Here is a 1,107,264-nt window from a genome sequence, read left to right on the forward strand (position 1 = left end):
TTTTGACTAATGTGCACATCTTTGCAAGCATTTAGAAAACAGTGGCTGGCTGGAGAACTGCATTGCAAGTGAATTTCAAAGGATATCTGTGTTTTGGCTCATATATTGTTTTGGGAAGTATAAATTTGACAGATTTGCCTTTAAATGCAAACTGAATCTGATCCCCCCTCTGTCTCTTATTGCAAAGTGAAACATGCTGTTAAAGTATTTTTAAAACTTCTCTCTTTTCTCTCCCCTCTCCCAACAACCCCATCAACATGTCCCTTTCCCAGATGGAAAATTTTGAGTACAGCATCCTGTTGAACGACCGGGATTGGGCTGAGTTCTATTTGACGTCTGAAGAATGCAGTTTGAGCCAGCCAGCCTTGGCCACAGCTGACGAGCAGCTCCTCAGCGACCTTGAGGAAGGGGAGGCCGCAGAGAGTGGGTCGGTCCAAGCGAAAGTGGGCCCTGTTCTCCCAGCCAGCCATTTAGCCAGCTGCCTCCCACGTGGAACCCCGGATGGGCACCTGCTTGTAGACGAGGTTTTGTCTGGCAGCGACGGCGAAACAGATCTGGGCTCTGTCATCAGGTTTCTGTGCAACAGCAAACAACTTGGCACAGCTTGCCCCCGGTCTTCCAGGAGGACCCAGGAAGGTCAGCTGCCCCGTGTCACTTTGAAGCCATCAGGAAGTTGCAGTGGGCTGCAAGTTACTGTCACAGAAGCTGCCTTTACCGCCAAGGAAACAGAGAGAGGAGACCAGCCCATAAATCCAGACTGCTCCCTACCTACTGCCACCCAAGCGAGGGCCTTGACAGAGAAAAGCCCAGGGCAGGAGAGAATGGAAAGACCTCCCTGTGCTGAGCCTACAAACCTGAAGACCACAGAGGGGGCAGACAACAAAGGGAGCAGTACTGTCTGCTTGGAATCACAACACTCCAAGGACAATCCCTCCCTGGCTGCCTGTGTGGGCATGCAGCTCCCAGCATCGATGAAGAGCACAGCAGCTTGTGGGGAACCAGAACCCCCACTTGCTCCATATCCAAGCTCTGCACCCTTTTCTTCTCCAGTTCCTGCAGAGCTCGGAGGAGCAGAGCGCCCAGAGAAGGGTGGCAAGCCCCTTCAGGTCACCTTGAAGGCACAGGCAGCAGCGCCGCTCCAGGAAAATCCATCTCCATCTCAAGGGTGTTTGGTTCCAATCGTAAGGGTCTCCGCACCATCCGACATGCTATCGGCGAGCCGTGGGGGAAGCATTCCGGGAAGGGCGAGCAAGGAAGAAGACATTTCTGCAAATGTCAACGTTGAGAGTGGAGCAAGCCATAGGGAGGCCTTAAAGGAGGGAGGCCCAGCGAACCAAGTCAGGGGCTCTCCATGTGACAGCGGGGTACAACAATTTCCAAGGGCACCGGAAGAAAAGAGAGGTCCAAGCCCAACCCAAGCAACCAATTCCATATGTGATGGGCTATTGCACAAAGACACAGAAACAGCTGCTTCGACAGGAAGGGTTGAGAAGAACGACAGTGGAGAAATGTGCCACTATCTTGGCGTGGCTTTACCATTTGAAGAGGCTTTACCATTTGAAGAGGAACTTCAAGGAGAACAGACATCAGACCGCTTAGGGGAGTCCACTCCCTATGGTCTGACATTAGAAGGCTCTCCAGAAAGTGGCTTATCTGCCATGACGTGGCCAGAAATGTATGACTGTTTTTTCTGTGATGACACCCAGCAGAAGGGATTGGGGATTGGGCAACCGATCTCAGGGATTGACCAAGAGCTGCCTGAAATGGATGGGCCTGAAATGTACGAACATTTCTTCAGCGAAATGGGGGAGGCCAAGGTGAGAAACAAAGATGGAGCTGTGGAGACAGTCTTCAGCTCTGGACATCAGTCAGCGCCATCTGGTGGCTCGGGGGACCTGGATTTGGACATGGCTGATGGTGCTATGCAAATGTCTACCCCAGAGGTGTACGAACACTTCTTTGCCAACAGAGCAAAGAAGAAGAGGAACTGGAGGGTTTTTTTCTTCAGCATCCCAGCCTCAGAGATGAGGAAGGCTGCAAGAGCTTTAAAATCCTTTCTGTGCAGACCTGCACATCTTCTCAGATCATGGCCCACAAGCCAAGGCACTCTGCTTCGGAAAGGATCTCAAGGAAGGCTGGTGCTCGTGTCTCCAAGGCTCCTGGGTGAAAACCTACCAAGACCAGAAGACCTAGGGATGGCTGTGATGCAACCAGGTACCATTTCTTTTTCCTGATATGTGAGTGGATTTTTGGTTTTGACAACTTGATACGCTGACCATTTAACTGTTTTGCCAGTGCTTAATTTCTAAACAAATGTGCCAGGGCTCAACACTTTGTACATCTAAGGCAGATGCGGGGAACCTCAGGCCCAGGGGCCATATGTGGCCCTCCTGGACTCTTGTCTGGCCCTTAGATAGGGTTGCCATATTTAATATTATTAGGAAGACCTCAAAATTGTTGAGATTTTATTAGGAAACCCCCAAATTTGTTGTTGAGCTTTATTTAGACAAACCCCAAAGTTGTTGAGCTGTGTTGTTGCTTTTTTACAAAAACGCCAAAAAAAGAAGTGATTTTTTGATTGACTTGCCTAAGATCCTTTTGGAAATCCCCCCCCCCCCAGATGTCAATTCCGCCTTTGAAATCCTGGTAATGTCTGGGAAAATCCAGACATATGGCATCCCTACCTTTGAACTCTCCCCAGAGCACCCTCCTCCCCAGCCCCACTCCATCTCCCTAGGCCACACCCTTATCGACTCTCCTTTGCACCCTTCTTTGTGTGTTCATGCTCGGCTGGAATGCACCCTTGTATTCTGATCATGCTTGTTTCCTTTCTGGATGGATAGAGGGATGGTGGTGTGTAAGTGCGCATAGAAACTTCAACCACCCACCACTGGTGGGTGACCCCCCCGTCCCCTCCGAAGGTAGCCCAGAGAGAAGCATGACCCTCAGTCTGAAAAAACATTCCCCACCCCTGACCTAACCTAAGGACTGGTTGCAGAGTTCCATTTTAAATATAATTTTTATTAACAGGCCAATCAAATTACATTATTTCCAAATCACATTAGTTCCAAATTATACAGCCAGATTTTTTAATTTTTGTTGGGGGTACCCATACTTCAAGCTCTGAAAAGGGGTCCAAACATCACTTATATTGCTGCTTTAATTAGACAGTTCTATCCAGTTCTGTCCAGATAGTCTCTTTGTTACTTTCCTCATCTTCTTGTTGTTATCATATATTCCTTTCTTTGCGATCTCTGATAATCTTCACAAGCGGGTTGAAAACAAACATCCTCTGTGTGGGTTTTATACTCTCCAAAAATCATATCACATAAGGACAGACGCCATTTCCACACCTCCGTAAAGAAACTTTCCCTCAGTCTGTCCGTTGATTTTCCCAGGCTTGCCAAACATATCTCAGAGGGCTCTGCCAGGTCTAGATCACATTCCGATAACCATTCACATTCCGATGACCCTGGTCCTCCTCCCCCCGTCCTTCTAGGCAAGCCTGTCTTGGCGAGACACCATTTGAAACTGCGTCATAAAACTTTCGTCCGTTCTCCGATGTTTACCAATCCTCTCTTTGATCAATAATTCACTCCACACAGTTCTTGAATTCCTGCTTGTGATTAATAAATTGCAACGATTCTTCTCTCTGGGGTGGAGGGTTATTAATACTCACATAAGGCAAAAAAATAAAAGTTTTTTCCTCCACCCCCTTTCCATTTCACTCCAAACATACCAGTCTTTTAATGGTGATTCATCACTTGATTTATTTGTCTTGCCCGTCACTCCGCTCACAGAGATCCATTAATCAGCAGTCTTTACTCCCGATCTTCGCTTGATGTATCTGCTTTAGCTTATTTCCAATTATATATTTCCAATTATATATTTCAAGCTAAAGCGAACCAGTGCGCTGATTGGAGACAGCGTCAGGGAGAGCCAACTTCACACGAGGGCTTGTGCCAAGTGTCCGCACCCCCTTCTTTCAAATCCGGGGGTGAATTATGGACACCGCTGGCAAGGCAGTCCCCCCATCCCCTTGGGGGGGGGCAGGAAGACTGCATACTTCCCATAGCAGCCTCTTAATTACCTCGTGTGGGTCGGAGAGATGTTATTGTCGGCCATCTTCCAATGCGCCCCCTGGTGGCCCCCCCTGCAGAGTTCCATGGTAATGTCATTTGGGCATTTGGCATCTTCATTTTTAATAAACAAATGTGTTCTCAGCAGCAGCATGACCCTAAGCATTTTGTTATGGAGCACATGCTGCAAGGGAAGGTGCACTCTGCATGTCCTCAGAGGCCCTCTGTCCTTAGGTCCATTCTATTCAAAACATAAGTTGGTTTCATTCTTTTTAAAGTGAAAAGGCATCAGCACACATACCCAGAGGCACCATGCCATGCCCAACGTATGAGAACATTTGGAAACAAGTATGGCAAACCCTTTTGTGCTGTGGGTTCAAGAGCAGCTAAATTGTGGCTGTTATAGTGGATGCACATGAAATAACTTTCCTGCGGAGATGTAAATTCCTTACAAACAGGAAGATAGATAGATAGATAGATAGATAGATGATAGATAGATATAGATAGATGATAGACAGATGCACACACGCATATATACATCAACCTATCAATATTTCATATACTCAACCAAATGGTGACCTCATTATTTGAATAAAGCCCTCTTGCCTTGGTGGTGACTAATCAGCCAGCTGTCCTTAATTGATGACCTAGAATAGATCAACCCACAGAGAGTTTTACCACTTGCAGAGAAAAGAGTAAAAGAATATTGCAGCACCTTAAAGACCAACAAATTTACAATGGCACAAACATTTGAGGACTAGAGAGTCGGCTGCGTCTGATGGAGTGAACTCTAGCCTACGGAAGCTTATGCCATCATAAATTCATTAGAGTGCTGTAAGACACTGTTGTTAACATTTTTTACAACACACCCTGGAGGTTAAAACCTTTGCAGCCCTGTCTCAGGCATATTTACTCAGAAATAAGCCCTGCTGAGTCACTCCCAACCTAAGAGTGCATTGAAACTGGACTTGCAACCTTGGGCCGTCGAGAGGTCCTGTATCCCCAAAGGAAAACAGTGCTCCAAAAGCGCTCAAAGGTCATCAGCAAGCACCCATAACTGATTGAAAGTAGCTCCTCTCAGAAGTAAAACAAAGACTGACCTTGGAATGTTCGAAAGTCGTTCTTTGTCCTGAGCCTCAAAGCAGATTGAGCATTATTGCGACATTTGGTCTTCTGCAGGAGACAGACAGAAAGAGTGCAAGGAGTGGATGGGTAAGATTAGAACTCAGATCCCTGATCTATTTGCTTGAAAGCTAGCCAGGCATTACTCTGACCATAAATGTAAAGTATGTTTAAAGCACAGGGCTTACCCCAAAGAATCCCGAGAACTGTCATTTGTTAAGGATGATGGGAATTGTAGCTCTGTGAGGGGTAAACTGCAGTTCTTTGGGAGGAAGCCATGACCTTTAAAATGCCATATAAACGTGCTTTGTCTGTATGGGGTGGATATTGATTATATACACACAATGCACTCTCTTACAAGATTCTTTTCAGTGGAAGCTGAGTAAACCAATGTCCAAGGTTAAGCGGGGGGGGGGGGAGCGAGCACATTAGGGTTGGCTTACTAGTACTGCTGACTCTCTTATGAATCACATGACACATTCACCAGCCTGTAGTTATTCCACTACTTCCCTCTTTTTCTCAGATTTTTCAGACTTGCTTTATGACTTTGCTTTTTTCATTTATTGTAGGGATGAGTAAACCAGATGTTATTGTGCTTCAGGTCAATTCTGCCCCAGCCAGCATAGCTAATGGTCAGGGGTGATGGGGGTTGTAGCCTAGCAACATCTGGAGGGCCACAGGTCCCTTATCCCTGGACTAAAGATGCCTGGGAGCTGGGAGCACCCTCCAGAAAGGAGATTCCCTGTTGCGTCTCTGCGTGGGGTTATAGACAAGGGAGATACAGCACTGCATTCCATACAGTGTGATCCCTGTGTGGCAGTTGAATTTGTTCACAAGCAAAAGGAACAGGCTGCAAGATTAAGGCAGGTGGAAGTAAAGGAGGAAGAAGGTAAAAGAGGAAGAAAGCGTCATGGAAAGCAATGGACTCCTGAGAATTTAAAGACATTATAGCAAGAACAACCAACGCAATGCTCTCCAGAAGTTGCTGGACTACAGTGCCTATCATCCCTGGCTTTTGGCCATGCTTGCTGGGAATAATGGGAGTGTAGTACATCAACATCTGGAGTCCTTGTATTCCAGTTGCACAGTTCTCACTGATAGGCATTCCCAAAGGCACCATTTGAAAATCACTGAGGTGGAATGGAAACCCCAGCTTGAAGGACAGCTGTGAAGCTGGTCCAAATATAATCACCACTGCTATCACCATCATGCCAATGTCTGGGGATTTGTTTTTTTCTAAAGAAGAAAAATCCTTTGTGAGGATCAAAGGCAAAGCATGCAGGGATTTGAAAGGTCAAAAGCCTTTATGCTTTAAAGTTGAATTGTTCATGGTACCAGTGTGATAGGGGGAGGCAATGCTCTAGGATTCCTGGATAAACATTTCCAGGAGAAACATCCGTATTGGTTCTTCTTCTTCTCCCCCGCCACAGAAAGACCCCTCCAGCCGGTTTTTACACAAAGAGACATGTGCTTGGGCTTTATGGCGTTTGCTTCGTGGGCTGTGAAGAGCTCTGATCTGCAGGCCCCGGATGCTTGGAAGATCGGTAAAGTATCCAAGGGCTTTGTGTGGGAGAAGCACAACTCCTAGCGGATTTGGAGAGGGGGTGGATTTAAGCCTCAGAGATAGGCCAGGAATGTTAACATACTGGTTCCGCTCTGGAACAGAGCAGAACTAATGCCGAGAGATTTTCCCTCTCTCTCTCTTTTTCTTTAACCATTTTTTACTCTCCCCTTCTCCTTCCTTAATGGCCCAATGTTTTATTCTAAACCAGTTGTTCCCCTCATCAGAAAGAGAGGCATTCTTAACACCTGAAGGAAACTTCATTTTTAGAGTGCATAAAGATAAGAATTACCTGCCCGCAGAATTACCTGTGACTTTCTCCGGTAGCCACAGGCCTGAATGAGCCTCCTGATTCAAAACAGGACAGCCCAGAGAAGTAACTCATACAGAAATGCAGGGGGCAGCCTCCTCAGAGATGGGATAGTTCTGCTGAATTCAATCATTTGGGTGTGATTGAACAACCCAACAGCACTTCCTGTAAAGAAGGGGGTAGATCACAGTGATTAGAAGGCAGAGGGCACAGAACAGTGGCTCTTACAGAGGCACAATGGCAATGCTCCTCTAGGTCTGTTGTCTCATTGCATTGGGATGGATTGCTTTTTCGGGGCCTATCCAGTGAAAGTAAATGGCAGAGTCGCCTGTCCTCCCTAGAGGCTGATTGGAAGGAGACAAAGGCAGAGTGTTACATCATACAGAGGCACAATGGGCAACCTCCTTGGAAGGTGCATCCTTCAAACTCACAAGTTTATTTGAATTAATTCCTCCTTATGCTTAAAGATGACTACTTCTCGTTTTCCCTTCTCCACTGGCTCTGGAATCCTGACCAAGGAATGGGGTGGGTGGGAAGGAGGGTTGCTTGTCTATGGCTGGAAACAAGAGTCTCCCCACACACATTCTGTGCTCTGTCAAAATTAAGCCCCAGGACTTTAAGGCATTATTAGGCAATATGGGATGGCTGAGGAAGGGAGAAGATAATGACTCCACCTAGTGCAGGGCGTGCAGAGCTGGGTAACTGCAGATGGGGAGATAGGTGGCTGAACTTGTGCCTGAGCTTGGGCTGGGTGATGATCAGGTAATTGGGGAGAAAGTCACATCCTTTGAGGCTGGTGGGAAAGGGCTATAGCTTGGTGGTTAGAGCACCTGCTTTGCAGAAGGTCACAGGTTCAGTCCTTGGCATATCCAGGTAGGGCTGGAAGAGACTCCATGTCTGAAGCCCTGGAGAGATGCTGCCACTCAGTGTAGACAATACTGAGCTAGATGGACCAATGGTATAATTTGATATAACACAGCTTCCTATGCTCCTGTAAAAGGTGAGGGCAACCATTTAGGCACAGCCCAGATGTTGGCATTTTATTAAAAGAGAGGTTTTCAAGGTGAGAAGCAGCAAGCGGGACTGTTGGTTTACCCAGAGGCTCAGTAGAGCCAGCAGGCCAGGCCATAGCTCAGTGGTAGAGCATCTGCCTGGCAGCTCAGTGGTAGAACATCTGCTTTGTATGCAGAAGGCCCCAGCTTTAGTGCCTGGCATCTCCAGGTAAGGCTGGGAGTGAACTCTGTCAGAAAACCTGGAGAGCAGCTGCCAGTCAGTGTAGATAACACTAGGGTATATAGACAAGTTGCAGCTTCTTTTATTCCTCTGTCCTTACAGCAAAACAAACAAACAAACAAACAAACAAACAAACAAACAATGGTCTCAAGAAAGGATATTGAAATTAATGGACCTAAGTTAGGCATGGTCATTAACTTCAATGGGTCTATTCAGAGTAGGACAAGCATTGGATTCAAACCTTAGGGTTAACTTTTGCTGTGATTCTTCCCCGCGATCTCTGGTATGTATAGCTGTGTGAGGGGAACTCTCAGCACCTTTAACAAACTACATTTCCCAGGCTCCTTTGGGAAATCCATGACTGTTAAAGTGGTATAATAGTGCTTTCAGTGCATGCATTCTAAGAAGACAAGGAAACAATTTGCATAACAACCTGTCTTTCTTTGATACATCCATCTGCACTATGGATGCATCTTCTTTTTCCTCCTCTTTCAGTGTTGCTAGCAAACTTTGGTACCCTCTCAGCCATCCGCTTCTTCAGGCGGCAGGTCATCATGGAAGCTCAGCACGGAACATAACAGGACACAGGTCAATTCCATCCAATTCCTGGCGGTCCTTTGGAGATGAGTTGGAAAGGATATCACGGTACTTCTTTGGAGACAGGGAACCAACCTTTGGGGCATCTTGGTCTATCCTGGACTGTTGGACTCACTAGTATAACCCCCCTCAACTGGTAAGACAGCAAAGAGTTTTGAAAGATAAGATGGAGGCTTCCACAGAAACTGGAGTTTGGTTCCACTGTTAGTGCTAGAAGGAGGTGCCAGACTGAAACCTTTCTGTCCCTGGCCAGTAACTCACCTTGAACTCATGGGAGAAGGAGGGCTATAAATAAATAACCCAGCCTACATCTGGTAGCTAGCTAGCTAGCTGGGCAGCTGCTCATGAGGTAGACCTGATGGCCAAAAGACAACTGGAAGGTGCAATCCTTTTTTGGAGAAGAATATTGAAAGGAGGCAAGTTTCAGGGATGGTTTACCAAAACAAATCCAGGAGGCAGAGGCGTAGGAGACAATGATGCAGTTGCGGAATTTTAGACTCTTAAGCTTGAATGGTCCATCAGAGCCTCCATCATTTTAGCTGTGATGAATGTATATTGCTTCAGAGGGGTGCATTTGGAGCACGTTCTACTGAAAATCAGGTCTCCCAATTTCTGCCCTGACAGCACCGCTTCTAGAAAGTCTTTCTGAATGAACTGATGCCTTTAATCAAGAGAATATGAAGGTTAGGATGAAGGGTAGAGGCTCACACTGGTGGCGTCCACATATTCTTAAATGAATATGGGAAAAGAAGAGTGAAGGAAAAGATGGCTCACCGTATCTGCTGACAGAAGCAACAGGTTGAAAAGGAAGGGAAAAGGTTAGGTTGAAGTAATGAGAAGAATGTCCTAAACACAACACCCTTTTATCTAGGAGGCATCCAGACATTTTCCATACGAAGTAGGGGAGAGAAAGTTGACATTTTTATGTTTTAAAATACCAGCACATTCACACTGTCCAACCTTTCAGTGTTAAGCCTCCTGTCCTTTTCGCAGTAGGTGATGGGCAGGGGGATTTTTTGGCAGAATCTATAGCCTTGGTTATTACAAAAGACAATAGATTGAGCAGAACTGCTGCATCCTTGGAACATTACAGCAGCGTGTGATTTTCTTAAACTGTTTTGAAGAGTTCAGTGATTGATGTGGAATGCCACAAATCTCTTCCTGTTGGAGTTATTAAAAATGTTTGCCTTAGTAAATGGCCTTGCTTGCTGGGTAGGTGAAAAGTTACCAGTGGAACAATACTGCCTGGTGAAATGTTCTGTGTAACTTTAACATTTGCAAATTCCTATGCCAACAGAAGTTGAGCCAATAAAAGATACCACTACTTGCCTGTGTTGAGGTGGTTATTATTATTATTATTATTATTATTATTATTATTATTATTATTAACCCCAGCCTTCTAAGGCCTGGAAGAAAGATTGAATAAGCTCTAGTCGTCTTCAAGATTCCAACACATGCCCCAAACTGTTTAGTAAATCATCACCATTATGCTTTAAAAAAACGCATTATTGATTTCATCGTGATGCTTAACATTTATGCATATTGTACTTTTGAATGTTGAAAGCACTTCTCATACATTACCTTGCTGCAATGCTTACAGCAATCTTAAAAGGTAGGTCTCTGTTATTATCCCCATATTGGAGATGAGGTGGGCCTGAGGTTGGGAGGGTGGTTTGAGTTGCCTAAAGCCATCCTATTGTTACAAGGATTTTGATTAGGGATTGGCTCCTTCTCAGATGCTTAGCAAGCTACTCTGAAATGGCACCTCTGTCTTCAGCTGATGTTCCTTCACAGCTTCCTTTCTGCTCCTCTGCCTACAGTTGCCAATGTAGCTTTGGGTTCTGCTTCTATGCCTTCAATGCAAGGAGGGCAAGGAGCCCTATTCAGCCCTAGGGCCACATTTCCTTTTGACCAACTTTCCATGGGCCACATGCCAGAGGTTGGTGGGGCCAGAAACAACACATGTAAAATTTACCTTTGTGTAGTAAACTGGACTCCACACACGCCCCCACAAGCCCCTCTCTGTCTTCCATCCAGGCAAGCAAGAGGAATGATCAGAGTTCAGGGACACATTCCAGGCAGGCAAAAAACATTCAGGGAGTGTGTGGAACAAAGACTAATCAGTGATGTGGCTGGAGACAGTGTGAGGCTTTGGGAAAATACTGAGGGTCAAGTAGAGAGATCAGGGGTGGGGGTGGTGCACATTCAACTGCCAGGCCTGAGGTTTGTCACTGCCCCTTTAACTTCTATGCATCAACCAAAAATTCAGCAAGTGAAACGTTAACAAAAATCCAAGTAGAAAAATAGAAATATATGTACATAAAAGAAAGTTTACAGCATACAAAAAAGTGCCAAATGAACGTGCATGTAAATGTTTCCTGGTAAAGGAAACTTTTTTCAAATCATGCCATGCTTTGGCTGCTATCTCTCATCTCTCACTTGGGTAACTTTGTAATTTTAGATGTATATTTCAACAATTTGAGAGCTGGTCGGTGACCAGCTCTCTGCAGCTTACTAGCGACTGCTGTGGATGTTACCACTGTTGGAGGAAGATAGGGGCGGGGGGAACACACCGCCCCTGGCAGCACGATCCCAGTGGGGTGCCATCGTGGCTGCACACACACACACACACACCGTGCTGGGCGCCCCGCCCCCACAGGATGTGCGCCAGCCATGGCCCCGCTTGCTCTCCATCCCTGGTGCCGGAGCATGAAGCTCCGCCACCGGATGTTACATATGCATTTAGGCCATATGTACACATGTACAAGTGGTCATCAGAAAATCAGTTCATGCACATTCCTGCCTAAAATCCATACATGGGTAGGCGTGAGTAAATCTGGAGAGGCAACTTTGCATTCACTGGATAAACACGTGGTTGAGTGAACTATTGACTGACTTGGTTCACCTGCCGTGGTAAGCTAAGTATAACTTGTCGTGACCACATGAATGTGCTGGCTTTCAAAGAGCAGCTTCACATCTTCTGTGCTCCTCCCTGGGCTTTTTAGGTCAGTGGAGAATGAAAACTAAGGCAAGGTTTTACTTAGTGTGTTGCAGTGGATGCTGCTATATTTGGGCAATTGGGGCACTGCCCCACCAACCTTAGTTTGCCCTCAGCCAGCGTCCACCTCTCTGCCTTCCTACTTGCATCCAATCCAGTGGGTGGAACTGGATGCCCAATCTTCCTCTTCCTTAGTCTCAATGTTGCCCCTTGCAGAACTCAGCAGGGAGGAGGAGGATGGGAGCAAAACTAGAATTAGTTGGCTCAGCCTCTGATTGGCTCTGGCTCCTCCTATCATTGGCTCTGGTACCCCCTACAGTTGGGGTCCCTGCCTTCTGTCCTACCAATCCCAACAGGCACCAGTAGCACTGGCATCATGGCAGAAAGAAGAAGCTTGTAACTCTGCCTCAGCCTCTGCCTAAAGTGAGATTGCTACAGACACCTGGAATTACTCCAGTTTCTTTTTGCAACTGGGCCCTCCAGGGTGGGGAGGCAGCAGAAGGCATCCAACGCAGCCCGCTGCATCAGGAAGACAGAGCCAAGGCTGTCTTCATAGAGATCTTATCCGAATGGCATCGTTTAGTTAGCATGATTGCTGCTTTGTTCTCAATGGGGAAGTGAAGGCGAGCAAAGTATTGCTATCATCAGAGGCGAGGCAGCAGCCGCCCTCCTCGTGATCAGATTCAGATGAAATGTGGGCCCCTGGGAAAAACGAGTGAGCGGAGTATCAGAAACCACAGCCAAAAATGAGAGATTAAAAACCCGGGAGTTTCTGCTCAGCTTGTTGGAGCAGCAGCTATAGCTTTTCTTCTTTATCTCCCTCGACTTTCCAAAGAAGGGTTGGCAATTCTCTGGCATTTCAGAGTTTTTAATCTCTGTCTCTGGAAGGGGAGAAGTAAAAAATATTGGGCCCAAAATAGATGAGAAGTTAATTTACGGATGCAATCAGTGTGGCTGTTTTATGTTATGAAAATTGCAGCCAGGGGGGAGCCTGAGCAGTCCCAGAACCACGAGGAGTGCTTAACACCTTCATCCTCTACCACAGTAAGAGGGCCCATGGCTCAGTGGCAGTGGTCCCTGCTTCAGTCCATCTCCAGGTATGACTGTCTCCCATCTGAAACCCTGGAGAACCTCTGCCAGCCAGTGCCGACTATAGAGCTAGATGGGCCAATGATCTAATTAAATATAAGGCAGCATTTATTGTTCCTGTGCCTTAAGGGAAGGGACGTAGTTCAGTGGTAGAGCATATGGTTTGCATGCAGAAGGTCCCATGTTCAATCCGCAGCAGCCCCAGGCCAGATTGGGAATGCTCTCTGTCTGAAACACTGGAAAGCCACTGCCAGTCAATACCAAGCTAAATGGGTCTATTTAAGGCAGCTATGTTCCTAAATCTTCTCCCTGGAGCTGCTATTTGCATTTTAAGGGAAATGCCCATTGCCTTGAAAAGGGTTGTGGCTTGGCATTTGCGTCTTTTTCATCCCAACAGGCTCCACCCCTGACCCACCAAGTGCCATTGTCACCAGATGTCACTAGCCTCCACTGTTACCTCTCTAGGCTCCACCCCTTGATCTGCTGAGAACCACCCCCCATGTGCATATGGTCTGAAAGAGCTTCTAGTGTGGAGGGCTGTTCTTCCAGGCACATAACAATCCCAGCACAATCACTAGCCGCATCTCCCCCCCCCCCAAAAAAAAATGGACTGAAGAGGTAGGGCAGGGATGAGGAACCTTAGATGTGGGTGGGCCAAATGTTCCCATCCAGAACTATCTACCTGGCCCTTGGGATCTTCCCCAAGCCACAGCCCTCAATAGCTCTGCTTTGAACCCTTCCATAGTCTTTCTTCCCTGGCTTGAAATATGTCCTTGAACTCTCATCATGCCTCGTGTTTGTCTGGATGTAGGATGGAGAAGGGTACATGTTCAGTGTGTGTAGAGATTCACTTTCGTTGCTCCACCAACTTTTGCCTCGGTGTCCACTCACCATGGCCATATGCCCCCTCCCCCCTAAAAGTTGTAACAAAAAGGAATGTGACCCTTGAGCTAAAAAAATAAAATAAATTCTCCATCTCCCAAGGTACAGCTTTGCTGCTAGCTTCAGTTTGTTTCCTTTTCAGTACTTATGCACTGACAACAAGAGCTTGTTCCTGCTGCACCAGCAATGACCTTGATGAGTTTATCGAAAGCCTTTTCCCCCCGTGCTAAGCCTGCCAAGATGAGTGCAATTGGCCGGCATTTAGAGACCGTTGTCAAGGGGGTATTGGACTGCCCTACACAGCCTCTGCCCTCACCCAGCATCTGACGTGCATTACTGCCAAGCAAATGAAAAAGTCAGACAGGTGCTTTTCCAGTCAACATTGTCTCCAAGTTTCAGCTCGCAGACCATGCCAGCAACCTCTTTCTGCAAAGAGCCCCTGAAATGTAATGCTGAAGGTTGGTGATACGCAAAGAGCCATCAGGACACTTCCTGTCTGTGGATTAACTATATATATGCATTCAAGCTGAAATTAACATGATGCGTGTAAAAAAGGAAGCCTTTTAAGTGGATGTTAAAAAAAAATAAAAATCCTAGGGTGATTCCAGACAACCTGTTTACTGAGAATTCATCCTTATTTGTTTGTAGGGAAGTTAGACAATGTTGGCTATTTAGTGAGTGTTCGTTCTGATTTGTTTGCAGGGATGTAAGATGAAGTTGTGCCAAAGCAAGTCTTGTCCCTGATTTTGCTGTGCCTTCCCCCATTACTTTCCTTATGGCAAAAAGTCTGTTCTATTGCACAAAGAAGGTTGATGCATAAGAGCAGCTCCAAAGCATCTCTAACTGCACAACCTAAATTTGCCAGCATGGGATTGAATCCCACTAAAAAAACACACACTAATAGTTCAGAAGTCCTCCCCCACAATTTGTTTCTGTATTGGCCTTGGGGACATTTGGGGGGGGTATGCTTTCATTTTTGATGTTTTTATGGATGCTTTATGGGAAACAATTCATAAACAAAATGAAGAATGAAGCAAACCCTGGGTCTCTCCCTTTCTGAATTTTGGAGGTTAAATCCTCATCTGTTTAGGGGTGGGGGTGGAGGTGTCAGTTCATTTGTGACTTGCAAAGGCAAAGCTGCAAATACCACTTCAGTAAATGTGGGAGGTGTTTCAATGTGTTTGCGGTGCTAACACAGCGTACTGGCAAAGCTGAGATGTGTTTCTTAAGAACCATTGCTTCAGTGGCAGAGCCTACTTTGCATGCAGAAGGATCCAGGTTCAATCTGCAGTGGCATCTCCCAGGTAGAGCTGGGAAAGACCCCTGCCTGATACCCTGGAGAGCTGCTGCCAGTCAGTGTAGACCAGGCTTCCTCAACCTTGGCCCTCCAGATGTTTTGAGACTACAATTCCCATCATCTCTGACCACTGGTCCTGCTAGCTAGGGTTGTAGGCCAAAAACATCTGGAGGGCTGAGGTTAATGAAGCCTGGTGTAGACAATACTGAGGCAATATCATTAGCCCAATTCAGCTTAAGGCAGCTTCTGTTTTCCTGTGTCTTAAGGGAAGGGCCATGGCTCTCTGCTGGAGCAACCCATCTAACATACAAAAGGTCTCAAGCTAAGGGCACCTCCGACAGCATGTCTGGGGAGAGGCTGATCACTCAGTGGCAGAGCACATGACTTGCCCAAATCTAGCCTTCTTCAGGATATGCTATATTTTGCTGACCACCTATCCACAACACACATTTAAAGTGCATGGTTATTCCCCAAAGAATCCTAGAAACTGCAGTTTAACTCTCACATAGCTGCAATTCCTAGTGCCCATAACAAACTATAGTTCCCAGGATTCCGGGGGGGGGGGGAGGCATGTGTGTTAAATGTGGCTGCGACCTATACATGGGCATAGCCCGGAGGGGGAGGCAGAGGGCAGCTGCCGCCCCTAAATCAAGTAAATAAAAAATAATAATGCTTAACTGACTGAGGTTCTGTCCCCCCACAACATGAAGCCTGCCCCCCACAACATGAAATCTGGCTATGCCCATGGACCTATATGAAGCAATTCCCTCATCCCACCCTGGAAGCACCAACTTCTGTGATCCCCCAGCTATTGTCTGAAGGAGGCCAGGCCAAACACTGGCTCGCTACCTCAGAAGTACAGTGTTACCTCAGGTTAAGAACTTAATTCTTTCCGGAGGTCCATTCTTAACCTGAAACCGTTCTTAAGCTGAAGCACTACTTTAGCTAATGGGACCTCCTGCTGCTGCTGCGCCGCCAGCATGATTTCTGTTCTCATCCTGAGGTAAAGTTCTTAACCTGAGGTACTATTTCTGGGTTAGTGGAGTCTGTAACCTGAAGCGTCTGTAACCCAAGTTACTACTGTATGGACCACCAATGGAAAAACAATGGCTTCCAGAGCTAGAACACAGCAGTCCTGACCCCCATAGAGTCAGGTTCATTCACTTCATTTCATTTGACTCCCTGTAATATCCTCTCTCTGTCTCTCCCCAGAATTCAAAAGCCACAGGTATAACTAGCTGTTTGAGGCTGGCTCCTGGAACTGTGAAATTTCCAGGTGTCCAACTGTTCTCTTCAGTAGCTGGGTCTTAAACTGATGCTCTGCTTATATTTGGGGATAAAGCCAGAAAAAGCTCTTCCTTCAGTGGCTGCCTGGCTCTGCTTCCCATTTAGTTGCCCTGCCCATCACCCCACCAGCTCCTGTATTCACTCGCCACCACAGAGAGCTACACACCCCTGTGTTTGTCACACAACCACATTTGCCTGAAGGGAAGTGTGTGGGTTTTAAAAAATGTGCTTGGGAAGCAGAAACCCTAGTTGAGAGTAGAAGTAGGGGAAAGGGTGACCCTGGTGCATGCATAGATCTTAGGATTGGGTTGCCAATCCAAAACTGGGTACCTAATTGGTGCTTCCATAAGCCACTTTTTTGGGGGGGGGGCAGAACTAGCAAAATGCCTGTAGTTACGGTGGAAGGGCTCATAAATTGCAAGAACCTCAAGTTGCAGTCTGCTTAGGTAAAGGTAAAGGGACCCCTGACCGTTAAGTCCAGTCATGGATGACTCTGGGGTTGCGGTGCTCATCTCGCTTTACTGGCCGAGGGAGCCAGTATACAGCTTCCGGGTCATGTGGCCAGCATGACTAAGCTGCTTCTGGCGAACCAGAGCAGCGCACAGAAACAGTTTGCTTTCCCGCCGGAGTGGTACCTATTTATCTACTTGCACTTTGACGTGCTTTCAAACTGCTTGGTTGGCAGGAGCAGGGACTGAACAACGGAAGCTTACCCCGTTGAGGGGATTTGAACCACCGGCCTTCTGATCAGCAAGCCCTAAGGCTCTGTGGTTTAGACCACAGCACCACCCGCATCCCTTGCAGTCTGTTTACTGTGCTCCATAGAACTCCAGGGCAACAGCTGGGAATTGAGCAGATCCTCATCTGCATAGCCACACCCATTCCTTTGGATAGCAATTTCCTTTGTTTCCAGGATGGGAGCAACAAGTGCTGTGTTTCTTACATAGCCAGAGCAGCACCACCCATGCAGAAGAGAAAGGTAGCACTGAGCATGGGAGATTCCCAGGTTTGCAGGTGTACAAAATAAAAAATGTATTTTTGGGGGAGGGGAGGTCCTTTTTAAAAAAAGACACCCCTCTCAAATAATAGCCCAATGGAGAAATGAACTAGGGAACATGAGATGTTGACCTGTGTGTGTGTGTGTGTGTGTGTGTGTGCGCGCGCGCGCGTGCACTTCACACTTCAGAATTTGGTTGCAGATCCCACTGTACTACTGTATTAACATCAAGGGCGCTGAGGTTTGACTACACGCTCCTGCAAGATGTACCATATTTACTCGAATCTAATGCTCACCCTTTTTTGGCTGAATTACATTGTGAAAATTAAGGTGCGTGTTAGATTTGATGGCGCATTAGACTTGAGTAAATACAGTATTTTACAGCCTGTGCCTGAGATCTGTCTCCACCCTTCAAAAAGCCAGATTGCAGGAGTGATAGTAATCTAAAACTAGGTGACCTGGAAACACAATCCCAGCATATTAGGTTTCCCCAGCAAGTCAGTGCACCTTTGATTTCTGGGGAAATCTATTGCCTCACCTGCACTTATTTGTATAGGAGATGTGAGAGATGGAACTCAAACCAGTTCTAATGATGTCATGCCATAAATTTAGGTCTACTGCAGGTGTGAGTTGAATTGGGAAGTACTGTACTTTGAGATTCAACATGGATTTGAAATGTTTTAGCATATACCATAAGGTCCTTTAATGGGGCCAGTCCAGGGGCGAAGACTTATCATCTTCATCATAAAATTGGTACCACTGCTCATAGTCACCAATAGTCTCCTTCTCCATGAAATCAAGTTAAATTAAGGAGCAAAAAGCTATGAACTGTTACATATATTAACTTTATTAGCAGTATGGTCTTCCAAGAAAGTGTCAAGAGAACTGTACAGCATGTAAAATCCATCACATTTGCAACTTTGCTACAATACCTCGCCCCTCCTTATACACACACGCACACATATACAAACACACAAACGCAACCTCTCCGCAAAATCTTTGAAAATGGGTCTAATGCAGCTGTGGTCTGAGCCCTGAATGTTTTGACACCCACCATCTTTTTATGAGCTCCTACTTCTGCTTTGTAAAAATAATATTTTTTTTAAAAAAAACCTCCTACTCTCACTGGGTCTAAAGCTACCCCTTCTTTGAAAATACAAAAAAAAAGGAGACCTGCGGTTTCAAATACTGTACAGAAACAAGCATCCCCAAGTTGGTGTAACTCTGGACCAGTTGGAAAGATGCAAGGCAGTTCCAGGAGCACTCCACAGAGTTTTGTCAACAATCACACAATTGAATAACATTTCTTCCTCCCGCCTCTCCCACTGCCCCAAGGCACCCGTGTTTACATATTAAATAAAACATCAAACAAACAAAAACTACATGTAAACTTCGCTGGTTGCCGTCTGTTTAAAGTAATATTTATTTTTATTTATTTCTATAAAAAGTTCAAGTAAAGAAGACACACCAGGCCCTTTCCTGATGTGGTACCACCACAACATAATAAATCATCCAGTGAGGTTTTAATTGTTAAGAGTGCTGGATCAAAGTCTGGGAGCTCCAGGATCAAATCCTCACTCAGTCACAAAGGCCACTGAAACTCAGGATTGCTAGGACAATGAAAGGAGGGGCTAGGCATGGCATGCCTTGAACTCCCTGAAGGAACAGTGGGGTATAAATGCAATTTATAATAAATAATAATATAAGCAGACTTGACCTAATTGGTTGCAGGTCCCTGCTGTGGGTTTCAGAATTTGGAACCCGAAGATTTGTGGCCTTGCAGAGCTTGCCTGTCCCACCAAGTTGGTACTGGAGCCTGGGATGAATGATAAATGCAAGCCCACACCATCTCCTTTGGATGCAAAAGCACTCTTTTCTAAAGCAAGGATGGGGAACTGCTTGGACTGTCCAAATGCTGTTGGGCAAACAGAACTCCCAGTGATCTCAACATCACCAGGAAGGCCAGAGTAGTCCCCCTTCGCTGCTCAACAAACGGCTCCTCCCCGAGGCTCCAGGGGGCCACGCAGGGCCCAGCAAACCTCTCGGCGGGTGCTCTTCTCAATTCCTCTCCCTGCATGACCACTGTGATTATCTGCCTCAGTGCTGGCACAGGTGCTCCAGACGTGACCACCACCTTTTATTCTGAAATTTGCTCACTTGCAGTGCTGCAAAAACCAAGAGGTCCTAGCACAACGCTGTAAGCTGCAGGCACACAGGAGGTGCAGCACCTAGCAGTGAACTGTGTAACATTTGAACAGCGCATATTCACCTGGGTATTGGATGGGCGTCTGCCACCCACACGGGTCTTAGGCAGGCAAGAACTAGCTCTGCCTCTTCTTCCCCAGGTGGCTGTTGTGAATGAAGCACATTTTGCACACGATCAAGGGAGGCACAGCCTCCTTGCTTATTGTGGAACATGCTATTCCAAAAAGGCAGAGGTCTGGGTTTCCTTGGTAAGCACTAAAGCATCAGGATAGGAAGTGGCTGTCAGTACCATTCCCTGATGCACACATCTGCCGGTGTTGCAGTTTAACATTTTCAATTATATATACTCACCAGCACACCTTCATTTTAGACTAAGCAGTTCCCTTGTTTTCATACTTCTCTTGCCACATCCCCCTCCCCCCAAAAAAGAAAATTGCTGCAGCTAGCAAGTGACTTTTCTTCTTCCTCTTCTTGCATAAAATGGCAAGATCCGTTGGTCAGATACAAAAATGTGGGCTTCGGTGTCCACCAGCTGCAACAATGAGGAGTGCAGGGCCGATGTTTTTTTTTATTATTATTATTTTCTTCATACCCATTACCAAGAGTCCAGTGTCCCAACTGCAAGTCCACAAATGCAGGCACAGTGGATTGGATGGGGGGTGGAATGCTCTCATTGAAAGCCCAGGCTCCTTTTCCAGACCTGTTTCTCATAGCACCACAACAGGAAGTGAAGGAACAAATCAAAGCATGAAAGTGTGCCTACAAGTAACAGGAAGGGCCACTGCCTTCTCTAGGATACAAAAACTTCTTACTTCCAGAGGAGCATTTTGTTTCTTTTTTTTTTTAAAAAAAGAGGAACCTGGGTAGCCTTGAGCTCAATTTTCCAATCCTTACATTGCCCCAGCAACAAAAGCAAGAGGACCAGAGGAGAGGCAGCCAGCCATGTTTCTTTCTGAAGCTCTCTGTTTCTGCCCTCAGTGCTTCAAATCACCCCACCCCCTTTTAAGCAGTGGTAGGTCTCAAGTCCTCTCCTCCCCTCTTTCAGCAATGGTAGATCTCGTTGTCAGAGACTGGCACCGTCCGTCGGGAACCTGAGCCCTTCGCCTCGGTCTCCCATATGTTGTCGTAACTGAAGTCGCTCTGGAAACTCTGGAGCTCGGCATAATCGTGGTAGGCAGAGTCGAGGCGCTCTCGTCCGCTGTCAGGCAGGTCGTATGTTCTGAGGCTTTCGTCTATAGAGGCAGTGGATAAATTGAAGCACAGGAATTAGACATAATATCTAGACATAAACACAGGGAGCTGCCTATTAAGGAGTAAGGTAAAGGTATAGGGACCCCTGACCATTAGATCCAGTCGCGGACGACTCTGGGGTTGCGGCGCTCATCTCGCTTTACTGGCCAAGGGAGCCTGTGTGCAGCTTCCAGGTCATGTGGCCAGCATGACTACCAGAGCAGTGCACGGAAACGCCGTTTACCTTCCCACCGGAGCGGTACCTATTTATCTACTTGCACTTTGATGTGCTTTCGAACTGCTAGGTTGGCAGGAGCTGGGACCGAACAACGGGAGCTCACTCCGTTGCAGGGATTTGAACCACCAACCTTCTGAACGGCAAGCCCTAGGCTCTGTGGTTTAACCCACAGTTAAACCTGCATGCAAATGCACCTATTTAAGGCCCAAGCTGGGCATCGGAAACCTTGTCCTCTGGCCTGACATTAGCAAATGTTTGACTGACAGATACAGATCCCACAATTGTGGAATTCCTTCCCAAGAGATGCACCAAGCTGCCTCCTCCTTTTTAGACATGCTCTGGAAACCTTTCTACTCTGTGGAATCTTTTTAGGACTGACTGGTGCGTGGTCCTTTTTCTAAAACCCAACCAAACTATGTTATTTTGTTTATTTGCAAGGATTTCTACGCCACCATCACCACGAGAAAATTGTCACGGCAAGATCCACAGTAAGATTACATTCATAAAACAAAATATAGTAAATAAATAAATAAATCAGTAGATCAGCTTAATACATTAAACATAGCAGAGATCACCCTTTAGGTAAAACCTGCGTGTAAATAGGTGAGTTTTAAGCAGGGGCCTAAATAGCCACTCTGGATTCAGCCACACTTCTGCTTGTCCCTTGACTAAAAAGCACAGGTTGTTTGAGTGATTTTCCACTTATCCCGTGTTTTCTTGGCACAGGTCCAAGCAGTTTTGCCTTTGCCCCACTGCTTTCTCCCATAAAACCCACTTTTTAGCATTAAAGTGGAACAACTGGCAAACTTGGAAAAGCTGATTGTGGTTTGTTCTGATTTAGCGCTAAACCGCAGGTTTTCCTGGGGGAAACCAGCAGGAAAATGGAAGTGTGGATGAGCCTTGTGTCTGGCCATCGGAACTCTCCCCGTGACACTCAACCTCTTGAGCCACACCCCCTTGCCACAAGCCGCACCTCTTCCTGGCCTTGCTTCACACCCTGTGCGCTTTTGCCTGGCCTGAATGTTACCTTGAGCTCCAAAAATTGCCTCTTATGCGTAGAAACCATTCTATGGCTCGTTTGTTGCTCTGCTCCCTTGCTCCCTCTGCCCCACCCATCACTGGCATGTGGCTCTCACATGGTTGCCCAGGTGGGAATGCGCTCCTTGGGAGGAAAAAAAGTTCCCCACCCCAATGTATTCTTTTTTTTTAGAGTACTTGGAGCTGGGATTGTATTGTGAGACAGCCCAAGAAACCTGGGACTCACCTGAATGCAGCAAGGAAGTTGTCAGAAATTCATCCCGTGATAAGGTGCTCTGAATGGTGGAGGGAGAAGAGAGGAGAAACAAAGTTGGTGTTAACAATGTCACTTAAATAACGCAGATGGAGTCCAGAGAGAAAAGAAATCTTAATAACCTGTAACCCAGGAGTTAGCAAAACCCAAACACACTAAAGCAGGTGTGGGGGAATCTCTGGCCCTCCAGATGTTGCCGAACTACAACTTCCATCAGCCTCAGCAATCATAGCCAAAAACCAAGGATGATGGGAGTTGTGGTTCAGCAACATCTGGAAGGCCACAGGTTCCCCACACCTGCACTAAGGAGTACTCCCCTTTAGACTGTACTCACTGAGGTCAAACAATCGGTGTCTGGAGAAGGCATCACTGAGAAATTAAAAATGGACCCAGGCATGTTGCATCTCTTTTGAGGCGTTTGCTCTTGCCAATGGTTGTCAGGCAGAGGTTGGGAGTTCTTCTTCTGCACCAGAGGATTATGGGAGACAGGGACAGACACAGGTATGGCTGGGTAGCCATTCTGCTGCTCCAAGGAGCTCTTTCCATGGTGTTTCATGAACTTCAAAGGAAAAGGAAACACGGCTATATTTAGCTGGTTATTCCAAGGAGATTCTGTCTGACTCTACCTCTCATGAAGCTTTGTTTAAGGAACTGGTGGGAAACCTGTGGCCCTCTAGATGCAGTTGGAATTCATCTCCCAACAGAACTTCGAGAAAAGTTACTAACGCAGAAAAGTGAGGGGATGGCTCTTCTACAGATAAATACTTATTTAAGCTCAAAGGAGCTTGTACTTACCGTATTTTTCGTCCCATAGGACGCTCCGTCCCATAGGACGCACCTAGTTTTTTGGGGGGGAAATAAAGGAATTTTTCCCCCTTTATTTCCCCCCCCCAAAAGCAGGTCGGGGAAACCTAACCAGGTCGAGGAACAGCGGGATGGCGGCGCTGCACCTCCCTGCTGTCCCCCGAGCTTGTGGGGCTGGCCCATGTCTGCCCGGTGTGAGACTCCTACAGGGCTCCCCACGCTGCGGATGTCTGCCCGGCGCAGGGGGTGCTCTGCTTCAGGGCGCCCCTCGCGCTGGGCGGCAGGCTGCTATCCGCAGCCTAGACATCCCTGCCGGACCTCCCGCAGGGCTGCCTAGGCTGCGGGTGTGTTCCTGAAGCCTGGAGAGCGAGAGGGGTCGGTGCGCACTGACCCCTCTCGCTCTCCAAGCTTCAGCAAAAGCCTGCATTTGCCCCATAGGACGCACCCAGATTTCCCCTTCATTTTTGGAGGGGGAAAAGTGCATCCTATAGGGCGAAAAATACGGTATTTCAATTTATGTCACACTGGTGGCTTTTCCCTTACAGCACACAATTTGGGGATTCCTTTGTTAAACTTTGGGGCACCTTTTCAAGGGATCTACGGTCAACTTAAAAGTGCAAAATACCTCTTCAAGGAAGTTGGGGTCTCCTGCTTTGTGCGAAGAAGGGGAATTTGGTGTATAAGGGTCAGCGTACATAGGGGAGGAAGGCAGAGGCATGTTCTCCAGTTTAGTGGGAGCTGTGCAAGTTCCTCTTCGCAAGTTCCACGGTGGCAGCTACAGGAAGAGAAAAGAAGATTAATGAATGTGATGCCTCACTGCTTGAGGAGAAATTGGTTCCAGGGAAAGGTTAGTGCAGGGGTCAGCAAACTTTTTCAGCAGGGGGCCGGTCCACTGTCCCTCAGACCTTGTGAGGGGCTGGACTATATTTTGGAAAAAATTATGAACGAATTCCTATGCCCCACAAATAACCCAGAGATGCATTTTAAATAAAAGGACACATTCTACTCATGTAAAAACACGCTGATTCCCGGACCGTCCGCAGGCTGGATTTAGAAGGCAATTGGGCCGCATCTGGCCCCCGGGCGTTAGTTTGCCTACCCATGGGTTAGTGTACCTGCAACATCATATGCAATGCAGTGCATGCAGGGAATTACAATATAAGCACTGGAACACGGGAAGAAGCTGTATAAAATGACTACCGGTACTAGAAGGGGAGAACCTCAGGCCTGAGAGTTGAATTAGACTTATGAGTCACTTGTCACCTGAAAGTCTCCAAGTGACTTACAATGCATTTAAAACATAAATATACCGTATTTTTCGCACTATAGGACGCACTTTTTCCCCTCCAAAAATGAAGGGGAAATGTGTGTGCGTCCTATGGTGCGAATGCAGGCTTTCGCTGAAGCCTGGAGAGCGAGAGGGGTCGGTGCGCACCGACCCCTCTCGCTCTCCAGGCTTCAGGAGAGCCCCACCGCCAGCCCCACAAGCTCGGGGGACAGCGGGAGAGGCGCAGTGCGCCCTTCCCGCTGTCCCCCGACTTGGTTAGAAGGCTGGTGGGGGGGGAGCCTGCTCCTCCCCCTCGCCAGCCCCGCAAACTCGGGAGACAGCGGGAGAGGTGCAGCGCACCTTTGCCGCTGTCCCCCGACTTGTCTAGAAGGCTGGCGGGGGGAGAAGCCTGCTCCTCCCCGTCGCCAGCCCCGCAAACTCGGGGGACAGCGGCAGGGGCGCAGCGCGCCTTTGCCGCTGTCCCCCGACTTGGCTAGAAGGCTGGCGGGGGGAGAAGCCTGCTCCTCCCCGTCGCCAGCCCCGCAAACTCGGGGGACAGCGGCAGGGGCGCAGCGCGCCTTTGCCGCTGTCCCCCGACTTGGCTAGAAGGCTGGCGGGGGGAGAAGCCTGCTCCTCCCCGTCGCCAGCCCCGCAAACTCGGGGGACAGCGGCAGGGGCGCAGCGCGCCTTTGCCGCTGTCCCCCGACTTGGCTAGAAGGCTGGCGGGGGGAGAAGCCTGCTCCTCCCCGTCGCCAGCCCCGCAAACTCGGGAGACAGCGGGAGAGGCGCAGCGCGCCTTTGCCGCTGTCCCCCGACTTGTCTAGAAGGCTGGCGGGGGGAGAAGCCTGCTCCTCCCCGTCGCCAGCCCCGCAAACTCGGGGGACAGCGGCAGGGGCGCAGCGCGCCTTTGCCGCTGTCCCCCGACTTGGTTAGAAGGCTGGGGGGGGGAGCCTGGTTTTGCGGGAGGCGGGGGAATCCCCCCGCCTCCCAGGAAAGCCAGGAGAAGCCGTGCAGCCCTTTTAAAAGGCGCGTGGCTTCTGCCGGTTTTGCGGGAGGCGGGGGAATCCCCCCGCCTCCCAGGAAAGCCAGGAGAAGCCGTGCAGCCCTTTTAAAAGGCGCGCGGCTTCTGCCGGTTTTGCGGGAGGTGGGGGAATCCCCCCGCCTCCCAGGAAAGCCAGGAGAAGCCGTGATCTCTTTAAAGGGTTTGCACGGCTTCTGCGGGCTTTGGGGAGAGGTGAGGGAATCCCCCCACCTCCCAGTAAAGCCAGGAAAGCCCTGTGCAGCCCCTCCGCCAAGGAGAGGCTGCACGGGGCTAAAGGGGAAGCCAAAACAGCGAGCGGGATCCATCCCGCTCGCTGCCTTGGCTTGATCCATAGCTGCACGCAACCCCTCCGGCAGGGAGAGGTTGTGTGCAGCCTGTACGCTGCTCTTTGGGGCTGCGGGGGGGAAAAAGATTTTTTTTCTTGAATTCCCCCCCTAAAAACTGGGTGCGCCCTATGGTCCGGTGCGCCCTATGGTGCGAAAAATACGGTAAATGTATCATGCCATAACAACAAAACAAAGCAACCCTCGTAACAGACAAAGGAAGTGTTGGAAGCCAGTGGCGTAGTGTGGGGGTGCAGGGGGGGCCGGCTGCACCGGGCGCAACATCTGGGGGTTAGGGTTAGGGGGCACAAATCCACGGGTTAGGGGGCGCAAATCCACGCGTTAGGGGGCGCAAATTACTTGCCTTGCCCCGGGTGCTGACAACCCACGCTACGCCACTGTTGGAAGCACACCACTAACAAAACATCATCATCATAGTTTATCAAAGGCCTGGGGCAAAAAGTTATGTCTTTCCCTGGCGCTGAGAAGATGTCAAAGAAGGCATCAGGTGAACCTCACTGGGGACAGCATTCCACAGACAGCCACAACTGTAAAGCCCTCTCCCTTATCACCCCTCTGAGCCTCCAAGACTTAGTTCCTTTTTAAAAATGAACTTCCCAACCTCTGCTTTATACTAGCAGCAGTTCCCCAGGTTTTCAGGCAGACATCTTTCCCAGCCCTGCCTGGACCTCGGCACATGTCCTGCCTCTGAGTTGCAATTCCTTGCTACCAACGTGAGAGCCTGCTGGATCAGGCCAATGGCCCATCATGTCCACCCAGATGCCGGTGGGGAAGCCTCAAGCAGAACCCAAGCACAAGGGGACTCTCCCCTGTTGTGGTTTCCAGCAACTGGCATTCAGAAGCATTGCTGCCTCTGACTGTGGAGGCAGAGCACAGCCATCGTGGAGGAAGTCTGAACATCGGTCCCACCCCCTGGTCACTTACATTGTTCACATCCAGATGCAACGGGGGAAGAGCAGGATGGTGGTGTTGCTGCACCACGGCGGAGTATGGCTCATTGTACACTGGAGAAAGGACTTCTCCACTGGGATGCTCTGGGATGAGCTGGAAATGGTTCCTTTCCCCATCCTGGCTGTGGGGTTGTGGCTGCTGGGCCAGTGGCCCACATTTCCCTTTGGACTTTCGAGAGCTTCCTTTCCTTTTCAGCTCAGCTTTTGGCATCCCTGTGCTTGTCGAGACTGGCTTTCCTGGACACTGAAATGAAAAGGAGAAATCATGTGATTTGGTTATATGAGAACCAAGCTCCAGTTATGTGCATTTTCCTCTAACATGATGATGGATTACGTTCTTGTCCTGTTTCCTAGTTATATCTCCTTGTTGTAACATCCTCTTCGGTCCCAGCTCTCACTTTGTCAGTTTAGTTTAGTTTTATTAAACATTTATTCATTAAATTTATGCTTGCCTGTTTTTTTATTTTAAAAGATTTATACACCGCTTAATTGTAAAAAAAACCCAAGTGGTTTACAAAAATAATGAAACAATGAAATGATCAGTAAAATAGTTAAAAGCAACCAACATTAAAAAAGTTATTAAAATCAGCAACAAGCTAAAAGCCTGATTAAAATCCAAGTCAACATTCTGCATTTCTGGAGAGGCTTGCCTAAACAAAAATCTTGTTAGCAGACTCCAAAAAGGATACAGCAAACTCTCCCAAGCAAAAACCAGAACAAAAGAGAAAGCCATGCAAGTTTGTTTAATTTAATGTTTCTTGATGCAGAATTAGGATTACTATGTTAGAGATCCTGCCCCTGTCACAGAATATATACAAGCCCTGGTGGTCAGGATTCAAACAGGATCCTGAACATCAAGGATCCTGTTACAGATAGGTAGCCGTGTTGGTCTGCCATAGGCAAAATAAAAAAAATCCTTCCAGTAGCACCTTAAAGCCAACTAAGTTAGTTCTTGGTATGAGCTTTCGTGTCTGAAGAAGTGTGCATGCACACGAAAGCTCATACCAAGAACTAACTTAGTTGGTCTTTAAGGTGCTACTGGAAGGAATTTTTTTATTTTGATCAAGGATCCTGTTCATAAAGGAGGTTGCATGTAAACCACTTCATGTCGCAGCTTATCTGGGCACCTATTTTCCAAAAATTTTACCTACCCGGACTGGTTGAGCCTGGGAGTCATCAGCTAGTCGGCATTCTGGCATCACACCAAATGACTGCCTCTCGGAAAGGGAGCCCGCGCTGTTCTGGGAGTGGTGTGTGGATGTTGCCCCCTTCCCTCCTGATGCCCAGGAGTTTGTTCGGCCATCAGACGTGAGTGAGCCTCTCCCGCTTCCTGAGAACTGAAGCAACAAACAAGGAAGAGGAGGACAGGGTTCTCGGTTATTAAATATTGCAAAGTTACAGCTGGCTTTCTTTGGGCCAATGTGATACAGAAGGTCAGAGTGCTGGCTGCTGGCAACAAAGACCCAGGTTCAAATCCTACCCAGTTATGGATTTATCTGGCACAATCTACCTCTCAGGGCTGTTGTTAAGAGAAAGTGCAATGAACGAACTGAAAAGTGCAACAGGAATGGTACACAGTAAACATGAAATACAGTTCTCACAATTAATAATGTAAGAAGAACCCTGTTAAATCAGATCAGTGTGGCCCATCTAGCATCCTGTTCTCGCAGCGCCCACCCAGATGCCCATTCTGTCACACACTGGCATGATGAAGAAATAAAACCCACACAGATCTGGGACCACTTTTGCCCCCAAAGACTCCCACGGAATGGTATGACACTTGTAGGATGCAAAAGCGACACAACCACTGGAACAACTACATCATCTCCGCCCCCACTTTGACGGGTCTGTAGCTAGTGCACAATAAATGGATGGGGAAACAGCCAGCTCCTAAGTATTCTGCATAGGTTGTTTTGTTTTAAGCAAGCGGGGAGTCTGTGGAACCTTACCTGAGCCAGGTGATGTGGCTTTGGTCCTGAGAAGCTCTCCGATCCAGAAAGGGAGGAATCAGCATTACGGAACTGAGCTGTCTTAAGGCAGTACAGCCATTCTTGGTAATCATCATAGCTGGGGCAAATCACTCGAATGGAGTTGATTAAACGGCCTGCAAGAAATATAACATTACATTGCCTTGAACGTGATTCGCTCAGGATGTCACACCGGACCATGGTTTGCAAGCTCCTTTCAAAAAGCACGTCTGGGAAGTTCTGCTTTATTTACCCACTTAACCCAGTCCTGTCTGACTGGAAGTGGCTCTCCAGTACCTCTCAACCTTCAGGACCTTTCCCATCACCAGCTCTTTGATCCTTTTAACAGGAGATGGCGCTGGGGATTAAACCTGGAGCCTTCTGCATGCAAACTACCGTGTGCTTGATGTATGTATGTGCTTTACTGCTGAGCGAGATCAGCGGCTCCTTGATGATTTCTGACTCTGGATTGCTACTTCATTAGAACAAACCATAGTTAAAGCTTCCTTAACCACAGTCTGAATGGAGCCTATGATTTCTCCAGTCTCTTTCGAATGCTGCTTTCCCCCCAATCCTTCCTTGTAGAGAAGTGTCCCTTCAACGACTTGGTCTAATTACCTAAGGCACCACAATTTCTGCCACTTCCTCCGCCTGAATTAAACAATCCCCTTCTCACTTCTATGCTTGTGATTTGTGGCATACCTTCTATTAGGAAAGAAGTTTTCTCGTTTTCTTCAAATTGCACCTGGATTGCATTCAGAGGCAGTTCTCCCTGTTGGCAGAGGGGGTGGGATGGGGTGGGGATTAGTAAATTTGAAAGAAAAAAATTAACACACACCTTCCAAGCCTGAGTTTCCTCCTGTTGAAAATATTTTAAAATAAATAAGCAAATGCTGTTGAACTAAACTGGAAAACAGGTTACTCGCCTATGGCAAATTAAAAATCGATTAAAGAGATTCACTATGGGTGCCTCCAGACTGTCAGTATATTGCAGGAGAGATCTGCACACACACCAGAACTTTAGGATCGAGCAGTTAAAGTGTATTAAAGCACCCTGTGTGCATGGTTTTTTGTTTAACTGGATTTAACTGCACTAGGACAACAGGCTGTGGACTGGAAAGTGACAGGGAAATACATGGGACACTGTGAGATGAGTGAATGATTTCTCCACGCCGTGTATAGCTGAACTGTGGAACTCTCTCCCTCAGGAAGCACTATTGACTGCCAACCTAGATGGCTTTAAAAGAGGATTGGACAAATGTGGGGGAGGACAAAACTATCCCTAGCTACTAGCCATAATGACTATGCTCTGCCCTCCACTGAATGCCAGTCACTAGGAATCACAAGTAGGCAGAAAATTGTTGACATCATGTCCGGCTTGCAGGCTTCCCACAGGCTTCTGGTTGGCCACTGTGAGGACAGGATGTTGGATTAGATGGGCCCCAGGCCTGATCCAGTAGGCTGATCTTATATTCTTAACAGTAAGGTGTGTAAGCACCCTGCAAAGGAATCAAGGGGCTTTGCCAAGGTCCCTTTTATTGAGCACAAATCATGATGAATGCACATGCTGGTTATTCTGGTGATTATACGTGATCCTTGCTTCTAAGTTTTGGGGTAGACCCACTGCATGCCCCATAGCTTCCTGCTGGCATCCTGCAATTTTTTATACCACAGATGTTCTGGTTTGTTTTTCGTCCTACTTTTGTTGTGCTATAGTGCAAGAGCAGTAATGCACTAACATTGGGGAAGCATCACAGATAATCTAATAAAATGGAATGATGCATTGGCAGTCCTGTATAAATCTACAACTAATGCGCTATTATTGCATCAATGATATGTTATGGAATACACCTGCAAAAAAAAACCCCACCAGTCTGAAGGGGCCCAGGACGAATTTTTGTTTTCATACAACTGTCCCATAAACAGATCAGAACAAATGCTCGATAGAAATCAAATATAGTTTAACCCCCATGAGCAAACAAATCAAGATGAACGTTCAATAAACAGGCCATCCAGAACCACCATGGTAGTGCCTCCAGTCACTATTTTATGGGAGGAATTCTAGTGCATACTGGTTTGGGCATTTTATGAGTTGAAGCACTCTGTCTCCCTAGCACAACAAATCTACCTTAAAAAAACAACACCCCAGACTTTTTGCAGTTAAGGAAGTTATCTGCCCATGCTACCTAATAATAAACACTGGCAATAAAAACAAATCTAAATGCTTCTACTCCAAAGCATAGCCTTAAAAAGCTGGGTCTCTGTCTTGATTCTATGTTGTCAAAGAGGAAACACGCGCATACAAGAGGAGCCTATCAGGACGTTCAAGGGAGCTCCAATGTTTGCAGATCTATTTGTATTTTTAAAGGAAGAGAATCTCCAAAACAGCTGAAAGAGAACTGAGCATGCTCAGTAGCCAAAGAATGTTTGTGGGCAAGGGGGAAGGGGATGGGGTATTTGCTCAGCTCTTGTTTGTGGGTTTCCCACAGGCATCTGGTTGGCCACCATGAGAACAGGATACTGGCTGGGCCACTGGGCTGATCCAACGGCCTGGCTCTTCTTACTTGAAAATATGTGGACACTTAGACAATGTGTAATGCAGCCTCAGAGGGATTAGGGAAGGAGGGGGCTTTAATGTTTAGCTGTTTCCTTTGACAAACACAAACAGAATTAGGCAAATCAAGGTCACTAGTTTGCATAATTTATGCAGGTTACAGAATCCATCTGTTGGTGCATGGACTAGACAGTGGGGTGGGGAGGTTTTCCGATTTACTTTCTTAGTATCCAAGAAAAGGTCATGTCTGACTGGCACACTTAATAGAAGCACCCCACACTGCAACAATTGGTTGCACGGCTCACTAGTGTGTTTACCTAAAAAACAGTTGCAACAGATAGACTCTCTGCACTTTGTTCTCCGAAACTCCTGAGTCATCATCCCAGCTTTAGATGCTCCCCAAACATTGTTTATTCTCCGATACAGTTTGCTCAGGATAACGGCTGCAGGGGACTCGAGTTTGACTTTCCAAGTGACCTCAGTTAAGATGAGGATCTTGGAAAGACCAAAGTTCTGCATGAAGACCGAACAAAACAAACGTGTGTGTCTGCGCAAGAGGCGGAAGACAGGGGGAAGACAGAGGTGAAAGGCAAATTCAGAGAAAGATACGCGAGATGGATTTCTGGAGGTGGCCCAGTTACTAAAACTGCCATTCTAGAACTGAGCAGGGATACACGAATAGAGGCTGGGGTCTTTCCTAACCCTACCTGGAGGTGCTGGGGATTGAACCTGAGACATTTTGCATGCACAGGTGCTCTACCACTGTATTACAGCCCTTCCTGAAATTACATTGTGTGGATTGTTGAGGAAAAACCTGCAAGCGTGAACAGCACTGAGTCCACAATAAGCTGTCATATGGAAGCGCCTAGTGTCTTGGGGAGAGGCAGAGGGTACCCATCTGTCCACAGGGCACCTCCTGCCCCCCAAAAACTGCACCCAGCTCTCTGGTGCCACCCCTGACCTCAAAGGAATCCTTGCCTCCCCTGCGAAAACAAACCATTCCCTTCTGAGGTGTGTCACTTCAGTTAAGCCAGTCCGTGGAGCTTGCTCTGACAGGAACATCCAGGAAGCCCCGGCGATTCCTCACTGCCCCGCAAGAGGCTTTGGCTGGCACAGGTTTTGCTGAGCAAGAGGCGTTCTCTGCCATGGCATGCAAAGGCAAGAGCCTCCCTCCAACCTCAGTGACAGCCCTAGCTCCCAGGGCAGATGTGGCGCAAGCCTGGCAAACCTCATTCATAGGATGCCTGACGTGGCTGCTCAAGAGGGCAAGGCCGAGCGCAGTGTCAGATCTGGAAGCAGAGGCCTGCAAAGACATGGACACATCTGCAAAGTGCTAAGGCTCTCCTTAGATTCTTGTGAGGGCACTGCTTGCACTTGGCTTCTGCTTATGGGAAGCGTTAAGTACCTGGTGTCTAGTCACACTGGGTGGACTGCATTCATTGCCGCACACACCATCGCTTGCACCAAACCCAAAGTGACCTAATTTAGTTTTTTTGTTTTCTTCTATTCAATTGGCAATGCACAAAGCCGGTCCGGATTCCAGCATCGTTGGGCAGGAATGAGGAATTCATGTGCAGAAGGGTGATGCCAAGCCCAGGCATGCCCCTGGAAAGCCAAGTTCCTGCAGTGGCATCGCAGGTGGATGATACACTGGGCGACACAGGACTGAAAGTTTGCACAGCTGCACCTCTGCATCAAGCTCCACTACAAAGCCAGATCCTACAGTACAGAGGGCTGGCGTGACTGCCTGTGGAAGTTGGCCAATTAGAACAAATAAGGTCTTCCTTCTGCCTTCTGCCAATCCCCACCTCCCAGCTAGCTTACTTACAATCAATTGGGGTGGCTCGGCCTGTCATTGGCTCTGGCTCCACCTACTGTTTGTCTCTCTGCCTTCCGCCCCATAGGCACCAGCTACCACTGGATGACTACTGCTATTACAGTGAGCTCCCTGGTTTTTTTGGGGTGTCGCATCATGAGCTCTGGAAGCACCCAGGTCTCCCCCACATCCAAATCCATATAGTTTAAAGGTGAAGCAAAGCTGCTCAGCCACAGATAAAAATTCCCACGGTGAAATTTTAGCATGCTGTGGGTTTTTCCTAATGCCAAGTACTGGACCTGGAACCTTTGGCACGCAGAACAGAAGCTCCAGTCCTTTCCCTTCACACTGTCCTGCCTCATGCCCAATCTACGCACACAGAGGCTCTTACGTGCAAGTAAGAAAGATAATCAAGCAAGCAATGGTACAGGACAGACACAGAGTTCAGCAGACACAATTCAGGAATCAGGCAAGATGTTCAGAACCAGACAGAAGCAACAAAGGTGTCCCAACAGTTTCCACCCACCAACCTGCCAACATTTCATAGAGGAGGTGCAACATGCTTTCTTTGCAAGAAGGGTGCAATTTCAGACATGTGCTCCTGTGGGGTGGGCGAGCCTGCTCCCATCTGTAGAGGTAGCGCCTGGTCCTAGGTGACAATACTGCTGCACCCTCCCTGTTTGGGCGCCTGATTAGACACGGCTGCCTCCTCCCATGGCTGCCCACATCCCTTCCCAGGATCCACGGAGATGCTCTGCGGGAGGGCAGGGGGAGGATTCAGTATCCCTGCTCCCCCATTCAAAGTGTCTGAAGTCTTGCCACAGCAGGAACAGCCCCCTCCTCAGGCCCTGGTTCTGACCAATCAAGTCCTGCTCTGTTTCTTCCTCCGCCTTGGGCCTGCCAACCCAAACCCAAACCTGACAGCAGTGCAAGGCTCATGGCCACTACTGTGGGGATTTGGTCCTCCATGATCAGCAGGGAAACAAAGACCCCTGTTTGAAACCCTGGACAGCTGCTGCCAGTTTAGACAATACAAATTGAGGCAGATGAACCAAGGCAGCTTCCTATATTCTTACGCTCTTTAGAGGGGAAATGCAGACTGCTAGCTTCAAAGGAGGTTTCTATTACTGGGAATCACAAATGGGGAGATTCGTGTTCTGTTGCTCTCCTGCTCTAGTTGGCCACTGTGAGAATGGGATGGGGAGAACTTTGGCACACTTGGTTTGGAGAAACATGTTACGCTTTCACTTCTGTTTTGGTGTCACGGCTGCTTTTCCTGTTCCTCTTATCGTGATGCCAAGGTCTCCATCTAAAGAAGCAAGTATGTGCACAAAGGTCTGAGCAGCTTCTTCAGAGCAGACACAGACATGGCATTGTGCCATCCAGCCTGACGCATCATGGCTGCTCTACGGTGTGCATGAAACATACCACAACTGCTGGGTTGTGATGAATAGGTAAGCCTAGCAGGACCCAGATTAACAGGCAATAATGGGCCTCTGGCCTGATCCAGCAGCCAGGCTCTTCTCATGTTCTTAAAACTTAAATAATGTCTTTGTTGCTGCAGTCTTCGACTTTGCCTTGAAGGCGGTCAAAGGTGGCTCTAGGGAATGGGAAGCCACCCAATTCAGCCGGCTGTCCATGACAGTTGGACCATAGCACATTGCACCCCAGGAAACCACAGGCATTTTTCCCCCTGTAACAACTGCCCAGCAATGTGATCAGAGAATCCCAACCGCTGTAAGGATTTGCTATTTTAAAAGGAATCTCAAGATTGGTTCTGCCTCCTATAACCAGACGCAATGTGAAGACTTCATTGAATCCAAGGGCTCATCCTCTCAAGTGTACATTCTGAGCTCAGTTCTGCATGCCGAAGTATAAAATGTACAAGCCTTGGATCAAGCGTGAGGAGTGGGCACATAGGGTGGCATCTAGTGCTAGTTTAGCTCAGAGTAGACCCACTGCCGTTAATGGGCTCATCCACCCTCCTGCTTGTCCTGCACCAAGTGGCTTCTCCCGTGCCTTATATGCACAGATCGAAGCGGATTTCTGTTTTCCTAGGAAAACCTGCTCTTCAGCACTGAGGAAAACCTGATTGCTCCAATTCAGCAGTAAAGAACAGGTTTTCCTGAGGGAAAGAGGCGGGACAAGCTGAAGTCTGGATGAGTCCTAATTTAGGCCCATTAATTTCAATGGTTCTACCCAGAGCAGGGCTTAGCTGCATTCAATCCATATAAAGGTCCTTTGCTGAAACAAAGGGAAAAGGACCCCTGGCAGGAATTTACTTTTTTAAAGGTACATGTTCCGGATTTATTTAGTTTCTGAACTGTAGTCGCTTTTCCATTAAAATCAAAGCAATTTATAATAGAAACTTCTTTTTTTAATTTTTTTAAAGTTACAGAATATAAAGGAATATGCTCATGGGTAAAACTGTAAAAATCAAAACAGAGGTGGAACAACCCAGTCACCCGGTAAGCTTTCTGGTCCTAGTACAGCCTCTCTAAATAAGCCTTGGGTTACTCAGAGCCCATTCACTGCCAGGGCCCTACTGCTGATGCTTCCACTGGTGCCCCCCCCCCTTTTAGTGTGTCCTCCCCACCACCACAAATGGCCTGGCGCTCTGAGAAGCACCAGGCAGTGAGATCTAGCCACTCTTAATTTCCCAGAATGCCCCTTGCCTAGCATTGCTCTGAGGAATTGTGGGAAATTCCTGCTTCGAGCATTGCTGCCACAGCCTGGTCCATCCACCAGGGCCCACTGACAGAGGAGAGGGCCCCTGAGAGGACTTTACCCAGACCTTCCTCAGCCCTGTAGCTGGTTCTTTATGGGTGAGTAAGGATTTGAACCCCGGCCTCTCAGGTTGTAGCCTGACACCCTAACCACTATACCACACTCGTTCGACATAGATGTGGAGCAGCATTCAGCCATGCAAGCCTCCAACTGCGAGTATGAAATGATACAGCCAGGCCAACACTGCCTCCATGAGAAGGAGGCCACAGATGGGCTTGGCCTTTGAGCCTTGAGTGAGGTCACTTCTCCAGCTTCAAAGGAACACAAATGGAGCCACCCCCCTTCTGGTTCCAAGACAGCTTAACCACAAATATTCAGAAGCCATAGCCAGCTTTCCAAGCAAGTGGACAAAAATATATTCCACGTTGGCCAACTTTACCCTCAGTCTCCCCCCCCCTTTTTTTTTAAAGGAGGTGGCGGCAAAGTGTTTCCTGTGCCAAGAGCACTTACAGCCAAGGACACAAACGCTGGCTGACTTGTCAAGCAGAGGCTGATGAAGCCAGCTCACCAGATAGGAAGCACAGGCCAGGGCAGAAGAAGCAGAAGAGGTGGAGCACAGCAGCCCTCAGTTCACATTTCACCTCTGCCACAGACTCAAGTCACTGATCTGTCTTATGGGGCCGTTGGCAATGGCTCTGCCTGGATAGCGCTATAGGACAGCTGCATTGCATATTCCTCAGGGCCCCCTCCAACTCTACTATACGTCAGATAAAGAGAGTGGTATTCAACTATGTTTTACTCAGAGCAGTTTTAGAGATATGAAAGCTAGGAGCTAATGGCACCTTAAACCTAGGTTATGGGTGCAACAACTGAATGTCTAGGTGTGCTTTTAATAATAATAATAATAATAATAATAATAATAATAATAATAATAATAATATTTATTTATATCCCGCCCTCCCCAGCTTCAGAAATACTGTTTCGAACCATATGCAAATTTAAAAGCAACAGACCGATGGACTAAAATTCACAGTACGGATTGATTAAAAGGTCTTTAAACTCGGGTTGCAGCCCTAATTGCATAACACAGATGTTATATAGGCAAGATTAAATAAAGGGGGTACAGGAGTGTGTAGGGCGTGGGGGGAAGCTCCTACCTTAAAGTAGAGGCCGTTGCGTTCTTCAGATACTATGACCAGGGTGGAAGGATAGAGGATCAGTACTCGGTCATGCTGCTCCTGTTAAGAGACCAAGAAGACCAAGGTTGATATGGAGCTGAAATTGAAGATTCAACCTGCTTAACTACTTGATGAAGTGCAGAAGGTACCAAAAAGATACAGAATTAGGAACACTGGAAGCTGCCTTATACTGAGTCAGACCGTTGATCCGTTTAGCTCTATATTGTCAGCACTGGCTGGCAGTGGCTCTCCAGGGAGTTTTTCCCAGCCGTATCTGGAGAAGCAGGGGATTGAAACTGGGACTGTCTTTATGAAAGTTGATGCTCTGCTGTGGAGCCCCAGCCCTTCCCTTACGACAAAGGAACACAGGAAGTTGCTTTACACAGAGTCAGACCCTAGCTATGGTGACTGGCAGCGGCTGTCTTGGGAACTGTAGTTTGTTAAGGAAGTTGGGAATTGTACCTCTGTGATGGGTAAATGACAGCTACCACGATTCTTTGGGGGAAGCCATGACTGTTAAAGTGGTATAAAACTTGCTCTAAATGTATGATGCGAATGTAACTCCTAAGTCTGGAGCTGACCTTAATCCTTTTTGGAGCTTCTGAAAGACCTGAGCTCCTCTGGGAAGAAAACAAACAACAGATTGGTGATACCTGAACCTGCTAGGCCAAAAGAACCCCAGCTTCTTTGCTCTTCAGTTATAATAAAATTCCTGATGTTTGTCAAGGGAAGCAGTTTGCAGGATCACAGCTCCTATACCAATCAGCTGTGTCAATCACTGGAATTTACGAGTAGCAAAAAAAATGATGAAACTTAAATATACTCTGTGCGGTGTGGATCATCGAGGGTCCTACCTGAAAGGGCAAGTGTTGCAGCTTCACTTTAGAGACGCAAAGGATGTCGCCTAGAGACTCCCGCTGGGTGCCTCTCCACTCTTGCACAGCGGCATTCTGCACAGACCACCTCAGATGCTCTCTTCTGATGGAGCTCTGCTTACATTCGTTCTAAAGGGGAAGGAAGCACGACAATGAAGGACACAGAACCGTCCGCCTTGGCTCAGTGCGGAGCACAATGGGTGGCTTGCTGGCAAGACCACCATATCCATAGTATGCCATTCAGAGACTTGGCATGATTAAGTGGTATACTAATAGCTCAAATAAATAATATTTTTAGTTTCAAAACTTGTTTATTTAAGCAATTAATATATTGCTTTATTCATGCCACGTCTCTAAGCAGTGAACACAATTAAATAATAATGCAACAGATAAAATCAGCCCTAAAAACAGTAACTTTCCTTAAAATGCCTGCTGAGCTAGAAAAGTCTTTGTCCAGCACCTGAAGTTCAGCAAGGTGAGGGCTCTCTAACCTCAGCTGTGAGGGAGCGCCACAGATTTGGGCCCACAACACTTCTGGTGAAGTAAAAGCTGTGTGTCTGAGACATGGAGAATAGCTAACAGAGGGTCCTCAGAAGATCTCAGTGATTGGGCAGAGATATAAGGGATCAGGTGGTCCCTAAGGTATCCTGCACCCAAGCCATTAAGGGTGTTGCAAATTAATACAAGAATTTATTATAGTCAGCCAGGGCAAGCTTGTGAGAACTGGTGCTATGGGCTGGCAGTAGTTTGTCCCCAGCAACAATATGGCTGCAGCATTTTCCCCCCAGACCAGCTGTAGCTTCTGGGCCTTACGACACTGCAGAAGTGGGGCCTTTTTGGTGGTGGCACCTGCCCTCAGGAACATGCTCGGCAGCCACAAATAATGGTTGCTTTTAAACACCACTGGGGGGGGGACTCACATTTTTGCAGCATTTCTCCAGACTGTAAAGTTTTAATGTGCCGTTCTGTAATTTATTTACTGTTTTATTGATTTTTTGTGGTAAGCATATTTTGGTGTTAAGATAAACCGCTTAAGGATCATATATGTCAAATAATATGAAATTATTAACGGATTTGTTTTTACATTTTTTATTTACTTTAAAAAATATGTGCTGCTTAACTGCAATCGTCTCTAAGCTGCATACAAGAAATATACTACAGAAAAGGTAAAAATAAGGTAAAACGATGAAATCGGACTTCAGTTGAAATGCCTACTGGAACAGCAACAACAACAAAAGATCTTCAGTGGGCGTCGGAAGTTCAACAGGGAGGGAGGCTGTCGGATCTCAACTAGGAGGGCCTTCTGTAAAACTGGGCCCACAATTCTGAACGCAGAGACGCTTCTGGTATATGTGAGCTGTGCATCTGAGCTGTTTCACTATTTAAGAGATACCCAGACAGGCATTCGAGACCAAGTGTATCTGCCATTATTACTGCAGTACGCTCTTTCTTTTAAAAAAAGCATATACTCCATTTTCTGTTTCACTGTAGTTAGAACATTTTGGGGGGAAACATGCTTTGAGATAATGTATGGCTAGCATGCTACAGACAGTCGCTACCTGCCCACTGTCGACTGACTTCCCTAAAAAGACACTCGAGGGAAATAAATGGGATCTAAAACCAGTTATCCTGGTTTCCGCTTCAAATTCTTTTGACAAACTGTTTGTCAATGCTTTTCAACCTAGAACATTTCCCTCTTTATACAGCTATGGAAGCAGCAACTGCAACAAAGACTGAGCTGTCCAGAGCCAGACTGGAAATAGTGAGGAATGGGGGGAATTCCCCTCCCCCCCCCCAATTAACCTGCTCCCTCTCTCTTTCTCTCTCTCCCCAGATACCGTCCAGGAAAGGATTGCTCACCCTGGGAAACAGACCGAAAGCAGCCAGTTTCACAGCACAGAAGAGTTTTTCTGCTAAGGTATTTACAAGGGCAAAAACAAAACCATCAGCCCTCACCTGTGTTTAAGTCTTTCCTCCCTCACCACCCGCACCTCACAGCTGCTGGTTCCGGGCTGGTTTCCAGTTTGCCTTGCTAACTCATCATTTCCCACGCTGACTAAGCCTTTGTTTCAGGAAAAGATAAAAACCCCTCGGATCCCCACCCAGAAAAGTGCTGTGCCTGTGGCACGGGAGGCAGCGGGGCAGCAGGGGGGTAAGGGAGTTGCAAGGGGTTTCAAATCGGTTGCAGAATGAGCTGCCTTGGGTGTTCCAGACAGACATTTTCAGCACTTTGTTAGCTTTACTAGGAAGTATTTGTTTATTTATTTGATTCTGTTTTATGAATCACTTCCCATAAAATATCCCAAAGCAATGTCACAGTAAAGACACCCACAACAAACAATTAAAAGCAATTCCGTATGTGGAAACAGTTTAAAAACAGTTCTCTGTGGTTGAACAATTCAATGTACACAGAAACATAAAAGCAATTCCATATATAACCACAGTAAAAAAACCCAACCATTTCATTAAAAAAAATCAATTACAAATCCAATACAGCAACTTTTTTGGGGGGCCTAGTGGGCCAGATCTTTATCAGCCCCCACACAACCTGCGGCCAACTTTGATGTCCACTCTTGGGCATGGTTCGGGGAAATGCCCTTGCGAGCCAAACCTCACCCACTAGCAGACCAAGACTGGCCCACAAGCCAGAGACTCCCCACCCCTACAATACAGACTGGGAGCAGAATTGATAAGCCTGCTTCTTATTCCACTGTTCCTACAGAACATGGGCATTCTGGGGGCTAGCCCCAACTCATTCGTGTCAGAACCCAGATCTCCTGTGGATGTTATTGACTGATGACAGGGGGGGTTGTAGGTGCACATAATAGATGGATGGGGTAGAAAGGCAGAAGGGAGAGAGAGAGAGAGAGAGAGAGAGAGAGAGAGAGAGAGAGAGAAAGAAAGAAAGAAAGAAAGAAAGAAAGAAAGAAAGAAAGAGAAAGATCACTGGTCCCTCTGGTTCAGTAATGTATACACTGACTGGCAGCAGCTCTCCAGAGTTTTCAAGCAGGGGACATTCCTATCCCTACTTGGAGATGCTGGAGACTGAACCTGGGACCTTCTGCATGCAAAGCAGATGCTCTGCCACAGAACTACAGCCCTTCGTGGCTTAGGCCATGTTAGATGTTGGACAAGACTTGCTTTGATTTTAATGTGTACATAAATACTGAGCCCTGAAAATTCTGCTGGCACCCCATAGGTTGGAGTGAGCCCTGACAGAAAGAACCAGAGATCTCCCCCCCAACACACACACACACACACTCTTGCATTTACATGTATAAATTAACATATGCAGACTGTATATAAATTTGTGCCAAAAGTCCTCTACGTACCTAGCAACAAACTTACACCTAAGCAGAGATCTTGTTATCTGGGTGTGTAATTCAGCAACCCATCAAACTCATCTTGCTGTTTTGTGAGATTCTACAGTCAGATCAATGTCAGGGCAAGGGAGGAGAGGTTGGATTAGAACAGGAATTATAATCTCCGGCCGTCACTCTGATTTTTACATGTTCACCCTGCTGGCATGCAGGCCATCCCCAAAGCACTCACCTGAGCAAGGAAAGGCATGTCGAAGCTCCCTCCATTTAGATGGATCTGCTTCTCCAAGTGGTAGAGCCAGCACTTCAACTCAGACCTGCTGGGGCAGTAGACTGTCAGGGGGTTCAGCAAGGGACCTAGAAAGTCGAAGGACACAAAGGGGGGCATGTTAACAGGTTGAACATACAATGCAAGACGCGGGCTGGATGGTCTTAAAAAACCCTTCTGAGGGAGCTTGGGGAGAAGCTAAGCTTGATGAGAAGATAATAAGATGATAAGTAACCACTTCCAAGTTCTTACTATTTCCAAGCAGGGTTCAATCACGTACAGTGGTACCTCGGGTTACATATGCTTCAGGTTACATACGCTTCAGGTTACAGACTCCGCTAACCCAGAAATAGTGCTTCAAGTTAAGAACTTTGCTTCAGGATAAGAACAGAAATCATGCTCCGGCGGCGCGGCGGCAGCAGGGCGCCCCATTAGCTAAGGTGGTGCTTCAGGTTAAGAACAGTTTTAGGTTAAGAACGGACCTCCGGAACGAATTAAGTACTTAACCCGAGGTACCACCATACCAGAAAATTCTCTATTTTTCTTTCTTTTTTTGTTTTTTATGTACTAATAACTTAAATAAAATAATAATGATGATGATGATGAAAATTCAGGCTGCGAATTACAGCTGGTTGGGAGCCCACCCCGCAGAAAGATGAGACTTTTTACGATAAGAGAAGTGACAGAAAGTTGCAACTTGGATGGCTTTAAAAGAGGATTAGACAAATTTCATGGAGGAAAAGGCTAGCAATGGCTGCCAGCCCTGGTGGCTATGTTCTATCTCTCTGGTGGCGGCAGCAATGCTTCTGAATATCAGTAGCTGGAAACCGCAGGAGGGGGAAGTGGTTGTTGCACTCAGGTCCTGCATTTGGGTTTCACGTTGGGGCACCTGGCTGTGAGAACAGGATGCTGGACTTGATAACCTAAGAAGAGTCTGCCAGATTAGGCCAGTGGATCACCTAGCCCAGCATCCTTTTTCCACAGTGATCTGGCAGGCTCTTCTTATGTTCTTACAGACTGGAAAGTGTAAGGGTAACTAAGGGTAACTCTTGCTTTGCTGCAATGCTGTCTAACCTCCCCACCAGCAAATCAGAATGAGATTGCTCATTAGGTAGCCCAAGTTGTCAAGCCTCCCTGCAAACAAATCAGGATTAAGGTTCAATAATCAAGTTGTCCAGAGGCGCCCACTGAGATAATAAACTCAGGAAATTACATGGTAGAGCACTTCCTGGCTTGCACTATTACCATTACATCTGCACAAGTTACATAACTACAGGATCACATTCCAATCTCCCTGCATACTGAGAATCAGGACCGGGCCACATTCAAAACCATACATGCAAAACACTGTGATACCACTTTATAAACAAGTCACGGCATATCTGCAGCTTCCTGCTGAAAGCCTGTAACATTTTCATACCACAACTTTCATACCACATTTGTTTTTAGCTGGGCACACATAACTGGTTCAAAACACAGCAAGGTTTCTTTTTAATGCTGCCTTTCAAATAGCATTTGCATGCCCTTTGAACACCTTGGTACAGTCTGCTGCATTTCCATGTTGCCCGCTGTTGGTCCACACCAGCAGGTGAAAAGGGGGCCAGGATGTCTCCATATGGCTTATTTTTCCAAACTGGATGAAAACTGATTTTGGGGAGGGAGAAACGCACCAAAACACAGTATTTCTCAAGAAACTATAGGGTAGATGTGGACTGTGGCCAACACGTTTGTACACAGTAAACAGGAGTATGCAGCAGCCTTTGTTGAATTATAGCCTAAGTATGCTCTTCCATGTAGCAGCAATGTGGTAGCATTGGGTAAGAATCAAATGATGTGTGGGTGATCCAGTATAAATCCACCACTAAATGCCTGGCTGGAGTTGGATCCTGTCCTCCCAGCTGCCTCTGCCTGCTGCAGCCGCTCACACACCCTTGTCCGGTCATTACGATAAGCGCCAGAACAATATTAACCTCCCACTTCCAGTCTGACCGATGCTCAGCTACCCATCATTCATTGCCCCGCCTCTTGTTAAAACAAATACCAGGCACGCTTTGAAACGACCTGAATGGCAGTGCTTGGAGCCTTGCGATAAGCTGACACTCAGCAAGCCGTCATAACAAATCATTATCAGCAGAATGAGTACTTTGGCCTTCTGGGGAGGTTTCTGTGGCAGCGTGCTCAGCGCAAACACTGATTAATTTGGCTTTGCAATATCTTTGGGAGTCAGGGGAAAATACAATTCACTTTATGTGGTGCCAACTGGGGAATTGAAGCAGAGAGAAGTGGGGGTATGTGTCTGCTGTACTGCTGCAATGCTTTGCCTTACAAGAGTATATAAATTCTCTCGATGTATCGGCACCGGTTAGAAATGTGAGAACTTCAGCAAAATGTTGCGGCATAGAGAGTTCCCTTTCAGTGTTCCAGCCCACCAACTAGTTGTGCTCTTTCCAATATACTCCATTCCATTCTCCCCCTAACAGATGCTCAGTATTCTGTGGCAACTGAACATGCTGAGCCATCACTGAGCTACTTATGGTTTTGTTCTGGTTAATTTTTTAGTGGGGAGTTGTCCCGTTAGCCTTATTTTCCTTAAGCATTTTTATTATGATTTTTGTTACACTACAGCACAACACAACATTATGGAATTATACCATAACAAGGGCATGGTAAAAATAACTCCCAGTCATGGATCTGCTCTCCTTCTGGCAAGACCTGGGTTCAAATCCTCACTCAACCATTAAGTTCACTGTGTGCTCTCGGGTCAGCTGCTTTCTCACCGCCTAGCCTATTTCACAGGTTTGTTGTGAGATTTTTCCTGCTTCACCTGGAGATCATAGTTATGGAATGGTACAGATGGAAAGGGACCGTGAGGGGTCATCTAGTCCAGCCCACTGCAATGCAGGAATCTTTTTGCTCAATGTGGGGCTTGAACCCATAATCCTGAGATTAAGAAAGAGTCCCATGCTCTACTGACTGAGCTACTGCAGTCCCCTGCTCATCTTCCCAACCCACCTCAAGGCTAGAAGAATAGAACTATTCTCCTTTCATCCCTGGAACTTCTCATGTGAACTTTTCTTTTTCTGCTAGGGAAATGAGAACACCGCCCCGCACCCCATTCATTTTCATTTTCTAACTTTCTTTTTCAAGGGAATTGCCCTTAAGGGGAGGAGGAGGAGGTATGCCTTGTGATTTTTTAGATTGCAGAGGGGAAAAGTTCACACCCTCTCGCTGAGCCCAGGGAACTGCTTCTTAAGACAGTGCCTGCAAAACCTCAGACTGTACCCAATTTCTCAAGCCCATTTTGCATATCGGGATGATTCCTGAATTTGGGCAAGCTGCTGCAGCCTAGTGACTCAAAACCTATGTAGGTAGTGTGCCGTCATCTCTCTACCCCTGCTCCTCCCTCCCAAAGCTCAAAAATGGATTCTTCTCCCTGCCTTAACATGTAGCAAAGTCTCTTCATGACCTGTTTGAATTTGGAAATAAGACAGACTGCATACAGACCATACAGTTTAAAAGCACATGACTTCCCCAAAATAATCTTGGGAAATGTAGTTTGCTAAGAGCATTGGGGAACTGTAGATCTGTGAGGGGTAAACTACAATTTGTTTATTTAAAAATATTTATATTCCACTACAGTGGTACCTCGGGTTACATACGCTTCAGGTTACAGACTCCGCTAACCCAGAAATAGTGCTTCAGGTTAAGAACTTTGCTTCAGGATGAGAACAGAAATCGTGCTCCAGCGGCGCGGCGGCAGCAGGAAGCCCCATTAGCTAAAGTGGTGCTTCAGGTTTAGAACAGTTTCAGGTTAAGTACGGACCTCCGGAACGAATTAAGTACTTAACCCGAGGTACCACTGTATTCATTTAAAAAATAATAATTATATATGAAGCCATAAAATAAAAGCTACACAAAAAAGTTAAAACTCAGAAATCAGCTAACCATTATGGAAATATGTGCACTTAACTGACTGCGTAAGCCTGATGGAATAGAAAAAAAAATCAGCAGGCATTTAAATGTTGAAACAGAGGACGCCTGCTGAATATTTATTGGCAGAGTGTTTCATAATGCTGGGCTGATGACACTAAAGGCTCAATTATTTGTTGTTGTCAAATGAGCCTCACCAACTCAAGGAACAACCAATGACCTCAGTGATCAAGTTGAGATATAAGGGCTCAGGTGGTCTTTAAGGTACCCTAGACCTGAGCTACTCAGGGCTTTCTTTATTGATGCGAGGGCTTTGAACCTAGCTAGGTAGATGGATAGTCAGTGCAGTTGTTTAACAATGGTGTCTCATGTTGTCAGCCAGGTACCCCCATCAGCAGTCTGGCTGCCACATTATGCACCAGCTTGCCTTAGTATTCTCAGTGTAGATTGACAGCAACTCTCCAAGTTTTCAGGCAAGGGGCATTCCCTGCCTACTTGGAGTTGCTGGGGACTGAACCTCGGACCTTTTGCATGCAAGGCAGATGCTCTACCACTGAGCTACGTTCCCTACCCAAGAAGTGTGACTTCCCTTTCCCAGGGGCTCACCTGGGATTTGAACCCAGGAGCTCTCATACCCAAAGCGAGAATCATACCCCTAGACTAACAAGACTACAAGCAGATGCTATCAGGACAGCCAAGTTATGTGGCCGTGTCAGTCAGCCAACCCTTCCTGGGACAGCAACCTGTCTGTTCAGTGGCTCCAAGGGCTTAGTCATTCCTGAATTGCAGCAACTGCTGCTCAGCTACCAAGAATGATTGTTTAAAAGCAGGAGGTAGTCAGAGAGAGAAAGAGAACCCGATAAAGATTGTGGACTCAGACAAAGGCCGATGAGTGGGTGTCTTGGCACTGCCTGCCTACGTGCTTCCAGGCCAGATGTGTTTTGGCAACAGCAGCTGGAAACCAATGCCTATTTCTTTAGAGAGGGCCAACATGTCCAAACTAAAGGCCCATCCAGACTTCCTTTTCTGCTGCATTTCTAGGCACAGGCCTGCTCTGTTTCAGCACTTTTATTTTTGCCCCAATGCTTTCCTGTGAAAACCCATTCTTTGCCACTGAATCGAAGCAAACAATAGCCAGCAGAAAACCTGAATTGCCATTTGTTCTGATTCAGCATTAAAGAGTGGCTTTTCTGGAGAAAGGGGCAGGGCAAAAAAATAAATAAAGCATTTGGGTGGACCTGTGCCTAGAAAGGACGGGGTAAAAAGGAAGTGTGAATGAGCCCTAAAATAGTAGCTCTCAATTTGTGGAGTTTAGAGGAGATATAGCATAGCTTAAAAGTGGCCAGTGGAGGTCAAAGTTAAAAGGTTGGCTAGGAACATAAGGCAGTTAGAAAGAACCTGCCGGGACCAATTCAAGGTGCTCATGTAAGTGTTTAAAGCCCAAAATGACTTAGGCCCCAGATATCAGAAATACATCTCCTTCCCTACAGACCTTGGGCGGTAAGCTATTTTTGGTTTTGCTCATTTCAGAATTGCAAAAGTTTTGCAGCACAACCCCAAATTGCCCCGACACACACCCTTTTCAGCCCTACTGACACCAGCTATTCTGTAGGTTCCCACTTTGCACTGCAAAAGCATCTCACCACCACCATCTACTCTCTCCCACTTAAGAAAAAGCACCTCCTCAGGAAAGCATTCATTCCATAGTCACCACAGAAAATGACGTCATACCAAAAATAGGTACGTCAAAGAGTGGCTTGCTCTCACCTGTAATTTGAAAAGCATGCATCTCCTGTTGGGCACCCTTTGGGTTTTCAAGCTCGTTCAGCTGAATTTCTCTGAGAGGCACCAAGCCCTGTGAAAAGAGAATGCAACAATCTTATATCTGTCAACCCAACTGTGTTTACCAAAACTCCCCTTTTAAATCCAGAAGTGTATCAGAATGGATTCAGGCTTTGGTTGGATGGCGCTTTGTACGCCTCCTTCCAGCAACTCCTGCAGCACAAGCTGGTGCTAAACATATTGCTCTGCTTTCCTTTGGACCACCAACAGTGAGACCGAGAGGGGGGTCTTGTTGTCTGGGCAGCCCAAGGCCTCCATACACACTGCCCAGGCTTGCCCCCCCCCCCGGAGAGGGCACTTCAGTGCTGCTGATGCAGCAGTTTGACTTCACCCCCAGAGGTGAACTCCATTGTCTCTCGAAACAGATGGGTGCCAACAACAACAACTTCCAACAAAGCATCCTGGCAATTGCAGCATGTTACGGGTGCTGAGGTTGGCGCTGTGGGTTAAACCACAGAACCTAGGACTTGCCGATCAGAAGGTCGGCAGTTCGAATCCCCGCGGTGGGGTGAGCTCCCATTGCTTGGTCCCTGCTCCTGCCAACCTAGCAGTTCGAAAGCACATCAAAGTGCAAGTAGATAAACAGGTACCGCTCCAGCGGGAAGGTAAACAGCATTCCGTGTGCTGCTCTGGTTCGCCAGAAGCAGCTTAGTCATGCTGGCCACATGACCCGGAAGCTGTCTGCGGACAAACGCAGGCTCCCTTGGCCAATAAAGCGAGATGAGCACCGCAACCCCAGAGTCGGCCACGACTGGATCTAATGGTCAGGGGTCCCTTTACCTTTACTAAGGGTGCTGAGGGTTGTTAGGAGATCCTGAATGAACTACGGTTCCCAGCATTCTTTGGGGGAAGCCAGGACTGCTGAAGTGGCATAGGATGCTTTAAATATATGGTACAGATGTAACGTGTATGTAATGTGGGACGCGGGTGGCGCTGTGGGTAAAACCTCAGTGCCTAGGACTTGCTGATCGCATGGTCGGCGGTTCAAATCCCCGCGGCGGGGTGAGCTCCCGTCGTTCGGTCCCAGCTCCTGCCCACCTAGCAGTTCAAAAGCACCCTTAAGTGCAAATAGATAAATAGGTACCGCTTTATAGCGGGAAGGTAACGGCATTTCCGTGTGCGGCGCTGGTGCTGGCTCGCCAGCTGCAGCTTTGTCACGCTGGCCACATGACCCGGAAGTGTCTTCAGACGGCGCCGGCTCACGGCCTCTTGAGCGAGATGAGCACGCAACTCTAGAGTCGGAAACGACTGGCCCGTACGGGCAGGGGTACCTTTACCTTTACAGATGTAACGACTGGCCCAGTTCCTGTGTAACTCTAGCCCAAATCACAGCTAAGTGTGAGCAAGTGGGGGGCAGCGTGTAGTCAGAGCAAAAACTGACTGCCTTGCTCCTTCCCCAGTCCTGCTGCTGCCCTGCTACCTGGAGCTAAACAATGATTTGGCTTAGTATTACATCCAAAACTGGGCTCGTAGTTTTTTATCTTCTCCAGACAAACCATAAGCCGCAAACCAAGAACAAACTCTGGTTACAGCTCATAGCTTGCCTGGAGCAAAACTTCAGGCAAGCTAAGCAGCACAGTGGGCAGTAGTGTAGTGGCAAATTCAGAAGTGCACAATCCCTTTCATGATAGCCGCAGCCACACCCCTTCTTGGATTATACAATAAATCTTAGAATTATACAATTAGGGATGCTATGCAACAATCAATGCAGATCTCCGTGTGTTGCCATTCTGCTAGATCTATTATTTTCTGTCCAAGTGTATGACCAAATGATTTGGAGTGCTCCAATAGATTCCATTGCATGTTAACAGAATTAGGATACAGTGGTATCTCGGGTTACATACGCTTCAGGTTACAGACGCCGCTAACCCAGAAATAGTACCTCGGGTTAAGTACTTTGCTTCGGGATGAGAACAGAAATTGTGCTCTGGCGGCGCGGCGGCAGCAGGAGGTCCCATTAGCTAAAGTGGTCTTCAGGTTAAGAACAGTTTCAGGTTAAGAACGGACCTCTGGAACGAATTAAGTACTTAACCCGAGGTACCACTGTACAATTATCTTGAAACTGAGCACCTGGATGCTTTCAGTTTTCCCAAAAGCTTAGCTTTGGAGCACACAGGGGCTGAAAAGCTCCCCTTCCGTGCTGATCGGGCATCTCTAGGGTTCTGTATACAATTTTTTAAACACAGCTCTAAGATACTGGAGACAGGGACCTGCCTTTGTGAAGCCAGATAGCTACACCAATCAAGTCAGAGGCAGGAGCGAAGCGGCTGTGATTTTTAGCTTTGAGTACCCACACGCTTGCTCACTCATGCTTAGCCATGGTCTGGCTTAGTGTTCTGTGAAACCCAGGCCATTCTGTGCAAACCAGACACATGAGTTATTCCCACGATGGTATCTATTTGAATAATGACCTGATGCTACCCAAGAAGGAGGCGTAATTGACACAAACAGTAGGGGAGCAAATAAAACTGTTATGGACTCTTTGCAACAGGTGACTCATTGTGATTCAGCCTGGAGGACATTGGAAGCTGCCTTATACAGAGTCAGACCACTGGTCTGTCTAGCTCAGTGTTGGCTACACCGGGTGGGAGGGGGTGGAGAGCCTATGTTCAGCCAGAGGGCCACATTCCGTTTGGGGCAACCTTCCAAGGGACTGGGGCCAGTGGTGGGTGGGGCCAGAAGCAAAAATAGTAGCCTGTAAAAGCTACTTTTGCAAAGTGGGCTCTCTATCCTCCACCTTATCAGAGTTCAAGCACACATTTTAGCCAGGCAAAGACACTTGGGCTGCTAAGCAGGGCCACTGAGCGATATGGCCTGGAAGAATTTCGATGGTCAGATAGTGAAGCCCTTTTGAACCTTGGGCATGAGGTTCACCACCTAAGCTGTCATTTGATGTTTATGGTCTGTGGGTCAATATAAACAGAAATAACCCTAATGGCAATTTCAAATGAAAGCACAGGATACGTAGGTTTTGTCATGCCACAAAAAAATTGGTTCTCAAGTAAATTCCCCACAATGCACTGGGATTGCTCTCCCATGGGTCCACAGAAGAAATAATTCTCAAAACAGCTACTCTCTGTGAAAAGACAGGTCAATTCACTTTACAGTGGTTATTTGGAAGACCAGGACCAGGCAGAATGGAAAAGGCATGACTCAGCAATGTCAAGAGAGGTCTGGGGAGGTTTTGCGCCCTGAATGCACCCGCAAAGGCAAGAGGCTTTGAGATCCAAAAGTGCTTTTTCCCTTGTCTTGGTTTGCTGCATGATTCACAAGCCTGCAGTGACAAACTCATTTGCCTTGGATAACCAAGGGAAACAGTAAGTCATTGCAGGGATTGTTTATCTGCATCTCTGGCAGAGGGAACTCAGAAACGATTTATTTATTCAGATTTATGCCTCTGAATACCAGTTTCTGTGAATTGCTGGTGGACAGAGTGTTGCTGCGCTCATGTCCAGCTTGCAAAGCCACTGTGAGAACAGGATGCTGGGCTAGAAGGGCCACTGGCCTGATCCAGCAGGCTCCTCTTGCATTCTTACGATGTGTTAAGAGTCTGCCATCCTTTACCTGATAGGTGAGTCCATTTGGACCGAGGGATTGAAAATAGAGGTAGGCTTGAAAGAGCTCCAGGTAGCAGTCGTTCATCTCCTACAACAGAATGAACACATTAAAAAAATGTATTTCCAGGGGCCAGAGATCTTTAACATTATGTCCTTCAAAAATGCCTTCTGGGACTGAAGGAGACTTAAAATTAGTAAAATTTAACGCTCTAATAGCATAAAGAGAAGGAAGAAACTATACACAATTCAACAGAAAGGAGGAGAAAAGGGCAGTGTTTAAAATGTATGGTGTGGCCGAGGGCCTTCTGGCGGTTCCCTCATTTCGAGAAGTGAGGTTACAGGGAACCAGACAGAGGGCCTTCTCGGTAGTGGCGCCCACCCTGTAGAACACCCTCCCTTCAGAGGTGAAGGAAATAAGCAGCTATCCTATGTTGAAAAGACATCTGAAGGCAGCCCTGTTTAGGGAAGTTTTTAATATTTAATGCTGTATTGCTTTTAACACTCGATTGGGAGCCGCCCAGTGTGGCTGGGGAAACTCAGCCAGATGGGTGGGGTATAAATAATAAATTATTATTATTATTGTTGTTGTTGTTGTTGTTGTTACATTAGTCTCTATGGCCCAATGGTGTGTATTAAACATACAGGGCAAGAGGGCCAGCTCAGGACATCCTACTTGATTAAGTGATCCTGATTCTGAACCACTGCTTAAGCAATGCCTTGCTGGATCAGATTCAAAGCCCACACAGTCCTGCATCCTTTGCAAGAATATCATAAACTAACAGGCACCAGACTGACCATTCAGAAATTTAGGCTCCATCTGCATTATATGCTGAAAGCGGTACCATGCCGTCTTGAACAATCATAGCTTCCTCCAAAGTATTCTGGGAACTGTCATTTGATAAGGGTGCTGAGAGTTGTTAGGAGACTCCATTCCTCTCCCAGAGTGGTTTAGCAATCAATCCTTCCCAGGCAACTCAGAATTGTAGCTCTGTGATAAGAATAAGGGCACCCTAACAACTCTCAGCGCAAGCTATAGTTCCCATCATTCTTTGGAAGAAGCCATGGCTGTTTAAAATGGCACGATAGTGCTGTAAATGTATAGTTTAGAATCTTGTATCTACGCAGCCTTGGCGTTCCTCCTCTCAAAGCAACTTTTGGCATCTGCCTTTTCTCCTCTGCAGAACTCACCTGACACTGCTGAAATTTAAACTTGACCTTGGAGTAATAGATAATCTTCCCCAGGTTCCGCACCACAGTCTTCCTCCTTCCCTTCTTGAACAGGTTTGGGAAACGCTGGTCAAAATTTTCCTTCTCATTTTCCTGGTTGGTGAGGTTCTGCAAAAAAAAAAAAAAAAAAAAAGGTTAGAAATATAGCATTTCTATTAAGATAATAATAACTAAAAAGTCAAAAATGGCTCATCACAACAGGAGATCAAACCCTTCAGAACCAGCCAGGTTTTTTTTTTTTAAAAAAAAGATGGCATTCAACAAACCTTTACTCAGAATAGGTTCATTGAAATTAATGAACATGACAAAGTGAGATCCATTAATTTTAATGGGCCTGCTGAGAGTAAAGGTTAGTGGAATAGGACCCAATGTGTTTTGACACAATTTTTTTCTTTGGTGACTATTTCCTATGAATGTAATTTGTTTTAACTAATTTTAATACTGTATTTTAAATCGTTGTATCCTGCCCTGGAATATGCTGTACTGAATGGAATCGGTATGTTTATAAGCGCCACATAATACTTGCACCTCATCTGTAAGAATTTATTTTTTAGTGTGACAGCACCAACCCTTTGGAACTCCCTGCATATTGATATCAGGCAGGTGCCTTCACTGTATTCTTTTCGGCACATGGCACAGACATTCTTATTTAGACAAGCCTACCCATATATTTAGAAAGTTCATATGAGCTTTAATTTGTTTTATTCTAATCTACTGTGGTTTTAACTTTCTTCATGTTTTAAATTATGGTTGTAAACTTTTAGTGACACTTTTACTGCTTTATCCTTTCTGTAAACTGCATTGAGGCTTTTTTCTACAGTCAAGCGATATGTAAATCATATGAAATAATAAGACTAACGGCAGGTAATAAAGGTATGTTTGGTTGTTATCTTTATAATAACTTTATTTTGGTTAATTGCTGTCTAATTTCATGTCATTTCTCAGTTGGGTTGCGTAAGTTCTTTTGGTGATTTATTTTAACGAAAAGCTTTTGAAAATGGAAGAAGGGGGCCAAAAGAACCAGCAATCTTTTTCTTTTTTGTACTGGCTTCCCAACTGGTAAAACTGAGTTTAGAACTAGCTGTACATTTAAAATGATCCCATTTTAAACAGTCATGGCTTCCCCCAAAGTATCCTGGGAAATACAGCTTGCCAAGGGTGCTGAGAGTTGTTCAGAGACTCCCTATTCCGCTCGCAGAGCTACACTCCCCTGTGTCCTCTATGAAGAGGGACTGATCGTTAAACCACTCTGGGAATTGTAGCTTTGGGACAGGAACGGCAACCCCTCCAGCAACTCTCAGTACCCTTGACAAGGATTCTTTGAGGGAAGCCATGACTGCTTAAAGTGGTGTGAATGTGGCCTTCAGTTAGGAGTCTAAAAGCCAAACACCACTGGACTCCATTCTTTAATGTGTTGCCTGCTGAACTGCAATTACAGTGGTACCTCGGGTTACAAATGCTTCAGGTTACGTGTTTTCAGGTTGCAGACCACAGGGAACCCGGAAGTACCTGAAAGGGTTATGTCCGGGTTTCGCCGCTCATGCATGTGCAGAAGTGCTAAATCGCGCTTCACGCATGCGCAGAAACACCAGATCACGAGGTTCCACTGTACTGAATTTCACACATGGTGCTAGTTTCATGTGATGTCAGTCAGTGCAGATCATAGTGAGCTAGATCAGCGTTCCCTAACCTTTTCCCGACCGTGGCCCCCTTCTGACCTCGTTTCCTTCCTGTGGTCGCCCATGGGCATAGCCTTGGGGGCTGGGGAGAAGCTGCCCCCCAATATGTAAAAATCAATACAAATCTGAGGTTCTGCCCCCTAACAAAAATCCTGGCTATACCCATGCAACCCCGTCCTACCAGTAGAAAGGTAGCTATTTAAATGTTCTGTTTGTAAATAGAAGATGTTTTATTTATATTTTTTATAATTTATACAAAATACAATTACATAAAATGATAGGAACATAATGAAATATTGCTGAAGCAGAAAAACAGAATCATGGAGCTGGAAGGGACGCCAAGGGTCATCTTTCTAGTGCAACCCCCTGCAATGTAGGAAACTCAGCTAAAGCATCCATGACAGATGGCCACCCAACCTCTGCTTAGAAACCTCCAAGGAAGGAGAGTCCAGAACCTCCCGAAGGGTATCCATCTTCCATGTATTATAAAAATTAAACAACACTTATTTGACCCCAATTATTTGACACAGAGGGGGGAACCTCCAGATACAGTCCAAAAGGTACATAGGGAGTTCTGTATATCTGGGAGATCTGGGAAAAGATCTTGTCATGTGGAGGAGCCCTGGCTTCCTAGATAAAACACTATAGCCCCACACACCCTTACCTGGGAGTAAGGCCCACTGAACTCAGTGCAGCTTTCTTCTGAGTAGACAGCTATTTACTAGATGCAAGTCAGCAGTACCAGACGACCCCACTTGGCTGAGTACTGGGGTGGATTTCACCCCGTGCCTTGCAGAGCCAGGCAGACGCTGCCAACGGGCCCAGCACTGGCAGCAGCAACAAGCAGCTCTGGCTCACCCAGCCCTACCCATTGCCACCCTACCACTACACTTACCCGACCTGGAGGTTCTGGATCACAGACTCTACCAGTCAAAACGGGAGCCTCAGCGATCACTGTCTCCCGCTGAAAACAAACCAGGACTGCTCCAAGAAAATGCACATGGCAGAAAGGAGCGCTAGGCCCTGGTGGGCCATCCCCCATAGCCAGCCAATCAGGATTTTTTTTAAAAAAAAATGCTTTCCCTTTCCCCTTTTCACCTCCCTCTGTCACCACTTAGCCTTGTGCTGTGGCCCCCTATTTATGTGATTTTCACCTGTGGCCCCCTTGGCATATCCTGGGGGGGGGGGAGCAGGTGCCATATATAGCCCCCAACTGAGAAACATTGAGCTAGATGGACCAATAAGGCAACTTCCTATGTTCCAATTTTCTAAAGCCCCCTAAAACCAAGAGCCAGCCCAGATCAAGGAAGAGGTAACATTCTCAAAACAAAAAAGCTGGCAACCCTAAATTCATCACAGATGCCTTTCCTAAAGGACAAGTGGTCTGGGGTGTGTGTTTGTTGTACAGTCTCCATGCCAGCCAAGGATTTAAGGTTTGATTACTGCAACCCAGACTCTCTGCTTACAACCCTGGAGAGGAGTCAATGAGGGGGCTTAAAAACAAACTACGGCTAATCTCCTCCACATCCAGCATTGTGATTAACCCAGCTAAGTGGCTTAAGAAGGTGCTAACTTAATTTGAGCCCCAAAAGTAGAGGTTACCAGACTTGGGTGAAAGTCAAGTCCTGCAGCTGAGCTGCAAGTACACATACCCCCTTCCTAATTCTTTGAACTCAGCTGCTTGTACAGCTCTTGCTTTTCCCTCTCAACCTGGACACAAATCTTTACATGCCCATTAGCCTTTACAGTGGTACCTCGGGTTAAGTACTTAATTCGTTCCGGAGGTCCGTTCTTAACCTGAAACTGTTCTTAACCTGAAGCACCACTTTAGCTAATGGGGCCTCCTGCTGCCGCCGCGCCGCCGGAGCAAGATTTCTGTTCTCATCCTGAAGCAAAGTTCTTAACCTAAAGCACTATTTCTGGGTTAGCGGAGTCTGTAACCTGAAGCATATGTAACCTGAAGCGTATGTAACCCGAGGTACCACTGTATATGCTAAATCTTTACATGCCCCCACAACCATATTTGATCCGATTTGAAAACAGAAGCCATATGAAGACATCCACACCATCTCTCCACCCACTGGTATGGGCAAAAAAGTGGGTGACTTTGAAAAACATTCAACTGCACTGATGCATTTGACAACATGCAAATGCAATGTGAAACACACTGAGGGGGCAATGATTTTGCTGCCCTTTAAGCCAGTAATGTGTACACATGTACATATGGTGCTTACTGGTGATTTGTCTATAGGGATGTTATACGGCAAGCAGCATTCACCCCATGTTCATCCTGATTTATTTGCTGGGTGTTTATATGCCTTGCCATTAGTTATTCATCCACTCTTTTCAAAGCATTTCTCCATCACTTTTCAAACAGCAAAAAGAGTTGCAATTTTTAAAAGTTTATTTGTTGTGCTGGAGCACCAGAGCTCTTTAATCCACGTTGAATGTGCAAACCTGAAGTTCTGGTATGTGACTCAATCACTCCCGCAAACTACAGACAGCCTGGAAGCAGCCCTCTATAAAAACAATGCAACTTTTAAAATTCCTGGAGGAATATTGCCCTAATATATTGGGATTCGTATTGGGATTTGTATCATGTGGATGACCATTAAGGAGTTGGGTTATCAGGCCGCTGGTCCATCTAGCTCACACATTCTACACTGACTGGCAGCAGCTCTCCAGCGTTTCTAGCGGGGGACATTCCCAGTCCTACCTGAAGATGTCAAGGACTGAACCTGGGACCTTTTGCATAAAAAGCAGGTACTCTTACCTCTGACTATGTGTGGCATTTGATCATGGGGGGCCCCACCAGTCTAACATGGTACAGTCCAGATAGAGCTTTACCATCTCGTCTTGTGTTTGCTTGCAAGCACTAAGGTTACGAACAACTCAGAATTTAAATCCCTCCTTGAATAATGTTTGCACAGACACTCAGTGCTGATGGCCACTGTTTGGGCAAATGCAGACTCAATTAGCAGCTTTTTGTTTGGTTTCCAAGAACAGAAGCGGAACACAAGAAAAGCCCTGCTGGGTCAAGCCAATGGCTCGTTTAGTCTATCATTCTCTTCTCCCAGTAACCAAAAGAGGCCTGTGGGGAAATGGATGGTTTTTAATAAATCATTCTTTTCTTCAGCATACATACACATTCATTTTTGACCCACAGGTGACTGATCAAACAGGTTGGGGAGGTTTTTGAAGAGCCGGCAAAACCTGTTTATCCAGGACCAAGGACAAAGATGCCTCTTGTTGTACAGCTTTCAGCTGTCGTCCTTCTTCCTTTGTCAGAAAACATCAGCACTGTACTCCCTTCCCCTCCGTCAAAGGCATGCAGTGAAGCTAAGTAAAAGAACCAACTAAAGTCCTAGCTTCAAAAAGGAAAAATCCTTTTGCAGCCTGAAGGAGAGCGTGGGATCAAGTGGCAGGCAGCTAGCACAATCCAGGCAGGGCAGGGTTCCGCTGAAGTTAGCCAGTCCTAATCCATATATGCCTGCTTTCTAATAACTGGTGCCAACAGAGACAGCTGCATGAGCCCCCTTGATAGATGAAGGCTCAGCAGTTATTAGCCAGACCAACATTGCCCTGGGTGGTGCTTTGGTTAGCTCACTTCTCAGGAATGGGCCTTCACCTCTCTGCAACAGCCACTTCAGAGACCTGTCAACAGCTAGAGAGGAACCAGTTAACTGGTGACAAGGTGCTAATTACCCACAAGCCCTTTTTATCTTGGGTTTCTCTGACATTAGCTGGACCTAATTGGATCAAGACATCAGCAAAGCCTACAGACAGAAAACACCCTTTGGGCTGCAGGATTTGGTGGTATGGTAGAAAACATATATCTATGCCTTAGGACCTCCTAAGGTATGGAAGGTAGCTCAAAAAAGAATGCAAGATGCATACGTTATCTTTTGCTACTAGGTCAACTTCCATCAATGCTGAAGGTTGCTGGCCTTTGAGCATCACCGTGTGCTTCCAGACAGTTATTGCTTTTAGGCTGGATACAATCCCTCCCAATGAGGAAAGTGATGAGGAGGTGTGGGATAACATTTGCTTTATGTAGTGTTGTCTAACCTCTGCACAAACAAATTGGAATGAATGTGTCTAACCTCCCTGAAGACTTTGTGCAAGCAAACCAGGATAAATCCACAATGAACACGTCTAGATGTGGAGCCAGAGCTTCTCCTCATACAATTGGAAGCTTTCTAAGGGTCAGCTTGCATGTTACTAGAAGAGAGGCGGCTGCAAGCATCTCTTAATTTCAAGGGCCTTGCTCCTCACTCAAGCTGCCAGGGAGGTGCTTCTTGTACTAAGTGGTAAGAGAATCTGGACATGTTCAGAGGTGCACTTTATTATCACCTCTCATGCTCCAAGCATAAATCCCAACACCGAATTCTGAGGCTTAATTAAGGCCCATATGCTACTTCTTCACTGAAGAAACCTGGTGTCACTTTGGAATTGTAAGAAACCGAAAGATCAGTGCCTTTCTGAATCAGTGGTTAAAACCAGTGCACTTTTGAAAGGATCACTCCACCATCTTGATTCAAATGTCATCCAACTGTGTCCAAACACAGATGAAAATCTGCTCCTTGACCTCAGGAGCCATAATGCAAAATCTGGTTACAATATCTTCTTAAGAGGTGTCCAAATGCACAACAAACAAAGATATACAGTATTTCCAAAATATGCAGTAGATGAAAACCAGAAGCTTATGCATCTCTGCTACACCAAGTTTCCACTGATTCATAATTTACATTTACCACTGCTGTGGGTGGTAGAACTCAAAGCAAAAACAAATAGTGCAACCCTGTGCATATTTACTTGGAAGTAAGACCCAGGGTCAGGACTGCTGCATACTTGAGGGTCTACTGGGCTTCCTTAGTAGTGGTTACTGGAACTGTGGCTCCTCTGATCAGCACCAGGCAACTACCTTTTATACGTCCTGAAATGCCCTAAAGCTCATGAAAGGGATTGTGGGAAATTTAAAATGGTGACCAGTCAACAGTGAGAGTGGCGGGTGGCGGGATTTGAAGAAAGGCTCGGACAGCATCAGCGGTAGGCTTTGTCAGACACTGAGGCCTGGCAGCTGCCCCAAAGCCATTCAAAATATAAAAGTTAGAAGTAATGTATAACAGCCCTCTGTTGCTGAAAGGATTGCAAGCTTTGGAATCACACTGAATGCTTCTCCAGGAATATCTGCCCTTATAACCAGAGCGAGATAAAGTTAGTTAGCTACCTTTCGTTCAAGCTGTCCTGTGGGGGACAGATTAGAATCTACAGGGCATCAGTGAGCATGTATCTGGAGGTGGGAACTGCTAAGCGACAATTAACGATTTCACCGAGGGGCAATTAAAGTGAGGAGAAAGAGATTAAATATTTTGCTGCTGGGTTATTGATCACCTGCCAACTCTGAGACAGATAAAAGGGGGGGGGGGGGAATGCAAGCCAGTCAGGACAAAGCTGTTGTGAACACAAAGGCTCAACTGGCAGGGAGGTTTTCCCAGATAAAAGAGATATTGGGGCAACCGCTGCCAACTGCAATTTTGGGGAACTTTTTGGTTGTAGGAAATCGAGCTTCAAATCTTTGCTGAGTCTCAAAGTTCACTCAAGGCTCATCCACACTCACCTTTGCTTTGCACTTTCTAGGCATTTTTTGTTTTGTTTTGGTCCTGGCGTTTTCCCCAGGGAAAACCACATTTTACTGCTAAATCAGAGCAAACGGCAATTGGTTTTCCGTGGATTGCTGTTTGCTCCAATTGAGAGGTCAAACATGGCCTTTCCTGGGGGAAGTGCCAGGACAAAAATAAAAGCTCAAACACAGAGCTGGAAAGCCCAGACCTGTGTCTAGAAATGTGGCACAAAATGAAGTGTGGATGAGCTCTCATTCGGCTTAGGTGAGTCACCCTCTCTCACCCTAAGTTACCTCAGAGGATGGTGCTATCCAGATATCCCAGGAAAGGCAGGAGAAAAACATGAAGGAGCAAATCCAGAATCACAGAATTGTAGAGTTGGAAGGCACCCCGAGGGTCATCTAGTCCAACCCCCTGAATTGCAAGGAATCTCAACAGAAGAGATTCTAATACACTGAACAGCAGCTAAACTGACATATTTATAACAGGGATGGGGAACCCTTTTCACACTAAGAGCCACATTCCCCTCTGGGGCAACCTTTTTGGGGCCACTTGAAAGTGGTGGGAGGGGTCAGAGGCAAAAGTAGGTGGAGCAATGAATGCAAATTTCACCTCTGTGCAGTTCCCATGCATACTCACACAACCCTCTCTATCCTCCATCCAGGCATGCAAGATGCCTGATCAGAGTTCAAGGGTGCATTGCAGCCAGGCAAAAACACTCAGGGAGAGTGCAAAGCAAGGCCAGTGAGGGATGCAACCCAAGGAAAGCCTGGGTAAAGTTCCAAGGGACGGATAGAGAAGGTAGGAAGGCTACATTTGAACTCTGGGAATGAGGTTCTCCATCACTTATCTAGATGAATGGCCTAATTCTTACTGAGGTAACAGACTGGAGGTCAGGCTTCCCATGACTGAACGATGTTCGATACAGAAAAGTTCAGCAAACCCTGGAATGTCAGATAAAATCTTGCACTGGGACCCTTCTTTCAATTTTCTATGTGCAGGGAAATTATTATTGTGAAGGAAATCCCCCACTAGCAACCTGAAACGGTACAGCTGAGACAGAGGTTAACCACCTGAGGGAGAAGAAGGTGGACATCTAATGTAGCTTCTAACATTCCATCCTGATCTGCACTGTGAGAGCGAAACTCACCCTCTATTGACCTCTCAGGGGCTCAGCCCTCACAGACTTGAAATTCCACAGAGGAGAATGCAATGCGCTCCCCACTCTCTGCAGAGACGAACTGCGCTCTCCCCCAGGGGTCTTTGCACTCTGAATGCTCTCCTGCCACACGCACAGTGCACTCATCCTAAAGATGAACAGTTATGGTAATGCCCATCTCCTCGTCACCGAGGATGTGCTTTTCATTCGAGTATTTTCCATGGTTCAACACTGAAACAGAGGCATAGCACCCTGCAATCTGCACCACTTGCGCAACCACCACTGGCATCCTATTGTCCTGTGCTGCATTGTCCCCAGCCTTAAGGTTATAATTAGTACATCTGATTATCCAAATTAAGAACGTAAGAGGAGCCCTGAAGAAACAGCCTGCTGAATCAGGCCAGTGGCCCATCTAGTCCCACAACCTGTTCTCAACAAGGCCAATCAGATGCAGGACCAGAGTGTAACAACACACTCTTCACTTGCGAGACCTAGCATACTGTGAGTCCTAGCATATTGCCTCTGAAAGCAGAGGTAGAATACAGCCATCGTGTCTAGTGGCAACAGATAGCCTTGTTCTCTGTGTATTTGTCCAAGGCTGCATGCATGCCATACATTTAAAGCAGTCCCCCTCCCACTCAAATAATCCCAGGAAATGTAGTTTGTCAAGGGTGCTGGGAACTATAGCTTTTGAGGGGTAAACTACAGTTCCAAAGATTCTTTACAGGGGTGTGCATGCTTTAAATGTATGGTGCGTGCACAGATTATCCTCTTTTAAAGCCACCCAAATTGGTGCCCATCACTATTCTTGTGGCAGTGAATTCCATAGTTAAACTACACACTGTGTAAAGAAGTACTTTCTTTTGCCTGCCCTGAATCTTCCAACATTGGGCTTCATTGGATGTCTGCTAAGTTCTAGCGTTATATCAGTTGTTGCTTTTCACACTGTGTCAAAGCTGCAGATGTTCGCTCGTCATGTGTAGGAGGGCTGATTACAGATCTACAGCTGTGATTTTCAGGACTCTCCCAAGTGATACCATTTGTACTTTTTTCCTGTTTAAAAATGCCAAAACAATGCTGGGATACACATAAGTTCCTGCTACCATATCAGAGCTGTGGCCTGAGGAGGCACAAACGTAACTTCAAAAGCATCAGCAACTGAGAACATCTTATCATTTTAGGCTCCCGGTGGGCCCAGAGATCAGGGAAGAGCAAAGGCAGGACCAAGAATGGAATTTATTGCACATTCAAGCCTCAGACAGAAGCATTTAACCTAAAGTTTCTCAGTGCTTAATTATCAAGGGTAACCTTTCATTAGCACAGTCACAGGCTGATGTGTTCCACTTTCTCCGTTGTAGAAGAACAAAGCTGTCCAAAAGGGTCAGAACCCATAATTAGAACATCATGTATACTCTGAGGTTCAGATACATGTGGCCACAAAAGTATACCGCAGTGTTTCTTCATTAAATTCACAATTCTGGGTTATATGTGGAGGCAACATGTTTCCACTCGTATACCTGAAGAGATTTGTGTAACAGTATGAACGACAGGGCTTCTGTATGGTTCTGGCAGGTTCTCCTCTAAAGGCAAACAATTCTGCTGTGTCAGGAGTGACCAAATGACTACAATCACACCCAAAACAGATCAGTTATCACATACCCACAGTGAAGGCTGATTAGGAGGAGAAAAGGCCACTGCAGTAAATCACACAGAGACACAGCAAGTAACCTCCTCTTTTGGTGAATCCTTTTATAAACACACATAATCCTATGCAAGTCTACTCAAAAGAAAATCCCATTGAGTTCAATGGGGCTTTGTAGCACTTAAGTGGGCATATAGGATTACAGTATAAACTGACGGTATAGATGTTTTGAAGTCCAAAACATCTGCAGGGCAGCACTTTGCTGAAGGCACCATATACAGTGCTGGCAACAGAAGTGAGAAAACATCTCGCTCTCTTTCAAAAGAATAACTTGGATTCATATTTTAAAACGGCCCCTTCCACCTGCTCCCACGCACCCCAGCATGCTACTTATTTTGTGTGTTACTACAATCAGCCACACACCCAAATTTAATTAGACGCTCTTCTGGGCATTAAGTGGCAACCCAGATTTTCATCTTCCCCCACATTCCCAGGCTTTCCAAGCCAATAGGAACTCATTCACTTTACGCAAACCACCAGCAACATCCTACTAACTCACTAAACCTGATTGCAGCTTCAGATTATGTCTCAATTGGAATAGCAGAAATCCGAGTAAGGGTGGTTGGTGCGAATGGGTCTGTAAAGTTAAGTTCCTGGATTGGTGCATCCTAGAAGCTCCATTGCCACATTTAAGCAGGCAATGGCAAGAATAGTGTGCCAATGAAAATGTAGGGGTGTCAGGCATTATTCCCGCAATGGGCTGGCCTTTGCCCTTTAATGTCTCCTGTGTTCAAGAACTCCTGAGGTGTAGAATAATTACACTGGGCAAATTGCACAGATACTATACAATCTTGTTCACATGGGATGATGAAATAATTGTGATTCATTCCAGAAATATCTTTTGCTTTGTCAGCCGGTTCTGCACGTTGTTTCTGCTTCTAGTTTCACAGTACAAATCCTTCATCCCCTGAATGGCTCATTTTTGTTTTTCAATGATTCTACAGGCAAAAAGAACTGTGAACACTATAGGCAAGTAAGTGGCTTAGTATCACTGACATACTCAAGAATCGAGGGTGGCAGGGCCCTCCCCTCACAATCAGTCCAAGATAAATTAACTATTAGGGGAGATAAAAATGACATTTGTTTAAAATATTTGAATGTCTCAGGCTCAATCCCCAGTGCACCCAGTTACGGCTGAGAAGGCACCCAGTCGAGCATCCCAAACAACTGTTGCCAGTCAGAGTGAGATGGACCCATCATCAGGTCAGATCAGATCCACACAATACATTAAAAGCACATGGCACCCCCCCCCCGAAAATACTGGAAACTAATTTACCCCCCTGCCCAGAACTACTGTTTCCAGTACCCTTAACAAACTACAATTCCCAGGATTCTTTAGGGAAGTCAAGTGCTTGAAATGCTGCCTATCTATCTTTACCAACTGGAAAGTTCTCAAGGCAGCTTACAATATATACAAAAATTACAAAAGTGAGAGATGTGAAGTGTCCTTAAAAATAAAATAAAAAATGGTTCTGGAATTCTCACAAAATTCCAGTCAAGCTGAAACCTCACATCAGTAAAAACACCAAGAAGTCTTATGGCACCTTAAAGAGACTTCATAAATATATTAAAACACCTACTTCTGTGCATTCAAACAGTTTTGTCAGATGCTCAGACCACAAAAGCTTATGCCACAATACCTTTGTTAAAAGGTGCCACAATACTCTTGATTGTTTTCACTGCAGGACACTTACGCAGTTAACCCTCTGGAAATCTTCTCATATTAGCACTACTTCTAGCAGTTTGCATCACAAATGGGTAAATAAACGGAGGAAGGGGGGGGAATTCCAGTATCAGCTGAGATAATTTATCTCAATTTGCCTAATGCAAATTGATCGCAGCAATATAGTATTCACACACACAGAGAGGCACCTTCACACTAGGTAGTGTCTTAACTGGTGAATCACAACACCATCAGTGGAAATCTGAGGTCATTTCCTGCTCCATCACTTATCAGAATAACCCAAGCAGGGGGTAAAGAAAGACAAAGCAAAGATATGGCCAAAGGTATGTGGGAAACAGATGAATAACCTCAAGGTCTTAACGTTAATGTGTGAAGGCAGGGATGGGGAACCTGTGTGGCCCTCCAGGTGTTGTTGAGCTGCAAAACTCCCATCAGCCTCAGCCAGCAGGGCCAATGGTTAGTGACAATGGGAGGCATACTCCAGCAAAAATAAAATAAAAATTTTTATTATTATATTATTATTATTATTATATGCTGCCCATCTGGAGGGTCACAGACTGACCACTCCTGCCTTTAACTACATGCTGTGTGAAGAAGCACTTTCTTTTGCCTGTCCTGAATCTTCCAGAATTCATCTACTAATAGGTTGTACACGACTAAGGCCCCATAACTCTTTAAACAGGCATCGCCCTTCCGTCCAAGAAGCCTGGGAACTGTGTTTTGTTAAGGGCACTGAGAGTTGTGAGGAAACCCCCCATCGCCCTCACAGAACTACAGTTCCCAGAGTGGCTTAACAATTGATCCCTCTTCCCATGGAACTCTGGGAATTGTAGCTCTGTGAGGGAAACAGGCAGTCTCCTCACAACTCTCAGCACGCTATGGTTCTTGGAAAAGACACAATTACTTAAAGCTGTATAAGAGCACTTAAAATCTATTTTATTTATTTATTCCATGTATGCACCGCTTGAGTGTAAAAAAACAAACAAACCCTCAAAGCTGTTTTCAAAGAGATAAAACAATAAATCATTGGGGGGGAACGACAACAGGCATACTTTTAAAAGCGCTAAAACAGATTAAAATTACATCAACCTTCTAAGCATTTGGGCGGGCTCATCAAAACAGGAATGTTTGCAGCAGGTGCCAAAAAGAGTACAGTGGAGACGCCCGTTTGATCTCATTAGGCAGGGAGTTCCAAAGTGTAGGGCATAGCCAAGATTTTTGTCGGGGGGGGGGCAGAACCTCAGTTAGCTATGTATTTTTATTGATTTTTACTGATTTGCGGGGAGCAGCAACTTCCTCCCCCCCCCCCGGCTATGCCCATGTGCTGCCGCACTAAACAATCAAGTTCTTACAAATGCAAAATGGGTATTACTGTATGTGGCACCTATAGACAAGTTGAAGTGGTTGAGTGGGCACATGTGTATGGCACAGATGGGGCCTAAAGTCCTACTCAGAGTAGACCTATTGAAATTCATTTCAGTGGTTTCACTTCTAAATAGGACTAGCATTGGTTACAATGAATGAAGAACCTGTTCACCGTACCAAAAATGTACAAAGTGCTAACCTCCTACACACACACACACACACACACACACACACACACACACATTAATGAAATATTATCAAGGGCCTTCAGGCAGAAGACATTTGGCTGGTGGCCTAAATAGGAAGAAACCAGAGTTTGGGGTTTTTTTCACTCCCTTTATCATCACTCAGCAATATTTCCACCCCTCTGGGCTGTTTGTATTTCTCACAGACACTCATTCATGCCCCCCCCCCCCACTGCTCCAAGCGGAGGTTTTGATCATTTTGGGTTTCTCTCAGCACCTCACAAGAGAAAGAGAGAGGATTTTGAAGCCCAGTTCCTAGCTGGAGGTTGATCGAGCAAGACACGCACTGACATGTCTCGCTTTGCTCCGCCTCAGCTATAGGTGAGGCTAGTTAAAAATTAAACTTCCTCAGACCTTAGCTAGAACGGAGAATCCAGTGACTTATACTTTAATCACCACGAATGGCCACCATGTCAACTTTGGACAGGCTATTGCGTCACAAGGGGAGGGGGGCTCTGAATTAAGTGTCTCCTTGAAGACATATTAAAAAAAAGTGTGGTGGAGATAATATTTGTTATCTAAACTTCTCTTCCTTCCTCACAGAGTCAATGTTGTTTTTGCCCCAAGGGCATGCGCCACTGTGCTTGGGAAATGCAGCAAGACAGGAAGTGGTTGACATCGGTCAAGGCGCACAACTGCTATGGGCCCGAATTTCCGCCTTTGCCAAAGGTAATTCACTCTATCTTTTCTCTGCCTCAGGCACACACAATATCACCTGGTATTAAGGACCCTGTCATCCTTTCACAATCTCACTGATAGTATATATAACCCTTGTATACTCAATTGTTTGTTACTGGTGGAGTTGCAGGTTTACTACAACTGCTGTAGCTAATGTGTGGCATGAGAGAGTTGACATGAGCACCAACATTAACTCCTCCATTACAGCACAATCGTATTGATTTTTCTCCAGAAGCAAGTCCCACTATTTTCGAGGGCCTTGGGGCAACTCCAGACTGATATTTTATTGCGGGTGCATTCTGCAATGTGTCAGTGGTGTATTTATCCCAATTTATCAGTTGTTCTGCAACGCTACAACATTATTGCTGTCTAGAGGGGCTATAGTGCAACAGAAGTGTGATGAAAACTCATACAGAACATTTGTGGAGTTAAAGTTTACAGGATTTCAGCAGAAAGTTACAGGAGTGGAAATGAAGCACTATGCCTGCCCCCAAACCTTTTGCAGGCAGAAGCAGTATTTAATGTGGGATAGTGTAGGACTGCCCCAAGAGCCTCGTGAGCACATATCATCATAAACACAGAATAAAAAGGATGCCTGAATGAGCCTTTACAGGGTAAATGCACAGAAGATTGCAGTTATAGGCAATGTAAACCAGGCATAGGCAAACTCGGCTCTCCAGATGTTTTGCGACTACAACTCCCATCATCCCTGACCACTGGTCCTGTTAGCTAGGGATAATGGGAGTTGTAGTCCCAAAACATCTGGAGGACCGAGTTTGCCTATGCCTGATGTAAACACATCATTTGACCCATCATGGTACTCTATGCAAGTTATTCAAAATAAATTACCACCCTACTCTGGGCAATAGGCATCTGGCTGGCCACCGTGAGAATAGGATGCTGGACTAGATGGGCCATTGGCATAATCCAGGAGGGTCTTATGTTCTTAATGGTGTGCACATGTGTGTTTATGCGTGCATGCGTGCGCATGTAAGTGGCCTACAACAACCAGCCGCAACACTCTACAGATTAAGGTCAAAGGATGCAAGGCAGAATCCTTAATGATCTCATAACAGTATTTAAAAGACCGAAGTTCCTATTCAATTCACACATATTTTTATTTAATAAGATGTATATATTGCTTAATAATAATAATAAACCCTCTAAGCAGTTTGCATAAAATATAAAATAACCATAAGAAAATATAGATAAAATCAAAATGTCAAAACAAGTAGACATATTAACATGGTCTAAATATAAATAAAGCCAATCAATTTCAAAACAGCAAATGTACATATCTGGGCAGGTTTGCCTAAACGTTTTTAGCAGGCATCAAACACAGTACGGTATGTTAATGGGCAAGGAGCACCAAAGACTAGGTGCCCCCCCCCCCACGCTGTATAATGTTATATACCCTGTAACATTATACAGCATTTGTGGCTGTGCAAGCAGGCACCCATGGAATAAGGCAAGCCTTCAAGTAAAACTGTTCCTGAAGTGTTGAGGGGAGGTGGGTTATTGGTTTGTGGGTTTTCCTTTCTCCCCCCCCCCCCTTTTTATTATGTATTTTGTGCTTTTATCTTGTATTTTTAATGTCACAAACCACTCAGAGATCTATGGATGAACGGCAGCGGACAAATTTAATAAATAAATAAAACAAACAAATATTTCCAGAGCAGCACCTCAAATTTGGCCCAGTAACAAATTGGCAACCAGTGGAGATCTTGGAACACGGGTGTAATATGTCAGCAGGGTCTCTCACTCGCTTTGAGAGCCAGCGTGGTACAGTAGTTGGGAGTGTTTGATCAGGACCTGGGAGACCACAGTTCAAATCCCTACTCAGTCATGAAACTCACTGGGCCTGTAGTTGTTTCTAAGCCTAACTTACCTCACAGAGTCACTGTGAGGATAAAATGAAAGGCAGAACCATCTATACCACCTTGAGCTCCTTGGAGGAAAGATGGGATATAAATGCAATAAATAAATGTCCACCTTGAGCCCCACTTCCATCTGCATTATAGGCAGAGTAGATCCACCTCATTTAGAATGTTGTTGTGGAATTCCTGAGCAATCTATAGTATGTAAAGCTCTTTAAACTCTCTAAAGCACTATAGATGCTAATTACTGCATATAAATGCTACTCCTTTCCAAACATGTAAGCGTATCCCCACACAGCAAATTGATGGGGCTTTCAGCTCAAGCCATCTCTTAGCTTGGGGTGGGTCTCACCCCTTTGAAGACGGTATGGCCTACAAAACATGGAAATTAAAGACTCCAGGCAAAAGGCTACTTCATTGTGATGGCAGCATCACTGTGTCACAGAAAAAAGCACTTCAGTGGGGCAGGAGAGGAGGCTGGACACATCTGCCTCGTGCGTGTACGAAAAGTAGTTCACCTAGTAGATTAACATCCACGTCGCATGTTTCAAGGGCATGATTTCTCCCATAGAATGCTGGGAACAGAAGTTCATCTCTCACAGAACTACAGTTCCCATCACCCTTAATAAAATACATCACCCACGATTCTGTGGGGAGGAAGCCATGTTCTTTGAATGTGCTCTAACTGCTCTAACTGCATGGCGTGGTTGTCTCTTGTGTGCATCCCACAAGGCCTAGCTCAATGTTTCCCCTAACAAAACAGACATTGGTAATATTTTTGCAAGTGCAGTGTTTACAGTCAAGGTGGAAAAAGAATATTAAGGGAGGACAAACAAAACTGCTCCCAGCACAAATCCGAGGGTGAGGGAAAAGGTGGCAGTAAAATCTACTTGTGGGTTTGATCCAACATTTCCAGAAGCCTTATCTGAGCCTGCATTGGCTTCTTGGCCATTGCAGTAAAGTGATTTTTTGGGGGGTGGGGGTGCAGCACTGCCGCTGATACAGCTCATTGGCCAAGGGCACAAGGGACCCTAGGTACGTCTCATGTGGAGCCATCTGTGTGCGTTACAGAATTACCAACTTTTGCACCCTGGGAAGGATGAATCAGACTAATCCATCAACTAGCTTCCTGCTTTCTCAAAAGAACAGGGAGAGCAGCACAATCCCTTCCTCCCCACCTTTTTGTAGTCATAACTCCAGATATACAGGTTGGTGACAGGGCTCTGTCACCATCTCCACCCAGGGAAATACAGCATGAGAACAAGCAAACATTCCTCAATGGAGAAGGGATCTGGGCTGCACACACACCTTTACACATTTAAAGCACACCATCAAATACTAGGAACTGCAGTTTGCTGGGAATTGTAACTTTGTGAAGGTAAACTATGGTTCCCAGGATTCTTTTGTCTGGGTGAGGGGGAGTTTGCTTTAAATGTGTCAAGGTATATATACAGCCCTGATCCCCATTCTGAATTCTTGTTTAAAAAGGCTCACTGTGGGCTGGCTAATTTGTTTTATTTTTTAATCATGGGCAATTAAAAGCTCTTGTGCGTCATGATGACAATAGCAGGCCCACTGGTTGGCCAGAAGTCATGCTGCAACTTTCACAGTGAAACAATTCTAAAGACTGTCATCCATAGAAGAAGAACCCTGATAATTAAAATAAAGGTGATGATGATGATGATGTTTTTAGATGTCCTAAAAGTCAGCTGTAGCTTTCCTCCTTAAGACCTCTGGGAACTGTAGTTTGACAAAGCTGTTAACTATCCCTATAACAGGCATGCCAATCCTTCCATTTCCAAAAACTCATTGGGGCACAGCATGAAAATCTGTTTAAACCAGGCTGGCTTAACTAGTTTAAACCAGACTGCATTACAGCGTGCAAAAGCAATTTTATTTGCGGGTTGAGGATTTGTGCTTACAAATTGCATCTCCTCAGCCACAAACTCAGTGAGTGGCCTTGCTCAAGTCCCTATCACAACCTCGGTTTCTCGTCTGTAAACGGAATACAATAGTCACTTATCTCACCTCAGGATGTCCAAGATTAAAAGAGGGCCTGAAGACACACAAAACATTGGATAGCAGAAATGTCACCACCATTATTCAAATTAAGATCACTATAGATCTCAGAGCACTTACCTGGCCAGGAATATATTGGAGTATCTTGTCTGAGGTAACATCCCTCTCTTGTCCTGGTTCAAAACCAAAAAGGCTGGCTAGCTTTTTTTTGCTCTCTTGTCTGAAAAGCAATTTAAAAAAAAAAGTCAGGCGAGATCAAAGCAAGCAAACAAATCAAATCAGCAACGCATCAGGGTGGAATTAGCAACTTTTATCACAAGGCTTTTAAGTGTCCGGACCTAATGAACAGCTGGCCATCAATAACATTTAGGCTTAGTGAATTTCTCCTTGGATTTTTTTTTTGGGGGGGGGGCTTTGTTTCATTTGTCCTTCCACAAAGGAATGCTTCGTTGGGTCTCATTCCTCATCATGGATGGTCAAAGGATTCTGTCTTTCCCAAGGAGAGTGTTAAGGTAATCCTTTTTCTTCTTCACAGTTCTCTAAAAGAAAGATGAGGCATGCACGCTCTCTCAGAACACATGAGTTTGAAGATGATGCAACTTTAACGTAAGTAGTATGGAAGCTCAATATCGTCTACACTAAGTGGCAGCAGCTCTCCAGGGCTTTCAGACATCCCCCCCCCCAGCCTTACCTGGAGATGATGGGGATTGAAACAGGCCCCATGTTCTGCCTCAGAATCTCTTTCTCAAGGCCACTGTTGCAACTATTGCTGCAGGGTGAAAACACCCACACCCACACATGGATACCCAAAAACAAATAAGAATCTGCTGCATCAGGCAAGAGGCCTATCTAGTCCAGCATCCTGCTCTCACAGAGACCAACCAGATGCCTATGGGAAGTCCAAAAGCAGGAACCAGCCCTGGTTCGTAAAAGTTACCTACGATAACTAAATCAGTAAAAGTGCTTTCTCTCCCACACACTACACCAACAAGCAAATCAGTGCAGCCCTAAAGGTTGTTACCAACCATGTCTTACACAGAGCAGACCCATTGAAATTAATTGACCTCCACACTCCAATTACTTCCAGTGTGCTGCTACCACTGATTTGGGAAGTACATATTGTGTTAGCCACCATAAAGGTCAGTGCACATAGTTTTCTCAAAGGAATCCTGGGAACCGTAGTTTGTTATGGGTGTGGGGAATTGTAGTTCTGTTAGGAGGAAATTACAGTTACTGTATCAGGGTTTGAGGGGCGACAGTTGTGTACTTGAAATGGATGTGCTTCAAAAGTATTGTGGTTCTGCCCAATGTGTTCACAGCCTTAGTCATATTCACTAACTTCAGCAGGACTACTCTGAGTAAAGGCATAGCTTTAGAAACAACCCTATGTCATTTTTGCTCCCTGATTAGGGCTCCACATAGCATCCCCCCTGGCTAAAACCAACAGTCTTATTGCACCATTTAAATAACGATTCCTGCTATCCCTGATTCTCCCTTCAAGGTGACACCAGCAGTGACTCAGACCCCATTAAAAGGCATTGTTGGTGCCCAGGTGCCAGCTGATGTCATGGAGGTATTCCCCTTTCCCCACCCACCATCACTCTCAGTCAACATAGTTTCGGCTCTTGAAAGCAAATTACAACATTTTTGCTGCATGATAATTGGTGTTTTTTGTTTTGTTTTGTTGTTCTTGTTTTATTCACATGCATCCTTCATGCTACTCCACACAATAGAAGCAAATGCTTCTCTGTAAGGGGCTGTTGCATTCCTCATTTGCAAACAGGAGATTGTATTCTTAAACACACACACACGTATGCAGCCAGACGCATCAGACTCCAGATCACTTAACACTGATTACAGTGGTGCCTCGCAAGACGAAAAGAATCCGTTCCGCGATTCTCTTCGTCTAGCGGTTTTTTCGTCTTGCGAAGCAAGCCCATTGACAGCCTAGTGGATTAGCGCTACAGCGGTCTAGCGGCTTTCCGTGATCAGCTGTTAAGCGGGTTTTTCAGCGGAACAGCTGATAGGCGGCTTAGGAAAAGGGGGGGAGCGAAAAAAACCCGCGGGGACGCGCAAGATTTTTTCGTCTTGCGAAGCAACCCCATAGGGAAATTCGTTTTGCGAAGCGCCTCCAAAACGGAAAACCCTTTCGTCTAGCGGGTTTTCCGTCTTGCGAGGCGTTCGTCTTGCGGGGCACCACTGTACTTGCCACTCAGCATATTTAAACCAGGGGTGAGGAAACTGCTGAACTCCAGATGTTGTTGGACTACAACTCCCATCTTCCCTAACCATTGGCCATGCTGGCTGGGGCTGATGGGAGTTGGAGACCGGCAACTTCTGGAGGCCCCCCCAATTCAATGTACCGTACTGGTTTTGACTTATAAGGCCTTGAGCGGCTCAGGACCACAAAACCAACCCAGACCCTGAGATCATCACCTGAGGCCCTTCTCAGTGTGCCGCCTCCTTGAGAGGTCCAGAGAGCGGCACCACAGGAATGGGCCTTTTCTGTGGTGGGTTCCCGCTTGTGGAGTGCTCTCCCCAGGAAGGCTCGCCTGGCGCCTTCATTACATATCTTTAGATGCCAGGCAAAAACATTTCTCTATAACCAGGCCATTGGCTGATTAAACAATCTATGGCCTTTTAAACGTGTTTGTAGGAGGTGGGGTTATTGGTTTTTTGCTTATTATTTATTATTATGTTATGTATTTAGTGTTTCAATTTAGTGTTTTTATGCTGTAATCCGCCCTGTGACCTTCCACCCTTCTTCCCCAGCAATATGCCATCTCTAGTACTAGAGGCAACATGGCCATTGCTGCTAGTAGCCCTGAGAGCGTTATCCTCCATGAAGTTATCTAATCCTCATCCAAGTTGGTGGCTATCACTACTCACGTAGCAACAAATTCCAGTGAAATATGTGATGTGGAAAGACAGTTGCCACTCCCCCAACATATATATTTTTAATTGAAAAAAACCCCAAAGATTACTGCAAACCCTATGTGTGAGCCTTTGTGTACACAGATATTATTTCACTAATGTGAGCAATAGCTGTCAATTGACCTCTCCTGCTCCATTCATTTGTCAATATCTTTTTAAAGCTTTTCAACCTAGTGTCAACTGCAGCATCTTGAGGCAGTGAGTTCCGTAGGTTGTTAATGCATCATTCAATGCATCTCTTGCAGTCACACCACAGTGTGTGTGCATGTAAATTTTGTGCCGTTCCCCATACTTGAAGTGTATTCTGTGGGAGAATTCTGTCCTGTAAAGAACATTCAAACCATCCATTTCCTCTCTATATTACTACAGTACTTTCACTTGAGTGCCACAGGTTGCAAACCTCCACAAACACCCAAAAAATATTCAACTGGGGACCCCTTGTTTTCACATACCACCTGGTAGCACTGATCAGCTAACTCAAGTAGCGTTACTTGCAACCCTAAGCAAAACAGACAGGCCCAGCATCTGTTGCTAACCTTGAATTTTAGCAAAGCCCCCATCCCCAAACATCTCTTGGTAAAGCAAAGAAGCAGGCAGAAATTTTAGAAAGAAAAAGAAACTCAATAGGAAAAGAGGCCTATTGATCTTAAGGGCAGACACTGATACCCCAAAATATGGTTACAAATACAAAACCACCTTAGCATATGTTCCATTTGTTGCATTTGCAATATGTGTTAGTTTTCTTTGATGTGTCAGAACTTGTGGTTTGCAATGTCGCACCTCTTGCCAGGGATGCCCATGAAGTGCTAACTAGGGCAGGGCAAAGCTCTTACTTCCTGTGATATCCCATCATGCACTTCCCTCTTCCCTCTCCAGAAGGGAATTAAAGCCACATCAACAAAAGAGTTCTATGAATTCTACGGAAGTCCATGAACTCTTTTGTTGATGATGCTTTAATTCCCTTCTGGAGAGGGAAGAGGGAAGTGTGTTGCTCCACTAATTCACAACCACTCATCTCGGCGCCACCAAAACCTAACAACGTCAAGTGCCTCGCAGGTGGATACAATGTGCAATCATATTGACATTTTCCACCCAAATGGCTTGATGGGCATTGGGGACACTGTCTGGACACACAGCATTTTCAACATGCAACGTGATTTTGCATTTGCCCACAAATCCCCTGATTTTTCGTGCAATCAGTAACATGTTTAAGTCTGGATTTTGTGTATAGGAAGTTGCCTTATACTAAGACCCTTGATCCATCTAGCTCAGTATCGTCTGCACTGACCGTCAGTGGCTCACCAGGGTTTCAGGAGGGATATTCCCTGCCCTACCTAGAGATGTTGGGGATTGAAACTAGCACAAAATAGATGCTCCACCATGGAGCCACAGCCCTTTACACAATTACCAGCATCAGTTTCAGGGTTCCTGCCTGTAAGTTTACACCCACATAGACACCTAAAGAAAGAAAGCCCAGGTGCCTGGTCATTTGGGCACTTAAAAATCCGAAAAAGGCACATTATCCCTGGATTGTAATTCCAACCATGTTGGCACCAAGGAATTTGGCCTAGTTTTCCATTCCTCCTCCACATATACAAACAGTCACTTAGTTTTACTGTGCTGGTTCTGTGTAAGGCTAGATTTTGTCTGGTGGGAACCGTGAGGTGGGAAAACCATGAGAATGGCAGGGGGCTCAACCACATCCCTTTTTTGTTGTCCTTTCCATTGCAAAGCTGAGCTAGTTTTGTGAACGCATTATGAAATCTCCCTTTTTAAAGTGCTGTTGTGAAGCCCTTCTGCTGCCATGAAGTTTTCAAACTCGATCGGTATCGAAGGTAGAACAGGAGCAGAAAGCCTACAACAGGAGGTTCTGGTGTTCAGATAGACTAATCCACGTAAAGCCAACACTTCAAATAGCATGACATTCCTACACAGAGGGTGGTTCTGTGTAGGAAATAGCACACAGGGTTTATCAGCAATGATCGCATAATGTGCATGTGGTCCATTTTGCTGGGACAACTTCTAGAGGGGTAGCCACAGCAGACACAAAGACTTGGGCACCTTCAAGACTCACAGATTTATTGGGGCATATGTTCTCAGAATTCATGCCCACTTCACTTGATGATGTGGGTTGTAGTCCACAACATCTCACACTACTATAAATTTGCGAGCCATTAAATGTGCCACAAGGCTCTAATTTCACTGGGTACACTGTACACAGTGAAATCAGTTGTGTGCCACAATCTACATGCAGTGCTATCCATTAGGGAAACTATGGTGAAGCAAGTTACTATTTCACTGGAATTCTGAAACCGATTTCAATTATGTAGTGAAGTAAAAGATATATAAAAAATTAAACACCCTCGTCTTGTTCAAAACTTTTATTAGTTCCCTTGATTACATGCCATTTGCCAGTTTGGGGGCTCACCCTGTTTCGAACATAGAAATACGCCCCCAAAATAGCAGTAAATATTTAGGATTATAATTCTTAAGTGAGTCCTGAGGAAAGGGATAACTTTCTAACACTGCCTATAAGCGAGGGAAAGTTTTATCGAGTGAGACTTTGAATTAAAAGTTCATTTGAAATGCTCGTCTTCCTAGAAATTGTATCTTAAACTTCTGTTAAATGGCTATTGTTATTTTAACTAGACAAAAACACACTTACTGGAGAGCAAAGATTGCGTACACACCATGTATTTAAAGCTGATTGTCCTCCCTGAAGAATCCTGGGAACTGTAGTTTAACAGTGCTGGAAAATGTAGTTCTGTGAAAGGTAAATTACTGGGGGGGGGGGGTTGCTTTAAATTTATGCTCTGTGTTATTATGAATTATTCTGCATAGGTCTGCCCAGCACATTAACCTTTTGCAATCTAACTCGAATCTTTTAATTCTCAAGTGGGATATAATTTTTAAAACAATTCAATTAAACTGAACCTGTCAGGGGTGCTACTCCAAAGGAAACAAAAAAACAACAACAAAAACACACACACACACCCATTTAAAATAAAGGCACTGTTGTCTCTCCACACACAGAGACACACACCAGACACCGTCCTTTATTCCAAGAACTCCACCAAATTCTTTGCGTGCGATATGAGAAGTGTGGAGGTACTGTAACACTTGTCATGATAAATCTCAAGGAAACGGACATGCACACAGTGCCTGACTTTTCTTGGAGAAAGCGAGACCCAGCAAGGGAATTTTATTCCCAATGAGGCTTTCTTTTTAAGAGAACAAAACACGCAGACAGCAGCAGCAGCACAGAAAACTTAAAAGGAAAGATTGCGGCGTACTCACTCTTTCCGAAGCGACGGTTTCCTGGAGAAGGAATATCGGAACCTGCCAGGTGCCTGGGGGACGCAAGCCATGTTCCCCATGTTTGAGAGCGACTTGTATAATCCAAGAAAGAGTTGCGAGGAGGGGGGAAGAGAGGAGCAAAAAGGCAGGCAGGCTCGGGGAGCCCAGGCGTCGGAGCGTGTGAAGCCAGCGAGGAGGTGTGTGCTCTCTGAGTGTGTCATGCAGACACTTCCGTCTGCAGCGGTGACTCTTATGGGTGTGAGCTGGGAACTCTCAGCCATTTGGCCAAGGGCTGCTTTGTTGCTGGGTTCACTTCCCCTCCTAGTGGATCTGATCACACACACAGCATGAAGTGGGGAGTCCAGAAAGGAATTCTTTGTTGATTGTTGCTGCTGCTGCTGCTGCGTCTTTGCAGGTGAAAATAATGAAGGAACTTTTAAAGAGGCAATTGAGAGAAACTCTTGCCATGTGTTGTGAGAGAGGGGATTATTGTAGGGTTGCCAAGCTTTTTTTTAAAGGAAACCACCAAACCACCAAAATTGTTGAGCTTTTTTTGGGAAAACCTAACCCAAAAATAGTAATTTTAAGCTTTTAGATATTTCCACTGCTTTTTCCATTGCATTACTATACATCAAGATTTTCCCTGACATTTTGCCGAATATTCCCCCCTGACACGCAGAAACCATTTTCCTGACGTTTCCTGACATTTAGCAAGCCTAGGATTATTGGTTTGTGTTTGTTCTTATTTCTTACAATGTCTTTTGTGTTTTTAAAATTGTAATTTTATCTTGTGAACCGCCCTAACATCTGCAGATGAAAAGTGGTATACAAATTTTAATCATCACCCGCCCATGAAAAACTAGAGGTGTGTGTGGGGGGGGGGCACCATTACTAGTTTTCTCCTGTAGACAGGCCTGCTGAAATGTTTCGCCAAAAAAAATTAAATTTCTGGTTCATTTATTTTTTGTCTGACTTTAATAAAACTGGAAGCACAAGTCTGCTTTTCTTTATTTAGGATTGCGGTCAACTTTTATTCAGAGTAGAAAGACCTAATGAAATGAATGGATTTCAGTTAGTCCTGTCCATTAATTTCAATAGGTCTACTCTGAGTAAAAGTTAATTGAGTTGCAGAGTTTCTCCTGCAAGTTTATTTATTACATTTATCTCTCATCTTTCCTTCAAGGAGCTCGAGATGGCATAGACACTTTTCCCCATTTCTTCCTCACAACAACACCCCTGTGAGGTAGGTCAAGCCATGTGAAACTGCGACCGGCCCAAGATCATCCAACAAGCTTCGTGGCTGGGTAGGTAAATTAGGTATACTGTAGAGCAGGCTTCCTCAACCTTGGCCCTCCCGATGTTTTTGGCCTACAGCTCCCATGAGCTAGCAGGACCAGTGGTCGGGGATGATGGGAATTGTAGCCTCAAAACATCTGGAGGGCCGAGGTTGAGGATGCCTGCTGTAGAGAATGCAACAGACAGATTGCTGATGTTCTGGTTGAGAACATGTGACACCATTGGTAAAATGGCTGCACTGGCTGCTCCTCTGCTACCAAGCCAGGTTCATGGTCCTTGTATTAACTGACAAAGTCCTGAACGACTTAGGTCCAGGGTACCTCAGGAGTCGCCTGAACCCTTATATTCCAGCTCAATCACTAAGGTCACCTGCATGTGTGTTGCTGGTCATTCCCAAGTTGGTCAGTCTAATTTGACAACAATGAGAAACTGTCTTTGCAATATTCTGCCAGTAGAGATTCAGCAGGTGCCTTCTATGCCAGCTTTTAAACACCTGCTGAAAGCCTTTCTATTCCACCAGGCCTATGCAGGCAATTAAGAGTACTGATGTTTGTTTTTCCCTTTTTTATTTTAAAATTGTTTTAAAGTTCTTAATGCATTTTCTGCATGGTTTTATTGCTGCAAACCACTTGGTGTTTTTTTTAAAAGATCTAGCAGTATACCTAATATTTTTTATAATAAATAAATAACGTGGATTTGAGATAAGGTCCCCACTCTTCCCTCATCCATAATACAATAAATTGGGTAGTTTTGAAACAAACTGTTGGGGGATTTGTCTGTTTTATTTACTTTTACATTTACTTAAATGTAGCATAAGCACTGGTAACTGGGAAACACTGGCCTGTGCGCGCTCCGACAGACTTTGAAGAAGCACAAACTCAGGACGAAAGGGAGAAAAGAGCTAAGAGGAAGGCACGTTTGGCAAACTATCACTGCCTGGAAACCTATGCCTCCACTTGTGGAAGGATGTGTGGATCCAGAATTGGCCTCCACATTCACTTACGGACTCACTGTTAAGATCGTGTTCACGGAAGGCAATCTTACTCGGCTACGAGGAGTAAGAAGAAAGAAGATGGGAAGCTGGACAGCAGGACCCGAGTGCAACAGCCAATCTCCCTACCTGTGACTTCTAGCAGCTGGTATTCAGAGGCATACTGCCATCGCCAACGGAGGGTGTACATGGTCATCAATGACTTCTAGGCTTCTTCAGGAATTTTCATCTCCTTCCCATCAAATATTAGGTCCCCCCCATATAGAGACACGAATCAAAGCATATGCAGTCTACCCCTCTCTGGCTGACTCACGCCAGTTTCTCAATCCGCTGCGCGGATTGAGAAAAGCAAACAGATGTGAATCAAACACTTGGCCAAAAGGTTGTGTGATTCAATTTTCAAAGGAATTTCTGTAGAATGGAAACATCAACAGGGATAGCTGAGGACAGCTGATCCAGTGTGTGGCTAGAGTTTTGGACCCGGACTTGGGAGACCAGGGTTCAAATCCCCACTCAACCATGATGCTTGCTGGGTAACTTTGGACCAGCCACAGTCTCTCAGGCTAACCTACCTCGTAGGGTTGTTGTGAGGATACTATGAAGAGGGGGAGAACCATGCATGCCACCTTGAGCTCCTCGGAGGAAACGGTGGAATAGAGAAGTAATAAAGCATAAAACAAGTTTAAAGCTGATAAGGGGAAGGCTATCATAAGTGGAATGCTTCAGCGTGTCAATAGAAATCCATGCTGTCAAAGGAAGAAGAAAGAGAGTAGTGTTTAATAGGATTGTTGTGAGGATAATATGGAACACTATATATGCCACCTTGAGATCCATGGAGGAAAGGGGGGGCTATGTATGTGATGATGATTATGATAAATAAATTACAGTGACCCAGTGCAGAAATTGAATATGGAAGAGGGAGCCTATGGTTGGAAAAAGCAAATGTTGTGCAGGAGTTGAGTGGGGGAATTGAGGAGGTTCCTAATCTTTGGCTCGTGCTGTTTTTTCTGATTTGAATTCCCTCCCTCCCAAGCTGCTTTCCCCCTGCAAAATGTAAAAGCTTACAAGTAAAATATAGTACCTGTAATATATATATTTTTAACTCATTTGTTGCGGGGTGGCAATTTTTAATTAGGAAAATGGCATATGAAGAGAAGGATTTCAGCTGTGGGGCAATTACCCCATTAGCTGCTCTGGGCATATGAACACAGGAAGTTGTCTTATATACCAAGTCTGACCATTGGTCCATCTAGCTCTGTATTGTCAACACTGACTGGCAGTGGCTCTTCAGGGTCTCAGGCAAGATTCTCCTCCAGCCTTACCTGGAGATACCATGAGCCTGGCACCTTCTGCATGCAAAGCAGTTGCTCAACCACTGAGCCATGCCCCTTCTGTGCAGCCACCAGTTTAGCCCTGATAGATTTACAATTCCCAGCAACTCTTATCTACAGTGCCCAGAATTATTTGGGGGGAAAGAGTGTGCTTTGAAGGTATAGTGTACACACAGCCTAGATAGGCCCATTGAAGCAGAAAACTTTTCAGCAGGCATAAAAAAGTATAGTGATGGCTGTCTGATGTTAATAGGCATGGAGTTCCAAAGCATAGGTGCTGCCACCAGAAGTACAGTGGTCCAGGGTCATGGACGGGGTGTTGTTTTCATTTATGCAGCAGTGTCTCTCTCCAGAGTCCCAGAGCTACCCAGTCAACATGAAAGGGGAGCTTTTTAGCCCCTGAGAAGAAAGTCTTCTCACCCTTTGTGCTGACTGGAACCAATCCAAGTGAAAGGAGGTGAGTCAGCCAGTGGGGATTGGCTCCTAAGGTCACTCTGGAGAAGGCATGTGGGAGGAAAACCAAAGGGGATTTATCTCTGTATGCTCCAAAGGAACACTGAAACCACAAGGTGCTTCCATTTGCAAGAGAATGGGGAATCTTAAGCGAGCTAGCTCAAAACCTCATGGTACTGCCCAGGGCTCAAGGTCGAAGGTCATCTTGCAGATGATCATACATAACTGGCCTGTTCCAAATTCCAGTGGACTGGTGAGATACGAGGCTCAACTGTTAGCAGACATTCAGGACATCTTAGGACCATCTACAGAACTAGACAATGACCCCCGCTGCAACTGAGTGGACATGTATGATCAGGGGCAGCATTGAGTCATGGTTTCCATGACTTAGTCGATATATAACATCTGGTCTCTGATGTCAGGGAAGAGTTAGAAGTTTCCAGTTTCTCAGAGGGAGAAAGCATTCCCCAAGGGGGGCAGGGGAGCAGTGAATCTAATAGAAGAGAGCAAGAGGAACAACAGGGAGGGACCAGCTGTTCCCAGGAAAGGCAAGGGTTAAGTTCTAGCTCAGATTCGGAGGGGAGATACAAGCCAGCTCTAGCCAGGAGGTTAGAAAAAAGAGCGGGAAAGCGAAGGGAAGGGCACCTTCGCCATTTTGAGAGTGGCTGGTCACAGAGAAGCAGAGCTCAGAAGGTATCTGAAAGAAGTGACTCTGAGGAATAATAGTTAAGAACCGTTTATAAGATTGTTTTGTTAATACGCAATAAAAAGTTTTATAAAAGAACAAGAAGCGTTTGGGGGTGATCTGAAGAGGACAACGACCAGTCCTGACATCTGATATACACATTTGAGTTAAAAGGGGTCCATAGTAATGCTGGGTGTAGACAGGAGAACACAAGTTCCCCAGCGAATAATGGAAGTTGGGCTGCGAGGCCTGGAAATGTGAGACAGAACAGTAAAGGATTGACTGGCATTTATCACCTTCCCCAATAGCACCCAGATCCACTCTAAGAAGTTCACTGACTGCAGAAGGTGCTTACCTAGGGAAGGGGAGCTGAGATTTGGTCACTCCCTTAATAATTGTGCAGTTAAGGTATTCTCTCGGTCAAAACCTGGGTAACACAGGTATAATGGCACTACTTTGAGACCCCCAGAGAGGCTTTGTCATTGACTCGGAAGCTCCCAGAAAGATCTCAATATTCTTACTTGGAACTTGGCAAGGTGGGATAATAAGTGGAATAAATATTTGAATATATAAATATGGGGTGCCATTTCTGCAAGATTAAGTCACTCACAGAAGATATTGGAACACTCCAAATCATTTGCCTATGTTTGTGCACAGAAAATAATAGATTTAGCTGAAATGCATCTCAGGGAGATCTGCGTTGACAGTAGCAATGAGTTCCCTAATGATAATTATTGCATAATTATAAATTCATTGTATAATCTTAGAAGGGGGCGTGGCTTTAAGCGGGCATGGCTGTGACTATCACAAAGGGACCCTGAACTTGCCAAAGACCACTGGCTTCCATACTGAAGAAACGACTCCTTACAAATGTGGAAGGAGCACTGAGTGGCACTTGTAGAAGCACAAGTTCTGCAGATCAAAGTGCTCCTACATAATCTGCGCTTTAGAGGAGGTATGGAATTATTGACACAAAGTGGAGGAGAGCACCTGTGGCGAGAGGTCACAGAGGGGGAGGTTTGAGCACTCGTGCTGCTAATTCTCCCTTGCAAAAACTCCTCTCCTCCCACCCCAGTTTGACATCAGTGTCAAAAACAGGATTTTGCACCTGTTGCCAAATATCTAGCTTTCGACTTATTTTCTACACATTTGAACCCAAACTAAACTCAGCTTCAACTTCTTAAAACAGTACCTTTTTAAAAAGCGAAAAGCAAAAAAAAAACAACCCCTGCTATATCATGGGATCCTGCTCCTGGTCTCCTTTACTCCTTCAATTTAATTTTATTTTTAAACAGGATTGGTGAGCAGACAGGCTCCGTGCTTGGAAAAACTGTGTGCAACTGGTGTTTTATTTATAGAAATCTGAGTCTGGATTAAGGGGCTGGAGAGCAATGTGGAGCAGGTGGGAGGGAGTGCAGAAAAAGAATCTCACTGGCTGATCTCACATACCTACACCGGTGTTAGTTACACAAAAATCAACCCTGGCATTTCCAGGAGGGATCGGGATGCAAGCTTTCAGGTCACACAGAACTGTTCCTCAGGTTAGATGTTCAGTGAAAGTTAGTGGGGGAGGTGTTGGGGGGGGGAGCAAAGTGCCTCTCTATACTTCAGTGTGAATTGTGAACCTCTTGTACCTCCTTTAATTCCCCCTTGCCCATGTGCCACTCCCGTTCAACAACTGCTGTCCCACACTTTCTCCTCCCTAAATCTGGAGACGCCCTACGTTTTGAAAATCCAAATAGAAGAGCTACACCGATTGCATAGGGAATATCCACATTTAGGAAGGAGAAGGCAGTAGATACTGCCACATGGGGTTCACAGCCCACCTTAAGTCAAGGTATGGACATACCCAAATATATCTCTGGGCAAGAGACATACTTCTTTTTAATTATGCTTTCTTCTCTCCATCTTCAGAAAGGGGAAAGGCTGTACATCAGTGGCAGAACACCTGCCTTGCATGCAGAAGGCCCCAGCTTCAATCCCCAGCATCTCCAGGTAGGCTTGGCAAGGCCCCTGTCTGGGGTTTTTGCACATATTATTTTCTTTTAATTGCTTCTCAAAGTGGGCTGCAGCCTAAGCACCAAATATTGAAAATGACAAAATGTTGAAATAAAACATTCCGGATTAAGATCAAATATAGAATACACATCTAAAACAGCATAATTAACAGGAAAATAATACCTGCTGCTTTAAGTGTGTATTTAACATTATGGATGGGGGGGAACCAAATGCAAAAATAGAACAAATTTGCCTTATGGGCCAGCCTCTATTGCCTGCCCTACTTAGACAACTGTCTGCAGACCTGGCCCAAGGGTGCAAATCAGACGGGTGCTGTCTGATGGGCTGGTGGCTTGGCAGAAATTGCAGCCCATCAGGATTAATTGCTTTGCTCACCATCTTCGTGTAACAACAGTAGACGATGCCAGAAATATTTACTTGTCATGACCTTAGAGGACTAGCATTGCAGAAGCAACGCCCAACCTTGTGAATTTACCGCAGGGCTGTAGAACTTGTAGCCTCCGGAGGTTGTTTGACTCCAGCTCCCCTCAACTCTAGCCATCATGTCCAATGGTTAGGGATGGGGAGGGATTGCAATCCAACACCATGTTGAGGACCACACTTTCCCTGTGCCAGCTTTGCTGTCTTTTGTTTGTCTGTGTGGGGAGCAAAGCAACAACACTTTCAATAAGTTATCTGAACTAGTTGGCAAGCAATAGACAGAAAGGCAACCTGTTCTTCCTCCTTACTGATTCCTCCTCTTTATTAGCTACTTTTTGGTGATGTAGTTCACTGCCTCCCAAGCTTTACATTCTGCTGCTTCTCCAAGTTAGTCCCCAAGTGTTGAGCTATCCTGCACTAGTGTTAACTTTTTGCCTCCAGCTTGGCCACATGTCAAACCCTTCCTTAGGCTTGTTTGCCAGAGAGTAATAAACAGTGAGTTTTCTATATCCTTTAAACCAGCAACCTTACCAGGCAATTTCTTTGTGCACACCACTGGAGCTTATTTTACAGTCCGGACTTGGGATGTACTGAGCACTGGCTCCTGTTTTCAAAACGCACTCACTCCAGCATCTGCAGCTCCCTCTAGCATTGCAACGATGGCATGTGGGGTTCTGCTTTGCGCTGACAGCTTTTTGCCTCAGGTGGGAATGAAAATGCATTTGAAAAATTTCCTCCTTTTCACCTTGGGGCCTTGCAGCCCACATACCCGCCCTAAGGCAGGAGCCGTCCTGGTTGCCTCTGTTTGACAGCAGGGAAAGAGAGTCCCCAGATCAGCTCATCTGGACCTTCAGCAGCTGCTGTCAGTCAAGGCTGCTTCCTTCCATGGAAGGCTGGAACTTATTAATGCCAAAGGGGAGCAGTTGGTTTGAGACAAGGGGAGTGAGCCGCTTGCTCAGATCAGTTTGCTAAGGGGAAATCTTCAGTCCTGGCTGAAAACCTCTCTCTGTTTCTTAAAAAGAAACTATGACCTTTCTAGGAAACTCTGATTGGCACAATGCCTTTGTTTAGAGAAAAGGGCATTTTGAAAAGGCAGCACACAAGTTTTCGAGAGGGATATTTTCTTGCTGCTAGGCTATGACATTACTTTTTGGCAATGTAGCAAAATATTTTATGGGTGCTCCTTTACCAGGGCACCAGTGCTCCTAACCTCCTCCTTATGAAGAGGCACCAAGTAATTCCCACCCGCCCTGTTCCATATGAGCACAGCCTGTAGATATGGTCTGCATTAGTAAGAAATCGATCCTTTTGTATGGCAGCAGCCACAATTTGGAACTCCCTGCCTGTTGACATCAGGAAGGCACCTTCACCGTACTCTTTTCAACACCTGCTCAAAACATTTTTGTATAGGCCAGCCTATCCAGACACACAGACTGTTGAAATGTGTTTTAATCTGGTTTTTAGCTCATCGTTGATTTTAATTATTTTCTGAATGTTTTAAATAGTTGTTTTTAACTGGATTTTTTTTTATTGGTGATTTCATTGTTTGGTCCTTTGAAGGTTTTATTTAGAAATAATCTAGCAGTATATATGTTTCATGAAATAGGTAGATGAAGTAATAGGTATGCTCACAAAGCTGCCGCTTCAGGTAACTCGTTTTCAGGGCTTTCCTAAACCAGAGGTATCACAGTGACAAAACAGCCGGGACATTCTCTCATGAAAGTATTGCTGATTATTTAGAGGAGGGAGGAAGTACCGGTATGTCTACAACCTGATGGTCTCCCCCCCCCCCAGTCTACTCCCTCTTCCTGCCAGACCAGGATCGTGAGTGGCATATAGCACAACTTCAGAGTCCTTCTCCTGTCTGCTAGGAATGTAGGAAACAGGCTTATGTACTGAGCCAGACAATTGGCCTATTATTATTATTATTATTTATTGAATTTACATGCCACCCTATACCCAGAGGTCTCAGAGCGGTTCACATATTGTCTACACCAGTGTTTCCCAACCACTGTTCCGTGGCACACTAGTGTGCCGCGAGATGTTGCCTGGTGTGCCGCGAGATGTTGCTTGGAGGGAGGCAGGCGAGTCAGGCGGCGAGAGGCGGGGCGGCGATGGCGAGGAGAGGCCGCCCAGCGCGGGGCTCTCGCCATCTGCCTGCCTGGCTGCCTGCGAGCTCGGCGGGCAGCGCCTCCGTCTGCAGCGCCCGCCTCGCGGCTCTCATTCCCTGCCCCTGCCAAAGCTCACCCAGCCAAGCCGCGCTCTCCTTCCTGCCTCGCTTTGCTGCCTCCTCCCCCCCCCCCAAAGCTTGGAGGTTCCCCAGCAAGGGGGAGGGGAAAAAATTGAAACTTACACTTTCGTGCGTCCCTCCCGGCGTGACGCTGCACGCTGACATCACGGGGCTGTAATGGTGGTGTGCCTCGAGATTTTTTTCATCAAACAAGTGTGCCTTTGCCCAAAAAAGGTTGGGAAACACTGGTCTACACCAGGGATGGGAAAAGCCTAGAGGCCAAATGTGGCCTTTCAAGTGTTAGTACCTGGCCCTCATCTGGTACCTCCTCCTCTCCCAGACCGCACCCCTCACTGGCCTTGCTTCACCATCTTGAATGTTTTTGCCAGGCCAGAACATATCCTTGAAGTCTGATTATGCCTCTTCTGCTCCTCCTTATTCTAATTGTTGTTGAATGTATATTCCACCCTTTGTCCCCAAGAAGCTCAGAGCAGCAAACAGATAATCACAAAAATATCCCAAGACAGTTTGCATTTAAAAACTTCTAAAAGCAGCTACAGTTTAAAACATTCTTCCCTCCAGTGACCACGGGGTTGTCAGGAACAGGATTCTTTAGCCACCCAATGCCCAAGTGAACAGGAATGCTTTCAATTGTATTCACTTTTGTCTTGGGCCCCACCCACCACCGGCATGTGGCCCTCGAAAGATTGTCCAGAAGGGAATGCGGCCCTCAAGCCCACCCTTGGTCCACACAAACTGGCTGCAGCTCTCCAGAGTTTCAGACAGGGTCTCCTCCCCAGCCCTACCTTACCTGGCAATGTCAGGGATTGAATCTGGGACCTTCTGCATCCAAAACAGATGCAAAGCAGGTCACAGCAGGTGTGAACTTGCCAGGTAAGATACAAATACTCAACTGTGCACACTTCCAGTCTTGCCCAGGGAAGGGTGGTGAGTGCAAGAAGTGGTGTGCATTCCTTACTTTGCAGGCACACCTTTCCTGCTGCACTCAAGTGTTGCCTGTGGGCTTCCCATAATAAGCATCTAGCTGACCACTGTGATAGCAGGTTGCTGGACAAGATGAGATTGTTGGCAGTCTCTTTCTATGTTCTTAACACCCAGTTCTTTCACACACTGCTTTGCAACCAAGGCACTACCGAATCCTGAGCTTTTACTCAAAGACCAGTGCTAAGTGCTGAACACTTTAGCACTGGTCTCCAGAGAACACTTTCCATGGGATGAGCTCACATTTGCTCTCACCTGCAATGCACATATATAGGGATTACATTCATTCTTTGACCACCCCCAACCCCCCAGTAAGTGGCCACACAAACACACCATTCAATCAAGATAAGGTTGTTTGAACATATCCAAAGGCACACAGATTGCACATCTTGTTTCTGCTGAAGCCTAGGAGCTTAAATTGGGAGTCTGAGGGCGCCCTCTCCTGGCCCATTCTATCCCAATTATTAGCCTTTGTATTATGTTAGTGCATTTGACTGTCTTTCCCCACAGGCCAAGGAATCTTGGAAATCGCAGTTTACCCCTTGTGGAACTATAATTTCCAGCACCCTTAACCAACAGCAGCTCCCATGATTCTTTGGGGGAAAGCCCCATGTTTTACATGTGTAGTATGGCGGTGACCCCAGATGTCAAATAACTTGGCTGGGCTTGAGTACTACGTGCCTTGACATAGGAGGGGGCATGATGTTCTGCCTCAGGTGGCAAAATATCTTGCACTGTTCCCTGGCAACTCTCTCTCACACACCCCTCACATATTCGCCAAAGATCAGTTTAGTGAGGAACATGTTTGGTGAATGTATAAGGAGGGTTGTGTGTACAGCCCTATAGCCACTGGTCCAACGCCGCCCAGGAAGGACAGATTTGAACCCAGGTCTTCCTGATCCTCGCTGGAGCTTACGTACACACCATAAATTCTGTTTAAAGCACATGACTGCCCACGAAGAATCCTTGCCATTACAATTTACCCCTCACAGAGCTACAGTTCCCAGCACCCTTACCAAACTACAGTTCTCAGGATTCTTTGGAGGAAGCCATGTGCTTTAAATGTATGGTGTTTACGTAGCCAAAGTGGTATAGTCCAGGAATGGTTTTCCCCCTCATCTGCTGCGGCTGTGTGTATGTGAATTAAAGCTCATTTCAGACAAAGCCACGTACGGTATATCCACAATGTTGCAACATCCAGGAGGTTAAAATAATTTTTAAAATGCAGTACTCAAGAAAAAACTTTTTTTTATTTTACACACTGGCTTGTATTGCTCATATTCCTGCCCCGCCCCTGTTATAGTGCAAAAATTCAAAAACACAAAAGAAAAAGAAAAGTTTAAATGCACATAAATAAATTGACACACATTTACAGATACATTTAAAACAAAAATAGAAGGCTCCTCTGACATTGGCTGATTGAGCTAGGGGTTTGCACCATGGGTAAGCCAGAGAGCTTTTGGGTTGTGGCCAGCGAAGTTTTGCTCACAACAGACCCACTGGAATTAACACACTGAAGTTTGCCATGCCCTTTAATTTCGGCGGATCTAACTCTGAGCAGGACGAGCGCTGGACACAACCCAGTATTTCCAGATTGTTGTTAGGGAGCAGAGGAGTGCCAGGTTTAATCTCCCCCTCTCCTCAAGTCAGTTGCTACGGTCTTTGGACAATACATGCTCAACTCTGGATAAAGAAATGTCCTCAAAAGGCAGCAGGCCTGTGCTGGACAATAACATACTCTGGACGAAAGCACTTCAAAAGTCATGTTAAGATTAGTCATTTTGGGTTAGTCAGTTGTGGGGTTGGATTAAGAAATGGCTAAAGAAAAGCACACAGACATACGAGAGGCGATGGATGACTCCCCCCCCATTGGCCATAAAAGGTACTTCTGCTTCACAGTTTTGCTTATCAAGCCCACAGTCAGTCTCTCTCTCCATTGTTCTGAGTTCACAATTGCCTAAGCTTTCTTCCATCTCCCCGTGTCACTTTGGGCCAGATGGATTCAGATGCTCTCTTCCAGTGATCAGTGGCTCCTTTTAAACTCAAGGGCGTAAAGAAGTGGATGTCAGTCTCTCTCCCTGTCACCCATGCAAATCAAGATGTCCAGTCTAGTTCCAATACAACGGGGTGTGTGTTAGCAGGGTAACTTGAGGAACAATTCCCCTGCAAAAACCTTTTCGTCGAAATGTTGCTCATAGGCAACCCCAAAAGAGCATCTTCCACAAGTGAGGTGTACAGATGACACATTTCAACAGAACATTGTTCCAAGGGGATGCACCCCCAGGCTACAGGAGAAGTTTCTTCAAAACAGATGCTTTGTGGATCTAGATGATGGCTTGCCACTCTTCTTGCATTAGGCTGTGGCTTACAACCAGGAATACAGGAAATGGCCAGAGTAAAAGACAGGTACACCTTCCCTAAAAAAAGACAAACTGTGGACTAGACTGGTCCCTGCCAGTAGTACAGACTGATGAAGAACTCTGGATCTTTGGACTGCAAGGAGAAACCTTGAATATCACATCAGAACCGCCTCTTTGCAACCTGTCACCAAGAGCAGCAAGTGTTACCTACCTCTTCCAGCAAAGGCATGTCATGTGTCCCATGCCACCAGAGGCAAGTAAAGTATATACACATAAAAAACAAGCAGATGATGACAGAAGGTGACCAAACAGGCATTGGTTGTTGCAAACAACTTGCCCCAACCACCAACAACCAAAAAGGAACTGAAGGCACTGATAGAAAAATAATAACAATTGTGTATCTTCTCCTAAAACAGGCGTGGAAAACCTTTGACCCTGCAGATGTTGCTGAGCTACAACTCCCACCATCCTCAGCTGATGGCCATGTTTGCTGGGGCTGATGGGAGTTGTAGTTCACAGCAACATCTGGAGCACCAAAGCTTCCCCATTCCTGCCCTAAAATGTATTGCAACTGGCAAAGCCCTGACAAAGCTTACTGGTGGAGAGATGGTTTATTATGTGTGCTCAACTTAATTTTATTTTGAAAAGGTACTTTTGGAAGTAACTCCCCACCCCCACCCCATTCAAAACATGCTCCCCACTTGCTGTTCCATGCAACCAGTGTGTCTGTATGAAGGGCTAAATGTATCAGAAGCTGTGCTTTCCAGGAAAAACAATAGCACATGCAACTTTATGGACATAAATGTTCCCATTAAGTTACCTATGCAGTGCTGTTGGTAAGCAATAGGACCATGAGCTGGTCCCATCCCTGGACAAAAAGGTTTGGCATGAGCTCACTAAGCCAGGCTGGGTGCTCTTTAGTTAAAGCATGTTTAAATGCACATTTAAAGCACATGGCGTTTCCCTAAAGAATCCTTGGAACTGCTGTTTACAGAGCTAGAAGTCCCAGCACCCCTAAACTACCATTACTAGGATTCTTTCGGAAGGGAGAAACCATGAGTTTTAAATGTGCATTATATCCGCTTTAAATGTATGGCACAAATATGACCCAGGTTCCACTCTCTGCAAAAGTTCCTGTACCAACACTAGGCCAAGGGAAATACCCACTCTTACCTAAGTTACAACTCTCTGTTACCCTAAAAAGGTTCGGAAGCCCACTCCAGCGGCCAAAGAAACCAAGCCTGAATGTCTACCATAGGTTAATTAACCCTTCAATGCAGCCACACACTGTGCAAGGAGCAGGGCAGGCCTATCATAACGTGAGCCAGCCAAGAGCCCACCAGTTGTCTTTGTAAAGGCCTAGCCTGTTATTGCCACGGCATATTGATCTGGTGGAAGGATATGGAGAGAGAGAAAAGGAAGAAATTGGGGGGGGGGACCCAAACGAACAAGAGATCAGATAGGAGGGTATATAAATTAAAACTAAAACCAGAACTCTTTAGTGAGATCAATTAGGCCACAGTTGCAGAATAGAGTCCAGAGGTTACTGAGGTACAAGAACTTCATCCATTGCAATGGATGTCTTGGGATGGGTCGTCTCGAAGCTCCAGTCTCACCCCGTTCCCAAGCTCTTGAGTTGCACACAAATCGCATTAAGAGGCTAGTGTATAATGCAGTGAAACGTTATCTTAAAAGCAAACTTCTTTCCTCCATAAGAGATGTTTTCATGGTGTAGGTGGGTCTCCAAACAAGGGCACTGTTCAAGTTTACAGTACAGATGCTACTCAAAATGTTCGTTATGCTCCAGTGGTACGTCAGTGTAGGGACCTTGGCCTTTTCAGTGCAAGTTCTTCATATATGAATGTGGCATTTAAAAAATAAAGAAAAGAATTGCACACTTTCTCTGTCACACACATGTAGTCGATGCACGCTTTTCCAAAGGCAATCCTTCCAAGTCACATCACACAAATCACAGTCTATAAGGAATTCTTCCTACGTTTAGCACTGCTCGAGCAAAAATAGAAATGAAGTTGGGTGATGACTGTAGGGACTTCAACTGAAATTAACTGAACAGTGTACAATAGCGCTCTGAAATGAGCAGGATATGAACATGAACTGTACTACCATACTGTGAAATGAGTGGCCACGGCACAACAGGACCCCGAAATAAGCAGAATTTGAAGAGCTATTGCCACATGCCAGTCTGAAATGAATGACCGTTGCACCATAGTACCCAGAAATGAACAGCATTTGAAGAGCTATTGCACACTGAGCGTGTGGAATGAATGGCGGTTGTCCAACACCACCCTGAAATGAGCAGAATTTGAAGAGGTACCATCCTGAAGCGGGAGGGACTTGGGCAATGCCACTCTTGAATGCATGGCAGGTGTTCGAAGAGAGGGCAATTGAACATTTCTCTGCCCTTTCAATGGGAAAGGCTGGGCAGCCCCCATTCATTTCAATGATATCTTTATACCAACCCATCCTTCAGCTGCCTCCTCCATCCCACGGATTGCACTTACTCTCTATTTGACAAAAAAAATACGTTATCATCACCTGGCTCCTCCTCCCTTTTGGCAACTGTCCAACTTTTTTTAAAAAAAGTAAGAAAGAATAGGGCAAATAAATAAATAAATAAATAAATAAATAACATGGAGTCCAGAAAACCAGATGTGCGGGAAATGAAACAATAAAAAAAATCTACAAGAACTTTAGAAACGCAAGCGTCAAAAATTGAAAGTTAACAAATATAGAATAATATGAACACAGTCTCGTAACCTTGCTCCACCCTGTTAAAAGTTCCTTTGTTCTCCCTAAGTACAATCCCAGAGCACCGTCGTTGGGCTAGCTTCTTCCTAATTATTTTTGGGAAGTGGGGTTGGGGAATCAAAACAGCAGAGCCAGCACATTGGCGGATGCCCCAAAACCCATGCCGCTGAAGAGGGCAGGAGAACGTCAGAAGTGGTGGCACATAACCGGGCTGACAGAGTGAGGGGCCACTGAACATGTTAAGAGGGCTTGTGTTGCAGCCATCTTCCCTCCAGCCCTGTTTTGTTTTTTTAATTTTAAGGCATCCCTTTCAATAGACACCAGTGTGTGAGAGAGAAGTGCATCACCTCACGAATCTGTAAGAGTACGCTATAGGCTTGGTAAGAAGTTTTGGCTAATTGTGACATTCACAGCTTACATTCAGCTGTTGGTGCAACCGAAACAAGTGATCCTCCTGCCTGCCTTAGGTGGGCTTTGTTTGTTTCTCAATTTCTTTCTTTCTTTCTTTCTTTCTTTCTTTCTTTCTTTCTTTCTTTCTTTCTTTCTTTCTTCTCGTTGTTTAAGCTCCATTGCAGGAGGTGGAACCAGAAGTCATGTCCAAACATGGAAGTAGGAGATTATTGAGTCTGGTCTTGAGAGGACCAGGCAGAAACAGTCAGGTGGTGATGAAAGAGATGGTGAAAACCAGGAGGTGCTCTTGGTGTTTCTTTCTTTCACTTTTCTTTCTTAAAGAAGTGTGGTCTAAATCCCCATTTGGAGCTCCACCACAAGAACCAGAAATGGCCCCCTCAGAAAGTTATTACTAAAAATGTATGGACGCAGCATCAACGCCTTCATCACTCTCTTTCTTCACAAAGAATGGCTGCCGCAGGGGTCAGGCCAGGCTGGCTTTGCACTCCGACAGATGCTGCAGTCCCCTCGAGGCAAGGTGCGACCGGACTCTTTGTCAAAGACTCGTCGAGGACACCGATAGGGTAGGGGAGGAAGGGGGTGGGAAGTTGAGGAGTTCCAGCACAGCCACGCCCACGCTGCTGCGGCGGGTGAACATGCACGAAGCCGCCACCCACTTGTTGGTGCGCGGGTTGTACTTCTCAATGGAGTTGAGGCTGGAGCTGCCATCGTTGCCTCCCACTGCATATAGCCACCCATCCATAGCCACCAAGTCATGGGTACTCCTGAGGAGAGAAAGTCAAACCAATAGGTTACCAGCTGCGTGGATAGTGCCATTCTGCAATTTGGCCACTAGGTGGCACTGGATTTAATTTGTACACAGGAAACAAAGCAGCAGATGACCAAACATGGCTTGCCACTCTTCTTGTTTTACGCTAGGGTTCACAACTAGGAATCTGGTCATCACGTCCAGTGGCGTAGCGTGGGGGGTGCAAGGGGGGCCGGCCGCACCGGGCGCAACATCTGGGGGGCGCGCGCTTGCACTCGCAGCTCTCTGCCCCTACTTGGCTCACTCAGTCTCTCTCACTGCAGTGCTGGCTGTGCGAATCTGATCCGAGCTGCCGGGTCGCTGCCCACTGTGGAGGGGGGGTGCCAGGCATGTGCTGCGGTTAGGGGGTGCCAGGCGTGCGGTTAGGGGGCGCAAATTACTTGCCTTGCCCCGGGTGCTGACAACCCATGCTACGCCACTGATCACGTCCCCTGACTTTTTTCTCCATGGACCACTTGTAGAGTTGCAAAATATTCAGAAAAGGTTGACTGAAATGATCAAAGGGGTGGAGCGACTCCCGTATGAAGAAGGTTGCAGCTGCTGGGACTTTTTAGTTGTTATAAAATGGTGAACAAGAGGAGACGTGATAGAAGCTTGTGAAATGACATGTGGTGTGGAGAAGGGGCACAGGGAAATGTTTTCCGCCCTCTCTCACCACACTAGAACTTGTGGACATCCAATGAAGCTGAATGTTGGAAGTTCCAGGACAGATACAAAAAAGCATTTTGTCGCACAGCTCATGGTTAAACTATGGCACAGGAGTCAATGATGGCCACCAACCTAGATGGCTATTAAAGAGGATTAGACAAATGCACGGAGGATAGGGTGATGAATGGCTGCAATTGCTGATGACTGTGCTCTGCCTCAACGGTCAGATGCAGTGATGCTTCTGAATACAGTGGTACCTCGGGTTAAGTTCTTAATTCGTTCCGGAGGTCCGTTCTTAACCTGAAACTGTTCTTAACCTGAAGCACCACTTTAGCTAATGGGGCCTCCTGCTGCCGCCGCACCACCAGAGCACGATTTCTGTTCTCATCCTGAAGCAAAGTTCTTAACCTGAAGCACTATTTCTGGGTTAGCGGACTCTGTAACCTGAAGCGTATGTAACCTGAGGTACCACTGTACCAGATGCCAGAAACCGCAGGAGGGGAGAGGACTCTTGTACTCTGGTCCTGCTTGTGGGTTTCACATAAACAGGCACCTGGTTGGCAACTTTGAGGACTGGATAATGGACTAGATTGGCCTGAGCCAGTGAGCTGTTAGTACATTCACTTGAACATTGTTGAGGGTCTCGACAGACCACTTTCTGACTTTTTCCGCCTGCCGTAGCAACTGCAGTACACTGCCCAAGGTGATTTTTAATTGCATTTTTTACAGGCATGTCGCATACCACCTGAATGAAGTGCATGAACCTTCATTCAGTTTGGGAATCCCTGCCCTGAGGGGCGGCTTGTGACACTGCAGCTCCTCCGCAGCCTCTCTTGGGGATATGCTGCTCCTTACCTCCGGATGTTCATGGGTGCCACACTTTCCCAAGTGTTCGTTTTTGGATTGTAGCGCTCCACCGAGTTAAGGCAACTTGTCCCGTCATTGCCTCCTGCCACGTACAGCATCCCTTCCAAAACAGCCACGCCGGCACTGCTGCGGCGGCTCAGCATGTTGGCAATTGGAGTCCATGTATTGATCTGGCAGGAAACAGCAAAGGAAACATATACATACATACATACATACATACATATCCATAGATTAAAAAGAGCAATCATATAAAACTTAAAAGTATAACTGAGCCACACTACATAGATACCTGGAGCAACAATGGCTATGTTCTATCTTCACCGTCAGAGGCAGGCTGCATCTGAATACCAACTGCTAGGAGCCACTATTGGGGAAATGCTGCCGGGCTCAGGTCCTGCTTTTGGATATCCCAGAGGCATTTGGCTGGCCACTGTGATAACAGGATGCAGGACTACATGGGCCTAAGACAGGGTTCTTCTTATGAGCCACACAAGGGGCTGACTCCCCTGCTTGATTTGCTCACCAAACCCCCTACCCCCACTCCACGTGCTGCCCCTCTCGCTTGCTGCTGCAAGCCCATGTCGCTTGGCTATTATGCCCATGGCTCACTTGCCCTCTTCAGCTCACTGCTGCAAGCCCTGCTTGCTCGGCCGCTGCCCCTCTTGCTCTCACGCCACCTGCCCCCCCCCCGCTTGGGGGCCTCCTCCCACCACAAGCCCAGCTCACTTACCTGCAGCCCCACTCACTCACCCCACCACCCGTTGTCTCCAATCTTTCCCACAACCTAGAGCATGCTCAGTCCATCGCCAGCATGGTGATGGACTCACACAAATACAGTACAGTATATGGATAGGTTATTTTCTCCTTTTGGGTGTAGTGTGCCGCACGGAGGACCTTAAGGTCCATAAATAGCAACACCCTAGAGGTTCCGGGCCCTAAGGAAGTTAGATTAGCCTCAACCAGAACCAGGGCTTTTTCAACATTGGCTCCGGCCTGGTGGAATGCTCTGTCTCATGAGACCAGGGCCCTGCAGGATCTGATTTCTTTCTGCAGGGCCTGTAAGACAGAGTTGTTCGACGTGGCCTTTGGCTTGGAGTCAATTTAATTCCCTCCCCCTCTTTCTTTTTCCTTTCTCCTGTGATGAGGCTGCATTTTAACGTTTTAATGTTGTATTTTAATCTTGTTTTTAAATTTGTATTCATTCAACTTGTTTTTATTATTGCTTGTTAGCCACCCTGAGCCTGGCCTTGGCTGGCAAGGGCGGGGTATAAATAAAATTTATTATTATTATTGGTAGTAGTAAAGGCAAACACTGGAAGGCAGAAGTCCTGCAGGGCTTTGTGTCACCTGCTGCTCGTAAGTTCCCATTGCAATTCATCTTTGCAGGCTGCCCCCCCCCCCCAATTTTCCTTCTGGCCCACTCTCAGTGGCTTCATCACCACCCCAGCTGTGGTATATCCAAAACTTCCTATTCTTCTCCCAATAACCCTCAGTGCTTTGCCTCTTCCTGTTTACCTGTGGCTCATATTTTTCCACAGTTGCCAAGTGTGATGAACTATCATATCCCCCAACAGCATAGAGGTTGCCATCTGCAGAAGAAGATGAAAAACACACACACATAAAACCCATGCATAAATATGCAGCAAAGCAAGAATCCCACCCCAAAACACACATTCAGTCCATACATTTGAAGCACGTGCCTTTCCCAAAAGAAACCTGGGAACTGTAGTTTGACAAGGGTGCTGGGAGTGGTAGCTCTGTGAGGGGTAAACGACGGTTCCAAGCCTTGGAACGAGTGCTAGGCCCAATAAAAAGATGAGTGTACAGAAAAACACCAGGCCACAAGGACTGAGCAATCAAGGCAGGCTCCTCTGGGGAGAGATTACCTCATGGAGCGTGAAAACACACACACACACACACACACACACACACACACACGAGACGTTCCTTCCGGCCACTTTGCAGAGGCTTCATCTGGTGCAAGGGGACATTAAACATTCACAAGGCAGCTTCTGAACTCTTCCGTGCGAGTGAGGCAGCAGCCTAAACAAGGCCGCCTGCTGTTAGGATTAAGTTTGCTTTTTGGACAGGTGCAGAGCAAGTGGCAGGCCAGGCATGCGGTGCCATGACAACAGCAGGCGGCACGCATGAGTGGAAGGGGAATGACTAAGAAGTCCCTGGGGCTTGGAGGTCAGCAAACTGGAGTGGAAGGAAGAACGCATGGCACACGCAAAAAAAAAATCTGTACAGAAAGCCCAAAAGGAGCCATTCCACAGCTGAGGTTCTCCGTCAAGCAGCTATGGAACTTAATGTGGTGCTTAGTGCTTCAAAGCAGGGGTTGGTTTCAACCCAAGGGCCACAATCTCTTCTGGGCAGCCTTTCAGGGGCCACATCCCATTGGAAGGTGGAGCCAAGGACAAAAGTGGGCCAGCATACTGGATAAAACTATTTCACACAATTGCTTTGGGAAAGTGCCAAGCCTGTTATTCTGGTATGTTCTTAGAACAGCAAGTGTTCTCTCTCTCTCTCTCTCTCTCTCTCTCTCTCTCTCTCTCTCTAATTTTTAAGCCACACTTGCCAAGAGTTGCCACGCGAACGTATCTCCTTCTGGTGCTCATGGCTGCGATGGATGTCCAGGTGCCTGTTAGGGGGTCATATCTTTCAGCACTGAGGCAGGTCAAGAGAGAGGAATAAGTAGAATATGGTCAATAGAGTTATGGTGACCAAACAGATGCATTGTAAAACAAAAAAAGCAGAAAGAGGGACGGTATAGCAGTAGACAAGTTTTTGGAGAACTTTAATTATTGGAATGTGAACTTTTAAGATAATATGTATACAAGTCATAATCGAAGTAGATCTGTGGAAATTAATGGACTTATTGGTCAAGTCCATTAACTTCAACGGCTTGGCTCTGAGTAGGACTAGTATTGGATGCAACCCAACCATCCACCCATAGGCAACTCTCAACTTACACAGAGGTTACATTCTGGGGATAGCTCGTAAAGTCAAAATACATTGGGTGCAATGGTGGGTGGGATTGCCAGAGGGTTCCCCCACTTTTAAATCTTTTGTTATCTTCTTGTCAAGCGCATAAAGCTGAATGCGCAGAAGTTAAAGGTGCGTAAGTTGGAGTTGCCTGCATATATTCTCTTATTTAAGAAATATGGTCAGATGGCATTTTCCCTAGCTGTAAGGAACTTGTAATTTCAATTGTATTCGGTGGTATCCAACTAGGTTTTACTCAAAAGTGGAACCCCTGAAATTAGCAGACCTAAATTAGCCCTGTTCGTGAATTTCAACGGGTTTGCATCACACCGGGGCCACATTCACACCATACATTTAAAGTGCTGCAATACCACCTTAAACAGCCATGGCTTCCCCCCAAAAGAATTATGGGTGCTGAGAGTTGTCAGGAGACCCCCTATTCCCCCCAACTAAGCTACAACTCCCAGAGTTCCCTAAGAAGAGTGATTGATTGTTAAACCACTCTGGGAATGAGGGGGGCAAGGTGAATGGCAAATAAGCCAATAAGCCCTCTTACCTGTTGAGGCACGAGGCTCCATCATACCCTCCAGCAGCATAGAGGAGTCCATGCAGTGCTGCCACCCCTAAACAGCTCCGCCTGGTCCCCATGGAAACCTCCGTCTGCCATGAGTTGGTGACGGGATCGTAAGACTCCACTGTGGCCAAGTCAGAGGTCCCATCGTAGCTGCAGTGAAACAGAGCCAGCGTTACTATTGAATATATTAACATATTTTTAGTTTTAGAATTTTAAAATAATTCTCTGTAAAATATCATTTGATAAAATTATAAAATTATAAAAAATACTACAAACATTTTCCAGCATAAAAAATATACTATTGAGATGTATATATTTAGGACCTACCCTGTTCTTCTGGTTTTAAACTGTTTTTAATGTTGTTGTTTTACATTGTTGTGACATGCCGTAGGACATTAGGGTAAAGGGCGGAAAATAAATAACAGCAGCTGGCTAGTTCTATGCTCTGGCAGCAGTGGAAGAGGTATCTGAAGAAGTGTGCATGCACACGAAAGCTCATACCAATAACTAACTTAGATGGTCTCTAAGGTGCTACTGGAAGGAATTTTTTTATTTTGTTTCGACTACGGCAGACCAACACAGCTACCTACCTGTAACTGGCAGCAGCTGTCCAGGTTTTAAAATGGAGACGTTAGGAAAATGCAGTCTGAATAATGACACCCCTCCCAATCATCTCTGTCTTTTGCCGTTAGCTCCTAAATCAGGATACATGGGTTGCATCCAACTAAGTGCTACTCAGAGTAGACCCACTGAAATGAATAAATCTAAGTTATTCATGTCCCTTAACTTCAATGGGTGTACTCTGATTAGATCTAACATTGCAGACAACCAAAAGCTAATAAGAATAAGAATAATACATATTTATCACTTCATACCAAAATAGGCTTCTAAGGAGTTTAAAGGTAAAGGTAAAGGGACTCCTGACCATTAGGTCCAGTTGTGACTGACTCTGGGGTTGCTGCGCTCATCTCGCTTTATTGGCCGAGGGAGCCGGCGTACAGTCATGTGGCCAGCATGACTAAGCCGCTTCTGGCAAACCAGAGCAGCGCACGGAAACACCGTTTACCTTCCCGCCGCAACAGTACCTATTTATCTACTTGCACTCTGACGTGCTTTCGAACTGCTAGGTTGGCAGGAGCTGGGACCGAGCAACGGGAGCTCACCCCGTTAACCCACAGGGCCACCCGCGTTCCGCGTCTAAGGAGTTTACAAGTTATAAAAAAGACAGCTACACAAACATATCAACATCCACAACTAAAATGCACAGTAAAAGAATCCCATTAAAACATTAAAAACCTAAACATTCACAATCAAAACAAGGCTTACCTCTCTGCCTGTGGATAAATGACAGGATATTTATGATATAAATACGGTCATTGGCCTTATAAGTACAGTGGTACCTTGGTTTACAAACTTAATCTGTTCCGGAAGTCCGTTCTTAAACCAAAGCATTCTTAAACCAAGGTGTGCTTTCCCATAGTAGTGGGGGACTCAATTTACAAATGGAACACACTCAATAGGAAGCGAAACATGTTCTGCTTCCAAGGCAAAGTTCACAAACCAAAACACCTACTTCTGGGTTTGCAGCGTTCTTAATCCAAGTTGTTCATAAACTAAGCTGTTCTTAAACCAAGTTACCACTGTATTTCTTTTTCCTTTCTGGTTTCTAAAATATTACAGTGGTACCTCGGGTTAATAACTTAATTACTTCTGGAGGTCCGTTGAAACTGTTCTTAACCTGAAGTACCACTTTAGCTAATGGGGCCTCCTGCTGCCGCTGCGCGACTTCTGTTCTCATCCTGAAGCAAAGTTCTTAACCTGAGGTACTATTTCTGGGTTAGTGGAGTCTGTAACCTGAAGCGTCTGTAACCTGAAGCGTCTGTAACCCGAGGTACCACTGTATTGTTCTGTATGTTAGTTTGATTCTTATTGTATTTAATGTTGAAAATTTTCAATAAAAAATATATTTTAAAAAACAAACACCAGCAATCAAAAGAAACAATTAAACCAACACAGCAATTAAAACAGGACACTCTGGTCAAGAGATAGGAGGAATCCCTGTGTAAACAGGTGTGTCTTCAAAAGCTGGCAGATGCAACAGGGAATGTGTTCCATAACACTGGAGCTACCAATGAAAAGGTCTGCTTCCGTGTTACCACTAACCAGGCCGGGTTCCATAAATACAAAATTCTCCCTCCCTGACATGTATTGCTCCCTTGAAATTATGTGATGACAGCCATGGGGGTGGGGGTGGGGGGTGAGAGTGGCCGAGAATTCCTCCTTACCCGCCCACAGCATACAGCTTGTTCCCAATGGCAGCAACGCCCACCCTGGCCCGGCGAGTGGACATCGAAGCCACCATGTGCCAGCGGTCTGTCCTGGTGTCGTAGGCCTCACAGTCACCATGGATGGCAAAGAGGCTGCCGCCACCTGCATGAAAACAGAAAGCGGGGAGAAAGTGACAAGCTGGAAGGCCAGGGGATAAGGCCAAGGGGCTCTCTGCAAGCTCATCTCGGGGCTCAGTTCACACAGCTGTTTCTGAGGCAACCTCCTGTCAGGACTGGGCTATAGGCAGTCCATAGGAGGTGAGCCTGAAGGCTGCCCCCTGCAAGTCAGTGGTTTGCAAATGTCTGGCTCTTAGCCTTTGACTCCTGGCACCTGATAAGCTGCTGATTAGGTGGGCTGCAAAATGCTTGGGGTGCAACGCAGGCCAAATTAGGGGTACAGCCTGGGGAGAGAGCCACACAGAGAATCTGGAGGACTGGATTTGGCTCCCCAGAGACTGTACAATGTACTATCATCCAGACATGATGTAAAGTCCCATTAAAGTTGTGAGGAAACATGGAGGGATGGTAGGAGGTGGCCAGGGGGTGCTGAGCAAGCCCCAGCGGGGTAGGGGGGAGCATCTCAATGGAAGCAAGTAATAGCATCCAACAGGTAGGCTCTGGTTCTACAGAGAGAATGAGGAATCTGTCACCCTTCATATGTTGTTGGGACTCTTAACTCCCAATATCTAGATCAGGGATGTCCAACCGGTCAACCGTGATCGACAGGCTGATCTTGGTTGATCACAGGATCCCTCTCGATCGGCAGTAGTGAAAAGCAATGCAGTGAAAGTCCCCGCCTCCCTCCTCCATCGCTCTGTTCCTCCATTGCGTCAAATGGGTGGTATTTAATTGTATGTAGCTGACATGTAGCTGATGAGTTAGGAAACTAAAGTATAGTTAGATCTTCTCCTCTCCAAAAAAAGCTCCACCACTTTGGCTTCCCCCCTCGCAGCCTCTTGTGAGTTGGACGTGCCTGATCTAGATGATATATTGTATAGCCCGCTGAGCAGTTATCGTGGCAAGTGCAACAGCAGAGATCATTCAGTGTACAACTTAAGGGTAAATTCTGTTAAGTGTTAGTCAACTAGCCAAGGAAGGGGGAATAGGTGGAGGTTTTGCTTAGCAACCTAGCAGAGCAGCATGATCTTTAGCGTGTGCTTGCATGAGGTAGCATGTGCTGTGACTGGTTGTGCAGTTGCGAGGCAGTTTTCCCTGTGTTTGGTTGAGTATCTAACCCTGCTCTGTACAAGGCCTGAACTAAGAAAAGACAAAAACCTCTCTGTTTCTTTCTTCTCAAATTATACACTAATTTTGTCTAGTTGGCTCGGAAAAAGTGTTATCAGGATTTTTCTCTCTGTGTTCCAGTTTGCTTTATTTATGTGATTTTGCTTGACAGTTATGACTAGACAGAGACAATCTGAACAGCACCCACAGTGCTAAAGTGGCAATGCCTCCCCAACAGGCCAGGAAGTTGTGCCACCTGCTCCATCATTCCCCTCATCTAGTCCTTCCTTTGTCCAACCTCCAGAAGTTCCCCCCTCTCCCCACAACACCCAGTCCCTTGGTCTTGGCCAAGCCTCCTTACCCACGGCAAAGAGCACAGTGCTGGCCCCCTCGCAACGCCGGGGGCGCGTTCGGCTGTTACTAAGGACGCCTCTCTGCTCAGGCATGAGATGGTACTTGAGGGCTTCGATGAGAAGGTCCTTGCATTCTGACTGGTGCCGCACAAGCAGCTCTGTGTCCACGTTGCTCATCAAGAAGTCACGGCTTAGGAGGGGAAGCCGGACACACTTCATGAGCTGGGAAGAAGAAAGGAGAAGGTTTGGGCGGGGTGTGAGCGGGGACATGAACTAAATAAAAGGAAGAGTCTAGAACTAGAATCATGCAAGAACAAAGTCACTTTTGGACAACCTGTTCCTTGGGCATCTACCCAAACTTGTTTGCACTAAGGGTTGCATCCAACTAAGGCTTCATTTGCACTATACATTTAAAGCAGTATCAAGTTATTCATTGTATTTATATCCCACCTTTTCCCTCCATTTTAACTCTACTGCTCCAGGTCCAAGGCCAACTCTCTAACCGCTACCCCAGTTGAAATGGCCATGGCTCCCTGCAAAGCATCCTGGGAACTGTAGTTTGTTAAGAACGCTGAGAGTTGTTAGGCAGCCCTTATTAGCTACAATTTCCAGAGTTCCCCAGAAAGTAGGATTGACTGTTAAGAAATGTTGCTCTGTGAGGGGAACTGCACTGAGAAATTCAGAGATTTGCACATTTCGGAGGACGATTCTGCTTTGCTTTCTGCATCGTTTCAGAAAGTGCAAATTAGATAGATTTGCTTTTAAATGTCAACTGAAACGAATTCCTTCCCGTTCTTAACTACAGCGGAATAAAATCAGATGACCCATTCATTCTTTCTCTCTGTCTCTGTCTCTAGAATGGCATCCATCGGTAGGCGAAAAAGAAGGCTGTCCTGTTTTTGAAATCAGTTGTGCGATTATGTCGTACAGAGGGGTCAAGAATTCTATTTGTCGCAACGGGTGTTTCCTTTGGTGAGTAAAATAAGAAGAGCTTTCTTCTCCAACCTGGAGCTGGACAGCTAGGAGGAATAATCACTTTTGTCATTGTAAGGTAAAGGTAGAGGGACCCCTGTCTATTAGGTCCAGTCGTGACCGACTCTGGGGTTGCGGCGCTCATTGCGCTTTTTTGGCCGAGGGAGCTAACTGGGTCTTGTAACTGGGTACAGCTTCTGGGTCTTGTGGCCAGCATGACTAAGCTGCTTCTGGCGAACCAGAGCAGCGCGCAGAAACGCCGTTTACCTTCCTGCCGGAGTGGTACCTATTTATCTACTTGCACTTTGACGTGCTTTTGAACTGCTAGGTTGGCAGGAGCTGGGACTGAGCAACAAGAGCTCACCCCGTTGCGGGGATTCGAACTGCCAACCTTCTGATTAGCAAGCCCTAGGCTCTGTGGTTTAACCCACAGCGCCACCCGCGTCATTGTACGGTGCTCTAAACCAACAGCGCAACTGTGGGAGAATCCTTGGCACCTGCTCCAGCTAGGAGTTAGCAAAGAAAGCCTGGAAATGGTGGCTTTGCTGCTGGGCTACTGAGGCACTCTAGTGTAGCTGCAGGGATGAGCCACCCCACCCCTCTACAAACTTTGGGGAGGGAAGCAGTGACTTGTCCTTGACCTTGCACAGAAGCACAGCCTGAGGTCAAGGAAGGTATGGAGGAGAGCCTGGAGACCCAGCAACCACCATTTGGGGGTGGGGGGTCAGCTGAAAATAGCAGACTCTTGGCTATGTAGCATGCAGCCTCCCTCCCACATTCATCCCAAACAGCACCGAAACCCGCGCAGCCACGTACTCTAGGGATATGCTGCCTTCGGCTGTCCACATCATGCTTCACCCAGCTCAAGACAGCTCGATAGACTTCCTCCTCTGAGGGCACATTGAGGCTGTCACTGGAGATGAGATCTAGCACCTGTAGAGGAGGACCGGGGCAGATGGAGGGGGGCAAAAAGAATAGAAAAATTGGATTATTTCAGACACTGCACAGGAAAAATGGAATCGAACAAAGATGATTCCAAGAACCGCCAGCATTTCTATGCAGGATCCATATCAAGAGATCGAGATAAGAACAACATGAGAACATTAGAAGAGGCTCACTGGGACCTCAGCAGCCTGGTTTAGCTATGTTGCTGTTATAATGGGATTGCTTGTTGGTTATTCTAATCGTGAACGTTCAAATTTTTGTGTTTGGATGGGGTTCTTCTATTGTATGTGCTAATGATGGGTCTTTATAGGTAAGTGCTTGGTTTTATATTTGAAAACCACCTAGCAGGTTACTGATCCCTCATCTAAACTCACTAATGGTCCCTTTTGCTGGTAGCAGCTGCCCAAGGATTCAGCTAGAGGTCTTTACTGCTACTTGAGAGCCTTTTTAACTGGAGGTGCCAAGGATCGAGGTTCTGCATACAAAGCAGATGCTCTACCACTAAGCTACATAAACCATAGGAACGTAGGAAGTTGCCTTATGCTCAGACCATTGGTCCATCTAACTCAGTAGTGTCTACACTGACCGGCAGTGGCTTTCCAGAACTTCAGATTGGGGGGTATTAAACCTGGGACCTTCTGCATGCAAAACACACCTCCCCCCCCCACTAAAAACAAAAAACACAGCCCTTCCCAATGCTTCCCATCTACAAAGGGCATCACAGTGGTGCCTGCCAAGCATAGGCAACAGTGTCCAAGGAGAAGCTGGCATGATGCCACCAGCAAAGGCAGGAATGGCCTTATGGAAACGCAGGAGGAGTTTTAATGAGAAGGCACACTGGTGTTTTCTTACTGCATAAGAAGCACATTAGGTCAGCACGTATTTACATGCACTCTTCCTATACCAGCTGCAAAGCTTGGCCTGTGGTTTGGAAAAGCGATTGGAGGCACTGAAGTTGCTAGGAGGGAGGTACCTCCCTCAATTTTTTAACTCTTTAGGAATACACAGGGGGCTGTGCTATCCTGAGCCAGACTCACTCTAGCCATATTAATTTACCAGGACATTTGGACAGCATTCACGGAGTTGGTTTCCCACTGAATCCAGACATTTGCATAAACAGATGGGACTGAGTGTCTGTGTGCAAAACCAAACATGGGGGATGGGGGAATCGATCACTCATTATGCCAGGCTTCCTCAACCTCTGCCCTTCAGATGTTTTGAGACAACAATTCCCATCATCCCTGACCACTGGCCCTGCTAGCTAGGGATCATGGGAGTTGTAGGCCAAAAACATCTGGAGGGCCAAGGTTGAGGAAGCCTGCAATATACCTTTAGTTTGTGCTACTAAAACGTTTTGTGGATTTCATTTGCAAAGGTAGATTGCAGCCTCAATCTCAAGCAGGTGAGCGAACCCTGGTGCTCCTTCGTACCATTTGCGAAACCTGACACACAAGGCGAAAAAAGGGCCGCGCCATCTCTTACCTGCTTGAGAGGCAGAAGCATGAACTCTTCTGTCTTGGAGACATCCACAAAGTGCTGCAGGACATATTTGTGGGCCGACTTCAACAGGTCGCTGCAGGAGTGCGTGTCTGCGAAGCCCCGGATGCCCAGGCAGTTGGAGGGGTCCAGCTGGCTCAACAGGAACTTGCAGCAAGCATCCCGCACCCCGTTCAGCTGGAGGAGGCTGGCGGCAGGAAGCAGCGTCTGCAAGGCAAAAAAGCCTGTCACAGGCAGGTATCTCACATGCGCTTCAGGTTACACACTCCGCTAACCCAGAAATAGTGCTTCAGGTTAAGAACTTTGCTTCAGGTTGAGAACAGAAATCGTGCTCCGCCGGCGCGGCAGCAGCAGGAGGCTCCATTAGCTAAAGTGGTGCTTCAGGTTAAGAACAGTTTCAGGTTAAGTACGGACCTCCAGAACGAATTAAGTACCGTATTTTTCGCACGATTGGACGCACCGGACCATAGGACGCGCCTAGTTTTTTTGGGGGGAAATAAAGGAAAAAAATTTTCCCTTTATTTCCCCCCCAAAAGCAGGTCAGGGAAACCGAACCAGGTCGAGGAACAGCGGGATAGTGGCGCTGCGCCTCCCTGCTGTCCCCCGAGCTTGTGGGGCTGGCTGATGTCTGCCTAGCGCGCGGGGCGCTCTGCTTCAGGGCGCCCTACCCGCCGGGCGGCAGGCTGCTATCCGCAGCTTGGGGAGCCTTGTGGGGAACTGCTGCAGGGCTCCCCACGCTGCGGATGTATGCCTGGCGCGAGGGGCGCTCTGCTTCAGGGTGCCCCACCCGCCGGGCGGCAGGCTGCTATCCGCAGCGTGGGGAAGCTTGCGGGGAGCTCCTGCAAGGGTCCCCATGCTGCGGATGTGTTCCCAAAGCGCCGGGAGCTCTGCTTTCAGGGCGCCCGACGCTCCGGGAAGCAGGCTGCTATCCGCAGCCTAGACACGGCTAGCGGAGCGCTAATCCCGAAGCTTGGGGCGTGCGGAGCTCAGCGTGCCCCAAGCTTCTAGGCGCCGGCAAGGTCTCCGCTAGCCCTGGGAGAGCCCCGCGACGTCGCGGGGCTCTCCCAGGGCTAGCGGAGACCTTGCCAGCACCCAGAAGCTTAGGGCGCGCTGAGCTCCGCACGCCCCAAGCTTCGGGATTAGCGCAGTGGTCCGCTAGCCCTGGGAGAGCCGTGCGACGTCGCGGGGAAGCCAGAGGAAGCAATGCTCCTGAATATCAGGTCATGGAAACTGCAGGAGAGAAGAGTGCCCCAGCCCCATAGCACTAAGAACACACTTCTGCTTCTTGCATTTTAACAAGCTGTGTGTCGTCATTTTTCTTTCCATTTTTTAAAATGGAAAGCTGTGCAGTCAGCGTAAACATAGCAGGAAAGCTTCTACTTTGGACCAAGGCTTCCCTCAATTATCCTGGTTTTGCGCTGAGCAGTCTTTCAGCCATCACCTTCTGGTAGGAACCTACAAAAACCCAAGAGAGATCCACAGATGGGAAGAGAGAAGAGGTTGCTCCAGGCCAGCTGAGCCAGCCTTGTTGGAAGCACTGCAAGACCAGCAGCAAACAAAGCCCCGGCCAGCCATCATGTGACATCATTGGGAATTGCAGGGAGGGCAATGCGATAAGATTACAGGCAGGCAGCATCTGTGGTTCAGGGGCCTGGAGGTGCCGCTGCAATTTGGTTTTGATACATAAATAGACATTAAACAAGACGGACCCAGGAACCTCATATGGCCATGTGGAGTGCTCCTTGCCCATATCCAAGATGCTCCATTCCATTCCTTCTCTCACTCATCTCTCCAACTGTCCCCTGGCTCAGTCCTCATTGGGGTGGGGCTTTTGGGGGTGAGGTGGGGTCGAGGGGATCTTCTGTTAGGATTCTTGCCCCCGCTCAAGTTTATTTTTGTACAACTGCAAGAATTGAGTGTTCTCTGCAGGGGGATTTCTCCAAGCCTACTGATACCGACCTCTGTGCGTATGTGCGATTTTGACTACAAAAATGTCGACATCCACCCCTGAATGCTGGAAACAGAAGGAAACATAAAGGAATGGTTCGCCTGGTGGGGCAGCGCAGCAGCAGCTTTCATGGCCCTTGCACCCAGCGCTGATCTGGACGAAGAGTCGGAGGCTGCAGAGGCACCAAGTGGGGAGCTAGTTTGGGTCAGGGCTCAGACCTGACTGCATGAAGGTATGCAGACCATTACACCTCAGGTGGCTGGGCAACAACTTCCAGACCACCAAGGCTGTACCCTCATTGATGCCTTTGCTTGAAGAACCACATGTCTCTAGTCTGGCTAGGCTGAGAGCCCACCAGTAGGGAAGCTATGGAATGGAGGATCCGTGCTTGTTTTCAGGCCAAAGGTTCTGAAGTTTCCTCAAGGTGGGCAGAGCCAGGAGGAGGAAGTCTGGAGACCCCAAAGGCCTCAGCCTGCTCCAAGCCTTTGTTGAGCAAGTTGCTCCCTTGGAGCTGTCCGTGGTTCTGCCACTTTTGTCTGTGGGCATCAGACAGGAATGCCAAGCAGTGTTGTTGCCGCTTAACAGCAGAGGGTGCAGGTGAGGCAGCAGTGAGGACAGTTCCCAAAGAAACCATAGAAAAGATGCTGGTCCTTCTGGTCCATCTTACCTGTACGTTCCCTTCTCCCACCACAATCTCAGCCGTGTAGGCATATTGAACCAGCTGCTCCAGCGCCTGCGGGTCGATATCATGGAGTGTTATGTGGGTCTGTCGGCTTTCACTCATCTCATCTGCGGTGGCAAGGGAACACAAGGGAACTCCGTGAGGACGCCATGGGTATCTTAAGCAGAAACCCCTAGGTGCTTTATTGTGGTCACTGTGCCCAGCAAAAGCCAAGGCCCATCCAGCCCTTTGGAGGAGGAAGAGCTGCAGATCAGTGGCAGAACAGATGCTTTCTTTGCAGAAAGTCCCAAATTCATCTCTGGGTAGCAACAATCACAAGTCCTAGAGGTCTGAGGGAAGCCCTTGCTTCAGACTTGGCCCCATCTGCACTATACGTTTAAAGCAGTATCATATACAGTCGTACCTCCGCTTACGTATCCCTCTACTTACGTAAACTTCGGGATTTGTAAGCGGCAAACCCGGAAGTATATTTCCGGGTTTTTGCCACATGCGCATGCACAGAAGCGCTCTACCGCCGTGTGTGCATGCGCAGAAGCGGTCCTTCTGGTTGCAGAAACCGTGGGATCCAACCGGAGCTCCGGACAGATCCTGTACGCAACCGGAGGTACCACTGTAATGTTAAACTGTTGTGGCTTCATCTAAGACTTCTGGGAGCTGTAGTCTTTTAAGAGTGCTGAGAGTTGTTAGGAGACTCACTCCTGTTCCCCTCACAGCTACATTTCCCAGAGTTCTCTGGGAAGAGGGGTTGATTCTTTAAAAAAGCCAGAGACAACACTACCAATAGCTCCCCCCCCCACTTAGAGACCCATGCTGGTTTATACTGGGTGGACTTGACTAACTTAGACCTGTTAATTTCACTAGATCTGCTCTGACTAGGATTTATTTATACATGACATATGTATAGCAGACATTAGAACCCAAAATGTCTGCTGTACATATGTCATGATTAAGGGATATCTTCTTCTTCTTCTTCTTCTTCTTCTTCTTCTTCTTCTTCTTCTTCTTCTTCTTCTTCTTCTGTGTTTGCCACCCTTGGCTCCTTTACAAAGAAGGGCAGGATATAAATATATAAAAAAATTAAATATGGGGCATCAGTGCCCAACATAGCCCCTTTCCCCTTCCCCATGAGTAGTAACACCAGATTAAATTATGCACCTATTAAAGTTCATTTGCAAGTTATCTAATGCAGCCTTCGAGAAACTGCTCTGCAGCTCACCTGAAAGGGAAAGTGTCAAAGCAGAAAGAATTTCAGGGTTAATGAATTATGTGCAACAAGAGGAATGGCACCAATTAAAAGTCTACTCGACTTGCAGAATTTCTACAGGTTGCAGAATTTTTGCCACAGCTGGAGCAGAACATGAACCACCTGGGTGCAGACTTTCAAGGCAACTGAGGCAAGGAGGAAGAAGAGGAAGATTTGGGTAGAGATACTTGCTTGTGAACATGGCGTGGAAGTAAGGGCTGCAGGAAGCCAGCACCACTTTGTGGGCCTTGATCTCCTTGGCGGCCACATGCAGCACAATGTCGCAGAGCAAGGATCGCTGCCGCATGCGGTTCATGCAGACGAAGGCGTCGTGGTAGTGCCGTTTCGAGTTGTGGGAGATGCTGTGCCCATCCCGGTTTAGGAGCTGCATTCCGCTTTCCATGGCTGCAGGCGGGTCGTTCCTGGCTCGTGGCAGCGCCCTCTCAGCCTCTCTGGAGAAACATTTTAGGGAAGGACAAGAATCAGATTAATCACAGTTTTGGGTCCCAAACTCTGCTCCTTGGTTTAAACAACAACACCCTGCTTGCAACATTTCAGCTACCCAACCGGAAGCACCCGATATGAATGCAAAAGTGGAAAATAAGAAGGTAAGAAGAGCCTGGCAGCTGGATCAAGGCACCAGCATCCTGTTTGGACAGTGACCAATCAGATGCCTCTGGGAAGCCCCAAAGAAGGCCCTGAGCCCAACAGCAACTCTCACTGCTTGCAATTCCCAGCAACTGGCGTTCAGAGACATGCTACCTCCAACAGTGGAGGGAACAGCCATTGCCAGCCTTGCCCTCTATCAATGTGTCGAATCCCCTTCTAAAGCAATCCAAGGGGAGCATGATGAACAAGAGCATAAGAAGACCTCTGCTTGATTGGGCCAAAGGCCCAGCTAGTCCAGCATCCTGTTCTCCCTGTGGCCAACCAGAAACCCCAAAGGAAAGCAGGACCTGAGTACATACTGCCTCTGGCAATGAAGGCAGAACACATCTCTCATGGCTACCAGCCACTGATACCTTCCATGAGTTCATCCAATCCTCTTTTACCTCCATTCACATTGAAAACCTGATGCGGGACTATGATGCTCCCCTGGCCTGATCCAGCAGGGAACTCCTTATGTTATTCGTCATTGCATTATGCTGAGATGATTTAGATCAGGCAAATTCATGGAAGAGAAGGCTATCAGTGCCTACTAGCCAGTATGGCTATGTTCTACCTCCATTGTCAGAGGCCGTAGGCTTCTGAATGCTGGTTTGCTGGGAACCACAAGTGGGAATAGTTGCTGTTATGCTCAGGTCCTGCTTGCTCACTTTCCAGAAAGGGCAGCTGGCCGCCCACTGTGAGAACAGCATACTGGACTAGATAGGCCACTGGCCTGATCCAGCAGAGCTGCTCTTATGTTCTACCTTGGATGCTGGGTGGAACTGGACTTTATCCATTCAAATCCTGCATGGTGCGGGGGGGAGGCAAACAGTTTTGCCCAAGGCTCCTTCCAAAGCACAAGCCTCCCTGCCGCTGCCTCTGAGCACCATGCATTGTGATAACCACAGGCGCCTCGCCGGTAATAATCATGAAAAGGAATAATTAAAAACCACTCAGCAGCCTCACATCAGATCCGCCCACCGGCAGTAAGTCACACGCATGTTTATCCGGGCCTTGATATTCATCACAAACACCTCCACACTGCCGGCTGCGAGGGCTTATGAGTATGTGTGAGCGTGCCTAAAAATAACTGGTCCTCAGCTAGGAAGAGGAAGCAGTTTTAATTCATTCTTGCCAAAAGCGGGAGACGCATATGCCAAGGAGAGGGAGGCGGCGGCAGCAGCGATGACGAAGACGGCGATGGGGACAAAGAGAATCAGACCACAAAGCAGCGCACACATGCACACCCTACAAGCCAGATGGACAGATGGGTGCAGACGCAGTGAGATGCCAAGCTTCCTGCAGCCTCGGAAGAGAAGGGGGGGGAGCACCAAAGCATACAGAGCGCTTCCTGTGATGGAGGAGAGGGAACCCCCGTCCTCGTCTGGAACGAGGGGAGACGTCGAGCGGTGACTGAACGGATGTGACTCCTGAGAGCCGCCCACATACAACTGATCGTGCAAGCTAAAGGCAAATGGGAAGAGAGAGGAGATCTCGTGAAGTTAAGGAGCTGCCAAATGCACGATGCGCAGCGGGCGGGTGAATTAACATTTGCAAAGTATGCAGTGGCGGAAGCGCAAGGTATAATTATGACGGGTGGAAGGTGGGCCATGTGCTCCCCTCCAGCAGCCTGATTTCAGCAGGTGAGACTTTTTCAGGGTGGGGGATAAAATGTATTTTTCTGCTCCCGAAATGTTTCAGCCTAGCCCCTGGGTGGGGAACCTTAGGCCTGGGGGCCAAATGCAGTCCTCCAGACCTCTCTAACTGGCCCTCAAAATTGTCCCCAGGCCACATCCCTCACCAGCCTGACTTTGCACCCTCTTTGTTTTTGCCCAGCTAGAATGTGTTATTGAACTCTGTTCCTGCCTTTTGTCTGGATGGAGGAATGTGGGTGAAGAAAGTAGCCTCCTATATGAAGGTAAAACAAAAAACATTTGTTGCTGCACCCACTTTTGCCTCTGGCTCCACCCACCACCGGCTCCTGGAAAGTCCCTCAGAAGGGAATATGGCCCCTCAACTGGAGAAGGTTCCCCATCCCCATCCTAGCCTTTCCAAAAGATTCCACTATGGCAACATCACTGACTCGCGGTCATCTGGCTAGGAGATTTCACAGCCCCCATGTGCTGGCCTTCCTGCAGACCCCTCAGAGTAGTTCCCACCTTTCAGCCGTGCAGGGGGTAGTGTAAGACTTGGGGGCAAGGAGCAACCATCCTAAGCAGAGCACTCTCCCAAAAGTCCTACTGTACAAGCTAGATGGGACAATTACAATAGTTTCAACCATTCAATAGCATTGTATCAAAGCTTTGGTTGAGGGCCCAGGAACTGGTCAAATCATAAGGGTGTGCATAACGGTGGAAGGACTCTCAACTGGGCTTAGACTTTCATAGGGACAACCTCTTTCATGTGCAGGAGCTATCCTGGGTCCTGAAACATCCTAGCATTTGCATGGTCTATAGTGGTACCTCGGGTTACATACGCTTCAGGTTACATACTCCGCTAACCCAGAAATAGTGCTTCAGGTTAAGAACTTTGCTTCAGGATGAGAACAGAAATCGTGCTCTGGTGGCGCGGCGGCAGCGGAAGGCCCCATTAGCTAAAGTGGTGCTTCAGCTTAAGAACAGTTTCAGGTTAAGAACGGACCTCCAGAATGAATTAAGTACTTAACCCAAGGTACCAATCTATTTGTATATTTAATTATACTAACACCCACCACTGCCACCCAACTCCCAACTCAGATAGCCTCTCCAGGAGGATACAGTGGTTGATGGCATCAAAAGCCACCAACAGATCAAGGAGAAAATCCGTCTCCTCCAAGAACATCTGGATCTGGTTAGCAGCCACCTGCTCAAGAACCTTGTCCAAGAAAGGGAGGTTGGCAACTGGCTGGTAATTCCCAAAGTTCTCAGAATCTAGGGATGGTTTCTTAAGAAGCGATCACTGCCTACTTGAAACAGGCAGGAACTATCCTCTCTTGTAAAGAGGTATTGACCACCTCCCTAGCCCTGACAGCTGTCTCCTTCCTGCTGGATTTTATCAGCCAAGAAGGGTAAGGGTCCAGAGCACAGGTAATCGACTGTGCCGATCCAAGCGCCTTGCCAACATCCTCGAGCCGGATCAATGAAATTCAACCAACAAAACAGGATTAGACAGTGCTCTGTGTATCTCTTGAGAGTCAATTGCTGTAACAGTAGAGCTAAGGTCCTGATGGATGCAAGGAATTTTATCCTCAAAATGCCTAGCGTTCTGCCACCACTTTTGGGCCAGTGTGCTGAAGACCCGGAAAAGCTCTGCCAGATGGTATAGTGAGGATGCAATGGTTGTCATGACAGCCATGAAGTCCTGAGCCACCCCAGAGCCAACTGCCTCAGCATGGATGTTGAAGTCCCCCAGAACCATCAGTCTAGGAGTCTTCAAGCACTGCCGCCAAGATCAGCTCCGTCAGGGAGACTGAAGGACACCAAGGTGGTCAGTAAACCAGAAGAATCTCTAATCTGTCCCAATTACCTACCCAACACCAGGAACACACACTCAAGATCCCCATTCAGTGGGACAGAAAGCCTGGATAGAGACACACAGAGACAATCTCTATAGGCCACAGCAACCCCCTCCCTGGTCCTCAAGTCTGCCCTGATGCTGTACTGAGTACCCAGGTGGGCACAACTGGGTAAAACCAACTCCTCCCTGTTCACCCACCCAGGTCTCAGTGATGCAGGCCAGATCGGCCTTCCCATCTACAATCAAGTCATGGGTTCACAGCCAATCTGGCATTCAACAGCAGCAGTCGCAGACCCAAGGGCTGGCTGATAGGACCACAGTTCTTCAAGTTGAAGGGAAGGCTGCCACACTGCACAGTCACATATACACAGGATCTTTTAAGACAATGTGTTCAGCAATCCTGAGAATGCAGAACATAACCAACTTGTCTCTGGGCACAAATCAAGAGACAAGGTCATAGCTCGGAAGCAGAGCACCTGCTTTGCATGCAGAAGGTCTCAGGTTCAATCCCCAATCGTATCTCTGGGAGCATTGGCTAGAAAAGATGCCCTGCCTGAAACCCTGGAGAGCAGCTGCCAGTCAGTGTAGACAATACTAAGGCTGATGGGCCAATGGCATGATTCAGTATAAGGAGGCTTCCTATGTTCCTGTGTCTTAAGGGAAGGGCCATGGCTCAACGGTACAGCAGCAATTTTGCATGCAGAAGGTCCTGGGTTCAAACCTTGGCATCTCCTGGTAGGGATAGGAAAGAAGACTCCCTGCCTGAAACCCTGAAGAGCAGCTACCAGTCAGTGTTGACAATATTGAGCTAGATGGGTCCAATGGTCTGACTCAGTTCCTGTTCCTTACCCTCAATGTGAAGCCTATAGCCTCACTAGGAACAGACTTTGCTTTGAGATCCCAGTTCTGTTCATGAAAGTCCAAGCTCTGTTGGAGGTAACATCTTTTCAGACATTCCTTCCTCGTCTTCTTAAAGGCTTTCCAAGAGGAAATGCAGCCCTAAGAGTGAAAATGATTGCTCACCCTTACCCATCATCCTGAGCACAGTTGTTTGCTACAAGAGAAGTGCCTGGCTTTCCGTGAGAAATAAATCAAAGCAACAATTAAAGGATTCTGAGAGCCCTAATGAACCTATACCCCAAGAAAGTAATCGTTGTAGCTCTGAGAGAGTCACTGTTCTGAGCACACTTTTTTTGAATCTGTCTCCTCTGGGCACCATTGGGTTCTGCCTTGGCTCATTCATTCACTGCCAAAGCAGAGATGCTATGGAGTGGCATGCTTTCAAGCGAGCCTGCCCATGGCAACGCTGAACAAGGAACTCTTCTATTCAAGAATGTAAGATGCAAAACAGTTATTGTCCTAAGCAAACATTTTTTCAACTAATAATAGTTAAGGAAGTGGGACATAGTGGGTTGCCTAGGAGCAACTTGGGAATGACTTTTAAACCATATTAATCTGCTGTCATTAACAGCTAGTTGTTTCATGTCCGTTTACATGCAATTTTGTATTGATTTTTTTTATGGTGAAGTGCCCTGGGAACTTATTTGGCTTAAGGGTAACATATGAATGCTTTAAAGTCCTCAATCCCTTCCCCCATCCCTTCTTAAATTAAAGCCTTTTGGCTTTTTAAAAGGTTGAACTTCAGAGCCACCAATGCAAAAACTTATGTTCCAGGAGAATTCACTTTGGATTAATGTTCTAGCATATATGAATCTTTTATTGCTAGGAGGGGGGTCTAAGCTTTGTTGATATAACAATAAAGAGCAGATCTGTACATACACAGCACTAAATCTTTTATCTAATCCCCTTTTAAAGCCATCTAAACTTGGCTACAAGGGACGCGGGTGGCACTGTGGGTTAAACCACAGAGCCTAGGACTTGCCGATCAGAAGGTCGGCGGTTCGAATCCCCACAATGGGGTGAGCTCCTGGTGTTTGGTCCCTGCTCCTGCCAACCTAGCAGTTTGAAAGCACGCCAAAGTGCAAGTAGATAAATAGGTACCTCTCTGGCGGGAAGGTAAACGGCGTTTCCGTGCGCTGCTCTGGTTTGCCAGAAGCGGCTTTGTCATGCTGGCCACATGACCCGGAAGCTGTACACCGGCTCCCTCGGCCAATAAAGCGAGATGAGCACTGCAACCCCAGAGTTGGTCATGACTGGACCTAATGGTCAGGGGTCCCTTTACCTTTACCTTTAAATTTGGCTAGCAAGCTTCTAAAGTGGCATATATTGGACAGGGTTAGGCTAGAAGCTGTTCACCCTCTATTAACAGGTGCTCCTAAGGGACTATTTCTATAACCAACAGGTGCACCTGAAAATCCTGCCCACTATACCCAGCATGACTAAAGATTGTCATTACTCAATGGCTGTGTTAGCATGTTAACATTAAATTAGTCTTGCATATGAAGCCTGTGTTTCCAACGCTGGATGCCTCTGGAGAGTCACTGTTCCGAAACTCTTTCCAACCCTCCTCCTGAGGGCATCCTTTGGTTCTATCTAGGCACTATTCAATCACTGTCAAAGGAGAGGTGATATGGAATGACCTGCCAGTGTGCCAGTGTGGTGTGGTCTAGTGGTTAAGAGCAGTAGTCTTGTAATCTGGTGAACCAGGTTCGCTTCCCTGCTCCTCCACATGCAGCTGCTGGGTGACCTTGGGCTAGTCACACTTCTCTGAAGTCTCTCAGCCTCACACACCTCACAGAGTGTTTGTTGTGGGGGAGGAAGGGAAAGGAGAATGTTAGCCGCTTTGAGACTCCTTAGGGTAGTGATAAAGTGGGATATCAAATCCAAACTCCTCTTCTTCTCCTCTCAGACGAGGCTGCCCACAGCATCTTTGTATGAGTAACATTTTCAAGCAGGAATGTAGTATCCAGAAAGGCAACTCATGCAGAGATACAGAACTCTCTCTTAAAAAAAAACACAACACCTCACACTTAGTACACCTTTTCTTGTTTTTTGGTTTTTAACCCTCAACTACTTTATAGCCTGGGAAGTGGGGAAGAACCTGGAAATTACTTCTGAACTCTTTGGTCAGTAAACATAGCTACTCTTAGGCTACTTAATAACAAATAACCATTTTGCAAGAGAGCGGAAAAGAGAGAAAGCAACCCATGCTTCTTCCACTAGTCCACTGTATTTCCATGTGTGTTGTGTATTAAGATGCTTTCTGTCCACTGTGTCTAGCAGGAAAGTCAAGCAGACTGGTGGATGGCTTGATCTGTCTGTCCTCCGCCAGCCTCTCCACTCACCTGCATGAAATTCCTGGTTGTCTGAGGTACTAGGTGAGCTGTTAAATGTAAGATTGTGCTAAACTATAATTTAGCATTAGAAGCTGCAGCAAGACTTGGGCTTCCCCTTCTTCAGTTTGACTGCAAGGAAGAGATTGGAAGCTTCCATTTCTATTTTAAATGGGCCACAGTTTAGTGCGTCCTCTGAGCTCTAAACTGTGGCTATTGTTGAAACAAGCCATCTTTGTAATCTACAAATAAGATTAACCACTGTTTGTCTGGGTTCAGATGTCACAACAAACTGTGGTTTATCTAAAACCATAGTTTAGCTTTACCGTGCACAGTCATTAACAATGGAAATATATTCTGCATACGCTCAGAGGCAGTTTATTATTCTGTTATTCAGCATGTTCTAGCCCCACAGTCCCAATATTACCCATCAGATCTGCTTATTTGGTTTAGGTAGTGTTGAACAGCTAAGCCTTCCATCTTGGTTGAAAGCTCAAGTCTATAGTGTACTATGGAAGCAAATCCGCTATCTCTTTTTTGCAGCCCTCAAACCAAGCCGTCCTAAAAATAGTCCTGGTTGTTTCAAAGGACATGACGCAAGCCACAAAATTAATCACCCTCTCTGTTGCTAACACAGGTATCTTCCAATGCCAGCCATTGGGTTCAGCATGGCATTTCATAGAACCAAAGGCCTTCAAATCCAAACTGGTGCTTAAAATCAGTCCCCATAATCGGGCAAAGATAACAGGTGCCCTAAGCCATGGAACAGGGAGGATCAAGGCGTTGGCAGGCCTACAGAGCAGGCTGCTTTGGGCTCCAGCAAGTCAACAAAACCCCGCATTGTGATTACTTTATTTATTGTGTGTGCCACTTTACAAAATATAAGAAGTCAGCTCCTGCATTGAAAGCTTTGGAGCCTAAATTTTGACACAGGAGGGAAAGGAGGCAGGGATAAACAGGGGAGACAAAATAAAGATAATTGAACTTTCCCCAGTATTTTGAGTCACCAGAAATGTGGGACATCTGCCCTAGAGAGGCCCAGTTGTTCACACTCGCTGCTCACATTTTGAATTCCCAGAATGCAGCTTTCTAAGAATACTTGTGGGTTGCAAGCGGATGCATACAGACCAATAAAAAGTTCAGAAAAGAGCATGGAGAGCCACCAAAATTTTCCAGGGGGGTGGAGCAACACCTCTATGGGGCAAGGTCACAATATTTGGGGCTTCTTAGCTTAGAGACGAGGTGAGCAAGAGAGGACACGATAGGGGTGGTGGAGAAGGTGGACAGAGGAGAAGTTTTCTCTCTCTCTTGTGATACTAGAACTCAGGGATGTCCAGCAAAGCTGAATGTTGTAAGATTCAAGCCAGATGAAAGAAAGTACAGTGGTACCTCGGATTAAGTACTTAATTCATTCCGGAGGTCCATTCTTAACCTGAAACTGTTCTTAACCTGAAGCACCACTTTAGCTAGTGGGGCCTCCTGCTGCCGCCGCGCCGCTGGAGCACGATTTCTGTTCTCATACTGAAACGAAGTTCCTAACCCAGGGTATTATTTCTGGGTTAGCAGAGTCTGTAACCTGAAGCGTATGTAACCTGAAGCGTATGTAACCCGAGGTACCACTGTACTTCATAGTTACTATGGATCAGGAGTCAGTGACGGCCACTAACTTGGATAACTTTAAAATTAGACAAATTCATGAGGGATAGGCTATTAATGGCTACTAGCTAGGATGGCTATGTATTACTCCCACTCTCAGTGGCAGCCTCGGAGTCTCAGGTGCAGAGAGTGCTGCTCTTGTGCTCAGGACCTGCTTACAAGCTTCTGACAGGTATCTGGAAAGCCACAGCGAGAACAAGATACAGGACCAAGTGGGCCTTTGGCCTGATCTAGCCTCAGGGTTCTTCTTATGCACTGAGCTCAACAGGACTTGCTTCCAGACAAGTGTGCATAAGATTGCAACCCCATTGTTCTTTCCGCTGAGTTATTGTTTGCTTTAATCCCATCTGTTGTTGGCTGTCTTCTTAATTGCTTTAATTTGTGTGGGTTTTTTGTTTTTTGTTTTACTTAGCTTGCTTTTAGATTTTTAATTTGGTGCCTGTAAGGGGTACTGATGGGGAGGTGAGATGCAAACATTTTATTAACAAAAGCAAGCCGCACTTTTCAGGTGCTGCAAACCCCTTTCTCTGCTTTTGCTGTAAGACACGGATCCAGTTCCTCAATCCTACAGGCTGCCTCCCACTGGCTTGTGGGCAACGTAGCTGGAGCTTAAGGAAGGGTCTGCAGCTTTGTGGTAAAGAGCAGGAATGGTGGGGCTGGGGCCCAAATGTGGCCCCCTAGCTCTTTCAGTCTGGCCCTCGGGACTCCCCAGGTGACACGCTTTCCCAGCCCTGATTCACACCTTCCTTAAGGGCTTTTGCGTGGGTGGAATAGAGTCCCTGAACTCTGGTGCCTCTTGCATTGCCTGGATGGAGAAAGAGAGAGATTTGTATGTAGTATTATAAAATCCTGCATGGCATGGAAAGTGAATAGAGGAAAATTCTTCTCCCACTTTTGTAATGCTAGAAAGCTGAATGTTTGAAGAGTTGGGACAGAGAAAGGGAAGTATTTCTTCAGAGTTAAAGCTATAGAACTTGCCCCCATAGAAGGCAGCAATGGCTACCAACTTGGATGGCTCTAGAAGAGGATTAGATATACAGTGGTACCTCTGGTTACGTACTTAATTCGTTCCGGAAGTCCGTTCTTAACCTGAAACTGTTCTTAACCTGAAGCACCACTTTAGCTAATGGGGCCTTCCGCTGCCGCTGTGATGCCAGAGCACAATTTCTGTTCTCATCCTGAAGCAAAGTTCTTAACCCAAGGTAATATTTCTGGGTTAGCGGAGTCTGTAACCTGAAGCGTATGTAACCTGAAGTGTATTTAACCCGAGGTACCACTGTATGCACGGAGAAGGCTCTCCATGGCTACGAACCACAGTGGTTGGCCCCTGTGAGAGCAGGATGCTGGACTAGATGGGCCACTGGCCTGATCCTGCAGGTTCGTTTTATGTTCTAAACCTCTGCCTTTTGAGTGGTTGGAATGGAGTCTTCTCTGCAAAGGTAAGACACCTCACTGTTGGCCCAACTGCTTTTGTCCCTGGTCCCACCTGCCAGTGTCCTACACACATCCCTTGAAGGTTGTCGATCAGGCAATGTGGCCTCAGGCTGGAGTTGGTTTCCCACCCCTGTGGTAGGGCACATACTTTGCCCACAGAAACCTCTGCTCAGAAACCTCTGGATAACTCCTGCTAGCAGACGTAGACCATGTTGTTAGACTCCAAATCCCATCAGCCTAAGCCAGCATGGCTAACAGTCCAGGGATGATGGGAGGTTCCTCATCCGTGGATTAAAATTGCCTGGGAACTGGGAGAACCATCCAGAAAAAGGAGGCTCACTGCTGTGTCTCTGCATGAGCGGCTGTTCTGGCTTTTACTAAAATGGATTAAAAACAGGGACGTGGAACCTGTGGCCCTTCAGATGGTGTTGGATTCCCATTAGCCCCAGCCAACATGGCCAATGGTTGGCATTGATGGGATTAGCAATCCAACAACACCTGGAGGGCCACAAGCGCACACACCCTCCGTGTCAACAATACTGAGCTAGGATAGACTGCTCTGGTATAAGGCAACTTCCTGTGCTCCTGTGTTAGACTCTGTTTACTAAGTTGAGTTGGTTTGGAATGAACTCTTTGTGTTCTAAGCTCCTAGGAGGCTAGGCAATGCCTTCCTTTCTCTTCCTGCTGTGTGGCAACTACATCAGTAGCACAACAAAACAAAACAAAAAATCAGGAATTCACAGATGCTGCAGGAAATTCGACAAAAAGAGGTGCCTGCATTGGTGCCTAAACATCCCTCCTCTCTTAGAGGAATCATAGAGTTGGAAGGGACCACAAGGGCCATCTAGTTCAGGCATAGGCAAACTCAGCCCTCCAGATGTTTTGAGACTACAGTTCCCACCATCCCTGACCACTGGTCCTGTTAGCTAGGGATGATGGGAGTTGTAGCCCCAAAACATCTGGAGGGCCGAGTTTACCTATGCCTGATCTAGTTCAACCTCTTGCAATGCAGGAATGCATGGGAACTCGAACATGGGACTCGAACCCACAACCCTAAGATTACAAGTCTTGTGCTGAGCAAAACGGGCCCACTCCTGGAGCATGCTCCAACCTGCATCCTCCACCATCTATCATCCTAACAGTGGAAGAAAGCCTGCTGCTCCACCCAGCAGGGTTGGCGTTGGGCAGGCAGTCTGATGAGGTTCCTTCCAGCTCTAAAATTCTGTGGTTCTCAACCAGACTTCGCCAACCTGGCTGAGCTGGTGACAGCTGTCGTCTAAAATCTCTGGGGGGCACCATATTGGTGAAGTCTGGTCTGGAGCCAAGAACCTCTGTACCACATCCAAGTATTGCTAGATGAAGGTCAGAAAGAGCGACTCATTCTTGTGTGGTGCTCTGACAATGGGGCTTCTACCATGATGTAATAGAATCAGAGAATTGTAGAGTTGAAAGGGGTCCCGAGGATCGTCTAGTGAGTCCAACCCCCTGCAATGCAGGAATCTCAATGGCAGGTGGCCATCCAACCTCCACTCAAAAACCTCCAAGATAGGAGAGTCCAGCATCTCCCTATGGAGTCTGTTCCACTGTTGAACAGTGTGGTAAAGTTATGCTGCAAAAGGTATGCATGGGTTCTGAAACGCTGTCAGTAGGCATCTTGCCTAGGATACCAAGAAATAAAATGTTATCCCCACCTGGGGAAAGATACCCTTCATTTCATTTTTCATCCCACAAAGTCTGAATTAAAATGGCCAGCAGTTTAGTTTTGGATTGTGCAAGAATGACTACTCCGTATGTTTCAGACTGAGCCCTCTAATTAGAAGGAAGCAGAGCGAGAGCAGTGACTCATACAGAGACTCAGCAGGCAGCCTCCTAAAAGCAGAGGCAATTCATCTTAGCCTTCCTGCCATGAGAGTAACTGAATAATACCTGTTAAGGCAAGCATTCCACTGAACTGAACTTCTGATTCATTTTAAATTTCTTTAAAAAATTGTTACGCTTTTTAATTTTTTGTTTTATTGTTTATTTTAATTAGGGATATTTTAATGCCCCAGTGAATTTGCCAGCTGCACTTGATTCAGAGAGGCCACAAAGTTACCTGTCTGTCAGGAGAGATGGATTGGAAGGAGGCAAGGTCAGAACAGGCAGTCATGCTTTCTCAGGGCAGCTTTCTCAGGGCAGGTAATTTTCCTGAATCACTACTTGAAAGAGAGTAAATGAACCAGTCTCATTTGATCATGAGATGTGGCAGAAGGATCTGTAACAGGGAAGATTGACTGGAAGAAGGCAACTTCAGACCAGAGACTCACACAGGGACACAAATGGGATCCTCCTCTGAAGGCAGGTAATTTTGTTATATTTGTAGTGTGGGTGACTGAATGCTCAAATTACACCTTGTGATGCAAACAAAAATTAGCTGCATTCAGTGTAGGCCGACTGGAATAAAAGGAAGCCCAGAACAGCTATTCATGCAGAGATGCAATGGGCCATCACCTGTGTGTGGGGGTGCACTGGGCTGAAATTTCATTCTCATTAGTAGACTAACAGCTCTCTTATGACTCTTTTATTACAGTGGTTTTTAAAAAAGAAATTGCTGGAGAGTTATGCTTTCTTAAATGTAGCAAGGGGAAGATGCATATAATTTATTACTATTATTATTATTATTATTATTATTATTATTATTATTATTATTTAAAAACAGAAGTAAATAAGGTGGGTGGAATGTGTTAAACAATTAGGAACACCCCCCTCCATGCACAAAAAGGTCAGTTTTGCATTGCAATTTACACCCTCCCTCTAGAGGGGGTAATCTCTCTCCCCCACTTAGGGTATGCTTAATATCTGACTCAAATGCTAACATGTGAATGTGATCAACACATGTTGCCATGCAGGTACATTCACAAAGGGGGTGGGATTGGCTGGGGGCCCCCTTCCCTTCTCAGTGCTCTTATATACTAGGAGTCTTTTCTGCAAATAGCCAGGCCAAAACAAAGACTTACAAAACGTCAATTTTTAATGGGGGGGGGAGGGGAGTATGCAGTTTAGTGCTCCCCCAGCTAATACTTTCTCATGATTTGCATCATTACATCTCTCCCTTGCATTCCCTGCCCAGAGAGGAGGGTGCAGTCAGGAAGAAAGTGCAAACATATTCCGGATGGCCTAAGAAACAGATTCCTTTGTGTCCATATTCCACCGCCCGCCCCCCACTTTCCATAGGGCTAAAATTGACGCAAATGTAAACGGACCAGGTGGAAGGCGATTTAACAAAAAAAAAAGTTAAGGAGGAGCTAGATTTTTTTCGTCCCCACCCCCGATCTTTTGATAGTCCCGGTTTTATAAATGGTCATATTCGTCTTTGAAAACGCAAAGCAAATAGGCAGTAGGTTAGTTTTCAGATAGGGCTGGTGGAAGAATTAGTTTTGCTTTGATAACATACACACACTGTATATATTTGCAGCACTGGGATCCTGCCAGGATATGCAAACTCGGATAGCCTCCTTAAATTAAAAAAAAAATACACACATACAAAACTGATCTGGGTAGCAGCAATGCAGGCTTCTGATACTGCAACTGGAGCATTTGGGAACGGGGCGGGGGTGGGGGGAAGGCGCGCACACGCAAAACCTGCATCCCATCCCCCCCCCCCCGCAGCCACTCACTTCCTTTACAGGGTTGTGCGCCCACTGCACCCCACAATGACAAATCCGGCTCTTTTAAAAAACATTAAATTAAAGGAGCGAGAGCTAGACTGCAGTTGTCTGAAATACGGCAGTCACCTCAGATAACCCCCCTCGCCGGTACACCAGCGCGTGTCTTCAAAAGCTTCCAACCGCAACACGATCACCCTTACGAGCAGCGGGATTGGGGCCCGTGCTTTGCCCCATCCGATCGACGCCTTGCAGCAGATTATTTGAGCCGCAGTTTCTTGGAAACGTGCAGCCCATAACGAGATCCTCCTCCCCTGCCACAACAGATGAAGGATTTTGTGGTGGCTGCATTGTTGTTCGTTGTCGTCTGAAATCGTACAGCGCCTAGCGCAAAGCGAGGCAAGCGCTTGCAATCGCACGCAGCCATCCTATTTCCATCAAACAAGCCAGGCAGGGTTTGTGTGTGCGCAAGGAAAACTCGAAAAGAGTAACAAAGGAGAAATGAAAGCCAGCCCATTTCACTGGGAAGAGAGAGAGAAGAGGCGGGAGAAACGGGGGCGAGGCAGCAAGCTTTAGGCACACTTTCCTGGGAGTAAAACCCGGCTGAGGATCCTGGGGTTTACTCTCGAGGAAGCGCACGGGCAGGCTGCGTGCAAAAGTGTGCGTTTGAGATGCACCGCCAACCTTCCCGGTCCTGCAAAATGCGGTACCCAGGCTGCGTGAGAATTCCAAGTGGAGCCATTGCAGGTAGCACATAAAATTATACAATAAAATGAGACACACACATCTGCAATGGACGCAAGTTTAGGCTGCAATCCTGTAAATAATCTGCCTCTCTTGTTCAGAACCGGTGCTTTCTTCTATTATGAATTTTCCCCATTAGAAATAATAATAATAATAATAATAATAATAATAATAATAATAATAATAATAATAATAATAATAATAATGCAGAGAATTGTGAATAAAAGACCGTACTCACCCAGTTGACACCTCCAGGGCTAGAAAGCAAAGGTGCTTTCCGTGGTCAGGCACTTTGCTCTCCAGATTGATGGATTTTTTAAAAAGTTAGCCGGTGCAAAAATCGCTTTTCCCAGCTGATGGGGCGATTGCTAACAGCGGCAAAAGCCTCCCACTGGATTATACTCCTCTCTCCTTCCTTACTCTCTCTCCTCTTTGCACATATCAGGTCCGTCTTTCTTTGCTTCCCTTCACAGTGGAAAAAACACCAGCACTTTCCCCCACCCTGGGCTCTACAGCAATAATCAAAAGGAAGGCTTGTTAGTTTTGTGTGTCTGTGCTGGTGTGTGTGTAAAGTCGCCGCCCGCTCTGCAGTTTTGCAACGGTGGGTCGTGCTGTGTAGACTGTTCCTTGGGGATACAGCAGTGTGTCTTTACATCAGCTGTTCTCAACCTTTTTTTGAGGTCACAGACCCCTTGGAGGATCTGAGGAAAGCTATGGACCCCCTTCCCCAGAAAAAAATCACTTAAAGCAAATATGCACATTTTGCATACATTTTATGGGAAATATTTTTTATTGAATAAAATAAAGTGAAACAATAAAAAGGAAACAAAATGCATTAAAAATGCAAAAAGAGGAAAAGCATACACTTAATTTTATTGCGTCGGGGACAAAACAAACCCATTTTTGTGCCCCCTGAAGCCCATCTTTGGACCACCCCCATGTTTGTTTGTTTATTATTACATTTTAATACCTGCCCTTCACTCTAAGGTCCTCTACAATAATTAAAATACAATATTAATACTAAAACACAATATTAAACATTATTTAAAACGGTTCAAGACAACTTATTTATTATTACATTTGTATCCCACCTTTTCTCCAAAGGACCTGAACACACTTCTCCACCTCCCCGTTTTATCTTCACAACAACCCTGTGAGGTAGGTTAGGCTGAGAGAGAGAGGTTGCCCCAAGGTCACTTAGAGAGTGGCTACTCCACACTGGTAAAACGCTTCCTTTGCATTGAGCACTTGTCATGCAATGATTGCTATTGAACATAAGCAGGTAAAAGCTCTGTTGGTAGAGTACAATATTCTTAATCTCAGGGTTGTGGGTTCAAGACCCATGTTGGGGAAAATATTTCTGCATTTAGGTCTACAGTTCTATAATTCTATGAAATTCTACAATTCTATGATGCTATGAAAAGACACATAATGGGGTTGTACTCAACACCACTCTTATTCAGTGTCATAAAAGACCTGTACCCATTCATTTCAATGGGTACAGTAGAATTTAACTGGATACAACCCAAAATGTTTAACTCTAGATATCAAATTCATTGCCAACTTTATTGCTTCTAGCCAAAAACTAATATGGTCCAAAGTTACATATCCATCCAAAATATATAAACAATTATTATTATTATTATACATATTTATACCCCACTTTTATCCTAAACTGAGATTCAAAGTGGCCAAAAACATTTAAAAACATGATAAAATACAAAGTAAGAAACACAAACATGTTAAAAATAAATAATTACAATATATCAGAACACATTCAGAACTAGAAATGTGATCAGCATCGTCTGCACCTTAGTTTTTAAAGGCCTGTCTGAATAGGAAGATCTTCACTTGCTGGTGGAAGGATAACAAAGAGGGATCTAAGGTAATATCTATTGGGAGAGAATTCCATGCATAAATATTATACTACCTTCTCTCCAGAGTAAAAAACAGGTACAATAAATCCTCTTCTCCACAGATTTGCAAAACAAGCATGCATAAGATTGGACTGTAGGCTACTGTTTCTCATGCTGTGTACACACTATAACTTTAAAGCACATTTGGAGCATATTCTTTCCCTCAATGAATTCTGGGCACTGTAGTTCACTCCTCGCTAAATTACAATACCCAGCAACCCATAACAAACTACAGTCCCCATAATTTTTTGAGTGAAATAATGTCCTTCGGATGTGATTTAAAGGTACAGTGTATACACACCTTCACTATCCCATATCTGCAATATAAATAGTTTGCAGGGTTGTTGTAAGTATCGGGGGGGGGGGGGAATAAAGCAGGAAGATAATAGAGTCTTGGGGCACTTTTTAAAAGACTTATTGTGGCATAAGCATTTGTGGACAAAATGTAAATGCTAAGTACTGTATCACCATTCCCTCTATTTCTGATGTCCAGATGGTGAGTGCCAAGCCTTATGTAGCAAAAACAGCACCAACCCAAACACAAGTGGAACATATCAGCAGGCCACAAGGGAGACCACAAGGTTTTGCAGAAGGACAAAAATATCCCCAAGTACCGCCCTATCAGTCATTTAAGATCCACTAAGGGATGCCCTGGTTGTTATTCTCCATTTAGCTTCTGCTGGGTAAGGGATGATGAAAGGCAGGGCATTCTCTGCAGTGGCTCCTCTGATTACGAAACTCTCTCCTAAATCACATCCTTTTGCTGCCCCCTGCCCCATGTTGGCGTTACTCAGGCACAAGCAAGGTGAACATATTATCTTTTCACCTATACTGTATACCTTTGAAATGTAACCAGCCTTCTTGCCAGCACTGTTGCTTTGTATATGTAGTTTCAGTGTTGTTAACCCCTTTTTCTGTATTGTGTGACCTATGAGATACAGTATTGCCAACTGCTCTGTGCTCCCACTGGGTAGGGCCATAGCTCAGTGGCAGAGCCTCTGTTTTGCATGCAGAAGGTGCCAGGTTCATCTGCTGGGAGAGACTTCCTGTCTGTTTTAAACCCTGGAGAGCCACAGCCAGTCAGTACAGTATTTACAATACAGAACATAGATAGATGGCCCTAATGGTCTGAGCTGGTATAAGGTGCCTTCCTATGTTCCTATGTCTGTCCTTCCTCTAGAAAGGGGCTTCTTTTTCCAGTGCAGCAAGATCTCCCATATATTTTAGTCTCAACTTCCTTTTCCACTCTCAAAGGGAGAAATCGATCACTTATATATTCGGAGGTGCGGGGCTACAGTTTCCTTAGAACAGGGGTCAGCAGGGGGCTGGTCCACTGTCCCTCAGACCTTGGTGGGGCTGGACTATATTTTGTGGGGGGAAATGAACGAATTCCTGTGCCCCACAAATAATCCAGAGATGCATTTTAAATAAAAGCATGCATTCTACTCATGTAAAAACACGCTGACCGTCCGTGGGTCGGATTTAGAAGGCAAACTGAGCCTTAGTTTGCCTACCCATGCCTTTTAGAAGATCCACGTCTTACCCCCACACCAGCCCTGGGAACTGTAGTTTCTTAAGGGTGCTGGGAACTGTAGCTCTTCAAGGGGTAAACAGTTCCCGGGATTCTATGGGCTCTCCCCAATAGAGAGCCAGTGTGGTGTAGTGGTTAAGAGCGGTGGACTCGTAATCTGGTGAACTGGGTTCAATTCCCCGCTCCTCCACATGCAGCTGCTGGGTGACCTTGGGCTAGTCACACTTCTCTGAAGTCTCTCAGCTTCACCTCACAGAGTGTTTGTTGTGGGGGAGGAAGGGAAAAGGAGATTGCTAGCCGCTTTCAGACTCCTTAAAGGGTAGTGAAAGGCGGGATATCAAGTCCAAACTATTCTTCTTTGGGTGCAGAAGGGATGTGCTTTGAATGCGTGCTGTGCACAGCAGTCATTACATCTCTCAAGCTCTACTTTGGGCGAGTCCCCACCGTTTCCTATCATTCGTGCAACAGTCGCTTGGCACCTCTAAATATCTCAGAGAAGAGCCTGCGGTGGGTGCGAGAAAAGACACATCCGCGCGCGCACACAACTCCAAGCTGTGAAATTAAACGGTGCAACATTTCCCCAGAAATGTTTTTTTTTTTTTTTTTTTTTTTTGGTATGTGTGTGCGCAAACGCGCCCGCCCGCTTCGTGCCCTGTTCAAAGCCTGATTCCGTTTCTTTCCCTCCGCTCGCCGGGCCCGTGAACCTAAAGATCAACCGGGGCCGGCTTCCCTCCCAGTCTCCTCCTCCTCTTTCTTCCTCCTCCTCTTTGCTACTGTTGCATTTTGGGAGAGGAAGTGCCCGGACCACGTTGCTGCCGCTGGGAGCGGACGGAGGCGCGAGCGCAAAGCATGGCCGCTTCCAGCAAGAGGTGAGTGTGGCTTGGCAGCCAGGTAGCCTCGCAGGCGTTTAACAGAGCTAGCTCTTTTTCTAGAAGATGCACAGTATCATAAAATGGTAGAGTTGGAAGGGATCCCCGAGGGTCGTCGAGCCCAAATCCTTAAGCAATGCAGGAATCTCATCACGCGGTCCCGCCTCCATTTTGAAACCGGACCGGTCCCACCTTAGCTTTGCAAATGTGTTCGCTCCCAAGATATCTCCCAACTGTCCCCTTGGAGGGTTTGCATGGTTTGCGGTAATTCGGGCTATGGAGAAAGAGAGTAATGGAAGTTCTCATTCGTTTCCCCTGCACGTGTTTGCGGATTTCCCTAAAATCGTGGGGGCTGCAAGGAACACCTGGGAAGTTAATGGAACAATTTCTCATCTTCTAATCCCTGGATCTCTTTTTATTGGAATTGGTTACTTGTGTGTCTTCACGATCAGTGTTTATGGAGTTGTTTATATCGTGTGTTTTAATTAGAGGTGCTCATATTTTAATCTTTATGTAATTGGGGTTTTATACTTAGCTTAGGAATCTGCTTTGACCATAAGGAGATATACAAATAAATCAATAACAACAACACTAATAATACAAGTAATATACTTTTTTTAAAAAGCTGGGGATTTTTTTCATTGAACACAGTAGGAATTATTTTCTTTTCCCCCCTGAGAAACAGTGCTGAACTATATGGGCCATTGGCCTGACCCGCAGGCTTCTTACTAGGTTTCAGGGTGGGTTACAGCCATTGACATGCAATGTTAAAAACGGTTTAAAACAACAACTTGAAGTATTCAGGGTCCTGGGCCACATAAGGTTTTATAGGTCAAAACCAGCCCTTTGAATTGAACCCAGAAACTAATCTGATACAATTGCTAAACGATAATCAATAAAAATAACTGCAAGTCATAATGCATAAAACACCACAAAACATGCAAAACCATGTAAAAGGATCAAATTGACAAACAAGGATTCATAACTTGTAAAATTAATTGTTTTAAAATACCCTTGAATTTATCTCTTCCCAGCTGCTTCTGCTGTTCTCAAAAGTCATGGTTTGGGAAAGGCTCCTAGCTAGCTCCTAGCTAGGACTGAAAGGTGGGGCAAGGCAGGTGGAAAAAGCCATTGCCTGATGAACAGCAGAAAGTCCTCTCACAGTTCTTTAAATTTGTTAGTTGCTTTCTCTTGCCCAAAGCAACCCAAAGTGACTTAAAACCAAACAGACAGACAGAATAAAACCCTATAGATGCATTACAACCAATTGTTGTTATATACATAATTTAAATAAATGCATTTAATTACTAAATAATGATTAGTAGGCAGTGCAGTCAGACCATTGCAACTGAAAGAATGAGGTAGGAAAGTCCTCAGTTTGCCCAGGCCTGTGGCCATTCAGTCCTGAGCTATGGTCCTTGGATGATGCTCTTGACATCTGAAATGCAGATTTTTCCAGTGAGGCTCACACCTCTATTCTTTTTTGAAACTCTGTTCTTCGTCTTTTGTTTACCCATTTTGTCCCTTGCCTCTCTGGGAACAGAAAACTCGCTGAGCTGAGTGTGGATGAGTTCCTGACTTCCGGATTTGATTCTGACGCGGATGACGAGTTGCAGGAGGAAGCCTTGAATTCCAGAGAGGATGGGGTTCATAAAAAGCTCAGCCAGAATGGGAAGGCCCCCGTCAAGAAGAAAGGAGGGCTAAAATCAAAAGCTGTGGAAAAGTAAGAAAGGAAAATGTTCCTTGTTTTTAGAATTTTCTAAAATGCTTTTCATTACATTTTGAAATGTACAAAACAAACCACAATTTTTTGTTTGTTTGTTTTAAAAACATTTGAAATACAGTGAAGTACAGTGCATTAGAGTAATAGTTTTAGCTAATTTTTATTTTATATATTGCATCTTTGTAAAGCGCTTGGAGACTCTTGTAGTTTGAGGGTATATCAGTTGTTCAAATAAAAAATAAAATAAATGATATCCAACTACGGTTTACTCAGAGCTTCCCCCCCCATAATGTTTTGTTTTTCCATTTTATAATGTATATACAGGGGTACCTCGGGTTAAGTACTTAATTCGTTCCGGAGGTCCGTTCTTAACTTGAAACTGTTCTTAACCTGAAGCACCACTTTAGCTAATGGGGCCTCCTGCTGCCGTGCTGCCGGAGCACGATTTCTGTTCTCATCCTGAAGCAAAGTTCTTAACCCGAGGTACTGTTTCTGGGTTAGCGGAGTCTGTAACCTGAAGCGTATGTAACCCGAGGTACCACTGTAAAACAGAGAGCAAATACAGTAACAGATGAAAATTAGAAGATGAAAAACAAATCTATAAAATAGGCATGTAGAATGAGTGCAGTTGCACATGGGTAAAAAAAAAAGCCCAAGTAAAGACTTATCAGCGTTATAAATTTATCAAATATAGTTCCAGATTTGCCAGCCTTGTGACAAGAGTCGTCTTGAAAATGATGGTTCCGCTGTATATGTAATGAAAGCACACCAAGTCATAAAAAGTGTCTGCTTCCATTCCGGAAGTCCATTCGACTTCCAAAACATTTGGAAACCAAAGCGCGGCTTCTGATTGGCTGCAGGAAGCTCCTGCAGCCAATCAGAAGCCGCGGACGCCCCGCTGAACGTTCGGCTTCCAAAAATAGTTCGCAAACCGGAACACTCACTTCTGGGTTTTGCGGCGTTTGGGAGCCAAAACATTCGGGAACTAAGCTGTTTGAAAACCAAGGTACGACTGTATTCAGATGTACTTAGAGGGGACCCACTGAAATTAAAAAAAGATAGAGGAAAGGCGAATAAGAGGTGACATGACACAAGATTATAAAATTATGCATGACATGGGTAGAGGAAATACTTTCTGCCTCTCCCATAACACTAGAACTCGTGGACATGCAGTGAAGCTGAATCTTGGAAGGTTCAGGGCAGATTTTTAAAAAGTACTCCGTGCAGCACATAGACTATGGAATTTGATCTCCCAGGAGGCAGGGATGGTCCCCAACTTTAAAAGAGGATTAGAGAAAGTCATGGAGATTGAGGCTATCGTTGCCTTCTAGCCACAATGACTGTGCTATTTCTGCGCAGTTAGAGGCAGGAGAGTACTGCTGTGTTTGGGTCTTGCTTGCAAGTTCCCTATAAGCATCTGGTTGGCTGCTGTGAGAACAGGATGCTGGACTAGATGGGCCTTTGGCCTGATCCAGCAGCCAGGCTCTTCCTAAATTAGTTACAATTCCAAACGGTTGTGTGCCAAACCCCTGAAATTGTACAGTGGTAGCTCAGGTTACAGACTCCGCTAACCCAGAAATAGTACCTTGAGTTAAGAACTTTGCTTGAGGATGAGAACAGAAATCGTGCTCTGGCGGTGCAGCAGCAGCGGGGGCCCCATTAGCTAAAGTGGTGCCTCAGGTTAATAATAATAATAATTTTAATTTATACCCCACCCTCCCCAGCGAATGCCGGGCTCAGGGCGGCTAACAAGCAATAATAAAAACAAGTTGAATAAATACAACTTAAAAACAAGATTAAAATGCAACATTAAAATATTGATACATTAAAATGCAGCCTCATCACAGGAGGAGAAAGGAAAAAGAAAAAGGGGGAGGGAATCAAATTAGCTCCAAGCCAAAGGCCAGGCGGAACAACTTGTGTCTTACAGGCCCTGCGGAAAGAAATCAGATTCTGCAGGGCCCTGGTCTCATGAGGCAGAGCATTCCACCAGGCCGGAGCCAGTGCTGAAAAGGCCCTGGCTCTGGTTGAAGCTAATCTAAGTTTAAGAACAGTTTCAGGTTAAGAATGGACCTCCAGAACAAATTAAGTTCTTAACCCGAGTTATAAGCAATTGTTTGTAAATCTCTGTACTTTCAAAGTCAGCTCTTGATCTTTATTTTATTTTAAAGAAACCACAATTCCTCTCCCCTGATCAGGAAAGTGAAGACAGGGAAGGCTTCCCAACACAAAGATCAGCTCTCCCGGTTGAAGGAACGGGATCCGGAATTTTACAAATTCTTGGAAGAAAACGACCGCACACTGCTGAATTTTGATGCCTCCGATAGCTCTGATGAAGAGGATGGGCTTCACGTGTTGCCTGAAAAACTAGAGGTGATTTGTTTCTGTTTTTAAAAACCATATATAAGCTGATTTTCAGTGATGCACTTGGACAGTTGCATCAGGTCCATCTAGTGCCGCCCTTAACATCATTTTAGTGCCCATCTGTTCCCCATGGTATTTGACAGATTATGGTGAATATTTCAGTTTATTCCTGCTTTCTGCTGCTAAGGTTTTGCTGCTTAAATGGGTCTGTTTATGGGTCTTTGTAATGGCTTAGTTTTAAGCCATTCTATGTTATGTTTTTTGCTTCATCTTGACTCTTTTTCATGAGTTTGGATACAGGTTTGTTTGTTTTTTGTAACAAGTGACTAATCATTTTATTTATTTGACTTATATACCGCCCTTCATCATAAGATTGCAGGGTGATTCACAATATAAAAATACAACGTAAAAACAGAAATAAATAGTTAAAAAATAACAAAACAATAACTCTGCCTTTCCACAAGTAAAAAAAAATACTGATGCACTGTTAGTCCTTACTTAGGTTAGACCCATTGCGTGGTGCTCAGCTAAATGTTACTTGGAATAGACCCATTGAAATTAATGAAAATGTGTAAGCTATGTCCATTAATTTCAGCATGTCTATGCTGAATAAAACTTAGCTGAATACCACCCACTGAAATGAATGGGGCTGTCTGTCTTAGGCCCATGTATTTCAGCGGGTGTTCTCTGAGTAGGATTTGGTTGGCTACAACTACATTTTAAAATGGCAATTTAGAAAGCATTGATTCCTTAAAAACAGATCACAGTAAAACAATACACCACACAACGATAAAACAAAATGGCGGCATGAAGCCTCAGTCTCCAGTGGGGAGGGAGGGGAACTCTTGATGCTATGAAGAAAACACAGTGTCACCATTTGCACCTCTTGAGGCAGAGAATTATGGGAGACAGGCCATGACAGAAAAGGCCTTGTCTCTTGTCACCTGTCTGGCCTCGGAAGGCAGTGGGACCCAAGAGGAAGACCTTGGAGGCGAGCAAGAAAGTCCATGGCTGGAGATGTTTTATTGATGTTATGATATGCTGTGTCTGCAAAGAGTTTTCCCAGGCCGAGGATGCAAGTTTTGAGAAAGACCGTGCAACATTTAATAATGAAACGGTGAGTTTATAGTTCTATTCTGCATATTCAATTTTCTACATTTGCTAAATGTGACAGTTTTGTGATGAAAGGAAGTGAGTGACATCTGACTTAAGAGGACTAAGTGATTTAAACTCTCAGGGATGGGGAGCCCAGAAGCTGCTTTAAGATCCAGATGCTGTGAAAAGCAGGATATATTCTATGCTCATGATAGTATTTTATTCTCTTGTTAATTATGCTGTTTTAAATGTACAGTTTATATTATATATTATATCCTTTAGCAATGTCTCCTTTTGAGATGTTTAAGATTCTTTTTGTTAGCGGTTCTGCGTTATTAAATGCACATTCTATAGTTACCTCCTTTGTAACTATATTTTGAAATCTTTAAGTTAGTACTTTAGTTTCCTGTTAATTGTGGTGCTTTGAATGTGCTACACAAATTTTAAGGTGCAAACACCTAGCAGCCTATCTCCCCCCCCCCCCCCAAATTCCAATCCTTCAACCTTCAACAATTTAGGAAATATCCCCTTGAAAAAGAGACAATTTATTTTAGTGGGTATAACTTAGACAGGTCAAAAGCAGGGGTATTTTTAGCCTCCAGTGGAAGTGTGAGACACCCTCCGAAATAGGTAACAGGAAGGTCTTGATAAAAACTTTCCCAATATAGACTGGCTGAGTTCTTTTCACTTGCAAATACCTCAAACTTGTAAATGGTTTAACTTCTGCCAGCCCTCTGCAAAATATATATTATTAAAAAATGGACCTGACAAAGGGGTATCTGCTATGTAAATGGAGACAGTTCTTTGTCCATAGACTCTATGGATAAATGAGAACAGCATTTAAATAGAATTCTCCAGGAAAGCAATTAACGTGTATCCTAATCTATGATTGACAGACTTTTAAGGATGTTTGGGATGAGAAATTTGATCTCTGATTTACATGCACAACCCATTTGTTTGACTTTTGCATGATGCTTTTGGGTGGTCCCTGGCTAAAGGGCTGGGCAATTTCCATGTGTCTTTGAGCTGGTTAGAGACTTCTGCTCTGGGCTTCCTTCCCCACCTCTCTGCATTTGCAAACAGAACAGTAAAGATCAGCCTTGCATTTGCCTCCTGGTCCCTGCCCTCCACTCATTCTCTGACCAAAAAATGAACTTAGGGGATGCTAGGTCCCTTGATGGGAAGTTGGACTTTAAAGTCAACCCCATGTTTTTGTATAACAAATGTACAGTGGTACCTCAGGTTAAGTACTTAATTCGTTCCAGAGGTCCGTACTTAACCTGAAACTGTTCTTAACCTGAAGCACCACTTTAGCTAATGGGGCCTCCTGCTGCTGCCACGCCGCCAGAGCACAATTTCTGTTCTCAACCTGAAGCAAAGTTCTTAACCTGAAGCACTATTTCTGGGTTAGTGGAGTCTGTAACCTGAAGCGTATGTAACCCAAGGTACCACTGTATATTTAAATTTGACTTAAGGTGCACAAGGTTTTTTATTTAATTTTCCTGAGAAGGGATCCTTGTTTGGCATAACTATGGGACTCATTCAGTTGTCATTTGCATTCTCCTATGTTTCCACCTTCCAACGTACCACCAGCACAGTGATGCACTTGTGGAATCGCTATGGATGCATTGTGGCATGAATAAGGATTAGGCTTAAAACGTTTGCTTTTGGGCACATTACTCTCTCTTGTTCAAGTAAAAAATCCAAAACTCTTAATACACCATCCAGTAAAGCCCTAGAGCTAAACTTGCAATTGTGGCCATAATAGTGTGGATGCACCCTACTAAGAGCAGCTTCACACCAGTCTTGGACACTTAACACCCGTTTGCAATGTTAAGGAAGGTTCTACAAATAAAAGCGCTTTTTACATTCATGAGTATTCACTTTGCGCATGCTAATTGCATATGTACAATCACCCAGAAGGCTGCAGCTTTGTTACTAACCAGTCACTGGTTTCAAGTTGTGCTTGCAACCAGCTGGTGGTTGCAAGTTGTACTTAATGGCCAAACTTCCAGCTGCAGGAAAGCTAGGAGGAAATCAGCCATTAACAGTGGCAGATTTTAATATGACCATTTTTTCATTGTTATTATTAGGCTGCAAGTTACTTTTGCAGCTAAAACCAGACATAGGCACAAACACCTCCTAGCTTGCATATGTTTTAACTTGCTGCTCTACTACTGCATCAAAAATGATGGAAACCTATGAAGAATTATAGCCTGAGGTGGGTGCTATATCTGCACAGCTCCTCTATTTTTTGTCTTTCTGTTTTTCGTGCAACATTATCCTTGCGAGACTCCATGGATTCAGGCAAATAGCCTACTGCTTTACTATCTCTTTGATGAAACAAAAGTGGTGAATGCTTTGGGGGGGGGTTGTTCATTTGTTTCTTGCCCATATGGTCTCATCTGTTCCTGTTTTAAAAATTGCAGCATGCTCTTATCTGTAATTAATAATGCCACAAACTTTTACAAAGTCTATGTGGGGCAGGCAGGACTCTTCATTTTCTCTCTCTCATGAATGACCTGGAGAGTCTTCCTTGCGCTCAGAGAGTTGGCAGAGGAGGAGCTGACTGAGACTGGGTCTGTGATACCACCAGCAGGGTAATTGGACCAGGCTCCCATGGCTGATGTTTCAGAGCCCATGGAGCCCCAAGGCTGGTTGTCCAAAGGCTGCACATCAAGCCTCACTTGCTGTTGGAATTGAATTGCCATTCCTCCTACAGTGGTGCCTCGCAAGACGAAAAGAATCCGTTCTGTGATTCTCTTCGTCTAGCGGTTTCTTCGTCTTGCGAAGCAAGCCCATTGACGGATTAGCGGCTTTTAGCGGCTTAACGGCTTATCGGATCAGCTGATAAGCGGCTTAGCGGCTTAGAAAAAGGGGGGCGAAAAGGGGAAAAAACCAGCAGGAACTCGCAAGCGAAGCAAGCCCATAGGAGATTCGTTTTGCGAAGCACCTCCAAAACGGAAAACTCTTTCGTCTAGCGAGTTTTCCATCTTGCGAGGCATTCGTCTTGCGGGGCACCACTGTACTACCATGAGCAGAGATAGACTGCAGAAAGGCAAACAAGTGCTGTTCAGTAATGTTTTATCCTGGATTGTTTTGTTTGATGTTTTAAAGCAGGGGTCAGCAAACTTTTTTAGCAGGGGGCTGGTCCACTGTCCCTCAGACCTTGTGGGGGGCCGGACTATATTTTTTGGGGGGGGAAATGAATTAATTCCTATACCCCACAGATAACCCAGAGATGCATTTTAAATAAAATGACACATTCTACTCATGTAAAAACTTGCTAATTCCCGGACTGTCTGCGGGTCGGATTTAGAAGGCGATTGGGCCGGATCCAGCCCTCGGGCCTTAGTTTGCCTACCCATATTTTTAAGTGTAGTAAACGACTTTGAGATTTTTTAAATTTAAAATTCAAAGTGGTTTAGGAATGATGATGATGATAATAATAATAATAATAATAATAATAATAATAATAATAATAATAATAATTTCATTTTTCTTAACTTTTTCAGATAAGAAAACATGGTACATCTGCTGCTCACCAAGCAGATGAATATGCCAAGTCAAGCCCAATGGCACAGACATTAAAAACAATGGACAGTGATTTGCGCATGAAGGTGGAGAAGCTGTTCAACATTGCATACTTCGTTGCAAAGGAGAACCTTTCATTTGAGCTCTTCCCAATGATAATGTGCACTCCTGAGGAAGATTGGTATAAGACTAGGTGAGGCGCACATGGATGACAAGGCGGCAAAACAGATCGTGCATTACATTGCCGAAAGCCTGCGTCTGGACCTCAGGGACAAATTGAGTAAAGCAGAGTTCTTTGGGATTTTGGCTGACGGCTCAACGGATAGGTTGGCTGTCGCAGCTGACATAATTTACTTTTATTATATATTTGAAGGTGGACTGAAGTGCAGTTATGGAGCCATTAGGGAATGTGCTAGTGAGAATGCAACAGGTGGGACACGTACAATCGAGTCAGTTCTCCGTGACTACGTACCCGACTGGAAAAGCAAGCTAACGGTGATAAGTTTCGATGGGGCCGGTGCTAATATGGGGACTGTGTCTGGCGCAGCAAAACAGTTCCAGGACAACTGTCCAGGTTTAGTGGCAGTGCACTGTGTAGCTCACCGACTGGAGCTTGCGATAGGCAATGCCTTCAAGTGTGTAAAATTTGCTAGGGCCGCCGAAGATGTGTGTGGTATATACACATTTTACTACAGTCGTCCTGAAAGAGCGAAGGTGCTGAAAGATATCGATGAAGTACTGAGCGAAAAAGCGCTTCGCCACATAGGTATTCGCAGAACTAGCTGGTTGCAGTCAAAGAACCGTGTTGTGAAGGCATTAGCAAACAATCTCCCACTAGTGGTGGCAGATTTGGAGCAGATTGTGAGTGGTTCTGGTGCAGAGTCAGAACTGAAGCAGTACTTGGAGTGTTTGAAGTCAGAACGGTTTGTAAGGTTTTTGTTTCTTATGCACGATGTTTCAAACACACTCGCGAGACTATCTGAGGCATTTCAGAGAAAGTGTGTGTCGGTTAATGATGTTGAAATCAGTTTGGCTTCAGCAAGAGAAAGGCTGCGGAGGATGGTGAAAGGAAGTGGCCCTCAGCTGCGAAAATTTGAAAGTACTGTGCAATTGGAAGACGGTGTGTTAGTGTACAGAGGTGTGAAAATTGTTCGTAGTGCAAGTGAAATTGAGTGCTTTGAGGAAGATTGACGTGTCTTGCTGAGTTCAATTGTGGAAGGAATAGACAAATGATTGGACAGTATCAGAAATGACAAAAGTTCTACGAAATGTGGAAATATTTGACCCATGCAATGTACCCGAGCCAGTCGGTGAAAGGGACTCGTCTACAAGTAACCATGGAGAAAAAGAATTGAGTGAACTGATGCAAGCATTGCCTATCAATGTAAAAGTTGACAAGGAAGCCATCATGGAGGAATATCAGGATTTTAAAGTGTGGGCTCGGAATAAGAGAGTCATCACGTGAAGAAGCTTGGCAGCGTCTTCAAGCAGAGTCAACAGCTTCTGATTCATATATTAATATATGTAAAGTTTTGAACTTTTTGCAGGTTCTCCCACTTAGTACTGCAGAATGTGAGAGGGGCTTTAACCAGTTAAATCTGATTAAAACAGACATTTGGAATAGTCCGCTTGTGACTATCGTTGACGACTTACTAATGATCCAGATGAATGGCCCCAACCTGGAGGTTTTCAATCCTGAAAATGCAATTAATTTGTGGTGGAAGAATGTTGCTATAGAGCATATTGGAAGACCAGACTTTTAAAAAGAAAGACTATTTTCAAAACTGAAGTATGGTACCAATATTTTTTATTGTATAAGCAAAATTAAACATGTAAATTCAATTTATTCATTCACCTTTTGTAACAAACTTTGCAGTTTTTTGTCCTTGTCACAGTACTCGTAATAAATTGTGCTGTAATCTTAGCAAATGAATTAGTGTTAAGCTACTGTAATGATCATGATGCCACTTACAGTTGGTTTATGGATTTAGCACTAGCACTACATAAAATATTACTAACATACAAAGCTGTGTTACATATAAGTGTAGCACAATATTTTATATAATGCGCGCGTGCACACACACATACTGGTATTTATAAATATTAGTTATTCAAATGACATGGTTGGCAGCTATTGCTAACCCATATAGGTTTATAGTGTCCCAGTAGCAATTGCTATTAAAAATGTGATATTGAAAATGTGTCACTGGTGTGAATTGTGTATTAGTTTGCATGTTTTGAAAAAAGATAACTGGAATTGGTAAAAGGTGCAACTGAATCATTAAATATATTAACATTGACAATATATAAAATTCAATTTTTGCTTTGTAATTGTAATAAAAAGAGAGGAGGGATAGACTGTAACCTAAGTTAGAGGTGCTTTTGGCAACTGGCTTATATAGCTGAGTTTCTAACATTGATAGGGTGTTGGTCAACTAAATGTTACTTGGAATAGGCCCCTGAAATTAATAAAAATGAATAAGCTGTGTCAATTAATTTCAGTAGGTCTACACTGAATAAAATATAGCTGAATACTGGAATGAGTGAGGCTGGCTGTCTTACGCCCATTTATTTCACTGGGTGTTCTCTGAGTAGGATGTAGTTGTCATTTTAATATTTAGTGGTAGCCAATTTTTTAAAAAACAACCAAATCCTTAAAATAAAACTACACCAATAAAACAATGCACCACAGAGCAACAAGATAAGATAAAAGAGCAGCAGCAGGAGCTTTTCCACCCCCATCGTTCAGCCTGCAAGTGGAGAGAAGTGAGGTTACCGGGAACCAGGCAGAGGGCCTTCTTGGTAGCGGCGCCTGTCCTGTGGGGTGCCCTCCCATCAGATGTTGAGGAGATGCGTTATAATTATTTATACCCCGGCCAAAACTGGGCTCAGAGTAGCTAACATCAAATATATAACACATTAACATAAAATCAGGCAGTCAGTTAAAATACATCCTAACATCAGATCAGGATCAGAATAAAATCCAATCAGATGGCAACCCGCAGATTAGGGTTGGGGACCTTAAATGCTCACCAGGCCCAACTGTTTGTGCTGAACTTATACGGGCCTGTGAGAAAAATTGGGAGGCCACTTTCATGCAAGTTCTTATGAAAGGAGAGAGGGAGTCAGACTGAACCTCGACCAAAGGCCTTTAGAAGACATCTGAAGGCTAGGGAATTTTTTGAAGTTTGATGTCTTGCTGTGTTTCAATTTGTTGGAAGCTGCCCAGAGTGGCTTCCAACTTTATTATTATTCCAAATAATATTATTAGTATTATTCCTATTATTATTATTATTATTATTATTATTATTATTATTATTATTATTATTAAGTTGGTGTTTGGTCAAAAATGCCCTTGATGCTATGAAGGAAACAGATGGCACCATTTGCACCTCTTGAGGCAGGCAGTTTGGGGAAATGGGTTTTTAACAGAAAAGGCCTTGTCTCTCATTGCCTGTCATGTCTCAGTAGACCCAAGAGGAAGGCCTCCTAGAGCTCCTGGGAAGACTATTGTTGGAATGAGCTGGATCAGGCCTGTTGCCCTGCTAGTTCAGCATCCTGTTTTCATAGTGGGCAACCTGATACTTCTTTGAAAGCAGGATCTGAGCACAAGCAGCATTCTCCCCCCTTGTGATTCCCAGCAGCTGGTCTTCATTCAGAGGCATAACGTTCCCCATCGGCGGAGGCCAAACGTAGCCATTGTGGCCTAGCAGCCCTTGATAGCTCTCTCCGTGAATTACTCTATAGTCTTTTTCTGAAGCCATCCTCATTGGTGGCCACCACTGGTGGCTAGCTTGTGCTTCGTAATCTCTTGAAAGCAAAATTATCTTACCTCATCTACAATAGAGTGCTGTTGGTTGATAGATTCAGCCCATAAATGTGCTTCAGTGGTTGAATTGGTTGGCACATGAGTACCGTTAGATTATACAAGGGTTTACGATGGCTATATATATCCTGGATAAAATTCCTTACAGAGGTCACCCTCTGGAGTTCTAAGTATCCTAGCGAAAATTTTAGCTGCTGTCATGAGCTCTAGGAAAAAGCTTAAGAGTAATGATGTGGGTTTTCCAGAATGTTTTTTCTCCAGGTACCCTAAATTGGTATCATGGTTATTTTTTGTTTGTATTACTCCAGAGTATTATTGGACCAGAGATTAAGACTGGAGGGTTCTAGCCAACTAAGTTTTACTCAGAGTAAACACACTGAAATGAATAGACTTGTTAGGCCCACATTTAAAGCACTATTATGCCAGTTTAAACAGTCATGGCTTACCCCAAAGAATTTTGGGAAGTGACGTTTATGAAGGGTGGTGAAAGTTGTTAAGAGACCCCTGTTCCTCTCACAGGGCTACAGTTCCCAGAATTTCAGGAAAGAAGAATTGTTTGCTAAATTACTCTGCGGATAGTAGTACCTTCAGAGGAATAGGGGTCTCCTAACAACTTTCAGCACCCTTAACAAATGACACTTTCCAATCAATGGATTGACAACATGATAACACTTGCAGTGTATGAATGGATTGCCTATAGACATAGACTTTGTTTGGACAAATATAATGATATCTGTAACAGATTTATACAGAATGCTGTAGATTATTAGCAGCCGTATGTAAGGATAATAATATCACTTATATCTATACCATAAGCTGTAGAAATGAAATTGAATTTCCTTAATGTATTACACCAGGCTTCCTCAACCTCTGCCCTCCAGATGATTTTGGCCTACAACTCCCATGATCCCTAGCTAGCAGGACTAGTGGTCAGGGATGATGGGAATTGTAGTCTCAAAACATCTGGAGGGCCGAGGTTGAAGAAGCCTGTATTACACTGTACTTTTGGCACATTTTTTTTCTTTTCCACATTTTTTTAAAATTCCCTTTATCACATTTCTGTATAAGTGAAAGCCTTTCAATTAAATACCAATTAAAACAAAAACAAGTGGCACTTCCCAGGATTCATTGGAGGCAGCCACGACAGAAGCCCTGATTCTGTTCTGACAGTACTCATTACTGTGGAGTACTGTTGCCTTTTTAAAATAACACTTTGGCTGCTCATGGCAGCCATTCTGTGCTGTGACACCTTGGCACTTTTATTGAACTCCAGAGGCTTTAAGACCACTATTTTCTCCGTCCCTGACTGCCCACTATGATTTTGGGGTGTGTGTGGGAGTTGTAGCCCAAAACCTCTTGAAGAGCACCAGGTGGGGAAAAGGACCGTGGAGATTACCATCAGGTCTCCAAGGTTTTGGATGGGGCTGGGCTTTTCCAGCCCTACATAAGCATGCCAGTGATTGAAACTCTGGGACCTTTTACACACAAAGCATGTGCTCTTTTTATTTTTAGCGAAGCATGTGCTGTAACCATTGAGCTTCCCCTGGCATTTGAGGGGTGAGTACACAGGCAGAGAGTCCTCTTCCAAATCTGCCTTCCAGGTATCTGAAAAACCTGCTGGTGACTGCTTATTATGTCTTTATGATAACCTCTCGGCACCATTGTAAAATCTTTTGCAGGAAGCCAGTGATGATGAAGATGATGAAGAAGAGCAAACCAGCAAACGGAAAAAAGTGGACTTCATCAATGTAAATTTGAAGATGGTGGAGCATTGGAAAGCAGCTGCAGAGGCAAGAGATGAGGCGGTTTGATTTCCTTCCCACTCTGTTTTTTAAGGGTAGCGCTGATTAAATTGGGGTGATGATCACCTGTCCTTGTGCCCATCCTATAGCAAGTATCCTAAGAAAACCTGTGGCACACTCCCTTTGGTGTTAATATCTAGCGTGTCAAAGGTGGCTGAACTGTTACACCCTGGGACTCTTGGTTTCCACATTCCTCATCTTAATTTTTAATAATGTGAAGAAAGCTGTATCTGTCTGTCTCTCCTTAATCATCTTCCCATTGCTCTGTCCTCTTTTCTACAGAAGCAGCTCACAGCAAAGCTCTTCCACGAGATCACCCAGGCTTTCAAAGCCTGCGTGGTAACAGCCAAGGGGGATGCCTCGGGGCTGGAACCTGGCAAGTACAAAGTCACTGATGGCACAGGTGAGCTTCCAGCACTTCTCATGCTTGCCTCTTGCCCCTAGTGGTGATAGAGAACCTACTCATGCAGCGGAATTGTGTGACACACTGGTTTACTGGACTATACCATTCACAATGCGGGTGGTGCTGTGAGTTAAACCACAGAGCCTAGGACTTGCTGATCAGAAGGTCAGCGGTTTGAATCCCCGCGACGGGGTGAGCTCCCATTGCTCGGTCCCTGCTCCTGCCAACCTAGCAGTTCGAAAGCACGTCAAAGTGCAAGTAGATAAATAGGTACCACTCCGGCAGGAAGGTAAACAGCGTTTCCATGTGCTGCTCTGGTTTGCCAGAAGCGGCTTAGTTATGCTGGCCACATGATCCAGAAGCTGTACGCCAGCTCCCTCAGCCAATAAAGCGAGATGAGTGCCGCAACCCCAGAGTCGGTCATGACTGGATCTAATGGTCAGGGGTCCCTTTACCTTTACCTACCATTCACAATATAGGAGGATGAATGGGGAGCGGTCATAGCTCAGTGGCAGAGCATCTGATTTGCTTGCAAAAGGTCCCAGGTTTCATCCCTGCATCTCCAGATGGGCCTGGGAGAGACTCCCTTCCTGAAACCCTGGAGAGCTGCTGCCAGTGAGGGTAGACAGTACTGAGCTGAATGGTCCAGTGGTCTGACTCTGCGTAAGGCAGCTACCTGTGTTCATGTATTTGAAATCCATCAGGAAACAAACCTGTTACATCTAGAAAGTGGCATATCAAAGAGACGGCTGATCCAGAACCCTAAACTGCTAGTGTTCTCCATGCAAGGACTATAATGTCTGGTGTCGGGGCGTGTGGGTGTCATTATTTTTATTCCTTTATTTGAAGATTCCTAAAATGCTTTGGAGCTACAGTAAGATAAAACAGGAAAAGGGGTGACTTAAATAAGCTCTAGAAGTGCAATGACAAACATTTCTGCAGTTGCACAGCTGGTACTATATAAAAGGGCTGGGTCACCCTTTGGAGAAAGCCTTCCCAAACCAAAATGCATGCAAGTCGTTAAAACCCGAAGTTGTCCCTTCTGCGGTTTGGACGGCGTAGTCCAAAAAGATCCTGTGTCATGTGATTCTGCTGCTGCAAGTGCAGCTCAAAGTAGCATCACCAGGAACATTCTTCCTTTATTTATTATGTACTGTTCACTCTACCAGTATCAGAGGAGGCTTAACTGCTGCCTCTCAAACTTTGCCTCTAAGGTGAGATTAAGTAGGAGGACCCCCATATTCCCTTGTGCCGGCAGGGTGTCCATTGAGAGCGCACTTCCTTTCTGTAAAGGTGGCTGTAGTCAGTTCCCTCTGCCCCAGGGGAAGTGCTGTAGCGAAGGGGCAAAGCACCTGCTTTGGGAGAAGGTCTCAGGTTCAGTTCCCAGTGGCATCTCCCAAGCAGACCTGGGAAAAGATCCCTCTTTGAAACTCAGGAGTGCTGCTTCTAATCAGTGCAAATTGTTCTGAGCTGGGTGGACAAATTACCTGGCACCATATAAGGCAACTTCCTATGTTAAAAGCTGGAAAATATAAAACAGCGTATAATACAAAATGCTTATCTAGTAATATATTAAAAATAGAAATAATAAGGGCATGTCCAACCCACGGAAAGATGAGCACTGCCAGAGAGGCCTGTATAGTTACCATATTATCCTGTACAGTGGTACCTCTAGTTACGGACTCGATCTGTTCCGGGGTGCTGTTAGCACCCAAAAAAGTCCGTAACTAGAGCAATGCTTCTGTGCGCATGCGCAGAGCGATAGAGTGCTTCTGCGCTCACATGCATCTGCACTTCCCACATTTGCAAGCTGAAAAGCTGCAACACGAACCTAACGCAACATGAGGTATGACTGTATAAAGCAGGGTATTTAAGAGCTACCCCCCTGGCTATACAGGAGCCATTCCAGCAGGGGGAGCCAAAGGAGCATCAGTTATTGGTATCTGAAGAAGTGTGCATGCACACGAAAGCTCATACCAAGAACTAACTTAGTCGGTCTTTAAGGTGCTACTGGAAGGAATTTTTTTATTTTGACTATGGCAGACCAACACGGCTACCTATCTGTTGCTAAAACTTTGTAGTGCTACTTCACCTACCCAAATGGTTCTGCAGGGGGTGCCCCACACATTCTAATATACTCCTTGTGTATCTCTGCGTGTATGCACACACACACACACCTCTGAGTTGTACTCAAGGGTGGTGAATTGATGACAGTTAATAATTGGCCCAGTAGGTGCATGCATTCATTTAGGCAGCTGGGCATTTTGCAAAATGATTTATTTGTTTGTTTATAACAGGGCAGTCAGGTAGGTCTTGAGATAAAAGATGCAAATGTTTTCAGACTCACATGCAAATTAGGATTTTACTTCTTTTGTGTGATTCTTAAGTGTCAGATGCTGCTGACCTTCCCGTTCACTCTATTTAATAGTGCTGCCCCACTTTTTTTAACCCCCCTTTAAAGCTCCTTGATCAATTTAAGTCCTATTCTCATCTTCCCACACCCATTCCCCCCTTTTTACCAAAATTTGTATTGTCAACATTATCCTTATCGCCTTGAGAACTGGGATGTTGCTTTTTAAGCAATATAAGTTGTCACTGAGATTCCTAGAAGGGTTGATGTCAAATTAATCCTAATTGCAGAAGTTTAGAGATAAAACACACATGCGTGTGCTCACAAACACACATACACAGCCCTGTGTGTGATCTAGAACTGTTTTGTTCCTTACTGCAAAGGAAGTGCTATGTCTGGTTACATAGGTTTGTTTTCTGTCCTGTTTAGTGTTCAATACCCTGGTGTCCTTCTGCATTCGCGATCTTTTTAAACTGCTGCAGAAATTGCTTCAGGTGAAAGCTGCAAAAAACAAATCCAAGTAAGTTTTTGTTTTTTTTTAATTGGAGGATAAATCTCGTCAGTGACTACTAACAACCATGGCTATGTCTCATCTCCACTGCTGGAGGCAGAATGCCTCTGAACGCCAGTTGCTAGGAATTACATCTGAGGAGAGTTGCTGTTGCTCTCAGATCATGGATGTAGCCTTCCCAATAAAATCATAGAATTGTAGAGTTGGAAGGGACCCCAAGGCTCATCTATTCCAACCCCCTGCAATGTAGAAATCTCAGCTAAAGCATCCGTGACACATGGCCATCCAGCCTCTGCTTAAAAGCCTCCAAGGAAGGGAAAGTCCACAACCTCCCAGGGGAGACCATTCCACTGTCGAACAGCTCTTGCTGTCAGAAAATTCTTCCTGGTGTTTACTCGGAATCTCATTTCTTGTCACTTGAAGCCCATGGAGCATCTGGTGAGAACAGGATTTTGGACTAGATATGCCACTGGACTGATCCAGCAAGTCTTTCCTTATGTTCTTAACCCCCCACCCCACCCCCAGGTTGTTTTTTTTTAGAGTGCTACAGCTCTTTCGGTGTCTGACTTCCCAGATTGTTGTCATGGCACAGAACACAACAGCTTTATAATATGATCATGGGACATCCAGAAAGGGACTTGGAGAGCTGGGGGGGGGGGAGCATTTGATCCCCTGCTGAATTTGCCCATTTTCCCTCTGACGAAGAAATGACCAGTCCATAATTTTAATGGTAGGTTTATTGAAGCTGTGAGAGGCAGAATAACCCTCCTGAAAAGGAAATGTTTTTGATCCTGAATGTTGGGATTACAAATCCATAACATGAGTGAACACAAATATATATATATATATAAACAGCCAGTAAGTAACAGATCCAGTGGGTAGGGCTTGATTGATTTGTACAGTGCCTAATTATTGTTTTAATGCAGTGGTTCTCAAAGGACGCAGCTCAGTGGGAAGATTCAAGGGCAATCAAAGAATTACACACAGTTTTTTGTTTGCTTTTTAAAATCAAGACTGTAGCAACCATAAAACAGTAATCAAAACTGTACTTGGAGAAGAGGAGAGAAATTATGGAGAGAATTTCATAGAAATGAAAGTTTGTTTATGGCAGCCTGGCCCAACCTGGTGCCCTCCGATTGCCTTGGACTACAACTCTCCTTGGCTCCAGCCAGTATGCTTTGGCTGACGCTGATAGGAGTTGTAGCCCCAAAATGGCCTGGCTCTGTCTAAGCCACCTTCCTGTGTTCCTGTCAGAGTGCTGGGGGCACATGAGGTGCTGTACCATCTGCCAGTGGCTGGGTGCCCTGTTCCAGGCACCTTTCCGTCCCCTTGCAATCTGTTACTTCTCTTCTCAAATGTTCTGGCTATCCCCAAGAAACTCATGTCATCAGAGCTCAAGGATCATGGTGCTCTCAGAGAGAGAAAGGTGGCTGAAGGTTTGTCTGGGAGTCAGGATTGGATTTTCTAGCTCAAACAGGGAATGAATGCAAACAGCTGGGTCAGTGGAGGGTACAATTAATCCTTTATTGCTTGCCGCGGGCATTGATTCTCCTGCATTCTTTGGCTCTGCCATCCGATTTGCCTGGGTTTTTAGGGTTGGGTGTGTGGGATTAGTGTAGCATGCATGCTTTTCTGCAAATGAACTTGGCTTCTGGGTATACTTGGCAGCTGTCCTGAACTAAACAAGGTCAGACCAGGTTAGATGAAAAGAGGCCTCCCACTCAAGAGCATTTTAAAATTTTATTTCATCAAATTCATCTACTGCTTAATTGTAAGAAGCAATTGAACCTCAAAAGTTGTTTACAGAAAGAATAAAACAATGGAATAATTGGTGAAAAGAACTATTTAAAACATAATTAAAATGCCTGCCAACATTCTACATGTCTGGATGGTCGTGCCTAAATAAAAATGTTTTTAGCAGGTGCCAGAAAGAGTACAGTGAAGGTGCCTTCCTAAGGTCAATAGGCAGGGAGTTCCAAAGTTGGTTTTACTCAGAGTAGACCAATTGAGATTGTTGAGCATGATTTAATTATTACAGTGGGTCTGCTTTGAGGAGGCATCAGTTGGATGCAACCTGGGCTAACCAGTTAAATTCTGCTAGTACTTAAAAGGACCTGAGTTCAAATGTCAGGTCAGCCATGGATTCGCTGGATGGTGCTGAGCAAGTTATTCACGCCCTCTCTGCCTCTGCTCCCTTTCTGTAAAATAGGTGTGGCATCTCCCTGTCTCCAAGGCCTGTAGTGTAATCAAGGTAACAACTGATGTTCACCACGACAGCATGCTATAGATGGCATATCTTATCTACATGGTTGTGTGCATAGTCTGTGCTGCTATTTTTTTAAAAAAAAAAAATTTAGGATTCCTGCCAGGAAAAGCCAAATTCTCAAGACTTCAGCTAAACTTTGCAGATTTAGCACATTTTAATGCTAAATTTCAGTGGCCATTGTCCAGACACTTTGAAGCCAACCTTCCTAGTGACAAGGGCTAGAAGCTTGTTTTAAAACGAAACTCTGGGAGGGGCGGATGGAAGGTTGTGGTTCTCAGGATACTGATTTCTGCGCCTAATTCTGCAAGGTGGTCAATTAAGTTTTACTCGAGTAGAATGAACACTGCTAAGTGAGGTCCATGAATTTCAATAGGCCTGTTCTGAGTTGAATAATACCCGCTGTGTCCCAAGTCCATGATGGACTCGCCTCCGCATATAAACACACAGGAAGGCTGCCACCAATTTTCATCTTGCGCTGCTATGCCTAAAGTACGTTTCCTAGTACAATTCAAAGTGTTGGTGCTGACCTTTAACGCCCTAAACGTCCTTGGTCCAGTATACCTGAAGGAGTGTCTCCACCCCCATCATTCTGCCTGGACACTGAGGTCCAGTGCTGAGGGCCTTCTCAGTAGTGGCACCTGCCTGTGGAATGCCCTCCCACCAGATGTCAAAGGGAAAAACAACTACCAGACTTTTAGAAGACATCTGAAGGCAGCCCTGTTTAGGGAAGCTTTTAATGTTTAACTGACTACTGTATTTTAATATTCTGTTGGAAGCCGCCCAGAGTGGCTGGGGAAACCCAGCCGGATGGGTGGGGAATAAATAACAAGTTATTATTATTAATTATTATAACACACAACGTATTTCTTTTGTTCTTTAGGATGGTCCTTCCCTCTTCCAGTCCGCTTTGGGGAAAGCTTCGCTTAGACATCAAAACTCACCTTGGCTGTACCATCCAGGTAAAAGGTGGGGGGAGTTGATGGACTTCTGTTTAAAAAACTGCATTTCTCACTCCTCATCCCTGTGACAGTGCCTTCTATGGAGTCAGGCCACTGATGCCATCTAGCTTAGTATTGTCTGCACTGATTGATAGCAGCTCTCTCCAGAGTGGCAGACAGGGGACATTCCCAGCCCTAGCTGGAGACGTTGGGGACTGAACCTAGGACCTTCTGCATTCAAGGCAGATGATGTACCGCTGCGATATGGCCCTGCCCTTAAGAGATAGTGATGTAGGAAGCTGCTTTACACTGAGCCCATTGCACAATCATGCTTTGTTGGCTCTTGGCTGGCAGCGGCTCTGCAGGGTTGCAGAGAGGGAGTCTCTCCCAGCGGCACCTGCAGATGTTGGGGATTGAACCTGGGGTCTCTTGTGTGCAAAGCAGATACTCCACCACTGAGTGATGCCCTTCCACTAGTTACATCTGGTAGCAGGCTCTGAACTCTGTCCCAGGGCAGTTGTGTCTGTTGTGACCAATGGTCAGAGGATGGAGTGAGCTATGGAACAGATATAATGATGATGATGATTTATTTGTATCCCACCCATCTGGCTGGGTTTCCCCAGCCACTTGGGCGGCTTCCAACAAAGATTAAAAATACATTAAAATGTCACACATTAAAAACTTCCCTGAACAGGGCTGCCTTCAGATGTCTTCTAAATGTCAGGTAGTTGTTTATCTCTTTGACATCTGATGGAAGGGCATTCCACAGGGCGGGCGCCACTATCAAGAAGGCCCTCTGCCTGGTTCCCTGTAGCTTTGCTTCTCGCAGTGAGGGAACCGCCAGAAGGCCCTCGGAGCTGGACCTCAGCGTCCGGGCAGAACGATGGGGGTGGAGACGCTCCTTCGGGTATACTGGGCCAAGGCTGTTTAGGGCTTTAAAGGTCAGCACCAACATTTTGAATTGTGCTTGGAAACGTACTGGGAGCCAATGTAGGTCTTTCAAGACCAGCGTTATGTGGTCTCAGCGGCTGTCACCAGTCTAGCTGCCGCATTCTGGATTAGTTGTAGTTTCCGGGTCACCTTCAAAGGTAGCCCCACGTAGAGTGCATTGCAGTAGTCCAAGCCGGAGATAACTAGAGCATGCACCACTCTGGCGAGACAGTCTGCGGGCAGGTAGGGTCACAGCCTGTGTACCAGGTGGAGCTGGCAGACAGCTCCCAGGGATACAGAATTGACCTGCGCCTCCATGGACAGCTGTGAGTCCAAAATGGCTCCCAGGCTGCGCACCTGGTCCTTCAGGGGCACAGTTACCCCATTCAGGACCAGGGAGTCCTCCACACCAGCCCGCCCCCTGTCTCCCAAGAACAGTACTTCTGTCTTGTCAGGATTCAACCTCAATCCATTAGCTGCCATCCATCCCCCAGCCGCCTCCAGGCACCAGCCGCCTCCAGGCACTCACACAGGACCTTCACTGTTTCTGATTTGAAAGAGGTAGAGCTATAAACTATAGTTGTTGCCTCCAGAGGAAAGCAAATCAGTCCTGCAATTGTGGTTTGGCTGCTTTACTCTTGGAAGCTCAAACCATGGTTTGGGGTGGGTGGGTGGGGGGTCCTCAATTGCAGTTTGTGAAATCCAGTGTTTGGCATGGTCCCTCGGTTGAACATTGTGGAAGGAGGGGTACTTGTGTGCCTCTGACCAGCTTAAGAGAGAGATGTACAATTGGGTGAGAGCCTCACCCAGGTTTTAATGCTTCCCGCACGTTCTGCCCATTTCTGCAGCTCCTCTCATGTTTGACAGAAGCCTCTGTGGGAGCAGCTGTCCTCCAGCACGTCAGCTCCATCGTGCCTTATTTCTTGACTTTTCCAAAACAAACTCGGATGCTGCTCAAGGTGAGTTCGGCAGCTGGTGCTTTATTTATTTATTTATTTATCTAGTTTTAATGCCGCTCTTCAGCACAAAAAGCAGGAAAAAAATACTCCCATAGAGGCTTACAAATGTCAGTGATAAGTGATAAGACAGTGCCTTCTAATCTAAAAATACGCGGCACAAAAGGAAAGGTGATTGGGAGGGAGGAGGAATAAAGTAAACCCAGGCAGAATTTCTTAACTCTGAAGCAGCCTTTGGATATTGTTGAACTAACAACCCCTAGCCATTCTGGCCAGTGGTCAGGGATGAAACTCCTGGAGGGCACCACATTAGCTACTTTGATCTTAAGTTCTTTAGAAGAGGAAGAAATACCCTCTGAAAGTAGCATTAGAAGAGGCGCTCACTCCTGTGTGAGCGAGGAGATGGTAGTGTTCCTCAGAAGCTTCTTGCCAACTATTGTTTTGTAAGAAAATAAACATAATGAGTCAATAATTCGATTAAAAATGTGCCCCCAGTTATCAGAATATTATCAGTTGATATACACCTACAACTGATTGACTAAATGGGGCAGCCCTATTTATATTAATATTCATTGTTCTTTGCTCTCCTTTCACCCTAAGCTTCCAGGACAGGTTGTATGGATAACAGAGATGGTCTGTGTTTTGAGATTGGATGGAAGCTAGTGGACTGGGAACCTGTCTGCTGGTCTGTGAGTGCATTTCTCAATTCTTCTTTTCTTTATTTCCAGCAAGCTACCCGTCTCTGGAGCACAGGCGAGGAAACCGTCAGGGTGCTGGCTTTCCTGGTGCTCAACAAAATCTGCCGGCATAAAAAAGATGTCTACTTGAACCCAGTTCTCAAGGTAAGGTGGTGGAGAAAAGCCACCTCAACGTATGCATGCCATACTATTGATGGGAAGGCATTGGTCCCCTATTGTCTACTGTGAGTCAAAAGGCTCAGGATCATGACGGGGGAACCTGCAGCCCTGATGATGATCATGGATCACCACCAGCCCTAAACAGCATGGTTAGTGCTCAGGAATGATGGGAGTTGTAGTCCAGTGATACTTGGAGGGCTACAGGTGCCATGGTCCCAGAAGCTGGCCCCTCTTACTCCCCTAAAGAAGACATGGATAAGGAGGAAATACACACTGCTGCACGCCATGGGCGTAGCCAGGGAGATGCAACTACCCCCCATCAAGTAAATAAATAAAAATACTTAACTAATTGACCGATTGCGTCACAGTAACTTGGTTCTGCTCTCCCTACATAAAGTCTCTCCCCCCACCACCCTAATCCTGGCTATGCCTTTGCTCCACACCCCTTCATGCCCCTGCCGTGGCCTGAGGATAGAGTACTCCTGCCTTCCTCAGACTCCTATGAGTGCCCCCCCATAACATCCCTGTCCGTTCTGTAGCGTAGAAGTCAGTGCCTGCAGAATCAGATCTTTAAGCCAGCTTCAGCATTCACAAGGAGGTTGCTCCAGCAGTAGTACAATAATACCTCCACAAACGTCCGCCTTGTCTAGTGTCCGTTCCAGCAACCGTCTGCGGCAAACCCGGAAGTACCGGAATGGGTTACTTCCAGGTTTGCCACTTGCGCATGCGCAGAAGCGCTGAATCGTGCTTCATGCTTGTGCAGAAGCGCAAATTGCTCCGTGCGCATGCACAGACGTCACACTTTGCCCTGCGTCCTTTTCCGCTAGCGTCCGGGGTTCCGGAACAGATCCTGGCCGCAAAACAAGATACGGCTATAGAGGCCTTGCCACCATACACTCAGGGCTGAAACAATGTCTTTCCATAGCTCAGTCACCAGGGCCCACTGGGAGCTGTCCTTGGTCCTGAAATGCCTTGATTCCTCTTCCCTACACTGCCCTGGACTTCCACTTTGCCTTCTTAATCTGTTTACTGCCTTCACTTACCTGGCTAGCACCAAGCCCTGCTAGAACAGGATCTATATGAATGAATGAATGAATGAATGTTTTTTGATGCTCAGAGGCTTATAAAGTAGAGCAGGATAAAAGCTCCCACCTGCCCCTCCTTTAGATCTGATGGCAGCCTCAGAGGACACAGTCAGTTATGGGCCTCCATATACTTTGCTGCTGCTTTTTAAAACCATGGCAAGTCTGCCTTCCGGGGTACCTCTTGAAGCCCAGCAGTGTAAAAAAGAAAGAAAAGAAAACTATTCTTTTCCAAGAAGCCTTCTAAGTAGAGGATCTTTTTTTTTTATCTCATTTGGCAACCGTATTGGATTTGAAATTCTTTTTCTACATTTAAGTTTAAGGTGCATGCATTTTTAGGGACTACTGTTGATTTGAATTATCTTTTGAATGGTTTTTAATGCTTGCTTTTAACAGCCTTTTATTGAATGGCTTTAATGTATTCTTGCCAGATGCTCAGAGGTTTTATATTACAGTCAAGTAGCCTATATACTTTTTGTTAAAATTAAATAAACTTTGTTCTGGTTTCCTCCGACCCCCGACCCCCGCAAACTCCACCTTTTTCTTTATAGCAAATGTATATTTCCTACGTGAAGAACTCCAGGTTCACCTCCCCCAATGTCCTCCCCATGATCAACTTCATGCAACGGACCCTGGCGGAGATGTACTCCCTCGACACCTCCGTCTCCTACCAGCACGCCTTCATCTACATCCGCCAGCTGGCCATCCATTTGCGCAGTGCCATGGCCATGAAGAAGAAGGCAAGTTACAATGCTGCTTTCCAAATCTGTGGTGTGACCGCATTTGGAATACTGTGCACTGTTCTGGTCGCCTCAGCTCAAAAAGGGTATCATAGAGTTTTGAAAAGGTTCAGGAATGGGCAACCAGAATGATCCAGGGGAGAGGTTTTCAACCTTTTTGAGTCCACGGCTTCCTTGACCACTTCTGCGGCACCCCTGTGGGGCTCAGGAGCCCAGTTATGTCGCCCCTTGCCTGCGGAGCTGGCAGCCTTTCCTCCCTTGTGAAGTGTTCCCTTAGCCTCCTCTTCCCTCTCCTTGGGAGTCCTCCGGGCAGCTGCTGATGCCGTCCCTGGTCTCTGACCTGCCCCCTTGCCCCAAAGAGAGGTGCCGCCTCACGCTACCCCTCAGGGGCCTGGAACTTGCCTGTCCATTCCCAATAGCAAGGGCTGGCTGGGCTCCCTCGCCTGCTAGCTAGCTTGCTTACTCCGAGGCCACCTCAGCTCCTGGCAACCAGCACCCCCTGGCCAGCCCCAGAGGCAACATTTGCCCAGGGAACTTGTAGCCAAGGCTGCTGCAAGAAACATCGGTGCAAGCCTTTGGGAGGCAGAGACGTGAGAGGGCATCAGAGGAGGGAGGGAAAGAGAGACAGAGGCCAGTGTTGCCCGTGGCACCCCTGACCATAATTCAAGACACGCCAGGGTGCCACAGGGGTGGAGCCACTTTCTGTGAGGAAAGATTGCAGCATTTGGGGCTTTTGAGAAAACACAAGTAAGAGGTGACACGGTAAATGAATAGGGAGATGTTTTTCTTCCTGTGTCATAGCACTAGGTGAGATATCTTTGTTCGGTTCTGTGTGGACTCCCACACCAGTCCACTCTGGTCAAGCTGCAGAGAGAGAATGGGAGGGTCGCTTTCCACAACTTCCTGTCCCAGCACTTCCTGTTTCCTGTCTAGGTCCTGAATCTCCCCATTTAGTTCCATTACTCAAGATACACCTGGAGTATAACTTATCGACTGTCTACACACCATACCTTTAAAGCACTCTCTTATCGTCAAGGAATTCTGGGCACTGTAGTTTCACCTAGCAGGAAATGCGGAGTTGCAGTTCTCCTTAACAAACTACGGTGCCCATATTTCTTTCAGAAAAAAGGATGTGCCTCAAATGTGCTTTAAAAGTTACAGTGTGTTCGCAGCCTTAGAGAGGTGCTGATATTTTTTTGTTTATCTGTCTCTTGGTCTTTATTGAGGGGGTGGTGGAATAAAAAGAGATATCTCTCACAACAACAGCCTGGCTTTATTAGCTGTCTACTCTGGCGTGTCTTCTGTTGATATATGAAATCTGCATTTCATCGCATTAACCGAAAGCCCCGCCAAGTAGCAAAGAAGATTATAGAGTCTCCCCACTTTGTCCTCCCCCCCCAAAAAACCCCCATCTTCTTTTTGGCAACCTGTCATTTGCCCCCATTTTTGTATCTGTTGCAGCCTGGGTCCTCCTAGGCCCCTTTAGAGCTGTGTGTCTCCTGCTTCCCCCCCGCCACTCAGCCACCAGAGGAAAAGTAAGATAGGGTGGGAGAGAGCAGGTAATTCCCCCCCTATCCCTTTCCATCCCCAGATTGGGGTCTCATCCAGTCTGACGTGGACTTAATGCAAGGCAAATTGCTAATCCCCTCTTTATTGGTGTTTTAAAGTAAACAATACCGACACAGATTAGTGGGTTGATTCACACCCCTGGTGCTTGCAGGGGTTGGTTACCATGTTAAGCCTTCTCTCTCTCCCCCCCCCGCCCCCCCTTCCCAAAAGATGCTCAGACATGGCAGATAAGCTGAGGAGAGATAACCAAAGTCTAGGACCTTAATTGGATCTGTTTGGCTTCTCAGACCCTCAGCCGTGAGCCAGACAGGACCCAAATCCAGTTAGTTCCACGGTGGGAGAGGCAGTTCAGAGCGAGGGAGGCGCAGATTAAATTTCTGTCGGTCCCAAGTTATTGTTACTGCCCATCTTGATAATGCATCCATTTTACAATGCAAGTGGCAAATAGGTAAATGATGGGGAAAGACAGAAGCATAGGAAGATGCCTTTATCCTGAGTCAGGCCACTGGTCCTTCCAGCTCAGTATTGAGATTCCTGCATGCAGGGGGTTGGACTAGATGACCCTTGGGATCCCTTCCAACCCTATGGTTCTATAATTGGCAACAGAGTTTCAGGATTTCAGGCAGTTGTCTCTCCCAGCTGTACCTGGAGATGCTAAGGATTGAACCTGGGACCTTCTGCATAAGAACAGGTGCTCTGCCACTAAGCTTCATCCCCAAACATGGCCCTCCAGGTGTTTTCAGACTAGAATTCCCATCATCCCTGACCACTGGTCCTGTTAGCTAGGGATGATGGGAGTTGTAGTCCCAAAACATCTGGAGGGCCGAGTTTGGGGATGCCTGCCTTAAGACATAGGGAGCTGTCTTAGGCTGAGTTAGATCACTTGTTCCTCTAGTTCTCAGTATGGGCTACGCCAGTGTTTCTTAAAGTTGGCCCTCCAGCTGTTTTGGGACTACAACTTCCATCATCCCTAACCACTGGTCCTGCTAGCTAGGGATGATGGGAGTTGTAGTCCAACAATAGCTGGAGACCCAACTTTGAGTAACACTGGTCTACTCTGACTGACTGAGGCTCTCTAGGGTCTCAGGCAGAAGTCTCTCCCAGCCGTACTTAGAGATGAGATTCAGGAAGGAACCTGGGGTTTTTGCATGCCAAATGGATGCTCTGAACATGAGCTATGGCCTTTTCCCCCATGCAAAAGTAACGGGGTTTTTTTGCACTTGTGCAGCCCATTTTGAGTGTTCATAGCCTTTCCTGCAATATTATGATCTTACGGTGACAACCACATTATGTTTTTATGCTTAGGTTTATTCAATATATCCCTCTTAAAAAACCAAAAACCACAAAGCAATTTTACAGCTAAAGTAAGAAAACAAGACAATGAAAATCACGAAAACATTGTTAAAATGGATTTTAACAGTGTAATGCAGTATTTATTTACCTATATGTTTACTACATTTGTATCCCACCTTTCCTCAGAGGAGCTCAAGGTGGCATTTTGCTTGACAATAAAAGAAGTAAATACAGCACAGCTGAACGATAAAGAAGCAGAAATGGAATATAATAATACAGATCTTAAAACAGTATTAAAGCATGAAAACCCAACAGGAATTAAAAACTGCCGAGAGATAATAAATAGACCAATTTGGGAAGGTGTGGGAGGAAAGAAAATGTTTTCTATGAATGCCATAAACATAACAAAAGGTTTTGGTGTGTTTCGAGTCTAAAGGAATGTGAACGTGAGATATTAACTTTCTGACAGAGGAGCTGTTTGGCAGTCGGATGGCCTGCCTTGGAAGGCGGTGGACTCTCTTTCAATGAAAGTTCTAAGCAGAAGTTCGGTGGTTGTCTGTCAGGGATTCTTTTTCTGTGATCCCCACATTACAATTCCAGTTCTAGAAGTCTTAACAATTGAATAACCAAGCAAAGGATGTATTGCAAAAAGAAATGGGAATGCAAAACCTACCCCCCCAAGCTCTTGCACACACCTGCAGTCACATCTTGCCTCCATCAACCCCATATCTTTAAAGCAGTATTATACCACTTTAAAGAGCCATGGCTTCGCCCAGGGAATTTTGGGGCCCGTAGTTTAAGGGTGCTGAGAGTTCTAAAGAGACTTCTATTCCCCCTCACAGAACTATAATTTCCTGAGTTCCCTGGGAAGAGGGATTGACTGTTAAATCACTCTGGGAAGTGTGGCAATGTGAGAGGCATAGGCTACTTTAAAATATGTTTAGGGGATTCCTCTCCAATCTGGTCAATTTTAAAAAAGAAAAAAGTTATCAGTGGAAGAACCAGCACCCCCAAGTGGCAGAAAAAGTGAGATGGTTCAGGCAGAGTTTAAAAATGCCTAGGATTTTTAATTTTTTTCTTCTAATGGTGCTGCTTTAATCAGTCACAAAAATGGCAATGGGTGCCAGCCTCCATAATCAGGCCTAAGGCAGATATGGGGATGTCCAGTAGTCAGGGATTATGTTATAATTCATTGACATCTGGAGGGCCACAGGTTCCCTATCTAAAGGTTCATGGGAGCTAGGAGCACCATGCAGGAAGGAGGTTCCATGCTGTGTCTCTGCATGAGTGCCTGCTCTGGCTCTCATTAAGACTGGTTACAATGGGGAAGTGGAAACTGCTCCTCCAGATGTCGTTGGACTCCCAGCTCCCATCAAATCATTGACTTAAGGCAGTGTTTCTCAAACTTCAGCTGATGCTGGACTACAACTCCCATCATCCCTAGCTAGCAGGACCAGTGATCAGGGATACCGCAAGTTGTAGTCTAAGAACAGCTGGAGACCCAAGTTTGGGAAACACTGAATAACGTATTGGGAGCAAGACGAGGAGATGATAAGAAGTGACAATTGTGCTTTTTTAACTTTGTAAACAGCTTTGAGAGCCTGATGGTCAGTAAGCAGGATATGCAATTCATATTTGCATTGATTCTGCATTGCATTTGAAATTGTTACATTGGGGCCTGCAAAAGGCATTCTGCCCCTCCCGTGTTCTGCTGTTTTAGTGACGTTATAGTTGCTTCCAGGTTCGGTGCTGTACTGTTGGGTGCTTGTCAATTGGGAGTTGCCTCTATATCTATTGTATATGTATTTCTATCATCCCACGAATTCAGTATGTTTTTATAGGAATGTGATTTGTAAATGCAGTTAAATGGTAAATAAATAAATAATATATGAATAAGATCCTCTCCCCCCCCTTCAAATTGTATGAATTATGTTTCTTCAGTGACCTCTGTTAGAAGATCTCTCTATTTACCTCTTTCCCCACCCTTCAGGAAAACTACCAGTCTGTTTACAATTGGCAGTATGTCCATTGCCTGTACTTCTGGTGTCGCGTCCTGAGCACCATCCACCCAAACAACATCATGGAGCCTTTGATCTACCCGTTGACCCAAGTCATCATAGGCTGCATTAAGTAAGTCTTTTGTTTTTGTTTTTTTTAATAAAATTTTTATTGGTTTAAGTCTTTTGTTTCCTCTGTGTCAGGTTTGCCTTTCGCTTGTTTGCCTTTTGAAACCTATGTGTTCATATCCCACCTTTCCTCCGAGGAGCTCAAGCTGGCGAAGAAAGTTCTCTCTTATGTCTTCTGTTTTATCCTGTCCCCTGTTTCCACTTTATTCTCACAGCAACCTTGTGAGGTAGGTCAGGCTGTGAGTCGCACCCAGTGTGCTTTCTGGTCTAATGGGGAAATTAAATCCTGGTCTCTCAGATCCTAGTCCGACGTTCTAAGTGCTATTCTGTACTGGCTCTTAAAACATACAAGTCCACTCTCAAAATATATTAATTTAGGAAAAGCGGGTGGAGGAAGCGGTCCCTTGGATTCAGGAACAGCACCTGTGGTGGTCATGGCCCTGCTTCAGTGGGCCCTCGGATCTAGTTCAGCAGGCTCCTCCATCTGGGTCAATTAGCTGAGAACCAGGAACTGGTCAACTCATCTGCCGCTGGCACTCTAGTCTCTGTCTCAGCTGGGCTCCCTCCTTTCCCAACTCCCAAGGCAATGACATCTCCTGGTTGACCTGCTCATGGACATTGGTCTGCCTTCTGGGCTTCATTTGGAGTTTTGAGAAAGTGACGTAGGTGCCTGTCACGAAATGTCTGCTGGGAGGTGGGTGGCATGTTGCAAAATGGCCACCACGTTGAAAGAAGGGGGGGGGGGAGGAGACAGGACCAACAAAAATAGGGTGGGCAATCCCAATCCCGCACAGCTGCCCTATGGGAGGGGGAGAAATCTCCATCAGCCACTCACTGAGGCCACATCTGCACTATGAATTTAAAGCAGTATCATGCCACTTTCAAGAGTCACGGTTTCCTTGAAAAAATCCTGAGAAGTGTAGTTTGTTAAGGGTGCCCAGAGTCGTTAGGAGACCCCCTATTCCCCTCCCAGGCATACAATTTCCAGAGTGGTTTAATAATCCCTTTCCCCTGGAATTCTTGCTCTGTGAGAGGGAAAAGGAGTCTCCTAACTACTCTTGGCTTCTTTAACAGATCATGGTTCCCTGAATGATTTGGGAGAAGCAATGAGTGTTTAAAGTGGTATCATATGGCTTTCAGCCCGTTTTGCAGACAGGGTAAAAAGGAAGCTCTTTGCACCTGCAACGAAAAAGAGGGCAGGTGTCTAATCCTGGCACCGGTGAGATGTGGGCATGTTTAAGGGGGCATGTTCAGGGTTGGAGAGGCTGAGCCCTTGCTGAAATTTTGAGGGTTAATTTACTGAGGCTTTTTGTGGGCATTGTAGGACATACCAGCGGGCACACTGGTGCCCATGGGCACCATGTTGGCAGCTCTCCCTGGGTTAGAACATCATAAACCAGCATAAGCACAAAGTATCCAGAATGAGTGGTGGCCCCTGAAAAGGAGCCGCTTGAGATTTGTTGATGCTCTTGACATATTTCTGCAAACCTATACCTGTATGAAGAACCCTGAATGTTTTTGTTATTTGAAACACACACGTAACACACTCAGGCCCACACCAGCTGATTCCGTGCTTTGGGACCACACTTGGAGGCTAATGGGTGTGCAGTAAATTTTCTAAAACTCCAGCAATCTCCAGAAATCCTGTTAATGCCGTGTCCAGATTGCACGGTTGGTTTAAAAAAAAACAACCAACCTACGTTGCTTGCATTTCCAAGCTCCTCTGAGTGTTGATGAAGATAAACAGGTTTAAACGATTTCCAGAGCTCGCCTCTCTCCCCCCTTCAATCTCTCTCTTTCCCTCACCCCCCAAGATGTCTTTCCGTCACTTAAGCGGGGCTTTTAATTGTCCTGCGGACGAGCTGAGGCAGTTTTCCACCTGTCTAAGCAGATAAATCAGCTGCCTCTGAGGCCTCCCGGAAAGGTGAGCTCAGCAGGTCCCTGGGAGGAGAGGAGCGGAATTTTGCTGGTGACTGTCACATAAGAGGACGGCTCTTGGGATGGTGTGCAAAAGTTGTTTTTTAAAAAACAGGCCCTAAAAGCTTTGAAAATGGAGGGTGTTTGTATCTAGAGAGACCAGCTTGAATTTTTAAAAGTTTGCACAAACGTTAGAAATCAGGTATGCTGTTTATTCTAGATGCAGAATATGGATGGAGCATGAAGAGGTCCTTGTTCCATCCATATTCTGCATCTAGAGTAACCTGTGAAGATCGATTGTTTGCATTTGTACAAACTTTTTAAAAATTCAAACTGGTCTCTTACGAATGTTTAAAAGGGCTGTACCTCAGTCAGTTAGAGCATTTGTCTTGCATGCAGAAGACCCCAGCTTCAGTCTCTGGCATCTCCAGGTAGACTTGAGAGAGAACCCTGTCTGAATCCCTGGGGAGAGCCACTGCCAGTCAGTGCAGACAGTACTGAGTTGGGTGGACCAGTGCTTTGACTCATTAAGCTTTTCTCTTAAGACATATGAACGGAGGAAGCTGCCTTATATTGAGCCCATCTCAATATACATTGGTCCATCTATCTTGGTATTGTTTACAATGAAGGCAGCAGCTCTCCAGAGATTCAAGCTGGGTTCTCTCCCAGCCCTACCTGGAAAATACAAAGGGCTGAACTTGCAGCCATCTGCCGTGCCTCAAAATGGCACTAAGAAATTGAATAGTTTTCAGATATAGCTCCTGCAAATTGCTAAAAAGCACCATGAGTTTTCAGCTGAAAACAGCCTTCCAGTGGAGCTCTGGAAAATTGGTTCATCACCTGTCACACGTGAGGGTAAGGTTTGACCCTACAAATGTTTTTGAACTGCACCTCCCATCAGTCCTGGCCATCGACCATGAAAAAACAATAGTGTCGTACCTTGGTTGACAAATGCCTTGTGACTCGAACGTTTTAGCTCCCAAATGCTGCAAACACGGAAGTGAGTGTTCTGGTTTGCGAATGTTCTTTGGAACCCGAATGTCTGACACAGCTTCTGATTGGCTGCAGGACCTTCGTGCAGCCAATCAGAAGCCGTGCCTTAGTTTCCGAACGTTTTGGAAGACAAATGGACTTCCGGAACGGATTCCATTCGACTTCTGAGGTACCACTGTACAGTGGTACCTCGGGTTAAGTACTTAATTCGTTCCAGAAGTCCGTTCTTAACTTGAAACTGTTCTTAACCTGTAGCACCACTTTAGCTAATGGGGCCTCCTGCTGCTGCCGCGCCGCCAGAGCACGGTTTCTGTTCCTGAAGCAAAGTTCTTAACCTGAAGCACTATTTATGGGTTAGCGGAGTCTGTAACCTGAAGCGTATGTAACCCGTGGTACCAATGTATTTGATAAAGATCGATTTCTTAATGCCTTTCAATCCTTACCTCCCTCTACACCACAGTGGCTTTTCACAAGTTGTTGACTTTAAATGTGAGGAGAGGGGTGGAAAAGAAAAGAAAATGGCAACAGATTTTAGAAGGAACGCTTTTGGCTTGTTTTAATTCTAAACATCGGGTGGTTGAGAAGCGCACTGTGCTGGTTACTTTTTTGCCCAGAAGGTGGCGCTTTGCCCTCGAGAAACGGAGCCGCGGAAGAAACGAGAGTGGAAGCTAATGCCGTCCGCGGGAGCTCTCTTGCTTCAGGCAGGAACCAGGGCAGAATTTTAAATGTGCTTAAACAAGATAACTAGGCAGCACAGGGGTTGCCGACAGAAGCTGGAATTGACTCCTTTCGCCCGCTGCCTTCGAAGGCCCCCCACCCTCTGGCGCATGGTGGGGGGGGCCGTCGGGCTTCGTTTCCTGCGGTTTGACAGAGATTTGAGGGAAGAGTTGTGGGGCAGAAATGTGGGCCTGGGGGTTCAAGAGTGCTGTGTGCGGCTGCCAGAATGGATTTTGGCTGTCACTGTGTTAAAAAAACAATGCTTTGCCAAGAACGTGTGTGTGTGTGTGTGTGTGTGTAGTTAGGACTGAGAAGAATATAAGGGCGGCCTGGGTGGGGTGGGGGGGTTGTCTCTCCAAGTTAATCACATATACCCAGAACCACCCTTCTTTTCTCTTCAAATGTTCCATCTTTTTTTCTTTTAAAATGTAATTATTTCTGAGGTGCCTCTTGCTGAAAATACTTTGCCCAAAGATACCCACCGGGCAGGCAGTTTGAACGTGGTTCATTTGTCGTTGGCACCAACCGCACCGCAACCCCATTCAGACATGATGCTAGGCTTGTTCACACATTACCCTGAACACAGGTACAAGCTGTCGCTACATATACAGGCCTTTGTGTGGAAGTGGGCACACTTGCCTAGCTCTGGTGCTGCCACGGTTAATATTTTCTGCAAAGAGCTCAAGGTGGCATACACCTCCCCCCCCCCACAACAACAACATCATTGTGAGGTAGATTTAGGCTGAGAGGCAGCGACTGGCCCAAAGCCACCCACTGATCTTCATGGCTGAGTGGGGATTGGAACCCAGATTTCCCTAGTCCTACTCCAGCACCCTAACCACTATGCAGCACTTGTTCTCAAATGTAAACAGGCAAGACACTGGTTGAACACTGCGTGTAACTTACTGCACGAGTGTGCAGTTCAACTGTTTTGTGTTCCCAGGTACACAACTGCACACCCCTACTGTCTTCACAGAATTCCAGAATGTTTTAAAAAGGTTTTGCCCCACAAATATAACTGCGGCTACTGCTCCTCTTGGTAATTTTCTTGGTTGAGAGTAATGTAGGGAGCTTAGTGTTGCCTACACTGGCTGGCAGCAGATAAACATTTATGCTTTGCGGGTTCTGTGTATAGAGAAGGTGTCTCATTTGCCAACCAGGAACACAGGAAGCTCCCTTTATACTGTGCCAGACCACTGGTCTAGCTAGCTCAGTGCTGTCGACATGGACAGGCTCTCCAGGGTTTTAGACAGCACCCATTGCCATCCCTACCTAGACATTTATTTGCATTTTTAGCCCACCTTTTTCTCAAAGAGCTCGAAAGTGGTGTACAAGGTTCTCTTCCTCACAACTACCCTGTGAGGTAGGTTCAGCTGAGAGATTGTGACTGGCCCAAGGCCAGCCAGTGAGCTTCAGGACTGAGTGGGGATTTGAACCCAGGTCCTAGCCCAGGGGTCAGCAAACGTTTTCAGCAGGGGGGCGGCGGTCTACTGTCCCTCAGGCCTTGTGGGGGGCCAGACTATATTTTGAAGGGGGGAGGAAATGAACGAATTCCTATGCCCCACAAACAACCCAGAGATGCATTTTAAATAAAAGCACGCATTCTACCCATGTAAAAACACCAGGCAGGCCCCACAAATAACCCAGAGATGCATTTTAAATAAAAGGACATATTCTACTCATGTAAAAACACGCTGATTCCCAGACCGTCCGCAGGCCGGATTTAGAAGGCGATTGGGCCAGATCCGGCCCCTGGGCCTTAGTTTGCCTACCCATGTCCTAGTCCAACACTTAACCACTATGCCACACTGTCTCTGTGAGTCACAGTAGGCTAGCCCAGTGTTTCCCAAACTTGGGTCTTCAGCTGCTTTTGGATTACAATTCCCATCATCCCTGACCACTGGTCTTCTAGCTAGGGCTGATGTGAGTTGTAGTCCGGCAACAGCTGGAGACCCAAGTTTGGAAAGCACTGGGCTAGATGGATCAATGGTTTGAGTAGATGACAGCTTCCCATGTATTAAAAGAAGGACTGTAGCTCAGTGGAAGAGCATCTGCCTTGTAAGGCGAAGGTTCCAGGTTCAATCCCCTTCATCTCTAGATTGGGCTACAAAAGATTCCAGGCCGGAAACCCTGGAGAGCAGCTGCCAGTCAGTGTGGGCAATACTAGCTAGTTGTCCAAGTCGATAGAAAGCAGCTTCTGTGTTCCTCAGGCAACCACCTATCTCATACTCCAGCCTTTTCCTGTCTCACAGCTCACCGGTCAGCTGGTCTGGCGACAAACTCTCCTGGCACATACTTCATTCCAGGCCTGTCCCTCGCCACTGGGAAGTTTTTAAGCCGGCTGTCGCCTTGCCTCGCTCTCTGAAATTAATGGCCTTGGTTTACAGTAAATCTATACCTTTTAACAGGTTTATCCCCCAATCAATTAATTCCTGTAGAAGGTTTTCGTCATCGCTTTCGCCGGTTGCCAGGTCTCGGGGGGCGGGAAAGTAGATTTATTTCCATAATGGATCCAGTGATAATTATTTCACTATTTGGCGGGTGGGTGGGTGGGGGTGAGGGTGAAGGGGTGGTGTGTGATTTATATGGTGCAGCTGATGCAGTTTCTCGCCCTCGTTGGTTTTTACAATCTCAGCAGTCGCCGTTGCCGTTTTGTGGGGGTGGGAGTGGGGAGCAGTGTGATGTGATTTGCTTCTCAGAACAAGAGCTGTGATCGGGGAATGACTTTGAAAAGTGGGAAGGACTTGCAGAGGGTGTAGAAGCAGGAAGAAAGCTGTGAGTTCCTGTAGATCTCTACGTTTCTTTAAGCGGAGCAGTTGTTCTGGGATGGCGACCCTTGAACTCTGTCCCTGATTGTGCCAGGAATGGGGGAACTCTTGACCAGGCATAGGCAAACTCAGCCCTCCAGATATTTTGGGACTACAACTCCCATCATCCCTAGCTAACAGGACCAGTGGTCAGGGATGATGGGAGTTGTAGTCCCAAAATATCTGGAGGGATGAGTTTGCCTATGCCTACTCTTGACATTCCAGATGTTAGGCTCCCAGTTCCCATCATCCCTGGCCATTGGCCATGCTAGTTGGGGTTGATGGGAGTTGAAGTCCAGTAATGCTTGGAGAGCCACAGGTTTCCCCATCCCTGCTTTTACAAGTCTTCAGATCAGCCACTCATGCAGAGAGACGACAGGGAGGCACCTTCTCTGTTGCCTTTTCTGATGCCTGCTATGGACATTTGTATTTCAACCCATCTTCTAAAAACTTTTTTGAAATCTGCTTTGGACTTGCATGGATTTTACTTTATAGGCTGGTGTAGTTTTTAATCAGTTTTAATATTTATAATTGGTTTTTAAGCACTACTTTTATATATGCAGTAATTTCAGCTGTTTTTATATACGTAACTGCTATATATAGATGTCATAATAATAAAAAGGAAATGCTGCATTTCCAGTTTAATAAAATCCAGGGCAGAAACTCGTGCAGAGACGTAACAAGGAGCCACCTTTCTGAGCAGTACTTCCCACTCCCAGAAGCCTCTAGTCCAGGTGTGGGGAACTTCTGGTCCTCCTAATGCGTAAAGAAATAAAAATCAGTGGCTGAGGCCTTACTAGCTTAGTTTCTGCCTCATGGACTTTCAAACCGTGCTTTTAACTCCTTAGTGTTCATCCCTGGCTCAAATCAAAACGAAGTAGATGCAAAATTGCATTTTGCTTATGTTCATCCATTGTTGCTGTTCCTTTGCCTTGTCCTTATGCTGGTGGTGGACAAAGTGTGCATTAGAAGGCCTGTAGAAATACATGTGCAGCTGTTCTGCCAACAAATCAGTTCTCAGGTTTGGCTCTCATGGAAGAAATCTCTATAGCAGGATTGAGAGTTTTGATTCCGTGGCTGATGACCGTTCTCCTCTTTCTCTCCCTGCTAGGCTGGTGCCCACAGCTCGCTTCTACCCCCTGCGCATGCACTGCGCCCGGGCCCTGACCCTGTTGTCGGAGAGCACTCGGACATTCATTCCTGTCTTGCCCTTTATCTTGGAGGTGAGTGCTCTTTTCACCAGCGTGCATGGCGCAGTAATAAAATATAAAGCAGCTTCCTGTGTGTTTAGGACCTCTTCCAGGTGGGCACAGGGTGGACCACCAGCGGCTCTGCTATCAAGACAGCGTCATCCGTGGATTTCAGTGTGCAGGCTGGTCTTTCGGACAAACTGCTCCCAAGTTGGGCTCCGCCTGCAATATCCACTTAAATCGGCATCGCACTGCTTTAAACCATTATGGCTTCCCCCAAAGGATCATGGGAACTGTAATCTTTAAACCATTATGTCTTCCCCCAGAGGATCATGGGAACTGTAATATTGTAAAGGAGGTGCTGAGAGTTGTTGGGAGTCCCCGTTCTTCTCACAGAGCTGCAATTCCCTGGGAAGAGAGGGACTGACTGAGAAAACCACTCTGGGAATTGAAGCTCTGCCAGGGGAATAGGAGTCTCCTAGCAACTCTCAGCACTCTTAACAAATCGCAGTCCCCAGAATCCTTTGGGAGGAAGCTGTGACTGTTCAAAGTGGTATGATACAGCTTTAAATGTATAGAACAGTCTTGTTTAGGGTTTTCTATGTTAACAGCAAAAGCTTAAATTTGGCTTGGTACCAAAGCAGCAGCCATCTGGCCTGGCGATGAAGAGTTCTGGAGGACTCCAAAGCTTGCACACTGTTTTGAAATGTTGTTGGCCTGATAAAGGTTTAGCTGCAATGTCGATTCTTACAGGTCCAGAATGGCTCCCTCTCTTAAGTTTTGCTTTGCAGTTATTTTAGTTAGTTGGGCTTGGTAAACCGGGCCCAAGGGTTGTGCTGAAGGCGGCTGCTATGCTGCCCCCTACATTTGGGACAAATTTTGTGCATCCCCTAGGAATCTGCCCCTTCCCCAAATTTGAGCTGCAAGCTGCCTCTTGAGAACTGCGTCGTGTGGGGCCACATTTACACAATATATAAACAGTGCTGTGATACCATTTTAAGCAGCCAATGCTTCCCCCAAAGAACTATGGGAGCTGTAGAACATTAAAAGGTGCTGCGAGTAGTTAGGAGACCTCCCCCCAATTCCCCCCCCCACAGAACTATAGTTCCCAGAATTCCCTGTGAATTGGTTGCTAAAACTGCACAGTATGTGTGCGTGTGAGGGGAGTAGAGATTCTTCCAATAACTCTCTGCACCCTTAACAAGCTACAGTTCCCAGAATTACTTGGGGGTGGGAAGAAGCCACAACTGTCACAAGTGGTATTGCAGTGATTTAAACATGGGTTGCGAATGCGGACTTGGGAGCAAATCCTACAGTGCAACTCAGCTGTGTAGCAACCTCTGTGCAGGATCTGTTGCTTGCATTCATTATGGAGCCCCCTCCACACACTGTCCCGCTTTGCTATTCCCCCGACGTCTGGCTATTTGTGCTCTTTGAAAGGGGAGGGTGGGAAGGAAAAGGAGAAATGGCAGACGGTGCAAAGTTTGGGGTGGGGAGGGGTGGTGGTTTGGGGAGAGGCCGTTGCCTGGGAATTAGCCAAGCCACCGTGGTTTGCTGGGAAGCAAGAACCCTCCTGTGGTTATTTTTTTATGTCGTTGCAAACGTCCGTTTGTTAACCACATCCTTTCTTCCTGCAGCGGCCAGCGGCCTCCCCCCCCCCCGGCACTCTTTCTCTCCGTCTTTCTTTCTTTCTCTCTCTCTCTCTCTCTCTCTCTCTCTCTCTCTCTCTCTCTCTCCTGGACCCCTTGTGGCTTCTTGGCTGTTCCCCTCCGTGCATCTGTTTCCTTCCTCCTCTCGCTCCCCGCTTGCGCTGCCGAGCTCCCAGCCCTCAACCTCCGGTAGATAACAGGGTCCCAGCGGCGACACCTCCTCCCTCGTGGCAAGCCACATATATCAGCCTAGCCGCCCCCGTGGTCTCAGCGTGCTTTTCCTCCTGGCTTCCGCCAGCGACCACATCCGATGGCGCTGGGCTCATGCAACAGGCAGCTCGCCCACGGCGGGTGGGGACGGCGCACACGGACTGAGCGCCTGCGTTGGGGAGATCTTGGTTCATGACTCTTCGCCGAAGACAAGCAGCCCCTTTATAAGAAGGAAGCGTTTGTGTGGGAATAAGCTTCTCAAAATGCAGAACTTCCTTTCAATCTTCTGGTTCCAGTATTTTTGTGAGAGAGATAGAGAGATATAGATAAACACACACACACCATAGCTGTCAACTTTTGCCTTTTCTTGCGAGGAATCCTATTCGGAATAAGGGAACTTCCCTTAAAAAAAGGGGAACGTTGGCAACTGTGACACACACACACACACACACAAATCCAGCTTAGTTTTGCTCAGGAGCAGACCTATTGAAATCAATGGACCAGGATTAGTCACGTCCACTGATTTCAGTGGGTCTACTCTGAGTAGGATCATGCTGTCCTGACAACAGCAATGTGAGGTAGTTTAGGCCTCTGAGCTGTTGTCCCCACAGCAGCCTGTGAGCTGTTCTTGTCTAAGATTCGCAGGTTGGGAGCGATTAGGCCACTGAAGATGAGCCAGCACCCCCCACTTCCCCAGAAGTTAAGCGCCTGAGTCGCAGGCGAGGTCCTGAGTTCAGAGCATATGCTCTACATGCAAATGATGATCCCAGGCTGAATCCCAAGTAGGGCTGAGAGAGGCCTCGGCCTAAAACACTGGAGAGTGGCTGCCAGTCAGCGCAGACGATACTGAGCTAGATGGACCCATTGACTCGGTATAAGGCAGCTTCCTATGTAACTGTGTTCATGTACTTGATTCCCCCCTCCCTTTCAAAAACAAAACTTGCTACGTGTCAAAAATGGCACACCAAGGAGATCACCACTGCAGAACCCTGAAGTGCTAGTTTTCTCCATGCAAGGACTTAGGTTGTCCAGGGGCAGGGTGTGTGTGTGTGACCATTCTTTTTTATTTAGACAGGTCTGCTATGTTCCTAAGAGCCAGCCCCATCTTCTGAGGTCACCTTATTTCCACCGTTCAAATGAATTTCTCCGGAATCCTGGCGTGTGCTTTGCGTGACAAAGGATGCAATTACTCTTCCCTCCCTGCTGCTCTCATCCTAAAGTAACAGCAGGGAAAGGGGCCTTATGCGGCTCCTCTTTTCTCTAACCGTGCTGCCCCCCCTTTCTGCTTTCCCCTGTGCCCTTGTCACCACCCGCCACTGACAGCCTGCACGTCTCCTGCCGCCCCTCCAGGTGCTGGAATTCCCCTGGCTCCTGCCACCGGAGATAAGAGTCGTGTCAGTGATGGGCCTTGACAGCCGCCTTGGCTGCTCTGGCGCGAAGAGCACCTGCCCTGCTCTCCCCCCCCCCCCCCGACTGGCGGCTTCTCCCTTCGCTCTCCCTCTCTTGAGGGGTGAGACATGTTTCAGGAGAGGTTGAGTGGGCCTCTGGAAGGGTCTCAGTGTATAGGGTAGGGGGCAAGGCCCAGAGAAGGGGGTCCTACTGTTTATTCTTATTCTTTTTCAGAGGATATCGTAGAATTTGGCTCTACTTAAAAGTTTATTATTATTGCTGTTATTAGGATAGGGCTCTGCTCAAAGCTACTGCTGTCAATTATTTACCCCCTGACTTTCGCTCTAAGGTCCCAGCAGGGATTGACGACTTTAAATTACAGTATTAAAAACTGTTTAGAACAACTTACAATCAGAAGAAACAAAACAAGGTGGGTCCTTGCTGGGATTCAGTCCTACTTGAAAGGAGATTGAGATTCGGCTCTACTTTACAGCTAATGATTGCTATTATTTTATTATCCGGCTCTGCTTATGTTTAAGAGGATGCTGGAGGGCATTCCTTATTCTTTGGCGGCACTTGGGAAGCTGATTTATTTATTTATTTCCGTTTAGGGATTGCTTCCTGGAGTGATTTGCTGTATAATAAAAGCATACGTGAAACAGAAATATTTTAAAATTGAAAAAAAATGATTGCAATTTTTTAAACGATAAAAACTCTGTGTGTACATAAATACAGTGTAAAACAATAACAGTGCATACTTAAAGAATCAATTCACACAGACTGCCAAGAGGTTCGTTCCACCGGCAGTAGCCCTTGTTCAGACACTTAATACAGGAAGGCAAGTTTGGGTAAATTAAGGTGGGAAAACTTTCCCCCATGTCTCTCTCCCTTCTAACTTGCCTGCTCCTCCCACCTCCCCATAGGGGGCAGGGCTGCTCTGACAATCTAAAATCCATCTCTTTCCCCCACCGTACTCCTTGGGTGTGTGTGTTTGCAGGGTTGGGGATGTAGGAATAAGGAAGGTTAACTGATAAGCTCAGAGAGTCACAAGAGGAGAGACACAAATGTACTCAGCTGACTCTTTAAATGGTGGGTCGCTGACGGATGTGTGGGGGCCCCATTGCTTGGACTCCAAGGGTGGGGGGTGGGAGAGAAAGAGAGGCCCAGGACATGGAAAAGGGAATGAATAGTGATTCTGGAAGATGGAGGGGAGGTGGAATATTGTTCCACCAGGTGTTGCACAGCAAAGGAAGACCCAACATATGCATACCCTCCGCAGTTTAGCTTATTGAGCTCTGGTGGGGGGTGGGGGCAGCTTTGGGCTGCTGTTTGTTCACACAGAAACACACACACACACACACACACACACACACACACACACACACACACAGAAACACACACATACCCGGTGCTAGTTATCAAACTGCTTCTGAAATTTAAGGGAGGCTTGAAAAGGAGTTTATGATACAGCACTGTCTGTGTTGTTTGGGGTTTGATTCATTTGTTTGAAATGGCGGGGTTAAGGGGAAAGGAATAATACAGGAAAGCTGCCTTATACAGAGTCAGACCACTGGCCCATCTAGCACAGAGTTCATTGCACTGACTGCCAACAATTCTGCAGGGGGTTTCAGGCAGGGGACATTCCCCAGCCCTACCTAGAGATGGTGCTCTAACCACAGCAAGCCTTTCATCGCATCTAAAGTATTTCTTCAGATCCTTTCTCTACCATAGACCTGTTTTCTCTGTCACTTCCCAGCCTCACAGGGTCATTGAGAAGGTCAGTGAGAGTTACAGAGCATTGACCCCGCATCATCTCGTAGCTGAGAGCTTTGGCTTAGATGGCCATTCTGCTTGTGCAGCGTGATTCTTTGCTTTTTCTCTTTTAACGACCCCGGAAGTATAACCCAGAAGCAAAACCTTGCCTTAAGTCTGGCTGGCGAGCCAGGTTCAGGCATTGCACTAAACTGCAATGTTTACTCACTCGCCCCAAAGCCAGAGTTCTCGGCTTCCTGTGATGTGTGAATGCAGCTTCTGGGTCACCCCTAGGTGGTGGCAGGGGAGCTTTCAGGAAGTTGGGTGAGGGGCGAAAATTGTACCCTCAGGAACTTTGACACTCTCTAAAATGGCATGTATACCAACAGCTTTGAATGGTGGGTTCAGTTAACCTGGTTTGCTAGGGGAAGATTCTTGCTAATTCAATGGGGCTTTCTCACCCACCTGGCACACCCTCCGCATATCTCCCAAATTCCCTCTGGAGGTTCAGGAGAGTCCCAGGACAGCAAAGGGGGTCATGGTGGGAGAGGAGAGTTGTTCTATCTGACAAGTAGAAATCATTGTGCCATCAGAACGATTATAACAGCATGACACCAAACTCCTTCCTGAGCAAATAGTAAATACTAGATTGTGTCTTTTTATCTCATAGGTTTTCCAGCAGGTAGACTTCAACAAGAAACCGGGACGCATGAGTTCAAAACCCATCAACTTCTCCGTTATCTTGAAGCTCTCCAATGCCAATCTTCAGGAGAAGGCTTTCCGGGTAAGGGGCGGGCTTTGGGGGCAGAGATGGCGTGGTCCAGCCTCTGGCTTTTTGGAATAGCTGCTTTTGAAATGCCAAATTTATGAAATCCTAATCTTCAATATTTGCTTGCGTGGTTATTTATACTCTGCCCTTCAAAGAAACATTCAAATAACTAGAAACAGAAGGATTTGGGGGCGGAAGGGGGGGGGAGATAATGATTCTTCCCCAGCCCTGCCTGGAGGTGCCAAGGATTGAACCTGAGACCTTCTGCATGCGAAGCAGATGCTGTGCCACTGAGCTGCAGTTCTCTAGTAAAATTTTTAGTTTGAGTACTATAGAATTAGAATTGGGGGGACACCCTGCGGGCAGTGAATACGACTTAACCATAAGCCCGTTTGCACCACCTAATTAATTACGAAACCAAGTCTAATTAAGCATCACCAGAAGTAATTAATATGAGTCATTATATATGTAACGTCTGGACTCTGTGATTTGGCCAGCTGTATGAAAGGTGCAGGTGTCTTTTGATATAAAAGAGCTGAACTGGGCAGAGGGTCTTGGGAGGGCTCACCCGTCTGATGCCCCATCCCACTGTTGTTGGACTCCCAGCACCCATCAGCCCCAACCAGCACAGCCATTGAACAGGCATGATGGGAAGTGTAGTTTAAGCACCACAGCCACCACAGTCTCCTCTCATCGGATGCCGCTCTCCATTACCTGATTGATCATTGGTAACTGGTGATGCTTGAGGTTGAAGCTCAGAGTGGTGCTTTGCGACTGAACTATGATTCTCCTTTTAAAAAGAGCATTAAGTTCCCAGTCCTCATGGTTCTGAATTCAGCGCTCCTTGAAATGGGGGCATAGAAAACTCCTTTGGCCTATCTACACTGAGTGGCAACAGTTCTCCAGGATTTCAGACAGGGGACATGCCTGGCCACACCGGGAGATGCTAGGGCTTGAAGCTGGAGCTTGAACTGGGTTTTTCTGCATGCAAAGAAGATTCCCTACCACTCAGTGCCTGGCTGGGAGATCACCTGGGTGGAGAAGCCATATACTTTGTCTCGAGTTCAGTGGTGGAAGGAAAGCAGAATACAAGCACTTGCTTTTACTCTCTCTTTCTAACAAGTGCCCCCTCTCCTGCTTTTCCCCACACAGGATGGCCTCATTGACCAGCTATACGACCTGATTCTGGAGTATCTTCACGGCCAGGCCTATACAATCGGTTTTCCAGAGCTCGCCCTCCCAACTATTCTCCAGGTGCGTCCAGGTGTCAAAAAACTAGCCTTGGGTGAAAAGGCACCTCTCTCTGTGGGTTAGCCCTGCCCCTCTATAATGGGGATCCTGACTGAGCTTGTTCCCTGTCTATAATAGTGCAGAGACTTGACAACCTACAGAAGTTTTGCTCATCCAGGAAGTTGTCTGGTTATTAGCGGCGAGCAAACATGCCCTATTTCTGGTCTGCATCACTTTTGTATGTGCTCACCCGTCAGTCCCAAATTCTGCACTAGGAACATAGGAAGCAACCTTATATTGAGTCAAACCATTGCTCTATCTAGTTCAGTGTGGTCTGCACTGATGGGCAGCAGCTCTCCCAAGGATTCAGACGGGGGATAGTCCCTGCCATGCCTGGATCTGAGACGTTCTGCATGCAAAGCATGTGCTCAGCCACTGTCCTACAGCCCTTCCCACAGAATAATAATAGTAGAAGTGGTTTTATTGGGGTGTGACCCAATTAAGTCTTACTCAGAGTAGACCCATTAACTTTAATTGAGCTACACTGAGTAGGGCTAGCATTGGATGCAACCCATCGCCTTTAATTTGCTGAGTTTGTCGATCTTTTATATCTTAGCTTATTTCATTTTATTGTGCTCTGAAGAAAGTTTGGTTGTTTACCGTTTATAAAACCACAACTAAATAACTAAGGATTGTGCCCCAATCCTACTCAGAGTAGACCCATTGAAATCTATAGCCATGACTGAATCTGGTTCATTAGTGGGACTGCTCTGAGGAGGATTTAGGCTTGTTACCAACAAAGTAAATAATTTAGTTTGCAGTTTTTCAAAACATTCAAATTCCATGTGGAAATTTTCATTTAAATACATTTTTTTAAAAAGTTGCATTTTCTCCCCAAGTGTCCACTTCTAAATAGCAGCCATCCAGTTCAGAATTGCCTACTTTGACTGATAAGGTTTCAAGCAGGGGACATTCCCAGCCCTACTTGGAGATGCTGGGGATTGAACTTGGGACCTTCTGCATGCAAAGCAGATGCTCTACCACTGAGCTACGGCCGTTTCTGAAAGTGACGTGTTTTCAAAAATGTCCTCACTGCTTCCCATTCTGCTTGGGTGGGAGCCCTGTCTGCAGCAGTGCTGTTGGGGGAACGCCTTTCCTTTCCACTCTCTTAAAGACGCCTCTGCAGGGCTTTGCCTTTCCTGGAATTCCACCCCCCGCACCCCCTCCCTCTGGGCGTGGGGTTGGACTCCCATCCTGGCCTGCTTCATTCATGAAACGTGGCTGTAGCCTGGAAGGGTCTCCAGAGGAGACTTTTACAACCTTCTAGGGAATCAGGCTGTAGTGGGCAGAGGAGAGGGAACGTTTGGTTTTTAACCCCTGGACCCTTTGCCCAGGGACCCTGGGGTGGTCCTGCTTGCCCCAGAAGGTTGTTTGTAGGGAAGGAACAGCTGCCTGTCCTCCTTCAATCTCTGAGGATAATCTGAGCTGGCTGGCTGTTTGGAGCAACCAGGGGGGATGCTTGCAATTAGCACGAACACGCAGGCTTCGAGCTTCATCCCCATCCGTATGCCCTGGGGGAAAAGACTGTGAGAGAGAGAGAGAGAGAGGAAGTGGGAAGGAAGCAAGGAGAAAGAATGTCTTAAGGAAAGAATTTGGGACCCTTCATTTGGATGCTGAGCTGGCTTTGTGTGTAGCAAAGTTCTGTGTCTGTGTCCAGTGCTTGGCAGCTGCTGTCAGATCCAGACGCCCCTGCCCTGGTCACTTAAAGGTAAAGGGACTGCTGACTGTTAGGTCCAGTCGTGGACAACTCTGAGGTTGTGGCGCTCATCTCGCTTTATTGGCCGAGGGAGCCGGCATACAGCTTCCGGGTCATGTGGCCAGCATGACTAAGCCGCTTCTGGCAAACCAGAGCAGCGCACGGAAACGCCGTTTACCTTCCCGCCAGAGGAAGGTATTTACTTAACTTGGGTGGCTTTAACTAGCAAACTGGAGGTTAAACTAACCCCTTCCCAGCCCCAGGAGGTGAACAGGGAGTGTTCACACGACGCACCTACGCACTGCAGCTGACGCACTAATGTCACACAGTTTGAAAGCTCTGGGTTAGAGTGTTGGACTAGGGCCTGAGAGATGAGGGTTCGATTCCCCACTCGGCCATGAAGCTCATGGTGGGGTGACCTTGTGCCAGCCGCTACTTCTCAGCCGTACCTACCTCTCAGGGTTGTTGTGGGGATTAAATGAGTGGGAGAGCTGTTGTAAGCCGCCTTGAGCTCCGTTGGGGGGGGGGCGTGAAGGTGGGGTATGAATGCAACAAATAAAATAAAGAAATAAAATAAATGGCAGTTGCTGGGAATTGCAGGGGGGCAGAGTCTATGGCTGCAAGGCATATAAGGTACCAAGGAAACTTCTCTTGCACAGGTCCTGATCCTTTCAATAGAGCATGTGCAGAAGAACTGCCCTGGTGGGTTGTGGTCCAAAAAGTTGGATCTCTCTAACCCCGTACCCTTAGCTCCAAATAACATGTTTATAAGGAACATAGCACCATATCGGGTTCTCCTTCCCTTCTGTAGCATGATGTGCTGATGTTGTGATGCCATCCCCACTCACAAGTGAATTCCACGATTTTGGGGTGACTCTGGGCATGCCATGCTTTGCCTAAATGTGCAGCTCAGGGGGCAGGGGCGAGTGTTTCTGAGCCCAAAATACCAGTGAATAGTGGGGAGAGAAAGATGCAAATGGCTAGCTTTGAACAAAGTTCAAACCTCAAGCTGCAATCTGTTAGAAATGAGAGGCGGGGGTCTGCTCCCCCCTCCCCTTCTTAGGGCCATGTAAGGCAGGGGTAGGAAGCTGCCTTTATACTGAGTCAGACCATTGGTCCATCTAGTTCAGTATTTTCTGCACTGACTTACAGTAGCTCTCCAGGTTCAGTTCCTGGCATTTCCAGGTAGGGGCCAGCCTGAAACCCTAGAGAGCTGCTGCCAGTCAGTGTAGACAATACTGAAATAGATGGACCCAACAGTCTGACTTAGTATAAGGCGACTTCCTATTCCTTACGGGAAGGGCTGTGACTCAGTGGTAAAGCCTGCAGAAGGTCCCTGGTTCAATTCTTGGCAGACTCCCTGTTTGAAACCCTAGAGAGCATCTGCCAGTCAGTGTAGACGGTATTGAGCCAGGCGGAGCAGTGGCTTGACTCTGTACAAGGCAGCTTCCTGTGGGATCCTGCGTTCCATGGTTTCCTGCTCTTTTGGCAGCTGTGCCGTACTGCGAAATATAAAGTTGTAAGGAGCAGAGTTGGGGAATTTAACGGGATCAGTTCGTGGAATGTCTCCTTCCTTTCCTGCAGCTAAAGTCGTTCCTGAAGGAGTGCAAAGTTGCCAACTACTGCAAGACGATCCGTCAGCTCTTGGAGAAGCTGCAGGAAAACTCTGCCTACATCACCGGCAAGCGGCAGAAAGCCACCTTTGGCGTCGCTAACCGGGAGGCTGTGGTGAGTCTCTGTTTTCTCTCTCTCTCTGGCTCAGCATCTCGGGAGAGGGGCTCTGACTGCCGCTTGGCGGAGCCTCGCGCAAAGGCAGGAAGGAAGAGGAGGGCTGGGCGTGGATGCCGACTCTCGCTTGAGTCGACTTGTGAAAAAGAGATCAGCCCACAAAAACAACAACAACCCAGAGCTCTCGTTTCATGACGCCCACTAATATTTTTTAAGGCCGCGGTGGAAATCCCTTACGATCTCTGGTCTTTATGATAAAATTATTTAGAGACCTCTGTGGCTGTTCGTAACCACAGCCCTGTAGAGTGGCGGGGGTGTGTGGAGCTTGTGTGGCCTTCCAGATCTTGTTGGACTTGGGTCAGCCCACAGCCAGCATGGCTCAGTGGTCAGGTGATGGGAGTTGGAATCCAGCAAGATCTGGGGGGGGGGGGTTACAGGCTCCCCACCCCTGCATTAGAAGGTGGCAGCACTGTGATGGAGTTAAGGAGGGGCAGTAAAGGCAAGTGATGGCCTAGTTCGGGGATTGGGGGGGGGGGCGCTGTGTGATCCTCCAGAAGTATTTTGTATGTATAAAATGCATGAAACCATTTAACAACAGAACAGTGTAAATTTAGCAAAAAGAGGTGGTTCCCGCAAAACAAAATACCTTGCCTTTCAAAGGCTGGGGTAAAAAGGTATGTCTTTGGCATGTAGCAGAAGTTGTTCTGCGAAGTTGCTAGGTGCATCTCTGTGGGGAGAAGAGTTCCACCCTTGAGGTTCCTCCATTCCAGCGCTTCTGGGCTTTCTTGTTCAGAGGACGTTTATCTCTGATGATCAGTTTCTGAGCGAGGATGTGGGGGAATCTGTTTGACTTGGTCTGACACACAGAAAGCTTTTTACACAGCATCCATCTGCTGACAAGGTTTTGAGATGGTTGGCCTGTAGGCTTACAGCTGTGCTAGACTTGGGGGGGGGGGGGAGAAGAAAACTTCTCTTGGCTGCACTAATCCAGTGGATCAAAGTGGCTTTTGGCATAGCAAGGAATAATGGGGATGCCCAAACGACTGTTCGAACGATTTATTTGCTGGAGTCCTAATGAGCAAAGACCTGCCCTCTCCCCTTCAGTCCTCAGCTGCACCATCTGTAAAATGGGCATAGGAATGCAGACACTATGACTTGCCGCCAGGGGGAGGGGAAAGCTGTGAAGATATGCTCACATGCTGGCTCTTAAGCTGGTGATCACTTGCGGCTGACAACGGTATTTTCTTGCTTACCTTGACAGGAGCAGTGGGAGAAAAAGGTCAGAGAGGAAGGGACTCCATTGATGACATATTATGTGCATTGGAAGAAGCTGAGGGAGAAGGAGATTCAGCTGGAGATCAGTGGCAAAGAGCGGGTAAGACACAGATGGGGAAGCTGAGGCTCAGGGGCCAAATACAGACCCCCAGCCCTCTCTCTCTGATCCTCAGAATGTTCCTCAGACCACACACCTCTTCCTAGGCCGCACTCCTTCCTGGCCCTCCTTCACACCCTCCTTGAGTAATTTTGCCTGGCTGGACTATGCCCTTTGAACAGAATGGAGATGGAATCATTCTTGTCAGTGTCCTTCTGAGCCAGAGATGGGACACCTGAGACCTTCCCAGATGTTTCCGGACCACATCTCCCATCATCCCCAACAATTAGCTGTGCTGGCATGGGCCTGATGGAAGCTGGAGTCCAGCAACATCTGGAGAGCCACAGGTTCTCCTTCCCTGTTTTAATAAATAATCATAATAATGTGCTTCCAGCTTCCTGGATGTGCTTCCTGGAGCCTTTAATCCAGGGTCCAAAAAAACCCAACAACTAGAGGGCCATCCCTATTGTAATCTTAATAAGAGCCCAAGCAGCCACTCATGCAGAGACATAACAGCGAGCCTCCTTTCTGGGTGGGGTTTTCAGCTCCCAGGAACCTTTACTGTAGGGATGCTGGTGGGGGGAGCACCATGGCCTCTCCTGATATTGCGGGGCTGCCAGCTGCGTCATCGCTGACCATTGGCCATGCTGCCCGGGGCTGATGGGAAATGGAATTCAACAGTGTCCAGAGAGTCATAGGTTCCCCAGCCTCTGTCCTAATCGTGTGTGTAGTTCTTTTCAGTTAAAGGGCAAGGGATATATTTATATGGGCTGTCATGCTGCTGCTTTATGCTTTTGACTGAAACGGGGAGGACTAAAGTTTTCTGTTCTCCTGGCACAGATGGAAGATCTGAACCTACCTGAAATCAAGCGGAAGAAGCCGGGCGAAGAGAAGGATGACGATAAGAGGGAGTTCAAGGACCTTTTTGAGCTGGACAGTGACTCTGAAGAGGGGGAAGATGCTGTAGGCGGTCTGTCTGTCAAAGGTACAGCAGGGACTTTGAAGTTGGGGAGGGTGGGGGAGCCGCAGTCTCCCCTTTGGCCACTAGGGGTTTGCAGTTGTCTTGTTCTCTTGAAAGCGGGAGTTATAGCAGCCAGAGCACACCGGGAAAGCCCCCCACTCGCAGTTGCAAGGGAATTAGGAAAAGAGCCGCCCTTTGGGCACTCGCTGCCGGTGTGTTTTAGCATTTGGAAATTGCTGGCTAGTTGTGAGGATAGGTTTTGGAAGGGGCTTTTTATATATTTTTTCCTAAATACGGAAATATACAAAGGGAAAGCAAAAGGCTCCGAGCGTTGGGAGGTCCTGTTAGCAGCCGTTTGGTGAGGCTGTTTGCACATCTTTATTTCTGCTGCTTATTAAGATCACTGGATGAACAGTTCAGCAGATCCTTCAGGTGGCACAATGGGTCAGTGCACCTGGCTGTTAACCAGAAGGTTGGTGGCTTGAGCCCAACCAGGGACAGCTGTGGGCAGGAGTCCTGCATTGCAGAGGGTTAGACTAGATGACCCTCAGTGGTCTCTTCCAACTCTATGATTTAGCACAAGCCTGCATGCAGATTCCAGAAGGGTGTCTCTGCTACTGCTGCTGTTCAAAAGAGCAGCCGGTTCTGCACTTCTTCCCTGGTTTGCACTTTGGTTGCTTTGGAACAGCCTTCCCCAGCCAGGTGCGGTGCGACTACAACTCATTCACACTAAACTGTGGTTTAACGTGACATGTGAACCCAGTCATTGTGTCCAGACTAGAGACTGAGGTTTGTTTTGCTCCTGACTTACCTTGAATAATTATAATTTATTATTTGTACCCCACCCATCTGGCTGGGTTTCCTCAGCCACTCTGGGTGGCTTCCAACAAAGATTAAAAATACATTAAAATGTCACACATTAAAAACTTCGCTGAACAGGGCTGCCTTCAGATGTCTTCTAAATGTCTGGTAGTTGTTTATCTCTTTGACATCTGATGGGAGGGCATTCCACAGGGTGGGTGCCACTACCTAGAAGACCCTCTACCTGGTTCCCTGTAGCTTTGCTTCTCACAATGAGGAACCTCGGCTCTGGACCTCAGCGTCCAGGCAGAATGATGGGGGTGGGGACGCTCCTTCGGGTATACTGGGCCGAGGCCGTTGAGGGCTTAAAACAATTTGAATTGTGCTCGGAAACGTACTGGGAGCCAATGTAGGAAAGCTAAAGCCAGGAAAAAGCTTTAGCTACAGATCTGTGGTTTCCTGGGAGGGCAAGCAAATCCCCATCCTTGGTTCAAACAATGCTAAATTAGAGATTGTGGTTTGCACCCTCCCTGCAGTAGAGGGAAGGAGCACAGTGGCCAAGACCAGCATGTTCCCAGTAAACCATGGTTTTTCTGTGACTTGCAAAGGGTGGTGGGTCAGTGAAATAATATAGACTTCACAACACATAACAAATACAAGGCAAAGTAAAAATGGAACTGGTTGAAAACAAGGAAGAAAATGACCAGCCTTCACTATTACCTCTGGTGGTGCTGAAAGCTTAAATAAAGTTCAGAGATCTTTTTTTTGGGGGGGGGGGTGTCTTCTCACTAGGCTCTATGGTTTCCCCTAACTAGTTCATTAATCTACTGGGTTGTCTCTAATGCTAATCCTACTCCGAGTGCACCCATTGAAGTTAATGAATGTGAGACTAATGGAGGTCCATCAATTTCAATGAATCTACTTTTGAGTAGAACTCAGCAACCCAGAAATCAGGCAATGGCCTGAGTTGCATCACCGTCTGTGAAGAACATGAGAAGAGCCCAGCAGAATCAGGCCGGTGGTCCATCTAATCCAGCATCCTGTTATCACAGTGGCCAACCAAATGCCTGGGGAAACCGGCCAGCAGGATTTGAGCACAAGAATCATAGAATCATAGAGTTGGAATAGACCACAAGGGCCATCGAGTCCAACCCCCTGCCAAGCAGGAAACACCATCAGAGCACTCCTGACATATGGTTGTCAAGCCTCTGCTTAAAGACCTCCAAAGTTGTGGTTTCCAGCAGCTGGTATTCAGAAGCACTGCTGCCTTTGAATGTAGAGGCAGGGCATAGCCAAGTAGCCAAGAAGCATTCTTGGGCTAGAAGTGGAGGCTCTCGTGCTGAGCAAATCACCCCACAGGCTTGCTTTTGAGCTTCACTGGGACATGTGGCCAACAGCTGGTGGGAATAAGATGCCAGACTCCGCAGACTCTGTCAGTCCGTCCCACTGTGGCAGTTCTTAATGTTGTGTTTGGGAGTTCCTTGCGGTGCAGATCTGGATTTTAGTTCATGTTTTTGGCGTGGCCATGTACGGGCGAGCCCCTCTCACGGCACTCGGAGGAATAAACGAGGACATTGGGCCTGTATTGATTTTGAGCTGGTTGCTTGGCAGTCTTTGCCGTCAGCATTTTTTTCCAAGCCGAGTTGAGCGTGACTCTAGAAGAGGCAGGAATGCTTCTTCTTCTTCTTCTTCTGCTGCTGCTCTGTGTGTGTGTGTGTGTGTGTGTGTGTGTGTGTGTGTGTTGTGCTGGTGGCAGGGGCACTGGGTCGTAGCAGGGAACGGTGTTCGGGCACCCCTGGAGAGGCGGTTAGGCCACGCATGGCTGGGCTGCTGATGTGCCCGCCTTTAAAGCTAGCTGCCAACCCGGCGACACCATTCTCCCCGCGAGGAGAGAGGCAAGGGAAATCCTGTCAGCATGCGGCGGGCTGGCAATGCGAAATGAAGTGACACGTTTTGGAGGCTGGCGAGCCTCCCTCGGTGGAACGACAGCAGGAGCTGTCACAGCTGGAAATCTCCCCCCTCTTTCTCTCTCTGGTTCCCAAAAAGCATTGAGGCCATGTTTGTTTTCTCGGCGAAGGGCCATTGCCCAGTGGCAGGGCATCTACTGAGCTTGCAGGAGGCTCCAGGGTCAATGGCATCTCCAGGCGGGGTTTGGAAGGAATCACGTCCTGAAACCTTGGGAGAGCTGCTGCCGCCAGCCATGATACCTAACTAGATGGCCCAGTGGTCTGACTCTGTATAAGGCAGCTTCCTAACGTTCCCAAAGTTGCAACCCCCCTTGATTGTGGCCAATTTCTGCTTTATTTACATGACCTTTTCAGCACAAGGTCCCTTATGAGGAAACCCAGGCCAGGGGACGGGGCAGGTGGGCGGGGCCAGAGACAAAAGTAGGCAGAGGTTTGGGTGCAGCCCTTTGTATTGTAGAATACAGTGGATGCTCAGGTTGCAAACGTGATCCGTGCGGGAGGCACGCACGGGTTGCAATTCGGCACTTCTGCCCATGCGCAAAACCCGGAAGTAACCCATTCTGGTACTTCTGGGTTTCGGCGTGTCCGTAACCCGAAAATGCGCAACCTGAAGCGTCTGTAACCCGAGGTATGACTGTAGGTGGCTTCATGTATTTCAGACCCCATGATCCACTTTTAGCTCAAGCATGCATTTGGGAACCCACTGCTTAATCTTTCCCCATATATTTGCATGGTGGTGGCGCTTCTGTTATGACCCACCTTGGATCATGCCACAGACTCCCTAGTGGGTCCAGGCCAACCCATTGAAGACCAGTGCCGCAGACCATGTTCCAAGAGTCAGAGGAACACCCAAGCACAGTTTCTTAATTCCCCATCTTGTTAAAGAGGAGGAGATATGATAACCACCTTCAAATATCTTAAGGGTTGTTGTCACATGGAAGATGGAGCAAGCTTGTTGTCTGTCGCTCCAGAGCAAAGGATCCGAACCAGTGGGTTTTAATTGCCAGAAAGGAGATTCTGACAAAACATTAGGTCGGATTTTCTGACAGGAAGAGCTGTTCAACAGTGGAATGGACTACCTCAGAAGGTGGCGGGCTCTCCTTCATTGGAGGTTTTAAAAAAGAGGTTGGATGGGTGTCTGCCTGACCTTCTTTAACTGTGATTCCTGTGTTGCAGGGGGTTGGGCTAGATGGCCTTTGGGGGACCCTCAAACCCTGCAGTTCTATGATTCTGTGGCAAAGAATCTACAAAGTGTGTTTTTGGGAATGCGGGGAATCGTGCAGTTGTAAAGCGGATAATGTGCTGTTTGAAAATTAGGGGTGGAGTAGACCCATTAGGGCATATGTGCGAACTTCCCAAACCATATTAAAACATCTTTTTTTAAGGGTGGGGCACAGAACCTCCTCTTCTTCATCTCCATCTCCAAGCATCTAACACTTTGCGGCATGCTTGTAAATACCCTTGAAAGCACCTGTTAGATACTTAACGAAGACATACTCATATATGAATTGTTGCTATGTAGCAGATAGGGACTAAGAGCTGCCATGGAGAAATTGCCACTGATACAGGATGTAAGGAAGGAGCACAACATACTTTGTGTTTGCTTGGCTTCTTGTGTGTGTTTAGTTAGTGTGGGGAATTTGTGCAGCTGGGAAATCTGCTTGGTTAAAAAGAAGAAAAAAGTTCTTGGGTACTGAAAGATGTGGCCTAGGCAGAATCCGAAGGGTGGAATACAGAGGTCTTTCTTTTAAAATCATTTTTCTGGTCCTCTTGATCATATAAACCAGGGGTGAGGAGCCATGGGGCCTGAGGACTAGATGATTTACTCTTTTTTAAAAAAAGAAAACAGTGGGGTGAGTCTGCAGAGATGGATCAGGATTCCAATCAAAACCTGGGAGTGTTCCATTGCTCAGCTATCAGGTAATGAGAAGCTATCGGAAGCTTGGGAAATGGGTGGGCCTGCTTTGGAAATGGTATGGTATTTACATGGGATAGGGTGGTGGTGGTTAGACCTAGGCACAAATTCTGCCCTCCCGGCTTCTCTATTTCACCTCGGGACCCTCCCACAACCTCCTTGAGTGCTTTTGCCTGGCTGGAATATGTCCTGGAGCCCTGCTAATGTCTGCTAATGACAGTGGAATGTTTATAGCAGGCATAGGCAAACTCGGCCCTCCAGATGTTTTGGGACTACAATTCCCATCATCCCTGGCCACTGGTCCTGTTAGCTAGGGGTCATGGGAGTTGTGGTCCCAAAACATCTGGAGGGCCGAGTTTGCCTATGCCTGGTTTATAGTGCTGTTGAAAACCCTCTGCTTTTTGCATACCTGGAAATATAGCCTCCTGTACAAAGGTAACGGGACGCAGGTGGTCCTGTGGGTTAAACCACAGAGCCTAGGACTTGCCGATCAGAAGGTCGGCGGTTCGAATCCCTGAGACCGGGTGAGCTCCCATTGCTCGGTCCCTGCTCCTGCCAACCTAGCAGTTTGAAAGCACGTCAAAGTGCAAGTAGATAAATAGGTACTGCTCCAGCGGGAAGGTAAATGGTGTTTCCATGCGCTGCTCTGGTTCGCCAGAAGCGGCTTAGTCATGCTGGCCACATGACCCGGAAGCTGTATGCCGGCTCCCTCGGCCAATAAAGCGAGATGAGCGCCGCAACCCCAGTCAGCCATGACTGGACCTAATGGTCATTGGTCCCTTTACCTTTACAAAGGTAACAACCTCCTCTTTTTGCTCCGCCCACTCTGGCCTCTGGCACCACCCACAACTGGCCCTTGGAAAGTTGCCTGTATGGGAATGGGGCCCTCGGTCAGAAAAAGGTTTCACACCCCTGTATCCAAAAATGGGTTTTGTACAGGGAGAATGAAGATGATAATGATCATAATAATTCTTATACCTCCCCCATCTGACTAGGTTACGCCAGCCACTTTTGGCGGCTTCCAACTAAATATAAAGGAATAAAACAAAACATCGAACATTTAAAAGCTTCCCGAAACAGGGCAGATGGCATCGTAAGGTGTTCATTGGAACTCATGACAGAAAAGCAGCCGTGAAGGATTGATTGATTGAGGCAGCAGGTTCCTAGTCCCCATGAATTCACCAGAGAGCAAGCCCCACCTCACAGCAAGCTCTTCCCTTGTTGACAGAATGCGCTTCCTATTTATGCTATAGCTGTAGTTTCTTGGCTGTGTTCAGATGAGTGGAAAATAAGCCGTTAATAGCTTGGAAATTACCAATTTTCTGTTAATTAGCAGCAGCTCACAGCCCCTCTTCCTTTTTTTTTAATTAAATATTGCAGTAGTTAAGCACTCATTAGCGTTTTATAGCAACTATAATCTCTGCGGAGTAAGTTAGTCTGGAGAGCAGCCTGGCTCCTGATAGTTAACCATTGCAAACTTAGATCTCTAATCAAGACTAAAGGGTTGTACCTAATGTTTAGACCCATCTGAATTTAATGGCCTTGACTCAACTTAGGTTCATTAATTCCAATGGGTGTACACTGAGGAGAACTTAGTTGGAGACAACCTTTCACCAGAGTGGGCCTTATCCCATTTTGACTTCCTCTTTCTCCGTTTCAATCATGAGGGGAATAAGGCCCTTTGGAGCTGTGTTTTATTCTATGGATTCCCCCCCCGAAATATAAAGAAGTTGGACCTCCTAAATTCTCTGGCAGAAGTTATGAGTTTGTGTGGTTGTTGTATTTTTTTTAATGCACTCTATAGATAGATGCTGGCTGTCTTAAGAGCCAAATACCCTCTGGTTGCGTTCTAAACTACAAAATTGAATAACATAACTAGAATGTATTTTCAGAATCCATATATATTTGTTGTTGCATGTTCCAAGTTTGCAAACATGAGGACTAGCGCTTTGTTTGTTTGTTTGAAACGAAAACCACCATTCCGATAAGAACTATTGGAGGGTGTTCAGATATGTCTCAATAGCCACATTACTGCTGCTTTGAAACTGGGAATACAGTGGTACCTTGGGTTAAGAACTTAATTTGTTCCGGAGATCTGTTCTTAACCTGAAATGGTTCTTAACCTGAGGTACCACTTTAGTTAATGGGGCCTCCTGCCGCTGCTACATGATTTCTGTTCTCATCCTGAAGCAAAGTTCTTAACCTGAGGTACTATTTCTGGGTTAGCAGAGTCTGTAACCTGAAGCGTCTTTAACCCAAGGTACCACTGTATTCTTCTCTTCTCTTCTGTGTGGCTTCCCTCAGAAGAAATGGTCTATATTTTACTTTATTTTTAAGTATACTAATGACCATATACAGGAGCCACACTGCAATTATTGCTTAGATGTACTTTCCTGTTTGGGCAAGAGGGCCTCAAATCAAAGTTTGTGCAAAGCGGGGCCTTCTCTGCTGTGGCCCCTTAACTTCATGACTCTGCAAGCTGCCTGACTCCTGTAAACTGTTGTTCACTAGTACAAAAGTGGGGGAATTTTGCAATTTGTAGATGGAAGAAAGAGCCAAGCAATCTACACAGACCCAACTTTCTCAGGGTTTTGCAAGGGTTTCTCAGGGTTTCTTTTTTTCCGAAGAGGCCATGGCCATAAAATCACATTAGGTTTGTAGTAGATTCATCCTACTGAGTGATACATCTTTTTTATTTCTTTAATAGCATGTAGCTTTTTAAAAAAAAACCTCTTAAGTTGCTGTGGGTTAAATCACAGAGCCTAGGGCTTGCCGATCAGAAGGTCGGCGGTTCGAATCCCCACGACGGGTTGAGCTCCTGTTGCTCAGTCCCAGCTCCTGCCAACCTAGCAGTTCGAAAGCACGTCGAAAGTGCAAGTAGATAAATAGGTACCGCTCCAGCAGGAAGGTAACCAGCGTTTCCGTGCAATGCTCTGGTTTCGCCAGAAGCGGCTTAGTCATGCTGGCCACATGACCTGGAAGCTGTACGCCGGCTCCCTCAGCCAATAAAGCGAGATGAGCGCTGCAACCCCAGAGTCGGCCACGACTGGACCTAATGGTCAGGGGTCGCTTTACCTTTTAAGTTGCTTCTAAAACAGTGTTTCCCAAACGTTTTTGGGCAACGGCACACCTGTTTACCCGAAAAAAATCTCGCGGCACACCACCATTAAAGCCCCGCCCCGTGACGTCAGCGCGCAGCGTCACGCCGGGAGGGACGCACAAGAGTGGAAGTTTTTTCCCTCCCCCTTGCCGGGGTGGGAGGAGGCAGCAGAGCGAGGGACTGAGGGACGGCGGCAGCTGAGGCGGCGGCGGCGTCTGCTGTGGTGGTGGCGGCGATAGCGGTCGGAGGAGGGGGCGGCGGCGGGGCTTGAGGAGCCGTCGCCGGGAGTTGCTGCTGCTGCTGCTGCCCGGACATGCCGGCCTCCTCCTCCTCCGCTGTCTCGCGCTCCTCCCTTTTGCGCGCGCTGCCCCGCCGCTCGGCACCACCACCGCGGAGCCGCCCCCGGCTCGACGCGGATCCTCGCCGCCGCCGCCTCTCGCCGCCCGACTCGCCCGCCTCCCTCCCACGGCACACCAGCCGATGTCTCACGGCACAGAAGTGTGCCGCGGAACACCGGTTGGGAAACACTGTTCTAAAAGGCTTTGTGGAGAATCACTGGGAAAGCTGGAGTAATAGTAATGTAAGCTTCCCCTGAAAAACAGGACTTCACTGCAGGAGCCACAGTCTTGTCCAGACCATAGGTCAGGGGTGGGCGGGGCCAGAGGCAAAATGGGGCGGGGGCAATGAATGCTAATTTTACCTTTGTACACCATAGGCCGTTTCCCACAAACACACTTGAACCACCCCTCTCTACTCTCCATCCAGGGAAGCATTGTCGCAGTTGAAGGGCACATTTCTAGCCAGGCAAAAAAGGCAGAGTGGGACATGTGAGAGGCATGGCCCTGGGGAGAGAAGGTGTGGCTTAGAGGGAGTCCCGAGGGCCAGATACAGAGGAGCGCAGGGCCGCATTTGGCTGCTATCTACCTTCTATCTATCACCATGATGAATTGGACTAGTGATGCTAAGAGGAATGGATAGTGTGGGGAGCCTTGCTTCTGTCTGTGTGAGAGAGAGGGAGGCGGGGGAAAGAGAAAGGTCAGGGGGTTTGGACGCCTCGGGCCAGAGCCGCGTTGAATTTCCGAGAACGAGGCCCCGTGTAAGATGGCCTCCCCTCGCCTGCCAGATTTGATCAATGGCCTGTCTGCGGTCGCAGTGGGGAGAGGCGGCGGCGGACTCATTCCTCTCATTTACCGGCTGACGGAGCTCCAGGAGGGGAGGCTGGCTGCTGCGGGTAGTTATTAATGGCTTGGGGAGAGCTGGTGGATTGCCTTGTCACGAGGCAATTAAAGCCGGCGAGGAGCCGCTTCGCTGGCTGCTGCCTCTCCCCGCGCCGGGGCCCGTAATGAGCGATCTGTCCGCATTAAGCGACGGTGCGCCTCTAATGAACTTTAGCGCGTTCATTCATTTATCCAGCACGTAATCATATTACACCAATTTAATATTGGGGGGGTGGGGGGGGTTGTGTGGGGCGGCCAGAGGGAACGGTCTTCCTCCCCCCCCCCCGCTCCCCGGTTCGTTACGGGAACGAATTTCCTGGTGCGTGACTGTGCATACATTACTAGCCAGCCTGATCTGTAATGAGCAACGATTGTATATGTATGTTTGTGTGTGTGGTTGTGTGTGTGCGGTTGTGTGCCGGGTGAGGTTGGACGTGTTCCTTTTATCAGATAATTAGCTTGTCGACCCAAATGTCAGTGGGTAAGGAAGGGGGAGGAAGAGGAGGAGGGAGGAGGAAGAATAGATTATGTAATAACCATAGATGATTATCTTAGATTTTACCTCAGGGGAGTTTTGTGCTTCTTTCTCTCTTCTCTTCTCTTCCTCTCTCTCTCGCTTATAACTTGCATTTCCCTGCCTCTTGTACGTTTTTGACTAAATGAAAGATATAATTCACTAGAAGTGTGTGTGTGTCTATACATTTACTCTGCCTGTTTGTAAAATGCAGCCAAAGTTGTTGTTTGTGGTGTGTTGTGGTTGTTTGTTCTGTTGTTGTTATTCCCACCCCACCTTTCAACTGAGGAATTCAGCTGACAGCATGGCTGAAACAGCATCACGTTGCAGCAATAATAATAATAATAATACATAAATTAAAACACAACCTAAAACAATGAACAGAGCTCGAAAGACAAGATTAGCTTCCCTCTCTATCTGGAGGATTGTGAGGAGATTTGGAGTACCTAGGAAGCTGCCTTATTCTGGGCCCAACCCCTTGGTCCATCTGCCAAAGTATTGTCAACACTGACTGGCAGCAGCTTTCCAGGGTTTCAGGCAAGGGAACCTTTCTGAGCCCTGCCTGGAGATGCCAGGGATTGAATTTGGGGCCTTCTGTGTGCTGTGGCCCTTCCCAGATTTCTCTTTTCCTCTCTCAGTCTCATTTTCTGTCCACATCAGCTCTCTTGAGGTTGACTGGTATGATTTGTGTGAACTTCATGGCTGAGTAGGGATTTGAACCCAGGTCTCTGGTCGTTGAGCTGCTGCACTGGTCCCTCCCTATAACCTTTCCAGCTGGAGAGTTAATATAGACTGGTTGTCCTTCTTAGACCTACTCCACTGTGGGATAATTTGTGTGTTTCTGTGTGTTTGTAAGGATCAGCATTTGGTTATTTTTGGGTAGGGAGCATCACCAGTTGCCCTAAAACACATATCTTCTCAAAGGTGAGTGGTGTTTACAGCTGGGATATCTCATTCGGAAGAGCATGAGACTCTTAATCTCAGGGTTGTGGATTTGAGCCCCATGTTGGGAAAAGATTCTCCCTTCTAGCTTCTGTCACCATTGCTCGCTTCTAGCTTCTGTCACCATTGACCTTTGGCCATGCAAGTTTGGACTGATGGGAGCTGGGTGTGACCTCTGGAAGGTCACAAATTCCCCACCCCTGTTTTAATCAACCTTAATCAAAGCCAGAGCAGCCACTCATGCAGAGACACAGCAGGCAGTCTCCTTTTCCAGATGGTGCTCCCAGGAGCCTTTAACGCGGGAATGGGGAACCTGTGCCCACCCCGATTTTGCTGGACTACAATTCCCACCATTGCTGACAGTTGGCCATGCTTGGCTGGGACTGATGGGCACTGGGATTCCAGCAGCCTTTGGAGGGCCACATGTATCTCATCTCTGCCTTGCCGGATTTGAGCAAATGTCAGCCTCGCATTTTCCTACAGTGCCTGTGGTGAGGTGCCTCTGGGAAGCCCCCAAATAGGACATGAGCTGTTTTGACAATGGAACGGACTCCATCCAGAGGTTGTTAGACTCGCCTTCCTTGGAGGTTTTAAAGCAGAAGTTGTTTGGCCATCAGTTATGGATGCTTTAGTTGAGATTCCTGCTTTGCAGGGGGTTGGACTAGATGACCCTCGGGGTCCCTTCCGACTCTACAATTCTGTGATTCTATGACTGCAACAGCTCTCCCTGTTCGGGAAGGGCCATAGCTCAGTGCAGCGCTGACACTTGAGTGCAGACTGTACTGACCCTAGATGGACCTGGCTGTCTAAAGCAGCTGCTTATATTCTTGTGTCCTAAGGGCTCAGTGGTAGAGTATCTAACTTGCAGACTGAATGTGGACAATACTGAGCTCTATGAACCAGTGGCCTCATCAGGCAGCTTCCTATGGTCCTGTGGTGTGCAGAGTGCCCACAGTGTGGAAGCTCAAGACCCAGTATTCTGGCCAAAATGTTTTGATGGTGCAGGATTGGGACTACTGAGCTCATGACTTGAGGCTGGGTTGGTCACTCATATGTTCAGTGGGAATGAAATGCCACAAGACCTCTGTGCCTGGAAGGGCTGGCAGCACCCCCAACCCACCCCACCCGTATCCACGGCCTGCCCCCCCCCCCAACCCACCATGGCATGAAACAGACCCTTTCCTTGCAACGGCTGCAAGCACTCCTGAGGGTGGGGAGGGTTAAGGGCGGGGAAGCGTGGAAAAATTTCCCATCTTCTCCCCTCCCCTCCCGCCGCACCTCCAGTAATAGCTTCATCGTTAAAGTGATTAATGCTGCCTTTAGAGCGCTCGCTTCCCAACCAAATTGTATTAAAAGTCAGGCTAATATCTCCGGTTCTTGCTAGCAGGGATTCCGGTGGGGGAAAAGCGAGGTGGGGGGCTAGATGATGTGAACAGGATGCTCTTAACTCCGTAGTGTCTGGGGGCATTGCTGTTCTTTCCTCTGCTGGGGGGTTGGTGTGTCTTGGGGAGCAGTCAGTCAGTGGGAAAAAGGAGTGGGAGGCACAGGATTCCACAGTGGGTGGTAATTCTTCCAACCCCTCCCCCCCCCCCCGCTCATCCAGAAAGGCAAGCCAAATGCTCTCAATCTGTCGTCATCATCTCCTGCAAGGAGAGAGGAGTGATGTAGGTATTCAGTCCTGCAGGCCAAGGTTCAAATTCCTTCTCTGTTGTGAGGCTCCCTGGGTGGCCTTAGGAGATAGACCCTCTTGCGGCCTTTTGGGCAAAAAGGGAGATGAGAAAAATTAATAAAGCACTTTGTATGTTTGAAAAGCTGGTGGCTGGTTGGTTTGTAGAGAGGCACCTGTGTCCATAATGGTGCTTTAGACACAAGAGTCTCTGCCCCAAAGGAGCTTACAGTCTGAATTTTGGTGAGGGAGAAAGAGTGGCATCAGATTAGACCCAGTAAAATTATGTTGGGTTATGTTGTTTATTTCACAAGATTTAGATGTGGTTTACAGAAAGAATAAAACAATAAAATTGTACGTAAAAATAATAATTTAAAAAATCAGTAAGTTAAATCCTGAGCAAAATGCGTGTCAACATTTTAAGTTTCTGGGTAGGCTTGCCTAAACAAAAATGTCTTTCGCAGGCATTGAAAGGGGCAGGGTGAAGGAACCTGCCTGGTGTCAGTAGGCAGGGAGTTCCAAAGTGTGTTTGCTGCCATGTTCGTTAACTTCAGTGGGTCTACTACCCTAAGTAAGAACTAGCACTGGATAGAACCCAAGATCAAGAAGGCACAATAGCAAGCAAATTCATTTGCTTAAAGCTGGATTTCACAGCATGCCATTGCTTTATTGAATTTGTCACCCCTAAGATGTAGCAATGGGGCCAAGTAAAAAAGGATTAGACATATTTGCTGAGAGGGCTGGGTCTATTGTTTGGCCATTAGCTGTGATGGCTTACAGCAGTGTTTCCCAACCTTTTTTGGGCAAAGGCACACTTGTTTGATGAAAAAAATCTCGAGGCACACCACCATTACAGCCCCGTGACGTCAGCGTGCAGCGTCACGCCGGGAGGGACGCACAAAAGTGTAAGTTTCAATTTTTTTCCCTCCTCCTTGCCGGGGAACCTCCAAGCTTTGGGGGTGGGGGGGGGAGGAGGCAGCAAAGCGAGGCAGGAAGGAGAGCGTGGCTTGGCTGGGTGAGCTTTGGCAGGGGCAGGGAATGAGAGCCGCGAGGCGGGCGCTGCGGACGGAGGCGCTGCCCGCCGAGCTCGCAGGCAGCCAGGCAGGCAGACGGCGAGAGCCCCGCGCTGGGCGGCCTCTCCTCGCCGCCGCCGCCCCGCCTCTCGCCGCCCGACTCGCCCGCCTCCCTCCAGGCAACATCTCGCGGCACACTAGTGTGCCGCGGAACAGTGGTTGGGAAACACTGGCTTACAGGAACCATCTTTATCAGAAGAGCTGATAAAGTTACAGGCTTGCTAGATCAAGGGAATGCTGTGGATCTTGATTTCAGTAAGGCTTTTGACAGAGTCTTTCATGATATTCTTGCAGAGAAGCTGGTAAAATGTTGGCTGGATGAAGTAATTGTTAGGTGGATTTGTAGGTGGTTGAATGATGGAATCCAAAGAGTGCTTACAAATGGTTCTTCATCAACCTGGAAAAAAGTGAAAAGTAGGGTGCTGCAGGGTTCTGCTCTGGGCTTGTTGTTTTTCAACATCTTCATAAATTATTTGGATGAAGGTACTGAGGGGATGTTAATAAAATTTGCAGATGACACCAAACTGGGAGGGGTAGCCAGTGCTGCAGAAGACAGAATTGGGATCCAGAATGACCTAAACAGATTGGAGAACAGGGCCAAAATTAACAAAATGAATTTCAGTAGGGACACATTTAAGGTTCTGCACTTAGGTAGGAAGAACCAGCTGCACAACTATAAGATGGAGGACACCTGGCTTGCCAGCAGTATATGTGAAAAATATCTAGGGGTCTTAGTAGACCACAAGCTTAACATGAGTCAACAGTGTGATGCAGCAGCAAAAGAGGCTAATCCTATTCTAGGCTGCATCAACAGACATCTAGTGTTCCAATCAAGGGAAGTAATTGTCTTGTTCTATTCTGCTTTGGTCAGACCACACCTGAAGTACTGTGTCCACTTCTGGGCACTACAGTTTAAGAAGGATATTGACGAGCTGGAACGTTTTGCAGAAAAGGGTGGCTAAGATGACAAGAAGTCTGGAAACCAAGCCTTATGAGGACTGGTTGAAGGAGTTGGGTATGTTTAGCCTGGAAAAGAGGGCAGGACTCGAACCAGTGGCTTCAAGTTACAAGAAAGGGGATTCCCGACCAAACATCAGGAAGCACTTTCTGACAGTAAGAGCTGCTCAGCAGTGGAATGGTCTCCCTTGGGAGGTTGTGGACTCTTCTTCCCGCCCTGTGGAACGCCCTCCCACCAGATGTCAAAGAGAAAAATAACTACCAAACTTTTAGAAGACATCTGAAGGCAGCCCTGTTTAGGGAAGCTTTTAATATGTTTAATAGGTTATTGTATTTTAGTGTTTTGTTGGAAGCCGCCCAGAGTGGTATAAGTAATAAATTATTATTATTATTATTATTATTATTATTATTATTATTATTATTATTATTATTATTATCCCTTGGAGATTTTTAAGCAGATGTTGGATGGCCATCGGTCATGTATGCTTTAGCTGAGATACTTGCATTGCCGGGGGGTTGCACCTGATAACCCTTGGGTTCCCTTCCAATTCTATGATTATACCTCTGAATACTAGTTGCTGGGGCTGCGGAGGAGAGGGCTGCTGCCTTCCTGTTCTGCTTGTGAGCTTCCCTGAGACATTTGGTTGACTACTGTGGAAAGTCAGCTGTTCGCCTGGTCCAAGAGGGCTGTTATGTTCAGCTTGGGAGAAGGGGTGTCTGTGAAAATGAAGATTTCATGGACAGGGAAGAGTTTTGAGGAGAGATTTGAATGAAGAGAGAGATGTGGAAAGACCCGCACAGATGTTCTGGTTGGGGAAGAGTTGCAAAGAAAAGAATGAGTGTGGCAGGTCCACCCAGCTGCTCTCCTGTGATTAAGTTTCTCCCCCTTTCTTTCTAGAAAATGGTTTTAAAAGTAAGTTACATAAGCCCGCCTATGTGCCCCCCCCCCCGGCACCACGCACAGCTCCCTGGCTGCAAAGGTAATGGGAAATAATCAAGGTGCTGGCTCTTGCAATTGCCGGTCGCAGCTGAGCTCTGTTCGGGAGCCCGGTTTGGGCAGGTTTCCATCGCCAGGCAGCCGCTGCAGCTGATAACCCCTTTCCCCCCGCCAGCGGCGTGTGATGGATTGGGCTGGGGAGGGGGATGGCAGAAGAGCCACTTTTTTTCTGTTTCTCCTGCGCTTGCAGAGATAGGCTGCTCAGGTGCTTGTCAGGATTATCTCCCGCAGAAGGCAACCCTGCCATCCATCTTCTGCTTGGTCCCCAGGGGGGTGGAGAGAGCTGAGTAGTCAGGGAAAAGGCAGCAAGGAAATCTTTTGAGCCAAAGTGAATTTGGGGAGAGGAGAGGGTGGGGAGTTTTTTCAAGTCAGTGTAAACCCAGGGGCTGATGGAGCGCCCCAAACGTCTCGCTCTGGTCCTGGGAGCTTTTCGTAGGCTACCCCGGGTGATGGTGCACCGTTTGGTGCTCTGCTCACGTGGGACCTAGCAGAACTCAGCTGCGACTGCCAGCACCTTCATAAGGGCTTCAGGGGTCCATGTGTGTGGCTTGCTGGATAAGGGGCATGGCATGGCTGGAGGGCTGTTCCAATAGGGGGCATTTTCCCGCATAAGGAAAGGGTGCAACATTTGGGGCTTTTTCAGAGTAGACATGATAGAATCATGCATGGTGTGCAGAAAGGAAACTGAGAAATGCTTTGTCAACGATGGCCACCTTTAAAAGAGGGTTAGACAAATTCGTGGAGGGTAAGGCTGTCAGTGGCTACTAGCCAAGATGGTGGTGTGCTTCCCTCCAGTGTCAGAGGCAATAGGCCTCCGAGTGCCAGTTGAATGGGAGTCGTAAGTGGAGAGAGTTGCTCAGGACCTTCTAGCAAGCTTCCCGCCAAGGCAATCTGGTTGGCCCCTGTGAGAACCAGATCCTGGACCAGATGGGCCCCTGGCCTGATCCCCCGAGGCTCTCCTTGCGTTTGTATATTGAAGGCTGCTTTGCTATGATGCAACACAAAATTTGGTTGCAAGCCATTGTGTCAAAGAATATAGATTCTCCCCCCACCCCACCTTGTTAAAGCGAGCAACACATGTTGGGTTCTGATTTGTTCTGCTACCTTTCTGTCCGACACCTGAGACAATGCAGTTTCCTGTGTTGCAAAAGTATCTTAAATGTTTTGATACCCTTTCTGTAATAATTTTTTGTTTTGTGTTTTGGTCTCCTTGCTGCAGGGAAATCAAAGGCCAAGAAGGGCAGTTTAGATGACACTTCATTTGGCAGCAGTGAGGAAGAGGATGACAGTGATGAAGGAGAGTACAAAGTGGAGGACGAAGAAGAGGATGACAACGACGAGAGCTCAAGTGATTCAGATGGTAAGAGAGCGCTGCCACGGCTTCCTTTGGAGGAATGACATTGGGCATCTTGGCGAGGCGAGATGTAGGCTTTTGCTCCTGTGCTCCTGACCTCTAGTATGGGATCTGAAGGAATATGCCTTTCACCTGTTATGTTTTTTGGAAATGGGTTTGCTTGCTACGCAGCTTGCATTTTGCCAGGGGTGTGTGTGTGCATTTGTGTGTGACACACACACACACACACACACACACACACACTCATGGCTGTCACATCTCCGCACACCTCGTACTGTCTTGCTGGTAATCCCTTTAAGAGGAACAGCTGGTGCCCACGGAGGAAGGTGCTGGGTAGGATCCAGCCACTTGCGTGCTACACTGGTATGTTTGTATGTGCGCACGTGCATACCAATTCCATCGGTTTGGCCTGAAAAGATAAGCAGTGGAGGTCCTTGAAGCCGGGCCCAGGGTGGTAACAAGAGAAGTCTCTGCCAGGAGAAGGACGTTGCTTGTCCAGAGTGCCACCGGCTCTGGCTGTCCTTTCCCATTATCTCCAAGTGCGCTACTGCCTTCCCCTTCTCTCTGAGGGGTGAGTTTTAAAGGACGTAAAGCCCTCTTGGGGTGGCGATGATGGTACAGGGATGTCCACTCCTCCTCCCCCCTCTCCTTAACAAGATTTCTCTCCTGGCTTTGAGGTGAAAATGAGAGGAGAGAGCTGTGCCCAGCCCCACTGATTCACTGTGACAGATGGCAGAGGGTTGGCACACGGACCTTGGTGCCGTTGCCCAGAATAGATGAACAGCAGAGATGGGAGCGAACATTGGCTGGGAACACTTGGCAGTCTCCTTGCCGGCTCTTGGAGCTATTTCTATCTGGGGCTGCCAGAGCCTGGCAAGGCAAACGGCTCCCACAGCTGCCTCTCTCTCTCAGTGCTTGTTTCGGGGCGGATGTTACCAGTTGGCCCCTCCCTCGAGATGCGCAGTGACATTTGTTGGGGGGGGCATGTTTCTGCGTGGGCCAGCACATGAGAGCATGTGCTTTGCATGCAGAAGGTCCCCAGGTTCAATCCACAGCATCTTCAGGAAGGGAAGAGAAATGTCCCTTACTCTCCGCACTATGGTGGTGGGTCTCCCAAGGATTTCAGACCTTTGGCATATAATTTTAAAGCATTATTCACCTGTTCTTCACCCTGAAGTCCCAGGGACAGTTGCAGCCATTATACCATTTTTAAGCTTGATTTTTCAATGCCAGTGATCATCTCAAACTTTGAAACGCAACTTGCGTGACCTGCTTGGGCAGAGGGGCTTTGGGGTACTGGCCTTGTACTGTCAATAGGGATAAGCATCTTGCTGCCCTCTAGAAGATATTGGAACACCAATTCCCATCAGCCAGCATGGCCAGTTGTCAGGGATGATGGGAGCTGTAGTCCCACGACATGTGGAGGGCCTTGCATTTATGTATGATGTTGCCTAGGAGTTGCAGCCAACTGAATTCTACTCAGAGTAAACCTACAGACCCAGATTCAACTAAGCAGTTGCACTAGTGGGAGCTGGTGCAACATGGGTCCCGTCCCCGTGCTATGGGAGGGGTCATTCGAAAACCTGGAACAGCCCATGTGGGGAGGAAAAGAAAGACTGTTTGGTCTGGCATACAGAAATGCTTGTGTCGAGGGATTCCTTTCATTGAAATAAATGGACCGATGCTAGCCATGGCCATGAATTTCAGTGGGTCTGCTCTGAGTAGGATGAGCATTGCATACAACCCCAGGACTGTTCTCTCTCCCCTGAGGATGGCTGGGGCTGAGATTTCAGGAAAACAGCCTGCCCCATGTTTTAAACTCAAGAGTCCTACTTAGAAAGAGCAGTGCAGGGCGGTGGGGGGACGACAACTTTTTGCACCGCCCTTTCCAAAACGCCTTGTTTTTTTATTCCAGATTGCAATAAGAGGAGCACAGCAGCGCTTGTTCACCCTCCCTTCCATCCCTGCTATCTGGAAGATGCAGTGGTGGCAATAAATTAATTAATGCTTGTGATTAATTAGCAATGAGCCGCTTCTGCCTGCCTCTTTCTCCCTCTCCCCTCCCCTCCCTTCCTGATAAGGCAGGATTTACACCTCTCTCTCTCTCCCTTCCACAGGGGGAGGAGAAGGGGCCGGCCGCAAGGGCGTCGGGAAACAGCTGTCACGGGCGGAGCTGAAGCAGCTGGCGCAGGGACCCGAAGACATGGTGGAAGACTTGGACTTCTCTGATGCTGACTGACAGCTGCGCCAACAGACAACTGGGATGGGTATTGTGAGGGGCAAGGGGAATGGATCTGGAGGTGTTGCGTTTGTGGTAGGGTAACCCACGTGCCCCTTTAAAGCAGGGGCAGGAAGTTGCTCCGCTGAGGCCACCTCCCCCGTCCCCCAAGGCACCACTTGAAACGTGAAAATCTTGTGCAGCAGAGTTTTATACGTTTTGGAGAAACACAGTAAAATTTGTGGCTTTGCCAGCAGCAGTAAAGTGGCTCAGGCAAGGAGATAAAAAGGCCCTTGTTAAAACCTGCCACTTTATAAATAACGTGGGGCGGGCGGATCCGCCACCTCCAAATCCCCGTTTTGTTGGAAGGAAGCCAGCCCCAAGCCCACCAGCACGGCCAGAGCTTGTGCTGTCCATTATTAGCCAGCCACCGCTTCCAGTGGGGAAGCTCCAGCAATTAACTGGTGGCAGGTATCTCCTAATGTTACCTTGCCTATTCCACAGAGCTTCTAGGGGCGCAGAGAAGTCTTTCTTTGCCAGCCAGTGCCCTCTGCCATTTAAACCCCACCCTGGGACAGCTATGCTAAGCAGATTCTAGGAAAGAGAAGGGCTAATAGTTGGGTGCCTGTGGTCTCTCTTCATAGTGGGCAGAAGAGACTCTGCACTGGGAACTGTATTCGCTAGATTCACCTCTGCTTACTCCCGACTCAACTCTGTGTATTATTTTTTGTACTTTTGCAAGACTCTTAAGGACACAACCGGCCCATGGAGCAACCATTTTATAAATTAAGTGATTTCTTTTTATTATTATTATTTAAATCGATTTGCTGGAAAGCGTTGGCCTGGATGTGATGGATAACGACCATTTACAATATATAAAGAAGCGAAGGTACCATCGAGCGATCTGTTTGATCCCCCACCCCTACACAAAAGTAAAAAAAAAGAATAAGGGAAAAAAGGTTGAGCGTGCAGGTGTTTTTAAAACAGAAGGGTAAGGAGAGAGAAAAGCAGACAAGCATCGATCACATGATTGTTTTCCATCACTGTACAAATTGCGAGGTGGGGAGGGGGCAAGGTAGAGCGCCCTGCCCCGATGGGCTGACTCGGGTACCTGTTACCTGGTCATGGGGTGGGGGAACCAGGTAAAAATGTGCAACTCCATTATCCTCTGCAACAAGCCTCTTCCCCCCTCCCCCACAAATACACACACACTCCCCCCACACAAACAAAGTAAAAATGGGACACACATCTTCTGTACACACACAGTTTAAGGTGTGGGGGGTAAACTCTGCCTCCCAGCCTCTTCCACGCTCATCTCCCCTTCTGCCCCCCCCCCCAAACAAGGCTATCATTATTATTATTCTGCAAAACAAGTCTGTGCAGTGCCCAGCAAGGAGGGGATCTTTCACAGTCAATCTGCAATGTTTAAGCAGCATGAAAATGCAGTTTAAAAAAAGAGAAAAGCACACAAAAAACTAAAAAACCTGTACCCCACAGAGCTAGCTGTGCCGTACCATCCAAACTGAAGTAAACATGGACCGGAACGTGGGCGTTGGGTCAGTTGTCTGTCTTTGGTATTGTTTCAAAGTTGTTTTTTGAGCGATGCATAGACACCCTGAAAGAGGAACGGAACAGGTTCCAGCGAGGGACGGGAAGGAAGAGTGTTTCCTCCTGGCGGGAGGCTGGGGTTAGGGGAAGGGAAGAAGGGGGGTGCTGAGGGTCTCTTCCCCAAAGTTGCATTTCCGTAAAGGCAACAAAGAAAAAAGCCCAAACAACGTTCCTTTTCTCCAAAAGAAAAGAAAGAAAAAGTCACGGTGTCCCTTTTCAAATTGCTTCCAATAAATCTTTGGATTACGCCGACCCCTGCCCCTTAAAACCCCAACGCTGAATGCATTATTATTCTCTTGGTTCCTTGGCTGGCTGGTTCCAGTGCTGGAAGGCCCAGCAGCCCAAGCCAGGGACCCTCGCGAGGCTGGCTGACTGCCTGGGGCTGTGCAGTTTACGAGGGCGGCTTCGACGTGTCGCTGAGGCCAGCCAGCAAAGGGTTCCCGTTTTCCTGCTTTGGCGAGATGCGGCTGGCGGGGAGGAGAGCGTTGCCGTACGGGGAGGAGGTCACGCTTCCTGTCGACGAGGGGCGGAGGTCAGCGGGAGGCAAGTCACGGTCTGCGGGTCGCAAGCCCGGGGGCTGGAGCGGGAAAGCCATGGGGAAGCTAGCCATGTACAGCACCCGGCCGACTCTCTTGGCTACCTGTGGAGGGAAATTGCAAAAGGAAGAGGGGAGATTAAGTGGTGGGTTGAGAGGAGAGCATGCAGGCTCAAGAGGTCTCCTCCTCTTAGCATGCCTGCTATGAGCCCCAGTCCTTTTCTGTACAGCCACTCCTGCACAACTGGCAGAGTGAGGGCAGTCTCTGCTGGAGTTGGTCTTCTGGGGTCAAGCAATGAGTGCCTGGTGCTGCTGATTCCTCAGCAGAATCTGTACAGGTCAGGGAGGCAGCTATGGAGCCTGGGGGACCCTAGCAGGGGGCTGTTTTGACAAAATAGAAATTCTGGAAAAGGCAACGTGCACAAAGTAGGCAAATTAAAACCATGTGCATACAAGCTGAGTAATTCCACACGCACACATTGTGGATAGTCTTGGTGAAGGTCATAAATAAAGGGAAGTGGTTGGTGAGAGGGGATCTCCACAGGAAAATCATATAAACAGAGACTGGACACATGCTTTAAAGTCTTTTCTTCCCCCTTTTGAGGACTAGCACCTTGATTTAATGGGGCAGGAGAGGAAAGATACTCATGCTAAATTTCACATAATCCCAAATTGCACATGTGTACATGATTGCAGAACACATGCTGGGGGAGGAGGGGTGGCAGAGGGGTCATTATGCTCCTGATAAGCTTATCATCAGAGCCGTTTGCAGATACAGCAAGTGAGCCCTCTTGTCTCCCTAGAAACCAGTTCTCAGAATTCTATCCCAGGCACCCAACATGTTCCTTGTCACCCTCTGGTGAAACAGCATCCAGGACAGAGATACCTGCTGACATTTGGGGCAGAGTCACCTGAAATGTGACCAGGCTATTTCTTATTTCAGACACACGGGGATAATAATGGCAGGATGTGGAGGGATGTTCCAGGGGGAGGCTGCAGTCTGCGTTGGGGGACCACTGCTGTATCTGGGCTTCACATTCTTCCTCCACGCACACTTCAAAAACATCGTAAGTCTGGATCAGGCCAGTGGCCCATCCAGTCCAGCATCCTGTTCTCACATCACAGTGGCCAACCAGATGCCACAATAGGAAACCTGCAAGCAGGACCAGCGCACAAGAACACGCTCCCCTCCTATTCAGAAGCATTACTGCCTCCAACTGTGGATGAACCTTTTGGGGATCACACACCCCCGAAGCCCTGAGCAGTCTTGCAATCTCTCTGCCGGCCCCCCAGCGACACCACCCTTGGGAAGCGGACCATGGTGCAATAAATACATTTTGCCGAGGCAGGCTTCCCCCCGCCTCAACCACCACTGGCCATATACATTTGTTATATTATGTTAAAACAATAAGGGCAACTTTATTACTTTCCCTGCAGCCCTTACTGTTTACGAGGGGTCTAATAAAAAGGTTCTCTGGGCAATTGTTCCCTGTGGATCAATTCTGCAGGAAATAAAACTGATTCAAGGAGGAAAAAGAAGCAGCGGCGGTGGCAGCAAGAAATTCAGGAGCACCAATCCGACTTCGATTACACACGCAGGTTGTGGAGTGCTTGCAGGAGAGATACGGAAGTGAAATAACTGGCAGTAGCCTTAAAATTGGGCTTGGAGTGATACAGCCATCCCTTGCCCAAGTTCTGCTAACTGAATAATACTCTGGTTGTTTGGGGTTAAATATGAACCTCTGTTTTTTATTGAAGCTTTAACAAAAACCAGCTGTGTAGGTGCGAGAGCAGGCGGGGGGCTTTTGGCTCAGGATCGAAGGTGATTAATATAAGCCCACATCCCTGGGGCAGACAGGAGGATAGGGGGAGAGACTCGGCAGCTGGGGAGAGGGCAGGGGGCTACCATTAAATTGTTGACTGTGCAAATGAAGGCTGTGATGGGGAAAAGTGAGCAGCCTTTAAGGAGGAAGAAGAAACCAAGAACCAGTGTGTGCGTGCAAAGGATGTTATTCCTGCAGCTTTTGGTGGTGGGTGGTGGAAAAATTTGGGGGATGGGAAGAAAGAGATAGTGCTCAAAAGCTAGCAAAACACCTAGACCTCTGACTCCTATTTGAACCCTTTCCTATGCGCTGTTTCCAGAACGCACTGAGAAAAGGTGTGTGGTGGGGGGGGGAGGTGTACTTAGAAAAGCACCTTCTACTGCACTTAGTGGGGAACCAGTGGCCCCCTCCAAGTGCTGTTGGACTCCCGTCAGGCCCCAAGCTATGTGACCAGTGATGAGGGATGATGGGAGTTAGGAATCTGGAGGGCAAAAGGTTCCCCAGCCTTGTTCTACCAAAACAACTTATCAACCGGTATGTGAGTGTGCAAGCTTTTGGGTTACAGTAGAAGGCAAAGGAAATGTATAAAGCTGCTATTGCAGGTGAATCCAGAGCCCCATCAGCACAGGCCTGACCTACAGATGCTGTAGAATAAAGTGGCAGAGTGGGACCCCGTTGGGCTGCAGAAAAGGGATGTCATCCTTCCATAATACCTTATCATGGGATGTGCTTATTAGCTAGTTTCAACCTTCCAGGGAGATGCTGCCAACTCCCCTATGAGGAAGGCTTACAGCATTTGGAACTCCTTAAAGGGACCCTTGACAAGTCCAGTCGTAGACAACTCTGGGGTTGTGGCGCTGGCGTACAGCTTCCGGGTCATGTGGCCAGCAAGACTAAGCCGCTTCTGGCGAACCAGAGCAGCGCACGGAAACACCATTTACCTTCCCGCCAGAGCGGTACCTATTTATCTAGTTGCACTTTGACGTGCTTTTAAACTCGGTTAGCAGGAGCAAGAGCAACAGGAGCTCACCCCATCGTGGGGATTCGAACCGCCGACCTTCTGATCGGCAAGCCCTAGGCTCTGTGGTTTAACCCAAAGCGCCACCCGCATCCCTTGGAACTTCTTAGGTTTGGAGAAATAGTGATGGCCACCAACTTGGATGGCTTTAAAAAAGGATTAAAGGCTCCCAATGGCTACTAGCCACAGGGGCTGTGCTCTGCCAGTCAAAAGTAGTGTGCTTCTGAATACCAGTTGCTGGAAACCACAGGAGATGGGGAGCTGCTCTTGTACTCAGGTCCTGCTTGCCGATTCCCCATTAGGGGATCTGGTGGGCCACACTGAGAACAGGATGCTGGACTAGATGGGCCACACTTCTTATGCCTCTGTGTGTAAAGAGGAGAGCATTCAAAAGTGTGATCCCCCCACCCTCACTTCCACCTGCCCTGGGTTCTGTTCATCCACACACACGCGTCTGGTTGGAATAGGCCACTTGAGCCTTTAGACCCCAGCTGCCCGCCAGACTTGCAGGCCTTAATCTTATTGAAGACAAATGTCAACAGGAATTCTGGATTCTGAGGGTTCTGGCCTGCTGCACCTTGAGCACTCTTACCTGTGACCTTATCTTCAATGCGGGTCCCAGTTTTAACCCCATGTTATTCAGTAAGTGCTCTTCTGTCAAGAGGGGCAGAGTCTCGCCGTCTATGGCCTGTTCCCGGAAGACCTGTCAGGGGAGAAGCAGAAAGCAGTGTGGGTAAGAGGAGCCCAGAGGAGAGCTACATGGGATCTGAGTGCTGTGTTTTAAGAGAAACACAGAAAGCTGCCTTATACAAAGTCGAGTCTATTGGTGAACACAAAGCAAGACTTAACACACACACACACACACACACAGAGAGAGAGAGAGAGAGAGAGAGAGAGAGAGAGAGAGAGAGAGAGAGAGAGAGAGAGAAGATGTGAGCCTACATCATTAATGTTGGCCAACCTAATGAAGGTGGGTCTACATGTGGGCAAGGTGGTGGGCTAAGCTGCAGTGTTGCACTTCAGAATGCAGGTGGGCTCTGTCTGTCTCTGGATGCGAACCCCATCCTATGCTTCAAAAAGAGAGCATCCTGGGATCACTTTGATGCAGACTGCTTCCTGCCCATTAGTTCTGTTAAATAAGGTTATAGACCCATACAGCGCCCCACCCCCCAGCAACTGGCTCGTCATAATGGCATGGGTATTTCCATCCAGTGACATAATCAGAGACTTGTGAACAATACTATTGCTCCTCTCTCTCAAGGGGACCAGTTTTTTTGTATTTGTTGTTCGTGATTTTTGCCTTCCATTTTATCTAATACTGAGAAACTCAGTAAAACTTGAAAGAAAAAATAGGAAGAAAAAGAACCCTGCAAAGAAAGCATTTGGATGGGGGGGGGGAATGTCTACCCCAGGCCTCTTCCTTTTGTGCCTGTCTTCTAATTATAATACTGCCACGGACATTTTAGTTGGGATTCCTGTATTGCAGGGGGTTGGACTAGATGACCCTTAGGGTCCCTTCCAACTCTACCATTCTCTGATTCTAAGTAGGGAAGTACCTGAAGTATTGCAATCAGGCTGAAGAGAGAAACAATTCTCTTACTTGTACCTCCTGCTTTGAATATTGTTTTAATGGCTTGTTTATTACATAGTTTAATTATTGATCTTTTTAGCGTAGTTGATTTACTATGTATTTCAATTATGCAGTGTTGTGTGTTTTTTTTAAGAAAGGCTTTATCCTTGTTATCCTGCTGTTGACTTTTGTCCATTTGTGAACTGGTAGACTCCTGGAAATTAATGGGTCTAAGTTAGAGATGTCCATCAAATCCAATGGGTCTATTCTGAGTAGGGCCACTATTGGAGACAACTGACTATTACCTCATTTTGCCCCATACTCTTAAAGCTGGTGATTCAGAGGCAGGCACAGATGGGAGCCTGCTGTTCAAGCTTTTTCCCTTAAATCATAATAACAAAAAGGAAGCCGACAGCAGCTTCTTCCCCTTCTGGATCTTCATTTTATAGGTGGGCCCTTCCAGCCAAAGCTGCTCACGAGCACAGCCTCCTATCCCTACCCCGTGACCCAGCAGGCCAGCTTGGCTGACAGCCAAAAAACCATCCCTGCGCTCCGCCACGCTTGCTTCCAGGCCTCCCTGGAGCCCATGCCAAGCTGTGTGTGATGCAACGTGCCATCAAGACACAGATGGACGGTCCCAGGGGCCGAGAGCACCAAGGGTGTGTGTGTGTGTGTCTGTTTCCAATACAGGGTTGTGCTGAGCAAAGACAGCCTTCCTCCCACTGCCCCCTGCTTTATTCCTAATGCAAACGCTGTGGCCGGCTTTTTTCTTTCGGTTGCTTGTTTTTTGCTGGCAAGAGCGGAGGTCAGCTCTGTGCCAGACCTCCCCGGCAGCTGCGGTTTTTGGAGGAGAGAAAGCAGGCAGACAGCTCTGCAGCGCTGGGTCTCCCCGGCGGCCTGGCTTTCTTGCACAGTAAAAACCTGTTAAATGCAGAGCCCCGCTGTGGACCAAAAGGAAAAAGAAAAAGGCCTTATCCCTTTAACCCGTTCTGTGCCAAACCCCTTTTTCCTCCTCCTCCTCCTCCTCCTTCACTACCTCCCCTCCTCCAAACCTCTTGGCCTTTGTGGCTCACTCAAGAGACCTTGTTAATAGGGTGGGGGGATTGTATTTTTCTGGATCAGGCTGCCTGGAAAGCACCACTGTGAAAGTGCAACTCTCTTCACAGGGAGCTCTGGGGTGGCTGGTGAAGGTTGGAAGAACTCTCAGCAACCCTGCTTGCTGTCTTGTTCAGCCTGGAGGAAGCACAAGGCCGGGAGCTGAGAGGGCATGCTTGTCCTGCCCACGCCAGTCGGGTGCTGCTGGCACAAAAGCACACGGGTGGCTTCCAAGTGATTCTTGCAAGAGAGGAGAAAAACAGCGGGAGGGCCTTTTAGAGTGTTGCCACAACTCTATTCTGCACTAGGGTTGGTATGGAGGAGTCTGGGTTTTGGACTGGAGAAAGTTAAGGGGTTTTTTTGGGGGGGGGGGCGCTGCTTGAAGTTCCTTAGTGATGAAAGTACACGTCTTTGAAAGTACAAGTAAATGGCCCAGAAAAGCTAGGAAATAGCTGGATGCTCCCACTTGGAAGATGGGAGCCATTTTGGCAAAGGTGAGTCAACCCACTGCCATCTGACTGAAGGGACAAAGCAAACTAGGGAGGGATGTGTGTGTCAGAGAGAGACAGAAAGAGAAGGAACAAAGAAAAGCTGCAGTTTTTAGAATAGGACAGAGAGGAAGGTGCTAGGCCAGCTCAAGACCATTTTGATGGGAAGGGAAGGACCGTGTCTCAGTGGTAGAGCATTTGCCTTGTGCCTGCTTAGCTTTCTACATACTGCATCCACTATCGACAATAATACTTATGCCTAGCTAATGACATGTTCATTTATATTAAGGCAACCCTAGTTTTAGGTTGCATCTGAGAGCCAGCATGGGCAACATGCCAGGGTTCTATCAGATGCCTGTATTGGAGGCGGTCCATTCTAGGACAGCCCTGGTCCAGTATGCAGTATGCACTTGACGCTCTAGATCAGAACAGCCCACCAGTCTCTATAACTCAGCATCACCCACAATGACTGGCAAGCAGATCTCCAGGGTTTCATTCGGGGCGACATTTCACTGTAAGATGCTATAGAAATGTCATAATAGTAATATATAGCAGTCCCACCTACACAGAGCCTTCTGCATCTCCCGCCAATTCTCACCCTCTCCATCCCATTCGTGCCTCTGACCCCCCCCCCAAGCCAGCTGCCACAGCTGCCGCCCTGCAGAAGCCCCAGCCTTAGCGGGGGCTTTAATGAAGCGTGTCATGAGGGGATTAGCACTTGCACAGTGTGCGAGAGGGTGGCGGCGGTGGAGGGGGGGAAGCAGGGGGCAGGCCCTGCCTTGAAAATGCACCACCCGCCTGCCACCCAGAAAGAGACAGGAAAAAACGACAACCCTGTGAGCAGAAAGGGCGTCACGGCCTCCCCTGATGCATTCCCAATTGGCTGGGGGAAGGGGGTGGGCAAATTATTTGGAAAGCAGGGGGCCTGAGACCCACAGCGAGGCCTCCTCCTTTCACTGGCAGGTGAGAGAGCCGGCTGTGCTTAAAGAGGCACGTTTTGGAGTGCCTCGTGGGAGGTGGTTTGAAAAACGAAATAAACACTGGGCTGTAGCCCAGTGCTCGTCGTACTCAAGAGTAGACCCATCAATGCTGTGGCTAACTTAGGTCCAAACACTTTAATTGGTCTAAGAGTAATAGACTTAGTTCTTATTGTTACATTTTGCTTAGGACACTTAGAAACGTATGATAATAGTATTAATAAAGGTGACGTATTTGATTCAGGTTAGAAGCATTAACAGGTTTGACCGGTTCCTCCTTCTTAGCCCTGCTTTGTGGGACTCTTTCTTGGAAGGGGAACATGGCACACTGGAACAAAGGAAGCCGCCTTGGTTTCTAAAGTGGGTTTCAAGAAGGGATACCCTGAGCCCTACCTGCAGATGCCAGGATCGGAGCCTCCTGCCTGCAAAGCACTCCTTTCCACGAAGGGCCTTGTTGTTCTGAATATTTGGCTTCCATAGGATCCTAGGAAGCTGCCTTGTACCAAGTCAGATCACAGGCTGATGCTCACGCTGACTGGCAGCTGCTCTCCAGGGTTTCAGGCAAGGCTCTTCTCCAGAGCTCCCTGGAGATGCTGGGGATCCTTGCCTTCTGCCTGCAGGGCATGTGCCTCATAGGGGCCCTGGAAGCTGCCTTGTCATGGGACCAAAGTGGTCCATCTAGCTCAGTAGCATCGATACCAACTGGGACTCCAGGATTTCAGACAGCCCTAGCTGGAGACGCCAAGGATTGAACCTGGGGCCTTCTGCTTGCAAATCAGATGCTCTGCCACTCAGCTCTGGCCCTCCCCTCCCTGTTGAGCAGGTTTTCTCTCTATTCCAAGTATACAGCCACCTTCTCGTTGCACTTTTCTGAGACATCTCAGGATCCCTCCCCCTGAAGCTGATATTCTCTCTCTCAATGGAGTGTTTATAAGAAAGAGGCCTTGGCTGACTCTGGTGCCGAACGAACAGACGGGGTTTTTGTATCCTGACCGGAGGCCTCACACTGAGCCACTTCATGATCCCCGCCTGGCAGTGATGGATGTTCCAGAAGGGCCTCTTGCCTTGGGGGTTCTTCCCCCACCCACCTTCCTCCCCGCTCAATGCACAGGGTTAACCAGCAATTTTAAGTTCTACAGCTCAGACCTCCAAGCTGCTTGCACACAATTATCAGGGGGAAATCGTCAAAAACCCCAGGATGTAAATAACAACCGTAGATTTAAAAACCTTCTGCACGCAAATAATTATTGCTATTTTATCATTTATTTAAATATTTATCATTTGTTGTTGTTTTTATTTATTTATTTTACTTTTTATTAACAACCTTTTATTTAACATTTATTTATTTAAATATTATTTGGATACAGCGGTCTTAACAATGAAACCTCCCCCCCCCCAAATCTCTGAAGGTGTGGCTATCCTGTAGAGGATAGTTTGAACAATATTCTTCCCTGTGACGGATGAAACAACTTTTGCGCTGTCTCTGGGGTGACTGTATGCTGGACATTTGGATAATTTGTATGGATTAATGAGGATAAATTATGTTAAATTACAACCCCAATACCCGTTAGGGGGGTTGGGAATATCCTCCATTTGAAATCCCAGAGAGCTACTGCCAGTCAGTGTAGACAATACTAAGCTACATAGACCAAAAGTCTGACTCAGTATAGGGCAGCTTCCTTTGTTCTTATAATGGTAATACCGGAGTATACAACAGGTCTTTAGTGTGCAATCCTTTGCATACGTACTTGAGAGAAAGCGCTCTTGAACACGGTGTGGCTTACTTCCATGTAAACACATATAGGATTGTGTAGTCAGCAGTGGCAGGCAGTATTTACTTACTGGTATTTAGGGAACATGGATGGGCATGACCAAGTCTCTGCAGACAAGCCACAGTAGACTTACAAAGACACGAAGAAGTGCAGACAGTTGTGGTACTGAGTGCTGTATTCAGCTTCTTGAGATATATACTTTTTTATTAGAAAAAAGAAATGTTTTTTCAAAGATCCCATAAGTTTCTAGACCTTATGAGGCGGAGGCAAGGCCTGGCAAAACCTCAGAAAGCCAGAGGCGCTGAGACAAGATTTCCAGTAGCTGGGGGTGGGATGGACGCTTTAGTGCCCCATGACTGGGATCAGCAGAATAAATTTTGAATAATTTATTCAGCTTGCAGAATTCAGTTTGTTAGGATGCAGAATTAAAGCAAGCAAGCAAGCAAGCAAGCAAGCAAGCAAGCAAACAAACAAACAAACAAACAAACAGGGAACAGCACAGCCCTCCAGGAATCTGAAAGCAACTCTTGGCCTTGTTGATTTGCAGAGAAAGTAAGAACCCAAAGCCCCAGGTTTTCCCCTCCCCTCCTGAATATTTGGGAGTTTACCTGAGTGTACTCAGCACAGCCGGACAAACCGCCCACGAAACTGCAGACGTCCTCCACTGTCCACTTGCTGACGTCCTCCAGCGCTGGGCTGTCTTCACCATCCAAGAAGAGACCTCCCATGCTGCCTGGAATGGGGGAGAAGGTTTTTAGAGAGTTGGGAAATTGGGGTGGGGGGGGGGCAGAGGAAACATAAATCACGCAAGTCCCACACGAACAGCCACACTGCTGCCAGGCCTCCCTTGCTGCCCATTGCATTATTTTCCTCCAGCCACACATCCATCTTTAATGAACTGTCAATTAAAACACCAGGCAGGGTCAATTTGCCCGCCGAGGCCTCCCGGAGATTCCTAGCCCCGAGGGTGGGGAAGCCAAGAGAATGACAGCGGGGGCTGGGGGGGGGATGACACATTTCCAACTAATGTCTTCAATGTGCTTAATTTTCTTCAGCTGCAGTCAAGGGAGGGGAGGTGGGGGGGGGGGAGTAGAATCCAGCAAGGGCTGCAAACTGAAAAGCAACATCAACAGCTCCCAATAAGGCCAGCCAGCAAAGGTCTCTGACCACCTCTAAGTATGTGCTCAGGACAACAAAGGAGTTCAAGGAAGTGGCAGCTTTTCAGGAACATGGGAAACTGAATTATACTGAGTCAGGCCACTGGGTCCATCCAGCTGAATATTGTCTACAACTGATTAGAAGTGGCTTTCCGAGATTTCTGGGAATCTCTCTCTCAGTCCTACCTGGAGATGCTAGGGACAGGACCTGAGCGATTGGAAGAAGGCACACTCAAAACAGAAACTCATGCAGAGACACAACAGGCAGCCCCCTTCCTTTTAGGGAACAGGTTGAAGAGCTCGCTGGTAGAGGGATGGAAATGCTACCTGCTGTCAGGCAGCTTGTTATCACAGAAAACTGCAATGCCAGTCGCATGGCTTAGTGATAAGCGCACGGTCCTGGGTTCAATCACTTGTTATCTCCAGGTAGGACTGGGAAAGACCCCGTCTGAAACCTTCAGAGAGCCACTGCTAGTCAGTGTCAACAACACTTGAGGAGGACCCAACAGCTAACACTGAATCAACTTATTTATAAAACTCTGAAGTCTTCTCCCTAATGCCTCAACAAATGAAACTGATTTGTAAAAATGTTACATGGGGGGGAAAAATACGAGGCATTACACTTCTGTAAAACAAGAAAATCCTTAATAAAATATTTTTTAAAAAAACAAAAAACTGAAATCTTCCAGATTTGACAGAACTCTTGCTAGTGAAACGCGAAGGCCTGTGAAATTCAAAAGTCTGTATACTGCCCTAAGATGAATTAAGAGAAGGGATGGGGAACCAGTGGCCCTCCAGATGCTGGACTCCCACTCCCATCAGCCCCAACCAGCCAGGCCAATGGTCAGAGGTGATAGGAACTAGAGTCCAACAACCAGAGGGCCCACAGGTTATGAGCCACCCTTGATTTTCAGCTGCGTACAAACCATACAGTTAAGGAACATCTCACCCACTGCATTAATACTGGCACCTGTAGTTCATTAAGGGTGCTGGGAATTGTAGATTGGTGATGGGGTAAACTACAGCTCCCAGGATTCTTTTGGGGATGGGATACACTTTAAATGTATGGTGTGTATGCAGCCTAAGTGAAGGCAGACATTCACCTCTTTAGCAATCTCCTAATCCGAGAGACTTGCGTTTTTTTCAGACCTGAAGCTGTTTTTGCCAAACATTGGAGATCTTTCTCTCTTTCTTCCTCTCTCCCTCCCTCCCCCTCCCCACCACCCACCCATCTGAAAGAGCGCGGCGCTGACTTGGTAAATAGAGGAAGTGGAATTGAACTCAATTATTCCAGGCACAGCTAAGGCTCCGGCGAGACGCCTCCATCTGCAGCCGGAGAAGCAAGCGTCTCCGAAGGGATCTGGCAGTAACAGCCAACTGGTTCCAAATTATGCACTTCCTCCTTCCAGAGGCCGGCCAAGGATAGCAGCTCGGCCGAGTAGATGGGGACGGAGGAGAGCCTCCTCCTCTGTACTCGGCTGGGCAGCTTGAACCTCAGCGCTTTGGCTCTGCAACGGGGGCATCGCTCTGGACCCAAAGGAAAAATAGGGCAGTGCTCTGATCCAGCTCTTTCATGGGACCAGAAGCTGTTTTCCAGAGGGGCTTTTCCAGCCTCCAATTTCAGGGCTGGCTTCTGTTGCCAACTTTTTAACCAAGCCTGATAGAAAAAAACAACAACTGGTTTTGCTCAAGACACAGAGAAAGCGTTCAATGGCAAAGCACAAGCTCTGGCTCCGCCTATCATTGGCTCTGGCTCCGCCTACTGTTGGCCTCCCTTTCTTCTCCCACCACTACTTCTTCCAGCACCCATTGACTGCCAATGGGCAGGTTAAACAAACTTTCTCTATACTAGGACAGCTCCTGCACTGAGCACAAGCAAGCAAGACTTTGCCGAAATAACTCTTCTCCCCAGTTCTAGGTTGCCTCTGGTCTAGACAGCATTTTGTGGGAGGGATCAGGCATAAACCAGGTTTGCCTAACTATTCAGAGAAAGTACTGTTGCCCCAGGGCAACAAATACACTTAGAAACACATCCACAAGGCAGAGGTTTGTGGTTACAGAAGCGATGAGGAAGTATCTGGATGTAGTCTAACCTCCGTATAACCTATGTCGAATAAGCTCTGTACATAAAGGTTCAGAGGGAAGAGGACTTCTAGCCTGGACAGTTATAGAGTTCTGGCGGCACCTCAGTGTAGCTCCCAGAATTGGATGAAGGGCAGACTAGGAGGAATCATGCTCAGAACAGCAACTCATGCAGATTCCCATCAGGCATCCTCCTCTTCCCCTCAGCTGGGAAAGACTCACAGTTTGAAATTCTGGATAGCTGCTGCCAGTCAGTGTAGACGGAGATCCGACAGACCAATGGATAAAGCAGCTTCCTGACATCAGGTGCCCATGGCAAGTGATTCGAATTCGTTCATTTGCCATGAAGGAAAATGTTTTTTCTTCTTCTTCTTGAGGAAGAGGCACTCCCCAACACATGTTTTTGGTGTGCCAACTCTACCCTGAGCTCGCCTGTAAGAATCCACAAGTATTTTCCACACAGCCACACAAACACAGACCCTGCCAAAATATTTATCTCAAGACAGTTCATCCTCCCTTTCGCAGTCACCAGGAAAACACACGGAGAGAATGTCTGCTGGCGTAAAAAATTCTGAGCTGAAGGATGGGGGGGGCAGGAGACAGAGTGATTTATTGGCAGTTACTGGAGGTGGGGGGGGCAAGAAAGAGGAGATGCCTGATTTTGCCAAAATAAACAAGAACTGGTCAAAGCTCTGTGAGGACAAACAGCCACAGCGTGCAGAGACCCAAAAAATACGCCTGGTTCAGCTGACCAACCCTCCTTTCAGGAGGAGCGCATTTCTCTCTCAAACTCCCCCTTTCACCACTCTCCTCTCACAGACTCCAGTTAAATAGGAACAACTGACCCATGCCCGTGGGGCAGGGGTATAGCCAGGGATACTGAGAAGGCTTGCTGGTTTGGTGCCTTAAAGCCCAAATTCTCACTCAACCTCGTGCCTTCCAGCTGCTTTGGACGAAAACTACTAGGAACACAGGAAGCTGCAAATCAAATCATTTTGTCTATGTAGTTTGGTACGGTCTACACTGGCTGGTAGGGGCTTGCCAGGGTTTTAGGCAAGGGGTGTCTCACCTGGAGCTGCTAGGGAGTAAAGCTGGGACCTTCTACACACAACGCAGACTGTCTGCCATTGCGCTGTGGCCTGTCCCTTAAGACACAGAAGCATAGGAAGCTGCCTTTTACTGAGACAGGCCATTGGTCTATCTTAACTCTTTGCAGCGTACACTGAATGGCAGCGAACCTGGGGTCTTCTGCATGCAAACAGATGCTGTATCACTGAGCTGTGGATGAGAGTTGTGGTCCAAAACAGTGGAAAGGCACCTGGAAGCCTGCCCTTTGCATTCTGCAAATAAAGAGGCGATTATTCTATTCCCATCAGGTCAGGCTCCTGATTTTAATTGGGGAGGGGTTGGCATTGGCACCTTGAACGGGCCCACCTCCTTGCCACTGCCCCTTTTCCTGCTCTCGGCCTCTGGGCCAAATCAGCACCACTGCCCACAAGGAGAAAGGCAAGGTAACTCCCCACTGACGTCTTCTCCCCCTTTCGTCTCACATGCTTCACGCTCAGCTTCCCAGGATTTGGGCTCAGAGGACTCCTTTGAACAGCTTCGTTAATTAATTCCACACAGCTCTCGCGCCCGGTTCTCTCAAGGGATGCCAGTATGTGCGGGCAGAAGCAAGAAGTTTCAAAGCTTCTCTCTCTGGCCCCACAAGATGCGGAGAACACAGGAAGGGCCCTGCTAGACCACAGACACTGGCCCCAGACTGGCAACTGGTTTCCCACAGTGGACCTGAGCAAAATCCATTGCCCTCTCCCACTCGCCATCCCCAGCAATTAGCACATAGGAAGAGAGGGAGCTGCCTTATAAGAGTCAGGCCACTGGTCCAGCATTTTCTACACTGACTGGCAGCTGCTACCCAGGGTTCCAGGCAGAGAATCTCTCCCAGTCCTACCTGAAGATGCTGGAGATTGAACCTGGAACCTTTTGCCACAGTTCTTCCCTGAAGATGTAGCAAGATAGGATGCTGCCTATTCTGGCAGCTGTTCCATCGAGCTCAGTATTGCCTACCCTGACTGGCAGCGGCTCTCTGGGGTTTCAAGCAAGGGACATGCCCAGACCTACCCAGGGATGGAACCTGGGACCTTCTGCATGCGAAGCAGATGTTCTTAGCATTGAGCTACAGCTCATGCCGTTGCTAATACTGGCTAGAATTCAAACTATGTTAATAGTTGTGTGGGTCAAGGGGCTTATAATGGATCATGGGTACTGCTTGCAATGCAGGGCCCAGTTATAAGGGAGCAAGAGTGATTACCCTGCAAAGGATGGCTCATTAAGGCAAGTGGGATGCTGCCCCACCAAATTCAGTCTACCCTCAGTCAGCAGCCCCACTTGCCTGCCTTCTTGCGGGTGGTGGTGGACTCAGCAGGGAAGAGGAGAACAAAACTAGAATGAGCCTGATCTGCCTGTCCACGTACTTCAGGGTGCCTGGCCTTCCACCCCACATACCACCAGCCACCATTGCTTTGGAGGTGGGGCCCACACTGGCCCCTAGCAAAGGACTGCTCATTTCCGCAAGGTCGCGAGATTCCTATCCTCTCCCACCAATGTGGGTCCAAGAGGCCAAACAAGCCTTAAAGACCAGGCACCTTCCCCCCCCCCCCCGCATGGGGCCCATGCCACTGACCCACACAGAGAGCCGGGACGGGGGCTTAATCCATCTTGTTATTTCTTTCCCTGCCCTGCCGAGAGCCGGGAGAGGTCACCGAACGGCCCCGGAAGGCTGGCGTTAATTGCTCTCCAGACTGCAGATCGATAGGAAGATTTTAGCTGCTTGCTGGCTCCATCCTTCACCTTTTCCAGAGGACGGGGCCGGCCGGCGGGCAAGTGGGTGAGGGGGGGCAGTGTATGAGAGGAGAGGTGCGCGGCTGAAACGAGATGAGGTCATTTTGGCAGCGGCTGGGGTTTTCATAAGGCAGCTTGGGGAATTGACCCGGCAATCGACTGGTGTGTCGATAATTTTCTGTCACTGGGGATAGAAAATGGCTCTGCGCCTCCAAAGTGCCGGAGGAGCCAGCCTCCTCCCCCTGGCTTGCCCCCCCCCCCAGCCTGCTCCAACACCACCACTGTTCCCCCTCCCTGGAAAGCAGCCAGCCTCATTCAGAGCCTCCTGGATCATTTGCGGATATTAAATCTCTACCCTTTCCCCTTTCTGCCCTCCATCTTCCCGTCAGCCGCTATCTGGATCTTCCTGCTTGCATTATCTAGCTTTCATCCCCAGCACGAAGGCAAGGCTGTGTGTACACACACACACACACACACACACACACACACACACACGACTCACACGCGTACGTTGTCTCTTGGGGAATGCATCATTATGAACACAGAAAGCAGCTTTCTACCGAGTCAGACCATCAGTCTGCCTAGAACAGTTCTGTCTACACTGACTGGCAGCGGCTCTCCAGGGTTTCAGACACAGATCTCTCCCAGCCCAACCTGAAGATACTGCATCTCTGCTCTGCCTCCCCAAGAAGAGTTGGCTTGCATGCGTGAACAAGCCACTGGTGATAAAACTGCCTTACCACCCTGTGCACAAACCTTTTTCAATGGACACAGTGGCAGATTCAGGGAAATGTGGAGAATCAAGAGTGAAGGCAGAGGCCCAAGGAGCAAGGCTGGATGAAAGCGCTTTGGGGCCCCAAAATAAGGAACCTCTTCCTTATTGCATTGCAGGGGGTGGGACTAGATGTCCCCCAAGATCCCTTCCAACTCTAAAATTCTATGATTCTGTTACCCCCCCCTCCTCAAAGCAACACATCAAATAAGGTACCACAAAATTAGTCTTGCGGCATCTTTTTAAAAACTGTATCTAGATGAGCCCTTAAGACTTTCTGAAATTAATGGACCAAAGCTAGTCATGTCCGTTAACTTCAGTGGGTGCAACCCTTATCAATTTATTACAATATTAGGTTTTGTTAATGATGAGAAAAACCTAAAACTTCTGAGCATGCAAAGTTTCATTGTAACTCTCACCATAACAAACACAAAAACCATTTTGCTGAAAAGAAAATACTCTGATCACGACAGCCACCTTCAAACATCTTAAGGCAGGCTTCCTCAACCTCGGCCCTCCAGATGTTTTGAGACTACAATTCCCATCATCCCTGACCACTGGTCCTGCTAGCTAGGGATCATGGGAGTTGTAGGCCAAAAACATCTGGAGGGCCAAGGTTGAGGAAGCCTGTCTAAAGGGGTGTCACATGGAAGATGGAGCAAGCTTGTTTTCTCCTACTCCAGAGGCCAGGACTCGAACCAATGGATTTAAGTTACAAGACAGGAGATTCTGACTAAACATCAGGCCCATCTTTCTGACGGCAAGAGCTGCTGGACAGTAGAATAGATTCCCATAAGAGGTGGTGGATTCTCCTTTCTTAAGTTTTTTAAAGCAGAGGTTGGATGGCCATGTGTCATGGATGCTTTAGTGGAGATTCCTGCAATGCAGGGGATTGGACTATGATTCTATGTGCCATTTCAGTTTTTTTGCACTTCCCAGCTTGGCCCAGCATAACCTACCTCACATGGGTGCTGTGAAAATATATAGGAATGTTGAGGAAACAAGTGTCCATGAATGAGCCCAAGCTCTGCCCTAGTAACAATTACCATGCTGTTTTTTTCTCTCCACACCATACATTTAAAGTGCATGGCTTCCACCAAAGAATTCTAGGAATTGTAGCTTAGTACTCACAGAAATACAATTTCCAGCACCCTTGACAGGTGTTTTTTTTTTGGGGGGGGGGGAGTAATGTGCTTTAAATGCGTGGTGTGGACATCAGACTGAGCTACAGTTCTAGCAGTCGTTGTTTTCCTGCCCTATGTCCCAGCTCCACAAACCTCGTGGTACACCAAAAAAGGAGAAACCAGGAACGCCTAAATCACAAATAGGCATTCAAAGCCCCCCAGCTGAAACACGCTTTGAAAACACAGTGGAGGGGTTACAGGAACTGATATGGCCAAGAAAAAGCTACATCAGGGCTTGGAGAAGCATCTCCTCTCACTTGCCCCTGCCCATCTGGGACCCATGCCCTGCTCTGCATGCTCTTAAAAACCCACATTTCCCTTTTAATCAGCCAGTAAGGAAACGCTCTTGCCAAGCCGCCTCATCTGTTGAGGTGGCTGGGGATATTCCATCACACCCAACCATCTGTCAGGAAGAAATCACTCCTTTCTGCCCCGCCTTTGGTGGCGAGTGCCGGCGGGCTTGCCTTGACCCGATGAGCTCTTCTTGAAAGGAGGACGGCTCCATCACCCAAGTGGCTTGTATAGCCTCCATCTCTTCTCCCCAAAGCAGCTCCCTCCTCCCCCTCCCCCACCAACCCACTTCAGTTCATGTTCCCTCTTTCTTTCCCTGGCTGAACATGCTAGGTAACAAACAGGAGGAAGGAAAAGCAGAGGCTTCGAAAACAAGCCTGAAAGTTTCAGCTCGCGTTATGGCGGCACTCATTCACACGAAATGGCATTCCCCAATCTGGTGCCCTCCAGCTGTTTTGGACTACAACTCTCATCAACCTAAGCCAGAACAGCTGTCATTAAGAAGACAATATGTGCACTCTGAAACATGGGAACGCCCATGCCTGGGAGGTGTACAAGTGGAAAGTTCCAAAGGCAATTGTGCACACAAAATACCATGGGTACAAACACTGAGATGGTTAAGAAGCATTGTGATAGGACTAAAAAGGTGCCCCCCCCCAAATCCAGCTCAACTATACTTATGTCATGCCTTGTCAACAGCCCTGAGATCTTTCGTTGAAGGGCAGTATATATATCTTAACAACAACACCTTTACCTATTCCTTTCCAAATCCTGAAAAGTCCATAATCATTTTTGCAGGTCCTCCTCTGTCACCTGCCCAGCAATTTATCAACACCTGTCCTGGAGGAGGGTTTTCCAAGCAAGGCCAGGCTGACCTTGCAAGACCAAAAGGGCAATGAAATCGCATTGCAACCCACTCAACCACACCTCACCTGCCAAGCATCAACTGGAGCTGGATGCACACACAAACAACAGCGGACATTAGGGGGGATTCTGTAACAAAAGGGCTGTAAGCCCAGCAGCCAGAGCATCTGCCTTGCACGCACCTGGTTCAGTCCCTGGCATCTCCAGGTAGGGTTAAGAAGGTCCCCTGCCTGAAATCATGAGAGCTGCTGCCAGTCAGTGTAGGCAACACTGAGATAGATGGACCAAGGGTTTGGCTCAATATAAGGCAGCTTTATACATTACTGAACGGTATTCATTGCATTGATGAATTTGCTGTTGTTTGCTTTATATGCTGTTGTGTTTGATATTACAGTGTTTGCAATGTTTTTTTTGTTTTAAATGCTATTGTGAGCAGCTTTCAACATTTGTTGTTGGAAAAGCGGAATACAAATATCAACTCAACTCAGCTAGGCCCTGAAATATAGCCAAAGAGATGTTTAGGGTCACAAAGCTGGCCCAAGGTATCTCTCCCCCACCAGCAAAAGATACAAATGGTCTCCTCCCTGCCCAGTACAAAAATCAACACATATTAAAAAAAATATAACATTTGACAACACTTTTTAGCACCTCAACAGATAGGAGGGTGTAGAATTGGGTTGAAGTCAGCCTGTTCAAAAGGCCTGGAAAACTTATTGCTGTTATTATTTTTTAGTCCCTTTTCTTACAGAATGACCCAAAGGGACTTACATTAAAAGCCATTAAGAACAACCAAATAAAAAAACCCTAAAACGTAAGAAGAGCCCTCCTGGGTCAGGCCAAGGGCCCATCTACTCCAGCTTCCTGTTCTCACAGTGGGCAACTGGAGGTGCATTGTGGGAAGGCTGCAAACAGAACCCAAGTGCAAGAGCACAATTGCCTCACCTGTGGTTTCCAGCAACTGGTATTTAGAGCCATTACTGCTGGTAGCCATTGATAGATGTATCCTCCATGAATTAAAAACACAGCCATACAGGTAAAAGGCAGGATTTACAGAGCCCAAATATGTCACAGTGCCACCGTCAGAAACAATTAAACAATAACAAGAAAATAAAAGAAACACAACAGTAATACTGTATGAGAAAAAAGGTTCTTATAACCAAACAAATCAGAAGGAAAGAGAGGCCTGCTCCTCTTTAAACGTGTATCAGATCACCTTTCTTGGCCAGAGCAGAACCACAGCTTATGTGTAGTCAAAGACTCTTTAAGAAAGTGGAAATACTGGGCTGGTGGGTGTTGTCATGTTAAAAGAAGGGAGAGAGAAGGGGTTCTCCACAGCGCCCCCTCCAAATCCAGAATCCAAGGCCATATCCACACAATATATTTAAAGCATTGTTGTGCCACTTTTAGCAACTACGGACAATTCTGGGAACTGTAGTTTATTAGTGGTGTTGGGAATTGGAAAGTCAGTGAAGCTCAGCACCCTTATCAGACTACAGTTCCCAGGATTCTGTAAGGGGAGTCATGAATTTTCAAGGAGTGCAAATGCATTCAGCACATGGTACGGCTGTGAACCAAACTCTGCAAACAAAGGCACACTCCACCTGAAAATTCTGCACGCTCCCAACGTCTGCTTGCATTCTTAAAGTACCAATTCCACAGACAACCGTCGCCGCCACCTACCTGTGTGGAAATAGGGGCTCATGGTGTACGGAAAGCCAAATGGCAGCGGCTGCGGAGGTGGTAGTGAGGCCGGTGGGAGGTATTTTGCCTCGGTTTTGTTGATGACTGGGCCAAGGAGGTGGCTGGGCGACTCAGCGCTGGAGGAACTGCAGGGGGCGCTCTGGCTGGCAGATAAATCGCCCAGTTCCTTGGCGCCATCGCAGGCTTTTGCTGCCTCTTTGCATTCCTTCAGCTCGCCAGCCAGGCTGCTGCTCTCGGCCTTTGTGCTGTCCAGCTTCTCCTCGCTCACGTCGGCGTCACTCTCAGAGTCCTTCATCTCCTCATCGTTGCCGTCAGGGAGGCGGCTCTCGGACAGCTCTTTGGATTCGCTCTGGCCAGGCGCCTCGGCCCGGTGGTGTGTGGACTTCCGGCTCCCCCTCCGACTCCCTTGTTCCTTGGGCGGGGTGGTGGAGGCGCTGGGGACCCCGTGGTTGAGCGACAGGAGTGGGGTGTTATTATGGCGGAGTACCAACATGGCGTTCCTCCGCGAGAGCTCGTCGCGGAGCGGGTGCCCCTCAGGAATGTCGTGGACGTTGCGCAGGGCTGGGTGGTCCGGTGGCAGGCCCGGGTGCAAGCTCATCGGGTCGCTGGCCAGGAGCCGCTGGCGGTGGAGGTTCTCCAACTCCTTCTGGCGGATGATCTCTGCTGACATCTCAAGCCTAAATGGGTGAGATGGGTTTGGGAGGAATTGAGAGGCTCAGGGCCGGAGTCCTACCTCTCTGCCACAGACCTGCCTTGCAGCTGTGGGTAAACTACCCCCTCGTCTCCAAATTGCAGTGTCCCACAATTAAAACGGGGGTGTGAAAGTGATCTACCTCGCAGGGTTGTTGAGGGGAGGGGGGGAAACCCATCTGAATTCAAATGGAATGTGATACTTGCACAAACTCAAAGCACTACATCATCTGAGGCCCTTCTTCATGTGCCTCCTCCATGACCGGTCCGGCAGTTGGCAACACAAGAACCGGGGCCTTTTCTGCAGTGGCTCCCCATCTGTGGAATGTTCCCTCCAGGGAGGCTTGCCTGGTGCCTTCGAAACATCTTTTCAGGCGCCAGGCAAAAACCAAGTCTTGGGCTGATTAACATTCTATGGCTTTTTAAATGTGTTTGGGGGGGGGTGTTATTGGTTTGTTTTTGTTTTATTATGTATTTTGTGTTCTCACTTGTATTTTTATGTTGCGGTCTACCCTGCATTCTTCGGATGAAAGGCGGTATACAACAAACAGCAGAACACAAAACCAATAGCAGTGGTTCAGCAATGCGTATTGGGTGTATCAACTCAGAGCAGACCCACTGAAATGAATGGGCGCAACTGAGTCACATCCATTCTTTTCAATGGGTCTATCAACCCTTGGAAGCAAGTTTTATCCATCTCCCTTTCCGGCAATATTTTTCCACCCCGACATCCTTGCATCACCCAGGCAGTTCTGCTTCCCCCTCTCCCTGCTTCCAATTGGAAAGGGGAAGCTGGAGTCTAACCTGGGAAAAACGGGGGGGGGGGGCACTGCCGGGCAAATTGCAACACTTTCCAAAACTCCCACATCCCAGGGAGATTCCCCAGCCTCCCATCTCTCCCCCTTAAAGGGAAGGGAGGTTGTCTGGGAGAGAGCCCTTGGAAGGGAACGATGATAAACGTGTCTGGCACGGCCTCCAACTCTTTGGCTCAATGAAGCGTACCAGCTAATCTCTCCTTCTCAAAGGATGTGCATGGGAGATCAGGGATGAATTCATGGCCAAGGCCCCCACCTCCCACAGCTCTAGCTAGAATAGGGGTCAGCAACCTTTTTCAGCCATGGGCCGGTCCACCAGCCCTCAGACCATGTGGTGGGCCAGACTATATATTTTTTTGGGGGGGGGAATGAACAAATTTCTATGCCCCACAAATAACCCAGAGATGCATTTTAAATAAAAGGACACATTCTACTGTAAAAACACACTGATTCACGGGCTGGATTGAGAAGGCAATTGGGCCGCGTCCGGCCCCCAGGCCTTATGTTGCCTACCCCTGAGCTAGAAGAAAGGGAGTGGGCCTCCTTCTTCTCCCCCGCAAAAGCTGTCTTACACAGAGTCAGATCCTTGGTCCACTTACTGTCTACACTGACTGGCAGTGGCTCTCCTGGGTACCAGGAAGGGGGTGCTTTTCAGCCATGCATGGAACTGCCAGGGCTTGAGCCTGGGACCCTTCTGCATACAAAACAACTGATCTACCACTGAACTACAACCCTTCCCTTCCAACACCTAAGTCAGGCCATTGGCCCATTTAACTCAGTACTGTCTACACCGACTGGTAGCAGCTCTCCAGGCAGGTGTCTCTCCTGACCCAACCTGGAGATACCAGGGATTAAACTTGGGACCATCTACACGTAGAGATGCTCTCCCACTGAGCTGGGGCCCATCTCCATCAACTGTGTGCTTCTAACCTGGCAAGGTTCTGCTTCCTCAGCATCTCTTGTTGTCGTGCAAACATCTCCGCTTGGGCTGGCTGTAGAAACCCATAACCTGTGGGGAGGGGAAAGATCCGGAGGTTAACACAAATGCATGGTTGTTCAGAAATACTACGGTAGTGTTAATTTCAGAAGTGTACCATCCCTTCACAATAGTCAATCAATAATAATAATAATTAGGGGTGCATTGCAACAACAAATGCTGATCTCCTTCTACTGCATTTGGGCTAGATCTATTATTTTCTGTGCATATACATGGACAAATGATTTGGAGTGTTCCAATAACTTCTTTCGGAGTGACTTGAATTGCGTTTTCCCCAAAGTTCCATTTCACATAATAAAATTTGCTCACCCTTCCCTTGAAACAGAAGCCCCTTGTTTGCAGTGTCCCTAACTGCTTAGCTTCGGAGAAGTTTCCCAAACTTGTGTCTCCACTTGTTTTTGGACTACAACTCCCATCATCCTTAGCTAGCAGGACCAGAGGTCAGGCATGATGTTAATTGTAGTCCAAAAACAGCTAAAGACCCAAATCTGGGAAACCCTACTTTGGAGCATACTGAACAACAATTCCCTGGTGTTCTTCCGATGTGGCTTCTCCAGAATGACCCTAGGAGTCAATCTTCACTGGCTTACTCAACTCCTTTCACTCTGACTGGCTCCAAATCAGCACAAAGGATTAGAAGACGACTTCTCAGTGGCTAAAAAGCTCTCCTTTTCATGCTGACTGAATGTGCTAGGAGACTAGGGACAGAGACCCTGCAGCAGAAATAGTAACAGGTCTTTGATCTCCCCCCACTCCAGAACCCTGGACCACTGCACTCAAATCCAGCCTTTTGACGCTTCAAAGCCCTGCTCTTAGGCCTCTCTCAGCCCTGCTCCCTAATATCCTGTTGGGGATGCAAGGAGCTAGCACCTTGGATTGTTTGCATTCAAAAGCATGCACTCCACCTCTACACTGTGCCTTCTGACTATGAAGGATGACAGAGGGGAAAATTGGAAACTACTTAATATACAATTCCAAAAACAACACACAGGCAACTGTGCTTCGAAATCCATACTTCTCTGAATTTTTGCAATGCAGTTCTCCAGACAAGTAATATACACAAAGGCACATATATTAGGGAACATTTGAATGAAAATGAATATATTATATAGATACAAAAACGTGTGTGCTAGGCAAAAGCACATACAAAGAGTGCATATATAATTAGCACAGTTGCACACAAAAATGTTGACAAATTTTCATGAGGACTTTTTTTTTAAAAAAAAGAGAAAAATGTTGCAATCTGACGTGGAAGACTGAAATTAGAACTGAAAAAAGTGGGAGATGGAAGGTTGTAGCCAATGCCAGTCTGACTCAACAGGAGACCAACTGAAATTAGTGGCCACGACTTAGGTCCAATGATTTTACCAGGTCCATCTTGAGTTAAAGCTTAGTTGGGATACAAAACCAGAGAAAACTGAAATGGACAGATTTGTCCATTGCTAAAGGAAGAACACCAAAAGCGCATACCTCCCTCGCTCCTTGAACATTTTGCTGCATGGCATAATCCTCAGCACAGACAGGAACACTCACCTGGCGTCTGACACAAGGCCGAAGGTACCCCTAAAAAGGGGGGTCTCAAGTGCGGGCCTAATGCAATGTGAGGAGCGTTCTGAGGCGACAGAAGAGGGGGTGGATGGGACATCTCCCTAAAGGGAAAAACAACACAAAGCAGAGGGAAGTTAAGCACTTTACTTGGGGGGGGGGAGTGTTGGGCCGCATCACACCATCACTTTAAACAGCTATGGCTTCTCTCAAAGGATCCTGGGAGGACCTGTAGTTTGTTAAGGGTGCTGAGGCCCCTCTTCCCTTCACAGTCTTAAGAGTTCCCTGGGAAGAGGGACTGTCTGTTCAACTACTGTTGACAACAAACTTTTTCAGCAGGTGGCTGGTTCACTGTCCCTCAGACCTTGTGGGGGACCAGACTATATTTTTTGGGGGGAAATGAACGAATTCCTATACCCCACAAATAACTCAGAGATGCGTTTTAAATAAAAGAACACATTCTACTCATGGAAAAACACCAGGAAGGCCCCACAAATAACCCAGAGATGCATTTTAAATAAAAGGACACATTCTACTCATGTAAAAACATTCCTGGACAGTCCATGGGCCGGATTTAGAAGGCAATTGGGCTGGATCCAGCCCCCAGGCCTTAGTTTGCCTACCCATGGTTTAATCATTAGGAGAACTGCAGCACTGGGAGAAGAACAGGAGTCTCATCACAACTCTCAGCACCCCTAACAAACTACAACTCCCAGAATTCTTTGGGTGCTGTAGCCATGGCTGTTTAATGTGGCATGGTTGTGCTTTGAATATAGGGTGTGGATGTGGCCTTGACCAAGTCTGTAGAAGCTATACAGTTTTGACATGCTCCTTGCTCAGCACAGAAACACAGGGGCATGCTAAACAACCCACAGTGAACTGGTGAGCTTAACCAGGAGAGGCGGGGACAAAGATATGAAAACACAAAGTGGAGTTTAAATTTCTCACCCTTCTTGTAAAGCAGGAGTGGGGAACCTCTTTTGGCCCAGTGGCCTACATCTTATCATTCTGCTCCTCTAACTTAGACAGGTGGGTGGGGACACCCACCTGCCAATCACCTAATGCCAGTATGATGTCATTTGACTGATAGGTTGGGAGGTGGGGAGAAGGTCTGCTTTGCCTGCATGTTCCCTGCGATGAACACAGTGGTGGAGCAGCACCCAGCAGGAATGAACCCTGCCCTCCAGCTGATGTCAGCTGATTGATTGGCAGGTATGGTAAGGGGGAGGGAATTACCTCATAGGCCAAACTGGACCCCCTGGTGGGCCGAGAGCTGAACATGGGCCAGGGATCCTACTGTACCTGTTGTAAAACAGGTGAATTAAGCTCCCTTGGTATATTGTTTGGACCAGTCTTGACTAGGAGACATTCTCTTACTGGTCCAAATACTCAGGGAGCTCAACACTCTTCTCCCAATGGCCCAAACAATCCCCTCAACTGCCATGCATTTGTTCCATGCATTGTATTCTCAGGTGTTTGCTGGAACAGTTCACAGTGGAATTGAGCAGTCTCCCATCCAGACAGCATAAAGCAATCCCATCATCCCTGCCCTGTTGGCTGGAGCTGATGGGAATTGGCGTTCCAACAGCATCTGGAGGATTCCCACCCCGGCAACAAAGCTAAGGCAGCTCCCCTTGGCTTCCTTCCATGCATGGGCTTTCAGAGCACCCTCAAGGGAGCCATTTGCCTAGCTGCAATGTCTATGTCCCGCCTCCACAGCTGGAGGTAATCTACCCCAAACGCCAGTGTAACCAGCTAAACTCCCCACTGGACAATGGCTAACAAGCCTGGGAAGCCACAGCCATTTCGGAATGTTGGGTTTTTCTCAACTGGGAACAGCCATTTATTTTTAAAAGGGCAAAATTTGCTTGAAAGATGACAAGGAGCCAGCAAGCATGAAATGTGTTTCCTTCCCCCGGGAGACGAGCATGGGTCCAGAGCCGTACCCTGCTCGTCCCCCCCTCCAAAACAGCACCGGCTCATTACACAAAAGTAGCACAGGCTCTCTTTTCAATCATTAGTAGCTTATGGATGTTTCTCAACACCAAATAATGTACTTTTTTTGGGGGGGGAGGATTCTAGTGATTAAAGCTGCAGTACAGTACACTCTCTTGTAGGAAACCCAGGGGCCACATGTCAGAGGTGGGTGGGGCCAGAGGGAAAAGTGGGCAGAGCAACAAGTGTATTTCTTGTGTTTGCACGGCCAGACAAAAGTCAGAAGTTTACAGAAATACAGACACACACAGACACATCTCTCCATGTTCCAACCAGGAAATCAAGAGACATTACTGTACTGCAGTTCAGTGAAAAACCCAGCCATGCAAAAGTCCCTGAGGACGGCATGCAGCAGGACCGGTGTGGGGAGTTGCCTGGGGAAGATTCTTGAGTGCCAAATTTGGCCCCTGAGCCTGAGGTTTCTCATGCCAAGCAGTTCCTAAACTGAAACCTGCCTATTCTTCAAAATATGCACGTCTCCAAATTTTACTGTTCCGTTTCCCAACAGCAACAACAGATTCAGAAACAGAATCAACAAGTTCTTTTTTCAAATAAACAAATTTTTTTCTTGTTTTTTCTTTTCTTTTTTACTCTGCTGTTTGTTTTATTTCTTTGTGACGATTTTGCTTTGTGTGTATTTGTGTTTGATTGTTTAACGGAAATCAATAGAGAATTTAAAAAAATCAAATAAACAAATTGCAAAGTAAAGAAGAAATGGGTTAAAATGTATGTAAGTTGTGGGTTGGGGGGGGATGGGGAAACCGAAAAGACGTAAGATGGACAGACTCACCCACTGTCAGTCAGGAGGAAAACTAACCCCCTACCCTACTAAACAAGGGGGGACTACTAGATGGAGTAAAATCTCATCTCACAAGACCATTTATAAACACACACACCAGTCAACACACATTCAGAAACCAAGTGAGATAAAAACAGAAGGGGAGAATTTTTCCTTCTAATGAGACTGCACAAATACTACGTGCGTGTAGACACACACAAAGAGAGATATAACTGAGTGGATTAAAATTCTCCCCTTCCAAGACCCAGGTCTCCATCCCCTTGTTGTCTCCCCATCTGTCCCTCTCCCCCGGCTTCCAGTCTGTCTCGTCCCGCTCGCTCCCCCCTGCTCCCCTTCTGTCCATCCCTCCCCCTCCCCCCTTCTTGCTTGCCACCCCCCCAACGCCTAGCTTTCAGCTTTTCTCTCCTTCCCTCCCTCCTGAGCTCTCCTCTAAACTAATTGCACAGCTCCCGGTGTCTGGAAGAGAGCCACGGATCGATCCGTCGCTGTTGAAATGTTAATGCTAATCGTATAACGGCTCCGCCAGCGCCTCGCACTTCAGTGGCAGCGCCAATTAATCTCAGGTAACGCGGCGCATGACCTTCGGGGCTCAGCGCCGGGGCAGCAGCCAAGCGATGCTTATGTAATTACACCATGAAGTGTGTAATCACCTGCCCTAATCCCCGAGGCCTCACAATTAGCCGGGGCCCTCGGTCGCCGGGCTGCCAAGTGCGCTGCCACTCCGGACAGCCGAGCGGATGAATAACGGACAATTAAAGCGGCCTGGCGGGGGCCGGGAGGCGCGTCCGCTCAATCGTAATTAGCTGTAATCATGGGGAGACGAGAGCCTGGCAGACGTGCCGCTTGTTTTATAAGAAGCAATTTGGGAAATCAAGTGGCGCTTAACCGTTTTGTGGCCAAGCAGGCACATCCTCGCCCACCCCACCCATCGCTGCCCTCCTGTAAACACTGGCAGCAAGTGTGTGCGCACGTGTGTCTCGCAGAGATAAGCACATCCGGCGAGGGACTGCTGCTCACCCCAACTCCATCTCCCCCTTTCCCATCCCCATCTGTGTGCCTCTTTGCCAAGTGCACCTTCTGCCAGGAACAAGCCTCCACTTCTGTTAGGCCAGTCTTCTGGTTCCATCGGACTCTCCCACCCTACCGTTTGACAATGAAACACCTCGCCTCCCGTATCAGAGGAATGCAGGGAGCTGCCTTAGACAGAGTCAGGCTCCACTGGTTCCGCCTAGCTCAGTATTGACTACACTGACAGGAAGTGGGTCTCCAGGGTTCCAGCTATCGGAGATGCCAGGGATTGAACCTGGGACCTTCTGCATGCAAAGCAGGTGCCCTACCCCTGAGCTCTCCCCTTAAGACATGAGAATCTGCCCTATACAGAGTCAGTTCAGTTGGTCCACCTACCCCAGGACTGTTTGCACTGACTTGCAGCAGCTATCCAGGGTTTAAGGCAAGGGACGTTCTGAGTCATGCATGCACTATCAACACTGGCTGGCAGTGGCTCTCCTGTTTCAGTCAGAAATATTTCCAAGCCCTATTTGGGGTGGTGCCTCCACTTCCATCTAAGTTTTCACTATGAGCAGCTTCATTGCTGAAACAACAACTCCCTTAGAAACTGGGGAAATGGAAAAATTGAAGGTCACTGGAATTGGCTGTAGCGATGATAGTCACCAGCTATGCCCCCTTCTAGATAGAGATAACTTGGCCATGGTAACCTCTAGACTACTGCAATGTGCTCTACGTGGGGCTGCCCTTGAAGACAACTCAGAAACTTCCAACTGGTCCAAAATGCAAGAACCAGGTTACTGGCTGGGGCTCCATTTAGAACTCATGCATCTAATGCCCTAATACCTGACAGGCCGCCCCCTTTCTTAGTGACCCCCTTGGGTGCCATAAACAATGGGAGAGGGGGGCTTATTTGTGGTTCCGCCACCCGCAGAAGTGCAGGGAATGCCAGCTCCAAAATTGTACACATGTGCTGAATACACACCTCTTTATCCTTCCCTTCGGCAGTTATGGTGTTTTTGTTTTGCCAGACCCGCTTCTTTTGCTCAATTTATACTGTTCTGTTCCATGTGGAACTGTTGTACATCTCTTCTGAACTTCAATGATTTAATCTGTTCTCATAGTTGCAGATTCTATTGTTGTAAGCTGCCCTGGGATTTTGCGGTGAGGGGGCAGGTAAGAAACCTTATAAATAAATACTAAATAAATAATGGACACATCCCCACGCCCTGATATAAAACCAAAGGTCAGCTTGACTACACTTAATGTAATTCCAAAGGAAATGGGTCAGAGTGATACTGGTGCTCTGGCTAGGATTATTCTTCACTCCCCTCTTCTGTGCAAGGCAGAATCTTGACTCTTCTCCTATGTGAACTTTTTGGCTCCAGACTCTATTTACAGCAGAGTCTGTTTTTCTGTCTCTTTGAGGGCACATTGATTGGCTGTGACTCTGGGGCTTGGTGTGATTGCCAGCAAGATAAGAGGGAGGGGAGCTGTTGCCATGGGGCTGGAGAAAGTTATGCTGTGGTTTGTTGCTGTTGTGGGTTCCCCCCTCCCTTCCCTCCCTGGCTGCACAGGTTTTGGAAGAATTAAAAGGACACAGACTGAACAAATTCAGGAAGAGAACATAGGGCTGTGAATGGGATGTTGCGAGTCTAGGAAAGTAGCTGGCACAAAGTAGCTTTCTTGAGAATATCACCTGTCATTAAACGGGGGTCGGGGTGGGGGGACCCATAAGTTTCTAGTCCTTATGGCTGAAAAAATGAGTCTTGAAAAGTGTATGGCCTAAAATTCCAGAAGTCAAGGGGCAGGGGGTGGCTGCATCAGACTTTCCCAGGTTCCCAGGCAGGCCTTTTCTCCTTAATCCTATAATTGCCCTAAAATGAATGACTTATGGAAAAGTACCAAGACCTGCAAAATAAAACATGTAGAGAGCAATTATGCAAATCTCTTCCGTTTGCATTATATATACAGGGACACAGAACGCAGCTTCTTAGACAGAATTTCTGATTCCCTCCCTCATTTTAGCCGACACAATTATCTGTGTGTGTGCGTGTGTCAAAGTCAGACCATAGCAATACAGCACTACCTTTAGGATGTGGTGGAGAGTTTTAGTGTGACAGGTCCACCACTGGTGTAGTAATTTGTATGATCACAAAACCAAGGGGGCATTCATCCATCAATACAGGGCAAATGGGTAGGGTTTTGGTACACACCCAATGACATGTGACAAACTTGCATTGAGAAAACAAATCAACATTTGTAATGATTCTGTGTGTACACACACACACACACCCTAGCCAGCGGCTGGCGTGCAAAGGTATTAGGCGATTTTAACTGCATGTTGCTAAATTTGATATGTCCTTTAAGAGGAGACAAATGGTTCACGAGGCTTTAAAAGTATTGACTTTTCTTTAACAATAAGCGCTAATGGCCTTCAAATAATCAATACTTTAAGTCATTACGGGGTTACACATTATACCGTTAAAAACCCGGTGTATTGCATTTTTTAACCCCCTCTCCTCTTCCCCAATCACAAGCTCCCGGCAGGCTTAAGAGTTACCTTTTAACAAAGAGGAAAAGAGGGCAGTTGGAGAGGGCTAAATTCTAGGATGTGCTTGCAGGCAGGCAAGCAGGCAGGCAGGCAGGAAGGGTAAAGAGCCACTGCAAGGCTGCACCCTGCTTCTCAAAAATTGGCTGCCAGTTTGTTTCTGGGACCATGTTAGTGTTTGAAGTCTTTTACAACTGAGGCCCCAAATATTTGAAAGATCACACAGGCCTTTTGGGGGCCAAGAGAGGAGGCTCTCTTGGTGGTTACACTGACCTCAGAAGTTCAGGGGTTGTAGTGGCTTGGGAGAGGTTGTTCTCTGTGGTAGCCCTAAGCTGTGGAATCCCCTCTGCAGAGAGGTGTGTTTGGCACCTTCTTGCACCTTCATTAAATTGTTTCCAATGTTTGTACATGCACCTTTTTACCCTGGCCTCTCACACCTGTGGTGCCTGTTTTCAGGACCCACCCTACTCCTGCGACTGTTATTTGTTTTAACTGCATTTAATTCTGAATTGTTGTAACAAGGATGGGTGCAATGGGGCTGAGACTGTGCTCCCCACTTTACTGGGATAGGATGGGGCACTTCTAACAGGCCTGAACCAGAAGCAGCCTTATGCAGAGTCAGACCACTGGACCATCCAGCTCAGTACTGTCTGGCAGAAGCTTTCTGGGGTGTCAGGCAGGGGACGTTCCTAGCCCTACCTGAACATGCTGGGGACCAAACCTGGGAGCTATTTGCATATACCTTGGGTTAAGTACTTTATTCGTTCCGGAGGTCCGTTCTTAACCTGAAACTGTTCTTAACCTAAAGCACCACTTTAGCTAATGGGGCCTCCAGCTGCCGCTGCGCCGCCGGAGCACGATTTCTGTTCTCATCCTGAAGCAAAGTTCTTAACCCGAGGTACCATTTCTGGGTTAGCAGAGTCTGTAACCTGAAGCATATGTAACCTGAAGCATATGTAACCCGAGGTACCACTGTACTGCAGATGGCTCCATAGCTCTTCCGCATTTATTTTGCATTTGTTTAGAAAGCCAGCACCCAGTTCAGTCTCTGTCGCTATATTCAGATTCCAGGTTGACAAGAGCTGTGAAAGGATGGTCTTTGATAAGAACAGAGAGTTGCAGACTAAAGGGGCCTGGTAGCTGCAGGTGCCGTAAGCTGGGCTGGCTGAATGGTGCAATTCAAGAGGAGTGAAGGGCAGCTTCCTGTGGTTATTAGGAATATTCAATACCCAGCTGCAGTTGCGTCCAACTAAGTCCTACTCTGAGCAGACCCACTAAAATAAATGTGACTAACTTGAGTTCCTCAGAGTGAAGGCAGCTCTTTGTACCTGTGCTTGACTGCTTTACTCCCCGCCCCCCTTCTCCAGCCCTAGCATTGCGGGGGGGGGGAGTATCCTGGTTACCCCCTCTTTTCCGCAGTGCCACCTTCGTAAAAGGAGCCCGAGTCACTGCCAGGCCTCTTCTTCCCTCCCTCCTCCCTCTCTGCCTCCAGCTAATGGCTGAATTCTTCAGTGGCTAATTATTCTTGCCGCTGCTGCATCCGTGAACTGACCTAATCCCTGCGGGTTCTCGACAGGAAGCTGAAATGGAATTTTAGCACCATGCCAAGACGCTTCCATTCCACCCCCCACTTTCTGTGCCCCCCCCATCACGACATGCATTATTGCCTGACTCCCGGGAAAGGCAGAGACCATAAATCTACCTGCAGTTTTGTTCCCAGCCAGAGTCTTGGGGGACGGGCCTTGCCCCTCCCGATCTCCCTACTCTGTCTGCCCCCCCTCCCAGTCATCCAAACTGCTACCCCCCCAATTCTCTGCCTACCTGCAGTTTCAAACACCCACGCCCTTTGGGGGAGTCCAGGCACACACAAAAGGAGCTTTGATTGACCTTGTTGACTAAAAAAAAATAAAGGACCCTGCCAAAAGGCGGGGCGGGAGGAGGAGGAAAAATTAACCCTTTAAACATCTCAATTCAGTGGCTGCGTACACACCATAAAGTTAAAGCACATCCCCCACCCCCCAAAAAAGAACAATGGGAACTGTAGTTTGCTTCTCACAGAGCTACCGTTCTCAGCCGTGTTAGCAAACTACAGTTCCCATGATAGGGGGGGGCAGGGGCAAAGTGTTCTATAGCTAGGGCATATATATTATGTCTCCAATGGGCCTCCCCACTGCCCCCAAATCAAAGCCTTGAAACAAGTTATTTGGCCACACAGAACACTTCTGAAAGGAGTGAATAATGGTATCTGATGTTAGCCGCCCTGAGCCCAACTTCGGCTGGGGAGGGCGGGATATAAGTTCATTATTTATTATTACAGTGGTGCCCCGCAAGACGAATGCCTCGCAAGACGGAAAACTCGCTAGACGAAAGAGTTTTCCATTTTGGAGGTGCTTTGCAAAACGAATTTCCAATGGGCTTGCTTCGTAAGACGACAATGTCTTGCGAGTTCCTGCTGGTTTTTCCCCCTCCCCCCCTTTCTAAGCCGCTAAGCCGCTTATCAGCTGATCCGATCAGCAGATAAGCCGCTAAAAGCCGCTAATCCTTCAATGGGCTTGCTTCGCAAGACGAAAAAACCGCTAGACGAAGAGAATCACAGAACGGATTCTTTTCGTCTTGCGAGGCACCACTATATCATTAAAACAACACCAGTGTCTGGTTTGAAGGCTGTAGCAGCAGCAGTAATTATTATTATTATTACTATTATTATTTCAACCATGCCCATCTGGCTAGGTTTCCCCAGCCACTCTGGGCGGCTTTCAACAGAACATTAAATACAGAATAAAACTTCAAACATTAAAAACTTCCCTAAACAGCTAAAGGTAGCAGGCTTGCTGAAGAACAGGGGTCCGCAAGGTTTACCTTGCCTGGGCCGGTTCACCCCGGCAGAGATCCCTCCGTGGGCCGGATCACTGTACGCCCCCGCGATTTCCGGCATTGGTGTCTGCGTAGATGTGATTTCTGGCACCGCAAAAGCGAATCCCCGTGCCACGCTGTTTAGTGCAGCATGCAGAGACTTGCCGTGCAGGCAGCTCGGTTCGGGGGCAGCTTGTGGGCCGGTTAAACGACCCCCGTGGGCCACTTGTGGCCCATGGGCCTTAGGTTGCCTACCCCTGCTGAAGAAGGTAAGCAGGCCTGGGGCTGGTCAACACCTGGATGAAAAGCTGTTTAGGAAACACATCTGCCCCCTCCAGTATCAAGAATACTGGGGTCGATGGACCCATGCTCTGATTGTGTCCATCTCCTACGCTCCTTTGTCATAAGGGAGGACAAAGAGGCAGAGCATCTGCTTTGCATGCAGGAAGTCTCAGGTTGAAACCGCAGCACCTCCAGGTAGGACTCGGAGAGACCCTTGCCTGAAACCTGAGAGATCTGCTGCCAGTCAGTGTTGGCATTACTTAGCTGACTCAACATAAGGTAGCTCTCTATTTTCCTATGTCTTAAGGGCCGTAGATCAGTGGCAGAGCATCAGCTTTGCACAAAGAAGGTCCCAGGTATAAATCCTGGTCTCTCCAGGCAGGTCTGGGAACGTTACTTTGCTGCAACCCTGGAGAACCACTGCCAGTCAGTGTTGATGCTACTGAGACGCAGTTCCCTATCTTCCTAAATGCAGTTCAGCTCTTGGGTTTGGAGGGAGGGGGGAATATGCACACATGAAAACAAAATACCGTCCGGATTCTGGAAGCAAAGCAAACAACCGGAACTGAAATGGCCCACCTGTGATGGACAAGAGGGCCCATTTCAGATGCATCTTGCATTCTGCCTCCCCCGTCCTCCGGCTCCACCAAAGTGATCTTTCAGCCAGTCATCTGGCTGATTTCCAGCCCACACAGAGCTGGTGAGGTTTCGTTGCTGAGATGCAGAGCTGAAACCAGCCCCTACATCCACATTCCTGACAGATCTGTCTCCAGCATGTTTTGCCTGCTTTGGGGGTGGTTGTGGGGCAGGTCAAGCAAAGTACATCTCCCCCCCCCCCACCCTGTGCTCTCTCCCTTTCCCCCTCCCTCCCCCTCTCTCAGAGGCCTGCTCATTTTCAGTCAAGCTACACCAAGCACACCCGGGGCACACAGGAAGAAGCAGCCATCCAAAAACCTTTGCCTGCCCAGATCCACCCAGAGCACCTGCTGCGTGTATGCAGAAGGCCCCAGGGTTCAACCTGCAGTGGCATCTCCAAGTAAGGCTGCGAATGTCCCTGGAAAGCCACTGCCAGTCAGTGCTGGTAATACTGAGACAGGGGGCCTTTCCCAGCACTATCTGGAGATGCCAGTGACTGAACCTGCGGCGTCCTGCATGCAAAACAGGTGTGAAGCTATGGTCTTCTTATCCTTTGGCTTCAGGATTCAAACCATGCTTAGGCCAAGTTAGAAAACCCCGAGAAATTCCACGGCAAGGAAGCATCCAGTGACCCTCAAAGGGCCTCTGCCCTCATGGCTGTATCTCTAACTTCCAGCACTTTCCAAGAGCAGCAAGCATTTGCTAGAGGGGAGATCAGCTTGGTTGCTCCCCCCCCCCCAACTTTGTGTTGTGCCAAATTACTCCTGTTCGCTGTGGGCCACTGCCTAGGAACCTTTTTCTTTTTTTGTCAACCAGAGTGGGGTAAACATGCTTAAAACAAACAAATGAGCAAACTGGGTCCTAGTCCGCTGTCAAGATTCACACCAGCCCTCGATTTCGATTCTGATCTACCACCAGTGATCCATACCCTGCATGTGCTACTTACACCCTCAAGTAGTTCAAGGAACCCCCACCTGCCAGCATGCCAAAACAAATTTCAGCTGGGTGGGCATGTGCCAGAAAAGGAAGTGGGTAGATGGGTGGGGAAGAGACACAGGCCCCATAAAGGTTGCAATCTACCTCTCGGTGAAGTGTGAATCCCGGTGCTGAGGGAGCCCCTGCTTCCTCCGCTGGCTGGATGAGTTGCTGGCAGAAGGGAGATGCGCTTCCATGGTGCTGGGGTTGCGCACTGCGGCGGCTGCCACTTCTTGTCGTGCCCGGAGGAGATCTGTGGAGGGAAAAGGAGAAAACCCTAAGTAAGCTGGTGTGCTAGATGGGGGCCCCAATCCTGGCCAGATGTGAACTAGCTTCACTGCTTCCTGGCATGTGAAGAGTCTCTGAACATACGCAAAGTATTTTCTGTCTGCATGGGAGGCTGCCTTTCACCTAGCCAAGACCATTGGTACATCTAGCTTAGTTTTGTCTGCACGGATTGGCAGCAGTTCTCCGTGGGTTTTGGATCAGTCTAGTCTGGATATCTATTACATGGCAGCTATAGATTTGCTTGATCATTTGCACGTCTAAGTAGTGCAAATAAAGATAAACCATAAGGGGAAATAGCTCCTTCGACCAAACATAGATCTTAAAACGCCTGCTGGAGTAAGGAAATCTTTCTAACGCGCCTGTGGTTGAGCCAGGAGGGTGCCTGCCTAATCTCAGTCAGGAAGAAGTTCCACGGGCTTCGGCCTGTCGCACTGAGATGCAGAGGACTGAACCTGGTGCCCTTCTGCATGCAAAGCAGATGCTCCAACGCTGAGTTTTATGGCTCTTTGCCACACAATTAGGCTGCCTTCAAATCCAGAAGCAGGGACAAGCGCCTGCAGAGCAGATAGGGAGCAGCTGCCAGGCCAGCTTTGAGCCCCAGCACCTATTGCAACTGGCTCTCCTCCCCACCACCCATTTGACAACTGTTGTTGGGTCCCCCGTCCCCCCACAGCATTCACTTTGCCACCAAACAAGCTGTTTCTGCATTCATGGAAAACAACCTCCCACCCCACCCAAAAGCGCCTTGTGTGCTTGGACTGCCTCTCAAATTTTGTTCTTTTCCTCCCCTCTTCCTTCCTGGCACGACAGGGGAGGGCGGGGGGAAGCCCTGCAAATCTCTAACATCTGCAGCTGCTGAGAGATTAAACAGAAGGTGATGGAGGCTGAAGAAAAAAGGAAGAAAATAGAAAAGAACACAGCCATCGCCCCCAGCCCCGGGGAAGGGAGCCAGTACCCCTAAAGCCTCCACCTTCCATCCCAGATCATGAAAAGCATCGGTCATGGAGTGCTGCAAGGCAGCTGGAAGATGCCCCAAGGCACAGCCCAGCCACCCACACCACCGGCCATGCTACTCCCAATCTATCCTGCTTTATGCAAAAAAAAATTAAATCCTCTGACCCTCTCACTTCCATTTCCAACCTTGCAAATATAGGGGACCCTTGCAGAAATTCTTGCACCATCCTCCCCCCAGCTCCCTATGGCTCCTTCTTGGCCAGTTCTCCATTCTACACCCTTCTGTCTCCCTGGTTGCTGCGACCCCCTCCCCTCCCCCACAAGAAACTCTGCGTCTCCAGTGCTCTCTTTCAAGAGCCCTAATGGGAATCAGGCTCCTTCAGAGCGTTAAAGGGGATTAGCTCTTAAGAGAGAATTAGTGGGCAACAGTGAAGAGAATCCTTCCCGTCAACACTCAGGTGCAGGGAGAGAAGCAGGGGTGGGGGAATCTCCAGCCAGAGCAATCCAGCTGTTGTCTACTGGCTGAAATAGGAGCACTCAAAAGTTCCCTGCCTAAACGGGGGCCTTTAAAACCCGAGAGCAAACTGTACAACTAAACCAAACCCAGGATGAGGGTGTCTGTGCTTGGCAGAGAAAAGAACAAGTCACTTTGTTGCTCTGGAGAGGGTCCTGTCTGCACTCCCCCCCCAAAAAAAAAAGCCATCCAACCATTGCTAAGCTTCTCAGAGCAAGACGTTTGGACACTGCAGGGCTCCTGGCCCCCAGTTAGTGGTGCATGGAAGCTGGATAGGTGGAAAGAAGGCATCAACTAACTAATCCATTAGTGTTTTCTTATACAACCACAGACTCGTTAATCAATCAGTTGTTCAATAATAATTTTTTGTTATTGGGCATTCATGATGCTTTGCTCTCGCTATGTCATTGGGGCATTTACATGTGGCCCCTGCTTTTTATGCTTTGCATCTACAGATGTTTTGGGGAAGACACACTACTTTATTCCAATCAGGGCATGACCCGTAACGTCTTGCAGAGATCCTTTTCAGGGCTCAAATGCTCCTGTTTGATTTCATGTCCTGCTTTTGTTGCGCCATGGAGTGAGAACACCCACCCAGATGGGAATAATTCATCCACATTGTGGGAAAGCCTAATTAATCAGAGCAACATGCAGTATAAATCCATCACTAATTTACTATTATCGCATTAATGATATGTTGCAAAACACAACTGTGACAACCCTGCTCCAGGTTGCAGGCAACTCCCTTTTATGGAGAGTAGCCCTATTGAAATTAGTGGGCCCAAATTACTTGTGTACATTACTTCCAACAGGTCTAAGAATGTAAGAAGAGCCCTGCAGGATCAGGCCAATGGCCCATCTAGTCCAGCCTCCTGTACTCACAGTGGCCAACCAGATGCCTGTGGGAAACTCTCAAGCAAGACCTGAATGCAAGAGCCCTCTCCCATCCTGTGGTTTCCAGCAAGTGGTATTCAGAAATTATGACCTCTACTTTGAGGGTCTACTAACATGGGATGCAACCCCTGTCTGGAGGAGGCCCCCAAAGAAAAAGCTTCTGCTGGGCTTTGCAGGAACTGTAATCCTCGTTCTACACTGGGAAGATGAGCTGGAGCTAGAACAGCTGTTTTGACACAGGTCCCACAACCCAAACATGTATTCCATCGGGGTTTTCCTGCCAGACCATAAAGTTGAGAGCCATCGTTGAGGGACTGATTCTCATGCTGTGAAGTCCACCTGGTTGGCTTCCTGCATCAAGTGAGCATGGTAGGAAATGTCCAACCTGAAGGGACAGGACACCTGCTTTTCCCCCTGGGGTTTTTCCCTTTACACCTGGATGGGCACTCAAGCACCCAGACCCAAGTGGAGTCGCCTTCTGGGACACATCAACTTATTTTTTAAAACTGTAATCTTTTAAAAAGCAGTAAGCCTTAAGTTTGGCATCGCGGCTAAGGGAGACCAAGCGCTAATTCAGGAAGTCAACAGAGTCACAGTTAACTTATGGCACACTCTGCCACAAGGTGCAGCAATGGATGGCTTTAAAAGGGGGAACTAGCCCAGATCACAGCCATTGGCAATGAAGGATAAATCAAACGTTCACATTCAAGAGACAGGAGGTCACTGAATACCAATGGAGAAGGGCTATGGCTTAAACTCCAGAGCAGCCACTCATGCAGAGACACGGCAGGCAGCCTCCTTTCTGTTTCCCCAGCTCCTAGGAGCCTTTAGGGATGGAGAACCTGTAGCTCTCCATATATTGACCACTGCTCATGCCGGCTGGGGCTGATCCAACAACATCTCTAGGGCAACAAGTTTCCCCACTCCAATTTTCTTTCGGCCTCTGCAACTGGGGGACAGGGGTGGGTTGATACCACCACCGTCCTCCCTGTGCTACAAAGATTCCCAAGACAGTGGTATGTGAAACAAGCCTGAACACACTTGAGGCCGTGCATAAATGCCGAGCACGGTCATTTCTTACCCATGCTGCCTCAATGCCAGGATCCCCCAGGTCTCAAGTGATGGAGGTTTGGCTCAGTGGAGGCTGGTCCATTAGAGGAAATGGGGCACCAGGCACCATTAGGTTCAAGTGTTTGTGGAGCTAAAAGGCAACCATCTCCAAGGAAACTCCACCTATGCAGGAAGAAGCCTATTGGTTCTCCCTCCCTTGCTCCAGCCTGGCAGGGTTATAAAAGCTTCCAGGGTCAGACTTGGGCCTTTGCCCAGGCCACAGGCAACCAAGCTCTGAACCTTTCTGTCTGCTTGCCTCGACTGGCCGGCACCTACCTCCTTGCTTGTCTTGCAGACTTGCGCTGCTGGCTCAACCACTTTCCTACAACCGGACACCACCTCAGCCACCAAGACTTCCTTTCAAGTCCTTCTCGGCTGCTCTCTCCCCTCCTGCGCGCCCTCTGAGCAGAGGATGCAGCCGGAGCGGCTGGTAATAACTCACCCATCTGCTGGGGTTTCTCTCTCTTCACTCCTCGCCCCCCCCCCCATGCAACAGCTTGCCTTTGCTTGCTCTAGTAGCTCAGCCTGGCTGGGATTTATTTATATCTCAGCGGCCCTGGCCATCTATATATCGCTCTTGCCACGCTAAGTCTGCCTTGACCAACGTCCGTCTGCACCATCCCTGGAGCTCGGCTTCCGAGCTGCAAGGCTCTTTGGGCGGGGAAAGGGAGAAAGAGGAGAGGAGAGAGAGACAGGAAAGGGAGGTGGTGGTTTGGCATCTGCTAGCGGGACTGGAAGAAGCATCTGCCTTGGGTGGCTCTTGCGGCTCAGTCTCTCTGAATATGCAGGGAATTCCAGGCATGAAGACTGTGTGTGTGTGTGTGTGTGTGTGAGAGAGAGAGAGAGAGAGAGAGAGAGAGAGAGGAGAGGAGAGGAGAGGAGAGGAGAGGATTGGGGTGAATCACAGACATAGGCTTGATAAAATATGCATGTGTGTGGTAAGCCCAAGCTTTGCAGGTAGATTTTTAACAGGGACAAATGAACCCTGGGAACTATCATTTGCACCTCACGGACCTACCACACTCAGTGCCCTTAACAAACTACAGTTCCCAGGATTCTCTGGGGAGGAATCCACATGCTTTAAATGTATGGCATGCGCACAGACTAGCTCAGCGCTAGAAGCATGAGCTCTGCATTCAAGGGGTCCTGGTTTGAGCCTCTGTATCTCGAGGGCAATAAGATACCCCCCCCCCCGGCCCAAAACATCAAAGAATGTATAAGCAGGACTATGGACTTTTTCTTTTAAAAATTAAAAAAAAATGCACCCAACAAATTAGTAGCTTTGGACAAGCCATGTGTTTGCACCTAGTCTTGATTTCCCTGTCAGTAAATGTGGAAAGAAAATGGTCACACCTGGAGATGATGAGAGAGGGGGGGGGGGTTGTCACGTCCCGCCTCCACTGTTTTTCAGCACCCTCCTCCAGCCATCAGGAATTGTAGTCTAGCCACACCCAATCACCCAGGATGCTGGCAGGTGCTGATGGGAGTTGGAGTCCAACCACGTCTGGACTGATTAAGGCTATCCTACACAATTCCAATTGCTGTTTTTCATTGAAAAATCTTCAGCCAAAGAACCGAAGATTAAAACCTAAGACTTAAAAGAGCAGTCTGTCTTGATCAGAGCACAGATCCATATAGTGCAGCGTCCCCAGAGACGAGGCCACCACGAAGCTCCCAAAGTTGGACAGGAAAGCAATACCATCCAAAGGTCGTGTGCCTCTAGACATGCAGGTTTCCACAAAAGAGGGTCTCTCCAAGAGCAGGTTCACTAATCTTGGTATGAAATCTTGCCTGAACCACTGAAATCTTTGTTCCTCCCCCTGAAATAGTACTCCTACTCATGCTTTGCACATACTCTGCACCCACCATAGCGTGCGCACGCACGTGCACACACAGCTTCTTTTACCCAGTGATAATTTGTACTAGCTGCCAATTAGCTACCAGGTTAAGTTCAAGGTGTGCAAGCATGGGACACAGGTGGCACTGAGGTCTAAACCACTGAGCCTCTTGGGCTTGCTGATCAGAAGATCAGCGGTTCGAATCCCTGGAACGGAGTGAGCTCCCATTGCTCTGTCTCAGCTCCTGCCATTCAAAAGCATACCAGTGCAAGTAGATAAACAGGTACCGCTGTGGCGGGAAGGTAAATGGCATTTCTGTGCGCTCTGGTTTCCATCATGGTGTTCTGTTGTGCCAGAAGTGGTTTAGTCATGCTGGCCATATGATCCAGAAAGCTGTCTGTGGACAAACGTCAGCTCCCTTAGCCTGAAAGTGAGATGAGCGCCACAACCCCATAGTTACCTTTGAGTGGATTTAACCATCCAGGGGTCCTTTACCTTTTACCTTACTGGTATGCAAAGCCCTATAAAGCTTGGGATTAGGATACCTGAAAGAGCTTCTCACTCCTTATATACCCAACCCATTACGAGGTATCATCTTATCAGGAGGTTCGTTCCATATGATGTAGGAATTGGGTGTTCAGAGGGGCAGAACCGGCACTTTAGAAATCCCTCCCAGAATACAGAAAGACAGACAGACTTGGGTGCACATTGAAGGATCATCCTTCTCAACAAGCCTCTGAAAGAGGAGATCTTTATCCCAATCTGTAAACGTACTGGATTTGTAACTGTTTTTATATACAAAATTGTTCTTTAATTGTTTGTATAGATGGAATTGTTTTTACATATGGAAGCGTTTTTACATATGGAAATGATTTTTGCTATTTTTGGTTTTGTTCTTTTTACTGCAATACTGCTTTGAGGTATTTTATGGGAAGTGATTCGCAAATGGAATTGAATAAAAACAAACAAACAAACAGTTCCTACATTTGTATCCATGTTCAGCCGAGGCCACGAAGCTGAGGCAGCTAAGCCTCTCTCCCCTTCCCTCCTTTTCTAAAGCAGGAGCAGTAATCCTTCCACAGCCAGGTAATTAGCAATCACTAATTGGCGGCAGTTTGTACCAAGAACTTTGGAGGAAGCAGACAATGCTTTATTTATCACCACCATTTGATGCCTTTATCCCCAGGATGCCAGAATGGGTTTGCAAGGCAAGGAGACAAGGAGAGTTTGTGGGATCCTCCCTCCGAGTAACACTGGAGAAGTCCTGTTCTCATCAGCTCTCCTGGCTGAGCCCAGAGCTGAGCGATCATGTAAGAGTCACCTTTTCTGAGCATCTCATGAAGGACTCGACGTGCAAGTGGGGGGACAAGCAGTTGCCTGCCCCCTCACAGCTTTGGCTTGTGGTTTAGTGGTTAGGATGTTGGGTTAGTGCCTGGGAGACCAGTGTTCAAATTCCCACTCAGGCATGAACCTCAGACTGGTTGACTTTGCTCCAGCCACCCCACTTACCTACCTAGCTAGCAAAAAGGGTTGTTGAGAGGATAAAAATGGGGAGGAGAGGGAAAAGCCCATCTAGATTTGCATCCAGTTCTCACAGTGGCCAGCCAGGTGCCCCAATGGGAAGCCCTGGACTTGAGTGAAACAGCAGTGCTGGCAGCCACTGGTAGCCTTATTCTCCCCCTATCAGTGGACCCGAGAGCAGAAACCTCACTTAGGAGATTCAGGGCACACACACAGCTCTGGACTCCAGTAACACCTCGGTGCTGGTCTTTAATTCCTAGAACTGGCTGCATGAGGTAGACGCCTAATGGAAGAGCTGGCCCAGTTTGGAAAAGGCGTTCTGTCCTGGTGTATAAAAGAAGGATGGATGCCTGTTTGATGGTAGAGACTGCAACCTGTCTTTAAAAGCACTTGCATTAAAAACGGTCTTTAAAAAAACCCACCCCTGCTGCCTGGTTCATAGGTAGCACCTTTTTAAGCAGATCATGGTTGCAATCCTATACCCTCTTACCTGGGATTCAACGGGGCTTATGTCTGAGTAAATCTGCATGCACGGTATCTCATTATACATTCAAAAACACCACCACAGAGCTGTCTCCAGCTAAGTCCTACACAGTGCAGCTTACTGAAATTATAATGCACTTAAGCCAGTCATGCCCATCAACCTCTGTGGGTCTACTCTAAATAGGGCTAGCATCGAACACCACCCACAATTACTTAATTATTAATCATACTAATAATGAAAAGCATTTCACAATGTTCCATGCTAAATCACATTCCTGCCTCCCCTCCATACCACATTTAAGTTAGATATTTTATATTTGTGTGTGTGTGCGTGCGCACACACACACACACACACAAAAATGGGTCTACTCTGAGTAGGACTAGCTTTGGATACAACCCCCAATTACACTATTAAATATTGCAAACCTAATATATACAACACACAAACACAGATTCTCTGAATGATTTTTAAAATGAGGGTTCCTCCCATCCCGCCCTGAAAGAAAAAGAGAACATCAAGCCCCACCAGATCTCACACGCTGAAAAGCCCAGAGAATTTTCTCCAGCCAGTGACTGCACACCTCCAATGTTTATAAATTAATTATCTGAAAAAGGCCGGCCATGCTTTATTGCAGTGGGGGCTGCAATTTAGAAGCCTGATGCGCTGCCAATTCCAAGAGCGGCATTGATCCCGAATGACCGCAACTATCCACCCAAGCCCTCCTCCGCTCCCGCCTCCTCCCTCCCCTCCTTCTCTCTTCCAGCAACAGCCCTGCCTCCCCCTAACCCACCGCCTGCCCGCGCAGAAATGCAGAGGATGTGTTATTTACAACGCTATACTCTCTTGACGGTTTGGAAATCAAGAGTGATTGACACACGGATGCTACAGGGGACGGCAGTTCCAGGCGCGGGAGAAATGGAGAATGTGAGGATTGATGCAGATGGAGAACGGCATGTGCAAGTGGAGGGGGGGGGAGGAAGGAAGAGAGGAGAGGAAAGGAAAGGAGAGACAAGCAATTAAAGAAAAAGAAAAAAATGGCTCCTAAATTATTAAAGGTTAGTTGGTGCCACTGGGTGTGCCCGCAGATAATCAGTGCTTTGTGCTGGCAGGAATAAAATTTATACTTGCTCTCACTGAGCTTATTTCTCCCAGGGAGCTTCTGCTATTCCAGGGTGAGAGATGGAAGGGAGTCCATCCCCTTAGCCATCCAGTTCTGCCCCAGAGTCAGCCTTCTGAATAGTTGCTTGCCTGGGTGCCAATGCAAGTCGAGAACGCAGGTACAAGAGCAAGCCTTTTGCAGGCTACTGGTTTTGGTGGACTCAATAATTATGCAATTTATGCAATTAGTTTCGTAAAAATTTTAAACAGTGATATAAATAATGTCCTTTTGGGCAGAAGGCAAACTGCAGTTGAACGGAAGCAGCACTGCAAGCGGCATAGCGGAATGCAAGGCAATGCCTTCTCTGGCCCCTACCTACAAGGCAGGTGTGGGAAACCCTTTATTAGTCCAACTCTCATCTGCCCAAGTCTCCCATCTGCCCATCCCATCATGGTTGATGTAAACTGCAATCCAGCAACATCTGGAGGCACAGAAGTCCCCCATCCCTGCATTAAAGGCAGAATTCCAGGGAGAATGATCTGTCAAACGGAGGATCCACCATAAGGAGACCATTTCCTTCCTTGCAACGCCTCTATCCCACCCCTGATCTCCCTATCTCATGACCTGGGTTGAGTTAAAGGGGCTGGATGCCTCTCCCAGCTGTTTCTGATCCAGCAAAACACCAGGTGAGAAACTGCTGTTTCAAAAGAACCCAGCTAACATCATCCAGATGCAGAGGCAAATAACTTTTAAGTCCCAATGCTGAGTTAAAATCACCACCTGTTGTTGCCCCAGAACTTGGGTATATGATCACAGAAAGCTACCCTCTACTGAGTCAGAGCACAGGGCCCATCTAGCTCAGAATTGTCTGCACCTGGGGTGAAGAACCTCAGGCCCAAATGTGCCTCCCCCAAGCCTCTCTTGCCAGCCATCACCAGCATGCTTTGCACTGTTTTCGCCTGGCTGGAATGAGCCCTTTAACACTGACATGCCTCTCGCACTTGCCTGAATTGAGGATGAACTAGTGGATGAACTGTGTGCAGAAAATGAGTCTGCTGCACAAAGGTAAAAATCTGCATGCATTACTCCGCCCACTTTTCCCTCTGCTCCCCACCCCACCAACACTGGCATGTGGCACCTGGGGAGGCTGCTAAAAAAAAAAAAAGGAAGTGAGGCCTTGGGCTGAAAATTGTTTCCCACCTCTGGAGAAGGTGGGGATTGAATTTGGTTAGCGAAGCAATTGCTCTACCAGTGACCCACGGCCCTTCCCTTAAGACACAGAAATGAAGCTGCCTTATACTCAGTCACACCGCTGATCCGTCCAGCTCAGTGTGTTGTTTATACTGAGAATCTGTTTTACATGCAGAAGGTCCCAGGTTCAACCCCTGGCTGGGAATGTTGCTTGCCTGAAACCCTAGCAGGTGTCAGCAGACTTTTTTAGCAGGGGGCCAGTCCACTGTCCCTCAGACCTTGTGGGGGACCGGACTATATTTTGGAGAAAAAATATATGAACGAATTCCTATGCCCCACAAATAACCCAGAGATGCATTTTAAATAAAAGGACACATTCTACTCATGTAAAAACACACTGATTCATGGGCCAGATTTAGAAGGCGGTTGGGCTGGATCCGGGCCCCGGGCCTTAGTTTGCCTACCCATGCCCTAGAGAGCTGCTGCTGGCTAGTAGAGACAGCACTGAACTAGATGGTCCAATGGTCTGGTTCAACGTAAGGCTGCTTCCTATGTCCCGCTGTGACTGATGTGCACTGCCTGGGGAAACTCAAGTGGTTGTGGGAAAACTGCCCTTAGGGGGCCATTCCCAGTGTTCTCTTTCGGGGTGCTCCATGATAAGCTTCCCAAGGGGTGGTGGAAGTGGCTCAAAGCTCCAGGCAGGCACTCTCACAATAAGACAACGAAAGGGGGTCCTCACCACTATGGCTAGGGACTGCCATGCTGTTGGCCAACTGGTAGAGGCGCTGCTGCTGCTGTTGCTGCTCCTCGAAGGTGCCGTGTTCATTGAGGGCGGACATCATCCTCCTGTAGTGCTCCTCGGGGGTCATCTGAGTCACGGCGCCCTCCAACAAGGGAGTGTGTGAATTTTCTGAGGGGAGAAAAGATGGAACATGAAGAGGGTGTGTATTTATTTATTCATTTATTTATTGCGTTTCTATCTCACCTTTTCCTCCAAGGAGCTCAGGGCGGTGGACTTGGTTCTCCCCACTCCTCATTTAATCTGACTAAACATTAGGAAGAACTTTCTGATGGTAACAGCTGTTCAACTGCAGAACGGACTACCTTCAAACAGAGGTTGGATGGCCGTCTGCAGAGGGTTTGATTAGATGACCCTTGTGGGTCCCTTCCAACTCTAAAATTCTGTGGTTTTATGAAAATGGCACTGAAAACAGGGATCACGTATAATTGCCTCAATAACCATCATGAATCACCATGAATGGCCAAGGAAAAGGACTTCTGGAGGGACCCATAGATAAAAATCAGCCCATCTGTGGCTCCCAACCATTTCTGCCACCCGTTCCCCCACCTCACCCCTGAAACAGCAAAGGTGCCTCCGGGTTCTTGCTGCAGCACACGGTGGAAGATTAAAAAACCAGACCTGGAGACGTTTGTTTACTGTAAGCAAAGCTCAACAGTAATTACCATTTTCTTGTTTTGGCAGCTTCCCTCCAACACTGTTTTATCTCTGATCATCCCTACGGGCTGAAGCTTTTCATTACTCCAGAGGAACTCCCAACATCAGTGGTAACATTGTGGTGCAGGGGGGGGGGGTGGGGGAGAGCAAAGGCAGAATGTGAATTGGGGAGGGTGACCCCCCCCCCAAAAAAATGCATGGGTGTGCATGTTGCAGAGCTCCCATCAGAACAGTTGGCGCGGTTAATTGAATCAGATAACGATCTATTAAGGGGAACTGCTTTGATTGTGCCTTGGGCCCTGTATCCATGTGCTTGTGACGGGCACCAAGGCAGCTGGCTTCTGAAAGCAGAGCCTTCCTGGTCCAGGAGGTGATGACCAGGCAGATGCAGAGAAAACCCTCTTGCTTGTTTTTTAGAAAATGCATCAAGTCTCCAAAAAAACCCCAACCCCCCAAACCAGAGTGAGTGTGAACATCCTGGTGAACAGCTTTTGACGAACTCTTCCAAAGGGCACCACATCCTTTGCTGCGGAGGGTGGGTGGGTGGTGCCATTGTGGGGGCATTTATTCATTTCCTAACATTTTATACTCTGCCTTTCTAGGAAGTATTTAACAGAACTGGCATACGGTTGGAGTAAAAGACACCACTGTCACAACCCTGCCTTCTTCTGATGCAAGGCCAGGTGAGCTGTGGCTCTCTCGACACTGCTGGAATTCACATCCCATCACCCCTGATCACTAGGTCATGTTGGCTGGGGCTGATGAAGTCCAAAAACATCTGGAGGAAGCAAGGTTGGGAGAAGAGACAAAGCCAATACACTGGGTTCTCTGTCTTCATTGGCCAGTGCCCCTTGCCTCACTGCCAGACTCCAGTGCCTCTCTCTCAGAAGGGTTTGGCTGCATACATGCGATACGTTTAAAGCACATGGCTTCCAATCCCTGCTCCAAAGAATCCTGCAAACTGTAGTTAACCCCCTTACAGAGCTACAACCCCCAGCATGCTGAACAAACTATAGTTCCCAGCATTCTTTGAAGAAAGATGTGTGCTTTAAATGTATGGTGCAGACCCAGTCTAATTCCTACCCTCCCATCAGGTCAGGACACTTTGAAAAGTTGTAAAAGGAATTCTGTATCTTTACGAAGTGCATCTCCACCAAGGGGCCCACTCCATAAACCAGAGGTGCCTGGCTTCTCATGCACCAGGATGAGAAATCTCCGCCTTGACTTGACGCACATAGCATTAGGAGCTCAGGGAATGATGTCAATGAAAAATGCTATTGCCGCGTCATCGCCATCATTTAAATGTGTGTCCCACCTTTCTCCCCAAAAGGAGCCCAGAGTGGCAAATGCACAAATGATAAAATAAATAAAACATCTTAAAGACAATTCCAACAGAGATGTAGTCAGGAGGGGGTGTGAAATGTACAAAAGGCTTGTTGGAAGAAAGGAAGGTCTGCAGGAGTTGAAAAGACCACAGAAAAATGGTGCCTGTCTAATAATTAACAGGAGGGAATTCCAAGGGGCAGGTGTCACCACACTAAAAGCCCGATTCCAGCGCTGTGTGGAATGGAACTCCTAAGAACTGCAGGAGGCCCTCATCTGCAGACCGTGGTGATCAACTGGGTATAGAAGGGGTGAGACAACCCTTCAGATATCCTGGTCCCAAGCTCTAGAAGGGCTTTATGCACCAGCACTGTGAACTTAAGACTTCAATCTGCACCTGGCACTAAAAGCCGTGAAGACCTGTTGACTCTGGAGAGGAACGAGGAGGGGTGGCCAAGAAGGGAAGCGCACAAAGGGAGCTTTGCCCATGGTGGAGCAGGTGGTCTACACCCCAGGGAAGGAAGGGGGAGCAGCCGCAGCTTTGGAATTCCCCTTCTTTCTATTCCTGCCGTCGCCATCCGCCGCCGCTCCCTGCTGCTGAATGACAAGGCCTCCCACGCTTGCCCGCCCACTTGGCTCCCTGGAGAGAAAGCTCAGAAATGCACCAACTGTCTCAACTCTGCTGTTCCCCCACCACCGCTCAGAGCCAAAGCTTGGCGGGGAGGGGAGGAAGCCAGGATTTTGGGAGGGGGAAATCACGGGAGGTTTGGATTGTGTTGTTGCTTTCGGCTGGAAAAAAAGACGTGGTGGGTGCAGAGGAGGAATCTGTCCCAGAGAAGATTTCAGGTGCAAGGCGGAGAGAGAGGCAAAGTGCAGAGAAAGGCAGGGGTAGGTGGGTGGGGGAGTTAGGATGCGATGTGTGGAAAGAACCCAAGGGAGATTTCTTCCCGCTCTGCCACCCATCTCAGCCCTGCGGCTCTGCTGTCTTGCTCTGGTCTTTAGCGGTGGCGGGATAAAGCCAGGCGCTTGATCCCATCAAATCTCCAGACATCTCCAGGTGTGACATCAGGACTCCGGCTGAGCCACTCAGAGGGCGCAACTGAGACGGCAGCAGCTGCCCTGGCCTTCTGCTCCGCCTGGCGCACAGATGCCGCTCGGAGGCGCCCGTCCCCTGGCATTCCAGCTCACGTGACAACTGTGTGTGAATTCTGCCAGCACCTTTAACTGGCGCTTCACCCCCCACAATGCGAGAACACTGTGAGAGCGGGATGCTGGATTAGGTGGGTCTTCAGCCTGATCCAGCTGCTGGACTGTTATTTTCACTCCTATAAGTGCCACCACTATCTAAGAGTCTACTGAAGATTTATACAGAAGTAGCTTATTCCCTAGGGATGCTGGTGGCGCTGTGGGTTAAACCACAGAGCCTAGGACTTGCCGATCAGAAGGTTGGCGGTTCGAATCCCCGTGACAGGGTGAGCTCCCGTTGCTCGGTCCCTGCTCCTGCCAACCTAGCAGTTCGAAAGCACATCCAAGTGCAAGTAGATAAATAGGTACCGCTCTGGTGGGAAGGTAAACGGCGTTTCCATGTGCTGCTCTGGTTTGCCAGAAGCGGCTTAGTCATGCTGGCCACATGGTCCGGAAGCTGTACGCCGGCTCCCTCGGCCAATAAAGCGAGATGAGCGCCGCAACTCCAGAGTTGGTCACGACTGGACCTAATGGTCAGGGGTCCCTTTACCTTTTAGCTTATTCCTTAAAATGGACCACATAGTGCTTAAACAATGGAACCAACTACCAGCTAGATATGGTGAATGCCACCAACTTGGATCAATGGCTATAATGCACAATGGCTGTGTTCACTCTCAGAAGAAGTATGCTCCTCAGCCCCCTGTCCATTCGTCAGCCCCGAACCTAAAAAGTTTTCACATATGGGAGAAGAGGGAATGGGAGACCTTACTGGCTACCTGAAGTGAACCAAAACAGAAAGGCAACCTGGATTCAGGAACAGAACTTTGGATTGTTGTGAACAACTGCTTAAGGAGAAAGCAGGTTGCTAGTCCTATCGTCAGAAGGCTTCAGCTGCTCTTGCTTGGCAATCCTGCAGCGACCTGCCTACCTGTGCCCCCTGCCCCCACCACAGCATCCAATCTGATGCCCTACTACCAAGACCCACAAACCCCAGTTTGCACCTGGCACAGAAATTGAGAATTAGAGCAGTGTGAACATTCCTGTCTACTGGATCACGCAGGAAGTGAGAGAACTCTCCTTGACATTGCAATTCCCCTCCCCCACTAATGCTTACATTAGCCTAGCTCAAAATTCCTCCAATGTGTTGAAGCTTCTCCTGCATTTATTTTTGCTTAAAGAAAGAGTAGTGGGTGGAAAGAGACAGACCCCACCTCAACAATTCTCTCTCTCTCTCTTCAGTCACCAGCCTCTTAAAAATGCAACTCCATTTCCCATCTCCTGTGGAATCTGGGGAGTTGATCTCCACACCTCTGTGTCAGAAGTGAGGATTTTATTGGCGGGAGACAAAGAGGAGAGAGTCAGGAGTCTTCTCCTGGGGCGGACACTTCCTCCACGACCTGCCAGTGTGGCTCCTGTTCCGGGCCTCTGATATGCTCCAATTTCCATAATAGAGGCAAGAACGTTCTGCTCAGTTTGACAGCAGGCACACCTGGATGGCCCCTGATTCTGCTGAGATAGGGCTGGTGTTTGATCTCCAGAGGAGGAAAGGAAGAGAAGGTTACCTGCTTCACAGCTGGAAGCTTTGGAAGCCCCTACAGGTGTCTCCCCATCCTTCTTCCCTGGGTGGAAGGAGAGAGGAGAGCAAAGCAACTCATCCTGTTGCTTTCCCATCCTTTTCCAGAGAGCATGCAGCCACAGCAAGTGTCAGTGGGCTACACTAGGGATGGGCATATCTGTCAATATTGGCTTCATTTTCCCAATCTTAAATTAAGTTCCCCACATTCCCACCTCAGTTTGAAAACTGTAAGGAATTTCCAAAGCAATTTTATCACCTCTTTAGCTTGGAATTTTCTTTTTACTCGAGATTCCTGCATTGTAGGGAGTTGGACTAGAAGATTTTGGGGTCCCTTCCAAGTCTACAATTCTATGATTCTTCTAATATTCACATTTTCCGGTGTAGTTTTACCTAATGTACCCATTTCTGCAAAGCAATTTTGCCTAATATGATACATTTTTTTGTCTATAATTTTCACTGAAATATGCATTTACAGGCACCCATTATACCCCATCATATGCATTTTTGTACGCATGACCCGGCTAGAGGACTACGCTGCAAAATTCAGAGAAATTTGAATTTCAAAAGATGGCTACGTTTCAAGTATCATTTTGAAAAGTGTAAATTTGGATGGTTCGCCTTTAAATGCAAACCATATCGAGTTTATCCCATATCCCTAACTATAAAATACTAATAATGCTGTATTGCTGTAATAGGATTGCTGTCCCCTCTGATGTTCACGCTTCAGGGCCAGAACAGCCAGGTGGGGAATTGACGATTATGGTAGAAAGGGGGTTGCAGAAGCAGTTGTCAAGGTCAGTGCAGCATTGTCTGGTTCATAGGGGAGGAGGTTTTAGGGCAGGAACACCAAATAAAGGAAGGGGAACTCAAGAAGGTAACTATCTCAAAATGCAGGATATTCAGGTATAGCAGCAGATGCATACAAACTCACACCCTGTAAACAGGGCAAAGAAACCCTTGACACGAGAAGCACTGTCAAGTTGCTGTACAACGAAAAAATGATAGGCTTTCTCACACAGCACCAGGCAATCGGTTTATGGAACCCACTCTCCAAAAATGTTGTTGTTTAGTCATGTCCGACTCTTCGTGACCCATGGACCAGAGCAAGCCAGGCACTCCTGTCTTCCACTGCCTCCCGCAGTTTGGTCAGACTCATGTTTGTAGCTTCGAGAACACTGTCCAACCATCTCATCCTCTGTCGTCTCCTTCTCCTTGTGCTCCTTGTGATCTTTCCCAACATCAGGGTCTTTTCCAGGGAGTCTTCTCTTCTCATGAGGTGGCCAAAGTATTGGAGCCTCAGCTTCAGGATCTGTCCTTCCAATGAGCACTCAGGGCTGATTTCCTGAAGAATGGATACGTTTGATCTTCTTGCAGTCCATGGGACTCTCAAGAGTCTCCTCCAGCACCATAACCCAAAAGCATCAATTCTTCGGTGATCAGCCTTCTTTATGGTCCAGCTCTCACTTCCATACATCACTACTGGGAAAACCATAGCTTTTACTATACGGACCTTTGTTGGCAAGGTGATGTCTCTGCTTTTTAAGATGGTGTCTAGGTTTGTCATTGCTTTTCTCCCAAGAAGGTAAAATCTGTCACTGCCTCCATTTCTTCCCCTTTTATTTGCCATGTCCAATAGGGTAGATGACTTTGAAGGGGGTTGGACAAATTTCATGGAGGATAAGGCTCTTCGTGGCTACAGGTTATAATATTTGCACGGAGCTCCCATGGTCAAAGGCACTATATACTGGATGTTGGTTGCTTGGGATGAACAGTGGGAGATGGCTAACTGTGCTCATGTCCTATTTGAGGGCTTCTCAGAGGTACGTGGTTGTCCACTCTTGGAAACAGGATGCTGGGCAAGATGGGCCTTTGGTCTGATCAGGCCAAATGCTCAACTCGTCCAGCCTCCTGTTCTCACAGTGGCTAATAAGAGGGTCTCAGGTAGCCCAGAGGCAGGGCATGAAGGCAATAGCCTTCTTTCTCTGTTACTCATAAGTAAATCCCTGCTAGATCAGGCCAGGCCAATGGCTCATCAAGTTCAGCATTTGTTCTAACAGTGGCCAAATGTTGCTAGACTACAGCTAGGGATGCCAGAGAATTCTGTCGGAAATGGAAATAGGAGTGGATGTCGACACGGTTTGCTTATTCACCCGGGGTGAATGGCATGGAAATCACTTAAGTTAATATGAGCAGTGTATAGTATCATCATCATCATCATCATCTGTTGTTTTTGTTAAGTTTGCAACTTTAACTAAATAATTCTACTTCCTGCATTGTTTTTTATACTTCCTACCCACTGAAGTTAATTATGTATTTGATTCTATAATTAACTGCATTTGTTTCAGCCATGGTGGATAGCAAATTATGAAGGTTTTAGAGGAAGCTGAACTGCAGCAGAAAGGAAGCAGTCCAGATTGCCATGAACATTGCAGAGTATGGAAACTGCTTCCTCCTTACCCCTCTTGGTATATCTGGCTGGAAAAGGACACAGACGGACGGACACACGGGGACACACACACACACACAGTCACTAGTCAGCCATCACTAGTCAGCCTCACATAGGAGAAAGAAAACCCTAGAATCTATTTCATTTAAACTTCTGCAGGTAACTGGAAGCACAAAGATCATTCTGACCGATCTCACACCAGATCTGATAATCTGCTGCTTCAGACTGAAACTGTCCATGTCAAAGAGAGTGTGGTGGGACTGGGGGGGGGGGAGAAGGAGATGCCAATCTGGGCAGAAATGGAGGTGTGGGGGAAAGGGAGGTCTTATTTGGGGTCTGGGATAAGCAGCATTGATTCCGAATCCAAAAGCGATAGTCAGGTCTCGGGAAAGCCTGATTAAAGCTTAGCTGCCTTACTTCTCCAAGAGATGGATTAAACTGCTATCACCTTGATTAATTTTTCAGAGGATGCAGCTGTTAAGGGGGGGAGAGAAGGGGGAGAAGGAAGAGGAGGAGGAGGAGGCAGGAGTTCAGAAACAGCCTGCAGATGGTAGCACAAACGTATTATGAGCAGCATTTTACAGGTTAATACCACTGTTAGGTCCCCTCCGATAAGCTGGCTGGCATCACTGTCTTCCTTGGTAGCAAAATGCATTTCAGCATCCTACCTGGATCCTATTGGAATATTGATGTCTGCCTAATTGCAACTCCAAGGAGAAGAAAGGGAAGCAGAGGAGTAAAAAGGAGAGGCAGGCTGGGGTGAGGAGTGGGGGAAATGGTTTCACAGGCTCGTGGACAAGAGGAATTTGCACTGGAAAACCAGATTCTTCTGGGATATTGTGCTGTCTTTGTGGTTTTGGAGCTTCTTCCTAGGCTTCTGCAACTGCCCTGCAGAACAGAGAACCCTGAGGTCTCAGTTCGTCACTTAATTGCATTCCTTTTCCTTTTCAATAAAGTTCCCAACTCTTAGCATTGTGAAGATAAGATACAAAATGAAAGCAAGGTAAGAGGGGGGAAATACAGTATAAATAGTCCTTATGATGGTGAAGCTAAGATAAAATTAAAAACAAGATATGGTTAAAAACAGTTTCTAGTCCTTATGATTGCAAAGAGATTAAAATAGAAATAAGATACAAGTAAAGTTTCTAGTCCTTATGATTGTGAAGACTCTGCCTGGCAAAGTAACAAAGCTGCAGTGACTCCAGCTCTAGGAACAACAGGGAGTAGGGAGGTGGATGCTGCTGGCTCCTTCTCCAGATTTCCCTGTGCCTCTTCAAAATGCCCAGAAGCAAATCTCCTGGCTGCCCACAGAAGCAACAGAACTAACACAAAAGCACAGTCATCCTTTTGTTATCTTATGCCTACTTTTCATAGAATCATAGGAGTTAGAAGGAACCTCAAAAGGCCATCTAGCTGAACCCCTTGCCAATGCAGGCACTCCCCTGCTACAACTTCCCCAACAGGCAGTCGTCCAGCCTCTTCTCAAAAGCCTCTGTCAAAGGAGTGTCAGGCACCTCCTGCCATCAGAAAGTCCTCTCTAATGCTCAGTTGAAATTCCCATGCATGTCATTTGAACCCGGTTCAGGCCCTGCTCTTTGGAGCAACAGAAAACAAGTTCGCTCCATCATCTAAGTGGAAGACCTGAAAACAGGTGTGGGGAGGAAGCCTTTGGCCCTTCAGAGGCTGCTGAGCTACAACTCCCATTGGCTGTGCTTGTTGGGGCTGATGGGAGTTGTAGTTCAGCAACCTCTGAAAGGCCAAAGGTTCCCCACACTCAGGTGCATTAGTGACAGAGTTTCAAACAAAGATGTGCTCTCTCAAGCCCACATTCGCAGTATGTTTGCACTCAGCAACGTCTACACTGGCTTGGTCATGTCCACAGAATGGAAGATGGCAGGATCCCCAAGGATGTGCCCTACAGAGAGCTGGCTTCTGGCACCAGGTCAATTGGCAGACCAACTTTGCACTGCAAAAATGTTTGCAAATGTGACGTGAAGGCTAGTAACATCAATTCTGCTGTGGGGGAGACCCTTGCAGATGATTGCAGCACCTGGAGACAGACAGTCAGGTGACCAGAGGAGAAATGACTGCTGGGAGGAGTGCAGAGAGAAGGAATGCCATGTTGCATCTGCAGCAGCACAACCAGATGCCTTCATCTGCCCTAGCTGCAACAAAACATGTCTCTCCCGCATTGGTCTCTACAGACACAACAGGCCCTGCAACCTTCCAACAGTTTGACTTCTCCCCTAAAGGAACACTCTTCCATTGTCTCCCAATACAGACAGATGCCAACAACTCTCAGTAGAAATAACATTGGCTGCATCCCTGTGAAAAAACCAGGCAGGACCAATTTAGGTCCAAAAATTTTAACGGGTCTGCTCTTGAGTTGGATGCACCCCAGATCTCCTGTGTCCGTCCCCCCCGCCCCTCCCTGCCTAAAACTTTGATATCAACAAACTGGAAGGTGAAGAAGGCATCTTTCTTAAGCCTTAGTGCCCTTTTGAACTTTTGAATGCATGGCAAGGTCATATCCTGGCACTTTTTCTAGCCCACAGTAGAGTCCTGCTGCAGGAAAGCCAAAGAGAAAGAAAGTTGCTGCATAAAAAACTTATTTTCACAGTAACTGTTAAGGCAAAACCTTTCTGACAGCTTGGGCCCCTCAATCAGAGTGCAATCTCCATCAAGGTGTGTGCTATTGACTGCTAATTAGTTTTGAACTTAAAACAAGGAAACCTCTAGGGAACAGGGACAGGGCTGTAGCTCAGTGGAAGAGCATCTGTTGTTTTTAATGTATACTTGACTTTCTTCAGTAATGTTTTCTTCTGGATTACTTTACTTGATTTTTTTAATGTAGGTTGCAAACTGCTTTGAGATTTTTTTATTAAAAATACAAAGCAGTATAGAAATTAAATGAATGATAATCCCCAGATTCTCTAAGTAGGGCTGGGAGAGACTCCGGCCTGAAACCATGGAGAGCTACTGCCAATCAGTGTGGACAACACTGAGCTGGATGGACCAATTGTATCTTAGTCCTAGAAGAACTACAATTCCCAGCAAGCTTAAGAAACTACAGTTCCCTGGATTATTTTGTGGGCCGGAGGAGTCATTGCCTTAAATGTACAATGTGTACACAGTCTCTGCCTCTCTCACACAGGAACCTGGCCTCGCACTCCCCCATCTCTGTGTTGCATGGCAAAACTGCTTTTGAAACTTAGGAGCTTTCAAAAGCAGATTGCAAATATGACATTGGGCATGTATGCAGTTCTGCTCTTCAAAGAAATAACTGTAATTTTAAAAATCTTGTTGATCACGCCCAACTCCCCCAAGTGCGACTGAAGTAGCTGTTTGTATTCCATACGGAAGTCTTGAAAAGAAAATGTTTTACTATAAAAACCCAAACTCACAGGCAGGAGGGAGCGGAGGGGGGAAGAGAGAAAGAAAGGAAAACACCAAGGAAGGAAATGGGACATAGTAATTTTTGTAATCTTAACTCTTGCTAAGCAGACAGGGGGCGGGGGAAATCTTACAGAATGATGTTCTCATCCGGTACTAAATCGTTCATAAAGGAAGGAACTTACCCAGATCTTATCAAGTCCGGGGGTGGGAGCAGGGTGCAGGGGTCAGCATAAATTAAGAGCAATTCAAGTTAAGGGACACCTTCCGTAGCCAGAAAGCTGAGAATGGAAGAACCCTTTGAGCTTTTATGAAAGGAAACTGCAGCAGCGGCATGACTCGGGGAGATCCTGCTACTTCCCACCCCCCACCATCATAAACGCCAACTGTCCCAAGCTTCAGAAAGTATTATATATATATATATATATATATATATATATATTTTAAAGGAACCTACCTTTTGGGGACTCACTTCGAGATTTCTTGCTCTCCAGGGGACACTCGCTGCTGCTGTTGGGTGAACACGCTCTTCTCTTGCCTAAAACTTCGTCTGGAAGAAAGGGGGGGAGAGGAGAGGGAGAAAGAGAGAATTAGATAGAAAGGAACACTCTTCTTTCCATCACCGCCACCCTTTCATCCAGAGACTTTGGGGGGCATGTTGAACACACACACACAAATCTGGCTGAGCGAGGGAGGAGGGAGGGAGGGAGGGTGGGTGGCGGAGTGGAAGTCATATTGAGCTCACGGATATGCTTTCCTAATCATGCAGCCCAAAGGGACCCGGCAACCCTTCAGCACGCTGATCAATGGCCACCGTTTCCAGCCATAAATTTGGAAATCTAGTTTATTTCCTTACTGAACTGCATCATTTGATCGGCCGCCTTTCGTCCCCCGGGTGTGTCCTCGCTTTTCATACCCTGATGCAAAACAGCTGGGGTCTTGGCGGGTGGTTGGGGGGGGGGAGAAAGAGAGAGAGAGAGAGAGAGAGAGAGAGAGAGAGAGAGAGAATTCACTTCCCCCTTCTCTCTCACACACACAAACACCCTGCTCCTCAATCTTTCTTCACAGTCTCTCTCTCTCTCTTTCTATCTCCACCCCTTCGCTCTTGGCGATCGCAAGATCTTCAGCAATCTTCTCCCCGCCAGACTGCGCGAGAAGCACTCAGCCTCTGCATCCGTGCAGTCCTAGCAAGCCAACGCAAAATATCTAATATACAATTACAACATCTCTCTCTCTCTCCCCCCACCCCCTCCTCTCAATCCCCCCTCCTGCTTTTCCCTTCTCCTCCTGTACAGATTTAAAAATCAATATCCTCCCATAATAATGCTGGGGAGACTGTTTGTCATCGTCGCAAGCATCAAATTCTCATCTATCAAAAAGGCTCTGCCTTAAAGGGACTGCAACCCCTCCCCCCCCACAAAAAACACCCTGTGCAAAACAAGTATCATAGTGTGTGTGTGTGTGTGTTGCAATTCTGAAAAGGCTCAGAACATCACTTAATAGGAGCAGAACTCTGCTTCCTGACAATTTCAGCTGCTTCTTCTTCTTTTTTTAAATGTAAACAACCCCCGACCAAGCTTCTGGTTCTTATGACTAATGAAATCCCAGGATGCATAGCGGTGGGTTGAGAAATGGGCTTCAGCGTCTCATGTACCTCTGTGTCCCCCCCAACCCCAACATGACCAAAGCGAGAATTAATTATGCACAGTTATGTTTAAAAAAGATGTACACAAAATAAAATTCATGCCATTTTGCTCAAGTCGTCTAATTTGTCTTTAGATGCAGAACCGAGCTTTTCCTGGCATGGAATTCAACTCGCTCGGGTGGCATATATTTATTTATTTAAGCACAAAGTCCATACAGCTCTTGTGCATAATTCTTTGCAACTGGTCACGAACCACATGAAAAACTACCCTGCTTGGATTGCGGGGACCTTGATTGTATTGCTGGTTGCAGTCTTAATTGCCTGCTGTTTAACAACCACTGTGTTGCTCAGATTGGGCAGCCATTGCAAATTAGGTGAAACAGTATCTCTTGATGGAACAGTTTCTGTGAGTGTGGGAGTATGTAAACTTTCCTGTGGATCAGAACACTTAATCAGGGGGGAGGTTTTCCCTCTGCCACAGAGTTTTGGGCAGCGAACCCTTTTGCCCTGTTTTTTTCCTAATGGCTGGCAGTTTTATCTCTTTGGAGTGATTTTTGAACAAAACCTTCATCTATATAGTCCTAGTCCAGCATCCTGTTCTCACAGTGACCAACCAGATGCCTGTGGGAAAACCTGTCAAGCAGGATCTGAACCCAAGATCTCCCCTCTTGCAGTTTCCAGCAACTGGTATTCTGAAGCATTACTGCCTCTGCAGTTTACTTTTTTTAAAAGGAAAAGGCTACTGAAACCTCTCCCCCACCAACTAGGGATAGCTAGTTCTGTTTGATTCTCTCTCTTTTTTTCTATCATGAAGTACCGTATTTTTCGCCCCATAAGACGCACTTTTTCCCCTCCAAAAATGAAGGGGAAATGTGCCTGCGTCTTATGGGGCGAATGCAGGCTTTCGCTGAAGCCTGGAGAGCGAGGGGGGTCGGTGCGCACCGACCCCTCTCGCTCTCCAGGCTTCAGGAAGCTCTGCGCAACCCTCGGGAGACCGGCTCCGAGGGTTGCGCAGAGCTGCCTGCAGTCCCGGGACCAGCGCAGCTTTACGCGGCCACCGGGAGCCGGAGGAGAAGCTCCGCCCCGCTCCCGGTGGCCGCGCAGAGCTGCCTGCGGTCCTGGGACCAGCGCAGCTCTGCCCGGCCACCGGGAGCCGGGGGCGAAGCTCCGCCCCGCTCCCGGTGGCCGCGCAGAGCTGCCTGTGGTCCTGGGACCAGCGCAGCTCTGCGCTGCCATCCGGAGCGGGGCGCTAAGCTCCGCCCCGCTCCCGGTGGCCGTGCAGAGCTGCCTGCGGTCCTGGGACCAGCGCAGCTCTGCCCGGCCACCGGGAGCCGGGGGAGAAGCTCCGCCCCGCTCCCGGTGGCCGTGCAGAGCTGCCTGCGGTCCTGGGACCAACGCAGCTCTGCCCGGCCACCGGGAGCCGGGGGAGAAGCTCCGCCCCGCTCCCGGTGGCCGTGCAGAGCTGCCTGCGGTCCTGGGACCAGCGCAGCTCTGCGCCGCCATCCCGAGCGGGGCGCTAAGTCCCGCCCCGCTCTGGATGGCGGCACAGAGCTGCCTGCCGTCCCGGGACTGCAGGCAGGTCTACGCCGCCATCCCGAGTGGGGCGCTAAGTCCTGTCCCGCTCGGGATGGCGGCGCAGAGCTGCCTGCCCTCCCGGGACTGGTGCACTTCTCCCCATCGCCAGCCCCACAAGCTCGGGAGACTTCCGGTCGGTGCCAGCGCTTAATGGCGGTCCTAGCTCCGAGCTCCGGAGAAGGACTGCTTCGCAAGTTCGGGTCTTACCCGCTACGGCAAGCGGGGGACCCCTAAAATCCCAGGCGCTGAAGCCTGAGAACAAGGAGACTCGGTGGGCACCTTCGCGCCCCCCGGTACCGTGAAAGAGCTTTTAAAGGCTACGGATCGACATCGGGAGTGAGCGCGGTGCTGAGAGTCGCTACCCAGCCTGCGAAGTGAAGCCGCGTCGCCATAAGCGGAGAGCGCCGATTCCTTCCTGAAAAGAAATTCGGACTGATTCCCCGTGAGTAAGAACTGAAAAATAACCGGGACTCTTTCAATTTTAAAAATTGGGCTAAAAACGGGGGAGATTTAAACAAAGGAAGTCTGCCTCCCCCCGACTGCATGAAAGCGAAAGCAACGGAGCTCTAAACCTGCATCCGTTTAAATCCGTCCTTTGATCAGCTAAACCGGACATTTAAACCTTTGATCTCCCCTCTAGCAAGCAGGGCAGAGGGGAGGCGAATCTGACCATTAACTGCATGACTTATTCGGAGGAAAAAAACCTCTACTGTCTCATCTGTTTGAAAGTACGAAACGGTCTGCCTTCTTAGTACACTGAACTGACTCTTCCCTGTGAAGTGATACTTTGATACAAAGTTTCCACACTGCCTGACTATTGCATATTATAAGAAGAAACAGTATAAATTGGGCAACTGTGGCAATTTGAAGTTATAAGTATTTAGTAATATTGACTTTGACTGTGTTAATCTCCCTTTTTCTTACTTTTTGGACTGTCTCCTTTGTTTTGGTACTTGGAAATTTTGCTCTATGGCCATTTTGATTTGCTCCCTCTAGAGGATAAAGTAAAGTCCGGCACGGCTTAAGACAGTGGAATTTTCCAAGGGAGAACAAATCCCGTGGGAATTGACCTTGACATGAGTGGCCCACAAGAAGAGATAGTCGTCACAAGAGCTAAGATCAAGCAACAACAGCAACAACAACAGTTGCAGCTGCAACAGGCAAAGAAAAGAGGCTCAATCTCAGGCGCAACAGCCGGATCAGCAGGAACAACAGGTCAAGACAAAGGAGCAGCCGTTTCTATGGAAGCTGTGACAGAGGCCCTGCTCAAGATAAACCAAACCCTGGAGTCTTTGACAAAACAGACTTCAGAGAATACACAAAAATTAACAGAAATATCAGCAAGATTAAACCAGAATACAGAATCTATAAATAGATTGGTAGAGGAGAACGCCACCACGCGCCAAATTGCCGAGGAGGCCAAAGCCACTGCCGGAGAGACACAGGAGAAGCTAGAGCCGCTTGCCAAGAAGGTCTATGAGCATGATGCAACTTTGGCCTTGTGGGAGTTACAGAGGAAAGAGAGAAATTTAAAATTAAGACTGATTCCAGAGAACGAAAGAGACAACCTTGTGGAATACTTGACACGGGAGTTTGTGGATTGCTGGGACCTTGAGGAAGACGAATTTAAAATTACGACTGCCTTCAGATTGGGTAAAAAGCAAGATAGAAAGACACCGAGAGACTGTTTGATTACACTCAGATCCAAGGAGGAAAGAGATAAAATATTAGGATTACACTTTGAAAAGGCCCTGCAAATTGGAAATTCAGCTGTACAGATCTTCAAAGACATCCCAAAATACATTTTGGATTTAAGAAACTTTTACAAGGACTTGGTTCTCTTGCTAAAGAAGAACACTATTCGCTTTAGGTGGGAGTTTCCACAAGGACTGTCATTTGACTACAAGGCAAAGAAAGTGAAAATAAAGACAATTCAAGATAAAGACAAATTTTTGGCAAGACACCAGGAGGATTTACAGAAGGGGACTGTGGACGTACTTGCAGAACAGAGGAGAGCACTGGACATCCTGAATCTCTCGTTTGGACAAAAACCACCACCATCAGAAGAAGAGCAACAACTTGGAGCTGTTGGAGGAGCCTTAAGAAAATAACAAGATGGCTCTGCAATTCCTTAGTTGGAATTGTAATGGGCTCAATGGGCCTTTGAAGAGAAGACAAGTATTTCATATATTGAATAAAGAACAATCGGACTTGATATGCTTACAAGAAACTCACATAACCAGAGCCCACAGGAGATTACTTTCAAATAAAAGGCTAGGACAAGAATTTATCTCATCAGACAAAGTTAAGAAGAGAGGAGTTGTAATATATGTGAAGGAGAAATGGGCTCCAAAAATGATATTCAAAGATGAACAAGGGAGATATCTGGCTGTGGAGATACAAGTACAAGGAGAAAAATTCTTAGTTGTTGGAGTTTATGCACCAAATGAAGGCAAATCTGACTTCTTTAAGAGACTTCATGAAACTTTGACGGACTATTTGGATTACAATATGATAATCATGGGAGACATGAATGGCGTGGTCTCCACTAATATGGATAAGGCACAAAGACTAACAGTCACTAAAGAAGGGAGACTCCCTAAGACTTTTTTTGAAATGACAGAAAATATGGACTTGATAGACATTTGGAGAACAAGGAACCCTCTGGAGAGAGAGGGAACCTTTTTCTCCCAAGCAATGATGACCTGGACCAGAATTGACCAAATCTGGGTTACTAGTGGACTGGCTCCAAAGATTAAGAAAGTGGAAATCTGCCCAAAAACTTGCTCCGACCATAACGCCGTGAAGATGGAGATGAAACTCACAATAACTGGTCAATTTAGATGGAGAATGAATGACACCCTCTTTCGAGATAAGGAGATTCTCACGAAGGCCCAAAAGACCCTAAAAGACTATTTTGAAATAAATTTGAGGACCGACGTGGAGAAAAGAGTGATCTGGGATGCAAGTAAAGCGGTTATGAGAGGATTTCTGATTCAACAAAATTCAATAAAGAGGAAAAAACAAAATGAGAAAAAAGAGAAGATCTTGGAAAAGATAAAGGAAGGAGAGAGGAAATTAAGAACAAAACCAAAGTCTCAGGACATTTTAAGAGAGATCAAGTTATATCAAACTCAATATATGGAATTGATGAACCAAGAGATTGAATGGAAGATAAAGCAAATGAAGCAAAAAACTTTTGAATCAGCAAATAAATGTGGTAAACTTTTGGCATGGCAATTGAAGAAAAGGCAGAAACTAAATACAGTTACAAGTCTAGAGGTGGATGGAAAGAATATATCTAAACCCAATGAAATCAGAAATTGCTTTTTAAGTTATTTCAAAAAACTCTACACTCAAGGCCCGCAAAATGAAGAAGATATAGACAAATTCCTTGGAAGATATGGATTACAAAACATCTCTCAGCAAAGTAAGATGGACCTGAACCAGAGAATCTCAGAACAAGAGATAGAGGCTGCCATTCAGAATATGCAACTGGGCAAATCTCCGGGACCAGATGGATTGACTTCTAGATACTACAAATCGCTGAAGGAATGGTTGATTCAACCATTAAGAGAAGTTTGTAATGAGATCCTTGAAGGAAAAAGGGCACCTGAATCGTGGAAAGAGGCATATATTTCACTCATACCAAAGTCAGAGACTGAAAAGACCCAACTCAAGAACTACCGCCCAATATCATTGCTCAATGTGGATTACAAAATTTTTGCAGACATTTTGGCAAAAAGACTCAAAAGAGTTTTGATGGAGATGATTCATAAGGACCAAGCAGGCTTTCTCCCTAAAAGACACCTGGCAGACAATGTAAGGAATGTTATAGACATTCTGGAAAAGCTAGAGGTGAATATAAACACTAAAGCAGTATTGATCTTTGTGGACGCGGAGAAAGCCTTTGACAATATCTCTTGGAGTTTTATGAAAAAGAATCTTCATAGGATGGGGGTAGGCCGGGGTTTTGAGAATGGTATGGCTGCAATATACTCTGAACAAAAAGCCAAACTGATTGTAAATAATGTTGTGACTGAGGAGCTTAAGATAGAAAAAGGAACACGACAGGGGTGCCCGATTTCCCCATTACTCTTTATTTCAGTTCTGGAGGTGTTGCTGAATATGATAAGAAATGACCAGCAGGTTAAGGGTGTGCAGGTCGGAGCTAAACATTACAAGTTAAGAGCGTTCGCAGATGACTTAGTATTGACTTTGCAAGAGCCAAACACTAGTACGAAAAAGGTATTAGAAATAATACAACAGTTTGGCCAGGTAGCTGGATTTAAGTTGAACAAGCTAAAAACCAAAGTTTTAGGGAAAAACCTAACAGATATGGAAAAGGAGAAATTTCAAGAGGAAACAGGTTTGACTGTGGTCAAGAAGGTTAAATATCTAGGAGTTTATCTAACATCCAAGAATCAGAACTTGTATAAGGACAATTATGAAAAATGTTGGTCAGAAATTAAAAAAGATTTAGAAATATGGTCAAATTTGAAACTGTCAATGTTAGGCCGAATTGCTGTAATCAAAATGAATGTATTGCCTAGAATGCTATTTTTGTTTCAGACTTTGCAGATTATTGATAAGATGGAATGTTTTAAGAGGTGGCACAAAGATATCTCAAAATTTGTCTGGCAGGGCAAAAAGCCCCGAATTAAATTTAAAATACTGACAGATGCTAAAGAAAGAGGGGGTTTTGCCCTGCCGGACCTAAAATTGTATTATGAGGCAGCAGCTTTTTGCTGGCTCAAAGAATGGATGCTCCTCGAGAATACAGACATCTTAGATTTGGAAGGTTTCAATAATGCTTTTGGTTGGCATGCATATCTTTGGTATGATAAAGTTAACAGTGCCTTCAAAAATCACATTGTTAGAAAAGCATTGTTTAATGTTTGGATAAGATATAAAGATCTATTGGAAAACAAAACCCCTAGATGGGTGTCACCAGTGGAGGCCAATGCAGTGAAAAAACTCAATATGGAGGTCGGATGGCCGAAGTATTGGGAAATTTTAGAACAGGATGGAGATAAGTTCAAATTACAAAGTCAGGAGAAATTGAAGCATAAAGTGGAAAATTGGTTCCAATATCGACAAATAATGGAATTTTTTAAACAGGACAGGAAAGTCGGCTTCCAGGTGGAAAAATCAAAATTAGAAACCGAATTGTTAGAATCCAATACTAAGAATTTATCTAGAATGTACAACTTGTTGTTGAAATGGAACACACAGGATGAAACAGTTAAATCGGCTATGATTAAGTGGGCTCAGGATGTTGGACATAACATTATGTCAGCTGACTGGGAATGGTTATGGAACACCGGTATAAAATTTACGGCATGTAATGCCTTAAAGGAAAACATTATGAAAATGGTATACAGGTGGTACATGACCCCAGTCAAGCTGGCAAAAATCTATCATTTGCCCGATAACAAATGTTGGAAGTGTAAAGAGACTGAAGGTACCTTCTATCACCTTTGGTGGACATGCCCGAAGATTAAGGCCTTCTGGGAAATGATCTATAATGAAATGAAAAAGGTACTTAAATGTACCTTTTCTAAAAAACCAGAGGCCTTCCTCTTGGGCATTGTCGGCCAATTGGTGACAAAGAAAGATAGAGCTTTTTTCATGTATGCCACAACAGCAGCAAGAATACTTATCGCAAAGTATTGGAAGACACAAGACCTACCCACTTTGGAAGAATGGCAGATGAAAGTGATGGACTACATGACATTCGCCGAGATGACAGGCAGAATCCGTGACCAACAAAAAGAGACGGTAGAAGAAGAATGGAAAAAATTTAAAAGCTATCTTAAGGACTACTATAAACTTAATGAATGTTAAAATGTCGTAGTTTCCAGAAACAAAGGGGTACAGGGACATAAGGTCAGAGTGTAAGAGAGGACTAAGAGGATAGAGATTGGAAAGTAATAACTGGGAGTTGCTAGTTGAACTATGGACATTGGGATGCAGAGAGGGGGGGTATGGGGAAGTCCCAGAAAGGAGGTTTATGAAAATATGTTTGAAACTATACGTGTATGTTTGTCATTCTTAATGTTTGTCTGTTTTTCTTAAAAATCTTGTAAAACCAATAAAAATTTTATAAAAAAAAAATAATAAGTCCTGTCCCGCTCGGGATGGCGGCGCAGAGCTGCCTGCCCTCCCGGGACTGGTGCACTTCTCCCCATCGCCAGCCCCACAAGCTCGGGGGACAGCGGGGAGGCAGAGCGTGCCTTCCCACTGTTCCCCGACCTGGTTCTTCCAGCCCCGCACCTGGGGGGGGGAAATAATTTTTTTTTCTTTATTTCCCCCCCAAAAAACTAGGTGAGTCTTATGGGCCGGAGCGTCTTATGGGGCGCAAAATACGGTAACTTCTCCCCTTTTCCATATCAGTTTGCGGAAACCCTCATGGAAAATCCACCACCGTTTTAGTGCACGTTTTTCCTATTGTGCACATTTACATGTGCACACATTTTTGCAAGGGGATTTCCCGTGATGTGATGCAATTTTTGCACATTCTTTTGACTAATACATGCATTTTATGCACCCTTCGCATCATGACTTGGCTGGAGGACTGCACAGAGAAATTGGGAAAAGTGCAAACTTCTAAGGGTGGCTGTGTTTTGGCTTCTGTCTGGTTTTCGGAAAGCACATGATTTGGGAGATACTTCTTTTAATGTGAACTTAATCAAATTCCTCCCTCATCCCTGCTAACAACTGAGATGCTGACAACGAACTTTTTGTTCTTGTTTTTATTATGCATTTTGTGTTTTTATGTTGTGTTTCACCCTGAAATCTACAAATGAAGAGTGGTATACTCAAGTACTATTTTTTTTTTTTTTAAGGCCAGTCTGAAGCTTAGCCTCTATGGGAAACAGGTGAGTATGAGAGCCAGTGTGGTCTAGTGGTTAAGAGCAGTGGACTCGTAATCTGGTGAATCGGGTTCGATTCCCCGCTCCTCCACATGCAGCTGCTGGGTGACCTTGGGCCAGTCACACTTCTCTGAAGTCTCTCAGCCCCACTCACCTCACAGAGTGTTTGTTGTGGGGGAGGAAGGGAAAGGAGAATGTTAGCCGCTTTGAGTCTCCTTCGGGTAGTGATAAAGCGGGATATCAAATCCAAACTCTTCTTTGGGGTATTTCTCCCTGCCTTGCAAGCTTGGATTCTCCCGAACCTGGACATCCCGCTGGCCGGTACGTGCAACACACTTGCCCCTAGAAACGGCATCCATGACAACAGTACGGTTTTTGCCCTATGCCCCACCAGCATGGGGCTGGCTTCCACCCTCCCTAAACCGTAAAAGAACAATGGACCGGCAGGTGAAAGGCGCCCAGTTGGAGTTTCATGCCACAGCATGCAGTTGGCTCTGCCCTTTGCCGGCAGGAATCAGCGGAACAAAGGGAGAGAGGGGGGGAAAGGTCATGGGAATTACAGGGTGTAATTTAAACAGAGGGCAAGCCATCAGCACTTGGGGAGGGGGTGAGAAGGAAAAGTGCTTGGAGCCTAGAGACTCAGGAGCCAACATCTGACTGGTTAGTTTAAAATCACTGTGCAATGTCCTGCAACCGGCAGACCCTCGTTGGGTCTTGCTGCCCCTGCTGGGCTCCTCTACCCACAGTAAGAAGGGACGCCTTAGGTGTGTTTTCCCCTCCTAATATAGGAACTCCTCCCCCGCCCCACAGTCTGCAAAACGCCACATGCATTTTCACTCCTAAAATAGGCTCAATGACGCTAGTCCCTATGGGAGTGCCATAGCCTGCAAAATGCCCAAGGTAAATTTTCAGTACTAAAATAACCCCAATGACGTTAGTCCCTGTGGCAAGTTCCCTTCCTCCACCCCCCCAAAGTCCCACAGCCTGCAAAATGCATTGTGAGTTTTCACTCCTAAAACAGCCACAATGACGCTAGTCCCTATGGGAGGTTTCCCCACAGTCCCTTAGTCCGCAATATGCCCTTGGTGTGGTTTCATTCCTAAAATAGCTTCAGTGGTGCTAGCCCCTATGGGAGGTTTTCCCCAGTCCTATTGCCCTCAAAAAGCTTTGGGTGTTTTCACCCAAATATGTTAGTCCTTAATGGGATGTTTTCTCCACCTTCCCAGCCCATCGTTCTCCACAACTCCCATCAGCCTCAGCAAGGATGGCCAAGGATGGCTGGAGCTGTAGTTCAGAAACATCTGAACATTAAAGTTTTTTCAATATTGTTATAAACTTCTGTGATATCTCTTTATGGTACAGCAATATATAAATATTTTTAATAAATAAATTAACACCTGTAGTTCGGCAACATCTGCTCTAGATGAAATGAAGTAGACTATAAAACATTAAAAACATACACAACACAAAATACTAAAGAAACAATGCAACCAGTTAAAAAAAGAATCAACACTGGTAGAACTGTATAACAACAAGAACCTCAAATGCAAGTTTAAGCAGAATCAGAGAAAAGGTATCAAGCAAGCCTTTACACTATAGCATTCCACAAATTGTGGAGGGAGCCACCACCAAGGAGGCTCTCGCTGCTAACTTGTGCTTCAGAATGTTTACAAGCACAAACAGCATCAAAAGCAGAATGGCAGATAACCACCCCAATATCACCATGAGCTCAAATCTTAATGAAAGCACCACAAATAGAACATCTGGAGAGAGCTGAAATGGTGAAGGAAAGCCTTCTCAGAGAGAAGTGTTTCACTTTGTACATCAACATTCTGGAGAAGACAAATTGTTAGGAAATGAGCAATTTGAAGACATTAAGGGCTCTGCCAGACTGATGTTTCATTACTGGTATATTCTGAAACATGTTCTTGACAGAGTAATGGTGCATTAGTGATGGATTTATCGTGCTTTTGTTCTGTGATGCTTCCACATTATTGCCATCCGACGGAGCTAAAGTGCAACAAATATAGGACAAAAATAAACCAGACTATTTGTGGATAAAAAGTAATGAAATTTCAGCAGTGAGTTACAGGATACGCACTGATTGGAAATGAAGCGCAATGTGACAGGCGCAAACAGTATTGAAAAAAGGATTGTGTGTGACTGCCCTGATAGCATCAAGAGCACAAATCATCATGAATGTGCAATAAAAAGGATAACCCGAGGGGCCCTGATTCCCAAGGTGTGGTTTTATTACACAAGCAGCTTTGAGACGCCTCCTCCAAAGTCCCTTCGGAGAAACACAGCAGAGGCGGGGATGGGGGTGGCTTGCTTTCACAGCCTCCTCCACTGCACACCTATAACGAGGCCGTTTACAAGGAGAGGTGTGCAGACATGCCCTGCAAAATTCATTTTTACAGCCTGTGTCGGGTCATAAAAAGGTGGTAAAAATTCATAGTATGGAAAACAAGCCCAGCTGTTCATCTTTGTGGTGGAAGAAAGAGATCCGGGTTCATTTTGCAGATGATGCATGCATAGAGGACAGTGCTTGGGCGAGTGGCTGGGGGTCTCTTACTCTCACTTGTGTGTATGCCAGTCTCAAATGCTTAAGATACACGCCTAGTGTCAGTGCCAAGCTAACCAGGCCTACCTTGCAGGCTACGCATGAATGAAGACTGTGCTTGGGAAGTGGGTAGGGTTTTCTCTTTCTCGTTACAAAATAATGTATCTGTACAGTTCAAAAGCATGCCCAAAAGTGCTAGTAGATAAATAGGTACCACTCCTGTGGGAAGGTAAATGATGTTTCTGTGCGCTGCTCTGGTTTCGCTGCTCCGTTGCGCCAGAAGCGGATTAGTCATGCTGGCCACGTGACCCGGAAAAACTGTCTGCGGATAAATGCCAGCTCCCTCAGCCTATAGAGCGAGGTGAGCACCGCAACCCCGGAATCGTTCGCGACTGGACTTAACTGTCAGGGGTCCAATTTTTTACATGTAAGTATTGTATGGTTAAGACACAGGCCTGGTGTCAATGCCACACTTAACCATGGCTGAATTTGCACAAGCTATGCATATGTAGAGGATGGTACTTGGGTGTGTGATAGAGTCTCTTTTACTCTTATCATTTCAAAATGATTTTTGTGTATATGTAGGCACCAATGTCATGCTCGGTGTTAATGTCATGCTAACCAGGGTTTACTGCTCCCCCACAACTCAACCTCAGCTTGCAGGCCTGTTTCATGCCCTGGTTAAGAAAGGAACTTCGGCTAGCATTAATCCCTGGCATCTCCAAGTAAAGCTAGTGATGTCCTCCTCTCTGAAACCCTAGAGAGCTGCGGTTGGTCAATGTAGATGGGTCAATGGTCTGATTTGATATAAGGCAGCTTCCTATGTTCCTAATCTAGAGAAAGGGTTGTAGCTCACTGGCAGAGCATCTGCTTTGCATGCAGAAGGTCTCAAATTCAACCCCTCACATCTCCAGGTAGGCCTGGGAAGGTCCCTGGTCTGAAACCCTTGACAGCCACTGTCAGGCAGTGTATAGAATGGTACGCTGGATGGATCCATGGTCTGACTCTGTACAAGGGCAGTTTCTTATGTTTCTCTGTAACAAAGCAGATCTCGAAAGCCTGAAGTTTTCTCTTCCCGCCATACAGTACATGAGAATCTCTTTTTCCCTGAGAAACTTACAGCCAGTCCATGTGCTCACTATCATGTTCTGAGGACACAACAAAGCCAAGAAGGAACTAAGGTGAAAACTGTTTAGAAAGAAGACCTCGTCCTTTAGTCCACAGGCATTTCAAGGTTGATTCATTTCCTCAGGGTCAAGAGTTCATAAATAAATCAAGGCGGTTGGAAGGGGCTCACTGAGCATTCACAGACTGAAAACATCCTGAGTTTCAAATGTTCATAAATTTGTTTAATCCAAGGCAGTTGGAATATGCTCATCTCTATATTATGCTCATGGTTTCTGATTGCCTTTCTGACAATTTTGGTTTCTTCTTCTCAGTTTCGCATTTTTCCAATATGCAGTTCAGTTCTCCACTTTTCCACATCAATTTGTGGTTTATTTATTTTAAAAGTCCTCCTGAAAATTCACCAGCAGTTTAGTATGATTTCTCCTAATATACACCTTTTTGCAAGGAGCGTTTGATTTATGGTATTTCTATGCTGCTTTCCATTCAAATCAATCTCAAAGCGGCTTAAGAACAATAAACAAAAATAACATGATAGAACATCACAAATACAGCATAAATCAAATAATATAATTAATGAACTATCAATAAAACACTAACAATCTATAAAACAATAACGAAGTAGCAACTAAAAATAAACATCACAATTAGCAAAAGTAATATTATATGATGAACAAATCAATACAGTCCAATATACATGCATTTGCAAAGCAACTTCCCCTAATATAATGCATATTTGTCCGCTATTTTCATTAATGTACTCATTTTTATGCACACTTTTATTCATTTTCGTACACATTACTTGGCTGGAAAACTCCACTGCAAAATTCAGAGAGGTATGACTTTTGCACAGTTGGCTGTGTTTCAGTTTGCATATTTTTTCCGGAAAGTCTGAGTGAAGAGAAGTTTGCCTTTGAATGCACACTGAATAGAATTTCTCCCCCATCCTTACTTTCAGGGAAGGGCCCAGATTCCCTGACACTAAATGAACTGTGCTGCGTGAAAGAGTACTTTCTTTTGTCTGTACTGAATCTTCCATAATTCAGATTCATTGGATGGCCACAAAGTTCAATACTATCAATGGGAGAAAAACTTACCCACTTTCTTCTCACAATGCTTGATTTTACACACCTTTTACTTGTCCCCAGGGACCAAAATGTGTGGTTATACAAACCAGAAACAGTGCATTCTTAGCACACGATTAGAGAAGAAAAAGTGGGGTCCCCAAGCTTTGAAGTACAGTGGGAATGGGGAACCTCAAGCGTGGGGGCCAAATCCCTGTCCATTTGGCCCTTGTGACTCTCCTCGGGCAATAAACCCTCCCAAGTTATTCTCCTCAGCAGCCTTGTTTTTTACACACACACGCACACAGTGTTTTTTGCCTTGAAATCTGATAAAGACTCTTGCTCGCCTGGATAGAGAAGGCTGTGTGTGTGCAAACTAGCCTACTGTACAAAGATGAAATTCCCATTTGTTGCTCTGCCCATTTTTGCCTGGCACTAGCCTGTGGCCCCCAGAAGGAAATGTGTCCCTTGGAGTGAAAAAGGTTCCCTTCTCCCTACCCCTGCCTTACTTGGAGCTCTGCCAGTACTACCACCTTAGACCCATTACTCGTCTCCATGGAGAAGAACGAGGCCAGAGCCACTGAACTGACGCATCCTCAGATACCCGGCCTGACAGTTTGGCGATGACCATGACCATTTCGTTTTGTCAGGGCCTCGGCCTTTTCTGCACCACTTTGAAGGCGGCAGCAAAGAGATAGCAGCTTCCAGGGGAGCAGGCAGCAGGAGCCGTGCCCTGAGCGTCGCTTAAACGTCCGACCGCACTCATTCAGCCCCCACCGGCCCGTGACAGGCTTTGACAGCCAGACTCCTTAATTCCTTTTTCTTATTCCCTTAATCTGTCATCTTTATCAGGCCGGGGAAGTGCCAAGCAGCGTGCAGGAGCCCCAGCCCCGATCAATCTCCACATTACAGCTGACAGAATGGTGCTAATAACTTATTGATCTCGTGTTTGCCGAGCCCCGCCGGGGCCAAAAAGACTGCCATTGATTGGCTTGAGGGAAAAGGAACCTCTCGGGCTGAGCGCCGAGCGGAAAGCCTTCAAATTGTCTTCTTCCCAAGGAGCTCAAAGACAGAGTGAGGGGAGGCGAAAGGGAAGGTAGGTGGGAGAGGAGGGAGAGATGGGAGAAAACTCTCTCTCACACACACAGTAGTTTCGGGGTTGAGAAAATAATGGGGAGAAAAGATGGGAAAGGAGAAAATTAGAGGCAATATTTTGTAATAAGGGAGCCACTAGATTCGTGGAGGGGAAGCCTGGCAATGGCTACTAGTGGGAACGGCTATTTTCTCCCCCACTCTTATCAGAGGCAGTATGCCTATGAATGACTGTTGCTGGGAATTGCAAATGCTATTGTGCTCAGGTCTGGTTTGGGAGCTTCCCCTGGGGATCTGGTTGGCAACTGTTGAGAACAGGGTGCTAGACCGTGATGGACTTTTGTCCTGATCCAACAGCCCAGCTCTTCTTATGGTCTTATTCAGTATACCCTCCTAGGCTTACTTTAAAAGGCAGTTACACAACTTTATAGAGGGGAAGGCTAGCACCTGGCTATAGGCCACTGTGGTCCTGTTCCACCTCCGCTGTTGGGTGGCAGTATACCCATGAAGTTTGTGGGAATTTCAGGTGGGGAGACTGTTCATTGGGGCACTGTGAGGACAGGATATGCTGAGCAAGATGGGCCCTTGACTTGATCCAGCACAGAACTTCTTATGCTTCTAGGACTTTGGTATGTTTGACACACAAATGTGTGTGACATGGAGGAATCACTACAAGATGAGTTTCTCCCTCAGTACTCAAGGTAAAACTTGACTTATCAAAGTCCACCCCACCTCTCACAGGCAAGTGGCAGGTTTGAGGAGGCTCTTGAGATGTGATGGGACCACCTCTTGAGGTTCCCTGGGGATGGGCAGTCTTGTTTTGTGGTATGTTAAGAGTGGCTCCCTTCCATTTTTTAGCTGCTATACAGAGTGCCATCTCTTCTCCAGGCATCCACCATTTTGTTTTCCATCCATGATGACTTGGGGACATTTCTAGTCCCACCTGGAGATGGTACCCAAGACACCTTCTGCATTCAAAGCAGACAATCTACCACCAAGCTACGGCCCTTCCCTTAAGACACAGGAAGCTGCCTAATACTGAGTCAGACCACTGGGACCATCCAGCTTAGTGCCGCCTACACTGGCTGGCAGCAAGTCATTGGGATTTCAGGCAGGCAACATTACCAGCTGTAGCTGGAGATGCTGGGGATTGAAGCCAGGACCTTCTGGACGCAAAGCAGGTGCTCTACCACTGAGCCACAGCCCTTCCCCATAGCGGAGAAAGTGGGGAGAGAGAGAAATGCAAAACACAAGAAAATGGAAGAACAGAATTCTAGAAGTGAAGTGTGAGGAGGAAGGGAGGGAAGGGAAGCCAGGAATGAGTGACTGGGAAATTGAAAATGGGTGGTGGTGATTTGCACTGCAAAGTCTCCCCTGAGTTCTTAATTGGTTGGGCTCTTCCCCACCCCCACGATGCAGCTGCTCCCTGGCCAATTAGTTTCCCACTGCTAGAGAGAGAGAGCACAGCATCCACAGTGGAACAACAAGTCCTCCTGGCAGCCTGTTCAATACCTCTCTTTTGCAACTGCGGAGGGGAGCAGGTCCCTGGTTAATTTATGAGCTGTGCGGTCACATTACCGGCTTAACCCTTACATCTCAGCGGCCTTCAGGCGCGCCAGCGGACTGGGCCCCCCTTGCTCAACTTCAGCATGTCACGATGTCAAGTCCATCCAGAGGAGCAAAGGAAGCTTTCTCATGCAGAGGCATAACCACAAAAAAGTGCTGGAGGCACAGAATGCAAGAAAAATGAGAAAGGATAAGGTTCTTAAAGTGCCCCTTCCCAAGTTTATTGTAGCTGTTAATGCCCGACACTCAGCTGCATGTGACTAGGGAACAAAATTCAACGTATTCCCGCAACCCGTACTGTTTTAACATAAGGAGCTGCTCCAGAAGAAGGAAAACTTTTAATTACAATAAACTTTAAAGGTAATGGGACTCCTGATCGTTAGGTCCAGTCGTGGACAACTCTGGGGTTGCGGCACTCATCTTGCTTTACTGGCCGAGGGAGCCGGCGTACAGCTTCCGGGTCATGTGGCCAGCATGGTGAACCAGAGCAGTGCACGGAAACACCGTTTACCTTCCTGCCGGAAGGTAGACCTATTTATCTACTTGCACTTGGACGTGCTTTCAAAATGCTAGGTTGGCAGGAGCAGGAACCGAGCAACGGGAGCTCACCCCGTCGCAGGGATTCGAACCACCGACCTTCTGATTGGCAAGCCCTAGGCTCTGTGGTACTTTTGACAAAAACCCTGTTGTCTTTCTGGTTTTCTTATACTTGGATGGCTTTATAATAAGATTATGGCCCATCTAGTTTAGTACTACACATACTGGCAGCAGCTGTCCAGGGTATCAGACAGGGTGCCTTTGCCCAGCATACAACATTCCAAGAACCTCTAAAGAAAACTGGTAGCTGAAGAATCAGCAGGCATGAACATTCCTCTCCACTTGTATTCCATGACTGGGCGTCTGCCCAATTTGATCAAAGGCAGCGCTCCGTGAGCAGAGAGATAATAACTCAGGTTATCAGATGATAACCGCTATTATGTGAATAACTCCATATGCCAATTCACCCGTGCTCTAGGAGAGGAAAGCAAGGAAGCGATCTGCTTATATGAAGGAAGCAATTTGCTTGAAAATGTTTCCCAGCCTCTTAGGATCCCAGATTCAAGAAAACCAAAACAGCGTGGAAATTGATCGTCCTGCCAGTTTGAAGAAGAGGGGGTGGGAAACCACAGACTAAGTAACTGGGGAGGGGGCAATTTAAACCACCCCCATCCTCAGTTTAAACAAACACCAGCCACAAGAGGGTGGAAAGGCTGTCAATGGTTCTCCTCTTCAAACAGCTCTTCCTTTTGCAGCAAAAAAGGCAGCAATGACTGCCTGAGATGCTTGACCGGGAAGGAGTTGGCTTTCTGCTCAATTTCATGTGATGAGCAATCAGTTATAGGTTTTCTTTTAAATTAAAAAATAATAATAATTAAATCGGGAAGGTGCAGTCAGGTAGTAAAGCAAAAATCATCCTTTCACCTCCCAATTTGCTCCTTTATCCTCTGGGATCACAGAAGAGGAAAGGGCAGTAGCCCAGTGGTAAAACACCTGCTTTGTATCCGGAGGGATGCTGCCAGTCAGTGTAGGCAACACTAGCTAGATGGGCCAAGGATCTGTCTCAGTATAAGGCAGTTTCCTATTTCTTATGTGAAGGGCTGTAGCTCAGGGGTAAAAGGGAGTTACAGTAGAGCGAGACTTGTTTGAGAAAACAAGGACGGTTAAAATCTGAGTTATGAATTGAACAATAGCGAAGAACGCAGAGACTGTAATGAGGGCAAAAATCTCAAGTTATCTGGAACATGGGGAGTCCCCTTTTGAAATGTTTTATAATTGGAATATATAATTCTGGTATTATTATTGTTGTATTTTGAAATGATTTGATTGGATTTGTCATTAATTGGAGGATTTTATTGAAAATGAATTTAAAAAAATTACCAAAAAAAAAAAAAAAAGAGAGAGAGAGCACATGCTTTGCATGCAAAAGGTCCCTTAAGACATTGGAATATAGAAAGCTGCCTTACCAAGTCAAACCATTGAGTAAATCTAGCTTAGCACTGTACTGGCACAGTCCTTCCGGGTCTTCAGATAGGAACTTCTCCCAGCCCTACCTCAAGATGCTGGGGATTGAATCTGGGACCTTCTGCATGCAAAGCAAATGCTCCAGCCGCTATGCTATGCTATGCTATCCAGCCAGGCATCAACCACAGCCCATAACAGACTCTGCGCTCCTAATACACTCTTCTATGGGGTCTCCTCTGACATCTTCACACAGCTCTAGGTCCCATCCTGCCAGAACTGTACTTCATGCTCCCCGCATGCTCTGATGCCCGTGTGCCCAGCACTGACAACGTTCAGAAGTTCAAATAAATAATTTGGAAAGCTGTTTCCATTTGGAAAGCCAGTGAACCAGATCCTGGTAACAGAAAGCAAAAATAAACTTAAAAATGGCACCACGTCATCCCCTTTAGCCATTGAAGTCAAAGTCACTGGTTTTGGAGAAGTGAAAAGTTATCTAAACAAAAATCTTGCAGTAATGTTACTGTGCCATATCCCACCCCTTCCATGTTGCTTCATTTCTTTCCTTCCTATGATAATCACATGAGCGATCTCAACCAATCAGCAACCATAGGCTCAGGGTTAATGATGTAGGATCCCATGGGGGATGGCTAATAATAAGAGTCAAGACTAGGAATAGGGAGATTCCAATACAGTGGTACCTCGACTTACATACGCTTCAGATTACATACACTTCAGGTTACAGACTCCGCTAACCCAGAAATAGTACCTTGGGTTAAGAACTTTGCTTCAGGATGAGAACAGAAATCGTGCTTCGGCAGCGCGGCGGCAGCAGGAGGCCCCATTAGCTAAAGTGGTGCTTCAGGTTAGGAACAGTTTCAGGTTAAGAACGGACCTCCGGAACGAATTAAGTACTTAACCCGAGGTACCACTGTATTCCCATAATTTTGCTCACAGGATGGTTTTGAGGAGAAAATGTGGGAGGCAAGAATCATGTAGGACGTGCTGATCTCCTTAGTGGAAAGCTGAGAAACATAGGTCACATCTGTGCCATACATTTGAAGCACTATTATACCTCTGGGAACTGTAGCTCCGTGAAGCCAGCACCCTAATCAAGCAACTTTTCCCAGGATTCTCAACTACTGTTAAAATGGTATCATAGCACTTCAAACATGTGGTGTGGATGCAGTCGTAGTGAATCGGGACGATGTCATGATTCTATACAGCCAACCAGATCAGGCTGCAGAATAACATCACTGAGAGCGATCAAGGGTGAGGGCAACTTAAAACAAGGCAAACAAAGAAACAGTTCAACATGGAATTCTGAAAAAGACAATGGAAACCAAAGGCAGTTTTTTGGGAGGTACCCAAAGCATTTGGGGTGAGAGCAGGGCGGTGAGAAGAGAAAAGAGCAAATAGTTTTGAGTCAGCCACAGGAAGAAACTAAAAGACCCCAGGGCTAGAGCATTCCCTACGGACACACGCAAGCCGATCAGCTCCTTCTTTTGACAGGCGCTGTCTTCATAAGCTTCCCACCCCCTCCTCCTCTTCCGCCAGCCGCCCATCTTCGCTTTTGCATGCCCTGGCAGAGTGAATTAGCCAAACTGGATAGAAAGGATTGGATTTGTTTACAGACACGCAGCAAGCTTCTCAGGGAGGCTCTAAGTCTGTGTTTGATGTGCAAACCTCCAGCTTTGCCGCCATGCCTTTGTCAGGCGGACCCCGGCTCCTGCGCTCATCCCTTTGTGTGTCGCTCTCAATTAAGATTAAAAAGGGCCTTATGCCATCATCCTCCCTTCTCGCACACAGAGAAAATCCCTTTGTGGCAAGAGAGCAGCACCTTGTAGGCAGCTTCGCATTTATCTGATCTGTGGGGGGGGGGGCGCAGCGGCACAAAGAGTGGCGGGAAGCCGGGGAGCGGCGGCGGGGGGAGTCGGTACAACTCAACCATTAGAACAATTGCAAATCCTACCACTGCAAGGGGGGGGGGGGATAGAGCACAGATCCTGCAATGAATTAATTAAGAGCAAATTACATTTTTTTAAAAAAAGATCAGTGGTCTTTTTTTGCATTCGTCTGCTGCAGAACTGTGGGAAGGGGACAACATCAGTAGCCGTGGACTGCAGACATAAAAATAACAGGAGTGTAGATACACAAGATAGACTAAGGCTGGGCTTTTTGCAGTCCGAGGGCCACATTCTCTTCTGGATAACCTTCCAGGGGGCCACATGACAGCGGTGGGCAGAGCCAGAGGCAAATGTTGGGTGGAGCAATGAATGTCAACATTACCTTTACATAGCAGGCTAATTTCCTGGGAGGGGAGGGAGGGAGGGAGGGAGGAGGCCAGAGGGGGTGGCACCCAGAGAACTCACTCGAAAATCCGAATGTGCCTAATAAAAGTTGGAGACTCCTGCCTTATGTGGTATAAAAATTCACCTGCTACAACAGGCATAGGCCAACTCGGCCCTCCAGATTTTTGGGACTACAACTCCCATCATCCCTAGCTAATAGGAACAGTGGTCAGGGATGATGGGAGTTGTAGTCCCAAAAACATCTGGAGGGCTGAGTTTGCCTATGCCTGTTCTACAACATGGACAGAAGTATTTTGCAGAATGCAGGTAGGGCTATACCAGGTGACTTCATCCTATTATTAGTTTTGTGGGCAGCAAACCCTACTAAGCAGCATTTGCAAGAGGTGAAGCAACAGCAGAGGATCGGCTACAATTATCGTTTTTACCATATATCCCATCCAGGGATCTTCAGGCAAGTGACCCCCCTCTCCTGAAGCCACAGCTCCTCTTTGCAAGACCTATGAACTGCTGCACGACTCATGAGTAGCAGCCGCCGCCAGTGAGTCCTCTGTGGCAACCATGCAGTGCTTTACAGTTAAAGAGCACTCGAGTACACTTGAGTACATAATATGACAATGCACTCAGTTCTCAAAAGCGAGTGCTATTTGCTTTACGTAACACTTATTCTCTAAGCCATGCTCTGCTTGAGAGGGAGGAGGAGAGGTGGTACAGTGGCGACTTAAAATACTGAGGGGTTGTGTCCAATGAGGGCTTACTCAAGAGTAGACCCACTGAAATGAATGGACCCAGGTTAGGACTAGAATTGGACACAACCCTGGAAAATTGGGCTGGGAATCTGGGGAAGAGGGGGGGGGATTTGATTCAGATAGCACTTTAAAGGTGAATCTACTCCATTTGAACTTTCCAAAACAATACACAAACCAAAACACAACCACTCCTTGAAATTCACACCACTCCCAATTTTGCACTGCCAGTTCTCCAGCCAAGTAATAAGTTAAAAAAGAGAGAGCATGCGCTAAGGTGAAGTGCCTAGATATGTGTCAAGAAAATTGTAAAGTTCATAGCCCCCCGAGATCTCACTGTAATATGTGGAAATATTTTTTGGAGTGATCTGTAATAATTTGATTTGATATTTTTAAGCGAAGTGGTTGATGTGTTGCGAGTTATGTTGTTTTATGTGTGATGGGGAAAATGGAAATTAATAATAATAGTAATTTAAAAAGGTAATGCCTAGATAAAGTCACTCCCCACCACTACCAATCATACTTTGAACAGAGGATATGACTCTGCTGGCAAGGTAAATACAAGAAAGTGATCTGATATAAGGACTCCTTCCTTACATAGTTGCATTTGCATGAATGTCTGCACAGCAGTTGGGGTCTGAACCACCAGCCATTTCCCCCACCTAAAATGTTGCCTTGATTAATTATGATTTAGTCTGTATTGTTTGACTATATTTGTTTCTTTTTGGAAAATACAATAAAAATCCATTAATTAAAAAAACGTGAAACCAACACACAAAAATACACTATATTGGCGAACATAGCTTTGGAAAAAATGTGTCCATATTAGGAAAAAGTGCATACAAAAATTGGGCAAAAGTCGCTCTCTCAAAGGCTGATGAATTTTCATGTGCCCCCCCCTTTTAAAATGGAAACAGACACAGAAATGTAGAGAACTAAAGATTGTAAAAATGAGAGACTGAGACAAATAGATTCCAACATCCTTAGCTGAGAGACAGGCTGGGATGTTTTACTCAGTTACGCTCAGTGGTTTAATTTAGTCTTGACCTGAGCCGATTTCATCAGCGAGGCAATGTTTGAAGGAGTTTAACAGTGCAGCCCCCCAGCCCCCTTCTTAACACAGCACAATCTCACCTCTGCATTCTTGCAGAGAGAGCAAAGCCAAGCCCCAGCGATAATTATAATAAATCTTTTGGTGCTGGGCAGCGAGCGCACGCCTAGCCCTGCTCCATGATTAAGAGATCCCTGTAATACCTTACGGTCCCCAGTGGGCTGGGCAGAGCGGGGTCTAGCTAAGCATTGCATCAAACAAGTTAAGAATATCTCAATCATTAAGCGGCAACCCACGGCAGCTCCGAGCGCAATCAATGGAGCAATTAGATTTTATCAGCACCTGCTTCCCTCCCCCCTCCCCCCAGGCCTCTCCTCTCACATGTGCTGGCTAGGCAGAAGTCCAAGTTATACCTACCTGCCCTCTGTGAAAAGACAAGGTACAGCACCAGATTTATGCTTCCATTTAAGAACATAAGAAGAGCCTTGCTGGATCAGACTGGGGGCTCATCTACTCCAGCCTCCTGTTCCCACAGAGGCCAAAGGAAAGCCCACAAGCAAGACCTTAATATAGTACCAACTCTCCTGCAGTTTGCAACAACTGATATTCAGAAGCACACTGCCTCTAACACCGGAGGTAAAACACAGCCCACAGGGTTAGCAGCCATTGATACCTGTCTCCTCCATGAATTTGTCTAATCCTCTTTTAAAGCCATCCTAGTTGGCCATTGTTGCTTCTTGTAGGAAACAGCTCCGTGCTGCTTGAACAAGTACTTCCTTTGCTCTGTTTTGAATCTTCCAGCAGCTTGGGGAACCTATATAGTCGTACTTAGGGTTACAAACCTTACTTCTGAGTACGCACAGATTCCATTCTAAGGGCCTAAACGCTCTTTCTCAGCTCAACCAACCTCACAGTGCTTGCTATGAGGATACAACAAGGGGCAGACTATGTACACCACCATTCACAGCTCCTTGAGGATACAAGGAATACAAACGTCCTAAATAAAGTTATTTAGGAGATTGCTGCAGCCTTGGACCCCAGCACACATCCCTGTTTCCCTGCCTCTCTGGATCCTTACCAGTTACCTCAATGGTTCCCTCCCCCTATCTTCAAGGCCTACTTATGTTCTGAGCAACCAGTTCCTAAGAACACAGCAAGCTGCCTTAACCTGAGTCAGACCTTTGGGTCCATCCAGCTCAGTATTGTCTACACCGAACAGCAGCAGCTTTGTGGGGTTTTAGATAGGGGGGCGTTCCCAGCCCTACCTGCAGATGCTGGGGATTGAACCAGGGACCTTTTGGCTGGCAAGGCAGACGCACTGCTGTGAGCTACAGCCCCTTCCTTCACCGGCTGCTTACAAAAATAAATAAAGGCTCACAACAGAGCCGCCATCTATCCAATAGCCTCACTTGTTGATTGATGCACCATCGCCCTTTCAAAAGCCAGCCCATCTCTTTCCCACCAACGCTGTCAATGAGAGGAAGGATCAGCAGAAGATACAACCGACCTGTCTTTCATTCTCTCCCTCAGCAGAAGACAAGCCGGAGCCTGCTAAACCCCACAAAAGGTCAGACCGCAGCATAAAGTCGAGGCAGCCACTCAAGCAAGGGGGCCGGCGGAGATGGAGGCACCGCGCGACAAGCTTCTGATTAATGCAATTACAAACCCAACCAAGGTCTCTTTCTGCTTCACTGCGTGCTTACCCACCCCCTTCCCCACCCGCAGGCCTCTTCGCTTCTCTGGCGGAGCATGCTCTGAACACGCAGGCCTCCACATCACAGGATAAACACCAAGGAGAGGCTCAGAATGGCCCAGGTGAGGGTCAAAAGAAAAAATCACCTTCCCAGGTCTGGGGCAGCAGCCAAACATTTGGGGGTGGGGACAAGGCATGGGGCAAGGAGGGAGAAGAAGAGGTGAGCCAGAAAGCTTACCTGCTGCCCCCAAGCCAACATCCAAGCTGCTTCTCTTGAATTCGCACCGGCTCTGGGTCTCTGGCATAACGAGCTGGCGACTCTGGTGGAGGTTGGAGATGAAGGAAGTGAGTTCGTTGTCCCGGCTGTGGAAGGGAGAAGAAGCGTTTCACTTACACAGCCAATTGCTAGCAAGCTTCTCCTGAGGCTCTTTTACCTTAACTGCCCTCCCCCCACAAGCCAGCCCTATGATACCCAAAGACCTCCTCCGAATGTCCATTTGGGGTCATTTGTGCTCATGGTGCTATCGAGGGAGTCACATGCAATCTTGCTTTTGCTACTGTTTATGCCTACAGTTTTTTGGGGGGTGGTCATACCGCTATCCTTCCAGGCAGTGCAGATTTTGTAACATTCTGTTGAAATACTGCAACTGATCTGCTTTGTTTTGGTCGCTCTTTTGTTGCACCACAGCCCCTCCAGACAACAATAATATGGTAGAGTTGATGGAAGCGTCACAGAACTAATAAAGGAGAATAAATTTGCCACTAATGCATTATCCTTGTATCAAGAACATGTTGCAGAATACCGTATTTTTCGTCCTATAGGACGCACTTTTTCCCCTCCAAAAATGAAGGGGAAATGTGTGTGCGTCCTATGGGGCGAATGCAGGCTTTCGCTGAAGCCTGGAAAGAGAGAGGGGTCGGTGCGCAGCGACCCCTCTCGCTCTCCAGGCTTCAGGAGAGCCGCAGCGCCAGCCCCACAAGGTCGGGGGACAGCGGCAAGGCAGAACGCCGCCATCCCGCTGTCTCCCGATGTGGTTTGGAGGCTGACGGCGGGGAGAACTTGGTGCGTCCTATGGGCCGGTGCGTCCTATGGGGCGAAAAATACGGTAAATCAGAAAATAAAACGCAAGGCGCTAAGAACTGCATTCAGCTAGTTTCCTTTCCCCCTTAAATAGTGATCTTCTTGTGTTGTCCTTTCTGTTACCTGTAAATGCAGTTCAAAACAAGAGCACCTGATCCATTATCAGGTTGGTGGGCACAGAGGACAGGGCTCTTTCGTTGGTGGCCCCACACTTGTGGGATTTGCTGATCCATTTGAGATCAGGATGCAGAGACTCCATCACAACTAACAACCTTCAGTAGACCTAATGCCCATGGATTTATCTTCTGCACTCCATGTTCCGACAGAGATATGAAAACATTCCACAACATTAAATAATTCAGGCAAAGCCCTCCACAAATTTCCCTTCTCCCTGACATGCTACAAGGATTACAGAGAAGCAAAAACACCCCACAACATTAAAGAATTAAGGCAAAGGCAATTCCCAAGAAGGTTCATACTCACACAGCCAGCGGCCTTACTCTGTGCATCGGCAAGACGCCGCACATGACCGCCCACACATTGGCTCCACGGAGACCACCCTAACCAGTGAGTGCTGGGGTGATGGGACCAAGAGTTATCTGCCAAATTACCTAGCAATTGCCCCTCTTTAAATAGCCGTCCTTGAGGCTGAATCCCTCCCCAGCTTGGACCAGCAATGCTGCGGAGCTGCTCCCATGAGCCCATCCAGAGTGTGGGAGGAAAAGGGGGGGGGGGAAGGGGCGCTAATCTCCAGTCCAGCGCTCTGCTTAATCAGATAAAGTTTATGACAGAAAAGTCATTAGAGGCAGGTGCTGTCGATGGGCGTCTGGCTCCAGATTTTCAGACAGTGGCGGGGGTTTGTGCTATCTGTCCTCTTTTGCCCCAACCCCTTGCAGAACTGCTCTCTCTACCAAACCTGACCTTAACAGAAGTCTTCAAGCGATGTTAGCTGCAATCCTAAAAGGCTACCCTGTCTCTTCAAGGTAGAATCGCCTCGATGCAGCCACCCTAGTTACAATTTACGTGTGAAGAAGCAGCTTGTTTTCACCACTGGCCATTTAAATCATACCGCCCAATCCATATCTCCTCTCCCCTGCCAGCCTGGCTCCTGCCAACACCACGGCAAGCAATTTCAAGGCTTATCCCTTGCCTAGATACCACCTTCAAGAAGCATTATGCAAAATATTTCCAAAGGAGTTTAGAGGATTAATTTGAGGCGATTATCGGTTCCTCTTAATCGTGCAAATCAATATCTCCGGACGTCAGGGACAAAGGACAGATAAAAGCTGCCGTCAGCACAACAGGAAAAGGAGGCTGGGCCGACCAGGGGTGGGGTGGGGAAAGAGGCCTGACAAGGTGGACATGCCAGTGGGTTTAATTGGCTTACAACCCCATCATCACAGCAGTGTAGGGTGCAAGTCTGTGCCCCTTTACCCCCCCCTTCTTATGTGCAATGACCACGGAATGGCACGTTAGGTCAGTGCAATGTTCCATAGCCTGGTTTATACAGGCAGCAAAATGAAGTTTCTAAAGATTTATGTAAATTTATATTCTGCTTGGTCATAAAAAAACACCTCAAAGCAGTTTACAAAAAGAATGAAACAATGAAATTATCAATAAAAAACAGTTAATCACTTTGAGGTTTTCCCCTCCAATAAAGCGGCATATAAATTTTATGAAATAAAATAAAAAGGGGAGCCCTATTTCCCCTCACAGAGCTCCAATTCCCAGAAATCCCTTGGAAGAGGGATTGATTGTTAAACCATTCTGAAAATGGTTGAACCAAATGCAAATCTGGGAAGTGGGTAATAAGCTCCAAATAACTCTCAGCATTTTAACAAGCGACAGCTCCAATAATTCCTGGAAGCCGTCTTGAAAGTGGAATCATAACGCTTTAAATGCATGGTGTGAATGTGACCTCAGTCTCTGCTCAAAGAATACTAGATTGTCAGCTTGAAGACTCCCAACTAAGTTTTCTCGAGAGGCTAACTCAGGGATTGCTATCCCCTAACACAGAGAGACATCTGATCATGTCACTCTCCCCACACCCCTGTGTGGAAACAGGCCAGGAACAATTTCATCACATGTTGAACAGTTCCTATAGACCAGGGATGGGTGACGATCAGCCTCTGAGACAAATGCAGTCCTGCAAGCCTCTCCATCTAGCCCTTGAGACTCTCCCCACGATATATCCTCTCCCCCAGGGCATGTACCTTCATAGGACCTACTTCACAACCTTCTTGAACATTTTTGCTTGGCTGAAATGCGCTAGTGAACTCTGAGCGGGCATAAAGCAGCTTAATATGTAAGCAAGAAAGTCTGAAAACCGCCTACCAGCATAATGCAAGAACCTCTGAGCTGGGGACAGCCGGGGGGGGGAGGGGAGGCACAGATGCCTCTCTCCTAAAAAGAAGAGAGACTTCCTTCCGATATGCACTGATTTTCTTTCTTTTTTCTAAGACACAGCCAGCTCTCCCATGCCCGCCCGCCCTCCCCCAAATACGCACATACAAAATCAGATTAGTCGTCTGATCCCTTCCAGCAGCGTATTTTTTATATATATATATTTTAAAAACAGATTAGAAAAGGAGGCCTAAGAGAGAGATAGGGATCTCCTGAGAGGTTGAAGAGGAGACAGATAATCTCCTGAAGGACTGAAGGTTGCCGTAACCATTTTCAATTTGACCAAGTTTTTCCTCCCTCCACCCCGCCTTTTCGCTAATTAATGCTTTAGAAGGTTTTCAGCGCTGACAGCGCGGAGAAAAGGGAGGGCAAAATACAGAAGGAACATCCAATCTCCCCCTTTCTCACAGACAAGCAAATCAAAGTATGCCTCCTATCTTAACAGTTTTTACTGATAAGTAATGGCCGCTTCACGTATTACGTCAGGAATGGGTGAGAAAAGTGGAAGCGGCAACAAAATGCTGCAGTGGGGAGTGTTGCAACTGAGTTGCAGCCAGCTAGCCAGCAATGCCCTTTCCCAGGAGATGCCATTCCATTTCACCTCCCTGAAACAGACCCTTTTTCTCAGGTTGCACTGGGCCAAGTTATGGTCGTATCCAATCTAGTCCTACTCAAGAGTAGAGGCATTGGAAGTTAAAGGTTAAAGCATGCAGGCTCCCAGAGAGAAGACTGCGGCCTCTCTGCTTCTCTCCTGGTCCTGTGTTGCTGTGAGTGAAGCCTTGGTTTGGCTTAGTGTGTTGTGCACACCCAAGCTTATGGTTTGCCTGGAGTAAGACAAACCACAATCCTCTGACTGGGCAACACATTAAGCCAAACCATGGCTTGGCTGACAAAAGGTTTAAAAGAGGACTGGGCAAATGCATGGAGGATAAGGCTACCAATGGCTACCAGCCTTAATGGCCATGCTCTGTCTCCCCACAAGGCAGGGCCAGAGAAGCAAAATGTGTCAGGGACCAAGACTCGGGAGAAGCAGAGGATCCCAGAACACCTGCTCCATATTCCTCAGTTCACAGTAAACCTCCACCCATCTCTGTATAAGAGCCAGGGCCCTGCAATTGTCAACTGATGCCCTTCTCTATGTTCCTCCTTCAAGGTCCGGAAGGTGGCAACACAAGAACAGGCCTTTTCAGTGGTGGCCCCCCAGCTTGTGGAATGCTCTCCCCAGTATGACTCGCCTGGTGCCTTCTTTCTCTAGCTCTAGGTGCCAGGCAAAAGCTTTCCTTTTTACCTGGGCTTTTGGCCCTTAGTTTGAAGGATCAACGTATTTGCAGCTTCTTTTGGTGGGGCAGAATCTGCTAGACTTGTCTTTTAGTTGTATAGATGTGTGCACTTTTTAGGGCTTTTAAAAATAATTGTATTTGTTCTCATTGGTTTTAGTATTTCTATTGTGCTTGTAAGGCACTTTCAGCTACCTTTATGAGCAAGGAAGTAAAACAACAACAACAACTTCCATCAGCCCTAGCCAGCATGGCCAATGGCCAGGGATGCTGGGAGTGCAGCAACATCTTGAGGACCACCAGTTCCCTCTCTCTCTTTTAAAAGCTGCTGCTTAAACTAATAGCCTCCATCCCAGCCTGATTGGGGTTCTTGCTTCACGGACTATTTCAGGTTAACCTTGGGTGACATTCAAACATGCCAAGATGCTTTGCAAGCGACTGTGGCTACCAAAAAGACAGAAAAATGCTGCAATTCAGCCCATAACAAACAAATGCAATTGTTAATGTCTCCGCCCAACCATCCCCAGATTAATCTATTGTCTGCACGTAATGGGACTAATAGTCCGCTTGCCTTCTCTCAAAAGGCCAACTATCCTAATCCATCCTCTGTAATGGCAATATAATGATTCACCAACGGCAACAGGATAGCTCTGAAGCTTACAGGAAATGGAGCTCGAGAGGAGATATACATGTGAGATGAACTCTGGGCAGAAAGATAACCTCAGCCAACCACACTGGAAGGATGAACATAGCCAGGTGTTTGTGCTGTTTTGCTGACTCTCCAGCGAGTTAGTGCTCCCTCTACCCCACTCACTCTATTTCTCATACCAATAAAATGAAGAAAATTTAAGAACCTCAAACACCCATATTATGCATGACTGGCTCTCGACTGATGGAAGCTGGATTCTAACAGAAAGTTTGCCTGCATTGAAATTTCTGGAAATCTTAACGCATATATAGGTGCATTGGTGTCGGCATGTTCGTGTACACCAGACTTATGCAAGAAGCTATTCAGTGCCTGAAATCCTGGGCAGCTGCTGTCAGTCAATGTAGACAATATTGAGTTAGATGGACCAATGGCCTGAACCAGCATAAGCTTCCTATATTCCTAATAAATTAAGAATTGGAGGTTCCAGGTTCAATCCCAAATGGTATATCCTGGTAGGGCTGGGAGAGACTCCCTGCCTGAAACCCTGGAAAATTGCTGCCAGTCAGTGTAGACTACATTGAGCTAGAGGGACCAAATGATCTGACTCGCTTCTTATCCATGTTAGTGAGATGTGCAGGTGTACACGTACACACATCCTGATATTTCTTTTTTAAAAACCACGCACCCTGTTATTAATATTGCATTTTATAGTGTTAATCTGCCCTGAGATCTTATACTGAAGGGCAGGAAAGAAATCCAATAATAAACACACACACACTCTTACAGGCATTAGGAGTCAGACATGTCTTTAATGGGGAGAAGGATGAAGAGGCTAATGGATCGAGGCAATTAACCAAAAAATAAATCAGCGTCAGGATCCCTGCGTCTCTCGCGCCAAGGCTGCCAGGCGCCTGTGGGGTCTGGCAAGATGTCGAAGTGTTAGCAGTCATAGTGATGGGCTGTCAAAAGGGAAGGGAAGGAGACAGCAGTAGTGAGTGGGGGGGTGCTGGGAGGGGGAAAGCTAAGAATACAAATGAGGGACAGGGAACCCGAAACCTGTGTCAGGAACAGAATCCCAATTCAAGCCTGCAACAGACCTTTGAAACTGGAATTGGGGAGCTTGGTTCCAAGCTGGGGAGTGAATCTAGAGCTGGGGGGTATAGAGGGTGGGGTGGGGTGAGAGAGAAAAAAAACTATTTGGTTTACATTTATAGGCGATTCAACTGGATTTGTACTTTTCAAAATAGTATGAGAACTGAACACACAACCATCCTTTGAAATTTGCACTTCCGCCGAATTTTGCATTGCACTTCTCCAGCTACATAGCATGTACATAAAGGCATATAAGGTGGGATAAAGTGTGCATACAAATACAGGTATTGATGAAAACAATGTGCAAAACGTGTTATTTTAGGTGAACCAGCTTTGCAAAAAATGCATGTTCTTAGGAAAAATGGCATAAATACTGATGAATTTTTGCGAGGACTTAATTAATTACAACAGAAAACTGGGGTTGAAAGGGGAATTCAAGATTGCAAAAATGGGAAACAGAGAGAAACTGAAACTGACAGATTTGCCCATCCCTAGTGACAATGCACCATCGCATCGAACAGCTTGATCCTAGCTACGTGCCCCCAAAACAGTCACTAACACTCACTGGATATTTATTTGGGGAGGGGAGGGGGGGTGGAACGAAAGGAGACCCAGAAAGATAACGAGATATGAAATACAATGGAAAGCCATTCCTTTTTTAAAAAAGAAAAAAGTTTTACTCATCTTGCCATCTCTTAACGATCCTTCCTCCGCTGCAGAGATCGTATTAAATTTCCCTGATCAATACAGTCGCCATAAACCTGTCCCGACCCTCTGCCCTTCCTTAACATATAAAATAAAATCCAATATGCAAAGCAAGGAGCCGTGTTGGGGCCACGACGGCAGCAGCACAGACAGAGCTGAAGAACCACAAAGACATTAAGGAAATGGACGGAGGTATCTGCCTGTGCATCCACCGGGCAAAAGCTGCAGGGAAAGGCGCTTCCACCTGGCCACTTTCAATATTACCTGTTTGGTGTGGATGGGGAAACTTGCATCTCCTGACATTGCTGGACTCCAACTCCCTTCAGCCCCAGTCACCATGGTAAGTAGTCAGGGACAGACCCAGTTTGTCCCCACTGGCACGCATACACACACACAGGCAGGGAGAACTCAACGGCAGCCCCTGGAGGCTTCACCTGGCGCAAAACATGCAGCTAGCTCCCCATAGCTACGGTTCTGGAGCTGGAGTCCAGCAACTCGTGACCCTTCAGATGATGCCAGCCTGCAGCTCCCGGCATCCCTGACCAGTGGCCATGCTGGCTGGGGTAGATGGGGATTGGAGTCTGGACATCTGGAGGACCAGAGGTTCCCCACCCCTGGCCGACATAATGAAAGGCTCTCCCCTGAACAGAAAAGGTAAAGGGACCCCTGACTGTTAGGTCCAGTCGCAGACGACTCTGGGGTTAGGGCGCTCATCTCGTTTTACTGGCCGAGGGAGCCGGCGTACAGCTTCCGGGTCATGTAGCCAGCATGACTAAGCCGCTTCTGGCAAACTAGAGCAGTGAACGGAAATGCCGTTTACCTTCCTGCCGGAGCAGTACCTATTTATCTACTTGCACTTTGACATGCTTTCGAACTGCTAGGTTGGCAGGAGCTGGGACCTAGCAATGGGAGCTCACCCCGTCAAGGGTAACAGACTCACAAATGCCCAAGAAATGTCAGCCCCAGCACAGTCCTTCGCTGCCCTGTGCAGTTGTATTATTTTGAAGTGCAGGATATAACCACAGCAGCTCCCATTGTGTTTCTGACTGTATAGGTTCAACGTATACAGCTCATAGGAACGTAGGAGTCTACCTTTATATTGAATCAGACCATTGGGTCCATCGAGCTCAGTTCTGCCTACCTTAACTAGCAGTGACACGTCAGGGTTTCAGGTGGGGAAGTCCTATCAGGAGATGCCGGGGATTGAACCTGGGGCTTTCTGCATGCAAAGCCGATGTCCTAATCCCCGGAGCAACAACCCTTCACTCCCTTTCGGCGACTGAAATGGAAAGTTCCATGCTTTTAATGAGAAATGCAGTTTATTCTGCAATGCAAGAAATGTTCCCATTTTGAATGCCAGCATGAAGTAAGTGGGAATCCTGCAAAAAAGAAAGGCAGTTTTAACAGACGCCCCCTCCCTTGTTTTACTGTCCAGCTTTTCGTTAGTTCATCTAACAGCAACAGAGTTCCCAGCTCACACCAGCTTCCTGGAGTGCTGCGGCTGGCCCAGATAACAGAGCTGATTGGGCTTTTCAAGCCTCGGCTGCAAATCAAAACCACCAAATCAAACTACACCACACACCATGCTTTAGCGGGTTATTATATCATGAGCTTGTCGTCCCAGTGACACAGCATTATCAAAAAGCTTGCAGGAACTGCGTGCCTGGCAGAAGACTTGGAGCTGGAACAGCCCTACCATTAGGGACAGTGAGGCGGATGCCTCAGGGGAAGTGAAGTATTGGAGGGCGGTGTTGTGTATGCCCTGGCATACCCTGTCCTCTATTCCCATCAGCAAGCTTACTGCTTTATCAAGACATCTGGAATGTGATGTGAATGAAGAAGCCAATGCATAAGCTCAGAGCCCCAAGAACAGCATCTGGAGTGAACAAATTTCAGGACACATGGCAAACCTTCCTTACGCTTGTCTCTGGAGACGAAAATGACTGTAGCGCCCCACCCCAAGCCACACATGGCTAATTGTGACTAAATACTTTGGGGAAAATCTCAAAATATTCTCAGCACTGATGAATGAAATTTGAATGCATCAATGAGATGTGGTTGTAACTCCCTGTGAAACATTTTCTCCCTTTGTTATGATTTATCTTTGTGCTTTTACATTTATAAAAGTAATACAAAAATGTTTTGCTTGTTTTGAAGCAGGCCTGCTGCCTTCAGGTGGGGTGGGAACGAACAGCCCCATTGCCAGCATTGAAGTAAAACTCAATGGCCAGACCAGTCAGCTTTGTACATGGAACGGGAGGAGGCGAAGCATCATCATCTCCTTTGGCTTACACTTAGGAGGTGAAGGTTTTCAATGTGACACTTTGTGGTGTGTCTCCGTTTGCATGTACGGCAGCTGTGGCATCTCCAGGTAGAGCTGGGAATGAAGACCTGAAGCCCCGGAGAGCTGCTGCCAGTCAGTGTGCACAATACTGAGCTAGATGGACCAACAATTCTGACTCAGGATAAGGCATCATTTCATGTTTCTTTTCCTGTCAGGAATCAGCGGGGAGGGGGCAGGGTGTCAACATCATTTACGGCCCGGGAATTTCTGCGCTCGACTCCGTTCGAGTACCAAAAGGCAACTTCTTTGCAAACAAAAAAAGGATCTTGCTGCCAAAGTTTCAAGAAGAAAAAGGGGGTGGGGAGGGGTGTCCGATGGTGTCATGCTTTGCAAGGCGTCTATATTATTTAAGAACGAGCGAAACAGGAGCGATGTATCAGTCAGAGCTGCCTAAACGAGAGCGAACACCAAGGGACGGGGTAGGCGTGTAAATCAGCCAGAGCCTGCGCCAGAAGAAAAATAATGATCTTTTTATGGATGCCATTAAAAAGGGAACCCCAGCCTGCTCTATAAATACTGTTGCAGCACGACGACGCTGCCTGAACAACCTTATTTAACAGAAGCTGGCGCCTAACCTGTGAAATATATGAAAGATCTCAAGGACAGTTTGACCAGGTTGGGGTGTGTGTGTGTGTGTACTTGGGTGAATATTGGAAAAAAAACCTTAAAAAGCAAAACTTATCCAAGCTCTTCAAGAGCAACACTCTGACCTGGGTCTTCAGTCCAGGACGTGAACTTGGGAAATTCCCTCTGGATCAGCCACAGAAAATTGAGTACTCATCCCTTCACCTGGGAGAAAGTAAAGGTTGCCTGGACCCATCAGACATGGCATTATGGGCATCAGACACACATCTCCCTCCTCCTGAGGCAAGTGGTTGTGGCAGACGGAGGAAGTACTGAGAAACAAAAGTATATTATGTGGCATAGTGGTTAGAGTATTGGACTATGACTTGGGATACAGGGTTCAAATCCCCACTCAGCCATAAAGCTGACTGAATGACCTAGGGCCTAGTCACTGCCTCTCAGCCTAGCCTATATCACAGGGTTGTTGTGAAGATAACATTGGGAGGGAAAAACCACGTACACTACCTCAAGCTCCTTGAAGGAAAAGGTGGTACCTCCGGTTATGCACTTAATTCGTTCCGGAGATCCGTTCTTAACCCGAAACTGTTCTTAACATGAGCCGTGCTTTCGCTAATGGGGCCTCCCACTGCCGCCGTCACGCAACTTCCGCTCGGATCCCGGGGCAAAGTTCACAACCAGGAGCTTCTACTTCTGGGTTAGCGGAGCTCGTTATCTGAAGCGTTCGTAAGGAGGACAGTACATAACCCGAGGTTCCACTGTATATAAATGCAGTAATTAGAATGCAGCATCCCTGCACATTAAGCAGAAGTAAAGGAAAACGGCTGAGGAACAGTCAACTACCCGTGCTGTATGACCCCAATAAAAAGAGCAGTGGAGATCGAACAATGAACATGTGGGGTGGGGGAGCTTGGTAACCGCAACCCCACAGGCCCCAGGCATTTGTGAGACAATGTGGCACCAAAGTGCTGTTAGGCCCAATGCCAATGATTCTACCCCAAGGGCAGAAAATGGCAACCCAGAGATGTGGAATGTGCCAAACTCGAGCTGTAGACTCACCAAGCCGCCAACGACTGATTCCCTCATGCTCAGTCCGTCAAATCTAAACTTTTCTCCTTTCCTCCCTCCCTCAAAAGCGACAAGTAACAGTGCGGATGAAGAAGCAAGAATATGGAGGCCCAAATGGACAAAGCAGCTAAGGAGGGGAGGGGGAATAGGGGAAAGTCTGAGGGGAAAAAACTGAGGATGAAACACTAATGAAAGGAGATTTTCAGGGCCCACCCCTATTCCTGTAATTGTAATATGTTTTATCTGTTTTTAATTCTGAAGTTTAAATTGTTGTAACCTGCCCTGGGACCTGCTGGTGAAGGTAAGGTAATAAATCTAGTAGTAACTTTAACTCATAGGGTCCCAAATGAGGGGGAAAGCAAAGGTGGAAAAAGACTACTGAACTCACAAATCAAGGCTACAGATGGGAAAGAATTTACCACTTCCGAGAAGAAAGACTAAAGGACAGCAGGCAGGGTTGGTCTGGCGAGAGGGAGGACTCCCCACCCTCTGCCTCCCACCCAGGGAGGAGTCAAAAGCAGACTTTCTCAACCTGTGGGTCCCCAGATTTTGTTGAACTACAACTCCCATCACCTCTAGCTAGCAAGGCCAGAGCTCAGGGATGATGGGAGTTGTAGTCCAACAACATCTGGGGACCCACAGGTTGAGAACCGCTGGTCAAAAGGATCCAAAGGACCCTTCCAGTAGTAGGAGGCAGCTTACCTATAAGGAATGCCCTGGGGCAACATTGGGCAAATTAACATTAATGTCTGCCCGCTTCTGCCTCTGGCCCTGCCCACTCATGTGTGGTGCAGACCAGGGTTCAAATCCCCAATCAGCGATGAAATGGATGGGAGCAACCTTGGGCAGCCAGAGTTGCTCAGCCTATCCTATTTCACAGGACAGGATACGCCACCTTGAGCTCCTTGGAGGAAAGTTGGATGAAAAAGTATGTGTTCCCCGAAAAGTTGCCTGGAAGGGAATGCCACTGTCGCACTGAAAAAGAGCGGTTCCCTCGCTGTAACTTGGCGAGAAGCCAAGTTACAGGGAACCAGGCAGAGGGCCTTCTTAGTAGTGGCACCCGCCCTGTGGAACGCCCTCCCATCAGATGTCAAAGAGAAAAACAACTACCAGACTTTTAGAAGACACCTGAAGGCAGCCCTGTTTGCGGAAACTTTTAATGTTTAATAGACTACTGTATTTTAATATTTTGTTGGAAGCTGCCCAGAGTGGCTGGGGAAGCCCAGCCAGATGGGCAGAGTATAAATAATTTATTTATTTATTTATATTATTATTATTATTATTATTATTTGAAGAGCTTGCTAGATCCAGGCAATGGCCCACCCAGTCCAGCATCCGGTTCTCACAGCAGCCAACCAGATGCTTACCAGAAGCCTGGAAGCAGGACCTGAGCACAAAAGCCCTCTCCCCTCCAGAGCACAGTCATCATGGCCAACAGCCATCGATAACCCTATTGATTTGCCACCCCTATTCTAACAGCCTCACATTCTCGTACAACCAAAAGGATTAACACCCTCTGGCTGCGGTGCAAGGGATGATTCGCAGTAAGAGGCTTCCCCCAGATATCCTTGGCTTTGCACAGACCAGCCTGCAGGCGGGAAAGGCCTTGAGCCAGCCAGCAAGGTCAGCCCTCTCCAAAACTCCCCGTTCGGTAAGACCAGGACCTCTGAGTCAGCCGAAAGAAAGGGCGGTGATCTGAGAGAAGCTGACAGCTCAACTTGATCTGAGACAACCCCCCCACCCCACCCCCCCGTTTCCCACTTATCGCCTTGCGCACAGCACGACAAAACCTCCCTAATCGCTCGCCGCATGGCCAATACCTTTCTTCGCCGGTCGATGGCGGGCAGAACAGCCCCGAGAGGATAAAAACCTGAAGATGAGCAACGCAAGGATTTGGGTCAAGGCTCTCAAGCCTTGCAATCGAGTGTCTAATCAGCGAGCAGCAAGGGCAGCGAGACAGGGAAGGAGCGAATGTGCCGCTGCAGAGCGCAACAGCACTCCGGTATTGAACAGAGGGGCATCACAGCCTGCCGGGAAGCCGCGGGGTGGTTTTCATCCGAGATGCTCAGATCAGCCTTGGGCAAGCCAACGTTAAAGTGAACAGGGCTATGCAGGCCACCAGATCTAAAGAGCACCTCCCGCCTGCCTGCCTCCTTCCAACTTATTCTAACGTCAAGCTAGGGAGGCTGTAAAAGGGCCCTTTTCAGCTCTGCTAGGCTTTGGGATTAAGCACATTGTGAGCTTCTCTTCTGTTCAGACAGCAAGTGCCTAGCTAAACTATAGCGCTCACTCCCGCAGGAGGCAGCAATGGCCACAAGCTTGGATGGCTTTAAAAGAGGACAGGCAAATCTATGCAAGAAAAGGCTATCAATGGCTACTAGCCACAATGGCTATGCTCTACTGCCAGTGTCGGAAGCAGTATGCCTTCATGTGCCCATTGCCAGGAAGCAAAAGTGGGGAGAGTGAGAGCAGGATGCTGGACGAGGTGAAATAGGCTGTTGCCTTGATCCAGCAGTCAGGCTCTTCTTAAAAGGTAAAGGTAAAGGGACCCCTGATCATTAGGTCCAGTCGCAGGTTGGCTGAGGGAGCCAGCATACAGGTGATGTGGCCAGCATGACTAAGCCGCTTCTGGCGAACCAGAGCAGCGCACGGAAACACCGTTTACCTTCCCACCGGAGCGGTACCTATTTATCTACTTACACTTTGTGCTTTTGAACTGCTAGGTTGGCAGGAGCAGGGATCAAGCAACGGGAGCTCACCCTGTTGCGGGGATTCGAACCACCGACCTTCTGATCAGCAAGTCCTAGGCTCTGTGGTTTAGACCACAGCGCCACCCACATCCCAGGTTCTTCTTAGATTCATCTTATTCCAGCGGATGGGTTTAAAAGGCGATGAGATAAATTCATGAAGAGTAGGGCTATCGGTGGCTGCTAGTCATGACAGCTGACTTCCACCGCTAGAGGCAGTAGACTTCTGAATACCTGCCGCTGGGGAGACACACATTGTGGCACCTGTCCGTCTTGGGAGAAAATGGAGGAGTGCTCCTTCGGGAGTGAAGTCAAACTGTTGGAAGGTTGCAGTTCCTGCTGTGGTTTTTAGAGAGGGCCCAGTGCAGTTGGTCCAAGAGGAAGGTCCAAGCGTAAAGAGCAACTTTGTTTAAAGGAACAAGAGGCCTTTTTTATTGCAGATACACATCTCTGCAGTGTCTGCTCCTTGCCAGAGTTCTGAAGGACTCTCTGCCTCCCCCGCTGCCCCCTGCTGTCTATCTCCATTGGCTTGCCCGCCTCGACCGCTACCAGCACCTATAAATCTTCCCTCTCAACATCCATCAAGCACCTGTGTTATCGATCATCCCCTGACCACAGCGCAATGTGGCTATTAATACAAAGACTCGCTGGCAGGGCGACATGAGGGGCGCGCAGAACGAAAAGGCACCCCAGCGGACTTCAAGCTGGGGGAAGCGATCGAGGGTTCCCTCAAAAGAGGTGGCTTGCAGTTGGTAAATGGTGTCCCCTTGCAAAACGGCCTGGCTGCCCTGCCTCTTCTCCCCATGGAATATGCAAGCGTGGAACAGCACCAGGTGCATTGAGCGGGGTGCATTTCTGCAGGACACTCTTGGTTCAAGTGGGGCAATGGTGAGGCCAAAAAAGGCTTGACAACATACAGCAGAAGTTCAATGGGCATTGCAAAGCTGGCCTAAAGTGGGTCATCCCAATGTTCCACTTTTAAAAGCAAAACAAAGAGAGAGAAATAGAAAAGGGGAGTGGGGAAAGAACATGCCTGCACTGCTAATGTATACCAATTCTATACTAGTCAAAGTGTCATGACCTTCCACTCCCCGCCCAATTCTTGGGAATTGTAGTTTGGTGTGACTGCTAAACAAAACCCTGTTAGAGATCCTCTTAGCCAGCAGTGTCCAACAGGTCGATTGCGATCTACTGGTTGATCGTGGGGTGTCCCTGGGCAATTGCGGGACCCCCCCCCCAAAGTTCGCCCAGAAGGCTATGTGGCCCTCAGGCTGGAAACAGCTCCCAACACGCCCCAGAATTCTTCTGCAATATGAAAAAGGTTTTTCAACAGAAAGAGATCCTTCGGCCTAAGTACGCAGAAAAGCACATGAAGCCTGGAGGCACATCAAACAGCAGCATCTCCTCCAGATATTACTTCTTTCCTTAACTTAAAAATATCTTTCAAATTAAACAACATCAGTCTATTTACTGCTTTTTCTCCAGCTGTAGCCTGAAAACCACACAAATGCACCAATGACGTGTGTTTGTGCGGGGGGGGGGGTGGGTGGGGGGGAGGGGGACACCTTTCACTCGCCATAATGCCACCTTCCCATGACGGAGTGTTTTGATTGCCAGCCACCAGCAACCGTTTCCTTGTTGATGTTGGCCTCACCTACAGGAAGTACGTCCTGGTACGGCAGCTGAGCAACCAGCACGAGATGTCAAGGCAAAGACAGCCTGGGCCTGGCTTGGTCTTTGTAATGTCTTCTTTCAGGAAGATGAGTATCAAGAAAGAGAAAGAATCAAGACACCCTGGATGAGGTCCTGCATAGCCAAGCCTGTGTGTTCCAGAGAGCTAAGAACGTACCTGAAGTGTTAAATAGCTTCTGTAAAACAGGTTGTGACTAACACACACACACACACACACACACACACACACACACACACACAGGATAGCTGGCATTGATCCTGTTTTATCTTTTAAAAAATCCTTTTTTAAAAAAAAGAGTTTATATCCCACCTTTATCTCCAAGGAGCTGAAGGTGTGGCATGCATGCCCATGCCCGCCCGCCGCCACTCTTCATTCAATCCTCACATCAACTCTGCAAGGTAGGCTGGGCTGAAAGGTAGGGTCTGGACCAGGGTCACACACAGTGAGCTTCATGGCCAAGTGAGGATTTGACCCCTGGTTTCTTTAAGTCCCAACCTGGCACTCTAACCACTGTGCCACGCTGGGTCTCACAATAAAGGTACGTCAGCCTAAGAGACAGTGGCACTCCCAAGGTCATGGGGGTATTCAATGCTTGTCCCACTCACGAGTAGATACACTGAAGTTAATGGGCATTACTAAGATCCACTTATTTCAGTGTGTCTACCTGAGTAGGAGTTAGCTGAACGCAACCCACATGGCGGGTTTCATGGCTGGGTGGGGATTAGAGAACAAGAACCCAACACCTATTCAATGCTCTCATAAAATTTATCACTCTCTCTGTATGCTAAGCTATGCCAATTGTCCCACCCGGCCTTGGCATGTGGCCCCCAGATGGTTACCCAGAGGGAAATGTGGCCCTCAGGATGAAAAATGTTCCTCCCCTTGTCCTAAAGGTATGAGTAGAAAGTTGAAAAGTTCTAAGAAGATCAGATCAAGAAGCCAATGCTGTTAATATATTGAAGCTGGCTCATATGGATAGGCCGAACTGGTAGGGACAGCCCAGCCTTCAAAAATTCTCTACATAGAATTGTAGAGTTGGAAAGGACCATGAGAGTCAGCTAGTCCCACGCCTGCAATGCAGGGATCTTTTGCCTAATGTGGAGCTCAAAGCCACAACCCTGAGATTAAGAGTCTCATACTCTACCAATTGAGCTACTCAATTTGAAACAGATCCAAGATGCAACAGCTTCCCTTCCAGTTCTCTTGTAACTTCCACAGTCTAGTGCTGACCTAACACCTCAACACAATTAGCACTAACCAGAATTTGTCATCCTAACTGAAGTTCAGAGCCCCCCCTCCCCACCGCCACAAACAAAGTAAAGCCACGGCTAGCTCAGCAAGCAAAGTCCTGCCTTCATAAGGTGTTTATAGGGAGACACCAGCAAGACCCCTGCTGTCCCTTTGTAAACAGAGTCTACAGAGGTGGAGAAATAATCTTATCCCTGGCTTGAAACCCATTGTACCACCTCAAGGATCACCTTAACACTAGCCTTGGTTTCCAAACCCACACTGAGTCCATAATTTTGTCTCTTGATACAAGGGGAAATACTTAAGGCATGACTTTTAGGTGAGCTTCCCATAGGTTATCCGGTGGGATGGTGGATGAGATGGGGCTCTGATCTGATCCAATGGGGCTCTTCTTGTGAAATTGGATATTAATGCTTAGCCAGAGTTAATAAAAACCAGTGCTATGGTTGCAAAGGGTTAATGGTACTGTGACCTGTCTGTACCACCACAGGGTCAGCAGCCCCACAGTAGGAATGGAGGAGCAATTAGTTTTGCTGGCATTTTAATAATCTGCACTTCTCGAACCAGAACATGAACAGAAACACAGTTCCCTTCAGAATTTGCAAATTTTGCAATCCAGCCAATGAATGTGTACAAAAATGCATAAAGTAGAGGGTATACATAAAAATGTGTGTATTGGTGAAAACAACAGACAAAGGTAGGGAAGATCGCTCAAGGCAAAGCTGCATACAAAAACGTGTTTATTTTGAGAAATTCACACTAGAATGTGGAAATGTGGAGAAACTCAATTTAAGAATGGAAAACAGAAGCAACTGAGAGAAACAAAAACTGACCACCCTGCTCCTCAGTTTCATAACCTCCGTCCTGTCCTACCCTTAACCAACCAATTAAATGTTTTAAGATCACACGAAGGGCAGGTTTGACAGATGTGGTGATGTGCCACCCACGCCACCATTCCTGTCTACTGTCTCACCCGCCACAGACAAAACATGAAACATGCGTCAATCAGGCTGGAAGCACAACTTTGAGCAGCTGTTCCTTTTTCCTTATGCTTGCTAATTTGGCCAATTCTCCCTTGCAAGGAGCCTTAGTTCTAGCAAGAGCTAACCTTGCAAACACACCATATACACATTTAGCTTGCACCACACAGAGCTACAATTCCCAGCACCCTAAGCAAACTATACCCCCCCCCGGATTCTTTGGGGGAAGCCGTGTCTTTTCATTAGCACAGCCATGAGGAAACCTTTTACTTGTGTAAGTGATCCAGGTACACCTTTGTATACTTGAATGCCCAAAGCTTGTGTCCTAGACTAAGTACACGTGCGCTTTTAAATTTTTATTTAGAACAATAGTCCCCAGCCAAAGAAGGCTCCCAGAGCTATTTACATATAAGCAATTAAAACAGCTGATGTAAGCTGCATACACATCTGTCAGAGCCGCTTCCAGGTCCCAGCTCACAGAGGACCACGCTAGCCGGTAGTATTGTACAAAAGTCTTTATTGAGTTACAGTTTCCATTTTAAGCCACAGCGTGCAGCTCTACGTCTTAGAAGCTAGACCGGCGAAGCTCCGTCTGAGTCTCCGCCTCCTGTACAATAACTTAATACTCTAGCCTTCCTCCACCTCTTCCGTCTTTCCTTTCTCCTCTGGGTCCCTCTACCCCCCGGGGTCTCTTCCTTCCTGGACTCTTCTGAAGCCGACCCCCCAGACTCTGCTCCCTCTTTGCAGCGGGCTTTAGGACCTGGCTCCCTATCCGGACTGCTTACTGTGCCGCCTTCCTGTGCATTTGAACTTGGCGCGCGCGCGCAGCCTTCAACCTTCCTCTTGACCGTTTCCTCGCTCCCCGATGGAGGTGTGGCCAATCCTAACTCCTGCCTTCCCGCTTGCGGCGAGCCGCCAGCTCCCGATACCTGGGAACCCTCCCCCCTACTGTGCTCTGGTGGGGAAGCTGGTCCCGATTTCCAACTGCTGCTCTCTGAGTCTCCTCTGGTCCCTTCTCCCTGGGATGTCCCCTTAGGTGCCCCCCTTGCTCTGACCACTGGCGCCCCTTTCTGTGAATCTTCCGATTCACTGGAAAGACTCGGAGATCTCGGGCCGCTGTCATCGCTCATATTTCCTTCGGATTCCTCCCCCTCGCTCTCTGTTTCCTCCCTTTCCTGTGCCTCTGCTCCTGAACCCCTGACAACATCATTCATTTAAAGCAAATTTAAAGTGCATTGCTTCCCTCTGGGAACTACAGCTTACTCCTCAGATAGCTAAAATTCCCAGCACTACAGTTCCCAGGATGCTTGTGACAGGGGTGTGTGTGCTTTAAATGTATGATGTGTACCTACTTGTAAGACCCAAACGATTTACTTTGGATTCGCAAAGCAAAAACCGGAAGCCCACTGAAGCTGCTCAGCTCCCTGAATGGCTGGGCTAGGGGTAGCCAATGTAGTGCTATAAGGTGTTGGACTCCCAACTCCCATCAGCCCCCACCAGCACAACCAATGGCGAGAGATGATGCGAATTGTAATCCAACTTGGGATCCTGACAGACCCCCTTTGCTTGATTTTTTTTTGTTTAAGTGTTGGGGAAGTCTAAAAAGGGAAAAAGTATCACCATTTTGATTCTTGAAAAAAGAAAGCTTCTAACGATGCTTAAAAAAAGAAATAAAGGGAACGGCACCACATGGAGCCGCTTCTTTAAAAAAGATAGAGACACACACTTAAGGCACTACTATATCAGCTGTGTGAATGGCTTCAAAGTACTGAAGAGAAAATATTACCCTGGAGACCTCAGGAGACTGAAATATTTCCCCTTTCAGGAAAGGGAGGGGGGCAGAAGGAACCTCCCCACCAGCACTGGAGTTTTGGCGTCGAGAATGCATGGGACCTGTTTGTATCTAATTAAGCATTCTTTCATCGAGGACAACAGAGACAGCAACTCCAAGGTGACCAGACTGCTTAGGGGGGAGGAGGCAGGGCACCTTTGCAGACTTGGAAAGGAAGATCAAAGGAAGGAGGGGAAAGGAAGGCAGGTAAAATCAAGTCAGGCTGTTCCCAGACATGTTGCAAAGGGTAGAGACAAGACAAAACAACCACAGGCGTGCAAGGTAATAGAGTATGCGCGACATAATGTGGGACCAGTTCAGGACAATGGTTAACCTCAGAGGCAGGCTGCCTCTGGAAAAAGACCTCAGTGAACCTCAGGGTTTCCTGGATCCGATGCCCTCCAGATGTTTTGGTCTACGATTCCCATCAGCTCCAGCCAGAACAGCTGGGAGTCAACGTCAACGGAAAGGGATGCCATGTTGGGGGTGAAAGGCTGGCTTACACCCCAACCCACCTCACATCCCAGAAATACCACCTACCTAGAATAGATGGAGGACTAGGGATTGGCTTGTATGTGTTATGCGGCTGAACTGTCAAACCTGCTGCTTAATGTAGGGTGGTGCAGGGAGGTGAAATGAGGGGGCTTGTTTCAGAGCAGTAGTGAAGTTGCCTGAAAGGTTCAAGGGTGCTTAAGAATGGGTAGCTGACATTTTGTTTTTGGCCCCTCTTACGAGGATGACATCTCCTCCTAGAATGTCCCAGGTGTACTGTCTATCCAGGGGCGGTGGGAAGAATGCTGGCCTTGATTTGTGCCTACCAGCTTTTACCCAATTCATTTTGGAGGGCAAGAATTGACTGTGTGACTGGGAGATATCGCCCCCCCATCAAAATGGTGTTTCAATTAAATGAAAAAGAGGTTAAATGGTGTTGCCAGAAAGGATAGTTTGGCTGCGTGCTAAATCAGTCGTGTGGATCACTTCACCCGTAACAAACTCTGCAGGGGTCTACATGACTCAAATTCTCTACCTTCCCAATTGGTTGTGCAAATTACCCTTTTCTGCATTTAAGTATGAGTTTTGATTGCCCTGATGAAGACAAAAAACAAAAGCGGGGGAAAAGAAGGAAAAGCAAGAAACCCCAAATCACAGTCGACCCCTACAAGAACAGCCTTCCATATTTTTAAGTGGTACCCAACAATCCCACCCCCAAATGCATCGTTATATAAACTCTTGGCCTACCATACAAAGAGGGGCCCCAAAATTGGTACCTGCAAGAGGTCTCACGGAAAGAGATGTTCAGATCCCAATGTGCATGTATCCTGTTGAGAGAGGAGGAGGGGGGGAAGGGAGAAAGAGAGAAAGAAAGAAAGAGAAAGAGAACTTTCAGTCGCAGGTGCTGAATAGGATGTTACAGCTCAGAGAAGCTCAGGCTCACAGACTAGGGGGGTGGTAACACTCCCTCATTTTGTAACCTCTGTCTAAAGTATTGTGTGCACCCTTCTCCCACCTTTTCAATGCTAAAACACAGCGCAGAGTGTCTACTTGCACAGGTATTTGCCACAAACCACAGTTTACCTTTAAACCTGGGATGCAAGCAAGCTTCAGTCCCTGTCCTGAAACTCTGTCTTAGAGCTAGTCACAGTTAATTTTAGCACAGAGGTAGGACAATACTCTAGGTTAATTTTTTTTTGGGGGGGGGGGTTGGGGAATCAAGTTTGAAGGAGGAAAGGAACAGAGGTGACTGGGGCCTACTGAGACTGGTGGGGCAGAAGGCAGGGAGCCCTAAAGTAGGTGGAGCCATAGCCAATGTCAGGTGGAGCCATTGTTCTTCCTGCCAATCTGTCAAAAATTGAGAACCAGGAGGAGGAAGCCAAGGGCTATCTCCAGGGATGGCTGCTATGAAGAAGGAAGGTGTATGGTGGCTGCTAAGGGCAGGCTGAGGTTGGTGAGGAAGGGCCTTGTTCATCCACTGCAAGAAAGAGAACAGTGAAGAAGTAAGGCACTCCTGATCCCTTCAACTATTAAGGGACCAGGAAATGTTATGCCTTCACCAGGGCAAAGTACTGCTTTAAAAAGCGAGCTGAATAAGCTGGCAAAAAAGCACGTTGTAAGGAGAGCCCTGTTGCTGGATCAAGCCCATGGCCCACCATAGTCCAGCACCCTGTCCTCACAGTGGCCAGCTAGGTGCCTGAATAGGAAGTCCACAAAAGCAGGATCCCACCTGAGATTCCCAGCAAATGTATTCAGAAGCACAGTGGATAAGGGAGGCTGGTGGTAGCGAGAGATTGTGTCTCAAGTAACAAGATGATCTTCCAGGAAGGAGAAGAAGCTGAGACCTGACATGTATTAAGGAAGCCCAAACACTGCCTTGCACCACACACACACACACACACACACACACACACACCCCGGTCACACTCCTTCCAGCTGTAAATAAATCATTAGCCCTTTCCCCGCCTCTGAAATTAATTCTGCATGTTCCGCCTGCAAGCTGGAGAGACAAGATTCCAGACAAGAGGCAGCCTAAATTTAGATGCTGACAAGTGACAGCGGATGAGATTTCCCCACCCCCAGCAAGCCTCTGAAGGCTGCCTCAGGCAACCTACTTCATTTCAGATTCAGGATCAAGTCCCCAGGTGGGATGATGCTCAGCCCCTGACTGGCTACTGGGGCTCTCTCACAAAACTCACCTGGGAAGTCCAGGCACAGTAGGGCTAGAAACACAGGGTGCTGCCTTACACAAAGTTAGGTCAAGGGTCCCCTTAACTTAACATTGTCTACACTGATTGGCATCAGCTCTCCAGGCAAGGGACATTCCCAACCCTACCAGAAGATGCTGGGGATTGAACCTGGGACCTTTGGCGGGCAAAGCAGATGCTCTACAACTGAGCTAAAGCCCGTCACTAACCAGCTGATGAATTTCGATCTCCAGGCTGGTTTCAGCTTCCCTCCAATTCCTCCACCCACCAGATTCTGGGAAACTGTGACAAGTCTACCAGTCCATCTTCCCTGTCCTGGAAAGACTCCTTTGTAATTTCAAATCTTGGCTTGGCTGGAGCTCCCGGATCATTATGGGAGTTCTAGAAGCTGTGGTTTCGCTTTCAGGCTTAGCTCATCAGAGGCCAAACAGAGGCCAAACAGGAGGACCAGAGCACAACAGCATACTCCCCAATTGTGATTCCCCACTTTTAAATGGCTCAGGACTGCAATACCTCAAGGACCACCTCTCCCTATATGAACCGGCCCAAACCCTGAGATGATAATCTGAGGCCCTTCTTTTGTGTGCCTCCTCCACAAGAGGTCCAGAGAGTGGCAACAGAGGAACGGGGCCTTTTCTGCAGTGGCTCCCCACTTGTTGAATGCTTTCCCCGGGGAGACTTGCCTGGCACCTTCGTTGTGTATCTTTAGGCACCAGGCAAAACCATTCCTTTCTTCCCAGGCCTTTGGCTGATTAAACAATCTATGGCCTTTTAAACTGTGATGGGGTGATGGGTTGTTTTTATTTGTTACTATGTATTTTTGTGTTTTTATACAGTGGTACCTCGGGTTAAGTACTTAATTCGTTCCAGAGGTCCATTCTTAACCTGAAACTGTTCTTAACCTGAAGCATCACTTGAGCTAATGGAGCCTCCTGCTGCAGCCGCACCGCCAGAGCACGATTTCTGTTCTCATCCTGAAGCAAAGTTCTTAACCTGAGGTACTATTTCTGGGTTAGCGGAGTCTGTAACCTGAAACATATGTAACCTGAAGCGTATGTAACCCAAGGTACCACTGTATTGCAAACTACCCCGTGATCCTCAGATGAAGGGCAATATGGAAATTTTATTAATTAATTAGTCATAAAAAATAAATAAATACATTCCCAGCGAGTGGTCTTCAGAGCCATGCTGCCTCTGGCGGGAGAGGGAGAACATAGCCCTAGTGGCTGGTAGATGCTGACAGCCTTATCCTCCATGAATTTGTCTAACCCTATTTAAACCAGAAAGTGGGACCCAGCAAACAAACATTGTCTCTGACCAGGAGGCAGAACATAGCCTTCCTGGCTATTAAGCCATTGATAGCTTTATCTTCCATGAATTTGCCCAATCCTCTTTGAAATGCCATCCAAGTTGGTGGCTATCACTGTCCTGTAGGAGTGAATTCCAATATTCTGCTCCAATGAGTATCTCCCAGTTCTAGCATTATGAGGAGCAGAACCTCTGTCTATCCACTTCTTCCACACCCTGTACGATCTTATACACCACTATCAATCCCCCCTCTTGCCCCCCTTTTCTCTAAACCGAAAAGCCCCAAATGCTGTAACCTTTCCTCACAGGGGAGTTGCTCCAACGCCTTGAACATTTTTGGTTGCCCTCTATCTGAACCTTCTCCAGCTTTCTACAATATCCCTTTTTGCATGAGACGCCCGTTTCCCCCCAATAAGGCTTAAGATGGCTCAACATCAAAGCCGGCTTGGCTAGCATCAGAGTCTATTTTGCTAGAGAGAGAGAGAGAGAGAGAGAGAGAGAGAGAGGTGAAATTAAGCGCTGCAGTGAGGAGCGCATATTCATAACTTGGCAACTGCAGCTATCTGCGGAGCTGGATAATTAAACACCCATATTTAAACAAATGAGTAGGTAAGAAATGAAATTAAATCCCAATTATCTTCTATCTCCTACCCCCTCTCCTGTCCTCTTCCTTTTCTGGGTAGCTTAACCAAGCTCTGGCTCTGTCGTCGTCCCCCCTTTAGTTTCTATGGTGTTATCTCCAATTAGATTTCTGGGGCTAATGTGCGTTTCACTTTAGTGGGTTATTCATTCAATTGAAATCAAATTACTAATAATTTGCAAGCTATCAAGCTGCACAAGTCGTGTATTTGGGTGGGTTGGAGGGACCAAGAAGGCTCCTTATAGAATTACTAATAATTAAATGGGGGGAGGGAGAGAGATTTGAAGAGGGGGTTAGAGTGGGGTAGGAGCTAGAAGCAAACAGCAGCAAGGCAGCTGCTGACGCTCCCTTTCTCTGCTGCAACCTCCCCTGCCCTTCCTCTAACACACAATCAGTTACACAGGGTTTAATAAGAAAAGCCAGATGTGTCCCTCAACAACCAGAGGCAAGGCTTCCTCTCTGCTTGGAAAAGGAGGGGAAGCAGAAGAAGGCCTAGGAAAGGGGTCACCAATCAGTGGTAGGGCTTTGCATGCAAGAACTGCCAGGCTCAATCCCCACTTTCATCGCCAGGTAGGGCTTAGAAAGCAGCTTGGAGGGAAGCTGGCAATCACTGTGTGCAAAGACAGACCAAAGGCCTGACTCTGCATAAGGCAGTGTGCCCTCTGTTCCCGGTAGCTGCTGGCACCTGTCTATCTCGAGAGACCATGGAAGAATGTGCCGTGGGAGCAGGGGTGCGGAATATGTTCCTGTGTCTTAAGGAAAGCTCTTTAAGCTCAGGGGTGGCGTGCCAACTTTGCATATAGCAAACACAAAAGTACATAATGAAAAACAAAAGCAAACCAATAATCCGTATTTTAAAGGAGATAGGATGCTAGCCAAAGGGCTGGTTGAAGTGGAACATTTCTGTCTGGCGCCTAAAGGTGTATAATTAAGTTGCCAGCTGAACCTCTCTGGGGAGAACATTCCACAAGCAGGGTGCCACTGTGGAAAAGGCGCGTTCTTGTGTTGCCACCCTCTCGTGGAGGAGGCACACGAAGGAGGGCCTCAGATGATGATTGCAAGGTTCAGACTGGTTCATCTGGGGATAAGTGGCCTTTGAGGTATTGTGGTCCTGAGCCATTTAAAGCTTTATAGGTCAAAACCAGCACTTTGAATTGGGGACGGAGACTAATTGGCAACCAATGCAGTCAGGCCAGGATCAGAATTATATGCTCAAATCATCTTGCTCCAGTGAGCAACCTGGCCACCCTATTCTACACTAGCTGAAGTTTCCAAACCATCTTCTGAGGCAGTATACCACATTAGAAGATCCCGGGTTCAATCCCTGACATCTCCAGGTACAGCTGTCTGGAGAGCCGCTGTCAGTCAGTGCAAACAATATGGAGCTAAAAGGATCAATGCTCCAACTCCGTACAAGGCAGCTTCTTCTTCTTTTATTTTTTAAATAAATAAAAACATATAAGAAACACGCGTATCAATAAATAAACATGAACTATAAGCCAATACAAAAGTGACTAATTGTTCATTCTATTGAGAAAGTAACAACAGACAACCTGGCATTTGCTAAGAAATGCAAAAAAACAGACACAATAGTAATTTGGGTCCTCAATCCCGTAGGTCTCTCATAAGTTTCCATGAGTTTGAGGTAGCCTTCCTGTTTGATCATACAAGAGCATAACGGATCTTCCTGTCAGCTTCTTAAGGGGGTGGATGTAGCTCTGGGGTAGAGCATCTGCTTTGCATGCAGAAGGTCACAGGTTCAATCCTCAGCATTTCCAGGTAGGGCTAGGAGAGACCCATGTCTGAAACCCTGGAGAGCCAATGCCAGGCAGTATAAACAAAACTGAGCTAGAAAATCCAGTGGCCTGGCTCAGTAGAAGACAGACTTCTATATCCCAAGTGTTGCATTTTAAAGTGCTGTAACCCACTCTGAAGTGTGGTGCTGTGGGTTAAACCACAGAGCCTAGGGCTTGCCGATCAGGTCAGCAGTTTGAATCCCCATGACGGGGTGAGCTCCCGTTGCTCGGTCCCTGTTCCTGCCAATCTAGCAGTTTGAAAGCACATCCAAGTGCCAGTAGATAAATAGGTACCGCTCTGGCGGGAAGGTAAAGGGTGTTTCCATGCGCTGCTCTGGTTCGCCAGAAGCGGCTTAGTCATGCTGGCCATATGACCCGGAAGCTGTACACCGGCTCCCTCGGCCAGTAAAGCGAGATGAGCGCTGCAACCCCAGAGTCGTCCGCGACTGGACCTAACGGTCAGTGGTCCCTTTACCTTTACCTAACCCACTCTGAGACCTTAGAGTGAATGGTGGGAACTAAAGTAAGCTGTTATTATTTCCTAAAACAAATCAGTTGTGTGTGGAAGGATGGCTAGTCGACATTCCTACTGTTAACAGACAGACAGACTGATTGACTGACTGATAGTACATAAAATATATAGATATAATCAGACACATTCAGAAATCTAACAGGCCAAGGTATTGTTAGGTTCTTAAAGGCCCAAGATGCAAATCTGCATAAATAGACAGAGTGCCTCTGGGAAAGTTTAGATGACTCACTGGAACCTGTGCTTTTCAGCAGGTATGCAAAATGAAAAGAAAAGAGTTTAACAAACAGATAAGAAAGGCAGGAGATCTGCATTTATAGTTGGCTAAGTTTTCCTCAGAATAAACTCACCAAAATTAATGCACGCAAGTTGGTAGCGTCCATTAACTTCAACAGGTCTACTAGAACAAGTCTGGTTGGAGATATTGGGTTGTATGCAATGCTAGCCCTACTCAGAGTAGACCTGTTGGAAGCTAATGGACATGATGTAGGTCCACTGTAGGTCTGCTCTAAGTGGGATTCAGCTGGGGCACAAGCCTCAGGAAAAAGACCACAACTTATACCAGCATTTTCACCCATACATGCAATTTTACGCCCTTGTAGATAGTTTCTGTGTGTAATATTTGTTGGACAGCCGAGTGTCAGCTCGCATATTATTTCACAGAGTGCGAATCTGGAGAGGTTCTCATTACTCCACCATCCATAACATAGACCTAGGTGCTTTTGCTCTCTGGGGCTTGCCTTATACAAACTCAGAAAAACTGTCCCTTTAGCTCAATACTGTCTACACTGACTGGCAGTGGCTATCCAGCATTTCAGGCAGGGAGCCTTTCTGAGCCCTACCTGGAGATGCTGGATATTGAACTTGGAGCATTCTCCAGGCAAAGCAGGTGTTCTACCTGGCTCCCTTTTAGGAAGGGATTTCTCCCGGCACACACTCAGCCTCCCCCTCTTCGCTGCCTGCCAGTTCCACAGCACAATAAAGTAGCCATTTCCGCTCACTATCAAATCTAAGTCCTCATTAGACCTGCTGCCGCTTCCTGGCACTCTGGATCAAATCCAGCGCTCATTTCCCAGACGGATCTTAAATGTATTTTATTTATTAGGGTGACAGTCATTACTATGAAGTGGCGGCGGCAGCAAGCAGCTGTGCTGGAGGAGGAAATGTCAGGAGAACACCAAAGGGCTAGGCTGAGGAACAGCATAACTGGCAGGGAATGCAGTGGCAAAAGCCCAACCAGAACTGAACCTAGGAAGCTGGGCCCTTGAATGGTGGTACAAACAGGCCTAGAGATTTCTCCTCCCCGCTGTCCCAACCACAGCACCTCTCTATACTACTACTTCTTTAGCAATCACTCGTAGCAGAGTAAGATTGTCTTCCATGAACACGGTCTTAACAGTGAGTCCGTAAGTGACTGCGGAGGCCAGTTCTGGATCCACACGTCCTTCCACAGTGGGGGCGTTGATCAAGGGGGGGGGGTTGCCAAATATTCTTTCCTCTTAGCACGTTTCTCCCTTTCATCCTGAGTTTGAGCATCTTCAAAGTGCATGACACCTTGGGTAAAGGCTGTTCTCCAACTGGAGCGCTCGCAGGCCAGTATTTCCCAATTGTTGGTGTTTATACTACATTTTTTAAGATTTGCCTTGAGAGTGTCTTTAAACCTCTTTTGTTGATCACCAGCATTACGCTTTCCATTTTTAAGTTCGGAATAGAGTAGTTGCTTTGGAAGACAATCATCAGGCATCTGCACAACATGACCAGTCCAACAAAGTTGATTTTAAAGAATCTTTGCTTCTTCCAGTTCCAGTAGTTCACCTGTCTTCCCAAGTGATGTGTAAGAATTTCCAGAGATACTGTTGATGGAATCTTTCAAGGAGTTGCAAGAATTTGCTGGCTGCAGCTAATAAAGAGATGCCTCGATAATTTCCGCAATCTGTTCTATCTGCCTTCACAGCCATTGTAACACAACACTTGTTATCTTCTGCCTGTTCTGCCGTTGAGGACTTCTTGGATCATTCTTTGTCTAGCTCCTAGTTCCTCCCCTTTGACAACCCTGGTGGGAGTATGGGACTCCCGACGGCTTCGCTTACAAGGGTCATAGGAACGTGCAGGTCCACTCCCCACAACAAGGCGATGATCCACTGAGTGAGACCACTCTATACATAGGGATGGGTGAACACACCAACTTTGATTCCTCTCAATTTCTCATTTTTCCAGTCTTAAATTTAGTTTAAATTTAGTTCTCCACATTTCTACATCAGTCTCCAGTGTTTTGTTGTTTTTGAAGGCCCCATGAAAACTCATCAGCATTTTAATGCAAACTCCTAATAATATACTGTACATACTGTTGTATGGAATTTTGCATAACATACATTTTAGTTTTGCAAAAGGGGGCAGATTGTCTACCTAATAGAACTACTACTTTAAGGATTAGTGCCCAAGTCTGCTTTTTTCCTCTTCCCTCCCTATCTCTCTTATCTTTAGTGATTTTTTTTTTTTTTAGATTGTAAGCTTGCAGGCAGGGACTTGTCTTGCTTAACTTATTGTATGTAAGCTGCTCTGGGACCCTTTTTTGTTGCTGAAATGCAGGGCACAAAAACACTAAATAAACTGATTGACTGATCAATTGTAGGGCAGGCCCTTCTGTCAATGGAAGATAAATCCCAGACCTGGGCATCTTACGAGTCTTTTATCATCATCATCTTTTTAAATTAAATTTCTATACACCCTTCATCCACGGATTGGGGGGCGCGTTTAAAATATAAAACACAAATCTACGTAACATACACTACCATGATGACTTGCAACAAACACACACATACTCCAGTGGGTAGATGGTCCCATAAAAGCCTCAAAAGAAGAAGTTTGGCTGGAGATACTGAGCTGTAGCCAATGCTAGTCCTACTTGGGAGTAGACCCTTTGGATGGTAATAAATATGACTGAATGTAGGTACATAAATTTAAATGGGTCTGCTCTGAGGAGGATTTAGTTGAGCATAATTCTCAGTAGAGAGATTCCCACTTACGAAGGTTCCCAGAGAAGATGGGAGCCACAGACCTGACCCACTCCCTGCCCCCTTTGCACACAGCTGTGTCCCACAAGTGCCAGAAACATGTAAGGAGGGTGGGGGAGCAGGGATGCAGAATGGGGGGTGGGTGGGAGAATGGGGGCTGCTTTGGTTTGAACTCCAATCAATTAGAGAGGCAAAGAGCAGCAGCCTTCAGGGATGTCAGAAATAGATTTCCACTTAAGAGCACCAGGGATGCGGCTGACAGACTGACAGCCCCAAACCATTAAAGCCTTCACGGAGGCTGGCAATTTTGCTATTAGAAGATGGAAGTCTGGGTAAGAACGGCGCGGTGACCCGGTTCACTGGAGGCAAAGTGGAAAGGAAATGGGGGCAGGGGAAGGGGGGAAGCAGCGGAACGGGGGAGGAGGGGGGGAGGACAGAAAGTCCCCCCTCACTGCTAAACCACAGAGACACTCAGCCCATCAGTCAAAATAACAGCGGCGAAATGAGGGGAATTCTAAAAACGTATATCTGACCCTCCCTTAACCTCATCCATCAATCTTTCCACACCTCCCTTGTTCCAATCCGTAGTCTCTCTTCCCAACCCTCTCCCCCTCTCTTCTTCGAATAACTGCGGGCTGTACGGACAACTCCCAGCACATTGGCGGGACACCAATAAAATATCCCAGCTACCCCCGGAGCTGTTTTGCCTGCTCAACCCGCGAGACTGCCGATTTAAAAGAGCATTCCCCACCAGCCCCAAGCCAAAAGGACTGTTGCCAGTTTTAAAAGACGCGTTTTGGTTGCGCTTCTTCTTGCTGGTAGGGGCACTTGACGTCAGCTGCAGGGGCCTGCACCTAAAGGTAGATTTCTCCACAAGTGGCTGTTGGTCGCTGATAGAAACTGAAGACAGTTCCATCAGATTCCTATTCTGTCTCTGGGGTGGGTGGGCTGGAGTGAGGATCTTACGCGTTCAAACACACATACTAATAGGATACAAAACGTTGGTCCACTTAACACAAGCCAGGGGCAGAAAAACTATAGGGGACGCCAAATAATTGTGGGATGCCAGTTGATGAATCTCAAGTGAGGAGAGTCGTGTTGCTCTCAGGTCCTCTGCCGGTTTGCCAGAGGCATCTTGTTGTCAAAGAGATAACAAGATGATGGGCTATGATGGGCTACTGGCCGGCCCGATCCAACAGGGCTCTTCTTACTTAGCTTCTTATTTTATTAGTGACTCAGCTGGTTAGTTTAAACCAAGGGTGGGGAAGCTCAAAGTCCAGGGGTCCAGGCAGCGGTGGTTTAGGATCAGAGTTTTCATTCTCCTAGATGTCAACCCGGGAATGTAGCCCAAGCCCCATCTGCCCCTCGCTTCCCTCTACAGGAGGTGCAGAAACTGTGTTCTTGACCACTGGATCAACTTGTTAGTCTCCATCTGTTCAATCCGCCAAAGCCTGTCTTTGCATGCAAGGAAGTACCTAACTCGCCGAGCTACTGTACAAAGGCTAAGAGTCACCTCTGTTGTCCTACTCACTCTGGACCTACCCACCACTAGAATGTGGCCCTCATAAGGCTGCCTACAAGGAAATGCGGCCCCCGGACTGAAAAGGGTTCCTCACTCTTCGTGACATGAAATACCAGCACCTGCTCTTTGACTTGTGACCCATTGCTCACTTAGTAGCCTATTTGCTTCCTGCCAGCTCTTTCTCCCTCTCTTCCTTCACTAACTTTGCCCGGAGCTTCGTGTCTCTTGGCTCCACTACCCTCTTCCTTTTCAGCTTATTCTGCCCAGGCTGCATCTCTGTCGCTTCCCCCACCTCCTGACCATTTGTATCTACTAAGGATTTTCATGCTATCAGGCATTATGACCTTTTGCTTCACCTTCGGAAGCTGCAGCGTCTGTCAACATTCTATTCCGGCAGCGTTCCCCGAGCAGTAAGGAATGCTAACATCACAAGCAGATCAATGAATGGCTAGTTTCTCAGGGAAGCAAACAGTTTTCAGCCTATAGGCAGATAAATTACTTGAGCCCCACGTGTCAAGAGATAACCTCTTCCTTAATATTCCAAACCACACAGTTGTAAATTATTCTCTGTTAAATACGGTAGTACTATTTTGAAGTGGTATAGAGCAGTGTTTCCCAAGCTGTTTTTGAACTACAATTCCCATCATCCCTGACCACTAGTCTTGCTAGCTAGGGATGATGGGAGTTGTAGTCCAAAAACAGCTGGAGGCCCCAGGTTGGGAAACACTGGCATAGAGGATCTCAGTAATCCTCATTCCTACCCTGTAAGGCAGGCCAGCACTATTTTTGTAGGCGGGGTAGGGGGGGGAAAGGAGCTGAGATTGAAAAACACTCAGTGGCCATATTCAGACATCACATTAAACCATGCTTTAGTGGAGCCAGGCCTACTCTCAGGCTCATGTGTTCCTCCCTTTCCCTCACACATGGTCAGGAGGATGAGCTTGGACTAACCTGAAAAAAGGTTTTACTAGTCTATTGGGGGCTACCAAGAGAAGAACTGAATGTTGCATTCCTATGCTAGGCATGGAAGAAGCGAGTTTCCTATCTCTAACAACCCCACTTGCTGCTAGCCCTCCTCTGGCAGACCACTCACTTGCAATTCCAGGTCGCCTATAGGCCAGAGTGTAATTGAAAGACCAAGTTAAGGGATAGCAAAAGCTTCCAAGCTCCAATCTCTCTCAGTGGAGCATAGAAAGCAGAAGAGAAGGAAGACAAAAACCAGGAGACATAGACAGACATCTTCTCGACACACTAAACCATGGCTTAACACAGGGCAGGGAACCTCTAGAGGAGGGTTATTAGCCTGTTTTGCTTTTGTTCTTCTTTTTATTGTATATTTGTGTTGTTTTATCTTGTATTTTTATTCTGTGAAATGCCCTGAGATCTTCAGACAGAAAACAAGATTATGGTATCCTGGACAACTGGCCAGGTTGGTTGGGGTTGAGGAAAGTTGGAGTCCAAACAACTGGAGGGCACTATGCTGAGAAAGACTGGCTTAAAAGTGCAAAGTATTCTGAGCTCATTTGGTCTCAGAATCAAAATCTGTAGCCAAGGACATAGTCAACTGGGGATTTTTCTAGCCTTGAGACCTTCCATGAAAACAGAGCGAGGCTGAAATCACAGGTACACTCTTACTGGGAGGCAAGCCCCACTGGTGTACGTTATGCATAAAACTGGGCTGCAAAATCTCAGAGGAAACCACTTTAGTAGATGACCAAGCCAACGACGAATAGTTAAAACTTTCTCTCCTCTTCTCTCTTTCCTGACTGTATTTTCTCGCCAATGAGCCCAAGCAAATCACTATAATTAAGATTCTGAAGATAAAAGCATTTTATTGGTTTGCAAACCCTGGGTATTCATCTAACAAACTATTCGCCTCCCTCCTTAGTAAGACAAAGCAGGGCTACTGGAACAGAGGCGCTGAATTAAATGGGTAGTTAAAAAGGAAGGATGAACAATTTGGAGACGCTTTGTGCCTGGCTCCATAGCACATCGCGCACCCGTGGTGGGGAAGGACGCAGACCTATTGCCCAGCTTTACATGCGGAATTAATACAACTGCATCCACAACTAATGGCCACAAGAAACAGGGTGTCAAGTCAGAGATGCTACTTTTTCAGCTGGAGTGGGGGTTGGGGGGAGGAGATGCTGTGCCATTCCAGCTCCCCAGACCTCTGCTGTTGGCGACCCGCAAAGTGGGAGGAAAACGGCTTAGTGACTGGCAAGCAACAGGCACATAAAACCCCCTCACACACAGAACTAGAAAAGCAATTACACGCCTTTGCTCTCCCATTCCTTTGTTTTTATAGGGCTTGTTTCGGAATCCGAGCAACTCTGTGCATTAGCGAGCGCAGGGAGAGGATGGTGGTGGTGATGATGATCAAGAATAGCTGTAATGATACACTTGGGGGGGGGTGGAGGGCAATGAGACACAGCTGCAATACATTTTCATTGCCTCTCCGTTATAAGGTATTACACAATGCACACTTTCCCAGAGGAATCCAAAGTCTGGACTCTCTTTGGGAATTGCTTTGTTTCCCCAGAGGGAAAAATTGCCTCTCCTCTACCCGTGGCAGCTACATTGCCAGGGGTGTAGAATATAGGAAGTTGTTTTATACTGAATCAGACCATTGGTCCATCTAGCTCAGTATTGTCGGCACTGACTGGCAGCAGGTCTCCAGCGTTTCTCCCAGCCCTAGTTGGAGATGCTGGGGATTGAACCTGGGACCCCCTTGATGACGGGCAGCATATCTGCTCCAATGGAGTCTTTGTCTGTACTTGTACACTTGTAAATAACGCAAATATTTTAAAATGACACTCAAATCTCCAGTGATCTCTCCTCTAAAGAAAACCAAACCCACTGCCCCTGGAATCTATTATGACCAGGGAAGTGGGGAAAGCACAACAAATATGTTTTTTATGGCATAACTCTTCTACAAGAAGTGTGATTACAGAATCTTACTGTCTAGGCTTGCTTTCAGGGCATATGGATTTTTATGAGCACTACATGACATCACAGCATGTCAACCAATGGCTTTCAAAGGGGATATGCAGCCATCCAATCAGAGACTTTTTGCAGTCTCACAACTTGCAACCGCTGGGGTAGGAGCACAAATGATCAACTCACACTCAATGCTTTGGGGTGTGGGGGTGAGATAGGAAATCACAATAAACAAAATTACCTTCTTTTCATGATACTAATATGCAAATCCTCCTCTTGCTTGACATCAGGGTGATGACCGTTGACCTTGTCGCTCTCCTCACTGTCGTCACTGTGTGAGAAAATGGAGGGAAGCTCTTTCTTTGGGGTCCTGGTAGGAGGCAAGGGGATGGTCCTCTTCTCAGCAAGGCGACCCCGATTCTGTGGAAGGGGAGAAATCCGGAGTCGGAGGAGGAGGGGGGAGAGAAAGAGGAAAAGATCAGATTAGGTGCCTCAATCAAGATGTGCTGAAGGGGGGAGGTTTTTTAAATAAAGTCAGTCATCTGTTGGGGTGGCTCTGTTGACACCGCCATAATCCTTATGCAAAACAAACTATAGTTAATGTTAATGGTGTGAACAAACCATCATCAAAGCTGAGGCGTACAGCAGATTATCAATTAGACCTTGGTTTCTTACATTACAGAATGATTAAAAGCACCAGAAAAGGCTGCTGAGCCTTTGTCTGAATCTTTTGTGGCTCTTTAGCTGCTGGGTGGTGATAGCTCCTTAACCAGCTTGGCAGGAGACTGGATTCGTATGCAATACTAAATTGTGGTTAGCATTAACTGATTTCGTAAACCAAGTAGATGCTTTAATTAATGAGTAATCTTTAACCACAGTTAATAAACCATAGCTAAGCTGCTGGGCTCACAAGTACAGTGGAACCTTGGTTCTCAAACGCAATCCATTCGACTCCCAAAACCGAAACCAAGACGCAGCTTCCGACTGGCTGCAGGAGCTTAAAGCGGAAGCCGCAACGGTTGTTCAGCTTCCGAAAAACGTTCAAAAACCATAACACTTGCTTCTGGGTTTTCGGCATTCGGGAGCCGATTTGTTTGTCAACTAAGCAGTTTGAGAACCAAGGTTTCCCATTGTAATGCTATGCCATGGTTTAATAAACCATAGTTTAATGCAACATGGTGCTTGGGAACCCTGAGAAATGGGAGGAAACAGCAGTGGATGGGAGACTGCAGAGGAAAAAAGTGGCAGGCACAAAAGGGTTAAATACCCCTCCCACTTGCCACTCTAAAAATGCCTCCACATCCCCCCCCCCAAATATTTTACATACAGTATTCAGCAACCAACACAGGAAGGTTCCAAATATGCAACAAAGTATTCAGTTGCACCCTAACAAAAATGACATTCCTGGTTGTTGTTTTTAATTGAAGCCATTCCTGGAAATCTGAGCACAGCACCTATATTGAGCATTTACTCCAGCAATTGATGCTTTCGCCAGGGACCCCCAGAGCTCAATGCCTATCCACCCCCACAGCTAGATGTCGCAGCGCACCTCTTTCCCACTAAGTCACAATTTATCGCATCAATTAAGAGTCAGCGGCCTGCAAATTCCCAACACACAACTGCCACGGGACTGCCTCGAGTGCGGCTCCAGAAGCTGAGGAGGGGGACGATGCCGATCTCAGCTCATAAAAATCATTTAATGGCCATTATGGTACCTAAGAGCAGTTACTTGGTCTCAGTGGCTGCTCAGGGACTCATCATACTTAACTAGAGAAGGGGGAAGGAACAGAGGGTGTGTGTTGGGGATTGAGAACAGCCCTTGCGGAAACTATTCAGAGCCCCACACACAGAGAAATAGGGGGTCCTGTTAAGCTTCCTTTAACAGCCCTGCCAGGCTCACAATCAGGGGTGGCTCAAGTGCACACTTATGGGTCAAGTGGCCTGCATTTGCGACTCTAACACAGCCTCTCCCCCAACCTGGTGCCCGTATGCTTTGGACTACAGACACATTTACACACTGAGCTTTCAAGCAGGAATGATCATAGAATTGTAGAGTTGGAAGGGCTCCTTGAGGGTCATCTAGTCCAAACCCCTGCAATAGAAGAATCTTTTGCCCACTGTTGGGCTTTTTGCTCAACATCTCTTCTGCACCAGGGCAGGGGCAGGGGTGTGCGCGCACACACACACACACACACACACTGCTCCTGTTGCACTACTGCTGGCTGAATGCAAACACACCACAGAGTGGCATGAAACTAAATTTTATTGGGTCCATTATTTTCAACAGGTCCACCCGGGGTCAAATTTAGCTGAATGCCACCCTATAATACCACAGTCATTCCTCCAGATTAACCTAACACATCAAAGTTAATGGGTTGTAGTCAATGCTAGTTCTACTCAGATTAGATTCCTAGCACTGCAGGCCAATGGGCAGGCTTGCAGTTTACTTCAGCATGATTCTAATCCACTTTATTTAACCACCACTAGTGCTGATGTTTTGCAGATCACCAAATGTGTATTAAGAGTCCTGAAGACAACGGAATGTAGACAATGCTCATCCTTTTCAGAGTAGACCCCACTGAAATTAACACAACTTAGGTCCATTCGTTTCAATGGATCTACTCTGAGTAGGATTTAGCTGCATGCAACCCAAAGATGTGACCAAGAACTTTGCATCAACATGTGAAACATTGTCCCACGCTTATAACCTACTGCATAATTTCTATTACTGGCACACTACCCCGAACAATTGGAATGTTCATAAATGTTCCGTGTCATCACAACACCTCAGCCAATGGCTAAGAGGCTTGCAAATAACCTGCCACTGGTCTGAGCCTCACAGATACCATAGTGGAAAAGAGGTTTCCTAGTGACTAAAAATTAGGTGCTAGGAAAAAGTTGGCTGAATTCAAGGTCCTAATTTGTTCTGGGTTTGTTTCCTTCTCGGGGAGTAACACAGCAACTGAAGCATATATCAAACATCTGAAACATTTCACAGTTACTAGTCCAGCATCCTGCCTGGGAAAACCATCACCACCGCCGGACATGCACAGCCTCCAAAAAATTTTAAACGGCATTTTAAGAGAGTCCTAGCTTTGTTCACTTCCAGTACAAACACTGGATCAGCCCAAAGGAAGTCCCTTTGGATGTGGCCTCCTTTTATAACCCTGAGATAATCCTCCCTTGCTAATAAGAGTACTGTGCATCATTGTGTGCTGGGGGGCAGGGAAGAGACCCGAATTTTACCTTCTGCCTCTTGACTTATTATGTTTTTGAATGTGTTGATATGACAATATAAGAGCCAAAGGTCCATCTAGCCCATCACCCTGTTGGCCAGCCAGACGCCAGTAACACTTTCAAAAAGCAGGACATCAGTGCAGCAGTATTCTCCCCATTAAAATTAATTAATCTAAGTCAGTAACATTCCTTTATTTCATAGAACTGTAGAGTCGGAAGGGAGGACGGACGTCATCTAGTCCAACCCTCCTGCAGTGCAGGAATCTTTTGCCCAACGTGGGGCTCAAACACATGACCCCAAGCTGAACAGCCCCACGTTCTTCCGACGGAGCTATCCTGAGTTCTGTTAAATTGGTCTACTCTGATTAGGATTAATAATGACTACAAGCCTACCTCTTTCCCCAAATCACATCTCATATTTGCTTAAATCTGCAGCTCTAAGCTGAGCGCGCGTGTCATATTCTGCTCTGATCTGCATTAAAGGCAACTGGTGAAACTTATCAAATGCCACACAATTAAATCCGAGGCCTCCTTTGAGCCCGAGGGCCCGGCAAATGGCCCTCCCGCCTGACCACTGCTCCTCGCTCTAATTGGCCCTGGTGAGAGCTAGAGTTTAAATATGCATTTTAATAATATGTCATTGCTTTGGTTTTATCCCCATGTTGAAGAGCGCTCCGGGTCTCCCAAGAAGATGGAAATCAAAGATGGAAAGGAGGCTAAAATTTCCACTAAAAGAGGAGCCAGTCAAGGTTAGCCAAGTTGTTAAGACAAAAGCACCCCCAAACCACCCACCCAAACTAACCCTTCCATCGTAACTCCCACATTAAGCCACATTTTCCCCAGCCCATTTAAAAAATAAAAAGAGAAGACGACGTTTTTCCGCAGCAGAATAGGAAATAACCGAGACGGATCTTCCAGATGAGAACGGAGGGTTGGAAAGTACAAGAAGAAGGGGGAGGAGGAAAGGAAGGACCCCTGTTCTCAGAGGGAAGGTCAAAGCGTATCAACGCCCTGGTTGTGATGTAGCACAGCTGCCAGAAAACGAGGAAGGATTCCTTCCAGCAGGTCCCCGGCGAGCATTTAATTGATCCCAGAGACGCCGAGGCCTCAGCTAGGGCGGAATTTGCAATGTGTTGGTTGGGGGGGGTGGAGACCTGGGAGAGTGAGAGAGACCAGAGAGAGAAGCTTATGTGAGGTCATGTGGTGGGAAAGGCTGGACATTTGGGGGGGCGGGGGGCAGAAAATATTGCATCTTGACAAAGGACAGGGCATCTTCAATGTGGCTACCAGTCACACTGGTTATGTTCTTCCTCCCTGGTCAGAGACAGTATGTCAGTTGCTGGCACCAGCAGGTGAGGAGAGCTCTTTTGTGTTCAGGTTCTGCTCATGGGCTCCCCATATGCACCTTGTTGGTCAATAGGTCAGCCTCTGGCCTGACCCAGTAAGTCTCTTATTATGTTTATATAAGTAGCAGTGAAGGAGGGCTGGTGCCTGTGGGCTTCTTTGAGCCATTTGGGTGTCCACTATGGAAACTAAATAAAAAAAATTTTAGCACTATGGAAACTGTACTAGATGGGCCTTTGGCCGGATCCAGCTACAGGCTGCTCTTATGTGGAGAGGGGAAGCCAACTCCTGAGCAGTTTAGCGCCAACCAACACACTTTTCGCCTTCCTGGCAAATGAACAAATAAAGGCAGCTGCAAACATGTATGCAAGAGAGGTTGTATAGAGCTCAGTGGCAGAACACGTACTTGGCATGTAGAAGGGACTGGGTTCTTTTCCTACCTAGCTAGACTCAGTCTCGTGGGTCCCTTGCTATCCGTAAAGATGCCACCCCCCCCCCCATCACTGCCTGGTCACCTCACAGAGCCTCTTGGGTGGAGGCCGAAGGTGCTTTTTGTCTACCATCACCAAAGACCACAGAGAGAGAGAAGTCAAATGAGCTCCATATGGAGAGGAGGCCCCAAAGTTTTCATTCCCTTGTTACTGACACACGAAGGTTTGGTTGCCCTCCAGGAGCCTGGAAACCACAGCTGGGAGGAGAAAAGGGAAGGCCCACAAATTTCTTATTAAGAAGCCATACCAAGAGTTCTTCAGGGAGAGTCCTCTGTCCTTCCCCGATTCCCACCCCCCGCCTGTTTTAAAGCCAGCGGCGATTACCAAAAGGGTCACACCAGGTGCCCAAATAAGCCCCCCGTCTCTCCCCCAGGCCTTCATTACACATCGCAAGCCAGCGTCTCAACGCCGCCGATTTGTTTCGATAGCAAATCCAGGGGCTGGGGCAGCCCTCGCCTCACTTCCTGGTGCTTAACCAGCTTTGCTATTAAAACCCAGGCCGCTGATAAAACAAGCTTCTCGGGTTCCATGCCGTCCTCTGCTCCGACGCTCAAGTAATGAGGAAATGAATAAAAGAAGAGGCAAGCTCTCTCCGCAGGCTTTGCTGCCAAGCGCGTTTCCCTCATCACCTGTCAAAAGCAGCCTAGTTCCTCGCCCGATTGCTAATGCAGTGCATCTCTCATACGGATAGGAATTCACACTGTGCAGCCACAAATGAAGCCAGGCAACCCTTATGGCAGGAGGTCTTGGGAGAAATGGGGGAAAGTTAGGTAGAGTCCAAAGGACACATCTTGCTCTGCAGAACACCCACATGCACACACTTCCACAAAACGACAGGGGAGGAGAGTCATCTTGTGGTGAGGTCCTGTTTGTGGGCTTGCTTACCACCAGGGCATCTGGTTGGCCACTGTGAGAACAGGATGTTGGGACTAGACGGGCCACTGGCTTGTTCCAGCACTCAGGCTCTTATGTTCTTATAGGAATTACAGTGGTACCTTAGTTCTTGAACACAATTCGTTCCGGAAGTCCGTTCGACTTCCGAAATGTTTGAAAACTGAGGCGTGGCTTCTGATTGGCTGCAGGAGCTTCCTGCACTCAAGTGGAAGCCACGTTGGATGTTCGGCTTCCGAAAAACCTTCGAAAACCAGAACACTTACTTCCGGGTTTTTGGAGTTTGGGAGCAGATTTGTCTGTCAACTAAGCCATTTGAGAACCAAGGTTCCACAGTGTTCTGCTATCCTAAACATGTCTTCTAGGGACTAAGCTCCGCTGAACACACTTCTGTCTAATCCTTAGGGATGAGGCAAACTTTTCAGTTTTGGTTTCTCTCTGTTTCTCATTAAGTTCAGCTCTCCACAGTTCCCCATCAATTTGCAATTTTTATTTTTTTAAAGTCCTCCTGAAAATTAGCACAAATTTCTCCCAATACACACATTTATTACTGCAGTTTTGTCTAAGGTACACATTATTGCAAAGCAATTTCCCTTAACATAATGCATATTTTACCCTAACATATGCATTCTGATTTCTGGGGCACTTTACCCGGCTGGAGAACTGCTCTGCAAAATTCTGAAAAGTGTGAACTTCAAAAGGGGGCTGTGCTTAGATTCTTGTATTGTTTCAGATTGTTAAAAGGAGTTTTGCCTTTTAATGCAAACTGAATCAGATTTCTCCCCTATCTCTATTAGTAGCACAAAGCACTGTAGCATTAGTTGCCTTCTGCTATGGACTTGACAGCAATAGCCGATATGTGGACTGCAGTCCATGAAAATTTCTGCCATAATGAATGGCAGTTACTTTGCTGGTATTCCTTCCAAAGACTCTTCATGTTTTCAAGTGAGATTCAATTGCGTATCTGCAAATTCAGGTTGCGTAATTAAAGTTGAGTTGTGGCTCTTGCCCATGAAAACCTGGTCCTCCACCACTACCCCCCCCCCATTGTGACTTCTTGCAATAAGGAAAGTGAAGGGGACACACAATGAAGAGTGTGAAATAACATTTGCTTGTGGCACTACCGTCTAACCTCTCTGCTATCAAATAAAAATGAAGGCTCAATCAAGAGCCAGCATCATCTAACTTTCTCATAAACTTTGTGCAAACTACCGTATTTTTCGCCCCATAAGACGCACTTTTTCCCCTCCAAAAATGAAGGGGAAATCGGGGTGCGTCTTATGGGGGGAATGCCTGCAAGCCTCGCGCGCCCGGCAGGAGGTCCCACCGGGTGCGCGAGGCTTGGGGCGGCAGCCTGTCGCCCAAAGCACGGGGAGCCCTCGGGAGGGCTCCCCCTGCTTCGGGCGAGTGTCTGCAAGCCTCGCGCACCCGGCAGGAGGTCCCACCGGGTGCGCGAGGCTTGGGGCGGCAGGCTGTCGCCCGAAGCACGGGGAGCCCTCGGGAGGGCTCCCCCTGCTTCGGGTGAGTGTCTGCAAGCCTCGCGCACCCAGCAGGAGGTCCCACCGGGTGCGCGAGGCTTGGGGCGGCAGCGGACTGCTTGCGCGCACACAGAAGCTTGGGGCGCGCTGAGCTCAGCACGCCCCAAGCTCCTGGTGTAGCGCAGCGATCCGCTAGTCCTGGGAGAGCCCCGCGGCTCTCCCAGGGCTAGCGGACTGCTTGCGCGCATGCAGAAGCTTGGGGCGCGCTGAGCTCAGCACGCCCCAAGCTCCTGGTGTAGCGCAGCGATCCGCTAGTCCTGGGAGAGCCCCGCGGCTCTCCCAGGGCTAGCGGACTGCTTGCCGGCATGCAGAAGCTTGGGGCGCGCTGAGCTCAGCACGCCCCAAGCTCCTGGTGTAGCGCAGCGCACCTGGGGGGGAAATAAATTTTTTTTCCTTTATTTCCCCCCCAAAAATCTAGGTGCGTCTTATGGGCCGGTGCGTCCTATGGGGCGAAAAATACGGTAATCAAAATGAGTGTTTAACGAACAGGCCTGGATGTGACCAAACCCAGCTGCATGACTGGAAAATATCCTGGACCACTACTAGGCTCAAAGAAATGGCAAACTTTCTGCCTCTAATTCCCGTGAGACAATCTCCACACCTCCTTCCCTACCTAACCTGTCTCAATGATGGATGTTTTAACTCTCTGCCCCTCACTCCCCCCATAAAAAAGAATATATTGTGGAAAACATATAACACAGAGATGGGGGGAAATTGGTTTTTCAGGACCTATTTTTTAAAGCAGTCTTTCTGAAAATGCTCCAGATGTTTCAGAGAAGGGAAGATTCTTAGGTCACATCAAGACCTGGAGATCCCCTTTTCAGCACAACAGGAAGTCATGCTCTGAAGCTGGTCCTTCAAGACACAAAGACATGGTAGCAGAGCATTGGGCTAAGAAACCTTTCTTCTCAGCAAGGAACAAGATTCGTTAAAGCAGAAGGCTGCCCCCTGCTTGGAAGTCTTCAGCTGAGAGAAGACTTTGCCACCAGAAAAGGAGACAGTTGAATCCAATTCACAACGTGCAGGGCAGAATTCAGCTTCTTTGAATTTCTTTAAAGCAAGTTCCTAGCCCTTCTAGTTACAGAGCTATGTTTTGAAAGGGCGCTAGCAACGGCGGCTGAAATCTCAGAAGTCAGAGGTATTTTCAGGAAACTGAGTGTGGCATTTCACTATCTCTCCTGATCCCACGAGAAACCAAAATAAATTATGCAAATTTTGAAAGATTGTGCAAACTTGGCCCACTGAAATAATTTACCCAGGTTACAGAATGTGGTTTTTCTTGGCACAAAACTTTAATATGAGTCTGAGCAGAGAATTTTAGTGTTGCCAGTCCCATACAAGCAAAGATGCAACAGGCACCCTCACTTTTTGCTTTCAGGTGTCTCCTGAACATCTTTTTATATGCCGAAGGGCCTTTGCAGCTGTTTATTTTTGTTATTAGCCAGTCACTTTAACAATGATCTGTAATACCTTTTTCTATTTATTAAAAGGAAAAAATTCCAGGTAACATAAATTATCTATAAGAATAGCCCTGTTGGATCAGGCCAGTGGCCCATCTAGTCTAACATCCCGTCTGTACTCACAGTGGCCAATCAGATGCCCCAATAGAAAGCCTGCAAGCAGGACCTCTGCTCAACCAGAACTCTCCCTTTCCTTTGGTCTCCAGCAACTGGTATGCAGAGGCATTTTGCCTCTGACAATGGAGGCAGAACAAAGTACTTATCCTCCCTTCCACATCGGATGTTCAGGCTGTGAGTACCAATCCATATGTTGTCAGAACAGCACTCTCCATGCCCAAAAGGGAGGTGTCGGCAGGCTTGATGGAGCCCTGAAGTTTGCATAAATGCAAGACTTCTTTTCAAACAACAAATAAACCTTGAAGGCAAACCCCGAAACAGCCCAATGAGAACTGAACATGCTCAGTATTAATGGAATGCTTGCTGACTGCCTGGTGGTGGTGGTAGGAATGGAGTGGAGCAGCAGGAATCCTGAACAGAAGCAGTCCATACGCTGCAACATTTTGTTGCAGGTTCCACATACCATCGATTCCTCCTCCTCCTCCATGCAAGGATTGGTTTTTCAAAATAATCTTGAATTCGGTTAACGCCGCCCAATCACTTTTCTGTGTTTAGAAGCAAGCTTTGCTGTGCTTCAATAGGGCTTATTCCTCAGGAAGGATTGTAGCTTTAGCCTTCTGAACTGAGCAGAGAGTTTAGAGCAAAGAGGTAAATATTGGCCCTGTCAGCTCATAAAACTGAAGCCACCCGGATTCTTCTGTGCTTTGCCTTAGCCCAGGACCTGGAACAGCACCGAGCTTTTCTGCCGCCCCAGGATACCAGTAAATTCCACCATGGGGAAATTCCACATGTCGGTTACTTTGGCAGAACATCTGTTGGGAGGGTTCCCGTGTTCCTAGGGGGTAGAAACCTGCCTGGGCGACCAAACTCAAAGAAACGTCAGTCTCTTTCAGCAGAAGCAGCTGATTTTGGCATCCTTTTTCCTCCAGCGAGTTGGAATCTGGACACTTGGAAACTGGAGGAGTCCAAAACCATCATGAAAACCGGAGGGGCCAAGTGTATTCTCTCTTTTTTGGTCTGGAACAGATTGAGTTTCATGAGTTCTGGCTCCTGACTCATCAGCTGCCTACAACCCCCCACCCCACCCAAACAATCCCTGAAATCAGACCCGAGATTCTCTCCCCCTCCCCCAAGAGACAGTAGATTGACCAGCTCAGGTCCATAAATTTAAATGGGTCAAATTTTAGTCGGACTTTAGTTGGATATAGGCCATTGGGAAAGAAAGTGCATGCACTTTCAAAGGATCAGAGCAAAGTCAGGTCCAGCAGAACTGATTTGAGCCTCAGAAAGCACACAGAGCTGACAGACGAAGTGGGGAAGAACGTAACTCTTCAACTTGCTCTTTTAACTCAGTGAACTTTTCAACCACCCTCTCAACCAACGGAGCAGTGTGGGTTGGGACGGTGGCCCAGAGGCTTTGTGGGTAACCAGCAGGAAGACCTAAAAGGGCACCACTGCCATGCCCACAAGCACCAAACTGGTGACCCCTGCCTTGGGACCCTCACAATCTCCACTCATAAATGTTTTCATCTATTATCAGTGCCCTGCTTTCCAACTCAACTCTTCCCAACCCGGAACGTATTAAGAGTTTGCTAGAATTTATGAATTACTCCTGGCTTCCTGGCCTTCTGCTTGTCGCCAAGGAGCTGTGAGAAACATTTGCAGGCACGGAATGGGTGGAAAGCAGAACTGGCCAAGTTTTCTGACCTTGGCGGTATTCAAACTCCTCACGTCCTCGCTTCCCTTCTCCAGGTCCTATATTGCCTTACTCCCCGGGGTGGGGTGGGTGTTGTAATTTGGAAACTAGAAAGTTTCCTTAATAGCTTTGTCAAGGGAGCCCCTGAACAATTTTATTCCATCAAATCAGGCTTCGGTCTAAATTACTCTTTGGATCTAGATGCCACTTCGGCTAAAAATTCCTTATTGCTTAGGAAGGCAGGATTGGGGGTGGGGGGAGGCGGCTGAAAGAAAAGCCTGGGCTTCGGAGATAATCTGCTTGCATTTACTCAAGGTGCCAATAAACGAGCACTGAAGGCAGATGGTAAATTCTTTGCACCTTTCGACTCTTTTGATCCACATCTGTTTGAGACAGGATAGATAATTTCTAGAGGTCAAGAGAGCAGTAGCTTCTAGACAAGAGAACCGAGAAGCCTCCTTTCTGAACTTGCTCCTGCTATTATTTTGGTGGTGGGATAAAAGACAGCATCCCGACCACCTGGAAATGTGGAAGGAGGGAGAGTGGAAAGGATCAAAAGGGAGGTGTGTGTGTGTGTGTGTGTGTGTGTGTGTATTCCCAGTTTCACATCTGACCTGGACTAAGTCACAGCGCATTTCTATGCCAGAATTCTCCCCAACTGTGCACCCATATTGAGCATCCATCCTGATTTGTTTGCAAAGAGATTAGATCATGTTGGCTATTTAATGAGTTTTCATTCTGATTTGTTTGCAAGGAGTAAAAGCAGGTGTTGTCCCACACATTCTGCTGCATTTTCCCATCATCATTCATACTGCAAGAAGTCTGATCTTTTGGAGAAGCAGGTTTGTTGTGCAAGGCCTCCCAATCAATTATAATTGTCTAATGTAAATTTGCCCTTATTGACTAAATCCCGCCTGGAAAGCACCCGTAAAGTACTTTCAGATCCCCAAGCTGGCACTTATCAACAACTGCCTTATACAAAGTCAGTCTGCTGGGTCCATATGATTCAGAACTACCTACACCAGGCATAGGCAACCTAAGGCCCATGGAGGTCGCATAACCAGCCCATGGACCCGCGCCACGCTAAACTGGCGCGGAGCAGGGACCGCCTTCCATGACGCTGGGCAGCCTCCCATTGGCAGCAGGAAGCTCCTGCAGCCAATGGGAAGCCATGAATGCCTCCCATGCGCTGGAAATCACGTCTGTGCATATGCAGACACCAAAATCACACACTCGCACTCCGGCCTATGAAGCAATCTCCGCAGGAGTTAAGCGGCCCACAGCAGGTAAACCTTGCCGACCCCTGATCTACACAGACTGGTAGCAGCTCTCCTGGGTCTCTCCAAGCCCTATGTTGATACACCTGGGATATTTTGAATGCAAGCAAGAGCTCTGTCACTGAGCTACAGCCCTACATAGGTTGTGATGGTCTGGAAATGGAAACTCATATTGTGTACAATGGAGATCTTATTCAAGTAAATTTGTATGGGCATTATGTACCTTCCACATTTCACTCAGTTTCATCCTAGAAATGTGTTCTCTTTAATATTTGGACCAGATCAGCAGAAAAACAATGGAAAACAAGGCAGCTAATGTGGTGTAGCATTAAGGGGGTCAGACTAGGACCAGGGAAGCCAAGGTTCTAACATCAACTCAGCTACGACGCTCCACAGGAGATGTTGGGCCAATCATTCCTTGTCAACCTAACCTGCCTCAAAGGGTTGCTGGACTGGCTGCCAATTTGTTTCCAGGCCAAGTTCAAGGCTGAACCTGGGACCTCCTACATGAAAGGCAGGTGCTTACCACTGAGCTAAGGTGCTTTCCCTCAGAGTGGTCCTTTAGAAAAAGTATCCCCCATCTTCTCCTAAACTCTTGCAAGTATCTGGGAGTCCACCACATGATTACCACCCATAGAAGTCCTCCACGTTGCTGGAAACTTTTCTTTTTTAAGGAAGGGTATAAAATTGCAAACGCCTCTTAGAGAATTTGTATGAAGATCTCCATTGCCCTCTGCCCTTCCATATAAGCTTTCTCTTCCCCCTCCCCAAGAACAGGTAAATTCCACACCAAGCCCATAATAAATATGTGTGTGTGCGTGCACAAATTTAGGTTTCCATTCACAACCTGCTTGATGATTTGTCTACTACATGGGGGTGGGGGTGTAGAAGAGATTTTCCAGCAAATTGCATTACTTTGTTTGGTCAATTGGCCTACAAATTGATTTTCCTGTACAAATAATGAACATTTATGGTTATTTTCCCTATAGGCTTGCTTTATTTGCCATGCAACAAAGAGTGATTTTCCTGGATTTTTTGGAGACCTGAGCTTATCGCTGTTAGTAATTGTGCATGCCTGTGAATTTGGGGGAGGGGGGGAGAGAAGAGGAGGTGGTTGCAGACAAAAGGGAATTTCTTCTTGTGTTGCTGTAGGAGATGCTCCAAAGGGAGGGGAAGCAAGAACTATGCAGGAGTGTGTGCTATTCTCCACACTAACCACGCATTTACCGTAATGCCTACTTTGGCCCTGGGGGAGCAGAATGGCACCATGAGGAGGGAGGGGAGGATGCATCGCTGAGCTTGCAATGGTTACTTGCTCAGTGGCAGAGCATCAGTAGAAGGTCGCAAGTTCAATCCTCAGCATCTCCAGTTGGGGCTAGGGAAGACTTTGGTCTAAAACCCTGGAGAGCCACTGCCAGTCAATGCAGGTTGACAGACCAACGGTCTGGCTCAGTAGAAGGCAGATTCCTACATTCCTTTTTCTCAAGGGACGGGGCCAAAGTTCAGTGATAGAGCACTTGCTTTGGATGCAGAAGCAGCTTATTAATTTCATTAATAAGCAGAGTCATTAATTTCACTCCCCCTTGTTATCCCCTGCCGAATTACCTGGATATTGTTCCACGGGCATTTAGGATATATTACAGAACGTTAGGTGACATAGCCCCACCCCTGGATGAAGGTGAACGGAAAAAGAACTAAGCCAGGCCTCCCAAGGACTTCCTAACCAAAACACAAAAGGGGGGGGGATTGCTGGCTCTCATTAAGAGTTCTGCTTCTCAGCCTGGAGCTCACTTTCTAAAGCTTTTGTGGGGGGGCCCTGAGGGAACTTGTCAAGCCGCTGGCGAGTGGGGATGGGGGACAAACCAGCAGCTCCAACAAACAGCAAGAGTGGCTAGGCTGTGGCAACATTTGACAGCTTAACAGGTGCACCGAACAGCTGCTATATTTAGGAATCATTAGCAAAGTACATGTCTTCACACATTTGAAGACTAGGAGAGAGTCAAGATACTGAAAATTGGGGGGGGGGACACAAGGATGAGAGCAAGTGGGTTTTGCAGGACCCAATCGCTCCCCCGCCAACTCCACAGGAGCCCACATGGCAGACAGGTGGAATTGAGGGATAAGAAACTGAGGACCAGAAGAAAGATGGCAGGAAGACCCAGAAGACATCCCACCTTCTCTCCAAGGTCTCAACTCTGGAAATTTTTGAAAAGCAGGACAATTAAGATTGACAGCAAGGGGAGGTGTTCCCTATATACACACAGAATTTGACTGGATGGCATCTTGTACACCTCCTTCCAGCAACTCCTGCAGCCAGATGTGGCTCTTACCTCTGTACAGCAGGCTACATTCAAGCAATGCAAAATCCAAGTGCCTACACCCTCCCTCTCATCCAGGCAAGCAAGAGTCATTATCACAGTTCAATGAACTTTTCCAGCCAGAGAGAGAAGAGGGTCAGTGAGGGGCATGGCATGAGAATGGAGGTGGGGCTAGGAAAGGGCATGGCCTATAAGAGTCCTGAGAGCCTGATGGAAATGTATGGAGGGCTGCATTTTGGCCCCCAGGCCTGAGATTCCCCCACCTGTGCTTTACATGACTCTTGAAGTGGCCATAGAATTGTATGTAGACAGGGGTCTCTAGAAAAGGAAGCGCCAAGATGGGGTTGGCCTGTTGGCTTAGCCTTACGGTACAGAAGATTTCAACCACGGCTGCATGTTAATTCTGCACAAGGGACCAGGGAGTAATGATTTCTGCAAGAATTTCTGCAACACATGTGAGGGTCCTGCGAATTAAGGACTTTTGCACCACTATATTTGACTTGAATGAATTTATTCTGTGTGGTTTTACTATTTCACAAGATCTCTTCGGTTAATTGTGGGGAGGGGAAAGGGTGGATACAGGGCAACTCCTGACCACTGCAGGAAGGGGGATTGGAAGGACACAGAAAGAGCCCTTTTGGATCAGGTCAAGGGTCAATGTAGTCCAGCATCCTGTTCTCACAGTTCCCAATCAGATGCTTAAGGGAAACTTGCAAGCAGGGCCTAAGTGCAACAGCAACTCTCCCCACTTTGGAACCCCAGCCAACCAGCATTCAGAGCCATGCAGCGTCTGCCAACGGAGATAGAACTTAGGGTTAGTAGCCATTTGAGTACCTTACCCTCCACATTCAAGCATTCCTCGGGCAGTTTTGGATTCTGCTAGGGTACCCCTAATGGCTAGAAACCTAGGTCCCTTTTTTAAAAAAGAAATTTATTGGGATGAGAAACTCCACAAATCGCCATTCTGGATGTAACCCCGAGCCGTAGCCCAAGGCCATAGCCCAGCTCAGCAGATCAATACGCAGTTGAATAAATAAATGGGCCGCCCAAGTGTTAGTTCAAGCCGGCGCTGTGACACGCCCCTGACAATATCGATTCCTGGAGCAAAAGCACTGTGCAATGACCCAAGAGCCTAGCATTGTAGCGTATGCCAGGTTTGGTCAGAAGCAGAGACACAGAAAATAATAATGCCCCAATACCTATGAATACAAGAAACCCACCACACTATGCTTTGAACTAACCCGTGGTGGTATGCCCACAATTCTGCTGGATTTTCCGCATGCCATTAACTTCCCGCAACAGCCTGCAGCAGCAGCCAGAACCTGCAATTGGGGTGGGTGGGGGAAGCACAGAAGGGATGACTAGAACCTCTCCCCGCCCCCGCCCCTGCCCCGCATATGCTACTTTTTTTTTACTTGCAAGGGATGTTCTTTCCTTCTTGGCTTGTTTTTAAACGTGGGAAACACTCAAAAGCAGAACCCCACAGAGTAAATAGGATTTCCCCCTACCCCCCCCCCCCCGTCCTTAAAAGCTGTACAACGTAAGGACATAATAAGAGCCAATCAGATGCCTCTGGGAAGCCTGCAAGCAGAACCTGAACCCAACAAGAACTCTCCCCATTGGTGATTCCCAGCAACTGATTTTCAGAGGCATACTGCCTCCAACAGTGGATGAAGAAGATAGCCGCTGTGGCTAGTCGCAACTGCTAGCCTTACCCTAGAAATCTAGAGAGGATACTAATCTATCTTAGAGACAGGGCCAGCGCCAGCAACCTTAAGTAACCACTGAGCACCAGGACCATAGCAGTGGTAACCAACAGTGATGTGCGCCAGAATATGTTCAGAAGCCTATTTTTTCCAGTGCTTTTTTTATCCATGTGTCTACTCAGAGCAAATCTTAATTGGATACCACCCCTGAGCGGGATTGGAGGGTAGGAAGAGTGAACAAGAGGGATGCAAGAAGATGAACAAACTAACAACACAGCAATAGTCAGGGCAGAACTCACAACCCTGGCCCTCAAGCCTAACTCCAGACCCCACAAATCTGTTCCTTTTCCCTTGCACAGCCATTGCACAGTGAATCCTTTATGCCTTACGAGATGAAATCGCAATGGCAGGCTAAGTTATCAACACAACCCCAGAGGGTGTGTGTGTATGTGCGTCTGTGCGCACACACACACACACCCGCGCACAGAGTGATGGGGGAGATTGTCAACATTCACTTTGTATTTTTCTAACCCAGGGTGGCCGCGCTTGGGGTCAGCATCTGGCTGCCTGTCAACCTCCCACTGTTCTCCGCTCCTTTATTTATTTATCTCTCCCTAACCCAATTTTCCGGCTGGAATGGCGAGAGAGTGACGGCAAAGTAACGCGATTGAGGCGCCCCGGGCAAAATGCCTATTACCTTCCCTGCCTCCCCCTTAATCAATAAAGCCATTTTGCTGCCTGATTCTGAAGCAGAGCATGCCATTCTGCAACAAGGGCCCTCGCACCAGGAGCGTGTGCAATCCGAGCCAGAGGGGGCTGTACCTGGGGTGTGCATTTTAGTGTGGCTACTCTTCATGGTTGTGTGAGATGCATGTATGTGTGTGTTTTCCATATACAGGGTGCAAAAGAATGATAGTGAAGGCTGGAGATGGGAGTGTACAATTGAAAGAACTGCTGACCTGAGGAGCTGAGTTTTCTATGTGAATCTATGGGTTGGTATATGTAGATCTGCAAATATAGATATGTAGGAATGTACGAAGGCATAATTTTCTCTTCCATCTTGTATTCATCGCATGCAACTGTGAGAACAGGATGCTGGACTAGATTGGGGGGGGGGCATTCTCAATCATGTATCGTTTACGGATTGAAAGCAACAGCAGCAGCAAATACAATTGATTTCCATTCTGGAAATGGGACGAATAAGCAAACAGCAGCAATTTCTGCTCCCATTTCCATGTTCAGCAGAATTCTCTAACTTCCTTATATGGAGGTTTGTAGAGATTGATATACATATGCACACAAAGAATAAGAACCTTTGGGCGCTCAAGGTGAATATGAAAACACTGATTCTGGCCTGCAATTTGTTTCCAGCATCTCAGTATTCCCAGGTATACTACCTCTAAATAGGGAGGTTCCATGTCTGGCTATTACAGCATATAGCTGTCTGGAAATCTCAAATTTCTTCATTCCCCCCCCAGAAGTGTCTGAATGCCCCACAGATTACAAATATGATGCAAATAAACAGCCACATTGATAGTAACATGACAGTGGACTCAGACTGGACTACTGGTATACAAGTTAGCTTTAAACAGGACAGTGGTACCTTGGGTTACATACGCTTCAGGTTACAGACTCCGGTAACCCAGAAATATTACCTCGGGTTAAGAACTTTGCTTCAGGATGAGAACAGAAATCGTGCTCCGACAGCGCGGCAGCAGCAGGAGGCCCCATTAGCTAAAGTGGTGCTTCAGGTTAAGAACAGTTTCAGGTTAAGAACGGACCTCCGGAACAAATTTAAGTACGTAACCAGAGGTACCACTAAACTAATTTTTTGCACATAATTCTACTACCTCGGTTGCTTGAAGCTTTTGTTGTTGAATGCATTGCCCCATGAGTCAACTACAGTATTTGTTTATTGGAAAAAAAGATAGCTCTTTGCTAGCACCCTGCTGACTGGGAGAGACAGCACCATCCTGAATTCTTCTGAGGGAACAGTGTCTTGTGAATGTACAGGTGAAAACGAACAATATACTATTGCCAGCAAACCATCAATGTTGTCGCCTGTAGTCAGAAAGGTGCTAACAAAGCGCTATCTTTTCTAGTGAATAAACACTTGATAACCAACTAGAAAAGGATAGTACTTTGATAGCACTCTACTAACTGGAGGAGGCCAGTTGGTCGCCAATAGTTATCTTGCCTGTAGCTGCTGAAGGCGATTGGGTGGATGGGGACGAATTTGCCAATATTGCCTGTGACAGAAAAGCAAAACATTGTTTTGGCAGGTGCCTGTAACTGAACACTGTCTTAGTAGACATAGCCCGGCTTAACATACCTGTCGCTTGCCTTTGGGCAAACGTTTGGCCCTTGCTGAAGGACGGCAGTTCTCATTATGAGCAGGGTGGGGAGGGAGAAGAGCGCCGTTCAGCACATTTCCCAACACATTTCCCAACGGTAAAACTGTACCCTGCGATGCTTTACGCCCCAACTGGTTTCCCCCCTCCTGAACAACCCACTGCTATTGACATCCTTCCAAGATCGTTAAAGCAAACATCAAGGAAAGGGAGAAATTTGTTTGTTTAAGGAGGTGCAAGTCTTGACAAAACAGACCCTAATCAGTTATTTAGATAATTGAAAAGCCGCCAGGTCTTTGTTACCTGCCAGGGCCAAACAGGAAAGGCTGGGGAGAAGGAGAGAAAAACACAGACAAAAAAAAAGCAGCCAGACAAGGACTGGGGCTCAAATAGCATCCAGGTGTGGAAATAAGGTTTGGCTCACAGATGAAAACCACACAGGGCTCGTTGTTTCAACGGCAAAGTTTGATCTTCTGTCCTTTGCAATAGTTTGTCTTAGGGCTGTAAACACAGCAGTCGGGTTTTGTTTTTTTAAGTAGAAGAACAAAGGGGTACTATTTCTTTCTTATCCTACCCTCCTCCCAAGAAACTCTCAAGGTGGCATTGGTGGTCCTCCCCTCCGTTATTATTTTCAGAACAACCCTGTGAAGTAGGCCTGGCTGAAAGAGAGCAAGCTTTTTTAATGTGCCTTGAGAGCTTCTCGGCCAAGTGGGGATGCGAACTTATGCTTTGCCCCCACCCTGCCCTTAGTCTGACACTCTAACCATCGCACCATGCTGCCTCTCATGGGCAAGTCTAACTTGCAGTGTTGGTACACCAAGCAGATTCTCAGCAAAGATGTTTAGCTAGTGATATATGTTGAAAGGGATGCGGGTGGCGCTGTGGGTTAAACCACAGAGCCTAGGACTTGCCGATCAGAAGGTCGGCGGTTCGAATCCCCGCGATGGGGTGAGCTCTCGTTGCTTGGTCTCTGCTCCTGCCAACCTAGCAGTTCAAAAGCATGCCAAAGTGCAAGTAGATAAATAGGTACCGCTCCGGCGGGAAGGTAAACGGCGTTTCCGTGTGCTGCTCTGGTTTGCCAGAAGCAGCTTAGTCATGCTGGCCACATGACCCAGAAGCTGTATGCCGGCTCCCTCGGCCAATAAAGCGAGATGAGCGCCGCAACCCCAGAGTCGGCCACAACTGGACCTAATGGTCCGGGGTCCCTTTACCTTTATATGTTGAAAACCAGATTATCGCCCAGCCCTAGTTTTCCACACATTACACTCCAGCCTTCCCCAACCTGATACCCACCAGATGTTTTGGATCACTCCTGACTGGGGTGGATGAGAGTTGTGGTCCAAACCATCTGGAGGGCTCGTGGTTGGGGAAGGCTGCACTGATCAGGCTCCCCACCCCCTCAACTTGTAAATTAGAATTATGCAAAATAGACCCTAATACCCACATGTTTTACATTGATAACAATATTCACCTCTATATCTGCAAGGAATCCCCCCCCCCGAGTGGACACAAAGTAAAACACTGAAAGAAAGGGAACAAACTAGCTTCTCGGGGGGGGGGGGGGAATACAGTGGTACCTCGGGTTAAGTACTCAATTTGTTCCAGAGGTCCATTCTTAACCTGAAACTGTTTTTAACCTGAAGCACTACTTTAACTAATGGGGCTTCCTGCTGTTGCCAAGCCGCCATAGCACGATTTCTGTTCTCATCCTGAAGCAAAGTTCTTAACCTGAAGTACTCTTTCTGGGTTAGCGGAGTCTGTAACCTGAGGTACCACTGTAGTTTGAAGAAGCCATGTTCGTGTGGTGCAGAGTTCAGGTTGCTGCAGGAATATATTCACAGCATGGCCCTATAGCACTCCAAGTTTGGAATTTGATGATGTAACAAAATTTATGCACTGCTTGGTGTATTATTGCTAACCTTGACATGTTTAGCAATAAAACTTTAAAACTATCAGTTGAAAAACAGCCAAAAACAGACATTTTAAAATACAGTAAGCCCACAACATGCTTGCATGTAACACATTTGAGCTTTATGTGCGTGGCAAAAAAGTAAATAAAAAGGGGGTTGGAAAGGGGGCAGGGTTCCAGGAAAAACGACTTTCACTATCCCACCTGCCACTGAACCCCATGTGTTTTGACTATATGCAATTTTGGCTTTAAGAGCAATCCCTGGGAACAGAACCCCTGTGTAAATTGCGGGCTTGCTGTAATCAAATAAGTAGCTCTGAAGAAATAAGACACATGCAACTCCTACATGTCTAGAAGGGCCGGCCTAAACAAAGATGCTTTTTAGCAGGCACCAAAAACATTACAGTGAAGTCGCCTGTCTGATATCAATAGGCAAGGAGTTCCAAAATGCAGGTGCTGCCACACCAAAAGGCCAATACAGTGGTACCTCAGGTTAAGTACTTAATTCGTTCCGGAGGTCCATTCTTAACCTGAAGCACCACTTTAGCTAAAGGGGCCTCCTGCTGCCGCCGCACCGCCAGAGCATGATTTCTGTTCTCATCCTGAAGCAAAGTTCTTAACCTGAAGCACTATTTCTGGGTTAGCAGAGTCTGTAACCTGAAGCCACAGACTGAAACCGTTGAGCGGGCATATATATAGTGTAAACTAGTTCCAATCCATAAGGGCTTCATATACTAACTGTAACACTCTGAACTTGTCTCTTACTTCCCTACCCACTGGGAGGGGGGCATTTATCCAGAGTATATATATTTTTAAAAATTCCAGTAAGAAACTCCTTGCAACCGATTCCGTACAGCGAGACTTCACCTGTTAGGCTTCCTCCAGGAAGGCTTCCATGGCACACATTCAAAAAACTGCCAAACATCTCCGGAAGGGGAGGAGGGGGGAAACGCAAACAAACCTCAAACAGGATAGATGAGAAAAACCTCAAAAGCTCCTTTGTCCCTTTTGGCCGCCAAAAGACCTGCCTTGAATGGTGGGTGGGCTGCTGCGGGCTCCGCTCCCCAAACAGGTAACAAGCAGACTTTTGAGATCGCTCTAAGGTACACTTCACTCTCGCCTCCTCTCTCCTGACTGGTATGAAGCTTTAGGAGAGAAAATGTGCTTCTGGCATGCTAAGGAAACATAGAAAGCTGCCTGAAACAGAGACAGACTTTTGGTCCATTTGGGAAAGGGACCCCAAGGGTCATCTAGTCCCACCCTCCACAATGATTTTTACTAGCTTACCTGCCCACCAATAACCATGTTTACCATCTCTGACTTTAAAAAGAGAGAGTAAAAATAACCTTTTTTTTGGTAAAGATTGTCATTAGGGACAACTTTCATTCGCCACAGGTGCACATCTATTTACCAGCCAGCCATAACCCCTTCTTCATAAGACTCCTGCAAAAACAAAGCGGATGGGGTCAGGGAAAGGATATGAAAAGTTATTGATCCGAGGAGAATTCATTTTACCTACAAGGGGACAGGACTTTCTCACTTATTTAATCAAGGGCTGGCATCAGAACCATAGCGAATTTTAGTATTATCTAATTCTACCTAATCTCATTCGATCACTATTGCTCCACCACAGCTGAGAAGGGAAGTCCTGCCTGTTCTTGTCTTCGGGTGCTATCTCCTGTTGCCTTAGCAACGCAGCAAAATGCCGTTTCCACAGAAGTCAGACCTACCACATTTATCTCCAGGTTTATTTTTTAAAATACACCCCCTATATACGGATGTGTTTAAACCCATATACAGGGGTTGTACTTGAAAATAAATAAACTGGGGTGCAGACATACACCCCCTCCCCAAGAGCAAGCAGAGAAAGGGGTGGGGGATCTATGCAAAACTCAAAAACCACCAATGAGAGATTAGGTTAAGTTACACCAAATTAGAAAGCAAGAGGAGAAAACAACTCATTTAGTTCAGTTTTGGCCACCCATCATCCCATGGGGCTCAGAGTGGCTTATAATGATTACATCTTCCTAAATACATAAAAATGTAATGTGTCACCATGTTCTGCAGTTCACGTGGAAGTTTGGAGTCCAGCAACAACCGGAGGGCCACAGGGTTCACCAACCTTGTTTTAATCAGCCTCAATAAGAGCCAGATCAGGCACGCATGCAGAAACACAACAAGAAGTCTCCTTTCTGGACCACATTCCCCATCATCCCTGACCATTCATCAGGCTGGGTGCCGGGGCTGGTGGGAATTGGAGTCCAACAACATCTGCAGGGCCACAGCTGCCTCTGTCTTGCTCTACTGAAACCAAGCCTAAGAACTCATAAGTGACCCGAACACATTAATCTTCCTCCGCTTACTTTTGGCTTTCCATCTCTTTCCCAGCCCCCAAGGGCCAATGGTCAGGGATAATGGGCAGTGGGAGCAGCCAAACAACATCTGGACTGCCACAAGTTCCCCGTCCCTGATTTACAAGGTTAATTACGCAGCTGGAGCCCTGCAAGGGGAAGAGCAGCTGGCAAAGGCAATTCTGAGCAAGAAAAACAGCTGGTGAGGGAAGAGGATTAGGAACTCTTGACTCCTGCTCCGTTCAAAAACCACAATCTCCCAAACCTTCTTTCCATTCAAAAATAAAGCACACGAAGGTTGGGGGTTTTGTTACACATATTTGCACATATCATTTGCACCACGGCCCGCTGCAGTGAGAGGAGGAGCAGCAGCAGTAGCTAAAGGCAAGGAACGATGGAGAACTGTAAGTGCATCCGAAAGAGATAAAAGACTTAGCACTGGCAGTTCAGAGCAGACTGAAAAGGACCAAGGATGACACCAGGAGAAAAGGTCCATGAAGGTTTAGTATCGCAACAGGCGAGTGAAGTGCTAGCTAACATTTCAACATAAGCACGGACTTCAAAAGGCGAGTAGGCATGATGGGGGGAAAGTACACACACTCGCAAACTCTTTTGTGTGTGTTTTTAAAAAGAGCATAAGAATAGCCTGCTGGATCATGCCGATGCCCCATGTGGTCCAGCATCCTGTTCTCACAGTGACGAACCAGATGCCCGTGGGAAACCAGTGAGCAGGGCTCTCCCCTCTCCTGTGGTTTCCAGCAGCTGGTAATCAGAAGCATTTCTGCCTCCAACTGTGGAGGCAGAGCATATCCATTATGGCTAGCAGCCATTGATAGCCCTATCTTCCATGAATTTGTCCAAACCACCCAAGCTGGTAGCCATCACTGCCTCCTGAAGGAGGGAGTTGCATAGTTTTTGATTATGCGCTGCATGGAAAAACACTTTCTTTTATCTGACCTACATCTTCCAACGTTCAGTTTCATTGGATGTCCATGAGTTCTACTGATAGGCAAGGAGAAAAACTTTTCTCAATTCATTTTCTGCATCCCATGTACAGTCATACCTCGGGATGAATACGCTTTAGGTTGAGCGTTTTCAGGTTGCGCTCTGCGGTAACCCGAAAGTAATGGAACGCGTTACTTCTGGGTTTTTCCACTTGCGCATGCGCAGACGCTCAAAACGACGTCACACGCATGCGCAGAAGCGGCAAACCGCGACCCACACAGACGCGTGTTACGTTCGCTTCAGGATGCAAACAGGGCTCCAGAACGGATCCCATTTGCATCCAGAGGTACCACTGTATAATGTTATAAACTTCTACCATGTTACCTTTCGGTCGCCTTTCCACTAAACTGAAAAGTCCCAAACGCTGCAACACTTCTTCATAGGATAGTTGCTCCCCTTGATCATTTTGGTCGCCCTATTCAGAACCTTTTCCAACTCTACAATATCTTTTTTTGGAGTGAGGGGACCAGAACTGTACAGTACAGTGGTACCTCGCAAGACGAATGCCTCGCAAGACGAAAAACTCGCAAGACGAAAGAGTTTTTCGTTTTTTGAGTTGCTTCGCAAGACGAATTTCCCTATGGGCTTGCTTCGCAAGACGAAAACGTCTTGCAAGTTTGTTTCCTTTTTCTTAAAACCGTTTCCTATGGGAAACCGTGCTTCGCAAGGCGAAAAATTCGCAAGACGAAAAAACTCGCAGAATGAATTAATTTCGTCTTGCGAGGCACCACTGTACTGTAAATTTGGTCACACCATAGATTGGTATAACAACATTATGATATTGGCAGTTTTATTTTCAATTCGTTTCCTAATGATCCCTAGCTTGAAATTTGCCTTTTCCAGAGCTGGGATTGGCATCTTCACTGAGCTATCTGCTGTGAATCCAAGGACTTGCTTCTGGTCCATCACCTCTAGTTCAGACTCCGTGAGTGTCCTTGTGAAATTAAGATTTTTTTCCCCTCCAACATGTACCACTTTATACTTCTTTACGTTGAATTGCATTTGCCATTTTCCTGCCCCAAAAGTCGTTTACCGTCAAAAAAATATAAAAATGCTATTGAGTCCTCAGGATTGTTTTCAATAAACTTATGTGTCTCTGCTAGATTTTTTTCCTGAGCAGAAGAAAAAAAACCCCATGTCAATACCTCTTTTTTCAAAACCCAAGAACACCCAACTTAAGAGAACATATGCACCCACCCAGGTCACTTTCAAATGACTCGTTCATTGAACATTCATTCTCATCTGTTTGCAGAGAGGTGAGATGATGTTGCTTCTGCAAGTGCCCATATTTAGTGAAACCTGACCGTTGTGACGTGAATCTGGGCTGCATTCACAACATGCATTTAAATCACATCCCAGCACGATAAAAAGGAATCTGGGTTGGCTACTACGAGAATGCTGGCCTGATCCAGCAGCGCCCTTCTAAGGCGAGGAAATATTCCAGGCCTTTCTAGATCTTGAACACCCCATTGCAAGTGGGGTGTGAAGTTCAGCATCATAGACCTTCTATTTTCAGGAAGAAAAAACTTGAAAAATATCCACAAGCACTTCCCTTCTCTGGATTTTCCCTTGCCGCACCCCCGTTTGCACACAAAAGTTTCAAAAGCATAGAGCGCCTCCATCAAGAAAGCTGAATAAATTATGCAAAGCTTAACAGATGCACGCAACGAAGGACGACAGTTAGCAAAACATTTTGCTTTCAGAGCCACAAAATTGGGTAGGGGAGAAGGGCTTGAGAGGTAGAGAATCTTTAATTTTATTTCTAAACTGACTGCTGATCATTTATAGGAAATTATACAATTGCTCATTTACTAAACTGGGCTTTTAAATAATAAATCTATCCAGATAATTAAAATACCGAGACGGTCTGGTTGAAACGCTGGCCAATTTGGCAAGTCCGATTGGAAAGAGCTTTTGCTCAAGGGTGTCCTCCCCACTCCGCCATGTGCAAAACGAATCAAGAGCAATTAAAACTCCGAGCTCTAACCATATCCAGAATGTGCGTAAGGCTCTCCTTCTGCACATCTGGGAATTCCCACCCTTCTGCCTCCTTCAGGCACGTTACAGCGGAATCCTGCATCGGATTATACTTTTGACCCATGGGGAGGCATGATTTCCGCTCCGTCTTCACTATCATCCGGGAAGCAAATTAGGGCCAAGGACAAGAGCTAAGGGAAATATGTAGTTATAAAAGAGGAGGTTCAATAACGTTTAGTGTATCAGCCCCATCACAAGAGAGCTAAAGGTGGCCCTAGTGTAGTGGGGCCCCGGTTGAATCCCTGGTGTGTGGGAGACCCTGTGCCTGAAATCCAAAAAGCCACTGCCAGTCAGTGTAGACAATATTGAAGTGCATGAACCATTGACCTGATTCTTTATAAGGGAACTTCCTAAGTTCCTGTCTCTTAAGGGACAGACTAAAGCTCAGTGGCAGAGCATGTGCTTTGCATGCAGAAGGTTCTATCTTCAAACCCAGGCATCTCCCAGGTGGGCTTTGTAAGATCCTCTGCTTGTAACCCTGGAGAGCTGCTTTCAGTTAGTGAAAAACTAGGAAGCTGTGTCCAAACCCTACACTGATAGTATTTTAGTTGCCAATTAAAGACATATATTTGCTTGGGCCTTTGAGGCATAAATGCCTCAAAGTCAGTAAAAGTCAGCAGCTGCTACTAATTTTAATTTTAATTTTTTGGAAATGCAGTTTCCGATGCTTTCCCTGCAATGCTTTTCACTGCCCTGGGCTCCTACCGGAAGAAGGGTAGTATAAAAAGGGAATGATCGTTATAGATGATGGACCAATGGACTGAAAGTCTACATGGATATGTCTACCTATGCATAAGAACGCAAGAAAAGCCCTCTTGGATCGAGCTAAAGGACATTAGTCCTGCACCTTGTTCTCACAGTGGCCAACTAGATTCATATGGGAAGCCTTGACTGGCAACAGCAAGCAGAACTTAAGGGCAACACAGCACTCTCTTCCCACTTGCATGGGAGAGACCCCCTGTCTGAAAGCTGAAAGGTGCCTCTGAGAGTGGAAGGAGAGCATCGCCATCATGGCTAGTAGCTATGATTAAATACATTCGAGGAGGATAAGGCAATGGAAGTTGAATTGGGCATGGTCGGCCAATTGGTGCCAAAGAAGGATAGAACTTTCTTTATGTATGCTACAACAGCAGCAATAATACTTATTGCAAAGCACTGGAAGACACAAGATCTACCCACCAGGGAAGAATGGCAGATGAAGCTGATGGACTACATGGAACTGGCGGAAATGACTGGCAGAATCCGAGACCAGGGAGAAGAGTTGGTGGAAGAAGATTGGAAAAAATTTAAAGTATATTTTCAAAAGCATTGCAAAATTAATGAATGTTAGAAGGATGTTGGAATGAAGCTATATGGTTTTAGCAGAAATGTAATAAAGAACTAAGTAAAAGCTGATTGATAATGGGCCAAAATGAAAAAATTTAAGGTTAGACCGTTAAGATAAATTATAGAACAAAAATTGAGAAAGATGGAAAGAATTTGCTGAAATAGTGAATTGAGCTAGAATACAAAAAGGGAGGTGTGAGGAGGTCGATGAAACAAGTAAATGAAAGGTAAAGATATGGAATATCGGATGTGTTTTAATGTTTTTTCTTTTTTGTTGTATTGTTTTTATTTTATGTTTTTTATGTATTGTAATGTATGTTTTGTTAATTTTTTATTGTTTTTCCTTTTTCTGCTTTCTGTAATTCTTAAACTCTTAATAAATATCTTTTTTTAAAAAAGGAAGTTTAATGTATCTCTGGAAATCCAGATGCTGGTGGACTCTAAACCCACTCACCCACGACACCAACCATGCCAGCTGGGGGCTGATGGGAACCGGAGTACACCTGCAGGGCCACCGGATCCCCTATCCATGGACTTTGGCTACAGAAGAACTAATGGGACGATACTCCGTCAGCACACGAATGATAACAGCCAATGACCAAAACAGTCCCTACTAGGACTGATCCAAAAGTTGCAACTCTTCAGCAATAAGACATTTCAGTGGAAGGAGGGGAGAGGAGGGAAGAGAAGGGAAACCAGGGGTCAGCAAACTTTTTTAGCAGGGGGCCATTCCACTGTCCCGCAGACCTTGTGGGGGGCTGGACTATATTTTGAAGAAGAAAAATGAACCAATTCATATGCCCCTCAAATAACCCAGAGAAGCATTTTAAATAAAAGCACACATTCTACTCATGTAACAACACCAGGCAAGCCCCACAAATAACCCAGAGGTGCATTTTAAATAAAAGGATACATTCTACTCATGTAAAAACACGCTGATTCCCGGACCATCCGTGGGCCCGCAGGCCTTAGTTTGCCTACCCACGAGAAAACCATAGAACAGAAAGGTGGCAACAGTGACTCCCCCCTCCTGGTCAGCTCAGCACTGGCATCTGTTGTGCAGCCAGATCCTTGCCAAGTGTCTAGATGGAGGAAACAGCCTGCACAGAGCAGAACCACCAGCTAACATCCCAAGGAACTAGGTAATGTGTGGAAGAGTGAGAAGGGGGGGAAAAACAAAACGTTTTAAAAAAAGTTTGCATGTGCTGCAGGAAAGAGCATCCTCCCTCCCACTCACCCACCTCTCTTGAAGAAAAAGACAAGAAAAGAAAATCAATACTTAAAGGATGGTGTTGCTTCTACATTCCAATGGGGGGGTGTTGAGGAAGAGGGAGTTTTTCTTGATCCTATGGGGCAGATGGGCACAGAGCATCACTGCCCGTTGGGGAATTTACAGCAAGTGCCTTGCATATGTTCACAGTGAAGTCCCAGCTGACAGCTGCTCCCCCCACTGCCAGCCTGAAAGCAGTTGCCAGCGAGCCAGAGTTGGGGACACCGAGCCACCAGCAAATTAAAAACAGTCGCTCATGCCCTGAAGCAGTGGAGACAGCCCCCGAGCAGTTTTAATGACATCTCTAAATAATTTTGACAGCGAAATTACTTATCGGAGCTCACCTTTACACTGCCCTTGACACATCACTAACAAGATGAGGCCGCTTCCCCGACCTCCCCATTTATTAATTTATTTGCATTCCTGCTCTTCTACTACTCCTCTTCCCACACCCACCCACACAAACACACACAAATTCCACCCCAGTCTCTCTCTGATTTTAACAAGCTCATCTGAACCTGGGTTGTGCTCCCCAGCCAAAGGTGTCATGCCTGCGACTGAAGCAGCACTGGCCATGAGAAGTGTTTTGTGGGTCTGCACATGAACTGCCATGGCCTTCCTCCGGCAGGAGTGGGGAAGCTTTTTCCAAACCGAGGGCCGCGTTCCTTTCTGGGCAACCTTCCGAGGGCCGCATGCCAGTGGTGGGCAGGGCCAGAGGCAATAGCGAATGGAGCAGCAAACGTAAAAATTTTAACCTTTGCACAGCTTCACACAGGCTCCCGTCTCTATCCTCCAGCCAGGCAAGCAAGAGGCATCAGAGTTCAAGGACACATTTCCAACTGGGCAAAAACTCAAAGAAGGAATGAAGCAAGGCTGGTGAGGGTCCAAAGGGCCAAATAGAGGTGTCTGGAGGGCTGCATCTGCCCCCCCCCCAGCCTGAGGTCTCCCACCCATCATACAAAATAAATTCCAAAATCAAACCAACAACAACAACAAAATGACCATCTCAACTCAGAAAGTTGCCAGCTAACTTCTACAGAGCTTTTTAAAATGCTCTCAGAGAATTAAGAGACAAGGCTCTTAATCTCAGGGTCAAGGGTTCAAGCCCCACACTGGGTGAAAGATTCATGCATTGCAGGGGGGCTGGACTAGATGATCCTCATGGTCCCTTCCAACTCTATGATTCTATGAACTGAAAACGTCTATAGGTATACAAGCTGGTGGCAACTGGGGAGAGTAACTCAGCTGGCTTAAGCAATCACACCAGCATACCATACATTGCAAAACGTCATACAGACAGGTTTTTACAAAATTGGAGTAATAGAATGGACTGGGGGGACAGACTCTTAAGTTTCCCTCTGACAAGCGCAGCAGGCTTGACCAGCAGTGCAATCCTGAACCATGTCAACTCCAGACTATGTTCTGGTGAACTCAGTGGATTTTACATCCAGGTGAGCCCAGTTAGGATTGGGTGTTCACCTTCAGTTTTCTGTGGTTTCCACTTTCTGTGCAGCAGGGCTCTACCAGCTAACCACCACCACTTGCTCTCCAGAAACCAGACTGCAAAGCGCACTTGCGAGCACAGAGAACAGGCCAATCCTGCAGAGCAGCTCAAAGGAGCAGCTCACAAACACACCGCCCGTCCATTAAGCACTGGAATTCTGACTCTGAAAGCTGTCTCCAAAGGGTGCAATTTCAACGTTTCCCCCAATAAATCAAACTCAATGTACCAGAATAAACGCCAATTCAAAGCAGCGTGAAACCACAAATAAAGAAACCCTCGCCATGCAGAATTAAAGGTCTGCAGGGACCAAAATGATTGCAAATGTGAATTCAGGGTGGTGTGGGGGGGACCGGGGGGGGGCAGGAAAGGAGGATTTACCATAACAAGAACACTCTCCTGACACACACAGCGAGCCTTGAGAATCCCCTCCTTAACAACCACAGGTGTTTGCCCGCAATTGAGATGTGGGAAGGCTGGAGAGAAAGTGTGTGCTGGCACACTACTACTGGACACCTTGGAGGTGTGAAGGCCATCACAACAACCCCAATACGTGTGTGCACGTGTGTGTAACTACAGCTGAAATCCTATGCCCATTTATCTGGGAGCAAACCCCACTAAACAAGCCAAGTCAGGGCTGCTGGGAGTTGCAGCCCTTGAGAGCCACAGATTTCCCCATAGGAATGGGCAGCAACCTCAATGCATGCTTACCAAGGAGCAAATCCCATTGCACTGATGTGTGCTTAGCACGTGCAATGGTCCCAGGCAGGTGTACACAGGATTGCACCTAAGGAGAGGGACCTTATATGCACTTCATCCCAATAAGTAGGCCTGTTGAGCTCAATGAGGTTTGCTTTCAGGTTCTAATGGAATGGGAAGGGGAAGCTGCAACACAATGCAACACAGACTCTTGCAAAGTGCATTTTGGAGCCCCTTACTTGGGGAGGCCGCCTCGTAACTTTGAAGCCCTTTTCACACGTTCCACTGAATCCGCAAGAAGCGGGAGGGGGTAAAAAGCTGGCTCTTGACAACGATGCTGCATTCCCCGCGGGCGCGACCTCGCTCCTGCGAGTTCAAAGTAACGTATGAACAGTAACTCTTTCCGTGCGCCCCCTCCCAAGAGAGTAGAAGGGGCTGCTCCCTGTAAGCCGTTCTTTTTCTCTGTGCAAAAGTGAGAGGGGGCGGAACTGAAGACTCACCGAGTTTGCAAACTCCTCTCGGCCCCGTGCGGGTCTCTCCCTCTCGTTTTTCTCCTGCTGCTGTCGCTGCAAGCAAGCAGCTAGCAAGCCAACCAGCCAGCCAGCGCGGCGGCGGCGTTGGCCTCGTCCTCCTCCTCCTCCTCCATCAGGGGAGCGGGTGGCCCCTTCTCCTCCGCCTGCCCCTGCAGTGACCTCCCCGCCCGCCTCCTCTCCTCTCCAGCGCCGCGCCCTTCCGCCCGATTAGCCGCCCGGCCGCCGGGTGGGCTTGCTCAGCTGCGTCGCTTGATTGATGCGACGGCGGCAGCAGCGGGAGCGGGAGAGACGCGCTCTGCTGGAGGAGGAGGAGGCGCCGCCGCCAAGGCAGCCGCAGCGGGCGAGACGCGGCTCCGCTCGCTGGGAAAGGAAAGCAAGCAAAGGACAGCAGGCGCTGCAGCCGCCAGGAGGCGGGGAACACTTGTCAGAGGTCACTCCCGCCGCATGTTGTATCGCGGGGGCTGAGTATTCTTAGAGGCGCCTTTTCAAGGTCCCCGCGCTAAGAATCGAGGCTGGAACTTGCGCACCTTCTCCAGAAACATATTGCGCACCCACCGTTTCTCAACCTTGGCTCCGTAGCTGTCGTTGAACTACAACTCCCATCATCCCTAGTTAGCAGGACCAGTGGGAGTTGTAGTCCAATGACAGCTGTGGCCCCCAAGGTTGAGAAACCCTGTAAAATGCATGTTTAAAACATATGACTTTCCCCAAAAAGAATATTGGGAGCTACAGCTTGTTAGGTTGCTGGGTGTTGTAGTTCTGTGAGGGGGAAACTACAGCTCCCAAGATCATGGGTTTTGAATGTATGTCGCGGATCTGCCCTTATACTGTTAGGGCTCCTTCCCTCCCCATCCTGGGATCGGTAGTTTACTAAGAGTGCTGAGAGTTGTTATGAGGTGACCTCACAAACTACAGCTCCCAGGATTCTTGGGGGGGGGGGTCCTACTTTAAACGTAACATATAGTGTGGGGTAATTTTTTTAACCTCACCTTTCCTGCATGGAGCTCAAGGTGGCATAATGTGGCTCTCCCTGCCTTACCCATTACAGCCTCACAAACAACTCTGAGGTAGGTTTGGCTGAGGGTGACTGGCCAAATATCACTCAAGTGAGCATCGTGGGTAGGTGGGAATCTGAATCCTGGTCTCCCAACCTTTGGTGCAACAGAGGTTTGCTGAACTACAAATCCCATCATCCCTGGGCAGTGGCCTCTATGCTTTCTGGGGCTGATGGCATTTGTAGTTCAGCAACATCTGGAGGGCCACAAGTACCCCAAAACCTGCCCTACTCCAACCACACTACACTGGCATACTTAATCAGGGTTAATCCTAAAAATGAACTTAATTAGCACCCAATTCAAAATGAAGAGTGAGCAAGCTTTCCAATGAGCGAGCTATGAAGAAGGAAAAACAGTTGTGGATAATGTGAAAGTCTGGGTCTCTGCTTAGGAACACTGGGGGGGGGGGCATTGCCTAAAGACTGTAAAGCAGCCTTCTTCAACCTGATCCTCTCCAGATCCTGTTGCCAGACTCTATCTCCCATCAGCACCAGCCACTATGGCCAATGGTCAGGGATGATGAGGACTAGAATCTAGTAACATCTTAGGGACAATGTTTTGTTTAACACATTTTTACAGGCCAACATAAACCAGACAGAGAACTTTGTTATTGGGCAGGATAAAAATATTGCAACTAGCTAGGTATCTACAGTTTTAGGGTGCCTCCAGATTGTTAAGACCAGGGGCCATCAAGGTTTACCACCCACGATTCTGGCATCTACGCAGACGTGATTTCCGGCGCAGTGAAAGCGGGTCCCCGTGCTGCGCTGGTTTAGTGCCGCACGTGGGGACTTGCCAAGCGGGCGGCTTGGTTTGGGGGCAGCTCATGGGCCAGTAAAATGATCCCTGTGGGCCACTTGTGGCCGCCAACCCCTGGTTAAGACTATTCAGGCTCATACTGGGAAATTTAGGTTGGTGCAAAAATGGATTAAAGCGCTCGCTCTGCCACCCTGGCACTTAAGGGAAAAACCCCTGTTCTTTTGCAGTTAGGAAAGTGACAAGGAAATGCATTCAAAGGTGTGAGATGAACAAATGATTAATGGGAAGATGCAGAGACACCTTGCAAGCAAATCAGGGTGCATGTTAATTGTTGCATAACCTTTTCACAAGCGGATCAGAGTGAAAGCTCAATACAACCACATATTGTCTAACCTCTGCATAAGCTTTATGCAAGAAAATCCAAGATGAATGCTCAATAAGTGAGTGACCTCCATGAGCCTTACTTACCTGACGGTAACAGCACAATCCTCTGTGTGTGTATTTATTTCATCAGAAGCCCAGGAAATGTGCCGGGCATGGCAGCCGAAATTCTTTTAAACAGACTCAGCAGGGCTCTGGAACAACTATGCTTAGAGTGGGGCTTTGGTGCACCTCTTGATCCTAATGACTGACTTGCAGGCACAACCTGCTACTCCCATTCACAAGGTAAAATGCGGTCTGCGTTTCAGCCTGTTCTAGTACAGACAGATCCATTGTGAGATTAAACAGTCTATCCAGTGCTGGCTCCAAGCGTGTGTGTGTGTGTGTGCGCGTGTGTGCTTGGTGGGAGGGGGTAGGGCTCTGGGCAAGGCACCTTCAGGGGGCCCCAGTGATGTGGGGCGGAAAATTTCCCCGGTGCTTAATTCCGCCCCCCTGCCCACAGAATATTTTGCTTTTCGTAAGTTCAACAGCATCACAAAGAGGGAGAGAGCAGACAGGCTGGCTTTAATTTGAGCTCAAGCCTCAGAAAAGAAAAAGGGCAGCAACAACAAAAAAATTGTTCAAACAGCCATACGCATAAACATGCAAACTGATAAACATAACACCAAAACCAGAAATGAAGTATCGGAATAAACACGTAGGAAGTGTATTGCCATAATAGGCTGGTTGTAAACATTTCCTTGCAAAATCAATACAGTATACATTAATATGTAGGGTCTTCAGAGGCCGTTCAGTAGCTTTTGCTACCCTACAGCCTGTCAGACAAAATTTAACAGTCCTGCATGATGTATGATAAGTGAAAAATACAAGTTATGCTTAAAGGGGAGTTGTTACTTGTCCCTGACATTAGGGGCTCAAGATACTGAAAAGAGCTCCACACGATACATTTAAAGCAGGGGTCAGCAAGGTTTACCGGCCATGGGCCGGATCACTCCCACAGAGATCATCCGTGGGCCAGACTGGCGCAGCACCACGCCGTAAATTGCTCCTGCGCATGCCCAGACACAAAAAATCACGCCTGCCCAGAAGCAATTTTCAGCATCCGGACATGCGCAGACGTGATTTCCGGTATCTGTGTGCGCATATGCAGTTTCTGGTGCTGCTCGGTGAGTCCCAGCACTGCGCTGGTTTAGTGCAGCGGGGGGGGGGACTCGCCGAGCAGGCGGCTCAGTTTGGGGGCGGCTCATGGGCCGGTAAACCGGTCTTCGTGGGCCGCACAGAGCCGACCCCTGATTTAAAGCACAAATTTCTCCCAAGGAAACCTGGGGACTATAGTTTGCTAAGGGTGCTAGAAATGGTAGATCTGTGAGGGGGAACTACAGAGTCTCTAGGAAGCTTCCAGGGAAGTCATGTGCTTTAAATGTGTGCTGAATCTGCTTTGGATTTATAGTACAAATATGCTTTCAGATATAGGGTTAAAATTATGTCACCAGGTGTTAAAAGGCACTGGGACCCAGATTTTTTTTGCAGGAGTTCCATCCAATGGAACAGGCATAAAGTAGTGGTTAAGCACATAAGTGATGGACTTGCTGCAGGTGTGAGGAACCTTTGGCCCTCCAGATGTTGCTGCATGCTTGCAGGGGCTGATGGGAGTTGTAGTTCAGCAACATCTGGAGGGTCAAAGGTTCCCCATACCTGACTCACCAGGTGGACTGGAAACTCACCTTTAATGTGGGAGGAGCTGCACCAGCCAACTTGTGACAGTTGCTGTACAGATACTTGGGATCATATGTGCATGGAGCATTTCATGTGAATGATGGTTAAGGAGCCGTGACCATGTAAAAGCTGAGCCTTGAGCAAGGAGAAGCTCTTCCAGGTTTGTGTCTCCCTTAAAGGGGGAAGCAGGAGGTGGAAACATAGCAAACCAAGGTTTAAGTGATAATCTGTCTGACACCTCTGTTTTAACTATGGCTAAAGTTCAACCACAGATTAGCATTATATGCAAACTCATCGCCTCAGTGAGAAGCAGGCCCAAGATTTCATGAAAGCAGACACAAACTTCACACTTGATTGGTGTAACAGCAAGCGATGGAAATGCAGGTGAATGGGACAACCCTGATAGAGCCTGCATTTGTGTAGGATGTTCCTGTTAAGGATCTTATTTTTAACTTATGGTTTGTACTTTGGTTTTGTAAGCTACCTTAACTGCGCTTGTTACAGAAAGGTGGGATATAAACCATTAAGATGAAACACATTCAAAATAAACCTTTACTCCCCCCCCCGATATGATGCTTTTCAGTGAGGTGTCTGCTCACGCATTCAGCTGCCAGCAATTGTGAGTACTAGCCAACGAAGTCCTACTTGCAGGAGACTCATTTAAATTAGTGGGATATACATTAGCCATGCCAATTAACTTCAACAGGTCTACTCTGGGCGGGATTAGCATTGGATACAACCCCAAGTGTCCAGGCATCAGTTGACGGACATGCATGTGGGAATCAGACCCTGAAATAATGAATCATTATTTCATGATATTAATTATGGGAGGTAGATTTGAACCTCCGACTCCTCTCACCAAAATCCCAAACACTGGTCCACTCCCTAACAAATGTTATCTGGAGTCCCAGTGAATGTGTAAACAAGTGGCATCTGTAATAAAGATGCCCTATGATGCAACCCCATTCACTGGGAAACACAGCGCTTTCCGCTTGAGCAACCCTAATTCCAAGGAATGGCTAGAATAAAGGAAGCTGACATATTGAGCCAGACCATTTGGTTAGTATGATAGACACTGGCTGGCAGCAGCTCTCAAGGGTTTCAGCCAGGGTGCCTCCCAATCCTACCTGGAGATGCCAGAGATTGAACCTGGAACCTTTTGCATGCAAAGCAGGTGCTCTACTACTGAGCTAGGGACCTTCCTTATCAGCCTCTCACAAGGTGAAACAGTTCTTGGATTTTCCTAATGAGGTTTCAGAGGGGGGGAAATCAGTTGAGAAGCAGCTTCAGGCACATGCTGCAGTGTGCGTGGGGTGTGTGTGTGTGTGTGTGTGTGTGCACGCTGCTTTCTGCTGAGCCGATTTCCAAATGTGGATCTATACAGCCAGATGCAATTTCCTCTTCAAATCAATGTTCCAACCTCCACTCGCTCTTTCTGGGTGGCTGATGTGGTCTCCAACCATTCACAGAGGTTGATTAAAGCCCCTGACACTACAAATTTGATTTGACCCAAGAGAAAGGGGGAGCAGAGGGGAGGGAGGAAAGGATGGGGGATGGGGTTAATTTAATTTAATCTTTGCAAGAACAGGGAGTTCCAGGTTAGAGAATTTCAATGCTCACCCCTTTGGCTATGGAGAGGGGGGGCATTTACCCCTCAAAAGCAGCCCCTCCTCCTCCTTACTTTCTATTATTAAAAAATAAAGTTAACAAGTTTGGCTGTCAATAAGCATGCAATACGATAGGCAGGCATTTGCTGCAGTCTTCAATCTAGGTTTACAGCAGACAAATCCCATTCACTTCAATGGGGCAGACTTCAGAGCACACAGCCTGAGAAAGTGTCGGCTGCAATCCTCAGACATGCTTGCTACCCGGTGACTTTTCTTTCTGTGCAAATATCCCTTGGATTGTGCTGTTTGCCTTTCTCCACCCCACACCCCACCTGCCATGTTTAAGAAAGGAAATGAGAATCAAAGATGGGAAGAGGCCAGGAAGCAGTTGTGAAAGAAAGCACATATGGGGGGGGGGGTCCCCAACATAGGTTTTAGTCAGCAGCCCCATCATAATTGTGCAAGTTGATTGTGTGTGGGTGCATGTGTGTGTGTGTGTGTGTGTGTGTGTGTGTTTGCTCTGCGTTTTCAAAATGCAGCTCAAGGGACAATGGAGTTAAGTGCAATGCACAAATCAAGGTATTGGTCCTCGGATCTATTATACATCTGTGCGGGGGAACTACTGGCCCTCCAGATGTTGCTGAACTACAACTCCCATCATCCCACACCACTGGCCACGCTGGCAGTGGCTGATGGGAATTCAGGGCCAAAGACTCACCTGCCCTGTCTGCCCTACACTGTTTTGGATTAGGGTATCTTAAAGACCACCTTTTCCCATGTGAACTGGCCAGTTGGTTACACTCAATCACTGGAGGCCTTGGGTTTGTTTGTTTTTGTTCCACTGTCTAAAGAAAGTTGTAGTTAGTGTCAGGGTAATCAAGACAGGGCCCAGTTTTGGCTGTGGCAGTAGCCCCATAATGAACTTTCCTAGAGACTTTTCCAGAGACACTATAACTGGCCTCATCCCTGATGGTTTTTAGGTAGGCATTGGAAGTGATTTTTGTTTTATTTTTTCCATTATGGTCATGCGTTCTTCACCTGGATGCTTTTGCAGGGTTACTTTTGAGTAGCTGTCTAAATACACTGGGGCATTGTTTCCAAGGAGCATAGGAAGCTAACAGACCATTGGTCTATCTAGCTCAGAAGCCTCTCTACAGTTCCTTCGTCCATTTGTAACCTGAAACTGTTCTTAACATGAGGCGCGCTTTCGCTAATGGTGCCTCCTGCTGCTGCCGCGCCACTGGAGCACAACTTCCGCTTGCATCCCAGGGCAAAGTTTGCAACCGGGAGCATCTACTTCCGGGTTAGCGGAGCTCGTAACCTGAAGCATTCATAGGGAGGGCAGTACGTAACATGAGGATCCACTGTGTAGGGCAGGGGTCAGCAAACTTTTTCAGCAGGGGGCCAAAACACTGTCCCTCAGACCTAGTGGGGGGGCGGACTATATTCTGGGGGGGAAATAAAATGAATGAATTCCTATGCACCACAAATAACCCAGAGATGCATTTTAAATAAAAGCACATGTTCTACTCATGTAAAAACACGCTGATTCCCGGACTGTCCACAGGCCGGATTTAGAAAGTGACTGGGCCTTAGTTTGCCTACCCATGGTATAGGGTTTCAGACTGAGACATTTCCAGCCCTACCTGGAGATGCCAGGGACTGAACCTGGGACCTTCCAAGTGCCACTGCGTACAAAGCAGATGCTCTGCCATTGAACTACAGAGCTTCTCCAACGTGGGAGGTTGCATCACACTATTAGAAGACTCCCCATTGTTCTCCAGCCTTGCTAAGATTGCTGAGCATGCCGTTCCCAGAAGGGAACCAACCGTTACTGACATGACAGCATTTTAAAGAGAGTGGGGAGTGGAGTGGGTTTTATTTGGTGGATGGACTCCCAGAAGGATACTTTGAAGTTAAATATTTCCCTGCTTTTGAAAAGCCTAGTTTAAAACCCATCAAGATAACCTCCCTAAGAAGTTAAACAGTAAAAGACAATGGCCTCAATCCAAAGCTACAAAAACACACACAAATTCTGCAATATTGTTGTTCTTTCTACTTCAGTGGGGAAAAGTTTCACGCATCAAGACTGCAACAGGGTGGGAACATCCCCTGATGTTGACAGAAATAGGTGAAATCTTGCTCCTATAATCTTTGAATATACATTGGAAGGCCCTGTATGCAGACCCAAAGCCAGTGGCGGAGCTTCATGCTCCGGCACCAGGGGACGGAGAGCAGGCAGGGGCGTGGCGCGCAGCCCGTAGGGGCATGGCGCCCAGCATGGGCAGGGGGGGCAGCCGTGATGGCACCCCTCCGGGATCACGCTGGCAGGAGCGGTACGCTCCCCCCCACACGCATCTTCCTCCGCCAGTGCCCAAAGCCACTATCTTATGCCTTTGCTTGGTCACCTGCAGCAAGTTTAGAATTAACTCCAGGCAACTAGGTAGGGAAGCATTGTAAAGGCTGGTTTTCTTTTAGGCTGACATGTGGCTAACTAAGGGATATTTAAGCACTTGGGTTAGTAAAATGGGGAGAGAGAAATAAATTGTATGAACTTATTTGTAAGGCCGATCAAGACAAATAGGTGTGATCTAAAGAAGATTATACATGCTGAAGGTGCCACTGATTTCATATTTGCAGGAAGGAAGAGAGTTAGCCATAAGCACAGAGTAGAAATTTACTCTTTGCCTTATTACTCCTCTCTTTACAGCAGACAGCATGCTTTGCACTTCCTTTGTAAGTGGGATTCTCCATACAGTGCACAACTGCTTTTGCACAGACAGCTGTACACATCTGCACATACAAAGCAACTTCTCTGGATCCCCTGCGCAGTAGCCACTTGGCAAATTGTACACAGACAGGTGTGAGCATGCCACTCTTCCAAAATGTGCAGCAATCAGCCACACAAGGACCCATGTTGGCAAACACCTTGTGAATATGCACTGCACAAAATCACCCCAGTCATCAAACCTAGCATGACCCTATATAGAAAGTACCATATATCATAAAGGACCAATTAACGTATATTAATGCAGACTCAGCAAACCATGTGTCAAAAGCCCTTTTCCCTTCCCAACAAGCCTTCCCTTCAGACATGTATTTTATATGTAAATAGCCACACAATATTTTATTTAGTGCACTCCACAGCTATAAATTGTGTTGCTGTCAAAACGCATGTGACGTTTTTCAGCCTTACAGAATCACCATCTCAAGGAAACCTGAATCTGCTGTGCTTCCAATTATCATTGTTGCTGTGAAACCATGAAAATGGCACACTGCTTATGACACCTAGGATTAAAAGCGGGCAAGTTTAACCTATAATACTAGAGTTATAAAACAAACTGTGAAACACTTGCTTTACTACCCAAACTTCCAGGTACTCCGTGTTCTAGGGAGTTCTACATGCTATAAACTATTTTTGGCTAACAATTTAAAATAATCATCTACACCAGGAGCACCTTTATAGTCCTCTTCTCAGAGAGCTGCTGGCAGGGTGGGGGGCTGTAGCGAGAATGACACGGAAGCTCAATAATGTGGCAAAAGCACACAAGCAAAGCTTCAGAAGTTTCTACCCTTCTTTTAATTAAGAGACTCTGCGGCTCTTTAGATTGACTATTTGATCTTGTTCAGCTCTGCCCTGCTTGTGCCCACTCTTAGGACATGTTCATACACAGAGTGGCTGTCTGGGACTGAGAGGCACCCATTTGACCAGCCCAATCCTTGCAAAGCGGCCGGCAAGTTTTCTGACCTCCATTAGTCCCACACATAAAGAATGTGTGGAGTATTATTTGTCTGTCTGTTTATTTTATATGCTTCCCTTCATCCAAGAAACACAGGGCGGTTTACAGTATATAAAAAAATGAAAATACGTAACATAATAACAAACAAAGCAATAACACCCCACCTGACCCAGTTTAAAAGGTCATTGGTTGTTTAATCAGCCCCAGTCCTGGGTGAAGAGGAATGTTTTTGCCTGGTGCCTAAAGCAAAGCCCTAGCTACTGGGGGAGGGGGGCAGCCAGGTTTTTTGCCCCAGGTGAAGCCTCCAGAGGGGTGCCATTGATGCTCCCAGCCTCTGTGTGTGTGCGTGCAAAAATGTGCATGGGGGAGGGTGCCAAAGCGGGTCTCTGACCCAGGTGAAATAGAGCCTAGCTCCACCCCTGCCTAAAGATATGTCATGAAGGCACGAGGTGAGCCTCTCTGGGGAGAGCATTCCACAAATGGGGAGCCACTGCAGAAAAGGCCTGTTCTCATGGAGAAGGCACACAAAGAAGGGCCTATGATGATTGAAAGGTCTGGGTAGCTTCATATGAGGAGAGGCGATCCTTGAGGTATTGTGGTCTTGAGCCGTTTAAGGCTTTATAGGTCAAATGCAGCACTTTGAATTGGGCCCGGAAATTAATTGGCAGCTAGTGAAGTCAGGCCAGGATTGGTGTTATATGCTCAAACCATCCTGTCCTGGTGAGCAACCTAGTCACTGAATTCTGCACCAGCTGAAGTTTCCAAACAGTCTTCAGAGGCAGCCCCATGGATAACACGTTGTTGTAATCTAACCTAGAGGTTACCAGAGCATAGACAAAAGACATTAGGCTATCCCTGTCCAAATGGGGGGGGGGGGGAGCTCGAATACCAGCCAAAGCTGATGAAAGCACTCTGTGCCACCAAGGCCACTTGAGCCTCAAGCAACAGTAAAGGATCTAGAAGTATCAGTGATGGCTGGTGTCCGTTGAGACTAGAAGAGTGGAGAGTAGGGAGCCCAAACAGAGCCAGAGCCAATGACAGGCAAAGCCAAGTAATTCAACTTTTGTCTCCATCCTCCCCCTTCTCCTCACTGCTAGGTTCTACATGGGGCAATGCTAAGACTGAGGAGGAGGAGGAAGTTGACAGCTGGGGTCAACCCAACCGGACTGGCTATAAGAAAGAACTCAGGAGAGGGGGCTGCCTGAAGTTGGTGGGGTAATGTGTTGTTTGTCCTAATGGATCCATTTTCTCTTATTCAAGTTCACTGGTGCATTAGCATAGGGCTTTGGGGCAGAGGTTGACTGTTGTTTGGAAGGGCCTTCCAAATACAGCAGGGTTGGCTTACTATACTATACTATAGTATAGTACTATTACTATAACTATACTAGTTATGAACTTAATTCATTCCAGAGGTCTGTTCTTAACCTGAAACTGTTCTTAACTAGAGGCGTGCTTTCGCTAATGGGGCCTCTTGCTGCCACTGCCCCACCAGCACATGATTTCCGTCCTTGATCTCCGCCAACAATTCTTAGACCATCTATGTATCCCAATGAGGAAACCAGAGACAGAGGTTATACGCTTCTTATTACAGGGGAGAGACCAGGAGCTCACCAAGACAGTAGCTAAGTTCCTCTATTTGATTTTTTGCTGCCGAAGTACGCTACAGGACCCTGCCCTTGCTGGAGACCCACAGAGGTGAAATAGATTGCTCGCCTCTTCTTCCCTTTGGCAAATGATTGAACTGTTGAAATGGCAACGAGATTGCATTGGCCTATTTATTCTGAATGTTTGTAAGTGATGCCAATAAAGGTTTGATGATGATGATGATGATTTCTGTTCTCATCCTGGGGCAAAGTTCTCAACTCAAGGTAACTCTTCCAGGTTAGCAGAGTTTGTAACCTGAAGCGTTTGTAACTCGAGGTACCACTGTATTTAAAATAGGTGAAGTAATACACATTACCATCCACAGCAGATGTCAGGAACCTTTGGCCTTCCATATGTTGCTCAACAACTTCCATCAGCCCTTGTAAGCATGCCCAATGGCTGGGGGTGATAGGAGCTGTAGTTCAGCAATATCCGGAGAGTCAAAAGTTCCATATACCTGATCCAAAGTGAACCCTGCCTGCCCCTGGTGAAAGCCTAAAACTAACTAACTACACCACAGTTCCCATCTTGTGGTGAGGGGAGATATCACTTTGTATACTTCCTGTTCAGCACGACAGCACCCAAAAAAAGGGAAGGGTGCTCATAAGAACGCACTCTTAGGTGACAGTGGCTCCAACCTTCCAGTGTGGTAGCCATGTTACATTTGTTGCAGCAGAAACAATAAAGAAACTTCTTGACAAGACTAAAAAAAATATTAGGGCCTAAGCATTTGGACACTAAAGAGCCCCACTTTTTAAGAGGCACAGTGCTTGAAGTGAACTAGCTCTGCGTTACCAAGTTCAGTTAATTAGTTAAAAACTCCCTAAACTACACCTGTAAATAATTCCCATAATTGCTGGGTGAACTGAAGATAAATTAAGTTTGTTTTTTCTGGTAGAAAGATGTGAAGTTCATCTTTGTGTTCATTCTCTTACTCTTTGGGCCTGTAAGCTTAAATATAATAATTACTGGAGGAAATAAACAACCCAATTCCACTGTGTGTTTTTTTAATGCTTCCTTAGTCTTTTAAAGTATATTTTATATTTCAGCACAGCAACTTATAATGTTTAGATATGGTGGCATCTTTCAGTGGGTGAGATGTGCTGGATTCCTTTTTTTACGTAAACACAATATTTTTTAGTTTTTGTTTCATTTTAGCTGTATATTGGTTTTAATTTTATTTTTAACTCACTTTGAGATAATAATAATAATAATAATAATAATAATAATAATAATAATAATAATGCTGAATGCTTTATTTTTATTTTATTTTGCCAAGGATCATTTGGACAAACTGTGAACTGAAAATGAATTAAACCAGTTCATTCTGTGAAGGGACGGGCGTAAACTTGGATTAATCCCTTTCTGGACATGCTGAACTTAAACTAGAACTGGATTATCCTGAATGACTTAAGCTACAGCCTGTTACAAAGGTGGGGGTACCTGTGGGCCCCCGAGAGGTCATCAGGATTCTAGCTCCCATTGTTCCTGACACTGTCCATACTGGCTAAGACTGATGGAAATTTGAGTGCAACAGCATCAGAAAAGCCACAGGTTCTCCATCCTTGGCCTACAGCAGGGCTGCCCTTACAGATGACTCAGAAACCTCGACTGGTTCAAAGTGCAGTGGCTAGATTACTAACAGGTTGTCTTTAGAACCCATATAACCCAAAACAATTCCATTGGCTGCCATTGTTTCTGGGCCCAATTTAAGGCACTGACAACTATCCTTACCTACAGACCCTCTCGGGTGTTAAGATAAACGTGTGTGTGTGTGTGTGTGCGCGCGCGCGCGCCTTGGTATTTATGCTACCCTCAGAAGTTTGGGACATTTCATGTGGCAGCCCTCAAATTGTGGACTTCCTCCTTGACAGAGGTGCGTCTGACACCTTCACTATACAGCTTTCCACAAATGCTTGAAGAGGCAACCTCTTCACTCCGGCCTCTGACACTAGAGGTGTGTTTTTTCAGGACCCTATTCTTACAAGCAAAATTTGGTTTAGCCGCTTTTAATTATGAATGTTAAATTGTTGCAACCTGCCCTGAGACCTGCTGGCAAACAACAACAACAACAACACATATTTTCCCCTCTCAGGCAGCAGGGTACCACCTTTCCCAAAGGAGCAATTCAAGATATCTGCAATGTTGCAGCAGCCTCTAGATCTCGCATGTCCCAATCAGAGAAGTGCCCACCACTGTACAAAGAAGAAAAGCCCACCCAGTGTCTAGAGCCTGGGGGCTCTGGACTTTCCCCAGCACAGCTACTGAAGCTGGTGAGTGATAATATAAGCAGGCCTAGATTGCCTGCCCTCCACTGCCAGTACAATTTAATTGGGGTAGGCAGGATCAGGCTCTCCAAGGCTGAAGAACTGGCCATCCTCAAATCAGCTCTCTTAAGAGCACATCTACACTATGAATTTAAACCAGCCTCAAATAGTTTTGCTGTGATGACCCTGGGGTCTCCCTCATCGCACACACAAAAAACCGTAACGGAATTTTTGGAAATGAACCTACCACAACCAAGCCATATACTGCAAATAATCAGCTGTCAATAACCACATTTGCACTCCACAGACCCACAAATCCTCATTTGGCATTCAGTGCTCATTTACAAATGTTTATAGACACACAGATGCACTTCTTACTCAACAAGCCTCACTTTGTGTTATATCACTTCGTTTAACACCACCTTTACGAGAGAAAAATAGGATGCCATGCAATTGTCGAAAAGTACTGATGCGAGTCAATTCAGTAATCACAAACTGAAACCCAAACCCTATACTCTTAACGACATCACACTCTTCAACAGCGGAGAATTACAGATTTCTGCTCCAGATTCTATACACATAATGTGGGTTGCAAATCCACTCTTTGCCCATAAATATGATTTGAAAGGTGTGGGGCTGGGAACCCCACCCCATTGTTTCATCATTTCAATTTAGAGTACAGCAGGGTGCTAGAGTGTGCAAAACCAGCTGCCTTAAGTGATCCTGGGTGTAAGCACATTTACGTGGAAGTATCTCATTGATTGAAGTATCGGCACAGTTGAGAACAGGGCCTTGCATTTAATTGAACCCTACTAATCATGCTGTACATTATTCCCATTTTCAGAAAAATATGATTTATTCCCCCCCCCCGAACATAGTGTTCTCTTCTTTTTTCAAGATAGGATTGTTATTCCTACAGTCTTTTGCCAACACAGTTCCAAAACATACACATTCCAATATCATAATCTAGCTTCAAATCCTCTTACACTGACTATTTTGCACTGCTGAATAATATACCAGAAAGGGGAAATGGATGACCAGGAAAGCTGATAGAAAGCTCGCAAACACTTGAGTTGGCATCCTTGAATAGCAGTTTTGCCTGCCTATTGGAGGCTGCAACCCTGAACCCTCCTCTCTAACATGGGAGCTAAAACTAGATGCATTCAGCATAAGAACATCACAAGATATAGCTCTCTCAATTGTCACTGAGGACCACAAACCCCTGTCTCCCACCAGCATATATACAGTGTGCACACTGGCAGGGGTGAGGGGTGGATAGAATGAGAAATTATCAAATAGAAATGTGGTCAAATATTAAAACAGAGAAATTATTTCTTTGCGTTCTCATTTTGGTTTTTCGCAATCATCTTACCACTGGAGACGAAATTCGACACCCAGGGCAATCACAGATTGGAGGATGTACCTGTAAGATTCCTTTGGACATAAGAGTCTTCAAACTTTTCCCTGGATGAAAAAGAAAAAAGAGGGGAATGGGGAGAATGGAAAGAACAAAACAAGTATTTAGTTTGGCTTTTAAAAAGAAAGAGACTGAGAGGCTTTGCACAAAACAAGCCAGCCTCTACCCACCCCCACCCCCTTTTACAGGGCCCTGGCTTGCACCCTAATTGAACTTTGTACCCTGTGGTAATGATGAAAAGGAGTAGCAGTGCTCATTAGCCCCTATCTAACCTTGTTAAAAATGTTCGCCAGGCTGAAAAATAATAGGGGAACCCTGAAAAGGAGAGGCCTTGGAGGAGCAGCACTGCTCTGCACCCACCCCGCCTCCCCCTGGATCAAGCAAACACCATTCAAGATGCCTGCATTTGCAATTCACAGCCATGACGCCAGCACTCTAAGGATAAAACACACACAACTGAAAGCAGGTAAAGAAAGGCAAACAACAGGCTGAAGAGACAGGCGGGGAGCGCAGGGAGCTTAGCCCCCGCTGCCCCTGAAAAACTCTTTTCTCCGTCCCTTGAACACCAGCTCTCCTTCCCAGAGGAATGAGGGGGCTTTTCTTGAAGGCGGCCGGAGGAAGGGGGTAGCAGCATCATTAGAGCGGCGGCAACAACAGCCGCTCTCCTCCTCCTCCTCGAGGCGATCAATAAACAAGGCGAGGTGTCAGTCACCTCCTAATGGCTCTTGGGACCCTCGGCGTGACACATGCAGCCCTCGGCTAATGACATGTCAAGGCGGACGCCTCTTGGGCTTCCCACCTCCTTCACCCAGCTCTCCGGCCCCCGCTTCGCCCCAGCCCAGCCTCAGCTGCCTCTCCGAGCCCGGGCAGTGAAATAAAATAAAATAAAATGAGGCGCGCGGGGGGGGGGGTGTAAAAAAGAGAGAGCGCGCAAATGCAAGCCACAGGGGCGATCCTCGCCTCCTTGCACAACAGCAACTACGACGCACCCGCTTGCCGCTCCACTTTTCCCGGGGAAAGTCGCTGGGGCGAAGGTGCGGGGAGATTTTGTGAAATTAAATTGTTAATAAAGGAGGAGGAGGGAAGAGGAGTAGCCGCCAGCACAGACCTCCCTCCCTCCCACCCACCAGCTCCCTCGCCGCCGCCACCCACCTGCCTCGGCGCATTGGCGGATCCGGACTGAGCGGCTGGGGTTGGGATTTCGGTTTCTATTCGCATCAGCCCTCTCCGAAGCGACTCCCCCCACCCACAGGCGCGCTTCCAGAGTAGAGCAAGGCAGGCGCAGCAGACCCGCGGTTTCCCCCCCCCCGACCCGCTCCTCCGCTTAACCTCAGCGTCGGCAGAAGGGGCGACCCAAAAGCACCGAGGCCAGTCCCGGATCGGGACGCAAGCGGCAGATCAACAGCAAGCCACGGAAGACGCCACACTGCGGGTTGGAGGAGGGACACCACAGGTCCACGTGCCTCTTGCCTGTCCGAGGTGGGGGGGGGGGAGCAGCTCCGCTCATTGCGACGCCGGTAAAAAACTCAACCTCTCACAAGACACACACATACTTGGAAATCGGCCCCGCTGAGTTCAGAGGGACTTGCTCCCAAGTTAGGATCGCGCCCTCTAAGAATGCCACGCTACGCGCAAACACGAAGCTTGCGTTTCTGAACACCCCTTCTCCCCCCCCTCCAGAAAGCAGCGAGGTTGCTGCGCCTCACTTGCCATTCGGGGGGGGGGGTGCGGGCGAGAGGCGAGGCCACCGCGCCAAAAGCGCTCCCGCCAGTCGCAGACGAGCAGCAGCGGAAAGGGGGTTCTCCAAAGTCGCGCCTAGCCGCCCCGGCGCAAAAGCTACACTCACTTGGAGAAGAGGGAAGAGCGAAGAGCTTCGGTTTGGCGGGCGGGGGGGGGGTAGGGGTGACGGGGCGGGCGCGCCGTTCACACATACACACACTGAGCTAGACGTAAACAGCAGCTGTGCAGACACAACCGCGAAGGGCGCCCAGCGCCAAAACCACAACTCCGCAGCCAGGCGAGCAGCGCCTCGAAGGGGACGCGCCGTCGGGGCAGCAGAGAAAACAACGCAAAAGGCAGCTCCAAAAAGGATAGAAGTATGTATCTCTGTCGACCCTTTGCTGTCCTGCTTCGATCCCCCACTACACGCACACACGCAAAAAGAGCCCAGAAACACACACCAGACTCCGGGCGCCAAAGCGCTGGCGGCTCAACCTGGCCTCGAGAAGTTGCAGCCTCGGGTCACTTCGGAGGCGCACTCCAGACAGTCCTTCGCTCCGCGCCAGGCGGCTCTGGTTTGAAGTGGAGGAAAGATGAGTCTCTTCCAATTCTCAACCTCCCCCCCCCTCCAACTGGCTGGCGCGCGCGCGCGCGAGACTCCGCCACCGCCCAACAAGTGCAATCTCCCCCCCCCCCCATGGGCACATGCTGCTGCCGCCGCCGCTCTTAAAAAAATAAATAATCCACCCTCGGTTTTACTTGGCCCGCAAAATACAAGAGGCGCGCATCAATAAGTCTCGTCAACTTTCTAAGCACACGCGAAAACTTCATCTCCGCCGTCGGTTCTTTCGGATTCTGTAGCGCATTCGCGGCGTTCGTTCGTTCACACGCACGAAAGGCGAGTTTATTCTAAAGGCGTGTTTGTGTCAGTTTGACTTTCCGAAAGTAAAAAGGGCAGTTTATAAAAAGTGGGGCGGAGGACAAGGCTTGTGAAGGACGCACTTACAAACCCTCGCGGAACATCATCCCGCACACCCGTTGGCCGACAGCTGTTCCCCCCGCTGGGCATCCAGGGATTCGGCGGTGGAGAGGGAACTGGGAACGCGCCCCCTCGGAAAACCGCGGGAGTTTCCCAGTTTGACGGGACTCTCTTCTAACACGCGCCGATAGTTAACGCGGTCACGCCCCTCCCACCGGAACGTCGAATCTCCGGGAATGCGCAAAGGAGTCAAGAGTGCCTCGGAACATGAACAGAGATCTTTCCCCGTAACATTCAGTGAACAACAATCAACCCACCACGCGATTACGGGATAGCGAGGCGCGGAGACACTTGAACCCAAGCCACCTATCATTTTAGCAGTTGCACACTATTTCTGGTAAAACGAAGAGCCCTGGGGAAAAATAAAGCTTATCAAGCCTGTCCACCCCCTTCCCTTATCCGAGATCGGGACGATGCAAAGGCTTGTTCCGTCTACTGTTTGATGAGGGAAAGGGAGCCTTCTAAAATCATACACACCCTACCTACTTTTCCCCACCAGCCGCCTGACGAGGAGCCCTGCGCGCCTCGAAAGCCGGCACTTTCGCCCCAGAGAGAAGCCAGCCGAGCAAGCCGAAAGGAGCAGCCCCCGTCGCCTGGCGCGCCCCGACTTCCCGCCCCGGTTAGCTCGCTCTCTTCCCCGCCGGCCGGCCGCTCGGTCGGTACCTTTGTGCCGGATGCTCCGCTTCCAGTCCTTGGCGGTCTCCCGGCCGCTGACGAACTGGAACTCGTTGGGAGTGAGCCACTCTCCCCGGTAGCGAATGGAGGGCCCTTTGCTGCCCTGGCACAACTTATTGATGTAGAGGAGCGCCTTGTTCTCGCCGCACTCCACCTCGATGCAAGGCTCGCCGTTGTCGAAGAAGGGCTGGAAATCCGGGATGGACGAGAAGCGCTCCAGCATCAGGTCCTCGGGGAGGGGGTGCGGATGGGAGTGGGCGGCGGCGTGGGGCGCCGCGTGGAAGTCCAGGTAAGCGCGCTGCTGCTGGTGATGGTGGTGCTGGTGGTGCGCAGCGGTGGCGAAGATCTGCTCGTAGGCAGGCGGGTGCGGGGTCACCACGGGGATGGCGGCGGCCGCCAAGGGGACCAGGTAGTCGGGCAAGGTCTCCATGGGCTGGTTAAAGGCGGCCAGCGCCAGCTCCTCGCGGTCCGGGCGCTCCCTCTTGATGGCCGGCATGGTGGCGGCGACAGCGGCGCGCTCAGCCGGCGGCGGCGGCGGCTGCTCTTCCCAGGCTGCAAGTTGCGCGCTTGGAATGAGCCTCCCGCAAGAGCAGCAGCAGCAAAAGCAGCAACAGCCCCAGCACAAGCAGCACCTTGCAGGCGCCGGCTGGAGCGGCGGCGGCGGCGAACCCGCTTGCAAAGCTCCCCAGCGGCGCAGCAGCCAAGGGGCGCCGGGATCCCGCAGCCAGCAACCCGAGCTTAATGCGCCCGGGAGGAGTTCAGAGCGGTGGCGGCGGCAGCGGCGGCAGATCTGCCCCTCCGGGTTAATACTTGACATCTTGGCCAGGGAGAGGGCGCCGCCGCCGCCACAGCTGCTGCCGCCGCCGCCGCCGGAGACATGGTTTCGGTCGCCAAAGGTTTATTGATCTCCACTCACACATACACACCCCCGCCGCCGCCGCCCCCCCCCCAGCCGCGGATCGACCCTGCGCCTCTGCCTAGCGACCTCTTTTTTCTCTCTCTCTCTTTCTCTCTCCCCCACCCCCCACTTTCCCGCCTGGAGTATCCCCTTCTGGCTTGCCCTGCCAGCCCACGCAGCCCTCCCTGCTCGTTTGCCTGGCGTTTTATTTTTAATCTGGTTGTGTGCGAGTGGTTCTTTTTTAAATATATATATATATTACAGTCACCTAAAATCTTGCAGCCTTATTTTTTCTCTCCGTTCCACGCGGGTAACGCACTTTCACTCCCCTGCCCCGCCACTTGCAAAAAACGTAATTTTTTAAAACTGCATTTTTTTTATTTTAAAAATTGCAATTGCATTAGCGCAACCTTTGCAACGTTGCTTTCCTTCCCTCCCACACAAGCCTGCAACTTTTCCACAGGTCTGTCTCCCCGCTATTAATAATAATTTTAAAAAACCCACCCACATGCATCCACACGTGCACCTGCAAAAGGGGATATTTCTCAAACGACGCCCCCTCCCAGCGAAGCCTATTGAGATGGTTAGGAAATCAATTTCTAGGCTAGAAATTAAAAGCAACCTAGAATTTTAAAAAATTAATAAAATTAAAACGCTTTCACAGTCGACAATTCCCCCTCCCCAATAAACAGCGGCCTTGCCTTTACTAGAAGTAAGGGGGTTCTATTTGGCTGGGCTTCCTCCTACAGGCACCCCTGATAGAAACATATATATTGATATATTTTCGGAAGTCAGGAGTGGAGTTCTGAGACACTCCGACCAAACAAGCTTTTCCCTCCGCTGCCGATTCTCCAACTTGCCCCATTTAAACAGCACAAGGCGCTTGCAAAAAAAAGAGAGGCGGAAAAAGTGGAAGGTGGGGGGACTGACTCTAGGAGAGGGGGGTAAGCGACGGACAACCACCTCCTTCAAAGAACCACACAATCGTCTCCCCCGTGTTTTTTTTATGCCCAAATTAACCGGGGTGGGTGGGTTAATAAAGGTTGCTCTTCTTACCCGTGGACTCTGGAGGCCTTTGGAGTCAGTGGGTGTCACTGGGGCTTTGCCCCGAACCTGTTTTCAGCTGGAAGGCTCACTGCTGCCTTGGGCAGCAAGAGTGAAAGTCTCTCATCGCAACTCTGGTGTTTGGAAAGAATGGGCTTCTGAAATAAGGCAAGTGTGGTGCAGGCAGCTGTGAGCCCCTGCACACATTTTTTTTTTGGGGGGGGGTTAAGTGATCTTCTCATGAGGAATCTTACTTAGAGGAGCATTTTCTACATCACGGATAGGGAACCTGAGACCCACCAGAAGATGTTGGGTTCACAACTCTCACCATCTCCAGCTAGCAAGGACAACTGTCAGCACCAGGTTCCCCACTCCACCAATGCATTGCCCATGTTGTCTTCAGGACAAGCATCTTAAACATCATGGCAGTCCTCTGTTATGGTTCTCAGTCTGACTGCAAATTTTCACTGCAGAAGCAGACCTCTAAGGAGAACAAGACGTTCCAGGCCAGAGTGGGGCTGACCCCCTTTTTGGATACTGCCCTTGTGTTTTGGACAGTCACACTACGCAAGGGTCACTGTGTTCTCCAGACAGTATTCTTGGAACCCAGAACCACCACCTCCATCATAAAACTGGCCCCATAAAACTCTTGTATTCCTGTCCTGTTTATGGCCTTCCCACTGAAGCATCTGATTGGCCAATGTGAGAGCAGGATGTTTTGAAACAGCTGGTTTTTTTAATCAAGAATTTTATCAAGGGTTTTTGTTGTTGTTTTTTTGTAAACCACTTATCAGGTTTCTTAAAGCTGTAAATTTTGTAGAATGTAAAATAAAAAAGCAAAGGATGCTGGATTGGCCGGGCCTTGGGCCTGATCCAGGGGGAAAACTCCTCTTATGTTAATCTAGGTCAGGAAAGGAAGCTACGGAGAACATGTCCTTAGGGAGAGCTCTACATCTAAATATATATAAAGCACGTAACCAAAAATGTACAGTGGTACCTCGGGTTACATACGCTTCAGGTTACAGACTCCACTAACCCAGAAATAGTACCTCGGGTTAAGAACTTTGCTTCAGGATGAGAACAGAAATTGTGCTCCGGCAGCGGGAGGCCTCGTTAGCTAAAGTGGTGCTTCAGGTTAAGAACAGTTTCAGCTTAAGAACAGACCTCTGGAACGAATTAAGTACTTAACCCGAGGTGCCACTGTAATAACAAAAGAGTTGAATTCAATGTTAGTCTTACTCAGAGGAGAACCATTGAAATTAATGAACAATTTCAGTGGGTCTACCCTGAATAAAAGTTAGTTGAATGCAACCCAAAGTGTGGAATTGGATCTCTATTTCATACTACATTTGTTCTAAAAATAAAAATTGGCAGAGCTAGCAGGGGCCAGGAAAAAAATGACTGTGGGGGTGGATCTGGGACCACCAGTTGCCTGTCCTAAAACAACTGTATTTGGCTGCTGTCACAGACAGACTTGTGGGCCACTGTGTCCCTGTTCTGAGGATGATCCAGTCCAGATGTTCTTATATAATATAAAGCAGCTGGAGAAATAATTTAAAAAAAACACAAGCAGAACAACACCACCACCCAAACCCCACACCTTTTCTTGACACTCCCTCTTGTTGAATGCCTTGTGCATGGAGGAAGGAGAAAAAAGTGGTGATCTTGGTTTGTGGTTCACAACTTGGGTGTGTCAGGGAGATATCCTACCTAATTGCCACATTTACTGCTTTCCATTAAAAGTTTAATGGCAAGGTTTAAAATATTACATTACATTGTACTGCATGTTTACTTGCCAATATTTCGCTGTATTTGATTATTTCCTCCCCCCCCCCCAAAAAAAAAATTAATGATGATGATGAGGCAAAGCTTGGCAGGCAGCCTACCAGAAAATGAACTACTTCCCACCCTTCATTTGGAATATTTGAAACTGTTTGTAGACAAGCAGCCCCCCTAAAGCTCTGAGAAAAGAGTGATGCTCAGAGTTTTCTGTCTCCCTGCTGGTCGCCAAGGACAAACCGGCGCCAAAAGCGGTTTGTCAGAGAAGCCTTGTGCCAATCTTGTCAGAGCTGAAGGAGACTCTGAATGCAGGAGGGCACAGCGAGGAACTCCCCAGTTACAGCTGCGCTCTGTAAAAACAGAGCTTTCTGATGCTGCGTCCATGTCCAGTACTAGAGCACCCCTTTGGGAATGCTTTGAGCTCAAGGTCACACCACAGCCCATCCATCCTCATTTGCAGGGTAACTAAGTGCGATGCAGTTGTTAGTGTGCTGGACTATGACTGGGGAGACCAGGGTTCAGATCCTCACTGGGTGACCTGGGGTCAGTCACAGTCTCTCAGCCTAACCTACCTCTCAGGGTTGTTGTGAGAAGAGCTGTGTACTCCTTGAAGGAAAGGTGGGATTACAGTGGACGCTCGGATTGCGAACATGATCCGTGCAGGAGGCATGTTTGCAACCCACAGCATTCACAACCAGCAGCGCTGCGTCTGCACACGTGCGGGTTGCGATTCAGCGCTTCTGCACATGCGCAAAGTGTGATTTAGCTCTTCTGTGCATGTGTGACTGCCGAAACCCGGAAGTAACCCATTCGGGTACTTCCAGGTTTTGGCACGTCCGTAACCCATAAAAACGCAACCTGAAGCATCTGTAACCTGCGGTATGACTGTATCCAAAATTACAGAATAAATCCATCAGCTCGAAAATTTGCCTATTCTGGCTACATAATAAGAGTCCACTGGATCATCTGGTCCAGCATCTTGTTCTCATGGTGGCCAAACAAATGTCTGTGGGAAACCCACTAGAGCACTCTCTCTTCCTGAAGTTTCCAGCAATTGGAATTCAGAAGCATTACTGCCTATGACCATCAAGGAAGAACATAGCCATCGTGGTTTGTAGTTATTGATAGCCTTATCCTCCATGAATACCCCTTGACATAGAATTATCCTCCTACAATGACTTGTCCAACCCTCTCTTAAAGTGGGTTTGCATTGCTGCCTCCAATAGAAGCAAGTTTCTCAGCTAGTATAGTGGTACCTCGGGTTACAGACGCTTCAGGTTACAGACTCCGCTAACCCAGAAATAGTACCTCGGGTTAAGAACTTTGCTTCAGGATGAGAACAGAAATTGTGCTCTGGCGGCGCAGCGGCAGGAGGGCCCATCACCTAAAGTGGTGCTTCAGGTTAAGAACAATTTCAGGTTAAGAACGGACCTCCGGAATGAATTAAGTACTTAACCATAGGTACCACTGTAATTGCTTTCAAGTGATTCAGTGTCAGGGACTGGGCAGAGGAGGAATGGCAGAGACCGCCTCCCCAGCCTGACCCTTCCAGGGTGGAGGAGGAGGAGGAGGAGGAGGAAGAGGAAGACAGTTTAGATTTACAACAGGGGTTTGCAGGAGGTCACAGCTCAGAGGAAGATGAGGGGGAAAGTCGGGAAATAATGGGAGAAGAGGAGGAAGCAGCAGAGGGGCAACAGCGGACATACATGGTGTCTTTAGAAAGCATTCCAGATCCCCCTTTCCCAGAACCCGACGAGCCTTGAAAGTAGGAGAGCAAAGAGCTCAAAGACAGAGGGCACATAGCAGCACCCGCCGAAGTGACGAATGAGGAAGTGGGAGAGACGGGTGGAGATTCACTCCAGACAACGCCATTATCCAAGAGGCTGGGTTCTATAGCTTCTCCCTCTAATTACTGAATAAAAAAGGATAGTAAGAAACCTTCCCTTGTCTTTATACTTTCCTGGGCAACCAGCTGGAAGTTGTTGACAGCATCCTGACACTCAGACTAAGATTTGTCCTAGCTTTACTCCTTGCAATTCTAACTGGGTAGGCCAAGATCTGAAGTAGGAACACAGGAAGCTGCTTTAGATCCTTGGTCCATCTAGCTCAGCATTGTTGACACATTGGCAGCAGCTTTCCAGGGCTCCAGGGGGCGGGGAGATATATTTCACAGCTCTACCTGAAGATGCTGAGAGTGCAACTGTTGTGCCACAACCCTCCCACTTACTTTCTGTAAAAGGTGACATCAGTGCCAACTTGAATAAAATATTGGGGGGCTCCAGGTAAGCTCCGCCTTTAATAATCAATAAGAAGATGCAGCACACACAAAGACTATTTGAATGGCAATGCCTATCAACGGGGGAGGCTCAAATATTTCATTGGAGGGGTGAAGACCCCTTGGTCCCTAGGAGTTGGCTTTGCTCCCCATTTCTGGAATGTTCTCCCCAGGGAGACTCGCCTGGTGCCTTCATTACATATCTTAAGGCATCTGACGGAAACATCCCCCCCCCCAAACAGGCCCTTGGCTGTTAAATGATCTATGTGGGGGGGGGTATTGTCATTATTACAGTGGTACCTCAGGTTACAGACACTTCAGGTTACATATGCTTCAGGTTACAGACTCTGCTAACCCAGAAATAGTACCTCGGGGTAAGAACTTTGCTTCAGGATGAGAATAGAATAGTGCTCTGGCAGCGCGGCAGCAGTGGGAGGCCCCATTAGCTAAAGTGGCACCTCAGGTTTAGAACCGTTTCAGGTTAAGAACGGACCTCCGGAACGAATTAAGTTCTTAACCCGAGGTACCACTGTATTATGTTATGCATTTTTGTGTTTTTATGTTGTAAACTGCCCTGTGATCTTTGGATGAAGGACAGTATATAAATATAATGAATAAAGGAAGAATAATACCGTAAATACCAACAGCATCTAAACCCACCAATTAAGCCATAACATACAATCAGCTGAGCCAAGAAGAGCAATTGAATGCAGCAGTAAGCAAGCCTGGCTAGTCCTTTTGGAAAGTGACATATAAAGCCTTAGGTGGTTTAAGACCCCTGTACTTCAAGGACTGCCTTTCCCCACATGAACCCGGACCCTGCAATCATCACTGGAGGCCCTTCTTCATGTGCCCTATCCATGAGAGGTCCTGAGAGCGGCAACAAGGATGGGCCTTTTCATTGGTGTCCCTGTCATGGGATGCTCTCCCTAGGGAGTCATGCCTGGCACCATCTTTATCCAGTTCTAGATACCAGGATAGGACTCCCTCTCCCTGGCTTTTGACCCTTAATTTGAATGGTACTGTGGCCTCTTTTACTGGAGTGGGACTTGGAGCCCTGCTGCCTTGTTTAACTGTGCTTTTAGTATTTTATTTGAATTGTTGTGTTTTAAGTTTTTATTGAGGTTTAAAATGGTATTCTTGTAAGTTGCTTCAAGTTACCTTGTAGGAAAAGCAACGAACAGTAACAAATAATAATAATAATAATAATAATAATAATAATAATAATAATAACAACAACAACAACAACAACAACAACAACAACAACAACAACAATAAAAATTCCACAAAGAGGGAGCCTCCATTAATAAAGGCCTATCCCTTGTAACCACTTGGCCAACCAGAGAAAGCAGACACACTCTTAAGAGGCCCTCCAACCAACAACAATCTCAGATGTATACACAGGAAGTGTTCTTTGAGTCATTCATCTTCAAGAGGTGGGTCAACACCCCAAACTAAGTTATGTTGCCGCTGTGGCACCAACGCCACTTTTTTCTTTCCTTCCTGGTAGAGAGAGATAAGGCCCAAAACTTCAAACGTATGCTAAGAAGAGCAAGTCCCATTTGCAGACTGGGGTTAAAGGTGGATCCTTGGTCTATAAAAGCTGGAGAATATTGCTTTAAGGCACCTTGGTCCCACACCATTTACGGTCTTAAAGGGCAAAATTAGCACTCTAAATTGTTCCTTTAAACTGTGGCTGGAAACCTGCATATAGTTCTTTAAACCCAAGTGATTAGTTCCTGTTAGCAATCTGGTTACCACACTTTGGACCAGGTGCAGTTTTGCAAGACCAGGGCTTTTTTTCCCCCCAGCCGGAACTCACTGGAACTAGAAAATAAGCCCTTTACAAGACTATTCAAAGGACCTTACAGAGTCCTATATCCCTGGCCTAGACTTTTAAACTTGATATGCCAGTTACTGAACTCAACACTTTCTGCATGCTAAGTAGGGAGCAACAGTGACTTTTGCAACCTATCAGCTTGTCTTGAATGCAGTGGAAGGAATGCAGTGGAAGGAATGCAGTGCAGGTCTTGCAAGGAAGCCTGCTTCCCACCCTACCCAGCAACCGAGCTCCTGCAAAGATTATCTTCATTACTTTGCAGACGAGCTATGGTCCCTGTATACTGTAGAGCCCAAACAGGATATGTAGCAGATTTATTCTGCTTAAAGCTAACGCAGGGACTGTTGAACTCTGTATTCTTATAAGCTATCACATTCTCCAGAAACCATTCCAGAGGCTAAATATAACACTCTAATTGGAGGTGGGTGTGGAGTCAGTAACAACAAGCATCTTGTTGGCCATTGTGAGGACAGGATTCTGGAGTAGATGGGCCAGTGGCCCATTAGGCTAGTCCTAATCATCTGGAGGGTTGCAAGACCCTCCAATGTTGCCTGATTTTAATAAAGCACCAAAACATCTCTCTGGTCAGCTGAGCTCAACCACATGAAAGGCCAGTGTTTCTCAGCTCTGGACTGGGTGGTGGTAAAGGAATGGTGTGGAATCTGACAGGCAGTGCCACATCCAAGGCTGGATATAAATAAGAAGCTAAGTAGGTGGGTGTTGGCTTGGTATACTAGGTTAGTGGGGCTGTGCCCCATCTGACCTAGTGGGCCAGCCTCCATGTCTGTAAAGAGATTTAATTTGGGGGTGCGGGCTGGAGGAAAGAGATACAAACAATAAGTAAATTTGTATGCAAGTGAGCAAAATGGCACCCACCTTCTAATAATGCCCCTGACAGCCGCTGATAAATTATTTCCTGGTCTCGACTTTAGCTTCTGTCCCAATGGAGACCCTAGAACAGCATTTTTCAAACTTGGGTCTCCAGCTGTTGTTGGACTACAACTCCCACCATCCCTAGCTAGCAGACGTGCCGGCTGAGGCTGATGGGAGTTGTAGTCCGACAACATCTGGAGTGCACCAGGTTGTAGAAGGCTGTCCTAGATCTTTCGCTGCAGGCCGTGTCTGGCACCACCAGGCACATGAGGCCCCAATGTGCTGTGCAGGGCAGCTGGGCAAGCGCCACCAAAGTCCTGCTTGGTGGGATCAGCATCGGAGGTCAGACTAGCCTAAGGCCAGACTGCTTCATTAGGGGAGATATTTTGACAGCTCAGAGAGGAACAGCCGCCAAAGGGGAGGGGGGCGTAAGGGGGGCTTTGGGTGGGGTGATGGGGCTCGAAGCACTGAGGACATAAGGTCCTATTTAAAAAAATAAAATAAACACCATTACTGGAAAGATCCCAGGTTTCGCCTGCTTTAATCCAGCAGAGACCGAAAAAGGCCAAAGTTCCACAGTGATTTCTCGGAACATAAGAAGAAATCTCCACAAATGCAATAAACATTCCCCCTTTCCTGAGCAAGGCCACATTCACACCATACATTTAAAGCAGTGTTACACCACTTTAAACAGTCACCGCTTCCCCCAAAGAATTCTGGGAGCTGTAGTTTGTTCTGGGTGCTGAGATTTGTTAGAAGTTCCAATTTCCCTTTACAGAGCCGCTATTCCCAGAGTGGTTTAGCATTCAATCTCTTTTCCCAGGGAACTCTGGGAACTGTAGCTCTGTGAGGGGAACATGGGGTTCTCACAACCCTCAGCACCCTTTAGCAAACTACACTTCCCAAGATCCTTTGGGGGAAGCCATGATTGCTTAAAGTGGCATGATAGTGCTTTAGATGTCTAGTTCAGGTAGGGCCTAAGTCCTACTCAGCAGGGACCCACTGAAATTAATGGACCTAAGTTGCACAGTCTCACTGACTTGAATGGGTCTCTTTTGATTCTCTGCTATCAGGTGTCCCGTGGTTTTTTGTTTGTTTGTTTTTCTTTATTTCTTCCCTCTCTCTGCTGCCCCCCATCCTTTTAGTCTTATTCCCCAGGCAAGGGATTAATTGAAGTAAACCCATTGCCATGACAACCACACAACGTGGAGCTTTAATCAAACAAAACTCCGATAAGATGGGAAAAGGGAAGTAAAGACGGAGAAAGCAAAACCGAAAAAAACCCTACAACAACCCTGGGGGAAAATATTAAAGATCCACAGTGAAACTATACCAGAACAGACACAGGTAGCCTCTCTCTGCCTCCACTGCTGACTTGGTGAATGTTTCATACAGAGTTCAGTCAGAGGCCAGGCACCCTGACCGTGTGCGGGGCAAAGTGGTGCTTGACACCAGTGAAGGGCAAGAGACAGCCAGGTCAGGGTCTGGGTGGGGAAGCTTCTTCCAAACTGGGGGCCGCATTCCCTTCCTTGGGCCACATGCCATTGGTGGGTGGGACCAGGGGCAAAAGTGGGCAGAGCAACACATGTACATTTTACCTCGGTGCAGCAGGCTAGTTTCTACATGTACTCACACACACATCTCTATCAAGGCAAGCAAGAGGCATGATCAGGGTCCAAGGACACGTTTCAAGGCAAGCGAAAACACGCAAGGAGGGTGCAGAAGAGTGTGGCATGGAGAAAGCAGGTGTAGCTAAGGAGGGGTGTGGCCTGAGGATAGCCGTAGGGGCCAGGCAGAGAGCCCTAGAGGGCTGCTTTTGGTCTCCAGGCCAGGTTCCCTGTTCATTTGAAGATAAAACCACCCAACTCCCTTCCCATTCTGTAGGCTTCTCTGTAGCATGGCACCGGCAATACCAGTGGCTAACGTGCCCATGCCTTTCGTAGGTCCTACACCCAGTGGCATAGGGACGCGGGTGGCATTATGGGTTAAACCACAGAGCCTAGGACTTGCCAATCAGAAGGTTGGCGGTTCGAATCCCCACGACGGGGTGAGCTCCCATTGCTCAGTTCCTGCTCCTGCCAACCTAGCAGTTCGAAAGCACGTCAGAGTGCAAGTAGATAAATAGGTACTGCTCCAGTGGGAAGATAAACGGCGTTTCCATGCACTGCTCTGCTTCGCCAGAAGCGGTGTAGTCATGTTGGCCACATGACCCGCAAGATGTACCCCGGCTCCCTCGGCCAATAAAGCGAGATGAGCGCCACAACCCCAGAGTCGGCCACGACTGGACCTAATGGTCAGGGGTCCCTTTACCTTTACCCCCAGTGGCAGAGCTTCATGCTCCAGCACCGGAGGTGGAGAGCAGGCAGGGATGGGGCATGCATTCTGGGGGCGTGGTGCGCTGCCTACAGGGGCGGGGCCCCCAGCACGGGTGGGGGGCAGCAGTGATGGAACCCCACCGGGACTGCGCTGACGGGGGCGGTGTGCTCCCCCCGCCCCCCTCTTCCTCCACCAGTGCCTATACCCAACAGTCAATATCTGCCAGGCTACGCGCCACAAAGGTTTTTCCTAGCCTATCCTGCTTTTCTTTCCAAGCCAGGAGCTTGCTTCAGGCTAGCATGCACAATGACCAGCCGTGAGCCAGGCAGCTGTGGGCCCCACTCTGAAAATAAGCCAACTAGCCAATTGTGAGTGCTGATGAGGGGCAACGTGTATCGATCAATAGAAAATGATAGGCATGCATACCTATATGTCTGTAAAAGAGATAAAGGCTGCACATTTAATGCACGTTATTTCTTTCTCCCTGCCCACAAGGTACCATGTGAACTGCAATCTAAAAGATAAGGCGCTTCTTCAGGCAGCGCAAAGTTAAACTATGGAACTCGCTTCCACAGGAGGGGCAGCCATGGCCACCAACTTGGAAGGCTTTAAAAGAGGATGGAACATGGAGGAGAAGGCTGTCCATGGTTGCAGGAAGCAATGCTTCTGAAAAACCAATGGATGGAAACCACAGGAAGGGAGAACGCTCTAGTGCTCAAATCCTGCTTGCGGGTTTCCCACTGAGGCATCAAGCTGGCCATGGTGACAACAGGATGCTGGAGAAGACTGGCCATTGGCCTGATCCTGCAGGCTCTTCTTACGTTCTTAGTTTACCAAGAGTACTGGGAACTGTAGCCCCTTGAGGGGTAAACTGCAGTTCCCAGGATTCATAAGGAGAAGTCATGTGCTTTTTAAATCTATGGTGTGTATGCAGCCATAGAGAGGCAGGGGAAGCCTACCCTTAACAATGATTATTTTTCAGCAGGAATTTTTTTTGGGGGGAGGGGGGAGGAGAGACGCACCAATTTCCCTTTGGTCTGCTTCATCTGTCCCTTCTCTCTCCTGCTGACTACTCATCACTGACTCCCGCAAGGGCAGTTCTGAGACAGACACGCCTGCAATTCATCAAAGGGGAGGCATAAGTCTTCGATGACAGGCCTACTGTAGCGTATCACACCGATGCAATGGGATGTTAGCACAGCACAGCAGAGGAGGGGAGAGGAGAGGAAAGCCCTAGAGGTTGCTAGCCCTCTCGCCACAGCAAGCCAGTCTGGACCTCGCTTTAATGAATCTGTGTATAATTGCAGTAAAGAGCCAATCTCCAGAAAGGGGTGGACAAAATCTGTTGACTGCGATTTCTCACCTAAGTTTCTCACTTTCCCAATCTTCAGTTCATCACCGTTCTGCAATACTTTTGCAATTTTGCCCACAGATCATCAGGGTTTCATTTATCTTTTTGTCGAAGTATTTCTATACTGCCCTCTCATAAAATATCGGTATGTGTGTATGTGCGTGCACACAGCAATATATAGAGAGACATTAAAAGCAGGGCAGAACAATCATTAAAAATGACTGGCTACTCAAGAAAATCTTAAACAACTGCATAGGCTTGTCGGCATAAAAAGGACTTCAAGAGATGCATCTCTGCTGGAAGAACTGATGGTTGCAAGGAAAAATCGGTATAAAATGAGATTTCCTTGGATGCCAAGATCCAGGGTTGGGGCAAGTACTCTTTGGTGAGAGAACCCAAGCAGAGATTTAAAATCAAAAGATATTCAGCAAAGTAAAATGTGGGAATATAGGCTGTTAGACCTTTAAAGTATGTCCTTGTGAGTTCCAAAACTCCCTTCTTCCCTTAGCGTAGAAAAAGACCACACATTTGGTAAGTTAAAAATGGCTTGCTTACAAACTCTACAAACTCAGATTCATGTGCTTTCCCATACAGCATTCGGAAAAAGTTGCACAGGCAGTAAAAACTGGCTTAGTTACAGCGGTGAAAGTTCCTAAATTATTAGTATAGGAACACAAGAATGGCTTGTGAGAGCCATGCGGCTAAGCTGGAGCAAGCAGCTTGTTTTGGAAAAGCGTACATTAGGTTAAATTTGCCTTTCAATGCAAATTGAATCAAATATCTCTCCCAACAGCAAGCCATTCTGTTTTCAGATTTTAAAATAATGATAAAAATTAGTCACCTTTCTTCTAGCCTCTAGCCACCTGTTTGGCTACAAGATAGGGTCAGCTTTAGACAAATATTTCCCCTTTTTAATTTTATCTGGACAGGGCGGCTTCTGTCTTTAACCCAATCACTGATGGGAGTTGGGCGGCAGACCAGCTGCTCCCAGAGCCTGAGCCCAGGTCAAAGCAACATCAAAGACAGAATCACAAGGCCTTTCATCTTACATGTGGCACCTGAGTTTCCCGTTTCATCTCTCTCCCCCTTTTGTGTTTGTAGTCTTGAAAGAAGGTTCTGAGTTGCAGCACAGAAGTGAGGGACAAGTAATAATAATAATAATAATAATAATAATAATTTATTATTTGTACCCCGCCCATCTGGCTGGGTTTCCCCAGCCACTCTTGGTGGCTTCCAACAAAGATGAAAAATACACTAAAATGTCACATATTAAAAACTTCCCTGAACAGGGCTGCCTTCAGATGTCTTCTGAATGTCAGGTAGTTGTTTATCGCTTTGACATCTGCTGGAAGGGCGTTCCACAGGGCGGGCGCCACTACCGAGAAGGCCCTCTGCCTGGTTCCCTGTAACTTGGCCTCTTGCAGTGAGGGAACCGCCAGAAGGCCCTCGGAGCTGCACCTCAGTGTCCGGGCAGAACGATGGGGGAGGAGACGCTCCTTCAGATATACTGGACCGAGGCCGTTTAGGGCTTTAAAGGTCAGCACCAACACTTTGAATTGTGCTCGGAAACGTACTGGGAGCCAATGTAGGTCTTTCAAGACCGGTGTTATATGGTCTCGGCGGCCACTCACCAGTCACCAGTCTAGCTGCCGCATTCTGGATTAGTTGTAGTTTCCGGGTCACCTTCAAAGGTAGCCCCACATAGAGCACATTGCAGTAGTCCAAGCGGGAGATAACTAGAGCATGCACCACTCTGGCGAGACAGTCTGCGGGCAGGTAGGGTCACAGCCTGTGTACCAGGTGGAGCTGGCAGACAGCTCCCAGGGATACAGAATTGACCTGCGCCTCCATGGACAGCTGTGAGTCCAAAATGACTCCCAGGCTATGCACCTGGTCCTTCAGAGGCACAGTTACCCCATTCAGGACCAGGGAGTCCTCCACACCAGCCCGCCCCCTGTCCCCCAAAAACAGTACTTCTGTCTTGTCAGGATTCAACCTCAATCTGTTAGCCGCCATCCATCCTCCAACCGCCTCCAGACACTCACACAGGACCTTCACCGCCTTCCCTGGTTCTGATTTAAAAGAGAGGTAGAGCTGGGTATCATCCGCATACTGATGAACACCCAGCCCAAACCTCCTGATGATCTCTCCCAGTGGCTGCATGTAAATGTTGAAAAGCGTGGGGGAGAGGACAGAACCCTGAGGCACCCCACAAGTGAGAGCCCAGGGGTCTGAACACTCATCCCCCCCCCACTTTCTGAACACGGCCCAGGAGGAAGGAGCGGAACAACTGTATGACAGTGTCCCCAGCTCCCAGCCCCTCAAGACGGTCCAGAAGGATGTTATGGTCGATGGTATCAAACGCCGCTGAGAGATCCAGCAGAACTAGGAAACAGCTCTCACCTTTGTCCCTAGCCCGCCAGAGATCATCAACCAGCGCGACCAAGGCAGTTTCAGTCCCATGATGAGCCCTGAATCCCGACTGGAAGGGATCCAAATGGTCCGCTTCTTCCAGGCAAGGTGGGAACCCACCATTTATCCACTGATCTGACAGCAGGACATGCCCCCCCTCCTCCAACACATGTACACATGTTGAAGCACTCAGGAAGTGTGCCCAAATTTTGCTGCAGCTATCAGACAGGCACATTACCTGGCTTGGCACTAGTCACTAAGGCAGAGCCTGCTGTTGACTACTGGCCTTGCTCCTCCTTTCCACTGGTGCTGAGCAACTGCAAGTCACAGTTTAAGATCATGGGAAGAGCCCTGTAGCTGGATCAGTTCAAAGGTCCATCTGGTGCAGCATCCCATAGTCGTGCAGTGGCCAAAGCCTATGCAGTGCATCCTGCTTGCTTGGATTCTGATTCTGGACCATGTCAAGGACTGGCTGGGTGCGGAGGAATGGTGGGAAGAACCAGCTGGGGAACCACCAAAGGAAGAAGGCTCAGAGGTGGGGTGGGTGGGACAACAATGCGTGATCAGAGGGAGAAGACTGGGAAGAGGAGGTGTTGGAAGCTGCAGGGGAAACAGGGCTTAGTGAGCTGGGAGAGTCATGGCAGAGAGATGTGCAGAATCAGAGGCAGAAGCTGAAGCAGGAAAGTGGGGGAAAGGAGAGTCATAGGCAACAAGCTCTCCACAACACCACCCCCAGTCTTCCAGGACCAGAAGAGGCGTGAAGCAGGAGCAAAGACAGGCACACAGGTGCATTCTCCACTTGCTCGGGAAAAATACCAGAGAGGAGGAGACAGGGGAGACAGTCTCAGCAACTGATCCATGGGGCAAGACCTGTTCAGGAAGAGTTCCTGTGATCATTAGGCATGGCATTCCACCAAGTCTGTGCAAATCCCGTTTTTGCTAATAAAGAGTTAACTCCAACTTTGAATAGTGTGACTTACTGCCAGCTCGCTCTGTGACAAACCAGACCTGTACATGGTTCTGGTTGCTGTCCCGTTGGTGCGGCTGCTGACAAGTCACTTGTTGCCCAGTAAAAACAGGACAAATGCACACATGGGCGGAAGAACAAGGAGGGAGATAGAATTACAAAGTGAAGCCAAAAGGCTCAGCAGCGCAAGAGACAGTGAAAAGGCAATCCAGTCAAAAGAGTAAGGCAGGAGCCTGGAACCTTTTATTCCACAAAGGGCTGTGTTCCCTTTGAGGCAGTCTGCTGTGGCTGAATGCTGATGGTAAGGGATGAGCTATGCTCAAACCAGTGGTGAGTGACACCAGATCTCAGAGGGGGGTGTGGAATCCCTTATCTCTCACTCTCTTTCTTCAGCCTCCTTCTCCCCTTCCTTGACACACTCATGAAATTAAGATGAGGGTTGTGGGTTGTCCACCCTTGGAGCAAAAGATACTGGATGGGAGCAGGAATAAGCCACTTTCATCCGGCATGTAATTGGTAAAGCCAGATGAATCATGTGTTATGTGATAAACAACTTTCTATTGGGGGTGGGGAGGGAATTCCTGCGGCACCTTAAAAACCAGCGACATAAACAAGCCACTCCAAGTCTCCATTGATTCCAAGCTCAATACAGTCAAATCTAGAAATGAGGAACCCATCACACCAGCCTGATATGTGCTGATTTATGCTCCATACCAACAGTGCATTTAAAGCACATGGTTTTCCCCAAGGAATCATAAAACTGCACTTCCGGGTTAGCGCCATCGGCAATGGCAGAGTTCCTCTGACCGAGAGGAACCCGCTCCGTGAAAATCGGGTCTTGCCGCCGCGGCGAAGGCGGAGACCCTTTAAAAATCCCAGGCGGAGGAAGCCTGGGAACGTGGGATTTGGCTGACACCAGGAGCGCCTCCCCTACTCGCAGGGAAACCCTTTTTCGGGGATCCGAAGTGACGCGGGGTGAGTGGCGCGGTGTTTTGAATCAACCGCTACTTTTACGGAGTGAAGCCGCACAGCCGTTGCCGGAGAGCGCTGACTTTTTCCTGTGGACAATTGGACTCTAAACAAGTACCCATGAGTAGAACAGAAAATTGGATTAAGAAACATTTTAATTTGGCACTGAAGCGGGAAGGTTCTAAACAGGAAGTCCGCCTCCCGTTTTTGTAAATAGATTGAAGCAAAAACTTTGCAAGCTAAAGTCTGGAAAGTCGTATATAAAGGTCTAAATTTCCTTCAGTTATTACCACCAAAACCCCTCTTGGAAGCAGGAGAAAAGGGGGGGGGGAATTTTTGACTGTTCAAGCCTGCAGGAGAGAGAGTAAAGAAAGATAAATTTCCACCGTCTCAAACCTGGGAACGGGGTGTCAGAGACAGAAATTTATGGGAAAGTTAATTGACTGTGAATGGAACGTCTTTTGACAGATAGTTAAAAAAGAGAAACAAATTGATTCCAATGTTGCCTCTTGCACTCAAAAGAAACAAAATATCTGAAAAATGAAAGTAATTTTCTTTTATTGGTCCTCTTTCAAAAGATGGATACAAATAGAAATTGTCTCCTCTAGAGGGAGCTTGTTAAATTGTTGCTGGAGTCGAGCTGGGGATTTCACAGCTGTGAAGATTAGGATCGTGAGACCAGACTCTGACCTTGAATAAAAATGTGTTTAGAAGAAGTTTTGGTGCTTGCTTTTTGCAAGACAAGCGCTTTGCTGGAGCAGATGCATGAGAAGATGGATTTGATGACTGTTGCAGTTAAAAACTTTGGACAGACGGCGAATATCCATATAGAAACCATTCAGGAACCAACCCAGGAACCTGTTTTGACAGGGCAAGGGCAAGTGCAGAAGATAATGGAGGAGGTTGCTGTTGAACCTCAAGTAACACAAATGGAGAGACTCGAGGCCTTGCAGGAGCATAAGCCGCTGTTCTTGAAGTTTGAATCTGGAGTGGACCAGGGGGGGTCTGGAGTTGTGAGGGCTCTTAATTTTGGAAGGACTTTGAAACATGCTTTTAAATACTTTCTGGATTACAGTGTTGACTGTGGGGAATGGGACTGTGGGGAATGGGCTGATCTGCTGAGGGGAGATGGAGATATTTTTGGATTGGAGTCCTCCCGAGACCTACCCCCCCCCCAATGAGAAAGGAAAGAAATTAAGAAAAAGATCAACAAAAGACAAAGTAAAGTGCAGGTATAAACAAGAAGATGATCTGCAGAAGGGACATGGAAAAGACTTAAGAGCCTCGGACATAAGATCACCAGGTTGATGGACTAGATGGAATGGACAAGAAGGACTGACAAAACCCGAGACCAGGAAGAAGAGACGTTGGATGAAGATTGGAAGAAAGTTTTTAAAAATTTATTTTGAGAATTAGTGTAAAATTAACGAGTATTAGGAAAAATGTTGGAATGAAACTATTGGGCTTTAGTAGAAATGATATAAGGAGTTATGTACAAATAAGTATTACGTTTTAAGGTTTTTTTATGGTAAGATAAGGTTAAATAATTTAAGGTAAATTGAATGACAGAATATAGTGAAAGATGGAAAGGATTGGTTGAGTTAATTAATAGGTTAGATCGTTAAGATAAATTATATAACAAAAATTGAGAAAGATGGAAAGAATTTGCTGAAACAATTAATTAAATTAGAATACAAAAAGGGAGGTGTGAGGAGGTCGATGAAACAAGTAAATGAAAGATAAAGATATGGAACATTGGATATGTGTTTTAATGTTATTGTTTTTTGCTGTATTGCTGTATTGTTTTTTATGCTTTTCCTTTTATGTATTGTAATGTATGTTTTGTCAATTTTTTTGTTGTTTTCTTTTTTTTCTTTTTTCTGTAATTCTTAAACTTCTAATAAATATCATTAAAAAAAAAGGAATCATAAAACTGTAGTTTGTTAAGGGTGCTGGGAAATGTAGCCCAGTTGGGGTAAACAACGGTTCCCAGTGTTGTTGTTTGTTGTTGTTTGGGGGGGGCTGCTTTGTTTTGTTTGTGTTTGTGTGTGTGCAGCTTTTAACAGGGTCCTTTTCCTTGGGGGGGGGGGAAGAACCAGTAGCCTCTAGGGTTTGTTGCTGGTGTTGCCATTTCTGTTTGTTTGCAAAGATGCCCATTGAGCATGAGGATGACACTCAGAGGGTTTTAGTCTATAAAGCAGCATCTGTTGCTTTATACTGAGCCAGACCATTGGTCCACCTGTCTTGGCATTGTTGACATCGACAGGCAAAGACTCTCCAGGGATTCTGCCAGACATCTTCACTCAGCTCTACCAAGGGACGGAACCTGAGACTTTCTGCATGTAAAGCAGGTGCACTTACCACTGAACAACAGCCCCTGCACTGATGATAACATACAAAAATATGATACAAAAATGAGAATTAAGAGCATAAGTAGAGCCCTGCTGGATCAGGCCAATGGCCCATCTAGTCCAGCCTCCTGTTCTCACAGTGGCCAGCCAGATGCCCGTGGGAAACCTGCAAGCAGGACCTGGGCACAAGAAACCTCCTGCGGTTTCCAGCATCTGAGATTCAGAAGCATCACTGCCTCTGACTATGGAGTCACAGCACAGCCATCAGTAGCCCTCTCTTCTGTGCATTGGTCCAATCCTCTTTTAACACCATCTAGATTAGCGGCCATCCCTGCCTCCTGTGGGAGTGTGTTCCATAGTTTAACTAAGAGCTGCATGAAGGAATTCTTTCTTTTATCTCTCCTTCAATTCACATTATGCATTATATTAGGGGGAATTGCTTTAAAAAATGTGTGTATGTGAACCGAAACTGCATATAAATGTGTGTTTATTAGGATAAACCCACACTAAAATGCTGATAATTCTTTTTATGAGGAAAAAATAAAACATCGCTGTGGAAATGTGGAGAATGTATTTTTTTTTTTAATGACAAGAAAAGAGAGGAAAAACTGAGAAGACAGAAGTGGACAGATTTGCCCGTCCCTAATACACATGGTATACCAAGGTGGGCTCCCGGCTTCTCAGGGTGATATGGCAGTAGACTTGTCCATTCTTAGTAAACATACACATACACAGATGTATCTCAGCCTCCAGCCATCAGAGAAAGGTCTTCTAGCCATTAATGCCCATTGACGGAACATCTTTGCTAATAGCTCAAGAAAAGGCTAAGGGAAAGGTCACCTCATCCCTCAGCTGCTATTGCAGTGTGCTACCAAGACTGGTGTGCCATGGTGGGGCGATTCTGCCAAACTCTTCGTCCTGCCCATGGTTTCTGGTGAAACAGCTGCTGTGGAAAGGCTTGTTTAAGGCAGCTTCTTTGTTTACAGTACTACACACAGGTCTGGCAGTTTGGATATCTGAACCTGTGGTGAGTGGGTGTGTATAAGCGAGGTTTGGGTACTAATTTCTTGTGTTTGGATAAGTGATTTTTTTTTTATAACGAGCGTTTGGATAGCGGGACCTGCGTGTATGTGTAAAGGAAGCCATATATCCTAAAAACACCACGGTCTCCAGTGACCTTCATTTCATGGAAACCGAACCCTGGGAAAGGGCAGGTACCCCTGGAGTCTCTCACTGCTCAGAGACCGGGGTGGTCTTGACATAACTCAGGGCCTTATCAAATTATAGCATTGCAAAGTTGGAAGGGACCCTGAGGATCATCTAGTTCAACCCCCTGCAAAGCAGGAATATGCAGGGGTGTGCACAATCGTGTTGTGAGGATGTGGCCATAGTACTCAGATGCTGAACACAAAAATATTCATACTCTAAGGCAATTCTGTCTCTAAATGCGCGTGTGCGCACACACACACACACTCATCACAGTTCTTCCTCTACTTTAAACTGGGCACGTCTGGAGTGGATGGTTCCAGCTCCCAAAAGCTTCTCTCTCTCTCTCTCCCTCCCTCCCTCCCTCTCTGGCCAAGCCAAAGACAATGTAAGCTTATCCTAATGAGATTTTGAGCATTGCTTATCCCTTCAGTTCACAGAGGTTAAGTGCTATTGTAACTCAGCGACGGAAGCGGACTTTACAACCATTCTTTCAATTTTGAGGCGGAATGAAACAAGCCTGTATGAGGATCATGATGAGAATGTTTACTCCTATTATTATTATTATTATTATTATTATTATTATTATTAGCAAGCCCAATGTGTGTACACTACTATCAGGCCTCCTAAAGGGCCACCCATGCCCAGAACAGGAGTGAAATTCAATTCAGTTCACATTTAAAGCTGAATTTATCAGATCTACACTTTCTGAAACAATCTGAGTACTGGAGCACAACCATCTGAATCTTGCAATACAGTTTTCCAACTACACTACATTTACAAACATGCATATTTTAGGGGAACAAGTGCATAAATGTAAATATATCAGTGAAAACAATGTACAAAAGCTGCCCTATAACAGGACATATTGCTTGCAAAAAGATGTGCACATTAAGGAAAATAATTAGGATAAATTCACACTAAAATACTGGAAATTTTTCATGAATATTCATTTTAAAGAGAATTGGAAAATTGCTGAAGAAATGTAGAGAACTGAATTTAAGATCGCGGGAAATGAGAAACCAAGAGAACCAAAACTGAAAGATCCTTCAATTCCTACGCAGGGAAGAATATTGGAAGCTGGGTTGGTGAAAGGGCATTGGTTCTTCTAGCCCAGTACTGCCTGCACTGACTGGCAGCATCAATTCTTCAGGGCTCTCTCATCATTTGCCACCTGATCCTTTTAATCAGATATGCTGGGAATTGAACCCGAGACCTTTGGCATGCAAAGCAGATGCTTCATCACCAACCTATAGCCTCTCTCCTCACCCCATCCCATGAGCTGCTTTCAACCAATGCAAACAGTTGGTCCGTTTAGCTCATTATAGTCCATTTTGGACTGTCCACAGCTCTCCAGGGTTCTAGAATCTCAGCCAGGCAGAAGTTTGACTATCTGAGGTTTTCAGTAGAACCTTTGCATGCAAAGGTGTGTGTGCTCCACAATTTAGCTAAAGACTCACATGAGTCACACCCAATGGAAGGACACAGAAATATCTGCCTTATCCTTAGTCATACTGTTTGTCAGTCTAGCCCAGCACTGTCTGCTCTGACTGGCAAAAGACTTCTGCCATCCAGTGGAGGTTGGTCCGCCAGGGCAAATGGGGAGCTGTTCCACTAACCTCAGCCAGCCCTCACTTCCCTGCCTCTTTTCTTACAACCAGTCCAATGGGATGGCCCTGCCTGTCAGCTTCCTCCACATCAGTCTCAGTGTTGCCTCTTGCAGAACTCATTAGGGAGGAGGATGAGGACAAACCTAGAATTAATTGGCTCTGCCTGCCATTGACTCAGACTGCACCTACTGTTGGTCTCCCTGCCTTCTGCCCCACCAATCCCCATGGACGCCAGATTTGAAGACTAGGCTGCTTCAAATCTCATTCCTTCCATGGACTTCTCATTGCTGGACTTGCGGCAATTCTCTCTCTCTCTCTCCCAACCCTCCCTCCCTCTTTCAACCCTCTATCTGCAGTAACAGCCTACATATCAGCCTACCTTGCAGGGCCGTTGTGTGAGGACTGTTTCCAAAGGCATGCATGATGGTCTTTGTAAAGTATACTGCATCAGCATCAGTCTGCCTCAAGAGAAAATGGAGGGTGCATCCCAGGGTGAAGTCAAACTGCTGCACTGCAGCACCAAAGAGACCTCCCTAGGGTGCAAGCCTAGGCGGTGTGTATGGAGGTCCTGCGCTGCCCAGAAGACAAGACCTACCTCTCAGCATCGCTGATGTGGTCCAAATGAAAGCAATCTATTTGGCACCAACTTGGCTGCAGGAGTTTTCAGAAGGAGGCGTACAAGGCACCATCCAACCATCTTAGGGACTCCACTCTAGATTTGTGTACAGTTTACTCCTTAGGCTTTTCTTCTCCCAAAGACATCCCGCAAAGCACTGGGGGTTTAGGATCAGAGTTTTCCTTCTCCTAGATGGGTTACCTTCCCAAGTTGACAAGCCCCATCTGCCCCTCACTTTCCTCTGCAGCACATGCAGGAACCACTTTCTTGACTTTTGGACCCACTATTGGTCTCATCTGCTCAATCCACCAGAGCCTGTCTTCGTATGCATGTGAAGTACCGGTATATGGTGCTATGTCAAAGATTGTTATTATATGGATATAAATCCAGGACCCTTGAAAGCCAGCATGGATGGGTGTGTCCCAAAGGTAAAGGTAAAGGGACGACTGGACCATTAGGTCCAGTCGTGGCCGACTCTGGGGTTGCGGCGCTCATCTCGCTTTATTGGCCAAGGGAGCCGGTGTACAGCTTCCAGGTCAAGCCACTTCTAGCGAAGCAGAGCAGTGCATGGAAACGGCGTTTACTTTCCCGCTGGAGTGGTACCTATTTGTCTACTTGCACTCTGACATGCTTTCAAACTGCTAGGTTGGCAGAAGCAGAGACTGAGCAACGGGAGCTCACCCCGTCGCGGGGATTCAAACTGCCGACCTTCTGATTAGCAAGTCCTAGGCTCTGTGGTTTAACCCACAGCGCCACCCGCGTCCCATCCCAAAGGTAGAAAGAATTATTTAGAGCTTGGGTTTAAACAAGAGTGTGGGAAACTTCTGTGTGGCTCCTTCACATTCTCTGGTATGCCTGGGTCTCAAGCCTGTTGATTTCTCTGTGCCCCCCCCCCCGTGCCCCACCTGCCATCGCCCACCTGCCAGCCACGGTCCTGATGCACACATGGCAGCTGCGATGGCTTCTCCCGGTGTAATTAACAAGGAGCAAAGGCCTTTGGGGATGCATTAGCCCCGCTTCAGGCAGCCGAGAGCGGATGGGAAAATAAATGGGCTCGGGAGCTCTGGGGACATTAGCGGGCCTGCAGACAGCGAGGAGGCAGCAAGTGGAAAAGAAATACTGCTAGCCAAAAGGGGGGAAGGATATTTACGTCCATTCCTCTTCCGTGCAGTGCGGCAGGGAGAAAGGGAGACGAACCGAACCGGAGAGAGCCGGGAAGGAGATTGAAGGCGCAGGGTAAGATGCTTGACATTTAGCACTAGCACAAAGCCATGTTGAGCTGCATGGAGAAGGGGGTGATGCTAAGCCATAAGGTGGGGATCTGAGTGCAAAAAAAGAAAAGAACATTGAAAGAGCTCAGCTGCTGGATCTGGCCAAAGTACCATGTAGTCCAGACCTGTTCTCATAGCGGGCAATTAGATGCCTCCGTGGGAAATCTGAGCGCAATAGCACTCTCTCCCCACTTGCAATTTCCAGAAATTGGTATTTAGAGGCATTTTGCCTCTGATAGTGGAGGAAGAACATAGACATTGTAGCTAGTAGACATTGCTAGCCCTAACCTCTATAAATTTGTCAAATTCTCTTCTGAGAAGAGTATCATGAATAAGAACAGGAGATAGGCGCTCCTGGTTCAAGCCAAAGGAGCATCTAGTCCAGCATCCTATTCTCACTGGAGGCCCCTATGGGAAGCCCCCAAGCAGGCTGTGCCTGCAACAGCCACTCTCTGGACTCTGACTGGCACATCATGCTTATTCCTTTACACAGGAACCCAGCCAGAACAGACCAAAGAGGCATATCTAGCCTAGTATACTGATTCACGCAATGCCCACCTATGGATGCTTAAGAACATGAGAAGAAAAAAGAAAGAAGAGCCCAACAGATCAGGCCAATGACCCATCTAGTTTAGCTTCCTGTTCTCAGAATGGCCAAGTTTCTAGCAACCGGTACAGTGGTACCTCGGGTTACATACACTTCAGGTTTCAGACTCCGCTAACCCAGAAATATTATTTTGGGTTAAGAACTTTGCTTCAGGATGAGAACAGAAATCGGCAGCAGCAGCGGGAGGCCCCATTAACTAAAGTGGTGCTTCAGGTTAAGAACAGTTTCAGGTTAAGAACAGACCTCTGGAATGAATTTAGTACTTAACCCAAGGTACCACTGTATTCGGAAGCACTGCTGCTTCTTTTAAAGCCATCCTAAGTTGGTGGCCATCACTACTTCCTCTAGGAGTGCGTTCCATATTGTTACTATGCCCTTCAGGATGGGGACAAGGTAATTTGCAAATCTGTCCTTGAGATATCACAAACTGCTCATCGGAAACAGGTGTTGTGTTCCTTTAACCTATTGATTTCACACACACACACACCCCATAAATCTGGATTAAATTGGGTAGGGAATACAGGGTGGAATCTTGATGCAGACAACACTGCGGCCATATCCACAACATACATTAAAAACACTATTACACCAGTTTAACAGTCATGGTTTTCTGCCCCTCAAAAACTTCTAGGAACTGTAGTTTGCTGGTGAGTTGTTTGGAAAGCCTCTTTTCCTTTCACAGAGCTACAATTAACAGTGTGGTTTAACAACCAATCCCTCTTCACAAGGAACTCTAGAACTACAACTCTCTGTGGGGAATAGGTATCTCCTCTAAACTCTCAGCACCCTTAAAAGATTACATTTCCCAGGATCCTTTGGGGGAAGCCACAGCTGTTTAAAGTGGCATGATACTGCTTTGGATGTATGGTGTGGATGTAGCTGCAAAAAAAAGCCCTGTGTGCATGAGAAGCATCAATTCCACAATAAAAACTGGTCTTGTAGCATCCCCTCTGAATAAAAATTCATATGGAAAGCCCACAAGCAGAACTTGGAGGTCCAGGCCCTCTCCTGATGTTGCTCCCCAGTAACTGGCATTGCGAAGCGGTGCCTCTGATCCAGGAGGTAGCATACAGCCATTGCCACTCATAGCCCTTGATTACCTATGCAATAGTCACAAGTATGGTTTGACCATAGCTGTCAACCTTCCCTTTTTTTGCGGGAAATTCCCTTAATCCAGCGCCGTTTCCCGCCGCTTCCCACTGCTATCCCGGATTGTTAGATAATCCCATAGATTGTCCCCGGGACAGGTGAGGCTGCTGATCCCTTATTTTCGAGGCTGCTGATCCCTTATTTTCAGATCTGAAAGTTGACAGCTATGGGTTTGACACCGCATGACTTTGCACCAAACCTCTGAGGCAAATGCACAGCTGGAAAATGGAGCTGGGGACCTCAGGCCCAACTGTGTGGCAGGTTGTGGCCCTCCAGGCCTCTCTACAGGGCCCTCAGGATTCTCCCCAGGCCACACCCCTCACTGGCCCTACTCTGCACCCTCCTTGAGGGCTCACACGTGTCTTTGAATTCTGATAATGATTCTTGGTTGCCTGGATGCAGGACAGTAGAAACCAGCCTACTGTGCAAAGGTAAAATTTACATCTGTTGTTCTAGCCCCTTTTGCCTCTGGCCCCGCCCACAACTGGCATGTGCCCCTCCCCCCCGCGCATTTGCCCAGAAGGGAATGTGGCCCTCAGGCTGAAAAAATGTTCCCCACACCTACCCTTAAGAAAAAGGAGAAGCCTGAAAAGGAAGTCTGAACAGCCTCTAGCATCACCCCCAGAGAAGGCCTCCTTTTTAACTGCTCCCCCTCCCCACAACACACACACACACACACCACCGTCAACAAGCTGCATAATTAACAGCCTGACAACTGGGGCAAACTACATGAAGGGAAACCAGCCAGCCCTGGGAGTAGGGGGAGAAGGGTGAAATGTTAATTAAGGCCTGTAAACCATTTTAAAATCACTGGAATAAGGTGCCACAGCAGAACATCCAGCCCTTGACCAAATAAAACATATTAATTTTTTTAAATAGTGCAGCAAAGAAGATGTCGGCAGGAAAACCTGACTTCCTTTGCAGGAGGTACTTTCAGAATGTGTCATAGTGAGCCTCCCTGAGTCAAGAAAATTACTTTTCTTCTTTTTCCATTTTTTGGGGACATCATCAGGACTGACACCCAGATGTTCAGCTGCCTGAGGCAAAGGGGCATGTACTGCACTGTTTCATGTACAGCTTGCATTGGGTACATTTCAAGCAGGGCTGTCTGAAACCCTGGAGAGCTGCTGCCAGTCAGTGCAGACAATACTGTACTGAGCCAGATGAACCAATATTCTGACCCTGTATAAAGGCTCCTATGTTCCCATGTCTTAAGGGAAGGCTGTAATTCAGTGGGAGAATATTTGCTTTCATGAAGAAGATGACAGGCTCAATCGCCAGAATCTCCAGCTGGGACTGGAAATGTCGCCTGCCTGAAACTCTGAAAAATACTGCCAGTCAGTGTAAACAGTACTGAGTAGAATGGACCAATGGATAAGTCAGCTTCCTATGTTCCTACATAAAGATAAAGGTACCCCTGACTGTTAGGTCCAGTCGCGGACAACTCTGGGGTTGTGGCGCTCATCTCACTCTATAGGCCGAGGGAGCCGGCATTTGTCTGCACACAGCTTCTGGGTCATGTGGCCAGCATGACTAAGCCGCTTCTGGCGAGCCAGAGCAGCGCACGGAAATGCCGTTTACCTTCCCGCTGGATCAGTACCTATTTATCTACTTGCACTTTGACGTGCTTTCGAACTGCTAGGTTGGCAGGAGCTGGGACTGAGCAACGGGAGCTCACCCCATCATGGGGATTCGAACCGCCAACCTTCTGGTCGGCAAGTCCTGGGCTCTGTGGTTTAGACCACAGCGCCACCCGCATCCCTATGTTCCTACATAAACTGGTATAAAATCAATTTTTTGCTTTACAGGGAAGATAAGAGCTCTGGCTCATTAACTGGCCCACCTCCAAAGGCACAAGATGCTGGCAAACAAATTCTGTCAGCTGTTCAAGCCTTTAGTGCAGAGATGGGCAACTGGGTGGCCCTCCAGACGTTGCCAACACAGCAACACCCCATCACCCCCAGTCGCTGTGCACATTGGGAGAGATCAGGTTCCCCAACCCTGCTTTATTTTTTTCGCTCATAGGGTAACAAGCAGAAATCCAACAGGTGCAGCAACTCTCCGCCTCTATGCCCAGGAAACAAGGCTTCACCCTTGAATTCCTGTCCACCAGCTGGTCGTCCCTGAAAGAAGGGAGGAACCAAGCTGTTTCTTTCTTTTCCGATAACAAGCAATACTGTATACTTAGGCAATGTATGAATCTTAGCTTCCGATGGTGGGGAAACGGGGAGTGAGTTGGCTTCAGAAATAATATAGAGTCCCACCTCCGAGAAAGCCCTGCTAAGAAAGTTTGGCTAGCTGGAACTGTTGGGGAGGCGTCGTTGCTCCGGATCCCCTTGCGCGGGGTCCCTTTCTCCGCCGCCGCCGCCTCCCCCGGCAGCTTGGCAGCCGCCCCGGAGCCGCCGCGCCGCCGCCGCCACCGCGGGAGAGAGGTAATAAATAACCCGGCGAGAGGAGCGGCGGAGCCCAGAGGGCGGCGCAGACCCTGCTTCAGCCGCCGCCGCCGCGGTTGGAAACTCCTCCAGGCCTCCCGCCCCCGGTCGCCTGGAGCCGGCCGGGCCAGACGGAGGAAGGAAAGCAGGCGGGCGGGCAGGAAGGAGGCGCGCTCCCAAGCAGCCCCATCGCCCCCGGGGCGCGCAGCAGGACGAGGCGGAGGCAGGCAGCCAGCTAAGCAGCCTCCTCGCTCGGCGAGCTTCGCCAGCGGCCAGAGCAACTCCCGGCTTTGCCTGCCTGCGCGCCCTGCTCCGCGCGTTGCTTCGCTTTTGGGGACGAGGGGGTTCCACGTGGCACCGGATCAGGGCCCAAGGAGGCGAGAGAACGAAGCCACCCACCCATCCACCGGCTGCGGTTTCACTGCTTGCTGCAAATTTCTGTTTGGATCTCAAAGGGCCAACCGGATGCCACCTAGGTGCGATTCAAACAGCCCTTGGGGGGGGGGAAGACAACAACCCCAAAACTGACAGCTGCTTTCGGGCGCCCCCAGACACCCTCACGGTCTCCCTCCACTCTTTGCCACTCCTAATATAACCCGATGTGGCTTAGTGGGCGAGTTCACTCACCCTCTCCTTTCCCTCCCCAGGGAAAACAAAAATGTATAAAAGGAACTGAAATGGGAACGCTACTGAACACCCACCCCCTGCCCAATACAGTGGTACCTCGGGTTAAGTACTTAATTCGTTCCGGAGGTCTGTTCTTAACCTGAAACTGTTCTTAACCTGAAGCACCACATTAGCTAATGGGGCCCCCTGCTGCTGCCGCGCCACCGGAGCCCAATTTCTGTTCTCATCCTGAAGCAAAGTTCTTAACCCGAGGTACTATTTCTGGGTTAGCGGAGTCTGTAACCTGAAACGTATGTAACCCGAGGTACCACTGTATACACATGCACACTTGATAGTAGGGTTGGGGTGTGGTGATCCTCCAAGCTGATGTCTAAGCAGTTTTTTAAAGAGAGCATAATAAACTGCCTTATAGGCCACTGGTCCATCTAGCTCAGTTATGTCTGCACAGACTGGCAGCAGCTGTACACTGTTCCAGGCAGCAGACATTCCCTGGGAACTACATGTAGTTTGCTCACAGTGCTGTGAAATGGAGCACTGGGGAGGGGAACTAGAGCTCCTAGGAATTTTTTTTTGGGGGGGGGAGTCATGTGCTTTAAATGTGCATTGGCTATGCTCTGGTGGTTATGCTGTACCTGCACAGCTGGAGGCAGTAATGACACAGAAGGGGAGATCGCTTTTACATTCGGGTCTTGCTTGTGGGTTTTCTCGCAGGCATCTGGTTGACAACAGTGAGAACGGGATGCTTGGGATAGATGACCCCAACACATTTTTATGTTCCTAAATGTATGGTGTAAGACTTGGCCAGACATCCATACTGACCACTCTGCAGGGTCATGGATGAGAGTCGCTCACTTTGAACACTGACCAGCACAGAGATGGGGAAAGTCCCCCTCCCCCTTCCCCAGATGATGTTATTGGACTCCATCTCCCATCAGCCCCAGCCACCCTGGGCAAACATCAGTTGTGATAGGAGCTGCAGTCCCAGTGCGGTAGATTCTGTAACCCTGTTTCAGCACAAAAACATTGTTATTCTGCCCCCCATCCCATCCCAAATAAGGTGGTGGTCTTGATCACTAGCAATTTTGACAAGCACCTCTTTCAAAAAAATGCCTCCCATCCAATTTTCCTTCCCATGGACCAGAGGAACAGATAATAGTCCTTGTAAAGTGCTGTGTGTGCATGTGCAACAATTTTTTTTAGGCCTGCAGGCACATTTTGATTTTTGAATGAGTGCCACAGGCACAAGCTGCTCTGGTCACTTCTCCCCCAACTCCCTCCCAACAAGACAGAAAGAGAGAAAGTTATGAGTGCACACATTTTTCTTCCCCCAGGGTTCTGAGTTAAAGTCAGATCCAGTCAAATTAATATGAGCATTGAAAAGCACATAGAATTGAAAGAGAAAATGGGAAAGAGCATCACTCTTCCAACCTCCTCCTTCAGCTCTATGTGCTTTTAAATTGAGGAAAAGGGCACCCGCAAGACCCTTGTCTGCCCCACACCCCATTCTCACTGCCCACTCTGCATGAGGTCCTTAAGTCATGATCTTTTCCTCCCTTGAAAAATGATTACCCAAACCAAAGCAAGTCGTGCAAAAATAGTAAAAAAATAGCAAAATAATGCAAAATAATAGAAGCTATGTGCATTTGCATGATTTTGTTATGTTACAGAATACAACTCTCTTTGGGAAGTGCGAAGAATTTGAAAGCATTTTTAAAAAAATATTTCCTGTTACACAGAATGCCCACCCCACCCCACTACCCTTCACCTCCCCAACCACAGCTGATGCGATGAATAAAATTGTGGCTGACAAGGGGATGAGCAACCAGAAAGAAAGCCAGAGGCACTGGATGGCGTTAACCAGTTTTAACAAGCAGGAGGGGGTTGAGGTGCTTGAGTAGCCCCCCCAAAAAAGAACCCCAGGATTTATGAAACATTGCCATGCCTGCTACCACACCTCTAAAGCACTAAACCACAAAGTGTTAAAGGAACAGGGTTCCTCTTTTTATCTTCTTTGTTTTGTGGCCTTTTTTTTTTTTAATCCGGAGCTGTCAAGTGCAAGGATGAAGGTTCCCCCAGCGGAGAGAGGGAGACAGCTTATGCGCTTGGCTTGGCTCCCTTCCTTTTATCGTGCCAGCCGCCCTCGGCATAGAGAGAGGGGAACAAGAGCTGCCTTCTCGGAAGAGGGGAATCCTGCACCCACGCTCAAGACTCCGGCACGCCCAGAAACCGACTCTCGCCTCCTCTCTTGTGGTTTGCCCTCAACCCCCCTCCGCCCGCTCGCCCTCCGCTGTTTCTTTCGAAAGCAGAGGTGGGGAGCGAAACTGGTTTGGCAAACATCTATAATTATAATCGCTTGGAGGTGTGTGTGTGTGTGTGTGTGTGTGTGCGTGCGGCGGAGGGTGGGGGGAGAACCTAGTTAAATCTGGAGGTTGAGGGAGGAAGGAAGGAAAGCAGACATGAAAGAAGATACAGGCCGCCCGCCTTCCCACACTGCCCCGTGACTGGGGTGACATGTCGCGGCCTGTTGGTACCTAGGAGCACAGGAAGCTGCCTTCTCCTGAACCAGAGCATTTGTCCATTTAGCTCAGTCTTGTCCAAACTGGCTGGCAGTGACTCTCAGGGGTTTTCAGCCAGGGAGCATTCCTAGCCCTCCCTGGAGGTGTGACTAAACCCCAGACCTCCTGCATGCAAAGCGGATGCTCTGCTACTGAACTAAGGCCCTTCCCTTAAGATATGCAAACCTAGGAAACGGCCTTATTCCAAACGAGACCTTTAGTCTGCTTAGCTGAATATATTCTACACCAACTGGCAGCCACTTTCTGGGATTTCAGACGAAGGATCTTTCCCAGCCTTACCTGGGGATGCTGCTGGGGACTGAACCTGGGACTTGCTCCATGCAAAGCAGATGCTCTGCCACTGAGCCAGGACACTTCCCCATCTAACATACATACCCTGTAAGTTGGTCCAGCTATGTCCATTCAAGCCTGGGTTATGACTGGCATCTGTTTTCTGCATTTGAAGAGTGTCATTTGGGCACCTGTTTGCTTGGACTGATTTCCTAATTACCCTCTTTGATGCAAGCTGAAAAGTGAATGTACCAGATGGATGAGGCCTCAGGTAGAATAAGAGGGCGGATGGCATGATTATTGGGATGGCTTCTTCCCTGAGGCTCAGGAGATGCTGGTTCATCTCCTCCTCCCACTCCTTGCTCCTTTAACTCTAGGCAAGCCTCTCCTTCTGGCTGCTGCTGGAGAGTCTTTGGCTTTCTGCAAGAAAACAAACAAACACCCTGGTGCACTGATGGACTTCCTCGACGGTGGCTAACCCGGGTCAGTGCCATGACATGACATGCTCCAGTTCAACTGAGAAGCAGCAAAAGAACATGGGCAAAACCTACAATAGTCCTCCCTTCTCAGCATTGCAATACAATCGTCACAGTCAGTCTATGGAATTTGCTCCCACAAGATGGCCACCAACTTGGATGGCTTTAAAAGAGGTATAGGCAAATTCATGGGCGAGGTCATCAATGGCTACTAGCCACAATGGCTATGTCCTTTCTCCATTGTTGGAGGCAGTATGCCACTGAATCCCAGTTGATGGGAATCACAAGTGGGGAGAGAGTTGTGGTGCTCAGGTCCTGCATTTGGGGTTCCCATATCTGGTTGGCCACTGTGAGAACAAGATGCTGGACCAAATGGGTCTTTGGCCTGATCCAGCAGGGCTCTTCTTACGTTCTTCCTGGGATAAGTGGCTTCTCTCTGATAATACTAGGTGCCTGTAGCAGCTCTCAGAAGCAACAGCCAGTACAGGAAACAGAAGGCTTCTTGCCACATGGAGGCTCATTTGCAGGCCCTTGTGAGAACTGGCCCAATGAATTACCCAAGGCAAGGCTCAAGTTAGCTTTGATTAAGGATAAGTAAGCACTCACTTGCTTCACCTGAGTATCAACGAGGCTGCTTGAGTGTTCAAGTACAATGCTAAAAAACAACTCAAAACCTTCGTTGAGGGTTGTACTAAACTTGAATTTGAGCAGGGGAGGGGTATAACAAAGGTTCCACCCTATGCAGCTTTCACTTGTGATGCCCCAAAAAGATTATACTTGACATGTCCAAATGGCTACAGGAACCCTCAATACATGGCCCACAGCTCTTTGGGAGAAGGAAGGTGTATTAATGTGAAAGATAGTATACAGTGGTGCCTCGGGTTACATACGCTTCAAGTTACATACGCTTCAGGTTACAGACTCCACTAACCCAGAAATAGTACTTCGGGTTAAGAACTTTGCTACAGGATGAGAACAGAAATTGTGCAGCGGCGGCACGGCAGCAGCAGCGGGAGGCCCCATTAGCTAAAGTGGTGCTTCAGGTTAAGAACAGTTTCAGGTTAAGAACGCACCTCCGGAATGAATTAAGTACATAACCAGAGGTACCACTGTATTAATATAGGTTCTGGAATGCATACATATTCTGTCTAGGCAGCGGCTGCAGGCTTAGTTTCGTTCTTCGCCAGCTTAAAGCCTCACAGGTCTTCCCGTTGTAACCCTCTAAAACCCCTAGAACAGGTGAAGCAGAGGCTTTCAGCGTGCTCAGCCCAGGCCAAATACTAGCCAGGTTAGTATTCTGTGCCACTGTGCCATTCTGTGCCACTGACTGCCTGACATTTGCCAATTGGTTACTACTTTGAGTGGTGTATTAGGCTACTGGTGCAGATGGCCCACAGCAGCTGTTGCTGGGTGGAGAGGGAAGAAAGCCACGGCCGCCAGGCACAAATCGCTGATCTTAGAAAGATTAAAGAAAGCTCTGTAACAGCTTGATCCCAAAGGGCCACTTCCTAGGCTGAATTCCCCCACATGCATTTTTTAAAGGGGGAAAACATATGCTGCTCAGGCACGACCAACGACAATGGAAAATGTACACTTGCACCAGAGTAGTGAGCCTAACGTTTAACTCAGCCTAGCTCCTAAGCATAGATACCTTAAGGCAGACTTGCAGGTAAGTCCACCAAGGCAACTAGCCCAAGATAGCTTGTGCAAGACCATCTGCCTAAGAACATAAGAAGAGCTGTTGGATCAGGTCAAAGGCCCATTCTGTTCTCAAAGTGACTACATAGGTGCCTCTGGGAAGCCCCAGACAGGGCATGAAGGCAAGAGCCCTTTCCTTCTGTTATTTATCAGAACATAAGGATAGCCCAAAGACTCATCTAGTCCAGCATCCTGTTTTCCCAGTGGCCAACCAGATGTCCCAGTGGGAAGCCCGAGAGGACGAAACAGTGCTTTCCCTACTTGGAATTCCCAGCAATGGGTATTCAGATGCATATGACCTCTGGCAGCAGAGCTAGAACATAGCCCTCATGGCTAGTAGCCGTTGGCTACTATGAATAGCCATGGATGTAGCCATATATCCTCCTACAAAGACCCAAGTCTCTGGGGTGGGGAAGTCATGGCTCTCTAGATGTTGCTGGACTACAGCTCCCATCATCCCTTACCATTGGCCATGCTGGCTGCTGGGAGCTCAACGACATATGGAAGGCCATATGCTCCCCCACCACTGGGTCAACCCTCTGCGGTCTACATAAGTTGTTTGAAGTAGCGAGCTCCGTAAATCGTCAAGTGGAAACATGTGTTTGTAAACACAGCGGAAAGGCACACTCACATACCAGTTATGATGCAAAACAGCCACTCAGACAGACAGACACAGCCAAGCAGAAGATCAGCCAGTGTCTTCCCCTTAAGAAGATAAGAATGCAAGAAGAGCCCTGCCGGAACACATTGGGGAGGAAGGAACGAGGAAGCATCAATAGAACAGCACCCAGCATAAGAACAGAAGCTGGATCAAGCCAATGGCTCGTCTAGTCTAGCAACTTGTTCTCACAGTGGCCAACCAGATGTCTGTGGGAAGCACACAAGCAGGACCTAAGTGCAAGAAGACTCTCCCCTCCTATGGTTTCCAGCAACTGGTATTCAGAAGCATACTACTTCTAGATATGGAGACAGAGCATAGCCATCATAGATAGCAACTAGGAGATCCCTCTCCTCCATGAATGTGTCTAATCCTCTTTTAAAGCCATCACTGTCTCCTGTGGGAGAGTTCCATAGTGGAACTATGTGCTTCTAGAACTACTTATTTTTCTTTGTCCTGGGACTTCCAAGGAAGTCCTGGCTTCCTTGGATGTCCATGAGTTCTAGCATTATGGAAGAGGGAGAAAACCTTTTCTCTATCCACTTCCTCCATGCCATGCATAATTACCGTATTTTTCGCTCTATAACACGCACCCGACCATAGCACGCACATAGTTTTTAGAGGAGGAAAATCCGTAGGCATGCCACCCGTAGGCATTTCCTCCATAACACGCACAGACATTTCCCCTTACTTTCTAGGAGGAAAAAAGTGAGTGTTATGGTGCAAAAAATACGGTACTTAAACTTACATCGTATCACCGCTTACTTGCCTTTTCTCTGTGTTAAAAGCCCTCTTACAAAGTTGCAGTTCAAAGAGACCTTTTGCCCATGTCTTGGGTTCTTTTGGGCGTGGGGGCAAGCCACTATTGTATTTTAATATTTGTATTGTATTTTAATATTTTGTTGGAAGCCGCCTAGAGTGGCTGGGGAAACCCAACCAGATGGGCGGGGTATAAATATATTATTATTATTATTATTATTATTATTATTATTATTATTATTATTATTAGAGAAAATGTCCAGTTTTAGTTGCTGACCACTGTCATGTAGGAAGTTCTCTTTCTGAAAGGCTCTCAGTGTGCTTTCAGGCTGTTGTGATTTCCAAGTGGAATTCAATCACATACTGGCAAATTCAGGTTGTGAAATTATAGCACATTGAGAGCTCTTGTGCATCAAATCTACTTCCATAAAATATAGAATTTTTGGGGATAATCGTCGTAACATGTCAGCAGCAACAACAACAACAAAAACAATAACAGTCTCCCTACCCCGTCTCAGACTACTTGGTGTACATAGTTTGAGAAAATAGCACATGTAGCTTAGGACTACGCAGAAGAATTGTAAAAATGTTCATGGTTGCTTTTTCAGTAGAAAACTAAAGCTGGAGAAAAGCTTGTGACCTTGTTAGTTTTTATTTGCTCTGGCATAATCCATGCACATGCACATGACTGCAAAGAAGTCCATTGGTTTAGCTTTTCCTTCAGCAAGTTTTGTGGAGGTCAGTTTTTCTACCATAATGATATTCCAGAGTCTATGGTGCCATGCACTGAACTATGATACCACTTTAAACAGTCATAGCTTTCCCCAAAGAATCCTGGGAACTGTTGTTAAGGGTGCTGAGATTTGTGACAAGACCCCTCATTGCCCTTACAGAGCTACACAACCCAGAGTCCTCTGGGAAGAGTGATTGTATTATAGCTCTGTAAGGGGGAATAGCAGTCTAACTCTCAGCACCCTTAACAAACTACAGTTCCCAGGATTCTTTGAGGGAGCAGCCATGTATGTTGCAGGTATGGCTGTCCTCTAAGCTCCCAGCAAACAAATCAGGACGAAGGCTCAATAAAGAGGTCCTTAGGAAGTGGCCATAGTCTGGACGCAGTGGTTCTCAACTTGTGGGTCCCCAGACGTTGTTGGACTACAACTCCCATCATCCCTGAGCTCTGGCCTTGCAGGCTAGGGGTGATGGGAGTTGTAGTTCAACAACATATGAGGACCCACAGGTTGAGAAAAGCTGGCTCTGGAGTGACAAAACAGCAGCATAAAATTTGCTTGAAATCTGATGCTACCAGAGATTCGAATCGGTGCTTGTGGCTTGAGCTCCTTTCTCAGACAGTTGTTGATCCTATCCACTCTTGCTCGCCTCCGACCAAACCGGTTCTACTTCATAGAACTCTGTGACGTGCCCTCTGTATAAATAGCAACACTTCCATCACCCTCCGGGGCCTGAGTGATCTACGCTGAGTGATCTACGCTGGATCGCTATGACCTGTTTGGCAAAAAAACATTGCTGCACCCAATGAGCCCAAGCAGGAGTGGCCGTGGCCTTCCTTACAAATTGTAGACTCAATTGCACGCTACAGAGTGGCTGGTTTGGTTCTAGAAGCAGCTGTTTTGAGTGGGGGATGCCTGGCATGATGGAAGATTAAGGCCAAGAATAGGATTCAGTAAGTCGGTGGGTGATGGGAGGCGAGTGGTGGTGGGGACATCTTCAGCATGAAGCCAAATGGGATCCCGTTCCCTTGCTGGCCACCAAGCTGAAGACAAAAAGGTACATTTTTCAGAAGATGCAGGAAGTTGCCTTATACTGATAAGGCTCTTTCCTTTAAACATAAAAATAAGTAACGCTGTTCCAGGTGGACCCAGTCATTCTTGGAACAGACTCAGATCAGGATCTGGATGTGCTGAGAGAGGCAAGGAGAGCTGAATTAGTGCTTCTGATTCAAGAAAAATGGGGGGTTGGGGTTGGGGGGTGTCCCGTGAAGATACTAGCAGTGCAGAATAGAGGTTAGCTCAAGGAGGAGTGGAAGCAGCTTATCCTACAAAAGAAGATGCCTTCGTCAGACCATTAGTCCATCTAGCTCAGCATTGTCTACACTGGGTGGCAGCAGCTCTCCAAGGTTTCAGACTGGGTACATTTCCTGGAGATACCAGGGACTGGAAATGAGATGGAAACTGCTTTGAAGACACTGGTAGCTCAAGAATCAGCAAGGCGGAAGGCATAAAAGACTGTATGTAGCAGCAGAATAGCGGCAGAACTATTAAGTATCTCCAGATTGCATTGCAGGGGGTTGGACTACAGTATATGACTCTTGTGGTCCCTTCCAACTCTATAATTCTATGATTCTATACTGCAGAGCCCATGCACATTTTAGGCTGTGTTTGAGCAGGGCAGGAGAAAAGCCTGTGATAACCAATGCACTGTAGTGGATAGAGCAGGGGTAGGCAAACTAAGGCCCGGGGGCCAGATGCGGCCCAATTGCCTTCTCAATCCGGGCCGTGGACGGTCCGGGAATCAGCATGTTTTTACATGAGTAGAATGTGTCCTTTTATTTAAAATGTACCTCTGGGTTATTTGTGGGGCATAGGAATTCGTTCATTTATTTATTTTTAAATATAGTCCGGCCCTTCCACAAGGTCTGGGGGACAGTGGACCGGCCCATGGCTGAAAAAGGTTGCTGACCCCTGGGATAGAGTGTCGGACAGAGAGATTGCACTGGACAGAGAGACCCCACTCAGCCGTGAAGCTCAACTAGGTGTGACCTTTGGATGGTCCCCGTCTCTTAGCCTAGCCCACTTCATAGTGTTGTTGTGAGGATAAAAGAGGGACTGGAGGAGGGGTGCAGAGAACTATGTGCACCACACCTTGAGATCCCTGGAGGGAAGGCGGGATATAAATGCAACTGATAAGTAAATAAATAAATTAAAATCTGCTTGATTATCACACATATGTCACCGCTTTCAAGTTGGGAAAGCCCTCCTCCCCAAAGCCCCCTCTCAAATGCTCAGGGAGGCGAGAGCTGCGCTGTATGCATATTAATATGCAAAGTGTGCCTTCCCTCCTAATTAAATGGAAAACGCTATGATTAAAACTAGTCAGATAGCGCTGAGCGACGGGGCTTTATGCGCTCCACGTGGAAGGCCCACAGGAGCTCACGAGGGGAAGGGAGAACGGTGCCAGCCAGGGAGATTACTGGCAGAACGACTGGAACAGAAATGAAAATATGCCTGAGGAGTCAGGGAAAAAAGGAGGAAAGGGGCATATTTGTTTACAGGTAGATTTTAGCTCACGGGGAGTTTATAAGGTGTAAGGCATGAAGAGGCATGAGATCCCTCTCACCTCAGGATCATGTGGTGTGGGGATCCCGGCTGATTCCCACACCAGCAACTAGTCCTCCTGTCTCAAGCGCTGCACCTCGTTATTCTGGCCCTGCTAAGTCCAAGGAACTATTGAATATTGCAGGCAGACCTCACTTCCCTGACTGCATTTCCATTTTCACCTCTCCTCTTAATGCACTGCCACCCTGCTTTGAGGGGCGCACTCATAGTGCCCTGCAAGGCCAGTGCCGCTTTGCAAGACTCGCTAGAACGGTGCAGGGCTTGAAGGGTGCCCATAGCTGTTGCATCCTTTCCACAGCACCCTCCAACTGGAGGGCAGGCAAGATGGACACAACAGGGTGGGGTGTCATGATGCCCCTCCCAAAGAACTACCTCTGAGACAACAGCCTCCCCAGCTACAACTCTGATCTCAATAGAGACTTTTCCCAATCTTCTGACCTCAAGATGTTCCAACTCTGATCAGCCCATGCCAACATAGCTGGCTACTCGCCATCTTAATTTGCCCAGAGACATTCAAAATTATAAATCAGCTTGTGTGAATGTATGCTGCATGTGTCAGAGAATTCTGATGAAAATGAGAGTGGAAACAGATGATCTTCACCTGTTCTTCCAATGTCCAGAACAGAAATCAGTTCAACAAATATGATTGATATACACTATTGTTGTTGCTTTCTTGTCCTCAAATGACACCTGATTTATTACATTCCCCCCCCATATTTGAATGCTGTATCCTTTATACTAAAATGTGTGGGGTGTAAGAATGTTACAACAATGTAATTACATAACTTAAGCTATCGGTTGAATAAATTGTATAATTTTGTGACACTGGGCAGCAAGATGAATAACATCATTTTCGGCGTAAGATGAACCACAGTGTAATGGAACATCTTTGCCCTCTTTCATCTCTACCTGTGCCCCAAATACTTTAAGGACCTAGGAAAGGGAAGGAGACATGCAGGGGGGGGGGGTCAGGCACCCGATTGCCAACCCCTCGGTGCTAACCACTGAGTCCTGGAAGACTTTGCTCCTATTGTTTTTAAAATTATTTTTTTTAAAAAACAAACAACCCAGGTTTCTTTAAACACATATACATGGATAAGCCCTTCTTTGTAACAAGGGGGAGAAGATCAGCAGAGCACTCAGCCACCCTGGGCAACTCCTAGTTAAGTTGAGGAGGAAGCTGGAAAGCGGGGAGGGGCGGGGGGACTAATTAATAGTAGGCTGGAGGCCTCCCTCCTGCTTCCCAAAGGTGTTGGGGGGGGGTGTCACCCTAAGCCCAACTTGGAGCTTCCCTCACACCCACCCTCGGTCCTATCACACTTGCAGCAATGCTGCCCTAGGTCATTAATCTGGACCCAAACACACACAAACATACACCCTCCCACAGTGTCGCTGCAAGAGCTTGCACTCTGTCTTGGGGCAATGCTGCCTGCCTTGCATTTAATTAGCTCAGAATCCTTGCATTTCTGTTGCTATGGGTTTCCTTCCAGAGGAGTATGCTCTTTCCCCCCCCCCCGCCTCCCTCCCTCCCTCCCTCCCTCCCTATGTCTGCAGAAGTCCCACCAGCATTAAACACTTAAGTTTCTGACTGGAGAGCCGGCAACCGTTCCAATCCAAAGAATCCCAGCTATGTATGCGGACGCCACAGCACCTGGCCTGCGTAAAAAGTTATGCACTAGCTTCAGCAAGGGGATATGGCAGGGGTAAAAACACATGGGATTGCACATGGACGGCAGGGGATTTAGCGGCAAGTCACCATCTTCTTTTGCACACCTGGTGCAGCTCATGCGCAGGCAATTTTTGACAGGGTTTTAGGAAGCTGCCCTTTTACTGAGCCAGACCACTGGTTCATCTAGCCCAGTATCGTTGACACTGACTGGCAGCAGCTCTCCGGGGTTTCAAACAGACATTCCCAGCCTGACCTGGAGATGCTGGGAGTTGAACCCAGGACATTCTGTGTGCAGAACAGATGCTCTACCACTAAGGTACAGAAATTCCAGTCTCTTTCATCCAGCAAAATATGATGGGTAGGGTTTTACATAGACTAACTCTCGGAAATCGGCTTGGTACCCAAATGTGCTAAATTTCCCAAAGGCAGGCCTCTCCCCCCCCCCCAATTGTCAGCAACTGGTGTTCCTTCACAGGCATACTGCCTCCAACAGTGGAGGGAAAACGTAGCTATCATGGCTAGAAGCCACTGATAGCTATTTCTGCCGTGAATTTGTCCAGTTCTCTTTTATAGCCATCCAAGTTGGTGGCCATCACTTCCTCTTGTGGGAGCAAATTCTACTTGAATCCATTTGAAAGTAATATATTCACTTTGCAGAATTCCTCCCAGCTTATGGAGGCTTTTGTGAGGTGTGGAATTATACATAGAAATTGGAATCTGATCCATTAGCACTCCTTCCTTCACTTTTGTGGTGGCTGCAGGAAAATAATAATAATAATAATAATAACTCCCTCCTCCGGCCCAATCCTGCCTCATAATTTCTTCAGTGTTGTAAGTGTGGCCACCTCTGCTGCCTCCACTGCACCAGCCCTAATTCAGAATTTCCCACGTTCTATAAGTTTATGTTTGACATTAATGTTATTTAAACATCTCCTTATTTCTTCCCCCTCTTTCTCCCCCTTACAAATTTCATGCCTAGGCTTCTCTTTCTCTCTCTCTCTCTCTCTCCCTCAGTCTCTTTCTATTTTTTTTTTAAGCGATAGTTTATGAAGAAAAGCTGACTCTACCTCCGCTTCGTCTCCTGGAACAGCTCCGACGAATAAAAAACCCACCTCGTCGGAGACAGTTTTATTCTGTTGATCGGAAGACTGCCAGCCCAATTTATGATGGAACATAAGATCTCCAAATCTGAATTTATGCCTCGCAGCATAACGACAGGTCAACGAGATTAAAAGTATGTTCATGAGAGAGCTGTAAGGCAATTTGGGTTTCACGGTTGTGTGGTGATTGGGCATTCAGTCTGAAAAGAAGAATAAAAAGGGATTGGGGGGGGGAGAGAAAAAAATCCCAACCAGCTTTAATAAAAAACTTACAGTTCTTGGGAACATAATTCATTACTGTAGCCTTGTAGTCTCCTTTACAAACACCCCTATACCACTACCATTAAGAGGACCAGACACACACACCCCGTAATTTTGGAAGAAGCGACGGAGGAGATAATGGCAGCAGTGATAAATAGCATGAATTAACAGCATAAATGCAGCCTTGTCAAATGGTCCTGACAGCGCAACTGAAAGGGGGGGTGGCGGAAACGGGAGCTCCATCCCTCAAAATCAGGAAAATCTGCTTCTGCTCAAGTCCCATCAGCTTCTCCAAGGGAAAAAAGGGTAAGGCAAAATCATGGATGGAGCCAGAACACCTAAGCCAGTAAAAGGAAATGTTCCTGGCATGGTTGAGAAAGACTGCCCCCCCACCAGTGGCTCCAAGTAGCCTAAGATTATGTGGTTGGACATTACAATGCCATACCAGAAGGCACCTGATTTTTCTTGAGTGGAAAGGAAGGCTAGTGGGTCACAGCATCTGCCTTGCATGCAGAAGGTCTCGGCTTCATTCTCTGGCATTTCAGGATCCCCTGCCTGAAATTCTGGAGAGTCGCTGCCAGTCAGTGCAGACAACATTGAGCGAGATGCCATTTTAACATTGTGTTTTGATTGCTGTAACCCACCCTGGGAAGTTAGGGTGAAGGGCGGAAGGAGGAGAAGGAGGCTAAGAATGTAAGAAAATATCTGTAGCTGGATCAGGCCAAAGGCTCATCTAGTTCATCATCCTGCTCTCACACTGACCAAGCACTGCTGAGAGTACTATGTGCCCATTAAACATGTGAACAAGTGTTGCGGGTGGGTGGGTGTCTGCACATTCACTGGCGGAGGAATGGGGTGCGGTGGGGACGGACCACCCCGGGTGCCATCAATGAGGGGGTGACAAAATGAAACTCAGTGCTGCCTGTGGAACCGAGCAGGGCTGAGTTGCATTGTGACGTGTCCCCTTCCCAGCAACCAGCCAGGCTCTCTCTGCCCGTCCCGTCCATGTCCCATCCTTGGAGGGACCCTGCCTTGCCTCGTGAGCAGCAGCACAACTTTGAGTCCAGCCATGTGCACGCACGCGCACACACACACACACACACAGAGGGGGTGACATTTGGCGCACTGCCCACCCACGACTCCCAAGCTAACCCTAAGCCATCGGGGGAAGGCAGGAAGCTGCACCGCTTTGCCGGCGGCCTTCCCCCCTTCCCCCTTCCTTTTGACAGCTATGGGGAGGCTTCGGAGTCGTGGGCGGGTGGCGCACCATTGCCCCCCACACTCCCAGGCTGCTGGAGGAGGGCAGGGCATGGCTTTAATGGGGGTGGAAGGAGGAAGAGGGAGAAGACGGGATCTACATCAGATTGCTGCCTGCACGGCTTTCTTTGACGGGGGTGGAGGGAGGAAGGGGGATTTCAATGTGGGGGGGGGGGTTGACAAAAAAATTTTCACACCAGGTACCACCTGACCTTGCTACGCCACTGTGCACATTAAGAAATTTCAAGCACTACCAGGCTGTCACTGTTTTCTAGTGGGATTCACTCACACACCAAAAGTCAGGTTGAGCAAAAAAAGTTCACGTGGAGCGCTTGCACTACAAGCCTGCTGCCGGACTGTTCTCTCCAACTGACCTATTTTTTAAAAAAAAGAAGCGACAGGGAAATGCGCTGAAAAGTGTAGGATAACACACTTGCTTGACGCAACCTTGTCTAACCTCCCCACAGACAAATCAGAATGAATGTTCCATGAGCAGCTGACGTTATCTAGCCTCCTCACAAGCCTTTTGCAAACAAATTAGGATGAATTCTCAATGAACAGTTTGTCTGGAAGCCACCGCAGTCACCAGAAGGACCACAGCTCAGCTAATTTAAAATAATGAAGTATGGTGAAAGCTCTAATTGGCCGCTAGCACGCTAGCCTTTGGCGAGTAAGAATCACCTCCAGGCAATCTGGCTTTAAGGATCAAGAGAGCTGGGTTTTCCCCCAACCCCTTCAAACTGTTGACACACCTCAAAAGACTATTGTGCACAGTGTGCAGCTGGCCAACCATATGCAAATCATCATTATGTATCTTTATTATCATTATTACATATACATATCTGAGAATGGCAGGACTTTGGGGTCAGGGAGTCTGATATGAAGGGAGGACTAAGTCCCAATATAAGACTTGCTTCCTGAACCAGTCCAAGAGGGTTTGAACTTGATGGGAACTTCATAATAACTGATCTCATACAACTGATCACCACACATCTCTACAGGGCTTTTCAGCATATGTTGTCTTTCGCAAACTTTAGTCTGCTTTCTTTTTTTTTTAATCACGCTTTTTGAAACAATGTGCAAACTGAAATGCAGCTATTCTTTGAAATATGCATGACTCTGGATTTCTCACTGTAGTTCTCCTACCAAAGAATCTGTACAAAAATGTGTATATCAGGGAAATGTGTGCATAGCAGAGCATATATTAGTGAAAATAATCAACTATTATATTCGAAGAAATTAGTACTAAAATGCTGATGAATTTTCATGAGAAATTTAAAAACAAAAAAACCCCAATGCTAACTGATGTGGGGAACTCAACTGAAGATTTGAAAAATGAGAAACTAAGAGAAAATGAAATTGAGATTTGGCCATCTATATCCTCACACACATCCCAAAATACTCCCTGCACTCAGCACACTTCAGAGCTCTCCCTCTTACACTGATGGGAAACTAAGGTTAAAGGAGGACTGCGAAGTCACCTAGGGCTGCATTGAAGTCCTACTTAGTAGAGACCCATTGAAAGAAACAAATCTCAGTTATGTACTTTAATTTCAACAAGTTTACTCTGAGTAGGACTAGCACTGCCTACAACCCCATTGAGTAAATGGCTGAGCCAAGACTTCAACCCTGGTGCCCCAAAGACAAGTTTTGTAACCCCTGAACAAGTTTTCTGATTTTTTGTCCCCAAATCTGAAGAGAACCAGGGTGGTGCAGCGGTTAGTGCGTCAGACTAGGGCCTGGGAGACCAGGGTTCAAATCGCCACGCGCACATGTAGTTCACTAGGTATGACCTTGGGCCAGTCACTGCCTCTCAGCCTAACCTACTTCAGAGGGTTGTTGTAAGGATGGGGAGGAAGAAAACAACTTGTACAACCTTAAGCTCTTTGGAGGAAAGGTGGGCATATATATATATATATATATATATATATATATATATATATATATATATACATTACACACACACACACACACACACCTGTGTACCTGTGTACATTCACAGAGAACACCCTTCAGCCAATTCTTGTTTGCAGTCAAGCAACCAGGGTGGTTCTACATGGGTGTTTATTGCACAATCATGCTGATGATAATATATGCAGGTTCCTTGCGTCATCCAGACAGCATCATTGTCGTCAAAACACTAACCGGTTTTACACCCTTCCCCCCAAAAGAAGATTTAATCCAGATTTACCTTTTCCGGGGGAAATCCAATAAATAAAAAAAGCCTGTTGCCAATCAACTGTTTGCAATATCTCCATGACCCGTTTGGAAGTTAATCTCCCATCTGGAAGCCATCTAATTCCTAATTCAGAGGTCTGAACAGCACTGGATATGGAGGAAGCCTGTGACAGATAGGGGTAAACCCTGCAGAAAACTCATTGGTTTCCCCATCTTTGGAGCGTGTTACGATGCTCTTTAATCTCTTCTCTCTTTCCTTGGTGGGTGGGTGGGGGGAAGCTTTGCATGCAGGAACATAATATATTGCCAGCAAGGATGAAACAGGGGCTCCACCATAAATCTGAACAAAGATGTCAGCTCTCAGATCTATTCTCAGATTGTCCAGCCTGGAAGTGACAATCTCCAAGGGAACTTGGCCCCAGCTTCCCAACCCAGTTTCCTGCTGATGCTAAAAACCCATCTTGACTTTAAGAAGGTGGCTTGCAGAAATTTCAAAGGCAATGTCTGGATACTATGCCCTTGAATGCTGTGGCCTCCTAATATACATACATACATATATATATATTCACATGTGCATACACAATCAGTGCAGGGACCTCATTTGTAGCAGTCTTTACAACTGAGTTGTATCCAATGCTAGTCCTACCTAAAGCAGACCCACTGAAATTAGTAGCCATGGCTAACTTAGGCACATTGATTGCAGTGCCTCTACTCTTGAGAGACTTAACTGGGTGCAACCTCCTGGGTGCACTCAGGCTAGATATGGTGGATCTACATGGAAAAAAGAGTTCCATAAATCCATCCAGAGGATATTTTGCTAGTTCAGGCATCCCCAATATGGTGCCCAGGGGCAACATGGTGCCCTCAGAAACCACAACCCAAGTATCCACTAAGACCCCCTGTTCAAACCAATGTCTTTCTTTCTTTCTTTCTTGGTTTTTTATTTTTTGTTTTTTTATTTGGTTTGGAGAGGGTTAGCTGTTTGGGTATTTCCCCCCTGATTCTGTTTTATTTTGTGTATGTGTGTGTGTAATGTTTTGCCTGTTCTGATCATCACCAAGCTTTCATCTGTGGAATAGGTATTTTGGGGTGAGCACAATAGTTCCTTTGACTTCCAAGTGCGCCCCCCAGGGGTGACCCCTGTTGTTGCAACCTTCTTTGAAGATTTAAATCACCAGTGCATTCTAGCTGCAGAAAATGAATATTTGGTATATCCCAATACATTATGATGCTTCTCTCCTGGTTGAATATATTAATAAAACGCTAGAAGCAGGTAAGAATACCAGTCCATTTTTGTTTCTTCCAGTTTCTCATTTTCCCAACCTTCCACATAAAAAAAGGCTTATCAGCTCTTCATCAGCACTTTTGTGTGAATTTGTCCTACTATATGTCTTTTTTGCAAAGCAATTTCATTTAACAGAATGCATTTTTGCATGTAATTTTCAAACATATATGGATTTTAAAGACCCATGTGTATTCATTTTTGGACACCTCATGCAGAGGGATAACTGCACTGAAAATTTCAGAGAAGTGCAAATTGTAAAAGATGCCTGTGTTTTCAATTAACGTATTGTTTCAAAAAGTGCAAATTTGGTGGGTTCACCTTTAAATGTGAACTGAATCAAGTTTGCCAACCCATCCCTAGATGCAGCTGGACGGTCTTAGCAGAAGAGCAGATTCACATTGGCAGAAAGCTGTTCCTGTTTGTGTAAAAGGAGAATTCTAATATTATGTCAAAAGGCAGCCAGCTCCCAAATCCAGGTTCCCTGCCGCAGCCCTGCCGTAGGGCAGAAACTGGGGCAGTGCTTGTTTATTGAGCAAACAGGCCTCTGACAGGCAGTGAGATAACCAGGATATGCCTGCTCCATCTTTGTTTAATCTGCACTGTTGTCAGGCAGGGCGGCGGGCCAGTAAAAGTTTCCCCCTTTTTTGCTGCGGGCTCCAGGGGCGGACCAGCTTCAGAATTTATACAAATAAAGGGAAGAAACTCAAGAAGTGCCGGCAGCACCGATCTGATTACAGAGTCATTTATTTTCTGGTCGTTAATAATTTGTGCAATAAAGGATTGCGTGCCTTTCTGAGTTAGTAGGAGTTATTGGCACAAATTTCCCCTCCGCGCCGGTGTGAGGCTGTGCTTGGAACATAAATTATTAGTTTCTTATCGCTCTCCTCTTCATTTTTCATGCTGCCACGGCTGAATCGCCAGAAGCCAGCCCCCGAGTCTTGCTCTTATATTATGCTGCAGGGGCGAAGGCAGCAGACACGGTTATTTTGCCTTTAATTATACAAACGTCTTGCAAGCCAACCCTTCCCCAGCCTTGGCGACTAAGGTGCTCGCAGTCTGTTGTTTGTGTGTATGCGGCAGCCTGCGAAGAGAGAGAGAGAGAACGCCAGGTATTCCACCATGCCGCCATGCTAACAAACACGTTCTTTGCTGACAGAAGTCGGGATGACAAAATGACAGCCATCCACCACCCCTGCCAAGTTCTGACAAGATATCCATCTGGAAGACGAGCAAGATGGTTGCATATGTTTCTCAGCAAGCCACCCTCATCGATAGCTTTGCGGGGCGGGTGCCCGGGACAGATTACAAATGCTGGCACACAAGCCTTGTGTATTGTTATTATCTGTGGCACTCGTAAAACAATATGGCACCAACGAAGGGAGGCTGGTGATGGCCAATTAGGTCACAGTATGGTTCAGGGCCAGAAGACTGGAAAAACAGGAAGCTGCCTTATATCATTGATCTATCTAGCTCTCTGGGGTCTCAGGAAGGGGTCTCTCCCAACTCTACAATCCTTCCCCTAATATTCAAGAACATCAAGATTCAGGCTTGATTTTTTTTTTTTTAAAAGAGGACTTATTCACATGGCACATAGTTAAACTATGGAATTCCTTCCTACAGGAGGTAGTGATGGTCCCAAACCCAGATGGTTTCAAAAGAGGATAAGAGAAATTCATGGAGAAGGCTATCAATGGCAACTAGCCACAATGGCTCTGTTCTACATCCCGTCACACCTCTGAATACATACACAGGTGGGCAAAGTGCTGTTGTGCTCAAGTGCAGCTTGCAGGTGTCCCACAAGTAACCTGTAAGAACAAGATGAGGTAGTAGATGGGCCATCGGCTTGATCCAGCAGAGTTCTTTTTACTGTTCTCATGGGAAGTTGCATTAGACCATTTGTCCATATGGTTCATTGTTTACACTCACTGGCAGCAGATCCCCAGGGTTTCAGGCATAGCATCTTTCTCAGCCCTACCTGGAGATGAAGGGGATTGAGCCTGGGGCCTCCTGTGGAAATGGATTATGAAAAGACTTGTATGAAACAGACACAAATTGGGAATAGACTGGTCCATCCAGCACAGCCAGGAAATGCCACTGCTGGAACCAGGGACACTTGGCTCTGGGTATGGCTACCCCATCTGACAGATCACTGGAACTGTGTTCTGCAGCATCTTCCTGGGCTCTGAAGTGTTTTCAGGCTGTGGACTAGGCCTGCCCAGCTGAGCTGTCATTGGGCCCTTCCAGGCAGGAAAAGCTTTCCTGAAAGCTGATTCTTTTCCTGGTTCTGCTGCTTTCTGAGCATCTCTCAGCTCTGATTCTCAGCTTTGTTGTTCAGATCAGTACCCTGGCTCACCTTCCTAGCTTGATTCCCTATTAAAATCCCCTGGCACAACTCCTAGCTTAGAGGTTGCCAGTGTGGTGCCCATGGGCACCAGTGTGCCTGCCTCTTCTGGCACCTTTAAATGGCTCCAGTAAATATTTATTTTGTGTTATATCACGCCTTTCGCAGCAGCCATTTTGTGATCTGCACAAACCCATAGCATCCACTTTGTGGCTCGCACCCACAGCATTTTCTCCCAATTCCAAAGACGCTTCCTAGCTCAAAAAAGTTGACTCCCTGTATAGTTTCTGGCTCTCAGTTCCCTCCTGATATATACCCATGGCTCAGCCCTGGCAGTCACCCCTGAGCGGGGGCGGGGATCTTTTGCATCATGAGGGCCACATTCCCTTCTTGGCAACTTTCTGGGGGCCACATGACAGTGATGGCCAGGGTCAGACACAAAGGTGGGTGGAGCAATAAATGCTCATTTCACCTTATGCTAGTTTCTACACACACTGACACAGTCTTCTCTATCCTCTATCCAGGCAAACAAAGAGTCATTCCTAGAATTCAGGAACACATTTCCAGCCAAGGAATAACACTCAAGGAGGGTGTGGCCTTCAGACAGGGGTGTGGCTGATAAATGGCCGTGGCCTGGGAAGAGTCCCAAGTTGCCAAGCCAGGTGGCCTAGAGAGCTGCAAGAGGAAGAGAGACAGTTATCTAGGCAGACCATGGAGAATGAAGCATTAAAAAATACATATGAAGGCTCCCACAGGCATTTTTTACTCTGTTTTATAAAATCCACTTTCGCACCAATATGGGACAGTATGAAGCAGCCCCAGTGAGGCCTGCTTCTCATCAGTAATGTGCTCAGAGCCCTCCCTGCTGCGCCGTGAATGTTTATATGCGAGGCAAGCAACATATTCTCTCCTGTTATGGGTGGGGGGGGGGGAGGCAGAGCAGGAGAGAGAAAGTGGGACTGGAACACTCAGTGGAGCAATATGTCAATTCAAGATTGATGACTCAGCGCTTGGTCTGTTCCCCGGCAATTATGCAACACGGTAGGTGAGTCACTGATCTTTCCAAACTGGTGCTGGCATCCACCATGCAGCACCTACGGCGTCCGAGTGTTGAATATTTACACTGCTTTGCAAAGGAAGGGTGCTGTAGACAATGTCTCGGGGGATCCACTGGACTCGGGTTTACTAGGGGGCCAAAATGAGTGGGCTGCCCCTAGATGCCCATGTCACCTCACCCCCAAAAAAGGATTATCGTAGAGCTGGGAGAGGTTCAGAAAAGGGCAAGCCCCCTATGAGGACAGACAAACATGTTTGGGGGTTTTAGAGAAAAGATGGCCAAGTGGTGGGTGATAGAGGTGTATAAAATTATGGATGGTTATAGTGAAAGGAGATAAAGATAAGTTTTTCTACCTCTCTCGGAATACGAGAACGCGTGTGTCTGCAGAAGCTGGGTGCTGGAAAGGCGAAAAAAGCACTTCTTCACACAGCAGTACAGCTATGGAATTGGCTCCAAGAGCTGGTGATTTGTCTAAAAGAATATTAGGCAAATCTTTGGAAGATAAGAGTAGCCATAATGGCTATTTTCTACCTCCATCATCAGATGCAGCAGGCCTCTGAATCCTAGTGAGTGGAGTACTGTTGCGCTCAGCTCCTGCTTTCGGGTTTCCCATAAGCATCTTGTTGGCCACACTGGGAACAGGATGCTTGACTAGACTGACCTTTGGTCTGATCCAGGAGGGCTCTCTTGTGCTCATATGGCCTTGAGAAGTAATTCCTTTTAAAAAATTAAGTCTTCTTCCTAGAAGCTCATAGTGCTGTACATGATTATTGAGCTGGGATGGCTCTCCCATTAGGAAGATTGAGTTAGTGACAGCAGAGAAGGACAGAGCTATGGGCTCCACATGGCCTGACCTGCGCTCCCTATGCTAGCTAGATTTGATCACTGTCACGATCTAGCAAGTGGGATTCAATTCCATTGCCATTTTTAATTCCATCCAAGTTAGTGGTGAAACCCACGCCTCAAGAGAAGGAAATCTGCAAAATACATCTGTTTATATTTTGCTTGCCAGGCTGCTCTTTAAATGCAGAAGAGCAGGGCTGGTTAAAACAAACAAACAAAAAAGTTGGATATTCCATTCTTTTCTTGGCATAAATGCCAATTGCAGGGAACCACAGGAGGGCAGACTGTTCTTATACTTGGGTCCTGCTGTGGGTTTCCCACAGGCAGCTGCCTGGCCTCTGTGAGAACAGGATGCTGGACTAAATAGGCCTCTGGCATGATGCAGCAGGGGTCTTCTTACGACTGTCTATTGGGTTGCCAAACTGCCATTATATAGAAATGAGGTTAACTATAACTCACAACTGATGAGTCAGCAATTATTACCATTTGGATAGGCTGAATCTCCAGAGACCCATTTTTCAGACAGTGAACTCAGGAGTGCTTCCAGATGGACATGCAATTTCCAATCCCTGTGCAATTTCCAATCTGCAGGAGCCTTCTTCCCCTGCTTCGTCCAGATGACAAAATTGGGAATAGGCGTGACGTATGCATCCCTTACGTTTGGTTTTTTAGTCTGAGTGCAGAAGCATTCAGGTAGAAACACTCAACTTCCATCCATAGCTTCAGTAGGAATAAATGAATCTGTCAATTTCAGTTTCTGTCAGTTTCTCCATCTCCCATCCTTAAGCTCAGTTGCTGGATCATCACCTTGTGGTGAATGGGCTTGCACGTTCCTATGACCCTTGTGAGCAAAGCCATCGGGAGTCTGGTCACCCAAGGCAGTAAGGTCAAAGGGAAGAAGCTAGAAAAAGAATGACCCAAGAAGTCCTCAATGGCAGAAAAAGGCGGAAGATAACAAGCAGCATGTTACAACGGCTGTGAAGGCGGATGAAGGCTGAAGCAGATAAGAATCTACTGGTGTCTCCAAATTTTTTTACACATCTCTTGGGAAGACAGGCAAACTAATATCAGTGTAATGGAAGAAGCAAAGATCACCAGTGTTGAAGTAATGATTCTACAACATCAGCTTCGTCGGACTGGTCACATTTGGATGCCTGATTATCGTTTTCCAACTTAAAAATGGAAAGCATAATGCTAGTGGTCAACAAAAGAGGTTTAAAGACTCTCTCAAGGCAAATCTTAAAAAATGTAGTATAAACACTGAGAATTGGGAAACATTGGCCTACGAGTGCTCAAACTGGAGAACAGACTTTACCAAAGGTGTTATGGATTTTGAAGATGTTCGAACTCAGGACAAAAGGGAGAAAAGTGCTAAGAGAAAGGAACGTTTGTCAAAATGTTTCCTATAAATAAAATTATACAATAAATAAAAAGGTCAATATAAACCTTTCCAGGAGAAAAGCAGATCTCCCTAGGCAATGAGTCCTGCGTGGCCAGCCTTTGCTGGAGCCCCAGCAAAACACATTTCAGATGCTAGAATGGCCTTAAGACACACACCTAACATATGGGGAAGAGGGGCCCTTCAGATATCCTGACCCTAAGCCATTCCCCATAACTTAACAGTGACAAGCAGCCTGGAAACGAATTGGCAAGTTAGTGAAGCGGCTGCAATTAGGGCAGGCTTTCTCAACCTTGCCCTCCAGATGTTTTGAGACTACAATTCCCATCATCCCTGACCACTGGTCCTGCTAGCTAGGAATCATGGGAGTTGTAGGCCAAAAACATCTGGAGGGCTGAGGTTGAGGAAGCCTGCCCTAGGGAGTCACATGGTCCTGACAACCATCCACTATAATGGGTGGTCCTGAGGCCTTTGGCACACTAAAGGGCACGCCCCAAAGGACTCCAAGAAGCACAGTCTCCATCGGATGGATGGATAACACTTCTTCCTCTAATTCCTAGAGCTCCCTCTCTCTTCTTCCCCATGCTGTCTCCCTCTCTTGTCAAAGACCTGCGCAGGATTTGTTTTCCTGCCACAAGCACCTGTCAAGGCCATGCTTTCTATAAAATAAAATGGCAGAGAGCCAGCCAGCCTTGTTAAAATAACGCTGTTTTGCAGATCCACACCTCATTCCCCAATGCACTTCAATCCCCAACCAGGACCGCACCACCCACCAGCCTTTATAGTCAAATTCTGCAAAGCTGTCTCTCCTCCTTATGGGATGCGGACAGCAGTGAAAGCGGCGGGAAGGGGGGATGAAAGGGGTCGTTGTCATCACCATGTGAAAACTGAGGGAGGACTTTAAAACGGAAGGTCAGTGGCATGTTGGAGTGACTTGACCAAGCAAGATTAATAGCTGATGTGTGGACAGAATTGGACCCCAGTCTGCTGAGGGGGGGACAGGTCAAACCTTTGCCAGGAAGTCTTCGGGTGGTCTTTGTTTTCATGCAGTTCCCCTTCCCCTTATTCAAGCCTCACTCCACATAGCAACAGGGGCCTGCCTTTCAGAGGCTTAATTCTATCAGCAGAGTCCTGGACAGGAAGATAAATTGAGCCAGGTGTGTATGGCTGAGCTTCAGGTGTGGCGGTAGAATAGTTTAACTATGCACTGTGTGGAAAAAGTACTCTCTTTTAGCTGTCCTAAATCTTCCAACATTCAGCTTCATTGAATGTCCATGAATTCTAGTTTTATGAGAGGAATTCCCAGCCCCCAAATCTATTTTCTCCTTTGTAGAATCTCTTTGTAAGAGCCTCAGGCCTGGGGCTGAATGTAACCTCTAGATCAGTGTTTCCCAACCTTTTTTGGGCAAAGGCACACTTGTTTGATGAAAAAAATCTCGAGGCACACCACCATTACAGCCCCGTGACGTCAGCGCGCAGCGTCACGCCGGGAGGGACGCACGAAAGTGTAAGTTTCAATTTTTCCCCCTCCCCCTTGCCGGGGAACCTCCAAGCTTTGGGGGTGGGGGGGGAGGAGGCAGCAAAGCGAGGGACTGAGGGACTCCTCCAACGACAAGGGTTGGGGAAGAGGAGAAAGGGCTATTCCGCTCCAGTCCTTTCTGAAGGAGCTGAGGGTGGGGGTCCTCAGGCGCCTTCGGCGAAACGGCGCCGGCCCAGAGAGCTTCTAGGAGGCTGCCTTTGTGCGCGACGTAAAGCCCTCTTTCCCTCCCTCCAGCCCCGTGTCACCTGTGGAAAAGGGGGCTGGATCCAGTGACGCAACTCGGAAAACTGTTAGGGAAGCCAGAGCAGGAAAGTGAGTGGGGGGCGGCGTCGCCGCTTTAACCCACGTTTCCTTTTTGAAAGAGAAACTTAAGACTAGATGACCCTTGGGACCCCTGCCAACTCTACAGTTCTATGGCCCTTTGTGGAGGGGGGGCAGCACCTGGAAAGACGGGCTAGGGGATAATTGGGGCGGCCGCCTTAGGCACACCAGAAGCGAAGCACGTCCTGAGCTACAAAAACAAACCCAATTCCTGCCTCGTTTTTTGCAGTTTCTGCAAAGCGAAGGAGGCTCCCCCGCCTCCATTCCTCGGTGCCTCCTCCTCCCCCTGCTCCCCACTACGGGTCTCCCCTGCACTTGGCCAGGCCGCCTCGCCCTCCTTCCTTTCCCAGAGCAGTGGCTCAGAGCGCCTCCTTGCACCGCAGGTACACTCCGTGGGGAGGGGAGGGAGCGGAAGCCCAGACCAGCCCCCAACCCGCTTAGTCCGACCCCTCAAACCTTCCCAAAATAAGAACTCTGCGTTCTACAACGTCACCCCCCAGCGGGGGCCCCTTTATTCCCGGTGAGAGGGGGGCGGCGGAGGGAAAAAGCTGCTTCCCACACTTACCCGCCGCCATCTTGACTTCCCGCAATGAGCTGGATGCGGCGCCTAAGCTCCCTGCCGTCGCTTCTCCGCCTCCTCTACTTTGCACAAGGCTTCAGGGTCGCCGGCCGATTCATCCATCGGCCGCTCTTTCAAGCCCACTCGGAGGAGGAATGAGTCGAAAGAGCCAGAGACGCAGCCGCAGTGGAAGCCCCGCCCCTCCCTTCCAGTCTCGGGGCGGGGCAGAGGCCACCAGGCTGGCAAGCAGAGCGCCGAGAGCGAGGAAGCTGATGCAACGCGGAGGCAGACCCCGGCTGGCGTGTGTTAGCAGTGTTTCCCAACCTTTTTTGGACTCGCCCGCCTCCCTCCAGGCAACATCTCGCGGCACACCAGGCAACATCTCGCGGCACGCTAGTGTGCCGCGGAACACCGGTTGGGAAACACTGCTCTAGATCTTGCTCTCTGGCCCTTAGGCCTCATTCTAGGTAGGACACACTCCCTTGTCAGTCACACCCCTCACCAGCCTAGGTTTGCACCCTCCTTGAGTATTTTGCCTGGCTGGAATGTGTCTTTGAACTCTGATCGTGCCTCTTGCTTGCTCAGATGGAGGACAGAGAGGGCTCTCTCAGCCAATGCCTCTGCTCCATATTCTTTTTCCCTGGAGACTTGCCAAAGCCCGAGTCTGTGCAAGATGCTTTAATTCACATTGGCTTTGGGTGGGCCAGGGATAGACCATGATAGAGGAGAAAGATTATACAAATTAAAAACAAATTGGAATGTAAATGATGAACCTTTTTAAAAAACTTCCTTTAAATCCTTGAACTGAGGGCAAGCCACAACAGTCTGAGGAACTGCCACTGTTACAGATGCCACACGATATTCATTACAAAGTTGTCAGAAATTGATCTTTTGGTGTGGCAGTGCCTAAAGTTGGGAACTCCCTGTCTATTGAAATCAGACAGGTACCTTTGCTGTACTCTTCACACTGTCTGCTTATAACACTTTCCAGGCATGTAGAAGTTGTGTTATTTTGGATTTTAATTATGTTTTTGTTTTAAAAAAGGTATTTAAAAACAAACACCCAGACTTTTATTGATAATTTTAATGTTGTGCTTCATTTATTACAAAACACATTGATGCTTTATTGCAATCAAGTAGTATTTGAATTTTATTAATTAAACAAACAAACAATCAGCAAAATAAATTCTTGGGGCACCTTCTTCTTACATTAGAGAGATAGAGATAATATTTATTGCGGCCATAGGCCCATACAGGTAAAAACAACACATAAGTGACAGCTTGTGCCGTGGGGGGGGGGGAACAGTCGCTAAAACACCACTATAACAATAAAATACTATAAGATGGAAAGGCATGCTACGCCTTAATTAGCTTGTAGCGCTCCTTGGCGTCGCTTTTGGGAGAGGACAGCGACCAGGAACCTAGCCACTTTCAGGGTCGTGTGGGAATCCTTATCCTGCAAGATTTGGGCAAGGTGGAATTTTGGTGGGGTACCCTCTAGTTTCTGTATGATTGATCCCAACAAATTTGCCCGTGGCACATTGAACAAGGGGCAAGCGAACATAATGTGCTGAAGCGACTCCGGCGTCACCTTATCACATTCGCACGTGGCGGGGTCTTGGCCCTTTGAGAATCTATGTCTCAGGACATTGGAGGGGAAAACGTTGAACCTCGCTTTGGTGAAGGCCAGTCTATGGGCAACAGTCGAAAGGGAGGAGAGGTATGATGGAACGCAATAAGTTAAAGTGATACCAATGTTCTGGGGCGAACAAACACCTCCCCCCAGCATATAATTTTGCTGTAAGTCGATGTCATCCAGTCTTTGACGGATCAGTCTTTGAGCAGTGATTTGGTCTAGTTTTAGGGAATCTGAGGGAGAGATTCCATAGCTCAGGAGTTTGGCATGAATTTTACTAGTCCAAAGGCTGGAGAATTCATCTCGCCATAAGCATTGGACAAGGTAATGGTTTGGTAATCTATGCCACAATGATAACCAGTAATTGAAGACTTGCTTCCACAGGCAAGTTTCTAAGGATGCGATCTTCAATTCTAGTCGCATGGCTGCGTTGCTTACGCACAGGGGGAGCATTAGGAGCCGACGTAGGAATTGGCTTTGCAGAGTCTCAAGGGGAGCAAGGTCTGTCATCACGGCCCAGAGCGGGGCAGCATTTCTTACATTGAAATAAGGCCATATCCATGTAAATGGTAACGGTTTCTGCTCTCCATAGCAACTGTTATCCAAAGCTCTCTGGGTTCCTTGACAGGCATTAATTGATTAGGCTTCCCATCAATACTCTGGGGAGTTAAGTGACTAATGGACAACTAAACAGGGCACCAGGGGCAGGGAGGGATGGACAGGGTAACCATCGCTCTCTCAGAATAGTTATATGGATTGCAAAATGAAAATACCTGCGGTCAGGTTTGGTCGAAGACATTTCTGTGACTATAGTAGAAAATATAAATTCCAGCATGTGTATACATGCATGCACACACACACCAAGAATAGTCGGTGGGGAAACAGAACATTGAAAAATGGAATGGGATCCAGAGAAGAGCCCCAAGTAGCAGAACTGTTTTTCTATTCAGCTGAGCTTGTGTAGGAGAACCTCCCTGTGGACCACACCCCATGGGACAGACCTCAGTTCATGCCCCACCTGTGGCACACCAAGCACCTGCCTCAGGAGTATCCAGCTGACATTGAAAGGTGAAGCTACTTTATCTGCACTGTCCGAAACAACTCACAAACTGAAAAGATAGCAGTCCTTCAAAATTTATACTGTGCATATACTATAGTGAAGTGTGCAAACAATGTAAATACTATTGGCAGTAACATACAGAAGGAAGAATATTGATAACTCAGATAACATCACATGGAGAAAAAATATTGTTAATTGGTGTGGATGCACCTAATGAGAGAGAGAAAAACCCGGGTTATTATAAGAGTCAGGAAGAAATATTATTTGAAGATATTATGAATGCAAAGATGACTTTGATGGGTGATATGAATGGTGTAGCCTCCCTAGATTGGGACAGGACTATAAGGGAAACAAATAATACAAAAGATGTATCATTTTAGGATGACTGACAATTTAAGTTTAATTGACATTTGGAGAGAAAAACACAGGATAGACAATTTACATTTTATCTAAGCACAAATAATTCTGTGAGCCAAATAGATTATGTATGGCCTTCTAAATATTTGTATACTAAGGTAAAGAAGGTGGAAATTCTACCAAGAACATTATCAGACCAGAACTCTATAATAGTGGAATTAAGAACAGGCACAAGTTCCCCAATGAGATGGAGACTAAATGAAAATTTATTAAATGATCAAGTAATATTAGAAAAGGGATTATTTTGAAATTAATTTAAACCAAGAGACAAATGTAAAGGTAGGATGGGATGCGATTAAAGTGGCAGTGTGGGTTTTTTATATATATAAGGCAAAGTGCATACCAAAGAAAGGTAAGAGAGCAGAAAAAAACAAGAATTTTTACAAGAAATAAAAAGGGGGGGAATTAACAAATTCCCCTCAAAAAAAGGTAATGAAACAGAATATCAAGATGTTGCAAATGCAATATTCAATGATAATAAACCAGGAAACAGAGCAGAAAATTAAATATTTAAAACAGAAACAATTTGAACAGTCTAACAAGCCAGGTAAATTATTAGCTTGGCAAATAAAGAAGAAACAAGAAAAAACCTGCATTAATAGAATAAATGTAGGAGGTAGAGTTGTGGAAAATCCGAAAGAAGTAAGAGATCAATTTGTGAGTTTTTATACAGAACTATATTGAGCCAAACAAGGGAATTTAGAAGAAATTGGCAAATATTTAGAAGACAGCGGACTACCTAAAATACCAAAAGATAAAATGTCATTTCTGAACGGACCTGTCACAATGATGGAATTACAGCAAGCAATTTTACAGGCAAAATTAGGGAAGGCACCTGGACCTGATGGACTTTCAGAAATATATTATTTAAAAAAATACAAGATTACCTAGTACAACCTTTAAAAGATAATATGAATATAACTTTGAATACAAGAGAGTTACCAGAATCCTGGAAGAGTGCATACATAACTTTGATTCATAAGCAAAATAGAGATCCAGAGCTGGTTAAGAAATATCGACTTATTTCATTGTTGAATAACAATTATAAACTGTTTGAAGACATATTAGCTAATAGGTTGAAAACTATATTAAAAGAGGTAATCCATCAAGATCAGGCCAGATTTTTGCTGGGAAGACAAATGAAAGATAATATTAGAAACATAGTTGATGTAATATAATATTTAAAAGTGAGAAATGAAAAACAAGCAGCTTTAATGTTTTTAGACATCGAGAAAGCATTTGACAATGTCTCCTGGGACTTTATGTTTAAGGTTTAGGAATGTATGGGTTGTAGAGACACTTAAAAGGAGTTAAGGAAATATATACTGATCAATCAGCAAAACTGATAGTAAATAATGTATTGACTGAGAATTGTAAAATAATGAAAGGAACTAGACAAGGTAAGCCCACTGTCACCTTTATTGTTTATAACAGTTTTAGAAGTTTTGGCACAAAGAATAAGATATAGTCAATAAATTAAAGGAATAAGGGTGTGACAGAGACAATATAAATTAAAAGCTTTTGCAGATGATGTGGTGCTATCTGTAGAGGAACCCATAGAGTCAATCCCGAAAGCACTGGAAGAGATAAAATATATATATGAAGAAATAGCAGGTCTTAAAATTAATAAGGATAAAACCAAACTCCTGGTAAAAAATATGAATGATGAGAGTAAAAATAAATTACAAAGTTTATCAGGCTTAAAGATTTAAAAGAAAATTAACTATTTAGGTGTGTGGTTAACAGCAGATAATATAAATTTGTATAAAGATAATTATTTAAAAACTTGGGAGAATTTTAAAAGAAATTTGCAAGCATGGAGTAGAATGAAGCTTTCATTATTGGGTAGGGTTGTCAACCATCAAAATGAATGTATTTCCAAGGATGTTATTTTTGTTTCAATCAATACTGGTGATCAGCAAAACAGATTGTTTCAACAAATGGCAAAAAGATATTTCTAAATATATCTGGCAAAGGAAAAAAACTGAGAATAAAACATAAAATAACTGATAGATGCGAAAGAGAGAGGATGTTTCTCTCTGCCGGATAGGAGATTATATTATGAAGCATCTTGTTTGTGCTGGCTGAAGGAATGGTTGTTATTGAAGAATTCACATATTTTTAGATTTGAAAAGTCATGGTAATATTTTTGGTTGGCACGCTTACTTGTGGTATGAAAAAGTGAAAGGACATAAAGGTTTTACAAACCATATAATCAGGAAAAAATTGTATATAGGATAAGTATAAAAACTTGTTGGAGACCAAAGCACCACTATGGCTTTCACCTTTGGAAGCCATAGCGGTGAAAAAGAAAAAGAAATGATGAGAAATTGGGCAATTTTTAATAAATTAATAAATTTTTAGAAATTTATTAAGAGAAGAAGGTGAAGAATTTAAATTAAAATAATTTAAATTTACCAGCAGATTAAGAAATCAATATAACAATTTTAAAGAAAGGAATGGAAATGGTTTATTAAGTATTTACAAACAAACTGTAAACAGATTAAGACATTGGCAGGATTAATGTAAAAACCTGCAGTTTCAAAATATATATGGGATATATAGGGGAATAGCTACAGTGAAGGGGGAAAGTATTAGATCCCCTGCTAAATTTGCCTGTTTGCCCTCTGACGAAGAAATGACCAGTCCATAATTTTAATGGTAGGTTGGTGCAATAATTCGCAAATGGGAGAAACACAAAATATCTGTCAACCTCCCTCAGTCTGGGGCTCTATGCAAGATCTCATCTTGTGGAGTTGCAATGATCAGGAGAACGGTGATGAAGCAGCCCAGAACTACACGGGGGGAACTTGTCAATGATCTCAGGGCAGCTGGGACCATAGTCACCATGAAAACAGTTGGTAACACACTACGCTGTGAAGGACTGAGATCTTGCAGAGCCCTTGCTCAAGACAGCAGGTGTAAAGGCCTGTCTGCAGTTTGCCAATGCACATCTGAATGACCCAGAGGAGAACTGGGTGAAAGTGTTGTGGTCAGATGAGACCAAAATCGAGCTCTTTAGCATCAACTCAACTCACCGTGTTTGGAGGAGGAGGAATGCTGCCTACGACCCCAAGAACACCATCCCCACTGTCAAACATGGAGGGGGACATATTATACTTTGAGGGTGTTTTTCTGCCAAGGGGACAGGATACCTTCACCGCATCAAAGGGAGAATGGATGGAACCATGTATTGTCAAATCTTGGGTGAGCACCTCCTTCCCTCAGCCAGGGCATTGAAAATGGGTCAAGGATGGGTATTCCAGCACGACAATGACCCAAAACACACGGCCAAGGCAACAAAGGAGTGGCTCAGGAAGAAGCACATCAAGGTCCTGGAGTGGCCAACCAGTCTCCAGACCTTAATCCCATCGAAAATCTGTGGAGGGAGCTGAAGGTTCAAGTAGCTACACATCAGTCTCAAAATCTTACTGACTTGGAGAGGATCTGCAAAGAGGAGTGGGACAAAATACCTCCTGAGATGTGTGCAAACCTGGTGGCCACCTACAAGAAACGTCTGACCTCTGTAATTGCTAACAAGGGTTTTGCCACCAAGTACTAAGTCATCTTTTGCAAAGGGATCAAATACTTATTTCACTCATTATAATGCACATCAATCTCCGGCTTTTGTCTTCTGGGTTTCCGGGGTTTTTCTTGTTGTTATTCTGTCGCTCACAGCTACAATAAACCTACCATTAAAATCATGGACTAGTCATTTCTTCGTCAGAGGGCAAACGGGCAAATTTAGCAGGGGATCAAATGCTTTCCCCCCATACTGTATATAAAAGAATATGTCGCGATGATTTGTAGTAGGAAGGCAGACGAAAATAAATATAAAGAAGCACAGAAAGAGGGGGGAGGGAGTCAGAGTTTGAAATGTTAAAAATATGATTGAATAATTGTTGTAATATATTGTAACATATTGTTGTAATATATATAAGTGAACATTTAAATTAAAAAAAAACATACGGAAAATGCATATATTAGGGGAAATTGCACACAAACTGATGTGGAAATGTGAATAACTCAGCTTAAGAGTGAAAAATGAGAATATGAGAAAAACCTAAACTGACAGATTCACCCATCCCTACTCTTGCTTGTCTGGATAGAAGATGAAGGGCTGTGTGTATGCAGTAGAAACTTAAAGACTCTTGCATGGTTGACATGTAGCCTACTATACAAGAGTCACGTCGGTTGTTCTACCCACTCTTGCCCTGGTTCCACCCACTGCTCCCATGTGACCTCCAGATGGTAGCTCACAAGGTAGCTAGAAAGAGGTTCCCCACCACTGCATTCTCAGACCCTCCAAATCATCTTTTTGTATGCGTTTTTGCTCATATCCCAGTCACACCGGGCTGCGAAGCAAACTGTGTGGACCTGAGTAGCGACACAGCTCTGTTCTCCTTTGGAATGGTTTGTTCTGCCTTGAAGAATAGCTCCCAGAGTTTGCACCTTCTTTTTCACCAATGGAAGCAAACATAAGAGCTTCCACCACTGATTCAGAAGACAGAAGTACTCTTTTGGGGGGACAGGAGGTGGGCAGGTGTGGAGGACTCCCTGGTCCTGAATGGGGTAACTGTGCCCCTGAAGGACCAGGTGCGCAGCCTGGGAGTCATTCCAGACTCACAGCTGTCCATGGAGGCACAGGTCAATTCTGTGTCCAGGGCAGCTGTTTATCAGCTCCATCTGGTACGCAGGCTGAGACCCTACCTGCCTGCGAACTGCCTCGCCAGAGTGGTACATGCTCTGGTTATCTATCGCTTGGACTACTGCAATGCACTCTATGTGGGGCTACCTTTGAAGGTGACCCGGAAACTACAACTAATCCAGAAATCCAGAATGCGGCAGCTAGACTGGTGACTGGGAGCGGCCCCCGAGAGCATATAACACTGGTCTTGAAAGACCTACACTGGCTCCCAGTATGTTTCTGAGCAGTACGTTTCCAAGAGTGGCTGGGGAAACCCAGCCAGATGGGCGGGGTATAAATAAATTATTATTATTATTATTATTATTATTATTATTATTATTATTATTATTATTATTATTATTATTATTCAGGGCACAGGCTGTTTGGAAAATGCATGTAGGGCAACCCCAGGCTATTTAGAGACTAAACACTGAGCATAAAATTGACCTCACTTTCATTGGCAGGGAATGATACATTACCTTATCCTAAAGTACAATTTTATTGGACTGATGGGCAAGGGCAGACTTGCATCGCTCTCCCATGCACTCAAGCTCGCTTCAGCAGAAGCCAGGCACAGCTCTCTTGGAAAAGTAACAGGTTGTAATGTATGACCAAGCTGTGCTGCTCTTAATGAGCCACTCCAAGCTCCACGAGGCCCTTTGTCTTTCCCCACTCTAGCTCTGTGCCTTTCCCAACTAACTGGCATGTTGCACAGATCTCTGCCAGAGCCTGGCATTTTCATGACACACACACACTGCCATTCCCTTTCACATCCTCCTTATCCAGGGCACTGGTAGCCTTACAGACAAGCAACTGGTATGCTCATACTCTGCCCTTGACCCTCACACACTTGTCCACTGCCTTTCCATTATGCTTTCAGCAGATAATAACCATGAGGAAGCCTTGTAGCATTGCAAACAAGCCCAACAGTTATTCATTCATTCATTCATTCATTCATTCATTCATTCATTCAACATATGTATGTGTGTGTGTCTCATCCTTCTGTCTACAATGTTCACGGGTTGAGTGTCATTGTATTCGAAGCCAAAATGACAAGAGGGAGCTATCAGCAGACTCAGGAGAACCTCAAAGGGAACAAGGATCCCCTGAAACAGCCCAATGAGGACCATGCTTGCTGAAACCCAGGATTATCCAATGAAGCAGAAGGATAGGTTTAGGACAGCCAAAAAGAAAGTCTTCTTCACTCAGCAGTACACAGTTTGTTTATATTGGGCTATTAGTCCTACTCAAGAGTAGACCCATTGCAATTAATGAGCATAGCTAACTCCAGCCCATTAACTGTTGGGGTGCAACTCAGTTTTTATTGATGGCTAGTGGATCTGCATAGAAAGGAAGTAGAAAACTTATCTATACAACTGTTACTGAAATGGCTGTATTTTTCAATTTCTGTCTTTGACAACCACTTATGAAATTTATAACGTTAAGAGCATAAAAACAGATTTCAATAAATAAATAAAACCCCAGCAAATTTATAAAATTATGCATAGCATGGAGAAAATGGGTAGAGAAATGTTTTTTCTCCCTCTCCTGTAACACATGTACTCATGAACATCCAATGATGGTGGATCCTGGAAGATTCAGGATACATAAAATAAAGTACTTATTTGTGCACCATATAACTAAGCTATGGAACTCGCTGCTACATGGGGCGTTGATGGGTACCACCAACATGGATGGATTTTAAAGAAGATTAGGCTAATCCTTGAGGACAAATCTATCAAGCACTGCTAGCCACAAAGACCACGTTCCATCTCCACGGTCAGAAGTGCTATTCCAGCAATACTAGTTGCTGGGAACTGCAGGAGAGGAGAGTTGCTCTTGTCCCTGAGTCTGGCTTGTAGGTTTCTCATAGGCATCTGGCTGGCCATAGTAAGAACAGGATGCTGGAGCAGATGGGCCATTGGCCTGATACAGCAGACTTGTCTTATGTCCTTAACCTCCATGTTAAGGAGCAATCTACCTCCGAATATTAGGAGGGGGGAAACTGGGGGAAGGCTGTCCTTGTCAGGCCCTGATAGCAAGGTTGGCCACTGCTGGGAAGAAAAGGCTGAGTGAGATGGACCTTTGCTCTGTCCCAGCAAGACAGTTCTTTATGTGTCCTTATAGGCACACATACACAGAGAGAGGAATACTAGAAGGGAAGGAGAGAGCTTGTTGTTCTCTCTCCCCCCCTCCCCCCCCCTGCACACACTCCATCCTTTTCCTTGGCTACAGACCTGCCTCTAACCCACCGCCATGACCCCATCAGCTATCTCAGCCGTAGCAACCGCAGCTGGAGTCACTGGGGATGCAGAGCAGAGTCTGTGATGAAGCCGACGGCGGCACATTTCAATTAGCAAGGCCGCCCCAAAGCCGACTCCAACATGAGTCATTTGCCATCCCAGCAGCTCAGAGCAAAAGAGAGAGGAAGAAAGAGTCTCTGCAGCAACGACCTGGATTAAAACCAGACTCCTCTGTTGTCATCGCACACAGATCTGTAGAGTTAAACCCTGCCTTTTTACAGCCCCCTAATAACAGATGCCCTGTGAATGTCAAGGAGACAGATATCTGCAATTCCACAGAAGATGCACACAGCACACATCCCCACCCACCTACTCAGGGCTTAATTATGCAAGCCCCACCCCTGCACAAAAGCTGGTGTACATACTCAGGAGAGCCTATTTTCCAATGTGTTTGGAAGGGCAGGGGGAAAGATTTTACTCTTCAGTCATCCTTTGTTTAATTGCATGAATTATTTGCAACACAAATGGCCAAAAGACAAACAAAAACAAAATCACAGTTTGTTAAAGGTGCTGAGAGTTCTTAGGAGACCTGTATTCCCCTCAGAGAGCTTTAATTCCCAGGGGTGGCTACTGTGAGGACAGGACGTTGGACAATATGGGTAGAGGTGGAACAGCCACAGTTCAGTGGTAGAGCATCTGCTTTGCATGCAGGAGGTACCAAGTTCTATTCCCTGCGTCTCCAGGTAGGACCACTGTCTGAAACCCTGGAGAACTGTTGCCAGTCAGTGCAGACAACACTGAGATAAATAGACCAGAGTTCCGGCTCAGGCAGCTTCTTAAGTTTCTATGTCTTAAGAGAAGGGAAGGGCAGCTGCTCTGAATGCAGAACATCCCAGGTTAAATCTCTAGTATATACTGTACATCAGCTTGGGGTGCCTCGTGGAAAGATATTAGAGAAAATAATAAATAATCACAGCAATGATAGGGCTGGGGTGAGACTCTCCTGTCTGAAAGCCCTGGATAGCCACCACCAGTCAGTGTAGGTAACACCTGAGCTAGATGGACCAACATTCTGACTCCATATAAGGCAGCTTCCTATGTCCCTATATTGAATGAGTTCAATTTTATGTAAAAGGCGGTATTGGAAAGTTGTCTGTGAGCCTCCTGGGTGTAATCAGTTTTGTTCATGATGATGACAGCTCCACCCTTGTCCGCCTCTTTGATTATAATGTCTGGGTTGTTCCTGAGATTATCTATGGCTCTCCTTTCAGCAAGGTTTAGATTTTGTTGTAAGCAGTGGTGTTTTCTGGTCACATCCGTTTGGATTCTGTGGCGGAAGCAATCGATGTACAGATCTAGTGTGTTATTGCGTCCATCAGGAGGGGTCCACGTGGAGTCCCTTTTTGTGTAACATTTTTTCGGTGGTAGTTGCTAGTCAATATTCTGTTCATTAATGTGTTGGGAGGGTGGAGGTTGTTCCCCAGTAGGTTGAGAGTTGTTGTGTTGTGAAGATGTTGTTTGTTCTACTTTGTCTTGTTCTTGTGTGTGTTGAAAGTACTCCTTCAGGCGTAAATGGCGGAAAAATGCTTCCAAGCCCCCACAGAACTGGATCATGTGTGGGGATTTGGGTTAGGGTCATAAGGAGAAAGGGTGTCCTTCATACAAATGATAACCACCATCATCTAGCTACCCTTTGTAGACAATAACATTTAGACAGTTTCCCAGCATCCTAGGATAAAATCCAAAGAAATCAATTCTCCTTTTGGGAGAAGGGACATAGCTCAGTGGAAGAGCACTTGCTTTCCATGCAGTAGCTTCCAGGTTCAATTCTTGGTGTCTCCTGGTAAGGCTGGGAATGCCCCCTGCCTGAAACCCTGGAGAACCGCTGCAAGTCACTGTAGACAATAACTGAAACAGTGTAAGACAGCTTCCTATGTAGATAATATGAATGCCCCTGGCTCACAGATCAGTTGCGGTCTCCTCCAGACTTTTACTGGAAGCTTTTTTTTCCAGGGCAGGGAACAGGGCCTGGATTCCTGTCTGGCTCTGCAAAAGCCCTATGTAACATAAGCCAGGTGACCTTACGGGAAAAGCAAGAGCATATCACCTGAACTTCTTTGCATCAGTGCACAAGGGCAGCCGCTTCTTACAAGGTCTGAGTCACCTCTGACTCATTCAGCCCTTCGGGGAAAGGTAGGCCTTTCCAGATCAAGTTAAGGTTATTGGCTGTTTTGGTTTTTTTGTTTCGACTCTGCCAGGTACAATGGAGGTGCTGGAGGCACAAGTCAGGTGCCCGAGTGGGTCATGCCCAGTGGCTGGAATGAACGAGTTTGTTTTAATGACATTCACTGAATTAGTTCAAATATCTCTGAACTGCACCTGAAAATAGTTCCCACAAATTGCCAGGGTGTTCATTGCAAGATGGATGCATAAATACATTTTTAAAAATTTATTTTTGCCATGTTCACATATCATCAAAATACCAGTCTTTATAACACACGCTCATTTAACCCAGATTTCCTCTTTGTGGGGGAAATCCACCAAGTTAATAAACCCAACAAACCTGTGGACAATCAACCATTTGCAGTATCTCGATGAGCCATTTTACAATATTCAACCTCCCCGCACCCCTGGCCCAATCTGGAAGCACCTCGTGTTGAGCATTAAAGATGGGGCAAGAAATTTGATTCAGTTCACTTTTTTATTATTATCATTATTATTTATTAAATTTATTAAGTCACTTTTTCACTCAAAGCAACTTAAAATATTTTTTAGCAAAAAACAAACGTATACATCCATTACAACCAGTACTTTTAAAACCCACTACATTAAAACATCCTGCTTATGCAAACAGGCCGTGGATAGTTAAAAGCTTGATTAAAAAGGAATGTTTTTGCTTGGTGCCTAAAGATATGTATCAATGGAGCCAGGGAACTATTGCACAAGCAGGGAGCCGCTACTGAAATGGCCTGTTCTCAGGTTTAAGGTGACTGACAAATACACACTTTCTGAAACAATGCGAGCCAAAGCACAGCCACCCTTTGAAATTCACACCTCGCGACAGATTGAAATTGCAGAGTTTTGAAAAACTAAAAAATAAAGTGCGAGATTGGCTTCATTATTATCAGATAATGGAGGCATATAATTTGGACAAGAAAATTGGCTTCCAGGTGGAAAAACCAAAATTGGAAACAGAACTGTTAGAACCCAAAACCAAGATTTTGTCAAAGATGTATAACTTGCTGTTGAAATGGAATACTCAGGATGAAATGGTGAAATCTGCTATGATTAAATGGGCACAAGATGTTGGACATAACATAATGATGGCTGACTGGGAACAGTTATGGACCACAGGTATGAAGTTTACAGCATGTAATGCCTTAAGAGAAAATATTATGAAAATGATATACAGGTGGTACATGACACCAGTCAAGCTTGCAAAAATCTATCATTTGCCTGATAATAAATGTTGGAAATGTAAAGAAACTGAAGGTACATTCTTTCACCTTTGGTGGACGTGCCCAAGGATTAAGGTTTTCTGGGAGATGATTTATAATGAAATGAAAAGGGTATTTAAAATATACCTTTCTGAAGAAACCAGAGGCCTTTCTCCTGGGCATGGTCGGCCAAATGGTGCCAAAGAAGGACAGAACTTTTTTTATGTATGCTACAACAGCAGCAAGAATACTTATTGCAAAGTATTGGAAGACACAAGATCTACCCACTCTGGAAGAATGGCAGATGAAGGTGATGGACTACATGGAATTGGCGGAAATGACTGGCAGAATCCGAGACCAGGGAGAAGAGTCGGTGGAAGAAGATTGGAAGAAATTTAAAGACTATTTACAGAAATACTGTAAAATTAATGAATGCTAGAATGATGTCAGAATGAAGTTAAGTGGTTTTAGCAGTAATGTTATAAGGCGTATGTAAAAATGGATTGTTAATAGGTGAGAGCCTAAAGTTATAATATATTAAGTTAAAGGATTAAGATAAAAACAAAGAGGGAAAGGAATTGCTGAATTAATTAACTGAATTGGAATACAAAAAAGGGAGGTGTGAGGAGGTCTGGGAAACAAGTAAATGAAATGTAAGGCATGAAAAGATTGATTTCTTTTTTTAAGTCTTTTTTATTTTTCCTGTACTTTGTATTTTTTCTTTTTTCTTTTTGCTATTTTTCTTTTTTATATATATGTATTTTTTTCTTTTTGGAAACCTTAATAAATATCTTTTTTAAAAAAATGAAATTCACACCTCGCTCCCCAACCAATGTTGACAAAAATACATATATAAAGGATGTACATAAAAATAAGCCTAAGTGAAAATAACATACAAAAATTCATTGCACTAGAGAAAATTGATTGCAAAAAGGTGTACATGAGCCTAAAACTGCATACAAAAAATGTGTTTGTTAGGAGATATTCACACAAAAATGCTGTTGAATTTTCCATGAGGATTAAAAAAGAGAGAGGAATGTATTACTCATGTCTCTAGCCACCCCTTTTGTTTCTACTTTGATATTTCATACCTGTTTTCTGTGATTTTGTTTTATGATTTTTAAATTATTTTAATAGGGTTTTTTAAAATAAAAAATCTGCAATTTGTTGCAGAGATGTGGAGAACTGAATTTAAGACTGGAAAAATGAGAAACTGAGAGAAACCAACAGATTCACCCCCAATGAGCATCAGAGTGGGTTTCTCGGAAGTAAGTTAGGTTTCTCTGTGCATTTTTGGAAGATCCAGATTTGAAGGGAATGTTGATGGCTGAAAGCTGGACAGGAATAATAAAACTCATGCCTGTAGAAGCTGGAACAGCTGTGCTGAGATCTCTCTCTCGCGCTTGCTTGTTCTCTCTCTAACACACCCACCCACCCTAAAAAAGCACCCCTATTTACTAGACTAGAGCTTGCTTCCAGGGAAGGATTCCAGATGCTCAGCAAGAGACCAGCAGGAAAGTTTCATTCCCCCCTGCTGGGATATTCTGCAAATGCTGCCATTATAAAGCCATGATGCGCCCACATTTCCCCATTACTCACCTCCAGAGCAAGCAGGGAGGATCTTTATAGGGGAGAGGAAGGGAGAGCGTTCCCTGGAGTGCTCTCAGCATCAAGGGAATGATGGAGCGTTGAGTGATTGTAAGCAGCCATGCCAGATTCAGCAGCTACTCTCTTGGCCTTTAAAAAGCCCCAGAGACTTTGCCCAAGAACTTTGCCCTTTATTTGCCCGGGGTTAATACCTTCCTCTAGAGCCACTGTGAAGCTTTGCTTGTAACTCTTCTATCCTGATTAATCCCTCTCCCTACCAGGCAGACTTTGAAAAAGTCTCACGTCTTCATTCCCCTCCTCACCACCACCCATCACCACCAACTCTGTGCACTGAAATGCAGCATATAAAATCTGGTGCCTTTTCTCCCATCTTCTACTGTTCTAGTGAAGATATGCAAGCCCTTTGGCTCGGCTGGAATGTGCACATGACAAGGTGAGCTACCCCCATTTCAGAAAATAGCTCTCCCCTCCAAGCCCTGTGCCCACTCCTGACCTCATCAGGACACCGTTAGTAGCTAAACAGGGTTCAAACAGCTCTCCTCGTCCTTCTGTAAGATGTCCTGCTTGCAGGCTTCTGACAGGCATCTGCTGTGGCCACTGTGAGGCCATAATGCTGGACTAAATGAGCCCTTGGATTTCTCCAGAACGCCCTTCTTGTGTCCTTATTCATTGTGCTCTCTTTGGGTGGCTTTAAAGAGGGATTAAGCAGATTCAAAGAGGATAAGGCTAATAACAATGGCTACCAATCATGAAAGTGATGTTTCACTTCCCTCCTTGGAGGCAATATGCCTCTCGAATACTAGTTGCCTGGAATCACAAGTGGGGAGCGTTGCTGTTGCACTCAGGTCCTGCTTGCAGGTTTCCCACAGGCATCTGGTTGACCACTGTGAAATGGGTGGGCCTTTGACCTGATCCAGCAGCCAGGCTCTTCTTATGTTATAATAATAATAATAATAATAATAATAATAATAATAATAATAATAATAATAATAATAATAATAATTTATTATTTATACCCCGTCCATCTGGCTGAGTTTTGGCGGCTCCCAATCGAGTGTTAAAAACAATACAGCATTAAATATTAAAAACTTCCCTAAACAGGGCTGCCTTCAAATGTCTTTTAAAGATAGGATAGCTGCTTATTTCCTTCACATATGAAGGGAGGGCGTTCCACAGGGCGGGCACCACTACCAAGAAGGCCCTCTGTTCTTATCTTCTTCCCTTTTCTCTGACAGCAGTGCAGGGGCCTTCAAGGCTGGTCACTTGCCATTTTTAGTTACTCAAACTGTAATGTGGCTGACCATATACAATGGTACCTCGGGTTACATACGCTTCAGGTTACAGACTCCACTAACCCAGAAATAGTACCTCGGGTTAAGAACTTTTCTTCAGGATGAGAACAGAAATCATGCTCTGGTGGCGCGGCAGCAGCAGGAGGCCCCATTAGCTAAAGTGGTGCTTCAGGTTAAGAACAATTTCAGGTTAAGAACAGACCTCCAGAATGAATTAAGTTCTTAACCTGAGGTACCTCTCTTTCTCTCTCTCTCTCTCTCTCTCTCTGTGTGTGTGTGTGTGTGTGTGTGTGTATTTCATTGTATGGGTAAGATCTAGATCTAGACAGGTAATAGAGATGTGGGCCACGCCATTGTATTTGGGGTAACTGGCAGGTGGCCACCACAGATGCCTTGTGGAAAGTGGCACTGTGGCCAAAGCAGTAGCAGCAGCAGCAGCAGCAGCAACAGCAGCAGCAGCAGCAACAGCAGGGAAGGCATGTGATGTCACCACAAGCAAGGCAGCACCCTGCCCTCATTCTGGTGTGTGTTATGGGACAGGAGCCTTGCTGGAGGCCTCTGCACCTTGGCACAATTCCCAGCAGTACAGAACCTGGGGAACCGGGACATCAAGGCATTTGGAAACATCAACCCCAAATGAATTCATTGTTAACTTTTTGAATATATTTTTTGTCCCACTCTTCAGCCTATTATTGTTCCCAAAGCAGCACATGGGAGAGTGGAGGGAGGTACCCTGTCAATAGACTACAGGCATTTCTATCCAGACAGGCTGATATTCCCTTTGCTGGTGTTTTTGTTTGAATAGCAGTTGGTGGCTCCTGTTCCTTTAGCTGGTGGAGAGCAGATGGTTTTCTCACTGGGAATGAGAAATAAAGGGAGTAAGACAAAAGCCACATGGCCGGCTCTGTGCGTCACTCCCAGCAGGGAAAGGCTATAAGCTCAAGTGGCTTTGTACACAGAAGGTCCCAGGTTCAATCTGTGGTGTCTCCAGGTAAAGTTGGAAGAGAACCCGTGTCTGAAACCCTGGATGAGTGTAAGGCACTTTCCTATATTCCTATTCAGGTAAGGGCTGCAGTTTAGGGGAAGATCACCTGTTTTGTATGCTGAAGGCCCCAGGTTCAAACCCTCGCAACTTCAGTTACAGTTGGGAATGTCCTCTGCCAGTCGGTATAGATAACTCTGAGCTAAATGAGCAAGCAAAGAAGAGGCTCTACCACTGAGCTTTGGCCTTTCCTAGGAAGCTGCCATACTGAGTCAGACGACTGGTCCATCTAGCTCAATACTGTCTCCACTGACTGGCGGTGGCTCTCTAGGGTTTTAGACAGGGGTCTTCCCCTGTCCTTCCAGGAGATGCTGGGGGTTAAACCTGGGACCTTTTGCATGCAAAGCAGGTGCTCCACCACTGGGCTAAGCCCCCACTTGGATGACTCACCACTGAAGGTGTGAACCACCCCCGCAGCAGATATGTTGTCTGATATGCAGGTTGCCTGGTGTATGACCTTTAATGGCAGTTTCAGATAAACAGGTCTTGACTCAGATAATGTCGGGCACTTCCAGACTGTTGTTATTTTTGGGTGGGATGCAGCCATATACCAGCAAATTCAGGTTGCACAATTACAGTCGATTTGGAGCTCTTGCTCAACAAACCTGCAAGTCCCCACCCTGCCCCTGATCATAGCTGTCAACTTTTCCCTTTTCTTGCGAGGAATCCTATTCGGAATAAGGGAATTTCCCTTAAAAAATGGGAAACGTTGACAGCTATGGTCCTGATGCAGATCAGGATTCTATGCGCTAGCAGTTTACAATTTTAAAAGCCATTAATGTCATTGCTAATTGCGTGAAATAGCACTACATCTAGCCTGGCCCTCAAGTCTTCATTTCTGTAAGTTATTGTCACTAATATGTGCATTCATATGCATGTTTCACCTTAGAATATACAGTTTTATACACATATTACTTGGCTAGGGAATTGTGTTGCACAATTTGGAAAACAGAATTTCCAAGGATGGCTGTTGTTTCTCATATTGTTTCAGAAAGTGTGAACAGAGAGGCATTATTTAAATGCAGGGAGACCCACTATTTTGTGCATTTTATAATTTTATAAGTTATGTGACTTCGCAGCTCCGTTTATCTTCTTTTTTTACAGCCTGTGGTGTTTTGTGACTTTGTATTGTGACTTTGTTCTTATTTCAATTGATTATAGCCTAGTAATGATTTGTTGTATATTGTGAATGATTTACTGTTTATTTATTATTTGCTGATTTTGAGAGTTGATTTTATCGTGTGATATTTATTTTTCAAATGGATTACAGAGTATGACTTAGACTGGTTTCTTTATTTTAGTAGTCATGTTTTCCACCATGCCTCATTTGCATCTTTCTCATTTTGTCATTTCAATGGCATATACAGCAATGTAGAATGGTGGGTTACAAATAAAATGTAATCTGAACTGAATCGAATTTATCCCACATCTCTACCGTTCAGCCACTATAGGACTAAACGATGGTTTAGCGTCACATCCAAATATGGCCAGTGTATGCACAGGTACATCACCTTTGCCTTTGTAGCTTTCCTCCATTGTTATTGGCAAGTGACTATGTCCAGGGCAATAGCATGGCTTGAACCTGGTTGCCTAGACCAGTGTTTCCCAACCTTTTTTGGGCAAAGGCACACTTGTTTGATGAAAAAAATCTCGAGGCACACCACCATTACAGCCCCGTGACGTCAGCGCGCAGCGTCGCGCCGGGAGGGACGCACGAAAGTGTAAGTTTCTATTTACAGTGTGCTCTCCCAAAGACCTTAGCCGTGTAGGTATATGGCCACGAAAAGTAACAGTTGCATTAGCAGTCAGGTTACATTATTTTGACAAGCAGCCGAAGAAGTGAATCTTCCACAAAGCGGCCTGTAGAGGGATGTGTGCGTGTTTTGTTGCTGCAAAGATCAGGACACCCCCACTCCCCGCAAAAGTACTTGGTATTAGGCGCATTTTCATCGAGCTTTTCCTTGCAATGCACAACAAGAGGAGTGATGTAAAAGCGGGTTGGGGCCCGTGTCGGACTCGGGTTCACACGTTAAGTGTTGGCCACCCTGCCAGCACTTTGGATCGGCAAAAAATAACACGGGTTTTATTATTATTATTATTGCGCCTGCATTGACGTCAGCTCATGTCTGGGCGCTGGTGCGCGCAGGGCCGCGCTATCGACTGACCGCCGCGGAGCTGATAAGGGCGGGTTTTGTTGCAATTCCTCGGGTAGAGGAGGAGGAGGCCGGTCGGTGAGACGGCGAGCTCAGCACGTCGGGGAGCTCCGTAACTCGAGCCGAGCAGTCCAGCCGCAGCCAGAACTCACACGGCGAGCTCGGCTGGGTCCTAGCGCCTCCCGGGTTCCCAGCCGTGTAAATTGCTGCGGGAATTGCATCACGAGTGAGGGGGGAGGGAGGGGAGAGGAAGCACCCGGAGCTGCTGCAAAAAAGCATATCGTTTCATCAGAAAGAAGGAAACTCCATATAATAAACTGCAGGAGGGCTTAAGGCCGGACTGACTCACCCGAGGCGCTCGCCGCCGCCGCCCCGCCTCTCGCCGCCCGACTCGCCTGCCTCCCTCCCACGGAGGTAGGCTGGTGTGCCGTGGGAGGGAGGCAGGCGAGTCGGGCGGCGAGCACACGCGGGGCGGCGAGCGAGCTCCCTCCCACATCCCATCGCCGCTCGCTTCGGCCGGCCTACTGGGCTGTCGCAGGCGGAAGGCCTGCGCATGCGCGAGGTTTTCGCGCCTTCCTCCAGTAGGCCGGCCGAAGCGAGCGGCGATGGGATGTGGGAGCTCGCTCGCTCGCCGCCCCGCGTGTGCTCGCCGCCCCGCCTCTCGCCGCCCGACTCGCCCGTCTCCCTCCCACAGAACACAAGGCAACGTTCGGCGGCACTAGTGTGCCGCGGAACACCGGTTGGGAAACACTGGCCTAGACTAGCCATTTATAGACAGGTGACCTCCAGATGTTTTGGACTCCCATCCAAAGGGTGACCTAGATTTCTTGATTCCCCTGCTTGTTGCTGTTAAAGGATCACGCAGATTGAACGGGAGATAGACACCTGTTTCTTCAACCACTGTTCATTGCCATTTACTAAGAACTTGAACCTAAGTGTGTTTATTTCCTCCTCCCTCTCAATCCATTTTGAGTTGCGTCTTTTTAGACTGTAAGCCTGAGAGCAGGGATTGCCCCTTTTTTTATTTAAATGATGTGTAAGCCACTCTGAGAGCCTTATTTGGCTCAATAGCAGGATGAAAAATTCTTTAAATAAATAAGCAGTCAATAGTGATGAAGGGGATGTCCAGAGGAAGCCTACTGTCAAGTTTCAAGGGCAGGGGAAAGGTCATTGCTCAGTGGTCAGGTTTTAGCTTTGCATGCAGAAGGTACTTGGTTCAGTTCCTGGCATATCCAGGTAGGGCTGAAGAGATATTGGTCTAAAATCCTGCCTGTCAGTGTAAGCAGTACTGAGCTAGATAGACCAATGGTCTGACTCTGTATAAGGCAGCTTCCTATGCCTTATGGGAAGGGCCACAGCTCAGTGGCAGAGCATCTGCTTTGCATTCAGATGGCACCACATTCAATCCCAGGCATTTCCGAGAATGCCCCCTGCCCAAAAACCCTGGACAGCCCCTGCCGGTTCGAGTAGACAACACAGAGTTAGATGGACCATTGATTCTGACTCAAGAGAAAGCAACTCCCTGTGTCCCTAACAGGCCAGCACTACTTGCTGAACGCAGCCCACCAACCTATGAATTGTAGCTGCATTGTGTCTGACAACCCTCCTGCTGGTTCTGTTGCCTGTGTGGTTAAGACTGCAAAATCGGGGAGGTTTACTGAGTCCCAGCGGTGGTGGGCTGCATTCTGTTTGGTTGGTCAGAGGTCCTGCTGGCCCCTTTCAGAGGCATCTGTTGCCTGCTATTCAGGCCAAAACACAGGACCATCAACCAGACCTTGGCTGAGATCCAGCCAGGAAAGTCCTTGCTGGAAAAATATTCCTCCCTACTTTCCTGAAAGGCCAGGGAAAACAATTGGGGGTTGGGCGGGGGGAGGAAGGTCTGCTTGTCAGCCAAGAGGGTCCTGAAAAGAAAGCTAGGGGAAAGGGGCCCCCTCTGCTCCATAATCCCCATTACATCCAGAGATGCTAAAAAACAAAAAAAACCTGGAGCCTCCTGTCTAAATGAATACATTAGCTGCCCCCACCCGGCGAACCCGGTGATGCTTCACAGCGGAAAATGACTGGCAGCTGAAAGCCCCGGGGGGGGGGGGGGGAGGGAGAAAAAGAGGCCACCATGCACAAAAGCCCTTAATTAGGAAACTGAAAGTGGTGGTGGCGGCAGCAGCAACAGCGGGGAAAGTGGGGTGGGGTGGCGGGGGAGGGGAGAGAGAGGCCAGCCCTGATTGTGGGGGTCAACACTCCTTGAGTGGCTCTCTGAAGCACCAGCAATGAAGTGACCTCCCTAATCATGCGCTCCAGGATAAATTTGTGGTGGAGGGAAGGAAGGATGGCCCCCCCTCCACCATATGTGCAAGCACAGCTCAACTCCCCCCCCCCCATGTCTCTGCTCTGTTTATCAAGCTTGACTATTTTTATTCCCCCCCCCCCAAGCAGCAGTCGATGATTAATCAACATGACCACTAAGACATTAATGATGCAAGGAAAAGAAGAGGAGCGACAGAAGGCCCCCCCCCTCAAGTGACAAGGATTTGGGAAGCAGGGAGGGAATCATCTCCAGGAAGGGGTTTATATGTGGATGCCATGCCGTGGATTTGTTAGGGGAAGCAGAAAGGGAGACACTTTAAGGTTCTAGTGCTGGGTGGGGGGCTTTATGAGCCCAAGGGCCACATTTGCTTCTGGGAAACCTTCCAGGGGCCACATGCTGGTGGTGGGCGAGGCCAGATACAAAACTGGGCAGGGCAAGTAATGTGTATTTTACCTTGGCTAGCTTTCACACTTACACACACACACACACACACACACACACACACACACACAAAAGCACATCTGTGTCTGTGCAGAAAATAGTCTCCTGAACAAAGGTAATATTTACATGAATCTCCTTGGCCACTTTTGCCTTTGGCCCTGCCCACCTCTGACCTAGTAAATGTGGAAAATCTATCTCAAACAACAACCAAGAATGAAGGAAAAGCTGAGTGTGGGAAGACAGATAGATATAGATACCTGCTCCCTGGCAAAATACCCTCCCGGCACGTCTATGCTCAACTCTTAACAGCAAAATCACTCAGATCCATTGCCAAACATTGTGCCACAAATTAGTTCAGATTCATTGGAGGTCTCTGGAGCGCTGACTAGTTACAGCCCATGGGATAATAGAATCATAGAATTGTAGAGTTGGAAGGGATACTGAGGGTCATCTAGTCCAACCCACTGCAATGCAATAATCTTTAAAAGATAGTACATGACAAATGGCCATTCAACCTCTGCTTAAAAACATCCAGGGCAGGAGAGTCTACCACCTCTTGTGGGAGACCATTCCATTGTCGAACAGGCTCCTACTGTCAGAAAGCATTTCTTGATGTTTAGTCGGAATCTCCTTTCTTGTAACTTGATGCCATTGGTTCAGATCCTAGCCTCCAGAGCAGGAGAAAACAAGTTTGCGCCATCTTTCCATGTGACAGCCCTTTAGATATTTGACCAAGGCAGATGGGCTATGACTTCCCTTGATCGAGACACTATACTTATGTCAAAATAAAAAAAATCCTTCCAGTAGCACCTTAAAGACCAACTAAGTTAGTTCTTGGTATGAGCTTTCGTGTGCATGCACACTTCTTCACTATCTGAAGAAGTGTGCATGCACACGAAAGCTCATACCAAGAACTACCGTAAATTTCGCTCCAAAACACGCACTTTTTTGCTCCGAGAAAGTAAGGGAAAATGCCTGTGCGTGTTAAGGAGCGAATGCACGGATCAGAGCCATGGCTGCCGTCAGTCAGGCAAAGCGGGAGCCACTTACACGCTCTACGAGGCTCTCACTTTGCTTTCTTTAAAGCGACCTGGAGCCAGGAAGGAGGGAGGGAAGGAAGGAGAGCCATAGCAGCAAAGCCAGCAGCAGCCGCTTACACGGGAGGAGGGAAAGGTCTGCGCGCTCTCTAAACAGAGAAATGAGGCTGCAGAGAGACGGCAGGAAAGATAAAATTTAAGCAACCAGCAGCAAAATAAAACCAACCTCGAGCTCTGAGCCAGTGAAAACCAGGAAGTAAAAAAAAAGGCTGGGGAGGGCATGAGGGAGAGGGGGAAACTTGCAAATCCCCCGCTTCTCAGCTGATCGGCTGGGATGGAGCAGCTTGTTTTCAGGCAGGATAGATTTGAGCATTGTCTGGGTCCTAGTGCCCCTACCGCTTTTTTGTGCTCGATTCTATTGCTGCTGGTGGCTGCTTATCATTCAGGCTGCAAGGAGGAGCACTTTTACACAGCTAATGGCGAATCCCCTGCAACCCAAGTCCTCCTCACTTGCTCAAATCTATTCCGCCTCAAAACAAGGAGCGGAAGGAAAAGGCTGCAAACTGTTAAATGGGGAAAAAAACCAGGCACAGGGCAAATACCTTAAGTATACCTTTAAAGCAACAGTGCTCTTTCCCTCCCTCCTCCCCGCGGAAAAGCTCCTTGTCCCTTGAGTTCTTTTCCTTCCCTCCCCACTTAAAACGTGGTTACAAAGCACGGATCCACATGGATCCTCAGAATTTTTGCATTGGGCTACCCCAAAGTCACTGTCAGATCACATGTCTGTGGCCACAGCATGAACCATAAAAATCATACATCCACTGTTTCATTTAGAATATTTTTTCCTCGTTTTCCTCCTCTAAAAACTACATGCGTGTTATGGTCAGGTGCGTGTTATAGAGCGAAAAATACGGTAACTTAGTTGGTCTTTAAGGTGCTACTGGAAGGAATTTTTTTATTTTGACTATGGCAGACCAACACGGCTACCTATCTACTACTATACTTATGTCAACGCAGCCTTAATAGCATTAGCTTTACTGCTGCTTGTTAGTAGTAATACCCCCTTGGAGCTGAACCATGACAGGGCCTTCTTACTGGTGGCTCCTTGCCTTCCAAACAAGGTATGGCTGTCTCCCTTATAATAATCAGAGGAATTTACCGTATTTTTCCGTGTAAAAGACTAGGTTTCCCCCCTTTAAAATAATGTCAAAATTTTGGGGGCATCTTATACACGGATACATCTCCCCCCATTTTTTAAAATTGGAGTCCCCCAAAATAGGGGGCGTCTTATACACGGGGGCGTCTTATAGACGGAAAAATACTGTAATAACATCCCTTTTCACCTAGGCATGCGACAACTAAAATGTGCTATTCGCAGCAACTCTGAAATTATAAGCTGTCAGCGTAATGTTATGTGACTGTTTCAAAATGTTTTGAGATTTTTTATGGGTTTTCGACATTATGCTGAATTCGGCCAGTTGCTAGAGGTTTGTATCCAACCAAGTTCTACTTATAGAGTAGACCCACTAAAATTAATGAACCTAGTTAGCCGTGCTTATGAGTTTCAATGGGTAGGGCTGGCAATGGATACAACCCTAGGTTTTTAAATGTTCTAAACTGTTTTAAATATGGCTTTATTTTATTTTTTACTGTATTGTTCCGCTATGAAGAAAGTTTGCAGCATTTAGGACTTTTGAGTCTATAGAGAAAAGTCATGGAGAAAGTGGATGAAGAAAATATTTTCTCCCTCTCTCATAACACTAGAACTCGTATGCATCCAATGAAACTGAATGTTAGAAGATTCAGGGCAGATAAAAGGAAGTACTTCTTCAAATAGTGCACAGTTAAACTATGGAACTCACTGCCACAGGAAGCAATGATGGCCACCTATGTGGATGGCTTTAAAAAAGGACTGGACAAATTCATAGGGGATAATGCTATTGATAGCTACTAGCCATGATGGTTATGCTCTGCCTCCACACTCAGGCAGTAATGCTTCTGAATACCACTTGCTGGAAACCACAGGAGGGGATTGGGCTCTTGTGCTCAGATCCTGCTTGATGGTTTCCCAGAGGCATCTGTTGGTGGATGCTGGACAAGATGGGCTATGCCCTGATTCAGCAGGCTCGTCTTCCTGTTCTTATGTTATTGTTTTGCCACTTTGTTGTTTTGCTGACCTGAGGTCCTTTGAGAGGAAAGACGGGACAGAAATCTGAAATAATACTAATAGTAATCAGAAAGGGGAGTGGAAAGCTGCAGAGGATTTCTCTGGAGAACTGAAAAGCAAGCTTCCCCTGGGATGCTGCACATCCACGCAGGCTGAGTTCTGCCACCCGCCCCTCCACTCGTAAAAGCCTCAATTAACTCTGCATTAATTATTCAATCAGAACAATGTGTCTCCGGGTCCCACGCAGCCCAGATTCAGTTACCAATGCTCCTTGGGAGAAAACTTGGCTAAGCTCACAGCTCAGGACATAAATATTGTACTTCCATGAGCTTTGGAGTTGCTGGTTTGGAATTCCTTATTTCCTCAAATCTGTCCCTCCTCCTTCTGTAATCATTGTCTTTAGCAGTTTTAATTAATGTATCTCCAGCCTTTGTTCAGAACAAAACACAGCAGTGCAGGGACGAGGCAGTGGGGTCTATCTGGGCTGTATCCAGTGCTACTTCTACCCAGCATAGACCCATTGAAATGAATTAACATGACCATTTTAGGTCCATTAGTTTCAGTGGGTTTACTCTGAATAGGACTTGCATCTGCACTATACACTTAAAGCAGTATCAGACCACTAAAATAGTCAAGCTTCACCCAAATAATCATGGGAACTGTAGTTCCACTGCACAAATGAGAACCATTTGCTGGACCTCCTATGGAAGAAGCATGCAGTACTCCAGAACTACAGTGCATCTATTTCATAGAATCATAGAGTTGGAATAGACCACAAGGGCCACCGAGTCCAACCCCCTGCCAAGCAGGAAACACCATCAGAGCACTCCTGACATATGGTTGTCAAGCCTCTGCTTAAAGACCTCCAAAGTAGGAGACTCCACCACACTCCTTGGCAGCAAATTCCACTGTCGAACAGCTCTTACTGTCAGGAAGTTCTTCCTAATGTTTAGGTGGAATCTTCTTTCTTGTAGTTTGGATCCATTGCTCCGTGTCCGCTTCTCTGGAGCAGCAGAAAACAACCTTTCTCCCTCCTCTATGTGACTTCCTTTTATATGTTTGAACATGGCTATCATATCATATTTCCCAACTTTGACCTATTAGCAAAGCCTTCAAGGTCCCCTCCAGTTTGTTTTGGGATGTTGGGGATGTATTCTGCAACATGTCATTGGTGCGTGCAATAATGGTGCATTAGTGATGGATTATTACTGGACAATCCACAGATCGTTCAACTTTCTTAGTCATTCTACAATGCTTTCCAAATGTTATCACGTTATTGTCATCTGGAAGGGCACTCTTGCACTATCATAGAACAAAAGTGAGACAGCCCTCTCTCCCTCGGGATGTTTGCGGTATGAAAAGTTACCAAAATTTCAGCAGGAAGTTACAGGACGTGCACTGATTAGAAACAAACCAGTATGGATGCCCCAAAATTTTTGCAGGCACGAAACAGTACTGAAAGCAAGATTGCATGTAAACCATTCTGTGGTCTCTTGATGAAGGGTGGTATATAAATTTAATAAATAATAATACCATCTTTAGCATAAATCATAATGAGTGCACCATAAAATGGATGTCTGGAAAGGCCCCACAATGCAAGGAAGTCACTGAGCCACAGGAAGCAATAGAAACCAGAAAGTCACTCTCTACCAGGTTTGGTGAGAAACCTTGCTTTTAAAAAATAAAATGAAATAAAATCTCCAAATATCAACTTCAAGACCACTGGGCAATTTCACACATACATGTTTTCCTCTTGACAATTGCAACAACGAACTGTAACTTACATGTGTGAATGGAACCTTCACAGATATTACACTGACCCACCCAAAAATCTTTCACCATTACCAGAGGTGTCGGAGAATTCTGACAAAGAGAGAAACAGGAGTGGAAATCACCAATATTCGCTCATTCGTCCCACATCCAAAACGGAAACAAATCTGGTGAATGCGATCAGCATTTGCTACTGTTGTTGCTTTCATTCCTCAAAGGATATGTAATTGATTATGTTTTCCTCCCTTTGGCATTATGTTTTCTTTATATGGCTATGAATGGGGTGAAGCAACTTAACAACACAATTTATGTAATAATGTAAAATTCTGCCACGGCGGACACAGAGACAAATAATGTGGGGGGGGGGGTTGGTGGAAGACAAACTGCAGTAGAACAGAAACGGTGCTGAATGTCATGACTAGAGGGCAAGATGGAAAATGATGCTTCCTTATATCCCTAACCATCACGGCGTGGGGTGGGGGATGGGCAGGTGCAGCCAGACAAGATGCATAAACAGGTAAAGGAGAAAACAGCTGTATGGTCCTGTTCACAGAAAACATAGTCCTGTATGTCTCTCATTCCTACATACACACATCGTTGTATCTGCCTTTAACTGCACAACTGCCACTGGCACACAACTGGACCTGCTTCCCTCACAAAGGTGATCACACCCCCTCCATCAACCTGCATATAGCTTCCCATGAGGAAATCCATGGTAGCCATCTCTTGGCAAACTAGGACTTGCAAAAAATCGAAACAAACCAAGGTTGAGTAGTGGCTGCAGCGGCAGCAGCCGTGGCTGGCGGAATAAACAAACCAGCATATTTATACCACAGGAGCCCTTTCCATGTTGCTCTTTCTTTCCCCTTCCAAAATGCTTCAGGGCAACAAGCGAGGGAGAGAAGAGTTGTAAATATTTCATTCCTTTCCCTTCTCTCGCGCCCCCCCCCTTTGGCAGCAAAACACCCAAAGTCTGCACTTCATGGAGTTGGGGAAGAGGGAGGAGAAGGGAGGAGGAGGGTGTAAAAATGCAGCCTGCCTGCATCAGCCATCAGGGAGCATCACACTCAAGCAGACGGGTTTTGCGATCTTCAGGTGCAAGGTTATCTGCTAGGGTCTGCTCTCTGGGGGCCAGTGAGGTGCTCAGACCTTGCACAGGGGCATGAGGGAGAGAGGCCTCCAGAGCCAGCCTCGGATGTCTGGGGGCATCCGTGATATGGGCAGAGGGCATTCAGGGCATGCCCAAAGGTGAGGAGGAAAGACAACGCAGGCCAGCCTCTCACTCCGCCTCGTTGGCTCTTGGGCTTGCTGTGCAAACAAAGCAGGGGAAGCAAACAGAATTTGTTTTTGTTTCTCACATTGGGAAGGAGGAGCAGGCCAGAGTCAAACACCCTCCAATATAATTCATTTATAATAATAATAATAATAATAATAATAATAATAATAATAATAATAATAATTTATTATTTGTACCCCGCCCATCTGGCTGGGTTTCCCCAGCCACTCTGGGCGGCTTCCATAGAAACCAAAAAACACTAAAATATCATACATTAAAAACTTCCCTGAACAGGGCTGCCTTAAGATGTCTTCTGAATGTCAGGTAGTTGTTTATCATTTTGACATCTGATGGGAGGGCGTTCCACAGGGCGGGCGCCACTACCGAAAAGGCCCTCTGCCTGGTTCCCTGTAGCTTTGCTTCTCGCAATGAGGGAACCGCCAGAAGGCCCTCGGCGCTGGACCTCAGCGTCCGGGCAGAATGATGGGGGTGGAGACGCTCCTTCAGTGTGTCTTAGTGTCAGACTAGGATGTGCGAAACAAGGCTTCAAATCACCATTGGCCATGAAGGCCAATGGGTGTAACCTTGGGCGAGGTACTGTCTCTCTACCAAACTTCCCTCACAGGCTTGATGTGAGGACAAAATGGAAAGAGGGGGAAATCATGTGCATCTCCTTGAGCTCCTTGGAGGAAAGAAGAGGTGTAAATGCAATAAATTATAGCCTGTTTTCTATCAGAAGATCTCAAAGCAGTATGCAAGTGTCCATCTGTCTATCTATGTTACAATAAAAACCATGTAAAATTATTTACATAACAGAATGCAAAAACAATATCCATATCCATAATCAATACGCATGTAAATAAAATCAGAGAGCGGTAGCTTGGCAGGGGGTTGGACTCGATGGCCCTTGTGGTCTCTTCCAACTCTATGATTCTATGATTCTATGATTCTACATTATAAACAGTCCTGCTTGCCACTCATTTCACACCACTGCATACATTTGCTACCTCAAGCAATTTTTTTCTATTTACTAACCACTCAAAAACAAACCCACTCACACTCAACAATATTACAACTCACATGCAAAGGATCACCACCAAGGAGACTCAAGTAAGATGCTCTTCCCATTTTGGAAGCACTAATGGGCTCATGCCCCACACCCACCAGACCATGTAATAATCCTCTCCCACCTCTCATCTGAGGAACAGAGGCTGTTATTTACCTTATCTGTTTCTGCCAGCATCTAAAAGCTGTTCTTTAAAACTGTTTCTCCAAACTTCTGACCACTGGCATGTCCTTAAACAAAAGAAGTTTAGGTTGGATGTCACAGTTGGAGGTGAAAGAGTAAGAACCCACCTTCAGAAGAGCCTATCAGCCTGGAGCTCCTGAGTGAGTCCCCATCCTGAGTATACAATTTGATTTGGAAAGGTGAGATCTGAGACTCATCCAAAGAAGCAACGGGCAGCCTCCTCTGAGGACAGGTATCATATTTTTTGCTCTATAAGACTCACTTTTTCCCTCCTAAAAAGTAAGGGGGAATGTGTGTGCGTCTTATGGAGCGAATGCAGGCTGCGCAGCTATCCCAGAAACCAGAACAGCAAGAGGGATCGCTGCTTTCGCTGCGCAGCGATCCCTCTTGCTGTTCTGGCTTCTGATATTCAGAATATATTTTTTTTCTTGTTTTCCTCCTCCAAAAACTAGGTGCGTCTTGAGGTCTGGTGCGTCTTATAGAGCGAAAAATACGGTAACTCTGTAGCATCCCAACAATAGATGTGATTGCCCGATCCAAATCCAAAAGTGATGCAGCACATGGTTTTGAAATTCATGGTGTTGTGTGTTTTTTTACCAGAACCACACTCAAATAAATTCAGCTGATTGGGAGAATCAGGCCAAGGTGCTATGCGACAGCACCTAACAGCAGGAACTTAATCCCCATAAAGGGGCTGCTCAGACAGACAAGTGAAAAAGACATCACTGCTGCAGTTAGTATGGGAATGAACCAGGGTGTGCATGTGATGCCCTTTTTCTTTCTTTTTTTTAGGTCGTTCCCAAGACTTGCAAACGAAAACAACAGAGGAAAATATCTCAGCTAGGGGCTCCTTTGAAGTTTCCACCACATGCTGAAGGGACAGCCCACTTTTCAGTTTAAATTTTTAAAGTTAAAACTTAAAAAACAGCTAGCGGCTGCAGGGGAGACTTCAAAGGAAGGCCAGGCTCTGTGCATACGGCGCTCTTGGATCCTAGCCACAGAGGACAAATGCAGATTTAATTCAGGAGCCTTCCCAAGTATCCTCCCGCAAGCTGGCTGCAGGGTAAGAAATTATGGTGGCCCGGGAAAAGGACAAAAAAAGTCAGGCAGGCCTTCCGATAAAATGAAGCATATTATAGGAAGCGAGAGAGTTGAGGAGGAGGACTCCTGCATGAAAAGGAACAGGTACAAATGCTGGTTTCGGCTCCCACCCTCCAGCCTCCCTGCTCAGAGCAATTTCCATCCTGAAATTAGTAAGTGCTTTGCTATGCCGTTTAGCTCGCCTACGTTTTCACCTCTCACTTGGTTAACTCGGAGGAGCGTCATTAACTTTGGCTAGAGAAGCCAAGCGGTGACTGCGGCTGATGGAAGTTGCAATCCAAAACACCTGGAGGCCACCAAACTGGCAAAGGCTGGGATGGAGAATCAGCCACCAAAGTTGCTTCAGTCAGAAATAAAATGAGACTTCCATTTCTTTTAAAATGTTCTCATCCAATGACAATCATAACACAATCAAATACCTAGGCTGCGTACACACAATAGATTCCGGAATCAATGAAGGCTGCTTTCCCCCCCACCCCTGCATAGGCTACACACCACCTAGATCTATTGCATATATTTTGCCCCTGAAAAGCGCTTTTTGAGACACTGGTTTCATTCCTAAAATAAAAGCTCATTGCAGACTGATCCCACATTACTCTGAAGTGTATCCATTTGGAAACAGATGTAGGTAGTTGTGGTATTATTATTATTATTATTATTATTATTTGGCAGGGGGTGTAACTACACCTGCCCAATGACATTGTGGGTGGGTCAAAGCCATATCGCTATCACCACTTCCTTCTTCTTGGCTAACCTACCAAGTAACCAGACCCACCCCTGTGGGCAAGAGGATCTAGAACTCATCTAAACTGGAAGCAGCATGTTATATTTAATTATTTCATAAAAATTATGCACGGCTTGATTGAAACACACACACACCTCAAAGTGGTTTACTAAAAACAACAACAAGGAAATCAAAGGGAAAATGACACCCATACTTTAAAACATGCAAAAGTTAAATCTGATTTAAATTACTTCAGCTTCTGAAGTATCTCGGCAGGCGTGTTTAAACAAGAATGTTTTTCACAGGCGCCAAAAATAATAGAGTGTGTGTGTCTGCTTGATATCAATAGGCAGGGAGTTCCAAAGGGTAGATACTGCCACACTAAATGATTGCGTTCTCACAAATGCTCAATGGGTATTATGTGGCACTTGTAGTAGCTGAGGATGAATGATTCTGGATTGAGGAAAAGTACATGTTTGTGCTACAAATGGGTTGGTGTGTATGCACCCTTACTAAGGAGTCAGCCCAACTGGACTCATTGCGGCTTGCCTCTGAGTAAGTGGGTTCAGGACGGCAGCTGGCAGACTGCTGCGGTTGTTCTTTGTTGCTTAAACATGAGCAGCAAATTTTCAGAACCGATAAATAAATGTGTTTATATTGAAGAGCTGCAAAAAATGCACAAAAAATAGAGGATCAAAGATCTCGTTTTAATTACCTTTCTTCCTGTAACAACACCGATCACTCACTGATGGAATGTCATCACTGCAAAAAGAAAAAGAACAATTCCAAAAATATCAAGCCCAGGATATACAGAGTATGCAAACAAAATGGGTACAGATAAATATTAGCATTAATATTATTTATTCAACATTGTTCACATTGAACAGAACAAGGCATCCCTTGCTATAGCTTTTCAGAAGTGGCTCCATATTTCTGGAGCAGTCACCTGAAGAAAGAACACCTTGTGCTGCTAGTTTTATTCCATTTTATTTCCATGGGTGTTGTTGTTGTTGGGTTTTTTTGTATATGTTATTATTTTAGTCTGTAAACTTGTAAATTGCCCAGAGAACTTTTGAGAAGGTCCATAGCTCAATGGTAGAGAACCTGCTTTGCCTACAAAATGTCCCTGGTTCGATCTCTGGCATCTCCAGATAAGACTGGGGAAGATTCCTGGCTTTAAACCCTGCAGAGCAGCTGCCAGTCAGTGCAGACAATACTGAACTAGATGGACCAATTGTGTGACTCAATATAAAGCTATTTCCTATGTTCCTGTGTCTTAAAGGGAGGGCTGTAGCTCAGGGGCAGAGCATCTGCCTTGCATCCAGAATGTCCCAGGTTTAATCCTGGACATATCCAGGCAGGGCTAGGAAAGTTCCTCTGCCTGAAACACTGCAGACCTGCTGCCAGTCAGTGTAGACGTTGAGCTAGATAGCCTGATGGTCTGACTCAGTATCAAGGATGGCCAGCCCGTGAGGCAGGCTAAGTCAGCTGCCCTTGTACCTCATGTATTGGAAGCCCAAGAGGTAGAGTGTGGCATCATGAGAACAGGCCTTTTTAGTGGTGGCACTCTGCTTATGAAATGCTCTTCTTAGAGAGACTCACCTGGTGCCATCTTTATCTAGTTTTAGGCACCACACAAAAAAATCCTTTAACAATCCACAAGTCTTAATAAAAAAAGAGCAGTCAATCACACAGAGAGACATCAGGTAACCTCCTTTCTGGATGATGTTTCTAGCTCTGAAGAGTCTTTGGTCTAGAGATGGGGATGCTCTCACTGGACCACAACTCCCATCATCTCTGACCATTGGGCCTGTAGGCTAGGACTGGTGGGAGTTAGGAGTCTAACAGTGGGGCGGGGGGGCTTCAGACTTCCCAGCCCTGGTGAGCATAGAAGCCTGTTGTTAGCTTGCGCAGTGGTGGTAAAAGACCCATTTCCTTCTCTGCTGACTAGATGAGACAGTCAAAACTCCATGGGCCTGCAGCGATGGTCATTGATTTAATTAGAAGCTGTGATCTTCAGCACATCCGAAAAATCGGCTACGAATGATCAAAGGATATTAGCTTTTGGGAGTCCCTAGCAAGCAGCATTATCACCTTCAGAGCCATCAAAGGAAATCTAACATCATCAAAGGTGGTTGGGGTGAAATCACCAATAAACCCACAAAAATATTTTATACAATTGCTCTTATTTTTATTTTATTTTAAAAAGTTTTTATTCCATGCAGGGCTTACTGTCAGTCACACCCCTGAAATTTGTGATCAGCACATCCTCTGATGTTTGAAAAAGGAACCTGTTTTATACCAGGATTGGTATTTCATAGAACTGCAAAGCTGGAAGGGATCACAAGGGTCATCTATTCCAACCCTCTGCAATGCAAGAATCTTTTGTCCAACATGGAGCTCATGCATTACCAATTGAGCTATCCAACCTGCCAACTGACCCAGTACCATCTGCTCTTCCTGGCAATGGCTCCCCAGGAGATCAGGCAGAGATAAGGTCTTACCCATAGGAACATAGAAAGCTGTCTTACAGAGTCATACCATTGGTCCATCTAACTCAGTGTTGTTTGCACTGACTGGCAGTGGCCCTCTAGGGTTTCAGACAGGAAGTCTCTCACAGTCCTACTTGGAGATGCACTACCACTGAGATACTGCCCACAGAAACATAGAAGTCAGACCACTGGTTTTTCTAGCTCTCTAAGATTCCAGAGAGGGGACTTTCCTAACCCTGCCTGGAGATGCCAGGGATTGAACCTTGGACTGTTTGCATACCAAATGCAATGTGTTCAGTCAGGCACAATCCCAGGGATGTGGCAGAAGCTTTTGTGGACCTGCGATACAGAGGTTCAAATTGGGCCAGTCACAATCTTTTAGCCCACCGTTTCTCAAACTTGGGTCTCCAGCTGTTCTTGGACTACAACTGCCATAACCACTAGGTAGCAGGATCAGCGGTCAGGGATGGTGGGAATTCATAATCCTAAAACAAAATTGTAGTCCAAGTTTGGGAAACCCTGTTTTAGCCTAACCTACCTCACAGGGTTATTGCGGAGATATAACAGGTGGGTGGGACCATGTAAGCTTCTTTCAGAAGCATCTTGTGGAGGAAGGGCAAGATAAAAACAAAAGTTACTACCAGTGCTCCCCCCCCCCCGCAAGGGGGTATTCAAGGGTACTCTGTATCAGCACCTCTTTGTTGTTAAAAAGTGTAACAACTACGTGGTGAGTACCGGCACCTGTTTTTCTAGAAAAGAAAGCACTGGTTATTACTATTATTATGAAGGATAAGATATCCATAAAGACTTTTGTCACCATAATTCTGGCTTTCTTTCAGGACAAAGAACAAGAAGAAACAAGAGTAAGGTAGTCAATAAAGGCTTCTGCTACAGTAAGTCTGGTCACCTTTCAGGTGCCACAAGTCTCTTTGCTCCTTATGCACTCTGCTCCTGTGTGTAGACCCCCAGGCTTACCAAGCCAGTCACCCCGCCCCACCCAAGCTTAATTTCGTTTTTACAAAACAAAGACTGCCCCTACCCCTTAGCACCACCATCAAATAGCTGAGTTTGGGAGCGGGAGCGCAACGAGGAAGGAGAGGGGCGGCAGCGCGGCGCATGGATGGAAAGATGGATGAATGCTGCGTTCCCCTTCCTAAGAGGCCTCGGTGGCGAAGGGGGCGACGACGCTGCGCCTTTACGCGCCGGGGTCAGGTCTCCTCTTGGCAGCCTGGCTCCGCTCCGGCCTGGCTGCCCCTCGCAGGCGGCAGTCGCGGGCCTCCCACGTGGAGCCGCCGCCGCCGCCGCCTCTCCTCCGTCTCCTCCTCCTCTGACAGCTGCAGACGGCGCAGCGCAGCGAGACTCCCCCGCTGGCAGATCGATGCCGCTCGCCTTTCATCTGACCGGCGGCGCTCTGGGGAGGGGACGGGGAGGAATCCAGGCTTCCCGGAATCAGCAGCAGCAGCCGCCGCCGCCGAGAGCGAGGGAGGCGAAGCGAGGAGGCAGGAGCCGGCGTTGTTTACTGGCCCGGCGCACTCACAGCCGGGAAGGGAGGGGAGGGAAACGCGGGGAGGAGAGCTGCTCAGGCTCCTTCCCTTCGTACGAAAAGGACCAGAGGAGGAGAAAGAGAGGCGCTGCTCAAAAAAAAAAGCATGTCCAAGCTGCTTCAAGCACAGGAACATAACAAGGTGTGGGTCTATCCAGCTGGCCGAGGCTCTCTAGGGTTTCAGATAGGGAAACCAATAGCCTGGAGCTAGATTATAACACGGGAGAAAATAGGATAGTGACTTAAACGAAATCAGACCAGTGGTACCTCTCACACTGGCTGGCAGAACATGGGAGCTTCTGAATGTGAAGCAGGTGCTCTGCCTGAGCTTATGACCTTTCCCCAATGATGGGGGCAATGATTTGGAGCAGCACAGTTTCTGATTCTTGCCAGGGGGAGGGACCATGGCTCCCCATATGCTTCGGAATCCACACATACAAAATTCCCAGGTTCAGACCAGCACCTCCAGTTTAAGATGGTAAATGGTAAAAATGAACATTTGTCCATTACAGAACCTAGGAGAGACTAGGCAATACTAAGCTTGATGAACAAATAATCAAACCTACTATGATCTAATTTCTTGTAGTCTGAACTGTAAATTGTAGAAGTTGCTGAAAGCTGTTAGGAGACCCTTAGTTCCCTCTCAGAACCACAATTCTCACAGTGTTCTAACTATAAACCCCTGTCCCCCAGAGACTCTGGGAATTGTAGCTTTGTGAGGAGAACAGAGACCTCCAAACAACTATCAGCACCTTTCATGAACTACAGTTCCCAGGATTCTCTGGGGAAAACCATGACTGTTTAAAGTGGTATGATACTGTTTAAATGTATACAGGCGGTGAACATTTCTGTTCTGTTCCTAGTCCCTGTGCGTGTTGGCAGAGTGTGTATAAGTGCTCCCTGGCCCTGTTCTGCTTCTGGGTCCTAAAGGACCCACATTCAGCAATCGCACAATTGGACATGTCTAAAATGGTTGTCACGGTAGTACAGAGGGGTTCCTATGTTCCTATGCTGTTCATGTGACCTAACCTGACCAAGAAAGACATGTTATTAAATTCTTCATAGCAGGCTTAGCAGCTCTTCTTACAGCAGCAGTTTGTTTTCCCCTCACAGGTTTAGTGAATCAGAAGAACCACATGGCAGGCACATCCATAAATACATCTCTCTTCTTCACCCCTTCACCACCTTTTCTTTTTCTAAAAAAAATCACACATGTACACACTAACCACCACACCCTGTCTTCCATCAAGCTTGTGTAGCATTTAAAAAGTTCAAAGATATGATAACGGAACAGAAAATGGTTCATCTCTTATCTCTTGGGTGTCAAGAGTCTGAAGGCTCCTTGCTGTGGGATACCACAGCCTTTTTTAGTGTGCATGTGTGGGTGGAACGAGTAGAAAGGAAAACGATTACAATAAATGTGAAGCAGAAGACCAGAGGCAAACCCCTGGCTGAGACTTCCTTCTTGCTGAGCTGAAAACCAGAAATGCAAAACAGAGGAAGTTAAAAGTGGCTTTTTATCTCCCTAGCCCAAAAGCGGGGGGGGGGGGGGTTACGACAATAGAAGGGGTAGAACCTGGGGGTGATGATTAGATGGTTTTTATTTTTAGATTTGGCCTTAATCTTGCTTCATAAACAATGCTAGCGCTTATGCGCTCAATGTAGCCCTCTGATTCTTTTTCTTTCCCATGTGCTTTGGAGATGGGTTTGGTGGAGCTGCCTGCATCACACAGGTTCACATGTGTCGCATGAGAGAGAAGGGGGTAGGGAGAATAGGAAATAGCATTTATTATGTGTAGAACCATGTTACATAACCATACTTTCATGGCTGCATCCCTCACCAGTGCCACACTTAAACGGTACACAGCTCAGCTAAAAGAAGGATTGATTTTCCTGGACATTTTGTCCTGTACTGAAAGGCCTCCCCCTGCCTCTTTCAGTGATAAAGGAACAATAAAGGGTTCACCTGTTCAGCAAACATTACAATGATCAGGCTTCATTCACCTTTAGCAACACCATCACATTCATTAACTGATGCCTGATTGTCTAGGACAGTGGTTCTCAAACTTTGTCTCTGGGCCACACTTTCATAATAAAAATTTGCTCGTGCCACACCAAACTTTTTATTGGTGTGATTTTATTATTTTATTGGTGTGGTTTTATTATTATTTACATGGGGGGGGAGAAACGACTCCTAGCAGCGCTTGATTTATAACATAGAGCACAACTACCTTATAATATGATCAAGGGACATCAGGAAAGTATAAAACAGTAGAGCTACATTAAGATATTAACCATTCCCAAATTATAATGATAAACGAGCCTCTTACATATGTACCTTAAGTATGCATACAAACTCCATGAAAGGTGCCAATTTGCTTTTGCTGGGTCATCACATTTATATCAGGTCTAATTTGGGACAAACAAACTCTCATCTCCTCATCAAGGCAAAGAAACCTTTCTCTTTTCTGATCTTTCATATTTATCAGAGCTGAAAATCCCTATTCACAACATGTGGAAAACTGTAGAACAGCCAATGCTCTTGACGTAAGGCAGGCATCCCCAAACTCGGCCCTCCAGATGTTTTGGGACTACAATTCCCATCATCCCTGACCACAGGTCCTGTTAGCTAGGGATGATGGGAGTTGTAGTCCCAAAACATCTGGAGGGCCAAGTTTGGGAATGCCTGACGTAAGGCATGGATACTGTTTCTGGTTGGGTGTGGGTGGGTGTGCATGTAATCTGGATACTATACTATGCTATGCTATGCTGAACTATTTAAATGCTTCTTTACTTCTCCCTGAATCTTCTTGCTACACTTGCCATCCTCTCTTGCCACACCAGTGTGGATTGCCACAGCCTTTGAAAACCACTGGCCTAGGGCTGTCCTTGTGGCCAGTCCAGGAGCATCGCCTTCATTCTAAACTGGCTCTGAACACCAAATCCAATGTGTTACATAGCTGTGCAACACTGCCACATTTACTATGTGATCTGTGACCTGAAGCCTCACCCAAGGATGGAGAAAGAAACTCTAGCAAAGAAAATAATAATGGTGTAGCATCAGCAGCAGGAAAAGAAACGAGCGGCAGCACACAGCTCACAAACACACACCACACAAAGAGAAGTGAGCATTCACACATTTAACGGTTTGTTGCAAATGCTCTACTCTGAACCCCAGAATCAAAACAGGTGCACTAGCAACCCTAGCTAAAAGTGTCTCTTTCTTTATGAAGGAAGTTGAAGAGAGAACAGGGGCCTGCATAAACTTGGCAGGCTACCTGCTCTCCCTTTCATACCAGATTCTCTCTCTCTTTCTCTCACCTGAAAAGGAAGACTTTCTGTTAAACCCCAGGAGTGAAGCAACTTGGCAAGAGGAGGATCGGGGGCTAGGGGGCACGTGCGTTGTGCTAATACCAGGGATCTTGTGGCCTACGGCTGATGCCTATTAAGCCAAGCTCTTTGGGGAATCTGTATGCATTTATCCTTTAAAGCCACCATATGTTCTGTGCCTTAATACTGCCAGGTGAGGACATTAAGATGGAACAAATGTAACCCAGTTGGTTTTGTGCACCAGTGTTGTAGAGTGTTCTCCCTTCTGAAATACAAGAGGCCCCCATTGACACTGGCCTTCCACCAGCTCTTGAAGACACACCAGTTTGCCCAAGCCATTCCCCTGATCTCCTGACTTGAGCCTCCAACTTTAAATGGTTCTGTTAAGTTGTGGGTCAACATATCAGACGACACAGCGATTCTTCAAACAGCTCTTCTTTATTCAAAGGCCACAACAGAACTGAACTGAAGGGCTCAGTCAGCCTGCTTATATAGAGCTCCAGAACAATGTAACTGTAGCAACTTTCTAAAACTATCCAATCACTGAACGTCACTTTCGATCCTTCATTTGCATACAAACTATCCAATCACTGAACGTCACTTTCGATCCTTCATTTGCATAACTATCTACAGCATCCCCTGCTGGCCCAGGGTGAGAACTTCAGTACATAACAGGTTCTAATTGGTGTTCTGTTTTAGTTGTTACACTGATTCAAGGAGCTTGTTTTTTGTTTTGTTTTTAACATGTAGATCCTACTTGTGTATGTTTAATGTTTTGATGAAATTGGTTTATTGTGTGTGATTTTTAATTATGTGAGGGGGTGGTGTAGTGAGTTTTATACTTGCAAACTATTTAGAAGACACTTTGGCCACAAAGTGGTGAGTGTGTTTGTGTGTGCATATCTTATTTTGATATGCAAGTAGTTAAGATGCCTGTGAATTGGCCAAGCCAGGTATAACTATTGGCCAAACCAGCTATAACTATAAATATTGGGATGGGGGGCAGGGGCTTCTTTTATCGCTTTGTCAGCAGAGCTGACCCTTGCCCACAGTTCTAGCCTCAGCCTCTCTTTGCCCTTCAGATAAACATCAGTGATTCTAAGACAAGCACAATTTACCTGCAGGATGGTTATACCTTTATTAGGCCCAAATCTATGTCTGTGTTATACTAGCTCATCCCAAGGCTCACAGGGCTATGCAGGAACATTCCCTGCACAGTCCACATAGAAATCTACCATGCCAGGGAGAATAACTGTATATAGCTGCTCTTTCTTCCTCACCTCCTAGCTTTCTATGTGCAGTGAGCCTTGCAAATAAGTCCAGAAATGTTACTTGCTTTGATAAGCTCAGTTAGCAGTCCTTCACACATGATATGTGATTTATGGCATGATGGTAGCCTAAAAAGTGGGAGGGGCCAGCCAGAGAAGAACATGCTTTCATGTGGGCGATTAACAGCCAATCCTAACAAATGCATTTCCTTGCTGGTTAGCATGAGTAGGGGCCAAGTCCGCAGAGATGTATCCCTGATAGACAGACACTTACGCCATAGAAAAACAATTGGTAGAGAGAGCTGTGTGTGATGTCATTTCCCCTCCTCCTCTGGAGAGGAAGGAACATATAGTACTTCCTGTCCCTCTTTCTCTCCTTTATCAGCCATAAAGATAAATATACTCTGTGCTTGCTCCAGTCCCAGGCACAAGCCTGAGACCGTTTTTATTGTAAATCTAAGTATTTTACCTGCAAAGCTTTTACTGCTGCTGTAGCTGAAAACCAATGCAAGACTAATAAGTAATTAAGTTATATATTATTATTTTTTAAGCCTGATCTTTATTGATCTAATTAAGTTATATTTTAAGCTTGCTTTTCAGTATGTTGTCTGATTTCTTTGTTAAATAGAGGAAGAAAGGGGGAAGCCATCTTACTTCATAATTGGGCTTCACAGCCTATTCCTACATGCTTCAATTTTACTGCTAAGGATGGGACTTTAAAACTTCAACCAACACATGTGGCGGCCCAGAAAGATAAATTGCAATTAATATATCCTCTCCTACCTATTAAAACCCATCCCACAGTACAAACATTCCAGAGTCGCCTGGAGGAACTAATTTACAAACTGGAGCTTATCTTAAAGGAGAGGGGGGGACATGGCAGGAGGTTCCCATTAGAAGAAAGCGGGCTCAACTCTCTGATAAAGGCAACTGGGGCATCCTGGAGGGGGCACACACATACAAGTGGTAGGAAATCCAAGGTGAAAAGCAGAGAGGAGGAGGTCTGCGGAGAGCTGGAGAGACTTGAAGCATGGACATGAAATATGGTAATGCAACAGCTGTTTAGCACATTATCCTGTTGGTGTGTGGGCATCAGGCCAAGGACTGCGAAGCTTGAATTGCAGCCATGATCCCTGTGCTCTACCTCTACGGTTGGAGGCAGTCATGCTTCTGAATGCCAGTTGCTAGAAGTCATAGGAGGCGAAAGAGGGCTCTTGTGCTCAGGTCCTGCTTGTGGGCTTCCCATAGGCATCTGGTTGGCCACTGTGAGAGCAGGATGATGGACTAGGCGAGCTATTGGTCTGATGCAGCAGACTGTTCTTACGCAAACAAAATCTTAAGGGCTGCTTGGAGAAAGTGTTGCGTGTTCCCCTTCCCTGTGTTTACAGCAATTGTGGTTTTGTGCTTTTGTTTCCAATGCAGCAAGGGGTGCCCCGGTCTCGCTGCATCATGAAACCTAGCTGCCACCTACTCAGACTATGTTTCCTGGAACCACTTGAAACCCAACAGATGTTTCCCTTTGTGATGCATGCAAAGCAGAGGTGGGAGGGCTGCTGCTTGGGGTGAGGCAGCCCACGCGTGTGGCTAAGGGATAGCCCCTATTCTCGGGCTTCCCCTTTTGGAACTTCCCTTGCACCAGAGGGCAGAAGGGAAGGAAGCTGATTTAGGGGAAGAGCTGCAACTCAAGGGCTAGAACAGCTGTTCTGCATGCAGAAGATCCCTGGTCCAATCCCTGGCTTCTCCATGGCTTAAATAATGGAGAGCTGCTGGCAGTAAGTGTGTGTCTTACTGAGCAAGTTGGGCCAATGATGTGATTCCATGCAAGGCAGCTTTTTATATTCCTATGCCTTAAGGGAAAGGCAATAACTCAGTAGGAAAACATCTGTCTAGCATGTGGAAGCTCCCAGGTTGAATCCCCAGCATCTCCAGGTAGGGCTTGGAGATACTCCTACCTGAAACCTTGGAGAGCTACTGCCAGTTAACCCCTCCAAGCGAGTTCCAAAATGTCCCCTTAAAAAGTTTCTTTCCCAAGTTTCTCTCATTCCCCAGAATAGGAAAAGACCACACATTTGATCAATTAAAAATGGTTTACTTACAAACACTTCAAAGGTCAGATTAATGTGCTTCAGAAAGCTGCACAGGCAGTAAAACTTGGCTTAGTTACAAAGTGGTGAATGTTCCTAAATATTGGAATAGGAACTCAAGAGTGGCTTGTAAAATCTATGGGGTTTTGCTGGAGCAACCAACTCAAACCTCTTCATAAGATGAGCTTTTTGGATAGACTGGGGAAGAACAAAGGCTTGATTACCTAGTACCTCCCAAGGTAAGAGGAAGTGGACATAGCTAAGCTTGGCAGGACATCTTACTCTATGGTATTAACCCCTTATTGTATTAATTAGACTTAAGCATGATGCTTATATGAGGCTGGTTATCCCAAAATCTTAAGGGAGAGGGCTATAGTTCAGTGGTAGAACATCTGCTTTGTATGTAGAAGGTCCCAGGTTCAATATCTGGGTTTAACCAGGTTTGGGTTTAACCAGAATGTTGTTGAACCAACATTCCAAACTTGTTCCAACTCCACATGGAGCAATCCATCCTGAACTCTGACCTTGCCATAAATCTAGTAATTGACCAAAGCCCTGTTTCAACTGGGATAATTCTTTAAAGAAGAACACTATAGAGGAGAAAAACTGAGCACACAGATTTGCTGGTCCATGCAGTCAGCAAAGCAGAACATTTTCAACCCTGCTGGATTAAACAAGGGTCCATCTAGCACCTCCTCTCTACCAGTAGCCAAGCAGTGGAAGAGGACTCTACCTCAGTGGTAGGGCATGTGCTTTGCACATAGAAAGTCCCTGGTACCTCCAGGTAAGGCTGGGAAAGAACCCTGCCTGAAACTCTGGAGAACTGTTGGTAGTCAGTATAGACAATGCTGAGTTTGATAGACCAAGGATCTACCAGATGCCCTGACAATATGGCATGTGTTCAGAATTTGTCTGTTTTCATAGGAAATTACAGACGCTTGTGTATTTGCAACACGTATCTTACTCCAAGCGTCAGGATTCATGAGACTCTGCATGCTGTAGAAACCATTCATTTCCTTAGCAATGAACAGCCTTTCATGTGCTGGCTTCTGAGGTGACTTGTGTTAGTAAACTGACCATAAGTTTCCAACTTAAAAAAGAATTAAGGATGTTTAATGGTACTCTATATTTAAACTCACAGTAGAGCTGGTTCTGCCCTCAGAAGAACTCTTCCAACATTCTGTAGAATTAATTATCTGGATGAACAGGTTAGGGGTGAAGGGAAGCAATGTGCTGTACATGTGTGTGCATGGGCACATATGCGTACAAATGTCAGCATGGGTCCACACACACAAAAATTTAATGCAATCACCACCATGCATCTTGTCCAGTCATTTTCTGCTGACAGCTGATTTTGATTTCCAGCCAAGTAACAACTCACAGAAAACACACCTCAGGCCACAGGAAAGGGCAATCTAGTAATGGCAATTGACCTTGATCAAGTCTAGCTCAGGAACTTCCCCAGATTCCCTAATCAGGTCAAACCTAGGTGCTCAGGTGCACAAAGACTTAGGCACTTGTGTGCAGTTTTTGGCTGTTCATAGAAAACTGTTTAAGAAGAGCGTTTCCCACCACAAAACCAGAGTGAAATTTGCACAATGGCCAAACAATTTATCTAAATATACAAAACACATTTCCTAGATTCAAGGAATTGGAATTCGGCAACCCTACTCTGGAGAAAACTAAGAATTCTAGTGTTGTTGTTGTTTTTTAAAAGGCCCCTCCAACTTAAAAGAGCCTCCTTCATGAGCAGAGCCCACTGAGTCAGGCCAATGGCCCTTCTAGGCCAGACATCCTGCTCTCACAAGAACAGTCTCCCCTCCTGCAGTTTCCAGCAACTGATATTTGGAAGCATTAGCGCCTCCTATTCCCAGAATGGTTTAATAATCCATCCCTCCTCCCAGGGAACTCTGGGAATTGTAGTTCTGTGAAGGGAACAGAGACCTCCTAACAACTCTCAGCACCCTTCATAAACTACAGTTCCCAGGATTCTTTGGGGGAAGCCATGACTGTTTAAAAATGGCATTATAGTGTTTTAAACATCTGGTGCAGATGTGGCTTCTGCGTGTTACTGCTGGCCACAATCATGCCAGGTTTATCAAGAAGCTCCACTCGACCCACCTGAGTCCTGGCTGCCTGAGGTAGGTGGAGTGGGATCTGAGGCCGAGGTGGAAGAGCTGGCGTGTTTGTTTGTCTGTTTGTCTCTTTATTTCCCACACTTCCATTTTATTGCTCACAGCCACGCTTGGGCACGTTTTAATTAGCTTATTACTTTTTATCTGAGAAGACACGAGCCGGGGAATAGAAAACGGCTCCCAAAAAACGTCAGCAGCTTCCCTACATCTCTAGTGATTAAACTGCGCACTGCTCCAGCGCGGCAAAATTTTATCGCAGCGTTATTTCCTTTAGAGTCATAGTTGCCATAGTTGACTTGATTAATTCTCCATGCGCTGGCCAGCCTTCCTTCCCTCTCTCCCTCCCTCCCTCCTGTTCCTGAATATTCAGAGGAGATGCTCATTAAGTAAGCCACTATCGCTTACTACAGGAGTGGCGGGAACCCCTTTCAGCCCAATAGTCACATCCCATCATGGGCAGACTTCTGGGGACCACATGCCAGTGGTGGGCAAGGCCAGAGGCAAAAAGTAGGCAGAGCAATGGATGCAACTCTTATTTTTGTATAGTAGGCTACATTTTAATCCCACAACACTCTGAGGTCTATACCCACCCTCTCTCTCTCTCTCTCTCTCTCTCTCTCTCTCTCACACACACACACACACACACACACACACACACACCATCTTCCATCTAGGCAGGCAAAAGTTATAATCACGACTGAAGGACACATTCCAGTCAGGCAGTAACACTCAAGGAAGGGCATGAAGCAGAATTAATGAGGACCTGAATAAAGTATTGAGGGCCACAAAGATAGGCTTGAAGGGCCACATTCTGTCATCCCCTGATTTGAGATCCCAGTTTCATTTCACTAGGCGGAGGAATCAGATGCCTGTCCACACAGGTCAACTCTTAGCTGACTTTCCAGGGTTTTGTGGGCCTTTTATGAACCTCCTCACCATCACCTTCGGACTGGGAAGTGAACATAGAAAACTGTTTTCTACCATGTTGATCTGTTAGTCCATCATTTAGCCCAGCATAGTTTACTCCCGGGATAGTTGTTGTTGTACTGTCTGAAGGATTTGAACCACAACTCCCCAATGGAGTCCTTCTTTTTAATATTTTTGTATTTCAGCTACAATCAAAGGTAGTTGAGAGAAGCAACACAGCTCTGTTTGAACTTTGTAGGTGATACATGAGCTCAATTTTTCAAGGCCCTCCACGTCAGACTTTGATCCAGGGGTGAGCCCATCTGAAACTCCTTTTACTTGGGATCACTGCCATGTGCACAGGCCGCTCAAAGGGAAGAGAGAGATGGATTTAATTAGGCCATTGTCTTCTGCAAAAAAAAACAACCCTTCCACTCCTACCACCCCCATTCTTAAGGATTAACCCATATCTGCTCAAGTGTGCATGTTTGTTTGCTCTCAAAGAGCAAGAGGAAAAAACGTGAACAGTTAACAGGCAGGATGGTGGAGGTGGTTAAAGATGCATCCCAGCTGCTGCCTTCAAATTTTAACCTGCCTACTCAGTGTAGCTGGGGAAAACAGTGAGGCTTATAGGTCAATTTCTGCCCCTCTGTCAGGGATCTAGAGGCTAATCCAGGGGAGGTAATGATCATCTGTACCAAGGGATGATGTTGCTAGACTAACAAGGAGTGGAATAGGCCAGGGGGTGAAGTGGTTAGAATGCCAGACTAAGACCTGGGAAACCAGGGTTCAAATCCCTGCTCAGCCACAAATAGGAGTGAACAAATCTGTCCATTTCAGTTTCACATTTTTCCAGTCTTGAGTGCAGTTCTTCAAGTCCTTGTGAAAATTCAGCAGCATTTTAGTGCAAATCTCTTTTGCAAAGCAGTGTTCCCTAACATAATGCATTTTTGTAAGTTATTTCCACTACATATGTGCATTTCTATGCATGCTTCACCCCAGTATATACAGTTTTGTACTCATTACATGGCTGGATAACTACACTGCAGAATTTGGACAAGTGTGACCCTCAAAGGATGGCTGCCTTTTGGTTCTCATATTGTTTTGAAAAGTGTAAATTAGGTAAGTTCACCTTCAATTGTGAACTGAATCAAATTTCTGTCCTACCCTTAGTGGTCTTCAACCTACAAGAACAAGCGTAGGCACGGTGATTTAGTGCTTAGAGTCAGACTAGAACCTAGGAGGCCAGGGTTCAAACTGGATGACCTTGGGCCAGTCACCATCTCTCAGCCTTACCCACCTCACAGGGTTATTGCATAAATAAAATGGAGGGAGAACCATGTATGCCGCCTTCAGCTCCTTGCAGGGAAGGTAGGATAGAAATGTACAGTGGTACCTCAGGTTACATACGCTTCAGATTACAGACGCTTCAAGCTACACACTCCGCTAACCCAGAAATAGTACCTTGGGTTAAGAACTTTGCTTCAGGATGAGAACAGAAATCGTGCGGCCGTGCGGCAGCAGTGGGAGGCCCCATTAGCTAAAGCGGTGCTTCAGGTTAAGAACAGTTTCAGGTTAAGAATGGACCTCCAGAATGAATTAAGTTCTTAACCCGAGGTACCATTGTACAAAAAAGGAGATTCTGACTTAACCTTAGGGAGAACTATCTGAAGGTCAGAGCTGAACCGACTCCCTCAGAAGAGGGTGATGTTAAAAGAATTCTAAGGTCTCAAGTAGTTATCACAACAAAAGAGTGGCCAGGATGCCCAGGTAACCTGGCAGACAGGAGAAAAACAAGACACTCAGATTTCTGTTGTAGTCCACCCCTTCTCTGATGTAACTGGGGGGTGGTCTTGGGCTACACCCCTTCTGTGATGTATGTATGCTAAAGTGGTGTCTCAGGTTAAGAACAGTTTCAGGTTAACAACGGACCTCCAGAATGAATTAAGTACATAACCAGAGGTACCACTGTAATTTGTAATTAAATTAAAAACAACAACAATCACTATTCCCACTGGCCTCTCCCTCAAGTTAGCTCCTAGCAGTCGCTAAGCATGCACAGTCAACAATCACTGGGTGATTTCATGGGCTGTTTGCCCCATTTGAGTCTGCTTGTTTTTCAAATGTCTTGCACTACTAGATCAGGGATTCCCAAACTGTGGCCTTTGGGCCACGAGATGTCCACAAACCTAATTTAGGTAGTCCACAACATGTCTGTGAAGAATGGCTGCAGCAGTGGCTGTGAATAGCCGCTTCAGTGGCTGCTCTGCCATTCTTAGAACCCAGCAATCTGGTCCAGTCCAGATGGACCAGACATGGAGGGGAGGGGAGGAAGCGCAGGAAAGGAATGGAGAGGATTAGCAGTGTGAAAGAAGGAGTGATGAGGTGACTCGAAAGGAGTGGAAAGAGTCCTATGGAAATCAAATTGGAATGCGGTAAAGTACAGCATATGAGAAAAAGAAGGGGAGAAGTTAGGTAATGACTATTCTAGATCATTCTGGCTATACACTAGCATGCTAATGCCTCCCTGTTGTTTTTCAAAGGCCCAAGTTTGTCTCCAAATCCTGTCACCACTCAAGCACCTGAGTTTGCTATTAGAAGGAATGGTAACTCAAGGGCAGAGCAAAAACAGATTGCTGAGCCAAACTCTAGAAAACCCTGGCAAACAGAAAGTCCTGTTCACACTGCCTTTACCATCTGAAAACTATTCCATCTATGTATGTGTATGTGTAAGTATATATATATATATATATATATATATATATATATATATATATGTAGGTTTTGGTGTCTTCGGGTGTCTTCCCGTGTAAGAGTTGGGGTGTCTAGGCGACGTTTCGACGAGGTCTCACTCGTCATCTTCAGGCTGGTGCTTTCGGCTTCTTGTTACTGGAACAGAGCAGGATCTCAGTGTTTGAGTTCCTATACATACAGTGGTACCTCGGGTTACATACGCTTCAGGTTACAGACTCCGCTAACCCAAAAATAGTGCTTCAGGTTAAGAACTTTGCTTCAGGATGAGAACAGAAATCATGCTCCAGCGGCGCGGCAGCAGCAGGAGGCCCCATTAGCTAAAGTGGTGCTTCAGGTTAAGAACAGTTTCAGGTTAAGAATGGACCTCCGGAACGAATTAAGTACTTAACCTGAGGTACCACTGTATAGAGAGAGAGGGAAAGAGAGTTAGATTTGCTTTAATTCCATGTTTATAGATGGTGATGATTAGGGGACTGAGCACCTTCTCGAAGCCCTTAGAGTGCAAGCAGTCTCTTTGGGGTGTGGAAATAAGATCAGCAAAGCTCTTCCTGTGTCCTGTTGTTCCAACAAGCATGCAACAGCTCCCAGAGCGTCACTCTTGGAAGAGGAAAGGGGGCAGCTGCTTTGGCTACAAGGCAGACACCGTCTTCACGGGGATTAAGAGCTTTTTGCTCTACACAGTGTGCCATAATCCAGGCTGGCAGGACGCAGTCCCAATTAGTTATGCAAGAGCAGTTGTTCAAGGAGAGACTGGGGGCCAGTGAAATAACAAATATCTAAGAAATTTGTGGCTTGTGAGGAGCATCCATTGCATTGGAGGATACAGGCATTCTGAGAGCCACTTTTACCTTACAGGGGTGAGAGCATACCTGAGCATGTATAGAATTATGCATGACACGGAGAAAGGGGTTAGAGAAAAGAGTTTCTCCCTGTCTCATAATACTAGAAGATGGGGACATCCAGTGAAGCCAATGTGGGAGGGTTCAGGACAGACAGAAGAAAGTACTTTGCCACACAACTTGTGAAATTCACACTCGTAGTGACAGCCACCAGCTTGGATGGCTTTAAAAGAGAATTAGACCAATTCACGGAGGACAAGGGTATTGATAGCTACTAGCAATGATGTTCTGCCTCCACAGTCACAGGCAGGGCTGGATTAAACATTAAGCAAAATATGCACATGCTTAAAGGGCAATAAGGGAAAGGGGGGCAGGAGAGAAATTTTCCGTTGCTGGATTTTTAACATTAATGGTCACGAACTGCTCAGCTGAGCGTTCATTTTCTCAGTTGAAGTATATTAGAAATCCCAAGAGAGCAACTATGCAACAAGGCAGGCTGGATGCCTTATCTCTACTATGTACAGAAGCAGATGTGTTACATAAGATTAGTTTTGAGGATCTTATCAAATACTTTGCAATTAGAAAAAGTAGGATACAATTTTTTCAAATATAAATGAAGTGGAAGTATACAAAAATAAATATTATTTTCCATCTTACTGTAGATTTTGCTTCATTTCAAAAAGTACAATTGAATTTTATGGTTTATTATTGTTTATCTTCTACTACCCCCCCCCCCCGCCAAATCTTTTAAGTGTTTAGGGTCTCTAAAGGTCTTAATCCAGCCCTAGTCACAGACCGTAATACTTTTGAATACCAGTTGCTGGAAGCCAAAGGAAGGGAAGGTGTTTTTGTGTTCCTGGTTTTGGGCTTCCCAGATAGGGATCTGTTTGGCCACTGTGAGAACAGGATACTGAACTAGGTGGGCCATTGGCCTGACTCAGCAGGCTCTTCTCATATTATGATGAGTGGTACAGTCCCTGCATGACATGCAGAAAGAGCCAGGTTCAAACCCTGCCATCTCCTGTGAAAAGGATCAGGCAGAAAGTGACAGAGAAGACCTGTCTTTGCCTAAGACCATGGAGAGCCTCTGGCACTCAGAGAAGAGGATGTACCGTATTTTTCGCACTATAGGACGCACTTTTTCCCCTCCAAAAATGAAGGGGAAATGTGTGTGCGTCCTATGGTGCGAATGCAGGCTTTTGCTGAAGCCTGGAGAGCGAGAGGGGTCCGTGCGCAACGACCCCTCTCGCTCTCCAGGCTTCAGGAAGCTATCCCAAGTCTTGCAAGCCCGGTGGGATGTCCCGCGGGCTCGCAAGGCTTGCGGGCAGCAGCCTGCACCCAAAAGCTGGGGACAGCGGGGAGGCGCAGAGCCGCCACCCCGCTATTCCCCGACCTGATCTGGAGGCTGGCAGGGGGAGAAGCAAGCCTGCTTCTCCCCCCCAGCCCCACAAGCTGGCGGATAGGGGGATGGCGAAGCGCTGCCATCCCGCTATTCCCCGACCTGATCTGGAGGCTGGGGGTGGGAGAAGCAAGCCTGCTTCTCCCCCCCACCATCCCCACAACCTCCAGATCAGGTCGGGGAATAGCGGGATGGCAGCGCTCTGCCATCCCGCTATTCCCCGACCTGATCTGGAGGCTGGCGGGGGGAGAAGCAAGCCTGCTTCTCCCCCCCACCAGCCCCACAACCTCCAGGCTTCAGGAGAGCCCCACCGCCAGCCCCACAAGCTCGGGGGACAGCGGGAGAGGTGCAGTGCGCCCTTCCCGCTGTCCCCCGACTTGGTTAGAAGGCTGGGGGGGGGAGCCTGCTCCTCCCCGTCGCCAGCCCCGCAAACTCGGGAGACAGCGGGAGAGGCGCAGCGCGCCTTTCCCGCTGTCCCCCGACTTGGCTAGAAGGCTGGCGGGGGGAGAAGCCTGCTCCTCCCCGTCGCCAGCCCCGCAAACTCGGGGGACAGCGGGAGAGGCGCAGCGCGCCTTTCCCGCTGTCCCCCGACTTGGCTAGAAGGCTGGCAGGGGGAGAAGCCTGCTCCTCCCCGTCGCCAGCCCCGCAAACTCGGGGGACAGCGGGAGAGGCGCAGCGCGCCTTTGCCGCTGTCCCCCGACTTGTCTAGAAGGCTGGCGGGGGGAGAAGCCTGTTCCTCCCTGTCGCCAGCCCCGCAAACTCGGGGGACAGCGGGAGAGGCGCAGCGCGCCATCCCGCTGTCTCCCGACATGGTTTGGAGGCTGGCGGAGGGCTTCCTCCTCCCCCAGCCCCGCAAGCTCCCAGAGCGATGCCAAAGCTGCGCGCAGCTTCGGCATGGCTCTGGGTCCCGTTCTGGGGGAGGGGGAAGCTCGGGCTTCCCCGCCCCAGCCCCGCGCCTGGCGGGGGGGGGATAATTTTTTTTTACCTTTATTCCCCCCCCCCCAAATCTAGGTGCGTCCTATGGACCGGTGCGTCCAATAGTCCGAAAAATACGGTAATCAATTCCTTTTCCCATCATTTCCCCATTTCTTAAATCTTAAATTCAGTTCTCCGCCATTGCCACTTCCCTATTGATATCCTGATGAAAATTCGTTAGGTTTTAGCACAGATTTATCCTGATATACACATTTTTTTGTATGTAATTCTCCTAACATATACATCTTTACAAGCAATCTCCCCTGAAGAGAATGTGTCCCTTGCCCAAAAATGATTTTTGAGTTTAGGTTAACAGCAAGAAAAGCGATTTAACAAAAAAATAAAAACAAGACTAGCAGAGACATATCAGATATGATGTGTCCTGCAATAAACATGTTATGAGTGAACTACCGTATTTTTCGCCCTATAGGACGAACTTTTTCCCCTTCAAAAATGAAGGGGAAATGTGTGTGCATCCTATGGGGCGAATGCAGGCTTTCGCTGAAGTCTGGAGAGCGAGAGGGGTCAGTGCGCACCGACCCCTCTCGCTCTCCAGGCTTCAGGAAGCTATCCGCAAGCCTTCGGAGCCCGGCGGGAGTTCCCACCGGGCTCCCAAGGCTTGCGGACAGCAGCCTGCAGCCCGAAACCCGGGGAGCCCTCTGCGGCACAGAGCTGGGCTCCCCGGGCTTCAGGCAACTATCCGCAAGCCTTCTGAGCGTGGCGGGAGTTCCCGCCGGGCTCCAAAGGCTTGCGGATAGCAGCCTGTTCTGGGGGCTGGGGTTGGGGGAAGCTCAGGCTGCGGGGTGTGTGTGGATAATTTCCCCCCTTTATTTCCCCCCAAAAAAACTAGGTGCACCCTATGGGCCGGTGCGCCCTGTAGGGCGAAAAATACGGTAGTTGTCCATGTGAATCATTTCCCTTGACTGCCAGGTTAGGGAGATGGTAATTGTTCCCCACCCCCACTCATATGATGCATTTCTATGCACATCTTCTAATATTCATGTTTCTGTAAACATTGTTGGCTAGAGAAGCATGAATTTCGAAGTATGGCTGAGTTTCAGTTACTGCCTTTTTAGGAGGTGGGGAGTGAGACTTAGGAACTTTCATGGCACAATGCAAACTGGATCGCAATTCCCCCCACATTCCTATTCCCCATCAGTTCCTTGATTGGAGGTCCCCTGGAAACCTTATGTATGCCGCCTTGAGCCCTACCACTGGGGATTGGCAGAAGATATGGACATCATAAATCAAATCAATGCTTAATAATAATAATTTTGCCTCTTCAGCTCTCCTGGACCACTCTCTTTGATTAGCGAAAAAATACGATTCAAGCTGCTTCAATTATTTATGTCCAATTTGGTTAATTCCCCCAAGCAGACTCTCCTGACGCAAAACGAAGCAAGGCAGATTTTTAAAAAGCAAAAGTAGGAAGCAGATGTCAAGGCATGTTTGCTTCCCACCCCTCCTCCACCTCCAATAAGTGTGCTTCTTTTTCCACACCTTTCTCCCCTCATTTTTCTACTGCAACCAAAATCCAACAGATTGGGGGAAATCTAAATGTGACTTCAGAGTAGGTTTTGTTGCTACGTCAGCCATTGACAACCTGGTACCTTCCAGATGATGGGGACGGCAATTGTCATCAGCTTCCGCCCACATGTTTGGAGTTCAAAATGGCGGCCATGTTGGCTGAAGCTGATGAGAGCTGTACAGTGGTACCTCAGGGTTACATACGCTTCAGGTTACATACGCTTCAGGTTACAGACTCCGCAAACCCAGAAATAGTGCTTCAGGTTAAGAACTTTGCTTCAGGATGAGAACAGAAATCGTGCTCCGGCGGCGTGGCAGCAGCAGGAGGCCCCATTAGCTAAAGTGGTGCTTCAGGTTAAGAACAGTTTCAGGTTAAGTACGGACCTCTGGAACGAATTAAGTACTTAACCCGAGGTACCACTGTAGTCCAAAACATGACCACGCTGTCTGGAGGTGAAAGCAGCTGTGGTCTAAAATATCTGAAGGGCACCAGGTTGGCAAAGGACGTGTTAAGCTTTAATCCAGAAGCAAGCCAAGCAGAAATGCTAAATGCCTGGACTGAAGAGGTTGAGGGAAGCAAGGCAGGAGGCTGCAATGCCGGAACAAATGCAGCCAGAGGCAAAAGACACAACTGCCAGTCTCATGTAATGAACCATCTCTCCCACTTGGCTGCATCAGGCCTGGAAGTGTTGTCAACTCCCTGAAGCGCCGCCAAACCCAGCAGCCAGGTCCCCACCCCCCAGCCTCTCTGGCTGCTTCCCTGAAGGTGTGGGAGTTGGAAAGGTTGGCAGTGATAAATTGATTTCCCATGACAAAAAAACTGAGGCTGGCTAGCAACGGGGAGCGAGGTGGATTTTACCTCCCCCACCCCTGCTGCCGTTTCCGCCTCCAAACAAAAACTAAAATCTGACCTGTTCCCTGGCTTTGTGGCTTAGGGCCCTCGTATCTACGGGACCGCCTCTCCTGGTATGCCCCACAGAGGACTTTAAGGTCCATGAACAACCATAGTTTAGGGGTCCCGTGCCCTAAGGAAGTCAGACTATCCTCCATCAGGGCCAGGGGCTTTTCAGTGATGGCTCCGACCTGGTGGAATGCTCTGCCCCATGAGACTAGGGCCCTTCAGGATTTAACCTTCTTCCGTCGGGCCTGTAAGACAGAGCTATTCCGCCTGGCCTTTCATTTGAATTCAGTCTGATCTTTTATTTCCCTTCCCTTCCCTCCCCCTTCCCTTTTATGAAGATCACCTGTTCTGAGACCCCACAGCTAATTCTCCCCTGGCCTCCTTGTTGGCCCAAGTAGGACCAATTCAGCCAGCTAGCCCTGGGGATTATCTAATGCTTATTTCCCCTAAATTGATTTTTGAATTTTATTGTTATTCATGTTTTTATACTGTATTTTATGCTGCTTTTATAATTAAGTGTTTAAAATTTGTTGTTAGCCTCCCTGAGCCCGGTTTTTGAACCGGAAAGGGCGGGGTATAAATAAAAATTTATTATTATTATTATTATTATTATTATTATTATTATTATTATTATTATTATTACATGCATTTGGTACATGCCTCACAGGGGCAATCCAAAGGATTTTGCTACCTGAGGCCACTGTTGGAGGCAGAATGTACAAGTTGCTTGTGGGCTTCCCATCTGGTTGGCCACTTTGGGACCTGGCTAGATGAGCCATTCACCAGAACCAGTGTGGCTTGGGGATGCTGGGAGAAAGCATTCCCCCCTTACCTTTAGGCCCTGTCTGTGGGCTTTCCAGAGGAATCTGACTGGCCACTGTGAGAACAGGATGCTGGTGGTTTTCAGCAACGCCATATAAATCTGTATGGAAACCAATAAGAATTACCGTTTAATAAACAGCAGTGTTCCTATTATCCCTGATCAACCAATGAGGTCTTCGGGGAAGTCACCGTTAGTGGTCCTCTATGGCTCAGATGCACAGCTCACATCCACCAGCAACCTTACGTTCAGCATTGTGAACTCCTTTCCAGTTGAGGTCAGACAGGCCCTCTCCCTGCTGAACTTCTGGTGCTCACTGAATACTATTTTGCTCCAGCAGGCATTTTAACTGAATTCTGATTTTGCAGCTTAAAATGTTTTTTATTTTTTCACATTACACTCAGTTCCTTGTTCACTGTTTAGAGCATAGCTGTCAACTTACAGATTTGAAAATAAGGGACCAGCAGCCTTGAAAATAAGGGACCAGCAGCCAAAATAAGGGACCTGCAGCCTCCCCTGTTCCAGGCACTCCAGTCTTCCTGTCCTCCTGCAATCTGGTCAAACTCATGCTGGTAGCTTCGAGAACATTGTCCAACCAACTTTGTAACCAGAGGTTCAACTGAATAGAATCTGAATCACATGCACCACAAGGCCTATGCAGCCTCAACTTAAGATGGCTCCCCGGCCTGGCTTTGCACTGCAAAGTTTGCAGCAGCACATGCAACAAAATGGCGTCCAGCATTCAAAAAACCCCTCAGCTTGCATTAACTAGCCACACACAAGGCATGCAAGCTCCACCCCCCAGTCGTTCTTAGACTCCTTATTGGGTGAGCAACACAGCCAAGCAACACAGTTGGAGCCTCCCTCTTCCCTGGCTGGCAGGGAGGGAGGGAGGGAGAGGAGCTGCTTCCTTTGAAATTTAAGGGACATCATTTAAGGGACATTTAAGGGACATCCATCAATAAGGGATAGCAGTGGGACATGGCGCTGGAATAAGGGACTGTCCCTTCAAATAAGGGACACTTGACCGCTATGGTTTAGAGGTGGCTGTAATAAAGCAGTATATAAATTGTTTAATTAAATAAATACAGTGGTACCTCGGGTTACATACGCTTCAAGTTACATACGCTTCAGGTTACAGACTCCGCTAACCCAGAAATAGTACCTCGGGTTAAGAACTTTGCTTCAGGATGAGAACAGAAATCGTGCTCCGGCGGTGCAGCAGCAGCAGGAGGGGGCCCCATTAGCTAAAGTGGTGCTTCAGGTTAAGAACAGTTTCAGGTTAAGAATGCACCTCCGGAACGAATTAAGTTCTTAACCTGAGGTACCACTGTATAATAATTGTCTAAGCAAACAACGTCTATGCAATTGTTTAAGCAAACAACGTCTATGCAAATCTTGAGGAAATGAGCATGGATGCTCAATAAACAGATGGGCTGGAAGAGCCCATTGTAAGCCTGACTGACAGCAAAACTTCTCTCTCTGTGTCCCCCACCCCACCCCCGTTAAATTGATATGAGCCACCATGGGAGACAATGATTTGTCTGAAAAGCAAGGTTTAAAAATGCATTTTCCAAAACAATACATGAATTGAAACACAGCTAACCTTCAAAATGTGCACTTCTGCAAATGTGTACATCAGGGGAAAGTGTGCACAATAATGTGTATAGTAGCAGTTATATACTTTTTAAAGCACATTCCCCCTTGCGTGGTCATCCACAAGCAAATCAGTTGCTGCCTAGCCACTATTCCTGTGCATTAGGGATGGGAAGAAATTTGGTGCAGTTTGTATTTTAACAGGAACCTACCTAATTCACACCTCCTGATCCAGTATGTGAACCAAAGTGAAATTTGATTTATTCGCATTATATTTGAGGAAATTACTTTGCACAAACCTCTATATTGGGAGAAATGTACTGATACATTTTCAAGAGAACTTTTCCCCCAGCAAATTGATGCAGAAATGTAGAGAATGGCCTTAAGGCTGATGAAAACATGGGAAACTGAGAGAAATCAACGTTGACAGAGCTGTCAATTCCCTAGACAAGAGTGCCTCTCACCATGGGCAGAGTCCACTTCTAAGACTACTTTCTTTAAGTTGGGAAGGGCCACAGCTCAGTGGTACAGCATCTGCCTTGCATTCAGAAGGTCCCACATTCCATCTTGGGCATTGCTAGGTAAGGCATAGAGAGTTCCCTGTCTGACAGCCACTGCCAGTCAGTGTAGACAATATTAAGCTAGATGGACCAATGGTCTGACTCTGTGTAAGTCAGCTTCCTATGTTCCTACACTCTCCTCCAGCATGTACTCTCTAACTCAACTGCAAGAGGCGTAGTTGTGTTCAATCTTCTGCAGCAAAAAGAAGAAAAAGTCTTGTGCAGGGCCTGCCAGATACTTTTTGGCACCTGAAGCAAGATGGGCTACCAACGCTCCCCTGCCACAGATCCAGGCCCAGGCCTTGGTGTGGTGGGAGGCCTGAGGCATGTTGCTTCAGGTCTCTTCATTGGTGCGCCGTCCATGCTAGAGCAGGAAGCTAGCTTAGGGGCCGCAGGGCAGACCACATGGCACACCATTCTAGCCTCTTTCCACCTTTCAGAATTTGCTGCCTAAGGCAGCTGCCTCACTCTGCCTCGTGGTAGGGCTGGCCCTGGTCTTGTGGCACCAGATTTATGGCACAACTGTGTGCATGTTCATTCAAAATTCAACCCCACTCTGTGTAAACAATACTGAGCTAAATGGACCAATAATCTGACTCCATATAAAACAGCTTTCTATGTTCCTAATTACAACTCCCAATCCTACAAAACTAGGATTATGGAGTGGGGGTAATTTCCAAATCAGAAGCTGTGGCTTCTATAAGCTCATAAAGAACCACCCTTCAGTTTTGTTCCGCTGCCAACACCAGTTTCCAGCCAGCTGCTCTGAGTTCAACCTCCTCCGCAGGAGTCCTGGGGAACCCACTAAGCCAAACAAGAGGTTTCTTTGACTGCCACCTCTGCTTTTTGACAAACATGTTCCGTTCGGAGAATTTCCCCTTCTCCACCCTTTTCCTCCCACACCCGTACCATCTGGTTGTAGTTTGCACCATGACATGTTTCCTCTTGTGGTCCATTTGCTTTTCTTTCTTTCTTTCTTTCTTTCTTTCTTTCTTTCTTTCTTTCTTTCTTTCTTTCTTTCTGAGAGTGCAAACCCCAGAAGCAAGGAGAGAAATTCCCTCTGGCTGCAACAGTATGTTTGCATAAATTCATTTATCTATTTCCTTTCTCCACCCTCAGACATCAAATTTATTTATCAGGCTGGCTTAGAGGTGGATGGGTGAGAAGGAAGAAGTTTGGGTTTTACTTTTCTGCCCCCCTAGAGACGCTGGGGGGTTAATTATCAGATTCTCTCGGCATCTGTTCCAATTTAGGAGAGCTGTTGGAACTGGGGGGGGGGGGGAATCATCAAGTTTAGCAGCAAGAAAGGGGATTCCCGCCCCTGAGCATGTGTGGGTTATGGGATGCCAAATTCCTGCAAAAATGCTCAGATATGTGAAACCTCGTTTCCTACCCTACAGTATGTGGGGAAGGGCCATAGCTCAATGACAGAGCACCTGCTTGTCATGCAAATGTCCCCAGCAATTTTGGGCTCAGGAGCACATTTGTAAACAAAAGGACTCCTCCAAACAACCTGTTTGTTAAGCATTCATACTGATTTGCTTGTACAAAGCTTAAGCGGAGGTTAGACCAGAGCTTTCCAAACTTTTCAGGTTGGTGACACACTTTTTAGACATGTATCATTTCATGACACAGTACAGTGGTACCTTGGGTTAAGAACTTAATTCATTCTGGAGGTCTGTTCTTAACTTGAAACTGTTCTTAACCTGAAGCACCACATTAGCTAATGGGGCCTCCCGCTGCTGCTGTGTTGCCGCCACCACAAGATTTCTGTTCTGATCCTGAAGCAAAGTTCTTAACCTGAGGTACTATTTCTGGGTTAGTGAAGTTTGTAACCTGAAGTGTCTGTAACCTGAAGCGTCTGTAACCCAAGATACCACTGTAATTCAGTTTTACTAGCAAACCAGAGGTTAAACGAACCCCTTTTTAGCCCCGGGAAGAGAGCGGGGTGCATTCGTGTGACACACCTACACACTGCAGCCAACACACTAATGTGTCATGACACACAGTTTGGAAAGCTCTGGGTTAGACCATGGCTAGACTTTATTGAACATTTGTTTCTGGGGTAGTTATACAACAATTAGCATCCATTCTGTGTTTGCTTACCGTGTGTTTCCACATCTTCCCATTAGGCCACATGTGGGGGAACCTTTGGCTCTCCAGATGTTGCTGAGTTATAACTTCCATCAGCCCCAGCAGGCATGGCTAGTGGCCAGGGATGATGGGATTTGTAGTTCAGTAACATCTGGAGGGCCAAATATTCTCCACACCTGTGTTAGTCATTCATTCACTCCAAACGTTTCCCTGTCACTTTCCAAACTGCACCAAGTCCTGATTCTTTTAAAAAGTGAATTGTACAGAGCCTTTTAATCTGCTTTAACTCCGCAAATCTAAAGCACGGGCGTGTCCTTGAATCTCTCCTGCAAAACAATTTGGAGGTACCCGAACAAACTGTTGTGGGCACCTCAAAACATCTTTTCTTCAGAAGAAAACTGCTCATGCTTACAAATGCCACCACCAAAAAAACAGGGGAAATACCTATCCGCCCCCAATAAACTAAAACAGGCAAAAAAATAGCAGGCAACTCTACTACACACACATATCAAACCATGTCAAAAAAAGAGGATGCTGCCGGCTGGGGATGATGGGAGTTATAGTCAAAAACATATGGAAGGCACCAGCTTGGGAAAGACAGATCTACAAACATTAGAAAGCAGAGCCATGGCAGAATTAGACATCAACTGGAAGGAGACAAGCCCAGAGAAGTAGATCATACAGAGACACAACAGGCAGCAGGTGATTTTGTAGTGATTCCTGCAGAGGCAGAAGGCAGCCTCCTTTGCAGGAGGTTACACTGAGCTCAGCGGAAACTCTTAAGCATTTCATATTATTTATTTCTCACAGTGCACTTCCATTCCTGGACATTGTTAAGGCTTCCTTTGCACCCTTTGCAAAAAGTGCAGGATAAATAGTAAGCCCCACTCTTTCATGGAAGAAACAAGACGCCGCCACCAACCCGCCCCCCTTCTCCACCCCTCAAGGGAGGCTCTGCCTGCCTGCTTTGGGAAATGGGGAGAATCTTCACCTGGCAATTGGCTTTATTGTTTTTAATGAGCATTTTAGAACTTGCTCGTGGGGCTGGGCGGCTGTGGTCGCCTCGCTGGGTACACGCAGGCACGGCCATTAATCCTCTTTACTCCAGCCTTGATTTAATTTATCATTAGGTTCGGATGAGAAATTTTATCCTGCAACACAATTCAAGGTGATAGATGAGAGTGTGGAAGCAGGGGATCTCCCGGCCTTGGCAACCCTCCTACTTTTCTTCATGCCCCAGGCTGGGGAGTGGCTGAGTAAGTGGAATGTATGAAGGAGGGAGGGGGAAGCACTGGCTGTTGTTGAGCTGGATGGAAAAAATCACTGACCTTGCAAAGGAAGGCCTTAAAGTTCAGAAGGTGCTGGGGTCAAATCTCCAGATAGGGCTGGGAATGTCCCCTGCCTGAAACCTGAGAGCGCTGCTGCCATTCAGAGATAGAGGGCAAAGCAGCTTCCCGTGTTCCTATTGCACAAGTCACTTTCATCACCAGTAGCTTTTAATATTAGATCTGCAACACAGGGAAAAGGAAATCTCCACCGGAGCTGGTTGCACAAGCCCTGGCCCAACCTTATGTTTGATCTAATTTACTTCCCTTCTTCCCTTGGCCCCAAACTTTGACCCGAAAGCAATCCAAAGCATTTGAAAAGTGAAAAGCAGGGCAGGGGGCTGGGAGAAAGTGCCACACAGCAAGTGGCTCTTTCTGTCTCCCGCACCTACATGCCCCCTTCCCCCATGTGCATTGCAAGCGCAGATTGGAGCGGTTGCTCCATTAACCCAGCATTGATCTCTCATCACACTTGGGAGGTAGCGATTAAAAACCTCCAGCCTTCCTTCCAAATTTGTATTTGAGGGAGGGGAATGGTGGTGGAGAAGATATTTTGGCAAAGCACAAAAGCCAGCAAGGAGGGGGAAATATGGAGGGATCCATATGGAGGGATCCACCAATTTCAATTTCTCATTTTACCAACCTTAAGTTCAATTATCCACATTTCTATTTCAGCTTACAATTCAATTTTTTTTTTCTTGTGAAAATTCAACAGCATCTTACATGAAAACATAAGAAAAGCTTTCTGGAACAGGCCCATATTTATTCCAGCTACAAAATCCAGGTAAACTGGGGTTGCATAATTTTAGGGTTTCAGCCAAGAACACTTTCCCAGACAACCTTTTTAAAGAAGCCTTCACATTCATTACATTCCAAGTGCTGCCAAAATACCCAGAAGTTTGTAAACTAAGCATGGATTAGAGAGGCTGGTTCTTTATTCACACTCCTAATCTGATTGCTTTTAACAATTCATTACAGATAGGGACGCTTAAAGCCTTGTTTAGCAATGCACGTGCCCTGTGTAAGTGTCTCAAGGGAGGCCCATACGCTTTTCTTCCCAAGGTCAAACGGGAAGGCAGGCAGAGAGCATGGACTAGTGAATCCTTAGAAACAAGAGAAACCTAGGCCTAGTTCTCCCATATGTGACAAGTCTAGTTATGTCCATACAGCACCAGGTAGGGGTGGTCACACGGTAGAACGTTCCTCAGTACCAAAAAACTTGTGTGTCAGAGAGAAGGCTAGGGGAGAGCCATTCATTCATTCATTCATTCATTCATTCATTCTTCCACACTTTCCCCATCACCAGATTTAGGGTGGTGTGAGCTGTCCCCCCCTCCCGGCACTGAGCCAAGGTGGCACATAATAATAATATTAATATTGAGAAGATCAATAAAAAACAAACCATACCCAAGGGAATTAGTATTTTGGGGGGATGGGGGGCAGATGGGCAATAAATTTCATCCTCGGTCAGGGCACCATATTACCAAAGTCCCCCTCTGCTTCCCCTCAAAGGTCCTCAGTGTTTCCAAAGCATAGATAATTTATTTTGTGCAGAGGAGCATCTCATGATGTTGCCTTCTCTTTATGGGGTTACAGCCCCTCTGAAGGAGTTGGCAGGTAGCTCAGGGGTAATTCTGAATCACTCACTGTTGCTTGAGGTGAAGTGGCCTTGGTGGCAAAGGGCTGGCTTTGAAGGTGGTTTTGGAAACTGAAGCAGTTCAGAATTTGGGAGCCTAGTTGCTTACTGGGACAAGACAGTCTGAGAACACAACACCAATCCTGCCCCAACTGCCCCCAACGGCAATGGCTACCAGATAGTTCCCAGGCTCAATTCAAAGTGGTGGTACAGGTATACCTCAGAGATATTCTGGGTTTGGTTCCAGACCTCTGCAATACAGCAAATATTACAATAAAGTGGGTCAAACTTTTTTTGTTTGTTTCCCAGTGCATATAAAAGTTATGTTTACACTATACTGTAGTCTATTAAGCCAAGACCTCCCTGGCTGCAGGGGCAGGAGGTAAAAAACTCTGTCTCTAGTCCTAGCCTGTTCCACACCCATGACCAGAGGAGGGGCAGTGGCAACATCAGGCTTCCTTCCCCTGGAAGCAGGTGGGTTGCTGCAGCTGCAGCTGACTCCTCATAAGGGGCAATATCCGCAAAGTGCAATAAAGCAAAGTTCAATAAACTCAGGTATGCCTGTTTTGCTACAAGACAGCATCTTAAAAAGCAGAGACATCACCTTGCTGACAAAGGTCCATAAAATTAAAGGTATGGTTCTCCCAGTAGTGATGTATGGAAGTGAGAGCTGGACCATAAAGAAGGCTGATCGCCGAAGACTTGATGCTTTTGGGTTATGGTGCTGGAGGAGACTCTTGAGAGTCCCATGGACGGCAAGAAGATCAAACCGATCCATTATTAAGGAAATCAGCCCTGAGCGCTCACTGGAAGGACAGATCCTGAAGCGGAGACTCCAATACTTTGGTCACCTCATGAGAAGAGAAGACTCCCTGGAAAAGACCCTAATGTTGGGAAAGATTGAGGACACAGGGATAAGGGGACGACAGAGGATGAGATGGTTGCACAGTGTTCTCGAAACTACCAGCATGAGTTTGACCAAGTTGCGGGAGGCAGTGGAGGACAGGAGTGCCTGGCGTGCTCTGGTCCATGGGGTCATGAAGAGTCGGACACGACTAAACGACTAAACAACAATGCCTGTGTTGACCTATTCATCCTTATTCAGCTCAGGACCTCAAGGACCGCCTCTCCCCATATGAACCAACCCAGACCCTGCAGCCATCACTTCAAAAGCACTTTTTATTATTTGACCCATTCTTACATTTCTATCCTACCTTTCCTTCAAAGAGTTTTATGTGGCTTATATGGTTCTCCATTCCTCTCCTTAGTTCATGCTTGCAACAACCCTGTGAGGTAGGCTAGCCTGTGAAACAGTTACTAGCCCAAGGTTACCCAAAGAGATTTCCACTGTGAAAGTATCCTCTTTCCACCTGCTACTCCTCTGCAGCAGAAAACAAAACATTGTGCCTTGGGCAGAGGCTAATAAATCAATACTTCCAGGCTATGACACAAGTCGAATAGTCTCACAGTCTATTAGCACAACACACATATTGGGGAAGGACATATCTGGGATCTTTGTAACTAAGCAACTTTTGAAATAAAGGCTACCACTGTTGTTAGCTGCAGGATGCTATGGGACTTTCAAGGAACATCATGCAAGGGACAGCAAGCAACCACCTAAGGATACATCGTTTTCTGTTCTGCTCTGTATTCATCACAAGCAGTACTGTTTCCATTCAGCTGCAGTTCATCTTCTGCCAAAACCTACGCTCTTTCTCTTGTTGTCACAAAATTATGTCCCTTATGCAATTTACATAATTATTCATGCAAATTACACTGCTATTCCATAATTTCAGTGCAAAGGAAACACAGTGCAAATGTGTGCAAGAGAGAAATATAATCAATTACATATCATTTGCAGATTGAAAGCAACAACAACAGGGAATATTGATTTGCTAGATTGCTTTGTTCCAACATAGGATGAATTCAAGAACACAATTTCTGCTCCCATTTCTACTGGAATTCTTCCAGATGTTGTTGCTACTCCAATTCCCATCATCCTTTACTACTGGTCAAGCTGGTTGGGAGTGATGGGAACTGGAGTCCAGCAACAGCTAGAGGGCTACAGATTTCTTATTCCTGCATTAAAAGGAGGCAGAGTTGTGATGGAGGTAGCTGGGGTCCATAAAGACGAAGGGATGGTCTAATTCAGGGGCGGGGAACCTGAGCGATCCAAGAAGGTGGTTCTTTTGTTTTTTTGCCCATAACATAACACTAATCCTACATGCCCTATTAAACAAGGAGGTGGTGCAGTGAAAATCAGATAAAACAACTAGATTTGGCCCGAGTGCTCCACAACACCATATTAGAGGCACAGATGGTTTAGACAGCAAATAAAAATGAGAATAATTTTGAAATTGGCAGAGACAGCATCCCTGCCCAATGTGGTTTATGCATATTTCTTTAGTAGTCAAAGATGTAAGGATGGAGAGAAAGGATAGAAATGCCCCCCCACCTACATTTTTATACGGTTGTATTGAATGAAATTGTATGCAGAGTAAACCCACTGAACTTAATGGATCTAAGTCATCTTCATTACTTTAAACTGACTCAGAAACTTCAATTGGTCCAAAATGCAGCAGCCAGATTACTAGCTGGGGTTCCATTTAGATCTCACATAATCCTTGTTTTAAAACATCTGCACTGGTTGCCAGTTTGTTTCCAGGCCCAATCAAAGAGGCTAATGTTAGTGTTTAAAGCCCTAAACAACTCAGCCCCCAAATACTTGAAAAACCACCTCATTCCCTACAGACTCCCCTGGATGCTAAGGTCAGCAAAGGGGATCCTCTTGACTTTTCCACCACCCTAAAAAGCTGAAGGGGTGGCAGCCTGGGAAAGCACTTCTCTGTGGCAGCCCCTAAGCTGTGGAACTTCCTCCCCAAAGAGTTGCACCTGGCACCCCATTATAGTTTCCAGTGGAGAATTAAAAGCTACCTCTTCACCCTGATTTTTGACACCAGAGATGTATATTCTTAGGACCCGCCTTATTTCTGTGATTGCAAGATGTATTAAACCGTTTTTCATATTGTGCTTGAATCGCTGTAACCTGCCCTGGGAGCTTAGGATGAAGGGCGCGTAAATCATCACGACCACCATCTGAGCACAACTAGCATTAGATACAAAGGCCACTTCCGACCTCGGGAGGAGGTGGTGTTGTGGGCTCCTGCTCCCAGCCCCGCACGATCTGGGGAATCCTCTGCCGCGTCATCCCCCTGGCCAGCCAATTGGCTGGCTTGGGGGGTGTGGCTTGCCGCATTTAAGGCAAGCGCGGCAGAGGAGCTTCCTCTTTGCCGCCGATCAGCTAGGGAAATTCCCACCCACCCTCTAGGTTTCTCTTTTGACCTTGCTATGGACTTCGGTTGGTCACCGTTAAGGGGCCTGGTAGGAATTTTTCCACTTGGCAAATTGGCACCAGCCATTTGGTTTTTTCGCCTACCTCGTAGCAAATCGTCACAACTTTCGTGGTTTGGCGGTTAGGCATTGGTCGGGGTATTGTTATGTAGATGATTGGAGGGGGAGCGCCATCACCTCCCCCGGTTATTTAAGGGTAGTCTACTAAAGGACTCCGGGGGGCGTGGCCCCATCCGAAGCCTATGGAGGCCAGGGCCCAAGGCACGCCCCCAAGCGGTGACCCCGGGGGAGTGCCTAGTTGATGTGCATCAGTAGGGCTCCCCCTGCTGGTGTTAACCCTTCCCGGCCTTCAGCCAGATAGTGGATTAGATTAGGACCAATGCCTAAGCCAATACTGCTCATCACCTGTAATCAATAAAGTTGTGGCCAATTTTAGCCCATTAACCGTAATATTGGTGTCACGTGTCTTTATTTCCACTGGGGGGGAGGCGAGAACTCGCCACGCAATCCATAGCCTTTTTCTCTTCAGTCATCAATCCCACAGGCTCTGTGCGCGATGCTGGGCACAACTTTTATGGGCTTTGAACACACTGGAGATTCAAGATTGCTTCCCAATTAGCCCCCTTTTAGCACTTCAGGGACAATGCTTTCTGTTCAGTCAGCTGGCAGCAGAACTAAAACCACAGTTCCAAATGGCGCTTGATATATTATTACGATTTTATTAATTGCCTTCTGCACAGGAAGGAGATAGGGATAACCTTCTCTGCTTGAGACCCTGGAAAGTGACTGTCAGTCAGAGTTGATAATGCTGGTCAACATGAGCAAAGAGGCTGATTTTTTAAAAAGCAGCTTTCTTGGGGAACCCAAGCTCAGTGCTTTGCATGCAGAAGGTCCCAGATTCAATCCCCAGCATCTCTAGCTAGGACTAGGAGAGACCCTTGTCTGAAACCTTGGAGACTTGCTGCCAGTCAGTCTGGGCAATACTGGGCTAGATGGACCCATGGTTGAATTGGTATATATAGCAGCTTCCTATGTTCCTATGTATTAAGAAAAGTGTTAGGTGCTTTGTACACAGAATATTCCAGGTTCAGCCCCCAGTATCTCCAGGTAGTGCTGGGAGTGACTCCCTGTCTTAACCCCTGGAGAGCCAGTGTCACCAATACTTTATTTTACGGTACTTTCTTCACTAACTCCTAGGCTAGCTCAAGGCAAAGACACCCATGTTAGCTAAGTCACTCAAATAATTCAGATCAGATTCCAGAGAAAAAATAAGTCATGACAACACTGTGCTGAGCAAACACCAAGGGAAAAAAGCAGTGTATAACTTGAGGAGAAAGAAACAGGTGTGTTTTGACAGGCCTTGTACATAGCAGGAAAAACATTCAACCAAACATACAGAGGAAAACTCCTGCAGTACTGCACAGCCAGTCAGAGACTTCCACACATAGTTTTACTTGTTAGTGTGTGACTAACAAGTAAAACTTGGAAATATAGGTTGTAAAACCATAAAATGTGCCCTTTAAAGTGAGTTCCAAAGTTTCCTTAGTAGGGAAAAAGAACACACATTTGCTAAGTTAAAAATGGTTTACATACAAACTCTCCAAAAGTCAAATTCATGTGCTTTTCCGTACAGTGTTCAGAAAAGTTGCATAGGCATTAAAACTTGTCTTAGTTCCTAAATTATTGAGATAGGAACTCAAGAGTGGCTTGTAAGAGCTATGGAGTCTGACTTGGAGCAACCAGCTCAGGACTCCTCACACATTGAGCTTCTCAGGTAGACTAAGCGGAACAAGTCTTGATTACCTAGTCCCTTCCAAGGTGAGCTAAGACTGGCAGGACAGCTTACTTATGGTCTTCATGCATTAATTAGACCTAAGCATGTTGGTTATATGTGACCAGCTATCCCACACTTCCAACACCCAGCATCTGGGAAGAAAAAGGTACAATTCCAGACTTGGAAATCTAGAAGCGCTGCTGAACCTTGGGGTTTTGGTAAAGGAAGGGGAGGAGACACATACGAAAAGATTTCAGTGTATTTGAAGGAAGCCTGCACAATTATACACTGAGGGGTGAAGTGAAGAGAGTTTATTCAATTTGTCCCCTTCTCTAGGGAGACTGTTATTCTGAAGGACTTTCTGGGGCAGGGAGGCATAGTGGAGCCTTTAGAGACACTGAAATCTTCAAGGGAGGTTGTTATGAAAGACCAACTCAGGGAGAACTCAGCTTCCATAAATCATTGGGGCAAAATGAGATTCATCTGCAGGTTGCAGAGTAAAATAAAAACCTCCCAGGCATGGAAGTTCAGCCAAGATGACAGACCCGCACAGCAACTATTTCTTGAGAAGTGGATTGTCAATTACATGACCAGCACCCCAGTTTCTGCGATATAATATGAGGGAAAAATGAGTGGGGAGTTGAGCTGCGAGGAGTGCTCTGGCAGGAGAGAGGCTGACTTTGATTCCAAGGAAACAGACATAAATTTCTGGTAAAGAACAGAATGGTCAGCACAATTTCTTCTGCTACTGACTGCTGTCCAATGTGGAAGACTTTGAAAGGATCCTTCCATGGGTAGGACTTTTGATTTCAGTAATACTCACTCCCCTGGTCAAACCAGGGAAAGTGAAACCTGGAAAGGTGTTGGCACATTCAGGGCTGAGCATCAAGGCATTAAGCAAATCTGGGAGGACCCTGCCCAGAAATGTATTGTGGCTGTGCTGCAACTCCCTTATATCTATTATTATTATTATTATTATTATTATTATTATTATTATTATTATTATTATTATTATTATTATTATATTATTATTATTGTTATTATTATTATTGTTATTATTATTATTATTATTATTATTATTATTATTATTATTATTATTATTATTTAAATTTGCATACGGCCTGTAAACTGAACATCATAAGGTAGTTCACATACAAAAACATATAAAATGAGAACACAAGATATATAACAACGCCCCCATGAGCCCCTTCCAACAAACACAATTAAAAGTCCGTAGATGGTTTAATCAGCCCAAGGCTCATTAACATAACAACAAACAAAACAATACCCCCACACACAATTTAAGAGGCCAAAGATGGTTTCATCAGCCAAATCCCTGGGTGAAGAGGCATGTTTTTGCCTGGCACTTAAAGGTATGTAGTGAAGGTGCCAGGTGAGCCTCCCTGGGGGAAACATTCCACAAAAGGGGAGTCACTACAGAAAAAGGCCCATTCTCAGGTTGCCACCCTCCAGACCTCTTGTGGAGGGGGCACATAAAGAAAGGCTTCAGATTATGATTGCAGGGTCCGGTTTGCTTCATATGGGGAAAGGCAGTCCTTCAGGTACTGCAGTCCTTAGCTGCTTAAGGTTTTGTAGGTCAAAACTGGCACCTTGAATAGGGCCTGGAAGCCAATTGGTAGCCAGTGCAGTCAGGCCAGGATTGGTTTTATATGTTCAAACCATCTTGCACTGGTAAGCAACCTGGCTGCCAAATTCTGCACTAGCTGAAATTTCTGAACCATCTTCAGAGGCAGACCCATGTGTTGCAGTAATCTAACCTAGAAGTTACCAGAGCATAGGCAACAGAAGTTTGGCTATCCCTATCTAGATAGGGGCAGAGCAGAAGCTGATGGAAGGCACCCTGCGCCACTGAGGCCACCTGAGCCTCAAGCGACAACAAGGGATCCCAACAGTGCCCTCAAACTACATACCTGCTCCTTCAGACGGAATGTAACCCCATCAAGAGCATGCAACCTCCCATCCAACTGATCTAGGGAACCACCCACTAACAGTGCCTCGGTCTTGTCTGGATTGAGCTTCAGTTTGTTGGCTGTCATCCAGTCCATTACAGAGGTAAGCAGATCCACAGCTTTCCACAACCAGATGTCCTCCTGATGTTGTGAACCACCCTAAGATCAGGTATAGGGCGGAATACAAATTAATGATGATGATGATGATGATGATGATGATTAATGTGCCAAGACCCTAGACTCCTTTTTAAGACGCCCAGTTTGATTGCTATGTTCTTCATCCGGATCTCAGGATTCTGGGAATTGTACAGACTACAGTTCACAGGATTCTTTGGGGAAAGTCATGGCTGTCAAAGTGGCACATGACTACTTTAAACGTTCAGTGTGATGTTAGTTAGGAAGTAAGATCACAAGTTAGGGTCACAGATTAATGGGTGTTACAAAAAGGACACCGTCTTATGAAGTCAAGGTGTTAATGTGTTGAACATCCAATCTGTACCATATTGTTTTTGTAATTGATAAGTGTTTCAATAAAGTATTTAGATAGGTAAAAAAATATATAGCTTCACATGATAACTCTAATATTATGAGGAATAAAAAATTCTCTGTATCCACTTTCTCCACACCATGCATAATTTTATACACCTCAACCATCACTGTTTCTCTAAACTAAAAAGCCCAAAATGTTGTAACCTTTCTTCATAGGAAAGTTGCTCCAACTATCATTTTAGTTGCCATTTTCCAGCTCTACAATATCCTTTTTGAGGCGCCGCGACCAGAACTGAGCAGAGTATTCAGAGTGCTATTGCACTATAGATTTGTATAACATCATTATATTGGCTGTTTTATTTTCTATTCATTTCCTAATGATCCCTAGCATGGAATTCACCTTTTCCCAGCTGCCACAGAACGGGTTGGCATTTTCCTTGAGATGTTCATAGGGATGAGTGAATCTGTGAGCTCTGAATTCTCAAAGTTTCTCATTTCTCCAATCTTAAAATTCACTTCTCCACATCCCCCACCCCATTTGTGTGTGTTTTAAAGTCCACATGAAAATTCACCAGGATTTTAGTGCAATTTTTTTCTAATGCACATGTTTTGGTATGCAATTTTGTTTGAAACACACATTTCTGCAAAGCAATTTTCACTAGCACAATGCATTTTTGTAAGGCATTTTCAGTTAGTTGTGAATTTTCACCAATATACTTTTTCTGTACACTTCATCCTAAAACATGTAACTTTGCATACATTATCTGGCTGGAGAATGGCTCTGCAAAATTCAGAGAAGTGCAAATTTCAAAGGGGAGGCTGTGTTTCAGTTTGTGTATTGTTTTCGGAAGGTTCCCATTTAAACCCAAATTGAATCAAATTTCTTCCCCTTCCCCAGCCATCCATTTTGATCCCAATATCTCTTTACTGGTCAGACATCACCAGTTCAGACCCCAGTTGGAGTCCAACAATTTATGGAGGGTTACAGAGATTCTCAGTCCCTGGCTTTGGCAGCAAATGAAGGGGGAGGCAGGAGAACACATGTGCTGCCATGATGGTTTGCCAGTGTCGCTAGAAAGGCTTTCGAAAACCTTTTAAAAAATAATAATAATAAGAGCCCCAAGGAGGATATAAAGCAAGGCCAGAAAAGGGAGTGGCCCAGGGAAAGGGTTGGCAGGGTGTGTGGCCCATGTAGATTTCCAAGGGCCAGACAGAGTGACCTGGAGGGCCACATTTGGTCCCTGGGGCCTGAGGATTCTGCACTGAGAAAATACGAATGCTGTGACCTACAGAAATTATGGGCCACACAGCCAATGGCCCATGTCAGAAGCACAGGAAGCTGCAGCGTATACTCATGCCTTCAACTGCCTGCTCACCATTACTCAGATTGTTTGTATCCCCAACGAAACACACGCGGGACTGATTTCTCTGTCATGCCAAGCACTGGGAGAGAAGACCACCTGGGAAGTATTTTGCCAGCGGTTCCCTCTCTCAACCGCCCACCCCGCTGTCCCTTCCGCCTTCCCCTCCCACTCCTGTCCATCCAGGGCTGATGGATGGCTATTGGTTTTGGCTTCATGCGACGCAGAAATCTGTCACTTCGTGCCAGGGAGAGGTGACAGCAAATACATCAGTGTGGAGACAGCCGTCGCTTGCGGATCACTTTCAAGGCCGCTGAGGGCTGAGGTCCTTTGATTTCCTCCCTCCTCTCCCACCCAATACTAGCTCCCACCCCCGCCTTCCACGCAAGCAAGGCACAGTAAATCACAGTTCGAATACACCCAATTGGCCCTACATTGCACATATCTCGACTCCCCGGCAAACCAAACAGCAGCAACAGCAAATGCAGGGTCCAAAACATGAAGAGTCTGCATCTGTATCAGAATGGATACTGCATCTGTATTCAAACTACATTTCTCTCTCTCTCTCTCTCTCTCTCTCTCTCTCTCTCTCTCTCACACACACACACACACACACACACACACACACACAGAGGAATGTGTTGGTTTTAACATGCATAACTGTTTAGTCCGTGCAACTGTTTTTTATATACTTTTCTCATTTTATGGTTGTAACTGTTTTACTTGTTTTACAATTGTATATCCTGTTTTGTGGCTCCCTCCTGAATGATTATTTATTTATTTTCAAAAACCAGTGCAGAACATTATAAACAAAACAAAACGAAATGAAAAGCAGAAAGAAAAAGGAACCTAGGAAGCTGCCTGATACTGATTCGGACAATTGGGTCTATTTGGAGCAGTATTGTCCACTTGGACAAGGAGCAGCTCTGTGGGGTTTAAGGCAGAGAATTTCCCCCCGCCCAGCCTGGAGATGCTACTGAGGACGGAACAGGGGACTTTCTGCCTGCAAAGCAGATGCTCTACCACTGATTCCAGACAGGCAATATATTCACATACAATTCACTGAATGCTTTTGCCATAGGTCTCTGAGTATCAGTTTTGTTTGTAAGTGCAACCAAATCCCACCTGTCCTCCATGAATCTCACTGTCTCACTCCCTCTTTGACTTTTGGCTATACACAGAAGTTTTTTTCTGGGAGTATAACTTCCCAAACTTTGCTGTACTATCTTGGTAGAGAGATTCCTTACAGACCTTTCCATAATCTGACCATAGGGGTTCTAGCTACTACTAGTAAACATCCCATTAGTGCCTTACATATTATGTGTATATTTAATTGAGGTGACCCGCCTGGGACCTTACAGTAAAGGGCTGGAAAGAAGTATAATAGAATAAATAATAAAATAAAATAAGTACTGCACAGTGTTTTTCTTGGAAGCACAACAACAGGGATCATTCGGTTAGTAATCTAAAGGTTAATTCTGTTGACAGTCAACCAAGAGGGGGTGATGGTGGAGGTGCTGCCTAGAAATCAGGCAGAATGGCATGATCCTAGCTGAGGTGCTCCAAATGGCTGTGTAGTTCTGAGAGAGTTTTCCCCAGTATGTTTCGTTGAGTAAGTCTCCTTGCTCTTATCTAGGCCTGTAACTAAGACAAAACCTCTCTATCTCCCCCCACATTTCATATACTGTTTGAAATATACTCGGAGTCAAGAGTGGATTTCATGCTCTTTATTCAGCTCATAGTGGTGAGGAGGAATGGAAGTTCCCCCAGAATGTCTGCTTTATATGCATTATTTACACAATGGGCCCCACGTGATTGGCTAATTCCGGGATTCTCCTGTAGGCCAATCAGGTTGCAGATTCACTTCCACCTGGAGCTGGATTGGGTGGCTCCTGTGGACCAATAAGACTGCTGCATTCTGAGTCCTATTGTTCTAGGACCAATCAGAATGCTGCATTCTGAATCCTATTGTTCTAGGACCAATCAGACTGCTGCATTTTGAATCCTATTCAACTCAGTACATAACACTGTTTTTGTTTAGTTTGCCCAGTAAAGTGCAATTGTTTTATTTTCTCTCTGGACTCTGTCTGCATTTTTGAAGTGACTCTGGTAACTGTTGTTCCTCATTTACTGGAAGTACAGTTTATAAAGGTCAATCCCAATTTGGTACCTATTTGGACATATGGACAGACTATATCACAATGTACATTCAAATAGGCTTCATGGAATGCTCTTATTGCTAATGGCAGCCAATGATGGTGGGGTGTATTCAATGCTTGGCATAATCAGAGACTCACTGAAATTAATGAACTTTAGCCAGTCATAGGTGATATTCAGCACCAGTCATGAAGTTGGTGGGCCCATTCAAGTTAATGGACATAACTTAGGTGTCCCTATTTATTTATCATTACATCTATATCCCGCATTTTCTCCAAGGAGCTCAAGGTGGCGTACATGGTCCCCTTCCTCCTTATTTAATCCTCACAACAACCCAGTGAGGTAGGTTAGGCTGAGAGACAATGAATGGTCGAAGTGGGCTTTAGGACTGAGTGGGGATTTGAAACTGGATCTCTCAGCTTTTAACTAGGGGTGGACTTTGGTCTTTCAAATTTCAGCGGCACCCTGCGGACAGCCAAAATCTGGCACCTCCTGCCTCTCACCTCTGTGTGTGTACTACGTCATAGTTACGATGCCCTGCTGTGCTTTCCTTGGCGCAGCACCCAGTGCAGAAGAACCATTTATGCTGCCCTAAATCCACTTCTGTTCTAACTTAGGATATAGTTGATGCAGCCTCATGTCTATTAGCCTCAATGGGTCTATTCTGAGTAGGACCAGCACTGCATACAACTCAAGTATTCCCCGCACTCTGGGCTGTTGTATTTGCAAATATATATAAAGGTATTCTGGAACAAGGTTTTATGCCAGTGGCAGAAAGTCAGGGAGGCTCTGGGAAATTGTTGCTTGAACTGGCCGCAGAGCACAGCAACGTGAGCGTGGCTCAGCCTTTCAAGCTGACAGGGAGTTTCCTGGCCGCAGTTCCCGTCGCCTCCACCTCCTCTCCTCTCCTGCGATGCTGCTGGTTCAGCTGGGGACTACATCTGGAGAGCGGCCCAGGGGAGTGCTGCTTGGCCAGCCCTTGCCTCATTTATGGAGAAATGCCCCGCAGGTTCCAGGGGAAAGGGGGCCAGGAGGAGAGAGACCTCGCTGGACTGCAGACAGCCAAGCGCAAGATGATTTATGGGGCTTCCTGCAGATGGCATGTTCCAGGCAGAGAGGGATCCAGACCAGGAAAAGCGGGGGTGAGGGTGGGGTGAGGAGAAACGGATCTGGCTGGTGCTGTCTTAAAGGGCTAGCGCCAATTTACACAGCAGTACACTCGTTCCTGCTAACTAGTTTGGCATTTCAACATTTCTATTGATTGCATTCAGCTTTTCAAATCTTTTAATTCATATATTTATTTGGGCTTAACTCGCCTGAAACTGCAGCTCATTAAAATGCTCATTAGCAAGCTTCCTGAGATGCTTCTCTGGGCCTTATGCACCATCGGATGCTGGTTTTGGCTTCTGAGCTGTGGTTGGCAGCACCCACCTTATCACTCTGGCAGGGTCAGGAGCTCCGTGTTTTTTAGAACATGGCTATTACCCATCAACATGGAGGCTCACTGTGCTATCTTGGGCCAGTTGCCATATCTCAGCCTAACTTACCTCAACCACTGTAAGGATAAAATGGAGAGAGAGATCCACGTATATAAGAACAAAAAATAAGTAGACAAATAAATAATAGTCCACGTATATTTCAAGTAGGGAGGGGAACCTGTGGCCCTCCAGATGTTGCTGGATTCCACTCCCCATGGGGCCCCAGCATCAGCATCATGATCATTATTATCATCATCATCACACCCCACCATATTTTGAAGATCTTTCCTACCTTCTACCTGGAGATGCCAAGAGTTGAAAATCTGGGACCGTCTGCATGCAAAAGATGGGATCTGCCACTGGGCCAATGAAGGGCACCACTATAGAATTTTATATTCTATCCTTGTCCTTCCCCAGACCTAAGATACCGTAGAGAAAGGACACCTGCCTTACACTCAGAAAGTCACAGGTTCAATCCCCAGCATCATCAGGTACAACTGGAGGAATCCCCTTTCTAAAAACCCTGAAAAATCGCTACCAGTGTAGGTAATACTGTAGGTGCAGCAATAGTTTAAGTTGGTATAAAGGAGTTTCCTATGTTTCTATTATAAAGAGGAGGGTCATAGCTCAGGGGTAAGAGCGTTTGTTCTATATGCAAAAGATTCCAGGTTCAATCCTCAGCATACCCAGATAGGAGTGGGAATATCTCCCATAGGAAAAGCATGGAGAGCCGCTGCCAGTCAGTGTAGTCAATATTGAAATAGATGGACCAATGGTCCGATCTGGTACAAGGCAGCTTCCTAAGTTTCACAGACTATTATCTGGGGTGCCACCACGCTGTTTTCCCTGATGTGTTCCTCCCTCCCTATTCCAACACTTGCAGCATCCAGTCATGGTCTTGGATGGGGTCAAGAGACTCTGAGTGCCACCTTGCCCCATTCACTGCAACATCAAATGCTGTTCTCTCTCTCTCTCTCTCTCTCTCTCTCTCTCTCTCTCTCTCTCTCTCTCTCTCCAGTTCGACTATCAGCACTGGGCTTATTTCACAGCAGATCAAACCACATCTTTGAAATTCCATATGGGTTCCCAAGGGACCCTCTCCGTATGTTTAAAATAACAACATAAAAGCAGCCGCCGCTGCTCTCACTGCCAGCAGGACCCTCCCGTTGCCTGCTAGCACAGAAGGCGTGCAGAGACACAGCATCAGCAGAGAAGCCCACGTGGAAAGCGGAGTGTGCGGCAGCCCCTCCAGCGCCTCCTCTCCCCTCCTTCCTCTGCAGCCATCTGGCCTCCGCTTCGCCTTCCAACAAACCCTGTGGCTCTGTCCCTGCCTGGGAAGCCTCCTGTTTTTAGCTCAAGATGCTGGTCCAGAGATGCCGCAATCGGTACATTGCTCTGCCGCACCATAAAGTTAAAAGGGGAGCCACGATTTCCGAGCAGCAGCTCTCAAGTGTGTCTGAGGTTGTTTGCATGCACATCCACCCCCCTCCCTACAACCAGTTGGCGACCGCAAGCAAGAATGGAAGCCCATCTGGGGAAAGAAAGCCAGGCCGCCGACCCACTTCCTCCTGCCTTCGCCTTTGGCCGGCAGACATAGCAGGAAGGCCAAACCAGAGCTAAGTGGGAGCCAGGGACGGTGGTGACGGGGAGAAATTTGATGCAGTTTACATTTAAAGGTGAACCTCCCTCATTTGCTCTTCCCAGAGCAATTTGTGAACCAAAACACAGCCATCCTTCAAAATGCACATTTATCTGGTTTCTTTACATTTTTTTATAACAACATTCTCCATGTGTACAAAAATAATGCATATAGTGGGGTTAAGTGCATGTATTTGTGTAAACAACATACAAATATGCATTATATTAGGGGAAGCTCCTTTGCAAAAAATGTGAACTTACTAGGCAATGCTGCATACAAAAACGTGTGTTTTAGTAGCTGGAACTAAACTGGAGATGAATCTTCAGGAGCTAAACTAGAGATGAATTTTCAGGAGGACTTAATAAATAAAATAAAATCACAAACTTCATCTTGGCTCCTGCAGATATAAAGTGCCTCCAGAAGACTAGTGTTTCTCAGGAAGGATTCAAGCCCAGACCAGAGCTCTGAGTCTCTTGCATCTCAAGGGCTATGTTGCCCTAGCCCAAACAACCCACCTTAATAAATAATCTGGTCGGTGTTTTTTGCAGAGGTGGTGGTAGGAAATGATGGGGGAATGCACTGAAAAGTGTGAGATGCGCATTTAACTAGGAGGAAGACATATAAACTCTTGCAAGCAAATCAGGATGAATGCTCAGTAAATAGGTCATCTGGAGAAGCTCATAATATCCCTCTTGCTTCTCAGCCATGGAAGAATTCTGATTGGCACATATTAGGGAAGGGGGAGGAGGGAACCTGCGTCCCTCCAGATGCAGCGCTGGGCTCCAATTCCCATCAACCTGAGAACTGGCAAGGGGCTGATGGGAAGTGGAGTCCAACAACATCAAGAGTGCCACATGTTTCCTATCTCTGTACTAAGGGGACAACCTATAGCACTCACAACGCAATAGCCCTCCTGGATCAGGACAGAAGTCCATCTCTCCCGGTATCCTATTGCCTACACAAGTCTAAAAGATTCAAATGAATTTCCTCTAATCTAATTTTATTTGTTTACTTATTTCATAAAATTTATACTCTGCTTGGTTGTAAGGGGGGGAGACACTCAAAGCGGTTTACAAACAGAATAAAAACATAAAATCACCAGTAAAAAGCATTTAAAACAACTATTTACATTTTTTTAATTAAAAAATTCCTGTTATTTTCATTTGCATATATGTATACATTACGCTAGCATGTGCATTTTTGTACACATTACACGGCTGAAGACTGGCATTGCAAAAGTCACTGAGATGTATAAAATATTGAACAAAGGCTGTGTTTTGATTTGCATATTGTTTCAGCAACTGCTAATTTGGTAAAATCACCCTTACATGTGAACGGAATCAGATTTTTACCCCAGCTATAGTGATTGCCAATCAGAGGCATGCTGTTCCTGATCTTGGGGGTAAAATATAGCCACAATTACTTGTAGCCACTAATAGTCTAATCTTCCTACATTGTGTGTGCACAGTTTCGGGTGTGAAGGACGTTGGAAGAGCCTGTATGGAAAGGAAAATTAAATATAAACCCAGCAACTGAGCATTTGAAGTGGTCCTTCTTGCTAGCCAGAGGGCAACGCAATCCCCAGAGTCTTGTGGTGAGGCTGGAAGCTGGACCTATCTACCACTGGAAATGTTTGCAAGTCCCGTCCCCCCCCGAAAAAAACCCAATCCCACAGCAGTGGGGAAGGCAGGGGAGTGCTGAGAGAAAGCATTGGGAGAATAATAAACGCTTCATCTTTGCAACATCTCTGCTCTAGAAATGGAAAACCAACTGCTTGCCCGCCCACATAGCCGGACCACTGCCCAGTCCCCAAACCTTCTCCCTCTCTGGGGCTGCCTATTTCTGGCTCAAGCAGAACACAAAAGCCCAAGCGTTATTCCCCCCACCCAACCTAGAAAGGGAATAAACCCAGCAGGCTGACAGACTGTGTGGGGAGCACAGAGTGAGCATCATGCTTCAAAAACATATTAATAGGACACATTTGCATTTATATTTCGGTCTTGAACTTCCTGCCACCACCACCAGCAATCCAATTCTCAGCCCTAAAACTTGTACTCACATTGGTTTGGAGTCTTGAGTGTTGCACCCATTTTACAAATGAAGAACTGAAGCCATGCACACAGGACTAATGGCACTTACAATATCCATTTACAGTGGTACCTCGGGTTAAATACTTAATTCGTTCCGGAGGTCTGTACTTAACCTGAAACTGTTCTTAACCTGAAGCACCACTTTAGCTAATGGGGTCTCCTGCTGCCACTGCACCGCTGGAGCTCAATTTCTGTTCTCATCCTGAAGCAAAGTTCTTAACCTGAAGCACTATTTCTGGGTTAGCGGAGTGTGTAACCTGAAGCGTATGTAACCCGAAGCGTATGTAACCCGAGGTACCACTGTACTGAACACTACCATAGAGTGTTTTCAGAACATTCTACCTTCAGAGAATACTTTCCACATCAACTTATCCTACAAGGAAAGGGGAGCAGGTGGGGCTGTGGTCTAAACCAGTGTTCCCCAACCTTGGGCCTCCAGCTGTTTTTGGACTACAATTCCCATCATCCTTGACCACTGGTCTTGCTAGTGAGGGATGATGGGAGTTGTAGTCCAAAAACAGCTGGAGGCCCAAGGTTGGGGAACACTGGTCTGAACCACTGAGCCTCTTGGGCTTGCCAATCAGAACATTAATGGTTGGAATCCGCACAACACGGTAAACTCCCATTGCTCTGTCCCAGCTCCTGCCAACCTAGCAGTTCAAAAGCATACCAACACTGTGTCAGGAAGGTAAACAGCGTTTCCGTGTGCTCTAGCACTTGTCGCAGTGTCCTGCTGTGCCAGAAGCAGTTCAGTCCTGCTGGCCACATGACCCGGAAAGCTGTCTGCGGACAAATGCCAGCTCCCTCGGCCTGAAGCGAGATGAGCACCGCACCCCAGAGTCAAGTTTGACTGGACTAAACTGTCCAGGGGTCCTTTACCTTTATGGGGTTTTGTTTTATTTTTTACAAGGGAACCCTTGCAATGAATCAGCTGTGGTTTCTCCATGCATTGCAAAGGATTCTAGGACATGCTTTTGTAGGCAAGAAACATTTACATTCCTTACCCCCCTTCCCTTGGTTCTTTTGTGTGTGCCAAATCCCAGACTCTCTGGAATGTGTCATTGAATTCTGATAATGCCTCTTGACAGCCTGAATGGGTTTGTGAGTGTAGAAACTAGCCTACTGTACGGTACTATGGTAGAAATTTGCATCAATTGCTCCACCCACTGTTGACTCTGGCTCCACCCACCCCTGGCTTGGGCCCTCCAGAAGATAGCCTCAAAGGTAATGCAGCCCCTGTGCTGGAAAAAGTTCCCACCTGCGTGGGGCACTCTTATTTATTGCCGCTTTCCTTTGCTGCCGGGGCTTAACCCCCAATCAGAATTACACCCGTCCTTTCCTCCTTCCTGTTTTGTTTTGTTTCTTTTTTCTACCCCGGTTTCCCTTTGCTGAGCCGAAAAATTCCTCCCGCAGCCTCCCTGTCATCCTGCTTTTCACTCAGAGGAGTGGTGCGGCTGTTTTCCCAAGCTAACCAGAAGCACATGAGCCGCGGTGGTGGAGCCGGGCATGGTGACAGCTGCAAGGAATTACTTGTTTGGGATCGAAACAGAAAGCGGGGAGAGCCAGCTACTTCCTGAGAAAGCAGCCCTGTGTGTCCAGTGCTCCTCATGGGTCCGGAGCAGGGGGTGGCTGAATAATGCTGAAGCAACCATCCCCATCTTTCTCAGGCCTGACTCATTTCCCCAGGGCTTGGCAGGAGATCTGTACGGGAGGGAAGACAAAGGTCAGCTTCCGTGGGGGCTACAAGAGCCTCGGAGGCATCCGCCACGCTCTCTCCACTCTGACCCCTGAGGCGGCAGCCTATTCATAGATGACTTGTGGGTGGGGGAGGCGGGAAGAGTCCAGGAGAGGAGAGGGCCTCACAGAAAGGTCTACAGGGTGGGTGTGGGAGAACTTCGGAGGGAGGTAAATAAAGGATCACATTGTAAAGCATTCAGCAAGTGACAAATCAAAATTGTTCCCCTCCTGGAAGAGGGTGTGTACACGACTGAGAAACAGAGGGAGAGAACTGAGCTGGATCCGTGCTTGCAAGTGCTCAATAACAAGGAGAGATGGCACCCGCAATCATCAATTTTAGGGCCTGGGAAATCTGTTGATTTCAGTTTCTCATTTTTCCAGTCTTAATTTCAGTTCTCCACATTTCCACGTTTCTTTTTTTTAAAAAGCCCTCATGAAAACTCATTAGCATTTTTGTGCCTTTTTTTGCCTAAAACAACACACACACACACACACACACACACACACACACACTTTAGAATGCTATGTACACATTTTTGCAAAGCATATATACCCTCATATTTCTATTTCCCCCTCATACAATGCATTTTGTATGTTGTTACTAACATATGCAGTTTTCTGAATCCTTTACTCTAGCATATGCACTGCAAAATTCAGAGGTACAAACTTCAAAGGATGATTGTGTTCTCATATTGTTTCAGAAAGTGCAAATGACATAGGGTTTTGCCTTTAAATACAAACTGAATTGAATTCCTGACCCATCCCAAATCTTGATACCAGGTCACAGGCCCAGGAGGAACTTCAAGATCAACTAGTCCAGCTGCATTGCATGGCAGTGTCCCATAGCAATAGTTCATGCTTCCCAGGGCATGAGATATAAAACCTGAAGGAGGATTTGGCTCACTGCACTGAGAGCTACCTCCACTGTTGATTTTAACATTAACTAACTTGAACTATTCCTCCTTCCCTACCGACCAACAAACCAGAATGGATGCTCAGTAGACAGATCATCCGGAAATAGCCTGAAAGAAATGTATGTTTTTAAAGGTCTTCCGCTGGGACCAAAAAGTTCACAACTCGGACATCAGTCTGGTCTTTCCACAGACAACACTGCACCACCAGGGTGCCACCCCTGGAAAGACCTTCTGCCTGCCTCCCCTTATGGTGGGAGCACCTGGAGGAGAGCTTTAGAAAATAGCCATAAGTTCATGGTAGGTATACATATGAGAGAAGATGCTGCTTCAGGAAGCCTGGTTAGGGCTTTAAAGCACAAATGTGGAACCTGGGGCCCTCTGGGTGTTGTTGGAATACCACTCCCATAATCTCTGACCATTGACCATGCCGGCTGGAGCTAAGAGGATAGGAAGTCCAGCAATGCCTGAATGTCCACAGGTTCCGCATCCCTGCCTTAAAACGTTTACACCAGCACTTTGAATTGGGTCCAGAATGGACTGGCCGCTATGGTCTGAGTCAACTTTCCACCCGATGTTTTGGATTACACCTCCCATCCATGGCTGCGCTGTGGTGGCTGGGCCTGGTTGGGAGCTGCAGCACAAAAGGTATCCTCACCAATCTCTGAAGAGGAGTTTGAAATCAGAGATCTATTCCAGAGCAGCATTTGGCTGAGCCTTCAATAATGCTCCCCCTCCAAAAAAACGAGGAGTCCCTCAAGTTCTTTCCCATCTTGTTCAAAACAATCTGCCACACTCTGCACCCACACTGCCCTAGGAGGCACACTTGGCAGGTGGGGCGTTGTGGCTGGAGTTTGTGCAACATGGCACCATTTCAGGGGTTTTTTTTAGAAAGGAGCTGGGGAGGGAAACGGAGGGAGCAGGCAACGGAGGGAGCAGAGGGTCTGCATTCTTGTCTCTGCCTCTGGGGCTGCCTGGATACCTCAAGTCAGCTGTCAGGGGATAATAGGCGACGAGTCCTAATTAGAAACCACCCCAGCTCGATCTGGGAGGGTGGGCACGGTGGCTCCATCTGGCTCGATGGCTTTTCTTTCTGCGGCAGGGAAAGGCAGGGAGAGTAAAGAGAAGAAGAGACGGGGAAGCTCAGTGGCGCTCCGAGGCACTCTGGCTGGGAGACGGAGACAAAAATAACCAGCCAGCACCAGGAGGCAAAAGACTAGGGGGTGGAGGGTGGGTGAGGAGAGGAGAGGATGGAGGAGCCCGCCTGCTCTGCAATGCTGAACAATGAGGCTCATCTCTCTCTCTCTCTCTCTCTCTCTCTCTCTCTCTCTCTCTCTCTCTCCACTTCAGAAAAGATGCAAGGTGGAAGCAAAAAGAAAAGAAAGGAAGGGCTGCAGGGGTGTGGGGTGAGCAGTGTAAGAACATAGTAAAGGTAAATGTAAAGGTAAAGGGACCCCTGACCATTAGGTCCAGTCGTGACCGACTCTGGGGTTGCGGCGCTCATCTCACTTTACTGGCCAAGGGAGCCGGCATACAGCAGCCTAGTCATGTGGCCAGAATGACTAAGCCGCTTCTGGCAAACCAGAGCAACGCACAGAAACGCCGTTTACCTTCCCGCCGGAGCAGTACCTATTTATCTACTTGCACTTTGACATGCTTTTGAACTGCTAGGTTGGCAGGAGCTGGGACCCAGCAACGGGGGCGCACCCCGTCACGGGGATTCGAACCACGACCTTCTGATCGGCAAGTCCTAGGCTCTGTGGTTTAACCCACAGCACCACCCACGTCCCATTGTAAGAACATAAGAAGAGTCAAAAGCCCATTTTATTTATTTCATTTCTATCGCACCTTTTTCTTCAAGGAGCTCAACGTGGTGTTCGTACATGGTCCTCCTCCTCCTTTATTCCCCACAACAACCCTGTGAGGTAGGTTAGGCTGAGAGATGGTGACTGGCCCAAGGTCACACAGTGAGCTTCATGGCTGAGTGGGGACCTGAAACCTGGTCTCCCAGGTCCTAGTCTGACAATCTAACCCCCTACATCACACTGGCTCTCCAACCTAACATCCTGTTCTCATAGTGGCCAACCAGATGCAAAGTCTTTTTTTGGTTCTTTTGGAATAAAGATCATAAAACACAGGGAGCTGGATCATTGATCCATCTAGCTCATTATTGTCCAAACTGACTGGCAGTGGCTCTCTAGCGTTTCAGATGAGGAATCTTTCCCAATCCTTCCTGGATCTGCCATTCGGGACTGAACCCGGGACCTTCTACATGCAAAGGAGAGGCTCTCTGCCACTGAGTTATGGTCCTTCGCCTTAGGAAAGCAGAGGTGGGGGATCTCCGTGGGTTAGAAAACATGAACATCTGAACATGCTTAAAGCCTGGAAAGGTCTGATCCACGTAAAACAAACGCGCACAATTGCCGTGAATGCAGAGGCTGAACGGGAACCAGCAATTCCCTGGCTTATCTCTGATGCTAACCTGTTCTAGCTGTCAGCTCCCCCTCTCCTTTCCCCAAAGCTTTTTGCACCCGGCAGTTATTTGAGGCCGAGGCTGGGGCGGCGGCGGCGGCGGGGGGGTAATGCGGCTGCCCCCCCACCGCTCCTCTCCCAGCTTCTCTTCCGCTGAGTTTAACCCAAGGTCAAGTAACAGCCTCGTGAGCTCTTGAGAGATTTAATTTTCAAAGCGCTCCCGACATCCCCTGCCTGACCACCACCGCCACCCCTCGCTGCTCTCTCCACCTCCGGGGACAGGCCTTGGCTGGCGGCCAAGGACTGGGCAGGCTGCGAGGATTTCGCTCTGGGCCAGGCTGACAATCAATAGGGGGGTTTTGGGGGGAGGGGGGAAAGGAGGGGTGCTTTCTCCTCCTCTTCTCCTGGAGGGGGAAGAAAAGCAGCAATCCAGCAGGGGGGAAGGAGAGACCCTGGGGCACCTTTTGGCCTTTTCGCAGGCTTAGCCTTGCCTGCAGGAAAGCGTAGCCTGCAGTTCACATAAGAAAAATAATGCTCACCGGGATGAGATGCATCACAACAGGACTTTGTTCACCCCCCCCCACCCCCGTGAAACAAGACAGCTGTGGAAAATTGGCTGCCCGGTAGCAGTGGGGGGTGGGATGGCAGAGGAAGAAAGCAGAGCAAGGAAAGTAAAATAATTATGGAAGAAGAACGATTTCCCCCCCATTTTTAAAGAATGAATGTGCATACCCTGAAATCCCTTAGTTATTTTAGCTGGGTTAGATCTGGGGTTGCATTCGATGCTAGACCTACTTAGAGCAGACCCACTGAAATGAATGTCTATGATTAACTTATGTCCATTAATTTCAATGGGTTTGCTCTAAATAGGACTTAGTTCAGCAGAAGCCCCCAGGTCTTAACAGGTGACAGAGAAAATGAGCAGAAATCTTATTGACCATTGCCTGAATAATTATTTGTAATAACTGGAAATAAATGAAGCCACGCAACGTTAGAAGATTGGATATCAAAATTATGGGATTATAACCAAATATGTAGTGAAACTAACTAATATGGATAGAGACAGGGAGAAAACAGAGCCCTTGAATCTCAGGGTTGAAAAACTGGATTATTTTTGTCAGCAAAATTTCTTTAAAAAGGCAGATGGAGTCCAGAGAGAGAATAAATCCTGATAACACTTCACTGAGGAAACAGAACAAAAATAGAGTACAATTTTAGGAAGAAGGAACAGAGTGGTTCACACAACTCAGGTCTTGTACATAACTGGGAGATGTTTTATCTTGTGAATCGCCCTGAGATATTTTGATGACGGGTGGGATGTAATTTTAACAAATAATAATTATTTTTAAAAAACACCAAACATAAAAGAAACCTCCATCACAACTACACAGCCAGTCAGGGCATGTTGTGTGCTTTATCAGCAAATGTTGTGCCACATTGCCTGGTTGCTAAACAACATCACCACCTGTCCCCCTCTTGGCTGACATTAACACTTGCAGTATTAACCCTTAAGTTGCACATGGCATGATCTCTGGCGGAGGAACGGGAGTGCGGAGGGAGCGGACCGCCCCCGGCACCACTATTCCCGTAGGGTGCCATCGCGGCAGCTCCCCCGACACAAGCCGCGCACCCCCCATGCCGGGTGCCACACCCCCCCCAGACGGCATGTCACACCCCCAGAATGCATGCCATGCCCCTGCAGGCATTGCACCATGCCCTCGCAGGCGACGTACCACGCCCCCAGGGTGCATGCCACACCTCTGCGGGCAGCGTGCCATACCCCTGGGATGTGTGCCACACCCCCAAGATGTGTGCCACAGACCCAGGGGGGCACCAGCCACGCCCCCGCCTGTTCTCTGCCCCCGGTAGCGGAGCATGCAGCTTCGCCACTGATGCAAAGGAAGGGCAAGAAAATGTAAAACCACTGTTAGGTATATGCGTTTCATTCATTCATTTTATCTATTTGCTAAATGCTCTTCCCCCATATTGTTATTATGGCAACATATTTATTTTCAAGTAATTTCCAGTTACGACAGACCAATGAAAGCAGGTTAGCCAAGAATCCCTCTTTACAGAGGACAGTTCTCCATTGGAAGGGATGTCTGGTTCAAATGGGAGAACTGTAAAAAGGGGTGTTTAAGAGTTACCACTTACGAATCTTTTAAAAAGATGAGTTGCATCACACAAAAAGGAGAGGGTGCATAAAATTCGAATAAGCTGATTTAGATGCCTAGATACAAATGCAGAAATAATAGGTTGCATCCAGTGCTAGTCCTACTCAGAGGAACCAACCCACCAGCCATAATGTGGAAGCCCGTAGGGCAGCTCAGTCTGCTATGCTTGCAAGTTGTTGATGGGTAAACTTCAAGGTTACTCTGTTCTCCCTTCTTTAAAGGTAAAGGTAAAGGGACCCCTGACCATTAGGTCCAGTCGCGGACGACTCTGGGGTTGCAGCGCTCATCTCGCTTTATTGGCCGAAGGAACCGGTGTACAGCTTCCAGGTCATGTGGCCAGCATGACTAAGCCGCTTCTGGCGAACCAGAACAGCACACGGAAATGCTATTTACCTTCCCGCCGGAGCTGTACCTATTTATCTACTTGCACTTTGATATGCTTTCGAACTGCTAGGTTGGCAGGAGCAGGGACCGAGCAATGTGAGGTCACCCCGTCGCAGGGATTTGAACTGCCGACCTTCTGATTGGCAAGTCCTACGCTCAGTGTTTTAACCCACAGCGCTAACCGCGTCCCTCTTCTCCCTTCTTTAGGGAGTACTTATTTAGGTACTTTATCTTTAAAACAGACTGGCCTTCCGAGAGAGGATTGCCTTCCATAAAGTAGGACACACAGACACTCTATTGACATTGTCCATATACAGTTGGGATCTGAGTAGCAGACTGAGCAGGCACACAGGTCACTAGGGCACAGTCTGTTGTATGGGATTTCTATTTAAATCACAGCAATTATTTCTACATTTGCATCTATGCATATAAATAACCACATGCAAATGTGATGCAAATCTGTCTCCTCTTTTGTCCTGTTCCTTGCTTTTACATTTGTTTCAGTGACACCTAAAATCTGGAAACAAGCTCTTCAGCAGAAGGGCTGTAGCTCAGTAGGAGAGCAGCTGCTTTGCACGAAGAAGCTCCTAGGTTCAGTCCTCAGCATCTCCAGGGAGGGACAGATAGATGGACCAATTGGTCTGACTTGGTTTATGGCCGCTCCTTATCAGTATTTGAAATTCCCCAGGCACCAGGTGCATTTGGCGACTGACATCTCCATCTGGTTGAGTGGCACTGCTGCCTGAGCCAGGTGACTCACATGCAACAAAAGACGCACATCTTCTGCTTCTGCGCTGCCCTGTGAGTCAGCTGGCTCGCAGGGCAGAAACTTTGCTTCTGCACTTCCACTGCAATACTAAGCACACTTTCATGAGGGTAAGAAAGCCCCTCCGGGTGTGGTAGGGCTTACTTCCAAGAAAACATACCGAGGGAGGAAGAGGGGGAAGAGCCCTCGTACCCACACCCCCAAGCTCGCCCAGACCCACACACCTGTCTCTTGTGAGTTGCCTCTGATGCTTCCGCCCTGCCCCCCCTCCCATGGCAGTATTAGTTCACACTTGGGAGGAGGGACACTGCTGTAATAGGCAAAATTTTAAATGCATGTTAAATGTGAAATATTTTAACATTGATGATATACACAATTCATTTTTTGCTTTGTAATATTGCAAAAAACCAAAAAAGGCGGCTAGACATTCCATTGTGGTAACTTGTACAGTGGTACCTCGGGTTAAGAACTTAATTCGTTCTGGAGGTCCGTTCTTAACCTGAAACTGTTCTTAACCTGAGGTACCACTTTAGCTAATGGGGCCTCCTGCTGCCGCTGCGCGATTTCTGTTCTCATCCTGAAGCAAAGTTCTTAACCCGAAGTACTATTTCTGGGTTAGCGGAGTCTGTAACCTGAAGCGTCTGTAACCTGAGGTACCACTGTATACTGTATATTAGTTTTTGTTGTTCTGTTTTGTTTTCTACATGGATGCTATTTCTTTTTCTGCATCTTATATTACTCTGTGCACTTGTAATTATGTACTTTTTATCTTACAATGAAGAATATAAAATAAAAAGGTGCCATATGGTGAATAGCTGACATATCTGAGTTCCTAATACTGCTTCCTATGTTCTGTCATTAGAAAAGGATCATGGATAAGTAGCAGAGCATCACTTTTGAATGCAAAAGGTTCAAGCCCCAGCTCCTTCAGGTAGGGCTCAGGGAGAGTCTCTGTCTGAAACCCTGGAGAGCTGCTGCCAGTCAGTGTACAGTACTGAGCTACATGGACTAGTGGTCTGGCTCAGTGTACTGTCTCTTCCTAGATTCCTTTGCAATAAATTTAGATACACACACCCCCATGAAAGATAAGGGGGGTAAAGAACAATAACCCAACGAAGTCTCAGCATCCTTGGGTGGCTCCAAAATGTTGAAAAACAGGATATGGGAGATGCAAAATAAGGTGGGAGGAACACGCCCCACTTTCATCTCTCTTGCACTACAGGATTTTATCCTTCCTCTAACCCCCTCCTCTAGACTGCACCCCCCCAAAAAACCTAGGTTTGTGCAGCATCCAGACGCCACAGGGATACACGATGAGGCAGTGCCTGCGGGCCTCGCTCATCTCCGCCACCCCTGACGCTCTTTCTGCCTCTTGCTTCACTGCTTCGCCTTTCCCTGTTCAAATTGCCTGCGGGAGGGAGGGGAGGAGGAGGGAGGGGAGCGGGTCAGGATGCCAGCCGCCGCCGTGGAGGAAACCTCCAGCAGAGTCACGGCAGCCCTGGGCTAATGGATGCGCGCTGCTCAGGCGTGGTTGGAGCCAGGAATCGAACTGCCGTCCCTGGGGAGCTGCGGTGGCGGCGACGGCAGCAACAGAAACAAATGGCTCTTAGCAGAAGCAGAAGAGTTGAGGCTTACATTTTAGATTCTTCACCAACACACACACACACACACACACACACACGTACATCTCTGAGTGCAAGATTGTGCAGAAGCCCAGCTGCCTCGGCAGGTATGGCCTCGTTAATGAGCAATTAGCTCCCAGCCTAATTGGGCAGCAGAATGGCTAATGAGCCCAGCCTCTGCTGTCTGTGCCCTCATTATCCAGGGCTCAGTCGGCGGGAATATTGAACTTCTGTCCTGCTTCCGTAAGGGCAAAGACTGGAGGGAGCACAGCTCTGGAAGAATACCCAGAGCCGCTGACTGCAGGGATGCTGTTTCCACCACCACCCTGCTCCCAAAATTAACAACAACAACAACAACAACAACAATAATGGGTTCTTTTTCTCTTCCTTCCTTGCCTAAAAATCTTCTGGCATCCCTCCTTGAAAACAAAACAAAACAGGAAGATTCATTCACTCTGACATGGGGGAAAGTCTGCTTCTAGGGCAGAACTGGGCAACTCTGGGGGAGATCATTTGTCAGGTGTGTCATGGCAGTGATGGGTAGAGTTAGAGCCAATGATGATAGCAGAGATGGGTGGGCAGACTGGGCCAGAGTTCCTGATGGTTCAAGCCAGAGCCAAAAATATTCTAGATAACCATGGCTGCCTCACACGATACAAGTTCCCAATCCAGTACAGGTCTACTTGGAACTATAACTCATTGGGTTTGAAGTGAAGTATGCACAGCATTTTTAATTTTAGTAGAAGACAGCAACATAGATACTGAAAGTAGTTGCTTTCTGACTTTAGTGTATCCCTCTGCCCCCCCCCCTTTACGGCACACAAAGGAAGGTTAAAAGAAAGCAATCCCCTCACGCCATACAAGTAGAACAGAGTAATAAAATAAAATTAAATAAAATAACTTATTAATATGAATCACATAAAATACTGTCATCTTACACTTCCAGCCATATGTTGTTGTTTAGTCGTTTAGTCGTGTCCGACTCTTCGTGACCCCATGGACGAGAGCACGCCAGGCACTTCTGTCTTCCACTGCCTCCCACAGTTTGGTCAAACTCATGCTGGTAGCTTCGAAGAAACTATCCAACCATCTCGTCCTCTGTCGTCCCCTTCTCCTTGTGCCCTCCATCTTGCCCAACATCAGGGTCTTTTCCAGGGAGTCTTCTCTTCTCATGAGGTGGCCAAAGTATCGGAGCCTCAGCTTCAGGATCTGTCCTTCCAGTGAGCACTCAGGGCTGATTTCCTACAGAATGGATAGGTTTGATCTTCTTGCAGTCCATGGGACTCTCAAGAGTCTCCTCCAGCACCATAATTCAAAAGCATCAATTCTTCGGTGATCAGCCTTCTTTATAGTCCAGCTCTCACTTCCATATATCACTACTGGGAAAACCATAGCTTTTACTATACGGAATTTTGTTGGCAAGGTGATGTCTCTACTTTTTAAGATGTTGTCCAGCCATATGTATATGAAGCTATATCAGGGTTGTCAACTTGGTCCCTACCACCCACTACCGGGCGATTCAGGATTCTGGGTGGGCGCTAGGGGGTTCTGCGGCACAAGCTGAATCCTCCTTCCATCAAGCACTGGTGGGCGGTAAGGAAATTTTACCTTCAAGAAAGATGCATTAGTGGGCGGTAGGTATAAAGAGGTTGACTACCCCTGAGCTATATAAAAAGAAGGGGAGGGCACTTAACAAGTGTAGGGGGCCTGGAGGGAGAGAGAAAACTAACAGAAGGAAGGAACTCAGATGGGATGGAGAAATGGGTGCAGGCAGATGGACCAATGGTCTGACTCAATATAGAACAGCTTCCTATGTTCCTAAAGTCATAACATTGCCACTTGGGTTCAGAGCGAGGCAATTATAACCAAGACAGGCAAAAACTGATTTGTGGACAATCCATCACGGGGGAGAGGGGTGCGGGGAGCAGAAGGCATACAAATAAATTGGCAGTGATGGTGATGGTGAAGATGCCTACAGGCATCTGGCTGGCTACTGTAAGAACAGAATGCTGCGCTTAGGTGGGCCACTGGCCTCATTCAGTAGGCCTCTCCTTACACTGTTACAATTATAAAAGTATCTGTTCACGTAGCACATCCTTCCTTTGGATGCAGTTACAGTGGTACCTCGGGATGCAAACAGGATCCGTTCTGGAGCCCCATTCGCATCCTGAATAGAACGTAAGACGTGATGGTGCGTCTGCGCGTGCGAGGGTCGCGTTTTGCCGCTTCCGCGCATGCACATGACCTCATTTTGAGCGTCTGCGCATGTGACGAAACCCGGAAGTAACACGCTCCGTTACTTCTGGGTTGCCGCTGAGCATAACCCGAAAACACTCAACCTGAAGCACATTCAACCCGAGGTATGACTGTACATGGCTTTTTGGTCCCAGCAAGCAAGGACTGTACCTTCCTACATTTATAAGTGAGAACACCACCATTCACCCTTTCTCTCAGTACAGTGGTACCTCTGGTTACATACTTAATTCGTTCCAGAGGTTCGTTCTTAACCTGAAATTGCTCTTAACCTGAAGCACCACTTTAGCTAATGGGGCCTCCCGCTGCTGCCGCGCCACCGCCGCACGATTTCTGTTCTCATCCTGAAGCAAAGTTCTTAACCCAAGGTACTATTTCTGTGTTAGCAGAGTCTGTAACCTGAAGCGTCTGTAACCTGAAGCTTATATAACCCGAGGTACCACTGTAACCCTGTCAAGGCTCCCTTCCCAAATGGTACAACCAAGGAACTTCTGTGTAAATAAGAATGGAAGCTTTATTCAAGGTTTCCAACACTACAGGTCAAGCTATGGGCTCAGATTGCTACAGGCACGGCTAGTGAGTTCGGGAACAACACCAGGGATCTGAGACCAGATTAAAGATGCAAACATGTCTCCACAAATTACTAATCCCCTCCTGTGAGCTTTTAAAGGTGAGATGTGGTGCACGCATTCACAAGACTCTTTCTCCCACATGCCCCCCCCCAAATGAGAGTGTGGGTCTGTTACCAGTGGCGGAGGTGGTGCAAAGCTCTTGGTGATGGGATGGTTAGTCCCCCTGCTTTCTCCTCCAGTTGTCCAGCCTCCTGATTAGTCAGGATTCCCATAGCTAGGGAATCTCTCTGCTCTGGGTGGGACAGGACAAGAGGTTAGCACAGGGGTCAACAAACGTTTTCAGCAGGGGGCCGGTCCACTGTCCTTCAGACCTTGTGGGGGGGCCGGACTATATTTTGAAAAGAAAAAAAAATGAACAAACTCCTATGCCCCACAAATAATGCAGAGATGCATTTTAAATAAAAGCACACATTCTACTCTTGTAAAAATACCAGGCAGGCCCCACAAATAACCCAGAGATGCCTTTTAAATAAAAGGACACATTCTACTCATGTAAAAACATGCTGATTCCCGGACCATCCGTGGGCTGTATTGAGGTGATTGGGCTGGATCCGGCCCCTGGGCCTTAGTTTGCCTACCCATGGGTTAGCAGGTCTTCCCACCCTAACCTCTAACAGCAAAGGCGCTTAGGGCTCTTCCTTTCCCGATGTTCCCCACTAATAACAGCATCCTCCATGCCTCCTCTGCTCCAATGGCTACTGCCACCTCAGTTGGGTAGGACTTAAAACGTACCCTTTCAGGTGCTCCCGAGCCATAAGCTTTAGCTGAGGTAGGGAAAGGGGGGGATTTGGTTCAATTGACATTTTGATTTGCAAATCCCTGAAACAACATGCAACGTGAAATGCAGCTACCCTTCAAAATTTTCACTGCACGGAGAGCATCAAGGAAGCCTCTTAACAGTAGGCCAGCTGGTCAAGCAATTCAATAGATAGGAGAAAAATTAAATTCTGTTCGCAATTAAAGCCTACCAGATTTGCACTTTCCAAAACAACTGAAACACAACCAGTTGTGAAACACAACCATCCTTTCAGAACCACTACAAAAAGCGCACATTGGGAGAAAGTATGCAAAGAAATGCTTACATTAGCTAAAGTAACGTATGGTGGTACATTATAGATTAAGGGAAATTGCTTGCAAAAAAACGTGTTTTGGAGAAATGTACGTTAAAATACTGAAGGATTTTCATGAGAGTTCTTTTTAAAATAATAACAACAACAACAACAACAACAACAACAACAACAACAACAACAACAACAACAACAATATATTGATGGACAGATGTGGAGCTGTGGATAAATGAATAGTGGGAAAATGAGAGAAACAAATAGTAAGATTTCTCCATGATCAGATTCAGCCTGACTTGCCTTACAAGCCAAAGTCTCCCTACTCCTGGATTTCTATGGAGCTGACAAGAGTTGAGAAAAGCTGTTTCTCTTTGCAAGTCTCTTCCATTCAGTTGTGTCTTCTCCTAGTGCTCCTTTTCCATTTATTTCTCTCTCCTTTTTTGGATGCTTTCAGAGAGCCCTGCTCCTGCCTTTTCCCCTTGCCCTCCCCCGCCTCCTCTCAGTCATATTTTATTTATTACTTCCTGATTCTTAACGAGCCAGCTCCTTCCCCAATCATCGCTAATTAGATCGCGTGTCCCTTCATGAGCAGAGACATGCAAACGCGGCAGCACACACTTCCACCAAGGCCCTTCAGGAAATCGATGGCTGCGTCGCCCAAAGGTCACGTCGCTCATGGAGACATGGTTTAAGCTCGTAAGCCCAAACCATCGCCAAGTGGGATTAATATTGCATTCCGCAGAGGCGGCAGACAACGTCACTGTGGCCTCAATGCTGCGTTGATATTACAGAAGCACCTTAAAGATAGCAGCTCTCCTTGGTTTTATAGATATCCCTCTCTTTCCCCACCTCCTTGACAGGCTCAAAGCGCCGGCTACGGGCTTCAGGTTGCACCTTGTTGATTTCAAAGTCACGTCTCAGCCTTTGATATTGTCAAGATGTTTTCCAAGCCAGAAAGATGGCCTTTGAATTTTCCCCCTCCCCCCCCCAGGGTGAATCCACCAACGGCCTCCAACACAGAGAAGAAGCGCCGAAGGCGTGCGCATCATAATGGAGTGGGGGAGAACTGAGAACTGGGAGAGGATGGAGAGGCAGGTGCTTTGAAGGGATACATCAAGGAGCAATGGGATGCAAGAGCATGAAATATCCCAAAAGGCAAGTGAGCATTGTACGAAGGTACCTGCTGTAAACCTGGTTCCTTGCCTAGTATGACAGAAGCATATACCAGTAAGGCCATTTCTGTTGTGCGCCCACTAACAACACACAGAGGAGGCTGCCCGCTCTCTCTGTGCATGATATACTGGTTTGGCTTTGCCCCTTTCCGACAAGGCTGCCCACGCTGGTACTACATTGGGTGTGATGTGAATGATGACCTGATTGCACCCCACATTCAATGCAGAAATGCTACAAGACTTTACAGGCTTTTCCAGAAGAGGCTGCCTGTTGCGGCCCTGTGTGAGGCAGAACCATTTAGGTTCCACCAGTCAACTTGCATAATGCGCCATATAACATTTATAGTATACGAACATGCACACACATTACAGAATTCATTCGCACTTTTTCCTGAGCGTGAAAAGGAACCTATTGAACCATGTGGATTCACTCAGACTCCATTCTAAATGGTTTCTACTGAGCTTGCTGAGACAGAGCAAGGTAACATCTTTGTTTGTTTATATGGAAATTTGCATCCCACTCCAACCTGAAGAGACCCCAAAGCAACTTACAATAAAAACAAATGTGCACAATCAAGAAAACAGAGTAAGAGTAATAGAGAAGAAAAAATCCAGTGGCCTACAAAAGCAGCACTATAAAAACTAAAACAGATTTATGTAGTAACTCAGTCTTTGCTAACCAGGTGCCTTCTAGATGTTTTAGGCTACACCTCCCATCAGTCCCAGCCAGCAAAACCAATGGCCAGGCATGATGGGAGTTGTAGTCCAAAACATCTGGAGGACAAGAGATTGCCAGATGCTGCTAAATAGCTAAATTAAAGTCCTGCTGGAAAGAAACCACTTTCAGGAGGCAATGACAAGGAGTTCTACAGACTGGGTACCAGGACAGAAGGGATGCAGAAGCATGGGCTGCCTCCCATGGTGACAATAGCAATTTTGTAAACCAGCAAGGATTAAAGTTACCAGGTTGCATTTTTTTTGGTCCTTGATGGCTCCCATTTAACTGTAGGGGGTGGGGCACAGATGTGAAATGGAGGGGGGGGCAAAACCTTTTCCCTATCTCTATGACTGCTCTATGACATCTCTATGTGGACCGAGAACTCCCAGAAGTGCAAGCTGGATTTAGAAGAGGCAGAGGAACCAGAGACCAAACTGCAAACATGCGCTGGATTATGGAGAAAACTAGAGAGTTCCAGAAAGACATCTACTTCTGCTTCATTGACTATGCAAAAGCCTTTGACTGTGTTGACCACAGCAAACTATGGCAAGCTCTTAAAGAAATGGGAGTGCCTGATCACCTCATCTGTCTCCTGAGAAATCTCTATGTGGGACAAGAAGCTACAGTTAGAACTGGATATGGAACAACTGATTGGTTCAAAATTGGGAAAGGAGTACGGCAAGGCTGTATATTGTCTCCCTGCTTATTTAACTTATATGCAGAATTCATCATGCGAAAGGCTGGGCTGGATGAATCCCAAGCCGGAATTAAGATTGCCGGAAGAAATATCAACAACCTCAGATATGCAGATGACACAACCTTGATGGCAGAAAGTGAAGAAGAATTAAAGAACCTTTTAATGAGGGTGAAAGAGGAGAGCGCAAAATATGGTCTGAAGCTCAACATTAAAAAAACGAAGATCATGGCCACTGGGCCCATCACCTCCTGGCAAATAGAAGGGGAAGAAATGGAGGCAGTGAGAGATTTTACTTTCTTGGGCTCCATGATCAGTGCAGATGGTGACAGCAGTCACGAAATTAAAAGACGCCTGCTCCTTGGGAGAAAGGCGATGGCAAACCTAGACAACATCTTAAAAAGCAGAGACATCACCTTGCCAACAAAGGCCCGTATAGTAAAAGCCATGGTTTTCCCAGTAGTGATGTATGGAAGTGAGAGCTGGACCATAAAGAAGGCTGATCGCCGAAGAATTGATGCTTTTGAATTATGGTGCTGGAGGAGACTCTTGAGAGTCTCATGGACTGCAAGGAGATCAAACCTCTCCATTCTGAAGGAAATCAGCCCTGAGCGCTCACTGGAAGGACAGATCGTGAAGCTGAGGCTCCAATACTTTGGCCACCTCATGAGAAGAGAAGACTCCCTGGAAAAGACCCTGATGTTGGGCAAGATGGAGGGCACAAGGAGAAGGGGACGACAGAGAATGAGATGGTTGGATGGTGTTCTTGAAGCTACCAGCATGAGTTTGATCAAACTGTGGGAGGCAGTGGAGGACAGGAGTGCCTGGTGTGCTCTGGTCCATGGGGTCACGAAGAGTCGGACACGACTAAACGACTAAACAACAACAACATGACTGCTGCTGTTGGGGGTTACTGCAGCAAGGAGGGTCCTTAGTCTTTCCACTCTTCCCATCCCCCAGTCACAACGATGTTCATTTTGCCTGGCATGTGTCGACTTTTTTGATGAACACTCAAGCTTACAGTTAGTATCAGAATCCAACAGAACAAACCTGGCATGGACAGCTAGGCAGTTTTTGTTCTGGAAAAGTAACATCTACACAGCAAAGTTAGAAACATGGGAATCTGCCTTATACTGAGTCAGACTTTAATCCCTTCCTGCTCAGTGTTGTCTACACTGACTGGCAGCAGCTCTCTGGGATTTCAGACACAGGTCTCTCCTAGCCTTACCTGGACATGCTGGGGGGTGGAACCAGGAGCCTTCTGCATGCAAACCGACTGCTCTATCACTTAGCTATGCCCTTTCCCTTAAGACATTGGAATATAGGAAGCTGCCTTATATATCAAGTCAGACCAGCTCCCCGAAGATCCAGGTGTAGGCCATCTCCAGCCCTACCTGGAGATGCTGGAGACTGAAGATGGGACCTTCCGCATGCAGAACAAGCGCCCTACCCATTGATCTATGACCATTTCCCTTAAACTTAAGAACAGGCAAGTCTGATCCAGCAGTAAATGAAAATGTTTAGAAAATGAAAAAATGTGACAAACCTTTAAAACAGTCTCACCCAAACTCCTGACAGCTGGGCTCACCTCCCCAGCTCCCAATTAAAATCAGAGGTGCACTTTTGTACTGTCCTGGTGAATGAGTCAGTGGTCCGCATGTGCCTCTTGGGTTAGAGGAAGCCAAGCTTAGAGCAACAAGTTATGCAAAAATGCGGCAGGTACGCAATGCCTGGAGAGTCTGTCTGATCCAAGAACACCTGATACACAGAACTGATGAAATTACTTGCTGCCCATCTCCCCCAGTGGAGGCTTGTTGGAGAGACCAAATCGGTGACTCACACAGAGACACATGGTTTGGGCTCACAAGAATTTTATGCATGCAACTCATTCATTTCAACATGGACATTTTCACTGTTGGCACTGGTGTTGTGGAATACAGTCCCTACGAAAAAACGAGAGGTTCCATCTGTATTGGCATTCTGCTGGCTTTTAAAAATACAACCATTTACATGGACATCCCCTTGATATCTTGACTCAAATCTCCTGTTTTACACTGTTGTGTTGTTTTAAAGGGATTGTTTTATTGTGTTTTTTCCCCATTATGCCATTTATTTTTTTTTAATTATTCTGTATTTTAACAATGTGGTGCAATGCTGGGTTTTATGCTTTGTAATCTGTTTAAATGCCACCTGGGCATTAAGTGATATAATAATTAATTAATAATAGTACTAATGGTAGTTTCTCTGAGCTAGGGATGGGGAGAAATAAAATTCAAACTGCACTTAAAAGTGAGTCTACCTAGTTTGAAACAACACGAGGACCTAAGCACAGCCATCCATCAAAACCCACACTTTTTTCCAATTTTTGAAATGCAGTTCTCTAGTATTCTCATATAAAACTCTCTCCTCCCATCAAATCGCAAAATTTGGCTTTCAATATGTGTTTTGCTGCTTTTGTTTTTCTACATTATCTGCTCTTGATTTGGAAAACACCACCTCTGTACTGCATGAATGTTTTGTAACCTTGATTGTGTTTTTTGTTTGTTTGTATACTTGATTTTATGTTAATTAAAAAACAAAACAAATCAGAGAGAAGACAGGATAGATCCCTGCCCTGGCCGTCTGGCCGTGTTGGCCTGAGGGCATCCTCCTCCTCCTAATTCCCCTGAGCCATCCTCCTCAATAAACTTCCTTTTCCAAACAGAACCAGAGCATGTTCCTAAGAGATAGGCACTGAACTCTCGTTCAACAGCCACACTCCATGGAAGGAAAGACAGGCTGGGACAATCTCTGTGGCCTGTTATTGCACAGGTCAGACTGGGTTGTTAGAAAAGGCGCCTTCCAGGTTTGGAAACCTACGTTGCTGCAACTGTGGCTGTAGCTGGGGAGCTGGGGGAGGGCACCAGAAAAACTTTGTGGCATTAAATAAATATATCAAGAGAAGACAGGCAATGTCTGCGTAGGGCAAGGAAAAATAGCCTAATTGCTGACCGTATGTTACAAATGATTTTATGGGAGAATTTAACTGCAAAGTGGCTTTTGCTGTGTTACCCTCCTTGGCCTCGTGGCTGTTTCCATGGAAATAAATGGGAGCACATTCTCTGTCTCTCTTGTGTGCTTGTGGTTTGTTGGTTTTTTCCGTGAAATTCTGATTAAAATCACTTTGGGAGGAAAAACGGCAGCTTTCAGGGAAATCCTGCTAAGCTTTTCCTTACCCAGGTGCCATCTTTTCAGAGAGGAGCATAACACATCAGACTTGGCTTGTAAGATGTTGTTGCTCCTCAAGAAAACAGAAATAAGCCAATAAAATTAGGGGTCAAGTGCAGAATCCAACTTCTTAAGTATTTTGAATTCATATTTATTTAAAAAAGAAAAAGTTTCTGGTTCTTATGGGCTGCAAAGAGATGCCCGAAGGTTTGTTGGGTTTTCTATAATGCTTCTTGACTGGGGTGGCTAAAGTCCATTAAGATGTCATAAAGAGGACTCAGGCGCCAGCTTTTCAGAGAGCAGTTTAACGGACTGGACCTGGCATGTATTATGTTGCGGTTCTTTATAAAAGCAGAAAGAAGCAAATAAAATTAGCAGGTAACATGCAGCAATAACACCCACCTGTCAATCATGTGATGCCGAATTTAACCTGTGAGGCTGATCCTGATATGAGAAACTGGCCCATGGAGCCAAAAAGGTTCCCCACAACATTGAATTTGACAGATCAATGGTCTCATTCTCACTATAAAACAGCTTCCTATATAGAAAGGAAATCTCAGTGGTTAGAACTCAGCAGTTAGAGCAATTGTCTGGCATGCAGAAGGTCCCAGGTTCAATCCCAGACATCTCCAGATAGGGCTGGGAATGTCCCCTGCCCAAATGCCCAGAGCAGAGACTGACCAATGGTCTGACTTGATGCAAGGCAGCTTCACCACAAACCAGAATATGATACAACTGAAATGGGCAAAGTTTGAGTCAGGGGCTGTTCAGCTGACTAACCATGATAGAGACTTTTCCAAGTGTATTAAATAAGTTCACCAGTTGCATTCAGTTTTGTTGTAAGGTGCATCGCTTTGTCTGTCAAATGAAGAGAACTGCTGGCTGACACTTAGCTGAGAGAGCCAAGGCAAGGCCACTGGAGGTTCTGGTATAATGCCCCCACTTGCAAATGAAATGAGACCAGCACAGGCTTCTTCTGCAAGGCTCCAGGAACTTGTAGAGAGCGGGAGTTAAACTTGTGACCTTGCATCCCTGCAAGAGACAGAACCCCTAAATCAAAATTAAACCACTTGCACCCTGAGAGGGCACCCTCAGGGTTACTTCTCCCATGCCAGCACTGGATGGGTCAAGCTGTGTTAATGGCTCTGCGGGACTTTCCTGCAAAACAGCTCTCATTTGCTGGAACAGGCCAATAGAAGCTCCTGCAGAGAACGGAAGAGAGCTTTTTATTGAGGGGGGAAAGTGCAGATAGCCAAATTTGCAGGGTGCGGGTAGTATCAAGATTTGCTGCAACCATCATGGATTCTGAGCCCATGGCGCCCCCAATTAGCTCTGGCTAAATGAGGGAACTGCAGGGAGAGACTCAAGGAAGCTTCTTAATAGAGTGGTACCTCTGGTTAAGTACTTAATTCGTTCCGGAGGTCTGTTATTAACCTGAAACTGTTCTTAACCTGAAGCACCACTTTAGCTAATGGGGCCTCCTGCTGCCGCCGCGCCGCTGGAGCCCAATTTCTGTTCTTGTCCTGAAGCAAAGTTCTTAACCTGAAGTGCTATTTCTGGGTTAGTGGAGTGTGCAACCTGAAGCGTATATAACCCGAGGTACCACTGTACAGTATTAAGGCAGAAGAGGTCACGTGATACTAGAGACTGGGGAACTAATTTGATTCACTTCACATTTAAAAGTGAACCTATCTAATTTGGACTTTCCAAAACAATAGGAGAACCAAAGCAAAGCCATCTTTTGATATGCAGGCTTTTCCAAATTTTACAATGTGGGTCTCCAATCAAACAAGACTTACAAAAACGCGTATTTTCAGAGAAAACGTGCACAAAATTAGTGAAATTAGCATACAAAAATGAATTATATTATGGAACTTTTCACTGCAAAAGTGTGAATATTGTTGTCAAAACTGCAAAAAAAATTTGCTTATCTGGAGAATTTTGCACTAAAATGCTGACAAATTTTAATGAAGATTAAAAGAAACCCAAATTGCTGCAGAAATGTGGAGAACTGAATTCTGATTGGAAAAATGAGAAATGAAGCCAACCAAAACGGACAGATCTGCCCATTCCTGCTTGACTTGCCCTTTAAAGGCTTCCAGGTCACTGCTGCTCGCTGGTTTGAGCCAGAAGGGGGTGCTGTTGCTCTTCCTCCTCCTCCTCCTCCTTACAGATCAGAGATGGGGAGGTTGGTGGCTGCCCACATGATGCTAGACTTCAGCTCCCATAATCATAGTCCATTGACCATGGACTATGCTAGCTGGAGGCTGATGGGGAATTCTCTGGGAAGCCACAAGCCCTGCCACTTCCTTGTTGCAGATGGAGGTTGCCTCAGCGTCCTCATGCCTCTTCAACTTTGCAAGTGGGAGGCTCTCTGCCTGCTGCTCCCCGTACCCACCCGCTCGCAGAGAGGTACTTTCCTACTCCTAATCCCCACACGGGATGCAATTATAAATAGACGACCGGGAATCGTCAGCCAGGAGAGGCACACATTCTGGGACTGGGACCAGCGACCCCATCCCTTCTCATCTTACCAACACAGTCACGACTGGCGGGGAAGTGGCAGCGCCAACTCTCCCAGAGCGTCTCAGATACTGCTGAGCTGGGTTGGTGGAAACGCAGCAGTCCTGGCTCCTGTTCAAGCCCAGAATGTGATGAGGGCGCCACCCAAGGCCCGTTAGGCAGGGAGCCTTTGCTGACACGTGCAGATTTGCACCTGTGTAAGCCGAGTTGGGAGACTCAGAGCACCGTGGGGGCAAGTGGACAACCATCACACCAGAGTACCAAAACCACCTGGGAGTGGATGCACTTTTCGCCCCCTTTGGCATCTGGGAGAAGTCCTTCAGACAGCTGTAACTAATGCTATGTTTTCGATGGCATCTAAGTGAACACTTACTTTTTAATACTTTTTTAAGATCATGTTTGTTTTTTTAATTAAAAAAACATAATCGCTGCGGAGATTTCTAATGTTTTAAATGAGAGAATGCACATTAATATTCTGTTTCTATATCCTGTGTTCTCTTAAATGATTTCCATTCTACGCTGCTTCAATTTTTGGAAAACTGGACTATAAAAAAGATAAATCAAATAAATCCAAAGAGCTGGGATCAACACGTTTTAAAGGAGAAAACTGGAAATGATTCTTAGAAATGTTTAGTTGGGGTTGGTGGTTATTTTAATTTGGGTATAACTGTAAACTATTTATTATTGTTATTATTGTTGCTGTTGTTATTGGTTTCTATTGATCTATTGGTTTGTTTGTTACTCGTATAGGATATTTTGTTTTATAATGTTTGATGCTTTGTTGTGTTTTTATATATCTTGTAAGCCGCCCAGAGTGGCTAGGGAAACCCAGCAAGATGGGCGGGATATAAATTTAATAAATATTATTATTATTAAATGTGACAAAGATAAATTATTGGGGACAGTGGACAGTGAAACATGGCAACTTTGTGAACTTTCAGGGAAGGGCTGTAGCTTAGTTGTAGAGCAGCTGCTTGGCACCCCAGTTATGTCCAAGAACATCTCATCTAAAAGCCCTGGAAAGCCACTGTCAGTCTCATTGTAAGGCAGCACTCTATGCGGAGGAGGCCATAGCTCAGCAGTAGAACATCTGTTCTACACGCAGAATGCCCTGGGCTCAATCCCTGGCATCTCCAAGTTGGTTGGGGAAGATGCCCCGCCTGAAAAAGTGGAGAGGTGCTGCCAGTCAGTGTAGACAATACTGCCCTGATAGGCCAATGGCCTGACTCTGTGCAAGGAAGGCAGCTACCCATCTTCCTATGCTTGCTTACAATTTTTGAGCGCTTTATTAAGAAAGCAAGCCTGTGAATACAGAAAATGTATTTATTGAAATATTTCTATTACAAAAACAAAAATTCATGCTACAATAAAACGCTGTATTAGAAAAATCAATACTCATCAATAAAAATCAGCAAAATCAGTCACAGTGTCCGAGAGCATCAGGAACTCTTGTTGATAATAGCAAAAGCCGTGAGAAGCCACAGGTATGTGGTCCACTAGCAGCGAGAATACGCCACAGTTGGTGCTTGTTTGAGCCCAACAGGGAGAGTATGCCACAACAGAAAAGGTGGTGCATCCATGATTTAGAGCAAGAATCTCATTGGGAGGGGCATTCTGTCCTCTTGGGTGTGTTTGAGAAAAGGAGGGCGTCTGGCAGCCTTACTCTGGCTGCATTTACATGTAATAATAAGCTAAGAACTCTGGCGAATAATGGCTCTTTCGAGAAGGTCAGCGTTTTGCAAGTGCATACCGGGAAATCCAGATTTCTGCAATTAAAGTGGATTAAAAAGCACTGTTACCCTAGTGCCACAAACCCACTTTAGAAAAAGAAACAAACTTTTTGCAGTTAGGAAAGAGTTGGGGAGGAAATACCTTGAAAATTGCAAGATGAGCAAGGGATGAATGGGGAGATGTATAAACACATTGCAAGCAAATGGGGACGAACGCTCATTGTCACATAACTGCCGTGTAGGGAAGTCAGAGAATTCTGGCGGGAACGGGTGACAGAAGAAGAAACTGTTGATGCTCGCTGATTCATCCCGTGTCGGAATGGAAATCAATAGTGTGTCTCCTCCCCCCTGCCTATTTAAATTGTGTTTGCATTGAAATGACTTGTGTGGAAATAATTATGTCACTATCTTATACAGCAGAAAGATGTACGGTGTCATATTTAGTGAAAACTGAACTGCAGAATAGGTGGCACTGTGGGTTAAACCACAGAGCCTAGGGCTTGCCGATCAGAAGGTCGGCGGTTCGAATCCTGTTGCTTGGTCCCTGCTCCTGCCAACCTAGCAGTTTGAAAGCACGTCAAAGTGCAAGTAGATAAATAGGTACCGCTCCGGCGGGAAGGTAAATTGCGTTTCCATGCGCTGCTCTGGTTCGCCAGAAGCGGCTTAGTCATGCTGGCCACATGACCTGGAAGCTGTACACCGGCTCCCTCGGTCAATAAAGCGAGATGAGCGCCGCAACCCCAGAGTCGGCCACGACTGGACCTAACGGTCAGGAATCCCTTTACCTTTACCTGAACTGCAGAACAGAAACAGAGCTGACTGTGACAAAGACAGGTCAGAATGGACACTGCTGTCTTCTGACAGCCCTGCCACCCTGCAAGCAAATCAGAATGAACATAGCATGACCTCTGTTTAACCTTTGTGCAAGCAAATCAGGACAGACGTTCAGTCAACAGGTTGTCTGGAAGAACCCACTGCGCATGCAGCCCCAAAATTCTCACTTGGCTCCCCCTTTCACACAAACAAGTTGAACCAAGGAGAAAGGGCACAGCTCAGAGTTAGTTCCAATATTATTGTTTGCTTCTCCCCAACAAGCCAGGATTCAAGAACAAACTTTAGGTTGAAGCAGGGCTGGCCCTTCCACGAGGTCAAGCAAGGCAATTTCCCTCAAGCAGCCAGGGCTGAGAAGCAGAAAATTGGTGCCCCCTCTGGCCTGTGGTTGTTTGTCTGGCTGCCAGACCAGTCAATGATGCTCCTTCTGCCCACTGTACAAAATGCCTGCTCACTGTGGGGCCGTTTAGAGGGTCTGTTCTGTGGCCTTGCTCAGAGAAAAGGGGCCGTCCTTCAGAGCAAGGTGGTCCACGAAGAGTGCCTGTACCACTCCCGATTTGCCAATGCAGCTAGAAAATCCTTTTTAAAAAAATCAGCTTAAAGTTACTGTTCTGTCTGTTCCACATGACGAAGCCACAGCAGCGCAGGTCACTCTCCTGGGCCACCGCACCCAGAATGCCTCCCTCTGAAGAAGGAAATCCTTTCTCAGAGCAAGAGCACCATGTTAGCAGTGGTAAAATAAGGTGGGCATGAGTGTGGCGGGTGGGTGAGTGGTGGCAGATGGCAGTGAAACCACCTGCCTCAGGTTGGTCCAATGCCATGTACCGACGCTGGGTTCAAAACTGGCTAGCGATTCTGGCTTGTTAGGGAGAGACAAGCCATGAATCTGGGTTCAGACATAATGCCAAGCTGTTGGCTTCCAGGGATTGCGGACCCGCTAACATGCAAAGGGGGAAGTGTGTGTGTATGCGAGGGGGATGCATTTATTAATCCAAGGTGCCTAGCTTCTAGGAATGTGGACACTGAAACCATTGTTCCATACAAGTCCAGTTTTACCTATCTTGACCAGCAGGAGGGGCTCTTCAAAGGTCTCTTGTACCTACAGCCAAACCTCGGTTGTCAAACATAATCCAGAAGCTGTTCAACAACCGAGGCGTGGCTTCCGATTGGCTGCAGGAAGTTCCTGCACTCAAGCAGAAGCCACGTCAGATGTCCGGCTTCCAAAAAACATCTGAAAACCAGAAAACTTACTCCAGGTTTTCAGCGTTCAGGAGCCAAAATGTTCCAAAACAGAGGTGTTTTGGATCCGAGGGTTGACTGTATTTGACCACACAAACTGCAGACACTGGGGACTGAACCTGCACCTGTCTGAGTGCAGAGGAAATGCTTTTTCAGTGAGCAGTCATCCTTGCCCTGCTTCCCGAATACCTATATTATGAAATTATAATAATTTAAAACCTTCTGCCTCTTAATAGGAGCATTGCTTTAGCTGATTCTACTTGAAGGGAAGTCAAAATTAGCTGCAGCTTTCTGCTAGTTACATTCTGTGGCACAGCGGGGTTTGCATCTATGAAATTTTATTTTTGTACTTGTTTTATTTATAGCTCCCTGCTTCTGCCCCAGCAGGGCACACAAGGTGGCTAATCTGTGTAATAGCACCCTGTGGAAAGGAAGGAGGGGAGGCAAGTTAGCTGCAGAACATCTGCTTTGTATGCGGAAGGCCTCAGGTTCAGTCCCCAGCATCTCCAGATAGGGCTGGGAATGCCCCTGCCTGAAGCCCTGGAGAGCTACTGCCAGTCAGTGTAGACAATGCTAACCTATATAGACTAAGGGTCTGACTCAATGGAAGGCAGCTACCTATGTTCCTATAGGGGAATGGGCTGTGATTCAGAGGTACAGCACATGCTTTGTATGGCAAAAGTCCCAGGTTTGATCCCTGGCGTCTCCAGGTATGGGGCAGGGGACCCACCTCAACCCCTCACTGCTAGCTGGTGTAGGTTATGCAGAGCTAAAAGGACCAAGGATCTGACTTCATCTATCATCTATCTATCTATCTATCTATCTATCTATCTATCTATCTATCTATCTATCTATCATCTACCAACCATCTATCTATCTATCTATCTATCTATCTATCTATCTATCTATCAAACAAATATTTGTATTTGAAGGTGGTGACCAAGAAACAAGACTCCCACCTATTATACTCCATCTCATGGCTGAGTGTATAAATATAAAAACTCATTAAAACCACAAAATCAGCCAAATGAGCAGGATATGTATGTATGTATGTATGTATGTATGTATGTATGTATGTATAAACAAACAAACAAACAAACAAACAAACAAACAAACTACTACTACTATTACTACTACTACACAGTGAATAAGATGCAGCTGATAATCCAACAAGCATTATTATCTGAGCAAACAGTTTTGTTTTTAACAAATCCTAAAATACCACCAGTGGCATCGCTTGCCAGGGCTCGGATGGGTGGTGATGCCATAAAAGAGGAGCCACCACAGAGAAGGCCCTGCTGACCACTGAGAGGCTTTCACAACCAAGGTAGGAAAAGGCCTCTGAAGCTTGCACAGCGGCAGTTAGGAGGGGGGACTCCTGCGAGCATCTTTGCTCCAGGTGGTACAAGGCAGAAGTTGGTATAAGGCAGCTTTCTTTGTTCCTATAAATTGTTAGGGGTGAAAACCACAGTCTTCCTTGGGATTGCAATGATGTGCTTCAGAGCACACCTGGCAGCCTTCCCCCACAACCTGCTGCCTTCCAGACATTTTTGGACTATAACTCCCATCAACCGCAGCTCATCCCAGGAAAGAAGGGACCTAGGGACAAAGGGCTAAATGCAGCTCCCCAGGCCTCTCTCTTTGGCCCTCAAGGCTCCTCCCAGGTCACCACAAGCCATGACCCCTATTCACTTTCACCTGACTGGGATGTGCCCTTGAGCTGCCTCTTGCTAAACCTAGATGACGAGGCGGGCTGCATGTGTTAGCCTGCGTGTTGAGATCTATCTGATTATTGCACAGCAGGAACTTGGCCTGATATTTAAAGCAGTTGTGGGGAACTTTTGGTTTTTCCAGATGTTGCTGAACAAGTCCTATTATCGCTAGTCCTTGCCCATGCTTGCTGGGGCTGACGGCAGTTGTAGTTCAGCAACATCTGGAGGGCCAAAGGTAAGAGGTCTAAAGGTAAGTCACATCTGTTGCTCTACCCACATTTGCCACTGGCCACACCCACAACCAGCCACGTGGTCCACAGAAAGTTGCTTATGTGGCCCTTGGGCTGAAAATGATTCCCCAGCCCAGTCAAAAAGGTTGCTTCCCAAATAAAGGTATCGCTCAGCTCTGTGTGTCTTTACAGCTTGTAATTCTGTGTTTATGGGGTAGTTTTTTGTTTTGTTTTTACAGTGTTGAAGGATTCCCCCCACCTTTAGATCCCCTTGATAAAGAGATGACTCTCAAAATGTGTCAAGAACATATCATTTGGGCAACTGTTCCGCATACGGATTGCTGGTACCTCACATATAGCTTCTTAACCTTCCTCGCAACTCCCCAAAACCAGGATAAATTACGCAAAATACAGTTAAGTTGTGTAAAAGAAGACAGCCTTAGTTTGCACAGTATGTTCCTCAGCATTTACTGCTGTTGTCCTTTGCAAAAAAACGTAGCTGTGTGCAACAGATTCCCAGTCGCGGAAGTCCCATTTTTTCGGGTGCAGAATCTGGAACTGTTGGTACCGGGTTTCGATGGGAGCACAGAGACTGCTGCATCCCCTACAGGTGGTAATAGGGAAAGTGAGGCTGTGCCAACGGGAGACACGTTGCTTCCACGGTCTTGGCGTCACAAATGGATCATCGGTCTGTCCGCCTGTTGGCACCAACCTCCTTGGCAGGGGGGCAAGGGAGGCAGTGCGCAGACGTCAGAGACACAGCTGCACGCAGACACACTTGGAAGCGTGAAATCCAGCTCCCCCGCTGCTGACAGCCAGAACGGATTGGACAACTTTAGCTCATTGCTACGGGGGGCAGGGGAGAAGAACGCACATTGCAGGCGAGCGAGAATCCTGTTCTGATCAACACCCAGCTTGGAATTTCCCCATCTCCTGTGACTTGGCTCTTTCCTTGGCTGCCGTTCCCCAGCCGTGCCTGGAAACTGTGAAGCAAACACAGCTGGCCTTGAACTCCCATCTCCTAGACTCTTGCAAGCCAATGTCAGAACCAAACAAAACACAGCTTTTGGTTTTTCAGCTACTTTACAAATAGAAGAAACTAAGGGGGTGGGGGATTGGCTAGACAGCTCCAGCTGCCAGCAGGGTGCCTTTAGCAGAGGGCAAGGCACTGATGAGTTCATGGTGAGGTAAAGGTATTTCTGAAGAACAGGATCATTACAGCATAAGGAACAATGCAGAGGTTACAAGGTGATTGATCGTATGCAGTTGCAGCAGCAAAGCAAGGCCGTAATGCAGTTCTGCAGAAGAGGGGAAAGACCTCAAGATGTGGTACTGGGTGCAGAAAGTTTTTAGTCCTCGTGGATGTCTGAAAGAGTGTCTGGTGGCATCTCAGAACTAAGCCAGAAAGGTGGCTGATTAAGTGCTTCTTTGTGGCAGCTGCCAACCTAGCAGTTCGAAAGCACGTCAAAGTGCAAGTAGATAGATAGGTACCGCTCTGGCGGGAAGGTACATGGCATTTCCATGCGCTGCTCTGGTTCACCAGAAGCGGCTTAGTCATGCTGGCCACGTGACCTGGAAGCTGTAAGCCAGCTCCCTCGGCCAGTAAAGCGAGATGAGCACCACAACCCCAGAGTCGTCCACGACTAGACCTAATGGTCAGGGGTTGCTTTACCTTTACCTGTGGCAGATAAAGCCCTGGGTTCAGTCCCCAGTGGCATATGCAGGGAGGGCTCAGAAAGACTCACTGCTTGAAATCCTAGGGAGATGCTGCCAGTCAGTGTAGACAATACTGAGATACATGGACCAGTGGTCTTGCTCAGTACAGGGCAGCTTCCTATGTTCCTAACATAGGAAGGAGGTCAATAATTCCTAGTAGTTGGCAAGCAACTTTTATATTTTATACAAAAATAAAATACAACATTATTGAAACACTGCTCAGAATTATCTTTCTCCATTCCCGTATTATGAAAGCTCATTATCCCCCAATTATTTTGGTAATGGGAATACAATTTGGGACAGAAGAAAGGGCATTTTCACACAATGCATAGTTAGCTTATAGAATTCACTGCTACCAGATGTGACAATAAAGGCGGTCTTAGATTGCTTTAGAAAGTGGGATTAGACAAATCCATGAATGAGGACAGGTCTACCAATATAAATTAGTTATGATCGCTGAAGAGAACCTCTATTTCCAGAGGCAGTGCACCTCTAAATACCGTATTTTTCGCCCTATAGGACGCACCGTCCCATAAGACGCACCTAGTTTTTTGGGGGGGAAATAAAGGGGAAAAAATTATTTCCCCCCAGGCGCGGAGCTGGGGCAGCCCGAGCTTCCCCCGACCCCAGCCCCCAAACAGGCAGCTCTCTGCAAGCCGTGGGAGCCCAGCGGTGGCTCCCGCTGCTTGAGGAGAGATCCGCGAAGCCTGCACGCGCTGAGATCAGCGCGCGCAGGCTTCGGGATGCCTGCAACTCTCCCCAAGCAGCGGGACCGTTCCCGCTGCTTGAGGAGAGATCCGCGAAGCCTGCACGCGCTGAGATCAGCGCGCGCAGGCTTCGGGATGCCGGCAACTCTCCCCAAGCAGCGGGACCGTTCCCGCTGCTTGAGGAGAGATCCGCGAAGCCTGCACGCGCTGAGATCAGCGCGCGCAGGCTTCGGGATGCCTGCAACTCTCCCCCAGCAGCGGGAGCGTTCCCGCTGCTTGAGGAGAGATCCGCTAAGCCTGCACGCGCTGAGATCAGCGCGCGCAGGCTTCAGGATGCCTGCAACTCTCCCCAAGCAGCGGGAACGTTTCCGCTGCTTGAGGAGAGATCCGCGAAGCCTGCACGCGCTGAGATCAGCGCGCGCAGGCTTCGGGATGCCTGCAACTCTCCCCAAGCAGCGGGAACGTTCCCGCTGCTTGAGGAGAGATCCACGAAGCCTGCACGCGCTGAGATCAGCGCGCGCAGGCTTCGGGATGCCTGCAACTCTCCCCAAGCAGCGGGAACGTTCCCGCTGCTTGAGGCGAGATCCGCGAAGCCTGCACGCGCTGAGATCAGCGCGCCCAGGCTTCGGGATGCCTGCAACTCTCCCCAAGCAGCGGGAACGTTCCCGCTGCTTGAGGAGAGATCCGCGAAGCCTGCACGCACTGAGATCAGCGCGCGCAGGCTTCGGGATGCCGGCAACTCTCCCCAAGCAGCGGGAGCATTCCTGCTGCTTGGGGAGAGATCCGCGAAGCCTGGACGCGCTGAGATCAGCGCGCGCAGGCTTCGGGATGCCGGCAACTCTCCCCAAGCAGCGGGAGCGTTCCTGCTGCTTGAGGAGAGGTCCGCGAAGCCTGGAGAGCGAGAGGGGTCGGTGCGCACCTACCGCTCTCGCTCTCCAGGCTTCAGCAAAAGCCTGCATTCGCCCCATAAGACGCACCCACATTTCCCCTTCATTTTTGGAGGGGAAAAAGTGCGTCTTATAGGGCGAAAAATACGGTACTGGATGCTTGGGGCAGAAACAGCAGAAGGGGACTGAGCAGGGTGTGAGTTGCAGTCTGATTCAGTATAAAGCAGCAGCATCACTCCCACCCCACCAGAAAACCATCTTTTAGAAAGGAAGAAAAGGAAGCTCCACAACAGGCAAGGCATTAAGAGGAGCTCCAATGTTTCATCTTCTGGTGGCTTTTGGTTTTCAAGCTGCAGCCTTATAAAAGTTCAGTTTGTTTCTTGCTTAGTCCCTTTGAGACCTGTGGTGTACCGTGAGTGCCCCCTAGTGTCTATATGAAAGAACTGAGCTTTATTTAATGCACTTCTACAAACTAGCTAAGGACCCATCAATTTGATGGGTGGTATTTGGAGAGACTGGGCTGCACGGGAACAATTCCCTTTAATAGCTGCAAAAGTTTCCAGCAGGGAGAGTGAGAGAACCAGGGTGGAATGACCAAAGAGGATGTTAATGCAGGATAAGTGGAAATTACATCTGGGAGGAAGGGAAATTATTATTTTCAGGTAATAAGAAGCTCCCTTATTCAGAGTCTAGCTTGTTATGTATACACTGACTGGCAGTGGCTCTCCAGGGTTTCAGAAAGGAGTCTCTCTCAGCTCTAACTGGAGATACCAGGGAGTGAACCTGGGACCTTGTCTGAAGCCCTGGAGAGCTGCTGCCAGTCAGTTTAAACAGAACTGATTTAGATGAGCCAGTGGTATGACTCAGTATAAGGCAGCTTCCTGTGTTCCCAATCAGTTCATTTTTTAAGGGCTGTCACGTTCAGTCAAATAGTTAAATTAAGTAGATAAAAACATTTTGGATAGAATGAAATGGTGCCCCCCCATTAAACCAGGCGGCAGTTCTTAATTAGGTTTTTAATAAAAGTTCTTGCAAAAAGTACAGATGGCAAGCACCATATTAAAAGACACATTCCTTCCGTGCTTTCTCTCTCTCTCTCTCTCTCTCTCTCTCTCTCTCTCTCACACACACACACACACACCACACAGAATGTGGGTTGAGCAGGGAAAGACCAAAGTGGGGCCTAATTTGGCCCACCCAGCCTCCCTATTTGGCCTGTAAGGCCACTTTGGCAAAGGCATGCCCACCTGCCCTACACCAGACGACATATATGGTGGCAGTTGTAGGGCAAATAAAGACATGGCTTAACTGAAAGGGGAGGTTGCAGGCACTGCAGGTCAGCAACATCTGCACACAGCCCCATGGACATCACTTTACAAGCGCCAACTGATCAGCTGATCATGCTTAGCACTATGCAAAAACATAGGTCACCTGACATCACTGTGAAGTCAGGTGACCCTGGCAAGACAAATCTAGTCCATGGGACAAATCATGTTCTGGACCCCCAACCAGATCCATTTCCCCTTATCTGTTCCAAGAGAACTGTTACTGCAACACGTCTGAGTTCACGCGGTTTGTTTCTCTGCACCCCTTTTGAATGACTGGATTTCATCATGTGCAATTTTTAACAGAGTTATTCATTAATTGGTTAATCAGTTGAGATTAACCAAATCAGTTGAGATTAATTAAAGTGGGTGTCAGCCCAGTTTATTTCTCATTCTGTATCACAGCAACAGAAGGCACCAGTAAAACCATGTAGTGAAAATGCTCAAGATATGTCTGAAGGGAAACTTAGGATGTGTTGTAGCTCAGCATACTGCCAGCTTCCTTTGAGTAATTTGTTTTGTTATGCAGAAGATCCCAGGTTCAATCCCTGGCATCTTTGGGTGGGCATTCCCAGCCCCAGCCTGAAACCCTGGAGAGCCACTGCCAGTCAGTGCAGACACAATGCTGAGCTGGACAGACCACTGGTCAGACTTGACACAAGGCATTTTTCCTATGTTCCTAACTCTTAAGAGAAGGGGTGTGGCTCAGTTGTAGGACATATGCCTTGCTGGCAGAGGGCAATGGGTTCAATTCCCAGCATCTCAAGGTAGGGTTGAAAACGCACAACCACAAAGTGGCTGCCACGGGGAGCATGGAATAACACAAAATTAAGAGACAACCATCTTCCCAAAAATTATGCTTATCATGGGAAGTCACGCTATGTCGTGATGGTCCTGATTATGGAGATCACTTTCTCTCTCACAAAAGCACACAGTTGCTGTCTAATAATAACAGGAAGCTTTCCTAAGTACCAGGAAAAAATATACAAGGTGGTGACTCCACTCTCATTTCACAGAAATTGCTTAGAAGGTATCTGTACATTTTGCCCCATAATATTATTTCTAGGAGGGTTAGGGACTTACTTTTTATTGTTAAATGAAAGCTCACAGTCTGGGGCACCTGCCCAGGGCACCACTGGAAGCCTTCACGGGTGCCCAGGTGCCCGCCAGGTTGGTGATCCCTGAAATTAGCTGCCATCAAACCAAAACATAGACAGCAGTGCCATCTAGTGGTGAAAGGCACAAAATTACTCTTCCCGGGATAGTTTCATACTTGTTATTAGATTGTAGATGGCGTTCGCACTTATTTTTGCTGTGGATTTTAATATTTGCAGGCTGGATGCTTGTTATATTATGCTCACTGGGTTTCATTAATTTGATAAAATTAAATTAATACGTGGGGCCAAATTCCACGATTCCAATTGCGGCAAACTCTGAGCGTGTGGAGATTTTACCCAACAGATGGCAATATCTTTCTTTAGAACTATGCAGCAATTGTTTGCACAATTTCACACATATAACTCTTATTAAAATCAGCTAATATGGCAATCCTCTCCCCACTGAGCTTGGAGTAATAGGCCTAATTGAACTTGGTGGGATTACTTCTAAGTAGGCATGCAAAGGCGTGCACTGTAAATTAATCTCTGTGTTGCAGGAAGGATAACAAAAGGTGAAAGGAGAATGAGATGTGAGACCTTGAGAGACTGTGCTATGGAGGAAAAAAAATGAGTATTTTCACTCTCTTTCTCCAACGCACATATGGACTTGTTTTGGTAAACACCATCAAAGTAAAGATCCCAAAGTGTCACTGACACACTCAGATTGTAGACAAAAAAAATGTATTATGGCAGAAGTTTTTATGCAGTCCACCCCATCAGTTGCATGAATTTTTGTTCCAAGCTGAATGAATTATCACACACACACACACACACACACACACACACACACACACACACACACTTTGGTCTTCAACCAGCCAACAGCAAATCCCTTCTCCACCAGGTGAGACCAGCACAAAAGGCTTAAAAACCAATCTGAAGTCTAGAATAGGTAACAGGTGTTTCAAACCAGCCTTCTCTTTCTCTGATTAGCTAGATTGGCTCCCCTGAAATCAGTCGCTCCTACAACTTCATTCTTTGGCTAAAACACTGAAAGATGGGAGGCTAGTTTCATACATATAAAGCTCACAAGCTTCCGCCCCCAAATCCTGGGAACTGTAGTCTACCTTCACAGAGCTACAATTCCCAGCACCCTTAACAAACAACAATTCCCAGGATTATTTTCATTTGGGAGGGGGTTAGGATCTGCTTTAGATGTAATGGTGCATGCACAGGCTCACAAAAAAGTGTGGAAATTTGCACTTTTTCTACATTTTGTGTCAGATTCTACAAATGCTAGAAACTTGTTTTTTTTTTTTAAAAAAAAAAAAAGAAAAAAACCCCAGAAAACTGGGACTCTGGAGATTATAATTCATCCAGAGGAAAGAGAAGGACATCTCCCCCCTCCTGGCACCCATGACTCCCAAATAAACATGGACAGAACTGAAAGCCTTATTTTGAGAAATGAAGCCTTTTCTTTTAGAAAATAAAATAAAATCATGCCGGAGAAGAATTACTGTACAACTGAAGGACTTGGCAAATAATTTAAAAAAATAAAATAAAAATGAAAATTGTAGGTGCTTCCCTGTGAGGAGAGGTAACTCAGACCCTAAACCTGGAGGAAGTTGGCAAAAGGGTTGTTGTTTTGGCTCTAGTTATTAAAAAACAGCATTTTTTTTTTCAAAATAGAGACACACTTCAGATGTTTTCCCACTGTCTTGATATTTTACTCCAGTCCACTCCAACCCCATTACTCTCTCGCATGTACAAACAGCTGGTTCTTCCAGCAAGGTCAGTAAGGAAAGAGAAACTTACTAAGTGTATGAAATTAGTTTTCATGCCTCGCAGCCATTCTCCTTCCTCGCTCTCCATCTCTGGACAGTGACCGAGAGCGAGGGTAATACAGCCGCTTGATTGGCAGAGGGGCTGGGTAGGCAGGCCCTGCTGCATAATGCCGCCACGCGATTGGCCGGAGGAAGGCAAGGCTGAGGCCTGCCCGGTTTCTATACAGGAGACCTTTCTTGAGTGGTTTTTAACCAAAAAAAACCCCTATAACCTCACGAGGGGAATTTTGTTTGTTAATGTTTCAAACAAGTGAGGGGGAAAATGTTTAAAATGAATGCTTAAGGGGGAGAAATGTGTCTAAAATGAGCGTCTGAGGGAGGTAAAAGTGCTTAAAATGAGTGTTTGCTCCAAATGTCAGGCTCAGCCCTGAAGTAGGGTTGCCATATTTCGAAAAGTAAAAATCCAGACGCAAAAGCTGAAGGGGAAAATAAATTCAAGCTTTTGGCCAAAGTTGTCGAGCTTTTTCTTAGTTTTGCCCAATGTTGTTCCCAGACATTACAGTGATTTCTGCCCGGAAACTGTTTCTGAAGGCCGAATTACGGAATAATAATAATAATAGTGATTTATTATTTATACCCCGTCCATCTGGCTGGGTTTCCCCAGCCACTCTGGACGGCTTCCAATAAAACACTAAAATACAATAACCTATTAAACATTAAAAGCTTCCCTAAACAACCATATGACTCTTCCCTCACAAATCCCCAAACAGAGGCAGCTCAAACATGGGACAAGAGAACATGTGAGCATCACATTCCACTGACCCGCACACCAGCACAGTTATTCACGTGTTGTTCAAGGTGGGTACAGTCCATGTGCAACAAGTGTGTGCCCTCTTTCACACATGCACACTTTGCACCAGTGCTAGAGGCAGCTTGCCCCCGTGCTTTGAAACAGCATGTGAACAAGCCTCCAGTGGTTGACTGGAAGCCTGCGGGCATGCGAGATTCCAGCTGATTTTATTGCAAGTTGTGCAGGTGCAACAGAGGCAGTATGGATATAAAGAGGAATCTCGGGAGTATTATACCTCTTTAAACAGGGTTCCCCCAAAAAATAATCCTGGAAACTGGTTTGTTAAAGAGTGCTGGGAACTGGAGCTCTGTGAGGGATCTCCAAATACCACACAGCACCCTTAACAAACTACAGTTCCTAAGGTTATTTAGCAGAAGCCACCATCGTTTAAAGTGGTATAAGATTGCTTCGAATGGGCATGCATTTTTTTATTGTATCTTTAATATTTTGTTGGAAGCTGCCCAGAGTAGCTAAGGAAACCCAGTCAGAAGGGTGGGAAATAAATAAATAAATAAATAAATAAATACCTACCAATTACTATTACGACTACTGTCATTTATTAAACTTACAGTATTAATCACTTTATGTTACAAAAGCACCTCAAAGCAATTTACAAAAATAAATGGCTCCAGAACAGCTTGATTTGGGGGGGGGGGGGCGCACGTGGAGGCAGCAGTGATTCTGAATAACAGTTGCTTCTAAACTTAAAGCTACATGCACATCCTCCAACACTGCGGAATGCCTCAGTAGCCCATGTGTAGTAAAAGCCTCTAGGGTGCATTTTTAAACACAGCTTTGTTTAAAGCAAAACTTTATAAATATCCCTCTGACGATACCAGTCTGTGTACAGCATAACATGTATCTCAGTAGGAAGTTACTTTAGTGAATGCTCCCACCTGCTGGCCAAATTCAAGAACGTTACGGGCGTCTGGCTGGGCAGGGACAAGCAACTGTTATTTGGAACACAAAATGCTAATCGTGACCATTCGTTCAAGCACCCGTCGCTTAAGAACATAATAAGAGCATGGTCAAGTCAAAGGTCCATCTAGTACAGCATCCTGTTCTCACTGTGGCCGACCAGATGCCTGTGGGACACCCACAAGCATGACCCAAACAAAACAGCTACTCTCCTCACTTGTGATTCCAAGCAACTAATATTCAGAGGCACACTTCCTCTGACAGCGGAGGCAGAACATAGCCATCCTGGCTCTAAACCTCTTTTAAAGCCACCCTAACTGGTCATATTAAAGGGACGCGGGTGGCGCTGTGGGTTAAACCACAGAGCCTAGAGCTTGCTGATCGGAAGGTCGGCGGTTTGAATCCTTGCGATGGGGTGAGCTCCTGTTGCTCGGTCCCTGCTCCTGCCAACCTAGCAGTTCGAAAGCACGTCAAAGTGCAAGTAGATAAATAGGTACCGCTCCGGCGGAAAGGTAAACGGCGTTTCCGTGCGCTGCTCTGGTTTGCCAGAAGCGGCTCAGTCATGCTGGCCACATGACCCGGAAGCTGTACGCCGGCTCCCTCAGCCAATAAAGCTAGATGAGCGCCGCAACCCCAGAGTTGGTCACGACTGGACCTAATGGTCAGGGGTCCCTTTACCTTTAACTGGTCATATTACTCATGGCAATAGATTCCTTAGTTTTAGCTATGTGCTATGTGAAGACATCTCTCCTTTTGTCTCTCCTGAACCTGGTCATGGTGGGCAACCACAAGCCACCATAGAAAAATTCCTGCAATCTTGGCATAGGCATTCGTCCAGGACACTGTGGGGAATTTAAAATGGCCGCATAGTGATGTAATCCAAGGAAGACTCCACAAAAAATGGTCCTGCTGTGGCGATGGCATCTCACCAGCAGACTGAGGATACCAGGTCCTCTTCTCCAGGTCTGCTGCCTCCAGGACATAACTATTTGAAAAACACTCCAATAGCCACCTTCGAACACAGAAAACCTGTGGCCCTCCAGATATGGTTGGACTACAACTCTCTCATCAATATTTACTGGTAATTTGGATGTTTATTGAGAGCTTTGCAACAAAATGCTACTGGAGCAATAAAATAAAATGCAAAATGCAAAGGATTGCCAACTCAATAAACTAACAGTAAAACCAGTTCTACAGTACTATTATATGGTTGTTATTCCATAAAATGGCTGGGTTGCTTTTAAGCACTGGCTATGCTGCCTGGCCTGACCAGAGCTGCAGACTAACATCTGTCCGGCTAGCTAGATAATCCAATACACAGTGATGCTTAATTCACATTTAAGGTGCAGAGACCATTTGCTATGAGCAAATGGGGCACAGCCACACCAACCCCCTGCCCACCTTCTTACTTACAACCAATGGAGGGTGGCTCTGGCTGCCACTGACTCTGCTGGTCTCCCTGCTTCTGACCAAGCAGTCCCAATGGGCACCGGCTACTGCATCTTAGTGAGAAAAGGGAAATTTGGGTGGGTTTGAAGAGTTTTTTTTACTCCTTCCCCAAGCCACTTCCTTCATGCACACGGCTCCAATCCTTTGGGGTTTCTCCTTGAATGAGACTATTTCTCAGAGTGTGCCCTTCTTCTCTCAGCCCCCAATGAATGCATCTTCTGTCATCCCAGAACAATACATTTCAAAGACGTATTAGGACAAAAGCTTTTGCTTGACATGGACAAAAATTGATTGGGGTGGTGACAGTGGCATTATCTTGTATCCGTTTCCCCGAAGTGGAGAGAAAAGAATGAAGCAGCAGCCCGAGGCAGGGAAATGGCATTTACATTTAGATGAAGGTGTTTTCTGCAATGGATGAATTCTAGTCACTTGGCATCGTGTTCAGCAGAGCAAAGGGAGGACAAGGACTGGGGTGTGTGTGGCAGAGCAAATTACCCAGAAGAGGGAAGAGAACAGGAGACAGGATCAGACACAACTCCACACAGGGTCCTGGAGAGTCCATTGTGCGACATTTGGGTACCCGGGGCCGAAAACCTGAATCACCTCCAGGTTAATTAAGGTGGCAACACCATCTCTTTATTATAACACTACAGTATATACCCTGCCCTCCTGCCATGACAGATCCTGAAGTGGCATTCATGGGATTCTCAAGGTCAGAGCTGCTTTGGTAGGGGTTTGCTAGTTTCTTCCTCTATCCCAATCCATTTTCCTTTTGTGTCTTGTCTTTTTAGATTGTAAACCTGAGTGCAGGGAGTGTCTTTTTCATGATGATTTGTAAGCTCCTCTGAGATCTCTCTCTCTCTCTGCCAAAGAACAGGATTATAAATAAATAAATATTTACATTTCCTGGATCAGCAGCAAAAATCTAATTTAAAAGAAACCAATGAAGAGCAAAAGCAATGGAATGAAGGGTTTTAGGGCTCTGGTGCTTAACTAAGGCTGCCATATTTCAAAAAGTAAAATTCCTGACACTCGTAATGAGCTTTTTCAAGAAAACCACCAAAATTGTTGAGCTTTTGGGAGGAAACCTCCCCTCCCCCCAAATCCTGACGCAGGCAAGCCTAGCTTAACCAATTGTTAAATATTTAATTTACTAAAAAGTGGACTAAACTGAGTACAGTAGATGGCATAAAATGGCAGACTACAAGCACTGTCAAAACCAGGGGCAGGCAACCTAAGGCCCGTGGGCCGGATGCGGCCCTATCGCCTTCTCAATCCGGCCTGCAGACGGTCTGGGAATCAGCGTGTTTTTACATGAGTAGAATGTGTTCTTTTATTTAAAATGCATCTCTGGGTTATTTGTGGGGCCTGCCTGGTGTTTTTACATGAGTAGAATGCGTGTTTTATTTAAAATGCATCTCTGGGTTATTCTTTGGGCCTAGGAATTTGTTACCCCCCCAAAAAAAATAGTCTGGCCCACCAGATGGTCTGAGGGACGGTGGACCGGCCCATGGCTGAAAAAGGTTGCTGACCCCTGGTCTAAACCGAAGTTTTCCCCTTTCTCTCTCCCTCTCTGTCTCACACAATCACACGCACAGCAGAGGGAATGCCTAATCTATCATGACGCCTGCTACCAGATGCACAGGCATCATCCAAAACCCAGAGAGAGCTTGGGACAGCCATTAACTCTCAGACTAACCTACCTTGAAGGGTGGCTGTGAAGGAAAACACAGGATTAACTCCATGCACACCCAACCATCTTGACACCTTAAAGGCAGGACAAGATGCAAATGTGTTACTTAAGAAAATATGTAACTGAAAAGCCTGTCCCAACCATGGCATATGGCAATAGTACACCTTACATGGGCAAATGTCCAAAGGGACTGTGCTGTCTGAAACAGGACCCACCTTGTTTTGTTACCTTGTTGTAGGATGGTCTTTGTGCAGTTAAGAGGAAACAGATGAGAAGATGCTTAGGATGAAGCCAAGCCACTCTGGTTGTTGCTTCTGATGAGGTTCATGGTTAGTGAACCCACCCCAACCTCATGCCCCATTAAAACATGCATGCCACACTTTTCAAACAAAATCAAAACTGCCGTAGTGTAGCTTGGTTTTTATTTATGTCCACAAATATTTCAAAAAAATTACAAAATACTCAAATGGAGAGAACACAGAAGTCACGATTTCTGGGTTTTCTACTCTGTTTTACACTGTGTTATCCCATGGTAAACCTACTCATATATACACTAAGCCTCAAGATATATATATATAAATGTAGCTGTCAGAATGTATATTCTGCTTTTAAACGGTGCAGTGAAACTAGCTCAAACCAGGACGACACAGAACAAGAGACGGTTTGATTTTGAAAAAAATAAAGTAAAATCACACACGCACGCACACACAAAAAGCAAAATAAAATAAAATGGATTTTTGAAGTTCAAAGCAAAAAATAAGATCTTGCTTTAAAAAAGTTTTTTTTCCTGAAAAGGTAACTGTAAAAAGTTGGGAGATTCTAACAGAGCATGGTGGTCTTGGGAGAGTCAGGGCAAATAACACTGTAGCTAATCATTTAGATCCGAGGACAAAGAACCTCTGGGCTCCCCCACCATTGTGGAATGATTCATACTGTTAACGTAAGCATAAAAAAGAAACCCAAAAGGTTAAGAGCTTATGAGGAAGCACAATGAATTGCATGTAAACTGCAGAGGGAAAGGCGTAATAAACTGGTACCATTTGTCTGTCTTTCCTAGACTGGCGAGTTGCAGATGTTTCGGACTACAACTCCCATCAGCCCACTGGGTGTGGCTGATGGGGGTTGTAGTCCAAAACACCAGGAGAGCACCAAGTCAGAGGAGGATGGTCTGCAACATCCATGCTAAGTGTCTCCTGATGGTACTGAAATTTCAGTTCTGCCAGGGGACCAGGGAGAGGGGATTATCGCCACCCTCACCAATATGGCTGGTTCTGTTTTCAGTGAAAGTCGAGGACAGTTAAAAACTAGATTATGCTTGCTGCAAGGAGGCGTCTTCAAAAAGACAAGGCAAGACAGAGGAGGACTGATAATAAGCAGCTGGGGATGTCCTGCCTGTTAAGGCAGATCATTATGCGAAGTTTATTCCATTTCAGATGACAGTGCTAAAACATGAGATGCCAGCTAGGCTTTTAAGCAATGACTCTGTCTTGTTAGCTTGCATCTTGCTGGACATTTAGCACCCTGAATTTAGAGTTTCCTGATGCTCAGTTCAGTGCTTCAGCTCTCGGCGGTTCAGAAACTGACCTGAGAAGAGGTGACCGTGACAATTCTGAGGACACCCCGTGTGGCTTGTGTGACCAAAATATGGTCCGCAGTTAGGAAAGGGCTAACTTCAGAACCACCTGGAGGGACTGTAAGGCAGGTGGATGGCTTAATAACCACCAGCTACTTGCCACTGCACAGAGACAAGAGGCGTGGGCTGCCAATAAGGAAACGAATGGGAAAGGAGGATGGTTTGGGATGAAGGAGCAGGAGTCAGGGAGAAGGGGGAAAGGACCACTCTCTGGACCAAGGTAGGAGGAACCCAAATTTCTGTTAGGCTGGATTAAAATTCCACCTGCCATATTCGCTGTTTAAGAGACCGCTGAACGATTAGCTACGGGGTTATCTGATCAGGCCCAATGGACTCTTACCACCACAAATAACAGTCTTCACAGCAAATGAAGCAGCCTTCCAAAAGGAACAAGAACCAGGAAATGTTATTATGAATGTAACTAACAGGAAAATGTGTTATCGCACAGCCCTGCAGATTCCTGCACTAATCCAACTCTTTTTTTTTTTAAAAGTGTAACTAAAGTAGCAATTGGAAGGGAATAAAAAATAGGATTCATACAGTTGTCATGTGCTTGCGACACTGATAGCTTCTGACAGAAGATGGTCAACCCCACTCTAAGCCTTCAGAGTTTCCCTGCCTCGTGCACTGGAGAGTGTGAACATTTTTTTACAAAACAAGGATAACTTGTTTTAACAGCAGGCAAGAAAAAGGCTGCCCGAGGCACAGTTATTGAGTCTCATTCTCACTCCACTGTATCCCAAGAGAGCATTCAAGATGAGGATTTTTTGGTGGGGGGGAAAAAATTACTCTGCTGCCATGTACTGGGGGTGAGGGGGGGAAGAGTGAGACCACCCTGGTCAATTGTGCCCTTGAGGTAAGACCAGGTGCAAATCCCCTTCTGTGCCTAGCGTCAGCAAAGCACACACACAAAAACAACACAAACCTGCTAATATTGGACCGATTAAAAACCAAGCCCAGGAGCGCAGAGGCTGCTTCCCGTTTTTAAGAGTGAAATTTAAGCTTTGCGTTTATGGGGGCAATTTTGAAAACGCACAGCTCTGAAGCAGCTCCTCTGCCTGTCCCTTTTCTTTCAAAGTGTGTAACTTGTCAGGGATGGGAAAGTTTCGATTCGGCACTATTCAAATAAGTTTTAAAACATATCTATAGATATTACTTGAAGGGAAATGGTTTGCATGTAAACTTCATGCTATCTAAAGGACAGTCTGCCCCATATCAGCAGCTCTCATGACTGGTGTGGGGCTTTGATGCTGGAAGGGTTCCCAGGCACACAGTGGGTATGCATGGTGCACATCCTGAGATGGAGAAGGAGAATTTCCTCCTTGAATTGAACGCCTTGTGGGGCTTGTGGCCAAAGAAACGTCACCGCATTATTGTTGTCTTAATTGGTAGACTCTGTGTGTGTGTATGCCTGCATTTTTAGGACACAGTTTCAGTTTAATGCTATGTTTGTGGAGGAAAGGAGAGACCCGGGGGTAGCCTGACAATTCAAGAGCCCATTTCTTGAAAAATGCTACCTTTCCAACTTCTGCTTCAAAAAAACTCTTGCGCTGGTGGAAAACGTGATGGCTTTTCGACAGAACCAGTGCAGGAATATGCGGTCTTGTTCACCGGCTGAGGAACTGAGTTATGTCAAAAACAAACCTATGAGAATGAAAAGCGATTTAGAATGTTCATGGAACGAATGAATTAAATGAAAATGAACAGCGCACACGCACACACACACACAAAAAGAAAGAGAGTTGTGTGTTCTTGGTTGGTTTTTTTAGGGGGAAAAAAACATATTATCCCTGCAACTCCCTTTAATGCTCATGTTGCTACCAAACCGTCAAGTCAAGCTCTCGACCATTTTGAAATTACTGACCCCTCCCCCCATGTCATCTTCCCTTTAATTAAAGGGATAATTATATATATTCCTCTTATATTAAAAAATCAACTCTGTATTCTTGTCAACATCAGGTAAGAAGTAACGGTTTTGTGATGTTACTGAAGAGAGAGAACAAGAGGAAGAGAGAGGAGGAGATGGAAGGAGAGAAAGAAAGAAAGAAAGAAAGAAAGAAAGAAAGAAAGAAAGAAAGAAACCAGGAGTTTGTGGAGATTATTATAATTTTTTTTAAACCCTAACCCAAAAAAATTATTTACAGACTTAAAAAGCCATGCTGCAAAGCTCTCTTTAAAATTATGAAGTTTTCCTACAATGTATTAAAATAAAAGTAGATTTTTTTCTTTTAAAATTCTTGTTATAGCACTTGGATTTTCAGAGGGTGTTATGCCACCTACTTGCCATTCTTGTTTTTTTGTTTTTGTTTTTAAAGTGTATATATATATTTATATATTTATATATAAATTGAGTGTATTTCTTTGTATGCACAGTGGCTTGCATTAAGTTGTGAACCTGATTCTAGCACCTACTCAAAATGAAAAAAATGAAAAAACGAACCCAACCCAAACAACCCCCCCAAGAATGCCCAAGGAATTTCCTCTGAATACTTCCATCCAGTTCTGAGGGGGTTGTTTCTCTCTCAATAGGCTTCTTAACAGGTTTTATCATGCAAAGAGACTCCTGAAACTGGTCTTGGAAAAATCTTCTCTACAAATGAATTCTATAATATATGTGCTGATTTTAAAAGTCTCTATAGGTTGGGCTTCCTTATTTGTTTTTTCTCCTTTTTTCATTTTAAATAGAGAAAGGTATCTTGAAAAGATAAAATTCTCTTGTTTTTCGCAGTGTGTGTGTGTGTGTGTGTGTGTGGATAAACACATTCCATTTCTTCCCAAGGACTGGGATCTTCTGCAGCCAGAATTACAAATAAATAATTTATTACAACTGCTTGTCACTTTCTTTCTTCAGTCGGCTAGAAGAGAAGAAGAAAAAGAAAAAGAATTCAGTTGCTTTTTTGGGTTGGGAACTTTCCCCTCCAGCCTCTGCAGTCTCTCCCCTCTCACACAATGCAGAAGAGCTCTCTGCCAAGAACAGACAAATGTGGTAGTGAAGTAGACCTCTGTGTACCACAGACCCCCCCCCTCTCTCTCTCTCTCTCTCTCTCTCTCTCTCTCTCTCTCTCTCTCTCACACACACACACACACACACACACACACACACACACACCCTGCCCCATAAGAAGAAAAGGGGGTGTGACAGGCCTTGGGGAAATCCCTCTTCCTACCAAAGACTGAGCAGGGAGGAGTTCTGCATCCATCCACATGTTCTCCCAGGGACTCAGGGATTTTCAACTAGGACTTCATGTCTTAAGTGAACATCCAGCCCTGTGAGTTATGTGTTCTTGCATTCCTGCGCTCGAAAATAGCAGCATGTGACATGAGGCTCTGTGGCCAGCAGGCAGGCAGGGAGCCTCTGGACTGGCTGGGCCTGGAATAAAAAAAACCCCAGGAGCCTGGCCTTCTGCAATGGGCGGTTCCCCAAGCAATACCTTCATGCTCCACTTCAAGGACCCAAGCCTTCAAAACGCTGAAGAAACCAACCTCATGAAGAAGGTTCCTGCGTTGACCTTCAAAATCTGACCAGTAATGGCCCTGACAACCTCTTTCTGTGGTTTCTCATCCTGGAGCTGGCATCACTGAGCACCTATTGAGGCCCCCACCCAGGCAACCCTTAGAGCCTCCTGGTGCTGTGGCTGCTGTCTGTTCAAATGCCTTCTGTGAGCATCCAAGCAGTGACCAGAGGGAGGAGATGAAGCACCTCCCTCTGCTTGCCATGTACGTTCTAGGCAGCTGTACAAACAGAGTACAGCGCAGCAGGGAGAGGAGGAGATGGGACCACCCAGGGAGGGCATCCTCCAATGGGCATCTTGCCTGAGGACCCTCCAAAACCTGCAGTTGGTCATGGTATTTTATAACAATAGCAGGTATAAGAGCAGGAAGACCCTCTCCTCCCTCAGAAAAACAAACCCAACTCTGAGGGCACGTGACATACTTCAAGTTTGACCTGTAAAGTGATAGGAGCCAAAAGCAAGAAAGCAGTTGTGCAAATGTGGCCAGTTTGGGTCTCCATTTTATGCTGCTGCCAGAACATGCCTCTCCTGGTTCATTCATTCATTCAGTCATCATTCATTCAGTCATCATTCATTCATTCATTCATTCATTCATTCATTCAGAACATGCCTCTCCTAGTTAGTTAGTTGGTTGGTTGGTTGGCTGGTTGGTTGGTTGCTTGGTTGGTTCATTCACTCACTCACTCACTCACTCACTCACTCACTCACTCACTCACTCATGACAGGCAGCCCTCTAGATGTTGCTCGACTCCAGCTCCCTTCAGCCCCAGCCAGCATCGCCATTAGTCAGGGATGATGGGAGTTGTAGTCCAGCAACGTCTAGGAGGGCTACACGTCCCCTGTGCCTATTTTATGGTATGCTGCTTTTCAGGTGTACCTCGCAAAGCGGTTCACCAAAGACAGTTGCACAATTAAACATCAATTAAGAAGAAAATGTGATATAAGGGGACTACCACTGCGAGGTGGGTGGTGGCAGCTCGCCAGACCACTCCTTTCTCCTCCCCTTCTCCCTCAGGACAAGGTGGTTGCCCACTTGGGCGGTATACAAATTCAATAAATAATCTTAATAACAAATAAATAGAGGAGGAATTGGCCAAGGGGCAGCATGCACGCTAAGGGGAGCTTGCCCCAGAGAGCTTCTTCCTCCGCTGACAGCATGGGCCCAGCCTTACCTGTAATAGTCTTCTTGGCTGGGGAGGTGGCCCCCATGCATGTGGGGGTGCCCATGCAGCCACTGCTGCTCCATGGCTAGTCTCTGAAGCTCTGCTGACTGAGCATGCATGGCCTGTAGCTGGTGGGCTGCTGACATGGGAGGAGGGATGCCGCCAGGGAGGTCACGTGGGTAGGGGGTACCTGGGGAGAGAGAAAAAGAGAAAAGGTTGTCGCACACAAGTTTGGACTGGCCAAGGCATGCCTGGTAACTGCAAGCTGGGATAACAGTGACTGAGCAGATGGGCTGCACCCAATGCTAGTCCTACTCTATGCTGAAATCACTGGAAATGACTTGTGTGGGTCTACCCTGAGTAGGATTTACTTGGATGCAACTCAACTGTGGAATGCCATCCACATAGGAAGGGGCCTGATCCCTGGTACGAAGAGTCTTTGAATGAGACTCCCCCAGTTCACAGCCTTAATTTCATAAGTAAGTCAGTCCAGAGACAGCTGGGATACCAGGATAAATGCATTAAATCACTGGCACCCAATAAAAACCTAAACTAGGTGCATTTGTCTATTAAAGACAATTGGCAATAATATCCACACGGTGTACAGAAGCAGGATACCTCTGGACACTAGGTGCTGAACAGCATCCCTGCAAGGGGGGGGGGGCAAATGCGTCCAGATAGCCCTTAGGTCTTCTATTTTTCATCTGCATCAATCTTCCCCAACTTGCCACCCTCCAGATCTTGCTGTCAGACTCCAAGCCCCACCGGCCCCAAGCGGCATGGCCAATGGCCAGGGATGATGGGGGTCGTAGTCCAATAACCTCTGGAGGGCATAGGTTGGGCAACACTGGCTCCACAAGGGCTGCTACTGCACACTTACCAAAGACCGGGTGCCGGAGCATTTCGTGTTCGTGGGGCGGTTGCCCTAGCAACGGGTTTGGGATAGTGCCGGGAGGATAAGGGAAGCGCGCCAAATGGGGCCCGGCTGCCAAGGGGTCCACGAGGGGATGGACAGGTCCTGCCGAGCCTGCAAAAGGGAAAGGTTGGGGGCGGTAGGAAAGAGGGGGGGAAAAGCAACGACAACTTACCACCAGGCTCAGAAACCCTCATTTTGTTCAGGGGTCAAAAGCAACATTAATACTTGCGCAAATAGCTGAGCATAACCGGTAATTATCAGAAGCCTAGTCCCCCCTCCAACTGTGGAGCCTACTTCTCTGTCTGGAGTGTTCGCAGTGACATCGGGTGGCCAAACAGTCTTTGAGAGTTAAAACAAAAGGGGAGAAAAGGGGAGGGGGGAACAGGAATGAGCTTTCTTATTAAGAAGGAAAAAGGGAACTGCGTACAAGAACAACAGAAAATCAATTCACCATTCATTTACTATTCCTTTTTTAGACACGTCCCATAAATGCCCTGGAGGTGGCATCTGAGGCACCGCACACAAGACACAAAGCGTATCATAAAATTAATCATCAAAACATTTGAAAAATAAGCCCCAATAATGCCACAGAATGGCAGAGATCTTTTTTTCCTCCTATGAGAGACAAAGCTCTCCTAAGAAGGGGAGTTTTTCCTAAAAAGAGGGCAGTGAAGCAGCTGGATGGGTTCCTCAAGGTAGATGCCTCTGCTGAGAAGGCTCTAGACCTCATTGCCGCCAGAAGACATTCAGATAATAATGACACTGTCAACAATGTAAGGGAAACACGTGCAATATAAGCCTCTTAGAAGTGTCGCCTTTCCTGCTGAGGGTGGTTGATCTCCACATCTGTCTGCTAACCTCCCCCCTTCCCCTAGAAGTTTCATGTCACCCCAGAAAAAACCAAGTTCAAGGTCCCAGAACAGAAAGGGACACCATCATAGGGTTGCTATTTGAGGAAGGAGAAAACAAACAACCACAGGGGGCTATTTGCACATTTGCTGACAGATGCAGCACAAGCTGTTCACGTACTACCTAGCACAGAGCTTCACATCTGGAGAATCCTCTATTTTTAAAGAACCAGCTCCTAGCTCTTGTGGCTGCTGGGAAAAGCTTGAAAGTGCAAGGGCAGAGCCGGGTGAAATCTGATGCATGATTTCAGAGTTGCAGAGTCCCAAGCCTGCCTTCTGTCTCAGAGAGAGACAAAGACAGACAGACAGAATCATGGTGGGGAGTGAGATCTTGTTTGTCTAATGATTTCTCAATGGTGAGGAAAATGCTCTCTTTACTAACTCAGGGAAATTATCTTCCTAGTCATTACTACTTCACATGCGCAGAGGCTGGGCAGAACATCTGAAAACAGGTTATGGGGCTAGGCCCTGGGCAAGGCGGAGATCGAACTCAGCTGCCGTGAAATATCTGAAGTCCCTTCAGAACTTTACTTATAAGAAGGAGAAACCTTAAAATAAAACCGTGGACAACAGCAAATCTTCTGCCCTGCTTGCAAGATGGAAGATCTTCGGGGGGGGGGAGAAGGGGGCTAATTGGACAGGTGCTTCGTCAAGGTTCCCAGAAAACGGAGAAGAGAATCTGGTCAGGTCATTTTGACCCCGATTCTCATCCAAGGGAGCATATGAGACCCTGGGTGCTTTAATTAGGGCGTCTGCAGCCTGAGTCGCTGCAGGTCAGAGCAGCCTGTCTCAGCAGATTTCCTCTCGTCCTGCAGTTGCATATATACATATTCTCATACAAGACCTTCCTGGTGAGCCTTGGGTTTTGTTAAGATTCCTGATCCCAGTCGCCTAATTCTAAGGGATTCCTGTCCTAGGTCACTGCCTCCAGGGCCCCTCTATCATATGTCGAGAGAGGTCATGTTCCAACCCAGCATGAATCAATCCAATTAACGACACTCAGAAGATCCGCTGCAAACGGCATGCGTGATGTGCTACACGCAAGGCTTACAATACTAACCCACCAGGCAAGAGAAACACAGGAACACTCGGATCCTGAATTACAGCCTGGGGTTTGTATCGCACCTTGGCCTATAAGCTAGCAGAGAGTTCATAGAGCTAGTGGGACCCCTCAGGGAGGGGCTATCAGCAAAGACAGCTTCAGGGACACAATCTGAAACTATTTCTAAAGAGTGAACAGTTTTGATCCCTGCAGAATTTGAGATCAGGGGGAGAGAAAGATAGGAGAAAAGTGCCATGTTGAGTCAGACTCATTGGGTCTGCACTGACTTGCAGCAGCTCTTCAACTGTATGGAGAAACTTTGCACACAGGAATGTGAGGTCTCTGCTTCCTTGACTTCCTTGCTCAAGACATCTGGAGGTGTTTGGTTAAAACGGCTCTCCAATGAGCACTACAAAACACCCCAAAATCTGGACTGAACATGTAGGTCACTGGAAGGTGGTGGCTGATGAACCTGTCTTGGGAAGGACTCTGGACTCTGGATCTGTTCTGAACACAATCGCCCTCCGTCTCAACAACAGCATGGAGATGCTTGGTGCTGTCTACACTGACCGGCAGTGGCTCTCCAGGGCTTCAGGGCAGGGAGTTTTTCTCAGCCGTTTCTGGAGATCCTCATCATCTGCTTATTTGATTGGGGAAGCACCAGAGCACTCAGTGATAGAGCATCTGCCCTGCATGCAGAAGGTTCCAAATTCAACCCTTGGCATGTCCAAGTAGGGAAAACCATGGAGAACCAGGGTGCTGGTTGGAGCAGACAATGCGGAGCTAGATGGACACATGGCCTGACTTGGTAAAAGGCAGCTTCCTATGTTCCTACATCACTTTCCCCAGATGATGCTGGGGACTGAACTTGGAAACTTCTGCTTGCAAAGCATGTACTCTGGGCCCTCCATTAAGACAGGGATAGCCAACATGGTGCCCTCCAGATGTCTGCTGGACTCCCAACTCCCATCATCCCAGCTAGCATGGAAAATGATCAGAGGTGATGCGAGTTGTAATCCAGCAACATCTGAAGGGCACCACATGGGCTATCCCTGCTTTCAGACATAGGAACGGAAGACACTGTTCAACCAGCTTAGTAGTCCAACCAGCGTAGTACTACCTACACTGATTGGCAGCAGTTCTCCAGGGTTTCAGATAGGGAGCCTTTCCCAGCCTTACCTAGAGAAGTGGGGGATTGAACCTGGGACTTTTCATACGAACAGCAGTTGCTCTACCGCTAAGCTATGGCTATTCCCCTTCCAGCATAGAGGAGGAAATGCAGCTTGCAAAACACTGAGCAAGGCACAAGGCCTGCCTTTTTGTATACAGTGGTGCCTCGCAAGACGAAATTAATCCATTCCGCGAGTCTCTTCGTCTTCCGGTTTTTTCGTCTTGCGAAGCACGGCTATTAGCGGCTTAGCGGCTATTAACAGCTTAGCGGCTTTAAGAAAAAGGAAACAAACTCGCAAGAACTCGCAAGACGTTTCGTCTTGCGAAGCAAGCCCATAGGGAAATTTGTCTTGCAGAATGACTCAAAAAACGGAAAACTCTTTCGTCTTGCGCGTTTTTCGTCTTGCGAAGCATTCGTCTTGCGAGGTACCACTGTACTTAGCTATCCCTGCATGCCCTTGGATCTGTCATGTATGATCTAGCTGAGATTCCTGCATTGCAGGGGGTTGGACTAGCGGGCCCCCAGAGTCCCTTCCAACTCTACTACTCTATGATTCTACTATTTCTTTTGAAACCAGCTTTATCACTGAGTTTCCCTGAAACACAGAGAGAGCTTTCTTCCTGAGAAAGCTCCCTTGTAATAACGCCTTGCCTTAACCCAGAAAGCAGGGGCAGATTCTCTCCATCTATTTTTAAATGCAAGATTCACTTTGTTCTGTCTGCCTGCACAAAAAGTACATCTGCAGTCTGATACATTTATGGAGATCAGTACATTCTGTACTGCGGGTGGGGAGGCTTTTGTTACTGACCTTGGCTGCGAGGATGCACACACGCTCCTTCCCCTCCCAGTGTCTCATTTAACTCCACTGTTATCATCCCAAGGGGGAAAAACAATTCCAAATCACCCACCTCAGTAGGCAAAAAAAGAAAAGAAAATTGGGGGGGAGACCAATGAGACCAGCAAGCTCCATGCTGTCTACACCAATGGCTCTCCAGGGTTTTAGGCTGGGGTCTTTCCTGGCTGGAGATGCCACTGGGGAGTGAACCTGGATCCTTCTGCATGCAAAGCAGCTACTCTATCCTGAGCCTGGCCACTGGTCCATCTGACTCAGCATTGTCTGCACCAGGGATCTTCCACCTTTCCAGATCCCAGGACCCACTTTTAACCCAAACATGCATTTGGGGACCCATTTCTGAAACCCTTTACCATACATTTGCATGGTAATAGAGCTCATGTTGGATCAGGCCGTGACCCGCAAGTGGGTCCTGACCCACCAGCTGAAGATCAGTGGTCTACACTGACTGGCAGCAGATCTCCAGGCTTTTTGGCAGGGATCTTGCCTACCTGGAGATGCCAGCGAGGGACTGAGCCTGGGAACTTCTGAACACAAAGCAAATGTTCTGCCATCGAGCTACAGCCTTCTCCTTAAGATGTAGGAAGCTGCTATGCCCTGAGTCAGGACACTGGTCTCTCTAGCTCAGCACTGTCCAGGACTGGCAGCAGCTAGCCAGGGTTTCATACGAGGGCTTTTCTTCCCTGGAGATCCTGGGGGTGGGGAGACACTGAGGATTCAAAGCAGGTGCTCCACCACAGAGCTACAGCCCTTCCTCAATATTTTTTTTTTGGGGGGGTGGGGGGGCATGGAAGGTGTTGGTGCTGGGAGTAGCATTGGGCGATATATCAATATATCAGGACTGGTATTGGGCGGGGGGGACATACCACTGGTGAAACCATCATCACACTCTGCCCCGGCAGAGGGAGAAATAAACTGCATCAGCGAGTTACCAATACAGCTTCTTCCTCCCTCCGCTTCTTTAAACTGCTTGACTGAGGAGCATGCAGCAAAGTAGTTTTATGGAGACAGCGGTGGGATGGGAGTTCCGTTAGGTGCCCCCCCCCAGCTGAGAGAGCCCTAACCCCGCTCCTGCTTGCACTTGGGTAGGAGTGGGATTGGGGCTGCAGCCTTGCTTGGCTGCCTTCGTCTGGGAGGGGGTGCTGCGCCTTTCCTCCCAGAAAGACACAGCCCACCCTCTGGGTGGAAGGCAGCCAGGCAGGCGGTGTAGGGGCTCTTTGATGCTGCTAGCGGGCAGCACACCCACACAGGTGAAGGCTAAGGCAGTCAAATGCACGGAGCCTGACAGGCTCAGTGTGCATGGCTACTGTTGCCTGGTCTGTCTTTGGGGAGTGGGGGGCAAATGGGCAAGGTAGCTCACCTGCCCCCATGCCAGCAAAGGTGGAGGCAGCCTGGCCAAGGAGCCCCAAGATCCTTGCTGCTTGAGCACGAGTGGCAGGGACACCGGGGCTGACTCTGCAGGGGCAAGCAGCCTCCTGCCCCCAGCTGAGCCTGGTCAAGGAGCCCTGAGTCCCCTGCTGGTTTCGCGTGGGGGACTCTGGGCTGCCTCTGCTGGGGGCAGGAGACTTTCGGGCCCCCAGCTGAGCAGCAGGCTGGGGCCAGCTGCATTTTCCACAGCCCGCAAGGTGCTGACGTGAAAGCGCCTCAGCTGCCATGGTGAGAGCTGTGGCAGTTTCACCCGGCACTTCGCTGCCTGGGGCCAATGAAGCTTTTTTACAACATTGCGGTTTATTGCAACGTTTGGCTGGCAATACACTGCAATGTTGAAAATCCAACATCGTGCAACCCTAGTTGGGAGGAAGCAGGTTGAAAGTGCCCTTTAAGCAAGTACAGGGATCTAGCAATGGAAAGGCAAGCAGTAAAGCCAGCTCCTTGCCTGTGCTTACGTGCGTGCGCATGCACAGACACACACAAACACAACTCCGTGTGCATGCTCTGGAGCCTCCCCATCTCTCTCTCAACAGTTTATATTGGCTACAATTTTCTCTAGGGGAGACAAACCATGGGAAATATATTAAACATGCATCCAAAGCAGGAAGGATCACCTTCTAAAAAGAGCAACTATTGCTCGTGGTCAGCACTCTACGAAAATACATGCAACTCTCCGCTCCCCAGTGTTCTGCCCCCACCCAGCATGTCCAGGAAATAGAACCCCAGATACTGTAAACAGCCTCAGTTCTTTAATGGGAGAGGAGGGAGGGGAGTGGTGATTTCAGTTCTACCCCAATGGGGAAAGCAAACTGCTACACTTGGAGGTTATGTTACCGGGGGGGGGGTGTCACCCTCCTCCTGTGATGCTGGGTGTCTTGGGCAACGTGGATCCTGCTGGAGGGATGCATCATGGGCTCTGTGTTCAGGATCCTTGAAATATTAAAGTCTTGTCTCCCTTCCTGTCATCACTGGCGGGACGGTGGGTTTTCTCCAACTAAGTCCTCCTCAGAGCAAAGCCACTGAAACTGATGGACAGGACCAAGTTAGGCCTACTTATGTTAGCCATGTCCATCAATTTCAGTGGCTGATGAGAACTTAGTTGGGATACGACCTACTCATTTGTTTCAAGCTGTTCTGAGTATTTTTTTAAATTGCTGCAACCAACCCTGGGAACTTATGGGTAAGGGTGGGGGGCAAGAAACTGAAAAGATGATGCTGGACGTTCTGCTAGAACACTTTTCAAGAACGATCAAACCACCACAGAGCTTCCTACCCACTGGAGCCTGTTCCTACAATGAACACGAACCAGTTTTAACCACTACCCACAGCTGCACTAAAGACTGGTGTGTATCACCAGGTGTCACACAGAAGAGGCACCTTCCTTGAAATGGGTCAGGGTGCCAACAGAAGTACAAAAAGTAATCTAAACTGGAGGGTGAAAACACCCCACTTTGCACGATTCTTTGTCCTCCCTGAATGCCAGCCCTCTTCCAAAACATTCTACTAGAATGGAGAGCCTACTGAGCTCAAGGACGGATTATAGCAGTAAAAGGAGTAGAGAGTGACAGAGGACAGTGAACTCGGGAGACCTCACTGCCGTCAGAGGGGGGTAGGGATTACACAGACCCCAGCTTAAGACACATGTTAAGGACAAGTGGGCTTGTATTTGAGATCCTGAATGCCTCTCTGGTCTGCTCCAAGGCTCCCTTGCATAACTTCTCCTAAGCTGGAAGCTTGGCAACGCGGCTCTTGCTAAGTGACCCCTGACAGGAGGAGGAGCTGCGCTGAATCCATGACAGGAAAGGAGACCTATTTTTTAGTGCAGGGGACCTGCTGGCCTCGCCAATGCCCCGAGTGGTTGTATCAAAGGCATTTCACATCAGAAATGTGCTTCGCAGTTTCTCTTAGGTTTGCCCTTAAAACGTTCCATCGTGTACATTTTTTCTCGTTTGGGTGATGAGGATCAAGGCTAAGTAAATAAAGGGACTTCCCTCCACAGGCTGGTGGTAGTTCAAATTCAATATGGTCCTCTTTGCATCACACTAGCGCTGAGTGCATCACTTCAGAATGCTCCTGTAAAAATGCTAGCGTGTGTTTTTTTACTCTGTGTAAAAAACAACAAAAGACTTTCTGCAACTTGAAAACTAACACACTGGGACAGATATTCCAGTTTAGCTCTCCCAGGTACACTACTTTTTTCCCATTTGCTGGCAAAAACACTCCCCCCAAAGAAATAGGCGGCCCCTCCCCACCCAGCTCAAAAAGAAATGGACGGCATCAGGGGCTGCACACACAGCATGGAGCAAACCGCTGTTACAGACTCACCTTGATGCAGCGGGTCCTGTTGATGGAGGTGTAGATGCGAGTGTATGTGCGAATGTTGGTGATGATGCGGGGTGACGTTGAACATCTGCAGCCGGGCCAAGGGGTCGTTGGTGAGCGATGCCATCCGCTCCGCATGTATCCTCTCGGCGGCCAGTCTGTCCGGGTAGCTCATTTCAGGCCGCAGCTGGGGGCCTGCCAGAGCGAGTCTCTCCCGCTCCAGGGGGTTCAAGCCCGGGTGGAAGGATGCAAACGGGTGTGGGCCCGCCGTGGGGGGGATAGTGAGGGCGCCGTGGCGGGCAAAGTGCTCCATGGGGTTGGTGGTGGGGTGAAGCGCATCGAGTTCCGGCGGCTTCACCTCGAAGCCCGGCTTCATCCGCTCCCGCAGCTCCCTCTCCCGCAGCTCCCTCTCCCGGAGCTCCCTCTCCCGAAGCTCCCTCTCCCGCATGGTGGGGTCCATGTTGTAGAGGCCGGGCATGTGGTAGGCCAGCAGAGGGTCGGTGGGGTTGAGGGGCACGAAGAAGGGGTGGTTGCGGTTGGTGGGCGACATGACGTGAGGCCGCGCATATTCGCTGAGGGTCCGTAGCGCCGGCGTGTCGGGTCCAATGTACGGGGGGACGGCGGCGATGGTGGTGGGAGGAGGTTCGAACGACGGCCTCATGTGAGTTGGGCCACTCAGCTGGGATTCTCCAAGACGTCCTTCGTGCGACGAGCTGGATGATTTCTGCTGTACCGAAGAGGGGAGAAGAGTTTAGTAGGGGAACTGAAAACCAGCTCAAGACCTTTCCAATAGCTCTCACACAATCCTTCCTTCACAGGGTCGCTCTCTCCCCTGCAGCAAGTAAAAGGTCTCCGTGCCACAGCACTGGTAGTCTAGGTCTACCCACCTGGAGCATTTATGGGAGGAAGGTGAGGATTTTCAGAGGAACTCAGAAAAGAAGTTTGGATCATTTGCAAGTGTTGGGGAGGCTGCAACCCTCCAGGTGAAATTGGATGACAAATCCTGACATTCTTGACTGTGAGTTGTCATTCTGCACTGTCTGAATAGTCCTCAGCTTTCCCCCCCACCCCAACCCCTGGAACAAAATTTCTCCAGCTGCTGCAGTTCCAGGAATTTTATAGCCACAGCTCCTCTCTGACTGTGGAATTAAGAGCACAAGAAGAGTGGCTGCTGGATCGGGCGAAAGGATAATCTAGCACAGCATCCTCTTCTGACAACTGGCCACCCCAATGACCTAATGGGAAGCCCCCAAAGCAGAACTTGAGTGCAGCAGCAGCACCAACTGGGATTCCCAGTATATGGAATTCAGAGGTGTATACTTCCTCTGACAATGAAGGAGGGGTGAGCACCCAAGCTTCCATTGCAGGATCAAAGGTGGTCCCCAACCAAGTCCACAACATGCTAATTCAGGGCACCTGCCCTCTGCCAGCCTTTTTTTGCATGCCAAATAACCGTCTGAATCATGCGATCTGAAGTGGAGGTGAAGGGGCAAAGAGGAAATCCTTAATTCAGAGCAAGGGAGGAGGAAGGACCTGCTCCCTCTCAAGGCCACAGGGGAGCAGCGAAAGCCCTCACACGCCAGGCCCGTGGAAATGCAACCGGACATCATGCAACCGCAGCCTCCGTTGGGCTCGAGACCCGCCGGGATCACCCCCTCACGGCTTGACAGACAGACAAACCTACCGCCGCTCTTTCAGCTTCTCTCTCACGCTCACGCTCTCTCTCCCTCTCCTTTTCCTTCTCTTTCTCCCGCTCCCTCTCTTCTCTTGCCTTCTGCTCCGCCTCCCTCTTGGCCTTCTCAATGGCCTCCTCGCGCTTCTTGGCCAGCTTGGAACCTGCCAGCGGCGTGAAGTACAGGTCTGTCCTCGCGCAGGAGTTGTAGCCGCGGTCCAGGTGCTTGTAAAACCTGGCAGCAAAGAAACCGGGTGAGGTGGGGTGCAGGGAACAGGGGACACAAAGCAAGCATAAGCATTTTGAGAAGCAGGAGGCAGAATGAGATCCACCCCCTGCCCACACAGCCAGGAAGAAGTTACCTTGTGCAACATATTGTGGGGGGGGGGGACTCTGGTAAAACTGGTAAATCAACAGACGTTGGGAAAATAAATGATTACAAAACCATGTAGAATACTACCCAACACAGAGAATCAAAGTAAGTTTTTTATATACATGTATACTGTATACACACACACAAAAATGATTAATCCAAGAGGACAAATCAATATCACAATATGCTTTGTGCTGTGCAATCTTTCAAGAGAACATTCTTTTTAATGCTCTTGAGTGTTTTCCTTATGTAGAAGTAAAACAGGATCTAAAGAGGTGTTCTACAGCCTCAAAATGCTGTACATCCCTGGCACGTATCTCACAAATTTTCCGTGCACCTTTTTATAGTTTTCATGCTGTAGCAACCTGGGGAGCTTTTAGAAGACCCTTGTTGCTAGGATGGGGAGGAGAGAAGAGACTCTGTGTTATGACGTGGCCATTTTAGCAATTCTCCTGTGATCCTGGCCCTCAGAGAGCCCCTTTAAGTCAGGGGTAGCCAATGTGGTGCCCTGCAGCTCCAATTCCTATCAGCCCAAGAATGGACAACCGTTAGGAATGCTGGAAGCTGCGAGGCCAATGGCACCTGCAGGGCAGCATTATTGGGTGCACCAGTTTTAAGGGGATCCCAAGCTCTCCTGAGAAGGCAGCCTGATCCACAGCTGCGGATGTTCAAATCACCAAACCATCATCCAAAGTGGTGGTAGTGAGGGAGTTATGAATGGGCAGAGGTGGGGGAAAGTCCCGTGAACTTTTACACAGGTGGCAGTTTCCCCAAAGCTGCCCACGCCCTCCCTTACCTAGCTGACTCGCTGGCGTGGCTTGGCGTGTCCACCACTGTCGGCGCTGGTGACGGGCTCCGGGGCGGGGGAGGTGGGCTTTCCGGCTCCTCCGCCTCATCCGGAGCCTCTTCCTTGATCTGGATGGGTGGCATCGTGCAGGGCGTCACCACGGGGATGTTCCCAGCGCAGGCTGCTGACGTGGAGCCCGTTGCCTGAGGAGGGGCGCTGGGCACGGAAGGCGGCGTGGAGGTCGACGGGCAGGAGGGAGGCGTGATGGGTGGTGGCCCCCCGGGGACAAACGGGTGCTGGGGGAAAGGGGGCTGGGGAGGTACCTGGTGGAGGCTGGAGGAGGAGTGGCTGGCGGAGGGAGGGAGGCCCTGGCTTTGCGTCAGGACAGGGGGCTGCGCCGGGGAAGGCTGCAGCGGCTGGCTCTGGGGCATCAGCTGCAAGGGAGGAGGGTGGGCCGAGGGCGGGTGGTGCGTGGAGAGGGAGCTGAGCGGCTTCAAGGCTGGCGGTGGCGGGAGGTTGGAGTTCATGGAGAACGGCGAGGGCCCCGCGAGATGCTTGTGGGACGGCGGCATGGGGAGCTGAGGGATGGGGGTGGTGGGAGGCGGCTTGATGTGGGGCATGGTCAGAGGGGCCGGGAGGAGGGGCTGCTCTCGTGGCGGCGGGGGCTGCTGCTGCAGCGGAGACGGCGCCTGCAAGGGGGGCTGCACCGATGGGACTTGGAGTGCTGCGTGGGGGTGGGGCACAGCCTGGGGCTGCAGGGAGACCTGAGACTGAGACGAGGACGAAGGCAGCGGGGGAGGCTGCGGCGCAAGGGGGAACGGTTGGGCGGGGACCGGGTGAGGCAGGAGTGGCTGCGCCTGGAGGTTGTGAGGGAGGGGCTGGATCTGGCTGTGGAGCGGAGGCTGCGGGTGGGGCTGGGGGACAGCAGGAGGCTGGGGCTGGCTGGAGGGCACAGTCAGGGGCTGCAGCGGCGGGTGAGGAGACGGCAGCCTCTGGGGGTGCAGCGATGGGGCCTGCTGGATGTGAGAGTGGGGGGGCACCGGGGCCTGAGGCTGGCTGCTACCTGACTGGGAGACGGACGGGGAGATGTGGGCAGGCACCGAAGAGGGGAGGCCAGAGGTGGCTGGCAGTGGCAGCTGCACTGAGACAGGGATGGAGGCGGGTGTGGGCTGGGCCAGGCCATTGGACGCCTGCAAGACTTGCTGCTGGGCAGACGAATCCGAGTCGCTCTCATTGTCCTGGGGGCTGGGGATGCTGGGCGAGGTGCTCCGGTTGTCCTGGTCAATGTCCTTCGGGTCACTGCTGCCCTCGTCATTCACGCTGCGGCTGTCAGAGCTCTCCCCCTCACCTTCGGACGGGGAGTTGGGCCGGCTGATCTCCTGTGGACAAAAAGCATGGAGGAAAGCTCCGTGTTAAAAAGGGTGTGGTTTATGGACACTGAGTGGCTTCCCAAATAAGAGTTTGTGTGGGAAAGGCTGTAGCAGAGTCACAGAAGCAGAATGTAGACAACACTCAGCTATATGGGGCAGTCGTCTGACTTAGTATCCAGTTTCCTATATCACCAGCCAGGTTTGGGAGTAGACAATGGGGGGCATTCAGGCCAAGCCCAAGACACTTGTTCCTACTGTAGAAATTCTAAATCTTACTTGGTATATGGTGTGATCTCACTGGGTAGTTTTCCTGTGCGGCAAGCCCCACTGAAAAGTAAGGAGCTGCACAGCAACATATGTTCCCCAAGGTGGCCCCCACACAATAACTTGTGAGTGACCTGTGGATCATATTTGCCTGCTTCCCACTCTGCCACCCTTAATCACAGCAATCTTTGAACTGGAAGGGACCACGAGGGGCATCTAATGCAACCGCCGGCCATGCAGGAAACCTTTGCCCAAAATGGGGCTCAAACGAATGACCCAATGTTGGGACCCTTGTGCCCCAATATTATTTTTTTATTCTTTCAAGTAAATAAGGGCCCTGCTGGAGCAAAAGGCCAATCTAGTCCACCAGCTGCCAACAAGGATGCCTCTGGGAAGCCCACATGCGCGAGATTAAGACAACAGTCCTTTTCCTGACACTGCTCCCTAGCAGAGAAAGATTGCTGGCTGGACACAATGATGGTTTAAAATCTACCTTATCAAAGGCCTTGCCCCAAAGGTCTATGTCAGGCTTCCTCAACCTTTGCCCTCCAGATGTTTCTGGCCTACAACTCCCATGATCCCTAGCTAGCAGGACCAGTGGTCAGGGATTATGGGAATTGTAGTCTCAAAACATCTGGAGGGCAGAGGTTGAGGAAGCCTGGTCTATGTCATCCAGAGCCAGCTGGGCCCACAAAAAGAAAGGCACATGCATGTCAGGGTCTCTCAAACAAATCTTTTGCCATGTGATGGCTGGGGGCTGATGGGAGTTGCAGCAAAACATCTGGGGGGAGGTAGATTGGCACAGGCTGCTCTAACTGAAACCTACCTGTGTTTTGGTTTTCTTGGCGTTGATTCGGTCGGGCTCCTCGGTGTCAGATGCTGCCTTTTCTCTCTGCCTCTTGGAACTCTTGAGAGGAGACGATGCCTCCTCTTTTATCTTCTGCTGCTGACGGGAAAGGAGTGGCATTATTAGGGGAAAGCGACAGGAGAACAAATGAGAGTTCTTGTAGCCTGCCTGCAAATACGGATGACAACGGAACAGGTTATGTTTCTTGCACAGCAAGATGGGGGAAATGAACGGTGTAGGAGTCAAGCGCCCATCCTGTCGCTTTTCAAAGCAGATCCGTGTGAATTTCGGGGCGCTTGGGAAGCCTGTTTGGAGATTCCACAAGGAGACCGAATGCAGCCTCAGGGGATAGTCCTAGGGCGTGCCCATGAGGACCATGTGATTTGAGGAAGGGTCTTAAACACACATGGGTGGCGCTGTGGGTTAAACCACAGAGCCTAGGACTTGCCGATCGGAGGGTCGGCAGTTTGAATCCCTGCGACGGGGTGAGCTCCCATTGCTCGGTCCCTGCTCCTGCCAACCTAGCAGTTCAAAAGCACATCAGAGCGCAAGCAGGTAAATAGGTACCGCTCTGGAGCGAAGGTAAACGGCGTTTCCGTGCGCTGCTCTGGTTCGCCAGAAGTGGCTTAGTCATTCTGGCCACATGACCCGGAAGCTGTACGCCGGCTCCCTTGGCCAATAAAGAGAGATGAGTGCCGAAACCTCAGAGTCGGTCACGACTGGACCTAATGGTCAGGGGTCCCTTTACCTTAAAAACACACAGGAGTGACCAGCCACATTTAGGAATTATGTATCAGAACAGCAGGGGTTCCTCAGCAGAATGGGGGAAAGCTTTCCTTAAAAAGTTTTTTTTTAAAAAACGCCAACCACTGTAGGGGATGTTAGCAAGTGGGGGGGGGGGGCTTTAGCCTTCCAGTTACTGCGGAGCTTCAGTTCTCATTGTCCCTCTGGCCATTGACCATGCTTGCTTGGGCTGACAGGAGTTGAAGTTCATCAACATCTGGAGAAGCCCCTGGTTCTCCACACCTGGGATACAGCATTAGACGCTGTGGGGAAAGTTCTAGCTTGGATGTTGATGCTGCCCACCTGCCAAGTCTTGGCCTGAACTCTTCTCCGGCGAGTTACCAGGAAATGGGCCGGGAACAGCTAAAACTCACCTTGGTGGACTTCTTCACCGAATCCGCCTTGCTGTCATTGCTTGAAGTGCTGGCAGCGCTGGGGGAGTTGCGGCCGCTGGACCGGATGTCTTCGTTGATGGGGGAGGCTCTACCATCAGGGCTGGTTGGCTGCTTTTTGCGACCGCTGCGTAGTGTCGACATCTGCTGGTTTAAAGAGAAGGACAGGAAGCGTGACAAAGGCTGCCTTTGGGTATCCCTACAGAACTTAAGCCTCCCCCCTCAATGGAATTTCCTCATGCATGCCATCTTTGGTCAATCACCCTTCCTTTTAGTGGTACTGTCTGGTTTTCACACCAAGGAACTCTCACAGATGGGTCCAAGCTAAGTTAGCGGGCAAGTTAGTCACCAACAGCTTAAGTGCCATGGATTTCTCTGGGGCCAAAGTATGACCAGCTGGGTCTGGATCCAATTCTCAGAACACAGAGTCAACTCCTTTGTGCTCCCCCAGACCCCATCCCAGCTGTGGGCCCTGCAGATGCTTTGGATTACGATTCTCATCACCCCAGCTAGCTGGGGATGGGACTCATCTAGAGGGCCTCTGTTGGCAAAGGCTCCCTTATTATCCTAAGTATCACCGGCAGGCAAACAGGGCACTGCTCTACAGCCACCCTCAATTCTTCTCTTTCGATTTCAGCTTTGGAGGGCTGAAAGCACAAGGCCACTGGTGTTCCCCCCTCAAAGCGGGGCAAAACGCAAGAAGGACACCCTATTGTTGTTGATGGTCCAAGCCGCAAGGGAAGAGAAGAAGCACTATGATCAAGCTAATCATGTACACCTAGTATGTTTACTCACGGGATAACCACTGGCATGTTATGTACCGTATTTTTCGCACCGACCCCTCTCGCTCTCCAGGCTTCAAGAAGCTATCCGCAAGCCTTGGGAGCCCGCAGGAGTTCCCGCCGGGCTCCCTAGGCTTGTGGATAGCAGCCTGTTCTGGGGGCTGGGGTCGGGAGAAGCTCGGGCTTCCCCCGCCCCAGCACTGCGCCGGGGGAAAAAAACAATTTCCCCCCCCAAAAAAACTAGGTGCGCCCTATGGGCCGGTGCGTCCTATGGGGTGAAAAATACGGTATTTATAAGCTAATTAAGCTGATCTGTTCTGACTCTCCTTTTCTTCCCTGAGAGCAGCACTCTGCACAGAGTAAAACCTTTTCCACTGAATTATTGCAGCCTGATGGAAACTGGGCAGCTCAACAAAAACCTGGACCAGTAACACAAGGCCGCCTTGCTCTGTATTTCTTGTGATATTTGGATGCAGCCAGAGGATGGGCACCCGCCTTGCTTCTCAGATTTTAATAGCTTGCCCATGTTTTTTCAGCCTTTCTCTGAGCTGTGACCCATTCATTCCATCATGCACGTTAAAGATTTATTTTCCTGCATATGGATGATATGCTTTGGCTGCTGTTTTATTGAGTGTGCTTTACAAGTTTATTGTATGGATTTTAATGTAATGCAGTATCTCCCACACCCCATGATTTTATGTTGAACTTTGTGCTCTTAAAAAAAATCTCAGTCACCTGAAGTCTCCTAATACGGCAATTGACTAATTAATTGGAATCATCATCTTCATCTTCTTATGAAAAAAGAATTCATGTAATCTAAGTTTTAAAAATACACTGAAATAATAATAATAATAATAATAATAATAATAATAATAATATCACCACAGCCTTTAAAAGTATTGTAAAAATAAAAATTATTATTATTATTCCATCTTATATAAATAATTGGTATAATAAAGGTTTTTAAAAATACAGAGACACAATACAAGAGAGCTGGTCTCAGAGGGTGGGAAGAAGGGCTTGGGGGCAGCCCATGGTTTTCCTGAAACAACTGTGAATGGCTTCTGCAGATTTCTGCTGTGGCGGGAAGATTATACAGCAACAATTAGCAGTGTTTCATCTGCTCCCTTCCTAATTTAGCATCTGTCTGGATAATGAGAGATCATTAAAAGGAAGAAAAAAGAAAGAAAGAAGATGAAGCCAAATCAAGGAGCCGACAGTGGAACCTGACAAGGTGTTTGGCAGGTATCTTGATGTGACAAAAAAGGGGGTTGCTTAGACGTAAGCAAAGAGGAAGCTCAGCGGCCAACAACCCCAACCAGTCAGTGCTATATGAGAAGCTGCACCTAAAACATTCTTCCACCTTCCTCTGCCTCTGATGGCGTTGGGAAGGGGAGCCTGCCTGTTTTGCTTACAGGGGTAAGTTGGTCGATGTACAGATCCTCGAAGTGGTTCCAAACCCACAAACACACCAAGCAGTAAAATTTGGCAGCTTCTCTGAAACTGTTCATGGGTGCTACACCAAGAGGAATCCTGGCAGCTCAGTGGTTAGAGCCTCTGCTCTACATTCTGGACATCCCAGGTCGAATCTTTAGCCTCTCCTAGGGAGGGTTGAGAGAGACTCTGAACTGAAACCCTGAAGAACCAGTCCAGGCATTCCTGAGCTAGATGCACCAATGGGCCTGACTCAGTATAACACAGCTTCCTGTGTTCCTAGGTCTTAAGGAAAGGGTCAGAGTTTAGTGGTAGATCATCAGCTTTGTGTTCAAAAGTCCCAGCTTCAGTTGCTGCCCACAAGAACAACGTTGTGCTAGCTAGAACAATAGCCTGACTTGGTAAAGGCAGGTTTATGTGTATGATTCATCTCTCTACATCCCTTTCCCCTTCGGTGGGCAGGCTGCCTCAACAAATCACTGACGGTCAGCACTGGGAAGACAGCCTCTTGGCAAGACACAGCCTCTTTACTGTGCTCCATTAAGACCTACCTCTAAGATTAGCCATCAGAAAAAGCAAGAGAGAGAGAGAGAAGGTGTATCACAGGGTGTGTGTAGAGGATATCTGGTACTTTGATTCAGGACCTAACAGTGCTCAGGCCCAGAAGTTGTTACTTTGCCTACAGCTTGGCAGCGAGGTTGCAGGGCAGGTCTCAGGCAGCTTACCGAGCCTCGACTCCGCCTTGTCCTCATGCTATGCTTCCCGCTGAGCCCATCATCTTCCTCTTTGACAGGCTTAAACATAAAGGGTGGCGGGTCCACCGGCTTCTCAATGGGGGGAAGCTCCCCGTACTTCTTGAAGTGGATGCGGCAGTCTGTGCACAGCAAGATGTTCTCCCGCCCGCCGTGGTGCCAGTCCTTGGAGGCTGTTTTTGGGGAGGGGACAGAGAGCGTTAGCATTATGAGACACAAGCTGTGCAAAGCAGCTAACTAACGTATACTTATATGCTCCTTCAAACTGCGCTACAGGGATATTACTTCTGGCTTGACTTATACGGGTACTGAAGGGATGATGAAGCAGCTTCACAAAACAGGTGAGTTTCCCCTTCCTAGTTCACTTGCAGACAGTTTCCTAGTCTTTCACAAAAGCAAAACCTCCCCGGGTTGTGGGGTAGACAATCCATAAGGGGAGGTTGCAGCCCTCCTTTCTAGTCCTGGCGGTTCAAGGTACAGTTTCTTAGACAAGCTCACCTAAGGATGACAAGGGCTTCTGCTACACTTGCAACAATGGTACAAGGGGCCTAAGAAAACATCCCTGACTCCAGTAAGCCCTTGAGTTAAGGTGGGCACTCTGGTTGAGAGAAGAGAACAGTATCTCAATGGACGGAAAACTCAGGCCCAGAGCCCAAATGCGGCCCTCCACACCTCTCTATTTGGCCCTCAGGACTTTCTCCCCAGGCCACACCCCCTGCTCCCAGGCTTCATTCCTCAACAGCCCTATGCCACACCCTCTTTGAGCGATTCTGCCTGGGTCCTCAGAATTCTCATGCCTGTCGCCTGCCTGCACGGAGAGATGTGCATGTAGGAATCTCTGGCTTCTACTGTGCAATGATAAAGAGCCACCTCTGTCGCTCTTCCCTGCTTTGCCTCTGGCTCACCCACCACCGGAATGTGGCCCTCAAGCTGGAAAAAGAGTCCCCGCACCCAGCCCCATGCAAAGGTGCGTACTGGTGGTGAAGCAGTGGCGGCAGGCGTAGCCTTTCAACTCTTGCTCGCTGTCCTCGCTGTCAAAGTCATCTTCACTGGCTGAACTCAGATCCACTAAGTGCACAGAAAGGAGGGAGGGAAGAGAGAAGAGAAGGGTAGAGCAAATAACTTAGGAGTCAGGAAGTTCCCCCTCCTTTGGCGTTGCTCCTCCTGTGGCATCTTGTTGCAGCAGCAGCAGAACCATCCATTAAAAATAAAAAATAAAAAACTGGAAGGAAAGAGACGTGAGGGCAGCTTCACGACTAACAGATTTGTTGTGGTAGCGCTTTTAATAGGCTGGAGCTTGCTTCAAGTGTACAGCGTTAGCCCAAGTTGGCAGGCAGATATTTAAGGGAGGGCACAGATGAGCGGTGAACTTTTCTGGCCCAACCTAATGCAGGGATGGTTGAACCGGCCGCCCTCCCAGATGTTTTTGGATTGCAACTCCCATTGGCCCCAGCCCAGCACGGCTCATGGCCAAGGAGGATGACCATTTTAGGCTGCAAAGCAGACCGTGTGTCTATTCAAGACTGTAAGATCCCGTTGAGGCAGGGAGCGGCCTTACCCGCACCCTGCACAGATGGAACCAGATAAATAAGCTGATGCAAAGTTGAATCAAGCAATGATGCTTGCTTCCCAACTCCCACCCTCCCCAGCCAGCAGGATCAGTGGTCAGAGAATAGGGGAGCTGTAATCTAGGGACAACTGGAGGGCCACAGGTTCCTCATCCCTGCTCAGACATTTTATCCCTAAACCACAGTTGGAGAACCTGCGTTTCCCCCACAATAGGCTGCTGGAATACCTGTTCTGTGCTTATAAGGAATAGGTAGTTTTACGTGGCAGCACCTACACTTTGGAACTCCCTGCCTATTGACAGCAGACAGGTGCCTTCGCTGCACTCTCCTCAGCACCTCCTAAATGCATTTTTGTTAGACGAGGCTACCCAGCTATGTAGAATATTGGTGAATGTTTTAATCTGCCACCGATTTTAATCTTTTGAATGTTTCAAATAGTTGTTTTTGCCTATAATTTTATTGTTTTACTCCACTTTGAGCGTTGTTTTTTATAGTCAAGTGGTGTACAATTTTTTTTTTAAAGAAAGAAAGAGATAAGGGATTTTTTGTGCCACAAAAGCTTTGATCAGACGCACAAAGTGTATCCCCATTTTCAACCAATACACAGGAGTGAGGAACCCGTCCGTGGCTCTCCAAATGTCGCTGAACTGCAACTCCCATCATCCCTAACCATTGACTATACTGGCTGGGGTGTGTGTGAGGGGAAACGGGAATTACGTGGCACCTGTAGCAGTGGCTGTTCTGCAGGAGCAATGCATTTGCATGTCCATGCCACACAGACTGTGGCTGGTTCTCTGGGGTTCTGAACGTGGGGCCTTTGTTCTATGTTGCAAATGATAGAACTGGAGTTAAGTGCAACGGTCCCATGCAAATTGGGGCAAACATAATCGCCTCGATAGCCAAGGTGAAGCTTCGCCTATTATTTCCCCAGCAGCTTATTGCCTGAGCTTGCTCCCGTGCAGCACAAAACCAATCGCTTGCTGATCCCAGGCACCTGCCATCCGCAGGGATAATGAACTGAGAGGGCGAGCGCAGCCGAGGGCTTGAACTCCATTTTCCCGGCTGCGTTCGGTCATAGGCAAAGAGCCATTACCTTCTGTTTTAGCCCCATGCATCTAAACAAGAGACAAATGTGTTGCTTTTAAGCCTGCTACTTACAGAATTCACTGGAGGGGGGCCTGGAGGGAGCATTCACTGGAGTGGAAGCCGTTCGGGTTTTAATTCTCCGGAACACGGCTTGCCTCCGATGCCTGCGGTGAGCCCGGGAACTGGCCGCTTCGGGGGTTTTCTTCCAGTAGTAATAGAAGGTGATCAATTCTCCCTGGAAAAGGAGAAAGAATCACAAGGTTTGTCAGAGCAGCATGCGGGCTTCCCAGAGACATCTGGACCACCAATTCTGGGAACAGAGAGATGGGCAAGCAGATTTAATCTTACCTGGCAAAGCAGTTCTTATGTTTAAATGACCCAGGAAAAGAGAAAAAGTGCAGGGGTTTGGGGTTCATTTATCGGTGGGTTGCATCTGATGCTAGCCCTACTCTAGAGCAGTGTTTCCCAACCTTTTTTGGGCAAAGGCACACTTGTTTGATGAAAAAAATCTCGAGGCACACCACCATTACAGCCCCGTGACGTCAGCGCGCAGCGCCACGCCGGGAGGGACGCACAAAAGTGTAAGTTTCAATTTTTTTCCCTCCCCCTTGCCGGGGAACCTCCAAGCTTTGGGGGTGGGGGGGGAGGAGGCAGCAAAGCGAGGCAGGAAGGAGAGCGCGGCTTGGCTGGGTGAGCTTTGGCAGGGGCAGGGAATGAGAGCCGCGAGGCGGGCGCTGCGGACGGAGGCACTGCCCGCCGAGCTCGCAGGCAGCCAGGCAGGCAGACGGCGAGAGCCCCGCGCTGGGCGGCCTCTCCTCGCCGCCGCCACCCCGCCTCTCGCCGCCCGACTCGCCCGCCTCCCTCCAGGCAACATCTTGCGGCACACCAGGCAACATCTCGCGGCACACTAGTGTGCCGCGGAACAGTGGTTGGGAAACACTGCTCTAGAGCACACCCACTGAAATGAAAGGCCACGACTAACTTAGGTTCATTAACTTCAATGAATGTGGAGCAGAACTTAGCCGGACACAACCCTGAAATGGGAAACAGATGATCCAAGAAGCTGACTTATACCAGGCCAGACGATTTCCCCACTTAATCTTGCAATGCCTTTGCCAGCCTGGTTTTGGGCTGGGGCTGAGGGGAGCTGACACCAGCTCCTTCAGGGAGAGGCCATTCCCACGACCACATATCTGATCCTCACGGCTAGAGATGTTGGGGAATGAACCTGGTACCTGTCTGCAAGCAGAAGCAGGTGCTTCACCTCCGAGCTATGCTGCTTCCCCCAAAGGGGTGGCTGGAGTGTGTTGGAGAACTGAAGCACAGCTGCTTTCAAGGGGCAGGTGGCCAGGGAGCACTCCTGTCCCCAGTGGGCGCTAATGATATCACTGCTTTCTTGCTAAGGTAACAGATAAATTGAGGCAAATAGCATCACCGTCTCTGCAAGGGGAATCTGCACACTCCGGTTGCTCTCTCCACATCAAGATGCTTCTACACAAGACCAACCGTGGCAGCAACCCAGCACGGTGGAGAGGGCAGGTTGCATGGGGAAGAACCATGCTGCCAAAGGATATTGTAAAAGGAGCACAAGGTTGTTACAGCCTGCCGAAAACCACAAGAGTCAACCTAAGAGGGGTCTGCAAAGTTAAAACCAGCTGTGAGCTAGATGCCACTGGTGTGTAAGAGGTGGAAGAAGCAGCCCTAATGCAATTATATTTCATTGTTTTGTGTAAGCCACTTTGGAGAGCCATTTGAAGTGAAAGAAAGACAATAAAGATTTTTTTATTTTAAAAAAATTGATCGTCCAAGGAAATCTCTGAAGAACAGTGCCTAGTTTCTGGGGCTGGGATGGCAAATTAGAAGACTTGGCATAGGCCCCTGCCCCAAATGATATTATACAAGGTAGTCATGCTTCTTTTCCTTTTTCAAGCTGCTACTTAGATTTTACTGTTTGGTATTGGAGGGCATTACCATCACAAAAGGGAGGAACACACAGCTTTATGCTATATTTGGATATTAAAAAATAAGCCACCCTAAGACTCGTGGCTGGGGCGGGCGGGCAGGCAGGGGGAACACACCTGAGATTAAAACATATTAAAGACAAGGCTACAGCCACAGCACCCGAAACTGTATTAAAGCAATCTATTCTTTTCTAATCTGAATATATACAGCCACGTTAAGATAATTAGGCAGTAAAAGCGCATGCCAAGAGAAGTCTGTGATAATTCCGCAGCGTAATGAAGCTGGCTTACGTTCAAAAACTGGAGTAGATGATATTCAAACTAGCAGATGTAATGTCAAGTTAAAGCGCAGTGTGTGGTTTTAATCTCCTTTCGCTTTGCTTTGAAACCCCATCATTTCCGAGCGGCTTGTCTGCCTCAAGGGTAAAAGGCGCTGCCTCTTTCAAGTTGCAAAGGGAACGGGAGGTGTTCTAAGGAAGCCTCTTGAAAGCCAGCCTCAGAACAAATGCACCTCAATTGCCCACAAGAGAAGGCGGCGGCGGCGGGGAGGAGGTCCCTCTTTGAACCTATATGCGATCTAAAAATTCCTATAAACCTCCACCCGTTATGCTCCCTGGGTCACGTCTTGCGGGTCTTTGCACAAGTGAAACTCCCAGCCACAAGCGGAAGGCCAGCAGCGGTACCGCTAAGTGGAAATGTGAACCTGGAAAGCTCCTGCGAGGGGTTGGCAACATGGCTTCAGGCTTTTGGAAGACGCGAAATGTGACACCAGGAGCCGTGGAGAAACAACAGGGAAGCATTTGATTTTGGAAAGAATTCAGCCTTGTTCTGTGTCTTACATAAACTCTTGGTACCTACTGACCCAAAGGAGCCTGTGTGTCCACGCGTGTGTGTAGGGGAAGGGCCACAGCTCAGTGGCAGAGCAACTGATTTGCATGTAGAAGGTCCCAGGTTCTGTCCCCAATGGCAACAGTAGGTCTGGGAGAGACCCCTGCCTGAAACCTTGGAGAGCCGCTGCCAGTCAGTGCAGGCAATGCTGAGCTAGATAGATCAGAGGTCGGACTCCGTTTCCTATGAGTGTGTGTGTGTGTGTGCTAGCTGTGACTACGTAAGCAAGCAGAATGGAAAATAGGCATGAACATTTATAGGTAGGTATGGAGACTGTGTACGGCACAGCATTACGAACAAGGGATTCTACAGATTGGAGATTGTGCATTTTTACAAGGCAAACACTAACTGTCAGCGGTAGCCAATGTCAGTCCTACTCAGAGTAAACCCACTGAAATTAATCTCCATTACTAACTTAAGAGATATTAATTTCAATGGGTCTACTCTGAGCTGAACTTAGATGCAACCCTATATTGCAGCTATACATTTGCAAAGCATTTTAAAGTTTTCAAAGGTCTTCATTATCTACTTGGGATCCTGACAACAACCCTGTAAGCTGGTAGGGATGCTGAGGCTGAGATTTAAAGAGTGAGCTCGTTGCATCAGTGAGATCTAAACCAGAGACCTCCAGAGTCAGTCTCTAGGCTACTGTGCTGTGCATCACTGTGTACATATGTTCCCCAGGGCAATGTGTGAAATTGAGGCAGACACTATGGATGTTAATACAGTAACTAGAAAATGTAAGAAGGGCATCCAGATAATTCAGTTTCCTTGAAACCTGCTGATGACCGTCCACTGTAACCAACCAATGTGCAAAAAACCACACACAAAAAACAACCACCTTTAAAGCTGTCAGTCTTGGCATACCACTCATATCTAAAAGCACAATGCTTAATGTTTATATACATAAAGTATGGATATTACTGACAAGCAGCCCTTGAACACAAGGTAAAACAAATCCGCATACAACTGAGCTCTTGAAGGAGCTGAATCATGGAATTTTCAGGGCATCATTTGCAGAAAAGCAGCAAAAGCAGGGTGGCTGGCTGGGGCAGGGAAGATCGGCCTGATTAAGCCCCCAACAACTTAACTGTATCTGGGATGGTGTGGAGATGGGTGCCCTGAGACAATGGTCCTATATATGGCCCCGATGAGTATGAATCTAGATCAGTTTGGCCTTGATCATGTTACTGTGCTATTTTGGGGAGGAGGAGAGAGACTGGGGTGGATTTCGCTATTGTTTACCCCCCACCTCCATGATTCCTTACAAGCCTGCAACTTTTATCACCCTGTATTCTCACAATATTTTAAAAACAGCAGCCAGGCTCTTAAATGCTTATGTTATGTTCCTGCTCAACGTGGGAAAGTAGAGAGGATGGAGATACTGGTGGCAGGAACAGTGTGCGTAACTCTGTGCCCACAACACATTTTATGCCCTTGCATGTTCATTGAGCACCTGAACGGGACTTTTCTCAAAATGGCTAACTAGATGCCCCTGGGAAGCCCACAAGCAGGCCCTGAGTGAGATAGCAGGACTCTCTGCACCAGTGATACCCATGGAACCGGTATTCAGAGGCATAATGTCTCAAACAGTGGAGACAGGATACAGCTATCATGATTAGTGGCCCCATTTAAATCTGTCTACGTTGTATGTACTATTACTACATTCTGCGGTAGCAAATTCCATAGTTTAACTACGCACTGTGTGAAAAACTTTCTGTTGCCTGTCCTGAATCTCCCTGCAGTCCGCCTTCATTGGACAGTCCCAATGAGCATTGGTATTAGGATGGTGGGAGGAAAAGTTCTCTCTATTTTCTCCATACCCTGCACCACAGATTCCAAGGTATCAGTAGGTTTTACTTTTAATCCCTTTCCTAACAGACTCTTTGACACCTGCTGCATGTTGGGTTGACATTTTCATCTGCTACCAAGGACAATCCGAAGATCTTTTTCCTAGTCCGCCACTGCCAGTTGGTGCCCCATGACTGCATATGTGACATCTGGGAAAGCTGAGGTGGAACAAGTGGGGCTGAGGATGCCAACCTTCACACATTCTTTGAGTGCCTGCCAGCAGGTGTTATGTCATTGAGTGATGTGTTACATGCATGTGTGGATAAGCCCCCCCCCCATTATCAAGCAAAAGCTGGAATGATAAAAGCCCTTAATTAAGATTAGGCTGACCTACAATTACAGAACTGTAGTGTTGGAAAGGACTCCACAGGTTATCTAGTCCAACCCCCTGCAAAGCAGCAATCACAGTTAAAGAATCCTTGGCAGATGGCCATCCAACCTCTGTTAAAAATCTCCAGTGGAAGAAAGTCTACCACCTTCCAAGGCGATAATGTAAATTTGGGGAACTGTGAGAGTGATGCTCTTTGAAACCCATAGGGTTCTTGTGAACACTCTACATAGGGTGACTAACACATACTTGAAACTTTCAAGGCTTATTTTAAATGTATTGTTGTTTTTTGCGTTTTTAACAGTGCCTAACTATCTGATGGGACGCGGGTGGCGCTGTGGTCTAAACCACTGAGCCTAGGGCTTGCCGATTGGAAGGTCGACAGTTCGAATCCCTGCGATGGGGGTGAGCTTCCGTTGCTCAGTCCCAGCTCTGCCAACCTAGCAGTTCAAAAGCACGTCAACGTGCAAGTAGATAAATAGGTACTGCTCCTGTGGGAAGGTAAATGGCGTTTCCGTGCGCTGCTCTGGTTTGCCAGAAGTTGCTTAATCATTCTGGCCACATGACCCGGAAAAACTGCCTGCAGACAAACATTGGCTCCCTCGGCCTATAAAGTGAGTCGTTCACAACTGGACTTAACTGTCAGGGGTCCTTTACCTTTTTTAAATTATCTGATATGTAAATTGCCTTGAGACAGTTATAAGGTAATAAATGCATGTATTACACACATTTCTGAACAAGTCACCCTGCAAGGTCAGCATGAAAATCTAGAATAAAAACACTTAATGAATGATTATTAGGATTACCTCTCTGAAAACCCAAGTTTGTGAATTGTGAGAACAACCCTCGATCCATCTCCGAAACCCTAAATACACACAAACGCATTATGCACACATTAGAAACCTCTGCCAGCAGGCTCAGAGGCACACAAATCCCACCCCAGGCTTTCCTAGTGGCCTCTCCTATCAAAGGCTATCATGTCTAGCAAAGGAATTAAATGCAGGAGTGAAGTGAATCGGAGAAGATTAGCAGCAGCATATTGGTGACTGCCTGGGTGGCAGGAGCTTGAGCACAAACAAAAGGACAAGCTGAGAAAGCTTTGGCTCTCCAAACAGGGGAGGCAAAACAGCTCCCGGCTTCACTGCGAGGGAGAGTCTAAGTCAATTGAACTTTAATCAAACATGCATAGTGTGTGCACGCCACTGAAAGCCCATCCATCGTGCATAAATTCAGGGAACAAAAAGCAGCTGCAGAAATCAATAGCCTACTGAAACATTAACACCGGCAATCATTGATCAAAAGGGCCCTTTATAAAAAGGGCTGCTTTGCAAATTAGCCAGTGTCAGTGTATGGGTTGTTGTTTTTTCCTGCCCACAAGCCAACACAGGAACAGGCATGGACAAGCCTTGCAAAGGCCATTTTTGTTCCGCGCCGATCTCACATGGAAGGAGCCTTCGTTGCCTATTTCTTACTATCTCTGTGCTGCAACTGTGGCTAGTAAGACAAGACAGGATGATTTGACACCCGGTTCCAGGACTGAAGAGAGACCAAAATTGCACAACAAACCTTTGTGTTCAGCACAGTTTTTCTAGCTCCAAAATATGCTCCCAGTCAAGCCAGCTTACCTTTCGTCTTTTTTTCTTTTCTTTTTTAAACATTTTCATGGCAGTGACTGAGTGTTCCCAGGCAAGAAATACATCAAAGTCACTTGTGAATAAGCCTCAGCATCAAGTGTGATTTTGTTCCGATTTCATCCTAGCCATCTTGCCATGGAGCAGAAGGGCTGATACTCAGATTGGAATATGCTCTCCAGCCCTCTTCCATTGTGACGGGAAAGGCCTTCATCTACCAACCGCAAAAGTTTCTCCCAATCATGACTCTGTTCCACCTTTTGTTCAGATTCTGTCCCAATGCCCTCCCCTTTATGCTGTGATTAATGGGCCAACTTGGGAGCTCTCTGCAGCTTTGGGGAACATGGGTAGGGATGGTGGACCAAGGAGTCAGCAATGAAGCATGCAGCCCCAGCGCTTCACAGATGCCACTAAATCTGGGCTGAAGAACTTGTGATCCTCCAAATGCTGTTGGAGCAGATGGGAGTTGGGAGTCCAACAACATCTACTGGAGTTAGGAGTTCCCATCCCCTGCACTAAATGATCCCCCACATGCCCTGGCGATTTCTGCCATGAGACCTTGGCCATTGCCCAATCTTAGAACCCTGCTTCAGGTGAGCGGGACTTGCTGTTTGGTGCCATCCACCACATCCCATGAGGTCCCTGTGACATGAAAAGTGAGCATAGGCCGCCCTTGTCGCACACTATGCAGTGATGGCCGTGTGACACAGGGTGGCAATGTCGACAAAAATGAACCTCATTTTCTGAGCTCTAAAATAAGAGACAGGGCCACAAAAAAAACAACCCAGCTGATCATCACGGCTGGTCAATATCCCATTTCATAAGCAGAAAGAGCAAGTATTTCATGTGGTGAGAGATTATGCTTCTGTATGGTAAGGCAGTATCCAGGATGATGATGCGTGCTCGATTATAGAGGATGTGGCCTGCTAGAGGATGAAATTCAGCCAGTGAGGCCATTTTCTTTTTTTAAAGAAACAATGTCTACCTGCCAATCAACTGGTGCCACTTCAACAGGTAGATGACATCAGGTTTGAATGTGTTTTGGCTGTGCAGGTTAATTCCCCAGATGGGAACACAAGCACAGCAAAAGCCCAATGCAGGGCTGTTTGACAGCCCTTTTGCAAACAACCCCTTGCTGGTCTCAATGGCATCACATCAAGGAAGAAAATAAAACACCTTGGACTGAGACCTACAACAACAAGGAAAGGCTCAGCACTAAAGATGTCAAAACATGCACAAACACAACACTATATCGCAACTCATCCCCACATCCCAGGCACTGCTTCAGGCAGATGCATTTTCCAGCCCATCTGGAGGTGCCAGGGATCAAATCTATTCAGCTAGCTGTAGACCTTCCCCAAGGGGGTGCTGTTCTACAGCAGATGCAACATTTGCTTAATTCAGCCCCTATTTTTCATGATAAGGGTGTAGGATTCACTTCTTCGTTTCTCTGTGACTAAATTAATGTGAAACATTTTAATGCCACCCCTCTGCTTGAGGCGGCCTACAAAAGTGTAAACAGAACATTATAATCCTCCAAACAGGTGCAATGTTTGTGGGTCTTTAAGGTGCTAAAAGGCTTCTGGTTTTTGTCCACCTCCATTTTCTGTTTTTAAGTGCATCTTGTAATTTGCCTGGAACAATGAAATGCAGGGCCAAGTGGGGTTTTTTTTTTAAATTAATAAAACTACTCCACCTTGAGCAATTCTCGGCTTTAAGTGTTGCCTGCCTTGCTTTCTTGCACCTCCTTATCCTTATCGGTGGTTTCTCAAATGGAAAATACACAGTACAAGCTGTGCTGGTGCGTTTATGTTTCAAGTCTTGCCTTAGGTAAACACAGGATTAACAGTGTGTGCTGCGGAATCTAAGGGGCTGGAACGGAAGAATCACACACACACACACACACACACACACACACACACACACAGCCCGCCACGTGAATGCATCAGCTTACCTTTCAAGTACCTCTTATGGCATCACAGAGCAAACAAGTCCCTAATAATTGCTCTTTAATTTCCCGAGGGCATAACTCTACCAAGAGGAGGAGGGGAAGAAAAGCAGAGAGAGGTTGAGATGCAATGCGCAGCCGTAATAAGACTCAGCAACCAGTCAATGGATATAGTGATCGCTGCTGGATGATACCAGAAGCATCATGGTTCAAGTTAAAAGAGGGAAGAGGAGACCACTGACTTTCTGGAATGAACTGGAATAAAAGCTTCTGCATTTATTTGCTCCTGTCAGTAAAAATCATACGTCTGGCGGGAAGAATCTGGGTCTGGCTTGGGATGAGGAGGGCTCTCCAAGGCAGGAAAAATCGACCAAGGAAGCAGCTCTTTCCCCACCCGTTTAAATTGTTCTGCAGATATCCTCTGCATTTATTGAGCATTCTCTTTCTTTCTCTCCAAACTGGGAGAGAAACCCATCAACATTCATAGTAAATAAAGGCTACCTTGGTTAATAAACTCTGAAGATTGAAGTTTGAGAGCTGTGTGACTGAGGCAGAACTGCAGCGAGCAATGTTGGCAATTTCCTGGGGAAAAACTGAATCTAGTAATGGATATTAAGGAAGCCTATTCTGTCTTTCAGTTACAGTTCTGCAGATATGAGGTCTTCTTAAAGAACTTCAGATCAAACCACATTGCCGTGGGGACAGCTGCTGCCTCACCCAAAACAAAACTCTGAAAGTTAACTTTCAGGTTAATGGGGCCTTCAGGCCAAGCACCCCTGTAGACCTCACAGTGGCCAAAGAGATACCTGTGGGAAGACCACAAGACCTGAGCAGAATGACACTCTTCCCTGCCACTTGATATTCAGATGCAATGGGGACAGAACATAGCCATCAGGTATCATGGCCAGAACAGGAGATTTATCCAGTTCCTGGTGGGTTGTGATACATAGGTGATGGCCGTGCTTGGCTTGGCAGGTCAACAAGTTGGCCAGGCCTCCTCTGGATTTAGCAAACTGCCTTGCAGGCCCAAAGAAGAAGAATGGAGGAAGTCAAAGGGCAACCAACTTTATAAACCAATTTGTGCTCTTTCAGTGGCAGCTTCAGCCTCGTTTCATTAAGGGGTGATGGTCCTGAGCGTTATCCACACTTTTTCCTTCACCCACGAGCGCCTGTCAGTGGTGACAAATAGTTTTGTGCCTGTTCTAATTAAGCAGCAAGTCTCAGCAGATTGCACAGCAGGGCTGATTAATGTCCACCCTGGGTCTGTGGGGACTCCGCACATCCCCAGAAATATCTTACTAGGAGTATAAAAAGAGGCATTTAAAGAAACAATTAAGATTTCCTGCAGCATTATAAGAACACATGATTAAAAAATCCCCTCCCCCACCCAAGGCAAAATGACTTCCTAGGGCATTCCTCCGAAATGTCACAATCTTAGAACACGCTATAAAACGTATACGTGGGAAATGTTAAAATTACAGCTTTCTCAGAGGGTTCTCTTTCCGCTATTCTTGGAAGAAGACAGCTCAAGATTATTATACTTCATTTCTCATTCAAACCCAAATGCCTGATAAGGCTCAACTTACTACCCCTTGTTTAAAAATAAATAAGTGGGATAATTAACGAGATGAAGCTTTTCCTTCAATACTCAGAATCTGACTGCTACATCTGGAGCCATCAACTTCTCATGGTCAAACTTGCTAGTAACCCTAATTTAACACTTTCTCCTGCCCCCTACAATATGTGGCTTGACTCACTTGCCGGGATTTGTCACAGCTGCTCACTGTAGCTTGCTGTAAAGTGTTACCCATGTGTGTTTTGTGTCCTTGATGTCATGTTTAACTCAATTCTCTGGCACCTATTTGGGCACTCGCTCTTACGTGTGGTTGTCAGCAACCCGGATGCCAAGTGAGTGGCAACCCACATATGCACGCATGCGCACGCACGCACACACCTTGTGTGAACACCACTATGATCTCAAGTTGTTTCGTTTTGTGTGTGCCAAATTCCACCTAGAAGAGAGAAGGAACTCCACCCCTTTAATCCTATCATATTTGTCAATTCAGCATTCAGCGGGAGACACATAAAGGGTGCTGTTAGTAGTGACCAATGGGGTGCGTGGTCAAAGAATCAACCATCTCACTTGGAATTCCATCCATCATTAAAGGATTCCACAGGGTGAAGCAACAGGGTCACAGTTTTTTCCTTTGCCTGTGCAGAAGCAAGTCCTTCCACCCAAAGCCATTTCACACAGTCAGTTTGTGGACTAGGAGATGGGATTGTGTGCATGCCCAAAGGATTTATAGTTTGGCTTTCAGCAGGGAACATAGTGAAGATTTGTAAAAACAGGCCAACAAACTATCTGCAGTTTTGAAGCTCCTCTTCTCCTCTTCTATTCCCCTCCTAGGTTCTAGCAGAACCTGCAATCAATGATGTTTCAGTGTCCAATCTTGCCTTGTCCTTTATGAACTGGTATGGTTCACATGTGTTGATCTATGAACGTGTGAAGCTGTCTCAATGAAGTTATCCACCTAGCTCTGTACCATATAGATATAACATTGACTGGCCATGGCTTTCCAGCATTTCATGAAGGTGTCTTTCCCAGTCCTATCTGGAGATGAGGGTGTCATGTTCTTAAACCAGCATTCATCATCACTTGCCTGCCTGGACTCAGAAGGTGGTATCCAAATAAACAAAAGAAAAACCAGCCCATTTCACTCCTATGGAAATGGAAAGTTTTGAGCAGGGACTTGTATACTGAAAACTTGTGTTTTGTGAACAGCCATCACGGAAAGGCAAAAATCCTGGCTTTAAAAAAACCACGATATGCACGGGCTGCACATGTGTTTGTGCAGCCCCTTCCTAGCTGCTTTCCTTCACCTTTTGAGCAAGTGGACAAACAAGCCAAGATTCAGCACTCAAGTTTTAGCTTCCTCTTATGTGTGAACCTTGAAACCATGGTTTGCAGCTTCCACCAAACAAGCCAGGATATTTAAACCATGGCTCCATATTCTGGCTTTTCCTTTTTTGAAACTGTTAAGCGTAGTTTCTGGGTTCGCATGTAATGGGGAGCTATGGTTAAGTGCTTAATCCTGGCTTCTTCAGTTGCTCACAGGAACAGGGAAGCCAAGGGGCTGAGAAGGGGGCCTTGCTCACTCCCATACAGCATGTGATTAAACCAGGATTTCTGGCTTACTCTGATGTGTGAACACAGTCAACACATGCAACTCGTTCTCAGACTAGCTATGGCATCTGTGGTCACATTTGGATTTCTGAATGAGTCCTATAGATGCCATCCTCTATGGTTACTTCCTTCTCCTGGATGAGAGACAGAGGGAGAGAATCCATGCGTGCACACTTTGCTTTTCCAAGGGATCTGTGTAAAGACCAGATCCAGTAGAATTAATATTAGCCTTGAAGAGCACAAAGAGTTGGAAGAGGAAGTGGGAGAGAGTGTCACTCTTCCAACTTCCTCTTTCATTTCTATGTACTTTTCGGGGGGGGAGGGAAGGTAACTACCCTCTCACTGCCTCACAACACTAAAGGGGCAGGTGAGGAAGGTGATCTCAGTGGCTTTGCAGGCACCAGTGGAATACCCAAAGAGCACCACGGCACCCATGCTTACCGCACTGGTGACTCTCTGATTCATGTGGTTTGGCAGCAAAATCTGTAGCTTTGGATTTGAACCATCCATCATCATCTTCTGAATGGGAAACAGAGGGACTGTTCTTCTGTAACCTATAAATTTGGATTCTCCTCAAGGAACAGGATGACAAGCCGGATTATTGGGAAATCACAGGTAGGGTCATGAGGAGAGTTTGGGGCCTTATTTTATTCAGGGGTGGGTCAGAGCTCGACTCTAGTCTTTCTGGGGCAAAGAATGTGAATAGTGGTACTTACTGGAAAAACACAGATTTCACAGTACTAATTTGCTTATAATGAGGGTAGGGGAAAGGGAGAAGGAAAAGAGCAAATGAAAGTTCATAAAACCATCACATTGATGCTTGCCAAAATTATCTAGAGGGGAGGCAGGCAACACTCCCCTCCAGTTCCATGGGTGCTAAATATATATTTACACACAAACGAGCACAAAGAAGCAAGCCAAAAATAAAAGAAAAAGAGCAACCATATGACAAGATATTTAAAACACACACATAAAAGAGAGAAAGAAAGAAGCCTGATCCAAGCTATAAGCAGGGATTTCTGTTTTTCAAAACCTGCTTTACAATGCCCATTTCAAAGAGAGACACAAAATACAGATGAGGGAAGCAAGCCCAGTTGAGTCTTCGGATTATGCAAACTCACTCTTGGAGGCCCAACACTAAAGAAGGCTACTCAGAAGTAAGTCCCAGTCTAAACGTGATTTGGCTGCTTGGTATGCAACCTAAGGATCACAAGCTTTAGATGATTTTGAATCAGGTTAGCAGCCTTGAATAACTGTCCATTGTAAGATGGTACTGGCATGCCACACTTTTTTCCTCTTCCAAAAAACCAACACTACAGTGCTAGGCTATTGACAATGTATTTGCTACGACCCCACTGTTGGCTTCTCAACTTAGAGGAAGCTGGATGCTTTATGTCAGGATTATATTTTTTTTTGGGGGGGGGAGAATTAGGATAGCACTGTCATTTGGCCTCCCAGGCCTGCTATCTTCTTCATTCTCTCTCTCTCTGCCCCACCCACCACAACCACAATTCTGGGCTTGCAAAGGGAGGGAGCGAGAGCGAAGGGGGAACAAGTAAACCATAAAGCTGTTCAAACCCCACCATGCTCCATCCCGTAAACATTTTCCTATTTATCTGCCCTTCATTACATGTGCAATCTTATTATCTCTGCACAGCATCAAAGTGACAGCCGTCAGGGTCACCCTATATAATGTACGGCGGCAGTGTTACATTTAATGATGGGAGCGAGACAAGACGAGAAGGATTGGGAGGGGTGTGTGGAACACTGCAGGCTGTTTTAAAGGGATCATCAGTTATATCTGTGCATTTCCCGAGGTGATAATTGAATGACAGAGGCTGGAGGGAAATCCATTTCTGAGCTCAGGGAAAGGGCTGTTAAAGAGAAAAATGCTTTTGTGAGGGTTTTTTTGTTTTTGTTTTTTGCATGGGAGGCATGTAATGGCTGCCAAATAGGGGAGAAAAAGCCTCCACCACCCTTATATTTCATAGGTTTTATTTGGAGGATGGGAATTATCAAGCACAATCGAGCTTTTGAAATTGAGATGTTTATTTTTAAAAAAGGAGCTGGGACTTCAGGCACTGCCTCCTCCACAGCATGAAGTATTTTCTGTTGTGTCAAATCCAATTAATTTAAATGAGGGATCCCTTTCCCCTCCCTTAGCTCTGCAAAGGAGATGTAAAACACAGGGGCTGGCTTCTTCCATCTCCGCCATCTGGTTTTAAAATACGAAGTTAAACACTATCCTAATTGCGTCTTAAGCAGGGCTCAAGTTTGCTTTAGCATTAAGGCAAGAGAGTCTCATTAATCTCCATTCTTTATAAATTCAGTAGTGCTTGAACAAAGCTGTGAGTTACTAAAAACTTCATTAGTTTGGGGGGTGGGGGTGGGGAATGACTACAGAACACTGAGGAGCACACCATGAAGCATCTTGCTAATTAAAACTAGATTACACTTGTCATAACAAACACTTATTCCAAGTAGCAAATCAGTGCTGTTTCTATTCCATTTGTTCATTCAAAATGCTTCTCCAAGTCATTCATGCAAACCACAGGGACCCTGGGTGCCACCATCCTTGCTCAATTCTGCTGCAGCTTGCGTCTAAGAATGGACAGATACTCGATAGGGGGGTGTTACCTGAGGTTTGGGGGGCAATGTATTTCACTATTCTACCTTCAACCCTGTGTTCAAAACTCACATTGCTCTAGGCGCATTTTGCGACAGGGAATTTCATTAGTGCAAGCAGTTTCTGAGCTCTGAGTGCAGTATTGCGCCTAAGATTTTCAGATTAAAACTGCAGCGAGGAAGGAAAGGAGGGCCGTTTTCTGCTGCCCCACTTCCAGCTATTCTCTGAGGACTGGAGAAGAGACCCTCTTAAGAATATTAGGGGGGTGGGCAGGGGAAAGACTAGACCATGTGTAAAATGAACACAATATTTTAGCTGCAGCTCATTCATTTTCAGCTTTGTATTCTTGTTATTTAAAAAGCGCACCTAGACATTCCGTTGTTGCACCCATAACCTTGGTTTAAGGTGCCATATAGTTCCTAGCTTTCATATCTCAGTTTCTAACACTGCTTCAACCTATTTTCTCTGAAGTCGGTGACAATGATGTTGGAGGAGTCAGCTTTCAAAAGTAAGCATGCCTAGGATTGAAGCCTTATTCCTTAAAACCCACAAAACTGAACAAACTTGGGAAGTCATACCTGAATCCTGAGGCAGAACTTATTTCATTTCACAGGAATGTTGGTGCCCAGATTGGCTGGAGAAGAAACTGGGATATGTGCTTTGCAAAAGACACATCCACAGTCCTGAGGTGCTGGTACATTGGTGTCCAGATTGCATTAGCATCCACACTCACACCACCTCTCTCACCTTGCTCCTTCAGGGCAACATTAGCAAAAATTGCCTGGATTCAAGAAATCAGGAAGTAGCTGCCTCTCACACCCAGTCCCACGTATCTTATTTATTTCACAAGATTTATATACCGCTTAACTGTAAAACACCTCAAAGCAGTTTACTAAAAGAATAATACAATAATGTTATGAGCAAAAACAGTTAAAAGCAACTATTTAGAACACTAAAATACAACAACCCACAATAAGCTAACAACAGATTAAAACACACAGAATCAGAGTTGGAAAGGACCCTGAGGATCACCTAGTGATTGAACCTGCAACCTTGTCATTATTGGCACCACACTCCAACTGAGCTATGCCTAAACAAAAATACTTTCTGTCCTCAGTTAAAGAGTGGACAATGGTTGAGAGTGTTTTGCTAGCCCGAAATTCTTTAGCAATTCAGTTGGATGGGAGAGGATGCTGCTGAATTTAAGGGGAACCTGCTCCCTCACCCAACCTCACCTGGTAACCATTTGCATATACTTCATCAGAGACTCTTGACAACTCCTCAAGGTCTGGTATTGCCTTATTCCTGCACAGTGGTACCTCGGGTTACATACACTTCAGGTTACATACGCTTCAGGTTACAGACTCTGCTAACCCAGAAATAGTGCTTCAGGTTAAGAACTTTGCTTCAGGATGAGAACAGAAATCGTGCTCCGGCGGCGTGGCGGCAGCAGGAGGCCCCATTAGCTAAAGTAGTGCTTCAGGTTAAGAACAGTTTCAGGTTAAGAACAGACCTCCGGAATGAATTAAGTACTTAACCCGAGGTACCATTGTACTGTGTTTGGACACAAGGTATTATGTCAAAGAATCTGCAGAACCTTTTCTTTTCTATGTCCTGCGGTGAGGAAATCCAGCCAGAATTTAAAGGAACATGACTTGCAGTAGGGAGGAGAAACTGTCGAGAGCTAAGTCCCACTGTGAGTTCTTGTAGGATATGTTTAGCAAAAATAAGGAGCAGCTCTTTCCTAGGCTGCTTATGTTTGTTCACTGACCTGCACAACACATTTCAGACAGAACAGATGTTTATTGTTTTCCGTACAGATCCATGACGCAGCTGCACAAGGGTTGGCTTGAGAACAAGCCAGGGGCTTGGCCTAAGCGTGTAAGGGCAACGCCTCAGAGGAGGAGGATGTGAAGTCAGAAAACTCAAGAGAGGCGGCTTCACGGCAGCTACAGTCCTCTGCCTGTGTTCTGAACAAGTGTACCCAGAGAGCTCTGGAGCCTTGCGCTAACTACAAACTTGCACAGAAATGCCCTTTTTTAGCTTGCTTGGAAAACAGCGTGTCTGATGGAGCATTTCACAGATAACTTCTCCTCCCAAGGGTCACTGGGATTAGCTGGCCTTGTGCAACAGCACAGAAGTGCAAAACCTCGATCTGTGAAGGACTGCAAGGCCCAACTACCAAGAGGTCCTCACCTCACTTTCTTCACTCAAGCCTTTTCCTTATTCTCCCCAACCCTCACTTTTCCAACACAAAGGCAATCCAAGGCTAACAACAACTAACACATATAAAACATATACAGTGGTACCTTGGGTTAAGAACTTAATTCGTTCTGGAGGTCCGTTCTTAAGCTGAAACTGTTCTTAACCTGAAACACCACTTTAGCTAATGGGGCCTCCTGCTGCTGCTGCGCCGCTGCTGCACAATTTCTGTTCTCATCCTGAAGCAAAGTTCTTAACCTGAGGTAATATTTCTGGGTTAGCGGAGTCTGTAACCTGAAGAATCTGTAACCTGAAGCGTATGTAACCCGAGGTACCACTGTAAACATTTGAAAACAGAACCATCAATTTCAAAAGAAAAAACAAGTCTCAGGGCAACTTATAAACTGCCTCATGTAAATTATGTTGCGGTAGCCTTTACAACAAACCTGTACAGTAGGCCAGGATTATTAGCCCCACTTTTGCACCACAAAATAAGAGACTCCAGGAACCTTCTATTAAGTCTCTGGCCCACTATGCTCCACCAAATCTCTTCCCAGCACATGCTCTTAACCACAACCTGTCCAAGCTGCTCCCCTCTAGGTTGAAAAAACAGCAATAACCCCTTAGATAGAATTTACAAGCTACATGGGAACAAGAATAATTTTAAGAGTTGCTGGGTCAATTTAAAGCATGAGTAGGGACCCTGGTGTCCTCTAGTTGTTGCTGGACTCCCATCACTCTTCACTACTGGTCATGCTGGTTGGGGTTGATGAGAGTCCAGCAACTTCTAGAGGGCCATGTATTTCTCAGGCCTGATTCATTCAGACTTTGGGGTGGCCCAGATTCTTCCAAAGAACTGAAAAGCCTCTCCATATATCACGCTGTGAATGTGCCACTTCAAGAAACACAGGACCACCGATCTATCTGGTTCAGTGTTGTCTGATCTGACTATTGTCAGATCTCACCTTCAAATTTTGAAAGGCTGCTCCCTACTTTGCTGCCCTGCTTCCATCTGGCCTGGGAGGGCAGAGCCCTGACTGATTCCAGCTTAAAAAGCAGCTGTGGAAGGCACTGGGGACAACCTTGGTGACAGTCCAGAAAAAACATGCTGCTGATGACGCCTAGAGACAAATTGGGATGGGGTAGTGTTTGTGGTGCATTGTTTTTGATGTCCCCCCCCCCCATTTTTCTGTTATACCTTATTATGAATCATGAGGATTGTTTAATTTTATTGAATAGATCTTAGTATTTCCATTAATTTATTGCTTAACTTTTGTTACATTTCGTAACTTAATGAATTATGTCATTCCCCTTCCCCCAATGTTCTGAGATGCCTCCAGCAAAATTTCCTATGGAAAGGTGGCATAAAAATAAATGAGGATGGATGGCTGCCACTTTCCAGGGCCTCAGACAGGGGTCTTTGCCCAGCTCTACCTGGGGATGCCAGGGACTGGACCTGGAGACCTTTTGCATACAAGGCAGATGCTCTTACCGCTGTGCCATGGCCCTTCTCCTAATGATCTAGGAAATAGCCAAAAAACTTTTGATCAAATAAAGGTTTCTGTTGCAGGCTTCAGGAAACAATCCAGCCCTAGAATTACAGTGCAACCCACAGCTACATTGCACTGGCAGGCGAACAAGTTCCAGAGGCAACTTCTGTCTGCCTCTTTCTCCAAATTACCCGCCATTTCTCTTTTTTGGAAGAGCCAGCTCTTCTTGCTGCTTTCAAAGCGCCTTCTCAACAAGGTAACTCTCAACCTGCGTGTCTTCTGATTGCAGTGGCGTTGCACAAGAAGTGATATTAAAACGTCGCCGTAATGTTTCTGCTGTTACACTGCAAACAAGCTGCTACGGACCCCCTTGAAAGGTCTTATAACAAGAACGTTCCCTCATAAATGCAACTCAGGGGGGGGGGCACACCAAAGCTGTACAACTCAGTAAAGAAAAGAAAGCAGCCATTTCTACAATTTAATTGCTTGGTCTGGAAGTATGAAGACAGTGCAGCTATGAAATTAGGATCTCAGTGCTTCCCTCCCCAGCCAAAGCTATCTGAGGAGTGAAACAGCCCATCACTCTGAGAAGGACAACCTTGCAAATTCAGCCCATGAAAAGTTACTTGCCCACAAAAAATGTTTGCAACGGTCAGACATAACTTAGGCTGAAGACACAGAGTGGTGTTGCATTTAACTAAGTCAAAGACAGAGTGGATATACTGAAAATCAATGAATCGACTTCCGGGTTGGCGCCTCCAGGCAATGGCGGAGTTCCTCCGATCGGGAGGAATTTGCTCCGTGGAAATTAGGGTCTGACCGCCACGGCGAAGGCGGAGACCCACTGAAATCACAGGCGGGAGAAGCCTGTGAACCTGGGATTCGGCTGGCACCCTTTGCACCTCCCCTACTCGCAGGGAAACCCTGATTTGGGGATCCGGAGCGAAGTGGGCTGAGCGGCGCGGTGCTTCAAATTGACTGCTTCTTTCACGGAGTGAAGCCACATCGCTGTTGGTGGAGAGCGCTGACTTTTTCCTGTGGACAATTGAATTTTAAACAACTACCCGTGAGTAGAACAGAAAATTGGATCCTTAAATTCATTAATTTGGCATCGAAATGGGAAGGTTTTAAACAGGAAGTCCGCCTTCCTCTTTTGTAAATAGATTGAAGCAAAGAAGTTGCAAGTTAAAGCCTTGGAAAGTTTTTTTTTGTAAAGGATTAAATCTCCATCAGTTAAAACTATTAAGCCCCCCTTGGAAGCAGGAGAAGAGGGGGGAAATTTTGGACCTAGTGAGCCTGCAGGAGAGAGTGAAAAACCAAATTACCACTGCTCCGAACCTGGAAATGGGCTGCCAGAAAGAGTGACGTTTTTTGACAGCTAGCTAAATAAGAGAAATATATTGTTTCCATTGTCCTCATCCGCGTTTAAAAAGCAGGAAAAGTAACTGAAAATTGAAACTAACTTTATAGTTTAAATTGTGTTTGAAAGGATTGATACAAGTGGAGACTGTTTCCCTCTAGAGGGAGCTTTTGAAACTGTTACAAGAGTGGAGGTGGGGTTTTTCCAGCTGCAAGATAAGAACTGTGTGAATCAGAGATTGACCTTGGATTTTAAGAATGTTGACAGAGGGAGCCTTAGTGACTGTATTATGTAAGATAAGCTATTCGTTGGAACAGCTCCACAAGAAGACGGATGCTATGAATACCAAACTTGAGAACTTGGGACAAAAAGTGATTAATTGGGGACAAAAAGTGATCATTAATACAGAAATTGTTCAGGATTTGACACAGGAACCTACTTTGACAGGACAAACTGGGGAGAAGACGAAGGAGGAAGTTGGCGTTGTTGAACCTAAAATAATACAAGTGGAAGCCCCAGTCTTACAGAGGCAAATTGAGGACTATAAGTGGAGGCCTTTTATGAATGAATATAGAAAAAGTCAGAATTTGAAGATTGGAGCCCTGCTTGGATTGGAGAAGGAAGGTTGGATAGACTCTTTCATGCAGAGATTTATTGACCTTTGGGTCCTGAATCTGGGTCAGGAGGTGATTGGAGTTGTGGGGGCCTTTGGATCTGGAGAAGCCTTGAAACATGATTTGAGATATTGTATGGACATTGGTTCTAGCTGTGGAGAGTTGGTTGGCCTGTCGAGAGGGAATGGGGGCATGGTTGGGTCGGGGCCCCCCCAAGACCTGCGCTTCAGCATCTTCAGCATCAAAGAATATGAAGAAAAACTGCAGAAGGGACTTGGAAAAGATTTAAGAGCCTCGGACAGAAGATCTCCAGGTTGATGAACTATATGGAATGGACGGAAATGACTGGCAGAATCCGAGACCAGGGAGAAGAGATGGTGGTAGAAGATTGGGAAAGTTTAAAGTTTATATATAGAAATATTGTAAATTTAATGAGTGTTAGAAAATTGTTGGAATGAAACTTTATGGCTTTAGCAGAAATGTTATAAGGAGTTAAGTATAAATAAGTATTTCAGTATTAATGGAAAATAAGGTAAAAAATTATGTTAAGATATTCATAATGATAAAAATAGAGAAAGATGGAAAGGAATTGCTGAAATAAGTAATAGAAGTGGAATACAAAAAGGGAGGTGGGAGGAGGTCGATGAAATAAGAGAATGATAGAGTAATGAAATGGTATGGTATATGTTTTTAAATTGTTGTTGTTTTGTTTTGTTTAGTTTAGTGTGTTAAGGCTGTGTTTTGTATTGTTTACTGTATTGTTTTTTTCTTTTCTTTTCTCTCTCTTTTTTTGCTCTGCTCTATTTTGTCTTTCTCTTAAGTTTTAAAAGCAATAAAGATTATTTTTAAAAAAATGAAAATCAATGAATCTAAGCTAATGATGTTCATTAATTTCAACGGCATAGATCCAGAGTGAGTCCCACTCACAAGTAGATACACTCAAATTAATGGGCATTTCCATCTTAGTCTTAATCATTTCAGTGGGTCTACTTGGAGTATGATTAGGCTGGATACAACTCACGGGGTTGACTTTGAGCAGGACTAACGCTGAATACAACTCGTGGCCATTTTTTTTTAAGAGGTGGGAGCAGTATGAGAGAGGATGTGCTTCCTGTGGTTCTGTAGGTACATTTCTTTCGCCTCACTTGTCACTACAAGTTGAACAGCTTTGAAAACCTGCAAAGAGAGTTTACCAGGGCCGATGTGGGACAAATGCTGACAACACAAACAGCCAGCCCCTTCTAAACCGGTAATATCCACCCTGCACCAGACATTTGTGGCCCAATGGCAACTGGAACAGGCCTTCTAGGCAAACGTATGCAATCAGTCATGCGACAAACTGACCGCAGTCTGAACTAGCACACTGCAGAGAAGGATGTTCCCATGTGATGAGCTATATGGTTTGGACTGGGCCTTAGCCCTCGTCTTACACAAGTTCGGGCTACCTCTAGAGAGGTTTTGTGCCATGAAGGGGCTAGTTGAAGCTGCCTCCCTTTCTCCCGTGAGATTATATATATATATTTTTATAAATATTTATTAGGATTTTACAAATTATAACAAACATATCAATACACACAAACAAAAATAAAATAAAAAGAACAAGTATAGTTTCAATACCTTATTTTCTTAAAACTTATTTCGCCGACCTCCTCATACCTCCCCTTTCTGTATTCCCATTTCAAAAATTTAGTTCAGCAAATCCTCACCCTTAATTTTGTCTAATTATCATCCTTACTTCCCTTTCACTTAATCTTTACAGCTGTACTCCATTTGATTTTAAAAACCACATCATTCTAAAATTCATAAATTTTACAGTATTTCTTAAGATAATTCTTAAATTTCTTCCAATCTTCTTCCGCCGTCTCTTTTCCCTGGTCTCGGATTCTGCCAGTCATTTCTGCTAGTCCCATATAGTCTATCACCTTCATCTGCCATTCTTCCAAGGTGGGTTTCTCCCGTGAGATTATAAACCATACCCCCGCTGCCTAGTTACGTCATGCAGCACCTTCCACCCCATGATTTAGGGGAATGAAGTAGACAGAAGTAGAGAGGTGGAATTTGAACCAAGTGCAGGCATCCAGAAAGAGCACTCAAGTCAAGAGTGCATCCAAGGAGAGGCACGTTTTCAAAGCCACGTGCCAGAGAGCGAGAGAACTTCTTCCTGGCTGACACAAGCACAACCACTGCCCTCCGAATTCTGTAGGAAAATGTTCCAAGGCACTCAGCTTGGCGGCCAGGCCCTCCTCCATGAATTAGGAGCGGGCCTCAGCTCTTCACTGTGCCTGCTACTTAAACCATTCATCACGTCCCCTTTCTCAATAGCAGCTTTTCTTTCCCCTTTTATTCTTTGCCTCCCAACTAACTTCCGGCTTCTGTTTAACCTTTCCATTTGTGTGTTTGTCCAGGTGCAGAGCTGATAGCTGGCGGGTCTGCCAACAGCCCATCACTTGCATGTAAAAAAAAAGGGGGGGGGGAGATAGCAAAAAAGCAACTTTCCCCTGTATGAAACACACTGAATAGCCCAGCCAGCTGACACATCTGTGTTTTAATAAGAGGCCATTTTGCAATATCCGGCATTTCATGACAGCTGAATAATAATAAAAACCTGGAGGGGTTGGTGGTGGTGGAAGCAGCCACTGTACACGGCTCAGTGTGCCAAAGTTACACAACTTAAGTTCATCGATTGTTTTTTATAAAGGCTGGTGACTAGAAGGATGCCATTTTATTACATTTTTTAATCTTATCCTTCTGGCAAGGAGCTAAGGGCTGTTCTAGGCAGAGGGCTGGTATATATTATCCCCAATAACTCTGTGAAATGGGGACAACAAACTTGCCCAAAGCTCCATCAAGTGAAATTCATAGCTGAGTGGGGATTTGAACCTGGATATCTGCCTGTCCAAGGCTCACATAAGACACCGGCAGATTCCAGGTAGCGCCCCCCCCCCCCCAAGGTTGAGGCCCCACCCTATAAGGTCATCAAATTCTAGCTATATTACAGCCACTTCCAGAAACACCTGGTCTCCAGATTACATCCAAGGCCTGTTTTCAAACTTGAGCAGCCAGCTCCCATCCAAGCAGGTTCTTCTAACAATCTTATCACCTTAAGAATTTGATAGCAGAGTTTGTTTCTTCTTCTCTCCCCACCCTCCTTTCCTTTTGTGTTGTGTCTTTGTAGATTTTAGGCGTCAGAGAACACGGACTGTGTTGCTTTCATTAATCTGTAAACCTCCCTGGGAGCCTTTCTGGCTAAAAAGCAGGGTATAAATACTTTAAATCATCATCAGTGTACCATAATGGCTTATGATGACAAAGATTACTTTCACACTGTGCATTTATATCAATTATATACTAGTTTGCTTCTTTGTTTTATTTAATTTAATTGCCTTTCTTCCAATGCAGGACCCAAGGCAGCTCACAATGTAAATTCAAAACATATACATCTAAGAAATACCTCAATCAGTTACAAATGTTTTTTTTTAATTTAAAATAAGTTCCCATATTAAAAACCACAATGAATCAAAATAGCTTTAAATGATTTAAAAGGACAACAAGAGAAGAAAACACACAACACCCACTATTAAAAGATCCTGCAGTGACAGTCATTCCATGGGCCTGACCAAACAACAAAGCATTTATTTGCCTGCCAATGAAAGGAAAGCAAAGAGAGGGTCAGGCTAGCCTCCTGTGGAAGGGAGTTCCACAGTCTGGGAGCAGACACTAAGAAGGACCTCTCATGTCTTCTCCAAATGTGCCTGTGAAGGTCGTGGGACCAAAAGAAAGGCCTTCCCTCATAACTCGGGTAGGGTCATATGGGGAGATATGTTCCTTTAGACAGCACCTGCAAAGGCTTTCATTGGTACCCTAGGAAGGTTCCTCTGAGCTTTCATTTAAGAAAAGTAGCAAGACTTATCCCTCATAGAAAGAAGGCTATGGGGCAAATTATGCAGCTACCTTCTAAGTTATTTATGTGAAATGAGAGCCAAGTGTTATATGGCCACCCTGTGTATTTTTCCTGGTACTGAGGATTGCTCACTGTTGTTACTGGACTGTGTGTGTGTGTGTGTGTGTGTGTGTGTGTGTGTGTGTGTGTTGTAATCAGTATTGTATAGTACATAGCTGATTTTCTATGGCAAGTATAAAATAACTGGGGTAGTTTTCTCTAATGCTATGTTACACCACGCTCCACAGCAGCCATTTTGGACTATGCCACGCCCCTTGTGGCAGCCATTTTCTGGCGCTCCCAGGACTCTCTCAAAAATTGCAATGTGCTCACTGGTTCCAAAAGATTGGCAACCCTTGGCTTAAAAGGAGATGGGAAAGACCTCCTGACATGGTGTAAGGCAGCTTCTTATGGAGAGAAAGAAATGAAAAGACAGGATAAAAACAGAAAGCTGAAAAGGGAGAAGGACACTGGCATTAAACAAGCTCATGTGAAGGACTGGAGAGAAGGCCCAATAGGTTGTCCCAATACTGCAGCTGGTGGTTTCCAACAGGGAGGCAGCCAAAGCAACAATAACAGCAGCAGCAGCAGCAGCAGCAGCAGCAGCAGCATAGCACAAACACAGATGTTGTTTTCATGCAAATTATCTTGGTAATAAAAATTAAAATCAAGTGAACACAGCAGAAGGAACAGAGTAGATCACTAAATGGGGGAAAAATGAATTGCAGCATTTCCCGATGTAAATGCAAATAGCTTGATCTAGAGCTTTCTGTTACTATATAGATACAGTAATAAATTAAAGTTGTAGCAATGCTAGGCCTATGCAGAGGAGATCCACTGAAGTTAATACGTACAATCCTAATGAAGGTTCCTTAATTCTAATGGTCTATTCTGAGTCAGACAAGCACTGGACACAACCCATAGTCTTTAAACTCATTTGCTTTATTGTTCTAGATTTTCTTTATCTGATGCAATGAATATGACTGAGTAATTCTCTCTCTCTCTCTCTCTCTTCGTGTGTGTGAGAGAGAGGGGGGGGGAGGGAGGGAGAGATAAGAGGTATTACTGAAAACATCTCCTGGAAAGTTTTTCCAAGTATCAATGGGTTGTGCAGCTTGTTCTTCATAGAGATTGTTTAGTTTTCTATTAGAAATGTAAAGTTCCCAACAGAGCTGGCTTAAGGGCCTTGGTTAAATGAAAACACTCAATGTGTATTACGTGTGTTAGTTGGCTTACCAATGCCAGGCTATTTGTGTTATCAACAACTGTTGCTTTTGTGAATGGGCATGATTAACAATGTAATTATCACAATCTGTACTTTTCTGCATTTCCTAACCTCCTGACCAAACTATTTACTGCTACTCCCCCCATGGTGAAGCGGACTGTAGTCCATGAAAGCCTACACCATAATAAAGTAGTTAGTATTTAAGGTGCCACCAGACACTTATGAAGTCATGTTCCAAAGCATTAAGTCTTCTAAGTTGCCAAAGAATTGCTAGTTCTTGAAAAACTTTGACATCCCCACTTCACGTTTGTAATAACGTTTTTTAAATAAGGAATTCAAACGGGCATTTTACTGGCCAAAATACATTTCTCTCCCCCGAACCCCACCTTACACACACTTCAGGGTTTGTAACAGAACATGTAAATGTTAAGTACATTTAACATTTGCTGTGAAAAGCATGCATTTGCTGTGAAAAGACATCATTCCAAAGATTTGAAAAGGACAAAACTGTCAGAAGTCACAAAAATGAATCACAGATTAAAAGTGAAACATAATTTACCACCCAGAGAATATGCTGCAAAATAACCAAATGTCTTTTGGCACCTTCAAGACTAATTCATTACGGCATAAGCTAGCACAGACTATAGCCCACTTCATCAGATGTTTAACGTTGGGGATGGGGAACCTGTGGCTCTCAAATTGTTGTTAGACTACAATTCCCATCATCCCTGATGAGCACTGGGCTGGCAGGGCTGGGGCTGATGGAAGCCGCAGTTCAACAACCAGAAGGCCAAAGGTTCCCCAGCCCCAAGAAATAAACCAAGGAAAAGCCCACATTATTAAGACACAACTTAATTCAGTCTGATAAGACTGATACCAGTTTAAATGCAGTGGTAGCTGGTGCCCATTGGGACGGGTGGGGCATAAGGGAAAGGAGCAGAACAGCAGGGGGGAGGCAGAGGCAATGGCGGACAGAGGCAACTAAATTTAGCTTTCTCTCTATGTTAATCCCTGCTGAGTTCTACAAGGACAACACTGAGACGAAGAGGAGGAGAAAGTTGGCAGTCATTGCCACCCCCTGGATTGGGGGGGGGGGTCAATAAGAAGGGCAGGGAGGCGGGCACTGGCTGAGGTTGGTGGGGCTGTGCGCCATTTGGCATAGTGGACCAGCCTCCGCTGTTATAATGCCTGCAGTTATACTGTGGCACCGTTGTGCGACTGGGCATCACCAATAGCTATTAGAAAATAAAGCAGTAGCCTACTAAGCTCTTCAACGTATACCACTTCCCCTTTGGGGGAACTGCAAAAAAAGCCAGCAATGGCTGCTGCTGATCCCAGATACAACGTCCATCAATGCCTCCATCACCCTCCCTGCACCTCTCCTTTGGGTAGTGCTAATTACAGCCCCAAACAAAATATTTATGAACCTGAGAAGTCCTCTGAATAAAGGACAAGGAGGCAATAATGAATTATGCTCAACATTTGTTAAGCCAGCACGGGGCAAACATCTGCTTCAAGGTTGCGGTGCAAACATTTCTATCAGCTCTGCCATCTTGTCTGGAAAATTACAAAGCCTGGAGGGGAGTATGCTATTAAAGTTTCAGCCTTTTGTAGAGAAGCCTCCCCCCTCCCCCCCACCACACACACACTCTCTGATGCAAGTGTCATGTTGCTGCTGCTATGAGTATAATGCCATTTTTTAAAGTGCCACTCTCAAGGATTTCTTATTCTGCACGCACCCAGCGTAACAACCCACAATCAGGTAGACACAGTCAAGAGCGAGAAGGAAATCAACATGAACAGAGAGCAAAGCCAGAGAACATGCGAACATCTATGTGAGAACAGCTGCATTTAATAAAAGTTTATCATTTCAGAAATATAACACTTTTCATTTCACCCATTTTGAGTTCTACTGCCGTACCCATGTGGACTAGAAACCTGGCATGCCTCTTAAAACTTAAAACTCAGCAAAATAGACTGGGCAGTCCCTGTAGCTCATGAGCCACATGCGGCCCATGTACGTTATAATGCAATGCACACTGTTTTCTTGACAGGCTGATCGTTCTTCTCTTTTCAACTGCCTAGAAGACGGTGCACATCTTAACTGCTGATCACGCCTACCTAAGGTCTCTCGGAGCATTTCCTCAGCATGCATCTCCAGATACGAGGGCCAATTTAGAAATGGAGATTCAACTGTCCTTTTTATCCCCCCAAGCAGCTTGGAGAAAGCGGGGGTGGAGAGAGAGAGAAGCAGAATATAAAAGATGCAAATGACAGGAGACTTTAAGAGACTATCTCCCGTTACCATTAGTTCTGTCTCCCTCCCGCTCCGGAGCCCTTCAATCCAATGACTTCCAAGAGCATGGAGAGAGGAGGGGGTCCGGGAAAGGAGAAGTAAATAAAACTCAAGATTAGATCCCATTCTGGGGTTATTTTCTTTTTAATACCGGTAACTAAATTGTGGTGCAGTTGCCATGGCTACCATCCGTGCCAGCCTCCTCTGCGAAAACCACATATGAGCTCACGTGACGCGCTCAGCCAGAAGGCGGAAGGCCACGCACATTCCAATTTTGTAACAATTTGCCATAATAGGGGAGAGATGAGAAGACAGTCAACTGGAAACAAAAAAATGAATTTTTGTATTGCAACAAGGAAGGGAGACCAACGGACCGGGGTTGGACAGCATATTTGCTCTCTGTCACCTTGTGTGCGAGAGAGAGAAACAAAAAAGCAAGCCTCTATCAAACCTGAGGGCAACATTGTGACTTTCTAATAATAATACAAAAGAGAGCCCCTCTGCAGCACTGATGTGGAGAAAGGAGAATTGGCTAACAAGCACTCATCTATGGAAAGACAGGCCAGATCATACATGGTGATATGTGCAGACAAGCAACAGTTTCAGAATCCTGTGCTGGAAAAAGCTCTTTAAAAGGCACAGGGCATTAGTGGCTATTTAACATGCTAAAAAAGAGAAAACCCACTTAAATTATGTAAAAGAAGAGACTGTTTGCTTCCTGGCCTCCAAGAAGGAAGCAGAGGGTCTTGCTGGTTTTCACCAAGTGTCAAAAAAGCATGCCCAACCCAAAATTAAGAATTCTCAGGACTTAAAAACAAATGGAGTAAAAACCAACTTGTGAGGACAGCAGGCTGTATCCAATGAAGTCCTGCTCAGAGTAAACCCTTTGAAATCAATGAACCTCAGCTACCTACTGATGTCTATTATCTTGAATGGATCTACTCGAGTGGGACTAGCATTGGCTAGAACCCACATTTTCCTGAAAGGCAGATCAGAAAATTATTTTTGTTCTTTTTAAGCACACCACAAGTTGTTGTTGTTTAGTCATTTAGTCATGTCCGACTCTTTGTGACCCCATGGACCAGAGCATGCCAGGCACTCCTGTCTTCCACTGCCTCCCGCAGTTTGGTCAAACTCATGTTCGTTGCTTCGAGAACACTGTCCAACCATCTCATCCTCTGTCATCCCCTTCTCCTTGTGCCCTCAATCTTTCCCAACATAGGGTCTTTTCCATGGAGTCTTCTCTTCTCGTGAGGTGGCCAAAGTATTGGAACCTCAGCTTCACGATCTGTCCTTTGCCCATGGAGTTTTCTTGGCAGGGATACTGGAGTGGCTTGCCGGTTCCTGCTCCAGGTGGATCACATTTGGTCAAAACTATCCACTATGACCTGTCCATCTTGGGTGGCCCTGCACGGCATAGCTCATAGCTTCTCTGAGTTATTCAAGCCCCTTCACCACGGCAAGGCAGTGATCCATGAAGGGGACCACAAGTAGTACAGATGCATAAATTACAGAAGGATTATCACAACACACACACAGTTGTGCCAGACAGACCCTGGGGTAAGAAGTGGTGGGGATGGAGCTTGGCTGAGCCACTTGGCAGTAACAACAACACCATCACCAACTCATGGCTTTGAAGCAATTTAGGTCTCTGAAATCAATTCTGCCTCTAATCATATATTTAAAAGAGGGATGGCAAAATCCTAGGACTGAGGAGCCTGGTAAGGCCTCCCAACCCATTCCCCCCCCCAGGCCCACAAGCCCCTAACTGATTTGGGGTCAGGGAAGGATTGCAAAGAAAACACGGTGCTGACATGGGCACCCTGATGAGGATACAACCTGCCCCCTCCTCAGACTTGATTGAACTTTTGACAGTAAGGATGGATGATAACCACTCCTTATCGTGAGAGTCTAGGGTACAAACACCGGGGTGGCTCCTGGAGGCAAAAGATGATTAACCACCCCTGCTTTAAGTGGCATAAATTGTTTCTCTTATCTCATTCCAATCATCCAAAGTTGTTCAGCAGTGCTTTGATGATGAAACAATGTGTTGGGTGGGTGGAAAGTTCTAGATCGTTAACATTTTGGGGATTAAAATTAATAAGAGGGAGAGAGGGAAGGGGGGGGGGGAGAGAGATGCCACACAACAACAGCCACAATCAGCAATCAGCTCATCAACTCATTTATTGAATTTCAACCTCTGGGCTGAGCCAACATGGCCGCAACATTCCAATTAAGGATGCTCTTTAGCATGTCTTATTGGTTTTCCCTGTAAACAATTGACATCACTCTTAAACCATTCAGCAATCTGTAAATTAGAGCCCCTACAACGCCTGCTTCCTCATCCTATGAACCGCAGAGGCCTCACTTCAAAGGTTTGCATTACTAAACATTTCTGCATTTTACGAGTGCCGACTCTGAACCTCAGAAGGTGATGTCATTATTAAACCCTGCCGTGCGGTTCAATAGCTGCTTTTTGCGTTTTCACTCTCTTCCTAAATTTGGAACACAGAGTGTCTTTCGACAAGCCTTCTTCGGAGGCAGAGGCAAAAGGCGTCCCAGGGTGAAGTGAGCTGAACCTGGCCGCCCAAGGAAACGCAGTCAGCCATTTGATAAAAAAATTGAGACTGCATTGTCAGGAAGGGGACTCGGCTGGGTCAAAGAAGCCCTGAGGGAAGGCATCAAAGGACAGGAGGAGGAGACATATGCACTTCTCTTGAAGGGCTGTTACCTAATTAAAGGGTTTTAATTGATGGGTACACAATATCCCTCTGAAGAAGATTGCAGGTGTCTACAACCAATTATTTGCGGGAGTCTTCCCTGGGCCACGGTGTGCTGTGGGCGAAGCAGAACAAAGCTGCCAAGAGCAAGACTTCCACAGGGCAATGCTGGAAATAATTATTAACGGGATGGAGCTTGGCAATTCAGCCTGCACAAGGCGATGGCAGGGCAGAACAGCTGTTTCCCCACTGCCCTTGAAGGAGCAGAGGCTGAAGGAACAAAATGGAAGCCTTCGCAGTGGGCATCATGTGCATGGAGGTTTCCCTTGGCTTCGTGTTCTGTGCCAAGGCTGGAGGGGAGAAATGCCAAAAGAAAGGAAAGCTTCTGGGACAAGTGAAACTTTTGGGCTCCTCCTTTTCCCTTTGTAGCAGAGCTCTATGGAAGAGGAGTTGTATGGAGAGGAAGCAATCCAGAGATCCCAGGTCAGAGGGTTTCCAAAGCAATGTTTGGTTTGATCGCCAGTGCAAAAATGCATGACTAGCAAGCGCTATGTAGAGGAGCACAACAGGCACATCCACATGGAGGATGTGAAACAGAAAACCAGTTTTGGGGTTTGCTAATTCAGCATGATGTCTCCCAGGGGATATAGAGCCACATGGACCACAAAATCCATGGTTGTGACTTGGTAAAAGGGAGACAGCTTAAGGCTCAAAGACCTGAGGTTATTTCTGGCAAAAATAACCAATTGTTTTTGCTAGCCTGGGGCTGTCTTCCTTCCTGACGTTTTGGACTACAACACTCATCAACCCTAGTCAGTGTGGCCAAAGAATGCTGGAGCCCAACACCAGCAAACTCTACCCTGGTGTTGTGCTGCCTGAACAGTCACTTGAGTCTGTTGATGTTGAATGTTTGTGTCCAATAAGTCAAACTGATTGATTCCTTGGATCAAATTATCCAGCAACACTGCATTGTCTATTTTCCTTACACTGCACAGCCAGAATCCGGCTTTTCCAGGGCAGTGGATTGTTGGCTTGTGATGCAGATGACTAAAGCTCCCTGGGTGCTAGTTTTCACCTGACCAGCTTTCAACAAATACAAATCTACAGACTTTATATTTTTTCCAATGAAAGACATCTCTTGATATATAACCAGTGCATTTTGCTGTTTGAGACCAACAGAGCAACAGCCATCTATACTGGGACAACCCAGTCAGATGGGTGGGGTATAAATAAAATAATAATAATAATAATAACTACTACTAAACTATGCAGCAGCAGAACCATTCAAATGCTAGTCCTACTCAGAGTAGGTCTGTCCTATTGATGGACGTTGTTAACTTAGGTCTATTAATTTCAATGAGTTTATTCTGAATAGGTCTTATTTGGACAGAATTCATGTTCTTCTGCCAGAGAAAGACAAATTCCTGTGTGGCAAACTGAGCCAAAGACCAGTCAAGGAATCCATCTAGAAGCTAAACCCATTTACAATGTGGAATTGCTGACATGGATACTCTTGTGCACATACATTTTAAAACTGTAAACTGTACCAGAAAGATGACATTCCGCTCTCAGAATTATGCAACCAAAACATGACAATTAGTTCTCATTTGAACTGAGATTTTTCAGGATACCAACAAAGCCACCAAATTTGGCAAACACAATCACCAACAATAGCCGCAACCACATTTCTAAACCCTCCAGCTGCTCTTGTCTTAAGCCCCTTTTCCTGCACTAAAAATGTAAGCCTGTAAAAAAAAAATTGTACCTAAAAAACTTTCACAGATAAAAGACAAGCCTACTTGATTTCTCCTTTGAGGCTGAAACAGTGCTCCAATATAAACAGTGTGGAAATTCAGAGATGCAGGTGAGAGGGTTAATATTTTCTACCCCTTTTTGATCACCGTGTTGTTTCTTTTTCATAGACTTGAAAGCTTTGCGACAGAAGGATTTGCTTCTGAAACTGGGCAGCAAATACCCAGATCATCAAATGGCACAGCATAATAGCAGGCGCCTGGAGTGCTGGGACACAACGCGGAAGGCCTCGCGTGTCCCGATTCTGCCATCGCAGGAAAGTGAAAGGTCCAGATGAACAACCCACAGAGTTATTATGGGCTTTGCAGAGGACAGAGCAATGCAGGAAAGGAGGAACACGTGCTGTTTGAGCAGCCCTGTGTGAGCGAAGCAGCCCCTTGTGCATTTTATCAGAGGGCCTGGAAAACGGCAAAAGCCCACCAGGACAGCATTTCAGATCCCAAAGCAGAAACAACGACAACAAAGTATGCATTTTCTGTGAAGCTATTGGCTTTCCAAATGAAAGCCATCATGACACCCAAGCTCTGCTAGTTTACTGTGACAAATGAAAAAGCCAGGCAGGACGTGTGGCCTTTGTGTCAACTGAATTGGAGGGAAATCAAGCATGAATCCAGAGAAATGCAGCTGTCAAAGCTCCAAAAACACCCTTTTCTGGTCAACTAGGGGGAGAGGGAAAGGAAAGGAAAAAAGAGCCATGTACCATATTCAAAGGAGTTTAAAAGCGATGAGGATGTAACGCCCAACTACAGGGAAGGGCTGTAGCTGAGTGGCAGTGCATCAGCTGTGTGTGCAGGAGGTCCCATGTTCAATTCCCATGTCATCGCCAGGTAGGGCTAGGAATGTTTTCTGTCTGAAACCCTGGGGGGGCCACCGCCAGTCAGAGTAGACAATGCTGAGCAAGATGGGCCAATGGTCTAAACTGGGACACTCGCTTTAGGGAGAAACAACGTCTGTGTTGCTTGCATCATGGGAGAGATTCTGGATGGATCTGCTGCAAAAAGACCACACTGGCTGCTTTTTGTTGGGATGCCTCCAACATCACCTGTTTCTATTAACAGTACAGCCCCCCAATGCACCTTGCTGTGCAGAAGCTGCAAGATGCTTTTCCCAGAGGGGACTGCATCTCACAATACAGTCGTACCTTGGAAGTCAAACGGAATCCATTCAACTTCCAAAGTCCGTTCGACTTCCAAAATATTCGGAAACCAAGGTGTGGCTTACGTTAGGCTGCAGGAAGCTCCTGCAGCCAATCAGAAGCTGTGCCGGACATTCGGGTTGCAAAGAATGTTTCCAAACCGAAATACTCACTTCTGGGTTGCGTTTGGGAGCCAAAGTTCGACTCACAAGGCATTGAGGATCCAAGGTACGACTGTACTATGATGGTGTGCAGTCAGCATGTCCCTCAATCCAATCCTGCGGCTGGACCTTGATGCCAAGGTGATTTAAATAATTTGGGCATGCACCCACCACTGCAGTCAACAGTCAACTCTGTACCACTCGCCATTGTTCCTGTCCTTGAGGAAAATGCCATCTCTTTTGATAAGCAAGAAGCAGTGTTTCAAAATGTTGCCACTGGACTCTTTAAGAATGAACCAGGAATGCAAAGTGGACAAGCTGAAACGTGGGGGGGGGGGCAGGTTCACAGAGTTTGGGAGACGGAGATAAGAAAGTTTTCAAAACCTTCGGTTGCCAGCTAAAGATCGTGGGTGGTTTATGTTTCTGTGGTCTGTTTTTTCATTTGCTGAATCTTCCTCCAAGTCTTTTTCTCTCCCAGTACCCCCCACATTCTCAGGGGGTTTCTTTCTTTTCAGCAATTTAGTGCAATTATTCTGAACAGCGCTGTCCATCTGTGCCGGATGGCCTAAGATTGCTGAAACAGAGAGGTATTTGAGAGCACTGTAATTGGGTGGGGTGGGTGGGGAGGTCATGTTTGGAGAATACAGGGAGCATGGAATATTCTCCCACCATCCCACACAATGGAAAACAAAACTCTACACTGAAAAATGCAACATTTACCTTTGTTGAGCCAAGACACTATTAACAATAACAGCATTAAGAACCACCTGCTGGATTAGGGAGGCTAGCAAGCAGGATCTGAGCGCAACCCACACTGTGGTTTCCAGCAGCTGGTATTCAGAAGCATTGCTGCCTCTGCCTCTGGAAGCACAGCACAGCCATCTTAGGCTAGGAGAACATAGATAACTTTCTCTCCTATGAATCTGTCTCATCCTCTTTTCAAGACAACCAAGTTGGTGGCCATCACTGCCCCTTGTGGGAGTGAACACCATAGTTTTAACTATGCACTAGGTTGGGGTCAGCAACCTTTTTCAGCTGTGGGCTGGTCCACCGTCCCCTCAGACCATGTGGTAGGCTGGACTATATTTTGAAAAAAATATATAAACAAATTCCCATGCCCCACAAATAACCCAGAGAAGCATCTTAAATAAAAGCACACATTCTACTTATGTAAAAACACCAGCCAGGCCCCACAAATAACCCAGAGATGCATCTTAAATAAAAGCACACATTCTACTCATGGAAAAACACGCTGATTCCTGGACTGTCCGTGGGCTGGATTGAGAAGGCGACTGGGCCACATCCAGCCCCTGGGCCTTAGGTTGCCTACCCCTGCACTGGGTGGAGGATGACTTTCTTTTGTCTGTCCTGAATCTTAAAGCAGCCAAAATGTGGGCACTTTCCTATCCCACTGATTTCAAGGGGAAACTTAAGTACTTGCTTAAGTGTCTTCCATCAAATCTGATGGATTTAAAAGCACCTTAAATTTGGATAGGTTCTGTCCCAGAGTAAGGTGGTAAATTCTTGAAGTTAGTAACACCAGTGTGTGAGAAACTTTAGGAGATAGTGTTGTGCTGTTAAAAGGCACCAAACTGCACCTGTAAGCCACAGACGATGGAAGAACAAAACTGAAGTCAAGCCAGAACAGGAAGCAACTAGAGCAAGCATAGACTACTGTTTCCAGCTCGTGAGGAAGTCCCCTACATTTGTTGGTCCATCTGTCTGCCTCCCTTCCTTCTGGAATAAAATAAAATGGATTTGGGTGTCCATAGGGCTTGTACTTGTTAATATGTATGTTTAAGCTTTGAATTTGTTTACTTAACAAAATTTACACGCCACTAGATTACAATAAAATCTCTAATCAATTTACAATAAACAGAAAACAAAAAACCCCCACATCTTTTCGCTAAATTGGTGCAATTATTCTACACAGCACTGTCCATCTGTGCTGCATGGCCCAAGATTGCTGAAACACAAGAGGTATTTGAAAGCACTGTAAAAAGCCAGTTTAAAAATGTATCTAAAAAATCAACAGTAGGCAAAAAGGGATGAAAGTGCATGCCAATATTTTACATGTCTGTATAGGCTTATCTAAACAAAAGTATGTTTAGCAGGTGGCAAAAAGAGCACAGTGAAGGCAGCTGCCTTACATCAATAGGCAGGGAGTTCCAAAGGGTATGTGCTGCCACAATAAAAGACCAATTTGTTGCAAGTATTATGTGGCACCTCTGGCAGTGCCAGTTCTGCAGATCAGAGTGATCAAGTGGACATGTATGGCTATTGCCATGCCCCTGGCCACCACACATTTAACAAGCTGTATTGCTCTTTTTATATTTTGCTGGAAGCTGCTTAGAGTGGCTGGGGCCACCCAGTCAGATGGGTGGCTAATCATCATCATCATCATCATCATCTTTACCACCACCTTGGAATCATTTTGCTACTTTCAGAAGAAGAAGAAAACAAGCAGGTAGTGGTAAAGAGAGATTTGATTAATTTATCTTCTAGTTTAAGTGATGAAAGTTTGGGAGCCCTGGCAAGTCGTCTCTTTTTCTTTTTCTTTTTTCTTCTTCTTTTTTTAAGGCAAGGGAACATAATTAAGCTTACTGGCAACAAAGCTAATCAAAACTCCAACAGGCACAAAGGGAAAAAGAAAACATTTCCCGTGTATCACATCCTCCCCTCTGGCCCCGCGCCCAGGGCTTTCAGTGCAACTTTGAACAAAGACGAAAGCCACCTAATATGTTTCGCAACAGCATTAGCAAAGGCCCCACCCCCAAGCAACCCTGGCTGCAAGGAAGGGCTTGAAGAAAGGCCTACCTTTTAGGTCAGAAAGCCCTGCGTTCAGAAAGGGAGAAAATGGTACTGCAGGAGGAAGGCGGCTCTCTGGCTACCCAGCTTCACAGAGCGTGAAATAAGTCCCTGAGCCACTGCAGGAGAGGGCAGGGCTGCCCCATCAAAGCTAGTATGGGAAGTGGAAGAGGAGGAGGAATCAAACTGGCATTCCTCTTTGCTCCAATTAACCTAGGGCACTACCCACCAGGAAGTTCTCCCATGCATGCAAAGCCACTTCGAAAGAGGCAAGAATGGAAGCATTTCTTGAAGTATTCCAAAACAACTGAAAGGATGTTCTGTGCAACAAAGCGGATGGGGTGTCCTAGGCTGGCACAAGGAGAAGTGGAGGCTGTTGCCTTATAGCAAATGGGGCACTGCCCCACCAACCTCCGTGTGCCCACTAATTCAGCTCCCACCTGCCTGACTTACTTTCAACCATGCCCAGCACTGACTGTCACTTCTCTCTTCTTTCTTCGTTGTGGGGTTGTCTCAGGAAGGAGGTGGTTGGAGGCAAAAGGCCAGAGTTAGCTCTGCCTGTCATTCACTCTGGCTCCACCTACTGTTAGCCTCCTTGCCTTCAGTCCTAACAGTCCCAATGGCCAACAGCCACTACTGGCAATGAGAGTCATCCTCAAAAGAGCAGAGTCCGGGGCAAGTCTCCTGGGCAAGCTGTGGGCTGGCTCATCAGCCATGCTGGAGATGCGTATTTGCCAAACTCTCTACACACTCTTACCTCCCTTCTTCTCCTTATTCCCCTAAGAAAATGAGAGGGTAGGAAGGGAGGAAATGTTTTCAAAAAAAGCCGATAGAGGACTTTATTTTAGCCTCCATGTCACCAGGTGTTCAAAGTAGGTTGGCACCAATCAAGATGGTGCCAGCCTATTCTGAAAGGTGCCTTACCCCTTATGTTGAGGCTGGCCACACCCAAAAGACACAGCTTCTTCTCCAATGTTGTGCTATTTCAATTGGCTATGTAATATAGTACATCAGTGATGGCCAAACTTGGCCCTCCAGCTGTTTTGGGACTACAACTCCCATCATCCTTAGCTAACAGAACAAGTGGTCAGGGATGATGGGAATTGTAGTCCCAAAACAGCTGAAGGGCCAAGTTTAGCCATCACTGTAATACATGAACATCTAAGGCCACCTATCCTAACCTAGCCCCCTCCAGATGCTCTGGGCTACAGCTCCCAATGGCTGTGGTGGCTGGGGCTGATGAGAGATGTAGGCCCAAATATCTGAAGGGCATCAGGTTGTCAAAAGCTGATCTAAGGAAGCTTTTTTATAAGGGCACAGTTTTTGCCCAAGCACAACCCCTACAATGAGCCTTAACAAGGCCACTCACTAACTGCAGAGGCCTCCGCTGGTGTGTAGCCAAACAGCTGAAGGATCCTCCCTACCAGCCAGGAATGCAAACTATGCTTCAAGGGTCAAGCTGAGATGTTTGAAACAGGAAGGAAGGAGACTTGCCTAAAAAGCTGAAACTGCATTATACTTCTAAGACCGTGCATCTTATTTCCTCAAACTGAGCAGGAGATGGGCACACATTTGGGGGCAGGTGAAAGAGAAAAGGGCCGCTTAGGTCTTCCTTATCTTAGTTGAAAGTGGAGAGATCTCTCTCGTTGTCTCAGCGGGCAAAAGATACTGGATCAGCTTGAAATATAAAAAGAGAGATTTGCAGAGGGCCAACTGTAGCTCCCCAGGAACAGAGGGAGCACCTCTTCAGCAAGTGATGAGGGAGCACAGTTTGAAGATGGTTCAGAGGGCAATTGCTTGTCAAACTTCCTACTCTCAGGACGATGTTTTCATATTGACTTGTCTGCTGAAGAGTCCACTTATGTGCCTACTGGGATATCCCTGGAGATGGCAGAAGATTCCAAGTTTATACAGCCTGCTGGCCATGCCAAAGGAAGCTCCTCAGAATGAGTCAGTTCAGTATTGTCTACAAAGACTGGCAGCAGCAGCTGTACCAGTGGTTGCTGGGGACTGAACCTGGGACTTTCTGCATGACAAGCATGTGCAGTATCACTGACCTAAGGCCCTTCCCTAATGGCCACGAGAGCCACAGGAACAAAGCATATGCCTTAAGACTGCTGTTTCAGTCCTTAGGGATCTCCAGATAAAAGGGACCCAAACACAGTTGTACAGTCGACAAAATTCACATTGTATGACAATAAAATACAATACAAGAAATAAAAGAATCAATAAAAATACAACTAAAAATCAGCATGAATAGTTAATGTGTTGGATAAGCCGTCTCCCATCTTTGACCACAAATTCACAGACATGCCGCAGACCACTGGGGATCACAGTCTGGGAACCCCCAGCATAGAAGGCAGACGCACATGTTTCCAAAATATATAGTAGATGATGTAACAATATGAGGAACCACGTAGGAATTACTGGGGGGAAACAAGAGCATTCCAAAATTTTTAAAGTGTGTGTGTGTGTGTGTGTGTGTGTGTGTGTGTGTGAGAGAGAGAGAGAGAGAGAGAGAGAGAGAGAGTAGAAAAACCAGGCAGCAGGGCATTGATTTCCCCTACAGAATTTGGCTCTGCTCTCCCAAGTAAGTACCTTCCTCTCCCAGAAACCAGCAGCAGAGTCATTGGCTCACAGCACAGGCAAGATGCAATCTGCTAATGGCTCCCCTCTTGCTTGCAATAATATTTTACTTCTAGCACACAGTAAACCTGATGAACAAAAGCAAACACCATGGTTTCAATCTCCTAAGTAAACTAGAAAACAGAGCTGCTGCATAAATAGTTGGCTTGATTTACTGCCCGTGGTAAACAAGAGCTAACAGAATCCAATGTTGGCACCAGAAGGCCAGCTCCTGTTTTATGATTTCGGGGACAACTGCATCTGGAAATATATTTCGGGGCACGGGAGGGGCTACTCAAGCAGGGCAGCAGCCAAGAGGTTAAAGAACTTGGCTCTGCTCCCGGAGGCTGCAGGGGACAGGCGCTTGCTTTCTCTCACATCAAATGGCTGCCTCTAACTCAACTGAGCTCACCATCATAGTCTTTGAAAGTCCATAAACAAGTGTAGCCAGCATGCAACATCTCAGAAGTATCTTTACCACCCTGTTCCAATAAGCAGCTTGGCTAATGGTAAACTTTTGTCACAGTGAAAATTGCAAACAATTTAAGCTGACATGGTTCCACACTAGACAACCTGGGTATTTTTAATTCTCTGCAGATCCTTTTTTTCCTATGTGCATGGATAACCAATGGTTCCCGTTCTAGATGTTGTGGACTCCAACTCCCATCATCCCCAGCTAGCATGGCAAATAGCCAGGGATGGTGGGAGATGCAGTCTGAAAAAATCTGGAAGGAACCATGTTGGCTACCCATGCAGTAAACTATGTGCATGTTTAATTCTTTTCTGTCTCTTTTTAATACTTCCATGTTATTAAAGTGTACTTCCTTGTCTTGGTTGCTTAATCCCTCACTGAAATCTCTCCAGAGGGATTGGTTCAATCTCTCTGTGGTGGAATGTCGCTTTTCCGCCTCCACTGGCACAAATTTGCTTTTTTTCCATCTGTATCCAGCAGTGCATTGAGGTAGATGTGGTGGAAACAAGGCTGTAAGCCTTTTGGATATGCATAGACTCAAGGTGGGAAGATGCATACCTGCCAGGCGCATTCAGAACACCTGTGCAAGGCAAAACTTGAAAACCAAAGACTTGCTGGCCAAAAATAGCACTGGAATTGCATACTCGGCTGAAGTTTTAAGCTATGAAGTCATACTCAGCACAAGCAAGCAGAGTCTATGCGCACGGCAGGATTACACAAGTTGTCAGAATGCGGGTCTTCAAGCAAAGCCCTTCTTGCTATCAGCAAGTAGGTAGATCATCAGCTTTAACAATCAGATCCTCAACCCATTTCGAACCCAGAAAAATCTGGAGAAAATACCTTCAGCTTAACTGCTTTCAAGAAATCTCCGCTAACTTCAGAGATCATGCCTGCTGGTTCACCTTTCATCATCTTTCTTTGGTACGAACAAAATTTTCAAAAGTCATTACTACTAAATTTGAGCCTGGTCAAATTTTTAGGACAAGTACATGGTACTGTGTGCCAAGATTCCTGAATTGCAGGGGGTTGGACCAGATAATCCTTGGGCGCCCTTCCATCTCTACATTTTTATTGATTCTAGGAGAATGGTTGATAATGGAGCAACAGCAGCGCCATGTGCTTCAACTGCTCCTTTCCATCAGAAACTGAGTTCACGTGGAGAGCTAAAGGTATTGCTTTGGGCAGGTGAGGCCAGCTCAAGAAAGAACCATTCTCACTGACATGCTATTTTTCCATGTGCAGAAAGCCTTTGATGGTGAGGAGGACTCAAACATGAGAATTTCCCTCTCCCCGCCCACATCTGGGTGTTTATTTTACATGTACTGTCAGTCTCTCTCTCTCTCTCTCTCTCTCTCTCTCTCTCTCTCTCTCTCTCTCTCTCTCTCTCTCTCAAAGACACAAGGCCTCCCCACACCAAGAACTTATAATTTTGGGATGTTCTGGAAATCTCTGTTTCTCATATCCCTATGTTTGTTCCTAGAACAAACAGTCTGCGTGTGGTGTGTGGATCCTTGCTAAGGTGGCACAAGAACACAAGAAGATACCTGCTGGATCACGGCAGAGGCTGGTCTTTGCGAAGCGTGTTTGAGATTAATGGTTTAAATGAGTGGGGTAGACTAGACATTCAGCGGGGAAACATCCCTTACTAGGGGAGCTGCGGAAGGGGGAGAGATGGCTTTGCAGCATATGTGAATGGCTTGCCAACTCTGAGCAAACCAGCAGGCCCACTGTTGCAGTCTGTTGTGTGGGTGAGAGTGGGCAAAGATTTCAGGAGACAAGATTGATTGCGCGACTCGGAGGCCTGCATTTGTACATATTTACATTGAAGGGAACCAAATGAAGAAAAATGCATGTAAAAAACACACACACACGCAATCCAGTGTGCATTGGAAGTTTTGTGGCAGCTATTTTGTAGCACTGCACAAGAACTAAGCATTCTAGAGGAATAGATCCATGAGGCTTGAAATATAGGATGGGGTGGGGAGGACGGACCTCTCCCCTCCATAAATGATGCCCCTGCCAAGCCAAGGACCACTCCTACAGCCTGTTGATCACCAGGCTGCAGCATTTCTGCTGTGGCTAAATACAAAAAGAGATGGGTTGGGGGCAGAATCAGGCCATTATCTGACTTAATAAATGGAAGACCAGCCTGCGATTTCACAGAAACGAAAAATCCCTCCCCCTCCTGTAATATCCAGAACGAGGCAGGCCAGAAGGAAGAGGAGCAGAAGCAGGGGTTGCTTATGTTGGCAGCCGATTCCAGCCCTAATGGGAAATTTCAGCTTTGGTTGCATCAGGAAGAGAGATGAGGGAGGGAGGGAGAGAGCAAGTTATTAAGGTGGGGGAGAGAAGGTATGGTATTTGAAGAGCAGTGGCAACAACAAAAATGCTTACATGGCAAGTGAGAAAATTAAGAGCCAAGGCCCCGACGCTATATTAATATGCCTCATCATTAGGGAAACAAACCTTCTACACAAAAATAAAGACTTCCTGTGGGAAAGCAGGGCAAGAGGGTTGTGTCCATACTGTCTATGCACAATTAAGGCTCTGCTCCCGGCATTAAAAAAAAAAAAAGAAGTGTTATGAGATCCACAGTTAAAAGGGGTGGGAATGTCTGAGGTTCAGAGAAGTCAGGGCTTTGCACTGAGGGGGTGAAAAGCCCTTGCCTAAGCAATTATCCCATTCCCTTCATGAAAGGAAATTTGCAGTTTAAGTGGGGGCAGGTGGGAGGGACGAGGGAGAATCATTAACTCCAGCCAGCCTGCAAATGCACTGCTGCATCTGTTCACAGTCAGCCTGCGTAGATTGCACAGGTGGAGCTGAGGACCCCAACAAAACTTCCTACCAAACTTCTGTGGGCTTAAGAAAAAAGTACAGTGGTACCTCGGGTTATATATGCTTCAGGTTACAGACTCCACTAACCCAGAAATAGTGCTTCAGGTTAAGAACTTTGCTTCAGGATGAGAACAGAAATTGTGCTCCGGCGGCGCGGCAGCAGCAGGAGGCACCATTAGCTAAAGTGGTGCTTCAGGTTAAGAACAGTTTCAGGTTAAGAACGGACCTCCGAACAAATTAAGTACTTAACCTGAGGTACCACTGTACCATATATACTTGAGTATAAGCCGACTTTTTCAGTGAGGGTCCTTTCGGGCTGCTCCTTCCTCCTCCGCCGCCTTTGCCGCTGTCGGTGGCAGTAGAGGAGGAACGAGCAGCCCAAAAGCAGCCCTTTTGGGCTGCTTGTTCTTCCTCTGCCGCTGCCACCACCAGCCTCTGCCTCTTGGCAGCACCCTAGATAGACAAGGGGACGGGAGGGGCTGGGGGGGAGAAAGAAGCCCCCTCTGCCGTGTGCACGTGCATGCACACACACACACACTCCGGCCCACCAGGGGGTTTGTGGTGTGGTGAACTGGCTTATACTCCAGTCAATAAGTTTTCCCAGTTTTTTGTGGTTAAATTAGGTGCCTCGGCTTATATTTAGGTCGGCTTATACTTGAGTATATATGGTACCTTGACCTTTTCCAAACCACATGTGCAGCATTGCAATACATTTTGTGTGTGTGTGTGTGTGTGTGTGTGTGTGTGTGTGTGTGTCTTTTCAGCAGAAACTGTTTAAGAAAGCCAAATTGTGGGATTATGTAACACTAGATTAAGTGTTAATGAGCCAAGAATGCCACTGTTTGTCTAGGACCCTGAATCTAAAATTAAGTAACTCTGGACAGTTGGAAAGGGCAACACTGTGGTAATTCTTACCTCCTAAGGTACTAAAAGTGCCATTTGTTTAGCCTGGGCAACCTGTCCCAACAATGCTGCCCTTGGCAGGAGGAAAACAGGAGACAGAAATAATGCCTTAAAAAAATAAAAAATACACCTTTGGGTGCAGTCCAGCAACTTCAGGGTTCCACACATCATACCTCATCCCAACCTGTAAGCTGAAAGCTCATTTGGCCAATCCCTCAAAACAAATTCAGATGCAAGGGTGGGATGAGGAAGCATGTGGTACAGTCCCCTTGGAATTGTACCAGTTGAAAATTCGCCTCTGCAACTGCACATTTAGATGCTCTCCTAACACCCCCACCTCTCTCTCTCTCCCTCTGCACGTGGAAAGGTCACATTAAGATGTCCCAGCCTCCCTGACATGCTAACTTCCTACTTTGTGGTCACTTACAAAACATGTAATCTTCCTCTGGCATTTTTGTGCAGTACAATCCCAAGGGAGACTGTACCACTGCCTTTTCGGGAACATTATGGATTACTTTCAACACACCTTTATAATAGCAATGGAATAAACAGATACATTCTTAGTCACTGACCCTCAGTTATGGCCTTTCAGGGCCCAGGTGTGAGATCCGACAGATGTTTCAGTCCAGTATTTATTAGAACACAAATTATTTTAACTGTAACATGCCCAGAGAACTAGCAACAGAGCAGGCTAGAAAATAAAAATCAATAGCTGCACGATAAAATTAAAACCTTGGTTTATTGAGAAGAAATGATGAAGGGAGTGTATCTGTAGGAATATGATCTACTTAAAACCTAGATTAAAAGTAAGACGACAACAAGAAATTTAACTACCATTTAATTTTTAAAAATGGGGGGGAGGGGAGTGTACAAATTATGACAATGAAACATGAAAATCAACCAATCGCAGGTGAAAAGTCAGTTACCTGCAACAGCACAGCAAGTAACTATCACCTCCAGGCGAACAGAAACCAACCCCTTTGTAAAAAGAGACAGTTCTTTCCATTCAGGCTATTGAATAGCAGCAAATAACTTAAGACAGGTTGGTATGTGAAGGCAGGCAGGCAGGCAGGCAACTTCTTATAGTCTGATTTGCAAAGGAAATGTGTAGCATTAATTTATATGTCAGTAACTGAAAATTAAAATGCAAACCCTTCTTCCTCTCCAAGGTTCACATGCCCTGAACTATCCCAATCCTCTAAAATTGTCAGGTTTTCCTACGTCAGACTCAGCACACTGGTTTCTGTAAGGAGGAGACCAAACTCAGAATAGGATGTGGTGATGGCCATCAACCTGGATGACTTTAAAAGGGGATCAGACAAATTAATGGAGGATTAGGCTATGAGCCATAATGTTGATACCCTAGCTCCACTTCCCCCCAGGATCAGGGGCAGCACATCTCTGACTGCCAAAGTCTGGGGAAGTGAGGCTACTGCAATCTCATGTCCTCCTCCTGGGCTTCCCAGAGACATCTGGTTGGTCATTGTGGGATTGTGGATGCTTGACTAGATGGGTCTTTGTTCTGATCCAGCAGGGCTCTTCTAATATTCTTAGGAGCCTTGGTTCCTGAACAACCAGCTCACAAAATGTGGAGTAGAATGCAGAATCTGTTTATAAAAACATACCCACCAGGGGCCCACAAGCATTGGCAAGAGATGCCCATGCCACACTTGAAAAGCAAATATAGTAGATATATAGGATGTGGGAGTCCTTTCCCCCCGCTCTATTGAATTATAGAATTGTAAGAGTTGGGAGGGACCCTGAGGAACATCTAGTCTGATGCTCTGCAATGCAGGAATCTCAACTAAAGCAACCATGACAGATGGCTATCCAACTTCTGCTTAAAAACCTTCAGGGGAGTCTACCACCTCTGGTGGGAGACTGTCAAACAGCTCTTAGTGTCAGAAAGCTCTTCCTCGTGTTTAATTGGAATCTCCTTTCTTGTAACTTGAAGCCATTGGTTCAGGTCCTAGCCTCCAGAGCAGAAGAAAATGACCTGGCTCCATCCATTTAGATATTTGAAGGTGGCTATCACACCACCTAGGGACGCGGGTGGCGCTGTGGGTAAAACCTCAGTGCCTAGGACTTGCCAATCGTATGGTCGGCGGTTCGAATCCCCACGGCAGGGTGAGCTCCCGTCGTTCGGTCCCAGCTCCTGCCCACCTAGCAGTTCGAAAGCACCCCTAAGTGCAAGTAGATAAATAGGTACCGCTTTATAGCGGGAAGGTAAACGGCGTTTCCGTGTGCTGCGCTGGCTCGCCAGAGCAGCTTCGTCATGCTGGCCACGTGACCCGGAAGTGTCTTCGGACAGCGCTGGCTCCCAGCCTCATAAGTGAGATGAGCGCACAACCCTAGAGTCGGACATGACTGGCCCATACGGGCAGGGGTACCTTTACCTTTATCACACCACCTCTCAGTTGTCTCTTTTCCAGGCTAAGCATACCCAACTCCCTCAACCATTCCTCATAAGGCTTGGCTTCCAGACTTTTGATCATCTTGGTTACCTTCCTCTGCACACCTTCCAACTTGCCAATATCCTTTGTAAATTGTGGTGCCCAGAAGTGGACAAAGTACTCCAGGTGTGGCCTGACGAAGGTAGAATAGAGCAGGACTATGACTTCCCTTGATCTGGACACTATGCAGTCTAGAATGGCATTTTTTGTTGCAGTATCACACAGTTGACTCATGTTAAGTTTGTGGTCTACTAAGACCCCGAGATTCTTTTCACATGCAAGCCAGGTGTCCCCCATGATATATTTGTGCAGCCTCTTCCTGCTTAAATGTGGAACCTTACATTTGTCCCTATTGAAATTCATTTTGTTAGGAAGCTGCCTTACGATGAGTCAGACCATTGGTCCACCTAGTTCACAACTGTCTACACCGACTGGCAATGGCTCTCCAGGGTTTCAGACTCATCTCCACCTGGAGAGGCCATTGGAAATTGAAGCTGGCACCGTCTGTATGCAAAGCATGTTCTCTGCCCCTTAATTAGGGCACTTTCCTGCAGCATTGTGCTTGGTTGCCGGTGGCAAGGAAATCTCCACTAGGAGACTTCCGGAAGGAAAGAATTAGGAAAGTTGGCACTTCTGCTCCTTTATGCCATGGGTGACTAACATGTTCATTTTATTAATGATTTAAATGCACTTATATCCCATCCATATGTGAAAGCAGGCTAATAAAACCCATAGTAGGCTTGCAATTTTTTGTGGACTTGTTTGCAAGATGAGGAAATTTCAAACCAGAAGGAATTTAAGCTCACACTGCCATTTAATACACATGCACAAACTCAAGTCAGAGAATACTAGCCTAAGGCTATGATTCTAATATAATATGCAGAAGGCACATCCACTCAAAAAGACCCAGTTAATTTAATGGGCCTAAGTTAGCCATATCCATTAATTTCAGCTGGTCTACTCTTGAGTAGGACTAGCTTTGGCTACAACTCACCAAAACTAACTCCTCTTCACTGCCCTTGGACTGGGTTCTGGGTCAAAGGATGCTATTGGTAGGTAAAAAAAATTCTGGGGTCCAGATGCTTAGTATTTAAATAATAAAAATAACAAGCGCAGGCAAACTCCAAACAATATCATCCAAAACAAAAGAGAGATCCTCAGTTGTAATGCATTCTATCTGGCATTCCCAAGGTCAAATTCAAGGCAGTCACCACCAGCTAAATTAACCAAGGCCAGGTAAATATGCCTTGAAACTTGCACCCAAGGGTACAACAAGCTGGTCCTAGCTGTGTCATGATCCCAACAAACAAGAGCCACTCTTCCACTTCAAGGCTCGTGTTGCTCTAGATTCACTTTCACTGTGGGGTTGCCCTTTTCCCTTCCTCCCTTCCTTCCTCCCTCCCTCCCTCCCTTCCTACTGTGTTATCCCATTCTTAACAATTTCAAGCAAAAAAAAAGGGGGTGGGGTCGTTTTAGGAGGAGAAAACAAATCAAGAAAGCTTGTAAAATCAAAAGCATTATTTTTTGTCTTTTTTTATAGCACACAAGAGCAAGTCTGTGTCCGGCCCTGCCCTCTGTCCCCCCCTGCCCCCACCCCTATTCTTGAGCTCTGCCTGATTGAGGAGGCAAGATCAAGCAAGAGGAAACCTGTGGGCAAGAACAGGAAGCAGAGATTAAACAACCCATTGTAGGTCAAAGGTTACTCGCAGATCAGTTACCACTAGAGGCATGAGAGGCTGACGCTCAGTTGAGACCCCAACACAGGACATCAAACAGCTCAGGCTTCAATGCCCCATCTCCTCTAACACAAAATGTTTAGGCCTCCCACAATAAAAATGTGATGCTTGAGTGGCGTCAGCACCCCGAGTTCTTTTTTTCACAGAGCCCGTAACTCTTCCCTGCCCCACTTTTACCCTTCTTCTAAAGGAGAGGGCACAAGTTATGTGACTTGGCAAGTTCAAAGTCCAACAAGGGTGACTGGGCGAACCTCCTTTTTCCCACTTGACTTTGCAAAAAAATAATACACACACCCACACCCCGTATCATTGCAGAGAGTGAATAATTTAAAAGGACTTTGTTAGATACGTAAAACAAAAAAAATCTGCTCACAACCTATTTCTTTATATATTTTTAGAAAAGCCAATGTTTGTTAGGGTGTGTGCCCATTTGTTTTGGTTTTTTTTAATTAAGAAAAGGATATAACTTTCTTCCCAGAGCCTTTGTCCAATGAGAAAGTTATTAAAATGCAGAAGTTTACTTTTCCTTTATAACTGTTTGCCCATAGCGGGGACAAAAAGCAAGAAAAACTCTGCAGGAAGCCTGCCTGCCTGGTGTATGTGATGTTACAATTAATCCTTCACGATGACAGGTCCTCGTGTCACAACACAGTAGCTCAACAGTCGTGTTTCGCACCATGGAGGAAAACCTCAGAGTCCAAGTTACTCAATTAAATTAAAACCATGACTCACAATCACAGTGACTCTCTCCCTGCCTGCCTCTGTTCAGAGAAATGAAGACGGCGACATTTTCGTGGCAAAGAGGTTCCACCATGAGAAACCATTCTTTAAGCATTTGCTGAACAATCACCTTGATGTTGCTTTAAAAATATGCAAGTATCCCATGGAACAAACACCCAGGGACAAATACTACCTCTGCCTGCCGTTTTTCATTGCTCTTTTCCTAACCCAAAGACAAAAAGGGAGCCTGTCCCCTCTACAAGCGGCAAACAGAAACTACCAGCAGCTCTGAAAACAGAAGCTTCTAGAGATAGGAACTACTAGACCTCAACCGATCCTAATCTCCCCTGCTTTCTAAAAGGAAAGGCATTTATTTCTTATTTTCTCTAATGCAGGCACCTGCAAGATTTTCAGCAAAAAATAAATAAATCTGTCAGCTGGTTGGTTTTGTAGTGGCAGGAACGATCCTATCGGCTGCGAAACAAAAACTGTCATCTGCTAACGGCCGAAGCGTTAAGTGACACACACACAACAACCTCCCGACACAGCCAGGGCAGACACCCCGACTCACCCTACAGAGACTTCTGTTCCTCGAAATGCAATTAGAATCGGCTTCAATACGGCCTTCAAGTTTAGCAATGCAACGACTATCCTTGCAACTACTATCATCACATCATCCATTTAAAATTAGGTCTGAGCTGCGTCCCTAAACTGCCAGCACCATCTGATCAAACACGCGTTGGTAAAGTAAACTGGTTTACTTTCTCAAGTCTATTGCTTTGAGGGGGGGGCACACACACCCGCACACAACAGCTCTGAAAACTGTCCCAGAAGCAGCTGAGTTAAAAGCCCAGCACAGGGTTAAAAGGCAACAGCTTTGTACGATCAAATGGAGGAATGCAGAGTGCCATAAAACAAGCACACACAAACAAGTTACATAAAGTCCATAGATACTTACTGTTTCCTTATTGGGAAGCAGCTCTTTTCGGATCCTGAAGAAGTTCTTCCCATACTGTCTGAGCCCTTTAATGAAGCGTTTCTGTGTTTAAAACAAAAATAGAATGTCAGCAGAGGCAAAGAGAAAATCTCTTTAACCAGCACGGTAGTTTTAAAAAGTTACCGGATTAGGGGTTGCACAAATATGCAGGTTTAAGTCCCACAGAAATTGCAAATTTTCAGATTTCAGTCTCAAGTCTCATCCAGGATTCAATTATTATTAATTAAAGAAACACACGAGAAAAAACAACCTTTTAGCTCAAAATGACATAGGCTGTGTGCTTTGTTTGGAGGGCTTTGAGAAGGCAAGCTGCTGGTTTCTGTGAAAATAAATGTTGAAAACCTGAAGCAAGATCTAATTCCATCTTAAGCTGGGGGTGGAGGAACGAGAGAATAGTGCTTTTCCTTCTCTACAATTCTGGACAGAGAAGGGGGTTGCTGTCTGAGCTGTAAAAAGATGAAAAACTCATTCCGAGCTCAAAGCATCCAGGTTTCTTTCGAAAGTTTATATATATTTATACAGAGAGACATATATGGAGAAGATTTCCAAATAAATCTCTTCCAGGAAAAGAAATAAGACTGCTTTACTATTCCCCACCTTTTTGGGGGGAGAATCAGTCCATATTTAGTTCCAAAATCCAGGGCTGCCAAAGACTTCCGTTTGGGCTTCTCAAATAATCCAGTTTGGCAATGATTAAAAACAAAACAAAAACAAACCGCAACACACAAAATACAGCCCACCCCACCTCCCCAGAAAACTCAACACTTCTGTGTTTGCAGATTTCTCGGTTCCAACACTCCTCCCCTAAATACACAGAGAGGGGGGGTGGAGGGGAGAAAAGAAGAGTTTCAAAGTGATGTTTAAATCCGGATCGAAAAGAGAGCCGGAGAAGGAGCAAAGGGTTTTTCAAAGCTCTTCCCCACCACAGAACACAAGCACGCGCGCACACCGATTGCACAAAAATGACTGACGTACAAACTGACACACACACGCGCACACACACAAACAAACACACACCCTGCGGAGGGGTGATTTCCCTTCTGGGAGGGGGAAGAGGAGGAAGAAGAAGAAGAACTCCGAAGCAACAAACCAGCCGCCGCCAAAGCGGAGAGCAGCGTTTCTCCTTTGCCTGTTTCAGCCGCTGCTGAGAGTGGAGGGGAAGAGTCAAAATCCGGATCTCCAAGTAGGGGCGTCCTGCATGGAGGTGGCAGCGGAGGAGGCAGCAGCCGGAGGAGCCGGGGATCGCTTGTTACCCGGGGAGGCTCTGACACTACAAAAGGGGAGGGAAGAGGCAGCGGCGGCAGCAGCAGCAGCTTAACATGTGATCTGAGCTGGGCTGAGCGGCAGAAGGGAGAAAGAGAGAAACAAGAGGCACCGGGCGAGCTGCAAAAGGCGGCCTGGATCACCTAGGCAGACTCCCCGCAGCAAAGGCTGTAGGAGGACCATTAGCAAGAGGGGCAGCCGACGCAAGGGCCCTGCAGAGGTTCCTGGGGTGCAACTCTCATTGTTCCCTGCTAATACTACCAGGCAGTAAAAAGGTAAAGGGACCCCTGACCATTATGTCCAGTCGTGGCCGATTCTGGCGAACCAGAGCAGCACATGGAAACACCATTTACCTTCCCGCCAGAGCGATACCTATTTATCTACTTGCACTTTGACATGCTTTCGAACTGCTAGGTTGGCAGGAGCAGGGACCCAGCAACAGGAGCTCAACCCGTCGCGCGGATTCAAACCGCCAACCTTCTGATCGGCAAGTCCTAGGCTCTGTTTAACCCACAGCGCCACCCGCGTCCCAGAACCACCAGGCAAATGAGTGCCAAATCTAAGTGCAATATAAATGCTGCTGCTTGTTAGGATGATCATGGCAAAGTGGCTCACATGCATTAATACTGTAATGCAGGGGTGGCCAACTGAAGTCCTCAAGATGCTGTTGGACTCCAACTCCTTAGCAGCCAGCATGGCCAATAATCAGGATGGTGGGAGTTGTTGTCCAACAAACAACAAGCTGGACATCCATCCTGTGCTGATTCCAACACCCAGCATTACAGAAGGGTGGGTTTAGACCAGGTGTGGGGAACCTCTGGCCTTCCAGATGTTGTTGGACTGCAACTCCCATCAGCCCCAGCAAGCATAAGCAATGGCCGGGGATGGTGGGAACTGTAGTTTAGCAAGATCTGCATGGCCAAAGGTTCTCTACAGAGGAAAGGAAGGAGACTTGGCCCAAATCCCATACTTATTTAAAATACATGTATCCTGCCTTTCTATCTGCAAGACGGTTTAACAACACAAACATGAAGCACGAAAAAATAATACCACCACAAACCCAATCACAAGTCAGTTTTAGTGAGTTTATGGCCGGGGTGGGGTGGGGTGGATCAAACCCAGGATGCTGCAAAACAAAGATTTATACAAATCCAATAGCAACATACAGGGAGGAAGAAATGTTTTATTCTGAGTTGACCACAAGATAACAATTTCCCTGACACCTCAATAAACCAACAGCCAAGTGCTTAATTAAAATACTAAAATATATTTAATAAACTTGTCCAAGTATGTTCAGAAATCAAATAGGTTACTTGTGCTTTCCCCCCAGTGGAAGGGTTCTAGGTCATTGGAAATATCAGCACTGCAATGATTTACATTTGATCCAGTCTCTGTATTTTAGGAAGGGTTTGGCTGGATTCTGGCCATTGCAACTTTCTACCCCTCTGTCATGGTCCCATTGCCTAGTCTTCTGGTCTAGCAGTAAATTCTACAACCTATATTGTGGGAAGCTGTCACCTGAACATGCCTTCATGCTCCAAGTTAGTAAGACACCTATCCATCAAAGCTTAGACACTAATTAACACATTGAGCATACCCATGACACACATATCTGAGCAGGTCTTCCGAGGGGGAACTCTGGGGTTTTTGTTCTGCAAGAGGGGCTTCGGATCTTTAAAGGAGAATTGCCAACACTTTCATTATACAAATTCCCAGCACTCTTTGGGGGGAAGCCAGCAGGGGTTGCCAACCTTTTTGGGCCCATGGGTACATTTACAAACAGGAGAAATTCTCATGGGCCCTGCACACACCACAACCCAACACACATGTCTACTGTCGACAAAGATGTTTCTTTAAGGCCTACTTTCACTGGGAGACGGGGACCCTCCAGGCACAAGGGAACCCCTGTGGGTGCCCATGCTAGCAACTCATGTAGCATTGACACACCCAGGTGTTTCCTTCTGCTTATTGTTTCTTTGTTCTAAAAGAGCAACAGACTGCTAGGTAGCCAGCCACCTAACAGCCATTTTCATTTTTTGAATGTAGCTCTTAGCACCCAAGAGTGTGAATGAAAAGGCTCATCAGCTGTCTTTATTACGGACCTGTCTGCATATAATCCACTAAAAGCTATCAACACATTTGTGCTCTAATTTTTATGGGTCCTGAGCAGATACTGAAACTCGGATTGAAACATATTGAGATGCTCGCTAAATATAACCTAATCCCCAGATACAAAAAGTCTCCCCAAATAAAGTCTATTTTTAATCCATCTAGAGATCTCACTCAGAAAGTCCTTCTAAATTTTATGCAGGGGGTGGAGGGGGCCATGTAGCCATAAACACAAACAAGGATCAGTTCGGATTTTGCTACAGAATACGAGTAGATTGTGTTGGCTGAGAAAGATTCTCGTTTTAATGGGAGTGGGTGGGGAGGTGGTAAAAAAGAAAGAAAGACCTTAAGTCTAAGTAAGTGGGGCTGCCAGAACAAACCACTGGGTTGCATCCAACTTATATCCTACTAGAGCAGACCTGCTTAAATTAATGATCCTAAGTTAGTCATGTCCATTTACTTTGATAGATAGGATTAACACTGGGAACAAGCCATGGATCTCTAAGCACCATGGAATTTGCACCATTGGGATGGTGGTAGGTAGTAGCTTCTGTTCTTTCGTGGGCTTGTGCGACTCAGTTGGCTGGTCCACCTGGCTCCAGCTAGAAATGTTCTGAAATCAGATATGTCTAGCAACTCTACCTGCTGCTGTGACAGAAGGCCAGAGGTTTATTTTTAAACAGAGGAGCAAAAGCAACCCAAAGAAACGTCCCTCTCGCAGAGACATAAAACACCAGGCCTCTTCCTTAAATAACCATCAGCTTCCACCTTCCTGTCCTACTAGTGAAGCTCTATTACCCTTGGCTACTGCTTCCTGTAGCTTGGGGACCATTTTGCGGCTTGCTCTACTCTGACCCCAGTTTAATCCAGCAATTTCCGAGGTTCCCAAACCTCAGTAATCTCCCCGCCAAGGAATGAGATCCTTCTTCTCCTGTGCATTACTCTTGTGGTTTGCATCCTCATTTGTTAAATGCATTATGACAGGTTATTTACTTTTGCCCACAGAGTGGGGAATTGCGGTTGCTTCCCCTCCCCGCAAAAGAATTTAACAATTGTACCAGTAAAGGGGGGGGGGTTCACAGTTCAAATAAATCTTCTTCTTCTTCTTTTTTAAAGAAATGGGCCTCCATTTATTAGACCCTATATGCAAGGGGGATCCAACGAGCCCCCCCCCAAGTTTTGTACTACAATCTCCATCAACAGCTCTATTAGACATGCTGGCTGGGGCTGATGAGAGTTGTAGTCCACAACATTCGGGGGGGGGGGAGAGACAGGACCAGACGGACCGGACCACATTGGCTATCCCTGCTATAAGCTGCTTCACACCTTCAGAAAAACACCTCCCCAATTTGCTGAGTGTTTAAGTGGATTCTGGGGCACATTTAGGAAGGGGGAAGACCCTTAACAGTCTTGCATCGTCTAAATTGTATAGATGCTAGAATCCCACAATTGTTTTACATTTACAACACAACTCTGGACCGCTTCTCAGTAAAAAGCATAAACTTGTCCAGGCTTTTCCAGTCTCCTGATGTCTTGGACTACACAACCTGCAACACTTGCTTGAAAATGTGGTTATCCAGACCACAAGTCCACCTATTCCAGCATATTTTTTATTTATTTATCTCACCTTCCCTCCAAGGAACTCTAGGTGACATACATGGCTCTCTTCCTCCCCATGGAAATCCTACAAGATGGGTTAGGCTAAGTAACTGTGACTGGCCCAAGGTAGTCCAATGAGTTCCAAGTCTGAGCAGGGATTCAAACCCTGGTCTCCCAAGTCCTAGTCTGACACTGGCTCTCCCTCTTCTCAAAAGTTACAACAACTTGCAGGAACTAGTTCAGGAATCTGTGGCCCTCCAAGTGTTAGTGGACTGCACAACTCCTCTCACCCGACGATTGACCATGCTGGCTGGGGCTGAGATGTGTTGGGAGTCCCGCTAAAATCTGGGGAGCGCACAGGTTCTTTACCACTGTGCTAGATCTTCCTCTAGATTTTGGTCACACCTTCCTTTTGTCTGTCCTACTTCTACCATTCCAATGGGTGCATACTCAGTTTGCATGGGAATTGGCTGGACCTGTTAGTCCTCACCATTATGCTGTTCCCTAGAAAACATGCAATATTCCCTTGCGAATCAGTGGTCATGGGAAAACTGTCTACTAGGGGAGTTTGTCGGCCATCACTAATCTTATTAATGAACCCCTCGTAACATTCTGCAAGGAACTTCAGCATTCAGCAAGGCTACTGGAAAATACTGTTCCTGGCAACCCTAAGATTACTGGATAGAAAAATGTTTTTAGCTGTTTTTAAAAATTTCGCAACTGCTTTTAAATGTTTCAAACTGTAATTGTTTTGGGAATGTTTGCAACTGCTTTGTATTTGTTTTTAAAATGTGTATCTCAGATATAAATTCAATAAATCACCATCATCTCATACCACACTTTGCTTTTAAAAGCCCTTGTCGATTTCGGAAGCTAGTTTGCCATGTATCATAATGTGCACAGATTATCCAGAGACAGTTGTGCACTTATTAGGAACCTGACTTAAGTTTTTGCGGATTAGCCATCACCATCATAATTATTATCAATGCATATTTCAACTCCGCTCTTCTATTCAAATCAATACTCAGAGCATCTTACAAAAGATAATAGGGTTTCCCCCCGGCTTTCCATCACATGTATGTTGAACTTTTGGAAATTTATTGTGTCCCTGGAAAAGCAGAGGGCAGAGAACGAAAAGGACACGCTAGCTGTTGATCTCTGTTTTTGATAACTGATTAACATGCCCAACTGTGGATTTACCTCAGGAGCATCCTTGGTTCAATAATTTAAAGCTCTGAATTGCTTCTGTTGCACACCGCAGGGCTGGATGAATGTGAGCCATTTAAAGATGAATCCATCTTTTTTAAAAAAACAAACAAACACTAGTTTAACAAAGTGGCAACAGTCAACTGACAGATCTGGAATGCAGATTTAACAGGTTATCCAAAAACCTTGATGGAATGTTAATTGTTGCGTTTAATCACAGCTTGCGACAATTACGGTTTGCATCCAACCAAGTCCTACTCAGAGCAGACCCACCAATGGATCTAAGTGAGTCAAGCCCATTAATTTCAATGGGTCTACACTGAGTAGGACTAACAGTGGACACAAAAGTGTGCTCGTATTTTATTACACACAAGTGGAAACTGCAATGAAGTGCTTCACGGCCCCTGAGCAAGTTTAATCCTCAGTGGGCTGCTTGGGGAGCCTTTTTCTCCACCCCACAAAGACTCTATCCCTAAAGCCTTTTGTACTTCTGCAAACCTGGGGTCTCTCCCATGTCTTCTGATACCTCTTTTGTTGAGGAAGGTGCCTCTTGGCATACAGAAGTAATGCCACTGAACACATGCAACGGCTTCCCCCAAAGAATCCTGGGAACTGTAGTTTTTAAGGCTGCTGGGAACTGCAGCTCTGTGAAGTGTTTATAGGAAGGGAAGGGGTGCTGTGCTATATATGCACATTAAATGTATGGTGTGTACTCAAGGACAGTCACACAAGGCAGGTTGCCAGCCTAGAACTAGAAATTTCATAAATGTTCTCCACTCATGTGGCACTTAATTTTGATATTCAAAATAATAATTCACTGGATGGTGGCTTTTAAAGGACATGGCTGCCTTCTAGGAATGAGTTACACAAGCCAATATATAAAATATCTACTTTATAATATCCCATCTCTGCTCCCGAAAGCTTTTTCCTCTTTACATTTTCTGCCTCCTCTGTTTAAACGTTTGCAGTAAAAGCAATCTTTGAATTATTTTCATATTCTACTCCAGGGAAAACTGAAATCGCTTCAGAGGAACAAAATAAATAAATAAATGCAGGAATCTATTTCCCACAGCAATGATATGCTAAATCAGGAGTGGGCAAAATAGAGCACACATACTCCCCCCCGCCCCGCCCCGGCCCCACCACACACACTCCAAAGAATTGTATCTGGTGCACATGCTGGAGTTTAATTCAAGTCTTAAGGTGAGTAAAACCACAAAGGCAGGAGGAAAACTATTCATTTGTTCCAGAAGGTAATGAAGCACAAAGTCAGTTTCTAGACCAGGGTCGCTGCGCATTTTTGCTGAAATCAACAGGTGCTTTTCCTTCCATCAATAATTTTACTTCATCTTAAATTTAGTATGCTGGCTGTTTAGCCATAATAATAAATATTCATTCATTTATTCAGCTCATCTTACAAGAAACAGATGTGTATACACACGTAGGGTTGTTCATGTGTTACACTGAACAGGCACACAATCCATTTACACAATATCTACACTAATTCCTGTTCATATTTAACTGTGCACTGTGTACACGGGTACACAACAGCTGAGCTGTACAAACAAGGGTATGCCCTTTTTCCACAAAGAGACAGCTGGTCCCTGAGTCCAGTGCAACATGGGAATAAGCCTCCAAGTCTAGAAACAAATGTGGGATAGCAACCTATGAATCTTCACTGACAACTCAAGGCAATACAGATTGGTAAAGGGACCCCTGACCGTTAACTCCAGTCGCAGACAACTCTGGGGTTGCGGCGCTCATCTCGCTTTACTGGCCAAGGGAGGCGCCGTTTGTCTGCAGACAGCTTCCGGGTCATGTGGCCAGCATGACTAAGCCGCTTCTGGCGAACCAGAGCAGCGCACGGAAACACCATTTACCTTCCCGCCGGAGCAGTACATATTTATCTACTTGCACTTTGACGTGCTTTCGAACTGCTAGGTTGGCAGGAGCTGGGACCGAACAACGGGAGCTTACCCCGTCGCGGGGATTCAAACCGCCGACCTTCTGATCGGCAAGCCCTTTGCTTTGTGGTTTAGACCACAGTGCCACCCATGTGCTACTACTTCTGCTACTACTCTTCAAAAAAGATGGCTATTTCAGGAGTGGGGAACCTCAGGCCTAGGGGCCAAACGAAGCTCTTCCAGGGGCCCTCTCTCCTCTACCTAGTGCTGGATCAGGCCAGTGGCCCATCTAGTCCAGCATCCTTAACTCACAGTGGCCAACCAGATGCCCTAAAGGAAAGACCGCAAGAAGGATGGGAGAACAACAGCACTCTCCCCATTGGAGATTCCCAGTAGCCAGTATCCAGAAGCACACTGCCCCTGACAGTAGCAACACTAAGCTGTCTTTAGTACATCAAAATGACCGCTGAAGAATGAGCAATTTGCTGTGGAAAACAGGTTCATCATCATCAAACCTTTTATTGGCATCACATCCAAACATCCAAAACAAAGGAAAACAGGTTGGGGAGGGGGGAATTAGGCGAGCCGGATCTGCCCCAAGCTGACAATTCTCAAAATGTGAGTGGGGTTGAGAGGACTAATCCATCCCACCTGTGTCTTAAAATATTTGTCCATTTACAACAATTTTCCTTTATAAATGCTCCGCCTGCTTTTCTTTTCAGGAGAGGGCGGTGGCAGGTAGTGATAAATATGAGCAAGATTTCTGTGGCCTCACAGACATTAATGCTTGCTGAAGGCCCCATAAAAAGAACTGGTCATCGGGAGTTAAAAAAGCAAACGCAGCGTGTATCTGGGTAGCACTTTTTTTATTTTAAAAAAGCAGCATTAAGAAATTCTGTGGCTTGATGGATCAGCGGCCATTGTCGATAGACAATGCAGATATGTGCTTTGCAAAAATGGTTGCCATGGCTATTGAAGGGCTAGAACACAAGGCCTCCTAAAGCCATTTTGCAAGCTGACGCTCCCCCGCGTTCCCTCCGTGACATAATTTATTAGGTTCTCTGGTATCCCTGCCACGATGTGTAAACAGGGGGGCTATAAATAACCAAGAAGCAACTAGAAACAAGCATGCTAATGTTTGCATATGTGTTACTTGTAGGCCCCATATTTTATCTGCCGAAACAAATGGCATGACAAGATACACAAAGCCATTATGTTCTGACTAACGGAGCTCAGATGGCATGTTTATCAAAGTGGCGATAATGCCATTCCGGAGGCTGCAGCTAAGGTTATGCACCAGGATTTCCATTATCGAGGGATTAGAATTTGCCAAGGAAGGCTGCAACCAAGTATTAAAATCCAGCACCCAGGAATCTGCTTGGCATTCATGTTTTTTTTTTGGGGGGGGGGGTGGATTGTTAACGGAATTATTTTGTTGCTAGTGCAAGCTATCCCAGACCTGCAAGTTTTCTCAGCGTGCTTAAAAATTCTGATTTGCTACTGAGCTCCATCCAAGGAACTCCAGCTATACAAATGCGATGAAGGAAAACTAACCTTGCAAGGAAAAGTTTGCAGAACTCCGGATGGTGGCACCCAAGAAGACAAAACAGAGAGGTCTCTACCCTGGGCAATGGAAAGGTGTCAGGTAATTCTAGCAGCCTCTAATAAACCCATAAGGGGGTAGGACCAAGAAACATGAGGGACAAAGCTAATGGTGGCTACTGGCCATGATGATGGCCATAGTCTACCTTGACTGTTGGAGGAAATATGCCCCTGAACGCCATTTGTGCTAGGGAAACAAAAGCAGGGAGAGATGTTATTGCACTCAGGTTAAGCTTGTGAGCTTCCCTGAGGCATCTGATTGGCCACTTTGACAGCAGGATGCTGGAGTAGATGAGCCTTTGTTCTTGGGTTTTGGTTTTGAATAAGGTCTCATAAATGTCAACTGAATCACTTCTTCTTTTCCTTACTAAATATGCCCCTCCAGGGCGTTTGCAAAAATGATGTATTTAAAAAAAAGAGAGAGAGCAAACGTCAATGTACTTGTTAGTAGCACATAAACACACTCACAAACACACCTTCAGCTTTGAAACAAAAGTGTTATAAGCCTTTTATTAAAAAAAAGGTGTGTACCAGCTGCAATGGATTAGCTTGGAATAAAAATGATAGCATTCGTATTGGTACAAAATAAAGAGTGTACACAATAGGTTTTTCTGGTGAGTCGAAACTCATATTTTTCACTTTGCATGCCAAAGAAGTATATGTGCCCTGGCAGTTTCCCCACAGACTACACCATTGGCATCACTTGTCCAGGCTTGGAGAATTGTAGCATATTACTCATATTTTGGTAAATGTGTCACTGTATTTTCTTGCCACACAGAAAAATCTAGTAAACCTTTAAAAAGAGAGAGCTGTGCAGAAAAATTCCTTGCTGGGATGACCAGGCAAGGGGTCAGGGATTTTTCTACGATGCACATAGGTTAATTCCTTCCTTCCTTCCTTCCTTCCTTCCTTCCTCTCTCTCTCTCCCTCTCTCCAATGATGAACATGGCTACTTTGGCGCAGGCAAAGTGGGCCAAAGAGCCTGCGGGTTTCTGTTAGGGCAGTTTCTATGGGTGATCACCTTTATTATAGTTTTCCAAGGGCATTTGGTTGACCACTTTGAGAACAGGATGTTCCCTACGTGGGCCTTTATTCTGATCCTGCAGGATTGTCTTATGTTATTACAGGCAGGCAATGAATTTGGCATCAGGTGCCCTTTCAAATGTCTTGTGACAGGGAAGATTATCGGTTTGTTTTTGTTCTTATTTTTATTGTGTATTTTGTGTTTGTGTTGTTGTGAACCACCCTGAGATCTACGGATGAAGAGTGGTGTACAAATTTAAATAATAGTAATTACTATTATTAGGAAACTGAGATTGTGTGATCTGGGTTACGGCGTGGGGTCTAAATTTGGGGAAATTAATTTAGTTTAAGATGACTTTATCTAGCGATTGTGCTTGTACTGAATGGGGAAACTGATGTGATTTGGAGGAAATGGTGGGGAAATTTGTTGGTTTGTCTTCTACGACATTAAAAGTCTAAATTTGAATTTCTCTACGTACCTTAACATAGGCAACTTTGTGTTGATAGGCTCACGGTCTGAATCATTTAAGTATGTAGTACCCTGCAGTAACCCCAAGTGCCAGGGGCTGGAAGAGACTCTCAGATACACCTCATGTACCAAGGTATATTGTGTACATTCATATCAATATACACATGTTGTACTTCTTGTTGAAGTGATCTTGATGCTGTAAATAATTTTAACTTTCTTTTCTTGTTGTTTTGGGGTACATTGTCTGGGTGAAGTCCAGCTAATGGCGTCTAAGGGGTGCCTTCCTCAAGCAATGGGAGCAAACAGCAATGCTGCCACCTCTCTTTGGAGTTGGCACGTTCCGTCTACTCACATGCACAGCCAGGCTGTCATTAAAATGGCCTCCCTCGGGGGAATACCAAAGGAGCCCAGGATGGTAATTGGCTCCACCTCCATGGCGCTAAGCTGTTGAGCCTTTTGTTCCCAACAATAGGCCTCCCGCCGAACCGCCCCCTCCGCCCGCCTGGAAATATTGGCAATAGGCAGGCGTGAGCACAGCTGTGTGTGAATTACATATATAAACAGATTAGATTTGCAATATTTACGCCGCACACAAACACATTAATAAGCGCATTTGCATACACACTTGGCTAAAATCAGATGGCAGGCGGGTAACCTTTCTTGCCCAGGCATATTCGTTTTGGATTATTGTGGAAATATAAACATGCGTGCATGTGCATGTGGGAGAGTGCGTGCCTGGGTTAATGTGACCTGAACGCAAGAGGGGGAAGAGGCATGAAGAGCGGCAACTGTGCACCTGGCAGGCATGGAGAACGTGCACAGACTGATGGCACAGATAGGGGAAGCCTGTACGCTGCCCAAGCGGGGAAGGGGGGGGGCAAAGTCAGGTGGAAGGTGGTGAATTTCCCAGAGATCTTTTGCAGATCTGCCAATTCAAAACGCAAACAATGCACCCTGACCAGGCAAATGTATAAAACATTTAGGGAATATCCACAGCTCAGTAGAAGAGCACCTGCTTTGAATCTAGAACACGGGTGTCAAACACAAGGCCCGTGGGCCGAATCCGGCCCGCCAGACTTCGTCATGTGGCCCGTGTAGCCGCCGCCGGCCGCCAGCCTTCACCTTTTATTCTCGCTTTTTTTTTTTTTTACACAAGAAAGCCTGCTCTTCAGCGCATGCGCGGCGGCCTACAAGCCAGAGAACGTCTGCCCTCTAGCGGCGCTGGCCGTTCTACACAGGAAACCTCCACTTGTTTTTATATTGAGCGCATGCCATCCTGTGATGTGACAGATCCAACGGCTGCCTGAACCCTTCTCTCCTGTACTGTAAGTCCTACAGATACAACCGGCCCTTTGAGGGTGACCAAACTGCTGATGCGGCCCCCGATGAATTTGAGTTTGACACCCCTGATCTAGAAGGTCCTGGGTTCAATCATTGGCATATCTAGGTAAGGCCAGGAGAGAGACATACACACGCGCTCCAGTCTGAAGCCCTGCAGACCAACATTTGTCAACCTGGAGCCCTCCAGATGTTTTGAGTCACATCTCCCATCATCTCTGATCAGCGGCTGGGTGGGGCTGATGGGAGTTGTTGGACAAAACACCTAGAAGACACCAAGTTGATGGAAGCTTGTGTAGGCAATACTGAGCTAGATGGACCAATGGTCTGTCTTGGTATCAGGCAACTTTCCATGTCTCATGTTCCTAAAACACTCTGTTGATGTCAGAGTCTCAATCATAACTTTGTGACTGGAGATAAGCAGGGAACAAAATGTTTCAGACTCGCTTGAAATTTGACATCAATACGTACTCAGAAGGAGGCAATGAATAGAATTCCCTGGGTTCTCTGGAGGTTGTATGTGTTAAATGTGTGCTTTCATGTACACAGTTGCAGGTATTTGTGCATGTTCTTCATCCAACTTGCACTGAACTAGTTGTCAATTCCAACCTGCCACCCCTGTATTATAAACCTCCCTCCTAAGGCTAACTTGTTCAAAGACAAGCTCCTTTCAGGACTGTTGGGAGTTAGCCTTAGGAGATCATAGAGTAAGTTCACAGAAGGACAGGAAATGCCCATGGAATTGATTAAAATCCACTATTATTGTTATTATTTTCTGCTGGGGCAGTACAAAACTGCTTTCATGACCTGCCTTGAACCTTCAAGACAGAACAGGCAGCCAGTATGTGGTTTAGCTTTCAGAGAGTAGGACAAGAACCGGAAAGACCTAACTTGGTTCAAATCCCTATTCATCTCTCTCTCTCTCTCTCTCTCTCTCTCTCTCTGCCTAACCTACTACACATGGTTGTGCAGATAAAACGAAGGTGGGGAGAAAAGATTCCTGAGTAGCCACTCTTCAGATCCTGGGGAAAGAGTGAGATTTGAATGTAAGAAACAAGTACACAGGTGTATATGTATACACATCTTTATATATCCACCACTTCCTATTCCACTCAGCAAGGAATTTGACTATTTCTCCCTCCCCACTAAAATGCTTTCCTCAAGCGTTATCAGACTTAAAGTCAACAAAGCTCAGGGGCAATTGGCTCTAGACTGCAGTCTACCCCTATCCTATTCCTCTGATTTAGTCCATCTTTAATTGAGACTTTAACTGCTGTAAGTTGATGTTAAAGCAGAGGGTGGGGGGAAGATTTTTTTTTTTAAATAAGGTTCCTCAAGCTGGATTTCATTTATCAAAATATAAAAGGCGGTTTGAGAACTGGTCTTCTTCATGTCATGATAAGTCATGGTTGGTATCTGTATTCTGTCTGAATTGATTTTATGTATGGATTGTTGTGGCTGTTGTTTTACATTGGTTTTTATATAAATACATGCTGCTTAACTGTTTTTATGCGTTGCTTCCAACTAAACCCAAAGACACATTAAACATTTAAAGCATATTTCCTCCCCCACCCCACCCCCAAAAAGAATGCTGGGAATTGTAGCTCTGTGAGGGATACGCTGCAGGTCCCAGGATACTTTGAGGGGGAGCCATGTGCTTTGAATGTATGGTGGGGATGCAGTCTATGTCCTACTCAGAGCAGGCCTAAGTTAGCCGTGCCCAATAACTTCGGTGGTAAAATCCTTTATATGCAAATGTCCAATATATCTTTATTGTGTTGTGGTTTGTTTCGGGATGCCTCGTGGGAATGGATTCATAAACAAAATGAAATAATATGGATTACGGCAGCCTTCCCCAACCAACTGCCCTCCAGATGTTTTAGAATATTACAACCAGTAGAATAAAACACCTGGAGGGCACCAGGTTGGGGAAAGAATGCCTCCCACTCTGCTTCGAACAAATTGCACTCTGGAACCAAGCTTTGTTCTTGCCTTCCCAACAACGGTGTGCTTGAGCAGAACAAAACTTAAGCCTGTGGTCTGGGCATTACGCTGGGCTTGTTGCTCCTGCTATAGGAGGGGCGAAGTGGGAGCAGGCAGCTCGCTTGTGGCAGGCCATCAACTGTGGCTTACGGAGACATGTGATTCCTGCCACAGAACATCCCTCTATTCTAAGGCAAGTTGCTAAAAGCAAACAAACCTCAGTCCCCTATTCTTCCCTCCAACACAGAAGTTAAGAGAAAGATCAAACCGGAAAGAAAAGAAAAATTGGCATGGAAGAAAGTGACAAAACATCTAAAAGGGGTTTCTCTCTCAGGGTGATGAAGGGGGAGGGGAATGTACCATTATTATAGAATTGTAGAGTTCGGGGGGGGGGGGGACTTCAAGGGTCATCTAGCTCAATCCCCTGCAAGGCAGGAATCTCAACACACAGTGCTCCATCCAATAGAAACCATACCGGACCCTGTTTAGCTTTGCAAATGTGCTGGCAGTTTTATTGCTACACTGCCCCCTCTGAGCTCAGAACTGACTGGACCGCCCTGACCTCATAGTCCAACTTTAAAGATTTCACCCTTGGTACATCCAGAGAGATAAGGGACGCGGGTGGCGCTGTGGGTAAAAGCCTCAGCGCCTAGGGCTTGCCGATCGAAAGGTCGGCGGTTCGAATCCCCGCGGCGGGGTGCGCTCCCGCTGCTCGGTCCCAGCGCCTGCCAACCTAGCAGTTCGAAAGCACCCCTGGGTGCAAGTAGATAAATAGGTACCGCTTACCAGCGGGAAGGTAAACGGCGTTCCGTGTGCTGCGCTGGCTCGCCAGATGCAGCTTTGTCACGCTGGCCACGTGACCCGGAAGTGTCTCCGGACAGCGCTGGCCCACGGCCTATAGAGTGAGATGGGCGCACAAACCCCAGAGTCTGTCAAGACTGGCCCGTTCGGGCAGGGGTACCTTTACCTTTACCTTTACATCCAGAGAGACCTGTCTTTACATACCGATGGATAGATAAAGATTTCCCTGTGCCACCTGGAGAAAAGGAAGAATTAGATCGTTTCCAACCCCGTGGAATCCTGTACTGAGGAGGACATTACCCCAACAGGCTGCCAGCAGTAAATCAATTACCCGCAAATGAAGAGTATTTATTCCACCCCCACTCTTAATAGCTGCCCCTTGATTATTGACTCTGTGTATTTCCATTACACCTCCCCGAGACAACGCGTCGAAGGCTGCCCTCGCTAAGCTCCCCTGCTCTCAACATTTCATGTCAGCTCCTGCTAAAGGTCCGTTCCTTGCCTCCTGGGCTCAGCGTGCTCGCGGCCTCCTCGATAAATCATCCGCCAACCGCGGCTCCATCGCTCCAGCCCCAGGTTGCCAGGCAACCAGCACAAGAGGCAAGTCTGAGGCCTGCTGACAAACAGCCAAGGGGGCTGAAAACAACAGACGTCTCTCTGTCAAAAAATTTGTTTCGGGAGAAGCAGCAAACACACACACACACACACAGCCTCCTTTTCGCTCCTCGCTAAACACTGCGCGACTGTAAAGAATCAAAATCAAAAGGACTTATTGTAACGAACACGAACGCAAATGCACACAGAGGGGGAGACGCAGACACTTCCTGCTCAATTACTAATTGTTCGAGAGCTGCGGGGAGGCTGCGATCACACGGGCTGTATGGCAACAAGCGAGGCAATCCGGCGCGTGAGATGAAGTCAGAAGCACGCAACTGGGAACACTATAATCTGAGAGAGAGGAGGGGAGCAGCCCTTCAGCGGCACATGCAGAAGCTGGTGCACGAATCAAAGAGGGTTTGGGTATTGAAAGGGGGCAGCAGGTGGAACAAGAGACCGGGCGCCTCTGGCTTCTAAAGGCAGAACAAAAAATCAGCGTGTGCACATGAAAATGCACACACACACACACACACACACACACACACACACGGCGCTAGTGTTATAGTGGTTAGAGCAGTGTTTCTCCAACGTGCACTGTTGTTGGACTACAACTCCCATCATCCCTGGCTAGCAGGAACAGTGGTCAGGGATGATGGGAATTGTAGTCCGACAGCAGCTGGGGATCCAAGTTGGATCCAACACTGGGTTGGTGTGTTGAACTAGGGCCTGGGAGACCAGGGTTCAAATCCCCACTTGGCCATGGAGCTCACTTTGTGTGACCAGACACTGCCTCTCAGCTTAACCTACCTCACAGGGTTGTAAATGAGGAGGGGTGGGGACAGCCACGTAGGCCGCCTCGAACTCATTGGAGAAAGAAGTATATAAATGCATTAAGTAAATAAATAAACATACATGCACGAGTGTATATGTGAGATCGTCTAACGCCATCTGTATGCCCGCTCAACTGCTTTGATTTGCAGAACTGACACTGTTACAGGTGCCAAATAATATTTATTCCACATTTGTAACAAATCGGTATTTCAGTGCGGCAGCACCCACACTTTGAAACTCCCTGCCAAATGACATCAGGCAGATGCCTTCACTATACTCTTTGCAGTACCTGCTAAAAACATTTTTTTAATGTAGGCCACCCTACCTAGGCATGCAGAATATTGACATATGTTTTAATTTACAGTGGTGCCCCGCAAGACGAATGCCTCGCAAGACGGAAAACTCGCTAGATGAAAGAGTTTTCCGTTTTGGAGGTGCTTCGCAAAATGAATCTCCTATGGGCTTGCTTCGCAAGACGACAATGTCTTGTGAGTTCCTGCTGGTTTTTTTCCCCTTTCCCCCCCTTTTTCTAAGCCGCTAAGCCTCTTATCAGCTGATCCGATCAGCAGATAAGCCGGTAAAAGCCGCTAAAAGCCACTAATAGCGCTAATCCGCTAATCCGTCAATGGGCTTGCTTCGCAAGACGAAAAAACCGCTAGACGAAGAGAATCACAGAACGGATTCTTTTCGTCTTGCGAGGCACCACTGTAATTTAATTTAATTTTGCCTATTGTTGATTTTAAATTTTGTAAGGTTTTAAGTATTTGTTTTTAATTGTATTTTTACTGATAATGTCATTGTTTTATTCTTCCTATAAGCCACTTGGAGGTTTTTTTTTGGGGGGGTTACACAAGTAAGCAGGATATACGTGTGTGTGTGTGTGTGTGTGCGCGCGCGTGCGCAGAGAGAGAACACAAACAAATGATATGACAGCAACCATGACAGTTTGGAAAAGTGATTTGTGAAATGCACAAAGGAGAGATCTTTATAAACAATGACAATGAACTCCCCGTGTTGCAATAGGTATAGCCTTGTGAATAAAAGCCAGGGAAGGAGCTGTTGTAGCCTAGTGGCATCTAAGAGGCTGAAAGAAAGCTCCCACCTCCCCAATTTGAACTTTGCTTCAGCTAATTCACTAGGGCTGCAATCCTAAGCATGCTCACCCAAGAATAAACCCCATTGAAGGCAGAGGGATTTGCAATTTATGTAAAAAGGCAGAAAGACTAGGCTGTGGGTGGCTCAGCTCTGCATGCGCAATAAGGAGAACAATATACTCAACCACTTTACAAGGATACTCTAAGGATTATGACAAGATAATGAACATGGAGGTCTCTGAACATTAAACTGCTAGAAATAATATTATTATACAAGGAGGATGCTACTAGAATGTCTTCCCACCCTCACTGTTGGGAGAAAGTCCAACTTTTGGAAGGCTCTCCAGCTTGGTTGCCTGGACACAAGTGCTTACTCACCACAAGTGACCCAGAAAGTGGCCACTGACAAGCCTGGGTTACTCTACAGCCTATTAGAGCCTCAACTCAAAGAAAGGTTATGGCTGAGGTTTGTTTGAGGTGAACTTGTCAATCCATTTACTTTAAAGAGGGCATGGAGTTGGAACACCAGCTACCTTCAAGGCTGGGTCTACCACACTGAACAAGTTTTGCACTGCCATTCAAGGGGGATCTGGGGAAAATACCAAAGGGGCAGATCGGGGCTCCCCACTGAGAACCGAGAACCAAGAACCAAAAGTTAAACACATCCTTGACCCAGAAAAAACAAACCAAGGATTTTCCCATTAATGTAAGAACACTGCTGGCTCAGTCCAGCATCCCGTTCTCCTAGTGGCCAAGCATGCTGCTTCTGATGTTGGAGGTAGACTACAGTCATCCTAGCTAGTATCCTCTGTATCCTCCATTAATTTGTCTAAACCTCTCTGAAAGCCATCCAAGTTGGTAGCTATCTTTTCTTCTCATGGGAGCGGATTTCAGAGTTCAACTAGGCGCTGTGTGAAGGAAGGTGTTCTTCTGTCTGCCCCAAATCTCCTAATATTCAACTTTATTGGATACGCACAGGCTCTACCATGAGAGAGGGAGGGGGGAAATCCTGCATTTACTTTGTCCACATCATGGCTTTTATATACCTCCGAGAAGCGCCCTAACACAACTAATCTGAGTTCTGATTAAAGTTCCTTTATGCAGGAAACAAATCCACACCCAACCACGGCCAGATTTACAGCACTGCTTAAGATTTAATCTTTCCGGGAGGCACTTCTAAGTGATAATTTAAAAAGCCAAACAAAAAAGAACATGATATACACACAGCCACGTCAAGTTTAACAGGCAACCAAACACAGGTTATAGCCAAAAACACGTGTGTGTGTGTGTGTGTGTGTGTGTGTGTGTGTGTGTATTTCACACACTACTGTTCTGGAGTCACAAGCTTTCAGATCTAGGAAGCCTGGCTCTGGCAAAGACTTGTCTCTCCAATACACTTAACAGTCTAGGATAATGTATGCCAAAGTCTCCCACCGTGAGCTGACAGAAGAGAAATCCTAAAAAACCCATGATGTATTAGCTACTTCTTGCTTCGTGGTTTTATGTTCCCATAAACCAGATTAGCGCTCGCATATGCAGAAATGTTTTTGATCCTTAGAACTGGAAACTTCCAAACAGCCCGCTTAACTCTGCAGAGGAAGGAACAAGTCAAAAGGAAAATTCTAAATATAGGAGCAAGAGAGTAATGAGAAACATGTGTAGCACAGTTAGCTCAGAACACCAGTATCTCCAACCCCCCTCCGAAAAGCACTGGCTTGCTCCGTTTCCTTCTTCTAGCTTCCCCCACCCAACCCCAATGGCAGAGCCAACACAGCACCCACTCTTTGGAGAACTCCAAACACAGAGATTAGGGAACAGGGGTGGCCAATGTGGAGCTCTCCCAAGTCTTGTGGACTCCAACTCCCATCAGCCCCAGCCAGCATGGCCAATGATCAGGCATGACCAAAGTTGGAGCCCAAAACATCTGGAGGATGCTACATTGGCCACCCCTGGATTAGAGTCTCAACACCAATGTTTGCAGGGCCCGCGGGGTATTTTAAAATCATTTGCCAATGATCTAGCATTGAATATTGAAATTAAGTCCTCTCTTTGGACCCAAACTTGGAGCTCCTAGACTCGGCAATCTCCTTACAACTTCCCTTCTTCCCACACAAATCCAAACACAACAATTTACCTAACTCTGCAACACAAACCTGAACATCATCCTTTGGGATCATCCTGGTGGCTCCTCCTCCTAATGATTCTAGAGGTGCTTTTTTATTACTATTTGGGGAAAGGGCCTGCAATGGCCAGCTGCTGCCAATAATCCATCTACAAGGCCTATCTGCTGGTCCTGAATCCAATGGCCATTGGAAAATTGGGAAAGGATTTCAAACAACGTGGCAAGATTTTTATTCTATCTGGCAGAGGAAAAGCAAGACTGCTTTCATTACCGACACTAAACCAGTCTCAATAGCAGCTGACAATATTTCTATAGACATCAGAAGATCTGGGCCTTCCGCAAGGAACTGTTTTGGTTCTGAGGTGAATGCAGATACCTTTTTTCTCAGCCATCTGAGCAAAAATATTTTGTGTTTTGTTATAGCTTGCTCTCTCGCTCTCTCTTTAATGACAACAAAAGCAAGAAGGAAGAAGAGAGGAGCATATAGGCTCTTTTCATAAAGCTACTTTAATGAACTGGAAGCGTGCATTTGGAAGCTGCAGCTGTTCCAAAGAGGGAAGAAATAAATCTCCTTAAACAGAAGAGGAAAGTGAAAGTGTCATGTCTCTGAACCTAATCCAGGCGTTAAGATGCAAGCCGTCAATAGGCAAGTGAAGGCAAAAAACCCGTAACTAAATGAGAGTCAGGGTGGTGTAATGGCTAGAATGTGGGACCAGGCCCCAGAAGGCCATGGTTCAAATCCATGCTTGGCCATGAAGCTTACTGAGTGACCTTAAGCCCAGGCACAGGCCCTTGGCCTAACCTACCTCACAGGGTTGCTGTGGAGATAAAAGGGGAAGCATCATGATAACTTGTAGTAAATTTTTGAATTATGGATTAAGGACAAGTTCTTAATAATAGGACAAAAATTGGAGCTAGTGATAATAGTGACAATGATAGGTGTTAGTGGTGAGATGCAGAACGAAAAATAAAACATAAGGATCCACAAAAGGGGGGGAGGGAAGTCAAAGGGGATATGATGTCTATGTTTTGTTTCCTTTGTTGTTGTTATTGTTTGTTTGCAAAATTGAAAACCCCAAAATAAAATTAAAACCGGGGGGGGGGGGAGCACCATGTATGCCACCTTGCGCTCACTGGATGAAAGGTAGGATACAAGTGTAATTAATAAACTGAACAATACAAATATAGCAACACTCTTCTACCGTTCATCAAAACAAGACAATAAAAATAAATAAAAACCAAAACCTGACACACAAGGGAAAGGGGACAGGGAGGGAAGAGGAAAACAAAAACAAAAACACCGACACCAGTTTCTAAGCAGTTGCTCCTATAATGTCCAGCTGGCACAGTTTGGGCAGGAGGGCCCAGGAGGTGCCTGGAGCTGGGCCTTCAGCAAAGTGGATGAAACAAGCCTTCTGCTTAATATCTCTCCCACTGAGGCAGCCTGGTGGAATGGCTGCCCCCCCCCCAGATGACAGTGGAGGGGAGAGAAGGCCTTACAGGGGCTGGCCTAGGAATTCTGTTCCCTACATAGCAAAGCCCCTCTGAAAATGAAGGGAGTTCAGAAATAAGCACGGGGATTCAGGAGGGTGGGGAGTCTGCTGTGCAAAGAAAAGCAGTAAAAACATTTCTAAAAAATTCAACACTGGGGGCAGACGAGACCTTGGGTGTGCCTGAAGTAGCTCCTTGGATCCTGGCCCAAATATGCAAGACACTGTAAGCGATCGCTTGGAGAAGGCAAGCCAGGCCTAGCCCTGATTGGAGAGAGCAGCAAAGAGCTTGGCCGGAACCCAGAAAGTTAAGAAGATTTCTGTGCTGAAGACGCTGAAGCAGCCATCGCTGTGGACACCCATCAGGCAGCAGCTACCAACCCAGCGACTCCCCTCCGCCCTTCCTCCCCGCATGGTCCCTTGCTGCTCGTGCCTTTGGCTGCAGCGTCAAGCGTTGCGCAACAAGCGCTGAAAGGCCGCGGCAGGGCCCAGTTTGTTCAAACCTCCATTAGGCTTTTGTCAGAAGCGTTTAAGATCTCCGTAGAAGCGACTGATCCGTTTCTACAACGTGGCTATCCAATTACCGGGAGAAGAGGCTGGGCTCACATGGCGAGCTTGGCAGCAATGGATTAAAAGGAGCTCTTTCCCCCTCCTCCCCGCAAGCAGATGATTCATAAGTTCCCTTTCTTTTTGCACAGGGGCCTCCGTATAAAAACATCTAGTTTAAGGGAAAGTGTGCCAATTTCTTTTTAGAACGTTACCAACGAAGGAGGTTTAGGAATGGAAGGAGGGACATAGGAGGCAGGAGAGAACCTGCAAGGGCAACACCAGCTCAGTGGGACGGGAGCCTGAGAACAAGGCTGGCTCACGAGTTTTCGGCACTCTGGAAATTACCTGCCCAAACAAAGCCTGTGCCACTCAGTTCTGCACCAGTGAAAAATGCATTTCTAAAATAGGTTTTGAAAATGAAGATGTCAAAAAAAAAAAGACCACCTCCATTCTTCTCCCTCCCCCCCCCCCCACTTTCCCCCTGAACCAGCTCCACCACCCCAATTCCAATTCATAGCTGGAATGTTTGATTTGAGTGCTTGAAATTATTCCAAGCCAGTGGAGGGTAAATATGGTGTGGTGTTTACTGGCTCTTCTAAATGCATGAGCTCCCGCGTGACCAATCTCACACAGCACAGCCTAAAAGCTATATAAATCTTAACAGGAAATTTTGAATATATGACAGGGGAAAGGGAGGGAGACAAGGAAGAACTGGGTGGTGAATCAAAACAGAGATTCAGAAACCATCCAAGGCTGAGGGATGGGCCTGGGTGGCAGGAGCTGCCTCGTCCTCGTGGTATGGACACTGGGACGCGTTGCCCTCACAGATTTGATCTGATCTGATGGTGCGGGGGGGGGGGGGAGACTGCTTCCAGGGAGGAGCTGATCTTTGTCAAGGGAAAGAAAGTCAGAGCCTGTATAACAGCATTATCAGAATTTGTGCTTCAGCCTGCTGCTCCCTCCCACTTCCTGTTCCTTTCCACTCGTACGTTGTGTCTTTTTAGCAGGAATTGTCTTAGGACTGATTTTTGTAAGCTGCCCCCAAAGCCTTTGCGGCTAAAGGGTGGGGCATGAATACCTCAAATCAGGAAATAATAAACAGTCCAAGAAGCCTTGAAGTCAAGCTAAGTGTTCAGCATGTAATCTGGCAGAAACACAAAACGCTGGACTCATTCAAGAACTAAGGGTATTAGGGCTGCTACTGTCCATTCCAACTTTTTCTTTGGTTAACTAGTGCTTGTTTCCCTCTTCCCTCCCCATTCCTTTTTCCTTTTGTGCTCTCCCTTTTTAGATTGCAAGCTTGAGGAGCAGGACTTTGTTGTCTGGATTGTGTAAATGACCCTGGGGGCCTTTTCCAGCTGAAGAAGCTGGATATAAATGCCTTTAGTGAACAAACAAACATGCATGTATACATCTGACAGTGCTCTTGCTGCTGTCTCTGACTACTGAATTATTTTATTAAATTGTACGCATTATAGTTTAACTTGTTTTACTATATGTATCTCACCTTGGGCACTTTTTTTTTTAAAGGCACTACAGGAAAAGTGGCAAATTTTAATTGTATAAGCTCCCTCTTCAAAAGTTATCCTAAAAGACAGGGTGAAATAAATAAAACTCCACTTTCACGGCACCCTTTTTGGGGGCAAAAGGCAGTTGAGCCACATACAGTGGTACCTCGGATTAAGTACTTAATTCGTTCCGGAGGTCTGTTCTTAATCTGAAACTGTTCTTAACCTGAAGCACCACTTTAGCTAATAGGGCCTCCTGCTGCTGCCACGCCGCCAGAGAATGATTTCTGTTCCCATCCTGAAGCAAAGTTCTTAACCCGAGGTACTATTCCTGGGTTAGCGGAGTCTGTAACCTAAAGCGTATATAACCTGAAACGTATGTAACCTGAGGTACCACTGTATTATAAATAAAATTACAGCACATTCCTAGTCAAGTCTGCTCAGAAGCAAGCCCCATCGAGGTCAATGGGTCTTACTCCCAAATTAAGTGTGAACATGATTACAGCCTTAATACGGCTGTAATCTTCACCTTTAGAGATTTTGCTAGTGTTCTCCAGCAAGCGTCAACGTGTAATGGAACAACCCTATCCATACTTACCAGCATAAGAAAATAAGAAGAGCTGTGATGGATCAGGCCAGTGGCCCACCTAGCCCAGCAGCCAGTTCTCACAGTGGCCAACCAGATGCACTAATGAGAAGTCTGATAGCAGGACCTGAACCCAACAGCAACTCTTCCCCCCCCCACCTGCGATTACCAGTAACTGGTATTCAGAGGCGGACTGCCTCCAACAGTGAAGGTTGAACAAAGCAGTCATCACTAGTACTTGTAAGAAAGCTGCACTTTGTTCACTCCCAGGCTAGAAGCATGCACAGGGTTGCAACCTAATTCTTGGAGCGCTTCTCCAGCTTCTTTGAAACCTTCTATCCAACAGGATAATCATTAGCTTTACTAGCACTCTGTTACCCTTCTAACTAATTAAGAGCCTTTGGATGGATAAAGAAAATGATAAATATTTAGATTAGATGTGCCTACTACAGGAAGAGAAGCCTATTAACCAGAAAACTGACACCTTCACAAACTTAAATTAAATAATAGCTCCCCCAATGCAGCTTCAGAGCCACCCATGGAATGGCAAGTCATTTAAATAACGTGAACTGAAAGGCAGGGCAGTGACGGATCGCGGGCTCTCCTTCACCCGCTCCGTTATGGTCCGTAATGGAAAGCCTGCTCGTTTTTCAGACTAATTGAATGTGGTTCCGTTGCTTGCATGGAAGAAAAGCAGGGAGAGGCAGAATTAAGGAGATTTGATTCATTAAAGTGTGGTTTTTTTAAAAAAAAAATTAAAAAATTAAAAACTCAATCACAGAGAACTTGCTTTTGGAAGAAATCTGTTTGCTGCTGATGGGGGGAAAGATCAAAGACCGATGTCTATAACAAGAACAGGACCTGGAAATGAGGCAGAGGCTACAAGCCCGTGTTGTCCTTTTAAAAAAATACTAGGGGATTGGGTGGAAGAGGCAATTGGAGATTTCAAAAATAGATGCGAGGATACCACGCTTGTTTCGGAAACAGAAGCCTTCACCTCTGGAGAAGGGCACGCTGTGAAGCTGTAGAGGAGGTCCTGAAATTCCTCAGCAAGGAAAGCCACTTTCGCTTTACATAATGATCCAAGGATTTTAGGACTAGTTAAAAACCAAGCCTCTCAGACATTAAAAATCGCAAGTTCTTAGCCAGAGAAAAGCCTTCTATTTCAAGAGAGAGATAATTATAATGGACTCTCATCCTTTCAAAGCCAGTTAAGGAGCCAGTTCTTTCTTCCTCTACAATGTCTAACTCCCTGTTTATCACGCACTCAGAATAGCCTATTACAAAAAGCACACCCACCCACTTCTCAAAGAATTTGTGTTGTGGGCTTGCATAGAATAGATAATCCTTTGCTCCCCACAACATTTCTAACAGGGACCAAAAGCAATACTGTGTATTATCCCCTGCCCCGCAAGAGGCTACTTCTACAGAGATAAAGCATCCTCTGTTTTTGCAGAATTAAGCACTGGACTCCTCTCTCTCTCTCACTCTTTCTCTATGCCAATTCCAGCTCTGGGAATGCGAGTGAGTGTGTATCCATCCACTCATCCTCCTCTACAAGCACAGCTGGCGTGCTGCACTCAGGTAACATCTGAACCATCCATCTGCTCTCAATAGACTAACACAGCACCAACTAGACTCTCCTTCCACACCCACATTTGGGGGAGTTACAATTCTTCGGCAGAATCATTTCCCCACAAGCCAGATTGCCCCAGAAGATTTGACAGCCATGAAAGGAGCCGCAGTTGAGTTGCCCCAAAGCAGGCCCGTATGGCCATTTTCTGGCTATCACATGTGCTGTGGGGCTCAGTGCTACCATTTTAGGATTCGGAAAGGGGGGGGGGGAGATGCATGGCAAAGGTTCTAAAGGTTATTCTTGGGATATATTCCAGACCAGTCTTCTGGTGCCCTCCAGATGTGTTGGACTCCCACTCCCATCAGCCCCAGTGCTGGTGGGTCAAACCATCAGGGAGGCACCAAACGCAGATAAAGTTGTGGTGTGTTTTGGATTTTCTTTGGGTAGCAAAATTAGAAAGGGAATCTTCAGGGAGGTGCACCTGCTGCAGTCAAACTTCATTTTGGGGTAGTTTTGATACAGCAAGCTTTCTTGGATTTATTTTTCTTTTTTAAATCAAGATGCAACTTTTGCTGCTTGTGAACGCTTGTGAGTTCTGTTTTAGATTATCTGGTTGCTGCATTTTGTATTTTGCTTTGTAGGATGCCCTAGGGAGTTATTTCTAGAAAGGGAACGAAAGCATTAGAAATACTAACAATACTTAGGAAGAATTTCCTAAGAACGGTGATGGTGGGATGATCAGCTCTCCTGCGGAGCCCAGCTCCTGCCACTAGGTGGCTAGCTTTAGAGAAGAGCCCACACACCATTATTTGCAAACCTTCTCTCAATTAAAAAGAGGAGAAAAGAAAAGCAAAACAAGGAAGGGAAAAATGCGGGAGTGAAAACTCAGACATCAACCAATCCATTTCTATCCCCGTCTTCTCAATACAGCGCCTCATGACAGATTATTCTAATTCGGCTTTCCACTTTTGGCACAACCACTGGCAGCCAGTCGCCGGTCATTGGCTTTGAGCATTGTGAAGCTGGCTGACATTAGCTCCCTCAAAACTAGAGATTCACCCTCAAGGACTTCTCCTTATATAATCCGAGCTGTCAGTCTCTATACCCCTCACCAGCAGTGCTCCAGTGGACCTCGTTTATAAACAGGGAAATCTCATCCTCGTATAGATCAAACTGATTTAATGCCACTCCCGCTGTGTGGATTCAAAGGCCACGCTCACATGAACAATTTCTTTAGTTTAAAAACCCCTTCGCGGATTTTCTCTTAAGCCCTCGCTGAACATTATCCTTACCACAGCCCTCTTCGTAAGGCGTGACCTCTGACACATGGGGAACCCCACATTGTATAGCAATCTCTCTCTCTCTCTCTCTCTCTCTCTCTCTCTCTCTCTCTCTCTCTCTCTCTCTTTCTGTGTGTGTGTGTGTGTGTGTGTGTGTGTGTGTGAGAGAGAGAGAGAGAGAGAGAGAGAGAGAGAGAGAGAGAGAGCAACAAGAACAGGTGAGCAGTCCTGCTCACACTGGGTCTCTTATACACACAGTGTGCATATGCTGCCATTTGACTGGAGGCACACCATTTGACTGTGTTTGCACATCACGGGAAACCACAGAGGAGTCTGAACAAGCCCAAGCACAGCACTGGACTCGTCTACACCTTCCCTATGTCCAGGGCTTCAGCCTACTGCCGCCTTTAAGGAACCTCGGTTTGATATTCTGTTTGAAACCTTGGTTTAAAACCAGCCTGGATCAGTTTCTTAATAATAACGTTAAACCATGGCTACGATTGCTGGCTTACTAAAATAGCCAGAATTTGTTTTAGACTGAGATCCCTGGTCTGAACTGTGACGTTAAGGCAAGGTTCCATAAAAGTGGGACCAAGCCCCCCTTACATGTGTGGGGCCAGTGGTGGGGAATACCCACGTCTAGGGCTTTGACAGCTTGGGTAGGTTCTTCTATGCAGCGCTAAACTATAGTTTAGTGTTACACGCAAACTGGGCCATAGAGTGCACCCCGGGAATCCAATGCAGGGTAGTGGGATCTGCTGCTTTCAAGGGAGTGCCTGCTTTTTGCTTCTATTTAGGCTTAGCTGGAATATTGGTACATCAAACAAAAACGAACAAGTGTCCCAAGTTTCCAGTATTCTCTCGTGAAAAGAAACAAAAGAAAGGAAATCCCAGCATAGGGCCACACCAGAAAATCCTCGTCTTTTCTCCGCTTGGAGAAGAGTGAGGCACCAGGTTTAAGAACACAGGAAGTGCCTGCTGGATCAGGCTAATGACCCATCAAGTCCAGTATCCCGTCCTCACAGTGGCTAACCAGATACCAGAGGGGAACCCTCAAACAGGACCCAACCACAAGAGCACTCTCCCCTCTTGCAGTTTCCAAGAACTGGTATTCAGAAGCATTCTTGGAGGCATCACAGCCAGTAGCCATCGATAGCCGTCATGAATTTATCTAATCCAGGCATAGGCAAACTTGGCTCTCCAGATGATTTGGGACTACAACTCCCATCATCCTGGACCACTGGTCCTGTTAGCTAGGGATGATGGGAGTTGTAGTCCCAAATCATCTGGAGGGCCGAGTTTGCCTATGCCTGGTCTAATCCAACAGGGTGGGAGTGTTTGGGAGCAAGCCTTAAGCCTGCACCCTCACCTATGTGCAGAGAGGTAGTGATGAATATGCAATGAGACCCAATGTGCTTTCAGCTGAATGCAAACTATCCTTGAGCCTCTGCAGAGGAATCCTTCCCACCCCAACATGCTTATGTCACTTGAGTGGTAAGCCCAGTTCTGCCCCACTGTTTGCTATACCAAGCTGAAACACAGAGGTAAGGTAAGGGATGCCCCCCCCCCCTATTGCTACTCAAGGCAACTCACATGCCTATCCTGTGGCATTTTTCTAGGCGGACGGCAGTAAATCACAAACCCCAGCCACATATTTTCTTGAGTCCCTTTCTTTGGATCTCTTGGCCGCATATCATTTGTGAAGAGGAAGGCAAAAGAAAGGGTAGAGACCGAATCCTGCCAGTGGATGAGAGGGAGACAGACACAGGGAGATTTCAGGTTTTACAGCATCTTCCAAGCAATGGGTCTTTGTTTAAGTTACAAAGCTGTGCCGTTAAATGTTTCTATACACAGAAGGAACAAGATGTGCATTTTACAAACACACACACAGAGCGAGAGAGCGCACCAGCTAAAATGACTCGAGTTCTGTTGCTAAGGAACTACAAAGGATAATGGTATTGGCCCTCTTTTGTTTATGAAATAAATTGCTTTGGGAGAGAACAAACGCAGCCCTTTGAGCCACCTTGTGTCTTGTTCTCCTTTTTTAAATGAACACTGGAAAATGACTGCGAACAGCTGAGAGCGTAAGCAATCACCATTTTTTCTTAAAGGAAGAAAAGGCACCCTTGAAAATGAGATGAAATATGCAGTTTCAACAGCCAAAGTCTATAGCATTTATTAATCTTTTGAGCAGTAGATTTCTTCCTTCCTACCCTCCCTCACCGCCCCCAGCAAGAATGAAAAATGCCCCCCACCTTTTTTTCCTGCATGAAGCAAAGGACATATGAGACTAGAATATTTTCTGAAAATCCTCCTTGATTAAGTATGTCTGTGCCAAATTAAAAAAAATACTGTTGCCATTACAAATTTGTTGGGTATTTAGCTTCTGGTCTCCAATATATATAAAAAAGCAAGACCTTTTAACAAGGGCAACTCACCAGTGTAAATATTTGTGAGATGCGGGTGGGAAGGGGTGAAGATTGTCAATATGGCAAGGGCGTAATATCTAAAAATATTCCACGAGGCAGAGAAACATCGGATCAAGCATATGGCAGGTTAAAGCAAGCAAAGATATAAAAGAAGCTAGGAGAAAGCTAACAATTATTGGCAGCAGTTCAGGAACCAACACGAATGAGCAGAAGGCACCAGAGTGGCCCTGTGTGGAAGTCAAGGCCCTGGGTGGATTCAACAGGAACATCGGAAGCTGCCTTATACTGTGTCAGACCCATGGGTCCATCTAGCTCAGCATTGTCTACACACTCACTGGGAGCAGCTCTCCTAGGTTTTCAGACATTTGTAGGGAATCAATCAATTAGTTGGCAGATCCTACACTTTGGAACTCCCTGCCTATTTACATGTGGCAATGAACCCTTCACTGTAGTCATTCTGACACAGACTTAAAACGCTTTCGTTCAGGCAAGCCTCTCCAGATACATCAGAAGTGTGTATTATTTATTTTTAGCTCCTGTTTGTTGCACTCGTCATGTTAGTATTTTTAATACCTATTTTTAACTGTTTATCAGTAATGTTAATGTTATGTTTCATATCGTTGCAAACCACTTAGAGGTTTTCTTCTTTGTTCTATTCAAGCAGGATATAAATTTTGTTTAAAAAACAGATAAAATAAAATAAAGAGGGAATGTTCTCAGGCTCAACAGGAAAGGCTGGTGATGGAACCTGGGACCTTCTGCATGCAAAGCAGATGATATTCCACTAAGCTACAGCCCTTCTCCAACAGATCTAATTGTGAATGAAGCTGCAGTGGTGAGAAAACTTGCTTGGGCAGTCCAAAACTGATTCCACCTTGCACATCCAAGCACCCCGCTATCAAAGTTGGGACAACTCCGATATCCCCAACAGGTGGGTTTTAGAATTAACAATCTGAAGCTTGGGGGTGTTATTAATTAAATTTATCTCCTGCCTTTCCTCCAAGTTGATCAAAGGAACATCCACTGTTCTCCCTTCTCCTATTTCATCTTTGCGACAACCTTTAGAGGTATAGGAAGCCTGAACACATAAGCACCCATTTTTTTGCACCTGCTACTTTGGTTACCACTCTAAGCTGGTTGGGAACAGGTGATCTGAAGGAGCAACTTCATTCACATAGCCCTACCTAGGCACTAAGGTCCTTTTTGCATGCCTGCAGTTAAGATCAATTAGGCTCCCATGTGCAAGGAAAAGTGCCTTCTTGGTGGTGGCCCCACAAATTATAAAACTCCCGATTTATTTGTGCATCGGCTCTTAATAAACTTAAGTTGGACAAAACCCGTTACTGTAATAATAATCCTGCTACCAGAGATCCTTTCACTGTGGGCTCAGAATTTTGTGCATACAAATCATGTGTTCACCTAATGTTGAATTGTTCTTACTATGCCCACTTTATAATTGCACACTCTGGCACCACCATGCTCTGTTGAACTGGTTCATCCTCCCACCCCAAGCCCCCAGCCCATTGTCATGCTGCTAAAAGGGGATGTTTCTCCATTATGCATTATGCCTCTGGGAACCAGTTGCTGGCAGTCACAGGTAGGAAGTGCTACTGGGCTCAAGCCTGGCTACTGGACTTCCCACAGGTGTCTGATTGAGCTGCTGTGAGAACAGGCTGCTGACCTATAAGGGTCATTGACCTGATCCAGCAGCCAGGCCCGTCTTAATTGCACTTTAAATTCATAGTCTTTTTGCCCCAGTAAGCAGCTCTGCCCTTTTAGGCACTCTACGATGTCTGGTTTCAAATGAACCAAGGATGAAAAGATGTTTTGTTCCTCTCCTCGAGAACAGATATACCAGGAAGCATTTTGAGATGATGAAAGCCACGCAACTAATGTCTTGTCCGGGCAATCTCAGTTCATTGCATTACAAACATCTACAAGTGCATTGGGGGAAATTTAGTTTGCCGTACCTTGCTATTTTTTGGAGGGGGCGGGCAAGAAGGGGGATTTTAATTCGTATTTGTAACAAATGGAGCTTTAAACATGAAGCCAGGTGTTGAATGGTGCTTTAAAATTTATGAACTTGTAAATCCACGAACATGGCCAATTAAGGTTTATCGCCATCAAGGATTAACCACCCTTGGATATAAAGTTAAGAGGTTATTTGAATCGGGGTTGTTTACTTCCAAGCATGCAACATCCCCCCACCCCCAAACAAAGCTACCTAAAATATTTAAAAGGTGGTATACTTCAAGATGAAAGTTACAGTTAAAGTTACAGTGTGAGATTTCCAGAGAGACAAATCTAGGATTGCGCATCACTCAGTATCCTATTTTCCCCTATAAGCTATCTAACAATGGGACACTTTAAAATTCAGCTACAATGGACACCAGGTAGCAGAGAATTTGAATGCTAGGATATGTAGAATATGTCTGCACTTGAAAGAGCTTGTCTGAAACCATGGACAGCTGCTGCCAGTCAGTGAAGGCAATACTAAGCTTGATTGACCAGGAGTCTGACTCTATATGGCAGCTTCCTATGCATCCAGAACTCTTATTCCAAATTTGGTTTGCCTTTGGTTAAAAAATAATCTGCAGGGTGTCTGGTTGACTACCCCTACAATAAGAGAATATCCCCCTGCCTTTCACTTTTTAGAGTACTGAGTATTAGTAAATGTGTACATTTATGAGCTGCCCCTTCTATCAATTATTCCAGAATCTGAAGCTAACAGCATGGACACATGTACTTGATGGCTTTTATTTCTATCGATATACTGACGTGGCTGAAGAATACAAGCATTAATATACTGATTCCTATTCATGATGTAATGATAAAGACCAAATCCTTTAAAAGTGTATTTCAGGGTGATTTGGGAGTGAGGGATAATGCTTTCTCCCCTCTTCTCAGCTGGTTGTCGGTATCACCCACACAAACCCAAACTCCAGCGCAAGCCAGTTCCCCTTGATTTTTGCAAAGGCGACCCGGGTCCTGGGTCGTAAAGTGAATTCAATTAGCAAGCCTGCTGTTCTTCATAATCAACATCAGGATGCTAATTAAGGCCCCAGCGTCATGCTGCACAAACATCCCCGCGCATTACGGGGCTCCACGGCAGCCGGGAACTCTGCCTTCAGCTAGCATGCATAAACAAACAGAATTAATAACTATCCGAGTGTGGACGGGTGACTTAATCGGTTTCGATTAGATGCAGCTCAGCCTGGAGCCTCTATTATTTAAATATATTCACAGTGTTTAATTAAAAAGCCTAACAAACTGGGGGTGGGCTACTCGTCCTTATCTATATTTCTCCTGCTTTTGTTATCCTTTCTACGGATTCAACGTGTGTGCAGAGGTGCACATGCTTCAGATAAAAGGAGCCTGGGCCCTCCATGCCGAGGCAAGAAGGAAAGTCCCTTTAATGATGCTCTGCAAGTTCAGAAGCTGTCATCGCAGGGACATGGAACCTGTGACCTTTTGGACAACATTGGGAGCCCTGGCTCCCATCAACCCCAGCCAGCAGGGCCAATGGTCAAAGATAATGAGAACATCTGGGAGGTTACAGGATCCCTTTCCCTGTATTAGCTGGATCATCATCAACAACAACATCATTATTTTACTTAGATGCTATTTAACGCCAAAATAAGCATTCCATTTTGGCATTCAGTGTTAATTTTTCAACAGATAAAACACTTTTGCTAGTCTCGTGGCTGGGAAGACAGTGTGGGAAATATGCGGGCAGTGTCTGGTGTCATCTTGGAAGGCAGAGGCAGGCTCAGCTGGTGGCTAGGGGAGGGGTTCAAGGGAGGTAATGGTTCTATGTGGGCTCCCACCCCCCACCCCAAGGCATCTGGTCGTCCGCTGTGAGAACAGGAGGCAGGAGTGGATGAGCCACTGGCCTGATCCACCAGGGTTCTCCTTATGTTCTTATGCATTTGCCCAAAAGCAGCAAAAGCAAAACAGTGCAAGATGAATTGAAACCGGGTAACTTGGATCGTATATGAGTCTTGCTAATGTACTCGTAGTAGAATCAGATGGTTGGTCCTCAGTTGCCCTCCCAGAGAGAGTATGGAAATTGAGATGAGGCCTTTTCAGATTTCCCTTTGGAAATTTCTCTCCCTCTCTCTCTATCACACACACACACACACACACACACACACACTTGCTGTGCTAGCATTTTTTTACAACTTGTGCCATTTTGGATTTGGTTTTTATCTGCTGCTGTTTTAAACAAACTGCCATTGTGACAGTTGTCATTATTTTTGTAAGCCACTATGTGGTGGTCCCAATCTTGCTGTCAAGCTGATCAGAGAGACCACCCAGGCCTAGAATGTCCATAGCATCCTAAAAGCTGCATGAGGTTATTTCAAACCTAGGATGAGTCAAATAGAGATGCTGTTTGGACCTGGATTATTCTCTGAGTCTCTTAAGAAATCCACAGCCTACACAGCACTGGGGATGGGGGGGCGTGAGCGAACTTTGTGACACCCCTGCAGGGTCCCTCTTTCTCTTTACAGAGTACGTCTGGTCTGGAGCGAACAATCAGGGGTCTAAATAAATAAATAAGATCATGAAGTTCCGAGGGCGGAGCTTTAAAAACTCCTTACAAATAAGAGAACAGCTTGAGGTCTGGCTTTTGCCGACGGTGGAGGCCTGCCAAATGGAACTGGGAAGCTGGGGAGGGGGAAAGATGAGATGATAAGCGGAGACTGACAGCAGCAATGCCGAGCTAATGATCGCCATTCTGCGCGCCCACAGCGCTCACTTTTTAGGGAGTGAGGCTTCATTCTTCATTAAGAGCGCTTTGCCTTCCTTTCTGATTTGTAAGGCTTCATTCTCTGTCTTTTAAGGCTGGCTGTTGATCAAAGCCGGGAGCTGAAATATCAGCGGCGCTTTCAGCATATAAAAGCAACTTGCAGGGGGCAAGGGAAGAGGAAGGAAGGAGGGAGGGAGGGAGGGAAGGAGGGAAAGAGTCTTCAGAAATAGGATGGCAGAGTCTAAGCACGGCGTGGATTTCTGTGGGGAAAGCATCTTTTTTCATCATGAGGGTCTCATTCCCCTCTGGGCAACCTCTTGAATGTCACTTGCCTATAAGCTACCCTGGAAAACTTTGGGGGGGGGGCTGAAGAATGTGGCAAAAATGCTTTAGAAAAAAATTAACAGGTAGGGCTTAACCCCTAGGCATGTGAGAGTTAGGTAGAGCAACCCTCTCTTATCTACATCCTGGTCACACTATACAAAGGTCAGCTTCCAACTGAGAATAGGAAGTGCCACTCTACCCTTTCCTTAGCTCTGTAATGACAGCAAAAAGAGCAGCAGATGCGTCAATAAGCCAGGAAGTCAGTTGGCCTGCACTACAATTTGCTTAAGCAACACTGTTACTGCACCGCCATCTCTTCCAGATCTTTTCTTGAATGCTCCCTGCTTTCAGATACTCCTGGATACTCAGTGGCCCTTACACCATAAAACAACCCACTGTTTGTCTACCTTAATCCAGCCCACCTCCTTCGCAAGAATGCATGGGCCTAACTGATTGAGAATTCTCCATAAGCAGGAGGTTTGGAAGCAGCCGGGTGATGCAGAACTCCTGCCCTGCCCGAAGCGCGCTAAGGAAAAGTGCCACCCATTCGGGACTTAGATAAGACTCATTTGCTGACACAGCCCCTTAGTTACACTGCTGCAGCCCATTGCCACAGTTAAGCTGTCTTCATAGGAGATTCTGACACTCGGAGCTTGCGCCCTTTTATTCCTGAGCTTTTTGCAACCCCAGAAGAGAAGGAAAAGGAGGAAGGAAACGGGCTCACAGTAGCCATTTTTACTGGCCTAGCTCCCAACCTCAGAATGCAAAGACTTTAGCTGGCACAAGTTTCTCCCTTTGTTCTGGGGCTGCCCTATAAAGCTTCCAGGCCCTAGATGTGCTGTCTGGAACCTCAAAGCAGCAGCTCTTCACCCTGCTCTTTGGACTATAATGGGGAGCACATTCAGGCTGCTGCCTTTACTACCACCACCCCCTGCCTAACTTGTGCCCCTTTAAAGCCACATTCCCTGCAGCTGCCCATTATGCTGCAAATACTCTGGACAGGGGCTACAGTGCCACTATGCAACGTACGGGCCTAGCACATGGCTGGTGCTGAGTTCAAACAACAGAGGAATGGCACCAGGAAGCTGCCTGCCTGCTTTATCTTGATTGACAAAGCCCTCAGAATCTCTGCCGAAGCCACCCGAGGGGGGAAAAAACAACAACAAGCCCATCTGACACTGAAGGAGCTAAGAAGCTCGTTTTCCTGGCAGCCGGGTTGGGACAACCCAGGCGAGACAGGCCATGGGGCGGCCCAAGGCAAATCCACAGAACTCTCTCGCGCCCGAGGGCTTTGCCGCTGAAAAGCCGACACAGGGAAGGAAAGAACCCAACTCCGCTTATTCTACGGCTGCGGCATTAAGGAAGAAAGAATATATTCCCCGCCCCGCTTTGGCTAATTGGACACTGGCTGATGCAGCGGCTGCTGATCTGTGGGGTGTGGGAAACCTCTGCCTCTTCCTACAACCCCCCAAACCGATGAGAACGTAAGAAAAAGATTGGAAGAGGTTAAGCAGAACAGGAGCGGCAGCAGGTCCCCTCACCACTTCGTCTTCCGTCCAGCACTTCTCAATGAGTTTGGGCACAGGCTTCTTCACCAGGCGCTGGAGGGCTTTGCCAGCATCGTAATTGCTTTCATGTAGCTAAAAGGACAGAGAAAGAAAGAGAAAATGTAAATCAGATCAGCTACATAACCCAAGAGAAAAGGCAGCTGGAGTCAGAAGAAAAAGATGCTCTCCACTTCTTCATTTTAAGGGAACCTTCCCCCCTCCCCCAAAGATCCACAGCCAAAGCAGATATTTAGGGTGGGTGGGTGTGCACACCACTCACCCACTTATTCCACTGGAAACAAAAATATGCCAAAACCAACAGACTTTTAAAAAGAAACCAGTTCCTGCACAGCCCTCCCTGGTTCATATTTAGCCAGATGGATGGAAAAAATTACCGTTCCAGAGGTTAGTATTTGCTTGAGGAACTGAGGAAAGGAATTCTCTGTGTGTTTGAAATTCACACCAAGCCCTCCACAGGTGCTGGTTGTTCCATATATTGGGGAGGCGGGGGAGGTGTCTGGAAGCCTGTGTGCCATTGGGTTGAATCAGATATTAGTCCTACTCAGTGCAGGGCCACTGGAATTACCAGACATGGCTAACAACTCCATTAATCTTAGTGGGTGTGAGTATGACTTTATTGGCTACAACCCATAATATTGGGGGGGGCGTGGCAGGGTGGGGGCGGGAGAAGCATGTTCACATGGCAATTACAGTTTTCGTATTAGATTCCCACAGGATTTGCAAGGGCTCTACCTTGAAGATTTTCCATAACTGACACCAGGAATTTGGAAAGAAAAACAAGGCAGGATTAAAGCCCATCATGCCCACCATCTGGTGCCTGTAGTGCTCATTTAAAAATGTGGCAGGCCCTGCAAAACAACGCACTGGGCCTAAATTTGTTGGAAGACTCGGGATGGATAAAAGACAGGACTTCATCACGCAGTGTGTAAACTATGGAACATGCTCCCACAGGAGGCAGGGGTGGCCACCAAGGCGAGCACCCTAGTGTGCACTGAATTCAAAAGAAGTCAGCTGATACCATTAACTCTCTGGAACCCACGACACCAGGAGGTCCCTTGTTCAAATTTGCAGTTCCCAAGCAGATCTCACCCACTGCTCCCAAGCAGCCGAAATCATGCCTAGGACCCCCAGGGCAGAGGAAACATCATGTCCAAGTGGAAGCCCAAGGCCGGAGCCATACGGCATGTGAGGTTGACTACCCCTCAGCTCTACTGGTGCGTTCAGGAAGATGTGGGGCAGCAGAGCCAGCTATAAAGCTGCTCACTTGAAGCATGGCCCTTGCTGAAGCAGCACCTTCGCCTCTTGTGCTCCCTGGGACTTTTTGCTAGAAAGCTCCCCTACTGTCCAGAGCAGGGGTAGGCAACCTAAGGCCAAGGGGCCAGATGTGGCCCAGTTGCCTTCTAAATCTGGCCCACGGACAGGACGGTCCGGGAATCAGCGTGTTTGTACATGAGTGGAATGTGTGCTTTTTTAAAAAATGCATCTCTGGGTTATTTGTGGGGCCTGCCTGGTGTTTTTACATGAGTAGAATGTGTCCTTTTATTTAGAATGCATCTCTGGGTTATTTGTGGGGCATAGGAATTCGTTCATCCCCCCCCCAAAAAATAGTCCGGTCCACCACATGGTCTGAGGGACGTTGGACCAGCCCACAGCTGAAAAAGGTTACTGACCCCTGGTCCAGAGCATCTGCCTGCCTTGCCAGACAGCTCCTTTACCTCCCTGTCAAAGCAAGATTTTGAGCCAGCTAGTGGGGGTAGGCGGGGAGGAATGGGGGCCCCACACCAGGCAAGTCCACCTGGTGCCACAAAGGGCTCGCAGGAAACGGGTCACTGTGGGCAACTCCCTTCAAGAACACTGCAACCCCTGCAAGCAACAAGCCTTGAGCTTAAACAAGGCACTGGTGCGACAGAAACCCATCAACGCTGTACAACGCTGCTAAGAGTCAGGGAGAAGCAGAGCCCAGCGAGAACTGCTTAGGTGAACCGTCTGCCTCTCAAAAGGATTGCCGCAGGTTTTGTCAGTAAATAGAAGCTTTTGTTTGTAAACCTGCTGTTGCTGCCGCTGCCGCCACCACCACCACCAGCGTCCATGTCAGGCCCATGACTATACTGGCAAGAGAGCGGAACAATGATTTCTTCCCCGTTTTCCTAGACCACAAGCCGGGATATACAGCTAAGATACCAGATCCTGCTGAGCCTGAATTCTGACAGGCAAAGGAGGCTGGCATGTCTCAAAATGCTTTTAATGCTCAGTACATGTGCCTGGGTGCCTGCCTGAGGTGCTCTTTTTTTCCAGGCTTCCACTCTCCAACCTGTAGTATTAAAGGTAAAGGTAAAGGGACCCCTGACCATTAGGTCCAGTCGTGACCAACTCTGGGGTTGCGGCGCTCATCTCGCTTTACTGGCCGAGGGAGCCGGCGTACAGCTTCCGGGTCATGTGGCCAGCATGACTAAGCCGCTTCTGGCGAACCAGAGCAGTGCACGGAAATGCCATTTACCTTCCCGCCAGAGTGGTACCTATTTATCTACTTGCACTGTGACATGCTTTTGAACTGCTAGGTTGGCAGGAGCAGGGACCGAGCAACGGGAGCTCACCCCGTCGCGGGGATTCGAACCACCAACCTTCTGATTGGCAAGTCCTAGGCTCTGTGGTTTAACCCACAGCGCCACCTGCGTCTTGTAGTATTACCGTGTCCAAAAGCCAGAAAAGACTCCTGCTTGTATTTCTACTTATCAAACATGACCAATGTGCCGACTTATATGAAGAAAAGTAAGGAGGCCCTGTTTATCAGTTCCTGTTGTCCTCGACCGATGGCTGTGCTAGCTGGGTGCTAGCTAATGGGAGATGTAGGCCAGAAACACCTGGAGGGCCACGCCTGCCTAAAATGAAACCCACAAACACCACACCCACCCAGCTGCTCCCAATGTTGGCTGTGGGTGCCCCAGTAGCCTTCAAAAGAGAGTAGTCCTCACAAAACATATGGGTGCCTGCACCCTCTGCCTGCCAGGAAGCTTAAAACTGAATCAAGGCTGATTGGTTGCCCAGCTGAGCTCTGTGGCATGCAAGTACAGTGGTACCTCGGGTTAAGTACTTAATTCGTTCCGGAGGTCCATTCTTAACCTGAAGCACCACTTTAGCTAATGGGGCCTCCTGCTGCTCCCGCGCTGCCGGAGAACAATTTCTGTTCTCATCCTGAAGCAAAGTTCTTAACCCGAAGCACTATTTCTGGGTTAGCAGAGTCTGTAACCTGAAGCGTATGTAACCTGAAGCATATGTAACCCAAGGTGTAGTAAAGTTATCATTGTTAGAAAAATCATTCCTTGGTCAAGTGAAAAAATGTGGCCTTGTGGGTACTTTGTCAGCCGCAAGGACCCTGGGAAAGGGAGTTGTGTATCTTTAAACCCAGACTCTCTGGCTCCTTGCCATGAGAGGTTTATGGGAGGAAAGGGGTCCTTGATTAATGGAAGGTTTGACACCTGGGCTGGTGTGAATCTCTTCCTCCTTCCCGGAGGTTGCTTGTTTTCAAATTGCTGAGAATTGGGGATCTGGTTAATTTCCACAGGTGGGAGGAAGGTCCTTTTGATTAAGGGTTCAAACCTAAAACTGACCCAGCTGCAAAAGAATGAGCTGATCAAATTAAGACTCTTGATTGGCCAAAAGTTACGACGCTAAGCCAGAATTGTGGATAAAAGGATCAAGGGATGTTTTGTGTTTTGCTCTATGCCATTGCTCTGCAACTCGCAAAGATGCCCGGCTGTAATGTCCTTTTGTAATGGAAATCCTCAAACAGCTCCATTACGCAACAACTTGAAAGGACTCTCTCTACTCTAAGTCTGTTCTTTTGTGAGTATGTAAAAGCTAGTTATAATGTACAATGTTGTTATTTTTATGTTTGTAAGACTCTTAAGATGTGCCTGTGGTTTTTCCACATGTTTTTGGTTATTCTTTTAAAATAAACTTTTATAGTAGAACCTGTTGGTATTTGTGCCTTTTCCGGGGGAATAGCTAAATCCAAGCCTTCTGCTTAGTCACGCTTTACCGAGTGAACTTTTGCCTGCAAGCCTGTGGATGCAGCTTGTAAGGAGGGGGAGGGGGGATTGCCAGGTTAATTGGACACACTCTTCTCCCTGGATTGTGTCTCTGGGTTCCCCTGAACTAAAGGGAGTGGTGGCAGCCTTACCGGTGTGATTTCAGTCTGTGTTTGAGAAAAGTAATTCCCTCGCCAACCTACTCAAGAAACCTAGACTGGCCGGAGAGCAGAGTCAGGCGATGGATGGGTAGTGTGGGCGAGTGGAACATTGCTACACAAGGTACCACTGTATAAGTCAAAGAAAGGCACTTCTGGCCACTGCTGATGTGGATACTTTTCACACACTTGGGCCACTGGATGATACAAACAGCTTACAGGTTCCACAAGACCCTACCCCACCATAAAAAGTTGCCACCACCCATCTAATGTGAGAGTTTTGTCAGCCTCCAGATGGGTGGTTGGGGGTGCTGTGCACATTAGCCACAAGCAACTCCAGACTGTCCCGCCTTACATCTGTGATTAGGCTGAAGAACCTATGAGGCAGAAGAGATGAATCCCAGTCAGGTCTATTTTGAGAAGGAGGAGGAGGAGGAGGAGAAAGAAAACTAAGCCTTGTCTGAAAGCAGGATTTTTTGCTTGGCGAGGTACTCCAGTCCCTGCCTCCCTATTCATGACTCATGGAAGGAATCTATTTTTGCCCGGAGGAACGGAACAAATTAATTTCCTTCCTTTCCTTTTACTGAACAAGCTTAACAAACTGGAAGGAGAACAGGGGCCGAAGGAGGCCAAGAACAATGGGCGGATGGCCGACTGCTCCAGGCTGGAGAAGCTGGAGGATGCCTTGGGACAGGCTTTCCCAACCTGATGCCCTCCATATACTTTGGACCACAATTCAGCACAGACTGGCTGGGGCTGATAGGAATTGCAGCCCAAAAGATATGGAGGGCACCAGGTTGGGAAAGGATGGTTCCAAGGCATTTGTGGGACTCATACGATCAGGCCCCAAACTGTCAGTCTGGAGCCAGTTTGACATGTTTTCAGTTGCTCTCCAGCTGTTCAGTATAGGTGCGCAGTGTGGCTCCACCCACTTGGAACTCATGCTCCTGAGCATGTCCACAGCATGCTGGAGTACACGTACACACACAGGCCTGCCATAGTCCTGCCAACACACACATCTTTAGTGCTGTCGCAATCCCACACCTACACATGCTCAAGCATGTCAAGTACAGCTCAAATGTATGAGAGTGGCATTGATCTTGCTCACCCTTGACCAAGGTCAGCTGATTGGGGTCCATGTAGCTGATACTGATGAGCAGCGGCTTTCCAGGGTTTTCATACATTTTTTTTTCTAATACAGAATAAGATCTTTGTAGCTTTTATGTTTAGCAACTTCTCTGCAGAGATCAGCATTCCTGAACTCCTCCCAGCTCTGAAAACTGCCATCCGTGTATTGAGATGTTTAGCTGGTGGTATATCCCAAAGTTGAAAACCAGCTCCGTCCTTATTTCAGACATTGTGATATATTGTGATGTTTGGCTGGTGATATATCGTGATGTTGAAAACTAGGTATCGGCCAACTCTAGTCTCTCTCTGGTTCTAATGCTTAAAGCCTTAATTAAGGAGCCACATTAGTACACACTGCAGCAGTTGTAGGGAAATTGTGGTCCTCTAGATGTTGCTGAACTACAACTGCTGTCTGCGCTGGCCACTGGCCATTCTCCTAGGGCTGGTAAAGAGCATAAGCTCAGCATCCGTTGTTCTACAAAGTAAATTAATCAAGAATCCCATTTCTTATGACAAAAGAGCTCTCAAAGGCACTAAATAGAAAACTAATTTACATGGAAGCGAAGTACAACTGACTAAATGAAGTCCTTTATCCATGCACTGCTTATGAACGGAATCCTCAGACAGGGTGGTATTCAACTTTTACTCAGAGTAGACCTACTAAAATCAATGGACTTAGCTTAGCCTCATTCATTGCAGTGGGTCTACACTGAGTACCACCCACCAAATGGAAGTGGGTAGGACATACATACACACAAGATGCAAGCCATTCTTATAGTTGTCCCCCCCCCAACACAAAGGGGTGTTACATAGAGACAACACATGTAGAAACAAAATGTAAAAAGTAAGATAAAAGAATGAGAATGGATAAATTTATATCCTGCAATTTGGATAATTCCAAATATTCATTGATGCCGAATATATATTTATTGGGATTTTACAGACCACCAGCCATTGAAGAACCACTTTGTGATTTAACATACATCTTCTCTCTCTCTCTCTCTCTCTCTCTCTCTCTCTCTCTCTCACACACACACACACACACACACAAAATATAAATGAAGAACTACAAATATGTGCCTTTTAAATCACAGCACTTCTTCCCTGCTGCCCTGCCCACATCCCTCAGCTACGACAACAGACATTAAGCAGCTCTGGATCTCAGGCAAGAGCTTATTAGCATAAACTCCACCACATTAGTACAAGGGTTGGGGTGGCTTTCTTCTGCACTGGGGGTGGGGCGTTGCATTTTGACACCCGCTTTGCAACAGAGCTGCCATTTTCTGGCTGCGTGATACCGCAAATAAATTCTCCTCTTGGCATGGCTCAGCTGTCAGGCACCTCTGTTCAGTAATGAATCCATGAATTACGTCTTGCCGCTCTGACATCCCCGGGTCTTGCACATCAAAATATTGTTCTTCAGTTGTAATTTATAACTTAATTTAAACGTCCCTTTCCTCGTGACCTTTCCCTACATCAGAAGAGCATCACATCTGGCAGCTCCGGCTTCAGCAAGGCACTCTTCTGCAATTACAGTCATTATGAGCCCTGCCTGAAAGCCATCGCAGGCGCCGGGGCCTCAGTTCCTGCTACAATATTAAATAATTGGAGTCCATTAAGAACACAGCTAAATTTCAGACTGACGTTCACAGGAGGGAGGGGGCAGGAGGAACCTGAACAGGAGCAAAAGCGTTGCCAGGCTAACATAAAACCTTTCCATTAAAAAAGGCAGAACTGACCAAACATCCTTTAAGCAGGTGGCATTTCCAGGGATTACCCCAGTTGAACTGGAGTCACTGTAAAAGGGCCTCGTGTACTTAAACCATTTTAAGAACTGCTGTTGAAAAGCAGCATAAATATATTTTAAATGGACGCATGGGTGGTGATTGTTGTTGTTTTTTTAAAAAAACCTCTGCAAGCATTATATATGAATGACTAGAAGATGGCTAAGGATTGTCCACAACCAGGATGTGGAACCATGGTTTGGAATTGATTGCAAGCGATGGCTTGGATTAACTATTACCAAGCATTACAACTGCAATGGGCAAGCCACGCTGAAGGCCGTTTCCCAGCCTCTTCAACTTCTCCACTTACAAGGTGACAAGACCTGATATCTCCCTGACGACACTGTATGAGGTCAGAGCTTAGCAAAGCAAGCTAAATCACACTGCTGCTGTATGTTTGGGATCTTAACCTGCAAAGAAGCCATGGTTTAGTAAGCATTATGCCCATAGTCGGTTCACATTGGATTCCATCTGGGATCCAAGCCTGCCTTTCAAAAAGCCAGGCCTGCCTTCTTTGCAAATAAGAGGACAAAATTTGCTTGTCAACCTGCAAGCCGCTCAAAGGGAGAGAAAAAGACCACCCTCCACTGTTCTATGCAAGACTTCTGACTGCAACGTTGGCCAACCAGCCCCTGATCTGAAGCATCAGAGCTTCCTTGAGCATTAAATGCTGACAACTAGCCAAAAGACAGGAAGAGAAATCATTACTATAACCTATGCGAACATACCTTTAAATGGTTTCCCTATGCTTTCAATGTGGTTGTCTGTGAAGTTAATGTACAAGATCTAGTCGGAGGGCAAGTTAAGCAAACCAAAGCAGGAAGTAATTTGTCTGGGTGACATCTTGCTTGTAACTGAATATCCCTCAACAGGCATTAAGCTGCCTTGGGTGTCATTCAGGAAAACAGGCTGGCATGTAATATCGCGGTTTATGGAAATGTCCCACTACTCCTTGTTATTAATAAAGAGGAACAATCAGTGATATGAACATGAATCTCCTGCATACAAAGGGGAATGAAGTAAAAGTTATGTTCGTTAAAGAGCAGGTTTAAAAAACAGGGAGGCAAAATGCAAGGGTGCTGGGCTGCAAGTACTACTACCAGCACCAATATTACTACTATTATATATACCATTTAATCGCTATGGTGACTTCTAATCTTAAAACCAGTTCCATACACACAAAAGCATGTCACACACACATGTTCCCTGATTCCACAATCAAGAAGAAGCCCCTTTGCATTTGTAGTGGCCATTAGCTCCAAGTCACTACAAATGCCACCAGGTGGACTAGCTCTCACTTGTCTCAGCAAGGAGGGAATTGAAGCTGCCCACTCATTGTCCCAGCAGCCTTGAGGCTTCTCGCTGGGAGAAACCAAGGAAGTCACTATCTTGGGATATTCTCCTTCTTTCTGATCACCTCACGGGCAGGTGGAAAAGTAGGGTTCACCTTCCTAATTCCAGTGGACTGGAAAAAGCAAAGATCACCAGTGTCGAAGCAAGGATTCTTCAACATCAACTTCGTTGGACTGGTGATGTCCGGATGCCTGATGATAGTCTTCCAAAGCAACTACAGTGGTACCTCGGGTTACAGATGCTTCAGGTTACAGACTCCGCTAACTCAGAAATGGTACCTCGGGTTAAGAACTTTGCTTCAGAATGAGAACAGAAATCACACGGCGGCGGTGTGGCGGCAGTGGGAGGCCCCATTAGCTAAAGTGGTACCTCAGGCTAAGAATGGACCTCCAGAACGAATTAAGTTCTGAACCTGAGGTACCACTGTACTCTTCCAAACTTAAAAATGGAAAGCGTAATACTGGTGGTCAACAAAAGAGATTTAAAGACTCTCTCAAGGCAAATCTTAAAAAATGTAGTATAAACACCGACAACTGGGAAACACTGGCCTGTGAGCGCTCCAGTTGGAGAACAGCCTTTACCAAAGGTGCCATGGACTTTGAAGACACTGGAACTCAGGACAAAAGGGAGAAACGAGCTAAGAGGAAGGCACACTTGGCAAACCCTCACCGTGATCAACTCCCGCCTGGAAACCTATGTCCCCACTGTGGAAGGACGTGTGGATCCAGAACTGGCCTCCAGAGTCACTTACGGACTCATTGTTAAGACCGTGTTCATGGAAGACCATCTTACTTGGCTATGAGTGGTTGCCAAAGAAGAAGTGTTCTGAATCCTGAAAATCTCCACTTCCATTTAAAAAAAACCACAAACAAAGGTTTCTATCCCTTAATTTATTTCTTATTACACTTACACCCCACCTTTCATCCACAGAGCTCAAAGTGGTGTACATGGGTTCTCCCCTCCCCCAGTTTATCCTTACAACAACCCTGTGAGGTAGGTTAGGGTGGATGAGAGATGGTGGCTGGCCCGATACCACCCAGTGAGCTTCATGGATAAATGGCAATCAGCCTAGGCCCCAGATAACCCTAGTCCAGTATGCTTACATTTAAAAAATATATGTTTTTTTCTTTATAAATTTGTTGGTGAATAGCCTGAGCCTGGGACAGGTATTTTTAACTCAGGGAGTGGTCAATTTTTAAAATATACATTTGCATTTATTTTTGATCTAGAAGAGGGAGCCAGTCTGGCATTTTCTCCCCTAAATATTCAGCCCACCAGTCGGTTCTCCTTTGGCTCCGTGGGGCAGAAACCAGTCAGGCTTGCAATTCACCATGCAGAGACCTTCCCTCGCCAGATTGGCAGATCTGGGACACCAGTTTGCCACCAGGCAGCAGGAAAGGATTTCTAAGTCAACGTTTTAAAAGATTTCTTGCTCAGGAGCTTTTGAGCACTCAAAAGAAATAGTGCAAGAGCATTAACGAGCTCTCTGCTTGGGGATAAACAAACACTTTGTGAGGTGCCCCCCACTTTGCCTGGGATCCTTTAAAAAGAATAATTCAGTTTTGCCTATTATCACGCCTCTCAGGCCACAGCTGGGAGCCTGCTACTTATGAACAATAGTGGTCCATCCATCCAAAATGCCAGAAGGCTAAAAATCCAGCCTTGAAACCCTGGAAAGCCTCTGCCAGCCTGTGTAGACAATACTAAACTACATGGAACAATGGTTTGAGCCAGTACGGGGCAGTTTTGTGTATTTGTAAGAGGTAAGACCACAAATGGTGGGTACCCAGGAAGGGGTCTTCTTTGAGACAGCGCCCAGGAAATGAAGCTCCCTAAGATGGGAGCCCTGACCAATCCCCAGGCTTATGGTATCTTTCTGCAAAGCGGAGACTACTAACCCTGATGCCAATGCTCAAACTCCACTGTCAGAAGCAGGATTCTTTAGAATACCAGTTGCTGGAAACTGCCGGAGGGGAGAGTTACTGTTGCACTCAGATCTGACTTCTGGGCTTCCAACAGGCATGTGACTGTCCACTCTGAGAACAGGATGGTGAGCGAGATGGGCCTTTGGCTTGATCCAGCACGCTTCTTCTATGCTCTTATGACAGGACCAAGCCAGACTGCTCTAAACGTGGAAGTTAAGAGCATATGAAGAGCCCACTGCATCAGACCGGAGGTCCGTCGAGTCCAGCATCCTGTTCTTCCGGTGACTGACCAGATGCCTCAATGGGGAAACCTGCAAGCGGGACCTGGTCACAAGAGCACTGCAGTTTTCATCAATTGGTGTTCAGAAGCACTACCGCCTCCAACTGTTGAGGCAGAGCATAACTGTGATAGCCACCTCCTCTTTGATTTTCTTTCATCCTCTTTTAAAGCCATCTGAGTTGGTGGCCATTAGTGCTTCCCATGGGAGATTAGCTGTCATCGTTTCCCTTTTTTTAAAGGGAAATTCTCTTATTCCGAATAGGATTCCTCGCAAGAAAAGGGAAAAGTTGACAGCTATGAATGGGAGCGAGCTCCACGGTTCAACTATGTGTTGCATGATGAAAAGTACTTTCATTTATAGGTTCTGAGACGGATATTTTCATAGGGCCATGACACTGGCGCTTTTTAAAATCTTACTAGCCTGAGAATTTATTTAGGGGTTTTAAAAAATCAAAACAAATTCACCATATGTTATATACTGAAAGAAAATTACCTTAAAATGCAACATAGATGGTATTTAACACCTGAAAGAATAGCAAAAATGAATAAAAACTGTAGCGATATCTGCTGGCGATGCAACACGGGAAAAGGTACTATGATACATATATGGTGGAATTGTTTAAACATCAAACAATTTTGGGAAATAATATATAATGAAATGAAAAAAATGTTTAGATACTCATTTAGGAAAACGCCAGAAGGTTTTCTATTGGGAATAGTACCAGGAAGCCTAAAGGAAGAAGATAAGACCTTATATTTATACGCAACAGTAGCAGCAAGGCTATTGATTGCGAAAAACTGGAAAAGTGGTATAATACCGACAAAAACAGAGTGGCTTGCCAAATTATTGGAGTATTACAATATATCCAAAACAATGGAAGAAATTGGAAGGATTTCAAAAGAAAAGATAGATAGGGACTGGAAGGTGTTTAAAAGATACTTGCAAAATCATATCGAAAAATCAGAACTCCTATTAGAATAAACAAGTTCCGTTTCAAATACTGAAATATCAAATAAGATGGAAAACAATGTGTAATAGAAAAAGAAGTGTGAAATTAGGGTAAAGGTGTGTGAAAGAAAGTAATAGAAGTGGAAAGAAATTGTAATTGAGTAGATTGGAAGTCAAACACAAAGGTGGGGTGAAGGGTTGGTGGATGGTGATGGGGAAAGGAACTATTTGTGGGATTGAGTGTATGTTTGAACATTTTTAAGGATTGTATGAAATGTATGTTTGTATGCTTGTATATGTGTATTAATGATGAATTTAAAATAAATTTTTTTTTAAAAAAATCAAAACTGTTGTCATTGTGAATCCACTCCCCGCAACACACAGCTCAATGAACATACTGAAGTGTGGAATATGTTTATTATTTTATATAGCTCAAGAAGCCATAGGCCCGGCTACCGCAGTTCCAGGGGTAAACATGAGCTGAAGCTCAGTCCCGCCCCACTCCCCTGTGTGTTGCAGTGTTACAATACAGTGGTACCTCGGGTTATGAACTTAATTCATTCCAGAGTTCTGTTCTTAACCCAAAACCATTCTTAACCTAAGGCTCACTTTTGCTAATGGAGCCTCCGGCGTACGATTTCTGTTCTCATCCTGGGGCAAAGTTCGCAACCCAGAGCAATTACTTCCGGGTTAGCGGAGTTTGTAACCTAAAGTGTTTGTAACCCAAGGTACCACTGTACATATAAAAAAGGGAGAGTTAGGATGGCATCACCAGCACCTGCTCTTTGAGTAATCCATTCAAAATGCTTGTATTATGATTTGGAGTAAAGCTGTATTGACTTTAGAAGCACACACACTGGAGGGAGGGAGAGGGCGGGAAAGAACATCTGAAGCAACAATATGTATTAAAATTACGAGGTAGAATTACACAGAGATGCAGCTATAAAATGTGAGCTTTCAGCTTCTGAATTTTAATTAAGGAAGTGATGTACAAGGCTCCCATATATTAAGGAGAAAGGGGTGAGAAGGAAAGACTTCTTCAAGATTTAGATGGGTGGGAGGGGTGGGTTGGGAGAAATGAATCCATGTGCATTTGAGATTAACCCTCCGAGCACTGAGAGATAATGAGACAGAGAGAGAGAGAGAGAGAGAGAGAGAGAGAGAGAAAAACCCTGCTCTTACCAAGATGTCTGCATGTTTTCTGGTGTTCTTGTTAATCTGTTCTTTTATGTCTGCTGATCTGTGAGCTATTAAAGACAGACTCAATGTCAATTCTGCCTTTGATGCTCTTTGAGGGGAATCTTAATGCTCTCTTTCTGCCTGTTCAGACTACTTTTTAAAAGATGTATGCAACACACACGAAAGCTGAGGAGGGAAATCAAGTAACTGGCTGCAATAGTCCTCACAGGCTCTCTCTCTTTTTTTTAAGGACAGAGGATGAGACTTCAGCGAAGACACCTGCCCTTTGGAGACCACAGCTCAGCTGTAGAGTATGTGCTTTGCATCAGTGGGGGCTGTCGCCCACTGGGACTGGTGGGGCAGAAGGCAAGGGAGCCCAACAGCATGGGGTGCCAGAGGCAATGGCAGATGGAGCCAACTTATTATAGCTTGATCGCCATGCTCCTCCTCCCTGTTGGGTTCTACAAGGGGCAACATGGAGACTGAGGAGGAGGAAGCTGGCAGGTTGTCCTACCACCTTGGACTGGTTGAAAGTAAGATGGTAGGCAGGTGGGGGGCTGGCAGTGGGCAGAATGAGGTTGGTGGGGCAGTGCCCCACTTGCCCTAATGGATCAGCCTCCGCTGCATTGCAGGTTACCAGGTTCAATCCACGAGGCACTTTCAGTTTTAAAAGAGCAGGTGGCATGAGATGGGACCTATCTTTCTCAGTCACAGACTCTGGGGCAGCATTCAAAACTCCCATTGTTCTAGGCACGTTTTGCGACAGGGAATTTCACTAATGTGAGCAGTGTCTGAACTCTGGGCGCAGGACCGAGCCTAAAATTTCAGATTAAAACTGCAGTTTGGAAGGAAAGGAGGACCCTTTTCTGCCTCCCCACTTCCAGCTACTCTCTGAAGACTGGAGAAGAGACCCTCAGCTATGTGTTCTTGTTATTAAAAAAATTAGCTTTGTACATAGCTTTGTATTCTTGTTATTAAAAAAGTGCATCTAGACACTCCATTGCGGTGCCCATAACCTAGGATTAAGGTGCCATTTAGCTCCTAGCTTTCATATCTCAGTTTCTAACACTGCTCTGAGGCCAATGCCTGTCAGGGCACTAGACAATACTGAGCTTGATGGACTCATAGTCTAACCTGGTATACAGTTGCTATAACCCCCAGTAGGAAACCCCCCAGTATAACCCCCAGTAAGGAAGGAATGGGCACACCTGAAGGGTGTGTTTCCTGCCCCAACCTACCCCCATCAGGCTATAGGAGAGGAAGAGAGATGGTGCCCCATAGGTGGAACTCCTTGACCCAAGAGACTACTTTATCCGCCAGGAACGCCAAGTATGGGGGGGGGGGCTCCGAGTGCCTGAGCACCCACAAAGCAGGGCCCCCAAGCAACTTCCAAGGTCTTGTGAGGCCTCAAACAGCATCTCTGAGGCCTTGAAGATGCTTTCCAAGAACTGGAGAGGCCCCAGAAAGCATCTACGAGGCCTTGGAGATAGTGTCCAAGGGCTTCCGAGACCTCCAAACCAGACTTCCGGTGCTTCCAGAAGCCAGGTTCCAAGGCTGGGGGGCATGCATGATGTCCTGCTGTCACATTACAACGTGATGTCGTTACATCACGCACCCTGGGCACCCATAACCTGGGGCCCAAGTTGGCTCCCCTGTCCTTTTTCAACAAGCGTTTCTGCTTAATGTGGTGATTGATTAATTAATCATGCTGAACTTTTATGTTCTTGTATGGTGGGCTCACTGTTTATAGGTTTACTTCTAAAATGTTAAGCTGCCTTTGTAGAACGGGAAAGGAAATTATACATCTCCCAGCAGTTGCAGCCATACTGAGCAGGATTTAACACCCCCCTCCGCTGCTCATCAGCTGGTAAGTGAGGGTAAAATCCTGCGGCTTTGCCTGTGTGCACCAGTCCACTGTAGGGACCTGATGCACACAGCCAATGCAGAATCTGATTAGCAGGTTTGGGCCAATTTGACTCCTTGGTGTGCCAAGATCAGTGCACAGGCCAGAAATTCTCCACTCCCATTTCATACAATAAATAACTAAATAACAGAGTAAATGGGGGTGGGGGATTCAGATTGGGACCTTGACTGGGGGTGGGGGTTTTAATCCAGCATCCCTGTTGTTCTGCCCCACAACACCACAGTACTGATTGAGGTCCCTCTTGTTCACTATTAACACTCAAAACAAGAAGAAGTCATTCATACAATTGCTAATTGCAGTGTCGTGTCTTGTTTGGCCCCCAGTCAGCCACACACCTCATTCATTAACCTGCCTTCCACCTTGATGGGAAGCACTGAGCACAAAAGGGGGCTGATAATTACCAGAACAAACAATTTCTGTCCCACTTGATTTGCTGCGAAAAGCATTAAAATGAAACCAGTTTTTTTTGGGGGGGGCGCCCATCAAAGCCTGAGCCACAGAAGGAATAAAATATAAAAAAGCTGGAAAAATTTACCCATGCTATTAAGCAAATAATCACTGGAAGGAGTTGTTCGACTAGATAATATAAACGCTGCACAGCGAAAACTTCCCCTGCTCTTCATTTCTATCGGGTGTAATTAACAATAAATCATACTGAGGGTTACAGCACCCTGTTATTACATAAATAAAACACTAGCAAAGAAGCTTGTCAGGACTGATTTATGTGAAGTGCTGCTCTGAAGTTTATTGCATTTCCATAATAAGAAATCATAGAGCATATCAATTTTTTACCATTAATCTTTGGGGCTGCATATTATCATTTCTGAAGGCGCAGGAGCACACCCCCTTGGTACAACATGAGCCGCTTGCCAGTGACTCACGAGGACTGATCCTCAACCCACAAAGAGGAAAGGAAGGTGGAAGGCGGGCCAAGCCAGCAAAGGGTTGCCTCGTTGCTGTCGGGCTTTGCCAAGCGCCACCCCAGACCTGCTCAGCTCTGAGCCCAGGAAAGCCAAGCAATGTAGGGGCAAGTAACACACATAATCCTCCTGAATCATGGCTAGTGTTAGTACTAATCGTAGCCCTGTGGCCTGGAGCATCTCCTAGCAAGTGATGTCATCTTCTGTCCCTTACAGCTATTCCATAAAGTAGAAAAGGGACCAAGACTGCATATAAGCGGGTGCAGAATGCTGTGGCTAGACTGCTGATAGCAGCTGATTGTATGTGACACCTGCTAAAACATCTGCCCTGGCTGCCCATATCCTTCTGGGACAAGGACCAACTGAACCCTTATAGTCCACCTCATTCACTGTTTGTTGCCCCCCCCCCCAATGTCAGAGAGGCCTTACTGGCCTTCACCAGAAGTCCGGCATTTAGTACCACTGTCCCTTTGCCGTGGGACACTCTTCCAAGTGGTGATATGGCAGGTACACTCACTTTTGACTTCCAGGCATCTCTTGAACAATCATTTATGCTGAAAAGCCCGTGGAGCAGTCTAAAATGCCACTTAAGTAGCCAGGCATTTCAAATATTGCTTTCAACCATCCGTCAACCATTCTATTTCTACGACGCCTTTCTAAAGTTAAAGCCATGCTCAAAGGAGACTCACAACGTATTAAAAAACTTACACTGCTACAAACATAGCAAAATTAGTCATAAACAGTAAACAAGACATCAAAAAGTACACAACTGAATTGAACAATTTTTGCATAAATCACAATAAAGATACAAAAAAAATTATTTGAAGTACTGGTTGTTGTTTTCATTACTATCTATCTACACCCGCTTTTCATTTTTCATAATCCTTTTACAGATGACTTGTCTATTTTGTTTTTATAGTACACGCACACAATAATAAAAAAGGAGTTCAGCCTCCAGTGGGAAAGGTAAACTTGATACTGCTGCAGAAATTTATCAAAAGCAAAATTCAGGCTGAATTCAGCTGCAAAAAACCAGCTCTAAAAATCCTGCCAGTGTTACCAAAACTTGCTGTGCTGCTATTTTCTCTTTAAAAAAACCAAACGAAGGTATTCCACAAATCTCCTGCTCTTATTTGGGCCTTGCAGGGGCCACCATCTAGATTACCACTCAGATCTCAATACCTGCTCAGCTCTGGTGATATTCAGTAACTACCATTGTGATGCACAGACACTGCTGGGCCCCTACTGTGCTTCTCACAAATCTACAGCAGACGAATCCAGCAAGCAAGCTAGAAAGTGGTGCTCTATATTATTTATGTGGAAGAGAATTATGCACTGTGGCTACCTGTCGTTGAAAACGTCAGCACAGAGGTAGCGTGTCTGGCTTGTGAACCACAAAACCTCCAAGTCAACTCTCTTACCTAAGTCACTAAAATGAGCTTCAGGGAAAATGCTCCTCTCTGCACATCAACACTGGCACAAGACACTTTGCTGCCTGGAGAAGAGTCCAAGCTGCACCCCTCCTTGCTGAACACTTCAGGTCTTGATGCATTCCCTGCCCTCCCAAGCTACAGTACCACTTCAATAAAGTTGCTTCACCCTGCCGTATGGCAGGGTACTTTTGCTGGCTCTTCTCAATCTCAGCTACCCCATCTGCAATATGGCAATATTTTTTTTGGAACGCCCTTTGGTTGCGTTATCAAGCTGGAGCCTTCTCTACAGTCTGAGATAGGCAGCAGGGCTCATTTCATCAGCTCTGCTGGAGGCCCAGCTTCATCACTCACCTCCTGCCCCCTGAGCTGTGTCTCCTGGTCATTATAAGAACAGCGATTTACCCTTGTGTGTCATGTTTTCCCCCTCAAGTTTGTATTCCTGTGGGTACAGACTGTTTTAACTGATTGTATGTAAGCCACCCTGGGAGCCTTTTTGGCTGAAAGGCAAGGTTCTAATGCTCTAAATAAAAATAAATTCAATAAGCCTTCTAAAATCTTTACCCAGTTGGTACTGGTATTGGACTTGAAGTGTTTTTATGCATGCACTGTTGTTCTTTTATAGTGTTTTTATATTTATAATTGTTTCTTTAAAACGAAACAGGTTTAATTCTACAGTTGTTCTGTTTCCAGGAAGGTAGCTATGTTATTGAACAGCATTGAGGATCTTAAAGACAAACAAATGTAATGAGCTTTTATGGACTGGAGTCCACTTTATCAGATGAATTTAGTCTTATCCTGAGTCATCACAGAGTGGTGGTGTACACAAGTTGTATACAGGGTGTGGTGGTAGAATTGTCAACAGTGAGATCAGTAGGAAAGGAAACACATTAAGTGAATGCTATTAAAAGTGAGCTGGGGGAGGAGAGCCCTGTTCCACTAGTGGGAGCCCTTGCCCTGGCTTTCACTAGTGCACCATGTTAATTGCACAGGTGAATCCACATATTTATGTATTTGGATTTTCCCTACCAAAAGCTGTGGCTACTAAATGGCCCACCAATGGAAGTAATAAAGACGATTCCTGCACAAGCAACATCAAGCTTCCAGACTGCAATGGGATTAGAAATGTAATTAGAAAAGGAGTTGGTAGCAGGGAGAAGTTAGGATATGAACACCCAGTCTCTGTGGTGCTGTAGCTGAGGCCATGGTAAAAAGTTGAATTCACAAAGCTCTTTGGTGGTTAGCGGGTCTTCCTGCAGAAATCACAGCTTCTATGTGAGAAGTGATGGAGCAAGCTAAAAGCTGGAAAACTCACAGAAGCAGATGGCATCCCATCCCAAGTGAGAGCTAAGGAAATGTAAGTGCAAAATCACAGGGAAACTGAGGTCAATGCATTGTGTTGTGCCTAAAAAGGAACAACAACATAAAGTCCAATAAAAGCCCAAAACTACAGGCGCACAGTGTGTTTAGTCATAAGAAGTACCTTTAGCTTGTGGCTTTGGGTTCAAGTCCCACTTTTCAAGTCCCAACTTTCAGCTGTTTTGCACTACAATTCCCATCAGCTGCAGCTGGAGGGCACCAGATTGGGGTAGAGTAGACAATATGCTGCTGTATACAGCCAATCCCATGACCCACCATTCAAAGATGGAAAGGCAAACCAGAAAGATGATTCTCATGTTTTGGAAGGCAAGAGGGGTGGGCCTTAAGATGACCAAAGACCCATGGAGTAACCCAAAGTTGATGGGGGGGAGGGAGAAGGAGAGACAGCAAACTATTTCAAGATTAGTGCAAAGTTAATGGCACGACAGCAGGAGACTTACTGTGTTGAGTGCATTGAGAGTAGTGTCATCGCGGGAGGCTGCGACACACCCGTCTTCCGTGGATCCTCCGTCGCACATCCCTGCAAAAGCTGCCATGCTCCTTGAAAGGACAGAAAAAGAACTGTTATTTTGTTTGCCTAAAAAACACAAGAAGAGTATACAAAAAAGAAAAGAAAAACTGTAACGCATTGGGAGAGCAACTGCCTGGGCATGGAGAAGGTTCCAGCTGCAATCCCCATCATCTCCTGGTAGGGCTGTGAGAGACTCCCTGACAGCAAATGTGGATAATTCTGAGCTAGATGGACCAACGGCCTGACTCAGAATAAGGCACATCCCTATGCTTCTAAAAGTCTGCTGACAACAGCGCTCAGTTTTTGCAAGAGTTGCAGCTGAGCAAATTAAAATTTATACTACACCACAAGATTGGGAGATTTATCCCAAGTGCAAGATGTGGAATCCTTTGTGCATGCAGGAATTTAGACCTCAATCTCTGAGCAGGATGCTGCTGCCCGAAGCAGCAACTCCCCACTGCAGGGACGAGGGAGATGTGTTTGCTTCACGTTACCGTGCCGCCCTCAGGTACATGAGCAGGTCGCAGTCATTGACCCCAGGCATCCACACAAGCTCCTCGTGCTGCGTCACTGTGTCACTGTCTCCGGAAGGGAACGGCTGCAGCTCTGGGAGTTTGGCCTTGAGGGGAAAAAATTCAAGAGGCAGAAGCAAGAGGATGTTTGTTAGCACACATGCAGAGACACTGGATTGTATTTCCGAGCTCTACCAAACATTTTATAAAGCAAGAAGAAATAGACAGGTAAAGTACTCATCCCTAGTGTGAAAAACAGCCTCTAGGTGACCAAATGAAGGTGGCTTTTGTGTGTGTTTTTGGAATGGGGCATTGTGCTTGTTTCCCACCCTTTCGACCATGCCCATTTCACAGCTGAGGAAGAGGCAGGTCATTTGCTTGATCGCTACCTCCTATAGCAAAGGTGAAGCTGAATTACATAGCCTCCTTGGAGACCTATAGTGATTTGCCAAAAATATCCTCTTCCTCTGTCTTGACCCCTGCAATCCCATATCCAGTGCTAGATTTACATATAAGCTAAACAAGCTATAGCTTAAGGCCCCACTCTCTTGGGGGCCCCCAAAAAATGTAAAGGGAAAAAACTGGATGTACATTTCCAAAATATAAGATAAACAACAAATAAAATAAAACCTACATACAGCAACAGTGTTTTGTGTTGTGTAGGCTCCTATTTGTTATTTGCAAATGGCTTTAGATACCTACTAGGTCCATAATATATATATAAAATATATATAGCATATATTCAACACAAAAAACAGTGACAATTTGTTGTTGACAAAGGACAGCTGGACATATAAAGGGCCCCATTACCTTCAGTAGCTTAGGGCCTCATCAAACCTAAATCTGGCCCTGCTCATATCCCTACATTCACTGCATCTTGGACCTGGAGATATCGGGACCCCCCCCCCCAACTTGACCCCACAGGCATTTCCAGAGTGTGAGAATGTGCTGTGGCATGAAGGCACACTGTGCGCTTGCTGCAGGATTCAATTAGCAGCCTTGATCATTGACAGCAACGGTTGCAAGACAGTAAAAAGCTTTTCAAGCCTGTAATTACCTCTCATGGTTACAATGCAAAGCACATCTGAAAGGCTGTATTTTATATAGATATAGATACATATAGATACATCTAACCAGTAATTACATGCCACAGGTTCGGAAGACATTCTAGCACTCCACTTGTATTTTCCTCTGGTCTTTTTCTCCAGAGGAAAGAAAATGATGCATCAAACTCCACCACTGGTATGTTATAAAGTGGCTGTAACTTGCATCAAGAGGGATTGGAAGCAAATGGGCGTGCTCAGACGCTTTAATGTATGCCTGCAAAGGCCAAAAATGGACCTGAACATTGACACATTTATCTACCTTCCTGAAATAGTGCCAGCAGAACAAGAAGCTGTGAAGGCACCCCAAGAATACCCAGTAAAAGGAGGAGGTGAAGCACAGAAAACCAGTCCTCCTTCATCTGTAGTGGTCAATGTGGAAAAGCAACACTCTCACAATGGAAGTATCCCTTTAGAGCAGTCTTCCAAGTCAGTCTACCAAAAGTTATTAGTCTCCCCTGCCTCAGCACACAAAAACACACAAAATACTAGCCTACCTTTCTATAAAAATTATTCCTGAAAACAGGAAGCTAATGTTTGAAAAACTTTCCTGCCTAGTCACGTGGAGTCGATAATTAACTTGCCATAGGTGAGTGAATTATTTCCAAGCCAGCTTTATAATGCAACAGCTTAGGACAGTCCAAAAATGCAACCAACTCTGTTTAAATCAAGGGGTTGGGTTCAAGGTCCTCGTCACACAAATATAAAAGTAGCCCACCTGGATCAGGCCAAAGGTCCATCTAATCCAGCATTTGTTTACAACAGTGGCCAACCAGATGCCTCCGAGAGGACCCCAAGCAAGGAATGAAGGCAGCAGCCCTCCTGCGCCCTTTTCTTTGCTTCCCCCCAGCAACTAGGATTAAAAGATATACTGCTTCTGAATATGGAGTCTCCATGTAGCTATCATGGCTAATGGATGCTGACAGACCCCATCCTATGTGAATGTGTCTGATATGCCACCTCCCAAAATGAAATCATCCTGTAGATTATATGAGGTATCTATATTCAGAAATAAGGCAATTTCTGCTAGACTGCTGGGTTTGTTTGGTTGTTATATACAGGGCGGAAACCAATGTTGGGCTAAGTGAATTTTCTTTCAGCACAATAATTTCTGCTTCTGCAACAGAACATTCTTCCCTGTCTCCTTCCTCCCCTCTGTATTATCCTAAATCTGTCCCAGTTTTCCAGTTCTCTGGAGCAGATTTGGGGAGTGGGAGGGAGTGCCATTGTGCAAGGAAAAATCCTTGCATTGATGGAATAGGTTAGCTGAATACCATCCAAAGAGCCCCAATGTATCAGTTTTGACCTATTTATTACATTTATACCAAACCTTTCCTTCTAGGAGCTCAAGAAGGTGTAAACAGTTCTCCCACTTTTCCATTTTATCCTCATAACATCCCTGTGAGGTAGGTTAGGCCAAGAGACAGTGACTGGCCCAAGACTACCCAGTGAGCTTTATGGCTGAGCAGGGACTAGAACTCTGGGCTCCCAGGTCTGAGTCCAACACTCTACTACACCATACCAGGTCTCTTTTTATGTACAATTATCCTGGAATTTGGGAGGGACCACAGCTGAGTGGTGGAGTGTCTGCATGCGGAAGGTACCTTGTTCAATTTCTAGTTATAAAGGGTCAGGTGACAGGCATGATAGGCAATACCTCTCCTTGCCCAAGAAAGTCACCAACCGTTGAAGTCAGCTATCCCTGAGCTAGAAGGCTGAATTGTCTGAAATGTTTGTAAGGCAGCTTCCTAACATCTGGCTAACAGGTGGCTAAAGGTAGTTAAACCTGTATTATCTTTTTGCATGGACACACCTGCACATCCACAGCTGGAGAGCTCTGGCAGTCCCCAGGACACTTCATCACACTTTACTGCCCATGAGCAGAATGGAACAGATTACAATTTTAAACAACCTTATTTGGGCAGGAATTTTCCTACAAATTTCAGCAACACCTCAGGGATATACTTGATCATCCTGCAGCATAGTCTGTGGCATTATGAGCATTTAAAACTCTCCCACACACATAAAACACAGGAGAAAGAGAGAGAGAGAGAAAGAGAGAGAGATGCACCAAAGTGGTCTCTCCAATCCTGCCCTTAATGGGACTGAGAAGCAAAGTGTGAGAAAGTCAAGATTCCAACCTGAGAGGTGTCCAAAGTAGTACAGCAGCATATACAGATGGGAAAAGGGTACCTTGGCACGCACCCTCGAGGCCCTCATTCAAAATGCTATTTAATAAAAATTAAGCCGTTTTACACTGAGAGAAGGGATTATTCTGCTCGGCAAGGAAGCTTTCAAATAAGGCACTCAAGGGAGCGAGTCCCAGAAGGCTTACTGTGCAGAGCACGCAACAACCTAAGCCCTGCAGGGCTGCTTTTTTTGAAGAAAGGAAAAGGAAACAAAAAGGCTGCTTGCCTCCAGGGGATGCTACAGGATTTGAAGAGACTAGTGGTAAAAGAGGGGAAACGGTGACATGATAAATACCACTTGGCACTTATATAATGCGTTTGGGTGTTCATGCAACAACCTTACAAGGTGGGTCAGTAGTATTATCACCACATGGCAACAGAGGGGATGTCTGAACCTTCGTGGTTTGCTTATGGACAACTAGATGCTATCCGCACCACACATTTAAAGCACATGGCTTTCCACAAAGAATCCTGGGAACTTTTTTTTTTTTTAAGGGTGCTGGAAATAATACCTCTCTGAGAGCTACTGTTCCTATGGTTCACTGGGTGGGGTGGACTGATGAGCAGATGTGAGCCTAGTGAATTCATAGCAGAGGTGACATTTGAGCCAGGGGCCTCCGGGTCCAGAACTCATTCTCTTAGTCACACACGGGCCTGTCAGTGACTGAGCGGCTGCTTTCAACACAAGTGAGGGAAGACCCTTCCCCTCCCAAGACCATTCTGTGCTTTCTAGTGGGCTCAAGGCACAGGCAGCTAGGATGAGTAATAGCTCTTACAGTGTTCACTGCCTTGATAGAGTGTTTGTGTGTGCGGATGATATAGAAATATTTTCAAATAAATAAATGTTTGTGGGCCAATGGTCACTGTTGGTCTGTATGGGCAGAAGGGTTGTAGACCCTTAACTGATGCAGTGTCACAGAACGCCTGGGCGGCCCTGGATCAAGATGCACTTCGAACACAAAGATCTGTGAGCATCCTGACAGGTGGCGTCAACCTCCCTCTTCAACCGCAGCACACTTAGGGGGACGTGGATGACACCTTGAGAGTTGAAGATCACAGGTGGCCAGAAAGAGACAGTTCAGTCACTTGATGTTCCCATTATGTAAGGAAGTCTTACCTGATGACTAGGCCCAACCCGGATTTCACCCTGTGTGCTGTTCAACCGCCTGCAATGGAAAGATACAGAACCACCAGTGAGTAAGGGGAACCAAGTGGTGCAACGCACACCCTCCCTGTACTGGGTGAGCATGTACAGCCACTGCTTTGAGAGCACAACTGGGAATAAAACCACAGAATGTCTGGTTAGTCTTTAATGCCATTTCAAAACGGTGCAGGGAAAAATCCCTCCAGCCTCCAGCAAGACTCCAGAGCAATCTTTGCTATTTGGACTATAACTCCCATCATCCCAGACCAGAACAGGTGGGCTGGGGTGGGGAGAAGAGCTTTAAGTTCAGGACATCTGGAGGGCAGCAGGTTCGTAAAGTTGGCTCTGGGGGCTATTTTCCCCATCTGCTAACAATGGAATTTTAAGATGGAAACTTGGTGCACCCCAAAACCAAAAACAATGTTAAAACCAAGTCATTTGATCAGCAACAGCATGGGAAGCAACACTTTGCAAAATGTGAAGAATGACACACGGTGACATGGTGCCTCAGCTGCTCCCTGTTCAGCCTTCGCCTAATGGAAAAAGCCTTTTAAAAAGAAACCGAGGCTGTGTCTGCTTACAGCTTGCATGAATCAAGAACCTTCCCCAGCACCCCCCCCCCACACCAATCCTGGTTGCGTTGTTCATTTCAGAAAGGCACCCTAGGGTGAAGCCAGAGAACGTGCGTGCCCAATCTGAAATGTCAGTGCCCAAAAAGCACGGGGGGCGGAAATTGTGGTGGCAAAAGGGATCTGATTCCGCCCCCACCTTTGTTTGTTCAATGTTTCATCCAAAGGACGTCTCCAGCAAGAGGCTGCCATCTAGCTGCATGCAGAGAATGCCACTCTATTTTAACTCCAATTCTGGCCTCCAGCAGCAGTTCTCAGCCCATTGGGCCCTCCTGGCTCCTTTGCTCAGCATGGGACTCACCACTAACATCTAAGAGGCACACCTAGGAAAGCCGTGGGCTAAAGATTTCTTGGACACCTTAACTTGCAAGACTAGGGATTTTAGGGTTTTGCTCTCAGCTTTGGCACTGCGAGGCCTGCTGCTGCTTTCTTTTCTTTTCTTTTTTAACTCTGTGGCCCTGAAATAAATTTCCTGAGGGTTGGACCTTTGCTAACTAAGCTTAGTGCTAAGCTGTCAACCTTTATTTTGGGGAAAATGCCAACAGCGTGGGTGCCAGCTACAAACATTTATACTCTTATGGTTGGGAGGCAGCATCTTTGGCAGTAAGTGTTTTCCTTTACATTTTCCTTTCCAAAAGAAGTACAATAACATTTCTTTTTTAATTAAATGAAAGCTAAGGTTTTATTTGGGACGCGGGTGGTGCTGTGGGTTAAACCACAGAGCCTAGGACTTGTCGATCAGAAGGTTGGTGGTTCGAATCCCCGCGACGGGGTGAGCTCCCGTTGCTCGGTCCCTGCTCCTGCCAACCTAGCAGTTCAAAAGCACATCAAAGTGCAAGTAGATAAATAGGTACCACTCTGGCGGGAAGGTAAACGGCGTTTCCGTGCGCTGCTCTGATTCACCAGAAGCGGCTTAGTCATGCTGGCCACATGACCCGGAAGCTGTACGCCAGCTCCCTCGGCCAATAAAGCAAGATGAGCGCCGCAACCCCAGAGTCGGCCACAACTGGACCTAATGGTCAGCAGTCCCCTTTACCTTTTAAGGTTTTATTTACTTAGCGTGAATTTATCCCACACTTTTCCTCCAAAGCTCAGAATAGCATGCAACAACCCAGTAAATCAACAGAATACCATGGAACGGACTCAAGCCATACGTAGTGAGCTTTGTGGCTGAGTACTGATTTGAACACAGGTCTCCCTGCCACCCATCTGGCACATCATCCATAACACCAGCTCTGGGTCAAAGGAGGTTTTAAAGAAAGCATTTTCCACACCTCAATGCTTACATGCATTGCTACTTATGCCAAGAAGGTTTGCTTCCCCCGGAAGACTTTGAGGCCCAATATGAAAGGCCAGCAACTTCCAGGTTTATTACAGCTACATCTAGGTAGGTTGGGGTGGAAAGCTATTTCTCAGGGGCCCACAAATAATTGTTACTGATCTCTGAGCAGCCTGCTTCCATCTGCTTATTTTAAGAATCTTGTAACATTAAGAATCTGCTGCCCAAGTTTGCTTGTTTTCCTCTACTCTCCCCCAAATCCTTTTTTCCTTTTGTATCATGTCTTTATACACTGCAAAGCCTGAGAGCAGGAACCACGTTGCTTTCAGCTGATATGTCAGTCGCTCTGAGGACCTCTCCAGCTGAGGAAAAGAATCGCTTTCAATCAATGCTTTGCTGATCGATTAGCCATGAACCAACATTCTCTAAAACAGGTCCCTGGAATCAGCTGTGCGGAAACTTATAGTCAAGAGCAGAGGTAGGCAACCTAAGGCCTGTGGGCCGGATCTGGCCCAATCGCCTTCTCAATCCAGTCCACAGACAGTCCAGGAATCAGTATGTTTTTACGTGAGTAGAATGTGTCCTTTTATTTAAAATGCATCTCTGGGTTATTTGTGGGGCCTGCCTGGTGTTTTTACATGAGTAGAATGTGCACTTTTATTTAAAATGCATCTCCGGGTTATATGTGGGGCATAGGAATTCGTTCATCCCCCCAAAAAAAAAATATAGTCCAGCCCACCACATGGTCTGAGGGATGGCGGACTGGCCCACAGCTGAAAAAGGTTGCAGACCCCTGGGCCAAGAGCAGGTTACCTGAGAGACAGCTTTGTCCCTTATACACCCAGTAGGGCACTGTGGTCAAGCTTCTCCTGTGAGTTCCAAAGGTCTCAAAAACCTGCTCTGCAGTAACTCAGAGTAGGGCTTTTAGTGTGGCTGCCCTGTTCTGTGGAACAGCATCTCCGTCGAGATATTTTCCAGAACAACTGGAGGCATTTTTGTTCTAGGAGGCTTCCCCAGCTGAACGAACAGGTCTCTGCCATGGGTGTCTCCTTTTATTTGTTTTTAATTAACTTGCTATTATGTTCTCTCCTGTTTTTAACTTTTTAAAGCTTTTTATTATTATTTTGCATACATTGCCTTAATACATATATGTAGAAGGTGATGTAGGAGAAGGAGATGACATTCAGGCAGGTGAATAAAAGTTAGCAACCTACAAAAGAAAAGAAAGATCCTCTAGATTGCTGTGGGCTGCCAGTGGAGGAGCAGAGTGCTTGGGTTTGATGCTGGGAAAGATGGAGTGCTCGGTCCTACCTGCAACATCACCTTTATTCGCCTACATGCAATTCCCGATTGCCAGTGGCCACAAGGCTAGTGGTTAAATACCAGCCTGAAGAAACCCTAGCCAACCATACATAATCATATGAACTTTGAAGGTCAACCTGAATTTATCTGACCTAATTTTCCTCTTAAGGACGTGTGTGCATGTTACAACATGCCTAGATGCTCACTGCATACATAGAATCTATTTCAAACCAGTAACATCCTGCAGCTGGAATATGCCACTGTATTGTCTTCTCCCTCTATGGAATTCACAGTGAGACAAGGAAAGATGAAGCGCACTTTTATTATGTAAAGGGAGGGGAAATGCATGAATAGGAATCAATGCTCGCCGAGTTGCAAAATACAGGCGGCTCTGTGTAATCTTTTCTGCAATCCCAGCTCTTTTTATTCCCACAGTTGGGTTTATAGTGAGAAAAACAAGCCGCTAAACCCATCCCTTTATTCCAACACCTTTCTGTACAATGGCTCCCTGCCCAGAAAGAGGTATAGCAAAAAAGACGCTGTGTGGTCTTCATAAGAACACTCTGAACAGAAAGAGGCAGGCAGGCAGGCAGCCGGGGCTGCGTTCTGGCCCCCAGGCTCAGCAGATTCAGACAGAAGCTCTGCTGCTGCTCAACTCTTTTCAAAAGATGCATCCAAACCCCTACCACAGGGTTGATATTGACACACAAGCACCCCAGGTCGATGGGACTGCACGTGGGGTGAAAAAAGACCTAGGGGTTGAAAGGGGGTTAAAAAAAAAGTCTGAGGTGGAAAAGACGTTTACAAGGGATGCCGCAAATATTTTTTTGGAATTACAAAACAATAAGTCTCGGAAATAAAAAGTGTGGGCATGTACAGGGTGCACCTCCCTTGCCAATGAGGAGCCTTTGTAGTTAATAAGATGATTCCATGATACAAGAGAATCCTCTCCCGCACTTTTTATGCTTTACAATTCTTAGCAATGGCAGCTGATTGGTGATGATTAAATGCTGACATATATTTTGATATTCCTTGACTTGATTTCATTTATACACCTAAGAATTTGGGCTGGGGCCTTGACAACTTATGAGGGGGGTATCAATGAACTCAGAAGTTTGAGAAACCCTGCCCTGGTATAAGAGGCTATATCCCAACACAGAGACGGCTCCTGCACATTTCTGGAGCAAACCCTCCACATACACAAGGAGACTCTATAGCAAGGCAGTCCAACTTCTCATACTAAGTGAGCCACACATTGCCTTGTTGCATGTGTGCAAGGGGTGGGGTAGGGTGGGGGCGTCAAAAGTTGCCGCATGCGGTCGTGGGGCAGCGTGTTGGACCACCCTGTCCTAAAGGGTATTTCTGTGTGTTGAGCAGCCCATCCTTGTGGCTCCCCAAGAGGGAAGGTTATAAATGACAGACAGGGGCTTTTCAGTGTGGATGAGGAGAGACTGAGGTGGGGATGGGGGACACATGATGGAGAGAGGTGGGAAACCTATGGCCCTAAAAAGATATTACAGGACTACAACTCCCATCATCCCTGAGGCCCAGGGCTAATGGGAGCGGGAATCCAACAAACACCTGGGGAGGGCATGCACCCAGGCATCACATCCCTGGGGTAAAGACTTAAGATCCAGGACAGGCTTAAAAGATTGTACTTCCTCTCGGAGTGCATAGCTAATTGATGGCATTCTATGCTGCGAGATCTAGCAACGGGCTGCAGGCTTGGCCAGCTTTAAATAGGATTGAAGACAAATTCACAGAAGTCAAGTCAAGCAGTGCTTCCTAGTCGTCCTGGTTCTGCATGCTACTGAATGCAAATTGCTGGGAAGCAACTGTGCAAGAGAGCTCTTGCCTTCATAGCCTGGGCTGAGGGTTTGCCAGAGGCATCTGGGTAGACCACTGCGAGGAGCAAGCGACTAGACCAGATGGACCTTTGGTCTGATGCAGCCCATGCATGGCCAGATGCATAAATTCCATCATCACAGAGCCATCATTCTATGCGAATCTGTTGCCCTCAGATCTTTTCCTGGACTCCAACTCTCACCAGCCTGTGCTGGGCTAGGGGGTGATGGGAGTTCCAGTCCTAAACATCTGGAGGACACCAGAGTTGGCAAAGGCTGGATCACTTATTAGGATAGCTTCAGTGGATCAGCATCTCCACCCGCTTTTCCCAAGGTTTTCAAAGGCTGCGTCATCGCCTGCTTGGCTACTGTGGAGTGGTCCTCGTTCCATATACTGCTTCTCTGGACAAGTGCAGATTGTCACTTTGCAGAGGTTTTTATTTTACTATCTATAGGCACACACATACAAGCATCGAGAAGGAGCAGGAAGATCAGCTAACTGCCAGAGGCATTTTAAAAAAAAACCCAAAACACCACACATCTCAACCTACAAATCTCCAACACTGCTGCCTCCAGATATTGCCTGGATCACTTCGGATTTTGCCCTCCTTTACTCTGCACATCCCTCCCTCCTAGCTCTGTTTAAATATGAGAAAAGGAAGGATGCAGTTAAGAAGCATAGGGTTTTTTTTATCGAGGGAAGCTTCTGGGGTACTCAAAACTTTGAAAGAAGTATGCATCTACCCTTGCGTGCGCACACACAAGGATAAAAAGACACAGTTGATTAAAAAAAATTAGGTTAAGGTCAATGAGTAAATGAAACAATAATGGGGGAGGGAGTGTTGGGCTGTTTATTCCATGAGATTGGGGGTGGGGGTGGGGAAGGGATAAGGTTGGAAGCGGGTAAGGAGGGGGTGAGGATGATGAGAGGAGCAAAGGAGCCAGCGCAGTGTATGAAATCTGACACCAAAGGAAAGCAATGTAACAAAAGTGGTATCCATAGCAACAACAACTTAATATTTCAGTCCCTCTTCAGCTGCAGCGGATTAAATATAATGACAAGATGTTCCCCCTTTGAAAAGTAACCTGTTGCCATGGAAACGCTGTAGTCTCTTGAATAAACAGGGACTGGACAGAAAGGAACTGGAGGCCTGCAAATGAATATCAAAAAGGAAGGGACTCTTCCCCCCACCGCCACCCACCCCACCCCATCCCAGGGTGCACCGGAGCCCTCTAATCCTCAGGCAGATAAGTGGGGGGTGGGGGGTGTTGGCTACGAGACAAGAGAACTGCCCTTTCTGGCTTCAAAGCAAGGTGGGAATCAACGTGGGGGTCCTGGCAAGTGGGAGAGAGAAGAAAGTAAGACTGATAGGAGGGCTGGACAATTAGGTTATATTTCCCTTGCAGGAGCTCAAATAGGAGCATAGGAAGCTGCCCTATACTGAGTCAGACCAATGTTCCATCTAGCTCAGCATTGTCTACACTGGCTGGCAGCAGCTCTCCGGGGTTCCAGGCAGAGCTCTTCCCCAGCCTAAAATGGAAATGTTGGGGACTGAACCTTCTGCATGCAAAGCAGTTGCTCTGCCACTGAGCTACAGCACGTCCTCCAGATCCCCACCTTGTACGGGGACATTGGGACAGGCACCCAACACATTAGTAAAAGGGGCAACTTCAAGCACAGTATGTTTTAAAGGAGAAAGAAAAGAGTCTCCTGCACCTCTGACTTTGGCAATTCTATCCACTAAATCCCACCACCACCTGAATAATGTACAGAGTTCCTAAAACCCTTCCCAGTTTGTAGAGCTTTGGCAAAACCTTTATGCGGTTTCATGACCATGGAGCAGCTTGCTCCTGTGTGCTGCTGGAGACTGACTCATCTTCACGGTCATGAGCAAGTGATCGTCTCCAGCCTACTCAACAAGGCTGGCAAATGGCTAAAACTCTTTGTGTAACAGAAGCTACAGAAATAACCAAAGGGCTCCCCCGAAAGCCTTGGGACTAAGCCGTTAGGCTCAGCTGGTCGATGTTAGAGCACATGCTCTATGTATGGAGGGTTTCTGGGTTCTGTCCATGGCATCTCCTGCTCAAGCAGAGCTATGGAGGCCTCAACCTGCCTGTGGTTCCTGGAACAGATGGACTAAAAGGTGGGCTCAGTACAGGGCAGCTGCCCCAAGCTCATGTCTTCCAGACATTCTGTACACCACCACCCACGCAGGCTGGAGCTGATAGGAGTTGTAGACCAAATACATAGGACACATTCACACCCTACATTTTTAAGCACTGTGATATCACTTTAAGCAGTCTTGGTTTCCCACAAAGAACGATCTGCAGTTTGTCAAGGGTGCTGAGAATTGTTCGGAGACCACTGTTCCCCTCTCGCAGCGGTTTAACCATCAATCCCTTTCCCAGGGAACTCTGGGAATTATAGCTCTGGAAGAGGAATAGGGGTCTCCTGACAACTCTCAGCAACCTTAACAAACTACAGCTCCCAGGAGACAGCTTTGGGGGAAGCCATGCCTGCTTGAAGTGTTATCATAGTGCTTTGAATGTAGGGTGTGAATGCGATCAAGTTGTGGAAGCCTGCCTGAATTGTTTTCCTCCTCTCTTAATTCTTTCACACTTCCTACTGTGGATATTGCTAAATGGATTTCACTTTCAAAGATCAGCACCAAATTCTGTATGTGCATTTGTTTTGTTTTTAAAGCTAAAGGTCACCTTCATAGCAACTTTGGGATGTAGGCTCTTTGGATATTGCTCTTGGCACTGAAGGCTTGGAAGGATAGGAACATAAGTTATACTCATACTTCCGTTTCACAGATTGAGATGGCTGGGGGGGGGCAACTTGTGAAAGGGCATCCTGGTCGAGGACCAAAGCCCATGTCTCTCTGATGCAACCTGCATCACAACTATTTTCTTATTTAAACGCAAAAATACCCACCACCCTTCCTTCACAATTTAGACAGCGAGCAACTGCCTCAAGGGTGTGGGGTGATATGGAGAGGAATGAGTGAAGCCATCAGCATTGCTCCTCATGCCTCTCTGTTCCGGGCATATACTGCTGATTATGGGATGCTGAGGGCAAAGAACAGGAAGCTGCCACCTCCATCTTGCTCTGCTTATGAGCATCCCCTGGAGTATCTGGCTGGTCAATCATGGAGGCAGAGCAGTAGATGAGATCCTTGGCCCGATCCGTATTTTTTTTTTGGGGGGGGGCATTAGCAAAGCTAACAGACACCACCTGGCAGTGGTTTGAGTGAACTACTGGTGGTCCAAGGAGATTGTACTTCCAACCAGCTAGGTCAAGAGGAGGGAGTGGGATCTGAGCATCTGAAAGGTGGCTTTATCTTTTCAAGGTAAACAAGCCCTTGAGGACAGGGACAACATATGCGAAAGGGCCAGAGCTCAGTAGTAGAGTGCATGTTTTGCAGGCAAAGGTTGTGAAGTACTCATGCATGAAACCCTGCAGGGCTGCTGCCGGTCAGTGTTGACAGTACTGAGCTAGATTGGACTAATGATCTGGCTTGTTATAAGGCAGCTTTCTATGCTCCTATCTCTACCCCTTTCTATGTTCACATAACTTTCTTTCATTTGGGTTTTTGTTTGTTTTAGCATTAGGTGCTTAATCCTATTCCCTTAGCTTCTTGTTCTTTTTAACCTGCAAGGGCCTCCAATAACTTCCCATTTTACAGATGGCAGAACAGAGGCTGAGAACGAGTAACATGCCCAGAGGAATGCCTGTATGCACAAAACTGAGCATTTGAAATATTACTATGGAATCAGGGCCAAAAATGCTTTCTATCTGTCCACATTTCAGCCCAACGGCTCAACTGTTCTAATAACTGGCCTACTGCCATTTATAGACTCCATTACATTGGGCCTTTCAAATATCCCTTTTTTGCTTCCTAGCACTGAATTGGAACTGATGTATGCAGCATTTGATTCTTCCAAGTAGATATGAAGCATAAATAGACACAACAGTTTAAAAGGATCCTGACCCAAATCCTGTCTTAGAATATGCTGGTGTGGTATAGAGGTTAAAGAGTCAAAACTAGGACCAGGAAGAAGTCAGTTCAAATCCCTGATCAGCTATGAAGCTTACTGGCTTACTTTGGGCAAGTCACTATCTCTCAGCCTCACAAGGTGAAGATAAAACAGAAGAGGATAACTGTGTGAGCCCTCCTTGCCTTGGCTACAGCTTGTGGTTAACCTTCTATTTGGGGAAAGGTTGTATCTCATTGGCAGAATATCTTGCTTTGAGAGCAGAAGGTCCCATGTTCAATCCCTAGCATTTCCAGGTGGAGATGGGAGAGACTTCTGCCTGAAAGGATTTAGAGTCGCTGCCTGTCAGTGTACTGAGCTGGACAGACCAACGGCCTCAGTATGTCTCTATGTCACTAAGAGAGAGTTAAATCGCAAGCCTGGGTTCAAGTGTTACACTAAACCAGGCCATGGTTTAGCTCAGCACGGAGGCAAAATGCTCAGGAAGAAGGGGAGTGGCTGCACTAAGCCATGGTTTGGCACTAAGCATTGGTTGGCTTAACGTGCCATACAAACCAAAGCAATAAAATGTTAACGTAGCAAGAAGGCAACAACTACCCAACAACAGCATGTCAAATAATCCATGAGAAGTTTTTAAAATAACTCAAGGAACCCCTCCATTTTAGTATCCTAGCTTGCTCTTGTTTCTTATATGCATTGACTAGAGTGCTATACCCAAAGGAGACAAATACAAAGTATACTAGCTGTAAAACTGAAATTTAATTATTTTCTACCTATGTCATAATTACAAAGTTATAAACATTCCACATGCTTCCATGGACCAGAAACACACACTCTCTTCTACACGCATCTTCCTTTACTTGTACAACTTGTATCCAATGTTAAATGTTACGAAGGAGCAGAGCCACTGAAATTAATAAACACATCTAACATGAGTCCATTAATTTTAATGGGTCTACTCTAAATAAAACTTAGCTGAATATAAACTATCCTATTAGTGGTCGTGCTATCATTCTTGGAAAACTTTGATAACAATTTGTTTTATCTTTTTTTAAAATGCCAAATGCTTGGACAATACGTTTTAAACTGTTGCCAAAAAAGCTAACAAAACAGGCACCAAGAAAAACATGCCAGGAAGGCATTTGAAATTCTGGATGCTGCCACCACTGCAAAGGCCCTATCCAGAGGAGCCATGCCTCAAAGGGTGGGACACCTGGCTTAGAATTAGAAGGAACAGGAGACAATATTCCCTGAGTTGAGGCAGGGAAAATATTTATCAGCTTGTTAAAAAGGCTTGAGATTCTGAGGAACATCAGGTATAATGCTGAAGTATGTCAAAGGTTCACAAGGATGCAACATACACAAACATGACTGGTTTCACCTCCCACTCTGTGGCAATTGCAAATATGGCTTTATGTCAAAGGTTAATACAGTGCTGCCTCGCAAGACGAAATTAATCCGTTCCACGAGTCTCTTCGTCTTGTGGTTTTTTCGTCTTGCGAAGCACGGCTATTAGCGGCTTAGCGGCTATTAACGGCTTAGCGGCTTAAAGAAAAAGGAAACAAACTCGCAAGAACTCGCGAGACGTTTCGTCTTGCGAAGCAAGCCCATAGGGAAATTCGTCTTGCGGAACGACTCAAAAAACGGAAAACTCTTTCGTCTAGCGAGTTTTTCGTCTTGCGAGGCATTCGTCTTGCGGGGCACCACTGTATGTCCCACAACCACTGTTGTAGTTCTGGAGGAACCCTAAAGGTTCATACCAGAGGATGAGGTGATGGCCACTAATTGAAATGGGACTCTTAAATGGATGATACAATTGCACAGAGCAAGGTCAGCCAATGCAATGCCCTCCAGCTGTTGCTGGATTCAAACTCCCATCAGCCTCAGCCAGTGTGACCATGGTCAGGGATGATGGAAGCTACAGCAGCCGGAGGGCACCATGTTGGTGACTCCTGGCATAGAGGATAGACCCATTATTTACAAACATAATAGAATGAAAATAAAATGGATGTGAGCCACAAAAGCTGAATGGAACTCTCATGGACAGAGACAGTCTACCTTTGAATACCAGGAGCTGACTGAGCTCAAACACAACAAGAGGGAGGAGGTGACTGTCATGCTGCGGATGTCCAAAACATGCTGGAATAGGTTGTTTTGGTCTAGTAACACAATAACCATGTTAACAGGAAAAATATGAATATTAAATGCTCCAAAATGAAATACTTTCACTCACGGTACTTCTGAAGCAAATCCAAATAACAACTGCAAAAAGCCTAGATTACATAAGAGAATTTATGTTGCATAAAACTAAGTCCCACTCAAAGAAGAACTAATGAAATGAATGGACATAATATAGTCATGTCCATTCATTCCCATGGGTCAACACTGGGTACAACCCATCAGCTATGAAAAATTCTAGTCCTCATGAATTTGGAACAAGCCTCCCCAACCGCCCTGTCTCCCCAGAGAAACAGCAACTGATCCAGTGCAATATTTGACTGATCTGGACCCACGTCTACCCTGAATCCATCTCAATCCTGGGAGAAAGCCAAGAATCACTCTGTGAAGATGCATGGTATGTTAAAGTCATCCCTAATTGGGCTTGAGCAATTTTAACCTCGCCACAAGGTTTGCCACAAGGAACATCCAGCATCACATTACCAGAGTAGGCTAAAACCATCAGATATACAGCCACAAAAATACCATTAGCAAACAAGTTTTTAAAAGTTTTAACAGCACGGTTGGGGTGAAGCCTCAAGTTAATTTGAACTCATCAGGATACTGTGCAGACTTCTCTTTGAAAGTTTCTTGTGTCATTCTCCAAAACAAACAAACCAAGTCAAAGCTAAGAGAAAACACCATTAATATACCTGAACGTGATTTTAGAGATCAGCTAAAAACAAATAGCAAAGCTGCTGCACACACAGAAAAATTTACGGACATGCTGGCACACAGCAATTGGAAAATCAATGTATTGGAAAGAAACAGTGATCTGCCCCTGGATCACAACGTACTGTCACATCAATTCATGCTGTACATCTGTGTTTGGTTCTAGAAGCTCAAAAAAAAGAAGAAGAAGAAAAAGGATGGTCATTGGGTTCACCCAAGCTATCCAACAAGCTAACTTTACCATTATGGTCCCAACCATCACCGAATGTCAACAGGAGCACTTGCTCTGACCACGGTTTAATGTGCAGATTGCAAAACTGGCATGCCACCTTTTTCTGTGGAATTCAAAATGGCACAAACAAGGTTCCTGCTCCCACCTAATTTCAACAAGGGTGCCTACAGATTATGCCCAGGCACCAAATCACTCCAACATTCTGCTTTCCTAATGCCAAAAATTGCCCACACAGAACAGGAATGGGTTTGAAAGCACGCAAAAGACAGTGAGAAGGTGCAGTGTGACCTGATAGAATGAATCAGTGGAAGGACAATCTTAAGATTATGCTGCCATGGAGCCATATTGAAACACAACATGCACTGGGGGTAACAGGGGCATCGGAAAGTGGGAATTCTTAATATGATCTCCTGTAATAGTCGGCATGTGCCCTGCTAAACAAAATTCAATATTCTGAGCTAAGGAAAGCCAAATCAGTACCCCCGGCAATGCTAAGCAGGTATTTGAGTACATTGCACACTTTATTCTGCTACTGTGGTTCAAAACTGTATTAAAATAATTTGCAGTATGTGGAATAAAGTGATGACAGAGGAGCATTGAGGCAAAGTAGGTGGGAATGCAGAGTTGCAACAGTACAGAGAGGTGTTGACTGGAGATGGTCAAGCAAGACACTGCTCAACCCAAGACCCAAGTCCAGACAAGCTGAAGGTCCACTAGTTTTCCTTACCAACTTTCAGTGGGTGCTGCTCCTATACATATATTGCCATGGTAAGTTCTTGGGAGACCTACCAACTTGTATGGTTTTTCAGCGGCCAGGTCCCATACTCACCCAGAAAACATACAGTTCTGCCCATAACAGGCCAGGTCTGCCCCTTCAAAGAAGGCGCTCCTGACTAGAGAGCAGGAGGAAAATGAACAGCCATCAAAGCCAACTGTCAACTTCCCATTGAATCCTCCTGGCCTGCTCCCAACACATAAATTAGCAAAATTGCATACTTCACTGAGATCAGAGGAGGCCCTTGCCAAAGACCCACCAGAACATAAATCCTTAGTTGTAGTTATTCAATAGCAGACAGGGCCCTTTTAACCCTTTAACACCACATGTACTGAACTTGCTTTAGCAACCTCTATGGCAATGCAGGGACGTGGCACAGATGCCTTTATTTACAATATTCATTTCAATGGGCCACTTTTCAGTTTGTGGCCTGCAGAGCCCCCTGGGTTCTTTAAAAGCCTGCCATGTCTTCTTCCAAATGATACAGTCAGGAATGACAAAACAAGCATCATCCACTTCCAACTTTGCCTGCAGTGTGTGTGTGCGCGCGCACGCACACGTGTGTGTGCATTGGGGGGGGGCTTTCTAGGGCCCCGTCTCAGCTGGGGGGGCAGGAGTGTCCAAAGCCCCCACAAATCTGTTATACCCACACACCACCATAGTATTCTTTTGGAATCCTCTGCAAGTCAAAAAGTAATCCAAAAAGTCAACATGGAAACAGATCTCCAAGGACTGAAAACGCAATGGCCGTGGTGGCCCACCGCTATCTTGCCCAAGTTCACGGTTATGTGGCCTTAATTCCCCGAGTTGCCCACCCTGAGCAGACATTCCTCAGGCATCCAGCCTTTCCACTGCCTTAACAGCAAAGTCACCATGTTTGGGGTTGTTGTTTTTTTTTAGGAAGCAGAGTTGCTTATGGGCAGCTCCGCTTGCTGATGGGGCTTTGCAGAAAAGGAGGAGGGTCTCTTGCTCTCGTCACCTGCCTGCCAAAACAAGCAAGACTGGCTGTCAAAGCAAGTCCCGTCCCTCCTCCAAAGCAGCCAATGGCTACGGATCTATGACCCCTCCTCCTCCTCCCTGAACCCTTCCCCAGCACTGCCTCTGAGAGGCCCAAATATTTCCCTGCAGGCGCCACAGGCAAAAGCAGCACAGGCTGGCTCTGATACCGCAACTAGCCAAGAGACAGAGAGACAGAGAGAGATTACAAGTGAAATTTTCAACTGCCTAAGGAGGAGGAGGAGAGAGATGGGGTAAAGAAGACAGGTTTGCATGGCTTCTACATTTGATCTTCTCTCCCCCCCCCCCAAAGAACATGCAATCCTGAGCACCGATTTCCATGCATTTCAATGAACGGAGACAGCTGCGTCTACAAGAGATCATGCAATAATTCAGGCAAGTAAGGACTCCGCCAGAGGGGGGGAAATTGCCGAAAGCACTGTGACAGCAGGCAAAAAGCAAAAAGGAAAAACCCTGCATCACTCCCGAGGAGGCAAGGCCAGAGTGCTGTCAGCCTACCTGAAGGGGCCGAGAGGATCATCCATGGCTCTGGTGGGTGCAGCTGTTTCCCCTGACCTTGCCACTCCAAAAGAAGGAAAGGAAAAAAGAACAGAAAAGTCTGCCTGGCTTTCCCTACTCTAACTCCTCAAAATGGAGGCCCATGCAGTCTCAGATAGACCTGAGCGAGCTTCCACTGAGCTTGTGCTATGACCTAAGCCTGCACGCAGAACGCAGAAACTTCGCCCTCAGACTGACAGCACTGAGCATGTGCTGTGACCCCCCCCTCCCTCGTCCACATGACGCAATCAATCTCAGACCCTGCCGTTTCCGTAAATAAAGCCCAGCCAACAGGCACGGCGGGCTGCTGTCGCCACAGCAGCTTCAGCTTCGCCCTAGCAAGCTAGTGTGCAGGGAAGAGGGGCCTCCGCGAGGGAATCTGAGACTAGCAACACGCAGGAGAAACCAGGCAGTTCCAATGCCAGCATTTTTTCCATTTGCCGTTTGCCTCTATGCTGCTGCGCCTATAAGTTGGAATGAACGCCAAGAGGGATGGGGGGGGTTAACAGGGGGGCTTTGGGTCCAATTTCTACAGCAGCATATTTTTTTAAAAAAAGAGACCGCCTAGTAGAATTAAAACAAAAGGGTCATTTTAAAGTAAAACTGTGGCATCCGTGTGCAACCCCTTAGAGACAAAGCCACATTTGCAATATTCTACAGCACGAATAACAATATGCAGAACCCTCAGAAGAAGCTGACATTTAATTACGTGCATTTCTCCAAAGCATTTTTATGTGTGTGTGTGCGCGCGCGCGCACACACACACACACACACACACACACACACACACACACACACACAGTGTCCTCAGGCCATTATTTCTATGTTCAAGTCACTATCCCCATCAATTCTTTCAAAGGGCCTTGATTCAAGTTTCTTGGTCACACTGAAATGTGACAGAATGTTGGCTGCAGCAGCAAGTGACTGATGAAAATATTCTGCTTCGTTCAAAATTAGGGTCCTGATTAATGACACCACCCATACACAAACACTACCGGCCGTAATCCCAACCTTTGGAGCTCCATGCGTTAGCTGATCTCAAAAGTGATAGCGATTTGCTCCCTTTCAAGGTAGGCAGCCTCTTCCAAGCCATCTCAGTTTCTGCATAGTGCAGCTGCTAGCAGCTAAAATATTTGCTCTGATCATAAGACGAGCCTGTTGACACCCCCACAGTCAAACTGAGTCTGGGCTACGTCAGGGCCAGAATAGGAGTGTGGATGGTTGTGCCAAGATCCAGCCTAGAAGTGCAAATTCCAGAGGTGAGCTGTGCTAGTTTAAGCCAGAGCCAAAATCTGAGGAAGCAGAAGGCACAGTGAGAAGGAGGGAGAAAAGGCCAGCCTCCTCCCATTTATTTGTTTGTTGGTTGATCAATCAATCAATCAATTTGCTAGCTGGCTTTAAAAAGTAGTGCATTTCCCCAAGATGGCATGCAGCATCCGGTGACATCAAGTTTTAAAACACATGCAATATTAAAGTAATAAATACTGTAATAATTCAGTAGAAAACAATAATATAATACTATTAGTTGCTCCAGGTGATATCCAATGTTAATCAGAGTAGACCCATAGAAAGGAATGGGCATGACTAAATTATGCACAGTAAATTTCAATGGGTCTACAAGTAGCGCCTCTCACAAAAAAGAAGAGCTCCTTGTTATGCCTTTCTGCACCACACCCAAAGTCTTACTTGTTACCGTAAGAACAATACTAGATTAGTACCACACACCTCAGTTGGTAGAGCATGAGACTCTTAAAGGGCAGTTCGTTAATATCCCACTGCAGATACCATCCTATCAGGAGGTCCATCCTGCACGACACTGGAGTAGGGCCTTTTGTGTGGTGGCACCTATCCTTTCAAACTCCCTTCCACTGCATATCAGACAGAGAGGTCATCTCTATTGTTTTTTCGGTGTCTGCTAAGGACACTCCTCTTTCATCACACCTCCTAAATGCTTTAGCCCAGTTGGTTTTTGTACTGTTGCTATTGTTTTAAGTTGTTTTAAGATTTAAAATTGTGCTCTCTCGATACACACACACACACACACACACACACACACACACACACACACACACAGAGAGAGAGAGGGGGGGGGGAGTTGACTCTGTGACTCCTCCAACAGGAGACATGCGCTCTTGCTTTATGAAAAGGAGCCATTTGCCATCATCTGTTGCACAGATTTTTGTCTCAGAAATGGCACAACCACCACCAAGTCTTCCAAAAGGCACAAATTACCGAGAGTGAGACGGTGAGTAATACAGCAGCCCTGATGTTCCCCCTCCCTTAACAAACTTTGCTCAGCAGGTCTTATGTTAAAGCAAAGATATATACAAGACTCAAACTTGCTTCCATTTTATGTTGTGGGGTCTCTTGGGAGAGCAGCGAGCTCATCAATAACATCTCTACTCAGGCAAGGAGGGATTTTCAGATGTCTGTGTGTGCGGGCACTTTCCTTTTTAGCAAAAAATCTAGTCCATTATTATAGCACAGGCTTCCTTTCTGCAACCTGGCAGGAATTTTAGTACAACATAAAGAAGAAACAAGAATCTGGCTGCTTTGGGGAGAGGAGGAGACAGCTAGATTTGCAACATGCTGAGTTATCTCTCGTGAGGTTCTAGCAAAACACCCAAGAAAACCCACATACAAACTTAGCACTCACATGAGCATTCACATGAGACTCTACAACTACAGAAGCTCCAGCTTCAGAAGCTCTGCCTGAAGAGGAGCTTGAAGACAATCTCTGCATGCATGCAAGCCAATGTATCAGCCACAAGAATCAATCACTTGATATCAGCTCAATAATTCAATGTGCAACTATCCACTTTACAAATGTGGAATGGAGGTCAAAGGAGAGCTGTACACTAAAGGACACCCACTGAGGGGCTGATATAAAAGTTCACTCTGTATCACGACTGCCACCACAGGCCATCTGAACAGTTGAGTCTCCCAAGAATGTACAGGATATTTTTATTTTTTTTACAGAATATAAAGATTCAACTGGCTGGATCGTCAATGTGGCACCTTTAAAAAGATTGATGGCACCAATACATAAACCACACAGTCCTGCTGACCCAATCCTAGCCATTATTGCAGCCACCCAGGGTGGGACTTGGCAACACCAGCACTGTCGAAACAAACGCCTGAATCAATTCTGAGTTTACGTCACAGGAACACAAACACACACATATCAATGCCTTGAAGACTGAGAGGGCTCTGTTAGAAATATTCAGAAATCTACTATTGGGCAGCAATTAGCAGATGCTCACCCAGTTAAGCAGCTCAAGAGACTGAACTGGAATCCAGACAACTCGCTGAAGTTTTGGATCCATAGCTGGATCATCAATCAATGGAATGGGGTAGGGGAGAGAGACCCACAAGATCGATAATGGAACCTGAATGTGGGTGTGTGGCCACTGGTCAGTAAGAAAGCACATGGCTTGCATGCCAAAGGCATCTCCAAATTAAAGGATCAAAGACAAAAGGATAGCAAAAAAACCTGCTACCAGAGTAGTCAACACCAGGCAAGTGCCTTATAAACCAAGGCCAAATGTGATTCCAGTATTATATTAGCTAGAAGCCCTTGGTGAACAAATGTCTCTTTATAATGGGAAAAATAAACCCAGAGCATGTGAATGAACAGGCTAAGTACTGTATCAGTAAAGCACAACATTTTAAAAATATGCAGAATTATACCTATTAAGGTAAAAAGCAGAGCGCTCACCATGCCTCTGGGAGGGTAGCAAAGAACTAAACAGGAGAGCACAGCCTCTCCTGTATCCTCCACCTCAGTAAGAGACCTTGTATAGCCCTACAGAAAAGCATATGCTACGAATTCTTAGTAGATGGAAGGCAAACAACTCACCTTGTCTCTGGATTGTAGCCCAGAATGTAGAAAAAGGAATCCACCCGGGCTTTAAATTCTCTAGCAGCAAATATGTCAGAGAAATGGGAGATATTACACTTTCCCCTGCAAGACAGAGAGAAAAAGGGGCATTAGATCAGGTTCTCTACATGGATGACGGCTTATATAATTAAAGGAAAAACCAAGACCTCTTGTTGGTATTGATAAATGCAACTGGCCTGCTTTTTCCTCCTCTGGTGCTGTTACCACTGAACATAGTTAAAGAAATAGAAGATCACATGCATCTTCTGACGTATTGAACAAGCTGAATATAATCCCATATTAAGTGAAAACAATTGTGGGAAACCAGGATTGAACATATTTTCCTTCTTAAAATACTTTATCTAACAAGTATGATACTGGGGAGGGTTGTCTGGAGTTACTGAGACCATCTGCCTTGATTCTCAGAGATGCTTAAAATAAAAGAATATCATGATATATTTTATTAGGTTTCTAGTCCTCATGGTAGGACTTGAGGAGTGGGGAGTGGGGAACATGTGGTCCTTCTCTAGATGTTATTGGGACTACAATTCCCATCAATCCCAGTCATCATGGTCAATGGTCAGGGATGGATTTGTAGTCCAGCAAGAACTGGAGGGCCACAAATTCCCCTTTCCGGCCCTACAGAAACAGTTCTCAAACATAGGTCACTGTGAGCCTTCCAAATTCAAGAGGAGCTATTCAAGCCTGTTCAACTGAAGATCAGTTCCTAATGGTCCTTTGTGTCCAAGGATGTGGAAAAGCATTAAAAACAAACAAAGTAAGAGCAGAACTTGGAATCTGCACATTAAATGAGGAGACCCTAGGTACACCAAATACAGAACTCTAAAAATAAAAAAGACAAAATGTGGCTGAAGCCGCTGAAACTCTATACAGGAACATCGGCTATTGTACCAATATCAGATACTGTCAAATTATCAATGAGCTTACTTCCAGCTATCAATGTCTACTAGTGATGATGACTATGTTCTACCTCCACAGTCAAAGGCAGAGATGCTTCTGGATATAGCTGCTGAAAACCACAGAGAGAGTGGAGATCAGCGGCTGAGCTCAGGTCCTGCTTGAAGACCTCTGGTTGGCCACTGTGAGAATGGGATGCTAGAGTAGATGGGCCACTGGCCTGATCCAGCAGGCTCATCTTTTGTTCTTATCAGGTTTGTTATTTATTCAGCCTCATGCCTGGGAAAGCAGTGTCCCCAAGGATTTGGAAGAAGGGAGAAGATTCTGTCCATTCTCCTTCCTTGCGCTTTTCGCTTAGGAGCCCCCTCCAAGAACACCACCAGTAAATCCCAGCTCACTTTCAGCTGTTGGCTTAAAAGCCCTTAAGTGCTCTCTCTCTCACGCACACGCACACGCACACGCGCCGTACATTAACCACATTTGCTCACATTAATCCCTTACTATTCATGCCTCTCATTTCTCTTGCCCCGGCTAAATTTAGATTTAGATGATAAGCTCCTCTCAGCAGGATATCAGGAAGATGAATGGGTGGGTAATGGTGTAACCTAAGCTACATTCTTTTGTCCCATAGAACCAGCTGCCTCCAAGTTCTTCAACTGGGGTTTCTTCCATCAGCAACAGGCAAAAAAGACTGAGGAAGAGCATAGCCACCCACCTGCCAATCATCTGGCATCATGGTGATGAACAGGAGTGCAGTCCTGTTCTCTGCAGTGTTTGGCAGGCCACGCCAGTTCCCCTAGCTCAGTCAAACCAAGCAAGATTGCCCACTGAAGTAACATCACCTGATTGACATGTAGGCATGATTTAGGAAAAAAGGCCTTGTGGGCTGAAATGAAACCTCAGGCAGGCTAAGAGGCTCCCCTGCCCTGCCCTGCCCTGCCCTGCCCTGCCCTGCCTTGCAGGGACCAGGGGGACAGAATAAGAGAGGCTGCAAAGGCAGACACATTCTTCTTGATAAAGCACCACACATACACATTATGTATTATGACTCTTTTTTCTTGAAGACTGACCATGCAACTGTACTTATGGCAAATGAGTGCAGCCACACCTGAGTACTGCAGCTGCGTAATACCTATTCATTTCAATAGGGCTTTGCTCTGGAAGGCCACATTAAGTCTCCATTCATTTCAGTGGAGCCATGAGCCATGATGGCAAAAGCGACTTCCAGGTTCGGGAGTGGTGTGACACTGAATGCCAGAGGCTGGGGAGCAATAGCAGGAGATGCCCTGCTTGAGGGCTTCCCAGGAGGCACCTCACTGGCCATTGTGGGAAAGAAGATACTGGAATTCATGGGCCTTTCATCAGATCCAACAGGACTTTCCTTTTCTTTTTTAAAATGAGGCTCCCAAAATTTCTCAATAAAGAAAGGCAAACAAAGCCATTAAATGCAGAAGAATGGATTAAAGCATCATCAAGGCAACTTATATTACAGTGGAACCTCGGGTTGTGAATGTGATCCGCGCAGGAGGCAAGTTCGCAACCCGCAGCGCCGCACGTGTGGATTGTGATTCGCGCTTCTGTAAATGTACGAGTGCCGAAACCCAGAAGTAATCCGTTCCAGTACTTCCAGGTTTGGCGCAGTGCGAAACCCGAAATTGCGTAACCTGAAGTGTCTGTAACCTGACGTACCACTGTACACGCTGAAATGCCCGAGTAAATAAAAAGGCCTGGCACCAATATGGCAACCATGTTGGCACCAAGTGAGCCTGACTGAGGAGGGCACCACAAACCAAAATGCTCTTTCCCTAGTCACCATGTGGCTAAAACCAGATGATGTGGTTAGATGTCCCAGAGGAGGGTCACAGGTGTTGACTGAAGATCATCACCTTTGAAGAACGCTCAGCGCAAATAAATTAAAAAGATTTTCCTCCCACTGTTATCACCCTCCTGATAATCTTCCCTGTAACTTTGCAAGAATAAGAGCCAATGACAACACAGGAGGACTGCTGTGAAAGATCCTCAGGGAAAATTACACACATACAAACCCCTTCCTGAGCATATGAGCCGACAATTAAATTTTCAAGCCCGACACCATCAATCCAGCTCAGCTCACATTAGCTTGCGCTCTCCTCTCAGCATGCCAATTTCAGACTAAAAAGTCAGCTTCCTTGAGATATAAAAAGCACTCTGGTATTCTGGAGAAGATTACAGCGAGTGAGCGGAATTTGCCAGGTTTATCTTAGAAAACAACAGCTCTGTAATAAGTCAAATCAAAAGGTCTGTTTCCCTCCCCTACAGCAGAGGTTACAGCTGACTTGACTTGAAGGAAGCAGCTTCAGCAAAGTGGCTTTGAACAGGGAAAATGTCTCCAGATGGCTTTACTTAAAACACCATCTGAGCATTATCAGCAGGGAGATCATTCAGTTCACGTTTTGACAATATCCATGTGCTCTTCCTGCATGCCTGAAAATGAGATGCATGATGCCAACAGCATTTTCATTTGAATTCACCACAAGCATTGACTTGTTCCCCAAAGATGAATGGTTAGGTCTTTACTCGTTAAACCAACAAAGGGGGGGAAAGGAGGAGAGACCAGGGCAGGGATGAAGGGAAAGACAGACCACACAAGGCATGGGTCAGCAGCATCGGAGTGGCTGTCTGGCTATTGTTGAAAGCCCAAGGAACTCTCATCTTTATCTATCTCTCTCTTGAAAAAAAGTGAGTTCCAAGTCCTCATGGCTCTTGGGGCAAATGACAAATCTTTTGCTACATCGTGCTTTAATATGATCATCACCGCCAAACAAGTGAGTTTTCTAGACCCACAGTTTTATACAATACTTGCTTTGATTGGGAATTTCCAAGTATACTCCCAAGGACTACTTGCCCAGAGAGACCATCTTTTTAAAAAATAAAAAAGTCTCAAACTTTTGGGGGGCTTACACAGGCTGGATGGTTGGTTGCAGGAGGCTGATAGAGAAAAAGAATAGGCAAGATAAACGGCAGAAATTCAGAAAGATGGCAGCAAGTGCAACCTTCACTTTTGCTATGGACAGGTATAAATTTGGCTCCAGCTTCTTCTCCAAGTCAGGAGTTGTTCAAGTTTTAAAATCTCTTATGCAGGATCATTCCTCATAGAAAAGGAACAAAACTCTGGCCCTGCAATTCCTTCATGTTAGCTTCTTTCCAAGTTTACTCCACAAGACTCAATAATACAGATCAGGCCCACACATCTATCAATCGTGGGGCATGGGACACAATCAAATTCCAAATAAAAATACTGCAAATAAAGGAAGTGGACTTTTGGCATTGGCCAAGATATTGCCGTAGTTTTCCATGTAACTCTCAACAACTATGTCAGATGTGAGTATTCCCAACACAGATGATCAAGATGCATGTACGCATGTGGGAAAAAGGTTTGCAGGATCAGACACATAAAGTTGGCAAATATCCATAAAACTGACCTATGCACATGTCAGATGCACAGCTAGCTTCTCTTAGTTTCCCTTCACACCTCAGTAGAATGCAGAAAAGCAAAGAGGAACCAGTGCTGTGGGCCTATCCAAATATAGCAATTTGTTTTTCAGCACCATGCAACCCAAGCAGTACATAGTCAAAACAATCAAACAAACAAAAAATCAAATAAAACCAAAGAACATAAGCAAGAACACGTGATGGGAAGAGAGAACAAAAATTAGAGGGCTACATCCACTAAAATAAATGGATCGAGTTAATAGTGACCCAGATCTCACTCAGTAGCACCTTAGAGACCAACTAAGTTTGTTATTGGTATGAGCTTTCGCGTGCATGCACACTTCTTCAGATACCTGGTACTTCAGGTATCTGAAGAAGTGTGCATGCACACGAAAATTCATACCAATAACAAACTTAGTTGGTCTCTAAGGTGCTACCGAATGGAATTTTTTTATTTTGTTTCAACTACGGCAGACCAACACGGCTGCCTACCTGTAACTAGATCTCACTGACTGCAATAGTAACCAAGTCGTGACTAACTTGACCCATTCATTTCAGTGAAACCCAAGTTCAATTCACTTTGCCTGCAATCCGAACCACACTTACCAAGGAGTAAGCTCAATTGAATTCAATAGGACTTACTTGGATAGGATTGCACTGTTAGTCAGACTCCAATGCAAAATCTTTAAGTCACTGTCTAAACTACTGTAGATAACAAAAATTATTAGATATGGGCAAGGGGGGTGGGGAGAGGAAGATTTCATCAGGAGACTAGCAATATCTGCAATGAAAACATTTTTTCAAAAAAAATAGATGGAAAGAGGTTCAGAACATTCTCCTAGTTAACATTCTTGGCCTTTCTAGAGCTTGTTGCAAAGTCTTCTCCGCAATGGACTCTTGACAGCTTACCTGAGGGCAGCAGCATGATAGGTGTCAACATAGTCCGAAATGAAAAGCTCTCTGTTCTTGATCACTGGGTCGGTAATAACCAGCTCACGCCCAGAATCTGTGGAAAGAAAAGCACACAAGTTCAACTGTGATGCCTCAAAAATATCGACATCAGCCACTCACTCCCAGGTGCAAAGGCAACCAAAGCAGAAGTTTAGAGACACATAAAGATATTCAGATGTAAAGTACACATTTTGAGGGGGCGGGGGCAGGCATAGCTCTGAAGTCGAGAATTTCCCCACCATCCCCCACCTGCAAAGGAATCCCCCCATAAAGAGGTTGCTCACCCTTTTAGGCCCATAGGCACAACTGGATTTCTGAGCAAGAGCTATGGACACTGATGGTTACTCCCCTCCACCCACAAGACACCGGGGTGGGGGGAACCACATGCATGCATATTTCACTCTTCCAAGGAATCTGGTGGGGAAATCGGATCCAACAGAATTAGTCTGAGCCTTGAAAAGCACATAGAGCTGAAAGAGGAAGTAGGAACGAGTGTCATTCTGCCAACTTCCTCCTTCATCTCCATTGACTTAACTGAGAAGAAAATAGCCACCCTCACCTCCTGGTGACCAAGGTCTGAGAGAGAGAGAGACCTTAGAGATTTTGTGGAAACCAGAAGACAACCTCAAGGGTGCTATTGCCCCATAGGGCACCACACTGGCAATTCCTTTTCTTCTGAAAGTATACATTTCTAGCCCTCATATGGTGAGAAAAAGCATGAAGGGAATAGGGCAGCAGGGTAGAGGGAGAGTTTTTGGAGTCAATAAGAACATCTGTCTCAATCCAAGGCGTCTCCTCTTGCCTGCCTCATGTCTCAGACAATGGTCCGAAAGCACAGTGATTCTCCTAGATTGCTAAAGCTAAGTAGGTCTCAACCTGATCACTGCCCATGTGGAAGACAGTCTGAGAAGCCCAATATAAGCTGGTCTGGGCTTTCCAAAGGAATGGCAGAATGCTGCTATAATGAACAGACAGACAGGAAAAAAGCATCACTGGCAGCAAGGGATGCTAACCACATCTGGAGCTCAGCTTACCATTTTCGTTATGCCGGTCCTGAACTAAATGCTGGTACACAGAATCTGGAACTTCAGACTGGCGGTAGTACCATTTGACGTTCATGAGAAGGTGGTCCCGTTTACTCTGAAAAGGAGCAACAAAAAACGAAGTTATGGGCAAGGGCTTTGGGTTAGCCAGCCAACACACTCCCTAAGCAGATGCACAAAGAGGCAGAAACAAGTTGCAAGGAAATTGTCTTCCCCATCAGTACAGCAAAATCAGAAGTCAAAAGGTGCTAGAATTGACGCTTAACAGCATCTCCCCACTTAAGGGGAAAGTGGCTTCTCAGACAATCAAGACTTCAGAAGACTACTCTCATAAGCAGGGAACATTTGTACACACACCTGACATTACATTAGGGGCTTGTACCAAAAAAGCAGCAGCTTCTTAACCTTGCCTACACAGTTGGCACCTTCACCTTAAGCTTCATTTGGTCCAGGAACTCTCACCCTGGGAAATAACCTCCTTGTCATGCAAAGGAAGAATGTGAAAAACATTCCAAATTCAGATATTTCTGCATGAATGTTTTAAAAGCCAGCATCAAAATACCAAGTATCCATTTCACTTCAGACATTTTCTAGTTCTGTGCAGAGGTGCCTTGTTGCTATCACTGGCTTCAGTTATCATCTTGGAGAGTTTTACACTTAAGATTCTTCACTGGACTACTCCCCACCTACAAAACCAAACCAAATCAAGAGTGTCTTGGGGCATCCTGAGATTTAACAAATTAAATCACACCTTTCTATTGCTCTAGAATATGTAAAAGGAAACATAAAGCACTGTAGTGAAGTTAAGTAGGGATGGGGAACCTCCTGCTGCCCTTTGCAATCTCCTCAGATGGACAATAGAGTCTACGCGTAGAAACTGCCCAGTGTACAAAAGTAACATTCATTTTTGTGGCTCAAGCCTTAATCAGGGATTCCCAAACTGTTGTCCATGGACAATGGTCTGCAACTTGCATTCAGGTAGTCTGTTGCATTTCTCTGGATTTGTGGTTGAAGAGAGCTAATGGCAAATCCATCACTTTAAATATTCATGTAGATTTTTGATTGTATTTTTATTGCTTCCTCTATTTCTTCTATTGTATTTTATTGTATTTCAATTTAAATTTAGTAAAATGCAGCATATAAGAAATAAGAATCAAACAGCCTCTAACACAGCATGTTACAATTAGTATAAAAGGTAGAAAGATAATTAAGAAGTTCGCCAAGACACTCAGCCAATTTTCAAGTGATCCTTTGGGGGGGGGGCTGATTTTGAGAACCACTGACTTAGATAAAACTCCATGTGCAATACCAAAAAACATCCAGCCAGTGGCAGCATTGTGTCAAGTAAGACTCCTAGAGCATGGCTGAAGCACATGTACCTGGTATCCTGTCCTTTAAAAGCAGTTCAAACCGCTAAAAAAGAAAAGGAAAAAACGTTTGCTGCACAAGCTTGAGAAATAAATCAGCACTTCAAAGGTTTAAGCAAACATGAAGATAACTGCAGTCAAAGCAGAGCGCTTGGGAGGGACTCTAGCTCAGTGGCAGAACACCTGCTCTGCAGGCAGAAGGCTTCAATCCCTCTGTTTAAAAGGATCTCAACTAGCCCTGCTGGGGAAAACCTTTGCCTGATAGGCTGCAGAGCAAGTGTCAATGAAAATAGGCTGGGAGTGGATGGACCAATAATTGCATTAAGTGGGAGGGACTATAGATCAGTGCAGTGGTGGCTTGTGTGGGGTGCAAGACAGGGAGCCCAATGATAGGTGGAGCCAGAGGCAAGGACAGGTGGGGGCAGCTAGTTCTATTTTTTGTCTCCCACCTCCTCCCTGCTGGAGGAGGGAAACACCAGAGACTTCGGAGAAGGAAACTGACAGGCAGCCTTGTAAGTAAGAAGACAGGCAGATGAGGGCTGGCTGGAAGCAGACTGAGGCTGGTGAGGCAGCGCCATTTTCACCCCATGGACCAGCCACAGCTGAATCAATGGCTGAGAATGTGCTCTGTATGCTGAAAGTTCCCAAATTCAGGGTTGCCTCCAATCCTAGTCAAACTTGGGAGTTGAAATAAATGGGCATGGCCAACCGAATGCAGTACAGTGGAACCTCAGTTTTCGAGCGTCTTGGAAGCTGAACGTTTCAGAAGCTAAACGCCGAAAACCCAGTAGTAATCGCTTCCATTTTTTAACGCAACTCAAAAGTTGAATGGCTTCCACTGTGTGGTTTTCTTTTTTCTCAATGGATTTTGCTGACCGCCCATTGCTCCTCGGTTTTCAAACATTTTGGAAGTGGAACGGTCTTCCGGAACAGATTATGTTTGAAAACTGAGGTTCCACTATATTCGGTTGCAAACATGAGTCCCCAGAATGCAACCCTCAGGCCCTTCCTGGAGCCTATGCACAGAGACTCATCTGCAGATCTCAAGGCATAGGCAGGTGTATAGGAGACAAGTAGTTATTTGCAGATATTTGGTGCTCAAGCTGTTAAGCACTTTAAACTTAAGCACCCTGAACACAATCTACAACCAAGGGCAGCCAGCAAAACTTTAGTATGACCTGGCAATTGCCAACTCATGGGTACTCTTGCCACCAAAGCCACTTGGGCCTCTAGTGACAACCATGATTCAAGGAGAGCCTTTAAACTACATAACAGTGCCTTCAGGGGGAGTGCAACCCTGTCCAGAATAGGCTATTGCACTACACTGGATCTTACAAGAGAGCCTAAAGCAAGAAGAGCCACAGGTTGAGCACCTGGCTTTGTATGCAGAAGGCCCTCAGAATCTCTGAGTACAGCTGGGGGAAGAGGACCCCATCTGAAATTCAGTGTAGACAGTACTGAGCTAGATAGGTACAACACTGGTCAAAAAGACTTTCATGTTGCTGCCACAACACACACACAGACTCAAGACCCACAAAGGCCCATGACACAAAAATTGTGTGTGCTCATTTATATGTATAGATCCAAATTTAGGTTGCTGAAGAAACGAAGATGGCAGGTGCCTGGGACACCATGTTCTGCAACATGACCAGGAGTTATGTAAACCAGATATGAGGAACTTTTGGCCCTCCAGACGTTGCTGAACAAAAATTCCTATGAGTTCTATCAAGCATAGCCCACGGCCAGGAATCATGCGAGCTGTAATTCAGCAACATCTGGAGAACCAAAGGTTCCCTACACCAGCTGTAAACAAAGGAAAACATTAAAAGAGGTGGATGGGCAGGTGATTCAGGGCCCAGCATGAAATACCTGGGACCCCACACCCACAAGTTATTCCCTAGCAATATCCCTGGGTTGCAGTTTCAGTATTTGCGAATCTCTACTTACAATGGTTGTATGCAAACATCTGTGAACATGAATACAATAGATTTCAAAACACATGGGCCCTTGCTGGCAATTTTGGGGGAGATGAAAAAGGGAAAGTGCTGTTACCCCTCTCCAAGCAAAACCCTTGTTTGATGTAAGGCCCAGTTCTGACTGCTTGCCCACCTGCCTCCTCTCAGTGTGCCCATCTCATTTCCTTACATCATTACCTGAAACAAAAGAGAAGCTGGCAGCTGAATCAAGACAGGAACAGCTGGAGTTCAGGGATCTGGAATATGATTGGAACTACAGCCTGGGGAGAAGGGGAAGGAGGGTGCCCTTTCCTTTCAAGCACGTATAACCCACACAATATTCATTTTGGCTGTGCTTTTATCAAATCAGAAGCCAATGCATTTGGCTTCCCTCTGAGCGCCTGCGGCAGAGCCGGCTGAATCTCTGTGTGCCCTGGACAATACCTACTGATGCTCATCTACCTGCAGGGCTTTATCCCACGGGCTCACTGCTTGCTCTCCTTCTGCTGGGGCTTTTTGTTCATTTGTAGCATCCCAGCCTCTGCATTTAGTGGGCTTGCAACTTGTGCTTCCGCTTTCCGTTTATCTCAGCTCATCCGTATCAAGATGGAAAGATGGGTGACAGAATGTACTGTTGCGGAAAGACACGAACAAACTGCAACCCCCAAAATCTACCACCATCTGTCATTTGAAGACACACACTTTAGCCATGGTGAGCTGAACTAGGACATTTTTAGGGTACCAAATACAGAGAAAGAACAAATGATTACCATAAACAGCTGCAATTTAAATGAGGAACACTGTCTTACTTAGCATCCTCTCTGCTTTCTGGAGATTACAGAAGGCATCACACTCACACACTTTCAAGCATCTTTTTGAAGCCATAAGGTCTAGGAAGGAACTTTTTCTTTTCAAAATGAAAGCCAGGATTTTCAGGAATCTGCATTCTGTATCCCTTAATAATATCCTGTGCCTTTTCCGCACTGCTGTTGAATCACAGCACTCACACTGCCTTAAACACTGCCTTGTCTTCATTAACGTTTCTTCCTTACTGTGTATTATCAAGGGGGAAACACTGCTCTGACACCTTTAGAAAATGAATAATTTGATGTGATTTTTTTAAAAAATGAACATTATTTAGAGGTCACTTTGGGGGACATATAGCCCATTATGGCTTCATCAGGGCTCCTCTCCTTGAAAAACCAACAGGGTAAGTGGAAGAGAGGAATCTCTCAAAGTTATAGGAAGTACTGGACTGACTTTGCCTGGCTGTGACAACCTGTGCAACAACAAAAACAACAACAAGCAAAGTAGTTCCGTTTCCTCCAACATTTCATTCTGCAGGATGTTTGAACCCAGCCTCTCTGCAGAACAAGCACGGAGGGAAAGCGTTTGACCTAACAATCTACCATTTATAGCGGCTTCAAATTTATAGACCCCAAGCCTCAAAAAACAGAGGGGTCAGCGTTTGTTCCACTGTGCTGACTCGCTGCCTTTGGCGCTTTACATCATCCTCTGCGCCAACATGGCAGGAGGTTGTGTTTTTGCGTTTTATTTTTTTACACCCACAATTTGAAAGGCAGCACATGAAAACCTCCTTTGCTGTTTACAACAGAAGCGCAAAATAACCAGTTACATTTAAATCCCCCGACAGATGATGCAACTGAAAAATGTGCTGACGCGCTAAATTTGCCACAATCTGCTCTCGGCTGATATCAGAGAAGCATTTCTCTTGCAAATCACAGCGCCCCTTTAAGGTATCATGTCCTGGTGATTGCTTCTTTTGTGTCCAATTAATTTAAAAGGCTTAACCATGGAAATCAGGCTGAGAATGTTCCTCTAGCACAGCAACAGTACCGCTCGCTCTCTCTGTTTGTAGAAACCAAATCTTACTAAAAATACCGGCATCTTACACTATGTTATGTTTTACAATATTGCTATTCTCTCTTATACTATAAGAGAATTGTTAATGTTGTGGCTTACTGGGCCTGCTTATAGGATTCTGTCTTTTTTTCTTTCTTTCTTTTGGTATATTATAGTTTTCCCTGTTTTTCCCCCCACTCAGGGATTGAAAATATTCAATGAAGAGCAGGCTGTAAATACTGCAAATAAATAAGTAAGAAGGTGATGGACTCCAATCTCACTGCAAGGCAACTCTCCCCCTACTTCCCCCCACCACAGAAATCAACCAAGATTTCCACTGGTTGCTGAAATGGGGGACGATGGCTTCATTTCACCCCATTAATGCTGCTGTATGTAGAACCAGACTGCCATCTGTAGCTCTTTCTTACTCCAGCAAGTGGGCTTTCATGGGGCTATGGAAGTCAGAGAAGATGGCCACCAGCTTCCACACACAAAAGGGGTGAGGAACCTTTGGTCCTCCCGATATTGCTAATCTGCAAATCCCATCACCCCCAGCAAGCACGGCCAATAGTCTGGGGTGATGGGAACTGTAGTTCAGCAACAATGGGAGAGTCAAAGGTTCCCCAGATTTGCTGCATTGTACAGCTCCCCAGAACAGGAACAAAGGAAGCTGCCTTAATACTTGCTTTGACTTCTGGACTACTTGGACTGGCTGGCTGGCGGTTCTCAGGGATCTTGGGCTGAGGGTGCTTCTGATCATCAGGTACTTGAGCCTTTGAACTGGAGACAGTGGCGTAGCGTGGGGGGTGCCAGGGGTGCCGGCCGCACCGGGCGCAACATTTGGGGGGGCGCGTTTGGCCGGCCCCCCTGGAGGAAGCGGGAACCTCTCCAAGTCGCTGCGGGAGGAGGTCTCTCCGCCCCACCGCCAGCCTTCGGAAGGCTGCTCCGAAGCCTGGCGGCGGGAGGAGGTCTCTCCGCCCCACCGCCAGCCTTCGGAAGGCTCCTCCGAAGCCTGGCGGTGGGGCGGAGAGACCTTCTCCCCGCGCCAGCCTTCGGATGGCTGTCCTGAAGACTTGTGGTGGGAGCAGTGGCGTAGCATGGGGGGTGCAGGGGGGGGCCTGCCGCACGGGCGCAACATCTGGGGGGGGCGCGGAAGAGACTCAAGTGCTAAAATCCACGGGTTAGGGGGTGCAAATTACTTGCCTTGCCCCGGGTGCTGAGAACCCACGCTACGCCACTGACTGGAGATGCCATGGGTTGAAGTAGGACCTTTTACATGCAAAGGAAGGGGCCAAAACACTGAGATATGGACCTGGCCACAACCAATGGGCCTTAGCTCCTGTTGGGAGACTGAATCACACTTCTTTTTTTAAAAAAATGATGGCATCTGGAGCAAAGCCTTGATGACTTATCTTAAAGCCAGAGGGGTGGGGTGGGGTGCCCCCATGGGAGCAGGTGTAGCAATCATCCCTGCCCCAGATTCCTGCTAGAAAGCATGAACTCTTACTGTACCCTAGAACTCTAAATTTCCCTGCGCATGTCAGTGTGACATGCTCTGTGCAGCACCTCCAACAGAACAACTCTCAAAGGCAGCCAAGCTACCTCTTTCGGCTCCTGTCCTCTTAACCTAAACCAACACAAAGACTGCAACCTTTAAACCTGTTAGTGTTATCTAATGACTGTTCCATCTACAAGAGCTTTTCTAATAGAAACAGGCCACGATGGCTTATCTCTGTGCACAAGCCAGCCCTCAAAGAACCGCCAGCTTGATTGAGCGCAGTAATGGAAGGCAGGAAATGAGAAGGCTTGGTTAAGCCACGGATAATCGATCAGTGTATTCAGCGGAGTGTGAGCTGAGCCAGGGAATAAGCAGCTCGGGGTATCCAATACTGTGCCTTCCAGTACAGAAAAGTCCCATTTCTGTGATCTATGCAGGAGAAAGAATAATTTATTGACACAACAATATAGGATTCCCCCCTCCTCACCCCCTGCAACATACATATGCCAAAAATGTCTTGCTTTTCACATTTGTTATTCTTTACAGTGCAGAAAGAAAAATCTTTCACGCCTTCCATCCTCTGCAAGCTGAATGACAAAGCTGAATAGTGGCTTGTGTTGTTCCGAACAACTCGTGAACCTGGAAATTACCGGTTTGTCAATTCTTTCAAATGTAAGGAAAGTGTTCTCTTTGCCTTCCAAAGTCCAGTATTTTTGCACTGTGCATGTGGAGTGTCCCATTTTTTATGTGTGCAACTGTGATTCTCCTGTCGACAGCTGGAATAAAACAGGTGAAATCTCAGAATCAATCTTAAGGTTTTAAGCTATTGCCAATTTAGACATGCTGGCAAAGTAAACAATCTGGAGACCCAGGGTGGGGGGGTGGGGAGGCGCTCAATTTGTTAGAATTTGAAGGACAAGCAACTCACCACTGGAGAAGATAGAAAGGCAAGGCTCAGCTTAGAGGGGGAGAAAGATTTTCTCCCATTTTTATTTTTACAATAGGGGTGGGGAAGCAACCTGTATCTTCCTGAATATCTCCAGTTTTTCCTCCAGGCCTTCACATTTCTGCTCAGGAATGGGTCAAGGATAACCTTGGCCGTCGCAAGGAACCCAGATGAGAAGAAGCTATATGCTGTGACAGTAAAGAAGGAGCCAGATCAAAATGAGACCTCTAGGTGCTGCTCCTTTCGAAAGATGCTCATCAAGAAGACATCCTATGCCCAAAAACCTGGTTTTGGAAGAAGTAGTTTTATTTTACATTTTGTGCATTTAAAAAAAAAATGTTTTACACAGGCAGCATTAGAAAGAGGCATCAATGTAAGATAGTGGTAGCTGGCACCTATTGGGACTGGTGGGTTGGAAAACAGGGAGGCCAACAGCAGGTGGCGCCAGAGCCAATGACTGGCAAAACAGACTCATTCCATTTTGACACCATCCCACTCATTGTTTATTTCCTCAGAAGCAACACAAAAGAATTAAGAGGAGGAGGAAGCTGATAGCCAGAGCTACCCATTGATTAGACTACAGTAATTGTAAGTAAGAAGTCAGGCAGGTTGGGGGGGGGGGGCAAGCTAAGGGCAGAATGAGGCTGGTAGGGCAGTGTCTCATTTGCTCTAATGAACCAGCCTCCACTGAACAAGTGTCCCTGTCCTAAGGTAAGAATTCAGAGCCACTACCAAATCTGTTTATAGATGGCCGTAAAAATTTACTGTTTAAGAGCCTACTAATCCTTTTCATGTCTGCAGCTAGAAATCTATTAAGATAATATTGGAAAACAGCCACTAAATTAACTCTGGAGGCCTAGTGGGGTAGACTGTAGAAGATTGCTTTTTTGGAAAAACTAACAAAGCATCTTTGAGCACTATTTCAAAACGATTTTGAAATAATATGTTTATTCAATACACAGGAAAGGATAAAAGTTATCTTCTCACCACCAGCTATCCCCGGCTCACTCTGGGGCAATCTGGTAAGACAGAGAGTAAAGACACTAAACGGGTATAGTCAACTCAAAACTATTATCCAAGCCTGCCAGATATTTGACTGTGCATGGAAGGATTTGGGGGGATGGAGTACACAGAGGCTGTTTTCAGAAACAAAAATGTTTTTAGAAATGAATTCAGAGCCACACAATGTTGCATGCAACAAAGCTCAGACCTGCAAAGGCAGAAGGCGTGATGCCAAAAGCAAACAGAAGCAGTCTTCCAGTTTGCTTAAAACAAGAGCAATTTATTTCCCTATATGTTCCTTTTCGGCTTCGCTGAACTGAAAATTCAGAACACCTCTGTGCTCAGAGAAATGGGGTGGGGATATATACTTCTTTCTAAAGTGCACTGTTATTTTTATATTGCAAAGAAAGTATTTTACCTTCATCACGGGAAAGCGTGTGTGCATGTGTGCGTGTGTGTACGCGCGCTCACAGAAAAAAATAATAAACACTATCATAAACCATTTCACAAAAGGTCACAGGCCACTGCTTACTATCTCTCAATTAATCCCACTGAGGCATCTTTCCGCTCTGTTTCTTGCTTTATGTTCTTTGAATTTCGCTCTGTAACACCTGATGTCAGATAAGCCAAGCAGAAGCATTCATTGCTAGCAGCCTCTATTTTTTGCTTATAGGTGGCATGCTACAAGGGTAAGGGGCACAGATTGTGTTCCTTAAACCATATTTCAGTCTTACACATTTTTGTTTTGGTGCTAGACCACTGCTCCTCTCACTGCAGACCAGTAGTTCCCAAACTGTGACACAGAACTGAGAATATATCCTTGACATAAATGAATGATCCCTGTTGGAAAGGGTAGTTCAATGGCAAGAGCATCTGCTTTGCATGCTGAAGGACCCAGGTTCAATTCACAGCATCTCCATGTAGGGCTGGGAATATTCCCCCATCGGAAAACCTGGAGAGCTGAGGCCAGTCGGACAAACCTGAGCTAGATGGACCAATGGTCTGACCAGCTATAAGGATGTTTCTTATGAGTTCAAATACACACAACAGAGGCTGCCGCCCACTGCACTTCTGGCCAGTTTACTGCTCTGTTCTTGTCTCCTTCCAGTCAGCTTACTTTGGAGAATAGATAACTATTTGATCTATGCACTGGGGGCAACTAATCAGGGTGGTGCATCCCATTTCGCTGCTTGAGGAGAAACTGGAAGTGTTGCTTTGCTGTGCCGCCGCCACTCCCATCACCACTACCTGCCACTGCCGCCCACTCTGCCACTGCTGTGTGCCCTGCCAGGAGGCACTGATTTCAGGTAAGATCACACCAATTTTGGGTGGGAGTGGTGAATCCAGCCCACGGACGGTCCAGGAATCAGCGTGTTCTTACATGAGTAGAATGTGTCCTTTTATTTAAAATGCATCTCTGGGTTATTTGTGGGGCCTGCCTGGTGTTTTTACATGAGTAGAATGTGTCCTTTTATTTAAAATGCATCTCTGGGTTATTTGTGGGGCCTGCCTGGTGTTTTTACATGAGTAGAATGTGTGCTTTTATTTAAAATGCATCTCTGGGTTATTTGTGGGGCATAGGAATTCGTTCATTTCCCCCCCAAAATATAGTCTGGCCCCCCACAAGGTCTGAGGGACAGTGGACCAGCCCCCTGCTGAAAAGGTTTGCTGACCCCTGCCTTGTTAGGAATCCTTTGACCAACAGTTGAACTGGATGATGCCCGACACCCACCCACCCCAGTTCTAGTATGAGAGAAAAACTTTCTCCCCATATATACACACACACACACACACACACACACACGTAATAATAATAGTAATAGTAATAATAATAATAATAATAATAATAATAATAATAATAATAATAATAATAATTTATACCCTGCCTATCTGGCTAGGTTTTCCCAGCCACTCTGGGTGGCTTCCAGCAAAATATTAAAATACAATAGTCCATTTAACATTAAAAGCTTCCCTAAACAGGGCTGCCTTCAGATGTCTTCTAAAAGTCTGGTAGTTGTTTCTCTCTTTGACATCTGCTGGGAGGGCATTCCACAGGGCGGATGCCACCACCGAGAAGGCCCTCTGCCTGGTTCCCTGTAACTTGGCTTCTTGCAACAAGGGAACTGCCAGAAGGCCCTCGGCACTGGACCTCAGTATCCAGGCAGAACGATGGGGGAGGAGACGCTCCTTCAGACGCTCCTTTCCATTTGCTTTAAACTCCTTTAAGTTTCACTGCTAAACTTCATAATTCACTCTTCATGCACAATTAAAGAGAAACTCCAGAGAAACGGTTTCCCAGACACCTGGCATTTCAGGCACTGGCACTTGCAAAACGTATGCTTATGTAAACATACTTTGTGTACTGTAGACACACATACACAGAAAGAAATCCCTGCACCAGATCATCCAGCCCAACAGGATCAAAACTGGAAGGCAAAGCCAACCCTGCTCACCCACCTGCAGTGAGGAAAAGGGGTTTGCAATAGCAAAAGCCCACCTGCCAGATCATTACTCAACCAGCAGCAACAAGCCTCCAGGAGGGTTCCTAGCAGCTTGTCACTTCCCATGCTCTGAGCCAAGTGCTCCAGAGGAAGAAACCATACAGAGTAAAGGTTTATCAAGAATTGAGATGGTGCGGTTGCAGGTGGCAGGAAGCCCCTTACAGCCTAAAGGGCAAAGGGCTGCAGCTAAGCAGCAGAGCTCAAGTTTGCAGACAGTCCAAGGTTCAATCAATGGCAACTCTAGGCAAGGCTGCTGCCAGTCAGTGTAGGCGGTACTGAACAACATGGACTAACAAACTGACCCAGATTAAGGCTATTACCTGTGTTCCTTCATCAATAAGCAAGGCATCAGGCTGTAGGCTAATCCTACTCTGGATAGGCTCTTTTAAATTAATGGACGTGCCTAACTTAGGTCTGTTAATTTTAATAGGTCTGTTCTTAGAAGGAGTGGCATTGGATACAGCCCACCTTGTTTGAGGAATTTGTGCTGGATGCAAACCTGCTACTGGGCCACATTCAAGGTTCTGATACTAACTTAAAAGGCCCTATACACCTCAGTACTGGGTTACTTGAGATGCTGCCTTATCTCTTACAGACCGAGTAGGTCACTGTGTTCTTCAGCAGTTTCTCAAAGTCCCTAAAATATCAGAAGTCCACTCTTTCAGTGACAGGCACCCACTCTTTGGCCTTTCCAGAAACAACTGGGTGAACAGCGGCATTTTTACAAAAAAATTACAAAATGAAACTGTTTTTCTGCTTTTTCAGGTGTTTTTATGCTTTCATAGAATTGTAGAGTTGGAACCCTGAGGATCATCTAGCTTACCCCCCTGCAATAGCTGTCCTGTACAGAGATTGAACCTGCAGGCTTGGCATTATTAACACCATGCTCTAACAAACTGAGCTATTTAGCTGCCATTAGATGGATGTAAAAGTGAATCCATATAACAGAATAATAAGAATAAGCATACACACACATATGTACACAGGAGGGCCTAGTTCAGATGTCACATTAAACCAGTTTTAAATTAAACTATGGTTTAACGTGAACAAACAACATGCATTAGCATGCTCTGCTCCTTCCTTTAGGCAACCAGGAAGGAAACAGACCAGAGGCTGGCTACATGTTACATGTTTCTGTCCAAACAAAACACAAGCGCTAGTTATCACATAACGTGAAGCCAGCCTCTAGACTGTTTCCTCCTGGGCCTGCCAAAGGTAGGATTGGAGCAGGAGCTCAGGGGTAGTCTGAGCAGTGGGTCAAAACACAGTGTAATTTTAACTATGGTTTAGCTTGACATCTGAACCAAGCTAGGGTGTTCTACAGTGTTGTTCCACTTAGAGGAACAGACGTTATGAGAACATGGCCCCCATAATCTCTCTTCCTCTCAAATCCTGTAGTCTTTCCAAGTGTAAAAATCTAAAGGCCACAAGACTGCACAGATTCTGCCTTCTCTCTTAACAAATCTCTACAGGAGTTTCCTCAACAGGCACTGATGGATAGAATACACTCACTGAAATGAGCCACGGTGACTTTTGAGGCCTGGTGGCGACTCACTACTGAACAACTTGGTTGGGGGCAGAGAGAAACAGCTTGGTAGTTGGGATGTAGCCAAGGAAGAAAGAGGTCTGAGTTTTGCAGTTCGGTTGGGTGAAAGGGACTTGAAGGAGGAGGCTCCAAGGTCATGCGACTACCTTGGAGGCGAGGGGGGCAACTGTGACACTGCACGAAAAGACAAAGAACTGCATCTGGTCGCTTGCCTGCTCTCTTCCCAGCTCAACCTATATATTTATGAACAAATAGGTATCACAACATACACCCAAGGATTGAAGTGCTCCCTTTCTTTATTTGCAAGGAAACTGACCCAGCAGCAGCTGACCTGGAACCTCCTGGATGCTTAGTAAGGCAAGGAAGTGTTGAAACAATACGAAAGGGACAATTCTTATTAGAACAATTCAAAAGAAGGCCATAAACACTTCTGATCCCAGCTTTTCTTCTCCCCACTCAACCTCTTTCCTGCTCCACTCTACTCTGATTACAGATTAGGGCTCTCCCACCAAAGCAAATTTGGCAGCAGGGCTGCTGAAGGGAGTATTGATAGCACAACCCTCCTCCTTCCGCACTTTGCCTGATTAGCATTTCTATTGCTGCGCAGGGCACAGAGGACGCTGTAAATCAAACACACTCAGTGTCAAGCACAATAACCAAAACAGTTACCTAAACAACTAACGGGTACTGTGAATGCGTTTAACTAAGCATCGAATAAGTGCCCCGGCAATTAAATTCCATTAGGTTCCTGAGACTTTAAACCTTGAGGAAGGTGAGGCCCAAGTGAAGACGCCCTTCCAGAGGGCTCCTGGCATTTGCTACTAAAGTGCCATTTCTGGCACTGAGTTCGCATCTAATTGCTGAGCAGCACCAGCTGCAGCATCTATTGCTAACATTAAAAACAAGCTTTGAAGTCGGCACAGGCAGCTCCAATAGATTCCTCGCCTTTGCAAATATCAAGAGGAGGGACAAAGATCCCCCAGAAGCTCACCAAGAAAAATGGCCTTTTAACAACAGAGTACTGATAGGGGTTGAAAAGGCTAAATCACCAAAAACACCGAGCTGCATAGGACCGAACTGCTTTAAAAAAAAGTGGTTAAAAATATGGTTTAAAGTAGTTCATGGGGGCGAGAGGAAACTGAGACAGTTCAGCAGGATGTGGTTGTGACAAACCACAACACCAGGAGACAACCAACCAACCCACAGAATCAACGGCAATTCTCTTGTACTTTCAGCTAAAACAGAAACAAAAGCGGGGTGGAGTGGGGTCAGACTTGCCACGTTGGCATCCCACGGCAAGCAGGAGCGTCACACCAAGGGCAGGAAACTTGGGGATGGGGTAGGGATTCTGCACAAATCCATTCCCTCTTGCTGAGTTATTTGAGGGACCTGACAGCACCTCCCCACTTTGCCAGCATTCAAGGGATTGTCATCCCAAACACTGCGTGAATGCGAAAGGGTGTCAACATTTTCACATCATCAGGTTTTCCCATTCAGCGAAATTCCTTCTTGTTGGAACTTTTTCATAAGCTCCATAACAAAGCAGATCTTTTGTCATTTTAAAATAAAAGATTGTGGGTGGGTGGGTGACTGTACATAAACACTCGCATGCACACACAGCTTCCTGCAGAGTGAAAAGTGGTTTGCCACATAATACAAGGGATCTGCTGCTTGAGTAACCCAAGACAAGCCCTGCTGGATAAAGCAAAAAGGCTCACGCAGACTGTTTGCAAACAGTGGCAAATCAGATACTTCTGGAAAGGCCACAGGATGGGCGTGATGGAGATAACAATTACCTACTACTGCTCTGCCACTACCAGCACCAACCAATATTCAGAGGAATGGCACTGCGGAAGACTCTTTAACTAGCAAAGCTCATCCTTGTGGATAGACCTGTCTTTGGTAAAACACGCCTGATCCCCTTTCAAAGCCACCTAAGCCCATTGCTATCACTGCATCTTGCAGCAGAGAGGCAGAAACCCAAAACCCGTTTGGGGCACATAGAATTAGTGGCTCAGCTGTCTAGACCCTGGTCACTGGCTCTCATTTGATCATGTACTGCAATTGCATACCATATGCACTATTGCCCTAGCAACTGTTGACTATTCAAGCAAACATTCCTGTTATGAATTATTTGCATGTTCAATGTTCCAGCTATCATAATTGTTCTGTGTACACACATTCTGGCTATCTTTAATTAGATTTCATTACCTTAATTGAGATGATGAGCATGTTTCTCTATCTACATCTTCAGTTTGCTTTGTATATTCTGCACAGTACTTTGTATGTTCAGCACAGCGTTAGGTACAATTTTTATCTGATCTTTCCTTTCATGGAACTCAGTGTGGCACACATGATCACCCCATACAATTTTTTTATCATTGCAACCCAGTGAGTCAGGTACGGTTTTCTGACTGGGTGGGGTTGGAACCCTGGTCACTCCGGTCTACATCCAATCCATGAATCACTACACCATTTTGGCTCTCAAAAGAGAAATACCTCAAGCAATGTCATGTTGACCATTCAGAAGAGATGGATGGAAATGTGGATTAATGGACATTCCTGCAAATTTGAAAGTTGATGGCACAATAACCGGTTTTAATTTTTCTAACAAATTCCCTATCTTCAGGGAAATCTCTCCCTGAAGAGAGTTAACACCTCTATGCATTGCTAAGTATTGCGAAGTATGTCTTGTGGTGCATACCCAATTGATAAGAGGTAAAGGGCAGGTCTATTGAGCATCACTGTAGACCCATGAGAACCCATACATAAAAACACTTTGCTGTTATTGCACTTTAGAGAGCACAGGTGGGAGGCACTTGCTAGTCTCTGTTGACAATACTGAGATAGATGGACCAATGATCTGATTTTGTATCAGGCAGAGCTACCTGTGTCCCTGTGTTCATTACTAATATTTTAATTAAGGCATCTCAGGGTTTCCAAAATCACAGTTTCAATCAGCTGTAATCACACAGTGCCTATTTCTTTGTTTATTTATTGCTGTGATTTGTTACTGGGGTTTTCTTGTGTGTGTCACTTTAAAAAGGAAAAGCTCACAACCACACTTCACGTTTCCATGCCTTGTTTTGTTCACCAAAGCCAGCAAGCATCTGTGTAGGAAGAAAGAGCACCCGGGGGTCACGCCCTGCCTAATCAGAGGTGAAGATTATGCAGCAGACAGAATTACACAGAGTAGCAGGTTACACAGGCAAATGCAGGGATGGGGGGGAGGGAGGGAGGAAATCAACAGCTGCAGCATCCAGATGAAAGATTTATGATGATATTTTACCACACGCCAATGGAATTTTGCACTTCAGAGTGTGAAAATCTTTTTTGCTCAGGGGGCCAGCCTGTTCTGGAACTCAAAAAGCTTAGATTAGAAGGCAACAAACAATATTTTGAGATTTTTATATATTTTTTTAAAATGCACAGACGGTAACCTGAAAATCAGCAAACACACACATACACAATGGATTCAGAAGGCTTTCCAGCAGCCCATTGCCTGGCGTTAACACGATGGGCTGTACTCCATTCTGGTCTACCTAGGTCGCAGCGGTATTTTTTTGATCAGGTTACACAGCACAAGGAGATGAAATTTCTTATGAGTGCTTGTGTAATACAAATATGTAAAGCTGTGCTCTTAGTCGGAGGCCAGGAGATATGAGGACTTGGCAAAAGGAGAAAAAACATAACCTTCTGGGGAATGTGATTTTTTTGACAGAAAGGTTATTTGGGGGGGGGGGACGGGGACACCAGAGTAGCTGTATTTCTGAGGGAGATGCCCAGAGCAGAAGACAGTATTATGGATTACATTCCTACTTTTGATGTGGGGTTTTTTTGTGATAAGCCTGGAAGCTAAAAAGGCACCAGAGAGCTGAAATTATCTAATTGATCCGCACACAAAAAGGTAACCTCTCTTTTAAAAACTCCCTTGAAAAGACAAGGGATTGTCTGACTAAAAACTCCCTTGAAAAGACAAGGGATTGTCTGACAATCCACGACAGAGTTAAGAAGCCCAGGGTGACTCACCAAAAACTACAATAAGATAGAGAGCATAAATTAACATCTTTATCCTTGACAGGGCCAAAGCATGTATATTTTATTGTCTTAATTAAAGGGATCTCACTATAAATTGAACATCTGGGCTGCAGAGACTGCCACTGTGGTCTCAACAGCTGCAAGGGAGATATTCTGGGCATTGAAGTCAACCATCCACCACCTGGCTGCTAAGAGTAACTGGACATGGGGGGGGGGGGGAGGCCACAGTTTTGTTATCAAGCATGCAACTTTTCCTGGAAAATTTGAGGGTGCTGGGACATTATATTTTGTGCACACCTGGTTCACCATTAGTGTGTTGCTACTGTCCACCTACCTATTCTTCCCAGTCTCCTTCCTCCATTGTACAACGTGTGCGCACACACACACCATCTCTGAGTCGTGCCCGCTGCCTGCCCCAGCTCTTTATAAAGTCAGGGCAGGTCTCCAAGATAGCTCTGAAGGCTGTTCGGCTGCCATTGCACCACACTAGTCCTTCCCCTGGCAGAGAAAAGCTACATGGCAGCACTCCAGCTGCCTGCTCAGGCTGGTCACTGGCAGAAGATGCCAAGATGTGCAGGACCTCTTATTGGGAAAGAGGTTGGCAGAACCAGCCATGTCAAAGAAGTTGTTCCACTGCACTCTTTCCCCAAAGCTCTTTTAAAGAGCATTTGTTCTGGATTGCTAACTAACTAACCAAAGTATCATTGAGAATGTACCAGAAGTCATAAAAACAAACAAACTCCTGTATTGTTTGGCTGTAAGCTATAACAAAAATGAAAAGGGACATCCAGAGTTGAGCCATGGTAGCTGGGACTGATGGAAGTTGTAGCTCCAACCTTCTGGTTGGTGAAGCCCAGGGCAATAACTGAATTCTTTCATCGTTCCTTTGCAACTTTTCATGTGTGCAAAGGGCAAACCAAGAACAGTTGTGTTTGCTGCCATCAAGCAATGGAGTCTAGCCACAACATCAGAAGAGCAGCAGCTGCCAAAAGGGGAACACAAGTATGACAATTACCTTTTCCCACCACTGAAAGAGGACCACAAATTGAGTTCTGCCATGCTGCAGTACACAGGGAGTGCCTCATACATACAGAGACAAAACATATGTCCACCCAGTTCAGCATTGCCTACAAGGACTGCCAACAGATCTCTGGAATTTCAGGGGTTCTCTCCCAACCCTACCTGGGGATGCCACTGGGGATTGAACCCAAGACCTTTGGCATGCAAAACAGATGATTTGCCACTGAGCTACAGCCCTTCCCCTTTGTCCTCCCTGGGACACAATCTAAGTTTCTACCACCATACTCACTAGTCACCACAGAGGCTCAATTTGAGCCCAGTTACCAACAAATCTGAGCAGCTGAACAGTAGGGCTGGGCGATAACTGGTTTTCAATATCGTGATATATCACCAGATAAATATCGTGATATATCGATATACCACAATATCTGAAATAAGGAACTATGCAGAGGCGAACAAGACAATGTCCTGGCAACTGCTACTGTTTAAGGGTCTGAAACGGATTAATGATATTATCAATCACCTCATGGTCACTTTCAGCAGCAGACAAGCCAAAATGCATTCAAATGAAACTTTGGGTTTGGGGCTCGGCTAACAAATGGTGGTATTCCGGACAATCCAAAGTACAGTGATGAGTCAACATGAACACAAATAATCTGGGACTGCCGGACTGGCAGCAGATCTACTGGGAAACAGAAGAGGCAGCAGCCTGGTGGCGGCAGAATCAACAATGTCAGGGGAGGGGAAGAAGCAGCAGCAGCCTGGCAGCAGGGGCACAATAATCAGCAGCCTGCAAAGCATTGCCACGGCAGTGGACAGCAGTGGCAAAAGTGGCAACGGCCTGCAAGGCCTTGTTATGGCGGCGGCAGTAGTGGCAGCCTGCGAGGCCTTGCAGTGGCAGCAGGAGACAGTGGCAGAAGCAGAGGTGGCCTGCAAGGCCTTGCTGAGGCAGGCTGCCACAGCTTCTGTCACCGCCTCCCACTACTGCCAGGAGTTGTTGCAGGCTGCTGCCACTTCTTGCCACCATGGCAAGGCCTCGCAAGCCCCATTGCTTGTGTCGCCACGAGTCCTCACAGGCTGCCACTACTATTGCTGCCATCTCCCGTCGCCAGTGCAAGGCCTTGCAGGATGCCGCTACTGGCAGTACCAGATTGTTTGTATTCAATATGACTCATCGCCGTACTTTGGATTGCCCTGAATCCCACCATTTGGTAGCCAAGCCAAAAACCAAAAGTCCTGTTGGGGTGCATTTTGGCATGCCTAGTGATAAAACTGAGTGTTCAATGGTTGATAATATTGTCATTTGTCCATTTTAGACCCCTACGTAGTAGCAGCTGCCAGGACATTGTCCTGTTTGCCTCTGTATAGTTCCATCCTTGTTTCAGATATTGTGGTAGATTGTGATGCTTAGCTGGTGATAACACTGCAATGTTTAGCTGCTGTAACTATGATGTTTAACTGGTGATAACATTGCAACATTTAGCTAGTGAATTACTGCAATGTTTAGCTGGTGAGTTATCATAATGTTGAAAACCAGGTATCGCCTAACCCTTGCACACATTGTGATTCGCGATATATTGCCAGCTCAAATATTATAAAACAATTATCACACTGTGAACTTCAAACCAGTGTTGGACAATATACTGATATATTGCCTAGCCCTACTGAGCGGCTGCTTAGCTTCTATCTCTCCTGCTAGATCCCCCCACAAGAAAACCGGAAGGACTGCTAGGACAGGGAAGGTTTCCAGCAAATTAGTCTCTGAGGTTCTCCACAGTCACATTCTTAAGTACCAGGAGCAGGGGCCCTTTCTTCAGCTTCTCTTCTATAATAGTGAGCAAAAGAGTCTCTTTCTGCCTGGCACAAAGCAAGCCAGCTCACAGAACTTCTGTAGCAGCTTTAAGGCTGCTGGCAGCAACTTCTGAGTAAGTGTATGCCTTGTTAGCCAGCCTTCTAACCCAAACCGAAGAGAGGGCAGAGAAGGCAAAGGACCCAACAACCCACAATGTAAAGCAAGAAGTCTTCTTCCGCAGCAGTTTCCCTTGGTTATACTAGATAAGGTTCCAACTCCAAAACGGAAGGCAATGGATTCCCCACCCACCCTGCTTTCTTCAGCACCATCAAGAGGGTATGTTGAAATCCAGTACTGATGCGGCACTATACCTCCCAGTTGCCACTCCTCACTCTGCCCAGCAAGAGAGAGGGCCTTACAGAGGATTGGCAGCGTCTGCCTAGGTTAAAATAAAAATCATCATCCAATGAAACACCAAAAGCAAGATATAATGAACTAGCTCTCAACTGCGATGTACAGGGAGTCTGCTCCACAGACCTTATAGCAAGATGACTGTGATGAATAAAGAGAAAATATCAGACTTGCACTTCCCTCTGAGGGCCTTTTCCCAGAGTTTGATATCATTTCACATTTTTATCTGTCATAAATGTTTTGATTTTACGGTGGGAAGCAGCATCTTATCCTGGAGTGTATATTTTGCATATTTTGAATAATCTTTATATACATAATTGGTAGATGAAGAATCAAAGCCCTGATTATATCGTGAGCCCTTATTTTTTCTTCTTATCTCTCCTTTTCTATGACTTCTATTTTTTGCTTTCTTTTCCTAACACTATCTCTATATTTACGTTTTGTTTTTTGATGTTTCCTATTTTGGGTTAATGAACAGAGAGAGAGAGAGAGAGAGAGCGCTGATGGGTGGAAGATGAAGGGCCCTGTTTGAGGGGTGGGGTAGAGAGAATCTCCCAGGGTAGGAGGATGGGGGAAGAGGGGAAAACTCCAAGGTGAGAGCAGGGAGGGCTCACCCTTTGTGTGGAATAAGGGTTAAGACACAACCTTGATATCTCCTCCTCTTCCCCTATCTTTTCTGTCTGTTTTATTTCTATTTAGATTAGTTTCGTTTTTATTGTATTCTGTGTTGAAAACTTTCAATAAAAGAAAATGATTATGGAAGCAGCATCTTGATGGCAGAGCATCTGCTTTGCATGCCTAAGGCCCCAGGTTCAATCCCTGGAATCAATTATTTGGGTTGGTGGAGACCCCTGCTTGACACCATGAAGAACCACGGTGGGTCAGTGTAAACAATAACGAGCTAGATGGACCAATGGTCTGGCTCAGTATAAAGTAGCTTCCTGTGTCCATGTTTTGTCCCCCATCCCCCTTAAAGAGCCATCGCTAATATTTGTGGCATCTTCCCTGAACTTCAAAATAAAGGTTCACGTCCAACTTCTGGGTACCAAGGAGACCAAATACCAGGTAGGTTTTCCTCTTTGTTTAACTGTTATATTTTGGTACAGAAGTGTCCTCAAGAGCCACCCCAGAGTCTCAAAAGATTCATCTCCAGAGTTGTTTACAATTTCCAGTTATGTAGAGAAGGATTCCACAGGTCTAGGTTTGCCAGAAATGTACAAGTTTCCAAGACAGAGGCTTCATAAACTTTTCCTGTTCTATTTAAGGTAACTTGCTTGGAATCAGGGTTCAGTAAATGACTGTAAATGTGATTAGAGGGAGGAAGGGGTGCAAAGTTTGCACAGCTGAGTGCCCTGAAGGTTCACGAAACACAAAAGGAAATGCATACATGGTGCCATGCGCATTCCACTTTTGGACACCTGAGGTTGGCAGATCTAAGGGTCCTGAGTGAGCTTTTATTGGGCAAAGGGGGAACTTGTCCCAAGTGCCACTCAGCTGACACCACACTTTCAAGTTATGGCACCAATGTAACAAAAGCATGTTGATGGCGCGTCTTCGGCATTACCACTCAGCACATCTGGGTGCACGGCAATCCAAGCAACGGTCCACATGCCTGGCCCAACAAACTGAAAGGGCCACCCACCCTTCGTGACAGCTGGAAACTGGGGGAAACTAATAAAGAATACAAAGTCAAAGAAGGATTTCTTTTGTTAAAGTGGCTGTGTGCCTGACAGACAGATTACCCAGTAGTTGAAAGATAGATCTGAGGCAGAAGAACAAATATTTGGAGAAGGAGCTGAAGGTCAGCAGCTCCAATTCTACCATCTGTGACTCAGCTGAAAGAGAGGTGGTGGTAAAGAGGGAGGAGGGAGGGCTTCCCAGGACTTAGCTCAAACATTTCAGGTCTTCAAAAGAAGGGTGGCTGATACATGGAATGCCTTCCATTAAGCATGCCAATCCATTTTTATTGTTTCTGAACTTCAGTGTGCCAAAATATCACTGCTGCATTGAGTAAATAAATTATGGCTCTCACTCAACATATGAGAGCTTTTTATTTTATTTTAACAATATGAGTTTAATCAACTGATTAAATCTGAATAAAATATCCATACTGGAGAGCAAGAATCATTCTGAAGGAGGAAATATACATTTAGCTGCACTTGTGCATTATAGCATAGCAGGTACTGTTGTATTTATCTATATCACTGCCTTGCTGTCAGTCAAGGACCCGAGGTGGCTCACAGCACAAAGTAAAACAGATACAGTTAAAAAACATGCACACAATAAATATAAATATTTTAAAAACCATTGAGTAACCTTTTTTTTAAAAAAAAAAAGCACAGAAAAGCCTATAATCATTTAAAAAGACTTGTACAGTCATACCTCGGGTTGAAAGCACTTTGGGTTGAGTGCATTCGAGTTGCGCTCCGCGGCAACCCAGAAGTAACGGAGCGAGTTACTTCTGGGTTTTGCCGCTTGCACATGCGCAGACACTCAAAATGACATCACGCGCATGCACAGGAGCAGTGAAAAGCGACGCGTGCGTGCACAGACGTGCTGTCACTAGTTACGTTTGCTTCTAGATGCGAACGGGGCTCTGGAACGGATCCCGTTTGTATCTAGAGGTACCACTGTACTCAAAAAGACCCCACCACAGCAGCCAATAAGTGGCCAAAGGTCTGGAACAGGAAAGTGTTCCTTTTGCTTGCTGGCAAAAAGAAAACACAGAGGCCAGCCTAGCCTCCCTCGGAAAGGAGATCCACAATCAGAGAGGCCACCAAGAAGGCCCTGTTTCATGTCCTTCGCCAAGCATGCCTGTGAAGGTGGAAGCAGGACCAAGAGAAAGGTAGTAGATAGGGTCCTTCAGATAGCCTTTGAAGAGAGGAGTCGGATCAAAGGTCCATCTAACTCAGCACTGCTTGCAGTGACAGCAGCCCTCCAGGATTTCAGAAAGTGACCCTATCCTAGCCCTACAAGGAAATGATGGGCCTCGAACCTAGAACCATCTGCATGTACAGCAGCTACCACTACTGAGCTTTGGCCTTATCTTCTATCCCGAGAGGGCTATCTAAGAGGGTATTAGCCAAATGGTGGTGGTGGTTATAATAAAATTAATATTTAAACAAATAAAAGCAAACAAACAATCTAATGATTTATTGATTTGGAAGTTGAAACCCTGTAATAAATGTGCAGCCCATTTTGGGCCCATTATCCAAGATATTAAATAGCCTTCTTTCCTAAGAGTGATGGCTGCAGCTCCAAGATTTGGAGTCCCCATATTTCTGCGGTTTGCACAGTCCCAGAGCTGCCTCTTTCACCCCTCACCATACATAGGTAAAATAAGCAGGTGTTTCCTGCTTGGCAGGGGGTTGGACTCGATGGCCCTTGTGGTCTCTTCCAACTCTATGATTCTATGATTCTATGATTCTATGATTCTAATGTTCCAAGTGTCCGGAAGCAAAGTGGCTGAGAAACTAGACAATGAATGAAAACCCAAATTCAGTGACGATACTCACTGGTGTAGGAGACAAGTCCTATGAGAAAAAGTTGGAGGAGTTTGGTTTGTTTATCTGGAGAAGAGGAAACGGAGAGGGGAACTTGAGAGCAGTCTTCAAATACCTGAAGGACAGTCAAACTGAAAAGAGCAAACCTTGTTCTCTGTTGCCGAAGAAGGAAGGTCTAGATTTAGGTACACTTTGGTAGAACATTAAGGTGGTAATTAAGCCCAGTTTTGCTCAGTGAAATTAAAGCATAATAACTAAGAGGAGTCCATTCATTTCAATGGGTCAGCGCTGAGTAAACCTTAGCTGAAGACCACCCCTAAGAGAGCCTGATTGACTGTGACAACAGTCTGACACTATAACAATTTAACTAGCCATAGGTTTAAGAAGGTCTGGAGATGATCAGTGTCTGGATGGGTAAAATTCATGGGAACCAGATGGGAGGCTGCCTTGGGTTATGGTCTCCCCCCTCCTTGTTTTTCTACTATATTTTGTTTTATGTTGTAAACCAACCTGTGGTCTCTTGTTGAAGGACAATATATAAATATGGTTTAATAATAATAATAATAACAGTAATAATAACAAGGCAATTAAAAGGTGGGACATAAATATAAGAAGGGAATGTGCTTTCCCTCACTGGACAGTTATCCATTGAGGCGGCTTTGTATTGTGTGCATTGAGCAACAGAGCGTACTAGATTCTATGTATGATCCTATTATCAAACGTCACTTTTGCTAGAAGTCTGCTGGGTGGCCTCAGACCCAGAGCTGTTCTCTCTGCCTCAGTCACTGAATATCATGTCATATTAACCCCCCCCCCTTTACAGGATTGTGACAAATAGTAGCGAGACAACAGGTGTGAAGAATTCTGCTCTTAAGGAGTAGGGTCAAGCTCCTTCCAAATTAGACAGCATTATTGCAGTTTTGAAATCTCCACTTTGTTTCTTTTTTCTGAACTATGTAGATAAGCAATTTCCACACTTGAAGGGAGGGAAAAGAGAAGTATGTTTAGGATTAATGAACTTGCTACACAGAGAGCAGAAAGGGGATGGGCGGAGGAGAATCCTTATACACCGCTAATTTAATTAAAGAATTATCTTCTCAAAATACATCTAAATGGCCCCAAACTAATACAGACCCAACCAATCGCTTTCATCAAAATTGCAAGTTGCTCCAGATTCGAGCTGAGAATTCAACAACGCAGAAAGCCAAAAAGAAATAAGTATTTCTAGGGCATTTTTTCAGCCAGAACTCACAGGAACTCAGTTCTAGCTCCTCTCAGGTGGGCGCCATTGCCATTGTAAGAGAACAAGGGAGGTGTTCATAGTGAGTTCCAGCACTTCTTTTTTCTAGAAAAACAACACTGAGCACTTCGTTCACAAAGCCAACCAATGAGACCCAACCAATTTTTTTTCTACCTTGGAAACAAGTCAAGGAGTCCAAAAACCATTTCCTAGCCATACTGCATAGTCACAGAGACCACCACATTCAAATTTAGTGATCACCATGACATTCCACCTCCCTTGGAAATAAAAGCCCATTCTGAAAGTGCGAAAACAAATTTCTCTAATGAATTCTCTTTAGTGACTTATGAAGTGTAATAACATGTCTCTGGGGACTTATCTTTGCTCTCTCTCTCACACACACACAAAACCTGAACAGTGCTCCAAGTACCCCCCGATGACTACAGAGAAGATCTCAACTTCAATAATCCTAAAGGTCAGGGGCAATATTAAATAAAACAGATGTTCTTGCTATTTAACATACTTAAAGGAGTTGGCTAAATTCATTTTAACTCCAATTGCTCCCAATAGTTATTTTTTTAAAAAGGGTTTAATTATTTTTAGATGCAAAAAAGAAGCCCATCACCTGCCGAGTGTGTGTGTGTGTGTGTGTGTGTGTGTGTGTGTGTATGTATGTGTATTCTCTTCGTTCTAAGAAGACAGCTTCTGTTTTATTTAGCAGCCAATTATCTGAACACCAGGTGTAGGAAATGGCTGTGTTTACATTGGGTGAACACCAGGAAATGAGACTGTGGGGGGAAAGCGGCAGGCGAGAGGTCCAAGGTGCAGCAGCATTACTGGTAAGAGGTTTGCATAATTAAGAATCCAGGCAATTAGGTCACAGGGATGGATACAAATAAATTCACACCAATTTTTACAGCTCCTGTCAACACACCACTACTGCATCCTGTCCCTTCCATAATGTTCTCCTTTAAATGAATAAAAAAAATAGTTATGTATCTCCTCATTCACATGGGGACAGGGACAAAAGCAAGCAGAATTATAATCCACCACCATAAGCGCACACACACCCTGCCTTGTCTCCTGAACATCTTGTCAATGGAAGTAGGGGAGAGTAGGGAGCTTTTTAAAGCTAAATTGCTTTAAAGCCAGGTTATAACGCAGCCATAGGACGGGAAGATAGTAAGGCAAAGCAAAGGCAACTACCGTATTTTTCGCCCTATAGGACACACTTTCCCCCCTCCAAAAATGAAGGGGAAATCTGTGTGCGTCCTATGGGGCGAATGCAGGCTTTCGCTGAAGCTTGGAGAGCGAGAGGGGTCGGTGCGCACCCACCCCTCTCGCTCTCCAGGCTTCAGGAAGCTATCAGCAAGCCTGGGGAGCCCGCGGGAGTTCCCGCAGGGCTCCCTAGGCTGCGGATAGCAGCCTGCTGCATGGAGCGCGGGGCGCCCTGAAACAGAGCGCCCCGCGCTTCGGGCAGACATCGGCAGCCCCACAAGCTCGGGGGACAGCGGGGAGGCGCAGCGCCGCCATCCCGCTGTTCCCCGACCTGGTTTGGTTTCCCCGACCTGGTTTTTGGGGGGAAATAAAGGGGGGGAATTCCTTTATTCCCCCCCCCAAAAAAAACTAGGTGCGTCCTATGGGACGGAGTGTCCTATGGGACGAAAAATACGGTATATGGCTGGCATTAAGGGCAAGCACCACTGTGTCTTACGGTAAACAAGAGGCTTACAAGGACCTGTCCAACGCTGCAGAAACTGAGACTTAGGCTTGGAATCGTATAGGTGGAAGGCCAGCAAAAGCAATTAATGTGTGTTGAGCAAAGAAGAGGGGAAATCTGGCTCCTGAGCATTGGGAACAATCGATCCCTCTCAAGAACTATGAGGACTACTAGTTTGTGCATATATATTAAAAAGAGACCATGATTTTTATTACAGGATTGGTTTCTGTATTATAGCACCTAGGTACACTTCAGATCTTAAATTTTCTGCCACTTTTCTGCCAAGACAATCAAAGTTAAAAAAAAAAAAGCCTCAAAACAGAATTCCAAAAGCCTCTTTGCACATGGAACCACAAACAACGCAGAATGCTACACAATTCTTAGGAAGGGATTTAGAAGGAGAGCGCTAAAATAAATGACTGTCGCTCAATGTCATACCAGGCTGACTACACCAGACTTACTACTGGAGCCAGGAAATATATTAAATTAAACCTGCAGCCACCATTAAGAGCATAATCTGTTTAAAAGACTATTGTGGTAAACCACTACAGTGGACTAACTACTGGACATTGATGAAGTTTGCATTTGCCCTCAAGAGGGGGGAAAAATCCAAAGGCATGCATCAAGCTGCCTGATGTTGGCCCATGTAGTCTGCTCTCGCAGGATGTAGCTCTGAAAAGCATATTTCTGTAAAAAAATGGATTTTTAAAAAGAGGCAGGAGGGAAGGAGCCTCCCTGTCCTAATATGCAACAGTGCAAAGATAATCTACAGAGGACACTCTCTGAGCATCTGCTAAACACACCAGTTAGAACATAGGAAGCTGTCAAGTATCAAATCCGGCTATGGGTCCATCTAGCCCAGTATGGTCAACACGGGCTAGCAGCTGCTCTCTCAGGTTTCAGGCAGGGGCATTCCTAGTTCTACCTGAGGATGCCAGGGATCAAACCTGGGATTTTCTGTGTGCAAAGCAGGTGCTACATCACTGAGTTACAACCCTTCCCCAAAGAAGAGGACTGAGCAAGTAGCCAAAGGGCAAGGAGCCACAAGTCATTCCCAATACAGTGGTACCTCGGGTTACATATGCTTCAGGTTACATACGCTTCAGGTTACAGACTCCGCTAACCCAGAAATAGTACCTCAGGTTAAGAACTTTGCTTCAGGATGAGAACAGAAATTGTGCTCCGGCGGCGCGGCAGCAGCAGGAGGCCCCATCAGCTAAAGTGGTGCTTCAGGTTAAGAACAGTTTCAGGTTAAGAATGGACCCGAGGTACCACTGTACTGGGTGGTGCAAAATCCCACGTGTGGGACTGCAGAGAATACAGGAAGAAGATATTTAGTTGTTGTTTGGAGAAAGGATCTTGCTTTGCAGCCTCCCACTAGCACCTCCTTGGGTCAGGATATAAAATATACAATGCTTCCTTGCTGCATAACTTTGGGAGGTTATAAATAGCAGAAGTCCATTCATCCTCACCTGTCCTTAGCTGCAAAGGCACAAAAATAAAATGATCTATGGACAGCAAACAGGGAGGGTTGGTGAGGTGAGATAAAAGCTGACCCTGTGGGTTGGAGAGAGAAAAAGCTAGAGGGAACTGTCAGCTCTCCCAAGCCTTGCAAATAAATCTACAAAAGCTACTAGCCTGGAGGGAAGTACCTACCACCCCATCTCGCAGGCTACCGTTACTCACCCCAGGTGAGCTGAGTCGCTATTTAACAGCCTGCCATTCGTAATTTAAAGTTGCCATTTGCAGAACAGGAGCACAGCTGTGGATATAGATGGGGGCCCTCTAGCCCCAACCCTCTGTGAGGTTCTGCCCTATTTGCCTGCCACTGGTTAGCCCCACACATGGCAGTGTCCCAAACATATGCCACTTACAATGCTCAGTTAACGTGTGGCCCCTTGGTTTCCCCCTGATCTCTTTGGTACAAGCAACCCAGATTGTGCTTAGCGTTCCTACAGACATGGGAGGGGAAGGGAGAACAGAGAAGGTCTCTTCCGTACCCATCTGCTGAGGGGGAGGCACAAATCTGTCTGTTTCCCAACCAAAACGGAAGAGGGAGGGGGGCCCTGATGGGAGAAGCATATCTGTAAATCAGCGACAGTATAAGGAATAAAAGGTTGCTCCCTCTCTCTCTCTACAATCTTTTCCCCACCCCTCTGTTTTAATAACGGTATGAAAAGGCTAAATGCCATCTTGGCAGAAGCAGATCAAAGATCGGCAAGGGGGGGGGAATTATCCAAAAGGGATTCATAATGCAAGCTGGAATAATTTTAATACAAAACGCCCAGCAAATCTCACTCGCCCTCCTCCTCCCCGCACGCCCCCACTGACAAATCGCCAGCTGAGGTAAATCCCAGATAATGAAACATTGTAAAGAAAGGCTCTATTTAATAATTTAGCCCCTGTCAAGGAGTTGGTATTGATTCTTGTTTCCAGCGCGGGGAGAAAATGTTATCTGCAGCCTTACAGCTCAATGACAGCATCGGCGAATTTAATCACCGCGCAAGCCCCTGCCACACTGTTCTTAAAACTGTCGCCTCTGATTCTTTGTCATCCTGCACCCAGATCCCTGCCCACTGATCCCTGCCACCTTCTCACAACCTATTTGTCCCTGCAATAAAAAGATTTCCAGCGACTCACATTAAAAGTGAGCTGTCAATTCTCATTTGCAGGCAAAGCAGCTTTTTTAAAAAAAATTAACATTGCTACACATAGCCTCAACCCAATCTGCCTCTTGCATTAATGAAGTGCGCTTGGTGGCTTAATAGTCAACTTAGCCTCGATACAGAGGGTGATTATTATACCAGTCCTAGGACATCTGCTCCAAGGAACTGTGCTCTTTTTTTTTTTTTTCCACGGAGGGGAGTGGGAAAGGAAATGAATCCAAGGGGGAAAATGTCTTAAAGGGGAAAGGGGGAGATATGGGGAGAAATAATTGCTGCCTATATTAATCAGCAATTTTTCCCCTGTACCAAAAACCGGAAAAGGTCAAGCATAGTCCCACAACTGGCAAGAGGAAAATTAGCCCTGAATTAATTTAAAGCTGCAGCTTTGTGGGGGAAACACAGAGCCAATTCATTCACAGGGAGAACGAGACCATTAAAACACATAGGTGTTTGTGGCTGGTGCTGGGCCTCAGCACCCCCCAGGGAAATTTGCATTCAAAAGCATTATCCTGGCGTAATAAAGAATCTTAGCCCTCTTATTATTGGGCTCCGAAAAAAGGAAACTCTGTGAGGGCATTATTCCCTGTGTCTCGCTCCCTTTCCAGGTGAGAGAAGCAATTCTTCCCTTCCCTTTATAACCCTTTGGATCACATTAAAACGATCCCGCTGGCCCTCACAGCCAAGGTCATCATACACAGATTTTCTATTACAGGGCACTGGAGGCATTTCACAACTGTCTTTTTATGCACTTCTCTCTTTCCATCCACAGACTATAAATTGTTACAAGGCCCTGGGGCAATCCCGCTCTATGCTCCATTCAAATCAGCCTTCTAGGAGGGAAGAAAATCATCACAGACAAGATGCTTCAATCAAGTAAACACACAAGCAACAAAGGGCAACCGCACCGCCTCTAATAACCAGCCCCGTTTTATGCGGCAAACCCGCCATTTTTCAGGTCCTTGGACATGCCAGAGTGTTTCATTCTGGATGCAAAGCACAGCAGCCCTCATTTGCATTTTAGAAAAATAGCAGAATATAACCAAATATAAAAACAAGCTAAAATAAAAATTGTGCCATTAAAATTCTTTGACTAGATATGCACTGGTTTCATTTGATTTTATGTTTATAGTCAGGCTCTCATAAAAATGACAAAACTGTGACAAGGATAGGGTGTTGAGAATTCATTTGCCCCCAAAGAGCTTTTAATAATTTCTAACACAGAAGAAATAACGTCGCAGTCTCATCTGGATTTGGGGGGGGGGTTGGGGGGGGATGCATGTTCTATCTTTTTTTGTTAATCCAAATGGCCAAACCTCTCCACAGCACAGGTGCTGCACTGCATAGATGGAACTGTCTCCAGACCCCATCTCTGGCACAGGACAGGACAGGACAGAATTGGCGTATAACACGTGCATTTTATACTAGGGTTTGTAGCCCACTTCTCCTTTTCAAACTGAGATGCTGAAATGTGAAAGCCTCCGCTTGTTCCTAGCCATCACAGTTATCAAAAAGCACTTGAAAGGAATCAAATCATGTGGTGCCAGACAGCTCTGTGCTTTAAAAAAGACACAGCCATAAGATGCTCGGGGGGGGGGGTGACTCCTTCACTCATGGGAGGTGTCAGAGAGTTACGGTACTTCACCAAAGGCAAGAAAGCTGAAATTTGGGGAACATCTCACCCAAGGCATCCTATTTATGAGAGTGATTTGGAAGGGAACATCCAAGTCAGAAATGGGGAGCCTGTGGCAATGCCAGATTAAACCCCATGTAATTTTCTTTCAAGATCAAATCAATATTATTTTGATCCATTGTCGCGGGGGCCCTAAAAGGCCTCATAGCCCAGTACCTACTCTGCCTATTTGATAATTCAGCACTGGCCTTTGGCCATCCAGATATTGTAAGCCCCCTGACTAATGGTGATGCTGGATGGGGCTTGTGGAAGCTGGGGGCCAACCACATTTGAAAGACCACAAGTTCCCCATTCCTAGATTTAAGTCAAAGATCAAGACATGAGTTTTACTCCAATAGAGGTTAAAAAGGTAAAGGGACCCCTGACCATTAGGTCCAGTCGTGGCCGACTCTGGGGTTGCGGCGCTCATCTTGCTTTATTGGCCGAGGGAGCCGGCGTACAGCTTCCGGGTCATGTGGCCAGCATGACTAAGCTGCTTCTGGCGAATCAGAGCAGCACACGGAAACGCCGTTTACCTTCCTGCCAGAGCGGTACCTATTTATCTACTTGCACTTGACGTGCTTTCAAACTGCTAGGTTGGCAGGAGCAGGGACTGAGCAACGGGAGCTCACCCCATTGCGGGGATTCGAAACACCGACCTTCTGAACGGCAAGCCCTAGGCTCTGTGGTTTAACCCACAGCGCCACCCGCGTTAGCACAGAGCAAATCCAGCAGAATGAGAGACATCCAATATTTGGGCTTTGGAAGCTGCCATCCATTCACAAAACTTGAAATCAAGCTTGACTTGAGGAATAATTCCCCACAATAGCCGGTAGTTGGACATGGTTGGTTGATTGGTTGGTCATTCATTCAGGATTTATACCCAGCTTTTCACTTAGCTTGACAAAACAGTGTACAACATCATTTATAGAGCTTATGACACTCTGGCAAAAGTGTCAGGCTCAGTAATAAAAAGGATCAGCATTAGTTGTGTGGACACTAGACCAAATGTCATCCTGCAACTCAACTGTCAGAATGAATGCACAGGAGATGAACACAGAAGCACCAGCAGCTTCAGAAAGAGCACCAGATGTATGTCTATTCCTTTCAGACAGAGGAAGCCCACTGTTGGCTTAACTAGCAAAAGGTTGCCTTGTGTGTACCAGCCCTGTAGCCAGCAAACTAAATCTTGATGCACGCACACTCTTCCTTACAAGTTCCACCAAAAGCAAATACACCGCAACCTGCTCCAGAGCTGAAGCTCCCCTCTTAGCACAAGCTCTTTCCTCCCTGCTCTGGGCCCTGAAATCAAGTTAGAAACACCATGTTTATATCAACTCTGCGTTACCGTAATCGTGTTTCCTGTTGCCCACAAATTGAATATGCCTTCAGTTCACTGCAGGATTAAGTTAAAAGGAGCAGATGGCGGTGCAGGAAGCTGCTCTTAAAGCAAATATCCTCTGTAATATTCCCTTACAGTGAGAGCTTCTCGGAAAGGCAAACCGCTAACAAAGGGGAAATGGGAGATATTCAGTCGCCGGTGCGCACGCTGCACTTGAGGTAAGAAAAGTAAGAGAGAGAAAAGAAAGACTCAGTGCTGGTAGGCTTTATTACTCTCTTTTTTCTTTTTCTTTTGGATGCACAGACTACTACTCACTGTGGAGGGAGCCAACATTTCTATCAGCTCAGTTGTTGATACACAAGGATAAATTGCCTTCTCTCTGCTCCCTGCCTACCTTCAGTACTCCAGGTGCCAGACCCAATTTATGAGATGATAGTGATGACTTAGGCACCTGGATTTCTGCACTACTGTGCATAATTCAATGCTACTCATTTAAGCAAATCTTTTATATTCTCATTTCCCCTTCCAATGCACTGATCTTCAACTTGTGGTTCAGCACCCACTACTAGCTCATGGCCTGTTCCACAGTGGGTTGAAACTATAGCTCTACCACATCAAAATGTGTGGTTAAAAAAAGAAAGAATTGGGTTGCCAATGCATGTTTGGGTCTTGGATCTTAAAAGGCTACTACTCCCAACAAGAATTACTGGAAGTGGTGGTGGTGGGGGGGGAATAGAAAAAAACAAAGCACAGAAAATAGAAAGAATAATCCATCAGTGAAATAAATCACCAAAAAATAGCCAAGACTAAAAGCTGCAGCAAAGGACAAAGTACAAGCAGAGCCAACAATAAATTAAATTAAGCAACAACAGAATCAAATGCTTGTTTAAAAAGAAGTGTAAAGGGTGGTTTTTGTATCTCTAAAATAATATGAACAGCCTAAGCATATAAGAAGAGCCCTGCTGGACCATCAATTTCTGCACTCTGCTCCAACTGCGACCAATTTGAGACCTCTGAAAACCCTCAAGCCAGGCTGTGAAAGCAACAGCCCTCTCCTGCAATTGATATGAAGTAATATTCTGTCTCTGAAACAGGAGTTGCATATAGCCATCATAGCTAATAGCCATTGATAGACTGATCCTCCATGAATTTGTCTAATCCTCTTTTAAAGCCATCTAATGCTATGGCAGCGAGTCCCATAAATTAATTACATGCTGCGTGAAGAGGTCCTTCCTTTTGTCTGTCACGAATCCACCCTGCTAGTCAGCTTCTCTGGATGACTCCCAAACTCTATTATTATGGGAAACGGGGAGAGAGGAAGAAACTTTCAAAGTAAACTGGCTGTCAGTGAAAACAGAACAGGTAACGCCCAGGAAGGGAGTTGTAAATCAGAAGTAGCTGTGGACATGAATGGGCTGCTGTGAGCTTTTCTCCACCATGTCTGCTGTTATGTGTAGGGCATGGCCGCATTCACCTTGTATTTCTTGAGCCTATTTTCATCCTTTCTTCCCTCTCTGCCCTGGTAGTTCCCTCAGCCATACTAGGCTGTATCCAATGTTAGCCCTAACCCATTGAAATCAAGTCTACTCTTAGGGTATCATAGCAGGATACAACCCACTGCACTTGCAGGCCCAATTCACAGACTTCATGTTGATGTCCTCACCCTTGCAATAATTGCTTCCTGAAAGGAAGCGGGTGGGAAGAAAGCCTAGATGCACCAGTGAGGGGACAAATCCTCTCCTCTTCTCACTGACACGCTCAGGTAACAAACCCTGCAAAGCTGACTAGCTTCTAATTCAGGGCTGGGAAACCAGTGGCACTCCAGGTTGGCACAGCACCGTGTAACCTTTAGACACCAACTCCCATCAGCCTGCATGGCCAACAGTAAGAACTTAGGAAGAGCCTTGATAAGGCAATGGCACATGATGGTCCAGCATCCTGTTCTCACAGCAGCCAACTGGGAAGCCTGCAAGCAGGACCTGAGTTCAACAGCCCTCTCCCTACTTGGGATTCCCAGCAACTGGCATTCAAAGGCACAATGAGTAATCTAGACCATCAACATCTGGTGGGCAACAGATCTGCACAACAGGCAAGACCATCAAAAGTGGTAGCCCTTAGTCCTCAACGGTGTTTCCACTGCTTTACTCTTTCAATTCACTAACTAGCAAAAGGGGAAAGACCCACCACTGGCTATGAGGCAATCTAATTAGCATCCATGCTGCAGAAGCTAATCAGCCTGAAAACTCAACCGGACATGCCAGTTCCCACTTTATTTTCTGTGCTACACACACACTGCCTGATTTACAGTGAAGTAAAACTCAAAGGCTTGCTAAATATTTAGGCTATGAGCCGATCTCTTTCCATTTCAATAAGATTATCAGCTCACCAGCTCAACATTCGCGAACCCCATCGTGGTTCGGAGGCAACTAAAGCTCTGAATGGCGGGTGCCTAAAGTACTGCATTCTACCACAGTGTCCTGTACACTGATTTCATCATCTGACACTCCACTCAGGATCTCCCCACCATCTGAAGTTAGGTGGGTGGGGACCAGAGAAGGGTCCTTTTCAGAAGCAGCCCCTTGTTTCGGAATGCTTTTCCCAGGGGTACTTGACTCTCCCAAAGCTCAAAGAGGACATCTGTGAAGGCAGAGGAAGCTCCAAAGGACCTGAGGCATAGTGGGGCTTTGTTTTCGCTGCTCAGCCTCCCTGTCTAAAGGCTGATGTGTAGGGCAGAACAGCAGCAGCAGCAGCTTTCTCGCAGGTCCTTCAGCCTCTAGCTGGCCCCAAAGCTTCAACCTTTAGATATTTGGGTCTGGGATGAGGAAAGAGTGGGAGAGAGTGGTGGAGAACAGGAAAAAAGGGCATTTGAAGGCTTTTTAGAGGGTGTTCCCAACAATTTCAGCTACAAGTGAGGGGACTGGAATGTAACCCCCATGTAAGTGAGGGGACGTCTGTAATTCAAGTACTGTACCAGAAAACAAAGGCTGCTGTTAAAAATTTGCTCAGGCTTTTAAACAGGCAGTATCAATTTACTGTATGATGTTTTACCTGCTTTATGGTAGTCTTCCTGCTGCCCGGAAGACTCCCTGAGTGAGTGCTTGTGGGCCCTGCTTTGGCCACTTACCATCTGGCTTGGGGCGGGGCCTGGGGCCTCACAAGGACTGCGTGCTGCTTGCGGCCTGCTGCCCAGGAAGACTCCCTGAGTGAGTGCTTGTGGGCCCTGCTTTGGCCACTTACCATCTGGCTTGGGGCGGGGCCTGGGGCCTCACAAGGACTGCGTGCTGCTTGCGGCCTGCTGCCCAGGAAGACTCCCTGAGTGAGTGCTTGTGGGCCCTGCTTTTGCCACTTACCATCTGGCTTGGGGCGGGGCCTGGGGCCTCACAAGGACTGCGTGCTGCTTGCGGCCTGCTGCCCAGGAAGACTCCCCTGAGTGAGTGCTTGTGGGCCCTGCTTTTGCCACCTGCTTTTGCCACCTACCATCTGGCTTGGGGCGGGGCCTGGGGCCTCACAAGGACTGCATGCTGCTCGCTGCCTGCTGCCCAGGAAGACTCCCCTGAGTGAGTGCTTGTGGGCCCTGCTTTTGCCACTTACCATCTGGCCTGGGGCGGGGCCTGAAGCCTCACAAGGACTGTGTGCTGCTTGCTGCCTGCTGCCCAGGAGGAGTCCCCTGAGTGAGTGCCTGAGGGCCCTGCTCCTCCCTGCCACTTACCACCTGGCCCGGGGCGGGGCCTGACAGGCCTCACTAGGACAGTTGTTACTGCCGGAAAGGCACAGAGTGTTTTTAAAATGTTTTTTAAAAATTTTCTTTGGATTTTTTGTATGTGGGGGGTGGGGGTGGGATGGATGTTTGGTTGGGCTTGGGGAATTATTATTTTTTTTATTTTGATGTTTTTGTAATTTTTACATTTTTTTGTTTGTATTGTTTTATTGGTTTTGTTTGTTTAAGTTGTTATTTTGTTTTTAGGGGGAGGGTTCAGGGCTGCCGGGGAGTGGGCCCCAGCCCACAAAATGGCTGGGGCATGTTCCACAGGGGGGGATGCACTGGGACAACCGATCTCAGTGATCACGGGTAGGAGGAGGAGTTACGCTAAGACCAGACCATGTCATTACAGAGGAGGCAGGTTTAGTCGTTGTCTGAGGACTATCCCTGCCTCCGGGTCTGGTCCTGTCCGGATGGATACTAGAATCAGCAAGGGATACCCACGTGACCTGAAGGTGCTGCTGTGCAATGCCAGGTCAATGATTCGTAAGACCACTGCCATCCATGACTTGATCATGGATGGAGGATTTGACCTGGCATGTGTAACAGAGACTTGGTTGGATGAAGCAGATGGGCCTGTCCTTGCCGCTGCTTGTCCACCAGGTTTCTCTTACGCACAGCAACCCAGGTCACGTGGGCGGGGAGGGGGGGTTGCAGTGATTTTTAGGAAGTCATTAGTTTGCACCAGGCGTCCTATTGGGAAGACCCAGTTTTCTGAGTGCATGTTCTGGAAGTTGGGCAATAGGGGCAGTACAGGATTCCTTTTGGTGTACCGACCTCCCCGCTGCACCAAGGATTCCCTGCCCGAGCTGCTCCAGGTCGTGGCGGATGTTCTCCTGGAGACACCTAGCCTGGTCGTCCTAGGGGATTTTAACATCCATGCCGACACGACCTTACAAGGGGCCGCTCGGGACTTCGTGGAAAGCATGGCCTCCATGGGGCTGTCCCTGAATAAGTCTGGCCCAACCCATAGCCGTGGACATGCCTTGGACCTGGTGTTTACCTCTATGGATGTTGGTGATCTGACACTAAGTAAAAGCGAAATGAAAGAAGTGCCATGGTCAGATCACTTCCTGGTGCAACTGGACTTCTCTGCGACCCATCCCCTCTGCAGGGAGGTGGGACCAATTCGGATGGTCCGCCCCCGCCACTTAATGGATCCAAATGGTTTCCAGAGAGTGGTAGGGGATGCTTTATCCCATGTTGATGGCCTTTCAGCCGATTCCCTGGTGGCCCGCTGGAATGTGGAGTTAACCAGGGCTATTGACTGTTTGGCTCCGAAGCGCCCTCTCCGATTGCATGGAGCCCGGACAGCCCCGTGGTTTTCCACGGATCTGAGGGCAATGAAACAATCGTTGAGACGGCTAGAGCGCCGGTGGCGGATAACTCATTCCGAATCTGACCGGACACAGGTTAGAGCTCAACGTCGAGCCTACCAAGTGGCGATAGCGACGGCGAAGAAGAATTTCTTCACCGCCTCTATTGCATCTGCAGAAAACAGCAGCAGGAGACTTTTTCAGGTGGTTCACAATTTAGCGGAACCACCTGCAACATCGGGGCCCAGTACGGGCCACATGTTCTCCTGCAATGATTTTGCAAAGTTTTTTGCAGATAAAATCGCCCAGATTCGGGAAGAAGTAGACTCCACCGTGGGAGCAGGGCCGGGGCGGGAGAGTGCTAGAGTTCTGTCTAGTCAAGTTGAGTGGGATCAATTTCAATCTGTTACCTCCGAGGATGTGGACAGGCTGCTTGGACGAGTGAAACCAACCACCTGTCTCCTGGATCCTTGCCCATCCTGGCTTATAAAAGCTAGCCGGGAAGGACTGGGCGATGGGCTTCGTGGGGTGGTGAATGCTTCCCTCCGTGAGGGAGCCTTCCCAGACCCGCTGAAAGAGGCGGTTATTAAACCGCTTCTTAAAAAACCATCTTTAGATGCGGCCACGATGGCCAACTATCGCCCAGTCTCAAATCTTCCATTCCTGGGCAAGGTGATTGAGCGAGTGGTTGCTGAACAACTCCAGGCACGCCTGGAAGAAGCGGACCATTTGGATCCCTTCCAGTCGGGATTCAGGCCTCATCATGGGACTGAAACTGCCTTGGTCGCACTGGTTGATGATCTCCGGCGGGCTAGGGACAAAGGTGAGAGCTGTTTCCTAGTTCTGCTGGATCTCTCAGCGGCGTTTGATACCATCGACCATAGCATCCTTCTGGACCGTCTTGAGGGGCTGGGAGCTGGGGGCACTGTTATACAGTGGTTCCGCTCCTTCCTCCTGGGCCGTGTTCAGAAAGTGGTGGTGGGGGATGAGTGTTCAGACCCTTGGGCCCTCACTTGTGGGGTGCCTCAGGGTTCTGTCCTCTCCCCCATGCTTTTTAACATCTATATGAAGCCGCTGGGAGAGATCATCAGGAGGTTTGGGCTGGGTGTTCATCAGTATGCGGATGACACCCAGCTCTACCTCTCTTTTAAATCAGAACCAGTGAAGGCGGTGAAGGTCCTGTGTGAGTGTCTGGAGGCGGTTGGAGGATGGATGGCGGCTAACAGATTGAGGTTGAATCCTGACAAGACAGAAGTACTGTTTTTGGGGGACAGGAGGCGGGCAGGTGTGGAGGATTCCCTGGTCCTGAATGGGGTAACTGTGCCCCTGAAGGACCAGGTGCGCAGCCTGGGAGTCATTTTGGACTCACGGCTGTCCATGGAGGCACAGGTCAAATCTGTGTCCAGGGCAGCTGTTTACCAGCTCCATCTGGTACGTAGGCTGAGACCCTATCTGCCTGCGGACTGTCTCGCCAGAGTGGTGCATGCTCTGGTTATCTCCCGCTTGGACTACTGCAATGCGCTCTACGTGGGGCTACCTTTGAAGGTGACGCGGAAACTACAACTAATCCAGAATGCGGCAGCTAGACTGGTGACTGGGAGCGGCCGCCGAGACCATATAACACCGGTCTTGAAAGACCTGCATTGGCTCCCAGTACGTTTCCGAGCACAATTCAAAGTGTTGGTGCTGACCTTTAAAGCCCTAAACGGCCTCGGTCCAGTATACCTGAAGGAGCGTCTCCACCCCCATCAGTCTGCCCGGACGCTGAGGTCCAGCGCCGAGGGCCTTCTGGCGGTTCCCTCATTGCGAGAAGTGAGGCTACAGGGAACCAGACAGAGGGCCTTCTCGGTAGTGGCGCCCGCCCTGTGGAACACCCTTCCAGCAGATGTCAAAGCGATAAACAACTATCTGACATTCAGGAGACATCTTAAGGCAGCCCTGTTCAGGGAAGTTTTTAACGTGTGACATTTTACTGTATTTTTGGTTTTTATGGAAGCCGCCCAGAGTGGCTAGGGAGGCCCAGCCAGATGGGCGGGGTATAAATAATAAATTATTATTATTATTATTATTATTATTATATGCTGAATTTCCCCACAGTCACTCTACACTGTTGTTTTGTATTTTAAGTTATTGTCTCATGCAGCTTAGCTGAAGGCGGTGGGCACTCAAAAGCTTCTATATAAACAAACAAACAATCTGCTCCTATCATGTGGATGCACCTGAAATACCAATTTCTGAACAATGTGGATATGGGCAGATTTTCCCAAAATGGAAGACAGAGGTATAGGGCAAAGAAGAAAAAGGCCAGTGCCGCCACCACAGAAGAATAGCAGTAACAGACCACCCCCAAAATATAAACAAATGAGCCAATGAATGACGCTGGCGGAGGGGAGATTGTCTTTACATTGCAAACAGCAGAACACCTAAAGCACTAACGGCAAGGCATGACAGCTAGCAAACATCCAAGAGATCAGCTTCTTGGTAATTAGTCAAGATAAAAGAACTGAAGCTTTTCAGGAGTTAAGCAAATCATGGAGCTCTGCCCACCCCACCCCCAAAACGAAACAAGCTTTTAAATCCATAACATGCAAAAACAAAGAAGGCATTTGCCTTTTATGGGCTTCCTGGAGGCAGCAGGGTGGCTGATGCAGGATAAAAGAGGATAGGCCAGATCAGTGATGGGGAAACCTCTGGCCCACTGGCTTAATTGCTTATTTTTATCTATTTATTAAATTTATATCCCACCCTTCCTCCCAAAGGGATGAAACATTGAAAACAATTATAATACAGATGCAGATTGGGAAACATCTCGACTTAAAAGTCTTGTTGGAAGAGGAATGACTTCAGTAGGAGCTAACAAGGCAAGAGAAATGTTGAATAATAAAGGAGAGGAAATTCTAAATAACAGGGGCCACCACACTAAAGGCTTGATTCCTATGTTGTGCAGAACAACCCTCCCGGTAAGATGGTATCTTCAAGAAGCCCTCACCTGCAGAATGCAGTGATCAACTGAGTATATAAGGAGTGAGAAGATCTTTCCAGTATCCTGGTCCCAAGCTGCATAAGGATTTATGCATCAAAACCTGCAGCATGAAGTTAGCCTGGCAGCTAATTAATCCCACCAGGCCTCCATCTTTGGCTTGCAACGCTATTTTGACCAAGCCATGTCTACCCACCTTACATGAGATGCCATATATGGTATCAGTTGTGGGGCAGGAAAGACACGGCTGGGTCAAAAGGGGATTTGCAAGCAGACCCTATGCAGCATTTGAAAAGCACAGGGCTGTGCCTTTACTCACATGCTTTGATTGCAAACCTTGCAGGCAAAACTGGGTCACCCAGCATTGAGAGGTGGGCTGTCCTGACCGCCTATCACTTTCGCACCCCTGGGTTAGATGAATCTTTGATCTGATTCAGCAGCGCTAGTCCTTATTTAATTTTTTTAACAAACAGTTGTGGCACTACCATGATCATTAACCATGCTGTAGAGCAGGGGTCAGCAAACTTACCTCGCCTCAGGCCGGTGTCTCCAGCGCTCATCGCGCAGCGGGCTGGAGGGCGGGGGAACGTGTGCCCACATGCGTGCGCACACGCTATTTCTGGTGCACTTCGAGGTTGGAGGAGCACCGGAAATAGCTTGCGCACATGTGCACGGGCCTCCTCTGACCCGGATGTGCACCAGAAATGCTGCTTGCACGTGCACAAACAACACATGCGCACAAGCTATTTCCGGTGCTCCTCCAACCCAGAAATGGGCAGCTGCACAGTGCAGTGCCAGTAAGAGCGGGCGGCCGCCGCCGCAGGCCAGATAAATGAGTCCCTCGGGCCTTATTCAGCCCGCGGGCCTCCGTTTGGGGACCCCTGCTGTAGTGCAGCTAGACAAAAAGCATCTGTAAACTGATACCAGTTTACAGGTCTGAATGCTGTGGTAATTAAATGGGGAGGGAGAGATCTCATCAGTATGAGGAGGAAGCAGCAATTGGTCACAGGGCTTGCCTTCCGCCTCTGTGCATTTATTTCATTTTATTTCGTGTATGCTACACAAATCTTCCAACCATCAAGACGCGTGCAAGGAAAATTAACATTGAAATGCAATCCCCATGAGCAGGAGAGCCTGTGTGGCATTGTTCTGCATTCTTACAATTCCGCAACATGCCTCTTAAAAACAAGGTTACTGCCTTGATCAGGATGTCTGTAGACAGTAAGTGTAAAGTGACCCAAGTCCACTACAAGGGCATCTTGTTCCTTTCACAGAGAGGAACACAGGTGCAACAAAGCCCATCCACCATGTACACTGCAATGCAACAACAGCAGTGCCACCGTGTTCCATTACGAAGAAAAACAAATAGCCCCCCTAAGCCCAGTTTAGAAAGCTATACACGTCTTTTCGCACTTTGGAGAGGGCCCTGTTCAATTGCCACATCATCTGTTACTTTATGCACTCCGATATGCTGCAGGCAAATGGAAAACAAGATTACTCTTGTCCAATCAAGAAGGGATTTGCATGAAGTATTTGGGGGCTCCTGGGTACTTGGATACCTTATCTAAAAAATAGGGCATTTAAATAGGTACTGAGAACCCGGTTAGCTATTTAGGAAAAAACTATTAAAAATATAGTTTATATCTGCCTCCCACAATCCAGTGCCCTCCAGATGTTGCAGGAATATAACTCCTATCAACTCTGACCACTCAATCAGGCTGCACTAGACCAACAAACAGAACCAGCACCTGTTCATTATTCCTAATGAACATATTGAATGAAGGGGAGATGTGGAAATATAAAAACACGGTGGGGGGTCCATTTTGGAATTTTTTTCTGCCCAGCAATATCTGAAGAGCACCTGGTTAGGGAAGGCTGGTACAGGATCACTCCCACCTTTGATAAGCAACCAGCTCTGGTGTGATCATTCCAGGAGGAACGAAAGATATTGGCACATCTCTCACAAACAAAGATCTGTTCCAATGCAGAACCAGGTCAAAATGTTTACAAAGGCATATGTGTACCTTTCTGCCAGTGTATGCATTACTATATTAAAACTTGCACCACTCTGGAAACTGGAGGTTCTCATGCAATCAGAGCTATCCTGCAAAAGCAGAATTAATGGGGCGGGGGGGGGAAATGGCGTATTAGTGAAGACATCTGGCATGTTATAACAAGAAAAGTTGCCGTTGCTGTCTGGGAGCCAGTAATCAATTTTTTGCCTCCTCCAGCTACTCTATCATTACACTGAATTAGGATCTGCGAGTGAGGGAGATATATTAGATCATGGTGCACAGCAGAGCTTTGCCAACCGGATCTGGTTCAGATCAGACTAAAACAGTTTGGCAGTCTGCTGTGCCCTTAAAAACAAATCAATAGTGTTACTCTCTATGCTGCAATGTGCTGGGTGCCAGGAAATGTTAAAGTTTCCTGGAGAAAACACACACAGAGACACTGACCCCTTTCCACTTTCAGATACACTCAAGGACAGCCAGTGGAAGGGCAACCAATTAATTTTAGATTTAAATCTGCATTTAAAAACACACACACACAACTGCAAGAGGCCACTGGAGAAATACGAGTGATCAATTCTAGGCAAGTCAGTCAGCCAGCAATTAACGCAAAGGCAAAAGTTTGCAAAGAGGACTGGAGTAATGAGGAAAATTTACAACTGGGCCACCAGTTAATGAGCAAGAGAGACCTGGTGAAAGAGGCAGTAAAACCACTCTAATATTATGGCAAAGGGAGAATAGACTGGAGCCAAAATACAGCCCAAGGAAGATTTTGGGAGGGATATGGGGCAGGAGAAAGAGAAAGGAGAGCAACTTCAAAAAGAGGGTATTTAACTGGGACTATCCATACGGCTTTCCTTGCTGCCAAGATTCCATAGTGTCACAGGAATAAGGATATCAAGCCAGCACAGCCTTGAAAAGATTTTTCCCCAGGCTTCACTCCCTTCCATTCTGAAATCAGGCTACATTTTGGAGCTGAAAGGGCTCTCCTGCCAATGAGCAGCTGAGCTCCAGACCTGGCACTTGTCTGCTTCAAACAGCAGCACAGCCAGCAGCGCCGGCAAAGGTGCAATTGAGAGCTCCTGGTCTGTACTGGGTGGTCTTTGTGAGAGTGTGAGATTTATGCCAACAGAGACTGAAGGCTGCTCATTCAGAACTGCCACCCTCCTCTTGGCAGTGTTAGAAACTCACGATATATAAGCCGGTTCCAAATGGCACCTAGGTTACGGTCACCACAACGGAAAGTCTATTCACAAGGGGGTTGGACTAGATGACCCTTGGGATCCCTTCCAATGCTACAATTCTACGATTTCAACTACATTGCTTGGCTGTAGCTTGCTCTTACAACAATTCACTTGTCCCAGGATGCAAGAAGGAGAAACAAAGAAAGTGAAAATGGAAATGGTATTAACTGCAGAGCTTTTTAAACTGTTGTCACCAACCTAGCACCCAGAAATCACCACGTAGTCGCAATTGGACCCACTGCTGTAACACCTCCTTTCTGCAGCTATTCCTCCACTCTCCATTTATTTATTTATTCCCGCCCCCAACCCGTGCAAAGCTGTGATCACATAAATAAAGCAAGCGTGAGCAAGTTACCTATATCACTGTGTGCTATTTGTATGGTATGATAATGTATTTTCCTTTCATTCACGGTTCCCTGAAAGCTCTTATGGGTGAATAATGCAAAAACGGTCAAGATGTTTCTAACAGTTGCTGCTTATTATATGTTGTAAAATGAAATAAAAACATTTTATTTCATTTTTGAGAGAGAGAGAGAGAGAGAGAGAGAGAGAGAGAGAGAAGCAGGCAGGCTGTAAATATAGCTATTCCATAAAAGAAAAGTCAGCATCATGGTTAAGAGTTATACATCACTGCCACCCTGAGCTAAATGCAAAATCTGAAAGCAAGAGATTTAAGAAACACAAGGAGGTTGTCAGATTGTGCAGTGTGTGTGTGTGTGTGTGGTGTTGTTGTTTTAAAAAAGAAGATATACATAAAGGTACTAAAACATATTGTGCTCCGCTTCCCACGCTGTTTTGCAGACAGCTTTAATGTGTTGTAGCAGACCAATACTGACAACAGAAGCTTCAGCTTTCATTGCTGTTAATACCCTAAGCAATTACTGTTGCTCAGCAGGTACTCCTGCCCAGAATGGCAACTCGCACTGTAATCCAACATTATTTTTTTGCAGGAGCAATTCCTCCTGAACACCAAAGCACCTGCTAATGTGCAAAATTGCATAAATGGGGCTTAAAACGTCTCGTAGCTTTAAAAGCCATCACTTTTTAAAAAAACACCCAGTATTGTTCATGTCAGAGTATTATTGAATTTGCTAGAGAGCAGGGATTGAAAGGGGGGAGCGGCATAAAAAAAAGGGTTTGTTTTTTTTTTTAAGGAAGCTGGACTGGCTCCAAAAATCAGAAGGATGTGAAAAATTACCTGTAAGGGGAGAAACTGTACATAATTGAGATCTCCGGGGGGTAAAAATAGCAGACACATAAATATTGAAACAGACTGTCAAAGTAACCAGGGAAAGGAAGCACATTCTCTAACACCGCAGCTTTACAACGTTAACCAGAAGCAGCAGGGGAAGGGGGCGAGAGAAAAGGGGGAAGGCAGGGAGAAAGAAAAAAGATAGATTTGGGGAGAGGAACAGATGGTGGTTTACAGAGCTGAGCAACAGGCCACCCAAATATGTGTATTTTATTTAAGTTTTTGAAAAACATCTCTTTCTGACATCAGAAGCAACCTGGTAGGAAGTTCCTACATAATGCTGCTGTCTTAAGGCATGTGTGGTCAGCAGATGTAGGTGGCGAAGGATGGCAGACCCACTGGGCATCATGTTCACATGGACCCTGCGCTCAATACACCTAAGCACACTTAGGCTCTGGCACAGAATGCTAAACCAAACCATGGCTTGGCAAGAATGAGCAACCAAGCAGGCACCTGGAGAGAAGATGGCAGCTTTACAATTACATCTGAACCTGGACTTATGGTTTATCTCCCCCAGAGTGGTATGCCATAGAACAATCCTTGGCTACAGCTCATGGATTGAAGTTGAATCCTGACAAGACAGAAGTACTGGTTTTGGGGGACAGGGGGCGGGCTGGTGTGGAGGACTCCCTGGTCCTGAATGGGGTAACTGTGCCCCTGAAGGACCAGGTACACAGCCTGGGAGTCATTTTGGACTCACAGCTGTCCATGGAGGTCAATTCTGTATCCAGGGCAGCTATCTACCAACTCCACCTGGTACGCAGGCTGAGACCCTACCTGCCCGCGGACTGTCTCGCCAGAGTGGTGCATGCTCTAGTTATCTCCCGCTTGGACTACTGCAATGCGCTCTACATGGGGCTACCTTTGAAGGTGACTCGGAAACTACAACTAATCCAGAATGCGGCAGCCAGACTGGTGACTGGGAGCGGCCGCCGAGACCATATAACGCCGGTCTTGAAAGACCTACATTGGCTCCCAGTACGTTTCCGAGCACAATTCAAAGTGCTGGTGTTGACCTTTAAAGCCCTAAACGGCCTCGGCCCAGTATACCTGAAGGAGCGTCTCCACCCCCATCATTCTGCCCGGATGCTGAGGTCCAGCGCAGAGGGCCTTCTAGCGGTTCCCTCATTGCGAGAAGCAAAGCTACAGGGAACCAGGCAGAGGGCCTTCTCGCTAGTGGCGCCTGCCCTGTGGAACGCCCTCCCATCAGATGTCAAAGCGATAAACAACTACCTAACATTCAGAAGACATCTTAAGGCAGCCCTGTTCAAGGAAGTTTTTAATGTGTGATATTTTAGTGTTTTTTGGTTTCTATGGGAGCCGCCCAGAGTGGCTGGGGAAACCCAGCCAGATGGGCGGGGTACAAATAAATTATTATTATTATTATTATTATTATTATTATTATTATTATTATGTGTGCCTGCAGGTAAGCTTTGCAGCAGGTGACAAAGACACATCTCTGCCCAAGACCCAGTATTGTCCACACTGACTGGCAGAGACTCGCCAGCATTTCAAAAAAGGGAGGCTCTCCCAGCCCTACCTGCAGATGCTGGAGATTCAATCTGGGATCACCTACACGCGGAGCGGGTGCTCTACCACTGAGCTATGTTCCCAAGGTTGGTTACATAAAAAATACAAATAAAAGACAACAGAGGACAGTGTAACCGACTTAAAAGAGTCAGCAAGATATCAAAGGTCAACGTAAGCACAATAAGAAAAGGTTAAAATTATACCGAAAGTGCTTGGGAAAATAAAAAAGGTCCCCCGTCTCCCCGTAAGGTAGATGCCAAGTTCTCCAGGGTACGTTTCCACAGTTTGGCCACCACTAATGTGAAGGCCCTCTTCCCAACTTGCCATCCACCCCACCTCAGACGGCAGGAGTATCCACAGAAAGCCCTCTGCTGAAAACAATAAGGCAAGGTGTGGGAAACCTGCGGCCCTCCAGATACAGCTGAACTACAATTCCCATCAGTCTCAACAAGCATGGCCAATGGCCAGGGATGGTGGGAGTTGTAGTTCAACAACATCTGGGGGGCCAAAGGTTCTTGCCTAGTGAGTCTTTGCTGAAGATCTTAACCTACAGCTGCATATGGAGGTTAGGATGCATGGACAAAGTCTGGCCTGGTATGTAGCGGCTTCCTATGTTCATACCTAAGTCCACAATGGTAAACATGCAAGCAATAGGCACATACTTTGTGCACGTCATAAAAGTAAGGCATTTCTTCCTTATCGTCCATAGGTGCCACACATTTATAGCTTATGAGAAATTACCAGAAGTGCACTAGAATATAACATTGTAGTAACCATAGTACCGTATTTTTCGCTCTATAACACGCACCCAACCATAACACGCACGTAGTTTTTAGAGGAGGAAAATCCGTAGGCATGCCACCCGTAGGCATTCCCTCCATAACACGCACAGACATTTCCCCTTACTTTCTAGGAGGAAAAAAGTGAGTGTTATGGTGCAAAAAATACGGTAATTACATAAAGTGGCACCTAGTAGCATGTTCAACCTCACAATGCAAAAATAAAGACTGTCAAAGAACAAGATATAGGTAAACAAGAATCATGACCATGGAGAGTAGCAACTGCCAGGAAGGTTTTGGTTGCAATAAAAACTAGTCTTTGAAAAGTTCCCAATATTATGTTTTTAAAAATTGCTGTTGCTTACCAATTTGAAGTCTTGAATGCTACAGATGAAGTATGGAGTGTTTGGTCGCCGACTCTCAATATACACGCAATCTTTAAAAAAGAAAAAGAAAGGAAGAGAGTTAATCTTAAATTTATGGCAGCTAGTTCCTCTAGCCTGATAAAAATGCATAGAAACCACACAACCTTTTCTATTAGATGAACAACTCACAATGAAAAGTACTATAAAATGTGATCTAGTGCAAAGAAAATAAATGAATAAATAGGTGAATAAAAATGTTTCTGCCTGGCACCTAAAAATGGGGCTAGGCGTGCTTCTTTAGGGAGAGAATGTCCTAAGCAGGAAGCCACCCCTGAGAACACTCTCATGCTGCCACTCTCGGCACTGTCTGCTAAGGGGGCACATGGAGAAGAACCTCATGACAAACGTACGGTCTGGGCTGGTTCATGTGCGAAGAAGCAGTCCTTAAGGTACTGGAGTCCTGAGCCACATATGGCTTTTGTGACACTTTATATTGTTTTAAGGATCAATTCTCTAGGGAACTGTGTCACAAAAACAAGTACTGCCAGAGTGATCCCCATAATTAAACTGGAGCAATGACCAGGTCACAACCTAACACAGTTATGTCAATCAAGACAGGAAACAAAGTCAAACTTCTTGCAGCTAAATAGTCATTAAAAATCCAACAGTGCTAACCTGGTTTTGCTCCTAATCATGAAATCACTTACTCTATGACAAGCAGAAATTATTTATATGCTGTATGACCTTTCAAAGTAGCCTCTACTGTAAAATTGGACAACATATCCTACAACACCCTAATTCTATATTTTTCACTACAGACTTTATTGTCACTGCCTCTTGATAAGAGGACAGGAAAACTCATGTTCTTTCATTAGATGAGAATGGCTTTTTGCTTTTTTGCTTCCATGAAACAATTTATATAGGAAGATATAAGGAGGTAAGCTAGTAAGAGCCACTGTGGTATAGTGGTTATAATGTCAAACCTGGGAGACCCGGGTTCAAATCCCCACTTGACCATGAATTTTGATTTTGAGCCAGTCACTGCCTCTCAGCCTAACTTACCTGACAAGACTGTTGTGAGGAATGAGGAGGGGAAGAACCATGCATACCATCTTAAGCTCCTTGGAGGAAAAGGCGGGGTATAAAGGCAACAACAACCATTTTTTAAAAAATCTGGTGCCCAAGTGGTTATATTTGTCATATGTTATCATAGCATAAAATGTGTCCCATTTATCAAGAAGCCACAGTAATAAAAAGGGGGGGCTGCACAAAATCAGCACCTGCATTGGCTTCAAGATGGCTAGCACTGGCGGACTAGATGTCAGAAAACAGGAAATCCTCTTTAGAGTGTCTATAAAACACTCCCCAATCTTTTGCAGATAGGCATCAAATGTTTCCCCGTTCTGGCTGATTTGCACATAATGTAGCATCCAGTGTGTCTGTGTGTATGATCCACGGTCACTCAAGTTCCCCAGATGGAACTTCCTCAAATACAGGGCTCTTTGAGAAAGCCCATTCAGACTAAAAACTGCAGGGCTTCTCAAGCAAGAAGAAACAACTCTACTTGTCAACAGGCAGCTACATTACTAATCCAAAACTGAGAAGGGAACTGCAGTTGTTGAGGGGTTTTGGAGGAGGAGGAGGAGGAGGAGGAGGAGGAGGAGGAGGAGAAGAAGAAGAAGAAGAAGAAGAAGAAGAAGAAGAAGAAGAAGAAGAAGAAGAAGAAGGAAGAAGAAGGAAGAAGAAGAAGAAGAAGAAGAAGAAGAAGAAGAAGAAGAAGAAGAAGAAGAAGAAGAAGAAATAATTCTGCTATTATAATTCTCTGCAGGAGAAAGTTTCCATTTCAAAAATGTCTCGTTTCATAACATTAATTAGTAGCAGAAATAATGGCTACAATACCAGTCAAATCTGACAGTGTTTAAAGATGCAATTAACATCTTAAAAATCAGATCCCAAGTCGATTTAAGACACCGGGAAATTTCCTGATTCAGGTTTCTTTCTTTCCTTGAAAGCCTTTACCACCGCACAACAAACCCAGTATCCCCTGGTCAGGGTGGGATGGGAGTCTGGTGACACCAGAGCGCTAATAACATGCCACTGTCCCAATATAAAGACCCAGAAAAGTCTTTCCTCAGTCTGGAAACCTCATTGCTGAGAGGGATGGTCAGGTAGGTTCCTTCCAAACTCCTAGGCTGCCCTGCTTGCCCCAAGGGAACAGTGGTTTTTCCCCTAGAAAAATAGGTGCTGGTACTCACCATGAAGTTGTTACCATAAATGCCACAACAAAAAGGAGGTGCTGGTACTGTGTACCCTTGAGTACCCCCTGGAGAAAAAAACCCCACTGATTGGGTCCATTTTTTTAGCCAGAGTCTCAGACACATACTCCCTTCCCACTAGAAGTTTGGGTGCAGAATAGGGGTTTGCATGGGTTAAAACAGAAAGATTGAGGGACCTCCAGCTATATCATTAACCTCTTCAGCTGCCCCCTCTATCTCCTTGTCCTTTAGTCTTAGGCTGCATCCTGTTTATTACTTCCTCTACCACACACTTCCCTCTCAGACCTCGAGACAAGAGTTCGCCTTCTAAATATCCTCTGAGAGAAGAAGAAATAAGCCAACATGACTAGCTTGTTCTCCTCTGGACTAGTTAAAGACTAAAACTAGAAACCTTTTCTAGCAGAGTTATGCATCTACGGCAATAAACAACTTTATTATTTTCTTACTGAAAAGCAAAAGGAGCCAGTGTGGTGTAGTGGTTAAGAGCAGAGGACTCGTAATCTGGTGAACCGGGTTTGATTCCCCGCTCCTCCACACGCAGCTGCTGGGTGACCTTGGGCTAGTCACACTTCTCTGAAGTCTCTCAGCCTCACTCACCTCACAGGGGAGGAAAGGGAAAGGAGATTGTTAGCCGCTTTGAGACTCCTTAGGGTAGTGATAAAGCGGGATATCAAATCCAAACTCTTCTTCTTCTTCATATCTGTGTAATTGTAATAGGTAAAGCCTACTCTCTAACCCAGATTCACTAGCCAAACACAGCTCACTTGGCATTCTAAAGGGTTTCAATAGGTAATTGATCTACCAGCTCTAGCTGAAATTCACAGGGGTTCCCCCCAACCTCTGTCTCTGATCGACTCATTTAACCCCACTACATAGAATTGAGGGGGGATGGGGAAAGAGAAAGGGGGTGTGGACTATCAAGGCAATCAAGAGTGTCTCTTCTTTCCTTGTTATTTTTGTTCCTTTTCTATTTACTGAACTGCCCAGGAGCTGCAGATGGCTCCTGAGACACCGTTTGGACACGACGACGTGCCTCTTCCTTTTCTCTCTTGCTCACTTTCTGGAAGCGTACATGCTGTTCTGCCAAGAGGCATATCTGTGAATAATCCACATGCAGAATATATTGTATGCTCTCTCTCTCCCTCTCTCTCCCCATTGCTTTAATACCTAATTGTTGAAGAAGTGGGAGGGGAAAAGAGGAGGAAAGGAGACAGAGTCGAGCAATAGCTCTCCTTCTACATCTCTTTACAGCCAGCAATTCTAAGAGTGCATTATCTTCACTATAAAGTCTCTTACGTTTATGGAAATATGTCTTTCATCCTGAAAGATTATATACCACAAGCTGAAATTGAGGCCGTATGCTGAGGAATTAATTTCTTCGATCACTGGAGAGGGAGAGAGAGGCAGGCCCAACCACCTCAAGGGATAAAATTCCTGCAACTGCTTAAGTGTGATACCACAAAATAATTCAACAGGGTGGAATGCTTAAAAACAAACTGACATTGAAGGATGAATTTAGATAAGCTGAGAGTATTATCAAAGATGGGATTTGACAGAATTTAAGCCTCTGGTTCTTTTATGATAGGAGTGATGGGGTTTTATGCTGCCAGTGAGAAGGGGGAAGAGAAGCACACCTCATGTCAATGATTAGATACAGGATTTCAGTTTACAGCATCACTAACAAAGAGACCAGGACAGGGGCCCCTCCATATACTGCACCTAATTCAGCCACGCAGGTGGAACATAGTCTCTCTCTGTCCTACTTGGATATGCTGAGGGTTGGACCTGGGAACTTCTACATGCAAGGCAGATGCTCTCCCACTAAGCTTTGACCCACCCCCTATGGGAGACAAATATTGTGTTCGCAGCATGGTTGGAAAAGGTGGTCCAACTGCCTCTAGCACTTATTTGTCCCTTAAGTTGAAACACAATTCAGGAGAAACTAGTATAAGAACACAACAGCCATGCTGGAACAGACCATCTAGTTCAGAATCGGTGGCCAGCCAGCACTGAAGGAGGTCAGGGGTGGTGATCTGGAAGCAAAGCACGCAGCAGGCAAGTAAGCCGGTGGGGACAATCCAAAAAGCGACTTTGTCTTCACTCAAAAGAGCAAGATGCTCACATTGAGGAGCCTGGCCAAAGCCTGAAAATTTATAGGATCAAGAGGAATCCTATTGGCCCTATCGTGTCACCTGATAAGCGCTGCACTAGAAGTTGCAGTATTGCTCTCCAGCCAGCCGCACCAACCAGCTGTGGACTGGTATATCCCAGTCCTGGCAATCAGCTGCAGTGGCAGACAGTATAAGGTACCTGAGATTCGCTTGCCAACAACCTGGGATGAGAGAATGGCAGGCAGGCAATCAAAATGTCACATCCATCCAGCTGGACCCAACATGTGAAAAATCATAACATATCTGAAGCTGTGGATCAGAATGTCTCACTTGGCAGTGCAAAAAGAAAAGAAAAAAGAAGAGGAGGGGAAGAAGGGTGAACAGGAGGTTTCTCCTTTGCTGCTTTTAAACCAAAGCCTCCTTTCAAGCGTCAAGCTGTAGCCTGTGTTTGAACTATACACCTTGGACTTCCACCTCGCTGGCACTTCATCATCAGGAAGCAGATTCCTGGCATGTCAAGTCAGCTTGACAAACCTGCACTCACCAGATGCATCCTGGTAGAGCTAGCTGCAAATTCGTGACTCAGCCCACTAAAGCACAAAGAGATGAACTCAGATATCATGAGGTTCTACAAAGCTGTTTGTGGTTTCTCAGAGAAGTTTAAGACCTTTCAAGAGGGTTTGTGTTTGTGGTTCCCTCCCCCATGCATATTTTTTTTTGGGGGGGGGTTAAAGTTGAAAGATAAATTCACAGGAAGAACCAAAGCACTGCAAACACAGCAGAAATTTAAAAGAACAGGAAAAATAAGAACTTCTTCAGAAAATTAGAGAACTCTTTCTTACAGAATTTACCTGACCATCAATACCTACCTTTGCTACTTCCTTTTTGGTTCAGAAATATGTAAAAACTAGGATTTCCATAATCATTTAAAATATGCAGACACAGAAGTTTTTAAGTGAAGCAACTAGGAAACAATGCCACTGGAAAACAATGTCAGGTGTCAGTTCTGCAACAGAATCTTTTCCATTTCTCCCTCCCCTTAATGTTTCCAAATTCCTTTTACCCCACTGCCAGGAAAGCTTTCACTACAGTTGCTTTTTTATTTTTAAAAAAGGCTCTTGTAAAACACCAGATGCCAGAAGCTAATCACTTCAGCTACCTACAATCTGCCAGTGAAGAATCCCCAACAGAGGGAGGCTTGAAGTAGCAAGGGTCCCTTGGCACATCACCACTTGAAGTCGCAAAGCCCTCAACAGCTATGTAGGCAATGCCCCCGGTTTCCGGTTGTTCTTCTCACGTTGGATTGGTATTAAAACAAAAAGAAATTAATTCAACATTTGTAGGCCTTTTCGGAGGTGAGAGTAGGTGGAGGTGCAGAGCTCCCACCAGATTTTAGGATCCTGCACTGCAAAGAGCTGCATAAAAATTCAGGTTCCTATATACTAGCACGGAATTGTTAGTCGTCCAGAATATTTAAGAGTTCTTCCCAAACCATTCTTCTGCCAAAATGAAGAGGAGAAATGGGGGCGAGGGAGAAGAGAAATGTGGTTTGTTGAAAACGAGTATCAGATTTGGTTCAAATCCCTGTCCAGCTCACTTAAGTATCACTGAAAATATCACTCTCACTCTGAGCCACAGATAAATGGACAAAGATACCTTGAAAGAAAATGTGAATCAGAAGCAAAGTTGTTCTAGTTATAGCGGCGTTTTAAAATAGCCACTTGTCTACGGCAAGTAACTAAATATACATAAAAATAAATACTTAATGGTAATAATGATGATATAATATTTCAACTGCCTGCAGGTGACTAAGTTGCAAAGCATAAAAAAGAAGGCTGGAGAATAGATTGTTTTCCCCTTCCTCCAAAGCTGTTGATGCCTCACAAATGTCTTCCACTGGGAGCAGACCCATTGAAGTCAATGAATTGAGGCCCATTCATTTTAGTGGGTCTGTTCTGAGTAGGATACAATCCTTACAATGCTGTGCATTGGAAGAGAGGCTAATCTGATGAGAGGCTCATCAGACTGATGGCATTTTTCACTAAAGAGAAGAAACTAAACTAAGACCCCTAAGTCCTATCCCAAACCCAATGACTAGCTGCCGCGTTCACGGGCATCAGTTTCCGACTGAGTGTTTATAGTGTAGCCACAACAACTTCAAAGAGCCAACGCCCGTTTGTTTTTTAAAAACAACTCATATGTCTAATTCGTACACGCAGAAAACTATTATTTGCAATGCAGGCCACTTTATCATGCATGACTCCTTTCCGCCACGATGTGCACTGTTAATCTTGCAGTGGGTTTAATGGGGGCGCATTTGTTTGACACAATGGTGGGGTAGGTTGCTGTGGTTGTCTTATTATTATTTGCAAACTACGAATCCTATTGCTTATTTGCAGAGGAAGAAAGGGAAGCCATGAGACGCAGAGGGGATTAGATTCTGTGGAGCGGTCCGAATCCGTAATTCGATTGTCACCAGTCAAGCTCCTCTCCCACTGACAAGGAAGAATGGATCGGGTGCCCTGTCCTGCTCAGGCTTTTCAGCTCATTTGTGAGATAAAGCGAGAAGAAAATTATAGCTCCCCGATTTGTGTGTGTCAACATTTCCATTACAAAGCCTCATCTCCAGAGTGAACAGGAATTCAAGTCCCATCCAGGGTCAGAAGCTACTTCTCTTCTCACTAAGACTCCTTAAAAGCCAGTGCAGGAAACAGGGTGTTTAGGTGTGTGGATCTTGGGCCAACATAAAGTGTAAAACGTGTCTACAACATTTTGGCACTCTTGTGCAGCAATTTAACACTTATTTTTTAGTTTGGGATGACGTGTTAGAGCAGAAGCTGGGTTTTTGCCAAAATCAGTAGCTCCGTGTCAATATTCTGGCTGGCCTTAAAGGGCCAAGATAAAAATTGTGGGCAGCGTGTTCCTAACTCTGGGTTCCATCCAATGTTAGCCCTCCTCAGAGCAGATCCATTGAAGTTAATGGACATGACGTTTCCTCTGCTCCTCCCCTGTTGGCATAGCCAATGCCTGCCTGAGAGAAGCTCTACCGTAACATCTAGCAATGCAAGGATGCATCATTGCACTGTCTACTCAATTTCATCCACTGCCTCTTGTGTAGCATGGAATTTCATATTATGACAACATCACATCGTGTTTCGTATTTCCGGATTCTGGAAGAGGAGACACAGGCTGCTGTCTACATCTGGCTTAAGAGACACACATGGGCAGAGTATTGGGCAACCTTGACTGTTGCTCAGTACTGCCAACCTCAATGCCAGTTCTGTTCTGATGGATGCACTGGGGAACCCAATGAAAATGGCAGCCTAGTTCAAGGTCCTGAAGCACTCCATGTCCTGTCATCACCAGTGCTGTATATTTCTCTACCCAAGCACCACAAAGCAAAGTGGATTTTACAGCAAATGTTGAACTGGAAAGCTGTCTGGTACCCTAAATCAGGAGGCAGGCAATGTAATAATAATAATAATAATAATAATAATAATAATTTATAATTTATACCCCGCCCATCTGGCTGAGTTTCCCCAGCCACTCTGGGCGGCTCCCAATCAGTATTAAAAACAGTACAGCGTTACATATTAAAAACTTCCCTGAACAGGGCTGCCTTAAGATGTCTTCTGAATGTCAGGTACCGTATTTTTTGCTCCACAAGACTCCATATGTTATTACATTGCAACTGCCATCATGTGTGCCTGTTGGCTGTGCTGGACATGTGTTGGAAGCCCAATGCATTTGGAGTGCACCATTTTAGCTACCTCTGCCTTTTTAAAGGCTCCCTGGGAGCAGAGATGGGAAGAAAATCTGTTAAGTTTCCTCAAAAGGGCTGATGGAGACACAGTACAGGGCAGCCCATGAGCAAACACACCACTTGCTCAGAACTGGGGAACTGTGAGCTCATTTAAACACTGCCGGCAATGAAGGGGCCACAATGCTCCTGGATCTGTCTGTCACTTGCTTTAAGACACCTGGATTATAGGGACAAATTCTACAGCTTCCAAAGAACAGAAGGAAACCTATCTCCAAGGGGAAACTGTACATTAACCCACCGCAGTTCCAGCATTAGAAGATTTATCCTATTATAGACATCCTTTCTGTGGCTTCCCTAAGCCATCAAAGCAACTGTTCTCTGCAAAAACTGCCCCTTTACCAATTATCTGCCGATTGTGCGAAGCAGATGCACCTGCAGTGGCACCCCAACCCATTATGCAGCTATCCCCAATCCAGTAACTATGCCAAGTCCATCTGCCATCAACCACAGCGGCAATAAAGAGTACGATGGAGACACAAATATAAAAGCTTCAAAATTCAAATATCCAGAAAGCTGCAAGGTTGTTTGCACAAATTAGTTCTTGGAAATTTATTGGCTTTCTGCGCTGGCCAGGCTGGGGAGGAGGATGTGCATGTGGACTGTGAAACAGTGAAGGTACACAGACCTGTGTGATAGAGGAAGGCAATGGACTTGCCATGCCTACATATATAATAAAAATACTACTTATATTGTGTACTGTACTCTGAAGCAGGGATGGGGAACTGGTGGTCCTCCAGCTGCAACTGGACTAAAACACCCATCGCCCCTGACCATTGGCCATGCTGGCCGGGGCTAATGGGCGTTAGAGTCTAGCAGCATCTGGGGGGGGGGGTGGTCCTGCAAGTTCTCCATCCCTGCTCTAAAGGGAACAACACAGGACTGATCCTGAAATGCACACCACTGACCTACATCCCAGTGGGTAGATACCTGACTGACCACATGTCCTCAGACATAAATATGATCCAGCAGTTAAGAACACAAAAACCAAAAGCCTGCTGGATCAAGCCAGTGGCCCACCCAGTCCAGCATCCTGTTCTCACTGTGGCCAACCAGATTCCTGTAGGAAGTTGGCAATCAGGACCTGAGCACAAGAGCCTTCTCCCCCTCCTTTGGTTTCCAGCAAGAGGTATTAAGAGGCATTCTGACTCTGACAGTGGAGGTAGAATGTGGCCATTGTGACTAGTAGCCACTGACAGATCATCCTCCAGGAATTTGTCTAGTCCTCCTTTTAAAGCCATGCAAGGATGCTTTAAGAGTGGCACGCCTTCCCTTACTCACCTCTTGGGTTTAAAGCCTTTCAACAGCACTGGTTTGTCCTGCCTTTCAAGTTGATGGCAAATATTCAAGGCAATGCCACTTTTTAAAAAAACGATAAAGACAGCAAGGAGATCCGCAGCCCTTTGACAATTTAATTTTTTTATTTAACAAAATTTTAATACCATATGATCGTACTAAAATCTCTAAGCAGTTTACAAAAATATCAGCATTCTCAATAAAAACATCAAAACACTGTTTAAAAGAAGACAGAGAGAAACTTTCAAAGCCTGCATGTGTGCATGCACACAAACACACACAGTGTAAATGCAATCCAATTTACTTAGACACACACACACCCTCTAAACACAATCCAATTATGAGCCTCTTGGGTTTTAGTACTATAATAGTCCAAGCTTGCATCATCCAAACAGATCAACGCCTCGGGCTCTCAATGGTGCACTTTCTTCCTGGGGGGAAAAATGTTCCTTGAAAGCCACCAACATGGACCATCTACAACCCCCCTGCTGCCAACTCAGCGCTCAAAGCCTAACTAAAAGCATCTTCAGCTGACAGGCACACATTTCTTGGCCCTGCACTTTCCTCCTGGGGGTCTTTCACAGCTCTCTGCTCTCCTGCTGCACTTGCCTCCAAAACAGACTGCAGCAACTGGCTCAGCACTGAAGGGCTACATCAGAGCTCTCGCATTTTATTGGTACACAATTAACAATCTGCATAACATTTGCACTTATGATGATATATCCCATTTGTGCCATTTTCTACTGAAAGGCTAGAACAAGCAGATCTTAGGGATGTTCTGGAAATAATCAGAGATCTCCATGTACACATCCTTTTATTATTAAGCAAACAACAAAAGATCTCTTCACAAATGTACACACTGCCAGAGAGAGAGACATTTAAGTGCGCCTTCTCACTGCTGTGCTTTAAGCTGCGTGGAGGCCAGCAAAATTCTATTTATCAAGATCTGTGAGCAGTCCAAGACAATTAACTTCATCTGTAGCTGTGGTAATAGCAATAATGAAAGCATCCACTCTTGGCAAGTTATTAACAGTGCCTTTTTATTATTAAAGTGCCACGTTCCATTGATATCATTTTTTAAAGACCCTCTTTTAATTTCTTCAGAGAAGCTCATTCCCTAAACACACCTGCCCTTGCAGCAGGCACTTTCAAACCTTTGCCTGCCTGCTCCAACAAAAAAGGTGTTGTGGGGCAAGGAGAGAAGAGCCACCAAGGCTGGAGCTGGGAGCAATGGGAGAAAGGACACGAAAAGTAGCCCCACATCTCCCCCTCCCTCCCTGGTAATGCCTAGAAAGGCACCAAGACATGTGACTTGACACCTGCCTCTTCTGTTATCTGCCTCATTCCACTATGTTCTACTCTCAAGGTACTGTTAGGAAACATCTCATAACATGCTTTCTTCTGCCCCCAAACCCCATGCTACTAGACTCCAGCCTCACTAGTTCACAGCACGCTACCCTCAAGTCTCCAGGCTCCACCACCAGTCTCCGCCTCAAGAAACTCTGCTTCTTAGGGCCCATGGAACAGAACATTCAGGACTTACGGAAGCTAGGGAATAGGAGCAGACTCAAGGGATACAGGAAGCAAGCATCTGAGAAAAGGGTGGTATGTCTCACCATTCAAGGGAGGTGTTCATGTCAAATTCCAGCACCTCTTTTTCTAGAAAAATAGCACTGATCTGCATTATCCGCCCTTTACCAGAAGGTCTCAGGGTGGGTCAGAGCAATGTAAAATACAATGTTAAAAACAGTTTTAAACCATTTGTACTCACAACTCGAGTAGGTTTACAGCAAAAACAGAGTGGCCAAGCAAGGGAGCCATGGAGTATTATGGCAAGGTGATAATAATACTAATTAGATTTCTTCCCCATCCTTTACTGCAAGGTCCCAGGGCAAGTCACAACAACTGAAAATACAGGATTACAAGCTAGGGGGCCCACAGCAACTAGAGAGCCCAGAGGGGTGGATGAATTTCAAACACTGGCTTAAAGTAAACACAGCTACATCTCTGGCCGAGGGCTCCCCACTCCAAATCATTTTTCTAGCCCCAGAAACACTGGGAGATGCTCAAGGCCTACTGAGATAGAACCCAAGAGCTTTTCCCTGTTATGTCTTGCAAACACCTCCCCTTCCTCATGTTTGGAGAGGACTCCAAATGCTGAACGACAGGGACTACGCCACTCAAATGTAGCAGGAGCACTGACAGATCTTTTCCTTTTCAATGACAATTTTAAACAGCGCACCACTTTCCTTACAAAGCAGGCATTTGAGATAAGGCAAGGAAGGATGCGACAATGAAAAGGGATGCACATGAGGAAATCTGTATTATTTTCAGAAAGGGGGTGGGTGGAGAGAGAGAAGTCACCAGAGTGACAGGTAAGGAGGTATAAAATTTACCTCTTTTCCCTCCCCTCCACCACCCACATGGCTGACAACAAACAAATTGCTAGTCTGATCTTTTAGAGTCGTTTCCTGCCAAGCAGATTTTCAAGCAACACTGCTGGCTCCTTGTCAAGTAAACAACAACACACAGAGGCCTCTGCTCCTGCTCCTTAAAGGCTCCACCAATTTGCTGCCTTTCCTTGAATGATACCAGACCAATTGCCTGCACGGCGCTCCTTATTTCACAAAAATGATTCTTCTTATAAACTGGCCTCATAGAGAATCCATTTTCTTTTTAAGGGGAAAGCTGCTACTGCTGCTGCTGTTTAATGGACTGTCAGTATAATTTAGATTTCATCAATTTAAACTCATTCAAGCCTGGCTCCTGATTGTACAGTAAATGGAACATATTTCTATTCAACAAAATTAATGACAGTTAATTGTAGTCTGGAGCTCCCCATTTTATGAAAGCAACAGTTCCCTGGTCCCAGCATCAAGCTACATGATTTCCCACTCCAATTATTTTCTCCTACTCTTTCCGCCATGCCTCTGATGCATGCTATTTTATAAGCCTCCCATTGCAAGACTAATGTACATTTTGATCTAGTATATTGTTTCCAGTTCTGACAGATATGCTCAATTTTCATGCAAACTGTTGACAGCTGAAAGGTAAAAGGGGAAGGAGAAGGCACCAAGTTAAGAGCGTCTGGTCCTCAATTCTCACAGCAGTGCTAAAGGAAATTATTTTATTTTTTCCGACGAAGAACCAGGAGAGAAGACTTAATGGTCCTGACATCCAACAGGAAACCACTGTGCCACTGTGCCATCTTAAGTGTGCTCATCCCCTCAACAACAACACCCCCCTAACAGTAAACAGTGGCATGACTATAGGATAATACATTTAGCTTCCACAGTGAGCATAAATTGCCTCTGAACAATGAGACACAGAGTTGGATCTTTATTAAGATGGCAAAATTACCAATATTGTGAACCACCTTGTGATCTTCAGGTGAAGGGCAGTATACAAAGTAGCAATAGTAGTGATGGCGATAATAATGATGATGATGATGATGATGATGATGATAATAATAATACAGGTCTGGGTAACTAAGTGGGGTAGCGAGCATTTTTAGGGGCTACTAAGTTTGGAGGTTTATTTGCAAGGTCTGATTACCATGGCTATTGACATATATAAATCTAATAAATGTCCACAGATTTGCTGTGAAGTCATGGTACCCAAAGCAAAATTGTGCCTAGAAGGCCAAGTTGGAGCTTTCAGGTTTCACAGATAGGCCCAGGGGTTACCTACAGTGCCTGGCAAAGGTTTTGAACCCATATCAGAAGCTGGACAAGCTTTTAGAGGTGGAGTAAGGCTTTTCCTGATGATCTTCAGTGGCAACATATATAGCCTTACAAATTAAAAAGAACCACCAGGGAGCTTTCCCCCACGCTCCATTCCAATTTCCTGGGCTCAACCGCATCAGCTTAAAGCTGTCCTGCCTTGGGCATACCTTGGTTCCAAAAGGAAGCAAAACAAACCAACCATCAGCCATCAAGAGCGATGAGTTGTGCTTCCACAGCGCTGATCTAATGGCTGTCTTCTTCCCCGCTTCCTGCCCAGTGTTAAGAGCTATGATAAGCTCGAAGGCCAGGTGGGACAAATGAGAAACTCACAAGCCCTTGCCTTGCCTGGAAGGCAACAAAGGTAGCTGCCTAATGCTGGGTCAGACCACTAGTCCATTTAGCTCAGAATTTTCTACACTGACTACCAGTGGCTTCCAGGGTTTCAGGCAGAAGATTCTCCCTGGAGATGCCAGGAATGGACCCTGGGACCTTCTGTATCCAATGCAGATGCTCTGCCACTGAGTTATGTACGGCCCTTCCTCTATTTACCCACTGCAGCCGTCCACATGAGTGAACTACCATGCCCATGAATGCAGCCAGCTTCTACTCACAAACCCATCACCTGCCTCGCTTCTTCCTCTTTTCCTTCAGCTTCTAGTGCATCCTTGTTCAGTCTATCCATCTACAAGTGCCCCGGATGCATTTTCAGTTTTATGCAGCCCCTGGCACGAAATAAATGATAACCCTCAGCAGCGATCATCAACAGCACAGAAGGCAGACAAACAGTAAAGGGATGTTTTTCTTTTAAAAGGACAAGCTGAAAGAAAAAGGATATAGACTCTCATAAACATCTGAATCATAAACCTCGGCAGACTCCATAATATCCAGAGTCAAATGGACTCCTCTGGGAGGAAGGGCAGGATACAAATTTAGTATGTAAATATAAATAAATAAACGAAACCAAGCAAGAAGACAAAGAGACAACAGGCGATCAAAGGGCCCATCATGCAGCACTCAGGCACTCATGACCAAATTAGCTAAGGGCCGACACCACCTCAGCAATTTGGAGGTCTCCAGTGGAGAAGAGCTCCACGCTGTTCTGTTGAGAAAACAGACCCATCTTCTCTGGGTCCATTCATTGCCAACGCGCCCAATCTCTTGCTCTCCACTCTTGTCTAGCAATTTTCTATCCATCCACCCAGGGTTTTTATAATCAAGCCTTGCAACCTTTCAACAAGGTGTTTTGTGTTTAAAAGGCTTAAGTGCTACTTTCCTTTAAAAAATAAGAGACTGCGAGATTTGAGGGGGGGGGGGAGCAGCGGCTATTGTTTGAGCCACAAATGGATTCCCACACTTTTCTATACAAGGAAAGCCTGTAATGGGGCTCACTGCAAAATTAGCACAGCTGCTTCAAACGCCAATCATACGGCAGAAGCTTTTAGTTATTTTCTCTTCAGCACAGTCCCTTTTGTCATCAGTTTTCGGGGGGGAAAGGAAAGAAAAACCATAAGAGCAAAGACACCTGTCTAGACAATGATGTGACACTTCAGAGAGCAGGAACACACATTTCACTCTCTCTTGAGGATGAAGTCACAGAGTGGACCAAGAGCCTAAACAAGAGATAAGCTGTATTCACTTGAAAGATTCCAAACCACCACCTATGGCAGCCTTTACCGGGCTGTATACGGAAAGAGACAGAACTGCTGGGCACAGTGATAAATGAAATAATTCAATAACTAATGGCTCAAAATATCCTTCCACAGTGGAGCCTGCCTGTTGCATCTCTGTTGGAGTTACCACTCTGCAACACAGAACACTTCCTTATACTGTGCCAGACTATTGGTCCATCTACCTCAGTATTGTCTTCATGAGGGGAGGGGAAACTTCATGAGGGGAGGGGGTGGCATATATTGAGGAAGGGATTCACACATGGATAACACAATTCAGAGTTTTTCAGAGAAAGCAGCAAAAAGACACTTGAAAGGTTCTAGTGTTGGGAGTAGTGCAGCCAAAGGGCTACATTTCCCTCCTGGGGGATCACAGATTATTTCGATCATAGATGCCAAGGACTGGAACAGGACCTTTTGCCTACATTCTGCCATTCAACTATGCTTCCTCCTACCCACTAAACATGTTTAGTTGTTCAAAATGCCATGCAAGTGGAACACTATACAGATTCAGAGGATAATTGTGCTGAATCTTTGCTGAGGATGAGGGGAAGCACTGCCTCACCAAGCCTCATGGATGGGCCTGCCCTGGTTCAAATTCCCACTCTGCCATGAAGCTCACTGTGTGACCTTCGGCCAGTCATACAATTCAAAATTAAAAGCCCATAAGAATTAATTAAACGCAATAAAGAGAGTTAAACGGCTTTCATTTGATCATTAATATTTTGTACTGTACAGGCAGGCCCCCGTGTACACTGGAGTTACATTCTGAGGCACCATGCATGTCGGTGAAATCATGTATATTTGAAACCCGCTGAAAATGCCTGCAAACACCTCATTCCGCCCCCGCCCTCACTCTGTCCTTTTAGTGATGTTTCAGTGACGTCTTTATGACATTTCCAGGTCACTTCCAGGTTCAGCGCAATGCGCGTATACACGGTCACACACATATTGAGCATGCGTAAATGTGGGGGGCTGCCTATATTTATATTTTTATTCTGTTATATTGTTTCAAGATTTATTTTGGACAGTGGTGCCTTGCAAGACGAAAATAATCCGTTCCGCGAGTCTCTTCGTCTAGCGGTTTTTTCGTCTTGCGAAGCAACCCTGTTAGCGGCTTAGCGGATTAGTGCTATTAGCGGTTTAGTGGATTAGCGGCTATTAAAGGCTTAGCGGCTTAGCGGCTAAAAGGCTATTAGCGGCTTAGAAAAAGGGGGAGGGAAAGCGGAAAAAAATCGGAACACTCGCAAGACGTTTTCGTCTTGCGAAGCAAGCCCATAGGGAAATTCGTCTTGCGAAGCAGCTCAAAAACAGAAAACCCTTTCGTCTAGCGGGTTTTCTGTCTTGCGAGGCATTCGTCTTGCGGGGCACCACTGTATTGTCTTTTGAGTTCTCTTTGGTGTATTGTTTTGAGTTCTTTTGTACTGTATTTGACCTGCACTTTGTACATTATTTTGAGATCTTTAAACTATTTTCTATTCTTATATTGTATAGTGATCTGAGTGTCTGCATTGTACTGGATCTCCATTTTGTGTATGGTTTTGACACTTGACCTCGACTTCATCATGCTTGAAATTTTGGTCTCTAGTATTTGATGACTTAAGTTTTGTACTCTGCTTTGAGGTTCTTCTGGATATAAAGCAATTAACATATTTTCTAAACAAATTCTCTCTCAGCTTAACCTACCCCACAGGGTTGCTGTGGCAAAAACATGGGGAAGGGGAGAACAAATGTACAACACCTTCAGCTTCTTGGAGGAAAGGTGGGATATAAACATAGCAAATAAAAACCACCCACTTCTTCATTGGAAATGAAAATTTCCCCATAACACCCAAAAAAGGAAATGGAGGGGGGGGCGGGGCGTAGAAAACCAACAACATGCCAAAAAAGGGGGGGATTCTGAATCAACATTTAAAATCAACATTATAAACTGTTTCCCCGTCAAAGTTTGCCTTCTCCCTCCTTCCCCAGGATTTTGTTTGCTTTATTTAATGAAATATATATGTGTATGCAGATAGCTAGAAAAGCTAAAAGAGCTGGTTTTAAGGATCAACCTCCATTTATCAGCCCTTAAGAGAGGCGCCATCTGTCATGCATTAACAGCTGCTCCATGTTTTAAGAGCCAGAACAACGCCTGCCACATAAGGGTTTGGAGGGGGGATGGAACACTGGGAGTGGGGAGAGAGAGAAGTGGCAGAGATTTTCACCTTGTAATGTGCAGTTTTGGTTTTAGTAATAGGGCAGGTGTAAGGATTTCTGGTTAGCTCTCTTTATTTAAAAAGGGGGGAAGGGGGGGAGAGATAGCTTTCAAGTGGATTCTTTACAGTACTGATTCATCCTGAAGGACCGAGCATCCAACTTCCGGGGGGGGGGCGGTATGTAGCCCAGAAGCAAAGAAGATGGATTCATCCCTCTGGACACATCACATTGCACGCTCCCATATTCCAAGAAGAATTAGCACCTCAAGGTGGGGACAATTGTCTGCTATGTGGCCACATCTTGCCACTAGACAGAAACACAGATTTGCTTTTAGTTGTGCTGTAAGCACCAGGGAGGGGGGCACAGGACTGTAGCAGGGCACATTTCTTGCACGTGGAATGTCCCAGGTTCAAATCTTGAAATCTCTAGCTAGGGCTGGGAAAAACCCCTGGGGAACTTCTGCCTGTCAGGAGCACATACAGAACACAGGAAGCTGCCTTATACCAAGTCAGGCCATCAGTCCATTTAGCTCAGTATGGTCTATACTGATTGGCAGAAGCAAGCTCTCCAGCGTTTCAGATTCGGATTTCCAGCTATACCTGGAGATGCTGGGGATTGAACCGGGGACCTGCCGCCTGCAGAAGCCATGTCCTTTCCCCAAGGGACTGAGCCAAATGTACCACTGGTCTGAATTGATTTAAAGCAGCTTCCTGTATTCCTAAACCTACAGTGGTACCTCGCAAAACGAAAAGAATCCGTTCTGTGATTCTCTTCGTCTAGCGGTTTTTTCGTCTTGCGAAGCAAGCCCATTGAAGGATTAGCGGATTAGCGCTATTAGCGGCTTTTAGCGGCTTATCTGCTGATCGGATCAGCTGATAAGCGGCTTATCGGCTTAGAAAAAGGGGGGGGAGGGGAAAAACCAGCAGGAACTTGTCGTCTTGCGAAGCAAGCCCATAGGAAATTCGTTTTGCGAAGCACCTCCAAAAACGGAAAACTCTTTCGTCTAACGAGTTTTCCGTCTTGCGAGGCATTCGTCTTGCGGGGCACCACTGTACTTGCAATGCAAACAAGATTCCTCCTGCTGACCCTCCAATGGCTCCAAAGGCAATGAATAGTTAACTTCATCATAACTGGCTTTTGCCGCTAGGAACAGGGCGTACCTCTGCAGCAGAGCAAATGCTCTGAATGAGAAGGGCGCCAGACATCTCAGTCCCTGGCATCTCCTTAGGTAGCAGGGCAAGAAAGATCTGATTACAGTCTTGGAGAGCCGCTGCCAGTCAGATCAGACTATCACTCGGACTCAGTATAAGGTAGCTTCCTTATGCATCTCCTACCACATCCATAATAAACTGGGCACTAGCTAAGTGGGAGGCTCGCCACCATCAGTGGCTCAACTACTGGAATGTCATGGCATGTTGATAAGCTACCAAGAGGGAAGAGAAAGTCACAGAATGCTGATAACAATCACAGCCATTCTCAGACAAACAGGAAGGCGTAGTTAGAGGGACACAGGACTAAAAGGACAGGGGGGTCTCTGTGCGGTTGGCGGAAAACAAGAAAGGGCAGTGAGGCAAGGAACTGGGGCTGGAATTTATATATATTGATTCAAGCTGAATAGCTAAATCTTTGGCGGCAGGTTCCTAGTTGCTTAAAAAAAAAACCTAGAGCTCTCTCTCTTCTTTTTAATTCTGGCACATTTGCCTCTCTCAGCTGGTGAAGCTGTCAGAACAAATAGAAGGCAATATCTGGAAGCAAGACAAACACATGGGTCAATGTCAAACACAAGCCAATCACTCTCAGGGCGAGAGCCAAATGCCTGCATTTCAATTTCACTCATGTTCTCCAACTCAAATACCGTTAGACTGCTTAAAAAAAAACACACCCATAACCAAACAGCTTTCCTCTGCTCTCTTTTTGGTTTTCAAAATGAGATTCTCTTTTTAATCCAAGAGCAGATTTCAGATTGAACAACAGTTTCAGCCATTTCCTTGGCGGGTACCAAGGAAAAGCATCAATGTATAATTATTATAAAGGGAACATTTAACAATTAATTGAGCCAGCAGAAGCTAAACCTCCGGAGCTTAGGAGTTCAAATGCTTGCTTGCTAAGCGAAAGGGCAGAGGATTGTAACTTAACCATAGGAGATTTCAGCCCAATTAGGCTCTGCATAAATAAAATAAAATAACTCTGGGTCTGCTATGCCCGGGTGCAAATATGCCAGAGAAACAGACCAAATGCCTTCTGTTTCCCTTGCTGTGCTGGAAGGGTGAATCAACAGCACACAAAGGCAGGGATGTGTGTGAGTGAGGTGACAAAACTATAATAATCACCCTTGTGTAATTTTGCAGATAGGATCAGGAATGCATAGAAGCCACTGATGCCCAGCAGGGGAGGCAGATGAGCCTGATGACTGGCCTGTGGGGGTTACTGCCAAGGTGTTTTTTGGCTCCTGAGTTCTGCATGACTCCTGGATATTATCTCAATTTGAAGAATTCCACAAGGACATGCTTCTTATAATATTAAATAACACACACACACTACTACCCCACCAACTGCTACTACTTTTGGTTAATCTTCATTTCTGCATGCGCATACTCAGACATCAGTCATACTGAAGAGAGTGGGCTAAACACAGTGAGAATTGGGATGCAAGGAGAAGGGGGACCTTAGCTGTATGGCAAAGCACCTGCCCTGCTTGAAGAAAGCCTCAGGTTCAAATATGAGGAAGGGGAGGCAGAAAGATAGGGGACGCATATGCAATTATTTCTGTTGCACTTAAGTCTCAGTTACAGCAGGGCACAGAGACCAGGAGGCTGTGCCTATGGCTTTGCAGGGAAGGTGGGTTTTAAGAATGAGGTAATTAACACCATGGGATGCACTTCCTCGGATCCAGAGAAGATATTTCCCAGAACAGGAAGAGCTGAAAACTTCAGCAGCCCACCGCCCCACCACTTCTCTGCAGCACTCCCCAGGGCCTGCAGCTAGCACTACCAGAACAGGAGCATGTGATCCTATTACTGCCTGAGATTCCCACCCGCCCCCCTCCTACACACTCCCCAGAAGCAGAAGCTGCTACATTCAGAAATCACCTCCTTCCCAGCATATAATAAGAAGGGCCGGGCGTCTTGTTTTGTGTTAACATGATTGTCTTGGGCCAGAGCACCCATCAGAAGCCTGAACAAAGGCCCAAATTACAGCCTTCCTGCTCTCCATTATGGGGCATCCACCCTCTCTCCCCAAGAAATAAGCACTCGAGGAGAGAGAGTGTGCCTTAACTGCTAAGTGCTCTCGCTCTTCCCCTTGGCAAGCAATCCTCCCATAAATGAGGATTGCACCCAGCCAGCTACAAAGCACTTAACAGCTGGCACCTACGCAAACAAAAGAAATCCTGATAACCTCAAACAGGAACTTTCCGCTTTCAGTAGCAGAGAGAGAGAGAGAGAGAGAGAGAGAGAGAGAGAGAGAGAGTCCCTTTTCTCTACTACATTTCTCAAGTGTTATAACCACATTGCTTTAAAATGGCGGGAGATTAAAAAATGGGACACAGTCTTGCTCTCCTATTTGAGCCACCTAAGCAGGTAAGGAGGGAAGCAAGGCGGTCAAATTAGAATTACATAGCACTGAAAGCAAACTCGGCTCCTTATCTTCAACTCTCTTTGAAGCTTCACCAGAGATTACAAGAGTTATTGCTGCTCTTGCTTTTTGGTTTTCCCTTTTGTAAAATAAAAGAACACTAGCCCTACATGTTAACTAGCACCCCAATGCCAAGATGTTTGTGCTACGCCAATGTTCTGCCTTGTCAACTGGTCACTTTCACCATTTTGGTTCCAGGTAACAGTCACTGCCATTCTTTTCATATTAGTTTCCCTCCAACCTCATTCTTTTTCACAACACCCAAATGTGTATATATGCCTGTCAATTTGGAATTACACATCCATGCATCTGATGAAGCTTGTGCCATAATAAATTTGTTAGTCTTTAAAGTGCTATAAAACCCTTTGTTGTTTCTGCTGCAGCGAACTAAAACACTACTACTCTTCTGGAAATCAACATTTTTGTTCACCATTAACATTAGTGGAATGATATCTAAATTCAAGCCTATATTGCTTGTCATACAATATTGCAATAAAAAGCAGGATGCTACTCAAAATATAATTAAAAACAAAACTAATAGCATAGCACAATTCTATCAAGAGGAGGCTGGGTCCAGCAGTGGCCTTGAATTGACAGCCTAGTTCATGGGTAGGCAACCGAAGGCCCGGGGGCCAATCCGGCCCAATTACCTTATAAATCTGGCCCGCAGATAGTTCAGGAATCAGCATGTTTTTACACGAGTAGAATGTGCCCTTTTATTTAAAATGCATCTCTGGGTTATTTGTGGAGCCTGCCAGTTGTTTTTACATGAGTAGAATGTGTGCTTTTATTTAAAATGCATCTCTGGGTTATTTGTGGGGCATAGGAATTCGTTCATTCCCCACCACCACCACCCCAAAAAAATAGTCCGCCCTACCCCACAAGGTCTGAGGCCCCCTGCTGAAAAATTTTGCTGACCGCTGGCCTAGTTCCTATAATGCATTGATTACACAAGTTTCCCTAGATCAAAATTACCCACACAAGTATCTGCATTGGGGACCACTGGAAGGTGATGATTGACAAGGAAATGCAGTCAATCATGGGTCCACAAGAGATGTGGGATTAAAAAAAAACATTTTCCCACACCCTAAGCAGTACACCAATGTCATATCAAAATCTAAGGTGGGGTGGGTGGGTGGGTGGGAGGGAGGCTCCCAAAAAAAGTGGTTTGTCTTGAGCTGTGATGGAATACAGAGGTAGTCTGTCTGTCTGTCTGTCTGTCTGTCTTTCTTTCCTTTTCCTTCTTTTTTTTTAAACCAAATCAACGAAACAAACCACAAACCCACATGAGCAGGTAGAAAGATTCATGGGCGTAGTAGCCAGGATTTATTGGGGGACAGGCTTTATGTCAGGGGGAGCAGAACCCAGAACAGAGTTTTTTGTGACACAATTGGTCAGTTAGATATTTTTATTTATTTACTTGATTGAGGGGGGGAGCAGATGCCCTCCCTACATCCCCCTGGCTATGCCCATGGAAGGAGCGTTACTGTTTTTGACCTCAGTCCCATGACAGAGTACCGTCCCGCCATACAACAATGAAGTTGAATTACCTGTCCTCCCAGGAGACAGCACACAGCTTCTCTGCCTGAGTTACTACTCTGAGTTTGTCTCCCTCCAATCACACCCAGAACAGTGAGATTCATGCAGAACCAGTGCAGGATGGTGGGGCTCTGCCAACTGATATGGTTTCCCACCCCCCTAACCAACTATGGAAGAGAAACTTTGCAGATGCATGAGTGAAACAGGCCTCAAATTTCAACTTGGGGCAGGTGACAGAGAGGACAATCCCTTCCACTATCTGGCATTTGAGAATCATCACCTTAGGACAACATACTAACCCAGGAAGGTACTATTTAAAAAAGAAATCCTTGCCAGAAAGGTGATCTTCCCACCTTCTGTTTAGCCAAAGCTAAATATAAAAATTCCCCTATTCACTGTTACCAGGGTTTTGTTCCCATTGCCCTGTTTGCTGTTTATATAGTTGCTGATGCCATTGTTGGAATGGATCCTCACAAATCCTTTTAATCCTTGTAGATCCTTTTAAATGGTTCTGGATAGCCAAAGCAAAAATGACAGTGTCCTCATATCCATCTGCTAAAGATGAGAGGCAAGCAGCCTACAAGAATGCAATAGCTCTCCCTGCCCCTCCTCCCTACCCCACCCCTCTGTTCAGCTAATCTCTCCTGCCCCTACAATTTTCACCTCAGGCCTTCTGATTGCCATCCAAAAACCGGCAGGGTCTTGCTTTTCTAAGCAGCAATATGCAATCCAGGGAAAATGCTTTTTAGCTGCTTTTGCCCAAGAGGGATATGTGTGGGAGAACAACGGAGGACCACAGAACAAGCATGCTAACGTTTTGGAGAGGCGTCTGCAAATGCCACCAAGAGCTCCATGACTGCCTATTGCAGGAATGCTATGGCTGGATTGCCAGCAATTCTACCCTCCATCAAGAATCCCAATCTCGTTGCACTAGACAGGTGCAGGTGCCAAGAGCCAGGGAGGGTGTTTTGCTTTTAATATATCAGCACTTAATTACTTGACTGCCAGCAGGGAGAGAAAGGAAGATGCAATGGCTTTCCCACACCTCTTCTGCCAGCCAGGTGACTGGGACCAATATTGGCCTCCCCCAAAACAAAGAAAGCTCCATGTGACAAAAATATGTGGGTTCCCTAAGTTCTTCCCTAAATGTCACAGTGTGGTGATTTTTTGGGATGGGGTGGGGAGGCGATTTCACTACACAGTATAAAGGAAGAACAACTCAACAAGGGGTGAGTGGCAACTCCGTATTTTGCAGCGGTGAAAGGGAGCCTGGCCATTTGAGAAAGAATGGGTAGGACAGTAGTTAAGAGGCAGAGCACATACTTTGCCTGCAGGAGCTCAAATCCTTGGCATCTCTAGCTAAACAGGGTCAGAAGGAGATGGTAAAGACCACTTGCCACCTGAGCCCATGGAAAAGGGGCTGAGAGCCAGAAGAAACAATCCTGGCCCAGAGAAACAAAGAGTTTGATGTAGCATAAGGCAGTTTTCTCTCCTCTCAAAGCCATCATCCTCATTTTTAAATAATGAAAACCACTCAGTGCCGCTTGAGGGCTGCAGAAAGTACCCACTTGCCTCCCTGACAGAACCAATCAAAAATGTACTGTTCATAGATACTGGGCTAAAGAGACTTAGGGCCTGATCCAGCAGCCAGGCCCCTCTTTTTATGTTAACACTGGTGAAAATCTGCAAAATAAACGGGTCTAGTGGCGGTGATGGAGTTGAAGCAACAACTGTAACCCCAAATAATCTGACTAACACCAAAGGGAAGGGCAGTCATTTTAGCAGCCTTGTAGATTAGAACTCACAAAGCCCTCCACCGGTTTTTTCATGCTGAAAGAGCGGGCTCTAAGCACATCGGGATGCATGTGGTGTGCAGTAAATCAATTTTGCTATTGTGACAAGTTGTTTTGACAAAAGCCAGGAAAAGGTTTGAAATGCAAGTGAGGCGGGGGGGGGGGGGGGGCAATAGAAGCCAACTGGGATAAAGGGAGGGGATAAGCATGATGGGCTGCCCCTTAAACAAGAGCAGGATAAAGACAACTAGCAAGCAGGTGAGGCCACATCTGCACCATACATTTAAAGCACAAATTAGCACCATTAAACAGTCATGGCTTTCCCCAAAGAATTCTGGGAGCTGTAGGGTTAAAGGGTATCAAGAGTTGTTAGTAGACCCCTATTCCCCTCCCAGACCTACAATTCCCAAAGGCACTTAACAATCAAGTCCTCTTCTCAGGGAACCCTGGGAATTGTAGCTCTCTGGAGGGAGCAGCAGTCTCTTAACAACTCTCAGCTTATGAAAGCAAGTTCCATGCTTGCACTGCACGGAAGCGTACCCATTTTGGAAATTTGGGGTACAATAAAACACAATGCTAAATTGTCCAAAGCTGCAAGTCGGCACAGCCTGATGCTCACCACCAATCACCAACTTCCCATGTCCAGCCATGCTGCCTCTTGGCATCTGCCTCTTCACTGTCTAATACCGAAGCACTAGCTTCTCATATACGGTAACTAGGAAGCTACTTGGGACAAGTCCCCCCCCCCCCGTTAGTTTGTAATGTTACATTCATATAGGTGTTGCTGTATACTATGCCAAAGTTTACTTTGCATTATTTAACTACCTCTCTACCCTTCGAAAAAAGGGGGAAATCAAGGAAGCATCTTCTGCTGATGCGGTCCTAGGCCTTCAGTCCTTTTCAGCAGATGTCAATCCAGCACTAATGCAGCTCATATGTATCACTTTGACCTTCCCAAAGGCATAGGCTAGAACCACAAGCCTTTCCAGGGCACGGAAATCTTTGTTTCTCTCCACAAATCAGCACCAAGCCCTAAAGCATGGATAGGCAAACTAAGACCCGGGGGCCAGATCCAGCCCAATCGTCTTCTAAATCTGGCCTGCGGATGGTCCGGGAATCAGCGTGTTTTCACATGAGTAGAATGTGTGCTTTTATTTAAAATGCATCTCTGGGTTATCTGTGGGGCATAGGAATTCGTTCATTATTATTTTTTTCCAAATATAGTCCGGCCCCCCACAAAGTCTGAGGGACAGTGAACCGGTCCCTTGCTGAAAAAGTTTGCTAACACCTGTCCTAAAGCAAAGCTTTTTACCATTGCATGAGTAAGACTACCCCACTTCCACATGATAAATCAAAAGTGCCCTCACTAAAGCCTTGCTTACTTTTAGAGGTCAGCTCCTCTAACATATTAGAGCAGTGGTAGTCAACCTTCTTATACCTACCACCCACTAATGCATGTTTCTTGATGCTAAAATTTCCTTACCACTCGCCAGTGCTCAATAGAAGGGGGACTCAGCTTTTGCCATAGAACCCCCCACTGCCCACCTAGAATCCTGAAACACCCACTAGTGGGCAGTAGGGACTAGATTGTCAACCCCTGGATTAGAGAGATAAGCACACCTGGGGCAGGCTTTGCCCATGCTTCCCACTAGCCCATCCAAATAACTCTGGTGCTGAATCTGATGAACCAAGCATGGAAGTGACTACCAGAGCTGAGTGGACTCCTCCTCTTGAATCAGCATACAAGCCTTCCAGGAGTAGGAGGAGAAAAGGAGGGGATGCTGCAATGCACTATTAAACAGAGGCCACCTTCCATCCTGGATGGAATTACAAGTGACAGGTGTCTAATGGCCTGTGGCAACACTACACTCCCAATTACGGGGGTTTCTTTCCACCTGAGGCAGTGATCCAAGTGACCTGAACAACGTAGTGTATTGTTAATGCTTTACAAAGAAGGAATATGGTGCCGAGGCAGTGTTTGTTTCCCACATACTTTTGCAAATAATGATCCTGAGCGTTTAAAGAGTGCTTCGGGGGTGTCGTGTTCACAGACACTGAAATTTGTGGTGCCCAATTCAAAGCCCCATATACCTTGAAATCACCCAATGTGGAGGGAAATCCAAGGCAGGTTTGGTTTCTTTTGTCGAATCCCTTCCCAGCCCTACTGTTAACTGATCAGGGCTCCAGATATATTATACAGCAAGCAGGAGAGAGGGGTGGGAGACAGAGTTAAGCCTCAGCACCTCCATGAAAGCAAATCTGTACCAAAGATGGGAAGACCTTTTTGGCAAACAAGGGTGCTAATTGTTCCTGATTTTAGAAGGCAAGCTATGCTTGCAAGCAAATAATCTCAATTTCAAGTCAGGTTCTTCAACTGCAGTAACACACACACCACACCACGGCATGGTCACCACCCACTGCTGTGAGCCTGAACAGCTGCTCTTAATGCGCTCCAAGGGCTCTTGATCCTCTGACCCCAAAAAAGTTCAGCTGCTCCAGCCCTGACCCCTGCCTCACACAAACAAATGACCGAATGGCTCTCAGCAATGGCTTGGGAGTACAAAAGAGTGGAGGCAAATTAACTGTAGGGAATGTATGGCACTGCAGATGTTGCCAGGACTCTAACTCCCATCAGCCCCAGCCAACATGGTCTATGGTCAGGGATGGTGAGAGTTGCACTCCAACAACTTCTGGAGGTACACAGGCTCCTCCATCCCTGGCTTATTGGAAAAGCCAAGTTCTATCCACCCAAACACCTAAAAGAATATGCTGTTGAGGGTCTGACAAACCTCTCTGGGAAGGGAGCCCCACAAAGCTGGTGCCATTACTGAGAAGGCCCTGTTTCTAAGGGATGCATGCTGAGCCATCAATGCACCACAAAGAACTAATTAGGGGGGAGGAAAAGTTGTATGTCAGAAAGGAACTAATATACATTTCACAAGTTAATATCTGCACTGTAGAGTTAACTGTAGCTGGCAGAAGAATTTGCCCCGGTAGGGGAGCAGTCTTCCTGACCCCATTACATCTACCCTGGCCCCAAGGCTATCAAGCTTTACCCCTATCAACCCCACAGGACTAGGGCAATGCTGTTTCCAGGTAGAATTCAGTATGCACAACTTAAAAGCTACAAGATTTGCCTGTGACTCCACACAAGCCCAGAGCGTTAAGCATTCTATCAACACAACACATTAGAAAAAATGTTTCTGGTGATTTATTTCCATCGGTGTTTTCCCCCTCTTCTTTTGAAAAGCACATCAGTCTTTCCTTCCCACAGCGCTCTTCCAGCATGCCAATGATTTTTTTTTTTTTACAGCAGAGCAGATGACAAATATAGTAGCGCTTGTAAGCTTGCTCTTTTGATAAGAGAATCAGGAATAAATACACACATCCTGGTGGAAACAAGAGCACTGCAAGTAGTCATGGAACTGGAGCATCCGCTACCCTGAGGAGCGGTGAACGCCCGCCTTAAAGGCAGCAGGTTTGAGGCAATATTAAAAAGACAGATAAATGGTCAGCTTAATGGTTTGTTTGTGGTTTTTTTTTAAAAAAACAAGCTCATGTAACATGCCCTTACCTTTAATTCTACAGAAATGCAACCATTTTGTTTGTGTGTGTATATATATATATATATGCAGGTTTTGGTGTCTTCGGGTGTCTTCCTGTGTAAGAGTTGGGGTGTCTAGGCGACGTTTCGACGAGGTCTCACTCGTCATCTTCAGGCTGGTGCTTTCGGCTTCTTGTTACTGGAGCAGAGCAAGATCTCAGTGTTTGAGTTCCTATAAATACTGTTGAGGGGGTGTGGTGTATAGCCTCCAACGTTCTGGGCAGAGAGGAAGTTCCCAGGTTAGTGTGCCTTTTCTTCTTTTGTTCATTAATTACTTGAGGGATATCTTGAGTGATTTCTTGAGTGATAATCTGAGTACCACTTAGGAGGGTCATTAGGTGTGGATTAGTTGCTAAAGCTTTCGTGTCTTGACCTCTTGAGCTTGTGAAGAGTTTTTCTGAGAAGATGGCTGTACTGCACTTAGTTGTGCTCTGGCTTGGCTTCGTGTATAGGGGCGAGCTGTGGTTTTGTGCCCTGTGCCAGCCAGATCTGTGTAGGGATTGCAGGGGGGTGCAGCATCCGGAGGTGCCACTATGGTTTGGCTACTGGATGGTGTCTGTAATTTATCTGTGGAGAGGGTCTGGGTTTGGGTCTGGTGTGGTTGATTGGAGATGGCGTTCTGTGTGCTTCTGGTTCTGGTGTCGGTTTTTGTGGGGAGGGCTATTTTCCAGATGTCTGGCAGGCGGGACGTATCGTCACGCTTGTTCATGTTGTGAGGGTGTTTCTCTATCTCGATGGCTTCCATGATTATTCTCTTGTGGTGGTGTTCCATGTTAAAGAGCAATTTGGAATCTGAAAAATTAATTTCGTGTCCTGTTTCTTTCATGTGTTGGTAAAGAGAGGAAGTTTTTTCTTCTTTTTTTTTTTTTCTTTTTAAACTTCCTCTCTTTACCAACACATGAAAGAAACAGGACACGAAATTAATTTTTCAGATTCCCTGCAATCCCTACACAGATCTGGCTGGCACAGGGCACAAAACCACAGCTCGCCCCTATACACGAAGCCAAGCCAGAGCACAACTAAGTGCAGTACAGCCATCTTCTCAGAAAAACTCTTCACAAGCTCAAGAGGTCAAGACACGAAAGCTTTAGCAACTAATCCACACCTAATGACCCTCCTAAGTGGTACTCAGATTATCACTCAAGAAATCACTCAAGATATCCCTCAAGTAATTAATGAACAAAAGAAGAAAAGGCACACTAACCTGGGAACTTCCTCTCTGCCCAGAACGTTGGAGGCTATACACCACACCCCCTCAACAGTATTTATAGGAACTCAAACACTGAGATCTTGCTCTGTTCCAGTAACAAGAAGCCGAAAGCACCAGCCTGAAGATGACGAGTGAGACCTCGTCGAAACGTCGCCTAGACACCCCAACTCTTACACGGGAAGACACCCGAAGACACCAAAACCTGCATTCTTGTACCCGTGAAAATCTACGAAAGCATATATATATATATATATATATATATATATATATATATATATATATTACTGGGGTTTTGTGAAACTTGGACATGTTTCTTCTCGCCTGCAAAACCCTTCATAGACTTCCTCCCCCTCCCCTGCATCTCTCTGTCCTTATAGCCCAGCACACCTGCAACCTTCACTCATCCAACTCCATCACCCTTAGACATCTGAAGGTCTCCTGCTCTGTGTAACACAGACATAGGTAAACTCGGCCCTCCATATGTTTTGGGACTACACCTCCCATGAGCCCTAGCTAATAGGACCAGTGGGTCAGGGATGATGGGAACTGTAGTCCCAAAACATCTGGAGGGCAGAGTTTGCCTATGTCTGGTGTAACAGCTCCACTCTCCCTCTCATACTGGCCTTTATGGCTGGAACAATCTCCAGAATGTCCCCATGGGATCACCTTTCTTGCATACTTCAAATCCCTCCTCAAAAAACCTTTTAGTGAAGCCTCTGCCATAGCCCTCAGTCCCAATACCCTACTGTAAGCAAGCCAATGCTCATTTAATTTGAATCATTGCATATTATTTCCTGGTTTACCCCTCCTCTGTTCACTTTGCATTTATTTTTAAATAGCAAGTCACTTGAGATAGAGATCAGTTGTCTCATTCTTCCGTAAAGCACCACATGTGTACAAGGTGCTACATAAACAACAACAAAAGCCAGTTCCCGGTGCAACAGAGCATGCACTGGTCAAAATTATGCATTCAGCTACGGCAGCAATTTACATCCCTCCCTCCCTCCCCTGTGAACTTCAGCCAAGAAAACTAGGCTGGACAACACAAACACACAATGTGGTTCAGATTCCAAAAAGTAGGATCTCTCTCTTACCTCCAGGTCTGTAGACCACATCATCCTCTGTGATGAAAGAGGTGATTTCTCCGTTGTCCGTTCTCTCATAGCGAGATTTCTTCTTGGGGGGTTTCTTCTTGTTCTTCTTTGTGGACTCCTCTGTGGTGGCGCTGTTGTTGTCATTGTCCTCGTCCTCACTGTGGTCGCTCTCTGCGTAATTCTTGGCTCCGCCTTCCAGGGTGCAGCTCCGACGGGGCCGCGAGTTCTCGCTCTCCCGTGCCTTCTCCCGCTTGTCCCGCTCTCGGTCTCTGTCCCGGTCCCGGTCCTTGTCTTTCTCTTTGTCCTTTTCTTTGTCCGCTGTCATGATTCGCCAGGTGCCTTCTTCTGTCCTCTCACGGCTGGGCCTCCGTGAAAGGTAGACAGTGAGCCTGGGCTTCAGTCTTCTGAATTTCTCACTCAATTCCAGGAAAAATTCGACCACTCCAGCAACCCCAGCGTTTTAAAAAGGCTCTTGGAAAAGGAGGGGGGAAAGAAAATGTTAGCCATCGGAACTCTTCAACAACTATCTCAACTTCTTTCTAGGGAAAGATTAGACATTTAGGGGAAGGAAATATCAATGTTAAAGTTGTTTCACAGCAGGACATTCAAACAACAGCCCCTATCATGCTCTAATGCCGTGCTTTCATCTCTACACACAAAGCATGGCTCCTCTCAGACTTCCCAGCGCTCTCACACACTTATGTACAGCCAGTTCCATCAAACATGACTAGAGTGTCCCAGAACATTCATGGCAACATTGGCAGATGAAGATGATAGACTTTTTGGAGCTGGCCGAACTGACCACAAGAATCCATGAACAGAAAGAGGAGGAGTACCAAGAAGAATGGAAGAAATTTAAGGATTATTTAGTTAAATATTCTAAGATAATATAAGTAGTACTATTTGTGAGTACCAAATTGGCTTAGGAGTTAAATGTTTTAAATTGCATAACACTATGGATAGAAGTGAATACGATAAGAAAGAAAGATGTTAATTGATTAAGTTAATTTTATTGAAATTAGTATTGGAAAACTGCTACAATCAGTCATATGGAAACTCAGCTAAAGGGATCTGAGGAAGTCATTTAACAATGGTAACAAAAGTGGGATTATAATAGGATAAATGTTGTATTTTTTTGTTTTTTATATTGTAATGTTTTTTCTTTTTGTTGTTTATGTTTGTTATAAACTTGAAAACCAATAAAAAAAATGGGAAAAAAGAACATTCATGGCAAGATTATGCCAATGAAAGAGCGGAGCTACACAGATAGCAGCGTGTTTGATTGTTGTGGCGGAAGCTGCTACTGAGAGCTATGGGACAAGCAAACGTGATGTAGAATGTGTTGTCTTGTCCCCACAGCTCCCAATCTCCCGCAATCATGAGGTCCTTCACCTACACACATCCTGACTGTCGTGACAACAGTTCCTTCACAAATATAAAAATGTCATTTTGAGAAAGAAGGATTTGTTTATTTATTGCACTTCTTAATTCCCCCACAAAGAAAGTGACTCAAGGCAAGTTATAAAATAGTATAAAAAGTAAACCCAGTATAAATCCAAAACAAAAACCTAAAAACACATCCAGACGTATGCAAAAGGTAAGCCGAACACATCCCACCCACTGGAAATATCTGATGTGCTCCAAATTTAGGGTTGAAAGCTTGGGTAAGAAACAACACTTGTACCTGGCACCTAAAAATAGTGATGGTGCCAGATGTGCCTCCCTGGGTATAGCATTCCGCAAGTGGAGAAGCCACCAATGAAAAGCTCGTTCTCACGCCACCACCTTCTGCACCTCCCTTAGAGGAAACACGTGGAGGAGGGCTTCAGATGACAAACACAGGGTCCTGGCTGATGTATTTAGGAAGCGGTGGCCCTTGAGCTACTGGGGTTCAGAGCCACATAAGGCTTTTTAGGTGAAAATCAGCACTCTGAATTGAGCACCATATATTAATGTACTCTGAGATTCGAGTGTGGTGGGTCACTGGACCAAACAGGCATTGCACTGCACCCTAATGACAAAATTTACTTTAAAGAGAAAAAAAGAGGGGTACATAATTAACAGAGAAAATATTATGAGCTCAGGTGGAGCAAATTGCAGAATACATATTGACACAGCCGTGGAAACTACAGACAACAATGATATCTAGGCTCACACCTCTCCAATAAGCCACTCTTTTCTTTCCTGCACACAAGACTGCCATCGTCTATGAATGATAGCTGAGTGAAGAGGAAGAAGACTTTGCAACTCAGCCTTCCCAGAGAGAAAAACAGCCTCTGTTCATAACCTGCTACATAAAATTGCCCGTCTTCAAGTCAAGGGAAGGGCTGTAATAAGGGAGCACTGCCACATATTGTTAAAGCCTCTTGTTCTCACGGTTTGAAGCTAAGCCTTTTACCTGACGACTGCTTCCCTGTCAATCTCCGGGCCGCCAATCTGGACTGACAGGTTGTGTATGACACGGGGGGGGGGGGGGCTTTTCTGAGTAACAGCCAGCAGAAAACCTGAAGCTGGGCTAAAACTGCCGGCAGCTGCTGCCCTAGAAAGCCTTATGACTGAACAGAATTTTGCACCAGTTAAGGAATCCATCAGCACACTTCTTGAGCGAAGGCTGGAGAGTTACAGTCTCTTAACGTTATGTGCCAGTGCACATAGTAAAGATACACTGGCTTTTAAAATGAGAGTCTTCACAGACAATGGCTTTTTCCAGCAGCCATCTAGCCCTAATAAACTACTACCACTCCTGCTTAATGATTCTGTGAGTGGCGTGCTAGATTCTGGCAGAAGACAGTATTTTACAAAATGGAGCTTATGTGGTGACTAAGGGACTATGTGTCCCCGACACCCCTTTCAAATATCCCCTCCCTCACGAGCTAGGTGGTCAGACGGCTCTCCCAGGATCTACAACAGGAGGCTGCTCATATTAGCCTGCTGTACTGAGCACTGCAAGCACCCTGAATGCTCTAAAGCAGTACAGTGGTACCTCGGGTTAAGTACTTAATTCGTTCCAGATGTCCGTTCTTAACCTGAAACTGTTCTTAACCTGAAGCACCACTTTAGCTAATGGGGCCTCCTGCTGCTGCCGCGCCGCCGGAACACAATTTCTGTTCTCATCCTGAAGCAAAGTTCTTAACCTGAGGTAATATTTCTGGGTTAGCAGAGTCTGTAACCTGAAGCGTATGTAACCTGAGGTACCACTGTATATAAATGCAAAGTGTCCGTATTCCTGCCCAGCCCTTGAACTTGAAATCTCCTCAGCGGAGGGAGGGAGGACTGGACCCTCCAGCAGATACCTAAACCTCAGAAATTCTGAAGAACTGATGGGTCCAAACAGCCTCGCACTAGGACTGAAGGTGACTATACCAGCTGCTTGGGTTTTTGGCTGGCACTCAGACTTCCTACTCCCCATCTCATCCAGAGCCACAGGACCCAATAAGATGGTGAGTCAAGCAGAAGCTTCAGGGACACCAAAGTGCCCAGCTAGCTGCACACAGGGTGGAAAGGGAAGTGAAAGGAAGCACACAGCCCAGATCAGGATCTGGTTGAAAACCAGGAAGGGATGGAGCCTCAATTTCCTCTACAAGTTCCTGGTCTGAGCTACTTCACTGCTGAAGCAAAACCCCGAACTCCAGCCTTCCTGAATTGGAGGAAATAGGCAGCTTCATAGGCCTTTTTTAAAAAAAAAAAATATTGCCCAGCATTGTGTACTCCGACTGGCAGCAGAGTATCAGAGACAGGGGGGCAGGCTTTTCCCTTCACCTGATCCTATTAATGAGAAGATTGAATGTGGGACTTTCTGTATACAAAACATGCTCCAGTGCTGAGCTATGGTCCTTGCCCTAAAATTAAAGCAAGATTTCAATCTTCATGGTTCTCAATACAGAGCGGATTTACAGCTGAAGCTGCCTTAGACCATCAGTCCAGCAAGCTTCAACCTATGCCAAATGGCAGCAGCTCTCTCTTCAAGATGTCAGATGAGTCTTTCCCAGGCCTAAATGGAGACTGAAGCTGGGAAGCTTCTGCATGCAAAGTTTGAGCTCTGTTGCTGAGCGATAAGCCTCACTCTAAGTGTGTGTGCAGCTATACAGTCACGTGAGAAAAGGCTAGTGGGAACTGGCATGTTCACTCCTGGGGAGCCGGCGGCAATTGATGTCTGCTGGAGGAAAAAGGAAGAGCAGCTGACATCACAGAAATAGTTGCCTGCTTCCCTCATGTACCATCCATGTAGCAGACGTAGTTATGTAATCAACATACAGGACTGTGGGGGTTGTTGTGAAAAGCCTCATGCATCCCGCCGCCCCCAGGTCCTTTGAGAAAAGGGCCATGTACAAAAAAAATAAGAGAAGAAAGTTGGGGGGGTGTCAAAAAGCACCAATAGCAAGTGAGCTTGAGTGGAGAAGGGAGTGGAAAGAGGATAAATTGGGGGGCAGGGAGGCAGCAAGTCTTGTTCCTGAAATACAGTGGTACCTTGGGTTAAGTACTGTAATTCGTTCTGAAGGTCCGTTCTTAACCTGAAACTGTTCTTAACCTGAAGCACCACTTTAGCTAATGGGGCCTCCCGCTGCCACCGCAGCACGATTTCTGTTCTCATCCTGAAGCAAAATTCTTAACCTGAGGTACTATTTCTGGTTTAGCGGAATCTGTAACCTGAAGTGTATGTAACCTGAGGTACCACTGGCAGTAGCTTCGTATTTTTCCAGCCAAAAGTTTACGTCCCACACCAGGAACAGGTGACAGCCAGATTAGGTGAAGTATCCCACAACCTCCTGCCATTATTGCAATGATTTTACCCTTGAACAATGAAACTCCCCCCACATCTCCTCCCCAATTCTTCTCCAGAAGTGGGGGGGGGGGGGTGCAGAACAGATTTAGAGGGTGTAAGGGGGAGGAAAGTTCCATTGTGTAAGGGAAAGTTCCATGGAAGGAAAGGCTTAGTGCTGCTTTGGGTACAAGCCTAGAGTTCTGACCCAGAATTTAACCCACGTTTTACAGCCTGCCAGCTCAGAGGTGCCAGGGTTGTGCACAGATGTGCAAAACCACAACGTTTTACCACTGTGAAGCTTTGGAAAGCTTTGCCCATTTTATAAATTCTCTCCACTATAGCCCCCCACTGTCTACAGTGGTGCCTCACAAGACAAAAATAATTCGTTCCGCGGGTCTTTTCGTCTTGCGATGTTTTTCGTCTTGCGAAGCACGGTCCGTCGCAACTGCGCCTCTTCAAGCAGCTTTAAGAAAAAAGCGCAAGACGTTTTCGTCTTGCAAAGCAAGCCCATAGGGAAATTCGTCTAGCGAAGCAACACAAAACCGAAAAACCCTTTCGTCTAGCGAGTTTTTCGTCTTGCGAGGCATTCGTCTTGCGGGGCACCACTGTATTACCATGTGCTGACTAAGCACAGCTTATCAGATGAGATTGGCTAGGTCCATGGGCCACAGTAAGATTTCCCACCTTGGAGAATATTACTTATCATGTTTGTACACTTTCCATAAAACTATATCCACATCTAATGCTTAAATGCTTGAACCTTTTAAAAAATGCAGAATTTTTCAAAAGGCTAGGTCATAGAATTGTATGGTTGTCAGGGAGCCAAGGGTCATCTAGTCTAACCCCCTGCAATGATAAAGTTTGTTTAGCATGCTTACACGCCTATAAAGAAATGAAGGAAGGAATGTTCCAGCTCTGTGCACCTGAAATCTTTCCTCTTAGGCCCTAACATTTTAAAAGAGAGAAAGACAGCAAGCAATTCTTACGTCTCCCCAGTGATGTCTTCTCCAGACCATGACAACATCCAAAGAGACAAACTGACTTTGCTGTTGTAACTTGAGGGTTGAGGCTTCAGTTTCTCTTTTTTTCCTGAATGAGGGAAACATTCCAGGAAGACAGAGGTTCTCAGCTCTTTTCCCGCTCCTCAAGCAGCTGCAATCATTTCCTTTGACAATTTACAAGGGGGACTCTCATGCATATAGCAATAAAGATATTATGTGATCAAGAAAACCTTTGGTACCAATCACATTTGGAACCAAATTTCAGGGACATAGTGATGAAAAATTTGTACACACATTACTTATCTACCAGCTGCGGCTTAGTGACTGCCTAGTTTGCATAATTTACCAGAGTGATATACCAATATATTCAAATGTGGATGTAACACTTCAATTCACATAGCATTTTTCAGGGTGGCTCTCCATACTTAACTTGCGCCTGTGCTGGCTGAGAGGCTGGAGACCATCGCAAGAACGCTCTCTAGGCATTAAGGCTCTCGTTCAAATAACCTCTCAAGATTGATTAAACCCATCTGTCCATGGTTATTCTTATCCACAAGCTCAAATTCCCAAGGGCAAGTATAGGCAAAAAAAGAAGCAGTGAAGATTTGGATGCAAATATTTTGCTTTCAACTTATGCACATTCTCATTCTGCTACATTTTTACGGGTGTGGTGTGAGTAAAACATCACGGTTTCCCCAGCACTTTATCACAGACCCTAGATTGGTTGTGCCTGTACACTGAGCACAAAGTCAGACAGCTAGATCAGGCACAGACAACATTGGGCCCTCCAGATTTTTTGGCCTACAACTCCCATGATCCCTAGCTAACAGGACCAGTGGTCAGGGATTATGGGAATTGTAGTCCAAAACATCTGGAGGACCGAAGATTGCCTATGCCTGAGCTAGATGGTTAGGTGCTGTAGTGGTAAGTAAAGGAAAGAGTACCCAAGAGAAGGAGAGATGGAAACTAAAATGTCATGCACTAAAAAGATATTGCTCCTTTGCCATATACAGTTTGCATTTTGTCCCATAGGAATGGCGGGGGGTGGGAGAGAGAGAGAGACCAAAAGCCACCGAGCTCCTTGTTAATGAAGCAAGAGTGCTTCTCTGCCAAAAAGCAATACAAGCATCAAGTTTGTGGACAACTTAGAGGGAGAAGGATGATAGGGTATACATTTTACATTGTAAAAAGGGGGAATTGGTCTTTAGCTGCTGATACAGACCTCCACACAAACACACACAGAGTGCTCATTTTAGCTTTCTAAGGAGACACAGATCTCTCTTCTCATGGGAGGAGTATGAATACTGATTCCTGTTATTCTGAGGCCCAGGGACAGATCTATTGTCCAAAGGAGCAATAACTGGCCTCTCCATTACAAGCTCAGAGGCAAGAAGGGCCAGCAATCATGGCAGGAGGAGTGGAGGGTGTTACAATGGAACTTGTTGGCATCCCTTGCAAGCAAATGACTCTGGCTTAGCACCTGCCATACTTTCTTCAAAGTGTCATCCCCACAAAACTGTGTGCTGACCAAAGGACATAAGACAATAGCCAGAGCACCAAAAATGACCGGGAAAGCGGCAAGCTGCCTTGCACTAGAGGAAAGGAACTAGGAACACAGGGCACGGTCAATGTTAAGAATGCAGGTACTAGCATCACGAGAGACAGAGAGGAAGCACACAAGGATCTTGTGATGAGACAAGTTACAGAAACACTAGAGCAGTGGCTACAAGGCACCAGTTCATGGAGCTCTCGAGGGAGCAGCTCCTTTCTGCTGGTTTAATCCTCATCAAAGAACTCTAACAAGGCATGCAAACAGCAGTGACTAATTGGGGATGTGGCTAGATTGGATGCCTTTCTGAATCCGCTTCTTCCCACTCCTTAGGTAAATATCTAACAGACAGCCCCTTTCCCTCACCCAGCAGCAAGAGTGCCTGTATTTGAGGCTATGCCCCTCCAAGGAGGTGCTGCTTGTGAGCCAGTGTTCATTTCATCCACCCCGCCTCTTCTCCCTCCTCTAACCCATCCCCACTGAGCAGATGGCACTGCTCAACAGTATAATCAGGATTAGTCCCAACCTTTATTAATTAAACCAGCAAAATGCCTGGAAAGAACACCAGGGCACGGCAGGAGCTCCTGCTCCCGGTGACCCCCATGTCTGGAGCAAGAAGCTGGTTTGGCACCCTCTCCATTGTGTCCTTTGCTGCATCTCATTCTGACCCAAGCATGGTACCCATGATGCATGATTCCTGAAGTTAAGCAGGTCAGTGCCTGGACAGGAAACCGCCTGGGAACCCCTTGTACACCACCCCTAGTCTTCATCGTGTCAGAAAGGTAGAACAGAAATAAAATATTTTTCTCCATGGAATTCAGTAAGAACTGAGCTAGCCCTCATCTGAATAACAATACCCTGAGTCCTCTCTCTTGGTCCTGCTAGAGCAAGAGTGGGGGGGGACGGGACCTTTCAGCCTGGTAGGCCATATCTGTATCTTCCCCCATCCCAGTGGGACAATTCTGGCAGATGTGCAGGACCACCTACCCAAACAAGACTGAATTCCCCATGCAAGATCAACCCTGCATTCTGCAGCCATGTCTCTGTGGAAAAGCTGATAGTAGCTTCAGAAAAATGGTGTCATGGGCCAAATGAGGAGGCCTGGTGGGCAACGTTTGGTCCATGGGCCAAATATTCCCCACTCCTGTGCTAGAATCTGATTTAGGCTCCTGCACCCTTGCTCTCCAACCATGCATTGTCAGAGACAGGGAGATCAAGCTCCCTTAACCCCAAAGCTGCACCAAAGCAACAAGAAAGCCTTCCTCTCCTCTTCTTTCCAAGGGTGGTATCAAGGAAGCATCGAACACACCTAGCCACCTCTGTACCTGCAACAGAGATCAAGCAACTCTTCAAGGGATGGAGACAACCTTGTCTCTTGTCTCTCCACAGCACAGAGAAGGACAGCTCAAATTATCAGATGTGCCCAACATGCAACTTTTTGTCAAGAGCAGGAGGCAACATTTAGAACTCACTGAACGTAAGTGGAATAGACAGCTCATGGCTAAGTGCAACCAACATTTAATTAGCCTCTGTCAAACTGCTGTGTGTGTGTGTTTGTTCCATTCCCTGAAGCACCTTGTCACCTACAACTAAGCTAAGCAAGACAACGTCCAAAACCAGTTACAACAACAGGATGCTTCCACTGCAATAGTGACTTAGTGACAGACCCCCATTTTTCCATATTAAATTGTGAAAGGGCCACCTACAGCTCTAGGCAATTTTTCCAAGCAGGTTACATTAGGATGTCAAACAAAGGACCAAGGAGTCTTATTCTCCAGAACGTTAAGAACCTCACCCAGGAAACTCTGGCTGGAGCCCTGCAGCAAACAGCCAAAGCTTTTATTGTTGTTGTTGTTGTTGATGATGTTATTTAAAAGATATAGGCCTAAACAACTCCTGAGATCCAAACTGCAAGCAGACAACAACTACTGGTTGTAAGTCACCTCCCGCAAAGGAGCAAGTTTGGCTGGTTTGTCTTGCCTGTATTTTTCCTCTCTTTAATCATCTATTCCCATAACAACTCTTTTAAGATTACACTGCTTACAATGGAGATAAGGAACTGTGCTTACTTTTAGGGTCTCTAAGCAGGATGGGGGTAAGCACTGGCAAGAGAGGAAGAAAAGTGCATGCAGGCCACTTTCAATCTCAAAAGTCACCTTCAAAACACACACAATGCTTCACTATTGAGTCATTAAAAAAAAAAACACAACGGAAATGCCGTTCCCTTCTATACAGTCAGGTTTACCGCCCCTCCCACCACCCCACACATGCCCTAACCCTTTGATACGTTCAGTGATGGCTTATGTAATTCATGAGCTGACATCCAGTCCTTCCATGAGCAGGCGTGGAGGGATATGGGAAAGCTTCACACCCACAATGCACTGCAGCTCCACACTGGCTATGTGGGCGGGGCTTGCCATCATGCATGATGAGTCAGCATGTAAAAGAAATGAATTATGGGTGTGTAGGGAGGGGTGTGTGCCTCTGGCACAGCAACTAGGTTATGCTGAATAGTTCTGAAAGCTGACACAGATACAGAACTGGGGCAGAGTAAAAAGATTAGCCGGAGCTAGAGCATGCAGAAAGGTACAGGTGCTCCCTAGCCCCTCAAGCCCAAGGTTTCTGCAGGCGAAGCCACAGAATAACCATTCTTAGAACTATATTAGGGAAGGGGCCTGCTTAGTATTAAAAAGGTTCCCAGTTCAATCCTTGGCATGTCTGAATAAATGGTACTTCTTATACAGTAGTACCTTGGATTACATACGCTTCAGGTTACATACGCTTCAGGTTACAGACTCCGCTAACCCAGAAATAGTGCTTCAGGTTAAGAACTTTGCTTTGGGATGAGAACAGAAATCGTAATCCAGCGGCGCAGCAGCAGCAGGAGGCCCCATTAGCTAAAGTGGTGCTTCAGGTTAAGAACAGTTTCAGGTTAAGAACAGACCTCCGGAACAAATTAAGTACTTAACCCGAGGTACCACTGTATACCAAAAGATTATAACCTCATGGCAAAATTAGTGACTTTTAATATGTGACGGGCCCCCAAAGAGAAAAAGTACTGTATTTTCCCCCCACCCACCCCCAAATCATTTTATTCCAGGAAAAAACAACAATTCCACCACCTGCCCCTGCAATGACTTCACCCTCTCCCCCACCCCCCATGACTTCACAGTTTCTGGAAATTTTACATCTTCCTGTCCCCACAAGGGAGGGGGGGTGTCCACATTTCCCAGGCTTATCACAGAGGTGGATTAAAAAAAAAATCAGAGCCAGGAGGATGACAATGATAGCATCAAGAAACAATGCAGCTATTTTTAATTCTCCACAAAATGGAGCAGCATAGAGAAAAGGGACAAGGCCTCAGTTGCGCAACAAGGCACATCCAAGCAATCACCTCTTTAATAATAAACTGGAGCAAAGAGCAAAAACAAATAAAAATCAATCATCTTTCAAGTTCCTCAGTAGATCTAGAATGTCAGTACACACTGTTCTCAATTCTTAAGTTTTCCTTACACACACCCACACCACTCTAATTTGTACAAGTTCTCAACAAAATGACAAGGAGCAAAAGAGTGTTGTGTGCATGTATGTGTTCTAATGCACATGAACACTCAAGTATGCCAGCCTTATATGCCAGCCTACAAAGTTTAGTACGCTTACCTGCACAAGATACTTATGCAAATATTTTATGACAGGTTTTGTTTTGTTTTTTTTAAAAAGCAACAGTAAAAAGAACCATCCATTTTTTGAAAGCTGCTGTGCCTGGATGAAATTCTCACAGATCAGGGGAATGACTGCTACAATACCATACCGAAAATTGTCCTGCTGAAGAACAACATATTTTAGATATCGTGTTGATCCCAGAGCACTGGAGACAGCAAGCAGATGAAGGGCCTAATGAAGAATGCTATGAAGCTCAGAAACTTGCACACTGTGAACAAGCTAGACTGGGACAAGCCAAAACTCAGTGGTGGAGCTTCTGTTTTGCATAAAGGAGATTCCCTGGTTTAATTCCCAACATCTCCAAGTAAGTCTGGGAATGCATTCTACCTGAAACGCTGGAGAGCTGCTGCCAGTCAGAGTTGACAATACAGAGCTAGGAGAACCAATGGCCCAAATCAATATAAGGCAGCCTCCTACATGCCTACTAAATTCAGTCACTTGAGATAGCACTTCACTGACTTTACATCTCCAGCAAAGGAACTGTGGAGATCTGACAGTATGCTATCGTGCAGAAGTACTTCCAGACAACATAATAATGAGTTTATATTGTGCAAGCTTCTGTGCATTCGGAAGCCCTGATGGGGCCAGGCATGCTGCTCACTGAAACTTATCACGCACCCAGCACTAATCTGCTAGCTTAACATTATTCCTCTTTCACAGATGTTGCAATGGGTTAAGCACGACTTTCTGTTTTATACATAATTGCACCTGAATGATATGGAACCCATAAAACTAAACATTGATATGTGTGGGTGGGTATATTGGGTTGGGTGGGGGGAGTCCTCTAAAGTAAACTGTGCTAATGCATCACGTATACTGCCAAACACACAGATGTTTACACAGATGTTTAAAGCTCAGATTAGGACAGGAGAAGTAAATACACTGGGGGGTTGGGGAAATCTTTGTGGGGTTTGGCAAGCTCAATAGCTTCGGTTTTGCAGCAATTTCTCTCTCACTGGCAGGCTCCCTTTCACACTGCACAAAACAACCGTCAGCACAGCTGCTTCCGCCATCACCTGACAAAGGATGGGAAAATGCGCTGATCACAGCGCTGCAGGTTGAGCAGGATTAAATTGCCTCTGCTATCAAGTCACCGTCTCACCCACAGAGTGTTTCCTGGAGAGAGTCTAACCTCTCACAAAAGAGAGAAAACAGCACGGACAAGGGAACATTTCCCCCATGCCGGCGAAGGAAATAAAAGTTATACGGAAAGAGAGAGAATGGGAGAAAGAGCACAAAATAGATCAGGAACCCTTTTGGGGGGCACAAGGCTAAACGAAAAGAATCTGAGATGTATAGGAAGAAAATGAGAAACTCAGCACAGGGCAAGTTCTCAGCAGATCAGGTGCATGCAGAGCTGCACGTAAGCAGCAATTCTGCAAGTGTGCAGAAAACGACCAAATAAAAAAATGTATTGGTGGAATGCAGCTTCATGAGAAACTCACATTTTATTTTAGAAGTAGCCCCGAAAGCCATGTTGATAGGACTGAAATAATGTGGGGAAAGTTCAGAAGCAGGGGAGACTGGGAAATTTTCAATTTGCACTGGCTGAGAAGATTCCACATCTGTGCCCAACCAGTAACTAGGAAAAACCAAGAAGAAAACATTGCAATAAGCTACAGAATGAACTATGCCAAGTAAAGAGAGTTTTGCAGATTTTTTTAAAGCACTCAGATGTATCTTTGGATGCTGAAACTGATCTGTTTCTACTAAAATATGGGGCTCCTGCATGAGATGTCCCAGAGCTTTCCCCATCTTACTCAGCATTCCTTTTATTCTCTTGCTGCCCTCCCCTCCTGGAAGTTTGGGCCTCTGTACATTCTGCAAGAACCTCCATCACTCACACAAAGAAGTGGTCGAGGGAATATTACTCCACAGCACCCCAAAGTATTTTGTTTTCAAAGGTAAAGTGAGGGAAGGAAGGGACAAGACAACAAAATGGAGGAGCCTTGCCCAGGATCCTTCTCCCAGGATGCAATTTTCCAATTAGATGAAGTGGGGGCAGGCAAAAGCAGTGACAACATCCCCAGTGGGATTGCCAATGGCATGAGCAACAATAAACTGGAAGTCCAAGGAGGTCTGAATGGCTACCACATATCTCTGGCAATACAGCCACAGCTATCTCACCCTGGGTCCTACAGCTGACAACTCTTAATTTTAAGTCCCTGGAAGCATGCCCACACTCATTTCCAAAGACCAAGTGGTGGGAACAATGAGGCAGCTAATTTTAACTTAGAAGCAGAATATTAATTGAAGGAGGACTGAGGTACTGTTGACTCTGTCCATGTCCAAGGTCCAAGATGAGAACAACTTGGCACAATGAAATCCCAGGATCCCAGTGTGCATCACAGATATCAGGGCTTAAGGTGTGCTAGCGACCCACAAGAACTTTCACATGGCATCTGTTTCCATGCCATCTCATCCCTGTAATGCTTGAAGAAACAACAGGTAGAAGTGTCTCAAACTAGGTGCATTTCCTTAACCACTGAGAGACTAGAGAGCATCTGCATGTTATCAAGGCCTGAGGGGAAGGATGTCCAGGATCATGAGTGTGGTTTAATAAGAACAGCCCTGATGGATGAGACAACAGATCTAGTCCACCAAGCAGTTTCAACAGTAGCCAGAAAGGTACTGCCCTCATTCCCTTGATTATCCCGGGATCTGGTTATATTTTAAGTTAGAATAATAAAAATTATAATGATGGTTATGTGGACCGCTACCTGAACATGGAGGCTTCATCTAGCTGTCCTGCCTAATAGCCACTTTTCCTTTCACAGTCAGCCAACACTACATCTTGCATTTCAGTTTCCAGAGGTACTTCAGCTCCAGCATTTCTAGAAGTGAACAGCAGGTAGCCGCTTATGATCTCTGCTCAGCTGCATTCCACTTATTTTTGTTGGCATTCTTCATCCTGCTTTCCAACATGCAGGGAATCCCAGAAGTCTATACGAACCATCAACACAGCAATCCCAGTGACAAGGAGCAAGCAAGCTAGATCTCTTCTTGGGCTGGACAGCAGACATACACACACACACTTTCTCACCCAGCAGAGATCACTAGGAAGCCTAGCAGCTTACATAAAAAGACAGGTTGGACTGACTTCACCTTCTTGACCACAACATGGAGCCTGACTGGCTTTCCAACTTGAGAAAGGGAGGGAGCAGATGAGGTCAATTTGACAGTCCAGTGGTGGGCCACATAGCTGTGGTGGGTGAGGCCACAGACAAAAGTGGGGGGGGGATATGGATGAGACTCTTACCTTTGTATACTAACTAGGTATCTTCCTGCCACATGCCAGACATACAGGTTTGGAGAGCCACATGTCACTCACACCCAGGCCACATTCCCCACTCCTGCTATAGAGGGACATCTGAGGAAGTGGGCTCTAGTTCACAAGGGTTTGTGCCATAATCAAATTGTTCACCTCTAAGGTGCCGCCAAGAGTCTTTGTTGCAATTTCTGGTAGCCGGAGGTGTTGAACGCAGGCCCTCCAGTACGGCTCTTTGAGTGATTTTTGAATTAGTGTTCCAGGAAGGGAGACTGAACGGAAAAGTAAAATAAAATTGAAGGATGACTTATCAAGGGAAACAAGGAATTCTGGAAGAGATTATGTCAACAAGATTGCAAGGGGGAGGAAGGGGGAGGTGTGGCACCAGCCTAACCAAGGCAGGGAACATCCTGAATCATAGAAACAGATGCCACCAAAGTTTGGGGAATTATTACACAGCTCTGCCACTTACTGAGATGTTCCAAGCACATTTAATAGCTTTTAAAGCTTTGGCATCGCCCAACGCATACACAAAAAGAACCATCACCTGCAAAGTTACAGGGGCTCCCTGTACCATTACAGTCATGCCAGCTCCAGCCAAGTGTTGGGAACTGCTTGCCCCCTCAGAGCCCAAACTGCAATTGTTTTTACACTGCTAGCCAGGAAGGCACACACTGAAACTGGCCTTTCCCCTCTGCTTCTCTTCCAACACTCTCCATCTCTCCAACTTCATCAATTTATAATACCCCTACCACCATTTACCATGCCATTACTTACGTTTCTGGCTAATGTCTGTTCTCGCGCATGTATGCACACCCCAATGGATTATTGCAAGTGAGAAAAGCACAATACATCAGCTCTTGGACAAAATCCTCCAACCACATTTTCCCACCTAAACCATTTTTCAAGCAGCTTTTCTCCAAAGTAGATGATGATTACTTTGGGTTAGAGAGACCCAACAGATAAGCAGACACATAAACAGTGGGCAAAGTAACACACGATTCTTCCATGCCAATTCTTATTTAACTAAACTTATATCCCATTTTCCCAGTAGTGATGTATGGAAATGAGAGCTGGACCGTAAAGAAGGCTGATTGCCGAAGAATTGATGCTTTTGAATTATGGTGCTGGAGGAGACTCTTGAGAGTCTCATGGACTGCAAGAAGATCAAACCTATCCATTCTTAACGAAACCAGCCCTGAGTGCTCACTGGAAGGACAGATCCTGAAGCTGAGGCTCCAATATTTTGGCCACCTCACGAGAAGAGAAGACTCCATGGAAAATACCCTATGTTGGGAAAGATTGAGGGCACAAGGAGAAGGGGATGACAGAGGATGAGATGGTTGGACAGTGTTCTCGAAGCAACGAACATGAGTTTGACCAAACTGCGGGAGGCAATGGAAGACAGGAGTGCCTGGCATGCTCTGGTCCATGGGGTCACAAAGAATCGGACACGACTAAATGACTAAACAACAACAACATATCCCATTTTTCTATCGGTTCTAATCCTTCAGGCAGTGCATGGTATGGAGGGATTATAACAACACTAGCTACAAAATTAAAACACAAGAAATGGCGTATCAGCCCAAAGACCCAGTCCACATATCCAAAACCCTGGCTGAGATACAAACAAGCAAACAAAACATCTCCAAAACAAATGCCTTGGCTGAGATACTCTCTAAGAGCAAAGCAAGGCAGGCAACCAACCAACCCATAGGGTCTAGGTGAGCAGCAAGGAGGGAGCCTGACAGAAGAGCAAAGTAGGCAGAGCCTGCTTTGCTTCAGCAGTTCCAAAGGAAACAAGAAGAGGAGGAGTTTGGATTTGATATCCCGCTTTATCACTACCCTAAGGCGTCTCAAAGTGGCTAACAATCTCCTTTCACTTCCTCCCCCACAACAAACACTCTGTGAGGTGAGTGGGGCGGAGAGACTTCAGAGAAGTGTGACTAGCCCAAGGTCACCCAGCAGCTGCATGTGGAGGAGCGGGGAAGTAAACCCGGTTCACCAGACTACGAGTCCAGTGCTCTTAACCACTATACCACACTGGCTCTCGGACTGATGGCCGATGGACCCCAGCAACCATTCCTCTTCAACGAACCATGGCAGCAGTGGCATCATACTGGACCCTGTCCCTTTCAGACCACTGAGTTCTAAAGGACCCTTGACCTATGGAAGCTACAGAACCCTGAGAGCAAGGGACAGGGAAAGAACGGCTGACTGTGTTCCCAAACAATGACACCCAGAGTCACCAAGATTCTGGCCACAGCTAAGCACTAAAACACAGCTTTGACTCGGAGCAAACAAATGGTGTTTGCAATGTTTGCAAATTGGTACAAAGTGCCAGGCACCAATGGGTGTGGGGTGTGGGGTGGAGAAACAGCACTGTGGTTGCGCTTGCAAGATCAGAGAGAAAAGGCCCCACTTACTGCTTCTCACATTAATACCCTCTAAGAGGTTTACATGCTTAGAGAGTCAGGTTTTAAAGATAATGTGAAATCAAGTCCAACAGAAATACTATGAGCTCATAATATCAAGGCAACTAAGCACACAGGGTAACTAAAAATATGGAGATGGCCGCTCCCTCCCACCCGCCCCTGCCACCTTTGCTCAAGCAAGCCAGACAGATAAATCTTTTAACAAGATTTGCATGGGTCATGTGTTACTAGTCTTAATAAACACAACAGGCCTATTCTTCTGCGAACTGTTAGTCTCATATTGCATGATAAAAAGGCACTGTGTTCAGCAAATGCCTGATTAAAAAGGAGGTTATGAGCCGCCACTGCTGGAACAAAGGAAGGCTCCCTTTTGAGAGAATGAATATGAATACCCACCATACATTCAGAGCACATGGCTTCCCCTCCACGAATCCTGGGAACTGAAGTTTACCCCTTGTGGAGCTATAACTGCCAGCCCCTTCAACAAACTACAGTTCCCAGGGTTTTCTTTTTAAGCCGTGTGGTTTAAACATATAGTGTGTACATAGCCAGAGAAGAGAGGGGTGCATTTAATTTTTCCCAGGGGGAGATTTTAAAGAAATCTCTCCACTTCACTCATAGGGTGGGTGGATGTATGTGTTCAAAATGGTCAACAGTCACATTTTTAAGGAGCACTAAAAGTCTGTGGAGGGAGCTGCTGAGTAAGTTTGTAAACTCTCTATGCAGTAGAGTTGGGAAAGAATGACACACGCTGTTAAAGCAAAATGGAGACTAGAGATCCAGCACCGAGGGCCTTCTGGCGGTTCCCTTATTGCGAGAAATGTGGTTACCGGGAACCAGGCAGAGGGCCTTCTTGGTAGTGGCGCCTGCCCTGTGGAACGCCCTCCCAGCAGATGTCAAAGCGATAAACAACTATTTTACTTTTAAAAGTCATCTGAAGGCAGCCCTCTTTAGGGAAGTTTTTAATGTTTGAAGCTGTACTGTTTTTAATATTCAGTTGGAAGCTGCCCAGAGTGGCTGGGGAAACCCAGCCAGATGGGTGGGGTATAAATAATAAATTATTATTATTATTAGAGCAACAGCCAAGGCAGCATTTGCACTGTGTGTTTCTAATCGGCGTCCCCTTGCCAATCACCAATTTTGTAAATGTAAAAGATTGTAAAAAAGAAGAAAAAGAACAGCTTAAGCCTTAAAGCATCCCACTCTTGGTTTTTAAGAAGATAAACTGTATGTGCTCAATTCCCCCTGGAGGCAGGCATGGAGCTGGTATTGAGGCAGTGCAGCATAGTGGCTAGATTAGGGGTAGCTGACATGTAGTCCAATAGCATTGGGAGGGCACCCATTCCTATCACCCACAACCATTGGTCATGTTGCCTAGGGTTATTCTGGAGTTGTGACACGGTGACTTCATTCCACTTCCTAATGAGTTGATGGCAAAATTTTATTGGGAACTTACTGATTCAGATGTTTGGGGGAGGTTGGGTGGCAGCAGCCAAGAGAGGACATTCTCTGTGGTTGCCCCTAAGCTGGGCAATTCCTTCTCATTGGAGGTGCACCTGCCACCTTCAATCTATAGCTTTAGTCATATTCTGAAGAGGCACCTCTTTAGCTTTTTGACACTTGATAAATATGACCCACCCTATTCTTCTGATTATACATCACTTTAATTGATATTAATCTTCTCTTTTTGTAGCCTACCCTGGGACCTTATGGGAAGAAGAAGTAAGCAGTTGGCATCCATCTGTCTCGCGAGACAATGGAATAGTGTGCCATTGGGGTTTAAGTCCAACAGTGCCTGCTGTAGCTGTGAAGACCAAGTAGGAAGTATACTACTACTACTACTACTACTACTACTACTACTACTACTACTACTAATACCACCACCACCACCAATAATTAAGTTGCATCATACATACCACAGTACAGGGTTTATATTCTATATTATATTTTACCATCCAATGCGTTCTAGCTTGACTAGGTTTAGTACATCAGGCTTCCATCTTATGCACACTTGCCTAGGAGTATACACCTTTAAACAAAGGGGAACTTGCTTCTGGGTAAACAGGCAAAGGATGGTGCTGTCTGCTATGTTAGCTCTCTCTCACACACACACATACACCCCAACCCAAACCACAACATACAAATATTTGGCACAGATCCTGTTTATGGCTCATTATTTTGTTGGGAATGACTTTAGCATGCATCAGTGTTGTTTTCTTCCCCCTCCTGCTCAGTAATAAAGTGGGGGAAAGCAATCTGGAACTGGTTGCAAGAGCCGTTAACGAAGCCCAGGTTATGAATGCAAAATGAAGAGAGTGCCATGTCAATTCGGGTCATGGTGTTTTTTTAAAAAAAAAAGTAGAAGAGGGAGAGAAACAGATAATATGTCCAACTCACAGAGCCACAAAACTAGCAGATAATTGCACTTGGCTGACAGAGACTGTAAAAGAGGAAGAAAATAAAATTACTGTGGCACAACAGCGCTTATGCTTGCTGAGCTCACAGTGAGAAAAGCTCTCTGGGAGAAAGATAACCCGGAGAGGTGGAGAGTGGTGGTGGACAACAATTTGACTTCAAAAGTTTTGCAGAAGACTACAAATTTATAAGAATAGATAAGCAACATGTCTCTCCCCCCCCCCGCCTTTTAAGCATTCTGCCACTTGGACAAGGACACTGACACTGGGTGCAAGGCTCACTAGTTACCCAGACAGTCACATAGGCGTCTTTGGCCTTTGAAACAGTTCCCGAAGAGGTGACTTGCCAAGCTTTGCCCACACAGCTGCACCAGCTCACAGTGCTTGCTGAGTAAACAAGGGCAATTCTACAGTGAGCCCACACCAAGGCGATCCTTACTATTATTCATTGGTATTATCAGATTTAAGATCTGCCCTTCACCATGAGGTCCTAGGGTGGGTCACAACAATGTAGAATGCAACCTTTAAAATACTTTAAAACAAATCCTGTGTCATCATCTCAGTGGGAAGGAGAGGCTGAGGGGGCGCGTATTTTAAAAAAAGAAAGACCTTTTTCTTTTTAAAAACATTTCTGGCTTGCCTTTCTATTTACTAGAACACAACTGAGACAATTTACAAACTGCCAGAACTCAGCAACCAAGAAAATAATAGGTTAATTATTTTAAAAAAGAAAGAAAGCAACAGAATAACCATGGAATCCTAGCCATGTCAACTCAGAAGTAAGCCCTATTGAATTCTATGAAGCTTCCTCACAGGGTTAGGCCTGTAATCTATGACAGCAGCAGTGCAAGCCAGAACGGCCATCATCTGTTTCAGAAGACTTGCGAAACAAAAATACCTTTTATCTGCCAGGATGGAAGGCGGCTCCCTATACCTAGCTCACATGTTTGGGCAAGAGAGAGGAGACACCAACTAAGTGAGCAAATTAAGCATGAATGAGTTGCTCTTAGCTGGGCTGCAGGCCTGGTGCAGTTCCACACAAGCACTGAACATCACTTCCTGAGAAGTTCAACATCCACCTGAGGGAAAGCTTCTAGGCCTCACTCGTTGCAACCATCTGCATCAAAGTATGTGACTAGCGTCTGCTGGAACCACCAATGTCCGAAAAAAGCAACTGGAAAGACATGCAGTGGTTAAAGGAGCATGCATAGCTCCTTGCCCCCTTCCCAATCGATAGCAAAAGCAGAATATTAAGCAAAAGAAACATTGTGCCCAACTGTGCTCTGTTGGCATAATATATGCAAGTCAGAGAATTCAACTTCATTATGATTACTGTGGGACAAGTTTTCAAGCTGTTTCAAATGGAAAACACTCAGCCCTGGCCAGGGGTGGGGTGCAAAGTATAGTTCAGCAACAAGTGGAGGGTCAAAGGTTCCCCACACCTGCAACAGTGAGTCTTGATCCAGCAGCTGAAGACCACAAGAAGCAGTGATGGCCACCAGCTTGGATAGCTTTAAAAGAGCCATCATTTAAATTCAAGGAGAATAAGTACCACTAACTACTAAACCTGATGGACAGATTCTACCTCCACAGTTGGAGATGCTATGTTTTTGCGTATCAGTTGCTAGAAACTACAGGTAGGGAGAGTGATGTTGGACTCAGGTACTGCTTGAGGGCTTCCCATAGGCATCTGCTTGGCTGCTTTGAGAACAGGATGCTGGACTAGATGGAGCACTGGTTTGATCCAGCAGGTTCTTCTCGTGCTCTTATGAAGAGTGGGGGCCTTACAGTACATTATGCTTCCAAGCAGATACAAAGAACTCACAATCCAAGGAGAAGGGACCAAGCCCATTCATTTACCCTATAATCCTTGGCAAAAAGAAAAGTTAATTAACCTCAATTTCCATGTGAATCTATCTCACCAATGAATTTCTAATCTGCATGTGTTGCTGAACCAGCAAAAAACAAATTGCAGCAGCCATGTAGAAATCAAATCCTAACCAACAGGTTCAAACAGCATTTTAGAAATGCTAGGGAATCAGCCAAGATATACTCCCTCAACTCATCCAGTGGAGCCTCCCCAAGTGAGGAGGAGGGGGAACTAAGTCTAGGTTCACTGCATTGAGGAGAGGGCGGGTGGAGGTAGTTTCTGCCCCCTTTGATCTGTCTGGTTCAGTCATGTTCTCATTAAGCCAGCCATAAATAAGACTGTCGCTGAGAAAGGAAGGAGAGTTGTTGGGCGTGAAATGCAGCTTCACACATCAGCACTTTGAAGACAGAAAGTGACATCCAAGTGCTAAGTATATTGTCCTTTTCCGCTGTCTCCACTTACCCAGCTGTATTTGGGGAGAAGCTAGTACAGGCTACAGGCTGGGAGTCAGAAATGGAAATCAGGTAGTTTCTCACAGGAGTGCTAGTAAGGTACACATTTCATGTGTAAATTGGAAACGTGGGGTTGCACTCAGAAATTACCTCCAATACCTGCAAGGTGCTCCTGAAATGGTAAAAAAGCACTGGACTTTCAAAGTGGCCTCTCTAAGCACATCTAGGTTCGATTGCTGCAGCTTGTATCAACACCCAATACAGACCCAGTATAAGTAACGTTCCAATAACTCATGGCTTCAGCCATGCATATTATATGCTGTAAGCTGCCCAGAGTGGCTGGAGAAATAACAACAACAACAACAACAACAACAACAACAACAACAACAACAACAACTATTATTATTATTATTATTATTATTATTATTATTATTCATTCATTCATTTAACCTTGAGAAGGTGAGGGCATCAGTAACTGCATTTCATAGCTTCAATGCCTTCAAGTCATTCCTACTCTTCCTCCTAGGTTTCTTGAACTAGTAAAATGTTTCCTTTTCAGGAATAAGGATTCTATAAGAATGACACGTCTTAGGGGAACGCTTGCAAAGTGTGCCTTAGACACTGCTAGCATTGTTGAGAGGCTGTGAACACCCAACTCCAGATGGCCAAACTTCAACTAGGGTGGCAAAGAAATGCTGCAGAGATTGAGTCTGCTGGGACAAATGAAACAAAGAGATATGGACGTGGTGGGAACAGTTGATAATTGATGGGGGATTTCTAGAGCGGGAAGCAAACAATTTTTTTTTAGTAAGCTTAGAAGTGAAGTGCATTTTGTTAAGTTCTAGAAAAAAACATGGCTTCTAGTTAAAAGAAAAGGTTGGAAAGACATGACATGTCTGTCCAGTGTCTTAAGCTGGGGCTACCCCAGAGTCGTTCACAACTGGACTTAACTGTCAGCGGTCCTTTACCTTTACCTTTTTTAAGCATACTGCAAGGGGATCTAGCAGCCATCTAATAGTGAAGACAGCTGCTGAGTGCCAATAGGATTGTGCAGCCCCACTCTGCAGCCATCTCCTTTGCCTACAAAAACAGGTCAAATGTGCTCTACAGAAGCCAAGAGTGCAGGGAAGGTCTAACTCAGCTTTCATCACCCTGAGTTGCCATGGCTATGCTGGCTGGGGCTGAGGGGAGTTGTAGCTCAAAACAAATGAAAGGCACCAGGTTGGCAAAGGCTGTTCTAACTTCAGCCTTCTCAAAATGAATAACATTCACTTTAGGAAACTTGTGGGGGTAAGGGCTGAAACAATACAATCAATAATTTGCAACGGTTGCAATCCTAAACCACAGCTCAGTCAGAGACTTGACTTTGAGCCCCACATTGGGTAAGAGATTCCTGCATTGCAGGGGGTTGAACTAGATGACCCTCGTGGTCCCTTCCAGCTCTACAATTCTGTGATTCTAGACAGAGTTACTAGAGGAGTAAGTCCCACTGATTTCAAACAGGACTTCCTCCTGAATAAACATGAATGGATTGCGTCGCAATAACCTTGGGCCATGAAGAAATTTGAGGAGAGCTGCTGCAAATCTATCTTGGCATCCAGCTCTGCAGTCCCCAAGGTGTTCAAGGGCCAGAGCCAAAGGGCAAGTTCAAAGAATTATCTAAGGAATTATCAAGGCCCAACACTGAACAGGTGCTTTGCATGAACTGCAGGGGGGGGGGGCAGTCACAGTATTCAGAGCCAAACAGGAACAAGAAAATGTCTTCATTTCTGGGCAATAATGTGCTTTTTTTACTATCTAATGCCTTCAAAGCATTTTGTAATGGCGCTGGATCACAGGAGTCAGGTCAAGTAATGTATGAGTAGCAGGGGTTCAGTGTTGATGTCATCAGCACTTAATTTTTTTCCCCTCCCAGTACTAAAAGCGAAGTGGAGACAGCAGCTCAGCTCCTGTGTCAGAGTTCTTCCCACTGGCCATCTTGACAAATGGCTCCTGGCATTCCCTCAGAACACCCGATGTTTTCAAAGCAAAAGAAAAGCAGGCAGCAGCTATGGAACAAGCAGTTGGTGTTTGTCTGCATGCGTCTGCAATATGTAGCGGGTTCCAGCAAATCATTATCAAGCAGCAGACTCTCCAGTGCACCTGGCTTGCATCGCTGAACATGTCCTGAATCTTCCAGGTGCTTCTAGATCTGTAAAGACGGTGGGTTTTTAATTATTATTAAAGGCACAACTGTGAATTTCTAAGCCACTTTTTAGCCACAATTAAGACCATCTTCTTCAGGGGAAGGGCTGTAGCTTAGTGGTAGAGCATCTGCTTTATTTGCAGAAGGTCCCAGGTTCAATCCTCAGCATCTCCAGGCAGAGCTGGGGGAAAACCCTTGTCCAAAATCCTTGAGAGACCCTGCTAGTCAGCGTGGGCAACACTGAGCTGGATGGACAAATGGTCTGACTTCCAATGTTCCTAAGGAAAGCATGAATTCTACCTTCAACCTTGCACACAAAACGTTACACTGTGCTAACTAGCCTACCCACACATACTTCCATTAGTCATTTGTCACCTGAATTGGGGAGGGAGCCAACTTTTGCAATGCTTCTCTATCTAATTGCTCGGAGGGAAAGGTTACTTGCCACAGGGGAATGTCATTCCATTTATAGTCCATTTCACACAGTTTCGTACTGCAGCAACCAGCCTCAGTGTTCTGAATAGCGTTCAAAATGGGGGGGGGGAGATACTACTCTTACCATAAACCATAGTCTACCTCAAAGTCAGAAATAGAAACCTAATTCAAATTTGGAATTCACTTATGGTTTGCAGTAACAGTAGTTTGCGCAATTCAGATGTCATGGCAAAATATAGTTATCTTAAATCAAAGAGAAATTGTAAGCATACAGGAGTTAAGTGTATAGGGGAGCACACAAACCCAAGGTTTCTTCCCAATAGTCAAACCATGGTTTGCCCATGTTGCCAAGGCTGGCTCATTCTATCCCATTCATCCTGTAACATTGCAGCTGGCCCCCAGGACAAGAGAACGCTTGTTCTCCATTGCCTTTCTATATTAAAGACACTTAATATGATGCTGATGGGGGGCACACACATGTATTTAAACTTACTAATGACCCATATCAAGCTTCAGAACATTTCAAGTCCAATTTGGATAATTGTTAAGCAGCAAATTAGTAATCAGCCACTAACAGTTAACAACTGTGCACAAGCATAGCATTTTAAAATGTGTGGCAATAAACAGAGGAAATTGAGGTAGCTAAAGAGAGGAATCCTCAAAACATTTTTTTAAAAAAGGAAATCCATCCTATCAGGGTGGCAAAACCCATATCCTGACCAACTAGCCAGTTTCTCCGTCACAGGAACACTGCAAGTAGCAGCATAGCAAGTCAAACTACCAGAGGTAGCCACAGTGGTGCTGAACTCCAGCTCCCATCAACCCCAGCTAGCTAAGCCAATGGTCAGTGATGATGCAAACTATAGTCCAACAACACTGGCTACCATAAGTACTAGCACAGTACAGTGGTACCTTGGTTTACGAACTTAATCTGTTCCTGAAGTCCTTAATCTGTTCCTGAAGTCCCCCCTTTTTTAAAAAAAATATTTTTATTAAACCATTTTAACAAAACAAATTATCAATCAAAATAACCAATTACATTTCCCCCCCCTTCCCTCCCTCTCCCACCCCCTAAGGACTTCCCTCAGCTCCCCTCTCTGGTTTGTTTGCACATATTATTCTCTGCATGTTAAAAATTGTATGTATCATTGTTTGAAGTCCGTTCTTAAACCGAGGCGTGCTTTCCCTAATGAGGCCTCCTGCCGCCGGTGCCCTTCCACCGTTCGGTTTCAGTTTGTAGACTAAGGTAAAGTTCACAACCTGGAACACTACTTCCAGTTTTGCAGAGATCGTAAACCAAATTGTTCATAAACAGGATTGTTCTTAAACCGAGGTACCACTGTATTACCAACACAGACTGGAAATGGCTTCTCCATGCTTTCAGGAAAGGGTCCTTCTCCACCCTGCTTGGAGATCCCATGGACTGAACTAGAACTTTTTGAAGCAGGTGTTCTAACACCACACCCACTGAGTTACCGTCACTCCACGAACTACAAAGTTGGTGGGCTTTGCAGGTGCCTACGATGTCTTGATACCCAACTCAGAAGTCAAGACAATCTCTCTTGCTCACACACACACACTTTGCCATTCCATACAGCATGTGTCCTCCTTCCAAAGCATTGTAAACAATCCTTACAGCCTACATATCATGCTCTCTGCTTTTGTCACATTCCTGTCAGAAAAGCTCAGGTTGAATGCAGTGAGCCCTCTATCTGTGATCAAAATTGTACCAGCATGTGGGTTCTGTAAAATCTTAAACCTTCATTCTGCTGCCTTCTACCCCAAAAGACTATCGCTCAGTTGTGTAACAAAATCGTCAAAAACTCACCCAAACCCTACCCTCTCACTGCATCTTCTGGGTTCTCCTGTTGCAGACTCTTGCTTATTTTAGCACATTCTTCCAAGACCCCCACACCCTATAGGGTTGCCACAGGCAGGCAATTTAATTGGGGGAGTGGTGAAACCGCTTTGGCAAGTCTTTGCAGCAGACTCAAATGGGTAAAGACAAATTCAGCAGGGAGTCAAGTCTGTGGGGGAGTTTCGTCCCCCTGTTTCCTTATGACAGCTCAGCCCTTCCTATATAATCTGTGGTCTCCCTTGCTTCCCCTCACTGGTATTTTGAAGATTATAAACATTCTCATGCCACCAGAGGGCTTTGCCCATAAACAGGAGTTAGGGTTACATATTTACAGACTGTGGCTCTGGTGAGTTTTCCAAGAGCACACCATTAAAAGCATGTTTGTTCACTTCCAGCCTCTCCCTCCTAATCGCCCCTTTAAATAGCTTCTAGTTTGGTGGGAGAAGAAGACAGGCAGGCGATGTCCTTTGCTTCCATCAGCAAACTCTCTTTCCCAGATTACTGATGATCCTGCCTTTGGAGGAGAGGAGTTTCTCAAGAAAAGCAAATGCCCCTGTTTTTATTATTTCTGCAGCAATTTGACAAGAGAACAGATCTCAATTTTCTGAAGCAAGTTGCTTTTTTATTTAGAAAAAAAATATAAGAAACTGATACTCCAGCTTTTGAAGAAGCTGTTAGCTAGCTAGCTAGTTATTTTAGTCATAGTCACCATTACACACACACCCAAGTAACATTCTCCTCTGGCAAGATCCACCTTCACAGTGATCTGCTCTGACTCAGGGGATATTATGTCATCACTCAGAGATCTGAGCTGAGGGGTCTGTTAGACAGATGGGCTATGTGAAATGACAGTTTGGGTAAGATCATCAGTCTGCTCCTTCCTGAAAACACAAGGTTTGCATCAGAATAGAGGGGTGGGCAGGAAGGTAAAGCAATCTTAAAAAAATTATTTTCACAAGTAAAAACAAAAATGTTGCAATTGGAATTTCCACAGGAACACTGTCCGAACAAGTGTGAAAGAGAAGCAAACAAGAAATGTGCCAATTTTCAGAAAGTCTTCCAGGTGGAAAATGCCCAGATTTTTCCACTTGCAATAATTTCTACAAATCCAACTCTCATTAGCATTCTATCTATCTATCTATCTATCTATCTATCTATCTATCTATCTATCTTCCAGATACCAGCTCCATATGTTTGGCACCAGGGCAACCAGATGCCTGAGGTTCCTTCCCCTCCCCAGCCCTGTGTTTTACTATTCCAATTAGTACAAAGAATGTGCCTTGGTTACTTCTGACACCATCATACACAGGAACAGGAGGAAACAATTGCAAAATAAAGGGAGAATACTGCTTTTCCTCCTCCCCCTCCTTCCATATTTAAGTACATAAACAAACGAAACCACAAAATATTAATCAGAACAAGGCTATAGACAATGCACAGCTTTGACTCCTTAAAAAAGAAAAACCACAACCTTGTTTGGAAGAATGAGTGATCTATAAAGGGCTGGTGTTGCTACAAGGGTAATTACCAAGGGGATTGAATGCAGTCTGAAGCAAAAGAAAGTGCATCACTATTTCAAGATGTCAGACAGCTTTGTAAAAAGAGGAGAGTTAAAAGGGCTTCACCAGGGACATGCAGAGGATTCCCCCCCCCCTTTGAGTGGATGAGGAGCAACCAGCGGTAGTGCCTAACCTCTGTCTTAGAAAACACTAAGTTAACAGGGTTACAAACTAACTAAACTAGCAGTGCTGAATTTTTCAAGTGCTTAGGATCAAAACTGGCTTACACAACTAGATGCCTCCAATGCTAGTTCTAGTCAAAGTAGGCTCACTGAAATTTAAGACACGACTAACTTATGTCCATTAATTTAACTGGGTCTACACCAAGGCAAAGTTCGTTTGATAAATCCTCTGTGTTTCTCAGCATCTCAGCACCCAAGGTTCAGCATAACCACATGATTATCTTTAGTTTTGAAGACTAGCATCTGCAAGGAGCCATTCACAGAAAACCCTGGTTTCCGACCCTTCCTTTTCACCTTTCAGAGCAAATTCCACTCCTTTCAGAGCAAATGCCACTCCTTCTGCTTGACTATGGCTTACTGTTATCTGCCCCAGCCCTAACCGTGGCTGGTTCTCACCACAGCTCCTGTTGGGATTAACTGGGTTTGGAAATCAGGGCACCTGGTGGACTGCCTAGCATTGGTGCAGTTGGCCACGTTAAACCATGGTTAAAGCTCAACAAAGAAAAGGAGTAGAGTCAGGAGTTGCTCATTCCTGAATAGGGCCCTCTACTTTACCAACCATGATTTGCAGGGCATTTATATCAAAACAGCACTTTCTGCTGCATAATTCAGTGACTTTAAAGGTCTTTTTACAAAATGGAACTAGCACGGGGGGGGGGGGGGAGTCTTGTCTCTGTCCCGCCCTTCAGCATGACTAGGACTGCTCAGTATCCTAAGAAACCCCAAACCTAAGCGACAGTCTGCAGAGCCCATAGATTTTCAAGGTTTCCATGACGTAAGTAATCTAGCCCCCCCCCCAACGGAGAATGTTGACCTTTTACAATGAAACACATACACAAAGTTTGAAGCTTTTCCAATCATAGTTATAAGCAGCTGCCCAACTAATCCAGAGCAGAGTACATAAGGGAAAAAAAGCTGCAGGCAAAAAGGAAGTCAAAGTGCTCAATATAATGGCAGGAAGTTATTTATACATGCTTGTACTACCAAACCTCTTGATGAATTTTGCATGCTACCAGCAAAGGCATCAGGATACCACAAATCAATGTTTGTCCACCCAAGTTATTTATAGGAATCAGGCTTTCTCCTTCATATTCACATTAGCAACGATGTGCTGGATCCTTCCAGAGAACACTAAAGGGTCTATCTTAAGAAGTAACCACAGCTAGAATTCCAGCCACTACCTCTTTTAAGGGGAGACAACTGAAGCGTTGGAGCATTTGGCTAAGATTTAATTTTGATGGCAAATATTTGACTTTGGCACGTCTAGTGCTGTGCCAAAACATCAAATATTTGCACAGCTTAATAATTCCCAATATATTTAGGTGGTTTTTTAAAAAACCCCTGAAAACATCTCATCTCAAAAGCGGGGGGGGGGGGGGCTAAAAAGCCTAAACCAAGGCTTTGTAACAGCTTTCCTCAGCTAGAAAATATGCCTTGTGTCTATCTAAACTGTCTCAATTTAAACTAGATAAAGTTATTTTGGGATGACCCACAAAAAGTGGGGGGGCCTTCAGGACACTTGAAATAGAGGCCTTGTTCCACAATTAGCTTGGCCTCTTTAAAACTTTCTGATACTTAATGAAAGACTTTGCTTCTTATGCCTACCAGGAATAAAACATCTATGCCCCATGGTTATCAATTCAGAGGATATGATGGAAGATTGCAGGGTATGTAAAAACTTCATTCACACCACACAAATAGGTATAATTGTAAAAATACAAAAATGTATGTTAAAACCCAAGAACAGCCAAAGAGCAAACTACCACATACAGAAATAACATAGAATCTAAAATACTAAAATAAAATGCCAAGTAGGAAGGTCACAAGAATCCCAACTCTCCATCGCAAGCCCCCTAAGCAAAGCCTAATTAAAAAACAAAATGTACACTTTCTACATAAAGAAAAGCCAACTCCCTTGAACAAATCAGATTCAAACATTGGGGTGGGGGGTGTTATGCAGATCAAGCATAATATTATTTGCATAAAATAGCTACTGCAGAATTTGAATTTAGCGGAAAGACATTTTCTCCAACCCAAAATCCACAACAGATTACCCTTGTTTGTATGAAGTTCAGCTTTATGGAACTGGCACATCACTGTTTCCAAATGCCCTGCCCTTTAGCTGGGGGGGGGGGGATGTAACTTAACTGGGCTGCTAGCATTATGCCTCAGAAGCCTTCGACTGAAAAAGCTTTCTTGGGTAAGAACAGTCTTCTGCGCTGCCCCTTGCTCCTTAAATACTTTCATACACAGATTGTGCTTAACAAGATTTATGGTTGAAGACGATCTGGCGTTAATTTTAGACGTTGGGTTCATTCTCTCCAAAGAGCAGCCTATTTCGGTTAATGACAGAGCAACAGTCAGATTTCCACACACACACCCCAAAGCCCTCTCCTCCCTAGTACAGTAGCGCTCTTGTAATCGGGAGATTAAGGCTGATTATTCATGTGTGAAATGGAGACTTGATCCCTTCCCTCTTACTGTACGCTGCAGAGGAGAGACCCACATGTTCTTCGAGATTTCATAAAATGCCCTTAGAACTGCTGCACACTGCATTACTCGCCACTTCCCTTTATTGCATTAACAGGAGAAGGGGGCCATAAATAGTTGGCATTTGAAAAACACAACAAATCCTCCTTACCCAAAGCACAACCTTTGAACTTGCCTCCAGAGCTACATAATCAGTGTTTTGTCATGAGGCAATAGAAAAACATTCCTCAGAGTAGAACTGAGCATGTGCGTGACCAGCTAGGAGTTTTTATAAAGGAGCAATGGAAGCTGGCACTTTAAAAAAAGTGTTATAGTAATATGTGAAAAGGAATTATATTTTATTCTGTTGTTCCAGGAGCAACCCCTACATTCAATTCTTAAGTGCAGTATCTCATTCAATCGGGATTGTCAACAGCCACTCGCTGACCCACCTGCTGCAAACAAAAATAAATTAAAAAATAAAAATTTATATGCCACCCTCTAGCAAATCTTTGAGCAATAAAATGCAATATACGACATAACAAACACAGCAAACGATAAGACTAACGAGTCTAATGAAATTAAATGCTCTTTTGAAGCAAGTAAGACATTTGGGTTTTATAGTTTAGAAAAAAGGCATGTAAAGGGGGACTAAGGAGCATATAAAATGATGCAAGGCATGGAGAACAGTAGAGAAAGAAGCATTTATTTACTTATACTGGAACCCCAAGAGGTCATCCAATGAAATTGAATGGTGAGAGGTTCAGGCCAAACAGAATGGAGTACTTAAATCAAAATACATGGTTAAACTATAGACTTTGTTTCTGCAAGATTTGGTGATCACCACCAATTCAGAGGACTTTAAAAAGAGACAAATTCATTGTGGGGTAAGGCCAGAAAAGGGTATTAGTCAAGATATGAATATGCTTCTCCCAGGATCGGAGGTAACATGCCTATGTATATCAGCTACGGGGGGGGGGGGGCTGGGCTTGTTAGCTTCACAAAGGTATCTAGTTTCCAGTTGCCCATAGGAGGGAATAGGATGATGGATGTTGGTCCAATCTGCAGGGGTCTTCCTATGCTTCTGCTTGCTGCCCAAAGGTAAAGTAACGCGGGGGGGGGGGGTGCCAAGTGAGCCTTCCTATGCAGGGAGTCCCAGACCTGGAGCACAAAAAGCTCTAAATCTAAATTTGCGAGTCTAATGTTTGACTCCCACAGATTCCCTGAGCCTGCTTTAGACCACTGATCCAACTAGCTCAGGGCTGCCTACACTCTCCACGGTTTCAGGGAGAGGGTCTTTCCCAGGCCTTCCTGGAAATACCAGGCACTGAATCTGGAACCTTTCGCACGCCAAGTATGGGTTCTAGTACTGAGCCATAGCTCTTTCTCCAGTACTTCCCTCCAATGCAGAATGAACTACAGGGCACTCTGGTTTTTCCAATATCTACAGCCTTTTTTGAAGAAATAACTATCAAATTATTACGCAGGCAAACAGAATTGCACAGCAGACACTTACAAGCATACCACAAAACCACAGCTCTGTCCAAAACACCTCAAACAACTGATGTTCAATGGGGGTCAGGACAAAAAATGTGCTGGAAACTTTTGCTCGAGTAACCTCACTCAAAATTGCCCCATAACACACCTCCTCTTCTCTTCTATACAATCCCGCCCTCATCCCATTAAGCACTAAAATAAAAGAAATACATAGAGGATCATTAAAATTGTAAGGAGGACGGTAAAGTGATAGATTAGAAGGAAAATCCTCTCAGCCTTCATAATTACAGGGTAATGTTCCAGACAAGCAAACGCAGGAACACTGAAGCCATGCATCAAAGTAAAAAACATATTTAGTATCTTCAGGACGGCGGCAATTTCTCAACGACAAAACCCTCCAAAGCAATCATGTGAGACTAGACAACATGAAGTCCCTCCCCCTTGTTAATAAGATGGATTCCTAACACTGAAATATCATCAATGGGCTAGCAGGAGACTCTTAAAGAGATTACGGTTATTCAACCAGCTAGCATATCATATACAACCCTAGCACAAATATCAGGGTAATGGAAAAGGGTCATGCACCATGTACATAACAAATGATTACACCTACACTATTCAAAACAATATGCATTCCTTGTTCTGAATAGATTTTAAAGTAAATCGTTCTTTGAACAATTGCCCAGTGACATACTATATACTCCTCCTTCTAGGTTTTGCCAAACCGCTGGAAAAGTTGTGCAAATAATTTGAATAAAAATAAGGCGGCGGTGGAAGCCTAAATAAAGAAGGCAAGAACATTTTGAAAAACCATTTGTACATGTTTCATCTGTTTTGTAATGACACTTACCACCAGATTGGGTGCTAATGCCTCCCCTGGATCCTGTGGTTGTGCTGGAGGCGAGGGGCTTTCCCTTTTTGGCTTCACCCAGACCCCAAAAGTGGATCGCAGTTTGCCTGTGTTTTTCGTCAATGCCTGGCGGGCTGCGGCAGAAGCCCTTCTCCTTCGTTAACTTAATTTTCTATGTGTAATGAGAATGTTACTATGGTTGTTTTTAATAAATCATTTTATAATTTCAAGCTTCAAGGTGTCTTATTTACAACCTACTTCTTTACTATGTTATACATAAAGGAATGCAAATTTCAAATGCATCTTTCTGTTTGTTTGCTTAAAGAATGTAGATTTCCAGGGGGGCGCTGTTGTTGTTTTTTTGACAAGGTGGCAGTAGGCCAAATAAGCTTGAGAACCTCTGTATTGGATGAATGTTGGTCTAGCACCAAGGCTTTAACCGAGTGCAGTAGTTTATCCCTGAACCCTTTTAGACCCCAGATTACTTATGCAGACCTGTGTGGGCAGGAAGACTAGTAAAAGCTTGTGGGCTAGTTACTTGTAAACTTCCAGCTTCCAGGTTAAAAGGGAGTTCCCGGCAAGCTTTGAATCTCAGCCACTCCTTTTCTTGATAGAGGGGTGGAGAGAGATCCAATGACAACATGCAACTCAAGGAAGTAGCACTCGGATGTGGATATCATATGCACACACAAAATTCATACAAAATATACTTTTCAAGTCTTTTTCCTCATGAGCAAATGTAACCACGGTCATAGATTGCCTCCTCCAAGACACAGGGTTTCCCCCTTGCCTATGAAACCTGATGCAGAACCAATTGAGTAACAAAAAAATCACCAGGTTTCTATTAAGCAGGCATGCAGGACCCAATTAAACCTATTCAGCACTGCCTGTTTCCCCCCACCCCCAGCAGCCTAACCTCTCCCATGAGATAAAATTTAAGATCTGCAGGCTCAGATGTAATTCACTGCAGACTGGCTAACTCCTAGCATGTGTTGACTGCTGAGCTGTTCCCCCCTTGAGCAAGAATGAATGCTGCAGCACGGAAGAAATCCTTGCTTTAATTCAGTGGAGTATAGGATATTTTCACAAAAAGCCTTTTCAATATTCAGGGATGGTGAACTGATTGTGAAAGGACCAGATCCAGCCCCTACAGGCCCCATTTCCAAATTTTAAACTGAAATTGAGTAAACAATTTCATGTGCAAGGAAAAGAAAGAAGCTTTTATTAAAAGTGAAATTCTCCCAACAGACGCCACATTTCCCATGCTCTTCACTTCTTACCTGGGCTTGACAAACAGACTAAGGCATTCCTTCATGCATATCAGTAACAGTGCATTACTTAGAAGGGGTTTTGAAGGACCAAATGTTCCAGTGCATTAAATGTTTTGCCAGCCAGGGATATCATCATCATCATCATCATCATCATCATTATTATTATTATTAACAATCCCCCAGAGCAGACTCCGGTCCCAACTATATTCAAAACATTCACAGCTGCACAAGCAGCAAGAACATGCCAATTGTCCTATTTATAGTGCAAGCTTTTAAAGGGTGTTCCTCTTTGACATGGAATTTCTATAGCAAGCAGCATCTTGGAGAACAGTGTACGTTTGGCATTTTGTGTTGTGTGTTGATGGAAAGCGCTATCTAAGCAGAAATGGTAAAAGCTGAACCCACAACAGCTTATGGGAATACAATCTCCAGAAAAAGAAAACTCTATGAAGACAAACACTTAGGCTTTCTGTCATTTTAATTTGTGAGCCACAATTCCCAGAGTTTTCTGGGAAGAGAGACTGATTGTTAAAACACTCTGGGAATTGTAGGCCTGTGAAGGAAAAAACTCTCAGCACTCATAACAAACTAAAGCTCCCAGGATTCTTTGGAGGAAGTCATGACTATTTAAGGCGGTATGATACCGCTTTAAATATGTAGTGCAGATGGAACCGAAGTTCTTGTGAATGCTGTGTTCTATTTATTTACAAACTGGGATGGCCTTTGACTTAGAACAAAGAGTTCCTATATATGGTTCTCTTCTCGTAAGTGGTACATACGGGTGAGAAGGCAATGAATTATTTGCAAGGCTGCAGAAAGTGGATAGGTCTAGATCAGTTGTCTTCAACCTATTCAAAACCAGGGCCCACCTTTAACCCAAACATGCATTTGGGAACCCACTCCTTAATTGTCTACAATGTATTCGTATTGTGGCAATACTGCTGTCTTAGGTTTGGCTGAGACCCAATAGTGGGTCCCAACTCACCTGTTGAAGACCTCTTGTCTAGATGGCTGTCTCTTTTCTTGTTTTTCTACAAATGCTTTTTTAAACTGTGCAATTGGAAGCGAGACCACCAACATGCTTTGAATATGCAAAACACACTCAAAAAATATATTTTTTAAAAGAGCCAAACTTTTCCTCTTTTTTTAAGGAAGAGGCAAACAGCCATTATGTGTTGAAATAGACTGCAGCCAATTTTCATACAGTATTCATAATTACTTTATTACACCGTGCACAGGTAATCAGCCTCCAAATGATCCAATAACCTTGGCTTGCTCATAACTCCCCTGCGCTAGGCTTCACAGGCGAGGGAAGAGAAAACCGAGCAAAACACAGTATGTTTTGACTACTTATACAAGCAAGTTCTCTAGGGAATGCACTGCCAGATTTAAAGAGAGGGATTTTCCCTCGACTGCTCAAGGCTTACAGTCTCCTACATTCTCCCTCAATCATTTCCTTTGCACTGTCTTGATACTGCCTTGTAACATAACCACCTGCTGTGGGCATTCATGCTTGCTAAAAAAATATATTAAAAAACGAGCAATCACAGAAATCATCATGCTGTGGGTAAATATAAAATCAGGAGTTCTTGCATCCAACCTGAGATTTCAAGAAGGAAGAAAATAATCTTTTCTCTCCTGCACTCGCAAGAGAAGAAAATTGAATTAGAATTACACATTGATCTTGATGGGGGGCATCTTTAGAGTATCAGCTGGCTCAACTCAAAGCAAATAAATGACTGTAGGACAGGGACTTCCAAAGGTTGCTGGATTTGCTGGACACTTCAATACATCATCATTTGCACTCCACAGTAATTAATGCTAAACAACAACACACCCCTCCACTCTATACCCAAACCCTAATAACGACTCGCTGGAATTCACAGCCACAGATGGAGCAGAAAGCAATTAAGACAAATTCATGAAAGCATGAGCTTATCAAGGGCTATGATAGCAAAATGGAGCCCCCCGTGTTCAGAAGGTGGTACAGACAATAAACAGGGGAGAGCTGTTGCCTTCAAGCCCCAAAGGTATGTAACGGAAACAGGATGCTCAGCTAGATGCACTTTTAGTTGGGTCCAGCAGGGCTCCTCCTTTTTCACATTACAATCCCCACTTTATCCATAAGAATGCACTCAAATGCTGGCAGGGATGGGTGGGTGTGCATCCTTTTTAAATCAATTATTGTACTGCCTTAGAGTACACTGGGGCAGTTAAAGCGTAATTGAATCCAGGATAAGTTATCAGTTCTGGGCAAGGGAACCCAAGTGACCAGCTCCTGCAAAAGTGAACTTACATACATGGGCTCAAATTCAGCATGGAAAGCCTAATAGCCTAAGGAAAGCGGGAGGTGAGACATACATCAAATTCTCCAGCCACATCACTTCACCAATGCATACAAGCACCTCAAGAGGGATCACAAAATCAAGTGTTCACACCTCAGTGTTACAGAATCAGTGGGGGGGGGGGGAGAGCATGTTGCATACAAGACCCAATACATCCTCATGGGGTAGGGGACATATTTGCTTTGCTAACAAACCAGATCCCTAGCAAAGGCTTAAGGAGGATTCCCACAGCCTAAAACTAAACAAGAAAGGGGTGTTCAGCTCCTGAAGAGATGATTCAGCTTCTCCACATCAGTATTTCCAGTCCATTCAGACCCCAGACTAGGACAGTTTCAAAGTGGATGGTGCAACCACACTTGAAATAGAGTTCTGCTCGCCTCTCCTCAAAAGGCATATAGCAGAGTTGAGAAAGGTTCAAAAAAGGGCAGCCGAAATTATGATGGAGTGACTCCCTTATGAGGAAAAGTTACAACTTTGAAGTTGTTGGGGGTTTTTTTTACTTTAGAGAAAAGGCAAGTAAAATGTGACGTTACAGAAATAACTGTGCATGGTGAAGAGAAAGTGGACAGTGAGAAAGTTTCATTCCCTCTCTCAGAACCCCAGAACTTGGCGACACCCAGCGAAGCGGAGTGCTAGAAGATTCAGGACAGACGAAAGAAAAGGCTAATTCACACACAAGGCACAGTTAAATTAGGGAATTTCCTTCCGCAAAAGGCAGTGGTGGCCACCAACTTGGATGGCTTTCAAAGATGAGTAGACAAATTCATAGAGACCCTGAGGGCTATGTTCTACCTCCACTGTCAGAGCAGTATGCCTCTGAATACCAGTTGCTGGGAATCGAAAATGAGAGCATTGTTGCACTCAGGCCTGGCTTGCAGGCTTCCCATTGGCATCTGGTTGGCCACCGAGTACAGGATGCTGAAGCAGATGGGCCACTGCCCTGATCCCATAGGCTCTTCTTATGTTATGTTCAAAAGCAGCCATTGCTGTGACACTGTGAGACACAGAAGTGCTACTGCATATGGGCCAGTGGGCACAAACCATAGGCAATAAGGCACATGTGGGACCTTTAGCTTTCTCTGGATTGTGCCCATCTCCTGCAAGGCAACAAGAAAAACCTAAAATCTTTCAGAATACCGACGGCCATCCTTTGAAGTAGCTCAACCTTAAAGCAAAACTTTGAGGCCTTTCATGTTCAGCTTTGGTAGAAGAGTGTGTCTAGACTTTGGAGGGGGGAGAAAAGAGGGCACAGCAGCAACCATGTCTAACTTCTAGGAATTAAGACTGCAACGCAGCCAAGTCTGGCACAGAACCTTAGGTTGTTGCACCTAAATTATAACCATTTTCACAGAAGAAGCTAATCACAATGAATCATTCCTGGGAAAATTTGCACTCTTACTTCCCCCTCGAGGAAGTGTGCAGTCATGCTGCTAATGTAGAATTTACAGCTCTCATTTCCCCCATACTTTTGCGAATGGTGGGAAGAGAAAAGATTCTCTCCCTGCTGTCAGATGAGAAGTTGTCCTTAATAATAGAAACAAACACAAACCCATGGTGTCTCAGGGAAGCTTTTATGCAAGAACTGAGACCTTATCTTGGCTAGAGCAAAAGAAAAATAGATTTATATCAGCCATTCACACCTTTCCCTGACACTATTGAGTCCCTGCAGTACATCACAAGGTCAAAATTAAAGGGGGGGAGAACACTTATCTCACCTGCCAGGAAAAACATTTGTAAAGTGAAAATATATGACTCTTGGGAACAGGATGGATAAAATTCTATACCTGCGTTGTAATGCTGTTTCAACCCATTTCCAGCATACCCTCCTGGTAAACTGAGAATTCTCTCCCATAGCAATGTAACAAACCTTCAACCCAATAAAAACACCCAAAAAGACTAATGCAGACATCTTTCTGGGTCCTGGAAATCATGGTTTGCAAAGTGGGAATCAGCCTCATGAAACATGCACACCCATCTTCTAAACCAGAGACTGCAACCCTGATATGAAGTGAGTCTGTAAACTATGGCTTATTAGGGAACCTTGTTTGCATTGGTACATGCGTATCCTGAAGCCAAAGTTAATGTTGGGAAGGGGAAAGGAGCTCACCTCCAATTGTCAGGCAGTCAAAATATAGCACTTTTATTTTGTGGTCAAAGGATTTTGCATATACCATATTTTTCCATGTATAAGACTAGGTTTTTTTCCTTAAAAATAATTTCGAAAATTAGGGAGCGTCTTATACATGGATACAACTCCCTTCATTCTCTTAAATCTGAGTCCCCTTACACAGTAATTCTTTGTGATCTTTACAACAAAAAGACAAGACAAGCCTTTATTGTACCCACATTACACATGGGGAGGCTGAGACAGAGGCAGTGGTTTACCTGTAACCATACCTTCTCTCCCTCCCCACAGAGGTATCATACCTGAGCTGAAAACTGAACTGAGGACTTAAAGGTTCTTGCCTTTAAATCATTTCTAAACATTTAATTTTGGCTCCCTTCTAACACTCTTTCCCCCTGCTTTCAGTACCTGAATCTTGACAGCTTGCACCACAAAAACCAGGTGTGAAAGTGACTATACAGGCTCGACAGCCATTTTGCAGCATGATTACTAAATATGCATATCACAAATTATCCTCTGGCTCATTTTCATAGTTGACAAGATAGCCGTCTGCCCAGACATTGCACCATAGATGGGAATCTGTTTTAAATTCTTGCCAGGGTTTGCAACCAGGATATGGCCTGAGGACGACACTATTATTAGCCAGCATTTTTACATTATCACTAAATAACCTGATGGGGAGAGAGTGAAGACACCTGTCAACAAGGCAGAAGGCACCCTCAGGAGGCATTTCGCTTGAAGTCTGCTTGTCAAACATGCAGTAGTTATTTACTGCGTTCGAGGGGAAAGCGGGTATACAAAGAGCTGACTGCAAGCTTACATTTTACCAGCAAGGGTCCAAGTGCATGGCTGATCAACTGCAGGCTTGTGATTGCCCTAGAAATTGCTGAACTCTCCCTTCTTCATGCTTCACTGCTCCACATTCTTTTAAATATTTTTATAATCAAGGAGTCAAAATGTTGGCCCCTGCCTAACATGCAGAGCAGCATAAGCCACACATGAAAAGGAAAGGTCCACCCACAATATAGCTCAACAGTAGAGCACACATGCATCACATACAGCAGGCCCCTAGTTCAATTGTTGGTCTCTCCTGTTAAAAGGCTGAGGAAGCAGGGGATGGATGGAAAGACTCTTGTCTGAGACCCTGGGGAGCTGCTGCCCATCAGAATAAAACAGTGTTTCCCAACCACTGTTCCGTGGCACACTAGTGTGCCGCGAGATGTTGCCTGGTGTGCCGCGAGATGTTGCCTGGAGGGAGGCGGGCGAGTCGGGCGGCGAGAGGCGGGGCGGCGAGGAGAGGCCGCCCAGCGTGGGGCTCTCACCGTCTGCCTGCCTGGCTGCCTGCGAGCTCGGCGGGCAGCGCCTCCGTCCGCAGCGCCCGCCTCGCGGCTCTCATTCCCTGCCCCTGCCAAAGCTCACCCAGCCAAGCCGCGCTCTCCTTCCTGCCTCGCTTTGCTGCCTCCTCCCCCCCACCCCCAAAGCTTGGAGGTTCCCCGGCAAGGGGGAGGGAAAAAATTTGAAACTTACACTTTTGTGCGTCCCTCCCGGCGTGACGCTGTGCGCTGACGTCACGGGGCTGTAATGGTGGTGTGCCTCGAGATTTTTTCATCAAACAAGTGTGCCTTTGCCCAAAAAAGGTTGGGAAACACTAAAAAGCCCTGGGGTAGGTAGACAAATAAATTCAACCTGCTATAAGACAGCTTCTTCCTATGTGTCTAACAACAACTGCAAGCATCTCATGCAACTTTCTGCAAGTTTCACTCCATGTCCAAGAGACTGACGCATTAGGATGAATGGAGCGCTGCAACACCAACCTCAGCCAGCTCCTATCTACTTGCCTTCTTAAATGCAACCAGTCCTCAGGGTTGTCAATTTCCTCCACTTTCTATAGAACACCGCAAGGAGAAAGATGGGGAGCAAAGTAGAAATAGCTGGCACTGTCTGTCATTCACTCTGCCTTGTGATGGCTTTGCTTGCCTTCTGCATCCAATGAGTCTCATACCTGTTACCACAGTAAGGCAACACCTGCCCTGAGATTAAGCAACAGGAGCTGTACCCAGCAAAAGCCCTATAGGAGTAGCCTATGCTATAGTTTTTAATCTGACTCACTTCACTGCATTGCTAAATGGCTCCATTCCCCACACAGACACAAATCCTATTTCCTACACCAACGTAGGGTAGGAAGGGTGAGATAGACAAAACTTTCTGCTCCTCATAGTGAGGTTTTCTTCAAGCCATTCATTATTTCTCTGAAGAACTACCCTACCATAACATTCACCTGCCTCTCCCACTGAATGGCTTACTACCAATTAATCAGGTCTCCAGTCAAGGCACCCTATTAGCTGGATGTACAAACAAATTTCATGCATGCTGAGCCTTGCAGGTTTGGCCAGTTGCTCACCCTCTCCCCAACAATCTCTTCCACAGCATACATGCCTTCATCGCACCACTGAGTGAGGTGCTTCCAGAATATGCAAAAGGGCAGCAACATTTGCTGCTGGTTGAGGCATATTGCTGAACCAACAATATGCAAGAGAGGAATATTAGAAGCAATTGAGTCCTGACCCACATAGGTTCCACATAAGAACAGGATACAATTATTTTTTTAAAAAACAACAACACACACTCGTATTGTGGATTTTGTGTTTGCATCATTTTAAAAAATCAAAATAAAAAGTTCATCAGAAACATCATTTAAGAGCAGAAAGCTATTGTCACACCTACATCCCAAGTCACCCTCAACCCCTCATCTGCTTATACCCTGCATGGTATGTCTTTGCTAGCCTCTTCACAATGTCACTGATGTGCTGCTTCTAGTTTCATTTAAAATACCTTTCCAGAATCTAGGATGAGGCATAAAACTGGCATAGATCCGTATTTCATTTCATCTCCCAATATGTTCAGCTAATAAACTATCAATGGCTTTTCACCATGTGGCCAAGACAATGCTGAATACCACCTTCCTCTTACCTTTCCTATGAGCTTTCCCAGAGTCAACTGGCTAGGAAATGAGTGCAAGACTAGACGGCCCTAAGGCAATAAATATGGAATCGCAGGGGTGGGGGTGAGCCTTCACTGCTCAGAAGCGGTTTGCACCCAAGCTTTCCACAAGCAAATTCCTATTCACTATATCACACTGGTTTCATTTCATTCTATGGTGTACTCAGTGGGTTTTACCCAATGCTAGTCCTACTCAGAGCAGCTCCACTGAAATTAATGAACATGACTAACTTGCACCCATGAATATTAACCAGTCTCCTCTGAGTAAGACTCAGTTGGCTACAACCCAATAGAAAGGCATGTGTCAACAGGCTGTCCCACAATTTAGGCTTCCAGACCCAGATATCCTAGACTTAAAAAATAAATAAATCCTGATGTGCCCTGGGCAGCTGTGCTTCTCAGAGCCTTGACAACTGCTCAAGTATGCATCTCTGAACAACAGACTCTGGCTACTGGAAGACACATCCTTACCCCTGAACTGTTTCTATGCCAGCTGGTTATTATAAGAATGACTGTTTAAGAATTGGTGGCAGAGTTTGTTGGGTTTTTCTCCTCTTCCCTCCTTGTCCCGTTACCCTTGTGTGTGTGTTTTTGTTTTGTTTCAGATTGTAAACCTGCAAGCTGGGACTGAATGTAAGCCACTCTGGGAGCCTTTTTGGCTAAAAATAAGGGTTAAAAATCCTCTAAATAAATAAATGCAGGCTTCCTAGGCATTGACCAGGTGGCTAGAACTAAACGTGACTATGAAAACAGGTTTACCAAAGGGGGGGGAGGAATAGAGATATTTCCTGTCCTTCACCACCATCTCTCTGCCAAACCAAAGGAGCTTTTAAGAAAAACACACAAAATGAGCCATTAGTTACCAACAGCAGGAAACAAAAGCCTGTCTAGCGCCCATCACATGAATTAAAAGGGGAGGGGGAGAAAAGGAAGAGTCAGCAAACTCCACCAAGCAATTCCAGCCAACCTCCAGTGTATGGTACACTACATTACCAAAGAGTCAATGCATTCTGACATAACAGCTGTACGCATTGTTACATTAATTAAAATAAAAAGGCTAACCCACATCCCAGGCAAGCGATTCACTGAACCCTGCCAGCATTTCCTCAAAAAAATGATGTATAAATTTAAGGAGCAAGTGGACTGGTTATAACCAATACAACAGTAGACTGGAGGGGTTAGGGGAAGCATGTGAGAAAACAACCGCCTCTGTTTGAATTTTTTTTTTTAATTCTCTCTCTCTCTCACACACACACACACACAGGCAGAGAGAGAGAGACAGAGACAGAAGCCCCACGCTATAAACTAGGAGAAAGCACACAAAGGAAGTGGCAAGAGGGAGAGATTACGTCAGCCCTCGCCTCAATTCATAAATGTGAACCACAGAACAAGGCAAATTCTAAACGGCCTTCCCTCTCAGGGATCCTGCTTAAAAAAGGGAATGCACACACACAAGAGTCAGGGCTTAAAAATATGCTACTAAACAGCACACGCTGATGCATCAACTTTCAGTAGCCACAGGGAGGGGGGTGGGAGAGAGAGAGAAACCCCACAGTGTAATCCTAGTGAATTCTATCCTGCAGCCAGATCAAATAACATTTGAAGAACAGCCCGCCAAGCTCACAGAGGCTGCCCAAGCAGAGTAACAATAAACACTGAAGAATCCTAGATTGAAGACACACACACAGGTCGCAGGGATTTGTTACCAAATAGCACACTCCTAAATTACATGAGGGGAAAGAGAAGAGAGGTGGATCCAAATGGAAATCTCCTAATTCCCTAGCTGCTGTTAAAGATCTTTTCTTTTTATTTTTAAAAAAGGGAAAGAAGATATCTGTGCAGTGTAATTTCTTACTAGGCAACTGGGGCTGTTTTGAAAAGTATGGACTGCCTTTAAACAGCAATTCAGCCCCCACCCCCCGAATTGCAGAGCTGGTTGCAATCCTGGAACTAATTGCCTAGAGATCAATGCCTTTAACACTATAATTATGTCCCCCTCAGTTTCTAAGACTTTCAATCCTGCTTAAATTAACTTCTTTCCCAGAAATGCACAACCAGAAGAATATAGCATTTCTAACCAGACTTTTTTGTCCTCTAAATATTAAAAAGACCAGAAACATGTTAACAACAACAAAAGGATAAACAAGACTTCACAGAGAAACAATCCCTCCAGTCCTCTAGATTCCCTTTCTGCCCATGGGGCTCAGTCCCAGAGCAAGTGGATGGAAGGCTCCTGTCAACTGCCATTTGGGTTCATGTATCATTAAAAAATCCCACATGGCTGAAAGGAGGCCATCCAATCACACATACGCACAGCACCCCATGTAGGGCAAAGCCACATGCCCTCCAGAGAAGCTGAAAACAAGATCCCAATTGTACTGAACAAAAGCAGAGCTGGTTTCTGTCTCGGGAAACAAGAAGTGGTTGAGCGGGTCTCCCTGTCACATCAACTGAGAACAAAGTTGAGTCAATATTATAAAAAGGGCCTTTTAGACCGAGCTGGGCACCAATTAAAAAAACAAACATAAAAGGCATTCCAGTACACACTTCTGTTACACTCCAGCAAGTAGAGTGAAAGATCCCCCTCTACCCCCCCATAAAACAAGAAAACCTGCACTGCAAACTTCTCTTGGATTTTTTAAAACAACAACAAAAAAGCTTAGCAAGCTTTTGAAGTTCCACCTAGCTTAGTACAACCTTTTGTTGTTGTTGCTAAACTTGTGTGGGAACAGAAAGGTACAAAAGTAAAAAAAAAACAAAAAAAACCTCATTTTTAAATCCCCTGACAAAAAAAGGGGGGGAACTTGTAACCTTAAAGTGTTCTGGAACAGTGCCCTGGACCAATAATAGCTAACACAATACCTACCAAGCAGATCCAAGTTTCCTTGAAATTATGTTCTCTCCCCTCCTCCTCCCGCATTTCTAAGCTATTACAAATTAAGTGGAAGGAGTCAAGTGTTTTATCTACCCAGCTTGTGATATGTTTTTGTTGTTGTTTTTCTTAAGTTATTTTTTCCCCCTCTCTCAAGGCTGGGGAAATCCGAAGCCACACTCTAGAGGAAACTCAACTTGATTGTGATCTCTCTGTCTCCCATTCACACACAAACATACACCCTTCAATGTAAACATCACTTAGGCGATCCAGGGAGATGACCCCACGCTTCGGGGTGCGAACTCCAACCTCAAACTGCACATTAAGTTGCCTCATCTTCGCACAAGGAACCAAGATGTAAGCGAGTCTTGAGGGGGGATTCCCCCCCCAAAAAAGAAAAGACATGTGCGTGCGAGTCAGCCAGACCACCATCCCCACCCGCTTTAGCAAGCCCCCCCCCCTCCCAGGCCAGGCGGCACACACTGGCTCACTCACCCCAGCCAGCCTTGGACTTTCCGCTCGGCAAAGAACAACAAGGAGGAGGAGAATTCCTGGAGATGCGGGGCCAAGGCAACCAGCCTGCAATCACAGCAGCTGTTTCAGTCTGACCCCGGCGGACCTCGAGCTGCTTCTCCAGGGCACGCAGGAAAGGAAGAGGGGGCTGCTGCTGCTACTGCGTTCAATCCCACATGCAATGCCCATGGAGGAGGGAGGGGGGAGGAAGAGGAAGGAAGGAGGAGGAGGAGAGGGGAAGAGAGAAAGAAAAGAAGGGGGCCAGAGGAGAAAGAGAGAGAGAGAGATGCACTTGGCGAACAAAAGGAGGCCCCCGCTTCACTGCAGCGCCGCTGCTGGGCCAGGCAGTGGTGCGGGCGAGAAGAGGAGCAGCAGCAACGGCGGCATTGCCCGGGCCGGAGAAGGATCCCGACTGGAGGAAGCGGCTGCGGCGGCAGCTCCCTGCCTCGGCGCGGCGGGCTGCGCTCCCCGGGCCCCTCCGCGGCACATCCACCAGCCGCCCTGCTTAGCTGCCGCTCCTCGGTCGCAGCCACCTCCACATGCCTCTGTGTGACCCAGTCGCTTTTGCTTTCAACCCAGACACCAGGAGAGGGAGAGAGAAGCACAGCCTCCCAAAGACAACAAGCGGCGGCGCGCGGGAAAACCCGGAGCGGAGTCCACCAGCCTGGCGCTGCCTCCCGGCCGGGCTCAATGCAAAACGGCGGGCGGGCGGGCGGCCCGGCGAGGGCCACCGACTCGGAGCCAGCCAGCCCCCCGGCTCCGTGCTGACCAGGGCCAGTAGGATGCCTGGGCTCACGGGCTGCTCGACATCATTGCCAATGTTGGGCGATGCGAGCGAGCGCGCACAGCTCCTGCCTCCCTTCCTAGATTTCTCTCCCCCCGCCCCAATCCGAGGCGGAACAGGGAGAAGCTGGCTGGGTGATTGATGGCGGCTCTTTAATAGCGTGGTCAGCTAGAAAATGCATCTGCAAGCAAGATATTAAAGAGGCAAAGCATCCCCGCGAGTGATCTGCCGCTGCTCACATCCGAGCGCGAGCGAGATGCAGCAGCAGCCCAGGAATATTAATGCAAAAGCAACCTTCTTCCTTCTCTCTCTCCCTCCCCCCCCCCCAACCTTCCTGCTTCGGTTCTCACAAATGCAGATCAAACACTCACACGGCGTGGAGGAGACGCAGATCAAAAAGCAGAGAGGTGGAGGAACATTTAAAACGGCGGGGGCGGGGGGAGAAAAGAAAACGGGACAAATAACGCTGAGGATGGGAAAGGCAAAAAATGCCAATTTAGTGGCACATTAGAGGCATCATGGCTACACAGAAGGATTGGGTTGCAGTTGATTCAACCAGTAAGCCATTTTGTTAAAATCCACCTACACCACCGGCCCCCTTTTTGCACGGGAGAATAAATATCCATCTGTCAGCGGACGCTCCCTTTTAACATTACATTGGAGAAGAACTACACCTAATGCAATGAGAGATGTACTAATGCAGGTGCACCCACACAGCCCATGCCAGCTTTGTTTTCAAACAAAATGGCATTGCACGGGAACAAAAAACCTTTCAACCACCCCTCCCAAACTCATTAATGCAATGATTAGGAAGTAATAAATACAATGATGGTTTTGCCCCTCCCCAAAATTATAGCTGCATCCACAAACAAAATGCATTCCCCACACTGCAATGCACAGGTAACCAGAAAATGGAGGATCTGTGGACCACCACCAGCACTGTGGGAATAGATAATTTAAAAACTCTGTCCTCTTTTCTTTTATTGCGATTTTTAGCTTCAGCTGTTTAATGCTACCTCAGTACTGTTTTTTAAATCCATAAAAGGAGGTTAAAAAGGGTGTCATGATCACTTTTACACAGAGTCATTTCAAATGCCAAACCTGTTCAGAAAAGGCTCATTGAAATTAATGCCCATGAGCAAGTTTGGTCAACTAATTTCACTGCGTATTCTCTGAGGAAAACTTGGCTTTGAAGTCCTCCCACCAACTCCAAGTAATTTTCTGATTCTGCTCACTAAATGTCATGTAAACATTGTGTTCCATAACCATAAATAACTATAATCTGAAACTCGTCTTTGCATTTATTCCCCAGGTTTAGAATTCCCATAAGGATACACCAAGAGGATGGGAAGGAAGAGAACATGCCATTGAATTCCACCCAAAATGCCCAGACAGCTGGTAGGTTACAGGAGCAACCAATTCACCTAAGCAAGTTCTCAGTAATTAGGCTAGGTATCCAGGTTTCACATTTATTGCTTATTATTGATTGTATATTTATTGCTTTAGCAGCTGGCATTTTATTTAGACTGCTGTACTCTCAAGGCCTTTGCTAGATTTTTTTTTTCTTTTAAAGGTCTGTACTTGAAGCTTTAATCTATTCTGCACCAGCGACAAGCAGCTGCCTAAACCGCCAACCCAGCTAATGAAGTATAACACCCTTTGCCACCCTGAAAGGCCGCCCTGTGATCAATACACTCAGAAAGGCAGCTTGTACTGCAAGCTCTGCTCCCTTGAAAGATCAGCGCCGCACATTAGCTTCTCAATGGGAGCCCATCAGAGGGGAATGTGCTCAGTGAAAATAAGCTTCATAACCAAGAGGCTCAGTGATGGAACTGCACTGGCCAGAGCCAAAAAAAATCAATCCCAGAGTCAAGCAACAAAAGCCGACATTTCATTTAGCCCCTCTTCCAATTTTTTAATCAAGTGTGGCCTGCCACACAGCAAGCCACAGGAAGGACAGATTGCTCCAGCCATGGCTTGATGTAGTGTTTACCTCCCAGCAATTCCAGTAGAATTCTCTCCCCGTCTTACACATATTCAGGCTATGTGAAAAAATGTGTCGTCAATCACCAGCATCATCATAAGTCTGCATGGCAGAAAACGGGCTGGTATGAATGAGAAAGCCTTCTGTAGTTGTACTCAGAAACATGTATATTTCTCCTGCAATGAATTTCAGTCTTAACCATTTCTACATAGACACACACACATACCTCTAAGACTCTAGCATGCCTTAGTCCAGCCTTCTTCATTATGAGAAAAAAGACGGGTGGATGTGAGCCAAACAATTGAGGTGGAAATAGAAATGCTAAAGCTACTATTGCAAGGGGGAGGGAACCTTTGCTGGACTCACTCTCATCAGCCCCAGCTACCATGGCAAGGGATGATGAGAGCTGTAATCCAACAACTTTTAAAGGGCCACCAGTTCCCCATCCCTGCACTAAGGAATGACCTTTCTTAAGTGTGACAATGGCTCATCAGATGTCAGAGTCACATGGCAATATAGCACCTCAACCCTTTTAGGAGAATCTTGAAAAATGTGGGGCATGTCAGGAGGTGGTGAGTTTGTGTTCTCCCTATTTGCCTACAATAAGGTAAAGCATTCAGATAATTCCTTAGGGGCCTGGATCCACCCCCAAACTGTGCTCTCATTTCCTGAGAGACACTACAGAATAAAAGGGGACAGCTTTTAACAAAGGAAACTCTACTCAGCTATCTCCGGTCAGGAACACCAACCCTGCCACCTGTCCGTCTGTAAGTGTCTCCATCTTAATACTAGCTTTCCTGAAATGCTTGGAACTATTATTGACCATTTCCAGTTACAACTAAACTGGACCAAACACATCAGCCAGAAGAGGTGGATGCTATAATAATAATAATAATAATAATAATAATAATAATAATAATAATAATAATAATAATAATAATTTATTTATACCCCGCCCATCTGGCTGAGTTTCCCCAGCCACTCTGGGCGGCTCCCAATCAGTGTTAAAAACAGTACAGCGTTACATATTAAAAACTTCCCTGAACAGGGCTGCCTTAAGATGTCTTTTGAATGTCAGGTAATTATTTATCTCTTTGACATCTGACATGCTACATTTATTGGATCCCTTTCTGCTGCAGAGAACCATGTTGGCTCAAATACCAATACAGGCTTTTCCAGTAGTTACTGCAGCAGTCAAGTCGGTAATCAAGGAGCAGTGTGAATGCAGCCCCTTTTGTTATCTTGGTCAAGGTATTTAAGGTGGTCTTTTTGAGAAAAAACGCTCTCAATTTCTCACAGCACCTTCATGACTCCCTAATATTACAATGTTCCTTTCCTTCTTTTGGCTCAAGTGTTTGAAACATTGCATAGGTTCTAGAGACACAGTCTAAATAGAGGATGCACAGGGAAGAATGGTGCATTATAAACTTATAGTCTTAAGCAACATTGTATTTCCAATAGAAAAGCAGATCATAAGCTTAGAAGGATGAGAAAGCAGCATACATGACATCTCTAGACAGTCTCACAAATTGTTTCTTAACAACATTATATTACTAAATCGCACTTCTATGGCCACACTTGAAAAGTGGAATGACTTGCCAAAAGAGGTCCATCTCATTACTTCTCTGATGGCCGTTCTGCTGGTGTTGCATTTGGCCTGTCAAGGTATGAATCTCCCTGATTTGTGATTTGTTCTATTATATCGTCTTTGTTTATTTTATATTTTATTGTGGGCTACAACATACAGATTCAACTGTAGGCTGCCTTAAGAGCAAGGTAAAAAAAAAAAGGCTTTACTCAACCAACAAACAAAAATTGAAATTTCCTCCCCATGTCAGTTCTAGAAAGAGAGATCAGAACTGTCAGAGGAGATGCAGGATGGTAATAGTGTCAGATCTTGCAAACTGTCTCTCAAGCACTGTATGAAGCACATGCACCAAATCTGACTCAGCAGATTTACACCCTGAATTCCTGCAAATAGCTCAAGATGGCATACATGGTGGTACCACCCAATTTACCTCAACAACAACTGGTGAGGTAGGTTAGGCTGAGAGATCATACATGATGGCCAAAGGTTATCCAGACAACTTCATGCCTGAATAGGCAACTGAACACACACTTCAATTCGATAAAGTGTTTTCCTAGTTTGGCATTTTAACTGCTATACAAAACTGCCTCCCTGTAGCACTTAGATGTGAACCCATTACTATTTTAGATTCAGCAATGATGCACATTGACATTTGTACATCTAAGGCTATGTGCACACCATGCATTTAAAGCACTCCCTCCCAAAGAAGCCTGGGAACTGTGGTTTGTTAAGGATCCTGGGAATTGGAGGTCCAAGGTTTGTAAACTACAGTTTCTAGGATTCTTGGAGGAGGGTGTGTGTTTCAAATGTGTAGTGTGTGTACACAGCCACAAAAGTCAAAAAGAGGCAAATGAATTAGAAATCCAGTCAATTCTTCAAAGATTTGAACAGATTTCCACTTAAAATTAGTTTAAAATTAAACCAGATGCAAGCAAGGGCAACCTGACTAAAAAAAGGATCCACGTTCCTCAGAGTATCACAGAAGAAATAAATCATAGGAGAAAACATCAACAGACTAAAGTGGTAAATCATGTAATAGCTTGGGGTGTTTATGGTTAAACAGCAATACCCCTTAAAACACATGCATGCTTGCATGCACGCTCACACAATCAGCATGACTGCCTGATGCAGAGTAAAGGCCACTCCCAATCCTGAGCAGAAAGAAATCCAGGCCGTGTTTCAGTGCAGCCTCCATTTATCAAAACAACCCTGTCATGTTGAGTACCATTAACAGATAATGAAAGGAGACAAGGGATGCAGTTACAAGCAAAGCACTCAGCCTTGTACAGGCCTAAGCATGCAGCCAAGTGAGCTGACATCTGACTTTATTATAAGCATTATAATTAAATAGAATACCTAGTTTAAGTAACATTAAGGTTGTGACACAAACCAACAAAAGCTGGGGAAATTCAAAGTAAAGCTTTGACACACTGTCATTAACTCCTGCTATTTGTAGGAGAGGAGAGAAAGAGAGAGAAAGTGCATTTTTGAATAAGATAATGTGTGTGTTTGAGAGAGAAAATAACCTAAACAGGTGAACACAGATTGCTTCAACGACTGAAAAGTCACCTATAACCTTAAATACTCTTACAGATAGGTAGCCGTGTTGGTCTGCCATAGTCAAAATAAAAAAATTCCTTCCAGCAGCACCTTAAACACCAACTAAGTTAGTTCTTGGCATGAGCTTTCGTGTGCATGCACACTTCTTCAGATACACTGAAACAGAAGTTGCCAGATCCTTCTATATAGCAGTGTTTCCCAACCGGTGTTCCGCGGCACACTAGTGTGCCGTGAGACATCGGCTGGTGTGCCGTGGGAGGGAGGCGGTGAGAGGCGGCGGCGAGGATCCGTGTCGAGCCGGGGGCGGCTCCGCGGTGGTGGTGCCGAGCGGCGGGGCAGCGCGTGCAAATGGAGGAGCGCGAGACAGCGGAGGAGGAGGAGGCCGGCATGTCCGGGCAGCAGCAGCAACAACAGCAGCAGCAGCAACTCCCGCCGCCGCCCCCTCCTCCGCCCGCTATCGCCGCCACCACCACAACAGCCGCCGCCGCCTCAGCTGCCGCCGTCCCTCAGTCCCTCGCTCTGCTGCCTCCCCACCCCCACCCCCAAAGCTTGGAGGTTCCCCGGCAAGGGGGAGGGGGAAAAAGTGAAAACTTTCACTTTCGTGCGTCCCTCCCGGCGTGACGCTGCGCGCTGACGTCACGGGGCAGTAATGGTGGTGTGCCGCGAGATTTTTTTGATTAAACAGGTGTGCCGTTGCCCAAAAAAGGTGGGGAAACACTGCTATATAGTATCCTTCTATATATATCCTTCTATATATACCCCTTCTCACTATATAGAAGGATCTGGCAACTTCTGTTACAGTGTATCTGAAGAAGTGTGCATGCACACGAAAGCTCATACCAAGAACTAACTTAGTTGGTCTTTAAGGTGCTACTGGAAGGAATTTTTTTATTTTGCTTAAATACTCTGTATGCTTGATATGTTTGCTCCCTGGTTTTCAAACCTGGGCTTCCTTGGAAGTTTATCAGGGGTCCCTCAACAAAGAACCTCAGTAAATGGAAGGCAAGCTTCTCTGAAAGACAGCTTGCCTGTGATCTATAGTCTTCGCTTGGGATGTGCAGGTGATGGGAAAGCATTCAGCCTGTTCTAAGGCACATTCTCACAGTTCCCACTGGTCCACTGACACAATGAGAGGCCTGGTCAGCCTTTCACTAGATTCTAGGCCTGGTCTATACATACCTTATTCTTCTGTGGAAAAACCTCCCTGCAATTAGAAAATACCCTATGAGCTTTCTTTCTACTTTCCGGGAGTATTTTATGGAGAGAGGGCTCTCTTACATAAAGGCAGCAATCACAAGTATAATCTCCCCCTCCCCACCTGCAATGTGAAGTCCTACTGACACTATCAAGTGGTCTTCTGCCAAGTCAGACCATTGGTCCACCCAGCTCAGCACTGTCCACACTGGTTGAGCTGGTGTATCCCAGGCAGAAGTCTTTCCCAGCCTCACCTTGCACCCATCCAAAATTCTATCACCTCATTTCACTGGAAACATCAGCTAGGTCTGGGACTTTGCTGCACATGCGCAGCACCAAGATAGAAAGGATTCCCAGAAAGCGGAACATTTCAAAACCACTGGCATACATAAACACACTGCACCACATCAGACGGGGACCGGAGGCGGGGCGAGGGCTTGCCAAAAAGCACAGAACAGCCCACAAAAACATTCAATGGTATGCAACCAAGGTGCTACTTTCTACACAGAGAGCACAGAAATAACTTCTACCTTCTTGCAAGAGCTTTAGTACACCTGAAGAACATTAAATGGATATATACTCCCAATATCTGTTGGGTAACAGCCATTCTCAGAAATTCCTTCTGAGAGAATTAGCTCTTATCAAGGCATGCATAAATACTTCACCTAGTAGACAAACTGTGCCAAGAGGAGGAGACAGCTGCTTAAAGGCTACCAGATAAACATACCTCAGCAGGGAAAACTAATTGTAAGAGCACTTTGCCTTATCAGACAGATCACATTAGAAATGCATTATTAAAATTTACTAAGCACTTAAAAGCTGAACAGGTCACTATAGTTGGGGGGGCACCCAGAAGGAAATGGAATGGGGGTGAGTGGAGAAAAGAGATCACAGCTTACAACCTCTATGGCCTTCAGAACAAATTTTACACGCTTTGTTTAGCGAACACAATTTGCACTAACTGGAGAAAGTTTGTTAAATCCATTATCAAGAACAATGGAGATGTGATCTTGACAAATGTTGTTAAAAACAGGTTTGATGTGAAGCTTTGTTGCTGCACGACCTGGAATCTGACCAAGCAAACCTGCTTAACTCATACCAAACAGAGCTTAGGGATTGCCAAAAATCTACCTCCCTGCCCCCAGTTAAGTTACATCTCATTCTAACTTTTTATTAATATCTAGGGGCTGCTGCAAATGCGCAATCAGCTCACCAACCCCATCCATCCCACACCTGACTAAACAGGTGCAACACAGGCCCCTGCTCACTGTCTTCGCCACTATGGTGAGCTATACTGTATTTATATTTAAATTAAGGCAATTATCTCCAAAATTCAGATCCTGAAGCTAAGGCTCCAATACTTTGGCCACCTCATGAGAAGAGAAGACTCCCTGGAAAAGACCCTGATGTTGGGAAAGATTGAGGGCACAAGGAGAAGGGGACGACAGAGGACAAGATGGTTGGACAATGTTCTTGAAGGTACTAACATGAGTTTGAACAAACTGCGGGAGGCAGTGGAAGACAGGAGTGCCTGGCGTGAAGAGTCGGACATGACTAAACAACATCTCCAAATTTGCACCTATACTTAAAAATTACCATATGCAAATCAGTGTCCTCTTTTTCTGTGGATGCATAAGTAATCACTCTACTCTCCTCACTCCCACCCCATGGAACCTCAGAAAACTGTCTTCCAACTTTTTGGCCACACAAATTTGTAAGGGCACGTGATGTATTATCCGGCTACTTCCCAAGCCCTAAAGTGCACAGATATTTTACATATTGGCAAGTATTATGGGGGATGATCTGCCTTTCTAAGCTAAAAATTTCCCAAGTGCCTTGCAAATAGAGAATTTTTTAAATAAAAAAATACCAAAAAAATCCTAGACATATTTTCTTGTGAGTAAGCCTCACTAGACACTATGGAACGTTGCTTCTGAGAAACCACTCCCAGGATTTAGCTATATAGACCTTTTATTGTGAAATCCAACAAGCCAGTTAAAAAATGTTCATTAACGACTTCCCGCTAGAGTTAATACCCCACTCAGCACATGGTTCTGCTGTGGGAAGCCATGACAGTTAAGCCGGTCTGACACAATATGAGGTTGGTACAACAGATGTGGTCTACGTTTGTTCTCCAAAATGTTGGCACCAACAATGTATTTCTTTATCCAGATAAAGTAAGCAACACTCAAAGCTTCTTTACACACATGCACTGCACATTTCTCTCCTTGAAACCTTTTTTCTGCTTTCTTATCAGTAGCCTACTTCTGCCTCTCGCTGCGTCGAGTCATCTCAATTCTCCTTTTCACCAGGCTGTACTTTGAAAGCTCAGCAGGTACTGACTGTGGTCTTGTCTTTTTTAATATCTCGCCACCAACTGTCACCACCACCCCGGCGCCCACAAGAGAAACTGGCAGTTTTAGAATATTGCATAAGGAAGATTCCACAGGTCACAGCACCAGTAACTTAAAAATAATTTTCACTATTGTTATTAATAATTTCAAAAGGGGAAGGAATTTGTCTCTTCAAGTCTCTCTTCTAACATGGGATGCTTTGATTCCATCCCAAACTACAACTACAGAGCAAATGGTGTATGTTTCCTTTGAGCACTGTCTATGAAAACCATGAAGTTAAAAGTGAGCCTATTAACCCCAGGATCTTCCAGGGCTGGAAAAGACCCAAACACCTCATCAGTCAGAAATCTGAAATCTTGGCATTGGCACCTAATAATCCTCCTTGACTCCTCATGCAAAGGGCCGGTGCCAATTTCTAATTTTTTGGCAACTATGGAATGGAGGTAGGGAGGAAGCTAAAATATTTCCAACCTTGAAATGTTCTATTATTTCTCCATGAATATGCCACCCAAAATCATAGTTAAATATGAAGTACCCAAAATTATTACTTTAATATAAAAAGTAAAACTTTAGGACTAATCTCCCTCATCATAACCACAGCATTTATATTGCTGTCTCAACTGTTCACATAAGTATTCACGCTGTTAATTATTAAATTAATATCAAAAAATCAAAATTTTGATAATCACAAGGACCCCCTACAATAGGTCAATATTATTCCCCTCTAATGGTGGTGGTGGTGATTTATTACTTACCCTTCATCCCAAGGTCCCATGGCAGATCACAACAATTTAACATACAACCTTGAAAACAACTTACCACCACAAGAATAGAGTGGGTCCTAAAATCTGCATACTGTATCAAGTGTCAAAGGCCAGGGTAAAGATGTAAAGAGATGCATCTTCAGCACCTAGATGGCGAGCCAAGGTTGAAAGACCAGAGCTTGCTGAATAAAGGTCAGCTAGTTAGTTTACGCCCTATAGTTCCTGGTTTGTGGGTTCAGTCTTAGCTACTGCACCTCACTAGCACCACACATTAACAAGCCCCATTATAGGAAATTGGCAAGTGCAAGCAACTTGCCTGCTCAAAAGCAACCTAGCAAGTGACTATTACTATTCCACACACTGAAACAGCAACTCCTTGCATGCTCCACTGCAATTGTCCATCTCCTCAAGACAGCTGGGGCACTTCGTTTATCTACAGGAGCAGTGGCTGATGGGTTCCTTCTTATCCTTCCATACATCAGGTACTGGGAACCTGTGGCCCTCCAGATGTTGTTGGACTACAACTCCCATCATCCTTGACAACTGACCATGCTGACAGGGGCTGGTGGAGTCCAACATCATCTGGAGGGCCACAGGTTCCCCATCCCCACTTTCCACCTACCTGAAAGAGGCAGAATCTCTGAACTGATCGCAGGGCAAGAAAATACAGTGGCTTGATTTAGACATTGCACCAGACCATAACAAAAGGGTTTAACTGCTAGAATTCTGGCTGGCCTAGTCAGGTGGGGTCATATTACAACACTTCTGAAAGAATTACATTGGCTGCTTATTCGCTTTGGGGCTCAATTCCAGGTGCTGATGCTTATCTTTCAAAGATATAAACAATTCGCAATCCAAATACCTGACGGTGCCCCTCTTCCCATGCATTAAGATCTTCAAATGAATCCCTTCTACAAGTCCAATTCATTGGTGGCATGTGGGTTCAACAAAGAAGAACTTTTCTCTGGCGACATTCCAATTTTGGAATATCCTTTCCAGCGTGGATCAACTGGAACAGACGCTAAAATTGTTTTCTGGCAAGAGGTTTTAAGATAGGTGTGAGGAACCTTTTTCCAGTCAGAGGTCTGCATTCCCTTCTGGGAAACCCTCCAGGGGTCAGATGCAAATGGGGCAAGAAGCAAAAGTGGGTGGGGCAATTAATGCAAAGAATACCTTTGCACAGTAGACTAGTTTCTACACCAGTGTTTCCCAACCACTGTTCCGCGGCACACTAGTGTGCCGCGAGATGTTGCCTGGTGTGCCGCGAGATGTTGCCTGGAGGGAGGCGGGCGAGTTGGGCGGCGAGAGGCGGGGCGGCGGTGGCGAGGAGAGGCCGCCCAGCGCGGGGCTCTCGCCATCTGCCTGCCTGGCTGCCTGCGAGCTCGGCGGGCAGCGCCTCCGTCCGCAGCGCCCGCCTCGCGGCTCTCATTCCCTGCCCCTCCCAAAGCTCACCCAGCCAAGCTGCGCTCTCCTTCCTGCCTCGCTTTGCTGCCTCCTCCCCCCCCCCACCCCCAAAGCTTGGAGGTTCTCCGGCAAGGGGGAGGGGAAAAAATTGAAACTTACACTTTTGTGCGTCCCTCCCGGCGTGACGCTGCGCGCTGACGTCACGGGGCTGTAATGGTGGTGTGCCTCGAGATTTTTTTCATCAAACAAGTGTGCCTTTGCCCAAAAAAGGTTGGGAAACACTGTTCTACACTTAGCTCTCTCTATCCTCCACCCAGGCAAGCGAGAAGCATTAACAATGGCACATTACAGTCAAGCAAAAACACTCAAGGTATGATACAGGGCCAGCGAGGTGCATGACCTGGGGAGAGGGGAGAGGCAATGTGGTTTGGGGAGGGGTCTGAGGACTAGATAGAGAAGCTTGGAGGCATAGGCGCCGACTCCATGGGGCCTGAGGGGGCTCGAGCCCCCTCAAAAAATTTTTGGGGGGGCTCAGCCCCCCCAATAATCTCGGGCGCCCTTCCAGCAGAGCGCCGCCGCCGCCCCCCGCCTCCTCCCCACCTGCTCCTTCGCCAGCCAGCCAGCCAGCCGCGCGCCCTAATCGGAGAGCCCTGGCCGTCCCCCGCGAGATTAGGGAATCCCCGGGGGCGGGGGCTCCTGCCTCGCTGCTTTGCAGCACCACCGCCACTGCCAAGGCACTGCCGGAAATCCCGCGAGAACAGGGGAATCCCGACTGGCCACACCTCCCAGCCAGCCGATTGGCTGGCTGGGGGGCGTGGCTTGCCCTATTTAGGGCCGGAGCCACTTTATTTGCATATTCATGAGCTTATTTATTATTCATGAGCTTTCCCGGGGCCCCCCAATATTTTTTATAAGTCCGCGTCCCTGCTTGGAGGGCACCATTAGGCCCCTGGGCCTGAGGTTCCCTGGCCCTGTTTTAAAACATTTTCATATGCCCAGGCATTTAAAATTGATTTTATGGCCTCTGCTTAATAGTTCCGTAGTTCACTTGCTACTCAAAGTTTTATTGCCAGTATGTGCTATTGGGTTATTACATTGTATTAACACCCTGGAATCAGTTTGGGTGAAGGGCAGTTTAGAAGTGGTTAAAATATATAATAAATGAAATAAATACAGAAGCTTAACCTGGTTTAGCGTAATTTCCGAAATGGAAAATCGTAGCTTGCAGCCAGCCAGAACACTAGGAATTAGAAGCCATGGTTTGAAATGGGTTTGCAAATTATGGCTTGGCGTGACGTCTCCCTTGAGGAAACAGTGGCTCTGCTTCCAGAGGCCAGTGCACTGACAGCAGCAGTGACTAGCCTGAAATGTTCCAGATGCTAAGGACTACAAACTGCATCAGCTCCAAGCAGCACAGTCAACAGTCAGGAATGACGCGAGTTGTATTTCATAACACCTGGAGGGCACAATGTTAAGCTACAGCTGAGAATGAATGCTGAGCATTTGGAAAACAAAAACAGAGGAGCTCCAAAATGGCATGATCTGAACCTGTGTGTGTGTGTGTGTGTGTGAGAGAGAGAGAGAGAGAGAGAGAGAGAGAGAGAGAGAGAGAGAGAGATTTGGTCTAGACTTGGGAGAAAGTAGTGGACCTGTTATCTAACAGCCTGGTAAGATATCCCAGGATCAGAAATAGCCCCTTCCCTTGTCACCTGTGGCAAATAAAAATTACTTCTAGTCAAAGAGGTAGAACAGTTTTTGCACATTGGAAGAGAAGGGCAAATAGCAGTGTCAAATATGAGACAAAAAGCTTCATGTCAGCCATATATACTGATGCCAATGAGATGTGCATACACAGATCTGCTCAGCAACTCCCTAAACACAATTTTGTTTAAGGTAAACTTAACAAAACACAAACGTAAAGAGCTGGAGTGTTCAAGTCATTTAATTTCAAAAAATGGCACCAAGATCTTCAAACAGAACTAGCCTGTTCTGAACCTTGCAGACAAATGAAAACATTTAGACACAAACATTTGTCAAGGCAAAATTGTTAATAAATGCTTGTGTAAACTACCATGGAAGGTAGTTTAAGCCAGTGCTTTATTTAGGCTGGCTGTTCTTTTAGCTAGCCTAAATAAAACACCAGCTACTGAAAAAGATGAACTCTTTCTTCCGTGGATCCATCCTTCTACAGCTAACATAAAAGGCTGTTCAAAAACGCTGCCATTAGTTAAAATCTTACACAGTGCGAGTGAGTTTAAAACACAGAGGTCAGAAGACCTAAAGCAGATTCTTTCCCTCACATGCACCACAGGCTTTTGCAATGGTCTAAATCAAGCCAATTTTAAACAATAAAAGCCACCCTGCCCTCTCCACTACGCTCTTAAGCGTACGTTAAACGCTTGTGAATGGAAAATATGATACCTCTATCAACAGCCTGCGGTATGTTTAAACTATTATAATGTAAAGCATGCTTATTCTCACAAAAAAAGCTAGCGGAAATGACTACCAAATGCTTCCTTTACAATCTCTCCAGAATAGGGCAGATTCTTTTAACTGGGGAGCACAGGGATGTGGGAGGTGGGAGGGGGAGAAGAGATTTTCCTGACATCCTGAATGTTAGCAGACTCTGCGCAAAACAGATGATATCCCTAGGAAAGAAAACTTTTGCTATGAATTCATCATCTTTTATGAGAGGCACACAGCAAAAAGGTAGAAAAACATTTCTTCACATTTTTAGTGCGCTAATCATTTTTATGTTCAAGAGATTTGTTTTTTTCTTTATGGGGGGAGGAATCAAGCGGCCTTTTAAAAGGAAAGTGACAATAACCACAGGAAGTGACCGTAGCTATAATAGTCTTTCCCTCAAGAGGGCCTGATAAACTTTTTTTAAAAAGAAAGAAAAAAGAAAGAAAAGAACAGGAAGTCTGCAGCATAATGATGAAAAAAATTAACAGACCAGAAGGACCAAGCTACAGAGCAGTTACAGATACAAGTCCAAAGGGAAAGAGGCAGCCAAAAGGTGGCGGCGCTCACACATGGAATCTATGAGATCGGCCCAAAGGAGGGGGAGAGATATGCCACCCTGTATTTCAAACGTATACCTGGGGATGGAACTAATCAAATGCTCATTTCAGTTGAGCTCAATGATTGGAAAGAAGTCATACATATTTTTTTTCTCCCTCTCTGGCCTGCTTGGAATACACTAAACACAGACCATGGTAACAGAGTGCAAAGGAGTGAGTGAGTGTGTGCAGAAGTGGTATAACCCACCTGCACACATTTATTGATCAACTGCAGTCATGCAAGAGACACTGCTAATTTGAAGCCATGGCTGCCAAACGCTGAAAGGATGCCTTCCAAGACGACAGACAAGGTGAGATGGTGGGGAGAAGCACCCTTTCCGCATCAAACACAGGTCCCAAAGCAACCAAATTTGGAGGAGAGACCACAGCTCAGTGGTACACCACATCTGCTTTGCTTGCAGGCCCCAGGTTTAATCCCCAGCATCTCCAGGGAAAAGGATCAGGTAGAAAGTGACAGGAAATACTTCTCTTTGCCTGAGGCCCAGGAGAGCTGCTGCGGATCAGAGAAAACAATACAGGAAAGAATGGGTGAATAGTCTGGCCTGGCATAAAGACAGCTTCCCATGTTCTCAATAATAAATAAAGTAAAAATAATTTAGACATTTTAAAATAAAATACAACAAAAACACAGATCAGATCTCTGTATTTATATCCGGTCACCCGACTTTTAAAAGTAATCAATAATAATAAGATAACTCAGACCCAAACAAAGCTATGTACAACTGAAAATGTTATTGTTTTGCCAGGGAACACAAAACAACCACCAGGAATGTACACCAAGGAGGCTCAAAAGCTCCAATTCTTGGCTCAGTCACAATGGTTCGGGGTATGTTACTTGTTGGTAAAAGGAAGAATAGCAGCCCATGCACAAGGTTGTTGGGAAGTGAAACAGCATGCCGTACCATTCTTTGTACACATTAATGAAATACCCACCCACCACATTTAACTTCCAAGTGGTTGGTTGAGCAACCACACAGGTATGACCCCCAACACCTATTTTGTGTCTGCTGTGTCTACCACATACTTAATGCAGAAGGCTGCTTATGCCAGATCATAAACAGGTTCCAGTTTGCCGCAGATTCAAGAGCCAATGACACAAGCCAGCTGCTGTCCACCTGCCCAGATGAGAAGATGCTTACCCCATCCCCTTGGTTCACAACAGGACCAGGGGAAGAACAAAGTGACCGCAATCTCTTCTTCCAGAACCCACACATTTTGCACTAAGCCAACCCATTACCTGACAACTGGATCACTGACAGACACCTTGGAACCTGCTGTCGGGCAGAAAAGGCAGGATATAAATATTCCAAATTAATAAAACAAGACAAACATATAGACACTAAACTCCTAAAGAGCAACTCAAACATCTTCTTTGCAGTAGTGTTCCCTTAATCTCACTGCAAGGACAAATCTTCTACTCATACAAGAATTTTCTGCCCTGCACTCAGCAAGCCCCCAGATTCTAGCCTATTATTTTCCTGCACAGGAAGTCAAGAACAAATGTATCTTCAATGCATGACTTCACAGACACTCAAGCAGTAACGCAAGTCAACCTGTGCCCAGTTCTTACCAAGTACACCTGGGCACATCCCTGTAAAAGGTGCAGGAATTATTTTTGTTCAGATTGGTGCGCCACATGTTATGCTATGACATCATTTCCCCACCCCAAAATCAAATAAAGTGAAGAGTTAAGCTACATGCATACAGTGGTACCTCTGGTTAAGAACGTAATTCGTTCCGGAGGTCCGTTCTTAACCTGAAACTGTTCTTAACCTGAAGCACCACTTTAGCTAATGGGGCCTCCTGCTGCTGCCGTGCTGCCGGAGCACGATTTAGGTTCTCATCCTGAAGCAAAGTTCTTAACCCGAGGTACTATTTCTGGGTTAGCGGAGTCTGTAACGTGAAGCATCTGTAACCTGAAGTGTCTGTAACTCAAGGTACCACAGTATCTACTTCCTCTCTCCCATTCCAGTGGTAACACATGACTACATACGGGGAGGGGGGGGTTTCCAGCAGAGCTATTTTAGGGAGCTCAAGTTGGTGGGCTGTTGGGGGTAGAAGGCGACAAGCAGAGTACCCTAAGTCAAAACCATTCTTAAAAAATTAGTCCATTTACAGAAATAATGTCTTAATAACTGCAAGACAGTTAAAGTAAGGCACTGACACAACATTGTTGTTTTTTTTTAGTAAAATCATAATGCTTTGGACCAAGTCTGCCTCACATGTTCTCATGAGTAATGTAGCTGGCACAAATTGTGTAAATAAAGCTTCACATTTTGGAAAACACTGCATTACAGTTCCCCAGACACTTTCCTTCAAATCTTTTCAGAATGAGAGTTTGGCATCAAAAGAAATCTCTGATCTTCTGTTTATTTCTCTCTTCTCATTGAGAGTGAAGGGAAGCTATGCATTAAGATGTGGCAAAAGAGAGCACTGCAAATCTGCTACTTAGGAGGCAAAATCCTTCCTTCATAGCTAGACAAATTCCAGTATCTGACAGCAGTACAGTGGGGATGGATTTATACAATTTGTGTGCATAGCTGTCCTGCAATTGGTAACCTGGCTTCAGAGTGAAAACATCTCTTTAGAACTCGCACCATCTGTCCATTGGAACCAGTATTAGAAAATGGGATAGAAAAGCTAGGAGCCAAATGGCTCCCAGGACATGGGTTGTGGGGCACCAAAACAGAATGTCTAGTCGCCATGGGGGGTGGGGGTATTTTTTATTTATTATTTTGATAAACATGAACTAATACGTAATTCACATAAGAGACACATTCTTGTGATCACATTTTTATCAGAAATTGTTAATACATGTTTAATTTGGTGTTTACAATAAAAATAGTGGTACCATACTTCAGTTTTCAAAACACTCTACTCTTTATTGTTAAACTCCTTTACATATTGTCTGTGCTTAACATATACTTTGAGGCTTCAAAGCACATACACTACAGTAATCCCTGAGTGTCAGTCAGGTGCAAAAAATGGCACCCAGACTTTTTGAGGTCCTCGCAAATGGAGAGGCTTTGGGTGCAAAATGCACCTGGCACCTTGCTAATTTTGAACCCTGATTGGAACACATTAATAGTTTCCCCTTCCTTGAAAAGTTGTTGACTAATGCTTGCTCCATGTCACTATAGTGCTGTCAGCACAACTAAAAGGCCTTAGTACCACAAGAGTTAGCAACCTGACAATAAAATAGCATTAGCTCACAGATGGGGGAAAAGAAGGCATCTATTGCCAACTGCCAATTCTTCATGAATTCTTGATGTAAAGGTAGAATAAACTGCTCTGATGTCATGAGCTAAGGCTACACTGCTTCAGAACAGCAGCAAAAGGCTGGGTAGGAGAAAGAGAAAACCTCAGAAGAGACCAACCCATGAAGAGGCCTGTGGTAGTACTTTAGGAAGGTCCATAGGTCAGCTCAGAATAACTAGCTGCACACCTGGCTTGCCAGTAGTGCATGTGAAAAGGCTCTAGGAGTCTTAGTAGACAACAGGATTAACATGAGTCAACAGTGTGATGCAGCAGCATAGAAAGCTAATGCTATTCTAAGTTGCATCAACAGAATCACAGTATCCAAATCAAGGGAAATAATAGTTCTGCCTTGGTGAGGCCAAACCTGGATAACTGTGTCCACTTCTGGGCACAACAGTTTACTGTCACATGGAGGTTGGAGAAAGCTTGTTTTCTCCTGCTCCAGAGGGTAGACCCCGAACCAATGAATTCACATAGCAAGAAAGGAGACTGCAACTAAACATCAAGAAGAAGTTTCTAACAGTAAGAACTGTTTGACAGTGGAATGAACTCTCTCAGAATGTGATGGACTCTTCTTCACTGGAGGTTCTTAAGCAGAGGTTGGATGGCCATCTGTCATAGATGCTTGAGTTGAAATTCTTGCATTGCAGGGGGTTGGACTAGATGACCTTCGGGGTACCTTCCAACTCTACAAGTCTATGATTCTATGTATTGCATGTACAAGCTCTCAGGCTAAATTCCCAATATTTCCAGTTTAAAGGATCTTGGGAAGCAAGTTGATCACAAGGTCTCTGTCTCAGGTTTTGGAGTGACATTGCCAATCAGAGTAATAAATTACTGGGCTATGTGAAGCAAATGGTTCAGTATATAAGACAGCTTTGTGTGCTTTTATAGTGTGGATTTTCAGCCACACAATCAAAAAACAAGCTACCAATATCCAACATAGAATTCAGATAAGGGAACACAGCCAAACTCACCCCAACAACAGCTGAACGAAGGTTTGCGTAACAACAGAGAAAATATTTTTTTAATTTTATTAAAAAACGTTCTGCAGAAAGAAAGCCTGTGGATCATAACACAAAATTGGATTTTTCAATAAATCCCCCATCAGAGGAAGATGCATGAAGCACTGACACAAAATGCCTGCTTTTTGAAACAAGTTCCAAAGATAACATTTTCCCCCGATGAAAGCAACTGATTACAGACAATAAAGCCCAAACTGAAACACATGTGACTATCAAAAGGGACATTTACTGAAGAACAAACACCGCTTATTACGAAAATATTTAAACATTCAACATGGAATTCCAAACAAAAAGAAATTGAATGGGGCGGGAGAGAAGTAAAAAGCAAGTGAATACCTACAGATGGTGACAGATTTCTGCCAAAACAACAGCAGCAGCGAAGCACAGCAAGGAGTGAACCAAGTTATATATCCATATGAGAACCATTTGGGGGTGGAGGAGGGAATGAAGTGTGCCATCTTTACCAGGACAATATAAAGCAGTTCCACTCACTAGCTAAGGACATCTGGTTTGTCTCAGACTTCTTTACACCAACTGGATCAAGCCATTGGTAGTTTTTTCCTCTGCCACCTAGTGACTACCTCCAACCATGCAGTTCAATCCTAAACCACACTTGGGAGAATTATTAATAATATATTAGTCCATACTAAGGCCCAGGGGCCAGATCCGGTCCAATTGCCTTCTAAATCCAGCCCATAGGCAGTCCGGAAATCAGCATGTTTTTACATGAGTAGAATGTGCCCTTTTATTTAAAATGCATCTCTGGGTTATTTGTGGGGCCTGCCTGGTGTTTTAACATGAGTAGAATGTGTGCTATTATTTAAAATGTATCTCTGGATTATTCATGGGGCATAGGAATTTGTTCATTATTATTTTTTTCCAAAATATAGTCCAGCCCCCCACAAAGTCTGAGGGACAGTGGACGGGCCCCCTACTGAAAAAGTTTGCTGACCCCTGTAACTAGTCAAAGAAAAACAATATGGAGCCTTAGTTTCACCTGAGAATATTAAGAGGATTAGACCAAAGGCCCATCTAGTCCAGCATCCTCTTCTCCAACTGTGGCGAGCTAGATGCCACCAAGCAACTCAGGGCACGAAGACTTTGGAAGGCTTTCGAAGAGGATTGGACAAATTCATGGAGAAGAAAGCTACTAGCCACAATAGCTATGTTCCACCTCCAAAGTCCTTATTTTATCAGAATTCAGCCTCAGTTTATTAGTCCCATCCAGCCCATCATTGCTTCCAGAAACCAGTTCAGTTCCATCTACTTCTGGGAGTGGACCGACCTGCATGGAGGAGTCAGTTGCAGCCAACCCAAACCTCACCAGGGAGTGAAGTGTGCGTGCGTGCGTGCGCGCACACACTACTGGATCCTTCCCAGTCCCCTCTAGCAAAAGCCAGATCTAGAACATGATCTGCAGTAATTGTCAGTGCACAACATATTGTGACAGCCCCATACAGTAGCTGTCATGGCAGCCATGAAGTCCTGAGCTGGCCCAGATAAGGCAGCATCAGCATAGATATTGAAGTCTCCAACACCGTACCAGAGATTGCTAGCTCTGTCAGGTAAGCTATTGGACATGTTTTGCCTTTTCTCTTGTCATTTGTCCCCATAACTTGAGTGCTCAGAAATACACTGCCTCTGGACAAGGAGGTTTCATTTAGCCAACATGGTTATAAAAATAGGACTTGCACCACAAACAACCAATTCCACTAAACTGTCATTCCAACACTTTTGTTCCTACACCGGTCAGAGTCAGAAGAAAATGGCACCTTTGCCTTACAAAAGATTCAGAGATAACATTCCAAGCTACTGTAAATAAGGCTTCAAGGAGTTCGTTAGGTTGGGTAACAGTTGTATTTCTCAGTATCACCTCAGTACAACCGCCTTGTCCTTGATTAGGGTATTGACAGACAAACTGTTGAATTTTAATGCTAGTGTTTTGTCAATAAGTATTCACGTACGCTTCACAAGTTCATTAATAATCCATTAAGGAGACCTAAATTAAAGCTTGGCAGGAAGGCAGCTTCCCTGGGAAACAAAAATCAGCCTCTCCTAGGCTGGCAAGAACTGCATGTGCCAAATGTGGCGTATTAAGATGTGAATACACATTTCTAAAAAGGTTATGCACTCAAACTGTTTCAGCCTCCTTAATAAAAGGTATCATGACACAGCTGCAGAAACCACACATTAGGATACCCATTTCACCTATGTTTTAACCCAGGGTTTCATCACACTACCTGGGGTTAGCTTCCAAGAAGGCGGGGGGAGAGCACATCTTCACACGGTATAAAATCAACTTCCGGAATTCATTACCACAAGGAGAGGTGATGGCCACCAGCCCAGATTGGCCTTTATGAGGAGGAGGATTAAACAAATTAGGAACACAGGAAACTGGCTTTTACCAGATAGGGCTACTTGCCCACCGAGCTCAGCATTTTCTGCACTGAGTCGTGGTGGTTCTTTGGGGTCTCAGGCAAAGAAAGGTCCTGATTTGATTTCATTAATTCTTCAAATTATATCCTGTCCTTCTTCCTGAAGGAGCACAGGGCACCCATCACCTGTTCTGCTACATCTGTTGAAGCGGACTATATAGCCCACGAAAGCTGACACCGTGACAAATTTGCCAGCCTTTAACAGGCCACAAATCCTCTTGGTTGCGTTTGCTGCATGAGGCAAACATGTGTGACCTGTCCTTTTAACTGCAAGCTCCAGGTGCTCTGCCCCATGGAATTCAAATTATGAAACCATATAATGCAATACAAGAAATAAAAGAAACAATTAAAATACAATAAAAAAATCAGTCTGTATATTTAATGCAGACACGCACGTGGGACCACTGGTGGTCAAGGGGCCACAAGATTCCACAGAAGCCTCCAGGAGTGAATGACAAGTCAATCAAGGAAAGTGAAAGCAAGGAGGGGAGGGGATAAAAATTGAGAAGAGGCAGTAGCAACCCTAGGAAGCTAGCTAAACTACAATCAGCCTCCTCCTTTGATTGTAAAACATTAGTTGATAAGAACGGTTAAGGAACAAGATCCTAGCTGTATGCAATTCAGAAAGAGAGCGAGAGAGAACAGAACATCTGTTCTGTCAGCAGCAATGATTGTTCCATTCCCCACCCCCCTGAGCTTTTGAGGGCTAATTCAAGGTTCCTATCTGGATTTATGCAGTTACAAGATCTAAAATATGTGGAGTTATTTTTGGCAGAAAGGAAGCAGGGAGGGAGAAGGGGGGGTGGAGAAAGAGACCAACACCCACCTGCTGCTGTCCTTGGAACTTTATGTTCAGGTGTAAGGAAGCATCTCTTGACAGTTTTCGCTTCCACAGAAAAGCGTTATGAACTGTAGTTGCCCCAAGAGCAAAGAAGAATAAAACAGTTTGGGGTTTTAAGGAGAAGGGGTCAGTTACACATATTTCAAGCTCATCATGACAAGGTTGATAGGTTCAGAAAAAGACAACCAAAATGACCAAGGGGATCTGATAGAGCAAGTCCTGCATGAGGAAAAAATGCAGCTTTGGGGACTTTTTAGTTTAGAAAAAAGGCAAGCAAGCGGAGACGTGATAGATGTTTATAAAATTATGCATGAGATGGAACAAGTGGATAAAGATGTTTTTCTTCCTCTCTAATAATACTATAGAACTCATGGAAATCTAATGAAGCAGAATGTTGGAAGTGTCCGGACAGATAAATCAAAGTACTTCTTCATGCAGCATATAGTTCAACTATGGAACTCATTCCCACAGGAAGCAGTTATGGCTGCTACATTGGATGAGGGGCTGAGAAAAACCTTCGAGTGCTGCTATCAGTCAAAGTAGACTCTATTGGGATGCATGGACCAATAGTGACTCAGCTATACAGCTGCAAATAAAATGTTTAAGTGTGTTGTAAAGTGCAATATACAAATGTGCCACTAGATGGAAATGGTGAGCTATGGCAAAGTCTATTTATATATATATAAAAACTTTCACAGCATTTTTAATGCATGTGTAGATTCCACCCAGGTCTGACTAAAGGCTGCTTCCAGTTTTCATGGGCCTCTAAAACTTTCAGGATTTATTTACAGTGGTGCCTCGGGTTACATACACTTCAGGTTATATACGCTTCAGGTTACAGACTCCGCTAACCCAGAAATAGTGCTTCAGGTTAAGAACTTTGCTTCAGGATGAGAACAGAAATCATGCTCCGGCGGCGCAGCAGCAGGAGGAGGCCCCAGTAGCTAAAGTGGTGCTTCAGGTTAAGAACAGTTTCAGGTTAAGAACAGTCCTCCAGAACGAATTAAGTACTTAACCCGAGGTACCACTGTACACAGCTCAGGATTCCAAGGGCTCTGGCATGTATTTCCACTTGTGAATCACAGCAATAGATAATAACTCTGTGACTGATAGAACACTCAAGTTTGCAATATGCAAGATCCATCCTGTTTTCATTCCCGCACATTTACTTGCAATATTTACCTCAATGGTTTGCTCCTATGAACAGAGCTTTGTTTCGAAATGCCCTTTCAAATGGTTCACTGCTGATTAACCCATTTTCATGCCTTGAAGAGCTTGATTCCTATTAGTGCAGACCGCAATCTGCACATTGATTTTTTGCCACAGTCAGGATCTGGAGAGGGGGGTGGAGGGAAAGGACCACCACCAACAAGAAAAAGCAGCTTTTCAAATTAAGTTGCTACCCACATTGTTGAGTCGAATAGTCAGCGTTCCGAGAAAACGATAAGCACGCAAAACCAAATACGCCAGCTATATACAGACATGTTTCTGCATTTTAAAGAACTAAGAAGAGAGACTGGGGGGTGGGGGAGCAAGAAGAGAAGGAGGAATGTGCCAAACACAGAATCATAGACAGTTCTGCTCTTGTTAGCACCGTTGATAAAAGGCTACAGTGCTTTCAAAAGGATTCAGAATTAGAAACAGACTCTTTTCTGGCTCTGAATTACCATCATTTTGCTCCATGCTAACCCCCGCACAATGGGACCAAGCTTCTCAAAAATACATGTCTCAAGCTGAAATGGCCTAGCAGGCTTCCACACACTCCACACCCCCTTAAAAAAAATAAAAAAAATGGGGCTTTTATGCCAACAAATCTACACAGTTCTTGCCTGACAGCTTTCCACCAAGTTTTGCTGCAAATCAAAAGGTTTTATTTCATAGCCCAAAGCAAGTTTCGTCATGTTTAATATCTGACAGGGGAGAAGAGTTTTAATCTTCTCTCCAGTTGAAACAATTACCATTCCCAAGATCAGTCTTAAACTGGCAGTAAAAAAATATAAAATCACTTATTTTACATTGTCAGTGAATATTAAAAAGAAAGAAAATGGCAGGCCGGTACTGAAAGCATGCCTTTTAGAAAAACCATGACTTTTGCTTGATGGAAAAGGTGAGCAATTTTCACTGCAGCAAAACCAATTTGTTAAAAAACCAAGAGGGCTCTGGGACTAGAAAAATTCCGGGTGCCTGGGTGCCTTAGCATCAAGAAATTTAAAATCATTTCAAGTCACCTTGGGGACTAGAGGCACTAAATATTCCCTTTCCCAGCGAGAGAAAAGAATATAAGGACAAGGTTCGTGAGCATCCTCCAGGTATATGCAGCATAATTAGCAGAAGTTTCTGTCCAGTTTTCTGCCTCTTCAACAGGATGCAAAAGAAGGAGGAGTTGCACAGGAGAAAATGGAGAGTTGGGGCAGGAAGATGAGGTTGTTGCAGCGAGGAAAGAACATGCACAACCATTTGTGTCCAAATGGCCTGCCCCCTACCAGCTTCCTCTGTACAGTGGTGCCCCGCAAGACGAATGCCTCGCAAGACGGAAAACCCGCTAGACGAAAGGGTTTTCCGTTTTTGAGCTGCTTCGCAAGACGAAAACGTCTTGCGAGTGTTCCGATTTTCCCCCGCTTTCCCCCCTTTTTCTAAGCCGCTAAGCGGCTAATAGCCTTTTAGCCGCTAATCCGCTAAGCCTTTAATAGCCGCTAATCTGCTAATAGCGCTAATCCGCTAAGCCGCTAATAGGGTTGCTTCGCAAGACGAAAAAACCGCTAGACGAAGAGACTCGCGGAACAGATTATTTTCGTCTTGCAAGGCACCACTGTATTTGCAAAAGCAGAGAGACAGGTGCCTGTAGCAAGTGAATGAGAGGTAGGCCTGTTTGGCAGGATACAGTGTACACCTGGTATGTAACTGGTTGCTTACCTGAAGGCCGCCTCTACTCAGCTGGAGGAGGACCATAGCCCAGTGTTCAAGCACCTACTTTGCATTGCAGAAGGTCCCAGGTTCAGTCTCATATATCTCAAGCAGCAGGTCTGTTGGGGGGGGGGGAATCTTCTCTCTGAGACCTCAGATAGATCTGCTGCCTGTAAGAGTAAACAGGACTTGACTCGGCGGACCAGTCGTCTGCCTCAGTATAAAAAGGATCATAAAGGATGGAGAGCTCATTGGCGGGGGCAGGGGGGGAGGTAAAGAGAGAAGGGGTAGGAGATTAGTAGAAAAGGCTGCGGTGGGGAATTGCTTCATGTGTACCCTTCAGTCTCAAGACACTCATAAGTCTTGAGGTTCTAAATTTAAGCCATCACAGGCCACATCTTGCTCGTGCTCGCAAGCTACAGCCATTTAGCGGTGAACTTCTTAACCCACCCAGGACCAGCAGCCTTGAAGAAAAGATGAAAGACACTGAGCCACTGTAAACAGATGTGTCTGTCATGTCTCTAAAACAGGAATTGCATCTGGCACGGACAGTTAATGTTTATATATATTACCCAAGGACAAAAGTCTATATAAAGCAGGCTTATATAAATAGGAGCAGAAAGAAAAGACACTAGTCTAAAAATATGACTTGGGCATTTAGAAAAAGGAACACGTTCTTCACAGTGTCTACGAAGCACAGAATTTTCTGTCGGGTAGAGTTGTTTTATTGCTAGGCACCAGAACAAAGTGGGGGGGGGGGAGAGTTAAAATTGAAGGAGTTGCACTTTGCTCTTGGCGGGTGATATACCATATTTACCACCTAGGAGAGGGGGGAAACCATGCAGAGTCATTCTACACATCACCACTGGCTCACCCTCCCCCCCCCCAAAGTCCATCTACTATCTTCATCATGTTCCACAAATGCATGAAAAAGCCCTTTCAGTATTTAAAGTGATTTAAGCCAGCGAGAAAAATTCCAGTGCTGTGCTTTTAGAGCCACAATATTTTTCAAAGCCTTGCTGCGGAATCCCCTAGAGCTTAATAATTAAGACATATGGCCCGGAACCGGTCTCCAAGCCAAACCCAACGGCATTCACTCAGGGCTGGGGTTTTTTTTTTAAGATGCCTTGTGGTCGGAAGAAGGAATGTACATCAAACTTCCACCACCTTTAAGCGCTGGAATGCAGGAACCTCTGTGAAGGGAGCAACAGAGCAGGGCTGCCATAGACGTTGCTTTGTAGCACCCTCTAGAGTCTCCTTCCAGTCATTTCATGAAAGCCAGAAATATTTGCTAGCAATGTAGTATGGACTGATGTTTACAGTGCTCTTTGGCAACTTATTGAAAAGGCCTTTAAAACAAAAATGCAAGCCGCTATAGTTATGTTCCAGGCAAAATGCATCCCTCATTCAATCACCTAGTGGGGGAAAAAAAGATATTAAAAAGCTTCCAAATGGGAAGAAGGAAACGGAGCCAAACCAAAAAACACAAACCAACTCCACATGTGTTGATATCAGTTTTCAGTGCCTGGAGCGAATTTTGGCTTCTTCAATCAGCTATTAGCACTTTTAAAGCGGGTTTTTGGACATTACTCAATCTGCAGAGGTAATTACTGAAGGTGCCTTTCAAAAGGCGCTTACACTAAGGCTGTAATTCAAACTCGGGATTCCAGTGACAATAAATCACCAGAATATGACTATTAGAATATAACTGTGTTGAGCAAATTCCTTGCTAGAAGTTACTTTTTTTTTTATTGTACACAAAAAGGAACTTCTAGCAAGGAATTTGCTCAATACAGTTACATTCTAATTGTCATATTCAAATGATTTAGTGTCTTGTTAACCATACTTTTAAAAACATATTCCCCTTCTTTATTTTTACTTCCAAGTATTTTGGGAAGCTGTTCTTAGTACATGAAGTAGTACAGCCTACTAGGGCACACACAGGAACATAGGAAGTTGCCTCGTACAGAGTCAGGCCATCGGTCCACATAGCTCAGTACCGTCTACACTGACTGTAAGCAGACAAGTGAACACTCCCAGTGTTCAGAGTAGAAAACAAGTCCCATTCAATCCCTTTACCCATCTTCATCTTGATTATCTGTAAAAACAGCAAGCTTGAGTTGCCGGCCTTGCAGCTCATGTACATGAAAATGAATCACTATTGTAGCTTGCATGTTCCAAACCATATTTAGAAGGACAGGTGTGTGCTGCAAGCATGCTCCCATGCTTAATTTATCCCCTCCCTTCCATGCTTTGCACACAGTTATAGGCCATTTGCATTGTCGCTAGCCATGGTTAACACCAACCAGGGTTGCCCTCATAATGTTTGAAACCACTTCAAACCCTGGTTTCAGAACCACAAATTATCAGGGCAATCCTGATTAGTATAAATGTTACACCTAGGCTAAAGTGGAGCAGAGGAGGAAGGAGAAAGTTCTCATGGGAAGGTGTTAAAGAGAGTATACCACAGACTTTTTCATCTTCCAACCATGGTTGGGATATTAGCAACATTATATCTGTACTGGGCGTGGAGTGCATCCAAAAATATTTAGACAAAAATACATAAAAGCTATGGTATGTGTGTGCCTGCATAATTCTCCACGTGATTAGTGTGTGTGATTTGATTAATGTGTTATTTAGATGCACCCTTGAACGACAATAGATGTATTCATCCCAACACAGTAAGTTTATTCTTCAGCTGGATGTTAAGCGCCATGCAATACTGAAGCAGGATGTTCGGTTTCTTAATTCCCAGGGCTAGAAAAACCTGAAGCACTACAACATAAAAAGGTTCAAGGCAGCCCAGATTTTACAATGCAAAGAACACATATCTCTAAACTGACTTTCCATTTAAAGATCAACATTGAACACCTGTAAACTAAAACTGCTAACTACATAGTAGCTTATCTTACCAAAGTCATGAAAAATCAAATATTATACCGCACTGCTCCATAGGAAACTAAGCCGCCCACAGCTGAGGCCTGTCCATCTTCCCTGTTTTTATGTCAACTTTCCTTACTCAGTCACAGCCGTTGAACCCTTGTCATGCTAACCGTCTTTGCGAGCATTTTATCGCCATCTCAAGTCAAAACACTCACTCACTTCGACATTCATGTCTAAACTGAAAACTCCTTTCTGGCTCTGTGGGATTTTGCTGAGATGTGCAGAAACTGGCTTGCCAGAGAAGCAAGTGGAAATTGCAGAAGTGGCCCTTCCCCACATTTCTTGCCAATCTTTAAAAAGCAGTGTCTGTTACTGGATGGGCAGCTCCTCTGCCGCAGATCTCCAGCACAGGCCCAATAATTTCAACCTGTCCTCTTTAAAATTCAACCTCTGAAGGTAACCAATGACTTTCCATTATATCCTATTTTTTGCCACCTGGATTTCTCACCCTTGTATCATGTGCCAAAAATATAAAGAGGCACTGCAACATTTTCAGATATTCCTTCAACATTAATTCTTTAAATCACTGTAAAATCCAGCTTGCTGACCATGATGCAGTACTATTTAGAACTACACCTGCCACGGGAGCCATATTGCTGAAAAATTACTTGCCAATATGCCCTGCCCTGTGCGCAGTGTTATTTACGTAGATTTTTTTTAAAAAGCCATCCTCCTGTAATAGGGAATGAAAAGGAGGGGAGAGATTCATCAAGTACTATTACTGTGTAATCCTCTTTCCTGAGCTGCAGCGTCTTCTAACAAGATTGTGTAGCTTTCACATTGGATCAGCAAGACTGTGACCTCTGCTGGTAGTTTACAATAACCAATATTAACACCAGAAAGAGGGAAAGCTTGTGCACAAATCCTCCATGGGCTGGTGGTCACAAGCAGAGAAGAGCTTCTGCTGTTGTGTGTGTGGCATTTTTATTAAAAGTGTAGGGAGGCATATGTTTCCGGAAGTCCACCCCACAGTGCACCCAAGTGCAAATTATTAAGCAGCAGGAAAGTGCTAGCCGGCGTGTCAGATGGCATGTCTGCATGCGGAAGGAGGGACTGCTTGCAGCAACCCAGTGGTGACCTTTGCCCAATAGGACTGTTCGGGTGGAAAGCAGAGAGGCCAAGGGTAGGTGGAGCCAGAGTGAATTATAATTAGAGTGAGAGCTAATGAGAGGTGGAGCTAATTCTCATTCTCCCCCCCCCCCAGCCCCATTCCTGCTTGAGTTTTTCAAGAGCAAAATGAAGGTAGAAACTGACAACCAAGGCTACCCCACTCCAGGGCTGATTATAAGGTGAGAAGGCAGGTGGGGTGTGGCTTAGGGCAGTGCCCCAGTCACTCTAATGGAGCAACCTCCATTGCAACAACCTCAGAGAGTGTAATGCTCTTTACATGAGCTCTTTATACAGACACACACTGCATGGGATCTCTGCCAGTGAGGATCAGGTCATCCACTATCAGCGGTGGAAGGCAGATTTTGCTGTCTCCACAACCAGTATCTCCTAGTTCAGCAGTTTTGTCCATGGGAGTAAAAGGGAATAGCTAAGTACTGCACTGTTGAGGGGAATGAGTCTATTCTCTCCCCACAGATTGGTGCCTGTGACCAAGCACCAAACCTGTTTCTAACAGCATGGTGCCATCTTGGATTCCAATTTTCCCTTACTCTTATAGATATATATGAAGCTGTCATTTATAGCACACATTGGACTATCAGCCCATATAGCCTAGGATTATTTACTCTGGAGCAACATTATGGGAGGGATGTTTCCAGCTGCTACATCCTTTTGCCCTTGGAAACCTTATAAAAAGTTGCTACATGAGAGGAACTGTGAGCAACATCATGGGAGGGGTGTTTCTAGAACTAAGGTGAAACTGGGAAGCTCCCTTGTTATTTTTTTCTGGCATGAGTAATCTTGTTATATTTACAGGATTGAAATGTGGTTTTCTGTGTTTTTAATTTTTTGTTTTGCTATGTTGCGAAATTGTTACTACATTATTATTTTGCAATGTTACTATGAAATTGTTTTCGCAGTGTTTGTTTCAAATGCATCCCTGTTTCTTTGTTGTAAGTCACTTTGAGTATGACTCTTTTGTGGAAAAGAGGCAGAGAAATAAAATGAATGAATGACTGCCACTTCAGGGCCTCAGGCAGAAGGGGTTCTTTCCCTAAATCACCTGTTACATACCTGGAGACACCAGGGGATGAACCAGGGATCTTCTGCATACAAATTGTGTATTCTACCCCTGAGGTATGATCTCCCCTTAGCATGGCAGCATGTTAGGAGCTGTCTCTTAGAGATGGACTTTTGACTCTTACCCTACTCATACATGCCACCAGTGGTTCAATTTTGCTTCAGCTGATTCCAAAAGTGTTAGCTGGAGAAAACAAGGTAATGGGTGGAAGAAAAAGGAGATATTGAAGCTGAGTGCCTCTATACAGTGGTACCTCGCAAGACGAACGCCTCGCAAGACGGAAAACCCGCTAGACGAAAGGGTTTTCCGTTTTGGAGGCGCTTCGCAAGACGAATTTCCCTATGGGCTTGCTTCGCAAGACGACAGCCCATAGGGAAATATCCGGGACAGCGGGGAAGCGCAGCGCGTCTTCCCCACTGTCCTCGGACCTCCTCCGAAGCCGGGCGGTGGGGCGGGAACGCCTCCTCCCGCCGCCGCCGGGCTTCGGAACGATGCTCCGAAGCCGGGCGGCGGAGCGGGAACACCTCCTCCCGCCGCCGCCGGGCTTCGGAACGATGCTTCGAAGCCGGGCGGCGGGGCGGGAACACCTGCCCCCGCCGCCCGGCTTCGGAACGGTGCTCCGAAGCCGGGCGGCGGGGCGGGAACACCTGTCCCCGCTGCCCGGCTTCGGAATGGTGCTCCGAAGCCGGGCGGCGGGGAGGGAACACCTTCTGAAGGCGGGCAGGGGGCGAAAGTCTTTGCTCCCCCCTGCCTGCCTGTCCCGGAGGGCTTTTGAAGGCAGGCGGGGGGAGCAAAGACTTTCGCCCCCCGCCCGCCTTCAGAAGAGGTCCAGGACCTCTTCTGAAGGCGGGCGGGGGGCGAAAGTCTTTGTCCCCCCTGCCTGCCTTCCCAGGGGCTTTTAAATCGCCCCGGACAGCGGAGAAGTCCTCCGCTGTCCCGGGGCGATTTTAAAATGCCGCCCACCAGCATTTTAAGATCGCCCGGACAGGGGAGAAGTCTTCCGCTGTCCCGGGGTTTTTTAAAATGCTGGGGGTGGGAAGAAAAGCCCTTGTCCGTCCCCCCCCAGCCTTCAGAAGAGGTCAAGGGACAGACTGTCCCCGGACCTGGTCTGAAGGCGGTTTCCCTAGGAACGCATTAATTGATTTTCAATGCATTCCTATGGGAAACCGTGCATCGCAAGACGAAAAACTCGCAAGACGAAGAGACTTGCGGAACGAATTAATTTCGTCTTGCGAGGCACCACTGTACCTAAGAGCTCTTTATGATTCAGCCAAGGAGAACGACAGCTTTGACTCCAGAGTACAGTGGTGCCCCGCAAGACGAATGCCTCGCAAGACGAAAAACTCGCTAGACGAAAGGGTTTTCCATTTTTGAGCTGCTTCGCAAGACGAATTTCCCTAAGGGCTTGCTTCGCAAGACGAAAACGTCTTGCAAGTTTGTTTCCTTTTTCTTAACACCGTTAATACAGTTGCGACTTGACTTCGAGGAGCAACTCATAGAACGCAGTGTACATAGTAGCCTTTTTTGAGGTTTTTAAAGACTTTGGTGATTTTTGAAGCTTTTCCAAAACTTCTTTTGCAGCCATTTGGTAAGTTAAGCTTTTAAAACTTTTTTTTTGGGGGGGTGGATTTTGGGTTGGGGTGTTTGGAATTCAAGGACTTGGTGTTGGGAAGGGGTTTGCAAGAATCTGGAAGCTTGTGTCTTTTTCTGCATTTTTATGATTTTCTGTGACCATTGGGCCACTCTGCTGTTTTTTAAAAAAATTTCTGGATTTGAATTTCTGTGTGCTGGGTGGCTGGGTGAACAGTTGGGGAGGGGTTTGCAAGAATCTGGAAGCTTGTGGGTTTTTTCTGCATTTTTATGATTTTCTGTGACCACTGGGCCACTCTGCTGTTTTTTTAAAAAAATTCTGGGTTTGAATTTTGAAATGCTCTTTACAGTATGTGTGACTTTAAAGAGCACTTAATAAACTCTTGTTGTACCAAATTTGGCTTTGTTTGGACTTTTTTTGACCATAGGAACGCATTAATTGATTTTCAATGCATTCCTATGGGAAACCGTGCTTCGCAAGACGAAAAATTCGCTAGACGAAAAAATTCACGGAACTAATTAATTTCGTCTTGCGAGGCACCACTGTAAAGCTAACAGCTCTGCTCATGCACCTTACATTTGAACAAAGCCAGATGTTGAGCACCTTTCAACCCCTCTCCCCTTCAGCCAGTTCTGCATTCTGCATAAAGAACAGAGGAAGCATCCTGCTGGATTGAACCAAAGGCCTGTTTCCCACAGTGGCCAATCAGATGGCTCAGGGATGCCCACAGGCAGGGCAGGATGGCAACAGCCCTCCCACAACATTATTCATAAAAACATAACAAGAATCCTGCTGGATCAGGTCAAATGCCTATCTAGTCTAGCATCCTGTTTCCTTCACAACAGCTGGCTGGATGCCTCTCCTGGGAAGCCCACAAGAACACAGAGTCCCCTGCCCGCCACTGCTCCCCAGCAACTGGTATTTAAAAATGCAACTTGGATTCCTTGGTTTGGGCATTTTTAAAGGGGGGGGGGCTAAAAGGCACTTTTACTGCCAAGATGAGTGGTTCGCCCTCTGCCCCTACATCTGCAGGTGGAAAGTGAACTCCTCTGCTCATTATTGCCAAGTTGAGGTGTTACCACTGTATTTTAAAAGATCATTACAGGACCCACGGCACTGGAATTACCTCAATATTAACCTGGAATAACATTTCGTAATACAACTTTTGATTCATATGGCTTTGCTTGGTTAATTTCAAAATGCTATATTCAGCATTCTGCAGTTCTGGGGGGAGAAAAGATCAATACCGCAATACAAAAAGGAGGCTGAGTGACCTTAAGTGCTGCTGTGTTTTTAAATTAAGATTTACCACCTAATGCTGCCAAGGCAGCCAAATCAGGTTTTAAAGGTTTCAATCAATGGTGTGAAGCCCACCTCTAAAATCCTTTGCTGTCATTAATGAAATGGAGGTGAAAAACTTAACTCTCACTTACTGGTTCCTAGAATCACCACCCTAAGATCCTGCAACAAGGTGCTTATCAGGCCTACTCAGAGGTTTGATACATACAGTGGTACCTCGGGTTAAGTACTTAATTCCTTCCGGAGGTCCGTACTTAATCTGAAAGTGTTCATAACCTGAAGCACCACTTTAGCTAATGGGGCCTCCTGCTGCTGCTGCGCCGCCAGAGCAAAATTTCTGTTCTCATCCTGAAGCAAAGTTCTTAACCTGAAGCACTATTTCTGGGTCAGCAGAGTCTGTAACCTGAAGCATATGTAACCCGAGGTACCACTGTATTATCCCACCCTCCCTCCAAAGCTGCACACATGATTCTCCCCTCTTACTCATTTTCCCCCACACAACAATCCTGAGAGGTGGGTTTGGCTGAAAAATGCATGCCTGGCCCAAAAAAACACATCTAAAGAACTTTATGGCCAAGCAGAGATTTGAACCTGAATCTCTCTAGTTCTAGACCAACACAACAGTTTGCTAGTTCTCAGTGATCTGTTCACACATCACATTAAACCACAGTTTAAACCATTATCAAACTATAAACCAAATCATGGTTCATAGTTATATAAGAGTAAGCAGCATTCTGGTGCAAGTTTCCTTGGTGCCCCTCCCATGCTCCTGCTGCCATCGAACTGCAAAACAAAACAATGGAAGAATCTGGCTTCTTGTGTCACCTAACTCAGGCTCTTAGTTTCTCTCCAGTCAAATCTTGGAGAGAAAGCACAAGTCGAGATTACTATGGCACACGTCAGGCTCTTGCTTGTTCTGCCTGCAGTTCAACAGGAGCAGAGGTGGAGTGCTGTGGGAATTTTTTAGCAGCATGTACCAGCACCTTGCTTGCCTACATGAAGGCACCTTGCTTGCCTACATGAAATCAGAGTCCGCCCAAGGCACATATGTGCCCAGTGCCTGCTGTGATACCCTGGCACTTTCTTCTCCTGTGCAGATTCTAGTTCTTAAATCCTTCCAGAATTTATCATCATCTTAAGCCTTCATTAACCTAAAATAATTCTGCATGCTCTACAAAACATTTTGTCGCCATAATATTCATTGTCTTTCCCCACAGTCACCACTAAAAATACATTTCTTTCAAATATTCCCCCCAAACACTTAACGATGAACCACACAGCTGTTCAAGAAGAGCCTATTGCATTTTCTAGTGTTAACTGGTTAAAAAAAAAGTCCAAACACATTTGCAGGGGGGCGGGGCGGGCGGGCAGCATGCTGCGAGGTCCCAAAAGGAGCCACCCCCTTGGGAGCTCAGCACCATCTGCCACTGTTACTATTAGCACAACACAGTTTCCACACACTGCCTTAAAGAGATACAAGGGATTGGTTTGTTATGAAGCAATCTCCACACCAATCTCCCAAAATATGCATCTGGGATGCTACAGAAATACAAGACGGCTATATCTGGATCAGTTTGATATCCTCCCTGCCTTGAGCAGTGGGAAACTGCAGGCAGCTTCTTCCAGATCAGATAATCTTCAGACACAGAGAACTAGGCATTTATGATTACTTTCTAATAGTTTTGAGAGGTGCACGTTCAATATACCTTACAGAAGTGCAGCAGCCAGCACACAAGGCAGTGCTAGTCCAACAACATTCCCGGGGTCAACCCCATCTGCTCCAAGCAAAACATAATCAAAACTGTTTCTCCCACAGAGCTCCCTGGGACAGATGAGGCAGGTAAGTGCAGCGTTAACCCTTTATGCCAGAGTGTAATTTCCAGATAGGTTGGATCAAAGAAATCCCTATGACTATGTTCAGCCTCCACTGTCAAAGGCTGTATGCCACTGAATGCCAGATGCTGGGAATCACAGGTGGAGAGAATTGCTATTGCACTCAGGTTCTGCTGGCAGCCTTCCCAGAGGCAGCCAGATGACCACTGCAACAACAGGATGCTGGATGAAATGGGCCTTTGGCCTGATCCAGGAGGCTAAACAGTCTTTATACTAGGCAACTTCAACAAGACCCAATAGGTAGAGCACCTCTGGCAGCTATGCAGGATTTCCTTAAAGTAGATATAGAACAGATTCCTTGAAGGTAAAGTGCTTGAGCCACTGCAGTACAGCATATGTTACAACAGTAACCAATGCAACGTCCTCCAAATCTTGCTGGACTGCAGCTCCCATCCTTCCTCATCACTGGCCATGTTCAGAGGAGCTGATGGGAGTCCAACAAGATGAGGAGGGCATCAGGTTGTCTAAGCCAGGATATGGGATATCCTACCTACAGTTCTCACCTTTACTTCTCATGACTTCTGATCTATGCTGTGCTTTCCTCACTGCCTCCCTCCCATTTTTAAATCACACAGCTTGTTATCTTAGTTTTCAAAACAAAAGGCACCACTTTACCAAACAACCTACCACACATTGTCACTGATAGTTTTTAAGTGCTGTAGATTATGTTCATTTGAATAATTAAAAAAAAGAAAGAGAGAGAGAGAAAGACTAAATGAAAAGGATTTACACCTATTCCTGGAGGAGCTCTCCCATCACCATCTCTCTCAGCCTTCCTTTAAAAAAAGAGGCTTCACAAACACTTCTATTACATGCTAAATCCCAACACAGTGTTTTCATCTACTGTGACAGACCAAAAACGAGTGTATACCAAATACCCAGCAAATGCCGCAAGTATTTCTTTTAATAAATTACCGGGGGAAATGAGGGAGAAGGGAGAGAGGGAGAGGAGTATTGGAAGAAATGCTGCAAGCTAAGGGTGTATTGATGGGTACTGAATCCTTCAGGCATTACACAGTTCATGCAAGCTGATAGATCAGTATTACAGCAACCAGTTTCCGTCAAAGTCAATTACTCCAGGGACTTACTTGTGGAGGGCTGGCTTCTGTAGACACCTCCCATAACCGTCAAAGGCCACAGATGCTGGAGTGAAGAGGGAATATGGACAATCTGTCATAGCCAATTACCACCAATGTTTTATTAATGCCAGTGCACCGCCATGAAGCAAACAATAAAAGTCAGTTTGTTGGAAGAAATTACAAAAACAAAACAAAAAGCCCAGCCAGTTGGTTTGGAAAGAATCTTTCTGTCTTGCTCTATACTTACACACAATGTGCACACACATTTGATAGACCTGAACCTCTACTGGCATACACGCAAAGAGAAAATAAAGTTTGACATGCCTATCAGCAAAATAAGCTGAGAAGGCCGTGGGTAACATCCAACATCATCATTAAACCACTGTCTCAAGGCGATTTACACACAAAATAATTAAAAACACAAAAACAATACATTTAAAACAAAACCTAGTTCTACTCAGAGTAGAACCATTGAGCAATGAGCATAACTCAGGCCCATTAATTTCAGCGGGTCTGATCTGAGCAGGATTAATGTTTTATACAACCCCTTGTCTACAAACTACTGAAGCATCTATTCTATTTTGAGGCAGCGTGTGTGTGAATCAAATTTTAAAAAAATAAATAGTCATCCTCTCTTTTTTTCAAGCTTAAGGTTTGCTGAAGCTTAAAGATTCTTAAGCATCCTGAAGAACACAGCTGAACATATAACATACGCGTATTTTATTTTATTTCATCAGTTATACACATTTGGTATCTGGCACCTATGGATGGCTGCCCTTGCCTTGGTACAGAGTGGTGGTGCAAGATGCTTTGGTTTCATTTCTACATATGAACAAAATATGTTAAGACAAGAACCTGCAAAAGTGGAACAGCCTTTTCTCATCTCCCTTTATCCCCCTTCTTGTTCACTCTGAAAGTTCACGAGCTACATACACCTTTGTTCCTTTCTCTTATTCCCACCCTACATGATTTCTGTCTCTGATGTTCCCTTTTTGTGGAGCAGATAAAGCTGCAGTCCTAGGCAAATTTTGTTCTGTAAGACAATCCATAGCTTCCATCCCACAGCCCCATTTTATGATCCAATATTTTGCATTCTCAGTACATCTGCAATTTTCTATTCCTTTTAAATAAGCAAAACCATCAATCTTCGCTTTTTATCAGCAGGGGAAAAGACACAAAGTTACTGGTAAGAAATTGTGGTTGTGTGTTCCAGTGGTTTCAGAACATAAACGGTTTTAAAAAACAAAACAAAAAACAACAACTAATGACCCAGTTTGGAAATTACTAATAGCAAATGTTTTGATACACATTCAGAAGACCCAGGTATGTTCAGTTAAGAATCTTATCAATGAATGAGCTGCGAGTAAGTGGCTTTTTTTTTAAGTACTAGGGGCAGAAGGAAAGGGAAATTGCCATTCTCTTTACATTTACTGCAAATATTTAAAATGAAATGAACCTATTTTCTAGACAGCTGCCTGAGACATAAATATGCCAGGCCTTTTGTTCCTTTAACAAGGCCTCTTCAATTCCCATTATAGGGAAGGAATCAATATTTTATTCTGATTCAATGTGTAGTTCTTCAAATCAAGCTTTCAATTGTGGCCTGCTCTGGAGAAATGGGATTAGGGGAAGGAGAACACAGTTGTAAACAAATGCTTCAGTTGCATTGACGGTTGAGGGGAACAGCAGGGATCCCTCGCTGGGGCAGGCACCTCTTCCCCAGAGAAATCACCTTTAGTCGGTTTGAATTAATGAGAGACTTTTGAAAGCGACAACAAAATTAGCCTAGCGACTTCTGCTTTAAACAAAAACATGAATGCTTCCCCTCACCTCCCCTGCCCGTAACACAAGTTTGCACACACAGACCATCAAGTATATACTTGGATTTCAGTTTGTTCCAAGATCTGCAACACCTAGCATATGTCTTATACTCCCCTTGCGGTTTACGGATTTCCAACTGGTGATTATCTAAAGGGCTGTGTTTATTGAGCTGGCAATTTTACAGCCATTACAAAAAAGAGAGAGAGAGAGAGAGGTAGGAAGCTCGGTAGAGCGGCATTCCAAGCTCGGCAGCCTATCAAAGTGAAGGAACATGCGGACATAAAGTCATCATGTTTTTGCGACATCTCTCCATTATCTTTGCTAGCTATACCTCTATATAGTGTTGCAATGACAATGTAACAACGCACATGAAAAGACAGCGACTTTTCGCCGCTGAAGGCACAACAGTGCATGAGGCTTGCTGAAATTAATGGGGAGTGAGTTACCACCACAATCATCCCTGCCCCCAGCACACAAATAAAATGTTCTTGGCTGTTCATGGCCCTTACTGATATTTAGTGATGCTCTAAAAAGCTATTACGCACATCCTCGCAAACTAATTTGTTGAGAGCTGGGTACTTTACTAGCCAACCTATCCACACATCCCCATGTTAATAATTTGCTATATGTTGAAGAGCTGAAAGAAATGTAAACCTCATAAGAATTTACCTCCAGTTTTATGTAAACTTCCCTGCTAGGTTCATCTGGCGGTGACTGTTACTTGCCATAGGCTAGCAGGAGAGTCTTGCTAAGAACCAATGGGCTTATGTGTTATGTGGTCATTTCCGTATGTGCTTACATTAATGCAACACTCTTAAGAACCTTCTTCTTCCATGTCAGTCTGTGTTTTAGAATCATCTTCCGAGGCCTCTCTAGCTGTCTCTAGCCTAGGTAGGTGACAAATACAGTGGTACCTTGGTTTGCAACCGCTTTGGATTACAACCCATTTTTTTTATTACAACCCATTTTGGGGGGAAGGCCCCATTGGTGAAAGTGCACCTTGGGTTACAACCTGTTTTGGTTTACAACTGGACCTCAGTTTCCACTGTATAGGGAAAGGGGCCTTCTTCAATAGTATTCTGTGTGATATATGCTCCCCTGCCAGGATCACTTCCACAATAAGTTTTAGGCACCAATTAGTTTGCAATTTTAGATATTATAATAAAACTGGCACCAAAATTATAATTTTGAAACCAAGTCAAGACACAGAAGGATTACTATCAATTATGGCAGGCCAAGCAATACAGTCTTGCCTCTGAAAGCCAAACATCTTCCTATACAAAGCAAAACATACCTTAACAGTAAATCACAAAGCAAGCCGAGAGAGAGCAACACAGACCTCTTAGACGGCGAGTTCCAAAGTTGGGGGCACAGAAACCAAGGGAATCCATCTCCCTCATTCCAAACAAGGCCACATCCACACTACACACTTTAAGCACAATTGTACCACTTTAACCATCATGGAGAATCCTGGGAACTGTGGTTTATTAAGCGTGTTGACCTATGATTCCCAGCACCCTTAAGGAACTACAGTTCCCCGCATTCTCCATGATGGTAAGTGTAGTACAGATATTTTCAACCTTTTTAAGTCCACAGCTCCCTTGACCAGCTACATTCTTTCTGCAGCACCCCTGTGGGGCTCAGGAGCCCAGTGATGTCACCCCTTGCCTGCAGAGCTGACAGCCTCTCACCCTTTTTCGGACACCCTCTTCTCTTGCCTCTCCTTGGGAATCCTCTGGGCAGCTGCCGCCGCCACCCCTGGTCTCTGAGCTGCCCCCTCTGCCCCAAAGAGAGGTGCCTCTTCACACTGCCTCAAAGGGGCTTGGGACTTGTCTGTCCATTCCCAACAACAAGGGTTGGCAGACTGGGTGGCTGCGATGCCTCACCCGCTTGCTTGCTTGCTTGCTTGCTTGCTTGCTTGCTTGCTCTGAGGTCGCTTAAGTTTCTGGCAACCAACACCCCCTGACCAACCCCCGAGGCACCATTTGCCTGTGTTGCTTGTAGCCAGGGCTGCTGCAACAAACAGCCATGCAATACTTTAGGAAGCAGAGACGCAAGAAGACATCAGAGGAGGGAGGGAAGGAAAGAGGGACTGAGGCCAGTGTTGCCCACGGCACCCCTGACCATCATTCAAGGCACCCCAGGGTGCCACGATACACTGGTTGAAAACCCCTGGTGTAGCTACAACAGAACTTCAAAAGTATGGTGTGGATATTTATCAACCAGCAGTTTGATTTTTTATTTATTTAAAAAACCCTTGCATGCCTCAATTTCCTAAAGAACATCAAAGCGATTAAAATATATATATATGCAAACACAATAAAACCACACAATTCTTTTAAAAATAGATCACCAGCTAACTATCACAGGTGTTTAACCTAATTGTCTGCATAAGCCTGGTGGCAAATAAATGTTTTTAGTAAACAATGAAGGCTCCTGCTGAATTTCTATTGGAGAAATATTCCACAGTGCTGGGCCAATGAGAATAATGGCAGATTATTTCAGCAACTGTTTTGGGAGCCCTAAGGTAGCCTGGACCAAAGTTGTTTACAGCTTTTCAACTACAGTGGTACCTTGCTTCAAGAACAGCCCTGTTTATGAACTCTTTGGTATACGAACTCCGCAAAACCGGAAGTAGTGTTCCGGTTAGCGAACTTTACCTTGGTCTACGAATGGAAGCCAAAGGGTGGAAGGGCACTGGCGACAGGAGGCCTCATTAGGGAAAGTGTGCCTTGGTTTAAGAACGGCTTTGGTTTAAGAACGGACTTCCGGAACAGATTAAGTTTGTAAACCGAGGTACCATTGTACTACAAAGACCGTGAACCTGGCTTAGTAGTAGATGGGCAGCCAGTGAAGATGTTTCAACAATGGTGTCTCAGATTGTTGGTCATGTGCCCCCATCAGCAATCTCGTCGCCACATTCTGCACCAAATGTAGATTCCAGACCAGGTTCGAGGGCAGCCCCACAAGAATGCATTGCAGTAATCAAGCATCAAGGTTACCAACACATGAACTACAGTGGTCAGTCCAGAAACAAAAAGAAAACCAGTGAGGTGTGTTGTGCATGCACACCGCATATGAATGAGATCAGGATAATCAAAGTAGAGAGTGTTGCAAGGTTTTAAAAAAAGGTTTTAAGCCACTGAAATGTTCAACTGGATGGCACTGTTTTAAAGAAAAGGTGTCAAGAATGATCAGGCCTATTATTGCTCAAACATGGCATACACAGCACTAGGAAGTTTTGCCTTTCACATTTCTCTCTCCAGGAAATGTGTGGTGGTGCAAGTTAAGAGGCCATTTTATGCCTTAATGGAAGAAAGACCTCTCAGAAATCAAACTGTGAGCTTCACAGAATTTGGTGGCTAGTGTGTTGGGTGGAGAGAAAGAGGGGAAATTACCTTCACATTTATTAAGTCAATGAACAGGAACCTTTCTGAAGCATTTTCCCCCCTAAGGAGAGAAAAATCACATTTGAAATTGGCTATATAACAACAGTCAGGCATCTAAATACACACACCCTTTTGCTTAAAGCCTCTAAGTACACACACTGAGCTCTATATTTAACAGCAATCTGTCCTATAGCTATTAGAAAGATGTATAGCATGCTGTTTTAATAGAGCTTAAATGAAAAAGGATCAATATTATTTTAATTTTTAAAGGTCTGTTTATGAAATGTAATCATCCTTCATTAAAAATGCAAGCTGTTCTTCAGCAAGGAGGTGAGCATAAATGATGCAGAGTTTGAAATCTCTCCAGGATAATCACCCTCTCTTGGGGGGGACTGTTGGGATGCGTCATCACACCACTCAAGCTGCTATTATTAAAAAGTGCTTTCCTTTAAAAGGTGCTTTAAAAAGAAAAGAGAGAGAGAGAGGGTGCAAAAAGGAGGATCACCCATGCCAAAGGATAAGCCGCAAGCAACCCAAAATAAATGAATGAATGAGAAAACATGGATATTCTATTTATTTAACAAAATGTATATATCACTTAATTGTCTAAGCAGTTTACAAGAAATATTAAAATCATCAATAAAAATCAGTTTTAAAACATTTGAAAGATAATTAAAATTAATAGTAGAAGATTAAAATCTACGTGCCCTGATAAGCTTTCCCAAACAAAGCCAAAAATTGACAGAAAAGGCACCTACCTGAGGTCAAGAGGCAAGGAGTTCCATAATGTGGGTGCTGCCACACTAAAACAACAATTTCTTACAAGGGCAGAACAAGTATTGTGTGTCACCAGTGAATCCCACTTCCACAGACCAAAGCAATCAAGTGGGCACATATGGGGTAAAAGTGACCCTGCAAGTAAACTGACCCCAAAGCTTTAAGGGCTCTCCACAGCAACAGCAAGGCCTTGAACGTGGCAAGGTAATAAACAGGCAGCCAAACAGGCAGATCTCTGAGCAGTGGTGTTATACCCTGACAGGACCTTACTCTGTTCAGCCACTCTGCTATAGCGTTCTGCACTAGCTGCAGTTTGCAGGTCAAGTACTATGGAAGCCCTGCATAGAATGCAGTGATCCATTATTTAAATCACCAGTGTCTTAACTACTAGGATCAAGCTCTCCTGGTCCAGAAATGGTCACAGTTGTCATACCAGGTGCAGCTGATAAAAGGTGCTTCTAGCCACTGAGGCTACCTAGGTCTTCAATGACAAAGCTGGATTCAGAAGCACCTGAAGATCATTTCCTGCTACCAGCCTACCCAGACACATCTTGAACACCATCATCAGGCACCACCATATATATAGCTAGAAGATTAGGATCACATATAAGAAACTAAGTCTCAGTAATGGGTGCATCTGCATCATCATCATCAACAACAACAACATCCCACACTGTCAGGCAAAAAATAATAATGCTACCACAACACTCATATTACTAATTATATTTAATAATGAAATAATAAATATTAAATATATTATTGAAATAATATATCAAAAAAAGAATTGAATCATGATGTGTTCCAAAATGGGGCACTCATCAACAGAGAACATTAAGAACAGAAGTAGAAGGAAAGGAGGTCTTCCCAATACACATTCCAAAACAGCAAAGATGTAATAAAGAGATGTCAGTGTGCATATTCAACATTGGATCAGGCACATATCTGAGGTGCATCTGCATGCTCATTCTAATGGTAGAAGCCATCCATCCACACTGCAATGCTTTCAAGGCAAGGTGCATTCCAATTCCTCTTAAAATAATGAAATGAGTTGTACTGTGGTTCTACATTAAGCCTGTAATCACACCATACATTTAAAGCATACTGTTTTCCCCAAGGAATCCTGGGAACTGGAGTTTATCCTATAGAGCTACAATGTACTAGAGCTTCCAGGATTCTTTAAAGGGGGTGCTTCAATGTATGGTGTGTACACACCCAAAGTTTTTGTATCAGAGTTTTGACTTGAGCCCATTTTAATACATGTTTTTTAATGAAACAGTCTGCTCACCAGCAGATTAGTGATGCAGATATAGAGTCTGTTATTTTTCACAAAATTGTAAGTCTAGCTGTATTAATCAATGCTTTACAAAAAGCGAGTGATTCAATCAACATATTAACTAAGCTATTGTTCTCTTGCTTATAAAGAAAAGTAATCAATACAACCAATACTTCAGAAAAATCAGGGTTTTTTAAGCAAGAAAATTGCACAAAAGTAAAAAAAAAAAAATACTTCTCTGTGTAGCCTGGTATGTCATTACTGGTACAGCCTCTCATTATTATAAAAGGAAACGCACCCTCTTCGTACACTGGACTTCAAAAGGCAACTGCAAAATGTTCAAAGCCATGTCTCCTGCCATATTAGAGGCAAGACCTTTCTGTTTAATTAAAAATGCTAATGTGAACGGTCGTTCCTCAATGTGGCTGCATATGGCCAATTATAACACAAAGTTTTTAATGAATAAATCCTCCATTATTAATCTCCAGTGTTCCATCTCTTTCAAAGGGGCAAATCGGCGTGACATACTGAATGCAGTATTGCAAATAATTCCAGATACGCCAGTTGCCGACCCTCCATTTTTGTGGCTTTTTCTCTCCACCCCCCACCCCGGTTATAACATCCGACTTACAAGCTGCTACCTTAGGGAGGGCAAATGAAATGCTGAGGTTACTGAAAGGTCTGGCAAAGGAGTGCCACCTGCCCCCACTGTATATAGATGCTGCTTTTACAGAGCCACAGAGAGCTTGCCTTGCTGGCTGTTGAAGCATCACGTACATAGCAATTCTCTCTCCACAGCCTGTCAGGAGACTATTTGCCAATATCTCTATCATTTTTCCCCCCGTCTGAATTTCTACCTCAGAAGGAAGATACCAGCATAGGTTTAGCACAGCTGCTTCCAAGGACAGCGTCACACAGGACAGCTTAAGAAGTGTTTGCTTTTAGGTTTTCATACAAGACACCCCCCTCCCCTTTCTTATTTTTTAATAAATAAGACCCACAAGGTAGACAGTGCTGACAGAATACGTTACAATGGAGCTGCAAGAGACACTACACAGTGTTCGGTTGCTCCATTTCCCCAGAAGATTCATTACAGGTACATTAGAAAGTCAAATCAGGCAGGTCTGCAGTCTGCTGAAAGCTACAATATGAAAGGAGGTTAATAGAAGCGCATTTCATTTTAAATGGAAGACATTTAGGATTTGCAAAAGCAACTTTACGATTGGTATTCCAGGGGGTGCGTGGGGTGCCCACGCTTTCACTCTGCATCTTTTCAGGTTCAATTTACTATGCTGTCAAGTTGGTTTCCCACAAAAATTGGGAGGTGTAGGTGTGCCTGTGTGTGTGTGTGTGTTTTAGCCAACATTTCCCTACCTTAATTATAGGATTTCCTCATGTCTTCATGCACACCTGCCACAGACAGATCTATTTTCACCATTATGGGCCCAGTGCCAAGCTCTACACAGCTATCTCGATAGGCTGGAATTTAACAAACTACTGTTTATTTAGCCAAAACTGAAGCCTACATTTTACAAATGCATATATTGAGGAAGAGAGAGAGTGTGTACAAGAATGTATTATAAATTTTAAACCAGAATAATAAAGCCCCTTTTGCACAATATAATTCAAAGCCATTAACAAGAAAAAAGTGTCATTAAGATTAAAGTTTCATTTCCAGGGTACAATACATTAATACCACTTGGCAAGATGCTGGCAGGTTCCTGAGCTTCAAGCTACAAATCATGCTATCAGAGCCTATTAAATAGTACTGCTTTTCTGCCTCTGTTTTAGAGTAAGAACCTGGGTTAGAAGCCTCCGAGTACACCAAACATCCAGTTTTGCAACAGCAAAGTAACAAAATCATCACTAATTGACCATACAAGCTTCATTACAAAGAGAAAACTATATATTTTGGGAAATGATTTCTTTATAGGCTTGGTTGTGTGGACAAACTCGGCATGAGGGTTCTCAAGATCGGGGTGCTGGTCTTAGATGGATGTTTAGATGCCAGGTGCCATTCTGAATCAAGATGGCAGACAAAAATGAGTATTTGGCATGACGGGACCAAACTACACTGATTTGGATACCTCTGAACATCACCTCAATTGGCAGGACACTTCCAAACATGCACCAATTTGAATGCCTCTGAGGATATCGTTGCCCAAGTCAGTACAATGGTTCCTGAGGTAGTAGAGGCAATCTGTGTCTATGTTTGGACATCAGGCACCATGCTGAATAACGATGATGGACCAAATTAACCCTAATTAAACATTAGCTCCCACCACAGAATGGACACTGTGTGGCACTTGCAGAACTGCAAGTTCTACAGATCAAGGTGATCGAGTAGGCATGACGTAGGTAAGGCAATTCCACAAGTAAACTGGTCCCAAGAAGTTAACACCTTTAACTCAGCCCAGCAGTGATATCATCATAGCCTTAACCAGGCAAATCAAGCAGTGGCTAACCTGTAGCCCACCAGGTCTTGTTGGTAGTCCTATCAGCCCCAGCCAACATGGCCAATGATCAAAGATGATGGAAGCTGTAGTGTAAAAATTTCTGGAGAGCTACAAGTTCCCCCATCTCTGCCCTAGACCATGAGACAGAGACAGCATAGTTCACTGGCACAGCATATTTCAGGGCAGATGGTCCCAGGCACACCTATGGCATCTCTAGTGAAAATGGTCAAGTAGCAGGAAGAAATCTCTACCCCTGGAGACATGTTGCCCATCAGATTAGATGAACAAAGAGTCTTAAGGCAGCTCCTGATGCTATCCAAGAACGTCTCCTTTAACTCTGGGGAAAAAATCTAAGCTCAAACAGCAGCAGCAGAAGTTATTAAAATTAATGCATCAAGCCATCATAACTCTGTCCTTTTTATTACTGGCAATATTCCTACTAAAATATCAGCCTGCTTAGCTGCTTCAGTATGTCTTGCTGAATGCTCTCTTTTGAAGACACAGATCGCTTTAACATAAAAATCAAAATGCACAATCGTGTTAATTTGACAAGGTGGTGGGGGGGGGAGGGTTGAAAGAAGAAAAGGATACAGCTTTGGTGTCAGGTTTATGGCGCTCACAAAACATTTTCACATTAAGAAGCAACATCATTTATTTCTCTTCCCTGCTTCTAGCTGTGGCAAATTAAAGGATATTAAATCCTTTCGCCATCCTTCCTGTGCCATTCAGATAATTGACATTTTTAAAACTGCATGTCAGAACTTGGTGGGTGACCAAAGTAAACATTTCCAGAACCAAGATAAACAAAGTAAGGCCAGGCCAATTCCCTGGGTGAATGAGCCAGTGCTCAGATTTTTTTGCTAAGCATCACAAAATTGGTTGTTTTAAAATAAATAATAAAAAGCCACCCAAGAAACAAAAGCTGCCACTATTTCTCACCCACATCCCACTAGTTAAAATCAACTGTGCGGCTGGCCTAAACTAGGAGAAGCCATTAGAGCAGAACTGAAGCAAAGCTCTCATATGTGGCAGATGTTGCACACAGCAGATCCAACAGACTTAGCAAGCTGGCAACAGCCAAAGGGATTTTCCACCGCTTTAGAGTGCATCTTATCAAAACACTCTCTGCCACGGAGCTTTTGTGTTCTTAGCATTTAATTGTTGCACCTGCTTTGAAAAAACAAGAAGCCCAGGTACTTTAGTGCAGCGGGCTAACATGGCAGCCGGTCGGTTGCCTTCACCATCACTACAGCTGCCATGCTACCCCTGACCCTGTGCCGCTACTCAGAGACACCAGGTAAAACAAGGAACAGTAATAAGTATTGCTCCTGTAGTAAATTGCCCACCAGTTAAGATCAACTATTGAGGCTCGCTATCTGCTTCCCTCACCATCAGAAGTCCAACCTCAAGAGGACAGGCAGGCCTTGTGGCGGTATCCTGACGCAACTCCCTCCCAAGAGACCACATGCAGGAGGCCCCAAGCTCAATCCCCTGCTAACTTCAGTTGAAGCATCAGGTAGGAGGTGATGGGAAAGACCTTTTCTGCCTAAGAACCTGGAGAGCTACTGTCAGTCAGAGCAGATAATACTAGATGGACAAAGAGTCTTGACCTGGCATAATGGCAGCTTCCTATGTTCCTATGCATATCTAATGCACAAATCCACTGAATTGCCTACTTTTGCCTCTAGACCCAGCCACCACTGGCATCTGGCCACTAAAAGGTCCCTCAGGAGCCCTCAAGCTGAAAAAAGATTGCTCACCCCTGCTTTAAGCAATGAATAGGAGTGTGGAGGGGAGGCTGCTGATTTTTCTAGCCTAATAAATTTTGCTGACCATCCCAAGTCTGTTTTCCCCAAGAGTTTCTACTGGATAATTGGAGCGGGGGGGGGGGGGTGCAAAGAGAGAGAAAGAGAGCCACTGTGTTAAAAAGCAAAACCACACAATTATGGGCCCTTTTGACAGAAGTGTTAGAAGAGCTTATATTTAGACACTTGGGGCATCGCCTGTTAATTATGCTGCGGCTCAATAATGCACTCCTTAATTAGTGTACACACATATTTCCTCCACTGAATAAGTCCATTGATATTCTGGGCTCACAGATCTTCCTCTCGTTGCAACAAGTTCAGTTTTCTTCTGATGAAGAGAGGCTGGGACAAGATTTAAGAGGCATCTTAATTAAATACAAACGTAGGGTGGCAAAGGATTGCTGGATTTATCATTCAAGGCGGAACATTTCCAAAGGAACAAACATTACTGCAGAAAAGAATTATGGAAAAGGAGGAGAGAACATGATTATTCCAGCCCAGCTTTGAAGGCGTATTTATATCTGCCTAGGGCCAAAAGAACCGCACTGGCAGAGTTGCTTTTTAAAAGTCAAAATTTTCCAAAACATGTTCAGTGAAAGATCTGCATCTAATTATTCGTCTGGACCATCTATGACCAAGGTCATCAGGCTGACATTGTCTGTAATATACCACCTGTTGCGGGTTCTTATTTACTAAACTGTGTGTCTGATTTGCCAACCTTTATTTTAGATTTGAATTGGGAGAGAAGAGAAGATCTGCTCAAAGCCAAAATCCCCAGAACTGCCATCAAGCCACACATTCCCCTTTCAACTCACCTGTATCCTTTCTATTGATCTGAACAAGCATCATGACTCGAAGAAGGCAAGCACAGAGCACAGACTTATACAGAAACACAAGGGGTGACTCCAAGGACTATGCTGTACATACCTACATTCAGTACAATGGGATCACTATCCATTCCCATGAAAAAAACAAAACGAACTGGAAGCTGAATTACCCACCACAAAAGGTGAACAAGCAGAAGGTGTACCTTTGAATGGCAATTCACTCAGAAGTACAGTGGCAGCCACCTAGCAGTTTCCTAGCAGACATTAGCGGATGTTTCCTTGCAACAATGTTTGGAAATTACCAAATTAAGCTGGTATGAGTGCCAGACACTGAATGAGGGTGTGTATTTCAAATATATCATTAATGGAAGAGCTCTTTGCTCACAAAGGGAGTGGGAGTGAAGTTGATAGCTGCAGCATCATTGCACAAGAGCCCAAGTGATAGCAAGCACTGCAGGGGCAGGCAAAGCCCACAGCAAATGCCTCAGCATGCCAGCTACCAACACTGAGCTTGGGTAGGATGTGACACACAGTCTTTGCTTTTATTGTAGAGAGCTAAACTCCTCATTTTCTATCATCCTATATATTTGGCACAACTGGCTTTCCCCCATTTCTGGCTACCTGAAAAATAACCCGTATCACCACCTTATCATAATTAGTATTTGCAGTTCCAGATTGTTTTCTAGAAAGCTCTCAGATATCTACTTAAAAACACTGAAGAATGGGTCTCAGCACATTTGACATTTAAGAACAACACAACAACAGCTAGGCCTTAAAATTATCAGAAAACCCTTAGTAGGCAAAATGTAATGTACATCTCCATCCCCTGTAATGTGAAAATATTTTTAAGAATTTCAAGAGGGAAGGCATTAGCTGTTGAACTTGAAAAGGTTAGGTAATTGTCATGCTGTCTGAACTTCTCAGTGCTTCTGATATCACATCAAGACTATTTTTGCACAGCAATGCTCCAAAATTCATCGTTGGCAGCAAGTTCTGAATGGTCCCCCAATCCATTAACGTGTACGTGATCGCTTCCAAAGTGAACTTCTAAGAGAAGCATCTACAAAACTTCCTGAGTACACTGTAGTGTCCAAGGAATTAAAATTACTTCTTCCTAAGTTTGTTAATAACTCATAGTGCACTGGCAGGCATTCTATGGCCAGAGAAGTCTGCACAACAGCACTCATTTGTAAATATCAGCTGCTGGGAATCAAAGGCATACTACCTCCAAAAGTGGAGGTAGAATCTAGCCTACTTCTCCATTAATTTCTACAATCTTCTTTTAAAGAAATCCAAATTGGTGGTCACCACAACCTCTTCTGGAAGCAAAGTCTATAGCTTAATTATGCAGCATGTGAAGTCATACTTTCCGCATATTCACAGCAACTGCTGTTTCATACCATTTTTATTGCTGCAAGCATTTGCATACCTGGAAGACCTCTTAATTGCCTCTTTTTTAAAAGGCTTACTAAATACCTTTTATTTCTCATGCAGGTCAATGAAAACACAGTTTAAAAGGCCAAATATGGTCTACTTAGCCAAAGGCCTGGGAGAAGAGGAATGTATTTGCCTGGCGCACAATGTGTGACAAAGGTGCCAGGCGAGCTTCCCTGGGGAGAGCCTCCCAAAAGCGGAGAGTCACTGCAGAAAAGGCCTGTTCTTGTGCGGCCTCAAATGATGATTGCAGGGTTTCTACTTTCCTCTTGCACAGAAGAAGGGGGTAATGGAAGATGAAGTATGCATGCCCTGCTCCCCTCATAACAAGCCGCAGTTCATTGTGACATCTGAATTGAGCCTGTATCTCTGTGCTGTTTCCCATGCAAAGGACTATATGCTTTACCACCTTGGCAGGATGCACCTTGCTGACCAACAGGCCTAAAAGCAGCCTGTAATTATAATTACACCACTTTTCTCCAAGTTTCATTTGGGGTTCCTCTATAAATTGAGTAAATAGCAGACAACTGAATGAAGACAGCTTGCCTACGACTACTTGCCTTTCCATTACCATATTGAGGCACAGAGGGGATACCGGCAATGTTCTATAATACACGGATCAACCTGGGCAACACTGAGACCCATCACTGCTCCAGGACATGATGGAAACCCTCTGCAATGCACCTAGGTTCTATGGCAGATGTCCAAGGGTGTCTTGACAGACAAAACCCAAATCAGAAAAGAATCCCAAAATGGAAGTAAATTTGAAATTACCGGCTGTAACAGTTGAGCTGTTTGAAAAGGACAAGGATGGCCCAAGTTCCAATCCTCACCCAGTCTCAGTATTAATACTGTCATCACCAAACCCAAATAAGGATGTTTTGGTGCCATCTCATGGCAATGCAAGCAGATTTCTTTTGTGAGGATAACACAAAGATTATCTGTGTTGGTGTCTGCAAAGGATTCATATTTTCTTGCTTGGAACTATACAACCTGCCTAGCTTCTATTATTAAAAAAGGATGTTTACTCAAAAGTGTAACATTATTGTTAGAGTGCATACAGAATCAGTTTATATCAGCACAAGATGGATGTCGCTTACTTATATCGCTTTAGTATGAACCATAAAGCATTACAATGAAAGGCACTCAGGCACAGCAAATCTTGTTAAATGCATTTTGATAACACCAGAAAAGGCATCCATCGCTTTCATTACTGCTGCTGCAACATATTTCACAGTTAATACTAAACAGATCTCATTGAACACAATCAGGCTAAGCACTGGGTTTCAGCAGATTGTTTATCTGAGCATGCAATTCCTCCGACACTTTTCACGTCAAGTAATTGACCATCACAAGAAGAAGAAAAAACTACACAACCAACTCTGGCCAAAGCTCTTTTGTTTCAAGCCGGCCCTTAAATTTTCCATGTTCCTTTTATTGCCAGAATATTTTAGAGCCTGCAAAAAGCATTTCCGCTGCCTTCCATTACTTTTAAGGATACAGTATTCTACTGATCTGCTCCCGCAATGTTCCATTCACTCTTACCTAAATTGCACCAATATATCAAGCAGAGCACAAAGCCAGCCTGAACACAACTTAAGCCTACAATATTGTGACAATGCTATTTTGTTTTTGTTTTTCAAAATGCTAATTAGCTCCCCAATTCCTCTAGATATTAGTCATTCAGACAAGGATGCCAGTAAGCATTCGATGCCAATCATTCAAATCCCACCAGAAATATTCCAACCTACTGCTCTGTTTTAGATTCCTACTACTTTGGGCAATTAAAGTTGCAACTCCATTGTATGGGCACTGATCACTCCAACTCACCCCAACCACCCAAATCTGCGCTTTGGATTATCAAGGTTTGAAGAGAGCCTTAAGCATGTACATCCCAACCACACTAGACTATACACTTCAAATCTTTGGTGTACAGATTGTGTTTCTATGCATATTTGTTCCTATGTAAATGTGATTATCTTGTTTTAGGGTACATGCGGTGGTGGGGCACATCTATGTAAGGGACTAAATCAGCTGATGAGCACGGGTTAAATCCTGTGCAGTTTAATTGCATGTGCCAGTTCCCCTGCTGCAAACAGGCACACACAGCCAGAGCACAGAATGGGGCTGTATGAAAGCCCTTTTGCAAATAGCCCTACCTTGCTCTTTAAACCTCCCATTTTCTGAGGTTTAAAGAGAAGCACAGGGGTGCCTGCAAAGGGGCTTTCAAGCAGTCCCCTGCCATGCTTTGAAGTTGCAACAATCAGATCCTCAAGGTGCAGCATCACCGGATGATGTAGTGACATCATGTGATTGACAGATGGGCAGTCCTAGCCATTTGTCATCTTTGGCCTAGTAGGGGTGGGGAGATAATAATCTGTCCCACTGGTGAGGATGGAAAAGTTCCCAGCCCCTGGCAAAGGGCCTGAAGCCAAACCAGCTTGATTCTATCGCATATTTAAGTGATACAATCCAAAAGTTACAAGAATACATTGGGTTGGAGTCTATCCCCATGCTATAGTCCCAATACAGTGGTACCTCGGGTTACAAACACCTTGGGTTACAGATTCCGCTAACCCGGAAGTAGTACCTTGGGTTAAGAACTTTGCCCCAGGATGAGAACAGAAATCATGTGCCGGTGGCGCAGTGGCGACAGGAGGCCCCATTAGCTAAAGTGGCACCTCATGTTAAGAACGGTTTCAGGTTAAGAACGGACCTCCGGAATGATTTAAGTTTGTAACCAGAGGTACCACTGTACTCTACTGTAAGCAAGCAAAGGTACTTACAATTGAAATAATGGCATACTCTTTTCCTGTTGACCTGACCCCAGTGGCTATTTCCATGCTCTTCCTCCATTATGTCCAGTTTTAGACTGCAAGCCTGTTCCTTGTACATATACATAGATGCTATATAATATTTTTAAATCATATGATGTGTAGAGATGTAGCATGTTTTAAAATTTGGTCTTAAAGTCAGTACAACATGTAAGGCTCAAAATATTTGAAAACTGAAATTTTAAAAGTTACTAGCCTTGCTTTGCAGATAGCATGGAAGAACAGACTACCGACCTCTGAGCAGGCTAGTTTTTTTTTAAATTGTCTCTACCAAAGTAGGCTGGCAAAGGAATGTAAAGAGCTGAGGGACAAGCTTCTCTTCCTCCACAGTTAGTAGAGAAAATAAGTGGACTGGCAGAAGAGGAATAGAGAGATCTACCTCTTCTTTTCCCAGTCCCCACTCAGTTGCTTTCATGGAATTCCTGATTGCCTTTGGTGAGTTCTTAAATGAAAGGGTGAAACAGATATTCATAGAATAGGCCACTTTCAACTCTCCCATTTAGACATCCATTTCATGGTGGAGTTTTTTTTCCTCTCTCTCTCTCTCATAGAAGGCACCTGGTAAATACAACACAGTATAAAACCCAGTACACAGTTTAATTAAAGTTAAAGTAATATATGTCACTGGGTGCTTACCAATTTTTTCATGCCAAAAAGAAGCACGAGCCCCTATTAATTATGGCTCTTTTAATCTGGCAAATTAGAAGGCAGAATAACGAGCTAAGCGAAGTGCTCGACAGATCTTTTCGCACTGAAAGATTAGTTTCTACAAATTATAATTGCCTTGGTTTAAAATACGAAGCAGCTATTCTTCTGGGCTTTTAACAGTGTTTGGCTGCAATTTGTATGGAGATGTGCCCTGAAACCTGCAACATAAAAGTGGAGAATGCAAAGTGAAAGTTACTCATTCTACTACCAGGACTTTTGGGTCACTGCCTAGGATCCTTTCTGGTAACGAGAAACACCTCCAATATGAGTGAAGTTGACCATTCTGACTTTAGCCCAACCCAGTAAAACATGAAGCTGGACTTCATGTCTGTGATACTTCATGCAATCAGATCAATTGATCTACTTCTTGGGTATCTAAGTGCTTTACTAGAAAATATTAACAGGGTTGAAATTTTAGCTTCAGTGCCATCCACTGAAACAATAATAAAGAATCACAGCTTTAGCACACACACAAAATACTATTTTATGTGGGAAAGTATTTGATAAAAGCCAAAACTGGTCTCCAAAGTAAACAGGTCCTCTTCTTAGAGACAGATTGGGTAGCGGAGGAGAAGAGAGTTGGTATCTCCTGAATTTAGGGAAGGAGACAACAGTGCTCTGATTCACATATCATGCTAAATTGTGGTTTATTAAACCATGGCTTAATGTTATTTATGAACCCTACCTAGAAGCTTAACTATGATTTGTTGACAGCCCACAAACCACAATCTGAAGCCATGATTGTGACTTGTTTTATCTATGACTTTGTGTTACATATGAACCTAGCTCACTTAACCATAGTTTGTGATGCTCACCAAATCATTGCTTTTTTCTAGGGGTACTCAGAAAAGGTTAAATGTGTGGCACTTACTATAAAAACTTCATGTTGAGTATTGAGACCTTTTACCCCAAAAATAAAAAAGCATTGCATTAGGCAAGAGCAGCCAAACTTTGGAGAAACAACCTGCAGTTAGTCTGTGCTACAGCTTGTGGTAACTCATGTTTGTTAAATGAACCATGGCTGCTTAAACAAGCAACGGCTTAGCATTATGTACAAACCAGGTCATGTGAAGGTTTAAAGCAGGGATGCATAACCTTTTGCAGCCTGAGGACCACATTCCCTCATGACTAACCTCCCAAGGGCCAGAGACAAGGAGTGGGCAGAGCAATGGGTATGACCCTTACTCAGGTACAGTTTGCTGCATTCCAGGTACACAAAAGTCAGAGGTTTCTATATACACCCATACACTCTCCAGCCATCCAAGCAAGCAGTATCATCATAGTTCAAGAACACATTACAGCAAATCATAAGCACTTGAGGGTGTGGCACAGGGCTGGTGAAGGGTATGGCTTGGGGAAAGTCCCAAGAGCCAGACAGAAGCACCTGAAGGTCTACATTTGGCTCTGAACAAGAGGTTCTTCACCCTTAGTTTAAAGAAAGGTGGTGTATATATTCACCCATTCACCCACAGTGAGTAAAACATGACACTGGTACACACCAGAACAGTTTCTTAGAACAAGAACATAAACATTAACCAATTGCCACCAACCTCATTGTTTCATATGCCTTTATGGAGATCTCTGCAGCAACAAAAGCAGTTGCAGCACTTGAGAAAGAGAGAGGTGGAACAGAAGATTTATGTAACAGAAATTACGAGTTGGATGAGAGTATGTAAGCTTTCCTGAATCACATTTCTGAAAAGCAAGCAGGCAAGCAAACTAGTGTCAATTCCGCCATGCACAAACTGGGTAGGGAGGGGAGAGGCCAGGGAAAATACCATCAATAATATCTGTAGTGTATACAGCACAGAAGTCTATTCACAACCCTCACAATAGTTTGATTTGGCAATGTAACAATACTTGGCTGTATAGCTTGGATGGACACACAGTGTTGGCAGTTAGTGACCTTTAAATAGCAATGTTCCATCTTCCTGACACAAAAGGACATGGAAGCAAAATATGGGAAGGGCAAGCTCATGTACATTTCGTGTAAGGCAAAAGCCCCACACTTCTGAGGTCATCTCATGCAAGAAGAAGCAGTCTTAGGTCATCACAGGAGCCCAGCATTCCCCCAGGAGCTTGCTCATGATTCCTCAATTAGGGCAGCAGCGATGGTGGACAGGCTTTACCAACAGTGAGCTTACCAGCTGCTACTGATGCTGACCTGCCATGTTTAGCCACAGGAAAGCATTTGATGCATGTTAAAAGCACAACACTGATTCCTATGGGGCAAAGGTGAGGTCCAGCAGGGCTAGCCAGTGCCCTGCATGAACTGGATGTACATCCTAGAATACATTACAAAATCCTCAGCATTCCCCAGAAGTTGCACAGTAGTTGTACTAGGGTGCCTAGGCAGAAGATTAGCATGGAAAGGATTCCCCAAATGCAAGAATTTTGAAATAGACCACTGAGCATTCAGCGTCTAATGTATCACCCCATATAACTCACTCTTGGAAAAAGTAAAGAACCAGATCTACTGAAATTTTGCCAGTGTGTTCACATTCACACTGTTCACATTATACAGGCCATGAACTGCACGCACAACAAACAGCATCACTGTAAACAACATGCATCTCTCAAAAATATAAGATGGAGTTATTCAGGAGTTCTAATCAATCCCAATGTAAGAGACAAAATCCTTGCCTTTTACTCATTTACACTCAAGGCTGAACACCTACGTTTATGTATTGCCAGAATAAAGTAGTCAATAATAAAGGTGACAATACTTTTTAATCTTACAAGGTTATTTGCTACCTCAATCAGAGCACAGACTACCACCACACAGAGTAAGCAAATTTCTAGCCTGTGCAGATGTGATTTCAGGTGCAGCAAATCCAGGAGCCACCACTCATCATTTTATGCTGCTTTCCCTTCTGGGACTTTCAGTTCAGCAGAATGCCCCAAATATCATTTAGGTTTCCTAACTGTAAATTTAGGCCAAATACACCGAACAGGGTTACTATCTTAGAACATATATATCATCAATTCCAAAAAAAGCAAGTCTCAACAAGCAAATCGGCACAGTAATGAAAACTGGTAGCATGCTTTGGGAACAAGTGTGCATACTTCTTACGATCATGCACATCCTCCCACCGTGATGGCTCCAAAGCTTTTAAATGTTGCAAGTTTTGTAGTAAAGGTTATTCTGAAGGCCAGCCAAGCTCTACTTTCTGAAATGTTTCAGTGACCCAACACCTCCTTGAGATGTCAGAGCTCTGCCTGCCCTCTGGCACCAATCACCTTCTTTGAAGCCCGCAAAGGTTTAAAGAGACCAAATCGAACACTGGAGAGACATCAAAAGGCATAGAGGCCTGTTTGCCAGGGGTTTAAAGGGACTCGATGCTCAGAAAAAGCAGAGGAAGCAATTTAAGGCCATCTTGATGACAGAGGAAATCAAAAGGGCCTAAATTCATGGGGAAAATCATATCTCTGCTGCATGCACATCAGAAGCATATGGTGTGATGGAGAGTACTTTTGCTGCCTGTCCCTTTCTGGCTACAGTCCTTTGAAATATCATCCTCTTTTTAGGAGGTAGGAAAGCATTTGTAATCAATGGAACAGCAGTTACTGTCCTCTTGCAACAGTCTTAAGCAACTGAAGTCTGCAGCCAACCCCAACTCTGGGGATTCCAGGTTGTCACTAAGAACAGGGTGGAAACTTTATTCTAGAACAAAGCAGGATAAAATATACAGGCAACTCCACATTTACGTGTGTTCAAGGCATGCACGACTGCGCACATTGTGGCAAACTCGAAAGTGGCATGAAAAGGGGCAAAAATGGCCCTAAAAGATCACAAGAACAACATTTTGCAATCCCAGGAGCCCTTGCACCAATCTTTGAGACCTGTGGAGAGTTCGAGCAAGGAGGCTTGGAGGGAGCGATAGTGGTGGAATCTGCAGAATTTTTGGCAGAGTTTGGAGGAGTTTGGGGAGGAGGAGTTCGTTTTTTGAGGATTTTTGTGAGGGTTTTTTGGAGAATTTTTTTTTTTTTTGAGATAGCACCTAAATGCAAGGTTCTCAAGTGCTGAGAAACCCAAGAAGTAGTGAGTGTTACCCATGCTGGAGGAAAAATTGGGAGTGCTGTACTGTTTACAGGATGACATTACTGTGTGTGCTGTGGCACAGAAGTATTGCAGGAATGTGTCCAGTATACGTGCCATTAAGATATGGGAGAAGCAAATCCGGTCAGCAGTGACAGCGAGTACACCTATAACTGTGAAAGTCACTAGCCAGGTGTCGGACAAGGCCCTGGTGGTGGCACATAAAACACTGAACCTGTGGCTAGAGGACATGAACTGCCAGCTTATCCCCATCAATGTCGCTTCAATTTGAAGAACATACACACCAATGGTGAAGGTGCAGCCACAGACCAGCCCAAGCATACCCTGACCAGCTGAAGAAACAAAAGTGCCAGCTGTCCATCACCATGTTTCTCTGCAATATACCATAAGCAGCAAGCGAATCTGACCCACAGCCAAGCACTTTGAGGTACCGGTCTACCCTGCTTGTTGTTATTTCCACATTGTCCTCCAGTGATGAAGAAGACTGAGAGCCACCATTCATGCCAGTCTAATAAGTGCTGCTGGGGTTTTTTTAAAAGGGTTTCCAGAGGTTTAGAGGGTGTTTGCAGGCTTTTTCACTGGTGTTCCCACTCTATGCAATTTCACTTACACATGCGGTGCCTGTCTGTACACAGCTTTCATTGCCAAGCACTTCCAAGATGTGAAAGACCTCTTTGCAGAGCAACTCCCACCTGAGGGCCACACACACAAATATCCAAGGAAGTTGAATCCTAGTGAACACATCTCTCAAGATTTCAGCTATGCAGAGTCAACTAGGTAACCCTATGGGATGTGTGACAGCCATCAACCTTTCTTTATCATGCTTTCAATAGGAGTGCAGAGTCATTCCTTACTAAATCAAAGCAATGAAGAACCAAACTGATAAACGAGGACAAAAGAGACACAATCCAACATTAACAACTGATGGTTACAATAAGAACAAGTCTGCTGCATCAGGTCAAAGGCACATCTTGCGCAGCATCCTGTTCTCACAGTGGCTGACCAGATGGAACCTGCAAGCTGGACATGAACACACAGCAGTGCAATATACCAGATTGTGGACTTTCCACCCACACACTTTCTACCCCACCCCATGTAACACTAGGAAACAGGCCTTTCTAAAAGGATCCAACATTTTAAGCAACGAATGCACCACACCCACAAAAATATTTTCAGTTTAGGAAGCACAGCTTAGCTGTATATCATGGACACTTCCATAGTAATGGTCAGCAATGTACATGTTAGGCTGAGTCATCTGTGAAAACTCAGGGAGAAAAATAATAGCTGCTGAAAACCAGAGTTCAAGCTACCATCTGGCACTGAAGTAAGGGGTCAGAGCCAGAGAGTCCAAGGTTACCAAAACAGCTAAGAGCAATCCAGATGCAATTCAACAAAGCAGCCTGGGTCACCATCAGGAAGTCAGGGGTCACCTCCACACTAAGAGAGATGATCCAGAGTCACAAGCAACACCCATGGCTGAGCAGCATTCAAGTATTTATTCATTTATTATTTAAAGTATTTGTACCCTGCTCTTCAATGCAAATAAAATAAAATAAAAAATAGGCCAGATAGGCTTAAATTCGCTTCTGCCTTCAATCTAAAAGGACAAGAGATTGAGAGGGCAAAGCGTTCTCATAAATGCTCTTTCTGCCAGGCCAGGGCAGGGAAAGAAGCAAGCTTCCTGCGGCTGCTGCTCCTTTGGCAAATGGAAGGGACCAGCTTGGTCTCCCCATTGCCATGATGTTCTTCCTTAGAATAAATGGAGAACAGCCTCCCATTGGCCTCTGATCCCCTGGCTGATGGGAGAATCAGACAGTACCGCCTTTCAGAATTTAATTAGGAAACAGGAGGAGGGAAGGAATTTATGTTTCCCAGTACGGACATGGCAAGCATTAAAAATGGAAGACAAAACATATAGTGACTCCAGCCCTAATAGCAGCGAGTCAGGATGCCTCTCTGCTAGAGCATGGCAACTAGAGCAGGGTGATATCTGGTTTTCAATATCACAATATATCACCAGCTATTCATCGCAATATTTCAATATATCACAATGTTTTAAATCAGGCTAGAACTATGTAGAGGTGAATGTGGCAATGCCCTGGCAACTGCTACTACTTATGGGTCTAACTCTTAAACTGATAATTTTTTACTTACCTTTAACATATTGTTAAAACAGTTATAGTACTACTGTACTGATAATGTTTAAATTAGCACATTTTCTCTACAATTAAAGCTGTGGAAGTAATTCAGTAGCACAGATATCAAAGGTAAGGTAAGAGAAAGTTTCCTAAAAATTAATTACATTACTAAACAAGAAAAAAACCAATTCACAATCACTGCCACACTTTCAGATATTCAAATATATTTCACTATTGAGTCTTAGTTGAATGTGTGTATCCCACAACACCAGTTATTAGAGTGTGTTAATTTTCTGTTCTAAACCATTGGAAACCATTGGAAAGACAATGCTAAACAATAAGGAAGGCATTGGCTGCTCTTATGAGGAGAGAAGCAAGTCAATATTCTACATCTGGTCCAAACAGAGCACACACGCACACACACACACACACACACACACACACACACACACACACCATCCACGCCACATGCCTACTGACCTTCCCCTGAACTCCCAGCTGAATCAACAACAAACAATGGATTCTGATGGACTGGCATGGGTGGTAGATACAAATCCCAGTGCCACACATTCCCCTACAACTCCAGAAACCCCAGCTGTGTGCCACAACACCAAATCCAAAGTAGTAGGGAAATGTCCTGCAGAGACATACCCTCCAGAAAGCTGCCAATTGCACTGTGAAAATAGGAACCTCTGCAGTTCAAGCAAAGCTTGCATTCAAGGAACTTAAAAGCACGGCAGCATCTGAGCACTAAGGCTGCCTTGCACCCGTCAGCTTTCGCTCCCGCATCACCTTCTGATCCTCTCCAAATGCTGAGCGAACAGAAAAATCTGGTTAAATGCACAGAAGAGGCATTTTAATGAAAAACTGCAAATCAAAGCAACAAGGTAAAAAAAAAAGCTAGGCACAGGAAAAACATCAGGCATACAAAGAGACAATAAGAAGAATTGGAAGTGTCAAAGCAGCAAAGAGAAAGCATTTTAATTTAAAATGAAAAGGGTGATGTGAGACAAATAACTTTTATATATATAAAAAATAACTAAACTGAGGGGGGAGGAAAAACAGGAAAGAACACAATGCAAGAAACAAAGCAGAAATATTATTTCTTTTCAAGTAGGAAGGGGGAACTGCAGAACGCACAGAATAGAGAGAGAGAGCCTGTATAAAAAGGTCTTAATTTCTAATACAGGAGCTTCCCACGTAGTTTGCATTAACAACATTTTTAACAAGCTGCTTAGGGCCTAAAACTACAGTGAATTTAAAATGTACAGAAGACTGCTAAGCTACAAGCAAACTTGAGACCTGAAGCTTGGAGCATTAGCTTCAAAAGCCTCTTTGCCAGATTTTAACACATGCACAATATGAATTAGGACTGCTCAGTTAGATGACATGAAAATGGTTCCTCAACTAACTGGGAATAACTTTTTTCTTTTAAAAAAAGTAATCATTTCATTAGAAGAGCCCACACAAAAAAGGTGAAAAGCCAAGCTGTTTCTTAGAAGAAGCACCCCCCTTTTTCTGTTACAAAGGAAGAAATGCCTCCAAGATGGGTCCTGATACAGCACATGTAGGTTTTAATGATTGCCTTTTTCTGTGCTTTTAGCTGCTTCTATTTTAGCTATAAGCCACTTTGAGTCTTTGTCAGGAAAAAAGGCAGGCTACAACAACAACAACAATAAAGGCATAATAAAAAGAGCTTTTTCCCACTCCAAAACTGCTGTTCATTCACATGAAGACTTATTTAAATAAACTTACCCAAGCAGTCATACAACAGTCTTAACTTGTGTTCAGATAAGAAAATTAGAGATTATATCCAATGTTAACCCTACTCAGAGTAGAACCCTTGGAATTAATGGACCTAGGACCATTCATTTCAAAGGGGTTACTCCGAGATAATCTGACCAGGTACAAGCCAGTTTCCCCATGTTGGGTCCTTGGAAACATCTGGGTTAATAGGCACTGTAAAAATATTCAAAATAAATAGAATCTAGATGTATTAACAGGGAAGCACCCTTCATAAGAACATACTAACAGCCCTGTTAGATCAGACCAAAGGCCCATCAAACCCTCATCCTATTCTCACAATGGCCAACAAGATGACTATGGGGAAGTCTGGAAACAGGACCCAAAAACAATAGTACTCTCCCCATTTGTAATACCCAGCAACTGAGACTCAGAGGCATACCGCCTCCCAACTGGATTTTCTATTACCCTACGTTGAGAAACAGGCGACCAGCAATAGAAACTGCATTTACTAGAGTTAGCCCTGGCCCACAAGAATTTATGCCGCAGTGATTCTGTTCAAAGTCTTCTTAATTTTTGTTGCAACAAACTAACACAGCTATCCCTCTGCAATCTGGTCCCATGGAAGTTAAGGCTCCTCTCCTTCAGGTTATGTAGAAAGAAACAAGCTTTCCCTAGAAGATTTGAGGATTAAAATCTTAACTGGAATAATGCATGCTAGCCACCTTCTCTTTGAGTAGAAGCTAATAAAACTATGAAGGCTTGATCTTCACTTGAATTCAGGAAGACTCAAGCAACTGGGTTTAAAACATGTCAATCAAATCCTGGGTTCTCCACATACAGCAAATATTAGCACTGTACTGTGTCCACACCTTGACATTCCAGACTTGCTTTTATACCTGCTGACTCACCAGTGCAAAGAATGCTATTAAAAGCACTTTGGATTGTAGCAAAACCAGTTTCGAATGTGGTTTGTTTTAGAAACAAAGAATGCTGCCTTTCACTCACATGGGAACCACAAGAAGAATTCCACATGCATTTGCTAACACTCCCCATCTCCCCCTCCCCCCCCCCGCACCCAAAAGTAAACCACCACATCTTGGGATTCGCATTTTATATCTGAGCCCTTAGTGCCTCCCAAAAATTTAAATCCTCACTCTCACAAATTTATTTTGCTCTAAAGAAAAAATAAAAGATTCACTACCACAAATTAATTATATATGTGTGTGTAGCACAGATTGTATCGGGCCATTTTCCAGAGACAAACTGCCAATCAAATGAGAGCATCAACATAAACTACCAAAACAGCAGAGAGTCAAAGTGCAGAAAAATCTCCAAGCTGTCAAGACATCACCTTTAGAACAAAGACACCAATATCCTGTGGTGTTTTTGAAAACAAATTTAAGTGTTTGTTCTTTTCATCTTATTTTTGTTTTTAAAGCAAAAGATCAAAGGGGAACCTATTTGCCAAATGGAAAACCCTAAGAACCACATAGAGAGAAATGGAAGCACGGAGGGGGGAGAAGAGGGCTAAAGGCTTCAAGTGGTTCAGAAATGGAATTTATAAATGAAAAAAGGCAAAGGGGCGAAAAGCTGAAAGATTTACCATCTTGCAGTATCGTTCACCTCATTGGCTAAAAAAGGAGCCAGGTGTTTTGCATTGCCCCCTTGCCAAAAAAAAGTGTAACAACTGATTTGGTTTAAATCTCACAATACTAAATCAGCTCCATTTCCTAAAGGTTTTTTTAAAAAAGAAAAAAGATTCACTTAGGTGACCTCTGCAGGAACACAGAGAAAGAGCAGGTCATCAAGATTACATTTAGAAGTCATTTTCAACCTTTCCCTGCCAAGAGAGAAAGAGAGTCTGTTTAAACTTCAAGGGATTGCAAGCAGGGAAGATCTGAAGTGATCTGGAAAGGGGCTGTAAGGCAGGTTCCCAACTCCTGCTGTGTTTCAGCTGGAGGACCACATTCCCTTTTGGAGTACCTTCCAGAGGCTGTGCACCAGTGGGGCCAAGGGCAAATGTGGTCAGAGCAATGGATGCAACGCTACATCCCAGACACACAAAAATTCAGCAGTTTACACATAGACTTCCATCCTTCGTTCACCAAGCAAGAGGCATTATGACCATTCAAGGATGAATTTCAGCCAGGCAAAAGAGCAAGGAGCAAGTCTTGTGAGGACTGGGGAGGGGAGCTGAGGGCTGGGTTGCAGCACGGCCAGAGGAGATTCTGGACAGACAGGCAGAGAGAGGGCTGCATTTGGTTTCCACCATTGATATCAGATGCCAGGTAGCAAATGATGGGGAAATACCTGGGGAACCAGGTTGAGCACCGATGCTCCAACTTCAAAGATGGCAGCTTCAGATATTTGGTAAAGCTGACCTGTGCTTCTGACATGGTACTGGCTTCTGTTGCTTAGATATGTCTCATACTGTACCAAACCTGTTGGCAGCCACTGTCCTCCCTTGGCTGCCTCCTTCAGCTTTGAAAATACAGTGGAACCTCGTGTTATGTACCGTCCTCCTTATGAACGCTTCAGGTTACGAGCGCCGCTAACCCGGAATTAGGTCCTCCTGGTTGCAAACTTTGCCCCGGGATGCGAGCAGAAGTCGCACGCTGGCAGCCTGGCGGCAGTGGGAGGCACCATTAGCGAAAGCGCACCTCAGGTTAAGAACAGCTTTGGGCTAAGAATGGACCTCCGAAAAGAATTAAGTTCATAACCAGAGGTACCACTGTAGCTATTTCTCATCTCCCATGCCACTTGCTCACTTCCAGCATGTTACCTCTGGGCTGAGCAAAGTCGTATCATAAAAAAAACCAGAGCAAGCTCTCCTGCAAGTGACGCTTCCACAACTTCACAGGGCACACTGTGTCAAGGCAATATTTCACAGGTTGTCTGAGGTCCAAGCCCCCACCCCACAAAAATAAAAACCTGCATTTGATGCAGCAAAACACCATATACTCTTAAGTACAATTTCAGAACAGCTAATAAAGAACAGAACAAGGGAGGAAAAAACCAGGGTACTAGACAACACAAGCTCAGGCTACATTGTCCTCTATGAAAGCAAAACAGATAAGAGTCAATTTTGTAAGTATACAGGGGACTGGTAGCATGGGGACTGAATCTCCTTCCCCACAATGCCCAGAATAGCTCATTGCTATTAGCCTCCAGATGCACAAATGGCTCCTTAAGCCCTTCTTACTATTGGGAATGGCAACAAATGCTTGGGCAAAGCCCTCACCTTTTATGCAGCTTCATTGCTCAATCTTCTGAAGGAGTCAAAACACAAGGATGTAGGAATGAAAACAAAGGTAAATACTGTAGACAAAGAGGAAGGCCAAAGTCTCCATCACTATTTGTAAGGAGTGAGAGGGAATTAAGGAGCCCACTGTCTGTGTCTTAACATGCCCAGAATCAAGTTGATGAGTGAGGACAAGGATGCACAAATTCACCTCCATAGCCAGCGTCCCTCTTGCCTCTGACAAATGCTGCCAAAGCTCTGTGCCAAAGGGCCAGGAGCCACCCCATTCTCCATCAGACTTAGGAAGGAAATGTAGCAAGGGCTGAACTCTAACCCCATGCTGGTTGTCTGAAAGCAATTCAATGCCTCCAAAGCTCAGAAAGATGTCAGAGACAAGAACTCAAACACTTCAGTGCAGATTCTGTGTTAACTGCAGATTAGAGCTCCTATCAAGGCCAAGCATGACTTGTGGAAGGGCGATAGCTCAGTGGTAGACTATCAGCCTTGCATGTAGAAGGTCCCAACTTCAATTCCCCAGCATCTCCAGGTACAGCTGGGAGAGGCTCCTGCCTGAAAACATGTAGAGCTACTGCCAGTCAGTGCATATCTTCATATAAGACAGCTTCCTCTGTTGGGCCCTAAAAGCACAGTCAGTGTTACTTACTTTAAATTCTAAATTTATGTTTCAAAACTGAAAATTTAAAAAGTGATTACAAAAATAAATATGATTTTAAAAATTTCCCCAAAATTTATTGATCATTTAATATTTCTAAGGTCTGCCTAATACAGGTCTGCCTTACTGGGTTCTATTTTGGATAAATAGGTCTTCTTGTTGTAAAATATAACAAAATAAGACCAAACTATAATATCAGTTACTTCAGACATTTCTTTAGAAAGTTATTCAATTAAAAGGTATCTGAAAAGCTAGTTAGGCTTTTCTTTTAAAAATGTGTTCCAAAGCCGAGTGATAGCTTGCAACTGCGTGACAGAATTAATGCTTTGAAAGAATTCTTGTTAGCATTTCATTTCATGAACATTACAACAATTCATGAAACAGAACCCAATAAGGCAGACAGGTATTTACAAAATATTTATTCTAAATGTGATCTCATTGAGAGCCCAAGATGAAAATTTGCAGGTAGCTCTTAAAAATATTAAATAATCAATACATTTTTTTGGAAATTTTAAATCATGTTAATTTTTTAATCACTTTTTAAAATTTAAATTTTGTAACTTAAATTTAAATTTTAAAGTAAGTCCATCATGTGACATATCATATTAAATCTCATAAAGTTCTGAAGGGATTGATGTTTTAGAGTGGTGTTTTTAGTTTCTCAATTCTGGGCTGAGCTTTTAAGGTTTTTCTGTAATCCAGCAAGGCCAAAATTGTCAATTTTTTCAAACCCTCATAATTCACAAAGGGGTGAGAGAAATAATTAAAATTTTAGATTTAAACTTAGTTTTGATCATTCAACAAGTGTACAAAATATTAAGAAAATTGGATGACATGAGGTAAAAAAGTTTGATCACTTGATATAGAATAACCCTCTTGCGAAAACATCACTGACCAGGGAGGAGCCTCTAGAACTGACTCCCAGTTCCATTTGAGCAACTTCACTACATATTCTGACTATCGGTCCAGAAAATGTTAAGTCTTCTTTTTGCAAACAATAAGAGTAATTCCAGACACTTTCTTTGGCCAAAATAATATTACAGGCAAATATTGTGTTCATTGATTTAAAGCCACAAATGAGAATGCCAAGCCGCAGTTTTGCCACTGCACCCTACCTCAAAAATAAACTCCCATTAGTGTAAATGGATGTATGCATACATAATGAGAATAGACTAATTTGTATTCTGTGGGTGAGGCGAATTAAAGATAAACAGAATCCAGGTCAATTTAGGTTGCATTAGTGAATACACCTCCTTTCCTGGCTCGTTTTCATTCGAACTCATTTTTAACTCAGATTTGTTTTAATTTCACTTTATCACCTCTGAACATCTAGTGATTCTTTCCAATTTACTAGAGGTGGCACACAGCACAAGCAGCTTGCCATGGCAATTAGTCTGATACCCATGCCCAATATTTTTATTATAGCAGAGTTTTCACAAAGCATTTCAATGCATGCCTCCTCATCCATTTATACGATCAAACAGACCAAATGAAGCCCACAGTATGTTTTGAAACCCCAGAGACATCAACCCCATAGGGGAAAATACGGTAAGTCTTTATACAAATAAAGGGAGGAAAGGGCTACGGTCTCTATTGAAAACAAAACCAGCAGTATTAGTGACTGAGGCACACAGAGAAACTGGAGCGAGTCAAGAGAAATTAGGGAGGCCAACCCACGTTCCAAGATGATTGAATTTATCTGTGTCGTTTATTACGTATGTATGCTGTCTGTATTACATACAGGCTTTATTACACATGCATACTGCTTTTCCTCCACAGCACTCGGGGTGGCAGACATAATCTCCCTTTTCCCTGCCTATTGTACTTGACAAGACCTTACATTGAGGCAAGTGGCTTAATCTCCATCAGGTCTGTAAAATGACAATATGGCTTTAGATTGTTCCGAGTATGGTCAATCAATAATAAGAATGTCAGCATCCTTAATAATAGAACAAACTCAGAGATTTCAGAACAGCACCCAAGATTTGTGCCTGCTCTGGCATCTTCCATCAGTTCTCATTTTGTGAACAGAGGGGTCACTATGCAAGCTTGAACAGGAGCTTTGCCTGCTAAGGAAGATGCATGGAGGGTGGTATTTCATGGAGGAGAGGATTGTTCTCTTGTTATTCTAGCAGTGCCACTTACATGGAGCAAACCCACACCATACATTTAAAATACCATACATTTAAATATATGTTGAATATTTAAAGCAAATGGCCTCCCCCAAGGAATTCTGGGAACTGTAGTTTGTTAAGGTTGCTGGAATTGTTGCTCTATGGGGGGGGGGGGAACTACAGTTTCCAGTATTCTTTGGGAGTAAGTCATATACTTTAAATGTACATTGGATGTGCTTTAAATGTATGGGATGAACCTGTCCTCCATGACATCCCCTGCGGGTAATGCGTTTTTTGTTTTATTTGATGCAGAGGACAGTCTGTTACATTTTATACACATTCCTGTCCCTCAAGGGCTATTAACCACAATAGCTAAATGTGTCCATGTTAGCATGTAATATGCAACCAGAAATCCAGATGCTGGAAACCAACAAAGAAAAGCCATTCCTTCCATGCCCTTTTCTGGGAAACATCTGGCAGGACTACAACTCTCTTCATCCCTGACCATTGGCCATGCTGACTGGGACTAATGGGAGCTTGAGTTCAATAACATCTGGAGAGCCACATGTTGCCCACTCCTAGAATAAATGGTCCTTTTGTCCAATCCAGCAAGGCAGTTCTTCTGCCCTTGGGGGCTTACACAGTCAGAAGATACAACTTAGGAGTCCAGGCTCTGCAATTAGCTGGAAAAGCTAGCAGACATGGAGAGTTAAATTAATAATTCAGAGCAGGGTCTTGTCGAAGCTCATTATTACAAATACCTCCCACCACAAGTCAAGTCCCAGTGAAAACTCATATGTTCAACCACTGACCTATTTCTTGGCCAGACTATGTCTTATAATGGCATCCCTATGAAATAACTGCTGGCCTAAAAGTGAGGCATGAAAAAGAGAAAGATATACAACAGAAAACAAGGAGGGTTATGAACTTGAAGCCAAAGGAATCTGGTTACTAGAGAAGCATAGATGGAATTTCATTACAAGGAGATTAGTTAATATTTGTTATCCATTGCCAAGGGCTTTAGAAGGAACAACTTACATTTGAAAGGATGCCAGGAACTCTTGGAGGTTAAGAAGTGCAGCAGGACACAAAAAGCTACCTTAAGCAGACAACCACCCTCTGCATCGTTGACAAGGAGATGGCAGAAAGCAGAAGACAGCTCACAGTTTGATCCCCAGACAGCTTCTGGTAGACTACCATGGCCTGCTGGAATCCCTGGTCTGATCCAGCAAGGGACCGCCTAAATTTTTCTCAAGCAAGAGTGTGCTCACAGATAATTTAACACAGACTAGGTAAAGGTAAAGGGACCCCTGACCATTAGGTCCAGTTGTGACCGACTCTGGGGTTGCGGCACTCATCTCGCTTTATTGGCCGAGGGAGCTGGCGTACAGCTTTCGGCTCATGTGGCCAGCATGACTAAGCCGCTTCTGGTGAACCAGAGCAGCACACGGAAACGGCGTTTACCTTCCCGCACTTTGATGTGCTTTCGAACTGCTAGGTTGGCAGGAGCAGGGACTGAGCAACGGGAGCTCACCCCGTTGCGGGGATTCAAACCGCCGACCTGATCAGCAAGTCCTAGGCTCTGTGGTTTAACCCACAGCACCACCCACGTCCCACAGACTAGTGATGCCTTAATTGAGAAGGGATCCTAAGCACTCTTGTTTTGTACAGTAAATTTAAAATACACTCATAAAAAATTAGATTGGTGTACTGGAATACCACAGAAGACTCGGGTCAGCCCACCTCTGCCACAGAGTGATCCATATGCAAACATACCTTGTAGGGTTATTGGTTACTCTTGCCAGTGTTAGAAACTCAGATATATAATCTAATTGCCAAATGACACCTTAAATCTGGGTTGCATTTGCCACAATGGAATTTCTAAGTGCAGGTTTTTTTTGGGGGGGGGTTGCAGTGGGGTTATTATTTTCATCATCATCATCTTTATACCACTTTATTTTTTTGAAACAAATCTCAAAGCAGTTTACAACACATTAAAACATCAAATAAAACACTCCAGAATAAAACAAATTTGATCTTCAAGGAAAATATTTCAGATCCCTCTCTAAGAGACATTTTGCTTTCCCCAGTCGCCGACCTGGCATCTAGAGATCTCCCCAGGTGGCAATTGGACCCACACCAGTCACAAAACGTGCCTGGCACCTGACTAGTTTCTGACACTGTCTGAAACATAAGAAGCTGTCAGACTCTCTATCAAAATCAGTACTGCCTGCTCTGGCTGGCAGCAGCTCTCCAGGATCTGAGGCAAAGAAAAGGCTTTCCTGACACCTCCTACCTGAGTCTCTCAACTGGAAAGAGCCAGGAACTGAACGTGATAATTTCTGCATGCAGAACAAAACACACATGTCTTGTGAACATAAGGTGCTACATAAGGGTCCCACTGAGTCCAAACCAAAGGCCAGGTGGAACAGCTCTGTCTTGCAGGCCCTGAGGAAAGATGCATGACCACGCAGCTGTCCTGTGCGGGGATCGAACCTGCAACCTTGACATCCCTATTTCCATAGGGTTCGGGTTTCCGAGTGGCTAGGGAAACCAAGCTGGATGGGGAAGGGAAGCCACAAACATGAGTCTGAGCAAACTGTAGGAAGCAGTGGAAGACAGGAGTGCCTGGTGTGCTCTGGTCCAGGGGGTCACGAAGAGTCAGACACGACTAAATGACTAAACAAACAACAACAACAACAACAACAATAATAATGTATGAAGTTACATTGAAAGACCTACATTGGCTCCCTGTACGTTTTTGAGCACAATTCAAAGTGTTGGTGTTGACCTTTAAAGCCCTAAACGGCCTCGGCCCAGTAGACCTGAAGGAGCGTCTCCACCCCCATCATTCTGCCCGGACACTGAGGTCCAGCGCCGAGGGCCTTCTGGCGGTTCCCTCCCTGCAAGAAGTGAGGTTACAGGGAAGCAGGCAGAGGGCCTTCTCAGTAGTGGCACCTGCCCAGTGGAACGCCCTCCCACCAGATGTCAAAGAAAAGAACAACTACCAGACTTTTAGAAGACATCCGAAGGCAGCCCTGTTTAGGGAGGCTTTTAATGTTTGACGTATTAATATTTTTTTGGAAGCTGCCCAGAGTGGCTGGGGAAGCCCAGCCAGATGGGCAGGGTATAAATAATTTATTTTTATTTTTATTAGACACCCCCCAAGCCAAGGAGATAAGTAACTCTACAACTTCAGAAGTCATCTGAAGGGAAGTTTTTTTAAATGTTTCATGTTTTATTATATTTTTATCCAAGGTGACTGGGGCAGCCCAGTCAGATGGGAAGGGTATAAATAATAAAATTATTACTATTATTATTATTATGGAATAGGGCGTCTCAATTTTCTTTGATGAAATGTTGCAAGGTATTCCGATTAATGCTTTTTATAGGATATTGGACACGGTGCGAGTTTATGGCTGCCAAGTATTGGCCTGAAAGGAAGCGCAGCTGGCGTCAGGGAACTGCTGGAGGATGGAGCTTGCAAGTGTTAGAATGCAAAACGCGGACAGGTTCAGGCACGCAAGAAGGTGGGGGAAAGGGGAGCCCGGATGGCTCAGTTTAAGAGCACGGCGCTGATAAGGCCAAGGTTGCAGGTTCGATCCCTTGTAGGGGGGCAGCGGCGTATTACTGCATTGCAGCGGGTGGGACTAGATGACCCTCGGCTCCCTTCCAGCTCGACAGATTCTATGAAAGCGCATGGAGCGCGGAAGTTGCATTGCAAGTAGTACGCAGGGGGGGGCGCGCAAGGGTTGCAGAGAGAGAGAGAGAGAGAGAGAGAGGGGGGGGGAACTGGCCCTCCGCTGGACAACTGACCCGGCCGGGCTCTGTTTCCCAGGGAAGCAGGAAGTTGCAATCCAAAGTTGCAGAAGCGCCCTGCTCCTTCTTCCGCGGAGGGAAACGCTCCTGCGGAGGCGAGAGGCAGCGAGGAGGCGAGGAGGTGAGGCTTTTGTGAGGTAGGGAGAGGAAAGACGGGGGAGGGAACCCAAGGAGGATTTGCACGAGAGGGAATGAAGGGGAAACGCGCCTCCCACACGGAGCACTTTTCCCCGGGAAATGCACGGGATGGGGTCGTGGCTGATCCGTGCTGCGCGCTCGCGTCGTGCGGCCCAAAGTGCTGCAGGATCGCCAATGCAAGACCCCCTTTTAAAACCTCCCCCTCCCCCAGCTCTGGAAAAAAAGGGGGAAGGGGATGGCATCGGGGTGCGGAGGCTGCCCGTGCCCGGCCAGGCGTCGGTGGCGGCGTCAGCGCTGCTGCAGCGGCTGCTCCTCCTGCAAGCAGTGAGTGGAGCGCAGCAGCAGCAGCGGCGGGGGGGCGCGCGCAGAGGGCGCAAGGCTGGCGGTGGCGGCGGGGAGCCCGGCGGAGGAAGGAACTTGTCCCTTCCCTCTGGACTCGCGCCCCCCGCAGATGTTGCGCCCGGTGCGGCTGGCACCCCTGGCACCCCCCACGCTACGCCACTGATTGTTACTCAGAAAGCTCTGGCAATTTTCTTTGGAGGAAGAAAGGGAGACCACTCTATGCAAACTGGAAGCCTAGGATTCTATCCAACTGAGTTCTACTCAAAGTAGACACTGAAATGTATGGTCCTAAGACAGTCATGCCCATCAATTTCAATCTACTCTTCGGCTGACTTAACACTGGCTACAACCTCTAGAGTTTACTGTTATCACCTTTGAAATTCACTCACACACAGGAACAGCAGGAGAAGCTAAGTCTAAGAAAAGGGAAGAGGAAAGAAGGAGCTTTAGGTGGATGTTGGCTTTTCTTCCATTCACCTTGGATGGCCTCTCTCTAACCTTGTAAAGGCAGAAGTAATGGAGTAATGCTTCCCAGCTAAAAAAGCAAGGGGGAGAGAGAGAAGAGGAGGGGGAAATGCTTTATTTCTCTGTAGGCAAGCATGGCTCTAACTATGAGAGAAAGTGAACAATAAGATCCCACCCTAGGCATTGTGTGGGTCTCTCCCTCTCTTTCCTTCAGTCCTCACTAACTAATAGATTAGCATAGCAGCTCACCACCCACAAGAAGAAATCATTAAAACGAAAGAAATTGATCCTGGCAAATAAATTATAGTGCATGCTCCAGGAACAAAACCAAAAGAAGTCAATCACTTTTTAAATCAGAGTCCACACCGTGTAACTGTACTCCCCTCACCCCAATCTTCAGGCTCCCCACATCCTATGAAAGCAGTCTACACACATAAAAGCACACCAAATGGGGTGCTATTGTATGTATTTAGCACCTAGCTGTGCCAACAGTTAAGAGTTAAATTAAGTGTTAGCAACAAGAGTAAAATACACTTATAATTTCTTGCTTGTTGTGGAACATGACATTTCAGATATATTCGTTAATTGAAAAAAACAAAGGCATTCTAAATCTTGACATACATTTGTAATAAACAGAGACCAAATGTTTATATCACTTATAGTAATGAATACTATTGACTGGCGTTTCACTTTACAGCAGCAGAACAGATCAGAAACTAGGCACACACACAAACCACAAAAGGGGATATATATATATACACACACACACACATATACATATACACTTTTTTGTAAAATGACATGGTACTATAAAACCCAGAAATAAAGCTGTTCACAAGCAAAGTCAGTCACTAAATTAAAAGCAACAGCAAAACAGTATTCAAAAATAAACCAAACTCAACCACATGCTTGAATGAATGAACGAATGAATGAATGAATCATTTTGTTTTCTTACAGCCAACTTCACCAACTGTTATAGTTTTCAGGAGTTTAGCTTCTGCTCTCTCCCCTCCCACACCTCTCTGTTCCCAAATATCTTCCAAATTTTAAAAAGAAGGGTGAACATATATGTATGTGGCTGTGCAAGTCAAAGGCAAGTATCTCAGAGAGGGTGTCTGTGATTACACACATTGATAGAATCTTCTCTTAATGCAATCAATGCAAACATCATGCATTCATTCACAAAATGGGGCACAGCTTACTTTTTCCTAACAACCCATTTGGGAGGGTTTGTCACACACACACACACACACACACACACAGAGAGAGAGAGAGAGAGAGAGAGAGAGAGAGAGAGAGAGAGAGAGATCACACTTGGAATGGTTATCAACTAAAACAGTTCACACACAAGCTGTACTAAAATAAAAAAGGGAAGGGGGAAAATCACTGAAGTTGATATGTTTCCATATTGTACAGAGAGTTGTCTCTTCCCACCCCCAAATCTTCTACAAATCTTCCATTTATTTAAAATGTGCATAGAAGACAAAGTTATCCTTTATTTTTTGAAGGGGAGGGGGTTTCACCAATCAGTGACTGGTAAAACAAAGAATGAATCTAACTAGATATCAGCAGTGACAGGAAGAAAGCAAATGTTACAAATCACCAATTTCAACCTTTTTTTGAATTGCATCCACATGGACTCCCAATATCCATTCAAGAGTCATCTGAAGAATTCAACACTCATTCCGATTCATAACATGCACATACACAAAAACCCAGTTTCTCAAAACACTTCATGGAGCGGCTGGGGGTGGGGCAGAATCAGCCTCTAACAACAAAATCTCCAGTTCTCTACTGAAATCTTTTTGAGCTACATGTGAAACCACCAGGTGTTTAAAGGGGCCTTTTAAGCACACCTCAACCAAAACACACACACACACACAAAAACCCTTCCAATTTCCCACCTACCCCATATCACTTCCTGCACAAACCATGGGAAAGGAAATAAATGAAACAGCAATTCAAAGAGAACTTCCTTACTCACCTTTACCTCACAGATCACACCATCAGTAGATTCTTTTTGGTGGTGGGGGTGGGGGACAATGGGTAGATCCCAAGGAAAGTCTAAAAGAAGCAGAAGAAGAATGGGATGGGGAGGGGAGAGTTGTGGAAGGGTCAGGGCTAAAATATATGTGTTGCTGAGGATTTGGGTTTCTGGGAAAGAGGCTATGGAAGCCCCCCAGCAAAAAAGGGGGGTTAGAAAGAACGAGATTGTGGAGGAAAAGCAAGAGATGTGGTGATGGGAGGGGGCTTCTATTATGAATGGAAGCAGGGGGGGAGGGGGGGAGACTGACTCAGTTGGATCCTCTGATGCTTATGGAGTCAGATTCTTCAGGGTTTGGGGTTGGTTTTTTTAGGGGAGGCGGAGGAGGCCAAAGACTGAGGAGGGGGCCCGAGACTGTTGTGGGAGGAGACAATGTGCTCAGTGGGGATGGGGGGCGGGTGAGGGGAAAGAAAAAGGGATTGAGAGAGGGTTGGGGGGTCGTGCAATAGGAGCAGGAGGAAGCCAGTGGGGGTGAAGGAGAAAGATGGGTGAATATTGAGGAGGGGGGGAGGAAGAGATAATCCAGCCAGCTCAATGCACACCCTCCTCTTTTCCTTCTGTGGGGAAATATATATGCAAAAGAGGGTGAAGGGAGAGAGAGAGAGAGATAATCAATAATAGCAGCAGTGTGAGCCCCTCTCTTTTCTTCTTCCTCTCTCTCTCTCTCTCTCTCTCTCCTTCCTTCTCCTCCTCCTCCTCCTCTTCCTCACACAACCAAAGAGACACCCAGCAACCACCCCCAGACAGGCCAGCGCCACATACCAGTATCGCGCCTCCTCATTGGCTGCTGGAGCCGGTGTGTGCCTGTCTATGAATGTGCGTGTGTGTATATAGATGTGTGCAGTGGGGGAGGAGGAGGAGGGACCTCATGACCCCGGCAAAGAAGCCGCGACCAATCAGGGCAAAGGATGGAAGTGATTTAAAAAAGAGTGTGTGTGTGAGAGAGAGAGTGCATATGTATGTCTGTTTGAGTGAGTAGGAAGGGAGCGGGATTGGGATTGGGCGAGGCGGGAGGCCGGGGGCGGGGATTCTTCCTCGCGCCCGCGACGGTTGGCGCGCTGAGCTTGGGGGGGCTCGGGGGGGCGCTACTCCCCTCCTCCGCCCTTCGCCCTCAAATACACGCAGTTTCCCCTCATGTATTTTTGTATCTTCAAAGTGTGTGGTTGTGGGTTTCCCCCCGCGGTCCCTTCTTTTTATTGAAGTTATCTAGCTGAATTTATTTCTATCTCCCTTATGTAAATTCTATTAATTAGCATATTACTGTATTTAATAATTGTATGTTGGAGTCTTTATCATAAGAGTTTTCATTATGCCACCATTTAAACGTGAAATGTCGCCATGATCATTTATTACATGTGTAATCACTGCCGGATTTATATATATGCTAAACAAGCTATATCTTAGGGCCCCACTCTCGGGGGCCCCCAAAAAAATTAAAATAAAAACCAAATAAAATAAAACCTACATACAGCAACAGTGTTTTGTGTTGTTTAGGCTCTTATTTGTTGTGTGCAAATGGCTTTAGATATCTATTAAGTCCTATTCTAGGTCCTATTATGATAAATTTTTATTGGAAATTTTATTTACAACATAACACAAACCCCCCACCCCTCAACACAGAAATCCACCCCCATCAGACACAAACATAACAAACAACAAGCATAATATACAACAATACAAACAACCAAATAAAATAAAGACTTCCTTTATCCTGTTTCTGGCATCCTTGTTTACTTCTTATAAGCTATTTCCTTGATGAATTATTATTAAGATTTTTCTAATTATAACTTAAATATCCACAAGGTCTCCTGCAGACATTAATCGAAACAAGTCCAGGTATGAATTTTAGGGCAATTTTGTGAAGTATTCTCTGCATTTTCCCCATGCTTTTTGAAATTCTTGTCTAGTATGATCTCTAATTGCCTCTGTTAATCTAACCAGTTCAATATACTCTTAACAGTTTGTCTTGCCATTCCATTTTTGTTGGCACAATTTCTTTTTTCCAGTTTTTAGCAATTAGGATTCTTGCCGCTCCTGTAGCATTCTAGGTCCTATTATGGACCTATTCCATAAATTACCATATACTGTAGCATATATTTAACACAAAAAAAGCAGCAATTTGTTGTTGACAAGGGACAGCTACAGCTGGACATATATAAAGGCCCCTTTACCTTCAGTAGCTTAGGGCCTCATCAAACCTAAATCCGGCCCTGTGTATACCGCCTTTCATGGGGAAACCCCAGCCAGATGGGCGAGGTATAAATAATAAAATTGTTATTGTTATTATTATCCATCCGAAGATCAGGGGGCAGTTCACAACATAAAATGAATGCAACATGTTCACCATGTGTTGGTTATCGGCATGGGCATCATCCATATATTAATTGCGTACTACACTAAAGGATATATGGAACAAGCTATTGTTGGTTTTCTTTACTGCTGAATGCCAGATCTGCTTGGAGTAAGACCTCCCTCATCCACGATCAGATTATGGACCAGGAGGTTGATCTGGTCCGTATGGCTTGAGACCTGGGTGGGTGAGCCTGGCAGAGTTTGCCTCACCCTGCTATGCCCACATGGGTACTTTGCAGCATCATGGCTGAGTGTCAACGGGGGGGGGGGGGGGAGGTTGTTGTGATCTATAGAGATCCCATTTCTCTTTCTCTTTCTCCAGGCTCCCTACCCATGGAGAACCTGCAAAGGACTCTGTAAGAGCCATTCTCCCCCCCCCCTCAAGGGAATAAGGGCAGATTTTCGTATATTACAGTGGGGATACAGAGCATGTGTCCCTGCCGTTGGGCAATTGGGACATTTGAGGGAATCTGCTGGTTTACCACCCTGTGCCTGAGCTGACACTGGGACTCAGCAACACAGCTTCAAATAAAACATTTTAAGTGTGTTGTAAAGTGCAATATACAAATGTGAGACTAGATGGTAATGGCAAACTATGGCAAATTCAATATATTTTTCAAAACTTTTTTTATATATAAAAAAGCATTTTCACAGCAGGTTTTTTTATATGTGTATAGATTTCACCTTGGTCTCAGAGGACTGCAGGTTCTGGCAGACCTCAACATCCATGTCAAGGTGAATGGCTCTGGGGCAGTGGCGGAGGAAGAGGAGTGTGGGGAAAACATACCGCCCCCAGCAGCGCGATACCGGTGGGGTGCCATCGCGGCTGCCGCCTCCGCACTGGACGCCAAGCCCCTGCAGGCAGTGGGCCGCACCCCCAGGACACTCGCCACGCCCCTGTGGGCTGCACGCTATGCCCCTGGGACGCACGCCATCTCCGCCACTGCTCTGGGATAGTTGCACTGTATGATGACCTCCATTGGGAGAGAGAGAGAGGGGAAATGTGTCCCTGTTAATTCTCAACCTCTCAGCGGCTTTCAGTACCACCAACCATGGTATCCTAGTGGCTGTCCAAGTTAGGGGCACTGTTTTGCATTTGTTCTGATCCTGTTTCGATGGATGTTTCTACACAATGATGCTTGAGGAGTGTTCTTCTGCCCTGTGGAGCCTTCAATTAAAAAACCAAACCCATACAAAATATACACTGATGGCAAGGTTTTGTTTTTATAGCTGGGAACGTCTGATAAGACAAAAGTGTATTCAGCTGTGGGCACTTGTCTTCTCTCAACAGGGATTTTATAAAGGTATATACATATTGCATGTATGTGTAATACATATATTTTCATTTTATATTCTGTATGTTATAATATTTCAAAATCATAAAGCACCTTGGCAGGAAGGCAATATATATGAGCAGCAAATAAATAAATAAATATGATCAATGTTCCCAATAAGATACATGGGATATTTTGTCAGTGTGTTTTATTTTTTAAAAAATGCAACGTACAGATATGAAAAACAAGTGAATGACAAAACATCTACCTCTGTTTTGTCATTCATTCATATAGATACATACTTCTTAAAGCATCAAACAAACATTTGCCCTGGATCCCAGAAGGTTGCGATTAATCACTAAAGCAATATATTTATTACAGTGGCTAACCAAACAGATATATTAAATTTTTAAAGGCAGAAACTGAAACATTTGCCACAACCATTTGCTGTAGCTGTTTCGTTAGTCACTGTAGTGTGTGTGTGTGTGTTACTTTTAACCAGAAAAATATAGCTCCATATAGTCCAATATATAGAGGTTCTCTCTGTAAATATATACCCATATGCACACCAATGTGAAATGCTCTATTAATAAAATACACATGGTACATGATGTAGGGGTAAATAAGTATTTTATTAATAGCATTTCTATGCCATCTTATAAATGCAAAATATTCACATATATTAAAAAATGCATATCATAGGCATTCTTTTATTTACTAATAGAAATTCTACTTTATAAACTCAAAATGTTCACAGTTAATAAATGCATATTATATAATAAATACATATTATTCAAATTTTCTTTTAAAAGAAGGATGGGATCAGTATCATTAGGCAGAGTGAAGCAACCGCTTCAGGCAACAGATACTGTACCTGGGAACAGCAATGAAGGGTCCGTGGGTGGCAGGAAATAGCTTGAACAAAATAAATAGAATGCATAGCTTCTCAGTCTTTTACAATTTATTGAGGCTACAAATTAATGATCCTCAGCTTCGAATAAAATATAGGGTTAACCTTTTAGATCAAGCTCGGAGTAGACATTATTTATTACGGTATATTACTACTAATAGCATTAATTTGATGTGCTGCAAAGGTCTCCACACAATTTGCAACACATTTGAAATGTATTTTCTTAGGTTAAAGGGGTCAGGGTTCTTAGGATCCTGATAGTGGATGGTTACATCAAAAGGGACATGTGCAAAGCCTCCAGATGTCATGCCTCATCTAGATAGCATGGGAAGGAGTCCATGATCATGAAGCACATTGGTACCAATGTGACCACTGCTCCATCTAGCTCAGTATTGTCTGCACCTGAATAGTGGCAGCAGTCCAGGATTTTCAACAATGCTTTCTCCCAACGCTACCCAAAGATGGTGGGGAGTGAACCTGGAAACTTCTGCATGCAAAGCTGATTCTCTACCACCATGGTTAGGCAAACTGAGGCCCAGGGGCCGGATCAGGCTCAATTGCCTTCTGAATCCGGCCCACGGGCGGTCCAGGAATCAGCACGTTTTTACATGAGTAGAATATGTCCTTTTATTGACCCCACCTCTATCCATTTTCCCCCTCTCCACCCCCCTTTCTTTTTTTCTTTTTTCTTTTCTTCTTCCCCTAATACCTCAACAAATGAAATGGATTTGTAAAAATGTTACATAAAAAAAAAAAATACGAGGCACTACTCTTCTGTAAAACAAGAAAATCCTGAATAAAAAAAAAAATACATCTCTGGGTTATTTGTGGGGCATAGGAATTCGTTCTTCTCCCCCCCCCCAAAAAAAATAGTCCGGCCTCCCACAAGGTTTGAGGGACAGTGGACTGGCCCCCTGCTGAAAAAGCTTGCTGACCCCTGCTCCACCACTGAGCCACAGAAGGCTAGCATAAGCAATACTGAGCTAGATGGACCAATGTTCTGACTCAGTACAGTATAAGACAGATTTCTGTGTATATAACATTCTCCTCTGTAATCTGAACTCCTATTAACTACAGCCGTAACCTACTATGTACGTACTTCTATATTAAGCTCACGTATATTTGAGAAGATGAACAGATAAGTCATAGCAGGTAAATTGCCGATTGCAATTCCCCATTCAGCAGCCAAGAGGAACAATAAAGAAAACCAACTCATTCCCTTCTTTTTTTTTAAGAGCAACAAAAATTTATTCTGCAATCAGGAAATTGCAACTCAGCCTGCGATCATGATGGATGAGTCATGGCCTTTCCTCAGCTCGCTGTTAAAGCAGAATGAAAGGCTAATTAAACAGGCAAATGTCAATATGGTGATTAGCTTACCGTATAATATTCTGATTGGCTTTTACGGATGACCTTCCTCTACTCCCCTACGATTTGAATAGGTACGCCTCCCCCCCCCCCTTTTATGTTGTATGTCTTAGGGACTGAAGATGACCAACATGCTTCTTCCATATACATAACATATATGCAAGACTGCGAAGATGAATTCAGATTCCTGTGCAATAGCCTCCATTTTTAAATATGCCCATTTCCCCCTCCTGGCTTTGTGCAAATACGCATTAATGACCATCACACCCTAGGGACAGTTTGCAGAGTCCGTCCGACCTGTGATAACAATCCTTTTCTCCTCTGATTTATCTACACATTCAATAGGTATTTGGGTGGAGGGGGAGAAAGCAAATTGAGTCAGCAGCCAACCAGAAGATCTGTTTAGAATGGCTCCTTTTTCTGTGTGGCAGGCAGAAATTAAACACATCACTTCATCCCCGATATAATGGATAAAAACACCGTGGATGAATTTCCCTGTTTATCATAATAAAAAAATTCCTTCCAGTAGCACCTTAAAGACCAACTAAGTTAGTTCTTGGTATGAGCTTTCGTGTGCATGCACACTTCTTCAGATACACTGAAACAGAAGTTGCCAGATCCTTCTATATAGTGAGAACGTGGGGAGGGGTATTACTCAGAAGGGTGGTGGGAATGGGAGATTGGCAGATAGCTGAGATGAGCCTGTTGACGACTCTTAACGACTGTAATAGGTCTTACAGGAAAAGGCAAGGGGTGAGAAGGTGAGAAATGGCTTAGTCATGTATAATGAGATAAGAATCCAATGTCTTTGTTCAGACCAGGTCTCTCCATGGTTTTAAGTTTGGTAATGAGTTGCAATTCAGCAGCTTCTCTTTCCAGTCTATTTCTGAAATTCCTTTGTAGTAAAACAGCTACTTTGAGATCTTGTATAGAATGTCCTGGGAGATTGAAGTGTTCTCCTACTGGTTTCTCTGTTTTGTGATTCTTGATGTCAGATTTATGTCCGTTTATTCTTTGGCGTAAGGTTTGGCCTGTTTGTCCAATATAGAGAGCTGAAGGACACTGTTGGCATTTGATGGCATACACCTGTTTATCATGTAGCTATTAAAGACAGAGAAGTCCAGGAGGGGAGTGGCGGCTACATTATTATTAGTTTTGTTATGTATTTTAAAAATATACTTCTGCTCTGGACTTGTTGTGAAGAAAATGTCTTTACATAGCTGCACTGATGTTCAGTTCATTTCGGGGCATGTTTTACAGTGCTGGTGTTCCCGGCTTGGAATCTCCCTCCACCCAGGTACATAGCAAACTGCCTTCTACCTAGCCAGACCCATTGGTCCATCTAGCTCAGTATTGTTTACACTGACTGGCAGCCTCACTCCAGGGTTTCAGGCAGGGAATATTCCCAGCCCTACCTGAAGATGCCAGGGATTGAAGCTGGGATTTTCTGCATGCAGTGTAGATGCTCTACCATTGAGCTGTTAAGTTGTAGGTGAACATATCAGACGACACAGTGATTCTTCAGACAGCTCTTGTTTATTCACAGGCCAGAACAGAACTGAACTGAAGGGTTCCGCCAACCTGCTTATATAGAGCTCAACTACAAAGCAACAGTAACAACTTTCTGTAACTATCCAATCACTGAACGTCACTTTCAATTCCTTATTTGCATATGCGGACTTGAGTGAAAACTATCTACAGTATCCCCCTGCTGGCCCAGGGTGAGAACTTGAGTACATAACAGAGCTATGGTATTTCCTGCAAAAAATAAAGTAGGCTTCTAGTCCTTTGTGTCTTTCAGTAAAGGGCTGGTTTAAATAGGAGCATACGAATCTGCCTTATACAAAGTCAGACTATTGGTCCAGACAGCTCAGTATTTTCTACACTGACTGGCAACAGCTTCTCCAAGGTTTCAAACAGGGAATATATTCTCAGCCTTAACAGGAGATGCTGGGGATTGAACCCAGGGCCTTCTGCAGTCAAAGCAAATGCTTTTAACTTTTCCCAGAAACAAAAAAAGACATTCTTTTTTTGTTCTGACAGCCTTTCCCAGCTGGGTAAAGGGCCTTTACCCAAAATGTTCACTTTTTAGTCTTGTTCTCAATGCATTTGTTGTTCTTAATTGTCATATGTGTAAATTGCCTTGAGACAGTGGTTTAGAAGGCAACTAATAAATCAATGATAACAATAATATTGTCTGCACTGATAGGCAGCAGCTTTCCAGGGTTTCTGGAAAGGGTCTTTCTCAACCTTCCATGTTTTGAACCGGGAACTTCCTCCTAGTCCTGATTAACTGCAATTGTAGACTGGGGAGTGGGCCGTGAGACTAGTTTCCCTCCTTTCTTGCAGAATGCCAAATGCTTTATTGCAAAAATACCAATGAATGTTGAGAAGTAATGACCGTCCCTGGCAGCGCTTTGCCCCCAAAATGGTTGAAGTAGGAGAGCAGCTGTCCTCAACAGACGTGCCTCCTTTTTTCCACAAGAGGGCAGAGTGGCTCAACATAATTGCAATGGTTCTTCCAAATATTGAAACATCTTGCTGGAGAAAGGGATTTATATATATATAAACCCTTGACTCATACAAAAGGGTATGGACCCTCCCAGTTCTCACTTGGGAACTTCCCTTTCTTCTCCCAGCGCCCCCCCCCCCCGAGAAAGGAAGTTTTTAAAGGTAGATGATCCTGCCACAAACCTTTTCTGGGGTGCAGCCACAGTTTATCTGCTTTGGTCTACAAAGCAGCTAAGCTTGTTTTGGACACACTGGGGCTGCAGCCACCTAAGACCTACTCAGTGTTGACCCATTGGCAGTACTGGACCCAGGTTAATTAAACTATGGAACTCGCTTGCACAGGAGGCAGTGATGGCCACTAACTTGGATGCATTTAAAAGATAGACCAATACATAGGGGGCATAGCTATCAGCCACGGTGACTATGTTCCACCTCATTGCTGGGAATTGCAAGTGGCCCAGTCATTAGGCTTACGAGCACATTTGGGTTTTCAAGCCAGAGCCTCTCAGGTCACTTTTCTCCCCTAGACCATTCTCCTGACCAACGCAGAGTGCATGCACACACTTCATTTTCCCCATGGGGTACAGGTAAAATTCAGATCCATTAGTATTAATCTGAGCCTTGAAAAGCACATGGCTGTAAGAGGGGGATATATGCATCACTCTTCCAACTTTCTATGCACTTTTCAAGGGAGAAAATTCTAACCATCCTCACCACGTCATGACCAAAAGAACATGGAGTGACCCTTCAGATGTGAAGGAAATAAGCAGCTATCTTCTCTTTAAAAGACATCTGAAGGCAGCCCTGTTTAGGGAAGTTTGTAATATTTAATGCTGTATTGTTTTTAACACTCGATTGGAAGCCGCCCGCAGTGGCTGGGGAAACTCAGCCAGATGGGCAGGATATAAATAATAATTATTATTATATGGAGTAGGAGATCTCAACTCAAGAAGCTTCCATGGGCACCACCAAGGAGAGATGTCATGTGCCTCATTGCACCCACTGCATTTTTTCATTTGCTGGAAAACACTACTACTGTAAAAGCTGCTTGGTAAATTCACTTGGCCCTAGATCCCTGGTCCTCATCAAGTGGGTTGCAACAGCACTATGATCATACAAATGTATCATAACACATTAAGAAATTGGTCCCCAAAGGCATGTTTGGGTTAAAAGTGGGTCATGGGTCTGTGAAGGTTAGATACTGTTTCAGTCACACGTATTTCTGCACATAGACCACCAGATGACACTAAGAATCCATCCAATTAACTTTTGCCTTAATTCACAGTGCCAGTTTCATCAGCTGTGTAACTATTTCTGTGTTTCCAATTTTATCTGCTGCAGCAGCATTTAACTGATGGTATTGCTCAGGGGCTGTTGTTTTAATATTTAAATGTCATTTCTGTGTCCAATTTATATTTAATGCACCTTGGGAGCATAATGCTGCAAGGTGATTCAGAAACCTAAATACAATTGTTGGGAACAGCAGCCGTGTTTTGCTAGAGATGTACAGTACCAGCATTTAGCTTTGGGGTGGATGTCTGCAAGCCAGGGTTTGGAGATGCAGGCACACAGAAAAGATCTGGGTCAGTGACTCTTCATAAAGCCTGCTTAACACAACCCAGTCAGTGTATAAAGTGAGGGGCTGTTTTTTTAAAAAAAGAAGAAAAAAAGATGCTAAAACTGCAAGCCTGGTAATAAGAGCCATCAAGATGCAATTTTTCCCTCCCAGTGTGGGAATACCTAAAAAAAAAAGGCCTACTATTCCTGCCCCCAACACATCTAAAGGTAAAGGGACCCCTGACCGTTGGGTTCAGTCGTGGACTCTGGGGTTGCGGCGCTCATCTCACTTTACTGTTCGAGGGTCATGTGGCCAGCATGACTAAACCGCTTCTGGCAAACCAGAGCAGCGCACGGAAACGGCGTTTACCTTCCTGCCGGAGCGGTACCTATTTATCTACTTGCACTTTGAGGTGCTTTTGAACTGCTAGGTTGGCAGGAGCAGGGACCGAGCAACAGGAGCTCACCCCGCCGCGGGGATTCGAACCGCCGACCTTCTGATCGGCAAGTCCTAGGCTCTGTGGTTTAACCCACAGCGCCACCTGCGTCCAACTCATCTAAGTGGCTTCTAAATACCGTATTTCTCAAGACTAGGGCAGAGAGTCAAGACAATGAGATCCTGATGGCCAACTCGAACATGGTGGGACAAATCCTTTTTTGAGAGCAGATATTAATTGCAAGCTTAAGCCATCCAACTTTCACTTAGCCTTTCATCCCAATCATAATTTAACTTGATTGTATCAAACATATCACCCAGTGCATGCCAAGTGGCTGGAAGTTATGTTGATGTATGAAATGTACTATAATTTTATTGCTGAACAGCGTGACCTGGAGACAGAAGGGCAGTTACCAATGTTTTAAACTTTGAGAAAGTCAGTGCAGGAATGTGGAATTTGTGGGCTTCCAGATAATGGCCACTAGCTGTGCTTGCTGGGAGCTGGAGCCCCTACAAAATATGGAAGGACAAATGGGAGCTACCGATGCCACCTTTTTGGAAGACGGGGGATAAAAACCAAGGATAATGAAGATCACTTCGAGTATAATCTTCTCCACTTCCACACACACTTTTGGGAGATGGCAAGACAAATGGTCAGAGTAGCAGATAGGGGTCAAAGCAGGTATGCCCCATGTTTAAAGTGGTATCAATGTATACGTGCTCCTAAACCATGTAAGAGGACAGCCACAATTTCGCGATTGCCAATAGCCACCATTTTCTCTTCTGATACTGCCAAGACTTCTCTCTCACATGCAGACACAGCCATCTCTCTCTGAAGGCTGCTCTCCCCACTATCTCACACCTTAAAATTATCTGGTCCCCAGACACTTTTCCATTAAGAACTCCACATCACACAGACGTTTCTCTGTTTTTATTTACCTCACATGAGAACTACTATTTTCTGTTTTGCAGGTACCTCAGGCTGCACTGCAAGTTACACAGCTTCCACACACTAAGAGGGGTGGGGGGGTGGGGCTTTAGGGATGGGGTGGTGAGGGAAGCGGAGGAGAAAGAAACACTTATTACCCTCAGTCATGAATAGGGCTACCCCCAAAAAATATGGCAGCAGCTTTACAATTTTCATGCCAGCATCACCGGGACTCTTAAATCTTTCTCCTTAGTTTCATTATGATGAATGAAACACTCTCTAGGGAAGAACGGGGTGGGGTGTTGGGAGTTGTCTGTTTACAAAAGCAGCCAAGCGCTTTAAGAAGCAACAGATCGGAGCTGGGGAGGCGAGAGAAGGAAGATGAAACGCACTAGATGAATTGTAGCCTAGGATGAGAGGACCTGCAAAAAGTTTGTCTTTCCCCCTACACATCAGCTGCCCTTAGTTTTTCTTTATTTTGTTTCTAAATTTAGGTGACTAGTGCTTTCAACCGCAAGTGGGGGGGTGGGGGGGGTCGGGGAAGGAGGGGAGCCTCGTCGGAGCCAAAAGCGGGTTTAGTTGACGCGAGGGTTCCTGAAGTTTCTGCCGGCAAAGCGGGACTTGTTCCCCAGCTCCTCTTCAATCCTGAGGGAAAATGGTGGTGGAGGGAGTAAAGAAAAAAAAAAAAAAAAAAGACAAGCGTGAGGAGCAATAATTTCCAGGAGAAAGGATGTGTCCATAATCTGCTTTTTTAAAAGAAAAGATCTGTACTGATCAAGAGTCAAAAGTCTTGTGGCACTTAGGCGACATTCACACCCTATATTTCAAGAACTATGATATTACTTTAAAGCCAGGGGTGCCAACTTGAATAAAATATTGGGGGGGGAGGCAAGCCCCATCCTGCGTCATCGATCACAAGGTGTGGCGCACGAACATCAAATGAATGACAATATTCATCAACTTTGGGAGACCCCGACCCCTCAAATATTTTTGGCGCCTAGGAGTTGGCTTCAGTGTGCTTTACGCTGTGGTGGCTTCCCCCAAAGAATTATGGGAGCTTCAGTTTGCGGAGTTCAGAGTGCTGAGAGTAATTGGGGAAACCCCTGTCCCCCTGACAGAGCTACAATTGCCTGTGAAGAGGGATTGTGTCTTAAACCACTGGAAATTTGTAAATGTGAAGGGACATGGGGATCTCCTGACAACTCTCAGCACCCTAAACAAACTGCAACTCTAACAAGCATGTTGTTAAGATATTCCAGGTGGTGTTTTAATTTGTTTCCTTTCATAACATTTATATACTGCTTAATTGGAAACCACCACCCCAACCCTCTGTAAGTTTACAAAAGGAATAAAACACTTCAGTTATCAATAAAAGTACCAATTATCAAAAATCCAGAAAAAAATCACAATTAAAACCTTCTTTAAAAACTAGCTGATTAAAAAACCTCCCAACATTCTACATGTCTGAAGAGGCTTCCCTAAGCAAAAATATTTTTAGCAGCCATCAAAAACAATATAGTAAAAAGCCCCTGCCTGGTGTCAACAGGCAGGGAGTTCCAAAGGTGTGGGTGCTGCCACACTAAAAGTTTGATTTCTTCCAAGTTAACACTCCAGTATTCGTTCTGAATTTCATTGTTTCAAGCACTGTCAATATTCCTGCAATTTTTTTGTATTTTCTGTTCTGTAAAGCATTTCCGGACATGAAATTCAATTTCATGTGCCCTGTGTGAACACACAGTCTCCTGTGCAGCGCATGCCATAAAACAGGGCCAACAGATATGATCTACCTCCCTCAACACACTTCGATATACATCTAAATAAGCCCAAATTCCTCAACTTAACCCTTACCTCAGAAGCTGGTTATATTTGGCTAGACGTTCAGACCGACAGGGAGCACCAGTCTTGATCTGTGGAGACAGAAATTAAGCAAGAAACAATAAACATGAAGCATAATAGAATTATTCCTCCCCGCTTCCAATCCTATCCTCCTGCCTACCTAATGAACATACAAGGCAGCAAATGATGACCCCTCCTGCTCCCTTCCAACACTACAATTCCACGATTTTACAAATGGTGTGTTTTCTGTGGGTTGGGATTTTACATGAAGCTGCCTAGATTTAACTTATCTCAATACTGTTATGGTGGATACTGTTATGCTGGTGTAATTTTTTAAAGTACGTAAAATTTGACACAATTTTGTTGAATTTTTTCCGTGTATATATTTATGGGTTTTAGCTATCCAAACCCTACCCAAAGTAGACACACTGAAATTAATGGATCTAGGTCAGTCATGCCCTTTAATGTCAACGGGTTTTCTCTGAGTATGGCCAACAAGGGCTACAACGTCCAACATTTTAAGCTGCGAGATCTTAATATTCAGCAGTCTAGAAATGGAAATGATTATACTAATACAGTCATACCTCGGGTTACAGATGCTTCAGGTTGTGTTTTTTTGGGTCACAGACCCGCCGAAACCCGGAAGTACCGGAACAGGTTACTTCTGGGTTTCGGCGGTTGCTCATGTGCAGAAGCACTGAATCGCAACCCGTGCATGAACAGACGCGCTGCTGCGGGTTGTGAACGTGCATCCCGCATGGATCACGTTCACAACCCGAGCGTCCACTGTACTTAAAACAGACTTCTAAGCCTATGTAAGCCTGCCTTCTCTGCATGCCTAGATGTGTGGCTTCCCCAACTGTTGCTGAACTCCAATAATCCATGACCTTTGGCCAATGCCAGCTGGGACTTCATCCCATCATGTTCCGGAAGGGGTACAGGTTCCCCTTCCCACCTTGCCCTGCAACTGGGAAGCAAAAGCAGCCACCTCAGCAAGGAAACACTCACCTGTCCAGTGCACAGCCCAACCACCAGGTCAGCAATGAAGGTGTCTTCAGTCTCCCCAGAGCGATGGCTCACCATCACGCCCCAGCCATTGGACTGGGCGAGCTTGCAGCTGCAACAGGAAGACAAGAGATGCTAGAAACTGATTCATTTTGCAAGCAGGCTATTGAGACTACATAGAAGAGCCAACTGAGTTGCTCCCCTCGCTTGGCACCAGCCATTTCAAGACTGCCTTATGTGCATCTGCACATCTGCCTTTACAAGGGGACTGGGCGAGTTCAGAGAAGACACGGAGCAGACAGGTAATAGCTTTATACCACTCCAGACTATTAGTCCATCATGTTAAGTATTGTCTACTTAGCAGCAGTTGCCCTTGACCCCCAACTGTTTGCAGATCTGCACATAGTCCCTTTCAGCTAGATCTACTATGTCTTGTGTATACACAAGCGTTCCAATATCTTCTTTCAGAGTGACTTAAGTTGTTTTCCTGGAGGTTCCATTGTGCGTGACAGAACCAGCAAACCAAGCACCTTGTGTTTTCAGTGTTCCTCAATGCTTAGCTTTGGAGCATACAGATCAACTCCTCATCGGTGATCTTCCCATGTGCCTTCTCCAGAGTGACCCTAGCAGAGCCAATCCTTTAGTGGATGATTCACCTTCCTTTGACTCCAATTGGCTCTAATCAGCACAAAGCGTGAGAAGACTCCTCCTCTCCATGGCTAAAAAGCTCCCGTTTTTTAATGCTGATGGGGAGGGCTCTGGGACAAACCACTACACCTGCTGAGCAAGCCTGTAAAGCATGGGTAGGCAACCTAAGGCCCGTGGGCCAGCTGCAGCCCAATCACTTTCTCAATCCGGCCTGCGGACGGTCCGGGAATCAGCGTGTTTTTACCTGAGTAGAATGTGTCCTTTTATTTAAAATGAATCTCTGAGTTATTTGTGGGGCATAGGAATTTGTTCATATATTGTTTTCAAAATATAGTCCGGCCCACCACATGGTCTGAGCCCACGGCTGAAAAAGGTTGCTGACCCCTGCTGTAAAGTATCTGTCCGCTCCTGCTCTCCACTTCCTGCTCAACCGCCATTTCCTCCCCTGCGGAAAGCAAGGGAAAGACTTACGCCTGGAGCGACTCTGTGACAGAGCCAATCTGGTTCACTTTCAGCAGCAGGCAGTTGCAGGACTTCTCTTCCACGGCTTTGGCAATGCGCTTCGGGTTGGTAACCGTCAGGTCATCACCAACAACCTGGATGCCTGCACTGGCGGTGAACTTCTTCCAAGCAGCCCAGTCGTCTTGGTCAAATGGGTCTTCAATGGAAACCACTGGCCATTGGGATGGGGGCAAGAGAAGGACAATATTACTCAGGCAGGTGGTTTACCAGTTACATACCCAGCAAATGTGTGGCCTTTCTCATGTGCTTGCACAGTCCTCCCTGTCACCGCTCAAGGTGACAATGGTTCTCCACCTACTTGCGCCTCCCACTCTGCCCACCAACAGCGTGTGGCCTTCAGAAGGAATATGGCCCCTGCACTCACATGGGTAATTCTTGACAAAACCCTTATAGAGGTCAGCCAGCTGGTCAGGAGTGATGTATCTGCTGGGATCATCAGGGGACTTGAAGTCCAGGTCGTATTTCCCATCGCGATAGAATTCGGAAGCCGCCACGTCCATCCCAATGACAATCTTGTCAGTGTAGCCAGCCTTGCTGATGGCAGTCTTGAGCAGTTCCAGAGCTGAGGAGGAGGACAGCAACAGAATTGGGGGTTTTTGAACAGAAAGGATCATCATCCAAGGTTTGTATTCAGTTCATTTTATGATGCAAGCACTGCCTTTTTATCTTATGCATTGCTTTGAGTAAAGGGTACTAAAAACAAGACATAAAGTTACTTGTTCTGCACATACAGAAAAGAAGACTTTTGAAATCGTAAGCATTTGCTCTACAATGGGAAAGCTCTCATGAGTCCTTTCTCCACAAGCGTCATCAAAGAAGGGGCCCAATGGCCAGAACACGACACCCAGTTTAGCACATCCAAAACAGGGCCTGATGAAAGATCCTTTGGGATTAGAGCAGGGGGTACATTGGCCCTACAGAGCATTTTGCTAGTGGCAAAGCAATCCCAAACTATGGAACTCATTCCCACAGGAGGCGGTGAGGGCCACCAACTTTTGATGGCTTGAAGACTGCTCTTGCAGGCTTCCGAAAGACATCTGGTTGTTGTTAACAGTATCTTCAAGAATCACATTGTTAGAAAAGCATTGTTTAATGTTTGGAGAAGATACAAAGACCTTTTGGAAAACAAAACCCCTAGATGGGTCTCACCAGTGGAGGCCAAAGCAGTGAAGAAACTCAATATGGAGGTCGGATGGCCGAAGTATTGGGAAATTTTGGAACAAGATGGAGATAAGTTGAGATTGCAAAGCTATGAGAAACTGAAGCATAAGGTACAAAATTGGTTTCAGTATCATCAAATAGTGGAATTTTTCAAACAGGACAGGAAAATTGGTTTCCAGATGGAAAAATCAAAATTAGAAACTGAACTGCTAGAACCTAATACTAAGAATTTATCCAGAATGTATAATTTGTTGCTGAAATGGAATACACAGGAGGAAACAGTCAAATCAGCCATGATTAAATGGGCACAGGATGTTGGTCATAACATTATGTCAGATGACTGGGAATGGTTATGGAACACCGGTATTAAATTTACGGCATGTAATGCCTTAAAGGAAAACATTATGAAAATGGTGTACAGGTGGTACATGACCCCAGTCAAGCTGGCAAAAATTTATCATTTGCCCGATAACAAATGTTGGAAATGTAAAGAGACTGAAGGTACCTTCTACCACCTTTGGTGGACATGCCCGAAGATTAAGGCTTTTTGGGAAAAGATCTATAATGAAATGAAAAAGGTACTTAAATGTACTTTTCCTAAAAAGCCAGAGGCCTTTCTCCTGGGCATTGTCGGCCAATTGGTGTCGAAGAGGGACCGAACTTTCTTTATGTATGCTACAACAGCAGCAAGAATCCTCATCGCAAAGTATTGGAAGACACAAGATTTACCCACTCTGGAAGAATGGCAGATGAAAGTGATGGACTATATGACATTGGCTGAGATGACAGGCAGAATCCGTGACCAACGAAAAGAGACGGTGGAAGAAGAATGGAGAAAATTTAAAAGTTACCTTAAGGACTACTATAAACTTAATGAATGTTAATGTGCTGTGGTTTTTAGAAACAAAGGGATACAGTGATATAAGATCAGAACATAGAGAGGACTAAGATGACAGAGGTTGAAAAGTAACAATTGGGAGTTGCTACAAAACTTTGGACATTGGGATGCAGAAAGGGGAGGTATGGGGAAGTCCCAGAAAAGAGGTTTACGAAAATATGTTATGAATTTATACATGTATGTTTGTTCTTTCTGTGTTTGTTTGTCTTTAAAAATTCTGAAAAACCAATAAAAATTTTATAAAAAAAAAAACGAAAGACATCTGGTTGGCCACTGTGAGGATAGGATGTTAGACTCAATGGAACACTGGCCTGAATCAGCAGGCTCTTGTGTTCTTATGTCTCAATGAGGTGGGGGAAAGAGAAGTGGGGAATCCTTCCAAAGCCCACTCAAGGTGGTTCCAGTTACACATCTCCCTGCTCTCCCCAGCAACAGCAAGTCTATTTCAGACAGGGAAGACCCAGCTACTGAGGCCCTCGGCTGCCAACTTGGCTGGGAGAGGCAGGAAGTGCTACTTGTACCCCCAGAGAAGGCCCACAGCAGCCACCAGAGCCTGTCTTCCTGTACAGTAAATAGCCTGGAGTGACACAGCATGGCCGGGTGGTATTACAAATAAAACGTGTAAGCAGCCATCAGCGAGTTTTCCGCATTGCTCGAAAGCAATTCTCGCCTACCTCCTGGAGGGATTCACGCTGCCTCAGCAGCTGTGTGACACTGGAGAGACAGAGAGAAGGGTCACAGAGTTCCGTTCCTCCTGGCTGCAGGGAGGTTCACTCAGTGCCAGCTGCCCCCACTGAGTATCAGGCCAAGAAAAGCCCACCTAATCCAGCATCCTGCTCTCAGTGGCCAACCAGATGCCCTGCATTGCAGGGGCTGGACTAGATGACCCATAGGTTCCCTTCCAACCCTACAATTCTAGGATTCTATGCTCCAAAAGGAAGACCATAAGGAGGGCCTGAGTGTGTCAGCAACTCTCCCCACTTCCATTGGCCCCACCGGGTTCTATTTATTATGAGGGAGAGAAAAAAAATATTTATCTAATTTCTTCAGGCTATGTGTAATTTCAACAACTCTTTCATGCCACCTATTTTGCTTGCCTTTTCTCTAAACAGAAAAGCTTCAATTCTGGAACCTTTCCTTGTCCAGAAAGGTTTTATGCATCCGATCCTTCGCAATGCAGCTATGCCCAAACGCAGAAATCCAGATGGATTTAACGCTAAAGTGCTTAACACTAGAGTGATCACTGCACATCATGCACTATGAGAAAAGCTTTTCTCTAGCCACTTTCTGAACGCTGTGCATAATTTTACAAACCACTATCATGTCTTACTTGTCTTTTCTCCAGATTAAAGGTAAAGGTACCCCTGACCATTAGGTCCAGTCATGACAGACTCTGGGGTTGCAGCGCTCATCTCGCTCTATAGGCCGAGGGAGCCAGCTTTTGTCTGCAGACAGCTTCCGGGTCATGTGGCCAGCATGACTAAGCCGCTTCTGGTGAACCAGAGCAGCGCATGGAAACGCCGTTTACCTTCCCACCACAGCGGTACCTATTTTTCTACTTGCACTATGACATGCTTTCGAACTGCTAGGTTGGCAGGAGCAGAAACCGAGCAACAGGAGCCCGCCCCGTCACGGGGATTCGAACCACCGACCTTCTGATCGGCAAGTGCTAGGCTCTGTGGTTTAACAGACAGCGCCACCCGCGTTCCTCCATTTCTCCCGATTAAAAGGCCCCAAATGTTGTGGAACATTTCCTCGTAGGGAAAGACACATCTGTAGCCTGCACACTCTCTTTTTCTCTAACCAGTTGTGTGTGGAGCACCTTTGGCCCCTCCAGATGTTTCTGAACTACAATTCTGAACTGGCCAATGGCCAGGGATGATGAGGGTTGTAGTTCAGCAATATCTGGAGAGACAAAGCTGCCCCACATCTACTCTAAACCAAAAATACCCCCCCACACTCAACCTCCCACCCTAAATGGGATACTGTCTTTCTTACCGCACTGACACCTGCAACCTTGCCTTTTCTGTGAACTAGAAAGCCCCAGGTGTTTTAACCATCCTCCCAAGGAAGGACATAACTATAGGCTGTCAGCATGGACTCTGCACGCCAACTCAATAAGGTAGCGAAGAGCTAAACAATCCATTACCTTCTTTGTTCTCCAAGATGTTGGGTGCAAAGCCACCCTCGTCGCCCACGTTGGTAGCATCTTTCCCATACTTCTCCTTAATGACATTCTTCAGGTTGTGGTACACCTCGGCGCCAATGCGCATGGCTTCCTTGAAGCTCTCGGCCCCAACAGGGAGGATCATGAACTCCTGCATGGCCAGCTTGTTACCAGCGTGGGAACCGCCATTGATCACATTGAAGGCCTGGAAGGTGGGCAAGACGAAAGGGGGAAAGAAAACCCAAGAGGTTAATGCTCCAGAAATGCAATCAGTCCCAACGGAAGCACCATTTACATTGCTCGTTTATTATCATCATTTTTATTTATTTATTTATATCCTGCTTTTCTCCCAAGATGGGATTCAAGGCGGCTTCCGACTTTTAAAAACATCCATTATAAATTACAAAGTAAAAAACACAAGCGAGTTAAAAAACCAATAACTAAAATACATCAAACACACATTTAGAACCAGCAATTAAAACATAAGTTTGCTTTGACAGCTGCCCAGTGATCAACATCATCTGCACCTTAGTTTTTCATGGGCATGTCTGAACATGAAGGTGCCAGATGGGCAGGGTATAAATAATAAATTATTATATGATGATTATTCTCGTCATCATATATTCACACAATACGGGAGCCATCACAGAAATGGCTCCCTCTCAGGTTGCCACCAACTGTGCTTTTGATGTTTACAGTATCATACCACTCATGGCTTTCCCCTATAATTATAATAAATTGTTGTTTGTACCCTGCCCTCCCCGGCCAGAGCCAGTCTCAGAGTGGCTATCATCATATAAATACAATATGCATGAAAACAATCAATTAACTAAAAGAATCCAGGGAACTGTGGCTTGCTCAAGGTGCTGAGAGTCGTTTTCCTCCAATCCCCAGAGTGGTTCTATCCCCAACCCCTATTCCCAAGGAACTCTTGGGAATTGTAGCTGGGCAAGAGGAGTAGGGTTTCCCCGAACAATTCTCAGTACCCTTAGGAAACCAGTTCCCTGGATTATTTCAGAGGAAAGCCATCTGGGGCATCTGGTTAGCCACTGTGAGAAAAAGGATGCTGGATTAGATGGCCTGCTCCAGCCGTCAGGTTCTTAACTAGATGAGAACCACTGAACTCTGAAAATCTAACATGTTTGCTGTTTTTCCAGTCTTAATTCACAAAAGCCACTGCCCCTCCATATGGCTATGTAGGAGCAAGAGAGCTGTTTTGTCTTCACCAGATCTTGCCTCCTTTGCAGAATGGCAACAAAGGAAAACTTACAGGGACTGGCAGAATGACGTCCTGGTTCCCAGCCAGATCAGCAATGTGGCGGTACAAGGGGACCCCCTTCTCAGCAGCCCCAGCCTTGCAGACAGCCAGGGAGACGCCCAGAATTGCATTTGCACCAAACTTGGCTAAGATAGTAAGAAAAAGAGGTTACTTGATTCTCCTGCAAGTTCCAAGATCTCAGAAGCCCACTCCACAGTGACTTGGAGCAGGGCCTTCAGTGTGGCTGCCCCATTCTGTGGAACAGCTTTTCTTTCAAGATACGCCCAGCACCCATGACAGGCACCCACTCTCTGCACTTTCTAGAAACAACTGGAAACACTTTTGTTCCAAGACGCTTTCCAAGGTGCTGTGTCTCCTTGGCATAGTCTTTTATTTTAACCTGCTTTCTGGACGGTTTTTATTGCATTGTATTTTATACATTGCCTTGAACTGCATATGTTGAGGGTGATTTAATAAATGCTATATTATTAAATAAAAATAATTAAAAAACAAAAAGTTAAACAACAACAAAACTACAACACTGCGAGAGAAAATGTATCATTTGTTTACAAAATTTAAAATCAAGTCAATTTGGAACACTGTTTTATTTGAGGTATGCAATTGTGTTTGTTTTCATCCAGGTTTTAGGAAATTTTATTGAATGCTGTTCCTATTTTTTGATCATTTTAATGTAAACCTCTTGCAGATTTTCAATCATAGGAAAGTGGAAATAAACAAACACCTGGCTCAGTCCACTATGTTTTCATTTCCTTACATTTAGTAGGAGATGGATGATTATAGTAAAACAATGCAAGAGGATTTTTTCCAAACCTAGACTCCTTTCTAGCAAAGGCACTTTCTCTCCAATAAAATGTGCATAGGAGCCCAGTGGAATCATAGGAAACAACCTTGTGATGCATCAGACCATTAAGTCCATCCATCTCAGCCTTGCCTACCCTGATGGGCAGCAGCTCTCCAGAGTTCCCAGAAAGGGAACATTCCTAGCCCTACCTGGAGATGTTGGCAATTGCATCTGGGGTTCTGCATCAAAGCTCCACCATTGAGCTATGGTTGTTCTCAACTCGGGTGTGGTTAGCTGCAGCATTTATGAAGGAATTGTGACTTCTTTTATTGTGCTATAAATCTTTCAGGCAGCAGAGAGGCTGAGAAGCACCTGAGGAGCACCTCTCAACCTCACTAGCACAACAGTTTACTTGCTCTTGGACCTAACCAAGAGCATTCATGGCTGCAAAATCACAAAGGTATTACACTTGTCCAACCATTCCACTTACACTTGTTCTCTGACCCGTCCATATCCAGCATCAGCTTGTCGATCTTCTCCTGCTCCACAACACTGATGTTCTGCAGGGAAGAGGAGAAGAGGTAAGGCAACCAAAACAATCCAATGAGGGGGGGGGGAACCTCATGTTTACATCCTGACTTAGTCATAACTAATCTCCCAGTGGACACTTGCCATTGGTCAGGGATAGATGATCCAAACAACACACCAAGGAGAGGCAACCCCTTCACTTCATTTTAGCACACTTCACCTCAATTAAGAACTGAAAATTGCCAACTGAATAGAAAAACAGCCTAGGCAGCTCATGTGCTTTTTTAAAAAAACAGGTTGATCGGTAATGTCTGCAGATCAAGCTGCTCTTAAAGGACCCAATTAACAAACAGGGTGGCAACACTGAATTAAACCAAGTAAAACCCCTTTTGACTAAACAGATCCACTCAGGACATCGGGGAAGACTGGGGTGGGGGAAGACGTTAAGCTGCCTTATGGGCCACCAACCTGAACACCCCCCAAATTAGCTTGCAAGGAGGGAGAGCTGCAGAATAAATCTGGTGCACTGGGAAACATTCTTAAGGCAGGACTCGGGAACTGCAAGCAGTTTTCCATCCGTAACATTATTTCATGCCGTTTTAGAATTCCCACAGCGCTTTTCAAACATGCTTTCGTGTTCATGCATCCAAAAGGAGGCCATTCGCTGATGACGGTAAGGAGCTTAGTATTATGCTGGCTTTCTCACCCATACAAAGAACGTTAAAGAGACTAGGAATGGCTACACTTGCACTAGAGGGGTTAGTGAAATAAGGAAGGCTCCTACCTTGTTAACCAGTGCAGGGGCAATTGTTTTATTGACGTGCTCAACAGCTTTTGAGACACCTGGAAGGAACAAGCAAATCAATCACTAATCCAATCCACCAAAGGCAAAAGCAGGCATTAGTAGAGGATCACTTGCCATTACAGCCCCAACCACCTAGCCCTCAAGACAAGATATATATTAAAGGGGTGCAGCACACTAGTCCTTTTTTAAAAAAACAGACAAAATTATGTCACTGAGGGAATAGCCATCGTCTAGGAATGCCTGCCGGAAGGTTAGTCCCATAGACCATGCACAGAGGAGGAGCCTGCCTGGAGACAGGCCAGGTTGCAAGCACACATCCTTTACCTGAGTACACAGTGCCGGCGCCAGGAATTCGTTAACATATTTAACTGCTCGGGAGACGCCTGGTGGGAACCGAGTGGACGAGGAGGGAAGAGAGAGACGGGAGAAAGGAGAAAGAAGGGAGAGAGAAAGATGAACGCCCACAAGAGACCACAAAAGCAGCAGCAGCAGCATGCAAGGGGGGGGGGGCAGGGATTCACAGCAAAAATGACCAGAGGACCCATAATCAGGAGTGGGGAGCAGGAAAGAGGAAGAGGCTTCAGGTACATGCAAACCTGACAAAACCAGGAAGGCTTCATTTAACAGTAGCTCATGTCAGGCATCACCATCCACCTGTGGTCTGCGCCAACTATGGATTAAGCAGCTCAAACCGTAGCCAAAAGAGCAGCAGCCAAAGCATGGCTTACAGATGCTTCCCTGCTTTCTTTTCTTGCCCTTCCAGCTGAAGCTCCGGCTCCATGATGCAAACAGCCTCTGGAGACCGAGCAATGGCTGCAACCACGGGGTCTATGTGCTGGTTCAGACACTGAAATCAATGGACCCCTAAGCTACTCATGGTCATAATTTTCAATGGTTCTACTCTGAATAAAAGTTAGTTGAATGCAACCCAGTAATTTTAAATCAGTACTAAATTTATATATAATTACACCCACAGAATTATTATTTTGTAAATGTAACTTGCTTTTAATGTTTGCTTTTATTGGTGTATTTTTAAATAAATGTTTTGGATTATCTTTTGTAAACCACTTGGAAGTGTTTGAGAAAGTGGAATATAACTTTAGTTAGCAATCCCTCCTTAAGCCTTACGGGCTGTTGCATCAGATGTTAGTCCTGGTCAAAGCTGACATATTACGGGCACGAACTTAGGTTCATTTATTTAAATGGATCCACTCTGAGCAAAATGTAGCTGGATACAAACCCATTGCTTTTAAGTACATTTGCCAGCATTCGTTCCAGAGGCACCAGGCCGACCGCTCTGTGGAAACCTAGGGAGACTCTCTGTACGAGCCAGCAGGTGACATGTTAACTCCCTTTTCAACTTTCTTCCATTTCTCTATTTGTGTCCATTTTAGATTCAAATTCGTTTGGGGACAGGGACCGGCTTAATTGAAGGCTGTGTTGAACATCAGCCTTGCCCAACCCAGTGCCCTCCAGATATTGCTGGATTTAAGCCACTCCCCTCCTGCACCTGCTACCTTTTCCCACCAAGGACAGGTGAGTGAATGTGTGGGGGCTCATCCCTCAAAGCCAAGAATGATGGGAACAGCGGTCCAAATAACCTGGAGAGTTTAGGCACAGCTGTATGGGTTATAAACCAAACAATTTCAGTCAGAACGTTGACACCTCTTTGCCACATCACCAAAACTATTTTTGCATGCAGGGAGGAAGGCAGCAAAGCTTGAATGGACAAATTTTGCAAGGCCACGGTAAAGGGTCCCTTATGCAATGCCCTTTGCAGAATCTCGGCCGTAGCTGGGAGACACAAACCGGGGGCGGGGGGCAAAAAGAGCAGTAGAAGGAGCATCTGTGGAACAGCACCCAGAAGCACCAAGTTGGGAGAGCAAAAGAGAAAAAACAACAACTAGTGCATTCACCACACTATGAAAGCTTTACCTTTCCCCAGGAAACGAGTCTTGTCATTGTCGCGCAGTTCCAGGGCTTCATAGATCCCAGTCGAAGCTCCACTTGGAACAGCAGCTCTGAAGAGACCTGGAGAGGAAGGAAAAAACAGTATTGGTCCTGGCAAGCTCTGGGACGACAGAGAAACATTTGCACGGAACCATCTCACAGTGGAGACTGGCAAGGAACATAGAGATGAAAGAGGAAGTGGGGGAAAGCGTCGCTCTGCCAACTTCCTCTTCCAGCTCCACTGTGACCACCTAAAACTGTGATGGGGCAGGACGGCCGCTGGGGTTGGCTGCAGCCTAGTGGGGCCTGAGCTCCTGCCTGACAGCTCAGCAGCAGATTAAAGGCAGGAAGACCTCAAATCACGTGGGTGGAGGCTTTGTAGCTCAGCATTCCTTTCAACCTTTGCAGGCAGGTGGTGGTGTCCCCCTGCCCATGGTGGGAGGGGCATGAAGCAAAGTGGGCGGGGCAAAGGATGCCAGTTTTACCTTTGTACTGTAGGCTGGCTTCCACACACCCCTTCTCTATTCTCTTCAGGCAAGCAAGAGGCATCAAAGCTCAAGGACCTATTTCAGCCACGCAAAAACACTCAGGGAGCGTGAGAAGCAAGGCATGGCTTGGAGACAGTCTCAAGGGTCAGGCAGAGAGGACTGAAGGGCTGCATTGGGGCCTCTGGGGCTGAGATCCCCTGCCCCTGACATAGCTGTGCCTCAAAGGTTGGTTGCCACTTTAATGAACACTCAGATAAAGCTTTTTACAGACAGACAGTGTTCGTTCATTCAGAGCAGGCCAAATTAGTGCACACCTCGAGTCCCTGGGAGAGGGTGGGATTCAAAGGGCCGCTGTGTGTCTCCAGACCTGGCACCCGGCCACCTATTCTGTGCCTTCCTCTAATGCAGGCTGTGCCCACCCAATTATGCGTCCTCTTGTGTCCCTTTATTTACCTTCCCCTTTATTTAGACACAAGACACACACAATGCTTTGTGGCTAGGTCTGGTGTCCCAACAGGAAGCAGCAACTATTTCTCTGTCGCCCTCCAGATGCCTCCTTCCTGTGTAGCCTAATGATAGCTCATGTTTTGGAAGGAACTCATTTGGAATCCCTGACAGGGCTCGCTTGCAATTCTGCTATAATTGGGGTTGCCCTTTTTTAAAAAGAGAAAAGAAAGAAAAACTTCACTCCGCCGCTTCTTGCGCTGAGAGGCCTCTGTCGGTTCACATCTCCCTCCCTTTCTCTCTGCTGGCCACTGTGCCTTTTGTTATTGCTGCTCCAAGGACACTTCCTTTGTGCAAAGCACAAACTGAGCACAGACAATAGCATTTGCAGGCTAGGCAGGGAGGGCGGCCTCCCTCTGGTCAAAATCAAGAGAGGGTCGCCCTAATGAGCCTCCGTTGGGCTGGGAGAGTTGGCATCTCAAGGCTGGAGAGCTCTGGCTTGTAAAAGAGGAAAATGGGCACTTGTCCAGCCAACATGGGGGCTTTATCCCCAAGCAAGCACTAAGAAATGACATCTGCACTATAAATTTAAAGCAGTCATGGCATCTCCCATAGAATCCTGGAAAGTGGTGTTTGGTAAGGGTGCTGAGAGTTGTTAGGAGACCCCTATTCCCCTCATGAGGGACGTGGGTGGCGCTGTGGGTTAAACCACAGAGCCTAGGACTTGCTGATCAGAAGGTTGGCGGTTCGAATCCCCGCGACGGGATGAGCTCCCGTCGTTTGGTCCCTACTCCTGCCAACCTAGCAGTTTGAAAGCACGTCAAAGTGCAAGTAGATAAATAGGCACCGCTCCGGCAGGAAGGTAAACGGCGTTTCCTTTACCTTTTATTCCCCTCATAGAGCTACAACTCTCAGTGTGTTTTTAAAATCTGTCCTTTTCAGGGAACTCTGGGAACTGTAGCTCTGTTGTGGCTGGTAGCCATATCCTCTATGAATTTATTTAATCCTCTTTTAAAGCCATCTAAGCAGAGTAGATTTGGGGTCACCAACCATACAACATAAATAGAAAACTGCACACACATTTTACTTTTCCAAGGGATCTGGGAAAAGGTCAGATGCAGAAAAATTAATCTGAGCTTTGAAAAGCACATAGGAGATGAACTGAGGAAGTTGGAAAGAGGCACTCTTCCAAATTAGTTCCATGCGCTTTTCAAGGGAGAAAAAAAGAAACCACCTTCACACCCTCCTGGACCAGAGGGGCAGTGAATGGGAAGGGAGGGCTCAAAGGCTTTGTGGGCACCAGGGAAAGACCTCAAGAACACCATGGCACCAACAGCTGTCCTGGATTCACTATGCTAGCTAACACTTGGAGAAAAAAACATTCCCCTAAATTTTAAGGCCCAATGGATGGAGGCAAAAATTCTGGGAAAGCCCCAATTCACACTGCCATCTCACTGCAAAATGGCAAAACAAAAGGCCATCTGCAAGGAGAAAAGTAGCAACTGTGCAAAGGGCTAGGTCTGAACATTTCACCCTTGCTGTGCTCATTTTCTGCTTGCAGGGAGGTGTGGGAAATGGGAAACCTCAGCTGCAGGCCAAAATGGTACAGCCCTCTACCACTTTGTTCCGCCACATGCCTAGACTCAGCCAATCAGAAAAGAGAACACAAGTTATACCGGCCCCCACTGCACTCAGCCAACCCTCCAACCTGGCTCAACTGCACTCAGCCAACCCTCCAACCTGGCTCAGAACATTTATCCTTGAGCCGTTTCGAGGGACCATTCTCCCCCCACTTCACACACACTCAACCGCCCTGCCTTCTCGGTTATCTTCAGTGTATCAGGTTGCCACAGAGGCCACCAAAATGCAAGGCCAGAAGCAACTGGCTGCAGTCCACCAAGGACGGCTACAGTAAGATGTCATCCTACACTCATAGCAGCTGGAAGTTTTATTTTTATCTTCAAGCTTTAAAATGCTGCTTGCTGGGTGGCGGAGATTTTGACACATTCGACTGTCCCGCCCCTCACCCTCCCTCCACACACACCAAGTTTTCCTGTATGGGCTTCAAACTACACCACAAAACCTTGCTGTATAACAGATGGTGGTGGGAGAATGAAGGGAAAGAATGATCAATGGCTTGACTCAGAAATAAGGCAGAATCAAACATGAAATGGAGGCGGAGACTTTACCCCCATCCCTCTTCTATGTCCCCTGAATGAACCATGGAGGTCAACCACAAATAATGTGTTTAGAGGAAAACAAGAGGCTCATTTTTCCAGTTTGGTGGCTTCAATAATAATAATAATAATAATAATAATAATAATAATAATAATAATAAAATTTTATTTATAGCCCGCCCTCCGCAGCCGAAGCTGGGCTCAGAGCGTCTAACAACAGTAAAAGTAACACAGTTTACATAAAATCACAATCAATTAATTGAAATACATTCTAAAATCAATTCAGAATCAAATTACAGTGGTGCCCCGCAAGACGAATGCCTCGCAAGATGGAAAACTCGCTAGACGAAAGAGTTTTCCGTTTGGAGGTGCTTCGCAAAACGAATTTCCTATGGGCTTGCTTCGCAAGACGACAATGTCTTGCGTGTTCCTGGTTTTTTTTCCTCCCCCCCTTTTCTAAGCCGCTTATCAGCTGATCCGATCAGCAGATAAGCTGCTAAAAGCCGCTAATAGCGCTAATCCTTCAATGGGCTTGCTTCGCAAGACGAAAAAACCGCTAGACGAAGAGAATCACAGAACGGATTCTTTTCGTCTTGCGAGGCACCACTGTAATGGCAACCATTGGGGTAGAGTTCTATGAGGATTACCAAAGGAGGGGGTCAGACTGTGACTTGGCCAAAGGCCTGGTGGAACAGCTCTGTCTTGCAGGCCCTGCGGAAAGATGTCAAGTCTGCAGGGCCCTAGTCTCTTGTGACAGAGCGTTCCACCAGATCGGGGCCACAGCTGAAAAAGCCCTGGCTCTGGTTGAAGCCAGCCTAACCTCCCTGTGGCCTGGGACCTCCAAGATGTTTTTGTTTGAAGACTGTAAGGTCCTCCATGGGACATACCAATCCAACATTTGTCAAGAACAGAAAGTGTATTCTTAAATAATCATACATAAAGGTACATAGGAATCTGCTTTACAGAGTAATGCCCATCGAGCTCAGTACTGTCTACACCAGGGTTTCCGCAAACTTGGGTCTCCAGCTGTTTTTGGACTACAGCTCTGATCATTCCTAGCAAGACCAGTGGTCAGGAATGATGGGAATTGTAGTCCAAAAACAGCTGGAGACCCAAGTTTGGGAAACCCTGGTTCTACACTGACCAGCAGTGGCTCTGAAGTTGTATCCCAGGCCTACCTGGAGATGCAAAGGATTGAACCTGGGACCTTCTGCATGCAAAGAAGGTGTTCTTCCACTGAGCTATCACTCTTCCCTAACCAAGGACCCACTGCTAAGAGGTCTCAAGGGGGATAGAAGCCATTCAGAGTTAGCTTACCTTTGCTGGTGTGCAGGTCTACCTCAACAGTGGGGTTCCCACGGGAGTCAAAGATTTCGCGAGCATGGATCCTGAGAATGGACATTTTGTTTGTCTGAGGAGGAGGAAGAGGGAGAAAACAGTATTTTTAAACTTAAAAAAAAGAAAAAACCAAATACACAGCACAATGGCCACCAGTGTCCTTGGTGGTCCAAGATTCCCAAGCAACATAGGAAGCTGTCTAATAATGATAATGATAATGATAATGATAATGATAATAATAATTTATACCCCGCCCATCTGGCTGGGCTTCCCCAGCCACTCTTACACATAGTTAGACCATTGTTCCACCAAGGGCCACACCGGCACTATTTAAAGCACTATGAGGCCAGCTTAAACAGTTACTAAACATTCTTTAAACAACAAATTTTGGGAGCTGTAGTTTGTTCATGGGTGTTGAGTTGTTAGGAGGTGCCAAAGCTACAGTTTCCGAAATGGTTTGAGAATCAGTCCCTCTCACCCAGGGAACTCTGGGAATTGTAGCGCTGTAAGGGGAATAACTCTCAGCACCCTTAAACTCCCAGAATTCCTCAGGGGAAGCAGTATCATAGTGCTTAAATGTATGGTGTGAATATGACCTAACGCATGTCTATACAAACATTATGTACTATCTCTTAACAGGTAAATAAAAGAATTGATAGGTTTAAAAAAAAAAAAAGAGTATGACCTAACGCAAAACTTTCTGCACATGAAAAACTGCGGCCTGCCCCCAAACCAGTGTGGTGTCGCTGTTAAGAATACTGGACTAACATTCAACTGGGCTATATGGTTGCCTGCCTACTGCCAGTGTTATTATTCATTGGAAGGTCAATTCATTTCAGAGAAGAATGAGAATATGGGAAGACTTGAATTTTGTGGAAACTGGGGTTTTGTTTGTTTTTAATGGAGCATGCAGGTCTGGAATCAGTTGCAGAAGCTGTTCGGGGCAATACAGTCTGTGCATCATCTACACTCCCTCTAAGACTAATGCTCTTTGCATGAGAATTAGGTTGAGGACCATCACTGCATCCTGTGGCAATGAGTTCCAGAGTTTAACTATGCGCTGTTGTGAAGAAGTACTTTCTTCCATCTGCCCAGAGTCTCCCCAACATTCAGCTTCATTGGACGACAACACTGGGCTCCAGTAATATGAGCGAGGAGAAAACCATCTCTGTGTTAGATTTCTTCAGGCTGTGAGAGATTTTAAACGCCTCTATCATTTCCTCTCCCACACTCACTCAACTTTTCTCTAAACTGAAAAAATCCCAAGCACTATAATAATCCTTTCATCGTATGGGAGTTGCACCAATCCCTTGATCAGACAGCCTTGATATATTTGATCTTTTGCAAACCAGCTATCCCCCGAGGCAAAAAGCCAGATGGATCCTTGCAAAGTCGGTGTTTAATACTAAGCCAATACTCTCCACTTTCTCTTTTGAAAAGTATCTGGATTTTTTTTTTCAGGAAGCCTCTTATATGCAAAAGCTACTGCTTAATAACTTGCCTCGTTTTGGTTTTTTTTAAAAGAAGCAGAAGCAGCTAATGCAAAAGGTTATTTAGTCTTCTGCCCAGCAGAGGATACTCACTGCATGCTGACTCAGCTGCCTAACCAGGCTACGAAGATGAGGCGGCATTAATATTGCTCAGAAGTCCTTGAACAAGCGACCTCCCTGTAAGCCCCGCCCCTTCCTGCACAGCCTGGCGTAGATCATTGCAGCACTGCAGCTATTCAGAACTGCATCCAACTAGTTCTCTGTTTAACCCTCTGTCTGCAGTCTTCCCATTCTGCCTCTCTGGACCCGGGCTGGTGGGTATTTACAGACTGGAACGGAGAAAGCAGATGCACCCATTATCTACCAAGAAGTCTGGACAGTTTAAAAAAATCTTTTTAAAAAAGATTAAAAAGTCACAACAGTTGCAGCACTAACTCTGCAAATATCCCACAATCGCTGGGTTGCGTTCTTAGGCATAGAATGCAGTGTCCTCCAGAGGACCTCAGCTTTCAAAGGGGCTGGGGGATCAAGTCACTAGTCCTCAATAGCATAAGGACAGGTGGCAAAGCTTCTGCACTTTGGACAGGCCTGCAGAAGCTACTCCTGCTGGAATTCCCTCATCTGTACACCTATTAAAGGGGCAGGAGCCCTAGATTTCCCTTTTCCCCACCTCGCTACTCTTACTGACTACAGAAACTCTGGAAACTGTGAAGAATGAAGGGGGAAGGGCCATAGCTCAGTGGTAGCGCATTTGCTTTGTATGTCAAAGAGAACCCTTATCTGAAATCCTAGAGAGGTGCTGCCAGCCCGTGTAGACAAAATTCAGCTAGGTGGACCTGTGGGTTGACTCAGTATAACGCTGCTTCCTGCGTTTCTAACAGGTAGGAGGCAAGCAGGATTTGGGAAGCATCACAGCTCAAGTAACAGAACATGCAGAAAGGTCCTGGGCTCAATTTCCCAGTATCTCCAAGGGAGGCTGGAAGTGTCTGAAAACCTGGAGAGCCACTGAGCCAGTGGTCTGATTCAGTACAAGGCAGCTTCCTATGGTGTCCTTGCCACACCCAAAGGAAATACTTTTGAGACGAACATGAATCAACCTGCACAATTAATACAAGTCACACAAATCAGAGCTCCCCCCCCCACTGCCCCAAAGCACACACAACTCTGCCCTTAGCAAGAGGACGAATTGACCAAACAGAGTAGATGGAAATTATTAAGCTCCAATCCATCCTAGCTAACACAGCCAACAATAGCCAGGTATGATAGATGCCAACATCACCTTGAGGGCAGCAGGTTCCCCATTCCTAACTGAGGCCCCTGATAAGTTTCATGGCACATGGTTCAAGCCACATAAAACGGACTCTTCCATTTGTGTCTGAATCTGCGGGTTTGGAAGTGAGCAAGCATCATTTCCTGCCTGCCTCAAGATGTCTAATTCTGCCCTGTGACTCAGCATTTCATGTAACTGAATTAAAAAAAGAAAAGAAAAAAGGAGGAGACTGAGCTCAGGAATGAGAATGGCTCAATGTCTGTCCTTCTCCACCCTATCCAGCCACATGTCCCTAGATTCTTCAAGGAAACTAGATTTGACCTCCACACGGTGTGCCCTTTGGAACAAACTATTGACCTTTTTTTTGCCAAAGCTGCTGATTAGAATCCAGAGAGGAAGGAAAACTAGGCTTGGGTTTAATTTGTTTTTTAAAAAAACAGATGTTTCAAGGACTTCTTTCCACCTCTTCCTCTCCTCTAATCCCCTGCTTTTCATCTGGCTGCTTCCATGCTTCTCCCTCTACCTGGAAAAAGCCTTATTAATCCATTCAAGATGCCACCCTGAACTGAGGCCTTTCTTCATGTTCCCACTCCACAAGAGGTCTGGAGGGTGGCAACAGAAGAACGGGCCTAGTCTGTGGTGGCTCCGTTTGTGGAATGCTCTCCCTATGGAGGCTTCACCTGGCACCTCCGTTACATATTTAAGAGTCTGGCTGGCAAAAAGGTTTCTCTTCAGCCAGAGCTTTGGCTGTTTTAACATTCTATGGCCTTTTAATTGTTTTTTGTGGGAGAATGGTTATTTGTTAAGTTTTATTATATATTTTGTGTTCTCATTTTGTATTTTGTTGTAGTGAACAATCCTGTGATCTTCCAATGATGGATGGCATACATTATCATTATCATTATTATTATCCTCTGTGAGCTAATAGCTTTTGGAGTCCTCTGTGAGCTAAGCCTGCAAAGGAGCTCTGGGAAGGGTTTTGTTACTCTTTCATGCTGTTTTAGTCACCACTTAGAAGAACTAAGCAGTAAGGAACAGCATCCCCCAAACTCTGCTTTATTCGCATTAGTTTTCAAAATGCAAGGGATGCACCTTTCTGGGAGATATTTAAGAATGGGCAACAAGTCATGCTCGGGTATAGGAAGATTTAAAAAACGAAGGTGCTCTAGGCAGCTGATGTAAGAATCTAACATTCAATATTTGGGAAAGGAGAGATGAAGGACTGCTGCTTTTGCAAGAGAGGGTCAAAGCAGAGATGGAACTGTGCAACATCCACTATTAATCATTACTCAAACAGTACAGGTTTCGTCATTAGATAACAGAAGAGTCTTGCAGCAATCTTAGGCTGCAATGCTAACCATGCCCACTCAGAGGTAAGTGCAGTTAGGATTGCAGCCTAAGTTCAAGTCCACACAATACATTTAAAGCATATAATTTCCCCCAAAGAATCGTGGGAATTGTAGTTTGTTAAAGGGAACTGTAGCTCTGGTGGCTGACCTACAGCTCCCAGGATTCTTTTGAGGGAAGCAATGCACTCCAAAGGCAGTTCTGTTAAGTTCTGCTCAGAGTAGACCCATTTAAATGAAAGGAGCCATGTAGTCATGGCCACCAACTTCAGTGGGTCTACTCTGAGTAGGACTAGCACCAGATACAACCAATGGGGCCTTGTAATTGACCTCAGGCATGTCTTCCAGACATCACAAAGCTGTTGCACTTTAAGCAAAACCAAGACATCTCTCCCTCTGGAAATGGTTAAATAAGCTTCTTAGAAACTCAAAGGACTGCTCCCAGGAGGAAGACTGCATCAATAACCAATCCCTGCACCAAGGGAAAGTCCATCTGGTGCAATTGATCCATGACGCAGATCCTCCTACTCATTGTAGTTAAGGAGGAAGAGGAGGGGCAGTTAAGTTGGGTGTGAATCATAAGGCTTAAAAAAAAAGCCTTCCTTCCTTCCTTTGGTTTTTAGCACATGGCTGCAACATTCTGTGTAACCCAGCAACTGCCACCCTCATAAATCCATGCTCAGCTTTGCACGGTGGAATGTGGCATGCAAGGCATGATAGCCTAGAGACATGAAGCCTGCTGCCACACATGTCTCCTAACCCAGCTGCCTCCTCCCAGTCTTGGAATTCTACAGGATGGTATTTTAGTTACGTTCACATTTTTATGTAACCAGGGAACTTCACAGACAGGGTTACAGAATTTGAGGGCCTCTGTAACATGGCTGGTCCCTAGGAAGGCATCAAAGTTCTAAGAGCAGGAGGAGGAAGTGTTTGGTAGTGTGTTAGGTAAGGCACTCCTTTTTCATTCCTGCTCAAGAAAGGTTAAAAAAAACACACCCAGTGGGCTTCCGAGTGCTCCTTGCAGTGTTTCACATAGGCCTGATTGAGTGAAAGCAAGGCCAGCAAGGTGGATGGGGAGGAGAGAGATAAGGAGCTGATCACAGCATGGTGCACGCTGTAGAATCATGCTCTGGCCATACTTCTCTCACCCCCAGACCACGCAAAGCACTGCAGGTAACAAGTTTCCATCCTGGTTTGCCATAAAACTAGCCCCATCTTCAAGAAACTATTACTTCTGGAGGGTGGCGGCTAGTTTTATGGGCCTCTAAAGTACTTAGAGAGGGCTTTCCTAGCTTCCTTTCCTTGGGAGGGTCAATCACGCCAGGATTAACCCTTTGCAGGAGGAAGTAGGAAGGCGAGGAAAAGATACCAAAGATCATCCCTTGCACAGCTACTCTGCCACTTACGCTTCTAGAGGTTGCATGCACACCATACATTTATAGCACCCCCACAATAAACCCCAGCAACCTTAAACTACAGTTCCAATGTTTCTTTTCTTTTTTTAGGGAGGGGGGGTGTACTTGAAATGTATGGCCTCTCTTCCACACCCCATTTCCTCTAAGAGGCCGATACCCTTTACCTGTAACCACACACTTTACAGACAGTTGCAGAATCCAGGCCTTTATGGGGCTAGTCCGTAGGAAGGCAGGCACCCACCTCACTCTGGACCTATACGAGCCAGCAGCTTTTATCTGATCTTGAAGCTGCTTTGATTTCAAGAGAGAAAGATGGGGGGCTGGTTTTAGAGGCCTATAATGGGACTTAACCTGAGGACCTTGGTAACCTTCCTAGTGACATGATATTAGCTTCAGACAATTATTTTTTTTGGGGGGGGGGGATGCCCGAGCTCGGTCCTTTGTTCGCCCTGCTAAAGGAAGTCCTGACTTCACAGAACCAGTTGGAATCCCCCCCCCCGTATATTTGCAATGGAGACTCCCTCCCCTTTCCTTTTCTGCAAAGTCTTCCCCGTTGCAACATTTTTGCAAGCGTATCCTTCTTCCCTAAAGCAACAAGCTTTCTCCCTGCTAAGGAAGGAGAGATTTTAGGTTCCCCCCACCACCATCACTTACCTGTGACTAAGCTGGAGCGCTAACAGCACCTGCAAAATAATAATAACAATACTGGCAGTATAGAATAATTTTCCTTACAAAAAAAGAACGGCAACAGACGGCTAATTGGAACCAGCACCGCTCTCAGCTCGCGCTCCCGGGCAACTGGGGAAGATCCGCCCGGCTCGCGCTGAACTATAGTCCCGTCCATGCAGATTAGGGGCACCCTTCCCGGCTTCTCATTGGCTGGCCTGGCCCCTTTGCCTCTTCCTGATTTGTCGGGAGGGGCTTCTCGCCAGCTCAGCCTCCTGGCGCGTGCGCTACGTGCCCAAGCGGGCCCTTTTGCTGAGGCTGCTCGCCTCCATAGATGGCTCTTTTCTTTTTTTTTTAAGTGATGGAAAATCCCCATTTTCCTAAGCGCAGAAAAGGGGGGTGTTCTGAAGCAGAACATCCTCGTGGTTCTTCTCCCCGCCCTCCATGCAACAGTTGCAAAGCGGCACAATACGCCGGTAGCCCTAATAAAAGCTAGGATTTATTATTTTCCCTCTGTCTCCAAAATTTTATGCTACAGAAAGCAAATTTTGTATATACATATATACACATCGAAATTTAAAACGGGATAAATCATTTTTAACATTCAAAATGTAATATACTGAAATCAAACTTTTAAAGACAAAAATGTTAGCTTTTTTTTTTAATTACATAAACCACATATTTGGATATCTGCATCAGTTAGAAAGCAAGGAATTCTTTAATTTCTTTAGGTCCAAACTTTGCAACATGCATCCCAACTGTCTAAAGTTTTTGTTTCTCAGCCTAGCTTACCTCACAGGGTTTTTGTGAGGAGAAAAAGGGGGGTGTGAAGCAGGGAAATAACCTTTGAAAAAAAAATTATCACTAATTTAATTTTTCAGGTTTCATGCATGTAGGCACAGATGCTCAAGCCTATTAACTGGATTACAAAAGGTGGCCATTATACAAGAACGTCTCCATCAGTCTCAAGTCCTTTCATCGGTTGGTTCAAGTTTATCTGAGCACGTGTAGAGTTCCTTTGTTAAAAAAAGGAACATTCTCTGCATGTGCTCAGAGGCAAGATTTAAACTACCTTAATCATATGTCCCACAACAATAAACAAGATCTGATTAATCTAATGATATACAGTGGTACCTCAGGTTATATACGCTTCAGGTTACAGACTCTGCTAACCCAGAAATATTACCTCGGGTTAAGAACTTTGCTTCAGGATGAGAACAGAAATCGTGCTCTGGTGGCGTGGCGGCAGTAGGAGGCCCCATTAGCTAAAGTGGTGCTTCAGGTTAAGAACAGTTTCATGTTAAGAATGGACCTCCGGAACGGATTAAGTACTTAACCCGAGGTACCACTGTACTTATCTCGGTACAATCCTTATACATGCATCATCAGAAATAAGACCATTCTAGTTAAGAAGAGCCTTGCTAGGCCAACTAGAGCCCAACAAATTAGTAATAATTATAATAATTATAATAATAATTATAATAGGGTGGGGGTAGGGCAAATGACTCTCTGGAATCTCCTCAGGCCTCACTCCCTGTCATAGGCCACAGCTTCTCTGAGTGTTTTTGCCTGGAAGGAAAGCTGGAAAGTGCCTCTTTGCTTTCCTGAAAGTAGTATGGAGAGACATAGTGTTGTGGGAACATCTGACTTTTGCATGCTGGCTGGCCGGCATAGGTAAGATATCTTTTGCTGGTGGCCCCACCCTTCTGGCAACATTGCCCACAAGAGAATGCAGCCCTGGAGCTGAATATGGCTCCCCATGCCCTGAACTATGAGAACAATAATAAGAGCCCTGCTGGATGGGGTCAAAGGACCATTGAGTTCAGAATCATGTTTCCCAGGCGCTGTGGTCTAAACAACAGAGCCTAGGGCTTGCCGATCAGAAGGTCAGCAGTTCGAATCCCCATGACGGGGTGAGCTCCCATTGCTCGGTCCCAGTTCCTGCCAACCTAGCAGTTTGAAAGCACGTCAAAGTGCAAGTAGATAAATAGGTACAGTGGTGCCCCGCAAGACGAAATTAATTTGTTCCGCAAGTTTTGTCGTCTAGCGAATTTTTCGTCTTGCGAATCACGAAATCCCATAGGAATGCATTGAAAATCAATTAATGCGTTCCTATGGTCAAAAAAAGTCCAAACAAAGCCAAATTTGGTACAACAACAGTTTATTAACTGCTCTTTAAAGTCACACATACTGTAAAGAGCAGTTCAAAAATTGAAGGGAAAATAAATTAACTTTATAAACAAAACATGTCTTTGTTTTTAGACAAAGGAAACAAAGTCGCGAGACGTTTTCGTCTTGCGAAGCAAGCCCATAGGTGAAATTCGTCTTGCGAGGCAAATCGAAAACGGAAAAACCTTTCGCCTAGCGAGTTTTTTGTCTTGCGAGGCATTCGTCTTGCGAGGTACCACTGTACCACTCTGGTGGGAAGGTAAACGGCATTTCCGTGCGCTGCTCTGGTTCGCCAGAAGCGGCTTAGTCATGCTGGCCACATGACCCAGAAAACTGTCTCCAGACAAACGCTGGCTCCCTCGGCCAGTAAAGCGAGATGTGCTCCACAACCCCAGAGTCGTTTGCAACTGAACTGCCAGGGGTCCTTTACCTTTTTTTTACCTTTACCTCCAGCAGACCCTTCAAGCAGGGCATGAGAAGCAACAGATTTGATGACTGGGCCAAGGTGAGCTTCATGGCTGAGCAGGGATTTGAACTCTGGTCTCCAGTGTCACAGCCCAACACTCTAACCACTAGGCCACACAAATTGCAGATGAGATAGTGGGAGAGACTTCCTCTGTAGGCAGCAGTTGCAAACAGGTGGGTTCTGCATGTTTCACAGACATAACTCTGTAACTTATACAGCCCATTCAGAGCACATTTGCATAAATTATCCTAGGAAACCTTACAACCGTGCTGTAGGGTACGCTGCTATGCTATGATATTTTATTACTCGCACACTCGCTCCTTCCCTCCTAATATTGTGATTAAGTACAGAGATGAGGGCTAAGGGACCAGTTGCTTACTTCCTGCCAACCTAGCACTTTGAAAGCACATCAAAGTGCAAGTAGATAAATAGGTACCACTCTGGTGGGAAGGTAAACGGGAAGCCTGATGTCCTCCAGATGTTGTTGGACTACAGCTCCCATCATCCCTGAGCCTTGCCCATGCTGTTTGGGGTCTGATTATATTGAGTATATCCAGCAACATCTGGAGGGCCACAGCTTCCCCATCCCCAAACTAGACAGTCATCTGCCTTTCCCCCCAACAGAGCTACGCTTCCCAGGGTTCCCGGATTGATCGCTAAAAGCACTTTGAGAATTGTAGCTCTATGAGGGGATTGGGGCCGCCTAACAACTCTCAGCACCCTTAACAAATTTCAGATCCCAGAATTCTTTGGGGGAAGTCAAGACTGTTTAAAGTGGAATAAGAATGCTTTAGATGAATAGAGTGAATGAGGCCTTAGGATCATTCAAAGTGTTGGTGTTGACCTTTAAAGCCCTAAACGGCCTTGGCCCAGTATACCTGAAGGAGCGTCTCCACCCCCATCATTCTGCCCGGACGCTGAGGTCCAGCGCTGAGGGCCTTCTGGCGGTTCCCTCATTGCGAGAAGCAAAGCTACAGGGAACCAGGCAGAGGGCCTTCTCGGTAGTGGCACCCGCCCTGTGGAACGCATTCCCATCAGATGTCAAAGAGATAAACAACTACCTGACATTTAGAAGACATCTTAAGGCAGCCCTGTTCAAGGAAGTTTTTAATTTATGACATAGTAGTGTATTTTTTGTCTTTGTGGAAGCCGCCCAGAGTGGCTGGGAAGGCCCAGCCAGATGGGCGGGGTACAAATAAAAAATTATTATTATTATTATTATTATTATTATTATTATTATTATTATTAGGATCAGAGCTGGAATAGATTTTGGTGGTCCTCTACAAGCTCTACTCAGTACAGGAATTACAATGAACATCGCAACCATCTACACAGCAAATTTTAATTTTTACATGCCTTTTCCCCTCTTCTTCTTCTTATAAGACTTAAGTATTTCTGGATTCGGGCACATTTCACTCAAGAAACCCCTTGCTTATCAATCTTTAAATAAATGCACACAGAGAGTTATTGTCTGGGATGCTGTTTTCCATTAAGGCCGTTTCCGGTGGAGATGTTGACCCCAGCCCCTTCAAACACTGCAAACCCCCACCAGCTCTTCCTTCTGCAAAAGCAGATGCCCGTGCTGTCTTTCTGTTGGGAGATGGCAACTCCCATCTCTTGCGGGGGCGCAATTAGTGCCAGCACCGTCCGTTAAGAGTTTGGGTGTAATCTTCGACGCCTCCCTTTCCATGGAGGCGCAGATTGCAGCTATAACAAAGGCGGCATTTTTCCATCTCCGCCAAGCTAAGCAGTTGGCTCCTTACCTCTCTCGCCCTGACCTAGCCACTGTGATCCACGCGACGGTCACCTCCAGACTGGATTATTGTAACTCGCTCTACGTGGGGCTGCCCTTGAGACTGACCCAGAAACTCCAGCGGGTGCAGAATGCTGCAGCGAGACTCCTTACGAGGTCTTCGCTGCGAGATCACATTCACCCGGTGCTATACCAGCTGCACTGGCTCCCGGTGGAGTACAGGATCAGGTTTAAGGTGCTGGTTTTAACCTTTAAAGCCCTATATGGCCTAGGACCCTCGTACCTACGGGACCGCCTCTCCTGGTATGCCCCACAGAGAAACCTACGGTCTTCAAATAAAAACATCTTGAAGGTCCCAGGCCTCAGAGAGGTTAGGCTGGCCTCAACTAGAGCCAGGGCTTTTTCGGCTGTGGCTCCGATCTGGTGGAACGCTCTGTCACAAGAGACCAGGGCCTTGCGGGACTTGACATCTTTCCGCAGGGCCTGCAAGACAGAGCTGTTCCACCAGGCCTTTGGCCAGGGCACAGCCTGACTCCCTCCCTCGACAATCTTCGCAGAGCTCTGGCCCAATGGTTGCCAGTGGCTTGAATTAATTAATTTTTATAATGAATGATTTTAGAATGTTGTTTATGTTGTACTTTTGTACTGTTTTATTGTTGTTAGCCGCCCTGAGCCCGGCTTCGGCTGGGGAGGGCGGGATATAAATAAAATTTATTATTATTATTATTATTCACTTAACGCCTCCTGTTCCCACCTCGCCCCCATCGTGAGAAAGAATTCGGTTGTTTTCAAAACGAGCGTGCAAAGCGCCCGATTCCATCGGCAGCACATCCAGATTCTCACGGAAAAGCAAACCGCATAGTTATCCCAGAGGTGGGAAGCAAAGAAATAATATTTTTTCAAATGCCTACAGAGCAGAAAATCAGTGAATGACCAGTGATATCCCCCTCTCCCTGCCGTAGAAGCCTTATCTCCCCAGTCTATGGCTCCTGCCAAACTGTACAATACTATGTTATTAATTTAAAAAAGAAAAGAAAAAGAAATAAGCTGATGCAAGGAAAAATAATACCAACACCTGAATTATGCCAGGATTTTCAGCACGGATGCCTCCCTGATAGAGGCTCCAGCTACAGTATCGTACAGTACTGTAACTTTGTCCTGGGCACACAATCTGTTGAATGTAATAATTCAGAGCGTGTGAGTCCAGGGGATTGTTTGGTTCATTGCAGGAGCCACGAAAGCTTCTGTCACTATAAATGTGTTTGTGTTTAAGATGGTACAAGATGGGGCTTGAGGAGGGGGCTGTATGGTTGACAGCTGCAGTGAACTACCTGCTGCACCTCTGGATTAATTACTTCCCTGTTTGTAAGTCTTCCCTTGAAAAACTGGGACTTTCCATAGTTATTTGGTGGGTATATAAATGCACTCTGCACATGCTCAGGAACACCTCTGGAGGCTGAATGTGAGGAGTAGGGGAAATAAACTTGTGGAACTCAGGAATGTGCCTGATTTGGAAGTAGCAATGGACAAACCCGGCAGGAATAGGTGCCTCCCAATTACTTTCATCACACTTAGCAAACTACAACTCCCAGAATTCTTTGGGGGAAGCCATAACTGTTCACCGCAGTATCATAGTACTGTATGGCACAAATGCGGCTTAAGGAGGAGGAAACCGGGAGGCCTCCGTGATCTGGTTGTAGGTAAGAGGGCAGGCAAGTGGGGCCTGACATTGGGCAGTGGTGGGGCAGTGCCCCATTTGCCCTGCCGCACCACCCTCCACTGTTACTGCAACGTAATCTGGTAGTATTGAATGAGCAAAGCTCATGGACTGGAATATAATGGTAAATAAGGGACAAAGAAAGGAGATGGGGAGGTTTAATAGTAGAACCCAGCTGCCTCTTGTGATGTCACAAGCAGATCTACATATGGCGGAGAGAATTTTCACAGCGATCATGGATGGAATGGGGGCAAAGGTACCCAGATCTCTAAGGCCAGGACCGTTTTCAGATCTCATAGCAATTACATCACTGCGCATCGGTCAGGTGAGTTAAACTGCATGTATGTGAAAGACTATTAACATAGCAACCCGTTTCTCAATCCATGTGGAATTGTGCATCGTACTTAATTATTTTGCTGAATTTTCCCTTCATGCATAAGGACACAATTTTACAGATCTTTCCAGTAAAGGAAGCATCTAGATCAGGGTTTCCCAAAGTTTTGACCCCTTTGTGGCGCGGGAGGGTGGTGTGGATGGGGCTGTGCAGGAGGTGAATACAGACCTAGAGATTCATTTAGAGGCGAAGCCATGTGTTTTAAAAGTCCTTTAAATGTATTGAGTCAATGTGACTTAAAATCAGGCCTCATTGTCCTTTCTTCACAGGCAGAGGTCACCCTTTCCCCACACTTCTTCATAACTCTCCTCGCTTTCTCCTTGTGAGGAACTAGGCTTGAGGGCCCATCCTATGACAGGAGCATCATATTTGATTGTTCAGATGTGTGCCCCATTCATTTATAAAGTGGGAGGTTGAGTGGTCCAGGGTCTATTTTACACACCAAAAAGGAATGGGTGTGACCTGAGGGGAGCTAAACTCTCCCTTTCTCCATATTCCAAGCACTTTTCTTCACAGTCTGCTTCATTTCCATCCAGGGCGGGTGTGGTGGGTATACCGGCAGTGATGATGAAATGTGATGAAGTAATGTAATTGTCTCACCTAAGCTCACCTCGGAAGTTTGTGGCGGGGAGGATTTGAACTCGCAACTTCCTGGTTCATGTTAGCCATAGTGTCTCACCAACTCTAACTGTAGACTGTCTTGTTTAATAATTATATTTCGAAATCAAGTCCGATCCACAGAGCGGAGAGAATATACAGTGGTACCTCAGCTTAAGTACTTAATTCGTTCCAGAGGTCCGTTCTTAACCTGAAACTGTTCTTAACCTGAAGCACCACTTTAGCTAATGGGGCCTCCTGCTGCTGCCGCGCTGCTGCTGCGCGATTTCTGTTCTCATCCTGAAGCAAAGTTCTTAACCCAAGGTACTATTTCTGGGTTAGTGGAGTCTGTAACCTGAAGCATCTGTAACCCGAGGTACCACTGTATTTCATTCAAGAGGCATGAAGCGTCTCTTCAGTATTGTCATTCAGGGCCTGGTTTTTACAATTTTGAAGCTCCGCAGTGCAGAAAGAATCCTGACACCCTTTCCTCACACTTCCTGACACCTCTCCTTGCTTTTTTCCTTCTGAGGAACTGGGCCCAAGAGCTAAATAGCGAAAGGAATGCTCGTATCTGACTGTTCAGATGTGTCCCATTTATTTATAAAGTGGGGTGTTGGGCAGGCGGGGACGGGGGTCTATTCGTTACTCCCAAAAGGTGTAAAAAAAACCCAAACTTCTTTGAGGGAAAGAATGGGCTTTAAAAGCATAGTGTCAAAGGGACCGATTCACACTGAGCTGTTCTTGAGGTACATCTTGATTGCACAACAATTCAATTTTTCAATGTGTTATTTTGCTGTCGTTAATAACTCTTTGGGCTTTTATAAGCTAAAGGAAGGCAAGCTATCGCAGAGAAAATCAATGCATAATACAGTAGCTGCAACGTTTTGCTTGCAAACCGCACAGGTTATTGGGATCACCTGATGTCACTGATGTCAGGTGACTGAGGGGTGGGCAGCACTGCTCACCTGTAAAACTTGGCTTGTGGAAGTGGATAGATAAGGCTCCAGCAGCCACAGCAATAGGCTAAATGGACAGGGCAGTGATACTTGAGGTGAGGACTGGGGCCTGGCAGCTTTGTCCCTATGCTCCCTATGGTCAGGGATGATGGGAACTGTAGTCCCAAAACAGCTGGAGGGCCAAGTTTGGCCACCACTGGTCTACACAGACTGGCAGCAGCTCTCTGGGGGTTCAGACAGGGACATTCCCAGTCCTACCTGGAGATGCCAGGGACTGAACCTGGAACCTTCTGCATGCAAACAGATGCTTTACCGCTGAGCTATGGACTTTCCCATACCCTACTCTTCCCCCCCCCACACCATCACAAGTTAGCCTATCTGCAAATAGACAACCGCTAAGCCTCTACAAAATATTATTTATAATTCCTTGCTTGATTGCTGTTGGTGGCACAGAAGAACATCTGCTCTTCCACCTTCTCCTTCTCCTCACACTGGTATTGTAAAATTGCATTCTCTCATCATCCCCCTCAGCCAGACAAAAAAACCAAACAAACCCCAAAGTGTCTGGCTAGCATTTTGGAAGATGGAAAAATGCCCCATAAGGCCTATGTTATTGTGGGCATGCATGAAGAACTCTCTACCCAACGAAAGCAGCATTGTGTTTGACCACTGGATGTCACAACTCCTCAATGCACAACGCAGCTGAAAAGCCAGAGGAATCAAGCCGAGTGTGGGAGCGGTTCTACGCAAGCGTTTCCAGAAAGAGAAGGGGGGAAATGTTGTTTTTTCTCCCTGCCATAGAATCGTGGAATTGGAAGGGACCCCAAGGGTCATCTAGTCCAACCCCCTGCAATGCCGGAATCTCAACTTAAGCGTCCATGACAGGTGGCCATCCAACCTCTGCTTACAAAAAAAGGAAGAAGAGTTCACCTATTGTGGGAGACAATTTCACTGTCAAACTGCTGTTACTGTCAGAATGTTCTTCCTGATGTTTAGGCGGAATCTCCTTTCTGGTAACTTGAATCCAGAGCAGGTGAAAAACAAGTTTGCTCCATCCTCTGTGTAACATTGACATCCACCTGTCTTTCATCATCATCACTTTTAATTTGTATACCGTCTTTCTATCTTACAATACTCAAGGCGGTTTACAAGCTGAAGAAACAAAGAATGTACACCTTATAAAGAAATAATGCAATGCAAAAAATGTGATAATAAAACATAGCTTTAAAATAACCAACCTACATGAAATAAAGTAACATTCAACAATCATTAGAATAATATAGAATAATAATATCGGCATATAAAAGTTAAACAGAAATCCACTCTTAACAATTACATTAAATAATTTCTAAACTATAATCAGTAAACAACAGCATGCTTCGGTGCCTAAAATAATACAATACAAATTGAAAAGCAGAGACTGGAGGGTGGGGCAAGGCAGGTGGAAGAAGGCCTTGCCTGGTGAAGTCTCTCCCCTCACCCCTTTTTGGAGACAATGGAGGAGTGCACTTTTGGGGAGGAGGTCAAGCTGTTGGAAGGTTGCAGCGCCTGCTGTGGCTGTAGAGATTGATGCGGGAGAGACATGTTTTGTTGCAGCTAGGGCAGATGAAGGCGTCCAGTTGTGCTGCTGCAGATGCAACATGGCGTGCCTTCCCTCTGCACTCTTCCCAGTGGCCATTTCTCCTCTGGTCACTGCTACGCATACACAAATTGACTGCCTGTCTCCAGGCACTGTGGTTGACTGCAAGGGATTCCCACGTGGCAGGGTTGATGTTGCCAGCATTCATGTTCCTTCTGCAGACATATTTGTAGCACAGAGTTGGTCTGCCCATTGGCCTGGTGCCAGAAGCCAGCTCTCTATAGAGTACGTCCTTGGGGATCCTGCCACCTTCCATTCTGTGGATGTGACCAAGACATCATAGACGTTGCTGAGACAGGAGTGAGAATGTGCTGGGAATGTGGGATTGGGAGAGCACCTCTTTGTTTGGAATTGTGTCCTGCCCTGTGATACCACAAATCTTCCTGACCAACAGCACATGTGGAAGATGTTGGGGCATTGCTCCTAATGGCTGTAAGTTGCCTACAACTTACTTCCACAAAGCAGTGTGCTAAACACAGGCCTGGTAAACCTTCGCCTTGGTATTGAACATTAGCATCACATTCTCCCACACCCTTTTGGAGAGGCGAGCCATTGCCATAGCTGCCTTGCCAATACGCTTGTCCAGCTCACCATTGATGGAGAGGTTGCTGGTTATGGTGGAACCCAGGTAGACAAAATTGTCTACCACCTCAAGTGTGTGGTCACACTTTTTTAAATAAGTTAAGTTGGCAAGCCCAGTCCCAGCTGACCAAGGTGCAACAACAAACTAGATCTTAGGGGGAGGGACTCCGTAGCACAATGATCTACATGCAAAAGATCCCAGTTTGAAACACTTGCATCTAAATTTAAAAGGATCTGGTAGCTGGGGATGAGGAAGATATGTAGCAGATACTCTGGCAATCCACCACCAGCCAAAATAGATGCAACTTGGCAAGATTTTCTCCATCTTTGTTGTAAATGCCTGTGCAAGCCTGAGAGGTAAACAGAACTCTTGGCGCAGTGATAAGGTACCCAGCTGCCAAAGGTTTCTGTGGGACCTGGAATGCTGTACAGATTCTTACACTTCATATTGGAGTCCAGGGCCTGAGATTGGATAGGACAGCTGGGCTAAGGCTAGCTACTGAGTCAAGACTGAGACAAGATTTGAATTCAGGGTTTGAGGGCTCATCAACTTGCAGTGTTAACTGATGCATTTTGAATAGGGCATATGGAGCTCAGGGAGGAGGGAAACAGATAATGCTTTACTAGTTAAACTGAATGCAAACAGTGCATCCTACAAGGATAAATAAAAAGAAAGGTTTTGCCTTTCTGTGTGACCACTCCCATTCCCACCACGGCAGCATTACACAAAACCTGAATCTCGCTTGGGAACTCACTGCCTGCAAATGCTTAATTTTTTTTAAAAAAGCTTCCTGCCATCTCATTCATTATTATTCCGCATGGTGCATGCAAGATCAGATGGTGTTATTCCTTCCCGGCTTCCCCCACCTCCCCTTCCCTGGAGGAGTCATTGCTTTTGACATCTGCATTGGTCTGTGCAACAGCAGAGCTAATCAAACATGGCCCACGGTGCCTTGCGTAATCCTTGTATATCCAGGGCTGGGTAAATAGTCATTGAGGGAGCAGGTGGCGCTGTGGTCTAAACCACTGAGCCTCTTGGGCTTGCTGATCAGAAGGTCAGCGGTTCAAACATAGCTGTCAGCTTTTCCCTTTTCTTGCGAGGAATCCTATTCAGAATAAAGGAATTTCCTTTAAAAAAGGGAAACGTTGACAGCTATGGGTTCAAATCTGTGCGACGGGGTGAGCTCCCATTCTCTGTCCCAGCTTCTGCCAACCTAGCAGTTCTCATGCACACCAGTGCAAGTCGATAAATAGGTACCACTGCGGTGGGAAGGTAAACGGCATTTCCGTGCATTCTGGCTTCCGTCATGGTGTCCCTTTGTGCCAGAAGTGGTTTAGTCATGCTGGCCACATGACCTGGAAAGCTGTCTGTGGAGAAACGCCGGCTCCCTCGGCCTATAGAGCGAGATGAGCGCTACAACCCCATAGTCGCCTTTGACTGAACTTAATCGTCCAGGGGTCCTTTACCTTACCTTTACCTTAAATAGTCATTGAAATTAGCTGAGAGAAAAGCAACTCAGCCATTTATACCAGCATCACCTGCAAGGGATTCCACCGCAGAGCGTCACCTCTGCACCAGTGTCTCCATTCTGCTCCTTTTGCAAGCCTGAAATGATTGTGTTCAAAAGTCTCCTTGCCCTTGCTCAGAGGTTGAGAATGTAGAGTTTAGATTCACGGGGGGGGGGGGGGAATGTGACATCAGAACCCCAAACATTCATTTAAACTGGGCTGTTGGTAGAGGGGTGTCACTAACCTTTTCGGGCCAGTGAAAATATATTGAATTTTGAGAGAGTGCCATGGGCATACACTCATGGTTGCTTCTTTCCCTCCACCTCCCCAGACCTGCATCACAATTCAACCGCCCCCAAAGGACATGTATGCTTGTGTGCACATAAAGAGAAATATGCTTTGTTTTTCCATGGAGTCAGAGTAAAAAATCATATCTAGTAGAATTAAAGCAGCTCCTCATGAATGCTTGTGGGTGGCAACCCTCCACACCTGGCCAGCAAATCCAACCATTAAATTATTATATTATGTAATTAGTGCATTTCTTACCTACAGTTAATTAAAGCAAGGCAGTCCCTGTCTGCAGGCTTACAATCTAAACCCCCACCCCCACCACAACACACAAGGGAAAAGGGACACGGAGGGAAGAGGAAAGCAAACTTAGGCACCAATTTTTAAAAAGTTGTTCCGATAATGACCAGCTGACACAGTTCAGAGCTAAGAGGTTCCTGATACAGCTGGTCTGTTGGCAAAGCTGATGGAATGAGCCCTCTAATTTGTTAAAAATCACATTGGTAGACTGTACAGTTGAAATCACAGATCTGGTGTTTGCCAGCGCTGCAAAAACATTGATCCTAGGTATGGATCCTTGTGAAAGAGACCAAAGGTTTTCTCCTTTGTTTGTTTTTAAGACAGCGACGAATTTAAGAGCAAGGTATTTCTCAGCACACGCAAAGCATTTTCCTGTTGCGATGGGGTCCACAGCTTCTGTTTTAAATCAGTAAAGGGACAGCTAGTGCAATAATTAGCACTGGGCTAAATTCAGGGAAAACTGGGTTTTGATCCCCACTCAGTTACAAAGCTTACGGAGTGACCTTCGGCCAGGTGTTACCTCTCTCACCCTATCCCGCCTCGCAAGGTTGTTTTGAAGGTAAATGGTGGGAATGAGGATTTCTTGGCTCAGCCTTTCTCAACCTGTGGGTCCCCAGATGTTGTTGAACTACAACTCCCATCACCTTTAGCTAGCAAGGCCAGAGCTCAGGGATGATGGGAGTTGTAGTCCAACAACATCTGGGGACCCACAGGTTGAGAACTGCTGCTTGGCTAGTGTAGTCAACCTGGTGCCCTCCAGATGTAGAGCACAGGGTGTTATGTACTGAAGTTCTCACCCTGGGCCAGCAGGGGGATACTGTAGATAATTATGCAAATGAAGGATCGAAAGTGACGTTCAGTGATTGGATAGTTTTAGAAATTTGCTACCACGTAACGTTGTACTGGAGCTCTATACAAGCAGGCTGACTGAGCCCTTCAGCTCAGTTCTGTTCTGGCCTCTGAATAAACAAGAGCTGTTTGAAGAATCGCTGTGTCGTCTGATATGTTCACCCACAACTTAACACAGCTTATGAAGGACTGGGGGGAAACAAGACACAGCATCCAAACTAGACCCCTCTCCCCAAAAAGTGAGAGAAAAATCTGACCCAGGATGATCTGGAGCCAACCTGACCTGATCTGGACCTTGAACCAAACTTGTGCAGTCTCCTCCACCCTCCTTGCCTCCAGATCTCCCCATCCGGCTGTGATAGGTCCAAATAACTCCAGTGCCTCAACTCACTCCAGCCAAATCCTGAGTCGACCTGAATCAGCCGGATTCATTCTGGGGTCAGGGATACGGATGGAGCCTGGGCACAGGCCTGGGCACTGCCTCCTCAGTAGCATATTATTCTGGGATGGTGTTCTTGCACTTCCAGGTCTGGGAGCCCAAGCTGGTACTCCAAACTTGCTACATTCTGGTGCCGAGTCTGACGTTTTCTCCTTGGGGCTCCATCTGTGTGCCTGAAGTCTTGTTTATGAAGTTTGCATCGCGCCTGAGGCCCTGAACGGCCTCCCGCCCGGATGCTGACCAAACACAAACCGGCTTTCCTTCACTATGGTGGCGACACCACGTGCCCTTATACCAGGGGTCAGCAAGGTTTACTGGCTATGGGCCGGAGCACTCCCACGGAAGTTGTCCGTGGGCCAGATTGGTGCAGCACGACACCAGAAATCGTGTCTGCACATGTCTGCATCGTTGGTAATCGCTTCTGCGCATGCCCAGACACCAAAAATCGCACCTGCACAGAAGCAATTTTTGGCATCTGGACATGTGCAGACGTGATTTCCAGTATCTGCATGTACGCAGACGTGATTTTTGGCAAGTCCACACACTGTGCTGCGCTGGGGACTCGCCAAGCGGGCAGCTCAGTTTGGGGCAGCTCGTGGGCCAGTAAAATGGTCTTTGTGGGCTGCATCCTGTCCATGGACCACACGTTGCCGACCCCTGCTTTATACTATAGACCCAGTGCATTAGTAGGGAGACTATTCCAGCTCGAGGGCCACATTCCCTTCTGTGAAAACTCCCAGGGGCCACATGCTAGGGGTGGGAGGGGCGGATGCAAAGGTGGCCAGAGCAACAAATGTAAATGTAAACTTTATTTTTGTACAGTAGACTACTTTCTACACACACCCACATCCTCTGTCCTCCGTTCAGGCAAATGCGGCATGATCAGAGTTCAAGGGCACTTTTCAGCCAGGCATAAACACTCAAGCTTGGAGTGAATTGGACAATGTTGCATTTTTTTTTTTTTTGGGTGGGGGGGAGATACCTATGACTTCCTGTTTGAATGTTGATTTCTTAGTTTGGGGGTGGCGGTGCAAAACGTAGGGTTCACGGTACAATAGGGTGCCAAAATATTGCAAAACTTTGGCACCAGTTTGGAGTCAATCGGGTAATGCTGGGGTTGGGGGGTCCCAAATTACTCAGTTTTTGGGGGGAATGTGTGTGCAAAACGTGGGGTTTTGGGTGCGAAACGGCTGCAAAGCTTTGGCAGCAGTTTGGAGGGTATCCCACCCAGATTTCGGGGAATGAACCCAGAGCTGGGCCGGTGGAGGGTCTGCTCTGGGAAGTGGGTGTGTTTTGTGTATCCTGAGGTCCAGGCAGAGAGTCTTGGAGGGCTGTCTTTGGCCCCCGGGCTGAAGGTTCCCTACCCCCCTCCCTGCCCTAATGCATGCTGGGAAGCATTAAACATTAATGCTTCCAGGACGCTGCTGTACAGAAGGCCAATAACGCCGGCTCCCGAGAGGGGAGACCGCAAGCTTTGCAAAAGTACAGAACGTTACATTGCCTTGGTGCCATTGACCTTGTGCTCTTTGCCGTTTTGCTATCCCATTAGAGTGCCTGGCAGCTCTTCTCCCAGGTGGGTCAATAAGATATCATTAGGAGATGTAAGCTTGGGGGGAGGGAATACCCCAGCAGGTTGATGATCTCTGTTATTGTTTTGGCAGGGAGCAGGGAAAGGTGGGGCGGGAGGGGGAAAAGGCTGGCTTTAAAGTAAATTGTTATTTACTCTTTCCAGAATAAATAAGAGAAGAAGACGGGCTGGTTCCTCGCTGGCACCTGCTTTCAGACTTGGGAGAGCCATGAGGACTAGCGGCTGGGTGTTCCCCCTGTTCCTTTTGCATCTGAGCTCTTCTCATGTCCTGCACTGGACCTACAAAGGTAATAAGGAGACAGGATTGGGATGGGGTGTGAGGAGAAGGGGGGGGGTAGGCGCTGTGTTTAACATTCTCCCTTCTGTTGATGGAAACCTGCAGGGTTGACACCCCGGTTGAAAAGAAAGGCTTAGATTGAAACTGAGCTCTAAGCTAGGCATATTTGCTTAGACATAAATCCAATTGGCTTCCAGCAAGATTTCCTTCTGAGCAAATAGGATCAGGATTGCAGCATCAAGCCCTGTAGCCCTACGCATGTAGGCTTAAAAATAATGCCAAGTCTGCGCATGTGACGGAATGATGGGGTTGAAAGGCAGTGTGGCATAGTGGCTAGTGCGTCAGGCGAGAGATTGGGGAAATGCAAGCATATATTTAAAGCACATTTCCTCTCCCCCAAGAATCCCAGGAACTGTAGTTTATTCCTCACAGAACTGCTGTTGTTAGCTCTCACAACAAACTACATATCCCAGAGTTCTTTGGTGGAAATGTGCTTTATAGTGTGCACATAGTGACAGATTCAAATCCCCCTTTTGAGCTCTGAAGTGGTGACTTGGAGAAATTTACAACATCTCAGCTAGCTTGACTCACAGAGTTGTTGCGAGGATTTATTTATTTTTAAGTTCCCTGGGGGAAACATAGGGTATCAAAGGACTAAATATAAATTGAGGTGGTTGTGTGGGTTGTACCATTACAGTGGGAGATATACAAGTTGTTGTTGTTTTTAATGTTGTTCTGTGTAAAGGAAAATTCCATTCCTGCAGAAAAATATTTATTGTTTGTGGGGAAGGGTAGTGCAACCCCCTTAATACAACGAAGCAAGAACTTAACACCTCTTATGCTATGTTAGGGTTGCCATATTTCAAAAAGTGAGAATCCGGGCACAAGAGTTGTTGAGTATTTTTGAACTATTTTTAAAGGAAATTTGCCCAAAAAACACCACTTCCGACCAGTGTTCAAAACTCCCATTGTTCTAGGCGCATTTTGCGACAGGGAATTTCATTGGCATGAGCATTTTCTGAGCTCTGGCCGCAGTGCTGCGCCTAAGATTTCAGATTAAAACCGCAGAGTGGAAGGAAAGGAGGACCTTTTTCTGCCTCCCCACTTCCAGCTACTCTCTGAAGACTGAAGAACAGACTCTCTTAAGAATATTAGGGGGGTGGGCAGGGGGAGAACTAGACCATGTGAAAAATGAACACAATATTTTAGCTGCAGTTCATTCATTTTCAGCTTTGTATTGTTATTTTAAAAAGTGTGCCAAGACATTCCGTTGTTGCGCCCAGAACCTAGGTTTAAGATGCCATTTGGCTCCTAGCTTTCATATCTCAGTTTCTAACACTGCTTCTGACATGGGTTGCCATACACCTGGGTTTTCCTGGGCATGTTTACAGATTTGCAGAAATTCCACCCAGACTCTATTTCCGACGGACGAATCCCGGATATGTCCTGGAAATTCCGGATGTATGGCAGCCCTAGCTATGTACATATTATATATATATATATATATATATATATATATATATATATATATATATATATAAAAAGCAATTACAGTGGTACCTTGGGATGCGAACAGGATCCGTTCCGGAGCCCTGTTTGCATCCCGAACAGAACGCAAGATGTGACAGTGCGTCTGCGCGTGCGTGGGTCGCGTTTTGCCGCTTCCTCGCATGCGCGTGACATCATTTTGAGCGTCTGCGCAAGTACGAGCGGCGAAACCCAGAAGTAATGTGCTCTGTTACTTCCGGGTTGCCGCGGAGTGCAACTCGAACACGCTCAACCCGAAGCACATTCAACTCGAGGTATGAGGTATCAGACATGCAGATATATTGTCAGAAAACCGTAGGGAGAATCTATCCCTGGATTACAGGCTGCTCCCCACAAAAAAGGAACAGAGGAAGTGGAGTCAGACCAGACCACTGGTCCACCAAGCTCAGTAGCACTTACACAGACTGGCAGCAATGCTGCAAGACTGCGCACAGGGATCTTTCCCTTCCCTTCCTGGAGATGTCAGGGGTTGAACCTGGAACCCGTCTGCAGGCAAAGCAGATTCTCTAACTGCTCAGCTCCAGACTCCAGTCCTCCATTCATACGACCAAATCGATCTAGGATTGGAATGAGCAGTTGGCTCAGGCTCAACTAGAAAGCATTATGGCTGACCTGGGCACTAATGGGAGCTCTCTTCAGTGTGACTCTCAACTCAGGGATAACCATTCTGGTGCCCTCCAGATGTTTCAGACTACAACTCCCATCATCCTGACGTTTGGCCCAGGGGGCTAGGTGTTGAGGGGAGTTACAATCGAACGTCATCTGGAAAGCCGCAGGTTCCTATCCCTGTTTTGAACAGTCTTAATAGCAGCCAGAACAGCCACTCATGCAGAGACACAGCAGGGAGCTTCCTTTCTGGAAGGTGCTCCCAAGAGCCTTGAGTCCAGGCATGGGGAAGCTGTGTCTCCCCGCCCCCCATATTGCTGGACTTCTCCATTAGCCATTCTTTCGGAGGCTGCTGCAAAAAGGCCAACGCGTCTGTTTTCTGCCTCGTCTCTGCCGCGCTTTCCTTTGGAAAGCGGTGAGTGTGGCGGAACGGATCAATGCCTCTGACCGTCAACAAGAGAACTGACAAAGATGAGAGGAAAGGTTCCCGTATCAATTGCAAACAAAGCAGGGAGGTTTGAGAGGCAACCTTGAGGCCCCTACTAGGCCGTAAGAGCTAAATATACTGATAAGAGAGACATAGGGAGAGAGAGAGGAAAGAGCCTTGTCTATTTGCATGAGTTGCTTTGAAGATTTGGACATTAAAGGAATATTGGAGCTTTTACAGGCAAGCCCCACCACACTACCTAAACAGGCTGTTGTTTTCAAGCTGCGGTTGGCTGCCCTGCCCTGACTTGCTGTGATGTCATGGAATGTATTTTATTAATTAAACCACAGCAGCATCAACGTCTATAGAGTGTTTATACACCAACTTCAGGGAATAGCACCCCGAGAAAGTTGCAGGCAGCAAGAGGAGATTCACTTGGATGTGTCTGAGTGGTCAGAGCATAAGAACACAACTTCTTAGGGAAGCATTTAGCACATAAAGCATTGCTTCACACCATAGATTTAAAGCACATTTAAATCACATGGCTCCCCCCCCAAAAAAAATTACCAGGAACTGTAGTTTACTTGTCACAGAGCTACAATTCCCAGAACCCTTGACAAACTACAGTTCCCATGTTGTTGTTTTTGAAGGGGGAAGCCATGTGCTTTAAATATACAGTGGTACCTCGGGTTACATATGCTTCAGGTTACATACGCTTCAGGTTACAGACTCCACTAACCCAGAAATATTACCTTGGGTTAAGAACTTTGCTTCAGGATAAGAACAGAAATCGTGCTCCGGCAGTGTGGCAGCAGCAGGAGGCCCATTAGCTAAAGTAGTGCTTCAGGTTAAGAACAGTTTCAGGTTAAGAACGGACCTCCGGAACAAATTAAGTACTTAACCCGAGGTACCACTCTATGGTGTACTTTCAGCCTAATATTTAACAGGAGGGAATTCCAAAAGGCTGGAGCCACCACACAGAAGGCCCTATTCCTATGGACCTCCTGCAGGTGGCCCTCTCTTGTAGAGTGCAAGTGATCAGTTGGGTATATAAGAGGAGAGACATGATAGTTCAGGTATCCTGGTCTCAAGCTGCCTAGGGCTGTGTGCCTCAGAAGCTGCGCCTTGAACTTCTACCTAAGACAATTTCTTCATTGCAAGCTCAGCCTGACAGCCTCTCCTCTTTCTCTTCCTCTCTTCCCTCCTCTCTGACGTTGCTTCTGAAGGGGAACTGGATGAAGTTCACTGGGGAAATCACTTCCCAGACTGCCTCGGGAAGCGTCAGTCCCCCATTGATATTCGGAAGAGGTCTGTCCAATACTCTCCAGAACTGGAACCGCTGGAGCTCCACGGCTATGCTGGGCCCCTGCAAGGAACCTTCACCATGACTAACAACGGGCATTCAGGTGAATATGAGCAACAGGTAAAAAAGGTGGTGAATCTGCTGAATGGCTGTGGGGAAGGGAGGACCATGGCTCCGTGAATGAGCATGCAAGATGTCCCAGGTTCAATCCCCAATGGCAACTCCAGGTACAGCTGGGAATGTCCCCTGCCTGAAACCCTGGCCTGCTGCTGCCAGTCAGTGTAGACCATACTGAGCTAGATGGAGCAAGTGTCTGACTTGGTATAAGGCAGCTCCCTGTGTTCCTGGGAATGTGTTTACCTGCCATGTCAAGTCCCGATTCACTTCCCAAATACAGAATAACAATTCAAGACAAGGGTTATTTTCTAGATAAGCAAGCCCTTAAGGCTGCTAAATCAGCCCGTTGGCTGATAATAACAATACATTTCAACAGTTCTTATTCTTTTCCAAGGCACATTTATTATGAGACTGTAAAGTAACTGAAAATCATTATCATTTGTATTACTACTGTGGGGTTGTAGCTTGCCTAAGACCATGAAAACATGGCATTTCCCAATCTCTGTCTTAACCATGGTTATGAGATCAGGAGAACTCTGGAAGCTTGTAGCCTCCCTCAGCCTCTTTCTCCTCTTCTCTGCCATGCAAATGCTACTCTCCCTTCCCTAATCAGCATGAACCATGGTGTAGCTGGTTTCCCCAAATTTAAGGTAACCATGGTTAGCTTCAAACCCATTTGAAAACCAGATGACCCTTGAAACCATGGTTATCTTTAATCCCATTTAAAACCAGGGTTAGCTTGAAACTAATCTGAAACCAAAGCTAGCTTTAAACCCATTTGAAAGCAGGGCTTTAAATCCGTTTGCAACCAAGGTTAGAAGCCGGATATAAGTGCCAAACAGCCCCTGTTTTAAGCATGGTGTGAATTTTGGTGTGATACATAACATCAACCCTGCAATGTCTTTCAAATACCTAGTGATGGTTCAAGTCAGAGTTGTTGTTTTTTTACATTTTCAGCTGACTGTCATTCACAAAAGCTTCTTTTTTTAATTGAACGAGCTGCCTCTCCTGATCTCGTTTATTTCAGCTTCTTGCTTTGTCATCTCTTTCTTTTTCTTTTCTTTTTTTAAAAATCTATTCTGCTAATTTTGTGCTGATTTTCTCAAACTAGAGGCGGGCGATCCAGTCAGCACCATGTACACAATCGAGAATGTAGGAGTTGTTTGCATTTGTTCATGAGACATTAAAAAATAAAAGGACAAAAGAACAGCTTCCAAAGTTATATGCTGGCTAATCCTTCCCGTGCACTATGGGGATATTTCTAGAATTTATTTCTGACAGTGCATAACATGACGAGCAGCGGAGCTGATAGATAAACTCACTGTGTGTGAGAGTTTTTTTATATCGGTATAATGTGAATTTGAAAAGCAGGGGGAATGTAGGAACACGGAAGCTGCTTTATCCCATGTCAGACCATTGGTCAATCTTGCTCAGTGTTGTCTACACTGACTGGCAGCAGCTCTTCAGGTCTCACACAGGGGACATTCCTAGTGCTACCTGGAGATGCTTGGGAATCATGGGAATTGTAGTTTATTCCTTTGGGGTTATTCCTTCAAATGGCCATTGTAGTGGTTAGCAGCATACTACTCCTAAAAGCCTGGAGGTTCTTACTTAGCTGTGGGCAATAGCTACCAAGACTGCATAGCCACCATACAATTAAAGCACGTGGTTTCTTCCAAAGAATCGTGGGTATGGTGTTTCCATGCGCTGCTCTGGTTGGCCAGAAGCGGCTTAGTCATGCTGGCCACATGACCCGGAAGCTGTCTGCGGACAAACGCCGGCTCCTTCGGCCTATAGAGTGAGATGAGCGCCGCAACCCCAGAGTTGTCCGTGACTGGACTTAACGGTCAGGGATACTTTTACAGTGGTACCTCGGGTTACATATGCTTCAGGTTACATACGCTTCAGGTTACAGACTCCGCTAACCCAGAAATAGTACCTCGGGTTAAGAACTTTGCTTCAAGATGAGAACAGAAATTGTGTTCCAGCGGTGCGGCAGCAGCGGGAGGCCCCATCAGCTAAAGTGGTGCTTCAGGTTAAGAACAGTTTCAGGTTAAGAACGGACCTCTGGAACGAATTAAGTATGTAACCAGAGGTACCACTGTACTTTACCTTTACCTTTAAGTTAGGCAACATTCATACCATCCCTTTAAAGCACTGTGATACCAATAATTCTGGGAGTTCTAGCTTGCTAAGGATGCTGTTAGGAGGAGAGGACCCCTACTGACCTCTCAGAGTGACAATTCCCAGAGTTCCCTGGGAAGAGGGGGACCTTTGTTAAACCACTCTGGGAACTGTTGCTCTGTGAGGGGAATAGGGGGGGTCTCAGGAGCCCTTAGCAAACTACAGTTCCCGGAGTTCTTTGAGGGAAGCCACAGCTATTTAAAGTAGTATCATGCTCCAATTCTCCATATATCCCTGTGGTGTAGTGCTTAGGGTGTCAGACTAGGACCTGGGAGACCAGGGTTCAAATCTCCACTCTGTCATGAAACTTGAGTAAGTCATTGCCTCCCAGCCTAACCTACCTCACAGGGTTGTTGTGTGGATGAAATGGGGAGGAGGGGAGGGCCATGTGCTCCTTGAAGAGAAAGGTGAGGCAGCAATGCAATCAGAAGCAAAAACAAGAAACCATGGATGGCTGACAGATTTGGGGGGTGGGGGGAGCAGTGGAGCATTGAGACAAACTGTCTCCAGGGAAAGGAATCTCTAATTGTATTGCCCCAAGAGATCATTGTTGAGGCTGCCTGCTTATTATACACGGCGGTGTATGACCAGCCTCTCATTAGGGGGTTTCAGCACAGCGGTATTATCAGCCTTTGCTCTCTGAACATTAGTTGTTGCTTTTTTGTGAACTGCTGTTTTTGTCAAGTTCCCTTCCCCTGGACCCCTTCCGTCTCTTTAAGTGCTCTGTATTTTGCATGCAGGCTCATTAACAGCACCATTGTTGCTGGTCAGCCTGAACCAATTTTTGTTAGGAGCGCGTTGGCTGCCCAGGGCTTTGGCAAAACCCTGGCAATTTCCTTCAGCATGGAGGAAGAACAGCCCCTCAGTCACAGAACCATAGAACTTCTGAGTTGGTAGGAACCCAATGCGTCATCCAGTCCAAACCCCTTCAGTTTATTTTTTTGGGTATTTATCCTTCACTCTCTGTGCACGTACAGGGGGAATGAAGGCACTGCTTCTCATGCAATCTCCCTGCCATCCTTCTCTGCTTTGTTGTTGTATAGTCGTTTAGTTGTGTCCGACTCTTTCTTCATGACCCCATGGACCAGAGCATGCCAGGCATGCCTGTCTTCCACTGCCTCCCGCAGTTTGGTCAAACTCATGTTCGTAGCTTTGATAACACTGTCCAACCATCTTGTCTTCTGTCGTCCCCTTCTCCTTGTGCCCTCAACCTTTTCCAGGAAGTCTTCTCTTCTCATGAGGTGGCCAAAGTATTGGAGCCTCAGCTTCAGGATCTGTCCTTCCAGTGAGCGCTCAGGGCTGATTTCCTTCAGAATGGATAGGCTTGATCTTCTTGCAGTCCTTGGGACTCTCAAGAGTCTCCTCCAGGACCATAATTCAAAAGCCCCAATTATTTGGCGATCTGTCTTCATCTGGTCCAGCTCTCACTTCCATACATCACTATTGGGAAAACCATAGCTTTAACTATTCAGACCTTTGTCGGCAAGGTGATGTCTCTGCTTTTTAAGATGCTGTTCCTGGGCACTTTTGAGTCCCAGGAACTGGTATTACTGCCTGCAACAGAGGAGACAGAACATTGCCATCATGACTAGCAGCTGTTGAGAGCCTTATGCCCTATGAATTCATCCAATCCCCCTCTTAAGCCATTGAAGGAGAGCAAGATTACTTAGATTAGAACATGGGTAGGCAAACTAAGGCCTGGGGGCCAGATCTGGCCCAATCGCCTTCTAAATCCGGCTTGCGGATGGTCCGGGAATCAGCATGTTTTTACATGAGTAGAGTGTGTGCTTTATTTAAAATCCATCTCTGGGTTATTTGTGGAGCACAGGAATTCGTTTATTATTTTTTTTCAAAATATAGTCTGGCCCCCCACAAGGTCTGAGGGACAGTGGACCAGCCCCCTGCTGAAAAAGGTTGCTGACCTGACCCCTGGCTTAGAACATAAGAAGAGCCCTGCTGGGTCAGGTCAAAGGCTCATCTAGTCCGTCATCCTGTTCTGACAGAGCCAGCTGGGCCAAAATTGTTCTTTGCCAGCCTCTGGTACACAGAGACACCTGCCTCTGACAGTGGAGGGAGGCTGAGTCTTCCCTTATTCGTTTGTTTGCATTCCTAACCACAAAAAGAAGTCAGGTTTGCTCTTTCCAAAGTGTATTTGCTGGGGTGTAAAAAAACAAAAACACGGTCCTGGTTGTCAGTGGACCTTCCTCCCAGTTTGGCCCAATGACCTTCTTTGCAATTCTGTTTTGCTTTCCCCCCACGTTCCCCTCCCCATGTCGACCAGGCTGCTCAGAAAAAGTAAACAGGGAACAACCCCAATTATGAAACCACGGTTTAATGCATTATTACACAATTAAACCATTTTTTTTTGTTTGTATGTCATTATGGCACTTGCTGCAGGCTGTGTTTGTGGGTGTATTTTTTATTTTAACTTCGGTTTTTGTTTTGATCCCATCCCTCACAAAGGGTATAATCTGCAGAAAGAAACATGTTTTCGGTTGGCTTGCCCTTGGGAGAGCTCCTGAACAAAAGCATTCATCTCCTTCTGAATTTCAAAGCAGGTTGGGAATCAGATCCGCTCATGTTCCTTGCAAAGGAATGAAATGTTCTATTCACAGTTTGGCAGGGGATTTTATAGAAAGGAGGAAGAGTCAATTGTTTCCTGCTCCCCCCCCCTTTCTGTCCTTCATTCCGGATTAGATCTATGGCTCCTAAAGTAACGACCAAGTTAATATTGTTCTAAATAACAATAATTGCATTTGTTAGTTGTTTGGGACCAGTTTACCTGTGAGATATTGCCTAACCCCATGTATGCACTCTTGACATCTTCCATCTACAGAAATGGCACTGCTCCAGGTGCCACAGAATATTCATTCCACATTTATGAGAAATTGATCTTTTAGTGTCACAGCACTTACACTTTGGAACTCCCTGCCTCATGATATCAGGCAGGCACTTTCGCTGTGCTCTTTTAATTGCCTGCTGAACATATATTTTTTTTAGAGAAGCCTGCCCAGAAATGTAGAACATTCACGGGTGTCTTAATCATGTTTTCAGCTCGTTGTTTGTTTTAATTCTTTTTAAAATGTTTTAAATAGTTGCTTTTGACTGTTTTATTTACTGATCACTTGACTGTTTTATTCTTTTTGTTAACCCGGTTGAAGTTGCTTTTTACAGTATATAAATTTTACGAGATAAATAAGTAAGAAAAAGAAATGTCCCAAAGCAGCTGAATTAAAAAATAAGATACAAGCAAATAAACTCGACCAAAAGCCAAATGTAAAAGGATATACATTATAAAATTCCTAAAATAAGAAAGAGAAGGTAAAAGATGAGCTACTTTAACCACTAAAAGCCTGGGTAAATGAAAATTCCTAGGCTGGCATCTAAAAACTGAGGATGAGGTTTCCAAACCTGTTTCTATCCTGTATTACAGACATGCAAATGCAGCCTCAAAACCAGAAAGGAAAATTATTACTCCTAGGTGGTTGTTGGTGTGTGTGTGTTTTTAAAATACCAGTGTATCTTGGATTCATCAAGGAGGCATGTTTTAAAATCTAAGAGGCTCAAAGCAGGCTGTTTTCTGGCTCTCACTCCTTCTGCTTCTGCCATTGCCTGAGCAGCTGTGATGGCATGGAACATTCACAAACATTCTAACAGTTCTGGGGCGAACTGGCCAGCAAGGGAACCTTTGCAAGTGCAATTTTTTAAAAGGAAAAGAAAATATGGGAATATGGATCTCCCCAAAAAATATAAACTTAGTAGAAGACAACTACACTAAGGTCTGGAAAGAAATTAAGAAAGACCTGGACACGTGGAATAGGCTGAAATTATCTTGGACTGGAAGGATGGCCGCGATTAAGATGAGTATTCTTCCAAGACTGTTATTTCTATTCCAGAGCATCCCGGTAATCAGAGGTACAGCGTGCTTTAAGAACTGGCAAAAAATCCCAGCTAAATTTATATGGCAAGGGAAAAGGGCAAGGATTAAATTTAAACTTCTCACGGACTTAAGAGAAAGAGGAGGATTCGCAGTTCCGAACTTAAAGCTTTATTATGAAGCTGCCTGCCTTTGTTGGTTAAAGGAATGGGCTATTTTAAAAAATACAGATTTGTTAGACTTAGAGGGTTTCAACATCAGATTTCGTTGGCATGCCTATCTGTGGCATGATAAAGGAAAAATTCACAAAGGCTTCTCTAATCATATTATTAGAGGTTCGTTACTGGAAGTTTGGAATAGGAATAAAAAGTGTATTGAAAAAGATACCCCCTGGTGGCTATCACCAATAGATATCCTAACAATTAAAAAACTAAATTTGGAAGGAGAAAGATGGACATATGAGGATCTCCTAGTTAAATCAGAAAGGGGGTGGAAAATTAGACCCTACGAAGAGCTGAAGGACAAATTAGCTGGATGGATACAATTCCATCAAATCAATGCGCTGTGGAATGACCACAAAAAAACAGGGATGAGTGAAAAAAAGTCTAGATACCAGGTGGAAATCCTAGAAAGTAATAACAAACTTCTATCTAAAATGTATAACCAATTGCTGGATTGGGAAACTAAAGATGAAGAGGTGAAGGGAGTTATGGTCAAATGGGCCAAAGACCTTGGACATAACCTGGAATACGATAGATGGGTACAACTTTGGAAGAGAGGCATGAAGTTTACAGCATGCGCTGCTCTCCGAGAAAACATGGAGAAGATGATGTATCGTTGGTACATCACCCCGGCAAGACTGGGGAAGATGTACAAAACCGGACACAGTTCATGCTGGAAATGTAAAGCTAAAGAGGGTAATTTCTTCCACATGTGGTGGACCTGTGACGAGGTGAAAAGATTTTGGGGACAAATTTATGATGAATTAAAAAAAATATTGAAATACACATTCCCGAAAAAACCTGAAGCGTTCCTCTTAGGCATGATTGGAGAGGAGATTAAAAATGAAGACAAAACCTTCTTTCAATATGCGACGGTGGCGGCTAGAATCTTACTAGCGCAAAACTGGAAAACATCCTATATCCCCACCGTGAGAGAATGGCAAATGAAACTATTTGAGTACATTGAGTTAGCGAGAATGACACAAAGAATTAGGCATCAAAAAAACACAAAGCTAAAGAATGATTGGAATAAATTCCTTAGCTATATTGAAATTAATCTAGGAATGACCAAAATCACAGTGGATGATATTTAAAACCTACAATGTATAGAATGTATAGAGCTGATACATAACAACTGCAGAAAGGTTACAAATTACCTAAGCCAAACCGTGATGGATGGAAGTCAACTGTTTGTAATTTAGTCTGTTTTATGTTGATATGTGTTAAATTGACTTTTCTCTCCACCTTTCTTTTTTTCTCTTGTTTTTTCTTTCTTTTTTATTCCTGTCGTGCTATTATTACTTTGTTAATGTTTGTATGTAATGTTTGTATGTACTTTTCAAGAATTCAATAAAAAATTTATAAAAAAAAGGAAAAGAAAAGTTACCATTATTTTAAAAACATTATTTTACAGTGGCACCTCAGGTTACATACGCTTCAGGTTACATACGCTTCAGGTTACAGACTCTGCTAACCCAGAAATAGTGCTTCAGGTTAAGAACTTTGCTTCAGGATGAGAACAGAAATCGTGCTCTGGCGGTGCAGCGGCAGCAGGAGGCCCCATTAGCTAAAGTGGTGCTTCAGGTTAAGAACAGTTTCAGGTTAAGAACAGACCTCCGGAACAAATTAAGTACTTAACCCGAGGTACCACTTACATTGCTCTTGCACGTTGTGAACGAGGAACAAAATCAAACAGTGGAACAATCAATCAATCAATCAATCAATCAATACCCATGCGGTTATTACAGCCTTGCTGTAACAGAGTTGTTTTCCACCTGACCTCACTTCCTGCTTTCACTCTGCCTCCCAGTCCAGATAGACCTTCCTTCAACCATGACCATCACCAAAGGGCTACCTGGGACCTTCACGGCTGTCCAGTTCCATTTCCATTGGGGAGGAATGGATCTTGAGACCAGTGGCTCGGAACACACAGTAGATGGGATGAGGTACATTGCCGAGGTACATTTAATTGCTTGTTTGGTTATTACCACCCCTTTATATCCCAGCTTTCCTTTCAGGGAGCTCAAGTGTGGTGTAGTGGTTAAGAGCGGTGGACTCGTAATCTGGTGAACTGGGTTCGCGTCTCCGCTCCTCCACATGCAGCTGCTGACTGACTTGGGGCCAGCCACACTTCTCTGAAGTCTCTCAGCCCCACTCACCTCACAGAGTGTTTGTTGTGGGGGAGGAAGGGAAAGGTGAATGTTAGCCGCTTTGAGACTCCTTAAAGGGAGTGAAAGGTGGGATATCAAATCCAAACTCTTCTTCTTCTTCTTCAAGGTGGTGCGCTAGGTTCTCCAGTGGGCTTTAAGTCTGAGCCGAGACTTGAATCCTCGTCTCCCAAGTCGTAGTCTGACACTCTTAACCACAACACTGAGCTGGCAGAAGCTCTCCTAGCTTTGGAAAGACACCCTTCTGGGCAGCTTTTAGAGGGCTACATGCTGGCGCTGGGCATGGCCAGAGGCGAAAATGGGCAGACAAGCTTTTCCTCTATCTGAGCTGTGTTCTGGTCATAGGTGGGGATTGCCTATTCTGACACATGCCTGTTTGAGCACTCGGTTCGAAGGCACGAGATCGAATCCCGCCATTATAATGTCTTTAGCTTCCTCAGGAAAAATGTTGAGGGGTTGTTTTCCTTTGCCTCCATGCAGAGGAAAAAGGGGAAAAACCAAACGTCCGCACTCACAAACCCATAGGAAAAGCAGAAGGTACTTTATACCAGGTCAAGACTATTTCCAGTTGCTGGTATTGCCGACTGACTGGTAGCAACTCTCTAGCAGTGTGGGATTTGAGCATATGGTAAGTAAGCCAGAGCATAGGGCCTCAGATCACGAGGGGCCTCCGAATACAAAAAAATTAAAAACCACCAAATGCTATGGTTGTGCTGCAGACCGCAAACCAGCGATCTAAGGCCACACCCATGCATACATTTAAAGCACTCTTCTGCCACATGCAACAATCATGGTTTCCCCCAAATAATTATGGGAACTGTAATTTTTTGAGAATTGTAGCTTTGTGAGGGGCCATAATTATTATTATTTTTTTTAAGTGCTATGGGCCCTTTTAAATTTGACTTCTGTTAGGGCTTCAACATGTCTTCATCTGGCCTGCTCTTCAAGTGTCAGGAACAGAGAGTTTTCCCATCACTTCCTATTACTGGAATAAATTGAAGGGAGACCTGCAGCCTCTGAATTAACACCCTCTGAATTAACAATTCTTCGGGAGGTTTAGCACCATCACCTTTGGTTTTACTCAGGAGAATAGGTTGCTTTGTTTTGCTTGTTAATCGCTCTGCAAATGCTAATTCACTTACCAACGCCAAGATGTCTGTTATCAGGGCAACCTTTTGTGGGTGTGAATGGCCTGTTAAGAGTGCAATTAGCGCAGACACACCTTCTATGCAATTCTTTTCCTTCTGACCCCCATTGGTTACAATTGCTACCAGCCATGGATCAGGCATCCAACAGAGTGGATTATTGTCCAGGAAACCTCATGAAATCATAAATTGGTCAGTCTGTAAAGAGGCAGGGAAAAGCTTTGGTTTTCCTGCAGGAGAATAACACAGCTACCCTTTTGTAATTGTTGCTTAAAAACAAAATCAAACTAGAGAGACACAAAGGTATAATGATTCTGGTTTCACAGACAAACTATAGGATTGAAGAATGGCTTGGAACAACTTTATTTCTCCATAGACCATCAGGATCAAATGTAGAAATATATATATATATTTAAAAAAATGTCAGTAGCACCTCGTGCATGCACACGAAAGCTCATACCAAGAACAAACTTAGTTGGTCTCTAAGGTGCTACTGGACATTTTAAATATATTTTTATATTTTAATATATTTTAATATATATATTTTTAATATATTTCTCCTGCGTCAGACCAACACGGACCAACACGGCTACCTACCTGAATCTAGGATCAAATGTGTATGTGCAAGGCATGTGCTCTACCTCTCAGCAAATGGCCTTGCCTGGCTTTTTAACCACTGCCATCCTTATCCTTTCCCCAGCTGCATATCGTCCATTACAACTCAGCCAAGTATGCAAGCATCGAACAAGCGAAGGTTCAACCGGATGGCTTGGCAGTTCTGGCTTTTCTCTTCGCGGTAGGTAGCTAATTCAGGTTAAATCTATCTATTTAAATTGAAGATGCATTTGGGGAAAGTTTCAGATTCCCGAAAGTTAGTTGAGATCTAGAATTGGCGGAAAGTTTGTTCGTTTTTCTTCTTCTGGCGAGAATGCTTTGCACACTGTTGCAAACAATTTGGATTTTAAAAAGAGAAACCACGAGGGGGCGCCAGACAAAAAGAAACTGCAAAATGCGAAAGAATGTTATCTCTGTGGCTTTTCCCTGTGTCAAAATGTAACGGTAAAGCAGGTATCCCCAACCTGCGGCCCTCCAGATGTTTTGGCCTACAACTCCCATGATCCCTAGCTAACAGGACCAGTGGTCAGGGATGATGGGAATTGTAGTCCAAAACATCTGGAGGGCCGAAGGTTGGGGGTGCTTGTGGTAAAGCATATTATCAATGAGTGGAGAGAGAGAGAAAACATAGAAAGCTGCCCTATGTTGATCCATCTAGCTGAATATTGCCCACTCAGACTGTCAGTGGCTCTCCAGGATTTAAGGCAGGTGATATTCCCAGTCATATCTGGAGTATTGAATTTAGGGCCTTCTGCATGCAAAGCCGGTGCTATAACCACTGAGTAATAATAATAATAATAATAATAATAATAATAATAATAATAATAATAATTTTATTTATACCCCGCCCTCCCCGACCAAGTCCGGGCTCAGGGTGGCTGACACTAAATATAAATACAGTAAAAACATTAAAAAACAAAACAAAAAACAAACAAAAACAGTTGATTAAAATATGTTAGAATACAGATTAAAATGCAGCTTAAAATGCAGCCTTGTTTTAGTGGTAGCCTATAGATCGTGAAGATCGTGAAGCTGAGGCTCCAATACTTTGGCCACCTCATGAGAAGAGAAGACTCCCTGGAAAAGACCCTGATGTTGGGAAAGATGGAGGGCACAAGGAGAAGGGGACGACAGAGGATGAGATGGTTGGACAGTGTTCTCGAAGCTAGCAGCATGAGTTTGACCAAACTGCGGGAGGCAGTGGAAGACAGGAGTGCCTGGCATGCTCTGGTCCATGGGGTCACGAAGAGTCAGACGCGGCTAAACGACTAAACAACAACAACATAGATCAAAGCCATAAGGGGGGGAAACGTCAAATATTCACCAGGGCCAACTATCCATGCTGGTCCTACATGGGCCGTCAAAAAGAGCCAAGGGGAAATTTATATACAAATCCTATATAAGGGGTTCCATCAAAAAAATATAGACATTCCCCACATTCCTTTCCCATTTAAACATGACCCATTTAAAATACCACCCTTCTTTCTTGCAGGATGGCAACCTAGAAAACACTTACTATAGCGACTTCATTGCCAACTTGGCCAAAATCAAGTATGCAGGTATGTTTCCCTTTAAACCTTGGCATGGTATTTCTTGGTCAGGCAAGATGAAGGTGGTTGTTTTTGATTCTTTTCCACCCTGGTTTTGAGCAGTGGGATATCGCTGCAGTGCTAGCTAGCTGCTGAAAGCTGTCACCCAGTATTTGATCTGCTTTGGATATTGCATAAAATTCCTAAGCTTTTATGTGTGTATGTGTGTGTATTTTTTTTTTTTAGGGCAGTCAACTACACTCAACACTCTGGATCTCCTGTCCATGCTTCCAGAAAACCTTGCCAATTTCTATAGATACCAGGGCTCTCTGACCACACCTCCTTGCACAGAGAACGTGATTTGGACTATATTTGATTCACCCATCAAGCTGTCTCACACGCAGGTAAGAAAGCACTGGTCTGCATTGGTCTGTCTGTTCCTTTTGTTGTTGTTGAATTTATCAGTCGCTTTTCAGAATTACCGTATTTTTCGCTCCGTAAGCCTACCTGACCATAATGTGCACCTAGTTTTTAGAGGGGGAATTCAAGAAAAGAAATATTATTTAAAGGGAGCGCTGAGCAAAGCCTGTATGCAAAGCTCTGCTCAGCACTCCCTTTCATGAGCTGCGTAGTGTGTGTGTGTGGCTCTTGGGGGCTTTTCCCGAGGAGGGAGAAGGGCAGCCTGTCACTGACGGGGGAAGCCCAGGTTCCGCCCCCCCCCCCAGCCCCAGGGATCACACATTCACTCCATAAGACACACAGACATTTCCCCTTAGTTTTTAAGAGGGAAAAAAGTGTGTCTTATGGAGCGAAAAATACGGTAAATCCCCGAAGCGATTTACAGCAAGGTTAGGGGCGTGGGTGGCGCTGTGGGTAAAACCTCAGTGCCTAGGACTTGCCAATCGTATGGTCGGCGGTTCGAATCCCCGCGGCCGGGTGAGCTCCCATCGTTCAGTCCCAGCTCCTGCCCACCTAGCAGTTCGAAAGCACTCTTAAGTACAAGTAGATAAATAGGGACCGCTTTATAGCAGGAAGGTAACGGCGTTTCCGTGTGCGGCGCTGGTGCTGGCTCGCCAGCTGCAGCTTCGTCACGCTGGCCACGTGACCCGGAAGTGTCTTCGGACGGCGCCGGCTCACGGCCTCTAGAGCGAGATGAGCAAGCAACCCTAGAGTTGGACACGACTGGCCCGTACGGGCAGGGGTACCTATAATACAGTAATATAAATGTATAAAACATATTAAAACCGTAGGCTATGTAAACAGCATACATTTAAAGCACATTTATGCCACATTGTGCCCTCCAAAGAGTTTTGGGAATTATAGGTGGTTAAAGATGCTGGGGATTTTATCACTGAGATGGAGCAAACTACATGGTCCGAGCCCCATGTTGGGCAAAATATTCTTGCCTTTCAGGGGGTTGGACCTGATGACCCTTAGGGTCCCTTCCAGCTCTATGATTCCACATTTTCCAAGATTCTTTGGGGGAAGCCACATGCTTCAAAAGGATGGTGTGTACTCAGCTAAAACATCAATTCACTGGGGCAACCAAAACACATGGGAAAGCAAGAATGTATTGTATTATACACCCTCGTGTATAAGACACCCCTGTTTTGGGCTACTCCAAATTAAAAAAATGGGGGGAGATTGCCCAGAGTTTCTGAGCTTTTTTGGGGGGGGAGGGAGGCAGAGTTGTTGAGATTTTTTTAAGGGGGGGAATGCTGAAAATCACTCACCCAATTGACCTACCCCGCCATTTGCGTGCGTCGCGAAAGCCACCTTTAGTCTGTCCCCTAACTGGCAGAAGCTGCCAGTTGCCCACCCAATTCCTGCAGCGACAGCCAATCAACACCAGCCCTTGATGCAACCACCAATAACATGCCCAATAGCCACCGACAATCTCCGGCTTGCGGCAGCAACCAATCCCATGTCCCCCCTATGCATTATCCGCGTATAAGACGACCCCAAATTTTTAACATAACTTTTTAATAAGAAACATCGTCTTATACACGGGAAAGTATGGTATTTGCCTGGCATGGCAATGCTGTCAAAATAGATGTTGGTTTCAGGAGCTCGTCCTACTCTCGAGTAGGACCCTGGCAGAGACACATGCCTGACTGGCATGTTCCCTCGCTCCTGGTTGATCGTTCGTGAGCTTCAAAAGCTTTCTTTTGCCCGAACATCACAGCGACCGATGCCAACAGACATTGGCACACTTAGGGATCCGCAGAGTCTTCGCAGCTTGCATAACAGACCTCAGCAACTCAGCATTTTGGCTAATCTACTTTATTTACATATAAACACACATGGAGCACTGCAACATGGCTCTCTCTCTCTCTTTCATCAGACAGCAAAGAGAAAAAACAAAGGACAATAGTCCCACTTCACCCAACACAGTAACACAAACATCCTGTTTCCGTCACTTCCCACTATGTGGAGTCAAAACATACACCGTCATGTGATAGACAAAAATCCCATGACTGCAATCATGGAGCGGGAATTCTAACAGTCAAGTGGACTTTCCTGGGATCACCATCCCACAGGGAGCTATTCAACCCTCTGGAGTTAACGCACAAGGCCCAGATTATCTCAAGGCCCAGGCAAGTTCATATGAGGAAAGATGTTCCTTTAGGTAAAGGGGTCCCAATTATTATTTATTACTCTATATGAGTAGATTAGTGAGCCCCAGCAAACAGCTTGCTCCATCTCCTACTTCAAAACCAAGCAATGTTAAAGACGAACCAACAAAGATGCTGCAGCAGAATGTTAAACTATACCACACAGGGAGCCAGTGTGGTCTAGTGGTTAAGAGCGGTGGACTCGTAATCTGGTGAATCGGGTTCAGTTCTCCGCTCCTCTACATGCAGCTGCTGGGTGACCTTGGGCCAGTCACACTTCTCTGAAGTCTCTCAGCCCCACTCACCTCACAGAGTGTTTGTTGTGGGGGAGGAAGGGAAAGGAGAATGTTAGCCGCTTTGAGACTCTTTCGGGTAGTGATAAAGCGGGATATCAAATCCAAACACTTAAATGTTGCAGCCTGTCTACCTCCTGTTCCCAAGAGGAATGGCTCTAGGTCGGGTCTTCAGCAAGCCTTGGAATAGGAAGGAGCCTTGCAGGTAGGACAGAGGTGGAATGTCAAGGAGGAGGAGATTCCTGTTTTTCTTGAACATATTGCTTGGCTTTTTTGGTAGGTTAAGCTGCTGGAGAACGCCTTATTGGACTGGGAGAACAATACCCTGAGGAACGATTACCGCCACGTCCAGCCCCTCAATGACCGGATAGTCCAATCGTCTTTCCAAGCCAAGGTTACCAAAGGTACAATTGAGTAGCTTAAGGCCAGCAGGGAGGCAGGCGACAGGAGTGGAGGACCCTAGGCCTTAAAAGCATGAGAAGAGCCTGCTGGATCAGGCCAAAGGCTCATATAGCAGCACCCTGTTCTCACAGTGGCCAGTCACGTGCCCCAGTGGCAAGCACCCAAGCAAGACCCGAGCATAAGAGCCTAGCATAAGCCTGCCTTATGTTAATGCAGAAAGCACTGCTGAGACTACAGTCGTACCTTGGAAGTCGAACGGAATCTGTTCCAGAAGTCCTGGACTTCCAAAACCTTCGGAAAGCAAAGTATGGCTTCCGATTGGCTGCAGGAAGATCCCCGTTGGATGTTTGGCTTCCAAAAATAGTGCGCAAACCGGAACAGTCACTTCCGGGTTTGCGGCGTCTGGGAGCCAAAAAGTCTGAGAACTAAGCTGTTCATATAATAATTTAAAAATTTATTTATACCCTGCCCTCCCCAGCCAAGACCGGGCTCAGGGCGGCTAACAACTAAGGTACGACTGTATATAAAAATAAGAAGAGGATCAAGCCTAACTATCATTATCCTTCCATCGCTCCAGAAATGTGTCACCCGTCAACTGTCTCTTCCAGCCTTGATGAAATACGGACTCAGCTGCAGGCGATGAAGAAGCACATTCTGGCTATCATGGGGAAACCTGGTAAGAGAATAAGACTTCTTTCCCCTCCCCACGCCCTGATTATTTATGGCACGTTTTCTGTTCTCAAATTTTGCAAGTTGCTAGGAGACTTCTTATTTATTGGATTTAGGCCCTAACCTTCCTCTCCAAGGAGCCCAGGGCGCCACACAGATTTACAAACAAAACCGTAGCAAACACATTCTAAAACAGGTTAAAACACTTAAAAATGATAACAATTGAAAACATCTTTTAAAAAAACCCCAGTTGCTATTAAAAACATTCTTCTATCCAGTGATCTTTGGGTCGCCGGGAATTGCATCCCTCAGCTACTAAATGCCTGGGTGGACAGGAATGTTTTCTTTTTTTAAAAAAAAAATTAAATTCAGTTTTGCAATATACACTTGAATTTAAACATTAATAATTATAAGCATATAGGATTCCCTGAACCCTTAGATTTCCCTCCACCCCTCCATGGTTTCCATTGTCAAACTTTTTCTACTGCATTTTATAGTTTCTCCATTTATCTTAAAAATCTATTTTTACTTTAGTTTTTCATATATCACAAGTGTTGCTATAATCCTGCCAAAGTTTTTAGTTGTTTACAGTGTTCTCTTAAATAACTTATAAAATTTTCCCATTCCTTGATAAAGTTTCTATCTTCCTGGTTTCTGATTTTCCTGGTCACTTTTGCCATTTTGGCGTAATCCATCATCTTTATCAGCCATTCGTCCCTGGTGGGGACTTTATCTTCTTTCCATCTCTGGGCCAGTAGTACCCACGCTGCTGTCGTTGCGTACATAAATAGTCTTTTCTACTCCTTTGGTATTCCTGCATCTAGAATTCCTAATAGAATAGCTTCTGATTTTTTCACAAACATTATTTTTTTTTTTTAAAAAAATCAACTCATTATATATCATATCCCAGAATGCTTTGGTTATCCTGCACATCCACCACATGTGGTAGAACGTGCCTTCCTTCTCCTTCCAACATACATTTGAAGCAGTTCTATACATTTTTGCTAATTTAAAAAGGTAAAGGACCCCTGACAATTAAGTCCAATTGCAGACGACTCTGGGGTTGCGGCGCTCATCTCGCTTTACTGGCTGAGGGAGCCGACGTTTGTCCGCAGACAGTTTTTCCGGGTCATGTGGCCAGCATGACTGAGCCGCTTCTGGCGAAACCAGAGCAGTGCACGGAAACGCCGTTTACCTTCCCGCCGGAGTGGTACCTATTTATCTACTTGCATTTTTGTCGTGCTTTTGAACTGCCAGGTTGGCAGGAGCTGGGACCGAGCAACAGGAGCTCACCCTGTGGCGGGGATTCGAATCGTCGACCTTCTGATCGGCAAGCCCAAGAGGCTCAGTGGTTTAGACCACAGCGCCACCCACGCCCCTTTTGCTAATTTAGCAGGTGTTAAATACCAGCGAACGGGACGCGGGTGGCGCTGTGGGTAAATCCTCAGCGCCTAGGACTTGCCGATCGCATGGTCGGCGGTTCGAATCCCCGCAGCGGGGTGAGCTCCCGTCATTCGGTCCCAGCTCCTGCCCACCTAGCAGTTCGAAAGCACCCTTAGGTGCAAGTAGATAAATAGGTACCGCTTTATAGCGGGAAGGTAAACGGCATTTCGTGCGCTGCGCTGGTGCTGGCTCACCAGAGCAGCTTCGTCACTCTGGCCACGTGACCCGGAAGTGTCCGCGGACAGCGCTGGCTCCCGGCCTCTTAAGTGAGATGAGCGCAGAACCCTAGAGTCTGTCAAAACTGGCCCGTACGGGCAGGGTTACCTTTACCTTTAAATACCAGTGATACATCATTTTCATATAATTTTCCTTCAACGTACAGCATGCTGTAAATTTTAAGACAGGAATGTTTTCAATTTCATCCTGAATTCACCTAGCTGCTCACATCCCCTTAAACAGAGGGCAGTGGGTTATGGTTCTGCTAGAAGAGGACCAGCCTATCGCAGAACGAGCAGTTCCGATGGGTTGTCCCAAGTGTCCGTTCAAACCCAGCCCACACCTGAGAGGTTCTGATTGGTTCTTCCAGGTCACATCCCGGTCCACACCCAAGCCCTTTACTTCTCCCGCGACAACACGGCCAGCTACGCCGAGGTGCGCCCCCTGCAGGCCATGATGCTCAAAACCTTCACGCTTTGCTTCTGGGCCCAGAACTTGAACGAAGGGCGGCAAACGGTCTTCTTCTACTCCACCCCGGAGAGGGACAACGAGCTGGTGGTCACCGTGGGCATGGGCGTAGGCGTGTCCATTGGGGGCACCTCGGTGCAGTTCAACTTGCACCGCAAGTCCGAGGAGTGGGTCCACCACTGCGTCACCTGGGCCTCCGACTCGGGCACCGTCAACCTGTGGGTCAATGGAGCCAAGGGCACGGTCAAGGACGTCCAGAGAGGTTACGTGATCCAGAGCGGCGGGAAGGCGCTCCTTGGGAAATACAAGAACCCTGTGATGGACATCTTCGCCAACCCGTTTTCTGGTTGGATGAGCCACGTCAACCTCTGGAGCAGCCTCCTGGACAACGACGACGTCCAGGAGCTCACTTTGTGCAAACATGACAACCAGAAGGGGGATATCATATCTTGGGGGGAAACACCCATGACCTTGTGGGGGGGAGTGGTGGTGGATGCTGACACCAGCTGCGGGTGATTCTCGCTGATCAGGCATGAATCCATGCTGAGTGGTTAAAAAAAATCCCTGATTGGTTGGGACGCAAATGTAGTATTTACTCCCCACATTTCCTTCAAGATATCCAGAATATAGACTGATTCTCCTTCCACGCCGAGAGCCTCTCTAGGTCTTCTAATGACTGGGCCAGATCCTTGAGGGGAGAGGAGGGGATATTCTCGTTGCAGGAAAATCTCGCCATGCGATGAGGAGAATGCCCCGTATTTCTTTCATGTTTATTACCGATTATGTCAGCATGGAATGGAAATGAACACAAACTGCAGGAGAGGGCGAGAGGCGGAGAGAAAAAGAAAACCTCACTCTGGTTGTACTCAATTTTGTTGTTGTTGTTTGGTGGCCTGTTTGTGAGATCATGTAGAATTTTCTGCGTTTCAGATACTTCTCCCTGCATAGCATGATAATCCTTGTAGCGAGGGACCCTGGGAGAAGTAAAGGTAAACCACCTGTTTGTGCCACACAGAGTCCTCCTTATCAAGAGATAGACAAAGCCTTAGATTAGCTGGCAGGTTTAGCCCTGTGTGGCTAATGTGAGGGGTGGGAAGGAGACCCTCACCCTCTTCCCATCCCCATCAAGTCTGGGTCACATCCTCACCATTCATTGAATGCTGCCCTTATGCCACTCTCTTCCCCCAGAGAATCTTTGGAGCTGTAGTTTAAGGGTGCTGGGAACTATAGCTCTGCAAGGGGTTTCCTAACCACTCTCGGCACCCTTAACAAACTACTGTTCCCAGGATTACTTTGGGGGAAGCCATGCCTTGTTAAAAAGCGGTGTAAGAGTGTGTTAAATGTATAGTGTGTGATGACTACCTATCTGCCTAAACATTTTGCATGATTCAGAGCCATCCTAGATCCTTGCTTGCCCTGTTGTCTTAAGTCCCGAAAACATATCCTCCAGGAGACAGGCTTTCATATCTGCATGGGTGTCATTGATGCCACATCTGTACTTCATAGGATCCTGATGTGTGTGTGTGTGTGTATTGGTGACATTGTTTCAAAATACGCAACTGAATCTTATTTCATGCATGGATAGACATATATACTTCCTGATATATGGTTACTGCCATTTTGTTTCGGAAGGGAAGATTAGCCTGCAGGCGTGATCCTGAGAAAAACCACATTTGAATTTAAATCAGAGAGGTTTACAGGCCTCCAAGCATTGATTGGATAAATCATCTGGGTGTGATCAGAGTGCTGAGCTTAGGTTTATGAAAACAGGAGGACACAGGCCTCTCTTTGAAGCAAAATTATTTGCAAACCCCTTAGGGCTTAACCTCAATCAACTCCACCTGGGAAACTGGAGAGGGGATTAAATCAATGCTGTGTGCATTTCATGGCAAAACAAACATGTTTGGGGTTTTTTGTTTTCTTCTTTGGCTCGTAGAGGCAGTACAACCATGTTATAATGATAATAAAGTATGCACCAGTAAAACCTGGCTTGTCATTCCTGAGTTTTAGCAACACTAAACATCCTTGTGTTTTTTCCAGGCTTTATACGATGGCTTTTATTTTTTATTTTTTGCTCTATTTACAAAAATAGACAATGATCTTTTGTACAAAATGTATCCCCCTTCCAGGGAGATGAAAAATAGCAAACAACCAGCAAACAACACACACAATATCCACTCCTTTTACAAAATTGTCTTTTTAAACACTCTTCCCCTTTGTTCATAGACAAATACTGTTTTGTTGTTTTGTGGGGCAGGTGAGAAACTCATCATACACCTTGAAACCAAGGACGCTTCCAGACCGTCACTATTTTCAAGAGGGATTCAATCATATACTGGCAAATTATTTGCACCATTATAGTTGCTTGGGAGTGTCTGTAGAACAAATCCACTTCTCTTTTTGCAGTAAGGAAAGTGATGGAGGAAATGAGCTGGAAACTGTGGATTAATACTTGCTGTGATGCAGATTCATTAAACCTCTTGCAAATGTATTGAAATGGATGCTTAATAATAGGCAATCTGGAGGCACTTGAAGATCAATCATATATTGTGATTAAAGTTGTGTGTCTTGATATATGAAGTCCAAACAAGCAACAATTAAAAATGGATGGGAGGGGGCAGACAGTGAGTAAACAGAAACCCATAATAAAACTGGGAGATTTAGGCTGAAGCTCAAAACGTACTGGGCAGCAAGATCAACTGAACATGCTGGGACTCAAAATTCTTGAAAAACAAGCATTTGATTGCATTGCCTATGCCTTAGGACAGCTTGGGTCAATTATGAGAGCCCACCTTGATCGTTGAGACCAGCTGAGCATCCCAATTAATGGAGTGTGCGGCTGAGACCATAGCTGCATCTGCTTTGCATGTAGAGAGCCCCAGGTTCAATCCCAGGCAGCTCCAGATAAGACTGGGAACCCCAGAGAGCCATAGCTATGGAACCCCAGAGAGCCATAGCTCATTGGTAAAGCATCTGCCTTGCACACAGAAGGTCCCAGGTTCAATCCCCCAGCATCTCCTAGTAAAGCTGAGAATATATCCCCTGCCTGAAACCCGAGAGTCACTGCCAGTCAGTGTAGGCAGCACTGAGCTAGATGGACCAACAATTCGCCTTGTTTTAAAGCAATTAATCCTTTGTTCTGGGTTGTTGTTGTTTTTAAAAAAATCTTTAGTACTGGGCCAGGAAAAGGGACCCACTCAGGCAAGCCTAATTCACACACAGGTGGTTAACCTGGCTCTGCCACTTCAAGTTGCATGTGGAAAGCTAGCATGTCAAGGGCAAGGCTAGGTTAACACTATTCTAATCTGAGTTTTCTATGTGAAAGGGGTTTTGGTTTGTTTCCATATATACACACCACCCAGGAGAATCAAGCCTGTTCGGTGTGAGAGAAATTGTTAGTTCTGTTGATACAAAAAACCTTCTGGGTTTATCAGTTCTCTCCCATTTCCTTCCTTGGCCCAGAGGTGGCTGGTTCCCGTTGGAACTGGTAGGGTGTAAGACAGGGAGCTCACCAGCAGATGGAGCCAGAGTAAATGACAGACAGAGCCGTCTGACTGTAGTTTTGTCCCCATGTTCCTCCATTTGGTTCTATAAGGGCAATACTGAAACTAAAGGGAAAGAAGCTACACTTTCTGTTGAGTAATAAAGCAGGCAGGTGGGGTGTGGCTTAGGGCAAACGGATTTGCCCTTAATGAACCAGCGTCCACTGACTTGGCCAGTACTGACTTGGGCAGATAACCCACTGCCAGGCGTAGAGCAGCAAAACACAGATTTAAACCAGAATGTGTGGTAAAGGTAAAGGACCCCTGACAGTTAAGTCCAGTCATGAACAATTCTGGGGTTGCGGCGCTCATCTCACTTTACAGGCCGAGGGAGCTAGCGTTTGTCCACTCCGCGGACAGTTTTTCTGGGTCATGTGGTCAGCATGACTAAGCTGCTTCTGGTGCAACCAGAGCAGCGCATGGAAACACTGTTTACCTTACCTTACCTTTTTATCTACTTGCACTTTGACATGCCTTCAAACTGCTAGGTTGGCAGGAGCAGGGACTGAGCGACGGGAGCTCACCCCGTTGTGGGGATTCAAATCGCCGACCTTCTGATCAGCAAGCCCTAGGCTCAATGGTTTAGATCACAGCGCCACCTGCACCCCTTAGAATTTGTGTTATACATCCCTTAATCCTAAAAACCCGCTTTCCCCTCTAAAATAACCCCAGTTCAATACTAAAATAATAATTTAAAAATTCAAATGTGTATTATATTCCTCATTTCATCCACAAGCAAGGAGACCCGTTCACCACTTTTTAAAGCGCATGGTAAGTGTAAAGCACACAAATTTTGCTTAAAATTAAATTGCAAATTTTTATGATTGTTTCTAGGTGGTAAGAAAAATGTCTACTTTCAGGAAAAGCAGATAGCAAAATCTTAAGCCCGTCAGATGGAAGGCATTCAAGAGATACTGCCTTCTAGACTTATTTGCCACTTCATCTAAGGCTGAAGCTCCATTTGTGCTTTAATGACAATCAAAATGATTAAAATTAGTGTTTTAGTTATAACCATTATAGCCTGGCAATTGATACCAATGCAGCAGGGGAAGAGCTGAGGTTAAAAACTGTGTTGTAACAGACTCCTTTCACTTCCTTAACGAGCAGAGATAGGTGCCAAAACATCTTGACCCCGCTGTAAACACATGCACACTCTCCAGCAAGGAATTCAGAATTATTCTGGGTCCACTGTGTCATTTGAGACCTCGTTAGGAACCCCATCAAGTTGGGCGTGGGGGCTTTTTAAGGCTAGAAATGCCAGTGCAGGCATTGGACAGATATAGAGATTCACTTTTTTCCATTGGCAGGGCTTCCTGCAATGAAACAGGGACTCTGTCACATGCCCACCCCCATGCAGAGTTAAAATCAGGGCTGCAGCAGATGAAAGGCCTCTGGGCTTGTGTTGCACTAGGGCTGGTTGGGGGTGGGTAGGTTTGGCGAAGCCCTTTTTGGCTGGGTCGGGTCTTTACCTGCCTGCACCTGACGTCCTACAAGATCTCAGGATTGTATCCAACCGAATTATGCTCAGTGCAGACCCACTGGAATGCATGAATCTAAGGTAGTCATGTTCATTCTCTTTGATGGGTCTACTAGGAGCCCTCCATACCCGGCCTGTGGGTATGGCTTGGCTGAAATGGTCTTGTGGGTCAATGGCGGAGGGGCTGGGGGGCACAATTATGTCCCCCACTGCTGTGATACGGGGTGTCAAAGCCTCAGCCAAAGTCCCTGATTTCCACATAACATGGAAAATTGTTAAACACAGTTGAATGCTCTTGAGGCCCCTTCCAGCTCTGTGAGACTTTCCCGTGCAGCCTCGCTTGATTATTCTTCGTATCTTTTAGAAGGCGCTGAATTTTGGCCCGTCCTCCGCCTTTGGCAAAGAGGAATTGCATGCTAGGTATCTAAAATCAGATTATCTTGAGTCATCTCCGAGTACATCCCCAGGCGTGTGCTTCAGTTTGTGGGATGTGAAGGCAGAAGAATTGTCTGTTCACCTTACCCCAGTGTAAGCAGCATGGCTTCGTGAGATGGAAATGCTTCCCCCTGTGCTGAAATGCAGAGGAAACGCTACATTTCTAAGAGGATTTTGGGTCCAGCCATACAGTGAATCTCAGGTCAGACGGATTCACAGCAGCCTAACAGCCAAACATCTGCCTGCAGATCACTTTGCCAACGTCCCCCAAACTCAGTTACCATCTTTGGAAACACTTCCGAATTAGGAAGAAGTTCCCCATCTTGGTTCTTCAGAAATATGTCTTGAACAGGTGAATTATAGGCAAGGCATCCAGAAATGGCAAAGTCTTTGATGCTAGAGAAAGGGCAGTATCTTTTTTGGGGGGTTGCTGGTGGGAGTTTTTGTCCATGTGAGAAGGATGTAGCAAGGAGGGTACCGCAGGGCACAGCTACACGGGGTTATTTACACCTCGCCCACGACAATGCGGGGAGGGAGAGGAAATTCGAAGGATGGCATCTGCCACCAAGACGGCTGGAGGAGAGTTGGGCTTCAGCCACTCCTAGGTGAGGGACCAGAAACGTCTTAAAGGGCGCTGTTCCTCTGCGCCTCGGCTTTTTTGCTGTAAGGCTGTGAGATGGTGGCGAAATCCTTCAGCTCCTCTTTGTCCGCCTCTTCTTCCGTGCCGTTCCTCTTTGCCATAATCTGGTTGATTTCCATGAAGGTTTTGTTCTTGGTTTCGGGGACTACCAGGAAGATGTAAATGACGGTGAGCAAGCAGATGCCGCAGAAAATGAGGAAGGAATAGGCCCCGAGTCCTTGCTATATAGAGGAAAAATAAGTGAGAACAGGAGAGAGAGAGATGAGATGAGTTACTGGAAACTGATTTTGTTTTTCATACTCTTTACTCCAGAAGAACCATCACCAGGTTCAAATTGCATTGGGATGTTGGCTCGATTTAGGACCACGCTGAGTTGTATGCAGTGCTTGTCTTGCTCAGAGTAGTCCCATTCACATTAATGGACACAACAAACTTGGGTCTATTCATTTCAATGGGTCTACACTGAGTTGACAACCCTCTATTGAAGAGAAGCAAAGCTCTGTCGTGTAACCCCTCCCAGCAGTGGCATGTGGCCCCTGGAAGGTTGCACAGAAAGGAACATGGCCCCCGAGCTGCAAAATGTTCCCTTCCCCTCTTGTAACCCAAAGCAGAAAAACTTTACCATTTGATTCTGCTAGGGTGGGCCTTGGCGAATGTCTACCATTGTCAAAGGCTAGCACTCGCCATGAACAATCCGACAGGAAGCATTTAGGGACTTGGAGTAGGGAATTTCGACAGCATGGCTGGGATGCCTAGAGTGGCAACCCCAGGGCAATTTGCATAGTAAAGAGTTGGCCTGCACTGCAGCGCCACCACACCAGATGGCCAAAGGGCCATCAGGGATCCAGTGATAAGAAGGAGCCAGGAGGGTCCCAATCTGCTCCTAACAAAAGTGGAGGCCTCTGGGCTGGCTAAATCAGAGTAATGCTCTGAAGGCTGCCCCGAAGAGAAACATATTCTGTGCCCCTGTATAAAACTGAATCGCCTTAAGCAGAAATGTTACGAATCCACGATTTCCTTACATCCATGTATTGGAAGACCAGACCCACTGTGAAGTTTGAAAGCCAGTGAACAGAGCCTCCAACCATGAATGCCGCTGGGCGAGACGACTGGAGGAACATCTCAATTATCATCACACTCGGAATCGGGCCTGGGAGAAGGGAGAAAGGGATGATTATTTATTATCGTGTGTAAGGACGTAAGAAAGGCCTGCTGGATCAAGCCAGTGGCCCAGGTGGTCCAGCATCCTGTTCTTACAGTGGCCAACCTGTGGGAAACCCGCAAGCAGGATTCCAACACAAGAGACCTCTCCCCTCCCATGGTCTCCAGCAGCTGGTATTCAGAAACTTGACTGCCTCCAACTGTAGAGGCAGGGCATAGTCATCATGGCTAGTAGCCATCAATAGCTATCTCCTCCAGGAATTTGTCTCAAAGCCATCCAAGTTGGTGGCCATCACTGCCTCCTTTGGAAGGGAGCTCCATAGTTTAACAATGTGAAGAAGGACTTCCTTTTATCTGTCTGGAATCGCCCAAAATTCAATTCCCTTAATTGTCTTGGTGGCCCTTTTCTGAACCTTTTCCAACCTTACAACAGCCTTTTTGAAGCAAGGTTGCACCATAGATTTGTACAAGGGCGTTACGATATTGCTTTACATTTGTGAATGGTTTCCAATGAAGCACTTCAAAGCAATTTCACAATAAACAGGAAGCTGCCTTTTACTGAATCGGATCATTGGTCCACCTAGCTCAGAACTGTCTACACCAATGGTGTCCAAACTTTTTCAAAGAAGGCCAGTTTTGATGAAGTGAAGGGCCATGAGGGCTGACCAAAGGACCAACCAAAATTGTTGTCAGCTTTTACCCCAGGAAATAAACTGCCACAGGGGCAGGATTAAACTGACCAGCGGGCCGGATTAGGCCCCCAAAACGGACTTTGGACATGCCTGGTCTACACTGACTGGCAGCAGCTCTCCAGGGCTTCAGGAAGAGGTCTCTCCCAGCCCTGCCTGGAGATGATGATGATGACTCTGCCGGGGATTGAACCTGGGACCTTCTGCATGCAAAGCAGATGCTCTACCACTAAGCTACAGCCCTTCCCTTAAGATACAGGGACACAGGAAGCTGCCTTATACAGAGTCAGACCATTGGTGCATCTAGCTCAGTGTTATCTACACCATCTGGCAGGAGCTCCTGGGGTTTCCAGACAGGAGTTTCCCCCAGCCTGAGGTGCAAAGGACTGAATGAGCAAGGGAAATGATTGATTCACACCAGCAATGATACTATAGAGATGTAAGGAAACTATTCATTTTTCTGAGCATACTTACTGGCTCCGATAGCGTGTCCGATGACATAGGCGATAACACAGGCTATACTCAAGTAGGGCATCCCATTGATGTGCTGTTGAGGAATTGGGTTGCTGTTTAGAGCCATTTCTCAGTTTCCCTGTTGAGGCGTCAACAGGGAAACAAGAAGGGCAATCGAACATCAGCGAAGGTTGGTGCCTGTTAGGCAGGGAGCCCAACAGTAGGGGGAGCCAGAGCTCAACGACTGGCTGACCCAGAAGCAATAACAGACAGAGCTAACTACTTTTCCCCACATCCTCCTCTTTCCTACTGATTTCTAGAAGGGCAAGACTGGGACTAGGGAGCAGGAAGGTGACAGGCAGGGCCAACCTTTTTGGCTGACGCGTGGAGTACAAACGCTCTAGATAATAATACACAGGACCTCAATATCTTAAGGCTTGCCTCTCTGCATACAAACTGACCCTTCTCTATGTCCCCCATCCCATAGAGGTTCGAAGGCTGGCAACAAGAGAACGGGCCTTTTCTGTGGTGGCCCCCAACTTTGGAATGCTCTCCTCATAGAGGCTTGCCTGGTGCCATCATTGCATGTCTTTAGGCGCCAGGCAAAAACATTCCTCTTTAGGTCTATGGCTATTAAATAATCTATGCCTGTGAAAGGGTGGAGGAGAGGACTGTTATTATGCTTCACGGTGGTTGGTACTTGCATGTTATAGATGCAGAAAATCTTGGTGAGGACAGCTGCCCCTCGCCCCCGCCCAGGCAAAGATGCTCACTAAACGCACCTTGAGATTCAGAGCCACCGTTAGCACAGCACAGGCAACACAGCAGATCCCAAAACCGGCCAGAAGCAGAATTCTCCGCCCCAGGGACTCGACAATAAAGACCTAAAAGATAGGGAGGAAGAGAGCAGCCTGTAAATTTGTGTGCAAAGGATTCATTCGGGGGCCTTTCGGTGGTGGCACCACAGCTATGGAATTCTTACACCAGCAGATTCAAGACAAGCTCCCTACATTGAGTCCAACGGGGCTTTTCGTGTTGGATCCCTGCAGTTTTCACACTCTGCTATTTTACAAACTACTTTATGCAGCTGTAGGGAGTATTGATCCTCTTAACTGCTGCTGGCAGTGAACACTATTAGTTCATATGTACATATTTTACTGCTTTAAATGGGTTTATTTTTATTTATTTATTCCTAAAAGTGAATTTGAAATGAAATGATTTATTTCATAAAATTCTGACTGTAAAAATCCTCAAAGCAGAACAAAACAATAAAATTATTGGCCAGAACGATGAAAACAACTATTTAAAATGTTTAAAAAATCAAAACCAGCAAAAAACCTAAAAAACACACCAGCGTTTTAGATATCTGGGTAAGCGTGACAAAACAAAAATGTTTTTAACAGGCGCGAAAAAGACCCCAGTGAAGGCACATGCATAATTATCAATAGCCATGGAGTTGCAATGTGAGGTGCTAATAAACAATTTTTCACTACTTGTTTTTCAACCTGTCAGGGAACTGCCATCGGAGGGACAGGTGGTGGTAGGGCTCACGGAGGTTGGGAGAGACCCAGCAGCGGAAGCAGGAACCAGCAGGGGGAGAGGTGGGTCTCTGAGGGAAAGCGAGCAAGAGGGAGGGCTCAGGGACACGTCCAGCGAGAACAGTGGGGAGGTTTCTGGACCTCCCATAGGGAGACCCACTCCTCGCCGGAAACTGTCACGCCGTGAGTCCAGAAGACGTGTTTCCGTTAAGGAGCTTTTATGTTGGAAGCGATTCCGAAAGCAGCCACTGTCGGAATCTGCGAGTGACTAGAGGAGCCATGTCTGAGGGGCTCCGTCACAGACAGAGGTTTGTGGACTTGAACAAACTCTGAGGGACTACGATTTTACGCACAAGCAGCTCATCATCCCATCACAGCATTCCGACAGTCTCTGAAAGCAGCTTGTGCAGGAGAAGGCATCATGAGCAACCCAGCCGGAGCCGGAGAAGCAGGAGCGGGAGCGAGTCCAAGCCTGGAAGAAAGGTACCGGGTGTTGGAGGTCCAGCTAGCGCTGCAGACGGCGAGGCTTGAGGAGAGGAGGGCTCAGGATGCAGACAAAAAGGGGAAAGCCACCCAGCTCGCCAGAAAGGTACCAGGATTGGTGCAGAAGTTTGGGGGGGAGCCCAAGGACTATCATGCCTTTCGAACAGAGATGCAATATGCCCTCAATCTGCAGTTTGATGAATTCCCTGACGAGGAATCGCGAGTGGCTTTCGTGATTGGGCATCTTGAAAAGGGGGCGAGAGACTGGGTTAGACCCCTGATGGCAGCGAATAGTAACGTCCTAAAGGACACGATGAAGTTCTTTCGCGCCATGGATCTGATGTTTTCCAGCGATATTGAGCAGGGAGTGGTGCGTAGACAGTTAATGGCTTGCAAACAGGGGAGCCGATCTGTCCGTGAGTACTGGACTGAGTTCACCATGCTGGTTCACAGATTGGGGTGGGACTTATCGGCGGAACCCATTCAAATGCTATTTGAAGAAGGGCTTGCTTCGGCTGTGAAAGACGAACTTTCCCGGGGCCCCAGGGCGGATTCTATGGACCAGCTGACCAAATCTGCGCTGACCATAGGAGCGCGCCAGGAGGCGAGAGCATTGGAGAGGCGGGAAGGGAAGGGGGAACGTTGGAAGGAGTTCCGCATTCCAGAGCCAACTTTCCCGCCGGCAGAGCCGATGGAAATCGGAACAGCGCCCGCGTGCGCAGTTTCAAAGCCCAGTGAGGGGGGAAAGAAGGAGGGAAAAGGCGCCCGGAAATGCTATCTCTGCCAACAGCCAGGTCACTTTGCCAGAGTCTGCCCCCAGAGGAAGGAAGGGCAAGGGATGGTGGGAGCTGTTGAGGGAAGAGAGGAAGAAATACCGGAGCAAGTAAAAGCCAACGCCTGGCTGCCACCATCGGGGCACAGCAGCCAGGCCAAAGAGCAGTGAAAGTGCCCACGCCAGAACCTCCTAAACCCGCCCTAGTGATAGAAGTGTCGCTAGAGCTGCCAAACGGACACCCTCTAAAGATAAAGGCGCTGTTGGACTCAGGCAGCTCCTGCAATTTCATGAGCAAAGAGTTTGCAGCTGAACACCAGATACAGACGATCCCTTTAAGCAACCCCCTGCAGGTGACCACGATCGATGGCAGGGAGCGCACAACATAAGGTGCAAGTGTGCACTGACCACAAGAACCTAGAGTATTGGAGAACGGCACGAGTGCTCAACCAACGGCAAGTGAGATGGGCCCAGGAGTTCTCCAAATTTAACTTTGAGATTTGTTACGTGCCAGGCCCAGAGAACATTAGGGCGGACGCTCTCACGCAAACCTGAATATTTGGAGGGGGAGGGAGCACCCGAAGAGAGACATGTCATTCCAGAGGACCGCTGGGTGTGTGGGGCGGCATTGGTGGGGCAAAGAGAACTGGTAGAGGGAACGGAGAATGATGAATACGCCCAGGACAAACTCAGGGGTCTCAGGAGGGAGGGAGACAAAACCGGAGGTTTTGAGGAGAGAAACAGGGCGTTGTATTACAAGGGAGCGCTGTATATACCTGAAGGAGAGTTGAGGGGGAAGGTACTCAAGCAGCTGCACAATAGCCCCACAGCGGGGCATTTTGGGCAACACAAAACCATGTGGTTGGTTACCAGGGAATTTTGGTGGCCCAAGGTCAGGGAAGATGTACGGGAGTATGTGAGAGGTTGTGACCAATGCCAGCGAGCCAAAGGGGAGAGGCGGGCGCCGGCAGGGTTATTAGAACCGCTACCCACACCTGAAAGACCATGGGAAGCAGTGTCAATAGATTTCATGACTGATCTGCCAAAGTCCAGAGGGAAAACAGCCATCATGGTTGTGGTAGACCTGTTAACCAAAATGGGCCACTTTATAGCCTGCTCACATGCTGTCACGGCAGAAGAAACAGCGAAATTGTTTGTAGAAAATGTTTTTAGGTTGCATGGCGCCCCCTTGAGGGTGGTTTCAGACCAAGGGAAACAATTTACTTCCAGGTTCTGGAGGAAGCTCATGAGCTTACTGCATGTAGAGGTCAATTTTTCGACTGCCCGGCATCCTGAAACCAACGGGCAGGCGGAAAGAGCCAATGGCATCCTCCAGCAATATCTGAGGTGTTATGTCAATGACAGAGAGAATGATTGGGTGGAGAAGCTGGTGTTGGCGGAATTTGCCTACAACAATGCGGAGAACGTGTCCACAGGGATGAGCCCCTTTTTGGCTAATTACGGGTGCCATCCCAGGGCTTTCCCAGGGGGGGAAGGGGAGAGATGGAGCGTCCCGGCTGCCGAACAGTTCGTAGAAGAAATGGAAGCGATCCATCGTCAGCTCCAACTCAATTTAGACAGGGCCAAGGAGGAGTATAAGAGGCAGGCAGACAAAAACAGAAGGGAAGGTGAAACCATTAGGGTGGGGGACCAGGTGTGGCTGTCAACCCAAGGGTTACCATTCAAAGGGGGTTGTAAGAAGTTAAGACCCAAAAGATTGGGCCCATTTGAAGTCACGCAACAGGTCAACCCAGTGGCTTTCAGACTCCGGTTACCGAACCACATGAAGCTGCACCCAGTTTTCCACAGGTCGTTGCTGTCACCGTATAAAGGGGACAGAGAAGGGAGGTTCACCCGGGGACCAGCAATGGAGGAAAGGGAACACAGCAGCCATGTGGCGGAGATCCTCGATTCCAGGTGGAAGGGAGATCAAGTGGAGTATTTGGTAATGTGGGAAGGGGAACCGGAGTCGGAAAACACCTGGGTCATGGCAGAGGATGTCAATGACGAGGTCTTAATAGAAACTTTTCATCAGAGGTTCCCACGTAAACCTCAGCCTGTAGCGAGGTTCCGGAGGGAATACTTTGCAACCACAGATGAGGAAGAGGAGTTGGAGGGGTTCACAGATTCCGAGGAGGAGGAGGATTCAGAGACCCAGAACGGCAACCGATGGAGGGAAATGTTCGAGACGTCTGAAGATGAAGAGGATTCTTTTCGGGGTTTTACCTCCTCACCGCCCAGATGAGAGGGAACGGGAGGGGGTGACGGGGGCCCTGGAGGGGAGGTGGATGTCAGGGAACTGCCATCGGAGGGACAGGTGGTGGAAGGGCTCACGGAGGTTGGGAGAGACCCAGCAGCGGAAGCAGGAACCAGCAGGGGGAGAGATGGGTCTCTGAGGGAAAGCGAGCAAGAGGGAGGGCTCAGGGACACGTCCAGCGAGAACAGTGGGGAGGTTTCTGGACCTCCCATAGGGAGACCCACTCCTCGCCGGAAACTGTCACGCCGTGAGTCCAGAAGACGTGTTTCCGTTAAGGAGCTTTTATGTTGGAAGCGATTCCGAAAGCAGCCACTGTCGGAATCTGCGAGTGACTAGAGGAGCCATGTCTGAGGGGCTCCGTCACAGACAGAGGTTTGTGGACTTGAACAAACTCTGAGGGACTACGATTTTACGCACAAGCAGCTCATCATCCCATCACACAACCTGTTCTTTAAGTGATCATTTTAGTAGCATGACTATAACAAAAGCAGCTTAATCCCCACTACAGGAATATTTACTATTTTGCTTAGATAAAAGGAAATTATTAAAATGTTAAATGCATGCATTAATTAATTAATTAATTAATTAATCAATCAATTAATTAATAAGGTTAAATTAAAAGCTTATCAGAGGAGCAGTTTGAAGGAGCTGTTTGTTGGCTGCCACCTTGAAACCCCTTTCTTGATAATGTTAATATTTCTTGCTTCCAGGTTGTTACCATCAATATAAACTTTGTTAAATTAATAATAATAATAATAATAATAATAATAATAATAATAATAATAATAATAATAAGCTTCCCCACCCCACACAGGTCAAGCACCTAACCCAGCTCTGGTGCATAATAATAATAATAATAATAATAATAATAATAATAATAATAATAAATCAACATGGTAAGCCGTACCGCTAACAACGTCATCACGACGTTGACGGCCCCTGTCCCCACGGTCACAAACTGCACGTCGTTTTCCTCCACACCTGAGCTCCTATAGATACTGTCAGCATAGTAGTAGACCTGGGGTTGGATGAAAGACAAACAAGCAACCGAAATTCAGTCATGCCCACAAGCAGGAAAGCATTGAACGTCAGAAGAGTGCCGAGATGGATCGACCCAATGGAATCACAGAATGGTAAGAGTCGGAATGGGACCCCCTGGGGTCATCCAGTCAAACCCCCTGCAATGCAGGAATTGTCCAGCGTCCTGTTCTCACCGTAGCTGAACACGTGGCTGTGGGAAACCCGCAAGCAGGACTTGAGCAGAAGAAGGGCTCTCTGCTCTCCTCCAGTTTTCAGCAACTGCTATTCAGAGGCACCACTGCTAGCCTTAACCTCTGTAAATTTGTCCGATTCTCTTGCAAGAAGCGAATGGTGAGTAAGAACATAGGTAGAGCCCGCCTGGATCAAACCAAAGGAGCATCTAGTCCAGCACCCTGGGGCCAACTGGATGCCCCTATGGGAATAATAATAATAATAATAATAATAATAATAATAATAATATTTATACCCTGCCCTTCCCCTGTTCAAAAACCGGGCTCAGGGCGGCTAATAACAAATTTAAAACACTTAATTGTAAAAGCAGCATAACATACAGTATAAAATACAGGCTGTGCCTGATCCAACAGGCTCCTTATGTTCTTAAGCATCCATCGTTAGGCATGATGGGAATCCGGATGCTAGGCTTAGATAGGCCTCTTTTGTCTGTTCTGGCAAGGTACCGTATTTTTCGCTCTATAGGACGCACCAGATGATAGGATGCACCTAGTTTGGCGGGGAGGAAACAAGAAAAGAAAAATTCTGAATCCCAGAAGCCAGAACAGCAAGAGGGATCTGGCTTCTGGGATAGCCTCTTGCTGTTCTGGCTTCTGGGATAGCCACTTCGCGGGGCTATCCAAAAGCCAGAATAGCTAGAGGGAGCGCTGCGCAGCTCTCCTGGCTTCAGCAAAAGGAACCCGAAGCCTTTGGAGTGCAGTGCGAGGTCCCGCTGCGCTCCAAAGGCTTCAGTCAGCTATCCCTGAAGACTGGAGAGCGAGAGGGGTCGGTGTGCACCGACCCCTTTCGCTCTCCAGGCTTCAGCGAAAGCAACGCAAAGCCTCTGGAGTGCAGAGGGAGCACTCCCTCTGTGCTTTGGTGGCTTCGCGTTGCTTTCGCTGAAGCCAAGGAGCCCGCATTTGCTCCATAGGATGCACAAACATTTCCCCTTAATTTTTGGAGGGGGGAAAGTGTGTCCTATAGAGCGAAAAATACGGTACCTCTGCAAAGGAAGAAGCGTGATGCATAGCCCAGAGTCAGGAGACACGGCGAAGTTGCTCTTAGATCCCCTTCTAGTGAGGCCCATCACACCCAACTATGGTCAAGTGTTACTTGGGATGCTGGTTTACTTACTGCATTAATCCCAGAGAGCTGCTGCCCCGCCATCATCACGATGATGGAGATGAGCTGCCAGCGGAGGCCTCGGTAGGTGAAGAGGGTCAGCACAGACATCCGCCCCTCGGCTTTCTCCGCCTGGTCCTCCAGGCGCATCTCCTCCATCTCCTCCTCTACGTCATCCCAGCCCCTCAGCTTCTTCAGGGCTGGATGGGAAGAAGGAAGGTCACCAAGGTGGCAGGAACCTGGCAGGTGCTTTGCCTGCAGCCCACGCCACTCACAAGGTTTTTCATTCATGAACAACAGCGGTTCCTAAACTTTCATGGGTCCTTGGTTCCATAGACCCAACCCCAGTGCCATCCTGCCCAGCTGCTCTATAAAAGGCATTACAGTGGTACCTCGGGTTACATACGCTTCAGGTTACAAACTCCGCTTCTTCAGGTTAAGAACTTTGCTTCAGCATGAGAACAGAAATCGTGCTCTGGCGGCGCGGCAGCAGCAGGAGGCCCCATTAGCTGAAGTGGTGCTTTAGGTTAAGAACAGTTTCAGGTTAAGTACGGACCTCCGGAACGAATTAAGTACTTAACCCGAGGTACCACTGTATTCAGAATAGCGGTCTGCACAACCCACTAAGGAAGACAGTAACACAATAACATTTAAAACAGTAACGATCAATAAAATAGTAATGATCAATAAAATATTTGAGGGAGTCGGGCACCCCCGAAGTTGACAGGCGTTGACATTCAAGTGATGTGCGTGAACCACGTCTTGTGATTATGTAGGGCAGGGCTTACCTGCCCCCCTCTCCAATATTTTATCCAAGTTGGCACCCCTGGTAATGATTAATCACACATTTATTCACAATCCAATTAAAACTAGTTCAATTAATTCAACAAAAATAGATGGACTTGATCCAGCAATTCAAAGACTGTTAGTAAGTTACACCTCCAGCACCCTCCAGGCAATCCCACTTCTCCCCTGGGGGGGGGGGTAATGCCCCCTTTGGAAAACCACTGTCAATCCATTCTCTAGAAGTTTTGGACTACAACTCCCATCAGCCCCTGCAGGCATCGACAGGAGCTGGAGTTCAGCGTCATTGGGAGGGCCCACAGGTATTCAGATGCTGTGTCACACCTGAGCTCAGGCCACAGGAGATAGCTTTGGTTTGACCAGCAAGAAGCTGCCCCTTAAGTTATGAGTTTGGACTTTTTACAGCTATCCTACCGCTCTCGGAGACAGGATAACCGAGCAAGGAGTTGTTTGTATGCCTCCATAGCAGTTTGCAGGTAGTAAAATACACACTTGTTAGATGCAGTTTCATATTGCTCTTCTCTACCCAGCCTCCCTTCCAGTGGTGGATTTTGGTTGTCGTTTAGTCATGTCCGACTCTTTGTGACCCCCTGGACCAGAGCACGCCAGGCACTCCTGTCTTCCACTGCCTCCCGCAGCTTGGTCAAACTCACGCTGGTAGCTTCGAGAACACTGTCCAACCATCTTGTCCTCTGTCGTCCCTTTCTCCTTGTGCCCTCAACCTCTCCCAACATCAGGGTCTTTTCCAGGGAGTCTTCTCTTCTCATGAGGTGGCCAAAGTATTGGAGCCTCAGCTTCAGGATCTGTCCTTCCAGTGAGCGCTCAGGGCTGATTTCCTTCAGAATGGATACGTTTGATCTTCTTGCAGTCCATGGGACTCTCAAGAGTCTCCTCCAGCACCATAATTCAAAAGCACCAATTCTTCGGCGATCAGCCTTCTTTATGGTCCAGCTCTCACTTCCATACATCACTACTGGGAAAACCATGGCTTTCACTATACGGACCTTTGTTGGCAAGGTGATGTCTCTGCTTTTTAAGATGCTGTCTAGGTTTGTCATTGCTTTTCTCCCAAGAAGCAGGGGTCCTTTACTTTCACGACTGCTTTACGTATAAGCTAAACAAGCTATAGCTTAGGGCCCCACTCTCTTGGGGGCGCCAAAAAAAATTTAAAGGAAAAAAACAACTGGATGTGCATTTCCAAAATATAATACAAAAAACAAATAAAATAAAACCTACATACAGCAACAGTGTTTTGTAGGCTCCTATGATGTAAGTAATGGGCCCCGCCTGCTAGCCTGCTCCCTAGAATATCACTGGTTTGCTCATTTCTCTATATAGGGTGCCTACATTCTGCATGGACTGGTTGCATGGCAACATGCGCAAATGGCTTTAGATATCTATTAGGTCCATAAATTACCATATAGCACATATCCAACACAAAAAACAGCGGCATTTTTTTTGTTGGCAAAGGACAGCTGGAAATATAAAGGTCCCCATTACCTTCAGTAGCTTAAGACCTCCCTCCATTTTAGATTGTATCTTATTATCAGGAAAAAGCAGCAATGCAAAAGCCAGCTGCAGGTGTCTGGAATGCAAAACAGGATGTTGATGTGTGGGACTGTACTATTGGAAAAAAGGAGCAGTCTATTCTTTGTACTGAGCACCAGATGTTAGCTCAGAGTGTCATCTGACCTGTACTGGAAGTACAGGGGTGGAGTTTCCCACACTACTGTTGGAGACTGGAGAGTGCAGACACGTTTCTCTGTACTGCTGGAATGACAGGAATAAAGACATGTAAATAGATTTCTGTCTGTCTCTTTACCCCTCCCTGAGGGAAGCAGGGAGGAGGGGGAGAGGTGTGTCCCTCTCACGCTGAGTGGGATCGCCGATTGGTGACCTTGCCTGTATCCTGCCGGGAGACGCAGACGGGGAGGTCAACAAGGATCTCAAGCCGAATGCCTGGAGAATGGCCAGTTACCTCTGACTGCGGCCTGAGAACCTGACACTTATAAGTAGGTGTTTTACCTGCTTTGGCACTGGCTTCATCTCCCTTCTGGATCAGCAGGTACCTGGGACTTTCAGGGAAAAAGGGAAGCAGGAAAAGCTGCAGTACTGCAGGGATCCCAGTTAGACCCAACAGAATTGGCCAGCCTGCAACATGAGAAAAAAGAGAAATGTTGCTATGCCTGCAACAGAATAAGACACATGAGGAGAGCTTGCTGGATCAGGCCAAAGGTAAAAAGGTAAACAAACAAACAAACAAACAAACAAACAAACAAAGGACCCCCGGACAGTTAAGTCCAGTCAAAGGTGACTATGAGGTTGTGGCACTCATCTCGCTTTCAGGCCGAGGGAAGCAGCGTTTGTCCACAGACAGCTTTCCGGGTCCTGTGGCCAGCAGGACTAAACCGCTTCTGGCTCAATGGGACACCGTGACAGAAACCAGAGTGCATGGAAACGCCGTTTACCTTCCCGCTGCAGCGGTACCTATTTATCTACTTGCACTGGTGTGCTTTTGAACTGCTAGGTTGGCAGGAGCTGGGAAAGAGCAACGACAGCTCATCCCGTCGCGTGGATTCGAACCGCTGACCTTCTGATCAGCAAGCCCAAGAGGCTCAGTGGTTTAGACCACAGCACCACCCGCACCATCCTGTCCTCACAGCAGCCAAACCAGATGCCCATTATGGGAAGCCCTCTTGCGATTCCCAGTAACTAGAATTCAGAAGCATTACTGCTTTGGGCAAGTGGAGGAAGAGCATAGCCACTGTGGCTATTAGCAGTCTAGAGACTTGACCTCCTGAAATGTGTCAAATGTGTCAAGCCAGTTCCACAGTTTAACTACGTGCTGCGCAAGTCAGTCATCTATTTTTATTTCCATTTATTTATTAGACTTCTATACCACCCTTCGTCATAATATCTCAGGGTAGTTCACAAGATAATAATAGCAGCCTGTTGGACACAGGAAGCTCTCTTACACTAAGTCAGGTCAGAGGTCCATTGAGGTCAGTATTGTCTACACGGACAGGCAGTAACTCCAGGGCTTTGGGCATTTAGAGCCATGCTGCTTGTGTTGGTGGAGGCAGAAGGCAAGTTATTGTGTCTAGTAGCTGTATGCAGCTTTGCCCTCCACAAATTTATTCAATCCCCCCACATTCTGCAACTATTTTCACTCTACTTTTCCTCCACCCTCCCTATCACTTTCCTCTTTTGTGTCATGTCTTTTAGATTGCAATTCTGGGAACTCATAGCTGTGAACTTACAGATTTGAAAATAAGGGACCAGCAGCCTCAAAAATAAGGGATCAGCAGCCAAAATAAGGGATTTTCAGGGCACAGGTATGCTCAACTTCTGAGCTCCTCCAAGCCAAAGGCAGAAAGCCCAGCCAGCAGCCAAACAAAGCCTCAAGCGTGGTTCCCACAGTGCAGCAACCCGGCAAAGGGGATGCAGCAAGGAAAACCACTGTCACCTCTCTGCTGGGAAGCGCTGAGCAAAGGCGAGTCCCCAGGCAACGCGGCCGATTTGATCGGCACAAGGCATGCAAGCTCCACCCCCTGTCGTTCTGAGACTCCTTATTGGGTGAGCAATGCAGCCAAGCAACACAGTTGGAGCCTCCCTCCTCCCTGGCTGGCAGGGAGGGAGAGGAGCTGCTTCCTTTGAAACCCGGGAAATTTAAGGGACCTCATCAATAAGGGACAGCAGCAGGACACAGCACTGGGATAAGGGAGTTTCCCGCCAAATAAGGGACGGTTGACAGCTATGTGGGAACTAGGTAGCTTGTATTGTTCTTGTTTTTTTTTTAATGCAAGCAGTTCTGGGAGCCTCTTTGGCTGAAGAGCAGAGGTTTTTTGTTTTTGTTTTTAAAAGCCCCTCTAAACAGATAAATAAAATGCTATCAGAGCAGGAAATTCGACGCATTCCTCATTTACCTTCTGTGCTTCCGAGGATCATCCGCATGCCCAGAATCTGAGCAGCAAGGATCCCGATGGTGATGAAGAGCTGCGGGACCACTCCCACGGCTCCCCTTAAGTTTTTGGGAGACAGCTCTCCAAGGTACATGGGGACAACGTTGGAAGACAAGCCTGGTTGAAAAGACAGCAGGACAAATGCAGATGAATCTGGGAATGGCAACAAAAGGGTGCAGCGTATCCGAACCCACCCCAGAGGAACGGTCTGGATAGAGGTCCCAGAAAGGCAGGCCTTCTTAAGAAGGTAACTTGAGACAGGTGCTCAGGTGCTCTACTGTGCTCACCTGCACAGATGCCAATGATGACCCGACAGACGATGATCACTTCAAAAGTCTTTGCCACCTTGGAGGCTCCCATGAGAATTGCAGGGATGATGGAGAAGACATTGTTGATCAGTAAGGTGCCCTTTCTGGAAAGGAAGGGAGGTGTGGGATAACCAATCTCATATAACCAACATGCTTAAGTTAATGGTTAATGCCATAGTAGAGTAAGCTGTCCTGCCAGGCTTAGCCTAGGTCACTTCCCCTCACCTTGAGAGGAAATACCGTATTTCTCGCTCTATAAGACACACTTTCCCCCTCCTAAAAAGTAAGGGGAACTGTGTGTGCGTCTTATGGAGCGAATGCAGGCTGCGCAGCTATCCCTGAAGCCAGGAGAGCTAGAGGGATCGGTGCGCACCAATCCCTCTTGCTCAGGAGGAGGTGCGCACCGATCCCTCTTGCTCTCCTGGCTTCAGGGATAGCCGCGCGAAGCCTCTTCAGGGCAATGGGAAGAACGCTCCCCCTGCCCTGAAGAGGCGTGGCACGGCTATCCCAGAAGCCAGAACAGCAAGAGGGATTGCTGCTTTCACTGCGCAGCAATCCCTCTTGCTGTTCTGACTTTGCTTCGCTGGAGAGGCGCTGCACAGCTTTCCCTCTCTGCACAGCGCCCCTTCAGCGAAGCAGGAGGAGAAACAGAGCCCCTTCCATTTCTCCTCCTGCTTTGCTGGAGAGGCGCTGCGCAGAGAAGGAGAGAATATTTCTTTCTTGTTCTCCTCTAAAACTAGGTGCATCTTATGGCCGGGTGCGTCTTATAGAGCGAAAATACAGTAAGGTAAGCAAGCCTTTGTTCTTCCCCAGTCTACCTGAGAAGCTCAGCTTGGGAAGAGGTTTGAGCTGGTTGCTCCAGCTCAACCGCATGGCTCTCACAAGCCACTCACTCTTGAATTCCTATACCAATATTTGGAACTTCTGCAGCAGAGTCCGACAACAAGAATCTGGTGCGGTCCCCAGGTCCCCATACAGTTTATGACAGTTTCAATCTGTCATAATAAAAAGTCAGAGATGGCACTCATACAGAGACAGTGGCAGGAGAGAGACTCCTTTCTGGCTGGTGCTCCCAGGAGTCATGGGAAGTTGTAAACCCTTCAGGGCAACAACGTCTAGAAGGCCCTATCCTGGCTGCCCTGCTTTGCACCCTCCTCTGCATCACACCACAACCAGCAATGTGAGCCAGAACCACGCTTTTCTTACCTGCCGCATTTGTTCACCATGGGGCCAACCAAAAGCGACCCAAAGAAGCCTCCGAGCGGGAAGAAAGACACTGTGATCGACCAGAGGGCTGTCATCATGTCCTTGCTCATGTACTCCCCATTCCTTTCATAGTAGGTTTCGTTGTAAAAAGCTTTCATGAACTGGAAGAAGAGAGGTATCACAGGTTCATTAACAATGCCCTCTTCTAAGTAAGCCAGGAACAGGGAACCTGCGGATTTCCAGATGTTGTGGGACTACAGAACCCATCATCCATGAGGACTGGTCGCTCTGGACGATCGGTATTGGAGTATAACAACCTCTGGGAGGCCACAGCTTCCCCTTTACCTGATGTAAACCGTGTCAACGTTCACCATTTCTGGTTGATGGTGCTCAAAATTCTATCAACAAAGAACGTCTTTATATTATTATTAATACTTTCCAGTCCTAAGGTCACAGGGTGGGTGGGTTGCAAAACTGTAAAATGCAGCACTAAATCAACAAGTTCATTGTGCTGGCCCATCTGCATGAGGAGAAAGGGATCTCTGGCCTCCGGTGATGCAAAGTGGGAAAGGTGTGAGCAAGCACAGAGACTCTACCTACCAGTTCTGGAGAGTTTATCACGGAGACGTTGTAGCCGTACTGGAAAGATGAACCAAAGGCAGCCACGAAGGTCACCAAGCTGAGGACGAGGGTCATTCTCTGCAGGCAAGAAGAGGTGAGAGTGGTTGGAGGGTGAACCAGCTTCCTAAAATCAGCCCAGGAAGTGTCCTTCCTTATCCCAAACGTGCAAAGAGCAAGGAACCACATGTGGCCCTCCTCGCCTCTCTTATCTGGCCCTCGGAACTCTTCCCAAGCCACGCCCCCTTTGCCGGCTCTGATTCGCACCCCAAGACCACACCCCCAGGTGGAAATGTGTCCTTGAACTCTGATCATGCTTCTTGCTTAGATGGAGGACAGTGTTTGCAGGGACTAGCCTTGTACGCAAAAGGTTAAAAAAAAGGTCATTCATTGCCCCACCCACTTTTGTCTCTGGCCACACCCACCACTGGCATTTGGCCCTCGGAAGGTTGCCCAGAAGGGAATGTGGCCCTCGATCCAGGAAAGTTTCTGTCCCACATTGCAGGCAAACCTTCTGTATTAATTAATCATTTACCCTGCAAGAACCTATTTAATCCTGCTTGAAAAACCAGGAAACTATGGCTTAGGTTAGGAAAAAGCTAGAGGAACACCGTTGCCCTGACACCTGTTACCAACTGTTCAAAACAGCACAGTGCTGTGATGAGAAATGGCAGCTTAACTTTTCATGTACGGGTCCAAAAGGATGGATCTGCAGTCCCATGTGGAGTTAATAGAATTATAGAGTTGGAAGGGACCCAAAAGCTCAATGGCCTGCAAAGCTGGAAAATATCTACACATCCATACTCAGCCATGACACTCTCTCAGTGACCTTGGGCCAGGCATGCTCTCTTAGCCTGGCTTACCTTACAAGACCGGCTCCCTTTTTCTTTGAGCCATTACAGTGTTACCTCAGGTTACATACGCTTCAGGTTACAGACTCCGCTAACCCAGAAATAGTGCTTCAGGTTAAGAACTTTGCTTCAGGATGAGAACAGAAATCAGGCTCCAGCAGCGCGGCAGCAGCAGGAGGCCCCATTAGCTGAAGTGGTGCTTCAGGTTAAGAATAGTTTCAGGTTAAGAACGGACCTCCGGAACGAATTAAGTACTTAGCCTGAAGTACCACTGTATTAGGATTATTCATTTCATTCATTCATTGCTTTCTCTTTTTAAGAAGCCCCAGAGCGAAGTGCAGATCCAAACTCACCAACATTTAAAAAGCAAAGACATGGAGAAAATATTGGAAAGGCAAGCGATCTGGGTTTTTCCATCACTCCCTCCCACCCCCACCCCCCAGGAAAAAATTTCGGAAGGATGGATGACCTTTCCACGCACGTTCTGAAAGATCCTTCCCCATCACAAGGTACCAGCCTATAAACAACGTGGCGTTTCTGGCCAAGGTTGCAGCTGGGGGCTTTTTAAAACACTGCCAGGGCATAAAGAGTTTCGTTCCCTGTCTTCCAGGAAGGCGGATCATATTTTCCATTGAGGACCCAGGCCTTCCCAATGACCAGAGTTGACCTTTCTGCTCTCTCTGCTCCTCCCACCTCCCTGCCCCCCCATTTGACATATTCTGGCGCCCACCCAAGCACCCCGGAGGCAGATTTATTGCTGGCGCATCGCCTCCCTAACTGCAACAGTTAGATGGTTGCAGCATTTGGGATTTTTTTCAGTTCAGGGAAAGTTTTCTTCTCCCTGTCAACACATTGGGGCTCCAATGAAGCTGAATGTTGGAAGATTCAAGAGACATAAAAGAAAAGTGCTTCTTTGTGCAGCACAAAGTTTGTTACGGAAATTACGGGGGGGCGGGGCACATCTTTAAAGTTGTTAAATGTTACAAAGATTATGCATAAATGTATCGTTTCGACTTGACAGCTCAGGGAAGTTACCTAGCTTTAAAAATCATATAAAATCAATTCCTTTGCCAGTTTCCTTCATTCCACCGCCAATATGCTTCGTTGGCCAAGGACTTGGAAACCACTTGGTCCCCACCATAATCCCTCAAGCGGGAGGTCACGTACTCACAGGAAGATACAGTGGTGCCTCGCAAGACGAAATTAATTCATTCCACGAGTTTTTTCGTCTTGTGGTTTTTTCGTCTTGCGAAGCACGGTGTCAGAAAAGTTTTGGAAAAGCTTCAAAAATCACCAAAACCTCAAAAAAGGCTACCACACCGCGTTCTATGAGTTGCTCCTCGAAGTTAAGTCGCAACTGTATTAACGGTGTTAAGAAAAAGGAAACAAACTTGCAAAAAATGCAAGACGTTTTCGTCTTGAGAAGCAAGCCCATAGGGAAATTCATCTTGCGAAGCAGCTCAAAAACCGCAAAACCCTTTCATCTAGCGAGTTTTTCGTCTTGCGAGGCATTCGTCTTGCGGGGCACCACTGTACTCATAGGTGGTGGCAGACTATGCAAACCAAAGTCCTATTGTCCCTTCGTAGTAGGTGCTTAGAATGTACCGCATTTTTTGCTCTATAAGACCATAAGACGCACCTAGTTTTGGGAGGAGGAAAACAAGAAAAAAAATATTCTGAATCCCAGAAGCCAGAACAGCAAGAGGGATCGCTGTGCAGCGAAAGCAGCGATCCCACTTGCTGTTCTGGCTTTCGGGATAGCTGCGCAGCCTGCATTTGCTCCATAATGCGCGCACACATTTCACCTTTACTTTTAAGTGAGACCCAACACCAATTCCTAGGTACTGTAACTGGTTCCATTGTTGAATGGCTCTCACCAAAAAGAGGTTTCTGTCAGTTTTCAAATGCAATCAGCCTTCCTCCACTTAAGTCCTTCTGATCGATTTGCTCTCAGGAGAGAACATACATAGGCACACCACGCATTTAAAGTACATGATTCCTCCCCCCCAAAAACCCCAATCCTGGGACCTGTAGTTTGTTATGAGTGCTGAGAACTATAGTTCCAAGGGGTGAACTACAGTTCCCAGCATTCTTAAGGGGGAACAATGTGCTTTAAAAATTTGGTGTATGCACAGCCTTAGGCCACATTCACACTGTACATTTAAAGCAGTATCATGCCACTTTAAACGGGGAATAGGGAGTCTCCTAGCAACTCTCAGCATCTTAAACAAACTGCAGCCCCCAGGTTTCTATGGGGGAAGCCATGACTGTTTAAATGGTACCGTAGCATTATAAATGAATGGTGCGAACGTGGATTTACTCTCTTGAATTATGGAGTCTTTCAGTCATTCTGGTTCAGCTGATGTTAAAGTACTTTGAACTTCTAGCTCTCAGTGACTTCCAGTGACTGGTCTACTGTCCATGGAGCAATTATCTTCAGTTGCAACTTGTGTCCTTCCTGACCATTGGCTCTGCTGGTTGGGGCAGTAGTTTGTTAAGGGCGCTGTGAGCTACAGTTCCCAGGATACTGTGAGGAAGCCATGCTCTTTAAAATGTACAGTGTTAAGGCAGCCTTGCAAGTCTTTGTCATCTTCTACGCAAAAGACCTCCAGGTATTTTGAAAAGGTATGGGGCTGATGCCAACTTTAGCACAGAATAAATATTTTTTCTTATGTGACATGCACAGCTGGCTTGCCATTTCTGCTTCTCTCATGGGGAAATTACATACCACGGCATGCAAAAGTGCAACATTTATTATTGGTAGAATGGGACACTTCTCCCATGCTATGACTCTGAGCATGTGCAGAATGCATTACCAAATTGGCACATCCAACCTCTACAGGCTTGGGGTGGTTCGAGCATCCAGGCCGGAAAGCGTGACTGCCTAAAATCAGGCTCTGGAAAGTCTCCCTTTAAGAGCTAAATACTAGGAACTCAGTACATGCTCAGAGACACTCGCTTCACTACTACTTTACATGTTTTAGGCTGGGAATTCTGGCATTGACAAACGGCTCCTGGGTCTCAAGCTCATATTTATGGGTCTGTAGGGTTGGCTCAAATGGGATGCAGGTGGCGCTGTGGGTTAAACCACAGAGCCTAGGGCTCGCCGATCAGAAGGTTGGTGGTTCGACTCGGTCCCTGCTCCTGCCAACCTAGCAGTTCAAAAGCACACCAAAGTGCAAGTAGATAAATAGGTACCACTCTGGCAGGAAGGTAAACGGCGTTTCTGTGCGCTGCTCTGGTTTGCCAGAAGCAGCTTAGTCATGCTGGTCACATGACCCGGAAGCTGTACGCCGGCTCCCTTGGCCAGTAAAGCGAGATGAGCGCCACAACCTGAGAGTCGGCCAAGACTGGACCTAATGGTCAGGGGTCCCTTTACCTTTACCTAGGGTTGGCTCAAGATGTCTCTGCCCTCTCCGCGGACCTACAATGCATTCTCTGAGGGCTGTGACCCAAACCATGCATCATCAGTCAGCAGTGAAGAGATTCAAAGCGCACCTGTGGAACTGCCTGCTGCTTCATGAATGCGTGCATGCAGTAATAAAAACCCTGCCAGCCCAGGGTTGGGTTGTTTGCAAGTCACACCACCCCTGCACCTTTGGCAATTAGCAGGGCAGATTATCTCCCCTTGTTTCCCTGCAGTGATATTGGGCATGCACAGGCTCCTTGCTTGGAGCAAAAAAAGAATGTTGCAGACCAAGGAAAAACTGCACAGTGCTTAAAAGACTACAGAAAACGGAATCTCAGACATCGGATGCTGATTGCCAGCATGCTAAAATGTTGCCCAATCAATATTGTGCAAAGATGTCTGTAGGGCTGGAACCCAGGTGCCTCAAATTCTCAACATCCTAACTCCATTCCCTCTTTTTCTAAAAAATAAAATAAAAATAAAATGCCAATATTTTTCAGTGCACAACCACCTACTCTTCTGACAAGGTGTCTTTCTGGACCTTTATGTCATGGGGCCGGTCCAAGGTTTTGTGGCCAGGGGACCTTTGCCAAACCCTCAGCCTATTCTGTCTTGCAGTGACCCTGCCACTCCCCCCTCCCACCAACAAACCCTGAGAAAAAATCCTTAAAAACAGGCCTGTCTCCAAGATCCAGCAGCAAACAGACTGTGGTCTGAGTCCACACCCTCCAACATTCCGCATGAAAATTGGGATATTCTGTCGTAAAACAAGAGGTTCTGTGTTTCAATTGGCAAAATTCTACTGTATTTTGCCCGTTTACCCCTCGACCCACATGCCCACAGAAGGAAACAGCGTCGTCTGCCAGCCAGACACTCACCCCCTTCCTGCCTTCGCATGGCACGCCGCCCGTATATTGATTTTCAGTCTTCATTTTAAACGCTCCTGCTGTCAGTTCTCTGCTCTGAGTTGCTGCTCTGTTTGCAGCGAATGCCCCAAATGGAAAGAAGGCAGATAGATATATAGAGCGAGCGAGATCTTCAGTATATGCACATACATGCACCTTGAGTGGAGCAGGGAACACCCAGCAATATTCTTTATAGCCTAACAGTGGGTGAAGTTTGCCCTCTGAACTTCCTCGAGATGGGCATGGCTGTCTCGTGCTGTCCTTGTGGATCGGCTTCTCTTTGCTCCTTTCAAGGTTCTGGGTTTGCAAACAGTCTTAAGGAGGGCGTGCGCTGCGAGCCAGGATCAGTGGCAGAGCACATGCTCCCGCAGGCAGGCGTTCCCACGTCCCATTATACAAAGCAGCCCCGAGTTGGCAGGAGTTGTGGAAGGGGCGTGGAAGAGGCGCATGCACACGCTGCCTGATCGGCTCAGAGAGAGCCGCTGTCTGTCAGAGTTGAGGGTGCTGGTTGTGAGTCGGCAGAATCTGGCCCTCTCCCGATCTGCGCTCTCCTCTTGGAAAGGGTTGCTTTGCTGCTGCTGCTGGAAAGCAGAGGAGGCTGCCAAGACCGTCTCTCCTTGCAAAGGGGCGGATTGAGCAATAACGAACGAAATTCATTCCAGCAGCGCATTGGAGCTCCGTCACACCACTAGTGTGGTCAGAGAGAAACCTTTTGCTGGAGACAAATGCTTGGTTTCTACACAGCGACCAAGCCTGTTTGGGGCTGATCTGTCTCTGGTGAAGCACTGTCTGCAATTTTGTCTTTTTTGGGGAGATGTTGTGGATGTCTCTTATAAGAAAACTTTTTCAAGCATGCACATAAACGCCCCAGAGTTTCAGAGTTCATATCCCAGGGCTCTAGAAGTTATAATGGGAAAACCCCATCTGGAAAAGTTAAAAATCCCCCTTTAAGGCTTTCAAAGTGGATTAGAGAAATTCAAGGATGGGAGATCTATCAGGCTGCATACACTTCTCTGGCGATCACTCGTAGCCGAGTAAGATTGTCTTCCGTAAACACGGTTTTAACAATGAGTCTGTAAGTGACTGTGGAGGACAATTTTGGACCCACACATCCTTCCACAGTGCGGACATTGGTTCCCGGGCGGGAGTTGATCACGGTGTGGATTTGCCAAGCGTGCCTTCCTCTTAGCACGTTTCTCCCTTTGTGTTCTGAGTTCGAGTGTCTTCAAAGCCCATGACACCTTTGGTAAAGGCTATTCTCCAACTAGAGTGCTTGCAGGCCAGTGTTTCCCAATTGTCAGTGTTTATACTACATTTTTAAAGATTTGCCTTGAGATTTGTCTTTAAACCTCTTTTGTTGACCACCAGCATTATACTTTCGATTTTTAAGTTTGGAATAGAGTAGTTGCTTTGTTGAAAGCACATGGCTTCCCCTCAAAGAATCCTGAGAACTGTAGTCTGTCAAGGGTTCTGGGAATTGTAGCTCTGTGATGAGTAAATTATAGTTCCCAGGATTCTTTGAGGAAAGTCTATGCTTTAAATGTGCTTTCAACATATGGCGTGTATTGTTTGTATAAACAGTTAAAGCCATGGTTTTCCCAGTAGTGATGTATGGAAGTGAGAGCTGGACCATAAAGAAGGCTGATTGCCGAAGACTTGATGCTTTTGAATTATGGTGCTGGAGGAGACTCTTGAGAGTCCCATGGACTGCAAGGAGATCAAACCTATCCATTCTGAAGGAAATCAGCCCTGAGCTCACTGGAAGGACAGATCCTGAAGCTGAGGCTCCAATACTTTGGCCACCTCATGAGAAGAGAAGACTCCCTGGAAAAGACCCTGATGTTGGGAAAAATGGAGGGCACAAGGAGAAGGGGACAACAGAGGACGAGATGGTTGGACAGTGTTCTCGAAACTACGAACATGAGTTTGACCAAACTGCGGGAGGCAGTGGAAGACAGGAGATCTGGTCCATGGGGTCACGAAGAGTCGGACACGACTAAACGACTAAACAACAACAACAGCTGTAGTCCACAGCTAAGTAGAACCTCCAGGCTCAGGAGCAGTATGCTGCAGAACACTAGGCTGGCCGTTTGAAGGGCATTTGAGTCCTCACTTTGAAGGAGCCCTGTTTGAAAGCCTGTCCTGTTAGGAGATATATAACTCTAAGAAGGGTTATTTCTTCTTACACTGGTGAAAGTCCATAACTTGGTGGCAGAGCATCTGCGCTGCATGCAAAAGGTTGCAGGTTCAATTCCTGGCATCTCAAGGCAGGACTGAGAGAGAACCCTACCTGAAACCCTGGAGTGCTGCTGCCAGTCAGTGTAGACAATACTGAGCCAATGATCTAAGTCAGTATAAGGCAGCATTCTAGGTTTTCTAGGTGTGGGTGGGTGTGGTGAGTTTCGCTCAGTAGTTGGCACATGGACTGAGCAGGCACACAGATCATTTGGTGACACTCTCCGCCCTGCTCTGGTGAGATGCGTTATATTTCTATTTAAATTGCAGCAATTCTTTCCAAATGTGCAACTACACATCTAGACAAGCATGTGCAAATTTTATGGACATGTGTGTCTTCTTTTGCAACGTTCTCCCCACCACCACCACTTGAAGACCAGTTGCAGTTGTTGGAGAGCAACATGGGAGACTCTCTTTCATATTCTGCTTCTGGCTGACATCTGACTCTCCACTGCTGGAAACAGGAGGCTGGGACAGATGGGCACAACAGGATTCCTTCTTACACATTCACTGAGGAATGCCTGATGCTGCTTTCAAAGGAACTCCAGTGTTCCCTGGAACACACTTCTAAATCTTGGGCTCAGGGAAGCCTCCATCAACCTGACGCCCTCCAAACCTTTTTGGATTTCCAAGTATCACCTACTGGGTTGGGGTCCATGGCCCAATTGTAGTCCAAAGCATCTCCGAAGGCTGCCGGGTCAGGGAAGACTGGCTTAGAGCCATGATGCGGAGCTTGTGGTCCTCCCAACTACAACTCCCATCAGACCCAGCCAGCATGGCAAAGGATATAGGAATGATGGGAGTTGTAGTCCAGTCGCATCTGGAAGGCAATATCCATCCATTCCAATGGGTCTGCTCAGCGTAGATCTAACATTGGCTATAACCCCCAAAACATATTAAAGGTTGCATGCAGCCAAATTTTACTCAGGTTAGACCCACTGGAATCAATAGACCTAAATTAGTCACGACCATCGATTTCAATGGGCCTGCTCTTGAGTAGGACATGCATTGGATACAACCCTAAGCCCATGTTTATACTTGTTATATGAATTTTTAGGTCATATATATATATATATATATATATATATATATATATGCAGGTTTTGGTGTCTTCGGGTATCTTCCCGTGTAAGAGTTGGGGTGTCTAGGCGACGTTTCGACGAGCTCTCACTCGTCATCTTCAGGCTGGTGCTTTCGGCTTCTTGTTACTAGAACAGAGCAGGATCTCGTCGCCTAGACACCCCAACTCTTACACGGGAAGATACCCGAAGACACCAAAACCTGCATTCCTGTACCCGTGAAAATCTACGAAAGCAAATATATATATATATATATATGAGATAAATGTTCATAAATGTACCAAGCAAACACATATAAACCACATGTCTGAAACCCATAGGAAAAGTCCTAAAGCCATTTTGACTCTTTCAGTCACCTCAAATATTTCTCTACAGGTCGAAGGAAATGCAGAAACCTCCCCATTGTCTCTGTCCTCACAAATCCTGCCTTAAGGGCACGTTTAAGGTGTGAATAGGGTGAGCCTGTGACCTGCCTCAGGATTTAAGTATTATCATTACAAAAGATACCCTTTTAATGAGGGTGAAAGAGGAGAGCGCAAAATATGGTCTGAAGCTCAACATCAAAAAAACGAAGATCATGGCCACTGGGCCCATCACCTCCTGGCAAATAGATGGGGAAGAAATGGAGGCAGTGAGAGATTTTACTTTCTTGGGCTCCATGATCAGTGCAGATGGTGACAGCAGTCACGAAATTAAAAGACGCCTGCTCCTTGGGAGAAAGGTGATGGCAAACCTAGACAACATCTTAAAAAGCAGAGACATCACCTTGCCAACAAAGGTCCGTATAGTAAAAGCCATGGTTTTCCCAGTAGTGATGTATGGAAGTGAGAGCTGGACCATAAAGAAGGCTGATCGCCGAAGAATTGATGCTTTTGAATTATGGTGCTGGAGGAGACTCTTGAGAGTCCCATGGACTGCAAGAAGATCAAACCTCTCCATTCTGAAGGAAATCAGCCCTGAGCGCTCACTGGAAGGACAGATTGTGAAGCTGAGGCTCCAATACTTTGGCCACCTCATGAGAAGAGAAGACTCCCTGGAAAAGACCCTGATGTTGGGAAAGATGGAGGGCACAAGGAGAAGGGGACGACAGAGAATGAGATGGTTGGATGGTGTTCTTGAAGCTACTAGCATGAGTTTGATCAAACTGCGGGAGGCAGTGGAGGACAGAAGTGCCTGGCGTGCTCTGGGCCATGGGGTCACGAAGAGTCGGACATGACTAAACGACTAAACAACAACAACATTACAAAAGAATGGCCAGGCTCCCCAGGTAATCCAGTCAAGTGACCATTAACAGGCAACCTGGCAGACAGGGTAAAAACAAAGCACTCGATTTCTGTTGTAGACCGCCTTTTCTGTGATGGAGGTATGATGTATCTGGTCTTGGGCTACACCCCTTCTGTGATATATGTATGATGTTTCTGGGGGTGGTCTTGGACTCCAGGGCGGGCAATTTAAAATGTCTATGGTAGGGCTTGCACGCATGGCTCTGGGTCCTCCTCCTCTCTCCTGCGTGTGGGGGAGAACCCTGTTGCAACAGTAGATAGGTAGCCGTGTTGGTCTGCCATAGTCAAAATAAAAAATTCCTTCCAGTAGCACCTTAAAGACCAACTAAGTTAGTTCTTGGTATGAGCTTTCGTGTGCATGCACACTTCTTCAGATCTGAAGAAGTGTGCATGCACATGAAAGCTCATACCAAGAACTAACTTAGTTGGTCTTTAAGGTGCTACTGGAAGGAATTTTTTTATTTTGCCTGTTGCAACAGTTAATAAAAGATCAGGCTTACTAGCTGCTTTGCTTCTCAATATTCTTTGGTTGGTCTATTATGTTCTCCTACCCACAGAGAACCTACTAAAGGACTCTATATGGGCTCTTGGGTACGCCATATGGGAAAAGGAGCAGTTTTTTTTTAATTACTTATATCAGTTGCATGCAACTAAATTTTACTGAGACGCACCGGAATCAATAGACCTAAATTAGTCACGGCCATCAATTTCAATTGAGTAGGACATGCATTGGATACAATCCTAAACCCATGTTTACACTATAGCTACAAATCAAGCCAAGCATATTTTACAAGCCCAGCAGTTCATCAGATCAGTGCACCACAGTCTTCCGATGGCATGAGTGTCAAGACAACCTGCAGGTTCTTATCTGCTGCAGCCTTCATCTGCCTTCACAGCCGTTGTAACATACCGCTTGTTATCTTCTGCCTGATATGCCGTTGAGGACTTCTTCCATCATTTGTCTATCTCCTATCTCCTCCCCTTTGACCTTACCGCCTTGGGTGACCAGACTCCCGACGGCTTCGCTCACAAGGGTCATAGGAACGTGCAAGCCCACTCACCATGACAAGGTGATGATCCAGCGAGTGACAGTTTACAGTGGTACCTCGGGTTAAGTACTTAATTCATTCCGGAGGTCCTGAAACTGTTCTTAACCTGAAGCACCACTTTAGCTAATGGGGCCTCCTGCTGCTGCTGCGCCGCTGGAGCCCAATTTCTGTTCTTATCCTGAAGCACTATTTCTGGGTTAGCAGAGTGTGTAACCTGAAGCGTATGTAACCTGAAGCGTATGTAATTCGAGGTACCACTGTATTTTACAAGCGCATCAGTTTATCCAACTTTTGAGTAAACTCCATCTCAGTCAAGTTCAATAGTTTTATGAGCCGGAATTGTACCCTATGCCTTCTGTGTAGAACCTATATAAAAAGAGCCAACTGGATGAGGCCAGTGGCCCATCTAGTCCAGCCTCCTGTTCTCATTGTGACCAAGCAAGACCTGAATGCAAGAACACTTGTTTCCCTTCCTGTGGTTTCCAGAAACTGCTACTCACAAGCATTTCTGCCTCTGATTATGAAGACAGAGCATAGCCAGTATGGCTAGTACCTCAGAAGAGAGCAGGGAAAAAAGCCATCGACATTAGTGGCCATCACTGCCTCTTGTGGCAGTGAGTTCCACAGTTGAACTGTGCTCTGCATGAAAAAGCAACAGCTTTTATTTGTCCTGAATCTTCCAGCTGGAACAACAGGATCAGGATGATAGACCTAATGGGCCGCTGGCCTGAGGCAGTAGGCTTTTTAATGTTCTTAGCTTGGTGATAAGTGCTGAGATGATCTTTTAATGCTGCAGAGGGGAAGTGAACCATTCACAAGGAAGAGTGAGAGACAGCACAGATATTCTGGCATTAGAGGCAGCTAATTGACACCTATATTCCGATCAACATCCTTAGTCTGATTTAAACCCACAAGTGGCTGTGCTGCACTTCCTGGTGGATTGCAATTTGACTGCTTCATAGAATCCTGTTATCTTATTCCTTTGAACTTCCGTCCTTTAGAAACTAGGCTTGTGTGATGATGGGGGTGAAAAAGGAAAAAAGAAGAAAAAAGTACAGAATAATCCTGCCATCTCTTCTCACATTTGCTTCTTTTTTGCCTCAAAGCCAGGAAGGGTGATAGGGAGGAAAAACCTATCCTATTAGCACAAAGGATTACAAGAGGCCAATAAATTCTTTTGCTTTGTAGCCAGCTCCCTTCTCTCCTCTGAATTTAATTGCTTTATAATACATTCCAGGCTGGTATATGACTTTCCAGCTCTGAATCATGGAACATCACTAATTCTTGTGGTATTGTGTTGCAGCTTAAATCTGCCCTGTATCACCAGTTATGGCTTTTTCTTCTTTTTTCTTTGCTCTGGAAAAAGATTTCCAACACTTAACGAAACAGTTCATCTATCAAAAGTAGTATGATGACAGGCAGAAATTAAATTGTGGTTCTGTTTCCCAGCAATGGAAAAAGCTGCATCAGTTGGGCAATCCACCTGGTGGATTTGCAATTCCCCTGAAGGAGCAGATTCATAGCTGGGAGGTATACCTTGATCTCTATTTGTCGCTGGCGCCTCAGGTAGCCTTTGTGGTCCAAAGCGCCTTTTACCGGTTTCAGCAGGTGAACCAGCTACCCCCTTTCCTGGATGGAGGCATCTTGGCTACATGGACTCGTGCATTAGGAACCTGCAAACCGGACTGAGCAACAGCTGCAGCTTCCTCCATCGCTGGGAAATAGCCCTGCTGTCGAATTTTCCCCTGTCATATCACACCTGTGCTAAAGCAACTGTACGAGCTGCCTATCTGCTACAGAATGTACTTGAAACCCATCACTGATTCTGTGATTCTTCTGGCTAAGATTCTTAAATAAAGGGCCAAAACTCCAAGAGAAAAGTTGCACATGTGAAAAGCTTTCGCTGAAGCCAGAAGAGCAAGAGGGATCGCTGCGCAGCTTTCCCTCTCCACGCAGCGCCCCATCAGCAAAGCGGGAGGAGAAACGGAGCCTTCCGTTTCTCCTCCCGCTTTGCTGGAGAGGTGCTGAGCAGAGAGGGAGAGAACATTTTTTTTCTTGTTCTCCTCCTCTAAAACTAGGTGTGTCTTATGGTCGGGTGCGTCTTATAGAGCGAAAAATGCGGTAATTTGTTTCTGTAGCAAACATCTAAGCATAGCTAAGCCAGCCCTGACATAGTGAATGCCACCTTTTCTTTCTCATCTGTAAAATACTGGAGGAAAAGACCTCTTGTGTTTTCCCAGTGCCCTGCCATATTTATTTTACAGTATCTCCAAAAGGCTCAAGAAAGGAGCGACCCTATGTGTTAAAACAACCGTAATGCTAACATAATATTTAGATAGTGTTGCCTTTCATTCTTTTGTGTTCTTCCGTGTTTGCCGAAGGGAATGGATTTTCTTTTTCTTTTTTAATTTCCCACCATCAACACATAGTACCTGGCATAATGTTTGCTCAGCTACTTTCTGGAGCCAAGTCAAGCCAAGTTCTTATGTAAAAAGGTCATGTGATCCATTCAGAGAGCGGTAGAATGCATCCCTCTCTCCCCCCACTTTCAAAGGTGCTATGTAAATATCTGCAGAATAATCACCAGGGTAGGGCTCTGTGTATTTCTCAGCTGCATCAAGCAAGGTTCGACAAAAAAATCAATACCTTTTGAATTTTAATTACACACACACAAACACATCAGTAGGGACGAATATAAGTTTCTGCACTTAGGCAGCAAGAACCAGCTGCACCAATATAAGATGGGGGATAATTGGCTTGCCAGTAGCACATGTGAAATGGATTTAGGGGTCTTAGTAGACAGCAAACTTAACACAAGTTAGCAGTGTGATGCAGCAGCAAAAAAGCCTAATGCTATTTTAGGCTAAATCAATAGAAGTACACTGTTTCGAACAATGAAAGTTATAAGGTAAAGGTACCCCTGACCATTAGGTCCAGTTGCAGATGACTCTGAGGTTGCACGTTCATCTCGCTCTATAGGCCAAGGGAGCTGGCGTTTGTCCACAGACAGCTTCCGGGTCATGTGGCCAGTATGACTAAGCCACTTCTGGCGAACCAGAGCAGAGCATGGAAACGCCGTTTACCTTCTCGCCAGAGTGGTACTTATTTATCTACTTGCACTTTGACGTGCTTTCAAACTGCTAGGTTGGCAGGAGCAGGGACCGAGCAACAGGAACTCACCCCGTCGCGGGGATTTGAACCACCGACCTTCTGATCGGCAAGCTAGGCTCATAGTAACACTCTATTCTGCCTTGGCCAGACCACACCTGAAGTAATGTGTCCAGTTTTGGGTGCCACAATTTCAGAAGGATATTGAAAAGCTGGAATGTGTGCATAGGAGGGCGAACCAGGATGATGGAAGGGTTTGGAAACCAAGCCTTATGTGGAATGGTTGGGGGTGTTGGGTATGTTTAGCCTGGGAAAGAGGGGACTGAGCAGAGATATGATAGTCATCTTCAGATACCTGAAGGGCTGTCACACGTAAGATGAAGCAAGCTTGTTTTCTCTTGCTCTGGAGCGTTGGGCTTGAACCAATGACTTCAGGTTACAAGAAAGGAGATTGCGACTAAACACCAGAAAGAACTTTCTGACGGCAAGAGCCGTTCAACAGTGGAACACTCTACCCCGGAAGGTGGTGGACTCTCTTTCCTTGGAGGTTTCTAAGCAGAGGTTGGATGGCCATCTGTCATGGATGCTTTAGCTGAGATTCTTGCATTGAAGAGGGTTGGACTAGATGACCCTCCCGGTCCCTTCCAATTCTGCAGTTCTATGATTCTGTGAATGAAGTTCCTAGCCTGTTGGGTTGAAATAAACGACAGACAAATGGCAAGTGTCATCTGGGAGGCATCTCCCGAGCATGTCTCGGGGAGTCCCTTTTATTGAATATTACAGCATTGCTACGTATGTGCTTGTTGCTGATTGGTTAACACAAATACATTGCAAGGGTTGCATATAAGACATTAATCATCAATAGATTAAAGGTTGGGAAAAGGAGCACAGAGTTGGACAGGCGTGAAGACCTTGTAATTAAACAATTACTAATGATTGATATAGCAAGACTTAAACTATAACTAATGATTGATATAGTAAAACTTAACAGGGCATAACTATTGTATTCCATAGATGTGGTCAACCATGCTTTAAGAACAGGTCAGGGTATGTTTCATGAACTGAATGTGAACTGAACATTCTAGGAAGGAATGTTTCAGCTCAGAGCAGTTTGCCAGACTCATGTGCAGAAGGAAAACTTCCCATCACTAGCCCTTAAGGTAGGGTTGCCAGACGTCCCCAGATTTGCAAATCAGCCCACGGACAAATTCCGTCCCCGGAATGTCCCCAGATTTGCAATTCTGTCCCCGGGAAACGTGGCAGCTGCAGCCTCAGCAGCTTGGAGCCAGCCTGGTAGCACAGTTGGCTCTGGCTGACTTCAGGAGCTGCTGGCTGCCATGGTGCCCGCCATTTTTCCTCGCCGAAAGTCCCCATATGATGTGTCTTGTGCGCATATGATGTGTCTTGTGTGATCTCCTGTCCCCTTACCAGTCTTAGAGCAGGAAGAAAGAAAGAAAGAAAGAAAGAAAGAAAGAAAGAAAGAAAGAGGGTTTATTTGGACTATTAACTCACCGTTAAAACACTATTATGAGGGCTGGTGATACACAAGATTAGATACACACAGGATCACGAGTTCTTCTAAAGAAAACATGAAATAGTTGGCTGAGCGAGCAAGATCAGATGGGCTTTGAAGGGCTGCCTATCACTACACAACTCCAGTAATAACACTGGAGGGCAGCAATCAGAGGGAGACTTTACACTGTCGCTTTGATATGGGTTGCTCCCTGTGGACTGCGTGGCAAAGATCATGCAGGGAAGGGCAGTCTTTTCTGGATGAAGCCTGCAATATAGCTGCCAAAGACGGAAACGCTTTCGTTTTTGCACAATCTCCCCTGCGACAATTTAACGGGCAAGCAATTGTATATTGCAGCGATGGCCACTCACTTGGATGACTTCCAACGAGGAGGCCTAGACCAATTCAAGGAGGTTCAGGCTGTCCCTGGCTACTAGCCATGATGGCTGCTTCCCTGCCTCCAGTGTTGGAGGCAGTATTGCTCTGCTATCCTTTGGACCACATTGGCAAGGCGGAGAGGGAGATCTTGCTGTCTGGGCAGCCCAGTCTTGTGCCTCAGGAAAGTTCCTTCAACGCTCCTGACAGTGGTTTAACTCAGTGTTTCCCAACCTTTTTCCGAACGTGGCCCCCTTCTGACCTGGTTTCCTTCCTGTGCCCCCCCATGGGCGTAGCCAAGTAAGTAACAATTAATACAGTGGTACCTCGGGTTAGAGGGACGCGGGTGGCGCTGTGCATTAAACCACAGAGCCTAGGACTTGCTGATCAGAAGGTCGGCGGTTCAAATCCCCGCGATGAGGTGAGCTCCAGTTGCTCGGTCCCTGCTCCTGCCAACCTAGCAGTTTGAAAGCACGTCAAAGTGCAAGTAGATAAATAGGTACCGCTCCGGCAGGAAGGTAAACGGCATTTCCGTGCGCTGCTCTGGTTCTCCAGAAGCGGCTTAGTCCTGCTGGCCACATGACCCGGAAGCTGTACGCCGGCTCCCTTGGCCAGTAAAGCAAGATGAGCACCGCAACCCCAGAGTCGGCCACGACTGGACCTAATGGTCAGGGGTCCCTTTACCTTTACCTACCTCAGGTTAAGAACTTAATTCGTTCCAGAGGTCTGTTCTTAACCTGAAACTGTTCTTAACCCAAAGCACCACTTTAGTTAATGGGGCCCCCTGCTGCTGCCGCTCCGCCGCCGCACAATTTCTGTTCTCATCCTGAAGCAAAGTTCTTAACCCAAGGTACTATTTCTGGGTTAGTGGAGTCTGTAACCTGAAGCATATATAACCCAAGGTACCACTATACAAATCTGAGATTCTGCCCCTCTAACAAAAAGCCTGGCTACGCTCATACCCCCCCCCCATCCTACCAATAGAAAGGTAGCTATTTAAATGTTTTGTTTGTAAAGAGAACATGTTTTATTTATAGTTTTTAAAAATAATTCATACAAAATACAATTACCTAAAATGATAGGAACATACTGAGATACTGTTGAAGCAAAAAGAAATGTAGAATCATGGAGCTGGAAGGGACCCCAAGGGTCATCTAGTCCAACCCCCTGCAATGTAGGAAACTCAGCTAAAGCATCCATGACAGACGGCCACCCAACCTCTGCTTAGAAACCTCCAAGGAAGGAAAGTCCCTGCAATGCAGGAATCAAATACCTACTGGCCTGCTCTGCTGTATTGGCGGAACCAGGGGTTAGCAACCTTTTTCAGCCATGGGCCACAGTCCCTCAGACCATATGGTGGGCCAGACTAAATTTTTTTTTTTGGGGGGGAATGAACGAATTCCTATGCCCCACAAATAACGCAGAGATGCATTTTAAATAAAAGGACACATTCTATTCATGTAAAAACATGCTGATTCCCGGACCGTCCGCGGGCCGGATTGAGAAGGCGATTGGGCTGCATCCGGCCCCTTGGCCTTAGGTTGCCTACCCCTGGGAACATTTGAATTCAGGGTGCGCAGCAGGGTTATATAGCAACTCTTCTTATCTTTCAAACCTATATATCGCAACAGCTACCAGTTCCCTTCCGCTCCACTTGAGCCATAAATCTCTGAACTTCAGATCTGCCTGCTTGTAAATCTCACAGCCTTGCCCCTGAGCAGCGCTCCTCAGGCCGCCAGTGCAATTAGAAATCAATTGCTAGTTGTAAATTGGGAGCTAATGGAAATGCAGGCAGGTACCCAGGGAAAAACATGACAGGTAATCAGAGTCCCTAATTAACTCGGTATCTCCAGGACAACGAGTTCTTATTTCACACTAATCACTGGCCTCACTTGTTTTTTCTTCTTGGGTCCACTCAGGTGAATGTGCAGCCACTGAATGAAGCACAGGTGAGGAGACTTAGGCCCCGGGGGCCAAATATGGCTCTTTTATCTGGCCCTCAGGAGTTTTCCCAGGCCACACACCCCTCAGTTCCTGGACCAGGAAAATGTGGCCGTAGTAGTTCATGCACCTCTCAGTTCCTGGACCAGGAAAATGTGGCCGTAGTTCATGCATTGGTCACCTTCAGGATTGGATTACTGCAATATGCTCTGTGTGGGGCTTCTGCTGTGCTTGACCAAGGAGCTGAACTTAGTGCAAAACGCTGCAGCGCAGTTGCTGGCAAGAGCAAGGCCTCCCTTCTAGCTCAATATTTTAGCTCAGTGAAGTTTCCCTTAAACTGAAAATAAGTGTGTGTGTGGTTCAGCTTCACCTCTTGTGAACCTAGCTGCTTCCCGTTCCTGCTCTTTGGCTGCTTTCTCCTTCACTGTTGACATTTCCATTGCAATTTCTTGGGCCTGCGACTTTGCTTATGCAATCCTGCAAAGCACTAGAGGCATAAGGATAGGAGTCCAGAGAGAACAGGAATCCTGACAATGCTTTGCCAAGGAAACTTGAGCAGAAAACAGCATATAATTTGAGATGAAAAGGACCAGAGGTTTTGTCTTTCTTACACCAGGCCTTGTACACAGCAGAGAGACATTCAAACAAACACACAGAGGAAAGAAACTCCCTCAGAACAACACAGCCAATCAGGATTCATGCTACCTCAGCAAACATCATGCCAGTCTGGCTAATTGCTAAGCTACACCTCAAGCACCTTTCTTAATGGATAATAACAGGATTAACCTTTAAGTACATAACACATTGAATGATTTCTGCTGTTGTCCTTCCAAAAAAAACAACAACCATGTGAGGTAAGTCAGTCTAACTCACTGAGTGGGGATTTGAACCCTGGTCTCCCATGTCATAGTCTAACACTCTAACCACTGCACCACACTGAAAAAACAATGAAAATGTAGCTACCTAGATATTTTTTTTGCAAATTAGGTTTAAAATCCAGATGCCAGCTCTGGAAAGAGTAGGAAAGATTTTCTGGGTTCGCCCTTCCTTTACAGGGTTTATTTATACAATAAGGATTTTTATTTTTATTTAATATAACATTTTTGTGGCATCAAAAAGTGATATAAGAGTGCTAAAAATAATTGTTGGAAGGATGCCCAGGCTTTGTTTAAAGAATAAGCACCTGACATGTGCTAGCTTGCTTGCACTCTTAGGACTCCCTGGGTGTGGGGCAGGATTATGCCCTCCTTCCTGCTCTTAATTAGGGTGGGTAGGGGGGCGCCACAGGCATGCAGCTGCGAATGGAAACAGGAGACAAAATATTTATTTATTCATTCATTCTTTTTAACCTTTTTTATAATGTCCAACTACCAAGTCTTCAGGGCAGCTAAAAAAAAAAAGCTAATAGACACAGCTTTCTAATGGTCAGCTATGTAGTACTGACATCTGAAACCAAGACTCCTTGGCACTTAATAATGCTGAAGTATGGGGAGAATGGGGACACGAAGGCGCCAGTTGTGGGTGGTGTTGTTGAAAGGGAAGAGCTTTAATAATGCCCAAATGCATTGCATTTCAGAATAAATCCTTCTGCAAGGACAGCTTGCAGCCTGGTATAAAATGAAGGGTTCTATATCAGGTTGGGGAGGAGCTGTGGCTCAGTGCTTAAAGCTTCTGCTTTGCACGCAGAAAGCCTTGGGTTCAATCCCTGGTGTCTCCAGGAAGAAGAACTACGCCTGAAATCATTGCGAGTAGGCTGAGACAACCCTGAGCTAGAATGGAGCAAGGGTCTGACTCAGTACAGTCGTAGCTTGGATCCCAAATGCCTTGCAAGTCGAATGTTTTGGCTCCCGAACACCACAAACCCGGAAGTGAGTGTTCCGGTTTGTGAACGTTCTTTGGAACCTGAACGTTCAATGTGGCTTCCACGGCTTCTGATTGGCTGTAGGAGCTTCCTACAGCCAATCAGAAGCCATGCCTTGGTTTCTGAACGTTTTGGAAGTCAATCGGGCTTCCGGAACGGATTCTGTTTGACTTCTGAGGTACCACTGTATAAGGGAAAGGATGTTTTTCAAAGTTATATTGTGTGCACAGCCATAGTCATGACCATTATTTTCAGGTCACCTGGCGGGAATTCTTTAGCTGAGATTCCTGCATTGCAGGGGCTTCATAGGTGTCAACTTTTTGCTTTTCTTGCGAGGAATCCTATTCAGAATAAGGTAATTTCCCTTAAAAAAGGGAAAACATTGACAGCTATGAGGGGCTTGGACTAGATGACCCTTGGGGTCCCTTTCTAACTCTACAATTCAAAGAAAACTCGTAGACAACTGAGCGATGCTGATCTAGCCAAGGGCAAATCCTGCTCTCCATATTGCCCCTAGCACTTCCCTAGCTTTTTTTTCTTTCTTTCTAGAATTCAGTCTTAGCGGTGAGCATTCCATTCCCGTGTAATCTCACTGTATACAAGTTGTACAAGTGACAATAAAGTATTTCAATTCCTGGGAAACTTCTGATTCCATCTCAGCCTGGGGACTTTTGCCTGGAGGGAGGAGATCCAGCCTGTCTTCCAGAGGCTTTGATGATGCAGACTCTGACTCTGGCAACTCTCCCACCTGGCCAACAGAAATCTGTCTTCAAAAGAGCAACACATTTTTAGACCGCCTTCCCCAGGCAGACGCTGCATTAGTGAGCTCTGGAGGTCAGATGTTTTACCTATCTTTCGGTTTCTAACGGCCTTTGTGACACTCTAGTGCAACTGGCTAGACGGGACTCTTCTGGTGCTGATGAAACTAAGGCAAAGGAAGCCCACACCCAGAAGGACTCAGAAATACTAAGGCCCCAGGCTTCAATCCACTGGTTTTTGCATAGTGGGGCTAACCTATTTGCACCACATCTCAACCCGGAATCGTTTGGGTTCATTCTCAACATGCTGCTTTCAGTCTAGGCTGAGTCTAGGTCCTGCCTCTGTAGATCTCCAGTAAGCAACTAGAGCCTGACCCCCTTTCAAGGCTGCATCCCATTTTAAAATCAACCCAGACCCTCCAACACTTCTCTGATGGAAATAGAGACGTCTCATTCCAAAATGATAATTTTACTATTTATACCCCACACATCTTACTGGGTTTCCCCGGCCACTCTGGGCAACTTCCAACATAAAATCATAATAAAGCATTAAACATTTTAAAAAACCCACTTACCTATATAGGATTGCCTTCAGACAGCTCGGGAGGTCAGATAACTCCATACCCTCAAACCTTTCTCCAATCAAAATAAGGACATCCTAAGGAAAAGTGGGACATTCTGGGATCAAATCAGAAACTGGGACTGCTTCTCTAAATCAGGGATGTCCCTGGAAAATAGGGACACTTGGAGGGTCTGTCAACCCCATCCAGAAATTATCTTTCTCCTTCAAATTCAAACTACACAACTGAATCTGAACCATTTCAGCCCTTAGCAGCAGGTTATCACTCTCTCTAGGCTGTGGTGCATATTGCACTCCAAAGGCTGGAGAGTTATTCCCAGCTATCAGGGAACAATGACATTTCTTTGTAAACCTTGCCCCTCATCTAGCAGCACTTTATGGGCAAAGCCGTGACAGACCCATTTAAAATAATTCCGATGGTCCAGACTTTTATGATAGTTTTTTAATATGGTGGGTGGGATACAAATCTCTCCTTCAGCGCAGGTTTTTAAACAGAGGTTGGGTGCTCATCTGTTGAGGATTTTTTAGCTGTCATCGCACTGCAGGGGATTGGACTACATGACCCTTGCGGGACCCTTCCAATTCTGCAATTCTATGATTTTATGAAACCCTCCGCAACTTACCCCTTCCTTGCCTGTGAGCGTTGCCTCGGAGCCCTTCTCCATTTTCATGCTCGAGGAACCGAGAACCGCAACGGGCCTGAGAGCTTTTGCGTTCGGGATGAGAAAGAAAATGCTGAAACGAAGGGTTGTGCTATGTCTCTTTCTTGCACTTTGACTCTGTCCAAGACCCCAATTGCTTAACAGGCTTGTTCTGCCCTCTTGGACCTTAGAGTTGCCTGTTCTTCAGGCTCCAGGAGGCAGATCTTTTGCCAGCTTGATACTCCACAGTTTCTCAGCTTTTAGAGTGAGGGCTGGACTTGGCAGCTCAAATAGCTTCGCTTCCACGGCTCCTTGTCAAGGCTGTTGCAGAGGTTTCAATGTTGCACAACAGAGGAGGATCATGACCTTAACACACCCCACGCAGCAGGGAGATGTTCCTGAGATACATGAGCAGCAAAGGAGGGCTGGCAATTATTACCTGGCTTAATTTCTGCTTCCCTAGTTCTTTTTGTCTAGTGCCAGCAAGAAGGAGAATGTGGAAGAAAATGAGCAGATGGGTGGATATCAAAACATGGATGCAGACGACTGGGGGTTCTGCTGCTTTTTCCTCTCTGGGGGGTCTGGGCTGAGGTTAGATGTCTTTTTAATGATCCGACGTCACAAGACGACCATCTTCACAGACGCCAAGGACTCCAGTGTATGAGCTGAAAAGAATTGTTGAGGGGATACTTAAGAGACCCCCAGAAGAACAAAGGCTAAACAAGGATGACCAGCTGTTGGATGACAGCAAAACCCTCGGAGACTGTGGCTTCACCAGCCAGACAGCACAACCTCAGGCCCCAGCAACAGTTGGCTTGGCCTTCAGAGCCTCTGAAGATGCCTTTGAGCCCCTCCACATTGATCCCTTCTCCAGCCCCCCAGAGCTCCCAGACGTGATGGAGCCCCAGGACTCTGGTAGTAGCGCCAACGAGCAAGCAGTGCAGTGAGAGGCCAGAGGGAGACAGAGCGAGCTGCAAAATCCGTGGCACCCCCTTCCCCACCAGCCACTCCCTCCCTCAACCCTCCAGCGTGGAGAGAGACATGGCACTGTCCCACTCCTCCAATCCAGATCCCCCTTTTACTCCACCCCTCTCCATACAAGACCACACCTCCTTCCAAGCCCCTCCCCACTCATCAAACAGAGCAATGTTTTCATTTTTGGTTTTGGAAACAATAAAAGTTCAGCTGGTAAAAAATAAATGGATGCAGATAAACTAGGCTGTGGGTAACATCTCAACCTCCTGCACAAGCATTCACCACCTGAGCCGCTGCTGCTGTGTGTGTTTCAGGCCAGAGTTGCATCATCTGTCATTTTTCGGGGTTGGCAGCTAGGCAACGTTGAGCCAAATCCGGCTGAAGGCAGACTCCCAACTGGCTCACTACCTACAACAAAAAAACCCTGACCAACCCCAGAAGAGAAATATCTGCAGCACCAGCATAGGCGCCGACTCCATGGGGCCTGAGGGGGCTCGAGCCCCCTCAAAAAAATTTTTGGGGGGGCTCAGCCCCCCCAATAATCTCGGGCGCCCTTCCAGCAGAGCGCCGCTGCCGTCCCCCGCCTCCTCCCCACCTGCTCCTTCGCCAGCCAGCCAGCCAGCCGCGCGCCCTAATCGGAGAGCCCCGGCCGTCCCCCGCGAGATTAGGGAATCCCCGGGGGCGGGGGCTCCTGCCTCGCTGCTTCGCAGCACCACCGCCACTGCCAAGGCACTGCCGGAAATCCCGAGAGAACAGGGGAATCCCGACTGGCCACACCTCCCAGCCAGCCAATCGGCTGGCTGGGGGGCGTGGCTTGCCCTATTTAGGGCTGGAGCCACTTTATTTGCATATTCATGAGCTTACTTATTATTCATGAGCTTTCCCGGGCCCCCCCCAATATTTTTTATAAGTCCGCGTCCCTGAGCACCAGTTTTCCATTTGTGTGCAATGGGAGATGGGTGTGTTTTGTACCTGGTATTAAAAGAGGACTTGACAGATTCATAGAGGAGAAGGTCATCGGTGCCTAGCAGTCACAATGGCTATGTCCTGCCTTCAGGGTTCGAGGCAGCAATGCTTCTGTTGGAAAGGGGAGAGTGCTCTTGTGCTTGGGTTTTGCTTGAGGGTTTCCCATGGGCACCTGAGTCGGCACTGTGAGCATAGCATGCTAGATGGGCCATTGGCCTGATCCAGCAAGCTCTTCTTATGTTCTTATATGGAAGCTAAGCTGCTAACGGCCTCAGCCCAGTATACCTGAAGGAGCGTCTCCACCCCCATCGTTCTGCCCGGACGCTGAGGTCCAGAGCTGAGGGCCTTCTGGCAGTTCCCTCACTGTGAGAAGCAAAGCTACAGGGAACCAGGCAGAGGGCCTTCTCGGTAGTGGCACCCGCCCTGTGGAACTCCCTCCCACCAGATGTCAAAGAGAAAAGCAACTACCTCACATTTAGAAGACATCTGAAGGCAGCCCTGTTTAGGGAAGTTTTTAATGTGTGACATTTTAATGTACGGTATTTTTAATCTTTGTTGGAAGCTGCCCAGAGTGGATGGGGAACAAATAATGTACAAATAACAACTTCTTCTTCTTCTTCTTCTTCTTCTTCTTCTTCTTCTTCTTCTTCTTCTTCTTCTTCTTCTTCTTCTTCTTCCTGTACCTACTTGATCCATGTTTTCTTGATCATGCAATTTTCCATGGATCATGTTTTCCAAGGATCATGCAAGCATGTCTACAGAGGGTTACTTGAGAGCATGTGGTGATGTTTATTGTAGGGTAGGGACCCAGCTGTGGACCAAAAAAATCACCATTTCAAAGTAGACCTGTTGAAGTTAATGAACCCATGGTCATTCATTTTGATGGATCTGCTTAGATTATGACTAATATTGAGAGGGAATGTGGTACAGTGGTTAGAGTCTTGGACAAGGATCTGGGAGACCAGGGTTCAAATCCCCACTTGGTCATGAGGCCTTGGACCAGTCACTGCCTCTCTCCCTGATCAGCCTTCACAGGGCTGGTGTGGGGACTAAACAAGGAGGGGGAGGGAACCATGTATGCCACCTTGAGCTCTTTGGAGGAAAAGGTGGAATATAAATTATATATATATATATATATATATATATATATATATATAGAGAGAGAGAGAGAGAGAGAGAGAGAGAGTTGGGTACAAACACATTTTATGATATAAAGTAACAACAAGGAAGAACTTGCTGCTGAGAAAGTGCAAAATTATTTCTTTTGTGATTGGGTAACCTGTCACACACATCTGGGGTTAACATCAAGATCTTAAACCAGGTTGCATCTATCAACCCCTTATGACAATTGTACCTCGTTTTATAGTACTAATAATGCAGCCAAAGGGTTAATTCCACAGAGATGCCATTGCCCCTCTTGCACATAAGACTTTTGATTGGCTGCCCTCTTCTCTGGTCCTCTGGCTCCCTCTTTAGGCAGGTCAGTGCAGTACCTGATGTAGAATTGAAAACCCCCACCAAATCATTACCTTCATTGCTACTAATACTAATAATTTATTGTTTATACCTCGCCCATCTGACTGGGTTCCCCCAGCCACTCCGAGCGGCTTCCTTGTCAGCACGTGTAGAATGACTGGTGGTGTTGACATTTTTAAGTTTGACTGTAGTGGTGGTTAGTGCCTATTACTTTCATTATGACAGTCATACCTTGGTTGCCGAACGCCTTGGAACTCGTATGTTTCGGCTCCCAAACGATTGAAAACCAGAAGAGCGTGTTCTGTTTTTTGAATGATTTTCGGAAGTTGGATATCTGGCGCAGCTTCTGCGGCTTCCAATTGGCTGCAGGACGCTCCTGCAGCCAATCGGAAGCCACGCCTTGGTTTCGAACAGTTCTGGGAGTTGAACAGACTCCCAGAACGCATTCTGTTCGAGAACCAAGTATGACTGTATTGAGAGCATTTTACCCAGCTCTTCACCCAAAAAACTCCCAGGGTGGCATACATGGCATCAGGTTTACAATCAAAAAAGTAAATTAAAAAATTAAAAAATGACTTAAACCAGGTAGCATCTATCAACCACTTATTTTTAAAAATATAATTTTTATTAAAGATTTCCTTACGTTACAAAAGTAAGTGCATTGTCTCTTTTTTCAGGCTGTGTTTTCTAGAATCAGTTACATTTGTTGTGAGACATTAGTGTTATATGCAGTATTAAGGTTGGGAAGAAAGAGAGGGTGGTGGTGGTGCTGGTGGTAAAACATGTTCTCATTAAAGGAGAGCACGGGTTGCAGATGGGGCCAAACAAGACACCCTCATGGTTGTCAGGCAGGATAGTTTCAAGGCTTGGATCAGATTGGTGGATGAAGTTACTGGGGTAAAATTGATGTTGCCAATTTTAGGGGAGGGATCAGAGGTTATTTAAGCAAGGTCCACAGCTTGTTCCTTTCTCTTTCGCTGTGGACACTGGATTACATGGAGCACTTGGACTGTCTGGAGGACAGTGATGCAAACTTCTCATTGTCTGGTTACATTTCTTTATTTCCCCCTTCTTTTAATCCTCTTTAGTCCCTTAAATAATTTAATTCCCCTTTTTCCTGTTCGATTTCCCACCCCACCCCTTACCCTGCCCTGCCCTGTGGGAAGATTCTCCCTGTATCTGTGGCTTGCCTTTCTTTCGCAAAAAGGTTTCCCCCATTTCTCCTGTTGTAAATTGTGGGGCTAGTCAGGGCTGTTCCCATCTTAGCTGGAATCACTTTCGTTTATAGCACCCCCGAAGGTTGGCTTTATTTGAGTGTGTGCAGCGCTGTTGGCCAAATTTTAATCTAGCCTTGGGCGGGAGCACTATTTTGAGTTCCTTTAATATTGCTATGAGACTAAGATTCTCAAGAGCAGAGGCATGGAGCCCTATTCGGCCTGCGCATAACTTCCAAGCCTAAGTATGCTACAGGTAGCAGTTAATTGTTAAGTCTCTGACCTCTCTATAAGAATGTACCTGCTTGCAGGCTCAGTTGCTGCTAATGTATATCTGAGGCAGACAGAGGGCGGCAGAGGCTCTCTGTGCCTCCAATGACTATGAGCACTCTGTATATGCTCTTGAACTATGCTGTTTCTGAACAAGTTTATTTTCTTTAAGTTTGTTTTGCCCTGATAGTGGCGACTGCCATTTTAGAGAGGAGCCATTGTGGTTTAGTGGCTAAAGTGTAGGACTAGGACCTGGAAGACAGGGTTCGTATCCCCCTCTTAGCCATTGTTATAACAAAACAAAACAAACTGCTCCTTTGGGGCTATTCTGTTGCTGGGTAGTTCGGCCCATTTGTGATAAAAGAACTTTGGGTTTCTTGAAGGGGTGCTTCCCTCTAAAAGGGCAAGCAGGGGTACCTGGACAAGCTGTGGGCTGCCTCAACTCTGCTATTTCACTGAAGAAGAGTTTGGATTTGATATCCCGCCTTTCACTCCCTTTAAGGAGTCTCAAAGCGGCTAACATTCTCCTGTCCCTTCCTCCCCCACAACAAACACTCTGTGAGGTGAGTGGGGCTGAGAGACTTCAGAGAAGTGTGACTGGCCCAAGGTCACCCATGGAAACATTTATGCCTGGCCTAGCAGGTGATCCTAGGGCTTTGCCCTAGAATTGGATGGCCTGGAAGCGTTTCCGGCCTGAATAGTGTCCCCATGTGGTCCATGAAGCATTGGTTTCACCGGTTCCTTACATTGTTTAGTTTTTGCGGACTATGACTGGGCTTTTGCAAATGCCTCAAGAGCTTGCCTCTCCTGCAGGGGATGACTTGTGGACGCCCCAGGTGTCTTCTTCCAGAAGGAAGCATCTTCGAAGGCTGTAATCCAGGAGGAGGGCAAAGAGGAGCAGGGATCATGATTCAGACATCACCTTGGACCTCTACAGGGGTCAGGGTGAGGCTTTCCTGGGTCTTTAGGGATCATCCTGGATAGCTCAGCTGGTCAGCGCATAGTGCCGGTAATGCCTAGGTTGCAGGATTGGTCCCTATATGGGACTGCTGCATGCTCCCCCATTGCTCTACCTGGACACTTAGGTCCAGTGTCGAGGGCCTTTTGGTGGTTCCCTCACTGCGAGGGATGTAACAGGCGCCACGTTTGCAATATGCAAGCGGGAGAAAGCACCTTTGTGTGCCCGCACTGCAGTTTGCTCTGTGCGTTACAGGGCACAGCGCTGCACGGGCTGCATTTGCATTGCATTGCGTGAGAGATTTGCATTTGCATTGCACGGAGGTTGTGTGCATTGCACAGAGGGTGTGTGTGCATTGCACGGAGGGTGTGTGTATTGCACGGAGTGTGTGTGCATTGCACGGAGGGTGTAGTGGCATTGCACAGAGTGTGGTTTTTTTTTTGCATTGCACAGAGAGTGCATTGCACGGAGTGTGTAGTTGCATTGAACAGAGGGTGTGTGCAGTGCACGGAGTGTGTAGTTGCATTGCATGGAGGGTAGTTGCATTGCACGGAGTGCGTTTTTGCATTGTACGGAGTGTGTAGTTGCATTGAACGGAGTGTGTAGTTGCATTGCATGAAGTGTGTAGTTGCATTGTATGGAGTGTGTAGTTGCATTGAACGGAGTGTGTAGTTGCATTGCATGGAGGGTAGTTGCATTGCATGGAGTGCGTTTTTGCATTGCACGGAGTGCGTTTTTGCATTGCACGGAGTGTGTAGTTGCATTGCATGGAGTGTGTAGTTGCATTGCACAGAGTGTGTAGTTGCATTGCATGGAGGGTAGTTGCATTGCACGGAGTGCGTTTTTGCATTGCACTGAGTGTGTAGTTGCATTGAACGGAGTGTGTAGCTGCATCACATGGAGTATAGTTGCATTGCATGGATTGTGTGAGCACTGCACGGAGTGTGTTTTTGCATTGCACAGTGTGTGTCTGAAAAGGAAGCTGGCTCGGCGGCAGTTTTGTTGGGACTTTTTTAGGGGTTCTGGCCAGCGTCGGCCCTGTAAATTTACGTATTATGATGGCAGCACAAGATGCCCCCCGCCCAAGCGGGGCTGGAAACGGGCAAGCAATACCTCAAGACCTTTTGTCCATATTCCCATTTTATTTAGGGATCCAGTTGGATATCGTTGCTAAAACATACCACTTGCCGGGTCTGCATAAAAGGCGGATCTACACGGATCCTCATGGATCCTCCACTTTTTAAAAAATAATTCCAACAAATGCAGTGTCAAATCACACCTAGAAGGCACGCCTTCAAACTGGACTATAAAAAACGTGGATCCAACACTTTGCCGCGCTGCAGTACCATAAAAACATGGATCCGAGGCACGGATCCTCATGAATTCATATGATTTTTATATTGAAACAAAATAAAAACACCATGCTACTGTAGACCACATCTTAGTCTGTAGGAGGAACCAAAAAAATCACGCATCCACTGTTTCGTGGTGCCGCAATGGCGCAAAAACATGGTTAAAAAACACGGATCCTCATGAATCCTCATGATTTTTGCACTAGATCAGCCCAAACTCACTTTCAAATTACACATCATGTCCAGGTGCACAACATCCACCACAGAAATCACGGATCCATGGCTTCCTGGCCATACCATGGGCCAAAAACGTGGTTTTCAAGAACAGATCCTCATGGATCCTCACACTTTTTGCATTGGACCAACCCAAACTCACTGTCAAATCACACATCATAGCCAGGGGCACAACCTACACCACAAAAAACTCAGATCCACGCCTGCCTGACCACGCCCTGGCCCAAAAACGTGGTTCCGAAGCACGGATCCTCATGAATCCTTATGATTTTTGCACTAGATCAACCCAAAGTCACCATCAGATCAAACATCATGGCCATGGGCACAGCATCCACCACAAAAATCACGGATCCACGGTTTCCAGGCGAAACCGTGGCCCAAAAACGTGGTTTTCAAGAACGGATCTTCATGGATCCTCACGCTTTTTGCATCGGGCCACCCCAAACTCACCATCAAATCACACATCATGTCCAGGGGCACAGCCTGCACCACAAAAATCACGGATCCACGGCTTCCTGACCATACCGTGGCCCAAAAACGTGGTTTTGAAGCACGGATCCTCATGGATCCTCACGCTTTTTGCATCGGGCCACCCCAAACACACCGTCAAATCACACATCATCTCCAGAGGCACAGCCTGCACCACAAAAATCACGGATCCACGGCTTCCTGACCATACCGTGGCCCAAAAACGTGGTTTTGAAGCACGGATCCTCATGGGTCCTCATGCTTTTTGCATTGGGCCAACCCAAACTCACCGTCAAATCACACATCATGTCCAGGGGCAGCGCCTGCACCACAGAAAACTCGGATCCACGGCTTCCTGGCCACTCCAAGGCCCAAAAACGTGGTTCTGAAGCACGGATCCTCATGGATCCTCACGCTTTTTGCATCGGCCACCCCAAACTCACCGTCAAATCACACATCATGTCCAGGGGCACAGCCTGCACCACAGAAAACTCGGATCCACGGCTTCCTGGCCACTCCATGGCCCAAAAACGTGGTTTTGAAGCACGGATCCTCATGGATCCTCACGCTTTTTGCATTGGGCCACCCCAAACTCACCGTCAAATCAAACATCATGTCCAGGGGCAGCGCCTGCACCACAGAAAACTCGGATCCACGGCTTCCTGGCCACTCCAAGGCCCAAAAACGTGGTTCCGAAGCACGGATCCTCATGGATCCTCACGCTTTTTGCATCGGCCACCCCAAACTCACTGTCAAATCACACATCATGTCCAGGGGCACAGCCTGCACCACAAAAAACTCGGATCCACGGCTTCCTGGCCACTCCATGGCCCAAAAAAGTGGTTTTAAAGCACGGATCCTCATGGATCCTCACTCTTTTTGCATTGGGCCACCCCAAACTCAACGTCAAATCACACATCATGTCCAGGGGCAGAGCCTGCACCACAGAAAACTCGGATCCACGGCTTCCTGGCCACTCCAAGGCCCAAAAACGTGGTTCCGAAGCACGGATCCTCATGGATCCACACGCTTTTTGCATCGGCCACCCCAAACTCACCGTCAAATCACACATCATGTCCAGGGGCACAGCCTGCACCACAAAAAACTCGGATCCACGGCTTCCTGGCCACTCCATGGCCCAAAAAAGTGGTTTTAAAGCACGGATCCTCATGGATCCTCACTCTTTTTGCATTGGGCCAACCCAAACTCACTGTCAAATCACACACCATGTCCAGGGGCACAGCCTGCACCACAAAAAACTCGGATCCATGGCTTCCTGACCATACCGTGGCCCAAAAACGTGGTTTTGAAGCACGGATCCTCATGGATCCTCACGCTTTTTGCATCGGGCCAACCCAAACTCACCGTCAAATCACACATCATGTCCAGGGGCAGCGCCTGCACCACAGAAAACTCGGATCCACGGCTTCCTGGCCACTCCAAGGCCCAAAAACGTGGTTCTGAAGCACGGATCCTCATGGATCCTCACGCTTTTTGCATCGGCCACCCCAAACTCACCGTCAAATCACACATCATGTCCAGGGGCACAGCCTGCACCACAGAAAACTCGGATCCACGGCTTCCTGGCCACTCCATGGCCCAAAAACGTGGTTCCGAAGCACGGATCCTCATGGATGCTCACGCTTTTTGCATTGGGCCACCCCAAACTCACCGTCAAATCAAACATCATGTCCAGGGGCAGCGCCTGCACCACAGAAAACTCGGATCCACGGCTTCCTGGCCACTCCAAGGCCCAAAAACGTGGTTTTGAAGCACGGATCCTCATGGATCCTCACTCTTTTTGCATTGGGCCAACCCAAACTCACTGTCAAATCACACATCATGTCCAGGGGCACAGCCTGCACCACAAAAAACTCGGATCCACGGCTTCCTGGCCAATCCAAGGCCCAAAAACGTGGTTTTGAAGCACGGATCCTCATGGATCCTCACGCTTTTTGCATTGGGCCAACCCAAACTCACTGTCAAATCACACATCATGTCCAGGGGCACAGCTTACACCACAAAAAATTCGGATCCACGCCTTCCTGGCCACTCCATGGCCCAAAAAAGTGGTTTTGAAGCACGGATCCTCATGGATCCTGACTCCTTTTGCATTGGGCCACCCCAAACTCACTGTCAAATCACACATCATGTCCAGGGGCAGCGCCTGCACCACAAAAAACTCGGATCCACGGCTTCCTGGCCAATCCAAGGTCCAAAAACGTGGTTTTGAAGCACGGATCCTCATGGATCCTCACGCTTTTTGAATTGGGCCAACCCAAACTCACCATCAAATCACACGTCATAGCCAGGAGCAGAGCCTGCACCATAAAAATTATGGATCCACGGCTTCCTGGCAGCGCCATGGCCCAAAAAGGTAGTTTTGAAGCACGGATCCTCAAGGATCCTCACTCTTTTCGCATTGGGGCTCCCCAAACTCACCATCAAATCACACGTCATAGCCAGGAGCAGAGCCTGCACAATAAAAATTATGGATCCTCGGCTTCCTGGCCACTCCATGGCCCAAAAAGGTAGTTTTGAAGCACGGATCCTCAAGGATCCTCACTCTTTTCGCATTGGGGCTCCCCAAACTCACCGTCAAATCACACATCATAGCCACGGGCACAACTCACAAATCATGAGTTGCACTACAAAAATCACAAAAATCCCCTTACCTGCACTGTTAATGTCACCACTGCAATATTATTATTAGAGCTGATAGGAGAATATATGACTACCGTATTTTTCGCTCTATAGGACAACTTTTTACCCTCCAAAATTTAAGGGGAAATGTGTGTGCGTCCTATGGAGTGAATGCAGGCTCCTTGGCTTCAGCGATAGCAACACGAAGCCTCCGAAGCGCAGAGGGAGCGCTCCCTCCACGCTCCAGAGGCTACGCGTTGCTTTCGCTGAAGCCTGGAGAGCGAGAGGGGTCGGTGCGCACCGACCCCTCTCGCTGTCCAGGCTTCAGGGATAGCCGCCTGAAGCCTTTGGAGCACAGCGCAAGTTCCTGCTGATCTCCGAAGGCTTGTGGTAAGCCGCCTGAAGCCTGGAGAACGTGAGGGGTCAGTGCACACCGATCCCTCTTGCTCTCCAGGCTTTGCTTCGCTGGAGAGGCACTGCACAATGTTTCCTCTCTGCGCAGCGCCCCTTCAGTAAAGCTGGAGGAGAAATGGAAGGGGCTCCGTTTCTCATCCCGCTTCGCTGAAGGGGCGCTGAGCGGAGAGGGGGAGAATTTTTTCCCCCTTGTTCTCCCCCTCCTATGGTTCGGTGTGTCCTATAGAGTGAAAAATACGGTATATATTGTACCAAGATATGGTTCATCTTCAAGAACAGATCAAATACATGCCAAAGTATTAAAGAGGAGAAAAAATATGAAACTGCTTACATACTGTCAACTAATATCCAGATTCAAGAAAGACTGTATGGCAAACATACAGTGAAAATCAGTGAAAAGATAGAATCTGAGTCCATCATAACAGAGTTCTACCTTCTGGGTAAAATTTATAAACTATTACTCAAATATGACACCAAGCCCGAACAAGCAAAACCTTATATGACAAAATGGATGCAAAAATTTTAAGAGCAGTTCACAGTAGAACAGTGAGAACAATTATGAATAAAGGAATAAAATTTACTGCAAATTAAGCCCTAAAACAAAATTGGTACAGTGGAACCTCGGGTTGCAGACATAACCCGTGACTGAGGCACGTCCGCAACCCACAGCATTCGCATCCTGAAGCGCCACGTCTGCACAGGCACTGGTGCAATTTGGCGCTTCTGCGCATATGAAAGACCCAGTTCTCTGAGTGCATGTTCTGGAAGCTGGGCAATAGGGGCAGTACAGGATTCCTTTTGGTGTACTGACCTCCCCGCTGCACCAAGGATTCCCTGCCCGAGCTGCTTCAGGTCATCGCGGATGTTCTCCTGGAGATACCTAGTTTGGTTGTCCTAGGGGATTTTAACATCCATGCCAACATGACCTTACAAGGGGCTGCTTGGGACTTCGTGGAAAGCATGGCCTCCATGGGGCTGTCCCTGAATAAGTTTGGCCCAACTCATAGTCACGGACATGCCTTAGACCTAGTGTTCACCAATAGTGACATGGGTGATATGACACTAGGTAAAAGTGAAACAAAAGAAGTGCCATGGTCAGATCACTTCCTGGTGCAAATGGACTTCTCCGTGACCCTTCTCCTCTGCAGGGAGGTGGGACCAATGCGGATGGTCTGCCCCCGCCACTTAATGAATCCAAATGGTTTCCAGAGAGTGGTAGGGCATGCTTTATCCCATGTTGATGGCCTTTCAGCTGATTCCCTGGTGGCCCGCTGGAATGTGGAGTTGATCAGGGCTATCGACTGTCTGGCTCCGAAGCGCCCTCTCCGACTGCATGGAGCCCTGACAGCCCCATGGTTTTCTTTGGAGCTGCGGGTGAGGAAACAATCGCTGAGACGGCTCGAGTGCCAGTGGCAGAAAACTCATTCTGAATTGGACCAGACACAGGTTAGAGCTCAATGTCGAGCCTACCAAGTGGCGATAGCAATGGCGAAGAAGACTTTCTTCACCGCCTCTATAGCATCTACAGAAAATAGTAGCAGGAGACTCTTTCAGGTGGTTTGCAATTTAATGGAACCACCTTTACCACCGGGGCCTTGTAAAGACCCCAAGACCTCCTGCAACGATTTTTCAAATTTTTATGCAGATAAAGTTGCTCATATTCGGAAGGAGGTAGACACCACCGTGGGAGCAGGGTCGGGGCGAGAGAGTGCTAGAGCCCTGTCTGGTCAAGTTGCATGGAATCAATTTCAATCCGTTACCCCCGAGAATGTGGACAGGCTGCTTGGATGCGTGAAACCAACCACCTGTCTCCTTGATCCTTGCCCATCCTGGCTAATAAAAGCAAGCCGGGAAGGGCTGGGCAATGGGCTCTGCGGGGTGGTGAATGCTTCCCTCTGTGAGGGGGCATTCCCAGACCAGCTGAAAGAGGCGGTCATTAAACCGCTTCTTAAAAAAACATCTTCAGACCCGGCCAGTATGGCCAACTATCGCCCAGCCTCAAATCTTCCATTCTTGGGCAAGGTGATTGAGCGGGTGGTTGCTGAACAACTCCAGGCACGCCTGCAGGATGCAGACCATTTGGATCCCTTCCAATTGGGATTCAGGTCTCCTCATGGGACTGAAACTGCCTTGGTCGCGACAATCGATCATAACATCCTTCTGGACCGTCTAGAGGAGCTGGGAGCTGAGGGCACTGTTATACAGTGGTTCTGCTCCTTCCTCCTGGGCTGTGTCCAGAAAGTTGTGGTGGGGGATGAGTGTTCAGACTTACTTGTGGGGTGCCTCGGGGTTCCGTCCTCCCCTCCATGCTTTTTAACATCTACAGGAAGCTGCTGGGAGAGATCATCAGGGGGTTTGGGCTTGGTGTCCATCAATATGCGGATGATACCCAACTCTACCTCTCTTTCAACTCAGAACCAGTGAAGGTGGTGAAGGTCCTGTGTGAGTGCTTGGAGGCGGTTGGAGGATGGATGGCAGCTAGTGGATTGAGGTTGAATCCTGACAATAATGAAGTTCTGTTCTTGGGGGTCAGGGGGTGGGCTGGTGTGAAGGACTCCCTGGTCCAGAATGGGGTAACTGTGCCCCTGAAGGGCCAGGTGCACAGCCTGGGAGTCATTTTGGACTCACAGCTGTCCATGGACGCACAGGTCAAATCTGTATCCAGGGCAGCTGTCTACCAGCTCCATCTGGTACGCAGGCTGAGACCCTACCTGCCCGGAGACTGCCTCACTAGAGTGGTGCATGCTCTTGTTATCTTCCGCTTGGACTACTGCAATGTCCTCTACGTGGGGCTACCTTTGAAGGTGACCCAGAAACTACAACTAATCCAGAACGCAGCAGCTAGTCTGGTGACTGGGAGTGGCCACCAAGACCATATAACACATGTCCTGAAAGACTTACATTGGCTCCCAGTACATTTCTGAGCACAATTCAAAGTGTTGGTGCTGACCTTTAAAGCCCTAAACGGCCTCGATGCAGTATACCTGAAGGAGCATCTCCACGCCCATCATTCTGCCCAGACACTGATGTCCAGCACCAAGGGCCTTCTGGTGGTTCCCTCACTGTGAGAAGCAAAGTGACAAGGAACCAGGCAGAGGGCCTTCTTGGTTGTGGCGCCCGCCCTGTGGAATGTCCTCCCATTAGATGTCAAAGAGATAAACAACTACCTGACATTTAGAAGACATCTGACGACAGCCCTGTTTAGGGACGTTTTTAATGTGTGACTTTTTAATGTATTTTTATTTCATTTTTTGGGAAGCCACCCAGAGTGGCTGGGGAAACCCAGACAAATGGGCAGGGTACAAATATATTTGTAGTAGTAGTAGTAGTAGTAGTAGTAGTAGTACTTTGTAGGATTTGATAATCTTTATAGGTCTTTTAAATTTCTAATCTATCTATCTATCTATCTATCCCCTCCCCCGTTTCCCTTTCTGTACTTCCTTATCCTTATAAAATTGAATATATATATATTTTTAAAATTTACGGCTCCACAGTTTTCTGGGTCGCCCCATATTCATTACCCAACCACCTATGCTGCTCATGGCCAGATCACTTTGGGGCACTGCCATGCTGTAAAAAGATTCTCATGAAGCACAGATCCCCATGGATCCTTAGGTTTTTTATGTTTGGTCACCCTGAAATCAGTATCAAATCACACATGATGTATATGACCACAGAACGAACCACAAAAACCACAGAGCACAGCTAAGGAACAAACACTATATTAAATACTTTAATCCTCATGGGCCGGCATGATTGTTAAATGGACTCCACCAAATTATATTGTAAGATCACACCAATGTCCATGGAATGACCGAAATACAAACGCTATCTGAAATGGTTCTGCATTAGCAAGAACATTGAAATAAAATGACATTCATATTCATAGCTTCCACTGTGAAGAACTGCACCTGGAAATTTTTGACACTGCTAAACCTCAAGAATGTCCAAGGCAGAGATTGTGATGATCTTACCTGTGAATGTAAATTATCAAACCAACTAGATGGAGACCACCAAAGTAACCATGAAAAACAATCACCTGTCTTGCATCAATTCAGCTACAAATGGTTTTGGGACAAAAGTTGGTTGCTTTGCAGGGGTAGTAATTATAAATGGAGGTTTAACTGCAAGTTTTTTTGAGAACAGATTTTGTCAGTGCAAACTTTGAAATAGGGGGTTTCCAACGTGGTGCCCATGGGAATCATGTTGCCTGCTGACAGCTTTCCTGGAGTCCACCACGTGTTTTTAGAAAAAGAACAGGATTAGTGGTGAATTGTGCCCAGCATGACTTCAGATTGTTCATAGTACATTTGATTGACTACAGGGGCATATGAAGGGGCAGCGGGGTGATGGTGCCCCAGGGTGCCATGCTGGGGGGAGAGTGACAGTAAGGTCGCTGTACTGGCTGCCGCTCTTGCGGCAACTGTACAGGCAGCCCCTCTCGCAGCGACCGTATGGGCCATACGGGCAGCTGCTCTCGCGGCGACTGTACAGGCTGCTGCTCGCGTAGCGTCCGTACAGGCAGCTCCTCTCACGGCGGCCGTACAGGCTGTATGGGCAGCCGCTCTCCTGGCGACCATACGGGCAGCCATGCATGCACAGTCCGTACAGGACATCATCCAGGACTTGTTACCATATTATAGCTGCCACAAAATCTATCGGCATGCCACCAGAACCAGGGAAGCCTTGCCAGTTGCAGCTCACACAGTTGAAGTGAAATAAAAGACAGAAGAGTAGATCGGGAAGAAAGTTCCCCAGACTGCAGGAAAAGATAACAGTAGCTCCAGCATCTGATTCAGTGCAGGCTGCTGAGGGGTTTGACTCCTTAAGATCACCAACTGACTATGAGACACCTGGAAAGCACTCAGCCTCAGATGACCTCCACTCCAAAAGGTGGGAAAGAGGATTTGACAGTGACCGATATTGATTATTTTGATAGCAGCCCCATATTCTCAACACAAAGTGAGAAGTGTTTGGACAAATCACTGATTTGTACATCAGTTCCCCCATGGCACAACTGTACCTTCCCCACACTCAGTCTACAAACCATGGGACTTTGGTTCAGTTGGCAACATCTGTGTGTATGACTATGACATAAACACACTGAAAGGATCAAACTGGATAAATGATCGCATAATAGATGCCTTTCTTGCCTCCAGGGTGATCATGGCCAAAGAGCTAGGTCACAATGGAACAATTTTCCCACTTACCGTACTTGCCACTTCATGCAGATATGTCAAAGATTGCCAGTGCAAGCTCTGAAGAACTGTTTGAGATTTGGAGTGCTAAAGAAAGATGTTTTGATTATTCCAGTAAATGACAGAGAAGTCCACTGGAAACTGATAGTAATCATTTTTAAAAGGAAGACCATGCTCTATCTAGATTCCAAACATGGATTGAACCACTCTGTGATTGATGCAATAACATCCTTCTTAGCATGTCTGTATGAGATGGATTCAAAATATCCCTACAGTTTTGCGGCTGATCATTTTTTGCACCAACTGATATACCCAGGCAAGGTACCGTAATTCCAGTGACTACGGTCCTTTCACATGTACCATTGCCCATCTGATTGCTTCTGCTGCCCAATTACAGTTCATACAAAAGGATATGGCTGCCATTAGACCCTGGATTGCAAAAGAAATAATACAGTACTGTGGGAAAACCTATTTTGAAGGACAAGACAAATATTTTCAAGTGGAAATTGATGCTGTTCCTCCCAAGAAGAGACAAATCTTGAACGAGAGTTACATTACTGTGTCTCGATCATGCCCAGAGGGATGGAAGGATACACTAACCTATTGCTCAGATATCCTTGTTTGAAGGCTGCTGGTCACTATGTTTCTTGAAGGAAGGGTGCAGGAGGCCCAGTGGTGACCTAACTATGGCTTACTGTGAAGGAAACTGCAAGGACTGGTACCACTGCTTTCGCATAGGCATTGATTCAAAAGATCTTCCAGAGGTTTTTGTGTGTCCAGACTGTCAATCCACTGTGGCCAAATAGATTTTGAAACTGCGAACTGTCATATTCCACAGGTTGGTATAATACAACAAAATCCAAACATATAGTTTTCATCATCATGGCAGGGATGGTCCTTTCCCATAGAATTCTTATTTATGGAGTTAGTTTTTATATCCTGCTTTTCTCTACTTGAAGGAGTCTCAAAGTGGCTAAAAATCTCCTTTCCCTTCCACCCCCACAACAGACACCTTGTGAGGTAGGTGGGGCTGAGAGAGTTCAGAGAGAAGTGTGACTGGCCCAAGGTCACCCAGCAGCTGCATGTGGAGGAGCGGGGAAGCGAACCCAGCCCACCAGATTAGAGTCCACCGCTCTTAACTACTACACCACAGAAACGTATCTCTTAAAACTCTGGAGCAAGCTGTTCAGTTCAGCCTCATAGTGATACTGATTTGTGGAGGGAAGGTTGGTGATGAGCAAGATCTGTTCCCATTTCCCAACACAGAGACCATAGAGCAGTTTCTTTTGGGGGCTGAACCTGCAGAGTGTTTCTGTTCAGAATTTCCGTGGCAGAAATTGGCTAAGTGCCTTTATAAACATTCAGCTTCTCAAATCGAACCCCATCATGAAACTTTCAGGTGTAGCTGTTGGAGGTGGAGGGCAGAGAAGGTGCTAGTCCTTACCTCCCTCCTCCCAGCCTATCATTGCCCAATGGGCTGAATTTCAGGGCTTTTGCATGTAAAGGGCAAGCTTGTTCTTTACTTGTTTAGACTCTTTAAACTTGGAATCAGATATTTGGCTCCATGACCCAAATGACCAAAAGGGTCAGCTTCTAGAGGACTGGAAAGATCATAATTGTACTTCCCCTACCCTCAGCCCTAACTCCGTTGAGTATTTTTTGTTATGAGACTGAGTGTTTGGGGCTGATGCTGTAGCATTCTTGTCTGGGGGCTTGATGGAAAAACAGAAAAGTGACCCTCACCTAACTCTCCAATGCCCTTCAACAAGAATGCTGTAGGAAATATTGCTAAGCCCAAAGGGAGGCAAGAATTTGCTTCAGCTCACCTTGTTAATGGCAGAGCAAAAGCTATGCGTGTGTCATTCTCAATCAGTCTACCTTCAGGACTGATTTTAGAACCCTCTTATATCAGGCCACATGGTCACTGGAGGTGGCCCCATCATGCAAACATGACTATCCACACAGGGACCATCTATTTTTGTTTTTTTCCCCTGATACTGGATTTTAAGTTACAGTTACATCTTTTAAAACAGCTGTCAGTATATCACACTATATTCCACTTGCCTTCCAAAGGAACACGTGGCTCTCCCCACATAGCGGGTTAGGTTGAGACTGCTGATCCAAAGTAATCAGTAATTTTTACGGTAATTACAATCCTGCTTTCCCTTGTACCAGCTTACCTTGACTTCAGTAAGGCCTTTTAAAAGGTCCCCCATGATATTATTGCAAAACAACTAGTAAAATGTGGGCTAGACAAAGCTACTGTTAGGTGGATTTGTAATTGGTTGATGGGCTGAACCCAAAGAGTGCTCATCAGTGGCTCACCTTCATCCTGGAAAAAAATGACTACTGGGGTTCCACAAGGTTCTGTCCTGGGCCTGGTGCTATTCAATATTTTTATAAATGATTTGGATGATGGAATAGAGGGTGTGCTAATCAAATTTGCAAATGACTGCAAACTGGCAGGGGTTGCTAATACACCAGAGGACAGGGTCAGAATTCAAAATGACCTGAATAGCCTAGAGAGCTGGGCCAAAACCAACAATATGGAGTTCAATAGGGAGAAATGTAAGGTACTGCACCTGGATAGAAAAAATGAAATGCACAGGTGGGGGACACTTGGCTTGACAACAGTACCTGTGAAAGGGATCTGGGAGTCTTAGTCGACCACAAGCTGAATATGAGTCAACAGTGTGATGTGGCAGCTAAGAATGCCAATGCAATTCTGGGCTGCATCAATAGGAGTATAGTGTCTAGATCAAGTGAAGGAATGCTACCACACTATTCTGGTTGGTTGGTCAGACCACACCTGAAATACTGTGTCCAGTTGAAGAAGGATATTGTCAAGTTGGAGCATGTCCAGAGGAGGGTGACCAAAATGTAAAAGGTCTGGAATTCAAGCCCTATGAGGAGAGACTTAGGGAGCTGGATTTGTTTAATCTAGAGAAGAGAAGATTAAGGAGTGACATGATAGCCATGTTTAAATATTTGAAGGGATGTCATGTTGAAGAGGGAGCAAGCTTGTTTTCTGATGTTCTAGAGACTAGGATGCAGAATAATGGATTCAAACTATAGGAAAAGAGATTCCACCTGGGCGTGGTAATCCAGTCAGGGGAAAAGGGAGGCATACTATGTTTAGGGCACCGTTTCCAGCCCCTTCCCCTTTTCGGGGTGAGCATAGTGGATCCTAAAAAGGGCTGCTCAGTCATGGATACAGCTGCTGAGCTGCTCAACGGCCTCATTCCTTGAGTCAGAATGACTGACCGCCCATGTGTCGGTTCATGACTAGGGGCTTCACATTCCTGCCACAGTAGCCATTTAGTGATGGCCATGGGGGGAGGGTTTGGGGGGGTTGGTTTTGGTTTTTGGAAGACGCCTGTGCGTGAATTTGTTTTATGTGTGTAGATTAGTGCACGCTGACCAACGCACAGTCTTCGCAGTAGGGCTCTGTTCTGATGGCATGAGTAGTCACGACAAACTGGTGGATCCTATCTGCTGCAGCCTTCATCCGCCTTCAGAGCCGTTGTAACACACTGCTTGTTATCACCCGCCTGTTCTGCCGTTGAGGACTTCTTGGATCATTCTTTGTCTAACTCCTTCCCTGTTATGTACTAAGCTTGAATCCTAGAACAATAGGCAAGTAGGATCCTAGAATGCAAGAACTGATTGGCTTGCAGGAAAAGACCATTCAGGCTCCAGGAGGGAAGCAGAATCAGCTAGTCAGACGGGACTCATTGTGTAAATAATGTATATAAAAGCCTGAGGTTTGGGGGGGGGGGAATTCAATCACTGTTTTACAAGCTGCAATAAAGAGCATGAAATCACTAAAGGACTCTGAGCATATTTAATTTTCTTTGACCTTACCACCTTGGGTGACCCTGCTGGGAGTACGAGATTCCCAATGGCTTCACTCACAAGGGTCATAGGAATGTGCAAGCCCACTCACCATGACAAGTGAGAGAACTGAGATAGATTGCACCGAGCCCTGGTTCTCATTAGACAAAGCGTTCCACCAAAAAGGCTCTGGCTCTGGTTGAGGACAGCTGGATATGTTTTGGGCCAGGGACCACCAGTAGGTTGCTGTTAGATGAGCGTCACACTCATGGGGGGTGTATTGGAAGATAATTCCCACAGATAAGAAAGGTCACAGACTGTTTAGGGCTTTAAAGATTAGCACCAAAACATTGAACCTGATTCGATACTCCACCTGGAGCCAATCCAGCTGATGAACAACCAACTGAATGTGGGCTCTCCACAAAGTCCAAGTAAGAACTCATGCATCTGCATTTTAGACCATTTGGAGTTTCTGGAGCAGTCTCAAGGGTAGCCCTGCATATCTCTCTCTCTCTCACTCTCTCTCTCTCTATCACATTTAGACCCTGCACTCCCCGGCTCAGGTGTACAGCAAGTTAAAGTAGTCTAGTCTGCAGGTGACTACTGCATGGATCACCATGGCTAGGTTGGAAAGGGACAGGTACGGTACAGATCTCCTAACCTGACATAGATTCAAAAATTCCAGTTTGGCTACATTTGTGACCAATGCCTCCATAGAGACAGAAGCATCCAGGATCACACCGGGACTCCTGATAGCGGCTACAGGTGACTATTCCGCCCCATTAAGAGCTGGGAGCTGGCAAACCAAACTGAAATTATTATGGCCCAGCCATTGGACGCCCATCTTTAATGGATAGAGATTCAGCCGACTCCGTTTCCTCCATCCCAGCACACCCACCTAAAAATTGGCCAATATATCCAGGGTAGCATATGGCAGTAGATCCATGATGTTTGTGGTCAGATCTGTGGTTATGTACAAGATATTTGAATAAAGGGTGAATTTGGGGTTCCCCAATGCAAAAAGTGTGATGATCCATGAGGATCCGTGCTTCAAAACCACGTTTTTGAGCCATGGAGTGGCCAGGAAGCTGTGGATCCGTGTTTTTTGTGGTGCAGGCTGTGCCCATGGCCATGATGTGTGATTTGACGGTGAGTTTGGGTTGGCCAATGGAAAATGCATGAGGATCCATAAGGATCCATGCTTTGAAATCACGTTTTTGGGCCACGGTATGGCCAGGAACCCATGGATCCGAGTTTTTTGTGGTGCAAGCTGTGTCCCATGGCATGAAGTGTGATTTGACAGTGATTTAGGGGTGGCCCAGTGCAAAAAGTGTGAGGATCCACGAGGATCCGTGCTTCAAAACTACATTTTTGGGCTACAGTGTCGCCAGGAAGCCATGGATCCGTGATTTTTGTGGTGCAGGTTGTGCCCCTGCCCATGATGTGTGTTTTGATGGTGAGTTTGGGCTGATCTAGTGCAAAAAGCGTGAGAATCAATGAGGATCCGTGCTTCAAAACCATGTTTTTGGTCCACGGTGTTGCCAGGAAGCCATGGATCCGAGTTTTTTGTTGTGCAGGCTGTGCCCCTTGGTATGATATGTGATTTGACAGTGAGTTTGGGTTGGCCCAATGCAAAAAGCATGAGGATCCATAAGGATCCGTGCTTCAAAACCACGTTTTTGGGCCATGGTGTTGCCAGGAAGCCATGGATCCGTGATTTCTGTGGTGTAGGTTGTGCCCCTGGCCATGATGTGTAATTTGACGGTGAATTTGGGCTGATCTAGTGCAAAAAGCATGAGGATCCATGAGGATCCGTGGTTCAAAACCATGTTTTTGGGCCACGCTATGACCAGGAAGCTGTGGATCCGTGATTTTTGTGGTGGATTCTGTGCCCCTGGCCATGATGCTTGATCCGATGGTGATTTTGGGCTGGTCTTGTGCAAAAATCAACAGGATCCATGAGGATCCATGCTTTGGAACCACGTTTTTGGGCCACGGTATGGCCAGGCAGGCGTGGATCCGAGTTTTTTGTGGTGTAGGCTGTGCCCCTTGGTATGATATGTGATTTGACAGTGGGTTTGGGTTGGCCCAATGCAAAAAGCGTGAGGATCCATGAGGATCCGTGCTTCAAAACAACGTTTTTGGGCCACGGTATGGCCAGGAAGCCGTGGATCCTATTTTTTTGTGGTGCAAGTTGTATCCCTGGCCATGATGTGTGATTTGACGGTGAATTTGGGCTGATCTAGTGCAAAAAGCGTGAGGATCCATGAGGATCCGTGCTTCAAAACCACATTTTTGGGCCACAGTATGACCAGGAAGCCATGGATCCATGATTTTTGTGGTGCAGGCTGTGCCCCTGGACATGATGTGTGATTGAACAGTGTGTTTGGGTTGGCCCAATGCGAAAAGTGTGAGGATCCATGAGGATCCGTGCTTCAAAACCACGTTTTTGGGCAGTGGTATGAACAGGAAGCTGTGGATCCTAGATTTCTTTGGTGCAAGTTGTATGTGAGGATCCATGAGGATCTGTGGTTCGGAACCACGTTTTTGGGCCACAGTATGGCCAGGAAGCCGTGGATCCGTGATTTTTGTGGTGGATGCTGTGCCCCTGGCCATGAAGTTTGATCTGATGATGACTTTGGGCTGATCTTGTGCAAAAATCATGAAGATCCATGGGAATCCATGCTTCAAAACCACGTTTTTGGGCCACGGTGTGGCCAGGCAGGCATGCATCCGAGTTTTTTGTGGTGGATGTTGTGCCCCTGGCCAAGATATGTGATTTGACAGGGAGTTTGGGTTGGCCCAATGCAAAAAGCGTGAGGATCCATGAGGATCCGTGCTTCGGAACCACGTTTTTGGGCCATGGAGTGGCCAGGAAGCCGTGGATCCGAGTTTTTTGTGGTGTAAGCTATGCCCCTGGACATGATGTGTGATTTGATGGTGAGTTTGGGCTGATCTAGTGCAAAAAGTGTGAGGATCCATGAGGATCCGTGCTTCGAAACCACGTTTTTGGGCCACGGTATGGTCAGGAATCCGTGGATCCGAGTTTTCTGTGGTGCATGCTGTGCCTCTGGACATGATGTGTGATTTGACGGTGAGTTTGGGCTGATCTAGTGCAGAAAGCGTGAGGATCCATGAGGATCCGTGCTTTGGAACCACGTTTTTGGGCAATGGAGTGGACAGGAAGCCATGGATCTGAGTTTTTTGTGGTGCAGGCAGTGCCCCTGGACATGATGTGTGATTTGACGGTGAGTTTGGGGTGGCCCAATGCAAAAAGCGTGAGGATCCATGAGGATCCGTGTTTTGGAACCACGTTTTTGGGCCTTGGAGTGGCCAGGAAGCCGTGGATCCGAGTTTTCTGTGGTGCAGGCTCTGCCCCTGGACATGATGTGTGATTTGACGGTGAGTTTGGGTTGGCCGAATGCAAAAAGCGTGAGGATCCATGAGGATCTGTGCTTCAAAACCACGTTTTTGGGCCACGGTATGGTCAGTAAGCCGTGGATCCGTGATTTTTGTGGTGCAGGCTGTGCCTCTGGACATGATGTGTGATTTGACGGTGAGTTTGGGATGGCCCGATGCAAAAAGCGTGAGGATCCATGAGGATCTGTGGTTCGGAACCAGGTTTTTGGGCCACGGTTTCGCCAGGAAGTCGTGGATCTGTGATTTTTGTGTTGCATGCTGTGCCCATGGCCATGATCTTTGATCTGATGGTGACTTTGGGCTGATCTAGTGCAAAAATCATGAGGATTCATGAGGATCCGTGCTTCGGAACCACGTTTTTGGGCCAGGGCGTGGCCAGGCAGGTGTGGATCCGAGTTTTTTGTGGTATAGGCTGTGCCCCTTACTATGATGTGTGATTTGACAGTGAGTTTGGGTTGGCCCGATGCAGAAAGCGTGTGGATCCATGAAGATCCGTTCTTGAAAACCACGTTTTTGGGCCACGGTTTCGCCAGGAAGCCGTGGATCCGTGATTTTTGTGGTGGATGCTGTGCCCATGGCCATGATCTTTGATCTGATGGTGACTTTGGGCTGATCTAGTGGAAAAATCATGAGGATCCATGAGGATCCGTGTTTTTTAACCATGTTTTTGCGCCCCTGCGCCCCCCCGAAACAGTGGATGCGTGATTTTTTTGATGCTTTCTACAGAGTAAGACATGGTCTACAATATCATGGTGGTTTTATTTAATTTGAATGAAAAAATCATATGAATTCATGAGGATCCGTGTAGATCCGCCTTTTACCTTTTTCCCCACTTGCCTATGGAGAAGCTGTCTGCCTTGAAGGAAGTTATTTTGTAATACTTCCTCTGTAGCAAGTGATGCTTCATCAGATCCGATCTTGCTGGGTCACTTAATTAATCTTGCATGCAGAGTGGTTGCCCCAGGCCGCCCCTTCCCTTCCCTTCCCACTAGGCCAGGCTGCCTGCGGCCTGAGGTCCCCTTACCTTTCTCATGCAATGGTTGCAATTCCTAAATGTTGAGGTCCCCTTACCTTTCTCATGCAATGGGATCTCATGCAATGGTTGCAATTCCTATATGTATGCAATAGTAGTTGGCCATAGCAGGATACTTGCACAGGGATTTTTCAGGTTCATGCTGATGCTGCTGGATCTTTGCCCTTTGGTTTTTTATTTCAGGGGCTGCTGGTGTGCAAAGCCATGGCCTCAAGCCCGGTATGGTGAGGCAATCATGTGACCTAACTTTTGAGTTTTCCCCATTGTAGTAGCAGTTCACATGTGGCCCGAGGAGTTCAGTGACCATCGGATCTGCTTTTGGTCTGATAACCAGGTAGTGGTGAGCGTCTTGGCTAAACAGTCCTCACGCTCCAGCAGCGTCTCCGCCCCTCCGCTCACGCTTTTGAGCTGCACTCCTTAAGGTTTAATATTGTGCTTTCTGCTCTCCTGATTACGGGATCCTCTAATGATGTCACTGACACTCTATCCCATTTTCAGATGGAGCGCTTCAGATCCTGGGCTCCAGACACTCAGCTATTGCCAGACTTTTCCAGACCACCTGTGGCATTTTGACAACAATTAGTAATTACAGAGAGCAGCAGCTTCCATTTCCCCTTCTGCTTTTAGCTCTTATGGGAAGGCCTGGATGGATTTCTTAGCCTTAAGCTGGCAGTCCTCGGCCATTCAGATGAACTGGCCCCCATCCTCTGAGCAGATCCTGCAGTATTTGGTCCACCTGCTGCAGATTGGGCGTGCTGTTATAACTATAAGAATTCAGTCCGCTGCAATGTCTGTTATACTGAAGCTTTATTTTTCAGAGACCCTGGCATAAAGTTTGTAATGCGCAGGGCCTTGGAAGGTTGGAATAGGCTCCAACCACATAGGACAGTGGGCAGGAAGTCGGTCAATTTTACCTATGCAGTATCTGCAACAAGTTAAAACTTGTCTGCTGGTAAAAGATCAAGGTGATACTCCTTTCAGTATTCCATTGCATTTTGGGCACTGAGGGTTGGGGAAATGGTTGTTGGAGCCAGCACAGGGCTGAGAGTCTGGAGGCTTATTGCTTCAGGACTTTTCCTTATCTGCTTTGGTGCTTGTCATTAGAGTTGGGAACTCTAAAACAGACTTAGTGGGCAGGGGTGCCACAATCAGGCTTCCCATTACAGATGAGGAGGGCCCTTGCACGGTTATGGATACCAGAAAAATTTGGCTTTTCATTCCCCTGGGGGCTGGCCCACTCCTAGTGCATGAAAATGGATTCCCGTTAGCCAGGCATTAATGTGCTTACGTCGTGCACCAGTTATTACGGCCTGCGGCTTGCCTACCGCTGGACACGCCTCATTCCTTCCGAATAGGGCTGCTGCAACGGCTGCACACTGGGGGCCTGTCAGTAGACAGGATTGTGAATACGGGTCATTGGAAGTCTGACGCTGACAAGGGTTATATCAGGAAGTGTCACAACGATGTCTGTGCTGATGCTTGTCTGTTATTTCCTTTTCTCATAGGAGCAGCGGTGCACATTTGGGCCACAGCATTGTACACTGGGCTGGCAAGCGCGCTGACAAGTCTGGACTGGGGCACCATCTCAGTCTTCCTGCCCATGTGAACATATACTGGGTGTGCAGATGGGGAATGCTTTGGGAGGAGGTCCTTCCTTTGGTGCAGTCGAGTGTGACCTGTGCAGGTCCTCCCGCAGGGCTGGTGGTACAGCTAGGCGAGAATGATTTGCAGTCTTCCTCCAGCATAAGTTTGCATTCCTGCATCCAAGAGTGCTTGGTTTGAGTTGATGGCAGCTCTCCCTGGACTCAAAATAATTTAAGGCATTTGGTTCAAGGTGGTCTGGAGGGGGGGTTGGAGCACCTGTCCCCTCCAATGCGCAAATATATTCCATTAAAGGAAACCAAGGATTTGCCATGCTTTGTCAACCCCTTTCGAGGGGTAGGGCCACGCAAGAGTCCCTGGGAGCATTTGGGGTGAGCTTGAGTCTGATCCTGGTTCATTGCTCCCCCACGCTGTTTACTGGAACTGACGATATGGTGGGGCCCAGTCGTCAGTGCTGCCCTGCTGAGGTCAGGTGCAGCTAGTCGGGAACCAATGCCTAGACAAACTACCACCGAGCAGGCCAGAAAGCATGTTAATATGGCAGTGGAAAATAAAATAAATAAAGTAAATAAAATAAAATAAAATAACAAATAAAATAAAATAACAAATAAAATAAAATAACAAATAAAATAAAATAACAAATAAAATAAAATAACAAATAAAATAAAATAGGTCCTTGCTTTAGGTGGTTCTGTGATATTGCACCCTGCTATTTTCTTCAAGACTGTTCCCCTCTTTGGGGCAGATGGGGGGTGCATCTTTCCCCTATGGAGAACGACACCTGGCGGGATGCGATTGCCTTGGGATTCATTGCTCCCCCACAATGTTGCTGGTACTGACGATATGGTGGGGCCCAGTCGTCAGTGCTGCCCTGCTGAGGTCAGGTGCAGCTAGTCAGGAACCAGTGCCTAGACAAACTACCACCAAAGAGGCCGGGAAGCATGTTAATAAGGAAGTGTAAAATAAAATAAAATAAAATAAAGAATAATAAAATAAAATAAAAATAATAAAGTAAAATAGGTCCTTGCTTCAGGTGGTTCCGTGATTTTGCACCCTGTGATTACCTTCAAGGCTGCTGCCAGCTTTAGGGTGAATCTTTCCCCTATTGGGAACGACACCTGGTTGGCTATGGTTGCTTTGGGATTGAAGGAAGGGTTGCATTTGTGAGTGGTTTGGCGGTGAGCTAAGGCTCTGGCAGTTAGGCATTGGTTAAATTGGTTGGTGGAGGGGTATGGACTGGCTGTGCCTGCCCCTCCAATGCTGCTGCTGCACGGGTATTCTGTTAAAGGAATTCTGAAGCTTACCATCCCCTTCGTCCAAACCCTGGGGGCAGGGTGCGGGCCGCGTAAGCTTCAAGGAGCATGCGGGGAGTAGCTGAGGGTCTGTGTCGCAGCTCCAGCTGACCCTGATCTTGTTCCTCCGCACTGACTCACGGGAGTCAGTGCTGTCCCCCAAGGCGGGGGGGACAGCTAGTCATAACCAATGCCTAAGCAACCACTCACAATTTGTATGATAATAAAGTTGTGGCCAAAATTATGCCAAAAACCTTAAACAAAAATTATGTGTGATGTGTGAGTTATTTGGTAGGGGTGTCTTGGGGACCTCAGCACGCAAAACATGTATTATTTTCCTTAGTGTATGTGTGGGGTTTAGTGTCGGCATCACTTGGGTAGATTCCCTTTCTATTTGCCCTTTATATTTCCTTGGTACTGAGAGAGGTTGACAACCGTAGCTCAAAGCGTTAATTCCACAGAGATGATTTGCTGCTCTTGCACATGTGACCTTCGATCAGCCACCCTGTTTTCTGGTCCTCTGGCTCCCTCTTGAAGCCACAGAACTCAAGAGGCGGCTTTCAAAAGTCACCTTTTCCTTTAACTGGTATAGGCTATTTGAGGATGAGAGAGAATTTTGTAAAGCAAGCCTGCACCCTAAAAAGCACTAAAGAGGACTGTTGTTGTTTAGTCATTTAGTCATGTCCGACTCTTCGTGACCCCATGGACCAGAGCACGCCAGGCACTCCTGTCTTCCACTGCCTCCTGCAGTTTGGTCAGACTCATGTTTGTAGCTTCGAGAACACTGTCCAACCATCTCGTCCTCTGTCGTCCCCTTCTCCTTGTGCCCTCCATCTTTCCCAACATCAGGGTCTTTTCCAGGGAGTCTTCTCTTCTCATGAGGTGGCCAAAGTATTGGAGCCTCAGCTTCACAATCTGTCCTTCCAGTGAGCACTGATTTCCTGAAGAATGGATAGGTTTGATCTTCTTGCAGTCCATGGGACTCTCAAGAGTCTCCTCCAGCACCATAATTCAAAAGCATCAATTCTTCGGCGATCAGCCTTCTTTATGGTCCAGCTCTCACTTCCATTAAAAAACATTAACTCATAACAAGACAAAAAGAGGACTGATCAGCAATAAATGATGATAATGATAATATTGCTCACCCTTCACCAGTAGGTCCCAGGGCAGGCTACAACAATTTAAAATTAGATTTTTATCATTAGATTTGTGGACATCCAGTGATGATGAATGTTGGAAGATGGGCAGGGCATAAACAATAAATTATTATTATTATTATTATTATTATTATTATTATTATTATTATTATTATTACTATTATTATTCAGGGACAGATAAAAAAAGGACTTCTTCATGCAGCACATAGTTAAACTCCCGCAGTGATGGCCACCAACTTGGATGACTTTAATCTTCAAATTCATGGTGCAGAAGGCTATCGATGGCTAACAGCCACAATGTCTGTGCTCTGTAATGTAATGTTTCTGAGCACCAGTTGCTGGAAGCTGTAGGAGGGCAGAGCTTTCTTGTTCTTGAATTTCCCACAAGCATCTGCTTCCCCCCAGTGAGAACAGGATGCGGGACTTAAATCGACCATTGGACTGATCCACTCCCCACCCCACCCCACCCCGTTTCTCTCCTACTATAGACAGTGTTTGCCAAAAGCAATGGATAACTGGACTTTTCATTCTGAAATCCAGGCTTAATTATGTGGGTTGTGAATTGGATTATACGCTTGATTAAGGTTTGCCAGCTTAGACGGCTTTTGAAAACAATCCATGGAGAATAAGTCTTATCAGTGTGTATGCGCCATATAGAAAGACAAAATAACCCAATAGCACTAAAGGCTGTTGGCAACAGAGAGGGGGGAAAGTTTGTCACCATGCTGTGTTTGTGGGGGTTCGGAGGCTGTCTACTACCGGAGAGAGACTGTGAAATGAGATGGCTGGGTGAATTTCCCCAACGTATAAATGCCTTTTCATATGCTACCTTCTATAATAGGTACATTTTAATGCACACTTTATATGCATTTTTGCACAATGCACAACTGCATTGCGGAAATCGCCAATATCAAAGGATGGCTGTGCTCCGTTTGTGAATTGTTTCTGAAAGTTGGGCGTTTTGTCTTTAAATGTGAATGGAATCAAATTTCTCCCCTTCATCCCTAGCCTTGGGACAAGTTATTCTGTTCTTATTTGACTCCTGCATTGTGGTTCGCACTTTGCAAATCACTTCAACGAGCAACGCTTTGATGTGACCTTTTTTTGGATAATGTTTGCCGAGACACTTTGAAAGACGGGCACACAGGGTAATAACAAACAGGCCCCACGCTTAACTGTGAACCTACAAAGAAGTTGCTGCTCAGAGGCCACAGCTCACGGGTAGAGCTCATAGTTCTCATGGGGACAATCTGTGGGTGGAAGAGGAATCTGCAGACCTCAGCTTCCTGAGCAGACTCACGGGATCTACCGTATTTTTTGCTCTATAACACTCACTTTTTCCCTCCTAAAAAGTAAGGGGAAACGTGTGTGCGTCTTATGGAGAGAATGCAGGATGTGCAGCTATCCCAGAAGCCAGAACAGCAAGAGGGATTGCTGCTTTCACTCTGCAGCGATCCCTCTTGCTGTTCTGGCTTCCGAGATTCAGAATATTTTTCTTCTTGTTTTCCTCCTCCAAAAACTAGGTGCGTCTTGTGGTTTGGTGCGTCTTATAGAGTGAAAAATACGGTAATCTGGAGCCACTTCAAGGCACTCAAGTGAATGTTTAAAGCCCTAAATGCCTTCGGCCCCAAATATCTGAAAGACCACCTCCATCCTCTTAGTGGTTTCTCTGCCCTCAGATGCTCACGTACAGGGCCGTCTTTACCAGGGGGTGCAAGGGGTGCAGGGCACCCGGGCGCCAATTTCTGGGGGGCGCCAGGTGCCCGCTGCTGAAGCTGCCTAAGTTCTTAACCATCTACCTGTTATGAAATAATAAATAAATTTGATCAAGTAAGAAAAACAAAATACATACAGTGGTACCTCAGGTTAAGTACTTAATTCGTTCCAGAGGTCCGTACTTAACCTGAAACTGTTCTTAACCTGAAGCACTACTTTAGCTAATGGGGCCTCCCGCTGCTGCCACGCTGCCGGAGCCCGATTTCTGTTCTCTCGATTTCTGCCATGCACATGAAATTAACTCTTACATCAAAATATTATGTTACGTATTGTATTGAGCTGCTATGCGGCAGTGGGGTCAGCAGCACTTTGACACGACTGATGTTTCTCCTAAGTACGTGCCTAAACAATACTTATAAGTTTAAGTGTGGTGGCATTGTATACTGAAGTATAAGCGTATTGTAAATAAAGGAGCACATAAAAAAGTTTGTTTCTTTTTCCTCCTTTCTAATCAAAGTTAATTTGGGGGCTAAACTAAATTTGGGGGCTCTGGGCAGATCTTTGCACCCTGGCGGCGCATATGCTAAAGACTTGGCTGCTCATGTAAGGTACGGCGACAGCCTTCTTTGTGTCCAGTGGCGTACCATGGGTTGATGGTGCCCAGGTGTGTGTAGGCAGGCCGAGGTGCGTGGGAGCATGAGGGGGGCATGCCAGGGTGAGGCACGGAGGCTAGGGTGGTTCATAAAAAAACTTTTTTTAAAAAATGCCTGCTTCAAAGGTCTTACCTTACTACACTAGGGATTATATAGCTATATGTGAAATTTCATGCATGTCAGTTAACATCTTGACCCTCCTCCCCTGAATTGAAATTTCAGCCTTCATGACAGGAAAACGGCCAAGTAAACAGCTGTTTTCATGGAGGAGGGTCAAGATATTAACTGATATGCATGAAATTTCGGATATAGCTATATACCGTATTTTTCGCTCCATAAGACGCACCTGACCATTAGATGCACCTAGTTTTTAGAAGGGGAATGCAAGAAAAAAAAAATTTAAAAGGGAGCGCTGAGCAGAGCCTGTATCCCATCCCATGGACGGGCTGCCCCTCTCCCTCCTCAGGGGGAAAAGCCCCCAAGAGCCGCACACACACTCCTAAAAAAGCCAGCAGCTCCTAAAAAAGCCAGCAGAAGCCGGCGCACCCTTTAAAGAGCGTGCGGCTCCTGTGGGCTTTTCTACGAGGAGGGAGAAGGGACTGACGCGGCTCTTGGGGGCTTTTCTCCCTGCCTCCCGCTTGCACACACATTTCTTTTTAGGAGGGAAAGAGTGTGTCTTATGGAGCGAAAAATACGGTAATCCCTAGTGTAGTAAGATAAGACCTTTGGAGCAGGCAGTTTTTTAAAAACAAATTTAATGAACCGCCCTAATGGAGGCTGAGCAGAGCCTGCTGCACCATCCCAGCCCTCACCGCCAACGCCACTGGAGCGACCGAGCCTCAATGGTCTGACTGGAGAACATGACTGCTCTTTCCCCGCCTGCCTCTCAACCTCCCCATCCAGGTGGAGCCTCTCACCTCTTTTCAGTGGGCGGCAGCAGCAGGGCCCACACTCCCTTCCTCTCAGCCAGCCCAGGGGTGGGAGGTACGCGGGCGTTCCTTTGCTGGTCACAAGAAGAAAGAGGCGCCGCTACCACCCCAGGCCTGAAGGCCGAGCCCGGGTGCACCTTGCCTTGTCCCCCAATGGCTCAGGTCTTGATGAAGGAGCCTGTTGTGGACGCACCTGGCTGCCCCACCTCACGTCCCCCCAGAAATCTGTGCCCGGAGCCATGGCCTCCCACCCACCCCACACTACCCCCCTTTTTTGTGTCATTCGCTAAGATGTCGAATTCCCTCCCCACAGCGATGTGCCTGGCATTATGCAGTTTCTATCAAATGTGGAAGACGCACCTCTCTACTTGGGCTTTTGACCCTTGAGGTGTGTTATTTCTCGGACCCCACCTAAGTTTGGAGCCCACACTTTAGGGTGGAGGGTGGGCAATGAATTAACCGAGGCAAAACCTCAATACTGGCGTGTCAACGGTGCTGAGACAGCTGATGGACAACCGTAGAGATTCCCTTGGGATCATGGCTCGATTATAAATCTTTATAATCAAATTCTACACGGGGTTTTGCCCCTCCCCCAACTCCCGTCTGGTGTTTCTCCTCGGCATTCGCTCCATCTTGTTGATCTGCCTTTGGGCCACGTAGATGGGCAGTTGCTTCCTGATTTCCAGAAAAGTCTGGTGCGTGGTTTCTGGGATCATCTTTAAGATGAAAAAGAAGGTGGCAGCACATATCGGACAGCAGATGAGGAAGCTGAAGAATCCGATGTATTTCTGGAAAGGAGCAGGAGCAGCAACACACACAGAGAGAGAAACAGGGCTCAGCAACATGAGTCAAAAAACTGAGTTTTAAATGTGTTATAAACATGCAACACCAGATGGCGCTGTAGAGCAGGAAACTTTTCTATGTGATTTTACATAGAGGTTTTTTTTCCTTTTGTTATAAATATTTAATTTTTATGACTTATCTATAGTGGGGTTTTTTTCCCCTGTGTGTAGATCCACCCACAGAAAGGCATAAGCTTATTAATTTAGCACATTATATTTCCCCAGTGCTTTTTTCCTTCAAGGAACTCAAGGCCGGGTTATCTCATAGAATCATAGAATTGAAGGTTTGGAAGGGACCCCCTGGCAAGGGTATTCTGGTCCCACCCCCTGCTACAGTGCAGAATCTACAGCCAGAGAATCCTCTGACATAGTTGGTTCCACTGTCGACAGTTCTGCCTGATGTTTACCTGGGATATTCTTTCTTGCCATTTGAATACATTAGTTTGGGCCCTGCCCTCTGGAGCAATGGGGGGGGGGGAGAGCTTGCTCTGTATTCTATGTGGCAGCCCTTCAGATATTTGAAGATAGCTACCAGATGACACTTGAGTCCAACTCTACAATTCTCTATCAGTGCTCTGTCTTCTCTTATCCAGGCTAAACATACCCAACTCCTTCAACTGTTCCTCATAAGGCTTGGTTTCCATCTCTCTCTCTAGTAACACCCTAGAAGGGAAGTTTTGGGACCAGGTGAGGGTAGGCGTGGAATGTGCTTTCTCCATCCTACCTAAGGTGGGAAAGGTCTATGGCCATAGGCATAGCCAGGATTTAGGGGGCAGGGAGAACACCTACCTGTCATCATCCTCTGTCTGGCTCTGTCTAGCAGATTCAGAATGAAATGTCTCAGCAGCAGTTGTTTTAAATTCCTTTCTTTTGACCCCAAGTGCTCGGGGGAAAAATCTGCCAATATCTTTCTACAATTTATACTTTTACTTCAGTATTTTTATTTAATTACTTGATTTTGGGGGGAGGGGAGGAGAGCTCCCCACCCCCCGGGCTATGCCCATGGCTGGGGCAAATTCAATCCCTGGCAAGTCCAGGGGAAACTGGGAGCGGCCCCTTCTCTGAAACCTTGGAGAGCCACTGCCAGTCCGTGTAGACACTACTGGCTTGATATAAGGCAGCTTCTTATGTTTGTATTCAACCCTTTACCTAGAATTAGGAGGACTAGAATCTTCCGTTTTGTTTTGTTTTTTTACAGGAAATACCATAGCTCAGTGTCAGAGCATCTGCCTTGCATGTAGAAGGTGCTCAGTTCAACCCCCGACGACTCCAAGTAGGACTGAGAAAGACTCCCTGTCTGGAACCCTAGAGAGCCTCTGGTAGTCAGTGTAGACAGTGCTTAGCTAGATGGACTAGTGAGGGACAAGGCAGCTTCCTAGGTCCTCAACATCCTTCTGCATGCCAAGCAGATGCTCTACTGCTGAGCTACAGCCCTTCGCTGTAGAAGGTTCAGAACACCCACGGACCACCAGAATCACTCACCTCGATATTGAGGAAGGTCACAATGCTGAAGAAGTTTAGGAACCAATGCACAAAACCCCCGACCACATAGGCTGAGGACCGCGAGGACTGAAGGAAAATCTCTGCTATTATCAGGTTGGGAAGAGCACCTGTGTAGAGAAAAGAGTTCACTGCTCGTTGGGAGGAGATTTTTTTATTTTTATTTTTTAAAAAGAGAACTATTTTTAAAGTGATTTATTCTTGCCTCTGCTTAACTGTTTATATATTTTATTTTCTCCTTGTTGTCGTTATTTATTGGCTTTATATACTGCCCTTCATGACAAGATCTCAGGGCAGTTCACAGGACAAAATACAAGGTAAAAACGCAAGTAAAGAGTTAAAACAAAAACAACACAATAACACACACACACACACATCTCATGCATTGAGGTATTTTGTTGGGGCCATTTGTTGTTATATATTTTTTAACCACAAAGAAGATTTTTAAAAAGTTTTAAAGTTGGGCCATAAAGGTAAAGGGACCCCTGACCATTAGGTCCAGTCGTGACCGACTCTGGGGTTGCAGCGCTCATCTCCCTTTATTGGCCGAGGGAGCCGATGTTTATCCACAGACAGTTTTTCTGGGTCATGTGGCCAACATGACTAAGCCGCTTCTGGTGAACCAGAGCAGCGCACGGAAACACCATTTACCTTCCCGTCGGAGCGGTATCTATTTATCTACTTGCACTTTGAGATGCTTTCGAACTGCTAGGTTGGCAGGAGCAGGGACTGAGCAACGGGAGCTCACCCCGTTGCGGGGATTTGAACCACCAACCTTCTGATTGGCAAGTCCTAGGCTCTGTGGTTTAACGCACAGCGCCACCCGCGTCCCTTGTAAAGTTGGGCCATACTTTGATGCTTATTTTCTACACCACTTTGTGAAGTCTCCCCCCTTGAAAAGCAGATTAGAAACCTTTCAAACAGTCTTTAATACTATAAAACCATTGGCCTCAAAATGGCATTCCATTTTTTAAATGGTTTTTTCATGTAAAGTGCTACAAACTACTTTTATTGAGAGATTTTCTGAACATACCATTAACAAACATCAACAGAAAACAGGATCGTGGGACTTCTGCGGTTCACTACGAAGCCCAGTAGATCAGTGTTCTTCAGTCTTAGAAACCCATCTACTATTATTTTCATTATTCTTTTGTACCCTGCTCCTTCCACAGAACCTGGGACTCAAGGGATCTTACGAAACTGTAACCTCATATTTAATCCCATTACGTTAAACCATGGGTAGGCAAACTAAGGCTCGGGGGCTGGATCCGGCCTAATCGCCTTCTAGATCTGGCCCGCGGACGGTCCGGGAATCAGCATGTTTTTACATGAGTAGAATGTGTGCTTTTATTTAAAATGCATCTCTGGGTTATTTGTGGGGCCTGCCTGGTGTTTTTACATGAGTAGAATGTGTGCTTTTATTTAAAATGCATCTCTGGGTTATTTGTGGGGCATAGGAATTAGTGCATACATATTTTTCAAAATATAGTCCGGCCCCCCACTAGGTCTGAGGGACAGTGGATCGGCCCCCTGCTGAAAAAGTTTGCTGACTTCTGCATTAAACTGTAACGGGATTAAAACAATGAAAAAACAAACAAGCCCAAAATCTGTTAAAATGCAGATAATAAAAACACTAAAAACACTACGACCCTTTCCTTAAAAACAACAAAACAGTCAGTTCCCAAAGGCCTGCCAGAATAAAACAGTCTTCACCTGCCAGTGGAAGGACAAGGAGAGAGTCGGAAAGGGAAGAGTTGCTGGGATCATTAGGGCTGCGCTGTTTTGTAAGAGTTTTTGCTGGCACTGTGTTTTTTATATTGCTGATCTACACCTGACTCTGGCTCCTGACACACTGTAGTGGAAGGGGCTGAGGATAAATAAAGGCTTTGGATGCCTGACCACCCTCGATCCGTGGAAACCTTTTGCTCTTCACATCCTGCGCCTCCTTCAAGGAACTCTGCGTATCACCTGAGCACTTACTAGGTCCGACGGCATGTCCCATGAGGAAAATATTGATGAGGAGCGCATTGACGTAAGACATCCACAAGGCATCTCCCTGTTGGAGAGAGTTGTGAGAGCGTGTCAAGCTTGCTAGGTTTGGGCAAAGCGCTTTTGAGGTAATCGCTGATGTTATTGGTCAATCAGACGCTGTTTACTCATGAGAGATCACTTCCCATTGGGAAGAATCCAGAGGACAGTGGCACTGAGTTGTGCCCAAAATGAGTTGCGCCCACCACATGTGCATGATGTCACACGCACGACACCCCTCCCAACCTGGCCAGGCTGACTTGGCCTGCGAACATGCTTCACCCTGCCACATCCCTGGCGATTCTCAAAAGGACGCGGTACAGCCAAGCATCTTCGTCCTGATGCGTCCTCTTGAGGATTGCTGCAGGGTTTGGGGGAGGCCTGGCCCCCTTCTTGAAAATGTGCCAGTGCCAGAGGAGCATCTCTGATGGGATAGCAAGGGAAAGATCTGGTCCTTTTTTAAGCACCTTGTGCTGCACAGAAGGGTTGTTAGAATCTTCGGTCCTGTATACCTGATGGTCCTGTATACCTGAAGGAGCGTCTCCACCCCATCGTTCAGCCCGGACACTGAGATCCAGCGCTGAGGGCCTTCTGGCAGTTCCCTCATTGCGAAAAGTGAGGTTACAGGGAACCAGACAGAGGGCCTTCTTGGTAGTGGCACCCACCCTGTGGAACACCCTCCCTTCAGAGGTGAAGGAAATAAGCAGCTATCCTATCTTTAAAAGACATCTGAAGGCAGCCCTGTTCAGGGAAGTTTTTAATATTTAATGCTGTACTGTTTTTAACACTTGATTGGGAGCCGCCCAGAGTGGCTGGGGAAACTCAGCCAGATGGGTGGGGTATAAATAATAAATTATTATTATTATTATTATTATTATTATTATTATTATTATTATTATTATTATTATCCAAACCAAATATGACATTTTGATAAAGGTATGGTCCCCACGTATCAACTGTGTAAATAGGAGCGATGTTAATGCGAGGCCTCAATCACTCACACTCATTTATAGAGAGCTGCTACCTATTCCAAGGCCATATCAGCCTTGCTCCACACACCCTCCTTCAGTGTGTTTTTGCCCAGCTGGAAATGTGCTCTTTGAACTCTGATCATGCCTCTTGCATGCCTGGATGGAGGCGAGAGAGGAGTTTGGGAAGGTGTGTGCAGAAACCAGCCTATTCTACAAAGGCAAATGATGTGAGTTCATTGCTCAGCCTACTTTTGCTTCTAGCCCCACCCACCACTGGCATGCAGTTTTTGGTCTGCAAAAAGTCCCAGACTTAGCTCAACAGTTTAGGTAAAATGTAGAATGCCAGCACATGTTTTAATTTTTTTAATAAAGGTTTCAAGATACAGTTGTACCTTGGAAGTCGAAAACCAAATTGCAGCTTCTGATTTGCTGCAGGAATCTCCTGCAGTCAATCAGAAGCCGTGGAAGCCCCATCAGACGTTCAGGTTCCAAAAGAATGTTCGCAAACCGGAACACTCACTTCCAGGTTTCTGGCATTCAGGAGCCAAAACGTTCAAGTTCCAGGGTGTCCGGGATTCAAGGTACGACTGTAGTGGTTATAAACTGTTTAAATAATTTCATTGTTTTATTCCTATTGTGAAACTCTGAGGGCTTTTTTAATTTAATGAACAAGTGGTATATAAATTTTGTGAAAGAAATATGCAGTTGACAGCTTCATCTGTCTGCAGGCAGGTGGATTGCAGAGGTGGGGAAACCCAACATGCAGTATGCACCAGGTGCCTCCTCTCTGGTATGCACAGCAATGTGAAAACACAACTTGAAACGCAGCAGAAGAGAAGCGACGTTGCTGCATTTCAAAGTATTAATGCGTACACAGAGAAAGAGCCATCAAAAGGAGTGATGCTCTTTCAGTTGCTAGCGTGCACATAGCCAAGGAGCAATCGACGGAGTAACGCTTGGCTTTCGAGGACATCGGTGCTTGAAGAGTTCGGGTAAAACCAACCAACCTGAAGTTCAAGGTTCATGGTTAATACGATGCAGAGGATGGTGCACATGCCAAAAGCAAGGAGCAGCAGGAACTTTCGCCCCATTGAGTCAACGTAAAATATCTAGAGAATGTAACAGCAAGGGAAAGAAAGCATGTGAAAAAGGAAGGACGCAGCACTCAGTCTCAGCTTAACCAACCTTGCAGGGTTCTTAGTAAGTTTAAAATGGGGGTGAGAGAGAGGGCTCAGAAACAAACGGGTGGGTCTTTTACCACCTCACCTTGATAGAGAACAGGGAGCCAAGTGGGGCTGTGTGTAGTGAGAGTATGTATGAACTTTGGCTGGTGCTGGAAGCTGGACATACAGAAGAACATACTGCTCTATACTAGCCTTGGTGATCTCCCCGGGAACCTCACGAGGAGGCAAGATCTGTTGGAGTGTCAATGCTGTGAGCCCCTCCCTCCAAGGCTCAGGCCAGGTAGGCCAGGAAAGGCTGAAAGCCTGGAGAGCTGCTGCCAGTCAGTGTGGACAATACAGAGTTAGATGCACAAAGTATCTGACTTGGTATAAGGTGCCTTCCTGTACAGTGGTACCTCGGGTTAAGTACTTAATTCGTTCCTGAAGCACCACTTTAGCTAATGGAGCCTCCTGCTGCTGCTGTGCCACCGGAGCACAATTTCTGTTCTCATCCTGAAGCAAAGTTCTTAACCTGAAGCACTATTTCTGGGTTAGCGGAGTCTGTAACCTGAAGCGTATGTACACTGTATTCCTAAGTGCTGGCACAAAACTGCTGCTAAAGTCATTGGCTGAGTTTTGCTCAGAGATGACCCAATGAAATCGGGGGGGCTCGCTCAGGCTGGCTCATTCATTTGAATGGGTCTGCTTTGTCGATTGCTACCCAAACGATAGCATTACTTCGGCTGGCTGAATATCTTTTGTTAAAATGTGGGATGCCTTTTTACAGGGTGAACCTCCTCAGCCAGAAGTTAAATCGAGCCTCAGCTGGGGAGACAGGGCTCAGCAGAAGCCCCACCACCCTGCCCACCTGCCCCATGTCCAAAGTTAGGACTGGAAGTTCACTAATCACCAGGTCATCTATATATACCTTCCATATTCATCCACCATGACTCCTGCGATGAGTGCTCCAGTAAGGCCTCCAATAGGGAACAAACTGATGGCAAGGCCTAGCATGAAGTGCAGATAGTGCTGCTCTCCTGGATTCTTCGCAGCATGACCCATGTCTTCCATGAGCTAAGAGAGGAAATCATATCATGGGCAGGGTTAGTGTATCCACAACACATCCTAATCAGAAGGAACTGGCACCCTTGCAGGTGCCACATAATACTCATATGTAGAACTTCTCTCTATTAGAGTGGCAGCATTTGGTTGCCCTCCTCTGCACACGTTCCAACTTGTCAATATCCTTCTTAAATTGTGGCGCCCAGAACTGAACACAGTACTCCAAGTGGGGGTCTGACCAAGGCAGAACATAGCGATACTATTATTTCCCTTTGTCTGGACACTATACATCTGTTGATGCAGCCAAGAACTGGGCTACCTTCCCTGTCGCCCCCCGCTGCATCACATTGGTGACTCATGACAGCAGTCACGAAATTAAAAGACGCCTGCTTCTTGGGAGAAAAGCAATGACAAACCTAGACAGCATCTTAAAAAGCAGAGGCATCACCTTGCCAACAAAGGTCCGTAAAGCTATGGTTTTCCCAGTAGTGATGTATGGAAGTGAGAGCTGGACCATAAAGAAGGCTGATCGCCGAAGAATTGATGCCTTCGAATTATGGTGCTGGAGGAGACTCTTGAGAGGACAGATCGTGAAGCTGAGGCTCCAATACTTTGGCCACCTCATGAGAAGAGAAGACTCCCTGGAACAGACCCTGATGTTGGGAAAGATGGAGGGCACAAGGAGAAGGGGACGACCGAGGACGAGATGGTTGGACAGTGTTTTTGAAGCTACCAGCATGAGTTTGACCAAACTGCGGGAGGCAGTGGAAGACAGGAGTGCCTGGCGTGCTCTGGTCCATGGGGCCACGAAGAGTCGGACACGACTAAATGAATAAACAACAACAAGACCCCTAGATCCTTTTTGCCTGTCCTTGGCTCTGGCTCCCCCTACTGTTGGGCTCCCGACCTCTCGCAACACACACCAGGCACCGCTGGTTGAAAACAAACTACAGTAATGTAAGCTGGTGAGAGAGAAGAAATGTTGATCACTACAATTTACTCAAATAAACGGAATGAGTGTGAGCTGACTCAGAAAGAGGAAATGGATTTTGGTCTCCATTTAGAAAGAAAAACCCAGCAACAAAGGTCTTCTGCTGGGAACTTCCCTCTGGTTCAAGGCTGAAATTTGCCAGTCAGCCTCCAGAGTCTGCATGCTTTTCTCTTCCTGCTCTGCTTCGATGAAGACAGCAACTGGCACATCCATGCTGAAGCTGGCCATGAAATACAGCCTGGGACTCGCTCTGCTCTTGATCTTCATTTTGCCCATGCAAATCGTGGTGGGCTTAAAGTGTGCCCAGAATGAATACCCGCTTTGGAACTCGAAGTGCTGCAGGAAATGTCCAGCAGGTAACTTAAGGCTGAAGGTAGGGTGTCAGGTGGTTGCCAAAGTCAGGTGGATGCTGTTAGACCCCAACTCTCTCGCATCAACCCCCAACCAGTTTGGCCCAACAGATGGGGAAGATGGGTTGTGCGATCCAACATCATCCAGGGATGTCTGGCATTTGGAGGAGCCATACGGACTAGAATGTTAGTTAGCAAAAAGGACTCCGAAACACAACAGGGGCAGGTAATCTGTGGCTCCCCAGATGTTGGGCTGCATTCTGCAATGTTCATCATCCCCCAGCCAGCTTGGTTCAAGGCAACACCGGGTGGACCACAGATTCTCCAGTTGAGGTTAAATGGCAAAGTGTGTGTGTGTGTGTGTGTGTGTGTGTGTGTGTGAGAGAGAGAGAGAGAGAGAGAGAGAGAGAGAGAGAGAGGAAGATTGCTTTCAGACTTGTTTATTGAGCACCCATCCTGATTTGTTTGCGGGGAGATTAGACCAGAGGTTCCCAAACTTTGGTCTTCTGGCCACCCATGCCTCACTCAGGGGATTCGCACTGCATCTGTGGATTTGCGGTGGAAGGAGGAGGTGACACACCCGTCGCGTAAAAGATCCCCATTGATTTTTTAAACTGTGTTGTTATTGCTTCTTTCATTTCTCTTCTTGCATTACGGTCTGAAGTCTATTGGAATTCAAGTTGCAATACAGTGGTACCTCAGGTTACATATGCTTCAGGTTACATACGCTTCAGGTTACAGACTCCGCTACCCCAGAAATAGTGCTTCAGGTTAAGAACTTTGCTTCAGGATGAGAACAGAAATCAGGCTCTGGCGGCGTGGCGGCAGAAGGAGGCCCCATTAGCTAAAGTGGTACTTCAGGTTAAGAACAGTTTCAGGTTAAGTACAGAGCTCCATAACAAATTAAGTACTTAACCTGAGGTACCACTGTACAATCAGATTCAACATCTAAGAGATGTATTTGATGCAGCAAAAATATAATGAGAAATGATACAGCATCTAGCACAGTGCACTGCAATTGGTGCAGAAGGAGAAGGGAAAGAGGGAGTGGTCCAGCAAGACCTGTAGCTATTTTTCCATGGGTGGGAAGTAGCAGTAAGAGCTGGGGAAGCACTGGATTAGACAACGCCAGGTATTTACCGAGCAATTCCTTCTGAGTTGTTTGTGGGGTGGTTAGATGTTACGTCAAGCAGATCTTTATCCCATGCCTTTCATGTGTTTCCCCATCAGTTTCCTCATGGCAAAACCTCTGAACCTTTTATCGGAGAGGGGGGGGGCAGGTTGCAGAAAGAAGGTTTCGTGCATAAGAGCGCCAACTATGCAACCTTTATTTGCCGGCATGTGCTTAAATCCAAAAATAGTGATAATCTGGATTACAGGGAACAGGAGGGAAGACCCTATAATGGAACGGGATTTTGGTACTCATTTATTTATTGCAATGCACTCTTTGTGGGGCTGCAGTGGAAGAAGACTGAGAAACTTTGATTGGTCCCAAATCCAGCAGCCAGATTTCTGGTTAGCTTTCTGTATAGATAACCCCTGTTTTAAAACGGCTTTAGTGGCTGCCATTTCATTTCTGGGCCCAATTCAAGGTGCTCACATTGGTGTTTAAAGCCTTCCGTGGCCCAGGCCCCGAATAACTGAAAGACCATTTCCTTCCCTGCAGACCCTCTGAGTTGGTCTGAGGGGGACCCTCTTGGTAGTCCTTCGTCCTTAGAGGTTCAGTGAGGGTAGCAGCCCAGGAGAGGGCCTTCTCTGTGGTGGCCCCTCAGTTGTGAAACTCCCTCCTCATGGAGGTGTGCCTGGGGTCTTCACCACACAGCTTCCACTGAATGCTGAAGACACACCTCTTCACCCTGGCTTTTGAGGTGTACAGTATATTTTTCAGGCCCACTTTTTGTGATTCCACGTTGTTCCAGACTGTTCGGGCAAAAAGACAAGAATCCTAAACATCCAGCTACATTTGAAACGTTTGGGGATTGTTTCACCAGTGTGTGTCTCTGCCCTTCGCCCCTTTTCCTCAGCACCCCTTTTTCTTCTGTTTAGGAAAAGAGTTGGCAAAACGTTGCACGGTGTCTACCGACTCAACCTGTGAGCCATGCGACCACGGCTATTACAATGAGGGCTACACCGAATCGAGGTGCAAGCGTTGCACAACCTGCTCCAAAGGTGAGATCCTGTTTACAGACACACACAAATGTGCCTCAGAATACGTGGGGAAATGAGCATGACTGGGAATGGGAAGAAATGAAATTGACAGATCTGTTGCCCCAGAAGACAGAGTAAGGCCAGACTGAACTTCAGATGATGATGATGATTATCATCATCATATCTATGAGTTGGGGTGCTAAGATAGGTGCTAGACCCCTCTAATCCCAGCAAGCATTATAATTTAATCAAGGTGTCTAATTCTTGGAATAGCCAGGCTAGCCTCCTGGTGAGGCTTGGTGTGAGATGGCAAATCCCTCCCTCAAGGGCAGAGTTTGGAGTTGAAAGGGGCAGTTGCATGACTTAGAGATAAAGCAGCAAACTGGAGAGAGAGTCAGAGCAATGTTTGATTTCTGTTTGAATCCAAGGCTGTGGCTTTGGAAGAAACAAGACCCTTTTGTGGTGTTAATGCTGTGAACCCCTCCACTGCAGGCTCAGCTTGTAAATAAACCATAGATCATAAAGACACCACAGTCTCTGCTGTGCCTCATTCCAAAGGGAAACATGAACACTGGGATATTGCGCTGCTCAGAGACTGGGGTGGAATACAGCATATTATTATTTAGACTGGTGGGTTTTCTTTCAAAGAGTGGTGGATATCTTCAACAAACACACCATTATGATGTTTGAGGCAGCTTTACTTGGACATAATAACAACAGACACTGGGGAGGTAAAGGGTAAAGGGACCCCTGACCATTAGGTCCAGTCGTGACCAACTCTGGGGTTGCGGTGCTCATCTTGCTTTACTGGCCGAGGGAGCTGGCGTACAGCTTCCGGGTCATGTGGCCAGCATGACTAAGCCGCTTCTGGCGAACCAGAGCAGCGCACGGAAATGCCGTTTACCTTCCCGCTGGAGTGGTACCTATTTATCTACTTGCACTTTGACATGCTTTCGAACTGCTAGGTTGGCAGGAGCAGGGACCAAGCAATAGGAGCTCACCCCGTTGCGGGGATTCGAACCACTGACCTTCTGATCGGCAAGTCCTAGGCTCTGTGGTTTAACCCACAGCGCCACCTGCGTCCCTAGACACCGGGGAACCCCTCCCCCCCACAAAAGGCCTGTAAATTACACAGGCTTTTATAGAGGCATTCACAGGCCTTAGCTTTACATGTGCATAGAAATTAGGTTAGGTTCTCAGAGGCAAAGCATGCTTGCATTATCAGGGCTGGACGCCTGATTCAGCGGGAAGAAATGGTGCCTACTTTCTGTCAGACTATCTCAAGGCATAGTCCTTCCTGCACAAACATTCTTGACATGTCCTTAAGACACTCTGGGTAAGGAGGTTCTCCTAAAAATATCCTCTCGCACACTCGTGTGCACCTCTCATCACATGTAGTCTATCTATCCCAGCATATACTATAATTCCCACTACATCTTCCGGGACCGGAATGGAGATTCAGAATCAGCCCTCCAGACTCCTAATGGGACCTTCTCTGCAAGTGCCTTACACTCTGTCTGCTCTGAGCATAGGCTCTCAGCCAAATCCTGATCCCTGGGACCTCTTTTCTGCTGCCACTGATCTATGGCATCTTTCCCCCCAAATCTGCTTTCCACCAGATCAGGCCAGTGGTTTATCGCCTACAGGAGCGGGGAGCCTCCTTCTTTTCAGCTAGCACATCTCGTCCCATCTTCATTTTTTTCTTTTTTCTTCTACAGACAAGGGACTCCAGGAGAAGGAGTCATGCAAAACAACCTCCAACACAGTCTGCACATGCCTCCCAGGCCATTTTCCAGCCAGTGGAAATTTTGGCGAAAAGGGTGAGTACTGAGTTTTCTGAAGTCCAAGGCCGGTGGTGGCCTGTCTAAATATATTGCTAGTGGAAGCCTCTTCTTGACTGTTCCTAGCCAAAGTAGGAAGTGACATGCCCAGCACGAATCCAACCTGCTCCAGTATTGCCTTATTTCTTAGGGATTTATTGCAGATATTAATATCGCACAGTTTGAAGCGACTGGATGCATAAGAACTGACTCCTTTCGGGAGAAATCATTCTCCAGACCCATAAAGATATGATTCAAAGTTTTACTGGCAGAACTTTCTTCGTAACACTGCATGAATGTTAGAATGTCGAAGTTTTGAGAAAGAAAGGGTTACAGCGACATAAGATTAGAATGAAGGAAAGATTAAGAGGACAGAGGTTTGACAGAACTATTTAGAAGTTGCTGAAAAATTTTGGACACTGGGATGCAGAAAGGGGAGGTATGGGGGAGTCCGAGAAACAAGGTTTATGAAAAAAAGGATACGAAACTATACATGTTTGTATGTCTTTTTATATGTTTGTATTGTTTTAAAAAACTTTTTGTAAAACCAATAAAAATCTTTTTTTTAAAAAAAAAAGAATTTTCTTCGTAACAGAATTAAAATATCAAATGTACATAAAAAAATGTCTTGTGCTGTCCAGCACATGCTCAGCATCTTACAAAATATGAAATAATTTCAACTGACCTAGAAGCCAAGGTCTGTCTCTTCCCACAGCATCCATTTCTAGCCTGGAGCTGTTTTCTCTCTCTCAGCCAGAGAGGGTCTTTCACATGTTCTTATTTCACAGAGCCTTGAGACAAAAGACACAAAGGCAACAAAATGGAGATTTGCAACCCAATACCTTCATCGCATGATCTAAGGTTACAACACTCACACGTTAGCTACCAAAGAACATCAATTAGTTAGTTAATAATCAACTCAGCAAGAGCTCAGAGTGCTCTTCTGGGCTTTCATAATGGGGGATAGTCCCCACGTTAAACCTTTTCACCAATACACATTTAGGCATTCTAATTTCAGTGTCAGTTATTAAACTATTATAATTAACAGGGCTATCCACACTTACCTTTCCTCTGTACTTTGCAGGCATGAGCCAAGCACTTGTTTGTTTGTTTGTTTGTGCAGTTTTCCCCACAAAAACCTGCACCTTACAGCTGAATGGGAAGAAACGTTAATCCACGGAAAACCTGAATTGCTTGTTTGTTGTGATTCAGCTTTAAAGAGCAGGTTTTTGCAGTGAAAGCTCTGGAGCTTTAAAGTGTGGCCCTGTGTCTGCAAAGTGCAGGGCAAAATTAAGTGTAGACAAGCCATTAGTTTGCTTTTTAAAAAACTGTTTTGTTTCTTATCATTTCAGTCTGTAAACCTTGTCCCAGTGGGCAGTTTCTCAAAAGAGGGGATGTGAAATGTCAATCTTGGCCAGAGTAAGTATTGTCCAGCAAAAGATCATGTTTAAGGGCAGCTGATATTGGTAGGGTCAGCAGAACTGGGATAGATAGATGACAGACAGATAGATAGATAGATAGATAGATAGATACTCAGATTTACATTTATTTATTACATTTATGTACATTTTCTTATAAGGAATTCTCCTCTCCCCATTTCACCCTCACAACAACCTGGTGAGGTAGGTTAGGCTGAGAGACAGTGACTGGCCCAAGGTCATAACCATTTTATTTTATAAAACAAAACATATATTTGTTAATGGCAAAATAGGCTTCACATGTATAACAGCTCATAAACCTCCATAATTAAAACATATATCAATAATAATAATACTTTTGTAGTCATTTTTATAATGACTTCAAAAGTTTTAAGTTGTTTAAAACTGTTCTAATATTGTGTTTTCATACTAATGTCATGTTTTACTTGTTGTAATTGTAACTGCTGTAGTCTTAAACATACACACCCTCCGGTATTAAAAGTAGTAAGGCTTAGCGCCTTAGGTCGGGTACCAAGAGAATCCAATGAAGGCATTAAAATATATGCATTTAAAAACGTAATTGAACAATCCCATTAAAACAAAATATAGAAAATTAAACTGGAGACTTGGGGTCATGAGATCAAGGGAACACCTGTGCAAATGGGTACATCTTTGAAAACCGGCAGAATGCCAATACAGATGGGGCCTGAATTATCCTAAAAATATTGAAATGTTCTTCTTCTTTTTTTGCTCGCAACTTTTCTCTGTGGATCCAAGAGTGACGACTGTCACACGTCAGCCTAGTTCAGAACGAGGGCGTGGTGTGTTGACTACGGACCCCACATTTACTCGCGCTGTTTCGTCCACTCATGTGAAAGTGATGGATCCAGGAGTATCCGGAGCATTTGGACCCGAGAGCCGGAGTAAGGGGAATAAATGCTGATTCCTCTGCTATTTTCTCTTGTTCCATTGCTTTCAATTGGGGGGGGGGGTCACCAACATGGTGTCTGTAGGTGCAATGGTGCCCTTAAGGTCTTTTCCTTGTGCTCACACTCTGAGCCCCACCCCCTTGAAAATGATGCAGAGCTGAAGGAGGAAGTTGGAAATGCGACACTCTTCCCCACTTCCTTTTTCAGCTCTATGTGCTTTTCAAGGCTCAGGTTAACCCGGCTGGCTCCGCCAATCACCCAACTCACTTTTCCAAAGGATGTGTGTGTGCTCACTTTCTCTCTTTCTGTCTCTTGGGCGAAGGGAGAACCGACCAGAGGAGCTGCTCAAAAGTCCAAATGTACCCCCCAACCAAAAAATGTTGGCACCCCCGCTTCTAGTTTTCCATGGGCTCACTCTGGCCTGTACTTCATTCTTTCTCAATCCCATTTTAAAGTAGATAATCTACACATATTCTGCAAAATATACATTTCTTTAAACTTACCCCAAAATGACTTAATAGATGCAGCAATTCCAAAACATGTAGGGTTGGGCCCAGACTGTGGGTTATAGCCAATGCTACCCTACTCAGAGTAGACCCATTGAAATTAATAAATCTTAGTTAGCCATGAGTGTCATTGAGCACCTGCCCTGAAGTTATCAGACCCACTGAAGTTAATGGATATAACTTAGGGCCATTCATATTAATGTGTCTCAGTATCCATGATTAAATAGGACGCAGGTGGCGCTGTTGGTTAAACCACAGAGCCTAGGGCTTGCCGATCAGAAGGTCGGCGGTTCAAATCCCCGCCATGGGGTGAGCTCCCATTGCTCGGTCCCTGCTCTTGCCAACCTAGCAGTTTGAAAGAACGTCAGAGTGCAAGTAGATAAATAGGTACCACTCCGGCGGGAACATAAATGGCGTTTCCGTGCGCTGCTCTGGCTCGCCAGCTTAGTCATGCTGGCCACATGACCCGGAAGCTGTACGCCGGCTCCCTCAGCTAATAAAGTGAGATGAGCGCCACAACCCCAGAGTCGGCCACGACTGGACCTAATGGTCAGGGGTCCATTTATCCATGATTACCAGCAATCCTATCCATGATTACCAGCAAGTAATCCCCATTGAACTAAATGGGGCTTGCTGCTGAGTCGATAAGCATAAGCTTGTATTTAGGGGCACTTTGCGTCCATTGAAACCATAGAATGGTAAGAGTTGGAAGGGGCACAAAGGGACATCTAGCCTAACCTCCCACAACAGGACTTAAGTCATGTTTCCAAACTGAATTTGGAATCTATTTCCCCTTTTTCAATCATCCACACCTTTTTTCTTTTTTAATGGGGAATTCGGAACTTCTCTGAGTCACTCCGAGGTGGCATTTGGAGAGTTAACTCCTAGCTTAATAGCTGGTGCAATGAGCCCTTAAAATCTTCCCCCTGACAGCTTTAATGTTTGACCTCTCTCCTCTGTCTTTTAGTGTTGGTACTGATCATCTCCATCACTGCAGTACTGCTTCTTGCAGTGGGAGGGGTGGCCTATTTTCTAATTTGGGGAAAATCCAAGAGGAAAAAGGTGGAGGTCAAGGCAAGGACTGAGGCGCTGTCAAGAATGCTTCAGGAAGGTATGTCCAGAGCGAGAATGAATGACACAAAAATCAAACATGTTACGTTTGCTTCATGTTACTTTCTTTCAGGTTACGTCCCGTGGTGACCCGGAAGTACCGGAAAGGGTTACTTCCGGGTTTTGCCGCTCGTGCATGCGCAGAAATGCTAAATCGCGCTTCGTGCATGCGCACAAGCACCAAATCGCACCGCGCACCAGCACAGATACGGCGCTTCAGGTTGTGCTCTTTTCATGTTGCGAATGGGCCTCCAGAACGGATCCCATTTGCAACCGGAGGTACCACTGTATTTATTTATTCATTTGTTTATGTATTGCATTTACATCCCACTTTTGTCTCCAAGGAGCTCAAGGTGGCAATGCATAGTTCTCTCTTCTGCTTCCGTTTAACACCCCCCCCCCACACAACAACCCTGTGAGGTAGGGTAGTCTGAGAGGCAGTGACTGGCCCAAAGTCACACCCAATGAGCTTTGTGGCTGAGTGGGGGATTTGAACCCTGGTCCTAGCCTGACACTCTTAACTACTAAACCACACTGGCCATGCGCTTTCTGAAACAATATGCAAACCGAAACACAGCTAGCCTTCAAAACTCCTACGGACAGCTGCAATTCCAGGAGTAGTTTAACCGTCAACCCCTATCCTCCCAGGGAACTCTGGGAATTTCAGCTCTTTGAGGGGAGTAGCGGGTCTCCTAACAACAAACAGCAGCTTTAACCAAATTACAACTCCCACAATTCTTTGGGGGCAGCCATAACAGTTTAAAGTGGTACCGCAGCACTTAAAGTGAATGTGGCTTCGGTGAAGCTTCCCAAACCTGATGTCCTTCAGAAACTGCTGGACTATAACTCCTGTCGCCTGGTTGGAGCTTTTGGAAACTAGAACCCAACAATTTATAGATGACCACCTGTTCTTTGGCTCTGATCTGGATCAGAAAGTCCATGTTCTAAGATGACCTTCTCCAGTTTTAGAAACAAGATATGCTTTCTGCTCACAGGTTTTTCCTCACACCTTATCCATACCTGATTTAAGCTGGACATCCCAGAATTACAGATGTCATTCTTGGCTTCTGATTGGATCCTGGAATGTCCCTTTTTTTGGTTTGGCGCTCTGGCACGAGTGAGCTGGCTTGCGCCAGTGCACCAGAACAAATGGGGTTCGGTTTTTGTCTCGCGCTCTGGCACTGGTCAACTGGTTCCTGCAAGAGCTCGGGACCAAAAAAACTGAAGCATCCCAATTTGGATCATCCAGATGTTGAAGCGTATGCTTACCTGTCTTCTTTGTCACGGCTAAAATGGCCGCTGTTTCTTTAATGCTTAAAAAAGCTGGGTCAGCATGAGTCAGCGGTCTGCACCAGGTTGTATATTTAGAGTGAGAAACGTTAGTTTGTTGTTGGGTTGGTTGGTTGGTTAGTGAAAGCTGGTGGTGATGTGTGTACAGTTGGTCAGTCGCTTTTGCACAAAGACTTTTAAGAATAAAAGCAGAAAGCACTCTGCAAGGATATTCTTGTGGACTCTTTTGTGCCGACAAGGGTCTGAGGACCAGGCTGAGGAGACAAAGGGAGGTCAGAACCCTTTCCTTTTTTTTTTTTTTACACACACTGACATTCTCCACCTTCACCTTTGCAATTCCCTCCTCCTCATCTTTCAGACGGAAGAAGCAGTTACCGAATTCCCATCCAGGAGGAGCAAGTTGACAGCAAATCAACCTTTGTGCAAAACTAACCTTCCCCAGGATGAAGAAGAAAAATTCGCAACTTTAGCCTCTGAGCCAGAAGTCATGGACTTCAAGATTCCCCTCCCTTTCTCCCCGGATTTGACCCCTGGTCATTCTTCCTCCCCTCCCCCCTTAACACCCCTTTTTCATTTTATTCATATTTTAAAGCCGTGTTTCTCAGCTAAGTAGGCATATGAAGATCTTGGGTGTGTTTGTTTCAACAGCAACAACAAAGTAAATATACGTAAATAAGAAAAATCAAAAGTCACAAAATTTCAATCTATTTGAAAATTCAAAAGAACGAATTAGGGGAGCCAGGTTTGAAAGGAGTGCGGTGGGATCTTTTATTTTAGCTACAAGTGGCTATTAAAAAAATAAAATTGAGAAACACTGCCTTAAAGCAATATTCTAGAATGCCTGATATTGCTGGACTACAACTCCCATTGTCCCTGGCCATTGGCCATGCTTGCTGGGGCTGATGGGAGTTGGAGTCCCAGCAACATGATTCTTCACCTCAGCCCTATAGATCTGTGTTGGCAGCAGTGCCTTAAGTTACATTAAAGTGATAACAGTGCATTGTTAACGTTCTACCGATTTGGTAGATCTAGTATTCCCCCTCTTTTAAAACAAATTCATGTCTGGAGGATAACCTCTTCCACCAGCCCCAAGGGATTCCTTCCACATTGGAAAGGTGAGCTTGGCGGCGTTAGGGATGTTTAGTTACCTGTATCAGGTTGGACTAAGCGAGGATCCCTTTAGTAATAATAGTTCAAAAACCATCAGTAGCTTACACTTGGGGTCGACCCATTGAAACCAATGGGAGCCAGGTTAGTCTAGAACTCAGGAATAGATTCAAGACAGCCAAAAAGAAGTACACAGCGTAATAGACTGTGGAACTCTCTCCCACAAGAGCCAGTGGTGACTTTAAAAGAGAGGAAATCCAATGAGGAGTAGGCCTTTGATGGCTACCAGCCAAAATGGCTATGTTCTTCCTCCGCTGTGAGAACAGGATCCTGTTCCAGAAGGTTCTTCTTATGTTCTTTGCCATCACTATTAACTTCAATGGGTCTACTCTGAGTAGGACTAGCATTGGCTATGGCTGTGCAGGCACATAGACCCATGTTTTCCTATCTGCTTCCAGTGTGAGCTCGGGGGGGTTATATCCAACTTTTAAGTTTCTTACTGCCATTTCAGTCGGCATTTGTAAGTTACCTTAACACCACAGGTCCTGAAAACATGTGCCTGTATTTTATTATTTTATTTTGTACAACACCTGGTTATTTCAGGTGCTTTATATGTAATAAACACGGCAGTTATTCCACATTAAACAAATGTGGAGTTTCGGAGTGTGCATTTGAGGAGAAGCGGTCAACCTTTTTTTGACTTAATGTTTGGTAGTGGAGTAAAACACTTTAAAGCAATGATTGCCTATGAATTTCTTGCAAGGCATGTTTTGCTTGATGATGGCTTAAACAGATTGCAGCAAATTTACTGTGTGTTCCTTTCGGAAATATTAGGTTTGGTTCCAGATAGGGAATTTGAAAGACCCAGAGATAAGTAAAATATTTTAGGGGTGTTCTCTTAAACCATCCGTGCAACCAAGTGTACTAAAGTTATTAGCCTGTAATTTTTTTTATTAATTCGTTAATTTTTCAAAAATTTTACCAGCCTGCTGGGACTGTCCAAAGAGGGTGTCAGTGGGGGAAAGGGGGCACTGCCCTACCAAGCTCAGCTTGCCCCCACCCGCCTGCTTTCTTACCACCTCCCAACTTCCTCCTCCTAATTCTCAGACTTGCCCCTTGTAGAACTCAGCAGGGGAGGAAGATGGGGACAAAACCAGAATTAGTTGGCTCTGACTGCCATTGGCTCTGGTTCTGCCTGTCGTCATCGTCCCCTGGCTCTGCCTACTATGTTGGGCATACAGGAAGGGAGGTCAGTCTGGTAGCGACAAGGGGCAGGGCCCTTTCTGTGGTGTCCCCATGATTACAGAACTCTCTCTCTCCTGAGATATACAATCAGCCCTCTGGGAACAAATGCTTTTGTTCAGGAATGCAATTAATTAGAGCAGGCATAGGCAAACTCGGCCCTCCAGATGTTTTGGGACTACAACTCCCATGATACCTAGCTAACAGGACCAGTGGTCAGGGATGATGGGAGTTGTAGTCCCAAAACATCTGAAGGGCCGGGTTTGCCTATGCCTGAATTAGAGGTTCCAGTAGGCTGTCACCTCTTTTTTTTTAATCTTATACTGGCAGGGCTGGCTGTTGATTTTTTTAAATGCAGCCCAAATGTCAGAGTTAACAGAGAAGCAGAGAATTAGAGTTGGAAGGCACCCCAAGTGTCGCCTAGTCCAACCCCCTGAAATGCATCTTGAATTTTGACAATTCACTGGGAGGTGGGGTTTTTGTTTTATTTACCTGTGGAATAGATATATTTTCTGTTTTGTTTTTCGGTGGATATTCTACACAGCCAGCTCTTGCACCACGGGAGTGACAAACACCTGAATGTTGGGCAGCTACCGTAACAAATAAAAAAGTATTCCGTTCTGTCTGTGTGGTGATTAAAACTAATCTCACTTTAGTTTCTAATCCAGATTAATTCATCCGGAGTAAAAGAATGGCCTTGTTTGGGCCAGACCAGTCCAGCTGGGTGGCAGCCAAGGAAGCTGAACATTGGAAGACTCCAGGCAAGACAAAAGGAAGAAGGACCTCTTAGTTAAACTATGGAACTCATTGCCACAGGAGGCAGGGATGGCCACCAATTTGAATGGTTTAGACAAATTGGGTTAGACAAATTCACAGAAGACCAGGCTGTTCTTCTGGCCATGATGGCTCTGCTCTGCCTCCACAGCTGGAGGCAGCAAACCTTCTGAATACCAGTTGCTGGAAACCACAGGAGGCGAGAGGCTTCTCGTGCTCAGGTCCTGCTTGTTTTGAGCTTACCATTGGGGCATCTGGTTAGTCACTGTGAGAACAGGATGCTGGACTAGATGGGCCTTTGGCCTGATCCAGCAGGGCTTATGTTCTTAAGGGTGGGATATCATTATTTTTTCCAGTCCTAGGGGTTGTATATCAATGAACTCTACTCAGAGTAGATCCACTGAAGTAAACAGACCTGTTTCTGTCCGTACCTGAACATCCTTTCCCCCTTTGGAGATGCAAAGAGGTTGAGGGAACATTTTTTTCATATGTGGTGGACTTGTAAAAGTGTACAGTGGTACCTCGGGTTAAGAACTTTATTCGTTCCAGAGGTCCGTTCTTAACCTGAAACTGTTCTTAACCTGAAGCGCCACTTTAGCTAATGGGGCCTCCTGCTGCCGCCGCGCCACTGGAGCACGATTTCTGTTCTTATCCTGAAGCAAAGTTCTTAACCTGAAGCACTATTTCTGGGTTAACAGAGTCTGTAACCTGAAGCATATGTAACCTGAAGTGTATGTAACCCAAGGTACCACTGTATTGGGAAATGATCCATAATGAATTGGGGAAAAAATATTTTAAAGTACTCCCCCCACCCCCAAACCCAGAGTCTTTTCTGTTGGGGATAATTCAGACTGAAATTCCCAGGTGTCAAAAAAGGTTATTTATGTATGCCACTACTGCAGCCTGTGTTTTGTTAGTCCCCAAATGGAAAACGAGCGAGGTCCCAACCAAAGAAGAGTGGCAAGAATATACGCAGCTTGCAGACTTGACATATAGAATAAGAAAACAAGAAGAACATACGTTTAGAGAAGATTGGAAAACGTTTACTGAATATATGGGAAATAACTGTGTACAGCTGAAAACGCTGGCAGCATTAAGATAGATTCAACAGCGTAAATAAGTTTTGATGGATGGAATACTGAATGGTATAAAGGTAAAGGTAAAGGGACCCCTGACCATTAGGTCCAGTCGTGACCGACTCTGGGGTTACGGCGCTCATCTCGCTTTATTGGCCAAGGGAGCCGGCGTACAGCTTCCGGGTCATGTGGCCAGCATGACTAAGCCACTTCTGGCGATCCAGAGCAGCACACGGAAGCACCGTTTACCTTTCCGCTGTAGCGGTATCTATTTATCTACTTGCACTTTGACGTGCTTTCGAACTGCTAGATTGGCAGGAGCAGGGACTCACCCTGTTGCAGGATTTTGTGAGAATATCCTAAACGTGGAAAAACGGACTGAGACCTTTAGCTTGGTTAACCAAGTATATTTATTGGATCGCGTTTGCAAAAGCGGGCTCCCATCACATCTCCGTGTGACCGAAGAGCCCCGTTCAAGCAGTGCCTGAAGGTTTTAAGCCCTAACTGCCGCCCCTCCTTCGGAGGCTTGGCTTACAATCTTCCTGTTACAAAATAACATATTTCTAATACAATGTACTGTTCATTTTAACTCATTGCCTTTTTAGGAATCGCAAGGTCTTAAGCTTGTTTCCTTCCTCTTTTTACCGGAGGAACATGTGCCTGTTTCACAACCAATTTCAGGTTCTGAAATCTTCCACTGCCAGCTTTTACGTGGCACATCCATTCTCTTTGTGATGTTCGAGGCAGGCCCTATTCTCACAATCCCCCCTTTTCTTTTTCCATGCTTGCCTCGAACTCACACAATAGTTCCAAATGGTTCCCTTCCTCCTCGTCTGTAGGCACAGGTTCATACCTCATTTCCATCATCGGGGTGGCTACATTCCGCTGCGTTAACAGGGAAAGGGAGTTGTTGATTGTTCTAACAAAGATAGGTAACACACAAGGGATCAATACACATCCTACGGCTATTAATCCAATTAGGGCTACGATAGCTTGCAACCCTGGTAATTTTGGGAACCATGAGCCGAATAATTCCTTAAAATTCAGCCCCTCCCATGTTTGAACAGGAACATGAGCTAACTTTATCATTCGATCGGCTATGTCCTTCACTACCTTTCCACTGTCATCTATTTCAATGCAGCAATTAGTTAAATTGAATTTTCCACAAACCCCGCCCTCTTTTGCCAATAAATAATCGAGTGCTAACCTGTTTTGCATAATATAAGTGCGACTCTTTGCACTCTCTTTAGCGAGTTTTGTTAATGCTGAAGCAGTTTCATTGGTTATTATTTCTACAATAGCTTGCAAGCGGATTATACGATTCAGCAAATAACTGGGGTCCCGTCCAAAGGATCCAGCGGTTCCATCATTAGCCCAGGTAGCGGGGCCATAATATTGGATTATCCTTTCGGGGGGCCAGTCACTGTCCTCCCATTTTCCTATGCTGATTGCCCTTTTTTCCCGGGGTCCAATTTCATCATACACTGGCATACCCAACCTAGCTTTTGCTGTCAGGGGGAGCAAAAAAAAGCTTGGTCGTAGAGTAGCCAGTACACATGACCCCACCCAGTTTAAAGGCAAGCGATTATAAGCATATCCCCCACATGCCCAATAAAACCCATCCGGGGTCGTCCATTCCCTTAAGGTGTTCTGGGGATCCTGGAGAAAAGTCATGTTGGTCATGTTGGCTAAGGCTGATGGCCAATCCTTGGAAGCATTTTTGGAGCTCCACCATTCCTTGCCATTCCACTGTCCCAAGCAAGGGGTATTTCCTACCCTTATACCCTTTTTATCTGAACCGTTCCGGGCAAAGCATTCTACTCCCACCAGGCTATTAGATATTTGCCAAACTTCATTACCTGGATGATGGTACGTGTAATTTTTCTCATTCCTCAAAATTTCAGTATAATTTACCTCATGCGCCACCCAGGGCCATTAGTTCCCCATGTTTGTTCCCCCGCACACAAAACAATTCTTTACTGTTAGTTCTTTGGCTATGGTTTCAGCCAGGTTTAGAAACATGTTATATGCTTTTGGTGGTAAAGGTAAGTTGTTTAGTTGCTGTATTTCCTCTTCGAAATTTTCATATACTGATATAGGTTTTTTGCTTACCTTGGTAGTGTGAATCATTATGATTAAATACCCATAGGGATCCTTCCCAGTTCCATCTATCCCCAACCCTACATGGATATATTTGGGTTTGGTGGAGGGCAATTCCTTAGCCCATAGGCACACAGGGTTGCATTTTCCCGAGCTACAGGTCGTAGAAATTCCTGCCCGGGTAATATTGACACCTTCTGGACCCTGATACGAAGGTGATTCATCAACCCCCTTAGTATACCAATAATTGATCATCCGGGTGGCCCCTACGTTAGAGCCGGCAAATTGCTGGAATAAATACTTATTTTCCTGGAGGTAAGCTCTTTCCCAGCTCAGTGACCCACAGGTAACTCCATCTTGATCGTTAGGCCCCTGTCCCTTTGTGATGGCAGTGCATGCATCAAAGCAAACATGTACCTTATCTGCACCCCTCGTGATGTTGTGGGCTATATACCCTCGCCTTTGTTGTGCCAGGGTAAACATGTGCGCTCTTTCTCCAGCCTTATTTGCCGTCCCTCCTTTATACCCATACACATATATACTAGATGTAATGGGCCCTACTGCTAGGGGCTCATAACACTCGGTCTTGTTTTCCTTAGTTCTGCACCTAAAATATTGGGTTTGGTTATGGACACAGGGTCCTAGTTCTTTTTCACATTCCGGAGCAACATTATAATACATCAATGTCCGTGTAACAACAGTCCCAGTTTTAGTAACTTGGATGCAGTCCGTGCAGGCCTGTTCGTCCGTGATTGCAGCCGTGGCCCATAGCAAAAGTGTCCAGGTCATCTTTGGCCAGTCCATCCTTCTCCTCCTCGAGCTCATCCCCCCCTTACCTAGGTTCGTCGGATCGTGATTTTTAGCGGGTTGCTAGGATCGACCCGAGCGGTCCAATCCTGTGGTGCCTTCTTAACCCGGTGATAGTGTGTCCACCCGTGCTCTCGGGTCCGCACTGCCGATTCAGTTGTCAGCAGAACTTGATACGGTCCCTCCCAAGCCGGGGTTAGCTTCTCAGTCCGCCAGGTTTTTATGAGCACCCAGTCTCCAGGCTGGTGGGGATGTTGGCTTCCAAGGAGAGGTGGTCTCTGCGCCAGAAGACCTCGTCTGTGAAGAGACAATAAAGACTGGGACAATGTCTGCAAGTATTTCCTCAAAAACATGTCTCGGAACTCCGGAATGGGGTTTCCCAAGCAGGCCAAATAGGGCCTTCCCATTAACATCTCGAATGGGGAGACCCCCGTGTCTTTTCTCGGGGTTGTTCGAATTCTCATAAGGGCCAGAGGGAGGTTCTTCGTCCAAGGTAGCCCATTTTCCAAATACAACTTTGTCAAATGTTTCTTAATTTCCCCGTTTGCCCTCTCCACTTTTCCACTACTCTCGGGGTGCCAAGGGGTATGTAGGTCCCATCTTACCCCCAAAGCCCGCATTACTTCCTGAAGCACCTGTTGGGTGAAATGGGTTCCCCTGTCGGAATCCATCGCCTCCATCATCCCATATCTGGGAATGATGTGTTCCAGGATGATCTTAGTGACTACTTGGGCAGTCGCTCTTCGACTGGGGAACGCCTCCACCCAACCCGTAAGGTGATCTTTCAGTATCAGCAGGTATTTCATCCCTCCCTTCTCTGGCAATTCTGTGAAATCTATTTGGACCCGCTGGAAGGGCCAAACAGCTAGGGGGCGACCCCCTTTTTCCCGTTGCTTTGCCCTCGTTTTATTCACCTTTTGACATATCAGACATTTCCAAGCCACCCCATGCGCCATTGCCCATATGTCTGGACTCCAATATAGAGCCTTGGCGGTGTTAATCATGGCCTCAGCTCCTCCATGGCTACTTTCATGGATTTTCTCCAATATTCCTCTCATTGTGTTTTTATTCACCACCAGTTGCCCTTCGACTGTTCTCCATTCCCCTGTCCCTCCTCGCGTACATCCCAATTTTTGCAGGCGTTCCTCTTCTTCTTTCGTAAAAACACCTCCCTTTACTGGTCCTTCGATCACGGGGATCCTTAGAGCCAGTTCCTTAACTCCTGCTTCCAATTCCCCTTCCTCTGCGGCTTCTTTCGCCCGTTTGTCCGCCCACCGGTTTCCCTCCTCCTCGGGACTCCTTCCCTTACCGTGTCCCGGGATGTGTACTACAGCGATCCGCAAGGGGACCATCAAGGCTTTAAGAAGGCGGTCCACTAGTTTCCAATGATCTATTTCCTTTCCGTTTGCTTTTATGTATCCCCGATCTCTCCACATTCTTCCAAACGTGTGAACCACCCCCCAAGCGTACCGGGAGTCCGTCCAAATCGTTACCTCCAATCCCTGTGCTTCTTCGAGAGCCCGCGTGAGAGCCATGATTTCACACTTTTGAGCTGACCACGTCCCTGGCAATGCGGCCGCAACTATGAGTTCGCCCTCCTCAGTCACAACCGCATACCCAGATCTCCTTTTTCCTTCTTTCACATAACTTGACCCATCTGTATACCATCTTTCTCCTCTTTCCAACGGCGTCTCCTCCAAGTCCTCCCTTACTTTTGAGACTATTTCTATAGATTCTCTGCAATCATGTTCGTCCTCCTCCCACTCTTTCCGGGCGCCCGCAAGGAATTCGGCAGGGTTTAAATTTCTATCTGTCCCTATCACAATGTCTTGGCTAGTCCTAAGAATTGTCTCGTAAGTCACCAAACGTCCCTCCGTCATCCAGGTGGCTGCCACGTTTGTGAGAATGGAGGAGATTTGGTGGGGACTGTGCACTATTATTGGAGCCCCAAATGTTAGTTTCCTGCTTTCCACCACTAATAAAGCAGCGGCCGCCACAGCCTGAATGCAGGTCGGCCAGGACCTAATCACAGGTTCCAGTGTTTTACTTAGGAATGCCACCGGCTGAAACCGCCCCCCTTTTTTCTGGGCCAAGACCCCAATTGCTACTTGTGGAGCTGTTGTCACATAAAGGTGGAACACCAATTTTAGGTTGGGCAGTGCTAACACCGGGGCTTGTGTCAGTAGTTCTTTTATTTTTTCCCATTTTCTCTCATCATTTTCTTCCCAGGTCACCTTTTCCCCTTCCCCAAGTGTTTTTTCATGCAGAAACCGCACCACCTTGGCGTATTGATCTATCCACAGCCTACAATATCCCAATAGTCCAATCATTCGCCTTACATCCGTTTTTGTGGTCGGGGCTTTTAATTCCAGGATCCCTTTAACACGATCAGGGTCCAGCCTCCGAGTTCCTTTTTCCAACCAGTGCCCCAAATATTTCACCTTTTCTTCTACAAATTGCAGTTTTTCCTTTGACACTTTCAGTCCCCAGCTTCCGAGGGCGTTCAACAGCTTAATTGAGTCCACCCTGACCTTATCCCTCTTTTCTCCCGACAGCAAGAGGTCATCCACATACTGGGTCAGGGAATTCCCTTGGGCCGGGAGGAATCCTACCAATTTTTCACCTAGGGCCTGCCCGAACAACAAGGGGGACTCGGTATATCCCTGAGGGAGGACCGTCCACTGAAATTGCTGTTTTCGTCCGGTTCCAGGGTCCTCCCATTCAAAAGCGAACAAGTCCCTACTCTCCTCTACCAAAGGGCAAGCCCAAAATGCATCTTTCAGGTCTATTACTGTGTACCACCTTGAACTTGGCGAGACCTGACTCAAAATCGTGTAGGGGTCCGGGACCACGGGAAAGCGGGGAACCACGATGTTATTTATGTTTCGTAAATCCTGTACCATCCTATAAGTCCCATCCTTCTTGGGTACCGCAAGGATGGGTGAGTTAAATGGTGACATCGTGGGTTCCAACAGTCCCTGGTCTCTTAGTTTCTGCACCACGGGGTTCAGTCCCTCCCGCCCCTTTTTATTCATGGGGTATTGAGGGGTCCATAATTTGACTATTCCGGGTTGAACCTGGATTTTTATCGGGCTGATATCCATTTTTCCCACTGTTTCCCCATCCGCCCATACCTCAGGTGATATTTGTTCCTCATCCTCCCCACGTAAGGTGTACATTGGGATCTCTCCTTGGAGGTCAAATAATTGAAACCCCAAACCTATCATCAGGTCTCTTCCTAACAAGTTGACTCCTGACATGGGGGCGTACAGGAGATTTCCCTGTATCGTCTGATTTCCCCTACTCAGGGTGGTGGTTTCTAGTATGTCTACCTCGTTTGGAGATCCGCTCACCCCAACCACTCGTAGAGTTCTCCCCGTTTTTCTTATTCCCTTGATTTCCTGATAGACTGACGACCGGGTGGCTCCCGAGTCCACCAGGAACATCAAGGGTTGCTTGTGGGGGCCCACCAATATGTTCATCAGTGGCTCTCCTCGGGCCCCTAAAGGAGAGTCGGAGGACCCCTAGTCAAACAATGTGTAGAGTCCTTCGGCGGGATTTTGATTGCCCGAGACCACCCGGTCCGCCGGAGTCGTCCATTCTTCCTTCCCTGTATTCAATCCCATCGGCTGAGGGGCTCTGCATTCCCTGGCAAAATGTCCCATTTTTCCACACCGAAAACAAGTCAGACGATCCCCTGTCCTCTGACCCGGCCTCCCTCCCCTTTGTCCCCTCCTTGCCGAAAAGGGGAGAACCCCCCTTTCCAGGTTCCCTTGCGGCGTTTGTTTATTCGCCGCTGCCTGAAGGGCTGACACCATCATCTGACATTTCTGTTTGTTTTTCGCCGTTTCCCTATTAACGAACACTTGCTGTGCCGCCCTGACCAGTTCGGTCATGGTGGCGTCCTGCCATTCCAATTTTTGTAGTTTCTTCTGGATGTCCAGCCAGGACTTCGTTACAAATTGCATGCGCAGGAGGTTGGTAAAAGCTTCAGTATCCGGTTGGATTCCTGAATATTTAACAAGGTGTTCCCGTATACGACCCGCGAAATCCCCGGGCGATTCCTCTTTCGTCTGGCAGACCTCAAAGGCTTTTGTAAGGTTTCTTGTCTGAGGGACCGCCTTACGTATGCCTTCCAATATCATGTCTTTTAAGTCATTCATCCTAGTTCGATCAGCTTGAATATTTATGTCCCATGCAGGTTCTGCCAGAGGAAATTTTGCGTCTCCCGCTACGGCCCCCGCCGCCCCTTGGTGTCTTGCATCCCATGCTCTAATGGCCACTGTGCGGATCATTTGTCTTTCTTCCGGAGTGAACAAGTACCCCAATATATACATTAATTCCGTATACGTATGGATGTGTGGTCCCATCCACAACTCTAATTGTTCCGCCACCTCCTGGCTGTTCTCATGTAATTTGGGTAGGGTTTTCTTCAGCTCCCGCAGTTCACTAGGCTTCAAGGGGCTTACTACGTGAACCATTACGGCTGCCCCTCCATCATTTACCCCTCCCGGGACCTCCCTCAAAGGGTAATTATTCACTCCGGGAGAACTGGCGGGAGATGGCCAAACTGCAGCTATGGGTGTCCCTCCCTGCGTTGCCGGCGGACGCTTCCGTCCACCTGACCCATGGGTGCGGTCCATGGGCAAGTTCTGTAGATCCCTATTCAGGTTTTCTAGTTCCTTTTTCAGACGTCCGTGGTCCAGAGAATAAGGGGGAGGGGACTCCTTTTCAGATTCCGACCCCCTCTCAATCTCCGGAGCACTGGGTTGGGTTCCGGAGGCTTCTGTGCCCGACCCCAACTGTGGTCCCGGTTCCGGTTGTGGGGTCGGACCCGGGCGTCGCCCCGGAGGGACCAAGTCCTCCAAGTCCGATTCGACCGAGAGGGGATACTGCCGGAACCCAGAGGAGGGGGGGTCAGGTCCTATGAACTGTACATGATAAAAAACCTCCAAATAGTCATTCTCCACCTTCTTGCTTTTGTTCTGTAAATAGACTCTTAACTGGTTCATCCAATATTTATCCACTTCCCCCTCCGGGTTCCAACGATAGCCCCCATTTGGGCCAATCGGATAACCGGGCCACAGATCCCGGCAGAACCTTATCATAGTGATTTTAACCAGGTTCCGAATATATTTCTGTAAATTTTCCTCGGACCACTGTTGCAGAAGTTGTCCCAAGGGTGAATTGGGGTCTATACGTTTTCTTTTTCCGGCGTCATTTGCCGCCTCTTTTTCAGATTCCCGTCCTCTGCGGGCGGACTTACTCTGTCCCTTCCCCATCGTCACAAAAATACTCCCCAATCACACACACAAACACGCGGAATCGCCTGGCCGTTTCCCTCGCGGGAGGACGGAACCGCAAGCTAATCCTCCCGCCGGACCACCAGGGATCCGGTCCACTCTCACGCGTCCGTTTGGACTTCTCTTTTACCAGGGAGTTCGTCCCCCTCCCAGTTTTTCCACTCCCCCTTTTGCTTCTTCCCTTCTACTCACCCCGTCGGTCAGTCCAGTCCTCCGTCAGGTAGTGGACAGGCAGGCGTCCCTGCAAGTTCTCCTGCCCGTTTTTTTTAAATGGCGGAGATCCTACCGATCACTACTTTCCTGTGGGTCTCGTCTAGCCCCTTTCGCCCACGGCGAGTCAGGTGGAGAGGACGGACTTCCCTGAAATCAAGGAAAGGCGCCTCAAGCCCCTCGTCTCCACCGACTCCCCTGTTGGACGGTAAGGAGCCCCACGTTGGGCGCCATAATTGTGAGAATATCCTAAACGTGGAAAAACGGACTGAGACCTTTAGCTTGGTTAACCAAGTATATTTATTGGATCGCGTTTGCAAAAGCGGGCTCCCATCACATCTCCGTGTGACCGAAGAGCCCCGTTCAAGCAGTGCCTGAAGGTTTTAAGCCCTAACTGCCGCCCCTCCTTCGGAGGCTTGGCTTACAATCTTCCTGTTACAAAATAACATATTTCTAATACAATGTACTGTTCATTTCAACTCATTGCCTTTTTAGGAATCGCAAGGTCTTAAGCTTGTTTCCTTCCTCTTTTTACCGGAGGAACATGTGCCTGTTTCACAACCAATTTCAGGTTCTGAAATCTTCCACTGCCAGCTTTTACGTGGCACATCCATTCTCTATAAACGGCCTCGGTCCAGTATACCTGAAGGAGCGTCTCCACCCCCATCATTCTGCCCGGACGCTGAGGTCCAGCGCCGAGGGCCTTCTGGCGGTTCCCTCATTGCGAGAAGCAAAGCTACAGGGAACCAGGCAGAGGGCCTTCTCGGTAGTGGCGCCCGCCCTGTGGAACGCCCTTCCAGCAGATGTCAAAGTGATAAACAACTATCTGACATTCAGGAGACATCTTAAGGCAGCCCTGTTCAGGGAAGTTTTTAACGTGTGATATTTTATTGTATTTTTGGTTTTTATGGAAGCCGCCCAGAGTGGCTGGGGAGGCCCAGCCAGATGGGCGGGGTATAAATAATAAATTATTATTATTATTATTATTATTATCTTTGTGATGTTCGAGGCAGGCCCTATTCTCACAATTTGAACCGCCGACTTTCTGATCGACAAGTCCTAGGCTCTGTGGTTTAACCCACAGCGCCACCCGCATCCTTGGACACTGAATGGTATAGTTTCTGTAAAATATGCAGGGATTTATGGTATGCAAAATGAACCATGGAAAGAGAAGAATGGAAGTAACTGATATTTTAAGGAGCTGTGCTGTGCTGTGCTGTGCTGTGTTGTGTTGTGTTGTGTTGTGTTGTGATTAATGGAAATAATATAGAAAATAATATAGAAAATGGAATATAATGAAAATGGAAAATAATGGAAATAATATAGAAAATAATATAGAAAAATCTGGAAAGCTCTTAAGCAAGACAATAATGGTCGTGTTTGCCACCCTCTCCTTCTGTTGCCAACACAACATCTTGTGGCAGCCCGAGATGCTTCCTCTTGGCAGACAGACACCTGCCGGCTGGCGGCTTCAGTAGGTGACAGACATCCTTCAGTGTTTCTCCTCCTACCCCATTTTCCATAAGAAACAGCTCGGGCAGAGAGGCTGCCTACGCAAAGAAAAAAATCTGGCAGCTTCCTGGCTCTTAAAATAGCTAACAAGCAGCTGCCTTCATCCTGCCACCGTTGATCTTATCTGTTGGCGTGATGAAGAGGGACTTTACCTTTTTAGAGCTACTGGTATCAGCACAATTTCTCTTCCTGTTCTCAGATGAGGCCTGCAAGCTGTGCTCAGAATGAAGCTTCCGAGACAAGCAGAGGCCTCTGTCTAAGTTCAGTCAAGAGTGTCAGAAGGTTTTACTCAAAGTCCATCTAGCTCAGCTCCCTGCTTCCAAAAGAGCACAGCCTGGTGGTCTTGAAAAGCAGTTCACGGGCGATCGAAGTCCTGGCAGGGGACGTCAGGACTGGGGGCAAGATGGCGGGGTGGGAACAGGAATGGGGGTCCAGAAGCCAGGAGTCAGGAAGTCAAGAGTCCGAGGGTCAGAGAGCTGGGAGTCAAGAAGCCAAGGGTCCGAGGATCAAGAAGTAAGGAGTCAAGGGTCCAAGGATCAAGAAGCAGGGAGTCAAGGGTCCGAGGATCAAGAAGCAGGGAGTCAAGGGTCCGAGGATCAAGAAGCAGGGAGTCAAGGGTCCGAGGATCAAGAAGCAGGGAGTCAAGGGTCCGAGGATCAAGAAGCAGGGAGTCAAGAAGCCAAGGTTCAAGGATCAGGAACCAAGAAGCCAAGCGCAGCAAGGCAGGAAGCGTGTTGCTGTGGCAAAGAGCCAAAGGGAAATGCTGACCTTATATCCCTTCCCGGCTCTTGCCACCAGGTGCAGTGAGTTACCCATCGGCCTCACCTGTGTGGCCGCGCCTTGCCTCTCCAGTTCAAACTTAGGAAGGCCCCAGTCCTGCGAAGCCCTACTGGTCACAGGGCCTGGCTCCTGCACACACTCCTGACAAAAGTTTACCATCAGCGCCCAAAGGGCAAAGAAACCCGCATTTTAAGCCACTGAAGGCAGTGGAGGGCAAGGGAATTCACTGGCAGAGGAAGGGGGGTTCGGAGGGTGCAATCCGCCCTGGGTGTCATCCCTGAGGGGGAGGGACAACGCCCCCCCGGTTGCTCGCCCCGCCCATGTGGGCAGCTAGCCCCGTGCCCCTGGGTGCACAGCATGTGCGTCGCTCCATGTGCCGGAGCAGCTGACTCCGCCTTTGAGGGAATTCTGCTTTGTTTGTTTGTTTGTTTGTTTGTTTGTTTGTTTGGGATTTTTACATACATTATAGTATCTCCTTCCAATAGGAATTCTGCATTATATACAAGGTTAGTCCTCTTCAGAGTATACCCATTGAAACAAATGGGCATGACTAACTTTGTTTGTTTGTTTGTTTTAAATGCTTTATTATTCATTTTCCATATATATACAACACGTAGGCATCTTCATTTCAGTCAGTCCAATAAAGATATCACAAAGGATACGTACAATTTCAACTTACGTGCTTTCTACACGAACCGATGACTTCCCATCCTCTCCATATTTTCCTTTATATTAAACATCTTGCTTTAATTTATTATTCCTATTTTGTAAAAATTCTCTTTTCTGATATCGTATTGCACCATATGTAGTGTTTACAGAAATCATTCAAAGGCAACTACCGTGTTTAGATTACAGCTGCTTTTCAAATAATTTTTGAAATTACCCCATTCTAGAATGAACTACTGTCTGGGCTTGTCTCTGATTCTTTACAAAAAAGAGGCTAATTCTGCATATTTTGTCAATTTGGATAACCATTCAACTCTGGTAGGGAGTTTGTCATTTTTCCAATATGTCGCAATAAACACCCTCGCAGCCATGGTTGCATACAAAAAATTTTTCCTTATCCCCTTGGGGATGTCCGTGCCTCTAATACCCAGAAGAAACGCTTGACTAACTTAAGGCCCATTAGTTTTAAGGGGTCTGCTGTTGAGTTAAACCTTGCAGGCTATACAGCCTTCTGTAATTAATTACACAGCCGGTGAAGAATAAGATCCTTTTATCAGCCACGAAACTACTACAGAGACCCACTTTGTTAGGTGGTCCACAATACTAATTTATCAGAGCTCCCATTGTTCGGTCCCTGCTCCTGCCAACCTAGCAGTTCAAAAGCATGTCAAAGTGCAAGTAGATAAATAGGTACCACTCTGGTGGGAAGGTAAACGGTGTTTCCGTGCGCTGCTCTGGTTCACCGGAAGCGGCTTAGTCATGCTGGCCACATGACCTGGAAGCTGCTTGTGGACAAACGCCAGCTCCCTCGGCCTATAGAGCGAGATGAGAGCCGCAACCCCAGAGTTGTCCGTGACTGGACCTAACGGTCAGGGGTACCTTTACCTTTATGGTGGGAAAAGGGGATAAAATGTTCAATTGGCTGCAGTACCTATAGGAAGCAGAGGAGGGAGCTCTTTCCCAATCAAAACCTGTGTAACTGAGTTTTGCGGAACAGATGATTCACGATACAGTGGTACCTCGGGTTAAGAACTTAATTTGTTCTGGAGGTCCGTCGTTAACCTGAAACTGTTCTTAACCTGAATCACCACTTTAGCTAATGGGGCCTCCGGCTGCCGCCGTGCCACTGCCGCGCCATTTCTGTTCTCATCCTGAAGCAAAGTTCTTAACCCGAGGTACTATTTCTGGGTTAGCAGAGTCTGTAACCTGAAGCGTCTGTAACCCGAGGTACCACTGTACTTTATATATTTAAAATATTCATCATCATAATAAAATAATAATAATTTATTATTTATACCCCGCCCATCTGGCTGGGTTTCCCCAGCCACTCTGAGCTGCTTCCAACAGAATATTAAAATACAATAATATATTAAACATTAAAAGCTTCCCTAAACATACGCTGACTTCTCACCCTAAGGTCTTCCAAGCAGCCTGACTGTCAGTTAAGAGTCTTATGTTGGCAGCAAGACCCGCTGCTCTCTCCCCTCCCTGGCAAGACCAAACGCAGTGTTGTGTAGTGGTTAGTGTGTCGGACTAGAACCTGGATGACCTGGGTTCAAATCTTCACTCGGCCACAAAACTTGCTGGGTGTGACCTTGGCCAGTTACTGTCTGTCTGCCTCATCCTACCTCACAGGGTTGTTGTGGGGATAATAATAATAATAATAATAATAATAATAATAATAATAATAATAATACAGTGGTACCTCGGGTTAAGAACTTAATTCATTCCGGAGGTCCGTTCTTAACCTGAGGAGTTACGCTAAGACCAGACCATGTCATTACAGAGGAGGCAGGTTTAGTCGTTGTCTGAGGACTATTCCTGCCTCCGGGTCTGGTCCTGACCAGATGGATACTAGAATCAGCAAGGGATACCCACATGACCTGAAGGTGCTGCTGTGCAATGCCAGGTCAATGATTCATAAGACCACTGCCATCCATGACGTGATCGTGGATGGAGGACTTGACCTGGCATGTGTAACAGAGACTTGGTTGGATGAAGCAGATGGGCCTGTCCTTGCCGCTGCTTGTCCACCAGGTTTCTCTTACGCACAGCAACCCAGGTCATGTGGGCGGGGAGGGGGGGTTGCAGTGATTTTTAGGAAGTCATTAGTTTGCACCAGGCGTCCTATTGGGAAGACCCAGTTTTCTGAGTGCATGTTCTGGAAGTTGGGCAATAGGGGCAGTACAGGATTCCTTTTGGTGTACCGACCTCCCCGCTGCACCAAGGATTCCCTGCCCGAGCTGCTTCAGGTCGTGGCGGATGTTCTCCCGGAGACACCTAGCTTGGTCGTCCTAGGGGATTTTAACATCCATGCCGACACGACCTTACAAGGGGCCGCTCGGGACTTCGTGGAAAGCACGGCCTCCATGGGGCTGTCCCTGAATAAGTCTGGCCCAACCCATAGCCGTGGACATGCCTTGGACCTGGTGTTTACCTCTATGGATGTTGGTGATCTGACACTAAGTAAAAGTGAAACGAAAGAAGTGCCATGGTCAGATCACTTCCTGGTGCAACTGGACTTCTCTGCGACCCATCCCCTCTGCAGGGAGGTGGGACCAATTCGGATGGTCCGCCCCCGCCACTTAATGGATCCAAATGGTTTCCAGAGAGTGGTAGGGGATGCTTTATCCCATGTTGATGGCCTTTCAGCTGATTCCCTGGTGGCCCGCTGGAATGTGGAGTTAACCAGAGCTATTGACTGTTTGGCTCCGAAGCGCCCTCTCCGATTGCATGGAGCCCAGACAGCCCCGTGGTTTTCCACGGATCTGAGGGCAATGAAACAATTGTTGAGACGGCTAGAGCGCCGGTGGCGGATAACTCATTCAGAATCTGACCGGACACAGGTTAGAGCTCAACGTCGAGCCTACCAAGTGGCGATAGCGACGGCGAAGAAGAATTTCTTCACCGCCTCTATTGCATCTGCAGAAAACAGCAGCAGGAGACTTTTTCAGGTGGTTCACAATTTAGCGGAACCACCTGCAACATCGGGGCCCAGTACGGGCCACATGTTCTCCTGCAATGATTTTGCAAAGTTTTTTGCAGATAAAATCGCTCAGATTCGGGAAGAAGTAGACTCCACCGTGGGAGCAGGACCGGGGCGGGAGAGTGCTAGAGTTCTGTCTAGTCAAGTTGAGTGGGATCAATTCCAATCTGTTACCTCCGAGGATGTGGACAGGCTGCTTGGACGAGTGAAACCAACCACCTGTCTCCTGGATCCTTGCCCATCCTGGCTTATAAAAGCTAGCCGGGAAGGACTGGGCGATGGGCTTCGTGGGGTGGTGAATGCCTCCCTCCGTGAGGGAGCCTTCCCAGACCCGCTGAAAGAGGCGGTTATTGAACCGCTTCTTAAAAAACCATCTTTAGATGCGGCCACGATGGCCAACTATCGCCCAGTCTCAAATCTTCCATTCCTGGGCAAGGTGATTGAGCGAGCGGTTGCCGAACAACTCCAGGCACGCCTGGAAGAAGCGGACCATTTGGATCCCTTCCAGTCGGGATTCAGGCCTCATCATGGGACTGAAACTGCCTTGGTCGCACTGGTTGATGATCTCCGGCGGGCTAGGGACAAAGGTGAGAGCTGTTTCCTGGTTCTGCTGGATCTCTCAGCGGCGTTTGATACCATCGACCATAGCATCCTTCTGGACCGTCTTGAGGGGCTGGGAGCTGGGGGCACTGTTATACAGTGGTTCCGCTCCTTCCTCCTGGGCCGTGTTCAGAAAGTGGTGGTGGGGGATGAGTGTTCAGACCCCTGGGCTCTCACTTGTGGGGTGCCTCAGGGTTCTGTCCTCTCCCCCATGCTTTTCAACATTTACATGCAGCCACTGGGAGAGATCATCAGGAGGTTTGGGCTGGGTGTTCATCAGTATGCGGATGATACCCAGCTCTACCTCTCTTTTAAATCAGAACCAGTGAAGGCGGTGAAGGTCCTGCGTGAGTGTCTGGAGGCGGTTGGAGGATGGATGGCGGCTAACAGATTGAGGTTGAATCCTGACAAGACAGAAGTACTGTTTTTGGGGGACAGGAGGCGGGCAGGTGTGGAGGATTCCCTGGTCTTGAATGGGGTAACTGTGCCCCTGAAGGACCAGGTGCGCAGCCTGGGAGTCATTTTGGACTCACAGCTGTCCATGGAGGCACAGGTCAAATCTGTGTCCAGGGCAGCTGTTTACCAGCTCCATCTGGTACGTAGGCTGAGACCCTATCTGCCTGCAGACTGTCTTGCCAGAGTGGTGCATGCTCTGGTTATCTCCCGCTTGGACTACTGCAATGCACTCTACGTGGGGCTACCTTTGAAGGTGACTCGGAAACTACAACTAATCCAGAATGCGGCAGCTAGACTGGTGACTGGGGGCGGCCGCCGAGACCATATAAGACCTGTCTTGAAAGACCTACATTGGCTCCCAGTACGTTTCCGAGCACAATTCAAAGTGTTGGTGCTGACCTTTAAAGCCCTAAACGGCCTCGGTCCAGTATACCTGAAGGAGCGTCTCCACCCCCATCATTCTGCCCGGACGCTGAGGTCCAGCGCCGAGGGCCTTCTGGCGGTTCCCTCATTGCGAGAAGCAAAGCTACAGGGAACCAGGCAGAGGGCCTTCTTGGTAGTGGCGCCCGCCCTGTGGAACGCCCTTCCAGCAGATGTCAAAGCGATAAACAACTACCTGACATTCAGAAGACATCTTAAGGCAGCCCTGTTCAGGGAAGTTTTTAACGTGTGATATTTTACTGTATTTTTGGTTTTTATGGAAGCCGCCCAGAGTGGCTGGGGAGGCCCAGCCAGATGGGCGGGGTATAAATAATAAATTATATTATTATTATTATTATTATTATTAGCTCTAAATCAGAGAATACATCAATCCAGAGAAAACGTGACTGATGTTTTCTCCCATTTAGTGGTAAATGTTGGGTTTCCCCAGGGGAAAGTAGCAAGGCAAGCAGGGATTGTGACTGACCCCTTAGTCATGATTGCAATACCTTTTCATTCGATCAAGGATTAGCATAGGCTACAGACCACTAAAACTGGCAGACGTAAGTTAGTGAGGTTCATTAATTTCAATGGGATCACTCTGAATTGAACAAGAATGGGCTGCCACCCGGTGAAAATAACACAAAAGAGTCGCTTCCAAGTAAGTTCTACTCAGTGTAGGCCTACTGAAATGAATGGACCATAGTTAGCCATTCCCATTAACTTCAGTGGGTCTACTCTGAGTAGGGCTAGCATGGGATGCAATGCAAAAATGCACCATGTTAGCGGAAATTGCTTGCGAAAAAGAAAAAGTGTATTAGTCAAAACTCCATGCAGGAATGTGAAGAATATATACATATAAATATACATATACATACAAATATATGTGTGTGTTTTGATTCAAAATACGGTAATACAAAGGGGGGAAAGTGAATCAGTCAACAGGTTCAAATCAGTTTCAGTATTACAAATATAGTCATAAAATAACATCATATTTCAGGTAGCTCAGCCAGAAAGAGTGGCTGCTACTTTGCTGTTGTTATCAATTCTCTGCCCTTCACCCAGGGTGGGATATAACATTAAAACACAATACTAAAATCAGTTTAAAATGATTCACAATCATAGAAATAAGGTGCATCCTAAAATAATAATAATAATAATAATAATAATAATAATAATAATAATAATAATAATAATAATTTATACCCCACCCATCTGGCTGGGCTTCCAGCAAAATATTAAAATACAATAATGCAGTAAAATACAGTAAAATATAAAATACAGTAAAAACGCACAAGTGTCAAAAGCCAGGGGGAAGAGGTGCATCTTCAGCACTATCTGGAAGCTGTGTAAGGAAGGTGCCAAACACTCCTCCTTGGGGAGAGAGTGTCACAGTTTAGGGGCCACCCCAGGGAAGGCTCTGCTCCAGGCCATTCCCCCAACTCAAACTTCCTAGGGTGGAGGAACTACTAAGAATATCCCTTCTGCCATCTCAGTACCCTTGAGAGTCTGTAGAGAAGGAGGCAGTCTTCCAGATATTTGGGGCCGATATTTAGGGCTTTAAACACCCATGTGAGCACCTTCAATTGCGCCCGGAAACGAACTGGCAGCCAGTGTGGTTGTTTTTAAAACAAGGAGATCAGAAGGGAACCCCCAGGCAGGGACCTGGCTGGTGCATTTGGGTTGACACTTCTGAATCATCTTCATGGGCTGCCCCATGTAGAGCGTGTTGCAGCAATCCAGCTCAGAAGTTACCAGAGCACAGTGATGAGCTACAGAAAGTTGAGGCTCTTCTGAAGATGAGAGTTAAGAAATGAAATTGGTATAAAGCAATCCATACCAGAACGATCTTTGTGGTTTTCACCATGCATCACCCTACAACACTGGGTGGGCTTATCAGTCAAGACTAGACACCATAGACCTTACCATGTCTTCTGCAGGTAGTGCTTATCAGCGTTCTTTAAACAGAGGGCTATCTTCATGTGTGCCACCATTAGGAGATGATTTAACAACTTATACGGGATATATTTATAATGACCTCTAAATTGTGAACGGTCCTGAGATCTATGGGCAGAAGGTGATATACTAATACTAATACTAATACTAATACTAATACTAATACTAATACTAATACTAATACTAAATATAGAGTAAACCAGGCTCCATGCCAATATCTTTATGATATGAGGTCGGTTAGTACAGTCGTATCTGGGAAGTCAAACAGAATCCATTCCAGAAGTCCGTTCGACTTCTAAAACGTTCGGAAACCAAAGCACAGCTTCTGATTGGCTGAAGGAAGCTCCTGGGAACACAACCAGTTCAGTCGCACTGAGAGCGGAGCCTCAGGGTCGCCATTGGGGGAGCCACAACATATGCTAGAGAATTGAAGGTGAGAAGCAGGAGCACTGAATTTTGCCCAGGGCACTGCTGAAATCTGAGACCTCAAGGTCTCCCACTGGTTCGTCCTACCCAGAGTAGACTCTTTGAAAACAATGGACATGACTAACTTCGGTCCACTTATTTCTGTGGGTTGAATCTCAGTGTGGCTTACTTGGATACTACTCAGTGTCTCTATATTTTGCCAGATGCTAGAGTTATCTTTTCTCGCTCTCGTCGTCAGAGATTATCTTCTCAAATGTGCTGAGAGATCGGCCGTCCGTCACTGGGGTTTCACGTTCACGACCGGATGCCATGTACACTGATGACACCGCTTTGCAAAGGAAGCGGCCCTCTCTGCGGTCACCGTCTCATGCAGAGTCATCACACTTGGTTTCCAGGTACAGACTAAAGATACGAAGCTGAGAACATTTAAGACGAGAAGATTTGGTTAAATGCAGCCTTAGCAAACGTCTCACTTCTGGGTACTTGGGGTTAAGAGAGCATTGGCGTACCTGCGGCTTTCTGATTCAGCAAAAGCAAAATGTCACAGATTATTCGGATCCATTTTTAGGCATCCACATTCTGCATCAAGAATCGGGGAAGACACAGAAAATGAATTTGATAATTCATTTTTTTGGGGGGAAATGTTGAAATCATTCTCTGCTTTAGAGCAATGAAGCATGATTTGAACGCAGGAGATCAAGGGGAGGGGGAGAATTTCAGACCCGTGGATCAAAAGTATCCCACCGCAAGGCTCTCTGTCTGGCCCTTCGGACATTCCCACCCTTCTTGAGAGTTTCTGTCTGCCTGGAATGGGCCCTTGACCTCTGATAATGCCTCTTGCAACGTAAAATAATACAATACAGCGGTCACAAATAAAATGGTGCGTGGTGAAAATATGGGACTCACTCCTACAAGCATCAGCGATGGCCACCAACTTGGAGGCTCTATAAGGGGATTTGACAAGTTTGAGGAGGAGGAGAAGGCTAGCAAAGTCTACTAGCTATCTTCTCCCTCCACTGCTGGAAGCAGTCTGCTTCTGAATACCAGTCTTTGGGAATCACAAGTGGGGAGAGTTGCCATTAGGCTCAGGAAATACTTGTGGGCTTCCCACTTGGAAGTCAGGCTGGCCCCTGTGAGAGTAGGATGCAGCTGTAGATGGTGCCACTGGCTTGATCCTTCAGGGCATCAAAGGGGGGGGGTCAATTTTCAAAGAATCTTAGTATTGCTATCTTTTCCATTAAGAATAGATGTCTTGATCTGTGGATGTGTTTGGCCAAATTTTGATCTTGAAAGGTGATCATTGCTCGTACTGAGTAACCATCATAATGGAAGTACTCTATAGAAACAATATCGTTTGGCTTTACTCCTCCTGGCAACATATCATTCAGGATGTTCAGGAAATGCATTATGCGATCTATCCGTGAGAGGAAGCCCTTCGGTTGTGGGTAGTAGAGAAATACAAGTTTTTGAGGGGTTAGTATTCTGGATTGGAACTTGCCAGTCCTGTAGTATGTCACCATCAATATTGTGGCCACATCCTCTTTAATACCCATATTTCCAACTGGTTTCCTTCAGGGGTCTCCTTATGTTCTTATGAGTAACAGTGAGAGTGGGCTGTTGTCTTCATGTCCTGCCTAAGGGTTTCCTGGAGCCCTCTGATTGGCCACTGTGGGAAAGAGGATGTTGGACTATGATGAGCCAGAAATCATCATCATCATCATGATCACCACCACCACCACCTTATTTACACCCTGCCCACTGGGCTGGGTTTCCCCAGCCACTCTGGGCAGCTTCCAGCACATATAAAAACACAATAAAACATCCAACATTAAAAACTTCCCGATACAGGGCTGCCTTCAGATGTCTTCTAAAAGTTGTGTAGATCTTTATCTCTTTGACATCTGATGGGAGGGCGTTCCACAGGGAGGGTGCCACTACCGAGAAGGCCCTCTACCTGGTTCCCTGAAACCTCACTTCTTGCAGGGAGGGAACCGCCAGAAGACTCTCGGAGGTGGACCTCAGTGTTTGGGCTCAACGATGGGCGTGGAGATGCTCCTTCAGGTATACTGGGCCGAGGCCGTTTAAGACTCCAAACAGGAGTGCCAAACTGTAGTGTCATTATTCTTGAAAATGTGTGCTGGGAGTGCAAGACGATGGAGGGAATTGCAGAGGGCATAGCGTGGGGGGCCAGAGGGGCCATAGCCCCAAGTGCACAATTTTAGGGGAAGCGAGCCAGGCACCCCACCCCCACCGGGATCTATGTCCTGTCTGCCTGCTGCTGGGGGTCTCTGGGCCCTAGAGGCTGGCCTGACCTCACCATTGTGCCCCTGGCCCCCTCACTGAATGGCCGCTTGGCCAGTGTGCAGATTGAACCTGGGACTGTCTGCATGCAAGGCAGATACCCCACCAGTGAACCCCTAAGATGCAGGAACCTGTCTTTTATCAAGTCCGAACCTTAGTTGTCAACTTTCAGATTTGAAAATAAGGGATCAGCAGCCTCGAAAATAAGGGATCAGCAGCCTCACCTGTCCCGGGGTCAGTCTACGGGATATCTAGCAATCCGGGATAGCAGCGGGAAGCAGCGGGAAACGGTGCTGGAATAAGGGAATTTCCCGCAAAAAAAGGGAAGGTTGACAGCTATGGTCTGAACGCCAGTCCACTTGGGTCAATATTGCCCAGACAGCTGGCAGGAGTCTCTCACAGACAGGTCGGGACAGAGACCTTCTGACCACAAAGCAGATGTTCTACCGCTGAGCCACAGCCGACGAGCAGAGAAAGGTGATGGGACTTGTGTGGTTTTCAGTATGGTTTCTAAGCAACATTTTGCAGAGAAAGAGGGAGGGAGGGAGAGAAATCATGAGAAGTCTTTTGGTCCCTCTTCACCTTCTCGACATGAATCTTCACCTACTTGGCCTTTTGTGTTGACATTTTGAGATACCTGCAGAGACGCCAGGGTGCCTTTCTGACGAAGGGGTCACCCCATTCCCTGACTTCTGCAGACAAGCAGTCTCTGACGTCTCTCCCCCATGACACAGGTGATGAGAATGACATCTAAACTTCAATGCACGGGGCTTCCTCAGCGAGGAATGACAGCACAGAGTCCATGCGCTGACATTTCTGGAGTCAACTCCCAAGGCTGGTGGTTAGTTTGACGTCAAGTTGAGTAAATTCTTACCTTCTGGGCCTGCACGGTTTCTTTCCCTTTCCCCCGCCTCTCTCACACGTAGAGAGCTCAGTGTCTGATGGAGCCCTTGTCACATAAACCACACACTTGGGGGTTTTCTACAGGAAATGTCAGCAACACTAGTGAGCACTAGCTGGGAGCCAGTGTGTCTTATTTTTGCTGCCCTATGTGGATTAAAACCCTCTCTCTCACACACACCCTTCTCAGTTCTTACTGTACGCTGAGCAATATTTATTTGTCTGTATTAAATTTCTTCTCCAGCCTTCCTCCTAAAGGAGCAAAAGTCAAAATGTTAAAAACAATGCAATATTAATATAACATAAAAACCTTTTAAAACCAACTAAAAACCATCTATTTTTTAATATATATAAAGAACATATAAAATCATATAAAAACAGACATATATGCTCCCGGTTGCTAATTTCAAGGTTGCTATGGCCAGGCTCTATCAGCCATACAATGCCCAGGGGAACAGGAAAGTCTGTCAGTTTAGCCCCATGTTGGGCAAAATACTTCTGCATTTGCAGGGGGTTGGAATAGATCAGGCATGCCCCAACTTAGCCCTCCAGATGTTTTGGGACTACAATTCCCATAATCCCAGACCACTGATCCTGTTAGCTAGTGATCATGGGAGTTGTAGTCCCAAAACATCTGGAGGGCCAAGTTTGGCCATGCCCGGACTAGATGGTCCCTTGTGGTCTAAGGTTACCAGATTCTTTCCAAAGAATCCGGGAACAATTTTTTTTTTAAAAGGGGGGGGGGAGTTATTAAAAATGTTATTTAAAAAAATTATTAAAAAGTAATATCTTCTCTTCTGTGGTCTCCTCTGTCGCATGGCCTTCCTCTGGGCCCCAGCCTGCTCTCTTGGAGCTCTAGCCACCATGGAGTAGGCTTGGGTCGGGCCTGGGCTCGGCTGCATGTCTTGCCCTCCCAGTGGTCTCCTACCTCTCCTTCTCAGCAACAGCGGCAGCAGCACACTAAGTTTGGGGCTCCCCTCTTTTTTCTCCTTCCTCTTTCTCTCTCTACATTCTCCTTCTCCTCTCCTCCTTCTCCCTGTGTCGGCTCCGGGGTTTTCCTGGCTCTGGAGCACCGCTGAGCAGTCAGCTGGGTGGCCAGACGCTCTCACTCCCGGCTCAATTTGGTCATGGCCGGGGGGGGGGTCAGCGGTTCCCCCAGTTGACGCGCCAGGCGTCCCTGGTTCCCCCTCGGCAGTGGCAGACTCAGCAGCCCGGAGCCAGTCTGGTAGCGCAGTTGGCTCTGGCTGGCTTCAGGAGCTGCTCGCTGCCATGGCACCCACCATTTTGCCTCAACAGAAGTCCCCATATGATGTGTCTTGTGCCGTTGAACCAATCATGCAACATTCATTTGCTACTAATAAACCTACAACACTTAAAATATAAATCTGGGGACATTAAATGAAATCTGGGGACATTCCAGGAACGGATTTTGTCTGGGGACAGATTTGTAAATCCGGGAACTGTCCCCAGGAAATGGGGATGTCTGGTAACCAACTCTACAGTTCTAGGATTCTCTGATCTTGGAAGTTAATAATGGCCAGCCATCTTGTACTTCTGTGCACACAAAAGTTCTTAAAGTCACGACTCCTTAGGCAGTGAAATGACGTGCATGACAGCTTTTTGTGAACTGCAAATCTCAGTCCCTAACTGGTATGTGTACAAAAAGTGCTTTAATATTAAGATTCTTATTTCTGATAAACTCATTGACCGCAGAGAAGTATGTGGATCAGCTCACCTAATTAAGCAGCTTTGGGTTTGATAAGAAACTTTGAATCAATTACCCCTACTGTTTTTTATCACAAACGTTTGATGCGGTGGTGGTTGCCCCTTCCAGAACTAACCCCCTCCCCCTTTGACTCATAGGATCATAGGGCTAGAAAAAGATAGTGGAGGTCACCCAGTACAACCCCACCCCAGTCTTTGCAAGATCTGCAACACAGGAGGCAGCCACAAACATCTCTGGCTGCTTAAATGCCTCCAGCAAAGGGGAGCCCAGGACACCTTGAGGCTTGAACAGAATAGAACTTATCATATGGGAGTTCCTCTTCAGGTTTGGGCCAATTCTGCTTTGAGCGGACCAATAGCTGGACCAATGGTCAATAAGGTGGTTTCTGTTTGTGCTGTAGAGGGAAGTAGTGAGGGACAGCTGGGGCTCATCAAACCTGGTGTTAAAACCAGGAACGGGGAGAGGGGGCAGTTAAATGACTTTCCCGAATTCCCAAGTCCCCACCACAGCCTCTAACTAAGGCCAGGACAATGACCGTTGACACAGGCACCGTACACACAAAACAGCAAAGAATATCAGAAAAGAAAACTGTAGCAATCAGAGCTAGATTTAGGTTTGATGAATCCCTAAGCTACTGAAGGTAATTGGGCCCTTTATATGTCCAGCTGTCCTTTGTCAACAACAAATTATTGCTGTTTGTGTGTGTTGAATATATGCTATATGGTAATTTATGGACCAAATAGGTATCTAAAGCCATTTACACGTTTTGCCATGCAACCAGTCCATGCAGAATGTAGGCACCCTATATATAGAAATAGGCAAACCAGTGATATTTTACGAAGCAGGCGGGACCCATTACTTACATCATAGGAGCCTACAAAACACTGTTGCTGTAGGTAGGTTTTATTTTATTTGTTTCTCATCTTATATATTGGAAATGCACATCCAGTTCCCCCCCCCTTTAAATGTTTTGGGGGGCCCCAAGAGAGTGGGCCCTAAGATGTGGCTTGTTTAGCTTATACGTAAATCTGGCACTGGTAGCAATAAGTGGATACCATGTATTGTACTGTTTCCCCCTGACTGTCCAATATTGTTGTTGTTTAGTCATTTAGTCATGTCCGACTCTTTGTGACCCCATGGACCAGAGCACGCCAGGCACTCCTGTCTTCCACTGCCTCCCGCAGTTTGGTCAAACTCATGCTGGTAGCTTCGAGAACACTGTCAAACCATCTCGTCCTCTGTTGTCCCCTTCTCCTTGTGCCCTCCATCTTTCCCAACATCAGGGTCTTTTCCAGGGAGTCTTCTCTTCTCATGAGGTGGCCAAAGTATTGGAGCCTCAACTTCAGGATCTGTCCTTCCAGTGAGCACTCAGGGCTGATTTCCTTAAGAATGGATAGATGTGGTCTTCTTGCAGTCCATGGGACTCTCAAGAGTCTCCTCCAGCACCATAATTCAAAATCTATCCAATATAGAATCAAATAATTGCCAAAATTCAACAGTTTGACCCATTTCCTTGGTTCCAATGGCTAATGACTCCTCTGGAAGAGGGGGGTCCAGGGCTTCCCCTGCCTCCATAGTCCCTGATACATAACATCACGTACACCTCCCCGCTCCCCATCTTCAGGAAAACCCAGAGGGCAATGATTGATGTAATTAGTTTTATTGTTCTCTTGGTTGTAGGTACTTAGAAGGTGTTCAGGAAATGAATCTGGCTCATGTTACTGTGCAAGATTCCCTCCTTCTTAGTGACTCGTTGGTGATGTATCGATGATGTATCTGGAAATGTATTATGGGAAGGGGGTGGGAAGGTCTTAAAAGTCCATGCAACCCCATGCCCGGGGTTCCTACTCTTTGTGTTGCAACAAATAAAGATCAGGTCTACTGACCGCTGCTTGCTTCTTTAACTTGGCTGGAGATTCTTTCTTTTGCTGACCAGGAGAGACCCGTGGGGAGTGGCACCTCAATGAGCTGGGCAGTGGAGTAAACCTGCACCCCAGATTTTTCCATAACACTGGGAAGGTACCCCATGTGGGAAAAGCAAAACTCTAATCCTGCTGCCTTATGAGATGCCTACCTTGTCGCTGAGCACAAATGAGTTGAAATGGCGGCCAAAAGACATCACCCATGTCCAGTTGTGATCAGTCTCATCTGGGGAAAACTTCCTTGAAAAATCTATCTGGCATAACAAATGGCAAAAGTATAATAGAGGCGGTCCCAGACACTGCGCTGGCTTCAGAATTTTCCCAGATAACATGCTCAAAAGCTGTTTGCAGATCCATATCTATTAATAATAAGATAAATCCATGCTGCCGACGAAAAGAGGAGCAGATATTCACCTCCCTCTAGAAAACATTTTCCCGAATTGATAAATGACCACGGAAAGAAGCATGACAGGAAGCTTTTTTATATTGAGGGCCACATTCCCTCAAAGATAATTTTCTGGGGGCCGCATGCCGGTAGCAGATGGGGACAGAGGCAAAAGTGAGTGAAGCAATGGATAGGAACATAAGAGAGCTGCCTTAACCTGAGCCAGACCAGTGGTCCACCCAGCTCAGAACTACCTACACTGACTGGCAGCAGCTGTCTGGGGTTTCAGATAGGGGGCATCTCCCAGCCCTGTCTGGAGATGTTAGGGATTGAACCTTCTGCATGCAAAGCAGATGCTCTGTCCTTGAGACGAAGAAACTTAAGAAGCCTCCTTCTTAAGTGGATCTGACTGTTGGCTCATCTCTCTCAGTATAGTCTACACTGACTGGCAGCAACTCTTCAGGGTCTTTCCCAGCCCGACCTGAAGATGCCGGGGATTGAATTTGGGACTTCCTGCATGCAAAGCAGATGCTCTGCTCCTGAGGCACAGAGCTTCCTCCCTCAAAACATCAGAATTTCCCCGTGGTTCCAGGACCATTCAAGCAGAGTTCCCTGCCCTCGCTCGGCTGCCTTTCCTAGCCACGACTCGTTGGTGTTGCCCTCCTGTGCTGACTTTCAGTAAACATCTCCTGCTGAAGACCCACGGAGGCAGGAAAGCGGCGCTGAGCATCTGAGACACGCCACTGAGTTCGTCAGTCACTGTTTCCCAAACTTGGGTCTCCAGCTGTTTTTGGACTACAATTCCCATCATCCTTGACCACTGGTCCTTATAGCTAGGGGTGATGGGAGTTGTAGTCCCAAAAAAACCACTGGAGACCCAAGTTTGGGAAACACTAGATCAGAGGATTGTTGTCCTTTATTAGGCTACAGCTGCCTTTTTCTGTATCGCTCGAATGATGCCTGCTGCTCTTTGAACGTAAGGAGAGTTCTGAAGCAGGATCAGGCCAAAAGGCTCATCTCGTCCAGCAACCTCACAGCAGCCCAACTGGATGCTTCTGAATAATAATAATAATAATAATAATAATAATAATAATAATAATAATAATAATTTATACCCCGCCCATCTGACTGAGTTTCCCCAGCCACTCTGGGCGGCTTCCAATCAAGTGTTAAAAACAACATAGCATTAAATATTAAAAACTTCCCTAAACAGGGCTGCCGTCAGATGTCTTTTAAATATAAGATAGCTGCTTATTTCCTTCACATCTGAAGGGAGGGCGTTCCACAGGGCGGGCGCCACTACCGAGAAGGCCCTCTGTCTGGTTCCCAGTAACCTCACTTCTCGCATTGAGGGAACCGCCAGAAGGCCCTTGGCGCTGGATCTCAGTGTCCGGACTGAACGATGGGGGTGGAGACGCTCCTTCAGGGCCTGAGCTTAACAGCATCTCTCCCCATGTGATTTCTAGCAATTGGCATTCAGAAGCATATTGAATCACTAGACCCGTTCAATAGTCTTCTCCACGTCTAATCCTGCTTTAAAGCCATTCAAATTGGGTGGCTGTCTCTTATCTCCTGTGTGCGAGAGTGCCGCAGTTTAGCTATGAGCTTTGTGAAGGACTCGTTGCCAGGAGAGAGAGAGAGAGAGCACTTCTTGCTGGGCTCAGATTCCCCCTCATGTCTCTCGCCTCAGGGCTTCCTGTTGAGAGCTGTGGTACGAGAGGGCCATACGGACAAACCATACAGGAAATGACATCGCTTTCGTTCCACAGAAAACACGTGGGCTGCTCTTTGCTACAAAAATGTGTCGAAAGAAGAGAGAGGGAGACAGAGGGGAAGAAGAGGTGAGAGACCTTAACAGGCACAGCGTTCCCAGCCAGCGCACCAGAGGGCTAGTTGTGGGAGAACTGTGAGCCTCCATTCCCAGCGGAGGAAGTGAAGAGGTGACCGAAGGAAATGGAAGCCAAGTCTCTTGAAGAAGTCAGATTTGCCTTCATTTGGTGCATAGATTCCAACAATCAAAAATTTTTCTCCTTGTACTTGTATCTCCACTGCCAAATATCTCCCTTGTTCATCTTTAAACATCATTTTTGGGGCCCATTTCTCTTTTACATATATCACAACTCCTCTTTTTTTAACTTTGTCTGATGAGATAAATTCTTGTCCTAGTCTTTTATTTATAAGTAATCTCCTGTGAGCTCTAGTTATATGGGTTTCTTGTAGGCATATCAAATCCAATTGTTCTCTGTTCAAAATGTGAAAAACTTGTCGTCTCCTCAAAGGCACATTGAGCCCATTACAATTCCAACTAAGGAATTGCAGAACCATCTTGTTATTTTTCTAACACTCCTCCAACAGCTCCAAGTTGTTGTTCTTCTGATGGTGGTGGAATATGTCCAAACGATAGGTTCAGAATGTCTATTGCTCTCCTCTGTTCTGCAATTGGGTCCACAGTTCCCTTCTGTAGGTCCTCTCACCCCAGATTAGACAGCTTCTGGCTTTGCTTGGCGATGCTCTGGCTGTGTGTGGAGCTAGCACAATCCACCATTGATGGTCAACAGGAGGGGAGACCTTGTTGCTCGTCAACTCTTGCCGGTAAGTTTGGAACAGAGTTTTCATATTCCTTAGGGTTTGAGGTTTTGGACTGCCTGGGTTGATAGCTCTTTTCCAGGAGAGTTCATAGAACCATGGGACGCGGGTGGCGCTGTGGGTTAAACCACAGAGCCTGGGACTTGGCGATCAGAAGGTTGGCGGTTTGAATCCCCACGATGGGGTGAGCTCCCGTTGTTTGGTCCCTGCTGCTGCCAACCTAGCAGTTCAAAAGCAAGTAAAAGCGCAAGTAGATAAATAGGTACCGCTCCGGCGGGAAGGTAAATGGCATTTCTGTGTGCTGCTCTGGTTCGCCAGAAGCGGCTTTGTCATGCTGGCCACATGACCTGTCTGCGGACAAATGCCGGCTCCCTCGGTCTATAGAGTGAGATGAGCACACAAGCCCAGAGTCGCTCATGACTGGACCTAATGGTCAGGGGTACCTTTACCTTTACCTAGAACGGGAAGCGTCATCTAGTCCAACCCCCTGCAATGCTAAAGAATCTCTGACTGAGGTGGCGCTCTGCATTTGCTCCAAGGCCCTGTTGAATTTGAAGATTCTGAGGCTAGCTATTCTCGGAAGTAAAAGCCTAGCATTCTCAGAGGCCTCACTTCAGTTGTCCCACTGCAGCGTAGGAACATAGGACGGTCCATTCAGCTCAGTACTGTCAACACTGGGTGGCAGCAGCTCTTTGGGGTACCAGGCAGGGGGTCTTTCCCAGTAGAAATGTATGATCTTTTCCCAGGTAGTCCCCAAATTATTGACTCAGCCTTTCATGGGAACATAGTAAAGTGTTTAAACCAAGTCATGCTATTGATCCATCCAGCTCAGTATTGTCAACACTGACTGGCAGCAGCTTTCCAGGGTTTCAGACGGGGTCTTTCCCAACCCTCCTTGGGGATGTCAGGAACTGAACTCGGGACTTTCTGCATGCAAAGTTCTACCACTGAGCTCAGACCTTCCTTTAAGATATAGGAACATAGGAAGTTGCCTTATACTGATCCATGCAGCTCAGCATCATTGCTTTTGACTAGCAGGTAATATCCAGAGCTTCAGACAGGTTGTATCTCCCAACCTTACCTGGAGTTGCGAGGGATCAAACCTGGGGCCTTCTGCATGCAAAGCAGTTACACTCCTGCTGAGCTACAGCCCTTAAATGTCAAATTGACATTCTTAAGCTTAGGAAACCAGCAGATGACTTGTGAAAATTATTCCCACCCCTCATTTTTCCTGCATCTTTTAAAAAACAACTGCAGGGGATCACCACTAATTTTCAACGTGAAGCTTAGGACATTGCCAGAGGCTTCAGCTGAGGTGTTCTTGCCTTGATACCCTGAAAATGAGCCTAATGGTTAGGAGGAAAGATACCATTGTGTTCGGAATGTGTCTCCCCATTTCCAAAGTCTCACCTCAGGGTTCAAGAGAACTATTGCATAACAAGCAACAGAAAGACCTCTTACATAAGACAGGCCAAGCGGTTCAGTGGTTAAACCAAAGTTCACTGAGATAATTTTATTTGTAATACTGAGAACTTCCTAAGAACTACACTTTGCCATAGCTGATATAATGTCTGGCTATTCTATCCATCTTACCTATTCTACCTTGTCTACCTATTTTATATATCCTGTTTTTCTATCTTTGCACAACTTAACTATCCTCTTCACCATAAATGTCAATCTATCTGTTCAATCTATTTCATCTCCCTTTCTATTCTGTCAAATGCATTATCTGTTATTTTACCTATCTTCCTATGCTATCCTTTATTTTCTATATTTGCAACTTACCAATCTTATCTATATTTTGTCTATCGACCCACATGCTAGTTTCTACCTATAATTCCATAACTTTACAATCCCATGCCTATCTGTCTATCTGATCTGTTCCTATTGTATCCTCTCTCTTTTTTCTCCATCTTTATAGAGCTTATCAGTCTTTTATATCCTTTTGTTTATTGACCTGTGTGTTAGTTTCTTTTTTTTTACCCAACTATCCTATCTACCATTTCTATATATCATTGTCAATCCAATAAATCTATTCTATCTACTTACAATATTCCAACCTGTCTTCTTATCAATCCCTTCTATTCTTTTGTTTATTGAACAGTGTGCATTTTCTATCCATCTCTATATAATTTAATCTTACTTGCTGTGTATATCAATCTAGCTATCCAATCTATTCTACCTAAACAGCCAGTCTGTCTGCCACCCAATCCTGCTGCCTCCTTCTTTTCTATCTTTCCAGGTCTTATTTATTGTAACGGTGATCAGTTTATTACAAACTCTTCACCTTAAGGTCCCAGGGTGGGTTACAGCATTAAAAGCAACATTAGAACAATTTAAAACAACTAATATTATCTATCATTTCACTATTGAGCCATGTGGTGGTTTAAACATTTCCCATTGACCAAAACATTGAAACCGCATGAGCTGAAAATAAGAATTATACACTACCAACATGCCTAACTTTCCGCTGGACAAAAGGGGTACATCTGGCGCAGTTCTTGTTTGCCATAGACCACCATAGACCACTAGGTGTCCATTTGCAAGCCTAGGTGGCAGCAGTTAGTGCTGGGTTAGGCCATAATAATTTGGATTTGGGGCTGTTTCCAGGGGGCAGACTCATTTCAGTTTCCATACTGCTCCAGTTGGTTGGTAGTCAGCATCTTTCCTCTTCTCCCAAGGGATGGCTGTGTCATGATCCATAGGGATGTCTTCCACTAAGAATGATGACCGAAACAAGAAGCGGCCAGTAGTTTGGCAAGGCTTCAGGACCACGGATAGCACCCCATAAGGTGAGACATGTCACCCAAGTCTTCTCAGCAAAGTCCTCAAGTAACCAGCTGAGGATTTATAGTAAGGCTAGGTAGTCATTAACTGGAATCCCCACCCTCTTAGTGCCCCTTCAGGCCAGTTAAGCCAGTGTTTCCCAACCTTTTTTGGGCAAAGGCACACTTGTTTGATGAAAAAAATCTCAAGGCACACCACCATTACAGCCCCGTGACGTCAGCGCGCAGCGTCACGCCGGGAGGGACGCACGAAAGTGTAAGTTTCAATTTTTTTCCCTCCCCCTTGCCGGGGAACCTCCAAGCTTTGGGGGTGGGGGGGGGAGGAGGCAGCAAAGCGAGGCAGGAAGGAGAGCGCGGCTTGGCTGGGTGAGCTTTGGCAGGGGCAGGGAATGAGAGCCGCGAGGCGGGCGCTGCAGACGGAGGCGCTGCCCGCCGAGCTCGCAGGCAGCCAGGCAGGCAGACGGCGAGAGCCCCGCGCTGGGCGGCCTCTCCTCGCCGCCGCCGCCCCGCCTCTCGCCGCCCGACTCGCCCGCCTCCCTCCAGGCAACATCTCGCGGCACACCAGGCAACATCTCGCGGCACACTAGTGTGCCGCGGAACAGTGGTTGGGAAACACTGAGTTAAGCGACCAGTGCCTTTTTCTGTAGCTGTTGGCTTCTTTGAGGCAATGGCGTTTCTGGCTCTGCTGGTCTTTGTTTGGGGTAATAATAATAATAATAATAATAATAATAATAATAATAATTTATTATTTATACCCCACCCATCTGGCTGATTTTCCCCAGCCACTCTGGGCGGCTTCCAATCAAGTGTTAAAAACAATGCAGCATTAAATCTTAAAAACTTCCCTAAACAGGGCTGCCTTCAGATGTCTTTTAAAGATAACATAGCTGCTTATTTCCTTCACATCTGAAGGGAGGGCGTTCCACAGGGCGGGCGCCACTACTGAGAAGGCCCTCTGTCTGGTTCCCCGTAACCTCACTTCTCGCAATGAGGGATCCACCAGAAGGCCCTCGGTGCTGGATCTCAGTGTCTGGGCTGAACAATGGGGGTGGAGACGCTCCTTCAGGTATACAGGACTGAGGCCGTTCAGGGCTTTAAAGGTCAGCACCAACACTTTGAATTGTGCTCGGAAATGTACTGGGAGCCAATGCAGATCTCTCAGGACCGGTGTTATGTGGTCCCGGCGGCCACTCCCAGTCACCAGTCTAGCTACTGCATTCTGGATTACTTGCAGCTTCCGGGTCACCTTCAAAGGTAGCCCCACGTAGAGCGCATTGCAGTAGTCCAAGCGGGAGATTCTCTTGATCTCCCAAGGAGTCTGTGAACCAGTGATCAAAGGCTGTCAAGAGAGATGTCCCTGCAGGGTTCAGCGGGGAGGCAAGCTCTGGTGCCCACCAACCCACACGGCATGGGCAAGGGTGTGGATTCATAATCTCCTCAAAGCTGCAGTTGCTGGAAGACTCAGAGTCGAGCCATTGAAGTTAAAGAGCACACTTGAAAGTCAATGCAGCAGAGTGGTTAGCATGTCGGAATAGGACCTGGGAGACTAGGGTTCAAATCCCCACTCAGCCATGGAGCTCACCACACGGCCTTGAGACAGCCAAAAGCTCTCAGCCTCACCTACTTCGCATAGTTATGAGGATTACATGAGGAGTGGGGAACAATGTACTCCTTGGAGAAAAAGGAAGGCTATAACTGTAATAAATGAAATAACTTTGGTTAATTGATTTCAATGAAGCGCTGTATTTTTCTCCCAGGGCCTGGGCTAAACCATGGTGCCCATCATAGACTCAAAGGGGCAGCTGTAAAGAAATATGTATTTATAGTCCTCTTTCCTTGCTCACCTGGCTTGACCTGTGCTTTCTTCATCACCAGGAGTCGCTCTGAAATCCTGTGGCAAATGTGGTGGTGGGAAGTGCTGTAAGGACAAGCTATGCCATCAATGCCGGGCACTGCCAACGTGTCCAGAAGGGCAGGAACTGAGATGTTCAGGTAACCCTTGAGTCAATCCCTTCTTGTTCCAAGTCACAGGCCTTCCACCTTGGGTCCTCCAGGTGTTGTGAGACTACAAGTCCCATCATCCCCAGCCAGCAGAGCCAAGGGTCAGGGATGATGGGATGATGGGAGTTGTAGTCTAACAGCGTACAGAAGACAAGACAGACAAGAGGTAAAACCTAGCAAGGTTGAGGAGTCTGGCCTGGCAGAATGTGGTGGGCCAGGGGTTGGAGCCTGTCAGAATGTGATCGAGTAGGGGGCGGAGCCTGGCAGGGTGTGGTGGATCTGAGGGCGGAGCCTGGCAGGGTGTGGTGGATCTGAGGGCGGAGCCTGGAGGACTCTGCCAGGTTCTGAGCCTGAAAAATAGGTGTGATTGACATCTAATGCCCTATAAAATAAATTGTGGAAGGGGGAGAATTATTGGGTTGTCTTTGTTTTTATTTTTCATTATGTATTTTGTGGGGTTTTTATACTGTAATCTTAGGTTATGAACCACCCTGTGATCTATGTGTAAAAGGCGGTATACAAATTTTATACATAATAATAAATATGTTCTACTAGGGTTTTTTTTGGAACAGCGTACTGTATCGGCTTCTTTTAAAGTTCCGAATTGTTCTACCGTCTCACTCAATTTTATAGTTCGCCGCTTATTGAAAACTGTTTTGGAGTGCTTGTACAGAGATTTACTAAGCAAAAATAGAGAAAACGTTGCTTTGTTAGAAAGAGTAAAAGCACATCTAGGAGCTTCTCAGCAGTAAGTAACCACCTCCCCTCTTCCTTCTTCCAGGCACTATTGACTTCAGATATTTCTGCAGCCCATGCCCTAATGGAACTTTCTCTGATGCCAAAGGCAGCTGTTGCAGACCTTGGGCAAAGTAAGTCATTCTCTGCTTTGCAGCATAATAATAATAATAATGCTATTTTATTCTAGAAAGGGACGTAGGTGGCGCTGTGGGTTAAACCACAGAGCCTAGGACTTGCAGATCAGAGGGTCGGCGGTTCGAATCCCCACGACGGGGTGAGCTCCCGTTGCTCGGTCCCTGCTCCTGCCAACCTAGCAATTCGAAAGCACATTTAAGTGCAAGTAGATAAACAGGTACCGCTCTGGCGGGAAGGTAAACGGCGTTTCCGTGCGCTGCTCTGGTTCGCCAGAAGCGACTTAGTCATGCTGGCCACATGACCCGGAAGCTGTACACCGCCTACCTCGGCCGATAAAGCGAGATGAGCGCCGCAACCCCAGAGTCGGTCACGACTGGACCTAATGGTCAGGGGTCCCTTTACCTTTAAATTTTATTATAAGAACATACCGAGAGAGAACATTGGTCCATCTAACTCAGTGTTGTCTACACTGCCTGGCAGCAGCTCTCCAGGGATTCAGAGAGGAGACTCTCCAAGCCTGGAGACACAAGCAAAACCAATGCTCAACCACTAAGCTGTGGCACACCTTGAGCGCATCACCCATGTTCCAACCATCATTCTTTCCTTCCTTTGTAGCTGCAAGACGTTGGGGCTTGCAGTTCGATGACCAGGGAACACAACTCATAACGTGGAATGTGGCGACACGAGACCCGTCACCGTAGTTATGCAAACTGGTACGGTTCTGTTTTCTGGATCCAAAATGGGCCTAAAAGACCTACACATGGGAATCGCAGAGTTGTCTCCGATACGGTTCTACTCAAAGCAGACCTGTTGAAATGAATGAATGAATCTGTCTGTGGTGCCTGTTTGCTTCAGTGGGTCTACTCTGAGTACAGCTTGCACTGAATACAACACACAGGGAGAACATGGACACAGCGGGACTGGATTCCAATTATGGCTGTTGCCAAATCTCACACACTTGGAGACACACCTTTTTGACGCGGCCCATGCAGGGGGTGAAAATGGGAGGGTGACCTGGGCGTTATTCTGGGGACAGGAGCAAAGATGTCCACGAGGAGACACAGAGATGGGTGTTCTTGGGGCGCAGGAATGATGGTCCCGGCTAGCAAGAGAGTTCTCTTGCAAGTGGCAGCAAATATTAAAGACACATTTCAGTGTTTGTTTTGTTTTATATATTTAAGTTCATAAATACGCTTCAATATCACAATGTATAACAGGTCTTCTTCTTCGTTGGCGATCACTCATAGCCGAGTAAGATTGTCTTCCATAAACACGGTTTTAACAGTGAGTCCGTAAGTGACTGTGGAGGCCAATTCTGGATCCACACGTCCTTCCACAGTGGGGACATTGGTTTCCGGGCAGGAGTTGATCACGGTGTAGATTTGCCAAGCGTGCCTTCCTCTTAGCACGTTTCTCCCTTGCATCCTGAATTCGAGTATTTTCAAAGCCCATGACACCTTTGGTAAAGGCTGTCATCACTGCTTTATGCTAGTGCCTATCTGATCAAAAAACCTGAAAATGAAGGGGGAGAAAAAAGATATTGTTAAATAAAGAATGTCCTAGAAACAGATATCATTAATTCATCTTTTACAATATTATGAGCCCATTAATAACTGAGTAAAGAAGAGTATATAAAATAATACCCAACTTTTAAAAAGAAAAAAGGGGGGATACCTTTAAATAATTTTTCTCCTCTTTTATAAGAAGATTTAAATCTGTAGATACTCAAGAAAGAAAATAATGATAATGATTAATATGAGAAAAAACCAATGAAAAGATCAATGAAATGGAGGGTTAGAAAATATAAATTATGAACACAGATTAATTACAGATAAATTACCCTCTTAAAATGCTATGTAAGATTAAAGTAATTCCAAATTCTATAAATTAAACTCTCAACCCAATTAAACTCCAATTAAATCAGACAAAATGGATTAAATATATGAGAATGAATTATACAGAGGAGTGTTTTCTTCAGCTTCCTTGTTTCGAAAATCTAGTGCTTGTTTTTAAAGCCTGCTGCAGAGAGGAGGGAATTCTGCAGTGTCCTCACGCTAGGAATGAGGAACAAGCGGTCAGGTTCTGAGCTTATATAGGGCCTGGTGTGCTGGGATTGGCCCTTGGGAGGTCAGCTGATAGAATGCTCAGGTGGCTGGTATTGCAGCCTAGATGGCGCCCTTGGAGCCCATCTAGGGAGTTGGAGCTCAGCCAAAGTTCCGTCAACAGGTCTATGCAGCAGATTATTATTATTATTTAGCAGCCAGTCACTTTAATGTGCTTTTATTTATTTATTTGAATGGTGTCTTATGTTTGAATACTCCCCGGGTGTTTTATGATATGGTGGTAAAATAATGCTCTTATAAATACATAAATCTATGCCCATTAATTCTTTAGATTCCACAGTGACGACTATCTTGACCATTGTGACAGCAACGGGCCTCTCTCTTCTTATCCTGCTGACGTTCTTTTTAATCATCTGCGTATGGACACAGAAGAAGAAACTGCCCCTGATGGAAGGTCAGTGTAGCTTTTTAACCCCCTCCTGGTGCCCACCCAGAGTTCCCGCCTAACCTAGCCATGGCGGTATCAGTTGAAAGCCTAGTGTCAAAGGGCAAGCCGGCAGTAAATCACAGTGCTCAAAGTTGGCACTAATTAGCAAAAAGACGATCCTCACAGACTTGGCTGAGTTTCAGGCCTAATGAGCACAGCAGCTCATCTCTGGGAGGTCTTACCCCATGAATCAGTTGCTGTGACCGAAAGCCCCCACCTCCCCACAACTAAGTCCCCTCCTTTCTAGGCCTTTCCCCCAAGTAATCAGAGACCGCGGCTGCTTGCAGCCTGCTGCTCCTCCACCCATTTCAGCCCTCTTCTGGTTCTGGGAGACAAGCGGGAAGGGGAGCTTGTCACAGCAGAAGGGGGTGACACTTGCAGTTCTTCACCAGCCTGACTCATCTCTGCCTCTTGACCTATCTTCCCCCTCTTCCTGTTTCAGCTTCTGCCTCTGATTCTGAACTTCTCTCTGCCACCGACTCTCCTAGCTCACTAAACCCTGTTACCCCTTCCAACACCTCCTCCTCCCAATCTTCTTCCTCTGACCACTCATCATCACCCCACCACCAGTCCCCGGTCTCTGAGCCTTCTTCCCTTAGTGGGTCCCCAGCTGGTTCCCCACCACCACCACTCCTCTGCATCCATCAGGTCCATGACACCTGGACTATGCCAACTTCCAATAGGGTTGTGCTCTGGATCTGACCCAAGCCCGGATCCAGCGCCAAATCACCCTGCATTGAGCGGAGAGACAGCCCCAGTCAACTCTGGTTGGGTTGTCCCACCCAGAGTGATCTGGCCCTGACAGAAGGTGGGCTGGTTATGAGGCAGACGAGAAACAGAAGATGCAGGCAGTCTCTGCAGGGTCTGCTTTGGCAGGGCTTCCTTGCAGGCAATGTGCTATCAAAGCAGCACCCAGCAGGATTGAACCCAGCACCTCCTTCTCCCTTCACCACAGCTTTAATTATTGCATGTCCTCATTTTTTGTGCCCATTCACCCATCCTTTCCTGGTTGGAGGGTACTCCACCTACCGCATGACGGTAAAATTTACATTCATTACTCCACCCACTTTGGCCTTTGGCCGCGCCCACCTCTGAGGCGTGCCACATTTCCCAGGAAGGAACATGGTCCTCAGACATCCCTCCTTTACCATTGGTACCTTTGTCCTGTAGAGCCTGAATCCGTCCGCCCTTCAAACTTCCTAGGATCTCATCATGAAGACACCTGCAGTTGCCAGTTCCCAGAGGAAGAGCATGGGGAGAACATGGACAAATGGAAGGCCTCACAGATCTCTTTGGCCCATTGCAAGAACTTGGGGCGAATCCACAAGCACGTGCAAAACTCGCCCCGCCATATCTAGGCGGCTGAACTATATGAACAGCAGCTATTATCTTTGTTGTAGCATGATGGGGCTTTGGGTGCCGGAGCTGTTTCCCTCTAGGTTGGCTCCTTCACTGCTACTAGCTGTCTCTAGATCAGATCACCTGCTCCACACCCTGTGACTATGAAAGCTTTCCTTGCTGGCTAGGGAAATCAGGTTACGAGGAAAGATCTCCAGGAGATGGCAGTTCCAACCCCGCTTTCCCTATTCACCCATCCCCAGTTGCAACTGCTGGAACAAGCCACCCACCCCACTTTCCTAGGTAGGGTTTGGAAGATGGAGAATGCAGGAGACATCCTCGTGGGCAGGGCAGCTGACGTCCAATTTTTTGTTTTACAAAAACTGGTCCTATGAGTACTCCATGGATATGGAGCCAGGGAAGGCGGGGCCAGAGGGCAAGGCGGAGTCTGGCGGAATCTGGCGTACATTGGAGGTGGAGCCAGAATGTGATTGGGAGGGTTGTGGGTGGAGCCTTGCAGAATCTGACTTCCCAGACTTCCATTTCTGGTTCTCTGAGAGAGGAGGGTCATCTCCAACTACATTTCACTGGGAGTAGGCTAACTGAACTGAATGGACCTGAGCCAGTCCTGCCCATTAACTTCAAGGGATCTACTCTGAGCAGGATTAGCTCAGCTCAGAAGGCCATTTCACTGGTCAGATCAGCAATCGACCGGCCTGTTAGCAACCCTGTCTATGTATATTGGTGGGGGTGGCAAGACATGGAATGGCATGCCCTTCATGCCTAGGTCACCCTTCCCTTGGCTGGCACCCTCCTGATGTTGTGGGCAACGTCTCCCATTGTCCCTGACCGTAGGGTGAGGCAAGGTGTAGTCTAAATCATTTGGAGGCCCCTGGCTTGGAGACACCTTCTCTAAGAGCCTCTCCCTGTTTGGTAAGCAAGACTCAGCTTAGAATCTGCAAAATGGCAATCTTAACAGGATTCCCCTGAGCTGTTTCCCACCCTCTGGCAAAATGTGTGTCTCCAACTGCAGGCTGCCTGGAGGCTTTTCTGCTTCTCTCACCACCCCCATAATGACGTCCCTCCTCACTCTCTGTTCTGGAGGCCGTTGTCGGGAGCTTTCCTTGTTTCGAGAAACCTGAAGGCTTTTCCCCCCCTTTACTCCGCTGCTTCTTCCACTGTTTCAAAGGGTGCAATTCTGACGCAAGGGAAGAAAGTTTGCTTTCATGCAAAAGCAGCGGCGCCACCCCCATCTCTTAACGAGAACCGCCTTTTCTTTTTTTTAAGTTTTAGAAAAGGAAGGGGGGGTGGCAGCCCCAGAGCCTTGAGCTGCGCTTCCTTTGTGAAACTGACAATTCTCCGTTAAAACAATAAAGCTTCAGCTTCACTCGTTTCTTTCTTTCCGCTGCTAGTAAAGAGACTGTGGAAATTCGCGACGGCGATAGCGGGTGACCTCATGGACACTTTCCCTTTCTCTGAAACGCCCTGCAACGGAGTGCGTGCCTCTTTAAAAAATGTTTTCAACCGTTCGCCGTGACTCACGGCTTCAGGTGTTTTCCCCACTTGAATTTCAGGACCAGTCTGAAGAAAGGATGGCTTTGTTAGCCGGCTGGAAGCTGGGGGTGTGCTTTGCGCTTGCACACTCTTTTAATCCAGCTGAGATTCTGAAGCTACATTAATCTCGCAAACATGGGGCTGGCATTTCCACAAGGGGGGAGAAAAGCAACAGGGTGAGGAAGGAGAGGCTACAGTCCGGTGCATGCATGCAAAAGGCCTCTGGTTCAATCCCCAGCATCTCCAGGTAGGGACGGGAATCACCCTGTCCAAAACCCCGGAAAGCTGCTACCAGTCAGTGCAGACAATACTGGTATGGCTTGGGATAAGCAGTTTCCTGCGTTCCTATGAAAGGTGGAGTTAACAGTTTGGGCACAACCTGAGTAAAGATCATACGTTTCTATTGGCGTTTTGTTAAAGAGAGGATTTCATGGTGAGAGGTCACAAGCTGGACGGCTGGCTTACCCAGAGGCCCAGTAGGGGCAGCTGGCCAGGCAGTGTGCGTCACTGGCCGCAGCTCAGTGGTGGGGCATCTACTCTGCGTGAAGAAGGTCCCAGGTTTGATCCCTGGCATTTCCAAGTAGGGCTGGGAATGTCCCCTGCCTGAAACACTGGAGAGCCTCTACCCATCAGCTTACACAATGTTGAATTAGACATGCCAGCGATCAAACTTGTATAAGGCAACTGCCTACGCCTTATGTGTAGGGACGTAGTACGGTGGCAGAGCACCAGCTTTGCATGCAGAAGGTCCTGGGTTCAATCATAAACATTTTCAGGAAGAATTGGGAGACATCCCTGCCTGAAGGCCTGGAGAGGCGCTGACAGTCAGGGTAGAGGATGTATTGATTGGCAGCAGCTCTCCAGAGTGTAAGACAGAGAAGGGACCCTCCCATCAACAGTGACCTGATTCCCTTTTGCCTGCAGTTGCCAGGGCAGTGGCATAGCGTGGGTTCCTGGTGCCCGGGGCGAGGCAATTGGGTGGACTGGGCAGCTGGGTGGAAGCATGATTCCCTTTTGCCTGCAGTTGCCAGGGCAGTGGCATAGCGTGGGTTGCTGGGGCCAGGGCAGGGCAATCGGGTGGACTGGGCAGCTGGGTGGAAGCATGAACCAGGGGTGTTGTGTGTGTGTGCTGAGTCTGCAAGACACATGGCTGCCGCTGCTGGTGGTAGTTGGCTGTGCACCTTCTCAGCTTGGCGGCTCTGCTGCCTCCTGGCTTGGCATATGGGCATCCCTTTTAAGGGCCATGTGAAGAAGGTGGCACCACCCCAGGCCCGAAGCGTAACTTGCCTCCCTGTGGCTCTGGAAGGTGTTGGGAGTTCAGCCACATGCCCTCAATAGGAGAGCCTGTTGTGGGGGTGCCTGGTTGTGCCCCTCTCAGAATTTTGTGCCCCAGGCCACTACCCCTCTCTCTCTCCCCCCCCCCCATGCTATGCTGCTGGAGCTGGGATCTGGGAATTCCTGCATGCAAAGAAAAAGTTCTACACTGTACATCTGGAGGCAGAGCATAGCCATCTGATATCCTTCTCTATGAATTTTGTATAATTCTCTTTCAAGCTGTCTAGGTTGGTAGCCATCACTCTGGGTAGTTAGCATAAGACAATGCAGAGTTGGGAGGGGAGAGTTTCAGAATTGCCAGGGGCTGATGTAAGCAAGAGGAAAAATATTGGCGTCTTAGGAAGCAGTTTGCAAGCACAACGTGGGCTGGTAGTCTGAATCCAACGTTGGCTGGACCCTCCTGGAATGCAAAGCTTTCCACCCACCCTAGGCTCAAGGTTGTATATATGTGTCAATAAACGATGTATCATAAAGACACCACAGTCCCTGCTGTGCCTCGTTGTCCGAAAGGAAGCACAGACCTTGGTAAGGGCACCTGGTAGCCCTGGAATCTGGCATTGTTCAGAGATTGGGGTGGCATGCAACAACATTACTCATCTGCTAGTTCAGTTGGTATAGAACATGAGACTCTTAATCCCAGGGTTGTGGGTTTGAGCCCCATGTTGTGCAAAAATTCTGGCATTGCAGGGAGTTGAACTAGATAACTCTTAAGGTCCCTTCCAACTCTACAATTTGATGATTCTGTGATTCTGTGCTCTGCTCAACGAATGATCAAGCAGGGCGTTATTGCATGCCCCACATCACACAGAGAAGGAAAGAGAGCAAGGATATCAGTTTCCATCATGCTACTGACTGCCCCACCCCTGAATATCAGTCTCAAAGGGAAGGCACAGGAGTCAAGCAAAATCCCAGAATTAATCTGGGTCTTGACTATGGGCAGATGCATGTTTTTT

At 46.3% G+C, this 1,107,264-nt stretch overlaps 9 protein-coding genes, 9 long non-coding RNA genes and 1 pseudogene across 53 annotated transcripts in view; 11 read left to right on the forward strand and 8 right to left on the reverse strand.

The window, feature by feature from the left end:
• The window catches only part of PERM1 (PPARGC1 and ESRR induced regulator, muscle 1), a 74,310-nt gene extending 64,075 nt beyond the window's left edge, over positions 1–10,235 (forward strand). For both annotated transcript variants that reach the window (XM_081201522.1, XM_081201521.1), the window contains exons 2-4: positions 273–2,214; positions 6,632–6,745; positions 8,801–10,235. In XM_081201522.1, coding sequence (XP_081057648.1) covers positions 273–2,214; positions 6,632–6,745; positions 8,801–8,883 — 2,139 coding nt within the window. In that variant the 3' untranslated portion in view covers positions 8,884–10,235. The remainder of the gene's footprint in view (positions 1–272; positions 2,215–6,631; positions 6,746–8,800) is intronic.
• Positions 10,236–19,512: 9,277 nt separating this feature from the next.
• On the reverse strand, positions 19,513–76,738 carry PLEKHN1 (pleckstrin homology domain containing N1). Of its 2 annotated transcripts, XM_081201493.1 has the most exons (16): positions 76,348–76,736; positions 70,237–70,336; positions 52,046–52,192; positions 50,865–50,945; positions 47,226–47,313; positions 41,493–41,617; positions 37,920–38,069; positions 37,045–37,125; positions 29,493–29,562; positions 28,773–28,927; positions 27,975–28,160; positions 26,798–27,067; positions 23,846–23,995; positions 22,751–22,975; positions 22,390–22,438; positions 19,513–20,889 (listed from the first exon to the last, which is right to left on the reverse strand). In XM_081201493.1, exons 1-16 carry the CDS (start codon positions 76,626–76,628, stop codon positions 20,699–20,701), a joined length of 2,349 nt encoding a protein of 782 aa, XP_081057619.1. In that variant the 5' UTR covers positions 76,629–76,736; the 3' UTR covers positions 19,513–20,698. The 2 variants fall into 2 exon arrangements, with proteins under 2 accessions (XP_081057619.1, XP_081057620.1); XM_081201494.1 differs by lacking the exon at positions 22,751–22,975 and having other exon boundaries at positions 76,348–76,738.
• LOC308591160 lies at positions 65,900–105,682 on the forward strand. The gene is made up of 6 exons (XR_014010006.1): positions 65,900–66,211; positions 70,652–70,722; positions 77,531–77,651; positions 83,018–83,098; positions 102,958–103,072; positions 105,587–105,682. It is a non-coding gene; the product is annotated as an uncharacterized lncRNA (long non-coding RNA).
• On the reverse strand, positions 88,024–125,819 carry KLHL17 (kelch like family member 17). Of its 2 annotated transcripts, none has more exons than XM_081201559.1 (12): positions 124,480–125,819; positions 109,580–109,839; positions 108,130–108,251; positions 105,500–105,721; positions 103,889–104,005; positions 102,109–102,322; positions 100,482–100,626; positions 98,179–98,346; positions 97,216–97,304; positions 96,153–96,226; positions 94,626–94,807; positions 88,024–93,078 (listed from the first exon to the last, which is right to left on the reverse strand). In XM_081201559.1, exons 2-12 carry the CDS (start codon positions 109,788–109,790, stop codon positions 92,850–92,852), a joined length of 1,773 nt encoding a protein of 590 aa, XP_081057685.1. In that variant the 5' UTR covers positions 109,791–109,839; positions 124,480–125,819; the 3' UTR covers positions 88,024–92,849. The 2 variants fall into 2 exon arrangements, with proteins under 2 accessions (XP_081057685.1, XP_081057686.1); XM_081201560.1 differs by lacking the exon at positions 124,480–125,819 and adding an exon at positions 123,627–123,729.
• Positions 125,820–128,408: 2,589 nt separating this feature from the next.
• NOC2L (NOC2 like nucleolar associated transcriptional repressor) lies at positions 128,409–199,631 on the forward strand. The gene is made up of 19 exons (XM_081201485.1): positions 128,409–128,557; positions 130,101–130,280; positions 132,452–132,653; positions 142,779–142,889; positions 143,184–143,304; positions 146,084–146,174; positions 149,312–149,390; positions 151,148–151,258; positions 151,984–152,097; positions 153,746–153,934; positions 158,787–158,926; positions 166,468–166,579; positions 172,217–172,330; positions 173,468–173,569; positions 176,886–177,029; positions 178,291–178,404; positions 179,242–179,386; positions 195,731–195,871; positions 197,983–199,631. Exons 1-19 carry the CDS (start codon positions 128,538–128,540, stop codon positions 198,102–198,104), a joined length of 2,352 nt encoding a protein of 783 aa, XP_081057611.1. The 5' UTR covers positions 128,409–128,537; the 3' UTR covers positions 198,105–199,631.
• Positions 198,861–532,821, reverse strand: SAMD11 (sterile alpha motif domain containing 11). Of its 10 annotated transcripts, none has more exons than XM_081201459.1 (16): positions 532,755–532,821; positions 473,629–473,718; positions 451,359–451,405; positions 361,376–361,416; positions 315,968–316,146; positions 302,547–302,597; positions 281,817–281,941; positions 256,734–256,826; positions 245,637–245,807; positions 235,110–235,257; positions 223,897–224,012; positions 222,297–222,375; positions 219,841–220,538; positions 209,578–209,702; positions 203,660–203,770; positions 198,861–200,331 (listed from the first exon to the last, which is right to left on the reverse strand). In XM_081201459.1, exons 4-16 carry the CDS (start codon positions 361,394–361,396, stop codon positions 200,083–200,085), a joined length of 2,166 nt encoding a protein of 721 aa, XP_081057585.1. In that variant the 5' UTR covers positions 361,397–361,416; positions 451,359–451,405; positions 473,629–473,718; positions 532,755–532,821; the 3' UTR covers positions 198,861–200,082. The 10 variants fall into 10 exon arrangements, with proteins under 10 accessions (XP_081057585.1, XP_081057583.1, XP_081057580.1 ...); XM_081201457.1 differs by having other exon boundaries at positions 361,325–361,416; XM_081201454.1 differs by lacking the exons at positions 451,359–451,405; positions 473,629–473,718; positions 532,755–532,821 and adding an exon at positions 364,791–365,696 and having other exon boundaries at positions 361,325–361,416.
• Positions 278,381–281,563, forward strand: LOC308591190. Of its 2 annotated transcripts, none has more exons than XR_014010041.1 (2): positions 278,381–278,629; positions 281,416–281,563. It is a non-coding gene; the product is annotated as an uncharacterized lncRNA (long non-coding RNA). The 2 variants fall into 2 exon arrangements; XR_014010042.1 differs by having other exon boundaries at positions 281,422–281,563.
• On the forward strand, positions 401,246–406,105 carry LOC308591163. The gene is made up of 2 exons (XR_014010009.1): positions 401,246–401,516; positions 405,837–406,105. It is a non-coding gene; the product is annotated as an uncharacterized lncRNA (long non-coding RNA).
• A 5,217-nt stretch (positions 532,822–538,038) lies between the features above and the next one.
• RERE (arginine-glutamic acid dipeptide repeats) lies at positions 538,039–895,407 on the reverse strand. Of its 19 annotated transcripts, XM_081201368.1 has the most exons (25): positions 895,236–895,407; positions 894,414–895,030; positions 775,564–776,034; positions 745,597–745,667; positions 744,463–744,525; positions 698,271–698,376; positions 697,195–697,291; positions 691,876–691,980; positions 673,487–673,535; positions 669,060–669,184; positions 668,495–668,594; positions 649,590–649,688; positions 613,577–613,657; positions 564,767–564,929; positions 563,016–563,108; positions 562,014–562,213; positions 559,055–559,219; positions 557,877–557,996; positions 555,426–556,795; positions 554,269–554,491; positions 552,588–553,311; positions 545,152–545,196; positions 544,822–544,968; positions 543,951–544,131; positions 538,039–542,121 (listed from the first exon to the last, which is right to left on the reverse strand). In XM_081201368.1, the coding sequence occupies exons 3-25, from the start codon at positions 775,886–775,888 to the stop codon at positions 542,088–542,090; spliced, it is 4,686 nt and encodes a 1,561-aa protein (XP_081057494.1). In that variant the 5' UTR covers positions 775,889–776,034; positions 894,414–895,030; positions 895,236–895,407; the 3' UTR covers positions 538,039–542,087. The 19 variants fall into 19 exon arrangements, with proteins under 19 accessions (XP_081057494.1, XP_081057499.1, XP_081057498.1 ...); XM_081201373.1 differs by lacking the exon at positions 895,236–895,407 and having other exon boundaries at positions 552,588–553,308; positions 554,356–554,491; positions 894,414–895,196; XM_081201372.1 differs by lacking the exon at positions 895,236–895,407 and having other exon boundaries at positions 554,356–554,491; positions 894,414–895,196.
• LOC308591183 lies at positions 547,409–548,913 on the forward strand. Its single transcript, XR_014010034.1, has 2 exons — positions 547,409–548,138; positions 548,420–548,913. It is a non-coding gene; the product is annotated as an uncharacterized lncRNA (long non-coding RNA).
• Positions 688,809–694,239, forward strand: LOC308591174. The gene is made up of 3 exons (XR_014010024.1): positions 688,809–689,086; positions 690,136–690,261; positions 693,446–694,239. It is a non-coding gene; the product is annotated as an uncharacterized lncRNA (long non-coding RNA).
• On the reverse strand, positions 714,694–715,182 carry LOC308590818. Its single transcript, XR_014009918.1, has 2 exons — positions 714,960–715,182; positions 714,694–714,923 (listed from the first exon to the last, which is right to left on the reverse strand). It is a non-coding gene; the product is annotated as an uncharacterized lncRNA (long non-coding RNA).
• A 10,390-nt stretch (positions 895,408–905,797) lies between the features above and the next one.
• ENO1 (enolase 1) lies at positions 905,798–930,235 on the reverse strand. 3 transcript variants are annotated; one of them, XM_081202150.1, is made up of 12 exons: positions 930,090–930,235; positions 923,816–923,909; positions 919,375–919,470; positions 917,419–917,477; positions 916,597–916,666; positions 915,317–915,450; positions 914,029–914,251; positions 910,185–910,382; positions 909,770–909,971; positions 908,654–908,762; positions 907,658–907,716; positions 905,798–906,454 (listed from the first exon to the last, which is right to left on the reverse strand). In XM_081202150.1, exons 2-12 carry the CDS (start codon positions 923,898–923,900, stop codon positions 906,385–906,387), a joined length of 1,305 nt encoding a protein of 434 aa, XP_081058276.1. In that variant the 5' UTR covers positions 923,901–923,909; positions 930,090–930,235; the 3' UTR covers positions 905,798–906,384. The 3 variants fall into 3 exon arrangements, with proteins under 3 accessions (XP_081058276.1, XP_081058275.1, XP_081058274.1); XM_081202149.1 differs by having other exon boundaries at positions 930,012–930,170; XM_081202148.1 differs by lacking the exons at positions 917,419–917,477; positions 930,090–930,235 and adding an exon at positions 917,764–917,822.
• A 15,005-nt stretch (positions 930,236–945,240) lies between these two features.
• On the forward strand, positions 945,241–969,379 carry CA6 (carbonic anhydrase 6). The gene is made up of 10 exons (XM_081201566.1): positions 945,241–945,257; positions 945,417–945,559; positions 949,357–949,536; positions 957,643–957,791; positions 959,846–959,941; positions 961,253–961,319; positions 961,536–961,693; positions 964,478–964,601; positions 965,177–965,275; positions 967,298–969,379. The coding sequence occupies exons 2-10, from the start codon at positions 945,481–945,483 to the stop codon at positions 967,909–967,911; spliced, it is 1,566 nt and encodes a 521-aa protein (XP_081057692.1). The 5' UTR covers positions 945,241–945,257; positions 945,417–945,480; the 3' UTR covers positions 967,912–969,379.
• Positions 969,380–970,557: 1,178 nt separating this feature from the next.
• On the reverse strand, positions 970,558–1,011,933 carry LOC308591033 (solute carrier family 2, facilitated glucose transporter member 5-like). Of its 2 annotated transcripts, none has more exons than XM_081201568.1 (12): positions 1,011,684–1,011,933; positions 990,096–990,194; positions 989,496–989,656; positions 988,269–988,393; positions 987,946–988,098; positions 986,045–986,170; positions 983,228–983,415; positions 981,750–981,860; positions 976,575–976,676; positions 975,814–975,886; positions 974,512–974,639; positions 970,558–973,710 (listed from the first exon to the last, which is right to left on the reverse strand). In XM_081201568.1, the coding sequence occupies exons 1-12, from the start codon at positions 1,011,729–1,011,731 to the stop codon at positions 973,474–973,476; spliced, it is 1,551 nt and encodes a 516-aa protein (XP_081057694.1). In that variant the 5' UTR covers positions 1,011,732–1,011,933; the 3' UTR covers positions 970,558–973,473. The 2 variants fall into 2 exon arrangements, with proteins under 2 accessions (XP_081057694.1, XP_081057693.1); XM_081201567.1 differs by lacking the exon at positions 1,011,684–1,011,933 and adding an exon at positions 995,252–995,900.
• Positions 1,011,934–1,012,218: 285 nt separating this feature from the next.
• LOC308590819 (elongin-B pseudogene) lies at positions 1,012,219–1,012,901 on the forward strand (annotated as a pseudogene). The gene has a single exon. The product of its transcript is annotated as an elongin-B pseudogene (transcript).
• Positions 1,012,902–1,045,833: 32,932 nt separating this feature from the next.
• Positions 1,045,834–1,049,963, reverse strand: LOC308591154. Its single transcript, XR_014009998.1, has 3 exons — positions 1,049,854–1,049,963; positions 1,047,828–1,047,903; positions 1,045,834–1,045,957 (listed from the first exon to the last, which is right to left on the reverse strand). It is a non-coding gene; the product is annotated as an uncharacterized lncRNA (long non-coding RNA).
• A 2,390-nt stretch (positions 1,049,964–1,052,353) lies between these two features.
• LOC308591192 lies at positions 1,052,354–1,056,379 on the forward strand. Its single transcript, XR_014010044.1, has 3 exons — positions 1,052,354–1,052,418; positions 1,054,459–1,054,581; positions 1,056,279–1,056,379. It is a non-coding gene; the product is annotated as an uncharacterized lncRNA (long non-coding RNA).
• A 42,171-nt stretch (positions 1,056,380–1,098,550) lies between these two features.
• LOC308591162 lies at positions 1,098,551–1,104,185 on the forward strand. Its single transcript, XR_014010008.1, has 5 exons — positions 1,098,551–1,098,652; positions 1,099,443–1,099,530; positions 1,100,150–1,100,247; positions 1,101,929–1,102,051; positions 1,103,255–1,104,185. It is a non-coding gene; the product is annotated as an uncharacterized lncRNA (long non-coding RNA).
• The last annotated feature ends 3,079 nt before the right edge of the window (positions 1,104,186–1,107,264 follow it).

Source organism: Podarcis bocagei, assembly GCF_964188305.1.
Source record: "Podarcis bocagei genome assembly, chromosome: 7".
NCBI classification, from domain to species: Eukaryota; Metazoa; Chordata; class Lepidosauria; order Squamata; family Lacertidae; genus Podarcis; species Podarcis bocagei.

Bases quoted from the DNA above. Each gene is read 5' to 3' on its own strand.
- PLEKHN1 (XM_081201493.1), bottom strand. From the start codon at position 76,628: ATGGCTGAGAGTTCCCAGCTCACACCCATAAGAGTCACCGCTGCAGAC. The intron at 47,314-50,864 runs GTAAAGGATGGC...CTCTTTTCACAG, and splicing joins CAAATGGACTCACCTATCAG to GGCTTGGTGCCTCTCAGAGA. The intron at 22,439-22,750 runs GTGAGTACAGTC...TCCACCATTCAG, and splicing joins ACACCGATTGTTTGACCTCA to AGCACCTTATCACGGGATGA.
- KLHL17 (XM_081201559.1), bottom strand. From the start codon at position 109,790: ATGGAAAGCGGAATGCAGCTCCTAAACCGGGATGGGCACAGCATCTCC. The intron at 100,627-102,108 runs GTAAGGAGGCTT...GTTTTCATGCAG, and splicing joins CACTGTGCTCTTTGCCGTGG to GTGGCGGCAGCCTCTTTGCC. The intron at 93,079-94,625 runs GTAAGGAGCAGC...TTCTCTCCTCAG, and splicing joins GCACCCATGAACATCCGGAG to GAGTACCCATGACTTGGTGG.
- NOC2L (XM_081201485.1), top strand. From the start codon at position 128,538: ATGGCCGCTTCCAGCAAGAG. The intron at 142,890-143,183 runs GCAAGAGATGAG...TCTTTTCTACAG, and splicing joins ATTGGAAAGCAGCTGCAGAG to AAGCAGCTCACAGCAAAGCT. The intron at 172,331-173,467 runs GTAAGGGGCGGG...TTCCCCACACAG, and splicing joins TTCAGGAGAAGGCTTTCCGG to GATGGCCTCATTGACCAGCT.
- SAMD11 (XM_081201454.1), bottom strand. From the start codon at position 365,619: ATGTCAAGTATTAACCCGGAGGGGCAGATCTGCCGCCGCTGCCGCCGC. The intron at 224,013-235,109 runs GTAGATTGCAAC...TTTTCCCTTTAG, and splicing joins GATTCACACTTCACCGAGAG to GGAGATGTCCCATCCACCCC. The intron at 200,332-203,659 runs GTAAGAGTGCTC...TTCCCTCCACAG, and splicing joins CATTGAAGATAAGGTCACAG to GTAGCCAAGAGAGTCGGCCG.
- RERE (XM_081201368.1), bottom strand. From the start codon at position 775,888: ATGACAGCGGACAAAGAAAAGGACAAAGAGAAAGACAAGGACCGGGAC. The intron at 669,185-673,486 runs GTAAGACTTCCT...TTTCCCCTCAAG, and splicing joins GGGTTGGGCCTAGTCATCAG to GCCAAACTCCCAGAGCTGCA. The intron at 649,689-668,494 runs GTAAGTCTCCTG...CTGTCCTTTTAG, and splicing joins CTCTCAATGCACTCAACACA to CTACATGAAAGCAATTACGA.
- ENO1 (XM_081202150.1), bottom strand. From the start codon at position 923,900: ATGTCCATTCTCAGGATCCATGCTCGCGAAATCTTTGACTCCCGTGGG. The intron at 915,451-916,596 runs GTAAGTGGAATG...TTACTATCTTAG, and splicing joins GGACGGGTCAGAGAACAAGT to CCAAGTTTGGTGCAAATGCA. The intron at 907,717-908,653 runs GTGAGTGTTTCC...CTGTCTCCACAG, and splicing joins TTGGGCTGTGCACTGGACAG to ATCAAGACTGGTGCTCCCTG.
- CA6 (XM_081201566.1), top strand. From the start codon at position 945,481: ATGAGGACTAGCGGCTGGGTGTTCCCCCTGTTCCTTTTGCATCTGAGC. The intron at 957,792-959,845 runs GTACATTTAATT...TCCTTTCCCCAG, and splicing joins GGATGAGGTACATTGCCGAG to CTGCATATCGTCCATTACAA. The intron at 961,694-964,477 runs GTAAGAAAGCAC...CTTTTTTGGTAG, and splicing joins TCAAGCTGTCTCACACGCAG to GTTAAGCTGCTGGAGAACGC.
- LOC308591033 (XM_081201567.1), bottom strand. From the start codon at position 995,305: ATGAAGACTGAAAATCAATATACGGGCGGCGTGCCATGCGAAGGCAGG. The intron at 988,099-988,268 runs GTGAGCACAGTA...CTTTTCAACCAG, and splicing joins CATCATTGGCATCTGTGCAG to GCTTGTCTTCCAACGTTGTC. The intron at 974,640-975,813 runs GTAAGTATGCTC...CCCTTCTCCCAG, and splicing joins CGGACACGCTATCGGAGCCA to GCCCGATTCCGAGTGTGATG.